General features: G+C 47.5%; 7 protein-coding genes and 1 non-coding gene across 8 annotated transcripts; 1 reads left to right on the top strand and 7 right to left on the bottom strand.

Moving 5' to 3' along the window:
- Positions 1-10,553: 10,553 nt before the first annotated feature.
- On the bottom strand, positions 10,554-11,726 carry LOC125756975 (uncharacterized). Its single transcript, XM_049412060.1, has one exon. The coding sequence runs from the start codon at positions 11,607-11,609 to the stop codon at positions 10,587-10,589; it is 1,023 nt and encodes a 340-aa protein (XP_049268017.1). The 5' UTR covers positions 11,610-11,726; the 3' UTR covers positions 10,554-10,586.
- A 15,383-nt stretch (positions 11,727-27,109) lies between these two features.
- Positions 27,110-581,188, bottom strand: LOC119389803 (endoplasmic reticulum transmembrane helix translocase). The gene is made up of 25 exons (XM_037657194.1): positions 580,889-581,188; positions 562,701-562,790; positions 533,337-533,527; positions 526,988-527,216; positions 487,183-487,252; positions 424,792-424,898; positions 398,074-398,203; positions 393,623-393,805; positions 360,131-360,268; positions 356,692-356,812; positions 287,084-287,238; positions 259,863-260,038; positions 257,822-257,932; positions 254,946-255,071; positions 209,706-209,817; positions 161,930-162,033; positions 142,751-142,843; positions 125,201-125,297; positions 111,615-111,826; positions 93,943-94,060; positions 85,289-85,485; positions 82,936-83,078; positions 75,792-75,903; positions 45,363-45,506; positions 27,110-27,294 (listed from the first exon to the last, which is right to left on the bottom strand). The coding sequence occupies exons 1-25, from the start codon at positions 581,150-581,152 to the stop codon at positions 27,187-27,189; spliced, it is 3,531 nt and encodes a 1,176-aa protein (XP_037513122.1). The 5' UTR covers positions 581,153-581,188; the 3' UTR covers positions 27,110-27,186.
- A 35,557-nt stretch (positions 581,189-616,745) lies between these two features.
- Positions 616,746-638,084, bottom strand: LOC119389309 (cytochrome P450 2U1-like). Its single transcript, XM_037656898.2, has 4 exons — positions 638,012-638,084; positions 636,164-636,422; positions 634,831-635,021; positions 616,746-616,951 (listed from the first exon to the last, which is right to left on the bottom strand). The coding sequence occupies exons 1-4, from the start codon at positions 638,082-638,084 to the stop codon at positions 616,776-616,778; spliced, it is 699 nt and encodes a 232-aa protein (XP_037512826.1). The 3' UTR covers positions 616,746-616,775.
- A 99,949-nt stretch (positions 638,085-738,033) lies between these two features.
- Trnaa-cgc (transfer RNA alanine (anticodon CGC)) lies at positions 738,034-738,106 on the bottom strand. Its single transcript has one exon. It is a non-coding gene; the product is annotated as a tRNA-Ala (tRNA).
- A 5,217-nt stretch (positions 738,107-743,323) lies between these two features.
- Positions 743,324-888,569, bottom strand: LOC125756746 (cytochrome P450 2G1-like). Its single transcript, XM_049411729.1, has 6 exons — positions 888,540-888,569; positions 888,285-888,463; positions 839,720-839,841; positions 771,668-771,774; positions 757,205-757,509; positions 743,324-743,510 (listed from the first exon to the last, which is right to left on the bottom strand). The coding sequence occupies exons 1-6, from the start codon at positions 888,567-888,569 to the stop codon at positions 743,324-743,326; spliced, it is 930 nt and encodes a 309-aa protein (XP_049267686.1).
- Positions 888,570-962,584: 74,015 nt separating this feature from the next.
- On the top strand, positions 962,585-992,507 carry LOC119391931 (F-box only protein 33-like). The gene is made up of 2 exons (XM_037659684.2): positions 962,585-963,925; positions 992,397-992,507. The coding sequence occupies exons 1-2, from the start codon at positions 962,606-962,608 to the stop codon at positions 992,505-992,507; spliced, it is 1,431 nt and encodes a 476-aa protein (XP_037515612.1). The 5' UTR covers positions 962,585-962,605.
- Positions 992,508-1,056,146: 63,639 nt separating this feature from the next.
- LOC119384916 (uncharacterized) lies at positions 1,056,147-1,058,806 on the bottom strand. Its single transcript, XM_037652549.2, has 2 exons — positions 1,058,519-1,058,806; positions 1,056,147-1,058,201 (listed from the first exon to the last, which is right to left on the bottom strand). Exons 1-2 carry the CDS (start codon positions 1,058,800-1,058,802, stop codon positions 1,057,310-1,057,312), a joined length of 1,176 nt encoding a protein of 391 aa, XP_037508477.2. The 5' UTR covers positions 1,058,803-1,058,806; the 3' UTR covers positions 1,056,147-1,057,309.
- A 12,333-nt stretch (positions 1,058,807-1,071,139) lies between these two features.
- LOC119393219 (uncharacterized) lies at positions 1,071,140-1,072,771 on the bottom strand. Its single transcript, XM_037660487.1, has one exon. It carries the CDS (start codon positions 1,072,769-1,072,771, stop codon positions 1,071,140-1,071,142), a length of 1,632 nt encoding a protein of 543 aa, XP_037516415.1.
- Between the last annotated feature and the right edge of the window lie 80,662 nt (positions 1,072,772-1,153,433).

Below are 1,153,433 nucleotides of genomic sequence, written 5' to 3' on the forward strand. Positions count from 1 at the left end.
CTGTTTTTTTATTGGCAAGCAAGTTTGAAGGCATTTACTGGCTGACTGTATCAGGATCGCTTTGTATTCTCAGTAGCATTCTCGTGTTCTGAAATTCAGTTGCTACGCGGCTAAATAATCTGTAACTTGTCATAGCTTAAGCGGTTACCTCAGTTCTTTGTCAACACAACATATTCTGCAGATACAAATTCATCTGAGAAGTATTTTCCACTAAATGTTTGATTTGTCTCGGGCCCATGATCCGAAATTTAAAGGGCCCCTCACCAAGTTTGACCATTTTGAGCTCACAAGCCCAATGTATATACACTGGAGGCTCGCGATCACGCCTGCCAAATTTTGCGACACTACGCGCCGCGGAAAGAGGTCAAATTTGAAGCTGAACGCCGCTCTCCTTCCTCTTGATGGCGCGCGCCCCATGAAAGAGGGGATGACGTACATCATTAAAATCGCCCTACGTAGGTGTGAGTGCTTTGACGTCGCTCCTCTACGTAGACATTTGTGCTCTGACGTAGCACACAGCAGCACGTGACACTGCGATAAACGTTTGACGCGACATGTGTAGCATGCGTAATTAATTGCTTTAGTAGATTAATGAAATTTGAAAAAATATTGAGAAACACAAACGCAGTGCGTGCGGGTTTTTTTTTTTCTGCGAATTCCAGCGAGATGCGAAACTAATGGGCATCCGTTTCGCATGCATTCGTGTTCTCGCGGTTTGCGCGTCGAGCGGACGCCAGCCCTGGAAACGAAAGTAATTTTCCACCGCGTTCAAGCACTGATTAGTCCAATTTATTCTCCCGCGTCTAACGAAATGTACATGCGGCACTGGCTGATGATACCGCTAGTCTCGTGCCAGTACAAACGTCGCAGCTTTCACAGTGATCGGCGTGAGCACATTCGGCATAGCTTGCCGAGACCGACACAACACCGCTCGCGTCTCGGGGGCTCGGGCTGGTTCGGGCGCGTCATGGGCTCGTGAACTTGCGTGTGTATGACGTGTTCATGCGTAAGCGTCATGTGATCTTCCGGCTCGCGTGCCGAAGGGGGCAAGGAAGGGATTTGGCTTGCGAGGGCTACGCGGGTAAAGAGGCAAGGGTTTGAAATTCACCTCCTCGCATCATAGCTTTGCGCCGCTTCAAAATATTCGTTTTCTCAGCTCAAAATGTATCAATTTGAAAAATTCTTGCGGCATAATGCTCTTCACTGAGCACGCAACAACATCCAGCGTCTAACTAAAATTCCTTATGTTACCTGGTGAGGGGCCCTTTAAAAGCCTGATATAAAAAAGAAGTGGGCATAAACAGGCAGCCCCTTCTGAATAGCTGTCAGACAGGACTTCCAACAGTCCGTTGTCAATGAACGGGGACCAAAGACACATGCTCGTACAGAAATTGCGGACCGGCCCTGCCCCTCATGAGGCCATCCGAGGGGGGAAAGGGGGGGGGGGGTGCGGAGCACTTACTCTTAGCCTACGATTTTCCCATTAAACCGTAATTCAACTCACCTGAATATGACATAAACAACGATTGTCATGGCATGAAGGAAAAATGCATTGCTAAGCACATGCTTGAGAGCATGACCACCTAATATCTCTCTGCGTGTTTTGTTTTTATTTATGCAGGCCACACAGCATGTTCCATCTACTACACCAAGTTCTACGTGAGACGCGACAGAACAGGTGCAGCAAGTTCAACAGACCCTGACAAGTGTGAAAATGGCGTCCTTGACCTCAGCTGCCGTAGCTGTGCTTCGATTCAAAAGGAAAAAGAAAACGAGAAGCGGCACAACAGTTGCCAAGCAGAAACACAGGTTCGCAGTGTGGGAGTTCAGTGGGAAGACCCCTATTTGATCACACAAATCGAGCATTCATATGCAGCTAAGAAACCACATTCCAGTGCTCAGGAACCCAAACCATGCCAAGACCACTTTCCGAGGTCTCTCTGAGGCAACCTGCAACTTTTACACCGGGCTTGGACTGATGATGATGATGATATGTGTTGTTTTGTGGCGCAAGGGCCAATGATGGCCAAAGAGCGCCAAAAGGTATTTGATGTGTAGGAGATGATGCGGTCAATGACAATGGCAGTGTGTAACGTTGGCTGTATATGGGCCTAAAAACGTTTGCTGTAAAGTGCGTAAGACATGAATAGCTGTTAAAAGAATGTTATGATTTCTGAGACATACAATGAGTGTGCTGGTATGGTATGCATAAGTGAACTTATCAAAGGAGATTCGTATGAAGGTAGCACTTCATACCTCGTCAGGGTCCTTGGAGACAAGGGCGACGAGTACGTGCTATAAGGTGTACAATCATCGCAGCAGCGGCCTCTCAAGGTAGGCCGTGCTACGTATTTTTAGGATTAATAATATGCAGTGTGGTAGTTCTCTCAACAAAATTCAGGACTGTGTCTGTGTCAAATATTGGATCTCTTCCGAGGAACATTGCTGGGTGCAAGGGAATGTTTTCTCGGTAAGCCTGCTGAAATACTTTTTTCTTTCAGGTTCAGCTTGCCGACACTCTAGGAGAGCGTGAAGAACTGTAAGCTCTTGACCACATTTATTGCAGGTGGGAGGGTCCTCACCAGTCAGCAAGTAGTTATGAGTAGTATAGGTATGACCTATTCTTAAGCGGCAGATCAAGACCTCACGTCTACGGGACTTCGTCGTTGATGGCCAGTTACCTAAATAGGGTTTAATTAGGTGAAGTTTGTTTGATGTTTCTCTGTCCCACACGTTCTGCCAACAGCTTCTAAGTTTACTGCGAAGGAGTGGTTCAAATCTGTAACAGGCACCGCTAAGGAAGTGTTGCCACCTTTCATCCCTGTTGATGTAGCAAGTTCGTCGGCAAGGACGTTTCCTTCAATCCCCCTGTGGCCCGGCACCCAACACAGAGTGACGCGCTGGTTTAACACGTACATGCCGCATAAACAGAGTACAGATTGTGAACTACTGCATTTTTGTGCTTTTGGACTTTTACTAAGGCTTTAACTACGCTTAGAGAGTCAGTAAATATTACTGCCTTTTTTAACTCAAGGCTTTTATGTGCTTTGCGGCAGTTAAAAGAGCGAAGGCCTCTGCTGTAAAGATGCTCGTTTCCGGGTGCATAACTCCCGATTGTGAATATGACGGGCCAATCGCTGCATATGCTACACCGGCATGCGACTTGGACGCGTCAGTGTAAAATGCTGGGCAAGCATATTTCTCTTTAAGTTCAAGGAAATGCATGTGGATATGCGCCTCTGGGGCATGTTTCGAAACTTCGACAAATGTCATATCGCAGTCTATCTCTTGCCATGACCAGGGCGGTAGAGGGTTCGCTGGTGCCATTAGCGCATGCGTAAAAAGTGGGACATCCATGTCTTCACAGAACCTCCTCACGCGCAATGAGAAGGGCTCTCTAGCTGTAGTGCGGTTATGAAAAAGGGCCGTGCATGTAGTGTCATTAATGACAGAGCGGTAAGGATGATATATATTTGCATTCACCTTCCAAAAGTATGCAACGCTAAGGTATTGCCTCTGGAAATTGAGTGACCATTCGTTGGATTCAACATAGAGACTTTGGACAGGACTAGTCCTAAAAGCACCGGTGGCAAAGCGGATGCCCAGATGATGGACCGGATCTAATACCTTCAGGGCGCTTGGTGCCGCAGAGGCATACACAATGCTACCGTAGTCCAAACGTGATCTTACAAGGCTTTTGTGTAGATTCAGTAGACACTTTCTGTCACTGCCTCATGTCGTGTGTGAAAGTATTTTGATTATATTTATAGTTTTTAGACATTTAGCTTTAAGGTACTTAATGTGGGGAAGGAAGGTGAGTTTTGAGTCTAGTATTAGACCTAAAAATTTGTGTTCTGTGCTCACAGGTAGTAACTGCCCGTAAAGCTCAATGTGAGGCTCTGCAACTAGTCCCCTCTTCCTTGTAAAAAGGACGCAAGAGCTTTTCTGGGGGTTAAGCTTAAACCCGTTTTGATTAGCCCATTTTGAGACTTTATTGAGGCCCAGTTGGATATGTCGTTCACAGATAGCGATATTACATGACTTAAACGCTATTTGCACATCATCCACATATATGGAATAAAACATGTTATGTGGGATAAAATTGCGCAGGGAGTTCATTTTTACAATAAAGAGCGTACAACTTAGTACTACACCTTGTGGTACCCCAGTCTCCTGCACATATGGCTTAGATAACACGTTGCCAATTCTTACTCTGAACGTACGGTTGCTTAAGTAGCTTTCGATAACGTTTAACATATTACCACGGATACCAATTGCCGACAGGTCCTGCAGAATTCCGAAGCGCCACGTGGTGTCATATGCCTTTTCGAGGTCAAGGAACACTGCCAAGAAGTACTGCTTATGAACAAATGCATCGCGTATGTTAGCCTCAATGCGAACAAGGTGGTCGGTTGTTGAACGACTCTCTCTGAAGCCACACTGGTGTGGATCAAGGAGATTGTTCGATTCAAGATAATGCAACAGACGGCGATTTATCATTTTTTCAAATAGCTTGCATAAGCAACTGGTGAGCGCTATCGGGCGGTAGCTTGTTAATACAGATGGGTCTTTGCCCTGTTTTAAAATGGGGACAATGATAGCCTCTTTCCATGCGGCAGGAAGATATCCGGTGGCCCAAATATTGTTAAGTAGCGCAAGCAGTGTCATCTGAGTGTCTGCATGGAGGTTTTTAATCATGTCGTATACGACTCTGTCAGCTCCCGGTGCTGAGCTTTTGCATGTATTTAATGCAGCTCTCAGCTCGGCCATGTTAAAAGGACGGTTATATGGCTCATTTTGCTGGCAGTTGCGGTTGAGTGCCTTGCATTCCTCGGTTTCTTTGTATTTTCGGAATGATTCGGTGTAGTGCATGGAACTAGAAATGCTCTCAAAATGAGCACCAAGGGCATCTGCCTGCTCTTCCAAACTGTTTCCTTGCTCATCTACCAAGGGCAACGGATAAGTTTCCTGTCCCTTCAGCCTTCTCAGCCCATTCCATACCTTTCTTTCCTGTGTATACGAATTTATGCCAGAGATAAATTTCTCCCAGCTTTGTCTCCTGGCTTGCCGTCGGGTACGTCTTCCTTGTGATTTAGCCTGTTTAAATTCAACGAGATTTTCAGCGTTCGGATAACGGCGTAGTATGCCCCAAGCCTTATTTGCTTCTTTCGCGCCTTTCTGCAGTCTTCATTCCACCAGGGAACACGTCTTTTGGATGAATAACCATTTCTTTCGGGGATGAACATTTGTGCAGAGTCAATGATAAAAGCAGTAAAATAGGTGACTGCGTCATCTATGTTTAAATTCTTCAAGAAATCTTGAGACAAGCGAGATGATTCCTTAAAACCCTTCCAGTCAGCCGACGCTAGCTTCCATCGAGGAAACTGTGGCAGAGAGCTTTGTTCCTCCCTTAATTTTAACACTGCAGGGAAGTGGTCACTTCCATACGGATTTCTGATCACATCCCATTCTAGATGTGGAAAAAGTGTTGCAGAACCAATTGTCAAGTCTATTGAGGAGTAAGAGTTATGCTGCGTACTGTAGTAGGTCGGTTCCTTTTTATTAAAGAGACAGGCACCGGAGCTAACTAGGAAGTTTTCTATCAATCTGCCTCTTCCGTCGCAGCGGGAGTCTCCCCACAGGCTGTTGTGGGCGTTAAAGTCACCGGCTAGAATGTACGGTTCCGGAAGCTGGTTAATTAAACTGTAAAATTCTGTCTTGCTCACTTGACAGTTTGGCGGGAGATATATTGAACAGATAGTAATTAATCGATTGAAGAGAATCCCTCGTATTGAGACTGCTTCAAGCTCGGTTTGAAGTGTGATCTGTTGGCAGGCAACAGACCTGTCTACAATAATCGCCACACCACCGGACGAGGCATTAGCATTGTCACGGTCTTTGCGGAAAATAGCGAACTGTCGTAGAAAGTTAAATTGTTTCGGATTTAGATGTGTCTCCTGGACACAGAACACCTTAGGCTTATGGTTGCAGAGTAGTTCAGTTATGTCATCGAGATTGTGAATAAGTCCTCTCACGTTCCATTGCATTATCTGTGTGACCATGATGCCAGAATAAAGGAGGGTGTTCTGCGTCTACTAGAGAACATTGGGTTATCAAGAGTCCTTTTCTGGACACTGGATTTTCTGCTTCCCTTTCGGGGCGCGCTCGATAGAGCTGCGCCGGTCTTTAGGCACCAGAGGTGCCGGTGTTGTGTCCATTGCCTCCCGCGAGGCGCTGGACGCCCGCGCACGCAGGCTGACAGTCCGTGCTTCAGACCTAGCCTCGCGAGGCGTGGTCTTGAGGCCCGACGAACCTGGAGTCGCGGGACTCTGTGACTGAGTCGGTGGAGCAGCCTTAGCTACTGCCACCACGGGGGCGGGCGCCACAGCCAGCGGCTCGCTACAGGCGGGTCGTGGGAGTGACGCAGGCTGGTTCGACGCTGCCCCCTTACGCGCCGCATCAGCAAAGCTTCCTTTATGAAAAATGGAGCACCTTCTTCTGGCATCTTTATACGATATGTTTTCTCTTATTTTCAAGGTGATTATTTCTTTTTCTTTCTTCCAGGTTTCACAGGATCGAGAATATGCAGGATGATCGCCATCACAGTTTATGCAGTGGGCTTTGCCAGAGCAGTTTTCCGAAGAGTGGTCTTTCTCTCCACACTTTGCACAGGTAAGGCGGCCTCGACAGCTTTGAGAGCCGTGGCCATACTTCTGACATTTGAAGCATCGGCGCGGGTTTGGAATATAGGGTCTTACTCGGGTTTTGTGTAGCCCGTTTCGAGGGTTTCTGGCAGGGTGCTTGAGGCAAAAGTTATGATTAGATGCTTTGTTGGTATTTCGGTGTTCTCTCGTCTGATCTTTATTCTTTCTACAGTGATGACATTCTGGTCCTTCCAACCATCCAAAAGCTCTGCTTCTGAAAGTTCCAGCAAGTCAGTTTCAGAGACTACGCCTCGGACAGTGTTCAAAGATCGGTGGGGCGTTACTGTTACTGATGTGTCAGCAAAAGCTCTAATGTTAGCAAGTTTTTCATATTGTGCCTTGTCACACAGCTCCAGAAGGAGGTCGCCGCTTGCCATTTTGCTCGCTTTATATCCCGGTCCGATTGTTTGTGTCGGGATTGTTTGTGTCAGTGAATTCGCCACGAGGAATGGAGAAATCGCTCTTACTGGCTTCTCAGGTCTGTTGCTATGTATAACATGATAGCGGGGGAAAGACTCATTCTGCTTGAAAAGGAAGTTGACAGAGGCTTCGGTGCGCGCCCGCTTTGTGGCGGTGCGATCAGCTAGCAAGGGAAACGCTTTATGCATGACATGTATATTTCTTTCGGCAACAATGGCGGCCACCCACCACGGAGCCCAACGAGGGGACGGTACGAGTTTAGGATTACTTGCACGCGTCAGCCGTACATCATTGCTATAACCTAATGCGTCTAGACCAAGGTTGGCTATTTGCACAAGGTTAACCCTTGCCGTCAGGAAAAACGGAAGTTAATTGAAGAGAGGAGAGGACAGGAAAGATGAACAGTGAGAGAGAAAGACGAAGATGTGGGAGAGAGATAGGAAAAGGCGACTGCCGATTTCCCCTGGGTGGGTCAGCCCAGGGGTGCCGTCTACGTGAAGCCAGGGCCAAAGGGGTGTGTTGCCTCTGCCGGAGGGCCTTAAAGGTCCAATCACCCGGCGTCGGCTCAACCCCCAGGATCCCCTTTTCCCCGGACACGGCAAAGCCACGCACGGCGGGGCGTGGGGAGGGGTCGAAACCCCCCCGTTAGCTCGGGTCCGTGGTGTCGCTACACACCAAACGCCTGCTTACGCAGACGCCCCTGCGGGGCGGGCTTGGACTAGATGGCTTTTGGAAACTGGTCACAACAGTGGCTCGGTGTGGGCAAGTTTGTGGAAACATAACAATTGAGGACCAGGTATTGTTAACACTCATGAGACTTCGCTTAGGGCTTTTGTATTTTGACTTAGCACTGAGGTTTGGCACATCTGTAGCGCACACGGGTAAAATATTTCGCAGAATGATTGGAATTCTAGATGGCATTATGAGGAATGTCGTCGTGTGGCTGCCAATTGAAACAATTTTGGCAACAATGCCAAGGCAATTTTCTGAAAGTCAGTATGCCGACACCACCTGCATCATAGACTGCACGGAAGTCTACATGAAGCGGCCTAAGAAACTTTATCCAAGAGGGCAGACATACAGCCCATACAAGGGTTGTAACACGGTTAAATTCCGCGTGGCAATTGCACCAAGTGGCTTTATAATGTTTGTATCAAACGCATACGGTGGACGAGCTTCAGACAAATTTATTGTTGAAGAGTCTGGACTTGTTGAAAACTTGACTGAAGGTCATGTAATCATGGCAGACAGGGTCTTTAGTCTAAGTGATTCCATGAAGAGAAAGGGCGTGAAGCTCAACATGCCAGCCTTCTCAAAAGGCAAGCTTCAGTTCAGTGAACGAGAGGCAACTGCTTCGAGAAGGATCTCAAACCTGCGAATTCACGTTGAACGTGCCATCAATAGAATTAATGTATACAGAATTCTGAAGCACTCATTGCCAATACACCACAAGAAGTTGATCAACAGCATTGTTCTGGTGTGTGCCGGTTTGTGCAATCTGAAAGGATCACTTATTGCTGACTCGATTGAAAAAGATAAAGAGGAAAGTGGGAATTAGGCGGACCACATGCAAGACACAATTACTCTTTGGCATGCGAAAGTGCAATCATCTACATAGCCCATTATGAAAGTAATGCGCATGATTTTATTGAAACGCAACTGTCCATGGCAGCGCGGTAAAACTGGTCGGGAAATGTGGTGGGGTATGCGCCTTTCCAACACAGCCGGTCGCCAGTTCAGTCCGAGCAGTGTGAGCGGAAAGACGTGCCTCGGCGTTAAACTTTTGTTTCGCCTTTGTAACGGCGCGATGGAACGAATTCGCTTTCACACCGATAGGCAATCAAGTTCTATGTGAAGGTTGAAAAGAATGCAACGCGAACGTTCCAGATACAAGAGGCCTTCAAGGATTACTGCATTTCAAGGTCACTCTTTATGCGATTCGCATAAACAAAAGCAAGCTGCGGGAGAATGCCGGGGGCCGCCACGTATGTCAGCTGGCTACGGCGATGTTTTCCTAGAAGCGCGCCTTCAAAAATGCATAGTGGTGTTGGAACATGTCCTTCAGCGCCTCGTACTACCGTGCCGTGGGCGCAAGCCTTTGCGGGGACTCGAACCGCGGCGACGAGCTTGGGGCCTGCGATTTACGACTTGGAGTGCTCGCCACGCCACGGACTGCAGCTCTGCTGTGCGTTATGACCCAACGACTATGGTGTTGCAGATCCCGATGGCTGGGGGCATCCGAACACCGTGCTTCGACCACGTGAACGTGATCTTCGCTCGAGAGCTCCGTGAATGAACTTGAGAAGACCCTGTGCAGCAGTGTTTTTAACAGCCATGAGGGGAGGGTCCGAGGGAGACGGATTTCGGAACGTGCCGAGTGCGCATCGCTAATAAACAAACTGCATTTACCCAGCCTAAGTCTCCTCTCATCAGCGACATACGAGAGCCAGCTTTCTCAGTTCGCACCAGAAAAAGGTGCACACGAACTTCACTGTCACAATCCAGGATGTGGCACAAGGCATTCAAGAAGGGCCGGGAGGAGGTCGTCGATGAACCCCGTTCTGAATGCTCAACAATTGGACCAGAAACAACGAAAGTGTGGGTCGTGTGCGTGAATTTTGCGTTCAGACCGTCGATTGAGCATTCAGAAAATTGAGTTTGTACCATAGGAAGAAACAACCAATGCTACCTTTTTACTGGAGGTGCTCAAGAGATTGAAAAGCTGGGTGGCGCGCGTGAGGGCTGACATCAAAGACACAGTCAAGCTCCCCCATGACAACGCCTCCAGCCACACGCCCTTCATCATCACTAAATTCTTGGCCCAGAGCAACACCCTGGTGGTCCCCATTCCCCTTAAAGTCCAGACTTCGCTCCGTGTTACCTTTTTGTTTCCCTGAATGAAGAGAAAGCTGAAAGGAAAGCATTTGGAGAGTGTGAAAACATCCAAAGCATGTTAGAACGTTCCTGAGAGGCATTCTCACCGGGGACTCTCACGGTGCCGTCCAAGCGTCGGAGATACGACTCCGCAAGTCTACATACGTAGGGGGAAAGAATCTTGAAGAATTTTAATCATTTGTACAGGTACCATAACTAAATCTATTTTTCCCAGAAAATGTGCATTACTTTTATAATGGACCATGTATATATTTTGGATGCTGCGAAAGGAGACTAGATTCAGTAACACTGTGTTTTACCCATTGTGTTCCATATGCAGCACATGATATCAAGCATTACAAAGATGTCGTGACTGAAGCGTGCGAAAGTCCTCGCGAACTGTCTCTCTCTCTTTTTTTTCAATCTCAGCTACACCTCTAAGTGCTTGAGGTAAAATTTGCATGCTTTAAACATGGTTGCATGCACCGCTTGCTGCAGTGATATTTGCTTACATAAACAGAACTGTGTCAAGCAGAATTTTGATTGTATGCTTTATTGAAAATCCATTGCAAAAATAAAAATTCAATTTTACACAGTGCACACTGCAGCGTCTTTTGCTAGTACAAAATCCTTATATTCAGATATGTCTAAGGTGTTCTTGTGAACTGCATCAACAAGCCTTGGCAAGTAGTGCCTGAAGTAAAATTCTGACAGCCTTGAAATGTGAAGGCATACAAAATCTGCGTCAAAAGGCACTTCAACTGTAATAAAGTTCATAGCTGACCAGACAAAGAAATAACAGTGCGTGCGCTCTGTGCAGAAGATTATGAACTGGACTTGGTAATAGTAGCCATTTTTTCCTTTTTTATCAAGGTAGTATGATCCGTTTGAAACGTTTTTGACATCATACTTGTTGGATTCAAGAAGCTGCAGGCAGTCATCTACAAGTGGGCACTTGATTTCTAAGATGCCATCTGTACCAACTAAGCCATCTGGGCTCGCTGACGTTTCTAGAAACGGGTGGGTGGCGCTAACTACTGTGCCACAACGTTCAACATGAATACCAGTAGGACGCTCAAACATCTGCCTGGCAACAGGCTCGAACCTTTGGCCATGACTCGTTGCATTGTTTCCCCTAAACTGACTGAAGAGGCATGATTTCACGAAATTTTCTGGCGGAGTTTCTTTTTTTCGTGGCACTTTTGACACATTTGAAGCTGTGAGGCGCAGCTTACGGCTCGCTTTCCAAAGCCTTCCGGTCTGTTGGCATGTAAGCAGCATAAGATTTAACCTCACAGGTTCTTTAATTCTTACCCATTTGCCGTAAAATTCTGCGCACACATCACATGCCAACAGGTCGTCGTCGTCATGTGGACCGTGAATGAGCTTGGCTACATTTCCTCTAAGCTTAGTTTTAGCATGCACACTAGGTGACATTTTTGCAGTTACAGTCTGGTGCAGTAGACTTCCCTTTATGTCGAGAAGGGGTGCTATAACGGACTGCTGCATCTCTCTCACATACTGCTCATGAGTCTCATAGCGTTTTGCATTAACCTTCTGCCCTTCATGCTCAGACAGGTCTCTGAATTCCTTTCGCAGAGTAAAATCCATAACACCTATTTGTGCTGGCGTAACATTTCTTTTTGTGCCCTGGTTCCACTTGGCACTTCTGTCAGTGCAGCTTTCTCCAGTCAGGCCCCCTCGGCTGGCGAATTCTATCTTCCACAGGACTGCACCTTGTATCACAAAAGAGATAAAACCAAATCAAGTTGTGGGTCATAGGTCGGCAAACTCACTCATAAGTCAACTCACTCAGACTCAGATCGAGCCATGAGTCTGGGTCTGAGTGAGTCTGTGTGAGCAATGTGTTGGTGAGTGTGAGTCCGAGTGGCTGAGGAAAATTTTAGTGAGTCTGATTTCTTGTTGAGTTTAGTTTTATGGCGCAAGAGCGACTAAGGCTGTGCTGCGCCAGACACATGGTGGGGAAAGAACAAAAGCACTATAGTGAACAACACTATGGCCCTGACTATGAAATGTGTGCTCGGCGGTGACAAATGGGATATAATGAATGGTGTAGTTGGCTGTAGAGGGGCCTAAGAAAGCTAGTTGCGTAATAGCGTAATGTATATATATATATATATATATATATATATATATATATATATATATATATATATATATATATATATACTCTGATGATGATTAGTGGTAAAATTGTGAACCTGATGCGTGGGGTGGTCAATATGTATGGCTGCTGCGCGTGACTATCTTGTTAAAACCGTGAAGGAGTCTGAGTCCGAGTGAGTCCGGTTGAGGAAAATATTGGTGAGTCTGAGTCCGAGTGAGCCCTACGCGCAAAATATATTTCTTGAATGAGTCTGAGTGAGCTCCACCTTCAGTTGCCGGCCTATGATCCTATCTGCTCACCTATCTACATTACTATCACCCTTACATCGGCTTACGTTTACTCTCAGATCTATCCACGCATACTCCAACGCACAAGCGTTCGTACGCCACATCAATGTTTATTGATCAGAGGCGTGAGTTAGCGGGGAGTAGGGGTGTCATGCCTCGCCAATACCCGGAAACACTGCCGCTCCGGCGTCTCAAAGAATTACGTCATGATGACGTCACCGACACCATCTTGAATAATTTGCTAGTTCGGCGGCCTTTTAAAAGGGGCCGTAACTGAAGGTGAAATTGGCGCTAGTGTTCATGAAGATTCAAAATTAAAGCAGCCAATGGCAGCCTGCCGCCGTGCCGGCAAAGCCGTGCGCCCCGCGCCGGCCGCGGAGGCCGCGCGCGCGCCGCGACGCTAGTTTTGAATTCCTCGAAAGTTCCGTTGTAGCTCGAAGCGAGTGCTGAGAGCGGGCACCAGGCTGGCCATGCAGGGAGGCTATGCTTGGCGGACACCTGCAAGTCTCCCGTTGTGGTTAGCGGGTCATTGTTCGCTCTTGAGACTTATCGGAGCGGTCGTTATGTCAGCCGTGCTCCGTCGCCGCCATACAGGAGCCCGTCCTAGTCGCTGGCCTTGACATGAAGTTTCGTGATGTTCCGTTACATGAAGCGAGCTTTGGCCGGCGTGTAGAGTTTTCGTGGTGTTTTGCGTGTTGTGCGCTCTTGCCGCCGTGGTGGTTAACGGCACGCACCATTCGTACATCATGGAACGGTGCACGGATACTTCAAGACCGGCCGAGTTCCGCAAGATTCTTCGAGGTTCCGAAAAACTAAAGGTGAGCATGCGGCTTGCGTTCGCAGCCACACATTTACGAATTGCAGTTGGACAACACAGTTATTGTTTTTTTAATTACGGCTGAATCGTGAAAAGCACGATGTTGCAGTTAATATCGCTGTTCCTAGAAGGAATGAAATTAAAGAACTTGAGACTCATAGTTTAACTTTTGCGTCTATGACAGAACTGCGTGATGGAAGTGCGTTTTGCTTTTTTTGCCCGTTTATCACTCGCCATCGTTTAAATACGCGTTCCTGAGACTCAATAGGCAGTTTTAGAATAGCGTACGAAAAGCTTTGCGTTGGCTTTTCGCGCAACTGTCATGCGTCGTACGCTAACCGCTTGCGGGCTCCCGTAGTGACGGAAATAGCGAGCCGCAAACGCTAAAATAGCGTACGCTATTCTAAAACTGCCTAATGTATCGCAGCTTGCACTGAGCCGAGACGACGAAACTACGTTTGCCTCATGCGAGTGCGTAACTTGTATCGTTGGAATTAATAGTTTTCAATTGCTTTATTTCAGGACGGAAACGTTTTCGGAGTATTCGAGAAGGCAAGAACTGATGCGTTTGCCCAAGGAGGGGTTAACAGCTGTAGAATCAGCGCTCTGCGAAGTCTCGATCCGCAACTCAAGTGGATCAGCTTTCTACCCTGCCCCCAGTGCTTCTTCTCGGTGCGTGAATATGCTATGTACTTACGGCTAAAGAAGTAGTTTGTGTGTTTATATATTGTCTCTGTTATTGCCTATGGAAAAACCGCTCTAAGGATTCATGTGTAGGCATGAGACATGTCCTATATGCAGAATTTTACTGTTTGTGTTTATCACAATGAAGTGCTCAGTGTACCCAACATGACGTCCTCCCTTCAGTGGCGTTATATTCAGCTAGGCATTGCATTCGCGGTGAAAGAAAGCTGCGTATAGGCTTATTTCACCTGGTCGTTGAGTAATACGCTTTTCTTCGAATGTCATGTGCTGCTGCATAAACTGACCATGGCCTGCATCCCGTTGCCACCAACTAGCTTCAAGTAGTGTTCAAGTACCATATATTGTGTCTTGCTCTTTTTAGCGCAATGTACTACTTACTGTGCTAAATCTTATCTTTTTCATTTTGTTTATCTGGTGAAGGTGTCCAGCATTTCATGTATATTTGTGCAAAATCTGAGCAAATATGTAAGTGGTTGTTTTGTGTTTCGTATCATTTCAACGGTTAATAAGTAAATCATTGCAATATTATTTCATATTTACATATCTTGCGCTTCGTTATGTTTTTGTCATGCACTGACATTTCTTTAAACTACATGATTACCTCATCAGAGGCTCCTCTGCACTTTGCTCGGTATGCACCAAATGAAAATCGGTTTCTTATATGTGTGTACGTCAAAGGGCCAACACTTTCCAATGTGTTCGATTTTTTAATTTCTAAATTTTACAACGAACTTTTGTGTTTAGTCATGCACACACTGTGAATTATTCCCTTCTGTTCTTCTCCTGAACTTGTATCGTGCCCCATTACATGCAAATCTTGAGTTTCGGAAACAGAACATAAAAGAGGTAACAGAGATGTTGTAGGTGGATTCATCCTTTATGCTCTAGCACATGCTGGCTGCGGGCGAACGCGAATGCGCGGCCAAGCACAGCACGCGCGCGAGCGCACGCGAACAAAAAAAAGTCCCGGCGCGGGGCATAGGAGAGGAGAAAAAGCAAACGTACAAAATAAAAACGGTGCGCGGCATGGGAGAGGAGGAAAAGCAAGCGCACAACAAAAAATAGAAAGAAAACGGCGCGCGGAGAGGGAGGAAGAAGGGGTGGAGGCGAGCGGCTGTTGTTACTGTTGCCCTGACGACGTAAGCAACGTAATCGCTACGTCATCGCCCTTTGAGCTTGGCGGCCTTCTGCAAGGGGCGTAACTCAATAGCGCTCTCGGCGCTGTCGGCGCTTGCGTCGGCGGAGCGTTTGAATTTCGCGTCCTATGGGAGGTATACGAAGAAACCGACCCTTGCCCTCGCCCTCACAAATTTTCACGGTACGTTCTTGATCGAAATATCTCGTGTGGGTCTTATATTCATAAAAACGTCCTCATTGGACTGCAACCACTGATAACTTGTACTTCAAGGTACAAGATCAAAATGCACATCGTAGAGCACAGATTATGTGTGTTATTGGCATTAAAGAGCATGTACTCCATGATCGGGAAAGCTGACTTTACGCCAGCGAACTCATGAGTCGACTCACTCAGGCTCACTCAGACTCAGGTCAAGCCGTGAGTCTGAGTGAGTCCGGCTGAGAAAAATGTTGGTGAGTTTGAGTACGAGTGAGTCCGGTTGAGAAAATTTTTGCCGAGTCTGAGTCCGAGTGAGTCTGGTTGAGGAAAACTTTGGTGAGTCTGACATCAAGCGAGTTTTCAGAGCAAAATACATTTTTTAGGTGAGTGAGTGAGCTCCAATAATTTTGCCGACCTATGTTGGGATTAAAGGAGACCTGTGGCTATGATGAATTCGTTACTCCGTGGGAGAGTTATGAAGTGGTTGAGGTTTGCAGTGTGGTTGCGTGCAGCGCATATATATTATATATGATCTACAGATGGCAAAGATTATATTACTAGGCTATTTAAAGGCATTTGCCTCGTGCGTTTGCCTGAGACGACTCAAGTTGACACGAAAACGGTGCACTGACGTCATCATCTCAGTCGATGATGTCAGTGCTCCCCAGTCAGAGTTGCGCTCTCACATCAGCAGGCCTCTTTCTCGCACTGTACTTTCTTGACGTAGTGCTTTCAGCATAAGAAATTTGTCGCTGAGGCTTTCCCTCAGCTCCCCTGTCTATTGGTGTTTTCAATACTAAAGCCATGCCTAGAACTTTTTTCATCGCTCGCAGCGACGCCGACTGTCACTATTCGGGTTCGATTATGCATCTGACTCTTTATAGTTAATAAATTGCAGCTATGTGAAAAACGGTTTAAGTAATTTTAGGAACAGAGGTCAGTGCTAAAAAGCCATTGACTGCACTTACCAACGTGGCTGCACACGGTCGTCAATACAACCTTGCAGGAGCATGACCTGCTTAAGATGCGGCAGTCATTTCCTACGCAAACCCATGTATCGTATGGCCGGTCATAGTCTGCTTGTGACGGGGAGACTTTCCCTTTTATGAAACATGTATCTTTGTCAGCCTGGAAAATGAGGAGCTGACCCACTTTCCCGCTTACGACGTAGTTATACGAGTCTAAGCTCTTGATGGCTTGGACGTCCTCCAGGTCACAGGCTTTTGTTTTGAAGAAGTAATACGTAATGTGGTTTTCCTGCAGGGAGGGCCAGAGTTTCATGTCGTCTTTCCATTCATTTGCTGCGATAGAAAGAGGGTGTGGCAGAACACGGTCGCCTATGACGTGGAGGGGGAAAAAACGCGAATTACAATATCGCGCTACATGAAAATACAGAGACATGCAGAACAATGCTCTGACAGCAAAGTGTTATTAAAGGTGATCTTGTGTCTAGCGATAGCAGCAAATGCACTGCATGGTTATCGGGTGAAGAGTGACGTTGCTATCGGTCGCACTCAGCAGCAGAATATTGTGATAATGCTCTTAAATACTGAAACTAATCTAAAAAATTCCAAACTCAATCGAGGGAAAAGATTGCGTTTTCGGGTGTCATTGCTGCTACTCAACAAAATTCGTCATCTGTCGCATGATTTCTTTGCGTTGTCGCCATGTTCCATGTATGTCCATGCCACGAAAAAGCGTTTGTTATCCGCTTGGCATAGAATTTTTTATAGCACTGTGACAAGCGCCGAGTTTTCAAGGGAAGCGCTTGCAAACCAGATCACGATTATTTTTGCATGGCAGAAAGGCAACACAGATATTCGTTTTCAAGTTTCAAGTTAATTTTAGCTATTAGTACAAAAAAACATCATACAGTGTAAACATACAGAAGAAGGTCCGAAAGCACAACGCTGCAGGGGGACCTCCTGTTTAAAATTGAATAACAACAATTACTTAATTAGCAGTAACAGTGATAAAACAAGAAAACGAGGGAATTGATAAAAGCAACAATAAATCGGGTACAGGTGAAGAAAAAAAGTGGCGTATAATTATACATGTATAAATATACATCCAGTAGTTGAGAAAATACGAATACAATTGTTTTTTTAATAAACCAATATTAGAGCATTGTTTGATGTGTGATGGCAATGAATTCCATAGTGCTAATGCTGTGAAATAGGCAGTGTGGCGACAAAAATTAGTACAGATAGCAGGTAGTAAAAAATTTCCATTTGAAGCAAATCTAGTTCGGTTAAAGTTACATAGAGCATCAAGACAAAAACACTTGATTGAGCAGGATGGTTCAGTGACTTGAATAGCGTGATGGTAAGATGATATTTAAATAAACTAGCAGTAGGAAGTATGTCAAAGTTGTAGTAATGATGACGCACTAGTGCGATATGAACTGAAAGTTATTATTCTAATGGCTTGGTTTTGAATGTGCTGTATGGGAGATACGTGGGTGAGGTATGTATTTCCCCAAGTGGTGATGCAATAATTAATATGACTGTGAATAAAAGCATAATATAACTTGATTAAAGTCGAAGTGTTAAAGTAGTTACGTGCTCTAATTAAAATTCTAATACCAAATGCTAGTTTTTTGCGTAAGTGCATGGCATGGTTAGAGTATTTTACACTAGTGTCCAAGAATCATTCCTAAGAAAGAGTATTCAGCGTCAGGAGTAATGAGTATGTCATTTAGTTTATAGTGACTTGGGAGAGAATAACTGTTAATTGAGTGGAATATCATGAACTTAGTTTTCTTAGGGTTAATACTGAGGTAGTTAATGCGACACCAGTGTGGGATGCTATTAGATAATTTGTCCTTTAAAGAGTGAATGGATTTATCAGTGGCTAGTATGGTAGTGTCATCAGCATGAGAGCATCTAAGGCGAAAGTCTTAGATGCTTCATTAAACGCGAAAATTGACCGTCGGCGGGATGGTCAATGTCCAATATCTCGTGATGATGTGACGTCACAGATTTCCAAAATTTATGACATTATCATGATGACGTCATTGCCTCCGTGATCGCACCACCGATCACGGAGGCAGTGCAAAACCATCGGAGGCATGCAAGCTTTCGGCACCTTACCTAGTTTTGCACTGCCTCCGTGATCAGCCTACCGATCCCGGAGGCAATGCAATGAACGATGTCATGTGATGACGTCATCATATGATGTCACAAATTCTGACAATCTGTGACGTCACTGCCTCCGTGATCGCACCACCGATCACGGAAGCAATCCAAGGAAGCGATGTCATGAGATGACGCTGTCATGTGACGTCATTTCATCACATCGCCACTTTGCATAGCCTCCGTGATCGGTGGCGATCACGGAAGCAGTGCAATACTAGGTAAGTTGCCGAAGGCTTTCAGTGCCTCCTATCCTGGAAGCCATACAAAACCACGTTAGGTTCAGAAGCTTTCGAAGGTGGGCGAGGAGGAATAAGGCGTCAACTAAATAAAAAGATGCATTAGTCTCGTCTTAGGCAAATGCACAATGGATCCCGTGAGTTTTTCACAGCGATAGCTGTTATGAGGTCACAACAAGGGCCGATTCGGCCGCCGTAGTTGTCCGCCGCCGGTGTCCGTAACCACTATCTCAAGAAAAAAAAACTATAAAAATCACCGGAGAGGACGCCTTGAGCGGCGACCGGAGAAGAGTACACGCCGGTTGCGGCCGCCGCTGGACAAGGCGCGAGCATAAGATGCTTACTGAGCAAGCTCATAAAAATGCCCTTGACAGAATGGGGTTTGAACCAGGGACCTCTGCATTGTCAGTACAGTGTTCTACCACTGAGCTACGCCTGTTTTTTTTTTCTTTATTACCGTTTCACAACACGCACAGGAATAACGAAAATACAACAATAGACACAATGAAGCAATTCAAAGCAGTGCAACCTATGATTAGTTACATTCATAAGTGAACCGTTCAGTAACGGGTTGGAGGCTTTCAACAACGATCCACTCGTTACGCAAATCGCTTTGTTTGACGCCCGGTCGCGATTTTACTCCTCTAGAACGATCTAGAACTCATGTTCATACGTTCCTTACCCGACATGAAGCCTGCAACGGTATGTTTGCAAACAAGTTTCGAGCACGGGCGTGCGCAGTCAAAAGGCAGTCAAAAGGCACTGAGCTACGCCCGTCTCGAAACTTGTTTGCAAACGTCGTTCAGGCTTCAGTCGGGTAGGAATCGTATGAAATGATCTAGATCGTTCTAGAGGAGTAAAATCCGACCGGCGTCAAACAAAGCGATTTGCGTAACGAGTGGATCGTTGTTGAAAGCCTCCAACCCGTTATAGAACGGTTCACTTATGATTATTCATCGTCATCAGCCACCGCATCATGAATGTGCGCATAACGCCTTACAGCTGTGTGGGTACCTCGCCTCACCACAAAAGAACAAATAATGGCATAGTGGGTGCTTCCCTAATTCACAAAAAAGATAAATCATGGTGCAGTAGGTGCCATGCAAATTATTCCAGAAATCCAGAAATCATCTCTTCTAGCTATCGCTGTGACTGTGCTGCGCGTTTCGCGCAGACCTGGCGTTTTTTCTTCGCGTTACGAACAAGGTGCGCTTTGTTTACGCATAGCATAGCCAACAAAGCGATAAGACGTGCTTCCAGAAGAGATAAACGATAAAAGAAACAATGCATCACGACAACCGTTTTCGGTTCGGGTTGTCGAGACACGAATTTAATCAATAGCCTTAAACTTTCTATTGCTAGTGGCAATAAAACATATGTCATGGCTCTGTCGCAGCGCACAGCGACTGCATGCAGCAGTGTAACATGCTTAGTGGTGCTAATTACATCGCAGCCATGGCTCGCACTTGCCAGGACTCCTAATCTGATCTAATATTTCACATCATGACGCGCGGAAATTAATCCGTGCGTCTTCGTCAAACGATAATGCGGCGGACTCATTGCGACCATTATACCGCGATGTCTCGCAAAAGTGAAGCGTGTCCTCGTTCTGATGCGCGTTTTCCTGCTTCTGTCATGCGTACATAATACAATAGTGACGTACGCGTGCACTTACCAATTTTAAGCGTCAGCGGTCCGCCTGTACAGCAAGCCATTATCAGCTGTTCCCGCTTCGGCTAATGCCGCCATTCGCGGTGCCCGCAGTCCCCGCCAAATGCTCGCACCGCGGCGCCACCGTCGCAAGAAAATGGCGGCTCCCTTGAACGGCTCCAAATTCTGGTCTATAAACTACGGATTCAAAATCACTTTTGCCTCTTGCTATTTGCAACTGCGCCTACGTTTCTGGTTACTGAACGCCTGAGCAAGCGAGGCTGACCTTGAACACCTTCACATACCCTGTCGCAATATTTGCGGCAATTATACAGGTCAAATTGAAAAAAAAAAAGAAGCTTGTTTTTGTGCGTAGATAATTTCCCCCATATTTATGCCATTTCAGCGTTCATTTACTGCTGCCAAAATTTCCGCATTAATTTTTGTAGTAGACGCACACCGTCATAAGTACTGCCAGTTTGTTCAGTGATGTTTTCATTGCGGAGAGCATTGATGATGAAATCGGTAACTTTGTGTCTAATGACCCATTCCGAAAATTAGCTTCCCCATGTGCCACAGAGTTGGAAGCTATCACATGTAACTATACAGGCAAGTTTAGGCCACTATAGCATTGCGAAAATACGGCAGATTTGTGCAAATTGTTCTCGTTTAATCAGTATTTCGGGTAAAATTTTTGTTTGGGCGACAACTTTATTGTGACATACAAATATGAGTTTTATAAAGTTGCTATTGTAGGTTCTTGAGGCTAGGACGCAGTGATTAAGATTTATGACTATAGAGTAACGGCGGAAGTAACGTCCGTTACTTTTTTTTCGGTAACGGTAACGCGTTAACTTTTTTTATGGGTAACGCAGGGCGGTAACGCGTTCCTTTTTCTTTAACGTAACGAGTAACGTATTTAGTTACTCTTTTTCGGTAACGCATACAACACTGGTACTGTACACGCTAAAAACCTCTCCTATGATTTTGCCGCAGCGTAATTCAATTATCTAAATTAAATGTAATTTAAATGCAGTTATCATCACCATTTAGTGGTTTGAGCAAACGTAATGGTTTAGTACGTACGTAAAGGTTTACGTTTTGGCAGCTTTACTAAAACTCGACTTCCGGTAAAACGGTAAACGTAATCCCGTAACGGTAACGTAAAGTATACGTTCAAGCTAAAACTCCCTATTAACTTGCCAGTTCTCGTAATGCGATGGGCCCGAGAAGTACCGCTTATTTTCAGAGTGGACGGTCGGGGGAATAGCTGACCGCAGGTGCAGGAGTGCGTAAAGCTTCCACGTGTATGAGAAGAGGAGCTTCGGCTGGAGGCGCCACCAATGGTTGTACCAGCTGTCGTATCTCTTCGCGGACGGCATCCGTTAGTGCAGCCACATGGGGCTGGGGAGACACTGCGTGAAATTTTTGCAGCTCCTCGCGTACAATTCTGCGCACAAGCTCCGTAAGGTCTCTAACGGTCGTGACGTCCGGTATTGCCAAGGATGACCAGCAACATACTGCGAAAACCGCTGCCTTAGCATTCGCTCCATCGTTGTGGCTTCATGGAGACGAGTCCTGCAAACAGCTGCTTTTTCACGGCCCGCATCAGAAACTTTCTTGTCTACCGCGGGGTCAGCCCGCCGGAACAGCCATCTCCTCACCGAACATGGCAATAACAGTTTCGTTTGGTCTTTGATTCCCGGAATTGAGGAGACGTTCTGTATTCTGCGGCTGAGTACAAAACTTCGGCCACGTTGTCAAGGCACAATCATGGTTATCAAACCAAATGCGCGCCGAATCCTCGAGGTATAAGTAGACATACCGGAGCTTCCGATTATCGTCCCATTATCGTCGATTATCGTCCGATTATCGTCGATTGGCGACGGCAACTCGATCGTATTGGTTCAGCCAGTCTTCAAAGTCCTCGAAAGCGATCCCCATGGAACGGCCTTGGGGATCGCAGGGCGTTGAAAAGCCATGGAGCAGGCGAGGTCGCGGTCTGCAGAGTCTGGGTTGTCCTTTTGCCCGACAGTGTTGAGTTCCTTCGCTAGCCCTCTGGATGTTCGTATATTTGAGTCGAAATGTTTTCCTTTCAAGATCATTTTGACTTTTGTAAAAAGAAAATAGCCCGCTGGAGCAAGGTCAGGTGAACAGGGAGGATGGTTGAAACACGTCACCTGTTTCTTAGCCTAAAATATCTGTACTTCAATTGCTCTGTGGCACGATGCACTGTCGTGCAACAAGAACCAGTCACGCGAATGAACCATTGCCGGCCGGACCTGTTGAATTCTTTGCAGTAAGCGTGCTAAAATGTCTGTGCATTGCAGCATTCACAGTTTGTCCTCCTGGAATGACTTTTTTATGCAAAACTTCCCATTTAAGAAACACCACAAGCCTTGTCTTCACACGCAACTTCTGGATGCGGTTTTTTGGTCATGGGGAATTCTTTCCCACTGATGCCGCTGATTGTCTCCTTGTAGCAGGATCCTGCGCATGGAAGAGCGATTCATCGCCAGTTATGCCATTATGGGTCATTTTCTGCCAGTTGAACCCACTACTGACACGAAGATACCCTGTGTTCTTTTTGCTCTGTTGTCAGACTGCGGGCACGAATTTGTAACAAATCTTCCTATTCTCTAGATCTTGTCCCACGATCTTCCTGACAGTATCTTTACTGATATTTAGGTCCTGCGCTATCATCCTGAGGGACTTACAGCGGTTTTTTGAAAGCTTTTCCCGCACTTTTGACAGTACTAACGGTTACCGGACGGCCAGGTCAAAGGTCATCCGTGACCGTCTCCCGGGCCTCACAAAACTGTCGATGACATGCACAAATGTTCGCTCGAGAAAGAGCGTCAGTTTCGCAAGCAGTTTCAATCATGTCCGTGGTCTTTGTGGCTGATTTGCAAAGTTTCACGCAAACTTGATGGCGACTCTCTGCTCCACTACGCTATCGATGACGAAACAACGAAATACTGCTCACTGAAATCAATGTAACTCACAAAATTCCACAATTCGTGATTTTCTTCACACAATGCACAGCACCACTCCCCACTAAAAGCCACAAACAATAAGCGCTTGGGGGCTCCATTGGCTATCTTGCAGTGTTGCCAGTCTCGGAACTTAGTATACACACTGTGTATTAATAAGGAACCAAGGACCGATCCTTGAGGAATGCCAGACGTTGCTAGTACTGAGTTAGATAAGCGATTATTTATAATTACGGATTTCATGCTTGCCTTGTTTCTGGAGCGTTCTGGAAGAGGGCCGAATTGAGGCCTAATTGCCGCTTACTGCGCCGAAGGTCAGCTGGTTCTTCCAATGCGTCGCTGTTGATGTCGGGATCTTCCTGTTGGTCGCAGTGCATAGAATACTACCCCACACCTCCACCAGTAATGTCACGTTACATTGTAACAGAAAGCTGTAACTGACGGTACAGCAGAACGTCAGGCTGGTCCGATCACTGGCAAAACGAAAATCGTCTTTGTCGCGTGCTTATCCTCATCTTTTCCGCAGTGTACGCATACAAGTCTGTCACCAATGATACTGCGTAATACAACTAATATTATGCTCGTGGCAATATTTATTATTTCTCCATTCTCTTCTATTGCAGTCCTTCAGCAGTGCATTCAAACTGTGTGGTACCGCTCCAAGCATCCACAGGCTGGCGCCAAAATTGGACGAACTACCCTGTGACGCGCGGTGCTTCCCAACATCGGACCATAATGGGTAAAGAAGTTAACAGGCATAAATAGAATGACTCACACAAGATAGAGAGGATCACTGGTAGTGGCTTTCTTTCTGCGGTGGACATAATATAGGCGAAATTCCAGCCTACCCTTTGATGATGATGATAACTTAAAGCAGAATTCCTCTTTCTCTGGGACTGAAAAGACCAGATATATCGCTAGAAGACGGCTGTAATGTACGAGCTAAGAAAAGTCCTGATCTCCTTGGGACAGCTTATAAATGAAATTATAAGATAAATTTAAGAAGAGTGCCAGAAACACAAAACTACCCTGGTAGGCCGTCTCTTGATACACATAAGCAGAAAGTATCCGTCATGCCGATTCCAAGTCCCACATCCCAAATATATCAGTCAGTGTGCGCCTTTTGCCAACAAGGACGTCCCATGGAAGTCCAAGGATTTCACCATTGGGATGTGGGACATACGGACCCCTTTGAATGTCCACTGGACTGTTTGTGTAATCTATGTGAATCTGCGGTCTTTCACGCATTGAGACACCGTTTTTGTAGTGTTAGCTACACTTGCCTAGCCGTAGCCGATTTTGCGTGGAGGGTCATGAGCCGTGGCTGCGCATGCGCGAGGATCAGTGACGTCACACAGCTGGGTCACCGGACCTGGCATCTCACGCGCTGTCCGACACCACCGCGCGCGGTTCGCCGCTGCTGGTCTGCGCGTTCGGAAGGACTGGCGTCGTAGGCGCGGCAGACAGGCTGGCGCCGGCGCGCGCGCAGACTCCGCCACTGCCGCGCGCGGTTCGCCGCTGCTGGTCTGCGCGTTCGGGAGGAGTGGCGTCGTAGGCGCGGCAGACAGGCTGGCGCCGGCGCGCGCGCAGACTCCGCCACCGCCGCGCGCGGCTCGCCGCTGCTGGTCTGCGCCGCATTCGAGAGGAGTGACGTCGTAGCTATAGACACAGTGGCGCCGGCGCGCGCGCAGCTATTCGCCTTCGCTGTGCAGTCGCCGTCTGACACTGCGCTGGGGCCGCTTGATAGCGCCTCTGATTGGCGTTTGCAGGTGGGTAACACCATGGAGAAGGAGAGCGCAAATGCTGCTCGACGGCGCAGAAGATCCGAGAAGCTTATCTCATCGGATCCCGAAGTAGTTGCCTGGCAATTAGCGGTTCAGCGTACGAAGAATGAACAGAAGGCTAATAATCCTAGACAATCTGGAAAGCTAAGAATATCAGCTGAACCTTTGCTAACGCTACGTATATCCTGGCATAGCCGAGCTAAGCCACTGAAATTTTTCTGTGCGTGTTCTCTGTATTTCACTAAATCGTGTATCTCGTACTGAAGTTATTAGTTTACAAGAATTACTTTGATGTTCCGGTTCATCTGCTTGTTTTCGAACAATGTATGCACATGGTTGTCTTTAAAACTTAGCATTTAGACCGAGTGACATGGATGTCCCGACTGAACCTTTTGCTACAGACGGCTTTGCCACCGTTTGCCATTCTGTGGCAACATTGCACCTTCACTAAAACGCACCCTAGAAAAAGTATGATTGTTTTCGTCAGCCTTGCTGGCTGCCGCTGCTCGTTTTGCAATGTTTTTCAAGGTTAGAATGATTCCAACGAAGTGCTTGATACTGAGGCGCTGCTGTGTTCTGTTAGGATGCTGAATGTGATCAGCCATCTCGCAAGTGAAAATATTCACTTTCTCGAAAGGGCACCAGATTGCGGCCGATCAACAGCGAAAACTTGACTTGCACGAAAAACTGACATATATGTTTTGTCCACTTTGCACAAAGCAAGTAAGCTCAGTGCATACTCTAGTGGCACTGATGAGATGCCGAGGCATTAGTCCAAAGCGTCCAATTACAAAATACCATTTATCCTATCCATGTTCTACGGAAGCCACCGTCGTCTGCCCATATAGGATCACAGCGCCTTTTCGAACGTGTGAAAGCCGCCTGAGGCTGAAAATTCCGTGGAAACTTGTTTCTTGTGGCAACAGTTCTCAATTCTGACTGTCCGAAGCAATGCTCGGAACACGCATGCAGCCACACTCAAGTATACCGCCACGCAGCGAACCTCACAGTTACATTTCTTATCAATGGCAGCAACACCAACGAGTGAATTCGCGCAGCTGCGAGCAGCTGTATACATGTCCCCTGCAAAACCTGCGACGTCAGATGGCACGAGGATTGGCTAACCTTGCCGTCAATGGTCGCACCCGTCTTTTGTTTTGAACATGGACTGTGGATGTGCACGGATTTCATTGAATGTCAAATGCATCTAATGCATCTATGATGTGCTAATGCGAGCACTAGAGCGGTCCGCTTGACCCAGCTGGCCTGGCAGCTTAATGTAATGAGTATACGCTATGCATTATCCCAGTTACGCTGGACACTTTAGAACGTAATCAAAGATGATCGTGCTTGACTGCTATCGAAGGTGCCCCGTATATGACACTGCCACAACAATAAGCACTTGATCCTCGTGCGACGCGCTGCAACAGCATTTTTGAGTGTGGCTACACTGGCCCGTTTCAGGCAAGTATTTTGAGCTAGTTCCGTTCATATTCTGTGCACCATTGTGTTCTTTCACGCAGTTGCTTACTCTAAACGTGTCTGAGAGGGAGGATCAGACATAATTGAAAAGCAGAAACAAATGCACAACGTTGGCCATTGAGTAAACAATACCGGAAGTCCAACACCGGGGGTTTCCTGGGGCGTCGTTCAGACGTACGCTGTTTTGTTTACAAACAGTAAAACCATCTATATGACGAAATGAATAAATGCTCTCCTGTGTTTTTATCTTGACTTGGTCAGTGACCGCAACGTCATCATGCATAAACTTCTTATGGCTGGACGGGACTTATCAATCCTCATAAAGTAGCTTTTAATAAAAATACAAAAAATGTTAATGGTTTTGGTTGCCATGTGCAAAACATTACCAGACTGCAAATGGCTTTTCGATAATATACAAAAAATGTGGAGCAAGTAGTTTCTGAAATCATGCACTTTAAAGTCCGTGAATAGATATTTTGCGAACTAGACCTTTGGAACGTAGACAAATTTCTAACTATGTGAAACACCACGGTGGTGTGCTAAATAATGACAAGAACACATTTCCAAAGAGAACATGTTCTTAAAACAAAGCATTTTGGCTGATATTGGATGGCCACTTCAAACAAATATCATTCAAGAGTTCCGCAGCTTCCTCTTGCCAAAGAGAAATAGACAGGCACGATCAACAACAAATGCGCAGACGAGGTCGAAGGCCAGCACTTGGAGAATGATCCGCTGCATCTGGAAAAGAATAAAAAACCTCTGAGGCAGCTCTACAAGAATGACACCTGGCCAATCGCAGAGCCTACAAAAGTGCACTGCACACATAACACTCTCATTCCCGAATAATACCTGAAACATTCAGAACAGGGTAATTGTGCTATATAATAATAATAATAATAATAATAATAATAATAATAATAATAATAATAATAATAATAATAATAATAATAATAATAATATTTCGGGTTTAACGTCCCAAAAGCACGATATGATTATAAAGGACGCCATAGTGGAGGGCTCCGGAAATTTCGACCACCTGGGGTTGTTTAACGTGCACCTAAATTAAGTACACGGGCCTCAAACATTTTCGCCTCCATCGAAAATGCAACCGCCGCGACCGGGATTCGATCCCGCAACCTTCGGGTCAGCAGTCGAGCGCCATAACCACTAGACCAGCTATATAAAGTTGGCTGCGTTTTATGAATGCAATAGAGGCGAATTGCATCAATTTTTAAGTGTATCCCACCTCACGCAGACGATATATAGTAATAGTAGACTCTTGGAACCTGAAGGGACCAGGAAAATATGTTCCGTTCAACAGGAGTTGAATTTACTGAGAGATGAACAGGGCTGCAGACTTGAACATTGTTTATTTGCAGGAAAAAAAAATACAAAATTTCCCTGCGGGAGGCAAAGACTAAAGGCTATTTTAAATAGCCTGACGAGGTCTTGACCTCCTGATACAGTCTGCGTCAGTGCCACATCATACACATTTACACATCAGTAACATACACATATACAAATAGGTGACATATTATACACATATTATACACATTTCAGTAGTATGAGATATTACTTGGTTTTACATGCTATCATATTCATATTTTTTTCATACATATACATTCACAAAGATTTATACATTCAGAACGTACTTCTGCACACACACACAAAAAATGTTTTACAAGAAGCAGGCTTCTTTCTACATAATATACATTCGGAATATAATTTTCATAAAGAGAAAGCAATATTGGAATCAAACGATTCTGTTTTAATGTCATTGTTCACAGCAAAGGAAAAAAAAAGGAATCAACTAAGTATACAAGTATTCCTAAATGTAAATGCCTATTGATCTACTATGACCTTAGTCGAAAGAAGAAGACTTCATGTATGAAACCAATCAGATACGAGGAAGCTGTTCCATTTAAGCAGCAGTTCAGTTTAAGAGATTTCCATTAACTGGGAGTCTACTGTAATTCACTAGTAGTAAGGTATACCGTATCAAATCCGCCATGCAGGGAGGCTCAAGACAGAAAGTGCCCCTTTCGAGGGCATATGTACAATCAAGCCTCCTTAATACGTACCCGCTTTAAACGTACTAATGGTTAAAATGTAGCTGCGACAATGCATTCGCTCACCGCTTAAGCCGCACTGGTTCGTCCTATGCCCAAACCGGTTAGTGTGTAACCTACGCACCGCGATAACTTTTTGTGCCACAACAGTTTACTGCACCGCTAAACTTGCCGACACACAATGTGCCACAAAAGGTTTTCCGTCTTTTCTAGAAGTGCGGAGATCGGTCGATCAGTGATTCTGACTTCCGCACGATTGCGGCGATGCCTCTGCGGGTAAACATCGGGGAAGAATGAAGGTGAGGTGGCGGCCACCGATGTGCGCGCCAGTATCATTTATCGTCAACAACCTTATCACAATAGACAGTTATAGTTTAACGGGCTTGCGCCGTATGCTAAACGACCCGTAGCGTTTACTTTATACGCACGCTATTTTTCAGATTTAGCATAACCATGTTTGTGTGTTTTACATAGTGCACGTAAAACATGGCGGCAGTTTCGGACGCCCGCTTCGAACTGAAGCTGGCATTGCTGTTCAAGGATTCACTTCGTTCGCAGCAAATGACGGTGTTAAAGGGGTATACTGACACAAAAATCCCCCACCCCAAGTGCAGGGTAGCCAACCGAGCCAAAGCTTGGTTAACCTCCCTGTCTTTCCTCTTCGTATCTCTCTCTCTCTCTCTTGGCCTCGCATTTTTTTTTCTGCAATGTTGCTGCTGGGGCCCCTGTTAGTCATAACACCGCACATCGATCGTTTGCTCCAGCGCGCAACAGAGATTTAATTACAGGCTCCCCATTACCGACCATTCTCAGTTTCGGTTTGAGAGAGTTCCAAAAATAACAAGTCGCCGGGCGCAACTATCGCCACCTAGTGTGTGCAATGCTCGACCATGTCAGCACACAGAACTGTGACACACTTCCACGCGGTCCGCAGCCCAGACAGCACAAGGCAATCAAGAAGTCCCTTCAAACAGGAAACTAGAAAGCTGTGTCGCCAAACACAAAACTTTCAACGTGTGCGCCGCGGCCATGGACTCGCGAGCAGCCGTCGAAAAGTAGTCTGCTGGCGCCAGCGCGGCAAAAGAGAAATGGCGACTATGATGTCATCATAACTTGTTGTATCGGCTGCAGCGTGGTGACATCGGAGAAATAGGGGGTCACCGTCGAGTCACTTCCAAGGGTGTCAAGGTCGCGAGGTGCGGCTTATTGCGCTGGATCGGGCGCACGAACTTGAAAATTCGTATAATATACCGTCCAAGCTATATTTGCTGTTGATATTTTGCAGATGATATACGCGCGTTCACTGGAATCGATCCCGCAGGCTATCTAGCCCGCGAAATTTTGTATCAGTACCCCTTTAAATGGCTTAGCTTGTCTTCAGGCAGCTTTGACGACAGAGTATTACGAATAACTTAGCGGAGTTTTCGAGAGCGCCTCCCACTTGGTACGTCCCTAAGCCTAACAAGAAGATCAGTGCAAACAAATCTGCAACATATTAATTTTCGCTTTTGTTATGTAGTTCACATTTATTTGCTTTTATTATTACTAAAAAATGTGGTAATGCTACCGCATGCGGTGATACAGGTGAGCATTTTCAGTTTTTTTTTATTTTCGCTTTTTCTTAGCGCGTTCAACCTTCGCTAGGGGACGCCGCAGTCACAGCTTGGGTAGTGTTACTGTATGAACATTCCCGCCGTTAGGATGTTTTGATGAGGTTCCGAGAGCTAGACCTGCACATCAACATGGCTGAGCATTCGAGCAATGTTCATGACCTTCTACTCACGTCACATCCCGATAGCTTCTCTTTCTTATATTACGGCCTCAGTGATCACACCGCTATTCATACTACGTTTCCCTGCAACATGATTTAAAAAAAAAAGCGTGAAATCAAAGAAATTATTGACTCTTTACGACAGAGCCGATTATGCCGCTATGAATAATGACTTAACCGCCTTTTATAGCGAATTTTCTGCTGCTTACGATCTACTATCCAATAAATCAAATTGGACTGTATTCAAACACAAGATGCAAGATTTGATGAAACTTCACATCCTTACAATCACTGTGAGCAAAAGATCTTGTTCCTCCTTGGTTTAACGTCGCATTAAAACGCACAAAAAATAAGAAAAAACGAAAGTTCCGTTCCGCCTGACAGTCAAACTCGCAGCTAGCATGGGACAAGTACAAAAGTACAGCGAAAGGGGCAGCCCCCCCCCCCCTTCTCCCTAAGTGTCAAAGGGGACGCAAGGTCTGCCCCATACATTTACTCAGTCGGACCTGTGACGTCATAGTTTAAGGTGCAAGGTTATGGCCACGCAGCTTTTGGTCTAACATGCTTCAGGACAACCCACGGTGCTTTTGGAAAATTATGAAACCGGACGACAAAACCACACTTTCTCTTTGTGACACAATTGTGGATCCCCCACTGCCGATTGCGACGTTCCATCCGTCTTCGGCTTTGCATTTTGTTCTGTCTTTACTAACGAACCGAACAACGAACTTACCGATTTTCCGCAATTTGCTTTTCCGCCAACGCCCAAGACTGAGTTCAATTCAGAGGGAATTGTAAAAGTTATTAACCAATTAAAGAACTCTTCATCATGCGGCATAGATGAGATAAACGCCAAAAATTCTGAAAAATACTAATCATGTACAGTGAAACCTCGGTGATACGATCACAGCTCATACGAATTTCGGGGTGATACGAATTTTTCGTTGGTCCCGGCCAAGGCTCATTGGCCTGCAGCGTAATGGAGTACGGTTGTTGCGAACCGATTTTCACCCAGCGACGTTTGATACGAACGTACGCTACCGCCCAGGTACGAAGAGGTGCTGTCCGCGCTGTCGCGGAAGACGCGCCAAGCACGTGCGAGCGCGGGAACGCAAGCGTCGGCATACGCGCCGCACCGCCAAATCGTCAGAATCACGTAGTAAGAGAAACACTTTTCTAAAGGTGGCCAAGGACCGAAAGAAGGTGAGGACGGTCTTGGCGAAGGAATCAGGCCTCACAACGTCAACATACGCGACCGTTGAGGTCGCACTTGTGTGGGCACGCTCGTAAATCTCCCAAAAAACATCCCCAACACCATATGTATACGCGATAACAAAACCAGAAGACAGGACCGTGGTTCTGTAATTTTGTGGCCTTGATCCATCGCGTCAAAGCGCTTTTTTTTTGTTACTTTTGCTGCATTATTCTGGTCTCATGCAAAAAAAGCATACTAAAATTTGGAAGGGGCTACTGCTGTCGCAGGTCACAACGCACCTGGGTCATTAATAAAATACGCGCATACGGGCCGTATATTTAAGAGTGCTGGTATGATTGCCGACATCTAAAAACTTAACTGACAATTATTCAGGGTTCTTCCTGACGTTGCTGCGGCCCTCAAAAACAATAAATGAAAATGTACTCCAGCTTTCTTTTGTCGCATGCTAATTTTTCATGCTTTCTGGTGATACGAATTTCGGATGATACGAATATTTTTGGTGGTCCCGTGAAATTCGTATCACGGAGGTTTCACTGTATGCAGTTTCAGCAGTCACTCAACACAGGTGAAGTCCCATTAGACTGGAGAGTTGGGAAGGTCATTCCGGTCTTAAGAAAGGTGATCGCTCATTTGCAGGTAACTACCGACAAATCTCGCTCACCAGTGTTTGTTCAAAGATCATGGAGCACGTCATCTTTTCTCATGTTGCTACATTTTTACAATCCGTAAACGTTTTTCACCCAAACCAACATGGCTTTCGTAAAGATCACTCATGCGAGACACAACTAACATTATTCCTGCACGACATTCACCTTCATATGGACCGTAACATCCCAATTGACACACTGTTCTTAGATTTTGAAAAAGCCTTCGATAAGGTACCCCACTCCCGTCTCCTTCTAAAAACCTCGCGTCTAAACCTTCATCGGCATGTTTTTAACTGGATTAAATCATTCCTAACAAACCGTAAACAATTCGTGCATGTTGATGATCACTCCTCTGACCTCTCCCATGTCTTGTCCAGCATGCCCCAGGGTACCGTCCTAGGGCCTCTTTTATTCCTAATATATATGCGGGAAGAAGTACGTCGGCCAAACGTCAAGATGCCTCAATATACGCCTACGTGAACACCGGTGGAATGTGCAGCGCGGCCACTCCGGACATTTGAGCGTGCACTGTATGAGGTGTGGGTGCCTGCCTGCCTACAATCGAACTGAGGTAATCTACAAAAACAAAAATGTGGTCACTCGAGAGATTGTAGAGGCAGCCCACATTGCACGTTTGGAGGAGCAATGCATTAGCATGCCTTCCACTGACTTGCACAAAAAAGAAATCGATTATCTTTCGCATGCGCATGCTCTTGCAAGATAAAATTGTCTGTACTTTATTTTTATTTTTTTTATTTATTTCGTCATCGCAAGATGCGCAATTTTTTACTACATATATGTGTCTTTTCTGATAAAAAATCAGTTGAGAGTCAGCGCTTGTCCATGTCAGCTCTCTTTTCGTGCATTCCTGTTTATTCCCGCGCTGTTAAAATTTACATCTTATTGCGTGCGATTTCGAGATTATCGAATTAGCACTTTTCAATCGACATGACAGAAAGGCCTGCGTTACATGTGATCTTTGGCACAGGTACGCCCCTCTAACGTTTCATCGAGAGCACGTTCTTTCTCGACTTGTCAATTTTGTGACGATAACTGGAGTAGCGTTATGACAACCACCGCATTTTTTTTTTCGTGCGGCAACCTGGGTGTCGTGAATAATCGACCTACGTTAGTTAAAGCCAGGTCGTTACCTGAACACGTGCGCTCATCGTAATGCTTCTCAAATACTCGCCAAAAAACAAACTGACAATAATGTTACCAAAAACGGGTGCCCTTTCGGCATATCGCTAGTGGCGGCTGCCCGCGCCGAAGCGAACTTACGCCGTGTCGTGCTTCCAGATATGCAACAGGCTTATGTTCATTTTATCATCGTGCTGTTTCTACGCCGAATTTTGAGCTCACCCGTTGTACATCTGTTTCTTATCCTGCGCAACGATCAGAGGTCACAAGCTTTTAACTACGACGACGACACGAATCAACACAGGCATCGGTGTTTGTGCTCCCTTCGTTCCATGAACTTTGTATTGCAACATGCCAAGCGGAGCCACATGGTCTGTTAGGGATTAGAGTTACGGTGAACTTGAATAATCACGGCAAACAAACGCGAGAGTCACCTTAAACACTAATGCGCGTACCTAGCCTGCAGCCGGACAATGGCCTACGTGTTGGCCTCGTCTCCATTTACATTTCACCGATTACTTCAAGAGTTGTCCTAAAAGTTAACACTCTCTTATAGTGCATATTCCAAGAACCCCACAAGGCCAGCTATAACAAAACTTCCGCAGCAACTACGTGCTGCTTAAGAACTGCATTGGCATTCTACTCATCGTTGGCGCTGCTGCAGGAACGTCTCGTGGGCTGCCATGCTGTTTCAGCTAATTAGACAGCTTAGCGATTACTTATTAACGCCTTTACACTCGCGAAACGCTGATGTGTTTTGCCCATGTACTGCGCCCCTGCGGAACCCCACACACCGGAAGTAGACTGTACTATACTCCATCTCACAATTACCTTGCAGCACTGCCGAAGCTACCAGGAGTACACAGGCGGTACTCATGCGGAGCATATATTTTCGGGCATAACTGTTTCACTATTAATCATATACAAGGGCTTTAGCTGTGCTTCTTGCATGACGCGTTACAGCGATACCAAGTACGTTAGGCATGTACTTCGCAAACTCTGAATTATTGTAGCAATTACCAGCTGGTAATCGTAATAACCTCCCAAACCGCGATGACGTAGAACAACATGGCAGCCCCCATACAGCCCAGACCATGCACTTCCATCTGAATTCGTGCTTTTTACTGGCTCTCTACCCAGGCAGCAAAAAATAAGTGGTATAACCTGTCATCGCTCAGTCTCATATAACGTTGAGGGCAAGACATCAGGTATACTTTGTTGCTATTATTTACATCACTCCTTTCTTTACATGCTGCTAGGACTATCAAGGTGGTGCCGAACGGTAAAATTGGTTTGATGTAAACATAGCAGATGGCGCCACAACATTGGCTCTGGTGATGCGTCCACGATGAGAGACGCCCCGAATGCCTAAAATTGTTTGTTGCGGCGATAATGTTCTCTACCGCTCAAGAGCAGTGCGCGATGGCCGCTAAAGGTGCGTCAAATGAATCTGCAGAGTGCTACAGGACAAAGATAAACTATTTTTCAAAAGAAGCCAGGTTAGTGGTGCTTAATGTGTTTGGTGCGGTGAAAAAAGAACTTGGTGAAGGCGCAAGTATGAACGCTGTCGTAAAAAGAACCGCGTTTCTCCCAAACGCCAGCGAACGCTTCGTCTACAAATGGGTTTCTGAACATCGAAGAAACGGCGAGGTGGCGTCCCCGAAGAGGTTCTTGCGTGGCGGCAGAGGACGTGAACGGAGAAAGAAACTCGACCATTTTGACTTGAGCGTGCTGCGACAAGCAGTGCATGATCACTTCAAGAGGAATGAAATCCCCACGGTGCAAAAGCTCTCATTTCAACGAGAATTAAACTCTGCCTTCACTGTCACCTGCAACTATGCATCGCATGCTGAGGAAGATAGGTTTTCGGTTTATGAAATGGTCCCGCAACGCCCTCCTTATTGAGGCAACTCACATAGTTCATTGCCGACGCAAGTACTTACGGCAAATAGCAGAATTGCGGCGGCGAGGACGGCCGATTTTCTACACTGATGAAACATGGGTTAACGTAGGGCACACGACAAATAAGTTGTGGGTCGACGAGAGTGTCAAAACTGCGGAACAAGCAAAAAAGACTTTCAGTTGGCTTGCAGAACCCGAGCGGTAAGGGAGCCCGAATGATCGTGACGCACTGCGGAAACGAGAATGGCTTTGTGCAAGGTGCCGGAGAAATATTTCAAGTGAAAAAGGGCACAGGAGACACCCCCACTATGAAAAATGGTTCGAAAAAACTCTACTACCACGCCTTCCTCCGAACAGCGTGATTGTCTTCGACAATGCGCCATATCACTCCGTGAGGCAAGAAAAGTTGCCCCGCATGAATAACCTCAAAAGGGAAATGCAGGCGTGGCTTTTTTCAGAAAAAGTGTTCCGTGGTGTGACGATACGGTAAAGACAGAGCTGATGAAGCTTATTCAGACCGTGAAAATAGATGGCAACTCATATCGCATTGACTGTATTGCTGCTGCAGCCGGACACTGCCAGCTCAATCCCATACAGCTGGTGTGGAGCGACATGAAGCGTTACAAACATCCTCTCTACTTTCCGTGGTATTATTGTCTGTTAGTGCTGATTAATATTGTGTCTAACAACGAAAAACGAGCCCTTAAAAGCCATCTTCTTTCCTTCATTCATAGCAAGGGTCTCGTTCTGGCAGACTTGATGCCTTCGGGTAGTATGCGAGGGATTATTGGTCAGCTGCCAGCTCGTAAAAAGATCACGTGCTACGTGACGCTAACAGGCAGAAACAGAGTGTTCCACACTCGCCGCCATGGCTGCGATCGGCGCTGACTAACACTCCTAGGTTTAAATACACATATATACCCCATAAAGTGAACGGGAGGATGACCGCCGCCGTAGCTCAGTGGTAGAGCATCGGACGCGTTATTCGAAGGTCACAGGTTCGGTCCCTGCCGGCGGCAAGTTATAACGAAAAGATATATCTTTTCGTCCACTTTATTTTCTTCATATTTATATCCCAATTATTACAAATAACATCCTCTATACTTTCCATGGTATTATTGTCTGTTAGTTGTTATTAATATTGTGTCTAACAACGAAAAACAAGCCCTTAAAAGCCATCTTCTTTCCATCATGAAGCGTTTTGTGGCTTCTGCGAACCAGGCATTTAAAATGGAAGAGCTGAAGAAACATGTTGCAGAGGCCATAGCACAAGTAGGTCCGCAGAAGTGGAAGAACTATGTTAAACATGTGGTTGAGGAAGAAGAAAAGATGAAGCAAATGGACCACATCAACAGGGCTTGTTGCTGAGCTAGATGGTTCATAACTTGAGGAAAAAACTGTAATGACGCAAAGAAGACGGGGACGAAGCGAAGACACGTCATGGACCACATCATTGACGATGTAGTAGACAACCAACAAGCAGTCGTAGTCAATTTAGGGGAGGACACAACTTCTGACGAGGAGGACAGCATGGACGATGAACACTGTGAATGGCAGTGACTTCTAAATGTTGAAAAAACTTTCCCATAACATTTTCTTTACCAGTTACGCAATGAACATTGCAGCATGATTTTACGTTGCAAAGCGAGTTTTGTTTCTTCACTTATTGCTCAACTGAGGGCACGCACAGTATTTTACACAATGAGGCACCCACAAACTGTAACGGGAACTGAATATTGAGCTGTCGGGTCGTCAGTATCAAGCTGCTTTCGGCAGTACCATAACTGAGCCTTAGTGACATTAGTTGGAAGATATAACGATACACGCTTCGCGTATGCTGTAATATACGTAACGTTGAAATAGCCACACTACGTGTAGATGGGGGCGGGGCGGGGGGAGTTATTAGCCTTATTTATTTATTTATGTTTTCAGGCATGAAAACAACCCATGTCAATTGCGGAGAGCAAGTACCGAAAAAGCAGGCGAGCCGACGCCAAAGAGACACCCAGCAGACGACGCGACGCGGATGAGTACATCTTGAGGGGCTTTCGCGTTTCCCATTAGCTAAGAAGCCCTGCAGCTTCCACAGTGCTGCAAGATACTTCTGAGATGGAGTAGAGATAGGTGTACCTTCTGGTAGACTGTACTCGCGGACAACTATCCTTGGCAATGAAGGAAAGGCTACGGGGGCAGAGCTACTGCACATGTACTGCTCCACAAAGTAGTCCGGTTCGGCGCACGTTTAGAATTTAGTTTTGGTTTGTGAACCTTCCGGTATCTGCTGTGATGGCCGTTTGATTAATGGAGCAGCCATCACAGGCTTAGACAGCCATTTCTTAGTGAAATTCGTCACAAGCTCCTTCGGCGAGTTGTCAGAAAAGCTGGAGGGTGACGAGCGCTCACCTGGATAACCTGGAGACAGAGACGCCATTTTGACTGTGACGTAAAAGGTGCGACGTTTTCACGGGCGCAAAAACGCGAAATGAAACTGCATAAAGTAAAACCAATATAAATATCTCCTTGGTGTGCGCTGACCCACTTTTCAAACAGTGTTTTTTTTTTTTATTCTAACACAGAAAACACGGACGCAATTGTGGGACTATATTCTTCAGTGGTAGCACAAGCGTAGTGCGGCTCTGTAGCCTTTCTTTCATTGCCAAGAAAAAAATTACACCATCTCCCGCTAAAGGGAACCATGTGTAGATGCGAAGCAGCGGGGAGATGGTTCGCTTGAGCGGGAGATGGTGTAATTTATTGAGAGGACGAATGAGAATGTATAAGAGAAGAGGGAGAGAGAGACGTGGTGGTTGCGTCTTTATTTAGAGACCGTATGCGATTCCTAGCGTCGGTGCACGCGGCGCTTTGAAGACGACGACGGCCCTGTGGTCGGTGAAGTGTAGCGTCAAGGGCGCGCGAGATGGGGGGAGCGTAGGAGGGCGCTCATCGCGGCGTTGCGCAGGAGAGAATGAGGCGCGCGAGAGGTGGGGAGGCGTAGGAGAGGAGAGAGGGAACGCGCATGCGCAGTGGGGGTGTGGGCGCCACGGGACGGATGGACAAAGCCCCGCCTTAAGCTGCTTCGCATCTAAATGTTGTCCGCCAGAATAGTACACTCTACCAGAAGGGCGGCGAAACATCGCAGACGATAAACGGCGCTGCGGCGGTGAAGCGCCTTAAAGGCCAACTCCGGCGATTTTTTGACCATGTCAAAGTGATGATGCTCTTATGTTCCTGAGACGTCCCTGTCACGAGCCCGATAGCCGAAATACTCGGCAAATTGGATAATAATTTTAAATGAGCAAAAAAGCGCAACACCGAAAGCGAAACCCAACCGAGCATACTGTCTTCGCGTGACGTATAAGTTGGCAAAAACCGGAAATCATGCAAGGCATGCCGGTCCCGCCAGCGCGTAGTATGAAAGCTGCGAAAGCGGCGAAGAGCAGACGCTCAGGGGAAAGGCGACTCCTTCGCAAATATATCTTGTGTGTGACTGACCGTGCCATGTGCACAAGCTCCTCGGAGCTGTCGGAAAATGGCAGCTACGATTCCTACGCATTTGGAGGCCAACTAAAATCGCTATTCCTCTTCGATGAAGTGGAACACACCTGTTTAGTTCCTTGCTTGCCTGGTTGCGCATTCCACCGCCAGATGGCGCGACCTGTCCAGGCGGCTCAAGTTTGTGGGACCGCGATCGGGTAAAATGCTATCGCTGAGAAGTTTGCGGACTAACTAAAGCTTCTTAATATTGCTATGGGAAGAGTGTATAAGTTTGGCAATAGCGGCGTTCAACGTCGCGTTGGTAGGGCCGAAGGAATTTATTATAAGCGAAGGACGAGCCACCTTTCGCACCAACGTTACTAGATTAGGTTACGTTGTTTCGCACGACGCGCATCTCGCCGTATATCGATAGGCCCGGTCACGGTGCACCCTGTATATGTTACGGAAAGTGTTTCCGTACGTTAATGTTCACGCATGTGCATTCTTTAGCCGGTACGGTATGACCGCACTTTCCGTGCGGTAAACCAACATTATGCTAGCTAAAACACTACGCAGGGTAATCGTTAAAAAAGACGCAGGGTAATCGTTAAGTGCGAGTGTTTCGTGACTGCCAACCGGGAATTGTGTGCAGCCCACAGCGCAACACTTGTCACCCATCGCACCCACTATCACAAGGAACTGAAATTCGCACGCCCAGCCAACGAAGCGCTGGCCAAACACACACGATTGCTGCCTTGCGGATAGCTGACGCTGTAGTGGCCCCTCGGTTCCGTCACTTCCGCTTTGACAAGAATGACGTCACGCACACAATGTTGCCAATAATTCTGGGAAGCGACCTGGGGAGAGTCGGGGCAATCAATAAAATTCATTTGTAATGAATCTGCGCATCTCTCCAGCTTGTAATTTGGCATAAATAACGGGTACGTGAAAAGGAACGTACACAGCGAATTTTATTGAGATCCATTGACCTCGAAAAATCGCCGGAGTTGGCCTTTAAAAATTGCAGCCTCCTTGTGAAATTGGTGTATTGGCCGCGAGATCGAGCGGAGTCGCCGCCTGGCGGCTCCTGGCTGAACCGCGCCTAGTGTGGCACGGCCGGACTACAGTGGCGGCACGCGCGTGCGCGCGTCAACCCCTCTAGTCCGGCCGTGAGTGTGGATTGCTCCATGCGTCGTCTGTTAGCCACGTTGTGTTTGCATGTGCGCGTACGTCATGCAGGTCGTCAAAGGGCGGTTTGTTCCGTTGCGTTAGTGCAACTTTAACAGCTCGTACGTATGCCTAACACGACGTAAAGAAGAATTTGGCCTTGATCGGCTGTATATTACTGTAATAAGATCAGTGAGTGCACTTGTCGACATTGCTGTCTTCGATCATTGTACCCTCCGTTCACGAGAGTCATATCAGTGTAGATGCCGCTCTGATCCAAGCGGACTGCAAAGTGCACTTGGCGTTGTCCTAAAGATGAGAAGTATTAAATCTCATGTGAATATAGCCTTGTAGCGGCTCGGAGGTAAAAAAGGCTCTCATACACTTGCGCGTTGTGGTTAGGTGTATAACTCCGGGACTGTCGTTTATAGGTTACGCGACGAGCTTTGGTTGTGTACGGTCCTGGTCCCACTACAGAGAACTATTTCTGCCAAGTCGCGTCTGACACTTCTGTACTTAAATTGACCCCTAAAAAGGACAGAAAGTGGAATGACACGGAAATCGCAAAATTGAGCTGCCTTGCGCAATTTTACCTTGTGGCGAAATTTATACAAAAAAACACCCCTTTATTTAGATTAAGGTACGCGTTAAAGAGCCCTGATGGTCAAAATTAATCTAAACTGCGTACTTAACATTTATGTCGTAGTCATTTCACGCGAAGCCGCATCTTTTTTTTTCTTTACATTATCTTGAGCGTTTGTGTTCCGTTGTTATAGATTGACGGAAGGCAGCGGACATTCCTCGCATGAAAAAACGTACTTAAATTGGTCCGGTGCAATAACCGGGCCTTTGTTCCATTACTGTCATGCAAGTAATCGATCGAAAGTTCCGTGTTGTTACTACTGTTACTGGAATAAAAACAAGCGTGTGCATGTTCAACGTCTCCGTAGCGCTATACAGGGTGTTTCAAGAAATGTGTCCTAGCTTCTCAAAAAATCAGGAAAATACGATATTTGCTCGGGGCTTTCAGAATTGCTTTTTCTGTAGCGGCAGGAATCTTAAGGTAGTTAAGCACATCATTTAGGACAGTAATTAAGAAAGTTACATTAATTAACTTTTTAATTAGTGGAGTTAGGTGATTGTGTCAAATGGGAGAATTGAAGTTCTTCATGCGAGGAACCCATCTGAGGTTTGAGATTTCGAAAAAGCGTCCTCTAGTAATTGTTGTGGCGTAATGAAATAAAAGGCAACGGCTTTCAACAGCGAAAGCCATCGAATTCGGTTGAATTTCATTACTTCGTAATTATTACTAGAGGCCGCCTTTCCGAAATCTCAATGTTGGGATTGGTTTCTGGCTCGAAGAACTTCAATTCCCCAATTTGACACAGTTACCTAAGTCCACTAATTAAAAAGTTAATTATTTTAACTTTCTTAATTAGTGTCTCAAGTCATGCCTCTAACCATCTTAAGATGCCTAGCGCTATAGAAAATGTCATTCACTCATTTTGAACGTCTCAGAAGAATATGGCAGTTGCGTTCTTCCATGTTTCTATTTAGGTTTCGCTATTGAATTTGGTTGAATTTCATTACTTCGTAATTATTACTAGATGCCACTTTTTCGAAATCTCAAAGTTGTGTTGGGTTTCTGGCATGAAGAACTTCAATTCTCCCATCTGACACAACCACCTAACTCCACTAATTAAAAAGTTAATTAATTTGACTTTTTTTAATTACAGTTTGAAATAATTTCTTTGACCATCCTAAAATCCCTGCCACTACAGAAAAACAAATTCTGAAGGCAGCAATCAAATATCGCATTTTCCTGATTTTTTGAGAAGGTTGGACACATTTCTTGAAACACCCTGTATAAAGCGCTGTCACGTAGCTTTCCTCAGTAAACCTATCAACTGTCCTACATTTCATGGAGAATTGATTAAGAAATGCGGATGAATATTTGAGCACGCAGGGCACAAAGTGCTATTTGAACTCATCGTGCAGGAATACGCGTGCTCGCTTTTTGTTGGGGGTATCCAGATGAACAAGAAGTAAATGCTTAATTCAGTCGCGCTACAGCAGTGCGTAGTAGGTGGAACACAAGCTAAACACGTACAAATAAGGCAACAAGAAAACTTCATCCATTGAGAAAACACCGACTGTTGCCGAAGGCGAGCAACCCGTTCGTTGGCAGAAGGCGCTTCTCTCACAAGTAATAGTGACGTTCGGCGCGCTTCGTGCATTCATTCGGGAATGAAGAGCGCACATATTACCAGGAAGCTGCAGTCAATGCATTTTGTTTGCCGGAAATCGGGTCAAATCGCTCACAACGAAGCGCTGTTGTGTTGTCCACACTAGCGCAGGACGGTGCTGCCACCTGTAGCCCGATCTCGCGGCGAATAGTGCACTAGTTGCAGCGTATCACTGAGTTGCAGCGTTCACTATTGGCCTCGAGGCCCACCACTGGAAACGCCGGCGCCACCGTCGGCGTGACGTTCTTGGCAGGATCACGTGGTCTCCGCGGCCGCGTCGGCTGCTTGTGGCGCACTGCCGCGTGCTTTGAAAACGAGTTTCAAGTCCCGCATGCGCTGCGGTCTGTTCAAATTCGGAAGTTTTCTTTCATTTTCTAATCAATTGAAACCATTTTAGTAGAGTGGCTGCCTCCGAAGGCGACGAACATGGGGCTCTACCGCTCGGTGCCGCAGCGCCGCGCTTACGCAAAGGAGCCCAGTGTCAGCCTGCACTGGTAACCGCGGGACAAGAAACAGCGGGAAACATGGGTTGTAAAGCTAAGAACCGGCAAGTAGCCATCCGCTACGGGTCTTGCACTCAGCGAGTGACTACCTTTCACGTAAGAAGCCGGTTCAGGGGTCTCCAACGCGGTGACAGCGTGAAGCGGGTGCTCGGTTTTCTGCAAAGAGACAGCGACTGTAGACTATCTTGTGCTTTCAGTTCGTCGAAAATGATTATCTTGACAATAAAGAACACAGTTCATTTCGAAAGTACTTACAGAAATGCCCTGGAGGGCTTCCGCGAGGTGTTTTTGTAAGCGCCGACAGCAAAACCTATGGGGAGCGCGCCGGCGGCATCCTGCCTAGCACGCAATCGAGGCGCGTCCGATAGAGGGCGACTCCGTAACTCCTCGAGGCCAATAGTTGCAGCGTATCGCTGAAAGCTCGCGTTTGGCGGAAACAAAAAAACGAAGGATGCAGTTTCAGAGGAGGCCAAGATGGCTGCGCTCCGTGCCACGGTTGCAAATTGGTGGCGGCGCGAAACTGATTGTTTTAGGGTGTTTCCCGCGAGCAAACCTAGAAAGTTCGCGTAGTAAATATGATCTTCTGGGAAAACTATACAATTTACAAGCCTAGAATTTTGCGAGTTTGTGCAGGAAGATGTCCTGAAAGCAATAACAACAAAATTGAAAAATCGTTTTTTTTTTTTCGCTTTCAAGGCCCGTGTCTCCCCTTATGGAGAAAAGGCAGTGCTGAGAAGGAGGGTAACATGTAATGTCCCATAGCTGCTTGATACAAGGTGCATCGCTTAATTTATGGTGCGAATGATTTGATGCTGCTGTGGCATAAACGCTGACAATATGTAAACAAAACTGCGTCACGGTCCCTTTAAAACGTATGTGCAGCCGACTGTGCAATTTCCTTTTACTCGTAAGTACGTTTAAAAAAATGCTGTGTTGAACAGTAATAAATTGGATGAGCATTGGCCTCAATTCAGGGCCTCAACGCTGCTAAGTCAATACTACTAACTTTTTTATAATAAATTCAGTTTCAAGTCAGCGCTCATGTTGCCTGCTCTTTGTCGTCTGTCCTCATTTTTCGGCGCTGTGAACTTATTCTATCATTTCTTACAAACTCGTCCAAGCTTCCGTGCTTCTAAGATGCAAGATATCAGACACTCTTGGCTAAAACTTAACGTGTCATCAGTCACAAACACAATGGGAAATTGCTTTTCCACAAAATGAAGACATGTAAGTTTCTCTTGACCAACGTATAATGCACATGTCAACAGTAATTTCCCACCATGTGCTGGGAAATTCCGCTGGGAAATTACGTTTCCTCAAAATATTGCCTTGTAACTTTGCCTTGGCTGGCATTGGACATGTCAGCATCCACTGAACGTTAGACACATCCTGTTGGACCTTTGGAAAAATCCATGGGATGAACTGCCAGTTATGGTGGTCTCATATCTCACAGGACATCGACCCAGTACTTGTACAGTATATAAAGCTTGCCTCATCCAATACATGGCCAGTTAATGTACAGTCCCAACGGAAAAAGACTGGCACAAGTGACCGGCGGCACAAGTGACACGCGGCGCTGTTGTTCCCAAGCGCGCCGATATCGAGAGTGCTAAGCACATTTCATGTTCCAAAGCAGGAGTGGCCAACGGAAAGCACTCCAACAAACAGCTTTTTCAGGGCAACTACAATAAAGATACGGTTGCTCACAACTCCAGCGAAAAAGAAAAAAAGTAACCTTGTGCATAGCGACACCTGTCGATAAGCAATGATTTTCTTTAAGATAAAGGTTTTAGGATGGGCCAACAGCAAGGTGAGGTGCTTTCCCCTGGTCTGCCGGCCACCCCTGCTTTGGAAAATGGAATGTGCTTGGCAATCTCGCTATCCGCGTGCTCATGAACAACAGCGCCACGTGTCGCAATTTTGCGGCTCCGGCCACCGGTCACTTGTGCTAACCTTTTGCTGTTGCTACTGTACAGCATCTCTGCCACTATTTCAACAGGCAGTAGTATAATTGGTGCCAACACACTGTGATGCTGCACTTAAGCACAGCATACAGAAATGACTGACTGTATTCCATACCCACAGCAGCATAATCATAATGCCGGTACTTGTGTGCCCTATGAAAAAAAAAATAGCACTCAGTACGAGCAACAACACACGAGCACTTTGCTATTTCTGTATGCACTGCTGGTCATACTAAGCATAATATAAAATAACAATACTATTACAAGTTGCCCATCAGTAATGTTGTACCTGGATACATTTGTAGTAGTTCAATACAACTTCTGTTGGGCCTAGTTGGTGCATAGCATTTAAGGTGAAAACTTCAGCGCAAACAAGGACGGACCACAAAGAATAGAAGAGACAAGCACTAGTGGCATTTATATGTGTTGTTTCGAGAAGAATAAAGCAGTTGTTAGTCAGCGCCAGTGCTTGTCTCTTCTATTCTTTGTGGTTCGTCCTGGTTTGCGCTGAAGTTTTCACCTTAAATGTACTATTTCAGCATTCCAGAATAAATCTATGAGACCATGTGTTGGCTGATATGACGTTTCTCATGGCTCTTAGTGCAAACATATGTCATCAGGCAAACTTTTAGTGGCCCGGGGGGGGGGGGGGGGGGGCTGCAAAAAGCTGCTCCCCAGCAGACACTGTAAAATGACAAGGCACTCACATCTCCAGGAAAGTGGACAATTTCGAACTGTTTGGCCACATCAGGCGCCACGCCAGCCACAAGTGCAACAACTGAAACACCCGATATGAGTAGGCTGTACAGCAGCGGCTTGTTTTCACTTAGACTTTCCATGAAAGGGTAGCCCTGCAACAGAAAGCAAATCAAGACTGTGAAGCAAGAAAGGACCTTATAGGTCACTGTTGCATACCTGAAGAATATTTGTTGAACCCTTCCCAATAAAACCAAGGCAACAGGAAATATAACCAAGCTTCTCAGCTGCTAGACAACGAGACTTCTGTAGTAAGTGTGCAGGCACAGTGTGAAAATTCCTGTTCCATAGGGGCCCTCCAACACTACTCAACATCCCATTTTTCATTCACAGGTTGCGTAGACTGAAGTATGGACAGATTAGTGCAGCAAGAACGGCAGCAATAGGGCACGCAGTCTGAAGTTCTTCAGTCTAAAAAATTCAAAATACAAGAAAAAGAAAATGCCTACCCTCAACTCGATTTTCGCAGGGTCACATGACCACATTTCACTCACCAGTGACGGTGCAAGGTGCCGCCAATGGAATGAGCTGAAAGCTCCTACGTAGGGGAAGCTTGCACACCATTTCTGCTTGCTCTGTCTAACGTACTGTTGATGTCGTTCCCATAGTAACAAACAATGTGGTGCCTGACCACGCTGTTTTGTTTACGCAGTAAGGCTGGTAGAAATGAGTTTCTCTGATTTGTCAGACTTTTGGTGGGCGTTACTGCTTCAGAGCAAGGCTTTGTTCGCTGTTTCTTACACTCCCTCCTCCCATTCTGAGAAGGGAATTTGTAGAATGACAAGGGCACGGTGAAGCACGGTTGCCCCTAGCATCCCGAGACTGCACAAAGTGGATTCGTGGGTTGTTCGGCCACCCACAAGGGTGCAGCGACATCAATTCAAAGAGTGTCCCGCACGTGCTGAATGAGACAGCTTGCAAATGTACAGAAGCAAGACGAGAGAAGAGAGAGAAGACTTCATATGGACATCCGACCTGCACAAGCAAAAAAGCCAGAGGCAAAATGGCAGCCAGTGCCTCTGTCGGGCTTTGTGGTTGTAGTGATCTTTTTTTGTTGCGACATCATCTATTTGAGGTTCAATGAAAAAGCACAGAAAAGAAAAGTGCAACCCAGCAGTAATCTCAATTTTGATGTGCCACGCCCCAATCACTTCTAATGTTACATATATCCAATCATAGGCCTGCGCTCTTCTCAGTCATTTCCGCCTGCAATAGTTCTGGTGAGTGCCACTACACTCTGATGCAGTCGGCAGTGATGTAGCGACTTTATTGCACGATTAAAATACTAAATCATTTGATATTGGTGCTTAGACCTATGCTAAAATTATTCCCAGCCATCAATTCATGCAAACCACAAGTGAAAAATAGGTGCTTCAAAAGTGCTGGAGGGCCCCTTTAACTGGGAAGAGGTTGTGCAAGCGAGCCAATATTTTTTTCTGCACATAGGTAAAAAGGCCTGGCAGTGGGTCTTCAATAACATTTGATCCCAGACTAGTTGGTGATGCAGTGTTCAGATGGATTACAGCACATAAGCACAAAGAGAAAAAACAAAACAAGATGCGACAGGACCAAGCGCTGATTTCTTGTAACCTTCCTGTAATCGAGTGGAGTCTCACAGACCACTTCAGTGGCACAGGCGGCAAATGGTTTTCTCCTTAAAGGGTCTGTCTACTAGCTGTGCTTTACTGTTTTTCTGCTTTGAGAAAGCATTCCGTCTGAAGTGTCCAACCCTGAAGGGGTTTCTCTGGAAAGCGAGCACAAACCTTTAGAACGGAATTTTTCGATCTACGTTCTGTTATCTTCAATTGGTGTGTGGATGCCCACAACGCTGGTTACGGCATGCGATGACAAGAGTTGTGCCGGTGAAAGTCGAAAAATAGAACCACATGCAGTTTCCGCAGGCTGAATTAGGTTTTGTTTAATAAAAAACGACTACCGTAATGGTAGTTTAGAGCTCGTAAACTGCCAAATAAAGTCTTATTACCGCATTCTTTCAAGCTTTGTTTAGTTAGCCTGAAAAACCACCGCAACAGAGCGCAAAACTTGGTGTGTTACAGCAACACCGTTACGCCAGCGTTGTGAAACGAACTGTAGTGGTTTCACTCATGCCAAAGGTGCGATTGAAACGAATTCCATGAGATGTGCTTCACAGAAGAGAAGGTCCATGCTGCTTTTCAGTTGTGTTTAGATGTTCTGTGTTGCTTACGCGACATGATAGCCAACACGGACGCCTTGGTGAAGCGGAACCTCAAGGCAAAATCTTCTTCAATGTAGAACGCATTGGGTCGACTGTATCGCGAAGTGACTTTAGCGTCGGTACACACTTTTATGAAAGAGAACTGATGGTCATGATTTGAAAATTCCGTGAAGTCAGTCGTGCTTCTATTCGCCCAAGATGTTTTTTTTTTTCTTCTGAGTGGCGCCGAACGTCGTGCTTGAATGGCTCGTGTTTCCCTGCCGTAGGCAGGCAGGCGAACGCGGCGCGCCGGCAGCGCCACTGGGTACCTCTTTGAACGCTCGAGAAAAAAAATGCTAAAATTACTCTCCGACGCCAAGGAAAGCTACCAAAAGTGCATAAAATGCAATTTTAAGCTATAAATATTTGTTTTCGAGCAAGAAAGCCTACTTGTGGCAGTTTTTTGCTGCTACCAATAGCTTAAACCACATTGCCGTTGGGCGGCGCTAGTGGTCATACTTTCCCGACTTTCAAAGCCAAATTAAAAACATATAATTCCTTTTTTATTGGACAAAAGCATGCTCAGTGCCATCGATCTGATAAACAATCTCCTGATTTCCACCAAAATAAAAAAATTTTTGCCAAGTGGTAGACAAGTGGCCCTTGTTAGCAGCCTTTAAGGCTGCTAACAAGGGCCAAAAAAGGAAAAGCTTTAGGATGGTTGTAAAAATAGGGTCAATACTATGCTGCTGCCCAATCCTAAGGATTGGGCAGCAGCTTTTAAGATTCCATGGAATTGTGTGGAGGTATGGAACCACAACATGCTTGTTTGGCCTCAGCCATGGCAACACATTGAGTGAAGCTGCAAGATTCTTAAGAAGTGTTGATCCCGCAGCAATTAGCAAACTCAAATGGAATCCTGGGGCTCTTAATAGCAGCCATATGTGTGCATTACAGGGCTGCCTTAAGGCATGAGGATGCAATGCCCAATCCACTAGTTTGCTATGAGAGAAGTCAAAGGGTAGAATACCTTTCTTAGAGTACATACTTTCAATAAATGTGGATGGCACACTTAAGATACAGGATTAAATCTAAATACTGGGGGTGTGCGAATATTCGAACTTTCAAATATTTTTCTAATAGTGTTTGCTAGTGGATTCGGTTTGCACCGGAATTTGACTATTCGAAGTATTCGAACTTCCAGAAGAGAAATGTGGTCAACGTTCGATTTTTCGGACTTCCTAGGGACTGCGAAATGGTCCGAATAGTTGGGCAGTCCGAAAAAAAAAAGAAAAAAAAAAACGAATTCATGCTTTTTATTCTGCTCAAGCGATCAAATCGCCACAGCCACGACCGAAATAGCTTTAATGCCTGCCAGTACACTTATCAGGCATTTTGGTGCGCGCCCAGGCTCTCGTGAATGCGTGGTACCTGCCGCAAACCCCACTTAAATACGTGACAACAGCCCATTGCAAATCTGCATCTCGTGATGAGAGCCACTGATACCAGCAAAGCGCGGAATAGATTACGATTCTCTCGCATGAAGCATTTGGAAGCGATGACATGGAACATGAAGGCGGTGCGGAAAAGCGGACGAATCGTCTGGCTTTCCTCAATGCGTGTGCGCATGTAAATGATGCGCACACGCATCGCCGAATCTCGGCCGATACTCCGCGTTTGCTGCCGCGTGAAGCCGATCGTTCCTGGTTGTGTGCAGCAGATCGCCACCTAATACCTCTGTCACACGGGCCCTTTTGAAAGGTCATCCAGTCGATGGCCGTTGAAACACCACAACTCTATCGACTCGATGGAGTTGTCGTGCTGCTACACGGCAGTTTTGAATGGCCGTTGAGTGGTTCAGGTGTTTCTAGCAAAATTGCACGGCGTTGCGGATCTTTATTTTCGTATTCATGTCACCGAAAGTTAAATAATGTAAATCCACTTATTAAAACATGTCTGTTGTTTTTGTTTGAACACTTTAAGAAAGTGTTTATTCGCAGTTATGAATACATATTTAATTTTAAAGTTGTTGAGCAGAGAAACTGTGGCGTGCGATACACGGCAAGACGGCACGATAAAGACAAGCACGTTGCTGTTGTAGAGAGTACATGCAGTTCGCACATTGGCACTGACTACGGTGACAGAGCCCGTCAGCGCAGTACCGTCGCAAAAGCGACGGGGCCCGACACCGTAGTCTAATTTGTAATAGTGACGGGGCCTATCATAATAGCGACGTACCTATAGTGACGGGCCCCGTCATCGTAAAGCAGTGACTACGGTGACGGGGCCCGTCATCGCAGTACCGTCGCAAAAGCGACGGGGCCCGACACCGTAGTCTAATTTATAATAGTGACGGGGCCTGTCATAATAGCGACGTACCTATAGTGACGGGCCCCGTCATCGTAAAGCAGTGACTACGGTGACGGGGCCCGTCAGCGCAGTACGGTCGTGAAAGTGACAGGGCCTGACACCGTAGTCTACATTGTAATAGTGAAGGGGCCTGTCATAATAGCGACGTACCTATAGTGACGGGTCCCGTCACCGTAAAGCAGTGACTACGGTGACGGGGCCCGTCAGCGCAGTACCGTCGTAAAAGTAGTAAAAGTGACGGGGCCCCCTTACCGTAGATTTTTGGTCATTTTAGACGCCCTCGTCGTGTGGCATTTTAGACGCCCTCGACGTATTTATAGTGACGGGCCCCGTCACTATTACAATTTACACTACGGTGACGGGCCCCGTCACTTTTACGACGGTACTGCGCTGACGGGCCCCGCACTGTAGTCAGTGCCTCGCACATTTCAGGTGGCAAATATGCCTTATTAAATAATTTATAGCGCTCACATATACTGCTTTTAAAGAGTACTTAGAACTTGTTTTCTAATCGTGAGTACAGGCGCTCCCAGAATAATTCGGAACGCCGAGCATGCAGCCGCTCGCCGGCGGAGCGCACCGGCGGATAAATGCACGCACAGTGTGCGCATGCGCGGCCTCCCTAACGAGCTAGTTTCGCTCCCTAGTGCATCTAGACTGGCGTTGTCTTGCATCAAAAGGGTAGCGCTAGGTGCTCTTTAGCATCATCACAAGGTGGGCTGGACGGACCAGGCCCTGCATCATACTGCACACCGCAATCTATAAACATAAAGGCTCATGCTGCTGATAACGTGCATTTTTCTGTGCCATTTTGTTGTATAATGTGCATCCGCCAAGCGGCATCAATGGGCGAAATCGAGAGAGCAACAGGAGAGGGCACAGCGAGCACGGCGGCGATGACGCAGCACCACCGTGATTCGAGGCGCTGCGCCGTGCTCCCGACCGGGCTGCAGAAATTAGGCGCCTTTTCTTCTACAAACCACACCTACCTACCACCGTGATTCGGCTACTCGCGGGCGCTCTCCGCCTCAAGCCATTAAGGCTCTGTTATACTCCGACGTCCGACGCGAGCGCCCGCGAGAACGTTGCGTTTCGTCACGCCGAGCCGGCGACGCTACGCCAGGCGCAAATCGGTCTCCGCTACAGTCGAGCCGGCTCCAACGCGCCGGTGCGATCACATCTAGAGGAGCGCATGCGCAGTAAAGCGAAGAACGCCCGCGCCACCTGTCGGGAACCGACGAAACAGCCCGCGAAGCAGGTTCCTGTACATGCGAGTTCGACGCGTCCGGCGCGAAATGCAGCACGATCTATTCGGCGCCGAGCGACGCCCGAACGCGCCAGCAGCCGTCGGCCGCGTCGGTGGTCAGCCGACGCCGGACTGTAGAGGCATGTTTTTTGCTGACGTAACGTAGCCGTGACGCGCGCACGCGCGCGTCGACGTTACGCTGGAGTATATCAGAGCCTTTAGATGGCGCACCGCTCAACGGACCGACGACCGAACATTTTCTGGCCGCCTAGGCGCGCGAAGTGTCAACACCTGAATATTCTTACACCGTGTTCCAAATATATTCGTATCTCCTTATCAATCTGGCCACCGATATATTCACGGTTGCATCAGGTGAAACCACCGTCCTTTGCGAGCGCTAGTCACAGTCGCCTACCAGAAATAATCTGATCAAATAATAAATATGAAGCAAAGTAGCAAAAGAAAAGTGTCATCCAAGCACACGAACACGCACGATGGCTCTGCTCCAACGCGCGTGCATGCGCACACGCGGCTTCTCACAGACACCACCCACCCAGCGCCCTTTATCAAAACGCTAAGGGACACACAGGGCACCATTTTGTAGCAACACAACGCGAATCTAGGTGCAATACGAAGCAACGTTTGCTTGCTAGGGAGACCGCGCACGCGCAGGCCATAGTACTACTTTTCTGTGCGCATACTCCGCCGGCGCGCTGCTGCGTGTCCGGCGTTCCGAATTATTCTGAGAGCGCCTGTACAAACGCACCGTGAACAAGAGGGCATGTTGCTGCTTCCGGTGCTCAATGGCCATCGAAGAAAGTGTTCGTGATGCCCACTCTGTTCCTGACTGCAGCGATGACGAGCTGCTTTCGTTCGTGAAGGCAACGCGTCTGTGCAGTGCACTTAGCGGTCTCCCACAAACAGGCAGCATGAACGGCGGCGCAGCGTGTTCGGCTTATACGCCTCACGTCGTGATACGCATACCACTGTGCTAGGCCACATACACTACTGAGCAGTTAGCTGAAGATGCTTGTAAGAAGTGTTGTCAGTGATTAAGCCGTACTGGCGCGTTTGCTGCCTGCCACCACCACGCTTCTGTGCATTTCTGGTGCTTATCCGTAAGACATCGCCGCACCAGCCGTTAGCGCCGTGGCAGTGGCCCCTTCAATTTTTCTATATGCTTAACCCCACCACAATTTGGCATTGCGGCAAAGCTGCCTTTCGGACTCTGCAACGGCCGGAAATGGATCGACTCACGAAAGCACTGGTTCGAACCTACAGATGAGAGATGCGGCAGAGGTGGGGGCTTTTAACAAGACTGTTTGTTGGCCTAGTTGGTACTTTCTTTGTGACATATTTTAGCCGCTTGACCCGTCCTGTCGTAGTGTGTTTCTTTGCTTTGTGTATGTGCTCTTTCGCGGCTAAAATATGTCACTAAGTGGGGGCTTTAATTAATGCCGTTTCGGACCTGAAATTTGGGCAGAAAGTCCGACAAGTCGGACTAAGCGTCCGAAATGTCAGATATTCTACAATGATGTCTATGGGGCAGATTAAGAACTCTGGACTCGAAGGGAGCACGCCCTTGTCCGCTACATCAGTGGGGCCCCCACAGAAGTTGGAGGAGGAGGAGGAGAGGTTGAGGAAATAGCGTCTTTTTCTTTCACCTGTAAAGTGTTGTCGACACGACATTGGTTGCACCAAATCATATAAATGAATATAATTTGGCCTCTGGATTGCCTGACAACTACGGAACACCACCTCTCCAGCACATCACCACCCTAGCCAAAAAAAACGCTTTCATGTTGTTATCTCATAAGAATATGCTTAGAGATCCTCTACAACTTTTTGTCTGTAATTTCGCTTCGTAGTATTAAAAGAGTATTCGACAAATATTCAACAACTACTCGAAAAATATTCATTTAGATCTGCACTCACATTTTAATATTCAAATTTGCTTCGCACTCAAAATTTTGCTATTCGCATAGCTCTAGATAAAAGAGTCCTTCAATGCTTTTCTGGTCACGAAACTCCTCCGTAACGCTATGGGAGAGCTTGCTATGTCGCCGCAGCTGCCGCGCGGCGGCGCTAGAAGCGCGCGGGAGGCATCGAGGAGAGCTTCGCTGCGTAGGAAGAGCTGGGGGCCCGAGGAATCTGGCGGCATCGGCGTTCAGTTTTCCTCGTTCTTTCTTAATTTGTGTGACTGAATGGTGTGAGAAATGTGTGCGAGGACACGGATGGTGTACGTGAGTGTGACGATGCCGAAGACTTGCTGTGCACCGGGTTGTCACTCCGGCTACAGAGGTACGGGCGGAAAGGTGTCGTTTAGTTTGCCGAGGGACGGCGCTCAGAGGGATGAATAGAAACATGCAATATCGCAACAGGAAGCTGGCGGATTTACCTTCGATTGTGGACACGTTAGAGTGTGCGAGAAACATTTTGACGCCACCGACGTTATTCGAACGGACGACTTCATAGTGAATGGAAAAAATGTGTCTTTGCAACGCGAGAAGGTATAGTTGCTGGCTGGCGCTGTTTCTTTCGCAATTTGCTAGTTTTTTAAAATAACAGAGCTGAGCTAGTTGGTAAGTATTCGTTCTAAAAAGACACGGCGTGCGAACACGGACGCAAGAAATGAGTCACAACACCACAAACGCTGTTTGTGGTGTCGTGACTTCTTTCTTGAGTCCCTGTTTGCACGCCCTTTATTTTTAGAATTGTTTTTTAGGTTATTTCCAGCTCATTAAATGCTTTGCATTGTTTCCGTGTTTGCATTTCTTTAAAAAAAGCTTTTTTTCTATTTTTATTGACTGAATGTCAACTAAGCTAATTTTTTTTTAATTTTTACATTGTACTTCAGAGTTTTCCTTGTTTTTTGCATTAGCTTGCTCCCTCCATGTACTGGTCGTGCAGAGAGCTTTCCTACACTAGGAAACTGTCGCTCGTAGCTTTCTGTTTCCCAAATTATTTTTCCAATAAAAGTTTTTCTATATTTCTCTTTCAATCGTAGCATTCTTGCTTTGTTTACTGCAAATTCGTGGCTCGACAGTGGGATGTTCTGAAACATGTGCATTGAAATAAGCAATTATAGTGAAGTATGGACGCAAGGGGAGTTAGTGTTTCCTCAGCTTGAAACATTTTGGTTATTTTGCCCCGTGTTACGTTTTCCGCGTTCTGAATAATTCGAAAGCGCAACAGAGCTCTGCTTGTGAACACATGTGTTCTCTAGATTAGCGAAACGCGGTTTCGTTTCAGTTAATCAAGTCACCCCTGTGCAGTCTTCATTAAGAAAATCGTCGCATCACGCGGTGCAGACGTAGTCCATCTAAGCAGTCACTGCACGTTGTGATTTCTGAAGGTGCCACGAGCGTGCAGATTGTAGATACCCGAGTGCCTTTGCGACGCTACAATGTAAAGTGCGGCGTAGACGGCCTGATTGTAAATAGCGCGATCGGCACTGGCTCAACTCCCGCTACGAGACTTCAGTTTGCGAGTTGGTGAGTTTGTAAGGCTTGTTTGGGTCTAGGTCTGGGTAAATATCCCGTGCCTGAATAAATACTCTCGTGCTCCACTGCCTTAGGTAAGGAACCTCACTGAAACGACATATACAGCTATTATAGCTGCGTCGGCACGACTAGTATCCATCGCAGCCTTGATATATATAAAAAAAAAAAGATGCGAAAGTAAGTTTTTTACACGCGTATGCGACTAACACATCGTATGCCAGGCGAAGTATGAGTGGTAGTTGAAATATTGTGGTTTGGTGCCGGTTAAACGATTGCCTCGAACCGGCACAGCATTCAGCCGAACGCAGCGCGCGCGCACGAATGCCCCCGCGTTGACCGCGGCGACCCTAGCGGCCGTCTCTGTCCCTGTATGAAACTGCGGGCGGAGTTTCGTGACCAGAAAAGCATTGAAGGACTCTGATAAAGGCCATGATGGAGTAAAAGTGAGCAAATATACAAATTTAAAGCGTTTCATTATTTAAAAAAGATAGATGACATATGTTGAGCAGTTTTACTGCATACAAGAGCGCTAACTATTCAGGTTATTGCTTTTTGCTGAAAATAGTTCTGATTGAGACTTTGTCCCGCTTGGCATGCTCCAGGGAGCGCTTGTCATTCGGTGTAGATGACTCTTTGAGGTTTTCAGGTTGACTTCCATCACCCTGTCAGAGGCGCTGGAAGATCGAGAGTTCGATGCTGAGACACGGATCTCGGGCCTTGGCATTCAAATGATTTCAGGGCTCAGGGAGACCGGAGTCTGTGGGCCCTTTGAGGTGGATGGAGGAGCAGACGCTGCTTTCACCAAGGGGGTGGTTGGAGTCACCACAGCAGGCTCCTGGGGCCTCTGTAGCACTGCCCCCGCCTGCACCACATCGGCATAACTCCTGTGGAAAACGTACAACTGCTGTTTGTGTGCTTCGTGGAATGATATTTTTTCTTCGACGGTCACAGCGATGACTTCTTTTTCTTTTTTCCAAGATGGGCACGATCGGGAGTACGCTGGGTCATCCCCCTTGCAGTTGACACAAAGTGGCGACGAAGTGCAGTTTTTGGCTGTGTGGTCATTTTCGCTGCATTTTGTGCATGTCTCTTTGCCTCTGCATGCGTGGGATGCCTAACTGAATCTTTGACATTTGAAACATCATCCAGAGTTGGGAACGTAGGGTTTCACATTGATTTTCATGTAGCCTGCCTCAAGAGAGGTGGGCATTTCGCCAGTTCCAAAGGTTAGGATGACATGTTTCGTTGAGATTTCCTGGTCGTTGCGGCGGATAACTATTCTCTGTACCTTTATGACATTCTGGTCCTGAACGTTTTCAAAGAGTTCTTCGTCACTCAGACCCAAGAAATCTTCCTCAGATGTTACTCCCCTGCTGGTGTTTAGGGATCTGTGGGCAGAAATCGTTAGGGCTATGTCACCAATACGGTTGAGTTCGTAGAGCTTCAGCACTTGGTCTTTGTCGGCTAGTTCTAGGAGTAGGTCACCCCTTGACATTTTGAAAGCTTTGTACGTGGGCCCAATCTTTTTCTCAAGGCACTTGGCCACCAAAAACGGGGATAGCTTTCTGAATGGTGTGCCTTCACTGTGAATTACGTAGGTCGATTCCACGAAAGATAAAAAAACGGTGTATATTTGATGTTTCCGATTTTCCTGATAATTTTGTATGTTGTGCACATATGACTGCCCAGCACGAAATCGCAGTTCGTTTTCAAATGAAAAATTTTTTCAACACAGGAAAATTCGACGAGTGTCGCCGGTTGATGACGACCCTTTTACGAAGAGTGCGTTTTCGTAAATTCTGAAGCATGCTGACAGCTACTGAAGCTATATATTACAAATGTCTTTCTTTTTAGAGGAAGTAGAAGTAAAGAGGAAATAGCTCTTATCATTTGATGGAATTCTGAGCAAATTATGTATTTTTAAAAATTCACGAAAAACGCTGCGTTTTTGAAAATCAGTCAAATTTGGGACGCTATGGCTACCTCTGTGAACATCCTAGCTCGTTGATATTTGCAATATGAATAGGCCTTTATGTGAATAATGAACCTCTGCATTTGTATTTCTCTAATAATTTTTGAAGTAATAAATTTTCATGCTCGAAACACCAAAAAGACAAAAGTGCTCCTCGATTAAAAAATCTATAATAAAAAAAACCCAATCTCAATTTTGTTCAAAGTCGCCCAAAATGTTCTCAAAGGACTGCAGAATAATATTATGAAAAAACATGTTGCATCATTTTTATTAGAACAAAAGCAGAAAATGTCAAACATTGTGTTTCCAAAGCATGGTGGCTACTGCGTAAAGGGCATCTCTAGTAACAAGAAAATACAGTAACACGTCTTTTTTCTTTTCTGAGCTTCGCTAAACAACAGCAATGATCTGTTGTCGGAAAGTAGGAACAGTTTTGTAAAGAAAAAGATCGTTCCAATTAAATGCATTTGCGACACCACTTATATTCCTCGTCGACGGGCAGCACGGACATTTTCCTTCCTCTGGATAGTTTTTTTTTTTAGTAAATGTGCTTATATAAAAGCAACGAAATATGTGTAGCTGAGTCGATCATGCATTGTAAGAATGTGAGAAATCGCAAATGGCGACAGTGGTGAACGGCGAGTACCGCAGTGCAACCTAAGCACAGTAGTCACACATGGTTTTCCAGGCTTTGTCGCTCTGCACTTGAAAATGCTGGGGTGTCGATTGCGTTCGTTACACGATACATTTTTCACCGCTCGTCGCTCTGCCGCCCTGTCTCTGGATTCGCAGCGTGCGGATCATGTGGCGGATCGAGTGGCCCGCGCTACACGCCTTCGTGTAAACGGAGTAGCATGCGTTACGCGGACAGGTGCAAAGGTCGGCGTGATAGACGCCCGCCTGAGCAGACGACAGCAACGAGCACGGCTGTGCCAGTCAGCCAAACACCACCTGAGATAGAAGTTATGCATCCAAACTGTGCTTCACTTTGGTGCAATCACTGTCCTACGCTCTGAAGGTTGCTATGGGTAGGCGTTATAGCCATGACCAAGTTTTTTGCACGGACTACCTCAAAGTGCACAAAAAGAAAATTCCGCTGCAGCGGAATTTTCGTTGTGTAGAAGATAACGGATCGAGTCTCCTTTGCGGAGGGCCATGAAGTAGGATGCGCGCTCAATTCAATAGGGAGACCATATCTGCCAGCACTGCTTCAAGAGATACAAGGACATGCAAAGCAAAGCAGATGCAATGCAAACAAAACATGTTTTGTCCGTGGTCAGAACTGCTGCCACCAATCTTCACGTAATCGATTCTTTTTAAACTCTGCATTGCTCACATAAGGTTTGACAACGTACACATTTGGGCCAACAAAAACCAAGCCTCTTGGCGACCGCTCTCCAGAAATTCGTTTCCATTCATGAAGAGACCTTGGCTTTTATACTAATCTCTCAATTCTGGCACAGCACAACGTCATTAGAGACGCATGGAGGGAATGCGTTCTTTAGCATGCAAGATATGAATTATATTCAACTGAAATAGATGAAAGAAAAGGAGGCTACAACTGAAAGTGCCTATACTGTGGACTGAAGGATGTCTAACACTGGCGTGAAGTCGCAAACCACGCAAATGCATTTAATTGGAACTATCTTTTTCTTTACAAAACAGTTCCCACTTTCCGACAATAGATCGTTACTGTTGTTCAGCGAAGCTCAGAGAAGAAAAAAGACGTGTTACTGTATTTTCTTGTTACTAGAGATGTCCTTTACGCAGTAGCCACCACGCTCTGGAAACACAATGTTTGACATTTTCTGCTTTTGTTCTAATAAAAATGATGCAACATGTTTTTTCATAATATCATTCTGCAGTCTTTTGAGAACATTTTGGGCGACTTTGAACAAAATTGAGATTGGGTTTTTTTTATTATAGATTTTTGAATCGAGGAGCACTTTTGCCTTTTTAGTGTTTCGAGCATGAAAATTTATTACTTCAAAAATTCTTAGAGAAATACAAATGCAGAGGTTCATTATTCACATAAAGGCCTATTCATACTGCAAATATGAACGAGCTAAGATGTTCACAGAAGTAGCCATAGCGTCCCAAATTTGACTGATTTTCAAAAACGCAGCGTTTTTCGTGAATTTTTAAAAATACATAATTTGCTCAGAATTCGATCAAATGATAAGAGCTATTTCCTCTTTACTTCTACTTCCTCTAAAAAGAAAGATATTTGTAATATATAGCTTCAGTAACTGCCAGCATGCTTCCGAATTTACGAAAACGCACTCTTCGTAAAATGGTCGTCGTCAACCGGCGACACTTGTAGAATTTTCCTGTGCTGAAAAAATTTTTTATTTGAAAACGAACTGCGATTTCGTGCTGTGCAGTCATATGTGCACAACATACAAAATTATCAGGAAAATCGGAAACATCAAATATACACCGTTTTTTGATCTTTCGTGGAATCGACCCGTAGTATTTGGGATATGATACTTTGGACTGTGTAGAAGAGTGAAAAGTTGCCTCGGTGCGGCCTCTTTTGCGAGACCAATCAAAACTAATGGATGCTTGAGAAGCCATAAAAAGATTAATGTGTTCGGCAACAGCGCCGACCACCCACCACGGAGCCCCACAAGGGGACGGGGCTGGATGTTTCAACAAGCCTGCACTCACTATAACCTCATCTAATTACCCAAGGTTGGATACATACACCAGGTTAACCCAGACAGGAAAAATGAAATAAATAGAAGAGAGTAGTAGAAAGGAAAGATTTAAAGTGAGAGACGAAGATGTGGGGGGAGAGAGACAGGAAAAAGCGACTGCATATTTCCCCTGGGTGGGTCAGCCCAGGGGTGCCATTTACGTGAAGACGGGGCTAAAGGGATGTGTTGCCTCTGCCGGGGGTCTTAACGGTCCAAGCACCCAATGTCGACTCAAGCCCCAGGATAGCCTTTTCTACAGACATAGCAATGCCACGCATGGCTATGCGTCGGAGGGGGTCAAAACACCGCCGTTGGCTCGGGTCCGTGGTGACTGCAATCACCAAATGCCCGCTTGCACAGACGCCCCTGCGGGGCATGGAAGGAAAAAAAATAGGAGGCAGCGCACCTCGCGTCCACAAGCCAACCTCTTCTGAAACCACTACCTCCTCGGGCTTATGTCACAATTCCCATCATGCTCCTGTTTCGTATTGTCACGGGGTTGTCACGTAGACGAAGGCAGCAGTCGGCGTGTAGAAAATGAAACTCTTTATTTGGCCGAACCTGTGGCCGGGAAACGGAAAGTCAAACTACCGCAATACACACTGTACACTGGTAGCGGTGAACAGAGCGTCGGCCGTCGATAAAATTGATCTGCAGTAAGGCGCGTCGGCCTATATACATGCGGCATCGAACATTCGAGCCTTATCGATGGTGGCCGCGTTAGTTCCAGTATAATCTCAACTATTCCCGTTTGCGTGCTCAAGCCTCTAAGAAGATTCTAACACAATCTGGAAGGTTCCCAGACATAAGGGTGTGGCTTGCGCAATGCAGCGGCTACACATGCAATGGACTTGTTAGATAAAAATAACAAAAAAAAGCACGCGTGGCATTGCCCCCCTCTGAAAAAACATCCTCCTGATGCTTGTAACAGAACATGGAAGGGGAAAAAACTGCATACACATATAAACTACAATGATAACGGAAACAAAAAAGCAGGGTCCTAAGGTTCGCTAACGCGTATAAAACATCTAAAGGCCAACTCCGGCGATTTTTTGGCCATGTCAAAGTAATGGTGCTTTTATGTTCCTGAGACGCTCCTGTTATGGGCCCGACAGCAGAAATACTCGGCAAATTGGAGAATACTTTTAAATAAGCAAAAAAGCGCAACACCGAAACCGAAACCAAACCGAGTGTACTGTCTACGAATGACGTAGACGTTGTTACGAACGAACCGGAAGTCATGCAAGGCATGCCGGTCACGCCGGCGCGGAGTATGAAAACTGTGACAGCCGGGACGAGCAGGCGCACAGTGGAGAGGTGAGCACGCCGCGCATCAGCTGTAATGTCTGCGACTGACAGTGTCTCGGCCAGAGCAGACGCTCGCTGTAGCGGCCAAAGTTAGCGGTGCCCTCGGCTGCGCCATTTCCGCCGCCTTCCCAACACTAACGTCACAGACGCAATGTTGCCAATAATTGTGGGAAGCCAGGAGGGCATTTGCAGACAATCTTTAAAATTCATTTGCAAACAATCTGCGCATGTCTCAAGCCTGTAATTTGGCATAAATGACGGAAACGTGCAAAGGAACGTACCCAGCGAATTTCATTGAGATCCATCGACCTCGAAAAATCGCCGGAGTTGGCCTTTAAGACGCACGACATGGATGACTTCAGGTCGTGCGCAGCGCCGCTGAGAGTTTGTGATGCCGTCCGGGATGACCTCGTAGTCACAAGCGCGTAGTCATCAAAGCACCTTGTATGGCCCGAAGTATCACCGAAGAATTTTTTCACTAAGCCCACGTCGACGTATCGGCGTCCAGACCCCAACACGGTCACCGGGCTGGTATTCTACGAAGCGCTGTCAAAGATTGTAACGGCGGCTGTCCGTCATCAGCCGATCCTTGATGCGTACATGGGCGAGTTGTTGGGCTTCTTCGGCGTGCTGAAAGTAGACGGTCACGTCAAGGTTTTCTTCGTCAGTGACGTTAGGTAGCATGGCGTCGAGCCGTCGTTAACTGGTTCCTTCCGTATACCAACTTGTATGGCATCATCTGTGTCATTTCTTGCACGACCGTGTTGTATGCGAAGGTCAAGTATGGAAGGATGGCATCCCACGTCTTGTGTTCGACATCGGCGTACATGGCCAGCATGTCCGCGATGGTCTTATTTAGGCGCTCGGTGAGGCCATTGGTCTGTGGGTGGTAGGCGGTGGCTTGTCTGGCTGTACCCCAAGATCGCCTGAGTTAGGTCCGCAGTAAAGGCAGTCTCTATCAGTAATGAGGGCCTCTGGGACGCCATGACGCAGGACTATGTTATTAACGAAGAACTTGGCTACCTCGGCGGCACTGCCTTTGGGCAGGGCCCTTGTCTCTTGGTGTAGCGGGTCGTAGTCGGTAGCTATGACGATCCATTTCTTTCCGGAATTCGACGTCGGGAGTAAGTCCATCCCGATTTGTTGGAACGACCGGTGAGGTGGCTCGATCGGCTGAAGAAGTCCGGCTGGCCTAGTCGGCGGTATCTTCTGTCACTGACAGCCTCGGCAAGTCTTTACGCAGTGGGTAACGTCGCCAGTGAGGCGAGGCCAGCAGTACTTTTCGTGTATTCCCGCAAGTGTGCAGGAAACATCGAGGTGTCCAGCCGTCGGGTCGTCGTTTAAAGCTTCCAGATCCTCTGGATATAATGCTGAAGGAACTACAAGGAGGTAGTTGGGCCGGAGTGCCGAGAAGTTTTTCTTTAGGAGAACGCCATTCCGCAAGAAAAACGACGCCAGGCCTCACTTGAATACCCTTAGAACAACGGTTGCAGACTTCCACCATGTAAGGCGACCAAGGGTCGTTCAAGTTAGCTAGCCAACACAAGGCATAGTGGTCACTCACAACCTTCAAAGGCCTGCCGTAAAGATAGGGGCGAAACTTTGATGTAGCCCAGATGATGGCAAGGTACTCCTTTTCTGTTGAGGAATAGTTGGCTTCCACCTTAGATAGCGACCGGCTAGAATAAGTGACCACCCTTTCTAGTCCGTCAGTCCTCTGCATTAGGACGGCTCCGAGCCCTACGCTGCTTGCATCGGTGTGGATTTTCGTGTCGGCGTATTCGTCGAAGCGTGCAAGGTATCAGCGGCGTCTGCAGGCGTCGTTTCAGTTCTTGAAACGGTTTGACTTGCGCCGTTCCCCACTTGAATTCCACGTCGGTTTTCGTGAGGCGTGTTAGTGGCTCGGCGATCTGTGAAAATCCCTTGACGAAACGTCTGTAATAGGCGCACAAGCCGAGAAATCGGTGTACGGCCTTCTTGTCGGTCAGCGGCGGGAAGGCAGCTGTTTTCCGTGGGTCGGGGTGAACTCCAGACTTGCTAATCACGTGGCCCAAGAACAAGAGCTCCTCATGAACAAAAGCAAAGCGGCACTTTTCTGGCTTCAGGGTGAGTCCAGAGGTTCTGATTGCTTGAAGTACAGCTTCAAGGCACCGGAGCTGCTCGTCGAAGGTTGAGGCAAACACGACGACGACGTCCAAGTACACGAGGCAAGTTTGCCACTTCAAGCGTGCCAGTACTGTATCCATAATGCGTTGGAAAGTCGCAGGCGCCGAGCAAAAACCGAAGGGCATGACCTTGAAATCGAAGTGGCCATCTGGTGTTATAAAGGCAGTCTTCTCTCGGTCTCTCTAGTCGACTTCGATTTGCCAGTAGCCGGAGTTGCGGTCCATCGATGAAGAGTACTGCGCGCTATGGAGTCGATCCAGGGCGTCGTCTACACGTGGGAGAGGATACAAGTCCTTCTTTGTGATTTTTTTCAGGCGACTTCTAGTCACGCAGGAACGTACGGTTCCATCCTTCTTGTTCACTAACATCATGGGTGACGCCCACGAACTCTTGGACGACTGGATGATGTCATCGCGTAGCATTTCGTTGACTTGTGTCTTTACGGCCTCGCGTTCTCGCGTCAAAACTCTGTACGGGCTCTGACAGAGTGGTCTGGCACTTACCTCCGTAATGATGCGACGTTTTGCGAGTGGGTCTGTCGAATTCTCGACGACAAAAAGCAGTCCTTGTATTGCAAGAGCAGGGTTTTGAGCTCTTCTTGCTTATGCTTCGGAAGGCTAGGATTGACATCGAAAGCTGGTTGAGAAGCTTGGTTCGTCGGAGTATGCTCAGAAGCACCAGCGATGGTGAAAGCACTGGTGGCTTCCACAATTTCTTCGATGTAGGTGACCATCGTGCCTTTGTTCACTCGCTCATACTCGTTGCTGAAATTTATGAGCATCACTGTTGCTTTCTCTCCGCGCAGCTATCCCCCTTGCGACACAAATCTCGCGGTTGATCAACATCTGCTGGTCGCCTTCGACAACGCATTCCAAGTGTGCTGATTTCTGAGTGCCGATGGAAATGATGACGCTGGAGTGAGGGGGAATGGTCACTTGCTCCTTCAGCACACTGAAGGCCTGCTTTCCTGGCGGGTGTGCGGCGGTAGTGCTATTCCTGTCGATAGTGTTATGGACTTGGATCTCAGGTCCATTAGTGCACCATGACGGCCTAAGTCCGTATCAAGGATGACATCTTTCGAACAACACTGTAGGACTACAAAGCTTGCAGGATAAATCTGGTCGTTAATGGAGACTCTCGCTGTGCAGATTCCTGCCGGCGTTACTAGGTGACCTCCAGCTGTCCGGATTTTGGGGCCTTCCCAGGCGGTCTTGACTTTCTTCAACTTCGTGGCAAATGGTTTACTGATGACAGAATAGTCCGCTCCGGTGTCGACGAGAGCTGTGACGCTGTGGCCGTCGGTAAGAACATCGAGGTCACTAGTTTGTCGTCTTGCGTTGCGGTTAGGCCGTGGCATCGGATCATGGCTACGTCAGATCATGGCTATGTCGGCATTACGTCATCAGATCTTCGTGCCGCAATGTTTCGACGTCAGGGCCGCGTTTGGCTTGCGCGTGCTCTTTAGATTTCGCCGCGGTGTGGTCGCGGTGGCGGAGGATCTTCGGCACTTCGTCATACAGCAACCGCATCTCCCTCGGTTGCTGCCATTAGTTTTCCAGATAGGGGCGAGGTGACTAGCCCCGGGTTGGGCCAGCGTATGGTCGGTGCTGGGGAGAGACGTAGCGGCCTGGCGACGGCCATCGGGAAGGTCCTTGGGGGGGCCTATTGCGCTCCTGCGAGATAGTCGCCGATGTCATGTGGCCGTTCACCTCGTTCTGGATGTGGCGCATTGATGGTAAATCTACGCAGGCCCATCTCACGGTAGCGGCAGCGGCGGTAGGTGTGACCAGCCCCTCCGCAATGGTAGCAGATTGGGTGGTGGTCGGGAGTGCGCCAAACGTTGGTCTTCCTTGGGGCGTAGCGCTGGCCGCCAGGTGGGCTGTATGGCGTCGGTGGCGGTGTCTGACGGCGGAACTGCGGCGGTGCGGTGTCTTCACGTGGGCGCGGAGGGGGAGCGTTACGATGCGCTGCAGCAGCATAGCTTATAGCTTCCGGATGAGGCTGCGGTGGTTCGGGGATTCCCAGCGATTGCCGAACTTCCTCGCGGACCATGTCGGCGATTGAATCCACTTTAAACTGCGCCGAAGGTAAGAGCTTGTGCAGCTCCTCCCGCATGATCACTCTGATCGTTTCCCGTAGGTCGTTGCTGCCTAGCGAGTGCACTTTGGTGAGGCCTATAGACAAGGTTGAGCGGTTGTATTGCTTCGTCCGCATCTCGAGTGATTTTTCAATTGTTGCAGCCTCCGTGAGGAATTCGGTGACTGTCTTCGGTGGATTCCGCACCAATCCAGCAAAAAGGTCTTGTTTCACTCCCCGCATAAGGGCACTATTTCTCCTCAGGCATGGCAGCAACAGGCAGGTGGAAAAGTCACGTCATCTCTTCCGTGTAGATGGTAACGGTCTCATTTGGTAGCTGCGCTGCTGTCTGCAGCAAAGCAGCAGCCTTTTCCTTGCGATGATGCTCATGAAGGTATTAAGGAATGTCGTCCGAAAGAGGTCCTAGGTTTAAAGTGCCGATTCTCAAACTACGTCTTCGCAGCGTCTTCTAAGTAGAAGTAGACGTGGCATAGCTTCTCTTCAGATCCATCTTCGTAGGAAGCGCAAAACTACACACAGGGACAGCAAGAAAGCAAGACTCTACACAAGCGCTTAGCTGCAACTAAGCATTTATTTGGAAAAACGAATATAAAGGAAAAAGAATGAAGACAAAACAAACAAAGAAGCCCACGTGTCATGCCCGTCATCACTCATCCATTATTGCCTAACACACCATCCAAAAAACGAAGTTCTTTCTGTGTAAGCAAGATAGACGGTACAGCACGCAACCACAATCATTGCAGTGAATAGCCAGGTGGCCATCCACGCATTTCTGCACCTTATTATCATGTTCTTTTAGCCGCTCATTGATGCACCTTTTAGTTTGTCCAACAAATGCGCGGCCACACGACAAGGGTATTCTATACACAACAGCCTGTGTACACGGAACCTAGTCATTGTGATGCTTGATTTTGCAACACTTTTTTAAGGGTGTGCGAATATTCGAACTTTCGAATATTTTTCTTATAGTGTTTGCTATTCGATTCGATTAGCAACAAAGTTTTACTATTCGAAGTATTCGAACTTCTGAAACTAAATATAACGGTTTATAATAACGGAAAATAAATACAAAGACGCTATATCGGCGTGCAGCATGCTTGGTCTTGCGTTTTGGGGTGCCGACGTACGCAACTGCTAGTCACTTCCACCGATGCCCCAAGCAGTCACTGCGTGACGAGCTCGTCGGAAGGTTCGCTGCCGATGCGTAAAATGCCCATCCGCGGTTCCGAGGAACCAGCGGGCGATGTGATTCGTTGCTTGCGACGAAACACATTGCGGTTTCTTGGCTTTCCCATGTCCACAGGTGCGATGTTCTTGCTCGCAAAGTTCGGATTCGTCTCATACATCGGCGCCGTGAGTGGAGTTAGGCCTAGCCACAGCCACGATTCCGAGCAGTAAGCTCGGTCGCGATGTGCGTGGCCATGGTACCCGATGTTTCAAAGTATGTCATGCTCGATCGCGAGTACGAAGAGTCGTCCCGCGATGGTCTTCGCCACGAGGTGCGAAATGCTGATAAGCAGAACAGCTTGTCCGAGATGCACGTCTGCGATGTTCGTGACGAGTGCGGCGCATTATCGTAATCTGATGCTTGAGCTTCCGCTTGCAGCTACCAAACTAAAGCGTAATTATATTCTAAATGATCATCGACCTGTGAACATAGAACGAGTGCAAACGCGTCATGAAGTAGCGCGATTATTGACAGCCGTGACCTCGCGACGTGCAAAGAACAGTCACGCTATCCCAGAGCAAGGATCGGACCAATGGCGAGGCGTGCTGGGGCAACATGGCAGACGCACCAATCAAAGGCCTCGAAAAGAACTTCAAAAATTTGCTTTTTGTACACTTTTTTCTGAATGGAGGACCTAGCTGGGGCGGAAAATTTGAAGACGGAGATATGCTCCTTCAGACGAGCCAAGAAGGCGGTGCCCGGTTGCGCCGTTGTGGAACTGTAATACTTTAACGCAGTTTTTTATATGCAGTTTCCGCAGCAATTTTCGCCACCTCGGCAACCACAACAAAATTTTGACCACACTTCTACGTAGTTTTCAGTGACGATATTTTGGAATCGGAAAAAAGACTACAAAACTAAAAATATCATTTTCGAAAATCGATTTTTTTTTATTTTTTGCGATACGAAAGCTGCCTCCTCCCTTAGGAATAAATCTGTTGTTTGACCATGTTTGTGACTTGTAACTGTTCCTGTCTCGTAACAACATACCGTATTTACTCGATTCTACCGCGCCCTCGATTGTAACGCGCACCCGTTTTCCCCGACCAAAAAAAAAAAAAGTAAAACATCGATTGTAACGCGCACCCATTTTTCGAGAGAAAAGAACAAAAAAAAAGTCTGTAAGAGTCAATCTTCGCACATTCCGAAGAACAAGTATTTGGGTTTTAAAGAACTAAAGTTTAAAAAAATAAAACACAAAGTCAAACAGCGGGCCTTGCCGCTAAACTGTCACCATTACGGTGGCGATACGAGTCGCGTAATGGATCAGTCCTCGTCGCTGTCGGACAACTCCTTGTCGCTGTAAACACTCTTCGATTTCGAAAAATCGGCCCTGCTTTGGTCCACTGAAACCTTTTCGTGAAGCTTTGCCGTAAAAAATCTTCTGCTTCTGTTTACGCCAGTCTCGCACGCACGTTTCGGGAACTCCGAACGACCGCGATGCGGCCCGATTTCCGTCCGTCTCTGCACATGTAATAACTTTTATTTTAAATGCGGCATCGCGGTGCACTCGTCGAGTATTTGGAGTCGGCACTTCCATGCAGTCGATGCGAACGGAGAACGGGACGATGAACTGCTAAGCACACGTACGAACTGAAACAATGGCAGAAATGGCCGAGGCGCGTAGGAGGCGGCCATCTTGAAATGCCGATGGCAATATGATAACCGAGTTTCTTTTTTTTTTTTCGGTACTCGATTCTAACGCGCATGCGATTTTTGCACTCGTTTTACCGAAAAAAAGGTACGTGTTAGATTCGAGTAAATACGGTACTTAGGGATTCTCTGCAGCTTTTTTCTGTAATTTCGCTTCGAAGTATTCTAAAAATATTTGAGAAATATTCGAAAATTATTTGATTCGATTCGCACTCAATCTTTATTATTCGAATTCACTTCGCGCCAAAAATTTTGCTATTTGCACAGCTCTACTTGTCTTCTTTCGGAACAGGGCAAGTTTCACTACACAGTTTAGACAGTTTCTCTGGTGCAGACATAACAACCCTTATGCCAGCCTTATTTCCAATCTTCTTAAGATTACATGTGCTACACCGTGGATATAAGGAATAACAGCACTCTTCTGCTGCTACAGGGAAATATCATCACGAGGTCGATTTTGTTTCTTCAAGTCCCGACAGAGCGATTCAGCGACGTGTGGTGGTTATGTCTGCACCAGAGAAACTGTCTAAACTGTGTAGTGAAACTTGCCCTGTTCCAAAACAAAAAAAAAGTGTTGGAAAATCAACCATCGCAATGGCTATGTTCCGTGTGCACAGAGTGTTGTGTATAGAATACCCTTGTCGTGTGGCCGTGCATACGTTGAACAAACTGAAAGGTGTATCAACGGGCGGGTAAAAGAACATGATAATAAGGTGCAGAAATGCGCGGATGGTCACCTGGCTATTCACTGCAATGATTGTGGTTGCGTGCCGTACTTTGATAACACTTGCATATTGTATCGCGACAGGGATATGTTAACGAGATTGATAGTAATAGCTGCAGAAATGAAATGGGATGATTTTGATCGTGTGAGCGCACCGTCTATCTCGCTTACACAGAAAGAACTTCGTTTTTTGGATGGTGTGTTAGGCAATAATGGATGAGTGATGACGGGCATGACACGTGGGCTTCTTTGTTTGTTTTGTCTTCATTCTTTTTCCTTTATATTCGCTTTTCCAAATAAATGCTTAGTTGCAGCTAAGCGCTTGTAAAGTCTTGCTTTCTTGCTGTCCCTGTGTATAGTATTGCGCTCCCTACGAAGATGGACCTGTACCAACTAGCCCGTTCTACTTGTTTACTCTCTTCAAAGTTCCAGAGGTTGAAGGTGGCGACTCGGTCACACGTCTCTAGCCAGCTCTCAGGGTCTTCAAACAACGATCCACGGAAAGTCAGTGGCTTGCTTGGCTGCTGAATCACGACAGTTATAGGCGGCAGAGGGGCTGTCATCATCTCGGCGGTCGATGTCACGGTCTTGGGCTGCCTGGTGTTTTCGGGAAGGAGCCCGTACTCTGGCTGCAGTCCCTTCTGCCAGCGGCTAATTCGACGATCCGGGTTATTTTTAGCGTCGTCTTCTTCGCGGCTTGGGTTTGGGTCAGCACCCCAAGGTGGCATCCGAATCATGAAGCAGCACCTCCACCAGATGTCACGAAGGTCGTGACATCGACAAAGGCAGCAGTCGGCATGTCCAAAATGAAACTCTTTATTTGGCCAAACTTGTGGCCGGGAAACGGAAAGTCAAACTACCGCAATACACACTGTACATTGGTAGCGGTGAACAGAGCGTCGGCCGTCGATAAAACTGAACTGCGGTAAGACGCGTCGGCCTTTATACGTGCGTCATCGAACATTCGAGCCTTATCGCTGGTGGCCGCGTTAGTTCCAAGATAATCTCAGCTGTTTGCATTTGCACGCTCAAGCCTATAAGAAAATTTTAACATAATCTGGAAGGTTCCCAGACATTAGGGTGTGGCTTGCACAAGGCAGCGGCTACGTGTGCAATGGACTTACATAAAAATAACAAAAGAAGCGCGCAGGGCAATATTGGATCATGGAAAAAGATAAAAATGGACGAGCGCGCGCCTAGCATTCCCAAGCCAACCTCCTCCGATGCCACACTCTCCTCGTGCCCCATGCTCTGGTCACAATTCCCAGGATGCTCCCTGTTTAATTTTTTGCGGCTGGGCTTCAAGAGTGTCATGTGACGCTCGCTCCTAGTTTTTTTCCCCTCCATGAGCAATGATGACGATAAGGCTGCATGAAAAAAAACGGGCAGAGCCTCCGAAACTGGAAGATTGTGCCAGTCTTGGAGGCTACACAAGAGACCACTGGAATCCAAACTTGACCAAGCCAGCAGAAAATCCAACATGGCGGCTTTTAAAGTCGAGCGGCATGGCTCAAAGCTACTGTACTTGAAACGAGCGATTTAACCCTTTGAGGGTTTTCGCCTACACGTACGGCCTCACCTAACAGGCACCAAAGGGTTTTCGTCGTACGTGTATGGCATAGCCTGTATGTTCAAAACGTGCGCCTTTTTCGATCATTTCTCTTGCTTGGCATGTGCTGCCACACTTCGGGAATACTACGTGGAATTTTTTTCATGCGCCGATGTCTCTCCGTTGTTTTTTTCTTTTGCTTCCCAAAGCGGTGCACTGGCTATCGCTTGCCCATCCGAGCGCGTTCACGGTGCGGCCGGTTTAAAACGCGCCTTTTGCGTTCATTTCTCTTGCTTGGAATGTGCTGCCACACTTCGGGAATATGTGAAATTTTTTTCATGTGCCGATATCTCTCCGTTGTAGTTTTTCTTTTTTTTCCTTCTTTTTATGCTTTCCGAAGTGGCGCAGCCGCTTTCACTTGCGTATCAGAACGCGCACATGCGGTGGGGCTGGTTTCGGTTTCATTCTTTGGGTGGTTATCACTTGTCGCGCCCGCAAAGCTGATGGCTCGCTGGTTTCTAATCTCTCAAAGGGTGACCGCTTGTGACTCTCTCGTTTATTGCTCCCCGGGGCGCGATTACATCTGCTCCCGTGTGGCACTAAATTATACAAATGACGCCACCGTGGTTGCACTTCCTGTTTCGGGGAGCACAAAACATTTTTTACCGGAAGAGTACTCTGGTGCGCTTATTTTTGTACAGTGAACTCCCGTTAAGACGAACTCGGTTAAGACGAATTCTCGCTTATACCGAACAACACGGGACCATTTGTTTGGTTTCCCATAGACTCAATGCAAAAAGAATTCGCTTAAGACGAACCGCCCAACTGCACTCTTCTGTTAAGACGAACTTTTGCGGTGATCAACAATGCTAGCGATTCTGCGAAACGAACACTGCAGTCATGGTGGGGCATTCAGGCGACCGAGAAAAAGCAAAAAAGATGAAAAAAAGCGCTTCCTGGAGCAAAGACGCGAAGCAAATCGTGACGCGGAGGGCGCGAGCTAAACGAAGAAGACCAGTCGGCGGATAAAGCCGGTATCCCCTCTCACCCCCAGCCTGTGGGTGGGGGAGGTGTGGGCTTTATCAGCAAAGAAAGCAACAAAAAGAGTGGGGGATTTACAACTTTGACCCCCAAGCCATTGCGTCCTTTTGTATTCCCGCCCGTTCTTCAGTTTCCCAGCTGGAGTACAAAGGAGAACAGAACAACACAAGAGCTTGGGGCCCCTCTGCCGTGGTCAGAGGGGCAAACGCAAGGGGAGTGGGGGAAAAAAAAAAGAAAGCGACCACAGGAACAAAAATGGTCTGTGCATTACAATCAAGTACGAAACCGAAACCACGATCGCCATCAGAGGGGTCAGGTGCATTGTCATCGCCATCACACAATGCACATGTATTTTGTGGTCAGTTCGCGTTGGTTCGTGTAGGACCTGTGCGCGTTCTATCTGTTCCCAGTGAAGTGCAAATTGTGATGAGCCATTTTGATTATGGAAGCGCACGACAAAGGAAGGCTATTTTGCACAGTGTCGTGCAAAATAAAAAGCTGCGTCGTGTCTTTTTCGTGGCGAGGCTTGTGACCGTGAGTAGCCCGATGGGATATCTTCAGCTGCACGTCGATCAGGAAAAGTTACTACGGGCCGAAAACGGGAAAATATCCGGACGTCGAAGAAAACCTTGCAGACTTTCTGAAGGGGGGACCCTGCTTCGGAGACATATTTCTTTGTTTTTGAGTAAATTTTTATGAAACTTTAGCAGCTTGTGTATTTTTATGTCTTGATTTCAAATATGCAATTATTTTTCTAGTACACTATGCTGTTTTCAAAATATAATATATTTCATGTATATTATTGGGAGCAAGATTTATTTATAAATTGTGAGAGTTATAAAGCAAACCAGCATATCGCAATAAGCTGGAATGAATGCTGCATGAAATAAAACAAGAATGGATGTTCTAGGCCCATTTGAACAAAAGTTATGGTATGTTGAACATTCCCAGCTTGATCCCAGTTTGACCGAGCTCGACATTGCTCACTTGCCAAGTCTCCAACCTACCATAACTTTTGTTCAAATGGGCCTAGAACATCCATTCTTGTTTTATTTCATGCAGCATTCATTCCAGCTTATTGCGATATGCTGGTTTGCTTTATAACTCTTACAATTTATAAATAAATCTTGCTCCCAACAATATACATGAAATATTTGATATTTTGAAAACAGCATTGTGTACTAGAAAAATAACTGCATATTTGAAATCAGGACATAAAAGTACATAAGCTGCAAAAGTTTCATAAAAATGTACTCAAAAACAAAGAAATATGTCTCCGAAGCAGGGTCCCCCCTTAAGGGGAGACGTGGGTCTTGAAAAAAGTTTTTTTTATTACTTAGGTTAGCTGAATGAAAGTTAGTACACTTAGTCAGATTTTTCTGCAGATTCCAAATCTCCAAGTAGATTTTTTATTATCTGCATTAGAACAAAAGATATGAGATTTCTGAGAGCATATTTCTTACGGTACTTTTTGGCAACTTTGCTTTGTCAAACACAAGAACAAAGTATGTGGCAAGACTGCCAGAGAGCTCGTCTAGCCGATGATGCTAATTTTATTGTTTTCATCAAACTTCGAATGCAAAATAAATGCACGCAAATATGAGCGAAAAATTTTTTCTTCATACACTTTATGATTATTAAGAGTTATCATTTGGTAAACAATATTGTAAGAAAATAAATAGCATCATCGGCTAGATCAGCTTTCTGGCATTCTTGCCACATACTTTGCTTTTGTGTTTGACGAAAAGAAGTTGCCGAAAATCCCCGTAAGAAATGTGCTAGAAAACGTTGTAGAAACAGCATATCTTTTGTTCTAATGCAGCTATGAAAAATCTACTCACAGATTTGGAATCTGTAGAAGAAACTGAATAAGTGTATTAAATTTCATTCTGTTCACCCAATTATTAAAAACACACTTTTCAAGACCCACGTCTCCCCTTAAGCAACTCAGCGTATAATGACTTTGTCAAGGCAACAGCACGCCACCGAGGCGTATCCAGAAGTGATCTTAGAGCCAGCAAAACAGGCTCACAGAAGAAAACGAACTGCCAGGACAATAAGTTTTACATTCTTTGAAGGAAAATTGTGCTTGTCTCTTAATTTTTTTTTCTAATCGTCAACATAGGAGCGTGTTACAGTTTTATCATTAAAATGTGGTAGCAAATATCTTCACGAGCATTCTTATTTTTTGAACACGCGAAATCGGGTGCTCGTAAGATTCGTGTGAATACACCGCTTGAAGGCATAGTCTTTATCTAGATGAGCCAAATAAATGCTTTTTCTTGTCTTTTTGCCCCCATTGTAAGTCTACTCCATTCAGTGTTTTCAAGTAACATATTTGGATGCACTTGGCATGTTAGCATGTCTCTTTTTGGGGGCACTTCTGATAAGCCGAACTCCTGATAAGACGAACAGATGACCACAGTCCCTTCGAGTTCGTCTTAACGGGAGTCTACTGTATGTCTATGAGCTATGTTTATTACAATGCATAATGTTGATTTATAAAAAATCGCATAAGTGTTTTTTTAGGATTTTGCTTGATGTTACTGCAAATAAACCGTGTGTATGTAACAACAAAAATGATTTTTTTGCCACTTTACGGTCACACGAAAAAATTTTAGACAATTTTTTCGGAAATAGAATCGTCTGAAGAATTTATTTCAGCAATACAGTAAAAGCTCGTCAATTCAAACTGGGAGGGGACTATAAATTTGTTGGAATTAAGCGGAGTTTGAATGAACGGACATGGCACCACAATGCGCGGGCCGAACCCAAAGAAGCCAGCTCTGGACTCGTTATCGCGAACTAGGCGCTACTACACGTTTGTGGCAGGTGATTTTGCAAATTAAGTTCATGGAGCTCTAACAGCGACCAAAATTAATTGAGCAGACAGTGATACACCAGAAACAAGCGCCAACATGCATTCATGTGAGTAGTGAGCCTTAACCCTTTGCGGTCCAAAACCTTTACCCACTTTCCGGCTCTAGCGGTCCGAAACTATTTCGCCAGTTTCTGGCGCCGCGAATAAAAACACAAGCTGTGGAAGCGAAACGCACAGGATATTTATTTTTGCTCCTGCATTCTGCAGGCAACTCTTTTAGTGATATTTGGGCAACGTATGATACCGCTCAAATCATTCCCCTGTGTGCAGGCCAGGGTTATTACTGCAGGTTTCCACCGCCGCCGTCGTCGTCTTCGTCACTCACTTCTGTCGAATCACTGTCATCACTGTCTGGTGGAGGCACGTAATTCTCTTTCTCACTAAAGTCATCCTCGCTTTCGCTAAAAGCACCGCCGTAAAACGCACGCGGTGAAAACGTGGCCATGCTTCTCAGCAAACCGCGCGCGCGAGTGGGTACGCTCTAGGCCCCGTGCTGATCATAGTGCTGCACCCTAGTGTCAAAAAAGTAAAACCTCAACAAACAAAGCTCACTTATTCCTCAAGAGATGGCCCTTCATGTATACAAAAAATGCGCGCGACTCGCGGTGAGAAAACAGCAAAATTTAAACCACGAACACCCTTGTCGGGCGGGGCCCGACAGCGGACCGCTACGGCCGTGTTGCGTTGTCGGGCGCTGCCCGACAACGGACCGCAAAGGGTTAATGGGAAATATATGACGCGATTTATGCTCGAAAAGAGGTTTATTTACATGGTGGTGTTAACACAATAAAAATTAAAAGTAATCAGTAATTTGCATTTGATTGCGTTTCTTTTCTTGCGACTCCATGAGCATAGTTTGCAGCTTGTCCAAGAGCTCCGGCACAGTGTCCGAATTCTGACCTGCTGAAAAATCCTGCTGTTTCGTTGTTTTACATATCTGGTAAATTCGGTTTGGTTTGATTTTGCAACACACTGTGGTCACTATGGTCCGACTTCTGCGAGGAGAAAACTAAGACCTGGGGCTCCCAGGTCAAATTAACTGTTGTGGATACCGACGCGTTCAAATTATCGGGAGTTTTCCCCCATAGAAATACACAGGGCTGTGCCGGGACCAGGGCATCAGCTCAAATTAAATGTAAGTTCGAATTAACTGAGTTCAAATTAACGAGCTTTCACTGTATAAAGATTACACATTTTTGGACTGCATTTCGCGAAAAATTCGACCCTCAAAGGGTTAATCTGAAATATCGAACTTTAGGGTGTAAATTTGTCTGAAAAATCAGTCGCAAAAATACATTAGTTCTATGGGAACCTTGACGCTGCATTTATGAAGTCCATAATTTCCATCAAGTTCGAACTGTTGGAGTTGGAAAAATTCGCCATCGACTGTACCGTTAATTGAAAAGGATGGGTGCACCCACTGCTACAATATCTTGCTCTACAAGATGACAGTATTTGTAATAACTTAAAAAATTATTCTTTTCAGTAATGTTTTTTGGGATGCTTCTTTACGTTTCAAGTAGGCATTCTGTCTCAGCAATTAGTATCTCTGCTCCACTCAAAACGGCAATGATCAGGCTACCATTTCGTGCATCACAGCATGTGTTGCAAATTGAAACGGAAGGTTAACACTACAAAGGAGCAGCAGGAAGCAAAGATCCAATGCTCCACCGCACATTGAGTGTATGCACTCATGAGACTGGTGACAAATATTGTCTCACGCAAAACTAGGTGACATCGTCGAATCAATTACCATACAGTACTCACCCTATAGTTGATGGCAAACGTAGACACCTGGAGTGCCATGGATATGACGTAAACGGTGCTATTGAGAAGAGATGGCTTGAATTCGTCATCTCGATCAGAAAACTTCTCAGGCCTGCGTGATGGGAGAGATTTTGCACAGTTGCTGAAATGCCATCGAGAAAGCTTATTTCAAATGATGCCATTGTGCCTCTCACACAGCTATAGGTTTTACTGCTGCTTCCATATGTGCTAGAAGAGTAAGGACCTTATTCTGTGTTGAACAAATTATTGATACAGCAAACCATGCATGTTATTGAAAGTTGTTGAATATCTTAATCCTCACTTTCATACCAGGAGCAGCTCCAGCCACAAGCACTAAAAACCTAACCACAACAAGCTCTACCACTAACGAATAGAATCGTCATGAACAAAAATGTCTCTTTCGGTGAGTAAAGTCCACAAATAGCAAACTTTTTACAACAGATAGCCGCAACTGTCCATGTTTGTGTCTCATTTTTCTTCTTATTGTCAACCTCCTCTGTGTGGAAAACGTGTGTCAAAATTAAGTACTTTGACGACCAAGTTCAGAAATAGAAGGGGATGCTTTCTTTTCGGAGTGCCATGTGCCTTCTCTGAACTATTAGTATTTCGTGTAATTTGGTGTGTGGCACACGTCTCGCATACACACATGCTGAGCTGGCCTGCCACCGTCTCTCTGCGGCACTCACCACCTTGCCCAGGGACATTGGCTCTCAGGTTCTGATGAGAAACCGTTCTTTCATAGATAAACCTCATGTCCCTGTCGAAGGACAAGCATTGTACTGCCATCTCTGAAGAGTGCATAGTGTTTTCTCGCTTCCTCGAGAGGACATTATGCCTGCAATCCGCATCACACGTCTCACACACAACGGCAAGGCAAGGGGACTTTGATCATTTACAACAGTTTTGATGGAAACCTTTTGCAATATGCTTACAAGCAGTATACAGTCAAACCTCGACATCTCGAATTATTGCCTATGTCGAACGGTTCCTATATCACGTGGGAAATCGCATGCATTTTTAATTTTTTATTTCGAACGAAGTTTGACGTATATTGGATATATCGAACTCGGCCACCCCAAACCGCCCGCGCTCCGTTGACAGGCGGCGAGCTTTCCCGCAACTCTCGAAAATAGCGGTAGCGCGGTGGGCGTTTACGACTGCTGCACACATCGATGGCGCCGAGTGCGCCACTTGAACGTAGCGGCATACGCACGCCGCAGCCTTGCAGCAACGACGCACTGCACTTGTTGCAGCAGCGCCAGGCATCCGTCGCATCGGTCGTTGTTGTGCTCGTGTGTTAGGCCTGCCGCGCGTTGTGGTGTGTGTAGCGATGGCTGCAGACGCGAAGAAACGGACGACCCTGACTTTTGCAGCAAAACTGGAAGCAATCCAGCGCGTTGAGAATGGTGAGAAGAAGTCGAGCGTCGCGGACAGGTTAGGCATACCAAGGAGCACATTGAGTACTCTGCTCAAAAACAAAGCCGACATAAAGGCCAAGGCCGAGAAGAGTCAGCACTCGGGCGCGCGGCGTGTACGCAAAGCTGCTTTTGAAGATGTTGAGAAGTCTCTCCACAAGTGGTTCATGGACGCAAGGGCCCGAAATATTCCTGTATCGGGGCCGATGTTGCAACAGAAGGCAAAGAACTTTGCATTCATTCTCGGCGTCGAGAATTTCAGTGCGAGTAGCGGTTGGCTACAACGTTTTAAGACTCGTTTCAACATTGTCGGGAAGACTGTGTCGGGAGAGAGTGAGGACGCCAATGATGAAGAAATTCAGAAGTGGCTTGATCATGAGTGGCCCAAAGTTCTCGCCAAGTATGAGCCGAGCCAAATCTTTAATGCTGACGAGACGGGCCTGTTCTGGCAAATGCTTCCGCGGCAAACGCTGGACACTCGCGGGGACAAGTGCCACGGGGGCAAGCAAGGCAAGGCCCGTGTGACGGTCCTATTGGCTGCCAATATGGATGGGAGCACGAAGCTGCGGCCACTTGTAATTGGCAAATTTAAAACCCCGAGGTGCATGCGGAACTGCCCCAATATTCCGGTGACTTATGCCTGGAATAAGAAGTCGTGGATGATGAGGGATATTTTCCTCAAGTGGCTGAAGGCGTGGGATTCGGACCTGGTGCGTCAGGGACGGAAGGTATGCCTTATCGTCGATAACTGCACGGCACACCACACCGATGCCCAGCTGAGCAACATCGAAGTGGTATTTCTGCCACCCAACACCACTTCGAAGCTCCAACCGTTGGACTAGGGCATTATCCGCACATTTAAGTCTATCTACAAGCGTCGGCTGATCGACATTTTGCTTGTAAGACTCCGGATGGGCCAAGATCTGAAGATCGATCTTTTGGGCGCCATCAAAATGCTCAAGGCGTCGTGGGAAAACGTCAAGCAGTCGACGATAGCCAACTGCTTTCGGCATGCGGGCTTCGGTGGACGCACTGACGAAGCATCAGTGGAAGAATCCGAGGAAGCTGGGTTGGCATGCGCAGATGAAGAAAGCGAGCTCGCCGAAACGTGGAGCAAGCTGGAGAGCTTTGTTGGTGCGGAGCCGCAAAGCATGTGCATCGAAGACTTCGTTGGAGGTGACGACAGCACTGGTACAACGGCGGAGCTAACGGATGTAGAGATCGTCGCCGAAGCTACCGCTGAGTAGCCGAATGAAGACGCTGCCGAGGTGGATCCCGCAAGCGCTGATGGTGCCCCGCTCCCGACATCAGCTGAGGTCGTAGCCGCTTTGGCCCTTGCGCGCCGCCACTGCAGCGCGATTGAAGGCACCGGCCTTTCACTTGTGGATCGCCTGGACTATGTTGAGGACGCAGTCGTCAGACACGCCATTGCCAACAAAAAGCAGGCTACTCTTTTTCAGTATTTTAAGCCAACACAATAAATACTTCGTTTGAATCTTCAAGTGAGTATTTACTGCCCCACGATTGGTTCGTTGGTTGTTTTCCACAAGTTCCTGACGCATTTTTTACGTGATTCTTTATATCGAATTCTGGATATATCGAACTATTTCGCGATCGCCGTGCCGTTCGATATATCGAGGTTCGACTGTAGTTTACAGAACATTTTAGTGCTGTTCTTTGCAAAAAAAAACGTCGTTTTCTAACACATGCAGTGCACTGAAGTAAATGCCTCTGTATTGGGACATCAGGTCTCAGCCCTGTAAGTTCTTGATTAGTTCTAAACATTTTTTAGTAAATGCACGCAGCCTAGATATTACCACTTCTTTTTGTATCTTCATGTGACAGACCTATTATATCCACCGCTCAGCGCCGGAATGTCTTCCCCGATTGTTTGCGACACTTCTGATAAGATTGTACGCACAATGCAAGCCGTCGAGTTTATTCTGGAACTAACGCAGTCACTAGCGATTATGTGGGAACTACTTCTTGTGTGAAAAATTTTTCTTAGACAAAAGACGAAACAGGCACGGACAGGTGCAAACTTCCAACTCAATTTATTGTCAAGGTGAGACATATATAATAAATTCAGTTGGAAGTTTGCACCTGTTCGTGTCTGTTTTGTCCTTTGTCTAAGGAAAACTTTTCCCGCAAGAAGTAGTAGAGCATGGAGTACCAACCAGCTCAAAGCCACACTTGTTAATGTGGGAATCTTCGATCCTGCAAGTATAAAAGCCGACGAGTTGCCCCAACGATCAGACTAATTGACGATCGATGACCGCGCTTGCTGCTATCTGTGCAGTGAGTGTTACTTGATTTTCTGGGCACACGTTCGCTCAGTAAAAAGTTTCATCTTCAGCAGTCTGACTGTCGCCTTCTTCCCCGTCACAACTACGTGACAATATTAAAACAGTTCTGTTATTTACTTCAGCGTGGTTGATTAGTAAGTTTCAGGAGATACTGACATCAATTTCTAATGGTGATAAAGAGAAGGGGGAAGATAAGTTTCTAAAACTATTAAATTATTGTTGTTTTATATAAGTAAATTCAAATTCAAACGGTGACATCGACAACAAGGAATACAATGAAACCTCATGTGTTTGACCGCTGACTCGAAGGTCACGGGATCTAATCTTGGCAGCGGCCGCCGCATTTTGATGGAGGCGAAATGCTAGTGTACTTAGATCGAGGTGCACATTAAAGAAACCCAGCTAATGATACCTGGGTTCCACACCAAGTATTCTCAGCTACGCAACAAATATATATACAGTAGAACCCCGCTGATACGTTTTTGAAGGGACCGTAGGAAATAAACGTAAGAGACGGGAAACTTAAGAGCCGAAAAACAGGAAAAACGGCAAAATATTTAGTGGTACAGAATTTTATTTCAATTCTTACGCGCAGCACGAAAATTGGCGCGCTCAGCCGCGATCTAGTCGATGGATAGAAACGCGGAGCTTAGGACGGCCTTATCCACAGAAATGTAATCAACGTATGTGATTTTTTTAACACCAACAGCTGTAGACATGAAAGAACTAAGCACACGCAATCACAACCGGCGCGGTGAGTCCGACCGCGAACCGCACGCACGACCATGCGAGCTCCAACCAGCTCGAACTCCTCCCGTTCTCCGATAAATAACGATGATGATGAGTCTGCGCCAACGCGATGGCAGAAGTGAATGCCAATCTCGAAGGCCTTGCTTTCGCAAGCAATTACGTCATACACGCCATGTTTGTGCAATGCAAATCTCAGAGGCTATGCTTTTGTCAATAGTAAATGCCAATCTCGAAGGCCTTGCTTTCGCGAGCAGTTACGTCATAGACGCCATCTTTGCAATTTGAATCTCGAAGGCCATGCTTTTGTTTGCATCAATTGAAAGATTCTGTTGCTTGCGCCTTTCATGCGGCTAATATTACGGTCAAACGAGGCCAAGCTGCGTGAAAATGCACCATGGCCGCTCTCTTTCGTAGTCACTCGGTCGGCTCCGGGCACACTTCGCGACGTATCATACGGGAACGGTCCGACAGTTACGACGTAACAGCGGGGTTCCCAATACATTGTATCCTATGGGAGCTATGCCGGGACCGGCGGAAAACGACGTAACAGCCGGGAAAACGCAGCAGTGAGGAACGTAACAGCGGGGTTCTACTGTACAAAGGTTTTTTCCTAGAAAATTCAGAATTTTTTGTAAAAATACTGCGAGAGTAATGCACCCATCGTCTTCACACACAAACTTTTGGTAGAGGCATAAATACCTTGACACTGCAAAAATTACAGGCTAACATAAACAACCTGATGAACATTTTTTATCAACTTGAGGGCAAGTGTTTGTTTATATGGAGAAGTTGATAGACATCAATTTATGGAATGCCCATTTTTCAGAATTAAAATATTCAATTGACACATTTCTTGGTCATTAGTCATTTTGGTGTAAATTTAGCACGGGCAAAGTATTTCTGCCTTGATTTAGAGCTAATTGGTGAATGCTATGAATGTCTTCCCATGAAAGCATCTTTATAAAAAACCTATATTGTCTAAAAAAACGTCAAAAATAGAAAACAGCATTGATGAAATGAACATTCTGTACTTTGATCTCGGGTATGAGGATGTTCTCGGCATCACAATCCTGTCATAGAAGACACTTGGCATGCAGACGCAGGATGATGTCTACTCCCCTCGGCTTTTCATCGTTCTCCTTGTGCTCAAAACGTCTACAGTTACAAAGTGCCAAACTTGCAGAGCAATCTGTGCATCAAACAACCATTAAACTGAATGCAAAAAGTATGCAAACATGTGTCCGCCAGTGGCAGGTTTTAATAATACTTCTCCATGGCAATGCGGCAGTGCTACATGAGCCCCAACAGATAATGAAGCCAATGAAAGCATAGAGGAAGCTGCCATATTTACACGATTGTAGGTCAACCCATTGGACCTAAATTTGGAAAGTTGGGGGGTCAGCTTACAGTCTTAACTGAAACTAGTAACAGTGGAACAAATGAAAAATCAGGGATGCTGTGGCGTGCTTACAACATCAAATGAAACGAAATTATGTTTGCTTTGCGGCCACATGCATGCTCTAAAGAAAAAAAGCTTTCTTTTTCAACTTTTACCCAGTTGCTGTTCGCAGTCATAAGTGCCGCTGCTAATGAAGAGAGGTTCCTCCATCAACTATTGACACTCCCATAAGAGCCACTTGTGTGCCATTTTTTAAGTGTCGATTGTTGATGAAGAGCTGCTGTTCCAATCAGCAGCAGCATTTCTGATGGTGAAGAGCGGCTCAGCAGCAATTTGTTCGGGGGGGGGGGGGGGGCCGATAGTTCATGGAAAAGCTTCTTCTCTCTATTTTTTCTTTTTTTTTTCACGGCCGCGTTTGGCAAGCGGGCTGGAATTTAAATCTGCCCCGGCCACCTAGACCACCCCAGCCCTCCCTCCTATCCATTTTCTTGCCTTTGATTGTCCCAGTGCAGGCCGCGCACACTTTGGGTGCCGGTGTGCTGACGCAGACAAAACTTTTCTTATCTACCATGTACCATGTGGAAGCGAGCCAAAGGCTTAATAAGCTAAGAGTAGATTCACTGGAGCTGCCGGACCGGCACACAAGCCGTTCTGCATGCCACTGTTGCGCTTGACTGCGGGCCAAGCAGCATTCAAGAGGACTCATGCCACAAAAAGGAACCTAGCGGCATGTATGTTCCTCAATGGGTGGCAGGCAGTGGCGGCTGCAGAGGTTCCCATGTGACACCAAGCGGCAGGGACTTCGCGGGCTGAAGTGTGGACGCTTTTCGGAGCGTGCGGCACACATGAACAAACTATGCGAATGGTCTCTGTGGGTGAAGCGCGAAACTGTCATGCAGAAACTCTGTGTCATCACTTTGGAAACTGGAATGACGAGGAAAGAACTTCAAAACCCGCTGGGCATCAAAGTTCATAAAGAGGGCCGACTTGATGATGACGAGTGAACACGTAAAATAAGTTTCCATTACGGAATGGCTCGCTCGCACGTACTTCTTGTTTTTTTTTGTGCATGTGCCCGATTTTGGGGGGTTGACCTACATTCAATCTAACTCACAATCGTGTAAATACTGTATTTGCATTTTTTTTCTGAGGTGTGCTAACATGTTAATTTAAAGGTTGAGAAAACAGAAATCAACACAGTGAATTAGTCAGACCCTGTGAGCCTAGAACAAACATTAATCAAATAACACTACCGAGGTGGTGAGCGTGCAGTAGCCTCCTGGACGAGGTAGACAAGGCTGGCAAAATGCACTGCAAACTGGAGTAGCACCGTCAGCAATGTGTACGCATTGAAGATATTGGGCAATGGACGCTCGTGGGAAAGGACCTTCAGAGGCTGCAGAGAAAAGATGACCACCAATGAGTGACCTCCATGAGAAAGAGTGACACCAGGCTCAGTATAAGCAAGTACTATAGTTCTTTTTTTCCCCGATTTGGCTGTGCTTTGCAGTGCCACAAGACTGGGTGCCAGTTCAGAAAGCTTAACACTTATTTTAATGTGAACAGGAAAATGGCACCCTACTCTCGCAGCAGTGATCCCTGGGCACTTTCTTCCCAATTTGCTCCCATTGTTTTAAGAAGTGTTCTGCTTTTACCGCCACTCTGCATGCACAAGGCTCTGAAGGAGACAGTCAGGCAACCACATTTGATTGCTGGTCTGTGGGCTACTTGTGCCTGAACTGTAAATGCTAACAAATGAATTGCTAACGTTCTCAGTAGGCATGTGCGAATATTCAAGCACTTCGAATATTCGAACGAATATCACAGTATTCGAATTCGCTTCAAAATGAACTTAAATTATTTGAAATTTCGAAGTATTTGAGAAGAACGAATAAACACATATACCGCATGTAACCCCCTGTAAAGGTGGTTTCACTGCACTGGGCGGGTGCTGCCTGCCTGCCTGCCTGCCTGCCTGCCTGCCTGCATCGCTGGTGTCCGCCGTGGTAGAATCTACATGAAAATAAAGTTTTCCAGGTTTTCCGGCCACGGCGGCTGCATTTTTGATGGATGTGGAAATGTTTGAGGCCCGTGTACTTAACATTTACTGTATTTACTCAAAGCTAGGCCACCCTCGATTGTAGGCTGACCCCCGGAATTCGCAAGGCCAGAGAAAAAAAAAAAAACTTAATCATGGTACTGCTTGAAGTTTTGCTTCACTGAATACATTGTGTTTTGACTTCCTCGCACTTGTAGTGCAATTAAAGCTTGACTGCTTTAGCTTTTCTTGAGTGGTCACCTTATATTCAAATACCACTTATAACGAATTTTTTTCGCCGTCCCGCTGGCTTCGTTTTAACGAGGGATTACTGTATACTGGTAGTTTTTTTTTTTTTCGCGCATTTCTTTTGACAGTTATCATTCTGCATGGGGTCGTCTTGGTGGTGTGCGAAGTGTTTTTGAGCCATCGTGCACGTCACACGTTCTCTGCCGTTGCAGTAGCTCAGTGGTTACGGTGCTCGGCTACTGACCTGAAACATGCGGGTTCGATCGCGACCGCAGCAGTTGTGTTTTGATGGAGGTGAAATGCAGCAGGCTCGAGTACTGTGCAATGTCAGTGCAGGTTAAAGAATCGATAAATCCTACCAAGTGTGCTGCCAACGCACTGTCGGCATTACTGTAGCCCAAAATACAGCCAAGTCTGCTTGTCCCCAAGCGTAGCAGGAAGCAGGGCATTATTGCAGATTTTTTTAGGCTGCTCTAATCCAAATAAACTTCATTTTCATGTCTTAACTTTTTCGGACTGTTTGATTTCTTGCACTATTTTGCGGTCTTTGCCAGTTCGGGAAAATCAGTCAGTGACTGTATATATGAAATTATACGACAACAGCATTTGTACACAGAAAGGCATGGACTGTTCCTTCCTTGTTAAAAATAGTGAGAGCGCACTAACACAATCTAGCTTTTCTGCGGTTTTCAATTATGAATCTTGTTATTTCATGACGTTTGTGTGTTGTCTTGATCTCTTGTGTCCATGTTTGCAAGCCTACCCTCTTTTATGAAAAAATGACCCTTTGCAAAGTGTGACAATGCACATAAAAATCACAAAGACGGGAAAGAACGACATCGTTTTTTCACCCTCCTGTGTCCAGTTCCCGTCTTAATCATGTACCAAACAGCCCAGTTAAATGCACTACTGCAGTTCATAAAAACCACAAGCATAAAGTAAGAATGAATACAACAGAAAGGGTGTTCCTTTTTTTTTGACCCTAAAAAATGATTTACAATGCTTTAGAACAGAGCAACTCAGCGCAAAGCACATTCACTGTGTTGGAGAACAGTGTACAGCCAAAGACGTGAGCATCAATGTTTGTTATCCTGGATAAGAATAGCGGGGTGGGTTTACATTCATGGTGAAGATGAGCAGCACGAATCACAGAAATGCAGCTAAGGAAGGAACTGAGGAAGCAAAAGCGCTCGTGTACACTCGTGTTCATCACTCTTTCACTTCCTCAGTCCACCCTTACCTGTATTTCCACACTGCTCATCTTCACCATGTTTTCTTGGGTCCTCCCAGTTTACAATAAATGTTGTGACCGAATTCACCTTGGAGCGCGAGATGAAAAAGAAGCATCCAGCCAGGAGGAGCCCCTGCAGTGTGGCCTGCGTATCACTGAACTTGATGCCATCCAGGTAGAGCACACTCTGGCTGTATGCCAGCACCAGGGCATTCAGCGCTAAAATCTTGAACATCTGCAGTGTCGTCACCAGCGTGCACCGGCCCTGCTTGATCACGTGGCAGACTGCATCGCAGCACAATCAAGCACAGAATCAAAGTCTACTTTTCTAGAAAATGTAGGAAGCACATTTCTTATTTAGGTCCCACATTTTCAATAAAAATTGTTGCAACTTACAAAATTAAACCCAATTTCTGCAACTAGCAACAGGTGCCACATTACTCTAAAGTGCACCTAATAATACAACAAAAGCAGGCAAAATTGTTCTACAATGGGAAACGTGCAGCACCTACAGGTGGTGCAACAGTGCACTGAGCCAGCACTCCACGAGCACCACAAGCGTCCACTTGAGTCTGTGTGCTACAAAATCTCGTTTGCGGTCCCTCCGTCTGCTACGCCTGCGTTGTATATGTGTGCGATGGCAACAGGTATTTATTATTGCGATAGCAATTATATGGACAGTCTCAGCTGGTTTTTGCCGCTGCTGTCATGCACCGCATATGTATAAGGATGTATATATAAATAAAAGTCCCCCAAAGAAATAATTCAGAAAAATGCTTCCGAAGCGCGGAATCGAACCAGTGACCTCTCTCTCCGCAGTGCGTGGCGCTAACCACTACACCACAGAGTGCAGATCCTTCAGGTAGCTAACGGTGAGCGTTATATACACACACTTTACCAATGGCCGGACTCAGAGATGGCAGGCGCTTATAAGCGTTTCTTCATTACCAGCGAGATGGCGCGAGTAGCGCAACGGGCGCATTTAAAAGTAATCGGCCAGCTTGCTCGCTTCTTCTAATATTTGCGCAGGGAGAACCTTGCCCTTCCACTGTCTGCTCGCGCGGTAGTTGCTGCCGGGGTGTAGATGCTTCTGCAGCGCAGCAGCGTGGCAGTACTCAGAGACGGCAGGCGCTTATAAGCGCTTCTTCATTACCAGCGACATGGCGCGAGGAGCGCAACGGGCGCATTTAAAAGTCGTCGGCCAGCTTGCTCGCTTCTTCTAATATTTGCGCAGGGAGAACCTTGCCCTTCCACTGTCTGCTCGCGCGGTAGTTGCTGCCGGGGGGTAGATGTTTCTGCAGCGCAGCAGCGTGGCAGTACTCAGAGACGGCAGGCGCTTATAAGCGTTTCTTCATTACCAGCGAGATGGCGCGAGTAGCGCAACGGGCGCATTTAAAAGTCGTCGGCCAGCTCGCTCGCTTCTTCTAATATATGCGCAGGGAGAACCTTGCCCTTCCGCTGTCTGCTCGCGCGGTAGTTGCTGCCGGGGGGTAGATGTTTCTGCAGCGCAGCAGCGTGGCAGTACTCAGAGACGGCAGGCGCTTATAAGCGCTTCTTCATTACCAGCGACATGGCGCGAGGAGCGCAACGGGCGCATTTAAAAGTCGTCGGCCAGCTTGCTCGCTTCTTCTAATATTTGCGCAGGGAGAACCTTGCCCTTCCACTGTCTGCTCGCGCGGTAGTTGCTGCCGGGGGGTAGATGTTTCTGCAGCGCAGCAGCGTGGCAGTACTCAGAGACGGCAGGCGCTTATAAGCGCTTCTTCATTACCAGCGACATGGCGCGAGGAGCGCAACGGGCGCATTTAAAAGTCGTCGGCCAGCTTGCTCGCTTCTTCTAATATTTGCGCAGGGAGAACCTTGCCCTTCCACTGTCTGCTCGCGCGGTAGTTGCTGCCGGGGGGTAGATGTTTCTGCAGCGCAGCAGCGTGGCAGTACTCAGAGACGGCAGGCGCTTATAAGCGCTTCTTCATTACCAGCGACATGGCGCGAGGAGCGCAACGGGCGCATTTAAAAGTCGTCGGCCAGCTTGCTCGCTTCTTCTAATATTTGCGCAGGGAGAACCTTGCCCTTCCACTGTCTGCTCGCGCGGTAGTTGCTGCCGGGGGGTAGATGTTTCTGCAGCGCAGCAGCGTGGCAGTACTCAGAGACGGCAGGCGCTTATAAGCGTTTCTTCATTACCAGCGAGATGGCGCGAGTAGCGCAACGGGCGCATTTAAAAGTCGTCGGCCAGCTCGCTCGCTTCTTCTAATATATGCGCAGGGAGAACCTTGCCCTTCCGCTGTCTGCTCGCGCGGTAGTTGCTGCCGGGGGGCAGATGTTTTTGCAGTGTAGCAGCGCGTTCATCACGGGCCGCTTATCTTGCTGTCGCATTCAATGCTTCGCCCTTGCGGCAAAACAGTGACCTTTTATTTTTATTTTTTTTATTTACATATACTGCCGCTACACTGCGAGACATTGCAGGGGTGGGCGCAGAAGTTGCTTTCAAATTAGCCACAACATGAAACAAATTAGCATACAAATGAACACTAAAGTGTGTGATTTAACAAGCACATAATAAAGCAAGTTATACAAATGTGCGTACTATAACAAATTAACATTGCATCAAATAACACTTATGATTAGATGGGTATGCTTTAAGAATGTGCAGGATTTTTCAGGGCCTCAAACGAAGAGAAAGGACACAAATAATACCAAAGCAATCATGTTTTTGACGTGGCAGAACAAAGCACAGACATGCAACAGTGCTTTGAAAGGGCAACACGCACGGCAGGACAGCGTAAACCTGGAAGCATACACCATAGCCATTAAGGTTTGTATGCATTCTTTCTTATTATTTTGCCTGCTTATTACCAAGTAAAGGACGACATCTGCGTGCAACATGTGCTATGGTGTGATCGTCTCAGACAACCTACAGTGTGATGGGCGCAAGTCAAATGTACAATCGCTGAACCGTGCTGGAATTAGCATGGTTTGGAAACATCCTGCCCAATTCCAAATTTCGGGCCTTTTTTGAGAAGGCTGGTGATGTCCTCGGGTAGAGATGTGTCGTATGGGACCTTCACATTCTCTGTCTGCACAACTGTCATGAGTGAAGGCACGAGACAAATGGCAGACGATGAAGAAGAAGTGGTGGCTGTGATTGCAAAAGAAAAGTACTCGATGGTGTGCAGTGGAGTGGAAAGATAAAAAGATAGTGTTTACGACACGTCCACGCACCCAATTGGCGGAGAGACAGCTCATGGCACGCGACCCAGGCTGTGACTGAAAACTGAAGGAGGAGGAGCTGGTACTGTATGCTTGGCACCGGTCGACGAAGGCGGCCAAGCCAGCATTGCACTGGTGATGAGAGCAGTAGGTGCCGGATCTGGAGGATGCAGCGCTAGAAGTCCGTTACGTGGTTGTCCAAATCGACAACAGCTGGGTGAGGCTCCTCAGACGCGATCGCAGCAGCTTTGTTAGAGTGGTTCCTGGGGCACCAGCGACGCTCCGCTTTGGGCGGAAGAACGGGATCAACCCACACAACAATCCCCGAGTGCCTCGTCATCACTTGCGCCATGATGTCACTGGGAAGCAGTAGCTGAGCATGAGACTAGACATAATCTCCAAGCTTCGGTGACAGCTGCAACAGCGACAAGAAAATGGGCAGCGGGGACAGGAGGATCTCCCAGCAGCTATGTAGAGCTTCGATGATGACAGGATCATGTCGAGAGAGCCGGTGACGGACACAACGCTAATAGGAGCTGACTTGGGAGCCGAGCCGGACTAGTGAGTAAGAACGTTCTACCGGTTCTAGTTCAGAAGCAACTGTGAGGCCAATGTGGTTAGACTGCTGTGACAGTCAAGGACTGTACTTAGCCTGTAAAGTTGAAGTTGCAACCTATAGTTAGCGGACTAGAACAGGACTGTTGCATTTTCATTAGTATTTCTTGCATGGGTTTGGTCTGTGTGAACTTTGTGTATAGTATTTGTTTTATGAGATAAAGTTGTGTTTGAGTGCTACCACCATCTCACACCTCTCAGACCCTCTAAATGCGAGCACTCCCGAGATACGTGACAAGTTTCTTGCCATTCAAGTGAACATTTCTAAGAAAATTAGGGGTGTGCGAATATTCGAAATTTCGAATATTTTTCGAATAGTGTTTGCTATTCGATTCGATTCGCACTGAAATTTTACTATTCGAACTATTCGAATTTCCCAAAGACAAATGCAGTCAACGTCCGGTTGAAAGTTACCCCTTCAGATTTTCAATATGCTTCACCTCATTACACTGTCGTATTGCGGCAAAGCTGCCTTTCAAGCTCCGTTACGGTCGAACTTAGGCAAGAGACAACGTCCGATTGGAAGTGGTCCCTAGATTTTCAATATGCTTCACCTCCTCACACCCCCGTATTGCGGCAAAGCTGCCTTTCAAGCTCCGCTACGGTCGCAAATGTATTAACTCAATAAAACCCTGGTTCCAATATGGAGATGAAAGATGTGGCAGAGTTGGGGGCTCAATTAATGCTGTTTTGGACCTGAAATTTGGGCAGGAAGTCTGAAAAATCGGACGCCGAAGCTTTTTAGCATCCAAAATTTCATATGTTCTTATATATCGACGTCTACGAGGCAGATTTGGAACTCCGGACTTGAAGGGAGCACACCCTTGTCTGCCACATCAGTTGGCCTTCCACAGAAGTTGAAAGAGAAGGAGAGGCTGAGGAAATGGCAACTCTGCCTATCACGTGTAAAGTGTTGTCGGCAACACTTTGGTTGCACCAAATCATGTACATAAATACAATTCGGCCTCTACATTGCCTCATTCTTGATAAGAAAGACAACTATGAAATATGACCCCACCAGCGCTTCATCAACATTGCGAAAAGAAACACTTTTCATGTTGCTATCTCACAAGAACATACTTAGGGATTCACTGCAACTTTTTCTGTAATTTCACTTCGAATTATTCGAAAAATGTTTGAGAAATATTCGAAAATTATTCGAAATTATTCGATTCGATTCGCACTCAACCTTTATTATTCGAATTCGCTTCGCACCCAAAATTTTGCTATTCGCACAGCTCTAAAGAAAATGCGTAAGCATGCACTTCCATGTGGTCTCAATTTCAGCACTGATGAGCCTTCGGTGTTTTTCAGCTTCTTCAGAGCAACCCGGGGAGGTTCGCATGACAAATGCTTCTCAAGGGGGAATTGCGAAGTTGAACTTGACGCCCAAACTCCAAGAGAAAATTTTGCTCACCCTTTCAACATGTGTATTTAATATACGCAACGGTGTATTAACGACCACCCGAGGGAGTATGCCAATAGCATTGGTAAAAGTGATGGTGTGCATCTGCCGGCCGCATTTCTGTATGCTCACCAGCACCGCGTTTTTTGCTTACGATGCCGCCACTGAAACCTATGAGTAATAAAGGCGTCACCAAAAGCAGGGAAGCCACCTAAGAATGCCAGATTGCTGCCCTGAGACCCCTGGTGGGCATTTCAACGGGCCGTCATTACAACAGTGTGACAGATGAAGCATTACCACTGGGTCAGACTTTCTGTCCAAGTCCAATGAAGGTAAAATCAGCATCCCACCTTGCTCCAGTGTCAGCATTTCAGTCAGCACCGAAACACCGGCATACTTACAAGGTTGCGGGTGACTAACACCTGCTGGTTGCAGATACCAGGCCGCCAAACATGCCACGGAGTTGGATCAAAATAGTAGGTGGAGACGTGGCAGTAAATGTCAAGATGTGTGCATTCACATAGAAGGCTGCCATACCAGCCCAATATCCATATATCAACGTCCAACAGAGCAGCAACTACTTCTAATTCTATGGATACCCATTTCACTTTCGTTTATGACTTATCAGCAGTTTTTGGAGCAGCAAAATTTCGATTTTGGAGCACAACAACCTTGATTTGGAGCAGTTAGCGGCATTTATTATGTCGGCCTAGGAGCAGGAAGAAACCAAATTTGAAGCAACTTGGGGGAACAAGCACATATTAATTCGCTTAGAATACACATAACATTGAAACAGCCTCAGGAGAAAGTTTTTTTAACAGATTATAGCCAGGGGGGGGGGGTGAATTACACTATTTTCTTTAGATACCACGCGACCTATCTAGCTCATGTTACAAACATATGAAATAACTGAAAAAAGGTTCTGGAAACTAGGTTCACCTCAAACATTTGAAACAAAACTAACGAAAAGGCATCATACTTTAAAAAATTTTTTTAAAATTGTGATGGCACCATAATTGTAGTTACACAGCAGTTGGCCTTTGCTTAAAATCAGTGATATGATTTAGCAGATTAGAGCATTGGCTTTTTGTACGTCTGCTTCATCTACTTATTTAGCTTTTCAAGCTTACCAAGAGCTCTGTGTAGGTCAGTGTTACTCTTTGTCAGGAGAACATCACAATCAGCGCCTTCAGCTATCTGCTCGGTCGCGCTGTTGGTATAGCATCAAGTGTACTACAGGCTTTTAACAGACGACAACAAAAGTGCGCTGCGCCGCCGTTTGCTGCTACCTCGTACGGGACCCCCTTCAAAAGTGCCGCGCGGGTGCCAAAAAACCTCGCCACACTGACTATCTCGTCAAACGCGTGCGTATGGTACTGCAAGAGTAGCGCAGTACTGTAAGCTTTTACTGGGCTGGGGACGACACAAACGTGCTTCACATCAGTCTGCTGCCACCTTCTCACGCAAAAGCACTAGAGCAGGGGTTCTCAAACGTTCTGGCCCTGAGAAACCCCTATGGCCTTTTCAGAGTGCCGCAGAACCCCTAACTTTTTCTTGAACATGAAGACAACCGCAAGCAGGCGGGAAGCGGGGGAGGGGGGGGGGGGGTGATGATAACGCCTCTCGACGCGCGCAACTACAGTATTACCACTGCCCGCATTGGCCTGTGCTCTTTTCTTTAATATCGAAGGCCATCGCCGTTGACGTAGAACTCCCGATAATACATAGACTTGCGGGTGCCCCCCGCACCGCGCCGTGAGTGGCATAAATCGCATGCCGACCATACACTGCATGCTTCAGGCACTGTGCACCGTAAGCAATGTGTTCACGCAGACGAAGCGCCGGATGTGCAGAGGCCTGTTTTATTGTTTGCAAAACAAAAAAGGAGGCATGCCAGTCGCATAGCAAAACGGCCGTCGACTGATACACCGGTCGTAAAACTAAACCTATATGCTTGTATAGCCCACAGCCGGCACGAAGCGACGCCTTTTATGCGTATCAAAGCGACCGGAGGAACATGCTACGCACAACAACGAACCTGAGAGTCAACCCCGCTACGCATGCCACTTGGTAGTTTTCACTGAGCGCCAGTAATGCCAGAACACACAGCCTAGCGAGTAGAATCAGCACGCTTGGGGCACGGCAGCACATTGCGGGGTCACGCATATTGACAACAGTCCAGAGGAGATTATGGCAGCGGCACGATGCGAGCCTTCATTAAAAAGGTGCATAGAAGAAACACGCTTAATTGGGAGCGTCTGTGTGTACTGCGAACGCATTTTTATTGCGAGAGCATTTATATGGACAGTCTCGGCGGGTTTTTGCCGTGGCCGTCATGTCCTTCCGGTATGAAGTCCAAATTGATAAGATCCCCCCCCGCGCATTGTATGTTCTACCGCGGGTAAAAGCGCGCGAGTGGGGGCGACGAACACGGCCGAAGCAGAGTTCAAACGAGCCGGCCCATCTTGTCGCTCGGAAGGTGCATGCGATAACATCACTCCGCTCGGGAGGCCGGCTGTCGAAGCAGACAGGAAACGCCCCACCCGTATTTAACGAGCCTTAAAAGGCTCGAAGGCGTGAGGGGGGGGGGGATTGTCGCACGAGGAGCAACTTTGAACTTTGAATCTAAAGGCGCAGTCGCGATCACTGGCACGAGCGCTATCTCGAAAGCCATCACAACTGGCGGCTCGTATACCCTTCTACGTGCTGCGCTCTCAACGTGAAGCGACTATGCGGAGAGCATCACTCTCTGGAGCGGCCATATTCTCTTACACCAGCGTTATGTGGTTACGCGAGATCGGATACAAAACAGTTAGCTGCCAGCCTCACATCGTGTAACATTACAATTTGTTGCTATCGCACTCATTGCTTCGCCCTTGCGGTGAAACTGTGACTTTTCTTCTTTGTATTCCTGGCGCTGCTTGGAAAATCATGTCAACTCAGCCTTTTTTCCCCACTAAAGCTGACGTGCACACATCAAAATCCCGCTTTTGAGGCTGTTTTGGAGCAGTTCGGCGCAATTTTTGCCATTTTTATCTTTTTGGAGCAGCTTGGCGCAGGAAAACAGAATTGTATAAAAAATGCGCACTATGCGCAGCTGTCTCACCCCTGCATCCCTCTTCAACTCCTTGGCATAACCTTTCTTATGAATTAAGATGATGTTAGCATTCTTCCAAGATTCCGGTATGCTATGAAGTTTGCGCTGTGGTTCATTTAGTCTAATTTTGGTGTCTACACTAGTTTTATACATCAGAGACAACACAGCACCACAAGTGGTGTTCAGAGAACACTGTCAACTAGCCCAATTTTCCACCCTACTACACTGTCAATAGAACATCTCCAAGTGACACCAGCTTAGGCAGCCCGTCATGTTCCGTCTAGCTTGTTTCAGGTGTGACAGTACACACCAAATGCCTGCCCCTGTGGGTACTGACCCTACATAAAATTCAAGCCCTTTGAGAGTTCACTTGGAAAAGTAGCACTCAACTGCACAATGAAATGAGTGTATGTCTACTCACTGCATTGGATGGAGGACAGCTTGGAGGTGAAAGGTGCTGCAATGCTGGCATCACCAAGCTTGACCACCTGTGCCTGGTCCTGTTCCTCCAGATCCTTTAGTAGCTTCTGCAGCTGCTTCTGCAACAGTCCAACCAAGAACGCTCCAAATATCAGAAGCATAGCTCTGAAACTCCTCTTTTGACATTGCGAAAAGCTTAGACTTACTGACCTGTTGTTTCTCATCATAGGCATAAAAGGTCTACCTACATTTTCATGCACACCTTGCATATACAAGGTGTTTTTTTAGACAATACAGGTTATTTATAAAAATTCTATCACAGTCCGGCACCAGTAGTCCTCATTGACGAACTCTGCATTGAAGTAGAAATAGCACTTTGCCATTGCTACAGTTACGCTGAAAAGAGTAATTAACAAAAGTTTGTTAATTAAAATTTTAATTACAAACTTGAGGGCACCTATTTAAATAGAAGAGCTGTGGGGCTTCACAATGGCCTACCCATTTTCTCGAAATCCAAAAAATCACACGCAACTTCATATTGCCAGGCACGCTTCTTTTGCTATGTTTATGTAACTAGTCAGTTACACGTGTAATCACTGTCTTGCGCAAACCGCACCCGAATGTCTGGGAACCTTCCAGATTATTTCAGAATCTTCGTATAGGCTTGAGCGCGCAAACGCGAACAGTTGAGTTCATTCTGGAACTAACGCGGCCACCAGCGATAAGGCTGAAATGTTCGATGCCGCATGTAAAATGCCGACACGCCTTACCACTGGGCAGTTTTATCGACGGCCGACGCCCTGTTCGCCGCTATCAGTGTACAGCGTGCATTGCTGTAGTTTGAGTTTTCATTTCCCGGCCACAAGTTCGGCCAAATAAAGAGTTTCATCTTGAACACTCCGACTGCTGTCTTCATTGATGTCACGACCTCGTAACATCTGGTGGAGGTGCTGCTCATTCATCATTCATGTTCTGGACACCCCCGTCAAGTTGTGAACCCCGCCCACGTCGCGAAGAAGACACTGACCGCAGACTGAAAGGACTACCCCCCCAATACGGACCCCAACCGGACAAGCCAAGAGCCACGGCGATGAAGACAACAAGCACGATGACGGCCGCAGTGTCCCCGGCAGCGATAGTGATGCAGCCGCCCAGGGAACCGCCGACATTCCGTGGTTCACCATGTGAAGACCCCGAGACCTGGCTGGAGACGTTTGAAAGGGTCTCGACATTTAACAACCGGAACTCCGATGACAAGCTGCGCCATGCGTAGTTTTACCTGGAAGACGCGGCAAAGACCTGGTACGAGAATCGGGAGTCCACACTACGTACCTGGGACCTCTTTCGCGGCACTTTTTCGGCGACGTTCATGAGCATTGTCCGAAAGGAAAGGGCCATGGCCTTGTTGGAGACACGGGCGCAACACCCGAACGAAAACGTGGCCATCTTCATGGAAGAAATGAACTGACTGTTCTGCCACGCTGACTCAGACATGCTCGAGGAGAAGAAACTCCATTTCCTCATGCGAGGAGTCAAGCAAGAACTCTTCGCTGGGCTGACGCATAACCCACCCAAGACCGTCCAGAAATTCCTGACGGAAGCAACAGCGATCGAGAAGACGCTGGAAATGCGTATGAGGCAGAACAACCACCACATTCCTACGACGACCAACGGCGTAGTTCAGGCGCTGCAATCTGATGACCTGCTTGACACCATCAGAGCCATCGTGCGGGAGGAGCTGCGTAAATTGTTGCCCTCCTCCTAGAGTCAAGTGGACCCGATCGCCCACACTGTACACCAGGAGATCCAGCAATTTCTGGGAGCACCTGAACCAGCGCAGCCTGAGCCACAAGCTATGAGCTATGCAACTGCAGCCCGCCGTACCGCGCCCCCTCACCGCCGACGTCAAGACGCCGCACCGCCGCAATTCCGCCGCCAGACACCACCGCCACCGACGTCACACTGTCTGCCGGCCGGCCAGCAATACACGCCGAGGAAAACCAACGTTTGGTGCACCCCAGACAACTGCCCGCTCTGCTACCACTGTGGGGAAGCCGGCCACGCCTACCGCCCCTGCCAGTACCGACAGATGAAGCTATGCGGTTTCACTGTCAATGCGCTGTGTCCACAGCGGGGTGAACGACCTCACGACATCGCTGACTACCTCGCAGGAGTGCAGTGGACACCCCGACAATTAACCTTCCCGATCGCCGTCGCCCGCCCGCTACATGTCAACGCAGCATCGCCAGTACACCGGTCCTACTCGGGGCCGTTCCGCAAGCCCATATCCGGAAAACTAAGGGCAGCAACCGATGGAGGTGCAGTTGCTGTATGACAAAACACTGAAGATCCTCCACCACCGCAGATGACGCCGTGACAGAATACGCCGCAAGCCGGACCAGGCCCTGACATCGAAACTTTGTGGCCCGAAGAAGACCTGACGACGTAACGCGGAAGCAGCGGAACAAACCGATGTAGCCGTGATCCAACGCCACGACCTAACCGCAACGCAAGACAACGAACTAGCGACCTCGACATTGTTGTCGACGGCCACAGCGTCACAGCTCTCGTCGACACCGGAGCCAACTATTCTGTCATCAGTGGACCATTCGCCACAAAGTTAAGGAAAGTCAAGGCCGCTGAGAAGGCACCGAAATTCGGACTGCTGGAGGACACCTAGTGACGCAGGCAGGAATCTGCACAGCGACAGTCACCATTAACACCAGGATTTATCCCGCGAGCTTTGTAGTACAGTCGAACCCACTTATAACGATCCCAGATATAACGATCTATCGGTTATAACGACCATATTTCGGTGCACTTACGATTTTCCTATGCTACCCATTGAAACTGCGTCCACATATAGCGAACATTTTTCAGACCCTCCTACTTTTACATCGAACACTTCAGACACGGTCGCGGTAAAAATATGGCGTATACGAAGCGAAAAAAAGTTAAAGCATGCCTTCTAAAGCGTGAGAGGCGCGCGCTCGCGCGTACCCCGGTCCAGTTTACTCGTGACGAAGATACCCGAGATCGGCGAGCACCGCACGCGCTGCTTTCGGACGCTACGAGCGAGGTCGCTCGCTTTCCGGTCGTTGCTTCAGTGGCAGAATGGCAGTGGGGAATAGAAAAAAAAGAAAAAGAAACAGTAGGCAGCATGAAGCCTTGCAGTCAGCTTTCGCACGGCAACCTTTCCTGGCGCCGTTCTCTGCAGCTACGACCGCCTACCATGAACCTATGCCTTGGAACGCAAGAATCCATAAAATGCAATAAGCGATGACGGCGACAACTTTTCGGCGCTTAAATGTTCACTGCGTCGACGTCACAATGTGCCGCAAAATGTCTCATCTTTTCGGTAATGGCAGAGACCGGCCGATCAATGATTACGACTTCCGCGCGATTGCGGCGATTCCTTCACGGACAAGCATCAGAAGAGAGCGAAGGCGATGTGGCGGCCGGCGATGAACGTGCCATTATGATTTATCGCCGACAACCTTATCACAGTCATCTGCAGCTATCGGCTCGGCTGCACGTGTGGCGTAAACTGTTCGGGGTGACGGCGGTACAAGCAGTACGAGCGCGCGATGCCATTGCCGTTCGAAAGTTCGCTTCCGCCGCGCCGTGCGAGATAAAGTGCACGTCGCTTCGTGTAAACGAAACTAGCTCGCTGGTGTTGAGCGACACAGGCACCGAGAAACGTTGATGCACTTACAGCGAGCGTATACAGCGTGTTTTATTAGGCGGCAACCCAAGCGCGCCGCGCCTGTCGTGCAGGGCCGTCAGAGCATCGCGGAGATGTAGAGTGCGCGTTGCTTCCAAAATGTTTGTCTTCGCCACGTTGAACGAACAGGCCGCTCGTCGCACCCGTGCACGCTCCGAAGTGAAACGGGCACAAAGAGCGCACAAATGCGCGCACAAATGCAAGCAGCCCGGCAGTGATGGCGTGAGCCGAGTAGGCGACGCGCTGCACGCAACTAGCCAGGGATGATCGGCTCCACGTAGCGGTACCGCGGTTCAATGAAACGTTGTCGCTTCACTGCAAAGGCGGTTTAATTCAATCGAGCACGCAGCGGGCCTCGCTTCACAACGCGAAAAGGCCTAACTTCTCACCGGAGGAGTTGTTAGCACTTTTCAATAAAAATGCGCAGAAAAAAAAAGCGGCTTGGTCGCTAAATGCATGTTTTTGAGGGCGAGTCCATTTACAACGAACTACTGATATAACGACCAGTTTTCGCGGCACTTTCGAGTTCGTTATAAACGGGTTCGACTGTACTACAACTTCGCTGGAGAGACGTCATCCTTGGTATGGACTTTTAAGCTTACATGGTGCAGTCATCGACCTGAGATCTGAGTCGATAACACTATATCCCCAGAAAAAGCATTACCACCGCATGCACCGCCAGGAAAGCATGCCTTGAATGTGCTGGAAGACCATGTCACCCTCCCCCCATCGCACCAGCATCATTTCCGTCGGCACTCAAAAATGAGCGAACATGGAAGGCGTTGTTGAAGAGAGACCAGCACTTGTTGATCAACCGCAAGATTTGTGTCGCAAGAGGAATAGCCGAGCTGCGTGGAGGGAAAGCAACAGTGGTGCTCATGAATTTCAGCAAAGAGTACAAGCACGTTAACAAAGACACAACGGTTGCCTACATCGAAGAAACTGTGCAAGCTACCAGTGCTTTCACCCTCACCGATTCTACCGAATCTACTCCGTCGAACCACGCTCCTCAACAATCTTTCGACGTCAAGCCTTGCGAAGCATAAGCAAGAACAGCTCAAAACCCTGCTCCTGCAATACAAGGACTGCTTTTCGTCATCGTCAAGAATTCGGCAGACCCCAGTAGCAAAACACCGCATCAAAATAGAGGAAAGTGCCAGGACACTCCACCAGAGCTCGTACAGAGTTTCGACACGAGAACACGAGTTCACAAAGAAACAAGTCGACGAAATGCTACGCGACGACAGCATCCAGCCTTCCAAGAATCTGTGCGCGTCACCAGTGGTGTTAGTGAAGAAGAAGGACGGAACCCTACGCTTCTGCGTCGATTATCGCCGCCTGAACACAATCACGAAGAAGGACGTCTATCCTCTCCCACGGATAGACGACACCCTTGATCGACATTACAACGCGAGGTACTTTTCTTCGATGGACCTTAAGACCGGCTATTGGCAAATCGAAGTCGACAAAAGAGACCGAGAGAAGACCGCCTTTATAACACCAGACGGCCTCTTCGAGTTCAAGGTCATGCCCTTTGGTCTCTGCTTGGCACATGCGACGTTCCAGCGCGTTATGGACATTGTGCTGGCTGGATTGAAGTGGCCGACGTGCCTTGTGTACTTGGATGACGTTGCTGTGTTTGCCTTAAACTTTGACGAACACCTCCGGCACCTTGAAGCTGTACTTCAAGCACTCAATACCTCCGGACTCACCCTAAAGCCAGAAAAGTGCCGCTTTGCGTACGACGAACTCTTGTCGGGAGTTCGCCCAACCCGCAGAAAACAGCTGCCATTGCTGCCTTCTCGCTGCCCACCGACAAGAAGGCCGTACGTCGGTTTCTGGGCTTGTGCGCCTATTACAGATGTTTCGTCAAGGAATTTTCACGGATCGCCGAGCCACTGATGCAACTCACGAAGACTGACATCGGATTCAGGTGGGAAACGTCGCAAGTTCAAGCATTTCAAGAATTGAAACGATGCCAGCAGACGTTCCCCTCCGGTACTTGCGCATTTCGACGAATCCGCCGATACGGAAATCCACACAGACGCAAGCAGCGTAGGACTCGGCGCCGTCCTTGTGCAGAAGACCGACGGACTGGAAAGGGTTATCAGCTATGCTAGCCGGTCGCTATCAAAGGCAGAAATCAACTATTCCACAACAGAAAAGGAGTGCCTGGTCATCATCTGGGCTACATCCAAGTTTCGCCCCTACCTGTACGGCAGGCCCTTCAAAGTTGTGAGCGACCACCATGCCTTGTGTTGGCTAGCTAACTTGAAGGACCCTTCAGGTTGCCTCGCACGGTGGAGCCTAAGACTTCAAGAATTCGACATTACCGTCGTTTACGAGTCCTGAAGAAAACATTCTGACGCCGACTGCCTGTCTCATGCCCCCGTGGACCCGCCGCCACAAGATGACCAGGATGATGCCTGCTTCTTGGGAACCATAAGTGCCGATGACTTCGCTGAACAACAGTGATCCCAGCCGGAACTCAGAGGCCTTATGGATTACCTCAAGGGCAAGACCGCTGTCGTTCCGAAAGTATTCAAGCGAGCACTGGCGTCGCTTTTCTTAAGCAACGGCGTTTTCCAAAAGAAGAACTTCTCATCACTTCGAACCAAGTACCTTCTCGTGGTGCCTTCAGAATTGCGACCAGAAGTCCTCCAGGCCCTGCATGACGACCTGACAGCAGGACACCTCGGTGTTTCCTGAACGCTGGCAAGAATACAGGAAAAGTACTAGTGGCCGTGCCTTGCCGCCGACGTCACTAGCTACGTAAGAACGTACAGAGACTGTCAGCGATGCAAGACACCTCCAACAAGACCAGCGAGCTTTCTTCAGTCGATCGAGCCACCTCGACGACCGTTCCAGCAGAACGGGATGGACCTCCTGAGGCCGTTCCCAACGTCGACTTGTGGTAATAAGTGGATCGTCGTGGCTACCTACTACCTGACCCGCTACGCCGAAACATGGGCGCTGCCCAAAGGCAGCGCCGCTGATGTAGCCAAGCTCTTCGTTGAGAACATCGTCCTACGTAATGGCGCCCCAGAGGACTGTGGACTCAGGCGATTCTGAGATACAGCCAGACAAGTCACCACCGCACAACCACCTACCACCTGTAGCGTTATCGGTTCACAGGAGACTGTGACATAGGCATGGCATGAGCGCCTGAGGAGCCCATAGTAAGACAACCGGTCGACACTGAACCCGAACAACAGCTAACTTTATTCTACTCCGTACATCTCGAAGGGGGCGCCACTCCTTAGCAGAATAGTAGCGACCTCTACATCTCCCCCCTTTCCGCATGTTCGGCAGTCATAAGTTCAGACGGTTTGGTGGGACCACGCGTCGGCCACTACGCATGCACACAACACCATCGCGACCACCAACACCACCATCACTATCACCACCGTCACCACCATCACCACCAACGCTATCACCAGCCCATCCCGAGTCGCTCGTCGTTACCGTGGTACTTGGAGGACCTTGAGATGGTTGAGCTACTCGCGGCTGTGGCTCGGTTGCTTCTGATGAAGTTTGTGGTGGCAACGATGCTGGAACAAAGGGGCCAAGGTGACACCTGTTACGCTGCAAGATACCACCTTGTCCTGTTTCTATTATTTAGCTCCTGGGTCTCTGTGCTGTGCTTAACACAGTTCCCTTTACGTATTCTGACCGCACCCAGACTTGTTGTCCTACAGGAAGCTGCATTTGATGCCTGGCCCGATGACGCCGATTGTAGTTCCTTTCCTGTTTTCTTTGGTAGGATGCGTTCCTCAACACTACTGCGGCTTTCGGTGGCACGTTTGGATGTAGCAATTCTTCCTTCTTAGAGACTTTGGTCCTTAGCCGACGACCCATCAAGAGCTGAGCTGGGCTAAAACCGTTGACGCCTGGGGTATCCCTGTAACACAGGAGAGCCATGTGAGGGTCTTTTGCCTTGGTGAGGAGGTTTTTGACCGTCCTGACCATTCTCTCCACTTCCCCATTTGATTGGGCGTAGTTGAGACTGCTTGTCGTATGGACAAAGCCATAAGAGGAAGCAAAGGTTGCAAAGTCTCGTGACGAGAATGGCGGGCCATTGTCAGACTGAATTTCTTCTGGTATCCTGTGGTGGGCGAATATGCTCTTTAGCACATCCACGACAACTTGCGCAGTTGTGCTCCTCAAGGTTATCACTTCTGGGTATCTGGAGTAGTAATCAACTACCAGGAGGAAAGTTTGCCCACAGAAGTGAAATAGGTCCCTGCCGAGAAATTGCCACGGATGATTTGGGAGAGGTGTCGGTACAAGTGGCTCAGCGAAGTTAACTCGTGTGAGAGCGCATGTCTCACAGTTGGCGACCAGAGAGGTAATGTCATTGGAGATGCCAGGCCACCATACTGAATCTCGCGCCAAGGCTTTGTTTCTGTTGCAGCCTTGATGTCCCTCGTGTAGTAGAGCCAAGACTGTAGATCGAAGTGACGACGGGATCACCAAACAGGTACCTTTGAGCAGTACGCCATCGTAAACAGAAAGTTGATCAATCACCGAGGAATACTTGGAGATGTGCAATGGCAGCTTGGTTTTCCGAGGCCACCCCCGCTGAGGGGAGGAGATTAATGTAGTGCATTCACCATCTGAAGTTTGTGCTCGACGAACTTCCTGCACATTTAGGGGAAATATTTCAAACGTGGCAGCCACTCTTTCTGCAACATAGAGCTCCATCACATCAAGGGCTGTGCGAGCCACGGTTTCTGTGGTAAGGATCTGCACAGCATCCGCGGAAGATTAATTCGGATTGTTGATGCGAGAGAGAGTATCTGCTGTAGCCAAAAGCTTACCAGGCACATGAAGTACCTTAAATTGATAAGGCATTGCTTTAATCCGCAGCCTTTGTATTCTAGGAGGCAACATGTCGAGCTCCATCTTACCAAAAAGAGAGACGAGGGGTAGGTGATCTGTCTCAATATCCAGTGGGATGCCACGCACAAATTCGTCGAACCTCCAGAGAGCCCAGGTTATAGCCAATGCTTCCTTTTCCGTTTGGCTATATCTCTGCTCCGTCTTAGTCATTGCTCTGGAAGCAAAAGCGACAGGACGGCGCTCGCCTGATGGCTGCGTCTGCAGCAGGACTGCCTTAAGTCCAGACGAACTAGCATCAGCTGAGACAGTGGTGGCATACGGCGGATTGTACTTGGCCATACACCTAGCGGATGTCAGTATCTCCTTCACCCTGACAAATGCGGCCTCTTGTTCATGCTGCCAAGTCCAACTTGAAGACTTGTTGAAGAGGGCTCTGATTGGAGCGGATATTTCAGAGATGTGTGGCAAGAACCTAGCTAGATGACTGATCATCCCGAGAAGACGTCTGACGCCTGCAATGTCTTTTGGAGCTTCCATGGTCTTGATGGCTACTACCTTGGCTGGGTCCGGCTTGATGCCTTTAGCGGACACGATTACTCCAAGGAACGGCACTTCCGACACACCGAATAAGCATTTGTTCTTGTTCAGTGTGACCCCGGCCTCAGCAAGACGGGACAGAACCTGGTTCAGTCGGACATCATTCCTGTCCTTCAAGAATTCTGGCCATCTGCTTCTGAAAATACTCGTGCGCTGAGGTAATACCAAATAGAAGGCGGCAGAAGCAGTATCGGCCAAAAGGGGTTATAAAGATCGTGAGCTCTTGCGAGTCCGTAGTCAGTTTCACTTGGTGGAAACTCGCTGTGGCGTCCAGCTTGGAGAACACTGTTGTGTCTCCGATAAGCCCGAGGACTTGTTCAACCGTTGGGAGGATGTGGCGTTCTCGAAGTACGACTTGATTCAGCCAGGTCAAGTCAACACAAAGATGGTAGTCTCCTGACGCTTTAGGGACCACTACCAGTCCAGAACACCACGGCGTTGGATTGTCGACGCGGCGAATCACTCCGTCACTTATGAGCTTGTTGAGCTCACGCCTCACGGTTTCGTGTAGCGGAATGGGAATGCGACGAGGCATGCTGAGGGAGAATGGTGTAGCACCAGGCTTCAAGCGGATTCAATATTCCTCCCTGAGAGTGCCAAGTCCGCGGAACAGTTCAGCTTGAAGTGATGCCTCAGGGGCCTGCACTCCGCCAAGGAATTTCACAACATCGAGGGCTTGTATAGCCGGAAGTCCCAGAAGAGGGACAGAGAGCGATTCAATGACAAAGAGTCGCTGCAAGGACATCTTCCCGCGCCAACGAAGTTGGGCTGTATATGAACCGAGTACCCGCAATGGTTGACCTCCAGGACCGGTAAGTACAGTGTCAACCTTGTCCAGCTTGGCTGGAAGCTTGGGGAAGTCATCGGGTATAGCAGAGACTTTGGCGCCACAGTCAACTTTAAATTGCATCGTGCAGTTGTCCACGGTGACGTCCACTAATAAAGACTTGGCCCCCGCCTCGACGGTGCTCATGTGAATGGAGCCGACTTTTTGCTTCGATTTCCATGAGCGACAAACTTCCGTGAAGTGTCCCTTCTTTTTGCAAAAGTTGCAGAGCGAACTGCGTGCCGGGCATTGCGTTCGAGGATGAGACGCGCGGCCACAGAATCCGCAGGTGGGCGTCTCTGCATTATGATGGTCGAAAGAAGGCTTCGCGATCTGGTGATGTCCAGCAGACTTCTGCATCTTCGTAGCGTCCATTTGCAAAACGTTGGGGCTATTATAACTTGCTCCAGCTTGCGATTGCCGCTTTTATTTTTCCGCGTCTTCCGCCTGGTGTGCTTGCGTCCAAGCCTCTTTGAGAGTGAGTTTAGCGTTTCGGCAGAGCTGGTCTGAAAGACGTGAGTCGCGCAAGCCGATGACGAATCTGTTGTGTACTAGCCTTTCTTCAACTTGCACTGAAGCATAGGCGCAGCGTATCACCATCCTGCACAACTCGGCATAGTATCCGTCGACGCTCTCGCCTGGCTGCTGTACGCGTCTGTGAAAACGTGATGACTCGTATAGTTCGTTGCTTCGATGCACGAAATGCTCTGTAAAACGGTCTACCACAGTCTTGCAGGAAGTGAGGGACGCCGCATCAAGCGAAAATGTATCGAGGAGCGGACCCGCTTCGAGGCCCATGCAATATAAGAGCGAGCGCACTTGTGTTTCCTCCGGTGCATTCTTGAGACCTGAGATGGCTGTGTAGTCTTCGAAGCGACTTTTTCATGTCAGCCAGGTCCCAGCGTTGCCGAAGTCAAACGGCTCCGACGTCTGAAGGTTGACGCCCATCCACTTCGGGCTGGACTGCTTGGTAGACGTGGTACGGACGATGGGTAAGCGCGACATCGGTGCTCGATCCCACTTCTGACACCATGTAGTGTTATCGGTTCACTGGAGACATAGGCATGGCATAAGCGCCTGAGGAGCCCTTAGTAAGACAACCAGTCGACAGTGAACCCAAACAACAACATTTATTCTACTCCGTACATCTTGGAGGGGGCGCCACTTCTTAGCAGAATAGTAGCAACCTCTACACCACCCACAGACAAATGGCCTCACTGAGCGTCTAAACAAGACAATCGCTGACATGCTGGCCATTTACGTCGATGTCGAACACAAGACCTGGGATGGCATCCTTCCATACGTGACCTTTGCATACAACACGGCCGCGTGCAAGAAACAACGCAGATGACGCCCTACAAGTTGGTCTACGGAAGGAGCCCGGCAACGATGCTCGACGCCATGTTACACAACATCCCCGACAAAGAAAACCTCGACGTCACTGTTTATCTTCAGCGCGCCGAAGAAACCCGACAGCTCGCCTGCCAATGCATCAAGAAGCAGCAGATGACGGACAGCCACTGTTACAATTAATCTTCGACGACGCTTCATGGAATACCAGCCCGGTGACCGTGTTTGGGTCTGGACGCCAAAACGCCGACATGGACTCGGTGAAAAACTTAATCGGCGATACTTCGGGCCATACAAGGTGCTTCGACGTCTCGGCGCTCTTGACTACGAGGTCATCCCGGACGGCATTACGAACTCCCAGCGACGCCGCGCACGACCTGAAGTTGTCCATGTCGTGCGCCTTAAGCCGTTTTTTGTGCGTTAGAGAACCTGTGGCCTGCGTTCAAGGCCTGCCATCGATTGCTCATCAAACAGAGAGGAAACGCCCCGCCCGCCTTTTATAAGGAGCAAGAAGGGACGCCAGAAAAAAAAAAGGGGGGGAGGGGAGGAAAACCGCTTCGGTGCATGGAGTGGCCATATATTCCCTTAAAGTAGCGTTTTGTTGAGTTACGCGAGATCGGATCCAAATGACTTAGCTGCCAGCCTTACTTCCTATAACAATACAATTAGTTGGTATCGCATTCATTGCTTTGCCCTTAAGCGAAACTGCGATTTTTTTCTCTAGCTGTCACCTATTGACCCTGGAAAGCGAGGGGCGGACGTGTAACATGGCATAGTCGCTTCACAGTGGGCCTTCCGACATCAAGGCCATCAGCGACGGGCCCACTACTGACAGCTGTGCATATTAAAACAGAAATGCACCTGCTCTGACCAGGAGGCATGCTCCTATTATTGTGATGACATTTTTAAAGACGCAAGCTAAAATTCGAATTGGGACCCTAGCCTTCATGAGCTCAAAAGGGCAAGGCCTTTTAGGTGGTATGCACCGCAAGAGCAATTACAAACCTGGATGTGCTGGTGGAAGGAATTAGGAAAATGCTCTTCTGGATGATGATCCATGAAAAAGTATACTTGACTGAAACTGTCAATGCGTTCCCACTGTTCATATGCTGTTTCATGGACGCGAAGCACGAAAAAAATGGATATTGTTCCATATATCTATTGCTGGCGTTCCCAGATTTCATTCCGCGATGTCAGGAAACAGAAGTGACAAACATTCTGGAGGCACGCGTGTAGTTATTAGTGAATATTGCTTCAATTACGTGCTGTACGACACTTGAAATGGGCTATCAGCAGCGTTTCTGGAACAGATGACATGCGCCAATGAATCGCCGCAACACTTTCACGCTACCGATTGGCCTAGACGTCACGAGCCTCTGCAGAGAGCATGTTTTGCCGTCAAGCCGATTTGCACAACAGAAGCTGCGTCAGCACCGTGCATGGCGTTGTGGCTTCGGATGCACATGCAAGCGTTGTTTATTCAGCGGAAAATGGAGGAAGGAAAGAACTCCGTGCAGCGGAATAATTTTTGGTCCGTGTTGTGACTTTGGCAGCCCCAAGATCAAGCGGCACGTGTTTTGATCCACTGGCGGTGCGACTGCCGGTGATACATGCCTCCAAACCCGAGACTCTGGCGCAGTTTGGCACAATTTCCGTGAATTTTATCAGGATGGTGCAGTAAATCCGATTTGGCGCACTTTGGCGCTGCTGGCGCAGGAGTGGAATCACTGCTCTTGCGATGCAAATCTCGCAGATGACCAACAGGTGCTGGTCGCCTTGAATGACACCTTTCGGGCCTGTTGATTTCTGAGTGCCGACGGAAATGATGACGCTGGAGTGAGGGAGAATGATGACTTGGTCTTCCAGCATATTCAAGGCATGTATTCCTGGCGGTGTGTGCAGTGGTAGAGCTTTTTCTGTGGACAGCGTTACAGACTCGGTTCTCAGGTTGCTGACTACACCATGGAGGCCTGAAGAAGTCCATACCAAGGATGACATCTCTCGAGCAACGCTGCAGGACTACGAAGCTGGTGGGATAAATCCGGTTGTTAATGGTGACTCTCGCTATGCAGATTCCCACCGGCATTAGTAGGTGACCTCCAGCTGCCTGGATTTTGGGTCCTTCCCAAGCGGTCTTCACTTTCTTCAGCTTGTCAGCGAACAGGCCACTGATGACTGAGTAGTTGGCTCTGGTGTCGACAAGACCTGTGATGTTGAGGCCATTGATAAGCACCTCTTGGTCGGTGGTTTGTCATCATGCATAACGGTTTGGTCGTGGCGTATCATGGCTGCGTCAACTTGCTTCAATGTTGTTACGTCGGGTCGTCAGGTCTTGCTTTGGCGGAGTTGTCTCAGGAAGGTGCTCTCTGGTACGCGGCGAGCTGGTACCTGATGATTCCTGAATAGTCGTCATCAGCGGCGGAGGATCTTTGACATTTTGTCGTACAGCAACCGCACCTCCATCAGTTGCTGCCCTTAGTTTTCCAGATAAGGGCTCGCGGAACAGGCCTGAGTAGGGCCGTGCTACGGTAAGATGTAGCGGCCAGGAGACGGTGAACGGGAAGGTTGTCATCGCTGCCACTGTCCTCCGGCAATGTAGTTGGTGATGTCACGGGGTCGTTCACCTGGCTGCAGATGTGGAGCATTCAGGGCAAAACCATGCAGTCCCATCCCACGGTACCGGCAGTGATGGTACTTGTGGCCAGCTTCTCCGCAGTGGTAGCAGAGTGGGCAGTGGTCTGGGGCACACCAAATGTCCTTCTTCTTCAATGGGTAGAACTGGCCGACAGGTGGCGAGGTGGCGTCGGTGACTGTTGATAGAATTGCAGATGCGTGGGGTCCTGACGCGGTCGCGGCATGGTGACGGCGTGGCATGCGGCAGTGGCGTAGCTCATCGCTTCCAGCTGAGGCTGCGGTGCTTCGGGAATTAGAAGCGGTTGCCGGACTTCCTCGTGATCCATGTCGGTCATTGAACCCACTTGAGGTTGCGGCGAAGGTAACAGCTTGCGCAGCTCCTTCCGCACTATCACTCTGATGGTTTCTCATAGGTCGTCGGTGCCTAGCGAGTGTGCTTCGGTGCAGCATGTAGGCAGGGTTGAGCAGTTTTATTGCTTCGTCCACATATCGAGTGATTTTTTTATTGTTGTAACCTCTGTGAGGAAATCAGTGACTGTCTTCGGCATGGTGCATACTAATCCTGCAAAAATTTCTTGTTTTATTCCCCACATAAAGAAGCAAACTTTTTCTCCTCAGGCATTGCAGCGTCGGCCAGGCGGAAAAGTCGCGACATCTCTTCTAAGTAGAAGTAGATGTGGCGGGCCTTCTCTTCAGAATCCCAGTGGTTGAAAGTGGTGACTCAGTCGTACGTCTCCAGCCAGCTCTCCAGGTCTTCAAACGATGATCCACGGAAAGTTGGTGGCTCCGTTGGCTGCTGCATCATGACCGTTGTAGGCAGCAGAGAGGCTGTCATCATCTCTGCGGTCGATGTGATGGTCTTGGGATGCCTGGTGTTTTCGAGAAGGAGCCTCTTACTCTGGCTGTAGTCCCTTCTGCCTGCGGCTAGTTCGACGACCTGGGTTGTCTTCAGAGTCGCCTTCTTTGTGGTGGTTTGGGCTTGGGTCAGTGCTTCGCGGGAGCGTCCAGATCATGAACGAAGCAGCACCTCCACCAGATGTCACGTGGCCGTGACAGTGAAGAAGCCTCCAGCAGAACTCGGAAATACGGAACTTTTTATATGGGCGAACTTGTGCCTGGAAAAATGAAATGTCAAGTACAGGCAACAAGCAATACACGCTGTACACTGAGAGCGGCGAACAGTGCGTCAGCCGTCGGTAATCTGATCTCTGGTAAGGCACGTCGACATTTATACATGCGGCATCGAAGGTTCTAGCGTTATCACTGGTGCTCGCGAAAGCTCGAATAAACTTGACTATTCGCATCCTGTGCATAATCTTAACAGAATGATCTCAAACAATTGTGAAGCTTCCCAAACATTGCAGCGCGGTCTGTGCCGAGCATTCATAACAGTTCTTGTGGGTGAAACCTGAATACATCAAAATAAGACAATAAATGTGCGTGCCAATATAAATAACTGCCTCTAAGTTGATAATCAGAAAGTTAACGACTTTTTGTTAATTAGTCTTTTCAGTGTAACTTTAGCAGTGGCAGGGCATTTCCACTTTGTAGTGTGCATGTACAAAGATGACAGGTGCCATACTGTCATAGTATTTCTATAAAAAATATGTATGTTCTAAAAAAAACACCCTGCTATACAGTCAATAAAACTGCAAACCTTTATTTGTGTAGTAGCCTAATACATTGCTATCAGTGCTTTGTCTTAACACCATAGCTGCATCGTTTTGTAACATTGGATACAAATCATGTCCAAAAACTGAGAAAGATTTAGTACAGCACTGGACATTTCTGTTATGCCTTACTTGACACCAAACATTCAAATCAGTCTTATGACAACGCCTACCAGTTTTATACTTAAAAACGAAAGACCTGGCCACTGTGAACAGATGTGCCATAATTCAGGCACAGTGCACTGGACATGCACTTCTTGTGCATTTCCGTGTGCTGTACGACCACTGTGAAGAGTGACAATATCAAACCATAATAAATGCGGTCTCTGGCTCTCGGCTTGAAGCTCCAAAATACTGAAGCACACCCAGCGCCAAGTGACACTTGGTGCGTTTAAGTGCATGTATTATTAACATAATTTCTGGAGCTCGAATTATACGACTTTTTTTACGCAATCCAATCAAAGTGGCATAACATGGATTTCGCAGAACACAGAAGAGTGCTCATATGTAATTTAAGAGAAAACTTAAAGGGACTGTCTACCGCTCGGAAAAATTTTTCTGACTGTGGTGAAAATGAGACGATCGTTTGTCACATAGGCGGCAACAAGCATGCTTTTGTCCCATAAAAAAAGGAATTATATTTTTAATTTGATGTTGAAAATCGTGAAAGAATGACCGCTAGCATCACCCAATGGCGATGTGGTTCAATCTACTGGTATGACAAGAAATCCTCGCAGGTAGAGCTTAAAAACAAACACGTATAACTTAACATTGTATTTTGTGCACTTGAGGCAGCTTTCGGTTGCGTCAGAGAGTAATTTTTTGCCTTTTTTTTCCACACGCTTCTAAAAAGGCGCCCGGTGGCGCTGCTTGCGGCGCCGCCTTCCATTTCGTGTGCTTCATGACTAATGCGCCATTCCATGCGGCCCTCCACGCTGGTCGTACCATGCCGCTGTATTGCTGTTAGGATGTCTCACATGTGCTGCGCTGTGAAGGAGTGCATTGATAGTCTCATTTTGATTAATCAACTTGGCTTGGATTGCAGTAAAGCCCCTCCATCGCGTCTACTGCCGCTTTTTTAAGTACCGCCATCTATTGTTCGACGACGACGCCCACTTCCGGTTCTGGAGCTTCCGGAAGGAAGTTCTTGAGCCACTTCCTTCCGCTTTTTCCTTCCATCTTGTTTCTGCGCACGCATGTGCACACGCGAGAAAGCTCATATTTGCATCTCCGTTTCGCAGGTGTTGTTGTTTTCAGGTTCGTCGTAAACTGCCTGCCGCCGAGCGAGTTTTCGCTCGGTGTTTCTGCGTCGCGAGGGCATGGGCGGGCATCAGGCAGGCATGGGGCAGGTGCATCAACCGGAAAAGCAGCAGAAACATCATGGCGGCACTTCGGCTTCCGCTATGCGGGGAACCGGTGTAAAGGGAGAGGGGGCGGACGAGTTGGCGCTACTTAACCTAGCCGGCGGAAAACGCATGGAGGGGCTTTAGATTGCAGCAGCAGTGCTAAAATAAACGCATAGTCTGCGATTACAGCAAAAGAAGTGTTCCGTAATCGTATAATAAGGCTTCATTTAACCGCTAGCACGCTGAAAATGACTGTTACATTCATTACATTAGTGTTCAGCGAAAATAATGTAATCTTACAGAAATCACATCTGCTTTCGGTTTTAATTTTAAATGGCACTACAATTGTAATCGCATTCACCAACCAGTGTTGTGGGCATGTTTCACGCCAATGGAAGAAGACCGAGCGCAGATCAAAATATTCTGTTTTAAAAGTTTCTACTCACTTTCCAGAGAAACCGCTGCAGGGTTGGACATTTCAGGCTGCATGCTTTCGATCGCGGTACAAAACAGAAAAGCGACGATGGACGGTAGACAGTCCCTTTAAAAAAAAAAGTCTGTTACAATCAGGGCGGTTCCAACTGGAAAGAGGCATTAGCTTAATCAGTAATCGAAAGATGAAAGCAATTTCTCTGAAATGGTCTAGAGGAATTGTGCTCCTTCTGTTATATAAGGCCAGCAAACCTGGGCATCTGCCATCTTGTCAGCTCGAGATCCCAGCCGGGGCCCCACACCACTTGGCTTGCCATCAGGCCGTTTCCCCAAGCGTCCCCGAGCAGCCATGGCCTCCAAGCGGGAGCTAACTGCGTCAGGTACACCATCTGGCGTATCTGGAGAGTTCTCGTCTTTCTTGCGCTTGCTCTGAGCCACTGGTGCATTGGCTAGGAGAGCCACACCTGCACAAGGTCACGGTTCCACTCAATAATGCTTGAATGTTCAACAAACACAGCTACTCACGTCAGGGTTCCATGCAGTCTAATGATACATTTGCATCCAAATATCTGCTTTGTCCAGACGATACCGCAAGAATGTGTTTTCTGAGGCAATTCCAAACAGAAAAGTCTTGGATCTCTAGATCAACATGCCAAAAGCACTCTTGCACTTTAACTGAATTAAAATTTTATACAAAATGTTTCCAATTTTAACTATATAATGCATGACATTATAAGGTGAGTTCATCAGAAAATTCCATGACAAGTCAGAAAACCACATTGTACAGAACTTGTACACAACACCCTTAAAGGGACCAACAACTGCCTAGTGCATGAAATGAGATGACTCCACTGATGGAAAGATTGTCCGTCGCATTGACTCACACCAACCCTGTTTTTTTCGAGACAGGAGGACTTATATTTTTATTTCTTAATTGAAAGTCGCAAAAAATCATCTGTGGTGCCTCTGGCGGCAAAAACATGAACGATCCAATGTACCCGGCCACGTGACTGTTGATTGCTTTACGTGGTCGACGATTATTTTTGTTAGTATTGAAATATTGTTCATTTCTTTATATTAAAAGGTATTACTCCACAAAAATGTAGATATAAGCCCGCCTTAGTAGTATGCATAAAAGTGGCGCTGCTTTCGCGTGACGTAATGATCCCATGCTCGTCAGCACGTCTTGAGCAACTTTTCAGCATGCTCATGCAATCGTGCACACAGTTTCCAGGTCGCTAAGATTTTGGAGCAACGTAGTTTTGCTACCTACATTTCGTCTCAAAAATGACGCGCGCTGATACTGTGTAGTGACATGAGTGACTTGGCTTGGCATGAGTGACTTTGTAGTGACATATGTGTAGTGACATTTTCAGTGACTTGGCTTGGCTCGTGCATTGAGAGAGTAATAATGCCGGGACAAGCCACCCATGACAGGCGCAGGCAAACTTGGACGCATGAGCACACAATACGGTACAAATACAGGGAAGGTAGATAATGCCACATCATCTCATTGCAACAGCTTGCTATTTTCAAAAGCTCTAAATAGTTAAAAAGCTCTAAATAAAGGCGGTTAAGCATAGTTACAGGAACTCCTGCGGAAGCAGAACAACGATAGCTTTCACAAATCGCGAGAAGGGCTGGTGGCATCGCTATCAATTCTCAGCGTTGCTGGAGGAAAGGTACGTCCATGTTTAGAGCCTTTCAGATTGAAAAATACTGCTTGTAAAATAACTACGTGCTTTTGGGATGAACTACTGCAGCTACAAACACTGCGAAGGGTGAGCTTCCTGTCGCGGCGTAAAAAAATGGGTTGAGAAAAATCAGTTGTCGGTCCCTTTAAGAGGAAACACAGCCCAGGCACAACCCAAGAACTGAATATCCACTGGAGGAAATGCAGTCACGATGCAACACAGGCAATACATAAGAAGGGCCTAACACACACAATAGCAAACAAACTCAAAAAGAGGATGTTGAACAAAGCCCAAACAGAAAACCGTAATCGAACTGGAACTTTCAATGGAATTGAATACAAAACCGAAATGATGTTTTTGGAATGTACCTGAACCCAAACTGAGCCTCAAAAAAGAGAAATCTGTACGATTCATCGGTTTAGAATAAAGCAGTTCTAAATTTGCTGCTGTTGTGTTTGCTCCTGAACAAATACACGAAAAAGACAGTTAAACCACCATCTAATGAACTTCAATATACAGAAATTTTCAATATAATGAAGTATTTCACTTTTCACTACTTTGAAACTGAATACAGTATATACTCTCAATAAACGAAACTCTCTTAAATGAAATTGCTGCTTAAATGGAACAACTGCCTCTAACATGATTGGTTTTGTGCTTGAATTCTGCACCCCTTTTCATCTCTCATAAACGAAACTCCTGTTAAATGAAACATATTTTCCTGGTCCCTTCAGCTTTCGTTTAACAGGAGTCTACTGTATAATGAAGTGTTTATCGGTGATTTTAATCTAATGAAGTTTCAGCACTGCCACAGAGGAAAACCAAGGCAATAAATTGAGACTTCTGCTCAGGCCAGTGGTAAGTGTTATGCGAACGATGAGACGGCGGTTCAACGAGGTTGTAGACAAGATGTATTTAAAACAGCGGTTGCAGCGCTGACCCGTAATCCTACAGCGCTCGTGTGGTCGTCTTGTCTTCTTGTGTCCCGTTTATTTGCACTCAATCTATTACAGAATTAACCAATACGCCCCACAGAGCATTTTATTAGGTGACCGGTTGAGCTCGGAGCACGAGCGGCGACAGCCCTTCGTCCTCCTCGCGGGCGCACGCACGCACGGTTCCAGAGACTGGCAATACACATGTAGCATAATCCCCAGCGGCAGAAGCGCCGTCTCGGCGTACATAGATGTCAACGTCACAGGGAGAGTCACAGGGCTTTCAGCGTGCAACATGTACAATATCGCTGACCTGGGGGACAGATGACGGCGACGAGGTGACAGGAGCGATTTCATAAGTTACAGGAGTAACTGCACAAAGGACTTGGTAAGGATCTCTGTATCAAGAAAGCAGTTTTTTCGACAGGCCAACATGACGGGTTGGAGACCACAGCAGGACCAAAGAACCGGGCGAAAAGTGCACGTCTCGATGTCGTCGATCGTACAAACGCCATTGGTTCTCCTGGAAGGTCAAAAGGCGAGTACGGGCGGTTTCGCGTGTGTGGGCAGCCTGGGTGATAGCGTCAAGGGCATATTTGCTGGTCGGTACTGCGGGATGACTGTATCTAGGGGGAACGTTGGTTCTCGGCCAAACAATAGAAAAAATGGAGAGTAACCGGCAGTGTCATGGAATTGTAGGCAAATGTCACGTACAGCAATGCAAGGTCCGAGTGATCTGAAGAAACATACTTCACAAGCATGTCTGTAAGTGTTCAGACGCTCTGTGAGGCCATTTGTCTGCAGATGGTGCGACGTAGTGCGCTTGTGCCTCGTTTCACATGACTGCAGGATGTCGGCTATGACTTTCGATAGAAATGTGCAGCCACGGTCCGTAAGCAGCTGGCATGGAGCTCCATATTGCAGAATCATGTCGTGTAGGAGGAAGTCGGCGACATATGAGGCACAGCTTGTTGTAAGAGCTCATGTGATGGTGTAACGCATGGCGTAGCCTGTGGCCCCGGCTATCCATCTGTTGCCAGAGAAAGACAGGGGAAAAGGGCCAAGTAGGTCTAAGCCAACGCAAAAGAACAGTTCTGACGAAATGTCAAGTGGCTGAAGGCACCCGGAGGGAAGCATCGATGGTGTTTTGCGGCGCTGACATTTCTCACACGCTGCAACGTATCTTCTGACAGAGCGTGCAAGCCCTGGCCAAAGAAGCGTCGGCGGATCCGGTCGTAAGTGCGCGACACACCAAGGCGACCGGAAGTTGGAGGGTCGTGAAGTTCGTGGAGAACAGCCCAGCAGGTGTTTTGGAATAACTTTTACCCAGACAGGCTGGTTCGTCTGGGTAAAAATTGTGGCAGTATAGTGCACCATCTTGGAGGACAAACGAGCGATGGGACCAGTTGGAAGATGACGATTTGAGGCGTTCGACGATAGCATGCAAGGACGCACCACAGCGTTGCTTGTCGCCGATGTGGATCAGTTGAGAAACGAAAAAGACGCAAGTGTTGGTGTCGGTGTCAGGGATGGTGCTCGATTCATCGACCAGGTAGCGAGACAGGCAGTCTGTGTCCTGATGTAGGCATCCCAACTTGTACGTCACTGTGTAGGTATATTCTTGCAGTCGCAGAGCCCAGTGACCAAGCCGGCCAGTAGGATCCTTTTGTGACGAAAACCAATAGAGCGCATGGTGGTACATTATTACAGAGAAATGCATGCCATATAAATATGGGCAGAACTTCGAGACTGCCCAGACAAGAGCAAGACATTCACGCTCTGTGATTGAATAGCTGCGCTCGGCAGCTGTAAGGAGGCGGCTAGCGTAGGCGATAACACGGTCGTGTCCCTGTTGGCGTTGGGCTATGATGGCTCTGATCCCGTGACCGCTAGCATCGGTTCGAACCTCTGTCGGAGCAGATGGGTCAAAGTGGGCCAATATAGGTGGCATCGTCAAAAGTGTGATGAGGTGAGACAAAGCGGCAGCTTGAGCGGAACTCCACTTAAAAGGCACATCTTTCTTCAGAAGAGCAGTGAGTGGTCGAGCGATTGCTGCAAAATCTTTCACGAACCTTCTGAAGTAGGAACAGAGTCTCACAAAACTCCGGACGTCTTTGACTAAATGGGGCACAGGATAACTCATGACTGCACGAATTTTCTCCTAGTTCGGCTGGACACCTGAAGCATCGACAAGGTGGCCCAACACTGTAATCTGCCGGCGGCCAAAGGACACTTCGACGAGTTCAATTGGAGGCCAGTATTGCGGAAGACATTGAGAATAGCTGACAAACACTGAAGGTGGGTCTCAAATGTAGGCGAATACACAAGGACATCATCGAGGTAACAAAGGCATGTTGACCATTTGAACCCTTGTAGCAGAGAGTCCATCGTACGCTAGAACATGGCTGGGGCGTTGCACGTACTGAACGGCATAACCTTGAGTTGGTATAGGTAATCGGGAGTTACAAACGCAGTCTCTCCTTGGTCTTTCTCATCCACAACAATCTGCCAATAGCCAGAGCGTAGCTCTATTGAAGAAAAGTCACCGTGGAGACAACCAAGAGCGTCATCAATTTGAGGCAAAGGGCCCTTTTTCGCAATTCGGTTCAGAGGGCGGTAATCAATGCAGAAGCGCCAAGTGTCATCTTTCTTTTTAACAAGCATGACGGGCGATGCCCAAGGGCTCAAGGAGGGTTCAATAACGCCTTTGGCTAGCATCTAATGACTTTTTCTTTATTGACCTTACGCTCTGAGGCAGACACCCGATATGGTTGGCGGTGAATGGGAATAGAATTACCAGTGTTTATCCGGTGCTTTACGAGGGACGTCTGGCCGAGTGGACGACTGTCGATGTCGAATATGTCATGGTAGGAAGCCAGAAGGTGGCATAGGGTGGCTGATTGCTCAAGTTTGAGGTCCGGGGCGATCATGAGAGTAATACTGAAAGGCGAGCTAGTTGTTACATCTACATCATAATAACTTTTCCAGCGCAGACTAACACACAGACAAAGAGAGGGAACGACACCAGCGCTGGTGTCGTTCCCTCTCTTTGTCTGTGTGTTAGTCTGCACTAGAAAAGTTATTACGACCATCATGGGATGTAAGGCCGTGTTGAGGTATGGGGCATCCTGCGGGCGACACGGAAGGTCTGAGCATACGTCTGCTGCAAAAGTGGCGACTTGATCGTCTGTTAAGGGTCGCAGCGTGGCGACAGATCTGTTCATGAAGCCGAAATTGATAACGGGCAGATATATGCGGTTAGAGGCTACGATTACGACGGAGTATGGCACAGTGATCTCACGCGCCATGAGGACATCGGGAATAGGCGTGACGACGTAGTCGTCGTCATGCACGGGTCAAGTTGTTGCCAATTCGATGAATGTTAGGGCTTTAGGTGATATGCAGATGAAGTCTGTGGTACAGAGGCTGTTCTAGGCAAAGAGTAACGGCAGAACAGTCGATCAGGGCAGAATGCGTCGACAGGAAGTCCATCCCAAAGATGAGGTCGTGAGGGCAATTGTTGAGCACCGTAAGTAAAACAGGAGCACGGCGGCCGGCAATGCTGATACGAGCGGTACACAATCCAGTGACGGCAACAGTTCCACCATCAACGACGTGTACGGCTTTAGTTTTAGCAGGCGCGAGTACTTTTTTGAGTCGGCGACAGAGATTAGCACTCATTATGGACACTTGAGCTCCAGTATCAACTAATGCAGTCAAAGAAATACTGTCCACATGCACTTCAATTAAGTTCTTGTTAGTAGAGAGCGTCAACGAAGGATTTGGGCCAGTTGAAAATGATGCAGCACAACCTCCAGGAGCTGCATGATCTAGTTTTCCATCTGAGAGGTGTAGTTGGTCGACGAGGAATAGTGGCGTGGTTGGGGCAATGGGGAACGATGGCGTTGAGGTGACAGTGAATGAGCAGTAGAGCAGCAGTTAGGTGCGTCAACAGTAGGGTGTCCACGACTGGGCGTATACCAACGAGGGCCTTTGTAGGGATGAGGAGAAGAGGAAAATTGGCTCCAAGATGGGGCGTCCAAGTGGTGCGGCAGTAGCGGGAGACAAGACCAACTCGGTGGAAGCGGAAGCAGATGGGTTTGTCAGCTGCAGTTTTCCATTACGTTGGATTGTGGAATAGGGGGAGGAAAATGTGGGTCATGGCGAGATGCATTCATTGGCATCGGTCTGGAGTCGGGTCGAGAGACAGAGCAGGTTTGGCAATTTATTGCCGCACGACTGCCTGAATAACTGATACTGCTGGGGGACAGTGCCATGGTCGAGTGGTAGTGGATGAAATGGCGCCGTACTTGCCGCTTCAAGCTCGTGTCGAACTACACGAGTCACGTTCACCTGAAAGGGCGCGCCGAGATCGGTGCAGGTTGACGTGACAGCCGTGTACGGTAGCCAGCACACGGCGGCTTTTGCCCATTTTGAAGCGGTGGCATTCCTTAAAGGGACACTAAAGAGCAAAACGATTTGTCTCATATTAGTAAAGTACTCTTTTAAGATACCAAAAACACCCCGCTTACTGTGAGAAGATGCTTAGTAAGCAAGAAAACGCACTAAAACAAAATGTGGGTGGCGATGCCACCTTCAAGTTTCCGCAGCATTCGCCATGACGTCACATGTTTTGACGGCGCCTACTAGGGACTACGTAGTTCCTAATCAGTAAAACTGAAGGGCATTGTCCTCTGAGGGGGCCATAGACTTAACATACCAAGTTTGGGGTAACTTTGTTGAGCCATCTTTTGCGCAGCGCACGAAATTGACAAGGTACACAAGAGAAGTCCTCTTCTCTTGTGTACCTTGTCAATTTCGTGCGCTGCGCAAAAGATGGATAAGTTCCAACTTGCCCGCCTATCAATCCTACTACAGTTTGTTGAGCCAATGGCACCAAAATACGACAAATACACTTTCAAACCCGTGCCGTCACGCGGAGAGATTTCGGTGCGAAACTTAAAAATGAAACTTTTAACTCTATTTTCTCCTCTATTAATAAACCTATGATGGCGAAATTAACGACATTAGAGTTCTCAGAGCACAATTTATCGATCTAGGCCGATTCATTGTTTCTCTTTAGTGTCCCTTTAATTATGAGGTCGATGGTCGAGACGTTAGTGTAGACGAGCAAGTTGAAAGCGTCGTCTGCGATGCCCTTGAGTATGTGACTCACCTTGTCACCCTCGGTCATTTGGTCATCCACTTTCCAGCACAGCGCGAGCATGTCCTGTATGTACGAGACATACAATTCGACTCGTGACTGCACAAGGGTAGCGAGTTCTTTTCGTGCAGCCATTTGGCGACCGGCCGGGTTCCCAAAGTTGTCGCGTAATCTCTCTTTGAAAGTATCCCAGCTGATGAGCTCGGTCTCATGGGTATCAAACCAGACATGCGGGGTGCCTCCCAAGTAGACCTGTGTGCCGTTCCCAAAATCACTGGTGGCGGCGCGCCGGTGTTTCAACCTCCGGCAGTGTGAACGGCACCGGGTTCATCGGATCAGGGGCGGCATGGCACGGTGGGAGGTAGATTGGCGAGTTGGTGGGGAGAGAAGTTTGTGCCTTGAACTTTGAAAAAAAATCTGTTTCACCGAAAGGACGAGCCAGTGAATGCGATAGCAACATGTCATAATGTTGCATGAACTAAGGCTAGCAGCTAACTCGTTTTGATTTTGATCCGATCTCGGGTAACTCAACAAAATGCTGTTGTATGGGAATACGGCCGCTCCCAAGAGAGAAATGGTTTTCTGGCAGTTTGTTGTATGAGTAGTCAAAGCACAAAACGTTGAGATCACAACGCATAGAAGTGCGTACGAGCCGTTTGCTGATGTCTGCTGAGATAGCGCGCACGCCAGCACTCACGACCGTGCCCGTATTGGCCTGGTGTGCGACCGATGGCGACGCTGAACAATGCCTGTATGATGTCAGAGCGGTGATTTGCGCGGTTTTGTCTGCTACGTAGGCCCAGCGTCGTTTTGAAACCACCATTGTGGTAAATCTCAACAAAAAAGCAGTTCAATTGGTGATCTTGCGTATGGTGGCTACTGACACTGTTCGCACAAGCGTGGATTAGCTTTCAGTGTTCATTTAGAACTACAACTCTTTGTTTCGTAGAACTGCAGCCGCTTGTCTCCGCGGTGAGTGCTGTGCAATGGTGAAGTACTGCTCTCAGTGTACTTCGTCCGCTCGTGAAAAAGGCGTTAGCTTTCACAACTACCCTAAGAACCCAAAGCTGAAGAAGGAGTGGATCGTCAAGCTCAGAATGGGTATGCGCGCCACACCTTCATCGACCGTGTGCAGCAAGCACTTCGCGGACAGTGCCACCCACCATACGCGCCACTCTTAGGTAGGCTTGACCGTGTTTAAGCACCCCGCCAATACTTAAGGCGTTTATTGCACGCAGGCTATAAGCATAGGCGACTTACACCAGGTGCGGTGCCGTCCCACAACCTGCCACGAAGGCCCCTAGACAAGAAGCCGATGGCGCGGCCTCCGAATCGCCTTGCAGGATATCTGAGACTACGGCTGCATTTGGATGGTGTACATACATATTTTACTTATGAAGGCAACCGCACGCCTAGCGAACTGCTTATCATAAAGTCATAAACGTAACCTGTTGCCGCTGTTTAGTGCACATTCCCTAAAAGTTTTCACCTGAGGCAGTGCAGACACTTTTTTAAAAGCGGAGCTCTTTAAGAGTTTTGTTAGGCTGCGTGTCGTGAAACTCAACCCAGCTTGCCTTTGCCACGTTAATCTCTGTGGCCCTGTGCGTGGTATAATCGGCGATTAACTATTTGTTATATTCTAATATGCATGCGACGGCCCTGTGCACCATTAATATGAACTACGACGTAATATCGTTCTCACTGAACCAACATTACGGGACAAACTGCGATCATGGGCATCGGCAGGGGGGTGTGCAACAAGGCAGCACTTGCGCACTTGTTTGCAGGACGAGAGCTGCGACGGTGATGCGATCTCCGTTGACGGCCTCGACCACGCATTCAACAACGTGGCCTGCGTTGTACACCGCCTCGCCCTCGATGAGGCACCGCGAGCTTTCACAAGCTTTATCTACATACTTGTAGATACTGGAGAACAGCACACTTACTGAAAATTCGGAAGAAACACCCTAACTAATGAGTATCATAAGGCGGAAACAAGATAACGAGTGAAAACACTCACACATAGTTTCACTTTCTTACCAGCAATGCGGTCAGTGGCATCGACGCACTCGTCGGCCATCCGGGGGATTTATTGGCCCTGTCGATTGGGCCGCAACTAAAACAAGTTCAAGATTACACTCGAAAACATTTGTTGCAGGCGTTAGTTGACTGTCGCGAGGCTGTTCGTTCGCCAAAGTTCCCACCTGAAGCAGACCATCCACATACAGGAGCAGCGGCTGCTGCAGCGCAGTAGAGAGCGGGGTCCCCGCTCTGATGTCACACGCGAGAGGGCGCCACTCCAAGATCTCGAGGCCAATAGTCAAAGTTCACAGTTGCTGCTCGAGCCACGCAGCACTCCCTACCCCGATGTCCCTTCAAGCTTCTTCGTCGAGTGAAAGACGGGCGGAGCGTTACTTTTCTGGTCAAGGAGCAATTGTCGGCAGGTCTCGCACGCAGGATGATGTTACTGCGTGCGCCTTCCGTGCGACGAAGATGGCCAGCTTGTTTCATCTCTGCTTCAGCCGTGTTCCTCACCAGCGCTCGCGAGCTTTTACTCGTGACTACAGCGTGATGCGCGGAGCAATGTTATCAATTTGGATTTTGTAGGGAACATGACGGTGACGGTGAAAACCTGTCCAGAGTGTGCATATAATATTTATCGCAATCAATATACAAAAACCGTGGAAGCGGGCTCGTCTTTTTTCTGCAGAGCCGCATCGTCTTTGTTGAAAAAGTTTGTCCGTTGGAAGAACCAAATAATCCGCGCCTTTTCCAATGGTTTCGCTCTCGCCTTCACTGCTTTTCTCACAGGCGATAGCTCCTCACCGCATATTTCTTCACAAACACGCGTACAATATCAGCACTAAGCGTTGAGCCTATCGGTATTTTGCGCTGTTGGGTACACCCTGTTACCTCCGCTTGCACAATATGAAATGCACAAAATTGAGCGAAATCAGTTGATCGCACATGAGTCATGCGAGACAAGGAGTAAGGGGTGGGTGACTGCATGGCAAAGCAGGGTGGAAGACAATTCACAACCGATATTTCTGGTATATGGACCAATCGAGTATGTGCCCTTATGATGTCATGTGAATCACAGTTCTGCCGTCGCGAAGTATGCCAAAAAGATGAGAAACTCTAAGAAAGAATAACGCGCTCGATTTTGTGTTTCCAGAGGCTGTTTTGGGGCCCTTTAAAAAAACAGGGCGTGCAAACACGGACACAAAAGTGCAGTCAAGACACCACAAACACCGCAAAAATTGAAAAATTGTACAGCGGCGGAAAAGAAGGTAGACACCTGCGCATTCCCAGGCAAGAGGCGATACCTATCAATCAAGTGCGTGTCATGGTCTACATGAAAGATAACTGCTCCCTCTCTTGACTTCTCTTTTGTGTCCGTGTTTGCAAGTCGTGTCTTTTTAAAATGAATACCCACCAACTAGCTCAGCTATCTGTTATTCTAAGTTTTTCATTGCCTTTACTTCTATATTTATTTATCAGTTTACTCGAGTGAAAATGAAAGAGAAAAAAATGTGTACTAACGCATCAATATATAATACTTATCTGTTTTATTTATCTATGCGCAGTATACTAGGTCCAAGACTCCACGAATATGCTATCCAGTGATTTGGGGTGTCGAACCTTTAAGGCTGGAGGACGCCGCAGCGTTGAGGTCAGGCAATACTCACGAGACTTTAGGAGGAGAGAAAGATACGACAACTTCCGGGTAGCTATTCTCGATGTGTCCATCTAAAGATGTCCATCCATTTCCGCAGAGCGCGTTCAATTACTCGAAAAAGCGGTGAGCAGTGATATCACCTCACTTTTGACCACGTCGACGCACCAAACACACCAGCACATTGCCAGTGTAACAAAAAAGTGGCCAAAATGTACAGAAACAGGGACCTGTCAAGTCTGAACTTGCATATGAATGTGTCCCAGATGTTTGAGAACGATGCAGGGAAGGCGTACCGACCTTCACAGGTGCATTAGACGGGCGAACGCATCAAACCTAATTCGATGGCTAACGCGATCAGAGTTCATGCACGGCCTCCGAGATGTGCACCTAAAAGCGGATCTCTGGGGGCTGCGTTCGTTGTGGTGAAGCGCATTCCATCCCTCTCATTTGTGGAGAGTTGTGAAAGCTTCGTAACGTCAAAATGACGTTGTAGAAGAAAATCCGGAAACAGAGGGTGCGCTGCTCGCCGAGCTCTCGCCAATCAGCGGTAGCTGAAATGAACAGTCCATTACGAGGACACATCTAGAAGGGCTCCCCCAATGAAATGACGTATTTTATGTCCACATTTCCCGGTCATACTAAAAGAAAAGACAAACGGTGGCGCAGCGGCAGCGTGATCACTCTCGAGACTTCGGCGTCGGCACGAGCGGCTAGAGCAAAAACAGGCGGCGGCACACAGGTCTACTCCCAAGTAGAAGATAACATTTACGAGCATCATGGTAGAGTTCCATCAGTGACTTTGGCTAACACGCTCATAGATGCTGAGCCAGTAGTCGACGTCAAGGCCAGCTTGGGCAGAGAATATACCGGGATCACGGAGGTTGGACACCGTGACGTACGTTGTCGTTAGGGGCCGCAGGTGTAGATGGAGACGGGTTGTTATTGGAAGCCATGGCCGGTGACTGGACGGTACGGCCACTGCGAAGCTTCGTGGCGAGGACGGGGATCGTTCCATCTCCACCAAATATGTTACATGAACAATGAGATGCCGGTTCAACGAGACTGTAGACAAGATGTTTTTACAACAGCGGTTGCAGCGCTGACCGGTCGAGCTCAGAGCACGAGCGGCGACAGCCCTTCGTCTTCCTCGTTGGGCACACACGCGCATGGTCCCAGAGAATGGCAACATGCATGTAGCAATATAGCCGAGTTGCACGCAGTTTTTGCAAATGCAATCTTCAAATCACACGCTGGGCAATGAAGAGTGGTCACTGAAGCGGAGAAGTGCACTTTCTGGCAGCAGCTTTGGGGGAAAGGGTGCAAAACAATGCTCTCCTCACTTTCATAGTAGCTGAGAGCATGCGTTTTATTTGTGGCATGCAGGTAAAGTTTTTCCATACCATACCATGCAGGTACCCAGGTACACATACTGTTCTACTGTCTCTATGCAACATAGTTGGGCATAGTCGTGTAGTATTCTGTGCCATGCGTACCGTGAGTCGGCACCCGATATGGATTTTTTGTTGCCGCCACGTGTCAAGTAACAAGCAGGATTAGTCAGAGAGGCAGTAGCACTTAACAAGATGAGCTCTTAATTATTCTGTTTAAGTGATCGTTCAGGAAACAGATGTCACCGACATGGCTATTATCTGCAAGCAATCTCAACTGGCAGAAGGAGCTTGATGTGGGCGAGTTGGTGTAACAACATACTGAATGAAAAAATGCTGCACAAAAAACACGGAGACTACAAGGAAACACTTACACAACAGACAGGCACAGACTATCGACTGAATTTTATTTGAAGAAACATAAATACGTAAAAAAAACTAATACGTAAAAAAATGACCTTGATGACAACATCAAACAACTGCAGATGTGGTACTGTCCAGCAACTGTACAACACATATATTTCCAGCACATTATTTACTGTACAAAAAACTTGCTTTTCCTTTCCATCTTTGGTTGGTGAAAAAAAAAATAAAAAAGATTGTTGCAAAAGTCCGCAGTGGTACTATTCGTATTCGAAAATATTAGAATTTGAATATTAGCATATTAGAAAATATTTGTTTCGGTTTGCACTTGGTTTTCATTAATCAAACTCACTTCGAATTTAAAATTTTGAAAGCTGCACACCCCTACCAATTGTGTAAATCCAAGTTCACTATGCTGAGGATGTCAAGATTATTAATCAGTGAACCATCAAAAACGTAATGTACACATCGCCGCATCAAACTGCTTCTTCGAGTGAAACATTCTCCAAAGTAATCCAAGTATATATAGATGACAGATTATTTCCTTGCGCAGATTACTGGGCCACAAGCCAGGCGAGCACTACGGCATCAACAAGAATAACCATCCTGACTCACCTACGTGAGCATGCTTCAAGGCTCCCACATCATTGGTTCCATCGCCACACATAAGGGTAATGAAGCCGAGGCTCTTGAGTGCTGTTATCACTTGCTCCTGAAATGACAAGAACGAAGCTCTTGTGATGATATTGTCATGAGGTAGTAGAGGGTTACTGCCACAAGGCAGTAGAGGGACCCGCCCTGTGAGGGAAATAAGGGTCGACAATGACCAAGTCATAAATGGAGAGGCTCCAACATCCGCCATGGCTTCTGCAAGTAAGTATCTGTAAATACAGTCGATCCCGGATATATCGAACTCGAAATAGTTCGATATATCAATAATTCGAAATACAAAATATGCACATTTAAGGCTTTAATTAAAGCACTGCAGGCCTTGACACAGTTTTCGGAAATCGTAAAAAGCACGAACATCACGATTTGCTTACATATGCTAAAGAACAAGGCGACAACTTCTATTGCAAGTTACCGCACTTTATTTCGGATGAAAACAGTCCGTAAGCTTGTATTGCTTCTTGCGCGCCGTGAAGTTCATCAAGTCATCGTGAATGTCACTGAAGCTTTTCAAATAAGCACATTCAGCACCTTCGGCCACAACAGCGATGATCGACGGTAAACGCTGATGCGAACTCTGTAGCGCGGTAAAGGGTTTAGCGGTGGCAGCGGCGACATTCTTCAAACCGCACGGGTCCATTTCCGCAGGACCGGCAACGTCAGCTATGATCTCGGCATCGATGCAGTCAGAAACAGCTACGTCGTTATCTACACCGATGAAGTCGCTTGCTGTGCTCCCACCTGATATGGCACCCGGAAACACTAAGTCACAAAATTCACTGACGCACCGTACGCCGTAGTCAGCGGTCATGACGCACCCAAAGTCGCCACCTGGCACCAAGGCCCGCAAGGAAACAGTGCACGATGGTGCTTTACTTGACGTCGCTCCAAGCACCGGTCATCATTTTTATCGCTACGAGCGGGACAATGTTTAGTTCGACTCCCGAATGACGATTTATCAAGAACGAAGCGAGAAGTACACAAGTCCACATGCACAATAAGGCTAAGGTGGCTAGAATGGGGAGGTGTGCTGAGCGCAGCGAGTTTCCCTTGCCCGACAAGGTCCCTCTGCTCGCTGATGCCGCCAGAGGCGCTGCTGCAGGGGGCGCGGGTACAGCCGCCGCTGTCACAGATTGCCAGTTGGAAGGCCACCGCAAGGAAACACGGCGTCATTTTTTCTTTTCACCATTTACGTGGTCTTTATTGTACACGGGTCATGCATTTGTGAGCTGTGCTGATAATGCCTTATAACACGAAGAAAACTGAATGCTGGTGCTTCATTCCTGGCTGCTACGAAAACTCTGAAACCAAAGAGCTGTGTTGCGAAGAAATAGAGTGATAATGATTTACAAAATGTATGTTCGCCCTATTACGAAATAAGGCGGCATTTTTTTTTTCTGGCAACCAAGCTTAAAAAATTAAACATCTAATACTATTAGAGAGGAAAGACTTGTGCTTGTGCCTTCAACTTCTAACGTTCGTAGAAAACAACGTGTTAGATATGGAAGCGCGATTACCATAGTTTGCTCATTAGATCCACAATACCAACAGGTTTTTAAAGATACTATAGAGTTCGCATTAGAGACGATAGGTTTCCATTAAAACCTAGTTTATTCTTTGACGCACATTCGTCGCGAGTGCACACTCCTCACGCTGCTATATACTGAATGTAAAAATATAAGATATTGGCTCTACAAGTAAACTCAGTTCAATCCTTCACTTAATATTTCGTGATATTTTTTTTCTACTGATGCTAAACAAATGCCATTTCGATAGTTAAATGACCAGTACACGATTAACTTGTTCACCTGTCAATAAGCTATACAACAGTTGCGACTGCTGCATCGGTATTAAACGAGAAGGCAGGGTTAGGCATCTTCTCTTGCCCTCTTGAGTAGTCTTTTTCAATTTGACTTCCCGATCATACACCTAAGGATATTAGCCGTGCTCCCTATTGGGTTGCAGGAATTAGCGCCTTTTTCTGTCTTCCTCTAATCACCATATATTGATTCCTGAAATATTGGCTATTGTTTTAGCAAACTCCCGTCAAATGAATCATCATCATCATCATCATCATCAGCCTGTCTACGCCCACTGCAGGGCAAAGGCCTCTCCCATGCTCCGCCAATCAACTCGGTCCTGTGCTTTCTGCTGCCACGTTATACCTGCAAACTTCTTAATCTCATCTACCCACCTAACTTTTTGTCTCCCCCTCACGCGTTTGCCATCTCTTGGAATCCAGTCAGTTACCCTTAATGACCACCGGTTATCCTGCCGACGTGCTACGTGGCCGGCCCATATCCATTTCTTCTTCTTAATTTCAACTATGATATCCTTAACCCCCGTTTGTTCCCTGACCCACTCTGCTCTCTTCCTGTCTCTTAAGGTTACACCTATCATTTTCCTTTCCATCGCTCGCTGCGTCGTCCTCAATTTAAGTTGAACCCTCTTTGTAAGTCTCCAGGTTTCTGCTCCGTAGGTAAGTACCGGTAAGATGCAGCTGTTATATACCTTCCTCTTGAGAGATAGTGGTAGACTACCATTCATGATTTGATAGTGCTTGCCGAATGAGCCCCATCCCATCCTTATTCTCCTAGTTATTTCACTCTCATGGTTCGGCTCCGCGGTTACTACCTGTCCTAAGTAGACGTACTCCTTTACAACTTCCAGCGTCTCGCCACCTATCGCAAAGCGCTGTTCTCTGCCAAGATTGTTCCACATTACTTTAGTTTTATGCATATTAATTTTCAGACCTACTCTTCTACTTTCCGTATCCAGTTCAGTAATCATGAGCTGTAATTCGTCTCCCGCGTTACTCATCAATGCAATGTCATCAGCGAATCGCAGATTACTGAGATACTCTCCATTAACTCTTATCCCTAATTCTTCCCAATCTAGGGCCCTGAAAACCTCCTGTAAACACGCGGTGAATAACATTGGAGAGATCGTGTCTCCCTGTCGTACGCCCTTCTTTATTGGGATTCTGTCGCTTTCTTTATGATGGACTATAGTGGCTGTGGATGCGCTGTAGATGTCTTCCATTATGTTTATATAGGCTTCGTCGATGCCCTGATTCCGCAGTGCTTGCATGACTGCTGATGTCTCCACCGAATCAAATGCCTTCTCGTAATCTATGAAGGCTATGTATAGGGGTTGGTTGTATTCCGCGCATTTCTCTATCACCTGATTGACAGTATGAATATGGTCTATTGTTGAGAAGCCTGTACGAAATCCTGCCTGGTCCCTTGGTTGATTAAACTCTAATGTCCTATTAATTCTGTTAGCAATTACTTTTGTGAATAGCTTGTAGACAACGGACAGTAAGCTGATGGGCCTGTAATTTTTCAGGTCCCTGACGTCCCCTTTCTTATGGATCAAGATGATGTTGGCATTCCTCCAAGATTCTGGTATCCTCCCTGTCGAGAGACACTTCGTATACAGGGTGGCCAGTTTCTCTAACATAATCTCTCCACCGTCTTTCAGCAGGTCTGATGTTATCTGATCCTCACCAGCGGCTTTGCCTCTTTGCATTCCCTTTGAATCAGCGGCAGTCATAGTTACAGATTCTGTTTCAGTATGTTGAACACTTCCTGCGGCAATGGATTCAACGCTCCTGAGCATGTTCCGTTATCTAATACCTGCCAATTTACAAAAAATTGGGTTGCTGAAGGTAAAGGGCCACCGCGGATTGTATCTGAATGAAATGGTGGACTCATGAGCCTCAGTATCTCTATGTGGACCTCTAATCATTAAGTTACCAGATACGGATTATACGACAGCTTTAAGGTATAGAAATGCTTGTTTGCAAAGCGACATTGGCAAATTATAGCTGGATAAATTGAAAGACTTCGTACATGTAAGATATTAATAGAATAAACAGCGTTGTGCATCTCGAGAATTACAAGTTTCTTACACCAGGTTACACTGTTGAATTCCAGGAGTGAATTTTTATTCATATAATGCTGGTCTCACGGCGTCCCCGTTGAGCAAACTTTGCAATTAATTGAAACAACAGACCACTAGCCTTTATTCTTTCATCGATATTCCAATTATAGAAAACAGAGAAAGGTACCTCGTAGATCTACTTCAAAATATAGGAGTAGCAATAATTGTTCCAATAAACTTATCATTTGGCGCCACTACATTAGGCTATAGTCAAGGGATGTCTGCTATGCTGTATTCTGTTATATCAATATGACGAAAAGATTACGCCTATGGTTTCTTTTTCTTTCCGTCTTCTTTGTTCCATATCTATTTTGTCTAGATCGATCCTATTACTTCATATCTAGATGTTTACTACCACGCGGGTAAATAAATAAATCTATCTGATAGTATGACCGCTTACTCATTTAGCATTTTCATTTACTCGATGTTTTATTTTTATTATAACTTTCCAGTTACCCTTAGCTTCATATGTCTTATCTTGAAATACCCAGAGTGCGTGTATCGAATTTTTTTTTCTTTCGAGGAAGTAGTTACACCAATCGACATTTGCTCATTGGTGCGCACCGCATCTCACTCTGATATATTTCTTCTCGTGCTCGTTCCTTCACGAAAATCAGCAAAGAAGGAAAGGAAGATGCTAGCGTGCCCTTTTTTACTGCACTCGCTGAAAGGGAAAAGAAAAAAAAGATACGATTAACCCAGAAAAGTGTTGCAAGCGAAATAGTGCGAGACAGGTTTGCCGGACATGAGCAGCGCTACGCGGCGCGTAGTCTACTCAACTCCCCGCGCCCCTGCATACAGCACCCCTTGTGGCATCGGCGCAATTTGGGGACCAGTTTCCGCAGCCGCTTTTCACACCCCCCCATTCTAGCCACCCTAACAACGCCACACAAAGCACTTCTCCACTGTCGACATGTTGGCGATAGCGATGGCACTTGTGGCTTTGTAGAAGGCAGCCTTTGCTTTGGCGAGAGGTGCAAAAAAATGTGTAGCCTCCGAGATGTGTGTTTTAAAACCGAAAACACCAAAAATGCGTCACGAGGTTGCACATCTCGAAGGCCATGCTTTCCGAGCCCGCATGCCATCGTGCGCGGACAAACAAGGAAGGAAAAGCAACCATTACAACGAGGCTGCCGAGTCACTTTGCATTCTCATTTTGGTGCCCCCGGCAATCAGCCTCTTTGAAAAACACTATGCATGTGCGTTAAAACCTGCGGATTGCGCATGAAAAGACCGGTGCACTGACGGGCACTGCTTAACGAGCTAGATCAACGCAATGGAATAACACCGCCTTTTCTTCACCTGCGTACGATGAGGGATCGGAACTTGTTAGAATGAGGCCGAAAAATGATCAATATTTGTTAGGAAAAATGCACTTTCTGGGCTTCGGCATTTCGCAGCGTTCGACATAGCGGATGTTTCGCTGTGCGGGAGTTGGATATACGTGCGCACCAGCCCCATACTTTTGCATGGAAAATTCAAGGGGATTTCTCAACTGTTCGATATAGCCAATAATTCAATATATCCGGGATTGACTATACATTTTTTTTGTAACAACATGTGTTGTTTAAGGGGCCAGAGGCTCCAACTTGTTTTTTACAGCTCACTCATTCATACACAAGGCCACGGCGATCACATTTTGCGAATATCACAGCACTGCCCGCCATGCCAGACGCACAAAAACAACACCCCTCTCGAGCGCCTATCCAGTGCTCTTCACCCGCTGCATGACACAGCATTACGTAGCACTGAGCTGCACACTGCACCTTGGCACTGCAGTTTTGGAAACGCAGTTATTGTGCATCGCATATTGGTCTACTTCGTCAGTGCCGCGCACTGTGCTTCCTCACCACGCTGCCTGCGGGTAAATGGCAGAAGCAACATGCGGCGAAAGCCTCGCTCATTCGTTGGCAGTGTGCCGATGACATAAATCACTGACATGTTACATTGGTGACGTGGGTGTACAGTTGAGCCCACTTATAACGATCCCAGATATAACAATCTATCAGTTATAACGGCCATATTTCGGTGCACTAACGATTTTCCTATGCTACCCATTGAAACTGCGTCCACATATAGTGAACATTTTCAAAGCCTCCTACCTTTACAACGAACACTTCCGACACGGTCGTGGTAAAAATATGGCACATACAAAGCGAAAAGAAAGTTAAAACAGGCCTTTGAAGCATGAGAGAGGCGTGCGCTTGCGCCTGCCTCGCAGCAGTTTACTTGCGACGAAGATATCAACCGCAGCGAGCACCGCACGCAGATTTAGAGCACTGCACGGGCCCGGGCCGTCCCGAAAGCCCGGGCCGTCCGAAGCGTTTTTCGGCGTGCCCGGGCTGGGCTCGGGCGTGAAAGTGCGGGCCCAGCCTGGGCCCGGGCTTGAAGCCGCGGGCCTGAGCCGGGCCCGGGCTTGAGGCTGCGGGCCAGGCTGGACTCGGTAAGTCGGGCCTTTGAGCACACGCGAACGTTATGCATTGCATGGTCTAAGGTATACTGTGCCAAGCTGAAGTGACACGTGCAGAGAGCTGCCTCTTAGTAAAGCTTAGGAATAAAAATAGAAATACGGTTGAAGTACTATTTTTTTTTCACCAGTATAGATTGGCACTGTATATTTTCACTAACGTTTCGTCTGCTGGACCAGACTTTGCCAAAGTAACAAGTACATCGTGGTGGGTTTCCTTATAAACACGCCAGATCACGTATATATATATATATATATATATATATATATATATATATATATATATATATATATATATATATATATACATATATATTAACAGCACTAACAATGGGCCAGATCACGGTTGTTCCCATGGGAGGAATAAAGATTTCGGTCTTTTATTCTAGGTTGACATATACGGTACATTTCATTTATATCCCTTGGTATTACGTGCCAAAACCACGATGTGATTACGAGGCATGCCGTAGTGGCACCGGATTAATTTCAACCACCTTGAGTTCTCTAACGTGCACCTAAAGGTACGTATATAGACGGGTGTTCTTGCATTTCGCTCCCATCAAATTGCGGCTGCCGTGGCCGCAGGAATCGGCCCTAGGACTTAACAGAGAAACAGCTTAACCGCTGAGCTACCACCGCAGGCAAAGCAAGATTTCGATGCATGTACACACCGGATTTTCCATCTGATTGCGCGCTACAAAGCGCACGGCATCCTTAATAATCATCATCAACAACTAATATCCTCTAGCGGGCCCGGGTCAGGTCTGGTAATGAACAAGCGCGCCCTGGCCCGGGCCGGAATTTACGGCCCGGGCCGTAAAATCCGGCCCGTGCAGTGCTCTACACAGATTTCCCACGATGCGAGTGAGGTCACTAACTTTCAAGGCGTTTCTTCAGTGGCAGTGAGGAAAAAAAAAATCCACGCATCTCCATGAAGTGAATCATGACAACTGGGCGAAGCCCTGGGTATCGTATGGGTCAGTAACTGTACGTTACCCGAGCGTTGCCTCATGTAATGTAAATTGAGTGACATAAAGTGGCATAAAGAGTCGACGACAAAGGTAGGTCCTAAGGTCCATAATGTCTACATTGAAGTCACCGACTAGTATTAAGGGGTTTGTGCTTGTAGGTGGTGTACATTGTTCTGTCACAATTACGATTGATGTTCGTCTATTGTAAATCTTTTTTTTTATTCACATACACACATATATGTTTTGATTATGGCAACAATATTCTATATACTGTGACAGCCGACAGTGAGAGTCGACAACAAAGCTAGGTCCTAAGGTCTATAATGTATACGTTGAAGTCGCCAACTAGTATAAAAGGTCTGTGCTTGTAGGTGTTTTATATCGTTTCGTTGCAATTATGATTGATATATATTGTTTTGTCGCAATTATGATTGATATTAGTCTATTGTTAAACCTGACGTTTCAATTTTACACGGTGCTGTGCCGTGAGCACAGCCAACAACGTACAACGGACAAGCCTTGACCCTAAGGTGCTTCGCCCCTAAAAAAGGAAATGGGAGGCAGCATGAAGATTTGCGGTCAGCTTTCGCACGGCAACCTTTCCTGATGCCATTCCCTACATCTACGACCGCCTACGATAAATGTCTTGGAGTGCAAGAAGCCATAAATGCAAGAAGCGATAACGTTTCGTCGCACAAAAGTTCACTGCGACCGTCGACTCGCTGAACAGTACAATTAACGTCCCCTATATCTTCCTTGGCTCGTTTTGTTGTTTGACACAACCTTAATGAAACTAGCAGATAATGAAGCCAAAGAAGGTATAGGGGACTAATTGTATTGCTCTAAGTGTATTGTAGAAATACTACAATAGACTTAAAACAGTACAATTAACATCCCCGATATCTTCCTTGGCTCGTTTCGTTGTTTGACACAACCTTATTGAAAACTAGCAGATAATGAAGCCAAGGAAGGTATAGGGGACTAATTGTACTGTTCTAAGTGTATTGTAGAATTACTACAATAGACTTAAAACAGTACAATTAACATCCCCTATACCTTCCTTGTCTCATTTTGTTGTTTGACACAACCTTAATAAAAACTAGCAGATAATGAAGCCAAGGAAGGTATAGGGGACGTTAATTGTACTGTTACAAGTGTACTGTAGAATTACTACAATAGACTTAAAACAGAACAATTAACGTCCCCTATATCTTCCTTGGCTCGTTTTGTTGTTTGACACAACCTTAATGAAAATTAGCAGACAATGAAGCCAAGGAAGGCTTAGGGGACGTTAATTGTACTGTTCCAAGTGTATTGTGGAATTACAATAGACTTAAAACAGTACAATTAATGTCCCCTATATCTTCCTTGGCTCGTTTTGTTGTTTGACACAACCTTAATAAAAACTAGCAGATAATGAAGCCAAGGAAGGTTTAGGGGACATTAATTGTACTGTTCCAAGTGTATTGTAGAATTACTACAATAGACTTAAAACAGAACATTTAACGTCCCCTATACCTTCCTTGTCTCATTTTGTTGTTTGACACAACCTTAATAAAAACTAGCAGATAATGAAGCCAAGGAAGGTTTAGGGGACATTAATTGTACTGTTCCAAGTGTATTGTGGAATTACAATAGACTTAAAACAGTACAATTAATGTCCCCTATATCTTCCTTGGCTCGTTTTGTTGTTTGACACAACCTTAATAAAAACTAGCAGATAATGAAGCCAAGGAAGGTTTAGGAGACTAATTGTACTGTTACAAGTGTACTGTAGAATTACTACAATAGACTTAAAACAGAACATTTAACGTCCCCTATATCTTCCTTGGCTCGTTTTGTTGTTTGACACAACCTTAATGAAAATTAGCAGACAATGAAGCCAAGGAAGGTATAGGAGACTAATTGTACTGTTCTAAGTGTATTGTAGAATTACTACAATAGACTTAAAACAGTATAATTAACATCCCCTATACTTTCCTTGTCTCATTTTGTTGTTTGACACAACCTTATTAAAAACTAGCAGATAATGAAGCCAAGGAAGGTTTAGGGGACATTAATTGTACTGTTACAAGTGTACTGTAGAATTACTACAATAGACTTGAAACAGTACAATTAACGTCCCCTATATCTTCCTTGGCTCGTTTTGTTGTTTGACACAACCTTAATGAAAATTAGCAGACAATGAAGCCAAGGAAGGTATAGGAGACTAATTGTACTGTTACAAGTATACTGTAGAATTACTACAATAGACTTAAAACAGAACAATTAACGTCCCCTATATCTTCCTTGGCTCGTTTTGTTGTTTGACACAAACTTAATGAAAATTAGGAGACAATGAAGCCAAGGAAGGTATAGGAGACTAATTGTACTGTTACAAGTGTACTGTAGAATTACTACAATAGACTTAAAACAGTACAATTAACGTCCCCTATATCTTCCTTGGCTCGTTTTGTTGTTTGACACAAACTTAATGAAAATTAGCAGACAATGAAGCCAAGGAAGGTATAGGAGACTAATTGTACTGTTACAAGTGTACTGTAGAATTACTACAATAGACTTGAAACAGTACAATTAACGTCCCCTATATCTTCCTTGGCTCGTTTTGTTGTTTGACACAACCTTAATGAAAATTAGCAGACAATGAAGCCAAGGAAGGTATAGGAGACTAATTGTACTGTTACAAGTATACTGTAGAATTACTACAATAGACTTAAAACAGAACAATTAACGTCCCCTATATCTCCCTTGGCTCGTTTTGTTGTTTGACACAAACTTAATGAAAATTAGGAGACAATGAAGCCAAGGAAGGTATAGGAGACTAATTGTACTGTTACAAGTGTACTGTAGAATTACTACAATAGACTTAAAACAGTACAATTAACGTCCCCTATATCTTCCTTGGCTCGTTTTGTTGTTTGACACAAACTTAATGAAAATTAGCAGACAATGAAGCCAAGGAAGGTATAGGAGACTAATTGTACTGTTACAAGTGTACTGTAGAATTACTACAATAGACTTAAAACAGTACAATTAACGTCCCCTATATCTTCCTTGGCTCGTTTTGTTGTTTGACACAAACTTAATAAAAACTAGCAGATAATGAAGCCAAGGAAGGTATAGGAGACTAATTGTACTGTTACAAGTATACTGTAGAATTACTACAATAGACTTAAAACAGAACAATTAACGTCCCCTATATCTTCCTTGGCTCGTTTTGTTGTTTGACACAAACTTAATGAAAATTAGGAGACAATGAAGCCAAGGAAGGTATAGGAGACTCATTGTACTGTTACAAGTGTAGTGTAGAATTACTACAATAGACTTAAAACAGAACAATTAACGTCCCCTATATCTTCCTTGGCTCGTTTTGTTGTTTGACACAAACTTAATGAAAATTAGGAGACAATGAAGCCAAGGAAGGTATAGGAGACTCATTCTACTGTTACAAGTGTAGTGTAGAATTACTACAATAGACTTAAAACAGAACAATTAACGTCCCCTATATCTTCCTTGGCTCGTTTTGTTGTTTGACACAAACTTAATAAAAACTAGCAGATAATGAAGCCAAGGAAGGTATAGGAGACTAATTGCACTGTTACAAGTATACTGTAGAATTACTACAATAGACTTAAAACAGTACAATTAACGTCCCCTATATCTTTCTTGGCTCGTTTTGTTGTTTGACACAACCTTAATGAAAATTAGCAGACAATGAAGCCAAGGAAGGTATAGGAGACTAATTGTACTGTTACAAGTATACTGTAGAATTACTACAATAGACTTAAAACAGTACAATTAACGTCCCCTATATCTTCCTTGGCTCGTTTTGTTGTTTGACACAAACTTAATAAAAACTAGCAGATAATGAAGCCAAGGAAGGTATAGGAGACTAATTGTACTGTTACAAGTATACTGTAGAATTACTACAATAGACTTAAAACAGTACAATTAACGTCCCCTATATCTTCCTTGGCTCGTTTTGTTGTTTGACACAAACTTAATGAAAATTAGGAGACAATGAAGCCAAGGAAGGTATAGGAGACTCATTGTACTGTTACAAGTGTACTGTAGAATTACTACAATAGACTTAAAACAGTACAATTAACGTCCCCTATATCTTCCTTGGCTCGTTTTGTTGTTTGACACAACCTTAATGAAAATTAGCAGACAATGAAGCCAAGGAAGGTATAGGAGACTAATTGTACTGTTACAAGTATACTGTAGAATTACTACAATAGACTTAAAACAGAACAATTAACGTCCCCTATATCTTCCTTGGCTCGTTTTGTTGTTTGACACAACCTTAATAAAAACTAGCAGATAATGAAGCCAAGGAATGTATAGGAGACTAATTGTACTGTTACAAGTGTACTGTAGAATTACTACAATAGACTTAAAACAGAACAATTAACGTCCCCTATATCTTCCTTGGCTCGTTTTGTTGTTTGACACAAACTTAATGAAAATTAGGAGACAATGAAGCCAAGGAAGGTATAGAAGACTCATTGTACTGTTACAAGTGTACTGTAGAATTACTACAATAGACTTAAAGCAGAACAATTAACGTCCCCTATATCTTCCTTGGCTCGTTTTGTTGTTTGACACAACCTTAATGAAAATTAGCAGACAATGAAGCCAAGGAAGGTATAGGAGACTAATTGTACTGTTACAAGTATACTGTAGAATTACTACAATAGACTTAAAACAGAACAATTAACGTCCCCTATATCTTCCTTGGCTCGTTTTGTTGTTTGACACAAACTTAATGAAAATTAGGAGACAATGAAGCCAAGGAAGGTATAGGAGACTAATTGTACTGTTACAAGTATACTGTAGAATTACTACAATAGACTTAAAACAGAACAATTAACGTCCCCTATATCTTCCTTGGCTCGTTTTGTTGTTTGACACAAACTTAATAAAAACTACCAGATAATGAAGCCAAGGAAGGTATAGGAGACTAATTGTACTGTTACAAGTATACTGTAGAATTACTACAATAGACTTAAAACAGTACAATTAACGTCCCCTATATCTTCCTTGGCTCGTTTTGTTGTTTGACACAACCTTAATGAAAATTAGCAGACAATGAAGCCAAGGAAGGTATAGGAGACTAATTGTACTGTTACAAGTATACTGTAGAATTACTACAATAGACTTAAAACAGAACAATTAACGTCCCCTATATCTTCCTTGGCTCGTTTTGTTGTTTGACACAAACTTAATAAAAACTAGCAGATAATGAAGCCAAGGAAGGTATAGGAGACTAATTGTACTGTTACAAGTATACTGTAGAATTACTACAATAGACTTAAAACAGTACAATTAACGTCCCCTATATCTTCCTTGGCTCGTTTTGTTGTTTGACACAACCTTAATGAAAATTAGCAGACAATGAAGCCAAGGAAGGTATAGGAGACTAATTGTACTGTTACAAGTATACTGTAGAATTACTACAATAGACTTAAAACAGAACAATTAACGTCCCCTATATCTTCCTTGGCTCGTTTTGTTGTTTGACACAAACTTAATAAAAACTAGCAGATAATGAAGCCAAGGAAGGTATAGGAGACTAATTGTACTGTTACAAGTATACTGTAGAATTACTACAATAGACTTAAAACAGTACAATTAACGTCCCCTATATCTTCCTTGGCTCGTTTTGTTGTTTGACACAACCTTAATGAAAATTAGCAGACAATGAAGCCAAGGAAGGTATAGGAGACTAATTGTACTGTTACAAGTATACTGTAGAATTACTACAATAGACTTAAAACAGAACAATTAACGTCCCCTATATCTTCCTTGGCTCGTTTTGTTGTTTGACACAACCTTAATAAAAACTAGCAGATAATGAAGCCAAGGAATGTATAGGAGACTAATTGTACTGTTACAAGTGTACTGTAGAATTACTACAATAGACTTAAAACAGTACAATTAACGTCCCCTATATCTTCCTTGGCTCGTTTTGTTGTTTGACACAAACTTAATGAAAATTAGGAGACAATGAAGCCAAGGAAGGTATAGGAGACTCATTGTACTGTTACAAGTGTACTGTAGAATTACTACAATAGACTTAAAGCAGAACAATTAACGTCCCCTATATCTTCCTTGGCTCGTTTTGTTGTTTGACACAACCTTAATGAAAATTAGCAGACAATGAAGCCAAGGAAGGTATAGGAGACTAATTGTACTGTTACAAGTATACTGTAGAATTACTACAATAGACTTAAAACAGTACAATTAACGTCCCCTATATCTTCCTTGGCTCGTTTTGTTGTTTGACACAACCTTAATGAAAATTAGCAGACAATGAAGCCAAGGAAGGTATAGGAGACTAATTGTATTGTTACAAGTATACTGTAGAATTACTACAATAGACTTAAAACAGAACAATTAACGTCCCCTATATCTTCCTTGGCTCGTTTTGTTGTTTGACACAAACTTAATAAAAACTAGCAGATAATGAAGCCAAGGAAGGTATAGGAGACTAATTGTACTGTTACAAGTATACTGTAGAATTACTACAATAGACTTAAAACAGTACAATTAACGTCCCCTATATCTTCCTTGGCTCGTTTTGTTGTTTGACACAACCTTAATGAAAATTAGCAGAAAATGAAGCCAAGCAAGGTATAGGAGACTCATTGTACTGTTACAAGTGTACTGTAGCATTACTACAATAGACTTAAAACAGAACAATTAACGTCCCCTATATCTTCCTTGGCTCGTTTTGTTGTTTGACACAAACTTAATAAAAACTAGCAGATAATGAAGCCAAGGAAGGTATAGGAGACTAAGTGCACTGTTACAAGTATACTGTAGAATTACTACAATAGACTTAAAACAGTACAATTAACGTCCCCTATATCTTCCTTGGCTCGTTTTGTTTTTTGACACAACCTTAATGAAAATTAGCAGACAATGAAGCCAAGGAAGGTATAGGAGACTAATTGTACTGTTACAAGTATACTGTAGAATTACTACAATAGACTTAAAACAGTACAATTAACGTCCCCTATATCTTCCTTGGCTCGTTTTGTTGTTTGACACAAACTTAAAAAAAAACTAGCAGATAATGAAGCCAAGGAATGTATAGGAGACTAATTGTACTGTTACAAGTATACTGTAGAATTACTACAATAGACTTAAAACAGTACAATTAACGTCCCCTATATCTTCCTTGGCTCGTTTTGTTGTTTGACACAACCTTAATGAAAATTAGCAGACAATGAAGCCAAGGAAGGTATAGGAGACTAATTGTACTGTTACAAGTATACTGTAGAATTACTACAATAGACTTAAAACAGAACAATTAACGTCCCCTATATCTTCCTTGGCTCGTTTTGTTGTTTGACACAAACTTAATAAAAACTAGCAGATAATGAAGCCAAGGAAGGTATAGGAGACTAATTGTACTGTTACAAGTATACTGTAGAATTATTACAATAGACTTAAAACAGTACAATTAACGTCCCCTATATCTTCCTTGGCTCGTTTTGTTGTTTGACACAAACTTAATGAAAATTAGGAGACAATGAAGCCAAGGAAGGTATAGGAGACTCATTGTACTGTTACAAGTGTATTGTAGAATTACTACAATAGACTTAAAACAGTACAATTAACGTCCCCTATATCTTTCTTGTCTCATTTTGTTGCTTGACACAACCTTAATAAAAACTAGCAGATAATGAAGCCAAGGAAGGTATAGGAGACTAATTGTACTGTTACAAGTGTACTGTAGAATTACTACAATAGACTTAAAACAGTACAATTAACGTCCCCTATATCTTCCTTGGCTCGTTTTGTTGTTTGACACAAACTTAATGAAAATTAGGAGACAATGAAGCCAAGGAAGGTATAGGAGACTCATTGTACTGTTACAAGTGTATTGTAGAATTACTACAATAGACTTAAAACAGTACAATTAACGTCCCCTATATCTTTCTTGTCTCATTTTGTTGCTTGACACAACCTTAATAAAAACTAGCAGATAATGAAGCCAAGGAAGGTATAGGGGACTAATTGTACTGTTCTAAGTGTATTGTAGAATTACTACAATAGACTTAAAACTGTACAAGTAACATCCCCTATACCTTCCTTGTCTCGTTTTGTTGTTTCACACAAACTTAATGAAAATTAGGAGACAATGAAGCCAAGGAAGGTATAGGAGACTCATTGTACTGTTACAAGTGTATTGTAGAATTACTACAATAGACTTAAAACAGTACAATTAACGTCCCCTATATCTTTCTTGTCTCATTTTGTTGTTTGACACAAACTTAATAAAAACTACCAGATAATGAAGCCAAGGAAGGTATAGGGGACTAATTGTACTGTTCTAAGTGTATTGTAGAATTACTACAATAGACTTAAAACTGTACAAGTAACATCCCCTATACCTTCCTTGTCTCGTTTTGTTGTTTCACACAAACTTAATGAAAACTAGCAGATAATGAAGCCAAGGAAGGTATAGGGGACTAATTGTACTGTTCTAAGTGTATTGTAGAATTACTACAATAGACTTAAAACAGTAAAATTAACGTCCCTTTTACCTTCCTTGGCTTCATTAAGGTTGTGTGAAACAACGAAACGAGCCTTCGAAATCCCCCCCCTTCATGTATAGCGAGGGTCTTGTCCCTGCAGACTTGATGCCTTCAGGTAGTATGCGAGGGCTTATTGGTCAGCTGTCCGCTCGTTAAAGGATCATATGCTACGTGACACCAGCTGGCAAAGAAACACACTTACCGTCATGGCTACGAGTGGCACTCACTAACACACCCAGGTTTGCATGCCCATAAATACCCAATAAAGTGGACGGTGGGACAACCGCTGCCACAGCTGAACTGGTAGAGCATCAGGCATGTTATCCGAAAATAGCAGGTTCAGTCCCTGACGGCAACAAGCTGTCTTTTCATCCATTTTACTTTCTTTACAGCTATATCACAATTACTACAATACACTAAAAACAGTACAATTATTGTCTCGTATACCTTCCTTGGCTTTATTATCTGCTGGTTTTCATTAGGGTTGTGTTACACTTTATGTAGAGAGCTTAAATGGCAAAGAAACACACTTACCGTCATGGCTACGAGTGGCACTCGCTAACACTCCCAGGTTTGCATGCCCATAAATACCCGATAAAGTGGACGGGGGTCTACAAATTATCCCAAAGGATAGAATAACAGAGAGCTGAGCTAGTTGGTACGTATTCATTCTAAAAAGAGACAGGGCGTGCAAACACGGACACAAGAAAGAGATCAGGACACCATTGTGGTGTCCTGATCTCTTTCTTGTGTCCGTGTTTGCACGCCCTGTCTCTTTTTAGAATGAATCCCAAAGGACTTGCTCTTTTGGCTCAATGCGTTTGTACAAAAATCGTCAAAACTGTTTCAGGGTCCCTTTAAAGGTCTAATAACATGACCCAGCCCAACAGAGCTATGTGTGGGGGGAGATGGAGCCCCAACACACCAAACACCTGAAGTAAAAGATGTTGCGGCCTCCCAGAAATTGCAACATGCAAAGCCTACAGTGTAATGGCCGCTCCTTTCTATAGCAGCAGCTTATGCATAGGACACGACATAATTAGCATCTCTCACTAGCAGAAAAGTACACTACAGCATATAAAGTCATTCAGTGTACAAGAGCCAGCAAAGGAATTGGTACTAATGCTGCTTGCCTTGTATGAACAGTCAAAAGGTAACTACTCAAGAAAAAAAAATCTGTTATGTTATACTGCCTAGTACAGTTGCCAGCTGATTTTCCGGACAAAGACAGGACTGTAAATATGAGGCAATGAAGCAGCCCAAAAAGATAAGCCCTCTATGCTAAACAAAAAAAATTAATGCCTGCACAGTGGGGAATTTGTTTACAGTATTATTTCTTTAGAATAAACATCTACATCAAAATTTTGATTATAGCTGCATTTTGCATTTTTTTATTGGAGAATTTTCCCGCATGTGTTGTCATCAACAAATAAAATAGAAAAAAAGAATGCTGGCCAGCTAGCGTGATGTGATTGACATCATTAGACAGCAGTGCGCAAGTGACAACAATTTTTTTCAATCCAGCATACACTACTTCAAAACCAATCATGATAAAGAGGCCTACCTTTTGTTTTGGGGCAACACGTGCAAACACTCGTATGTGGGGCAGCATTCTCTTCAGAAAGCTATTGGCTGTTGCAGTCAGGTAGGCCAAGCCCTGGACACAGCCATGAAAGAAGGCTCAATGAGCTACTGAATGCACTCCCTGTAGACATGTGCACTTTCTGTAGGAGCTCCTTGTTGATCTAATTGGTTCATATTGCAAGGCAAGACAGAGAGTTTTGTTTAAGCAACTACCAGGGGTGAAAAGAGTACCTCACGAATAACCAAAGCACAGCTGGTCAGTCAACATAATAATTTTGGGTCATTACTTACTGGGAGATGGCACACTAAAACCTTGTTAATTCATATTTCACGCCACCACTAAAAGTGCTTAAGTTAACCAAATTTTGAATAATTGAGGATAGCATAAAAAGAAAGAAAAACAAATGCCTATTTTACAAACACACATTTATTTAAAGAATGAATCCAGTTCTACTTTTGCATCCTCTCGTGACTTCCTTCACAAAGCAACCACCACTGCTGCCACCTCCACATACCTACTGGCAACAGATCATCCATCCATCACAATGTGGCTGCCAAGTTCGATGCAGTAGGGTCAAACTTGAAAGCTTCTGCTACATTTGTGACATAGCACCACTCAGGCCACCAAGTCGAAACAAAACTACCAAACCATGGTCACTAGCAATGCGATGATAGATTGTGTTCACATATTTTTGGAAGCATGCATGCAGCCTACACACAGAGTCAAGGCAAAACTGATATTCTTTGTGGCTGTGCACAAAACCTAGGATGCAAAATCATGGATAACCAACACGAAGTTTTGAAGGCATGCGAGAAAAACAAAAATTCTGTTTGCTACAGCTGCTGCTGAGAAATGCTGCCTTATATAGCGAGCATCCATTTTTTGGAAGCATGTGTGGCCTATGCACACCAAGTCAAAACAAAGCTACTGTTTGCCATAACCTTGAGAAAACTTATGTTTTCACCTCCTTCTGTCTGTATTCATTGTGCTGTACTAGCAGTTTCCTAGAACAGCTGCACATGAAGCCTATATCACTAACAACATGATAAGAGATAACAACCATGCATTTGCAAAGGCAAGAAGCCATAGCACTATGATCAAAAGCAAGATTACTGTTTACCGTAACCTTGATAAAACTTGTCTCCCTCCGTCTCTGTGTTTGTTGTGATTTACTAGAAATTTCCTGGAACAGCTGCATATGAATCCTTTATCACTAACAATGCCATAACAGACAGCAACCATGCAGTTGCAAAGGCAAGCAGTCATAGAACTATGAGCAAAAGCAAAATTACTCTTTGCCGTAACCTTGATGAAACTTCTCTCCCTCCGTCTCTGTGTTTGTTGTGCTTTACTAGAAATTTCCTGGAACAGCTGCAGATGAATCCTTTATCACTAACAATGTCATAACAGACAGCAACCATGCAGTTGCAAAGGCAAGCAGTCATAGCACTATGAGCAAAAGCAAAATTACTCTTTGCCGTAACCTTGATAAAACTTGTCTCCCTCAGTCTCTGTGTTTGTTGTGCTTTACTAGAAATTTCCTGGAACAGCTGCATATGAATCCTTTATCACTAACAATGCCATAACAGACAGCAACCATGCAGTTGCAAAGGCAAGCAGTCGTAGCACTATGAGCAAAAGCAAAATTACTCTTTGCCGTAACCTTGATGAAACTTCTCTCCCTCCGTCTCTGTGTTTGTTGTGCTTTACTAGAAATTTCCTGGAACAGCTGCATATGAATCCTTTATCACTAACAATGCCATAACAGACAGCAACCATGCAGTTGCAAAGGCAAGCAGTCATAGAACTATGAGCAAAAGCAAAATTACTCTTTGCCGTAACCTTGATGAAACTTCTCTCCCTCCGTCTCTGTGTTTGTTGTGCTTTACTAGAAATTTCCTGGAACAGCTGCAGATGAATCCTTTATCACTAACAATGTCATAACAGACAGCAACCATGCAGTTGCAAAGGCAAGCAGTCATAGCACTATGAGCAAAAGCAAAATTACTCTTTGCCGTAACCTTGATAAAACTTGTCTCCCTCAGTCTCTGTGTTTGTTGTGCTTTACTAGAAATTTCCTGGAACAGCTGCATATGAATCCTTTATCACTAACAATGCCATAACAGACAGCAACCATGCAGTTGCAAAGGCAAGCAGCCATAGCACTATGAGCAATAGCAAAACTGCTGTTTGCTACTAAGCACAGCAGACTGATGTCGTCCCGACAGCATTCAGGCATGGATAGTCTTAGTTCTGCTTGCGAAATGGTGTAGTCGTAAAGAACGTCTTGACACATCACGCCCAATAGTACCATTTGTTGTGCCCTCAACACTGCATCGAGAGATTCTCCAGGTCCTGCATGACGATGCATCTGCTGGTCACCTCGGCTACTCATGCACACTCCCGAGGACTCAGGAGTATTAACTTCGACGTTGCCCATTACGTCAGAACATGCCAGGACTGTCAGCGATGAAAGACACCGCCGACAAAGCCAGCAGGATTTTTACTACTGATTGAGCCACCTTACCAACCATACCAGTGGAATGGGATGGACTTATTGGGACCTTTTCCGCTGTCAACGCCAGATAACAAGTGAATTGTCATGGCTACAGACTACCTCAGCTGTTATGCCGAAGCGAAAACCCTGCCCAAAGGTAGTGCTAACGAGGTAGCCAACTTTTTCGTAGACAACATCCCACTGCAGCATGGTACTCCAGAAGTCCTTATCACTGACAAAGCGATATCTTTTAAGGCACACCTAACTCAAGCCATCCTGTGATACAGCGATCATCACAAGACCTACAACCTAGAGATGAATGGCCTGACAGAATGCCTGAATAAAACCATGGCCAAGACATTGACCATGTTGGTTGACGTCGAACACAAGAAGTGGGGCACCATCCTTTCATATGTAACTTTCGGTTACAACACGGCCATGCAAGAAACAATGCACATGGCGCAGTTCAAGCTGGTCTACGGAAGTAGTCTGGAAACGATTGATGCCATGCTGCAGACGGTCACCAATGAAGAAAATGTGGATGTCACCACCTACCTTCAACAAATCGATGAAGCAAGACAACTCACCCATCTGCACATCAAAACCCAGCAGGCTACAGACAGCCATCATTACAACATTTGACGGCACTCTGTGGAATACCAGCCCAGTGACCGTGTTTGGGCTTGGATGCTGATACACTGACATGGACTCAACGAAAAATTTCTTCGCCAGTACTTTGGACCTTACAGGGTACTTCAACGTCTCAGCATACTAGACTACGACGTTGTCCCCTCAAGCATCAGGAACTCTCAGCAGCAGTGGGCATGCCCCGAGGTCGTGCATGCGGTGCACCTTAAGCCGTTCTATGCGTGCTAGTGAAATTTTAGAACTTTATTTGCCACTTGTTTCTTTCCCTATATGTACATGAATAAGTGTTTTTTTTTTGCTGTTGTGTTTTCTTGCAGCATCGTGACCCTTTCTCAGGAGGAGGCATTGAAATATGCGCTTATTTCTGCATTAGGTGATAGTGCTGCACCAACAGAAAACTGTTACCAACACTCGGTGCAGTCTGCGTCACAATGTTTATGAAACTTCGACACTGTTATACAGTCGAACGAACTTATAACGATCCCACATATAACGATCTATCGGTTATAACGACCATATTTGGGTGCACTTACGATTTTCGTATGCTAACCTTTGAAGCTGCGTCCAGATATAGCGAACATTTTTCAAAGCCTCCTACTTTTACAACGAAGACTTCAGACGTAGTCGCGGTAAAAATATGGCGCATACGAAGCGAAAAAAAGTTAAAGCATGCCTTCTAAAGCGTGATCAGGGGCATGCGCTTGCACGTGCCCCGCTCCCGTTTACTTGCGATTAAGATACCCAGATCGGCGAGCACAGCACGCAGATTTCGGACGCTGCGAGCGAGGTCGCTCACTTTCCAGGCGTTTCTTCAGTGGTAGAATGGCAATGAGGAAAAAAAAAAAAATAGTAGGCAGCATGAAGCCTTGCGGTCAGCTTTCGCACGGTGACCTTTCCTGACGCCGTTCTCTGTAGCCTGCGATGAATCAAACAATGCCTTGGAACGCAAGAAGGCATAAGTGCAAGAAGTGATAACCGCGATAACTTTCCATCGCAAAAAGGTTCACTGCGTCCCTAAACTCGTCGATGCCACAATGTGCTGCAAAAAGTCGTCCGTCTTTTTGGTAACGGCAGAGTACGATCGGTGATTACGACTTCCGCGCGATTGCGGCGATGCCTTCGCGGATAAGCATCAGAAAAGAGCGAAGGCGAGGTGGTGGCCGTCGATAAACGTGCCGTTATGCCGACAACCTTATCACAGTCATCTGTAGCAGGGGCGTAGCCAGAAACTTTTTTCGGGGTGGGGGAGGGGGGGGAGGGGGGGGTTCAACCATACTTAATGTATGTTCGTGCGTGCGTTTGTATGTGTGCGTGTATATATACGCAAGCAAAACTGAAAAATTTCGGGGGGGTTTGAACCCCCCCCCCGGCTACGCCCCTGATCTGTGGATATCTGCGCGGCTGCGCGTGTGGCGTACACCGTACACTGCGGATTGACGGCGGTACGAGCGCGCCATGCTTAGCCATGCTGCCGTTCGCAAGTTTGCCGCCGCCGCGTCGTGCGAGACCGCTTTAAAGTGCGCGTCGCTTTGTAGAAACGAAAGTAGCTCGCTGTTGTTGAGCGGCGCGGGCACCGAGAAACGTCGATGCACTGACAGCGAGCGTATACTGCGTGTTTGACTAGGTGACAACTGAAGTGCGCCGCGCATCGTCGTGCAGGGCCGCGAGAGCATCGTGGAGACGTAGTGCGCGTTGCTTGGAAAATGCTTGTTTTCGCCGCGTTGACCGAAGAGGCTAGTCGCCGCATCCGTGTACGATCCGGAGTGAAGCAAGCACGAAGAACGTACAAACGCGCGTACGGCATACAGCAAGCGGCCCGGCAGTGACTCCGCGACCCGAGTAGGTAACCCGCTGCACGCAACTAGCCAGGGACGATCGGCTGCATGTCGCGGTACCGCGCTTCGGTGAAGGTGTCAGCTAATTGCAAAGGCGGTTAATTCACTCGTGAGCACGCAGCGGGCGTTGCTTCACGACGCGAAAAGGCTTAGCTTGTCACCGAAGGGGTTGTTAGCCCTTTAATAAAAGTGCACAAAGGAAAAAAAAAACGGCTTGGCCGCAAAGCGCACGTTTTTAAGGGCGAGTCCATATACAACGAACTACTGATATAACGACCACTTTTCGCGACACTTTCGAGTTCGTTATAAACGGGTTCGACTGCAGACGGTTTTGATAGGATTGTGCGCACGACACGATTAGTTTAGTATATTCTGGAGTTAACGCAAGCCCCAGTGATAACGCTAAAATTTTCTATCATTCATGCATAAAAGATGACGCGTCCCGCCGATGGTCAGATTACAGACGGCTGACGACTGTGATCGCTGCTATCAGTGTACAGATTGCATTGCTTGTACTTTGAGTTCATTAGTTTTCTGAGCACAAGTTCACCCAATACAGAGTTTCATCTCTACCAGCTTGAGTGCTGCCCTCTTCACCATCACCACCATATGTGACAATATGCCAACATACAATATGCTTTGCATCAAAATAACTTTGCCCAAATTTCAGTCATTATTTTCATTTCTCCTCTTTAATTTAGATCAACATGAATAGCTTTGCCAAAACCTTCCTAATGATTGCAATATGTTAGCTTGAAAACAAAATGCTGTTGTCAAAAGAGGTACAAAAAAGGTATAAAAAAAATGTACAGAAACGAGACAACAGGGCTTGGCAAATAATGAAAATTGAAAAAACAAATAATGACTGCAAACTGCCACAAAGCTGCTAACCAAACAGGATTGACTCCACTTTAAGACTGCATGGTGTCTGTGGCCCCACATAAAATTATGCAAGCATAGAATGAACATTAAAGGGACCGACAACTGCCCAGAACATGAAATGAGATCAGTCCACTGATGGAAAGATTGTCGCATTGACTCAAACCAACCCTGTTTTTTTTTTGTGAGAGATGGATTTATATTTTTATTTCTTAATTGAAAGTTAGAAAAATGACTGTGGCGCCTCAGGTGGCAAAAACATAAATGATCCGATGAAACCGGCCACGTCACCGTTGACTGCTGTACGCGGTCGACGATTTGTTTGTTAGTATTGAAATATTGTTCATTTCTTTATATTAAAAAGTATTACTCCATAAAAATGTACATATAGGCCTGCGTTAGTAGTATGCATTAAAGTGGCGCTGCCTTCGCATGATGTAATGATCCCATGCTTGTCAGCGCGTTTTGAGTAACTTTTCAGCGTGCTCATGCAACCGTGCGCGCAGTTTCCAGGTCACTAAGATTTTGGGGCGACATAGTTTTGCTACCTAAACTTCGTCTTAGAAATAACGCGCGCTGCTACTCAGCGCGGCCCCGCATATGCGTAGTGACATTTCTGATGACTTGGCTTGGCTCGTGCATCAAGAGAGTAACGACGCCGGGACAGAGAACATGCTGGGACAAGCCACTCATGACACAGGCGCAGGCAACCTTGGACACATGCACACACAACGCGGTACAGATAGCGATTCGTTGGGCAAGTTGGTGATCCATAATGTTACTAACAGCGCAAAAAAGGACGAAGGACCAGGAAGAATCACAGACAAAAGCGCTTGTCTGTGATTCTTCCTAGTCCTTCGTCCATTTTTGCGCTGTTAGTAACATCGCGGTAACAGGGAAGGTGTATAATGCCACATCATCGTATTGTAACAGCTTGTTATTTTCAAAAATAGTTGAAAAGCTCTAAATAAAGGTGGTTAAGCATAGTTAAAGGAACTCCTGTGAAAGCAGAACAACGATAGCTTTCACAAATCGCGAGACGGGTTGGCGGCATCGCGATCAATTCTCAGCGTTGCTGGAGGAAAGCTCCGTCCGTGTTTAGAGCCTTCATATCGAAAAATACTGCTTGTAAAATAACTACGTGCTTTTGGGATTAACTACTGCAGCTACAAACACTGCGAAGGGTGAGCTTTCTGGTGTGCCATAAAAAAATGGGTCGAGAAAAATCAGTTGTTGTTTCCTTTAACCTCTTCACTACCGAACAAAGATGTAGGCAAAAAAAAGATATGCAGTTTCCAAAATCTTATTTCATGTGGTTCCACAAATTAAAAAGAAGAAACACTGTGACAAAAATTTTATTTTCAAATTTTAAAGGGTAAGAATGGGTGTCCACAAAAAAAAGGGTGTCCACAAACGGGGACATTAGTTGAAAGTATGGCAAAAAACACCACCGATAAATGCGACTTCTCGCTTTCCAGTGCTTCAAATATTTTTAAAATGATTCCCAAAGACCAACAGCATAATTTTTGCTCACACTACTTTGTATGAAAAAAAAAATGCAAAAATTTAAGCACTTAGGCCTAAGCAGGCACACACTGTGCGATCTGCACACCAGCTGCTAAGCTGCTGCTCACTCTTGAGTATGGGTAAAGGACACTCAGGCCGACAAAGGTGCGAGTTTTCAATGGCACAGAGCAGTGTTTGCTGTTGTGTAATTTGCTTAAAGGGGTCATGAAACGTTTTCCGAAAATTTTCAACTACGTGTGTATTTGGAATCCTGGCCATCCATTCAATAATATACCTGGACTCGTTTCATCGTCCCAGTTGATTTGATAGCTAAAAAAGCACAATTTCGATTTCCCAGCGCGTGTTCCCCTCAACTCTGTAGCTCATGGCATCCTAATCAGCCAATCAAAAGTCTCTGTCATCGACAAAACATGGCGACGCAGCAAGGCCTGCTGAGCCATAGTTGACTGAGGTTCGGAGCATCATACTGTTTCGAGTGCCGCGCCGTAATGACATCACGCGCACAAACCTTGCTGACCATCCGACCTTCCCAAGCAGCAGTGTCATATGCCGATGTTTCCACGCTGCAGCATAGTATGTTAGAACTACGGTGAAGAAATATGAGAGATCTCGCAACGGCGGCACTTCACCATGCTAAGAACGCGTTGACTACTTGCATGCGTTTCGACCAACCTCCGAGGGGTGGCGCTGTATGTTTGGGCCTAGAGTTACTGCAACTCTAGGGATGACCATCGTACACGCATGTCGCATGCAGTTGCGAGTACTTCTGTGCTTTCTGGTGGTGCACGCGTGTTGCTTTCGCATGGTTTCTTGCGGCATGAATAGCTTTGTGAACCTGAGATGGGCAAAATATGTTCTGTACTGCGCTGCAGGACTGTGCACAAGTCATGTTGGAAGAAGTACTTATTATTTTCGGCCTCGAAAGATGACAAAAGACTGGGTACACGACGTGCTAATACACGCGAAGATGATTTGATTGCTACAGGCTCCTTAAGCATTGCTTAGTGGCGCTGCTACTCTTGACAGGCAGCGCCATCTCTGGCAGAAAGATAGAAACTGGGGGCAAACAACGCGCGCTTTCCCTTCTCTCCAATGCGTTGCCGCTCACTTCCATGCACGTGCAGAGCTCTCATGGTGCACTTGTGGGCCTGTGATGACAGTGGTGCGCGTTAGGTGTATGTTTGAAGAGTGCGTGACGTGAAAAGAAGACTGAAGGCACGTGCGGGATTCCCTATACAAAACGACGACGTCGAGGACCGTGGCGCGTAAGAGCGCGGGGCGCAAGAGGGAAAATAAAAAGTAAACAAGAACCAATGCGGTAAAAACACGGAGCTACCCGAAGCCAATGGATGATCACCACGCAGTTCCTCAGCGCCAATCAAAAGGAAACAAGTGTGCCTGAGGTCGAGGAAAGCCTGGAAGACAAGAGAGTTGGCAGTTCGAGGTGAACGGGACAGCAAGATGGTAGCCGGGCGCTGAAGACGGGCAGTCGGATTACGGACCCGAGCCTTCAGGACTTCACCCGGCCGGAACCTTCAGACCGCGGCGTCCAGGGAGGGCGAACTTCAACGGTTCGTCCGTTCGAGAGCAAGGCCTGCTGATCCCGGTGCAGGCAAAGCAACGGCAGTTGGGCTACGGGCCCGAGTCTTGCATCGAGCCGCCTCATCGGGCTAATCTTGGCTTCGCCATGCATCAACGAGCATCGACCGTCCCCTCGTCAACCCCAGGCAGACCCGTCAACTCTACGGTCCTCCAGCCAAGCCTGCGCTAGTGGGTGAGACCAGACTAACATTCTTCCCCGCTCTGCTGTTCAACCGCGCCGGAACTATACCGCTTAACTTAAAACTTTGAACTTGTGCTTTGTTTGTGATTAAGAAAGTTTTGCCGTGTGTAGTGAACTTTTTGTTCAGTGTTTAGTGTTTTGTAGATTTTTTCCCCTCTCTAATGGTTTATTAAAGTTTTTTTGTGTGTGTTTAAACCAACGGCTTCGTCCCTGACAAAGCTCTCCGACGCTCACGTCGTAAAAAGAGCTGTCGAAAACAGAAAAAGAAAGAACCTGCATCACAAATTGGCGTCCGCAGCGACAGGACGAAGCCGTTTGTTTTTCATTTTGGGTTTCGGACGCGGTTTAAATCATGATGAACATGCGGGAGCTAATGGCGTTAGCGGAACGTATGGGGATTGAAGGGGCGGAGTTCAAAGCTTGGTACGATGAGAAGGAGGCACAAGCGCGAGAGGAACGGGCTGCGGAATGCGAAGCTAAGAAGAAACAACTCGAACTGGAGACACGTGCCAAGAAGGAGCAGCTGGAAATGGAGAACCAGAACTTGCTATTGCGTCTCAAAGTCGCCGAAGCTGAGGGTAACCGTGTAGAGACAAGAACGGGTGACCAAGCGCAGGGATCGAGTGTTCCATGCATTGTGAATCCTCACAATTTTATACCGGGATTTAATGAAAACCGGGACGACTTGGACGGCTACTTAAAGAGGTTCGAGAGAGTCGCCACCGGTCAAGAATGGCCTAGAGACAAATGGGCCACGGCTCTAAGTTTATGCTTGAGCGGAGAAGCCTTAAAGGTGTTTGGAAGGCTGTCACCAGAGGATTCCCTCAACTATGATAAAGCCAAGTTGGCGTTGCTTCAACGTTTCCGTTTTACGGCAGAAGGCTACCGGGAAAAGTTCCGACAAAGCAAGCCACAGGACGGTGAAACGGGCAAGCAGTACGCAACTAGGCTACTGAGTTTTTTTGATCGTTGGGTCGAAATGTCCAAGACCGAGAAGGAATATTCGGCTCTTCGTAACTTAATAGTTACGGAACAGTTATTAAGCAACTGTCATCAATGGTTGGCGCTATTCTTGCGTGAAAAGACCTACAGCAAGCTGGAGGACCTGGCAGAGGCCTCCGACAATTTTTTGGAAGCTCAGAGGCAACCCAACTTGCTAGTATTCCGTGAAAAAACGGAGAGCAAGAACAACACAGAAAAAATGGGAAGTTCATCTGAGAGAAGTTCAGTGCACTGTTTTGTATGTGGCAAGATGGGTCACAGGGCGTCGGAATGCCGATCGAAGCTCAAGCAACCTTTTTGCGGATATTGCCACAAGACAGGGCATGATAACAAGACCTGCTCAAAGAAGAACAGACCAGTCAACAAGACCTCATGCCTTTTGTCCGCCAGAAGAGTCCGCAAGGGAACATAACCATACGCTGGATAAGCAGGAGGACCTAGCTGGCGCGGTGAAAATTCACCCGAAGTTCGCAACCCACCAGATGCCCGTGTTACAGGGTAGAATCTTCGGCCAGACTGTCTCAGTATTGCGAGATACGGGTAGGAACACGCTGGTGGTGCGTCGTTCTTTGGTACCCGATGAAGCTCTGACGGGTACTACCACTACGCTGTTCTTAGCCGATGGCAGCAGCACCACCGTTCCTGAGGCAGAGGTGGAGATTCATTCGCCTTATTTTTCTGGTACATCTATCGTCAAATGCATGATAAAACCTCTGTATGACATTATCGTCGGAAACGTACCAGGTTCACGAGAAGTCCATGACCCCGATCAGAAGTGGGAAGAAAGAAGTATGGGGAGACCCAACTCCAAATGTATCGCAAGTGGAAAAGAAACAGAGGGAGAAGGCGGTTTTCCAGAATCCTTGGTTGTCGGTGTAAAAAGCAGAGAGCAACGACTGGCCTCTTCCAAGAGCGATGTATGCGCCTTGAAAATGACCAGAAAGGATCTTGGCGCCGCCCAAAAGGAGGACAAGACCTTAGATTGTTGCAGGAACAAAGTAGGTCAAGTACTACAAGGAAGATCAGAGTCCTACTCGTTCCAAATAGAAAAGGGGGTGCTATACCGCTATTTCCGGCTACCTTCTGGTAAAATGATCCAACAAGTAGTAGTGCCACAAAGATTGCGTGGACAAGTGCTTACTTTGGCGCACGAAACCTTGATGTCGGGGCACCAAGGAATAAAGAGAACAATTGATCGTGTTCTACAATCCTTTTATTGGCCGGGAGTCCAAGAGGCAGTGAGAAGATACGTGCGCTCTTGCGACACATGCCAGCGAACATATCCCAAGAGCAAAGTGGGCAAGGCACCTCTCGGTCGCATGCCGTTGATAGACACACCATTCGAAAGAGTGGCAGTGGATATCATCGGTCCCTTAAAGCCAATATCACATATGGGTAACCGCTATATATTGACATTAGTGGACTTCGCCACTAGATATCCCGATGTGATAGCTCTGCCATCCATCGATTCGGCCACAGTAGCCGAGGGATTGATAGAGATGTTTTCTAGAATTGGGTTCCCACGTGAAGTACTGTGCGATCAAGCATCATGCTTCACATCAGAGCTAATGAGAGAAGTCAATGACTTGTTGGCGATCAAGCATCTCAGCTCCACTCCCTATCACCCCATATGTAATGGGTTAGTGGAGCGGTTTAATGGCACACTGAAGCAAATGTTACGTAAATTGTGCCAAGAGGAACCTAAGTCATGGGACCGGTTATTAGCACCCCTCTTGTTTGCGTATCGGGAAGTCCCGCAAGCCAGTCTGGGATTTTCGCCTTTCGAGCTGATCTACGGTAGACATGTTCGGGGTCCTCTTAGTCTGTTGAAGGAGTTATGTACCGGAGACCACCAAAGCGAAGAGGTAAAGACAACATATGGATATGTCTTGGATCTCAGAGATCGACTGGAAAAAACATCACAGTTGGCGCAAGAGAACCTGTCACGAGCTAAAGTAACTAAAAAAAAATACTACGACCGGGAAAGTCGAATACGTCGGCTAAAGGTTGGAGACCGCGCTCTTATACTACTTCCCACGACGGAAAACAAACTGCTAATGCATTGGAAGGGGCCCTTCATGGTCACAGGAAAGAAAGGCAACTTCGACTACTGGCTGGACATGGGACATACGACTAAGCTGTTTCATATTAATATGCTAAAACGCTACGAAGAGCGTCCTCAACAAATATCCCCTCAGTCAGCATCTTTCATTGTAGTGGAGGAGGAGGAGACGGACACACCTGTGCCTACTTTCATGTCTACAGAGGGCTTGGGTACCGAAGCAATCAAGCTTGGTCCTAACCTTCGGGAAAGTCAGCTAGAAGTTCTCGAGCTCCTAGCCACCCACAAAGACGTCTTTTCCGAAGTGCCTGGAAAGACAAACTTGTTAGAGTGCCGTCTCCAACTGACGTCTGATCCCATCAACACTCAGCAATATCCGCTACCTTTCGCAATGAAAGAGATAGTCGAGAAAGAAGTAGAAGAAATGCTGCGGCTCGGGGTGATTGAAAAGTCTGACTCGCCATACAACTCGCCATTGGTGTTGGTGAAGAAGCCAGATAAGAGTTATCGTGCCTGCACTGACTTTCGTCGCATCAATGATGTGTTAATCTCTGACGCAGAACCCATTCCAAGAACGGATATATTGTTTACTGAGATTGGCACCAGAAAATTTTTTTCCAAGTTTGACCTTACTAAAGGCTATTGGCAGGTGCCCATGGACAAAGAGTCACGGCTGAAAACTGCATTCTCCACTCAATCCGGACATTACCATTTCCTCTATATGCCGTTCGGTATCAAAACAGCGTCCGCAGTGTTTACTCGGCTAATGAGACGTCTCCTTCAGGGCATGCCAAACGTCGTTCATTATATCGATGATGTTCTCGTCGCTACGACAACTTGGGAGGAACATATCCAAACCTTACATAGCCTGTTGAATAGGATCCGAGAGGCTGGACTAACAATCAAGCCCCAGAAGTCGGAGGTTGGAATGACGTCGATAGTTTTCCTGGGTCATCGACTGGGAGATGGAACAATTCAACCGCTAGAGGATACAATTGCAAAGATTGCAAAAGCCCCACGACCCGCTACGAAGTAACAACTGCGCTCTTTTCTCGGCTTGACAGGATACTATTGCGATCTAATACCTCACTACGCAAAGAAGGCTCAGCCTCTGACAGAAATGACAAAGAAAAGGGAGAATAACAAGATCTGTTGGAATAGCCAAAGAGAGGAAGCGTTCGAAACACTCAAACATGCCATGGCGTCTGGACCCATTTTAAAGGCTCCGGATCTCAAACGTGGATTTATACTCCGCAGTGACGCTTCCGATTCTTGCATCGGTGCAGTCCTTATGCAAGAACACGATGGTGTTTTGCACCCAGTATCATACGCCAGTCGTCAACTACTTCCCCGAGAACAGAACTACTCGGCCATCGAGCGGGAGTGCCTCGCGTTAGTTTGGGCTGTGGAGAAGTTCCACATATTCTTATATGGAACATCTTTCACAGTTCAAACAGATCACCAACCACTGCAGTATTTATCTCGGGCGAAGCACCTCAACAGCAGAGTACTGCGATGGAGTTTAGCCCTGCAAGAATACACCTTTCGCATAGAACATATTAAGGGATCTGAGAACGTTGGGGCCGACTATATGAGTAGACTGCAGTGACTATCCCCGTATGTTCCTGTTGTAAGATTATGTCTGTGTTATAGAGTTCTATTGATGTTATACTACTGTTATTGCACCATTTTTTCGTTATGCTTAGTGTCAATGCTCGATCGTTGGTCGTTTAGTGCTACGTGTTGTGCTCCTCATTGTTTCGACGTGAGACGTGCCAAAGAACAAAGTGTGTGGTGTTTAGAGTGCTTACAGGTGATAGCTTATGTGTTTCGCGCACCGAGCAACAGTTTTTCGAACGGAAAAACTTCTTGAAAAGGGGGCCATTGTGATGACAGTGGTGCGCGTTAGGTGTATGTTTGAAGAGTGCGCGACGGGAAAAGAAGACTGAAGGCACGTGCGGGATTCCCTATACAAAAGTGACGACGTCGAGGACCGTGGCGCGTAAGAGCGCGGGGCGCAAGAAGGAAAATAAAAAGTAAACAAGAACCAATGCGGTAAAAACACGGAGCTACCCGAAGCCAATGGATGATCACCACGCAGTTCCTCAGCGCCAATCAAAAGGAAACAAGTGTGCCTGAGGTCGAGGAAAGCCTGAAAGACAAGAGAGTTGGCAGTTCGAGGTGAACGGGACAGCAAGACAGTAGCCAGGCGCTGAAGACGGGCAGTCGGGTTACGGACCCGAGCCTTCAGGACTTCACCCGGCCGGAACCTTCGGACCACGGCGTCCAGGGAGGGCGAACTTCAACGGTTCGTCCGTTCGAGAGCAAGGCCTGCTGATCCCGGTGCAGGCAAAGCAACGGCAGTTGGGCTACGGGCCCGAGTCTTGCATCGAGCCGCCTCATCGGGCTAATCTTGGCTTCGCCATGCATCAACGAGCATCGACCGTCCCCTCGTCAACCCCAGGCAGACCCGTCAACTCTACGGTCCTCCAGCCAAGCCTGCGCTAGTGGGTGAGACCAGACTAACATTCTTCCCCGCTCTGCTGTTCAACCGCGCCGGAACTATACCGCTTAACTTAAAACTTTGAACTTGTGCTTTGTTTGTGATTAAGAAAGTTTTGCCGTGTGTAGTGAACTTTTTGTTCAGTGTTTAGTGTTTTGTAGATTTTTTCCCCTCTCTAATGGTTTATTAAAGTTTTTTTGTGTGTGTTTAAACCAACGGCTTCGTCCCTGACAAAGCTCTCCGACGCTCACGTCGTAAAAAGAGCTGTCGAAAACAGAAAAAGAAAGAACCTGCATCACAGGGCCTCACAATGTACCGCTTGCAGTGCGGCTTCAAAACGATCTTCAAGCTGGATAGGCAGTTCCGAAAAGCGAACTTGATAAAAGGAGAAAGGCTTGCATCAATCACGTTTACGGTGAAGAGCAGATGATCGATGACAACGACGCCCGACTCAAAGCAAAATGCATTTCCACAGTCGCGATTACACCGTGTAGGACGTATACCTCGAGGTAAGTCTCATTCTGTCATCTTAAAGATGCGTAATGGTCCACATGCACTCCGAAATGAATCCGTACACGCTATCGATGTTCTGCGGTGTGGACTACGAATCATATGATTGTTGTTTTGATATGGCATGCTTGCAGGAGCAGCCGTGTACTTTCGTGAACAAACGTTTCCGGCATGCATAGAAAAGAAATTATACGGCCATGGCACTTTTTCCTGAGAAGGTTATTGTCAAGTCATTCGTGCCGCTGGAGCATCACCTGCCAATCAAAATGCGAGGCAGCTAGCTGCGCTTTAACCACTGTGAAGCAAGTTGAACTGCTCGCCTCATTTTTTCGGCTCTTCGTCATGCTTGCACTCTCTTTTTATGAGGATACGACTTGACAGGCGTATCAAACCTGCTGCGCGAATGCGGCTAGAAAATCGCACAAAGTCAGAAGGTGGCTACTGCAAGGTGGCAATTGGAAAACATGTATTAAGTGCCAGTTATATTTAGCGGATTTAATACATATCGCCCTAATAAAGTGAAAAAACAAAGCAAACCAGCAGAATGATGTCCAAGTTTGCTGAAAATGTACAGACGTCTGTTCCGGCGTGATTAAAGCAGCCTTCCCGACGCGTAAATTGCAGGCGCCGAACTTTTGACAATGTACCGAGTTCAGTTCAATTCAACCAACTGTGCAACGCTAACGGTATAACGCGAGTGTGAACGTTCAACAATGACGGGTAGGTCTCACGAATACAGGGAATCTAAACACAAAGTTGTTTCACTTACAACCGTAACTGGACATTCACAATGCGAGAAGACAGCAAGTAATCATTACTGTAGTCGTTGCGTGCATGCGCCGCATTACGTATTGATTCAGGTAGTAGAAAAGAACGAAAGAAATGAACTGAGACAGCCAAAACAGGAGGAAAGCTAGGACATACTTGATTCTCCTTACTGTGGTGATCCACGCTTGTCGCCTTTATTTCTCGTGCGACACGCCCGGGAACCGATATAGTTTCACACGTGAATCGCGTGCCTTGGTGTTGTGTGCACTGTCGTGGCAGGCCACGACACAGCAATGCTTCGGACCTTGCTTCCGCTTCTGCGGGGTCGCTTCTGCCACCGCGAAAATGCAGCTTCTCAGAGCAAGCCTCTCGGTTCAGTGTGCCAAGCTGTCGGCACAGCACCCTAGTCCCCCACACCGTCTGAGGAACGCGCGCGCACACGTGTTCCCGCTGCCGACAAACAGGCTGAGTCAGCTGCGCCTGCCCCCAGTTTCGCCAGAGCTTCTCTTCAGAGCCGCAGCGCGGCACTGTCGTCACGCCGTAAACATGAGTTTAGGTTCCCTATACAAAATTACAAAACGAACATTCACTGCATTTGCCCATATGTATCACCCTGCACCAAAGTGGCCTAGAGTCACTAGAAAAATTTCAGAGTATCGCATCTGTTTTCCGCGCGCCGCCGCCGACGTGATTGGCTTACTCGCATCACGTGACCTCTCGCCGCCATATTCCTTCCAAGCGCTTTGGGTGCAGGCGTGTTGAATGCAGAGCGCGGCTGGACATTTAGCAGTACAACGGTCCCTAGAAGTACTTCGTCGCTTTTTTAAACGCGTCATGCAGGTGCCAGAGATTAGCTCACTAGTAACCGAACGTTGCTCGTGAGCTACTCCGGGAATTTCGTATATTTTTCCATTCCGTGTGGGAAACATTAACGTCAAAGAGCATCGTTGTACGTGGCTGCATAGTTGGCCGCGGAATGAATTCGCCCCCCTCGAAGAACACTCCTTTCTGCAGTGAAGTACACAAACTTTGCTGGAAAAGCTCTCATGCAACAGCATACTTCACCTTTTCGGTTCGCTATATTCAGCGATATTGAAAACTACATACTACATACCTTTCTATTTGCTCGGCTGTTTATATCTCGATCTGTTGAACAGATTGTGCATGCATTTCGAGTTACAAGCGTGTCACGCACGAGAGCGAAATCGAAGACCTATTAAAATAATAACTGTTTACTGTATACCTTGAAGGCAATTGTCGCATGATCATTTGCCACTGCGCGAAACTGATGCGTGGAACTCTGTTGATAAACTTGGTATACGGCAATGTTATTAAGCGTATTTTTTTCAAAAAAAAAAGTGACTAACGCTGCATTGCGCCGAGCGTGCACTTACAATACTGTTTAGTGGGTGAGAAATGGCCACAGCAAAAAAAAAAAAAAAAAAAAAAAAAAACCAAACAAACAAAAACAAATCGGCTTATCCTACCACGCATTGAGGGAATCGATTTCATGCGAGCCCTAGATCTATATACATACTGTGTTGTAGTAGCATGCACGTTAAAAATTTTCGGTATGTGCTATTTCTGATCAAAATAACATAAAGCACTGTGCCGAGGAAGTTTTAACAAGAGTGCCTCACGAAAAAAAAATGTTCAAATTAAAAGCAGTGCAGAAACCGAACCCTAGCTGTTTACGCGCTGGCAACGCCAAAAAAAAAAGAAAAAACTTTGTCGGAACACAGCAAAATGTTTGCAAATGCACTGCAATGTTGGGAATATTAAGGAGACAAAAAATAGGAAATGAAACAACTAAGTAGTGACGTCAATCATTTTTGATGGCCTATTTTCTACGTATCTGTTAGGAAATGACAACGTATTCGCAAAATAAGGTGCACCTTACCTACCGCACGCCGATTCGCCCGTGCGTTCGGCTGCTGGCGTTCCGAACCGAGACAAATACTTCACGCACAACTTCCACTTACCGTACACACACCACTTCTATTACAGATAACACCTAGCTGAACAGCTAGCATGGTGCGCAAGTAAGGTGTGCGTCAGCGATCAGTCGAAGGACGCAATGCTGAATGTTCTCGATGTTCGATAATGTTCTCGAATGCGCTATGAAGTGAACCTGAACATCGATTGCAAAGCTAGAGCAAGCAGTCAGCATTCACCAAGTGTCGAAGTAAATGGCATCTCACACGGTCATTATGCTAATGCAACTATGTCTACAGCTCCGGACCTTGCGAACACACCCGGCCGTGAAACAAAAAGAGACCAATGAAGCCACGAAGAGAGTTCGCGAGCACATGGCAACATTCGCCGCACGTTTCATTAGCTACACCGCTTACCGCGCAGTCGATTCATGACTGTCGATGACTTGAAATCACTTCTGATATCCTTTTGAAGAAACACACAAACACATATTCCAGTTACGCCGAGCGTAACATGGCATCGAGGCGAAAAGATCGGTCCCTTCTCAACACACGCTACCAACGCGCCGGACGGTCCGGAAGGGAAATGGTCGCCGCCGCCCAATGTTGCCCGCGTGCAGCCTACCTTTGCGGTACTCTGAAATTTTCCAGTGACTCTAAAGTGGCCCAGACGAGCGCGCCATCTGTCAGAAACTGCTAGAAGCTGTTGCAGGTTCCATTCAGACACATCTCATATTCCTCCAAAGGGGTTAGAATGCAGTCAGCTTTTGGACTTTGAGCACTACTGTGAGCTAAAATATTGCTGTATTATTTTATTACTTCCTAGCTTTCATATAAATATTATTTTACAGCAAGCAAAGGTTAACGATATGTTTACGATTTCAAATGTCTTTAGATGACGTCACCTGATTAGTGCCTATGGCGTCCGGCGGTGCCGCATTGTCATTTTAGGAGCACGAGAATTCTAGGATTTAAATGGCCGTTATTAAATATAAATTGAATATTTAGGAATCGGCATGCCTGATGCTTATGAACAAGTTAAATTAAAACCGGGCACCTTCATTTTCTTTTCACGACCCCTTTAAGAAGTCATGTCCACGAACATGGATGCAGGTAGCAAAGAGCATTTCAGAAAATGCTTTAAAAGGACTTGATAATAAAAAAGAAGCTACAAATGCTGACGAAGAAGCTGCATGAGGCTATGACTCACCTCACCAGTGATGCAGAGGTTGTACCTGTCAGGGAGACTGTGGTCACTCAGTGACTCGTCCAGAGGAGTCCGTTCAGCTTCGTCTATGCTCACCCATTCCCACCCTGCAACATTCAAAATCATGACCAGATTACTCCAACAGTCAAGGGGCTGTTTATGTACTTTGTATTCCATGTATTTATAATTAGTGATAAAAAGCACGAGGCATTTGACCAATTCTAGAACTGTCACCACAGAGGAGTGTTCTCATTTCAAAAATTATTTTGCATACAGTGGCGTATCAACTTGTTTGCGAGTGGGGAGGGGGCAAGCCTCCCTCCCTCTGCCGGCCACAAGTGTGTATATATACACAGGGTGTTTTTTTAGGCAATACAAACTTTTTATAAAAGTTCCATGACAGTCAGGCTCCTGTCGTTTTCGCACATGAACTCTATGTCGAGGCGGAAATACTTCCACGCAGCTAAAATTATGTTGACACGATTAATTAACAAGAACTTGTTAATTCACTTTAAATTATTGACTTGAGCACAGTTGTTTATATTAGGAAGTTGTAGTGCATGATAATTTACGGCATACCCATTTTCTAGAAATCACGAAAGTTGCATGCAGTTCGAGATATTCATCATTGAATTTCAAGGGCGAAATCGAAACTGATCGCGCCTGGTGCACATGAAGCACGGCCAAACACCGGAACAACACGTGACAGGGAAGTGACGAAATTTAAATGAAGGCGCGCCAAACCAGAATCTGGTCAGAAAAATCGGCAAGCCTTCTGAAATGCACAATAGACAGCTTAATGTTTGCGTGCGATGGGTGATGTTTATCCGTTTTTTTCTTAAAAGAGGCGCAAAAAACTTTTTCGCCAGCCTGCAAGAAGAATTTAAGAAGAGAAGTTCAGCGCAAAACAGCCAGTGCGCCAGTGCTTGTCTCTTTTTGCTTTCAGCTTTCCGTATATCAGCATTTTTTTCAGCTTTCCGTATATCATTTCTTGCCTTGTTTGCTCCAAGTCCAAATAGTGTTTCTAGCGCATTGTTATTAGTATATTATTATTATTGTTACCTTTTCAACAACACACTTTCTTTAAAAAAAAAAGAGAATTCGTGGTATTAGAGGTGTGGCACATTCTTTATAATCATCGTACTTCTATTTGCAAAATTGAAAAATCAGTGTATATTTGCTGGTGCAATGCTCAGATGAAAAACCGATTCAATGTGGAGTTTTATTTCCCGTACAAATTGTATACCTGTACATGGGATTAACCTGAATGATACTGTGTTTTATAAAACGTTCACTGTTGTGAAAGAGGCATGGTGCTATAGCTATTACACCAATCACACACTTTTGAAGCAATGCGTGATTTCATTGGTGGTCAATAATTATGCACAAAAACAATATGTTTAAAATTAGTAAAAAATTGTCGATTATAAAAAAGTACGTTGACAGATGTGGGCATAGGGCGGCAAACTCACTGCAATAATATAGAAACTTGAGCGAGTTGGTACATCTTCATCATGCGTAAAGTGCATCGCGCACGGGAAACGATGGACAAAAGACAAGAAGCAAACAACACTAGTCTTGTTTGCTTCTTCTTTTTCGTCTGTAGTTTCCCGTGTGCGATGCACTTTACGCATGGCAAACTCACTCATGAGTCGACTCACTCAGGCCCACTCAGACTCAAATCAGGCCGTGAGTCTGAGTTTGAGTGAGCCCGTGTGAGTAACATGCTGGTGAGTTTGAGTCCGAGTGAATCCGGTTGAGGAAAGCTTTGGTGAGTCTTAGTCCGTGTAAGCCCTAAGGGCAAAATATATTTCTTGACTGAGTCCGAGTGAACTCCACCTTTTATTGCCAACCTATGGCCTATCTACTCATCTTCAGCCTTAAGTCAGATCACGTTTATGATCACATCTAATTACGCCTACTCACACATACTCCAGTGCACTGGCGTTGATACGCCAGTTCACTATTTATTGATCAGAGGCGTAAGTTTTGATCCCCACCCCCCGCAATTTTTTTTTCACAGGAACTTTTTGATAAAAATTATCTCGTGCGAGTCATCTCTTTCAATAAAAATAATGTTACTGGATTGCAACCACTGATAACTCGCACTTGAAGGTACGATATCACAAGGCATCAAATAGAGCACCGATTATACAAGATATTGGTGTTAAAGAACATTGACACCAGGGCCGAAAAAGCTAATTATATGCAAACGAACTCATGAGTCGACTCATTCAGACTCACTCAGGCTCAGATCAAGCCGCGAGTTTGAGTGTGAGTGAGTCCAAGTGAGTAGTATTTTGGCGAGTTTGAGTCCGAGTGAGTCCAGCTGATGAAAACTTTAGTGAGTCTGAGTCCGACTGAGCCCTAAGGGCAAAATATATTCCATGAGTGAGTCTGAGTGAGCTCCACATTTTTTGACGACCTATGGATGTAGGCCACCCTTAAAGGGACTGTATTTTTTTGTTATTGTGAAAATGAGAAGATTGTCACATCGGCGGTAACGAGCATGCTTTGTCCAATAAAAAATAATCATATTTTTAATTTGGCTCTGAAGGTCGTGAATGTATGCACCCAACAGCAATGTGGTTCAATCTATCGGTAGGAGCAAAAAACTCTCGTAGGTAGGCTTATTTTGTTGAAAACAAATATGTATAACTTAAAATTGTATTTTATGCACTTTTGACAGCTCTCCTATGCGTCAGAGAGTAATGTATGCTTTCTTTTCTCACGCATTCAAAGAGGCACCCGGTGGCGATGCGTTCGCATGCCTGCCTACGGCGGAGAAACGCGAACCACGTGAGCATGGCGTCCGGTGCCGCTCACAAGAAAAAGAAAAACCGTCTAGGACGGTTTGCGCCCGTCCTGTCCACTTCCCTTCGTCCTTGTTCTTTTGCGCAACCCTACACTATGTGTTCCTTCACCTGTGCACCAACTAGCCCAAATGAGAGCTTTACAGGACAAAGAGCAGCGCGACTGACTTGAGGGAATTTCGAACCACGCCTGTGAGTCCTCATACGTAAATTGCATGCCAGTATTCACAAAGGTTCTACATTGAAGAAGATTTTGCCTTCAGGTTCCACTTCACCAAGGCGTCAGTGCTGGCTGTCATGTTGCATATGCAACACGGGACACCTAAACATAACTGAAAAACAGCAGGGGCCTTCTGTTCTTCTGTGAAGCAAGTCTCATGTTCATTCCAGTTGCACATTTGGCATGAGTGGGACCACTACAGTTCGTTTCACAATGCCGGCATACCAGTGTTGCTGGAACAGAGCAACATTTCTGCTCGACTGAAGTGCTTTTTCAGGCTGACTAAACAAAGCTGGAGAGACTGTGGTAATAACACTTTATTTGAGTTTGCATACTTTAAACGACCACTACGGTATTTGCTTTATTATTAAAACGTAATGAAGCCCACAAAAACTGCATGTGGTGCCAGTTTTCGACTTTCACCGGCACTACAATTATCATCGCATCCACCAATCAGTGTTGGGGGCATCCCTACACTAATAGAAGAAGACCAAACGCAGATAGAAAAATTCTGTTAAAAAAATTTCTACTGACTTTCATTTTCATTTCTACTCAAAGAAACCACTGCAAGGTTGGACACTTCTGACGGTACGCTTTGTATTGCGATACAAAACAAAAAAGCGATGAAGCACGGTAGACGGTCCCTAAGATTTCTATGTAGAATACAAAGCTTTTTGGGAGAGAGTACCTATCATATGGTTCAAGTGTTCAACCCAAGACGTGTTCTGTAAGGTCGAAACAATACCTGAATTGACAGCCGGGCTAGTTGGTCTTGATTCATCTTGAACTGACTTGTACAGTGCAAAATGCAGCTCGGACTGCAAAGAAGTGCACACGCACATGCTGACTCACAACTGAGCTTATTGCATACTATATAAATGCAAGGGAAATTGATTAACAAGTAAAAAGAGAGAACACAAAAGGTTCCCCAATGTGGCTTGTGCATGATTAAGAGGAACTCGATCTCCTTATCGCTTAAGGAGACGGTTGACTGGTGCACTTTGTACTGTTTTTGTTAATGTGGTAGATCTCTATGATGACTTTTTTGTTCATGTCTCTGTGTCTGCCTATCACTGCATCATAAACAGTGGCTTGCACTGATGCTTCGTGCATGTGCTACCAGGTGTGACAATGGATAATTATTTTCGTATTTTCTCTGGTGCTCTCATAATCTCACAATGACATACTTTCAAGTTTGCCTGATATAAGTATCTTCGAATGGGAGAGGGCTCTGGTAGACTACATAAACGCGTACATCTTCGTGTTTATGATGTATGCCATGGATCCTCAATGAGAATCATGCGCTGTCCACGTGTCACAAACGAGCGCGGGCGCTTTCAAACAGCAGCGAGATAAAACGGCGCGAGCCGCTTGCCCAAGAAGCGCGAACGACAAAAAAAACAAGCATCAAAAGACGCCGATGCGCCGCATCCTCCTCGCCCACTAGCAGTCTCAGATCGAAAGCCTGGAAGTTTCTAGAGGGAAGGGGTGACGCATCACTGAGCGACGCCGCCGCGATTCGAACCTACGAGAAAGCTCTCACCCTTTCCCTAGCTTTGGCTGTGCTACACGCCGGAGAACACTCCCGACGCTTCTAGAATCCTGGGGAGAGGATATAAAAGTGTGCGACGACGATCAGTCAGGAGTCAGGAGTGAGTGAGTCAGTCGGCCCGGATATGGTGAAGTAAGCCGAGTGTGGCTCCGTCAGCCAAAGAAGACGTGTTTATGACGGTGTGCGGTCAGTCGATCATCGATCTGGAAGAATCGAATGACGACGTCGTGTGAGCCGTGAAAAGTTACGTCGACGGAAGGGATAACAACAGACACCACTGGAGTTGGTGTGAGTGTTTCCTAGAAGAGAATCATTCAAGTACCGTCCAAGAATTGTGGACTGGATACGCCGTTGTATATTCAGGACTTTAACTGTTCTTGATTAGTTGTAATGCATGAGAGTGCATTTCTGGCGTGTGATCTGTTTGTTTAGTTCCCATTGTGTTAACACCATCTGAGTTATATTGTGAAGTTGTAACTGGTACCAGCCGAGTGTGCATGTGTTTTGATGTTGTACTGCCTTAACTGAGAACATATTTCGTTGTGTTATCAACTCTCGGCCCTGACTCGGTCTTTGGACCACAACCGGCGTTCACTGGCGCACCAAAAGGACTCATGAGTCGACTCACTCAGGCCCACTCAGACTCAAATCAGGCCGTGAGTCTGAGTTTGAGTGAGCCCGTGTGAGTAACATGCTGGTGAGTTTGAGTCCGAGTGAATCCGGTTGAGGAAAGCTTTGGTGAGTCTGCGCTTTCATGGTGCATTTCGGGGGGCCAATACGTCTGCCCTGGGAATCCGCCCGGCGATTGCCAACCCGATTAGCGGGATTAGTGACACCATGTGTGCTTCTGTGCAGTCCGAGTTGTATTTTGCACTGCACAAGTCAACTCAAGACGAAACAATACCACCTTAGTTTCAGCACCATAACTTTTGATTAACACAAATTCTACCAATCAGAGCCTTAGCTTTTTTTACTACTAAGTTTGTATTTAAATTCCCCACAAAAGATATGCAGCTACCATCTGCACGGATTATAAATTTAGCATTGTTATCAATGCTTGCAATCTCGTCGGTGAAAATTATAAGCAGAAAAATCCCAAAATGCATCCCCAGGGAACACCATACTTATTCTGTTTTTCACCTGAGCATTCCATCTGCAAACTTTACAGTCTAAGTTCAGTGCTGTAAAGAGAATTAGTATGAAAAAATCGGTATGCTTCTAATATTTTAAATTGTCACTTTTTAAAAGCAAAGTGATTCACAGAAGCCTTTATAAGCCGAGTGCCAATGCTTTACTGTAAGAGCCCTGGAATGTTTCAAGGAAGTTCAGATGATTTATATTTAAGAAAACCTAATTGAGCGGGTTGCATGGATAAGGTTATGAATGACTACGAACTCGTCTTTTTTTGGCCCTCCTACTTTTGACAGCTTGGGCCGGGGAGGCGGAGGGAAAAGAGGGGAACTGGACAGTGTAAGCTCTCATTATTTTGAAAACACGTGGCGATTATAATGTTAAACTACCTCGCATTGCTTTCTTCCATACAGGTCGATAGCTTTTTTATGACTGGTCGAAATTTTCCGGGTCACGACAATAGTACCTGCTCGTAACGCGACGTGACAAATGCCGCAAAATTAACAATCATGCAATGACCACTTATGCACGACTATGCAAAAAATATGAGAATAAATTATTTTCAATATGGCGTATTGTTGGCCATTGGTTGTTCGCTATTTGTCAGAAAGTTTTGGTGTGCCATAAAATCACCTGCATTTTACACGATGTCACAAATCTGCGAAAACTCACGGCTAAAATGACATGTGCACACTAAACGGTGCACTATTATGTTGAACAATACTTAAACATTTTTTGAAATAGCTGGGAAGTGTCTCTTATGAACATAGTTTAAGAAAGCTGCCCGCCAATCACACTGGCAGTGGCTACTTATAGCAACTGGCGATATTGATTCATATGCGTATAATAAATATTTCCAGGTGTAGTATAACTATATTGGCCTCCGTACAACGATAATGACCTCTTCGTGCACGTATACAACTCTCTGCGAACTCATCCTTGCTGAGAGAGAGGGAAAGAGAGAAATTAACAAAAATTAGAAGCAGGCACAAGCCTTTGAAGGTGGGCAGTCTTCTTAGTCCAGAAAACCATGGACCCTAACCATCTCCCTGGTCCGGTTGATCAAGTTTCGGGGCAAGCATGAAATCAGCTTGTCAATGTACTCGAGTCCACTGCCTTATTTATTGCCCTGTTGCAAGCCGCCGTGATCACTGCAAGCTCCCTGAGTGTTTTAGTTTGGCTCGGCCCAACTAAAACACTCAACAATTCTGCACACTCATCAACTCACAGCAGCTTGGATATGGAGCAGCGGCAATGCTTTTTGTTTTCGAAGAAAGCAAATAAATTTCCTGAAACAGGAAGAGCATTTGATCGGCCCATAAAACGTTTACTGGTTCTTGCCCGTTTTGCGTTACTGATGATGCCAATTTCAGGCCAGGCAGAACAAGATCAGGACAGGCAGAACAAGCATGACAGCTTTAATGTTATAGAGCCCTTGCTCAGTGGCAGCCTCCTCTGCAATGCTGGCGCGCAATTGGGCGCGAAACGTTGCATAGGCAGGCCGCACCACAGATCCCCCCCGTAGATATACCTACGTTTGCATATATATTGGCTGTGTATAACAAAAAGAAGGAGGAAACACATATCATTGATGCTGTCTGGGTTCTCAATAACAGATGTAGTGACATGCGGTAGCAGTAATTACAGGAGGTGCATCATGGCTACCATGTTTGATACACCCTCTGTGCACATGGTGTACTCACTGCTGCTACTCTGTTTTTGTAACTTTGTGCAAAAGTGGTAAGGCGGGAGTCTCTTTCACCTCCTATTGAGGATGCTGTCAGTAATGAATCGTGGCAGTTACGATAAATCCATTGCGGCTCTGAGCAACATGACTGGTGTTTATGAGCAGGCCCAATTAGTCCACATGCCACATACAAACTAGGCAAGCATGTCAGCCCACAAACCAATTTCAGCAGTAAGTTGATAAGGAAGCTAGCTTTATGCTTGCGCGACTATGAGGTGTATAAAGCATGTCCCTTGTGGTCCTCTGGGCATGACAATTGCAGATTTCACTTTCCTAAGTGAATCTGTTGACAGTTCATTAGGCTGCAAAATTTAACCATGCCTGTGCAGAACGAACTATGTACTCCTCGTATGATGGACGTCTTGTGTTAGGATCAGTCATCAGTGCCTATTTTCTTTGCACAGTGACAGTAACGGCTATAGATGCAGATAGTCTCAATTTTCCTACGTCCCTTCAATAGAACAGTTCATGAAGGGGGCCTTCATATACTTTTCTGCAATGAGGTGCAGTCTAAGGCCCAAACCAAACTTATCTTGAGGCCCTTTCATAAGGAAGGTAAAAACGAGAAAAGGTCACAGTGCGTTTCAGAAACTAGCCTTATTCGGTTTTAAGGCAGCCTTATCAACGGTGGCCTTGTCATCATACGCAACGACTTGTTGCGGGACTTGTTGTTTTAGCGAGACTTATTAATTTGAACGATGCAAAAAACAGCACTCGAACGCCGGCTCGTTTCCCGATTTTCTTGAGTCTGTGAGATATACGGTGTTTGTACCTGCCTTGTGAATGCTTTGAACAGGTCGTGCCACCACAGTATTTATGAGAGTTTCAAAGCTCAAGTGTCCCGACTTATGGCTTCAGGATTTCCAGAGGCGTTCATCGCGTCTGTCGCAGAGTCCATCTTCCGGACTAGTAAGGCAGAGCAGAAGAAAGGACAAGCTCCGGGCAACACGGCAAAAGAGCGTGAAAAGATAGCCGTTGTTCCGTACAAACACCGTATATCTCACAGGCTCAAGAAAATCGGGGAACGAGCAGGCGTTCGAGTGCTGTTTTCTGCACCGTTCAAATTAATAAGTCTCGCTAAAACAACAAGTCCCCTCAAGAAGCAGTCATCTGCTGAATGTAACATTAAACATAGGACTAGGTATGTGCAATGCTTGCGGGAAGTTGTATACAGGGTTCCCCTTTCCTGTGGTGCATGTTATGTTGGACAGACCGGAAGGTGTCTAAACGACCGACTAAGGGAACATGCTAACAATGTTAGAAACGGGAAAGATGGGTTTCTTGCACGGCATTGTACTGCGTGCAACTGTGCACCTCTTTTCGAGGACACAGTGACGCTGTATAAACACAGAGATGACCGCACCCGAATTATCGTCGAGGCTGCGCAGATGGCACGTGAGCACGACTCATGCGTGAGAAAGCCTTCCTTGTCTCTCTCAGAGAAGGAATTAAGGTTTCTCGAAAGTGTCGGCGCGAGCAACTAGTGATAGTTTTTTTGTGTATTTTTTTTTCTTTTCCTTGATGTTTTTTTTGGTTTCTTTTTGTATGTCTTTGGTGTTTGAATTTTTTGCCTTGCTCATCTTTTGTCACATGGTTGTGCCACCTATATATTTTCGTGTTATGCACAATTGTTACGATATTGTTACGATGCCTGAATATGCAGGTCATATGATGTAAGTTTATTTCTTGTATAACGTAGGAAATGCTGTGCGATGATGTAAGACGAGAAGAAGCGTACTACTAGCAAACTTTCTCTTCAGGATTTTCTTTTGTTCTTTTGTATTTGTTTACATATGATGTAAGTTTATTTTTTGTATAACGTAGAAAATGCTGTGCGATGATGTAAGTCGAGAAGCAGCGTACTACTAGCAAATTTTCTCTTCAGGATGTTCTTCTATTCTTTTGTTTTTGTTTTCTATTTACACTTTTTGGATGTTCATATGAATTGTAACACCCCCCTATGTAACGCCCACTTCGGGCCCTTAGGGTAAATAAATTAAATGAAAAAAAAAAGAAAATAAACCCAGTTGGAAGTTAGTGCTCGTCTTCATGTACCTTTTGTCTTTGTCCTGCTTTTGCGCTATTACAATTGCATGGCTACTTGTGGGATCTGTATTTATCGATTTGACAAAGGCTACCGGCCCCATAAATCATCGCGTACTACTTGATAAACTCTAATCATTTGGCATGTCTGGTCCTCCATTAAACTTTATTAAAAGCAACTTCCATAACCATTCTCAAATTGTACACATTAACGGCCATCTCTCACCGCCCAAGTTAATTAAAGCAGGTGTGCCACAGGGATCAATTTTAGGCACACTCTTATTTTTGATGTTTATTAATGACCTGCCTACCATTCTTACTAGGACCAGGTGCATACTATACGCTGACGACATAACCACCTTTACATCATCTACATCAGTTTCTATGCTTTAACACAGATTTACATAACATATCTTTATGGTGCCAAGACAATCAGTTGCAAATATATGCTACTAAAACAGTCTTTATGGTGTTCAATTCCCCGCGAGTTTTACTTGACATGCCACTTTCCTTTTAGATTCATAATTACATCATAAACATTTCCAGTGAAGCACGGTTTCTCGGCATCATCTTAGACATTGAACTAAGATTTCACAAACATGCGACATCACTCGTTAAAAAGACTGCACTTGGAATCCACGTTATCATAAAGACACGAACTTATTTTACGCCTCACATCATACATTCTTTGTACTTTCCCTATATTGATAGCCATATTTCGTATTGTGCAAGATCTTGGGCCAACACATATTTCACGCACATCGAACGCTTGCAGAGATTTAAGAATCAAGCAGTTAGACTAATGACTTTTAGCCCATTTTATTTGTCCTGTCGCTCATTTCCTAAGCTTAAAATACTCCCATTAAGACAATTATTCTGTCACAGACTGTGCATAGTCGTGTATAGGCTCATCACGCATTAAATTTTCATTCCATGTATTGATCATCATCACTTTACTAATAGCAATATTATCCGGTTTCGCCAGTGCAACAATCTTCTTTTGCTGGCCGTAAGGACAAACTACGGCAAGTTCTCAACCCTATGTACTAGCATAGCTATTTGGAATTCATCGCCTTCGAATTAATATCATCGCACAACATTCATATTTTCACCTCGCACAGCAAGAAATATTTCGTTCAGGAATTAATCAACTCATCTCAATTGTGTAATTCACTGTTAATAGCTCTCAACATTTTTTTGCTATTTTTGTAGTTAACATTTGCTTTTGTATAACTGATACCACTGATTATGAAACGAGTTGCATTTGTCATATTGTGCGGTTCATTAATCTTGCTTTTTGTTACTCCTGTTTTATCACTTGCTTTTGATTATTTCCATGTCATTTTTTTAATAGTGAGTATTACAATTATGTTATGCATTGATCTTATATTGTTATTGTTAATCAAGCTTTTTAATTACTGGTCACACGTCTGTATACTTTCGTTGTATTTTTTGTAATTATTCCATTCATGTAGCCACAGGAGAGCCTCCTGTTAGCTTCTCTGAAACTTTGGGACCACCTGCTGTAATATGCTAACCATGTAACTCAACTGAACAATTTAATAAGCTTGACTTGAATCTGTCGTACAGAACCTGCGCTAGGTGCATGAGTACCAATACAAGTGCTTACTGTTCCGTTTTCTGCTGGTACAAAGCTTCGTTACCGAGGTTTACAACCAGTTCAGATGGGACGCGACAGATCAAATCACGTTTGATGGTATTTCAAGTATGACAGCATCTCAAAGAAATCGATATGCCAGATTGAGGACTGCCAGCACGCTGTGTCGGGCGACCACGGTAGAAACCTGGAGCGTCATTTGCAGAGGCGCCACAAGGAAGTGTACAAGATTCTGGTCGACAAAGCCAACTCCACAATGCGTGTTGTGTCGGACGAGGCGGAAGGCTCCCGTGCTGCAAAGCTCTGGCAAGTGGATATACAGTCTAACACGGATATATCGAACTCGAAGGGGATCGCAAATTAGTTCGATGTATGAAAAATTCGATATAAAAAATACAGGTCCCGAGACATACCAGTCGCGGACGATCACCTACAATCGGCGCATTCAAGAATGGCAATTAATTCCGCACACACGATGCAACAGAACGTTTAATTTGCGTGAAAAAAAAATCGCTTATCTTGGCCTGCTTCTTTGTCTTCGAAATGAAGTTGAAGACGCTGGTCTCGATCTTATCGAGGCTGTCCAGGTGCGACCGCTCGGATCCCTTCATGTCGCCGCAACAATGGCGAATCAAGCTGAACGCTGCCGCCACTTCAGCGGCGGAGTACACGCGTGCAGCCACCGCCTCATCCGGACGATCTTCGTCGCCACTTGAGCTGTCGGCCTGGGCATCCTGGGCCTTTGCGAGCGCAGCTACAATGTCCTCGTCAGCGAGGCTCTCAACAGCCTGAACATTGAAGTCCGCTTCCATGAAATCGTCCGCAGACACTTCGGGTGGTACGGCAGCCATGAAGAGGGACGACAACTCGCGAAATGCGTCGTCTAGGCGCTCGTCGTCGCAGTCTTCACCGGTTTCCGCAAGTTCCGCCATCATGAAGCCTGCCTTTCGGAAGCAGTAAAGCTCTCATTTGGGCTAGTTGGTGCACAGGTGAACACATAGCGTAGGGTTGCGCGAAAGAACAAGGACGAAGGTAAGTGGACAGGACGGGCGCAAAACTTCAACTGAATAAACGGAAGGCCAAAGCCGTTAAAAAGTTTGAATCAACATCTGCCTGACACGTGCCTAAAAAACCGAACAAATATAAGAACCAATAAAAGCGGAAAACTAAGATCAACAAAATTTGAAACCTTATCTAAGGTCCACCGCGCAAACGCCAACCTGCAAACATGTGGTGATAGTGATATGCGGGTACAGTATGATCAATAACATGCGCGGAAGTAGCAAACAAGAAAATAAAACACAAATGAACGTCTCATTACGTAAAACCATCTAAAAATTGCTGCTCCTTCGGGAGCAATGTCAGTGAAGGCATGCTAACGCAATTGTCGCTTAGCGTAATGAAGAAGGCCTCTATTAATTCTCTTTCCATCTTGTCATTAGACTTGTACAGTATTCGGGTCTCCTTTAGTTTCGGCGAACAACCACATCTCCTACAGTGTAAATCGAGATGGCCTCCGGTATGGGAGCGCACAGCTAGATTGTGCTCTCGCGCCCTCTCATTGAAGCAGCGTCCCGTCTGTCCAATGTAGCACTGGCCACAGGACAGGGGGATTTTGTATACCACACCTGTTACGCACTCTACAGCGGGATCAACATGCCGCTTACTACACGGCACGCGCAAACCTTTGTGCATCATGGAACAAACTTTTGCCAACTTGCACGGAGCCGAAAAAACCGTTTTTACCCCATAACGGTTGGCTACCTTTTTCATATTATGCGACACGCGATGTATGTAGGGCATTACGTGCACTCGTCTACTTTCAGTCACATTCTCGTTACGTTTACTACTGCCCTTCTTGCTCTGCAGCAGCCGTTCACAAGAGCTTAAAATCACAGTTGAAGGGTATCCCGCCTTGACCAAGCGTGCCTCCTGGAGCGCTAAGCTTTCTTTTATCTTATGGTGGCATGATTTTTCCAGAGCGGACCGACAACACAAGGACACAATTGCTCGTTTTGTTATCTTAGAATGGGCACTTTCATACGACAGTAAGGCCTTGGTAGTTCTTGGTTTGTACATCCAACACACGTGGTTGTTAGTAAAGAATAGACGCAAGTCTAAGAATTGTAGGCTGCCATTAGCCGGCTTCTCGTGAGTAAATGTCAGACCATCGGAAGCCAGCCGGAACTCAGCTATAATAGCTGAAACCTTGTTTCAAAAACCTTATCGTTCTGGGCGGTGACGAGCACTAAATAATCGTCGACATATCTTAGTATTCTAACTATGCCTTGCGATGACACAGAAGCACCAAGTCTGCGGTCAACAGAGGCAAGATAGATGTCACTGAGCACCGGTGCAACCAAAGACCCTATACAAATTCCTTTCTTTTGAACATAGTAATTATTGTCATGGCATATGGCGGTGGAGTTCAAGTAGAAGTTGAAAAGTTCAAAAAAATGTTCGGTACTCACACCTGCTTCGTTTTGAAAAGCCACATGTTTGCAGGTTGGCGTTTGCGCGGTGGACCTTAGATAAGGTTTCAAATTTTGTTGCTCTTAGTTTTCCGCTTTTATTGGTTCTTATATTTGTTCGGTTTTTTAGGCACGTGTCAGGCAGATGTTGATTCAAACTTTTTAACGGCTTTGGCCTTCCGTTTATTCAGTTGAAGTTTTGCGGCCGTCCTGTCCACTTACCTTCGTCCTTGTTCTTTCGCGCAACCCTACGCTATGTTTTCGGAAGCAGTTGGCCACAGTGTCCGTCTTCATGTCTTGCCAGGTGCCCGTCATCATTTGAATGGCATTAAGCAGGTCAACCTTCAGTTCGGTGCCCATGCATAGAGTGCCTGTTCAAGAAGCAGGCAGAGAGTGCCTGTTCTACTTTCCCGTGGGCATGAGCGCGCACACGACAGGCTCTCGACATTCACTGCTCTGCCGCCTTTGCCTTGATATCTGCCTTGTTCTTCAACAAGGTGCTCAGCGTTCTCCGTGGTATCCTGATGTCGTCCGCCACCGCCGAACTTTTTTTGCCCGCCTCAACACGCTGTATGGCTTTCAACTTCATCGCAAAGTCAAGGTTCTTGTGCTTCTTGATGCTGGCAATTGCTACACGAGAAGTCGAAAATTCAAGCAGTCCGCAGCGCCTTTGCACAGCTCACACAGCACACAGGCAAAAGAGGAACGCGGTGGTATGCGACAACTATGGAAGTGGACTCCGCCAACAAAGCGCTCGCGATCTGTCGCAATGGTGGCTACCCGGGTGCCCGGGCTACCTGCGAGGGCCGCAGAGATGTACGAAAGGCGCGAGCTGTGGTTGGCTGAGCAAATACGAAAGGCGCGGGCTGTGGTTGGCTGATCAAAACGCACAAAACACCAACAAAAAAAAAAGAAAGAAAAGGCGAAAGAAGGAAGCCGCCGGCTCCTTCGTTCCTGCTCTAAAAAAAAAAACGCGAAAGGACGAGGCCGCCGGCTACTTCGTTCCTGTTCTCCGAGCCAACGGTAACGCGGAGAAAGCATGAGAAAGAGAAAGAGAAAAGAAAAAAAGAAAGCCGTTCCGCAAGTTGGAGAATGCGCCCAACAGGAGTAGTCTGAGCCCTCTCGCCCTCACGTTTTTAGAGCGTATCGGGTGTAGGCGGAGGCACGGTGCCGCGAAGGTCGCGGGGCGCAGCGAGTACCGACACGCGCCATCCAGCTCGCGCGGTGTTCGATATATTCGATGGTGGGTAAAAATACCGTTCGATATAAACGTGCAAATTTCTGTACTTTTACAGAGGATTTTCAAGTGGGTAATTTACGAGTTCGATATAGCCGAAATTTCGATATATGTGGGTTCAATATATCCATCTTCGACTGTACAGAGAGCATGTTTGAACTGACTTTATTGAAGTGTGTTTTGCTGGAAATAACAGAGGACAGCATTATGAACAGCTGCGTTGAGCTAGTCCCGAGAAATGGTCAGCCATTTCGGCTAATTAATGACTCCGGCTTTCGCAAAATAATTGATCCTGTCCTAAAAGCGCTCAGTGCTAAGTGAGCCATCACAGCAGAGACTGTTAAGGACAGGGTCCAGGAAGAAGCCAAAAGCAAGCTCTGGGCCATCCAGCGGACCGAGGAAGCCGCCAGGGTTCAAGGACTCCTGGCCGTCTCCTAGGCGGGGCCATCGGCCCGCCCCACCAACTCGCAGGACTCGGAATAAAGTTATTTCCTTCCAGAAAACTGATGTTTTCTTTGAAAATTGCTGCGCGTCGCGACTTGACAGGGCTCTGCTTGGCATCAACGTACAGTATGCCAAAAACGGAAAACTAATTCTTCAACCACTGGCCATGAAGGAGCTTTTCGACGACACACTGCTCAGCATCTGACATTACAGGTGAAAAGCACTCTGTCTCGCTACGACCTCAGTGTCACAACTGACAACGGTGCAAACATGCTAAAGGCTGCTCATCTTGTCAGTGAAACAGATGATGAAACCGACGCTTCCAGTTCAGATGAGGAGGCTGATAGTGGCTACCCTGAATTTGTATATTGCGGCTCTCTGCTCGACAATTCAGATGATGCCGAGCACCTTGGGCTTGATGGGGCAGACTGTAAGTGAGGCATCAGGTGTGCTGCGCACACACTGCAAGTGGCTGTTAGCTATGCTCCGCGTACAAAGTGCAATGGGTGTTATAAGGAAGCCTGTTATTGAGTGTCTGACACGATGGACGATGAACATGTTGAACAGGTTGGCTGAACCCTTTCAGACACCACCTATGAAGAAATGCCTGTATATGCGTCAAATCGATACAATGCTATTTCAAGGCACTCAATAATATATTGCAACAAAAATAATGTCAATAAGTTAATTTATGTGTGTTATGGCAAATAATTATTTGTTGGGGTTTAACATCCCAAAACCACAATCTGATTATGAGAGACAACATAGTGGAGGGCTCCGGAAATTTCGACCACCTGGGGTTCTTTAACGTGCACTTAAATCTAAGCACACAGGCCTCAAGCATTTTCGTCTCCATCGAAAATGCGGCCGCCGCAGTCGGGATTCGATCCCGCGACCTGCGAATCAGCAGTCGAGCATTATAACCACTAGACCACCATGGCAGGTGTGTTATGGCAATCATCCCTAGTTACTATGTAATTAAATATCTATTTATTCTGAAGCCATTCATTGTCTGTTTCTGCATAAATAGAATGGAATTTCAGGCTAGAAATATAGTGCAAATTTGTTTTCGGTTATGTCCATGTCAAGCAAAGGAAAATTATACTTTTGATGTGAGTCGCGGGAAGTGGCACGTCGTATGATTTATCGAATATGGTAGTGCCTTCAGCAAAGTGATCATATGCAACAGTACGCTGCAAAACGAAGTTAAATGAAGACAAGTTAACTATGCAGGAGCTTCAATTCATCCAAAGCTCAATGTATCTAGCTCTTTCTTAGCCCCTATTCGATACTAATAGCAAAAACAAGTGGTGTACACAATTGTGCACATAGCATCTCAAAGGGTTAACACTTTCGTGACCGCACCTATTCCCATCGACAGTATGTTATCGATGAGTTCAAGTTCAAGTTTTGGCACTCTCTGAGCGGTTCTGGACAGCTAACGCAATACAAAGGGTAAAATAACATGTTTTTTATCAGTTTTGCTTGCGAGTTTCTTTTTTCCACCGCGGGGCAATTTTTAAAGCTCGTTCGCAGTCGGATAGGTGAGCGCTCGTTTTTTGAGACTTCGCGTCGACGTCGCTTGCGGGTGCTCCACAGAAACGGCGAATTTCAACGGATTCTGATTAATCTGAGCGGGAATCTCTGGATGATGGTAGCAGCACAGACACGGAAGACGACTTCGATTCGCCAGGCGAAGCCGTACGGACGGCGAAAGTGCATCAAACCTCCCCGGAACATCAGCTTATATCCGCCGGTAAGTTTCGTCTTCTCCTCGGGTCGTTTTATCGCTGCCGCGCGTTGATGTAAATGTATCCGGTGCGTACTAAAAATAACAGCTCTTATCTGCAAGGTGTTAACTTCATTCGGGCAGGAGCATTTGGCGCCGGCTGCAGAAAGAGCGCAGTTCTCTCCGTGAAGACGGCGCGGAATGGACTTTGACCCAACGCACTGGTGTGCTGCGCGGCGGCGTCTTCGTGTTGTTTTTCACCGCCGAAGTCATGAGAGAGATATGCAACCACACAGATAAGTATGCGTGGATGCATACTTTCAAAAAGCCAACATACAGTGAGAGGTACGGATCCATGGAGGTAGGTTACTGAAGAGAAGATGAGCAAGTTCGTCGCACTCCATGTGTACATGGTAATCGTTGAAGTCCCGCGCTTGCATTGGTGTTGGTGTCAACGACACATATTTCCAGGCCTTCGTCCACCGTCAGTGATGCCACGGAAAAGGTTCAAGGCTTCTTGAGTGTCTCTGATCTGAAGAAGACGACCGTCGCATCCCACGAGAAGTTTCACCACGTGACTTCTCTATCGCAACACACGAACGATTCTTCTACGCTATTTTTTAACCCCGTCAGAACCTTTCAGTGGACGAGAAAATGGTGAAATCTGAAGGTCGGTATGGTATTCGGCAGTATATGAGGGAGAAAGAGGTCAAATGAGGGTACAATTATGGATTTTTGCAGATTTGGAACAGGCTACACTGTTCATTTCAACGAATACAGAGGAAAATTGAAAAATACCAGAACTGCAAACTATGCTAGGAAAGCTGAACAGAAAAAAATTTTTTTTTCCCGAAACGTGCAGCCAGCCATTGTTTCACCGCATCGAGACACTGCATCGCGAGGTGGCATGACAGGCACTAGTGCCCATATTCTTGTATTTATGTAGTAATCTTTGTACTTACAGAGCTTATATTTCCACTATTACTCTACGAGGGCTTTGCGTTCAAAATGTATATTTTGATTTTTTTTTAAATGTTTACCCTTTGCAGAGTAGCATTCATGTTTTTAGGAGTCTTTTTCTTTTTGATGCATTTTTCTTCAATATTTTTTTATTATATTCGAAATAAATCCGTTGTTTGGAATTAATACTGTTGGAAAGACTAATTATTCCTCTATCATTTGATACCCTGCACTTTAGCATCAATTATTTTCTGTGGCAGGAAAAAAAATATTTCCTGGACTAGCCAAAAATAACCAATTTTTCCGTGGTCACGAAAGTGTTAAGGACTTGGCCAAACATTCTTTCACACGAAGAGACAGCCAGTTGGACTGACAGCACGTGGGCAAAAGTAGACATGCTTCAGCTGGCACAAGCCACGAAGATGCTTCAGAGAGAACAACTGACAATTGGAGATTTCTGCGGTGCATGGCTGACGTGTTCCATGAAGACATCAACGATACTGTAGCCACTGCCATGACGAAACGAGAGTGACATCTCTGCAGTATCTTTCGTGCTGCACTGCACATGAACCGTTGCTATCGCCTTCTTCTGATCACTGATCAAAAATAACACGCGAGCATGCATCTGTGCAAAACCCGGAAGCGAATTACAGGCCTTCAGCAGAAGCAGTGTAGCAGCTGCATTCCAGAGAGCACCGTTGCACCAACGTCAGAGGAACTGGAAGATACCTTCGAAGCGCTTCTTAACACGAAGGAAGCTGAGGCTGGCGCTCAATCGCATTTGACAAGCAAGCCAGGGTCTCTGGACATTGTACACTTGCTAGAAATGCTGGACAAGGAGCCGCACCTTCCAAGAAGCACGAAGGTGTTGAAATTTTGGGAACAGCACAAACAGCGGCAGCCAGAGCTACACATGTTAGCACAAGTGGCCCTTGGTGTGCAAGCTGCACAAGTCAGCGTGGAGAGGGCATTTTCGGCACTGAAGTTTGTTTTGTCAAAGCAGCAGCGGTCTTGCTTATGGGCTGCTGCTGCTGCTTCGGAAATCATGCTCAATCCCTTGACGAAAAAGTTGTTACCTTGCTTCGAAGTTTTCTGCAGCTTCCCTTAGAATCATATTGTGGTTTTGGAACGTAAAACCCCAACAATTACTATCAAGTTTTAATTTATTAGTTATAATTTTTATTAATTATCTTCACTATTAAGTATTTTTTAGTTTATTATTAAAAACTGTTACCAACCATTACGGACTTTTTTTTTTCGTTTCGGCACAGAAACTGAACGGAACTTTTTTCTTTGGAGTGAAACAAAAACCGGAAGGAAAAACATTTCGTTCCAGCACCCTGGTTCCAGCCATGCCCTGGTTTCAGCTGTCACACATAAGACGGCATTCGCAAAGGTCAGTGCTGGTACGTGCAGCCCCTTCCATAGCTCTCGAACCAGCACGTACCTGTTGCAACCCCACAGGCATCGCCTACGAAGTACATCTTCGTTAGGCTTGGCAGATGTGGGCCTCATGTGCCTGAAAGCTTTTTTTTGGAGGCTGTGGTGAAAATTGCGCCCAGGTATTGGTATTCATCCGTCCATGGGATTTGTGTGCGACAAGGAAGGTTCAACACCAGCACATTGGGCTCTGATCCTGGGATGGATGGATGCTATATAAGTGTCCCCTTTATAACGAGGCGGTGACATAGGCCACCAGGCTCCACAAAAAGAAAAAAAATACACTTCTTTTTTTTTTAGTTGGCCTAACACCTTGTCTACTTCGATTAATTCGATCTTACCACAGGGAAAAAAAAACAAATTCACAGCCCAGCATTCTGCCCCTTAAGGCAGAATTCTGCAGAATGCTGCCCCTCAAGGCCGAATGACCTTATTTTTCTCACTATTCATTTTCGTCCCTTCTCTCTGCTTTTCGGCCTCTAACCGTCTCGTACTCTTTTCTATCGCGGACATGTTCAGCTTTCCGTTGTTATCCATAAAACTCAAGGCTTCATGTAGGCTCGGGCCCCTGGGTGGATCTCTCCACATTCCATCAGAACTTGCTTTGCCATTTCCTTAGCTTCCCCACAGCATGTACAGTACTCACGAATTCAAATGCGACCAAATTTTTTTAGAATAACCACTTGTATGCCCAACTGCTCGAGATAATCATGTCATGTCGCGACGAATCTGGTCTCTAAAGACAATGTTGGCTCTGATCTAGGCATTCGAGTCTAAATTATGCCGATATGACCCGAACTGAAGATGGTGGAAACAAAAACATGTGGATTACTTAGCCCTAAATTGTCCAGTTTCAATCTGTGAGTACGGTACATTTTTCTTCTTCTTTACTGAATCTCGCTTCATAATTATGCGTTCTAAGGCAACCAGACCTTGCTTCAAAAGGTAAAGCGCTTCCCCTTGAATTCCCCTTGACTCCCTCCTTATTTCGTTCTTGCCCTTTCGGTAGTTACTCAGAGCCGTAGTTTTTTTTTTTCGCTGCTATCCAATAAATCCTCTCCACCTCTTTGACTTTTCACTTAACGCTCTTTGTTGCCATATTGTTTACACTGCCAGCCGTATATTTACCAGTGAGCATCCTAGTTCTTTTTCTCCGCTGTGAGTCAACGCTCTTCCTATACAAATAACGAAACATCTTCTCTGCCCATCTACTCTCCTTCATATTCCTTAGCCTTTCTTCGAACCTTATTTTGCTCTGAGCCTCCCTCGCCTCAAAACCTGCCCATCCCATATCGCCCTTTACAGCCTCATTTGTCGTCTTCCCGTGAGCACCCAACACGAGGTGTCCCACAGTCCTTTGATTCACATCCAGTCCTGATTGTACCTCTGACTTCTTCTCACACACCACTGAGTTCCCGAATGTAAGCCCCTGAAACATTACATCTTTCCACAGACCTCAAAGCACCTTGTACCTATGTATCCCCATAACTGAGGCCTCTAGCTTTCTGCAATTCCGTGAAAAATCACGGAATTGACGTTTTTCCATGGAAATGTGAAAAAAGAAGGTCGATTCCACGAAAAATCACTAATTTCTATTTGGTTTTTTTTTTTTTTTTGCAGAAATGCGAAAAAAACGTTGCAGACCATGCTTCTGGAAACTGCAGAGGAATGCTGTTTCTCCATAGCTTCTGAAAGGTGTCGCTACACGCCCTTAAAATGACAGATAAAGTAAAAGGTGACAGAAGGTGAGGGGAACGTACTGTATTTACTCGAATCTTAGGCACACCAAGTTATCCAGATTTTAATATAGTATGCACCGCAATTCAATGTTGCCTCATTTTAAAAAAGAAAACTATGTCATGCCCCTATTTTGACGATTAGAAAAATGAAAGACAAGGTCGAGATACCCTCGTAGAACATGATTATTCAACTACCCAGGGACAGTCACCCTCGGTCTACAAGGAGTTGATGTGAGAAAGCCTAGAAGCTTGTCTTCGATGTGCGAATAATTCAATTTTTGGCCCCAGAAGCTTTCCCTGGTGGACACGCAGCTTAAGATCTTCATTTGTTTGGAAGGCCAATGACAGGTTTTCAGGCACGCAAGGAAGAATCAACGCCGCTATACTAAGCGTGTAAAATAACCTGCCTTTGGTATGAGCTTTCATTATAAAATGGGTGCGTCCCCATCTGCACTTTACTGGGAACAGATATGACACTGACTGGTTGTAATCGAGCGCGAAATGGGGCTGGGTGACGAACTCGCAACCATGCTTGCAACATATGCTGTCACAAAGGCGGTTTCAGTTTCGTACTCAATGGCAACATGGAGGGAATTTTTTTGTACTCTTCTTACAAAAAAGTAAAAAAAATTTGCATTAGATGTGAGCAAATCAATGCGCTAGTATATCGTATTAGTTAATAGAAAAATGGTTCATGTTGCTTTATCGTCTTTAACTAGCGAGAGCAATTGAAGCCGCCACCAATCACAAGGCTTAACGGTGGCCGTAGCCACCTATCCATCCAATGTACTCGCTGTTTGCAACTGCATGTGCGCCCGTATTCCTGTTTGCTTTGGCTCGAGATCGATGTGTGAATCGAGATGGCACCTTCAGGCTCTCATTTAAGCAAAAAGACAGCCAAGAAACGCGCTCGAGAATTCAAGCACGGTGGCTTTTACGAAGATGGAGGTGTGCTTATTTGCCGGGCTTGTACGAGAGAGCAGTTGGTTAGCAGGAACAGTTGGTCAAGTTGGTGCAAATTCATGATTGAAAAAAGTGCAAAAAAAAAAAAACCACAACACACAGGCACGAAGGAGACATGACGATGCGCTACTAGCAATTGAAGCTTTCATCAAAAGCGTAGAAAGATATACATACACATTACAAAAAAAAAACCGAGATTAAGAATCAAGCAACTGCAGAATGAGTATGCATATGAAAAAACGCCAAGCACGTTCAGGCCACCAGATTAAGTGACATCAAGGTATTCTACCTTGATAGCGCTACTGAAGGACAGCTTATGCACAAAACACCCGCTTTCGCAATATAGGCAGCTTCAACAATTTCTCGAGCCCTCTGATTTCGGTTTGAAAACAAAATACGTGTTTCCTTAAACATGAGGAATGTGAGGAAAGCTTCTGCATGACAAGTTGATGGAAAGTGTGAAACTACTATGCATTACTGAGGGAAATGACGAACTGACTTTCAGAACAAGGTGCAGTATTTCACTGGGAGGGTTTCTGGAGCTGTTGTCCTTCTACCTCAAAGCTACCTTTGTAGGATCGCACAACAAGCTTTTTGTACAAAAGTCGGGAGTTTGCATAGGCTCCAGAGTAATATTAATAATAATAATTGTTGGGGTTTAACGTCCCAAAACCACGACATGATTATGAGGGACGCCGTAGTGGAGGACTCGGGAAATTTCGACCACCTGGGGTCCTTTAACGCACACATAAATTTAAGTACACAGGCCTCAAGCATTTTTGCCGCCATTGAAAATGCAGCCGCCGTGGCCGGGAGTCGATCCCACGATCTTCGAGTCGGCAGTCAAGCACCGTAACCCCTAGACCACCGTGGCGGGTTAGGCTCTAGAGTAGCTGCCACTCTGTGTGAAATTTTTCTTAGTAGAGTGGGCTGGCTGTTGAAAAAAAGTCTTCATGGACTTGACAAGCGTGTCTTTCGGTAAGTTGATGATTATTTAATTTTACTAGATAGGCAAGACTACCACAGAGTGTTCATTGACACCCTGAAAGTTTTCAAGGAGTGTGGTTCGGATTGAACTTCACTTTTGAACTTCCCAAGGACAACGAATTGCCATTTATTGACCTTCTCGTCCTCACATGTATGTTGCGTTTTTTTTCCCTAGGTCGACTAAGCCACTCCTCCAGTATGGATCGGCTCATTTGAAAACTGTGAAAAATGACATAGCGCTTTCATGTATCACATCTGCCCTCTCGAAATTGTGTCCTCATTCTGTTAGTGCCAGCTTTACACTACAGATCAATGGAATGCAAGCCGCAGGGTTGTCTGATAACCTGTTCTGTTTCTGAGAAGTTTGTCAGATGGGTGCCTTTCAGTGCCTCACAAGGCGGAAAAAGGGAAGGGCACAGTTGTGCCTTACATGCATAAGAATTCGCGCTGTTTAAAAATAAAATTATCTTGGGTTTAACGTCCCAAAACCACGATATGATTATAAGAGACGCCGTAGTGGAGGGCTCCGGAAATTTTAACCACCTGGGGTTCTTTAACGTGCACCTAAAGCTAAGTACAAGGGCCTCAGACACCTTCGCCTCTACCGAAAATGCAGCTGCCGCAGCCGGGATTCGATCCCGCGACCTTCAGGTCAGCAGTCGAGCGCCATAACTACTAGACCACCGTGGCAGGATCAATTCGCACTGTTTAAAGGGACACTAAAGGCAAATAACAATTTATGTCAGAGTGAAAGGTCAATGTGTGAGAACGTCTAAAACGTCGATATTATCAACAGCAGTGCTCTACTAATCAAGAAATTAAGGTAAATGTAGGACACGACGTGTGCCACGAGTGGGACATTTTGGAAGTGATCCCGATGACATCAAGAGTCCCAAGTACAATTAACCACTAGTAATATAATAGTTGCGATAAAAAAAAAAGACCTTCCGTGCATCACAAAACTATTGCTGCTTGTTCGTTTCTGGTTGATTCATAGAAAAAAGAACCTCTTGGTGTTACCATGGGGAACGGCGCAAGTGGTTCAAAAGTTCCATTTTCGCCTAGCTGCGCTTCACTCACGTGATTGCGTCTTAGTGGTAGTTTTCGGTATCGCGTACTGCTGCATGTGCTTGGCTCTCACTATTTTCGCACTGTTGATACTCTACTTCTGCTGCTGGCCAAGCTAAGCTCCGTTACAGTGACCTATACAGTTTCGGAGTGGCCCGTGGCTGCGTCTTGGCAAGGTTGATGGCCGCTGTTGCGCAAGAAACCGTAGCGTCGGCGGCCAGGCAGTGAAGGCGGGCAACGTTGGGCACGGCAATTGCTACTTCAGAAGGCCCGTTCATGCGGGTGATTTGAAGTGCGCTAACGCCATGCGGACCACTAAAACATGATTTTCTTTCAAAATAACCATTTCCTTGGCACGAAACAAGCACTACGAGGTTTCTGCAACGCTATTGCAACAATCAACGTGAACTTAATATTTGCCTTTAGTGTCCCTTTAAAAATATTGCGAAGCGCTTAGGCGTTGACGTCGCTTTCAGTGCACCCAGCAAGCTCTCGCGTGTTTGCCCTGCTGTGGAAAGGAAAGCTGATAGGACACGCCCAGATTATGGATGTTGCTGTATAAAACATGTGAATACGTATGTGCCATGCCGCGTCGCTGTGGTGTATAAGATACCGACAACTTGCAAACGCTCGTACATCGGTCAAACTAGGCGATGTACCAATATACGCCTGCGTGAGCACAAAAGGTCTTTGAGGACTGACAAGCTGTCACACCTATCCGCTCATTGTCAGGCCTGTGGGTGCCAGCCAATGTTTAAGGAAACATGTATTTTGTTTTCAAACCGAGATGAGAGGACTTGAGAAATTGTTGAAGCTGCCCAGATTGCAAAAGCGGGTGTTTCATGCATGAGCTGTCCTTCGGTAGTGCTATCAAGCAGCGAGGTAGAATACATTGTAGTACTTGAGCGAGAACAAACGGGGACGAAGAAAGGAGACACACGGACAAGCGCAATCTAACAACTGATTTATTTTTGAAAAAAGAGTTTGCTTAAAAGCCCAACGTGATCTGCGCGCTTCCGCCAGAGAGCACACACCATCCGCGCATACAACAATCAATGGACCACAATTCCCGAGATCATCGCGTCCACACACACACACGAAGCACCTACATCGACAAAATGAAAAGGGAACGTCATTAAAGATACGCAGACAGCAGCGAAATCTCCTTATCTAATAAAGCAACAGACGGATGGCTGATGCACTTGTCTTCTAGTCTATTGATCCAAAGCACCTAAACTATTTCGCCTCAACTATTTTAGGTAGAATACCCTGATTTCACTTAATCTGGATGGATGGAATCCTATGGGAGGATTAAAAAGAGTAAGAAGAGACCACATTACAGTCGGTCCTGCACGCAGTAAGCGGAATGCGTATGGATAGAATCCTATGGGAAAATTAAAAAGAGTAAGAAGAGACTGCATTACAGTCGGTCCTGCACGCAGTAAGCGGAATGCATATGGATGGAATCCTATGGGAGGATTAAAAAGAGTAAGAAGAGAGCGCATTATAGCCGGGACTGCACGCACTAAGCGGAATGCGTATGGATGGAATCCTATGAGAGGATTAAAAAGAGTAAGAAGAGACTGCATTACAGTCGGTCCTGCACGCACTAAGCGGAATGCGTATGGATGGAATCCTATAGGAGGATTAAAAAGAGTAAGAAGAGACTGCATTACAGTCGGTCCTGCACGCACTAAGCGGAATGCGTATGGATGGAATCCTATAGGACGATTAAAAAGAGTAAGAAGAGAGCGCATTATAGCCGGGGCTGCACGCACTAAGCGGAATGCGTATGGATGGAATCCTATGGGAGGATTAAAAAGAGTAAGAAGAGACTGCATTACAGTCGGTCCTGCACGCACTAAGCGGAATGCGTATGGATGGAATCCTATAGGAGGATTAAAAAGAGTAAGAAGAGACTGCATTACAGTCGGTCCTGCACGCAGTAAGCGGAATGCGTATGGATGGAATCCTATAGGAGGATTAAAGAGAGTAAGAAGAGACTGCAGTACAGTCGGTCCTGCACGCAGTAAGCGGAATGCGTATGGATGGAATCCTATAGGAGGATTAAAAAGAGTAAGAAGAGAGCGCATTCTAGCCGGGACTGCACGCACTAAGCGGAATGCGTATGGATGGAATCCTATGAGAGGATTAAAAAGAGTAAGAAGAGACTGCATTACAGTTGGTCCTGCACGCACTAAGCGGAATGCGTATGGATGGAATCCTATAGGAGGATTAAAAAGAGTAAGAAGAGACTGCATTACAGTCGGTCCTGCACGCACTAAGCGGAATGCGTATGGATGGAATCCTATAGGAGGATTAAAAAGAGTAAGAAGAGAGCGCATTATAGCCGGGACTGCACGCACTAAGCGGAATGCGTATGGATGGAATCCTATAGGAGGATTAAAAAGAGTAAGAAGAGACTGCATTACAGTCGGTCCTGCACGCACTAAGCGGAATGCGTATGGATGGAATCCTATAGGAGGATTAAAAAGAGTAAGAAGAGAGCGCATTATAGCCGGGGCTGCACGCACTAAGCGGAATGCGTATGGATGGAATCCTATAGGAGGATTAAAAAGAGTAAGAAGAGACTGCATTACAGTCGGTCCTGCACGCAGTAAGCGGAATGCGTATGGATGGAATCCTATAGGAGGATTAAAAAGAGTAAGAAGAGACTGCATTACAGTCGGTCCTGCACGCAGTAAGCGGAATGCGTATGGATGGAATCCTATAGGAGGATTAAAAAGAGTAAGAAGAGAGCGCATTATAGCCGGGGCTGCACGCACTAAGCGGAATGCGTATGGATGGAATCCTACAGGAGGATTAAAAAGAGTAAGAAGAGAGCGCATTATAGCCGGGACTGCACGCACTAAGCGGAATGCGTATGGATGGAATCCTATAGGAGGATTAAAAAGAGTAAGAAGAGACTGCATTACAGTCGGTCCTGCACGCAGTAGGCGGAATGCGTATGGATGGAATCCTATAGGAGGATTAAAAAGAGTAAGAAGAGACTGCATTACAGTCGGTCCTGCACGCAGTAGGCGGAATGCGTATGGATGGAATCCTACAGGAGGATTAAAAAGAGTAAGAAGAGAGCGCATTATAGCCGGGACTGCACGCACTAAGCAGAATGCGTATGGATGGAATCCTATGAGAGGATTAAAAAGAGTAAGAAGAGACTGCATTACAGTCGGTCCTGCACGCACTAAGCGGAATGCGTATGGATGGAATCCTATAGGAGGATTAAAAAGAGTAAGAAGAGACTGCATTACAGTCGGTCCTGCACGCACTAAGCGGAATGCGTATGGATGGAATCCTATAGGAGGATTAAAAAGAGTAAGAAGAGAGCGCATTATAGCCGGGGCTGCACGCACTAAGCGGAATGCGTATGGATGGAATCCTATGGGAGGATTAAAAAGAGTAAGAAGAGAGCGCATTATAGCCGGGACTGCACGCACTAAGCGGAATGCGTATGGATGGAATCCTATGAGAGGATTAAAAAGAGTAAGAAGAGACTGCATTACAGTCGGTTCTGCACGCACTAAGCGGAATGCGTATGGATGGAATCCTATAGGAGGATTAAAAAGAGTAAGAAGAGACTGCAGTACAGTCGGTCCTGCACGCACTAAGCGGAATGCGTATGGATGGAATCCTATGGGAGGATTAAAAAGAGTAAGAAGAGAGCGCATTATAGCCGGGGCTGCACGCACTATGCAGAATGCGTATGGATGGAATCCTATGAGAGGATTAAAAAGAGTAAGAAGAGAGCGCATTACAGTCGGTCCTGCACGCAGTAAGCGGAATGCGTATGGATGGAATCCTATGAGAGGATTAAAAAGAGTAAGAAGAGACTGCATTACAGTCGGTCCTGCACGCACTAAGCGGAATGCGTATGGATGGAATCCTATGGGAGGATAAAAAGAGGTAAAGAGAGCGCTATGGGAATATGGATTAAAAAGAGGTAAGACAGGAGCGCATTATAGCCGGGCTGCACGCACTAAGCGGAATGCGTATGGATGGAATCCTATGAGAGGATTAAAAAGAGTAAGAAGAGACTGCATTACAGTCGGTCCTGCACGCACTAAACGGAATGCGTATGGATGGAATCCTATAGGAGGATTAAAAAGAGTAAGAAGAGACTGCAGTACAGTCGGTCCTGCACGCACTAAGCGGAATGCGTATGGATGGAATCCTATGGGAGGATTAAAAAGAGTAAGGAGAGACTGCATTACAGTCGGTCCTGCACGCACTAAGCCGAATGCGTATGGATGGAATCCTATGGGAGGATTAAAAAGAGTAAGAAGAGAGCGCATTATAGCCGGGACTGCACGCACTAAGCGGAATGCGTATGGATGGAATCCTATAGGAGGATTAAAAAGAGTAAGAAGAGACTGCATTACAGTCGGTCCTGCACGCAGTAAGCGGAATGCGTATGGATGGAATCCTATGGGAGGATTAAAAAGAGTAAGAAGAGAGCGCATTATAGCCGGGACTGCACGCACTAAGCGGAATGCGTATGGATGGAATCCTATAGGAGGATTAAAAAGAGTAAGATGAGACTGCATTACAGTCGGTCCTGCACGCAGTAAGCGGAATGCGTATGGATGGAATCCTATAGGAGGATTAAAAAGAGTAAGAAGAGGACTGCATTACAGTCGGTCCTGCACGCAGTAAGCGGAATGCGTATGGATGGAATCCTATGGGAGGATTAAAAGAGTAAGAAGAGAGCGCATTATAGCCGGGACTGCACGCACTAAGCAGAATGCGTATGGATGGAATCCTATAGGAGGATTAAAAAGAGTAAGAAGAGACTGCATTACAGTCGGTCCTGCACGCAGTAAGCGGAATGCGTATGGATGGAATCCTATAGGAGGATTAAAAAGAGTAAGAAGAGACTGCATTACAGTCGGTCCTGCACGCAGTAAGCGGAATGCGTATGGATGGAATCCTATGGGAGGGTTAAAAAGAGTAAGAAGAGAGCGCATTATAGCCGGGACTGCACGCACTAAGCGGAATGCGTATGGATGGAATCCTATGACAGGATTAAAAAGAGTAAGAAGAGACTGCATTACAGTCGGTCCTGCACGCACTAAGCGGAATGCGTATGGATGGAATCCTATAGGAGGATTAAAAAGAGTAAGAAGAGAGCGCATTATAGCCGGGACTGCACGCACTAAGCGGAATGCGTATGGATGGAATCCTATAGGAGGATTAAAAAGAGTAAGAAGAGACTGCATTACAGTCGGTCCTGCACGCAGTAAGCGGAATGCGTATGGATGGAATCCTATGGGAGGATTAAAAAGAGTAAGAAGAGAGCGCATTATAGCCGGGACTGCACGCACTAAGCGGAATGCGTATGGATGGAATCCTATAGGAGGATTAAAAAGAGTAAGATGAGACTGCATTACAGTCGGTCCTGCACGCAGTAAGCGGAATGCGTATGGATGGAATCCTATAGGAGGATTAAAAAGAGTAAGAAGAGACTGCATTACAGTCGGTCCTGCACGCAGTAAGCGGAATGCGTATGGATGGAATCCTATGGGAGGATTAAAAAGAGTAAGAAGAGAGCGCATTGTAGCCGGGACTGCACGCACTAAGCAGAATGCGTATGGATGGAATCCTATAGGAGGATTAAAAAGAGTAAGAAGAGACTGCATTACAGTCGGTCCTGCACGCAGTAAGCGGAATGCGTATGGATGGAATCCTATAGGAGGATTAAAAAGAGTAAGAAGAGACTGCATTACAGTCGGTCCTGCACGCAGTAAGCGGAATGCGTATGGATGGAATCCTATGGGAGGGTTAAAAAGAGTAAGAAGAGAGCGCATTATAGCCGGGAATGCACGCACTAAGCGGAATGCGTATGGATGGAATCCTATGACAGGATTAAAAAGAGTAAGAAGAGACTGCATTACAGTCGGTCCTGCACGCACTAAGCGGAATGCGTATGGATGGAATCCTATAGGAGGATTAAAAAGAGTAAGAAGAGAGCGCATTATAGCCGGGACTGCACGCACTAAGCGGAATGCGTATGGATGGAATCCTATAGGAGGATTAAAAAGAGTAAGAAGAGACTGCATTACAGTCGGTCCTGCACGCAGTAAGCGGAATGCGTATGGATGGAATCCTATGGGAGGATTAAAAAGAGTAAGAAGAGAGCGCATTATAGCCGGGACTGCACGCACTAAGCGGAATGCGTATGGATGGAATCCTATAGGAGGATTAAAAAGAGTAAGATGAGACTGCATTACAGTCGGTCCTGCACGCACTAAGCGGAATGCGTATGGATGGAATCCTATAGGAGGATTAAAAAGAGTAAGAAGAGACTGCATTACAGTCGGTCCTGCACGCAGTAAGCGGAATGCGTATGGATGGAATCCTATGGGAGGATTAAAAAGAGTAAGAAGAGAGCGCATTATACCGGGACTGCACGCACTAAGCGGAATGCGTATGGATGGAATCCTATAGGAGGATTAAAAAGAGTAAGAAGAGACTGCATTACAGTCGGTCCTGCACGCAGTAAGCGGAATGCGTATGGATGGAATCCTATAGGAGGATTAAAAAGAGTAAGAAGAGACTGCATTACAGTCGGTCCTGCACGCAGTAAGCGGAATGCGTATGGATGGAATCCTATGGGAGGGTTAAAAAGAGTAAGAAGAGAGCGCATTATAGCCGGGACTGCACGCACTAAGCGGAATGCGTATGGATGGAATCCTATGACAGGATTAAAAAGAGTAAGAAGAGACTGCATTACAGTCGGTCCTGCACGCACTAAGCGGAATGCGTATGGATGGAATCCTATAGGAGGATTAAAAAGAGTAAGAAGAGACTGCAGTACAGTCGGTCCTGCACGCACTAAGCGGAATGCGTATGGATGGAATCCTATGGGAGGATTAAAAAGAGTAAGAAGAGAGCGCATTATAGCCGGGGCTGCACGCACTAAGCGGAATGCGTATGGATGGAATCCTATGAGAGGATTAAAAAGAGTAAGAAGAGACCGCGTTACAGTCGGTCCTGCACGCACTAAGCGGAATGCGTATGGATGGAATCCTATAGGAGGATTAAAAAGAGTAAGAAGAGACTGCAGTACAGTCGGTCCTGCACGCACTAAGCGGAATGCGTATGGATGGAATCCTATGGGAGGATTAAAAAGAGTAAGAAGAGAGCGCATTATAGCCGAGGCTGCACGCACTAAGCGGAATGCGTATGGATGGAATCCTATGAGAGGATTAAAAAGAGTAAGAAGAGACCGCGTTACAGTCGGTCCTGCATGCAGTAAGCGGAATGCGTATAGATGCAATCCTATGGGAGGATCAAAAAGAGTAAGAAGAGACCGCATTATAGCCGGTCCTGCACTATAAGCGTGTAGCGAGAGGGGTAGACGTGAAGGCGGCCGACGTGGCCGTGACGAAATCTCGCCACTTTATTCGAAGGCCCTTTTACAAGCAGAGCGGCAGCGGCTGCCGGCGTCCAGCTTCCAGGAGCGTGAGCTCGTTCTTAACTCCTCGCGCCTCGAGCTCTGAGCATGAGCTGCGCGAGAGGCGCGGCGCGTAAGTGGTAAAAAAGGATGATGATGATCGTGAGGTATGACGATGCCGCTACAGATTACTCCCCCCCGCAGAAATGAAGCCGAAATGAAAAAAAAAAATAACGATGGTGGCGTATACAAGACTGTGACGCGAGAAAAATGTCCGTGGGCAGTCTAGGTCGTCAACGGTAAAGGACTATCGGGAACCATTAGGTCTCTGGCGGGCGGCTCTGGGAGAAGCGCAGCGGGCGAGGGTCGCGACGAAGAGACGCTGTTGGAAGGAGCGAGCGACACCGATGACGTGGAAATCGGTAGTGGGCCGAGAAATTCCGCTGTGCAGCCCAGCGAAATTGGCACACACACAAGCTGTTGTGATGCTGGCGGTTCTTGCGCACACTCGGGCGAAGGTATCTTAAAAACAGGGTGGAGCGTAGGCGCAGTACGTCTGGGCCAGCGGGTTTAGACGTACGTCGGCGCGAACGTAGCCGGGATGGGCGGGCGACGCAGTTGATGCGGCGACGGTGCCGGTAACGGCGTTGGCGGTGGCACAATACTGGATGCGGCTGCTGCATGAGCTGACGTGTAGAGTGCTGACAAGCCGTGAGTCGTGCGCTGCAGATAGACGTGGCACGACTAATCTCGGAGTGATGAGCCGCGTTGGAGGGACTGGACGACGGTGCAGCTGTAGTCGCAGAATGAAGTTGTTTAGTAGGTAGAGGAGAGCGCGTGTGCGGGGCGGCAGGCGGGTTGTATGCCTGCGTGGCCGGTAGGGCATACGCGGTCTGGTCTGCCTGTGGCAAGCCCGGCGGGTGTTCCTCGGGATTTTCTGTCATCGTCGCAGCGTCACGCACATTCGGCCGTAGCTGGTTATGGGCTTGAACGTCTGCTGCGGGAAATTTCGAGGACGATGGTAGTTAGTGCTGGCAAGATGCGCACAGTGTCGAGGTAGAAAAGGCGGGTTCGTTGGACATCGCTGGCGATGCCTCCGCAATTGGGGGTCGTACAGCGAAAGTCACGATGTCCGTGTCTATGGCAGGCTCCAGGGCGTGCGGCGAGGTAGCCGTCGTGGAGCCTGACGTGGGAGAAGTGTCATGGGCCGTGGAGGTCGGGGAAGATGTGCAGATGGCCGGCACGTCTGAAGGACCATGGGCCGAGGCTGTCGAATATACGGACTTCTCAGTGGACTGGTCGATGGCAGCAGGAGCTTCCTGTACCTCGTCGGGCGGGTGGTCGGGCGCGGGAATTGATGCGCTGGTGGCCGGACGTGAGGTCGGAGGAGTCGTAGCCGGGGAAGGTAGGTCGCGGTCATGGGAGGGCTGCGGGCCGGGTGGTACCGCTCGCGTTGACGGAGGGGAAACCCGGAACTCACGGGTCCCCGGTAGCGGGCGGTACGTCTCGCCGTAGCGGGCCAGCACCGCAGCGCAGAGGTCGTCATATGGCTGCGGGCTGGAGGACGACGCGGCGGGCAGATGACTCAGCTCAGCTGGGAGGGCGTCAACCAGGATCTCGTGCATGAGTGGCTGCGCGGTGACACCATTCACCGCGAGGCAGGCGTCGAGCTGCATGAACCACGCTCGGGGGTAGGCCGGGTGAAACGGCGGAACTGGAGGGCAGAGTCGCGGAAGCATGGCAGCGGGCCGCTCGGCGAAGGGCGTGTTCTCCGGGTCACCAATTGTAGCGAGAGGGGTAGACGTGAAGGCGGCCGACGTGGCCGTGCCGAAATCTCGCCACTTTATTCGAAGGCCCTTTTACAAGCAGAGCGGCAGCGGCTGCCGGCGTCCAGCTTCCAGGAGCGTGAGCTCGTTCTTAACTCCTCGCGCCTCGAGCTCTGAGCATGAGCTGCGCGAGAGGCGCGGCGCGTAAGTGGTAAAAAAGGATGATGATGATCGTGAGGTATGACGATGCCGCTACATGCGGTTACCGTAAAATGCCGAGCAAGCATCCGTCCCCCTCCCTTTTTCAGGAGATCTGAAATGAGCGCCAGTGACTGAGCAAGCGCCCCCCCTCCTTCTCTTCCCCTGCGGTCACTTTTTTTTCAAGACGAGCATCCCTTGTGTAAAAAGAACCACAAGAAATAGTACACTGAATGCGTATCTAATGTTTATGAAATTTCGTTGTCACGTGACCGGTCGTATAGTGGTCAAACCGGTCGCTGCCTCAATGGTTTGAAAGTGACGAGAGGGATTAAAACAGTAAATAAATGAAGCATTTCATTAGAAACATGGATGGGCATTTTTTTATTTTTAGCCGCTCTCCAACCGCCATATTGAATTTCGGTCCGGGACCGAGCAAGCGCCTCCCTCCAAATCTGATCGGATTATCCTTCACCGTAGGGGGGGCGCTTGCTCGGCATTTTACGGTATGTTATGAGTAGTCCAAACTATACATACACAGCGGTCTACTGTTGAAGAGTATGTCAGATCGTGTGTTGTCCACTCGGTACCAATGCCGGCCGGCAGCTGCAATGAGTTTCGCTCAGGTGCACTGTCGGTTGGGCTCTTTTGTCTTCCGCTACCGTGAGCACAATGAATCGTCGCGAAGCAGGCTGTTCACGCAACGAAAGAACCCCGCGCCTGGCGCTTACTGCGATTGCGAGAAAGTCGTTGTAGCCACCGGCTGGCGGTGGCGCCGAGTGGAATACACACGATCCACTGTGTACATGAAATGTTAAGGAATGCTGCTTAGTTCTGCCTTATTTAGCTGTTTTAGTTCTCAAAAATAAATTTGTCCAGTCAGCAATCAACCTTTAGCTGCTCCAAAAGCCTGTTTGCCTGCTCTAAAATATGCTTTTGGCTGCTCCAGAAGCCTTTTTTCTTGCTTCAGAACATGCTTTTGGCTGCTCCAAAAGCCTGCTCCAAAATGGCTTCAGCCAATCACATCACTGAGTCTGGCAACACTAAATCGTGAAAACATGAATTCTAGTCTCACTGACAGTGTCCTCAGAGAAACAAGATCCCATTTTTGAGAGCCACATGTCGGAGGTGATTGGTCTGCTGATGAGTTGTAACATGCAAGTGGGCGAGCACAATTCAAGGGTGATTTCTCAAGGTGCCATAGCATCTTCAGCAAAAGGTCGCATGTGCATTGTTTTGGAGATGACACAGTGATGATGGCATTTCCCAGCATCACTCAGTCCATACCAAAGTGATAGTTGCTCCCATTGGAAGGTGTTTAGAAGCAATGATTTCGAATAGAAATCTTCAGGTAAAATGTGTACAGCAAAAGCTCATTAATTCGTACTTCACTAATTCAAATTTTTCATTAATTCAAACTAAATAGCACGGTTCGGCCAAGTGCCATAGAATTTAAAGGTGTGGTGCCGCCAAATTCTGGGGCTTTAAAAAGCCTGCTGTAGGCTTCCTCTGTATGAAAGGACACTCAGCACAAAGTGTTGGACACAGCAAACATTTAGAATATACAGGTTGTCTTTTTTTTTTTTGGACAATACAAATTATTTTATAAAAATGCTATGACAGTGAGGCCCCAGTCGTCTTCGTAAACGAACTCTATGCTGAGGCAGATAAACTTTGCCACAGCTAAAGTTACTTTCAAATGAGTAATTAACAAGAACTCGTTAATTAACCTTTAAATTATTAACTTGAGGGCCCTTGTTTACATGGAAGAGTTTTAGGACATGACACAATTTATGACATGCCCACTTTTTTAAAATTGCAAAAAACTTGCGTGACATTGACTGTGACGGTGACATTAGAGAAGTTTAGTTCATTCGCACACCTCTTTGCTTTAGCATACCAGGTTGTTGTAGCCATAAACGCGAGAGGCCGGATAGGTGGGGCCACCTGGTGGCACTAAGATGAACCACGCAAGCACAGCATTGCTGTTGCAGAAACCTGACGTATTCAACTTTTCTGCGGGTGTAAATTCTCGGCAGCAGCATAGTTCCAAATGCGTTGCCTTATAACACATTTTTTTCACCACGGTCACTCAGTGAAAACAAAGAAATGCATTTGTAATTGCGGTTGCACGAAGCGTCGCAAGATGTCGATACCATCGTCCGGTAGCACAGTACTCCGTAAACATCTCTGCATATACCAGAGTACCATGCACGCTAATATTCTCTATAAAAGAATTTTAGCGAGTGTTGAAGGCATCCGAGTGGTTGCTCACGTGTGTATGCGAGAGCAGACGATGCAGCACTGCGTGCGTCACAGCTTTGTGGGTCCACGTCTTCAGGCTTCCTACATAGTGACGTCGGTGTCTAAATCGGAGCCAAGAAACCGAAAGTTGTTCACATAAATATGGCGATATTAAATTATTGAGTGAGAATACATGAATGTTGGAACATGTATCATGCTTCCTGGAGCAATAAGAAACGTTTGCAACAAAGAATGCGCAAGCCACAAATTTGATGACACCACCCCTTTAATGTATTAAAAAGCTCGTTAATTCTCATGCAAATCGCATCTGCCATGGATGATTCAAACTACGTGCCGCCGAGGCCAAATCTCGTGGCCACTTCCCATGCTATGTGACAGATGGTGCTGCTTTCTAGCCACCATCAAAGATCAAAGAAGGTAACAACATTGGTTTTAGTCTGTCACACAAAGAGGCCAGCGGTTTATTTTATGAGATAATATATAGTGGCTGGTGGATACATGCGGAAGGGAAGGTGAAGCTCTAGGACTAGGATTTAGTGTAACAAAATGTGGATTGATGGTATGCAATGATCCCTGTGATGAGGCGGTGTCAATACAGGGCCAAGAAATACCGAGGGTGAGCGAATACGAGTACCTCGGAGTATGGATAAATGAGGGTGACAGATACTTGGAGGTACAGGAAAAAGCCTCGGCAGCAAAGGGACAGAGGGATGGCGCAATAATGAAGCACAGAGTGTTATGGGTCGGCGCCTCACTTTATGCGGTGGAAAATTTGAAATTTTGCAATTCCAGATAGAGAAATCTGCAAAATTCCGCAGCAACTCTTAACATGCAAAATTCTGCGGCAATATTAAAAAGATGCAAGGCACGTATAACAATTTCTGTATTACACACTTTCAGGCTCGAAACATGCCTGCAATAATTAAAATAGGAGGAAGCTGTTGTGGCAGAGCATCAGATGATGCTTAGTGCTCTCTTCACTGAGAGAGTGGGACACCATGACGGCTGAATGATCTCTGTGCATCAACAGAGTTGATTGGTATTGCCAAGTACTTAAAGGGGTACTGACACAAAAATTTTGGCCTCGCGATTTTTTGCTGTTAATCATAACACGACACATCATTTGCTGCAGCGCGTGACAGATAATTACAGGCTGCTCATTACCGACAAGTGTCAGTTTCGGTTTCAAAAACAACAAGCTCCAGGTGCAACTATCACCACCTAGCAGGTGCAGCGCTCAATCACGTCAGCACACAGAACTGTGACGCACTTCTGCGCAGTTTGTGAGCAGCGGCCGAGAAGTAGGCTGCTGGAGCGAACGCGGCAGCAAAGCATGGTGGCTATGCCGTCATCATAACTTGTTGCAGTGTGTTCATGTGAGAGAAGTCGGGGGGTCACCGAGGGTCACCTTTGAGGATGTCATTAGCGCGAGGGTGTCGATCGCTCACGCAAACTTCAAAATTAATTTAGAATACCTTCCAAGCTATATTCGCTGTTGATATTTTGCAAATGATATACGCATGTTCACGGGAATTGATCCTACAGAGTATCTCGGCTGCGAAATTTTGTGTCAGTGCCCCTTTAAGGGCAATTGATGAAAGGGTTGGAGTGAGCTGTTCCATCCCTGCCCAGAAGGCCAGGGCTTCAAAGTCTGCTCCTGGATTTTCTTGCTTACAAAAAAATTGTAGCCAAGTCCCTGTCATACGCATTCCGCTTACTGCGTGCAGGACCGGCTGTAATGCGCTCTCTTCTTACTCTTTTTGATCCTCCCATAGGATTCCCTCCATACACATTCCGCTTATTGCGTGCAGGACCGACTGTAATGCGGTCTCTTCTTACTCTTTTTAATCCTCCCATAGGATTCCATCCATACGCATTCCGCTTACTGCGTGCAGGACAGGCTATAATGCGCTCTCTTCTTAATAGGATTCCATCCATACGCATTCCGCTTACTGCGTGCAGGACCGACTGTAATGCGGTCTCTTCTTACTCTTTTTAATCCTCCCATAGGATTCCATCCATACGCATTCCGCTTACTGCGTGCAGGACCGGCTATAATGCGCTCTCTTCTTAATAGGATTCCATCCATACGCATTCCGCTTACTGCGTGCAGGACTGGCTATAATGCGCTCTCTTCTTACTCTTTTTGATCCTCCCATAGGATTCCATCCTTACGCATTCCGCTTACTGCGTGCAGGACCGGCTATAGTGCGCTCTCTTCTTACTCTTTTTGATCCTCCCATAGGATTCCATCCATACGCATTCCGCTTACTGCGTGCAGGACCGGCTATAATGCGCTCTCTTCTTAATAGGATTGCATCCATACGCATTCCGCTTATTGCGTGCAGGACCGGCTATAATGCGCTCTCTTCTTACTCTTTTTGATCCTCCCATAGGATTCCATCCATACGCATTCCGCTTATTGCGTGCAGGACCGGCTATAATGCGCTCTCTTCTTACTCTTTTTGATCCTCCCATAGGTTTCCATCCATACGCGTTCCGCTTACTACGTGCAGGACCGACTGTAATGCGGTCTCTTCGTACTCTTTTAAGTGCGAATGCACTTTATAAGCGACCCTGTGTCTGCCGTCCCATAGCAACGGCGCGAGCAGAGGAGAGGAGCGTCTGTAGCAACGGCGCAGCGACGTCACGCCCCACGTGACTGCGCGCGCTCCGCCCTCCGCTCCGTGGCTGCGCGCGCCCCGCGCATTGCCTGTGGTGATGCAGGCCGGCGGCGAGACGCCGAACGAAAGCGTGCGAAGCGAGCCGAGCACCCCGAAGCCGATCTGGCGCGGGGACGCGCGATGCGCGAGCGAGCACGGGCCCTCGAATTCGATTGGCCGGACGCGCGCTTCAAGCGAGACTTCCTGGACCGCAGCTTCGGATATAGCTGCGCGGTGTGCGATCGACTGTGGTTCGACAACAACCTGAGCCCCATCTCGGGCGTGCGCAACGCCGCCAACAAGTTGAACGCGTTGCGGGTTCTTTGGAACGAGTTCGGAAGACAGATCATCATCATCAGTGAAAGTGCTTTGCACTTAAAAACGGCCAGACCTACGTGGGTCGGCTGGCGCGTGCTCTCTCGCTGCCATCTCCTTCGCTCGGCTCTGCAGTTTAGTCGTGCGCGCCGCCTCATAGCATCAGCCCGTGCTTCGCACTTCCTCATACTCCCCTTCGGGGAAATGCGGGTTTTTTTTAATCCTCCCATAGGATTGCATCCATACGCATTCCGGTTCTTGCATGCAGGACCGGCTATAATGCGCTCTCTTCTTACTCTTTTTGATCCTCCCATAGGATTCCATCCATACGCATTCCGCTTAGTGCGTGCAGGACCGGCTATAATGCGCTCTCTTCTTACTCTTTTTAATCCTCCCAAAGGATTGCATCCATACGCATTCCGCTTATTGCGTGCAGGACCGGCTATAATGCGCTCTCTTGTTACTCTTTTTAATCCTCCCATAGGATTGCATCCATACGCATTCCGTTTATTGCGTGCAGGACCGGCTATAATGCGCTCTCTTCTTACTCTTTTTGATCCTCCCATAGGATTCCATCCATACGCATTCCGCTTATTGCGTGCAGGACCGGCTATAATGCGCTCTCTTCTTACTCTTTTTGATCCTCCCATAGGATTCCATCCATACGCATTCCGCTTACTGCGTGCAGGACCGACTGTAATGCGGTCTCTTCGTACTCTTTTTGATCCTCCCATAGGATTCCATCCATACGCGTTCCGCTTACTGCGTGCAGGACCGGCTGTAATGCGGTCTCTTCTTACACTTTTTAATCCTCCCATAGGATTCCATCTATACGCATTCCGCTTCTTGCATGCAGGACCGGCTATAATGCGCTCTCTCCTTACTCTAATTTTGGGTGCACAGTGAATTCGAATATTGAAGTGTGAGTGCGAATCGAATATTTTTAGAATATTTCTCGAATATTTCTTGAATATTTTTCGAATAATTCGAAGCAAAATTGAAGAAAAAATAGTTGGAGAGGATTCCTCAGAAATTTGTTATGAGATAGCAACATGAAAGTGTTTCTTTTCGCTAGGTTGAAACACGATGTAGAGGCCGAATTGTACAGTAAAAGCTTGTTAATTCGACACCAGTTAATTCGGATCATTCAGACGGCTCTATTGGTCCCGGCCAAAGTGCATGTTAACCTATGGGACCAAACCTCCGTTAATTCGTCAGATTTGGACTCCGCACCGCTTAATTCGGACAAATGCTGATGGCTGCCGCTACACAATAGTGTGGTAAAGCAGCGCTGGCACCACTGGAGTGAAACCGAAACCTGAGTGACATCGCTATCGTCATCAACTAGTGGGGGCGATCGCAGCGTCACCGAACGTCGGCGTCTTCTTTCTTCGCTCCACTGCGCCTCCGACGCTATTTTCCCTTGTGTTGCGTTGGCACCGTCTCTTCTTGCGGAGTTCTCTCTTTTTTTCCCCGTTGTGACCGTGTTTACATGTGAGGCCCAAGCATGCGGCAGTAGCTGACGATGGCATCGCGAGGTGTCAGCCGAGTCTACCGACAATGACTGCTCGACCTTCGATGCTGTCCTTCCCACAGATATGACCCTTCAGGACTACATCGCGACTGATGATTGTGTTGCCACGATTACTCTCCTGGCCAATCAAGAAATTATTAATGATGTCGCGGCCTCATCACACCTCACGGGAAGTCTCGGAGGCTCTTTTGATATTAGCAGGGGTGGAAGCGGGCTTGAGTGTTTTGGAGCAGCTCAGGGAGCAGCAATAATTCTGTTTTGGAGCAGAATTCTAGGGTCAAACATCACTGTTCTTAAATTTGTTTTATTTCTGGTAAACATAGAAATTCCAACGATATTAGAAACCATTCAATACTATTGAACCAACCACACTTAACACAAACGATATATATATATATATATATAGACTGACAAATGAAAAACGTTCATGGTAATAAAACACACCGTAGCTGACATGAACAACTGAAGACTAGATATCAACAAATGATGGTTGCCTCCATGCTAAACTCCATGAGGCTCCATAAAAAAGACGTTCCTGTCCCACCATTAAAGCGACACAGCCGACATTACAACAGAGAGGAAAAGAGAAATCTTTCGTTGCTAAACCTGACTACACTTCAGAGGAATTTTTTTTTAAATGTTCACACGAGCTACAGTGTACTCGACCGCGAGCCGAGCGCAGGTTCTGACGAGCCAAAATCGAACAACGCGACCGATTGCTTAGCCTCGTCGTGCAGCGACGAGACTAAGCTCGTCGCTGCACGAGCGCGTTTACATGCTGCATTTATAACGTCTAAGGGCTTGTGTGCAATGCAAAATATTCTGCACATGGAGAGGCACGCTCTTACTAAAAAAATGTTTCAGAAATGGTCCAACCGACTTACACAAACCGAAGCCCTGTGAGTGGTTTCGCGGTTGGTAGTGGCTTCATTGACCGCAAATAGATAAAACAAATTTTTCCTTCTCATCTAGACTTATGACACAAAATCCATATTACACACTCAGATATACACTTGTTTCCTTAATGCGAAGTTTCTAAATAATGGTCGCGCGTTTACGCCCGCAGCACCTGCTCACACTATCCTCATGGCTTCACATCAAATTAAACATTCGCAGTAAATAGAACCTTTTCGACATTATGAAGCGTCCACGCACTTTTATTCATGTTCGCATTTCCAGGCCATGATGACAGCAACCACCTCGTGCGCGCAGTGCGCCGAAAAATTACGTTGCCGCCGGCGTCCCAATCGAAATATGGCCAATACTTGGAAATACTGCCGCTCCAGCGTCCCAAGTAATTACGTCATCGCCACCATCTTGAATATTTTGACTATAATAGTTAGCACAACTCACTTTCTTTGCAATGTTCTACTTTCTTGCAGCTAGCTCCTGTACAGGCTCGCTAGCTTTCTTGCGCCTTCGATAACGTCACAAGAGCGCGCCAAGTTAGGGTGTGATGTGATGATGATATAAGCTCGCATAGGCGCGCCACGACACGGATGACAGCGGAATATGAGGCACCAAACATAGCCTTGGTGATCGGTTCCTGCAGCGCACCGGAGCCCATCGTGGAGGCCGTGCACCAAAGACCGCTTGGGAGCAGTTTCGGCGCAAGAATGCGTTTTGGAGCAGAATGGCGCAGCAGAAGCGGATTGGAGCAGCGTGGCGCAAATGGCGCAGCACTTCCACCCCTGCATTAGAGGACGTTTGCCTGAGCACTTCCGACAGTTTGCGTGCTGTTGGCCATTTGGAAGAGTTAAGAAGAATTGTAATGTCAGCCAGAATCTGCGCGAAAACGCAAACGACCATTACAAAATATTTCAGCAAATAAAGGTATCCTTCTCCAACTTGATTTTAATGTTATCTTTCCTGTTCATTCGTTATTTTGGCATTCGGTTAATTCAGACACTTTTTCCGGTCCCGTGAAATCCGAATTAACGAGCTTTTACTGTATTTGTGTACATGATATGGTGCAACCAAAGTGTTGCCGACAACACTTTACACGTGGTAGGCAAAGATGCCATTTCCTCAGCCTCTCCTACTCTTTCAACTTCTGTGGAAGCCCAACTGATGTGGCGGACAAGGGCGTGCTCCAGGGCTGGGCAGTATCGCGATAGTATTTCAGAGATACTTTTGAGTATCTGTATTTCTGTATCGAGATACATTTTAAAAATGTATTTGTACCTCAGTAGTGAAATATATTTACGAAGTATCGTTTTTATCGAAACACTATGTAGGGCACGGGTATTTCGTTACATTTTTCTTTTGTCGGAAACGAGTTGAGGTGTGTTTGCAAGAGGGGAATGACGTTTCTTTTTATTTGTTTTTGTGCCACCACCGGTGGCACAAAGGCGCACCGCCGGTCGCCGACAGAAAGGGTGGCGATGGTTTCCCCTCAAGCACAGAATGGCCAATGTGGTAAAGCGCCTGACGCCACAGACGGCAGAATCACGTAGGCAGTGTCGCCTCTGCCGACGAAAGTCACACTCTCTCAGGGCCGGTGCAGCATGCCTAATTTTTTTCGGGTGGTCACCTGGGATTCCTCACGTTGCAAGGCATCGTTTGACACCAGACCAATCGCAGTGAGTGCACTTTTCCTAGAAATTGAACTCTAAACATATTGTGACGGTTCGCTGGAAGACGCCACCATCAAAGAACCCAGAGGCCCGCGGTGCAGGCGCACGCCGCTCTTGCACGAGGACGGGCCCGCGAAACGAGCTGGAAGCCAGCGGCTCGTACCAGCGGTACATAGCGCACGAGCCCGTCGCTCGTGCAACACGCAGAAACAGCTTCTGAGGTGAAGAGCCAGCGCTTTCATGGAAATGAATACGACTAACCCACGCCAAGAAGACCCAAGTATGATGCAAGAGGAAACCACGGAGGGTTTCCTCTTGCATCACCAGCACTCATAAAAATACGGCCAGTACGCGCGCATATATTTAATGAACCAGGTGCGTTGTGACCCGCGACACTCGGAGGCCGTGACGCGTCTCTGAAGGTTTATTCTGACCGTCAGAAAAGTGTTTTTCTTACACCGTCATTCTAACCATTTGGCGGCGTGGCACACATGCCCACGCTTGCGTTCCCGCACTCGCACGTGCTTGGTGCATGTTCCGCGACAGCGCGGACAGCACCTCTTCGAACCTAGGTGGTAGCGAACGTTCGTATCAAACGTCGCTGGGTGAAAATTGGTTCGCAACAACCGTACTCCATTACATTGAGGCCAATGGGCCTTGGCCGGGACCACCGAAACATTCGTATCACCCCGAAATTCGTAGGAGCTGTGATCGTATCACCGAGGTTTCACTGTATCTGTATTCCGGAATACTTTTCCGAGTATCTCTGCCCAGCCCTGGTGTGCCCCCTTTAAGTCCGGAGTTCTAAATCTGTCTCTTAGGCATCGACATAAAGAACATCTAAAATTTTGGATGCTAAAAAGCTTCGGCGTCCGATTTTTCGGACTTCCTGCCCGAATTTCAGGTCCCAAACAGCATTAATTGAGCCCCCACCTCTGCCACATCTTTCATCTCCATGTTAGAACCAGCGTTTTTTTGAGTTAATACACTTGCGACCGTAGCGGAGTTTGAAAGGCAGCTTTTCCGCAATGCGGGGGTGTGTTGAGGTGAAGCATATTGAAAATCTAGGGACCACTTCTAATCGAACGTTGACTGTGTCTTCGCTATGTTCGACTGTAACGGAGCTTGAAAGGCAGCTTTGCCGCATTACGAGAGTAATGAGATGAAGCATATTGAAAATCTGAAGGGGTCACTTTCAATCGGACATTGACTGTATTTGTCTTTGGGAAGTTCGAATACTAGTTCGAATAGTAAAATTCCAGTGCAAATCGAATCGGATAGCAAACACTATTAGAAAAATATTCGAAATTTCGAATATTCGCACACCCCTACTTTTTAATCCTCCCATAGGATTCCATCCATACGCATTCCGCTTATTGCGTGCAGGACCAGCTATAATGCGCTCTCTTCTTGCTCTAGTTAATCCTCCCATAGGATTCCATTCATACACATTCCACTTATTGTGTGCAGGATCGGTTATAATGCAGCTCAGATATAAGCGATGCAGTGACCATGCTTCTCAAAGGAGGTACACCGGTCGAGGAAGGAGAGCGATGAAGGCGTTACGAAGGAGGAGGAAACGCGGAGCAAAACTAATGAGGTGCGGAGTGTGGAAAAAAGGAATAAAAAAAAAGGATGCACTGCGGGCGCCTGGTGCATCCGTGCACTCCATGCACGCACTCCGGACCAAACGGGCGCCCGCGTCAAGTGCATGATACTGCTGTTCGGCTTTTCGTGTTTGTTTTTCTTTGTCTGGAAAATAGTTACGTCATCGTAGAATGCAGATATTGCAAGTGCAACCTCAATTCCACTATCAGTGTAAGCGGTGTTACACAATTGCAGAGGCTTTGCGATTTAGGACTTCGCCTTCGCCATCAGCAAGCGGAATTGCAAGCTTGAAAGGCTTATGCTGGGTACAGTGGCGAGAATACTAGAAGTGTGATCACCGCCAAGTGGCTGCAATGGGAGGTAGTGACGCCGCCTTACGATGTTTCCGCTAGGTGGTGCACGCTATCGTATATACACGTCAGGCTCTCAGGCTGAGCACGTTGTTCAACGCTGCAACTCGCCGGTCAGACGTGATTCTTTTGCCTGTTTACGCTGTTCTTTCGTGCTGCATTTGCTGGTCAGACAGCCTTGCCGTGTTTACGTTATGTCTTTTGCGGAGTGCGTGCCATGAGCGGACGTCAGAGCCACTGTAACATGCCCAGATGCTCAACCGGATACAAATCGTGCAAGCAGAAGCTTTCATTGTTTGGAGTCCCGAAAGATGACCATTTGTTCCAGCACTGGCAGCGTAATATACCAAGAGCAGACAAGCCTTTGGAAAAGAATGCTGCCATTCCAATCGCCAAAATCCAGCTATTCGGGATAATTCGTCAGTTATCCGGGTGCAATGATCATCCCACATCGACCCAGTTCCTTACTGACCTGAATTCCCTTAGCTTTTACAATTTGGTAAAAGCACCAGACACGGGCAACTGTGGAGGTGGCACACTTACGTCATTAGTTGGAACTGATGAAGTGGCCATCCATGTCGACAATTTACTGGACACTGGAAACCTGGACGAAGCTTCAAGTGTACTACAGGCATCGACTCTCCTTTCTGACCATGTGTATCCTGTGCAAGTCAGTGACGGAAGACTGGTGTACTATTTGGCCGGCTATGTGGCACGAAGGAAAGTTATGGCAACGAAATGCCGGGACTGTTTTGAGCAGCTGCTCACATTCCTCGAGAACGCAGATAAGGATCTTGCGTCATTCACAGCAGTCTGTGATGTTGGAGAGCTTTTGTACCTGTCACCTGAACTATTTTCATTTAAGGAGGCACTGGAGTTCACATTCACATTGTGGTTCAGTTATAATAAGCTCCAAAGGGACACTATAGTTGAACTTCTTAACTCAATGCAGACCATACCATCCGTAGGGTGCGACTCACACAAGCAAGACCTGACGAGCAACATAATCAAGTTTTTTGTTCTCACACGGCTTTACTTTGTCACGAAATCTCTAAACAAATAGAGAAGTTCTGCAAGAGAAAGATCAAAGCACCTCAAGCTTCGAAGGGCGATCATGTTATGTGCATCACCCTGTAGTGTGCTAGCTTTCTTCTCTACTTTGATGGCCCCAACATTAAATAAAATGTGTAAGAAGAGTAAAATGCTCTCCGATTTTCTGTGCAGTTGTTAATTGAAAAATATGTCCAGTGTGAATACGCTAGAATAATTAAGTTCTTAAAAACTATCTCATGCAAAACGTTAAAGGGACACTAAAGAGCAAAACGATTTCTCTCGCATTAGTAAAGTAGTCTTCCACGATACCAAAAACACCACGCTTGCTGCGATAAGACGCTTAATAAGCGAGAAAACGCACAAAAGAAAATACAGGTGGCGACGCCACCTTGGAATTCCCGCACCATTTGCCGTGACGTCACATATTTTTGATGGCGCCTGCTTGGGCCTACGCAGTTCCTAATCGGTTAAATCGAAGTACATTGTCCTCTGAAGGGGCCAGAGACTTGACATAACGAGTTTGTAGAAATTTCGTCGAGCCAGTGGCGCTAAAATACGTTAAATGCTCTTTGAAATCTTTTACGTCATGAATTACAAAGTTCGGCGCGAAATTTAAAAATGAAACTTTGAACTTGGTTTTCTCCTCTAATAATAAACCTATGGTGGTGAAATAAACTACACAAGAGTTCTCCGAGCACACTTTATCAATCTAAACCAATTCATTGTTTCTCTTTAGTGTCCCTTTAAGTATACCGTATAACAACATGAAGAAAATTGATATCAATGTCACAGTAGCATTTTTTCGTGCTTCTTGAGGTTGCTTATAACCTTGCGAAATGGCAATCCCCCAAAATGTTAATCGGTTACATTTCTCAGCATCAAGGAACGATCGCAAGCAGTGGCAAGCTTAGCTGGCCGCGATGTTTGCGATTGATGTAAAGCTTCACTTATGATACTGTGCGTAGTCATAACATACGGTGACAATGTTTGATAATATCTGCCACGAATTTCATTTCTTTATGAGGCACTTACGCCCTGCAATATAGTAGAGACACTAATAAAAATTTACGGCGAAAACGAATCCATATCCGCCACAAATCAGCTTTGACATGGCAGCTTCGCTGCAGCGAGCCGAGCGAGCGACGTGTAAGCTACAACCAGCGCCACCTAGACAGCGCCGGTCGAGGCATCGGTGGAGAGCATCAGCGCACACTTCCCTATTCTAGCCACTGTATGCCGGGTAGTTGTCACGACTATTTCCGCCATGGACCCAAACCTTTTTTCACACATGCTGCGATTAGTTTCGCTTTCGATATATGAAAACACCATGTTTGGCGCAGAATAACGAAAATGTAGCAGGATTTGTCACAATTGGCGCAGCTACCACGTCACTGCAGACTAAAACAAATTCGAATATAAATTTTCTGCCACACCAAATGTGCATTTGCAGGATTGTTGTGCAATCCTGCCGATGTCCCACCAGAGGCAAATTTTTAGTTCCACATCGTGAAAAGCTCATAATGTTACAAGGGTACACTGGTAAGTACACAATGAGTCACTTGGCACATCACTGGCCAGGTGCTCAGCTAAAAGACACAGTAATCAACTGAATCCCCCGTGTTTTCTAGCTGTCAAAATGTCAAGACAAGAAATACCATCATCTTCCACATCTTTTTTTGCCAATAAAAAAACAGCAGCCAAGGTCTTAAGAAGTTTTAAACAGTTGAGCGACGCTGCATCATTCGTAAACATGCGCATCAAAATAAAAGCTGCCCAAGGAGTGGGCTCACCACCACCGGTTGGTGTCGTGCAGAGAAGCTTGCCACCTCTGCATGTCAGCATTCAGATTTTGCCGCACAAGATAATGAAACGCACTTTCATCTCCCGAGTCTGTGAGGATGAGCGTGGCTTGGTGAGAGGAGATGAAATTGAGCTCTCGGGCCACGTGGCAGGCAGTGAGCGGTGCATCACCCGTGATCATGCACACCTGCACAATAAGTCACCATTGGTATCACCATGTCATGCTGCTAACAAATGTGACAGCACCACAAGGTTATAGTTATTATTTTTAATCTGCATTAGGAATTCGCAAATAACATGTCTTACCAAGTGCGCCTGTGTGCTAGTGACTGTGCCTTATGTTGCAGAATAACTAACCCCGACAACATGACATCCTCTAACTAATCTTAATGTTCATAGTTGGTGAAAAGAACAGAAAATTGTTATATATTTCGAAATCGGAGGCCATGCAGATCATTTGCAATTGCTTACCAATCCCTGATAATGCACTTACTGGAACGATTCTTGAATCTGTTTCTTCTGATAGATTTATTTATTTATTTATTTATTTATTCAGAATACCGCCAGTCTCATTTTGAGATTATAGCAGGTCGGCATAACGTTACACACAAATTGAGATACAGCAGTAACAAAAGTCTACAGCATGAAAAACAGTTACAATGGCATGTTCAATCAAAACAAGTACCAAAAAAGACATGTCAGCATGTACAATAGTTTGTCAATATGTTAGTAAAACAAACAGGTTTGATGAGCCTATTCACTACAATAACGCTATTAAAAAGGCAACAAGTCACAGAAATAGTACAGTTCGTTGCAACTGAGTATAGGTATTACAATGTTACCAAAAAAAAAAGGACGAAAACGTTGAAGTAAGTATTCGCTATAGTTCACAAAATGAAAGTTTTGACAACCGTACATAAATTATTGCTTTTTCCTAACTACTAAATTCATCTTTTAATTACTTGAGAAATTCAGTCTGCACTACTGTCTTAGTTTAGAAGCACCTAGATTATTCCTTTCACGCACCACACTGGGGGGAGAAAAAACTGAAAAGTACCGTGATTACAAAAGAACTAACTTAGTTTATACAGATGATTATGACGAGCTATGTGGAATTTAGAGAAAGTAACGTACACAGAAGCACCTATTTTTAGTCAGTTGTGTATTACTTGATGCAGAAATTTTGGACGAGCTCGTTATGCCCGAAAAGCCAAAGTTGCAAGACCTGGCTGTGTTAGTAAGGGGCAGATGCAGGGGGGGGGGATAGAGGGCGGGGACAATAATCTCCTTCCTCCTTTTGGGCAGTGGTAAAGCAACCTGACAAAGGCTGTGGAGGGCAGGCACTGAATGGAGGGGGGCGACACAGGCTTTGGGGGTGGGGTGGGGGGGAGGGTGATCGCCCCTACCACCACCCCTCTGAATCTGCCACTGGTGATAGTAGAAGAGCAGGTGAATCTCTGCGCCAGTACTTTCTGTGGACGAATCTAATTGCCTTTCTGTGAACGCTTTCCAGTTTAGACCTATTAGTTTTAGTGTATGGGAACCATACAACGTTCGCATACTCGAGTGGTATGTAGTGTACGTTAATAATTTCTAGAGCTGTGCGAATAGGAAAATTTTGGGTGCAAAGTGAATTCGTATATTAAAGTTTGAGTGCGAATCGAATCAAATATTTGTGGAATATTTTTCTAATACTTCCAAGCGAAATTACAGAAAAAAAGTTGCAGACGATCCCTAAGCATATTCTTATGAGATAGGAACATGAAAGCGTTTCTTTTGGCTAGGTTGGTGAAGCACTGAGGGGTGCTGCTAAGTGGTGTTCCCTAGCTGCCTCATAAAAAATGAGGCAATGCAGAGGCCAAATTGTGTTTATTTATGTGATTTGGTACAACCAAAGTGGTGTCGACAACACTTTACACATGAAAGAAAAAGACACTATTTCCTCAACACCTCCTCCTTCAACTTCTGTGGAGGCCCAAATCATGTCGCGGAGAAGGGCATGCCTCCTTCGAGTCTGGAGCTCCTCATCAGCGGTGCGTATTTCACTCCCCTACTCCGCGGTTGTGGGTGGTTTTTGCGGCAGTTGTTGGAGCCGGCGTCAGTGTGGTGATAGCACCTATGCTACGTGTCATGTGTCTGCGTTATCTGGCGCTGTTGGCCTGATGTCTGAAACACTGTCTGCCCGTGACTTCACTTGTACCATGAGTGTTTTCTATATATGTATGCTGCTGGCATAAAATAAAGGTTGTTGTTGTTATCGTGCCCACCATCGGAGTCAGGCTCAGTTCCTTCCTGCTGGCTGCACTCGGCATCTGGCAAGGGCCGAACAGCACATGGCGTCAGAAGTGGGACCTTCTGGCATTCGAGGGGCATTGTACTAACATCATCAACCGGCATTATGTCAGAAAACAACGCAGTCAACCCCTTTCATGGCATGTTCACAGTTCAAGCTCCGCCAAGGTTTGACTTCGACCGGACATCGGAATAGCCTTCTTGGAGCCAACTCGTTGATGACTACTGCTTTGCCTCGGGCCTAAATGAGCGGAGTCAAGAAGCGCAGGTCCGGACTCTACTTTATACGATGGGCAGGCAAGTAAGAGAAATCTTCTCAACTTCTGTATTATCTGAAGAAGAGCAGAAGCAGTACGAAGTTGTCCGAAAGAAGTTTGACAAGCACTTCGCGGCCGCAGGGAACCTGGTTTATGACAGCGGATGCTTTCGCCGACCGATTCAAGAACCTGGAGAGCCAGTTGACCAATTCACTACTGCGTTGCAGACGCTGGTGATAAAATCGAAAAAAAATATGGCTGACCTGAGCTAGTAGAACAGAGAAACTTTTATTTCCAAAATTCAAAAAGTGTCTGCTGCTTCCTTTGCGACCCCAGCAGCGTCACGACGCGATTCTCATATATGCATAGCGACGCCACGTTGAAAAGCACGCAGAAACAACGTTCGTGGCTTCCGCGAACGAACCAAACAGAGGCACGGGCACGCAACACGAACAGCACAGTTGCACTAATACGCTAACACAAGCTATTCGCCGACAACGGCGAGATGCAGGCGTACTATCGCGGAGCGATGACTTACGCCTTATTCTATGCTATTCTTATCCACCACTCGCGGCTGGCTGATCCCGTTGATAACGTGGACGAATTGTTGCTTCGACCACCGGTCGCACTGGCTAAGCGCGAAAAGCACTGGCATTGGAAAAGGCATCGTTTTGCGATTGCACCTCAGTGTGGACAACTGAGCTTTGGCTTCGGATTGTCTGCGACTAAGAAGCAACTCATACCAGTTGCGAAAGCAAGGCAGTCCGATTGCCGTCGCTATCAAGCAATGGCGGCCCCCATACTCAATCAACAGCGGCGGTTTCTGGAGGTGCCAACACGCGATTTAGACTTTGAATTCGTATTTTTATGTTCTAAAATGCATCAAAATGTCCGAGATTGTGTTTATTGCACAGTAAATTAAATTTTTGAGCCCGGAATGGCATGGTAAATTTCGCTGAAGCGGAACGGCAGCAGAAAAAATTTTCGTTGTGGCAAGCATATTTATGCATTGATTCCTATGGACTGTTGACGGGGAACCGAGAATTTTTCGTTGTACCGGAAATTTCGTTGAAGCGGAGTTCGTTGTAGCGGAGTTTATTTGTACAAGAAAAAAGAAAACATGATTCGCGACACATTCATCGTCGGCCTCAGTGATCCTAAGCTCTCTGAGTCGCTTCAAACAGATGCCAATTTGACTCTCACCAGCGCTTTGGCAAAAGCTCGCTTAGAGGAGACCGTCCAATGACAGCAGCAGCAACTGCGAGAAACTGGTGACAAACCCTTAGCAGTGGCAACTAGCAACTTTGACACGGTCAGTAAGCAAGGGCAGTACAGGAAGAATTCTTCAAGACAGCCTTTGGGCAGCTCGTCAAAGAACTATTCACCTGGAATACAAGGTCAGTGCCCCAGAGCACAGTCCTACCAACCAGGCACACCTGGGTCATGCCCCAACTGCGGTCAAGGAGCACACCCCAGGACCTTGCGTCCAGCAAGAGCAGCGAAATGCAACTACTGCAGTTGTTCCGGACACCACTTTGCAGCTGTATGTCAGACAAAGACTGCAGGTGATCGAAAGGAGGTACAACTTTCATCTCTGCATGTGGACAAGGGGGCGCATTTCGTTGGCGCGGCGAACGGGGAGTACTCTAATTGTTGGTGTATGGGCACCGTGCATACGTTAGGAGCCGCCACAGTCGCGCGCTGCCTCCAGCGCCAAAGCGGCCACGGCAGCAGATTTGGCGGGATAGGGGGGGGCAGACGACACAGGCGGCGGCAAGCCACTGCGCCGTGTTTTGGTGCTTCGCTTGAAGCGTTCTCTTTCCCGTTTGCTTCCAAATGACGTCAAATTGTTATCAGCTGTCAGAGAACGTAGCGTTAGCGCATGTGCTTCTTTTCACCAGACCTCGTGTATCCTCAGGCGAAGGCGGCAACATAAAATGCATTAACTGGGGGAAGACAACGGAGGTGACGAGCCCGCTGAGCAAAACTGCGCACGTGTAATGCGGGCCGTCTCACTCACTAAACAATCACAGCTTATCAACCTCGAGCTAATGCGGCAGCGAACTCAGCGGCAGCTTGAAACCGGCAATACCAGCAATTGCACTGTCACGGCCGCTGAATGAAAAAAAAAAACGCTTTCCATCGAACGGCCATGGCACTGCATTCGCTGCGCCGACTTATTCAGTGCAGCCGAGTTCGTCGTCGCGGCTCGTGTTTTGCTGCCATGGCACTGCAAAGCATGCCAATTATTATTACGCTTGGATTCAGAGAGCTACGTGATATAGATAGTTTCTTCCGAGGAGCTAACCTGAAGAAGGGCAGGGAACTCCTCGAAGCGGGTCACGTTCACGGCGTCGTGGAAGAGGTGTTGCTCGGCAGATCAAGAATCACGGGCAAATGCAACCCCAGAAAAAAAAACCATCTATTTGCAAAACTCACTTTTGTCGTCGAACGAGTGCGATCCAGCGTTCACGCCGATTCCGTTCATATTCTCTAAATGGAAACCGGTATAAACGCGTGCCCAGAGAATTCCTGTAGGGGTTATTGCACCCAACAACGCAGCAATTATTCCTGGAGTTCGGCATTCCTACGAACAGCGGAACCGGCACAAAACGAACTGCCCGCGAAAATACCTCGCGCTCTCACAGCGGGAGCATGGAGCGAGCAGGGGTGCAATCGCGGAGCGATGTTGTATGCTATATTATTCTTATCGTCCACCACCTGCAGCTGACTGATCGCGTTGATAACGCGGACGTACCGTCACTCTGGTCACTAGCCAAGCGCAAGAAGCACGAAAAGTGTAGTCATCGTAAAAGGCATAGTTCCTCGACTTCACCCCATTGCGAGCGCGTCAGAGCATCCCGCCAAATCTGCGCTTCTTGCCGCTAGGGACGCCGAGCGGAGTTACGTCTGCACGGAGCCTATACAGGTCGTCATTAACGGCACTCCGGTGTTCGCTAAAGTAGATTCCAGTGCCGAAGTTTCCATTGTACCCTCAATGTTTCCTGGGTTGCCTATCAGGTTTGACAAGTGCGACCTAACCCTAACAGGCTTCCGAATGAGCCACCGAATGTCCTGGGAAAGTTTCATGCCACTGTCCAGTGGAAACAATACACTGTCCAGCAAAGCATGTACGTGGTCTCACCATTATGCTCCGTACTTTTAGGTCTCCCAGTGCTTGAGACCCTGGAGATTACTAAGTTCGCAGACTTGGTCAGTAGCGCGTCAGCCATCGAAGCTTCCTACCCGCAGCTTTTTGGCAGTTTAGGAGCTTGTATCCTTTACTTGCAGTTTCGGTTTCAGTGTTTAGGTTGGCAACACTGTGTCCTTGCGCTTGTATTTATTTGTGGAACATCTATAAAAGAGAGAGCAGTATGCAACAAGCTACCGTTGCGTGCGAGTCACGTCCCTCCTTCATTAGAATGGCAACGAGTTTTTAGAACCCCCAATCTGATGTAATTCCCGGGAGATAACCAGCCACATGTACTCACTGCAACGGATCCGTTCCTTCCGAAACCGGGTAACCCCATGCATGCATGGTCCCAATGGCACGACATGTTCAAGGACCTGCTGGCATATTGCGCTTCCGAGTTGTCCTCAGAGCGACGCAAGGTTCTTCTACTACATTCTTTGGGTCAACATATTTTCACCACCCTATCCTTTTGCTGGCGGTAGAGAAGACAGAGAAGGAAAAAGGGACCGCCCGATGTGTATGACGCCGTGGTAGCGACACTGGCCAAGCACTTCGATACCACCTGCAACCTCGTCGTCTAGCGCCACCGATTTCACCGTCGCATTCAGTCCCCAGGTGAGTCTATTCAAGAGCACGTAAACATGCTTACAGAGCTCACCACGATGTGCTCAATTAAACTGCAAGAAGAGTCATTGCACGACCAGTTTGTTGCCGGTGTGTCCTCGCATCGTGTTCCTTCTTCTGTTAGAAGGGTGTTTTCCTTCAACAAGGCAGTTGCTCTCGTGAGTCAAATCGAGCATGCAGCTGCGGAAATGAAGGAATTTTCCATCCCTGTGCAACCAGTATCTGCGCATCCTAGCACAAAAGGCAGTTCATCGTTGCCGTCACCGCATTCACGGCCGCCTGCTCGCACTTTTGGCCAACGTGATAAGACAGCTATACATGGGAGCCGCCCCCCATCTCGAAAGCGTCGTCCATCAAATTTGCAGCAACATGCTTCAGATGTGGTTCTAACCAACATTGCGCTTCATGGCAATGCTGCCCAGCAAAAGGAAAAAAATGCTCCTTTTGTGGCCGTATCGGGCATTTACAAAATGTTTGCAACCAGAAACTGTCGCAAACAGCAATCCACCAAGTTTCAGTTGATAGCCTGTCGCACGAGGAAACCGTACAGGTTCTTGTGGTTCAATAGTCTCTTGCATCTGAAATTCACACTAACAGTGAAGTCGGGCAGGTCACTTTGAAATTGCTAGTCGATTCTGGCTCTTCTGTTTCTATTCTTTTGGAGAAAATGTTTGACCAGCATTTCCCTGGTGTGCCCCTTCTTTCTGTTCCCCGTGTAACACTTCTAGATTATTCCAAAAGACCAATTTTGGTTTGATGCTGCTTCTTTTCTGAAGTATCACTCGAGAATCGCAGCGCTCCACTTTTGTTTTATGTCGTCGAACAGGGCACTTCTCTCATTGGCTTGGATGGTATTAAGGCACTGAAGCTGTGCATTGAAGGGTCTGAATTGCAGCGCTTTCAAACCAGCATGGTACCGAATGCCAAAGTATCTCTGACAGGTCCGGTCGAGCCGTCCATGCAGCTGCCACCAGCACTTCAGCAAAAGTTTTGCTCGCTTTTCAGAAATGAGCTGGGTCTTGCAAAAGAATTTGTTCACAGGATTAAGACACGTGCAGGTGTTCAGCCAGTAGCATCAAACCTTCGCCGCATTTCTCTGATGCTACGACCACAGCGAGTCTTCTGAACTGCAGCGCTTGGAAAGCTTGGACATCATTGAATGTATCGATACGTCAGAATGGGTGTCCCCTATTGTAATCATCCAGCAGAGAGATGGAAGTATTAGGCTTTGTGTAAACTTACACAAACCTAACAAGGCGATCGTTCCAGATAGCTTTCCACTGCCGCACATGGACGAGTTGCTTCATGCTTTGGTGGGCGCCACACACTTTTCGAAACTCAACTTAGCATCTGCCTATCACCAAGTTCTCCTGGATCCTGAGAGTAGGGACTTGACAGCTTTCATTACACATGAAGGGCTATACCGGTTCAAAAACAATTGTTTTGGGCTAGTGTCAGCACCTGCAGCTTTCCAGAGTAGGATGTCTCTAATTCTTCGCAATTGCGCTAGTGTCCTCTTTTACATTGACGACATTATTGTTTTTGGTATTTATCTCGCCATATACTGGTGCACACCACACGCCACAACAGGAGTGACCCCTGCGGTACTGCTACATGGAAGGCTGCCAAGAACAAAGACATTTTTGGCTTATCAGCTGAAACATTCGCAAAGACACCCCACCAGAAACTGGCCAGGCTACGGCAGCGTGTCAGGCGCAGGCAAGAGTACAGCAAAGCCTACACCGACAGGGCAGTGGAGCACCTAAAGAACCTGGAGAGTGTGTTACAGCATATCAAAGACGCAGGTCTGAAGCTGAACAGTAAATGTGTGTTTGGAGTTCAGGAGCTTAAATTCTTGGGCCACAAGGTTAAACCTTGCGGTATTTCGCCACTGCCAGGAAAAGTAGATGCGATGGTGGAAACCCCAGTTCCAAACAATGTCGCTAAACACCGTTCCTTTCTTGATTTGGTGGAATACTACGCCAAGTTTGTGCCACACTTAGCCGAGATGGTAGAACCAATCAGGGCTCTCCTTAGGAGAGACCAAAGCTTCACCTGGTCTGCTGAGGTGGATAACAGTTTCCGCGTGGTAAAGTCGATGTTATCCTAAGATCTTGTCTTGCACATGTTTGATCCTGCGTTTCCAATCGTCATTTCCACTGATGCATCAGAATTTGAACCTGGAGCAGTCCTCCAGCAGCGTGCCGGTCATATACTTCGTACTGTCACTTTTGCATCACGCACGCCGTCTCCGGCTGCAAGGAAGTACACAGTTGGCGAAAGGAAAGCACTTGCATGCATTTGGGCATGCATTTGGGCATGCGAATATAGAGCTTCATTCCCCAACAGATCACCAGGCACTTGTCTCACTTCTGTCTGCGCAGGGCTCAGGCTGATGCCCACTCAGAATTGCACATTGGTGCGCAAGGCTTCTCCATTATAAGTTTACTGTGGAGTACCAGAAAGGCTCGTCAAACAGAGTAGGTTGCCCATCCATATGGCAGATACAGGGCTGACTCGTGAGGAAGAAATCGTTTGCATGGTCCAACCAACTTGCCTGACGAAAGAGCAGTTTGAATAAGCGGTTCTTGCTGATGCCACTCTTCAAAAGGTGAAGGTATATGTAAATTGGTCATGGCCTTCACACAGGAACTTGCCTGAAGGTCTGCAACCATATTTCAGAGTTCGAGAGGAATTGTCAGTAGTGGGAGAATTGGTGTTGCATGCGTAGAGGCTTGTAGCTTCTTCATCGCTTGTGGCTCAACTAGTAGCAACAGCGCATGAAACCAACCAGGGTATTGGACGCACCAAAGCCAGACTTGGGGAGCTGTTGTGGTGGCCCCACATGGACTGTCACGTGGAAGAAGCTGTCCACAAGTGCAGCATCTGTCAAGGAGCTGACACATCGGCAAAGACGTAGCCTGCCCCTCTGCAACCTGTCGAGCTACCGTAGAGACCGTGACAGAAACTTGCGATAGATATTGTTGGTCCCCTGGAGAGGGCACCTCCAGATTGCAGGTTCATCCTCACGCTCGTGGACTACTACTCAAAATGGCCAGAAGTACAGAACCATGAAGGAGTTTCTGCTCAATGTATTTTCAAGGGAAGAATATCCTGAAAAGATAATGGGCCCCAGTTCACCTCAAAAGAATTTGCCGACTTCCTACAACAAGAACGAGCAATCCATCTGTCGCATTCATCTGTTTATTACCCACAGGCAAACGGACAGAACGAGCGTTTCCACCGCACGTTCAAGACGTACCTCCAACTTGCCTGTCCAGAACAGTGCTCACTGCGAACTGCTGTACAAGATTATCTCGCTGTATACCGGTGCACACCACACGCCACAACAGGAGTGGCCCCTGTGGTACTGCTACATAGAAGGCTGCCAAGAACAAAGCTTGACATCTTCGGCTTATCACTTGAGTCATTCGCAAAGACACCCCACCAGGAACTGGCTAGGCCACGGCAGCGTGTCAGGCACAGGCAAGAGTATAGCAAAGCCTACACTGAAAGGAGGTGAGCGGCAAAGCCGACAGCGATGGCGGTAGGAGACATGGTGCAGTTGAAGAAACTATCGGTTTCATTCAAAGGTGACATTTCTTTTTCATAGCCAAGGGAAGTCACCAGGCAAAGTGGTCGAGCATCCTTCATTCTCGACGACGGCAAAACATGGAACACAGCAAAGCTGTGCAAGGTTCCTGCTCGGCGCACTGGCCACAACGGCCTTCAGCAATATTCCACATGGCGTGAATCATCAGTTCATCACAATCCCTTTGATGCGACACTTCTAGCCGCAACGCGGCAGCCAGCGTCTGCCAAGGCAAGTGCTCCCGCAGCGCAACCTGTTCCTAGTGCAGGATGCAATCCCGGTTCGCCAACGAGGTCAGCCGCAGAACAGTTTCCTGCATCAGAAGCTATGCCTCACCCTCCCGTGAACACCACAGAAAAACCAGTGGTGTCGTGCCCACCTGGCCGTCGTATGCAGCCACACCGAGAGATAAGACGACCAGACAGATATGGATACGAACTGTGAATGTATAGATATTTCTTAGTTGGTGTGCCTATTTCCTTATGTATTCTTTGATGTATTTTTGATGTATTTTGGTGTGTATATATTGATGTGTATTTCTTGTGATGCGTTTCTCATCATGTACAGTATAGCCCGACTATATCGAACCTGTTTATATCAAATTATCCCGTATATCAAACAATTTCTAAACACGGTAATTTTACATTTAGAATATATAGCGAAAGTTACTGTTACATTGAACAAAAATAGCAACGACAACCGATCTATCAAACTCCATGTGCCTCAAAAGTGCCCCAGCAAGTTGGCATTCCCTCGCAGTGGCGGGGAAAACTGCTGGTGCCACCTAGAAAAAGTGGTTTAGACCCGGCTGTGCACGGGCAAACACCCCCCTGCAAAAAATGATCCTGGCCTGCTCGCAGTGCTTACAGCCAATCACAGGCTGTCGTGCTTTCTCCGAGGCGCGGAAGCGGTACAAGTGAGCGCCATTTTTTCTTTCTTTATGCTTGTGTGCCTGCTGCTGCCTGTTTTCCTCGAGTCCTCATTCAGCGTGGTTCGTGCTGGTGGTGTTTCCTGTTGGCGCTCTGTGAACTTTCTTGGTGCGCTGTTGTCATGGCTTGTGCAAAGAGGCAGAATTTGCCATTCGCCGTGATACTCGAAATAATAAATCGAGTCGAGCGCGGTGAGAAGTCGAACAAGATTCCAAGGAGCACCTTGACTACTATGCTGAAGAACAAGGCAGACATCAGGGCCAAGTCGGACAAAAGGCCAGGTGCCCATGGCGCCCGGCGTGCGTGCACTGCTGTGTACGAAGATGTTGAAGCGGCCGTTTACAAATGGTTTGTCGACGTTCGGTCGCGAACCGTCCCGGTGGCCGGCCGTATGATCAAGCAGAAAGCCAAGGACCTTGCTTTTTTGCTTGGCAGGAATGATTTCCAAGGCGGTTCCGGCTGGCTCCAACGGTTCAAAGAAGGGCACGACATCGTTGGCAAAGCTGTTACGGGTGAAAGCAGAGCAGTGGACATGGACAGCGTAGACAAATGGCTCGAGGAAAACTGGCGAGATATAACAGCAAGATATCAAGCCCAAGATATCTTCAATGCGGATGAAACCGCTCTATTTTGGCAAATGTTGCCACACAAGACACTTGCGTGTCGGGGCGACAAGACTTGCTGCGGCAAGGAAAACAAAGCCCGTGTGTCCGTGCTGTTGGCAGCTAATTTAGACGGATCGAAAAAGCTTCAACCTCTAGTTATCGGGAAAAGCACAGCACTGCGGTGTTTTTTGAAATGCGCTGTCGCTTCAAGTTACCTACCGAGCAAACTCAAAAGCGTGGATTACCGGGGAGCTTTTCAGCAGGTGGCTATCGTCGTGGAACGATGATTTGGTAGGCAAAAAATCGCAAGGTGTACCTGCTCGTGGACAATTGTTCATCGCACCACTGCAGTACGACCTTCAGCAACATCGAGCTGCGTTTTTTGCCCCCAAACACTACATCTGTCCTGCAACCACTGGATCAAGGCGTTATACGCGCACTGAAAGCCGGCTATCAGAAGCGCCTGGTGGAGAGACTGCTGCAGAACCTTCGTGTCGGCACAAAGCTTAAGATCGACTTGCTCAGAGCTCTTTCTATGCTGAGTAGATCGTGAGCAGATGTCACGAAGGAGACAATCCAGAACTGCTTTAGGCATGCCGGCTTCCGCATGCCTGGTGATGACACCCCAAATTCCGATGACAGCACTGAAGACACCGCAGGTGTTTCCGCCGAAGTTTGCAGCGAGCTGGCAGAGTTCCCCGGTGCTATCGACAGATTGACATTCGACGAGTTCGTCAGTGCAGACGATGATGTCGTCATCATGGGCCAGCTACAACATGAGGACTACGTTGCAGACGGCGTGCCGACCACGAGCCAACGCGACAGCAATAAGGAAATTGACGATGGCCCGTTGCCTACATACTCCGAAGTGATTAGTGCGCATGCGTTGGTCCGGCGCTATTGCATGGATATGGAAGGTTGCGGCCTCAGCTACTCCGACTCATTGGACAACGTGGAGGCGTGCGTGCTGTCGCAGGCAGCGAAGTCGTTGAAACAGAAGAAAATCCAGGACTATTTTGTTCCAATGTAGGGCACGCAAGTAAGCCACCATATTAATAAAGTACTTTTCTTATTGGTATGTGCCTATGTGTGATCAAATCCTACAACAGGCCTATATCGAATTATGCCATATATCGAACTAATAACGTTTTTTGGCAAGCACGATATACCCACGTTCGACTGTATAACCGAAGCGCGATTAACCTATGCTAACGTACTAACATGTTCACTAAAAAAACGAGGGAGGAAATATGTTGTATCCTCTACATAGTTACTTGCAGTTTCGGTTTCAGTGTTTAGGTTGGCAACACTGTGTTCTTGTGCTTGTATATATTTGTGTAATGTCTATTAAAGAGATAGCAGTATGCAACACGCTACCATTGCATGCGAGTCACGTCCCTCCTTCATTACAGAGCTATAAAAGGAGAATACAAAATTAGACTAAAGCTGAACTCAATACCTTTTGCAATTCATGTTGTGCATCGCATTGCCTTACCCTTGCGCAACCAAGTTAAGCAGGAGCTCGAGCGTATGGAGCAAGATGGTGTAATCCGCAAAGTAGATGATCCAACAGAATGGTGCGCAGAAATTGTGCCACTACTCAAACCATCTGGAGCGATTCGTATTTGTGTTGATTTGATGCAATTAAACAAAAGTGTACTTCGCAAGCGCTATGTCATGCAGACCATTGATGATAGCCTCGGTCTTTTAAGTGGGGCATCTGTGTTTTCGACGTTGGATGCCAACTCTGGCTTTCATCAAATTAAGTTGTTGCCCGAAAGCCAGTTGTTAATTACATTCATAACGCCAGTTGGGCGATACTGTTTTCAGAGAGTGCCCTTTAAAATTATGTCAGCACCCGAGTACTGTAAGAAAAAAATGTGGCAGATACTTGAAGGAATCCCAGGTGCGATAAACATGATAGATGATGTGCTCATTTTTGGCAGCCACAAGGCTTAACATGACGAGCGCCTGCGTCTCACTTTAGATCGTCTCACGAGTGCTGGTGTTACGCTAAACAAAGAAAAGTGTTCTTTTGGGGTAACCGAGATAAAGTTTCTTGGCTATGTGCTTAGTCAAGATGGCATCAAGCAGGATCCTGAAAAAGTTCGTGCTATGCCAGCTAGCGTGTCTGACGTTCGACGGCTGCTCGGTATGGCTAATCATCTGGCAAGATTGATACCAGATTTGGCTTCAAAAATGGCGCCATTACGCCACTTGCTTTTGAAGGGTTCTGAATGGATGTGGCGACCAGAACAAGAGCAATCACTGTCGTACGTCAAAGACGTTATCTCTTCGGCGCACATCATGGCTAACTATGATACAAAGTACCCTATGATTCTTTCCGCTGACGCATCATTCGCTTCGGGGGCGGTACTGATGCAAGTTCAGCCAAACAATGATAAACGGCCTGCTGCATTTGTGTCGTGCTTGTTGACGCCCGCTGAAACCAGATCTCTCAAGATTGAGAAGAAGCATTGGCAATGACTTGGGTGGCAGAACAATTCGAAGGGTACATCAAAAACATTTTGTTTGAAACTGACGACAAACCACTTGGAGCATTGTTGGGAAAATCTCCTTTAGATGTTTTGCCACCTCGTATCCAGCGTTTTCGCATGAGGCTCATGTGGTTCAGCTATACGGTTGTGCATGTCCCGGGTAAAAGTCTCGTTACTGGCCCCCCTATTCAGGGAAAAGAAATTGATGCTCATGCATGTATGTTGGCAACGCTGCAAAGTTCATTTCTGGCTGTTTGTTACATGCCGTCAAAGCCAGCCTTTCTGAAAGAGTGAAAGCTGAACAAGCAACTGATGAAGTCTGTCAAGCTCTCATGAAATTCAGCCGAAAAGGCTGGCCAAAGTTCTCATCGCAGTCAATGGTCTTGCGTCCATACTGGCAAGAAAGAGCAACGGTTACAGTTGTTGAAGGCGTGCTACTCAAAGGTGTGCGGCTGGTGATCCCACAAAAATTGCGCGCAGAGGTTTTTATGTGCTTGCACGAGAGCCACCAGGGAATTGAAAATTGCAGAGCTCGAGGCAGAGAGTCTGTATGAAGCCCTTGGTTGAGTTGTCAGCTGAGAGCATTGGTGACCGATTGCCCAGTATGTGCAGAGCACGGGGAGCAAAAGTCGGAACCAGTGATTTTGACAACCACTCCACAGTGTCCTTGGCAAAAGTTAGGCGTTGATCTCTGCCATATTGAGGGAAAATGGTATTTGGTGGTCGTAGATTGTTTTTCTAGATACCCAGAGAAAGCCTTGCTATCTTAGACAAAAAGTGCCACTGTCATTATGCACCTCAGAAGTTTCTTTGCAAGACATGGCATATCGGAGGTTGTTATGTTGTAATGTTATGTTATAATGGAGCACAATTTGTGTCCCAGGAATATTAAGTTTTTACACTGTGACGACGAGCCCTAGATATCCCCAGGCAAATGGGGAAGTAGAAAGGAGGGTCCAAACAATTGAATGTCTGATTATAAAAGCCAAGGACCCCCACTTTTCGCTGCTAGCGTACAGGGACACCACAGGGCCTCTTGGAAAAAGCCCTGCATAGATTATGATGGGCAGGCGGCTAGGCACAGCAGTTCCTGTCCCTCCTATGAGCCCCAGAGCACCAGAGGGTGAGCCTGAAGAAATTCAGAAATCGCGACGCAACAGTGGCAACATGGGTACTTCAACAGTCGTCATAAGGCTCTTCCGCTGCCAGTCCTCAAACCGAGAGTGGAAGTTGTTCAGCCCAGGTGCCGAGGAACGAGGCGGACTGCTGGCAAGTGGACACAAAAAAAAAAAAAAACCTTATTCCCTCTCCCCAACTCTCCTTATATATGCTCGGTGGACTGTGGTGCCTTCTTGTGGTCACACGCTTCAAGGCACACTGGCAGCGACCTCTACATCCCTCTTTTTCACATTTTATGGGGCAGCTCCTCACAAGTCCAAACGTCGGGGTGGCCTCCCTATACAACCACTGCGAGTCCGTGTCACAGTTTCCTGTGGCGTTACTTCCGGTCACACGGGTTCTTGCGGCGGCGCAGGTTGCAAGTTCTCGGGAGGGGCCGGCGGAGATGCTGCTAGTTGAGCTGGACCCGTTTCTGTCGAATGAGGCACCAGGTGTCGACAATTACAGTAAAACCTCGGTAATTTGTACTCGGTTAATTGGGAATCCCGGATAATTTGTATTATTTGCGCGGTCCCAAATTTTTACATGTAAATTTAACCGGATAATTGGTGCGGCCAGTCTGTGACTTCCCGGTTAATTGGCACACTTGGCCGCGACTTCCAAGATATGCAAAGGGTGTTGCGAATCTCGGAGGCTGTAACTAAAACATGCATTTTTTTTTTTTGATGTACGGATCTCGAAGGCCATGTTTTTTTTTACCGGAAATACGTCGTAGACGCCATGTTTTAGCAATTGCCAGGCGGCGATGCGTGCGGTTGCGATCATGATCATCATCATCTCAACAGCGATGTTAGCCACTCTAGCGAAGTGAATGTTTTGTGGAGTCTTTGTGCCATTTGGATGTCGGCTGGCGAGCATTGTGCGATTCGGTGCGACTGCTCCATTTGTCTCCTGTCTCCGCTTGAGTGTCTTCCCTGCGAATTAGTTGATTGAGGTGTGCTTGGAAGGAAGATGCCGAAGTACAAGAGCTTGTCCCTGCACGAAAAGGTGTGCTTAATTGAAGAGGCCAGCAAGTCGACGGCGTCGAAAACGGCTCTCGCCGAAAAGCACCACGTGCCTCTGTCAACGCTGTGCAACATCATCAAGAATAAGGAGAAAATTCTCGATGCTTACAGCAAGACGCACTCGTCAAAGCGTACACGAGTACGCCCGCCTACGTACGCCGACGTTGAAGCAGCTCTGATCGACTGGCTGCAGAAAGCCAACGCAGCACACCTTCCTGTGAATGGGACCATATTGAGTGAGAAGGCCAACCAGCTGGCGCTGCAACTTGGACATTCTGAGTTTAAATGCAGCAATGGATGGTTTTGCCGATTTAAGGAGCGCAACAACCTGACATTCGTGACTGTTTGTGGCGAGAGTGGCAGCGCGGATCAGTCTGTTGTCGACGGCTGGAAGCAGCACACCTTGGCTCCACTACTCGCCAAGTACGAAGCAGCAGATGTTTACAACCTTGATGAAGCTGCTCTGTTCTACAAAATGTTGCCTACGAAGACGTTCGCTTTGAAGGAGGCAGACATTAAGGGGCGGAAACAGAACAAAGATAGAATCACTGTTTTGTTTGGTGCAAGCATGTGCGGTGAGCACAAGCTGCCACTGCTTGTTATTGGGAAGACAGAAAAGCCTCGTTGTTTCAAAAATGCACGACTGCCATCCAAGGATGACCTGATCTATAAAAACAACAAGAAAGCTTGGATGACGGCTGCACTCTTTGAAGAATACGTGCGGCACCTTGACCGCAAGTTTGCGGCCGCAGGGCGCAGCGTTTTGTTCGTCGTCGATAATTGCCCAGCTCACGGCGACATTCAGAACCTGCAGGCAATCAGGCTGGTCTTTCTACCCCCGAACACGACGTCGCTATCGCAGCCGATGGACCAGGGCGTCATACACCATACCAGGAAAATATATCGCTACAATCTCTTGAAGCGAATGCTCCTTTGCTATGACAACGGAAAGGAGTATAACATTGACCTCCTCGATGGTATTTGCCTCATTGTTCACGCATGGAGGCAGGTGGAGGCCACCGTTATTTGACGGTGTTTTGAGCACGCCGGTTTTGTGAAAGAAGAGGCAACCTCCGCTGAGTTTGCTGTCACTGTTGTCACTTGCCCGTTTGATGAAGAAGGGGAGACTCTCTGCGCTCGATATGAGGCTTTGCACGCGGACGAGGAGTGCACTCCAATCGGATTCTCCGAGTACGCAAATGTCGAGTGCACAGTGCAGACGTGTTACGCCGACATCGACAGCGAGATAGCTGCGAGATCGACCGATTCGGCCTCTAATGTTGACAGCGATGACGAGCCCTCCCGAGCACCCCCTTTGGCGGATGTCATCGATGCCTTGAGTGTTGTGCGCAGCTTCGTCGAGTGCAACGGCGGCGAGGCTGAGATGCTGCGCCTCATTGACAGGCTGGAAAATATGACTTTCAGTGCTGGGAACTACCGAACGCGTCAGTCACGCATGGAGGAATTTTTCTCCAAGTAGGCTGACTTGCCACAATAAAGGTGTGACTTCCGTACATCACGTTTTCTGGCTGATTTCTTTGATTTCGCGTTGTTTCGGATAATTGGGAATCCCGCTTAATTGGGATATTTTTCTCGGTCCCGAGGCCTTCGAATTAACGAGGTTTTACTGTACGCTGCAGGACGCCTCTGGGGGTCTGAACAAGGTAGGACCGTGGACGCTGGGCCTGTGAGAGCACTTCACCGTTGCATCACGTGTCAGTGACCCATACACAGTCTCCAGGACTTAGAGGGGTTAGCTGGCTTGATGCCCGACGGCTATTGTAGTTCTTCGCTTGCTGTGCCCTGTAACCCGTATTCTTTTCCCTGAAACTTGTATGGCATAGTAATGACTGCACTAGTTGTTCCGGTAGTTGCAGGAGACGTGTTTGCAATCTCCTTCCCATCAGGACTTGGGCCGGAGAAATGCCGTTCGGACCAGGCGTGTCACGGTATGACAGTAAAGCCAAGTGAGGATCAGGGCTTTTGGAGAGCAAGTCTTTCACCGTGCGCACCATGCGCTCCGCCTCTCCATTGCTCTGCGGGTACCTTGGGCTGCTGGTCTTGTGACGGAAGCCATATGACTGTGCAAACTCTGCAAACTCGTAAGACAGAAACTGCGGTTTGTTGTCGGTCCAGACGACGTCTGGTATGCCAAAATGGGCAATGCAGCTCTTGATTGCCCCAGTGACTGCTGGTGCCGTGGTGGACCCCACGGAGACTACTTTGGGGAACCTGGAATAATAATCAAGAATCAGGACGTAATCGCACCCTTTAAGTTGAAACAGATCGATGCCAAGGTGCCGCCATGGCCTGTTAGGTGTAACCGTTGGCAACACAGGCTCGGACCGCTAAACTCCAGTCTCGACGCATGCTGCACACTGCGACACCATATGCTCTACCTGCATATTACAGTTAGGCCACGAAACAGACTCCCTGGCCCGTTCTTGGCAGCGGTGCACTCCCTGATGCCCTTCGTGTAAGAGGGTGAGAAATGTCCTGGTGCGAGGCTGAACGAATGACAAGTCGTCAGTCGAGCAGAAGGATGCCGTCGTATATGGTCAACTTGTCCCTCTCCTTCCAAAACGGAGTGACCTGCAGAGGCACCTTATTTTTGTCTGGCCATCCTTTCGTGCAGTAGGTCATGACCGCAGAGCAACCTCCATCTAGGGCTTGATGCATGCGCACATCCTCTAGGCATCTTGCTACCAGAGACGGTAATTCCTTAAACACTTCGCTGACGAAAAGCTCCAACGTCTCTGCTATGCGGGTAGCCGGCAATTCAGAGGGATTTCGTGACAAAGTGTCTGCCGTAGTCCAGTGCTTCCCAGGCACATATTTCACCCCATACTGATAACGCATCAGATTTATTCGCATTCGTTGTATGCGAGGTGGCACAGGTTCTAGGCCTTTGTTACCCAAAAGGGTGACCAGAGGAAGATGGTCTGTCTCTATTTCGAAGGTGAGGCCACAAAGGAACTGATCGTACAGTGAAACGGCCCAAGTCATGGCGAGACATTCCTTCTCTGTCTGACTATAGCGTGCTTCTGTCAGAGTGAGCGCCCTTGAAGCGTACGCTACAGCCCGTTGAGTACCTTCAGGCTAGTCCTGTAGGAGTACCGCTCCCGGACCATAGGTAGTGATTCCTGCTACTGTATGGTAGCAGGAATCGTATTTTGCCATGCACGCGTCGGAGCTCAGCAGCAACTTGAGTCGTGAGAAGGCCGTTTTTTGACTGGGACCCCAAGTCCAGGTGCTGTTCTTGTTCAAGAGGGAACAAATGGGCTCCGTAACGTCTGATAAGTGAGGTATGAAGTGTGCGACATGGTTAGTCATTCCAAGTAACCGTCGTACTCCAATGACGTCGGTCGGCGGCGGCAGGTCCCCGACAGCCTTAACCTTGTCTGGGTCTGGTGAAATCCCGTCCACTCCAACCACTACACTAAGGAACTTCACGGAGCCGACCCGAAACGCACACTTCTTTTTGTTGAGGGTCACACCCTCTTTTTCCAGGCGGGCCAGGACAGCATTCAGGTGCTCATCGTGCTCCTGACAACCTTTTCCAAAGATTAGAATGTCGTCAATTATGTTCACGACTCCAGGCAAGCGCTCAAGGATCCTTGACTTTAACTGCTGGAAGTACTCTGGCGCCGTGGCAATACCAAAAGGGAGTGTCTTATAACAATACCGACCGAACGGCGTGATAAAAGTCGTGAGTTCCTGGCTGTCGGCACTCAGCTTCACCTGATGGAAGCTAGACCGCGCATCCAACTTGAAAAATACCCGTGCTCCACCCAACTGGCCAAGAATCTGTTCCACCGTTGGCAATATAAAGCGCTCCCTTTCAGCTACTTCATTCAGCTTCGTCATATCAACGCAGATCCTGCAGCCACCAGATAATTTGGGCACGACTACGAGTCCGAAGCACCACTCCGTTGGCGTCTCCACCTTCTTTATGACATCCTGCGACTCAAATTCATCCAGATCTTTCTTGACAACGTCATTTAATGGAATTGGAATCCGCCTTGGGACACTCAAGGAAAATGGACGAGCGCCGGGTTTGAGGCATATGCGGTATTCGGCTTGCCGAAATTTTCCCAGTCCGTGGAAAATTTTCGCTTTAGGGGAATGAACGTATTCGGCAGAATCTACGATCTGAACGACCCCAAGGGCTTCAATTGCAGGCAGCCCAAGTAGGTGTGTGCGTTGACGGTCAACCACATACAAGGTCTGCACTGTGGCCCTGTCACGACACTGTAAAGTTGCTTTGAAGGTACCGAAAATGTGAAGACTCTGTTCGCCAGGGCCTAAGACCTCCCCTTCAACGGCATCTAGCACCCGCGGTCGGTCTGGGAAAGACGGCGAGACTACAGATACTTCTGCGCCAGAGTCTATCTTAATCCACGTTGTGAAGTTCGATGGAATCGAGCAGGTCGTTTCTGTTCTTCTTCATACAAACTTCGACAAAATGCCCTAGCTTTTTGCCATAGTGGCAGACCAATTTTTTAGCCGGAGAGTCTTTTCGAGTGCCGCGGGCGCGAGCAAAAGCCACATGATAGCGCAGCCGGGTGTTCAGACTGATAGCGAGAATGGGACGAAGGGGTGGGCGTATCGTTTTGTCAAGCCGAATCGATGTTTAGCGTTTCGGCAAGGGCGTTAGCCACAGTCGATCTTTCGCATGATGACCACTCTTTCTCTGTGTCCTAGTGTATGCGAGCTTGGCACAGCGCTTCTTCAGTGATAAGTTTTGTGCACCGGCACAATTGATCAGATAGCCTCTCGTCCCTTATGCCTACGACGAATCTGTCATGAACAAGTCGGTCCTCGAAAAGCGGGCTGTTTTAGCTGCATTGCTTTACCAGGCTGCGTAAAGTCATAAAATAGTCATCCACAGATTCGCCTAGCTGCTGAGTGTGGCGGTGAAAACGACGACTTTCGTATATCTCATTTACTGGATGCACGAAGTGCGAATCCAAGTTTTCTTTGACAGCCGTGAAAGAAAGCACCTCCGGTGCCGAGACCACCAAGGAAGAAAGAACGGTTGTAGCTTGCGGTCCCATACAGTAAAGAAGGGTCCGTACCTGGGTCTCGTCACTGGCATTGTGCAGGCCGGCCACGAATGCGTAGTCCTGGAACGTTGAAATCTATATTGGCCATTCTCCCGGGTTAGAAAAGGTGAAGTTTTCTGGTGAACGCAAACCAGATATGCCTGCGTGAGCGTTGTTCGCTTTGGCTTCGGCAGGGGTGGATACCGCGTCGTTAGACATGTCGCATTAATGGCAGAATCCCACTTCTGACACCACGTTCAGCCCAGGTGCCAAGGAATGAGGCAGACTGCTGGCAAGCGGAAACCAAAAAAAAAAAACCTTATTCCCTCTCCCCAACTCCCCTTATATATGCTCGGTGGACTGCAGCACCTCCTTGTTGTCACACGCTTCAAGGCACACAGGCAGCGACCTCTACAGAGGTGTGGGTGACAGACTGCAAAGCGAAAGCGCGAGTCTTGCATCTTGCAAAGCGGCTGAGGTTGTATGTAGTTAAAACTTCCACCGGGGCAGTTCTAGAAAGAAACAGGAAATTCTTGGTTCGCTTTGGTTCACAACAGAATGACTCCGAGGACAAAGGAGGTAGCTATGATTTTCCGCAGGCATATGATAGTCGGGTAGAAATGGAACAGGAAACTAATTGAGCTACAAACAAGCATACCTGCCAAGTTTGGAGAATTGGAATCTGGGAGATATACTCAACGGGGGAGCGGGGGGGGGGGGGGGGCTAAAATATGTCGACCGTGGGAGGGGGGGTATTAAGTATGGTGACCGCGGGGGAGGGGGTACTGCTATAGCAATCATATGGACACTGTCAGCGGGATTTTGCGGTCATTGCTGATCTGTACAGAGTCCAAACCGATAACATCCTTACGCATCGTCTGTTTCACGTGCACATAAAAGCGCACTAGCGCTAGGGAAGAACGCAGTTGAAGCAGAGATGAAACGACCCGGCTGTCACCGTCGCGCGAAGGGCACATGCGATAACATCGCTCCGCGTGAGAGGCCTGTCGTCGCTTGCTTACCAGTTATTTCGTCGGGCGAGGGACCATAAGAGGCACCGTTGAGACGGGGACGGTCGCGAGCGCTGGCGAACGCGCTATCTCGACAGACATCGGTAACAGTGCTGGGCTCTCCACTTAAGTGCTGGGCTCTCCACTTAAGCAGTAGTGACACAAAATTTTTAAGGCGAGATAACTTGTGGGATAGATTTGTGTGTACACAAACGCATCATCTACGAAATATTAACGGCTGATATAACCTATAACACATTTAGGATCAATTTTTAAATTGCGTGTAGCGCACCTGCACGCGAAACATCCCACCTCGCGTCACGACATCAAACAACAGCCACCTGCATCACGAGCTTGCGTTGGCAAGACACGGCTGCAGCGCTATGACATGTTTGCGTTGGCAGCACAGCGGCGCAAAGTGCACAGCTACTTCATACGCAATGAAACTGAGTTGAACCTTTCTACCATCGTTAAAAAAAAAGAAGAATCCTTTCTACTACGTGGCCAGACAACTTTGCTCATGTGGCCAGACAAAGCACTGGACGCGCGGCGCAAAACTGGATTTCCGGGAGATTTTCCTACGACCTGTACAACCGGGAGGAACGTTCAAAATCCGGGAGTCTCCCGGGTAATCCGGGAGACTTGGCAGGTATTAACAAGGCATCTCACAATCCATCTAGCACTCCCTTGCCCCAAACTGACCCTCCTGGATACAAAATGCGGTTCGGTCGTCACATCCGACAGCCAGACTGATATGGGTTCAGTAATTGACTGTTATTGTTTTCTTTTGCGCATTGGATGTTTCCGTTATAAGTGTCCATCTTTTGTTCGCTGTGCTGCTAAGTTTCGTTGAAAGAGCCAGCATATTCTTAAAGAAAAAGGGGAGACTGTGGTGATAGTGCCTATGCCACATGTCGTGTCCGCGTTATCTGGTACTGTCGCTCTGATGTCTGAAACGTCTGTCCGTGATGTCACATGAGTGTTTTCCATAGGCATGCTGCTGGCATAAAAAAAAAATTACACCATCTCCCACTAAAGGGAACCATATGGGGATGTGAAGCAGCGCATGGGTCGACTTAAAGTTCCATTCATCACGGGCACCTTGCCCAATGTTAACGCGTTCTTGCAAGTGCAGCACACCATGAATTCACTGTAGTTGCTGTTGCTGTTACTCGTCCCGAACTCTTGCTGGAGCACAACACGCGGGTTCATCGTGCATCTGCAGAATCTTGTTCCCCGACGCCATCACGTGATTGCTGAGAGAGTGTAAGGGGGAGAGGCCACAGCGTCTTACCCAGCCCTTTACACAAGCCCGAACACGCTAGTGCGTGCCAGCACGCATGGTTTTGTCTGCGTTACGCCAAGCTAGGACAGCATACGGTAGCCCAGGCCCCTAAAGTGCTCTGCACGTATCATCATCAAGGCGGTCGAAGAACAAGAGGAAGAAGACTTCTCCTTGGCGCGAGCGCGCTCAATATGTTACAGATGGCTATGTTAGGTGGTAGAAAGCGGACGGTCACCAATGGTCGGACACAGCCCCAAACAAAAGCTGCTTCGCATCTAAAAGGTTGTTGTTATCGTGCCCACCATCGGAGTCAGGCTCAGTTCCTTCCTGCCGGCAGCCCGGCTGCGCTCGGCATCCGGCAAGAGCCGAATACCACAATCAGTTCCAGTGGGAGCAGTCACGTGTTTTCCGCACATGGCTTTTACGGACGCCGGACGACTGCACACTTTCGCAAACCTGTCCAAGTAACACTTTCGTGTTAAAATGTCGTGGAAAACATGGTTAAAAAGAAAACAATTCATTTTGCATGGCAACCCGTAGAACTGCCAGCAGCACACTGTCCGCAGCGTGAAAATGAAACTGAGCTGATGGCTGTCGCGTAGTGACGCGGGTGAAGTATCGTGCAGTATCGCCACGAGCCTGGATAACCTTATATTTCGCCGTTCTTTGGATGATACTACTGAATTTTATATCACAGGCTGATTTTGCGGTACCAAAACGTTATTTGGAAAGCATGTATCACAAACCTAGTCAATCGAGTACAAAACCGAAACCACGGTCACGGTATTAGCAACAGCCGACTGCCAGTGGCAGATGTGGTAGCATTGCCATCACAAAATGGCGACGGAACATGTTCATTTTGTGCTCGACTACGGTATGGTGGCTCAAGGAAAAGGTGTCAGCATCGGCGGGGCTGCAGCACCCAAGTCGGCATGGCACTTTTTCATGACACCGACAGGTGGTGCGTCGTTGCCTCGGAGATGCCCTTGCGCTCGAACTGCACGAACAGTCCCGATACGGCCAATACGGCGGTGCTGCTGTCGGCTCCGAGATGCCATACGCGCTGCTGCATCGTCATGGAAAAATGTTGCATCTCCAGCACGCCATTGCTGACACTTGCCCCTCTAGCCACCATAATAACTGCGGCAGAGTGTACTAGAACTATCGAGTGGCGAGACCGCGCCTCGCTGCCTGATGCCTTCTGCATCAACCGTAGTGGCAGCGCTGCAGTTGATCACTACTGAAGGCGCAGCACGCAAGAACGAAGCGGTGGCGCCTGGCTAACCAGGCGCTATTTTTGATGCAGCTTTCGCTGTGCGTCTGTCATTAAGTGTAGTAATTGTCAACGTAAGCCTTGATGGATGAAACTTGAAAGCTTTTAATGGATGCTTCCTTCATAAATGCCTTTGAGAGATACTGCAAATTAGTTCTTGTAGCTGAAGTTATTGCTGGAAGGCTGATTGCCACAGTGAAGATCCACGATCTCGTGTAATTCAGCCGAACTCGTTGCTGGGCTAGTTGGTGCATTACTTCGAATTAACAAGACGCCGAACCACCACCAGAAGAAAGAGGAGACAGAGCGGAGGTCTGTTATTCTCATTTCTTCTGTCTTAATTCTTTCTTGTGGTGGTGGTTCGGCGCCTAGTTTATTGAGAGTAACTGAGCTGCTTTATTGGAACTTAGCTGTGCGCTGAAAATATTATCCTGTCGAAAGCATGCCGAAGGTTTGCTGTTGGTGAAGCTGTGTATGGTGCGTCTCTTTACAAATGTGCTGTGTAAATGCGACTATTTTGACGTGATCAGGGCTAAAAAAATATCAAGAGTCTAACTTACTTGGACGGGAGTTGCACGAATATTGTTAATGGGGCGGGTTGCGGAGGTGTAACTTTAGATATCGCAAAACATAGAGCACCAACGCCCCTCTTGGCTACAATTGTGACTCTTTTAGATAAAACAATTAAATTTACAATAAAAAACATTATCATAAACAAGTGTTCACTTGCTTGCAATGGCATTACGCCAATAGAAAATCTGGAAAACAGCACAATAAAAGCTGTCGATAGAAGAAGCGAACTGGTTAGAGTGAATTATATACAGTGAAACCTCGGTGATACGAACCTCGCGGGGTCACCAAAAATGTTCGTATTATCTGAAATTCATATCAACAGAAAACATGGAAAATTAATATGCGACAAAAAAAAAGCTGGCGTATGTTTTTATTTATTGTTTCTCAGGGACGCAGCAACGTCATGAATACTTCTAAATGGCTGCCAGTAATGTTTTTAGATGTCAACGATCATACTTGTACTCGTAAATATGCGGCGCGTGCGCGCGTGTGTAGTTAATTAACCAGGTGTGCTGTGACCCGTGACAGCTAGTAGCGCCTTCCAAATCTTAGTACGCTTTTTTCGCATGACATCAGAGTGCTGCGGCGAAAATGACTTATGGAGCGCTTTGCACACGATTCAACGACAGAAAAATTTAGGAGTGCTGTCCTTAGTTGTTATTACTTTCTTATCGCGGCAGTGTTTTGAATAATTTTCGGGAGATTTATGACCGTGCCCGCACAATCATGAGGTTTGCTCAAAGTTCGGGAATCTCCTGTGGAAATCGAAGAGTTGGCAGGTATGCGCGTCCCCGACAGCCGTGCATGTTGATGTTCCTAGGGCTAGCTTCTTCGCGAAGACATGGCTTGCATCTACGTAACAGGCACGTGTAAACAAAGTACATTGACGCTGCCTAGAGCACAGCAGCATGCGTCGACGCGTTAAAGAGAGAGTGAGAGCGCTACGTTAGCATCATCTGTAATCTAAACGCGAAGGTACATCAAGGCGCATTGAGGCCTCCAATATTCGCGCGCACAGTCTCGGATGTTACGACGCACCACTGATGGCCTGTTCTGACAAACTCACGCGTGGTCTGAAAAATCACATGCGGTCATGCGCAGCACGCATGACCGCGCGTGATTGCCTTGTTTTCTGCGACAGCACGGGCAGCACCTGTCCATACCTGCATGGTAGCGTATGTTCGTATCAAACGTCACCGGGTGAAAATCCGTTCATGACAACCGTACTCCATTACATTGTAGGCTAATGGGCCTTGGCCGGGACCACAGAAAAAATTGTATCACCCCGAAATTCGTACGAGCCGTGATCGTATCACTGAGGTTCTACTGTATACACATCTGCGCTTTTTATTATGCTTGAGATAACCCTTGATGTATGAAGTTTGTGCCTTGGAGGTGACCCGCGCATTCGGCTCGGCTACCTGCCTTGGCTCCCTCCTATTTTCAACCCTCAGAGGTCGCATAACCGATGCAGAGTAACCGCGGAAGCATGTGGTTGCAACAGGATAGCCTTTTGGCATTAAAGCAAAAATGCAAAACAGGCACAATAAAACTGAGCTGTTACAAATATAAATGTTGTGATAGAATTAATTGTACTCAGGTTACTCATCAAACAGTTGAGCGCATGTGAGCTCATGTAAGGATCAATGCTCTAGATAATGTAGGCACTGCCGACAGAACGAGCGTAGGCTTTCCTCATGAATTGGATACTTCTTCACTCTTTGTAGTGCGCTCGTAGTTACTTATGACGTAGCACTGCTCCAAGCGATGCACAGGAATTAATAAGAACTTGTACATTTTCTCCCCCTAACTTCATCTCTATGCATTGTGATCATGAGTGTAAGGTACTTGAAACACACTGTTGTATGAATGTGCTTCATAATTCATTTTTTTCCGCACACCTCCATGCACCGGAATAGACTTTCTAATGGTATATCCCATTGTAAAACGTTATCCCAGTTCCAATCGTTCTTGCGCTCTAGCCTCGCGTGAGCTATTAACTGCCTCTCTCCTTTGTTTCTTTTTTTCTTTTCTCTTTTTTCAATGCGACTGTGTCTGAATTCAAGTCAATTTTTTCGTTTGTATGTGTTGCCACTTTTCCATGCTTTACCCACCGCTTTGTAATTAGCTTATCCTTTCGTCTTTGTATGTGTGTATGCAGATATATTGTTTTGTGAATATTTTTTCTCGAGTTGCCCCCCCCCCCCTTGCAGTAATGCCCTCATGGCACTGCAGGTACTTGTATAAATAAATAAAAACTAAATAAAAGTGTTGCTTGCAAACTGCACAACATTTAGAGAGCAGCTAGGTGGATATGTGCGAATTCTGATTGTCGCTTTCTTTGTGGGTCGGCAGGCTCCTCAAACGGGGAATGTTCGCAGCACAATTCTGGCACGCCTGCATATTCATTCGCGCACCATGGTGAGTAGCAGGCGTTGAGACACCGATTAAGGCTCAGCAATGCATGAAACGTGCTAAAAACGCTCAATTAAACGCTTTCATAGGCTATGACACGTGCGCACCAAATGCAGACGCTCTCGACAGCTTCAGTACAAAGTGACTGCAGTGCCGCCGCTACGATCGCCCATCGGAGCATCACCCGAGATGTGGCGCAGCCGCTTCGTTCGTTCCACTGCCCCTTTCAAGCACACTGTAACTACAGCCTGTCTCTGTGAAATTTGTTTCCAGCGAAGTGGAAATGGTAATGCCCGTTTCATTATGAAAGCTCGTATCAAAGGAAAGTTATTTCGCACACTGAGGACAGCTATGTCACGTCTATTTTGCTAGCCCAAAACCTGTGTCCATGAGTGGTGCAAACAAAGGAAGGAAATCTTCAGCTGCACGTCGACTGGGAAAAGTTTCTACGGACCGAAAATGGGGAAATATCTGGATCTCGATGACAAGCTTGCAGACGTTCTCAAGCAGCTCCGTGCAAACAGGGCTTGTCAAGGTAACGTCCCTTGAAATGGCACACGATTGAGGCATATCCAGAAGTGACCTTAAAGCCAGCAAAAGTGAATCACTGAAGGAAAAGAACCGCCAGCCAAATAAATTTCACTATATGACGGTGCATTGTGCTTGCCTTTTTTTTTCCTTTGGATCTTTCGATCTTCTTTAGATCGTCAACATAGTGGCATGCCATAGTTTTAAAAGATCTTGTAACGCTATGCGCAGATGCATGTTTATTTAGAACTCTCGAAAACTGGGTGCCAGCTACATTCGATTAAGTACAGTATAAGCAGATGCTGCCATCGCACTTTTACACTGCAGTCTTTCTAATCTGTGCGCAGTGATCGAGCTACCTTGTCTAAAATAGAATAGTGTCAGGGTGTGGTGACGGCCGTTAACACTTTCATGAGTGCGGAAAATTCGATTGTTTTTGGATAGTTCAGGAAAAGTGTAGGGTATCAAATAATAGAGGAAAAAATTGGTCTTTCGAAGAGTATCAATTTCAAAAAACAGATTTATTTCGAATATTATCAAAAATTTATCAAAACAAAAGAAAATGCCACAAAAAGAAAAAAAGTCATAAAAACATTAATGCTGCTCTGCACAGGGTAAACATTAAAAAAAATCGAAATATATGTTTTGAACACAAAGCCCTTATACCGGGTGCTTCAAGATATGTGTCCGAAATTCTCAAAAATCACGGAAATGCAATATTTGTTCCATGCCTTCACAATTACTTCTTCTGTAGCCACACGCATCTTAAAGGGAAGCTGAAGAAATTTTTGAAAAAAATGACTTCAGAGAGTGTAAGGACAGTTTGACCCTTGCTGAATTCGAAAAGTGATGTGAGAGTTCTAAGAAGTGAACGCAAATAGCACTTTTTGGCAAAAAACAGAGGCAGTGGCCACAGGGCTTCTTTAGATGCCGAGTGAATGTCATGACGTCATCCTCGGTATGTCGCGTTATCTGCAACAGCAGCACTGCGGAAGCATGGCCTCCTCGATTAGCTCCGGCCCTGGCACGTCACAAGTTAATCACGGAGGCCATGGTTGAAGATACGAGAGACGCTTGTTCACGTAGCGCTAGGCTGTTTGTCGTTATTTCAGATATCGTAATCCAGCTGCACAACTTTCAGCTTCGCTATACTTACTTGAGCCTCGTCACATAAACAGCACTCACACAGTTCGGATCAGTGACCGGCTAAAAACCTTCCGTCAGAGTACAGCACGACTCCGCCAAATGAACCGAAAATGACACAAGTTTCCACGGCCACACTTTCAGCGCGCTCGCGTGGGCGGAGCAAGACGAACTTCTCTTTCGCGTATTCTAAAGCTGCAACAACCGCAGAAAAAATTACGATATTGTCGTCAATAATGTCGGTCCTTGCTAACCACAAAGTTTTATCGAATTCTGAAACCTCTACAGCTTCCCTTTAACCCTTTGAGATGCTGTGTACACAGTTGTGTACACCACTTGTTTTTGCTATTTATATTGACTAGGGGCTAAGAAAGAGCAAGATACATTGAGCTTTGGATGAACTGAACCTCCTGCATAATAAATGCGTCTTCATTTAACTTCATTTTGCAGCGCAGTGTTGCATACGATTACTTTGCTGAAGGCACTACCATGTTCAATGAATCGTTCGACGAGTAGCTTCCCGTGAGCCATGTCAAAAGCATAATTCTTTGCTCAGCATGGAGATAACCGAAAACGAATTTGCACTACATTTCTAGCCTGAGATTTCATTCTATTTATGCAAAAACAGAGCATGAATGGCTTCAAAATAAATATTTATTTAAAAATAATTAGAAATTATTACTATAACACACATAAATTAATGTATTACGGCATTATTTTTGTGGCAATTTAATATTGAATGCCTTGAAATAACATTGTGTCGATTTGAAGCATATACAGGCAGTTCATCATAGGTGGCGTCTGAAAAGGTTAACATGGCCAAAAACATCATTTGGGACAGTAATAAAAAAGCTAAATTAGTTACCTTTTTAATTAGTGGAGTTAGGCGGTTATGTCAAATCTGAGAATTGAAGTCCTTCATGCGAAGCACCCAATGTAGATTTGAAATATCGAAAAAGCGTCCTCTTAGATAACTGCGAAGTAATGAAATTCACCTAAATTCAGTGGCGAAACCGAAACCAAGACGCAGAAGAGCGCAACTGCCCTATGCTTCTGAGACGTCCGGAATAAGTGAGCGTCGTTATAGTATCAACGATCAATGTACTTGGTTGCGTGGGTATGCGGGCTGCACTTGCACGCATGGTGCACATACACTAACGAATGCAGAAGAACTACACCTCTGTAATCGTTGTCTTGAAAAGCGACCTCATTCTGGCCATCTGCTTGTTTTGCCACTGAATTTGGTTGAATTTCATTACGCCACACTAAGTACTAGAGGCCCCTTTTTCTATATCTCAAAGCTGCTATGGGTTTTTGAATCAAGAATTTTAATTCTCCCATTTCACATAACCACCTAACTCCACTACTTCAAAAGTTAAATTAACTTTCTTAATTACTGCCCCAAACAATGTCTTTAACCATCTTAAGATGCCTGCTGCTACAGAAAAAGCAATTGTGAAAGAAGCGAGCACATATTGCATTTTCCTGATTTTTGAGGATTTTGGACAAATTTCTTGATATACCCTGTAGAATAATACTGCAAATATAAGATCTTTAATTACAAAAGTTATGTACATCCATACAAAAATATAACAACTAGTGCCTACCATGCCACCATGCGAAGCAGTTTCTCGACGCAGTGAAACAAAGGCTGGCTGTACAAGTTTCGCAGAAAACATTTTTTTTCCCACTCAACTTTCCTTTTCTCGTAGCATAGTTTGCAGTTCTGGTTTTTTCCAATTTTTTTTTTTTTGTGGTTGGTGCTGGGCACCCTGAGGTGCCTTCCCATGTATACGTTGAAATGAACATTGTACCTCGTTTCCGAATCCGCCAAAACCCATAATTTGTATCTCCATTTGACCACTTTGTCCCTCCTGTACTGCCGAAAACCAGACTGACCTTTAGATTTCATCATTTTCTCATCCATGGAAAGGTTCCGATGCAGTTGAAAAATAGCGCAAGTGAATCGTTCATCTGTTGCAGTAGAGAAGACACACGATGAACTGCCCGTGGGATGCGACGGTCGTCTTCTCTGGATCAGGGACGCTCAGAAGGCAAGCAACGTTTTGAACCTTTTCCGTGGCATCACTGATGGTGGTGGAAGGCCTGGAAATATGTGTCGTTGACTCCAATAGCAATGCAGGCGCAGGACTTGGACGATTCCCGTGTATACGAGAAGTCCGATGAACATGCGAATCTCCTCCTCAGTGACCAGGATCCATGTCCCTCCGACTGTGCGTTGGCTTTTCGGAAATATGCATCTGCGCATACTTATTTGTGTGGTTGCATATCTCTCACGACTGCTGCAGTGAAAAACAACACGAAGAAGCCACCGCGCAGCACTCCAAAGCGTTAGGTCAAGGTCCACTATGCACCATCTTCGTGGAAAGAACTTTGCTCTTTCTGCAGCCAGTGCCAAATGCACCTGCCCGAACGAAGTTGACACCTTGGAGATAAGAGCTGTGACCTTTAGTATGCACCGGATACATATACACAAACTTGTGGCAGATAAAAAACGGCCCGAGGAGAGAGCAAACAAGTGGATCACTGCTGATGTTCCGGGGCGGTTTGATGCACTATCGCCTGTAGAGGTCGCCACAATTCAGCCCTTTTATTAGGCCGCCACTGGAGCGTGGCGCCCCCTGTTACTTGCATGTGTGCATCATACATGTTCGTGCCCGATAAAGAGTGGGGTTTTCACTTTCGTCCGAGCCAGCAGTGAGTACGCATCGATCTCTACATGTCCGTGCCCCGGCGGCACTAACCACGTGACATGGTGTCAGAAGTGGGGTGACATCGCGTGACAGGAAGTCCAGAGCAAAGGAATAAAGGCCGAGACACACGGTATGATTTTCTATGCGATGCGACGTCCGAGTGGAATGGTGACGTTTCAAAGCATCGGACAGCCACCATTCTGGCTGCCGCACCACCGGGTCGGACGTCGCATTGGAAGAAAAATCGTACAGTCTGTCTCGGCCTTAACACCCCCCAGCCCTAGGCCTTACCACGACGGAACGGTAGCACGATGGTCCTCGAGACCGGCGAGCTGCCGAAACTGTACGGCGTCAGCCTTCAGCCACCGGCACCGTTCGACTTCGTGAACCCGGCAACATGGTGGACATGGCTCAGCCGCTACGAAGACTTCGCAGCGGTTTCGGGACTGACATAAGCGTCGGAAGACGTGCAGGTATGCTCGCTACTGTACTGCATGGGCCCGGAGGCATGTCCGCTCCTCGAGACGTTCTCGCTCGACGCCCAGTCGCTTGCCTTGTACCAAGTTGTTGCCACCCGCTTCACTGAGCACTTCATGCACCCGGCCAACAAGCTCTACGAGTCGTCGCGGTTCCACAGGCGTGTTCAGCTACCCGGCAAAAGCGTCCACGCGTACTACGCAGAACTGTGCAGGATAGTGAAGCACTGCAACTACCTGTCACCTGTTGTCGAGAAAAGGCTCGTACGCGAGCGGTTCGTTGTCGGCCTCCGTGGCTCTCGCCTCTCGGATCAGCTGTGCCGAAACACGAAGCTGACGCTCAAGGAGGCATGGACACAGGCCCGTCAGTCCGAATACGCCGACAAAGAGAAGGAGATGACCCAGAACCGCACCGAGCACGCACACGAGCTCAACCTCGACGCCGCGAAAGCCAACAAGTTCGCCTCTCGTCGTCGCTCCGGAGCTAAGCCTACCACGTTGCAGCTGCCAGCCGAGCGCTCTCGCGAGCCATCTACATGTGAATTCTGTGGCCGCGCGCCTCACCGACGTTCGGGCTGCCCGGCTCAACGCTCCACCTGCAACTTCTGCAAAAAGAAAGGCCACTTCGCCGAAGTATGCCGCTCACGGAAGCACCACCAGAACAAGCTCGGCTCCGTTCACCTGCATGCCGTCGGCATGCCCGCCGCGGCAAAGTTCGTCGACGTGACCGCTGACAACTACACAGCGCAGTTCAAAGTTGACTCCAGCGCCAAAGTATCTGCTGTATCCAGCGACTTCCCTACGCTGCCTGCCAAGCTTGACCAAGTCAACAGTCTGGTCACTGGCCCTGGAGGACAGCCGCTTCGCGTGCTAGGCTCGTATCTGGCACGACTTCGGTGGCAAGGGAAAACAAGCTGCCAGCGCCTATACGTAATCCAGTCACTCACTGTGTCTCTTTTAAGACTGCCAGCGCTCCAAGCTCTGAAAGTTGTGAAATTTCTTGATGAACTCAAGACTCCAAAAGCAACGCTGCACGCCGAGTTCTTCAAAGGATTGGGCGCTCTCAAGGACGAGTACGTTATTTGGCTGAAACCCGATGCCGTGCCCTTCTCGCTGAGCGTCCCCTGCAGGATCCCCATCCCGCTGCTCGAGGTCGTCTGCCGCGAACTGGACAAATTGGAAAGCGCGGGCGCGATCTGCAGGATCGACAAGCCAACTCCATGGTGCTCCGGTCTCATTGTCGTCAGGAAAGACGATGGTTCCTACTGGCTATGCGTCGACTTGACTCAATTAACTTAAAGTCGTCCTCCGCGAACGCCATATTTTGCCAACGGTTGAGCAAGTCCTTGGCCTCCTCGGTGACGCAACAGTTTTTTCAAGGCTGGATGCAACCGCAAGCTTCCACCAGGTGAAGCTTTCTGCTGATTCCCAAGAGCTGAAGACAGTCATCACCCCATATGGCCGATACTGCTTTTGCCGGCTCCCCTTTGGCATCACCTCCGCTCCCGAGTACTTCCACAAACAGATGGCAGCAAGAATCCTGGAGGGCCAAGAAGGGGTCGCCAACATGATAGATGATAGTTTGGTTTTTGGACGCACCCGCCAGGAGCATGACGCCAGACTGAGCCAGGTGCTATCTCGCCTTGCAAAAGCAGGCATCACATTGAACGAGGACAAGTGTCGTTTTGGGGTATCTGAGGTCTCCTTCCTCGGAGTTGTCGTCTCAGCTCAGGGTATCAGGCCGGATCCAAGCAAGGTTGAAGCGGTCAAAGCTATAGAAGCTCCCACAGATGTCGCCGGTGTTAGACGACTGCTTGGAATGGTGAAGCATCTCGCCAGATTCCTGCCACACATCTCGGACGTCACAGCAACCATCAGAGCCTTGCTGAACAAGTCTGCGAGTTGGGTGTGGCAGCATGAGCAAGAGGCAGCATTCAAGAAGGTCAAAGAACTCTCGACGTGAGACAGGTGCATGGCCAAGTACCACCCGTCGTATGCCACGACAGTGTCTGCAGATGCAAGCTCTTTCGAACTCCGCGTGGTATTGCTGCAGACTCAACCCTCGGGAGAGCATCGCCCAGTTGCATTCGCTTCGAGGTCAATGATGGGTACGGAACAGCGTTACATCCAGACAGAAGAAGAAGTTTTGGCAACGACATGGGCTATCCAAAGGTTCGATGAGTTTGTCCGTGGCATCACTTTCGACGTCGAGACCAACCACCTGCCTCTCGTTTCACTTCTGGGCAAGATAGAACTGGACGTGTTGCTGCCTCGTATTCAGAGACTACGGCTCAAGACAATGCAGCACCAGTTTCGCATGCTGCACGTGCCAGGAAAACTGCTAGCAACAGCAGATACCTTACCACGTATCACGCACAAGGCATCCACTCCTGTAGACACAGTGGAACTCTTCGCAGCACAAGTAGTCAGCTGCATGTCGGAAGACTTACCACTCAGCCCCGAAGATGTACGACAGGCACAAGAATCCGATGGAGAGTGCAAGGCCCTTATCTCCTTCTGCCAGCAAGGTTGGCCACGAAAGACCAAGCTACCTCTGCATGTGTCGAAGTACGCCTTCGTGGTGGACGAGCTCTCTGTCTGCGACGGTATCCTGCTGAAAGGCCCCCAGATTGTCATCCCATCGTCCCTTCGGCCGGCGGTCTTGACGCTGTTGCACGAAGGCCATCAGGGCATCAACAGGACCAAAGCCCTAGCTCGGGAGTCGGTTTGGTGGCCGGGTATCTCAGCAGATATCGCCTCTCTCGTCGCCAAACGCGAACAGTGCGCTTCCACCCGTGTGAACCTTGCAAAACCCCTAGTCTCCACAGCTCTACCTGGACGTCCCTGGGAATTTCTCGGAATGGACTTGTTCCATCTCAATAGCCAGACGTTCCTCATTGTGGTGGATTACTACTCGAGGTTCCCTGAGGTGGTGACGCTGAGAAGCATTACAGCTCGGGCAGTCATCGATGCTCTCAAAAGCATCTTCGCACGCCACGGAATCCCACAAGACGTCAGCTCGGACAACGGCCCACCATTCTCGTCGTAAGGGTTAGCGGCATATGCAGCGTCTTACAGCTTCAACCATGTGACCAGTAGCCCACATTACGCCCAGTCAAACGAAGAGGCAGACAGGACGGTACGGACAGTCAAGGACTTGTTCCGCAAGTCCAAATACCCTCACCTCGCTCTGCTCAGTTATCGGGACACTCTGGGATAATAATAATAATAATAAAGTAGAACCCCGGTGATACGTTTTTGAAGGGACCGTAGGAAATAAACGTAAGAGACGGAAAACGTAAGAGCCGAAAAACAGGAAAAACGGCAAAATATTTAGTGGTACAGAATCTTATTTCAATTCTTACGAGCAGCACGAAAATTGGCGCGCTCAGCCGCGATCTAGTCGATGGATAGAAATGCGGAGCTTAGGACGGCCTCATCCACAGAAATGTAATCAACGTATGTGATTTTTTTAACACCAACAGCTGTAGGCATGAAAGAACTAAGCACACGCAATCACGACCGGCGCGGCGAGTCCGACCGCGAACCGCACGCACGACCATGCGAGCTCTAACCAGCTCGAACTCCTCCCGTTCTCCGACAAATAACGATGATGATGAGTCTACGCCAACGCGATGGCAGAAGTGAATGCCAATCTCGAAGGCCTTGCTTTCGCAAGCAATTACGTCATACACGCCATGTTTGTGCAATACAAATCTCAAAGGCTATGCTTTTGTCAATAGTAAATGCCAATCTCGAAGGCCTTGTTTTCGCGAGCAGTTACGTCATAGACGCCATCTTTGCAATTTGAATCTCGAAGGCCATGCTTTTGTTTGGATCAATTGAAAGATTCTGTTGCTTGCGCCTCTCATGCGGCTAATATTACGTTCAAACGAGGCCAAGCTGCGTGAAAATGCACCATGGCCGCTCTCTTTGGTCGTGACTCGGTCGGCTCCGAGCACACTTCGCGACGTATCATACGGGAACGGTCCGACAGCTACGACGTAACAGCGGGGTTCCCAATACATTGTATCCTATGGGAGCTATGCCGGGACCGGCGGAAAACGACGTAACAGCCGGGAAAACGCAGCAGTGAGGAACGTAACAGCGGGGTTCTACTGTATCTGGGGTTTAACGTCCCAAAACCACGATCTGATTATGAGAGACGCCGTAGTGGAGGTCTCCGGAAATTTAGACCACCTGGGATTCTTTAACGTGCACCTAAATCTAAGTACACGGACCTCAAACATTTTCGCCTCCATCGAAAATGCAGCCGCCGCGGCCGGGATTTGATCCCGCGACCTTCGGGTCAGCAGCCGAGTGCCATAGCCACTAGACCACCGTGGCGGGGCGACACTCTGGGAGTCAATGACTTCAGTCCAGCCCAGCTGTTGATGGGACGTCAGCTGAAAACCACAGTCCCGAAGCAAAACTCCCAGCTACGTCCCAACTGGCTGCCTAGGAAAGATGTCGTCACCAAGGATGCGGCCTACAAGCGTAAGCAGTCCGACGACTACAATAGGCATCATGGAGCTCGAGACCTGCTACCTCTCCAAACGGGTCGGCGTGTGTGGGTCCGCCCCTGACCAAGTGCAAGCTACGGTCCTAAGCCCGGGGCAAAGGCCAAGAAGCTACGTGGTTGAAACAGACCAAGGTGGTGTTCTACAGCGCAACCGCCGTCACCTAGTGCCTTTCGTGCCTTCTGCCTCCTGTGAGGAATTGCTGCCAACAGCTGCACAGCAACCATCGCCACCGCAGCAAGTTCCCCTTCAGGAACCTCAATCTGCCAACAGCGTGGAACCTACGGTCCCCCAAGGGCAGCCTTTGCAACATTCCCCTGAAGCCAGGGACCGTAGTGATGGTGTTACACGAACCCGTTACAGCCGGCGCGTTGTTCCGCCGCACCGTTTGAACTTGTGACATTGTGATGTGTTTGGCGTCCTCCATCCTCCCATCGGACTTTCACAAGGGGGGGAGATGTAGAGGTCACCACAATTCAGCCCTTTTATTAGGCCGCCACTAGAGCGTGGCACCCCCTGTTACTTGCATGAGTGCATCATATATGTTCGTGCCCAATAAAGAGTGGGGGTTTCACTTTCGTCTGAGCCAGTAGCGTGTACACATCGGTCTCTGTGTGTCCGTGCCCCGGCGGCACTAACCACGCGACTCCGTACCGAAGTACAACGAATCGAAGTCGTCTTCCGTGTCTGTGCTGCTACTATTATCCAGAGATCGACACTCACAATCATCGGAATCCATTTAAATTCGCCGTTTTCGTGGAGCGCCCGCGAGCAAAGTCAATGCTATAATTGAAACCATGAGCGCTCACCTCCCCTTCTGCAAAGGAGGTTTAAAAATCGCCTCGCGGCAGAAAAAAGAAACTGATAAAATACTGCCTGTTTTACCCTATGCTGTTCAGAAGATCTCAGAGAGCGCCAAAATTGGAACTTGAAGTCATCGATAACATACTACTGATGGGAATAGGCGCGGTTATGCAAGTGTTAACCTTTTGATAGGTCAAAGTTCGTGAGGAGAATTGGGTTGGCGTGCATCATTTAGAAGCACTGTGATTTGATTTTAAGCGAATGGAGCTGTTATAGTATTTATTTTCCGGAAGTTCGAATTCGCACACCCCTAATAATTTCATTAGTTGGCACCAGCCGCAGACCCCTCTTGAGAAAAAAAGCCTTTGTAATGCACAAGATGTAATGTTGTTAAAGGGACCGACAACTGCCCAGAACATGAAATGAGATGACTCTACTGATGGAAAGATTGTCCGTCGCATTGACTCAAACCAACCCTGTTTTTTTTATGAGAGGTGGATTTAGATTTTTATTTCTTAACTGAGAGCCGCGAAAAATTACCTGTGGCGCCTCTGGCGGCAAAAACATGAACGATTCGATGTACCCGGCCACGTGACTGTTGATTGTTGCACGCGGTCGACTATTTTTTTGTTAGTACTGAAATATTGTTCGTTTCTTTATATTAAAAGGTATTACTCCATAAAAATGTACATATAGGCCTGCGTTAGTAGTATGCATTAAAGTGGCGCTGCCTTCGCGTGACGTAATGATCCCATGCTCGTCAGCGCGTCTTGAGCAACTTTTCAGCGTGCTCATGCAACCGTGCACGCAGTTTCCAGGTTGCTAAGATTTGTGGGGAACCCTCGATAATCACCAGATCACCACCCTCGCCTATGTCAGCACCGGCAGTGACAAGGCACAGCAGCGAGGGCCACTACGCATGCGCCCGGATGCAGACCACCTTCATAAGCGGGCACGGAGAGCTGTCAAGGGAGAGTGCTCGGCGAACTGGCTTGAGGTGTGCGTGTGTGCGCGGCGTGCGGTCCGCCGCGGCCAAGGTTAGCGGGACCGGCACGGAAGTTGTGCGTAGAAACTGTCTGTGAGTTCGTTCCATGTTTGCTCTTGCCGCCGTAACGTTTTCCTTAAAGTGTTCTTTCTAATAATAAATGGTTTTTTGTTAATCCCGCTGAGCGCCCATTCCTTGGAGTAGACGGCGGACCCCACAACTGGCGCCCAACGTGAAATCGGCGCCGTCTACTGCCAGCAATAATGGAGGCCGCACTTCAAATGCTGCTGGAGACGATGGAGCGCCTCGACGTAGCCTCCGCAGTGTACTGCGCGGCACGGGGACACGCCGAATCCGCAGCCTATTGCGCGGCGAAGGGCGTGGTGGTCCCAATGATGAACTTCGGATGGCTGACGGCCCCGGTTGGGCGAGACTGCACACCGGCACAAGAGGGCGAGACCGCGGACGCCGGTAATGCCAACGCGAAGGCTCCAGTTGGGGAGCTACGAGTGGACCAGGCCCCGGCAATGGATGCAGGCGAGGACGACACAGACGCCACCAACGAGGGTGAGGCGGCCTTGGTGATGCCGGCCGACGACAACGTCGACTTGAACACGGGCGTGGCCGCGGCGATGCAGGAGGACCTAGCCGCCGCGACGTCGAGTGTGTCGACGTCGACACCTGTCACTGCTTCCGACTCGAGCCGGGACGGCAGACCAGAACAAGGCTCTCGTCAAGACACGGCGCCTCCGGTCGGTCAAGAAATGGTGATGAATTACAGGCCAGAGAACATCAAGGCCGGCGGTGACACAGTGGCCACAAAAATAGCTGCAGCTGTTTTGGAGGCCAAGAAAGATGCCGCTGAAGCCGGCAATGCCATGACCAAAAGGACCACGGCGCCAGCGACAAGGGCTGCCGGCACGTCTACTAATGCGAGGCTCAACGCAGCAGCAGACGAAAAGCCCGTGAGCAACCTGTGGGGCAGTGGGATGGCCAAAGCCAAGCAAGCAGCCGACGTGAAGGCGCTGTTTAGCAAGCGCGGTAAGGTGGTGTCCGCCAAGTTCGGCACTATCGACAACGCACCCACTTTCGGCTTCCGAACAGTGAGCACCGCCCAGGATGCGGACAACTACATTCAGCGCTGGCACCACACCGAAGTGAGCGTACAAATGCTCTTCGTTCAGTGCACAAAGCACGAGACCAGTGGTGCCCGGCTCGAGCCACAGCCGAAAAACGAGACCGGAGGTGCTGCGTGGGACACCGCCAACACCGAGGACGTCGTCAAGGGAGGCGGTGAGGCGACGCCTTCTTTGGAGAGGGGGAATGTGTGGGGAACCCTCGATAATCACCAGATCACCACCCTCGCCTATGTCAGCACCGGCAGTGACAAGGCACAGCAGCGAGGGCCACTACGCATGCGCCCGGATGCAGACCACCTTCATAAGCGGGCGGAGAGCTGTCAAGGGAGAGTGCTCGGCGAACTGGCTTGAGGTGTGCGTGTGTGCGCGGCGTGCGGTCCGCCGCGGCCAAGGTTAGCGGGACCGGCACGGAAGTTGTGCGTAGAAACTGTCTGTGAGTTCGTTCCATGTTTGCTCTTGCCGCCGTAACGTTTTCCTTAAAGTGTTCTTTCTAATAATAAATGGTTTTTTGTTAATCCCGCTGAGCGCCCATTCCTTGGAGTAGACGGCGGACCCCACAGATTTTGGAGCGACATAGTTTTGCTACCTACACTTCGTCTCAGAAATGACGCACACTGCTACTCGGCGCGGCCGCGCATACGCGTAGTGACGTTTTCGATGACATGGCTTGGCTCGTGCATCGAGAGAGTAACGACGCCGGGACAAGCCACCCATGACACAGGCGCAGGCAACCTTGGACGCATGCGCACACAACGCGGTACAAATACAGGGAAAGTGTATAATGCCCCATCATCTCATTGTAACAGCTTGTTATTTTCAAAAATAGTTGAAAAGCTATTAATAAAGGTGGCTAAGCATAGTTACAGGAACTCCTACGAAAGGAGTTCAAACACTGATAGCTTTCACAAATCGAGGGAAGGGCTGACGGCATCGCTATCAATTCTCAGCGTTGCTGGAGGAATGGTACGTCTGTGTTTAGAGCCTTTCAGATCGAAAAATACTGCTTGTAAAATAACTACGTGCTTTTGGGATTAACTAGTGCAGCTACAAACACTGGGTCAAGAAAAATCAGTTGTCGGTCACTTTAATATGTGGTGTCCAGTCAAGGTCTGATGTTATTGTGAAACCAAAATACTTGTGCTGTGGAACTATAGTTACGAGGCTGCCGTTAAGTGTGTAGAAAAAAAATCGATGAGTACAAGTGTGTCATTCAGCAAAACATGGTCCTCATTATTACATATTTCCCCCTATATATATTGCGCAGTCATCTGCAAAAACTTAGAAATTTTACAATCAATGTTACTTGTAATGTCAATAAAAATAAAAAATAACAACGGACCTATGACTAAGCCCTGTGGGACCCTTGATGTAACAGGCACAGGAGCAGATGGGATGTTTTCGACGGCGACAAAGTGTTACTGGTGAGATGGGACGATATTTGTCTTGGTGTTCATATTTGTAGAAACCGTTCATGGAAACATCACGTCAATTGCTTGACCTAGAAATCTGACTGCATGTTAGAGTAATTGCACAGCAGAAATTTTTACTTGTCCCCAGCTTCATTAAAAAGCTGCTGTACACAACTAACATTCAGCAGAGACATCAAGAGCCTGTGAAAGCTTTTTCAAGGGTGACGAGAAGCATTTTCAAGACACTACAGATGTTGCAAATATTTAGCCTTGCTGGGACTTTTTTTTTTCTGGTACTGGGTGATGCTCATGAATTCTCCCATGTTACTTTTTGAAGCACTCTACAAACAGACATCGGCACGAATCAAACGAACTTAGCTTCACGCGCTGCCTGCTTGAGAAAAAGACTAAGAAAACATAAGAAAGCTTCAGAAGTGCAGGGGGTTACAAGTTATGAATCAAACAGCACACATATACAACAAGGGGTTTCCAAGTTGATGGGAAGTGTTCATCTGCCTTTGAAGAGGCTGATTCGCTATATATGTGTGAAAAAAAAAAGGCTCTAATAAGTCAGCACTGTCATATGCTACCTGTCTGTGTCCTGGCCGTATGCGTGCGCTGTTTGATTCATAATGCTTCAGACCAAGTTCACACACTATTGCAAGCTCAAACGATAAGCCGGAAAAAAAGTAAAAGCCACGAGACTGGAGAAACCAGCAGTGAGCACTGGTGCTGCTCGCTCTCTTTAACTGTGGGTTGTTCAAAACATATGGAATTATTGTACACACGGGCTGTCCCAGCTAACTTTTACCAAGATTTTAAAAAAAGACCAAATGCCGTAGAAAAATCATACCAACTGCACAATAGCGGTAGGCATGTGTACTTACAACCAGTATGTTTTTCCATCACTAAGTGTCAATGAATTGACCACATTTCATTGTTCAAATTTTTAATTATTGCTTGAACTGCTAACACTTCAGTTACAAAGTGGCAAGCCATCTCCAATAACCTCAGAATCAAGCATTTCATGCTGACATTTGCCTGGTTGCTCTTTTTTTTTTTTAGAACAAACAAAAGCCTGCAAGATATGCCAAATACGAAATAGAGGTGCACTCACATGCCGCTGCTTAACTGCTTCCAAGAGAATTTCAATGGATATACGGCTGTATTCGTTGACTGCCACAGTGTGCAAGGCTTTGCCATGTAGGTCAGTTCGATAGGCCTCGCGACCTGACTGGTGGTGTGATAAACATTTTCAAATGCAACAACGTTGTCTCATGTGGCACTCATCAGCACAGCCTTAACTTTCAACCCCCCCCTCCCCCCGGACCATAGAGTTTCCTACAATACTTACTAGAGGGAACTCTGGCGCTAGTGTCTATGGGAGCTGCAATGCATCGCGCTTCAGCCAGCATGGGAATCATGGGTAGTACACGGATTTGTCTAAACTTCGTTCTTTCGGCTCCGTTTGGCTCCGCGTCGCCTGCATCCGCTTTGTCGCAAAACGAAGTTCAGCAAAAATCTGCAGTTTCACTTCACCACTTTAACTTCTTTAGGCTCACCGATTCAAATCTGGTCACGAAGTTCACAACGATCAATTCTTTTATCCGAAAGAAAACCAAAACATAGCAATAAACAAAGCCACAAGTGCGTTCGAAGCCCACAAGCACGAAGACTAGGCAAATCCGTGTACTACCCATCATTCCCATGGTGGCTGAACGATCGCAGCGCCAGAGTTCCCTCTAGGTCATTTCAGGAAACTCTATGCCCCGGACTACGCCATGTTCATCAATGTGTCAGCAGCGAGTTTTCATGCCACACCATCAAAAAGGTGAATTCCTGTACTATGCTGTGATAAATGAATTCAGCCATGCCTCCATCAAAGTTTGCATGGAAATACTACTTCTGCAGCTGTGCACATCTATTTCGTATTTCGCACACTTCACAGGCCTTTGTTTTCATAGAGTTTCCTACAATACTTACTAGAGGGAACTCTGGCGCTAGTGTCTATGGGAGCTGCAATGCATCACGCTTCAGCCAGCATGGGAATCATGGGTAGTACACGGATTTGTCTAAACTTCGTTCTTTCGGCTCCGTTTGGCTCCGCGTCGCCTGCATCCGCTTTGTCGCAAAACGAAGTTCAGCAAAAATCAGCAGTTTCACTTCACCACTTTAACTCCTTCAGGCTCACCGATTCAAATCTGGTCACGAAGTTCACAACGATCCATTCTTTTATCCGAAAGAAAACCAAAGCATAGCAATAAACAAAGCCACAAGTGCGTTCGAAGCCCACAAGCACGAAGACTAGGCAAATCCGTGTACTACCCATCATTCCCATGGTGGCTGAACGATCGCAGCGCCAGAGTTCCCTCTAGGTCATTTTAGGAAACTCTATGTTTGTTTTCAAGCTTAACCCTTTGTTGGACAGCGGAACATATACGTCCCAGCTTTTATTCCTTGTTTGTTCCTCGCGCTACCACATCCAAACCACTAACTGCATCCACTGAGCATACTACAACATTATTTACACAGTTTCGTGACATTTCTGCTAGGTGAAAGCACGGAACAAGTCAAGGAGCACTTTTTTTTTTTTTTTTATGTCTTCGCATTTCAGTTTTTGGGCGTTTTTGTGGCCTAATTTAGACCCCGAAAAAGACTTTGTGTGAATAAATCTTGTCTTTCTTGCACTACAGTAACCACTTAGCAAAAGCTATCAGCTGTTTTTTATGATATTTAAGCATGAATAGATAAACTACACATGTTTAACGAAGAGCAGTGTGATTTACATGCTCCATGTTAGGCTTAGCGTGCACAGCGACAGCGTGGTGGCTGTTCGGTCCGTAGTGATTGCGTTGTTTTACAGCAGAGCTGTTAGCCTTTCACCATGCCGTGTGGCGACACCAGAAAACTACCTGTAACAGCAGCCCTGCGAACGTGCCCTCTTCTTCTTCATGCTCTCATTCATCTTGTGCTTCACGCCCAGAGCGCCGATTTGTTCCACGTGGGATGCAATAACTCTGGTGTGCAAGAGGACGATGAGAGAGAGAAAAAGAAAGGGAAGAGACGAGAAAACGAGAGAGGAAGAAAGAAGGATATAGAAAGAGACGGACACCGAAAAGAGCAGGCATAGCTGTGTATAGAATAACATACTAGCAAGGAACTTCCTCAGTCTTCACACTGCTAGTGCATAGCTGCCACAGTTTTTCTTCTGAAAGGCAACAAGATGCATCTCCCTGCTGAGGAAGCACTGCAGCTATTCTGGAGCTGGCCAGAGAATCCTAGCAATATGACGACACGATGAGTGGTGTTCACAATGAGCATCGATTTTCCGGAAACACTCACTACCCGTACTTGACAGGCACGCGACAGTGGTGCCGCTAGTGCTCAACTAGCAAAAAAGGAGTGCACACAAAGTACATTTGCATTGTGTGTAACGTTCCGCTACATGCAAATTGCGTCCGACCATTTCATAAGAAAATGTAAACTGTCTCAAGTGGACAGCAGGACATATGAGCCCCACTTGATGAAAGTGGCCCAAGTGGTCAGTGATACACATGGGTCCCACATTTTTCTTCGCAATAAAACATTTCTCAACTTTCTGATTGGCTTTCCTGGAAACGACAAGTGATCAATAACTCACAAAAAATGTTCTTAACGCAATAACATTTCTTCCCCCATTGTAACCACCACATACTACCTTAACTTGAAAACGCTGTTTTCAAGTTAAGGTGTGGAGGAAAATCATTTCCTTCACTCAAATAGGGCAACAGAAGCGCTCTTTTAAGTGTTGCAGCTGATAATGACAGTAGGACAGCATGCTCACATGATGGCTGGAGGCTTGTATTTCCTTGATGACAGCAAGAGAGTCACACTTGAGTGGACATGAAATCACGAGAAATCCAACAAAGTCCAGGTTCTGCTCAACTGCATCCCGTTTAAGGTCTCGCACCTAAAATCACAAAGGCGCGCCATTCACTCTCTTAGTGATACAGTAAGCTTCCTTTGTTTTGACCCTAGACATTTCATTTGGACAAAAATTATCTTTATTATGAAATCAACCTCGCAACAACACACAGGTAAGCCCACATGTAACTGACACTGGTGGCCTAAAGGGACAGCCCATTCACTGAAGACTCAGCCTGAAAACACCAGCCTGCCTTTGGTAGATTAAAAAGAGAAAATGGCAGCTACCGATTTCCATATTGCTTTGAAGCACTCGCTACCAGAGATGAAGCGCTAACTCTGTACGTACCTCGTAAATATATTCTGCAATGCCTTTTCTCCCCATGACAATATTTATCACATTTCAATGAGCACCTTTTCTTCAAGACAATTGGTGTGCTAATACAAAATGGAAACTGCATTTACAATGTTGTACGCGTGTCATGGCTGCAAGATTTTTTTCCGAAATCTGAGGCAATTAATAATTGTTGGGGTTTAACGTCCCAAAACCACGATATGAGTGGAGGACTCGAGAAATTTTGACCACCTGGGGTTCTTAAACGTGCACCTAAATCTAAGTACACGGGCCTCAAGCATTTTCACCTCCATCGAAAATGCAGCCACCGCAAACGGGATTCGATCCCGTGACCTGCGGGTCGAGCGCCATAGCCACTAGACCACCGTGGCGGGTCCCGAAATTTGAGGTGAGAATCGCGGGTGTAGCCATTACAAGGCCAAAACAAAATTTGTTTTTTTTATATTTTCGGCGGTACTTGCCTTTATTGAACTGCAGTACTACTTGCTTGTACAGAAGGAAGCGGAAAAAGAAAGAAAACAAAATTTGCTTCGATGCAGATGTTGCCATGTCGTCGTACAATGACAGAGAGAAAGGTCCGGATCCACGCATTGGTGGCTCTAAGCGAAATGCCTTTGCTTCATGTGATGCACTCTCACATGCAGCATCTCTGTTGAAATAGGTTGTTACATACTGCAGAAGTACCACATATACATGATTGTAGGTCGAACCATTACACTAGTGAGACACATCATCCAGAGTTGGGGGGTCGACTTACAATTCACACGTGATGAGTAGTTTTCAGCGCAAAACAAGGACAGAGGCAAAGAAGGGAACACCAGCGCTGGTGTTCATGCTGAAACCACTCAACATGTTTAACGACATCCAACTCGCCCAAATGTCAGCTATTTCACAATTGAAACCGAAACTAGTAATGGTGGGACAAACGAGAAATCAGGGACACGGTAGCGTGGTAGCAACGTTACGTTTGCTTTCCGGCCGCACGCATGCTCTGAAGAAAAACAAAAAAGAAAGCTTCTTTTTTCTTTTTCAACTTTTACCAAGCCGCTATTTGCCATCACGAATGTCGCTGCTGATTGGGAGAGCGGCTCCCATAAGAGCCCCGTGTGCACCAATTTTGGAGTGCCAATCGTTGATGGAAGAGGCGCTGTTTGAATCATTCAAGGCACTCCTGTTGGTGAACAGCGGCGATTTGTTTGGGGGGCCCCGATAGTTCACGGAAGGGCTTATCTTTATTTTTCTGATGGCTGCGTTTGGCAAGCGGGCGAGAGCCATTTGCTAGTCTTCGAATGTTTTTCTCAGTGTCCCTCCTTGGGCGCACACATTTGTCATCATTCTCGAACTTTTGACCAGACAGTCGTGGGTTTCGGAAAAAGAAAAGAGCTTAGGAATTCTCGCAGCACACAATAGATAACACTGCTAACCTTGTCAAAAATCAAAGGTGTGGCTAATACACCGGTAATTTTTAAATACATTTTTTTGGTGGGACTTTCGTAACAAATTTCTGGCTTTTTCATCAGTGCGGCCATTGCACAAGTATGTATAAGGGTACCTACCATCAAAGCTGGCATTATTGTAAAATGGCAGTTAAACCAGTTTTTGCATAGGACAGGGGTGATGTGCAAGTTTTAGGCTTTAAATGTAGGAACTCATTTACAAGAGAAGTCATTTTACATGCTAAAGAACTGACCATCAGAGCTGAGGGAATCACTGCCTTTTGGTGTGCATTAGATGTAGGTGCACTATGATGCCCCAAAAGGTTTGGGTGAGCATTAGACTAAATGAAGCAGTGGTACTTTTTGCTAGCTCAATTCATTTCACCTGCTAGATCATATTCGGATCAAATTAACAGAGCTTGATTCAGTGTCACATTAATGAGCGGTTATGTACAGAAACATTCATGCTTGACAGATTCACATTCATCCGAAAAAAGTTACTACACTCTAAAAGTGAAATGGAGAAGTAACCATTTCTTTCACCAGACGTTTCAGCATCTATGAGCAAAGGCATTCTGGAAACAATGCTAGGAATGCTGCTGTCATAAAAATTATCTTCTCAAGTCCCAGTTAAACAACCCATGTATTTGCCTTCGACCTGGTTATTTATGGTGACTGTTATGCTGTTGATAAATGCACGCATTTCCTGACAGCAGCATAAAAGTTGACTGCTTTTCTAGTAAGAAACTTTTTCAGGCACTTCCTTCATTAGTCTTGTTGGCATGCGGGTGCCACTGCATAAAACTGGCACCAGATGCCATGTAGATGAACAAACGTACCAGCAGGTGAAAAAATTCAGGTTGCACAACTTAGCAGGTGCTGGCTTGACTAGACTTGGCTAGTTCAAGTTTCAAAGCCAAAATAGCTCTGCTCGACCAAGTTGGCACATGCCCCGTGGCAGTGCTGCAAAGATGTCTGGTGCACCAAACTTTCCAGTGTGCTCACCTGCTGGTGACTCAACTGTCCCAACACACAGCGTCCCATGGCCAACACTCGGGCACCACGGCGTGACATGCGCAAGTACACCTCGTCATAGTCCTTGGGAATGTGGGCAAACTGCACACAAGACACAAGGCCAGTGGCATGAGTACCAAGTGACATTACTTCCAGTTTTCCGAATATTCACAGTCTTCTTAAAAATAGAAATCATTGGTTCTGGTTCAAGTGAAGGGACACATACAGTATCGGAGCATAGCTTGACTTCATGTGTCAGGAAAAATTGTGAGCAGCTGGAATTGTTGCAGCACAGATCTCAGCCATGTGCTTCTTCCTACATGGTCTCTGAGATTCACTTCGTCCGACTGGTATGAAGTCAATGGTTGCTTCAGATGCCTCATAAACGCGAACAAAGCAAAAAGATCACAGATTACAGTTTGATGACGTCATCATCGCATGGTCAAAAGTATGCCAATCCTGGAGGCAGTGCAAAACTAGGTGAGGTACTTTTGGGAGGTGGGGGGCAAGTGTCAATACATCGAATGAAAAGAAAAGAGATGGCTCACAGTTAATCACAAGTTTACCAACAGTCTCAGACCCCCCCCCCTCCCCGAGTCTTGCATTAGGGTCATTTTTGCCACCTCTACTCCCACTATGATCAGGTATGGCAGCGCGCACTGACGAATATAGAAGCACTCTGTGCCATTTCTGAGGTGAGCATCTCTCCCATCAAATGGCAAAGCAGTTTTTCTGCGCTATCTACTGCTGCACACTACTGAGAAACAGCCCAACTTTGCGTCTTTAACAGTGTTCCCCATTAGTACACACCAATATATAGTGCAAAAAGAAAAAAGGAAATGAATGCACATCAACCAGTCTAACTTATTTTGGTAAAGCAATTATGTTATAAATTATCTAGCTGCCTACTTATGCCCCCTACAATATGCTACTGACATATGTGACCATGTTTTTCTCGAATATTTTTTATTTATGGCCACCCAGCAATGGCCGCAAGCGCAGGGGTTTATCTCGATTGGGGTACAAATGACCGGCCGTGAAGTGGCAGCCACGGCCACCAGGTTGCCAGAGTTTCGTTTGCTTACCTTGCATGCAGTCAGGCAAGCTTGTTGTAGCAAGAACAGCGGCTTTCATAACAGTTTCGAATTTTCGTCACACAACAACTGCAGCAGCACTGATCCCAATTAGAAAACAGAACCTTCTGCTCCTTAATTGTAAGCGCCAGTGAAAATACTTTAGATCTTAAGGAGGACTGTGCGTGGCTGTGTTATTGTCCATAGACTTGGCTCAAAGTGCGCCAGTCCAGCATGGCTGCACCAGCTAGGCCCAGCTGTGTCGGACAGTGTCCAAGTTAGGCCCCACACACTTCTGTCTCTCCTTTACAGCATCCATGTTTATTTTTTTCTTATGAATTTGTTAGAACATTACTACACAGTGCACCAGAGCCTTGTTGATAAGTTGCCTGTAGGTTACTGCTGGCAAAATTTCCTTGTAATAAAAGCGTTTGACATCATCTCAGATTCAAGGGTTAAAAAAAAAGCACTAGTGTCTAGCCGAAATTGAGAAAAACAGCACCTAGCTGGTGCTGCCGACAAAAGACGTGCAGTTTTTGCCGACAAAAAACTGTGATGCCAACGCCAACTGTAATCTGCAAGAAAAGGCATACGAAAGCGCATTAGAGCCTCCAAGAACCCCACACACGATTGCACATTGCAGGCTAATGAGCTTTGGCCAGGATCACAAAAAAATTTGGAACACACTGAAATTCATATGAGCTGTCATCATATCACCGAGCTCCTACTGTCTCAAAAACATGCAATTTGGGAGGCCATGCAACAATAATTATCTGGCTGGTTTGACTTTTCTTTCTCGAAGACACGCTATTTCATATTGACGAATGCCACGTCACAATGCTGTTCATGACCTGGAATTGCAAGGCCAATGCCACAATACCGATAATAATTACTGCAGTGACAGAAAGATGCACAGCATTCCATAATGCAAGAAACAAAAAAACGTCCCAGTGGCTTACCATGCTCTTGAGAGTCTCCGGAGCCCCCTTGACAGCCGCAATGTAGGTGGTCTCCATCGCTCCAGGGGGCACAAAGCCCGCCACCACCGACATGCGCTTGAGGGCACTGCTGAAGTGGAAGCGGCTGAAGATCTTCAAACCGGGGGCACGGCCCCGCCTGGGAACCACACAGTCGCCTGCAACGCAATAGCCGGCATCATTTCCAGCCACAATGCAAAGGCTGCGTGGTCATGCTTACAGTGCAAGGCCATGTGGACAGTGCTGACTTCCAATTGAATTTTCAGTCACCGAGAAAACATATCTTTTCTACAATGAAACTGCAAAACGCGTTATAATCACATGTTAGTTCTGCATGACATAAAGGACATCGCTTACATTCAAGTAGTCTAGCTCTTTTCCAGTTGTGTGGCTGTAGGCAGAAATGGCTGCCGAACATCCAAAGAAATGTTTGAGGCCACTGAGATGGCACGATGAGGGAGACCTGTGCCTTTTTCATATGTGCTGGCATGCTATCACAGCTCACCATGCACACCTGCGCGTCATCACACTGCCATCGCACTTCTGCAGCGTGCTAAGGCAAATAGATGTGGTCAGGATGTGGACTCTAATGATGTAGCAGGTATGCATGGTCAAGGCATGCCCCTCTGGCAATCTCACAGGTCACACCTAACTGCCCATTAGAATGCCCAGCAAGGTAAGTGCAAACAACATGTGGGTGATGGTGCCAGCAAACGCTACTGCACGCTGATGCTACTTGGCGTGGCCTCAGAGAATGCATCAGTGCTGAAGCGGGCTGCTAGCCGGCTAAGCCAAGCCATCGCAGTGAGGTTCATTGCAGTGTGCATTGTGTGTGTCATCCATACAGCAGAGCACACTAAATTAGTCTCAAGTTGTTTACAGCATGCTGCTCATTCATCATTCATGAAAGACAACTTTTTGCTTGTTTCTCTTGGGCCCCAGCGCCATTTTGCTGGTTCAACGGCAACATCGGCAAGCCAGGCGCAAGGAAGAAGACCATCGCGCTGGGACTGAAGATCAGGAAGGCTGTTATGACATGCTAAGACACACTGGTGCTTTAAAAAGTTGTATTCCATACCTGGCTGTAGAGTATTAAGGCCGTTTTACACGACACAATACACAGCGATTTTCAAGCTGCGAATTCGCTTGCAGCGAAAAAAACTGCCGATCTCTCTTGCCACAACGGTCAGCGGCGAGCAACCAACATGTTGGAAATTTATCGTTCTGTTTGCAGCAAGGGAGCGATTTTTTACTTATCGAAATTGCACCAAGCCAGCTGAGCCGTTAAAATTGCGCCGATGAGTTTTTTTTAGAGCTGTGCGAATAGCAAAATTTTGAGTGCGAAGCGAATTCGAATAATAAAGATTGAGTGCGAATCGAATCGAATAATTTTCGAATATTTCTCAAACATTTTTCGAATACTTCGAAGTGAAATTACAGAGAAAAGTTGTAGAGAATCCCTAAGTATGTTCTCATCAGATAGCAACATGAAAGTGTTTCTTTTTGCTGGGTTGATGAAGCGCTGGCACGGGGTGGCGTTTCATAGTTGTCTTATAAAGAATGAGGCAATGCAGAGGACGACTTGTATTTATGTACACGATTTGGTGCAACCAAAGTGTTGCCGACAACACTTTACACGTGATAGGCAAAGATGCCATTTCCTCAGCCTCTCCTCCTCTTTCAACTTCTGTAGAAGCCCAACTGATGTGGCGGACAAGGGTGTGCTCCCTTCAAGTCTGGAGTTCCAAATCTGCCTCGTAGACGTTGATATATAAGAACATCTGAAATTTTGAATGCTAAAAAGCTTCGGCGTCCAATTTTTCGGACTTCCTGCCCAAATTTCAGGCCCAAAACAGCATTAATTGAGCCCCCAACTCTGCCACATCTTTCATCTCCGTGTTGGAACCAGCGTTTTCTTGAGTTAATACATTTGCGACCGTAGCGGAGCTTGAAAGGCAGCTTTGCCGCAATACGGGGGTGTGATGAGGTGAAGCGTATTGAAAATCGAGGGACCACTTCCAATCGGACGTTGACTGTCTCCCAAATTCGACCGTAACGGAGCTTGAAAGGCAGCTTTGCTGCAATACGGAGGTGTGATGAGGTGAAGCATATTGAAAATTAGGGACCACTTCCAATCGGACGTTGTCTTTTGGCCAAGTTCGACCGTAACGGAGCTTGAAAGGTAGCTTTGCCGCAATACGGGGTTGTGATGAGGTGAAGCATATTGAAAATCTAGGGACCACTTCCAATCGGACGTTGACTGTGTCTTGGCTAAGTTCGACCGCAACGGAGCTTGAAAGGCAGCTTTGCCGCAATACGAGAGTGTAATGAGGTGAAGCACATTGAAAATCTGAAGGGGTCACTTTCAATCGGACGTTGACTGTATTTGTTTTTGGGAAGTTCGAATAGTTCGAATAGTAAAATTCCAGTGCGAATCGAATCGAATAGCAAACACTACTCGAAAAATATTCGAAATTTCGAATATTCGCACACCCCTAGTTTTTTTGGTTATGGCCACTGTTGCGCACTTTGAAATGAGTTTAGACTGGAAAGTGTTTTTTAAAGACAAAATATGTGTGCTCTTTGCTACTGCTCATGAAAACCTTGCAATACCATAACACACAGATTATTACATCATGTTTGAAAAAATATGCAGTGTCTACCACAAAGAAGCATGCAAGCAACCTTGCATGATAAAACATGTTGCATGATGAGGAAAAAGGTAAGGACGCAACCCAAGGTGAAGAAAAACAAGAGGACAGGAAAGAGCGTCTTGCAACTGGATTTATTTGAAGAAAGGCTCTTTTTTATATACATTACAGACAGGTTTACGAATTAGGCTCCTACACTGCTCTGTGAAGAAGTGTGATCATTTTGTCCGAAAAACAACCTATGACTGTAAAGGAACTGGCAAGGGCTCTTGCTGATTTAACTGCTAGAATTAGCGGCAACCATGATGATCTAAAGAAGGACCTGAAGAAAGTAATTGAGCAGGAAATTCAACCTGTCAAGGAGGGAATGGACTTTATAAATAAAAGGTTTGAGGAATTCAACACCAATCTACTAGCAGTGAAGAAGGAACTTACCACTGTGAGGGCAGAGAACAGTGAGGTAAAAAAGGAAAATGACCGCCTCTGAAAGGAGTTAAACGAGGCGAAAAAGGAACTGACTACGTTAGAACAGTACAGTCGAAGTAATAACCTTGAAATCAAGGGAATCCCGATGACCACATCGGAAGACCTAGTTTAAACAATGAAAACAATATGTAGCTGTGTAAAAGTAGACGTAAAAGAATTGGACATTGATGTCATTCACCGCGTACCTTCAAGACGTGAGCAGACACAGAATATAGTAGTGAAATTTGCTACAAGGACTGTAAGGGACAACGTCTTGAAGGCGGCAAGAAAATTGAGACTTAACACTTCAGTCTTAGGTTTTGAAGGCGAAAACAGCCCAGTGTACATCAATGAGCACCTCAGCCCTGCCAACAAGGTACTTCTGGGGTACGCCCTGAGGGCTAAACGTGAAGAAAAGTGGAAGTACACTTGGGTGTCACAGGGGAAAATTTTGATGAGGAAGACGGAGAACTCGCGCGTACTTCATATCACGTGCGCTAATGACCTCGCTCAAGTTATCTAAAATATTGTTGAGTGACCTCAACCACGCACTACCTAATAATTTACAATGGCTATCCCCCAAGTTGAAAAGGCATGGCTAGAGCAAGATAAGTTCTCAATTTTGCATTGCAATCTTCGTAGCATTAGAAAGAACCTGGATAACCTACTAGTATATTTGACCCAACGCAAACTCACATAAGATATAACTGCTATAACGGAAACATGGTTGAAAGAAGGCGAGACCGCTACTTTACCTGGTTACACTACTGCATCTGTGCCTCGCCCGAGTTCATCCCGTGGCGGCAATGTTGCACTGTTTATTAAAACGAAATTGATTTTGACATTCTTTCTAAACACTCTGTATCAACTCCCTCAGCCGAAACAATATTTGTTCAGATTAAGCGTGGAATCACAGTGGGCGTCGTGTACCGCCCACCTTCTTCAGCGGTCAATGAATTTATCTGCGCTATGGAATATCTGATGACATCTATGATGTCCTCTCAAGTTCCAGTTGTTGCATGCGGAGACTTCAATATTAATTTGTTGAAAGATAGACCTGATTATTTATTTTTACTCGAGTCACTTAACCTTAAAAATGTCGTTTCAACTGCGACTCGTGTCACTGACCAATCTGAATCCATTATCGGTCACATGTTATGTCACGCCGAATGGGACGTGAGTGCTGGGGTTTATGACATAAGCGTTACCGATCATAACCCAACATTTCTGTTTATTCCATGTAAATACCTATCGAAGGTGGGTGCGTCACGATTGCAGCGTTCGACGTATGTGGATTATGTTCAACTGAACCGATTGCTCCAGGATGTTAGCTTTGAGAGCGTACATGATAATGACATAGAAAAGGAGTGTGCAAACTTTCTGGAGTCGATAAGCAATTTGATTAGGTGGTCGACACGTGAACGTACGCGTCGTAACTACAATCACGCCATTTGTCCATGGATGACTAACGATCTCTTAGAAATATTGAAATTAAAGGATTCGTATTATAATAAGTGGAAAATCAATAGGAGCAACGCATATTACCGCGAAAGCTTCAAGTTCTATAGGAATAAATCAGTTACCATGAAACGGAAACTAAAGAGGGAGTATTATACGAACAGTATTACACGGAATGGGAGCAATGCAAAGAAGATGTGGCAAGCAGTCAGAGATGTTACAGGCATAGGCCAGACAAAACGCATTCTTCCAGATAACATCTCCTCAAAGGTTGCTAAAGATTTCAATGCATATTTCACTAGCATTGGCATTAACCTTGCTTCACAGTTTCCCTCGTCGATATCTGCTCCTTCTCTCCCCAAGTTAATTGATAACGATTTCAACCTTGCAGTTGTCACACGAGATGAAATCAAATCTGTCGTGGCTAATATGCCGGTCAATAAAGCCACTGGTGATGATGGAATACCAGTTAAAGTTATTAAAGATAACATTAACCTTCTTTGCATTCCGATATGTTGTATTTTCAACCATGCACTTGCCTGGCGTATATATCTATCTAGCTTAAAAACCGCCAAAGTAGTTCCTGTATACAAATCAGGGGACTCAAACAACCCTGAAAACTACAGGCCAATCTCCGTTCTAAGCTGTCTTAATACACTTTTCGAGAAGCTAACTGTCCTTCAATTAAAACGCTTTCTGGTTGATAATGCCCACAACAGCACGGATTCATTCCGGCTAGGTCTACTGCGTCAGCCATTCTAACCCTATCGCACAATAAAGACACCGTGCTTCACAACGGTGAAATCGCAATAGCAGTCTTCCTAGATATTAAAAAGGCATTCGATACAGTTCCCCAAGACGTACTGCTACAAAAGCCTGAGTGTTATGGCTTCAGTGAGAGTTCACTCCAGTTCTTCTCGAGCTACTTGTCCTCGCGCAAACAAAAAGTGGTGATTAACAATAATGAATCTGCATACAGCACAATAGTGTGTGGAGTGCCCCAGGGATCCGTATTAGGCCCGGTACTTTCTTCAGTGTACATAAATGAGTCCCCCAAAACACTAGTGTACTCTAAAGCATTAATGTACGCAGACGACACCGCCATATTATTCACAGGAGATAGTCTTTCAACACTGCAAGCCAACATAATCTCTGAATTGACACACGTAGGCAACTGGTTTTTACAGAATAAATTGACACTACATTCAGGGAAAACGAAGTATGTTGTTTTTCGATCAAGGTGAAAGAATATTGATACGGTGTCTATGCAACTTTACCTGAACAGCAGTCCTATCGAACAAGCAGTTTCTTTTAAATATTTAGGAGTGTTTTTTGACCAGCACCTTCACTGGGAAGAACAAATCCATAGCGTTTGTAGAAAGGTGGCTTATGGTTGTTATACCTTAATCAAAGCACGCGAATGCTTTCCCCCCTGCGTGCTTCGAATATTGTACTTTTTCTTCTGTCACTCACATATAAGCTACTGTATAGAATTGTGGGGTGTAACGTATACGACATACCTAGAGCCATTACTACGACTACAAAAGAGAGCCCTAAGCATAATAGGTGGAAACCATGGAAATTCATATAAAACTATATTTCAGGAACAACAAATCTTACCAGTTTGGCCACTTATAAGGTTGCCCTTTTTGTTCAGAAAATTATAGCTTTGCCCTCTCCTCCACTCTATTTACTATACCATCGTGAAACACTAGACACGCATCGAATGGCAATTTTCATTTACCTACAAGCTATAACTTACATGGAAAACGCTTATTAGAATTCCATGGGACAAAAGTTTGGAACCTGCTACCCTTAGAAGTTAAAGTGGCACGAGACTTTAAGCACAGTGTGAAATTATTTTGCTTGCAGCATCAAGACATGTAAATAGGCTTTCTCCTGCACTAATCAGTGCATTGTGCCCATTTACTTGTTACATATGTTATGAAAATGCGATCATGTACATGCACTTATGTATATATGTATGTGCGTATGTGAATACGTATACGTATAAATAAGTGTGTATATATGTGTTTATTGTTATATATGCTCTGCTAATCTGCTTTTATGTACTCCGATATGGACCGATCACTATTCAATGTAGGCTAACGGTCCAGATATCTTGTAATCTTTTCTTTGATTTGTAAATAAAAATCAGATTGATTGAGTGACTGATTTATTGAATGATCTATTGAAATCACGCTTTCAAAAAATTGTGCTTCTGCTCTACGCAGGGTAGCACGTGCACCACTGATACAAACATCTCGTTTTGCATTGATAAAGTAGGCCTCCAATGGTTCATGTGCCCCAATGTTGTTGCTCCTTCCGAGTTTGTGAATATTTGCAGTGCATAGGTAAATTTACAGTGCAGTGCATAGGCATATTTACAGAGCATAGGTAAATGGGCATTCATCTTAATTTTGATCAAAAGCTCGTGCTCCCTTGCCCTGTCATTAACGCAGTGTCCAGTCTGGCCGATATAAACTTTGCCATATGTGAGCTGAATTTCGTAGACCACGCACACCGCACAGGTACATACGGCCTTGCATGCTTTTCCTACAAAAGGCCCGCTTTTGCAGTGCTGCGATGCGTGGGCACAGGCCAGCCAACTTCTGTGGGGCCGAAAAAATAGTAGATACCTTGTACCTGTTGGCCACCTTCTTCAGGTTGCGGGCAACTATGTGCATATACGGCCCGACCTGCGGTCTCTTTTATCCATTGACGGCTTTGAAGGAGGGTTTCCACTACTGTTACCATAACAGAGCAAGGGTATAAGGCTGCATTTAGCCTCTCTACTTGGTAGCTAAAACTTTCCTGCATTTTGTGAGCACAGGACTGCGTCAATGCAGATTCAAGGCACACTGAGGCCCCTCTTAACAAGTTTAGTGTGCGCCAAGTTGTACGGTAAAAGTTCTTTGCGGAACTAAAGGCAGCTCGTGCGTCTGTCCGTCCAGACACATGTGGCACATAGCCGTTTAACACGGGCCGCGGTGTGGGTATGCGCCACAGGTGTTTGACAGCTTATATCTACCCAGTAACGGCAAGAGCAGACATTGGTAAATTAAATGCAAGCACGTTAAGAAAAACCGACATCAGCAGCGTTGACCCGATGAATGGAAAGTATAAAAATTAGGATACCAGCAGGAATCGAACCCAATCATTCTGCATGGCAATCAGGTATTATACCACAGAGCCACGCCAGGTGTATAAACTGCTTTGGAAAAGCACCCTACGCAGGCATAATGTCGGTGCAATGTCAATTGTGGTTGTCGTGCTGGCTATATAATTCTATAACAAAGTAATAAACACTACATATGTACTGCTACGATACAGGCATCATGTAAGGTTAACGTCTGTGGTTCCAGTGTTGGCTCCGCTTTTATAGCACTCTAATAAATATTACATTTGTATTCCTACGATTCAGCAAGCTATATTGAATCGTTGCTCAACCCTGGAGGAATACGTTAACGAAAGTTACGTATGAGATTCACATCATCGCACCGCAAAGTGCCCTTTGTTTCAATAATACTGACGTATGTGTTCTAACGTGAGTGCTGACGTTACATCAGACCATAAGTTACCCTTTGAACATGTGCCTGGTAAGCCCACGATATGCACACAACTACTACGCTTACTAAAACACGTTGATCCACCTCGTAATGCTTGGCTCAAAGCGAAAAAATGCAGCACAGACAACTACTTGCTGACTGCTTCGCATGAAACCCATTCCCACAACGCGTGGGATCTGCCGATTTTTTTTTATGATGCCTTCTGTTGAAGCCGAAGAGAAATCAGCAAAATTTATCAGGGTAGCTTGACTACTACACAGTGCAAGCACTTGTTTCAGCATGAACGAGCCCAGCTTGTCTTTGGTGGGAGTGGTACAAACAGTGTGGGCGAGCTCAGCTTGTCTATGGTAGGGAAAGGGTTAAAATCTGCCACCATAATTCGGTAACAGCTAAGCACCAGTGTGCGAAGTGAATTATGTACCACATGTCCTGATACTACAGTGTCTAAAATGTTATAATGACAATAAAGAAAAATTGCTCATTTGTAAAAATAACACAGTGAACTGCAGCAGTATGATTTAAAGCCAAGCATGAAGCAGACACGAGACAGAATTTCATTAAGCAGTGCCACGATGCGTCCTTGCACTTAATAACAGTTTGGTGATCGGTCACAGTTTTGCTGGCCAGCTGGGGAAACAGCACAAAAGAGGACAAAGGAACACCGTACACTGGACTTTCACAGACAATGTAGATTGCCTACTTGATGCTTTTGATGTGACAGTAGTGATTTGAACGGTGTGCGCGGTGTTGTGTGCTGTAAAAACAAGCGGTTGATGTAATAAAGGCAGTTCAGCGCTCGTCCAGCGTACTGTGTTCCTTTGTCCTCGTCCTCTTTCGCGCTGAGTTTCCCCAGCTAAGCATGTACCAGCTCGCCCAAATCAAAGTCTTGCTTGCTGACCACTTTTCTTCACGGAATGTTGTAAGATTGTGCCCACAAATTATGCTCCCACAGCTAATGCCAATTCGTGCCAGATCAAAGAACCTCTTACAAACATCGCTCCTAACACAATGAAGCTCTGCACTTTATGCCTACATGTTAGAGAGACCAACCAGTACTCAAGTGTTGTTGTTCTTCACCATGAATGAGAGCATAAAACATAACTGCACCAAATTTTGCACTGCATGCTTAGACCCACCCAACGCAGGTTACCTTGGTAATCCAGCAATCAAGGCACCAAGTTCACACAGTGAGCCAGATGTTCCTTTTCCCCTGTCATCCCTTGACTTTTATGGTTTGTGCAGAGCTCTTATGGATTGGCAAAAGTGTGCAGAGTGATTTTCAAAGATGCAGACTCTTCAGTGCGTCCGAACTACAGGTCAGTACACTTTTGGCCAGCCAAGATAGCATGCAACGCAGTCTGGTCTAGCGGAAATATGCAAAACTGTGGCACTGGACTAAGGAACTTGTGTGTTTTGTGCATAGAGTTACAGCGAGCTTGCGGCTCAAGAGGAATCCTCGCTTCCTGCTCATGCTAAGCTGAAAGGTGAAGTACTTCCTGGTGGGCTAGATGGTGCATATCATAGGCTAACCCCGTGGACACAACACGGACAAAGGACTAACCGAATGGGGGGCGACGCATTAGTTGCTCTCCTTTAACTTAGTTGTTGTTTGACATGTCCAACCAACTGGCCCAAAGAATTGCTCTACCAGATGGCGCACCTTCGGTATCAATTTATGGGCACGACCACGCAAGAACACAGGACATCTTCAAATGTTTACTTCTTGAAGACAACAAGCATATAAACCCACTTTTTCACAATGCACTGTGCCTTCACCTACCAGACAATACTAACAAGATTTTTTCACATAACCAATGGTGTGATCGACCAAAGCCACTTCGGTGAAGCTTGTGCTCTGGAGCAGCATAACAACCTTTTGGAATAATTACCAAGCACACATTTTCAAATGTAAATATTTTTCTCTAAGCTGGAGCAGTTGTACCAAATGCTTAACAAAATAGATTTATGCCAAATACATGCATGTTTAATTAGAATCCCCCAACATACGAAGTTGAGTGACTGCTCTTCGTTTTTCTGTGGACAGCCCCAAGTTTCTTTAGTCACATGACCACAGGCCACCTAACATTTTTTTGGAATTCACTTCGTATTACTTTCCCTGATGCTTTAGTTACAATACTGGAAGCACAAGCAGTGTAAACTTTCCATGCATTCTGTTTACTATCCAGAACAATTTCGATGGCATGCTTTCAGAACAACCTTGGCCTTCGCTGCGTGGTGAAGTGCCTGCTTTATGGAGAGAACAATTAGGATCCTGGTTCATGGGTGGTTAACAAAATACAGGGCTTAAAAAATGATCCTTAATGCCCGAAACCTAATTTCTGCTCCATGAAATTTGCGGTAATGGGAGGCTTCATGTTTAACTTGGACAAGTTGTCAAACACGAACTGCTGCTATGGTCGAGAAACAAAACAGGGGCCATATTCACAAAACTCCCTTATGATCACATTTTCGTGTAAGAGAAATTTTTTCGCGAAACTCGATTCACAAAGCAAAAAAAATGTTGTAAGAGGCCATCGATATCACATCAGCCGCTGCGATAAAGCCCGCTGCCACTGTCCAGGAACATGTCAGCAATGGTGATGCAGTTGCTATGTTTGCTGACGTCACCGAAAAAGGCCCATAAGTGGATTCACGAGGCAAGAATTTGAGCAAAAATAGCGTGCCTACGAGAAAATCCTAAGAGTGGTCCGGACCACTCTTACGCACAATATGGCTGTTTAGAACATGCAATCGCGGTGGCATATTTGGGTGCCGTGAATGATTTTGAGCTAGTTCACGGCCATGTAAGGCTGCCTGATGACTGCTGGTATATTCTAATTTATTTAGGCGCTTTGAGTTTCATGTGTTGTTTCACTTGAATGCAGTGGACAATACTGACACTCGCAGTCGTCCAATAAGCTTGAAGTCTTAGGAATTAAAGAAGCCTTTTGGGTGTCAATAAGAAAAAATTATGCATGCAAATACTTGCAGTTGGATTAAAACCAAAGTGCTACATGAATAGTCGGGTGAAGTCGGAAGCGGCGCGACATTTGGTCAACATTTTTTTTTTATGTTGTTATGTTGTCTGTAAGCAGCTGTCATGGTGCACCGTGGAGGAAGATAACATCATGAAGAAAATCCGCAACTTCAGTGGTGCAACTAGTTGGCATAGCCTTCATTATTGCGTATCGTGTCACATAATCTGTAGTGACAGCGATCCACTTATTTCCCAGAGTCGCCGTCGGCAAAGGGCCAAGCAGGTCAAGGCCGACCCTATAGAATGGTTCAGTGGGAAATTCAATTTGGTGAAGACATCCAGCAGGTGGCAGAGGAGGTCTTTTGCGGCACTGGCATAAGGTGGCAAGTAGCAACATAACGACGCACAGAGCGGTAGAGGCCAAACCAGAAGAACCGGGTCGCGAAACTCCGAGATGTCCCGCCGTCCGTGCATCATGAAGTTGCTGAAGTATGATGGGCCGTAGATGAGGAAGGACAAGCAAGAGCTCAGAGCCTTCAATGCTGACATTGCGGTGATAGAGGATGCCGTCATGCAGCGCGAACAGATGGAATGCGGTGTCGGTGCTGCCAGATTGGACAGCGTCAATGATAGTTCGCAGTGATTTAGTATACATATATATTGTAGAGAAGCACTGGAACGCTGTAATGGGCCGTTCTCTCGAGCGCCTTCCAGTGGGTCGCCCTCTTCGCCTCTTCTCGGAGAGCACGCCCCTCGTGCTCGTGCTCTCCGAGAAGAGGCGAAGAGCACGAGCATATATTGTGACGCAATGGTTAACGCGACCTTTATTAGGCCCCGAAGGCACGGTGAAGTGACCACAACCGAGGCACAGATCACAATCAAGCCGAGTTCACACAACCGATGAAGACGACGAACACCCATGACGATGAACATGTATGAAGAAGATAGATGTGTCTAATGAACGCCCACACTAACTTCTCCCCCACGCGAGAGCGGTCATCCTGACCGCAGTTTAAAGCAAAGAAGAACGCCTTGTGAAAGGCTTCATGCATGATATGTGGACTATCTCTGCGGCCCGGCAGTGGCAGTCTGCCGGGAGAATGATGGGTGCCACACGATAGTTGACGGGAGACGTTTGCTCCAAGACCGTGTAGGGGCCAGTAAAGCATAATTGAAATTTGTCACACAAGCCAGGAGTGCGAATGGGTGTAAGAAGCAGCACTTCATCGCCAGGGCTGAAGGACACGGTGCAATGAGATGCATCATAGTCAAGCTTGCGGTCCTGTTGCCTTGCTTCAGTGTTGACGCGGGCCGGCTGGCAGCAATGAAGCAGCCGAGACACGTATTCTTCACTGGAGGATGGAGGTGGTTTAACAGGTGCAGAGAAGAAGGAAACGTCGAGGAAAGAAGAGGGGAAACGACCATGGACGAGGCAAAATGGCGAGTAGCCGGCTGTGCGCTGTACGTAGGTATTGTATGCGAAAGTCACGAATGGCAAAATTGCGTCCCAGTTTCTGTGGTCCGGTTGGATATATATATGGCTATCATGTCTGACAGCGTGCGATGAAAGCGCTCAGTCAGCCCGTTCGTTTGAGGATGGTAACTGGAGCTTGTTTTGTGGGTGGTGCCGGATGCCTTGAGCACTTCGTCAACGAGTTGTGAAAGAAATACCTTTCCACGGTCGCTCAGGATGACACGAGGAGCACCGTGACGAAGGATTAGGGATCGGGGTATAAAATCAGCAACTTCGGGAGCTGATGCGGAAGCTGTTTCGGCGTAGCGTGTCAGACGGTCGACAGCTGTAACGATCCATCGATTACCGGCGACAGTCATAGGAAGTGGACCGTACAGATCGATGCCAACTACCTCAAATGGCTCCAGCGGACACGGGAGTGGCTGTAGTTGCCCGCTTTGAGCTGATGTGGGAAGCTTTCGACGCTGACAAAGGACGCACGAAGCAACGTACTTCGCTACACTAGTGGACAAGCCCGGCCAGTAGTAGCGACATCTGATGCGATCGTACGTTTTCTGAAATCCCAAGTGTCCAGCGGTCATGTCGTCGTGGTATGCCTTGAGGACGTCAGCTCGAAGAGAGCGAGGTAGAACGGGCACCCAGCGTTGACCATCAGGATGGTAGATATGGCGGTACAGGACGCAGTTGTCGAGCTTGAATTGCGTCAGCTGTCGACGAAGACGTGCGTTAGGGGGCCGCGAAGTCCCGTCAAGGCGGTCCATGAGGCGGCGACAGTAAGGATCAGCGCGTTGGTGAGATAGCAATGAACCACACTCGTTCAAGGAAGTTGGGCCGATAGTAGCTAAGGATGAAACGTGTGAAGAAGGGACGGTCGAGAACTCGTCGCGTGCGGTCGTGGTGGTGTCGTGATACGGTTCAGAAGGAAGCGGGCAGCGCGAAAGCGCGTCGGCGTCTTGGTGTTTCTTTCCCGACTTGTACGTAATACTAAAGTCATATTCTTGCAAACGAAGAATCCAGCGACCAAGGCGGCCAGATAAGTTCTTGAGTGTCGAGAGCCAGCACAAGGCGTGATGGTCTGTAACCACAGTAAAATGGCGGCCGTGAAGGTAAGGTCGAAACTTCTGTACAGACCAAACGACGGCTAGGCATTCCTGCTCGGTGATGGTATAATTCTTTTCTGCAGGTGTCAGTACACGGCTGGCGTATGAGACGACCCTCTCGCGTGAAGACTGGTCTCGCTATAGCAGAATACCACCAATGCCATGACCACTAGCGTCCGTATGCAGGAGTGTAGGTGCGGTTTCATCGAAATCGCAAAGGACTGGTTCGGACGTGAGGGCACACTTCAGATGGACAAACGCCGATTCACATTCAGGAGACCACACAAAGGGAACGCCGGAGCCGAGCAACTTGTGCAAAGGCGAAGCGATTGAGGCGAAGTCTCGAATGAATCGGCGAAAATAGGAAGCGAGGCCGAGGAAAATGCGCAAATCTTTGGCTTTTTCAGGACGCGGGAAGTGCTGGACAGCGGAAACCTTGTCTGGATCAGGACGAATGCCATCCTTGCTTACGATGTGACCTAAGACTTTAATTGTCTTGCTCGCAAAACGGCACTTCTTGGTGTTCAGCTGAAGGCCGGCGTTGGCAAGACACGTGAGAATTTCGTCCAGACGTTGCAAGTGCTGATGGAATGTTGACGAGAAAATAACAATACCGTCCAAATAGCACAAGCAAGTTTTCCATTTGAGGCCTCGCAAAACGGTGTCAATCATGCGCTCGAATGTTGCTGGAGCATTGCAAAGGCCGAATGGCATGACGTTGAATTCGTAGAGGCCATCTGGTGTTGAAAACGCTGTCTTTTCTTTGTCGTCCTCGTGCATGGGTATCTGCCAATAGCCCGAACGCAGGTCTAGACTTGACAAGTACTTGGCACCCTGTAGCGAATCCAAGGCATCGTCTATGCACGGCATGGGGTAGACATCCTTGCGGGTGATCTTATTAATTGCCCGGTAGTCTACGCAAAATCGCACAGGGCCGTTTTTTTTCCGTACTAAAACAACGGGAGATGACCAAGGACTCGCGGAGGGACGTACGATGTTCCGTTGCAGCATATCGGCGACATTTTCTTCAATGACCTTCCGCTCGGATGAAGAGACGTGATCTGGTCGGCGGCGTACGATAGAAGTGCCATCCATTTCGATCCAATGCGTGATAATGGACGTTTGTCCCAAAGATGAGGAATGGGCATCAAACGATGTCGCATGCTTTTGTAGCAAGGCGAGCAACTCATCTGACTGTGATGAGGTCAGGTCGGGGCTGATAGTCACAGCGAAAGCAGAAATGCATGGGGAACGTCCAACAGAAGGAAGGTCAGAGGACGCCGGCACAGGCGGAACAACAGAGAGACTGGGATTCTGTGACGCAAGCCATTGTGGTGCCTCTAGGAATGAGAATTTTCTCGGACGTCTGGTTTGTAGCGTAGAGAAGTCTGCAGCCATCGTGGAACCGCACTAGCCCTGAAACAAAGGCTACCCCTCTTGCGAGAAAGCGTGCAGATGGCAGGACAAGCACGTCCCCATAGTCGATCACGTCAGACGCGATGGTAACTATTTGTTGATGACCAGGTGGTAGCTCGGTTTCCTCCCCAGCGAGCAAGCGAAGTGGCTTGTCATCTGCAGGAAGGGCACAGTCAGTTTCCGTCATGTGAACAGCGCATTCTCGACAGCAGATGGAAGCGTTTGCCATAGAAAGGAAATCCCACCCCAATATAAGCTGGTGGGCACACGAACTCAACCCGGCGAACTGTACGTAATGGAGAAGTCCATCAATGAAAACATGAGCGGTGCACATGGCGGAAGGTCTAATGGCGTACCCTTGAGCAGCGACCAATGTAGGTCCATCATAAAGGGTGGTGACTTTCCGGAGACAGGAACACAAGGAACGATTAATAACCGACAAACAAGCACCAGTCAAACCGTCCACGTATACACCTTCTACTAAAACAGATAAAATATTATGTGGACGCACTGGAGGAATTTCTGTCTTATCGTTCAATGCAGCTTTTCCTCCAAAAGCTGCATAGGTTAACTTTCTGGGCGATGGTGAGCTGCGAGACAGGTCGCAGTGGTGACATAGAGCGGCGAAGGGGCGATGGTGAGCGGCGTCTAGTGGGGCGGTAAGGTGGTGCCGTCTCGGATGTTGCAGTTGGCGATGGTGAGCGACGTGGTGGCGAAACGTGAGGACAGCATTGAAAAGTGGCCCCGGCGGCACCATCATCCCATTCATAGGTGTCGAATCCACGGCACTTGTCCTGCTGACGCTTACAACAAAAGCGTGCAATGTGGCCACGATACCCGCAGTAATAGCAGACCGGACGATGCGATCGCCATGGTGGGTGAAAGGGCTGGCTAGGCGCACTCGGTGTCATCGAAGCCAGGTGGACAGGCGTCGAGTGTGCAGACATCGATTACACAAGGCCTGGTGAACCAATGACGATTTGTGCGTACGTTGGCTGGAGTCGAGGGGTCAGAGAGTCCACATACGCTGGAGCGGCCATGGACGCCAACTCCTCCTTGATCACGTTGCGCAAAAGAGTGCTGGAGGCGTGAGGTGGACTCGGGGTTGCTGAGAGGCCAAGTGATTGCAGCTCTTCTCGTAGAATCATGTGGATCATAGCATCCAACGAGGGATCGGCGGTGGTGGTGTTTTCAGGGCTGTCCGGCGGCAACCGCTGGGACTCTAGTTCCTCTAGGCGCTGGCACGTGGCAACAACATCGGCGACCTTTGTCAGGTTCTGTATGGCCAACGCATTGAAGGCGATTGTGCCAATGCCTTTCAGTAGATGGCGAACCTTCTCTGATTCGGTCATGGAGGTGTTGAAACGGCGACAAAAAGCAAGCACACCCCTAATGTATGAGGTGCAAGATTCGCCAAGTTGTTGCTTGCGAGCGTCCAAGGTCTTCTTTGCGAGGGCAGAACGAACTGCCGGGGTACCGAAAATTTTGCGAAGCTGTTGCTTGAAATGGGTCCAGTCCGTGAAATCAATTTCATGATTGAAATACCACATTTTCGCTACGTCCGTGAGGTAGAAAGAAACACAGTGAAGCTTGGCCAGATCATCCCAGTTGTTAGTTGAACTCACTCGGTCGTAGTGGTCCAACCAATCCTCCACATCTTCACCTCGAAGTCCGGCGAACATGGGGGGATCCCGCTGGTGCCCACTGATAATCCAGGGTGGATAGGCCGCGGTAGTCAGGGCCGTGGAGGTAGATGCAGGAGCGCCGGTTGGCTTGTCCTGAGCGGAGCTCCAGGAAGTAGAGCAGGTTGGGAGAGGAAGGAAGATCGCTGAGCAGCCTCCACCACTTATTATTGCCACATTATTGCCTGATGAGTGGAAAGAAGAGATCCACAATTTGTTTTGCCGCCAAAAATTTTTTCGAAGCACAGGAAATCAATAATGACGAAGAGGTGGAGTGGAGCGCTCATCTGCTCTGCTGTTTTGGCCAACTTTCGTTATGAATTGCACAAAATATATTAAGGTTAGGTAGCTGAAATTTCTTTAACTAAATATATGCATGTTTTTGCTTCTGCTCGCGTATTTTTAGTTTTTATGTGTAGTGTAGATGTTTTTATAAAAAACCTCAAAATTGGCCCAGGAAACGTTATTTTCTTTACTTTGAAGGTCTTTATCTCAAAAATGCCTTGTAGCAGAGCAACAAAAATTCCGCATTACGTTCTTCGCATGCTTATCTACCAAACTGCCAAATCTTATATTTATATAACTTTTCAGTAAAGAGATACGATCGGGCTAAGTTCAAGAAAACACCGAACAATGAAAACTTCTAATGACAATTAAAAAAAAAAACCTATTTTTTATATTTCTTCAACTTCGTCCATTTATTCTCCTCCACATCAGCTTTAACAATCATTGAAAACGTATTGCATAATTTTGTTGCACTAATAGTTACGGCCCCTCCAATGAGACCTTTAGGCAAGGATTGGCAATTCCGACTTCTTGCCCAGTAAGTGTATAAAATGCAGGCAGGATTGAATTTCTTTTTATTAAAAGGCCAGCAGGTACCGAAAAAGGCGTCGCCGGCACTGAAGACGTTAATTTTGAAATTATTTGGTCACTGCAGCAGCCACGAGTGCGAGGCTACCGAACAGGCGCGCGCCCCTCCGAGATGCTCGTTGTAAGAGACGGCGCAGTGAGAGCTTGTTTTCGCGTCCTCAGACCGATTGAGTTCGAAACAGCAACACCTCTCGGGTCACTTGAACGCATGTGCACCGGTAGTCGCAGTGATCTGGTTAATGACGCCGATTTCTTTTTCAGGGGACATAAGATTGTCATCGTTAAGCTGTGCGTTCCGTGAAGATATTTCATTGCAGTGGTAGCAAAAGCACGCGTAGCACAAGTAGTCTGTCTCAATGACAGTCACTGATCTTTCGGGCGTTAAACGTTCCTTCAAAGCATTTATGTCTAGGTCGGTAACTCTGGAAAATTTTGGCTTCTTTGCAATAATTAAAGGAATACTGACACTATTTTGAGACATCACAAAAGGGACATTTTTTGCTTCGTTGGTATGCAGTGTCAACGCTGTCCACACACTGGAGTCTGAGAACACGTATAAAGTATTTTAATTTAACTTTGAAGTTTTCGTCACAGAGCATCTGCAAGCCAGCCGCACTGCAAGGACATTATCCCGACGAGTCAAGACAGTTCCCCCGAGTATGCGAGTTCTGCGTCCTGCATGCAGCCTAAATCGTAGAAATCACTGCCAGGGTCGCTGTCACTGATGACAGGGTCACTGTCACTGTCAGTCTCCACAATACACTCATTCCAAGCTATATTTTCTCGCTATGAGACGCACAGGAGGAGTAGAGTAAGAGCAAAGCACAAGAACTATCCGCGCCGAATGAAGTGTGAACAGCGCACTGAACGCGCTGTCAGTTCAGGCCGTCTGCTGCCGACATCTAAGATAGGTAAGCGCAACCGGTTACCGATAGTTTTGCTTTTCTTTCCTTTGACATTCCATAGTTTGCTTTGCCAGTGGAGCGCCACGTTCATGCTTTCCACTGATCGCAACAGGCGCAGCGCAGTTTCTCTGGCAGCAGCGTGCGTGAAGCGAGCGCTCATAGCTCCCTTATAGAGTTTTCATCTTGCTTCCATCTCCGCCGTGTTATCAGCGCCTACCTGCGATGCGAACAGAGGGCGGATAGAATAGCGAAACTCCAGCGCACGTGTGTTCAAGTCACCCGAGAGGTGTTGCTGTTTCGAACTCAATCGGTCCGAGGACGCGAAAATGAGCTCTCACTGCGCCGTCTCTTACAACGAGCATCTCGGGTGCGCGCGCGCCTGTTCGGTAGCCCCGCACTCGTGGCTGCTGCAGCGACCAAATAAATTCAAAATTAACGTCTTCAGTGCCGGCGACACCTTTTTCGGTACCTGCTGGCCTTTTAATAAAAAGAAATTCAATCCTGCCTGCATTTTATACACTTGCTGGGCAAGAAGTCGGAATTGCCAATCCTTGCCTAAGGGTCTCATTGGAGGGGCCGTAACTATTAGTGCAACAAAATTATGCAATATGTTTTTAATGATTGTGAAAGCTGATGTGGAGCAGAATAAGTGGACAAAGTTGAAGAAATATAAAAAATAGGGTTTTTTTTTAATTGTCGTCAGAAGTTTCCATTGTTCGGTGTTTTCTTGAACTTAGCCCGATCGTATCTCTTTACTGAAAAGTTATATAAATATAAGATTCGGAAGTTTGGTAGATAAGCATGCGAAGAACATAATGCGGAATTTTTGTCGCTCTGCTACAAGGCTTTTTTGAGATAAAGACCTTCAAAGTAAAGAAAACAACGTTTCCTGGGCCAATTTTGAGGTTTTTTATAAAAACATCTACACTACACATAAAAACTAAAAATACATGAGCAGAAGCAAAAACATGCAGATATTTAGTTAAAGAAATTTCAGCTACCTAACTTTAATATATTTTGTGCAATTCATAACGAAAGTTGGCCAAAACAGCAGAGCGGATGAGCGCTCCACTCCACCTCTTCGTCATTATTGATTTCCTGTGCTTCGAAAAAATGTTTGGCGGCAAAACAAATTGCGGATCTCTTCTTTCCACTCATCAGGCAATACTATATAAAATTTTGAAATAAATTTAAGAGGCCGACCAGCCATCGTTTGTTCGATCTTACGTGGAATCACCCATATATATATATATATATATATATATATATATATATATATATATATATATATATCTTCATTTCCAATGATTTTCAGAAATAACACCTTTTTTTAGCACCAATCTATTTCGGCAAACCACAGGAACAGGAAAGCAGCCCACCTCAAACTTGCAGAGAACTTATGAGCAAAAACAGATCACTTAAGATAGCAAACGCGAATGCATCTTTCTTGCCCCGCCTTTTGTACTAGGAACAACATTAGTAACTACAGTAGACTCCTGCTAAACGAAAGCTGAAGGGACCAGGAAAATATGTTTCATTTAACAGGAGTTTCGTTTATTGAGAGATGAAAAGGGGTGCAGAATTCAAGCACAAAACCAATCATGTTAGAGGCAGTTGTTCCATTTAAGCAGCAATTTCATTTAAGAGATTTTCGTTTATTGAGTCTACTGTAGTTGGTTCATAATTATAGTAGAGGCTGAAACAGCGCGACGAGAACAAGGACAACAAAGGAATGAAGCATTTTTCTTGTGGTCAGCGCCTGTCCTGTGGTCTGCGTTTCATTGTTGTCCTTGTTCTCGTCGTTGTGTTTCATCGTCTGCCCTTGTGCAGTTCACCCAAAAAATCGAGTTTCCAACAAGCCCAGCTTAAAGCCCATTTTCGGGGTGACTCGCCCATTTTCGGGTGGTTTCGCATAGATTCATGCTAACTCGTGTTGGCATGAATTACTTAGTCTATTCTGGTTGTTTCATTTATAAGCGCATCTCTCTCATATGTACACACGTTTCTAAGAAGGGTATCTTCTTTTAGATTTTTTTTGCATTTATTTTCAGCTCGAAGTGAAAAAGGTCTCATCATTAATGTTCTACGCGCTCTTGGTGCCATTTCTTTTTACTATTCAAACAGTATGGTACATTAATTTCTTTTCAAGCTTTTATTTTCTGGACTTTCTGGACATTCCCGTCACCAGAAGGGTGGCTTTGTTCGCTGCTCTCTTGACAAAGGTTCTGCCCATTATCACCCCCGACTCCGCGAGTCCAGCAATGAAATATAATGCAAGAGCCACGGCAGCGCGACGTTAGCGCGCAAGCACACTCACAAGAGCGCTGCGAGCAGGAGAGCATGCGCGCTCAGCACAGTGCGAGGAGAGAACGCGCACACGAGCTACTTAGAGAGTGCACACGTAGCGCAAGCAGAAAAAGAAAGAAAGCACGAGCACTGCCACACAGGCCGCGCAGTGCAGCGAGATAAAATGCATGCAGCCGCAATGTAAACAAACCGCCGATAGAGCGCCGTGCGCGACCGCATACTGAGATTTCCGATCTAAAAAAGGAGGCGCTTTTCAGAAAGGTGCTGCAGCGCCCCCTGGTTGAGGCTTTCTTGTCTATAGGCCCTGTTCTCTGCTCGATTTACTCAATATATTGGTCGCCCACCATAGTTTATGCTTGTCTTGATGTCTCTTTAGGAGTTGGGCAATCTGGGATGGTAGGTGATGTGCTCTAGTGTGTTTGCCCGTTTCAGTTAAGGGTTTAAGGCGTCTGATTAGCTAGCATGTGTACGACACCGTCGGAACTTTACTGCTGCTGTGGTAGTCCTGTAGTTTCGGATTTGATTATTTGCTGCACATTTATGAAACTTGAGTAATTCCTTGAAAGATGTGTCTCGGTCCCAGCTGTAGGGGTTGCATTTCTATGGAGGTAAAATGCTAGAGGCCCATGTACTGTGCGTTGTCAGTGCACGCTGAAGAACCCCAAGTGGTCGAAAGTTCCGGAGCCCAGCGTGCCTCATAATATCATGGTTGTGGCACGTAAAACCTCAGAAATTTTTATTAAGTAATCGCGTATTTTGTGACGAAAAATGCGAAGCGAGGCCGTTCAGCTCAGAAGAGAGCCATATATGAGATGATAGTGTTTTGGGCTTGTTTGGAGGGCCTCGTGCTCCAGAGTGCGTCACTCCAGAGTGCGTCCTTGCACCCTTAGGACCTACTGAGCAATCAGTTCTAACATCAAAGCGGGTATCATTTTTATGCTCCATTTCAAAGGGCTTAGAAGTCATGAGCAATGAATAGTTTCAATGTCCAATTTGCTCAGCGTCTGAAATAATAAGTGTTGGGGTTTAACGTACCAAAACTGTGATCTGTAGTGCGATCTTGTACGCGTTACAAAATAACCACGGAGGCGTGGCATTACATCCAGCCGCACGTGACCGCACATGCCGCACGCGAATGGCCCATTTGAACCGCGACAGACGTCACGGCTCTGCATTGACCAATCGCGTGCGGTCACGTGCGGCTGGTTGTCATGCCACGCCTCCGTGTTTATTTTGTAACGCGTACAAGATCGCACCACTGATCATGAGGGACGCCGTAGTGGGGGGCTCCAGAAATTTCGACCACCTGGGATTCTTTAACGTGCACCGAAATCTAAGCACATGGGCCTCAAGGCCTTTATACCTTAGCACGGGCCTTCATACCTTAGCAAGATTGACAAACGTTTAGAAGGTGCCTCGGTAATTGTATTAATAAGGTTTTTCGTTATGTGAACGATTACTTGATTTTTTGTAATGGTGAGGAATTTGAATTCGTGGTAACCTCACTGAGTGAAAAGTTTGAATTAAATCGAGGAGGGTTGAACTTTACTAAAGAATTGCCTCACAATAATGGAATGCAATCTCTAGACATTTCCTTAACATTTCAGAAGAACCGCTTTTGCTGGCAGTATTCTCCTACATCTTCAAAACCGCTGTTAAACTTTTTGTCGAAGCATTCTAAGGTAGCACAAAATGAGTGCTAGCTTTAACGCACAGGTTACGCATCTTTTTAGATGTAAATTTTTATCACATTGCAGTGGCCACTGTCGCTGAACGTTTAAAGCAGTCGGTTCCGTTAAGTCCGAGCATGGTTGCAGAAGCAATAGGAAAAAAAACGCGTTGTAGGTATTCCTTGCATTCATCTCACAGGCTAAAGAAAGTGGGAAGCAGATACGGTGTTGTTTTTTACGGATGCTGATAAAGATTTGTGGCGCCATGCAGAGAAAGAATAAGTGAGAAATAGACAAGAAGCGGACTGGCATTTGTTTAGTAAAACACACCAACAAATTCACCGATTGCCGTACAGGTGTGGTGTAACATGTTTCCTTTCAGATGCAGCCGCTTCTACGTACGACAGACGGGCCACTGTGTTAACCAGAGACTATACACCATCATTTATTGACCCTTAAAGGCCCTTTTCAGGGTATTACATAAGGTGGGGGGGGGCAAAAGCATCAATAACAGCATGGTCATTATTATGCAATGCTAGAAAAGAAAAAAATACAGAATACATGATTTCATTTACAAAAGCGAAGCAAAGACAGTGCATGAAAGTACAAAGTAGTACTTGGAACATAAGAGATCGCTAACCAAAGACTCACCTTCTAATCTTCCTTTACGTTGCCGAGAGTTTAAGCGCACGTCAAAATTCAATGAATGCACAGTTCTAAACAAGCACAGGAATGAAAAAACGCGTCTAATGATTGAGGCATGGCATGTCGATAATAGTGGTAGTGCATGCGTGAGTCAACCATAGAATAACTTGCGTTAAGAAGAAATCGAATGCCTTAACAGTTATCTTTCACGTAGACCCCCATGCGTTCGCCTATTGCCTGGGCATGTGCAGATACGTTTTCGTGCCTTTTTTCTTTTCTGCCGTTGTACGCCTTTGCAGTTGTTAGTCGGCATTTGTGGTGTCTTGACTTCTTTCTTGTGTCCGTGTTGGATGCCCTGTCTTTTAGAATGAATTCAAGTTGCCATTTCGGTTCAATTCACTATTGTGGCCTCTTAATGGCACAACTTAAAACGCTGCCGTTCAAATTTTACAAAAAGAAAGTAAAACACCTTTATGATTTAGGGTGACCTTCTGTCACAGAGAATTCACACATATTAGCTGGTTAGCTAGTTCATCAAGCCTACTTTAGATCATCATTCAATAATTAATTACCGCATTGTTGCCTCTGTATTTTTAAACTTTCTTATGCCAGGATCCATGAAACAGAAATGAAGTCAGTAAACTATGCACATGAACAGGCTGCAAAGAAAAATGAGAAAATTTTTGCCAAGGCGCTAAACTGGAGAACTTGTAGGTTCGCGAAGATAAGTGCCACCGCCAATGCAAAAGTGGCCTTCACACCTCATCCCTCTCACTCCCCTCATAGTAGGGGTGGTGCCTCCATCTAGGAGTGCTGCATCATGACACTAACGAGCACCAACACTTCGGTAGTCTCTGTGCAGCAGAGGTTCCTGGTACCATGTGGCTTTGGCCTTCTGCTTAGGTGATAAGTTTTCACAAAAGCTTTGTCTTTTGTCTTTCACATCGTATCAGCCTGTGATGCTGCAGCCCTGTTGAGTTAACGGGCAGGGCCCGACAACGGACCACAAAGGGTTTACATGCCACCAACAGCTTTGCTTATGATGGCACCACATAAGAAAACTGCTGCCCTAAGTGACACAGAAAGGCAACGGCACTGATGGGTGAATGTTGTGCAATTGAACGCTTCGGTCCAGCAAGAGACATGTCAACGGGAATGCTTCACGCATTCATGACGCATACAAACTTAGCCTCTTGCATTTGTAAAGCTGAGTGCATCGAAGCTCAAGTTGTTGCCAAACACACTGCAGAGTCGTAAAGAATTGCTTCTACCTTCGCTGAAGTAACTCACCATGCAAGCACAAAAGACAGCCACCGACCTGCAGATCATGCACCTTTTGCTGAAGCAAACTGGTCATCAACGTTAGTTGTCAGGATAGAGCTGCGTCACTAGGTGTTTGTGTGGGTGCATCCAAGTCAAATAGTGCACACCAGCCAAATACCAATAGACATACTGCAAATTTGTGCTGTTATAATTCTTATATGTGCTGCTTCACGTGCAGTCCGCTAGCAAGTGCTTCTGCAAAGACACGCTTCACTTCCATCTTGTGCCGATTCCTATGAAAGAGGAATCAACTTTCCTTTTTTTTATTTAAACTGGCTACTTGAGCAATTAGTGTAAAGAAGACTCCTTTTTTTCTTCGTCAGTGCAGAAAGTGTGCCCACCTACATGAAATCATTTTTTACAGCTTAAGTGTAGCATGAAACTTTCTACACTGTAGTTTCTATTAGTGCTCGTAGCACACAGGAGGGAGTTGCAACCCGTGGTGCCATTTTGTCTGAAACTGACAGCAGCTGCTGGATGTGGCAACGACAGTGAAGTTTTTCAATGAGGGCAACAGCCAAGTGCTGGCACAACCATGTGTCACGAAGGATGGCGACCATATCTTTCAGGAAGGTAAAGATTCTTACTCATGGAGGGTTTGTATGTGGAGAGGTTGTTTCTCGCTGCGAGCTTCCCTCTGCAGCACAACAGTACACCTTCAGTTGTCCTTTCTCTTCATGGCCTTTTTTTTTTTTGCATCACCTACCAGCAACCGTTATTTAAGATATATTAGAAATTCAAACTAGAACAAGCAAGGTACTGGAAAAAGTAAATGCTTGGAGTTTAAATAATTTGTTAAATATAAATATTTAAAAAACAAAAACAACTCTACTGCATGAAAAACAAACACATAAGCAGTGATTCGGTGCTTTTGTGCTGTTATAATTCTTATATTTCTAGACATGCAGTCCACATGCAACTGCTTCTGTGATTACACTTTTCACTTTCATGTTATCCCACAAATTATCCAATGTTGAAGCCCGACTTGTACTGTGAAATGCCCTGGTACAACTTTCGACAAAAACATGCCTCAGAATTTACAGTGCCAGTCTATGAGCTCCAGCCTTCCTCTAAAAATCTAATATTAAATTCCTCACTTTCTATTTCAAAGCTAAACTATTGCCATCTAATCCACAGAACCGTAGCAGCTTCTAGTATTCTGCATTTGCTAGGCAATTGAAGGAGATTGTTTGTCTTACTCTGAGTGCTCCATTCGACGCCAGCATCAATCAGATTTTAACCTTAATGTCATTAAAGAGACCGACAACTGCCCAGAACATGAAATGAGATCACTCCACTGATGGAAAGATTGTCGCATTGACTCAACCTAACCCTGTTTTTTTTTTGTGAGAGATGGATTTATATATTTATTTCTTAATTGAAAGTCGAGAAAAATGACCTGTGGCGCCTCAGGTGGCAAAAACATGAATGATCCGATGAACCCGGCCACGTGACCGTTGATTGCTGTGCACGGTCGACGATTTGTTTGTTAGTATTGAAATATTGTTCATTTCTTTATATTAAAAAGTATTACTCCATAAAAATGTACATATAGGCCTGCGTTAGTAGTATGCATTAAAGTGGCGCTGCCTTCGCGTGCCGTAATGATCCCATGCTCGTCAGCACGTCTTGAGCAACTTTTCAGCGTGCTCATGTAACCGTGCACGCAGTTTTCAGGTCGCTAAGATTTTGGAGCGACATAGTCAGAAATGACGCGCGCTGCTACTCGGCGCAGCCTCGCATACGCGCAGTGACGTTTTCGATGATTTGGCTTGGCTCGTGCATCGAGAGAGTAATGCCGGGACAAGCCACCCATGACACAGGCGCAGGCAACCTTGGATGCATGCGCACACAACGCGGTACAGATACAGGGAAGGTGTATAATGCCACATCATCTCATTGTAACAGCTTGTTATTTTCAAAAATAGTTGAAAAGCTATTAATAAAGGTGGCTAAGCATAGCTACAGGAACTCCTGCGAAAGCAGAACAACGATAGCTTTCAAAAATTGCAAGAAGGGCTGGAGTCATCGCTATTAATTCTCAGCGTTGCTGGAGGAAAGGTGCGTCCATGTTAAGAGCCTTTCAGATCGAAAAATACTGCTTGTAAAATAACTACGTGCTTTTGGGATTAACTACTGCAGCTACAAACACTGCGAAGGGTGAGCTTTCTGTCGCGCTTACTGCACCCGCAAAACTGATGGCTTTCTGGTTTAGAATGTTTCAAAAGGTGACGGATTTGTTACTTATCTCGTTTATTGCTCCCCGATAAGTGATTACGCTGTTTCCGTGCAGGCGCTGACTGACACAAACGATGCCGTTGTGGTTGCATTTCGTGTTTCGGGGACTCACAAAAACTGCTTCCATTTTGTTGGTGATATGACAAATGATTATTATAAGTTTCAGACTTGTTTTTGCTTTCCAGACGCACTAACAACTACACAAGTTTCTACAGTGCGCTCACCCAAATACAAACAAAGAAAACATGGCATCAGCATAAAATACCGTTTGTGCATAAAAGCTGAATCATTCAGCTCAAAGAAAAAAAAGCTCACTGCTTACAGTTTCAGTGCATGCCAGTGCAACTGTGGTGGATGCAGCCATGGCAGAACGAAAGCCAGTCAATCTCACACATGCCTTTCTTTTGGTAAGGAAGCAGCAAACCTAGTGAGCCATCAATCTGCACCCACCTTTAGTGAGGTTCCACTCAATGGCAGTGAGTGTGGCCTTCTCAAGGGGGTCACCCACCAGGCCATCATCCAGCTGAGCCAGGGACTGACACGATGCCAACACCTGGATGCTCTCAAGAGGAGCCTCCGAGACAGCACACATCTCGGGATGACCCCTGCAGCAGTCACTCAATTAAGCATGGCATCTCCGTGGCCTCTTCTGGGACACGTTACGCCCAATCACCATTACGCATTTGCTCAACAAAAGTGTTACAAGTCATGGTACGGTTATTTCCACACCGCTTCAGAACAAACAACAGGAATAAACAGACACAAGCGGTCTGCAAAATAACCATACCATGAATTGCTACCAACTAACCCAAACCAGTACCCTTCTAACTTAAAAGTCAGTTTTATCATAGAAGAACCCAAATGTGCTTGTCCTTGTCTTCCTAAGTCCCTGTTTAAGTTATGCACTCGTATTTCAAGTATCATGAATCACCAACTCGCCCAATCAGCAATTCTGACAAGTCTTGCAAAGTAGGTAGTGGTGCCGTGAGGTAAAGGCACCCGTGAGTTTCAAGTGTTTTCACGGGGTATCGGTCCTTATCTAAAATGAGTCAACAATACCTTCTAAACATCATAGAACACGAGATCTACAGCATCTTTTTTCTTTCCACTTGAAATCTCCTTCAAGGTAACAAGAGGGTGTCGTGTTCAACTTGGTGGTAGCCTTTATGGTGGTAACCTTCATGATTGAATTTGGGTGCTGGCACACATATGGAATATGGGACTGTAGAGAGTGCACCACAAGAAGGGCTGTGCTCCCCTAGTGCACTTCCCAGCTTCCGAGATCTGGCAGCACATAGAGGAAGCCATGGCCAGCTAACCTGGCCACTGCGGGGCTGCTCTGCTTCCGCAGGTCGCACCATTTCACGTGAAACAGAGCACTTCAGTTCATGAACTTTTCTCATCACTGGACTAGTGCCAACAGTAGTTTCAGTTTACTGTCACGGTGAAATCACAAATAAACATACTTCGTTGCATATTAAGGTTTAAGATACTATGGGCATGAAATTATAAAAAGTTACATACAGTCAACATCCAAGTTTTCAGATTCCTTAGGGACCGTGAAATCATCGAGAAAATCTGGCAGTTAAAAAAACAAGTTCGTGCTTTTTTTTACTATGTGCAAGTGGTTAAATCACCACAGCCACATCCGAAATAGTTCGAAAGGCCCACCACTACACTTATCAGGTGTTTCGATATTCATACAGTAAATTCTCATGAACAAAGACGGTACCTGCCAGGAAAACCCCTTAACTATGCACTAACTACCAAGTACAAATTTGCATCTTGATAGAATAAAAGCAGGACACCGACCATGAAATAAAATGCGGAAAAAGACGTTTCGGCTCCCCTGACGGGAGCCTTGTTCACAATCTTTGCAAATTTGCATCTTACTGTTACCTCTACTTCATTCTATAGTGCAAAAATAAGGGCGTCATGCAGTCTGACATTGTAGATAACCTCTTTCACCACTTTTTTGACAAAAGCAAATGATCAATAAAACTATATTTTATGAAATAACTAGAGCTGTGCGAATAGCAAAATTTTGGGTGCGAAGCGAATTCGAATATTGAAGTGTGAGTGCGAATCGAATCGAATACTTCGAAGCGAAATTGCAGAAAAAAATGTTGGAGAGGATTCCTAAGCATAATCTTATGAGATAGCAACATGAAAGTGTTTCTTTTCGCTAGGTTGAAGCGCAATGTAGAGGCCGAATTGTATTTATGCACATGATTTGGTGCAACCAAAGTGTTGTCGACAACACTTTACACGTGGTAGGCAAAGATGCCATTTCCTCAGCCTCTCCTCCTCTTTCAACTTCTGTGGAAGCCCAACTGATGTGGCGGACGAAGGTGTGCTTCCTTCAAGTCCGGAGTTCCAAATCTGCCTCGTAGACATCGATATATAATAACATTTGAAATTTTGGATGCTAAAAAGCTTCAGCATCAATTTTTCGGACTTCCTGCCCGAATTTCAGGTCCAAAACAGCATTAATTGAGGCCCCACCTCTGCCACATCTTTGATCTCCATGTTGGAACCAGTGTTTTCTTTAGTTAATACACTTGCGACCATAGCGGAGCTTGAAAGGCAGCTTTGCCGCAATACGGGAATGTGATGGGGTGAAGCACCCTGAAAATCTAGGGACCACTTCTAATCAGATGTTGACTGTGTCTTGGCTATGTTCGACCCTAACGGAATTTGAAAGGCAGCTTTGCCGCAATACGAAAGTGTAATGAGGTGAAGCATATTGAAAATCTGAAGGGGTCACTTTCAATCGGACGTTCACTGTATTTGTCTTTGGGAAGTTCGAATAGTTCGAATAGTAAAATTCCAGTGCGAATCGAATCGAATAGGAAGCACTATTCAAAAAATATTCGAAATTTCGAATATTCGCACATCCCTAGAAATAACATTCTAGATTCAGCTACGTGTTTCACCAAATGCAGGAATCCTGCCCCAAATCTGTAGTCTCGATGTTATTAAAATATCGCACTTTAGATCAGCAGCAGTGGCAGACAAACACAGCGACATACGAGGTCTGTTAGAAAAGTATCCGACCTTTGGTGGAAGAAAAGAAACTGGCATAATTGGAGCATTGGAAACCTAATCCCCCTCAAAGTAATCCCCTTGGGACTCCACACACTTCTCCCAGCGGTGCTGCCATTGTTGGAAGCATTCTGAGAAGGCCTCTTTCGGAATGGAGTTTAGCTCAGCTGTCGTTGCAGCCATAATGTCCTCCCTTGTCTGAAATCGCTCTCCTTACAATGTCCTCTTGAGTTTGGGAAACAGCCAGAAGTCGCAGGGGGCCATATCAGGAGAGTAAGGAGCCTGTTGAACTACAGGAGTCTGACTTTTCGCCAGAAAAGTCTGAACCAAGTGTGGGGAATGTGCAGGAGCATGGATGCGCCAGTTTCCTGTTGACCACAACTCAGGTCTCTTGCGCCGCACAGCATCACGTAGGCGACGGAGGACATCCCTGTAGTACTCTTTGGTGATTGTTTGACCCTGTGGTGCGTACTCGTGGTGTACCACACCGCGGGAGTCAAAGGAAGCACTCAGCATCACTTTGACGTTGCTGCACACTTGGCGGGCCTTCTTTGGTCTTGGTGACGTGGAATGCTTCCACTGTGACGACTGGGATTTTGGTTTCCGGGTCGTACCCATACACCCAAGACTCGTCACCAGTGATAATGGTGTTCATGAAGTTAGAGTCACTGCTTGTGAAATCCAGCATGTCCTGTGAGACTTCAACACGAAGTTGCTTTTGCTCCACCGTGAGCAGTTTCAGCACGAATTTCGCCGCAACTCTCTTCATGGCCAAATCTTCGGTCATAATGGAATGTGCAGAGAAAGTGCTGATGCCCACCTCTTCCGCAATTTCCCGGATAGTCACACGACGGTCCCGCATCACCACAGCGTTCACTTCGGCAATGACCTGGTCATTATGGCATGTTGATGGCCGAACGGAGCGTGGCTCGCTCTCCACCGATGTGCGGCCGTCTTTAAACCGGTTGTACCACTCCTTAATCTGTGTGCGGCTCATAACGTCGTCACCGAAAGCCGTCTTGATTTTCCCAATGGTTTCCACTTATTCATTCTAAAAGAGACAGGGCGTGCAAACACGGACACAAGAAAGAGATCAGGACATCACAAACGCCGACTAACAACTGAAGAGACGCACAACGGCTGAAAAGAAAGAAGGCACGAAAACTTATCTGCGCATGCCCATGCAACCGGCGAACCTATCAATCCGGCACGCGTGGCGGTCTACGTGGAAGATAACTGTTAAGGCATTTGATTTCATCTTTATGCAAGCTAATCGACGGTTGGCTCACGCATGCGCTACCACTATTCTCGATATGCCATGCTTCAATCATCAGACGCGTTTCTTCATTTCTATGCCGGTACAACACTGCGCATTCATCAAATTTTGGCGTGCACTTACAATCTCGACAATGTAAAGATAGATTAGATGGTGAGCCTCCTGTTAGCGATCTCTTATGTTCCAACAATCTCTGGTTAATGCATCGGCCCGTCTGTCCTACGTAGAAGCGGCCGCAGCTGAAAGGGACCTTATACACCACACTCGTACGGCAATCAGTGAATTTGTTGGTGTGTTTTACAAAACAATTATCGGTCCGCTTCTTGTCTTTTACTCGCTCATTCTTCCTTTGCACAGCGGCACAAATCTTACCTAGCTTATTGGCAGCCGTGAAAACAACATTAACGCCGTATCTACTTCCTACTTTCTTTAGCCTGTGAGATATGCAATGAATGTACGGAATACCTATGACACGTTTCTTCCTATCGCTTTCTGCAACCATGCTCGGACTTAACACAATAGACTTCTTTAAACGCTCAGCGACCGTGGCCACTGCATCACGAGGATACCCTACATCTAAAAGACGCGTAACCTGCGGCCGCTTCTACGTAGGACAGACGGGCCGATGCATTAACCAGAGATTGTTGGAACATAAGAGATCGCTAACAGGAGGCTCACCATCTAATCTATCTTTACATTGTCGAGATTGTAAGTGCAAGCCAAAATTTGATGAATGCGCAGTGTTGTACCGGCATAGAAATGAAGAAACGCGTCTGATGATTGAAGCATGGCATATCGAGAATAGTGGTAGCGCATGCGTGAGCCAACCGTCGATTAGCTTGCATAAAGATGAAATCAAATGCCTTAACAGTTATCTTCCACGTAGACCGCCACGCGTGCCGGATTGATAGGTTCGCCGGTTGCATGGGCATGCGCAGATAAGTTTTCGTGCCTTCTTTCTTTTCAGCCGTTGTGCGTCTCTTCAGTTGTTAGTCGGCGTTTGTGGTGTCCTGATCTCTTTCTTGTGTCCGTGTTTGCACGCCCTGTCTCTTTTTAGAATGAATACGTACCAACTAGCTCAGCTCTCTGTTATTCTAGGTTTCCACTTGGCTGTCACCCAGTTTCTGGCAAAATTTGATGCAGTAGTGCTGCTCCAGTCGCTCCGTCATTTTCCTTGCAATGAAAAACCGACGAGAGCACTGCGCACGACCTCACTCAAATGCTGCGTCCCAGCGACTGACGCTATTGGCAGGCGGGAAAAAATTCACGCATGCGCACGAAGGTTCAAGGTCGGCTGATGCAAGCGCGCTTGTTTCAAATCCATCAGGTGCTCGCAAAAAAAAATAATGTCGGATACTTTTCTAACAGACCTCGTACAACCAGTGCCTTGACACTAAATAATCTCACAAAACCAGAAGGGAGGTCCGAGCTGCGTGCAAGAGACTCGGATAGCATTGCGGGCAAGAAACAGGCATATGTACATACACACAGGTGTTTTGGCAGAGGAAAAGAAGGAAATCTGCATGTGGGGATGGATTGCCAGCGAACCTGTTTAGGTTGCATACATTGTGACAGACAGACAATGAACTTTATTGTGGTCCGGAGGGGCGACTCGGAAAGCCCCCTTACGGGGGAGGAGCCACCGCGGGCAACTCCCACATCGGGACAGGCAGGCCATGCCTGACCGCCACGTCGCGGGCCCTCTGGACGGCCCGTAGCTGAACGGTGAGGTCGGAGCTCTTAAGTGCCTTCTGCCACTCTTCTTCCGTGGTTAGACGATTGTGCTGGTGTAACGAGGGACACCGCCAGAGCATGTGTTCTAAAGTGCAGAAAGCATCTCCGCAATCCGGACAATCGGGCTCGAACGAGTCCGCGTACCTGCTCACCCTAGCTAGGCTGGGATAGGACCCAGTCTGCAGCATGCGAAAGGTGGAAGACTGAGGCCTGGAGAGCTTGGTGTGCGGCGGGGGATATACCCTCCTGCCGAGCTTATAGTGCTTCGTGACCTCGTTGAACGTGTGGAGCGAGTCCTTGTGGAGCCCCGCGTTCGCACCCGCGAGCAGCGTTTCCCCGGCGCGGTGGGTGAGTTCGCGCGCATGGGCATGGGCCAGCTCGTTGGCGTTGGGAACGACGGGGGAGACCTGAGGCCCCATGTGGGCCGGGAACCAAGTGAAATGATACATTATTTTGCATGCAAACACTCGTACACACATATACATTTATATACTTTTTCTTTAATTTTTGAAGCGATTGTTATTACTGTTTTATAATTGTACGTTACATGGTGAGGATTTCCATCTTCACACGCAGGACACATTGTCACCACCGAGAAGTCGATACACAAACCGTGTATGGTTGTTGCTTTCAATGTATCGGTTCAGCACACTAAACAAAACGCATTGGCACAATGATCTAATGCACACATCCCGGTTTTATGTACACTCAAACCTCGTTATAACGAACATGGATATAACGAATTATCGGTTATAACGAAGTAAATGAAGAATAGCCTTGTCATAGCTACAGTGTTAAAAATAAACGTCTATAACGAATTTTCGGATATAACGAAGTTATTTTCGTGGCAGATGAGACTTTGTTATAATGAGGTTTGAGTGTATAATATGTACGACATAATATATAGCAGGATCAAAATGGAAGCTGACAGATGGATATACGGCATAGGTTTGAAACAGGAGAAAGTGCCTCAGAGAAGGCTGGCCGACGTTTCGATAGGTGGACCTATCTTTGTCAAGATAGGTCCACCTATCGAAACGTTGGCCAGCCTTCTCTGAGGCACTTTCTCCTGTTTCAAACCTATAATATATAGCAGTACCACCATACTGCGCTGACACAAGCGCTGCCATGGTCATCGCACTTCCCATGCCTCTACTGCAACCGCTGCTGCAGCCGCCCTAGCCGCACCTCCTGCACGCATAGTGCACTCTTTCCCCTGTCCCCAAACCATAATCTTCTTCTCTCTCCCCTACCCCTGTTCATTGCTGCTGTACCGCTGCTTACACGGACTTGAGGTAAACAGCTTTGCTGTAAAGAAGCTGGGCGCAACATGACGTCTGTCAGCTAGCCTCAGAAAACCAACCTCCATTTCCCTCTCTCCGAGTGAGAGCGCAGGGCTTCCAGACGATCGTTTCGCACATGTGCTGGGTTGCCTATAGGAGATCCGCTGCAAGTTGAGCTTCCCCGAAAGTGCATACAACAGGAGACTACATGTCATAACTAGCTTCGCTTTCTATTTTTTCCGTCAGCGATTTACCCAGGGAGTGCAAACTCTTTTTCATGTCCTGAATAATCCTTCGTCTATAGTTGTGACTATACAGTGGCCCCAAGATTGGGCTGCACATGATTTGACGTGCTGGCGGTGCTACTGTTGGTGACAGATGCAGTCAAATCCAAATCTCTGGTGCACTTTCGTGCAATTTACATAGACTCTATCAGGATTGCACAGTAAATCCCATTTGGTGCACTTGGCATAGCTGATGCAGGAGTGGAATCACAGTGAACGATTTATAGGTGAGTGGACAGCTACAAGAGCTGTGGAGAACAGCCATTGTCTGCCGAATAGATACTGAAGCTGCACACCTATGAAGCTAGGTTCTTTGTAGTCACATTGACTGTTTGTAAGCTCACAGAGCCCGTAGCACTGCAGAGGCTGGAAGCCCATGCCATGGTTGCGGGGTTTTCTGCGGAGCAGCAGACTGGCTTTCAAGGGATGTGCTGCGTAGCAGACTCAATCGCTGACGTTGTCTCTGCGCTTGAGCATGCAAAAGCAACGAGCCAGATTGCTCGGTCTTTCTCAATGTCTCTGGTGCATTTGACAACATCAACCGCAGGGCCATCGTCGATGCCACTGCCGGAGCAGGCATGGCCGAGCGGCTCTGGCAGTTCGTCACAAGCTTCCTGTCCGATCGCAGTGAGAGTGAGAGTTGGTGGCGTCCTCTCCCAGCCATGTCCCGTTGGCACTTGTGTGCCGCAAGGGTCAGTCCTATTGCCTTTTCTTTTCAATGTCATGATGGCCGCGATGCCGGACACGCTATATGAGCGCGCCCAGCACCATGTGTCCATCTCGATTTACATGGACCACATTGCCTTGTGGTGCCTCGGGCCAGAGGGGGAGGCTGCCCGCATCCAGAAGTGCCTGCAGGTGGCTCACGATGCTGTCGACGCATGGCTGCACATGCTCAAGCTAAGCTTGTCAGTGCAGAAGTCTGTTGCCATGGGGTGCGGTGCCCGCCAGAGCATAATGCATAGTGCTATAAAACTGGCCAGTGTGGACCTCCCCTGGAAAAGCTTGGTTAAGTATCTAGGCCTCAACAATGACAGCGCCAGCAAGTTTCGCTGCGTGGCTGAGAGTAAACGACAGCACTCGATGTGCACTGTGGCGGCTGTCCAGAAACACACCGCACATAGCCAAGGCTGCTATGCAAAACATGGTGTTGCACCTGTATAATGCCACTTTGGTGGCATCGACACTATATACGCAGCTGCTCGTCTCTATAGGCAGAATGCAGTGAAAACAGCTAGAAGTGCAGCAGAGGAAAGGCCTCAGGACCTGCCTGGGACTACTGCACACGTTGCGGTGCGCCACCACGTTGGCAGACACAAGGTCTTGGCCACTGGAATTCCTGGCCACACAACGTGCCCTGTCCCACATCAACAGACTGCACAGAGCTCCAGATGGCGGCCTCCTCCTTCAGTGTTTTCAACACCACCATTACTCAAGAATGGGAGGCGCGCTCTAACTCTACGAACATCTGAGCAAGGACATGCCCCTATATGGCACCTGTGAACCTAGACCAGGGCCACAACACGTTGAAGTGTGCGCAAATATCCCAGGCATCTGCGCGAAACGTACAACACCACAATGTGCGCTGGAGCAGCTTACACGAGCCTTCTTGTACGCAGAACTTCAGGACCACCGCAAAGTGTACTCTGACGGCTTGGTGTGCGGCAGCAGTCATCTCAATGTTCCCCCGTCATGACACAGAAACGAGCAACACATCAGAAGTTGTTGACAACAGCCGAGCTCTGGCACTCGACCTTCTTCTAGAGCTGGCCACTGAAGGAGGCACTGCTGAGCGACTTCCCCGCTGCGCTCAGTCGCATCCAGAGGAGGGGCTGCGGCTCCCCGCCAGTGCGTGATATATGCAGCAAGCACTTGTCACTAGGGAATTTTACAGTCCGATTGCGGTAGGTCCCAAGCCACTGCGGCGTGCCTAGCAATGAAAACGCCGACAAGCTAGCAGCAACTGCACATCTAGTACCTCCCGTCGACATACCCCTGAAAAGCAGACTATCCGACGGCATCTACAACAGCAGCACCCTGATCCACGTATCGCACGCACAGAGAGGGTTGCTGTGATTACAGCAAGCTGGATATCACGCCAACAAAAGGCGGGACTGCTGCAGTTGCGTGTCAGGTGCATGTGGACGCAAGCATTAGAAGGAAATCTGGCGCTAGTGTTTATGGGAGCTGCAACACATGATGCTTCAGCCAGCATGCGAATAATGGGTAGTACGTGGATTTGCCTAAACTTCGTTCTTTCGACTCCGTGTGGCTTCTTGTTGTCGCAAGACCACGTTCAGCAAAAGTTCAGCAGTCCCACCTCCCCACGTTGATCCTTTAAGGTCACCAATTCAAATCATATGACGAGGTTCACAACAAGCTGTTCTTTTATCCAAAACAAAAACCAAAACACAATAAACAAAGCCATCAGTGTGTTCGAAGCCACAAGCACAAAGACTAGGCAAATCCATGTACTACCCATCATTCCCACGGTGACTGAATGATCGCAGCGCCACAGTTCTCTCTAGTAAATATTGTAGGAAACTCTATGGATGCAAGCATGCAAGCAACGCCTCAGACTCTCCTCTAAGGACACTTGCCAAAACTGCAGTGAAGGAGACCCTCGAACACTTGCTCATGCGGTGCAGTGCTTCTGAAGCACCACAGGAGGGTCTATTGAGCTGCTACCATGCACATGTACGGGCTGTCGGCTGTGATGAAGTGTTCAACCACTGATGAGACGATGGAGCAGCAAAGTCCAAGGCGCGCAACCACACGCACCGGAAGAAGCTGGTTTCGTGCATTTGAGAGAAGTCCTTGCATGTGCCCACGTGGCACAAGTAAAAAAGGAAGAAAAATAACAGGCCACAATGGCCTGACAGACGGAGCCAGAAGCTGAAGCAGAGAAGACTCATTGGTCTGGACGGACGTCAATGTTCGGGAGGCCAACACTGTCGGAGGGACCTGGTGGAGCGTCAACGCTCGAGGGACCTCGCAAGGACACGTTTTCTATCCCGGCACTAGCCGACGCAGAAGCTGTGACAACTCACCTGGCCCTTCTCAACTACGACCGCTTCGTCAAGCCCCAACGCATGAGCACGACGTTTTTTTGAACTGATCTCTAAAGACTCTTAGCATTTCATTGTGATTGCTGTGCTTTGTGCCAATGTCCTTTGTGCATTTTTGTGTTCAAATATATGTTTGTGTGCCGTGGCAGTTGCGTCCTCTTCCATGCTGCCACAACACGCGTCTGTGGCACCACTCAGAAAGCCTGCTCCCCGAACCTACTTCATAACACCAGCCAACAGTGCCGAGGCGCTCCTATGGGCTTGCGGCCCCTTCTGCATGAGGGACGCTGCTTTAGAGCCCTATGCGACGTCCTTGAGCAGTCCGGCCTCCGCTGCTGCCTGCTCTCCATGACACAACAGTACCAGTGTGTGGGGCCGGGTGATGAACTCTTTCAAGGAAGGTGTTTCACAAGCAAACTATAAGGCATTACGTTTGTCGGTGCACATATGTAAGGAGCCGTTACATCCACCTGTGTACATACGTAAATAGTTCCCTCTCTCCTTGTCCTTTACTCCTCCCTCATCCAGTGATGGCCGCTGTCCTGGTGTCAGCCACTCAAGCTAGATTTTTTACAGTACGGCCATCATTTAGTGTGTTTCCTCTTCCTTCCCCCTTTTGTATATATTTGCCCAAATAAACAACCACTTAATATACAACATATGGACCTACTTTAGAGGCTGCTCCGGACTCAGCAGGAGCCGACTTAAGGGGGGAAGAGGCACTTTGACATGAAGCATCTTTTTATTTAAGTTAGGATGATGAAAACTTCGGTGATCATGTATTTACATGTGTAAATATCAAATATGAACTCAATTTTTATGTAGCCCTTACGACAATTTTTTTAATTAATCATTCATTAAAGTTTCGTTTAATCACCTTTTTAATAAACTGGCTACTCGGATCCTGCTGAATTAAATGTCATTGCATTCTACAGTTATCAAAGAGTGCAAAAAGCAAATTTTATGGTTCTAGCTTTCCTACAACAAAAGTTATGAAGCTTCAAAATCCGCCATTCGATTACCGAGAAAATGTATTTTTGTTATTTTCTCTCTTGTAAAAACTTGCGCTTTTCTATAGTAACATATGACACTTTGTTGCACTCACTAAACATCCAGCTTTTCAGTAATACAAAAATGATCAAAATCGAGTGTACCAAAGCTGAGAAACGCTCGCTAAAAGAATGAAAGGTGGCCAAAAAATTGAAACTGAGAAAAAAGCAAAAAACAAAACTCTAACTTCAAGGAGCGCTACACAAGTAAAAATGCTTTACTTTGCAAATAAATGCCTTAGAAGACACCAGGAGAGTAGCTTATCACATTTTCCAATCGAAACGGCCCCAGTGCATGTCATTTCAAGCAGTTTGTTGATTGCGGAGAAGTCGACGATGCCGTAGTTAGCCGCCGACGTGCGCAGCTTGCACTCGCTAGCGGAAGTTGCCGAAAAGCCAGAGATCTTATCTTCAGTCTTTTTCTGCTGTTGGGCGCACGATCGGCGCTAGTCAAGAACGTCGTGTCGATCCTTCTACCACGCTTCCTATCACTGACGTCGTCGAGGCGGCCGCCGACACAGGTGAAGTCGGCATTTCGACCGATGAATCGCGTTCCGCCACCACGCCGTCCTCCGCTGGATGCGCTTCTGATGCACCTGAGCCGTGATCTCGCTTTTTTTTTTTTTTCGAATTTATGAGCGCTGCGCAACTTTCGATATGGCTTCGCCACGATCAAAGTTCCAAAACGCGGCCGAGAGCGTAGGCCTAATTCACTCCCGGCGGCTGCGGCGCACTTAGTCTAGCTCGCTTGGCGCCGTGCCAGTAAGCCGCCGCAACGTGCAGTCTTTGTTGAGGATGATAATAACGCCTGCTCCAGTTTCTTGCCAGCTTGCGCAGGTTGGAACTTCACGGACGTAAATCGACGAGAACAACACAGTTATATTACGGCGACATCAACTTGCCGCTTTGTGTGCACTGTACCAGACAGCGCGGGAGGCCCGACGAATCGGAAGGCGTTATTTAGTCACGTGGGCTCACTGTGCCAATAGGCTCACGCGGAGGGACCTTTTTTTGGCGCAGATTTTCTACGTGAATTCTGAGTGGACGGAAACAAGGGCGGCGGGATATTCAAGAAAAAGCGCAGCCATAGCCTCCTATATAGGCTATGGCGCAGCTCTTTCGAATGCGACCAAGATGGCTGCCGTAGGTAACATAGAACGGCAACAGCGCGGCGCTGAATAAGCCCGTTTTTTACGCGTTCATCGCTAAAAATTTAGCTCGCTGATGGCACATAAAATGCTGTAACGGCTAAAATACTGATCTAAGACGCATGAAAATTGGCGAGGTTATGCATCAGTAGCGGCAGAATCCAAATAAAACATTTTCAAAAATTCGATTTTTTTTCTGATTTTCGGTCTCAAAGACCCGCTTCCCCCCTTAAAAGCATCAGCGGCAGCTTCAGGAACAGCAGCACGAATTCAATGATCCTGTGCAGCAGCATCCCGGCAATGCCAACACAACACCCGCCTACCGGTTCCGCTCTAGACACTAGAGCACTTGCACTTGTCTGCTGTGTCGCCGTTGTGGTATTCAGCAATTGAGTTTATAGGCCTAGAGAGCTGGTATGGTGGCACTACAGCTATCCCCCTCTGTTGGGCGAGTGGCGCACTCTTAGGGTGGAAGCATGCGTGCGCGCATGCATGTTTCAGTGCAACAGTGGCGGTTGTGGCAGCAGTGTTTCTCCTAGAACAGCAATCTTAGTTCAACTTTTTCTGTATAAACGCACAGTGCTGACTCCCATTTACTTGTGTTTCATGTTTTGGTGGAAAGCCAGCCTGTCAAACGGTATCATAGCGCTAGCAGATATGGACGAGAATGACACAATGGGACGTCCGTGTCTGCTAGCGCTTCAACCAACTAGCCCAAAAAGCCACTTTGTCAAACCCGGCCTGTCGGCGACTCTTGCCAGCATTCAACTAAGCCCCCCCCCTTTTTGACGAAATATTTGTGATGCTACTGAGAACGAGGAAGAAAATCATAGAATACAGGGTAGGATCTCTCGTTTATCTTCCTCGTTGTTCTTAGTTGCGCCACAAATATTTCGTTTTAAGCTATGCACCAACTCACCCAAAGTTACACCCTGTTAAAGTCCCCTTTTCGCCTCAAGGCACCTGTGAAAGGCAAGAGATCCCACTTACCACTGAAAACCAAGCTATGAACACGCCCTTCCATAGTAAGAAAACGCAGTTGCATGCAGCGGTAACGAGAAACAACATGTGCTGTTACGTCCCTTTGACAGTGGGACCACTGGGAGCTGAACCACACAGGGAGCCGATCGAACCACACACACCATTTCAGGCTGTGCGAAGTCCCTAGCTGATTGTCGTCTGCTAGAAGAGCGCGTCGCCGGCTCTCACGTGAACATGACTGCAAGAGGCAACCATTGTGTGTTGTTCTGCAGTTTTCATAGGATTGAAGATGTTGACAGGTGCTTCAACGAGTGTTGTTTGTCACTTTGCATGAAGTTCTACACGAGTGGTAAGTTGTGCGGCCTAAAATTCCTGAATGCAATGGGGACTTCGCACACTGTCAATGAGCGCATAGTGCAAATGAAAATCGTGGACTAAACGGACAAGTGGAGGTGAGCTTTCTATTATTATTTGTTGCTCTCCGGGAGCTGAGCTGTCGAACGATCTTCGCTCCCAATAAAGTGGACGCTGCAAATCATCACAGTGGGCCTGCGAGCAACCGGCTCCCATCCTAACTTTTCCGCCGCGAGCGTGAGTTGACGCTGCCACCTCGGCTCGAAACAGCGGCATACTAGGCCTATACATTTCAGATGGCACGCACGTGCCTTATCACATCAGCTGACACACGCATCTGTATATATACCCATCATGGACTAATATTAAAGAGTCACTTTGCGGTTCTCTGGCTCTCCGGAGTATTTCACATAAAAAACAGCGCTAAAAACGGCGGACAAGAGAAAGAAGGACACAGACGGCGGCGCTGACTTACAACAAGATTTATTTGCTAGCACCGCGCAATATATACTTGTACGGTATCTGACAAATATAGGAACAACAAATAAAAAGATAAAAACAGTGAAAACCTATGGAACATAATCATCGCCATGAGCCTCACGTGTGTAAGCATTCTGAATAAAATCAATTTCTTTTTGTGATAGGGGACTACGAACTACAGTGGTGGCAAGAAGTGGCTCGAACACCGTGACCTGGCTAATGCGGCGGCAGAATTTCGTTGGCGACAAATGCTGACAGAACTTCGAGCCTCGCTGCCAAAGAAGTCTTCCCCTTGCAAGGACGGACTTCATTCTTTGGTCAATGTGTCTCTGCCTGAGAACATCCGCAGTGTGCTGGGCCGTGGCCCCAAGTATGCTGTTGAGCCAAGAAAATCAAGGGCGGAACTTCTGGGCCTTGTCCGCAGCATTTCAAGGAAGGCATCTGCTGACTGTGCCGAGAGGTGTGTTTCCGAGGGTTTGGACATTCTTTGTAACCATAGAGCAGGCTTAAGCAGGGTTCCTGTCCAGCAAGTAAAATCCTTCTTGATAGAAAAGTCATTGTCTTTGGTAGCAGCAGATAAGGAGGGAGGTTTTGTTATTGTTCCGAATGAACTCTATAAGAACAAAGCGAGTGAAGCTATTTTGTCTGTTTTTGAGCCCCAAGTTAATGTGTCGCTTCCGAAGGTTAAAAGCGAGGCAAAAAGTCTGTGTAAAAGGCTGAATCTTGATGGTTTGGTAAAAAAGATTGAGGGGGGGAAAAATCTTAGCATGGAAATTTTCTTTAAAGCAAAAACGCACAAGGTTAACTGTCCTTTCCGTGTAATAGTTTCGGAGGCTAACTCGTGGCAGAAACCGCTGGCACAATTTCTTCAGGGTAAACTGAAGCTATTAAATATTGACGATCCGTTCCTAGCTAAGAGTTCCGATGATGTAATTTCCGTGCTGAAAGATAACAAATTTTCTGGCTACCAGGCATGCTCTATTGATATTAAAGATTTGTACTATTCTTTGCCACACAATGAGCTTCTAGTTTGCATTCGCGAGTGCATTGACAGCTTTGGCATTGTGACTTATCAGAATGCAGTAGGCATATCTGTTGAAGGGTTCATGGAGCTGCTTGATAAGTATCTTAGGTCGACATTTGCAGCGTGGGATGATCATATTTATTTGCAACGTCAAGGGGTATGCATTGGATCATGTCTTGCACCCATTTTAAGTGATTTATTCTTAGCAAGCCTTGATCGTGCCATTCAGGAACGCTTAGAAAGCACAAATGTTAAGAAAGTATTCCGCTATGTTGACGATTTCCTCGTGTTGTTTCAAGCTGAAGCCTCGTCGGTCGCAGCCTCCTTGACTGGTATTTTAGAAACTTTTAGTAAGTGCCTTTCTCCGCTTGGATTGACCCATGAAGTACCGGACAGAGGAACCATCCGGTTCCTAGATTTGATGTTAACGCTAAGTCCTACACACGTGTGTTGGGCATATGAACCGCGCGCAAACAAGCCAATCCTCCCTTTTGGATCGGCACACTCTAAAGTGGTGAAGCGCGCTATTGCGAAGACTTGCTACACACACGCACTGCGAAGGTCTTGCCATCACATGATTCGGTGCAGCTTTAGTCAGCAAACTGAACGCCTCACTGAGGCTGGTTTCCCGATGTATGTTTTGACCGCCGTTGCTGAGCGTCTGCTCAGGGAAATCAGCATGAGCACTGGGACTAGTGCTTGCACCCGTGCAAAGGAAAAGGGACGTGACAAACGAAACTTTGTCGTTATTCCCTATATCCACGGCGTCACCCACAACCTCAAAAAAGTGGCCAGCAGGTGCGAAGTTGACTTGGTTTTTTCGGCCCCTGAAAAGCTGGCTAGGTTGTGCAAGGCCGTGAATCCTGGTTCCAGGGGAGAGAGAGCATGCCAGACCAGGCATCGGAACAAGTTCGTTCCATGCATTGAAGGGGTGGTCTATTCTCTACCCTTGTCCTGTGGCAAAAGGTACATCGGCCAGACAGGCCGCTGTTTAAATGAGCGGCTGAAAGAGCACGCTCACAATGTCTCCTCAATGGTTTCGGGGCACCTCGGCATTCATTGCCGAGACTGCGGCTGTTCCCCCGACTTCCAGCATTGTGCAGTGGTCAAGCGTCACCGGGAACAGATGATACGCGAAATTCACGAGGCTGCGGAAATGGCTAGGCTGGGCGATGCGTGTGTCAGCAGGCCTTCAATTGCCCTATCACAAAAAGAAATTGATTTTCTTCAGAATGCTTACACACGTGAGGCTCATGGCGATGATTATGTTCCATAGGTTTTCACTGTTTTTATCTTTTTATTTGTTGTTCCTATATTTGTCAGATACCGTACAAGTATATATTGCGCGGTGCTAGCAAATAAATCTTGTTGTAAGTCAGCGCCGCCGTCTGTGTCCTTCTTTCTCTTGTCCGCCGTTTTTAGCGCTGTTTTTTATGTGAAGTATGTCGTACCAACTCGCCCAAGCAACCACTTTATCTCCGGAGTAGTCGGGCAGGGTATGGCAGCAGATACAACAGCCATCAAGCTTCTGCCATTCCAGGCAGACTCTCCTGAGGTATGGTTCACACAAGCCCTGTTGGCCCTCGCACGCATCATCCAAGAATGAACACCTTCACCTCGATCATATGGTGTCGCCCACCAGGGGAGCTATTCTGGAACTGTCTATCTAGTGGACATGTCCATTTCGGCGAAGCACGTTCAGTTACTCGAGAAAGCGGCTAGTCGTGACGTCATCACTAGAGGCCGGATTTTTAGGCATCAAAAAAGCGCATATTAGGTGCCAAAAACAGGCAGGCAAAACAAAGTTTTAGGCCTCTAATATTATAAATATAGGCAAATAAAATTTTACATAAATGTAAATAATTTCAAAGAAGACGTGCGCGACATCTATTTACGTCTATTAGGATGGCACACAGGCACCAACAGTTGAACGTAGCCGTGCAATTGTCTTTTGTAACACACGTTTTGCAGAAGATGGGTTCTCCGCTTATTCTGTAGCCTGGTGGGTCAAGTGTCCACTGTCGAATCAACACGCACATCTGTGCCTTTCTTTTCGGCATGACTGAGAGGGTAGAGCAGGAGCAGACATCCAGATCGTTAAGGCCAGAAGGAGGGGATTCTTCCTCTTGGCCGGGTCAAATCGTGTAGAACCAGTTTTTCCCCAGGGGGTGAACATCTTAACCCTTTCACTACCAAGTTTTTTTTTGCCAAAAACGATACAAAAAATACGGATTATTTTTCTTCGCCCATTTTATTCCACGTGTCTTGAAACCTAAAAAACTATTTAAAGGCGCTTTATTCGCAAGATACAAGCAAAATACTTTTTAAATACACAGGGAACTGGTTTCACTGCACTGCACCATGGAAAGGGCTCTAACCTCTCCTGTCTTCGGTGCAGAAAATGTATTTGAAATTTTAAAAATAAGCACAGGTGCAAGAGAGCATGTAAAAAAAAGCTTTGGACGCTGCGGTGGGGATTGCAGTGATGAAAGCGACATTTTGCTTTTTGGAGCAGATTCTGGAGCAGAAAAAATGCTGCTTTGGAGCAGCAATCAGTGTTTTTGGAGCTGATGGCAAAATATTCCGTGCAACTCCTGGAGTTTAAAGCATCATCGAAGCATTTCATAAAGATTAATATTTATTATTAAACATAATGCACGTACAATAATCAGTGATAATTGCAAGAAACATAATTAAGCAGATAGACGTCAGACTCTGCCAGGCGGCGCTGCAAAAAAAAGAGCCGTTCGCAGGCGAATGTACATAGGCCACAATAGAAGCCCCCCTCTTTCGTTGGTGTCGAGGCGCAGTTTCCTGAAAATCAAGGACCTGGAAAGCTTCTTCCACCGATCCACGCTTCAGAAATGTAGGAAGCTCGTCAAAGAGAACTGCAGGTATAATGCAAAAGAAGTTTCAGTTATTTCGGCGCACGGCAACTCGCAAGTACAGGCGAGCATCGCTCGACATCGAGTTCGAGGCAAGCCCTCTGAGCCCGAATATCGATTTCTAGAGCCTAAATGTGTTAAATTCGGGTATATACGTAATATCAAAGCGATGAGGTACATACGTGATCAATTTACCTAGCTATGCATCTTACGATCAGTGGTACAAAGCTCACTTTATCAGGGACAAATGGACCCAGCAATTTTTGCCTTTTCAGTTCCATTCTCCCTCAATTCATCTCTGTCTTCCTGTGCACTGGACTGCTTTATTGCGCATCCTCAAATGGTCTCTTGATTGTTTTCTTCCGTTTGTATATACTGCAAATGGGGATACGCGCGTGTCCACTTTCACAGGGTACAACCAAAGGCACAACCGTGGCCTCCGAGATAGCCATGGCAATCGCGGAGGCCACACGTGCAAAACAAACCTGATGGTGGTCACGACCAACATTTTGCGATTTACTTGTATGACGCACGTTTTTGAGCTAGTTAGAACTGGAACTCTGAGCCTTCAAAACGTACGTCCGTGGTACTGTGCGGTGACGACCAACTCAGATTACAGGATGTCGCGATGTGCGTATCACGCGTTTTCAGTCTACCTCTAGCTGCTCACTCTGTGTTGCACAGCACGCACCGCGGTCAGAGCCTCTGCTGAGCTTCATAGTCAAGGTTACCACGGTTCTCCATCAGGACTACGCAAAACAACAGCAGAGCCGCATTATCACACCTTTTCACACGACCAGCTGTGGAGAACGTGGGTACTTCGCTTACCCTACATGCTCGCAATGGCCCGTATCCAGCGCTCTCGCCTTCTTCTTCATACGATAGCTATGGAAATCGGTCAACCTGAACGTTGTTATTCAGTCCTTTACGTTCATGGCAATTCACAACACAACAGTAGCGTCTCTTCGTAGCGCGCAGAGCGGTCTTGTCTGCTGTTTTCGCTGTCGTTCTGGCAAGTCATCCAGCAAGCACTTCATGGCGGTTCGGTCTAGAAGAGAGAAATTCACAGCTCTCTTTCTAAGTGTTGAATGTGCAAACACACGCAATGTTAAGCTCAATCGTTGTGTCATACTCGCTGGTTGCACCTGGTCCCACAGCAAACTGTGCGAGGGAGTCTGTCTTTGTACTACCCAATACTTCTCCGACAGGTGGCACTACGCGTCTTGGAAACTCTAGAGTCTGACGTCTATGGATGGTCACTGAACACTAAGAAAGATGAGCTATGTATTTAAAATTCCAGTACTTGTGGCAGAAATTATATAAAAGTGATAAAGCTGAACACCAAATCACATATGACCATCACCAAAGAAGCAGTTTATAAATGGTACAAGGTAAAACCAATCTGTTATTTTCATACTTCACCAAAATAGCCTTAACTGAAAATTAAAAAAAAAAACACCTCAATGAGCTAGCTATGCACTTAACACGCCTGTTCTTGTGGCATAAATGAGGTCAAAGCAGATAAAGCAATAAATGTAAGTCACACATCACATTTGTAACAGCAGCAGTTATTAATCAGTATGATATTGAATTAATCTCGCACACATTTCACCAAAATAGTCTGCTAATTGTAAGGTACAAATATATTGCTAAATGAGACATATATTGACAATGCTAGTATGCAGTTAGTATACATACGGCGTACTAGGATGATAGTATACAGCTTGTTTTTGGTTTTGTTTAGGCTCGCTGGATGATCACACGGTTAAAGTTCATTGTTTTCAGCTTCCCAGTGCTCTTTCGGAGCAGCTTTGGAGCAGTTACTAACAAAAATTACAGTTCAAAGCAGCATGGAGCAGCATTTCTCTTTTGGAGCAGTTTGGAACAATTGGAGCAGCACTTCCATCACTGGGATTGCTTAGACCTATCGGCGTCTACTGCTGAAACGCTGGGATGCGGTCTTCGTTCGAATCCAATGATTTAGAAAGAATATGCTGCTCTGTGCAGTCGCTGGTTCACTCGCAGGAGAAATGAATGTATTATTTCTACAAAAACCTCGGCAAACAGGCGTTTTCTTTTTTGTTTTTCTGAAAAAAGCTGCTGCCGGCATGAGCGGCTCAGAGGAGGACGCCTTTTTCTAATTCTGGTTACTGGAATCCAGTACATTCTCGACCAAAATGCATGCTTTGAGCGGGTATTTTAATTTTTTAATGCACCAGCTGTTCAAGCCAAAGAGAACTCAGCAAAATGAATCAGGGTAGCTTAATTTCTCTGTGCGCACATGCTACTTCCAGCGTGGACGAGCTCAGCTCGTCTTCAGTAGGGAGATGGTTAAAAAGTAAACTATGAGCTAAACAAAAGCTGCGTGCACAGCACACTTTTCTTCTTTCACTCTTCACACTATCCTGATGGCTCTCCGCAATTTCGCATTCGTCAACCGCTCGCGCCATGTCAGCGCGGCGGCATATGCTCGCCGGTGCGTCCCATTTCACGGCTGCTAGATGTTGTTTCCGGGAGTTGGTTGAACTAAAGGACTAGGTTGAACCCCATAGAGTTCCGAACAGTCAATGTTGCACAGTAAAATGAATAATGGGCTTAATCTGTACCCTGAAGAGAAACTTGAGGCTAAATAGTGTTCATATAGGCGCCAATTTTGAAAATAGGCATTTATAGGCACTATAAAAACACTATAAAAGCCCTCCTTAGCATCTAATTCATGCTCATATATCAAAATGGCGTGATAGGAGCGTAAGGAACAAAATAGGCATTTGCCTAAAATCCAGTCTCTAGTCATCACACTCTTGACCACATCGACGCACCAAACCCACACAGCCCACCCCTAGCGTTAAAACAAAAAGTGGACAGAAAGTACAATCACAGATTGCTAAAATAAAATTGACAAGTCTCTCCTTGACAAGTCTGCACGTGGCTAGCCCATCGCACCTCGCGCCTCGCAAGCCTGTCCCCAGATGCTTGCGAACGGTGCAAGGACTACGTACTGTGGGGGATCAGAGGCGCGCCCCAAAGCCTTTTCACAGACATTTCGCATTGTCTGCCTATCCCTTCGCTCTCCTAATAGGCACTGGGCGGCCATCGTAAGGCACCAGCAGCGCCCCTCCCGAATAGCACCGCACGCGGCAGCAGAGACAGCACTGGCACGTGAAGCAGACAACGTGAAGTAGGCTCTGCTACATCGGGGACTGTATTCGAAGAGAGGCGGCGGCGTTCTTGTTGAACCATCCGAAGCTGCACGCTATTGCGTTTGCTGTTTGGCACCCAAGGCAAAGAGAAGCGGCAGCAACAGTGTTCTTTTGAACAATGCACGTAGTGTTTGACTGTTGAACATGTGTTCAGATAACAGGGCCCGTCGTCGGGCTTCTGGGAGACTCCCACGCAGTTGTTTGCAGTCGTGGGTGCGTTTAATGGTCACCAAATCACTTAGAAAGGATGACATGTTTCCCTTTCATGTCTTCCCACTGAGGAGCGCTGTCAGAAAATCAAATCAGTCAGGTTCTTTGCGGCGTGCTGTGCTTTTAGGGGTTTGTTGTCGTTCGGAGGCGGACCACAAGGGGCACGATGCCAGCCTCCCTTTCGGCACTGCAAATGAGACAAGCCCGATTGGCGACACGTTGCAAAATAAGCATCTTTGCATTTTAACTGCCGAACTTGCTGTTCCTCACTGTTGTCTGGAGGGCCCCTGGCGGGAAGACGAGTCCTGACAGCGCAAGTGCACCCATGGTGCTGCCAGTTATTTTGCGCTGCGGTTTTAAAGGCCTGATCAGCTGGCGTACGCATTTTCGTGCGTCTGCTCTAGAGAAGGGTCGCCGATTGCACGAAGCAGGTCGCGCGCATGATATCACGGAATATACAACCTTTGTCTGTAAAGTTTCGAGACTGCTTTATTTTCTTCTCTAGAAATGATTCCCCAAAACAAATCTTGGTGCGCATGTGTAACGCCATCTTTTCGGGCTAACCTGAGCTATTTATGTTAATTGCTGTGGCAGCCGCTAGATGGCACTACATGTAGAAAAAATACGTTGTCACTAGTCTGTGCATTCTACTGTGAGTGAATGTGGAGAGATTGTCGTCCACCTCGAACAGCGTGTAAACATAAAATTCTCTGTGAAGCTTGGCAAGACAGCCACACAGACGTATGAGCTTACGGCAACGAGAAATTATTGCGGGCACACGTTTTTGAGTGGCACAGGAGGTTCGTTTTGGGGAGAACGTCGGTGGAAGATGACACAAGGCAGGGGCGCCCTGCAACCTCATGGAATGAAAACAATGTGGCTCGGATAAGGGAGATCATACAGCAAGACCGCACCATTACAGTCCGCATGATATCGGATGCTCTCCACATTAGTAAGACAACATGCCACCAAATTTTGCGTGACAACTTGGGGAAACGAAAGTCGAATGCCAGACTTGTGCCGCACTCCCTCACACAGGATCAGACGGCTATGCGGGCATCAGTGAGCACTGATTTGCTCTCCGAGGCAGAGAAGGATGCTCCATTCGTCAACAGCATCATTGCTGAAGACGAAACATGGTGTTTTCCATACGATCTTCAAACAAAGAGGCAGAGCGCCGAATGGCGGTCCACAAGCTCTCCGGCGTCAAGAAAGGTGCAGCAACAGAAGACCAAAACAAGGACGATACTGATAATTTTTTAGACTGCAAGGGAGACTACAAGAGACTACAATAGACTGCAAGGGAGACTATTTCAAAGGGGTGCTGCATAAATGATCTCAATGTTAAGCGCATTTTTTTAATGGACTCAGTCTCGGAACTTTACGGACAAAGGTTGTATAAAGGAGACAACTAGTGCCAGCTGTGTGGCAAGTGCGCCCCGCAGACGAACCTTAACGCGATAAGCTACGATGTGGAACTAGATATAAGCAGCACATTTTCTATTTTTGCAATATAGTACTTTGTTATTCTGTCTACACGTTAACATTATCTCCTAACATTTAAAGAAGAAGAGCGTACGTCTCCCATTCGCTTTTTGTCTTTTCTTACGCAATGCTTCGCCGATTGCACACGTTCCTTAGTTGTACTTGCACACTTCTGTTACCGTTTTGTTTTCTTTTCGATGCTGCGCCGTTCCTAATATTTTAACAGCTATGTATGTCTGTGTATCTCACGTAGCCTGACGAAATGAAGGCTATCATTGGCGGCCAGTGCATGAGCAACGCCAGCGTCGACGGCGACTGCACATGGGAACCGATGAAACTGGATGTACTCTTAAGTTTTATCCATGTTTGCATAGCTGTTTGTGCTGCCTACAGAGCAACGTGTCTGCTCGGACTTGGTTCCCCGAGGCATTTCGGTAGGGGTGTGTGAATATTAGAAAATTTCGAATAACAAATCGAATAGCGTTCTATTCGATTCGGTAATGGAATCGAATAGTGCATATTCCACATACCGAAAATTTTTCGAATAATCAGCAATGAAGAAAAATGCCTGAAGGAACGAGACGTTGGAACAGCGAGGGGTAACTTTTCTTGTTTTCATCACCGAATTACCCAGATGCATGCAGCCCGTGTAATTATGGGACTATCGACACTATATTTATCACAAGATGAAATAGCTTTTCCTTAAAACTCGAGAGGCGCCGATGCGACAGTGTTATCAATCCACTACCTGACATGACATCAATACACTAGCATGACATTCATGATTTATTATGGGTAGCTTGTTTAATAACTATTGACAATTGACAGCGTAGGGTGGACAAGGTGGCAGTAGTACAGCAACAACCAGAAAGCAGCGGCTGTTTGGTATTAACTCATGAAAGTTGCTTAATATTTATGAATCAGTTTCATTTAAAAGCTGTTGACAAAGTGTCACCTTGAAAACCGTAGTCACTGCTATATTTCAGCAAGGAGTTACAAAATATTTCGGAGGCTCTATAGTTGCTGCTCTATACGCGCTAGCCTCAGGTTAAATATTTGCTGTATTTTTTTCTCTGTTAAAAGTAATCCTAATGTTCCTTTGTTAACACTTTCGTGACCGCACCTATTCCCATCGATAGTATGTTATCGATGACTTCACGTTCAAGTTTTGGCACTCTCTGAGCGGTTCTGGACAGCTAACGCAATACAAAGGATAAAATAACGTTTTTTATCAGTTTTGTTTGCGAGTTTCTTTTTTCCACCGCGAGGAGATTTTTAAAGCTCGTTCGCAGTCGGGTAGAAGAGCGCTCGTTGTTTCAGACTTCGCGTCGACGTCGCTTGCGGGTGCTCCACAGAAACGGCGAATTTCGATGGATTCCGATTAATCCGAGTGGGAATCTCTGGATGATGGTAGCAGCACAGACACGGAAGACGACTTCGATTGGCCAGGTTTCAGTACGGACAGCGAAAGTGCGTTAAACCTCCCCGGAACATCAGCAGCTATCCGCCGGTAAGCTTCGTCTTCTCCTCGGGTCGTTTTATCGCTGCCACGCGTCAATGTAAACGTATCCAGCACGTACTAAAAATAACAGCTCTTATCAGCAAGGTGTTAACTTCATTCGGGCGGGAGCATTTGGCGCCGGCTGAAGAAAGAGCGCAGTTCTCTCCGCGAAGACGGCGCGGAGTGGGCTTTGCAACGCACTGGTGTGCTGCGCAGCGGCGTCATCGTGTTGTTTTTCACCGCAGAAGTCGTCAGAGAGATATGCAACCACATAGATAAGTATGCGTGGATTCATACTTTCGAAAAGCCAACATACAGTGAGAGGGACGGATCCATGGAGGGAGGTTACTGAAGAGAAGATGAGCAAGTTCGTCTCACTCCATGTGTACATGGTAATCGTTGGAAGTCCCGCGCTTGCATTGGTGTTGGTGTCGACGACACATATTTCCAGGCCTTCGTCCACCGTCAGTGATGCCACGGAAAAGGTTCAAGGCTTCTTGAATGTCTCTGATCTGAAGAAGACGACCGTCGCATCCCACGAGAAGCTTCACCATGTGTCTCCTCTAATACAACACATGAACGATTCTTCTACGCAATTTTTTAACCCCGTCCGAACCTTTCAGTGAATGAGAAAATGGTGAAATCTGAAGGTCGGTACAATTATGGATTCTTGGTCAATACAATTATGGATACAAATGAGGCTACAATTATGGATTTTTGCAGATTTGGAACAGGCTACACTGTTCATTTCAACGAATTGTGATAAGATTAGTTTGCCGTTCCGGCGCCCAGGGGCGTCGATGTTGCAAGGAAATAAATATGGCGCACATGACCGGCCAGTCATGTGTGTAACCCGCCAACGTACGTGTGTGTGATTTGGTCCGGAGACCGGCATGGCCCAGGACTACCCGGTTATTACAAGTGGCGACGAGGTCGACTGACGAACCGGACGGGCACAGCACAATCGCACGTCGTCATGCCTGTCGTGGGGAAGCTGGATTCGTTCGACCCGAGTACATCGGAGTGGGTGGAATACCGTGAGCGGGCCGAGCTGTACTTCATCGCGAACGACATCCCGAGCGACAAGCAGACAGCTGTATTTTTGACATGCTGCAGTCCAGAGAATTATTCCCTGCTACGAGGCCTCCTAGCCCCAAGCAGGCCCGCCCAAGCAGGATTGACCGAAATTTTTACTACACTTGGCAAGCACTACGCCCCTCACGTATCAGAAGTAGTGGCAAGTTTCAAGTTTTTCTCGAGGCATCGAAAAGAGGGGGAGACCGTAAGTGACTACATTGCCTCGTTGAAGAAGATAGCCGAAGACTGCAATTTCGCAACATTTCGAGAGCGCATGTTGCGCGACCAGATAGTCAGCGGAATCAATGACGTAACCATGCAAACACGGCTGCTGGAAACGACGTGTTTAACCTTCGAAACTGCGAAGGACACCGTCGTAGCGATGGAAGCTGCGCGTAAAGATTCACGCGCATTGAGCTGTCAGCAAGCACAGCTACTATCTGACGAAGCTCCGGAGCAAGCGAACGTTGTCGCCTCGGGGAAAAATGATTGCTGTTGCTTTCGTTGCGGGGGAGGTCATTCTACGCGTTCGTGTAGGCACGGCAACACGATCTGTCACAACTGCCGTCAAAAAGGGCATCTTGCAAGAGTTTGCAGAGTTCAGCCGGGGAGTAGAAATGTCGACCGGAGCCAGTCTAGTCGCAGCCGGTCTAGTCGCGTGAACAACCTGGGCGACCTGCCTGTCTCTGCTGAAGAGCCCGAACTTTTTGACTTGTGGACGCTTCACACAGCTAGTTCGGAGCCAACGCGCATAGCGGTTGAAGTTAACGGCGTAACGCTCGATATGGAGTTGGACACCGGCGCAAGTGTGTCGACCATTGATGAAGGCATGTTCGCCGAGCTTTTTCCGTCGGTGCCGTTGGAGCCATCGAGTGTGCAGCTGAGAAGTTTTTTCGGCGACATGAAACGCGTCCAGGGAAAGCTGGAAGCAATGGTCAAACATGGCGACAAGGAGCGCCAGCTACCACTATTTCGCGTGAAAGGGGCGTGTCCTACGCTGTTTGGACGAAGCTGGATGAAGGCCTTCAAGCTAGGCATCGCTCAGACGGAGGGAGTCAACGTCGTGAAGTCTACGGAAGACCTGGTAAGCCAATATCACGAAGTTTTTTCGGAGCAGCTTGGCACGTTTCACGGCGTTGCAGCTTCTATATCCGTACAAAAGGGCGCGAAGCCACGTTTTGTCAAGGCACGTCCGATACCATTTGCTTTGCGTGATCGGGTTTTTGAAGAACTACAGAGGATGGAACGGGAAGGCGTTATCAAACCGGTGAAAACTTCTCAGTGGGCCGCACCCATCGTTCCTGTATTGAAGCGCGACGGCCGGGTTCGGGTCTGCGGCGATTTTAAGACTACCATAAACCCGGTGACAGTCGTCGAGTCCTACCCCATTCCTAGGATTGAGGAACTTTTTGCGCGGCTTACAGGGGGCAAGAAGTTCACAAAGCTTGACTTGCAAGACGAATACCAGCAGGTCCCACTCGATGAGAAGTGCCAAGAGCTAGTCACCATTAACACTCCGAGAGGGTTATACCGATTCACAAGGCTGCCGTTCGGGGTTTCATCAGCTCCGGCTATATTTCAGCGAGAGATGGAAAATCTTTTGCACGACCTTGACCATGTCGTAGTGTACTTTGACGATATTCTGGTCACAGGAACCAGTGACAAAGAGCATTGGGAGAACTTGGGCCGAGTGTTGGATCGCCTGAAAACCGCGGGACTGCGGCTGAAGTTATCCAAATGCGAATTCTTGAAACCAGAAGTCCAGTACTTGGGTCATATCGTTAGTGCGGCTGGGCTGCGTCCAAACCCGGCTAAGACTGAAGCAGTGCTGGAAGCCCCCGCACCCCGAGCGGTCAAGGAACTTCAGAGTTACCTCGGGTTGGTTAATTTTTACAGAAGATTCTTGCCAAACCTTTCTGCCGTGTTACAGCCGCTCAATAGTTTGTTGGCGTCAAGAACACCGTGGTGCTGGGAAACTGATGAAGAGCAGGCATTTCAGAGAAGCAAGGAGCTATTGGCCTCTGCTGCTATATTGGCACACTTTGACCCAGGAAAGCCAAATGTGCTTGTCACTGATGCCTCTCCCTTCGGTATTGGAGCAGTACTGGCGCAGCGAGAGCCATCTCGAGAAGAGCGCCCCATTGGTTTTGCTTCCCGCAGCCTGGCAACCGCGGAGAAAAACTACAGCCATTTAGACAAGGAGGCATTGAGCCTTGTATTTGGCGTTACAAAGTTCAGGCAGTACTTATGGGGCCGGCATTTCGAGGCCGTCACAGATCACAAACCGCTGCTCGGCCTGCTCGCAGCAGACAAACCAGTTCCCGAATCCTGTTCTCCGAGAGTGCTAAGGTGGGCCTTGCTGCTGTCGGGGTACAGTTACGACCTGAAGTATAGGCCAGGTTCACAAATTGCACATGCCGATGGGTTAAGCCGGCTACCTCTGCCAACTGCCGAATTTGTTGTTGACTGCCCTGCCGAAGTGTTAATGCTCGAAGGAGCATACCCAGGGGTACTGTCGTCAAATGCTGTTGCGGCAGCTACCTCCAGCGACCCGGTGCTGTCGAAAGTAAGAGCAGCGTTGTGGTCAGGCTGCCACACAAACCTAGGGTCAGAGGGAAGACCCTACGAGACGCGCTTTCATGAGATGAGTGTGCAAGGGAATTGTCTATTGTGGGGCAACAGAGTCATTGTTCCAAAATCCTTACAAAAGGAAGTCCTCCAGTTGCTGCATGAGAATCATCCAGGACTGTCCAAAATGAAGGCAGTTGCGCGTAGCCATCTGTGGTGGCCTAGCTTGGATAACGACATAGCGATAACCATTCAAAGGTGCCGTATGTGCCAGGAGCATCAAAGAGTGTCACGACCAGTGCCTGTCATGCCCTGGCCGTTCCCGGAGAAACCGTGGTCACGGCTGCATGTGGACTATGCCGGTTCTTACAGGAACACCTATTTTTTTATCGCAGTCGATGCTTTCTCTAAGTGGATTGAAGTGTTCCCGGTCTCCACACCCTTGGCTGAAGCAACTATTTCCTGCATGCGAATTATGTTCGCAAACCAAGGCCTTCCAGATGTGGTCGTGTCGGATAATGGGCCAGCATTTACCAGTGAGCTCTACTCTACATTCCTCAAGAAAAACGGGGTGAGGCGAATGCTGGTGCCACCGTATCATCCAGCGTCTAACGGTGCTGCAGAGCGGGCAGTGCAGACGGTCAAAAACAAGTTACGCAAGGCTGTCCCTGGAGATATTCGCACTGTCGAGAAGCATTGGAACGTTGTAATGGGCCGTCCTCTTCAGCGCCTTCTAGTGGGTCGCCCTCTTCGCCTCTTCTCGGAGAGCACGCCCCTCGTGCTCGTGCTCGTGAGAGTCTGCGCTTCGTCGTGACTGTTGTGCATCGTCGCCGTCAATCCAGCCGTCAATAAACGCCTTTACAAAGTGGTGGAGGTGCTGTACCGTCACCACAACTTCGGTCTCCATTCGATGCCCCTGGAGCTCCGATCCCGTACCGTGCCATCTACCATGCCGCAAGACGCCGCTCTGCAAACGCCGCCTCCTGCCCCGACCGCTTGTCCCAGTGTCCCCCGTATCCGCGACCCTCCTGTTTTCACCGGCGCGGATGGCACTGACGTGGAGGACTGGCTCGCGATTTACGAACGGGTGAGTGTTCCCAATAAATGGGACGAAGCAGGCAAGCTGACCAACTTGGTTTTCTACCTCGCGGGTGTGGCAGGCATGTGGTACAACAACCATGCATCCGATTTCCCTACGTGGTCCGATTTCAAGACCGCCATCGTCAACGTGTTTGGCCGCCCTGCCGTTCGTAAGCTTCAAGCCGAACAGCACTTACGTGAACGAGCTCAGCAGGCAGGGGAATCGTTCACGAGCTACATCGAAGACATCCTTGACCTGTGCAAGAAAGCCGACGCGAGCATGTTGGAGTCTGACAGAATCAGGAATGTTCTGAAAGGCATCGACGACGATGCCTTCACCATGCTGCTGGCCAAAAACCCTCGCACAGTGGCAGAAGTCATTACCCTTTGCCAAAGCTACGAGGAGCTGCGCCGGCAGCGCTTGATGACCCGTCGACCGCCATCACGCGATGCTGATCTCGCAGGCTTGTCGGCAATTCCTGACCACTCCACCTTGCTCGCCAGGTCTCTCTACTGGCTTTCACTCCACCGCAGCATGTTGACCAGCCGCCAACTACACTTCTGCCTCCTCTCCGCCGAGCGATTCAGCAAGAAATCGCGGAGGTCATTCCCGAATACCACCAGCCGCCTCTAGTGCCTGCACCACTAAGCTACGCGCAAGCTGTAGCCAGGCCGCCCCCAGCGATTCCTGTGGCTGGCCCGCAGAGTTACGCCGAAGCCGTCGTCGGACCACAGGCCTTCGACGCGGCTGTGCCTTCGACATACGTCGACGTTGTCCCCAGGCCCCGACTGCTGCCCACAATGCACTCATACAGTAGAACCCCGCTGATACGTTTTTGAAGGGACCGTAGGAAATAAACGTAAGAGACGGGAAACGTAAGAGCCGAAAAACAGGAAAAACGGCAAAATATTTAGTGGTACAGAATTTTCTTTCAATTCTTACGAGCAGCACGAAAATTGGCGCGCTCAGCCGCGATCTAGTCATGGATAGAAACGCGGAGCTTAGGACGGCCTCATCCACAGAAATGTAATCAACGTATGTGATTTTTTTAACACCAACAGCTGTAGGCATGAAAGAACTAAGCACACGCAATCACGACCGGCGCGGCGAGTCCGACCGCGAACCGCACGCACGACCATGCGAGCTCCAACCAGCTCGAACTCCTCCCGTTCTCCGACAAATAACGATGATGATGAGTCTACGCCAACACGATGGTAGAAGTGAATGCCAATCTCGAAGGCCTTGTTTTCGCAAGCAATTACGTCATACACGCCATGTTTGTGCAATGCAAATCTCAGAGGCTATGCTTTTGTCAATAGTAAATGCCAATCTCGAAGGCCTTGCTTTCGCGAGCAGTTACGTCATAGACGCCATTTTTGCAATTTGAATCTCGAAGGCCATGCTTTTGTTTGCATCAATTGAAAGATTCTGTTGCTTGCGCCTCTCATGCGGCTAATATTACGGTCAAACGAGGCCAAGCTGCGTGAAAATGCACCATGGCTGCTCTCTTTGGTAGTCACTCGGTCGGCTCCGGGCGCACTTCGCGACGTATCATACGGGAACGGTCCGACAGTTACGACGTAACAGCGGGGTTCCCAATACATTGTATCCTATGGGAGCTATGCCGGGACCGGCGGAAAACGACGTAACAGCCGGGAAAACGCAGCAGTGAGGAACGTAACAGCGGGGTTCTACTGTATCAGCAGCCGCCTCGTCCATCCCATTCTGCGACATGGATGGGACCCGCGAACCGCTGGTGCACTTCCGACAACCGCCCCATTTGCTTTGCGTGCGGTTGCGCCGGTCACGTGGCACGCTACTGCAATCGCGTGCAGCCGCCTCGGGTCGCATCAACCCTGACCAGCTCATCAAGCAGCCCTTATTATGCAAAGCGCCGCCTATGTCACCGACGTCCCGCCCCGCACCATCTACCCGCCGTTCACCGTCTCCACGACGTCGCTCACTGTCGCCGATGCGGCCACGTCCGGGCTCACGCGACCAGGAAAACTAGTCGTCGCAGTCCACGAGGCAAGGGCTGCGACGCTATCGAACTGCGAAAGCCCTCAGCGAAGCCCCTCGAACGTGATTGACGTGTTTGTGGACAGTGTTCGTGCATCTGCCCTTATCGACACTGGAGCCGCCGTATCCGTTATGGACACCAAGTTTAGCCGACTACTGCGAAAAGTGACGACGCTGCTTTCCGGGCTCTCCCTCCGTACAGCCAGCGCCCAAAGTATTCACCCAACAGCGGTGTGCACAGCTCGCGTCATTATACAGGATGCTCTGTACGCCGTCGAATTGATCATAATTCCTGCCTGCTCTCACGACGTCATCCTAGGATGGGATTTTCTCTCCCGCCACGACGCCGTCATTCATTGCGCACCAGCCGAAATAGAGCTCTCACCATTCTCTGAATTGGCGCCGGTAGACAGTCCATCGGCTGCGGGCAAGGTACTTGTCAAAGACGACACCAAGGTGCCTGCAAATTCGTCGACGGCGGTGTCAGTGCACTGCGCCAGTCTCTCCGACACCGTTGCACTTCTCTCGCCATCTGACCATGTTTGCACGAGGAAAGGCATGCTGGTGCCTTTTGCGACCGTGCAAGTCACTCAGGGCAGTACGTCAATTTTTGTTATCAACCCATCTCCGTACAGTGTTATGTTGGTCCGAGGGGAATGTCTCGGCAGCGTGGAACCCCTCGAAGACGCACAAGTTATGGATGAACCAGATGAAATGCACTGCCACAGTTCCAGTACGCTCGGCGCTGTTTCGACGTCTGGTTCATCACCCGCTGATGTCTTTGGTTTCTCCATTGCTGACGACCTTACACCGGTCCAGCGTTCCCAGCTTCTGGGCCTGTTGGACGAATTTTGCTCTTCTTTCGATGTCGCTCAAACTTCTCTCGGCCGCACTTCCGCCGTTACGACACTGGCGCCCAGCCACCACTGCGGCAACGTCCATATCGCGTATCTCCCACAGAACGCCGTGTAATCAACGAGCAAGTCGACGACATGCTTCGACGCGACGTTACTCGACCCTCGGACAGCCTATGGGCGTCTCCTGTTGTTCTCGTTGCCAAGAAGGACGGTTCTGTGCGGTTCTGTGTGGACTACCGACGACTCAACAAGACCACTCGTAAGGACGCGTATCCACTGCCGCGAATCGACGACGCGATTGACAGCCTCCAAGGAGCAGAATTCTTTTCATCTCTCGATTTGCGCTCAGGGTACTGGCAAGTACCCATGGCTGATGACGCTCGACCGAAGACCGCCTTTGTCATGCCCTACGGCTTGTACGAATTCAACGTCATGCCGTTTGGGCTGTGTAATGCGCCCGCCACCTTTGAGCGCATGATGGATACAGTTCTGCGCAACCTGAAATGGCACACATGCTTGTGCTACGTCGACGACGTCGTTGTTTTCGCTCCGGACTTCTCCACGCATCTTCAGCGCCTGCGGCATGTTTTGACGCGTTTGAGCGACGCCGGTCTACAACTGAATCTAAAGAAGTGCCGATTTGCAGCACGGCAGCAGACAATACTCGGTTACGTCGTGTCCAAGGACGGTATTCTTCCCGATCCAGCCAAGCTTCGGGCCGTGACCGAGTTCCCCAAACCTACGTCCGTCAAAGAACTGCGCAGTTTCGTAGGACTGTGTTCCTACTTTCGGCGCTTCATTGGAAACTTCGCGACCGTCATATCGCCACTGACGAAGCTCCTCGGAAGTAACGGGTCCCTCAATTCATGGTCGTCAGAGTGTGACGACGCTTTCGCGAAGCTCCGTCGTCTGTTGACGTCGCCTCCCATACTACGCCACTACGACCCTACGGCCCCTACAGAGGTACACACAGACGCCAGCGGCGTTGGCCTTGGCGCTGTCCTTGCGCAGCGCAAACCAGGGTTCCCTGAATATGTCGTGGCATATGCAAGTCGTACGCTCACCAAAGCCAAGACCAATTACACTGTCACCGAAAAGGAATGCCTGGCGATCATCTGGGCCCTTACGAAGTTCCGACCTTATTTGTATGGTCGCCCATTTGATGTCATCACCGACCACCATGCACTCTGCTGGTTGTCATCATTGAAGGATCCATCAGGCCGCCTCGCCCGCTGGGCACTTCTCCTACAGGACTACGATATCCGCGTGCTGTACCGCAACGGACGCCAGCATGCTGACGCCGACGCACTCTCGCGCTCTCCCTTGCCTGACGACAATACCCACAGCTCAATGTCTCACAATGCCGTCTCTTCCATCGACGTTCACACTATCGCTACCGAACAGCACAAGGATCAATGGATCGCTTCACTGCTAGACTTGCTCACTGATCCTTCGGCAACACCATCCACTCGCGCGTTGCGTCGTCAAGCCCACCATTTCGCCATTCGCGACGAGCTCCTCCACCGACGCAATTACAACGCCGACGGCCGCCAGTGGCTACTAGTAATACCCCGCAGTCTGCGTTCTGAAATATGCGAATCGTTCCACGCTGATCCGCAGTGTGCGCACTCTGGGGTATCGAAAACATGCCAACGGTACTTTTGGCGAGGCATGTACCACTACGTGCAGAAGTTCGTTCGCTCCTGCATCGATTGTCAGTGCCGCAAAACTTCAACGCACCAGTCACCAGCAGGTCTGCAACCTTTACCTTGCCCTGACCGGCCGTTTGGGCGCGTTGGCATCGATTTGTATGGGCCACTCCCTCTGACTTCGGCTGGTAACCGCTGGGCCATCGTCGGTAGACCACCTTACGCGATACGCCGAAACTGCCGCCCTCCCAGCGGCTACGGCGCGCGATGTAGCCTCCTTTCTGCTCCGCCGGTTCATGCTACGCCACGGTCCACCCCAGGAGCTGCTCAGCGATCGAGGCCGTGTCTTCCTGTCGGAAGTCGTCGAAGCCATCCTCAAAGAGTGCAACGTTGTTCACCGCAAAACTACTGCTTACCACCTGCAGACGAATGGGCTCACGGAACGCTTTAACCGCACGCTCGGCGACATGCTCTCGATGTATGTCGCCGCCGATCACACAAATTGGGATTCCATTCTACCTTTCGTCACCTACGCCTACAATACCGCCCCTCAAAGCACCACTGGTTTCTCACCATTTTTCCTATTGTATGGCAGGCACCCGTCGCACACAATCGACACAATCCTTCCATACAAGCCGGATCGATCTGAGTGTGCGCCTATTTCTGCCACAGCCAGACTTGCTGAGGAGTGTCGCGAGCTTGCGAAGACCTTTACTACGCAGGACCAAGAGCGACAGAAAAGCATCCGCGGTGAGACCAACACTTCTGCACCCACGTTCCTACCTGGAGCACTCGTATGGCTCTCGGTCCCTACCACTGCAACTGGCCTCTCTTCCAAACTGCTGCCCAAATACGAAGGCCCCTACCGTGTCGTCGAACGCACATCCCCGGTCAACTACCTGATTGAACCCATTGACCCATCTTCCGACATGCGCCGTCGAGGGCGCGACATTGTCAACGTGGAGCGCCTCAAGCCCTACCATGACCTGCTCATAGTGACCAGCTGCTAGGTCGCCAGACAGCTCCCTTTTCGTACCCGGGGTAATTGTAGAGAAGCATTGGAACGTTGTAATGGGCCGTCCTCTTCAGCGCCTTCTAGTGGGTCGCCCTCTTCGCCTCTTCTCGGAGAGCACGCCCCTCGTGCCCGTGCTCGTGAGAGTCTGCGCTTCGTCGTGACTGTTGTGCATCGTCGCCGTCAATCCAGCCATCAATAAACGCCTTTACAGCACTCAAATTGCCCGCATGCTCCTGACTTACAGGTCAACGCCTCACGAGGTCACGGGTTGCTGTCCGTCGGAGCTCTTGTTGGGGCGGAAGCTGAGGACTGCGTTGGACCTGCTACACCCAGACCTCAGGACTAAGGTGCTACAGAAGCAACTTAAGCAGAAAATCAGATGCGACCAAGGAACAAAACCCAGGGTTTTGGGTCACCCTGGTGACCAGGTGTTCGCAAGGAACTTCCGTCCAGGTCCTGCGTGGCTCCCTGCAGTCGTCACCGAACAACGCACATCGTCTATGGATGTTCTACTGGAGGACGGACGGCGTTTAACTCGACATCTGGATCACATCCGCCAGCCCCCTGAGAAACTAAGTGCAGACAACCAAGAGTCGGGCAGCCCAGTAGCTACAGGTCTGGCTCCAAGCTTGGACGTGGGTCAGAGGCAGCTAACTCCGGATCACCTTCACGACACCGAGTCTAGACAAGATCCCAGGGAAGACGTGGCGAGGGAAACAGAACTTGCTGTCACAACACCCAGTACTCCTGTCCTGCGTCGAAGTGCCAGAATTCGACGACCAGTATCGCGCTACTCACCTTGAACAAATTGTTTGCATCCATTAATAAAGGGGGGAGGGATGTGATAAGATTAGTTTGCTGTTCCGGTGCCCGGGGGCGTCGATGCTGCAAGGAAATAAATACGGCGCACATGACCGGCCAGTCATGTGTGTAACCCGCCAACGTACGTGTGTGTGATTTGGTCCGGTGACCGGCATGGCCCAGGACTACCCGGTTATTACACGAATACATAGGTAAATTGAAAAATACCAGAACTGCAAACTATGCTACGAAAGTTGAACAGAAAAAATCTTTTTTTCCAAAACATGAGCAGCCAGCCTTTGTTTCACCGCGTTGAGAAACTGCATTGCACGGTGGCATGATAGGCACTAGTGCCTATATTCTTGTATTTATGTAAATAATATTTGTACTTACAGAGCTTATATTTCCACTATTATTCTACAAGGGCTTTGCATTCAAAACGTATATTTCGATTTTTTTTATGTTTACCCTTTGTAGAGTAGCATTGATGTTTTCGTGAATATTTTTTTTTGCTTTTTGGTGCATTTTTCTTTGTTTGATAATTTTTTTATTATATTCGAAATAAATCCGTTGTTTGAAATTAATACTGTTGGAAAGACCAATTCTTCCTCTATCATTTGATACCCTACACTTTAGCATCAATTATTTTCTGTGGCAGGAAAAAAAAATATTTCCTTGACTAGCCAAAAACAACAGATTTTTCCGCGGTCACGAAAGTGTTAAAGATTGTGAATATTTGTTTCAAATAAAATGCTGTGGAATTCTTCGGTTGTTTTAAAAATTGTTACCTTACCAGCCTAGAGCTGCTTTGAAAATGGTTGTCGTACTATTCAAACAGTATTCGATGTATATTTGTATCCGATTCGGGGTCATCACTATTCGATTCGTATTCGATTCGGCTCTAAAATTCGCTATTCGCACACCCCTACATTTGGGCAGCGGAAGACACAAGCGACAATAGCACAGTGAAGCTCAGCCACCATCCAGCCCCGCATCCCCGCAGCAAGCGCCTGCCCCCTTTCCAGCACCCACATGCCATTAGTTCGACGCTTCCACCGATACAGGCGCCACCAGTCCAAATTCGCCCCGCGCCCGGTGCCTATAACCTGCAAAGGCAAGTGGCACGAGAATTTGCCATGCGCCGGTTCTCATGGCAACCCTGCACATGGTCTCGGAGCCGTGAGAGTTGGCTTGAACCGAGGCGCGCGCGCGCATCAGGACAGCTTTCTCCTCGGGCGGTGCATGATATGGTCGTGTTTATCTTCCTGTCTGAAAACCCCTTTGGGAATTGCCTAAGTGCAGCCTGCCTACACTGCCTTGTCAACCTCGGCGGTGCGTATACCTTTATACTACATTTAAACCTGCTTATAACGAACATCCATATAACGAATTCCTGAATATAACGAAGTTTTTCTATTCTCCGCCATTACTCCATAGAAGCACATGTATTTGAGACCTCTACATAAGAAAGTGACAGCAGGAGACCCCCTCGAAATAACGAATTTTCCCCGCCAACGACCTAAAGGTGTTGGCCCAAATTTTGCCATTTTTGCACAAGCAGCGACCCAAAGCACCTTCTCCACCGCGACGGAATGCAAAGCGGCGGCGTCGCACTTGGTGCGCTCGAAGGCACGGTGACTGAGAGGCGAGAGCGAGCGCACGTGTGTGCATGCGTGCGCGAGGCGGGCCTGCATCCCTCGACCCGGCGATCTTGCCACCGCGGGTGTGACCTTTCCGAACCCTCCCCTCAAACCTGATCCCGCCGCTTGCTGCAGCTGGCCTAGCCCACTCCTTTTTGCCGATGAGAGAGAGAAAAAAAGCGAGCTTTTTTTTTTCAACGTGCTGGCAGTGAGTGCCACTCTTTGGTTACAGTGCAAGTCTCTGCGCTTCAATTCAATAACCTGACCCTAGGTGACACTACTTAAAAAGGAAAAAAAGAAAAAAAGAGGGAGTCGCAGCAGCGCCGGCAGCGCTGTGGCTTTCCGCATTCTCAGTGTCTCTCTTTGTTGGTTGATGATAACAACTTTATTGTTCCGCCAGATAAGGAGGCCCTCCCCGGCACACAGGCCTAGGTGACGGGGGCCGGCACCTCCGCGATTAGAAGCAGGCGAAGAAATCTTAACTCCTCGCGGCCTCTTCCGCCAGGCGAATGGCTTGTTGCTGTGAAGCAGGGTCCTCGCTCCGCAGCAGGGCTTCCCAGGCCTCTCTATAATTTATATTTGATTTAGCCCCTGGGGAGCTATCACATTCCCAGATTATGTGGTCGAGGGTCCCTCTCGCCGCACAGTGCTTGCAACTATCGTTTTGCCTATCATCTTTCTGAACGTGATATGCCCAGACCGGGTTTACAAAATTTACAGCTTGCAGGCGCCACCATGCGACTGCCTCCCCATTGTTCAGGCTTTTATCCGGTGTGGCACCACTCTCCCAAGTAGCCGATAATTTTCAACGATTTCAGTGTAACTTTGCGGACGCTCGTCCATGTTCTGGCAGTCGAGCGGCTCCACAGTCACCAGGAAGTAGACAGCTCGGGCTAACTCGTGCGCCGCCTCGTTGCCAGGAACAGACATGTGTGCTAAGGTCCAAATTTGGCTAATTTTTCTGTTTAGCCGTCTACCGGACAGAACTCTTGCCGCTTCGGGCGAGATCCGACCTTTTCCAAAATTCCAGATGGCCGTTTTGCTACTGCTAATAATAAAATCAGTAGGGATGGGCGAATAGTGAATTTGAGGTTCGAAGCGAATCCGAAGCGAATAGTGATTTGGTCGAATAATTTCGAATCGAATAGTTCGAATAGCATGTACCACATATTATTATGAAAAATGAGCATTTTTGTCATGGCCCTTGCACAATACTTTTAAGGATTGGAACTAGGTACGAGTGAATGTCACTTTTTTGGTTTGAAATGAAGTGGAAGCAAGCTTGAATATTATCAAGATTTGAATAGCAGTAGAATGCAAGTTTAAGGGGTACAATACGTTACAATTTAAAAATTGCTATCCTTAGCACATATAAGCCCGTATAATACGCTTTTAAACTTAAAAAAATATGTACGCTTCAGGGGTACTGACACAAAATTTCGCGGCCGAGATAGCCTGCTGGATCGATTCCCGTGTACGTGTGTGTACCATCTGCAAAATATCGACAGCGAATAAAGCTTGGAAGGTATTTTATATGAATTTTGAAGTTCGAGAGCGCGATCCAGCATTAGAGGCCGCACCTAGTGCATTGACACCCTCGGAGGTGACCCAAGGTGACCCCCCCTTCCCCTACATAAACGTTTCAGCTGGTACAAGTTATGATGACGTCGTAGCCGCCATTACTGTTTTGACGCGCTTCCCGATGAATCGCTCCTTGTCAGCGGGTCAAACCTGAAGTGATTCGCCACTTCGAAAATTCCTTCCATCCCTGCCGCAAGAAAATCGTCGCCATCAGATGACAATGAGCCCGACGACGACAGACCGCGCGGAAATGCGTCACTGTTCTGTGTGCTCACGTGACCGAGCGTTTCACTCGCTAGATGGTGATAGTTGCACCCGGCGGCTTGTTGTTTTTGGAGCTCTGTCAAACCGAAACTGAGGCCGTGTCGGTAATGAGGAGCTTGTAATTAATTATCTGTCACGCGCTGCAGCAAACGATGTGTCGTGTTATGACTAATAGGCCCCCAGCAACACATTGCAGCAAAAAAACGCGGGGCGAAAATTTTTGTGTCAGGACTCCTTTAACCTTGAAGTGTGGCTTCGCGGCAGTGCAGGTTTCCCCTGGATGGGTAGTTTCACGGCACAGCAACCCGACGCTGCAGTGAAACCACCTTTACAGGGGGTTATGTGCGGTCAAACATACATATATTCGTTCATTTCGAATACTTCGAAATTTCGAATAATATAATTTCGTATCGAAGCGAATTCGAATACTTTAATATTTGTTCGAATATTCAAAACGCCCGAATATTCGCCCATCCCTAAAAATGAGCTTCCACTCCAACGCAAGCGAGCGCTATTAAGTTCTTCAGCCGTTTCCGTGTTGCGGCTTCTAATGGTGGCGGCCGATACAGAGGCACCTTGGCCGACGACCACCGAGGCGGCCGCCGCGCCCGACTTGCCACTTGCCGCGTCCACGTATGCAACCGACTTGTGGTCCATTGACCCAAGGCTCTTGAGGACAAAATGGCCATCTTGGACGCCGTTTCTAGAGGCCAAAAAAAGAAGGATGTTGCAGCCAAATATGGCATCCCAGCTAGTTTTTTGTCGATGATCTTAAACGCAAAAGATGCGATTCGCAGCACTGTGGAGCATGGCACGGACAGCAAAAAGAAGTTGAAGTCATCAATATACACCGACGTCGACAAAGCTGTGTTCACATGGTTTATGGACATGCGGGCACGAAACATACCCATCAGTGGCGCTGTTTTGCAGCAAAAGGCAAGGGATTATGCTTGCATCCTGGGCTGCAATGATTTAAAAGGCAGTAACGGGTGGCTCGAAGGTTTTAAACGCAGGTACGGGATCGTCGGCAAAGTGATCAATGGTGAGTCCTCCTCTGTGGATAGAGATGGCGCCGACTCGTGGATCCAACACAAACTACCGGGTATTTTGGAGCACTACGAAGCGTCGGATGTTTACAATGCTGACGAAACGGCTCTTTTCTACGAGTTGCTTCCGAACCGTACCCTTACGCTTAAAGGGGACGTCTGCCACGGCGGTAAACAGAGCAAACGTCGTTTGACTCTTCTACTGTGCACAAATTCAGACGGAAGCGACAAGCGAGTTCCACTGGTCATCGGCAAAAGAGCCCGACCTAGGTTCCACAGGATGCCCGTAAAATATGTGGCGAACAAGAAAGCCTGGATGACGCGCGACATATTCAGTGAGTGGCTGACGGATTTCAACAATGACGTCAAGAGGCAAGGACGCAAGATTTGTCTGTTCATAGACAATTGCACTGCACACCACGTAGAGGGGCTCGAGCTTTCCAACACTGAACTGCAGTTTTTACGCACGAATCTACATCGCTAATTCGGCCCCTTGATAAAGGAATTATTAACAGTGTCAAGTGCTCATACCGTCGGCGACTAATCCAAAAACTGCACCTGAACATTCGTCTGCAACGAGATACGAAGGTAGACATTGTGCAAGCAATTGAGATGCTTGAAGCGTCCTGGCGAGAAACAAGTGCTGAAACTGTTGCGAACTGCTTCCGCAAGGCCCGTATCTCAACAGAGGTTCAGGTGGTTCAGGCTGAGGAAATCGACGCCGGAGAGGAGGAGCCTTCATGCCCGCCTGATTTCGCCAAAGCTTGGATTTCGCTGTGCACGAATGGAGGAGCCCCGGACGATGTGCAGATTTGTGATTTTTTATATGCGGACAACTGCGCTGTCACAACTGGGGAGATGACGGATGAGGCTCTGGCAGAAACTGTCCGAGACCGCAGTGATGACAACGGACCTTGGGAGAACAACTCGGCATGCGCTTTGCCCTCCGCAAAGAAGGTGCTGGATGCCATCGACCTGTTGCGCCGCGCCACGGGCTCGCTGGACGATGACGGAGCAGCATTGTGTTCATTGATGTCGTACGAACGGTCAGTGCTGCCATCCATCATGAACAAAGCAAATTCACACAGTTTTTACCGCGAAATAAATATTTTGGGTGAGTTCTGTTGGCTCTTACTATTTTTCTTACTTAAGCTTTTCTTTTTTGAATTTTTGTGCCGAACCTCCATATAACGAAATCCTCTTTATAACGAAGTTTTTCGGGAATTTGTCAATTTCGTTGTTTAACTGTAGATCCGGTTTCGTACGCTAGGCCAAAGAGTGGCGCCTGGTGCGCGTGCGTGGTCATATTTTGCTGAGTTGCACTTGCCAGAGGCCCACACCTATGGAGATTTGCCCTAGCTCCCGTTAATTAGTTATGTTGGGTTTAGTGGCACAAAAGCAACTATCGCTATGCTGCACCAGCCGCACAGTGAGAAAAAAAAGAAAAAATAAAGACAACATTTAGCTCAGGCAAAATACACTATGGCCATGACTATGAAAATGTGGTCATCGATGACATATGGGGCAAAATGAATAGTGTAGTGTGGCTGTGGAAAGGCCTAAGATCACTCGCTGCATAGATGCGTAAAATATTATTGATTTATATACATTAAAATTATGAGAGGAGTGGTCAATGGGTATGTATTCTGCACGAGATTATCATATTAAAACCGTAGAGAAATGTACATAGCACTGCTGCCTTGCCCATGTCCTTCTTCCCAAGGACCAGGAGGCAAGTGCTTAATTTTAAAATAGCTGCCGCAGCAACAGCCTCTCCGAAGAGGCCGTGCTACAGGTTGCAGAAGTGTATAAAGTCTCCTAAACTATTTGTAGCATAGAGAGTGCTTAAAGCTTATTTAACAAGTCTGCTCGATCTAAGAAGCTGATGACATTACCTAGTGGTATTAAAGATTCATCACCTGAAAGTAATATTGGGTGTAATGGTATGTAAAACTTATAAAGCAAATGGAAATGTTTTTGTCTTTACGTTTGCATATCTAGACATGCTATTAAGACTTGTAATACTGTCAACTGTTCATGGCATTTATCGCATGTTGGCGAGTCCTCATCTACCAAACGATAGTTATCTATTCAAAGTGGACACAGGACAACTTCGATGAACCGTTCTTGATGGTAACACAACCTTCCATTCACCAAGCACAGGCTTGAAGAGTTGAAGTTTGTTGCTTACACTCGATTCCCACTAGCGTTGCCATTTGAGTGATCTATGAAGTGCCTTAATCCCATCCTTCAGACGTTTGAAACATTAAGATGTTGTGCTGCTACTGCATGCTGACGTGGCTAGGGACCCAGCAGAAGCGAATAGGTTGACCTCTACTTAGGTGTGAAAGGATGTTTAAAATATAGACAATAATGGGCTCATACTGAGACCGTGAATTCAATGCCTTCAGAGCACTTTCTGTGTATATTACTGCTTTTTTATATCCGGCACTTACAAACTTTTGAACTGCCATCCGCAAAGCACAACATTCAACTGTGTAAACCAAGACAAACTGCAGCAGTCTAATTGTAAGCTCCCTTGGACAACGCTACTTCCAACTTACACATTTGTTTAGGAACAACCTGTATAGATTCTTTATAATTGTTATACGTTTCCTGCGCCATGCAAAATTCCTGTAGAATATGTTCACATGCTGTATTTTGTTTCTTTAAAGGGACACTAAAGGCAAATAACAATTTATGTCAGGGTGGAAGGTCAATGTATGACAACGTCTAAAACGGCAACATTATCAACAGCAGTGCCCTACTTACCGACAAATTAAGCTAAATGTATCACACGATGAGTGCCACGAGTGGGACATTTTGGAAGTGATCCCGATGACGTGGGAGAGTCCGAATACAATTAATCACTAGTAATCAAACTAGCTGCAATAAAAAAAGAACCTTCCGCGCATCAAGAGACGTAATAAAATGCTGCTTGTTCGTTACTGTTTGATTCATGGAAAAAAGAACCTCTTTGGCGTTGCCATGGGGAACGGCGCGCGTGGTTCAAAAGTTCCGTTTTTGCCGAACTGCACTTCGCCCAGCGCCCTGCTTCGCTCACGCGATCGCGTCTCAGTGGTACTTTCAGTATCGCGTACTGCTGCGTGTGTTTTGCACGCTCGTGAAAGTCGCTGACAGAAAGTTCGACAAAATGCTGCATGCATGGGATGTTGCCGGATGCCCGAATGGTGCACGCCGCCATTGCACGCCGCCGCGCAGTAAAGGCGGGCAACGTTGGGCACGGCAACAGTGACGCGACAAAGACCGCTTTCAGGCAGGTGATTTAAAGTGCGCTAGCGCGATGCGGACCACTAACACGTGATTTTGTTTCAAAATAAGCACTTCCTTGGCACAAGAGTAGCACTACAAGGTTTCTGGACTGCTGTTTAATATTTGCCTTTAGAGTCCCTTTAAATGTGTCAAAGATAGATAGAGAAATTCCGTTAAATTATTCGACGGAGCTAGTCTAGATGACTTTGGCATGACAGCGAGTGCTTCTGTGGGTGCTCTACGCTCACGACTTCCTTCTTCAAATCTGAGCATCAGCGGTCTGATAGCATCTGACTTGTTTATATAGTGTAAGCATTTGTCACAATGCGTGATAATGTTATGCCATATGCGGTTTGGCAAGGAATGAATTCTGAAAACGTATGCAAACGTAAGTTGCATTCTCTGTTCTAAGGATGGCTCGTTAAATTCCGTGTACAGGCTGAGAACTGGCCGAGTTCTGTAGAGAATCTAGTCGCTGAAGGTACGAGTGTCTGGTAGAGCCATATACGATGCTACCGCAGTCTAATATACTACGTACCGAAGAACGGTAGATCTGCAGCAGGCACTTATGGTCAGAGCCCCAACGCTTGCGGGAGAGAACTTTGTGAACATTGGGCGCATTGTTTTAGGGGCGAAGCTCCTTATAGCATCACCTGGTCGGTCGTCGCTCCGTCCAGCGTTCCCCCGCCGTCGCATCTCCCGCATCATTCAATAGATAGCGCAGTCCCATAGAGATGCATGCAAACTGCAGTTGGGTGACGATATACTAGATGGCGCTGTCCCATAGAGATGCGTGCAATATGGCGGTTGGGTGAATGCACGCTAGATGGCGTTATAGGTTCTGCTGCTCTCAGATTGGCTGCTGCGTCCGTTATCTCTCATTCTCCTTGATCGTCGCCGTACGTGGAGGAGTGCGCTTGCCGGATCGAGCTGCTTGGCGGACCATGGACGACGAGGAGCGCCGGGTGCGGAAGGCCGCTGCGTCTCGTGCTCGTTGGCAGGATCCCGAGGTGCGAGCTCGAGAGGCTGCCGCCAAGCGAGCGCAGCAGTAATCAAAGCGGCGTATCGCTTTGATTACTGCTGGGCGAAACCACTGAACATTTCACGGTGTAACCATGATTGCTTCAGGAGCTTCGCCCAAGCTCTTCATCGTTCACCCGTGGATATGCTGTAATTCTTTTGTTTTAATTTTCAGGCTGTTGATGTGAGCAAGGAAGTTCAATTTTTTTATCAAACATGACAGCTAAAAACCTCCGTTCCTGTTGAACCAGCAATACTGCTTCATTTAGTTTCAGGATGGGGTCCGGTTGTAAGCCTCTCTTTTGAAAAAAAAACAACAGCAACAGTTTTTCCGAATAAAACTGAGAGGCGTTTGCAGATGCCCATTTCGTGAGTTTGTTTAAAGTAATTTGAATTTGCCGTTCACAGGTTGCCACATTTGACGCACGACACGCGATTCGATAATCATCAGCGTAAAGTGAGTGCATTAGTGTGGTAGGTACAACCATGTAAACAGAGTTCATATTGACTACAAACAGTGTTTTGCTTAAAACACAGCCCTGAGGTACACAGTTTTCCTGAATGAAAACACGTGAAAGCACTGTGCCAAGATGCACCTTAAATGTTCTGCGTTGACGTGCAGTCTGTTCCTCTCATTTGTGTCTGAAGTTGTGAAACCTCTGTGATGTCGAAATGATGTTGCGGAAGAGGAACCGGAAACAGGGCACGTGCTACGGCCAATCAGCGGCGGCCGAAATGGGCAGTCCACTAAATAGACACATCAAGAATAGCTTCCCCTGGACACCCCCTACACTAACGTGGTCCGGTATATCCTCGCTAACCCACCACAGGCCAACCTTTACCAGCCCCTCAAGACTAAACCCCCCCCCTTATCAACCTTGGGAGGCCAGAAGATGCGACAGCTTAGTCAAATTCAAAATCTTTATTTCTGCCTTGTAAAGTTATAGATAGTGGAGACGCAGAAAAAGTAGTTAGATAGAGCTTGACGGAGTTGCAGCCCATTTTCGCTTGGCGGCAGCTTCGCAGTAAGACTTGTAAAACAAAGGTATTGACACACTGTCATGACAGATATACAGTAATGTCAGCATTCAGTCTGCAGAACTCACTGAGTGCAAAAGTTCCTCCACCACATGCGTGCTCTTGTGGGCAACATGCAAGTACACGATTCTTTCTTGCAAAAACCATGGCTTGAACGACGATGACCACAAGTCCCGGCCTGCTTCTACCATCAATGCTTCGAGGGCAGAGCCCCTCAATGTCGACCACGCTGCCCTGCTGGACATTAGGGAAACGCCAACGGCAGCTCACAGACGCGGCTGCAAGCTGCCAGCCTGGAGGCTGCCACCTCTTCGTCACTAATCAAATCACAAGGCAGCGGTTCCTTGTTGACTGTGGCTCCAACATTTGCTGCTACCCAGGAGCTCATCTTCAATGTCCCTGTCCATCTATGTCTTTCAAGCTCAGCATCAAGGCCTATGGCTCACTCCATCTGAACGTCCAACTTAAACACCTATGCCATTGTAGCGAGAGAGAGAGAGACGTCAAGGTGGCTAGCGTGGCCGTGCCGTTCTCGCTACTTTATTAGAAGGCCATGGAAGAAGCAGAGCGGCAGCAGCTGCCGGCTTCCAGCCCCCAGGAGCGTGAGCTCGTTCTAACTGCTCGCGCCTCGAGCGCTAGGCATGAGCTGCGCGAGAGACGCGGCACGGTGGTTGGAAAATGACGATGATGATGACGCTACAGATTACTCCCCCCCCCCGCAGAAATGAAGCCGAAATGAAAAAAGAAACAATGGGGGCGTATATACAAGGCTTGTGACACGAGACACATGTCCGTGGGCAGTCTAGGTCGTCAACGGTAAAGGACTATTGGGAACCATTAGGTCTCTGGCGGGCGGCTCTGGGAGAAGCGCAGCCGGCGGAGAACTGGGCGAAAGTACGCTGGGGTCGTGCCCAGGCGGGTCCCACGACGACTTGATGGTGCCTTTCGGTAGCGTACCGGGTGGCGCGAGTCAGCGCGGCTGGCAGAGGTGCCTGCGGATGGAGTTGAGGGGGGGTGCACAAAGGCCGGTGCGGGCGATGTGCGCGAAACAATGCAAAATGGCACAGTGAAGCCACGACGAGCAACCATCGACGAGGAGCTGCTGCGATGGGTCTTTCCTGTGCGGGCACAGCGCTGACGCGGATGTCGGTACGTGGACATTGTGACCTGAGCGGTGTCCAACTGGTCGACTTGGCCGCTTACGTGGGTAGTGGGGGGGTAGTGATGAAGACGTCGGTGGCGGCGCAACGCCGACCTCACCTTTGCATTGCGGCAGACGTGCTGGCACGAGTATACAAGTCGACGGACGCGGGAACGTCGTGGTTGCAGAACCATGCCATGCGCAATGCGAGTAGTGATTAGGTGTACGGCACGGGGTAAGTAAGCACGTCGGGCAGCGGTAGAAGACGCTTTCGCCGTGTCGAAGGGCATGCCTGCATTCAAGGTACACCGCTGCTGGTTTGCGACCCCCGTTAAGAACTCCGGAGGAGGGACGTCATGGAACACCGCAGGCGGAGGCTCTGCCAGAGGTTCCGACAGCGCGCCTGTGCCCGCGCTTGTGCCCGGCACACGAGGGCTGGTGCGTAGGTCGGCGTGTTGGATGTCTGCCTTTGCGGCAGGCGTGGCATGTGCGGGCTGCTCTGCCATCGGCGAACCAGGCAATTCGTCCTCAGACGCTTCCGTCATCGTAGCAGCGTCTCGCAAGTTCGGCCGGTGTTGGTTCGGTGCTCGAACTTCAGCTGCGGTGGACTGCGAGGTCAATGCTGGTCGCCGCTGGCAAGACGCACATAGTGTCGAGGTTGGTGAAACGTGGTGATGGTCGATGGACGAGGACGGCGAATCCGCCACAATTGGGGAGCGAATAGCGGACTGTGCGATGTCCGTGTCCGACTCCAGGGCATGCTGCAAGGTAGCAGTCGTGGAGTCTGATGGCTCCGAGCTGTCGCGAGCCGTCGAGGTTGGAGAAGACGTGCGGTTGGAGGGCATGCCTGATGGACCGTCGGCCGAGGGTGGCGAAGGAATGCACCTCGTGGCGGACTGGTCGAAGGCAGCAGCAACGTTCGGAACCTCGTCGGGTGGGTGGTCGGACGCAGGAACTGCTGCGCTAGTGGCCGGACGAGAGCGAGAAAAAGACATGGCCGGGGAAGGTAGCTCGCCGTCATGGGAGGGCTGCGGGCCGGGTGGTACCGCTCGTGTTGGAGGGGAAACCTGGAACTCACGGGTCCCCGGAAGCGGGCGGTACGTCTCGCCATAGCGGGCCAGCACCGCAGCGCAGAGGTCGTCATAGGGCCGCGGGCTGGATGTCGTTGCGGCAGCAAGATGGTGTAGCTCAACCGGCAGCGCTTGGAGCAGGACGGCGTGCATCATCGGCTGTGCCGTGATGCCTTTCAGTGCGAGAATGGCATCGAGCTGCATAAACCACGCTCGGGGGTAGGCCGGGTGGAACGGCTTCACTGGCGGGCAGAGTGACAGCAACATGGCAGCACCGCTCATCGAAGGGCGTGGTTGTCCGGGTCACCAATGTAGCGAGAGAGAGAGACGTCAAGGTGGCTAGCGTGGCCGTGCCGTTCTCGCTGCTTTATTAGAAGGCCATGCAAGAAGCAGAGCGGCAGCGGCTGCCTGCTTCCAGCCCCCAGGAGCGTGAGCTCGTTCTTAACTGCTCGCGCCTCGAGCGCTAGGCATGAGCTGCGCGAGAGACGCGGCGCGGTGGTTGGAAAATGACAATGATGATGAATGGCGATGATGATGACGCTCGGCGCGGTGGTTGGAAAATGACAATGATGATGAATGGCGATGATGATGATGCTACACCATTACCTCCAATGGAACTTTGTCATCGCCGTCAACTGCCACCACGACGAACTTATCTACACGATGACTTTCTTTGCCAGGCCAGCACATGATCAGTACAGCATTGAAGTACTACTCTGTGTGGACCTTACTACATCATCCTCGCTGAATTTCCTGGTTTGACACATCCCAGCAAGCTGCCATGGGTACCGTACAGTTGAACCTCAACAGTGCAGGGATCGCGAATATAGCCAGAATTCGGTATATAAAATCACGCTAAAGCACTTGTGCACATTAATGAATGAATTGTTTGTTGCACAGTGAATACTGATGTGAAGCTTCAAATTATTTATTGCTTTGGGCGCAAGACTGCAGCAGCGTAGCCTGCCTCTTATTGGCAATCGTGTGTTCAACCACAGTTCCGACACTGTTCATGCATTCGAATAACTGATTAAGCGAAGGCGATAGCTTCATTATGTAAACTTGGCAACACAAACAAACGGGACCCAGAAAGAGCGGGACACAAGCTCAGAATGAAACTTGGATTTATTCCCAGAAGAAATACATACCACGAAAAACACGAGGGGAGAGGGAAATACAAGAGGGAAGCGTCAACCGAGCTTGCTGTTCTGTTCACAAAAGGAAGCTTCACAGGGCACAGAAAAGCAAGAACAGTGATGGAAGCGACATTTTGGTTTTTTGGAGCGCTTTTTGGAGCACACTGGAGCAGGAAAAATGCAAGTTTGGAGCAGCTATTGACATCTTCGGAGCAGATGGCAAAATGTTCCAAACAACTCCTGGAGTTTTAAAGCATTATTCAAGCATCTCATAAGTATTATTACCTATTATTAAAGGTATTGTCCATACAATTATCACTGCAAATTGCAACAAAGAAATAATTAAGCAGATGGGTGGTCACTGAACACTAAGTAAGATAAGCTATATATTTAAAATATCGGGTACTTGTGACAAAAATTATACAAAACCGATGAAGCTGAGCCTCAAATTATAAAAGAAACTAGAATCACATAGAGCAGCTTATAATCGGTAACACAGCAAAGAAATCTGTTATTTCCATATTTCACCAAAATAGCCTGCATTTGACATTTCAAAAAAGAAAAAAAGACAAGAAACCAAGTTCGGATCGGTAGAAAAAACAGCCTTGCCATTTCTTGTGGCAAAAATGAGGTCGGAAATGACAAAGTGATAAATGTGATCAGTCACACATCACAGTCCTCCCACCAGCAGTTAGTAATCAATAAGATATCGAACTAATCTTACACACATTTTACCAAAATAGTCTGCCTGTCATGTACAGCCACATACAGCTAAATCGGAGACATATCAACAATGCCACTACTTGCGGCATTGTCGATATGCTAGTATCGAGCTAGTATGGAAACTCCATACTAGCATACTATAGTACATACTATACTCGCCGACAACTTTTCTTGGCAATGAAGAAAAGGCTACGAGGGCGGAGCTACTGCACGTTACTGCTCCGCGAACTAGTACGGTTTAGCGCACGTTTCGAATTCGGTTCCAGTATGTGAACCTTCCGTAACTCTTGTGACGGCAGTTGGATTATTCGATCGGCCATGGTCGAAAAATACCATTGCATACTATTTGCTTCATCTGCTTAGACAGCCATTTGTTAGTGAAATTCATCACAAGTTCCTTCGGCGAGTCATCGGAAAAGCTGGAGGGTGAAGAGCGCTCACCTGAAGACAAAAGGCACCATTGTGACTGTGAGGAGCATGTAAAAGTTGCGACGTTTTCACACGTGCAAAAATGTGAAATGACACTGCATATAATAAAACAAATATAAATTTTATATCTCCTTGGTGCGTGATGTGCCTCTTTTCAAACAGTGTCCCATAGATAGAAATCACAGCAATGTTGTTTTGCTTAATTATCACGCAGAAAACAAGGACGCAATTGTGGGCCTTTCTTCTTCAGCAGTAGCACACGCATGGTTTGGCTTTGCAGCCTTCTCTTCATTGCCAAGAAAAATGTCCGCAAAATATAGAATGATAGAGTCAAACCCGGATATATTGAACTCACAAAAAAACGCCTGTCAGTTCAATATAGGGCATTAATTCGATATAAGCCTGCTAAAGAATTGGACGTCATAAATTCACACACCATTCATAAAAGCACTTTATTGACGAAGCTAGCTTAGTTGCGCTTGAAATAATTTTCCATTTTTTTCTGTTTGAGCAACTTCGCTGCCTGCGATAGCACGCATTTCTCAACATCGTCTAAAGATTCGGAGCAGACGAGACCGCAACCTGCCACATTCGCGCAGAAGCGCCGGACTAGTGCAAGAGCACCAATCACCTCTGAGGATGTGGGCAAAGGATTGTCGCTTCTCATGCCTTTCTTTGAACCGCTGTAGCCAACCGGAGCCACCTTGAAAATCCTCCCTGCCAAGGAGAAAAGCCATGTCCTTTGCTTTTTGTTCGATCATGGGGCCAGACACGGGGAGGTTGCGCAACCGAACATCGACGAACCACTTGTACACGGCTGCCTCGACGTCTTCATACACGGCCATCCGTACGCGTCGGGCGCCACAGGGCACCGGGTCTTTTGTCCACTTTATCCCTAATCTCCGCCTTATTCTTCAAGATCGCGCTGAGAGTGCTCCTCGGAATCTTGCACGCTGCCGCGACGTCCGACTTCTTCTCACCACGTTCGACTCAATTTATAATTTCGAGCTTCACGGTGAAAGGCAAATTCTGCCGTTTCCCGCTAGCCATCACGGCACAGGCGCATGGTGCGAAGCACAACGAACGAGAAATGCAGGGAGATAACTTGCACGACCCGCGCGCTCACACGACGAGAGTATAAGAGGCCTTGATTGGCTGTCTCAGCAAGCGCTGCAAGCAGGTCAGGATCATTTTTTGCAGGGGGGTGACGGTGGCTCTACTGACGCAGCGTGGTCACGGTAGCGAGAGCGGGTCATGCGCCGCCGGGTTAAACCACTTTTGGAGTGAGCCGTGGGGAAAAGCGCCAACTTCCCCGCCGCTACGAGAAAAAGCCAACTTCCGGGGGCACTTTTGCCCCGCTTGACGTTCGATATATCGGAAGTCGCTGCTATTCTTGTTCGATGTAACCGTAATTTTCGCTATATATTCTCACTGTAACTATACCGTGTTCAGAAGTTGTTCGATATACAGAATAAGCCGATGTAAACGGGTTCGATATAGTCGGGTTCGAATGTAGTAGACAGCTTGTTTCTTGTTACGTTTAGGCTCGCTGGTTGATCATGTGCTTAAAGTTCATTGTTTTCAGTTTACCAGTGCCATTTCGGAGCAGGTCCGGAGCAGTTACTAACAAAAATTACAGTTTGGAGCAGCATGGAGCAGCATTTCTCTTTTGGAGCAGTTTAGAGCAATTGGAGCAGCACTTCCATGACTGCAAGAAATAAATTAAGCTTCAAGTGTTTGCTACCTCTCGTAATTGCACCATCTCACACGGCGGAATGGGCTTTAAGGGCTCCACATATTAGTCATTGTTTGCTGAGCTCATCAAGTTGATATGCATCAAAACGCCTATGTTCTCCGCTTTCTAATGACAACTAATATTATCGTCTAGTCTGAAGCGTTATTTCATGGCAATGAAAAAACAGTGTGAGCAAAACACGCCATTTTTGCTGCACAATGCCTCCGTTGTACTGCTAGTACGGCAAAACTATTCAACATAAGAAATTCAATTTATTGTTCCTTTTAATGAAGTGTTATGCAAGGTTCTGTAGAAAGATATTGCGTGTAAAGCAATTAGAAATTGATGCAGGCTCCAATAAAAATGGGCAAAACAATGATAGTTTATGAGTAAATAACTTTTTTTCCCTTCTATGTAGAACAACAACATTTAATGGGTTTCCAGGCTACAATGTACTTTATGTCTACATGAGGTTGTTTTGTGTTCTGATGAACAGTACATGAATTATTATTACTTCAATTTGGCAATTTATAGCTCTACTTTGTCATGCATTATCGACGAAGGGACAGAACTATCCAAGCTGAAACTCTGAAATCTTCAATATACATACAAGCAGCAAGCTCTTCTCCAGGATTCTATGGGAAAATTGTCTTAACGTTTATTCGAAAATTTACAGGACAGCAGCGAATTTAGCTCATTTTTCTGCTGGCCAGGTTTGCGCGAATCAACTTCTTTTTTCTTTTACACGCTGATTCACAACAAGCACTGCACATTAGCAGAACCATATAGTGTCTTGTAATTACCAGTACTCACTAACTTTACCAAGCAGTGCTTGAAACAAAAGATTTTCAACAAATAATAAATCTCACAAATGTTTTTTAATGGCGACGCCATATGAGAAAAAAAAAATATCAAGCTGTTTCACGTCAGTTCCAACGTTCTTCAAATGTGGCACCACTAAACATTACTAAGCCGGCAAAACACCAGAAGGGTTATTTCTCCAGACTGGCTAAGTCTAGCCGCCACCCTATGGGGCTGCCGAAAGAAAGAAAGAAAGAAAGAAAGAAAGCATGTTGCACTGTATATCATGAGTGCATGCGAGCTAGCCAGCAGGTTAAGCTATTGTGCCAAGGCAAACTGCAGGTTAAGGAAGATTCCAGAAATTGCTTGGTTGCTCGCTCTTGTATAGAGGTGACTGTAGAAGCGTTTTTGAAGTGCACACAGAACTTGCCCTCACCACCTCCTATTTTTGAGGCTCGTACGACAATACCTCGAAAACTGCTTTCCCCTCGTGGTAAGGTGTGACGAGTGCTTGGCAGTGTATGTGTGTTTGATTATTTCACGTGACGCTGGTTCAACAATAGGATTAGCAGCAAACAATTGACACTTTGCAAAATAGTGAGCGCCCCCTGGCGTATACTTTGCAAACACCTGAAAGTTGGCTTTCCAGCAAGAATTTTTTTGTTAGAAAACTTTTTGTTCCTTATAAAATGCTCTGTTGGGCGTGTTGGACTATTTCTCCATCTTTTCGTTCCTTGACTGCTTTTCTTGCTCTAAGTGTGTCCACCCAACACCCTCTAGACTAGCTAAGGCCTCTCTATATCCTACTCTCCTAGCGCCTACATCACCACACTACAATGGACTCTATAGTCGAATACAACTTTAGAAGGCAGCGGCATTTCCCCCTCAAAGGCGGATGAACGCAAGCCTGCACCAATGGGCACGCACTTGGGACTGACGTCATGAGTGGGACGGCCGGTGGCTCCGCCTTCGGAGAACATCGGCGCATGCATGAGCGGGACTATTTCTTTAGTCATGCAGGCAATCAGTTGCCGTGCTTCGGTCGTCTGGGCGGGGCCTCTCCTGTCTTCTTAAGTTGTATCCAACTATAGAGAGTGTTGGTCAGCCCTCCACATTCCAGTGAAGGTGCGGGATCTGCACCTAAGCTTTTCAAAACATACTGCAGAAATATCACGCCTCAATGTAAGTTCTCTCTTGCACTGAGAGAAAGAAGGAAACGAAAGAAAGGAAAGACAGGGATTAGTGGTGAATGGAAAAAAATTGTCTTTCTGGTCGAGGCTTTCGTGTGGAAAACAAACTTGCTCGCGCATGCACCGTAACTATTTTGCAAGTTGTTAATTAGGGAGTTTTATTGCCCCTACTGCAGTGAAAAATGCAGATGGCTGCGTGAGATCTAGCACTCCCAGTCACACGCAACAAACCAAATGTCACGTGTCCCGATGCCTACTGAAGTTATGAAACACGTGATTTTGAGTAGGTCGTCTTGTCGTTGAAACATGTATTGTATTTACCAGCGTAATAATTGCACTCGCATAATGGTAACACATCAGCTTTCTTCATCTTTTTCTAATGATCATTGTACCCTCGGAAATCACTGATGTGACTGCCATTTCATGTTGAAGTGCACGGAAACCGATCTAGCAGAGTAGCGAAATAGTTAGACAACACGTGCACTGCTGAGGCTGTGCATTTTTGGGGGGTCACGCCTATTTAACGCAGCCCAGAGAGGATTATGGCGGCCCCCAGGGAGCTGTCTATGAAAAAGTCTGGGTTTCACCAAAAAAGTGCCCTTACACATTTTATTAGTATTCAATACTCCTCAACGAATGCAATTAGCATCTGTCTTACAAATTGTGCTCTTCACTGCGGTGCTAGGAGGACTCGTTCTATAGCTGAAAAAATTGTCTCCCATAAGTTTCGCTAAAGCTGAGCAGTGCATTCGTATGTGTGTGAGTGTGCCCTCCAAGTATGTAGGTTGCGTTGCTTGACATTAACTCCCCTATCTGCCTTCTCAGCACGCTTGCATCCCAACATGGCCGATGTCACCCTAATCCCCATTCATATTCATGCAGATTTCAAATAGTTATGTAACAAAAAAAAGAAAGCGGCGCCCCATACATCTGTTCAGGGATGCATGAGGATCATAGCGTTTCAGCTGCAAAAGAGGCAAAGCCTTTTCACCACGCATGCATATAAAACGACCATTTTTGGTGCACTGCAAGGTACAGAAAAGGGGCTTTGTGTAATGATAGCCAGGAAGTAGTAGTAAGGAGCTTTCTGGGGAGCTTCTGAACATAGGGACATATGTATCAGGTCAAGCAGCACATGCGCGACCACCCGCACTACATTTACACTCGAACCACAACCGGTGACATCTCTAATTACTATGCACGTGGTCCGGGCTGTTCCATGCGACCCAACACTGCTGGTATTCAGGGCCAATGTCAAACTCTCTCGAGAAGTCCCTGCACAAACGAACGATCTTCTCTTTTTTTAGAGAGAGGAAGAGTTGGTTCAGGAACTGAACCATTATTTCTGGCAACCCTTGCAGCAGCATGGCTCAGCACCTAACCGCTCTCTTGTAAATAGTTGTACCTTTCCATGAGAAAGGGCACCTCTTTTCTGGACAGTAGCACAAAGGCTCTCTGGGCAGTGCATATATTTTTTCTTGGGGAGCGGGAAGAAGGGTGGGGGGTGGGGGAGGCCTCGCGCACATTTGCAACATCCGAAAGGAGATAATGGCAACAGCCGCACCCCTGAAAAGAAGGTATTAGTTGCAACAGGTGCAGGCTCTTTGCCGCCGCATGCTGCGACAGCGAAGAGCCCATTTTTCTCCCATTTTTCCAAACATGAATGAGAGGCGTCGTCTGGTGGCTCAGGTAGAACTAAACGCAAGAAGGTGACCGTAAAAACGCCACCTTAATAGATAACGTCTAGGGTGACAACAACCAAAGCTCAAGTCCTCAAGTGCCCATGCACGTCCCCACAAGTCGTGGCACCGAAGAGGAGTCAGTGCACCAAATAAACGTTGGTCAAATGCAATGTGTTGTCGATCTAGTCAAGCAGCCGTAACATTCCAGGTGATCAATGCGGGCATGCACAGCAGTTGAGAATGCCAGCTCCGCCACGACCGACTTCAAGGGTGTTGTGGGAAAGCTTGACGTGTGTCAGTAAAACTTTTGTTGGGCCTAGTTGGTACATAGCACTTGAGAAGTTGAGCGCAAATCAAGACGGACCACAAAGAATAGAAGAGAAAAGCAAAGCGCCAGTGCTTGTCTCTTGTATTCTTTGTGGTCCGTCTTGATTTGCGCTGAACTTCTTAAATTGACGTGTGTCAACAGTGGAGTGGCGGAGTTGGATATACGAGGGTGGTCTGAAAAGTTCTCGGCCTCAATAAGAATCACGCGAGCGAGACACTCGTATGCACGTTCATACCTGTCTCTGCAAGTCTCAGATGAAATGCCATCTAGTGCCGATTAGCAGTTTGGCTTTGACAGTTGATCACAGTAGTGTGAAGCACCGTAAGGCATGGAGAAGCTGGAGTACCGTGTGGTGATAAAGTTCTTTGTAAAAGAAGGTTTACCTCCAGATGAAATTCACCGAAGGTTTGTTAAAGTTTACAAGCAAGATTCACCTTCATACTCCCGTCAAGAAATGGGCTGCTGAGTTTAAGCGGGGGAGAGAGAGCATTGAAGATGACCCGCGCGAAGGGCACACAAAGTGCAACACCTCCTAAATTGATTGTCCGTGTGCATATGGTTTTGGAAGACAGGAGAGTGAGGTTGCGCAAAATTGCCGAGGCTCTTGGCATCTCAGTGGAACGTGTAGGTCACACTTTGCATAAAGAACTACACATGAACAAGCTCTGTGCAAGATGGGTGCCGCATATCCTTACTCCTGAGCAAAAACGCAACCGCATGACGATGTCACCAGCATGCTTTGGAGCTGTATAACAAAAATCCAACGGACTTTTTGAGCAGATTTATAACAATGGATGAAACTTGGATTCACCATTACACCCCGGAATCGAAACAAAAATCAAAGCAGTGGACTGAAGCCGGGTCCTCTGCACCAAAGAAAGCCAAGTCAGTTCTATCCGCAGGAAAGGTGATGGCCTCTGTTTTTTGGGACGCTAAAGGCATTCTGCTAGTGGATTTTCCTGAAAAGGGTAAAACGATAACTGGGGAGTATTATTCTGACCTTTGAACTCAATTGGATCAGAAAATTCGTGACGAAAGACCAGGTTTGCAGAAGAAGAAAATCATCTTTCATTAAGACAATGTACCGGTGCACGAAGGGCATCTTGCAATGGCTAAATTGCACGATTTGAAGTACGAATTGTTGGAGCACCCACCCTATTCTCCTGACTTGGCCCTATTCTCCTGACTACCACCTGTTCCCAAACCTAAAAATCTTTCTTGGTAGGCAACGTTTTTCATCAAATGAAGAAGCAATTGCTGCTGTGGATGAGTAATTTTCAGAACTTCCACAAAGTCATTTTAAGGACGGAATCCTGGCTCTGGAACATCGATGAACCAAGTGTGTAGAGTTGATAGGAGATTATGTTGAAAAATAAAAATAATTTTGAAGGTCCAAAATGCTTTTTTCTACATCAGGCCGAGAACTTTTCAGACCACCCTCGTACCTATTTTGCATCCAACCCGGTTCGAACTAATAGATCAAAAATGCATGCTATCTTCTAAGTGATAAGGAAAGGGTTTGATATAAGCAATAATTCGATATGCTCGTGTTCGATACATCGAGTGTTGTGTTCATATCTTCAGCCATGTATGGAGTGTTAGCAGTTTTATGTTGGCAACCTTGATAGTGTTTTATTGTAGGTGAACAAAGAGCGGCCACAGCAAACGGCTGCACACTTTTTTAGTTGCATCGAACGGAGTGTAGGCGTGTCCTACTTCCATGATACAATACTGGCGATGAAAATGAGACCGGTGCCCAGATAACGAAATGGTATCAGCGGTATCAATATGAGAACGCGTGAGTGCATCGTCGCAAATTCACCATTGGGACCAACTGAAAAAGAGGACAACGCGCCCCCACTGGTAGGTCTGATGGGCGCTGCCATGGAAAGCTACATCAAGCTATTCAATCTATCTCGGCCGGAGGACTGGGAGGTCTACGTTCAACGATTCAAATACTTTGTGAACGCCGCCGATATAATGGACGCCGACAAGCAGAGGTCCACCTTCCTGAGCCGATGCGGTCTCGGGACGTTCCAGTTAGCCAAGGCCCTTGTGGCACCGGCACAGTTGAAGGCCACTACACGCCAGCACCATGGACAAGGCCACTGCAGCAGAGGTTGTGGATCGGGAGGCTGACCCTCTGCCGCGGACCAGCATTGCAGCAATGCGAATAGAGCCAGTGCCCCAAAGAACGACAGAAGAAAACGCCGAAGGGCAGGACGCCACAGAGGAGGACGTTCTGCGGTTACGAGATACTGCTTGGAAGGACCAAGACAGACAGCAAGATGAACCCTGTGCTAGTTGCGGCGGTCCGCACTAGCACCGTCATCTCAGGTATGCTCAGTGCTGAAATTGCAGGAAAACAGGGCACATTGCCAAGGTATGTCGTTCTCGGGAGTGGCCTGACCAACGAGGAAACTGAGAAAACGGAAGAAAGAGTCAATTCAAGGGTGCAGCCTGCCGAATGAAGGTGGACTCGGGCTCAACGTTCTCGCTTATTTCCGATGTCACAGCTAGAAAAATTCTTCGAAACAGACGACTTCCAAAGCTGCAACCACTGGATATTATAATGAGGGATTACCAACACAACCACATTGCCGTGCACGGGATCGCCAGTCAGAGTGACGTTCAACCATTTAACGGGCACTACTGAAACTGGTGATCGTCAAAGGCAAGCACCCAAGCCTGCTCGATCTGAATTGGTTCCCACCATTGGACATCAGTAGCACCCGAGTGCAACATGCCAGCTAGCCACATAATCCGTGCAAAGACGTATTCGGAGAATTCGCTTCGGTTTTTGACAGGGCGTTGGGTTACTACCGTGGTCCACCGGTGAAGTTCGCTCTCAACCCGGATGTTGCACTGGTCCACCTGAAGGCTCAGCGAGTACCATTTGCACTCCGCCCCAAAATCAATGCTGAGCTGAATAAGCTCATACAACAGGGAATTCTTGAGCCCATCGACCACACGCATTGGGAAACGCCTATTGTAACTTCTTTGAAGACATCATCGTAAACTGTTGCGCATGAAAGACACAGACAGGGAACACAAAAAGACACACACAGAGCGCAAACTGTCAACAAATTTTATTAGCAGAGCGACGTGACCGCAACAGTTTACGATGATGACAAACCAACAAGTCCAAGTCGACACCCTTCTTTGAAGGCCAACGGAGATACAGTAAACTCCCATTAAGACGAATTCTCGCTTATGCTGAACAACATGGGACCGCTTCTTTGGTTTCTGAGAGACTCAATAGAGAGTTTTATTGCTGGGTACCCAAGCAGCTTGCGTACCCAAGATGTTGGGGCGGCGGTACTGCGCATGCGCGAAGCCTCAACCACGTGCGTCCCCGGGTCGCCGGAGCCGTGCGTACGCACGGCCATAAATATTGCTGCCATCACTGGCCTCCTAGTGGAAATCAGCTGTCCATAGCAGGTCACGTCCGCCTCGCATCTATTAAGTGGCTGTCGTGCGCTCCGTAGTTTGTCAGCTCCGAACCGATGCTTTTACTTTCTTTACATTAATGTCCTTAAGCTTCCGCAGCAAAGTATTCGTGTCGATTCAGCACCATTTTCAAGAGCCATACTCAAATGATCGATGCTGTAGGCTTAGCGAGAGGCGATGGACGCCCCCGGAATCTCGGAGGACATAGATTACGTGTTTATTAGTTGTTTTCTTTTCATTCATAGCTGGGGCCATTTGACGCGGCAGCAGCTATGGCACATGCTACGCCTTTGCGATAGCAGAATACCAGGTGGACTATAAGACGCTAATGAACCCGCACAGTATAGAAGAAAATGAATGTTACACGGGAAAAGACGATGCCGATCACACTGCCACAAGTTCTTCATGTGTATGTCGTTGTCAGGCTACGGCACTGGCTGCAGTCTCAACTTAGACACGCACAAAAAAACATTTTTTTTTCTCGGGTTGATAAGTTTGCCATATTAATTAAAAATATTTTATTTGGAAGCAATTCATTTCACGCAATTATCTATACTTAGTTTAACATTTTAAATTGTAAAGGAACACGAACCAATCCACACGCGACTAGACGCTTTGGCGCTGCGAGTGCGTGTGATCTTCGTGCGGTTGGGTACGCGCCATTATAAGGTATGTCTACTTGGGTATGCAACCCTGCACGTACCCAAGCCCTTGGGGCCCCCAAGCGCTTGGGTACCCATCAATCAAACTCTAATGCAAAAAAAAATATATATATACATATATCCGCTTATGACTGAGGGCGTGAGATAAACAAAAAAGAAAGGTCAGCGGAAAAAGCCGGTATCCCCCTCACCCCCAGACCATCTTTATCAGCAGAAAAAGCAACAAAAAGAGTTGGGGGATTTATAACTGGGACCCCCCAAGCTTTTGTACTGCCCCCGTTCCTCGGTTTCCCAGCTGGAGTACAAAAAAAACAAAAAAAAACAGAAGAACACAAGGGCTTGGGGCCCCTCCGCCGTGGTCAGAGGGCCAAACGCAAGGGGAGTGGAGAAAAAAAACCGAAAGCGACAACGGGAACAAAAATTAGGCAGATTTAGAATAGCGTATGCAAAGCTTTGCATTAGCTTTTCGCGCAACTGCACATGCGTCATACGCTAACCGCTTGCGGGCTCCCGTTAAAGGGGTACTGACACCTTTTTAGGAGGCGAGTTTACTCTGCCATACAAATCTCCTGTATGCAGAGACGGCTCTGAGCAAGTGTGAAGCTCAGCAAATGCTGATAAGATATTTTATTTTGATATTAAAGTCAATTTTTCCATGGCGCACCTACTGACATCGACACTAGCTTGACTTCCGGCTACAGTGCTAATTCTGGTGACTTCACGCAGCAGTCTGGCTAGTTCTGATGACGTCAAGTGCCAAATCTTCCAAGATGGCCGCTTCTGCATCACCAAAACATTTAAAATGGCCGCATGTACGTCACCAACGGAGCCAGGGTAGGGTGGCACCCTAGCCATGGTGCGGAGCGGCCGTGGAAACGTCGCTTTATATTGTGTGAGCACGTGACAAGAAGCCCATACCGTGTTGTGACGTCAGGGTACAGTAGTAACCGAAACTAGCTTTTAAAAGCATACTGTAATTACTTTTTCAGGGTGCATTTGTGCTTAGTACTATCTTTTCTAGGCTCTTGAGGGCTTGGCCTTTCATTTGACGCAAAAAACGACAGCTGAAACTTTTTGTGTCAGTACCCCTTTAAGCGGCGGAAATAGCTTGCCGCAAACGCTAACTTAGCGTACGCTACTCTAAAACTGCGTATTGTCTGTGAATTAGAATAGCGTATGAAACCGAAACCACATTTGCGGCGCTAGCACTCCCAACAGAGGGGTCAGGTGCACTGTCATCGCCATCACACCATGGTGGCTGAGCACATTTTGTGGTCAGCATCGAGTTTCCTACAATACTTACTAAGAAGGAACCCTGGCGCTAGTGCTTAGGGGAGCTGCAATGCATGGCGCTTCAGCCAGCATGGGAATGATGGGTAGTACACGAATTTGTCTAAATTTCATTCTTTCGGCTCCGTTTGGCTTCGCGTTGCCTGCATCTGCTTTGTCGCAAAACGAAGTTCAGCAAAAGCCAGCAGTTCCATTTCACCACCTTAACCTTTTTAGGCTCACCAATTCAAATCTGGTCACGAGGTTCACGACGGTCCATTCTTTTATCCGAAAGAAAACCAAAACACAAAAAGGTAAAATACATCTATTCGTTCATTTCAAGCACAGTTGACTTTCACTAATTTAAACATTGATAAATTTAAACCTTGAGTTAAATAAAAGCCACTAGTGCATTCGAAGCCCGCAAGCACGAAGACTAGGCAAATCCGTGTACTACCCATCATTCCCATGGTGGCTGATAAAGTCCCTGGATATTCTTTGGAAAGTACCGTGTTTCTTTTAACCGAGCCGGCGCGATCCGCGCCCTCCTCTCCCGCCTCTCATCTCAGCGCTTTCCGGAGGGCCCCTCGGGCCGTCGCCCAGGCAATGCGCGCGAACAGTTTCTTTTTTTTTGTGTGTGTGTGTTTTCATTTTTCGACGAGGCTATAACGCGCACCGCCGGCGCCCGCACGGCGGCTGCTTGGGAGAGGATATAGATAAAATTTGGACACTTGGTAGGGGAGGGCTGGACACTTTGGAGAGGATATGGAGGAGTGTCGCTACTTTCTATATACTAAGGGACTTTAGTGGCTGAACGATCGCAGCGCCAGAGTCCCCTCTAGTTAACTTCAGGAAACTCTATGGTGGTCGTAGCAAAACAGCCATTTGGGCTAGTTGGTAACGGTTCATATCTTAAAGCAAAAAGGCACACTGCAGGAACAAGGACATAAGAAGTGCACTTTGTGTCGTTGGTTCCTCCCTTCTTATGTCCTTGTTCCCACAGTGCGCCTTTTTGCTTTAAGATCTATGGTGGTCAGTTCACGTCGGTTCGCGTAGGACCTGTGTGTGTTCTATCTGTTCCCATTGAAGTGCAAATTAGATGAGCCAATGTCATTATGGAAATGCATGACAAAGGAAGGCTATATTTTGCACACTGAATATAGCTGCGCCGTGTCTTTTTCATGTGCGCGAGGCTTGTGACCGTGAGTAGCGCGATGGGATATCTTCAGCTGCACGTCGATCAGGAAAAGTTACTACAGGCCGGAAACGGGAAAATATGCTGACCTCGAAGAAAGCCTTGCTGACTTTCTTAAACAGCTCAGCGTATATAATGACTCTGTGCTAACAGCACGCTAACGAGGCGTATCCAGAAGTGATCTTAGAGCCAGCAAAACAGGCTCACAGAAGAAAATGAACTGCCAGGAGAATAAATTTTACATTCTTTGAAGGAAAATTGTGCTTGTCTCTTTATTTTTTTCTAATCGTCAACACTGGAGCATGCTACAGTTATATCATTAAAATGTGGTAGCAATATTTTCATGGGCATTTTTATTTTTGAACCCACGAAATCAGGTGCTCGTAAGATTCGTGTAGATACACTACTTGAAGGCATAGTTTTTATCAAGCTGAGCCAAATAGATAAGACGAACAAATGACCGCGGTCCCTTCAAATTCGTCTTAATGGGAGTCTACCTTATACGCATTTGTGCTGACTACAAGTGCACTTTCCTGTCCTCCTGTTTTTTCTTTACCTTGGGTTGCATCCTTACCTTTTGATCAACATGAACCAACTAGTGCAACAACATGTATTGCGCTATTAAAAAGGCCCTGCGCGTATCCTGTGCAGGTTATCAGCCATCTTCTCGCATCCCTATTAGGGGGAAAAGTGTTTGCAAAACTAGACTTGGCCCAGGCGTACCAGCAACTGCCCGTGACTGAGGAAGCTGCGGAAGCACAAATCATAGAGATGCACCGGGGGGCATGCGTCCGAAGACTGCAGTTCGGGGTGAGTGTCGCACCAGGCGTTTTTCAATATCTGATGGAAACCATGCTGCGTGGCATACCAGGCGTCGTTCTGTATTTTGGTGACACCATCCTTGTGGGTGCTTTATACGAAGAGCTGGCTCACCGCCTCCACGAGGTCCTCAGTCGTTTTCAAGAAGTTGGGCTGAGAGTCAACAAGGACAAGTGTAATCTTGGTGCGGATCGCGTGGAATTTCTCCGATTCCTTATTGATGCCGAAGGGGTCCATCCGACGCCTAGCAAGACGCGGGCAATCATTAACATGCCTCACCTCGCAAACAAAGCCAAACTGCAGGCTTTTCTGGGGCTCGTAAACTTCTACCATGCATTCTTACCCCACACGGAAACAATTGCCGAGCCGTTACATCGCCTGCTGGACAAGCATGCAACCTGGGTCTGGGGTCGAGAGCAACAGAATGCCTTTGTCGGTGCGAAACAACTCCTGGAATCTAACTAAGTACTTACACATTTTGACGAAAGGAAACCAGTGATCCTTGCGTGCAATGCATCTCCGTATGGTATTGGATCAGCCACTATGGGTGTGCGAATATTCGAAAGTTTCGAAAATTCATGGAATATTACATTCGAAATATTCGTATTTGATTATCGTGCCGAAAATAACTTGTCTCCCACATTTCTGCCGTGTTCGGATAACTAAAAACGTTGCCGAGAGGGGCGATAAACATCGGAAGTGCACGGAGGCACGATATCTGCCTGCGACAAGCGCCCCAATCATCATCATCATCATCATCAGCCTGTCTACGCCCACTGCAGGGCAAAGGCCTCTCCCATGTTCCGCCAATCAACTCGGTCCTGTGCTTTCTGCTGCCACGTTATACCTGCAAACTTCTTAATCTCATCTACCCACCTAATTTTTTGTCTCCCCCTCACGCGTTTGCCATCTCTTGGAATCCAGTCAGTTACCCTTAATGACCACCGGTTATCCTGCCGACGTGCTACGTGGCCGGCCCATATCCATTTCTTCTTCTTAATTTCAACTATGATATCCAACTATGAAAGAAGGGCGTACGACAGGGAGACACGATCTCTCCAATGCTATTCACCGCGTGTTTACAGGAGGTTTTCAGGGCCCTAGCGCCCCAATACGTATGACTTATTGCTGGTGCACCTCCGACATGCAGCGCTGTTGGCGATCATGCAACCGTACGTTTTCAATATTATGTGGCCGTAACGTGCCGCACTAACACTCGTTTACTATGTGGGCCCTTGTTAGCAGAAACAAAAACTAACCGCTGCCGCGCTGTCTCTTCAAGACATCACTCGATAACGCACGACCGTGCGCGTGCTAGACCCGAAACATCGTCATCGGCGGCGCGCGCTTCGGTTAGAAAACATGAATAGAGAGCAACAAAAAGCGTTCCAGTTGTAATTTTTTCCACGACATCCCATTTATTTTCTTTTTCATAGAAGTGGTGCACGTGAGCAGACGAACAGCTATACTCAGGATTGCAGTGGCTAGAGGAGTCTCCACTCTCCAGGGGGCCTTCCCAACTTGGGATTTTATTGCTTAGTTACGCCGTGTCCCCGGCAAGTATGCGTTAAGATTTACTGTGTTCTAAACATACAGAATATTTGCAGTGGTAATCGCGCACCCACTTTTCAGTTACATGAATATATATATATTGTTTTTTCGTGGTGGCCACCAGAGCGCCAGTGTTGCTATTGTTGGTGCTCCTAGTGGTGCTCCTCTGCATGTGCTTCCTGTCACGGCTGCGGCGTGTGTGCAATACACATGGTGCGGCGTTGACGCGAGCTTTTGTGACCTGTGATACGCTCGCTTCGCTAATACGTGCCATGGGAGATCGAGGAGATTTCAACAACCCGCCTCCGAAACGAAACGGAGAAACGATCGTGACGCGGCACCGATACGAAAAGAAAGAAGCGCTATCTGGAGGTACTTTGTGAAGACATCGTCATCGTCAGCGCAGTGCAAGACATGCGGCGCAACACTTCAAACACTGACGGGTACGACTAGCCCGCTTGTCAACCACCTAAACATCCAACCGCAATGAAGGAGTACCGGATGACCGCAGCAGGTGCGCCAGAGAAAGACCAGTCCATGATAAGCGACTTTGTGCAATGTACTGAGCCTTTGTCGGAAAAAAGGACACAAGCACTTAACACCAAGGTGGCTGCCATGGTAGCACTTGATCTGCAACCGTACAGTGTTGTAGAAGATAGCTGGTTCAAGGAACTTATGGCAGAGGCTGTGCCTAACTATCGGCTGCCATCGTGCACCACGCTTTGACGTACCCTTGTTCCGCGATTATATGATGACACCCGGAAGAAGGTGAAGGCTGAACTTAGTACTGCTTTTGAAGGGGGCGCAACAACTATCTCCTTTACGAGCAACATGTGGACATCACGCGCCAACGAGAGTTACGTGAGCTTCACGTGTCACTTTCTAACTCCGTTTTAGAATGAAGAGGTTCACGCTCAACACTTGCCACATGGCTGTTAGCCATTCCGCGAAAAACATCGCACAAATACTTGATCAGATGTGCACTGAATGGGAAATACCGGATAGCTGTCGTAAATACATCGTCACAGACAATGGCCGTAACATGCGTGCTGCAGTCAGAAGGCTCCCGTGGACTGAGCGTTCATGCTTCGCCCACACCCTGCAGTTAGGTATTCAGGATGCGATCTGCCACACACTGTCAATTGACCGTCTGTGCAAGAAGCCTATCTTACACGTTTTCGGGGGGGGGGGGGGTGGGTGCGATATCTGACCGAGTGCCCCACAATATTTCGCGAATGCTAACCACCGGTGATCTATTTCAGGAGTCCATTGTACGGATTCGTTGGCAGGAGGTAAACTTCCTGTAGGGAATTTTATTACACACAGTGCAATATGTAGGGTATGAGAAACAGGGCGCCGTATTTATGCGGCATGCAGAGAACATTGCGAGCTACGCGACTGTTTGCTCCGCCCTCCCCGTGGTTACAGGCGCCGTCATATAATATAGCACAGCCTCGTGCCCTGCACCAGAACGCCTTTGAAGTGCCTGCAGTGGTAAGGTGACTTTTGCTTCAGGAATGCCGCGCAGACATTTAATTAAGTTCACAGTGATATCGAGGTTCTCCCCATCACAAATATAGGCTCCTTAAAAAACATCCTCACTCGGCCAATGTGGCGGGTGCCCTGCGATAAACGAGCTGTTTTCACAGTATATTATACGAACTCGAGTCAATGAACACGCTCTTTCTGTTCTAGAACTGCAGCTAATTTCAGAGAACAACCCTCCAGCTTTCAAAACTTGCTATATAAACAAACCACCCCATTCTTGTTCAAACCAGCGCTACATTCAATGTAAACGAGCGAACGCTGGGGACCAAGATGGCGGCCCGTCAAGTTTGGCGGCCGCCGAAGCCACTGGTAGGGCAACCATGATCAAACTTGTCACCACCCTAAAAGACGGAGGCACGGAGGCACGCACATGAAGGCTCCCTATGTTTTATGACGTCATCTAAGCGAATAAAAAGCGGCCGCAGCAAGCGGCTTCAGACTTTTTTAGTTGGATCGAAGAGAGTGTCAGCGTGTCCTAGTTCCACAATACAATAGACAGTACATCTGGACCACTCTGGGCGCTCGTTTTCTGCCACGCCTATCGCCTTGCTCCAGATTGGCTGTGCATTGCCAAAGCAGAGTTCGAAGCCATGCTCTGCGAAGAAATCACCCACTGCTCCGACGGACTATGCGCCTCACCACTTCACCTTGCCCCAAAGACTGAAGGCTGGTGACCCTGTGGAGACTACTGCACCCTAAACGGGTGCATCAACCCCAACAGGTACCGTGCCCACCACATACAGGACTTTAGAAGGCCTACACGCAGATACTCATCAATCCGGATGACATCCTGAAAACTGCACTTATTGTCGCCTCTGGCTTGCTCGAGTTTCTCTTCATGAGCTTTGGCCAGAGAAACACCAGACAAACCTTTCAATGTTTCATCGATGAAGTTGTCCGTGGTCTCGACTTCCGCTTCGTCTATCTTGACGATCAATTAGTCTCCTCCCAAAACGGCAACTGAAGAACGCACAAGCACTTCTCCACGACAACTCTATCCCTACAAGAATCTTCGAGCAACTATATCATGAACTGTCTGCTTCCCAGTGCAGATGTCTTAGCACAGTTGCCACTGGTGTAAGTGAACTTCACGCATTTCATAGTAGGTGACAACCCAAACACGCCACACCACTGATCACTGCCACCACTTTGTGTGGGGCTGGTTGCAGAAGCGAGAGCAGCTTGCCATCACCAGATATGCTCAACAAGACCTGCATTCTGGCATTAGAGGCAGTGCAAGCACGAAGAAAATTCACCACACATGGGGAAACGCATGCATCCCTTACAATGAGTGTCCTGGTACTGACAGGGTGAGCATAGTAGGCGATGCACGTGCTGCACACCACTAGCTAGGGATGCTTGGCTCTGTGTTGCAGCAGGTACCCCATTTTTTATGAAGCTGTGCCGGTTTTCACTAAGGGAGCGCTGTGCAAAGGTGAACGCACGCATCGAGGAAGGCCGAACAAGTCGTTCATCTGCTATGCGCAATATCAGCCATTGTGTGTGTTCCCTGTCATAGTTCTGGAATGATTCAATGGCAGTGCACGGTCATGCGAGCAAGCTCAAGTCTTTTCCGCGCTATGGTAAAAAGAAAGAAAAGGCCTTGTAGTGGGCACTTTCAGTAACATTTCCTCTAGAACCTGCGGCTCCACACACGTCCGCGGCTTCTTGCCAACTGCTTTGAGGCGCCGTGCATCTCATGTCGGTCTTAGAGAAATGATGTCAGATATTGCCATGCTTGAACACATGCTCAATAGCCTTCAATGGTAGATGTGTAACTTGCATACCGCATGCATGACAAAACAGCACAAAGCGAGTTTCCACTATGCTGTTTTGTGCAACCTCACAAAACGAACATGTGGCATCGTAAAGGCCATAACCACCATCACTGCAACAGTAGGTTCAGGTTACGATCATTAGGTGAGTAAATATGGTAACAACAAAATGCGCGCTGTCGTCATTGTAGGATGACGACACTGCACCTGACCCCACCGACAGGTTGCTGCCAGTACCACGATGGTGGTTTTTGTCTCCGTTCTCACTTTCCTTTTTTTCCCCCTTTTCTTGTTTTTTCCTCTCTGTCCACGGCCAAGGCGATGGCCCACAAGCATTTTTTGTTCTTTTTTCCTCCTCTGTAATCTGGCTGGCCAACAGTAGAATGCCAGGAGTGCACAAATACACAGCGGCCAAAGCCCCCGACTCATTTTCTCTTGTTTTCTTTTGCTCTTAGGTTGGAGGAGGCGCCAGCTTTAACCACAGTTCTCCCTCCCTCCAGGACGTTTTTTTTATTCTTTTTGCTTGAATCCTCCACCAAGACCAGCATTGACGATCACTGCAAAGGTTCATCTTAACAGAAGGGTCGGCGTGAAGCAGCTAAGTGAATCTTTTGTTTTTGCATTGCGTCTCCATCTGAACAGAAGGGTAGGTGTGAAGCAGCTAAGTGATCCTTCTGTTCATGCGCTGGGTCTTCATCTCAACAGAAGGGTAGGTGTGAAGCAGCTAACTGATTCGTTTGTTCTTGCACTGCATCTTCATCTGAACAGAAGGGTAGGTGTGAAGCAGCTAAGTGATTCGTTTGTTCTTGCACTGCATCTTCATCTGAACAGAAGGGCAGGTGTGAAGCAGCTAAGTGATTCTTTTGTTCTTGCATTGCGTCTTCTTCTGAACAGAAGGGTAGGTGTGAAGCAGCTAAGTGATTCTTCTGTTATTGCACTACGTCGTCACCTTAACAGAATGGTAGGTGTGAAGCAGCTCAGTGATTCATTTGTTTTTGCACTGCGTCGTCATCTTAACAGAATGGTAGGTGTGAAGCAGCTAAGTGATTCTTCTGTTTTTGCACTGCGTCTTCATCTTAACAGAATGGTAGGTGTGAAGCAGCCAAGTGATTCTTTTGTTTTTGCATTGCGTCTTCATCTGAACAGAAGGATAGGTGTGAAGCAGCTAAGTGATTCTTCTGTTATTGCACTGCATCGTCACCATAACAGAATGGTAGGTGTGAAGCAGCTAAGTGATTCTTTTGTTTTTGCCTTGCATCTTCATCTGAACAGGTGGGTAGGTGTGAAGCAGCTAAGTGATTCTTCTGTTTTTGCATTGAGTCTATCAAACCAAACAAACATTTCCATGTTGTTCTGTATATGCGAGAATTTCTCTTAACCGTCTCAATGGGAGTTTACTGTATGTAATGTACTGAATGTGGGCACTGAAAGTTCATGTTTTTGATGGACACAGATTAACCAGTAAGAAGGAGTACAACTGCACTGGAAAATTTTTTAGTGCTCGATCACAAACGTTGGCAGTGATGGACTAAATGGTATTGGTATCAACAAGGTTTTGCAGTATTACGGTTGGCACAGTGTTTAATAGTGTAGTGTGACCCCAATAAAAACAACTCACCTAAGCCCAGCAATGCCCTCAACAACAAGACTGTCCGAGGTGAGTGTCCCAGTTTTGTCAAAGCAGCAGATCTCAATCTTGCCTGCAAATGGTATCCGGAAGGGCTCTGTACAGTACACCCCTGCAAACAAGGTTCATCATCTTCCACAAACCTGTTCACATTTATTCCTGAGCGAGCTGTTCCTACAAAGGCTTATTATGTGAGTAAGCATCACTTTGCAAGGCATTTCAATAAAATTGAGACTAGCAACAACACAACACCGAAGAAGACCAGCATTTGTGTCTACCACTGCAACTTTGGGTAAAGAGTGCCTCAAACTCACATCCCATTTAAAATGCAGTCTCGCAATTGTGGGCTGTCAAACCGTCCCAGTTCTCTTACAGTGCTGTACTGGAGCCAACCAAACCACTAGCTTTGCTTGCATCAGTGCTCCTGTATTAGTACAGTGCAGACCACTTATAACGTAACCGCATATAGTGCAGGACCGGTTATAATGCGGTCTTTTTCGACTCCCGTTTACCCTCCCATAGAACCGCATGTATACGCATACCGCTTATTGTGCAGTCCCCCAAGATGAAATACCGTTTATAATGCGGTAGCGAGTGCGGTTCTCAAAGGAGGTACGCCGCTGTGGAGGGAGCGACGAGGTCGTTACGAAGGGCGAGGGCACGCACAGTAAACGAACGAGGGGCGGAGGGAGGAAAAAGACCGCGGCAGCGCTGTGCGGGCTCGCCGAGTGGGGAAGGATGGTGGTTGCCTAGGCGACGGAGTAGCCTTTGCACCGGCGGCGGCAAGGCTCCGCGGCCGCTTGCCGGCAGTGCGTTCCGCGTGGAACGCACGATCGCGTCCTCATCAAGTGCGCTTTAAAGTAAGTTTCCTGTCGGGAAAAGCGCCGTCGTTATCACACTTGCTACAGATATCGCGTTTGCTACCTCGTCCGCGAATTGAAAAGTTTTGCGGCTTCATGACGCGAGCTTTCGCCTTTTCTGCCAGTGCGCGGACTTAAACGAGCTTGGCGGGCTTTTGTCGCCGTTGATCTCCCGGCCGCGAACACGAAACTTCGTATCACGCGCGCTGTTCTTGGTTTAGTACTTGAGTGCGATCTTTTCGACGTCCGATCTTCATGTTGTCTTGGACAAACTTCCCGCGACAATATGCTGAACCGCCGGCTAGGCCTAATCAGCGTTGGTTGCTTTTCGGTAGCGGTCGCGGGCGATAAAAGTTGCGGTTTGGTGCGGAATCAACGAAACCTTTTGCGATGGCTGCACTTGAAGGGAAGGGAATCATATCGTTAATGAAAACGAGGGCATGGTCGGCACATGCAACTCTCGAATGGTGGTTCCGGATTCGATTGCAATGTCTTGGACATCGCGTGCGCGCCCGTGAAATCGAACGATCGGTACCGCTCAGCACGTGAAATTTCGGTCGCGATTCGACATGGTTTCTGTGTAATGCGCATACCTCGAGGTGGCCTGAAACGTAGTCGGCGAATTTCCGCGATGGCACTTTGTTTTGTTTGCTTTTTTCCCCCGTGTTCATTTCGTTGGCAATGCGGGTCTTTGGCGGTTAATTTTTGAATATTCGGAGATTTAAGTGGTTGTAAGCGCCCCAAATCGCATATGTCGATTATCGGACACGCGAGGCTACATGCTCAACACGTTTTGCGCAAGTGCAGCCTTTGGAGAAGGTTGTTTTGGTTATAGTGCGGCACCGCTTATAGTGCGGATATTCGCGACTCCGGCGACTTACGTTATAAGCGGTCTATACTGTACTACACTTTCAAAAATTAAGAACACAAGCTCTACTGCTCCTTTCTCAAAAATGTGACCCTGGAGGAAGAGGGGTTCACTTTAAGTGCTTCAAGAGTACTATCATGTTACTGCCCTCGTTGTAACGGAAACTTCGTGAAGCAGAGCTTTTTGTTGGGCTAGTTGGTACATGTTAACGGAAGGAATAAGGCGCCGAGACGAACACAAGAAGTAACATGGACGAGGCGTTCGTCCATGTCTTTTTTTGCGTTCATCTTGTTGGCACCTTATTCCTTCCGTTCACTTCATGAATGTTGCCCCCATTCATTGAGGAATGTCTAAACAGATTGCATGACCAGTGAAAACAGTAAGTGCAGTAAACTCTTGCAGCTGTCTGAGTTTAGAATAAAAGAGAGCTGAGCTAGTTGGTAAGTATTCATGTTAAACAGACGGGGCGTGCAAACACAGAAGACACAAGAGAGAAGTCAAGACACCACAAACTTATTCCGGTGCCGGTACAAAATCACGCATTCATCGTATTTTGGTGTGCACTTACACTCTCAACATTGTAAAGACCGATTAGATGGTGAGCCTCCGGTTAGCGATCTCGTATGTTCCATTCATCTCTGGTTAATACAGCGACTCGTTTGCCCTACACAGGTAATATTCTCCTAGATCTTCAAAACTACTGTTAAACTTCTCGTTGAAACATTCTAAGATTGTAAGAAATGGTATAGCCAGGTCATGCCTTAAGTCTTCTCTCACTAAGTCATGTGAACACAAAATGAGTGCCAGCTTTAACACACAGGTTACACGTCTTTAGATGTAGGTTATCCATGCATGGCAGTGGCCACTGTCACTGAATGCTTAAAGAAATCCGTTTTAAGTCCGAGCATGGTTGCCGAAAGCAATAGGAAAAAGCGTGTCGTCGGTATTCCTTACATTCATTGTGTATCTCATAGGCTAAAGAAAGTGGGCGGTAGCGTTATAGTAATTGTTTTTACGGCTGCCAATAAGCTAGGTAAGATATGTGCTGCATTACAGAGAAAGAATGAGCGGGTGATAGACAAGAAGCGGACTGACATTTGTTTTGTGAAACATACCAACAAATTTACTGATTGCCGCATGTGTATGGTGTATAAGATTCCGTTTAGCTGCGAATTCTACGTAGGGCAATGGGTCGCTGTGTTAACCAGAGATTAAAGGAACATAAGTGATCGCTAACCGTAGGCTCACCATCTAATCTATCTTTACATTGTCAAGAACGTAAGTGCATGCCAAACTTCGATGAATGCGCGATTTTTCACTGTCACAGGAATGAAGAAACGCATGTAATGGTTGATGCCTGACATACTGATAATAGTGGTAGCGCATGCGTGAGCCAATCGTCGGTTAACTTGCATAATGAAGAAATCAAGTGTCTGAATAGTTATTGCTCAAGTAGACCACAACGCATGCCAGATTGATCAGTGTCGCCTTTTGCCTGGGCACGTGCAGATAAGTTTTCATGCCTTCTTGCTTTTCTGCCCTTGTGCGCCTTTTCAGTTGTTAGCCGGCGTTTGTGGTGTCTTGACTTCTCTTTTGTGTCCGTGTTTACACACCCCGTCTCTTTAATATGAGGTGTAGCCTTGGCATGCATGTGTGAGATGATGCAAGGGTTGCTCTTCTGATTACTGCATTATTTACTGACCTAGTCGTGTCAAAGCCAGCAACGAGGTGTGCACAGCCAGGGAGAGCTCAATAGGAAGCTCAGGGGGCACCACTGAAGTGAGGATAAGTGCACACTCCAGGAACAGCTTGTAGCGGTTGCGGGTTGGGTCCTCAGTACCTGCAGCCACACAATAGCATTTTGCAGTGTGCTCACACAACAAGCTCTCAACTAATTTATATTTCAAAACGAGAGTACGCTAGGCATGGATTGGAATAGTTGGTATTCCATTGCTGCGACAAATCCAACACCTAGATTTCTCGCAGTCAAGCTCAGGTTTTTTTTTTAATTTATTAAACTGTTCGTTCATTGATGCTGAAGACCAGGGCCCATATTTACAAAGTCGTCGCACTAAGTATTTTTGTAAGGAAATGTTTCTGCCATTCATGATGCTTGAGTACTGAAGCCAGCTGACCAGCGAGAAAGCGCTTACAGTGATACTACCAAGGACTTCTGATTTGGCACAATTTTCGGAGCAGCAAAATTTTCATTCTGGAGCACTTTGGAGCCAGTAATTTTGCATCTGGGAGCACTCTGGAGCCGCTAATTTCACATCCTGGAGTACACTGGAGAAGCAAGTTGCATTTACATTCAAGCACCTGAATAATTATTATGGGGCTGTTATGAGGAGCTAGAAATATTTCGATTCATCACAATCTCATGGAGAAAAATCGCCTCAGGAGCGCTCCATATTTCACTCGATAATGCAAAAATGAGGGCGTCATGCAGTTAAGTGTTCTGGAATAAACTCTTGAGCGATTATTTTTGATGCTAGCAAATAAACAGAATACTGGACCAATAAAATTGTACTTTATGAAATAACACTCTAAATACATCTATGTGGTTATCAGCAGACGTGGTAGACAAACACCGTGACGTACAACAGTGCCTCCATGCTTAAGAGTCACGCTGTCCCTAATGCATTCCGCTAGGAAAACTCCAAGGAGAAAGCCAGGTACTCTATCGATTGTACTGCTGAACGTAACATGACGTCACTTAGCTAGCCTCAGAAAGCCAACCTCTTCCAATACTCTCTTCCCTTTCTCTGAGGCCTCTCTGTGCTTCCAGACTGTGCATGCGCTAGGTTGCCTGGAAGATGGAGATTCACTTCAAGTCGAGCTTCCGCGAAAGTGTCCGAGAGTGCATTCAACGGGGGAGGACATGATGTAACAAACTTCGTTTTTCTTTTATATATACGGCTAGGACATTCCTTTTGTACGCCGAAAACCCCCTAGTGACCTCTAGAGAGCAGTGCAAAAAAAAAAAAAAAAAAACCAAAAAACTCACAGGGTCTTATGCATTTGCCTAAGACGACTAGAAGGCGAAAACCTTCTTCTCACTCGATGTAGTGATCCTCCTCTGCCCCCCTCCGAAAGCTTTCTGCCCCCAACGTGGTTTTGCACAGCCTCCAGGATCGGAGGCATTGCAAGCTTTCTGCACATCACCTGGTTTCGCACTGCCTTTATGATCGGCGCACCAATCATGGAGGCAGTGCAAAGCAACTATGTCATGTAAACAAGTCATGTGACGTTACTGTATGACGTCATGATGATGGCACAAGTTCTTGCAATCTATGACGTCACTATGACGTCATCACATGGTCATTTTTTCATCGCTCATGTTCACACGCTGACGGTCAATTTTTGCGTTTGATTGGGCATCTAAGGCTTTCGCATTAATATTGCATATTGAACATTAAGAGGACATGCTAGTCGAAAAAAAAAAGTTTCTTTAATTTGTAGCCTAGAGCAGTAAAATTTTTGCTGTTCACATAGTTTTTTATGCTGATTATGTTATCAGTTTTACTGTAAGTTGCATAGTTTTAGTTTTGTACCATGACAATGCGTAAATTGGAACACCTTTGAGCACACTTTTTCGGTCGCTAAACTTCTATATTTATGAGCCATCAATGCCTCACATTGCTCCAGATTAATTATAGAATGCAGAAAACTTGTGTGTACATCAGAAAAAATAAAACATGAGAATCTTAAAATGTTGAGCCCACACTAATTGCTTACTTTAAGTTCGTAATAATTACATAAGTGATATCAAGTTTTAAAGGAGATAACTGCACTCTTTATATGTTAAGGTATGCGTGGGAAAAATTTCATCCTGATCCTGATTTTTGGTACTTCATCCTGAAGTACCAAAAATATGATGTCCAAACTCAAGAAGTTGCCAAAAATTGCATCTTGAGAAAAACATACCTTAAAGCGACACTAAAGGCAAATATTAAGTCGACGTTGATTGTTGAAATAGCGATCCAGAAACCTCGTAGTGCTACTTTTATGCCAAGGAATTGCTTATTTTGAAATAAAATCACGTTTTAGTGGTCCGCATCACGTTAGGGCACTTCAAATCACCCGCCTGAAATCACTTTCATACGTCACTGCTGCCGTGCCCAACCGTGCCCACCTTCACTGCGCGGCCGCCGACACTAGTAGCAGCAGAGCGAAAGTAGCGGGACCCACAGCAGCAACAACGGCCATCGAAGCTTGCGCAATCGCCGCAATGGATGTGGACGGAGAACTTGACAACCAGACATTGGCTCACGACGCTGGGCTCCAATACAGCGACTAAGCCACTTCGAGCGTAAGGGTTCATTCCGCGGCACCCAGTGAAAAGACACATCGGTTTCCTTGCTGTAGCGCTGGCGTTGTGCACCATTCGGGCATCCGGCAACATCACATGCATGCGGCATTTCGTCGAACTTTCTGTCAGAGTGACTTTCACGAGCGTGCAAAACACACGCGGCAGTACGCGATACCGAAACTACCACTGAGACGTGACCGTGTGAGCGAAGCCGGGCACCGGGCGAAGCGCAGTTCGGCGAAAACGGAACCTTTGACCCACGCGTGTCGTTCCCCATGGCGACGCCAAAGAGGTTCTTTTTTCCATGAATCAAACAGAAACGAACAAACAGCATTTTATTACATCTCTTGATGCACGGAAGGTTCTTTTTTCATTGCTGCTAGTTTGATTACTATTGATTAATTGTAGGCAGACTCTCATACGTCATTGGATCACTTCAAAAATGTCCCACTCGTGGCGCTCATCATGTGATACATTTAGCTTAATTTCTCGGTAAGTAGGGCACTGCTGTTGATAATATTGCCGTTTTAGACATTGTCATACATTGAGCTTTCACTCTGACATAAATTGTTATTTGCCTTTAGTGTCCCTTTAAAGGCAAAAATGAAAGCCCGTCTATGTGGGAAAGATATGCTTTTTAAAGTTATTTCTTCCATCATGAGAGCTTGGCAATCATGGTTATTTTGAGCATTTGGCTTTGGTGAACTCCTCATGCAAATTGCAATGGCAAGCAGCCAGGTGAGATTTTCCAGGGGACTCTAGACAATGAGCTATTTTTAGTTTTTAATAGCCACCTTGTGCTCTTTAAAAGTGATTTTAACCTACTTCCTATTTAAATACAACCATGATTTTTTTTTTGTGACGAAGGTAGAGAAACTAAACTTGACAAAACCAGTAAAAAGAAGAAAAATGTAATTTTGGAAAAATCTAGCATTTTTCGAGTAGTACCTCCCCTTAAAGGGACAATAAAGGCAAATAATTTATGTCAGAGTGAAAGGTTAAAGTGTGAAAACGTCTAAAACGTCAGTATTATCAACCGTAGTGCTCTACTAATCGAGAAATTAAGGTAAATGTAGGACACGACGTGCGCCACGAGTGGGACATTTTGGAAATGATCCCGATGACATCAAGAGTCCCGAGTACAATTAACCTCTAGTAATCGAACTAGTTGCGATAAAAAAAGAACCTTCCGGGCATCACAAGATGTAATAAAATGCTGCTTGTTCGTTTGTGTTTGATTCATGGAAAAAATAACCTCTTGGCATTACCATGGGGAACGGCGCGAGTGGTTCAAAAGTTCCGTTTTCGTTGAGCTGCGCGTCTCAGTTGTAGTTTCGGTATCGGGTACTGCAGCGTGTGCTTGGCTCTTGCTAGTTTCGCACTGCTGATACTCAACTGCTGCTGCTGGCGAAGCTAGCCTCAGTTACAGTAAACTGTACAGCTACGGAGTGGCCCGTGGCTGCGTCTTGGCAAGGTTGATGGCCGCTGTTGCACAAGAAACCGCAGCATCGGCGGCCGGGCAGTAAAAGCGGACAACGTTGGGCATGGCAACTGCTATGTCAGAAGGCCCGTTCAGGCGGGTGATTTGAAATGCGCTAACGCCGTGCGGACCACTAAAACGTGATTTTCTTTCAAAATAAGCATTTCCTGGGCACGAAACAAGCACTACGAGGTTTCTGGAATGCTATTTCAATAATCAACATCGACTTAATATTTGCCTTTGGTGTCCCTTTAACAGCCTGGCTCTTAACAACCTGGCCTTAGATACGAAAATGGCCTCCACCATGTCACCTCTGTGCCGTGCGCTAAACAGCTTCGCTGGTCATCCACATCACAGCGTGGAATGGCTACTCAGTTTTTTTTTCTCTTTATTGCGATAGCAATTATATGGCCACTCTCGACGGGTTTCGGCCGTCGCTGCTGTTGTCACTTTTTCGTATAAAGTCCAAACTGATAACATCACCCTGCGCATCGTATGTTCTACCAACGCATAAAACCTCGTGAAAGCTAGCGACGAACGCGGCTGAAGCGGAGATGAAAGGAGCCGGCCGTCTCCGTCGCACAGAGTGCGTGTGCGATAACATCAACCCGCATGCGAAGCCTACTGTCGATTGCTCATCAAACAGAAAGGAAACGCCCCACCCGTAGTTCGTACGGAGCATGAAGAGACGCCAGGTGAGGGGAGGGGGGGGGGCTGCATCACTTGAAGTGCGCAGCCGATGGCGCGCACACTATCTCGAGGCATCAGGAGACTGCTCGTAAACTTGCTGTGCCCACAACGCTTACTTCGTGTTTAGAGAACTGACAACACGACAACCGCTTCGGTCCCTGGAGCAGCCGTATTCCCTTAAACCATCGTTTTGTTGAGTTACGAGAGGTCAGATCCAAAAGACTTAGCTGCAAGTTTTACTTCGTATGACAATACAATTTGTTGGTATCGCATTGTTTTTAAGTTAAACTGTGATCTTGTTTTTTTTTTAATCGTCAGCTACTGACCCTGGAAAGCAAGGGGCGGACGTGTGCGTAGTCGCTTCACAGTGGGCCTTCCAAAGCCAGGGCCATCAGCGACGGGCCCGCTACTGACAGCTGCGCATATTAAAACCAAATTGCGGCTCCTCCGACAAGGACGCATACTTTTATCAACGAGATGACAGTTTTTAAAAAAGCAAGCAAAAATTCAAATTGGGACCCTAGCATCACGAGCTCAAAAGGGCAGGGCCTTTGACAGGGTATTTACTGCAAGAGCGATTACAAACCCGGATGCGCGATTTATTGCGATTTATTGCTTCTAATGTCTGAACATTAGGTGATTGTTTTAATTTGGCAGGTTGGGTCTGTCGTAGGATATTCAATTTAACTTTTCTGTTTCGCAAATTTTGTGGTTAAGCACCGAATGATGAAAACTAGCAGATGACGTAAGGTACCAGGTACACTATCGTCCTTTATAAAAGGGCACACGTGAGCGCGTGGCCCGCGCTCTGCGGCAGTTGTTTCCAGCTGCATCAACCGACAACTAAAGAAAGCTCATCTGCTTTTGGCATCATCTATTGACAGACAAAATAACGAGTTATGACCGGTGGACTAGTGTTGCTAGATTACACTCCCTCTCTGATCGGCAATGCCTGCAGCGCATTGTCTATTGCCAACAAATCGAGCACGGTGCGCGAACATGGCGCAGGCTGCAGGCATCGCACGTCGCGCGATCGGAGAGGGATCTAGCAGTGCTAGTCCACGGTCATTACTCGTTATTTTGTTTTTCAATAGATGACGCCAAAACCGGACGAGCTTTCTTCAGTTCGCGGTTGATGGAGCTGAAAACAATCGCCGCAGAGCACAGGCCACGTGCTCACAAGTTCCCTTTCATAAAGGACGACAGTTTACATGTTAAACAGTTCGTCATTTTGTAGTGCCAAGCCAGTTGAGGGTTTTCTGCGGGCAGTAATTTGACGCCAAGCTTTCCTCCGTCTGGACAAGTGTCTTGAAATTCACAGCAGAAAACGCAGTGCTACGCAGCCGAAAGTGGAGGAGCCACGGATGTGTGACCCACCTTAGAGAATTGCAGCGCCGCCATGCAATGACTGTAGGAAGGCATCAGGGCAGTGACCACGCGAGTGCACGGCCTCAGCACACTAGCCAGTATATTCTAGGCACTATAATGTCGTGCTCAACTACGGTACAGTAACTACAGGTACAGACCGTTTTACACTGTACCTATGGTCTCTCTGCTTGAAATTTGTTCCCAGCCAAGTGGAAATGGTGACGCGTCACCTTCATTATGAACGCTCATATAAAAGGAAAGTTGTTTAGCACAGAACGGTTGCTGATCGGGCGAGTTGGTCATCCATGAACATAGCGTGTATTAGCGCGGCACATAAAAGAAAGGGACAGGACACAGACGTAGAGATAGGTAGCGCCTACCTATCTCTACGTCTGTGTCCTGTCCCTTTCTTTTATGTGCCGCGCTAATACATGCTACGTTGTCTTGCACCCTGAGGACAGCTGCATCACGTCTATTTTGCGTGCCCGAAATCTCTGTCCGTGAGCACTGCAAACAAAGGAAGGAAATCTTCAGCTGCACATCCACTGTGAAAAGTTTCTACTGAACAAAAATGGGAAAACATCCGGACCTCAATAACAAGCTTGCAGGCGTTTGTCACACTCGACGATCGGCAACCACGTTCACCACACAACCCTTTATTCACCTGCACCACATGTCCAACTCCTTGGGACCCTCTCTGTCTCTCATTTTCACGCATGCACACACGCACCCTTTCACTGTTCACTTGACACTCGCGCCATCTAGTTCCTCTCCCGGCAACTACACACAGCCTCCGAGACCCGCACCTGACATACGCGCACTCTTCACTCCCTTTCATCTATCAGAACTCTCCCTCCCCTCAAATCGTGAATCCAGGGTGGAAGGGAGGAGTAATGGTTTGTGGTACAGCACCAACTGATCGGCACTGGCAATGGTTCGACGACGTCTCGTAGCTGGGTCACTCAGGGTGAAGTCATTTTTATCAACCTGCATGACCACACGTTAAGGTCCATCTCGCCACAGTGTCAACTTAGCCGGAACACCCTTGGACGCATCCCTCAAGGTGTGAGTATCCAAGAGCACAAGGTCACCGTCTTTAATGATCGTTGGCTGTCGATGACGGTCATAACTTGACTTCTGGGCCCGCCAGGCAGCTGCTTGACGCTTCTTAGCATTTACTGGATGCTCGTAGGTGCACTATCCCCAGTGTCAATGCAGTGCTGAGCGAGAGTGGCACATCCAGGAATTGCAGTAAACAAATGTTAGAAGTCACCGAGCACTTTATTCATGGCTGGCATGTCTTCGTGAGCTAGAATAGTGCTGCCTGTGGCCGGGACTACGAGCACTTCTTCAAAAAGGCCCTGTAAACAATAAGATTCGCCGTCTTCTTTGATCACAAGCGTGGTGGTTATATCCTTGTCACGCTTAGCAAATGGCACAATGCACTGCAGGTCAATTCCAATAGCCCACCCACCTTGCACTACATGTAGGGATATGCCTGTCGCAGTGAAAAAGTCTCTGCCAAGCACAATGTCCCGACACAAATCTGGCACACACAGGAAGCGTTGGATGTGGTTGCTCGTGGCCCAATGTACCTTGCACGTTAAGGATGTGGTTGATTGCGACCAACTTGATGCCAATCGGAGTGCTCGTTCCATGTCCCGAGTTTGACACCCGTCGCCTCCACTACCCTTGCCGCTGGTCCTCCAAGCAAGCTCACACTTGAGCCCGTATCTAGCAGGGCCAGGAATGTAGTCTGCCCAATCTGCACTTCCAGGAGAGGCGCCTTTTTTGCCGGCCAACACCACTACCCGCGGCGCTGTCTCGTAGGTTCTTGCCGGAGTAGCACCTACCGTCTCCTGTTTCCCGGGCGCTGTGAGTGAAAATGTTCGATTCCATTGCATCGGTAGCAGCGGGGCGGGCTCCTATGCCGACCTGAAGGGCACTCGCGGGCTACGTGACCGACGCCACCACAGCAATGGCAGGTAATTCTACCGGAGTCGAGCGGTTGGTATCCTTGTGGCTGCGGCGGCGTTGGGAGATGTGACCTTGCAGCAGAAGTGGGCGATCTGTGCAACTGGTCCCAGTGGTAGGACGACTGTATCGTCGCGGGGTGCAATGGCCAGTAAGATGCCACCGATGCTGGAACGGCGCTGCAGCCGCCGCCACCATAACGCTGGGCTGCACCCCAGATAGGCCAGCCACATTTCCAGCTGGCTGGAAGGCAAGGTGCCTTGCAACTTGATTGGTTGGAGGTGGCGGTGGCTTGTACTGAAACCGCCTCCAATAACGCTCCATGGGCCGTCAGTGGCCTTTGCCAACTCCCCGAGATTGGCGAAGTGTTTGCCCTCCACCAAATCTTGGAGTTGTGGGTGCGTTTGCCACAACACGCAGTCGACTCTTTCTGATTCCGGCACTTCACCGCCAACCCGGTCATAATAGGCCGCAATCGTGTAAATAAGTTCTTTTAAATTTTCTTCTGGGTGTTGAGCTCAAGTTCCTGCTTCAGGCGCCGCTTCGCGTCAATGGAGGAGAACTGCAAGATGAACGCCGTCTTAAAGACCTACCAAGATGCAAAGGATTTGATGAAGCGCAGCCACAACTTCGCACTCCCCTCCAGCGCAGGGGGCACACTGTGGTAAGCCTTTTGTCAGCGGCGACACCATTTACCAGACAAAAGGTCTCCAACCGGTCCAGGAACTCCTCGGGTGACTGCACATCGTTGAATCACGAGAACTTCGGGGGCTGACTTCCCGAGGACCGCAGTCACCCGCCGGTTGGATCACTGCCACTGCCGCCGTCATGGAGCCCGCAGGCATGGGGTCGGCCGTCATTAGTCTTTGTCTGACAGCAGCCGCAATTTGCTCGTACTGTGTGGTGGAGCCATTTGTTTGCCCCAGCAAGTGCTGCAGCAGCTCCTCTGGCACATTCACTGTCTCCATTTCCGTTGCCATGTCGATCCCGGATGAGGCCCCCCTTGTCACACTCGACAATCGGCAACGTTCAGCACACAACCCTTCATTCACCCACGCCACAAGTCCGACCCCTTGCGTCCCTCTCAGTCTCTCTTCTCTCATTTTCCCACGTGCACACGCACGCCCTCTCATTGTTCACTTGACACTCGCGCCATCTAGTTCCTCTCTCGGCAACTACACAGCCTCCGAGACCCGCACCTGACACACGCGCACTCTTCACTCTCTTTCATTTTTCACACATTCTCAAGCAGCTCTATGTAGACCGAGCTTATTGAGGTAACAGCCCTTGAAATGGCATGCAATCAAGGTGTATCCAGAAGCGACCTTAAAGCTAGCAAAAGTGGATCACTGAAGGAAAAGAACTGCCAGCAGAATAAATTTCACTTCCTATGAGGGTGCATTGTGCTTGCCTTTTTTTTTTCTGATTGTCAAGATAGCGGCATGCCACAGTTTCAAAAGAACTTGTAACATTACGCACAGGTGCATTTTTATTTAGAACTCTTGAAAACTGGGTGCAAGCTACATTCGATTAAGTACGGTACAGCTCAGACCACTTATAACGTAACCGCTTACAGTGAAGTACCGGCTATAATGCGGCTTTTTCTGACTCCCGTTTACCCCCCCCCCCATAGAGCTCCATGTATACGTATACCGCTTTTTGTGCAGTCCCCCGAGATGACAGACCGGTTATAATGCAGCTGCCGGAACGTTCTCAGAGATGCGAGGGAGCTAGCGTGCTTTTTAGCGGAGATACGCCAGCAGGGGAGAGAGCGGCGACGGTATTACGAAGGAGGAGGGGACGCAGAACGAACGGACAAGGAGCGGGGGGAGAAAAAAAAAAAAAGCGATGGCGGTGGGAGGCAGCAGCCCGGCGTTGCGCGGGTCCGCGGCTGTACGGTCCCTAGAATATACTGGTTAGTCTGCGGTCTCCGCTCTCCGCCGCGGCCTCTCGGGGATGCATGCGGCGGTGGCGCTGCGGGCAATCGGAGTTCCTTGAGCAGACGCCCCTTCCGCGACTCTCGCTTACGGACGGGCTGGCGGAGCCGTTTACAACCGCGCTCTCGCGTTTGCTTACCTTTTCACGTCGAAGGTCTGCGGTGTTTGCTTTTATTACAAAACGTGACATTGAGCACAAATAAGTAAGAAATACCTTAGCGCTAGTTAAAGTTGCAGAAGAGCATGAAGTCTGGCGTCACACAAGATTCCCAGTGATGACCACCATCCCTCAGTGCATCCGTCCTGCTTATCACTTCACGAGACAGAATTGAGAGCATCAGAATTTTTAATCTTTATTCGTTCCTTGAGATGGGTTTCGTCAGCGTCATTTAATTGCATCTTCTAAACTTTAGCAGCTTCATTCTTTGCCGCTTTACTTCTCTTTCGCTGTTCAGTGATTTCGTGAAGAGGCGGAATCTAAGTAAAATGTAGAACTTCATGAAGCTTTTTGTGATGAAATTTGAATGTTCTTCACATCCCAGATGAGGCAAATCTGTTTTATTGTTTAAGAAAGCGCTGAAATCCACAATGCTCTTTTGACGCAGCTTACTCACGCTGAAATAAGTGGTAATACTATTTTCAAGTTTTGCAATAGCTGCTTTGAGAGGTCCGGAGGGGTATATCAGGCCTCCGTTATCAAAGTGAGCTGTGAATAGGGAGGCCAGATCACTCCCCGTTGCTGTGTTTCTGTTCGATGTGAGACATGTTGCGCAAGTCTCGCACTGTGTCTTCTTTAGTGTCTTACGCGCCACATAACCAGCAATATAGTAAGTCAGCATATCGTGGCTTTTTTTCCCACACATGCACTGTGGTCTGTGCCAGACGCTAGTGCAATCTCCGCGCTACTGAAATCTCCACCATCAATGAGGCTGTCAACGACGTCAATTGTGGCAGGCATGTGTCACTTTATGTCATTCCCAGATAAAAGAGAGCTGATTACTTGCGTTGAACAGTTCCCCGACTTTGGTGGTCTTGCGAGGTTATAAAATGTAAGGGCATTTATAGTAATCAAAAATTGAGCAACAGTGGGACGATCATTTGTGCCAGAGGACTGCCGAACATTCCCAAATATATTTTCCAGCTTGTCCTTGTTTAAATTTGAGCTCATCAAATATCTAAAACCAGCAGACCTGAGGAATTCGAGCAGTTGCACTGTGCTCTCAATTGTGACATGGAGCCCTTCTGCTGTGCTCGATGAAAGGAAACCACCAATTGTGTTCGTGGCATGTGCCTCCCATTCTTTTCAATAACGCAGAAATTCTTTCAGAAACGCCCAGTTAGGCGAATTTGGGTAGAGGGCTTTTTTTTGGCGTTCGGGAGGTCATTATTCTAATTAACATGTTCATATTTTTAATAAAGCTTTGAGTTGGCTCCACGGGGCCACAAGCTTTCTCGACCTTCCTCGTCGGCTTACAGCCTGGAAGGAGTGAAACCATCTGCTTCTGCTTTCTTACGTGAAGCCATTGTACAGTGACGAATCCTCGTCGCTTGTTGGAGGAATGCTTTAGGTTCTCTTTCCGTGGTCTAAAGTGCATAAAAAATAGTATTTCTATTTTCTATACTTTAATGAGGACATGTGTGCTTGCTACCCGCTAGCGAAAGGGAGACGTATACCGAAGAACAACCTAAACGTGAAAACCCGAAAGGCAGAAAGCAGCGTGAGTCTGTCGTGTGTTCTCTGTTTTGGAAATGTGACCGATTTCGAATACCTTGTACTACAATGCGAGAAAACGGTCAGCTATCCCTACACCTCAAAAAAAAAAAGCAAACGAAAGAAATAAGCAGCGCGAGACATGTGCAGTGCGCGAGCAGTCGACGAATTGACACTGAATGACACATCTGGTTAAGTATTTCCTGTGCCACGAATGTGTTCTTGTGCCGCGCTTTGCGCCTATTTCCCGAACCTATAGTTTCAGAACGAACCTACAGTTTCAATGGAGGAGCCAACAACCAAATACAGCGCACATTATGAAAGCCAACACCTCTTTCATTTTATAATTTTGAACCTTGTGGCAAGATACTCGTGGAAAAGATCCCATATGTCTGTTCTTCGGCTGATACACATGGTTCTGATGTGCCAAGCTTCTGCCGTAAATATCTCAGCCCGTAGGAGTGCAACTTATTTGTGGCGTCATTGTAGGGCTGTATAGTCTCCCGGCTGCCACCTCCCTGGACCCCAGCAAAGACGAAAATAAAGATTTGTCTATATATATATATATATATATAGATATTGTCGGACAGTAAATAGATCTAATAATACTTTGAGCGAAATCGTATCAACTTCGCTTATTGTTGAAAAAAAAAATCTTTGCCAACATTACGATGTCTGTAATTAATATACTCACCCATTCGGAGAACTGCATTGCGTTTATTGTCACCGTAACACATCGAGAACCAACCTTTACGATTATGAGACTTAGCTCACTAAATATATCTGAAGTACAGTGAAAGCTCGTTAATTCGCACCTCATTAATTCGAACTGATGGCCATGGTCCGGCCACGATATATAGGCGTCTATGGGTTAACGAACTCATTAGTTCACGCGCGCATCGGCTCCTCTATCAATAATTCGAACTGCGCACCGCTGCGTGGTTGTAGTTTATACTGCCGCCGCGGGCTTTTATGGCTCAATGATAGATGGCGCGAGTGCTGAGCGCAGCACACATGGCAGCGCACGCCGCCCGGATACGTGGAGTCACTGATGGTGCTCGCTCGCTCGCTCTTCGCATCGTGAGGTCGTTCGTGCCGGACGTGTCTGTGTCGTCTCTGGCGTCTCTGTGCCCTTTGTGTGCCGCACATTCAGTCGCTAGGCCTCGTGGACGTCAGAGCTACGGAGTCATTTGGTGCCGTGTCGTGGGTTTTGTGATGGTGTTGCCTTCGGCTGCTGGACCTAGCATATCCGCACTTACTACAACAGTATGACTTCTCGCAGAAGAGGACAGAGCACCAAAACGCTCAAGGAGAAGGTAGAAATCCTTCGTGAAGTGGACGGTAGCAAAACAAGCAAGCTTGAAATCGCAAGGAAGCATGGCATCCCCAAAAGCACTCTTTCAACATATATAAAAAATAAGAGAGCGATTGAGGAGGCCTACGCAACTGATGCGTTCACTGGCAGTCGCAAGAGGCTCCGCTCGGCGAAGCATCCAGAATTGGAGCGCGCAGTGCTCACGTGGATCAAGGAAATGAGGAGCCAAAACATCCCACTGAGCGGCCCTATCGTTATGGCGAAGGCAGCAGACTATGCGCTTCGCCTGAACATTGATGATTTTAAAGCTTCAGAGGGCTGGCTCCATCGTTTCCGAGAGAGGCACGAGATTGTGTTCCACACCGTGTCTGACGAAGGCAAAGAAGTGAACAGCGAGACATGCGCAAAGTGGCAAAGCGGTGCTTCGCAAGAACACCTTCACGCGTATTCGCCGCGCGATATATTTAATGCCGACGAAACTGCATTATTTTATAAGCTGCTGCCGAGCAGAACGTTGACCTACAAAGGCGACAACTGTGCTGGCGGGAAGAGAAGCAAAGAGCGCGTTACTGTCTTGGTCGCAGCAAACATGACCGGGACCGAAAAACTACCACTGATGATCATAGGGAAGGCCCTGAAGCCTCGTTGCTTCAAGAACATCCGCACACTACCGGCATAGTATACAGCCAACTGCAAGGCATGGATGACGCGGAAAATCTTCAAACAGTGGCTGATAAAGCTCGACCGCAAGTTTGAATTAACTAACAGAAGGGTGCTCTTGGTAGCCGACAACTGCTTGGCGCACGTGGTTGATGTGGACTTGAAGGCGATTAAGCTCTCGTTTCTGCCGCCGAACACAACAGCAGCCCTGCAACCAATGGACAGTGCTTTTACAGGCGCCACATGTTGGAGCGTTTGGCGTTGTGCGCCGCCGGTACGAAAGGCTACGATGTGACGCTGCTCACGGCCTTGCATATGTTGGTGCGGGCCTGGGATCAGGTCACGGCAACAACTGTTGCCAATTGCTTCCGCCACAGTGGCTTTTGTGTGGCCAGCGAGGGCACAGCCAGCGCCGGCGCTGGCACAGCTTGCGAGCCCGACGAGCGCGAGGCCGCGGTCATTCCTGCCGGACTGCGGGATGCGCTGGAGGACGTGAGCTTCAACGACTACGTCGATGCACATCGCTGTGCAGCGGTCTGCGGCACAATCACCGACGATATCATCGCGCAGGTTACTGGCGGAGAAGCGCCTGTCGTCGATGTAGGTGCGGATGACGAAGAGGATGAGGCGCCGACGCGGCCCTCAGCTTTGGAGCTAATGGAGGCTATGCGTGTCGCACGCCTATCTTCAGCTTCGAGGAAGGCGAAGAGGATGCTTTCCGCCACGTCCGCGCGTTGGAAAACAAGGCTATGGCGATCGCATTCAAAGAAGAGAAGCAGACAGTGATCACAAGATCACTAATTATTTTCGCAAATAAATGTTTTGAGTGATCTTCCAACAACCCGGTCTCATTTCTTGCTGTTTTTTCAATGAATTTTGTTAGTTCGAATTCGGTTTTTTTTGAACTCATTGGGTGTCCATGTGAAATTCGAATTAACGAGCTTTTACTGTAATGTTTTTACTCTCAGAACTGTTTGCTTATTAAAAACTTATCTTAGAAATGTTTGTAACCATCGTAAGGACAACTTAACAGTATATATATTATGATGCCAGTCTTGTGATCAGAGTAACTCCTTAATACAAAAAAACATGAATTTTTCGCCCTTTGGTTTTGCTTCAAGCAACCGCGCGCTCTTAAATGAGTGTCTAGATCCACCACTGATCTTAGTGTGATTACGGCAGTGTCCAGACAAGAGACGACGTTGAGTGCAATATGTTTGGTCGGTTCAAGACATTACAGTCTCTGCCCACACGAAGAGAACGAAAACGTGTAGTTCATGCGGGAGCGCAAAATAAACGGCAAGGCGCGATACTCCACAGATTCCGCCTGCGCGACATGCACCGTGCAGGCGCTCCGATGGATTGCAGCGCCCCCTGCGCATGCATCCGCGGCGCGGACGCGGCCCTCCATGGGGACGGCGTGGAGACAGCAGACTAGAAAGTATATTCTAGGGACCGTAGCGGGTGCGTGGTGTGAGGAGGGGGAGCGGTTGCGTGGTCGACGGAGAAGCCCCTTCGGCCGCTTGACATGCGCGCTCCGCTACGTACGGGAGGGGCGTCCGCGTCCGCTGTTTGTCTCCGTTGGGAAAATAGCTGCTTCGTCGTAGAGTGCAGATATTGCGCGTGCAACCTCGATTCGCCTGCAAGTAACAATGCTTTGAGACACGACTGAGCTTTCGCCTTTGCCGCCAACAGGCGGACTTGCAAGCTTGATATACTTTTTCAGGATAGTTGCCGTGGCTGTTCTCCCGACGGCGAACCGAAACTTTGTTTCACGCGTGATGCCCTCGGCTCGCGAGTGCAATCTCTTCTACGCCCAATTTCCGTGTTGTCTAGAGCAAGCTTCTCACGCCGGCATGCCAAGTTGCAACGTGCCTTTCTGCATGCCAAATAAAAAGATCGAGCCCCAAGGCGAAATGCTTTTTTTTTCTGCCGGATCCCAATCCTCCATCGCTTTCTCGGTGTCTGTGCCAAGCTCTGGACGCGCCTTCCAGAGTGCTGAGTCATCTAAGTCAAGCTGTATTAGGTCTTGCGCACTTTTTTCACAGTATGCTTCGCCACGCAGAACCCGTCTAAGCACCCGCTGCACTAATGCCAGAAGTTCCTAATGAAGAAAATGAAGAAGTGGTTCCTGCTTCTGGAACAGCTTCTGAAACCCGGCAAATAGTTCGGCAGCATTCCTCAGGAAGAGAACTTTTGCATAAAGCGTTTTGCTGTTGAAAGCTGAAGCAAGACGCTTATGCTGGGTCTGGGCGTCAGATCGCCTGTTTGCAACAGCATCCTTCAAGAAGAAGCGACGAAGTGCCGGAAACTGCTCCTGAATGCGAGACAGCGAATCTTGCAGTGTCAGCCACCGGTTTGAGACATGGCGAAGAAACACGTGGGGTGCTATACCCAGCACATCTTGTTCTTTTATGGCTTCTGCGCGCACAGCATGTTTAAAGTAACAATAACCATCCCGCGCTAGTTCCTCCACATCTGAAGAAAACACATCAAGTCCCTTGGAAAACGCATTGTGAACTTTGTGTAAGCTGCACTCACCAATGTCAAGTGAGTTGGCATTCACTCTTTGCTTTCACATTCTTCATTACGTTGGGACCATCACTAAAAAAGCAGAGCAAACAATTTCTTGGCAGCTCGGCCAATGCCTCTTCAATATGCTCAACTATAATGTCTCCTGTGGCCCGACCGAGGTTAAATGACACAAGATGCTCAACAGTAACCTGCTTCTTACTTTCCGAGAAGTACCTCACTTGGATGTCCAATTGTTGCACTCGCTGTTCGGGCTTGGCTGCCTCATCTAATATCACTGAATAGAAAACAGCTGGCCGACACAGCTCCGTGATGACCTTAGCCTTAAAGTATGGTCCAAGTCCATCAGAGGTGACATATGACAACTTATGTCTGCCACAGCTAAAGTTCTTTGCAACTTCACTGTTGGAGAACATCACCTTGTAGATCTCGATGGCAGTGTCTGCCCAAGAATATGGTATACCTTTGGACATTACGGACAGGGCAAATACTGCCTCAGCCTTAACAACACGATCTTGCAGTGATTCAAGGGGTCTTCCTTGTGAGAAGTCTATCGTGGCCTGCACCATCTTGGGCGCCTTCAAAATACCACTGCCATCTCTGTGCTTTGCTGTCGCTTCGAGATGCTTTTTTGTTCCTGCATGGCGCTTGACAGCTGCAACACCATGCATAAGACAAGAAATTGTGGTATTGCACAGTATGCACACAGCTTCGGTATCTTTGATGATTTGCTTGCACCAAAGACCAATGACGTCATTGTTGCAGTCCACTTAAGCGAGCACGGAGCTGCTGCAGTTTGTGGACTGCCCTGCGAATGAGCATATGAAGTATGGTGAGAGCTTATTTTTGACGATGGTCAGTTACTCACTAATAATTTACCAAGAGCTGTGAAAATCTTTGCCCATTTACAAATCTAGTACAAGTGAAGTTTCTAGACAACTGTTACTTTAATTTTCTACTATTAATGCACTATTTTAACTGCACCCCTGATATCGCGCAAGTCTAAGTGTGCCGCAAAAGGTGTTCAGTCTTTTCGGTAATGGCAGAGACCGGTCATTGAACGATTCCAACTAGCACGCAATTGCGGCAACGCCTTCTCGCGTAACATCAGGAAAGAACAAAAGCGGTATGGCGACCACCGACGAACGTGCCAGTATGACCACCCCCATAGTCATGCGCACGGGGTGGGGGGGGGGGGGGGGGGCAAAGTTTGCCCTATACTGCCCATACTTTGACTTAATCGGGAGGGGGGGGCGCTGCGACGAACCTTCACCCTCCCTGAAGGGGAAGGAACCCTGCGTACGCCTATAAGCACCCCATCACAATAAAGCGCCTCCAGCTATCTGCTCGGCCACGCGGGTGGCGTAGCGTCAAGTGTACCGCACGCTTTTAATAGGTGATAACAAAAGCGCGCTCCACCACCGTTCGCTGCTACCTTGTGCGGGACCACCTTCAAGAATGTGTCGCGAGCGCCGAGAAACCTTACTGCTCGGACACTACGTCGTCAAATGCGCGCGTGTACGGCGCTGCGAGCGTAATGCCATTGTAAGCGTAATTAGTTTCGAAACCCTGTAATAGTTTTGAAACACTCCTTGATGTCGCCACCATGTGGTATAGGACGGTCGTACGAGAAAGCCCGAATCAACACTGTGGCAAACGAACAAACAAAAAAGGCTTTGTCGTACGCACTTGAGGCACTATTTACAGTGGCACTGCATTTATTTCCTCCTCGACGGCGTCGGCGCATGCCAGGAGATGCAAATTTGAACTTGGTGGTTAGTGCCTACTACCGTTTAATGCGTAGTTATGCCGCGTTCACGGCAGGTATGTTTTAACGAGGTTAACGCATGCAGCCGGAAATATTCACTCTATCCAAACAAAAAATACTCACCTTTGCTCATTGCAGGAGAACACATGCAGCAGCGTCGACACCAAAACCGTAGCTAGCAGAGGAACAAGCTATGCACAGAAACTGAGAGTGAATAATCCCGCCACGCGACAGTTGACAGTAGACCCAGAACACTCAGCCAACCGAGAAGCAGCAAGCCAGTGGAGGGGCAGTGCATTTTGGGGGGGGGGGGGTCACACATATTTACAACCGCTCAGAGGCAATTATCACAGCACTATGGAAGCCTCTATAGCAACAGCGCCGAGCGAGCGTGCTCAAGGCTCGAAGTACACGTTGACGGCGTGTAGTGTTTACTGTGCTGGCACCGAATGCATCCGGTGAACTCGAGTTACAGCTAGCACATCCCTGACCTTGGCCGATCGTCTCTGTTTACCCGCCAAGCACGTGCGTTGGAAACACAGCGGCCGCACCCAAGTTACGGCAGTCGCCTCGTCGCTGCTGCTTCGTTCGCCTCACACGCTTTTGTTTAAATATACAAGTTCGTATTGTAGATGCGCCTTTGTTTCTGTTTTCTAGTGAATACGCATATTTATCATGCAAACAACGCCCGCACGTCTACACCTCCATCAAAAAAGCGCATAGAACGACACGCTTGGGCACGTTAACGTGTTCTGCGAACGTATCCCTGGCGCTGCTTCTAAAGTTACGTTTTCCCATGCTGAAACTGACGCGGGCTTGAAAACTCTTGCTTGTGAGGCCGTTTCGGCGCAGTTCAGCGCAATTTTTGCAATTTTTATGCTTTTGGAGCAGCTTGGCGCAGGAAAACGGAATCATATCAAAAATGCACAATATGTGCAGCTGTCTCACCCCTGCAAATGCGAATGATTTCCATGAACTGACTAGACCAAAAATGTCCCAAGTTTTCCTGTATGATAGCAAACAAAAGCAAACTGGACCCTTGTGAGTAAAAGAGTATGTCTATCTAGGCCAAATATTAGCAGAGGGGCCTACTCATGCAAAGGAAATCCACCAAAGAACATAACGACAGGCTGGTACACATATCGCAGGCACTCTCAACTCCTGAATGGTAACTTACCATTGTTACTAAAGCAGAAAGTGTACAACCGCTGCATTTTTCCAGTTCTCACATATGTTGTTAAAGTTGCAGAACAACAAAGAAACTTGAGAAGAAGTTAAGAACCACAGACAAATAAGGCAGAAACCTAGAGAATAACAAAGAAACTCAAAAAGAAGCCACACAGCGCACAATGGAACAAAATGTGACAGGGGTAACCGTAAGAGATACTAAGACGGCAAAGTGGATCAGAGAACAAACAGGGGCAGCAGATATCGCAGTATATATTAAAGGGAAAAAAATGGACCTGCGCAGGTGACAACACGAGGAGGACGGATAACAGATAGGCAGTTAGACCATCAGAAGGGATACTAAGAGATGGAAAGTGCGGCCGTGGATTGCAAAGGGTTAGGTGGAATTAAACTTTTAGGCATAACATGGAATCATCTCGCACAGGACAGGCTCGGTTGCAGATCACTGGGAGAGGCCTTCGTCCTGGCAGTGAACACTGGACGGGCTGACGATGAGCCTTTGGTGCTAAGCAGCAAAACTCTGAGAGGATCACGAAATAGCTAGTACTACATAACTACAAGTGCAAAATAGTACCACATGCCTTCAGATGATCCAGCTGTGTCGAAGCCGTAAAAGTTAACGTGTGTATTCATTTTTCATCAGCCACTTCTTGTGAATGCTCTTGAAGTACAGTACTAGGCAATGTGGTGATACACTTTCCAGCAACAAATGGCCACAGATAGTATGCTTCACAGTATGGCATTTAGTTTTCTTCACATTACATCAGTGTGTAGCAGTGAAGCTTACGAAAACAAATCCCTCATTGTGCAGCTCGAAGAGATCCGTGTTGTGTGTGCGGTCTATATTTTGATGCACACCTCGATAGTTTACTGCTGTGCATGCACTGCCCTGCAGATTCTATGCACTACTTATTTACATTACTTACGTGTGCTTCAAGATGATCGATTCACTACAGTCAGCATTTGGGCGAGTTGGATTCTGTTAAACATGTTGAGTGCACTCAGCATGATACAACAAGAACAGAGGTAAAGAAGAGGCATGAACACCAGCACTGTTCTCATAACTAACTTTATTAGCACAGAAACACGTGGCTAGAGCTTGTGCTTTAAAATATGTGTTTCTGTGCTAATAAAGACCGCAATGCATACAGTCAAAGATAAGCAGGACATCATTATTAGCTATTTCAATTATGTACTCAAGGTGGTACAGAACTTTTATTGTGAACTGTACAGTTGAAATATGTCACTCTACAGTAAGTGAAATCAAAGTTGCACATTACACAGAGATGGAGAATACCTTCTTTTAACCCTTTGAGGGATTACGCTGTACATGTACGGCATCACTTAACAGGCACCAAAGGGTTTTCGCTGTACATGTACGACATGCCTCTATGTTTAACTGTTTTGTTACCACGCCTATTCAAATCAATCACCAGTGATTGATGCTTTGAACCGTCGATATTGGCATGTTGGATTTGTTTCTCGTGCAACTAGCACCTCCTAGTGGTTAGGTCGAGCCACTGAACTTTTTAAGAATCAGTTTGAATTTGCCCACTTTGGCAACACAGTGACCTTTGACAGACCTTTGTGCGAACCAATGTGCGTGTGTTGTTGGGAAAGTACGCTTGGCTGAAACACTTGAGAGAAATGCATGCCACTCGTGGTTATGCTTCAGTAACATCAAAATTCTGTAATCAAACGAACCCTTGCCAGTCAAATATCAAATTATCGTGTCAGCTTCGCAATATGACAGTGCTGAGCACTAATAATTGCCAAAAACTGATTTCAGCTATTGACTGAGAGCTGGAGTCAGGGAAGATTTATTCCACCAGAACTTATTTCCGAAGGTCCGCCTCATGTACAACGTATGGAGGTGGCCTTTTTAGCCAGTTTTGAACAGTTTCGGTGTCGCTTCTCTTGTTAAATCCGACGATGGAGCACATCACGTGACGCTAGTCGCTCCCATGGTGCCGTCGTCATGCCCGCGTGGGTTCCCACCTGTGTCGCGAGAAACGCTCGAAACTATCGTGCAACCACACCTGAACTGAGTGACGAGGAAACAAGCTTTGAGTCCGAATATGACAACACCTCAGCTTCAAGCTCTGACGGCGATGATGCTTTGCGTCAGTCTGGGACATCCACAGCCATTCAGGGGTTAGTTTCCTTTACAGCCTCAAGTTGTCTCCTACCCTGCGCGTGCGTAGCTGCTGACCTTTGTGCACAATCTGAGAGATACTCTGGTTACGCACAAGGTCCACATGTTGCTCGGGTGTGGTGTGATGCTGTCGGATGTGCTCCGGGTGGCCCCCTCGGCCCCGCACTAAGGAGCAGCACGAGATGTTTTACGAACATGCGTGATTTCATTCTTTTATTTTTTGAAGGCAGTGGTGACCAATACTATTTGCAAACATACAAATAAATATGCTTGCATGCATATCTTTGACCGCCAACCTATGTGGGGAGAAGTGGCCCATAGAAAGAGGTGATGCCAGATGAACTGTTGTTTATTGGACTTCTGATTGATATAGACGTTGTTTACATCTCGGGCATCCACCTATATTAACCTCTTCAGACCCGAGAAAAAAGTAGACAAAGTAAACTGATATGAACTCTTTCTTGTAAGCATTTTAGGGCCACAAAACACTTCTCAAAAGAAAAAAGAAAATGAAAACTGCAATTTCCGAGGAGAAAAAGGCGGTACCCATTTGTGTACAACAGGGCTAAGAAGCTGAGTGAAAATCAAGAAAGCAATATCTGTTTAGAAGGCTGTTCACATTTAGCGCATTTAACGTGGGTTTTTCCACTGCGACCTTGATTGTGCCATCAGATATTTGAGGGGCACATGGTCTGGAAAATGTCCATGCATGTGACATCGGGCCTTATTTGGTGGTATTGAAATGACCTTGGTACATATAGGGGCCGCAGTAGACCGGTGAAATTCAATATCCAGCTCTACTGCATTTTCGACTTCTTGCATTTGCTTCACGTGCCCACAAACCGGAGTTTCCACAACTCAGTTTGTAAGCTTGAATTGCACGAGAAGGTCCTTTGCCGCAACATCCATAGGCTTGCCATCATTCCTGTGTGCGATCTAGGAATTTATCACCGCTGGGACCAGTAAGTGGACAAATGCCCCAATAATCGACTTTTTGGTACAGATCTTTGTCCTGTAATTGGACACGTACCTGTCCGCAAGATTCACACCCCCCATGTTCTTGTTGTATGCTTTGATGCAATGTGGCAGATAACACCTACTTTCTCTTTTGCCTCCATTCTTTTTCTCCTTGTTACTCTCTCGTTTATTGCTCCCAGGGCGCAATTACATCTGTTTCCATGCAGCGCTAAATTACACAAACAATGCCACCGTGTTTGCGCTTCCTGTTTTGGGCACTCGGGAACACTAACTCTGTCTCGTTGGCAATAAGATGAATGATTATTATAGCTTTTTCACTCTTTTTGCTTTCCAGACGGGCACACAACCACATAGTTTTCTTCCGTGTGCTCTATCACACAGTTTGCTTACACTATGGAAGTGGGTGCCGGTTTCTCTGCTGCTAATGAGTTGTGCGGTGATTCTTCCGATGTGGACTATTCCAAAACTGTATTTTTGTATGTCTTATGGGAGAGCACGCGCGCCCATTTCCTTTCCTTAAGGCTGGCGCGATCGCGAACTGACGGCGGGAGCCGAGGGACCACTAGGAGAGGAGCACCGTCGCCCTTTCCGGACAACCCCTTCTTTCCCGCTACTCCTCGCGCCAATCCTCGCATCCCGGCTCGCGGGAAAGGGAACTCGCCCTGCGAGGGAAACAACCCTCGCCGTGGGGAGGGACACGGGAGGTGAATAAAACAACCGCGCAGACAGGCAGACGGTCTCTGGTGCCCTGCTGACCTGCGAGGTAACACCTCACCGCCCCGAGACCCGCCAGCCGATCATCAACCGAAGGTGTAAGCGTTACCCTTTGTTTTCTACGAGAGCGGACTATCCCTCTACGCGACATTTATGCGTTATTGCTAACGTAGCAATAAAGTGTTGTTTGTTGTTTTAGCCTGTTGCCTTATTCGCCCGAACCCGTCGTAGCTGCGATGACTCGCGCTACGGGAAGGGGACGTTGACCCGTGCACGGTACGACTATTTGCGGCTGGGACCGGAGCTAGGCTTCTGCACCAGCCGTGCGTAGAGTGGACACCCTCATCTGGCACCAAACGTTAACGAATTTGGCAACGCGGCTAGTTTTGTGGGCGCGAGTGACTACCGACGCTCCGTCAACATAGGACAACGGGCACGTCTGAATTCCAGGATTTGTTCATGTTGTCTGATGTCACGTCGCAGAATGTCGATCCTATGGCTAACGCGGGGGCATTGTTTGGACTTTCCGACAGCGTAAATTTTGGTTGTTTCACGCGGGACAACCAAGGTGTTGCAGCGACCGCGTTAGGAGGGATCAGGCCTACGACGGAGAGCGCCACGCCGGGCGCCCCGTCACCTCGCGACGCGAACAGCGAGATGCCGCCACATGTTGCTTCGGCACAAGCCGCAGATGTGGTCGCGTCTTCGGGCAATAGTGTGCCCTCGAGCGAGGTACTCTTGCAGAATGCGCTGTCAGTTATGCAGAGCTTAGCCAGCGCATTGCAAAACACAGCGCAGCCTCCTTCGCAAAGTGCGGGACCACGTGTCAAGGTAGACATGCCTACCTACAGTGGCTACCACGACTGCAGGAGCGCAAATGAGTATCTCGACCGATTGCTCTACTGTCAGCAGGCAATGGGGCTTCCCGACGCCGAACTTCTCGCGCGTGCGGTCCCGGTGTCGCTGACAGAGCAAGCGGCCCGATGGTTCCGACTGACCGGACATCGCGCCCGCACGGTAGAAGAGTTCCGCGAAAGTTTCCGCGACGAATTCCTTCCGGCGAATTACGAGTGGCGTTTGAGGAGGGAGTTGGAGCTACGCACCCAGCATCCAGACGAATCCTTGCTGGAGTACGTACGGACGATGGACGAACTTTATCGCCTCGCTAACCCTCTCGCCACCAACGCGGAGAAAGTCAAGCGCGTTACAGGGCAAGCGCACCCGACTTTTGCAGCGCACTTCAGGGGATGCAAGTTCGCAGACCTAGAAGAGCTCGCCGCCGAAGCGAAGCGCATACAAGGGGACATCCTCGCGGTGCGAGCGTATCGCCCGCCTCCACCCGCAGCGCAGTCACTCGAGCCTCGCTGCGCGTGGAACGGTGGCGCGGTCCGCTCAGAGGCGTTTAGGGGTAACGCGTCAGCATCGTTCGCTGATGAGCACGTACCGCGTGGTTGGGAACTGTCAGACCGCGCTTTGGACCCCTACGCTTACGCGCTTCGTACGGCCCGTGCTGCGCCTGCAAGTGACGTTCCGCGGCAGGAGCACGTGGTCGAGACGAGCCCAGACGAGCGGCGCAATGCGGAGCGAGGCCCACGGGATCGTGGCGACGAGCGCCTGGCCCGGCGTGGTTTCCGCGGTCCTTGCTTCCGGTGCGGCGCACCGGGGCACATCACCCGCGACTGCGACCGCACGCCGGGTCAGGAGCGAACACGCGGTTCGGGAAACGGACGACGCCGCCGGTGAACCACGTCGGGCACCGCGCGGCGATCAGTAGTCTTACCGATGCGCTCCGATCACTAGCACCTATAGCTATACAGTCTGTCGCGCAGGTGATGCCGTAGACTCGCCCGCACCGTTAATCGAGTTAACGATAGCTCGAAAGAAGTTTGTAGCACTTTTGGATACTGGGGCAAGCGCTTCATTATTTGGGGACGAGGTGTTGCACCATCTCTGCAAGATATACGCTTGAGACAAACCAACACCACCTTCCGCCTTGCTTCGGGCACAGCGCAATCGAGCGGTGCGGCTAGACTTGTGATCCGCTGGGAAAGACGCGTGAGGCGACAACGCTTCGTCCATCTTCCCGGGTTGTCAATGCCTCTAATCCTGGGTCGAGACTTTCTCGCCAAGTCACGGATTGTCATTGACATTGCAAGAGGAGGTTACCGAGAGCGCGACGGAGACGCGCTAAAGCTTTTCTCGAAAGCACCCGCATTGACAACGGCATGCCAATCGCAGGGAGCAGCGCGAGTGAGAGAGGAGGAAAGCACGCGGAGTAAGCGAGTAACCCCGCCAGAACAATGTGCCGTGGTACAGGGAAGGTCAGTGCACACGCTTTTGGCAGAAGCACACAGCATGCCAGAAAGGGAAAAGGTGCAGCTGTCGTCGCTGTTGTACGAGTACGACGCGATTTTCACTGACCGCCCGGGCCGCACTACGCTGGTCAAGCACACAATTGACACGGGTGAGGCACGACCTTGGAAATGCAATCCCCGACCGATTAGCTTGGCCAAGCGGAAGGCACTTGACGCCGCCTTGGACGAACTCATCGACACAGGCGTGGTCGAAAGGTCAAACAGCCCATGGGGTTTCCCGGTTGTTCTAGTTCCAAAGAAGGATGATACATATCGCCTTTGTGTAGACTACCGCAGGCTGAATGAGGTTACGAAGAAGGACGCATACCCTCTTCCATCCATTTCATCGTTAGTATCCAACCTAGGCGGGGCGAAGTACTTTACGACGCTCGATGCTAGTCGTGGACATTTTCAGGTTGAAATGGACGAGCGGGACAGAGAGAAGTCAGCTTTCACATGTCACAGGGGACTTTTCCAATTTAGGAGAATGTCTTTTGGCTTGGTGGGGGCTCCCGCTACTTATCAGAGGCTAATGGACCAAGTTCTGGGAGATGCAAAGTGGCAGCACGCCCTCGCATATCTAGACGACATAGTGGTTTACTTGAAAACGTTCGATGAGCACTTGCGCCACTTAAGAGACGTTCTAGAAAGGCTGAGGTCTGCGGGCATCACTCTGAACCCGAACAAAGCTCAGATTGCGGCGACCCGAATAACATTGTTGGGATTCACGCTTGACGAGGGTCGCATTTTGCCGAATAAGGGTAAGCTTGAAGCGATAGTCAGCTATCCGTCGCCGAAAGACATCGGCGAGCTGAGGCGCTTTCTGGGGATGGCGAACTTCTATCGCCAATTCATTCCAGACTGCGCGGCAGTGCAGGCGCCTTTGACAAAGCTCTTGAGGAAAGGCAAGCGTTGGGCTTGGGGTCAAGAGCAGGAGGCCGCACTGCATCGCCTCACTAAGTTGCTGGCTAACACGGCTCAACCGCAGCTACCCGATTTGAACAGAGAGTTTGTGATTCAAACAGACGCAAGCGACCTGGGGTTAGGAGCAATTTTGCTTCAGGAGCATGGAGGTACCCTCCGACCGATTGCGTTCACGAGCCGTTCGTTGACGCCGGCGGAGAGGAACTACTCTGTAACAGAGAAAGAGTGTCTCGCGATAGTTTTCGCTCTCCGTAAGTTTGACTATTACATCGACGGAGTGGCGTTTGTTATTGAGACGGACCACATGGTGCTCACGTGGCTGAGGCGCTTGAATGAATCAAGTGGCCGCCTGGCTCGTTGGGCATTGCTTCTGCAGCGTTACGACTTCACCGTACGCTACCGCAAGGGCAAGAACAATGCCGCGGCCGACGCACTATCGCGTGCTCCAGTCCGTCACGAGACTGACCCGGAATGGACTGAGAGCGAGACACTCGAAGTAGCGCTAACGGAAACAGTAGAACAAACGTCAGTTCAAGGCACAAGCATGAACCGCGTAGAGGCTGTTGTTAGCGCGGGGATTGTTTTCAGCAGAAGGGAGCTGTTAGAAGCTCAGCAGAAAGATCCGTTTTGTCGAAAGGTGTTCGACGGGCTCCGGAAGCCGGGTGGCGAGGCCACCGCGCACACGGGGGCAGCTGGTATTGCTGTCGGTGTGGAGCGCTCGGCAACAGCTGGTAATGCTGTGAGCGCGCTGGATTCTTATCTGCTGGATTCTGATGGCGTCCTGCTGAGGTACATCCCATCCGACGATGACACAAGTGAGTCATTCAAGGTCGTGATACCGCGCAAGTTGAGAGGAGCACTGCTTCGCTACTTTCATGACTCGTGCACTGCTGGGCATGCGAGCGGCCCTAAGACTTATGCTAAGTTGTGTCGCCTCGCTACCTGGCCAGGCATGAAGCGGGATGTGATTCGTTACGCCCGTTCATGCCACGTGTGCCAAAGCGTCAAGCCCCGAGGCAGACGACCGCCCGGCCTCATGCAGCCGATCAACAGCCAGACTCCCTGGCAAATCGCGGCATGTGACGTAATGGGACCGTACCCCACAAATCCTAGCAGAAACAAATTCTTGCTGGTGGTCACGGATCACTTCACTAAGTGGGTAGAACTTTTCCCCCTTAGAAAGCTGACGGCTCGAGTGATCTTGGATAAGTTGATGGAGGTTTTCACCAGGTTTGGTTTCCCTGAGCAGTTGATAACAGACAACGCGTCTTATTTTACTGCGAAAATGTTTGTTGACACGTGCGCCGCGCTTGGCATTAAGCACAAGAAAACAACCACCTACCATGCTCAGTCGAACCCCACGGAACGAGTCAATCGTAACATCAAGCACATGCTTGTCGCGTTCTCTGAAAGGCACAAGGACTGGGAAACCTACCTTCCAGAGATCGGGTTTGCGTTGCAATCTCGGCACTGCTAGGGCACAACAGAAGGAGCACTGATTTTTGGGCTAGTTGGTTTTCCATTCCCGATACTTAAGCGCACACAGACAAGGACAAAGGGAGGTGACGACAACACAAGCGCTTACACAAGGCGCAGTACGACTGCTCGCATCGGAACGTACACTATGAAGTGAGCGATCTGGTGCTGCGACACCATCATGTTCTTAGCGACGCTAGCAAACAGTTTGCAGCCTCGCTGGCACCGAAATGGTCCGGGCCGTACCGAGTGCGAGAGAAGGTTTCCTCGCTTGTTGATCGGCTCGCGAACATGAAAGGCAAACCGAGCGGCGGACCAGTGCACGTATGCGACCTGAAACGCTACGTGTCACGGGAGGAGCATGGGGACGACTATCAGTCCGCCTCCGAGCCGCAGGCGGCGGCTGAGAACGCTCGAAACCGAGTGAAGAGCCCTGAGCCGCGGTACTTCTTGCGAAACAGGCGGAGACAACTCTGCATGTTGGATAACCAAAAGGGAAACAGGTGCCGCCGGGACGGCTCGGAGAGGAGACCGCCTCCTCACGGCGACCCCACACCCACATTCCGTCGTCATCGTCGCAGCCCCACCACCACCGGCAAACATCGCCATGGACGCCTGTCTGGAGGTCGACTGGTACATCCCACCGCCACATCCACGCTACCCCATCATCGCACCGCCCGGCCTCCACAGAAGAGGCCCGAAGACCAATGCCAACCCAACTGGGAGAGCCAGCTGCCTCTGGGCTGCAGCCACCGGGACGTGCCAGGGTTGCGTGGACACCCCGATGACCTATGATCCCTCAAGGCCACGGCGCAGCACGCCGAAAACCCCGAGCCCCGCCAGACCGGAGGAGCCCGAACCATGCTGGAGAGGCCACCTGGAACGAAACACTTCGTTAACTCGCTCCTCTCAATCACCACCAACGACCAGAGAGGCGAGGCTCAAGGAGGCGCGGTCCGGACCACGGGGCTGCAGGAGCGGGCCAGACCTACCGCAGCAGTGACGGCGGAGGCGACCACTGGGGAAGCCATGACGCAAGTGGGCACGGCAGTGAAGACCGCAACGAGGCCGGTGGTGGCTACTTAGGAGACAGCGGCAACGCCAGTGGGGGCACCGGCGACACCCACGGCAGAGGGCCAACCGCAGGAGGGCACGGACCTGGACCGATCCGTCCTAGCCTTCCTCGATGAGGAATAACAAAATATTACCTCATGGTGCAGTCTCTGTCGTTCGAGGGCTTTCTTAAGGGGAGGAGGATGTGGGAGAGCACGCGCAGCCATTTCCTTTCCTTAAGGCTGGCGCGATCGCGAACTGACGGTGGGAGCCGAGGGACCACTGGGAGAGGAGCACCGTCACCCTTTCCGGACAACCCCTTCTTTCCCGCTACTCCTCGTGCCAATCCTCGCATCCCGGCTCGCGGGAAAGGGAACTCGCCCTGCGAGGGAAACAACCCTCGCGGTGGGGAGGGACACGGGAGGTGAATAAAACAACCGCGCAGACAGGCAGACGGTCTCTGGTGTCCTGCTGACCTGCGAGGTAAGACCTCACCGCCCCGAGACCCGCCAGCCAATCATCAACCGAAGGTGTAAGCGTTACCCTTTGTTTTCTACGAGAGCGGACTATCCCTCTACGCGACATTTACGCGTTATTGCTAACGTAGCAATAAAGTGTTGTTTGTTGTTCTAGCCTGTTGCCTTATTCGCCCGAACCGGTCGTAGCTGCGATGACGCGCGCTACGGGAAGGGGACGTTGACATGGTACGACTATTTGCGGCTGGGACCGGAGCTAGGCTTCTGCACCAGCCGTGCATCCGTGCCTACACCCATCGATAGCGCACTATCGATGGTTTTCAACTTAATGTTTTGCCTCGTTAGAAGCGCTTACGGACAGCTAACATTATTCATCGTATAAAACAGTCACTACTTTTCTAGTTTCACTGTGTCATTTACTTTTTCCGCCGCAAAGAGAGCTTTGAACTGCCTTTTAAGTCAAGAGGGCTGACCACTCGTAGCTTCAAACATCGACATCGCGCGCACCTGTCTCTCGAAAATGGAAAATTTCTGCGAATTACAATGAGTCTGATTTAAAATTTTTTATGATGGCAGCAGCGAAGACTTGGAAGATGATTTTGATTCGTCGGACAGCAGCACGGACAGCTAAAGTGTGTCAAACAGCTGTGGAACGTCAACAGGTATCCGCCGGTAACTTTCATTTTGATCTCCGAACCGAGTGGTCGCGGCCGCGCTCCGTTCTAAAGATATCCGGTGTGTTCTAAAGGCACAGCTGCTATCTGCAGGGTGTCAACACCGTTTGGGCGAACCGCTTGCCGGCGGCTTCTCAACGTGTGGAGTTTAGCGCGAGAAGGCGACCCGCAGTGAACTTTGCCATTCTGCTCCGTAGTGCCGCGCAGCATTTTGTCTGACCCCTCCATTTTTTTGGTGCCGTTCTTTGCCTAAGAAAGAAACACCGAGATGTGACACAAAAATAATGAATATGCATGGATGTATACTGTTACGCCGAAAATAGAACAGAAAATGAGTGTTTTAGACATGCTGCGCAAACCTGTGCTTCACCGCATCACGTAACTGCATTGCGCAGTGGCACTGCAGCAATTTGGGCTAACGTTTTCTTTTGTATTTAAATAACGGCGGCAGACAGAATTCTTACATTTTCAGGGACATTGAATATGACATTTATGGTCAAAACGTATATTTTGAAATTTTTTTTGTGTTCACATGGTGCAAAGCAGCATTGATTTATTCACAGAGTGTTCTCGTTTTTGTTAAAAAATTTCCTCTTAAAGTTTTTTTTTTCGCAGATTCTTTTAGTAATGTTTGCTTCAAATTTAATGCCGTTAGGAAGTGCATTCCTTGTTCTACAGATTAGTACCATACATTGTAGCATCAATCATTTTGTGTGGCAGTAGAAAAATTGTTTACTAGAGTACCCAAAAATGGCCTATTTTCCCGCGGCCAGGAAAGTGTTAATACAACGCATAATTTTTATTTGTAAAAAATCGTGCGTTTTTTTAGGATTTTGCTTGATGTTACTCACGAATAAACCATGTGTATGTAACAACAAAAAAAAATTTTTTTTGTCACTTTACAGTCATGCAAAAAAAATTTTAGGCAATTTTTTTCTTAACCCTTTCAGACGCCACCTATGAAGAACTGTCTGTAAATGTGCCAAATCTATGCGACGTTGTTTCAAGGCACTCGATGTTCTATTGCAACAAAAATAATGTCGTAACACGTTAATTTATGCGTGCTGTAGTAATCATTCCTAATTGGTTGGTAATTAAATATCTATTTATTCTGAAGCTATTAATGCCTTGTTTTTGCATAAACAGAATCAAATCTCAGGCTAGAAATATAGTGCGAATTCGTTTTCGGTTATGTCAATTTTGTGCGAAGAAAAATGATACTTTATACGTGGATCGCGGGAAGCGGCACGTCGAACGACTCGTCGACTGTGGTAGTACCTTCAGAAAAGTAATCGTATGCAACAGCACACTGCAAAATGAAGTTAAGTGAGGACAAATTTATTATGCAGGAGGTTCAATTCATCCAAACCTCAATGTATCTGGCTGTTCCGTAGCCCCTAGGCGATAGAAAGAGCAAATACAAGTGGTGTACACAATTGTGTACATAGCGTCTCAAAGGGTTAAATAGAATCGTCTGAAGAATTTAGTTCAGCAATAAAAAAATTACAGATTTTTGGAATGCCTTTCCCGAAAAAATTTGACCCTCAAAGGGCTCAATAAACTTTGGTTGTAAGTCCAGCAAAAGGGTACGGTATCGGGCTAGGTGGTGTTGCATAGTTTGAAGTGAATGCCAGCGCATAGAACAAGGACGAAGAGAGAACGAATGACAACACCCGCGCTGACTCACAACGTTTTTCTTTAATGCACCAAGGCAATATATAGAAACCTCTGCCTCGGTGCAATAAAGAAAAACGTTGTTAGTCCCTGCTGCTGTCGTCGTTCGTTCTCTCGGTCATCCACTTGAAACAGTGCGTCCAGCCTTGTCCCGTCCGTCTCTTCTTCCTGTAATGCAAATGAGTTGTGCGGAATCCCCGAAGGGTTAAGAAAGACAGCCACCCACTTGTAGACAACCACCCGTTCTTCTTCTCGCATTGTAACGTGCTGGGACCCTTCACCTTGTCCTCATGTACCCCCAGAAAAGCACATTGATAACACAGAAGTTCCATGCGTAACTAACGATGAGGTTAGAAGGGCTCTACAAGGCATGCCCCACAGGAAAGCAGCCAGAGAAGACGGCATAACAGCCGCTTTCATTTATATTTAGGAAGCTTGCAAACTCTAAATACAATGCTTTGAAACTTGAAATTCACAAGCGAGTTGGAAAAATGCCAATATTTTACCACTACACAGAAGGAAGCCCTAAAAGACCAACACAGCCTTCGTTCTGCATTGTAGAAAATATTCATCAAGGTAATTTCGAATAGGATAAATAAACCTAGAGATCTTCACGAAAGGGTACTTATCATGAATCACCTTCATGAATTATTCAAATAATTGAGAAATCTGTTAAACAGAAATAATCCCCTTTATATGGCATTCATAGATTATGAAAAGGCATTCAACTTGATAGAGATAGCAACCAGCTGCTCTGGAGGCATTGCGTGAGCAAGGAGTACTTGGGAACATTTTTGAATACTACCATAGTAAATGTAGATTCCACAGATAGTACTCTGCTCCTCCTCAAGAGGGAAATCCCGATCAAGAAAGGGGTTTGACAAGATACAATGCTGAGAAGACACAATCTCTTATTCACTGCACGCCTAGAAAAAGTATTTGAACAATTAGACTGCCAAAAAAGAGGAATAAAGATTAATGGAGGATATCTCAGGAGCTTATGAATTGCAGTCAACATCACTCTCCTCAGCAGTGATGGCAACGAATTACAAACGATGATTGAAGACCGAGAAAGCAAAGGGTCGAAGACAAAGATAATGCAGTGGTACATGAGTACGTGTATCTCGGCCACATGTTCACAAAGGAGCCTATCCAGCACAGAACATCAGGATGGGCGCATATGGCAGGCATTCTCAACTCATGATACACAACTTGTTACTAAAGTGTACAACCATAGCATTTTAACAGTTCTAGCATATGCTGCAGCAAGTTGCAGAATAACAAAGAAACTTGAGAAGAAGTTAAGAACCACAGACCACGTGATGGAATGAAAAATGATAGCCATGAAATTAAGAGGTATGCAATAAGCCGAGTTGATCAATACAGATAATTGATGGGAAGCACAGGCAAGGACAACAAATGGTTAGGTTGAGTGATGCAATCAAGAAAGCTGTAGGCATAAGAAGGCTTGCGCCGGTCAGGGTGGGCTGGAGATCATTGGGAGAGACGAAAAGTTAGGTTGAGAATGATGATGACATTTAAAGGTTACAACCACCATTACATTCATTCTGTAGATATTAGTGATAATGCCCACTCTTCTGTGAATGTTTGGCTGATATTGTACAACCAAGACCTTTTGCCTTTTTTGTTTAGCACAATAGCTGATATTGTACAGAAAGAAACATAGTTTTTTGTTTATATCCCTGCATTTTGTGCCACTCCTTTATACCTGAGAGTATCACCAATAAGTTTAGCCAAGTAGGTAACCTGCCCATGCGCACCTTTGATCCAGACGTAGGAGGCAGCAGCCACAGCAAACAGCAGCAGGAACAGGATGAAAGCAAACGTCTCGAGGTTGTTGGCTGTCACACGCTTGACTCCAAACAAAATGGTGCGCAGCAGCTTGCCCTGGGCCGTGCTAAAGCTGGTCTTCAGCACGTATGCCACACAGCCATTGTCTGAGGCTGCATAACAATGAGAAGTTGTGAATCAAAATTTTTCTGACTGCCAATGAAAAACAATTATCAGCCAATCATATTGCTCCACCAATTCTTCCACATGAGCAAGTACAGACTACACCAGCAAGATGCTCAATGGTCACTTGACTAATCCTATGCATTAAAGGGCCCCTAAACCACACAGGAATCAAAATTTAGCTGTGGTGTTGCAGTTCTGCACGAGTCTACAACACACAAGTGGTGCCACCAGAGTGGATCCAAATGCAGCCCTTCCAGTTAGCTCGTCTCTCCTCCACACCGTGCAAGGAGCAGGGCTAGCAGACAAACAGGCTTAACCACTTGACATGACCAGATGTTACGGCCAACACCGTAAGGCCCGGACAGGATTGTGTTACGATTGTGTGGCACATGCACGGCTCGTAGCGATGCCGCGTTTGGCATTGTTCATCGTCACAGCAGTCTGAACTCAATGCACGTGTTTACTTTAAACGTTAAAAAAAAATATTGGAGGTGGTTTAGGGGCAATACTGTGTGCGTCTCATCTTAAGCTGTGTTTTCTTAGAAACATGATGGCAGGCTGGTCAGTTTCTTAGTAGACAATGATGAAAGATGCACTATGCATTTCACACACAAGAGACCAGAGGTGCAACTGACAACTATTTTACTGAAGTCACACATGCACTAGTTCATTTTTGCACCGGGTGTTGGTGTGGCTTCAATGAAACAGTTGCGCTCATCCCCTGTTCATGTCTTGTGCATGTTACGCATAGCGCATTTGAGAGCACAGCTTTCACACGCCCATTCTGCCCGTTTTGAGGTGTCATTAACTGAGCAGACAACCCCTTTGGAGGATGAACAAGAGTGAAGAGGAAAAGAAGATTAGAAAACAGTCTGCCTGTCACAGCTAAGACGTAGCACCAGAGTAGCACACTGTTGCCCATTTATCAATGCAGCTGTCCATGCCAACCACAACACTCGCCCCATTCTCTTCACAATGAGCAATGCAACCAGTGCAAATGCTTTGTGTGGTGCTGCTGCTAAATGAGCTGCCTGAGCAGCAACACCGACACCAGAATGGTTCACGCAACCAAAGCAGAATGTCATCGCAGCAGTTGAGACATATGTCTCTCAAGCTTATTGCCTCATATAAAATCAAAACACCTAAACAGCTGCACTCAAGTGTTGTAGCCATAGCTGATTATTTTTTCATACCTCTCAACATTTTCACAGCCATATGAAGCCAATGAAAGCTAATGGTTAGTAATATTTAACTGATGCATAATGTGAAGGGTGTGGGCCTGGTCCCCGCCTGCAGCCAGCTGTTTTTTTGTCATTGCTTTCATTTCATGATTACTACGCATGATTTCATGATTACTACGCATACTCCCAGCATCTGTAGTCTGCACACATGCTGGGAGTATGCGCCAAGGTCTAAGAAAGGCCTTCTCCCGTTCATTTCGGTGCATACAAAACTCGTGAAACGCGGAGTTGCCTTAGGCGTTCTCAGGAGTGCCCTGAAGAGGTCCTGCCCTCATCAAGTGCAAAGAAGTATTGGTGCCCAGATCGAGCGACTGAAATGCACCGCCTACTCGATCGAACTGCTCAGTGCCTTGGCAACAAATCTACTGAGCGAGCTTTTCAGACGAAGCACCAAGACACGCCTAGCACAGGAAAGACAGAAAACTTCCATCATTCCTTACGTCCACGGTGTGAGCCATGCACTCAAGAAGACTGCAAGCAAAGCAGGCGCAAGGCTCGTTTTTTCGGCTCCCCGCAAGCTCAGCCGTCTATGCAAACAAGTAAACGCTGGCGACCCCAAGGGGCACACGTGTATCAAGAAGCACAGGACGCAGTGCGTGCAGTGCGTTCAGAATGTCGTTTACGACATTTAGTTGTCATGCGGCTGCACTTATACTGAACAGACGTGTCGTTGTTTGAACGACCGCCTGAGAGAGCACGCGTACAATCTCAGGACTTGGATGAGCAGCACCCTAGCAGCCCCTCGTGCATTGACCGCTCTTCCATAACTGTGAGGTGCTATCACGATATCGTCACAGGATCGAGCGCGAAATCAACGAAGCCTTCCATATCAAGAAGAAAGGGAACATGTGCGTCAGTGAGCCTTCACTCGCCCTCCTAGAAAAAGAGATTATGTTTTTTGAGCTGTTAACTTGGGACATTTCGACTTGTGGCAGATTCATCTTGCATTTCACTGTTATGTGCACGTGATGGTTATAGCTTTGTTTCTTTTAGTTATGCTTTTCAGCTAGTATATCTTTTCCAGTGTAATAAACTCACACACCGTTGTTCGTCAGCGCTTGTGTTGTGTGGTCATTCTTACTTCGTCCCGTTTTTGCGCTGTTTCCCCCTCAGTATAACGTACCAACTGGCCCTTCAAAATACCCTTCTTTTAACTAAAAATTACTATGGCCCCTACGCTTTCCCCTGTTATCTGTAGGCCTCGATCCATTCTTTTGTTAACTGCATCTTCTTGGACTACAGTTCGATGTGGCTAACACAGCATCAAATCGCCTAGTTTCCCATCAGCCCTTTATTCATATTCTGGAACAAAGAGATCCATCTGCACGGTCCACCACCTTCTTATCATGGCAGGGATGCTTCACAGCTCTTGACATGGTCTATCATGTTGTCGATATGCATGCAGCCCTCTTTTGCATTGCAAGCTTACTTAGAAGACGAGAAAGGTCAGACTGGACTGCTTCTTCGCAAAACGAACTTAACGGGCCAAACAACCCAAGATTCACCTAATCGTCTAACTGTGTGACAATATATACAGTTGCCATCATAAAAGAGCAATAACACAGGTTGCCAACCTAATCAAGAATAAGCCAATGACACCCTCTCCTAAAAAAAATAACAAACACAACACAACACAGTCATATGCCATAGTCCCAGAAACATTCTGGTCTTCTTCAGAGCCTTGACAATAGTTCTCCTGATTTTGGCCTTCACAAAGGGTGTCCTTGAAAGCATTACCTAGTCGGCATAGTTGCACAGCTTAGAAACATTCGTTAAAGAGGCCCTGCAACACTTGCTCAGAATGGTCAGAAAAGTCTCCCGATTGGTAGTCGAGGCTCCTGAGAACATGTGAGCCAAACATTATAGCGCAGCACGAGGCCTGGAATTTAGAATTCATTCTCAAAGTCAGCAGGAAATCGTTTGCTTTTCTCTCGACAAATGGTGCCATAAACCCATATGAATGTGCCATAAACCCAAAGTCCTCAGCCATTGGCTGATTTGAGCATTGTGAATTGCATGGATACCGCAGCCGCCGTGGGATGCTGCGTCATGCCTGCACACTCCTTCATGATTCCACTAAAAGTAAGCTGCACATTCGAAGAAAAAATACAAACGAAAGTGCTCTAGGTCATGAATGAACGCAGCTCTTTGCCCCCTTGTCATCACCCCCGCGTAGCTTTCAGGGCGCTTGAAGAGAGAGAAAGCGTTTGAAACGTGAGACTGTAACTCCGCTCGTACTTGAATTCAACACAGGTTTTGCGGCAGTCGATTCACAAGGCAATCAACTCCTTTAATGAAGTCATTCAATGATTACTTGAACAAGTGTAGCAGGGCCCCTTTAACTGAAAGATTAAATTCTTGTGTTTCGCCTGCCAGAACCAAGACCTGGTTATGACAAGAAGTTGGGCATGTTGGTAATGCATAACTGTTCACGTAGCGCAACAAACTTTTGTACAAAGACGAGTGCTATGTCCCTGCTCTTGTCCTGTGTCAAAATGTTTGCGCTAAATGAGCAGTTCTGGTTATGACCCTGCAGGAGGAGACACTAGCATATTTAATTCCACATTGACTTATAATATAAGTACATGAGCATTTTTACATTCTTCCCCAACAAAATGTGGCTGCCTCGAATTGAACCCAAAATCAGAAATACCCTATGTAGCATTGCAGCCAAGTTGACAAGCCGCCCTCTTTAAGGAAAACACTCCAAAAACACTGTCACTGAAACAGATTGCTTGGATAACATGGCATTTGCAGTTGCCACTGAATGCCCACATCTTGCTAAATTTAGTGACATAATTCAAAATTCATGTTTTTGAACATGGTGCAGCTCAAAGGTTTGGCACCAGATGGCCAGCACTTCCACTATGATTTTGTTATTCTCTATGTTCATGCAGCAAAATGAAAATTTTCAAAACGGTCCCTGACAGACAGGCCTGCTTCATGGGAGGCCCAAACCCAGTAAAAGATACAGAAAGTGTAGGCCTTGCTTGGAAGAATAATTGTAAACATACGCCTGAGTCCTGTGCTGGCCTTGGCAGGAGGTGTGTGCTGCAGCACCTTGGTCCCTCCGTAGAGAACGTGCAGCCGTCCAAGCGCCTCCATGTCCAGAAGCTGCTCTGGATCCAGCTCCTCCACAGGCTCCTGTGGCATACAGTGGACTCAGCTGCTTTACCTTGAACACATTGTTTGACACTGTGCACTATCAAATGTGCAAGTGTCCTCAGTGGGTAAAAGCAATCATGAGGCCCAAAATGAAGCCAGAGGGCAAGAAGAATTGGAGGCAGCAGGCACCTCCTACATTCACAGGGAGAGTGGCGGCACAGTGCAATGCGAACGCAGTATTTGCTGCCAAGCTACAGGGCAAAGAAGAAGCATGGCCTTCGGTTCATATCGTGTGTACCGGATCCCTTTTACGTGAGGGAAAGTTTACACTGGCCACTGTTTGAACATTCATCTGGGCGAGCACCATAGTTCTTTTTTTGGCCTGACATTGCCGTCAGTGTGGATGCAAGTCACTGTTCAAACTAATATCTATCCTATTACATCACAGGATACAATTAACTCGTGAAATAACTGAAGCTTGCATCATACAGAGACAGGGCTCTATGTGTGTAAGCCAGCCATCTGCCCACCTCCCTAATAAAGAACTAGCATTCCTTAAAGGCCTACTCCGGCGATTTTTTGACCATGTCAAAGTAATGATGCTTTTATGTTCCTGAGACATCCCTGTCACGGGCCCGATAGCCGAAATACTCGGCAAATTGGATAATAATTTTAAATAAGCAAAAAAGCGCAACACCGAAACCGAAACCCAACCGAGCATACTGTCTTCGCGTGACGTATAAGTTGGCAAAAACCGGAAATCATGCAAGGCATGCCAGTCCCACCAGCGCGTAGTATGAAAGCTGCGAAAGCGGCGAAGAGCAGACGCTCAGGGGAAAGGTGACTCCTTCGCAAATATATCTTGTGTGTGACTGACCGTGCCATGTGCACAAGCTCCTCGGAGCTGTCGGAAAATGGCAGCTACGATTCCTACGCATTTGGAGGCCAACTAAAATCGCTATTCCTCTTCGATGAAGTGGAACACACCTGTTTAGTTCCTTGCTTGCCTGGTTGCGCATTCCACCGCCAGATGGCGCGACCTGTCCAGGCGGCTCAAGTTTGTGGGACCGCGATCGGGTAAAATTCTATCGCTGAGAAGTTTGCGGACTAACTAAAGCTTCTTAATATTGCTATGGGAAGAGTGCATAAGTTTGGCAATAGCGGCGTTCAACGTCGCGTTGGTAGGGCCGAAGGAATTTATTATAAGCGAAGGACGAGCCACCTTTCGCACCAACGTTACTAGATTAGGTTACGTTGTTTCGCACGACGCGCATCTCGCCGTATATCGATAGGCCCGGTCACGGTGCACCCTGTATATGTTACGGAAAGTGTTTCCGTACGTTAATGTTCACGCATGTGCATTCTTTAGCCAGTACGGTATGACCGCACTTTCCGTGCGGTAAACCAACATTATGCTAGCTAAAACACTACGCAGGGTAATCGTTAAAAAAGATGCAGGGTAATCGTTAAGTGCGAGTTTTTCGTGACTGCCAACCGGGAATTGTGTGCAGCCCACAGCGCAACACTTGTCACCCATCGCACCCACTATCACAAGGAACTGAAATTCGCACGCCCAGCCAACGAAGCGCTGGCCAAACAAACACGATTGCTGCCTTGCGGATAGCAGACGCTGTAGTGGCCCCTCGGTTCCATCACTTCCGCTTTGACAAAAATGACGTCACGCACACAATGTTGCCAATAATTCTGGGAGGCGACCTGGGGAGAGTCGGGGCAATCAATAAAATTCATTTGTAATGAATCTGTGCATCTCTCCAGCTTGTAATTTGGCATAAATAACGGGTATGTGAAAAGGAACGTACACAGCGAATTTTATTGAGATCCACTGACCTCGAAAAATCGCCGGAGTTGGCCTTAAAAAAGTGGTGACAAAAATTTGTGAACCTCTGTTTTTTGCTCTTAATCAATGTCTACTGACTCGATAATAGCGGCAACGAAACTCATTTGCCCCAGCGCGAGATGAATGTTTAATTATATGCTGGCATGTTACGACTGGAGGCAGTTTTGATTTCGAAGAGCACTCGGTGGCCCCGTGACGTAGCCGGCCTACTCGATCAGGTGACCGCGAGAGTCAGTGACGTCACTGCCCATCTTCTGCCATGTTGTCAGTGCTGTAGTTTCGTCTGCTGTGTTGAGCAGGTGTTGAGCGTTGCGAGTGCTTGTTTCCTCGATTGTCAAACTATGTTGCTTATCTAGTGTGGCGATGGACGAAAGAGCTGGGAGGAGTGTAAAAATCAGTAAGAAAAGCTCTATTCACTTTGCGAATCTCGCCGGTAGCTGTGATTTTGTTCTTGTCGTCGTCGTCCAACCGAGGCGACATTTTCCACCAGGCTTGGAGTAGCCGCTGCATAACACGTGCTGAAACATTTTCGCTCCGATCATTCGTAAAGTAGCAGGATGAGAAGTGACGAAAGAAGCAGTGAAATCACAACATTGGCACTCTGTAACAGTGTTTATGCGTAACATGCAAGTGACGTGATGTACGCTTTACTGACTCGTATTTATATCCGGCAACGCCGCGTTCTCAAGGCATACCAATCACACGTACGCACGGTGGAGGGCCAAAGCAGTTATCTGTCCACTACGCAATATGATCCCGGCAGCAGAGAGCTTTAGTTTCTCTGTAGACTTCCTAACGGTTGCGGGTACCTTGTTACCGGAGCTGTTGACGGCTGCAGCAGTAGCAGCAACTGCGGAGCCCGTAGCGACATCTTGTGGCGTCTTGTCCAACTACAATCATTTCTTTTCTATTTTTTCCGTCGCGTTGTTCTTGTCGGGAAAAAAAGCAATGAGAATACTGTGAGTTGCTAATTATCTCACTGCTAATGCTTTACACAGAATCAGTAAGCGGGTAAGTCGTTGCGATGTATGTCTGTCTCGTACACGCCTCCGGTAACTCGGCCAGAACTCGTGACGTACGTGGTATTTGCTCGATGACCTCATCGTCTTTTGCTTCTATTTCCGATTTGGCACTTTCACGAACTTCAAAACTCAATTAAAATACTTTTTAGGCTGTATTTGTGGCTGATATTGTACAGATGGCACCTATATGCACCCATTAGTGTGATTCAACAGTCAAATTGTGTCCGAATTTTTGTGTCACCGCTCCTTTAGTGTACCTGACTAGTATCACACTTTGCAAGTGTAGCGCGTCTATGAACTTTGGTTAGTACTTGTCGTGTCTACGACTCCTTTTTGCCTTCGTTTTGAAGTCGCACCTGACTTATTAGCGAACTGGAACACTATTTTAGAAAGTGCATCTTTGTCATTAATAGATATTTCAAAAGAACATTGCAGAAATCAGCTTACTTTAATAGCCAACCAACTTAACCGCATCAACCTATCTGGAGAAGAAATTGAAGAACTTGCCCAATCTGTAGAACTAGAGAAGATAAATTGCTCATCAAGGAAAAGCACAAGAAAAATCATGCTACGAACTGTCCCATGAATAAGCTGATGAACATGGCAGGAAGCTCCGCAGCCCCAGTCCAACACCCAGAGCACAGTAGCGAGACATATCGCAGAGCTCAAGTCCAGTCGATACAGGTCTGCTCAAGCACGGCCTTACATTTTGTTCCACAAACAATGCAGTGAACGAGTACGAGCTCCGCAAAGATATATGACTGAGTTTTCCCGAAGTTTGCGTATCAAGGAACTCTTTTTTGATAAGGCAGATACAAAAGACGTAAGCAATGACTCACTGCGACCACCAAGCAGGGCTGGGCAAAGATACTTTGAAATTGTATCATTATACAATAAAAGATACTCAGGCAAGAAGTATTTGAGATACAGATACAAGATATACAAGATACCTTAACACTGCCTGTATCAGATACAATACACTCTAATTGTATCTTAAGATACTTCGATACATTCACAAACTTGTTATTCTATATCTATATAATGTAGCACTAAACGCCTATGCACAAAAATGATTGCCTGAAAATTGACCTACTACGACCAATTTTGTTTCATTTGAATGAAATGTCTGTTGGTATCTCAAAAGCTTTGTATTTCTTGCTCAAGGCATATTAGTTTCATTCCGAAACACCTAATTGGTGTTGCTTTAGCTGCTTAACATGACAGCTCCTTATACACTTCGCTGATTGCGGTTTTCGCTTGTCATACTTGTAATTGGTGGCAGTCACTGCTCTGCTTGCCGATGAGCTAGTGGGTTGCCATTTTATTTGTTTCTAGTTGCTTTCTGCCAGCTTCGGCCACAAAAATAAGTGTACCAGGCTCTATGGAGCTTAAAATTTTCTAATCGGCACAGGTCATCTCGACAACACTTCTTGAAACGTAGCACCGATCACAAGCGAACCGCGTGTATTTTTAATTATTTTTTTTTGGAAGGGTGAAAATTCCTACCGGCGAGAGTGCAGAGTAAAAAAAAAACAATATTTGCGTTTCACGTCATTGTGAGAAGCATGGGGCTTATGGGTGCAGTTAATTTATCATCTCACTAGCTGTAGCTCCGAGAACTGCAGAAAAATGTGCAAAATAAGAGGAACAAAACAATTTTATTGGCAATTAAACTATGAATACAGTTCATCTATACTACAAGATGAACACTCTTTCAAGGCTGCAGTGTACAAACAAATAAATACACGACGATATCGCATTTTAAATTAACACATACGAAATCTCCTACACCTTTCGTTGCGAAGCACTCATGGTGACTCTGAGAAACTACGAACAGAAACGGTGTGAAACATGCAGTAAGTACAGTGTACTTCTCCTGGTAAGCACAATGCAGTCAGATAGCGCACGGCAATGCCGATCTACAAGGAATATCACAATGTTGCAAAAAGTGTCAATGAACTTTGCTTTTTGATTAAGCTTGTCCTCCCGAGTTGATCTTTCAGTAACGTGTACGAACGATCGATTTCTCGACGCAAAGTTTGTCATCGATAGTAACAGTAGTAACAGTAATACACAAAGGCAAACACGTGTGTGTGTGTGTGTGTGTGCGCATGTGTGTGTGTCCAGCGGTCGTTCTGAAGACGGCAACTACTGCGTTTGTATTGTATATGCTAATAAATGGTTTTTTAAATAGTGCAATAAGCAGAAACAGCTGTACTTTACCGTGAACATATAAAAAAGTTCATTTCAGACGTGATTCATTTGAGAGTGATCCATTAGTCACATAGTTCATGGAACCAATCTGTATCCAGCAAAATAAAAAGTTAAACACACCTGCATTCATGCTGCAAGCATAAATCCACGCGAAAAGTCCATTCTAAGCAACAGTAACTCTTTAGTGTTATTCGGGACCTCTCTGGTGAACGGCACTACACCGCAAAGCTCTTTTTCAAAAGTCAGAGATGTAAAAGTGCAGTTTGAATGCTCGTGATGCTCGCCGGCCACATGTGTTCAAGTACAGCGGAGCGGAGAAATCGGCCCACAGTACCCGTGCTGCGACCTTGCAAAGAAGTGGCAGCAACTCGAGCACTTTCGTGCAACGTGCAGCGCATTCGTGAAGCGGTGCCATTTAGCTACCTCCCGCATTCTATCACGGTGGCCACGGCGGCCCTTCCTTCCCCCCGCTTTCCCAGTTGCCCTCTCCTCTTCCTGTGTTTGGATTGCAGAAGAGGGTACGAAGCACATTGTCACGTGGTCGTGATGTTGACGAAGGCAGCAGTCGGCGTGTTCTGGAGCAAGCTCTTTATTTGGGCAGAGTGTACTAGAACAGGGGGAGTGCTCGGAAAGGCCGCAGCACCAATGCACAGAAAGCGAAGCCAAAAGAGGGTCAAGCCGCTTGTGGCACTGCGATCCGTAGCATGCAATATGTCGTCACTTAACCCTTTGTGCGACAGCGGGACACATACATCACACTTTTTCGTCTGCAGAAAAATTTTTCTGCCACATCACCTGTTGCAATTAGCACAATGCTAAGTCACTCGTATCTTACCCAAGTCTTCGTAATCTCGAGGGAAATTCTTTTACCACGCTTTCGAAGGGCAGAATCAGTGTTACAATGGTGTTGAGTTTCAATCAATTTTTTAGATAGCTTCTGAATTTTCCTCTTCTTCAGATAGAAAGAACCATCCAATCAAAATGCCGGATAATTTTCTCTTTTTCTGGTTTTTCAGAGGCCATTTCAGCTTCTAGTCATGAAGTGTTTTTTTAAATTTGCAAAAAGCTTGGCCAATAAATTTATCAAAATGCAATCCCCTGCAAAATTTCCACGCTCATCCCTCAGCGTAACTGCAGATATTGGTGCGTGGAAAGATTTTTCTTGATAGTATCATATACCTCCTGAAATGTAGGCACATATTCAGGGTCAACAGCCGTACTCCACAATTTCGACAGCCAAAGCCTGGACAGGCAAATGGATAAAAAAAAAATGGTTGGTGCATGCGGTGAAGTAAGCTTTACAGGAAGAGACCACAGCGCTATGAAGGCTCACAAGAGGCGCAGGTGCAGGTGGTGTTCTACTGCTGGAAATGAGGTTCGCACATTTTTTTCAGCACAACTTGAGAAGCGACACTATGTGCCACCTGCTTTGGCCGTTTCGTCCCAAATACCCATTGATGCAATCGCGAGATGGTGCCTTCATGAGACAGTGGGACAATGTTTTTGAAAACACTCTCATGAGTCACTGGGCATATATGTCCCATTTTTTTTTTTCAGTAATCTACTGGCTTGATTTTGACGAAATTTGTTTTATACTATTTCTTTGTAGTTTACATCAATATATCGCAGCCGGTTTTTATAGACCTTTCCAGCGGCAACTTCAAACCAGCGAGCCGCAAGCCGATTTTCGCCGCCCGATGACGAGAATAGCAGGCTTCTGGGCAATGCCCCCTTCCTCTGGGCTGTTGCTGGAGAGAGTTCACCATTCACGTTGTGTAGTGGCTCTTCAATGTGTGCGCTATTTGGTGTTATTAACTGAACACTGAAATGTCGTTCAAAAACAGTCTATCAACAGGGCATCATTGCGTTGTTTGCAGCTGCTGTTATAACTAAAAGAAGAGGAATGCAGCAAGAAAATAGTTCTGCGGCACACACAACGTGTTGCAAGAGGAGTGCAGATGCAATGTGTATTTGCTGCATCGGTTTCCCGCTGACGCCGATTTGAAAAGACAGTGGGTCGCCGCAGTCAATAGAAAAGGTTTTAAGCCCTCGACGTCACCACGTGTATGTTCAGCTCATTTTGTGGACGGCAAGCGCAGCGATCTAAACCCCGTGCCGATGCTTCGCCTCGGAATTCAATAGGTAAAAATTTATGTCAGGGGCTCTCACAGCCCACTCCCGCATGTCGTCCAGCCATTCATTCACCATGTTAGGATGGTCATGACTCCTGCCATCTGGAAAAAAAGTTAACAGAAGGGTTATTGGTTTCCTCGGATGGGTAACAATTAGCATGAATATATTATTTTTCACAGAAAATGGAAAATAATAAAAGCAAGAAGAGCAATGACACGTCATGTAATTGCAGGTTTTATTTGTGACCACGTAATCGTAGGTACACGAGTATTTTCTCACATTTCACCCTCACGAACATGCAATCGGCGTGATCGATAACTGAACCCGTGTCTACGAGCTCAACGCGACAGCTTACCTCCTAAGATACAACGACTGCTCACAACGATAAGTCCCCACTAGCATAATGCTCGCATGAAAACAATGGCCGGCGATTTTGCTCAATCCGCATCTATACATTTACGATCTGTCCATCGAGATTGCAGACAGTCGCATGCCTCCCTTAGGCACTGAGCTCAACTACTGCGATCCGAATTGTAGGACTGACACGCAATTATTCATTTGTGATGGCAACAAAGAAATCTGACCGCGGATCTCGGGCTCATGCGACAGCATATTGCGGCGTGTCAATACCGAGGTTTCTTGATTAGCTTCAATATACCGCTGACTTTTACCACGTTGAAAAAGAGGACAAGCACGATGTCAGTGTACAACTACAATGAACTGTTGTCACGCAGAAACTGCAAGCGCTCGCCTCCAAGTGCAGCATAACTGCGCTGCAACATTTACTGCAGCTAGGTGAACAATTTTCTGGCAATGGCACGGGTATGCAGTGTTGTAGTAGTAGCATTTGACGAGCAATAAGTGCAGTTTCATCGTGCTCGCTGTGAGAATTCTCACTATAACGTTGTCGTGAACATTAACGTGGTGACATAAATAAGAAACATGTTGAGTGGTCTTACCTCCTAAGTCGCCGGGCTCCTTAGACGCACCACCAGCTATCGGAATGTGAACACGGCCGTACAGCGTGCACCGTTCATACACAAATACCACAAATCACAAAACACTTGATGCCGACCGTCTTGTCAGTGAGGAAAGCTCAGAGAGTCACAAAAGAACCGAACTAACGTCTCCGCAAAGCTTACACAGAACTAAAACAAAAGTTTGACGACACACGATGCGATGAATGTATGTGTCTCGACGGAAAGACCGGAGAGCAAACAGCCCAAGATGGCGCTGTCGCCAGACGTCGCTAGTGGTGAACTATCTGGCACTATGGCGGCGTCCAAGAGCGCCTCAGTGGAAAGGTGTATATCACCGTGTCAAAAATATAGGCAAACCTACAAAGGGTTAAAGGGGTCCTACAACACTTTTCCAAGTAGCCATGGAATGCCTTCACTAAAGGAGCTTATTGCCTCACGAATCGACCGCCGCAAAAATTTTTAGAATCCGTCCAGTCCAAGCAGAGTTACAAAGATTTCTCGCACGCTGTAACTGCTTTCTCTCTTCTCTCGTCCCGACGAACGCACTGGAAGCTAAGCAGGGAGGGATGGCACGGAGGGTACGTCAGGTGCGCCTCGTGACCTTGAGCACTTTTTCTTCGAACACGCAGTAACCTACTTTCAGTGCGATAGCGCGCGTGTGTGCAAGTGGTGGGCTCCCGCGGCGACCGCAGTAACTACCGAGAGTGCCATGTTCAAATCAGCCAATGGCATGGAACATGAGTCAATGACGCAATGATTTTGAGTAAATAGCATCATTTGTTGAGAGCAGAGGAAGCGATTTTTAGCTGACTTTGAGAATTTATTGTAAATCCCAGGCCGGGTGCTGTGCTATAATGTTTGGCTCGCGTGTTCTCGGGGGCCTTGGCTACCGACCGGCAGCATTTTCTGACCATGCTGAAAAATTGTTGCAGGGCCCCTTTAAGAGTTGCGTGTGGCTCCATCAAAATGGTGCAGATGTAGAATGGCCACTTCCCACTTAAGAGACCCGTGTTTGAGTTGCAGCTGTAGATGGTGGGCTTTTGCTTTTACAACCATCTTAACGACGAGGACTGACAGTGACAGTGATGATTAAAATAAGCCGCTAACCCACGAGGAGCGAGTTGCACTTCACGTCCCTTCGTGTGTTGATGTTTTTTTCACGCGCAGAAGTCACCTTGATTGTATTTAATGTACAGTGCTCGTCAAATGAAACCCGAACACCGGCAAGCCTTCGCAGTGGCATAGTGCGCGCCGTCCAGTTATCACCATGGACAGGCGCGCACTATACCGTGCGAAGGCTAGCCGGTGTTCAGGTTTCATTTGACGAGCACTGTACAACAGTGTTGAGTGAGATCAACATAAAACCATAATGTCTCTTATGCATTGCATGTAGTGCAACTTACTGTGGATATTATGGAGTGCCGCATGCCGCCAAGACGCTCAAGCTCGATAAGCGGAAGTGAATGGGTTAGTGACGAAAGGTGCAGTCACGGCCACAATCCACACCACCGTGTAAACTTCTCGGCCACTTCACCTGTACTACCCGAACAGCTTGATGTTCGATGAACTTTAGCAACTCCAAATTCTTCGACGATGCAAGAGGCATGCGTGTGCATTCTTTTCGCGATTCATGTTTCGAGGTGCTGATTGAACCTGCAACATCCGAGAGAAGTGAACTGCGCACAGCTAGAGTCTGAGCTTGACATGTGACGCAAGCACTACTGAGTGGGATGTTGAATACTTGCAGTCTGTTGATGTAACTCTGCATTCCTGACTGCACAAGTGATGACGACGTAACATATTTAGAAACCATCGTCACGTTAAACATGCAGTCTCATGCAGCAACGATGGCCACTACTCGCTAGCACCCTATTACTGCGGCAAATCAGTCCGGCAGGCTCAGTGCGTACGTACGTCGGAGTGCCATTCAGTTCATACATCAAATCTAGCTTATGCAGTATACTGTAGCACGCACAGGATTTCGTAAAACATTGTTGGTGCACGGTAACGGAGCCGAAATATAACCTTTCACACTGCGGCAAATAATCAGGTGGCAAGCATTCAGCCCTTTCCATGATTTGGACAAGTATTTTGGTCTCGTATCCATTTCAGTGTAGCTCATGACTTCATCCTGTGAAAGCGGCACGGGCCGCGCGTCCACACGTCCTGTCTGTCCCTATGCTAGCAGACGGGTTGACTCTCCTCCAGCGCCATCTTGAATGCGAATACATGCGGCATCAAACATTCGAGCCTTATAGCTGGTGGCCACGTTAGTTCAAGAATAAACTCAACTGTTTGCATTTGCGCACTTAATCCTATCACAAGATTCTGAAATAATCTGGAAGGTTCCCAGACATTCTGGCACAATTTGCGCAAGGCAGTGGTTATACGTGTATAATATACACACAGGCACTAAGGAAAGCAGTAGCAGCCTTGAAGAAGAGAAGTTCACTTGTCGAAACGTCGGCTCCAGCTAGCACACTCCCGTTTACGAATTTTCCATCACAAGCTTCCATGTTCCTCTGACTCCTGCCTTCTTTTGCATGTGGTGCTAGTCATGCAAAACAAAAGGTGTCTCTGAAAGTGATCAGCCGGAATATAACATGCTTTTTTCGGCCACTTGTAAAATAAGTCACCCATTATATTTCAAATCCAACGCATTGTACTGCTGATTATTTGACCTTTTAGGTGGTCCCCACTGAATGTGGTTGATTGGTTGGTTTCTTGGGTTTACCGTCCCACAGCAAATCAGGCTATGAGAGACGCCGCAGTGGAGGGCTCTGGATAATTTCAACCAACTCGTGTTCTTTATATGCACTGATACTGCACAGCACAGGTGTCTAGCATTTCACCTCCACCAAAATCTGACCACCGTGGCTGGGATCAAACCCATGTCAGCAACTTGCCAAATCTGAATTAGCTGTTTGTGACTACAGTCAAACTTCGTTATAACGAACACGGATATAACGAATTATCGGTTATAACGAAGTAAATGAAGAATAGTCTTGTCATAGCTAGAGTGTTACAAATAAACGTTTATAACGAATTTTCGGATATAACGAAGTTATTTTCGTGGCAGATGCGACTTTGTTATAATGAGGTTTGAGTGTATATGTTCTTCAGATGCCGAGTCATGGAGCTTGCTCTCGTTTTACAATTTAACAGCACATTCCCATAATGTTAACAGCATGTCCACATACAACACAAATCAGTGTTACTGTATTTGCTCTCATTAGCACTGGTGCCCATTTATTTGCGACAAGTGCCGACCTTCGAAAACAGCTGAAATATATTTTAGCATTTGTCACGACGCACAATGTCGCAGTTGCCAACAGTGGAAATAGCTGTCGTAGTGTGCACTGCCTGCATCTGTATCAATGATTGTTTTATTTTTGTTCTTTTCAGGCTCACTTCCCAGTGCCGCCACAATGTTATTCTCAGCCCACACTTCTACGCACATTATGCACTCATGGACTGCCTTGACCTACCTTATCTGGATCCCGCTGAACCAACCCCAATGCCATGGATCGCTTACTACCTTCAGCTATAATGTGTGTTGACTCATTGCCACCAGTGCCACCAGTGCCCAATGATGAATAAATCATGGCTCATGAGACTGACGTTCTTCTCACACACGTTATAACTAGAGATTGGATTTTAGGCAAATGCCTATTTTATTCCTTGGCGTTCCTATCACCCCACTTTGATATATGAGCATAAATTAGAGGTTAAGAAGGGCTTTTGTAGCGTTCTTATAGTGCCTATAAATGCCTATTTTTGGCATTTGTGCCTAAATTCGTATAAGTGCCTATAAATGCCTATTTTCAAAATTGGCACTTATATGAACACTATTTAACCTCAAATTTCGTTTTCAAGTGCAGTTTGAGACCATTATTCATGTTACCGGGCAACAATGACTGTTCAGAACTCTATGGGGTTCAACCTAGTCCTCTAGTTCAACCTAAGGCTCCTCCATTTTTGAAAGGTAGCGACAACTACACGCGCGCCTTATCGAGGAGAACAAGGAGCACTGCTAGCAGACAACACGCCGCTTGCTCCCGAGCATCTTGCACACACCTGAAACCAAATCAAATGCGCACCACTTTAACCGCTTATTTATTAACATCTGAGGCCTAAGATGTTCAGCAAATATCAAACTACAGGGACAATAACTTGAACGAGCCCGGAGCACATTAAAAGTTGAAATAAAACGCGTGCATTTCCGAAACAGCTTCTGAGCAGTTTCCCACAGCAGCTTTCATGCAGGGCATTTATTTTTTTTGTTCTTTGCACGTTTTGAAATTCAGCTTAACTTAAAGTAGGGGTGATATTTCGGTGACCTAATAGTGCTTGTTTTCTAGTGTGAAAAAAATAAGCATGTTGTCAGCTTACTCCTGCTTTGGGAAACCTCAGTGGGCACCTAGCGCTCTTGTAGTGCACAGTGCAAAATACGTGCTGTATTGGTTTCATTGGGCTTGTCAGCGTTTGGAAGTATTCTTACGGTTACATGGTATTTTTTACTAAGCTTATTGGGTTTTCAAGGTATTCTAATAGGTTTACTAGGAGAAGGAGTTGCACAGCATGTGTGAAATATCAGCAACCAGAGTACATTTCAAGATCTAGGAAATATAGCATGCCCACTAGTGGCTCGGCCATTTTAATGTTTATCTGTTTTATTGTGATAGCAATTATATGGACACTCTCGGCGGGTTTTTGCCGTTGCTGTCGCCGTCATGTCCCGAATATGTATATGTATACATATATAAATAAAAGCCACAAAGAAAAATAAATCAGAAGAAAAAATATTTCCGAAGCGCGCCACCGGGATTCGAACCTGTGACCTCTCGCTCCGCAGTGCACTGCTTCAATTAACTCAGTCACATGCCACCGGTTGTTTGGAATACTAAGGGCGAGCCACTTATATACACCATTTAATGCTGGCGGTAGGCAGAACTCAGAGGTGCTTCAGCGTGCGCAGTATCACCCGTGAGATTGCCCGAAGGGCACGCTTTAAAGCAACGCTTCTAGACTTTGCTTCAGATTGAAAACTGCCCTTAGACACGCGCTAAAAGTGGCCCATTTCTGTACCCATTCGCGATTTGGAACGCCTGGAAACAATGCACTGAACGCCATCGCGCGGCAGGAGACACGACGCGGTCACTCCACGCACTGCAATATTCAAGAAAAAAAGACTATCAAAGAGCGTTGGGTTGTAGCGCGCTGCTTAAACATGACGAAGTAACAACTGCGACAGTTGTTAACTCACACTCGTCCTGTGTATACCTGTGCGTTCTTTTCGAGCGTCCTTCCTTTTGTTTGAGCAGCATGCTGCAAGTGTCGAGCCACGGCCACTAGATTAATAAAAAGAAGTGCAGCCTGTTGCGTCGCGCTGAAATACATAGGCGCAAGTGGGAGCGCTGTGTTGACAGTTTCGTCCGCATTGGCACAAGTAAACATAGAGCCACGCGCCTAAAGAAGAAAAAAGAGACAAAAATCTAGGGTTGTGACGTGCACGAGACGCTGTATCCCTCCATGCCAAGGAGCCACTGCGCTTCGTAGTGCCATTGAACGACAAGAAAGGATGTCAACGTCGGCGACCACGAATCTTTCTTTCTGAAAAAAATAATGCGTACAGAGGAGTGCCGGTGATCTCATCACCAATGATATTTTCCAAGAGTTCTCAAGAAAACCCGCAACACAAGGACACTCATGTTTTCTTTAAACAACCTGGGTGCAACTCGTATTGTGGTGTCATATCGGCAACACGCTCAACTAGGCGGCTCCCAAGAGAGCAAACCTGGGCATGTTGGTGTAGGATTCTTTTAATCGAGTGGTCGTCTTGTGTGTGTTCTTTTCATGAGCCCTTTGCACTTGAGCGGTGCGCTGCAAGTATCGAGCTGCTTGCCGTTCTTCTTGTGACATTCTAATTTGTTGCTATCGCATTCATTGCTGCGCCCTTGTGGCGAAACACCGACTTTTTTAAAGAAATCCTTTTATTCAAAGTCGTCCCCCTTTCACTACCCCCGGAGACATAAAGGTAAGTTGCCATGTTACCCAATGCAATTTCAAATAAATTTGGGGTATCTATATACATACAGACCCTAAAACCAGGCTATGACCAGAAAAGCTTAGTTCAGTGCCTTTTTGGAGAGATGCAAGAGAATAAAAACGCACAAAAATGGGTTTTATAGCAGTAAATCATAGCAAACTTTTTCTTTGAAACACTTGTGGTGAGCACTGATCCCCCCTCATTGGCTTGCAGGGTGGCTTCTGTTCCTTTTGCTTTGGCCGATGAGCAAAGATTCTCAATGCCTCGTATGGTTTCAGTTTTTTTTTCCATGGCTTGTAGTATTATTTGCTCGAACTCGTCTAAAGCATTGAAGATATCACGTGGAATGCTTCAACGAAGAAGCCTTAATTGACCTCGCGCATAGTAGTGCAGCAAAACATGGCAAGGTGTGGCAAAAAAGTAGTCCAAAATGGTCCTCTCCTTGTGAGCTTTTAGTGCTGAAGCCACCCCGGTGAGATAAACAAATGCAGCTGTATTGGGGTCCCGAGGGATTTATTGAGAGAAATATGGGGCGTGACTCCACAATGAAGTGACTATGCGGGCGTGACTCCGCATAGTCACTTCGCGTTGAGAGCGCAGCACGTAGAAGGGTATATGAGCCGCCCGCTTTGATAGCTTTCGAGATAGTGCGCGTGCCAGTGATCGCGACCGCGCCCTTAGATTCAGAGTTCAAAGCGGATGCTCGCGCGACAACTCCCCCCCCCCCCCCTCCGCCCCCACCTCGCGTCTTTTAAGTGCGAATGCACTTTATAAGCGACACTGAATCCGCCGTCCCATAGCAACGGCGCGAGGAGCGGAGAGGAGCGTCTGTAGCAACGGCGCAGCGACGTCACGCCCCACGTGACTGCGCGCGCTCCGCCCTCCGCTCCGTGGCTGCGCGCGCCCCGCGCCCCGCGCATTGCCTGTGGTGATGAAGGCCGGCGGCGAGACGCCGAACGAAAGCGTGCGAAGTGAACCGAGCACCCCGAAGCCGATCTGGCGCGGGGACGCGCGATGCGTGAGCGAGCGCGGGCCCTCGAATTCGATCGGCCGGACGCGCGCTTCAAGCGAGACTTCCTGGACCGCAGCTTCGGATATAGCTGCGCGGTGTGTGATCGACTGTGGTTCGACAACAACCTGAGCCCCATCTCGGGCGTGCGCAACGCCGCCAACAAGTTGAACGCGTTGCGGGTTCTTTGGAACGAGTTCGGAAGACAGATCATCATCATCAGTAAAAGTGCTTTGCACTTAAAAACGGCCAGACCTCCGTGGGTCGGCTGGCGCGTGCCCTCTCGCTGCCGTCTCCTTCGCTCGGCTCTGCAGTTTAGTCGCGTGCGCCCCCTCATAGCATCACCCCGTGCTTCGCACTTCCTCATACTCCCCTTCGGGGAAATGCGGGTTTTTTTTCATGGTCGTTAAAGACGGGCGGGGCGTTTCCAGTCTGCTTCGACGACAGGCCTCCCGAGCAGGGTGATGTTATCGCATGCACCCTCCGAGCGACGGAAATGGGCCGGCTCGTTTGATCTCTGCTTTGGCCACGTTCGTCGCCCCCGCTCGTGCGCTTTCACCCGCGGTAGAACATATAATGCGTGGGGGGGATCTTATCAATTTGGACTTCATACCGGAAGGACATGACGGCGACGGCAGAAACCCGTCGAGACTGTCCATATAATTGCTATCGCAATAAAAAGAGAAAGACAACCGAAGCCCAGCATAATAGCACGTCCCACTCCAAGCATTCAATTAAAACACAAAATTCCTGCGTCCACTCAAGCATCAGGTACATAGGCACTTCTAGGTTGTAACAACAATCCAAAGGGCGTGTGACGTACTCCCTGCCTACTAAAATGGTCCAACTCCACGCCTGAAAACACAAACATCCATACCTAACACCGGAACAGCGCTGCCGCCGCTGGACCCTAGGGTGGGACGCAAAGGTCACGTGTCGCCAACCGGCCTATCGCAGGGCACGGCGGCTGGATCAAAACCTTTCGCTACTTTTGAAAGATGAAGGGTCTTTATTTCAACCAACTTTCAGAAAACAGCCGCTAGCAGTGGTGAAATGGGACGCGCTGGCCACCATACTTGGCCGCGCTGACATGGCGTGAGCGGCTGGCGAATGCGACACGGAAAGGAGAGTGAAGATCAAAAAGAAAAATGTGACGCACACGCGACTTTTGTTTTGTTTGTAATTTACTTCTTAAGGTGCTCACCGACATGAGAGAAATTGACCCCACGCGATTAGAACTGGCCAATACGAGGCATCCCTCCCTTCAACAATAGTACCTTGGTTTGGGCGAGTTGGTCCATCATTAGAGAAAACCTGAAAAGCGCAAACGACGAAGACGAAACAGTTGGCCAGTCCTGTTGTATGTGTTTCGTCTTGGTTGTTTGCGCTTTTCAAGTTTTCTGTAATCCCTCCCTTCTAGGCTTTTAGCGGTCTGGCTATCTGCTCCTGTACTGCCCTTCTCTGCCATGGCGAAAAGATACCCAGGAAGTGTTTTTACTTGACAGTGTACACTAGACTCACCATGCTAGAGAATAAAAGGCGAGACCATTTTCTCCGTACCATGCGGGACAAAGGACAATTGCACGGCTATCTTGAACTGTTGGCGCCTTTGTGGCATCATAAACATTTACTTGCTGTCCTGTCGTAGATACGGTCATGCACATCTTTGTTTTGAAATTCTTTGCATGTATGTAAAAATTTATTTTTACACAGCTTCACACACAGCTTGTACACAGGATGTACACAGCTTCATCGGGCTTTGCTTGTACTTCTGCTGCTTTCTCAAAGCTTTGCGGCCATATAGCACGACCACTTTGAGAGCATTTGTAAAAAGACATCCCTTTTACGCGGGTCAACCACAAGGCCTCAGCGCTCTCTCTCACCTCATGTGCCTATGCACAACACTGCCCATGCCCACCCATTTTGACCCTTCTGCACCTACTAAAGTCCATACTGATGCAGTGGCGTAGCCAGGGGGTGGCACACCGGGCCCGTGCCTCCCCCCCCCCCCCCTGCCCCGGAAATTTTTTTTTGCCATGGCATACAGATCACAACGGGGCGTAGCGATGGTGTAGTGGTAGAGCATCAGCCTCGCATGCAAGAGGTTCGTGGTTCGAATCCCGGTGCCGTACAATTCCCAACCAGATTAGAAAAAAAATCCGCGTGATGATGGAATGGAGTGAAAAAGCCTGGGGTGCAGCCTCACTGGCGACCACAGCTAGCAATGAACTCCCTCACCAGAGCAGGATTGGCCACCTTGGTGTAGTACTTGGCCACTACCTCCCACATGAATACACCAATTAACCCTCTGCCCTCAGTCCCCAGCGGCTGCGAAGCAACTGACCAAGGCGGCGGTCAGACCTGCGACGCAGCAGAGGGTGCTAAGAATCTCTGGGTCCGGATAGGCCACCATTGGAATCTGAACTTGGCTACATATAACGCTAGAACTTTATCTAGTGAGGCGAGTCTAGCTGTACTATTCGAGGAATTAGAGGGTGTTAAATGGGATGTAATAGGGCTCAGTGAGGTTAGGAGGCCACAGGAGGCTTATACAGTGCTGAAGAACGGACACGTCCTATGCTATCGTGGCTTAGCTGACAGAAGAGAACTAGGAGTGGGGCTCCTTATTCATAAAAATATAGCTGGCAATATAGAGAAATACTATAGCATTAATGAGAGGGTGTTATGTATCGTAATTAAGTTTAATAGGAGGTACAAGATGAAGGTGGTACAGGCCTACGCGCCTACATCCAGCCATGATGATCAACTGGTTGAACGCTTCTACGAAGACGTAGAATCAGCAGTGAGTAAGGTAAAGACACAGTATACTGTACTGATGGGCGACTTTAATGCAAAGGTAGGCAAGAAGCAGGCTGGAGATCATGCAGTTGGGGAATATGGCATCGGCTCTAGAAACGCCAGAGGGGAGTTACTAGTAGAGTTCGCAGAACGCAATAATTTACGGATCTTGAATACCTTCTATGGAAAACGGGCTACTCGTAAGTGGACGTGAAGGAGTCCTAATGGCGAAACCAAAAATGAAATAGACTTCATAATGTGCGTCCACCCGGGCATTGTACAGGATGTGGAAGTAGTTAACAAGATCCGATGCAGTGACCATAGAATGGTAAGATTTAGAATTCAACTAGACTTGAGGAAGGAACAGCAGAAACTGATACGCAAGAAGCCGATTAATGAACTAGCTCCGAGAGGGAAAGTACAGGAATTCAGAGTTTCACTTCAGAATGGGTACACGGCTTTAACCGAGGAAACCGACCTTAGCGTTGACACAATGAATGATAATCTGACTAGTATCATTAAGGAGTGTGCAGTGAAAGTCAGGGGTACAGTCGTTAGACAGGACACTGGTAAGCTATCCCAAGAGACGAAAAACCTCATTAAGAAACGTCAAGCCATGAAAGCCTCAAATGCAACAGACAAAATAGAGCTGGCGGAGCTTTCGAAGTTAATCAATAGGCGTAAAGTAGCCGACATAAGAAAGTATAATATGGAGACAATTGAGCATGCTCTAAAGAACGGAAGAAGCCTCAAAGCTATGAAGACAAAACTGTGCATAGGCAAAAATCAGATGTATGCATTAAGGGACAAGGAAGGCAAGGTCACAACCAATCTGGATAGAATAGTTGAGGTAGCGGAAGAGTTCCACAGAGATCTGTACGGCAGCCGAGACAGTCGGGATGATAACATAAAAAGCAGTAATAGCCCAGAGGAATCTGACATCCCACCAGTACTGACAGGAGAAGTAAAGAAAGCCCTAAAGGGAATGCAAAGAGGCAAAGCCGCTGGTGAGGATCAGGTAACATCAGACCTGTTGAAAGACGGTGGAGAGATTATGTTAGAAAAACTGGCCACCCTGTATATGAAGTGTCTCTCGGCGGGGAGGATACCAGAATCTTGGAAGAATGCCAACATCATCTTGATCCATAAGAAAGGGGACGTCAAGGACCTGAAAAATTACAGGCCCATAAGCTTACTGTCCGTTGTCTACAAGCTATTTACAAAAGTAATTGCTAACAGAATTAATACGACATTAGAGTTCAATCAACCAAGGGACCAGGCAGGATTTCGTACAGGCTTCTCAACAACAGACCATATTCATACTATCAATCAGGTGATAGAGAAATGCGCGGAGTACAACCAACCCCTATACATAGCCTTCATAGATAACGAGAAGGCATTTGATTCGGTGGAGACATCAGCAGTCATGCAGGAACTGCGGAATCAGGGCATCGACGAAGCCTATATAAACATAATGGAAGAAATCTACAGCGGATCCACAGCCACTATAGTCTTCCATAAAGAAAGCGACAGAATCCCAATAAAGAAGGGCGTACGGCAGGGAGACACGATCTCTCCAATGCTATTCACCGCGTGTTTACAGGAGGTTTTCAGGGCCGTAAATTGGGAACAATAAGGGATAAGAGTTAATGGAGAGTATCTCAGTAACCTGCGATTCGCTGATGACATTGCATTGATGAGTAACGCGGGAGACGAATTACAGCTCATGATTACTGAACTGGATACGGAAAGTAGAAGAGTAGGTCTGAAAATAAATATGCATAAAACTAAAGTAATGTGGAACAATCTTGGCAGAGAACAGCGCTTTGCGATAGGTGGCGAGACACTGGAAGTTGCAAAGCAGTACGTCTACTTATTTATTTATTTATTTATTTATTTTATTTTATTGTACCCTCAGGGCCCGAAGGCATTACAGAGGGGAGTGGGGATACATAAAGAATACAATAAACAGCAATTCATAAAGGAAAAAAAAGTAAAAATACAAAGTGGCTGGCGAAAACTCACAAGACAAAAAACAAAGGGAAATATAGCAGTGGGAATAGACGAGAACAATTTTGATAATGAGAGATAAAAAGTTATACAAAGAGTAAGAAGCATAAGTATATTCAGAAGATAGCAATTGTTTTACGAAACATATTTATATCTGCTATGTCAGCAATGTCATGGGGAAGGGCATTCCAACTGACACAAGTTCTGGGTACAAATGAGTCATGAAAACATTTAGTGTGACAAGATGGAATCCCCACTTTATTGCGGTGATCAATGCGAGCTGATATGTACGAGGGCCTTGTGAGTAATTTGTTTTTCAGGTAGTTGTTGTAGTAAATTTTATGAAAAAGACATAATGAAGCTACAGACCTGCGATGAGAGAGCGGAGGGAGGGACAAACTTAATTTCATGGCGGTTACGCTACTTGTTCGGTGATAGTTAGAGAGTATGAAACGACAGGCACGGTTTTGCACAGCTTCCAAATCTGAAATGAGTGAATCAATGCCAGGGCTCTTCTTCCAGTTCTTCTAAGCCAGGGCTCCAGACTGATGCAGAGTACTCTAATTTCGAGCAAACCAGTGTTTTATAAAGCAGTAATTTTATTAAACAGGATGAATGAGAAAAGTTCCTGCGAAGATACCCAAGCGTGCGATTGGCGTTATTTATGATATGATCGATGTGAGTTTTCCAGGACAGGTTAGAAGAAATGTGAACACCGAGGTACTTATAAGAGAACACAGTTTCAAGAGTAACATTGTTAATGTGGTAAGTAGGAGGTTCGTTGGAATTACAAAAAATGCGCATGTGCTTGCACTTATTAATGTTTAGTTTCATACTCCAAGTGTCACACCAATCCAGAACCATGTCAATGTCGGACTGAAGGCAAGAGACGTCGTTATTGTTGTTAATTTCGCGGTAAATAACACAATCATCAGCAAAAAGATTTATTGATGATGAAATGTTAGTCGGTAAATCATTTATATAGATGAGAAAGAGAAGGGGCCCGAGAACGGACCCCTGAGGCACACCAGAACGGACAGGTAAGGAATGTGAATCAATGTTATTGGCTGTTACGAATTGAGAACGGTTTGAAAGAAAGCAGATCAACCATGCAAGTACATTAGGACAGGTAGTAACCGCGGAGCCAAACTATGAGAGTGAAATAACTAGAAGAATAAGGATGGGATGGGGCTCATTCGGCAAGCACTATCAAATCATGAATGGTAGTCTACCACTATCCCTCAAGAGGAAGGTATATAACAGCTGCATCTTACCGGTACTTACCAACGGAGCAGAAACCTGGAGACTTACTAAGAGAGTTCAACTTAAATTGAGGACGACGCAGCAGCGAGCGATGGAAAGGAAAATGATAGGTGTAACCTTAAGAGACAGGAATAGGGTCAGGGAACAAACGGGGGTTAAGGATATCATAGTTGAAATCAAGAAGAAATGGACATGGGCCAGGCACGTAGCACGTTGGCAGGATAACCGGTGGTCATTAACCCCTTAAATGCTTTGGACGAGCAGAGCTCGTCCTGCCCAAACTGTCCCCAAACTGCTTTGGACGAGCAGAGCTCGTCCTAGCGGAATAGGTACTCCCCTCTAGCGTTCAGGAGAAGAGGCGCTCTTCTACAGCTTAGATTGCGTGTCATCCACCAGATGGCAGCATTTACTTGGCAATTTATTTTTCTCCTGCGGAAAAAGCGCGGCTTTTGTGTGAGATGGCTTGCAGTGGCGGCCACACATGCATAGCTGGCTCGTCAACACAAAAAAGAAGCTTTTCATTTTCGTCATCTTCTTCGAGTGATGATGATTTGGATACAGATGTTTACCTTGTGTCCGGAAGTGAAAACGGCAATGGCGGTGAATTGAACATCTCCTCCGGTGATGATGAGACCGCTCGGAAGCGAACATCGCGAGTGCTCGCCAGTGGATCCTGCTTGATGCGGACAATCCTCCCGTAAAGTCTCCTCGCTTTCTATTCTTGGCAATTCCAGGCAAGACTTTCAACTTGTCATCGTCAGATGACCTTATGGAATATATTCAGCAGTTTCTTCAAAAGTGCTTCATTTGCTCTCGGAAGCGAGGAGAAAATGGGAAAAAGTTGAGAAAGGAAACTCGCTTTTGGTGCAGGAGCTGCAACAGGCCCCACTTCGTTATTCCGTGTTTTGATTTGACTAAGTATGTGGTACAAATATTTTTTCAATGTCGACTAGCTACTTTTTAATACAATCAGATTCGAAATCAGCAATAAAAAAAATAGGCACTTTTGGTTGGGAAATTTAGGGGTTAAGGGTAACTGACTGGATTCCAAGAGATGGCAAACGCGTGAGGGGGAGACAGAAAATTAGGTGGGTAGATGAGATTAGGAAGTTTGTAGGTATAACGTGGCAGCAGAAAGCACAGGACCGGGTTGATTGGCGGAACATGGGAAAGGCCTTTGCCCTGCAGTGGGCGTAGACAGGCTGATGATGATGATGATGATGATGACAGAGAAAAAAAGGACACTCGACCACTTCTGCCTGCCCGGTCCCGCTACAGATCAAGGAGGTGCACCCCCCCCCCCCCCAACCCGAAAAAAATTTCTGCCTACGCCCCTGTACTGACGTTAACAGCCATCGGCTAGTAGGTGCAATATTAGCGCAATGCCAGCACGGCAACAATCGTGCGATTGCTCATGCCTCTCTACTTTGGAATGAAACTAATACTCCTCATTGAGCATGAGTGTGTAGCCTCATTTTACATACAGGTGTACTATCCATGTATGTTTCAAATAATCAGCATGACTGAGATGTTGCCCACTATTACATCTGTCAACAATTCTCATCCTCCCACTGCTTGATATTTTTACGTTTCATTTATTGTATGGTCATGAAGTGCAGTCATAATGACCCCACCTGTACGCGGAATGGCCTGAATAATGTTAAAGACTGGCATGATGCCTGGTTAAGAGTCCTAAACCTTAATAAATGTAAATCTATATTAATTTCACACAGCCATTATTGTTATCACTTTCCTTTCAAAATTAATAACATCCCCATTGACACTGTGTGCTCAATTAAATACCTAGGCATTATGATCACACATGACCTACACTGGTGCCTGTATGCGACTAACATCACATTATGTACTAACAAAACGGTGACCTTTTGGAAACGTAACCTCCACAAAGCTCCTCAACATGTAAAATAGCATACAAAACAATGGTTAGGCTGAAACTTGAATAAGCATCACCCACATGAAATGCTTACCAGATTTACCTCAGGAAAGTATTAGAACCCATACGCAATCGTGCCATTATGTACATTCATTCATCATACTTGTATCCTGTCAGCGTTCCAACATTAAAAGTAGACTCTGCCTTGGAAATGCTAGTGCATCGTCGTCCTACCACAAATTTATTATATCATACGTTCCACATCAGTATGTTTCGCTATGCATCTTGCATTCTACCACCTTCAAGCATATTGCTGCACACAGGCCATCCACTAAATGTTGCTCATCCAAGTGCACGGACTGTCGGATTTTTGTCATCCCTTTTCCATCGCACAGCTAAAGACTGGAACGGCCTTCCCTTACCACCCTATCTGGCTTCATGGAAGGTGAAGTGTCTTCCCAGTAAATCCTTTCAAAGTCTTTCTAGTCAATCCAGTCATAGGCAACTCTGTCCAAACCATGGCACAGGCCAATCAAAGCCACTAAGTTGTGAAGGTCTGCATGGTACTGAATTTGTGGTTTTTTTGCTAGAGTTTAGTGCACTGAGGTTCGGTTCTTAACGACTGCTATACAAACATTTATCGGTCTCTATTATCATATGGCTTTAACCTCGCCTTCGATGTCTCCCTTGAAGAGGGTGGCAACTGATGGACAATGACTGTTACCATACAGCTTGGCAGTGCCACTGGCCTCTCTTGCGGGAAACGTAGATTTGATGCATTTAGAAAACTACCTGTCTGTTGCAAGAGCCATAAAAATGGTCACACAATAGAGATAAGCCAAGTACATGCATCAAGGAACACAGTGACCAGCTTTTCTGGCCACTTAAAGTCTATAGAGACTGAAAAATTCAATATTTCTGCCTTCTGGCAGTCCCCGCCAAATCTAAATTTACTGTCAGCAAATGTGTTGCATACTGTGTCGTATTGGATACTCGAGCGTAATACTGAAAGAGCCTTCTCTTTTGTTTCCATTCTATTCGCTTGACACTTTCGTGACCACGGAAAAATTGGTTGTTTACAGGTAGTCCAGGAAATACTATTTCTTTCCTGCCACAGAAACTGACTGATGCTTAAGTGAAGAGTATCAAATGATAGGGGAAGAATTGGTCTTTCCAACAGTTTTAATTTCAAACAACACGTTTACATCGAATATTATATAAAAAACTATCAAAACAAAGGGATATGTAACAAAAAGAAAAAAAATTAATAAAAACATCAATACTACTCTGCACAAGGTAAACAAAAAATCTAAATATATACTTTGAATACAATGCCCTTATAGATACTACTGCACATGTAAGTTCTGTAAGTACAAGTTATTTACATACATAAAAAAATATAAGCACTAGTGCCTATCATGCCACAGCTCGAAACAGTTTCTCAACGCGGTGAAACAAAGGTTGAAATTTTTTTTTTCTGCTCAACTTTCCTTTCTTCATAGCATAACTTGCAGTTCTGGTATTTTTCAATATTTTGTGGTTGGGGCTGGGGACCATAAAGCGCACTCCCATGTATACGCTGAAATTAACAGGGTACCCCATTTGTATCACCATATGACCAATATGTCCCTCCTGTGCTCCCGAATACCAGACCAACCTTTAGATCTCACCGTTTTCTCATCAAGGGTTTCGACACAGATGAAAAAGTAGCACTGATGAATCGATGATGTGTTGCAGTAGAGAAGAGAGGCTTTCCGTGGGATGCAAAGGCATCACTGACGGCGGAAGAAGGCCTGGAAATATGTGTCACCAACGCCAAGAGCACTGCAGGCATGGCACTTGGACGATTCCCATGTACACCAGAAGTCCGACGAACTTGCGCATCATCTCCTCCTCTCCCTGCAGGATCCATTCCTCTCACTGTACGTTGGCTTTTCGAAAATGTGCATCCACGCATACTTTTTTGTGTGGTTGCATATCTCTCTCATGACTTGGGCGGGGAAAAAGAACACGAAGAAACCGCCGCGCAGCACTCCGGAGCGCTAGGCCAAAATCCACTCCGAGCCGTCTTTGCGGAGAAAATTCCACTCTCTCTGAAGCCGGTGCCAAGTGGTCCCGCCTGAACGACGCCCTGCAGATCAGAGCTGTAACCTTTAAAGTGCACTGCATACGTTTACATCAACGCGCGGCAGATATCAAACTGCCCGAGGAAAGAGCGAAACTTACCGGCGGATGTTTCGGGGCGGTTTGATGCACTTTCGCTGTCCGCACTCAAGTTTGACGAATCGAAGCCGTCTTCCGTGTCTGTGCTGCTACCATCATTTCAGAGATTCCCGCTCAGTTTCATCAGAATCCATCGAAATTCACCGTTCCCATGGAGCACCCGCGAGCGAGACTATCGAAACTACGAGCGCTCACCTCTCCGGCTGCGAACGAGCTTTACAAGTCCCCCCCCGTGGTAGAAAGAAGAAACTCAAAAGTGAAACTGACAAAATACTTCCTCTTTAACCCTTTGCATGGCGTTAGCTATTCAGAAGCATTCAGAGAGTGCCAAAATTTAAACTTGGAGTCATCGATAACATACTATCGATGGGGATAAGCACGGTACCGAAAGTGTTAAACTGCCCAACTGCCCACTCAGTGCATTCACCTTCTCAAGAGGGATGCAAACACTAAAAATGCATCTTTAATTTCATATATAGAAGAGACAAAAATTAAGCACAGTGTGGAAACTAAATTCAGAGTATTTTATATTTGTTTTGTAATACAAATATCCAGGTCTGTAGCAGCTTTTGCAGAAAATTTAAGTAATAATAATAATATCTGGGGTTTAACGTCCCAAAACCACGATATGATTATGAGAGACGCCGTAGTGGAGGGCTCCGGAAATTTCGACCACCTGGGGTTCTTTAACGTGCACCTAAATCTAAGCACACGGGCCTCAAACATTTTCGCCTCCACCGAAAATGCAGCCACCGCGGCCGGGATTCGGAAAATTTAAGTGTTCTCAAAGAGTTTCAAGACCTTGACAAAGTATTTTCAATGATTAAAGCATTCTGATACGTCACAGATCGAAAAGTGTCATATATGAGCAAACATTTTTTTTTATTGCAAGCACACGCTCCTCAACATTTCTTTTTTAGCATCAATGTCCACTGCAAACAATATGGCTCTCTACCACAAAGATGCTGACCAGATTGGACACTTGCCTCGCATGAAACTTCTGGTTAGATAAGTAAAATTTATTAGACGGTTGAAAGAAAGATCCATGGATTTCTAAGGACTGCATGAAACATGCAAGGTCTTTCAAGGCCTTAAGAATGCCAGATTCTTATTCTCGTGTTCTCAGCAAAAGTCCCAAATGCAATGATGTCAAAATGAACTGCAGCAACTCACCTTCATCTGAGGCACTGACTCTCCAGTGAGCATGGATTCATCCACAATGCATGGACCACGTAGAAGCAGCATGTCACATGGAACAAGATTCTCATTTTGGGACCGGCCTGCAGCATTGATCAAAATGGATCACTTATCAACAAGATTTGTTACATTTGTTACAAGATTTATGCTATAATGTGTCGCCAAGAGAAGACTCACAAGCGGCCTCCATAAAAAGAAATTCCTTTGCATGAGACATCTGGGGTTCTGATTTCGATAACACTGGTGGGTGTACCATCCTGGTAATGTTATAGCCCGTGCCACTCATGGACACAGCAGCGGAGGATCTAAAGCACTGCATGGTCCAAGGCTCGAGCTTGAAGTTACTTCAAGCCCACCACTTCAAGAAAGGCTAACAGCTAGCTCCTTTAGGACCTGTGTCACGTATCTCGGGAGCGCTTGCAAAGCGGAATGGAATTGGGAGAGTGAGAGAGGCGGGAGACCGTGGCTTCACGGCAAACACACTTTATAAAACACAACACTGCAAACAACAAAATTAACACACTAAATAATTAGAGGTAACATATGCAAAAAATGCCCAGTTGTACAAAAGCGCACAACAAACGCCTCTAACTAGGCTTGACTCTAATGGCACGCAAGTCTGGCCACTATGGCGTCTCGGTCTAGCTACGCGAATAGAACGTTCTTACTTCGCGTGAGTCCGTCACCTCGCTTCCGTGCCAAAGTCGACGCTGCTCCTCAACGTCTGAGAGTCGCCGTCGTCGAAGCTGCCGCCTCGTTAGTCGTCCTCGTCGCTGACCCTTCAGTCTTTCTTCGAGAACGTCGTCTCGTCCGGTTAGGCCTAACCCTCGGCCTATCCTCTTGGTGCCACCGGGTCAAACTGTCGACGTGGCTCTCCGGTGATTGCCGGTGGATTGTCGTCTCGTCGAGCTGTGGTAGTGCCGTAGGTGCCCTGCGAACTGCTGGATGAGGCTGCTGCAAGCTCGGGGAGCCTCACTTGGATGACGCCGAGGTCGACGGCCACCCTCCCGAGCCTCTCGCCGCTGCCTCCAGAACGGGGCCCTGCTGCTCCCGTCGCGGGTGCGACGCTGGCTTGCACCACCTTGCTCCTCGACGACTCCACCGAACAATGACTCCTTGTTCTTCCGTGGTCTCTCACCTCGGCTCGGGTCGCGTGGCACGCGCCTTTCCCCGGCCAATGGCGTGCGTGGACGTGGCGGGGTTGCACACCATCGGGTACTTTTCCATCCCCGCACACCATCGCTACCTTCTGCCCTTCTGCACGTGCCTCGTGCCCCCCTTACTCATGACATTGGGCCCCCTTTTGAAGAGTTTTTTCGTAAAAAACTGCTTTCATCCTCCTCCTTAGGGTTACGGCCCTCTGCTCTTCTAATGGTGACAGCTTGTGATGCGTGCTTTTTCCTTGCTTGGCTTAGGCTCACCTTCCCTTCACCACATCATCGCACGCTTTCACTCACAATTTGTCTGCACTTCACCACACCACTATCCTTGGTTCTACACACCACATGTTCATTGTCCAAAACACTATAATCCAGATCAAGGTACAAAACTTCACAATGACACAACCAATAGCTTCATTGGCGACTCTTCACAAATTGCTTCACATCTTTGTATATACCTGGCCAAAATGCCTCCCTCGTCACTTCTCTTCGCAGGTTCTTTGCATCTCTGAACCCATTCACATAGCAATATTCTAAGATTGCCTGCCTATAACATGTTGGCACCATCAATTGTGTGATGAGTGTTCTGCTTTTCCATAACCTCCGGAAAATCAAATCCTTGATCGATTCGTAAAACACTCCGTCTCTAAACCCTTCTCTTGTACGTTTACGGCCAATCCTATCTCTCGCGTGCCTCAGGGTTCTGTCACACCTTTGTTCTTTCGAGAACTCCTCTGAGGTTACACCTACATGCTCCAAAATTCCCGATCTACTCTCGCGTTGTCTTTCGCCACCCACATTTTTCTCTCTAGCTTCTGAGCTTTCAGGGCTTTTGTTTGCCTTCTCTTTTCTCCTGTACTGCTTTCTTGGTCTGACATAGCCACCTTGCTGCGCTGGGTCGTCCACCCTTCGTACCCCTGGCCTATTTCCTAAGATAATGTCATAAATTGGATCCTCCATACACTTTGCCATAATTTCTCCTACGAAATAAGGGGTATGTAACGAGCGTGTGGCGCCCTGCCTAGCCTAGTTTCATGACCTCGCCAGGTTCGGCAGGCAACCTTGGTCGTGCGGGAAGAATAAACACTGACGAGCGCGGCTCGGCAGTCAGTAGCTGTTACCCCGCCATGCGTTTGGGTCGTCCTTGTTAGAGCGCGGGCGCCTCGGCCCCCCTCGTCCGCGGTCCCGGGGCGGATCGTGACACTGGCGACGAGTACAGTCAACGTGTCGACCCAGGCCATCGAGAGCGGCAAAACAACGCCCCCCGCATCTGCCGCCATGCCGCTGTACGGAAGGCTCGAGCCGTTCGAGGGAGACGGGTCCGCCTGGCCCATCTATGAGGAGCAAGTTCACGTGTTTTTCCGCGCTAACGACACGCCCGAGGAGAAACAGCGGGACATTTTCCTGGCAAGTTGCGGAACCCAAGTCTTCAGTCTCCTGCTCGACCTCCTAAAGCCGGCTACACCGCATACCAAGACGCTCAGCGAGCTGCTCACTACCCTGCGCTCGCACTTCAGTCCGGCGTCGTCCACGCTAATGGAGCGTTTCCGCTTCAACAACCGGAGCCGCCGGGAAGGGGAGAGCCTCGGGCAGTTCGTCGCCGCGCTACGAGGTTTGGCGAGTACCTGCGCTTTCGGGGACCAGCTGGACTCGCTGCTACGGGACCGTTTCGTCTGCGGCATAAACAGCCCCGCCATGCAGACACGTCTCCTGGAACTTCCCGACCCCTCGCTGGACGACGTGGTGAAAGCAGCGCTGGCGATGGACGCGGCGACAAAAGACGCCGGCGAGATTGCGCGTGCGGCGTCAACAGAAGCGGCGGTCAACAAGATGGTGGCAAGGGACGGTATATGCAGTCGCTGCGGTGACGCCCATTCCCCCTCACAGTGCCAGTTCGTACATTCGCAGTGCTTCACGTGCGGAAAAAACGGGGCACCTTGCACGAGTATGCCGAACGGGGAAGCAGAACAGCGCACCACAGCAGCAGCCTGGATCAAGCCCAGGTTCCACAACAGCCCGCGGTCAGGGTAGGCGTCGCAAGTGGCGGCGGGGACGTGCGGCAGCAGGCTCGGGTTCCTCCGCGGCCAGGCTCAACGTCGTGTCCGAGAACCCGCCGATTTTCGACATGTGGCACACAGGCCTTGTCCCGTCGTCTGTGCCGCCGTACGTGCTGACCGTCGAAGTTTGCGGGCGCCCCATTTCCATGGAACTGGACACGGGGGCCAGTGTGTCGGTCATGGCTGGCAAACTTTTCAAAAGGACCTTCCCCGGAGTGGCCGTCGAGGCTTCAGGCGTCATGCTGCGGAGTTACTCTGGAGAGCTTTCCCAGGTCGAAGGCCAGGCCCAGGTCAGCGTTCGTTTTGGCAACAGGGAAGCAACCCTTCCTCTGTATTTGACCAAGGGGTCATCACCGACGCTGCTCGGCAGAAATTGGATTTGCGCACTGGGTGTTCGGCTGCCAGAAGGCCAGGAAGCAGCCCTACATGGCTTACAAGACATCCCGAGCCTCCTAACAGATTTCCAGTCACTGTTCCAGCCAGGGGTGGGCACATTCGCCGGTACGACTGCTGGCATCCATGTACCCGAGGGAGTCCGGCCTCGGTTTTTCAAGCCTCGCCCGCTGCCGTTCGCACTGAAGGACGGGGTAACCCAGGAGCTGCAACGGTTACAGCGAGAAGGCATCCTGGTACCAGTTAAGACTGCGGAGTGGGCCGCTCCCATCGTTCCAGTCCCCAAGCGAGATGGTAGTGTCAGAATCTGTGGGGATTTCAAGGTTACGATCAACCCCGTCGCTACCGTCGAAAAGTACCCCCTGCCTCGGATTGAAGATCTCTGGTCGGCTTTGTCTGGTGGCCAGAAGTTCACGAAGCTCGACCTCAGAGACGCGTACCAGCAGTTGGTGCTCCAGGAGGCCTCACGGAAGTATGTCACGATATCGACAACTATGGGGCTTTTCCAGTATACGCGTTTACCATTTGGAGTGACCTCGGCACCAGCCATCTTTCAGAGAGAGATGGACAACCTCTTCAGGGGCATGAAGCACGTGGCAGTGTACTTGGACGACATCCTCGTCACCGGTATTGACGATGGAGACCACATGCAGAATCTGCACAACGTTCTGGCCCGACTTCAGGATGCTGGTCTCAAGCTCAAGCGGGAAAAGTGCGTGTTCATGGTTCCCAGTGTAGAATACCTCGGACACGTCATCTCCCAAGCCGGCCTGACTCCGGCCCCCCGCAAAGTTGAGGCTGTTCTGAAGGCGCCGAAGCCCCGAAACAAGAAAGAGCTGCAAAGCTACCTTGGTCTCATCAATTTCTACAGGAGGTTCCTGCCCAACCTGTCTGCGCATCTACAGCCACTGCACATTCTGCTTCGAGATGGCCAGCATTGGGTGTGGAAGAAGGAGCAGGACGTGGCCTTTGAGCACAGTAAACAGCTAATCACCAAGGCACCGGTGCTGGTGCACTTCGATCCAGCCAAGCCTGTTGTCCTTACTGTAGATGCATCACCCTATGGTGTAGGAGCCGTCCTAGCGCACAGAGACAAGGATGGCCAAGAACGCCCGGTGTCGTTTGCTTCTCGACGTCTTCACACAGCAGAGCAGCGTTACAGCCACCTGGACAAGGAAGGCCTCGCCCTCATGTTTGGCGTCGAGCGTTTTCACCAGTACCTGTGGGGCCGAAAGTTCGAGGCAGTGACGGACCACAAACCACTGCTGGGGCTACTGGGCCAGACAAGGCGGTCCCCGTGCAGGCATCACCTCGAGTGGTACGATGGGCCTTGAAGCTGGCGGCCTACAGCTACCAGTTGGTGTACCGTCCGGGAAAAGACCTGGGACCTGCCGATGCCCTGAGCCGGTTGCCGCTGCCAGAGGTGCCTGCTGCTGTTCCAGAGCCAGCTGAAGTGCTCATGCTGGAGCATGCGTACCCAGAGGTACTCTCCAGGTCTGCTGTGTCGCAGGCGACCAGTCGGGACCCGGTCCTGTCCCAGGTGGTGAAGGCAGTATCCCGAGGGGAGGAGTTGGTGCAGCAGCCCTACAGCCACAAGGCCGCTGAGCTGAGCCTGGAGCAGGGCTGCCTACTTTGGGGTTCCAGGGTGGTGATCCCACAAAGTCTCCGGTCCAGGGTCCTGCAGTTGCTGCACGCGGGGCATCCTGGCGTGGAAAAGACAAAGATGGTGGCCCGGTCCCACGTTTGGTGGCCTGGACTGGACCAGGACATCGCTCACATGGTGCAGAGCTGCCAAGTCTGCCAGGAACATCAACGGGCCTCGCGTCATGTGGAGATCACCCCATGGCCATTCCCACAGAGGCCCTGGTCCCGCCTTCACGTGGATTTTGGGGGCCCCTTCAAAGGCCACTACTTCCTGGTGGTAGTCGACGCATTTTCAAAGTGGGTAGAAGTCCTACCTGTCACCACTCCGTCAGCAGGTGCGACCATTGCAGCACTTCGGCAGGTTTTGCAGCCCAGGGGCTGCCGGACATCATAGTCTCCGATAATGGGCCCGCTTTCGCCAGCGCAGAGTACCTGGCCTGGCTGACAAAGAACGGAATCCGCCGAATGATGGTTCCTCCGTACCACCCTGCTTCAAACGGTGCAGCTGAGCGGGTGGTGCAGACTATTAAGGACAAACTTAAGAAGAGCCAGGCTGGGGATTTCCGTACGCAGGTCGCCCGCATACTCTTCCAGTACCGGACTACACCTCATGATGTCACCGGCCGTGCCCCCTGTGAGCTTCTGCTGGGACGGATGGTGAAGACACCGTTGGACATTCTGCATCCAGACCTCCGGTCTACGGCGCTCCTCAAACAGCTGAAGCAGAAGCTGGCTGCTGACAAAGGGTGCCGTCCTTGGCCATTGCCGGAGCCTGGAGTGCCAGTATTCGCCAGGAATTTCCGTTCTGGCCCACCTTGGTCTGCTGGACAAGTGGTCTCGCCTGCAAGCTCCTCCTCTCTGCTCGTACGAATGCAGGATGGAACCACATGGCACCGGCATGCTGACCATGTGAGGGCTAACCGCGGGACCTGGCTTGCATCCACGGCAACACCAGTTGCGGCCAGTGAGACAGCCATTTCGCAAGGGACAGGCGCCTCCAGTGGTGCGCCACTAGTTGGGCCACCGGCAAGTTCAGTGCCATCTCTGCCAACCACAGCAGTGTCTCAGGAGGAATCAAGCGTGGCACAGGCAGCACCTGGTGCTACAGCACCTAGTCCCTCAACACCTGTACCCAGGCGGAGCAATCGACGACGAAGGGCACCAGACCGCTTTTCGCCTACCTAAATGAACGTCGAACCGGCTGGGACTTGTATTTTTTTATGTTGTGTACAATAACTGGGGGTGAGGGGTGTAACGAGCGTGTGGCGCCCTGCCTAGCCTAGTTTCATGACCTCGCCAGGTTCGGCAGGCAACCTTGGTCGTGCGGGAAGAATAAACACTGACGAGCGCGGCTCGGCAGTCAGTAGCTGTTACCCCGCCATGCGTTTGGGTCGTCCTTGTTAGAGCGCGGGCGCCTCGGCCCCCCTCGTCCGCGGTCCCGGGGCGGATCGTGACAGGGTATCCAGCCGTATCTTGGCCTCTGGTAGTCTCACCTTGGACCCATCTGCAAAAATCACTGTTCCTACTCTTCCCGTGAAATCTCGTTCATTCACCAGGCTTCTCCTCACTAACACCGTATCTGCTCCTGAGTCCCTCAATACCGTTACCCGTTTGCCGTTTACTTTACCTTCCACCACTGGCATATTAACACCTTCCGACCTATCTATCACAGCACTGACTACCTCTTCCTTCTCTTCTGACCTTACTGCACATGCAGTATGCTCTAACGGTCTATTCCTGCACTCGTTCGCTTTGTGCCCCATTTTCTGGCACAATTGGCATATCACGTGGGATTCTTGTCGACTAGTGCTTGTGCAGCAGTTCATGGCTATGTGCCCAATTCTGTCGCACAAGAAACACCGCTGCTGTGCCCTTTGTTTACCCATTGGGGCCTCAGTGTCGGTCTCTTCTTCCTTGTGATCGTCTCTGTCGCCTTTTTCTAAGTTCCTTAGCCCCTGAGCCTCCACGAACTGGTCCGCCTGCTTTGCCATCTCCTCTACTGTGCTTAGCTTCCTCTCTTTCAAAAATACTGCTAAGCTTTTGCTGCACCTGTTGAGGAATTGCTCAGCAACCATTCTGTCGCGGACCCCTTCATAGGTCTTTTCTGTCTCAGACAGCTCTATCCAGCGATCAAAATAGTTAGCTAGCCGACACGCAAACTGCTTGCCAGTTTCTGAATCCTCGGGCTTACATGTTCGGAACTTTTCGCGAAAACCCTCGGCAGTTAGCCGAAACCTCTCCAATAAAGTCTTCTTTACTATGTCATAGTCTAGAGACTCTTGAGCTGGCATGCGACCAAACACACTCAAGGCCTCTCCCACGAGACACAGACTCAAGGCATTTGCCCACTCGCTTCTCTCCCAGCCTTGCCCTACGGCGATTCTCTCAAAACGATGCAAATAGGCACCGAGGTCGTCCCTTCGCTCATCGAAGGGTGCCATTAGCTTTCTTGGGCAAATTTGTCTCGGCGTGGGAGTAGACGAGTTGGCCAACGCCGTCGTCGGGGTACTCGCGCGACTAGCGTCGTTGCGCGGAGCGACATTTATTTCGGCTAACTTCAACTTGAGCTCGAGAATCTGCTTCTCGCGCTCATGCTGCTCCCGCGCCTCACGCGCATGCTCCTTCTTGCGCTCGTACTCAGTTTTGCGTTCTTTCTGAGCGTTCTCAAAAAACTTAGTTGTCTCCTCCTTGTTCATTCCTAAGTCTTTGGCCACGGCCGCCAACTTCTCCCAATCCATCCTTGCAACCCCCGACAATATGTGACTGGGCCAAACGCTGGAAAAATCCAGGCAGGCTCGCCACTTATTATGTCACGTATCTCGGGAGCGCTTGCAAAGCGGAATGGAATTGGGAGAGTGAGAGAGGCGGGAGACCGTGGCGTCACGGCAAACACACTTTATAAAACACAACACTGCAAACAACAAAATTAACACACTAAATAATTAGAGGTAACATATGCAAAAAATGCCCAGTTGTACAAAAGCGCACAACAAACGCCTCTAACTAGGCTTGACTCTAATGGCACGCAAGTCTGGCCACTATGGCGTCTCGGTCTAGCTACGCGAATACACTCTAAGAAAAGATCGAGTAAAAAGGGCGTCTTTTTGTCCCACAACAATAATCGTCATCTGGCTTGCTTGCGTTTCCTTTCTTGAAAACTCGGCGCTGGCCACTTTCCTGCCAACAATGCTATGTCACGCTGATAGCGCGCATGTCGATCGTGACCGGAAAGTGCCGGGCGCGCGGCGATAGCGCAAGGAAAGGAAGGCAAAGTAAATGACGATTATTGTTGTGGGACAAAAAGACGCCCTTTTTACTCGATCTTTTCTTAGAGTGTAGAACGTTCTTACTTCGCGTGAGTCCGTCGCCTCGCTTCCGTGCCAAAGTCGACGCTGCTCCTCGACGTCTGAGAGTCGCCGTCGTCGAAGCTGCCGCCTCGCTAGTCGTCCTCGTCGCTGACCCTTCGGTCTTTCTTCGAGAACGTCGTCTCGTCCGGTTAGGCCTAACCCTCGGCCTATCCTCTTGGTGCCACCGGGTCAAACTGTCGACGTGGCTCTCCGGTGATTGCCGCTGGATTGTCGTCTCGTCGAGCTGTGGTAGTGCCGTAGGTGCCCTGCGAACTGCTGGATGAGGCTGCTGCAAGCTCGGGGAGCCTCACTTGGATGACGCCGAGGTCGACGGCCACCCTCCCGAGCCTCTCGCCGCTGCCTCCAGAACGGGGCCCTGCTGCTCCCGTCGCGGGTGCGACGCTGGCTTGCACCACCTTGCTCCTCGACGACTCCACCGAACAATGACTCCTTGTTCTTCCGTGGTCTCTCACCTCGGCTCGGGTCGCGTGGCACGCGCCTTTCTCCGGCCAATGGCGTGCGTGGACGTGGTGGGGTTGCACACCATCGGGTACTTTTCCATCCCCCGCACACCATCGCTACCTTCTGCCCTTCTGCACGTGCCTCGTGCCCCCTTTACTCATGGCAACCTGATCTGGCGTAAAGCTACAAAACACTGCCATACGGAGACACAACCACTGCAACAAACGAAGCAACCTTCGTGCTGTCTATCGCCTCAACGCAAAGTAAGCAGTGAATTAAAGTGGCAAGTTGGGCTTGTTGGCACATAATTCTGAAAAACTGCAGCATAAAAACACAAGGGCGGAACAAAAACGACAAGGATGAGTGCTGAAGTTACAGGAACTTTTACAGGAAAAAACTGCACATATATATATATGCTGTCCGACACAAAAACAATCAACTACACGTGTGTAAGTATGCCACCTCTTTATCAGAAAGTTGTATGGATGGCACCCTTACACACCCCTCCCCAAGATAGGAAATGCATTCTGCTTCTACGATTTCTCGAGTAATCCGTGTTTTGCTCTTCTTAATGAAAGAAGTGTTGTTTAAGTTGGATGAGCAATCCTGATCCAATGGCTGGCCAAAAAACCTCAAAATTTTTTTCGTGTGCATTTTTCACATTGTTGGCAAGCTCTGCAGAACGACCAACCCAGAGGCAAGGATGCAACAGGTCTCCAGCACAAAGCACAGGTGGCCCTTTGTTGAATGTTCTGAAGGGAAGGTGTACAAAATTTCTTTAAAATGTGGAAAAGTGTATGTTGGCCAAACTGGGAGATGTGTCAATGATAGGTTAAGATTCGTTTCGCACTGAAATTTGACTATTCGAACTTCTAAAAGATAAATAACGTCAACGTCAAATTTTTTTCATGTCGCATGAAGCCGATCGTTCCTAGTTGTGTGCAGCAAGCACATCACCAACTAACCTGACGCCGTCACTGCCGGTGCACTTGCTGTACCGTACGCACGCATTCATCATGAAAGTGTTCGTGATGTGCAATCCGTTCCTGACCGCACATGGGCGCAGTGATGGCGAGCTGCTTTTAGGTGATATGCATACCACTGCGCTAGGCCACATGCACTACTGAGCAGTTAGCTGAACATGCTTATTGCAACATTATAAAACTGTTAAGCGCACAAAGACGGGAACAAGAAGACGACACGCAGAGCGCTGTTCCCGTCTTTGTGCGCTTGACGATTTTATAATGTCAGTGTACCAACTAGCTCGGACCCAGCCTCTTATTCAGCTTATTATAAGGGTTGTCAGCGATCAAGCCGTACTGGCACGTTTGCCACCTGCCGCCATCACGCCTCCGTGCATTTCCGGTGCTTATCCGAAAAGACATCACCGCACTGCACCGTGACAGTGGACCCTTTAAATTTTCAATATGCTTCACTCCATCACACTCTTGCATTGCGGCAAAGCTGCCTTTTGGACTCTGCTACGGCCACAAACTCACGAAAGTGCTGGTTCGAACCTACGAGATCATGCGGCTGAGGTGGGAGCTTTGATTAATGCCGTTTTGGACCTGAAATGTAGACAGAAAGTCCGAAAAGTCGGACGCCAAAGAGTTTCAGGATCTGAAAGTTCAGATCTTCCATGAGGCAGATGCACTTTGGACTCTAAGGGAGCAGCGCGCCCACGTCCGCGAAATCATTCGGGCACAGCAGTTGTCCGCCACAGAAGTTGAAAAGGGGGGAAAGGTTGAGGAAATAGCGTCTTTTCCTTTCACGTGTAAAGTGTTGTCCACCGCATTGGTTGCACCAAATCATGAAATACAATTCGGCGTCTGCATTACCTCATTCTTGATAAGACAACCAGAGAAAACCACCCCTCCAGCGCTTCACCAACTTAGCCTAATGAAACGCCTTCATGTTGCTATCTCATAATAATTCCTGGCTTAGTTGATTGTCCAGAGGCAAGACATAACCCTCTGCGTCTTACTGATGACAATGTGGTCCTCCCTAGTTAGGTCATGCATGCTTGTTTCAGTGGCAGGTGATGCCCCGTTTGACGGCGAAGGAGTTGCAGACCAAATAAGCTCCCTCCTCTTTACCCACGACATTTCCGTCGCACGTGGTATCGTCAATGTCACTGCTGGACGCACGGACTAGCTGCTGACCAATTTCAGTGCTGAGCGCTGGCACCTCCCAAAAGGCACGGCCGTCGCCTACTTTGACGATGTCGTGGATGCCGAAGGCTGTTTATCGGTACTAGACGAAGCGCCAAAACTTGATCCAGCTCCCGTTCTTGACGTTAGCACTACTTTGCCAAATGACGAGCGACGGAGGCTCCTTGAGCTACTAGCGGAATTCCAAGACTACTTTTCGTCCACATCAAGAGTTGGTCGCACGCCTCTTACCAAGCATCAGATAATTACCGAAGACATTGCAAGACCTATTCACCAGAACCCTTATCGCGTGGCTCCAAAGGAACGCGAAGCAATACTACAACAAGTAGAAAAAAATGCTTCAAGATGACGTCATTCAGCCATCAAAGAGCCCCTGGGCATCGCCTGTGGTCCTAGTCAAGAAAAAGGACGGCAGCCTCCGCTTTTACATGGACTACAGGAAGCTAAATCAGATGACCAAGAAAGATGTGTATTCGCTTCACCATATAGATGACTCTCTCGACAGACTTCGACATGCCCGTTAGACTACAGGAAGCTAAATCAGATGACCAAGAAAGATGTGTATCCGCTTCCCCGTATAGATGACTCTCTCGACAGACATTCACATGCTCGTTAGACTACAGGAAGCTAAATCAGATGACCAAGAAAGATGTGTATCCGCTTCCCCATATAGATGACTCTCTCGACAGACTTCGACATGCCCGTTAGACTACAGGAAACTAAATCAGATGACCAAGAAAGATGTGTATCTGCTTCCCCGCATAGATGACTCTCTTGACAGACATTGACATGCTCGTTAGACAACACGAAGCTAAATCAGATGACCAAGAAAGATGTGTATCCGCTTCCCCGTATAGATGGCTCTCTCGAGACAGACTTCGACATGCTCGTTAGACAACAGGAAGCTAAATCTGATGACCAAGAAAGATGTGTGTCCACTTCCCTGTATAGGGGTCATTCCACACCAACTGTCCCAATCGGGGCGCTCGACAAAAATCAATTTCTCTAAAGAAATCTGCGAAAATTACACACATATAGCCATAAGTAATACAGTAATTTCCCTAAAAAATTTGAGCAGCAAAAAATTCTTGGGCACGTGAGCGCCATTTGAACTTCACGAAATGTTGGAGAACCAGGTACGAAAAAAAAATTCGCTATACACTCCGTTAGGGACCTATAGAGGGCGCCTTGAAAGACGCACGCAGCGCCACTTGCGGTGCGGCGAGCGTGCAACATTGAGAGCCTTGGCAGACAACAGTGCTTAATTGCTTTGACAGCTATGGCGGCGCAAGCGCCCGTGGCTGGCGCGTTAGTGCTTTGAGCTGGATTTAAAGATATGGTAGTGGGATCGTTCTTCCGTGATGCCACCATTAAAGAAGGGGAAAACCTGCACGAGAGTGGCCACGTTTTTGACGTAAGTGAACACTTTGCTACAGCGTCGTCAGTACTGACGGCTAAATGCGTGCATCAGGCGTGCGTCACACAAGAGGCTTACTCGATAGCTATCGAGGTAAGCTGTCATTCTTTCATGCTTAGAATATTATTGGTGCATACCCACTACCCGTGTACTTGCAAAATGCTCAGAACATTTAGAATTATCCACGGCCACTCGCCGTGGAAACTTCAGCGAGTGGCCGGGCGGCGTGGTTATTTGTTGGTGGCTTCGTGTCATGTCGATTCGCAGCCACCGATAGTTTTGCTTGAAATTGTCGCGCGTAGCAACGAGCTTTTTGCGGCATCATCGCTCATCATGATCATTTCTACCTCGCCGCTCGCGCGGCTCATGCCAAGAGCTTGAAGTGCGGGCGAAAAATAAACGTGTTACGATCGGCCCTGCTTCGTCTTTCGCTTCAAGTGATGTGGCGCCGACGACAGCACGGTCACTTCGGCCACCATCAGTCTCCCTCATTCGCTACCTCTTTCGTTGTTTATGCTTCTTTCTGAAACAAACATTGCGCTTCCATCGCAACAGCGTTCGCACGACAGCCAGATCTAAGATGAAAATAAACAGCCTCGATTTTAGTTCCATGTGCGCATTTTGTTTACATGCTGCACACTTTGTTCGTTTCATCAACGCCGAATGATTACAGGGTCACCTGTTTACTAAAAGTATCAACCACTTAAAGTGCTTGCGCTCTTGGCTCTCTCGTCTGCGCGAGCTCACTACGCTTTTATAATTTGCGCAAACTCTGGTGTAACCCAAGCTACGCTCTAGCGCAGAGGTGCGCAAACATTTTCGGTACCAAAAATGCGTTGGACTGGGCTAGTTGGTACATTGTCAAAATCGATAAAAAACCCAGCGGTAAACACAGGACACGGTGAGTGTCCTGTCGTTTCCTCTCACTGTGTCCTGTGTTTACCACTGTTTTTTTTATCCATTTTAACGTTTTCGGGACCATGACCTCTCGAAGCTTCCGAGTGCCGTAGGGCTACACCAGCCGTAGTCTTTCTGCTTTATACTAGCATCTTTCCGAAGAGCCGCACCCACCTGACATTTTTGTCCCTCAACATCTCGGCGGAAGGGGATCAACTCCCAGTTAGTCCATCTCTACTTGAACAGCTGCACTTCCACCAGCACTGAAATCATGTCTGCAGGAACAGCGCGAACGTAAAGCACGGGACGTAGAAGAAACATTACGACGACACGAAAGCTGACTATCAACTTATCTTTGGCAAGCACAGACCGCTTACGATACTCGTCAGGAAATATCGTTGGCACGTACGATGGGGACGACACATGCTTGGACGGCACACCCCCAACGAAATGTGCACTGCATATCTTCACGTGCCGAGAGGGCTCCCAGTTTGTTCTGTCATGGCTGAAATGTACTGATGCTAGCGGCACAAGAAAAACAAAACCGCAGAACGCGAGACGGCAGAGGGAGCGGGAACCAAGCTAACGTTTTTCGTCGCACAGCCGCGATTCACTTTGCCGCTGCCCAATAAAGCACGGACGAGTTGAGAAACGATGAAACGTCGCTACCGCAGGGCACGACGTGTACCTGTTGGTACAACCGACGACGCAGCAGTTCATGACTGCGTCACAGAACACCTACAACTGCGTGCTAGCGGGCGCGGGAAAGCGTTCGCTTTGCTCAGGCTCTCAACCTCTGCCTTCTCTGACGGCCGCGCGGTGGCGCGCCAGTCGCAGTGAATGGAGTGTATAAATCGACCGTTCGAGGCATTCTTTCAACACTTGCTTTTTTGCGTTTTTCGAGCATCGTGATTTCATTATGGGGCAGTTCCTTATAGGACCTTTATATTTTTTACTCCTTAGTGCAGGTAAGGTTGAGTAAATTGTCGTGTTTTCGGGAATTTTTTTTCAAAAGACAATTATTGATCAAATGCAGAAATTATTTTTATAAAACTCTCCATAAAACGTACTATCTCCTAAAATTTATTTTGTGCCTGTGTACGGCCCATAGGCTCTAAAATTAAATCCTGAACTTGGCAAAAACGCTACATTGGCCTATGTTGAGACGTCTGTAGCACCCTAAGGTAGGCCAAGAAAAAATAAGTGGAAAAGTGCATACGATTGAGAATCATAAAGACTGTCCAGAGAAAGTTTAATCAAAGTAGTTTTTGTTTTAGTTGAGAAAAAAATTTTTGAAGTTTAGTCCCACCATTGCATTGTTTGGCTGTGGGGACAATACTAATCAACTGAATTTGCTGCATAAACAAAGAGGTAGTGTATTCTTAGCACATGATTTTTAGTTTATTTTATTAGTACATTATATTTTTTATTACATAAGAAAGTGATAATAAACAGAGGTAAGAATACAACAATGTCATTGGCTTAGGTGCCACAATTCCCCCAATAATGAATTGCGTTGCTTATTGCATGGGGCTCTCAGAATCAACGACCGTCAAAATAAGTTAAGTCTCAACGTTGATGTAAACCGGAGAAAAGAGGCGTGAGTGTGGACGTTTAGAGCGGATCCATACGATGTACATCTATGTATACCGCAAGGGACGGCGCACAATGTGACGATGCGCGTGTATTCACGCTTTCCGTACGTCGTCCGAGACCTTACGGACGGAATATGCCAAGTTATTTTTGACATCCTAATTTGGGTAGTTGAGGGCACCAGAATTTTGGTTAAAGTAGGATTTGTCAGTCTGGTAACATACAGTTTTACAGCTGTTATGAGATCACAATAACAGACGATTTTTGTGGCGTAGTTGTACACCACCGCAGCCGCCTCCGGTGTGCGTAAGCAACGCGATTCATTATTGGGGGAATTGTGGAATATCTAAGCCAATGACATTTTTATATTCTTACCTCTATTTATTATCACCTTGATATGTAATAAACAATATAATGTACTAATAAAAGAAACTAAAAATCATGTGCTAAGAATACACTACCTCTTTGTTTATGCAGCAAATTCAGTTGATTAGTATTGTCCCCACAGCCAAACAATGCAATGGTGGGACTAAACTTCAAAAATTTTTTTCTCAACTAAAACAAAAACTACTTTGATTAAACTTTCTCTGGACAAAGTCTTTATGATTCTCAATCGTATGCACTTTTCCACTTATTTTTTCTTGGCCTACCTTAGGGTGCTACAGACGTCTCAACATAGGCCAATGTAGCGTTTTTGCCAAGTTCAGGATTTAATTTTAGAGCCTATAGGCCGTACACAGGCACAACAAAAATTTTAGGAGATAGTACGTTTTATGGAGAGTTTTATAAAAATAATTTCTGCATTTGATCGATAATTGTCTTTTGTAAAAAAATTCCCCAAAACACGACAATTTACTCAACTTTACCTACGCGCTAAGGAGTAAAAGATATAAAGCTCCTATAAAGAACTGGCCTATAATGAAATCACGATGTTCGAAAAAACACAAAAAAGCAAGTGTTGAAAGAATGGCTGGAACGGTTGATTTATAGCGAATTTTTTTTCGTACCTGGTTTTCCAACATTTTGTGAATTTCAAATGGCACTCATGTGCCCAAAAATTTTTTGCCGCTCAAATTAATTTGGGAAAATACTGTATTACTAATGTCTATATGTGTGCAATTTTCTCAGATTTTTTTAGAGAAATTGATTTTTGTCGAGTGCCCTTACTGGGACAGTTGGTGTGGAATGACCCATAGATTACTCTCTCGACAGACTTCGACATGCTCGTTAAACTACAGGAAGCTAAATCAGATGACCAAGAAAGATATGTATCTGCTTCCCTGTATAGATGACTCTCTCGACAGACTTCGACATGCTCGTTACTTTTCTTCAATGGACCTCAGGAGTGGATATTGGCAAATCAAGGTAGACCCGAGAGACCGCGAGAAAACCGCTTTCGTGACGCCACATGGCTTATATGAATTAAAAGTCTTGCCCTTCGGTTTGTGCTGGGCGCCTGCTACCTTTCAAAGGCTCATGGATACCGTGCTTTCTGGGTTGAAGTGGAAAACCTGCATAGTCTATCTTGACGATGTCAAAGTGTCTTCCGCAACATTTAATGAGCACCTTGAAAGGCTTGCAGTGGTTTTACGAGCCGTACAGTCCGCGGGTCTAACATTGAAGCCAGAAAAGTGCCCCTTTTGCTTTGAAGAACTGCAATTTCTTGGTCATGTCGTCAGTCATGCAGGCGTTCGTCCAGATCCCGAAAAAATTACAGCCGTAGCACAGTTCCCTGTGCCGTCCAATAAGAAGGCTGTCAGGCGTTTTCTGGGCCTCTGTGCTAAAGTTACTGTATATGCTACTTTTAGGTAGCAGAGTTGCGCATCTGTCTTCCAAACGCCGCTAGCAACCATGCATTGCGGAGAAGCTGCCACTTGGGCCAATTTTTGTATTTCTCTACGCCGCCGCTGCAGCGAATTGGATTGACACCAGACGTCGACAGTTAAGTTAATCATCGGTCTTCGACACGCCAAACAAGTCGATCGGCGACACGGTAGGCATGACGCCTGCAACAACGGCGAGCGACTTCGCCGCACAGCTGTGGTTGCTTGCCAGACCTATGCACAACTCTGCTACCTAAAGGTAGCATATACAGTAACCCTACTCTGTGCCTATTATCAGCGGTTCATCGTGGACTTTGCACGCATTGAGTCACCGTTAACTCACCTCACAAGAGAAGATGATGCCTTTGAGGGAAAAGACGAGCAGGAAGCTGCTTATAATGATCTGCGCCAGCATCTACAAATGCCTCCAGTGCTTGCCCACTTTGACGAGGGAGCCCCTACGATGTTACACAATGTAGGTCTGGGAGCTGTGCTTGTGCAGCGACAGGAGGACACGGAAAGAGTAATCGCCTATGCAAGCAGAACGCTAAAACACACAGAGGCTAATTACTCCATGACTAAGAAAGAATGCCTTGCCGTGGTATCGGCAGTTACGAAATTTTGCCCGTATTTGTATGGCCACCCCTTCAAAGTTATTAGCGACCATCATTCTTTGTGTTGGTTGACAAATCTTAAAGATCCTACCGGGCGATTAGCGCACTGGAATCTGCGGCTCCAGGAGTTCAATATGACGGTTGTGCACAAGTCGGAGAAGTGACATACAGACGCTGACTGTCTGTCCCGGTCACCGATTGAGTCGGCTGCTCTACCCGATAAGGAGGAAACAGCATTCCTTGGTGTTCTCGACACGTCCGCCATTGCACAGCAGCGTGACGACCCTGAGTTCCTTTGTCTAATTAATTACTTAGACAGAAGATCTCAGAAAGTATCTAGGGTTTTCACAACAGTATCGTCATCGTTTCGTTTACGAGACAGAATACTCTACAACAGAAACTTTTCGTCGACCGGATCCACCTATTTGCACATCATCCCGGCAGCACTTCGCACCTAAATACTTCAAGCATGCCACAACGAGGTGACTTCTGGCCACTTAGGCTACACGTGAACATTGGCCAGAGTGTGGCAAAGGTACTACTGGCCACAACTCACCACATCCGTGAAGCATCACGTTTGTACTTGCTTCGACAGCCAACGACGCAAGTCACCCCCGACTAAGCCAGCTGGCCTCCTGCAACCCGTTCAGGTTCCACGAACACCGTTTGACCAAATTGGAATGAATATTTTGGGTCCACTTCCCACTACAAGTGCCGGAAACCGCTGGGTTATTGTCGCGACCGACTATCTCACCCGTTATGCCGAAACAAAGGCTATTCAGAGAGGCACAGCAGCGGAGGTTGCACGATTTTTCATCGAGAACGTTGTACTGAGGCATGGTGCACCAACTGTCGTGATCACAGACAGAGGAACCGCACTTACGGCAGCTCTTTTGGATCACGTTTGGTGCTGAGTGGAACAACTAATCGAAAGACCACCGCCTACCACCCGCAAACGAATGGGCTAACAGAGCGTCTAAACAAAACGATTGAAGACATGCTTTCAATGTACGTAATGTTGAACATAAAAATTGGAATGAAATCTTGCCTTATATCATGTTTGCGTACAACACGGCCAAGCAAGAAACGACTCGCATGACTCCGTTCAGTCTTGTTCACGGACGGGAGGTACGGACTATGTTGGATGCGATGCTACCACACAAATGTGACGACACTGACACGGACGCCGATATGTTTAAAGGGGCCCTGCAACACTTTTTGAGCAGGGTCAAAAAGCACTGCCAATCGGTAGTCGAGGCTCCCAAGAACACGCGAGCCAAATATTATAGCGAAGCGAGTGGCCTGGAATTTACAATAAATTCTCAAAGTCAGCTGAAAATCGCTCCCTCTTCTCTCAACAAATGATGTATTAGTCCGCAATATATGATGCGATTGTCGGCAGTTCCACCATTGGCTGATGTTATAATCACGATAACACCCTCATTATTACCTTCGTTGTTAATTTTGAGTTCAATAAGTAGATAAAATGTATGTTTATATTGCGTTATGCCGTTAAAACACCGAACAAACATTAATATTAGCACTTCCGGTCTCACCGACAGCTCGTCTGCTCGTAGTTGCGTGGTTGCGTTTTCTTCACCATGCGCAGTGCCGAAATCGTGAATATTTCTGTGCTTTTGACCATCGCCGGTTGCCGTTGAGAGTGGCAGCCGTTCGAGTGTTGCCTCGTCAGCTGGAAACTGCATCGTCGGCACGTTCTCACGACCGACCGAGGCAGCGGTGCAGCATTTCTCCGATAACAATGCTGGCGCCGGCTAGTTTAGGATACCTGTGTTCGCTGTATGGCGAGAGTCCCGTTCGCTGTCTGTTCAGTATGTCATCGAGCCGTACCTCGGCGTATCCTCCCCGTAGTCTCACGTTCCCGAGAAACCGCGACACAGCAACCAAGCAGACTCGCATTTTCACGGTAGCTGCAGACAGCTGGGGGATGGGTCCACGCCGGCCCGATGCCCCACGATCCTTTCTTCTAGTCTTTAGTTCTTTGTTGTCAGCCCGCACTCGTTGTGCGCCCGCATTCAAAGAGCAAACAGCATCGAAGTACTGCCACTGGGAGAAGGGTGCACGCAGCTTTGCCGTGTTGAATACGATTCAAGCGCGAGCAGTGCAACGAGGCGGTGTATCGGAGTGTGGGTCGAAACACATCTCAGCTGTCATTCGTTCCAAACGCGCACGCAGGTTTGCGTCCATGGTTGGCAGAGTGATGAAAACACTACGACAGTTCGAGGTGCACACCCAACATTACCAAACCGACTCGCAGTTTTCAAGCACGCGCGATACACGGTGTGATGGGTTCCGCTCGACGACGACCACGCAAGCCGACCGAAAGTGGCGCCACAGACCACGTGGTTGCGCCGAGACGCCAAAGAGAAAAAAATGAAGAAAAAAAATGCCGCCGGCACTGACGTAACTCTTCGGCGCCTCCTCGCACCTCCATCCTCCCTCCCTTCAGGCCCCGCGCAGCTTTCCGCGCGCTCGCGGCGTTGAGTAGAGGGAGAAAGCTGCGGAACGTGATCTCTATAATTTGGTAACACCACTTAGACTTGACGGATTCGAAAAATTTTTGTGGCATATGACTCGTGAAGAGTCATACGTCAATAATGAGACTATTCCAATATAACTAAGAAAGGTGTTGCAGGGCCCCTTTAAGCAACGCGCGGAAGAAGCTAGGCAACTTGCCCGCTTGCGGAGCCGCCAGCAACAAGACTACGACGCAGGCTGCTACAATGCTCACCGCAGAACAGTTGTTTACCAAGCCGACGACAGAGTATGGCCTTGGACACCCATACAGAAATGAGGACTATCCGAAAAGTTGTTAAGGCGATACTTCGGACCATACCAAGTATTGCGACGCCTGAGTGATGTCACCTACGAAGTCATCCCCGACAGTCCCTATTGTACGAGGCGTCGCCAGCACCGTCCTGAACTTGTGAATGTAGTGCGCATGAAGCCATATGTAATTGAGTGACTGTGCAAGACCTTTGTTTTAAAAAAAACTGCATTTCTAATTTAGCATCGGGGCGATGCTCTTTTAGGGAGAGGCAAATGACGCGTGTATACTACATGTGGATGACGACGACGATGGGGGGCTTTAACGGCCACCATCTAGTGGGGCTGTGGATATTTGAAGACGAAGAAGACGTCTCTCCTGTTCAGCTGATTTCAACACGCTGTTTCGCTGCCAAAAGGTGTTCTTGTCTTTTCCTCGCAATGCATAGCGACAATATGCTTAGGGAAGCTCTGCAACTTTTTTTTCTGTAGTTTCGCTTCAAAGTATTCAAGAAATATTTGAAAAGTACTCGATTCGCACTCAAACTCTAATATTCGAATTTGCTTCGCACCCAAAATTTTGCTATTCACACAGCTCTAATTAAGAGAACATGCCAACAGCATGAAAAGAGGAGGACCTGTTTGAAACCGGAAGGCGTAGGCAACCTCCCGCTTTTACACAATAACATGCAGAGTTTTGCCTCTTTTTGGCCTTTGCAAAGTACTATTCTTATGACATTTTCGGGTGCAGTCTTTGTGTCACTGCTTATCTTAATCATACTTTGCCTTTATTTCACAAAAACGGGAGGAACATTCTATCTGGGATAGTCTGAAACATTGTGTGACAGCTTCATTATATTATTTACATTGTCCTACCGAGCGGCTAGTTGCTGAGTTTACCGGTCTTATACCAGTAATCAAGGATTGTCTTGAGCCCTTAGAGGTGACGCACGAGCTTCCGCAGAATGGCACCATGAGGTTTCTGGACCTTCGCCTGTCGCTCGACTGTGATCATTCCTGTTGGTATTATGAACCTCGTGCGAGTAAACCCCTACTCTCTTACCACTCAGCACATTCCAAACTTGTTAAGAGGGCGATTACGAAGCTTTGCTTCAAGAGTGCCCTAACGAAGTCGTGTCACCATATGGTCCAATTCAGTTTCGATCAGCAAAGAAAGAGGCTGCTGGATGCCGGGTTTCCCCAGGCTTTGCTTGTCTCCGTAGCTGAATGTATCTTGAGGGACAGCAAAAACAAAAACCGAAATGTGGCGAGAACATTTGAGCAAGGGAATCGCACAAGGGTGTTACCTTAAGTACACGCGGTTTCCCATAATCTGAAAAAGATTGCTCAGCAGGCCAATGTGTGCGTGCTCTTTTCGGCGCCAAACAAGTTGGAAATATTCAAGGAATATTCAAGGAACTACCAGGTGCGGTTTTTCAAAGACTGCCTGAGAGTGGCGTGCAACAGCCAAGGTGGGAACGCCTACCGTCGATACCAGGAGTGGTTAAGGCTATCGGAGAGCGCTACCGAGACTTTGTGGAACCAGCTTCGTCCAGCTCTTCCGAAGAAGAAACACAAGGAAAAGGAAGGCAATGTCTTGGTCCTGGGGGATCTCCAACTTCCTGAACAACATGAAAAGCTCCTGCAACATGGCCCCAAGTTTGCCGTGGAGCCAGTTCTCTCGCATGCCGAAAAGGTGGGAGTATCCAGATCTGTGGCCAGCCAAGTGAAGGACGAAGAAAAAGTGAGGTGTATTGATGAATGCGTTAGTGTGTTTTCCTCTAGTAGACTCAAGCCAGTGACAGCTAAGAAACTTGAACCTGTGATTAAGTCCCTGGTGGAAAGCGGCTCGCGTGCCATGGTATCGGACAAGGAGGGTTTTTTTGTAGTGTTGCCCGAGGCTATGTTTTTGGAAAAAGCAAAAACCGCAATTCAGAAAAACTTCCGAGAAGTTAAGGAAAGGCCACCGTCGTTAAACGACGTGCAGTGAAGCTTTGACCGAGTTAAACCTAAGCCGGCTGTCTTCCACAGTGAAGAACGAGAAGGGTCTTTTATTGCAAGCGTTCTTTACGGTAAAGACCCACAAGCCGGAGTTACCGTTCCGCACCATTGTCTCCGAAAGGGGCTCGTGGTCTCACCTGGTTTCTGGCTATTTGCAGACGCATTTGGATTCGCTTCACCTTTCTGACCCATTTTTAGTGCCTAATTCCACGAATGTCGTTCAGTATCTCGGGGCTGAAGGTGTAGGGGTACGCGATGCCTTTAGTATTGATGTGGTAGACCTTTACTACTCGATACCTCATGCTCATTTACTAGAAAGTGTAAGAGAGTGCATCGTAGAGTACAACGATGAAGTTACCTTTCGTAACTCCAGCGGGGTGTCTGTTGAAGGCTTTTTGGAGCTGCTGGCACTTTATCTCAAGTCCACCTTGGTGGGATGGAATGACGGGGTGTATGTCCAGAGAGAAGGCATATGTATCGGTTCTTGTGTCGCCCCAGTCCTTTGCAATATATTTTTAAGCAAGGTGGATAGAGATATTGAGAAGCAGCTGGATGGCATGAATTTGAAGGTTTTCAGATTTGTTGATGATTACCTTGTTTCGATGAAATATAGGCATGGCAGCAGCAGCCTTGTGAATGTTTTAAAAACGTTTAAAGAGAAAGGATTCGGCCTTCAGTTCACCTTTGAGCTACCAAAAGAATGTGAGATTCAGTTTCTAGATTTGCTAATTAAATTTCTGCCTGACAAGACGTGCTGGATGTACCACCCTAGAACGAAGAAACCGCTATTAAACTATAATTCAGCACATTCTAGACTAGTGAAGAATGGCGTTGCGACGTCATGCATCAAATCAGCGCTTAATAAATCGTGCGAGCATCTGATGGATGAAAGTGTTTCGACCCAGGTTGACCGGTTAAAAGGAGCTAGTTTTCCAGATGAGTGCATCCTTTTGGCATGCGAAAAGAATCGCCGTCAGATAAAACAGATGAGGACACAGGCACGGGTCGGCGGGACTGAGGATGAAGGCGGAACAAGAACGAAGATAGCCGTTGTTCCATACATGCACAGCACGTCACACAGATTAAAGAAGATAGCGTCGAAGTATGGGGTACGTGTACTTTTCTCGGCCAAAAACAAGTTGGCTAAGATATGCCCTGCAGTGGAAAGGTTGGCAAACAAAAAACGTACTGAGACCAACCATGGGTGTGGCATCAGGCATGGAACAAAGTTTGTCGAATGCAGAAAGGATGTGGTATACGATGTCCCTTTTACATGCGGAAAGCATTACATCGGACAAACTGGCCGATGCGTAAATGTACGCCTTCGCGAACACGAAAGTTCATTGAAGGGGGCACCGTATTCACATCTAGCAATGCACTGTAAAGAGTGCACATGCAACCCTGACTTTGAAAAAACCACTGTTGTTGACAAGCACGCCGATCGAACTGTCAGGGAGATCGTTGAGGCTTATCAAATAAGGAAGAGTGGCAATGCTTGCGTTAGTCAGCCATCCATTTTGCTATCGGATTGTGAAGTTGCTTTTTTAGAGAGAACGTAAAATGAAGTGCATTTCTTGCCTTGGTTGAGGTGCATGCGCGGTTTTTATCTCTCACCTGTTTATTTCTTTTATGATCACGTGTTAACGTTTTTTTTTTTTTTTTTTTTTGGCTTTAGTGATGACGTACATTTTGTATATATGAGGGCGTTGTATTCAAAATAAACTCAGTTGCTAGTAGCGCTGCGTCCTGTGTTCTTCGTAAGTCCCCGTTTCTTTTAGCGCTTCACCATCATGAATCTATACCAACACGCCCAACTGGCAGTTATTCTAAGTTGGAAAGGCTGTGCAAGATTACGACGAGGAATGCAAATGAAAATCGGAGGTGCAAAACTAATCACAAAAATAAGTTTGTTCATTGCACTGAGTGTGTGGTGTATTGCCTGCTGCTATCTTGTGGTCGCAGCTATGTCGGACAAACCGGTCGTTGCTTGAATGATCGGCTGCGTGAGCATAATTACAATGTTAGAAACGTGGCAGGTGGGTTCTTAGCAATACACTGTAAGAAGTGTGTTTGTATGCCTTTGTTCGACATGTTCAGAGTTCTGTCTAGAAATAGAAATCAGCTTACACGTGAGATAATCGAAGCAGGAGAGATTGAAAAGTTGGGTGACAGGTGTGTTAGTATGCCTTCTATCGCGCTGATGAAAAAGGAATTTGATTTCCTTGGTGTCCGTTTTGATGCTTACTAATGTTGCTGTTACTTCTGCGCAGCAGATGTGCACATGGTTTTGCCCTATAACTAGCGTCGAGATCACAAAAATAAACTGTTGAAAGTAGCGCTATGTGTGTGCGTGTGTGTGCCTTCATTGTGTGTTTGTCTTCAGTGAGCTTTTACCCTTCTTAAACAGAGTAGGTGAAGCACTGGGGATCAATCGGTAACTGTGAATCTCCCGTGACATTGCCCACTCACGCATGTAAATGAGTGACAATGCGTGTGTACAGTTACATACAATGTGTTTTATTGGTCATCACTCGCATGTCGTGTTCAGTTGTGGATTCTGTTTTTGCCTTCATTATTACAGCTATGTGGCCCGAGAAATGTAGAGCCAATGGTTCTTCGATCGGATCTAGCTTGAAGTTTGCAAAGACGAGGTCGCGCGGCGCCGTGCCCGAGAATGGTCTATTTTGGGACCATGTGCGCGCTACGCGCGCTCTGTAGACTGTTTTGCACATGTTGTCACCTGTTAATCGATGCACTTGTTTTCGAGCAGCTTTCAAGCGGCACCGCGCCAAGTACGGTCTATTTTTAAACCATATGCGCGCTATGCTCGCTCTGTAGACGGTTTATGCACAGCTGTTTTGCACCTGCGCTTCGACTGTTGACTACAGTGGACGGACGGACATTGTGAGGTCCTAAGGTGCTTTGCCCCTAAAACATTGAACAGAATGGGAGATCACTTAAGCGCGCACGAATAAGGACAGAGGGAGGTGACGACACCACAAGCGCTTGCTTCCAACTAATCATTTAGTATTCACAAAACTTGTGGGGTCCACTGTCTACTCCAAGAAGGGACGCTCGCCGGTTCAACTAAAAAACCATTTATTAAGAAAAACTTTGACATTATGGCAACAGCGGCAAAACACAATAACGAACTCGCGACTCAGTTCGATGCAAACCTTCCACGCTGGCCCAGCTAACCCTGGCCCCGGCGGACCGCACACCGCGCACACACGCGCACCTCACGGCAGTTCGCCGGCAACTCCCCTCTGGCCACTCGCCGTGCCTCTTTATGAAGCGTGTCCCCATCCGCATGCATGTGCAGTGGCCCTCGCTGCTGAGTCTTGTCACTGCCGGTGCAGACGAGGGCGAGGGTTCTTATCCGCGATCCCCACAAACTGCATAACACAGTGATGCTACCGAGGACTTCTGATTTGGATCAATTTTTGGAGCAGCAAAGTTTTCCACCTTGAAGCAGCTAATTTCACATCCTAGAGTACACTGGTGGAGCAAGTTGCATTTACATTCAAGCACCTGAATAATTACTACGGGGCTGTTATGAAGAGCACTCACCACAGTGTTCTAATGGTTATGGTGCTCGACTGCCGACCCACAGGTCGTGGGATCGAATCCTGGCCGCAACGGCCGCATTTTCGATGAAGGCGAAAATGCTCAAGGCCCGTGTACTTAGATTTAGGTGCACGTTAAAGAACCCCAGGTGGTCGAAATTTCCGGAGTCCTCCACTACGGCATCTCTAATAATCAAATCGTGGTTTTGGGACATCAAACACCAACAATTATTATTATCTTATGGAGAGCTAGAATTATTTAGATTCAGTGCAAATCTCGTGGAGAAAATCATCTCAGGAGCACTCCATATTTTACCTGATAATGCTGAAATAAAGACGTCATGCAGTTAAAGTGTTCTGGAATAACCTCTTCAGTGATTATTTTAGACGGTAGCAAATAAACAGAATACTGGATCAATAAAATTGTACTTTATGAAATAACACTCTAAATACACCTATGTGGTTATCAACACACATGGTTGACAAATGCAGCGACGTACAACAGTGCCTCAATGCTAAAGATCACACAGTCCCTAATGCATTCCCCTAAGATGACTCCAAGGCGAAACCCAGGTACTTTTTCTTCTCGATCGATTGTATTGCTAGGCGCACCATGACGTCACTTCGCTAGCCTCACAAAGCCAACCTCCTCCGTCATACCCTTCCCTCTCTGAAGCCTCTGTGTGCTGAAGCAAGAGCATTCTTGCAGTGCTTCTAGACAATCATTTGCGCATTGTGGGGGTGCTATCACCCCCTGTAAAGCTGTTTGCGCCACATGGAGCACGCGCGCCTCGTGGATGGGCCGCAGTTAGGCAAAACGGCCGGCGGGGGAGATGTGGCGCTGTGTTTGCGCGGGTTAGGGTTAGCGCGGTGGCGCCGGCAGCGCCGCCACAGAGAGGTTAGGCTGGCGCATAGAAAACAGCAACGAGTCTCTTTGGGGTTTGGTAGCGTATGTGGATGGACATCTCCCGCGGTGGGTCCGTGGGGGTCGATACCGCGGCTTGTTTCCCGCGGGCCCCTCGTGGTGAGTCGAACATCGGTGAAGCCGCATTCGCGGTGCATTGCATGTCTTATGTTGTCTTGTGTTTGTTATGCTTCCTATGTATTGCATTGTCATTGTGTAAGCTTACTTAGCGTGGTCTTAGTTGTGTATTAGATTCGGCCGGCGAGCTTGTCGTATATAAAAGTGTTTATTAAACGCACACATGTTGTTGCACGACCATGTGAACTGCCTCCGTGTGTTCCAAGAGCAGCTCACACCTTCAGACCCAGCACTGGCGTCCAACGTGGAGATCTTGGAGCATCGGACCACAGTTTTCACGGTTCGAGGCAACCTTTGTATTCGAGCCGGGTTAGAATAGCCTAGGGGGGGGGGATTTTCATCGCTAGTGTCAGCGGTGTGCTTTCTTGAGAGAGAGGAAATCAGTTGCTGTGGCCTGTTTGAACTTGTCGGCACGCTAAGTTTTTTTTCTGTTCGCAAGTGGTTGATCTTTATTTTTAAGATATCGCTGAGTTGTCAGTACGAGAGCCACGTGGTCCGCATCCTTGGAGAGCGAGGCATAGAGCACATGGATTCTTTCTCTCTTTCTTTCTTAGTTTCCATTGTAAACGTCGTTACACAATGGCAGGGGCTACAATAAAAGCTGCTATAGGCAGCTTGAGAAGCTCTTAGCCCCCGGTGCTACATGGCAGCAGCAGGTGGCGGAGATGGCATAGGTGACGTGATTGAGTTTTAAAATCAGGATTTCATCTACAGTAAGCAACATCATTTACACAATACAAGCAAAAAATTACAAAGTAATGTAAAGTACATAGTTACAAGTACAGGTAAGGAAGGAGTCGATTATTGGACAATGTGATTTGACAGCATGATCACACACTTCTTACTGTATACACTTCTTATAGGTTGCAGTAACTTCATAATAATATCTGGGGTTTAACGTCCCAAAACCAAGGTATGATTATGAGAGACGCCGTAGTGGAGGACTCCGGAAATTTCGACCACCTGGGGTTCTTTAACGTGCACCTAAATCTAAGTACACGGGCCTCAGACATTTTCGCCTCCACCGAATGCAGTAACTTCGAACAGGATAAATGTCCGACATTTCAACAGAAGTGCTCAACAAACATGTTCAACAAATGTTCAACAGAAAATGTCCAACAAAAAATAATCAATGAAAGTGATCGAACAAGCGAAACCAGTTGAGACCGCGTCATGTTTGAGGTTAGAAAGCCAGCATTTTCAAGTGAATTCAGCAATCTCGGTAATCTATTTTTTGTCTTTTGCATGCCATAATTTGTTTTTGAAATGGGTACAAACCATAGTTCACCATAACAGGTAGTATAGGTAGCTGTATTTTTATGTATACAGGCTATTTTGTTGAATACACTAATTTCAGAGTTTATGTTGGAGTGCCATACGCGAAGCAGGAAACGATTGTATAAGGAATAGATAGTGGGGATGTTGTACTGTATGAAGAGGTACTAAGTGTGATGTTGGTATAATACATCTGCTATAATACATATCATCTTCTTCTTTAGCAGATGCATTTTTTTAAGGTTAGTTTCAGTTGTGGTGCCCCACACGAGATGTGCATAGTTGATGAGAGTTGCAAATACCGGTTGATATATTAATAGTTTTACAGATGTGGGTAGAAAATATCTATTCCTATTAAGCATTCCTGTGATACGGCTAAGTTTTTTTGTAACAAAGTCGATGCATTGATCCCAGTTTAATGTGCTGCAAAAATATGTTCCTAATACTTTGATTTCATTAACTATTTCTACGTTTCTGTTGCTCATCACCAGGGTGTGATTGTGTAAAATTTTTGTTCCTTTTGCGTGAAAAATTACCGCTTTCGCTTTATCACAATTTATTTTTAGATGATTTTTTGCTGACCAAGTCAACATGTTCCGAAAACTCATTGGCATTCTTCATTAGTGTAGTGTAACATGGAGATCAAATGAGGACACTCGTGTCGTCTGCATATATGATATACTTAGCATTGTTGTAAATTAGGACATCATTTATGTATAAATACAGTAAAAGCTCGTTAATTCAAACTTGGTTAATTAGAACTTACTGCCAATTCGAACTGACACCCTGGTCCCAGCACAGCCCTATGTATTTCTATGGGGGAAAACTCCCGATAATTCGAACTCGTCGGTATCTACAATGGTTAATGCAAACTGGGAGCCCTCTGGCTTTCATTCCTCCTCGCAGAAATCGGCCCAGAATGATCACCCAAATTACTCATTACTTTCATCTGTAAAACAAGTGTAGTGATTGATTTCCATGTATGATTTTATGGTTGCAAATGTCGTCTGTCTGCTGCTACTGTTGTATGGGTGGCACGGCCCAGTCAGGCAGTATTTGCCTTCAGCCGTGTCCCCTTGGACAATTTCAATATTGTTCTATAAGTAAACTAAGAAAGAAAGACCTTAAATTTTGATTGTGGTAAGTGTGCCATGTAAATGAACGTGTTTTAGAGCACAAATAGCTTCGTATATTTTGGCATTAAGGCTCACTGCTCACGTGAATGCAAGTCTCTGCTTGTTTCTGGTGTATCACTGACTGATCAATAAATTCTGCTGGTTGTTTGAGCATGAACTTAATTTACGAAATTACCTGCCACAAATGCGTAGTATCGCCTAATTTGCGGGAACGAGTCGAGAGGTGGCTTCTCTGGGTTCTCTCCATACGGTGTGGCACGATATCTGTTCAATCTAGCGCCCGCGCGCTAATTCGAACTCCGCTTAGTTAGAACAGTTGTATAGTCCCCTTCGAGTTTGAATTAACAAGCTTTTACTGTACATGTATAAATATATATGGATTGTAGGCAAGCCCGAAGCGAGTGAGTATGGAGGCCTCGTAGGTGGTCCGAGTTTCCTGTAAATCGTTTTTTCTGTCTCTTTGACTCTGGGAGTCGCGGCTTGTGTAGCCAGGTGGCAAGGGGCCACGGGTGTCGTTGCTGCAGGTATTGGGGCTCGACGCCGGGGCATCGTGACACCATCCGGGACGGTGGGCACCAATCGCTCTGTAAGCTGCTGTGTGCAGCTACCGCACAGGGCCACCTCACAGAGCTGATGTCTCCTCACGGCTGCCTCTTCTGCGCCTGTGCGGGGTGCTTGTTGGATGCCGGTTGTTGTCGAGCGACTCGTTAGGCCTAAGGCTCTGCGGAGCTGCCTGTCACACGTGGAACACAACCCGTTGGATCGTGGCGTTGAGGTGTTGCACTCTGCTTCCCTCATTTTAGCTTGCATTGCACAATTAAATTAAGAGAAGCGACATTTGTTCTCTAGAATTTGGCGTCTCAGTCACCGCCAATGTCTTGGCTAGCCGCACTGAACATCGTACCACGTGGGCGATGCACCCGCAGCTCCCTTCCCTTTGTCCTACTGCACCGTTATGTCGAGAGTGTTTTGAGTGTATGCAGCGGGATTGACGTAACCCGCGGCTGGCTGTCTTCTGCACATCGCCGTCGCCGCTGGCCAGGAAAGCAGTTGAGACATCTTGGGCAATGGACATGCCCGTGACCTGCGCAGCTGCCTTCAATCTGCAGCCCTCACGAGCGACGCTCTCTCGCGCCGACGGCCATGTTGCCTTTGCGGTTCCGGGACTGAGGTCAAGTCATCAAGCCAGTGCAGCCAGCCCTCACGAGCGACGCTCTCTCGCGCCGACGGCCATGTTGCCTTTGCGGTTCCGGCACTGAGGTCAAGTCATCAAGCCAGTGCAGCGGTGTCGACCAGTGACTGTGTCGCAATGCACGAACATTCTTTAGAGACGTTTACTCCACATGTGTTGCCTTCTTTCGTAGAGCTTGTGTAGCTCATTGTTTTAAGTTTTTTTTGCCGGGATACAGTCAAACACGGATATATCGAACTCGAAGGGGATCGCAAATTAGTTCGATATATGAAATATTCTATATAAAAAATACAGGCACCGAGACCTTACCAGTGGCGGACGATCACCTACAATCGGTGCATTCCAGAATGACAACTAATTCCACACACACGATGCAACGGAATGTTTTATTTGCGTGAAAAAAAATCGCTTATCTTGGCCTGCTTCTCCGTCTTCGAAATGAAATTGAAGACGCTGGCCTCAATCTTATCAAGGCTGTTCAGGTGCGACAGCCCGGTTCCCTCCATGTCGCCGCAACAACAGCAAATCAAGCCGAATGCTGCCGCCACTTCAGCGGCGGAGTACGCGTGTGTAGCCGCCGCCTCGTCTGGACGATCTTCGTCGCCACTTGAGCTGTCGGCCTGGGCATCCTGGGTCCCTGCGACCGCAGCTACAATGTCCTCATCAGCGAGGCTCGCAACAGCCTGAACATTGCAGTTCACTTCCACGAAATCGTCCGCAGATACTTCGGGGGGAACGGCAGCCGGGAAAAGGGACGACAACTTGCCAAACGCGTCGGCTATGCGCTCTTCGTCGCCGTCTTCACCGGTTTCCGCAAGTTCCGCCGTCACGAAGCCTGCCTTCCAGAAGTAGTTGGCCACTGTGTTATTGCGCTTCTTGACGCTGGCCATTGCTACACGAGAAGTCGAGAATTCAAGCAGTACGCAGCGCCATTGCACAGCACGCACACAAAAGAGGAATGCGGTAGTATGTGACAACTCACGGGAGTGAACTCCGCCAACAAAGCGCTTGCGATCAGTCGCGATGGCGGCGATGGCTACACGGGCTACCTGCAAGGGCAGCAGCGATGTACAAAAGGCGCGAGCTGTGGTTGGCTGAGCAAATATGAAAGGTGCAGGCTGTGGTTGGCTGATCAAAACTCACAAAACAGCAACAAAAAAAGAAAAGGCGAAAAGAGGAGGCTCTGCCAAGTCCTTCGTTCCTGCTCTAAAAAAAGAAAAGGCAAAAGGAGGAGGCCGCCGGCTCCTTCTTTCCTGCTCTCCGAGCCGACGCGGAGAAAGCATGAGAAAGAGAGAGAGAGAAAGAAAGAAAGAGAAAAAAAAAGCCGTTCCGCAAGATGGAGAACGCGCCCAACAGGAGTACAGTCCGAGCCCTCTTGCCCTCACGTTTTTCTAGCGTTTCGGGTGTCGGCGGAGGCGTGGTGCCGCGAAGGTGGCAAAGGTCGCGGTGCGCACCACCGATACAAGTACAGATGGCCGGAAGATAGCCGGTGACTAGATGGCAAAATAAGACATGGCGCTACGAGAGCCCAAAATGAACTAACCCTTTATTTTCCCGCGTCCCCAGGCATGAGGCCACAACACACAAAGCAACATTGCCGCGCGAGGAGCTGCGTGTTAGCTATTAACATTGTGACACTCCTCCCCTCTTAAGAAGAATAACTACGGAGAGTACCTAAGCACTGGTTTCCTCAACCTTTTGCTGCATCGCAACATTGATGTGCAAGGCGCAGCCATGGAAGAGGCAGTCTCCACATGAACAACACTGTTGCTTGCAGTAATGTCAGTGTTTATGGCACAGCCCCTCTCAGGCGAACTTGAACTCTGCTCGACAGCTTCTTGCTCCGGCATGTCCGGAACAGTTGATTCAAGGAGAGGAGGCTGTTCCCGTTGTGGTATGGCCGCAGCACTAGCATGGTGAAGCACATCCGTTTCAGACGTAGCCGGTGGCCCTGTCTGGGCAAGAGGCAAGTGGTCACCGTGTCAGTGCCATATAGACCTATCGTCGAGAATGACGCAGGCCGACGGCGGAGTGACGTCGACAACACTGGCCCCCACCCATGGTGCTCCCTGTCGAAAGTTTCGCGCATACACGCTGTCTCCTGGTTGCAATGACGGAGCCTGCTGGGATCCTCTGTCGGCATACAACTTCTGCTTAAGTTGCCTTAGAAGTACCGACGTGTGCAGGCTTGGCCGCAAGACATCCAACGGTGTCTTGAAGGCTTTGCCTGTCAGGAGTTCGCATGGTGGCCGACCCGTTACTTCGTGAGGTGTAGTCCTGTAGTGGAATAAGAACCGGGACAGTTGTGTTTGGAAGTTGCCCGATGCAGATTTCTTGAGTTTGTTTTTGACAGTCTGTACTGCTCGCTCTGCAGCACCGTTGGACGCAGGGTGATATGGCAGTACCAGCATGCGGCGTATTCCATTTTGAGTCAGGAAGTCCAGGTGCTGTGCACTGGTCGTTCCCGCAGGGCACGACGTGTACCTGTTGGTACAACCGACAATGCAGCAGTTCATGACTGCGTCACAGAACACCTACAACTGCGTGCTAGAGGGCGCGGGAAAGCGTTCGCTTCTGCTCGGGCTCTCGCCGACTGCCTTCTCTGACAGCCGCGCGGTGGCACGCCAGTCGCAGTGAACGGAGTGTATACCGTAAGGTGATGCATCACACCTGAGACATACAGGCCTGTCTGGGCGGAAATGTACAAGAACTGGAGCTGAAGTCACCAGATGCTTGCAGGCAGTGAAAGCATCTTGCTGGTCCTTTCCCAACTGCCGCTTCTTTCCATCACCAAGAAGCAAGTGCAACGGACGGAAAAGTGCAGGAAGGTTGGGCAAGAAACACCGATAGAAGTTGACGAGTCCCAAGAAGCTTTGAAGTTCCTTGATATCTTATGGCACAGGAGCGTGCAGAATGGCAGACATCTTGTCCATGTTCGGGAGAGGCCTTCCTTACTGATAATGTGCCCGAGATACTCAACTTGGGGTATGAAGAAGTGGCACTTCTCGAGTTTCAACTTGAGGCCAGATTCTTTAAGTTTGCCTAGTACTGCACGGAGGTTGCGACAGTGCTCAGCATCATTTGCACCAGTTATGAGAATGTCGTCAAAATAGACCGCTACATGTGGCAGAGCCCTGAGCAAGTTCTCCATCTCGCGTTCAAAAATAGCTGGAGCAGATGAGACCCCAAAAGGTAAGCGGTGGCGGTATTTTGTAAGCATTCCTAAAACGGACGGAGGCGGTTCGTCCGTTCGAGTCGCACGTGACTAGTCAATGTGAGCACGCGATTCGTCGCGGCGCTCGTCACGGCTCACATTGACCAATCGCGTGCGACTCAAACGGACGGACCGCCTCCGACTGTTTTAGGAATGCTTACAAAATACCGCCACGGTTGTACTGAAACAACCCCATGTGCGTCGAAATCATGACGTACTCTCTAGAGACCTCATCCAGGACGATTTGCTGGTATGCGCCACGCAAGTCCAACTTTGTAAACAAGAAAATTCGACGACGCAAACCACCGAGAAGAAAAGGCGAAAGGCGAGGGAGCATGCTCTTTCGGTAAAGAATAACCTTTTGGCACATTTGCCTATGCACTGCAGCCCGTGTGGATGTGAGGCAAGATTTGCCAATATCCCTATTCTAGGTAGAAGCAAGGAGGTGATTGAGCGAGAGATGCTAGAAGCATACCTCATCCGAAAGAAAAAAGATATCTGTATTAGCGATACGTCGGTGGTACTGCGTTCAGCTGAATTCGATTTTTTTGACAGATTTCTGAACTAGCACATGCATTGAGAGTGGCCAAATGTTGGATGTGACGCACGGTGTGTTATTGCGCATGTGTGGCATGGTATATATATTGCGGTGGATTTGCAAGAATAAAGTCAGTTGCGAGTTGACACCCTTTCCTTTCGCCTTTTCTTCTTGTCACAGATCTCCGGACAACAGGTCACTAGTCATCTGTTCTACCGGACCACAGCTGTGGGCCTCAGGCTCCCCAGATTCCTGCAGGAACTCCACCCTTGGAATTTCTATGTCTGTGGTTTTTGCCAAACTCATTTCGTGTTCCCAACCTTGACCTAAGGCTGTCCGTTCACACCGATGCAGGTACACATCCAGGTCATCACTTCTGTCGTGAACAGGAGCTATAACTTTTCTGGGACAGACTAGCGTCAATGTTGGAGGTTCTGTCTCTGCTATGGAGCCCCTATCATCTGTGCTCCTCTCACTACCTCACTCTAAAGTCCGCTGTTTCCGCAGAATAAACTTCTTCTCGCGCTCAATCCTCCTGATTTCGCGTTCCTCCTCTTCGCGCCTTTTCTCGCGCCTCTGCTCACGTGCCTGCGCTCGTTCATCTCTCAGCCTCTTTTCCTCGCGGTCATAGAGGCTAATTGCTTCTTCACCTGACAACCCAAGCTTTACTGCTAACTCTAAAATATTTGTCAAGTCCATCCTCCCTGCCGAATAGAAATCCGTGAGACCCACAACAAAAAATAAGAAAAAGGATCCTGGCAGGCTCGCCACTTATTTTTGTCACGGATCTCCGGACAACAGTCGGACAGAAGGAACGGATGAGGTGAGAGCGTTAGACACACCTATTTTAATTACACACAAAAGAAAAACACAAGTTGTTACCCCAAACCACTGCAAACATATAAAACATACCGGCACTAAACAAAGCTATCATACAGACAACAAACAAGTTATAGAAGTCGCTAAACTGTATGAAGCGTTTGTCGCTTAACTCACAGCGTTCTGTGCCGATGCGAGATGAGTCGAGGCGTTGCGTTGGTCACTGGAGTCAACGTCGGCGTACAAGTCGGCAACGAAGGCATTCCCTGTTGTGGAACGCGAGCTGGCGTTGTCTTTGAGGCTAGAAGGCATAGGGTTCATTGACCTGTCCGTCGCAGGTACTTGAGGCTGGCCAGCGTTTCCCGGGAACAGGACCTGGCTCAGGCAAGGGCTACGGAGCGGTGCCGTAGGACGCTGCGCTCGGTGCACAAGCCAATAACGCTCCCTGGCCGCTGCGGGTGTTCGCGCCTGCCATTCATTTCCTAGGACGTGTCCTTGAATGGGCGGTGACTACGGTGCGCTGCCGTAGAGCGATGGAGCACGAGACTACGGTGCGATGCCGTAGAACAAAGGGAGCCGGAGCGCCCGGAACACAGGCCGGCGACGCTCGTGCCCGCCTCATGCGCACCCAATCGAACACCCAGGGCCCCGATGCCCACGTCATCTTCACTTTTATATCTTCTCCTTCGTTCTTCTCTTCTTCTCGTCGTGCGGTTATACGTCAGGCTACGCTCGACGTCTTCCTCTTCTTCTGTCACATTTCCTTTGTCACCTCCTATATCTGACACTTTTCGGTGGTTTGCTTCGTCGAATTTTCTTGTAAACATGCACCAACTAGCCCAACAGCAAGTTTTACTAAACCAACTTTGTAAATTTCTCACCTCCAGCCAGCACAGTCCACAAGTCCTCAATCCTTGGAATAGGGTAGCGTTCCACCGTTGCGAATGGGTTAATGGTGACACCAAAGTCCCCACAGATTCCGATGCGCCCATCCCTTTTTATCACGGGAACAACTGGAGCAGCCCACCTAGCTGTCTTCACTGGAACAATGATGGAATCTCTTATTAATTGCTGAATTTCTTGCATGACTCCGTCTACCAAGGCATATGGCAGTGGGCGTGGTTTGAAGAACCGTGGTGGAGCATCTAAAGGTACATGTAGTGAAGCCGTCGCACCTTTGAACGTACCCAAGCCTTCTTCAAACACTTCACCGTAATCTTGCACTACGTGTTTCGCATCACCAAGTGCATGAATGTTCACTTCAACGTCGGAGACACCGATGCCCAATTCCTGCATCCAGTTGCGTCCAAGCAGAGTGGGCGATCCGTTCCCGGCCAGAAAAATAGGTAAGTGAGCCTCCTTGCCATGAAACTCTGCATGGACATCAGCTTTCCCTTGCACCTTCTTTAAATACCCGGAATAGCTTCGCTGAAATACTTGAGACGGCTGCACAGAAACTGAAGGTAGAAGCTGTACCAAACGCGATTTGGCAATGACTGAGACGCTCGCCCCCGTGTCCACTTCCATGCGGAGCAGCTTGCCGCAAACTTCAACACTGACGGTAAAAGGTGGAGGCGCCTTGGTGTAGTCAACTTGCCACATGTCGAAAACTTCAGCGGGCGAAGTTGTAGCAGAGGCTTCATCCTGGACAGTATTTACGCGATGACGGTTGCTCGCCGACAGTGAACTTCGGCCCGCGAACGAACGCGGCCTGGGAGAGCTGTCACTCTTTGATTGCTCGTCTTTTCGTTTCGTATTGCACACCTTCGCCAAGTGGCCGTCTTTGTGGCAGTAATTGCAGACGGTCTTCACATGCTGGCAAGCGGACGCCAGGTGTGCATCCCCGCAGAGATAACAGGACACGCCCACTGGCACTGCCGAGACGCGGAGGGTGGAAAAGAAGGTGCTAGCGTGAGGTTGCGCTATCTCCCCTGGATCCTTCTTTGCTGCTTCCATTACTAGGGCGGTCTGCACTGCGTCTTCGAAAGTCAGGTCCGCTTTTTCCAGCAATCTTGTTTGAACATCTGCGTTGTTGATGCCACACACGACGCGGTCACGGAGCATGTTTTCAAGCTCTTTGCCGAAGTTGCAGTGCTCGGAAACGCTCTTCAGCACTGCAATGAAGTTGCTGACAGACTCTCCTTCCGCGCGAACGCGCGAGTTGAAGCGGAAACGCTGCACAACAGCAGAACACATCGGGCAGTAGTGGTTTCCTAGAACCAACAGAATCTCGTCCAGCGTCTTGTCACTTGGCTGGTCAGACTTGACCAAATTGCAAAGCAATGCATACGTCTTCTGCCCACAGCAGCTGATGAAGACGGCTGTTCGCTTGTCTTCAGCGATGTCATTCGCCGTGAAAAATGCCTTCAGCTGGTCCACGTAGCAGGGCCAGTCATCGCGTCCTCCCTCAAAAGGCTCGAGAGTGCCGAAATTTGGCATTTGGACGGAACTCACGGCAGGAACTCACGAGAGCATTCTTTTTATCTTCGTCGCCAGTTGATACAAGTACAGATTGCCGGAAGATAGACGGAGACTACATAGCAAAATAAGACATGGAGCTACGAGAGCCCAAAACAAACTAACCCTTTATTTTCCTGCGTCCCCAGGCATGACGCCACAACACACAAAGCAACATTGCCGCGCGAGGGCGCTGCGTGTTAGCTATTAACATTGTGACAAATGTCCTCGTCAGCGAGGCTCGCAACAGCCCGAACATTGCAGTCCACTTCCACGAAATCGTCCACAGCAACTTCGGGTGGAACGGCAGCCGGGAAGAGGGACGACAACTTGCGAAACGCGTCGTCTATGCGCTCTTCGTCGCCGTCTTCACCGGTTTCCACAAGTTCCACTGTCACGAAGCCTGCCTTCCAGTAGTAGTTGGCCACTGTGTTATTGCACTTCTTGACGCTGGCCATTGCTACACGAGAAGTCGAGAATTCAAGCAGTCCGCAGCGCCTTTGCACAGCGCGCACGCAAAAGAGGTATGCCGTGGTATGTGACAACTCACGGGAGTGAACTCCGCCAACAAAGCGCTCGCGATCAGTCGCGATGGTGGCGATGGCTACCCGGGCTACCTGCAAGGGCAGCAGCGATGTGCAAAAGGCGCGAGCTGTGGTTGGCTGAGCAAATATGAAAGGCGCAGGCTGTGGTTGGCTGATCAAAGCTCACAAAACAGCAACAAAAAAAGAAAAGGCGAAAAGAGGAGGCTGCCGGGTCCTTCGCTCCTGCTCTAAAAAAAGAAAAGGCGAAAGGAGGAGGCCATCAGCTCCTTCATTCCTGCTCTCCGAGCCAACGGTAACGCAGAGAAAGCATGAGAAAGAGAGAAAGAGAAAAAAGAAAAAAAAAAAGCCATTCCGCAAGTTGGAGAACGCGCCCAACAGGAGTACAGTCCGAGCCCTCTCGCCCTCATGTTTTTCGAGTGTTTCGGGTGTCGGTGGAGGCGCGGTGCAGCCAAGGAGGTTGAAAAAAAACTTCTGGAGTGGAGGCGGCAAGCCGCCGCTGAAGCCGACGACCGCCATATTGCTCCAGGCAGAAAACGTGTCGGTCGTCGCTTGAGCCCGCGCAGAAGTTCCACAGATGGCGAATTTTTCCGCTCCTTTGGTGACAAGCGAGCGTTGTGGATGTCTCACTTGTTGGACTGCGATCTACTCGATAACCACATTTACAATTTGTCGAAGATTACCAATCTGTACATAAACGCCGGGCCTGCGCGCAGCACAGTCACAGCAAAAGCTGGAAGAGCGGCCTTTCTAGAGCCCGTTCTAAACTTTCTTGGGGAAACTAATACAAGTACACTTTCAAGGTACCCACTACGTCGCAAATCATAATTTTTGTGAAGTACGGAAGCAATCACTATGCCATTCTTTCTGCGGATAAGCGAGGTACCGCTACACATCTGTAAGGCATTATGTGAACTTTGTTGATGCTGCCTGTGGTTCCTGGATGAAGAATTATGGCTGAGCCTTTTGTAATGGATTTGAAGCAATTAACGATCCGGTCACTCGTTGCGCAATTAGCATTATGTGACGCCTGGTCGTTATTTTACTCTTCTGACACGCTATATTACACATTTAACGCAATTCCTTGCCCGACATGACGCCTGTAAAGATGTTTTTGCAAAGGAGTTCCAGTCACTAGCGTGGCTCTGTGGTAGAATACTCGACTTCCATGGAGAGGACCCGGGTTCAAATCCCATATGAGCCTGTTTATTTTTATTTCATTTTTCTTATTTCGCACGATAGTAGTTACGGACACCGGCAGCGGCAGCGGACGACCACCCCACAGCCGTTGTGATTTGATAAAAGCTTTCGCTGTAAAATCAGGCTTCACCACATTTCAAAAGAAATCAACCGGAAGAAAATTCGGCAGATCCCCCGCGTTGTGGGAATCTGTTTCATGCGAAGCAGTCAGCGAGTACTGCTATGCTGTATTTTATGGCTTTGAGCCAAGCGTTACGAGGTGGATCAACGTGTTTTTGTATGTGTAGTAGCTGTGTGCACATCGTGGGCTTACCAGGCACGTCGACAACACTGGCGTTTAAAGGGTAACTTATGGTGGCGCATAACGCCAGCCCTCACGTTAGAGTACATAGGTCAGTATTATCGAAACTAAGTGCACATTATGGTGCAACCATGTGGATATCAAACGTAACTTTCGTTAATGTATTCCTCTGGGTCGAGCAATGCTTCAATATAGCGTGCTGAAACACAGGAATACAGATGTAATGTTTATTACACTGCTATAAAAGCGGAGCCAACACTGGAACCGCAGACGTTAATCTGATATGACGCCTGTATCGTAGGAGTACATACGTACTGTGCATTGCTTTCTTGCAAAATTAGATAGCCAGCACCACAACCACATTTGACGTTGCACCGGCATTACGCCTGCATAGGCTGTTTTTCCGAACCAGTCTATATACCCGACGTACCTTTGTGGTAGAATACTTGATTGCCACGCAGAATGCTTGGGTTAGATTCCTGCTGTGATCTTAATATTTATTCTTTCCATTCGTCGGGTCAACGCTGCCGATGTCGGTTTTTCTTAACGCTCTCGCATTTAAAGTACCAATGTCTGTTCTCGCGGTTCCTGGGTAGATATAAACTGTCAATCACATGTGGCGCATACCCGTACACCACGGCCAGTGGTAAACGGCTATGTGCCACACGTGTCTGGAGGAAAGGGTTTGACGGCCTACGCGACAGAATTTTCCCGTTATTCATGTCATGATACGACAGCCATATCCGTCAAGTCCTCTTACCCTCCCATGCCGATTTTGGTCTGCACCAAGTAAAGGAGGCGATCATGAGAGCACCTCGGCGTAGGTGGCTAGGTACATAGATTCGTAGATAAAAACGCTGAATGTGCCAAATGTTCGCTAAGAAATGCCTCGCATTTAAAACTCCCATAGCGGAGTGAGAACGCGGCTGACAATTAAGGACTGTTATTTTGAAAAAAATTATAGACGAGTGTAAACAAGAGCTGCAGCAAGCTAGTCAATCTGCTTTCGTATCTCTTCTTTTGCTGTGTTTACTTTTTAAGGGTGCGAGTTTCATATGGTTAGTTTCGTGATTGTCTGCATTATGCGTAAACCAGAGCAGCAGCAAACTGGTCAACTAGTTTGCTTTTGTATCTTTTGCTGTGTTTAGTTTTTAAGGGCACGTGTTTCATACGGTTAGTTTCGTGACTGTGTGCATTATGATGCATTTTAAAGTTATTTTGGATTTGTTGCTTTATCGATTCATGTATAAACCACATTGTATATTCTTCTTTTTTCTTTTGAAATTGTGTAAAAGCCGGGGGTGAATAAAATTTTATGTACCACTTATTAACTCCTCCATGTGCTTCATTTCGGGAATGCTGGAAGCGAATTCTATGTGTTATCAGGCATGCTTCAGCCCATGTATTATGGTGTAAAAAACTGCCTTCTTCAATCCGGCAGGACAACAAAAAAATTCGGCCAAATAAGTGATACTAACTGTCCAGTTCTGACGCTGAAACGCCCCCGCGGAAGCTTACAATTACGCTGTCCACGCTCAAGCTGCGCTGCCTCTTGCCCGGAGCAAAACGGCTGCCAACCGGTTTCCCAGGCTTCACCCGCTCGCGTGGGCGCGTATAGGGGACCTCCACTCCAGAAGTTTTTTTTTAAACGTCCTTGGGTGCAGCGAAGGTGGCGAAGGTCGCGGTGCGCAGCGAGTGCCGAAGCGCACCTTCCAGCTCAAGTGGCGTTCGATATATCCGATGGCGGGTAAAAATACCGTTTGATATAAACATGCGATTTCTATACTTTTACAAAAGATTTTCAAGGGGATAATTTGAGAGTTCGATATAGCCAAAAATTCGATAGATGTGGGTTCGATATATCCGTGTTCCACTGTATGTGCTGATTTAAGGTGGTGGTCCCACTCCAGTGTAGTTTCTTTCTCAGCCAACAGAAGACGCCACCAAGTCACGTTTGGAAAAAAGGGACGAAAATGCGCGAAAATGCACTCTCCGCATGCCACAGCATGCGACGACAAAGAGCCTGTCCCTGCTGCAACTAATCTATTCTTTCCAGGGGCGCTGCTGCTTCCACAATCTGCTTTGAAACGTTTCAAATGTGCGTGACGCCCCCCCTCCCCCCCTTCCTCCCGCTCCCCAACAAAAAAAAAACCCGGCCCTGAGAGCCTTTGTACTCCCGTGCAACTGTCCAGAAAAGACGTGCCTCTCTCGCTCCTGGAAACGTAGGACCAGAGTCCTTTGTATAACTATTTACAAGAGAGCGGTTAGGCGCTGAGCCACGCTGCCGCAAGGGTTGCTGGAAATAATGGTCAGTTTATGAACCGACTCCTTCTCTCCCTCTCTAAAAAGAGTAGAAGACCGTTCGTTTGTGCAGTAACTTCGCGAGAAAGTTCGTCAGTGGCCCTGAACACCGGCAGTGTTGGGTCGCGTGAAACAGCCCTGACCTTGTGCACGCGCATAGTAATCAGATTTCTCCACTGTCACCAGCTTTGGTTTGACTGTAAATGTAGTGCAGGTGTCGCGCATAGTCCGCTTGATATTTATGTCGCTACATTCAGAAGCTACCCAGAAAGCTCCTTTCCACTACTTCCTGGCTATCATTACACAAAGCCCCTTTTCCGTGCCTTGCAGTGAGCCAAAAATGGCGATTTTATACGCATGAACGATTGAAGGGCTTTGCCTTTTTGTCAGCTAAAACACTATGAGCCTCATGCATCCCTAAACAGAAGTATGGGGCACCGCTTTCATTTTCTTTGTTACACAGCTATTTGAAATCTTCAAGAATATGAATGGTGATTAGGATGACATCGGCCATGTTGTGAATCAGGTGTGGCGAGCAGGAAGATGTCAAGGAACGCGACATACATATTAGGAGGGTATGCACTGCTCAGCTTTAGCGAAGCATACACACTCTAGCCTCGATAAAACGAACACAGATATAACGAATTATTCGTTATAACGAAGTAAATGAAGAATAGTCTTGTCATAGATATAGTGTTAAGGATAAATGTTTATAACAATTTTCAGATATAACGAAGTTATTTTCGTCGCAGGTGTGACTATTATAACGAGGTTTGAGTGTATTAGGCAATTTTTTCAGCTCTAAAACAAGTCCTCCTAGCACCACAGCGAACAGCACAAGTCGTAACACAGATGCGAATTGCGTCCTTTTGGGAGTACAGTAAAAGCTCGTTAATTCGACTCTCGTTAATTCAGAAAATCGGTTAATTCGGACACGTCATCTGGTCCCTGTAAATATACGCATCACTCTATGAGACTGGGCGCTCATTATTTCGGACAGATTTGACCGCAAATCGGATAATTCGGCGACTTTCGGGCCGCTGGCGAGGCTCGAAAACGAAAAAAGAACAATTCGGAACAAAGGTGAAGTTTAAACGCAGCATCGCCATGGACATCAATTATTGACTTCGCTTGGATTGAGACTGGTTGAACGCCTTTTTTTCACGTGTGGGTTTTGTTGCTTTGTTCCCGTTGGTGTGCTGCATCGTTGATCGCCGATTTATCGAGGAACGTTTCAGTACGGCTCCTTTAGCTTGATCGTTGCTGGTGCTTTTGTGCTGGCTTCTCGTGTGACCGCACCGACCGCACTCCACGCCGATGGCAACGCCGACGAAGCAGCCCAAGTACGAGGCCAAGGACTTCACCAACAAAGTAGAAATGTTGCGTACTCTGAATAATGGGCTCTCCCGACAAGAAGTGGTGAAGAGTGATGAAAGGGGATACTTGTATCGGCGGCAAAAGAAGCAAGGAACGAGTAACCGTACCTTTAGCCGCCAACGTGACGGGAACAGAGCGCTTGCTGCTTCTCGTTATCGGAAAGGTTCAAAAGCCACGCTGCTTTAAGAACATCAACAACCTTCCCATGGATTACCGTGCCAACCGAAAAGCGTAGATGACGGGTGAAACTTTTGCGGACACTGCAGACATCATGCGAGCTGCTGAGCACCTTGAAGGGCTCAGAAAAATTGTGTCCGCGCGAATATCTGCTCGAAAACAGACCAGCATCCGCGATTACTTTTTTAAGTAAAGGTATGTTGAAAAAACTAGTGCATTTATTGTGTTTATTTCGACCATTCGATAATTCAGACATTCGGTTAATTCGGACATTTTTTCCGGTCCCTAGAAATATGAATTAACGAGCTTTTACTGTATTGAAAAATAAAATGCGTAAGAGCTCTTTCTCGGCAAAACCCAACCTATCTGTATAGGCCCAAAGTCGACACCTGAAAACTAGCTCAGCTTTTCGAAGAGGTGTCTATGGCGGCCGATGCCGGCGATACTGAGACGGTAAATGAGCTACGTCGCGCGCTCTGGTCAGTGAAGGGGGCCTAGAAAAAAAGACATCATATGATCTACATGAGCGAAAGGATTATTTGCTAAATTTAATTTTGCTAGAGGTTGTTAGTTCATATAGCGCAAATTGTGCACATGTAGTCTATTTCGTGCAGTCCAGCTTTATTCCTGCCTCTCTGCTAGATCCTAAGTCGCCGTGCACTGCAACAAGCAAAGGGCAGTCGCATCAATTTTAATAAGACAGTGCGCGCAAACACGGACACAAGAAAGAAGTCAGGACACCACAAACGCCGTTTGCCGTGTCCTGACTTCTTTCTTGTGTCCGCGTTTGCATGCCCTGTCTGTTTAGAATGAATACTTACCAACTAGCTCAGCTCTCTGTTATTCTAAGTCACATCAATGATTTTCGAGGATACAATGATCATTCGCAAAGCAAATGTGTTAGCGTTATGCGAGTGTAATTATTACACTTGCAAATACATCTGCCATCGAGAAGACGACGTACTGAAAATCATTTTGTTTCCAAACTTCAGTAGACGTCGGGAAGCGTGACGTTTGTTTTGCTGCACGTGGCTGGGAACGCTACAGTTCACGTAGCCATCTGCATTTTTCGCTGCAGTCGGGGAAATATGGCTCGCTAACTGACAGGTTGCAAAATATTTACTGCGCATATGCGAAGTTTGTTTTCCACACGAAAGCCTCAACCACAGACTAGCAGACGAATAATTTTTTTCCCGTTCGCCACTTATCCCTGCCTTTCCTTTCTTTCGTTTCCCCTTTCTCTTGGTGGAAGAGGAAACTTACAATGAGGCGTGAAATTCCTGAAGTACGTTTTGAGAAGCCTTGGTGCTGATCCTGCAACTTTGCTGGAATGTGGATGGGTGAACACGCTAAAAGCGAGAAAAGCAGTCAGGGAAGGAGAAGTTTTACAGGCGTTTGCAAAGTGGGTACCAGGGGCAACACCCTCTACGAAAATGTTTTTGCACGCCACGCTTGGAGAGACGGGAAACTTTCAAATTCAACGCTTTCGTTTTGTCCATCTAGGTGGCGCTAGAGGAAGATTTTCGTTGTAGTGGCAGGAATAATGTAGATTTCGCAGTATTCCTGCAGTATCTGTGTGTGATTCAGGTGTATAATTATATCAGGAGACCGTAACTGCTATATTTTAAGCTACAGATGCTCAGACTTCAGCGCTGTTTGAAGATTACACCGGTTTTGTTGACGTTTGCAGCATAAAAAAATTAAGACAGTTTATGAGCTTCGTATCACATTTGTGCTTGCTTTATTGAAAAACGCTACGTTGAGGAAATAGATCGGGGACTCTAGTTTCTCTACGTGCAATTGAGCCACAGAACTTGAGTAGCTTTCCACGAAAATGGGCCAAGGTAGGTCCCTATATTAAGAATTTTGCCAAGTTTAGATGAATATAATTTAAAAAGTAGCACATGCACATCGATGAAATTGAGCATTCAGACGGAAAATCTTACGCTCTACATATGCCATGAAAATGAACTTTCTCTAGCAAATAGTTACTGCACAGTCTGCTGCGAAAGTTACTAAATTTGGCTGTTTTCAAAAGCTAAGCAACAAAAAAGTAGAAGTCCAACATGAATTTGCTACGTTGAGGAAATAGATTAATATGTCTTGAAAGTGCTGCGCAAAGAACAGTGCTGTAGCTGTAGCAGATTTTTCAAAAAATGGTCACTGCTGAGGCACAGTCAGCCAAAACCATGTAACTTGCGCTTATTCTTCACTATCCATCCCCAAATACTAATGGTTGACTTGTTTTTATTAAATATATTTTAAATGTACAAAGACCAAGCTTTCCAATGAAATATAAGTCAACTACATAAAACACGGAGAACAGCCGCCGCGTCAGCTGGAAAAGTGACAAAAACGATATGTTCGTGCCGCCGGAGTGAGACCGCCACCTTAAAGGCCAACTCCGGCGATTTTTCGAGGTCGATGGATCTCAGTGAAATTCGCTGGGTACGTTCCTTTGCACATTTCCGTCATTTATGCCAAATTACAGGCTTGAGACATGCGCAGATTGTTTGCAAATGAATTTTAAAGATTGTCTGCAAACGCCCTCCTGGCTTTCCACAATTATTGGCAACATTGCGTCTGTGACGTCAGTATTGGGAAGGCGGCGAAAGTGACGCAGCCGAAGGCACCACTAACTTCGGCGCTTTGGCCACTACAGCGAGCGTCTGCTGTGCACAAGGCGACAGACAGCATTGGTTTGGCCGGCGATTCGCTGGTCGTCCAGGCTGTCAACGTTTTCATACTCCGCGCCGGCGTGACCGGCATGCCTTGCACGAGTTCCGGTTCGTTCGTAACAACCTCTACATCATACATAGACAGTACACTCGGTTGGGTTTTGGTTTCGGTGTTGCGCTTTTTTGCTTATTTAAAACTATTCTCCAATTTGCCGAGTATTTCTGCTATCAGGCCCGTAACAGGAGCGTCTCAGGAACATAACAGCACCATTACTTTGACATGGCCAAAAAATCGCCGGAGTTGGACTTTAAGGTTGAGAGGATGTAAAGCTGTTTGCGCCTCATGGCACATGCGCGTCTCGTGGATAGGCCACAGCTAGGCAAAACGGCCGGCGGGTGAGATGTGGCACTGTGTTCGCGCGGGTTAGGGTTAGCGCGGTGGCACCAGCAGCGCCGCTGTGGAGAGGTTAGGCCGGCGCATAGAAAACAGCAACGAGTCTCTTTGGGTTTGGTAGCATGAATGGATGGACGTCTCCCACGGTGGGTCCGTGGGGGTCGATACCGTGGCTTGTTTCCTGCGGGCCCCTCGTGGTGAGTCGAACATCGGTGAAGCCGCATTCGCGGTGCATTGTATGTCTTATGTTGTCTTGTGTTTATGTTTTCTGTGTATTGCATTGTTACTGTGGAAGCTTACTTAGCGTGGTCCTAGTTGTGTATTAGATTCAGCCGGCGAGCTCTTCGTATGTAAAAGAAGAGGTTAATAAATATAACAACTTGATGAAGGCTAGTTGGTTTGAAAAATTTCTAAAATAAGGTCACGACATTAGGTATCTTTTTAGATTTCAACAAGGCATTTGACCGAGTCAACCACTTAATACTACTTGATAAATTAGAACACTGTGGTTTTAGAGGAACAGCTTTGCAACTAATTAAAAGCTCTTTAAACTCCCACCAGCAATACGTCGAATTAAGCAAACATAAATCCTGGATGATGCCCATTGAGTCCGGAGTTCCTCGGGGAAGTATATTGGGCCCAATATTTTTCCTCTTCTACATAAACGACATCGTACGAATTTATGATCAGTGCCAGTACCTCATATATACAGATGATTGCACAGACCTCAGACCTTATAGAAGGAATAAATATGAACGAAATAATACCTAAAGCTACGACGTTTTGTCAGCAACTATACATGTGGTGCAAAAACAATAGGCTGAACCTAAATGAATCCAAAACGAAATGTGTCCTGTTTCGTCCACAGGGATCTGTAAAAATAGCATCTGGGCACATAACACTAGGTCCCTACCAAATCACCATTGAAAAATCTGTAAAATTACTCGGAGTTATCTTTATGGAGCACATGTCCTGGAATGAGCACATAAAAATCTTACTGACTAAATTAAGTAAAGCTGCTGGTGTGCTGAGTCGTCGTTGCCACATTCTTCCAGCTAATGCGAAACGGACTTGATACTACGCTTTGCTTAACTCCCACTTGTACTACTGCGCATCAGTGTGAGGAAACACCACTTACAAAGCTACATGAACTTACATTAATGCAGAAAAAAGCACCAAGGTCTATTGAAAACGCCCCGTTCTTAGAACACACAGATTCACTTTTTCGTAAGTATAGAATTATAAAATCGGACAAAATCTACACCCACAAATTACTAATAATGTATAAAAGTGCTCAACTTGGCAAACTTGACAAGTTTTTAGACCTAGCAAGCTTAAAGGAAACAGTCGTGTTGTATCCCTTTAGGTACAAACCACCACATGAAATTCCATTCTCTCGCACACATTATGGTACAGAAAGAGTTAAACACACAATGCCACTTTATTAAACGCATACTATGCACGAGACATAGATATACAGTAAAACCTTGGTGATACGAATCTCGCGGGGTGACCAAAAATATTCGTGTCGTCCGAAATTCGTATCACCAGAAAACATGGAAAATTAGTATACGACAAAAGAAAGTTGGCATACGTTTTGATTCAGTGTGTCTCAGGGCCGCAGCGACGTCATGAACAGCTCTGAATGATAGCCAGTAAAGTTTTAGACGTCAGCGATCATACTTGTACTCGTAAATATACGGTGAATGCGCGCGTGTAATTAATGAACCAGATGTGTTGTGACCCGTGACTGCTGGTAGCCCCTTCCTAATCATACTAAACTTTTTTGCATGACACCAGAGTGCCGCGGCGTTAAGAAGCGCTTTGTGCTCGATAGATGAAGGAAAGAAAATTTTAGAATCGCTGTCTTTGATGCTGTTATTTTCTTATCGCGGTGGTGTTTCGGATGCCCGCGCCCGCGCGTGACTGTCGCACCTTCCCCGACAGCGCGGGCAGCACCTGTTCGCACCTGTGCGCTAGCGTACGTTCATATCCAACGTGGCGGGGTCAAAATCGGTTCGCAACAACCGTACTCCAATACACTGCAGGCTAATGGGCCTTGGCCGGGACCACAGAAAAGTTCGTATCACCCTGAAGTTCGTACGAGCCGTAATCTATCACCGAGGCTTTACTGTATTAATACTAACAAAACAAGAATTACTCTATCTCTGTGTGGCCTAAAAAAAAAAAAAAGCTCTGCACCTTAAATAAATTTTCTTCATTCAATTATACTATGTCTGATTATCACCAATGGTATTATGATAAAATGGTGTACTAGAACTTGTAGTAGTTAGTAAATACGTGTCGCGATGTAGTTTCATCACTGTTCATATTTATTGTTCGTATTGTTTGTATTTATTCCTTTATTTCATATTGTGTTAAACAGATGTTCTGTGAGGCCGTTGAAGTGTAAATAGAAGATAAATACTTTATTCTGTATTCATTTTTTGCTTATATATTTTGCTATATGTTGCCTATGTACGGGTGGCAGGAACTCTGTCAAGCTGTGATGAAGCAGCTTTTTGTCTTGCCACCTTTTTTCGTTTTATCGTGTAAACGAAGAACGAAAATAAAAACATGATTGATCGATTGATTGATAATTAGAACAAAGAAAGTAACAGCGCGAATGGAACAGGGACGACAAATGAACAAAGACCACGGGACAAGCGCTGACTGCCAACTTAATGTTTCGCTGTTAGCGCTGTTACTTTCTTTGTTCTTAATAAATATGAACGTGTTGTTGGTTTCCCGACGACGCGAACTGTATCCATGTGTTCCAAGAGCGGCGATATCCTCAGACCCTACAGCATGCACCGGGTCGCCTGGAAGATGGAGATTCGCTTCAAGTCGAGCTTCCGCGAAAGCGTCCAACAGTGCGTTCAATGGGGGACTGCATAATACAGCAAACTTCGTTTTCCTTCCACATCGAAGCTGTGTATGGCTAGGACGTTCCACTTGCACGCCGAAAACCCCCTAGTGCCCTCTAGGGAGCAGTGCAAAAAGAAAAGGTCCCTCATGCATTCGCCTAAGAGGTAAAAGCAATCTTCTTCTGTTTCTTCTCACTCGATGTATTAATCCTCCCCCGCCTTCCTCTGAAAGCGTTCGGCACCTAACGTGGTTTTGCACCACCTCCAGGATCGGAGGCATTTCGGAAGAAGCTGTGTTTCGCGTTATACAGATAGACGGACGTTTGACTGATGCAATCACTATTTTTCTCTTTTATGTGGAAAGCCTCGAGAAGTTCACGCGCCGTTTTATCTTTGCTTTTGCCGAGGATCCTTACATCATTAAATCTCGGCTCACAAGAGCAGGTCTTGCAATGCGCCGAGATCCTTCTTTAAATTGTTCATTGCCCCATGTGGTCATTAATGCATATGCCCGTTTGTCCTACGTAGGACTTCCTACAGGTTCAGGGTAGTTCATACTAAAGTCCCTATATTAGTTCATACATCACCCCCAACACACACCGAAGTGTATCGGGTAGTGTGCTTGACCTGGCAGCCCGTCTTGGAGGCGCCCATTACGCGGGGACACAGTTGGGCCAGCTTGTTGGGTGCGGAAAATACCACAAGTACAGATGGGTCCACTGTTAAAGGGAGAGCATGTTCGGATTTTGCTCGTTTGAAAAAGCACAGTGCCTTAAATTTGCATAAGACTACCGGTGGTTGACAGTTGCAACTCCTTTTGACAGAACTGTGCCATGCACGAATGAAGTTTCTCATATCCACTTGCCATTAGGGAGCAAGCAATATGAAGGGTGCTCATTTGGGTGTTTCCTTTAACAGTGGACTGTACTGTACATCGTACCTGTGAGCCACTTTTTTCAAGTTATATGGTTCAACTCATGCACATAAGGCACGACTACCGGCCGTTGGCTGCTCCGCTCACCAGCTGTAGCCTCATTTTTCAGCGCCCCTGCTTTTAGCTTACGGTGCATGGAACCCACCACAGACGCAATGACCGAATGATGGTAATTGGATTTTGATAACCGTGTCAATAGGTAAGCAAAACTATCCTGCATCTTGTGCTCACAAGACTTCCTGAGCGAGGATCCCAGACACAGTGTGGCAATGGCCCTCTTCACCAGCTTCGAGAGGCAGACTCGTACGGCAGAAGCTCTTTTTTGTTTTTTTGCTCTCGGCAAATAGCCCCAGCATACATGATCCTTTGAAAAAAGTAACGCTCAAATCTAAAAACTGTATGGTATTTCCAGCGGGAATCTCATGGGTAAAAGGCCTTTGCCATTTTCTTTAAAAACATTTAAAACCTTGTCGACCTTGGAAACATTAAAGCGACACGTACGGTTCATCACAAAAAGTCGCCGACATACCTGAAAACTTCTGAAACAGGCATGCCCATGAGGCATTTGTCAATGTTCTGATCTACTTCCAATAGGAATATGTCACAGAGTAAAGGTGCTACGCACCAGCCAATACAAATGCCCTTCTTTTGAAGATACAAACGGTTGTCAAACGTGATAAAAGTATTCTTCAGGTAAGCGTCAAGTAAAACTAAAAAGCTATCTACACTTATACCCACAGCATTTTGAAACTGCATTTTGAAACTGCCTATGATGCTTTTTCAGAAAACATTTTCTTGGGAGGCACAGATTATTGTGTTTAACATAACTAGTCAGGCATCCTAGGGAGCACTTTTCGCTAACAGTGTCTTTGGTTGTGTATTTTTGTAGGCAGTCCATACCTTCTAGAAGGCACCGTTTGCGTAGCTCAGAGTTCGTTGTTCCCGCCAAACGTCTGTTCAGTGCTGCCAACTCGTGCGCTGGTATCCGAGTGGCCACTCCGTATTTGGGTCCTTTTCCAAGAATCCTTGCATAGTCTTCGGGAACGGACGCGCCACCCACTATTAGCAAACCATTATTACCGGTGTTACTGGCGCCTTTCTCTTGAGGCTTCCTTAGGTGTCCCAACAGCTTGACCAAGATGCTTGTCCATGCAGCCTCTGTATTTTCATGGACACACGGTGCGTCCTTAAAGGGGCCATGAAACGTTTTCCGAAAATTTTCAACTACATGTGTATTCGGAATCCTGGCCGTCCATTCAATACTATACCTCGACTAGTTTCATTGTCCAGGTTCTCTTAACAACTATAAAATCACAATTAAGATTTCCCAGATCATGTTCCCCTCAACTGTACAGCTGTCATCCCTGAGCCAGCCAATGAAGTCTCTGTCGTCGACAAAACATGGCGACGCAGCGATGTTTGCCGAGTCATAGTTGGCCAAAATTCGTGGAATCATACCGTTTCGATTTTGACGCCGGCAGCTTGTGAAAGCGAACATTGTTTCCACTTTGACAAGTTTTACGGCACTGTCTGACGACGCACACGGTTGGCATAGCGAAGACTAAGCCACCCAAAACACGCCGTAAAACACAACTTAACGCAACCAGAAAGAAAAAACTGGGATGCTGCACCGTGCGAGCGAAGAAACATGACAGAGCCCGCATGTACTTGAAAGCGGAAGCAAGTAGATGAAGTGCTGTACTTGCACAGTACTCAACTCAGAGTGCAAAAGCTGCTGCATTATTTGTTTCTTTTCTAAGTTCCTATAAATCTAATATTTTATAGTAAAAGAAAGCTAACACTGTGTCTATAACTTCCCTTAGCATGACATCACACGTTAGTGCCTATGGCGGCCGGTAGTGCCACAAGTTGTTTAGGAGCCCGAGAGAACTGCTATTTCAAACGGGCGTCATTAATTAGAGACTGAATATAGCGCCGAAATATTTCGGAATGAGCATGTCTAATCCTTGTTGAAGCAGGGAAAATTAGAACCGGGCCGCTTCATTTTTTTTTTCACGAGCCCTTTAAGACTTGTAGCTCTCTCGCAGCTATCCAGTCAGGGTAATGAAAGAAGCACAACAGTTTTAGCCAGTCATGACAAAGACGAATCTTGCTCTACAATTTGAAACACAGAATTTTGCGCGGCCGCTTAACGTGGCACCAAGTCGGTGTGGTGGTGCCGAAGAAGGCAGCCACTTCATGAGGGTAGAAGCCTTACCTAATACAAAAGCCGATGTATCTCACCCGACAAGTAGCCTCCACGATGTTGGCGATGAGCGTGTACACATTAAGAAAGGCAGGAGAAGGGAAAGCGGGGCCCACTGTATGAGAAATATACTGCAGAAGAATGTGTTGTTGGGTGAGTTGGTGCTTGCCAAGAGACATAATGCAGCACTAAAACACAATCACTAAGAGGAACACAAGACGACGGGACAGGCGCCACTCACAATTTTAATCAAGACTACGAAGGTGAGGTACATATATAGAAATCCTTATGTGCAGAAGCATCATCAAATCGCACAGGCTATAGGGGGCATGTCAAATCAAAGATTAGAAGAAGCTGTGTTCTGCGTTATACAGATAGACGGACGTTTGACTGCGACGCAATCCCTATTTTTCTCTTTTTTGTGGAATGTCTCAAGAAGTTCATGCGCCGTTTTATATTTGCTTTTGCCGAGGATCCTTACATCATCAAAGGTCGCAGGTTCGGCACTGCCGGTGGCAAGTTATCTTTTCGTCCACTTTACTTTCTTCACATTTTCACGTGGTTTATTCACGTACAAACGTGAAGGAACGATGAGGGACGTCAAGGGGCCAAAATCCAAGCAAGCGCAAGCTCGGGTCGCGTGGCTACCACTAACGCTGTGGCTTGCTTTCTAGGCTGCTTCGTCGTCGTCTGTATTGTTCACTACATTTGCCCCCGGTGAGTAGTGTAGCCATCCTGGCGACCTAAGGTGTTGTCAGTATGGCTGGGTCATAATAGGGCTTGAGGCGACTCATGTGGACGATTTCCCTACCACGACGACGTAAGTCTTGGGACGGTGTCAAAGGCTCAACCTCATAATTAAATGGGGACGTATGAGTGAGAATGCGGTAGGGCCCGTGATATCGGGCCAGTAATTTCGACGAAAGGCCAGGAGTGTTCGGTGGGATCCAAAGGCAAACCAGGGCACCTGTCATGAAAGTAGAGAGAGGTCGGTCGATGCCGTGCCTTAGCTTCTGACGGCCTTGGTCCTCAGTTGTCAGCGAACGGGCCAATTGTCGGCAATCTTCGGCGTACCTGGCAACATCAGAAATTGCAGTGTATTCAAATGAGTCAGGCGTGTAGGGAAGCATTGTGTCAAGCGTGCATGATGGATCACATCCGTACAAGAGAAAGAAAGGTGAAAAACCTGTGGTCACATGCATAGCGGTGTTGTACGCGTACGTGACAAACGGAAGGACAGTGTCCTAATTCGTCTGGTCTGATGCGGTGTACATTGTCAGCATATCGCCAAGAGTGCGATTAAATCGTTCAGTGAGGCCATTCGTTTGCAGGTGATATGCGGTCGTCATGCGATGAACGATGTTGCACTGAGCGAGCAAGGCTTGAATAGCGTCAGACAGAAAAACACGCCCTCTGTCGCTCAAAAGTTCACGGGGAGCACCATGGCGAAGGACAAAGTTGCGTAAGATGAAAAACGCAACTTCTCTTGCGGTTGCTGTGGGCAGGGCTGCAGTTTCCGCGTAACATGTGAGGTGGTCTACGCCGACAATTATCCACCTATTTCCAGAAGAAGTCGAGGGAAGCGGTCCGTATAAGTCGATACCAACGCGATCAAATGGACGCGCCGGACAAAGCAGAGGCTGAAGTGTACCGGCTAGGTGTTGAGGTGGAATTTTACGGCGCTGACAAGCAGTACAAGCACGTATGTACTTGCACACAAATGTATACATGCCGCACCAGTAGTATCGCTGACGGAGGCGGTTGTAGGTCTTGAGAGCGCCGGCGTGAGCACTTTGCGGGTCGTTGTGGAAAGCAGTACAGATTTCCGCGCGCATGTGGCATGGTATCACTAGCAGCCATCTCCGACCGTCAGACGCATAATTCCGCCGATAGAGGAGGTCGTTTCGATTAGTGAAATGCGTGGCTTGACAACAGATAGTTCTTGAGACCGGATGAGCTACTGGGTCAGTTAGAAAGTCGAGAAGATAGGAAATCCACGCATCCTTGCGTTGCTCCGATGGCATGTCCGCGAAGTCAATTGGCGCCAAGACAGCTGAAGAAGCTGATGACGAAGCTGTGTCAGCCGGTAGCGGCGAGCAGGATAGCGCATCAGCGTCAGAGTGCTTGCGGCCGGATCAGTACACAACACGAATGTCGTATTCCTGTAGGCGAAGCACCCAACGACCGAGGCGTCCCGACCGATCTTTCAGCGATGACAGCCAACATAGAGCATGGTGGTCCGTCACTACATCGAAAGGGCGGCCATAAAGGTACGGCCGGAACTTGGCCAAAGCCCAGATAATGGCGAGGCACTCTTTCTCTGTGACGGAATAATTACACTCGGCTTTCTTGAGGGTTCGACTCGCGTAAGCAACGACGTATTCTTCATATCCTGGTTTTCACTGAGCTAGTACTGCACCAAGATCTTCGTAGGCGCATTAGGGTCAAAGTGACGAAGCATCAGAAGCGACGTTAATAAGTGCCATAGCATCATAAAAGACTCACCACACTCTTGTGACCAAGCAGACAGGCCGTAGGAGGCTGTCAGTAGATTGGTAAGAGGCGCGATGATAGAAGTGAGGTCGCGCACAAATCGACGAAAATACGAGCACAGCCCAATAAAACTTCGAAGCGTCTTCATCGAATTGGGCTTCGGGTACTCGGCCACGGTGCGGAGTTTCACAGGGTCCGGAAGAACGCCTTCCTTGCAGACAACGTGGCCTAGTATCAATGAGCTGGCGCACAGCAAAATGGCACTTCTTGATGTTAAGTTGAAGGCCAGCAGAGGTGAGACACGTGAGAATTGCACGAAGGCGAGTAAGGCGAGTCGGAAAATCGCGAGGAAAAACGACGATGTCGTCAAGGTAGCAGAGGCAGGTATTCCACTTGTAGCCGCGAAGGATGTCGTCCATCATCCGTTCGAAGGTAGCTGAGGCGCTGCAGAGTTCGAACAGCATGACGTTAAACTCATACAGCCCGTCAGGAGTGACGAATGCAGTCTTGGATCGGTCAGGGTCGGCCATTGGAACTTGCCAATAACCCGAGCGTAAGTCCAAAGACGAGAAATATTCTGCTCCTTGCAAGCAATCAAGAGCATCGTCGATGCGTGGCAATGGGTATACATCTTTCCAAGTTATTTTATTCAGGCGGCGGTAGTCGACACAGAATCTGATTGATCCATCCTTTTTGCGCACAAGCACAACAGGGGACGACCAGGGGCTCTGGGATGGCTGGGTGACACCATGCTTGAGCATATCGTTCACTTGTTCGTTCATAATACGCTGCTCTTCCGCTGAAACTCGATATGGTCATTGGCGTAAGGGAGCATTACAACCAGTGTCAATGTGATGCGCAATGCTCGTTGTACGACCCAAAGATGGTTGAGCGCAATCAAAGGAAGAGCGGAACTCTCGAAGAAGGGCTAAGAGTTCGCGTCGATGTGTCGGCGATAAATCAGCGGCAACAGAAGGGTGGAAAACGTCTGGAGCGGAAGGAGTGGCAACAGGTGGTGTCACGGCATTCAGCTGGAGGTCGGGTTGGTTTGCAGCGAACTCCAGAGAGCGCAGTAGGTCAACGTCTTGTATGTTGCCCAAATATTCCCACGAAGTAATGTAACTGAGGATGTCAATGAGTTGGCAACCAGCATAATCGTAGCACCCGATTCAACCGCAAGTACCGCAAACGGCAGTCGCCAGCCGCGGCGGCGGAGAAATACCTCCGACGGGACGAACAGAACAGTTCCGTCTGGAGCGGCCCTACAAGTCAGGGCTACCAGGGTGGACGTTTTCGGGGCTATATCTGTGTCTGCAGCAACGACAAGTTTGTAAGCATCGGGAAGGGGATCCACTGAAAGAGCAGTTTGCAGCAGCGTAAGGGCGACTTCTGCACAGGCGCAGTCTATGAGGGCACAATGACGTGAAAGGAAGTCCCAGCCGAGAATAACATCGTGGGAGCCGGACGCTAGCACGAAAAACTCGATGACGTAGAGTTCACCTTGAATAATGACACACGCAGTGCAGACAGCAGAAGGTGCTATGTACTGTGAGCTGGCCGTGCGGAGCATTAGTCCCAAGAGCGACATGGTCACCTTTTTTAACTTGCGGCATAGGTTCTCGCAAATTACGGAAACGGAGGCCCCTGTGTCAATAAGCGCTTGTGCAGCGGTCCCTTAAACATTGACGTCGATAATGTTTTGCAGCGAAAAAGATGGAGGCCTTGGGCAGTTCGACTCGCATGCAGCTCTTGGCTCCGGAACTGCAGCGATCAGTTTCCCTCTTCTGTAGTAGGTCGGAGACGCATGGGTGACAGGGAGCGTCGTCGAGGAGAAGGTGATCGGTGGTTGGCATAGGGTCACTGATCGTCAAGGGTGGCGTCCTTGACGACGACGCAACAGGCCTGCCCACGGCATCAAATGGAGAAGGACATTGGCAACAGCAGCGGGCGACGTGTCCAGCAATACCACAGGCGAAGCAGATGGGCATATTGTCCGGCATTCTCCACGGGTCTGGGCGGTGGTAAAATGGAGTTGAAGGTCTCGTGAAGGTATGCGACGCAGCGCTCATGGTCGTCGGCAAGGGATGGGGCGGCATGGCAGGTCGAGAATATGGCATAGGCTACTGCGGGCGAGCAGCGACGGCGGCATAGGTAAGTGGCACAGTGACAGGTGCTTGTTGGAAAATCGGTGGGAGGGCCTCAGCAACTTGGGTTCAAATGGCGTGTTGAAGGTCCGGAGGCAAAGCCTGCGCAGGCTCGTGCGTGAGTGGCAGTAATGATAGCTGGGGCGCTACCTCCTCGCGGATGAAGCCCTTGACCGTGGACAGAACCGGCTGCTGATCGGCAGGACGGGCAGCTAGCTGCAAGCTTGAGAGCGTGTCGGGCGTCGTGAGGGCTTGACAGGCGATCGCGCGCTGCCTACGCAACTCGTCGAAGCTCTAAGAGAGTGAGACGAGTGCCGCGATCGTGGTAGGATTTCTCGCGAGCAGCATCTGAAATGTGCCGTCCTCGATGCCCTTCAAGATGTGCCCGATTTTCTCCTCCTCAGTCATGGCGGAGTTGACGCGGTTACACTGATTCAGGACATCCTCGATGTAGCCCGTGTAGTTCTCGCCCGGTTGCTGCGCACGTTGATGCAAGTGCTGCTCGGCATGAAGCTTGCGAACCATAGGCCACCCAAAGACGTCTGTAACAGAAGTCTTGAAAGCTGCCCAAGTTGGAATTTCAGCTTTGTGGTTGTGATACCGCAGTTGCGCGATGGCCGCGAGATAAAACGTGACGTAGCCAAGCTTCATTTGGTCGTCCCATTTGTTACTGGCGCTGACTCTTTCGTACCTTAACAACCAATCTTCCACGTCCGATTCACCTGAGCCGGAGAAGATGGGTGGATCTCGCGGGGTATACACGGCGCCACAGGTGACGTGGACGGCCGAAGGTCCGGCACGGGGAGGGGTCTCGTTGGCCATGTTGGTGTCACGGACAGGGGGGAGCTTTGCGGGAGCGAAGTTCCAGGTTCGTACGGAGAATCCACGCACCTCCACCAAATGTCACGTGGTTTATTCACGTACAAACGAGAAGGAAGGACGAGGAACGTCGAGGGGCCAAAATCCAAGCAAGCGCAAGCTCGGGTCACGTGGCTACCACTAAGGCGGGGCTTGCTTTCTAGGCTGCTTCGTCGTTGTATTTTTCACTACAACATTTATATCCTAATTACTACAAATAACATCCCCTATACTTTCCTTGGCATTATTGTCTGTTAGTTCTCATTAATATTGTGTTTAACAAAGAAAAACGAGCCCTTAAAAGTCATCTTCTTTCCTTCATTCATAGCGAGGGTCTCGTTTTGGCAGACTTCGTGCCTTCAGGTAGTATGCGAGGTCAGCTGCCAGGTCGTAGAAATATCATGTGCTACATGACGCCAACAGGCAGAAAAAGAGTGTTCCACACTCACCGCCATGGCTGCGATCGGCCCTGACTAACACTCCCAGGTTTATATGCACATAAAGTGGACGGGAAGATGACCGCAGCCATAGCTCAGTGGTAGAGCATCGGACGTGTTATTCGAAGGTTGCAGGTTCGGTCCCTGCTGGCGACAAGTTATCTTTTCGTCCACTTTACTTCACATTTATATCCTAATTACTACAAATAACGTCCCCTATACTTTCCTTGGCATTATTGTCTGTTAGTTCTCATTAATATTATCATTAAATCTCGGCTCACAAGAGCAGGTCTTGCAATGCGCCGAAAGGTGCGCGGCGGGATCCTTGTTTAAATTGTTTGCATGTTCCCTCATGCGGTCATTAACGCATCTGCCCGTTTGTCCTATGTAGGACTTCCCACAGGTTAGGGGTAGTTCATACACCACCCCCGACGCACACCAAGTATATTGGGTAGTGTGCTTGACCTGGCAGCCCGTCATCTTGTGTTCCCCTTCTTTGTGATCGTGTTTTAGCGCTGCATTATGTCTCTTAGCAAGCATCAACTCGCCCAACAACACGTTCTTCTGCGAGATGAAGAGCTTCAGACGTGGTCCGCATGCTGGCATAAAACTCGCTACCAACATTGTGATGGACAAACGATCATTTGCCTCACATTTTTCCGACGAAAAAAATTATTGTCATGTGCACGTGGCGGTGGCGGTACGTAATAACGAATGCGTTCAGAGCATGCATCAGCGTAAGGCACGGAGGTCTTAAGCCACGGTCACATTGGAACATAGGCGGAGAGTACGGGGGGGCTGGGGGGCTTGGGCCCCCCCCGGACTGCCTCATGGGGGGGCAGAGCCCCCCTGGCGCCGGCCCAGGGTATTTTTTAAAAGCTTGGCTTAGGTCCCCGGGTCGTCCTGCCTGGCAGCTATTTCAAAGGAGGCTGTTTATGCCCGCTTCTTTTTCATTTCAGCCATTTAAAGTTCGGCACATGGGCCAGCGACAAGTCAAACATTCAATGGAAAAATGCCCCTCAAACGGATTTTCACGTGCAGAATATGTTGTGCTGATGAACAACTGAAGCGACGACTTAAGCTATGACAAATTAAAAAATTTGCCGGCGATTACGATACTGCCTAATTCGCTGAGCGCAGCCTCGTGTTCGGGCAACGCCAGCTGTGTTTGAAGTTTTGACTATCCGCAGTTGTAGCAATGTAACATTCGCTACATATTGCCACAGAAACTGCCAGCGCTCGAGTGCTACGCACACTATATACAGTAGACTCTCGTTAAACGGAACCTGAAGGGACCAAAAAAATGTGTTCCATTTAACAGGAGTTCCGTTTACTGAGAGATGAACAGGAGTGCAGAATCCAAGTATGAAACCAATTATATTAGATGCAGTTGTTCCGTTTAAGCAGCAGTTCCGTTTAACAGATTTCCGTTTACTGAGAGTCTACTGTACTCTGTGCATTGCAGATGTCGCGAACCAAGTGAAACGCCCACAGCCCCGTTACGACAAGCGAAGCCAGCCGCAGTGCACGTGCCAGCCCTGCATGCGCACGAGCTCCGACCGAGGGGCCAGCGCGCGCGACAGAGGAAGAAAGCGAGGTTAGAGGCCAGTATCTCGTGATATCGACAGACTCCGCGTTCACTCTCTTTTGTCCTCGTTCGCGCTATCGGTTATGCCGCCGACGCCAACGGCGATGCCGCTCAACGCAGGAACGGACGCCTAAGAGCTGCGCTCTAATTGTCTTGAACCCCATAGTGAATGATTTTGAGAACACAAAAATGATACTCAGAATACAAAGCATTCCCGACACAGTCAGCCACTGAACGCTTTCGCACAAACTTACTCGCCAATAAAAAAACGGGTAATTTCTTGGTTGCCTATACATATTGGTACCCTTCGACATGCCTGCTTATAAAAGTGCCGAGAAAAGATTGTACGCAGTTTTGATTTATCAGTAGAGGGTTTTACTAAAAGTTCGGCCACCAATGAGCAACTCCATTACTCGTCCAGATACATAACCGCAGCTTCGCACAAGGTGTAGTGGTAGCAAATGGTATTTGCTACCATCGCAGCATTACTTTCGGCCATCATGAATTGAACTCACTGGCATATAATTAAAGCTTCCCGTGATAGCGTTAGCCTACTGTCTCCTGTGTGGCGCATGTTTTAACAAAGTAAAGCCTAGCCCCACGCATTGCGTGAATCGATTTTACGTGACGCGGTCAACGAAAATTTCGCTTCGAGCCAAGAGTTACGATGTGGATCGATGTCTTTGTGTAAATTGAAAAATAAAGCTAGGGTCTTCCACTTACAGATCTTCATTATGATATCGCGGGCACCTAAGAGACTAAAGTTACATTAAATTCTTTAATTTGGAAGTTGGACTCCTCTCTCTCTCTCTCTCTCTCTATATATATATATATATATATATATATATATATATATATATATATATATATATATATATATATGTATGTATGTGCGTGGAGAGTAAGAGAGAAATGTGGAAGAGCAAGTCGGGCCCCCGCCCCCTCCGGTAAAATGAAAACTCTCCGCCTATGCATTGGAACGAAGCTGCAAATGACAAAAATGGCGGCTTTTCCACTGCTCTTATGCGAAATAAGTACTGGATTTACGTATTCACCAAGAAAATGAAAATGCAATGATGCAATAGGCACGTGTTCATTGCTTTCTTGATCTTTTCGATAATTTGCCATTTGGTTAATTCTGACATTTTTTCGGTCCTGTGCAATCCGAATTAACGAGCTTTTACTGTATTCGCTTTGAGAAAGCGGTGGTTGCGAGGCCATGCTTCCTGGCTATGGCTCGGGCGTGCATCCTGATCATTTCGTGCGAAACGACACAGCCTTCCTTTTGCAGGTCCCAGACATATTCCAAGACCTCTTCTTCAACGCCAGGCAATTTCCGGTAGCCTAAAGGACATGCCACTCCCAATTCATAGCACGCAGCTTGTCGTGCTGCTTCCGCCAGTAATTCACACATACTTCGTCAATTCCGAAATGCCTACCGACAGCACGATTTCCGTGGTCAACATCGTAATCCACAGCCTGTAGCTTGAAACCGGCTGTGTAGCTCACATTTCGGCCCATCACTCACGACAAAACACAAGACAGGCTAAAAACAACTACTGATACCACTATCACGGAGTGAGAATGGTTAGTAGAAAGAAAAGAAGTAGGGCTTGAACCTGCGAAAATGTCTAGCGTCATTTTGATTGGCTGTCCCACCCAGTGTCGAAAACTCCGCTGCTTCAGTGCTAGAAGTAACTATGGAAGAATGGCGCTATCTTCTGCAACCCTCACCTTCGGCCATCCGTGCACTCACCTTTGGCTTTTAATAAAATAAAAAAGAAAAGAACAACGCTAGGGCAAGGAAGCACCACACGTCGGTTCGCGGGACTGCAGCAGGTGAAAGTGGGGGGTGCATTTATTACACAGGAGAAAAAGAATACAAATTTTGAAGACTAAAGTTGGGTGGAGTGTTTATTATACGAGTGCGTTAATTACGAGCGTAAATACGGTATATATTTGCAAATCTCACTCTCCCATTTCATTCTGTCAATGTTACTGAGAGAAATTTGTGCCAAGAGGTATTAAGAACACCTTTCATACACTTGGAATCTTCCCCACATCTTACATATCTCACAGCACAGATGCCATCAGCTAACCAATCACACAATGCAACATAACCCAAATTACCCAAAAGTGCAAGCCAGAAGTGTCACTTTGGTACATGTGGCCCTGTAACATGGCCCAGCAAACAAGAGGCCATCATGAGTGCACTGCTCTGAAGTGGAAACACTAAGCATGCAACTGCATTGAACATAAACTCACCTATAGACGCAATGTCCCCCGGAATGAGATCGCAGCTTAGAATAGGCCTCCACTTTCTGTTCCTGTAGACCTGGCAAAAGGATAAACATGGTCACCTACATAGCATTCATCACACATGTAGCATGCCTCACTGGTTTGTTCAGACAAGTCCCAATTTTGTAGTCTCTTACTTGAGAACCATAACAGCAGGTTTTCCCAGCTAAATTAGTTTGGGAAGCAGTCCATTTCATCAATCCAACGCACAAATTAATCTAAGTGCCAGTAATTTTAATACAAGTTCCACTAAAATTAACCCGGTGATCAGTGAAATTAACGCAAACGCCAGCCGATTTGAACCAAATGTCCATGAATCTAATCGAAGCATGTCATCCCTGACTACATTGCAACTTCAAAACGAGCAACATTTTTCGAAGATGTTCAGAGTGAATACTCCTACATTATACTAATTGGACAACAAACGGGGACCAGTAGCTTTCCACCAATGTACTAATAATTTTAGGAAGCCATCTTGTTTTTCCATTTCTTTTTGTGAGGATAAGTGGAAATACACTTGCTTGCTGTGAGGGCTCGCTTGCTGCAATGAGTGCTACGAGGACAACCTGCTCAGTTCAGCGGTGAACAAAACAAAGCACTGCTTCTGAGCCAGCTTTTACAGACACTGGTGTCAGAAAGTCCTTAGATACAGTCCACATAATGCAGGCTATAATATTTATATCTGCACCCTTCATTTTCGTGGAGAGACGGATAGCTGGGGCACCTCGTTACGCCCTTCTAAAACAATGTAAGCACCGGATGCTGAAATTGCCTCGTGTATGTAGTATCGCGTTACTGTTGCCCCCTCAATTTAAAGCCATTGGGCAAATATCCGCCGCTGCTGTTTAACATCAGTGCAGTTTCAGTCAACTGACCTCCGAGTTACCAGCTTAATTGTATAACCATGACCATCGAGAAGCCAATCTACTGTCGATGAGCTGATTTCAATATCAGACATATTGCCACGCATGTTATTTTGATGTATTCGGATTTCACCCACAAAGACTGTTTGCAATGCTGAGCACAGACCGCACCGCAATGTTTCAGAAGCTTTGCAATGTTTAAGATCATTCCGTTAAGATTGCGCGCAGGACGCGAATAGCCTGGTTTATTCTGGATCTAACGCAGCCACCAGTGATAAGCCTGGAATGTTCAATGACGCACGTATAAATGCCGACGCGTCTTACCGCAGTTCAGTTTTACAGACGGCCGACGCCCTGTTCGACCGTGTATTGCTGTGGTTTGACTTTTCGTTTCCCGGGCACAAGTTTGCCCAAATAAAAGGTTTTGTCTTGAACCTGCCGGCTGCTACTTTCTTCAACGTCATGACCACGTGACAATATTCGCCTTCAGAGACGTCCTGATATGCTCCAGCGTGGAGGATGGATTTTCTTCTACAATTTCTTGCAGGGTATCCACCACGTCTGGGACAAACATTTTCGATGATCCACCATGTTTTGTGGCTGTTTCATGGTCGATTGCAGCAATAGAATGCACAGTCTTTATATTTATTCCCAGTGTTTCAGCCAACACTTTTAAAGGGACGTTAAAGGCAAAATACAACTCGGCGTGGACTTTCAAAATACCATTTCAGAAACGTCGTAGTGCTTGTTTCGTGCCAAGGAAATGCTTAGTTTGAAAGAAAATCACGCTTTAGTGGTCCGCATACTGTTAGCTCAACTCAAACTGGCTGCCTCTCAAGGACTTGTGATGTAAGCACTCCCCAAAGCCGTCTTTAGCGGGCGCTACGCCAGCACCTTCTGTTATCTGGCAACATTGCGCCTCCACCATAATGCATGCAAGAATACCAAGGATACTTCTTGTGATGCTTGTTTTGCTGGCCGCTTCTGCTTGCATTGTAATGCGATGTTTCCCGCAGAAGTGCCTGATACTCGGACACTGCTGTGTACAGTTGAGAAGCCGCATGCGATCCGGCTGTCAGTGTGGGAATATGGCCACCCCATGTGCTGGCGCCGTTCGGTGAGCCCCTGTTTACGCTGCTGGTGCGCCGTGCCTCCAAAATGCGGCACGATCAACCCATGTTTACCACGAAATCCGTGCGTGCAGCCTTCACTTGTGTGATCCACATCGGACCAATGTTCATCCCCTCTGAGGAGTCTTGCAGAAGGTGCCCGACAACTCATTTGGCTTTGAGGTGAGGAGAGGGAGGGTTCATGTAAACAGCGACAAGAATTATATACATAACTTGCAAGTGACGTCAGTTCCCGTCTTCCGGTTTTGCGTCCGCCATCACCGAGTACATACGTCGCAGTGACCGTGCTGTGTTTACGCCTGTGCGGCGGATCGTTTGGCGTTGTGCGCGTGTTTGCATCGTTTGCCTTGCCCGTATGGCGAAGGAGAATCGTTCAGGACATTGTCCTGCATACTTTGATGAACTTGTAGGACCAACGCGGGCCAGGTACAAAGAAAAAATAGCCCTGTGCGACGGCGTGGATCCCTATGAGCTACGGGTTGGTGCTCAAGCCGCTGTTGATGCAAGCCTGCTGCCAACGGTTACCCACGTCGACATTATAAATTATCTGGTACTCTCGACAAATTATGTTTCACTTGACCAGATGAAGGCCTACAAATCGCTGGACTCACACAATTACTTTACGAGCGGATGGGTCCGGAACATCACTGCCAAGAAGTTGCCGTCTGAGCGTGTCGTCGTGCTTAGTCAGGTGAGTTCAGTGCACTCCGCATTTCATAGCCGTGACAAAAACACAGCAATAACCACAAAATGACAGACGAACCTAGGCAAAATTAAAACTTCGACTTCTGTGGGCTGCGCGGAGACGTCGCCGAGCGGGAATGCGGGAGACACCGAACGTGAAATGTTCACAAAAAGTTAGCCAACATTAAACGAACTTAAAAACAACAGCTCTTGTTTTAAAAGGTAACGTGGCGTTAAACAAAAGCAGAATTAGCGGGTGCGGTGTTTACGAAATGCTGTTCTATTGTGTCAGCTGTAGAAGCGCATGTTTTTCCTGAATTTGAGCCCCTGTTCTTTTCCTTCAGTTTACTTTGGATTAGCTGCAACGGGAGCACAGCAGCTGCTTGCAAAATTTGTGCATTATCATTATCAGCTCTGTGTTAACCATGCACACTGCAAAGTGCAGTTCTGGTGCTCATTCAGCGCTTTTTTTTTTTCTTTTTTGCAACCGACCAAGAAAGTTAAAGATAACAATTTCATTGTAACGCACAGAGAAAACGAAAACAATCACGTGTGTTCACTGAGAGATTGAGGGAGGCTATCAAAGACATGCTGTTTTCGCTCTTTATTTGTAGGTAAACCATTCACAGCGCCTGCGGGAAGCACCACTAAAAGTTTGGCTCTTGGTTGACTTGGATGGCAGTATCATCACTGCCCACTGTACCTGCATGGCAGGTGCAGGAGAAGCTTGCTCTCATGTTGGTGCAACTCTCTTTGCGGTGGAAACAGCAGTGCGGATCAGAGACTCTGCGACTTGCACGGACAAGAGCAATGTGTGGCTCCCTGCATACAGCCCTACGACTGAGTTCAAACGGCTCCAAGACATTGACTTTTCGTCGTCTAAGGCCAAGAAAAAAAGAATGGACACCATCCACATCGATTCTCCCAACACCCATCAGCCATCCCGACCAGTGCCAAAAGTTCCTGCTCCAACACCAGATGAACTCGAACGGTGCTATGCTGCGATAAAGAGAGTGGAGCTAATCCTGCATTATTCATGGTTAATGCAAAATACAGTTCAAATTTTCATCCACCAAAAGAGAATGAGCCGTGTCTCCTTCGCAGTCTAGGGAGCACAGAAGCCAGAACAGAAGATTTGCCGGCCTTACTAGTTCGTGCAGAGAAGGTATTACGTGAACTTAAAATAACTGACGACATGGTGACTCGTGTTGAGAGAAACACGAGAGAGCAGTCTAAATGTTCAAAGTGGTACGCATACCGAGCTGGAAGAATTACAGCATCTGTAATGAAGAGTGTCTGCACAACGAGTGTGAGCCAGCCATCAGTGAGCTTAGTGAAGCGAATTTGTTACCCTGAGAAACAAAAGTTTTCATCAGCGGCAACAGAATGGGGACTGCGACACGAGAACACTGCCCTTTCCAGCTACAAGGCCAAAGCAGTGCAGCAGCATAGAGATTTTCGTCTTAGAAAGACTGGTGTTTTTTTATGTGTGGAGTACCCGCATCTTGCAGCTAGTCCCGATTCATTTGTAAGTTGTGCATGCTGTGGTGATGGCATTGTGGAAGTGAAATGTCCGTACTCTGCAGCGGATTGTGACATTTTACAAACATTGAACAGTCCTAACTGTTCTCTTGAGCAGAGGAATGGGAAGCTTGTTTTGAAAAGAACTCATGCATATTATTTTCAAATTCAAGCACAGATTGCAGTGTGTCGTGTGAAATATTGCGACTTCGTTGTGTGGACACCTACGTCACTTTACACTGAAAGAGTATTGGAGGATGCAGTTTTTTTTAATGAGATTTTGCTAAAGGCAACTCGGTTTTTTACACGCGTTGTTCTTCCAGAGCTGTTCGCAGAGTTTTTTACTAAGAAAGGTGAAGCCGTAGAAAGTGGTGCTGCAACTGCTGCGTATTGCTACTGCAGAGGCCCGGAAATTGGAAAGATGTTGGCTTGTGATGGCAAAAAGTGCCCTTACAAGTGGTTTCACTACTCTTGCATAGGTATCAAGCGGGCACCAAGGCAGAAGACATGGTTTTGCTCAGACTGTTCAACCTAATGTCCTTACTAGTCTTCTGTTACAATGAGAATTCATATGTCATGTATACACCACATGTCTCACTTTTGGCAGTATTTTTGTATTTTACTTATTATTTATTTAGTATTTTACTGAAGTGAGGCTCCATAAGTGGTAGTTTTAAAGGCAGCAGAGCTTATGTAGAGGTACTTGTGTGTTGAAACTTTTTTTCCCTTCCTAGGTATTCACTCTTTGATACGTGTAACACCAAGATAAGGCTCTACTTATTTCGTGGGAAGTTTCATGAAACCTTCACATATGTTGTGCGAGTTAAAACTCTAACAAAACCAGATTTTACTAACTTCCCGATTCAATGAGATAATTCGAGCATGGTCGTGACATAATTAAAAAGTTTTAACTGTATATCTAACACATGTTTAAAGAATGACACGGTTGTTACTGCATTCAAAATGTTTATTTTCCTTGTAGTTCTTTGGTGTTGACTTGGTTTAGAACTAGTCGGGTGTCACCTCAGAATGAGACACTGCATGTAGTTATGTATGACATCAGCTGTTGCAGGAAATGTCAAAATTTGCTTTGCATTTATTATGTCATTTTAGCAACAACATGTCTTACAGCCATATGATGTTTTAGAAGCACCTTATTTTTCATTTGCTAGTCTCCATTCCTCTTTATGATGCTAGTCATGTGTTACATCTAAATGAGGCAGTACTTGTGTTTATCCTGTAGAAAATTCAGGAAATCTTGAAATCTGCTCGGTATTTGTATTGTACAAGTTTAAGCGGTGACCTACATCACCATTTGAGACTGCTCTATGAATGAAGTTTATTGCTTTTGCAGTGCAGTAAACATTTAGAAGTACACGTAGCCGGGCTAGTCTGTTTATGTTCAATGAATAAGCCACTGGAAGTATGGCTGTTATGCGCAAAGAAATAACGAGGGATGTGGTCAAGGGGAGCATTATTTCTTTGCGCAAAACATGCCATACTTTCTGTGGTTATTCATTGAGCAGTAAACATTGTTGATTGTGCATGATGTCATAGTTGCGTAAAAAAGCATCAGTCATAGTGCTATATGTTTATTTGCAGGAATGAGCTGCTACGTCGCATATTCTTGCTGCTTCGTTGATACTTTCTAGATACGTTATTTGTAAATACAGGTCTGTTCAATATGAGATTGCAAGACAGTGCAGCTGCTCTGCACTAATGGTGCTTTAAACATTTAGTCATCAAGGTGTCAGCACTAACAATAGAATACATTGAATGGTCATTTGCAGTTTTATTTGTGACTTCCAACTCTCACACTGCCCGAGACACTGAAAAATGACTCAAGTTGTGTACTTGTGATGACGACATTCAGCTTTGTAAGTAATCACTGATTAGTGTTTCCCAGCTGTGTATGACTAGTGAATCTAATGACTAGCAAAAAGTCAGTAAAACTGGTGTCCAAAAATAAAATGCATCTGTACACCAGCCAAGTCGGTCTGTTTATTTCTGCAATCTACTCGGATGAAACTCGAGTGTCACAACAAGGTCGACGGCAACAATACCTGTCGTCCATGATAGTGTTATACCAGAATTGAATCTTTGAGAACATTGAATAAACATATCATATCTTAATATATTCAAAACTTCGAACATTTACATAGCCATAGTAAAAGATTGTTCAAAAATAAAGGCAAACACTCACTCGAAAAAGTCCCCTGCATGTAAACAATACAATATGAATACTCATTCACGAAAATTCAGCTGCATGTAAACATTGCATTAATACACAGGAAAAAAAGAATTTCAGGCATGCACTAAAAACAAATTTGCTGAATGTAAAGAGCATATCAATTCAATTGCATCCAGAAAAAAAGCTATTCATCATTCACAGGCACAACAGATGAACAAAAATTCGTCAGTGCACAGCACACTGTTACTACCTTGTCCAACAGGGCAATATTGTCACCTTCTTTACGTGTCACAAAATGAACTGGCTGAACAGCTTTCATTATCACATACTTGTTTCGTACCAAACCTATGACCCTTCTACATGTATCCTGACATTTGCAATCTTCCTTGTGGTTTCTACCTCCATAGCTGACAGCTGCCTCTTCCCTTTTGTAAAAGCAGGGATGTGCAACTTGGCACAGTACAAGCCTAAACTATCAGCAATATCAAACCCTCTGTCCGCGAGAACGACATCACCGTGTGACAGCTTGTCCAGAACTCCACAGTTCTCGGTTATGTGTTTGTCAGATGTTCGACCTCCCCAGCCCTTTGATATGAATGTGATTATCCCCTGTGGACAGATGCCTATTAAGTATTTTGCGGTATTGCTTGACTTATATTGTGACCACGTCTTGCATCTTGGCTGTAGAGAGGACGGTCGCTCAATTTTAATTTCAAAGCAGTCAATTATCAGCGCTACCTTTCTACCGAAAGAGTCATAAAATGCCTGTGGCATTGTGTTACAAATTTCATCACGTGAAGGCCACACAATAGTTTCCTTCAGCCGCCAAAAAGCAGTGTGTAGCCATCTGTCAAATACTCTACTTATTGTTGACTCGGAAACCCTAAAGCGATATCCAAGGTCCTGCAATGGGAAGTTCCACTTCAGTTTCATCAAGAACACCACGAATTCTTGAAACTTACCAAGGCAGCGCTGTGGAGTATGCTTAACAGACACTTCTAGTAGCTGATAGATAGAAAAGAGAACAGCAAAACTTGGAAGCCCAGTGTAAAAGGAGACTTTCTCTGGGTCTTCACGCAATGACAGCTCGGTAATTTCAAGTGCACTTTTCTGAATCCTTAGTGTCCGTAGCTCTGATGTAAGACGCTGATTATCCTCCTCCAGCGCCTTCAGGTCCGCGGCAGTCACGTCTGTCTGTGTGGCCGTATCTGCGAAAGCTATCGCAAAAACAATCGTAAATTGCAAGTAAAAATGGCAAATGGCGATTCTGCGAGTTTGGAACATAACAAACCTGTGTTGGCGGCGGTAAAACTGCAGCCTGGTGAAGCAGTGCTGACTGGCGAACTCGGGACTGTGGAACTCGGAACCTCCGTGTCTGCAGCGTCCAGGTCCATGGTGTCGCACGTACTGGGTGACACAACTTCGCACGAGTCGCCCACAGCGGCGCTTTTCGCTGCCCGCATTTACGGCGCTCGTACCGGGCAAATTTCGTCGGCGTCTGCTCCATGCAACCATGGCCCAATAAGATGTTCGGCGCCCAGTCGGGATTCGTCTCATCGAAGAGTTTAGCGGGCCTCCCTGAAAAGCAAAGCGCGTTCGCTGTGTTCAATTCGGTGCATCACCTTTCGACAAAAATTTATCTCGCGCATAACGAACTGGGCGATTATCGACTCCGCGGCGATACACTGAGCGAAAAGGTGGGTAGAGTTGGAAATAAAACTTGCCTGTTTTGAAGTGACGCCCGCATACACGAACGTTGTTCAGGGTCTTCAGGTCCTTCCTGTTGATGCGCGCCAGCCATGTGCTTCGCCGCTTCTCTGACAGCTCTTTTGTGCGGGCGCACTGATTTGCGATCACCTTCGGCAAACAGTACATTCCTGCCTCTGGTCCTTTTTCACTTGATTTGCACTTGCTTCTCGCGCGGCAGCCAAATATTGCACAAATCGTCATTGCGATGTACGGTGTCGACGGGAAAAGCGACCGCCGTACAGCTTCACTCAGTGTCGTCTGCTGCGATGTACTCGGTGATGGCGGCGCAGTATCCCAGAGTTCCGCGGTGTGACGTAGTTGCAAGTTATGTATATGTAGCCCTTCCTATTAATACAGTTTTGTTTTTTTAAAACCTTGAAACCATTTCTTTATTGTTCCATTTCCCTTCCGTAAGCATGCAGCATCCAGACAAGACCGACGAAACAGCGCTGCAGCGAAGCAGTACTTTGAAGGGCAGGTTACATGCCTTGCTTACGTTACGGTTTATTTCGTAATCCTCTGCACGAACATGCAGTGAGCACACGAGTAGATTTTGTTGTTGGTCATCCTACATTCACAGAAGTGTTGCACTTGGACACTTCAAGCGTAGGAGTTCCCTCCGTAGCGCCCATTGGAAAGTCACTGATTTCGTTGCTGCAGCAGATATTACATGGACGTGGCATTTTCTCTAAATTGCAGTTAGAGCGAGTTTCGAGAGCCAGCAAAGCCCGCGCAGCATAATAGGATAATGAAACTACCCTTTAGATGCAACTATGCAAGTGAAAACTACCACTGAGACATGACCGTATGAGCGGAGTGCAGCCCGGCAAAAATGGAACTCTTGAACCACCCGCGCCATTTGCTATGGTAACGACAAGTTCTTTTTTCCATGTATCAAAGAGAAACGCACAAGCAGCATTTTATTACGTCTTGTAATGCACAGAATGTTATTTTTTTATTATAAGTGGTTTGAGTACTTGTGATTAATTGTACTCGGGGCTCTTGACGTCATCAGGCTCATTCCAAAATGTCCCACTGGTGGCGCATATCGTATCCTACATTTACCTTAATTTCTCGATTAGTAGAGCGCTGCTGTTCATAATATATTGTCGTTTTAAACATTTTTAAACACTGACCTTTCACTCTAACAAATTGTTATTTGCTTTTAGTGTCCGTTTAAGTCACCACTGCACCTGCGTACATTTATGATCCGGCAACGGACGAGTGTACTATGTATTCTCTTCACCAGGTGCCTTCCGCGGTCTTCCAGCATGTTGAACGTTGCCATCTTCCTTAGCACCAATTTTCACTTCCTTCATATGGCCACGGCCGCTAGATAAAAGAACAGGTGCGGCCTGCTGCGTCGCGTCGCCGTCAATGGGCAAGCACGGGTCGGCTGAGTTGACAGTTGCGGCAGCTGTTTTGGGTGAGGGCGCCACTAGTACGGTACGCAAGGCAGACGCTGGTTCGTGTTACTATGTGGTCGCTTCAGGATTTATACGTGTCCGTGTGCTTTTTCGTGTGCTTTCTCGTGTCTTTCTTGTGTGTGACCGTGTGGGTAGCTTGCCTCATCTTTCCTGCGCCTGAGTACGGTTTTTTGGTGCGTGCGTGTGTGGCAGACGGTATTTTCTAGCAGTGTGATGTCACGAAGCTGTTGTGTGCCGCTGTGCAACTCAAACGCGTGAAGAGACGCTACTGTGAAGTACCACGTATTCCCATGCGATCTACAGTGTCGGGAAGCGTAATATTCGTAACAGAGCACTTATTTTTGTCACAAACGAGCGTTAAAACAGGCACTCGCCGCCGCATCCTGACAACAGCATCAAGTCACCGCCCGACTGCTCCCTCCAACGGGCGTGCGCAACGGAAAAAGAAAAAAAAATAAGCATCAAAAGGTGTCCAGGGCGTGCCCTCACCCTCTCCACCGAAGACGACGTCGCGACAGCCTTACGCCCGTGCAGATCGGGAGAATTCAAGAAATCAAAGTGGAACCGACCGTCTCCGCAGACGAACTGGCGAGACGAATCCCTTTCCCCTAGCTGTCGCTGTGCTACGTGCTACATGTCAAACAATCACTTGGAATGTTCACGAAAACAGGAAGGGTCCAAACGAGAGACGACGGAGGGTAGGACAGGATGGTGAAGTCGGCGAAGAGTTATGTTGTTCGAGTGAGTCGTGTAAGTGCGGTCAGTCGATCTTGGAGAATCAAGTGATGACACCGTAGGAGCACTGTTTTGAAGAGTGTCGCTGAATGACGTTGATCAGAGCTGGAGTTCGTTTGAGTGTTTCCTGGAAGAGAAATATTCGAGAAACGTTTGAAGAACTGTGGGCTGCACATGTTTGGTGAATATTCAAGGCCTTAAGTGTTCTTGGATAGTTTCGAATGTATGAGAGTGCATTTGTAGCACGGTAAGTTTGTTCCCGTTGTTTTAAACACCATCTAAGTGATGTTGTGAATTGTAATTGATACCTGCCGAGTGTGCAAGTTTGTGTGATGCTTGTTCTGCCTTAACTGAGAATACATTTTGTTTCTGTTATGAACTCTTGGCTCTAACTCGGTCTTCGGACCACAGCCGACGTTTGTTGGTGCACTAAAAGGACCTACATTTAAACTGTGCGCGCTTAACGTGGTGCCTTTTGGTGGGCCGATACGTCAGCCATTGGAATCTGCCCGGCGACTGCCTCCCCATTAATGGGATCAGTGATTCAGTGACACTTTTCATTTTAGGTGAGTCAAACAGGCAGCACTCATGGAGAGTCTTGAGGCCCCCTCTACAAAACATCGGTACTCCTACGGCAAACTGTTCACATATGTGAGGTGATCGCCACTTCTAATAACGACTTCAATATTCAACCTGTAATGTGCAACTAGAAAACGCGTTATCTACGGCCTGATTGGAGTAAGTGTCGCGCGTACAAACGCGACTGTCGAGGTGCTTCTCCGTGAGCAGCTGCACCGGTGTGGTGGTGCCAGAGCGGGCGCAAGGAGAACTAGGCCCCAGGCGCCGTTTCAGCACCATGCAGCAGGCCGCACCTGTTTGTTTTATGTAGCGGCCGTGACATGGCTTACAAACACACAGACACGACAACCACATCGTCAGAAAGGTTTTGGAAAAATAGTATCGAACTAACATTCACATGCATGTAAATTTTTGAGAATTTGTTTTAGAGAAATTGATTCCGGTCGAGCGCCGTGATGGGGACAGTTGGCATGGAATGACCCTATAACAATTGGAAGGACACCCTGTTTCATCAATCTCGTTGCACACCACCAAAGACAGATCATTGCCAAAAGGTGGGTCTACCAGCTTGTTGCACAAAGTTATTTAATGATTCTTTTCTTCTTAGGACAAGCGTCACCTGGAACCACCTTCCCGCTTCAATTGCCAACATAACAGATAAACAACATGCCTTGTAACCTTTTCTTTTTTCTGTTTCATCTTTTTTTCCTAACTGCACATGTAACTTTTCTCCCACTCTATTATTCTGCAGCGCCGGGCCTGTCATGAGTAAAGGGGCACGGGGCGCGTGCCGGACAGCGCAAGGCGTCGATGGTGTGCGGGGAATGGAAATGTACCCGATGGTGTGCACCCTCGCCACGTCGACGCAAGCCATTGGCCGGAGAAATGCGCGTGCCACGCGACCCGAGCCGTTGAGAAAGACCACGGAAGAAGAGTTGGTCATTGTTCGGTGGAGTCGTCGAGGAGCAAGGTGGTGGAAGCCAGCGTCGCGTCCGCGACGGGAACAGCAGGGCTGAGTTCTGGAGGCAGCGTTGTGCATGCCCCGGGAGGGTGGCCGTCGACCTCGGGGTCTACCGAGCGAGGCGTCCCGGGCTTGCGGCAGCCTCATCACGCAGTTCTCATGGCACCTGCGGCACTACCACAGCTCGGCAAGACGACGGCGACCCACCGACAATCACGGAGCCACGTCGACAGTTCGAGCCAGTGGCACTGAAGAGAGGCCGGCAGTTAGGCCTAACTGGGAGAGACCGGTGTTCTCCGAAAGGAAGGAAGCATCGGCGAGGAGGACGATCAGCGAGGCGTCTGATCGACGGCGACGGCCCGGAGACGTCGAGAGGAGCTGCGACGACGGGGCCGAACGTCGACTTTGGACCATCAACCGAGTCAGCGGACACCGCGAACTGTAAGAACGCTCCATTAGTATCGCGAGTGACTGAGATGCCATAGTGGCCAGACTCTCGAGTTGATAGGAGCTAGGCATAGCTCGAAGGTTTTGCGATTGTCTGTTAGTGGTTGCGCAATAGCGTCGCATTTCCTAATGTTACTTTTTGTTGTAAATTTTGAGTGTTCATTTTTGTTTGCCGTGGTGTGTTAGATAAAGTTTTGTTTGCAGTACCACCACGGTCTCTCCCGACTCTTTTTCTCTCTCTCCCAACTCCATCACACATTGCAAGCGCTCCCGAGATACGTGACAGGGCCTGAAATTGTTTTTTGATAAGTACAGTAAACTCCCGTTAAGACGAACTCGGTTAAGACGAATTCTCGCTTATACCAAATAACACGGGACCGTTTATTTGGTTTCCCCTGCTTTAAAGAACGGGCGCAGCCTCAAAGCGGTGAAGAGAAAACTAGGCACAGGCAAAAACCAGATGTACGCACTAAGGGACAAGGAAGGCACAGAATATGGATAGGATAGTTGAAGTACCTGAGGAGTTTTACAAAGATCTGTACAGTAGCCGGAACAACCAGGACGATAATGTGAGAAATAGCAGTAGCCCAGAGGAAGGGGACATCCCACCAGCAACGACACGCAAAGTAAAGAAAGCCTTATAGGGAATGTAAAGAGGCAAAGCCGCTGGTGAGGATCACGTAACATCAGGTCTGTTGAAAGACCGTGGACAGATTATGTTAGAAAAACTGGCCACCCTGTACACGAAATGTCTCTTAACGGTGAGGGTACCAGAATCTTGGAAGAATGCGAATATTGTCTTAATCTATCAGAAAGGGGATGTCAAGGAATTGAAAAATTACAGGCTGATCAGCTTACTGTCCGTTTTCTACAAGCTGTTTACAAAGATAGTAGCTAATAGAATTAAGACAACACTAGAATTCAATCAACCAAAGGACCACGCAGGATTTTGTACAGGCTACTCAACAATAGACCACATTCACACTATCAATCAGGTGAGAGAGAAATGTGCAGAATATAAACAACCCCTATACATAGCCTTCATAGATTACGAGAAGGCATTTGATTCAGTCAAGAATCAGCACACCAATGAAACGCATATAATCATACCGGAAGAAATCTACAGGAGCTCCACAGCCACCATAGTCCTCCATAAAGAAAGCGACAAAATTCCAATAAAGAAGGCAGGGAGATACGATCTCCCAAAGGCTATTCATCATCAGCCTGACTACGCCCACAGCAGGGCAAAGGTCTCTCTCATGTTCCAGCAATCAACCCGGTCCTGTGCTTGCTGCTGCCCCGTTATCCCTGCAAACTTCTTAATCTCATCTGCCCACCTAACTCTTCAGTCTCACCCTCGCGCGTTTGCCTTCTCTTGGAATCCAGTCTTCATGACCAGTGGTTATCTTGCCTGCCCATGTCCATGTCCTCTTGATTTCGACTAATATGTCCTTAACACCCGTTTTTCCCTGACCCACTCTGCTCTCTTCTTGTCCCTTAAGGTTACACCTAACATTTTCCTTTCCATTGCTTGCTGCTTCAGTTGAGCCCTCTTTGTAAGCCCGCAGGTTTCTGCTCCGTAGGTAAGTGCCGGTAAGGTGCAGCTGTTACATACCGTATTTACTCGAATCTAGGCCGGCCACGATTCTAAGCCAACCCCGAAATTCGCAAGGCCAGAAAAGAAAAAAAAACTTATTCATTGTACTCGAATCTAAGCCGACCCCCCCAGTTTCGCACATCGTTTTTTGGAAAAAAACATCGGCTTAGATTCGAGTAAATAGGGTACCTTTCTCTTGAGTGATAGTGCTAAACTACCATTCATGATTTGAGAATGCTTGCCGAATGTGCTCCATCCTATCCTTATTCTTCTAGTTACTTCAGTCTCATGGTTCGGCTCCGCGGTTACTACTTGTCGTAAGTCGATGTATTTCTTTACATAAATTCCAGTGCCTCGCTACTTAACACAGAGCGCTGTTCTCTTCCGAGACAAAGTTCAGCACAAATCAAAACGGACCACAAAGAATAGAAGAGACAAGCAAGTGCTTGTCTCTTCTATTCCTTGTGGTCCGTCTTGATTTGCGCTGAACTTCTCTTATTAAATAAATTCTATTCTTTGTGGTCTGTCTTGATTTGCGCTGAACTTCTCTTCTTAAATGCTATGTACCAACTAGGCCCAACAAAACTTTTACTCTCTTCCGGGACTGTTGCACATTACTTCAGTTTTCTGCACATTAATTTTCAGACCTACCTTTCTGTTTTCCTTGTCTAATTCAGTAGTCATGAGTTGCAATTCGTCCCCTGAGTAACTCATTAATGCAATCTCATCAGCAAACCTCAGATTACTAAGGTACTCTCCGTTAACTCATATCCCTAGCTCTTCCCAATCTAGGGCCCTGAAAACCTCCTGTAAGCACACGGTGAATAGAATTACTGAATTGGACAAGGAAAGCAGAATGGTAGGTCTGAAAATTAATATGCACATAACTAATGTGCAAGAGTCTCAGAAGAGAACAGTGCTTTGCGATAGGTAGCGAGGCACTGGAATTACACTTCAGAAAGGTTGAAATTGCTACAGCGCATCAGCTATCACGTCCGTTCAGTCGTGTTGTCGACTGCCCAGCAGTCCTCTACTGAGCAGCCAATATGGGTATGCATGCGCTTCTTGCACTGCCCCGAGATTTATGGCTCAGTTGCACAGCTCAAAGCGAGCGTTTAGCGCTATCTGAATGAGCACAAGAAAAAAGATTAGCAATAAGCGGAACTTTCAAAATATAGAAGATTTGGATAACATCTTGATCATGAGCTTTATGCCAGAAGAAACTCTCCGTCTTGGAAACTGCTTCAGCCTCTTTAAACAGATCAGCGTAAAATGTGAAAATGTCTGTCAAAAATTTTGTTTCTGATAAAATGCTGCTGAGGAGCTAAACTTAGTCATTTACTCAACAGAAATTTCTCTTCTGAAAATGGCGGTGAAGGGGAAACGTCATTTTCGAACATCCGACACCAGGTGCTAGAAGGCGGAGATCGTGGGTGCCGTTGAACCCAGTCTTCCTTCAATGCCTCTCTCGCATCCTGTATGCCTTAGGGCATGCGAAAAGCCAACTTGAGTATATCGACTCACTTTTCCCGATAAGTGCTTTTGCCAGGAACAATACTACGACGAGTACAAGCACGCATATATACACATTTGCACTTTAAAGCAACTCTCCATCTTTTTTCTGCCAGTTTGATGTTTCGTGAACATGAGACAACACACTTAAGACCTAAAAATCATGACAATGGTAACTATAGCTACATGCTCCCTCATTTAAGTGATTCCGCGTGAACGTCAATTTGGACACTTTGGCGGCTTTGTAACTCCAAGCTCACAAAAATAATGCAATATGTTTTTACGGATTAAGTTAGAGCACGCGCTGAGCTTCTGGGGAGTTTAAAGAAAATCGTAGAGGACTTTTCTTTTTTTTACCTGCATTTCAAAACATTGCATTTTTAAAGACATGCCTTCACTTATGCATTTTTGGTTTGCGTTTGACGTCATTCTCGGCAATTATGTTTAATGCAATATTAAACTAATGTGTGGCAACACTCTGGGAAATTTTGGAAATTCTGAGTGTTATAGACGCGAAGCAAAGAAATCTGAAACTACCGCATTATTAAGCAATGTGCCTTATTTGCAATTTTTTTCATAAAATATGGGCAACGAAAATGCAAGATAATATTTTGTAAACACACATTACTCATAGTATGCCAAGAAAAATTTTGAGACTCACAGCTACAATAGTTATTTTGTAGGACCTCATCAAAATCCCCTTTTCACGCAATTCGCAAAAAGCGGTTCTGCTGAGTGGAGACTTCAGAACTTTGTTTGACAAAGGCAAAGTTGTTTTTAGCAAAAATAGGAACAGTTTCGTGGCCCTGGTTACTCGAACAGCAAAATATATTTTTTTCGCAGCGAAATTAAAGGGGGTCCGTGGACATGCACCGACATTCTTATCTGAACACACCCTACTGCATTGAGTGAGAAACACTTCACGTATCATCTGCTGCGATGCCAGGTGCATCTGTTCCAGTCGACTGCTCCCAACACATCTCTCGTTCCGTTGTTAAGCAGAGTCAGAGGAGTGTGATGGTGCACCTACGTCGCCTCGCCGTCTGTTTGCAGCCAATTTGAATGCATTTTTACGAGAGGCGCTTATCGAAAAACGTTAACTCTATGCAACTTCCTGCCCTGGCATGGGGCGCTACAACCATGCGGAGCGGTGAGTGAACGACGCTTTGCTAAAACTGTCAAGTACAACCTGTAAAGCCGTAACGTGGCAGCAAACCAAGAGATCTAGCTGTCTTCAGCCTCTATCAACAACAAAGGCACCATATCACTGCTTTGCACCGCACTCCACTACCCCCGCTGCCCGAAAAACGAAACTGAAGCTGTAGAAGAAGACGTGTAGACAGTTCGCTCGCTAACACAATCCAATCCGAAGCCTGCACTTCCCATCATTCCCATGGTGGTTGGACGATCGCAGCTCCAGATTCCTCTCTAGGTTATTTCATGAAACTCTATGGTTGCGATTTTCGCAAACTATTGGTGCAGGATTGGAGAAAGCCAGACACAAAGCAGGCTAATTCGATTTTATGGCTCCAGGACTTACGTTTCTATCCAATCCAAGTCATCCAGAGACCGTTCTGTATCTGTTCTATCTGTTAAGGTGTTACGGCACTCAGCGACAATACATAATGGCTACAGTCACGACAAGGCACGGACTCTAAGCGCGAGCGGCGTCCTTTCAGGAGAAACCAAAGAGGACGACCCACGAGAAGGCACTGGAGAGTCAACCCATTGCTAAGTTCCAAGGCTTCGCTACATATCAGACAGAATGGTGCCTCCGTCCATTCTGTGCCCGTTCTTTGCCAAAATGATTGACAGCACTGCCGTTTCTGGTTGCTATTATCATGTCTGACCATCAGACGAGCCTCGACCGATTCCGTGTGGCTGCCTCTCATCCTCTCGTGACGTTTCGCTCTGTTCCGTCACAGAACGCGTACAAAATAGCTCCCAGGTCGACAGCCATTCAGCCTGTACTTTGCACGCTACGGAAAAGGCAAAGAAAAATACCTGAGAAGCCAGATACTGAGACTACAACAGACTGTCGACAAATACAATGAGGAGCTCAAGAAACTGACAACAGGCCGCATTTTTCACGCCTATCACATTGGCTCAGGTTAAGAGTCAACACTACTTGAACAATAGTGTCTGCTCACACACATCGGCCAGTGTTGCAGGAAGTGTGCGTCCGTATGCAGCTGTCTTTGTCTTTCGTACCATCACGATTTAACTGCTCTGAAATGATGGAATCACACAGCATAGTTCCTCATTCTCTGGCACCAGCTGTTGCTTCCTCTCAGTGGCAACAAATGTAAATCTCAAGAGCTTTACGAAGGGAACGGGTGATCTACAGTCTAGTGACATTTCGTGCTATTTAACGCATCAACTCTAGGCTTGCATTTGGTATGCTACACCAGCAGACTGTAGCACCCACTGGGGAACTTTAAGTGCCCAAGCTTTTAGTACTAGCTACTGGAAAACACTGCTTTCAAAAATCGACTCTCAGACAGCCAAAAACAGATTCTCAGTCAAGCAACCATAACGGTGACAGAATAATGTAATGCACATCACTGGCATGCGCTCTCGTAGCAGACGACACGGGAGCACCTCAATCAAATGGCTGCAAACGATGCGTGCCTTTAAATTGGCTGGTTGCACAGAGCAACAAGTGCTTCAGGATTCCAGTTTACAAACGTTTTCATTATACTTCAAACAGCGCGAGTACAACCTAAAACTGAACCATATAACAGCTGCGAGTGCAGCCACCGCCTGCGTTTCCGTGAGCGATGACGGTTTTACTCCGGTGGTGGCGGGTAGCGGCTAAGAGCCATACTAACACCGACAGCCGGTTCCCCATTGCTCTCCTCTCCTTCACCCAGGCACAGAAAGACAGAGGAGGCACTGGTCTTGAGAGACTGTGAACAAAGCATGCTTCGTTTTTTTTTTTTTTTTTTTTTTTCACAATTTACTATGCTTAAACCGTATCAGATTGCAAAACCAAAGCTTGACTGTGCTCGATTGAATTAGCCTTCGCATATATGTGCAACGACATTTCTCAAATAATCTGCACCTATATAAAGAACAAGATTTCACACTTCTTGCAATATATGAGAATGTTTATGTCATCATAATAAGCCAGATCGGATGTGCAGGTGTCAATATAGCCCTAAAAGTGCATTGTTTATTTGGGCATATCTACTTACGCCATCTATAACTATGAAACTGAACAGCCGATAAAGTGAAAGCCCATGCAATGATGTTATGGAAGCTAAAAGTTTCGAAATTTAAATTGAATTTCCGGTTGGGCTGATTATTTAGCCTTCAGAATGCACGGCTCTAACCAAAAAGGTGTATTCCTTGTTCCAGATACAGTCAAACCTCGTTAATACGTACCCGCTTTAAACGTACTAACGGTTAAAACGTAGTTCCGACGAATCCCCGACCGAGTCCCATAGAGCCCAATGCATTCGCTGACCGCTTAAACCGTAGTGGTTCGTTAAAGCTGAAATTTGGGCTAGTTGGTCTTGACTTAAATACATAATACAGCGGAACAAAAACAAGGACAGAGAAAGAAGCACACAGGACGACCGCTAGTGACATGTAAAGTGTAAAACATCTAAACTGATGGAAACGTCACCATTCTGCCTTCGCATCAAGCTGCACGTGCCAAGCTACGCGTCGCGCATGCGCCCTTCCAAGAAGCCAATCTCCTTTTTCGTTAGGACAATTGAGGGCACACTTACACACCTATCCGCCTCCCTGTTTATATACCACTACGTTTTATAAAAAAAAACGTAGTGGTTCGCCCTATGCCTACCGGTTAGTGCGTACCCCGCGTCCCGAGATAACTTTTTGTGCCATAAACTTTTACTGCACCGCTGAAATTCTCGACGCCACAATGTGCCGCCAAAGGTTTTCCGTCTTATCTAGGAACACGGAGATCAGTCGATCACCGATTCAGACTTCCGCGCGATTGCGGCAACGCCTTTGCACGTAAGCATCGGGAAAGAACAAAGGCGAGGCGGCGGCCACCGACGAACGTGCCAGCATGACTTATCGCCGACAACCTTATCACAATAAGTATCTTCAGCTATCTGCCCGGGCACGCGTGCAGCACAGCGCTACTTTAAGCCTGCTGCACGCTTTTACTTCGCGACAACCTCAACGCGCTGGGCCGCCGATCGCTGCCGCCTCGTGCGGGGCTGTGTTCAAGCGCGCACCGCTTTGTAGAAACGAAAGCAGATCACTGTTGCGGAGTTGAGCGTTGCGGGTCGCGGACACCGCGAAACCTCACTGCATTGACGCTATCACGCTAAACGCACGCGTACGGTACAGCAAGCGTAGCGCTGTTGTAACCATATTGCACGCTTTTATTAGGCGACCACCCAACCAGGGTTGCCGTTGGTGGCTACTTTGCGCCAAATTGGCTACTTTACGACCCAGTCTGGCGACAAAAATTTCAGGTTGGCGCCATGGCTACTTTCTGGCTACTTTGAACCTCTATTTTAGCGCATTCAGTAGCCATTTTTCTCATTATCTGCAGATAAAATACCAAGCAAGCCTGACGACTACCCTTTGTTTCCAAGCTTTTCTGACGCGTCAGCCAGTGTAAGCGCGTGTCTATAGTCCCGCCATGAGTCCGGTGCTCATCGAGGCACCTGAACGCAACGCGCGGTGCACCTGCCGAGACGGAGTGATGAAGTTCTTGTTCGCCCAGTCAGTGTCTCACACCCACTATGGGGGATAGGCCATGAATTGGGTGGTTTTATGAATTAAAATAAATATTAAGAAATTGGAAATACAACTTACAAATAAATTAAAGATGAAATTTAAGTACGCCTTTTGGCTAAGATCAAACTGACGAAGTTGCGCGCATGTTGACAAACGCGTGCCTAGCACGCTGTTCACGCTGCCCGCCATCGATGCTGACGCTACGAGCCAGTTTTGTAGTGCTGATGCACGGCGCGTGTTTTCGGGTGAACTTGACAGACACAGAGATCCGCTACAAAATGAAGCTGGACCGGTCATCTTCAAGCGGATATCGCTACTTGAAGCTGGTCGTGCTTGAAGTCTGCGACTTCAAGCACAACCTTCTTCTACCATTAGTATTCCTACTGACTGGTTGGCTGGAATGTTTCAATCTTACTGTCTCTCTGGCAATTACTATATCTATTCTATATAAAATGTATACAGGTGCACGGAACTTATAATCTGTTCATTTATTTGCAACTTGCTTACAGCTTGAAGACCAAGCATGAAGGAGAAAATAACATGTGCTCGTATGCTATTTTATTGCTGACACAAAATGGTATTACATATTGTTCAATGATAAAACCTCTTTTCATAATACCGCTTTTCTGCCATTTGGCTACAAGTTTGGCGATAAGATTAAAAGACCTGGCTACTTTGGCTACTTTTAGCTTGAATTCTGGCTCTTTTTCAAATCTACCCAACGGCAACCCTGCACCCAACGCGCCTCCGTCCGCTGCCAGGACCGCTACAGCGTCGCGGAGGAAGCTCGACATCGCTGCGTTAACCGAACAAGCTACTCTCCGCATCTGTGCACGGTCTGGAACGAAGTGGGCACGAAGAACACTCCCACGACTGAGGCGCGCGTGCGGTACAGGAAGCGGCCCGATAGTGACGGCGTACGTGAGCCGAGCAGGCGACGCGCTGCACGCAACTACCCAGAAGACGATCGACTCCACGCGGCCGTATCGCGTGTCAATTTTCGTTTAGTAGCAGATTGCGGTACAGGCGCATACACATATATCGCGGAATGCAGACACCGTCCGTTTTGTCGCTATGTCGGTCACTGCGTATCCCGGACCCTTCAATAGTTTCGAAATGCTCTTTGGCGTGGTGGCCACCGCGCGCTATCGGGCGGTCGTGCGAAAGTGCCAGAATCTTTTCTCCACTTTGGCAAAAAGAAAGAAAAGGCTTTGCGATGGGTACTTTAGGCAATATTTGCTGTGGCACTCTATTTCTTTGCTGCCGGCGATGGCGTACGCCAGGAGAGGCAAATTTGTACATGGTGGTTAATGCGTACTACCGTTTAGTGCGTAGTTATGCCGCGTTCCCGGCAGGTACGTATTAACGAGGTTTCACTGTATTGCTGAATCAATTGTCTTTTTCTTTTTTTCTGTGGAAAGTTGTTGCGGTAGTGACACAGGAAATGGTGGAGTACAACTGTTAATAAAGGTGGTAAGGGTGGAGAGGAAGGAAGCTGTACAGTGTGGGGTGATGGTATAGTTGCAGAAAAAATTTGACAGCTAACACCAAGGAAAGCACAGGCCTACGCTCTAGTGCTTCAGTCACCTTTAATTTGCTTTAAATCACTTTAGCATTTCATTAACAGTTAATTAATGTTTGATTCACCTTTACATTAAAGGGGTACTGACACAAAATTTCGCGGCCGAGATAGCCTGCTGGATCGATTTCCGTGTACGTGCGTGTACCATCTGCAAAATATCGACAGCGAATAAAGCTTGGAAGGTATTTTATACGAATTTTGAAGTTCGGGTGCGCGATCCAGCATTCTAGGCCGCACCAGTTGCATTGACACCCTCGGAGGTGACCCGAGGTGACCCCCCTACTTCCCCTACGTAACCGTTGTAGCCGGTACAACAAGTTATGATGACGTCGTAGCCGCCATTTCTGTTTTGACGCGCTCGCCGCTGCGCTGTTGGTGTCTCAAGGAAATCGTCGCCAACAGACGACGATGATAACGAGGACGATGATGGCGACGACATCGCGCAGCACGTGCGGCAAGCGTGCGAATGCGAGGACACGACGCGAACAGCGCGGAAGTGCGTCACACTTCTGTGTGCTGACGTGATCGAGCGCTGGAGCCGCTAGGTGGTAATAGTTGCACCCGGAGGCTTGTCGTTTTTGAAACCGAAACTGACACTGGTCGGTAATGAGGAGCCTGTAATTAATTATCTGTCGCGCGCTGCAGCAAACGATGTGCCGTGTTATGACTAACAGGCCCCCGGCAACACATTGCGGCAAAAAAACGCGAGGCAAAAATTTTTGTGTCAGTACCCCTTTAAAGGAACACTAAAGGCAAATAACAATTTATGTCGTGGTGAAAGCTCAATGTATGACGTCTAAAACGGCAATATTATCAACAGCAGTGCCCTACTTACCGAAAAATTAAGCTAAATGTATCGCACGATGAGTGCCACGAGTGGCACATTTTCAAAATGATCCCGATGACGTATGAGAGTCTGCCTACAATTAATCAATAGTAATCAAACTAGCAGCAATGAAAAAAGAACCTTCCGTGCATCAAGAGACGTAATAAAATGCTGTTTGTTCGTTTCTGTTTGATTCACGGAAAAAAGAACCTCTTTGGCGTTGCCATGGGGAACGGCACGCGTGGTTCAAAGGTTCCGTTTTCGCCGAACTGCGCTTCGCCCGGCGCCCTGCTTCGCTCATGCGGTCGAGTCTCAGTGGTAGTTTCGGTAACGCGTACTGCCGCGTGTGTTTTGCGCGCTCGTGAAAGTCGCTCTGACAGAAAGTTCGACAAAATGCCGCATGTATATGATGTTGCCGGATGCCCGAATGGTGCACGCCTCCAGTACACGCCGCTGCGCAGTAAAGGCGGGCAACATTGGGCACAGCAGCAGTGACATGTGAAAGACTGATTTCAGGTGGGTGATTTGAAGTGCGCTAACGCAATGCGGACCACTAAAACGTGATTTTATTTCAAAATAAGCACTTCCTTGGCACAAAAGTAGCACTACGAGGTTTCTGGACCGCTATTTCAACAATCAACGTCGGCTTAATATTTGCCTTTAGTGTCCCTTTAACTCCCATGTGATTCAAATTTAGTTCACCTAATGGCATTCATGATTACTTCTAGTCACTTGGCATCAGTGTGTAGGAACGCAACGAAAAACAAAAACGAAAAAAAAAAAAATTTTTACTGGAACGAAAACGTAACCAAAACCTTATGTATTATTTCATTCCACAGTGAAACCGAAATATTTTTTAGCGATTTTTGGTTTAAGGGGAACATTAGCAATCCAGAAAAACTGAGCTCATGCAAGGTAAGCATTAATGCAAATCTCAGGGGACAATATTGGCGCATATCTCGGGCAGGAATTCCAAAGTAAAGATGTGTTGAAATTTTGCGAAAAACGAAAAGAGTGGCAACCGGAGCTGTTTATATAAATGCAAGTGGACCTTGGTGTGCCAGTCACACAGGCCAGTGTGAAGAGGGCACTCTCGGCACTAAAGTTTGTTTTCTCAGAACAGTGGTCTCGCATATCAGAAACTAGACTCGATGACGTGCTGCTTCTGAGATCATGCTCACTCCCTTGATGCAGAGCAGAGATGCTCAGAGAATTCGTAATTCACGCATGAGAAAGTTAAATGCTATGTTTTGATCTTTACTTCAATTTAAAATTTTTGCATACAAATAAAAAGCATTACGTTATGGAACATTTTTTTTTTTTTCCGGATCAGAAACGTACTGGTGGAACAAAACTAAAACTGAAACGAAAAACATTTCATTCTGACACCCCACCTGGCATCCACTTCCTAGTTTAATTCACATTTCATTCACCTTTAATCGTGATGGAATGGAACCACGCCAACAAAACGCAGACACAACAGAAGGAACCTAGAAATATACTGCAGAAGGATGGAAAGTTGGGCGAGTTGGTATAGTACTTGCATGATGAAATGGAGGAGTGTGAAAAAAACGTAGACACAGTAGGAGGAACTTTTTATCGCGCTGTTCTATTTCGTCCATGCAAATATACCACCTCGCCCAGCTTTCCAGCCTTTAATCAACTTCAATTCTCCCCTGAGGCATGCGGATATGTACCACATGACTTTTGCTACCATTCGTGTTGACAATGTCAGATGCCGTGTTTTCTTTATCTCATAAGCAACATAATGCTTTCATCCTTACCGCTTGACCACACCTGATATCAATAGAGGTACCCCGAACTGGCGCTGAGTGGTGCTGGGTACCCACCAAGAGAAGGTTGCGTTTTCTTCTCAATCTCTTCTATCTTTCATATTCCCTCCCCCACTCCTCACAATGCTTATTTACAAGTTGCAGAGATTAGCGCCATTCCTAAGTACCTCATCCTATCGTTTACTCCCCAACACCCAATGCTGACCGCCATTCAGGTGTGAGTGGCTCCTGCTAGACACTTATTGCAGTCAGCCGTAATATTTAGAGCTGTGCGAATAGCAAAATTTTGAGTGCGAAGTGAATTCGAATAATAAAGTTTAAGTGCGAATCAAATAAAATAATTTTTTAATATTTCTCGAATATTTTTCCAATACTTCAAAGCGAAATTACAGACAAAAAGTTGCAGAGGCTCTCTAAGCATATTCTAAATTATATTCTAAAAATTACACCTCCGCAATGCACAACCGGTCGCCGTCATTTTGGGCTCGTCGAAAAAAGCATTTCTCCATTTTCAAATTTCCTGCTTCAGCTAGGTCCTCCATTCAAAAACAAGCGTATAAAAAGCAAAAGTTTAAAGTTTGTTTCGAGGTCTCCCATTGGCTGAATCCGCGATGTTGCTCCAGCACGTGGTCTGATGCTCGCTCCGGGAGAGCGCCATCTGCTGCTTGCGCATCGCAAAGTCGCAGTTGTCGACAATCGCGCTACTTAGTAACACGTTCACTCGTTCCGTGTTCACGGGTCGGTGATCACTTAGAACATATTTACACTTTAGTTTGGCAGCTGCAAGCAGAGCCTCAATCAAAAGATTACGATAATGCACCGTGCTCGTCGCGAACATCGCAGACGCGCGTCTCGGACCGACTTGTGGGACCCGCAGTTAGAGGTTCTGCTAGTCAGCACTTCGGACCTCGTGACTAAGATCATCGCTGGACGACTCATAGTACTCGCGATCGAGCATGACGTACTTTGAAACAACGGGCACCACGGCCATGCACACCGCGACTGAGCTTACTGCTCCAACTCGTGCCTAGGCCTAACTCGCGCCAGTTGCGGCTTTTTGCTTCAACGTGCTGCAATGTGCTTCGTTACAAGCAATGAATCGCATTGCCCATTGGCTCCTCAGAATCGTAGATGGGCACTTTACGCATCGGCAGCAGACCGCCGGCCAAGCTCGTCGCACAGCGACCGCTCTAAGCACCAGTGGAAGCGGTTAACAGCTTCGCACGTCGGCACCCCAAAATCCAAGACCAAGCACGCTGCTAGCTGATTTATCCCCATTATATTTATTTTCCATTATTATAAACCGTTATATTTATTTTCCGGAGGTTCAAATAGTTCGAATAATAAAATACCGGCGCGAATCGAATTGAATAGCAAACACTACCGTATATACTCGCATAATGATCGCACTTTTTTTTCACAAAAATTGACGCAAACTTCGGAGTGCGATCATTACGCGGGGTAAATTTTCTGTGAAAAAATATTCTGAGCACCGAAAACGCAAAGAAGTCGCTAATCAGAATTCTTACGATAGCTATCATGAACATTACCAAAAATAAAAGTAGAGTAAGGCTTACCTTTGTAATAAAATGCACGCATTACGCAGGAGCTACATGCATGGCACACTGCCCTTTTATTTTGTAACTCTCTGACCCCCTAACGTTCATTCCGAGTCCGAAGCGTCACTGGCGTCAGTGCCGTCGCCGCACGATTCCCTCGGAACCGGCAGTGTCTTGACTGTCCCACAGACGGTCATCTTCTGTCCCGTCGAGCGCGTTGGAAATGCCAGTCTTCTTAAAGCTCTTGACGACCACCTCGTCGGAAATGGTACTCCACGCTTCGAGAATCCATGAGCAGAGGACTTCCACGGAGGGTCTCCTGATTTTGCCACTTGGCGTGAAATCGTGGTCGCCCGCCGCCATCCACTCTGCGTACAGCTTCCGGACGTTGTCCTTGAACGGTTTGTTCAGTGACACGTCCAGAGGCTGTAGCAGCGAAGTTAGACCCCCAGGGATCAGTGCGATTTCCGTGCGCCGCTCCTTCAGCTCGGTACGGACACTGTCAACGAGATGGCCTCGGAAGCTGTCCAGCACAAGAAGTGAAGGAAGCAGAAGCGCTCCTGCTCTTCGCCCCCAAACAGTCTTGATCCAATCGACCATGAGGTCGGCCGTCATCCACCCTTTCGCTTGAGTGCGGATGCCACGGGGAAAGTTTCCCTTCGGAATTGTTTTCCGCTTCAGAATCACATACGGCTTCCGCCCGTCTGCGAGCATCACGGTGCACCGCTCCTTCTCCGCACCACACGTTTTCACGAGGACACTTCGAGCACCTTTCTCGTTCACAGTAGTGCTTCCTGGCATGTCAAACGTCAACAGCGTTTGGTCGGCGTTGCCTATCTGTGACAGCAGGAAACCGTTCTTCTGGCGTATCCTCGTGACGAACCTGTGGAAATCGATCACCTTGTCTTCGTACGCGGATTGAAGTCGCTGGCACAACGACGTCCGCCGCCTCAGCGACAGTCCATTCCGCCGCATGAAGCGTGTCGTCCAGCCGGAACTGGCGCGAAAGTCCTTTGTGGCTACTCCGAGCCTCCGGGAAACTGTGCGCGCCTGCGTCCGTACCATGTCTAACGACACGGCACAACCGTCTTTGCGCATGTCCCTCACGTATTCGAGGACTGCCTTTTCGATGTCAGGGAACTTGCCCGTTTTGGGTCCGCGGAAAGCCCGGCGCGTGCTGTTCGTTGCCATGAGCTTCTCGCGCTGTTTTTTCCAATATCGGATCCGGATTTCGTCGGCGCCGAAATGTCTGCCGGCAGCGCGGTTGCCGTGCTCTAGCGCGTAATCAAGCGCCTTCAGCTTGAACGCGGCAGTAAAGCTCGCATACCGCCCCATGGTGAAACGGCGCTTCAACAGACGATCACAAAGCACAGCCAAAAAAACGTGGTGTCAGGCGACGCCGTGACGGGCGGCTGGGAAGCCGGCGACACGGCTTTTTCAGGAATTATGGGAATCAGGGTTGCCAGGTACTCGGAGAGCTACCCGCCAAATTTCCGCCCGTTAATAGCCCAAAAGTAGCCAAACGTAATTAATAAAAAATAGCCCAAAATAGCCAAAGAGAGCAAATATAGAAAAAGGTTTCTATTTATTATAATTTATACACAGAGAGTTTATACATGTCTCCAATTGTGCTGCTGCTTGCAAGATCGCGTGTGTGGTGCAGGTAGCAGAAATAGAAAGGAAATGCCACTTCATTTGCTAGAATTTCTGTTTTCTTGTTGCTCTTTATTAATTTGTTTTCTTTGAAGTGACGACACAATGTAAGGATTGTAGTCAAAGGAATGGAGAACCCCATGGAGGAGATGAATGTTTTTAGTAATTGCTCGTTTGGTATTTCACTACGTTTTTTTTTATGTAGCGGCCGTGGTTTAAAGCAAATAACTAAAGCTAAATGATGCGGATCACATTCAGAGCATAAGTTGGAATCCACATCAAGTTAAGCTAAAGTAAAGCGGTAAATTATAACCTTTAAAATCAACGGTGATGCGTAAAATCTGGTGATAGTAGGCATAGCACAGAAAAACGTTACGAGGGTCCAAGTTACGTACTTCTTGCGTGCTATCATGTACACTTTATATTTAAATCCACAAATTTATTCGCCATGAGAAGGAACAACTTAGCAGCATCGCGAAACCCGGCAAAAGAAGCTTCGCCTTAAAAGGCAGGGAATATATTCATTATTACTGACTACCGTAATTGTCTGGTGGAGGCTGCTGATACCTAAAGAATGCAAACACACAGGTAAAGGATAGTAGAAAGAGTGAAGTAAAGATAACTGTGTACGTAAACACTTGATTCACAACGAACTGGAGGCACAAAACCACCACTAAAGAGGAGAAAGGGCACTGAAAAACAAGCGTTTGAAGCGAAGGCAGGTAATAGCCCAAAAGTAGCCAAATAGCCAACGACAAAAAATCCCGCCAAGTCCACAAAAATGTAGCCCAATTTGGCTATATATAGCCCAACCTGGCAACCCTGATGGGAATGTGTCGGCAGCTTGTTGCTGCGGGATGACAACAGGTCGACCAACAGGCGGCCGCCGCTGTAACAGTGCGGGATATCAAAACAAACATGGCGGCCCACAGAGCGAAGTGACCGCATTTTTTTTTCTTCTTTTCGTCAGTCATGGAGGTTGTGAGTACGTCACGCGCGTCAAAACAGTTTCTTCCGTCTAAATAAGGAATGCTTTCATTTAAATCAGTAAATTTACGGCATTAGCGTAGTGATGCCTGCTTTCAGATCACAGAAACAAAGATGGGCGCGTTCAGCTGCCACAGACATAAAACACATGGCGGGCATTCAGTGAAAACTGCGGCATTTGCCTTTACTGCAATCCTAAATGGCACGTTTCCGCCAACGCCGGGCAAAAATTACGAATATGTTTGGTGCGTGCAGTTCACTTGGCGAGTTTTGAAGAGTTATTAGCGCAACATTCGACAGATGATAAACGCGATGATCATCGGCTAGACTTGGCACACGACATATCGATGCGGCAAGTTTGGGGTGCGATCATTACGCGGGGGAAAAAAATCGAATTTAGACGACAAAATTTAGGGGTGCGATCATTACGCGAGTGCGATCATTACGCGAGTAAATACGGTATTCGAAAAATATTCGAAACTTCGAATATTCACATATCCGTAGTAATATTTCCTTTTGCTTCCTTCCCAATATACACATTTCACAAATAAACAACACCTTAATACTATACTAACTGGCTGCTTTGCATACACAAATGAAGGTGGAGATAAAGAGTTTTGTAGAAGCGCATAAGTAGGAGGATGAAAGGAAAAGTTGCGATCCACCCAAGCTACAAAAAAACCAATGCAGTTTTCTCATAAAAAAAATGCTTCCCAGATCAAAAATTCATCTGTTTCTTTCTTAAACACAACCTAATGAAACTAAAAGTCAGTTGGTTGCATTAGCTTGAGTACAGATGAGTGTGAATAGGTGCAAGTATTAACATGAGTGAGTACAGATGAACAAAACAAACCGAATAGATCAAGGGCTTGTTTTTCTTTGTTAGGCACAACCTAATGAAACTAACAGTCTGTTGGTTTCGTTAGGTTGAGTACATGTGAGTGTGAGTAGATGCGAGTATGAACGTGAGTGAGTATTCATGAGTGTGCGTAGCCATGAGTATTAAAGTGAGTGAGTACAGACGAACGAAAGGGGAATGGATCAAGGGCTTGTTTTTCTTTGTTAGACACACCCTAATGAAACCAATAGTCTGTTGGTTTCATTAGGTTGAGTACAGGTGACTGTGAGTAGGAGTGAGTACAAAAATGAGTGAGTTCAGAGGAGTGTGAGAAGATGTGAGTATCAACATGAGTACTCATGAGTGTGAGTAGGCATCAGTATGAACATTAGTGAGTACAGACGAACGAAAGGGGAATGGATCAAGGGCTTGTTTTTCTTTGTCAGACACAACCTAACGAAACCAATAGTCTGTTGGTTTCGTTAGGTTGAGTACATGTGAGTGTGAGTAGATGCGAGTATGAACGTGAGTGAGTACTCATGAGTGTGCGTAGCCATGAGTATTAAAGTAAGTGAGTACAGACGAACGAAAGGGGAATGGATCAAGGGCTTGTTTTTCTTTGTTAGACACACCCTAATGAAACCAATAGTCTGTTGGTTTCATTAGGTTGAGTACAGGTGACTGTGAGTAGGTGTGAGTACAAAAATGAGTGGGTACAGAGGAGTGTGAGTAGATGCGAGTATGAACGTGAGCGAGTACTCATGACTGTGAGTGGCATGAGTACGAATGAGAGTGAGTATAGACGAACGAAAGGGGAATGGATCAAGGGCTTGGTTTTCTTTGTTAGACACACCCTAATGAAACCAATAGTCTGTTGGTTTCATTAGGTTGAGTACAGGTGAGTGTGAGCAGGTGTGACTACAAAAGTGAGTGGGTACAGAGGAGTGTGAGTAGATGCGAGTATGAACGTGAGTGAGTACTCATGAGTGTGAGTGGCATGAGTATGAATGTGAGTGAGTACAGACGAACGAAAGGGGAATGGATCAAGGGCTTGGTTTTCTTTGTTAGACACACCCTAATGAAACCAATAGTCTGTTGGTTTCATTAGGTTGAGTACAGGTGACTGTGAGTAGGTGTGAGTACAAAAATGAGTGGGTACAGAGGAGTGTGAGTAGATGCGAGTATGAACGTGAGTGAGTACTCATGAGTGTGAGTGGCATGAGTATGAATGTGAGTGAGTACAGACGAACGAAAGGGGAATGGATCAAGGGCTTGGTTTTCTTTGTTAGACACACCCTAATGAAACCAATAGTCCGTTGGTTTCATTAGATTGAGTACAGGTGAGTGTCAGCAGGTGAGAGTACGAAAATGAGTGGGTACTGAGGAGTCTGAGTAGATGCGAGTATGAACGTGACTGAGTACTCATGAGTGTGCGTAGCCATGAGTATTTGAGTGAGTACAGACGAACGAAAGGGGAATGGATCAAGGGCTTGTTTTTCTTTGTTAGACACACCCTAATGAAACCAATAGTCTGTTGGTTTCATTAGATTGAGTACAGGTGAGTGTGAGCAGGTGAGAGTGCGAAAATGAGTGGGTACAGAGGAGTGTGAGTAGATGCGAGTATGAACGTGAGTGAGTACTCATGAGTGTGAGTGGCATGAGTATGAATGTGAGTGAGTACAGACGAACGAAAGGGGAATGGATCAAGGGCTTGGTTTTCTTTGTTAGACACACCCTAATGAAACCAATAGTCTGTTGGTTTCATTAGGTTGAGTACAGGTGAGTGTGAGTAGGTGTGAGTACAAAAGTGAGTGGGTACAGAGGAGTGTGAGTAGATGCCTACTGCCTACTGCCTACCTCCTGCCTACTGCCTACCTCCTGCACACATGGCGGCCCATTTTGCAAACCTTCCTCCGTTCCTCAACGTTCCCGGCAAGCCTTCCATTCCTTGGCATTTATGGAAAAAGATTTTCCAGGTACACTTGAAGGCGGCCGGCGGAAGCGGCTGGGAGGACGAAAGACGCGCGTCAGCACTTATCAGCGTGCTCGGTATCGAGGGCCAGCGCAAATACTTCGCGGCGCAGGAGCAGCTCGAAGCACACGGCGGCCTAAATGCTACGCACACGGCCAGTACACCGACGGCGGCGGACTCGGGCACGGTGTCGACAGATGCGGCGACGACGGAGTACGACACGTTGCTAAAATTCCTGGACGGGCTTTTCGCAGAGTCAGCGAACGTGCTAGCCGAGCGGCACCTTTTCACGAGCCGCAAACAACTGCCCGGCGAAACGTTTCTCGACTTCGTCACCGCGCTGAAAGAAAAGGCCCTGTCATGCAAGTTCGGCGCCACTTACGACGACAGAGTACGGGACCAAGTAATTCACGGGGTCGCCAACGCACATGTACGGGCCAAACTACTGTCGTACGGGGAAGCCCTTACGCTGCAGAAAGCCGAAGAAGTTGGACGCGACTTGGAGGCGCTCAACAAAGCCAACGCGGCGTTCGGAGAAAATGAGCGGCTACTCGGCTCGCACTCCGGTTACGGCGGCAGCATTCAGTGCGTCGCAGCGGCTCAAAATGGCGGGTCGGCTGCTTCGCTGGTCCCGCATGTCACTCAACATGGCGGCGGCTTCCCCCCCGGCGCGGGTGGCCGGGTCCAAGATGGCTCCGCGGGCTCGACGGCGCTGGCACAATGCTGCGTTCGCTGCCAGCAAGTACAACAGCCTGCTTCCAAGCCTCTAGTTGGCCCTTGTTTTCGCTGCGGCAAGTCAGGGCATTTGGCGAATTCCAGAAACTGTCCGGCAAAAAACAAAACTTGCCAATTTTGCTGCATCAAGGGGCATTTCGCGGCAGTCTGCCGTAAACGGCAAGCGTCTGTGCAAGAAGTTGCCCCCGTCCAAGACGCTGACTCCGGCACTGCTACAGTCCTGTCCGTGCAAGCTGCGCCGACTAGCCCAAGAGACTTGCGCATCCCTGTTATCGTCGGCGGACATAGCCACATGTCATTGCTGGTGGACACCGGAGCCACTGCATCGTTAATGACCAAGAAGGACTTCGACATGCTTTTCGCTTCGAAGCACCGACTGCTCCAAACGTCCATCCAACTGCAGAATTTTTCGAAGCACCGCATACCGGTCCTAGGGTATTTCCGCACAGACTTGCAGCACCATGGCAAGCACGCCTTTGTAACCTTCTACGTGACAGCACACGGCACGTCACTACTGGGGCTCGACGCCATCCAGCAGTTGGGGCTCCTGATCGACGGCGCAACGTTGACGTGTCGTCTGGCTACACCAGTTTCCTCGCAGCTTCCTGCAGGTGTACCTCCGGGGTTCGAGCACCTGCCTGACCGGGCCAAGAGGCGGCAGCACATCGTACCAGTGTCTGCTAAGCTGCGTCGGCTGCCTCTGGCGCTACGGCAGCAGGACGCCAGCGAGCTGCGCCGGCTCCAGGACGACGACGTCATCGTTGGCGGCCGCGGTCGACGGCCGCATTCGAGATTGGACATCAGCAACCAGGTGTTCCCTGTGCAGGCCATTCGCGGTGGCCATGCTGTCCAGTGCGACTCTCCATCTGCTGAAGCGCAGCTTCAATTGCTTGCGACCCAGTATCACCCGTTGGGACTTCAGGAGGAAAGTCCTGAATATTCCTCACCTACAGTCAATGCACCGAATTCCAACACGGGGGAGGGAAGTGATGCGAATGGGTCTTCGAAGTCTGCTCCCGATAGCCGCAGCACGCAGTTTTCCTGCGGGGCCTGGGTCACGTTGCCCACAGCGGACACGTAAGCCCACTGCGCGTGTGTGCGCGTGTGTGAATGATCAGTGAACGGTGCAAGTTGGCACTTGTGTTAGCTGTCGGTGAAATTAATTTTTTATAACCTAGGTTGTTTTTGCGTTCTCCTAGGACTGACCTTCTGCGTCGTTGCAGGCGCCATCTCGATCGGAACTCAAATGTGAATTTTTTAGTGTTTCCTGATGTACCGCAGTTACAATTGTATAAGGATGCAATTCTTCCCAGGGCGGGACGATGTTGTGTCGTGCGACCCCTGGTGCCATGCTGAGACACCAGTGCTGTTGTGCTTTCTATTCATGCTACTGGGGGGAGCTGGGTCTCTGCCATGCCTCTGTGCTACCACCAATCCGGCGTGGTCATGCCGGTCATGTGACCCGTGCCCCGCTGACCAATAGCCTTTCTTCTTCCTCCTTAAAACCGCCTGCAATAAACGCGGGAGAGCAGTCTCCCGTCAGTCTCGCCGAAGCTTGGTCTCTGCGTCGTCACTCCGCGCGCCCTCCCGTCGTTCGGCCTCTCCGTCGGCCCGCCGCGGGTTACGCCGCGCTCCTGCCCTACACAACAATACGCTCAGTTGGTTAAGAAAGTCTGCAAGGTTTTCTTCGATGTCCGGATATTTTTCCCGTTTTCAGCACGTAGTAACTTTTCCTGATTGACGTGCAGCTGAAGATATCCCATTGCGCTACTCACGGTCACAAGCCTCGCGCACACGAAAAAAGACACGACGCAGCTATATTCAGTGTGCAAAATAGCCTTCCCTTGTGCACTCATCACAATTTGCACTTCACTGGGAACAGATACAACGCGCACAGGTCGTACGCGAACCAACGCGAACTGGCCACAAAATGTGCTCGGCCGCCATTGTGTGATGGCGATGACAATGCACCTGACCCCTCTGACGGGAGTGCGCGGCAAGCGTGGTTTCGGTTTCGTCCTCGATTGTAATGCACAGACAATTTTTGTTCTCGTTGTCGCTTTTTCTTTATTTTTTTCCTTCACTCCCCTTGCGTTTGCCCCTCTGACCACGGCAGAGGGGCCCCAAGCTCTTGTGTTCTGTTCTCCTTTGTACTCCGGCTGGGAAACCCGAAGAACGGGGAGGGAGGGGGGGGGGTGATACAAAAGGACGCAGTGGCTTGGGGGTTCCAGTTGTAAATACCCCTACTCTTTTTGTTATTTCCTTGCTGATAAAGCCCGCACGTCCCCCACCAACAGGCTGGGGGTGAGGGGGATACCGGCTTTATCCGCTGACCGTTCTTTTTCGTTTATATCGCGCCCTCCGCGTCGCGATTTGCTTCGCATCTCTGCTCGGAGAAGCGCTTTTTTTTCTTTTTTTTCTTTTTCTCGGTTGCCCGAATGCCCCACCAAGACTGCCGTGTTCATTTCGCAGAATCGCCAGCGTTGTCGATCACCGCGAAAGTTCGTCTTAACAGAAGTGTACAGTTGGGCGGTTCGTCTTAAAGGGACCCTGAAACGGTTTTTTGAAGTTTTGTCAGCGTTTAGGCAGGAGCATCCCCAAATCATTCGCACCAGAAATTAAGCGCCGCACTGTGTACCAAGGCCGCTACGGAATTTATATCTATACCCTCCTCCTCACCACTGCTTTGCACCCTCAACTCACAGACACCCTGACATCGCCGGCGATCGCAGCGCTCTCATGAGCGCACTCGACGGTTTGAGCTTCGCGACGGGTTGCGCGTAATCTCGGAGGCCCAACAAAGACGAAGCTCGCGGAGTGGTTGATATCTGCTCCGACAGGTGCCGCCACACTACCAGCAGATCTTATTTTATTCTCCTGTACGGCGACAATCTGCAACAGCATGCGGACAAACAAAAATAATTCGAGAACGGTCATCGATAAACGTAAACTCGGGCAATGTGGTTGTGTCTTCAGGGGTGAAGTTACAGCCACAAAAGCGTGGATCGTGGCGTTGAACGGATAGCGAGAGCGCGACGCTCATTGCAGCGACGAGCTGAAGGGATTCCGCTCGCCAGATGCCTCACAAACATTGCACGATGTCGCAGCTTTACAAGTCACCAATTGCACAACAAGGCTGGGGCAATTAATTATGTCCAAGAAAAGAAACCTCAAGATAAACACTCTCGCTCAGCTCACGTCAACACGGAGTACGTTGTAACACAGGCAGACGACGCTCGCTGCCCACAGGAGCATCATCCTCTATGCACAGGAGGTTCAGTGACGTGTACTGGACATATCCAATCAGATCAGCCGCCTGCGTGACGTCGCGCTTCCAATACGACGCGCACTGGAAGTGGGCGGTTTGAAAACGCGTTTGGCTGAGCCGCTGTGATCGGTGGCGATTCGCAGCTTTAAAGCCTTGTAATAAATTACACAGTTTTCGCACAGAGCTTAAATCGGTCTGTAAATGATCCTTAGGACTTGTTCTACCGGCTCAATGTGTTCGTACATAATCGTCAAAACCGTTTCAGGGTCCCTTTAAGCGAATTTTTTTTTGCATTGAGTCTATGGGAAACCAAACAAACGGTTCTCTGTTGTTCGGCATAAGCGAGAATTCGTCTTAACCGAGTTCGTCTTAACGGGAGTTCACTGTACTATGTCCAAGAGAGGACACATATACACGGTTAACCCGAGCCGCCTACTAAAACGGGGAAGTAACTGAAGAAAAAGGAGACAGGACAGAAAGGAAAGAAGATAGGAAAGAAAAAGATAAGAGAGGGGGATAGGAAAGGGCGACCGCCGATTTCCCCTGGGTGGGTCAGCCCAGGGGTGCCGTCTACGTGAAGCCGGGGGCAAAGGGGTGTGTTGCCTCTGCCGGGGGGGCCTTAAAGGTCCAAACACCCGGCGTCGGCTCAACCCCCAGGATCCCCTTTTCCCCGGACACGGCACAGCCACGCACGGCTAGGCGTGGGAGGGGGTCGAAACCCCCCCGTTAGCTCGGGTCCGTGGTGTCGCTACACACCAAACGGCTGCTTGCGCAGACGCCCCTGCGGGGGATGCGACACTCTTGGAGATCAATAACAGCCCCATGCTCCTGCAGAAAGTCGACACCAAGAATGATGTCGCGGGAACATTCACGCAACACAAGGCAACTTGCTACGAAGGTAGAACCGCAAATGCCAACTCTACTCGTGTAGGTTCCCAGCAAAGTGATGATGTGGCCACCAGCCATTCGAATCTGCGAGCCATGCCAAGGCGTGCTTACTTTCTTCAGAAGTGTGGCCATTTTCCCGCTTAATATCGAATAGTCAGCCCCCCAGTATCCACTAAAGCACTACCCGCGTAACCGTCAATAAGCACCGGTATATCGAGAGAACGCCGGCCATCCCGTTCAATCGTATCTGCACCCTTTCTTGTTTGCGTCGATCCGAGGTCTTCAGCACGTCGACTGCCAGTGACCTCACCTCCAAAGGTCGCTTTAGTTAGTTTTCCTGGCGGGGCTTGGGGGACTGTGCGCCAGCATATCGCTGGGGCAGAGGTGAAAATCGCATCAGCGACGGTGGGGGCGACTGCTGCCCAGCAGGCGGTGGCACGCGCTGCTGAGCCAGGTAGTCCTCAATGTCCCAGGGTCGCTGGCCATACCAGGGAGGCGGTGAATATGCAGAAAAGCAGCGCAGTCCGAGGCGCCGGTATGGGCACTGGCGGTACAAATGATCTGCTTCACCACAGGGAGTGCGCCAAACATTGGATTTCCAAGGGAACATGCGACTATCATCGATGTAATGTACTGGTTGCTCCGAACGATGTGCAACAGGACCGGCGTAAACGAAAGGTGGCGATGTACATGTATCTTCGCAGTACTGTAGCTGCTGCGCCAAGTTAAGGGAAACCATGGGAGGTGCATGAACAAATAGCGGGGAGAGGGAGCAGGGCGCTTCAAGGCTTCTGCATAGGTCGCACGGCGGTATTCAGTCGGCACTGCTATGGTGTGATAAAGAGTCACAGGGTCACGGAGGGCCTGATGTAACTCAGAGGGCATGACGCTTGCAATGGAGCTCACCGTAGGTAGTGGTGGTGCCTTTTGCAACTCCTCGCGTACTACAGAGCGAATGAGTTCTCGCAGACACTCGGTGTTGCTGCCGATAGCCGCAGGAACCTCAGTAGCGGACGTACTGTTGAGCTGCCACTCATAAAGGGTGGATCGATGCTGAAGCATCTTTTCCATTGTGACGGCCTCAGACAAGAACTCGGCGAATGTCTTCGGAGGGCTCTGTACAAGACCAGCGAAAAGCTGCTCCTTGACTCCTTGCATCAGATGACGCAACTTCTCCTCCGCCATTCTTGGATCAGCTCGTCTGAAAAGGCGCGTCATACCTTCGACATAGGTCGTCACAGCTTCATTTCGTTCGTGGCAATCAGTACTGGTGTAAGTGTCTAGCAGCCGACAGCAGAATTCATGCCACTACGTCAGCTGTTCCTCGCGGTTCTGGTACCACGTACGTGCTCCGTACTCCAAGTAAAAGTACACAAGTCATAGTTTTGCTGCGTCATCCCATTCATTCAAGGCAGCCACACGCTCGAAGTCAACCAACCAGTCTTCAACGTCTTCGAGCAAGGTGCCATGGAACGGCGTCGGAACTTGTGCGCTCTCAAGTTTGTAGCGATTCATCATCGTGCTATCCGCACTGCTTGGAAGGTTTGAACGGAAGTGCTGGTCATACCAGTCAAAGTGGTACGCACCGTAACATCTGCTTCGGCTTCGGGAGGTAATCCCCTGATCCTGCGGCTGGCCCGATGCACGGGAGTGTTGACAGGCATTGGGCTTGTGGTGCAACTTCCAGGAGGGCTCTGCAACATTCGTGAGGGCTACCCAGCACCTCCACCATTTGTCACATCACTCCAGAGGTCCAGGCAGGGTTTATTCAACATAGAGCAACAGGGCTCTTACCAAACGCGTCGGTTGGGCTTGTCAATAATAATAATACCTGGGGTTTAACGTCCCAAAACCATGATATGATTATGAGAGACACCGTAGTGGAGGGCTCCGGAAATTTCGACCACCTGGGGTTCTTTAACGTGCACCTCGGTTGGGCTTGTTCTCAAAGGGGACAGCGCGCGCACTTCTTTCTTTCATGGCCTGTGCCTCTGCCTTTACATATAACCCCCTACTACAGGTGGCAATATGCTACCACTATTGGGCCTATTCGATTTTCCACTTCTGGCTACATCTGGCTACCCGCGGGCTGCCAGAGACAGCCAGAACACATTCGTTTTTTCTCGGGTTGCTCCGCCCACCGCGTGCGCACTTCCGGTGGGCATTCGTTTTTCGCTCTCTGGCTGCATCTGGCGACCCGCAGGTCGCCAGAACTCGCCAGGATGATTTTGGTCTGGCGGCTCTCTGGCCGTTTTCTGGCTAGCAGACGCCAAAAGGGACGATGAGCGCTCGCGACCATCTTTGCGTGGACTCTGCGGAATGCAAAGGCCTCGGGACCCTCGGCAGCTCTCGGCCAGTGGGACAAGAAGCGTCTTTTCGGCCGAAATCTTCGGTCGTCCTCAGAGGCCTTGAGGATAAAATGCCGAAGCTTCAAGCTCCTCAACCAGGGCTGCCAAGTAATTCTAGACAGTCGGAATAACGTTTTAAATTCTCAACACACAGCGGAACTCTATGCCGTTCTTCTCGTTGCAGTCTGCTTATCAGCAGACACACAACGAGATTTTCAACATTTTGATCCTCGCACAGCTCGCACACAACGGTTTGGTGACGCCTGCGAGCGCGCAGCAAGGCCAACAGCCCAGCAATCATCGCTAACAAAATTTGTAATAGCATGTTGGAGCAGACGACGCAGTTGTGAGCCGCCCAGCCGCGAGCCCAAAATTCGATTTTACTTCTCCCGACCACTTTCTGGTTGCCAGAAGTTTTTAGGCCACGTGATATAACGTCATTTCCTGTCAGAACCGGAACCCACTGGCTGGTTTCTGGCAGCCTGCTGGCTGCCAGAAAATGGAAAATCGAAGAGCCCCATTATGAATATACCAGGCCTCAACCATTACACGCGCTTCTTCATTCCTGTGCCTGTAGACAACTGCGCATCCATTGAAATTCGGCGTGCATTTACACTCTCGACAATGTAAAGATAGATTAGATGGTGAGCCTCCGGTTAGTGATCTCATTTGCTCCATCAATCTCTGGTTAACACAGCGACCCTGCACCTAAACAGAATCAGAATCTTATATACCACACATGTATGGCAATCGGTAAATTTGCTGGTATGTCTTACGAAACAAATGTCAGTCCGCTTCTTGTCTATTACTCACTCGTTCATTGTCTGCACGGCGGCACATATCTTAGCTAGCTTATTGGAAGCCATAAAAACAACATTAACACCGTATCTACCTCCCACTTTCTTTAGCCAGTGAGATACGCAATGAATGTACGAAATACCTACAACACATTTGTTACTATCGCTTTCTGCAACCATGCTCAGACTTCACAAAACGGACTTCTTTAAACGTTCAGCAACAGTGGCCACTGCAAAGTGAGGATAACCTACATCTAAAGGACCTGTGCGTTAAAGCTGGCACTCATTATGTGCTCACACGACTTGGTAAGAGAAGACTTAAGACGCGATATGGCTTAGTCTTCTCTCACCCTTCGGTATTAGTTCCTGAAGTACTAGCAGTAGCATGCATTCCTAGTGGCATACCTGGATCATGTACGGCTTGTTGCCCATCTTGCGGATGAGGGAAAGGTTGCGCAATTGCTGCTGCACCAGGGTGCACTCAAATGCGACCAGCATGAACAGAGTGAAGACACTGTAGTACCAGAACTCATCCAGGCACCACAAGGCCACACAGAACACTTGGAAGACAAAGAAGGGCGCCGTGGCACGTTCCTTGAACAGGGCACCAAACTCTGGGACCTCCAGCTCCAAGCTGTGTCATGCACAAACAAGACAGGCAGCATGTGCATTTCGAGGGCATGGATACACAAAAACAATATTAACCACATCACCACAATAAAACCTCACTTATACATGATGTCATGGTCTTCACTATCCGATGATAGCAAGCTATTTATAAAAAAAAAATTGTAAACAAAATGCCCTGCCAATGATATGTTTGTAAAGATGGCCTCATATAAGGGGGCTCCAGCCAAAATTTTCAACACAAGAAAACAAAAAACTTTCCCCCTTAATGAGGAATGTAACAAAAATGAAACGGCACTTAGCAGTGTTATCTCTCTTGAGCCACCCTCTAAAAAGCTCGGAAGTTGTTGGCAATCATGGCAGGAAGCCTCAATTTTGCTTGTGCAATAGTACTCGGTATGTTTAACTCTTGTTCCCACAAACTTATTTATTTCTATGCTAAAACACTGACACACATACTTGTCTTTCCTTTTCACTGTTTGATGATATTTTGGCAGTGGCCTCCGGTTTCTAAGACAACTCGTTCTCGGCGACGCCACGCGCCCATGAAAATTAGGACCATATAGGCAAGTGAAAGTACTTCCTTATATACACAAGATTTCTCATAATGTGAAAAAAGCCACCACAAGGCATGGCATACGAGTCGTGTTCTCGGCGCCATGCAAGCTGTCACACCTTTGTATTAGCACTGAAAACTGGAAATCAAGGAGCATTCGCAGCACTTGCCATGCCACTACATTCACCGAGTGCATCCCAAACGTCGTATATCTCATCTGTTTTCTTGTGTACATAGGACAGACGGGACACTGTGTCAATACTCACTTGAAAGAACATGACACATCTGTCACATTGGGAGGAGGCGCGAACTTGCCTGCTCGTTGCAGTGTGTGTGCTTGCTTAACCATTTTTAATGACACCCAAATTATAGGTAAGGGAATCGTGAAATGTGAGAGGGAATTGATTCAAGCGTATCATGCGCTACATTTTCATCTGTAGTGGTTCTTTTACAACACATGGGCATTTTGGTTGTTATTGGATTGTCTCATGCGCAGCGCTTTCATCTCTACTGCATCATGTACGGTGCAGGTGCGTCTTAGTTTTTCTTTCGAGCCATGTTGTTTCATTAAACTGTTGCTAGTTCCAGCATGTGTTCGTAAAAATTTCTCCTCTTGTGCCTGTGTCTTTCAAGGCGACATTCGTCGTTCTTTCAAACAAGTGCTGAAATGGTTAGACATGCGGTTTTCCTGTAAACACACCCTTCAGATCATGTGCTGCTTAACAATGAGTCAGAGCGAACAATCGCTGAACTAGTACAAAATATCAGGCCTTCTCGGTTACCTTACAAGATATCAAGAGAGAAAAAAAGACTTCAGCTCGACAACAAAGCTAGTATTTTGCAAGCGATTACCATAATCAAGAAATAGAGTGTTGACGTTTTAAAACACCACAGAATAGAAGGAAGCTATCTTAGAAGTGCTGGACAAAATGACTAATGAGACATTTTTAGCACAAATAAGTGTTTGCAGTCAGTTTGCTGCTTGCTCTTGCAACAATTTTGTATGTGAGTAGCCCACTGGTCTTTCGGACATTTTTGCACATACCTGCAGCATCCTCAAGTCATGTGGCCGCTCTGTGATGAAGCTAACTCGCTAAACTTCTGTTTAACCAATATGCAATTGTGACTGCTGTACATGGAGTTGCTTGATTCTTCGGAAATGTCGCACGCAATGTCGCAAAACAGAAATTGTTAAAGCCATGGAGAAAACTGCCATGATACAGGCTGTTGCTACGCTGCCACAAATGCCACACCGGCGGAACGAGTACATAGAGTTACTGTATGTGGCTCTCATTAAAGGGCCCCTGACAGCCGATTTTTAGTTTGTGACATTTATGTTGTAATAAGTAGGTCTATGTCTTGTAATCACGGAATGACACCGTAAATCCTCCAACGTGATGTCTAATTAATCCTAGCAGCGTTAATTATGGTCATTTTTAGCGTAGGTTCAAAACGCGCGCCGAAAGAGGATAAGAAACTAGCGCCGCGCCGCGGCGGTCGCGCCTCGGGGCACGCGTGATGATGTGCGCTCAGTATTGGGTGACGTCAGCCACGCGCTTGTTGAACTGCCAGTTGGAGAACACACACACGGAGAGCTCACGCTGCCTGCCGACACGTACCGAAGAAGGAGAAGGTGGGAGGAGCAAAGAGCAAACATGTTTCGCAATATACCGTGCACCGCGCATATTTCTGTCTGTCACGTCGACAACACTTGCTTTACCTCTGCAACGTCACAAGGGGCCTACGTCTACGTCATACTAGTGGTTATGCTGATAGGAGTTCAAAATTCAGATGAGCACTCAGGCTTACTTTAAAACCAAATTAAAATATCTTAAAGGCAACGCTCGTCACTCATAATCGGTCAGAAGTGCCCCCGCATGCAGGACTATCAAATAACACAAGCATCTCGAGTTTCCAAATTCGGTGTCAGGGGTCCTTTAAAGAAGAGCCTTAGCGGGTCGCATACAGTGATTCCACAGATGCGGAGACCACTGAAAATGCGAAACTGCCAAAGCATGCACAATTACTCATGACAGCAGTGACAAACCTCCATACATGATTATATGCCCGAGTGCACACTAGAGTTGCCACCTGTCCGGTTTTGGACCGGCCAGGCCAGTTTTTCAGATGGCGGGCCGGTTGCCGGTCCACACCGGCCGCCATTGGCCGGTTTTTTTTTTTTTGTCATAATATCGCGATTATTTATTTTTTGGGTGTTTTATAAGCATCAGTTCAACAACTACGACAGTAAATATTTATCGTCGATGACCAAAACTCTTACGCTATTAGTCAACCACTTTCTGGGATCTCTTCAAGTCTGGCAATCATTGTAATAGAGCATATTATTGCGCGTGTATGGTACATGAATATCCGACATTTTTGTGGCATATGCACATTTTGACGTTGCTTTGTGTCTATAATGCCACTGGCCTGTTGGATTCAGACGCAAAGAAGAGCTTTTTTATGGACGAAGCATTGTGGTTCCTTTTCAGTGCAGCACATTCAGAGTAATAAGCGAAGTGTCATTCGAATCACGGCTACTTTTATGTCAGCAATTAGGCTAGTTGGTTAGCTGAGTGTGTTGCTTTTGCTCGTGCATTGGGTTTATTTGGCTCAATGAAAGCAATGTTACATTAAATGGCAGCCGAAGAATTGACATCGCGTCTATTGTTCAACATTATTTTGATCTCCTGTTAACCCCCCCCCGTCGAAGGGCCGGTTTTTTTTTTTTTCGGTAAAAGGTGGCAACCCTAGTGCACACTCACTTTTATTATTGCTGGGAGCTTTGAGAAAGACAGGAGACGTGACAGCACTCTTTACATAGGGTAATCAGAACCCCTATTAGATACTAGACGCTGATCACAAGTAGCCTCAAACATTGCATCAAAAGAATTTTGCCATTCCACGCGATCTTGAAGGCAACCTTACGGATCATCATTGGAGTAGCTTTCCCCATTGGTAACATGGATGTAGCAGCTTTAACATGTAGCTAATAGGCACAAATGGAACAGCATTCCTGCCACTGCCTAGAACATTACAGCCACATCTTCTGAAAGAGTCATCTAAGTGACCCCTGCAATGGCTGCACAAATTCCGGTTCTGTTCTCCGCGATAGTCATTGAACCGGCAAACAGCATGGCCTACACAACCTCAGTGGTGTCTTATATATTACATGTAAAGTGCACTCAGTTGCATCTGTTTTGATGCATTCTTTTTGCATCACAATTTGCAGAAGCTAGTGCCTGAACAGGAGCTAAAAACAAGATGTTTACACTGTATCTCGATAATTTTTTTACATATGTTATTTATGCCCAGTGTGCATCAAACGTAGAACATGGCTACAGTATCCAATGCCCGTGGTGGAAGGGAAGCAGGCAATGAGAAAGCACCTCCATAACAGCGCGCCTGCCGATTGTGGAATTTAGTTACGGATTTAAGCTGGGTTGCCACTGCATACAGATGCTTGGTTGTGTGTGCAAGGTGAGTTTTGGCAAATTCAGCTAAAACATGTGCTTGCGGCACCTCGCATGCTCCGGACTAGCGAATAATGGAGGAGCAAGTTGAGGTTTTAGGTGGCAAACTGTGTACGTGTTAGCCCTTTAGAGGGCGGTAGCATCCCAACCACGCACACACTAGACACATATAAAATCTAAGAATACATTTTTGTTGAAGATAAGCCACCAGAGCAAAGTGCTTTTGCTGCAAAATAATTAAAACTGCAGATTTACACACAATGCAAGCTGATAACCAGCAAAGGCACTAGAGCCAGCACACTCTGCATAGGCCACTTCAGCCCGTTATATTTTGTGAACAAAGCAAACGAGGACACATACTATTGAAACCATGCTTTCTCAGGCATAAGCAGTCTTCAATCCAAAATTTTCATTAGAATTGGGAACGGATTTTTGTTTTCACTTCATTTTTCGAACATGAACTTTTTTGAAAAAAAGCTCACTTATATAACTATCTTTTTCTTCTAACACTCCTTCACAGCAATGTTGGAAAAGCTTTGTTCTATATTTGACACTTTTTTTATGTTCTTGTGCGAAATAGGAAACGCGCCAAGGCACATGAAAGTTAGCAAGCTTTTTGATTTCAGCCGTGTTTACCATTTTTTCACTTTCTTTTTCGTTTTGTTGACAGCATAAGGAAAGCATGGATGTAGTTCACAGTGATGTGTATTAAAACCAGGAGAAAGAAATTTATACAATGTTTATATTTCGCATCAAATTTGGCTGTGAAATCAGAAAATATTGTGGTAAGCAATAACGGGACGCCCGTGCCTCCACCTTCAGATATTTTTGACGCGCTAGGAGAGTTTTTTAAAAGTTATATTTTTTATTCCGTGCACTTTTAATATGCCCACATAACATATCCTCCTGAGACCCGGCAATGGGAAATTTGTCCAATATATTGGACATTGCAACACAGCGCACCGCGGCTTTCCAAGCGCTTGCCTCCTCCCGGAAAGCGTTTCCTCGGCTGCTTGTGGGACCCGTGCTACCATCTAGTGAATGTGGTCAAAGTCGGTGTGTTTCCCGCCTCTCAGGAGCACTCCAAATGGCGGGATTGAGCACGAACGATTTTTACGGCTGCCGCCTAAGAAGTAAGTGGATTTATATTCATTCTTGGATGTCTTAAAGCGCATTTAAGCATTGATTTGTGTTCGTAAGACGTTGGAGCACACAAAGAAATTCATATTTGAGCAAAAAATTGGGTAGTTTTTTTGCATGCGTTGCATGTTTGACAATGTCCAATATAATTGACATTGGGTGTCAATGACAACAAAAACACGACAGTACGCGCGTGTGCTCTCTTGGCGCTCGACAGAGAGTAATACGTTTTTCGCTGCAGTTCTCTCGTTATTACATTTACACATCACGTATTTTCTTTGTAGGTAAGAGGCCCCGTGTGAGTACTGCCACGGCTGAGAAAACCTTGGAGAGAATTGCAGAGCGGGACACCTCAGACTTGGACCTCTCGCACAGTGATGACGACTCTGCTGAAGACTTCGTGTTTACTTCATGAACTTCAGGTTGCAACATGAAAACAAAGTTTTTTTGCGAAAAGTGCCAACTGTTCTATTGCATCACGAAGGAACGGCGATTCTTTGAAAATGCCCACTCATCTTAAACTAAGATTTGTGGACTGGAATTTACAAGACCATTAAGAATTGTATTTTCGGTTTGGAAGCAGCAAATAAAAGTATATTTCTGTTGCGAGATGTCCTCTTTTTTGGTCACTGGCCTCAACTACGCTCTACTATCTGTTCCCCCAAAACATCCCCCTAGAGTCCCAATGTCCAATATATTGGACAACGTGATGCGGCCAAGTAACATAATATATTGAAAAACTACGTGACACTTTTCACCTTTGCACTCAGAAAAAGCAGTTCTGAAAGTTTAACAAAAATCCATGACCCTAAATTCACTGTGAGTCTCAGGAGGATATAAGAGAACCTGACAGTACAAAAATATTGACCGGACATGCATGTTTGATCTCTCACCCAGCAGCTGTAAAACAAACGCTGCAGATAGCTTGTATATGAAAAGAGGGATAAAAATGGCGCACTCATTCTTGCCGTATTGGCGTTCTGCCACTGCCAGGTCAGCATCATCCACATAGCCCTTGCACTCCTGGTAGTGGCGCAAGGGCATTGCTGTGGGGAACTCAATCCCGTGAAAGACCTTGCGCTCAAAGTTGTACTGGTACTTGGTTTTCTGGAAGAAAAACCACACTGATGGTTCCTCTTCACCCTGCACCTGCAACAGACAGAGTCTTGTGAAATCAAAATGGACAACCGGTCACCCAGCTCAGCCCCAAGTTTCAGTGGTAGAGCTTAGACAATGTATGCAAATTTTATTTGGCACCCCTTGTAGACTGAGAACGACTCGGCAACGAAACATCAGTGAACTCGTAATAATGGAGGAAATCAAACCACTGCACAACGGAAAGCGCTTGCCACTCGTGAGACTGTCCTGTAGACTACCTATATTACGGATGCGTCAAAGTGCCTTGGGCTGTTAAACACGTTGCCATTTTACTTGTATATGTAACAACTGGTACCATAGTGGACTGATATGCATAAAAGCAGTTGCACACAGAAATGGCTCATGATGAAGCTTGTTAATGACAAAAAATTGGTGATTTCATATAGGAGATAGTGGCCAAGTATTGCACCAGGGTGGCCAATCCTTGTCTGGTGAGGGAGTGCATTACCAGCTCTGGCATGAGGCCAGGTGTCTTTATAGAGAATATGTGCAATTTTTGTTTTCTGTTTTTACAGAGCAGCTGGAAATGGCACACCTGCTTGATTTTGTGGCATCTATATGTGCCCGTCCACAAACAGAAAAAAGAACACAAAAAAAACATGTGAGACGTCAAATTATGACATCTTGCGTGGCAAGTACGGGTCGATTGCACATTGTGAGAACGCCCGAGGAGCAGCACGCTTATGAAGAACGTCAACCACAGCAGAGCTCCGCTGGTCCTTCAGAGTGAGATGGCTATTTTTTATCCGGTGGGGAATTGGGGACAAATGGGGAGAAGAGTTAACAAAGAATACCCTAGTAACTTATGATTCGTTGATGAAATTGCCTTGAGTAACTCAGGGGATGAATTCGAAGCATCATTACTGAATTTTACAGGGGAAGCAGAACGGTAGGTCCGAAAATGAATATGCAGAAAACAAAAGTAATGTTCAACAGTCTCAGAAGAGAACAAAGCTTTCCGCCAGAATCTTGATGTAGCCTGCCTGAATAAACTCTGGTAGGTTGCCAGGATAAGGTGCTTTGTAGAAATGTTTGTTCTCATTTGTTACCTTAATTCTTTGCACACTCATGACCTGTTCCTTTTTCCATCCTTCGAGAAGTTCTGCCTCTGATAGTTCGAAGAAGTCTTCATCCAATATTACGCCACGAACTGTGTTCAGTGACCAGTGAGGAGTAATAGAGACTGGAACCTTTCCCAATGCTACGAGGTTGGAGAGCTAGCAATACTGTGTCTGACTACACAGCTCAAGCAGCAAGTCACCAGAAGCCATCCTGGTTGCCTTGCATCTAGGACCTATTGCTTCGGAGAGAGATTTTGCGACAACAAATGGTGTCATAGTACAAATGGTTTTCTCCGAGTTGTCACTATGGAATTTGGGGAAGCCTTCTTTCATTTTGGTGAAAAAATTGGATGTTGCTTCAGTGCGCCACCTCCTCGGAGGGGGACGATCAGGAAGTGGAGGATAGGTTGATCTCATCACAGAGATAATGTATGTTCAGCAACGATGCCTGCCATCCACCACCGAGCCCAACAAGGAGAAGTGACAGCACAGCGTTGGCAGGATGAGTACATGTCAGCAGTACATCACTGCTATAACCTAATATGACTAAGGTAGGTTGGTTATCTCATACAAGGTCTCGCCGCCAGGAAATATTGTTATGTGAATGACGACTCCGTAGACTGTAGCCCGCAGAATATTTACACGATATATTTACAGTAGCGGTTGCAGCGCTGACCGTTTCAGCTCAGAGCCCGAGCGGAGAGATCTTCCTTCTCTTCGGCGCACACGCACATGGTTCAAGGGGCCGGCAATATGCATGTAGCATAATCCCCGGTGGCAGAAGCGCTGTCTCGGCGCATCAGATGTCAACGTCACTGGGAGAGTGATAGGGCTTCAAGCGTGCGACATGGACGATATCGCTGGCCTGTGGACACAAGAAGGAACATAGATGGACAGACGAAGCGCAATGTCTGTCCGCTTCGTCTATCCATCTACAGTGAACTCCCGTTAAGACGAACTCAGTTAAGACGAATTCTCGCTTATGCCGAACAACACAGGACCGATTGTTTGGTTCCCCATAGACTCAATGCAAAAAAAAATCGCTTAAGACGAACTGCCCAAGTGTACTCTTCTGTTAAGACGAACTCTCGCGGTGGTCAACAACGCTGGCGATTCTGCCAAACGAACACTGCAGTCTTGGTTGGGCATTCAGGCGACCGAGAAAAAGCACAAAAGAAAAAAAAGCGCTTTCGGGAGCAAAGTTGCGAAGCAAATCGCGACGCGGAGGGCGCGAGATAAAGGAAAAAGAACAGTCAGCGGATAAAGCCGGCATCCCCCTCACCCCCAGCCTGTGGGTGGGGGAGGTGCGGGCTTTATCGGCAAATAAAGCAACAAAAAGAGTAGGGGGACTTACAACTTGGACCCCCAAGCCATTGTATTCCCCTCCCGTTCTTCAGTTTCCCAGCTGGAGTACAAAGGAGAACAGAAGACCACAAGAGCTTGGGGCCCCTCCGCCGTGGTCAGCGGGGCAAACGCAAGGGGAGTGGGGAAAAAAAAAAGAAAGCGACAACAGGAACAAAAATGGTCTGTGCATTACAATCGAGTACGAAACCGAAACCACGATCGCGGCGCACTCCCGTCAGAGGGGTCAGGTGCATTGTCATCGCCATCACACAATGGCGGCCGAGCACATTTATTTTGTGGTCAATTCGCGTTGGTTCGCATAGGACCTGTGTGCGTTGTATCTGTTCCCAGTGAAGTGCAAATTGTGATCAGCCATTTTGATTATGGAAGCGCACGACAAGGGAAGGCTATTTTGCACAGTGAATATAGCTGCGTTGTGTCTTTTTCGTGGCGAGGCTTGCGACCGTGGGATATCTTCAGCTGCACGTCGATCAGGAAGAAGTTAGTACGGGCTGAAAACGGGAAAATACTGGACCTCGAAGAAAACCTTGCAGACTTTCTTAAGCAACTCAGCGTATAATGACTTTGTCAAGGCAACAGCACGCGACCGAGGCCAATCCAGAAGTGATCTTAGAGCCAGCAAAACAGGCTCACAGAAGAAAACGAACTGCCAGGAGAATAAATTTTACATTCTTTGAAGGAAAATTGTGCTTGTCTCTCTCTCTCTTTTTTTTGTAATCGTCAACATAGGAGCGTGCTACAGTTTTATCATTAAAATGTGGTAGCATTATCTACATGAATTTTTTTTATTTTTGAACCCGCGAAATCGGGTGCTCGTACGATTCGTGTAAGTACTCTGCTTGAAGACATAGTTTTTATCTAGATGAGCCAAATAAATGCTTTTTCTTGTCTTTTTGCCGCCATTGTAGGTCTACTCCATTCAGTGTTTTCAAGTAACATATTTGGATGCACTTGGCATGTTACCATGTCTCTTTTTAGGGGCACTCCTGACAAGATGAACAAATAACCGCGGTCCCTTCGAGTTCGTCTTAACGGGAGTCTACTGTATGTTCCTTCTTGTGTGCCTGCCTTTTGTGTGCATCAGTTCTCATCAAGATGAATCACCAACAAGCCCAAGTAGAAACCCTACAGAAACTTGAGCGAGTTGGTACAGCTTCATCTCGCGTAAAGTGTCAGCAGGCCATCGATCACCTTGAGTGACAATGAATTTGATTCTCTAACACTTGTAAAAGATGATTGTATTGAAAATGCAAGTTGCCCAGTTCATTTCTGTTTTTATTTTATTTTTTTCGATGTTCTTTTGGCCGACACGGTTGTGATAATTCTAGATATATATACTGTTTCCTTTCCAATAAAATTTCAGTTGAGAGTCAGCGTTAGTCCTGTTTGCTTCTTCTCTTTCGTCCGTCGTTTCCCGTGCGCACTGCACTTTACGCGTGATAAAGGTAGAGGAGCTAGGTTAGTGATACATGTGTGGAGTAAAAGCTCACAGTGGCACTAATACGTGCAACTATGGATGTCATTGTAAATACTATAGTGTTCCTGAGGTTGGTGCAGCATCACAGTTTGTTTTCTTCTGCACACAGGAACACGTCTAGCTTTGGCAGCACAAAAGTCTGGGTAAGAGACAGGGTTCAGCGTCAGTTCAACTTTAAATGCCAACAACTGAGTCGTTGCCCTGACGTAATGAAAGCCTCAAGCCAATTCTTGCTTTTGTGGCGACGTCACAATCGCACAGCAGTAGCCAGACACCCTTTCCCATCTTTGACTGTCGGTGAAATATTATTGCGTCGTGTGCGGGAAAGGGAAGTGGTGCGCAACCGAGCTGTAGGGGCTGTACGATCACGAAAATAAAATTTCAGTTGTTGAACATAGCGTGTATTAGCGCGGCACATAAAAGAAAGGGACAGGACACAGACGTAGAGATAGGTAGGCGCTAAGCTTCCACTGTTTATTTCATGCCAATCACACCCATTTTATACATCCGCGAGAAAGCACAACTCATCTTGCACGTGTTCTTAAACCAAGGAACGTCATCTCCTTTTCCGAGAAGGAAATCGATGACGAGCTTACACACAAGTGTCCTAATTCTTTTATAGCTTCGGCTTCTTTTATCTCCCGTGTGAGCTGATCCCTAGACCTACCGATAACAATGCAGCTATACAGATCAGGGGAGCACCCACAGCCTTTGCAGTGTGCCGCCAGGAACCCTCCCGCCATAAGCTTATTTCTCGCGTTATAGCAGTGCTCGCGCAATCTGTCATTCAGACACCGTTTTGTCTGCCCAATATAGTACATCCCGCAGGATAAAGCAAACTTGTAGATGACACAGGATACACAATCAACGAATCTAACGTGGTGTTTCTTATCACAAGCTGGGGGAGCAACATTTCTTGGACAAGTTAGCTTGCAAAGCTCCCCTAGTTTTTTGGGCGCTGAAAAAACGACGCGTACGTTAGCCCTATGGGCCACTTTTTTTAAGTTGTGAGAAACTGTGTGCATGCAAGGAATCACACCTATTTTGCAGCCTGAGTACTCGGAAACTTCACGCCTGTTTTCTTTGCGAGACTTCTTGAGAATGCGTTCGGCTACGGAAACCTGTAGCAGAATTGGGTAGCCCGCGTCATTTAGACGCTTGCTTTGGGTGTCGAAACTGGACGCCATCTTGTGGTGACACGATTTGGTCAGGGCATTTTTAAAACACAAGTTTGCGATGCCCCTCTTAATGAGTTTCTCAAAGTGTGCAAAGTTTTTCGCTTTGTCGACGACTTCCTGTTTTTTAATTGACTGCACTTCTGGTGACGTAGAAGCGAGGGTTGATGAGGTGTTGCCCGCGATTAAGGAATGCCTTGCGCCCCTGGAGGTCACTTGAACTTCCGCAAGGGGGCTCTATTCGGTTTTTGGACCTCAGGTTATTTTTCTCAGAAAACCACACGTGCTGGTGGTATGAGCCGCGAGCAAATAAGCCTCTTCTTTCCTTCGCTTCCGCGCATTCAAAACTCATTAAGAGGGGCATCGCGAACTTGTGTTTTAAAAATGCCCTGACCAAATCGTGTCACCACAAGATGGCGTCCAGTTTCGACACCCAAAGCAAGCGTCTAAATGACGCGGGCTACCCAATTCTGCTACAGGTTTCCGTAGCCGAACGCATTCTCAAGAAGTCTCGCAAAGAAAACAGGCGTGAAGTTTCCGAGTACTCAGGCTGCAAAGTAGGTGTGATTCCTTACATGCACACAGTTTCTCACAACTTAAAAAAAGTGGCCCAGAGGGCTAAAGTACCAACCACTGGCAAGCGCCGGCACGCGTTCCACGCGCCTACGCGTCAGATGCGTCGCGGCGCGCCCCGGGGAGGAAAAGGGCGCGCAACCACTGGCAAGCGTCGACCGCGCCGACGCTCGCTTTCGGCAGAGGCACAGTGTTGCCTGATCTTTTTGTTTAAAACTGTCCATGTACAGCCTAGAACGGTGCGTTATCAATCGAAGCGAATTAGACTGTCGTTAAAATATTGATTGTGCTTCACCCACCACTGTTTTGACTATTTAAGAAGTAATTAACATCGCAATGACCAAAGTAACAACCACAGTATGCACAAGTAATCGACATCGGCGCGTGCGCTGCTAAGTTCACGTCTGCATCACGGGACACAGCCAACGATGTTTGCGAGATCGCCAACGCTTGTGCGATCGCCTTGTTGACGCCTGTTCACGGCCATGCTATTAGTGCCCAACACGAATATAATCATCCTGTTCATGAAAATGGTTCTGCTCCAAGAAGCGGACGGGAGCGGCGTCGCCCGCACCGTCGGTGGGCTTGACGTCGTTTCTTGGCACGTACTTTAGTTACGAAAAAAAAAAGGAAATAGACGTTTGCTGCAAAGTCCAAACGAGGTGCCCTAAAAATTCGCCGCATAACGACTAATACTTTTCACATTAACAAAAAGACGGCTTTCCCGCGTACCAGGGGCGTAGCCAGAAATTTTTTTCGGGGGGGGGGGGGGTTTCAACCATACATTATGTATGTTCGTGCGTGCGTTTGTATGTGTGCGTGTATATATGCGCAAGCAAAATTCAAAAATTTCAGGGGGAGAGGTTTGAACCCCCCAACGCCGCCCTTGGCTACGCCCCTGCCGCGTACCACGGGTGTCACCGTGACTAATATTCTAGCTGCCTAATATGAGTTACAGTTTATTACATAGGCCAACATTGAGAAGTTTGAATCCTGGAGCAAGCATACATACTAACTCATATTTTTTTCAGTAGCATGGAAACAAGAAACCAACATTACTGGAAACTCACAGTTACTTATGTCCCGTCTAGCAACAAAATGCAGGTAAACTGTAGCACTGCAAGTATGGCCTGACTTTCTTGTTTTCTAATAAATGAATATGCACTGTTCATCACAAAATACGCATCGAGTTCGTAATTAAACAGTCTATTTATTTATTTATTTTCAAATATTGCAGCCCAATGCAGGGCTACTGCAGAAGTGGTGTACATGAATACAAAAGGAAAGAATGTATACAGTAATATCACAATAACTGCTTCAACAAAAGCAGATATCACCACCTGTTGAGTGCAACTGGGTAAAAAATGAGAGAAATAGAAGACTAATATCATACAAGTGCCTCCAAAAATCAGATACATTCATTTCACGAACGGAACCAGGTACATCATTCCAGTGTTCGTAAATATCAGAAAAAACTGTATTTGTGTTAGTGTGCACAAAAAAATGGGTTATGTCAAGATTGTGATTGCAGCTGTGCACTGTGTAGAAGGCTTTTGGACGTTGTCTGTACTCTAAATATCACAACAAACCACACCTGACATTTCATGATGCGACAGATATCAGCCATAAGATTGGAACCGAGCACTGGTTTTTGCACGTTGTGTGTAGTCGAAATATCCTCTAGCGCAACAAACCACACCTGGTACTTCATGATGCGACAAATATCGGTCATAAGATTTGAACCAAGCACTGTGTAGAAGGCCTTTGGATGTCGTCAGTAGTCAAAATACCCTCTAACATAATAAATCGTGCCTGAAACTTCATGATGTGACAGATATCGGTCATAAGATTGGAACCAAGCACTGTGTAGAAGGCCTTTGGACGTCGTCAGTAGCCAAAATAACCTCTAATAGAATAAATCGTGCCTGAAACTTCACGATGCGACAGATATCGGTAATAAGATTGGAACCAAGCACTGTGTAGAAGGCCTTTGGACGTCATCAGTAGTCAAAATACCCTCTAATATAATAAATCATGCCTGAAACTTCACGATGCGACAGATATCGGTCATAAGATTGGAACCAAGCACTGTGTAGAAGGCCTTTGGACGTCGTCAGTAGTCAAAATACCCTCTAATATAATAAATCGTGCCTGAAACTTCACGATGCGACAGATATCGGTCATAAGATTGGAACCAAGCACTGTGTAGAAGGCCTTTGGATGTCGTCAGTAGTCAAAATACCCTCTAATATAATAAATCGTGCCTGAAACTTCACGATGCGACAGATATCGGTCATAAGATTGGAACCAAGCACTGTGTAGAAGGCCTTTGGAAGTCGTCAGTAGTCAAAGTACCCTCTAATATAATAAATCGTGCCTGAAACTTCATGATGCGACAGATATCGGTAATAAGATTGGAACCAAGCACTGTGTAGAAGGCCTTTGGACGTCGTCAGTAGTCAAAATACCCTCTAATATAATAAATCGTGCCTGAAACTTCACGATGCGACAGATATCGGTAATAAGATTGGAACCAAGCACTGTGTAGAAGGCCTTTGGAAGTCGTCAGTAGTCAAAGTACCCTCTAATATAATAAATCGTGCCTGAAACTTCACGATGCGACAGATATCGGTCATAAGATTGGAACCAAGCACTGTGTAGAAGGCCTTTGGACGTCGTCAGTAGTCAAAATACCCTCTAATATAATAAATCATGCCTGAAACTTCACGATGCGACAGATATCGGTCATAAGATTGGAACCAAGCACTGTGTAGAAGGCCTTTGGACGTCGTCAGTAGTCAAAATACCCTCTAATATAATAAATCGTGCCTGAAACTTCACGATGCGACAGATATCGGTAATAAGATTGGAACCAAGCACTGTGTAGAAGGCCTTTGGATGTCGTCAGTAGTCAAAATACCCTCTAATATAATAAATCGTGCCTGAAACTTCACGATGCGACAGATATCGGTCATAAGATTGGAACCAAGCACTGTGTAGAAGGCCTTTGGACGTCGTCAGTAGTCAAAATACCCTCTAATATAATAAATCGTGCCTGAAACTTCACGATGCGACAGATATCGGTAATAAGATTGGAACCAAGCACTGTGTAGAAGGCCTTTGGATGTCGTCAGTAGTCAAAATACCCTCTAATATAATAAATCGTGCCTGAAACTTCACGATGCAACAGATATCGGTCATAAGATTGGAACCAAGCACTGTGTAGAAGGCCTTTGGATGTCGTCAGTAGTCAAAATACCCTCTAATATAATAAATCGTGCCTGAAACTTCACGATGCGACAGATATCGGTCATAAGATTGGAACCAAGCACTGTGTAGAAGGCCTTTGGAAGCCGTCAGTAGTCAAAGTACCCTCTAATATAATAAATCGTGCCTGAAACTTCACGATGCGACAGATATCGGTCATAAGATTGGAACCAAGCACTGTGTAGAAGGCCTTTGGATGTCGTCAGTAGTCAAAATACCCTCTAATATAATAAATCGTGCCTGAAACTTCACGATGCGACAGATATCGGTCATAAGATTGGAACCAAGCACTGTGTAGAAGGCCTTTGGAAGTCGTCAGTAGTCAAAGTACCCTCTAATATAATAAATCGTGCCTGAAACTTCACGATGCGACAGATATCGGTCATAAGATTGGAACCAAGCACTGTGTAGAAGGCCTTTGGACGTCGTCAGTAGTCAAAATACCCTCTAATATAATAAATCGTGCCTGAAACTTCACGATGCGACAGATATCGGTAATAAGATTGGAACCAAGCACTGTGTAGAAGGCCTTTGGAAGTCGTCAGTAGTCAAAGTACCCTCTAATATAATAAATCGTGCCTGAAACTTCACGATGCGACAGATATCGGTCATAAGATTGGAACCAAGCACTGTGTAGAAGGCCTTTGGAAGTCGTCAGTAGTCAAAGTACCCTCTAATATAATAAATCGTGCCTGAAACTTCACGATGCGACAGATATCGGTAATAAGATTGGAACCAAGCACTGTGTAGAAGGCCTTTGGACGTCATCAGTAGTCAAAATACCCTCTAATATAATAAATCATGCCTGAAACTTCACGATGCGACAGATATCGGTCATAAGATTGGAACCAAGCACTGTGTAGAAGGCCTTTGGACGTCGTCAGTAGTCAAAATACCCTCTAATATAATAAATCGTGCCTGAAACTTCACGATGCGACAGATATCGGTAATAAGATTGGAACCAAGCACTGTGTAGAAGGCCTTTGGATGTCGTCAGTAGTCAAAATACCCTCTAACATAATAAATCGTGCCTGAAACTTCATGATGTGACAGATATCGGTCATAAGATTGGAACCAAGCACTGTGTAGAAGGCCTTTGGACGTCGTCAGTAGCCAAAATAACCTCTAATAGAATAAATCGTGCCTGAAACTTCACGATGCGACAGATATCGGTAATAAGATTGGAACCAAGCACTGTGTAGAAGGCCTTTGGACGTCATCAGTAGTCAAAATACCCTCTAATATAATAAATCATGCCTGAAACTTCACGATGCGACAGATATCGGTCATAAGATTGGAACCAAGCACTGTGTAGAAGGCCTTTGGACGTCGTCAGTAGTCAAAATACCCTCTAATATAATAAATCGTGCCTGAAACTTCACGATGCGACAGATATCGGTCATAAGATTGGAACCAAGCACTGTATAAAAGTCTTTGGCAAGTTGTCTAACATAGCTAAACTGAATTAATGTCTTCATATTTCAATTATGCTTACGTGCATGCATAGTCTAAGTTAGTGCATATACAAAGAACTGAACAGAAATGAAATAGTCCTTGCAATACATCGAAGGATTTGGCATTTGAAACCATCAAATAATTATTTCAGCTGGATTCAGTCTGGAGGAAGAGATAAATACGTGCGCAGTTTATAATGGTCTCACAAGTGTCTGAGGTTCCAGTGAGGCTCCGTTTGAATTCCTTCTAAACAAAGAGCAGCACAGTAATATTGCACTTTCATTCCTTCTGCAGATACGTGTGATGTCATGCTCTTCTCTTCTTACTATCGTGTCATTGTGCACCTCAGATTTCAATGGAGGTGCTTGTCACTTACAAGCTTTTTAGCAAATTAGCTGTCCAGCTGTAAACAAAACATGTGTTATATTTAAGTAAACTGTAAAACGATGGAGAAGCGCCACTGTTCACATTCTCCCGTCTATGAGTATCAGAAAAGACTAGGGAGAATGTGTGTCAGAATAGACAACCTGCAAAACAAGGCATGTGCAACTGGGCATGTGCTAAGGTGTAGTTGCACGGCAGAGAAGCAGACCAAGAGTCAAGATGTGAAATAGCAGGCAACACAAGCAGCACTTAATCATGCAACTTTCTTTTCCGATCACCACACTCGCTCACGTTCGAGCTTCTATTTTATCCATGAATGTAAATGAGACCGCTGACAGCTTAATGTGTCGGCGTCGCTGGTGTGAGGGCTGGGCGTGATGGCTGAGGCATGAAGGCTGAGGCGAGAGTAGCAAGGTAACAAACTATTTATTAAAGAACATAGTGAAGCCGGGACACAAAACCGTGACCGTCCGTCGCGGCGGCGGTAGCGAACCTGACCCCTCCCTCGCTTGGGCTTGGTGTTGAGTCGGCATAGCAGCGCTGTAGGTGGCGCTAGTGATAAGATAGGCGGCACATGCGGGCGCTCACATCCCACCCCAGTCTAACTGACCAAGTATCTTGGTCAACTGCTTCTGCACACTGTCACACGCACGATAACACACTCACACACATGTGCGGAAACGCTGCAATTTCACTCAAGCACAAAGCCGTCGAGGTGGCTCGGTAGACATCGAGTGCGTTGAGGCCGTTGAGGCTGTTGCTGCTCTGTAGAGGCGACAACATTTGCTCCTGAGGCAGGCGTGGGCTCTGCATTGACGGCGGGCTGTTGCTCGGTCACTGGAGAAACTGGTGGTACATAAGGCTTAAGCTGGGACACGTGCACCGTTCGTGGTTGATTACCCAAACGAGATGTCAAGCATGACACACGTAAAGCCCTAAATGTGGATGGTGTAAGCTGCTCGATGAGGCGGTAAACACCATTGAAGCGAGGTGCCATTTTCTCATTGGCAACCGGAGCCTGTCGTCTCACCCAGACCAGATCACCGACGGTAAAGGTGTGAGAACGGTGGCTGCGGTCGTAGCGCTCTTTGCGTGCACTTTGAGCTGCTTCAGAATTGGCGGCTGCTTCGGAGCGCTGCACTGTTGTGTCGAGGATGCGCTCGGCAAGAGCGGAGTGCTGGAACGGACGATGTTGTTGGAGTGGAATCTTCGGTACGTAGCCATAGAGAAGCTGAAATGGCGTAAAGTTCGTGCTGGCATTCATGGACGTGTTTACTGCAAATGCTGCCTCTTGAAGTTTGGTAGGCCATGACAGTGGTTCCATTGCACAGATCTTGCGGAGAGCTGCCAGGAGAGTTCCATTGCTCCTCTCGACTAAGCCATTGCCCTCAGGACGATAGGCAGTTGTGAAATGGAGCTCCACTGAATGAAGACTCATGAAGCGCTTGAACTCATTGGATTCGAAGGCTGAGCCATGGTCCGAGAGGCAGTGGTCTGGCGTGCCGTAAATGTAGAACACATTGTGCAAATGCTTGATAACGTCGCCCGTAGACGTGGACGAAACTGCTGCGGGCACGATATAGCGGGTGGCAAAATCAACGACGTTGAGAATGTAGCGCTTTGAGTTGATGGGTGGCATGGTTACATGGTCGATTGCTATGCTGGAAAATGGAATGTCCGTGGTAGGCATTCTTCCAAGAAGACCTACACTGCGCGAGGTAGGGCGATTGAACTGCTGGCAGCACTGGCAGGATGACACATATCTCTCCACTGATCGGTCCATGTCAGGCCACCAATAACGATCCTGGACCTTGAGCAACGTACGCTTTGTGTCAAAGTGCCCTGCACCATCGTGTAATGCTTGTAGAATGGCAGGACGCAGTTTGGACGGAGCTACGACTGCATACGTTCCCGATGGCAGTCGGCGGTATAAGATGTCATCTAGCTTGGTGAACTCGGCTGGATCTTCTTCATTGGCTAGGCGTGAAAGAATCGCAGCGCACTCGGAATCTTCTTGCTGCATCGTAGCCAGCGACTGCGAAGACTGTGTGACAGCACATGCCAAACGAGACAAGTGGTCGGCTACAACATTTTGGCGTCCTGGCTGATGTCGCACGGTGAAATCGAACTCTACTAAGTCCATGAGCATAGAAGTGAACCGACGAGATGGCCGCACGTTGGACGTTAAGCAGGCAACAGTCCAGTTGTCTGTGACCAGAGAGAATTTTCTGCCTAAGAGGTATTGGCGGAACTTCACGGTGATTGCCCAGTGAACGGCGATACACTCCCATACATTGCTGTGCAGTTTGCGTTCCTCCAACGTAAGTCCACGGCTGGCGTAGGCAATGACACATTCTCTGGTGTCTTGGATTTGCGATAACACTGCTCCAATGGCTTCCTGCGAAGCGTCTGTGGTTAGCGTTGTGGCTGCCATGGGGTCTAAGTGCGCCAAAAGGGGAGGCTGGGTTAGGGCGGCCCGGATAGTCTGAAAGGCCTGCTCACATTCAGAGCTCCAAACAAACGTGGGCGCCTTGATAAGTGACTGCAAAGGGGCGACCACTTTCGCAAAGCCCTTAATAAAACGACGATAGAAGCTTGCTGTTTGCACCCAGGACAGCACTTGTTTCTGGTTTCGCGGAACTGGGATGCGACACATGGCTGTAGCTTTATCAGGATCTGGGAGCTGGCCCTGACTGGAAATAATAAAGCCCAGAAACCTAACTAAGGGTTGGCCAAAAGAGCACTTTTCCAACGAAGCCTTCAGTCCATTGGCCTGCAGCAATTGCAACACCTCCCGCAGGATGCTTGCAAACGTGGAAAATGACTCAGCATAAACAAGGACGTCATCAAGATAGGCACGGACTCCACATCTCTCAGGCCTAGGCTGCAGATCTTGGAACACTATTTGCATAATTCTCTGGAAAGTGGACGGAGCGTTTTTCAGTCCAAATGGCATGCGTGTCCACATGTATGTGCCGTGATGAGTAATGAATGCTGTCTTCGCGTAGTCCTGTGGGCGTAAACTCACTTGCCAGTAGGCACATTTCAGGTCCAGGGTAGCAAAGTATGCGCAACCTGATATGTCCTGAATGATGTCATCTACCAAGGGCAACGGGTGCACTACTGTGATGGTGCGTTCATTCAAAGGTTTATAGTTCACACACAAGCGCTTTTTTTCTCCACGGGTCACCACAACAACCGGAAAGGCCCACGGGCCAGAAGCCGGGAGTATTATACCTTGATGGAGCAACTTTTTCACCTGATTTTCCAGGAACTGCCTGTCTTCTGTAGCGTACCGGTATGGGCTCCGACTGTACGGTAAAGCATCAGGTAGCAGGTCAGTGCGGTGCTGCATACCAGTGAAGTGGCCAAGATCATCATCATGGCGAGCAAAAACGGTGTTGTGCTCGGCCAGTATACCTTTTATAACTGACCGCTGCGTGAGGGTGAGCTGGCTGCCAACGCGAGCCGGTGGAATGTCAGGATGAATGTGCACGAGCGCCGTGTCGGAAGCGGCGAAGTTTGACGCTAGAGGAGGGCTACTTGAGGGCAACGTTTGGGCTGCTAACGCTTGCCATGGTGGCTGCTCTGGCAACGGCAACGGATCACGTTGTAGGCAGTCTTTGGAACTGCGCCTGGTTTCAGGAAAAAGGACGGACCTTGGTGGGATCACAGCATTTGCCATTCTTGGGACTAGCTTTTGGTTTGCGGTAATGGTGATATTCGTGGCTGTATGCTGCAACTGCGCTGGTTTCGGCGGCTCGAATATAAGGCGTGCTTGTGCTGCTGAGAACCAGTCCTCACCTATAATGAGGGGAAGTACATTATCTTCCAAAACAGCAGCTTCAACCACTCCTGTGGCTGGGCCAATGGATATCTTCAAAAATGCAGCACCAACAGGTAGCACTGTGCTTCCTCCTACCACCACGAGTGGAGGCTCGGTCCATGGGATGATCATGCTTGCAGGCACACGAGTTTTAGATATTAATGTCACCTCGGACCCAGAGTCAGGAAATGCTTCACATTCACCGACTCCACTGAGAGTTGCGTTGAAGAAGGGGCATTGTTGCTGTGAGCCGTCAAGTGTAACGGGTGCACTGTGCAGTGCTGGAGGCTGCTGTGTCTTTGGCATGGTTCGAGGCGCTGATGATAAGCGGCTGGTGCGTGTAGGGCACTTGGATGCCAGATGACCCAAGGCATGACATTGGTAGCAGACAGCTTGAGACAGGTCTTGACCACTACGAAAAGCTGGAGCGCCGTACTGTGCCGAAATAGCTGCATAAGTAGCTTCTTGTTGCTCGGTGGGCAGCTCTGAAATGCGCGTTTTTGGTGTGGCCCCTCGGGAGGACTGTGGTGTCGATTGTCCTGAGCGAGGCTGCTGTCGCTCTGCGGGCTTAGCGGCACGAAAGGGTTGCGTCGGCGGCAACACAGAACCGGCAAATGGTGACGGGCTTGCTTTGGCGTGCAGATGTTGCGCACTCTTGTCGAGGCTAGTGCAGGTAGAAATAAACTCAGCTACCGTGGGCGGCCGGTTGGCAGCTATGGCGGCGAGGATGTGTTGTTCCCGTAAACCATGCAGCAGGTAGTCAATCTTTTGGGCCTCCGAGAGGTGAACGGGGCAACGCTCAATGATCTTCAACTTGGCAAAGGCATATTGGTGCAAGCTTTCGGATGGGGCCTGGGTTACCCTCATGACCTGCTCTTGCCACTCGATGAGGGACAATTCTGTACAAAATGTGTCTTTCAGGGCGGCACTCCACGTGGCCCAGGTGCTGTACTGGTTGCCGAACGCGAGATGCCAGTCTCGCGCAGTGCCTTTCAGCTTGCTAGCTGCAATCAGGCGTGTGGTGGCGTCGTCCCACGAGGCGAGCTGCTGTACTCGTCGCACGTCGTCAAGCCATGTATTGACACTGTGGCTGTGCAAGCCAGCAAATTGCGGAATGGACGATGACAGGTCTGGCAGTGTCGTCACCGTTGTTGCAGGGCGAGGTAGCTGCTGGAACAGCATGGCGAGGCTCTGTAGAGTGGCTGGGTCCAGCGTTAAAGGCGCCGCAGCGGTCGAGGCGAATTCATTCGTTTCAACCGAGGGGGTAGCTTCACGCTGCTGCTGAATGTCGGCTTGCAAACGCTGAAAGAGCTCCTCTTTCGAACCTGTGATGTCCAGCTGTCGACGGGCCAATTCTTCGCGTATGAGGTCGACGCCAAGGCGCGACATGGTCACCGGGTCGAGGTTCTGCCACACAATTCCCGGCATGGCGTTGCGCCGAGCCGGCTACACGCTGACGTTTACACACGAAACACACTCTTACTCAGTGAGTCCACCAGCAAGCGCACGCAGGCGCGCACATGGAAGCGAGCGGACGGCGGGAAATGCTCTGGCGGTGACAAAGAAAGGAATGGCGGAACGGCTGTCGCGGGGCGAAGGCTGGCTCGCTTGCTTACTGATGCGCTTGCATTCTTGCGTGGCTGAGTGGCTGCACAAAGGCTCGGGCGTCGACTGCGCCAGATGTGAGGGCTGGGCGTGATGGCTGAGGCATGAAGGCTGAGGCGAGAGTAGCAAGGTAACAAACTATTTATTAAAGAACATAGTGAAGCGCGCCAAAACCGTGACCGTCCGTCGCGGCGGCGGTAGCGAACCTGACCCCTCCCTCGCTTGGGCTTGGTGTTGAGTCGGCATAGCAGCGCTGTAGGTGGCGCTAGTGATAAGATAGGCGGCACATGCGGGCGCTCACACTGGTACCCGGCACGAAAATACGTCACACTGCTACCAACAAGCGCACGCTTGTTGTTAGCTTGGCAACACACGCAAACGATTTGCGCCGAAGTCAACCAATGTTTCAGCGTCGTAAAATCCGCAAATCCTCCTCATGTACGTTGTCACATCACCGAAATGCGTTGGCAAGTGCGATGTTCGCTTTCGGCAATGATGAGGCGAATGGCGATGTTGAAAACAAACACACTGCGGTTAAAAACTCCTGCTTAAGCGCCACGCGAAGTCTCTAGCGTCATATATAGCGTCTATGTTTCGACGGAAACAACTACCATCAATTTCCTTCAACCAAACTTCCTCACATGAACTGGTTCACACGAACTCGACGGTAGAGGCCTACACTGAATGCAGACGACACCGCTCTGAATTGACTTCGCGGTAGGCGAGGGCTCACGCTGAGGACTTCAAACCTCCGAAGCATGTTTACACCCGTTCCGAGCGCAGATACACACAGATCAGAGCACAGGAGCAGCGACATGCTGCAGTAGTTGGTACGATGTTTTCGCTCGGTCGACGATCGCACTCAAGACCGCTCTGAATTGACTTCGTGGTAGGCAAGGGCTCACGCTGAGGACTTCAAACCTCCGAAGCATGTTTACACGCGTTCCGAGCGCAGATACACACAAATAAGAGCACAGGAGCAGCGACATGCCGCAGTAGTAGGTACGATGTTTTCACTCGGTCGACGATGGCACTCAAAACCGGGGCAAGGGCAGCCGGGAAGCATTCGCTGGATTTGTCGGTGTCGCTCGAACTCGGCACGAAACAGCGTCCCACTGGTAGCACTCGCGGTCGTTCGCCGTGTCGTCGACGTACTGGATGACGACGCGGTCACTCAGGAGCGTTTGCGACCGTAGTTTCCGTAGTTTCCGTGCTTGCCCTGCACTCGGAGGTGCCTTCGAAGCGGCGGCCATTAGGCATAGCACTCAGAGGTATCGCGGCCTCTGATTGGTTGGCGCCGCCGGCCCATGCCGGCCTCTGATTGGTTGGCGCGCCGTACGCGTGGTGACGTAGCCGAAAATATCAAAGTCGTCTTGACCCCGCGTGCCTCGAGGCGTATGGACGCGTACAGCCCTCCGCGACCGACGCCGAGAGGCGCATTTGACGCCTAGGCGCGTGCATACGCGTGCCAGTGGTTGGGGCTTTACATACGCGTCGTTTTTTCAGCGCCCAAAAAACTAGGGGAGCTTTGCAAGCTAACTTGTCCAAGAAATGTTGCTCCCCCAGCTTGTGATAAGAAACACCACGTTAGATTCGTTGATTGTGTGTCCTGTGTCATCTACAAGTTTTCTTTATCCTGCGGGATGTACTATATTGGGCAGACAAAACGGTGTCTGAATGACAGATTGCGCGAGCACTGCTATAACGCGAGAAATAAGCTTATGGCGGGAGGGTTCCTGGCGGCACACTGCAAAGGCTGTGGGTGCTCCCCTGATCTGTATAGCTGCATTGTTATCGGTAGGTCTAGGGATCGGCTCACACGGGAGATAAAAGAAGCCGAAGCTATAAAAGAATTAGGACACTTTTGCGTAAGCTCGTCATCGATTTCCTTCTCAGAAAAGGAGATGACGTTTCTTGGTTTGAGAACACGTGCAAGATGAGTTGTGCTTTCTGGCGGATGTATAAAATGGGTGTGATTGGCATGAAATAAACAGTTGGAAGTTTAGCGCCTACCTATCTCTACGTCTGTGTCCTGTCCCTTTCTTTTATGTGCCGCGCTGATACACGCTATGTTCATGGATGACCAACTCACCCGATCAGCAACCCTTCTGAATTTCAGTTGTTGCTTGCTCTTCAGGGACACACTACTCGCTTCTCTCTGCTGATTCCCAGCCGCGCTCGCGTCCCACACAACACTTTCATTGGTCGGCTTGTGCATTGCATTCTCGTTGAGAGTTTTTTAAGCAGACCCACCGAGTGTGTCAGTTGAATGGCTTTTTAGTGTTTTCAAGAAGGGCTGCTCTTGTATTACGAAAAGTAATAAAAAGGGTAGCTTAGCGGGGAAAACTGCCGATGATTGGCGTAAACAAGCCAGGCACTTCGAGGGAAGAGTTGCCGTGTGCTCGCTGCTTGTGGTTGTGTGACCGGCACAGGTTCGTCGAGACCTCTTGCTGACAAGGGCCCGTGCTTGGAGGAACCCGTGTCTTCAGTCCAACTACAGGGAAGCAGCCTGCCTCGTTTCAAGGAAGGCCAGACCTTCTACAGTACAGATCCCTCGGCACAGTATCTGCTGGCCACTCTACCTCAGGATCTTCTTTTCCCGGCAAAGAAGCTGTTAAGTCTGGCCTTGGAATTCATCATGGCAGATGCCATTGTGCATAGACCTGTCAGTCAAAAACCTTTCCCCAGGGGTTGGCCCTTAGACGGGGGCATTGAACCGCGCATTTTCCTGGGAGTTGCTTACGCAGCTGTGACACCTGTGATCGGGTGAGCGAGGCAGCCCCATCGTGGGATGGCGTCACTGGAGAGGTTCAAACCGAACCACGGCATGTCTTCACCCGAACGCAGAGGTAAACATTTGCATGTGCTCGAGACCAAGTCGACAATCCCCCCCTTCGGACTCATCCTCCTCGCCGGGAGTTCTCAGGATCAGGTTGCAAAAAGTGTGGGACTCGTACGTTGACATTGTGTAGTGCAGTTGCAGCCACATTGGACATCGATCTCGACCATGCTCGACCAATAGGCACCGGGCACGGGGCGAGTTTGGATTGGTGGCGCCTCTTTCGGTGGAGGCGCGAAACTAATGGCATGTGAGTGCCAGAAAGGAGCAGGCGCTTGCTGCGGGGACGCGGTGCTGGATGTTGGCTGCACTTTATTGTGCTCTCGTCGCTTGTGTCCTGCGCTGCCGAAAGGCCCCGGGAACCAAGCCCGAGCAGACAGGCTGCACTTTAGGCTGCACAAACAGCTTTACAAACATGGATAAAGCTGGGGAGTAGATCCAGTTCATCGGTTCGCGTCTGCAATGCCGTCGCCGACGGCCTTGTTCGCACACCGGCCGCCAACGACGGCCCTCATTGCGTCAAGCTACATGAAATACATAGACTGAAGATAGCTGTTGAAATATTAGAATCGGCGACACATCGAAAAGAAAAGGAAAGCAAAACGGGAACAGGAGTTTTCACGATGTACACCGGAGGAACAACATGTGCAATCGGCCAAGCATTGCGTAAAGAAAGCCGAAAATAGAATATCCTTTTCAAATGTTGGGAGACAATGTTAACATGTAGACAGAATAACCAGGTATTAAATATTCGGCAGATCCCGCACCTTGTGGGAATCGGTTTCATGCGAAGCAGTCAGCGAGTAGTTCTATGCTGCATTTTTTTTTTTTGGTGTTGAGCCAAGCGTTACGAGGTGGATCGACGTGTTTTTGTAAGTGCAGTGGTTGTGTACACATCATGGTCTTACCAGGCACGTCGACTACACTGGCGTTCAAAGGGTAACTTATGGTCTGACGTAACGTCAGCACCCATGTTACAGCAGATACGTCAGTATTTTTGCAGTGAAGTGCACTTTACGGTGCGAGTATGTGAACATCATACGTAACTTTCGTTTGCGTATTCCTCCAGGGCAGAGAAACGCTTGAATATAGCTTGCTGAATCATATAGGAATACAAATGTAACGTTTATTACACTGCTATAAAAGCAGAGCAAACACTGGAACTACAGACGGTAACTTGATATGACGCCTGTGTCATAGGAGTACATATGTAGTGTTTATTGCTTTGTTATAAAATTAGATAGCCAGCACAACCACAACTGACGTTGCACCGACATTACGCCTGCATAGGGTGTTTTTCCAAAGCAGGTTCTAGACCTGGCGTGGTTCTGTGGTAGAATACCTGACTGCCATGCAGAACTATTGGGTTCGATTCCTGCTGGGATCCTAATTTTTATTCTCTGCATTCGTTGGGTCAACGCTGATGTTGTCGGTTTTTCTTAACGCTCTCGCATTTTAATTACCAATGTCTGTTCTCGCCGTTCCTGGGTTGATATAAACTGTCAATCACCTGTGGCGCATACCCGTACACCGATGCCCGTGGTAAACGGGTATGTGCTACCCGTGTCTGGAAGAAAGGGTTTGACGACGTACGCGACAGGATTTTCACTTTATTCATGTCATGAGCAGACAGTCATATTCGTCAAATCCGCTTACCCTCCCATGCCAATTTTGGTCTACACCAAGTTAAGGAGGTGATCACGAGAGCACGCAGACGTAGTAGGCAGCTAGATAAACAGATACCTAGATAGAAACGCTCAAAGTGCCTAGGGTTCGCTAAGAAATGCTTCGCATTTAAAAAATAGAAATGGTGCTACTTACATCTAGCTCCACATCGTAGCTTATCGCGTTAAGCTTCGTCTGCGAGGTGCACTTTCAACGCTACTTGCACTCGTTGTCGCCTTTATATTCCGTGATGTCGTGCACGTGACCTGCTTCGTGCAAGCGGAGACCCTTCTCTAGAGCAGACGCACGAAAAAGCGTACGCCAGCTGGTCAAGTCTTTGAAACTGCAGCGCAAAAAAACTGGCAGCGCCATGGGTGCACTTGCGCTGTCAGGACTCGCCTTCGGGCCAGGGGCCCTCCAGACAATAATGAGGAACAGCGAGTTCGGCAGTTAAAATGCAAAGACGCTTATTTTACGGTGTGTCACCAATCGGGCCTGTCTCACTTGCAGTCCCGAAAGGGAGGAGGCATCATGCCCCCTCTGGTCTGTCTCCGAACGAATACAAACGCCTACAAGCACAGCACCACGCAAAGAAGCTGACTCGTTTGATGTTCCGACAGCGCTCATCGGTGTGGACATGAGAGGGACACCGTGCCATTCTTTCTAGATGACTTGGCGGCCATTAAACGTGTCCACGACCGCAAATGACTGCGCGGGAGTCTGCCTGAAGCCCGATGACGGGCCCCGTTGTCTGAACACATGTCCGACAGTCGAACGCTTCGTGCATTGTTCAAAATAACACTGTTGCTGCCGCTTGTCTTTGCCTCTTGGCAACAAACGCAACAGCATACAGCTTCAAATTGCTCAAAAAGAAACGCCGCGCTTCTCTTCGAATACGGGCCGAAAGTAGCAGAGCCTGCTCCGCATCGTCTGCTTCACATGCCAGTGCTGTCCCTGCCGCCGCTTGGGGCGCTTTTCGGGAGAGGCGTAGCTGGCGCCTTACAACGGCCGCCCAGTGCCTATACACCAGGTGCATTGTGTGGCCCCTTCAACCTTTCTCGTGGGTGGAGCACTGAGACGGCAAGACACCAGATTGGCAGGAGCTGCTGTCATCACTTCCCGAGTGTCTCAGCCTTAGCAGACGCGGGGCTATATAAGCCGAAGACTTTTGTACAAAATGCTCTCTCTCTCTTTTAACTATGTAAATAAACCTCTGTTCTTTTGTAAGAATGTGCTTTCCTCTCTGCAAATGATGGGCTATGGTTCAACAGCGGGGGCCAGCTACCGATGATGACACCCGCTGGACCCGAGTCATAACAGTCTGCAGTTCTTCAAGTCTCTCACGTCTTCCTTTTTGCGTATTAGTAAAATGTTGGCATTTTTCCTAACTCACTGGTACATTTAAATTTTTAAAAGATTATGCAGCTCAAAGTTGTGGCCACCAATTTCGTATATTACAGACTTCGGATAAAACACATCTTTAGGCAGAATATCATGGCCCACTTAAAATAGAGTAGACAGTATGTTGAGATTCACACTTTCCCAGGCAAATTCCGACATCCCATAAAGACCACCACATAATAAAGGCCCCAGCATCTTTCAATGCAACTCTAATGCCTCAAACATCCCATGCACATAAACAACCACCCGCAACAGTGATCTAGTGGTTAGGGTGCTCAACTGTTGACCGAAATGTTGCGGGATCAAATCCTGGCCACGGCGGTTGCATTTTCAATGGAGGTGAAAATGCTCGAGACCCGTGTACTTAGATTTAAGTGCACGTTAAGAACCCCAGAGGTCAACATTTCCGGAGCCCTCCATTATGGCATCCTTCATAATCTACCATGGTTTTGGGACATTAAAGATGTCATTATTAGAATTATTACAAACAACTCCATAGCATGAGCTGGCACGAGTTATTTCAAGGGAATAACCATTTCAGAAAAAACACCAATTTAACATGCAGTAATGTATGGTTTCAACAAACTACTTTTCAATGATTATGCTTTGTGTAATAGGTGCACTCCTCAATGTAAAGACATTAATCAAGGTAACACCCTGTTTCACACCGTGGCACAAAAACACGCTGTACAAGTGTACGATAAGGCTCCAACAGGGTCTAGTTGGAACGTCTTCATCTTGCAGTGCGCTGCTAGGTATGACACGGACCGAGGAAAAACGAGACAACACAGGGTGGTGATCAAACAACTAATTTTATTTTGAGAATGAACAGACCTGTGTACAGGAAAAGAACAGAGGGAAGCAAAAAGGAGGGGAAAATTCAGTAATAAAAAAAAGGTAAACAAAAATAAAAAGAAGGCATATCAGCCTCCGTGTCGAACAGTGCCACCGACAGGTGTCACGAGTTATGTACGCAGCAACATGGGCCTTCAAAAGGTTAATTTCTTTTTGAGAGAGGGCAATTGAGGGAGTGCTGACGCACCCTTCACTGATGTGCATATGAAACGCTTCTGTGATTTCCCTCTCTGTCTGATCAAAACAGTGTGCCAAAACTTTTATGTCGTGGAACATCGTCGTGCGCTTACATTCTGCACAGTGAGACGCCAAATGGCCAGGGTACGTCAGCAGCGAACAGGCGTAATGATGCCCTTTAAGTCTATCATTAATGCCCGTCTGGACTACGTACTTCCTATTGCAGGGCAGGGGAATAGCGTACACACTGCCTTCTGAGCATTCAACAAATTTGTTTTTGTGCTTAACACTGCAGCCTGTTTCCTTCCTTCCGCTTTCACATTTATTGAAAAGAGACATTCACATTCACTTCCGCTTTCACATTTATTGCATTTATTGCAAAGCCCTTTTAGCTTGTTTGGCGCTGAAAAAACAACGCATACGTCAAACTTCGACATAATTTTCTTAATTCTATGAGAGAAATTGTAGATATTAGGGATGACAACTGGTCTTTCCAGGCTCCGACCGTAGTCAGATACAACTTCAGAAGTCTCCTCCCTAAAGGCACATGCACACAAGCCTGCACCAATGGGAGCGCACTTTGGACTGACGTCATGAGCCAGACGGTCGGCCTTCGGAAAACATTGGCGAGTGCATGAGCAGGACTTCAGTCGCGCTTCGGTCGTCTGGGTGGGGCCACTCTGGACTTCTAACACTTTTGTGACTGCACCTATTCCCATCGTTAATCTAGTAACGACGACTTCAACTTCAAATTTTGGCGCTCTCTGAGCGTTCCTGGACAGCTAACGCAATCCAAAGGGTTAAAGGGACACTAAAGAGAAACAATGAATCGGTTTAGATCGATAAATTGTGCTCTGAGAACTCTAATGTCGTTAATTTTGCCGTCATAGGTTTACTAATAGAGGAGAAAATCAAGTTCAAAGTTTCATTTTTAAATTTCGCACCAAAATCTTCCTGCGTGACGTCAGAGATTTCAAAGTTTATCATATTTTGGTGCCATTGGCTTAACAAAAATACCCCAAACTTGGTATGTTAAGTCTATGGCCCCCTCAGAGGACAATGTACTTCATTTTTACCGATTAGGAACTACGCAGTCCCTAGTAGGCGCCGTCAAAAGATGTGACGTCACGGCGAATGGTGCGGAAACTTCAAGGTGGCGTCACCACCCACATTTTGTTTTTGCACGTTTTCTAGCTTACTAAGCGTCTTCTCACAGCAAGCGTGGTGTTTTTGGTATCGTGGAAGAGTACTTTACTAATATTAGAAAAATCGTTTTGCTCTTTAGTGTCCCTTTAAAGAGCGTGTTTTTCATCAGTTTCGCTTGTGAATTTCTTTTATCCACTGTGGGGAGATTTTTAAAGCTCGTTCGCAGTCAGGTAGGTGAGCACTCGTCGTTTGAGACATGGCATCAACGTCGCTTGTGGGTGCTCCACGGAAACGACGAATTTCGCTGGATTCCAATGAATCTTAGTGGGAATCTCTGCATCATGGTAGCAGCACAGACGCGGAAGACGACTTCGATTTGTCAGACTTCAGTACGGACGGCAAAAGTGCATCAGACCATCCCAGAACATCAGCAGCTACTTATCGGTAGGTTTCGTGCTCTCCTCGGGCTGTTTTATCACTGTCGCGCGTCAAAGTAGACGTATCTGGTGTGTACTAAACGTAACAGCTTTTATCGACATGGTGTTAACTTCATTTGGGTGGGAGCATTTGGCGCCGAGTGCTGAAAGAGCGGAGTTCTTTCCACGAAGGCGGCGTGGAGAGGACCTTGACCCAGTGCTCGAGTGGCGCGCGGCGCCCTCTTCGTGTTGTTTTTTACCGCAGAAGTCATCAGAGAGATATGCAACCACTCATATAAGTATGCGTGAATGCATATTTTCGAAAAGCCAACATACAGATGGATCCTGGAGGGAGGTTGCTGAAAAGGAGATGCACAAGTTCGTTGGACTTGTGGTGTACATGGAAATCATTCAAGTCCTGCGCCTGCATAGCTGTTGGTGTCGATGACACATATTTCCAGGCCTTTGTCCGCCATCAGTGATGCCACAGAAAAGGTTCAAGGCGCTGCTTGCCTTCTTCAGTGTGTCGGTTCCATCCCACAGGAAGCTTCACCAAGTGTCTTCTCTATAGCAACACATTTTTCTGCGCTATTATTTCAACCACGTTGGAACCTTTCCGTGGATGTGAAAATGGTCAAGTCTGAATGTCGGTATGGTATTCGGCACTATATGAGAAACAAAGTGGTCAAATGAGGGTACAAATTATGGGTTTTTGCAGATTCGGAACATGCTACACTGTTCATTTCTAGGAATACTCAGGAAGGCACCTCAGGGTCCCCAGCACCAACCACAAAAACTGAAAAATAGCAGAACTGCAAACTATGGTAGGAAAGTTGAGCAGAAAAATATTGTTTTTTGCGAAACATGTGCAGCCAGCCTTTGTTTCACCGCGTCGAGAAACTGCTTTGTGCAGTGGCATGATAGGCACTAATGCCTATATTTTTGCAAGCACAAAGGTAAATAACCTTTGTGCTTGCAGAGCTTATATTTTTGCTATTTTTCTATGAGGGCTTTGCACTCTAAACGTATATTTCGATTGTTTTTGTGTTTACCCTGTGCTGAGTACTATTGCTGTTCTCGATTTTTTTCTTCTTTTTGATGCATTTTTCTTTGATAATTTTTTTTATATTATTCGAAATAAATCTGTTGTTTGAAGTTAATACTGTTAGAAAGACCAATTCTTCTTTTATCATTTCATATCCTACACTTTAACATCAATCAATTTCTCTGGCAGGAAAAAAATATTTCCTGAAACTATCCTGAAGCGCAGCATAGTTCCCCCACAGGCGCAAGCACTTTTTAGGCTTCTGGTTCCATCCTGGGGCCACGTCCGGAGAATAGCCGAGATTTTGAAATCCGAGTGCTGGAGGAACGTAAGACTTTACTCCGACTGGCTATGAGTGATTGTTCAAAGTGACCAAAGGTGTTGAAAGGTGCTCGTTATGGCTGACCGTATCGCCGATTACAAGAGGTTATCTGCAAGCGCCGCTGAATTCCTGTGGCAACGTGCGAGATGGGCTCTTCCTCAGAAGGGCAAGCAAAGGACGTCCGGCAGCACCGTCCTTGAAAACGCCATTCGGCCCGAAGACGTACAGGGTATTTTGAGGAAAGGGCCGAAATTTTCCTTCAAGCCAGCTCCCAGACGCTCCGAGCTTCTGGCTATGGTGCGACGAGTTGGGCAACGAGTTCCGGAAGAACAACGTGAACGTGCCACCGGGGATGGAGTGGACTGCTTGCAACGCACTGCAACTCGACAACCAGTCTGCGCTCGTGGTGTTCCCAAATGTTTTTCTTACTTGTGTCTTTGTCTTCTCGTGCAGTTTAAGAAAGTTTATTGTTAAGCACAAAAACAAATTTGTCGAATGCTCAGAAGGCAGTGTGTACGCTATTCCCCTGCCCTGCAATAGGAAGTACGTAGTCCAGATGGGCATTAATGATAGACTTAAAGGGCATCATTACGCCTGTTCGCTGCTGACACACACTGGCCATTTGGCTTCTCACCACACAGAATGTAAGCACACGGCAATGTTCCACGTGTTAAGCTGTTTATTGGACGGCACTCGGCGACAATGCGCTATGGCAACAGTCAAGGCAAAAGCACGGGGCTACGAGCGCGAGTGGCGTTTAGAAGAGGACGACCCACTAGGAGCCACTGGAGAGCGCAACCGTTAAACAGTACCAATTGCTATACCCCAATTACCCCGGGTACGAAAAGGGAGCCGTCCAGCGACCTAACAGCTTGTCACTATGAGTGGGTCATAGCAGGCCTTGAGGCGCTCCACGTTGACTATGTCGTGCCCTCGACGGCGCATGTCCGAAGCTGGGTCGATGGGTTCGATCAGGTAGTTGACCGGGGATGTGCGCTCGACGACCCGGTAGGGGCCTTCGTATTTCGGCAGTAGTTTTGAAGAGAGGCCAGTTGCAGTAGTAGGGACTGAGAGCCATACGAGCGCTCCGGGGAGGAACGTGGACTCAGAAGTGGTGGTGCCACTGCGAAGGCTCTTCTGCCGCTCTTGTTCATGCGTCGTAAAGGTCTTTGCAAGCTCGCGACACTCTTCAGCAAGCCTGGCTGTGTCAGAAATAGGCACACAATCAGATCGATCCGGCTTGTAGGGTAGTATCGTGTCAATGGTGTGCGATGGGTGCCTTCCGTACAACAGGAAGAAGGGTGAAAAACCAGCAGTGAGGGGCGGTATTTAGGCGTAGGTGACGAAGGGCAGAATGGCATCCCAATTTGTGTGATCGGCGGCGACGTACATTGAGAGCATATTGCCGAGCGTGCGGTTAAAGCGTTCGGTTAGGCCATTCGTCTGCGGGTAGTAAGCAGTAGTTTTGCGGTGAACAGCATGGCACTCTTTGAGAATGGCTTCGACGACTTCCGACAAGACACGGCCTCGATCACTGAGAAGCTCCTGGGGTGGACCGTGACGCAGTATGAATCGGTGTAGCAGGAAGGAGGCAACGTTGCGTGCTGTAGCCGCTGGGAGGGCGGCTGTTTCGGCGTATCGCGTTAGATGGTCAACGGCGACGATGACCCAACTGTTACCAGTCGACGTCAGAGGAAGTGGTCCATACAAATCGATGCCCACGCGCCCAAACGGTTAGGGCAAGGTAATGGTTGTAGACCGACTGGTGACACATGCGTTGAAGCTTTTCGGTGTTGGCAATCGAGGCAGGAACGGACGAACTTCTGCACGTAGCGGTACATCCCTCGCCAGAAGTATCGTTGTCGAATGCGGTGGTAAGTTTTGGATAGCCCAGAGTGCACGCATTGCGGATCAGAGTGGAAAGACTCGCATATTTCAGCACGTAGACTTCGGGGTATCACAAGTAGCCACAGGCGGCCGTCGGCGTTGTAATTGCGTCGGTGCAGTAGGTCGTCACGAATGGCGAAATGGTGGGCTTGACGACACAACACGCGAGTAGTTGGTGTTGCCGACGGATCAGTGAGCAATTCTATCAGCGAGGCGATCCATTTATCCTTGCGCTGCTCGGTAGCGATGGTGTGAACATCGATGGAAGGAACAGCAATGTGAGATACTGAGCAGGAGGCATTGTCGTCAGGCAAGGGGGAGCACGAGAAGGCGTCGGCGTCAGCATGCTGGCGTCCGTTGCGGTACAGCACGCGGATGTCGTAGTCTTGCAGGCGAAGTGCCCAGTGGGCGAGACAGCCCGAGGGATCCTTCAATGACGACAGCCAGCATAGTGCATGGTGATCGGTGAAAACATCAAATGGGCGACCATACACATGACACAAAAGTTCTGGCACGCTCTTTTAATCAAACAGAGAGGGAAATCACAGAAGTGTTTCATATGCACATCTGAAGGGTGCGTCAGCACTTCCTTAATTGCCCTCTCTCAAAAAGAAATTAACCTTTTGAAGGCTCATGTTACTGCGTACATAACCCGTGACACGTGTCGGTGGCACTGTTCAACACGAAGGCTGATATTCCTTCTTTTTATTTTTGTCTACCTTTTTTATTATTACTGAATTTTCCCCTCCTTTTTGCTTCCCTCTGTTCTTTTCCTGTACACAGGTCTGTTCATTCTCGAAATAAAGTTAGTTGTTAGTTTGATCACCACCCTGTGTTGCTCTCGTTTTTTCCTCGGTCCGTGTCATACCTGGCAGCGCACTGCAAGAGGAGAAATGTATGAGTCATCTGCTGATCCCTGTCAAGGTAGGGTGCATGCGACCCTGCACTGCAGCTCGTAGTTGCTGCTGGAGCCACGTACCCCCCCCTCCCTTCCCTGCCCTCTTTTAGACCTTTCATGCAACGGAAGACAGCCAGCACTATTCCTCCACCTGAGCCACAAATGTCAGGTGTCAGCGATCTCATTCATTTCGACTTTATACGGAACCTCACAGCAACAACAAGAATGTGCCTAGAGTTTCAATATAATAGGTATTGCAATAAAGTTAGTCGTGTGTGTGTGTGGCACCAAACAACATCACTGTTTAAAAGCAAAGAATTCGTACCCTGTCCACGTGGAGGCAGACAAGCTCAGCTGAGCCATTGTTGGGTGTGGGCACGACTTTTGCAAGCGCTGCCTTCATTGGGTTGGTTTCCTACATGAAGAGAAATCAAGACACAAATTTTATGAATATAAGCAGACTCCATAAAAGCATCATTACTATGATTACCACATTAGCAGAACTTGTAATGCTAAGCACAATACCAATGTTGTGTTCTTGCTTTTGGAGAAATAAATCTGATTCTGCTGCAACATGATTTTGTGTGCAAAGTCTGTGAAACTATGATGCACTTTTATTCACCAAGATGAAAAAATGCTCTAAGATATCCTGCAAAGAAGACATCTGCTGTGTGTCACCCACACATTTGCGAGAGCCTCATCACCATGCATGATGAAAGGGGAACTTTCTGTAATCTCTTCAACGCAGTGTCAATTTTAAACAATTATTCTACATACCCCTAAGTAACTTTAAAAAGCCTAAACCATGACAACATCCTCAGCAACAAAACATGCTTAACAAATCAAAATGAACAGCCTGTTATGTGCCTCCCCTGCTGAAAGGGCACTGGAGGATTTTGATCTTTCAATGCTGCTGAAGCATGGTCAAGTGAGCAAAGGTGTAATTTCCATTCCCTTCAAAACTAACATGACAGTAAGAGTTGGCAGAGTCTAGAATCGCAGTCTGGGCTGGTTGGTGTGACATGACACAGGGTAAATGCGCAGAAGATAGAGAAGGGTCTTGACAGTCAAGCCTGTCTTCTGTGCATTCACGCTGGGTCATGCAAAGGGCATATCACAAGTGTCAGTCACTCCCCACTTGAGTTGCCAACAATCGCTAGTGCAACAATCCCCGGTTGCACTGCACTCACTCCCGTTGACGAGTCACGAGACCCAAGTGATCAAGAATCCCACATGGAATCAATGGCGACTATACTCGTCATAGTTATCTTTCTTGTTCATGTTGTGCCTCTCAGCTTTCATTTTATTGCAATCTTCCAATGTATTGGCACGTGGTGAAGCCATCTTCGGGCTATCTTTTATACGCAATTAGTGAAATAAAGGAAACCCAATTAATTGAAATAATTGTACCACTATATTAAAAAAATAATAACTCTGCAAATTGAGCAAAAAAATTTTCTGGTAACTTTGGTACGATTTTCTTCTTTTTTTCATGGTAGGGAAAGGGTTAACAGCATACACATTTATCAATTCCTTGCTAGTGTATTTGCACTGCATTTATGCTTGAGTTCGCAACACTGCAGTGGGAGCAAGGGAATCTTCCATCATGTGCAATGCACTGTGCCCAAAAAGCGGTTTCACTGCACACCTTCAAGTATATGTCATTCAAGACACAATGTCATGCAGACACTGTTGCAATGTTCACGCACTCATGTGTGTCAGAACAGCGGCCCCTGACGCAATCAACGTATTAAATGAATGCTGGTGGTCATGTCTGAATGTTCTCGTATGCGCTGGTTACCATTAGACTGCAATTATGCGCCCCTTTTCTTGACAATTTGTAGATTGCGTTTGTAGCCTATGCGCTAATGCACAGGAATTCCTTTTGAACCACGTGGCCTGAATTTTTTTCACTCAATAGCTTACAGCAATATGCCATGTGACAAATGTTTAAACACTGCTGCTTATCTGCATACCTTTATTTGAAGCTGTTACTGGCCGTCTGTATAACATCAGCTGACTGCACTTCTTTTCGCAGCAATACGTTCTCCAGCAATTTTTATACCAATTTACACCCTTTCACTTAACCCTTCAACAATGAAAGACTAGCTGAGCTTGTCAAGACCATACTAGCAAAAAGCACTCGTGATGAGACCAACTCATCAAGCACTTTTTAGTTTTTCACACAGGCCTGAAGAAGGGACACTAAAGTGAAACATTGATGCGCTTTAGATTGATACTCTGAGAACTCTATGATGAACGAACCATCATAAGTTCGTTCATAGAGGAGAAAATCAAGGTCAAAGTATAATTTCCAAATTTTGTACTGAAATCTCCGCATGTAACGTCACGAATTCCAAAGTGAATTTTTTATCATATTTTGGCGACACTCGCCAAACGAAGTTTCCTGAAACTTGATATGTTAAGTCTATCGGCCCCTCAGAGGACAGTGCACTTAGTTTTTACTGATTAGCAACTACGTAGGACCTAGCAGAGGCCATCAGAATCTATGACGTCACGACGTTTGGTGGGGAAATTTCAAGGTGGTGTCGCTACCCGCATTTTCTTTTTGCACATTTTCGCGCTTACCAAGTGTCTTCTTGCAGCACGCGTGAAAATTCTGGAATTGTGAAAGAGTAATTTACTAATATGAGAAAAATCGTTTTTTCTCTTTAGTGTCCCTCTGGTGATGGCCCATGCTTCTTCCAGATGGTGCACATGCATTGTCAGCGCGCAACATCAGATATCACAAGGAGCTGCTGAAGATCAAAGTTCAGAGCACCGACTCCTTGCTAGCCACCAATTTCAAAATGGCTTCTTTCATGGTGCCAGCTTTGAGTCGTGTTGAAAAGAGAACAAGATGTACTGAATCTGAGAGTTCAGCCTCTTCCAGTGAGTGATATTACCCCTTTGACGGTCAATTTTTTATTGCTTACTAAATTCTTCAGTTGAATCTATTTCAGAAAAAAGTTGTAATTTCTTTAGGGCGACCATAAAGTGACAAAAAAATCATTTGTGTTGTTACACACACGATTTATTCATGAGTAATCGCAAGATAAATTTTAAAAAAAGCTTACATGACTTAAAGGTTATACATTGCAATAAACATCTGTGCAGTTCCCAGACGTACAAAAATAGGTGCACAAGGTGGCGTCAAGTGGAAACACGAGGCACAGAAAAGCCACTTTTTATCCAGTCAGTGTCGTCTCGACGCGCACGGTTTTGAGATGTCGCTGACCCATCAACATTTGAATCTCAACTCATAAGTAACTCCTCGTATGACGGGCTGACTGAATCAAATTCTGATTCGGCAGTCGAGCGGTGATTCGGAGGAATTGCTGCTAGACTCACTTGCGGCAGAGAAACCGGCGCGCACTGCCATAGCGCAAGCAAACTGCGCGGGTGAGCACAGTGAAGAAAACAGTGTAATTGTGAATGTGTCCGGAAAGCAAAAACAAGTCCGAAACCTATAATAATCATTCGTCTTATCGCCAATGAGATGGAAGCGGTTTTTGAGAGTCCCTAAAACAGGAAATACAACCACAGCGGCATCGTTTGTGACAGTCAGCACCTGCATGGAAACAGGTGTAATCACGTACCAGGGAACAATAAACGAGAGAGTAACAAATCAGTCACCTTTTGAGAGATTCTAAACCAAAATGCCATCAGTTTTGTGGGTGCAACAAGCAGGAACCGGCCGAAGGATGAAACTGAAACTAGCCGGCGCACAGCTGTAGTAAAGCATAAAAAAAAACGGAGAGACATCGGTGCAAGAAAAAAATTACATGTATTCCCGCAGCATGGCAGCACATGCCAAGCAAGAGAAATGATTGAAAAAGGCGCACGTTTTAAACATACAAGCACTGATGTATATGTACAGTGCGGTCCACAGTAGAGAACACATGATCGCGTCGCTGGCGGCCCGCGTGGCGCAAAATGGTGGCGAGATTTGTAAACGCGGCGCACGTGCATAAAGGCGTAAGGGCCGCATTTGCCGCTGTCCGTCTGCTACAATTGCCGGCCCTGCACTTAGCACGTTTTTCAGCAGTGCGATTCATGTAGCCACCACTCTTTCTGCGCCTCGTCGCGTAATCAGCAGGCAGAAAAAAAAAAGGTGTTTGTTGCACTGCTTTCTCGCCAGTTTTGATGCGATGCGATTCGCGGCCCCAGCAGCCAAATTTCGAGTGGGGCCCCCAGCTGTGGAATTCTGTGAAAGTGATAACGAAGCCTGTCACTTGCGTAACTAGTGTAAGTGCTCATTATGAGGGAAACTGCGCAAAAAAAAAAAAAAACAACGTCGACAAAGGGAGAACAGCACAAGCACATGGGCTTGTGCTGTTCTGTTCTCCCTTTGTCTCTTTGTTTTGTTGTTTTTGCACAGTTTCCCTCATAATGAATTAGCAACTAGCCCAAGTGCTCACCGATAACTTAATCGTAAGCTTTCAACATGCTGCTCGCACCAGCCGGCCGCTTTTTACAACAGACAAGGAAATTTATGCCCAATGCAGAGATAATAGCAAGCTTGTCCTTCCAACCGTAGAAATCACAAGGGCGGGACACGAACCGCCCTTGTGATTCTACGCGCGTGCTCCGCGTTTACAAATCTCGCCAGCAGTTAGCGCACCGCGGACCGCCGGCCGCGCACTCGCGTGTTCCCTCTAAGAGTGGACCGTACTGTACGTCTTGGACGCACATGTAAGTCTTTGACCCTCAAAGGGTTAAACTGGCATTGGAAAAGAGTGGTCCATAATGAAGCCCCCTTCAATGTAGTGCAAAACGAATTTTTTCTGGTAAGTTTTGTTGGGTCACCCCTTGAGTTTCGTCTGGAAGAGGAAAAGAAATACGCCTTGACAGCTCAAGGCGTTTACCGAGAAGTAAAAACTAGGAGTGTGCGAATATTCGGAATTTTGAATATTTTTCGAATAGTGTTTGCTATTCGATTCGATTCGCACTGGAATTTTACTATTCGAACTTCCCAAAAACACAGTCAACGTCCGATTGAAAGTATTCGGATTGTCAATATGCTTCACCTCATTACACTTTCGTATGGCAGCAAAGCTGCTTTTTCAAGCTCCGTTACGGTCGAACTTTGCCAAGACACAGTCAACGTCCGATTGGAAGTGGTCCCTAGATTTTCAATATGCTTCACCTCATCATACCCCGGTATTGCGGCAAAGCTGCCTTTCAAGCTCCGTTACAGTCGAACTTTGCCAAGACGAACTCCGGACTTGAAGGGAGCACACCCTTGTCCGCCACATCAGTCAGGCTTCCACAGAAGTTGAAAGAGGAGGAGAGGCTGAGGAAATGGCATCTTTACCTATCAAGTGTAAAGTGTTGTTGGCAACACTTTGGTTGCACCAAATCATGTACATAAATAGAATTCGGCCTCTACATTGGCTCATTCTTGATAAGAAAACTACGAAACACCACCCCACCAGTGCTTCATTAACCTAGCGAAAAGAAACACTTTCATGTTGCTATCTCTAAGAATATGCTTAGGAATCCTCTCTAACTTTCTTTCTGAATTTCGCTTCGAAGTATTCGAAAAATATTCTAGAAATATTCGAGAAATATTCGAAAAATATTCGATTCGATTCGTACTCACACTTCAATATTTGAATTCGCTTCGCACCCAAAATTTTGCTATTCGCACAGCTCTAGTAAAAACAGATTCACCGTGAGTGCAGGGAATAGGCACTTAAGTCTGGGGGAGGGCAAGAGGTAACGTAGCAAGGTACAACAGCCCCAAAAGTAAGGAAACATGAATTGCAGACAAAAAGACTGCCTAAGAACGCTGGATTCCCACTGTTGTGCTGGCATACGTCATCGGGCACAGGTGGTCGCTACATCTTTCTTAGATATTTTTTTTTTTTTTTGCATACTGTTTCACAGGATCACCAGAATCATTCGGACTCTTAAAAACATTCCTGCTTTAGTAACGTTTTTCCTGCTTGCTTACCTTCCTTAAATGGGCCTTCTAACACTTTTCAAGGGCCCACTTTTCATTTGCAGGTTATGTAGACTGATAGTTGGAGATGCCTTCAGTATTGGTATAAACACTGATATGTGAACACGGCACGAGAAGAGGACACATACACGGCACTTCTCGTCCCGTGTTTAGCGCTGTTTTTATTCTTCGTTTACCATGCAGCACCAACCAGCCCAATCAAGCACACTGGTATTTTAAAGGGCCCCTGACCAGGTCTTACCATCTTATGCTGACAAATGCAATCACGATTGTGCCTGCCAAGAGTTGCGTAACTACGCGTAATATGCACCGCAGAAAAAGCTCAGATTTCAATCGGAACGTCGTCTGCTTTTCTCTTTGCGGGTGCTGCTCTCCAACATGGGGCAATGACGCATAACACTGAGTGCATTGCGCAGGTCAAAGAGCTGTGCCGCGCACCAAAGAGAGCCGCTTATGAGGAGGCACAACATAAAACGCAGAGAAAGTGACAGCGTGCATCTCTCCCAGACATCATGACATGTGTGTCACAATCGTCCGGCTCAGGTGCGGCAGAATGCAGGAAAGGAGTTTGGCTTGTGAAGGCTAGACAGGGCAAGGGTGCAAATCTTGCCATTGCACACCGTGGCTGCATGCCACTTCCAAATATTTCTTATCTCTGCTTGTAATGAAACAATTTGAAAAATTTTTACGGTAGAACGTTCTCTATTGGGCACGTAAAACTTTCAGTGCAAAAATTGGTTATGTGGTCTGGTGAGGATCCCTTTAATAATGCAATGAAATCACTGTATTGCTGCCGACCACATCAGTGCATGGTGGCTCTCGCCAGTAGCATTTCTGACAGAAACGACACCAACAGGTGATTGTCTGCAAGCGGTTAACAAATAAGTTGCAGATAATCACTTTACTGCCACAAAATGCTGCTTGAGAAATCATTTTAGTTTTGCTTGCTGTACATTTACATCAACGCAAACAGATGCAGTTATAAAAGAAAGCTGTACAACTAGAAAACATGGTAGGAGCTCTGGCTGCTTTTTCCTTTAGCAGAGTTGCACTAAGCTTGCCATTTTGGTCCAAAGCTATGCAGTAATGTCCCTCCACATAGAAGTCAAACTTAGCATGCTGGTATGGTGGCGCCACTGCTCAGTTACAACGGGCAACTAGCAGAGTGGAACCACAGTTGCAGTGATTGCGGTGTGCACCATATTTTGAAATTGCACTGTTGCGTCTGCAGTTGGCTTCTGAGCAGTGAACTGAAACGTCTGACATCATTCCGAGCGACAAGGAAGAGGTAGGCACAACTCTGCTCCCTGCAAGAGCACGTACAGGGACACAATTTTGCCAGTGGCCTCTGAGCATAGAGGAATGCACACATGAGCAGTGGCTCCATGTTCTCACTGGTTTATCCTCCTCATAAGCAGCCTTTTTATTTTTATACAAATTTTTAATAAAAATGAACTCTGTGTCAAGGCGGAAATACTTTTCCATAGCCAAAATGATACTGATGCGGTTAATTAACCCTCTATCACACAGTGTGCCAAATTTGGCCCATAGCAATTCTCATTTTTTAAAGCTGCTGCATGAAAGTTTGCCAAGAAACTGGCGCACCCAGTACAATGCCTATAATCTTCCCGATCTCAAATAAAATAGGTACTGCCATATACTGAAAGCTTTCCAAAGCAGGAACAGTTGTCATCTCAAAAAAGAAAAAAAAAAAAACTTGAAATCATTTTGCGTGCGGGTTCGAATATTTTTTTCTAGCATATCAAACATTTGCAGCAATTATTAAAAAATATTTTTGTGTGCTCTGGGGGGTAAACAGAAGGCAGGGATAAAAGGTTTTCTTTTTTTTTTTTCGTGTACAAAAGTGTGGCCTTTGACCGCAAATCGGTATGTGCCAGATTTGGCACACTGCGCAAATCTCCGGTTGAGTGCCGACAGAGTGACAGCATGGATTCACGCACGGTTGCAAAAGCCTCGACAAAGGACCTGTGGCACTGGCATACCCTCCAGAAGAGAAGATTCAGACCTCTAGGACTCTGCTGATGATTATGTAATAGGTGTGTGAAAAACAAGTTATAGTTTTTGCGAATTGTTGAATATCGAAGTTCACTTTGATGTGGTTTTGTAGTTATGGCGCCAACATGATGCAATGCATGTTTTACTAGCTGCAGACGCCCTGTGAAACAATCAGCAGTTTCCATGGGGGTTTTCACCCGCAGCAATGCAAATATTACTACGATGTAATTATACAAATCCTCAAGGCATCACTGCCAGTGCCCCGTTGAATGCTCTTACAATTCAAGGCACGTGCTCAGCGCGTGGCGAGATTTAGGTCTAGACGCAAACAATGCCGCTACACAAACTAGTAAGCTATGCGGACGCACAATAGCGCACATGCCGCTCCAATGTGAGCGCACCAACACTATAGCTCCCCTGGTGCAAGGCTGTGTGCATACCACAGTGTGGCGTATTTGCAGGTTTGAGTTCACTGAATTTTAAGCTACAAAAGTTCCTTTCTTTGGTGGTATTGAGGTGCAGCGCCTGGAACGCCTCAGGCACGTTCATAATGCCAACGTTCCTGATAACTGCCATCGTCCACTTTGTGCAAAGAAATCTGTGCAAATGCAAAGTCTAACTCTCTCTGAATTCAGGAAGCAACTAACTGCACTAGTTGCCCAGTTGCACTTCACTTAATGCAGAAAAGATTTCTGCACAATGTGCCGTATTTGGCATATAGCAATATCTTTATTTCCATGTGTCCAATAAATGTAATTTCTTTTTCAGAATGCTTTCTCTTGATGCAAAAAACAATCACATGACAAAAAAAATTTTCCCACATGATTTAATAATTTGTGCAATAGGGGGTTAACAAAGACTCGTTAACCCTTTGTATCCCACAGCTAATCTACTTGTGCAAGTAAATATTTTTTTGCATATGTGCAATAACAATACATACGAAACTGAGAACAGAAAACCTGCAAGATTTAGCATTAGTTCTTGAAGAAGTCAAGTGTCCATATAAATGGACACCAGGAACACCAGTTACACTAGGTCTATCAACTTTCTTCATCGTAGATGGGAACTTCGCCTGCCGATGGCTCTGTTTCAATGCATTAATCATTATCATCATCACTACTTACCATAATAAACGCCTTCATCATCAGTTCAATGCATTTTATTTGATGCAATGTTGATTACATAACACTTGCAATGTTGCAAGTGTTATTTGATGCAATGTTGATTTGTTATACGCGCATTTGTATAACTTGCTTTTTTATGTGCTTGTTAAATCACGCAGTTTAGCGTTTTTTGTATGCTAATTTGTTTCATGTTATGCCTGATTTGCAAGCAACTTCTGTACTCTCCCCTGCAATGTCTCACAATGAGACGGCAGTATATGTAAATAAAATAATTATCATCATCATCGCCATCATCATAAACGTTCACGCGGCCGCTTGCTAACGGCTCTGATTGAACACTTCCATCATCATCATTCATCATCAACGCGTTAATCCTCGTGTTCAACGCTTTCATCATCACCCATCACCAGTCAAGGCACACTTGCTTGGCCACAGCTCTATTTCAACGTGTTCGTCTTTACCGTTATCATTACCAATGCGTTCATGGTTACGTTGAAACTGAATGCTTTCATCACCAGCAGTAGCATTCTTGAAGAGGCCGTTGCTTGTTGATAGTTCTGCTTCAACGCGATAATTATCAGTGCTCGCCAAATCGGAACATTCGCTTCTGCTAGTCAGCTGGAAAATTATGGCATTATGTCTTCATCACTCAATCCACGTCCCGAATAGCCTCTTGAGTCCCGGCTATGGAGAATTGTCCAATATATTGGACAACTCATTGTCATCCGCTCCAACCCCTGCACCTGCTATTTGCCAATGAAAACTATTTTTTCGGTTTTTTCAACGTCTACTGGTGCCCTCTGTCAAGTGTGGGCAAAATCAATGCTGCGGCACGCCTGCAATTTAGTCGAAAATGGCAGCGTTCAGCATTGGCGTCTTCTACGGCCGCGCACATCTAAGTACATATTTATTCAAATGCATTTCCTAGCATTTCTGAAGTTTTTTTGCTTGCTTATCATTTTTAAGTAACTGAGGCACGTTCCGACGTTATTTTTGCCATGTTATTTGGTGCTGACGTCCAATATATTGGACGTCAGGACCATTTCAAGTCCTGATGTCCAAAATATTCGACATTGCACCACATGCAAACCCCAACTTTTACTAAGCTAAGCTTTAACACTTTTTGTCTACGTGGTCTATTCGAGCTATACTGAACTTTCTGAAAAAATTGGTGGACCTAACTTTAACCCAGGACTCGGGAGGTTTCAGAGAGAGGGTCTCATTTGTGTACCAGCAATTAAAGGCCAACTCCGGCGATTTTTCAAGGTCAATGGATCTCAATAAAATTCGCTGGGTACGTTCCTTTTCACATACCCGTTATTTATGCCAAATTACAAGCTGGAGAGATATGCAGATTCATTACAAGTGAATTTTATTGATTGCCCAGACTCTTCCCACCTCACTTACCAAAATTATTGGCAACATTGTGTGCGTGATGTCATTTTTGGCATAGCGGAAGTGACGAAACCGAGGGGCCACTAGAGCGTCTGCTATCCGTAAGGCAACAATCACGTGTGTTTGGCCAGCCCTTCGTTGGCTGGGCGTGCGAATTTCAGTTCCTTGTGGTAGTGCGTGCGATGGGTGGCAAGTGGTGTTGCGTTGTGGGCTGCACACGATTCCCTGTTGGCAGACACGAAACACTCGCACCTAACGATTACCCTGCATCTTTATATTAGAGTGTTTTAGCTAGCAATGCGGGTTTCCCGCACGGAAAGTTCGGTAATACCGTACCGACTAAAGAATTCACATGCGTGAACATTACCATACGGAAACACTTTTCAAAACATATACAGGGTGCACAATGACCGGGCCTATCGATATACAGTGAGCTGCGCGTCGTGCGAAACAACGTAGCCTAATCTAGTAACGTTGGTGCGAAAGGTGGATCGTACTTGGCTTATATTAAAGTCCTTTGGCCCTAACAACGCGATTTTCAACGCCGCTATAGCCAAACTTATGCACTCTTCTCACAGCAATATTAAGAAGCTTTAGTTAGTCCGCAAACTTCTCAGCGATAGCATTTTACCCGATCGCGGCCCCACAAACTTGAGCTGCCTGGATAGGTGGCGCCACCTGGAATGCGCAACCAGGCAAGCAAAAAACTAAACAGGAGCGTTCCACTTCATCGAAGAGGAATGGAATGGCGAGTTTAGTTAGCATCCAAATGCATCGGAATCGCAGCTGTCATTTTCTGACTGCTACGAGGAGGAGCTTGTGCACGTGGCAGTCAGACAGTCACACACAAGACATATTTCCGAGGGAGTCACCTTTCCCCTGAGCGTCTACTCTTCACCGCTTTCGCAGTTTTCATACTACGCGCTGGCGGGACCGGCATGCCTTGCATCATTTCCGGTTTTTCCTGACTTATACGTCACACGAAGACAGTATGCTCGGTTAGGTTTCGGTTTCGGTGTTGCGCTTTTTTGCCTATTTAAAATTATTCGCCAATTTGCCAAGTATTTCTGCTATCGGGCCCGTGAGAGGAGCATCTCAGGAACATAAAAGCACCATTACTTTGACATGGCCAAAATACGCCAGAGTTGGCCTTTAAAGGGACACTAAAGGCAAATATTAGACAAGCAGCATTTTATTACGTTTTGTGATGCACGGAAGGTTCTTTTTTTATTGCAACTAGTTTGATTACTAGTGGTTAACTGTACTCTGGACATCATCGGAATAATTTCCAAAATGTCCCACTCGTGGCGCACATCGGGTCCTACATTTACCTTAATTTCTCGGTTAGTAGAGCACTGCTGTTGATCATATTGACGTTTTAGACATTCTCACACATTAACCTTTCACTCTGACATAAATCGTTATTTGCCTTTAGTGTCCCTTTAATCGTGCTCACCTACCACTTTGCAGCCCATGTTGTGCGTACGACTGTCAGTGCTGCAGACTGAAAAAATTCTGATAAAAAATGTTGCACCATGTTTTATGCACAAAGCACTCAGACCAGTAAGCTTTCCATAGCACCAAGGAAGATGGGCACAATAAAAACAGGTTGCCAGTTCCTTTAGCGGACACGATGATATATGATGTTTATTGGCGCAAGGGCCATTTGGTGGCCAAAGAGTGCCAGTACATAGTAATGAACAGGAACAATGATTATGGTAAGTGGTTGTAAAAGGGCCTAAACATTCCTGGCGCAAAAGGCGGGTAAAACATATATCTATTAAAATCATGACCGTGACGTGTGTAGTGAGAATGAATGGCGAGTGGTTGCTACAGCAAAACTACGGGTATATGGCACCAGCACGAATGCCCCGTCCACGCCCTTGAGTCCAAGGGCTGCGAGGCAGGTGCTTCTTTAAGTGTAACTACCGCAGCAGCAGCCTCCGTTAGGAGGCCATGCTTCGGAATGCCTAGGTAAATCACGTGAAAAATCATGTACATCTTTTAAAAACGAAAACAGTGATTGATAAGTAAAAGCTGGTTCCCTACCTATGAACATCGATGGATGAAGAGGTACTTGCTGTTGGTAGGGTAATTTAAAATGCTTTCTTCGAACAGTGTCTAGTTCTTTACACTGAATTAAAACGTGAAGCGCGGTGAATGGTTCACCACATTTCGCACACATGGGTGGATCACCATCGGAGAGAAGGTGTGAGTGTGTACTGTGTGTGTGTCCTTTTCTTAGCCTTGTAAGTATTACTTCTGTGTGGCATGACTGATACTAGCGGCCAATTACCCAGATGCGGCTTCATAACGTGTAGTCTGTTTTGTGCGTGTGTATGCCATGTACTCTGCCAATAAACCCTGAGCTTTCTTTTAAGGAAGAGTTTTGAGTCAAGTGGAGGAACGGAAATGAGTGTATTGGCAGCAACGTTTTCATGGGCGAATGCAGCTAGCTGGTCCGCCAACACGTTTCCTTGTATCTCGCGGTGCCCTGGCACCCAGCACACTACAACATGTTTGAGGGAGTAGATCATGCATAAAAGAGAGTATAGCGAGACAATGACAGGGTTTTTGTGTACTTATGTGTTTTTGTGTGCTTAAGGAATCCGTGCATATCGTTGCACTTTGTAGTTTTACTTGTTTAATGTGTTTGACGGCCGCAAGAATGGCGTACGCCTCTGCTGTGAAGATGCTTGTATTCGGGTGTAGAACACCGGCATTGGAAAAGGATGGATCAATGGCTGCGTAAGACACAGAAGTATTGGACTTTGAGGCGTATGTAAATAATTCTGGACAAGCGTATTTGTGCTGTAGTTCAAGGAAGTATGTACGGATATGTGCAATAGGCGCGTGTTTTGTAACTTCCACGAAAGATATGTCGCAATCTATAAGCTGCCACTGCCATGGCGGGAGATGTGCAGCGGGAGCAATTAGTGTTCGAGAAGTGGCACACCTGTTTCTTGAGCTAGGTCCCTCACACGAAGTGAGTAGGGCTGTCTCATCGATGGACGGTTGTGAAAAAGTCCAGAACTGGACAAATCATTGATTGTAGTGTGTGAGGGGTGTTCATTGTTTGCATTCACCGTGAGGAAATATACAAAAGGTAGGTAGGATCTCTGAAGGTGTAACGACCACTCGTTCGATCCAACCTAAAGGCTTTCTACGGGGCTAGTACAAAAAGTACCCGTAGAAAGACGAATGCCCAAATGGTGGACTTGGTCGAGCATCTTCAAGGCGCTTGGTGTCGCAGACTGATAGATTATCGCCCCATAATCTAGGTGTGTGCGTATAAGGCTTTTATAAAGATTCATAAGACACATCTTGTCACTACCCCAGTTCAGTGATGCGTGGAGCTCAGCTAATTGGAAAGGTTCACCGTATGCCTTGTGTTTTGTGGATTTGCGCTGTAATTTGTTTTTAGATTCTTGTTTTGTATCGCTGGAAAGCTTCAGAATAGTGTGATGAGCTGGATACCTGTTCGAAGTGTGCGCCCAGGAAGTTGGCCTGGTCTTCCAAGCTGTCGCCTTGGGTGTTTACAAGAGGAAGTGAATGTGCTTGTCGACCTGCTACCCTACTAACCATGTTCCAGACTTTACCCTCATGTGTGTACGAAGTGATGCCCGATAAAAACTTTTGCCAGCTTTCCCTTCTAGGCTGTCGGCGCATTCTCCTACCTTGCGACTTTATGTTCTTAAAATTAGTAAGATTCTCCGCTGTTGGAGAGTCCCGAAGGAACTTCCATGCTTTGTTTTGTTTCTTGCGCGCATTTCCGCACTCATTGTTCCACCACGAGACTCGTCGTTTTCCAGAGAGTCAACTTGTTTGTGGTATACACTTGGCTGCAGCATCAATTAGAAATGCTGTAAAGTATTCTGCATCTATGCTTAAGGCAGACATGTCCGTTGTTCAGTTCAGAAGTATTGGACAGTGGTCACTTTCGTAAGGATTATTGATAACTTTCCATTTAACTAGGGGCAGAAGTGATGGAGATGTTATGCTGAGCAAGGCTGTAATATGTTGGTTGTTTTTTATTCAACAGAAATGCGCCAGAAGAGAAAACAAACTCTTCAATCAGACGACCTCACAGCGAGAGTCACCCCATAGACTGCTGTGTGCATTTAAGTCTCCAAGGACCAGATATGGTTCTGGAAGTTGGTCTATTAAGGACTGGAATTCATGTTTTCGGAGCTGGTAGTGCGGAGGCATGTAAAGACAGCAGATTGTGATCAGTTTGTTGAAGAGAACGGCTCAAACAGCCACTGCCTCAAGGGACGTTTGGAGTGGTCGGTGGGTACATGCAATTCCTTGATTAACTATAATGAGTACACGCCACCAGAAAACGCCACAGCACCATCCTGATCCTTTCGGAAGATAACGTATTGGCGTAGAAAATTCGTGTTCTTAGATTTTAAGTGTGTTTCTTGTACACACAGCACTTTTGGTGTGTGTTTGTGTAGCAACTCTTGGATATCATCAAGGTTTCTTAGAAGACCTCTCACGTTCCATTGTATAATTTGTGTATCCATTTTGAGTATAAATTTGTGCTGTGTGTACTGAAAGAACTATTGCCTTAAGTCACAGAGCCCTTTCCAGGCCCTGTGATGCGTGCTTTTTCTTTTTTTGCACACTCCAACGAGCTGTGTCGTTCCTTTGGTGCCGAGACGCCGTTGGGCTTGCCGTTGTGTCTATCGCCTCGGCAGGGGCGCTGGATGCCCACTCGCGGCTTACGCGGGCGGGTGTCAGTGTCTTGAGGCTTTCTGCTTGAACAGAAGGCCCTGGGCTTGCAGATCCGGAGGCCTGCACACCCTCTGGTTGTGAAGCAGTACAGGCTGCTTCCGCTGAAGGGGCAGACCGCCCGTCCACTGTGCGTGGTACGTGCGGCCACCACGAACCCTTGCGTGTCCCGTCCGCGAATGAAGGTCCCTGTGGAAAAGAAAGGCGTTTTCGCGCCTCCCTAAATGAGATGTTTTCTGTTACCTTGAGTGTGATGATTTCTTTTTTCCATGAGGGACAACTGCAAGAGTAGGCTGGGTGCCCACCTTCGCAGTTTGCACAACGGGGAATTTCAACACAGTCGTCTGCAGGGTGATCGTGTGAACTGCACTTGGCATAGGTTTGGTGGCAGCTGTGAGAGCCATGACCAAAACGCTGGCACTTCAAGCAACGTCACGGGTTGGGGATGTAAGGTCGGACCTTTAGCTTCAGGTAGCCTGTTTCGAGATATTCTGGTAGGGTGCTTGTGGAAAATGTAATAATCAGGTTTTTGTCGGGATTTCTTTGTCATCACGTCTGATTTTAATTCGCTGTACGTGTGTTACATGATGTTCATTCCAACCCTCAAGGAGCTCACTCTCAGTCAAGTCCAGCAGGTCTTGGTCAGACACTACACCACGGGAGCTGTTGAGGGATTGGTGTGGTGTAAATGAGACAGGGGGGCTTCCAAAAGAGGCAAGTTTTGAAAGTTTTTCATACTGGGTCTTACTATTCACTTCAAGATGGTCCCCACTAGCCATTCTTGTAGCCTTATAGCCTTGACCGAGTGTATTGGTGAGGCATTTCGATACAACAAAATGAGATAGCGTTCTAGCATTCTTTTCTAGTGTTTCGCAGTGGATTACATGGAAGCATGGAAAAATTTCTTTGGGTTTGAACAAGGCATTCAAAGTCTCTTCAGTGCACCCTCTCTTTGTGACAGGATGATCATTCAGTCGAGAAAATGAGGGTGAGGCCATAGACTCTGTATAGTTTCGGCAGCCATGCCAGCCGCCCACCATGGAGCCTAACATGGGGACGCGACAGCACTTATATTGATATAAAGTATGGCTATGCCAGCTGTACACAGCTACTATAACCAAATATAATGTGCCCAAGAGAGGGCACATACACAAGGTCAACCCTCACCGCCAGGAAAAATGGAGGTAACTAGAAGAGACAAGAGGACAGGAAAGATGAAAAGTGAGAGAGATAGACGAAGATGCGAGGACTGAGAGAGACAGGAAAAGGCGACGCCGATTTCCCTTGGGTGGGTCAGCCCAGGGGTGCCGTCTACATGAAGCTGGGGCCAAAGGGGTGTGTTGCCTCTGCCGGGGGGGCCTTAAAGGGGTAATGGCACCTTTTCTCGAAGGCGAGTTTACTCTGCCATACAAATCTCCTGTATGCAGAGACGGCTCTGAGCAAATGTGAAGCTCAGCAAATGCTGATAAGATATTTTAATTTTATATTAAAGTCAATTTTTCCACGGCGCACCCACTGACATCGACACTAGCTTGACATCAGGCTACAGTACAAATTCTGGTGACTTCACGCAGCAGTCTGGCTAGTTGTGATGACGTTAGGTACCAAAACTTCGAACATGGCCGCTTGTGCGTCATCAAAACTTCCAAAATGGCCGCTTGTGCATCACCAACGGAGCCACGGTGTGAAGCGGCCATAGAAACGTCACTATATATTGTGCAAGCACGTGACGAGAAGCTCATACCATGTTGTGACATCAGGGTACAGTAGGAACCGAAACTAGCTTTAGAAAACATACTGTAATTACGTTTTCAGGGAGCACTCGCGCTTAGCACTACCTTTTCTAGGCACTTGATGGCTTGACGTTTCATTTGACGTAACAAAACGACAACTGAAGATATTCGTGTCAGTACCCCTTTAAAGGTCTAAATCACCCAGTGTCGGCTCAACTCCAGGATTTTCTTTTCCCCAGACACGGCAATGCCACGCATGGCTAGGCGTGGGAAGGGTTCGAAACCACCCCCCCCCCCCCCCCCGTTGGTCCGTGGTGTCGCTACACACCAAACGCCTGCTTGCGCAGACGCCCCTGCGGGCCCTTTAGAAAACACATCTACTTTGTGACTGCAATGAGTATCTGTGCACATGCGTGTTCATAAAGCAGTATCTTGTCATAAATGACTCATTTTTGAAGTCACAAAGACATATGAAGAACCAAGTTAAGGCAAATACATGTGCCACCGACAGTTCTCATGTTTGCTGAACCATCTTGCAACTCAGTTACTAACTGTTCAATTCAGCCAAACCACATGAACCAGTTCACAGGGTGCTGCACCCTGCCGTTCGTTTCAATAGTGCAGCAATGGCATCTTTTGAAGCACACCGTTTCTTTCAAAAGGTGCAGCACTGATTTGCATTTTCCAGCACCCTCTATGCTGATGGTGCCAGCTTGGTGAAGACATGGATGTCTGTACAAGCAGCACAGCAGGCAATGCAGCATTAAGGCATAGGCGCCATTTAAACCCCACTTACGCTAGTCTACCATTTATATGCAAAGTGGGCTGTGTTCGCACCTCAAACTGTCCATATGTGTGGTTTGCAAGCTCTCAAAGTTACTAAAGTGGAACCTACACCGTGTCGGCACCTTGTCATTCGTTTCTGATGCCTGCACCACTGTCGTCTCGTGCAGCGGCATGAACAGATTGGTGTTCGCGTGTTCCCTACTGCTTTTGCCCTCGTTTTCCATTAGCGCTGTTTTTTGACAACATGGTGCAGGGAAATCGAACGGACGCGCAGAGTGCAGCACCAGTGGTTCAGGTGGCAATGGCGAATCGACACGTCTGCAAAAGCTACGAGGGTGCCATAACCATGCAATACATGTAATTACCAACGTCGCGGTGCAATGGTGGATAGTAATGATGGCCAGCGCAGACAAAAGACTTGTCTTTCGTTTTGTTTGCACTGGCCATACTCCAACTCGCCAAATTTGCTACCTTTTTACGTGGTCGATAGGCCGATGACCCACGTGGCTTTCTAGCTAGGTAGGTGCCAGCCCTACCGCCTTTCTGGAAGGTGTTTTTAATGGGGCATTGAGTTAAGCGCAGCACATGTCAGGCGGCTCGCACCATATGTATCAGCGCAAACGCTTATACACGTTTTTCGCACAATCGAGTATCGAAACACACTGAGGTAGAGACTAGGTCAGCCAACTAAAGGCTGCCATCGTAACGCGTGGCCGCAACAGCTTGCTCGCAAGCCGGCCACCGAAAACCTTACCCTTCTACAGGACAGGAGGCAGCGAACGTGCACCGACCAGTGACAGAACAAGCACGTCAATATGTGCACGACGCCTAGGCAGGCGAGCGCAATTAGTCCAGCTTCATAGTACTCAGACACACCATACACGCACGTCCACAGGTACAGCCACGCTGTGTACAAACTCAAGAACGGGCTCACGCAGCCATCCAGGAAGAAAGGTTTTCGCGTATGTAACGAAATACGCTGCACCAGCTCATCGACACACACGGCCACAGGCGCCATGTTGACCAGACGATAGCCGCCTGCTCGGCTAGAGCGCTAGAGTGACCTAGAATAGGGAGAGTGTCCAAGTCGCCGCGCGAATACATGGGAGCGAGGGCCTTTTGCGGTGAACTTCCGCGCCGCGGCGCTGCCGCTCCGGACCCGTGGGCTTTCTCGACGGCGGAATCCGCGTCAAAGCGGCGAGCGTCTGCTACGCGCGTGATATTTTGTCCGCTATTAGCTAAAATTGCGGAAATTTGGGCAATATTTAATACTGCGTCACTGCAACATAATAGTGCAGCGACTCATCACACAGAGAACGCGTTTGTTCGTTTGTGTGTTGTGAAGCGGGGATTTTGTATATATCCTTTCAGCAGGTTTGTCACCGCATTGGTCCACACTTCCGTGGCTGTTTGAGGAACGCATCCTGCGCGCACTTCATCGTGAGAAAAGGCGCTTAACTTATGGGATCTTCGGCTGGCGGCACTCGTGGCGTTTTTTGCGCACTCGTGCGGTGCCGTACGTTCGTCTGGTCGCCACGCGTGTGGTGCCGCACGTTCGGCTGGGCCGGCCACGACACGAGTGCACGCCACCGCGCCACCGTGGAGGTCGACGGTGGAGCGTGGTGCAATCCCGTCGTTCAATGCGCGCTGGCAGACGACGCGGCGACGTTCCATCAGTGCAGGCACAATTTACAGCCGGCGCTGCAGCAGAACACGGCCGGACTGCAGGTAAAACATACGTGCGCTGTAAAGCGTCCGGCCGTGCTCACACACGGCTACTTTTGCTGTCAGGATTTCACCGGAGAGTGATTTCGATGCAGCAACTGCTAACCTTCGTTGAGTTTGTACAAAAATCACGCAGCAAAAGCGCGTGGAGAACAGACGAGCACACGCTGGACGCACAACGTCTCGGAAGCGTCTCTAATCGTCTGGTTTTCCGTCGTTTGCGCTCTTAATCCCAGCACAAATCCGCCGTTGCAAAGTGTCGTCTGCTGAATTTCGACTGCTGTGCGCGTCTCGGAGATGGCGCTGCTGTCGCAGATTCGAGTTTAGCGGTTCACACGTTCGTCTGGCGCGTAGCGGGGACTGAAACTCGGGCGGTGTTTGACGTAACTTCCCTTTCACCGCCACGGTGCCGGTGCGGCTCAGCCGAAGATGCCATTACTTTCGTGTGAAATGACGAACGTAAACTTGCTGCAGGAGAGAATAAACTGGCGATAACCAGGAGAACGTAGCACATAGGCACGTAGTGACTAGCTCATGCATGCTAACGCGTTTGCACCCTTCATATCCTATCTTTTATTTCGTGCATTCCATTTGTTTTACAAGGCTGCCTCTGGCGCTCTGCTGTTTCAAGCCATTTCATGCGAAGCCGAATGTGTCAGTCGGCGTGGCCGCGATAATATTTACGCATAACTCGCGTCTCCTTCACTTGGTATACACGAAAATTGGCACAGAGGGGCACAAATGTACGTATGCCCAACACGACCGATAGGTCATGGCATCACTAGCTTGACATATGCTTGCCATTTGCGTAACGACTAACAATAATAATATGGTGTGTGGCGCGCAAACCCGCTTTCTGTAGTCAGAAATAATTCTGACGATGTGTGGTCTGACGATTTGTTTCTGTCAGGCTATAAAAAACATGGTAGTCAACAATATCGATGTCAACATGTTAGACTTACCCATAAATTTTGAAGAACTGACCGCATAAATAAAATGTACGCGAAAAATTACATGAAAAAAAATACATGGTCCCTTATGCATTCGATGACTCGAAAACGAAAGCCATCGTCTTTTTCGTCAGTCGATGCATTGAACCTCCCTCGCCCCTCTCCGAAAGCTTTCTGCACATAACGTGTTTCGGACTGCCGACAGGATCGAAGGCATTGCAAGCTTTCTGCACCTCACCTGCTTTTACATTGCCTTCGTGATCGGCCCCCGATCACGGAGGCAATGCAAAGCGACCATGTCATGCGATGGCGCCATCATATGACGTCACATTGAATGACGTCATAGTGACGTCAGAAGTTCTGTCGACGTCATCGCGTGATGATTTTGTGCATCACTCGTGTTGGCTACGCGGGACGCCGACGGTCAATTTTCGTATTTGATGAGGCATCTAAGGCTTTAGCCTTAAAAAAAAGACAAACCAAAGAAAATGAAACGATAACTGTGCAACATCGTGTATGCCTCACTTCATGTTACGAGCGATAGCCCGAAAACAAACGTGATTCTAATTAGTTTAGAGCAGCTGATTGCACACGTCTTCGGGACAAAAGAGGCGTGCTTTACCCGTCTGGTCATCTCTTTATATTTATTCAAGAGATGAGCAGACTCGCTATTTAAGTACTCCGGAGCTTCAGCACGAAATTGTGGTGGACGCTATATTGAGGTCATCAGGAAAAAGCGGGAAATTGCGGTCGGGTGCCCTGTTGGCGCGCACTCAACTGCCGCGGAAACAATTGTATTTTATGTAACAACTCGTCCACATCTTTTTGTAAAGTCTCTGAACCGGGCGAACGCTAACCTCCGAGAACCTTGAGAACATCTGAAGTTGAGAATGAGTTGTTTGAAACTGTTTTCATTTCGTATGGTGAAGGCTTGAAGCAATGCACGCATCTCGCGCGAACGTTTCATACTGACGTTCAGCGACCCAATGCAACATGCGATAATATATATATATTATCGCATGTTGCATTTTGTTCTGGCTAGGTACATAAGGGATCTCTGCATTTGAACAATTTTCTGACGTGATTGAGATATTACACTTCTATTTGTCAATTTCTTACCGTATTTTCGTTCAGGTAGCTTGTACAGCAAGAATGGGGGCATTTGTAACTTTGTTTCATGATATCTGGATATTTGTGAAGCATAAATTTTCTATATTACGCCTCCCACGTAGCACAAAAGAAGCTATTTGACGTCTAAAAGACGTCTTGAACGGCTATCAAAAAGGGCTAATAAACGTCTTGGTCAAGACATTCTCGTAGCCGTCTATGCGACGTCTAATGGCTGTGCTAATGTCCCGCTAGTTGACGTCTTTAGAAGACGTTTTGAAATGACCAAGATAAGACGTTTTATAGACGTTCTTGTTTTTTCGCCGTTTTCGAAATTTTGGACTTTCGAAATATAAAATAAACTAATATAACTGTCTGCAGCATGTTTGGTCGGCAGCCTGACGGCTACCATAGGAAGATAGAGATTGAAGGGACCGAAAGAGCTCCCGCGAGAGCACTTTCATGTTTTTCTCCCACTTCCTATGTCAGTCGTCGAGCAAGTGACCAAACAATCAAGCAAGATCACTAACGTACGTACATACCTGTTCGCCAACGATGTCCTCACTGTTGCATATATAAATTTTCGACGCTGAGTTTACTCGCGTTTATTGCGGACCGAATCACGTTGTTGCGATCATTCATATATGCCGCGTTAATTACTGGCTACTTCAGCACACCATACATATCCAATTTTCATGTAAAAGACATCGGTTTATAATAAATTTGAACACGTACGCAGGGGATCAACACGTATACTGTACTACATAAATGACGTTTAGCGGATGGCGCGCAAATAAATAATCGCGCTTCTCAGTAACAATAAATTATCCCATGATTTTGTCAAATCGGCTTTATTAATGAATAAAGCACAACCAAATGTGGCACAAAACACGTCGGAAGGTGACCGCACAAAGTGAAGCTGAGTGGCACGGCCGCAACGTAAATAAAATTCTGCATGAATGCAGTCTCGTTAAAGAAACTGCACTGGCTTCCGCATTAGCTGGCGTGGTCTCAGGCCCAATATCTTGCACAAACAGCAGTGAAGAAAAGCTGCATACAGAGAAAGAGTAAGCTACGCAGGATTTACAACAAATAACAGATCATCAAGTCACTCTAAAGAAAGATTTCCAATTACAGATATGATAAAATGCTGTCATGTATTAAGAAACGACAATCAATCATAACCGCACCAACAGGCGAGGCGCCTACGGTAGAAGCTTTGCACTGTGCCAGCGACAGGCCGGCATAGTTGTAAGCATGCTTGCTTAAACTATGTCGGCCTGTCACTAGCGTGCGTACGTGGAGCCACGAGCTGTAACGCGCAAAACATAATTACTCAAAATAGGGCGAGTCAGTCTGGCTTACGATTCGCACCGGCGCGTATACCACGCGGTTCAACCTAGCAAAGAACTGTTCCCATTTTAATCACAATTCTAAAACCTTTCAGTAAAAACGACGAAAAGTCAGGTGCACTTACCGAAAAAAGCACTATCCGTCCTTAGCTGTTTGTCTGGCTGCAACGAAGGTGGTGAGTAGAACAATCGCTTCTTGAAACGAACGTACCGACGAAAGAACGAAAAAAAAAAACTTTATTCGCATGAGTAATCGGGCAATAGCATCACGCATGCGCGAATTAAGAGTAATAAAAAAAAAAGTAAATTGCACGCGCAGTCAGCTGAAATATTTGCGCGCAGTGACCGCTTCACACTACGAGCTTTTTACTCAAGGTCGCCACTGGTTTGCTAGCCATATATGCACACCGCTTTATTCGACAATTCATTAGCCTCCACTAGCTTATTATTATGGACGGAGCACACCGGGAAGACGCAAGGGAAACGAAAAAAAGAAAAAAAGTCACAGTTTCGCCGCAAGGGCGAAGCAATGAATGCGATAGCAGGAAACTAATGCTATACGAAGTGAGGCTCGCCAATGGATACTCTCAGTTTGAACAGCGCTCCTTCCTATTGCAAAGGCGGCCGAAGCAGCGAAGAAAACTAGCGTGCTTCAAGTGTCGAGCTGTGACACTTGATAGTTCGCGCTCATCGTCTGTTTGTTCGTTTAGCGGCGTCCCTTGAGATCGAGTGACTTCCGTACGCTCCGTAACATGAGCGCGGATACCACGGTGAAAGCTTGAAACAACCCTCTTCCCCTCACCACCAGAAAACCACGCGAGCAGACAGCGAAAGGGCAAGGTTCTCCCTGCGCAATAAGAAGAAGCGAGCGAGCTCGCCGACGACTTTTAAATGCGCCCGTCGTTCTCCTAACGCCATCTCGCTATGGTGGCTAGAGGGGGAGGTGTCAGCATGGGCCAGGCTGCGCCGTGCAAGCCGGTGCAGCACATTTTCATGACGCCGACAGGTGGCGCGCTCGTCGTCTCCGAGATGCCTAGAGCGAGGTCTGTCGAAGTGGTCTCGTGGATTCTCTCCGGCAAAGCGCGTGTTATGTGACCTGTTGCTTCGCCTGCTCGGCTTTTGTTTGTGCGTATTCGTGCCTGATGGCAAAAGGCGTTGCCGTAGCCACCGGCGCTTAGCGGGAAACGTGAATTTTCTAGTCAGCAAACGCGTGTATGGCACGCTGTCTACTAAAGCGAGAAACGCATGTTGCGTTTTTCGCGACCGAGAAACGTACGTATGTCGCGGTTTTTGCGAGCGAGAAAAGCATGTCACGTTTTAGGGGCGAAGCTGCTTAAGCGGCACCCGTTCGTCCCCGTCGTAGTGCGAGTCTTGACCTCCAAGGTGGTACCGGTGGGAGATTTCTCCTGTGCGTTGTTGAACAATAAAAAATTCGCAGCGTGCGCGTAAACTAAAAGCCGAATTCTTCTGTCTCTCATTCCCCATTAGCAGACATGGGCATGTTCCAGTAGGAAACGTTAGTAGAAGTAGAAGTGTAAGTGTTAGCTAAAAGCCGACTTCTTCTGTCTCTCATTCCCATTAGCAGCCATTGTTTACCTCCAAGGTAGTGCCTGGTGAGATTTCTCCTGTGCGTGATTAAACAATAAAAATTTTGTTCAAAACGCCGTTGATTGATGAAATAAACCAACGAAAGACGCCAGATGTTTTCTAAAAGCAAAACGAAAAGACGCCAGATGTTTCTAAAGCAAAACGAAAAGACGCCAGCTGCTTAACGAAAGACGCCAGATGTTTTCTAAAGCAATGGTGTTCTAAACAATGAAAATTCACAGCGTACATGTAAAATTAAAGTGAGCTGCAAGTCGTCATAACTCTCATCGAACCTTTAGTATAAACGCGCCCGATCTCACGTCGGTGATGATGTACTGGGCAGATTTCACGGAAGATTCACGGTTTACCGATGAACCTCCGCAGCTTCGCCCACTCATCACCATTCACTCCGTGGATATGCTGTGATTTTTTTCGCGAATGATAAACGTATGCCGCATTGTTCGCGAGCGAGAAACGCATGTCGCGTTTTCTCGCAGCGAAAAAGACAATTGTGCGGCGAACTCCAGTGTTGCTGCCGATCTCGTCAGCACACAAAACGCTTTCTGTCGTGAAGTTGTGTCGTCCCGTCGATAGATTATCCGTTGCCGTCACCGGACCAGCTAGCGGACGCGTGCCTTAGTTACTTTATGTGGTCGACCGAGGCTCCCAAGAAAGCCGATAAGCGTCCACTACAACGCGCCGACGGCTCACCTGCCAGTTTGTTGTTTGCAAGTGCTGACGCTACGTGATGGCAAATCAACAGAGACAGCAGAGACATTGTTTCGCCTATGGATCCACTACGGTATACGTCTCAGACAGGAAAGAAGATAGAAATTAAGGTCTCTCTCATCGCAGTTATCCCGCCGATTATGAACGTCGCCAGGGATGGGAACGTTCCATTCCACGAGCTGATAAGCCGCTGGACAAGAACAGCGTTGTCTGTGAACTTCACCTCCACGAGAGGTATTTCGCAGCTACACACACGTGATCAACGGTGAAACAGTGGAAATTCCCCGCGGTCGCCTTTCGTCGTTTCTTTGTCCGCCGTGCTCGTTTTGCGCTAAAGTTTTAGTATTGTTCCCCAACGTCGCTGCGTACCTTTCCAAGAAGTTGCCAGCGAAACGGGGGGCAAAACCCCCGCAAACGACCACACACTGCATAAGCCGAGGCGCAGTGTTTTCCAATCGTTACACTCCACACAAAGCTTCAGCAGCACGAAGCAATTACCAAAGCTCTTGTTGGGCCAGCTTCATTGATATGTTTGTCAAATCTCGAAAATTATTTGGTTGTATGGTTAGTGTGCGCCGTAAGAAGTCGTGGACGGAAAACGCGCCTCGCGTCCGTGCCAAACACCTACGCGAGCCTAAGCCAGCGCGCGGACGAAATCTGAGAGCCGACAGACGCGCCCATGCGGCGGCGCTGCTTTCGGCACCGAGATGCCTCCCGCGCCGTCGCATCGTCATGAAAAAATGCTTCGTCTCCGGCGCGCCGTTGCTGACACCTCCCCCTCTAGCCACCATAATCTCGCTGGTAATGAAGAAACGCTTATAAGCGCAGCCGTCTCTGAGTCCTCCAGCGGTAAATGGTGTGTATATAACGCTCGCCGTTACCTACGTGGAGGATCTGCGTTTCGTGGCGTAGTGGCTGGCGCCACTCGCTGCGGAGCAAGAGGTCCCTGGTTCGATTCCGCGCTTCGGGAGCATTTTTCTTAATTATTTTTCTTTGGGGCTTTTATATATATATATATATATATATATATATATATATATATATATATATACATACTTATACATATACGGTGCATGACGGTGACGGCGACGGCAAAATTCAGCCGAGACTGTCCATATAATTGCTATTGCAATAAAATTACTCTCGAAGTCAAAGTTTCGCTGACAACACGAAAATCGGAATGCGGTATTCTTCGCGACTTAATAGTGACGTGGCCTTCGTGCACGCTTTTTAAATGTTTAACAACGCTGGCCATCAAAACTTGTGGGCTATCACCAGTGGGAAGGATGTAATCTTCGAATGGAATCGATAAATCAGCTGAAAAACGCGAAATAACAAGCAAAAATTTAAAAAATGCCGCGAGGTCTCGGCCTATGGATGGATGGATGCTATGAGCGTCCCCTTTAAAACGGGGCGGTGACATGTCTGCCACCAGGCTCGAAGGCGCAAAAAAAAGAAAGAAGAAAAAAAAACTTCCTTGTTTCATGTTGTCCTAATGCCTTATCTACATTGATTAAATCTATGTTATTATACCAAAAAATGTAAATTCACGGTCCATCTCTCTGCCTCTTAAGGCAGAATGACCTTTTCTTTTCCCCAATTATTTATTTTTGTACTTTATCTCTACTTTTCTGCCACCAATACTCTAACCGTCTCTTACTTATTTCTATCGCGGACGTGTTCAGCTTTCCATTGTTGTCCCTAAAACCCAAGGCTTCATGTAGACTCGTGCCCACACGTATACCTGGGTGAATATCGCCACATTCAATCAGTACATGTTCCATTGTTTCCTTAGTTCCCCCGCAGCGTGTACATTGTTCTTCTTCGTTACTGAATCTCGCTTTATAACTACGCGTTCTAAGGCAGCCCGACCTTGCTTCAAACAGTAAAGCGCTTCCCCTTGAATTATCATAAAACCTTTCCCTCCTTATTACGTTTTTTTCCTTTTCGGTAGTTACTCAGAGCCGGCTTCTTTCCATCGCTGTCATCCAATAAGTCCTCTCCGCCTCTCTGACCTTCCGCTTAATGCTCCTTGTTGCCATATCGCCCGCACTGCCAGCCGTATATTTACTGGTGAGCCTCCTAGTTCTTTTTCTCCACTGCGTGTCAACGCTTTTTCTATACAAATACCTGAAAACCTTCTCTGCCCATCTACTCTCCTTCATTTTCCTCAGCCTCTCTTCGAATCTCATTTTGCTCTGCGCTTCCCTCACTTCAAAGCCTGTCCATCCCATATCACCCTTTACCGCCTCATTTGTCGTCTTCCCGTGAGCGCCCAACGCGAGGCGGCCCACCGTCCGTTGATTTACATTCATTCCTGATTGCACCTCTGACTTCATGCACACCACTGAGTTCCCAAATGTAAGCCCCGGAACCATCACACCCTTCCACAGCCCTCGAAGCACCTCGTACCTATTGTATCCCCATAAAGCTCTGTGCTTCATAATTGCAGCATTCCTCTTTCCCTTTGCTACCGATGCTTTCTCTTGTACCTCCATATATCTATCCCCCTCATTTACCCATACTCCGAGGTACTTTTACTCGCTTACCCTCGGTATTTTTTGGCCCTGTATTAATACCGTATGGTCTCCGTGATCATTGAATACCATCAATCCACATTTTGTTGCACTAAATCCTAGTCCTAGAGCCTCACACTCCCTTCCGCATATATCTGCCAGTCGCTGTATACCATCTTGACTGTCCGCAAATAAGACAATATCATCAGCATAAAATAGACCTGGAAGCTTCTGCTCAACCATCGCTCCGACCTGTTTGTGTGACAAATTAAATCCAATGTTGCTACCTTCTAGCGCTTTTTCCATCCTCGCCATGTGCAGCATGAATAACAGCGGGGACAAAGGGCATCCCTGTCTCAGCCCCTTGCTAATTTCAACGCTGTCCTTGCTACTTATTCCTTCCCATTCTATACAAACTGTATTTTCTCGGTATATTTCCCTCAAAAGCTGTACACAGTCGTCACCTATGCCCACTTCCTTCAATATATCCCACAAAATTTCCTGATTAACGTTGTCATACGCCCCGGTGATATCTAGATAAGCTACGTATAAGGGCCTGTTTTCTATTTTAGATATTTCTATACACTGGGTAAGAACAAACAGATTATCGTCTAACCGCCTGTCGATTCGAAATCCATTCTGAAGTTCTCCCAAAATATCATTTTGTTCTACCCACGCTTCTATTTTTAATTTTACTGCCTGCATCGCCAACCTGTATAGCACCGATGTAATCGTTAGCGGTCTATACGAGCGAATGTTATCCTTTTCTCCCTTGCCTTTATAGATTAAGTTCATTCTACTTTTTCGCCAACTGTCTGGTATTTCCCTCTCCTGTAAGCACTTTTCTACGGCTTTCAGCAGTGCTTCTTTAGTGTTATGTCCGAGTTCGTTAATGAGGCTGACGGGAACCCCATCTAAGCCCGGAGTAGTGCGCTTAGGAATTTTTCCTTCGGCCTTCTTCCAATTGAAATTCTCTAGTACTACATCTTCGTCGGTTGCACTCCTTTGCGTACTTTTACTCACCGGGGGAATCCCCTGGGGGACCTTTTTAAACGAATCGGCTGTTATCTTTCGGATGTAACCTAGCGCTTCATATCCTTCCAATTTATTTCCTCCTTCATCTACCATATGTTGTTGCATTGTGACAGACTTCCTACCCAGCGCTTCCAGGTGGCTCCAAAATATGCTAGGCGCGGCCTTCTTCTTTTCGCGAATCTCTGTCATCCAGCGTTGCAGTGGCGTTGCAGTGTCGCAGTTGCAGTGGCGCCACCTCGTGGCGTCAGTATGAAAACGGCTCGCTCACGCCTCACTGCTCGCGCCACTAGAAGTCTTCTAGTTCACTATATTCGCGAGGCTAGAGTGACCTAAAATCGGGGGAGTGTCCAAAGCGCCGCGCGAATACACGGGAGGAGCGAGGGCCGTTTGCGGTGAACTTCCGCGGCGCGGCGCTGCCGTGCCGGACCCGTGGGCTTTCTCCGCGGCGGAAGCCGCGTCAAAGCGGCGAGCGTCTGCTACGCGCGTGATATTTTGGCCGCTATTAGCTAAAATTGCGGAAATTTCGGCAATATTTAATACTACGTCATTGCAACATAACACTGCAGCAACTCATTGCACAGAGAACGCGTTTGTGTGTTGTGAAACGGGGATTTTGCATATATCCTTTCAACTACTTTGTCAGCGCATTGGTCCACACTTTTGCGCCTGTTTGAGGAACGCATCCTGCGCGCACTTCATCGTGAGAGAAGGCGCTTAACTTACTTTCGTGTGGAATGACGAACGTAAACGTGCTGCAGGAGAGAATAAACTGGAGGTAACCAGGAGAACGTAGCAGATATGCACGTACTAACTAGCTCATGCTAACGCGTTTGCACCCTTCATATCCTGTCTTTTAAAGACGATAGTCTTTCTTGGGATACTTAAACGGAGAAATTTTGGTCTGTCTTTCTGTTTGTCGGCACGTCACTCGATTCAGCCACTCGGCCAAAGTTGAACTACTTGCCCAAGGGCCAGCCATCTTGACCTGGTACGGCTGTTCATACTTGTGAACATTGTCGATCAAAAAGTAAATATCACGCATATCTGAGGCGCAACATCACTAGATAAGTATTAGGTGGTGTGTTCGTTTAATAGAAAATGCATACATACGTAATTCCAAAGACCCTACTTTCTTAAGCTGCGCTGAAAATGCGACTGCGCTGAAACTTGCCTTCCTCTGTGCCCTCTGCACGAGCTCATTGTTGTGTTTCGGTTTCGGTTCTGTATTACACTGTACAAATGCTATGGGGCGCCGCTCTGGCATTCCTATTTTACGCAGGCGACGTGTAAATAAAAGGGTGTGTGGAGAGTACTCGTTGAGTGCGGACGTTTCTTCTGCTTCAGCGCATTGCGCCAAACCGCGTGTTGGGGTTGGTTGGCGTACCCACCGGTCGCGTTGGTCACCGCCGGTCTTCGCCTGCTGCTGCACCGGGACTACCAGCCCGCAACACAGCACTCATGTTTCCCGACGTATTGCCAGATGGCGTCCATACCTTACGCAGCGCCTTCTATCGTCTTTAGACGACATTTGCAGCGAAGCACGCAGATACGCGGCCAATTTTATTTAGGGCATTCGATTTCTTTTACAAGGCTGCCTCCCGCGCTCTGCTGTTTCAAGTCATTTCATGCGAAGCCGAATGCGTCAGTCGGCGTGGCCGCGTTACCAAAAGTAAAAAAATTACTTGCACTCGCGTCTCGTTCACTTGGTATACACGACAACTGGCACGATGGGGAACGAATGTACGTATGCCTAACACGACCGATAGGTCATGGCATCGCTAACTTGACATGCTTGCCATTTGCGTAACGACTAACAATAATAATATGGTGCGTGGCGCGCAAACCGGGTTTCTTTATCCAGAAATAATTCTGACGATGTGTGGTCTGACGATTTGAACGATTTTATTTTTTTTATTTATAAATACGGCTGTCTCGATTTAGAGACATAGCAGGAGTGGGTACATATATTAGTACAAACAGCAAATTAAAGAAACGCTAAGATTATACAAACAGATAAAGATACGATATGCTTACATAGCTGTACAACAAAATCTTTCATCAGGTGCGAGTACAAACGTTGATGGGAATACAGAAAAAGACAACCGCTAAGACAATGCAAACAGATTAAAACTAGATGTGTATTCGTAGTTTCTCAACGAACTCATCATGAGTCAATGCGCGAAGCGAACCATCCAAGTTGTTCCAGATTTCAACAGTGAATGGAAAAAACGAAAATTTAAAACAGTCAATGTGTGTCCTGAAAGGAATAATGTTTAGTCTGTGGGTTTGCCTAGTGGCACGGGTATTAGCGGGTACAAAAGTGAAGGGTGCGTGAATACCGGATGGCGTGTGGAAGATCTTGTGCAGTAAAATTACGCGTTCGCATTTGCGCCTATGCTCCAAAGTCTGCAACGATAAGATGTGAGCATGTGATGAAGGTGAGAAGCTGTGATCATAGCGACCGAAGATGAATCTGATAGCTTTTTTCTGGATTGATTCTAGCTGCGTTATGTCACACGTGAGGTGAGGAGACCATACAGTTGAAGCGTAATCTAGTATCGGACGAACTAGTGATTTGTAGGCAGTCAGCTTACATTCCAACGTTGCATTTTTTAAAGTTCGCTTTAAGTAACCGAGTTTTCGAAGCGCTTTTGCAGAGATATGTGTTGAAAACCAGGAAGCGGAGCCGAAGTATAGAACGTCTTGTTTATTCGACGCTGGGTAAAAAACTAAAAACGGAATGCGGGCGCGCGCTCGGGCCCACGTTCGCTTGTCACTTCTTCGTCTACTCTCCTCTTGACAAGCATAATATTTAAAGGGACCGACAACTGATTTTTCTCGACCCAGTTTTTTACTGCGCGACAGGAAGCTTACCCTTCGTGGAGTTCGTAGCTGCAGTGGTTTATCCGAAAAGCACGTAGTTATTTTATAAGCAGTATTTCTCGATCTGAAAGGCTCCAAACACGCATGAAGGCTTGCTCCAGCAACGCTGAGAATTGATAGCTATGCCGCTAGCCCTTGTGAAAGCTGTCGTTGTTCTGCTTTCGCAGGAGTTACTGTAACTATGCTTAACCACCTTTATTTTGAGCTTTCCAACCATTTTTGAATATAGCAAGCTGTTACAATGGGATGATGTGGCTTTATGCACCTTCTCTGTATTTGTACAGCGTTGTGTGCGCTGCGCCCAAGGTTGCCTGCGCCTGTGTCAAGGCTGCCTACGCCAAGCGAAGGCAGCGCCACTTTGTTGCAAAGAACTAACGCAGGCCTATATGTACATTTTTATGGAGTAATATATTTTAATATAAAGAAATGAACAATATTTAAGTACTAACAGAAAAGTCATCTAACGCGTACACCAATCAACGGTCACGTGACCGGCTTCATCGGACCATTTATGATCTTGCCGCCAGAGGCGCCAAAGGTCATTTTTCGCGACTTTCAATGAAGAAATAAAAATATAAATCCGCCTCTCTCGAGATAAACAGGGTTGGTTTGAGTCAATGCGACGGACAATCTTTTCATCAGTGCAGTCATCTCATTTCATATTCTGGGCAGTTGTCGGTCCCTTTAACAGCTCCCGGCCGAACAACGTGTGCGGGGCTTGCTTCTTTTCAAGTCTCTTGTTTCCGAGGTACCGAATCTTGTCCAGCAGATTCCAGGTGGTACAACATCTGTACTGGTCTCCGCAACGTGGTGCCACCAGGAGTGCGCACCTTGCATGAGCGAACTTTGCCGTCGCTGCCCGGAAATACTTCGGTGACCTGTCCCATCTTCCACAATTGCCGCGGCGAGTTTAATTCCTTTATGAGTACGATATCTCCTGTCTTCACGGATTCTGTGCTTGTAGTTTCATTCACATGAGCTGAACGAAGTTCTTGGAGGTACTCTCGTCGCCACCTGTTCCAGAGATTGTTTAACACTTGTTCTTGATGTTTCCATCTTCGTTGAAGTATGTCGCGTGACGACGACGCTTCTTCGGCTGGTGTGCTCACACAGTCTGTACGAAGCATAGTCAATCTTTGGCCTATCAGGAAATGACTTGGCGTAAGTGGAGTTGGTTCAGAGGATTCTGTATACACAAATGTAATCGGTCGTGAATTTATCATAGCTTCAACTTGAATGAGGATGGTAGAAAGTTCTTCGTAGTTAAAGAAATGATTTCCCAGTAGTCAGTCTGAGGCATGCAGAGTCGGCGTGTTGTTGTGTGGTTCAGTGTACAAACTCTGCGCAGCGCAGAGAGATTCCCGCGTGTCGGCGCCGCAAAGAGCAGACGCGGAAGGCCCCGCTCTGGGAAAGAAAGGCGACTCTGTGGTGACGCCGTCAAAGCGCAGGGCCGCCAAAGCCGCCTCCTTGCTTGTAACAAAAGGGAAGAGATAGGAGCTGAACGGGAAGACCGTCGCGCCGGTGGGACGACCGCGACACACGGCCGCCTGGTTTCAGTTATTGTTTGGCATCCGCATGCACCCCTTTGAGCGTTTACCTGCGCTGCCGTTCCGAGAACCTGCCGCTAACAAGAAACACGTGTCGGCGCCGCAAAAGGGAACGCGAGGAATTGGTCTTGCGTACCGCTTGGCCGGATGCGACCGGGGAATGTCTTTGTGTACAATCGCCGTCTGGTCGTAATTACGGCACTCGGAGCGTTCAGGTGAACCGGCCCCCAGCTGCATGTAATGACCGAGTGTCATTAGACTGGCGAGCAACACACTATCGCGTACACATTTCACCAGTGGCCAGGGCCTGGGAAATTTCTGGCTGCTTGTGTGGCGGCTTCTTGAAAGAGACGTTGGTACGCGGGCCGGTTGAGCCCGAGCCGAGCTGTCGGCGCTGGCGGACGTCAGGGGCATGCTCAGACTATAACGTAGGGGAGAGTGAGATGACACGTGTTGCGCAGTGAACCTATCCCCTCGCGTGTTGTAGATTGTGTCGTACGTTAGACCAATGCCGTGTCTGTCATGAAAGTGTTTGTGCCATTGGTTGTGGTGATGCCAACCCCCAAGTGTGATTGGTTTGTTGAGGGACTCTTTGTCTAACTGAACGTTGAAAAGAGGCTGTTTTGGATGTGAGAAGAGAGCGGAGGTTCGGGCTTGGACCCGGGCAGACGCCTGAGCGTGGCAATAAAGCGTCTCTTCACTGGACAACGGCTCTTCCTTCGCGCTGCCACCGTGCACTCGAGTCATCGAGGGGCGCCGATTCGAACCTCAAACACCTTCCCTCCTTAGCTAGTGTTGAAGCTAGCATAGGATAGTAGGGAAAGGAAATTAACTCCAGTGTTTTCTTCAATGTAGACTTCACGGATCTAATAAGTCTTTCCCAAAATCCTCCCCACCAGGGAGCTTGTTCAGTGATGAATTTCCAAATGATCTTGTGACATCCGAAATACGATTGTACTTCTTGCGATTCCATTAACTCATGAAGCCGCTGAATCTCCCTTGAGGCCTTTCTAAAGGTCTTGGCATTGTCGGAGTAAATTATCCTACAGATGCCTCGTCGTGCCACAAATCGTTTAAAAGCTAGTAGGAACTTGTCGTAAGTAAGGCTGGTGACGAGCTCCAAATGAACCGCTCTGACGACTGCACTTGTGAAGATGAGTATGTAACTCTTTTTCGTAGCTTCTCCATTATCTTTTCGTAGAAGGGGTCCAGCAAAATCTACACCACAGACTTCGAAAGGTGGAGAAGGCTGGACACGGTCTGCTGTTAGGGGTGCGAAAGGCTCCGAGTATTGCTTGCATGAATATCGTCGGCAGACGGTGCATTCGTTTATGACTTTCTTTACAACCTGCCTGGCTCTCAGTATCCAAAATCTTTCTCTCAATTCCGTTAAGAGAAAACTGAGTCCAGCGTGTAAAAGTCGTTGATGTTCTTTCTTCACCAACAATTTTGTGAATGTGTCTGAAGCTGGAAGCAGAATAGGGTGCTTGGAACTTTCACGGAGGTTGCTGAACTGAAGTCGACCTCCCAAGCGAAGAAGCCCTAATTCGTCGTGATAGGGACTGAACCGCGGAAGTGCAATGTCCATTCGACGTACATCTGGTCCAAATACTTTATCTTGCCTTCGACGTATCCAATAAATTTCGGCCTCTTGTAATTCGGTCGCGTCTAGAGGTCCTTTCTTTCTGGCGTCTGTATGTCGGCAATTCCAAGTGAAACGTTGTATCCACGCAGTTGTACGCATCAGTCGGTTATAAGAACTGTAGTCATCGATGTTTACAATCGTAGGTTCTGGTCGTACAGCTGCATTCAAACACTTCGTTTCCTCTTCTACGTCGACTGTATCCTCGCTGTAGCAGGGTTCGTCGAATGTCGTCTCAGTGTGGAGAAAGTTTGGTCCTTTCCACCAAAGCGAACTTTGTAAGAGTTGTTCCGCGGTGGCTCCTCTAGACAGCAAATCGGCTGGATTCTGATCACCTGGGCAATGTCTCCACATATTCACTTCGGTTAGGGAGAGTATCTCCGCAACTCTGTTTGCTACGAACTGTTTCCAGCGCTTCGTTGAACTTCGTAGCCAATGAATCACAATCATGGAGTCTGTCCACATAACTGTTTCAACGTCCGCTAGGTTTAGGGCACGTTTCACTGTTGCAATAAGTCGAGCTGCAACAAGCGCTCCCATAAGCTCTAGTCGTGGGACAGTCATATTTTGTAGAGGTGCGACTCTCGATTTGGCTATCAGTAGCTGAACTGTTATGTCTCCATTGATGTCTCGTACCTGAAGGTAGAGCACGGCACCATACGCAGCAGGGCTTGCGTCGCTAAAGGCATGGATGGTAACCCGAACATTCTTGCCCAGGAGGAATTGACCAAAATGTCTCTTAACTTCCAACTGATTAACTATTGGGAGGCCTTTAGTCCACGCTGTCCACTCCAGAAGAATAGACTCGGGTAGGGGAGCATCCCAGGTGTATTTCTGTATCCACAGCCTTTGTACTAATAACTTCACCACCAGAACGAAGGGCGCCAAGAATCCGAAAGGATCGTACATGAGTGAGGCAAAGCTTAGAATCTGTCGCTTCGTAACCTTTGGCTCGCTTAACGATTCAAGCATCTTATTTATCGATGGCTTTAAGATGTCTTTGTCAGTGTCCCATACAAGTCCAAGAATCTTCTTTCCGTTTCCTACATCGAACTGTATCTTCATGTCTTTACTGTTGTAATAGTTTCGTAAGTGTCCGTCATTTGTCGTCCACTTTGTTAGGTGCATCCCCGCCTCTTCCAAAATACTGAAGCAATCGTTGACGACTTGCTGTGCTTAGTCTTTGCTCTGTGCTCCGATGACCAAATCATCTACGTAGAAATGATCCTTCAACAGTTTGGCAGTCGAAGGGTACTTGTCTTCCACGAGTTGAAAATGGTGTCGCAGAGTTGCCGCAAGGAGAAAAGGACTATACTGCAGGCACCGAAAGGAACCCTTGTCATGCGCAATTCTTCAAGGTTAGTAGACCCTTCCTCAAACCAAAAGTAGCGAAACGCGTCTCGGTCGTGTTCAGCCAGTGACACTTGAAGAAAAGCTTTTTCGATGTCGGCGGAAATTCCAATCTTGAAGCTGCTAAACTTCAGCAGTAAGTCAAGTATGTTGGGATTCAAATTCGGCCCTGTCCACAAGACATCGTTGAGAGAAGGAGAGTCCGAAGCGCTAGATGAACCCAGGTTCGAATCCTGGTCACGGCACCATACTGTTCAAAAACCAGGAAGCGGAGCCGAAGTATAGAACGTCTTGTTTATTCGACGCTGGGTAAAAAACTAAAAACGGAATGCGGGCGCGCGCTCGGGCCCACGTTCGCTTGTCGCTTCTTCGTCTACTCTCCTCTTGACAAGCGTAATATTTAACAATATGATTGATATGGGCGTGCCATTTGAGGTTATGTGAAAAAATGACACCCAGATATTTGTACTCACTAACTTGCGACAAGTAACTACCATTGGCATTGTAAGAGTAATTCAGCGGCTTCTTTTTGTTACCGAAAGTCATGGCGACTGTTTTGGTAAAATTCATTTTCATTTGCCACCTATCACTCCATTCGCAGAACATTGAAAATACCTTGTTTAATTCTTGTTGATCACTAGCATCAGTAACAGTGCGGTAGAGGACACAGTCATCTGCATATAGACGCAACTTAACGTTGGTGTTATTAATAACACTTACTACATCATTAATGAAAATGACAAATAACAGAGGTCCGAGCACTGAACCCTGAGGTACTCCAGATGTGACTGTTACCGATGAAGAATGCGTGCGATTAAAAGTAACGAACTGAGATCTTAAGTGTAGATAGTCAGTGATCCAGTCTATTAATTTAGACCCTTTTAATATTGCTCGCAGTTTACATAGAAGCTTTTCGTGGCAGACCATGTCAAAAGCTTTCGAATAATCAATGAAAATAGCGTCTAGTTGACCGTGACTATTGAGTGCAGAAGCTATGTCGTGTGTAAACTCAATGAGTTGCGTGACGGTGGAGAAACCAAAGTGAAAGCCGTGCTGGCTTTGTGAGAGAAGATTGTGGAAAGTTAAATACTGTACAATATGCTTGTGAATAATGTGTTCAAGAAGCTTACAGCAAGTCGAAATAAGAGATATTGGTCTATAATTTGCTATAAGCTGCTTATCTCCAGATTTAAATACTGGAACGACGCTGGCGATTTTCCATGCTTTGGGAACAGTTGAAGTGTTTAGAGATTTATTGAAGATCACTCTAAGATAATGGACATTCCATTCTGAGTATCTCTTCAAAAACATGTTGGGTATGGCATCAGGTCCCGCACTTTTAGTCGTGTCAATTTTCAGCAACAGGTTAAGAACCCCAGAGTGAGTTACCTCGAGACCCGGCAACGCGTGTTCCGAACTATGCATAAATGGAGGACGAGAACCATCATCTTGGCTGAAGACAGAGTGAAAATATCTATTGAAGCCTTCAGAAATGGCGACAGGATCAGTGCAAGTTTGATCAGGTGATGAAATTGGTGATCGATATTGGTGATCGATATTGGTGATCGAATTGGTGATCACCAATATCGATGTCAACATGTAAGACTTACCCATACATTTTGAAGAACTGACCGCATAGGTAAAATGTATGTGAAAAAATTACATGAAAAAAAAAAAAACACGGTCCCTTATGCATTCGCCTGAGATGACTCGAAAACGAAAGCCATCTTTCTCGTCAGTCGATGCATTGATCCTTCCTCGCCCTTCTCCGGAAGCTTTCTGCACATAACGCGGTTTCGGACTGCCGACAGGATCGAAGGCATTGCAAGCTTTCTGCACCTCACCTGCTTTTACATTGCCTCCAAGATCACCCCCAATCACGGAGGCAATGCAAAGCGACCATATCATTTGAAATCGTCATCGCATGACGTCACGTTGAATGACGTCATAGTGACGACACAAGTTCTGTCTATCTGTGACGTCATCGCGTGATGATTTTGTGCATCACTCGCGTTGGCGACGCGGTACGCCGACGGTCAATTTTCGCGTTTGATGAGGTATCTAAGGCTTTAGCCCTAAAAAAAAACAAGACAAACCAAAGTAAATGAAGCGATAACATTGCAACATCGTGTATGGCTCACTTCATGTTACGAGCGATCGCCCGAAAACAAACGTGATTCTCAGCTCAGAGCAGTTGATTACACGCGTCTGCGGGACAAAATAGGCTTATTTGCTTTACCCGTGTGGTCATCTCTTTATATTTATTCAAGAGATGACCAGGCACAATGTTTAAGTAATCCGGAGCTTCAGCACGGTAGCGTAAAAGCGGGAAATTGCGGTCGGGTGCCCTGCTGACGCGCACTCAATTGCCACGGAAACAATTGTATTTTATGTAACTACTCGCATAGCCGTGCGCACAGGGGGGGGGGGGGTGCCCCCCCCTAATCACCTAAGAGGGGGGGGGCGCAAAATCTGCCTCGTACATTGACTTAGCGGGGAGGGGGTCGCTACGATGAACCTTCGTCCCCCCCCCCCTGATGGGGAAGCCTGCGCACGCCTATTACTACTCGTCCACATCTTTTTTGCAGTCTCTGAACCGGGCGAACGCTAACCGCCGAGAACCGCGAACATATCTGAAGTTGAGAATGAGTTGCCTGCAACTGCTTTCATTTCGTATGGTGAAGGCTTGAAGTAATGCACGCATCTCGCGCGAACGTTTCATACCGACGTTCAGCGATCTCTGTAGATAGATCAAACAGTAAGACCGACGCGTTAGTGACCACAGCTGGCTCCGAAAAATCAAGGTGATATTGTATATATATATATATATATATATATATATATATATATATATATATATATATATATATATATATATATATATATATATATATATATATATATATGTATATATATATATATATATATATATATATATATATTATCGCATTACGCATTTTTTCAGGCTAGCTACATTAGGGATCTCTGTATTTGGACAATTTTCTGAAGTGATTGAGATATTATACCTCTATTTGTCAATTTCTTACCGTATTTTCGTTCAGCCAGCTATTTAACTTGTACAGCAAGATGGGGGTATTTGCAACTTTATCTCACGATATCTGGATATTGTAAAGCATTTTCTATATTACGCCTTTTGTGCAAATACTTGTGGAATAAGGTTAGTTTACCTGGCATTGCTTTTCTTTCAAATGTCTGCGCACGGTGAGCCTTGCTGTATTTTTGCCTCAGACGCAAAAATAAGCCAACAGCATTGCGGTCGTATGGCCGACTCTACTATTTGTTTTTATTATTTCCCTTGCGTCTTCCTGGTGCGCTCTGTCCATAATTAGGTGCTAGTGGAGGCTAATGAATTGTCGAATAAAGCGGTGTGCATATGGCTAGCAAACCACTGGCGACACTGAGTAAAAAGCTCGTAGTGTGAAGCGGTCACTGACTTGGCAGCAGCGACGACGCATCTACTGCAACGCTGAACGCTTGTCTGCATTTTTGCTGCAGATTCCCTGTTTCCGAAGCTGCAAGTTGTGCCCCCCACCAGTTCGTCTGCAAGCCTGTCGGTGACGTGGCAGACACGGCGACGATTTTCCTGGTAGCTGCAGGCACGACTGTTAGCTGAGCCAATCAACTGCGGCATCGGCGGCGACGTCACAGCGCCAAAGCTTCAAAAAGGAGTGCTTCGCGGCAGTTCACTTCACTTGGCAGCAGCGACGACGCATCTACTGCAACGCTTAACGCTTGTCTGCATTTTTGCTGCAGGTTGGTGCATAGAAAGCTCCCTAATACTATAGCATACAATTTATCGTCGCTGCTGCCTGGTTTCTTGTCCTTTCAATTTGATTTTGCTTTTATTTTGTGACGTGAATACTTGTGTTGATCGGGTATGGCCAAGGAAATAACTAAACTAAGAGAAGATATGAAAGCTGAACTTGCTCAAATGAAACAGGAATTTAAAGAGCAACTAAAGCAGCATCGTGAGGCATTGGAAAGGGACATGCGCAATGAGATCCGAGAAATGAAGGTAGAGCACAAAAATCGGATTCAGAGCATTGAGTTCGGTCACGCTTCAGTTGAGGGACTGAAAGCAAAACTGAGTGCTGAGGAAACCGCAAGACGGAAACTAGAAAATGAAAATATAGCACTTCAAAAAAGATGTAAAGCCCTGGAATGCAAAGCACGAGAGCTTGAAAAACGGTTTGTGCGCTCTGAGCAGTACTCGAGAAAAAAAATCTCGAGATACAGGGCGTCGTGAGTACAGATGATGAAAGTGTGCTGGACACTGTTCAAGTAATCGGGAAGGCTATCAAAGAAGAGATTGTTGAGACTGACATTGAAATATGTCACCGTGTGCCCACACGAGACCCTGAAAAATCGAACATCATTGTGAAGTTTAAGTCCCGGACCAAGCGTGATGCTGTACTCAACAAAGCAAAGAAAGCGCGTCTTTCTAACAAGGACATTGGCAGTGATAACACTCAGAAAATTTACGTGAACGAGCACCTATGCCCTATCCTAAAGCGACTGCTTGGAATTGCTATTGGTAGGAAACGTGACAACGGATGGAAGTCCGTCTGGTCGTACAATGGCAAGATCTTCGCGAGAAATCTGACGAGACACCGATTGTAAGAATAGAGCATGACGAGGACCTTTTAAAGATATGCTAGTGTTCCGTTACATTTCGCCTTTTCTGTTCAAAATGGAATATTTTGATTTTGTTCTACCACAAAACGTTCATCTGCAAGATACCAAGCTTACCTCTGTTCTGCACTTTAATTCTTGTTCCGCTGTTTACAAAAGTGACAGTATCTCTTGTCTTCTCAGCCAATTTTCTTTCCGGTTCGACGTCATCATAATATCTGAAACTTGGTTTCAACACAGCTACGATGTCGTCGGACTTGATGGTTATACGTCATTTTGCATAAACCGTCAGAATAGGCGAGGGGGAGGCGTCGCTCTTTATACCAAAAATAATTGCCATTACGAATTGATGCCGGAATTTACATTCATAAGTCTTGACTGCGAGATGTTAACTGTGAAGGACAAGAAAAGGTCTTATCAGTAATATACCGCCCTCCGAGCGGAAGTATTGAGAATTTTTTTAGTTGTTTTGGTAAGCTTCTAGAATACTGCTCATTTAATAATCTTCAATTTGTCTGTGGAGGCGACTTCAACATAAATAGTTTAGACGACAATAAGCATGTGCATGATATAAACAGTTTACTACTATCGTCTGGCTTTGCCAACCTGATCACTACAGCAACAAGAGTTACTCAGTCGACCTCATCTGCCCTCGACCTTCTCATTACAAATATAGAAACGTCTGTGCATACTGCGGGTACGATTTCTAATGATATTAGTGATCACTGTCCAGTCTTTATAGTGTATGCACTGGAAAACACTATCAAACAAAACACTGATTTAATTGCTTACCAGCACATTTCTAATGAAGCACTGGATTTATTCAGTTTGGTTGTAAGTACGCACAGTTGGGATTCTGTGCTAAGAAAAACAAACGTGAACGAAGCATATAACGAGTTTCTTGAAGCTTTCGTGCGCATCTACACTGCACATTTCCCATTCAAGCAAGTTAGGAAATCTAAAAAGATACGAAAACCGTAGATTATGAGCGAGCATATCAAGATGAGAAAAAACAAGAACCGCCTCTACCATGCGTTTCTACACTTCAGATCAGAAATTAAACTTATGGAATTCAAGACAGAAAGAAATAGACTGAATAAAATACTAAGGCAAGCGAAAATAGATTACTATCAATGCCTTTTTTCTGAAATTAGCAGGAAACGTCCGGATGCGGATTGGAAAGTAATAAATAGCGTTTTAGGTCGTCAAACTAAAAGTAATGTACCAAAATCGATAAGTTATAAAAATTGCGAATTAAGCGGCAAAGCACTGGCAGACCACTTTAATACTCATTTTGTGAATGCAGGTGTTACGCATACCCATGACTCCGAAGTCAGGTATTCACTAAGTAAATGCGTTACAGAAACCATATTTATGGAGCCAACTGACGAACACGAGGTGTTTACAATAATTAAAATTTAAGTAACAGCAAAGCATTAGATATCGACAATTTACAAATTAAGCCAATTTAAATACGTTTTAGATTACTTTCCATTTATTCACTCGTTCGTCCATATATTCAATTTAGCAATGGAATCGGCGACTTTTCCAGATGGTATGAAACGAGCTAGGGTGTCTGTGTTATTCAAAAACGGCGATATAAATAATGTTTCCAATTATAGACCGATATCTGTCCTACCCATTTTTTCTAAAGTGCTAGAAAAAATTATTGCTGCACGCCTAACAAAGTTTCTGGACAAACATAATGTAATAACAAACTCACAGTTTGGCTTTAGAAAAGGTAGATCTACTGAGGCAGCCCTTTTATCCTTGAAAGAAAGTATCGTGCAAAGCATAGACAGCCAAAAATTCGCCCTCGGACTCTTCATTGATTTTAGCAAGGCATTTGATTGCCTCAGCCATGACATTCTTGCATATAAGCTATCAATGTACGGAGTACGCGGGCATCCACTCGCTTTGATGAAATCATATCTTGCAAACAGAACTCAGTGTGTATGTATCGACAACATCCTCTCTTCTTTCGTAACACTTAAAAACGGAGTGCCGCAAGGGAGTGTTTTGGGCCCCCTATTATTTAATCTGTATATTAATGACTTAGTAAATATAGATCCTACAGTTGATTTCTTTATATACTGCGGATGATAGCACCATACTCTTTAATGGAAAGGACGCAAACCAACTAATTATCAGATGTAATGCATTCCTAGTGAAACTATCTGATTGGTCACTTTTAAATGTGATTAGAATTAACCCCACCAAAACCAAAGCCATTCTATTTAGAGCCAGAAATAAACCTTTTCAGTTGGAGTACTCAATCACTTATTCAGGCCAAAATATAGAACTAGTTAATGAACATAAAATCCTTGGGGTAATATTTTCATGTCATTTGAGTTGGGACGCTCATTTTAATAACCTTCGGAACAAGTTTTCTGCTGTTGCCGGTGTATTATCTCGCTGTAGAGCTTTCATGCCGATAAAAGCCAAGCTACAAATTTATCACGCATTATTCACCTCGCAGTTTAATTATTGCAGTTTAGTATGGGCGACCACAACGGGAACTAACATAAATAAAATAATTACATTACAGAAGGCGCTTCTTCGGCACATTGCTAATATCGAACCCCGATCAACAACAAAAACATTGTCACAAAAATACCAAATCATATGGGTAGATCGATACTACGAATACCGTGTTTTACAAGTATTTTATTTTGCAAAAAAACAATATAGCGATTTTCTTACATCCATAGCGAGCTTGCAACACCATGAGATACCTGTGCACCTCAGAAACCCTGAACCTTGGTATGTACCACGCTTTCGCACTGAATATAAGTTGCAATCCATTAAACACAACTTCCCGAAAATTCTAAATAATCATGTGAACGCTACTAATCTATCTCGCAAAGAATTAAAGATGTATTTTGTTAACATGTAAGCATATATATTATTGTATAATGATGCATATTAAATGACCATGTTTTGTTTTATTGCCTCTTTATTTGCACAACAATGTCTCTTGTTGAATGTTAAACATCCTGTCGTAAAGCATGTACCTGAGTATCGAATTTTCGTTTTAAGTTTGTACCGAAACGTTTACTGTTATCGCGCTGTCATGTACAACGCCTCCTGGGTCCAGTCAAGCTGCTCACGGCAGCTTTTAGCCCCGGAGGACGTTTCTAGTCTGTAACTAGAAGAATAAAAAGTTGAAGTTGAAGTTGAAGTATTTCAGGCGACTGCGCGTGTAATTACCTTTTTTATTACTCTTAATTCATTTATGCGTGATGCTATTGCCAGATTACTCGTGCGAATAAGTTTTTATTCGTTATTTGCTTGTGTGCCTCCGTTCTGCGCGTTTTTACGCACGGACCAATGTTCTCGAACTCCGTGACCGGAACTAGGCCACGCTGATGCCGCTTGACACATGGTTTTTTGCATTCTGTTGTTGCCCCAGCACTAACACAACGCAGATGGCGAGAGAACAAGTACAGAGAGAAAGAAAGAAAGAAAGAAATAGAGCGAAAGAGAGATAAAAGGAGACAAAGGACAAAGAGATAGAAAGACAGAGAAAGAGACAGAGAGAGAAAAAGTGAGAGAAAGGGAAGAAACAGAGAAAACATAGATGGCGAGAGAACAAGCACATATAGAAAGAAAGAAATAGAGCGAAAGGCAAAGAAGTAAAAGCGAGAAAGAGACAGAAAGACTCAAAAAGAAATAGACAGAGAGAGAAAAAGTGAAAGGGAAGAAACAGAGAAAACATAGATGGCGAGAGAACAAGTACAGAGAGAAAGAAAGAAAGAGAGCGAAAGAGAGATAAAAGGAGAAAAAGGAGAAAGAGATAGAAAGACAGAGAAAGAGACCGATAGAGAAAAAGTGAAAGAAAGAGAATAGAGAAAACATAGATGGCGAGAGAACAAGTACAGAGAGAAAGAAAGAAAGAGAGCGAAAGAGAGATAAAAGGAGAAAAAGGAGAAAGAGATAGAAAGACAGAGAAAGAGACAGAGAGAGAAAAAGTGAAAGAAAGGGAATAGAGAAAACATAGATGGCGAGAGAACAAATACAGAGAGAAAGAAAGAAATAGAGCGAAAGACAATGAAGTAAAAGCGAGAAAGAGATAGAAAGACTGAGCAAGAAATAGACAGAGAGAAAAAGTGAAAGTTAATAGAGAAAACATAGATGGCCAGAGAACAAATACAGAGAGAAAGAAAGAAATAGAGCGAAAGACAATGAAGTAAAAGCGAGAAAGAGATAGAAAGACAGAGAAAGAGACAGAGAGAGAAAAACTGAAAGGGAAGAAACAGAGAAAACATAGATGGCGAGAGAACAAATACAGAGAGAAAGGAAGAAATAGAGCGAAAGAGAAATAAAAGAAGAAAAATGAGAAAGAGATAGAAAGACAGAGAAAGAGACAGAGAGAGAAAAAGTGAAGGAAAGGGAATAGAGAAAACAGATGGCGAGAGAACAAGTTCATAGAGAAAGAAAGAAATAGAGCGAAAGACAAATAAAAGGAAAAGCGAGAAAGAGATAGAAAGACTGAGAAAGAGACAGAGAGAGAAAAAGTGAAAGAAAGGGAATATAGAAAACATAGATGGCGAGAGAACAAGTACAGAGAGAAAGAAAGAAATAGAGCGAAAGAGGAATAAAAGAAGAAAAAGCGAGAAAGAGATAGAAAGACTGAGAAAGAAATAGACACAGAGAGAAAAACTGAAAGGGAAGAAACAGAGAAAACATAGATGGCGAGAGAACAAGTACAGAGAGAAAGAAAGAAATAGAGCGAAAGAGGAATAAAAGAAGAAAAAGGAGAAAGAGATAGAAAGACAGAGAAAGAGACAGAGAGAGAAAAAGTGAGAGAAAGGGAAGAAACAGAGAAAACATAGATGGCGAGAGAACAAGCACATATAGAAAGAAAGAAATAGAGCGAAAGGCAAAGAAGTAAAAGCGAGAAAGAGACAGAAAGACTCAAAAAGAAATAGACAGAGAGAGAAAAAGTGAAAGGGAAGAAACAGAGAAAACATAGATGGCGAGAGAACAAGTACAGAGAGAAAGAAAGAAAGAGAGCGAAAGAGAGATAAAAGGAGAAAAAGGAGAAAGAGATAGAAAGACAGAGAAAGAGACAGAGAGAGAAAAAGTGAAAGAAAGGAATAGAGAAAAACATAGATGGCGAGAGAACAAATACAGAGAGAAAGAAAGAAATAGAGCGGAAAGACAATGAAGTAAAGCGAGAAGAGATAGAAAGACTGAGCAAGAAATAGACAGAGAGAAAAAGTGAAAGTTAATAGAGAAAACATAGATGGCCAGAGAACAAATACAGAGAGAAAGAAAGAAATAGAGCGAAAGACAATGAAGTAAAAGCGAGAAAGAGATAGAAAGACAGAGAAAGAGACAGAGAGAGAAAAACTGAAAGGGAAGAAACAGAGAAAACATAGATGGCGAGAGAACAAATACAGAGAGAAAGGAAGAAATAGAGCGAAAGAGAAATAAAAGAAGAAAAATGAGAAAGAGATAGAAAGACAGAGAAAGAGACAGAGAGAGAAAAAGTGAAGGAAAGGGAATAGAGAAAACAGATGGCGAGAGAACAAGTTCATAGAGAAAGAAAGAAATAGAGCGAAAGAGAAATAAAAGGAAAAGCGAGAAAGATAGAAAGACTGAGAAAGAGACAGAGAGAGAAAAAGTGAAAGAAAGGGAATATAGAAAACATAGATGGCGAGAGAACAAGTACAGAGAGAAAGAAGAAACTAGAGCGAAAGAGGAATAAAAGAAGAAAAAGCGAGAAAGAGATAGAAAGACTGAGAAAGAAATAGACACAGAGAGAAAAACTGAAAGGGAAGAAACAGAGAAAACATAGATGGCGAGAGAACAAGTACAGAGAGAAAGAAAGAAATAGAGCGAAAGAGGAATAAAAGGAGACAAAGGAGAAAGAGATAGAAAGACAGAGAAAGAGACAGAGAGAGAAAAAGTGAGAGAAAGGGAAGAAACAGAGAAAACATAGATGGCGAGAGAACAAGCACATAGAAAGAAAGAAATAGAGCGAAAGGCAAAGAAGTAAAAGCGAGAAAGAGACAGAAAGACTCAAAAAGAAATAGACAGAGAGAGAAAAAGTGAAAGGGAAGAAACAGAGAAAACATAGATGGCGAGAGAACAAGTACAGAGAGAAAGAAAGAAAGAGAGCGAAAGAGAGATAAAAGGAGAAAAAGGAGAAAGAGATAGAAAGACAGAGAAAGAGACCGATAGAGAAAAAGTGAAAGAAAGAGAATAGAGAAAACATAGAGGGCCAGACAACAAGAACAGAGAGAAAGAAAGAAATAGAGCAAAAGAGAAATAAAAGAAGAAAAAGCGAGAATGAGATAGAAAGACTCAGAAAGAAATAGACAGAGAGAGAAAAACTGAATAGGAGGAAACAGAGAAAACAGATGGCGAGAGAACAAGTACAGAGAGAAAGAAAGAAATAGAGCGAAAGACAATGAAGTAAAAGCGAGAAAGAGATAAAAAGACAGAGAAAGAGACAGAGAGAGAAATACTGAAAGGGAAGAAACAGAGAAAACATAGATGGCGAGAGAACAAATACAGAGAGAAAGGAAGAAATAGAGCGAAAGAGAAATAAAAGAAGAAAAAGGAGAAAGAGATAGAAGGACAGAGAAAGAGACAGAGAGAGAAAAAGTGAAAGAAAGGGAATAGAGAAAACATAGATGGCCAGAGAACAAGTACAGAGAGAAAGAAAGAAAAAAGAGCGAAAGAGAAAGAAAGAAGAAAAAGCGAGAAAGAGATAGAAAGACTGAGAAAGAAATAGACAGAGAGAGAAAAACTGAAAGGGAAGAAACAGAGAAAACATAGATGGGCAGAGAACAAGTACAGAGAGAATGAAAGGAATAGAGCGAAAGAGAAAGAAAGAAGAAAAGCGAGAAAGAGATAGAAAGACTCAGAAAGAAATAGAGAGAGAAAAAGTGAAAGAAAGGATAGAGAAAACATAGATGACCAGAAAACAAGTACAGAGAGAGAGAATGAAATAGAGGGAAAGAGAAAGAAGGAAGAGAAAGCGAGAAAGAGACAGAGAGAGAAAAGTGAAAGAAAGGGACTAGAGAAAGCATAAATGGCCAGAGAACACGTACAGAGAGAAAGGAAGAAATAGAGCGAAAAAGAAATAAAAGAAGAAAAAGGAGAAAGAGAAAGACAGAGAAAGAGACAGAGAAAAACTGAATAGGAGGAAACAAACAAAACATAGATGGCGAGAGAACAAGTACAGAGAGAGAAATAGAGCGATAGAGAAAGAAAGAAGAAAAAGCGAGAAAGAGATATAAAGACTGAGAAAGAAATAGACAGAGAGAAAAAGTGAAAGAAAGAGAATAGAGAAAACATAGATGGCCAGAGAACAAGTGCAGAGAGAAAGAAAGAAATAGAGCGAAAGAGAAATAAAAGAAGAAAAAGCGAAAGATGGAAAGACAGAAAGAAATAGACAGAGAGAGAAAAACCGAAAGAAAGGGAAGAAACAGAGAAAACATAGATGGCGGAGAACAAGTACAGAGAGAAAGAAATTGAGCGAAACAGAAATAAAAGAAGAAAAAGGAGAAAGAAATAGAAAAACAGAGAAATAGACAGAGAGAGAAAAAGTGAAAGAAAGGGAAGAAACAGAGAAAACATAGATGGCGAGAGAACAAGTACAGAGTAAGAAATAGAGCGAAACAGAAATAAAAGAAGAAAAAGGAGAAAGACAGAGAAAGACAGAGAAAGAGACAGATAGAGAAAAAGTGAAAGAAAGGGAATAGAGAAAACATAGATGGCCAGAGAACAAGTACAGAGAAAGAAATAGAGCGAAAGAGAAAGAAAGACGAAAAAGCGACAAAGAGATAGAAAGACTGAGAAAGAAATAGACAGAGAGAGAAAAAGTGAAAGGGAAGAAACAGAGAAAACATAGATGGCGAGAGAACAAGTACAGAGAGAAAGAAAGAAAGAGAGCGAAAGAGAGATAAAAGGAGAAAAAGGAGAAAGAGATAGAAAGACAGAGAAAGAGACAGAGAGAGAAAAAGTGAAAGAAAGGGAATAGAGAAAACATAGATGGCGAGAGAACAAATACAGAGAGAAAGAAAGAAATAGAGCGAAAGACAATGAAGTAAAAGCGAGAAAGAGATAGAAAGACTGAGCAAGAAATAGACAGAGAGAAAAAGTGAAAGTTAATAGAGAAAACATAGATGGCCAGAGAACAAATACAGAGAGAAAGAAAGAAATAGAGCGAAAGACAATGAAGTAAAAGCGAGAAGAGCTAGAAAGACTGAGCAAGAAATAGACCGAGAGGAAAAAGTGAAAGTTAATAGAGAAAAATAGATGGCCAGAGAACAAATACAGAGAGAAAGAAAGAAATAGAGCGAAAGACAATGAAGTAAAAGCGAGGAAAGAGATAGAAAGACGGAGCAAGAAATAGACAGAGAGAAAAAGTGAAAGTAATAGAGAAAACATAGATGGCCAGAGTAACAAATACAGAGAGAAAGAAAGAAATAGAGCGAAAGGCAAAGAAGTAAAAGCGAGAAAGAGACAGAAGACTCAAAAAGAATAGACAGAGAGAGAAAAAGTGAAGGGAAGAAACAGAGAAAACATAGATGGCGAGAGAACAAGTACAGAGAGAAAGAAAGAAGAGAGAGCGAAAGAGAGATAAAAGGAGAAAAAGGAGAAAGAGATAGAAAGACAGAGAAAGAGACCGATAGAGAAAAAGTGAAAGAAAGAGAATAGAGAAAACATAGAGGGCCAGACAACAAGTACAGAGAGAAAGAAAGAAATAGAGCAAAAGAGAAATAAAAGAAGAAAAAGGAGAAAGAGATAGAAAGACAGAGAAAGAGACAGAGAGATAAAAAGCGAAAGAAAGGGAATAGAGAAAACATAAATGGCGAGAGAACAAATACAGAGAGAAAGAAATAGAGCGACAGAGAAATAAAAGAAGAAAAAGGAGAAAGAGATAGAAAGACAGAGAAGCTGCAGAGAGAGAAAACGTGAAATAAAGGGAATAGAGAAAACATAGATGGCGAGAGAACAAATACAGAGAGAAAGGAAGAAATAGAGCGAAAGAGAAATAAAAGAAGAAAAAGGAGAAAGAGATAGAAAGACAGAGAAAGAGACAGAGAGATAAAAAGCGAAAGAAAGGGAATAGAGAAAACATAAATGGCGAGAGAACAAATACAGAGAGAAAGAAATAGAGCGACAGAGAAATAAAAGAAGAAAAAGGGGAAAGAGATAGAAAGACAGAGAAAGCTGCAGAGAGAGAAAACGTGAAATAAAGGGAATAGAGAAAACATAGATGGCGAGAGAACAAATACAGAGAGAAAGGAAGAAATAGAGCGAAAGAGAAATAAAAGAAGAAAAAGGAGAAAGAGATAGAAAGACAGAGAAAGAGACAGAGAGATAAAAAGCGAAAGAAAGGGAATAGAGAAAACATAGATGGCGAGAGAACAAACACAGAGAGAAAGAAATAGAGCGAAAGAGAAATAAAAGAAGAAAAAGGAGAAAGAGATAGAAAGACAGAGAAAGAGACAGAGAGAGAAAAAGTGAAAGAAAGGGAATAGAGAAAACATAGATGGCGAGAGAACAAATGCAGAGGGAAAGAAAGAAATAGAGCGAAAGACAATGAAGTAAAAGCGAGAAAGAGATAGAAAGACTGAGAAAGAAATAGACAGAGACAGAAAAAGTGAAAGAAAGGGAATAGGGAAAACATAGATGGCCAGAGAACAAGTACAGAGGGAAAGAAAGAAATAGAGCGAAAGAGAAAGAAAGGAGAAAAATTCAGAAATAGATAGAATGACTCAGAAAGAAATAGACACAGAGGGAAAAGTGAAAGAAAGAATAGAGAAAACATAGATGACCAGAGAACAAGTACAGAGAGAGAGAATGAAATAGAGGGAAAGAGAAAGAAGGAAGAAAAAGGAGAAAGAGATAGAAAGACAGAGAAAGAGACAGAGAGAGAAAATTGAAAGAAAGGGAATAGAGAAAACATAGATTGCGAAAGAACAAATACAGAGAGAAAGGAAGAAATAGAGTGACAGAGAAATAAAAGAAGAAAAGGGAGAAAGAGATAGAAAGACGGAGAAAGAGGCAGAGAGAGAAAACGTGAAAGAAAGGGAATAGAGAAAACAGATGGCGAGAGAACAAATACAGAGAGAAACGAAGAAATTGAGCGAAAGACAAATAAAAGAAGAAAAAGGAGAAAGAGATAGAAAGACAGAGAAAGAGACAGAGAGAGAACAAGTGAAAGAAAGGGAATAGAGAAAACATAGATGGCGAGAGAACAAATACAGAGAGAAAGAAAGAAATAGAGCGAAAGAGAAATAAAAGAAGAAAAAGGAGAAAGAGATAGAAAGACAGAGAAAGAGACAGAGAGAGAAAAAGTGAAAGAAAGGGAATAGATAAAACATAGATGGCGAGAGAACAAATACAGAGGGAAAGAAAGAAATAGAGCGAAAGACGATGAAGTAAAAGCGAGAAAGAGATAGAAAGATTGAGCAAGAAATAGACAGAGAGAGAAAAAGTGAATGAAAGGGAATAGCACGGAGCTCTGCAAATGTGCGACGTCCAGGAGCGAAAACGGTGTTCGCGAGCAACCGAAATGGCCGAGGGTCTTCAGAAACGCGTGGTCGTCATCCGCAATCCTAGCACAATCGCACTGTTGGTGACCAAGGGTTCAGTGGCTGCAGCAAACTTACTACGTTTTCGATTTTACTCGGCGCACGCGAACTCGTATGCGCTATTATCGCGTCGATATCGACTTGGTTCAAAGCTGCGTCAAGCAGTATAGTTTCGTTTTAGCCGCGTGCATTTAGATCTGCGTATTCACCATACATGATTGCGCATAATCAAGCCAAGTTTATTCAGCACTCTGGACGTAGGCCGAGCGCGTGGCTTCAGAACTGCGTGGATGCTATGATAGCGTCTTTAGCGATCACGGTTTAGTCCACAGCGGATGCGGCACTCTATAGTTTCGTTTTGATTCGGGAAAAGTGCGCAAATCCCAAAACGCAAAGATAATGGAAGCTCTTGAAGATGATGAGCTTCAGACTCGGTCCGCCTGCTGGCATAAAACTGAACTCGCTTGCTACATTGAGATGGACGAACGATCAATAATGCGACGAAAAGGCCTCCTTGGTTCTTGTAGGCTTGGCGATGCGCTTACAGTAGGGAGACGCTACGAAGAACAGACTACAAAAAGCACAGGGCACAGTTTAACAGAACGAGTGCAAACTTTCGTTTTTGCTTCTTCGACATTGTGCATGCATGTCATCCATCACTCAAACAGCAACGATACCGCAAAAAGCAGTACCTCCGGGCGAAATACGAGGCTCGTGTGAGGATATCGCAATGAACAGCAGCTGCGGGTGAAATACAAGGTTCGTGTGAGTTTTGTGCGCTCAGTCTGTTAAACTGTGTCTTGTAGTCTTTGTAGTCTGTTCTTCGTAGCATCTCCCTACCGTGAGCGCATCGCCAAGCCAACGACGAGCGATCAGTTGCCAGACATCTTTCCGGCAAAACAATTGTCGTTACGTGCGCGTGGTGGTGTGGGTGACCGCGGTACGTAATAAGCAATGGGTACACAGCATCCTTCGGGATAAGACACGGGGTCTTGAGCCGCGGTCACATGGTGATCGTAGTCGCGAATGACGAAAATTGCGGCATATTCACTGCTCCTATGCAAATTAAAAGGGCCCTGCAGCACTTCTTCAGCATGGTCAGAAAACGCTGCCGATGTGTAGTCGATGCTCCTGAGGACACGCGAGCCAATCATTATAGTGCAACGCGCGGCGTAGATTTCACAAGTAATTCTCAGCCAGCCGGAAATCGTTCGCTCTTCTTTCTACAAATGATGCTATATACCAAGTGACCGCGCCGCATACCCAAACTCACGGCCTATGGCTGATTTGAGCTACGTGAGCTGCATAGTTAGCGTGGCCGCCGCTGGAGACCACCACGTGCCCGCGCTGGCGATCACGCTGAATCGCGTGTTCGAAGAAAAAGTGCTCAAGGTCATGACGTGCGTGACGTAATCTCTTTCCCTCGCAACATCCCTCCCTGCTTACACTCTAAGAAAAACTCGAGTATTTGGGGAGTATTTCTGCTACACAACAATAATCGTCATCCACCTCGCGTACTTTCCTCGCGTTATCACCGCGGTCCCGGCACTTGCCGGTCACGAACGGCACGCGCGTTGTCAGCGTGACATAGGATTCTTGATAGGAAAGTGACGAGAGCGGGGTTTTCAAGAAAGGAAACGCGAGCAAGCCAGATGGTTATTGTTGTGTAACAGAAATACTCCCCAAATACTCGCTTTTTAGAGTGTAGCTTCCAGCGCTCTCGCCGGGACGAGAGAAGAGAGAAAGCAATTACAGATTGCGAGAAATTTGTTAACTCCGCTCGTACTAGAAAGATTCTAAAAACATTTTGCGGCGGTCGATTCGTGAGGCAACAAACTCTGTTAATGATGCCATTTGATGGTTACTTGGAAAAGCGTTGCGAGCCCCTTTAAGTACTGGATTTACGTGTTGATCAATAAATGAAAATGAATTCATGCAATAGACACTTGTTTATTGTTTTCTTGATAAGTTCGATAATTCGGCATTCGGTCAATTTGGACATTTTTTTCGGGTCCCGTGAAATTCAAATTAACGAGCTTTTACTGTATGTTTTATATGCGTTCAATCGAAAACTGGCCGTACGCGGAAGCTCTGCGGACGCCCAACTAAAACTCTCCAGAATATGAAATGTCACGCCGATCGTATTGTACTTCCATGCAACAATGTAAGCGAATGCTGTTCTACAATTTGAAAACTGTTACTACTGCATAAAAGCGCACAAAACTCACACGAACCTCGTATTTCGCCCGCAGCTGCTCTTCTTTGCGGTGTCCTGGCGCTTCGAGTGATGGATGACATAATGTCGGAAAACGAAAAACGAAAGTTAGTAAAGTTGCCAGTAGTAAGAAATCGCACTGAATGAACAGCAGGAGGCGCTCACATTCGTCGCAGCATTCTTAGGAATTTGACCCTTAGGGGATAAAACACAGTTGTTTCCTTCCGATACAGGACTGCCCATATTTTCCCTAAAATAGTTGCACTACGGGCGATATATTATGAAACCGGTAAGCGCACGAAGACGGGAACAAGAAGAGAGTGCTCTGTGTGACGTCTTCTTGTTGCCGTCTTCGTGCGCTTACCGGTTTCATAATGTCACTGCACGAACTAGTTCGGACCTAGCCCCTGATTCGGCGATATATGTTATGTCCACTTTCTTGCAGAAATTAGCTAGGCCGAATGTCGAGCAGTATTGCAGATGTCCGCGGATGACACCCTGGAATGGCCATTGCAGCAGGCACATGAGTTCTAACCCACGAGCGCTAAAGACAAAGCTCTGTATTAAGTGCGTCATTTTTCTTTTATTTCAACTCAAACAATACACTTCTCCCACGTTATAGAAAAGGATTTTTTTGCGTTCTTTAAATGATACTCGCCGATAATCTTTTTTTTTTTCATCTCGCAATCGTAATACAGCTAACTTTTCCCGTCTTCATGACCCCAGGTAGGAGGGAAAAAGTATAAGGGAACGCAATCCAAAGGTCATTTGTTGGGATAAATGTGGTGTGTTCAGCGTGGCAAGAAGCGGAGCCTGATGCTGGCCACCTTGCTGGGAAAGACATCTGCGCCGCTAATGTCTCGCTGGATGCCTTCCTCGTGCAGGATGTGGTACTTCTGCAGTAGTGACGTCAAGTACAGGAACACCACCGCCTGCGCCAAGGGTTCGCCGGGACACATGCGTTTTCCTGCTCGAGAAAGAGAGAAAGGCAACGCTGTCATTGGCTGACAGATGCACGAGCGTGAGGGAATTTCCTTTCTGTCTGGCCTTGCACGTCACCCGAGGGTTGACATTGTTATGCAAATATAAATTATTATTATTTATTATTATGGTCCCGAATCTATCGCTATGCCGACTTATTCGTTGCAACATTGAGCTGAGCGTGCCTTACTTCTTCTGTGATATGCTAGCTAGAGTTGTGGACAGATGCTGCATTCATATACACGTTGTGCCGTCATTGCAGTGCACTGATGATACATTTGGCCCGACCGACGCAGCAGAAGCCTTTCGGTTTTCGGTGTGTGCCTTTGCACTCCAAGAACATTGTGATGCTAGGGCTGCTTAGTAACTGCGAAATGTATGATGCTATCAGTAAGGAGGCCATCGAATGCTTCAATAAACAATGCTTCAGAGGAAAGCATTGCCAGAATCCCTCAATGCGTTGACGGACTCTGATATTGCTCAGCTTGTTGGCCATCTTGTGTAGGTCGCGAGGGTCTCGTTCTGGCAGACTTGATGCCTTCAGGTAGTATGCGAGGGATTATTGGTGAGCTGCCAGCTCGTAATAAGTTCACGTGCTATGTGACGCCAACAGGCAGAAAAAAAAAGAGTGTTCCACAGTCGCCGTCATGGCTACTGGCGGCGCTGACTGACAACCCCACGTTTAAATGTACATATATACCCCATAAAGTGGACGGAGGGATGGCCGCCGCGGTAGCTCAGTTGGTAGAGCATCGGACGCGTTATTCGAAGGTCGCAGGTTCGGTCCCTGTCCCGCGGCAAGTTATCTTTTCGTGCACTTTTCTTTCTTCACATTTACCTTACATTTACTACTAATAACATCCCCTATACTTTCCTTGACATTATTGTCTGTTAGTGCTCATATAACCGAGTTGTTACACTAATAGACACTGCATTTCGCAAACCGCTCCCGAACGTCTGGGAAGCTTTCAGATTATTTAAGAATCTTCTGATAGGCTTGAGTGCACAAACGGAAACAGTTGAGTTTGTTCTCAATCTAGCGCCGCCACCAGCTATAAGACTCGAATGTTCGATGCCACAGGTACAAATGCCGGCACGCCTAGCCACAGATCAGTTTACCGACGGCCGACGCTCTGTTCGCCGCTATCAGCGTACAGTATGTATTGCTTTCCGTTTCCCTGCCACAAGGTCGGCCAAATAAGGAGTTTAATCTTGAATCTGACTGCTGCCTTCATCTGCACTCTGACTGCTGCCTTCATCGGTGTCACGACCCCGTGACATCTGGTGGAGGTGCTGCTGCTTCCATGATCCGGACGCCCCACCCCCGAAGCACTGACCCAAGCCCAAGCCGCGACGAGGACGACGTCAAAGAAAACCCAGATCACCGAACAAGCCTTAGGTAGAAGGGACTGCAGCCAGAGTATGATCTTCTTCCCGAAAAAAACCAGGCAGCCCATATCCCAACATCGACCGCAATGACGATGACCAACCCCGTGCAGTCTGCACCGATCCTCCTTCGCCAGCCCAAGGAGCCGCCATCCTTCCGCGGATCGTCATTCGAAGACCCAGAAAGCTGGCTCGAAGCCTACTACCGAGTCACCGTTTTCAATGCCTGGACCGGTGAAGACAAGCTGCGACATGTGTACCCTGCCTTGGAAGACGCCGCTCGTACCTGGGTCGAGAACGAAGAGCGAACCCTCACAACGTAGAACATTTTTCGCAGCAGATTCTTCGCCACATTCACAAGCGTCGTCCGCCAAGACAGGGCTGAGGCTCTGCTCGAGACCTGCACGTGGATGCTGAACGAAAACGGGTCACTCTTCATGGAAGAGATGACAAGGCTGTTTTGTCATGCTGGCCCTGTCATGCCGAAAGACAAGAAAGTTCGCTTTCTTACGCGAGGAGTAAAGCATTAGCTCTTCGCCGGGCTCATGCGGAATCCACTCAAGACCATACCGGGCGGATGCAGAATCCACACAAGACCGTTCAGGAATTCCTGTCAGAGGCAACGAAGATCGAGAAGACGCTGGAAATGCGCACCGGACAGTACAGTCGCCACTCAATTCAAGACAGCGCGGCTGTTCATGCCCTCGATTCCAACGAGTTGCGCGAAAAAGGTCCGAGCCATCATGCGCGAGGAGCTGCGACAGCTCGCACCTTCTCCGCAGCCGCAAGTGGCGTCGATTGCGGACGTTGTACGAGAGGAAATTCAACAGTCACTGAGTGTTCCTCAGCCAGCACCACTGCAGCTACAAGCCCTGGCCTACGCTGCTGCTGCCCGCCGTCATCGCCCATCCGCGGCCACACCAAGACGCCACCCCGCCGCAGTTTCGCCGCCAACGTCGTACCGCCCACCTGTCAGCTAGCGCTACGCTCCGAGGAAAACCGACATTTGGAGGGCCCCTGACAACCGGGCCGCGCTGCTACCACTGCGGGGAGCCCGCCTACACGCACCGCCGCTGCCACTACCGACAGATGGGGCTTCGCGGTTTCGCCGTGAACGCGCCGTGTCCACAGTAGGGTGAACGACCGAGCGACATCGCCAACCACCTGGCCGACACTGAATGGACACATCGACGTTCGTCGCGTTCACCGTCGCCAAGACGCTACCGGTCCCCTCAGCGACGCCCGCATTATAACGGTCCTTCCCGGGGCCTATCCGCGAGCCCTTATCCGGAAAACTAAGGGCAACGACCGATGGAGGTGCGGTTGCTGTACGACTACCGAAGTACCTCCGCCGCTGCTGATTACGCCACGACGAAATCTAAAGGACACGCCGCACGCCGAACGGAGCCCTGACTTCGACACTTCGCGGCCCGAAGAAGACCTGACGACGCAACGTTGAAGCAGCGGGAGAAACCGACGTGACCGTGACCCGACGCCGCGACCTAACCGCAACGCAAGGCGACGAACTAGCGACCTCGACGTTTTCATCGACGGTTACAACGTCACCGCTCTCCTTAATACCGGAGCTGACTATTCCGTCATCAGTGGGCCGTTCGCCGCGAACTTGAAGAAATTTAGGACCGCCTGGGAAGGGCCCGAAATACGGACCGCTAGAGGCCATCTAATAACGCCGTCTAGAGTCTGCACATCAAGTGTTACAATCGATAATCAGACTTATCCTGCGAGCTTCGTAATCCTCCAGCAATGCTCCAGGGATTTCATACTCGGCATGGATGTCCTAAACGATCACGGCGCAGTCATAGACTGCAGAACCAAGTCGATAACTTTATCGTCAGACAAAGCGACACAGCCGGATACGAAGCCATGTCACCGTGCCTTGAATACACTCGAGGATCAAGTCACCATTCCGCCTCGTTCCACCGTCATACCTTCCATCGGCACCGAAAAATCTGCACACTTTGAAGGCGTCGTCGAGAGCGATCAGTTTGCTACTGGCCCGTGACATCTGCGTCGCAAGAGGCATTTCTCGGTTGCATGAAGGAAAAGGATGCGTGATGCTAACGAAATTCAGCCAAGAATATAGACACCTGTGCAGGGGCACAACGATTGCATGCATCGAGGAAATCGTGGCCATCAACGGTGCTTTCGCTTTCTCAGATTCTGACGAAGCTACGACGAGTACCCCAATACCAGAACCATCCTTCGACGTCAAACTAAATATTCCCGCATGCCAAAATCAACAGTTCCGACGCATTCTGCAGCAATACAAGGACTGTTTGTCGTCGTCATCAAGGGTTCGACAAATACCCCTTTCTAAGCACCGTGTCATAACGGAAGAATATAGTCGACCACTCCGTCAGAGTCCCTACCGGGTTTTGACGCGAGCACGAGAAGCTATAAAGCGACAAGTCGACGAAATGTTGCAGGATGATATCATACAGCTATTCAAGAGTCCGCGGGCATCACCAGTAGCCCTGGTGACGAAGGATGGAACTTAGCGTCTCTGTCGGGATTACCATCGCTTGAACAAGATGACAAAAAAGGGCGTATATCCCCTCCCACGGACAGACGACGCCTTGGATCGACTTTGTAACGCAAGTACATTTCTTCGATGGACCTCCAGACGGGCTATTGGCAAAGTGAAGTCGACGAGAGAGACCGCGAGAAGACACCGAATGGCCTTTTTGAGTTCAAGGTCATGTCATTTGGTCTTTGCACGGCGCCTGCGACGTTCCAGCACGACATGACACAGATCTGGCTGGATTAAATTGGCAGACTTGCCTTGTCTACCAGGTTGACGTCGTCGCGTTCACTCTCAACTTTGACGAACACCTCCGACGCCTTGGAACAGTGCTTCAGGCAATCAGGTCCTCTGGCGTGACACGTAAACCGGAAAAATGCCGATTCGCCTACAAAGAGCTTCTCTTCCTAGGGCACGTAATCAGCAACTCTGGAGTCCGCCCTGCCCCGCAGAAGACAGCCGCCATCGCTACATTCCCGCCACCCGCCGATGATAAGGCTGTGCGTCGATTTCTTGGCCTCTGTGCCTATTACAGGTGATTTGTTAAAAACTTTGCACGCATCGCCGAGCCACTTACAAAAATGACCAAGACCGACGTCGAGTTTAGGTGGGAAACGGTGCAAGTCGAATCATTTCAGGAACTTGCACGACGCCTGCAAACGCCTCCAATACTTGCTCATTTCGACGAATACGCCTATAAGGAAATCCACACCGACGGAAGCAGCGTAGGAGTCGACGAGGTCCTTGTGCAGAGAACTGAAGAACTGCAAAGAGAGAGAGAGAGAGATAATAAAACGAGAGAAAGGCAGGGAGGTTAACCAGAATTGTAGCATCCGGTTTGCTACCCTACACTAAGGGGAGGGGGAAAGGGAAAGAAAGATGGAAAGCACAGCGGAGAGAAGAGCAGGCGCGCGATAAAAAAAAAGATATAAACAAAAGGAAGCTGTAGATCGGCAGTACTAAAGCCTATTCAATAGGCCACTGGCACGCAAAAAGTTCAGTAAGGCCTTAAACGATTTTCGCTGTGCAGACAGTTCAGGTCGGCATTCCAGCACTGACTGTTCCGACAGGGGTCTGTCGTCAAGGCGGGCCAACACAGCAGCTAGCGACAGTCTGTGCGAGCTGTAGCGAGGGCAGCGACAAAGAACGTGTTCTATCGTTTCTTCGCTGTCACACTGGCTGCAAGTAGCACTCTCTGCCATGCCGATTCGGAAGGCAAAAGATTTGGTGAAAGCAACACCAAGCCACAGTCGACAAAGCACCGTTGCCTCGAGTCGAGAGAGTCCGGACGGAGGCCGAAGTCGACGACACGGGTCCAGTCTATGCAGTCGTGTGTGCTGTAAACTTGGTGTGTTCCACAAGGATTTTATGTCTTCATTGGCAATCTCTCGAATTTTCATCGCAGCATCCGTTCTTGATAACGGGATGGATTCTTGTACGCCGTCTTCGTGTGCAGTTCGAGCAGCAGCGTCGGCATGTTCGTTGCCCAATATGCCGCAGTGACTTGGAAGCCACTGAAAGGTGATGTCATGCCCTTGAACGAAGATGTGATGGAGCAGCTCTCTAATTTCCAAGACGAGTTGCTCGTGAGGTCCACGGCGTAAGGCGTATATCAGGCACTGTAAAGCTGCAAAGAGTTATAAACTATGCTAGCCGGTCGCTATTCAAGGCGGAAGCCAACTATTCCACAACAGAAAAGGAGTACCTTGCCCTCATCTGGTCTACGTCAAAGTTTCGCCCCTAGCTCTAGGCAGGCCCCTCAAAGTTGCGAGCGACCACCACGCCTTGTGTTGGCTAGCTAACCTGAAAGACCCTTCAGGAAGCCTCGCACAATGGAGTCTCAGAGTTCAAGAACTCGACATTACCGTCGTTTACAAGCCAGGACATAAGCACTCTGACGCCGACTGCTTGTCCCCCGCACCAGTTGATCCGCCGCCATATGACGATCTCGACGAAGACCCATAAGCGCCGACGACTTCGCCGAACAACAGCGAAGCGACCAGGAACTGAGAAGCCTAGTAGAGTACTTGGAAGGCAAGACCACCGTTGTACCCAAGGTATTCAGACGAGGATTGGTGCACTTTTCAGGCAGAACGACGTCCTCGCAATGAAGAACTTCTCGCCAGCCCGAGCCAACTACCTTGTCGTTGTACCTTCTGCACTGCGACCAGAAATTCTGCAGGCCCTGAACGACGACCCGACAGCTGTTATACCTTGGATTTTCACGCACACTAACGAGAATACCAGAAAAAGTACTGCTAGCCTCGCCTCGCTGCCAACGTCACCCACTGCGTAAAGACTTGCCCAGACTGTCAGCGATGGAAGACACCGCCGACCAGGCCAGCCGGACTTCCAGCAATTCGGGATGGACTTACTGGGGCCGTTCCCGACGTCGAATTCCAGAAAAAAATGGATCGTCGTAGCTAGCGACTACCGCACCCGCCACACCAATTCAAGGGCCCTGCCCAAAGGCAGTGCCGCCGAGGTAGCCAAATTCTTCGCTGGAAACATCGTCCAGCGTCATGGCGCCCCAGAGGTGCTCATTACAGACAGAGGTACGGCATTTAGTGCGGACCTAACTCAGCTGATCTTTGATACAGCCAGACAAGCCACCGCCGGCCCACCGCCTACTACTCACAAACCAATGGCCTCCCCGAGCGTCAAAATAAGACCAGTGCCGACATGCTGTTCATGTACGTCGACGTCGAACACAAGACGTGGGATGCTATCCTTCCGTACGTGACCTTCGCATACAACACGACCATGGAAGAAACGACGCAGACGACGCCATACAAGTTGGTATACGGAAGGAGCCAGGCAATGACAGCCGACGCCATGCTACCCAGCGTCACCGACGAAGAAAACCTCGACGTGACTGTCTACCTTCAGCGCGCCGAACAAGTCCGACAATTCGCCCGTCTATGCATCAAGAATCAGCAGATGACCGACAGCCGCCGTTACAATGTTCGACGACATTTCGTGGAATACCAGCCCGGCGACCGTGTTTGGGTCTGGACGCGGATACTCCGACGTGGACTTAGTGAAAAACTTCTTCGGCGATACTTCGGGCCATACAAGGTGCTTCGACGTCTCAGTACTCTAGAATACGAGGTCATCCCCGTGAGAATGTCGTGCCATGCTCTTTCCCTCTAGGAAGAATAAAGCTTAACCTTTTCTTTTCCTTGAAAGCCTAAAGAAGGATTGCAATACTGATTGCTGCAGTAAATAATAATTTATGAGGTTTACTGGCCAAAACGACGATATGATTATGAGCAGAGTTGTACGTAACGCGTTACAAGCAATCGACTACTTGTAATGAATAACATTTTCTTGTAATTTTGTAATATTCTTACGTGACGGGACGAAGACTAGAGGCTGTAAACAAGTGTATTTACAGGACAGTTCTCGGGCAAGGCAGCGTCACACAACAGCCTCCAAATCGTCGTCGTCGTCTTCAGGATAATCGTCTTTTGATGGCTGTCTGCGGCATGACGCCCGGCGGTAAAAGCATCGTCCCCGAGCTTTTAAAGTTAGGGGTCAGATACACTGGAGTAGGCCTTGAGTCTACTGACGTGCACAATGTCACTTGACGCCGCGGCAGAGGGTGAAGGCGGACTGACCAGAGTAATCTCGTAGGTTACAGGTGTTACTTGGCGGATGACGCGGTAGGGTCCTGTGTATCTAGACAGGAGCTTCTCTGAAAGTGCCACATGACGGGAAGGCGACTAGAGCAGCACGAGCGCGCCAGGCGAGAACTGTGCGTTGCGGTGGCGGGCATCGTAGTAATGTCACTGTGTGTCTTGCGAGGCAGTCAGCCGAGTACGGGCACGTTGGCGCGCATGATCGGCAAGCGCTATGGCATCGCGTGCGTACTCAGTAGTTGGGGTGGCAGCCAAAGGAAGAACAGTATGAAGTGGCAGGGCGGGTTTCAGACCGTACAGTAGATAAAACGGCGAAAATCTGGCAGTGGCGTGTCGAGAAGACTTGTATGCGAACGTGACGTCAGGGAGAGCAATGTCCCAGTCATGATGGTCATTCGACACGTACACCGACAGCATATCCGTGAGGGTTCTGTTCAACCGCTCCGTGAGACCGTTCGTTTGCGGATGTTATGTGGTGGTCAGTTTGTGCTGAGTGGCGGAGGAACGCAGAATGTCGGGGATAACTCTAGGTAGAAAGTTACGGCCATGGTCAGTGAGTAGCTGTCGTGGAGCACCATGGAGCAAGATGGTGTCATGTAAGAGAAAGTCCGCGACGTCGGTGGCGCAGCTGGTGGGGAGAGCCCGTGTTATGGCATATCGGGTGGCGTAATCAGTCGCCACGGCTACCCATTTGTTGCCGGTGGATGACGTAGGAAAGGGGCCAAGAAGATGAAGTCCAACACGGAAGAACGGCTCTACGGGAACGTCAACTGGTTGAAGATGATCAGCAGGGAACATCTGGGGCATTTCGCGACGTTGACAGGAATCACAGGCAGAAACGTAGCGTCGAACTGAACGGAGGAGACCGGGCCAATAAAAGCGATGGCGGATGCAGTCGTACGTGCGGATACACCTAGGTGTCCTGTAGTTGAAGCGTCATGAAGTTCAAAAAGGACAGTTCGGCGTAATTGTATCGGTACAACTAGAAGAAGTTCCGGCCCGTCTGGATGGAAGTTACAACGGTAGACGACACCATGCTGGAGGACGAAGTGGTGCACTGGAGCGTCTATGGGCGATGTCTGCAGACGGTGGATGAGTTGTCGCAGCGAAAGGTCGCGTTGCTGCTCGTCTGCGATGTTCTCAAAAGGAGACAGAGAAAAGATGCCACTGGGTGCGTCGTGGTCGGTGTCATCGGCCTCGTCTATCGGATAACGGGACAAGCAAACGGCGTCCATGTGCAGGCGACCAGACTTATAGATTACAGTATAAGAATATTCTTGAAGGCGTAACGCCCAGCGACCAAGTCGTCCTGTAGGGCCCTTCAGTGAGGACAACCAGCAGAGCGCGTGGTGGTCCATTACGACTGAAAAGTGTTGGCCGTATAAGTATGGGCGGAATTTCGCAACCGCCCAAACTAGGGCCAGGCACTCACGCTCCGTGTTAGAGTAGTTGCGCTCCGAAGTTGTGAGGAACCTGCTGGCGTAGGCGATGACGCGATCAGTACTGTGCTCTCGTTGTGCCAGTACTGCGCCTATGCCGTGCCCACTGGCCTCGGTACGAACTTAAGTCGGCGCAGAAGGATCAAAGTGGGCCAGAACGGGCGGCGTTGTAAGCAGCCGGATCAAATGAGCGAACGCGGAAGCTTCGGCGTCGCCCCATATAAATGGCACCTCTTTTTTTCAAAACGTCAGTAAGTTGTCGTGCTATGTCCGCGAAATTTTTCACAAAGCGGCGGAAGTACGAGCATAAACCAATGAAGCTGCGAAGCTGAATCTTTAACACACTTAGGAATCGGGAAAGTCGTAACAGCGCGGATTTTGCCTGGGTTTGGCTGTACTCCATTGGCATCAACGAGGTGGCCAAGCACTGTAATCTGGCGACGACCAAAGTGGCCCTTCAATGCGTTAAGTTGCAAACCGGCTCGGCGAAAACTTGCACGATTGCAGATAGGCGTTCTAGATCGCTCCTGAAAGTGAGGGAGAACACTATAACGCCGTCCAAGTAGCACATACGTGTGGACCACTTCAATCCTTGAAGGAGGGAGTCCATCATCCGTTCAAATGTGGCCGGTGCGTTACATAGACCGAATGGCATCACCTTGAATTGATAAAGACCACCAGGTGTGATAAATGCGGTTTGCTCGCGGTCCATATTATCCACAGCGATCTGTCAATAGCCAGAGCGTAGGTCAATAGACGGAAAGTAGGGAGCACCATGTAGGCAGTCAAGGGCGTCGTCAATACGAGGTAAGGGGTAAACGTACTTTTTTGTTACTTTGTTAAGGTGCCGGTAGTCCACGGAGAATCGCCCCGAGCCGTCTTTCTTTTTCACTAACAGAACGGGCGACGCCCATGGGCTACATGATGGTTCGATGATGTTTTAAATGCAAAGCATTTCTTAGCGAACCTCAGGCACTTTGGGCGTTTCTATCTATCTATCTATCTATCTATCTATCTATCTATCTATCTATCTATCTATCTAGCCGCCTACGTCTGGGCGCCCTCCCGGTCGTCTCCATAGGTTGTAATATACCAAAATTTGCATAGCATATGATGACTGTATGACGAACACGATTCACTGGTGATGACATGAATAACGCAAAGTACCTGTCGTGTACGTCATGAAACCCTTTCCACAGTCACGTCTGGCACATACCCGCATACCAGTGTTCATGTTATGCGGGTGTGTGCCACAGGTGATAACAGAGCCTCAATGAATACAGTAACCCTGAACATACACATTGACACGGAAGGAAAGTGATAATAATAGTAATTGTCAGGGTTTTACGTCCCAAAACCCCGATATGATTATGGGAGACACCATAGTGAAGGACTCCAGAAATTTGAACCATCTGGTATTCTTAACCTGCACAGACACCGCACAGTACATGGGTCTCTAGCATTTCGCCTCCATCTAAACGCGACCGCCACGGCAGGGATCGAACCCGCGACCTTCGGGTTAGCAGCCGAGCACCGTAACCACTACACCACAGCGGTCAACGCAAGGAAAGTTTGGGAGCTGAAAACAGAGTACCCCTGTAAGACGCGGGGTTCCATCCATTCGTCCACGTGGTCTGCAGCGTCGACCACGTGGATTACGCAAAAACCGGGGCCAATGGTTCTTACAATAACTCTGCCGAGAGCACCATGTCCCACATGATTACCGGTGACTTCAGCATTGATTTATGAAAACCCAACAACGCCTGGTTCTTAGACGGCATGAAAGACGGCTTGGATGTGGACAGGGCATCACAAGACCTCGGCGCCACGTCCAGGACAGAAGGCATCATAGATAATGTCTTCGTAAAAGCCATCCGTGGTTTCAGCTCTACTATACCTCGAACTTCATTACACTAGAGCCGTTCGTAGCCGCGATCACCAACTGATCCGGTAACATGTCCTGTCTAGCTGCTGGTGCTCACTGATCACGGTGATGCTGACCTTATTCAAGAACTGCGATGAACCCCTTCCATATATGCACGTGAGTTCGTGAAACGTGCGTGCGTTCTCCGTCATAACATACAAGTATAAGCATAACAACTGTAACAAAACTCTAACATCTGCAACTGTGACTGTAACGTACGTGCAGTACGCCTGCACGTACCATTCGGCTGTGTATATATCTAAGGAAACTTTTCTGAATAAAGATTAGTTGCGAGTAACACCTGTACTGTGCATCTGTGTTCCTTCATTGTCCTATTCGAATTCGCGCTATTCACTATTGAAGAATATAAGCACTTCATATCAGCTTACTGCGTTTGGTGTTGCTAACACCTATGTTGCTGTTGGCATCGTTAAGCGACTGTAAACAGCTGGTTGTATAATACATGTGCGACTCTTCAAAGTATGTGTGTGCGTGTACCATTTGCACATTTCTCTAGCGTCATTCCGTAACGTTTCGCTCAATGTGAAAAATTACGCCACAGTCACCATCCCTCGCATGCTTCGCATAACATCGATTCCCACGGTACGTGGGATCTGCCGAATTTTTTGGTGAGCATCTTCTTCACTTCTGCTTGAATCACTTGACGCTCTGCGTGTGACACTCGATACGGACGCCTATGAACAGGAGCGGCATCGCCAGTATTTATGCGATATTTCAAGGTCGTAGTTTGTGCCAAAAAGAGAACGCGGTAGAGGTCGTCAGCATTCTTTGGCGGTAGATCTGGTGCAATCATTCTCTTCAGGTCGTCCAGAACAGATGCAGTGGACTGCGAGGGGTCGGTGTGCTCGGTAGTACCATCCTCCAACGTAACTGATACTATCGAGGGATCGTCGAAGGCGCTGATATGTGCCAAGGATATCTCTCGTGGCAGCACTTGCGTTGTCAAGCCAAAGTTGACCACTGGCAAACATGTGCGATTGGATGTAATAGATAATACAGAACGAGGCACTGTAACACCTTCGTAGAGAAGAACATCCTTGACAGGAGTCGCAAGGTACTCGCCGTCGGACACTGGCGAGGATGGTACCAAGTCAACGTAGGTCAGAACTGTGGGTGGTAAGCGAATGAAGTCTGCGGCGGTTAGGCGAATGGGAGGCGGCGCAGAGTGATCTGGAAGAGGCGGAGAGTACCGGTAGGGCAGTCTATGAGGGCCGAATGAGCTGAAAGGAAGTCCAAGCCTAGAATGACGTCGTGGGGGCAGTGGGCGAGTACGGTGAAAACAACGATGGTAGAGCGATCGGCGATGTCGACTCGAGCTGTACACATGCCAATTGCACAAGCTTTTCCGCCGTCGGCGACACGGACAACTGGCTTTGCATCTGGTGTTAGAACTTTCTTCAGGCGAGTCCGAAGATTAGCGCTCATCACAGATAAATGGGCTCCCGTGTCGATTAGAGCACGAACAGGAACACCGTCGATGTGTACTTCAATGAGGTTCATATTGGTCGAAAGGGTCAGTAGGGGATTTGGCAGCGTAGGGAGCAATGCAGCGGCACCTCCGGGCGCTGCGCCATCTAGTTTTCCGGTTGGGAGCGTGCGTTGAAGCTTGGCGAATTGAAGCGACGGGGCTGGGGTGAGTGGGACTGCCGGCGTAGGGCCGAAGGTGAGCGTGAGTACGGGCGGCCAGGAGCAATAGATTCAGTGGCAGCGTGATCTGTACGTGCTGTAGAGGGACGGTACGAGCCATTGGCGCGGTGGTAGCCAGTGTACATGTACTGTGCAGGAGAGTTCCAGCGATTGCGACAATGCCGAGAGATGTGTCCAATCCGGTGGCAGATGAAACAGATGGGCCTGTCGTCAGCACTGCGCCATTCAGCGTTGCGGAGACGTGGTTGGAACTGAGGCGGCGAAGGGGGTGCAGTCGGAGGATAGGGCCGAGAGTCCACATGATTTACCGAGCAAGACAGAGTGCAGTCCCATGCTGGAAATCTCCAGACGGACAACTGCCTGAATCACCGAAACCGGAACTGCAGGGGGAGAGCAGGTGCTGGGCACTCAGGTAGCCGGATAAGCAGCTTCAATTTGTCGTCGCACAATTCGGGTAACGTTGGCACCATTTCTTGTAGAACGGTGAACATCGGCATAGGACAACGTCGGCGCAGTGTTAGGCAAACGAGCAAACTGCTGAATAACGCGCTTGCTTTTAGCGAGTTCCAGGCACCGGCATTCTTTGATGACCGCATCAACAATGCACACGTTATTGAAGACGAGCAGGTTGAACGCATCATCAGCGATAACCTTGACAATGTGAGCAACCTTGTCCTGTTCTGTCATGTGCGAGTCAAGTGCACGGCAGAGAGCCAGGACGTCTTGGATGTACATCACGTACGGCTCTGTTGACGTCTGCGCGCGGGTCGAAAGCGCCTTTTTCGCAGCGAGCTGGTCACCATCAGGGTTGCCGAACAACTCTCGTATCTTCTCTCTGAATATATCCCCACTTGTCAGCTCAGTATCATGCGTCTCATACCACACTCGCGAGGTGCCGTCGAGGTAGAATAGCACATTGGAAAGCATGAGAGTAGGGTCCCACCGGTTACCTGTGCTGACGCGTTCGTAAAGGCTGAGCCACTTGTCGACGTCTTGCCCATTGGCACCAGAGAAATCACCAGGGTCGTGACGAGCGGTGACGTTGATGTACGTCACGTTGGCGGCAGGTGTTGGATCCGGAGTGGTCGGCGCATTTCCCAAGCCATGTTGGAAGGCTCAAGGTGGCGTCCACTGCGAAGCTTCGTGACGAAGGGAAGTACCCAGCACGTCCACGAAAATGTTACGTGAGGAGAAGACGACTAGAGGCTGTAAACAAGTATATTTACAGGAGAGTGCTCGGGCAAGGGTAGAGTAGAGTAGATCCTATAACTGTGGCACACACCCACGCTGGGGGATTGGCCAAGAACCGGATAGTTTTTAAAATCTAATTGTTAAAGTAAAGCGGCACACAACAGTTCCCAAATCGTCGTCGTCGTCTTCAGCATAATCATCTTTTGATGGCTGTCCGCAGCAATATAATCGATTAATTTTCGAAATTGTAACGTTCCAGGTAATTCAAGTGCATTTTCTTGTAATTGATAACCGGTAATCAATTATTTTCTTTTTTTTTGCACAGTCAAGCTGTAACCAGTCTTTTACGGCCGTTGTCGTCCCGAAACATATGCGGCCACTCTGCAGGGACCCTTCGTCCTGTCACACAGGCAGTCCCTACAGAACCTATTTTTTCACCTTTTCCTTGGGCTTACCTGCAACGCCTTGCCCGAGCGCCAGCAAATGCGAAGCGAGACGCTTCATAGAGGACATGGACACTAGCACCGAGGAACTCCGCAACTACGAGCTGCAGCGTAAGGTGACCTCTTAACGTTGAAATGTGGAAGAATCAGTGACGGCAACTTTGAAAAACAACTCCTGTTGAAAGTTAACAACGTGTACCGCTGTATCACAGAAAGCACAGTAAGCCTCCTTGCCTTCACGAATGCCTTCAGCTTTCTCTTTACCATTGCCGCAGTAGTTCGTTGTAGTTTAGTAAACTTGTGTTGTTGCGTTACGGCAATAAAATGAAAGTAACACAGAAGTTATCGATTACATTTCTGTAATTCGTCAGTTACATTTCTGGGGCTGTAATTGACCACTGTAATCAATTACATTTTAATGGAAGTAATTGTAACTGGTTAATTATTTTCTGTGAGGTATACAAATCTGATTATGAGCCTCGCCATAGTGTAGGGCGCCAGATAATTTCGACCACACGAGAAACTCGACTTGCTGCGCAACCAGCAGAAAAGAAGGAGTGAGACAGGAAAGAGCGCTCTTTCCTGTCTCAATCCTTCTTTCCCGCTGGTTTCGCAGCAAGTCGAGTTTATAAATATGAACCAACTAGTCTGCAAAGAAGTATTGCTGCACACGCGAAACTTGCACTGCCAGAGGACAGCACACGAGCCTGCCTCTAGCATGTCGCCTCCACCGAAATTCGGCCCGCCGGCCCGGCCGGCATCGAACCCGCGACTTTCGGGTCTGCAGTCCAGCACCGTAACCACTGCGCCACCACGGGGGCAAAGCAAGAGCGAGGGTTCGCTTGACTGGCACGTTGTTCTGATGACGGAGCGTCTCGAGTCGTAAAAAGTCGGTTCCTTTCGGTTTCAACGCGTGCCTATTTTGTTCATATTCAGTTGAGTTTCTTTGAATGCTATTTTTAACACGAAAGTGTTAAATGGCGGGGTCCAGCAAGGCTTCACTGACATCATTTCCGTCCCGGATGTGACGTCGATAAAATACATATGAACAGAAGATAAAGAAAAAAAGTTCCATTGATTTGAATGACCACTACCCCTCGGTCAGCGACGTTTGGTGCCGAGCGCTCTATCCCTTGCGCAACACTCATGCACGATCATTCACAGAAGCGCCTTATATTCTTTACCCCTTCTCCATTTCACAGTGACATTGGTTGGCGGGAGGCAGTGTCACCGTCTGGGATAGGAGAAGTGAAGTAATGCATCCTGACACTAATAGGCGCCGATAGGGCGCGCTTCGGTAGTTTCAGCCTTCGATGAAGCGAGAGACATCCCAGGGGGAAGCGCAACGCCTTGCCGCGTTCATGACTCAAGCTATGAACTCTGCATAATTTAAACTTTTTTAGCGCGCACAAAAGACAAGGACAAGCAAGAGACACTCTTGCTTGTCCTTGTCTTTTGTGCGCGCTAAAAAAGTTTAAATTATGGATCCATACCAACTTGCCCAGTTATCTGTCTTACTGCAATACGAACTCTGCCTCTCGCGTTCCTGAAGCATTGTGGGGTATATGCATCAGCACAGGCGTAAATCAGCTTATTACTGGGGAGCGCACACCTTGGCGTTTCTTTCGTCAAACGACGACGCTTGAGGGTGCGTGCATATCGAGTACCAGCGTTGATTATGCGCTTGTTGATGGCATATTTCCGCGGGATTCATAATATGTTGTGCACAGGTGTATGCTAACTACTTCGGCTACTACAGGAGCTAAATGATGATCATGGACGTTAGTCTTCGGAATAAAGATGTGCCACCAGGCGTGAACGTTGGTGCATCGCCGTCAAACGGTGCTATAGCTGCCAATCACAAACAGACATTGTGCAAGCTCTTATATATCAATGTAGAATAAAAAAACTCAACTACTTCTGTGAAGATGTAATTCACTTTAATGTTGTACCGATTTCTATGTCGGATGGATCAACCATGTTTTTTTACGATGGCTTTGGAAGTTGATTCTTGCAGCTCATACCTTGTAGTTTGTGTATGTGATCGAGTTAATTGCATTTACGCTGTTTTTTTCTTATTGCACGAGAAATGCGCCGCTTTTTTTGTTACCATGACCTTTATGTTTCATACTAGTCTTACTTTTACAGACTATTCTTAACATTTATTTGCCATTTAGTTTTAGTTGTAACACTGTTTTGTAACACTGTTATTGTAAACATTTTTGGCTCTCCTAGATTGGTTTTCTTTTTGTCATTTGTTCTATGATGCCCCCCTTACTCAATACTATCTACAAGAAAAAGCGCACCGTATTTCGCAACACTTTCCAGGTGCATACGGTAAAGTTAAAGCCCTATAAATGATTATAGATAAAGAACACGTGTTTAATGTCATATTGAATGCGAAACATGCGATGTACGCCAGAAAGTGTTAGAGAAAGTTCACGTAACTTGTTTATCGCTTGATTGACGGCATGACTATGCGTTTCACATGTCATGCGCCGCAAATGCACTCGCTCCTTTTACTGCACCGTATGAAGTAGCGTACCGAATATTTTGGAACCATAGGTTGAAACGTTGGAATGGTACAAGTTTGATATTTATAGCAGCACTTTGTCATTAGAAAAGACACTTATTTATGCAGTGTACATTTCTTTATGATCATTTTCTACGAATTCAGCAGAACGAGCGCAAATGACAGCGCTGCAATCCTGGGTCTTATTTCTTTATTTATTTTGATCTTGCGGGTACCACTGGTATCCCGTACTAAAAAAAATATATGAAAGCGAACATCATATGAAAACCTAAATTCCGGAAAAACGAAACAGTTGCGTGTAGGCTAGATGATCAAAATGATTCTGAAGTTGCGCTCTATAATGCTAAGTTTACACATAGGAAGCAATCTGATGTGTGCAATCGTTTTTCTTCATGTGTCAGCTGCTAGGATATTCAGCGTAATTTTGTACGCGAAGCACTAAACATAATAATCTTACGCAAACTCCCCACTTACAAATGTAAGCATAAACTGAAAAACACAAACAACAACTTTCGGAACCTACGCAAGTTGTTCTTTACGTATGAATCGTTGTGAAAAGTTAATAAATATGCCGTTCCATTATTCTGTTAAAGCAGCTTACGGGACGTCTCTAAAGCAATATGCATGGTGGAGTTTATGAAAGCGTAAGCATAAAATTTGTTGAACGTGAAAAAATAAACCACTTAGGAGCTTTTGACAATGTCCTTTTTTTTTCATTTTGTAAAAGCTTCGTGATGTGTCAGAGGTCCCACTGTCAGAGGTGTTTACACCAAGCTGCTCGTGAGCATTGTCGAGCGTGTCAGAGTTGGTAAGACAAAAGGTATTTCCTGCGCCCTCAGATACATGCATGAGATGTATTGACCATGTTACATGCAACACGGATGTACATTGGCAACCTGCATTGCAACACTCGTATTTGTTTTTGCGCAATCTCAACTAACTAGACTGAACTTACGTAGCGGAGGATTACGAGGCGAAGGAACAATCAATCTTCTGATCTGCCTGGGTTTGGTGACATGAGTGACCTGATGGGAGTCTTGTCAAAAAGCTGTCAGCGTGGGCGCATGCCGCTAGTCTATATTTCTATGTCATGCTTACCGACGCCGAAGGGGAACATGTTGGTTGGCCGCGTTACGGTCGCTGATCCATCCGGATTCAAAAATCTTGTGGGGTCAAAAGTCTGCGGGTGCTCCCAGCGATCGGGGTTCATGTGAGCCGCCCACATGTTGGCCAGGATCACGGTACCCTTAGGAACGAAGTGGTCACCGATGCATGTGTCCTCTGCTGCCCTGCAAAAGTGTGCTCAGTCGGCACTTCTCGTAAACTTTAACATGCAGCATAAGCAGTCAGCGGGAGACGACGGTACAGATGAATTTGTGGTGTGGGTGGAATCAGTGATGTTCTACTGCTTAGTACTAATTGTGCTGCTACTGCCGGCTGGCACTCAGTGTTTGATGAAAAGAGTAGATGCGTGCATGCAGTATTCTTCTTGCGAATTGAGTGAAACTGATTTGAGAAATTATTTGAGATAGTTTCCCAATTAAGAACCTCTTCTTTCTCCATGGTTATAGAACAATGCTTACAAGCTAGTGTAACTTTTGTAACTTCGTCATATTATACTACTCATTATAAAGCGTTGCCATGTCAAAGTACAACTGGAGAACTTCGCAGCTACTGCTCGAGCAGCTACTGCGAACTAAGAGCAGCACCTCCCGTAGATAGCTTGAGAGCTTAAGTACCGTTGTACTTTAAACTATTGCACTTATTCAGAAATGCGGTTCGCTGTGCACATCGTAACTGAAAAAAAGTAGCGCTAAGCGTTGACAGCTGGGCTAGTTGGTTCAGGCGAATACTGTGACACAATATACCGGCGAACAGAGGCATGCACAGGATAGAAAGAGGCACACAACGCCAGATATCAACTCTCCAAGTCTTCATTCTTCAAGACTTCCAGTTCAAGTCTGCCGTTGTGCGTCTCTTTCTAACCTGTTCATGACTTGGTTCGCAGTATAAAGTTCCCAGTATAAAGTAGCACACAGGATGGCGTAGGAAAAAGAAAACTCACATCCCAAAGCACTCACTATTAACATTGTAGGTTTATTAACAAAGAAACAGAAATAAGAGATCAGTAAAACATACACGTGACTGCGAGACGCATCGTCAAAAGATAAAAGCAATTTAATACGATACATTTGCGGAGCTCATAGCGCGTGCTTCATAAACCCTCTCTCAAGACGCAGAGCTAACATTTGGTTAGAACTAATGATGGCCTGCTCACCATATCTTTTGGTTTTGCTTTGGCCATATATTTATTATTGCTGTTTTAATAAGAAACGCTACAAATTATAGTCCCTCTGCGCTCTTTCGTAACTTGCCGCACTATGTTTACGCACGTCAGGAGCGTACAGAAGTAATGCAGAAGTGAGCATACACCCTGGGGAGGCCAAGAGGTGTGGCCACCTTCCAGCGGTACATCTCCCAGATGGTAGCCATGGTGAGCGGCATGCGGTGGCGGTCCTCCCACCTAGGTGAACGCTCTCGTCCGACGACAAAGTCCAGCTCCTGCTGCAACTGCGCCTGTAACACTCGCGGCTCGATGGCCAGCTGCAGCAGGTGCCACTGAAGAGTCGCCGTCGTAGTCAACGTGCCAGCCACCACCAGGTCAGAGACGTTGCCAACTAGGTGGTCCACTGCAAGCAACAACGCCCACTGACAATTCCCTCGCTCATTGCTATTCGACGCCTTGAGCGAGAAGGCAATCAGAGCGGACCGAAACCCTACGACAAAGCAGAAAACGAATGCTAAAAGTTGGGCTCTTTGCTTTGACTTCAACGCATTTCACCAGGCAGGGACGAAGATGCACACAGGAAGTCCAGCGAGCGTCCGGTGTGGTTGTTTTTTCGTCGCTGTCTTGTTTTCGGTGGTCAAATGTTTTCAGACAATGAAGTCAGGCAGAGAATCGGGCCAGGTAATTATTATGACTGATTAAAGCATTACCACGTGAGCTACTGCATGTATTTTCATGTGACCAGCTTGTTACGCGTTTAAAGGGTAACTCCGGCGACCTTTTAATTTTTCCAATTTCAATAAAATTTTCAACATGTGTTCTCTTCACTACCCTGACGATATGCTCCGAATTATACAACCGTAAGTCATTTAGTTTTTTAGAAAGCGAATTCACACATTAGTAGGCAAATCCGGAATCGCGCCTTCAAATGCGGGCCACCCTGTGTACGTGACGCATCGCTTCTACCCCTTCCTACCCCGCCTCGCGCAGCAGACGGACGCAGCACGTGCTTTCTTCTTCGTTTTGCCGCGGCTCGATGCCATCGATGCGGGGCACGTCAGGTGCTTCCCGCGCCGGCGGGTCAAAATCAAAAGGCGATGCTTCCGCGCTCAGATAGCTGCACTGATCGTTTGGACGAGCTGGCACAGCTTGATTCCACGTCGGAAAACCTCGCCAGCTTGCTTTTCGCGTGACAGAAGAAGCACATGTGCAATGGCGGCGTGTAGTGTATTTCGTGACTCATCGTCTACCCAGTACAAAGCAGCTCCCTATTCCGGTTTCGGTTGACACATTGTTTAATGCTTATTTAAAATTATTGACAAGTTTCTCGGCAAAATGAACCACCCTAGCTCTTAGAGGACTGTTAATATTATTTGAAAACGGCATTATCTCAATATGGTCGAAAATGCACCGGAGTTCCCCTTTAACCACCGCTTGGAGCAGTCCACGGCAGATTGCCTGGGAACCTTCCCAATTTTGTCATGCTTTTCCGATAAGGTTGCGCGCACAACGCTGATACTCGACTTCATCGTGGAACTAACGCGGCCACCAGCGATAACGCCCAAATCTTCGATACTGCGTGTATAAAAGCCGAGTAGCGCAAACGACCAAATCATTCGACGATCGATGACCGTACTCGCCGCTGTCGTTGTCTTGTGAGAGTAAAGATACGGGCACGCTAGCGGCAAGAAAGCACAGCGTCATGCCGCGCGCGTCAGGAGTAGCAGAAATCACGACTTGCGCGGTGTGTCGCGTGAAATCCTGCGGAAAACCACGCGAGCCACGAAGGGGATGACGAGGGTGAATTCCCGGTTACACGCCGAGCAAGCCACCACCGCTACGTAGAGAACTCGGTGTTAAGATACGTAATGATTAGCGGCAAAACGCGCGCGGCGACCCATGCTGGCCTACGGACGCTTAGGTGACCTGCTGTGAACACGTGCTGCTGATTCATCAATATCCACAGCAGCGCGCAATACAGTGGTTATCTACCTGGCAAGCATATAAAGGCGTCTTCAGCACCGTCCCGGACCATTTGGCAGTAGCTGTTGCGGCTGGCGTGCATCACCTAAGAGTGTGCTTGTACTTACAGGAACAGTAGTTACGCGGCTCAGGATTGTTCAGATCACCTACTGCTGGCCTACAAATGCTTAGGTGACGTGCTGTGAACACATGCTGTTGATTAATCAATATCCACGGCTGCACGCGATAGAGGGGTTATCTACATGGCAAGCATATTAAAGCGTCTTCAGCACCGTCCCGTACCGTTTGGCAGTAGCTGTTGCGGCTGGCGTGTATCACCTAAGACTGTGCTTGTACATTCGTGCACAGTAGTTACGCGGCTCTGGATTCATCGGATCACCTACTGCTGGCCTACAGACGCTTAGGTGACCTGCAGTGAACACGTGTTGCTGATTCATCAATATCTACGGCTGCGCGCAATACAGTGGTTACCTAGCAAGCATACGAAGGCGTCTTCAGCACTGTCCCGGGCCATTTGGCAATAGCTCTTGCGGGTGGCGTGCATCATAGAGTTTCCTACAATACTTACTAGAGGGAATTCTGGCGCTAGTGTCTATGGGAGCTGCAACGCATGGCGCTTCAGCCAGCATGGGAATGATGGGTAGTACACGGATTTGTCTAAACTTCGTACTTTCGGCTCCGTTTGGCTGGGCGTCGCCTGCATCGGCTTTGTCGCAAGATGAAGTTCAGCAAACGTTCAACAGTTCCACTTGACCACTTAATTTTTTTAGGCTCACCAATTCAAATCTGCTCACGGAGTTCACAACGATCCATTCTTTTACCTGAAAGAAAACCAAAACACAGCAATAAACAAAGCCACAAGTGCGTTCGAAGCCCGCAAGTACAAAGACTAGGCAAATCTGTGTACTACCCATCATTCCCATGGAGGCTCAACGATCGCAGCGCCAGAGTTCCCTCTAGTTAATTTTAGGAAACTCTATGGCGTGCATCACCTAAGACTGTGTGCTTGTGCATTCAGGCACAGTAGTTATGCGGCTCTGCATTTATCAGATCACATACTGCTGGCCTACGGACGCTTAGGTGACCTGCTGTGAACACGTGCTTCTGATTCATCAATATTCACGGCTGCGCGCAATAGAGTGGTTATCGACCTGTCAAGCATATTGTTATGTGCCGCTTACCTAGAAGACGAAGAGGAGGAGGACGTGTTCGTTGCTGCTTTCGCCATCTTGGTTGTCACCCCTATCTCTGTGATTGTGTCAATACTGTAAATACAGCCTTCTTCTGTCGTCTCCCCGTAACATCTTTGGTGGAGGCGCGGGGTACATACGAAGCACACCACGGAACTTCGCAGCGGGCGTCTCCTTGGGCAATCCACCATGTCGACAGGCAAGCCCGTTGATCCTGCCCCCGCTACGCCAACTGAACCCAGCCATGCCGCGCGCGTCAGGAGTAGCAGAAATCACGACTTGCGCGGTGTGTCGCGTGAAATCCTGCGGAAAACCACGCGAGCCACGAAGGGGATGACGAGGGTGAATTCCCGGTTACACGCCGAGCAAGCCACCACCGCTACGTAGAGAACTCGGTGTTAAGATACGTAATGATTAGCGGCAAAACGCGCGCGGCGACCCATGCTGGCCTACGGACGCTTAGGTGACCTGCTGTGAACACGTGCTGCTGATTCATCAATATCCACAGCAGCGCGCAATACAGTGGTTATCTACCTGGCAAGCATATAAAGGCGTCTTCAGCACCGTCCCGGACCATTTGGCAGTAGCTGTTGCGGCTGGCGTGCATCACCTAAGAGTGTGCTTGTACTTACAGGAACAGTAGTTACGCGGCTCAGGATTGTTCAGATCACCTACTGCTGGCCTACAAATGCTTAGGTGACGTGCTGTGAACACATGCTGTTGGTTAATCAATATCCACGGCTGCACGCGATAGAGGGGTTATCTACATGGCAAGCATATTAAAGCGTCTTCAGCACCGTCCCGTACCGTTTGGCAGTAGCTGTTGCGGCTGGCGTGTATCACCTAAGACTGTGCTTGTACATTCGTGCACAGTAGTTACGCGGCTCTGGATTCATCGGATCACCTACTGCTGGCCTACAGACGCTTAGGTGACCTGCAGTGAACACGTGTTGCTGATTCATCAATATCTACGGCTGCGCGCAATACAGTGGTTACCTAGCAAGCATACGAAGGCGTCTTCAGCACTGTCCCGGGCCATTTGGCAATAGCTCTTGCGGGTGGCGTGCATCATAGAGTTTCCTACAATACTTACTAGAGGGAATTCTGGCGCTAGTGTCTATGGGAGCTGCAACGCATGGCGCTTCAGCCAGCATGGGAATGATGGGTAGTACACGGATTTGTCTAAACTTCGTACTTTCGGCTCCGTTTGGCTGGGCGTCGCCTGCATCGGCTTTGTCGCAAGATGAAGTTCAGCAAACGTTCAACAGTTCCACTTGACCACTTAATTTTTTTAGGCTCACCAATTCAAATCTGCTCACGGAGTTCACAACGATCCATTCTTTTACCTGAAAGAAAACCAAAACACAGCAATAAACAAAGCCACAAGTGCGTTCGAAGCCCGCAAGTACAAAGACTAGGCAAATCTGTGTACTACCCATCATTCCCATGGTGGCTCAACGATCGCAGCGCCAGAGTTCCCTCTAGTTAATTTTAGGAAACTCTATGGCGTGCATCACCTAAGACTGTGTGCTTGTGCATTCAGGCACAGTAGTTATGCGGCTCTGCATTTATCAGATCACACACTGCTGGCCTACGGACGCTTAGGTGACCTGCTGTGAACACGTGCTTCTGATTCATCAATATTCACGGCTGCGCGCAATAGAGTGGTTATCGACCTGTCAAGCATATTGTTATGTGCCGCTTACCTAGAAGACGAAGAGGAGGAGGACGTGTTCGTTGCTGCTTTCGCCATCTTGGTTGTCACCCCTATCTCTGTGATTGTGTCAATACTGTAAATACAGCCTTCTTCTGTCGTCTCCCCGTAACATCTTTGGTGGAGGCGCGGGGTACATACGAAGCACACCACGGAACTTCGCAGCGGGCGTCTCCTTGGGCAATCCACCATGTCGACAGGCAAGCCCGTTGATCCTGCCCCCGCTACGCCAACTGAACCCAGCCATGTCGTTGTGACCCATCTCAGAGACCCTGGTACCTTCTGCGGAACTGACAACGTGCACGTCGAAAAGTGGCTGGCCGACTACGAGCGCGCCATCAAGGCCAACCGGTGGGATCCCACTTTGATGCTGGCCAACGTCAGGTACTACCTCAGGGGAACGGCCAGTGTTTGGTTCGACACGCACGAGGAGGAGCTGACCAGCTGAGATGTGTGCAAACAAAAAATGAAAGACCTTTTCGGAAAGCCTATTGCACAACAATGCGCCGCCCAGAAAGAACTTTCGTGCCGCGCACAAACCTCGACGGAGCCGTACATGGTGTACATCCAAGATGTCCTAGCCTTGTGCCGGCAAGTTGACGACCAAATGCCCGAAACTGACAAAGTCAGCCACATTCTCAAAGGCATCGCCGATGACGCTTTTCACTTACTAGTCTACAAGAACTGCTACACCATCGACGACATCATCAGGGAGTGCCGACGCTTTGAGGAAGCGAAGAGTCGTCGAGTCACGCAGCAATTTGTTCGACTCCCTAACACCGCCGCCACGTCGTCGTGCGAAGACGCCGAGCTCCAGCCGCCACCCAGTACCGAAAACTTCTTGCGCCTTGTGCGGCGAGAGATCTAGGCAGCATCCTCATCCGCACCGCAGGCCCGTTCTTCCGAAGAAACCCGCCCGACAGTGTCGTTGATCCAGGCCGTCGTGCGCGAAGAACTGGCAAACGCAGGCATCCAGCCCATATGTGCCCTCAGTCGTCCCGCGGTCAGCACTGTTCCATCCTACCGCCCACAACCGACCTATTTCTGGTTCCGTGATCCGAACCAGTGGCACACACGATATGACAGACCTATCTGCTTCAACTGCAGCGGGGTAGGCCACATTCCTCGCCATTGTCGCTATCGTAGGCCATCGTTTCCTCGTGCAACGTACCGTCCAGATGACACTCGATCCTCACCTTTTTACGCCCGCGAGGACCCTACCAGCCTTAACGCCCAAACCTCGGCCCCACGTTCCGACCGCCCACCGTCCCTGCGGAACCAGTGACGTTCTCGGTCACCTTTGCCCCGTCGCTCACCCTCGCCGTATCCTCGCCGTCCTTCCTCGGAAAACTGACCAATGCAGCTCCCGGAGGTGATGCTGCATTGGCCTACCGACCGGCAAATGCTCTGTTGACCCTGGCTAGCCGACAAAACCTTTTGGACGTAGAAGTCGATGGCGTACCGGTTTCGGCGCTCATCGACACTGGCGCCCAAATATCAGTAATGAGCGCTCACCTTTCTCGCCGTCTCCGTAAGGTCCTTACGCTCGCCTCATCACCTGTTGTTCGTGTAGCCGATGGCGGTACACCTCGCGTTCTTGGAATGTGTACTGCGCGTGTGAGCTTCGATGACCACAAGACCTCAGTTCTCTTTGCTGTTCTGGACGAGTGCCCCCATGACCTCATTCTCGGCCACGACTTTCTGAGCACGCATTCTGCCCTTATCGATTGTTCTTCTGGCCTTTTACAGTTATAGCTTTCTGCTATGCCTGACCACACCATCCCGTCGCCACCACGTTTATGTGCTGTCCAGTTGGTTCGCTTGCGCCCAGGTACAGCTACTTACGTCTCGTTTACCCCAGACCCTCCTGTACATGATGGCGACTACCTGATTACCCCTTCCTTGGACGTTCTCCTGACGCGCCGTGTAGCTCTGCCTCACTCCCTTGTTACTGTTTCTGCGAACCGAGCATGCCTACCTGTCCTCAACTTTGGACGTTGCACACAGTTGCTTCCCGAAGGTATCACGCTGGCCACTATATCATCTTTAGACTCACACGACCCTGTGGCCCTGGCCATTGATACTCCACAACTGGCTTCAGGAAGCTCCCCCCCCCCCCGGCTGCTAGTGCAACACCTGATGACCCGCTCGACGACATGATTGCCCCGGACCTTTCCCCTTCTCAAAGCAAGGAACTCCGCCTTTTGTTGGCGTCATACCGCGACGTTTTCGATTTCGCTTCGCCGCAGCTTGGCCAAACATCTCTGGTCACCCACTGTATTGATACCGGGGACGCAAGACCCATTCATCGCCGTCCTTACCGCGTCTCTGCTACCGAGCGCGGCGTCATTCAAACGGAAGTCGACAAGATGCTCGCTAAGGACATCATCGAGCCGTCTTCGAGTCCTTGGGCGTCCCCTGTGGTTCTTGCAAAGAAGAAAGACAATACCTGGCGGTTCCGCGTCGACTATCGCCACCTTAACAAGATCACCAAGAAAGACGTCTACCCTTTGCCGCGAATAGACGACGCCCTTGATTCTCTTCATGGCGCACGGTACTTCCATAGACCTTCGCTCAGGCTATTGGCAAATTGCTGTCGATGAAAATGATAGGGAGAAGACGGCCTTTATTACACCGGATGGGCTCTACAAGTGTAAAGTCTTGCCCTTTGGGCTGTGTAACGCGCCCGCAACATTTGATCGCATGATGGACTCCCTACTTCGGGGTTTCAAATGGTCCACATGCCTCTGTTACCTGGACGATGTCGTTGTTTTCTCACCTACCTTCTCAAGCCACTTACAACGCTTGTCGGCTACTTTGCAAGTCTTTAGCACAGCAGGTCTTCAGCTCCACTCTTCAAAATGCCGCTTTGGCCGCCGCGAGATCACCGTGCTTGGCCATCTTGTTGACGCTGCGGGCATACGGCCTGACCCTGCAAAAATACGGACGCCGACTGCCTGTCTCGATATCCCGTAGACCCACCAGAACCTTCGGCAAACGATACCATTCCATCTGTGCTCGCAATCACTGACCTCTTCAACATCTCTGCTGAGCAACGCCGTGACCCAACTCTCCGCAAGATCATTGACCACCTCAACTCACCGACACCTGACTCCTCTCTCCGTCTCTTCGTGCACCTTGCTTCGTCGCAGTTTCATACCTGACGGTCCTGACCTCTTGCTTGTTATTACGGCACACCTTCGTTCAGCTGTTTTGGCCCAACTTCATGATGTGCCGACAGCGGGGCACCTCGGATTATCCCGAACCTACGATCGTGCGCGCCGTCGTTTCTACTGGCCTGGAATGTACAGGTCGGTACGCCGTTACGTGACCTCGTGCGACCTTTGTCAGCGCCGGAAGAAGTCAACACTCCCGCCTGCTGGCCGTCCTCATTCACTTGACATCCCATATGAGCCGTTTCATCGTGTCGGCCTCGACTTGCTTGGTCCGTTTCCTACGTCTGTCTCGGGAAATCGATGGATCGCCGTTGCCACGGACTATGCTACACGGTTTGCAATTACTCGCGCACTTCCAACCAGCTGCGCGACCGACGTAGCAGACTTCTTGCTTCATAATGTCATCCTTCAATACGGGGCACCGCGCCAGCTCTTGACCGACCGTGGCAGACAGTTTCTTTCCAGGGTCATCAATGACATCCTGACGTCTTGCTCGACCAAACGTAAGCTAACCACGGCCTACCATCCACAGACGAATGGCTTGACGGAGCGGATGAACCGGACCATTACCGACATGCTAGCAATGTACGTGTCGGCCGACCACCAAGACTGGGACACAACATTGCCTTCTGTCACGTTCGCGTATAACACGTCCCGGCACGAGACGACTGGTTATTCGCCTTTCTTTGTCTTATTCGGACGAAATCCAGTGTTGCCTTTGGACACGATGATGCCGCCTTCCATGGACCCACCTACTGAGTACGCTCAAGAAGCTATTGCCCGCGCCGACCATGCACGTCAAGTTGCGCGCGTTCGGTTAACCGAATCGCAAGCGGCCCAACAATCTCGCTACGATCGCCGTCACAGAAACGCCCACTTCCTTCCTGGATCTCTTGTCCTCCTTTGGTATCCAGCACGCCGTGTTGGGCTTTCTGAAAAGCTCCTCTTCCCGTACACCGGACCATACCGTGTACGCCGCCGAGTGACCGACGTGACGTATGAAATCGAGTCATTGTCTTCGTCCTCGTCGAGTCAGCCCCGCACCGACATTGTTTACGTTGTCCGTCTGAAGCCCTATCACATACCGGAACCCACCGACGCGTGTGTATAGTGACCATCGTCGCGACCGTCTTTGCCTGGGCGCACCGAGTCGGTGCTTTCACCGCCGGCGGGTAATGTTATGTGCCGCTTACCTAGAATACGAAGAGGAGGAGGACGTGTTCGTTGCTGCTTTCGCCATCTTGGTTGCCACCCCTATTTCTGTGATTGTGTCAATACTGTAAATACAGCCTTCTTCTGTCGTCTCCCCGTAACAATATAAAGGCGTCTTCAGCACCGTCCATGACCATTTGGCAGTAGCTTAGAATAACAGAGAACTGAGTTAGTTGGTACGTATTCATTCTAAAAAGACAGGGCGTGCAAACACGGACACCAGAAAGAAGTGAGGACACCACAAACGCCCACTAACAACTGAAGAGACGCACAACGGCTGAAAAGAAAGAAGGCACGAGAACTTATCTGCGCATGCCCATACAACAGGCGAACCTATCAATCCGGCACGCGAGGTGGTCTACGTGGAAGATAACTGTTAAGGCGTTTGATTTCATCATTATGCAAGTTAATCGACGGTTGGCTCACGCATGCGCTACGACTATTCTCGATATGCCATGCTTCAATCATCAGGCGCGTTTCTTCATTTCTATGCCGGTACAACACTGCGCATTCATCGAATTCCGGCGTGCACTTACAATCTCGACAATGTGAAGATAGATTAGAAGGTGAGCCTCCTGTTAGCGATCTCTTATGTTCCAACAATCTCTGGATAATGCATCGGCTCGTCTGCACAACGTAGAAGCGGCCGCAGCTGAAAGGGACCTTATACAGTACACTCGTACGGCAATCAGTGAATTTGTTGGTGTGTTTTACGAAACAGATATTGGTCCGCTTCATGCCTTTTACTCGCTCATTCTTCCTCTGCACAGCGGCACAAATCTTACCTATCTTATTGGCTGCCGTGAAAACAACATTAACACCGTATCTACTTCCGCAATACAGTGGTTAGCTCCCTGACAAGCATATGAAGGCGTCTTCAGCCATGTCCCGTACCATTGGGCAGTAGCTGTTGCGGCTGGCGTGCATCACCGAAGACTGTGCTTGTACTTTCAGGCACAGTAGTTACGCGGCGCGGGATTAATCGGATCACCTACTGCTCGCCTACGGACGCTTAGGTGACCTGCTGTTAACACGTGCTGCTGATTCTTCAATATCCACGGCTGCGCGTAAAACAGTGGTTATCTACCTGGCAAGCATATAAAGGCGTCTTCAGCACCATCCCGGACCATTTGGCAGTAGCAGTTGCGGCTGGCATGCATCACCTAAGACTGTGCGCTTGTACTTTCAGGCACAGTAGTTACGCGGCTCGGGATTAATCGGATCACCTACTGCTCGCCTACGGACGCTTAGGTGACCTGCTGTTAACACGTGCTGCTGATTCTTCAATATCCACGGCTGCGCGTAAAACAGTGGTTATCTACCTGGCAAGCATATAAAGGCGTCTTCAGCACCATCAAGGACCATTTGGCAGTAGCTGTTGCGGCTGGCGTGCATCACCGAAGACTGTGCTTGTACTTTCAGGCACAGTAGTTACGCGGCTCGGGATTAATCGGATCACCTACTGCTCGCCTACGGACGCTTAGGTGACCTGCTGTTAACACGTGCTGCTGATTCTTCAATATCCACGGCTGCGCGTAAAACAGTGGTTATCTACCTGGCAAGCATATAAAGGCGTCTTCAGCACCATCCCGGACCATTTGGCAGTAGCAGTTGCGGCTGGCATGCATCACCTAAGACTGTGCGCTTGTACTTTCAGCCACAGTAGTTACGCGGTTCGGTGTTGATCGTATCACCTATTGCTGGCCTACGGAGGCTTAGGTGACCTGCTGTGAACATGTGCTCTTGATCACGGCTCTGGGTTCATGGGCTCATCTACTGCTGGCTTACGGACGCTTAGGAGACCTGCTGTAAATACGTTCTTCCGATTCATCAGTATCCATGGCTGCGCGCAATACAGTGGTTATCGACCTGCCAAGCATATAAAGACGTCTTCATCACCGTCCCGGACCATTTGGCAGAACTGTTGTCGGCTGGTGTGCATCACCTAATACTGTGTGCTTATAATTTGAGGCACAGTAGTTACGCGGCTCTGGATTTATCAGCTCACCTACTGCAGGCCTACGGACGCTTGGGTGACTTGCTGAGAACACGTGTTGCTGATTAAAATGTCTGAGGCCCGTGTACTTAGATTTAGGTGCACGTTAAAGAACCCCAGGTGGTCGAAATCTCCGGAGCCCTCCACTACGGCCTCTCTCATAATCATATGGTGGTTTTGGGACGTTAAACCCCAGATATTATTATTACGTGTTGCTGATTCATCAATATCCACGGCTGCGCGCAATACAGTGGTTATCTGCCTGGCAAGCATATGAAGGCGTCTTCAGCACCGTCCCGGACCATTTGGCAGTAGCTGTTGCGGCTGGAGTGCATCACCTAAGACTGTGTGCTTGTACTTTGAGGCACAGTAGTTACGCGGCTCTGGGTTCATCGGATCACCTACTGCTGGCCTACGGACGCTTAGGTGAGCGGCTGTGTACACGTGCTGATTCATCAATATCCGCGGCTGCACATAATACAGTGGTTATCTAACGGCAAGCATATAAAGGCGTCTTCAGCACCGTCGCGGAACATTTCGCAGTAGCTGTTGCGGCTGGAGTGCATCACCTAAGACTGTGTGCTTGTACTTTGAGGCACAGTAGTTACGCGGGTCTGGATTCATCGGATCACCTACTGCTGGCCTACGGACGCTTAGGTGAGCGGCTGTGTACACGTGCTGATTCATCAATATCCGCGGCAGCGCGAAATACAGTGCTTATGAACCTGGTAAGCATATAAAGGCCTCTTCAGCACCGCCCTTGACCATTGGATAGTATCTGTTGCGGCTGGCGTGCATCACCTAAGACTGTGTGCTTGTAGTTTCGTGCACAGTAGTTACGCGGCTCTGGATTCATCCGATCATCTACTGCTGGCCTACGGACGCTTAGGTGACCTGCTGTGAATACGTTCTTCCGATTCATCAATAGTAACGGTTGCTCGCAATACAGTGGTTATCTACCTGGCAAGTATATAAGATCGTCTTCAGCACCGTCCCGGACCATTTGGCAGTAGTTGTTGCTGTAGGCGTGCGTCACCTGAGACTGTGTGCTTGTACATTTAGGTTGTTTACCTTGCTGGAGACCCGGGTGCAGCTACCAAATGAAAACGTCACCATCTTCACGAAAGACACGACTCAACTGTTTCGCCATACCAACGCTGCTATGCCCCAAGACAAAAAAGTTCGCCTGCTTATGCGGGAGTTTCACCAAGAGCTGTTCGCGGGACATGTCTACCACCCGCCCACGACGGTCGCCGAATTCCTCACCGAGGCTTCGACATTCGAGAAAACGCTTGAGATGCGAACGCGGCAATACAACCGCAGCTTTTTGGCCACAAGCTACGCCGACGTTCAAGCACTAGGATCCACGGACCTGCGTGAGACGATCTGAGCAATCGTGCAAGAGGAGCGGCGAAAATTTCTACCTTCACCGCAACCTCAAGTAGATTGCATCGCCGACGTCGTGCGCCAGGAGATCCAGCAGCCACTGGGCGCGCCTCAGCTAGGAGAGCCGATGCCGCAAGCTATGAGCTATGCTGCTGCAGCCCGCCGTCATGCTCCTCCTCCACGCCCGCGCCAAGACGCCACACCGCCGCAGTACTGTCGCCAGACGCCGCCACCGCCACAGACGCCCTACTGTCCGCCTGTCGGCCAGCGCTACAACCCGAGGAAGACCGACGTCTGGCGCGCCCCTGACAAGCGCCCGCTCTGCTAGGAGGCTGGCCACACGTACTGCCGCTGCCAGTACGGACAGATGGGGCTACGCGGATTCGCCGTCAACCACTCGCGCCCGCAGCCAGGCGAACGGCCTCGCGACATCGACGACTACCTCACCGGAACACAGTGGCAAGAACGACGACCTTCCCGCTCGCCGTCGTCCGGCCGCTACATGTCACCGCACCGCTGGCAGTACAGTGGCCCAAACCGGGGCCGGTCGCGTAGCCCGTATCCGGGAAACTAAGGGCAGCAACCGATGGAGGTGCGGTTGCTGTACGACGAAACGCCGAAGATCCTCTGCGGCCGCCGCCGACGACAACTCGACGAGACCTGCAGAACACTACGCGAAACAGACGAAGTCCTGCCGACGAAACCTCGCGGACCGAAGACGACCTGACGAGGCAGCATGGAAGCACCGCAACAAATCGACGCAGCCGTGATCTGACGCCGCGACCTAACCGCAACGCAAGGCGACGGACTAGCGACTTCGACGTTCTCATCGACGGCCACAACGTCACCGCTCTCATCGACACTGGGGCCGACTATTCCGTCGTCACTGGGCCATTCGCCACCAAGCTGAAGAAAGTAAAGACCGCTTGGAGTGGACCCGAAATCCGCACAGCCGGAGGCCCCCTGATAACGCGGATTGGTGTCTGCACGGCGAGAGTCACCATCAATAACCGGACGTATCCTGCGAGCTTTGTAATCAGGGATGTGATACTTGGAATGGACTTCCTAAGTGACCACGGCGCCGTCAACGACCTGAGGTCTGAGTCGATAACACTAACTCAGACAAAGCGCTCCCGCCCTACGCGACGCCAGAGAACCATGCGTTGAATGTGATAGAAGGAGCAGGTGACCGTACCACCGCGCTCCAGCGTCATTATTTCCGTCGGCACCGAAGAACCTGCGAACCTTGAAGGCGTCATCGAGGGCGATCAGCAACTACTCCTGAACCGTGAAATTTGCGTTGCAAGAGGTATAGCCGAGCTGCGTGACGGTAAAGCAAAGGTAGTGCTGACAAACTTCAGCCACAAATATAGGCACCTCAACATTGGTACGACGGTCGCCTACATCGACGAATGTGTGGCCGCCAGCAATGCTTTCGCCCTCTTGGATGCTGCCGAACCTGCTTCGACGAATCGATGTCCTGAACCAGATTTCGACGTCAACCCGAGATTTCCGAAGGTCAAGCAAGACCAGCTCAAAACCCTGCTCCTGCAATACAAGGACTGCTTTTCATCGTCGTCCAGACTTCGGCAGACACCGGTCGCAAGACATCGCATCATAACATAAGAACGTACCAGGCCACATCGTCAGAGCGCGTACAGAATTTCGAAGCGGAACGTGAGGCCATAAAGAAAGAAGTCGACGAAATGCTACGAGACGTCATCATCCAACCTTCAAAGCGTCCGTGGGCGTCTCCCGTGGTGTTAGTGAAGAAAAAGCATGGGACCCTACGGTTCTGCGTCGATTATGTGATGATAAATGGTGCTTCATGGCTCAAGGGCCACTGATGGCCAAAGCGCGCCAGTACATGATATGGCATGTGGACGACGATGGTGTTCAGTGGCTGTATAGGGGCCTAAAATTCTGCGCAATCAAGTGCGTAAAACATACAGTTGCTAAAATCATGAGATTGACATGAGTGAGCATAATGAGAATGAGTGGCGAGAGGTCGTGCAAATGATACTGTTGCGACGTGACGGCGTCCGGCGTAGACGTGCCATGGTCACTTGTTTATTGAGAGGACGAAGGCGTATGGCCGAGGAAGGAAGTGAGAGGCCGAAGCCGAGCAGCGGCCGTGGCGTCCAGCCAGCCAAAAGCACCCGAGCGTCCTAACTGCCTCGCACCACGAGCCACCGGCGCTCGTCGTCTTTTCCTCCGGCCGGCTGGCTGCCACTGGCTCAGCGCTACATGGTCTCCCCCCCCTAGCGCTTTGCGCGATAGAGAAAATATCTACAAAAAAGGCAGGTAGAACAAATAAACAATATGTACATGTGCCGCAGTTCCTAGAATGTCCGCTGGGAAATCGGAGTCCTGAGGGTAGAAGGCGGAAGGAGTCCGGCTGTTCTGGCAGGCGGCATTGGGAACCACGCAGTGGGCGAGAACCGCGATGATTGCGCGTCGCTAGCAGCAGCGAATAAAGCAGAGAGGTGCGTTGAAGGTGCTGGCGGTGGAAGTGGTGCGAACGCCCTGGTCGACGCAAAGCCAACCATCGCGCGGTGCGGCTTCGTGAGTGCCGACAACAGTGCGCCTGTCGACAGCACAATGTATGGTCTGGACGGACCACGATAGGGCGCTGGGCGTGGGGCGTGGCTCCTCAGAGAGATCAGAGGAAATCCTCGCGGGCACATCTGGAAAACTCGGGCTGCCAGGTATGACGTTGGAGGAGAGGTCGTGATCGGGTTGACAGTCTATGAGCACTTGAGCACAGGCCCCGATGTGTTGGCAAATCCGCTGGCGTGCAATGCGAAAGCGGGCTCTGCGTCCGTGGTGTAAGCGGTGTCGTGGGATTCCAGAGGTATTAGGACAGGCGTGTGCTCTGCAGCCACATGAGCTGTCTCGAATGTGACCGTCGAATCGCCCCTGGTAGTCAGTGAAGCATCACAGGATTCTGCAGCAAATGCAACGGTACACGGTGCAGTAGCCGGCGTCGAATCCGTGATGGAGAGAGGTGGCAATGGCTCTGGTGGCAGAACCAGCACATCGGAGTCAGAAGTCGTGGACTCCAGGATTGTGGGTCTCTCGGTCGATGGGTCGATTGGCACAGGAGGGTGGTGTCTGCCACCTGTGTAGCCTGTAGTCGGCAGGTGAACGGTCTGGACTGGCCGTGGTGCGGGAGGCGTCCAAGTAGATGAAGGCGTGCCAGGTGGCGCAGTGTCGCTTGGGAAAAGGTCGATGTCTGATGCCGTAAAACTGGAGCACGGCGTTTTGCAGATCATCGTAAGGCGCGGGCTCCACGAGAAGTACGTGAGGTGGACTTTGAGGTCACGCGGAAGATGGTATTCTAGTACGTGGAACATGAATTCATAGAACCAGATGTTATTGAGTTCCAAGGCCGCCTCGAACTCCCCGAACTATGACTGTAGGCAGGAGGGGCGGAATGGTGGCCGCGGTGGATCGAATTGCGGCTGCCAGGCTTGAGCTGGCTGGAACATGGCTGCGGAGCTGAGTGGCAGCGGTGCAGTGCCGGTCGCTTATGCTTGCGTGCGAGGTCACCAAATGTTGCGACATGACGGCGTCCTGCGTAGACGTGCCGTCGTCACTTGTTTATTGAGAAGACGAAGGCGTATGGCCGAGGAAGGAAGCGAGAGGCCGAAGCCGAGGAGCGGCCGTGGCGTCCAGCCAGCCAAAAGCACCCGAACGTCCTAACTGCTTCGCACCAGGAGCCACCGGTGCTCGTCGTCTTTTTCTCCGGCCGGCTGGCTGCCACTGGCGCGGCGCTACAACACTTTAAGAATAATGAATTAGCACGAATGCCTCGTCAATTCCCTTTAGACCAAGGGCTGGGAGGCAGGTGCTTTCTATAGTGCAGATACCGCAACTGTTGAGAGGCCGCGCTACGGATTGCCTGGACATATGACATTGAAAGTATGCACATCTTTTAAAAAATCTAAAAGTGACTTATGTTTATTGAAAGGTTCTCTACCTAAAAATATTACAGGATGTAATGGAATTTGCTGCTTGTAAAGTAATGGGAAATGCTTTCTTCTATACGGCTATAGCTCTCTGCATTGTAGCAGGATATGCAACACGGCAAGTGGCTCACCGCATCTATCACAGCTTGGCGACTCACCACCGGACAAAACGTGTGCGTGTGCACTGTACGTGTGCCCTATTCTTAATCTACAGAGTGTGACTTCTGTACGACGCGTTTTTCATGTTTGTGGCCAGTTATCGAAGTGCAGTTTATTCTGTGTTTGGCTGTCCCATAGATGTTGCCAGTGTAACTTGAGTATTTTCCTCAGAGCGGGCTATAAGTCCAGCACAGGGACCTCCCTGGACGTGTCAGAGCCGTGTGCATGTGCAGATGTGGAAATCCTGTCAGCCAGTTCATTGCCCTCGATATCTCGGTGTCCAGGCACCCAGCAGAACACAGCGTTCTGCTGGGACGAATAAATGGTGCATAAATGTGAGTAGAGCCGCACGATTACTGGATTTTCGTGTTTTTTCAGAGTTTTCAACGCTTTCACGACGCTTAAAGAGTCCGTGTATATAACTGCCTTGGGCATGTTTGATTCTTTAATGTGCTTAACAGCCACTAATATCCCGCAGGCCTCTGCTGTGAATATGCTTGCATTTGAGTGCAGTATGCCAATATCTGACAGGGATGGAACAACCGCTGCGTAAGATCATGAGACGCATCATGAGACTTCGATGCGTCTGTGAAAAATTGAGGACAACGGTATTTGTGTTGCAGTTCAAGAAAGTACATGCGGATATGTGCAGCAGGCGCGGGCTTGTTAACTTTCATGAAAGACAAATCACAGTTTGTAAGCTGTCATTGCCCCAGCGAGAGCTTTTGAGCAGGAGTCATCAGCTGGTGTTCGAGAAGTGGGACTTTCATTTCCTCAGCAAGAGCTCTTACACGCAGAGAGTATGGCTCTCTCATTGCAGGACGGTTATGGAACAAAGAAGAGCTGGACAGATCGTTTACCGCATAGTATGCAGGATGTTTGTCGTTTGCGTTTATTTTTAGGAATTACGTGAACGACAAATATGCTCGTTGCAACTTCAGCGACCATTCGTTCGCTTCTACGTAAAGGCTTTGTACTGGACTTGTCCTGAAGGCGCCTATAGAAAGGCGGAAGCCTAGATGGTGGCCGGATCCAACATCTTCAAAGCGCTTGGGGTAACGCACTGGTAGACTATGGCTCCGTAGTCTATACGTGTGCGTATAAGGCTCTTGTATAGATTCATGAGTCATTTTCTGTCACTGACCCAATTCGTGCGCGGCAAAACCTTTAAAATATTCATTGTTTTCATGCACTTGTTTTTAATATATTTGATATGTGATACAAACGTTAGTTTCATGTCCAGCACAACTCCTAGAAACCTATGTTCCGTTTTTACAGGCACACGATGGCCGTGCAGGTCATTATCGGGATTGGGATGTAGGCCTCTTCTCCGGGAGAATAGGACGCAGGTGCTCTTTTGTCGGTGAGGCTGAAGCCATTTTCGTCGGCCCATTTCAATACCTTATTGAAACCAAGCTGAACCTGCCTCTCGCACATTGCAAGGCTGCACGATTTAAAACCTATCTGGACATCATCTACGTATGTCGAGTAGGACATAGTGCGTGGACTACATAGACGCAGGGAATTCATTTTTATTATAAAAAGCGTGCAGCTAAACACACCACCCTGTGGCACGCCAGTTTCCTGGACAAATGGTCGTGACAAAACGTTGCCCAGTTGAACACGGAAAGTGTGGTTCGACAAGTTGCTTTCTATTAGGTTCAGCATTTTACCACGAATACCGAGTTCCGAGAGGTCTCTCAGTATTCCAAATCGCCATGTAGTGTCGTACGCTTTTTCCATGTCAAAAAACACAGAAAGAAAGAATTGTTTTTGAATGAAAGCGTCACGAATTTGTGTTTCAATCCGTATGAGGTGGTCAGTAGTGGACCGTCCCTCTTGAAAGCCACACTGATGTGGATAAAGCCGGCACTTTCATTCCAGGAAATGTATTAGTCGACAGTTTATCATCTTCTCAAAGAGCTTACAGAGGCAACTTGTCAGAGCTATTGGTCTGTAGCTCGAAAAGGAGGATGGATCCTTGCCCTGTTTCAAGATAAGAACTGCGATAGCGTCTTTCCAGGAAGTAGGAATTACACCGGAAAACCATATGGCATTGTAAAGGGAAAGGAGTTTTCTGTGTTTAGGGAGGTAAGTAATAATAATATCTGGGGTCTAACGTCCCAAAACCACGATATGATTATGAAAGGCGCCGTAGTGGAGGGCTCCGAAAATTTCGACCACCCGGGGTTCTTTAACGTGCACCTAAATCTAAGTACGCGGGCCTCAAACATTTTAGGGAGGTAAGTGTACCAACATCTAATATACTACACGGTCGGAACCTGGGGAGGATTTGTAGCAGCCGTTTAGCGATGCCTGCAACTCAGCCAAGCAGAAAGGTTTATTGTATTCTTCGTGTTTTGTACATTTGTGTTCTAGTTTCTGTACTTCTAGCCCTACAGCATTGGAAACTTTCAGAATAGTGCAGCGAGCTGGAGACGTATTCGAAGTGGGCGCCCAAGAAATTTGCTTGGTCCTCCAGCGTTTCGCCCTGTATGTTAGTCAAAGGAAGGGGGAGTGTTTCTCGTCCATGTACCCTATTAACCCTGTTCCAGACTTTGCCTTCGTCTGTATACGAATTGATTCCCGACAGGAATTTTTGCCAATTCTCTCTTTGAGCCTGCCGGCGTGTCCTCCTTCCTTGGGATTTTACATTTTTAAGATTCGTTAGGTTCTCCGCTGTCGGAGAATCCCAGAGCAACCGCCACGCTTTAGTTTGCTTGTTCCTCGCTTTTCTGCACTCATCGTTTCACCAGGGAACACGTCGTTTAGAGCCCGCGCTGCTCGCTTCGGGAATAGATTGAGAAGCAGCATCAATCAGAAGAGCTGTAAAATACTTACAAATACTTAGTAAGACCGGACATCTCGGCCCACGTCACGTGAGTAATAGTTCAGAACCGTTTCGAATAGGCTGAGTCGAGCTTCCATCGAGAAGCCCGTGGAAGATGGTTCTTTTGGTTGGGCGCACTTAGAATTATCGGGAAATGGTCACTTCCATAGGGTTCTTAAGAGCATTCCATTTAAAATAGGTTAAAAGCGACGGCGATGAAATGCTAAGATCTATGGAGGAGTATAAATTGTTTGCAAGGCTAAAATATGTGGGCTTCTTCGTATTAAAAAGACATAACTTAGAGGAAAAATGGAGCTCTTCAATAAGACGTCCTCGAGCGTCGCAGCGAGAATCGCCCCAAAGAACATTGTGCGCATTGAAATCCCCAAGAAGCAAATATGGCTCTGGGAGCTTATCTAATAATGATTGTAGGTTCCTTTTGTGGATCTGATGATGTGGGTGTATGTACAGTGAGCAAATTGTAATGAGTCTATTTAAAAGAACAGCTCGGACGGCAATTGCCTCAAGGGATGTTTGAAGCTTTAGATGAGTACATGCCACACTTCTGTTTACTATAATGGCTACGCCACCAGGTGACGCCACGGCATCATCGCGGTATTTTCGCAAAATGACGTATTGCAGTAGAAAGTTTGTACGTTTGGATTTCAGGTGTGTCTCCTGTACACACAGTACTTTTGGATTGTGTTCGAGGAGGAGTTCTTGTATTTCATCGAGGTTCCTAAGAGGACCTCTTACGTTCCATTGTATTATTTGTCGATCCATATTGTACATGAAATGGTGCTATGTGTGCAGTAAGGAAGTGATGAGTGTCCACGTGTATTATTATCTCTTTCAGGAGACACGACCACCGTCCGGCCCCGTGATGACTTGTTTTGCTTTCTTGGCACAGTCAAAAGAGCCACGCCGTTCTTTAGGTACCAGAGGTGCCAATGTCGTGTCCATTGCCTCTTGCGAGGCACTGGATGCCCGCACGCGTGAGCTGGCAGTTCGCGTTTGAGGCCTCGCCTCGTGAGACGAGGCCTTGAGACCCGACGACCCTGGAGTCGCGGGGCTCTGTTCGCAAGTTGGCGGAGTAGCCTGAACTACTGCCGCCTTGGGGGCAGGTGCCACAGCCGACGGTCCGCTCAGGATGGACCGGGCGAGTGGCGGACCGGGCGAATGGCCCTGGGGGCAGGTGCTACAGCCGACGGTCCGCTCAGGACGGACCGGGCGTGTGGCGGAGGTCGGTGCGACGCTGCCCCCTGACGCGCCGCATCCGTATATGTTGTGTCATAGAAGGGTGCGCATCTCTTCCTGGCTTCTCTAAAGCAGATGTTTTCTCTCACTTTCAAAGAAATAACGTGCTTTTCTTTCTTCCATGCAACACAGGATCGTGAGTATGCGGGGTGGTCATCACCGCAGTTGGCACAGTAAGCTGCAGCCTCACATTTTTCTGACATGTGGTCTTTAGAGGCACACCTGGCACACGTGGGCTGTGCTTTGCATGTTAGACAGTTGTGTCCGTACTTTTGGCAGTTGAAACATCTTCGTGGATTGGGAATGTATGGGCGGACTCTTTGTTTTGTGTAGCCTGTTTCTATAGTCTCCGGTAGTTCGCTGGATCCGAATGTTAGTATTATGTGCTTAGTTGGTTTCTGTACGTTGTCCCTTCTTATTTTGAGTCTTTGAACGTTGACGACATTGTGTTGTTTCCATCCATCAAGAAGTTCTGGTTCGGAGAGGCTCAAGAGATCTTCATCTGAGACGACACCACGGACGGTGTTCATGGACCTACGTGGGGTGACTGTGACAGGGATGCTTCGGAATGATGTAAGGTTGGAGAGGTTTTCGTACTGTTTTCTGTCTTTGAGCTCGAGGAAAAGATCGCCACTGGCCATCTTAGTCGCCTTGTAACCTAGCCCTAACTTTTCCGTAAGAATTTTGCCACCAGAAATGTTGAAATAGTTCTGGCTTTTTCGTCTGACTGCTCACTGTGGACAACGTGGTACTTTGGAAAATGTTCTTGGGTCTTGGGGAAAAGTTGCAGGGATGCTTCGGTGCGTATCCTTTTGAGGGTACGATCAGTTTTAGAAAAAGATGAACTTAACATAGCATGCGTTTATGTTTCGGCGACGGTGCCACCACCGAGCTCAACAAGGGGACGCGACAGCAGATATGCGAAGACAAGTCTGCCAGCGCCAGCCGTACACCACCGCTATAACCATATATGGTGAGCCAAGACAGGTCATCCACACAAGGTTAACCCTTGCCGTCAGGAAAAACGGAAGTAAACAGAAGTGAGAAGAAGACAGGAAAGATGAAAAGTGAGAGACAAAGGCGAAGGCGTAGGAAGAGAGAGACAGGAAAAGGCGACTGCCGATTTCGCCTGGGTGGGTCAGCCCAGGGGTGCCGTCTACGTGAAGCTGGGGCCCAAGGGGTGTGTTGCCTCTACTGGAGGGCCTTAAAGGTCCATACACCCGGCGTCGGCTCAACACCCAGGATCCCCTTTTCCCCGGACACGGCTCAGCCACGCACGGCGAGGCGTGGGAGGCGTCGAAATACCCCTTTGCTCGGGTCCGTGGTGTCGCTACACACCCAACGCATGCTTCTGCAGACGCCCCTGCGGGGCTGCGTCGATTATCGTCGCCTGAACAAAATCACGAAAAAGGACGTGTACCCTTCCCCACGTATAGACGATGCCCTAGGTCGACTCCACAACGCGGAGTACTTTTCTTCGATGGACATCAAGACTGGCTACTGGCAAATCGAAGTCGGCGAGAGAGACCGAGAAAAAATTGCCTTCATAACACCGGACGGCCTGTTCGAGTTCAAGGTCATGCCCTTCGGTCTTTGCTCGGCCCCTGCAACTTTCCAACGAGTCATGGATAGAGTGTTAGCTGGCTTGAGTGGCAAACTTGCCTTGTTTACTTGGACGACGTCGTTGTGTTTTCCTCGAACTTCCACGCACACCTCAAGCCCCTTGAATCCATACTTCAAGCAATCAAGAACTCCGGGCTCAACCTGAAGCCAGAAAAATGCCGCTACGCGCAGGAGGAGCTCTTGTTTTTGGGTCACGTGATCAGCAAGACTGCAGTGTGCCCAGACCCACAGAAAACAGCTGCCATCGCCATTTTCCCGTCACCCACCTACAAGAAGGCCATGTGCCGATTTCTCGGCTTGTGCGCCTATTACAGACGCTTTGTCAAAACCTTTCACAGATCGCCGAGCGAATAACGCAGCTCACGAAGACCGACGTCGAATTCAGGTGGCAAACAGCGCAAGTCGAACCATTTCATGAACTGAAACGACGCCTGCAGACGCCTCCGATAGTTGCGCATTTCGACGAATACGCCGATACGGAGATTCACACCGATGCAAGCAGCGTAGGCTCGGCGCCGTCCTTGTGCAGCGGACGGACGGACTGCAAAGGGTTATCAGTTATGCTAGCCGGTCGCTGTCTAAGACAGAGGCCAACTATTCCACAACAAAAAAAGGAGTGCCTCGCCATCATCTGGGCTATATCAGTTTTGCCCCTACCTCTACGGCAGGCCCTTCAAATTTGTGAGCGACCATCACGCCTTGTGTTGGCTAGCTAACTTGAAGGACCCTTCAGGTCGCCTCGCCCGGTGGAGCCTAAGACTTCAAGAATTCCACATTACCGTCGTGTACAAGTCCGGAAGGAAACACTCCGACGCCGACTGCTTGTCTCGTGCCCCCGTCGACCCACCACCGCCCGACGACCAGGATGATGACAGCTTCTTGGGAGCCATAAGTGACGACGACATCGCCGACCGACAGCGAGCCGACCCGGAACTGAAGGGTCTAGTAGACTACCTGGAGGGCAGGACCATCGTTGTCCGAAATGTATTCAGGCGAGGATTGGCATCATTTTCCGTGAAAAACAACGTCCTCGTAAAGAAGAACTTCTCTCCGGCCCGAGCCAGCTACCTTATTGTTGTACCTTCGGGACTGCGACCAGAAATTCTGCATGCCCTGCACGACCACCCGAAGGATGGACACCTCGGACTTTAACGCACGCTCGCACGAGTACAGGAAAAGTACTACTGGCCGCGTCTTGCCGCCGACGTCACTCGCTACGAGAGGACGTGCCGAAGGTGTCAGTGACGGAAGACACCGCCCACAAGACCAGCAGGCTTCCTTCAGCTGATGAAGCCTCCTCGGCGACCACTCCAGCAGATGGGGTGCCCTCCATGGGGTGCCCTCCAGATGGGGTGCCCAGGAGGGGCCGTTGGGAACGGCCCCTCCTGGGGCCGTTCCCAACGTCGATTTGCGGAAATAAATCGATCGTCGTGGCTACCGACTACCTCTCCCGCTACGCCGAAACAAAAGCCCTGCCCAAAGGCAGTGCTGTTGAGGTAGCCAAGTTCTTCGTTGAGAGCATCGTCCGTCGACACAGCGCCCCAGAGGTTCTCATCACCGACAGAGGTACGGCGTTTACGGCTGACCTAACTCAGACGATCTTGGAATACAGACCACACAAACCACCGTCGGACCACCGCGTACCACCCACAGACCAACGGCCTGACCGAGCGTCTAAATAAGACCATCGCCGACATGCTGGCCATGTACGTCGACGTCGAACACAAGACGTGGGACGCCATCCTTCCGTACGTGACCTTCGCGTACAACACGGCGGTCCCAGAAACGACGCAGGTGACCCCATACAAGTTCGTCTACGGACGGACCCGGCAACGACGCTCGACGCCATGTTACCAAACGTGAACGACGAGGAAAACATCGGCGTGACCACCTACCTGCAGCGCGCCGAAGAAGCACAACAGCTCGCCCGCCTACGGATCAAGAACCAGCAGACGACTGACAGCCGCCGCTACAACCTTCGACGACGCCACATGGAATGCCAACCCGGTGACCGTGTATGGGTATGGACGCCAATACTCCAACGGGGACTTAGTGAGAAGCTTCTTCGATAATACTTCGGAACCTACAGGGTACTTCGACGCCTCGGCGCACTCGACTACGAGGCAGTCCCTGACGGCATTACGAACTCTCAGCAGTGCTGTGCGTGACCTGAAGTCGTCCAGGTTGTGCGCCTCAAGCCATATTACGCGCGTTAGTGAATCTGAAGGCTGTACTTTTTCTCTATTATTGTGCTTCCTTGCTTGTGCTTATTGTTTATTGTACTTTCTTGCTTTATTGTTGTTATTTATTGTTGCATGCCTTGCCCCCCCCCCCCCCCATGTTCTGTTTTAAGCATCGGGACGATCCTTTTTCAGAGGGGGGCATTGACACGTGCGTTTCTTATCACCCTTTTTGCTGTATTCGGTTTTCGCTCACAAAGACTGTCAGCAACGCTCAACGTAAACCGCGCCTCGTTGTTCGAGAAGCTTCTCGATTATTGTAGATCGTTCCGTTAAGATTGCGCGCGGCACGCGAATTTTCCAGCTTTGTCGAGAGATAACGCCGCCACCAGCGATATCGCTGGAAAGTTCGATAGCGCCTGTATAAAAGCCGACGCGCTTGACCGCTTGTCATTTTATCGACGGCCGATGCTCTGTTCGCCGCAATCAGTGCATACCGTGTGTATTGCTGTAATTTAACTTTCCGCTTCTCGGCCACAAGTTCGGCCAAATAAAGAGTTTTATCTTGGACACGTCGCCTGTGGTTTTCGTCGACGTCACGACCACGTGACAATATTTATTAGTGAACACTGCTTTAATTACGTGCCGTGCGACGCTTGAAACGAGCTATCAGCAGCGTTTCTGGAACAGACAACGTCCCACGAAGAATCGCCGCCGCACTTTCTCGCTACCGGTTGGCCTAGACGTCACAAGCCTCTACAGAGAGTGCGTTTTGCCATCGAGCCGACAAGCACAACAGAAGCTGCGTCAGGAACGAGCACGGCGTCACGGCTTACTCGGGACGCACGCGCGAGCTATTCAGCGGAATAATTCTTGGTCTGTGGTTGTGACTTTGGCAGCGCGAAGATCAAGCTGCACATGTTTTGACCAGGGTGTAGGAGCGAAATGTTTTTTGTTTCGGTTTTAGTTTCGTTACACCGCAAAAATTTCTGTTCTGTTTCTCTTCCTGAACGAAAAAAAATGTTCCGTAACGGTTCGTAATGGTTTTTTGAATTTGAAGGTAATCGTAAAAAACTTCGATTTGGGATGTAGTTACTTGCCCTCCTCTTAAAAAAGTGGGACAAGGGTAAAACACGTCCTTCAGAGGAGCGGAAGTAACCGTACCGTGCACGAGTTATTACCAACTTGCACAAAGCAGTACTAATTTCAGAAGTCATAGTATTTATTTTAACAAAAGACAAATGCGAAGTGTTTATTGTGGGTCCAGTGCTTTGTGTCAAGAGAGTGAGCGCGATCTCAGAAGCAGCACGTCATTGAGTGTACTCTCTGATGTGCGAGACCGCTGTTCTGATAAAAAGTCGCCAGGCCTGCGCGGAACACGCAGCACAGTCACAGCGGAAGCTGGAAGAGCGGACTTTGTAGAGCCCGCTGTAGAGTCTCTCTGGGGCAACTAATGCAAGTACGCATGCAAGGTACCCACTACGTCATAAATCATGGCAATTTTTCTGTAGTAGCGAAGTTCCCACTATGCCATTTTTCGTCATTCTTTCGAGAATCGTGGTATCCGCTACACATTCGTAAGGTGTTGTGTGCACTTTGTGCTGTGGCTGATGATGACGAAGAATTATGGCTGAGCACCTTGCAGTAGGTGCGAAGCAGTGTTGCGGAATGGTCGCCTCGATTCTATTCCAATTCCATACCGGGGAATTAGAACTTGCCGCAATTCCATTCCTTTCAATACCTCGGAATGAAAAAACTTAGCCCATTCGCACTATGGGAATGGCCGGGCAGTTCAATTCCATGCCTGGAATTTCTGAACACAGGAAAGACATCTTTATAGTTTTATCGGGTTAAGAATAGTGTTGTATGCGTTACCGCACTAAAGTAACTAAATACGTTACTCGTTACGCTAACAAAAAAGGAACGCGTTACCGCCCTGCGTTACCCATAAAAAATGTTAGCGCGTTACCGTTACCGTTACCAAAAAAAGTAACGGACGTTAGTTTTGCCGTTACTCCATAATAAGAAATTTTATTCATTGCACCTTCGCTGCAGGAACCCACAACAAGAATTTTATAAAGCCCAAAGTACTGATTTAATGAGAATAATTTGAACAAATGTGCCGTTCCTTGGCAATAACGTATATAGTGGTCTGAAGTTGCCTGCATAGTTATCGTTGATGGCTTTTAACACTGCGTCGCATGGTAAGGTCGTTTTTCTCAATGTGACATTAAATATAAGACGATCGATGTCACCATCAACGCTCTCCGCAAAGAAAACATCACTGTACAAACTTGCAGTAAATATAACGGCGGGCTTCTACTAACAAAATTAATGGGCAAACTTGTAGCAACAAAAAATGCTTAAATAACATATACCCGGCAAAAATTATTGACGCGCAATTTTTTTTTCCATCTAACCTGCATAATTACCGCAAGGAATTGCGACTGTGTATGTGAAACTGTTTAGGGTCAGCCTCGGTTCCTCAGGAATTCAATAGTCAGAAAGCTAATCGCAGCTGCAGATAGCAAGACGCGAAACTAATTTTGGAAACGAAGTTTATAAGCAGTGTCAAAGTTTATTGTACGAACAACTTCCTAATGTAACTGCAACTTTCTGAATGTAAGACGCAGTTGCATTTCAAAGCTGTCATCGGACAGCTTGCCTCGTTTCTACGTCCGCACCTACGCTAAATAGGCGCTCGACGGACACGCTTTGTGGTACTGCTGTATTCACTTTCAGAAAAAGGTGGTGAACGCGCGTTTTCCTTGAACCTACTCAGCGCGATGTAATGATGCACCAAAGGTACCGAGACAGTCGTTCATCTGCAGTTGGCGATGTTGTTGAGAATGCATTTCTAAAGAAGTCATCGTTGATCTAATGTAGGGCGCTATACCCCGAGTCTTGATCTCCGCAAGCCAAGAAAATCCCGACAGCTCGCTTTTTACGGTTACGAGAATCGCACTTCGCTTCGATTCATCGACGATCAACGACAACTTGAACCTCGATGGCACGGTAGCCGAAACTAACAGACTCAACAGATTTCTGCGCCGCTTTTGATTTTGTGTTTAAATGCTCGGAGTATCGTTAATAAAATTGAAAAATTAGAAGAGATAATCATATTGCATAGCCCAGATGTCGTAATAATTACAGAAACGTGGCTTCATGCCCATGTACACGATACCGAAATCGCACCTGCCGCGTATTCAGTGATTCGCACGGATCGGGACGGCCGCGGGGGCGGTGTAGCGATTGTGATAACGAACAGTTTAACGTTTCAAGAAGAGCCCGGAATAGACAACCATGAAAGTGCATGGTGCAATATACAGTTTGATAATACGACGTCGCTGATAGGTGCTGTCTACAGGCACCCAGGGGCGTCTGAGGAATACCTTTTGAAGGTTCATGACTACCTACACAAAAGAATGAACAACCGCACAAAGCTGTTATTAACTGGAGACTTCAATCTGGCTGGGATAGACTGGGATACATTAACTATCGGCAACAGAGATGTAAAAAACTGTGAGAACCTGTTAGATATAATGTTCGGATTTTCTTTGTCACAGATTGTTAAATAACCTACACGTGTCCAGGGAAATGCTTGTGCAGTGCTTGATCTTGCTTTTGTATCGCAGTCCATAACACCATGCTTAACTATTACAGAAGGAATATCAGATCATAAAATGCTCGTTCTAACATTCCTTACCCTAAGTAGGAGCGCTAGCCGTAAGGCGAAACCATCTTGTGTGGCTTTGAAAGACTACAGCCGAGCTAATGATGAAAGTATCATTGACTATCTAGAAGAAACATTCGACAGTTTTTCAGCTCAGTTTGACGGAGACGTCAATGGTCTATGGGTAAAACTCAAGGAGGCTATAAGATACTGTGAAAACAATTTCATACCGACAAAAATTAAACGAAGTAAGAGGAAAACGCCATGGATAACGCGGAGCATAATTCATCTAAAACGAAAATTAAAACGTCGACGAAAAAAAAAATGAATTCAGCAGAAACAGCAGAACTTGCTTCCAAATTAAAGTTAGAAATTAAAGCTGCAAAAGACTACTTCTTCTCGAATACGTTATCAAATTTCATAAAAAACCAACCGCAAAAGTTTTGGCGCTACTTATCGAAGCCAGATGGTGGGATCAGTAAAATAGAAGTGGCTGGCTCAGTCATAGCGGACATGCGCATTGTGACCAATACATTTAATGCCTATTTCCAATCCGTGTTCACGCGCTCAGCTATCGCGCCGGTGCGCATGCCAGTAACTGCAAACGGGAAAAGTGACCTCGAAATAACAGAACCAGGTATTTTGAACTTGCTTTTGCAGATAGACACGAAGAAACCACCCGGGCCAGATAATATATCAAATATGTCTTTCAAAAGATACGCGCAGCAACTGTCTCCCTTTTTGCAGATTATATTTTCAAAATCGATGAGTACAGCTTTTCTTCCCAAGGATTGGCTATGCGCTAAAGTAATACCGATTCATAAAGAAGGCAATAAGTTACATGTGCAAACATATAGACCAATATCATTGACAAGTTGCTGCTGTAAATTAATGGGACACATAGTAAGTACAGCTGTCATGACGTATCTAGAACAAAATAACCTATTATACTCTATGCAACATGGTTTCAGGAAAGGATTATCAACGATTACTCAATTATTAGAGATAACACACGACCTTGCCTCAATAATTAACTGCAATTTTCAAGCTGATACCATATTTGTCGACTTTTCGAAGGCTTTTGATCGTGTCACGCACCATAAATTAATTGAAAAGATCAGGTCCATTGGATTAGCAGACAATAATGTGGAATGGATAGCAGCATATCTATCAAGCCGAACACAGTATGTTTCTATAGGTAATTATGACTCTGATGAACTCGAAGTTTATTCAGGAGTGCCGCAGGGATCTGTGCTGGGACCATTGTTATTTCTCATTTACGTTAATGACATCGCTGATTGCGCAGAAGAGGGAGTAAAATTAAGGCTCTTCACCGATGACTTGGTTATTTACACTTGCGTGAAAGGAATCGATGATCAGCTCAAATTAAATAATACACTCAACAAGATAGTTCATTGGTGTGACATGTGGGGGATGGAAATTAACGTTAAGAAAACTAAATGCATGATAATAACTCATAGAAAGACGATTTTTAGTTTCAATTATAGACTAATGGGAAATGATTTAGTACAGACAGACTCGGTTAAATATCTGGGCGTGACCTTTACAAGAGCCATGAAATGGAATGCTCACATAGAAAACACGTGCACAAAGGCCTTCCGAACACTAGGTTTCTTGCGAAGAAAATTATCTGCGGCTCCGTCGCATGTAAAATTAACAGCATATAAAATATTAGTGAGACCAATTCTGGAGTACGGTAGCATTGTGTGGAACCCGTACCAAAAAGAACTTGTACAGAAACTAGAAAGTATACAAAATAAAGCATTAAGATTTATATATTCTAAATACTCTCGACACCAGAGCGTAACAGCACTTAGAAATCAAGCAGCACTGCCTACATTTGCGTGTCGGCGTGTTGTGGCTGCCATGAAGTTTCTTTTTATGCTTTATTACAACCACATAAAGATAAACAAAGAAGATTACGTGCAGCCACCGCACCGCCACTCTTTCAGAACATGTCACAGTAAACACATCAGGCCGCATCAGACCAAGTGCAATACGTTTAAATATTCATTTTTTCCATGGGCTATTGCAATTTGGAACGCATTACCAAATGAAATTGTTGAGTGTCGATCTGTGGAAGAATTTATCGCGAAACTGGAACCCTTTTTTGATTGTACATAGGCATTTACTTTGAAATATAAATGTTTGCAGGAACTTGTGTAATTGTATGGTGCTTCTCGAGATGTGATGATTTTTTCGCAATATTCTGTAGAGTGATATGTATTGGCTATATTATGTTAGAACCCTATTTACATTGTATGACAAATGCAGCAACGTTTCTTATGTTGATTGCTAGAATGGTTACTTGCTAAGCTTCGTTTTATTTTTGCTTTGTTATCCAACGTTCTCGTTCATACAGTTTTACTATTCCCATGCTCAAGTGTACATATTCTAAACACTTCCTGTATGGGCCTGCACAAAGGCCTACAGTATTGTTAAATAAAAATAATAAATAATAAATACATATAAGAAATTTCGAAAATTCGCACCCAAGTGCAATGTTCCCCGAGCAACAAAGGACCCGGCGCGTGGTGGCTTTGTCAACTGCTGGCGGGTCGACAGCAGTCCGCCACTGCGACGAAATAACATCGGGAAGATCTCTGGGAAAGTAGTTCCTACGAGACGAAAAGATTTTGTGTAAAGTTTGAGATCATTGGAATAAAAAGTAACGAGGAACGTCACACCTAGCGTTACCGAAAAATGGTAATGTAAATACGTTAGCCGTTACATTTCCAAAATAGTAACGAGTACGTTAGTAAGTAAGTGAAAAATTTTGGCAGATCCCACGTACCGTGGGAGTCGATGTTATGCGAAGCATGCGGCGAGTCCCACGGTACGGCGAGTATATGCTTCAATATAGCTTGCTGAATCATAGGAAGACTGTGGCGTAACTTTTTTACTGAGCGACACGTTACAAAATGATGCTAAAGATTTCTATAAATTTTATACGCACACATATATATGTTGAAGAGCCGCATATGTGTTATATATGCGGCATATGTGTTATATATAACCGTAAACAACTTGTTATATACCAGTTGTTTACGGTTGGGTAACGCTGCCAATGGCAACGTGGGTATTACCAACACCAGAAGCGGTAAGCTCATACGTAGTGCTTATAAGTGTCCCGAGAACGCGTGCACGTTTCACGAACACGTCTGCATGTGTGCAAGAAGCTCTTGACAGTTCTTGAACAAGGGCATTATCACCGTGATCAGTGAGCACCAGCAGCTGGTCATGACTTGTTATAGAATCCGGTCGTGATCGTGGTGACGAGGGGACCATGTGTAGTGAAGTATGTGTTATAGTAGAGCTGTTGGAATTCGTGTATGCCTCGGTCATTTCGTCGACAAATTGTCTGTCGACAGTGTCGGCGACAAGTCGGAACCTAAAGCCACCCTTCGCGTTGGGGAGGTATAGGCCATCGAGGCTGGTAGACCTGGATAGTGCTACGTAGACAAACATCAGTGGATGGTGTTTGTCGTATTTGTAGACTACCTGGGCGTATGTGGCCTACGTAGCCTAGTCTACAAAGCGGTTGTCAATCAATCTGGCATCATCCTCGGTCAGCATGAGGCCATCGCCCAGCCTCGTAAGAAATGAAGAGGACACTGCGTCGCTCTGGTGGACGAAGTGCATTTTACGGTGCGGTGATGTGGATATCATATGTAAATTTCAATAATGTATTCCTTCGGGGTCGAGCAATGCTTCAATATAGCTTGCTGAATCATAGGAATACAAACGTAATGTTTATTAGACTGTTATAAATGCGGAGCCAACACTGGAACTACAGACGTTAATCTGATATGACGCCTGTATCGTAGGAGTACACATCGTAGGAGTATCATGTAGTGTTTATTGCTTTCTTGTAAAATTAGATAGCCAGCACCACAACCACAATTGACGTTGCACCGATATTACGCCTGCGTAGGCTGTTTTTCCAAACGAGTTCATAGACCTGGCGTGGCTCTGTGGTAGAATACCTGATTGCCACGCAGAATACTTGGGTTCGATTCCTGCTGGGATCCTAATTTTCATTCTTCCCATTCGTTGAGTCAACGCTGCCGATGTTGGTTTTCCTTAACGCTCTAGCATTTAAGGTACCAATGTCTGTTGTCGCCGTTCCTGGGTAGAGATAAACTGTCAATCACCTGTGGCGCATACCCGTACACCGCGGCCCGTGGCAAACGGGTATGTGCCACACGTGTCTAGTGGAAAGGGTTTGACGACGTACGCGGCAGGATTTTAACGTTATTCATGCCATGACCCGGCAATCATATTCGTCAAATCCTCTTACCCTCCCATCCCAATTTTGGTCTACACCAAGTTAAGGAGGCGATCATGAGAGCACCCAGACTTAGGCGGCTAGATAGATAGATAGATACGTAGATAGAAACGCTCAAAGTGCCAGAGGTTCGCTAAGAAATGCTTCGCATTTAAAAGTAACGCGTTACCGGTAACGCCGTTACTTGTAATGCGTTACCGCTAACGCTGGTTAAGAATGAACGCATCATAAGGCCGCTGTCATCAGATGCATTAAGAACTGCAAAAGTTCTTAATGCAAAACACGTTACCAAGGTCGAGGGATAGTAGCTGGGTGACATAGCTCGTGCAGTACAACCACCCTACTAATTCCCATAGGGGCAGTTCTCCCGCGACCTATAGTATTTGCATTGTTAGCATGTTTCAACGAATGGTGGTTTTTTAATATTGTTTAAGCTTAAATGTGTTAATGCTAAAATGACGACATAGCGTATTTTTATGCCGACAAAAGTAGTATTCAAGAAGACAGCCGCTTTGCCATGCGTCTGGAGCGTTCGTGAATATGGAGAAAAGTAAGATTTGGTTAATAGGGAACAAAACCCTCCAGATCTGCTGGTATTAGTTGGATCAGTGCACCTCTCTGGCAACTTGTGCCTTTGCATCAAATACGGAACACTGGGCCGCACTGTTCGTCAGCACTCACGCTTGTCAAGCGCGCCTCGCAAGCATGGATAGGATGAGGAGAACTTTCTGTGTTCGCCTGTGCGCAGGTATACAATATGTTCCCTGGCGCAAAGGTTATTTACGTGTGTCCGGTACTAGATTAAAGTGTCGAGATGGGCTTGTTGGTGCATAATTCTGGCACACTGCAGTGCAAAGAACAGACAACGGACGGAACACGAACGACGAAGACGAGCGCTGAACTTGCAACAACCGTCATTGGAAAAGTTTCACGTATATTTATGCTGTCCGACGCAGACGTCATTCACTACACATGTGTAGGAACGCCAACTCTTTATCAGTAAGTAGCAGAGATGGTACGCTTACACAACTCTTCCCCAGATAGGAAATGCGTTCAGCTTCTATGATTTCGCGGGTGATTCGCGTTTTGCTCTTCTTAATGACGGACGTGTTATTTAGCTCGGGAGCGCAATCCTGACACGTTATACGATGGCTGGCTAGGAAACCTTCAACATCCTTTGCGTCGCGAGCATTTTTTACATTGTTTGCATACTCCCTTAGCCTATTGTTTACGCATCTCCCGGTTTGGTCCACATACACTTTTCCTCACTTCAAAGGAATTTCGTACACCACCCCTTCTGCGCCTTCAACAAAGGGCCGCCTGTGCTTAGTGCCACAGACCTGCTGCTTCCTTGCCTCTAGGTCGGTCAATCTGCAGAGCTTAGACAGCCTCTGCAGTGCCGTGAATACCACTTTCAGGTCGTTCCGCTGGGCCACCTTTTTCAAGTTGTGGGAAAGCTTGTGCACGTAAGGTATCACAGCCATCTTCTGCCTGCGCGGTGCGCCGGCATCACAACTTTGCGGGCGAAGGCGCAATTTCTTTAGCAGGCTCTCTGCAACCGAAATGAGGAGGGGCTGGGGATACCCAGCGCTGAGCAGTCTTTCAGCTTGACGCCCGAACACTTCTGAACCACAGTGAGGGCAAGATTTGCCAAGAGCGTTCTTGAGGCACGACGTGGCAATAGCTCGTTTAACGAGCTTGGAGTGGGCGGACTTGAAAGGCATTAGCACTCGGCTCAGTACCAGCAGGTGCCAACATCTTTGAAACGAAAGCGAATATCTAGAAATCTAATTTGGCCATTTACCGGGAGCTCGTGCGTTAGGCCAAGTGGGCTCATAGCTCCTAAAAACAAATCAAGCAGCACTTCGCTTTTTTGCTCAATGTCCTGCGGGTCACAATTTAAAATTGCGCACTGTAAACAACTGGTTATGTAACACTTGTGCGACTCTTCAACATATGTGTGTGTGTGTGTGTATACCATTTGCACATTTCTCTAGGCTCATTCCGTCACGTTGTACTCAATGTGAAAAATTACGCCACAGCTACTTTCCCACGCATGCTTCGCATAACATCGATTCCCACGGTACGTGGGATCTGCCGAATTTTTTTGCTCAATGTCCTGCGGGTCACAATTTAAAACAACTAAATAATCATCAACGTACCGGAACACGCTAAGAACCTTCTTATCGGTGAGTAAAGCGTTGACTTGACGATCGAAATGAGCAGGAACTAAGTCGCTAAGTATCAGGGCGATGCAACACCAATGCATACGCCTTCCTTTTGCAGGTGTGGGACCCCTTCAAACATAACGTATGTAGACCTTAAATAAAAGCTTAAAAGTTCTAAAAAATCACTAGCAGACATCCCCGCAGAATTTTGAAAAGCAACGGAACCGTGTTTGTCAATGGAATGCTCAACACATTCAAGGATTAGGTTATGAAGCAGTGAATAAAAAAGACCATGTGGGTGATTCCACGAGAGATCGAACATGCCTCTCCGGTCGCAATTTTTGTTTAGCCTGGGTTTTTTATATGTTATGTGGGCACATTCAAAGTGCACGGAACTGAAAATTTTATTTCCAAGAAACGCTCCCAGCGCGCCATAAAAATATTTGAAGGTGGTGGCGCGGGCCTCCTGTTTTTGCTCACTGCAATGTTTTCGGATTTCACGGCCGAATTCAGCGCGAACTATAAATGATGTGTCGAAAAATTTTTTTGCTAGTTTTAATACGCATTACTGTGAATTACATCCATGCTTTTTTTATGCCGTCCTCAAAAAGAAGAAAATGTGAAAAAATGGCAAACACGGCCGAAATCAAACAAGGGTCCTAAGTTTGAGGCGCCTTGGCGCCTTTGCTGTTTCAAATAGAAACTTGAAAAGTGTCAACTATAGAAAAGAGCGTTTCCAACATTTATACGGAAGATCATTTTCCTACGGGCAGCGCAAAAAAAGAAAAAAAATAATTAAAGAAGCAAGTTTTTCAAAAAAGTACATATTCAAAAAATAAAAAAAAACTCCGGTCTCAATTTTGACGACAATTTTTTATCGAAGAGCGCTTATGTCAGTGAACACACGGTTTTAATATCATATGTCCTCATTTGCTTTGTTTAAGAGATATAACTGGCCAAAATGACCCTTGCTGTGTGTGCTCACTTCAGTGCGACTGATTGTTGTTATGAGCTTGCATTGGGCGTGAATCGCAGTTTTAATTATTCTGCTGCAGCGAAACCTTGCTCTGGTGGCTTTTAGTCAAGAAAAATGTGTTCTCAGATTTTATTTGTGTCTAGCGTGTGCAAAAGTGGGCTGCTGCCGCCCTCTAAATGGCTAACGTGTAAACAGTTTGCAGCCTACAACCTCGCCTACAATCATCAGAGGAAAGATGGGCGTTCAAGATATCAATCGCTTCTTCTTCCTGAAGGAATGCCTGGTCTACCTCATCGCGGTTAGATGCAGACAGCTTTTCCTTGAGGAGCGTAAAGCAATGCAAGCAGACCTCGCAGGTGTCGCGAAGATCCTGAGCCTATGACAGAGCTTCTGGAGGTAGGCAACAACAAAAAGAGCAAAGAAAAAAAAATTGCGCAACGAAAACGTTTTCCTCAGCAATCTTCTTTTTCTGAACGCGTAAATAACCGGCACAGAACAATCGGACGCAGCCATGGGCCGCGCGCATCGCGTGTAGTGAACAGCTAGACCTAGAGCAAGTCGAGACGTTTTGTACTAAACGGCGCCACACAAATTATCTCACATCTGCGCAGCTGTCATGAATGCCTTTCCAGAACTGCTCACGGATTAACGAGTTATGACTGAGGGTGTCTAAGCGCTTTGGGCTGTAATATTTAATTTGTAGGCCGCACTCATTGTCAAAGCTAAGGGTAATGTCCGTCTGGCGCCACCAATGACCTATGCTGTCCTCGACGTGGGAAAGCACTTTAGTAAAGTGGCAACGAAACATCATACATTGGGCAGCTTCGGCCACTCATGGCTTAATCATGCCGCACCGCACGTTTTCTGGCTGCTGAAACGCTGTGGTAAAGGTCGAGATGATAAAGGAAGACGTTATCTGCGACGCCGAAAACATGTGATAAAGGGAAGTGAAATAAACGGCTCGGAAATCATTGAGCTAACTTTTTACAAATGTTGTTTAGGCACAGTGTGCGTCGAGTGGAGAAGATGGTTAGAGCGTACAAAGCACGCAATGGAAGGGAAGCAAGCAGGCAGTGAGAAAACAACTGCATAACAGCGCTCCTGCTGTTTGTGGCATTTAGTTACAGATTAAGTTGGCCTTCGCTGCATGGACCTAAACCACGTGTTCGCGGTGTCTCGCGTGCTTCTGATTAGCGAATACTGGCGGGGTAAGTTGAGGTTATAAGCTGCAAACTGCGTACGCGTTAGGCCTTTAGAGAGCGGCAGCAGCCTACTCCCGCAAACGCTAGACACAATTAAAGTTTGAGAGTACATTTTTCTTGACGACAAGAGACCAGAGCAAAGTTTTACTGCAGGAAAATAATTAAAACTAGATTTACGTGCAATGCAAGCTCATGACAACTATCAATCGCACTGAAGTGAGCACACACAGCAAGGGTAATTTTGGCCCGTTAAATCTCATGAACAAAGCAAATGAGGACATACATATTAACACGGTGTTTTCACTGAGATAAGCGCTCTTCGACAAAAAAAATGTCGTCAAAATTGAGGCCTGAGTTTTTTTATTTTTTGAAAATGTACTTTTTTGAAAAAAACTCGCTTCTTTAACTATTTTCTTCTTATTTTGCACTGCCTGTAGGAAAACGATCTTCCGCATAAATGTTGCAAAGGCTCCTTGAAATACTTAGAAAAAAAGCATGGATGTAATTCACAGTAATGCGTATTAAAACCAACAAAAAAAATTTCGACGCATCATTTATAGTTCGCGTTAAATTCGGCCATGAAATCCGAAAACATTGCAGTGAACAAAAACAGGAGGCCCGCGCCGCCACCTTCAAATATTTTTTTAGCACGCTGGGAGCGTTTCTTGGAAATAAAATTTTTGGTTCCGTGCACTTTGAATGTGCCCACATAACATATAAACAACCCAGGCAAAACAAAAATATCGACCGGACAGGCATGTTCGATCTCTCGTGGAATCACCCTTTAGAGGGCGGCAGCAGCCGACTTTTGCACACGCTAGAACCACATAAAATCTGAGAACACATTTTTCTTGACGAAAAGCCACCGGAGCAAGGTTTTGCTGCAGCAGAATAATTAAAACTGCGATTGACGCACAATGCAAGCTAATAACAACCATCAGTCGCACTGAAGTGAGCACACACAGAAAGGGTCATTTTGGCCAGTTATATCTCGTAAACAAAGCAAATGAGGACATATGATAATAAAACCGTGTGTTCACTGACATAAGCGCTCTTCGAAAAAAACTTGTCAAAATTGAGACCGGAGTTTTTTTATTTTATTTTTTGAAAATGTACTTTTTTGAAAAAACTTGCTTCTTTAACTATTTTTTTCTTCTTTTTCGCTGCCCGTAGGAAAATGATCTTCTGTATAAATGTTGCAAAGGCTCTTTTCTATATATGAAATTGTTTTCAAGTTTCTGTTTGTAAAAGCAAAGGCGCCAAGGCGCCTCAAAGTTAGGACCCTTTTTTGGTTTCGGCCGTGTTTGCCATTTTTTCACATTTTCTTGTTCTTGAGGACGGCATAAAAAAAGCATGGATGTAATTCACAGTAATGCGTATTAAAACGAGCAAAACCTTACCTTACGTGCACAAGCTTTCCCACAACTTGAAAAAGGTGGCCCAGCTGTACGACGTGAAAGTGGTATTCACGGCACTACACAGGCTGTCTAAGCTCTGCAGATTGACCGACCCAGAGGCAAGGAAGCAGCAGGTCTGTGGCACTAAGCACAGGCGGCCCTTTCTTGAATGCGCAGAAGGGGTGGTTTACAAAATCCCTTTAAAGTGCGGAAAAGTGTATGTGGGCCAAACCGGGAGATGCGTAAACAAGAGGCTAAGGGAGCATGCGAACAATGTAAAAAATGCGCGTGACGGTAAGTATGTTGAAGGTTTCCTAGCCAGCCATCGTATAACGTGCCAGGATTGCGCTCCCGAGCTAAATAACACTTCCGTCATTATAACACTACATAACACATCCGCACTATATTACATATGTTAACACGATTCCTTGCCCGACATGACGCCTGTATAGTGTATGTTTGCGAAGGAGGTACAAGCACCAGCGTGGCACTGTGGTGAAAGACCCGACTGTCACGCAGAGGGCACGGGTTATAATCCCATCCGAACCTAGAAATTTGTATCTCATTTAATTTTTTCTTATATCACGCGATAGCGGTCACGGACACTAGCGGCGGCGGACAACTATGGCGCCAAAATCAGCTGTTGTGATCTCATAACAGCTTTTGCTGTAGCGCACTTCAGCGCCGACAATGCCCTCTCCACTTTGGTCTGCGTGATAGGCGCGCAAAAGTCCACTTGCGTTAATATAAACATCTCTGGTTGCCACTGTGTTCGTTTTGCGCACAATTTGAACATATCTTTGCTTTAGAATTCCTGCCTGAGGCACGTGCTAATACTGTACCCTGAGATATGCTCACACTGCATGAGCTCAGTTGTTCCGGATTGCGGAGTTTTCTCGTGAACCGAAAAAGGATTGAAAAAAAACGAGGTTTCACTCCGGAACGAAATAATAGATAAAGTTTCGGTTACGTTTTCGTTCCGGTCAAAAATATCGTTTTTTTTTCGTTTTTCTTTTTCGGTTTTCGTTTCGTTCCAACACAGTGGTTTTGACACGCCGGCGGTGCGACTGCCGGTGATAGATCGCGTGATAGACGACTCCAAACAAGAGACTCTGGCGTAGTTTGGCGTAATTTCCGTCGATATTATCAGGGTGGCGCAGTAAATCCTATTTGACGCAGTTTGGCGCAGTTGTCGCAGGAGTAGAATCACTGCAGTTCGATAACTTCAGAGCACGGCAGGATGACCTGATGGCATCGAAGAAGCCGTTATTGGCACGAAATTAAATGCTAGAAAAACTCATTGCTGATCTTGAGCAGTACTCAAGACTCACCATCGTTGATGTGAAAGGTGCCTCCTCTAGAAAAAGCGAAGATTGCCGTGGCATTTTGAAGCGTATGGCCCATGTGATCGAATGCCCTGTATGCGAGTCTGATATTGAGACCGTTGATCGCGTTCCGTCCAAATCATCTGAGCTAAATTTAATTGCTCGCTTTGTCTCAAGGGACAAGAAGAATGAACTTGTAAGGAAGGCCCGCAGGGCGCGCTTTCGCGTGAGCCGCCTTGATTTTTCTGGCACTAACGACACGGCAGTGAATGTGAACGACCATCTTACAATCAGCAATAAAACGATGTTTGCAAAAGCGCTTGCTTTGAAGGAGGCAAAAAAAGTGGCAGTATCTTTAGACTGAAAAATGTGAAATCAAAGCGCGAAAAACCAGCGATAGTAGGGTGTTCTGAATCGCATCCGAGCCTGATCTGCGCATATTCACATAAGAGCCTTGTTGGACTGAATATTTGAGACACGTGCCGGTGTGCGTCTTCATTGCTATGTCTCTCCTTTATACGTGCGAAATTCGTCCAATACTAAAGTACAGTCGCCATTGTTTGGTGCATTTCAACGCCCGAAGTTCAAGAAGGAATCATGAAGGCTTGAAAAACTTCCCTTTATCACGCTTTTTCATTCATCCGAAGCCAGGCTTACCAGCATTGACTGTAACATGTATGGCTGCGTTTCTTACACTCCCAATGATTGTCACCGTTTAAACAATAGGCATGGTGGTGCTGCTATATTTGTTTCCCCCTACATCGGTTACACTCGAAGGAAAAATCCAGATCAATTGCTGTGAAACGGTATGGGTGGAAGCTAATGAGCCCCTCCAGACACACAATTCTAAAAGCCTTGCTCTTGGCTGTGTTTACAGATCACCCGCCTCTCCGTTTTCCTTGTCGCTTTTAATGACGGGCTCAACAAGCTGTTATCTGAAAACAAAAGTGTGATCATAGTGGGTGACATAAAAAGTACACTCCTGGATGTAAATTCTAGCGTGTACACAGCTTACACCGATTGCTTTAGTGGGTATGGTCTTGAATGCCTCATCACATCACCAACTCGATGCTCTGATGAAAGATGCAATTCTCTTATTGATCATGTTCAAACTAACCTCGACCTACCAATTACTGCAAGCGTTATGAACACTGACCTTACGGATCACTTTCCGATTTCTGCAGTTTTCGATGTTCATTTCGCTAACGTTGGCACCTCATATGTACTTCATCACAACATTCGATACAGATATATTTGTTTCTGCAATTAGCTCCACCGATTCGTCCTTTCTCAATTCAATTCAAGAGCCTGTGGAGGCTTTTAAGTTTTTTTGTGATGTATTCACGCAGGCAGTTTCTACCACCTCTAGAATTGTGCGTTGTAAAAATTGATTCAAATACCCGAAAAACCTGTGGATGAACGAGGGTTTACGAAAGAGCTTGAGGAAAAAAGACAAGTTGTATAAGAAAACCAAAAGAGAGCCATTCAATAGTTCTCTGCCTAATAGGTACAAGAAATATTGTAAGATTCTCAGTAGCACTCTCCGAGAAGCGAAAAAGCGACCCTACGAAACAGAATGTGTGCGGAATAAAGGTAGCCCTAAAAGGCAATGGCACATCCTGAATGTTCTTTTTGAACTGTAAGTCGCCAACATTTATCTCTACAAGTCAACACGACAGCATTACTTTCAGCCAGCCTGCTGATAAATGTAACAGGAGGACGACACGAGAACACAGACGTGCACACACTTGCGCACCTCTGTGTTCCCGTGTCGTCCTCCTGTTACATTTTTTAGCGCAGAACAAGAACGATGCAGTACCAACTAGCCCCCATTGAATCCTTATCAGCCTGCTGAGATTGCTAGCGCATCTTTCGATCATGTCGCATTATCTCAGAGCAGTCAGCTATCAACTTTTCAACCTAAAGTAAACCGTCTGTGTCGTTCATCTTACATTTTTCCGATTACGCAGTGAGGTGCTATCTACTATTCCCAACGCTCGCAACACCAGCCGTGGATTGGATCGCATTTTAATACGCCATTTAAAACTGGTTGCTGACATAGAATGCGAACCCCTAAGCGCAATAATTAATTTAATGTTCAAAACTGGCGAATTTCCGCAAGTATTGAAACGTGCTAAGGTTACTCCGGTTTTCAAGAAAGGTAACAAAGAGCTGTTATCAATTACCGTCCCATTTCAACCCTCCCCTCCCTAAGTAAAATAATTGAAAAGTTATTTCTGTCCAGACTAACAAAGTACTTAATAAGTTCCACATAATCAAATCTTGCCTCTTCGGCTTTCGGGCAGAAATTTCTACCAATTTAGCTTTACTTTGCCTAACAAATTTTATTAAGAACAGCCTTGATAGGAATGAATTCGTCGGTTCCGTCCTTCTCGATCTCACTAAAGCCTTTGACACCATTATGCACACAATTTTGTATCGTAAACTAGAAGCATATGGAATAACTGGCCCTGCTTTAAAGTTTTTAAAGCATTATTTAGGTGACCGAGAGGTGTACGCACGTGAAACATTCTCTCCTCCTGAAACAACTAATCACAGGGTTCAATTTTGGGGCCATTGTTTTTTCCCCTTTATATTAATGATTTGCCGGAGGTCCCAGATTTATGCCACTATGCTTTGCATGAAGACGACACAGCTATATCTGTACCTGATAAATATATGGGCACATTAATAAATAAGCTAAATATGGCACTTGATGACTTAAGTAAATCGTGTAACATTAACAAACTACTTCTTAATCCATCTAAAACTAAATTTTTGATTTTGCATCCACATCAAAAGCCTTTAATTAATTCTCCTTCCTTACCATTAGGAAATCACTTTATTCCCATGAACAACTCTGCGGTATTTCTAGGTGTGACATTGGACAGCCATCTGAAGTTTCGTCATCACATCATTCATATTGAAAAAAGTCGGCCTTCGGTTTCGTGCGCTCATCAAGGCACGCCAGTATTCTTCCTTTGCTTCTAATTATAATTACTTGCTACTAACCATTCGCACTAACTACGGTAAGAAAAGATCCAAATTCTCTGCCATTCAACTTCGGAATAGTTTACCTGTTCGACTTATAAGTGCGCCCTCATTTTCACATTTCAAAGCACCAATAAAATCTTTCCTTTTAACTGCTGATTGCTCACCTTACTTCATGTATATAATTTGTTTTTACTTGTCCACGTTTCCTTTATTTGCGTTTTAAATGCGAAGCATTTCTTAGCAATCCTCAGGCACCTTGGCCGTTTCTATCTACGTATCTATCTAGCCGCCTACGTCTGGGCGCTCTCCTGGTAGTCTCCATAACTTGTAATATACCAAAATTGGCATAGCAGGGGATCAGTGTATGACGAACACGATTCACTGGTCGTGACACGAATAACGCAAAATACATGTCGCGTACGTCATGAAACCCTTTCTCTCAGTCACGTGTGGCACATACCCGTAAACGAGAGTCAATATTATGCGGGTATGTGCCACAGGTGATACAGAGTCTCAACCAACACAGTAACGGCGAACACACACATTGACACGCAAGGAAAGTGATAATAATAACTGTTGGGGTTTTATGTCCAAAAACGGCGATATGATATGAGAGACGCCGTAGCGAAGGGGTCGGCAAATTTTGACCATCGGGTATTTGTTAACCTGTACCGAGATCACACAGAACACGGGCATTCAGCACTTTGCCTCCATCGAATTGCGACCGCCGCGGCCAGGATCGAACCCGCGACCTTCGGGTCAGCAGCCGAGCACCTTAACCGCTACACCACCGCGGCGCACGCAAGAAAAGTGAGGAAACTGAAGACAGAACACCCCTGGAAGGCGCTCAACTACCATCCACTCGTCCACGTGGTCTGCAACATGCACCATGTGGCATACGCAAAAAGCGGCGTCAATGCTTCCTACAATAAACATGCGGAGAGTACCAGGCCTCTCATCATTACCGGTGACTTCAAATTGATTTATCAAGAACCAACAACGCTTGATCTTTATACTGCGTGAAACACGGATTGGATGTGGAGAGGGCATCAGAAGAACTCGCTGCCACGTCCACGACAGGAGGCATCATAGATCATTTCATCGTAAGAGGCATCCAGGATCTCCACCAGCTACACTATACCTCGCACTTCACTACACTTGGACTCCTCATAACCGCTATCACGAACGGATCCGATTAAGAAGTCCCGTCCAGCTGCTGGTGCTGTCTGATCACGGTGATGATGACCTTGTTCAAGAACTGTCAAGAACCCCTTCTATACACATGCACATGGGTTCGTGAAACGTGCGTGCGTTCTCCGTCATAAAGGAAAAATATAAGCATAACAACTGCAACTGTGACTATAACGAACGAGCAGTGCGCCTGTGCCTGCCACTCGGCCGTGCATTTATCTAGGGAAGCTTTCCCGAATGAAGATTAGTTGCGAGTAACGCCTGTCCTGTGCATATGCGTTCCTTTTTTGTCATGTGCAGATTCGCGCTATCCGGTATTGAAGAATATAAGCACTACATATCAGCTTACCGCGTCTGGTGTTGGTAACACCCATGTTGCTCTTGCCATCGTTACGCAACTGTAAACTGGTTGTATAATACATATGCGACTCTTGAACAAATGAGTGTGCGTATACCACTTCCACATTTCTGTAGCGTCATTTCGTAACGTTTCGCTCAATATGAAAAATTACGCCACAGTCACCATCTCGCGCACGCTTCGCATACCATCGCTTCCCACGGTACGTGGGATCTGCCTAATTTTTGTTTAAAGTTCTTATTTTCTTTGCATTTTTATTTTATGATATCATTTTGTTTTATTTTTGTGCCTTTTCTACTTTCATTCCGTTTTATTTCTGTATTGTATTTGACTTTGCATTGCATTGCTTTGTGTGTTGCATTTCGCATGTGGCTATTTATTTTATTGTATTCCTGTTACTTCATCTTGTATTTTAAGTGTTCTTTCCTGTTGCTATTTTTTACTTGTATATTATTATTAATGCTTTCCATATTGTATTTAGCATTTTGCATTTGATGGTATTGGTTTCCTATTATTTCATCTCCTATTTCAACTGTTCTCGCTTTTTCACCACCTCTTAATCTTCGGCAAATTTTTTAAATTCACTTTTTTGTAGTTTTTACATGAGGTCCCGTTTTCAGTATTTATACGCCCCGCCACGGTGGTCTAGTGGTTATGGAGCTCGACCGCTGACCCGAAGGCCGCGGGATCGAATCCCGGCTGCGGCGGTTGCATATTCTATGGAGGCGAAAATGTTTGAGGCATGTGTACATAGATTTAGGTGCACGTTAAAGAACATCAGGTAGTCGACATTTCCGGAGCCCTCCACTACGGCGTCTCTCATAATCATAGCATGGGTTTGGGACGTTAAACCCCAGATATTATTTCAGTTGTTAAGGTGTTTAATAGACGGCACTCAACGACAATGTGTAATGGCGACAGACACGGCAAGGCACGAACTCCCGGCGCGAGCGGCGTCCTTTCACAAACAACCAAAGGACGACCCACTAGAAGGCGCTGGACAGGGGAACCCATTACTATGTTCCAAGGCTTCTCTACAATTACCCCGGGGACGAAAAGGGAGCCGCCCGGCGACCTAACAGCTGGTCACTATGAGCGGGTCATAGTAGGCCTTGAGGCGCTCCACGTTGAAATGTCACGCCCTCGACGGCGCATATATGAAGATGGTTCGATGGTTTCGACCAGATAGTTGACCGGGGATCTGCGCTCGACGACACGGTAGGGGCCTTCGTATTTCGGCAGCAGTTTTGAAGAGAGGCCACTTGCAGTGGTAGGGACCGAGAGCCATACGAGCGCTCCAGGAAGGAACGTCGGCGCAGAAGTGGTGGTGCCATCACGAATGCTCTTCTTCCGCTCTTGTTCATGCGTCGTAAAGGTCTTGGCAAGCTCGCGACACTCTTCAGCAAGCCTGGCTGTGTCAGAAATAAGCGCACACTCCGCTGGATCCTGCTTGTATGGAAGTATCGTGTCGATGGTATGCGACGGGTGCCTTCCGTACAGTAAGAAGAAGGGTGAAAAACCAGTAGTGCTCTGAGGGGCGGTGTTATAGGCGTAGGGGACGAAGGGCAGAATGGCATCCCAATTGGTGTGATAGGCGGCGACGTATATTGAGAGCATGTCGCCGAGCGTGCGGTTAAAGCGTTCGGTTAGGCTATTCGTCTGCGGGTGGTAAGCAGTAGTTTTGCGGTGAACAGCGTGGCACTCTTTGAGAATGGCTTCGACGACTTCGGACAGGAAGACACGGCCTCGATCGCGGAGAAGCTCCTGGGGTGGACCGTGACGCAGCATGAATCGGTGTAGCAGGAAGGAGGCAACATCGCGCGCTGTAGCCGCTGGGAGGGCGGTGGTTTCGGCGTATCGAGTTAGATGGTCAACAGCGACGATGGCCCAGCGGTTGCCAGCCGACGTCAGAGGAAGTGGTCCATACAAATCGATACCCACGCGCCAAAACGGACGGTTAGGGCAAGGTAATGGTTGTAGACCGGCTGGCGACACGTGCGTTGAAAGTTTTCGGCGTTGGCAATCGAGGCAGGAGCGAACGAACTTCTGCACGTAGCGGTACATCCCTCGCCAGAAGTATCGTTGTCGAATGCGGTGGTAAGTTTTGGATACCCCAGAGTCGCGCATTGCGGATCAGAGTGGAAGGACTCGCATACTTCAGAACGCAGACTGCGGGGTATCACTAGTAGCCACTCGCGGACGTCGGCGTTGTAATTGCGTCGGTGCAGTAGGTCGTCACGAATGGCAAAATGGTGGGCTTGACAACGCAACGCGAGAGTGGATGGTGTTGCCGACGGATCAGTGAGTAGGTCGATCAGCGAGCCGATCCATTTATCCTTGCGCTGTTCGGTAGCGATGGTGTGCACGTCAATGGAGGAAACAGCAGTGTAAGATACTCAGCAGGGGGCATCGTCGTCAGGCAAGGGGGAGCGCGAGAGGGCGTTGGCGTCAGCATGCTGGCTTCCGTTGCGATAGAGCACGCGGATGTCGTAGGCGAAGTGCCCAGCGGGCGAGACGGCCTGAGGAAGGAGGAGGTAAAACTTTATTTGGCCAAGAAATTCGGGCACGCACGTCCCAAGGTCCCCGCACGACCCCACTGCGCTATGCGTTCATGAGTTCATGCAGTTCCATGACGTGGGCGGCCCGGTCAGTGGCGATCTTCTGCTTGGCCAGGTCCGTCGAGCGCAGCAGGGTCTCCCATTCCTCCCGTGTGGTAAGTGGCTCCGGGCCCCGCGGGGGAGGGTCCGCCAGGCATTCCATGAGAATGTGGGTAAGGGTAGCGTGGGGATGAGTGCATTGAGCACAGGACGGGGCGTACGCTCCCGGGTAAATGCGGGAAAAGAAATAGGGGGAGGGAAGGGTGCGGGTCTGAAGGCGGAGCCATAATATTTGGTGAAAAGGTTTCAGGGATCGGTGGGGTGGGGGGTATAGCTGGCGTTCGGCGCGATATGACTGGGTAATCTCGTTGAACGAATGCATGCGCTCCCTGGAAGAGCCCGACTCCGATTCCGCCGCCGCCCGCTTGATGAGACCTAGGGCGTGGTCTCCTTCAATGATGACAGCCAGCATAGTGCATGATGGTCGGTGACGACATCAAATGGGCGACCATACATAAGGTCGGAACTTTGTAAGAGCCCAGATGATCGCCAGGCACTCTTTTTCCGTGACGGTGTAATTGGTCTCGGCTCGAGTAAGCATACGGCTTGCGTATGCCACGACATATTCGGGGAACCCTGGTTTGCGTTGCGCAAGGACAGCGCCGAGGCCTACGCCGCTGGCGTCCGTGTGTACCTCCGTTGGGGCCGTAGGGTCGTAGTGGCGTAGTATGGGAGGAGACGTCAACAAACGACAGAGCTTTGCGAACGCGTCGTCACACTCGCACGACCACGAATTTAGGGGTCCGTTACTTCCAAGGAGCTTCGTCAGCGGCGATATGATGGTGGCAAAGTTTCGTATGAAGCGTCGAAAATATGAACACAGTCCGACGAAACTGCGCAGTTCTTTGACGGACGTAGGTTTGGGAAATTCGGCCACGGCCCGAAGCTTGGCCGGATCGGGAAGGATTCCGTCCTTGGACACGACGTAGCCGAGGATTGTCAGCTGCCGTGCCGCAAATCGGCACTTCTTCAGATTGAGTTGGAGGCCGGCATTGCTTAAACGTGTCAAAACATGCCGCAGACGTTGGCGATGCGTGGAGAAGTCCGGAGCGAAGACGACGACGTCGTCCAGGTAACACAGGCACGTGTGCCAATTCAAGTTGCGCAGAACGGTGTCCATCATGCGCTCGAAGGTCGCGGGCGCATTACAAAGACCGAACGGCATGACTTTGAACTCGTACAAGCCGTCGGGCGTGACCAAGGCTGTCTTCGGTCGAGCGTCATCAGCCATGGGTACTGTACCCCGAGCGCAAATCGAGAGATGAAAAGAATTCTGCTCCTTGGAGGCTGTCAATCGCGTCGTCGATTCGCGGCAGTGGATGAACATCCTTGCGGGTGATCTTGTTGAGCCGTCGGTAGTCCACACAGAACCGCATAGAACCGTCCTTCTTCGCAACTAGAACAACAGGAGACGCCCATGGGCTGTCGGAGGGCCGAATTACATCGCGTCGAAGCATATCGTCCACTTGCTCATTAATTACCCGGCGTTCTGTGGGAGACACGCGATATGGACGTTGCCGCAGTGGTGGTTGGGCGCCAGTGTCGATGCGATGCGTAACAGCGGACATGCGGCCGAGGGATGTTTGTCTGACATCGAAAGAATGACGAAATTCATCCAACAAGCAGAGAAGCTGGGAACGCTGGACCGACGTAAGGTTGCCAGCAATGGAGGAACCAAATACATCAGTGGGTGACGAATCGGACGTGGATACAGCACTCATGGTACGGGAACTGGTACAGTGCGAGTCATCGGGTGCGTCCAGAACTTGTGCGTCTTCAAGGTGTTCCACTTTGCCGAGATATTCCCCTCGAACCAACGTAACAATGCACGGGGATGGGTTGGTAACAAAAATGCGGTGCTGCCCTGAGTGACTCGCACGGTCGCGAAAGGTACCAGCAACCCTTTCCTAGTGCAGACGCGGGCAGATGGCGAACGGAGTGCAATGGTGTCGGAGAGACCGGCGCAGTAGACCGACACAGCCGTTGACGAGTTTGGAGGCACTTTCGTATCGTCTTTGACGAGGATCTTGCTCACTGCCGATGGACTGTCTGTCGGCGTCAAATGTGAGAACGGTGAGAGTTCGATTTCGGCTGGTGCGCAACGAATTACGGCGTCGTGGCGGGAGAGGAAATCCCATCCCAAGATGACGTCGTGAGAGCATGCCACAATTATGATGAACTCGACGTCGTACAGAACGTCCTGAATGACGACGCGAGCAGTGCATACTGCTGTAGGATGAATACTCTGGGAGCTCGCGGTACGGAGGGACATCCCAGAAAGTGGCGTCATCATTTTTCGAAGTAAGCGGCAAAGTTTTGCGTCCATAACGGATACAGCGGCTCCAGTATCGATAAGGGCCGATGCGCGAACACCGTCCACAAACACGTCGATTACATTCGACGGACTTCGCTGAGGGCTTTGACAGTTCGATAGCGTCGCAGCCCTTGCCTCCTGGACTGCGACGACTAGTTTTCCTGCTATCGTGCGACCGAACGTGGCCGCATGGGTGAGAGTGAGCGACGTCGTGGAGACGGAGAGCGGCGAGTAGCTGGAGGTGGGCGCGACGTCGGCGACATAGGTGGAGGTGGGTCGTAGAATGCACGGCTTGACTGGCTGGTGACAGGTGACGCGACTTGAGGCGGCTGCACGCATTGACAATAACGTGCCATGTGACAGGCGTAACCGCAAGCAAAGCAGATGGGCCACTTGTCGGGGGTAGGTCCCGCCCATGTTCGCCGGGGTAGGTCCCGCCCATGTCGCAGGACGCGATTGACGGGTCGGCTGCTGAAATGACTGCATGGTGGGCTGCAGTCGGGGCCGAGGGATGGCGTCAGCCTATGTAGCCGGCACACCCGCTTCAAAGAACGGAGGTCTAGCGGCGGCTTCGGCGTAACTCATTCGGGCAGCCGCAGGAATTACTTGGGGCGTCCTGGCGACAACTTGAGCGTAACTCTCGGGCGCAGGAGCCGGAGGTTGCGGGTGGTACTCAGGCATGACCTCCGCAATTTCCTGCTCAATCGCTCGGCGGAGAGGAGGAAGAAGGGTGGTCGACGACTGTTGAACGTGCGGCGGGTGGGCAAAGGCGATGAGGGAGAACTGGCGTGCAATTTCCTCGCGGACGAATGACTTGACTTCTGCCAGCAACGCGGCCTGGTCAGATATTGCCGCCAAACCAGATAGCTCTGCGTCGCGTGATGGGGAGTGACGGGTCATCGAGTTGATCGTTGGTCTTCAGGCGTTATCATCGCAAGCATGTACGTCAGGTGCAAGATTGACACCGGTGCAAACTGCTGTGTGATGCCCGAGGCAGTGTTCAGTCGCATAACGTCCAAACCGGCGCACCCATGTTCGGCTACTCTGCGCACATTTTTCGGACACAAAGGGATCGCATCAAAAAAGATCAAGCTGCCCATCAGCCATAAAGAACAGTGCACAGAAACAATGTTTCATCGTCAAGCCGGAGGTCCCAGTCACACTAAGTGGCCGCGTTGCTGAACGTCTTGGCCTGATAACCCGCATAGATTCAATTGAGTCGGCCGTCAGCAATGAACCAAAAGGGTTTGAAGATGTTTTTCAAGGTCTAGGGGAACTCAAGGATGTTCTCTACCACATATCCAGGTACAGTTAAACCAGCAAGAAGAATCGCTGTTGCCCTACAAGACCGTGTTCAAGCAGAACTCCGAAGGATGGAAACTGACGGGGTCATCGCAAAGGTAACAGAGCCAACGTCTTGGTCAAGTCACATGGTGGTGGTGGTTAAAAAGAGAAAAAGTGCGAATATGCTTGGACCCGTCAGATTTAAACAAAGCTCTCCTCAGAGAACACTACCACATGCCGACCTTAGAAGACGTAGTACCGCGTCTTTCAGGAGCCAGGTACTTTTCAACCTTGGACGCGTCATCGGGGTTCTGGCAGGTGAAGTTCGACGAGCCGAGCTCACGAATATGTACTATGAGCACCCCGTATGGCAGATATAGGTTTCTGCGTATGTCGTTCGGCATAGCATCCGCTCCAGAAGTCTTCCAACGAGCGATGCACGGAGTTGTAGAGGGCCTTCCTGGTGTAGCCGTTGTTATGGACGACATTTTGGTATGGGGAAAAACTCGTGAGGAGCACGATAGCAGCCTGTCCAAGTTGAGGGGGCGTTGCCGAGAACACAATATGAAGCTTAACAGAAACAAATGCCATTTTTTTCCCCGAGTACGTTACATGGGACATGCACTTACCGAAGAGGGACTCTGCCTGGACCCTGAAAGGGTGGAGGACATTCTACAAGTACCAACCCCTCAAAATCGTAAGGAGCTTCAAGTTTTTCTCGGCATGGTCAACTTTGTGGCGCGCTTCGTGCCAAACGTGTCCGCCCTGTCTGCTCCACTAAGAGACCTCTTAAGGAAAGACATAGCGTGGAACTGGTCAGACCTTCAGGAAAATAGTTTTCAACAGCTTCGTACCAGTCTCACGCAAGCACCAGTCCTGGCTTATTTTCAACGGGACCAACCCGTGGTATTGTCTGTGGATGCTACCGGAGCAATTTACCGGAGAAAAACCGGAGCAATTTACAATAAAGCATTCCTTCTCGTTTCCACCTGCAGTGTGTTACATTGCCTTCTTCGTCCCATTTGTTGCGGATGCTGACACGCTCGTAAATTGCGAGCCAGTCCTCCACGTCGGTGCTATCGGCGCCAGTGAAGATAGGTGGATCGCGTATACGGGGGACACCGGGACATGTGATCGTTGCGAGAGGAGGCGTTTGCTGGGCGGCGTCTTGAGGCATGGTAGATGGCAGGGTACGGGATCGAAGCTCCAGGGGCATTGAATGGGAGCAGAGCACTCTCCACCAAATTGTTAAGGTGTTTAATAGACGGCACTCAACGACAATGTGTAATGGCCACAGTCACGGCAAGGCACGAACTCCCTGCGCGAGAGGCGTCCTTTCACAAGCAACCAAACGACGACCCACTAGAAGGCGCTGGAGAGGGGAACCCATTACTATGTTCCAAGGCTTCTCTACACAGTATTTATACTCTGGGACCCTCATTTGTATACGAGTATTATGGAACTGCCCCGCCACGGTGGTCTAGTGGTTATGGCGCTCGACTGCTGACCCGAAGGTCGCGGGATCGAATCCCGGCCGCGGCAGCTGCATTTTCCATGGAGGCGAAAATGTTTGAGGCCCGTGCACTTAGATTTAGGTGCACGTTAAAGAACCCCAGGTGGCCGAAATTTCCGGAGCCCTCCACTACGGCGTCTCTCATAATCATATCGTCGTTTTGGGACGTTAAACCCCAGATAGTATTATTAGTATAATGTAACTGATGCTTATGTAACCAATAAACTCAAAGTCATTAACGTAGGAGATCCCACCTGCGGTTTGTAACCTTGGGACCTCATCCTTCATATTTACCTGCATTGTATTGCCTATTTTATGCAACTTATAAAGATTGATTGATTAATTGGTTGATTGATTTATCTCGGACACCGCGGTGGCATTTCTATGGCGGCGAAAATGTTAGAGGCCCGTGTGCTTAGATTTAGAACCCCAGGTGGTCAAAATTTCACGAGCCCTCCACTATGCACGGCGTGCCTCATAATCATATCGTGCTTTTGGCACGTGGAACCGCAGAAGTAACTATTATTCAAAATATTAACTTCTTTGCTTGTACTCTAATCAAGCAGGTTGTTGCTGATTACAGATACGCGTTTGTGTAACAGGTTGAAGGAATAAAAGCAACCTTTGTGGTAGGTTGTCTACGAGAATCCATGAACGGATATTTAACTTCTAAATCTAATAAGTTGAGCCACGTCATACACAGCTTCATCTGAAGAACTGCGCGTACATTTATTGGCGTATCCTACCGTGACTGGAGACTGTGCGCACGCTAGATTTATAATTGAGCGACGCATAATGTACGAATTATGAGACCCTCTATGTGATAGTGGCGATTTCTACTGCTGCACTTTTACATTGGAATACACAGCGTTTCTCCAACTCGCAATTGTATTCTCTTAACCTTAATTCGCGATATCGTTTCCCATCCGGAGTCTCCGGTTGCGATGGAACTTTGCTGTGTCGCATGTGGTTGGATGGGACACTTACGAATGCATGTTCTTGTCTCATTGGAAGGGGCAGCAGTGCGGCGTTGAACATATACCGCTGTGAGGATGGGATTGAGCACATTCTATGCCAGAGCCCATCCTACCAGATTCAACAACGCGTTCTAGGAGCCAAACTGAATCATCTTGATGGAAGAGCACTATCAGAAAACAAGATCTTAGGACCTTGGCCCACGGTTGCGTTCATGCGCAAGACCACGAAAGCCCTATTTTGCTACTTAGAGACGACTGGGCTTCAGGAGCGTTTGTGAACTGCGAGCGCGAGTTCGTGTTGTATCCACACTAACTGTTCAATTCTCCTTTTAGATGAGAAGCATCTTATAGCGGAGTTCAAACCGGTGGTGGTGGTGGTCGTGTGCGGCGTGACCACCCTTACTGCGCATGCGCATACCCTCTCCACACACCTTCTCTCCACTCCCCCTGTCCACTTCCCTTCTCCCATTTCCTTTCTCCACTCACCCTCTCCACTTCACTCCACTTTTCCTCTCTATCCCCTTCCCCTCTCCCCTCCCACTTTCCACTCTTCCTCTGAAACGCGGGCTATACATGCTGAAATTCTCTCCTGCGCAACGCCGCGATGAGCGCGATCGGATGCGCGTCCCCTCCCACTCTCTCTCCTCTCCTACGCTGCCCCCCTCTCGCACGCCTTTCGACCGCGTTCCCCGCTCGCCCTGTGAGAATTAACGGTCAGGCTAGAGGGAAGACCAGACGCGCGCAGCGTTCCTCTTCGCGTTCCACGACGCGAGGTCGGTAGCATGCCCAACAAACGCCAACGGAACGCGATCGTGCAAGTGCTCCGGCTTCGCATCGCCTCATGGTTCCCTTAAGCGGGAAATGGTGTAATTTTTTTCTTACCTTTTTTTCATTTTCTGTTCTATCTTCTATATTTTATCCATTCTTCTCTGTTTCATCCCCGGCGAAAGACAGGCGGGGCGTTCGATCTCTGCTTGAGGAGCCATCGACGGCAGGCCTCGCACGCGGGATTATGTTATCGCATGCACATGCCATCTCCGTGCTCGCCGGCTCATTTCATCGCTGCTTGAGCCGCGTTCGTCCCCAGGACCGGCGCGTTTTTACAAGTGCGGAGAACATACGATGCCATGGGCGATGTGATCGATTTGGTTTTTTTACACGAAACGTGACGGCGACGGCAAAACCTGTCGAGAGTGTCCATGTAATTACCATCGAAATAAAAGTGATCAGGCAACGCCGGGTGTTTTGGTGGCACTTTAGCCGCTTCGCTGCAGGCTGAGAGGCTTGCCACGGTGGCCTTTTGCGCGACGGCGCTGACACGCGCAAACTTCTCGCGCATCATGACGCGCGCGTTTTTACCGCTAGTGTGGCCGTACCTTTACTTGCTTGCAATGTGAGCGCACAGCCGGCAAAGGAAGGGATAAAATGGAGAGAATTAAACATGCTCTAAAACACGGACGAAGCCTCAAAGCGGTGAAGAGAAAACTGGGCACAGGCACAAACCAGATGTATGTACTAAGGGACAAGGACGGCAACGTCACTACCAACATGGATAGGATAGTTAAAGTAGCTGAGTTTTTCAGAGATCTGTACAGTAACTGGGACAGCCAGGGCAATAATGTAAGAAGTAGTAGTAGCTCAGAGGAATTGGACATCCCTCCAGTAATGACAGGGAAAGTAAAGAAAGCCTTGGAAGGAATGCAAAGAGACAAAGCCGCTGGTGAGGATCAGGTAACATCAGACCTGTTGAAAGAAGGTGGGCAGATTGTGCTAGAAAAATTGGCCACCTTGTACACGAAGTGTCTCTTGACGATGAGGGTACCAGAACCTTCGAAGAATGCGAAAATAATCCTCATCAATAAGAAAAGGGACGTCAAGGGCTTGAAAAATTGCAGTTCAATAAGCTTACTGTCCCTTGTCTACAAGCTATAAATAGAGATAATAGGTAATAGAATTAAGACCAGCTTAGAGTTCAATCAACCAAATGGCTAAGGAGGATTTCGTACAGGCTACTCGACAATAGAGCACATTCACACTATCAGTTAGGTGATAGAGAAATGCGTGGAATATGACCAACCCCTATATATAGCCTTCATAGATTACGAGAAGGCACTTGATTCGGTCGAGACATCAGCCATCACGCAGACACTGCGGAATCAGGGCGTCGATGAACCATATATAAAAATCCCGAAAGAAAGCTACAGCGGCTCCACAGCCACCATAGTCCTCGGTAAAGAAAGCGACAAAATTATAATGAAGGGTGCAAGGCAGAGAGACACGATCTCCCCAATGCTATTCACCGTGTTCTTACAGGAGGCTTTCCGGGCCCTAGATTGGAAAGAGTTAGGGATACGAGTTACTTTAGAAACCTGCCATTCGCTTAGACATTGCTTTGACGGGTAACTCAGTGGACGAATTGCAACTCGCGATTACTGTATTGGACAAGGACAGCTGAACGGTAGGTCTGAAAGTGCACAAAACTAAAGTAATGTGCAACAGCCTCGGAAGAGAACAGCGCTTTGCGATAGGTAGCGAGGCAATGGAAGTGGTAAAGGAATACGTCTACTTAGGACAGGTAGTGACCGCAGACCCAAACCATGAGACTGACCTTACTAGAAGAATACGAGTGGTAAGAGCACATTTGGCACGCATTCTGAAATAATGAATGGTAGTTTATGACTATCCCTCGAGAGGAAGGTACATAACAGCTGGATCTTACCGGTACTTATTTACGGAGCAGAGAGCTGAAGGCGTCGCAAAGAGGGGCAAATTGAGGACGAGGCAGCGAGCAATGGAAACAAAAAGAAAGCAGAGTGGGTCAGCTTAGTCAAAATCAAGAAGAAATAGGCAAGATAACCGCTGGTCATTAAGAGTAATAAACTAGATTACAAGAGAAGCAAAAATCACGAGGGGAGAAAGTTAGGTGGGCAGATAAAGAAGTCTGCGGGGATAACGGGGCCGTAGTAAGCACAGGACCGGGTTGATTGGCGCAACGTGGGAGAGGCCCTGCAGTGGGCGCATGCAGGCTGATGATGGCGACAATGAGTGTAACTTGTGTTTTCTGGGCCACCAAATAATGAGTTCCTTCTTTACTGGTTTGAGTACGTCACCGTTACGACCACATGACAATATATAAATAACGAGAATAGACGAGAAGGCAGCGTGACAAAGGCCAGAAGTGAAATCGCCATCTTCCTCATTGTTTGTGCGCTGCTTTTATCAATTAAGGAGCGCCGACCTTTTCATCCACTGAGGTGTACAAAATTGTCCCTCGGAGTATTGTCAGCGCCTATCAGAGGGGTCTCAAGCCCTCGGGCGGCATGGGACCCGCGGACCGTTCGCTATAGCGACTCGGCCCGCACATGACTCTCCTCATCGCATATTTCTTTTTTCATAATAAGTTTGTTTAGGAGCCTCCAACTTTGATAAATGGTATGTACTCGCATTATTTTCCCGCCTATTGCGATTACTAACGCTTTGTTTGGATAAGCTACAGAAAGAGGTGACTGGACTCAATAGTTGTCTGCGTGAGGCACCTCACTATGCGTTGAAACGTAACAGTGGAACAAAAACTCTACATTTCAGAATCAGCGTCTAGATTTTAGTCATTCTTAAGATCGGTATCGGTAGCTATATCGAATCCTGACGTCAAGTCCCTTTCTGAAATGTATGAAATGTGGGAACGGCATTCTTTCAAATGACGACGTTAGGTGACATTCCGTTCAAACTAGGCCTTATTCACTGTCCCGGCCCGTGAAGGACTAAATTTCGTGACTGCGGCCCGCTAGCTCGGGTGAGTTGGAGACCCCTGGTTTATCATGATCAAGACGGCGGTATTTTAATGTCTTGTTAACCGAACAATTCATTAACTTAGGAGCAGCCGACTGGCCAGCGAGCATCCAGCATGTAACCTTATAACCTTAAAACTGCCATATCCGAGGCCCAAGGCATGCGGAGGACTGCCGCCCGCATACCGTCTCGGTCACGGCCCACGGCAAGCGATGTGTTGTTACTTTTTTACGTTATGTTTGCGTTTAATTATCTAACCGTGTTTGGCTTCATATCGTTTTAACATATCGCAACTAGGCTCATTTCGGGTACATCGCATGGTTATCTTGGTCATTTAGCTTCCTCTTAATTGAGGCGTTTGTCGAAATTGTCGCACATGTGTCAGAAGACACAAATGGTCCACATCAAGCCCGTATTGCATACGGAGCATAGTGACGTTGCATAAATGACAAAGCGAGGGAGCATCTGCAAAATTTAAAGAAAAAAAACTAATTTGGCAAAGTATTGTAATGCGTGAAGATAGAAAGTTGGGCTAGTTGGTACAGACGCATCCTTGAAACAGCACTAAAAGACTAACAAGGTACAAACACACAAACAGTGCTCGTCCTGTGTATTTGTACCTTCGTAGTCTACGTCTTTTAGCTCTGCTTCAAGGATGCAGTTGTATGCGTGCACGTGCGATCCTTAACTGAATGAGATTATGTCAAGAGGTGGACATATGAACGTACGGTTGGTTGAAGAAACGAAAAACCACCTTACGGACGCATACACAATAGGAGAAGACGACAGACACTCGCTGCAGTGTCTGTCGTCTTCTCATCTTGTGTATGCGTCCGTAAGCTGGTTATACGTTTCTTCAAGTATGTACCAACAGGCCCAGCAACATATTCTCGTATGGTTGGTACTTGAAGCTTTTGCTACAGAGTGGCAGGCAACTGCTTTTGTAGTGATCTTTCCATCATCCTGTGCAGCGGAGAGAAAGAGTTTCTAGCGGCGCATGTGCAATTCTCGCATCTCATTGTTGGACTATGCACACGTGATACTGGTGTTCCTATTTATTCAGTGGTTCCGCCGACGAATAAAAAGCACGCATCTCCACGAAGTGAATCATGACGATTGGGCGAAGCTGTGGGCATCGTATGGGTGAGTAACCGTACGTTACCCGAGTGTTGCCCCATATGATGTAAATTGAGTGGCATAACGTGACATAAAGACTCCACGACAAAGCTAGGTCCTAAGGTCCATAACGTCTACGTTGAAGTCGCTGACTAGTATAAAGGGTTTGTGCTCGCAGGCGTTTTATATTGTTCTGTCAAATTATGATTGATATTAGTCGATTGTTAAACCTGATATTTCGATTTTACACGGTGCTGTGTATGCACGGACACTGACGCCAAATAGATGGACGGACAAGCCTCGGTCTTAAGGTGCTTCGCCCCTAAAAGGGTGAGTTTCCGCTTGTTCCCTTACCCTTCCATTCGAACGTGTCCTTTCATTAGCCGCAACCTTTTCATTCCATGTATGTTTAACACATTAGACCGAGAACGAGTTGTACTAGAATTGAATACGGAAGTACTCAGTAACATAACTGGCTGACACCTCAACAATAGCGCAGCCCTATTGCTTTGTTCTGTTAAACATCAAGCTGAGGACTCCTGCCAGAAAGTCGTAATACGGGCAGTGTGGTATAACAAAAGTCCTGACGCAGTTGATTCGAGGGCGTCAGGAAATAATCTTGCCTTTATTAACCCTTTCCCTGTCGTGAATAAAGGAAAAAATTGTGCCAAATTCACAGGAAAATTTTTTCGCTCCATTTGTAGAGCGTTTTTTTTCTCAAAAAAGCTCACCGTCTTGCATGCGTAATCATGCAAACCACAATAAAACTTTCCAGCGGGATATCTCGGGGCACAGACATGCTAGAAGAATTCTTCCAAGTGGAACCACGTAGAAACGCGACTGCCTCGAACTTTTCAATGCAAACATGCCTGCTTGCTGCGCTCATTAAAAAGTTCATTATTCAATGTTAGTTAATTGAGCGGCTGACAGAGAGAATTATGGTCTCACTTTGTGTCCCCCTGGATACATAACTTAACTGCAAAGGCGGTTTTCACGTTCTTCCCAGTGCTGAATTTTAACAAAACCATAAACCTTAACCTTGAACACCCGGTATGTCCGGACAAATGTAGGAAAAATACATAGCTCCAATTACTTATTCTCTAAAACGCCATTTTGCGCACTAAAGCAAAATGTAGCTAGAGCGCACTTGTATTTGATCGCGCAATATCATGTATTAAGATGGTGTCACCTTAAAAATTTATCCAAAATGCATAAGCCTTGCGCATTCGCAGCCTTTCGTCACTTGCAATATGTGCCGTCAAGTAATTAATAAAATGCTACTTATATTTTTTCTAATTAGCCGATTATGTATTTGAATTTCTCGGCCAGGTAATGTCCACCGCTCGGAGAAATCAAGTTAAAAGACAACAGTTATATGTGTTAAAAATAACTTTCAATGATTTTGTACTGCCTAAAAAATTGTGGCTGCTTGCCAAGCCCGAAGGGTGGCCTTCCTTGCTTCTCTTTATTTTTTTTATTTATTTTTTTCTCTGTGTTTCTTGTGTCTATTTTTGGTACCCGTGGCTCCCTCTCTCTCTTTCGGGCTTCCCTCTCTGTTCTCTTTTTCTTGTCAGTCTCTCTTGCTGTGTCTTTATTCTCTTTATTTCTCTCTACTTTTCCCTTTCTTTCTATCGGTTTCTTTTTCCACTCTCTCTCTATTTTATCTTTATTTCTATCTCTCTCTTGCTCTCTCAAACCTTTCACGCGTTTCATGTGCTCCGCAAAGCGAGGCAGGATTTCCGTTTAACGCTCGCACCTTCCGGGCTCGGCCGTGGGGCTTGCCCGTTTCCTGTGGCGCCTAAACCCACCTGTGGTTTTCTGCGCACACCAAAGTTTTTACGGCCGGCTTAAGCAGCTCCGCTGTCAAGAGAACAACTACCGGTGACAGGCGGACCACGTAAATAGACATCACTGAAAGGAATAGTGGTGTGACGGCTCGAGGATTAATTGCGTGCAGTTTGCACGAAGTCGCGCAAAGAGCGCCAGAGCGAAACACGGGCCCGTCGCCGCTCGTGGTTCCCGTCGACCGAAACGTCTAGCTTCGATATGCGCGGCTTCCTCCTCGGGTGTACGCAGCGAGGCTATGCACTATTGGCCGCGAGATCGAACAGAGTTGGTGCCTAGCGGCGAACGGACGAAAGCCTGAAGTGTGGATGCCGGTCAACCGTGGCCACTTCAGCAGCAAGGTAAGCGGTGTTTGTACTTCGCGAACTTACGATAGATGTTGACGACGACGGTGAGCAACCTGTCAAAATCTTATTCTTTGCTTTTTGCAACGGAAATCAGTAACGTGAATCGTTATATTTCCTCAATGCATCTATGCGAAAAGCATTTGCTTGATGCCACTGCACAATATGCGCTTGTTGCCTTTCAAAGTGTTGTGAGTTTTTCGTTTCCAATGCCCTCGCTTTTGAGCACCATTCGTAACCATGTTGGGGATGGTATCAGGTGTCTCGTTGACGGCGATGAGGCCGTTGCAGCAGGCCACATTATTGAATGTAGTACTATCGCGTCCACGTGCTGCTCTGACGGTCCAGTGCACATTTTGCATTCGCGCTGCAATCGTCCGGGCTAACGAACGATCCACATCGAGTCGACCTGTAGTTGGCCGGCGATGCGATAGCAGAATTGAACTGCACATGCCCTGCCGGTAAAGTAATGCCAGTGTCACACGGCCACATTTATCGCGATCAGGACCGATGCGGATCAGGTTCTGCTACTGCTACACGGTCACTCTTAACAGTGATCAGGCCCAATAGGAATCCCGAAGTTCGCGGTCTACGCATCTCGGTCTGGCTGACGTATGTGTCAAACTCGTCCGGATAGCTTTGGACCTTGCATCAGAGACCATTGTTGATCTATATCGAGAAATCCTATCCGTATCGGCCCTGATAGCAATCAAAAGTGCCCGTATAGTCCTCAAGCAGTTCGGATGTATTTGGTCTCGGCACGTATCGCGATTTGTTTACATCAGCTTAAGATGGCTTTCCGATAAGGGCTCTGCTAACCTACTTCACATTGTTAAATCGAAAGCCTTAGATGCCTCATCGAACTCGAAAATTGACCGCCGCCGGCGTGAACACGAGTGATGCAAAAGTCATCCTTACGTGATGACGTCTCCAGATGACGCCAAAGATAGCAAACTTTTGTGACGTCATAGTGACGCCATCACACGACATCGCCCCTCTGATCACGGAGGCAGTCAAAACCTTGTGAGCTGGAGACAACTTGCAATCACACGGCGCCATCATTACGTCGCACAGTGCCGAATTTTGTGACTTCATGCGCTATGACGTCATGCCATGACGTCATCACGACATTGCCGCTTTGTACTGCCTTCGTGATCGACGAGTGATCACGGAGGCAGTGCAAAACCAGGTGAGCTGCAGAAAATGTGCAATCACATGACGTCACACAGTGCCGAATTTTGTGACGTCAGACGATGACGCCATCACGACATCGCCGCTTTGCACTGCCTCCGTGATCGGCGGGCCGATCACGGAGGCAGTGCTAAACCAGGTGAGGCGCGGAAAGCTTTCACCGGGGGGGATCATTACATTGACTGACGAAAAATAGAAGATGGCTTTCGGCTTCGAGTCGTCTTAGTGGAATTAATAAGGGACCTTGTGAGTTTTTTAGGATCAGTGACACCTAGTAATAATAATAATAATATCTGGGGTTTAACGTCCCAAAACCACCATATGATTATGAGAGACGCCGTAGTGGAGGTCTCCGGAAATTTCGACCACCTGGGGTTCTTTAACGTGCACCTAAATCTAAGTACACGGGCCTCAAACATTTTCGCCTCCATCGAAAATGCAGCCGCCGCGGCCGGGATGCGATCCCGCGACCTTCGGGTCAGCAGTCGAGCGCCATAACCACTAGACCACCGCGGCGGGGCAGTGACACCTAGTAAGTGTTAAAAGGAGACAAGAATATTTTAGAAGGCACTGAGATCGGGCTAGTTGGTATTGATCCATAGTTTCTGTAAGTGTAATTAAAGTCTTCTGTTTCGTTGATGACTATCTCGTAGTACTCAGGAGCGCTCCAGGGAGTTTTGAAGAGAATACGAACAGTGTTCTGGAGGTGTTCAAACACACACTTCAGCCGCTCGTTATCACCCACGAGGTGCCCCTCCGGAATTCGCCGCGGTTTCGGGACCTCAACATGATGTTTCAGCAGGACCATGTATGCTGGGCATACGAGCCACGTGGTAGTAAACCTTTGTTGCCCTTTGAGTCAGACCACACGAAGTTGGCTAAGAGGTCGGTGGTGCAAATGTGTCTTGTAAACGCTTTACACAAGTCTTGCAGCCACCGCACGGAGGAAAGCTTCGCCAAACAGGTGCATAGGCTGAAGGCAGCCAGGTATTCACAGCACCTGATCACTTCGGTTGCTGAAAAAGTGCACAAAGCAACTAGGAATCGACTGAAAGCGGACACAGCGAGAGATGGAAGCCATGATGAGCGTAGAAGAGCGGCACTGATTCCCTACATGCACCATAAGGCACACAGCCTAAAAAGGATCGGTGAACGAGTAGGAGTCAAACTTGTAATGTCGGTAGCTGAGAAGTTATTTCGGCTATGCCCTGCTACCTCTCAGGTGAAGAAGCCAAGAAAAGTGTGCGCAATCAACCATCGAATTAAGATTGTGGACTGCTCGGAAGGTGTCGTATACAGAATTCCGCTTTCCTGTGGCCGAGTTTATATAGGGCAGACTGAGCGGTGTATTAATGTTCATCTAAGTGAGAACCGCAATAAGGTGCGTAAAGGAGCGGATGGGCATCTCGCTGAGGGTTGCAACGTGGGCTTGTTGGTTACTCATATGAACAGCTTTTGGTGTAGCGCGAAAGGATACACGGACACGAGAAGGCACAAAGGAACACCACACAGCGCTGTGTGGTGTTCCTTTGTGCCTTCTCGTGTCCGTGTATCCTTTCGCGCTACACCAAAAGCTGTTCATAAGGGCATCTCGCGGCGCACTGTCGAGAATGTGGATGTGAACCATTTCTGGATAACACTGTGGTGTTGTACCGGGACTCGGTCATTGATTCCAGATTAATCGTCGAGGCCGCTGAAATGAAGAGGGATGATTTAATTGCTGTCAGCGCTTTTTCGATTACCTTGACAAGCAAGGAGGTTCACTTTTTGGAATGTGTGCATGACGCAGTCACGTAGTGCGTGCCCTGGCACTTCTTTTGCTGGTGATATCGGTGCGATGTCTGTTAAGTTTTTCATAACTAAGACCCTTGCTTGCGCATATGCTCTTGACACGCTGTTAGCACGATTGGACCCTCCCCTGCGATAGCATGTCTCCTTTCTGTACTATTGTTATTCTTGTGTTGTCTATGTTTTCTGCCTTTTCCTTATGGTGGCAACACGTATATATTTGGTGTGCCGTCCATGAAAACCTTAGTTGAAAGTAGCGCTTGTCCTGTGTCCTTCGATTGTGTTACGTGTGCTTCGGGCTTACAGAAACTATGGAACAATATTTTGCTTACTTTTCCATTCGGCACACCTTACAAGTGCAAGCCCTGTGTTGCTGTGCTGTTGCACATCAACTAAGCAAGGTAATTAACTCTTCTATCAACAACTGACTTGTCCACATCACGGGGACAGAACGCAAAGTACACTGTGAAATAGAAATATTGACCTACCCCCTTAAATGAACTACCATGCTGCACCATCGCGTACTTGGAAGGCGTCTTGCCGCTACGAAGCCTAACCATAACGAGCCAAACTCGACGATGTTCTGCGTAGGTGGGATAGAAATGGAAGCTTATTACTGGCGCTGTGCAGTACGTACGCCACTGTGGCACCGAACAAAACCCCATGATCGAAAGCGAAGTTTCTGCGCATACGGAACACAGAATCACGATTTGAAAACAGCAGCCCCGTAGAGTTCCATGCACCGTACGAAACCCGTATCCACACTAACGAGGCGAAGGTGCTGCCACCTATAGGTCGATCTCGCCGCCAATAGAGAGGAGGTTGCGCGCGATATCTCCGTCGATGGTGTGGCTTAGCTACCGCGCAAGCGCGGCTTGGCCAGGCAGTGCGGTATCTGGTCGCTGGACGACGCGATGTTTGCTTCCTCTTTCTATCTTTTTCCTCTGTCTCTGCTTCTTTCTGTCTGTTTAGTTGTTGTTCTCTCTGTTTCTTTTCCTTTCTGCATTTGTTTCTCTCAATCGGAACAGACTGTTGGGCTATTTGGCTATCCTTGAACACTGAAAGAATAAGCGCTAAAAATTGACGAGCACAAAAAGGAGAACAGACAAAAGACCGGCTTGTAACAACTGTTTATTTTCGTCACAGTCACCGAGTTTAAATACACATAATCATGGTGTTGCGCGTGCGCGAGATCGCATCGGAAACAGAGCAACAAAATCAAGTATAATACAAAAAACTAATAAGCGATAACACCTGCAGTATAACAAGGTGCGAGGTACAGCTCCGCATGCCGAAAGGAGTATTGCAGAAATCCGAATTCGGAAGCATGCAAGGATACAGATGCCTCACCTAACCATACGCCAACGTTCTTTTTGATAAAAAACGCTTCTAAAGCGAGCCGAGATGACATGGTTTTGCCCACAATTCTAGTGCCTCGGGAAATTGGACATGCAGAAACGTGCGCGACCAGATGCGCATACGTGTACTCTTTCTCTTTTGCAGTTAGTGCGTGCTCCCTAAGTCTGTCAGTGACGCATCTTTCGGACTGGCCGATGTACATTTTCCAACAGAGATGGCAATTGAGTACACAACTCCAACAGAGCATTTGACGAAAGGGTTTGCATGCCTGGTGCTGGCATCCTCGTTTGCTTTGAGCGTAAATTCGAGGGCAAAGTTTCTGCAGTTTATTAGGGGCAGAAAACACCAAAGGCACTTTATGCCGCTTTGTCACCTTCTTCAGACCGTGCGACAGGGTGTGCACGTATGGCACGACCAGTGGTCGCCCAGTCAACCCGCGAGCGCCTACACTTTCTGCTCCGTGTTTGACTCTTTGCAAGAGCGACTCGTCGACTGCTACAATGTCCTGCGAAGGGTATCCTACCGCCAAAAGGCGTGTCACATGCCAATGCTTGTGGGTGCGAACCGATTTTCCGGAGGCACTAGGATACTGGGCAAAAGCAAGCGCATGTCATCTCGGCTCGCCTTCGAAGCGTTTATTATCAAAAAGAACGTTGGTGTATGTACAGGCATGGCCACTGTTAGAGGTAACAGGGAGCGGGTGGCCGCGCTCCCCGGAGCGCCACGATGGTCGCCGCGTGTATTGCGGCGCGAGCGCCAGAGGCGTAGTTAGCTGAGCGTCGTCTGCTACGGTTCCTCCCACTTCGCCGCGAGGGGCGAAACCTACATTGCGCGCGCGCTTTACTAGAGCGCGTGCGGCGAAGTGGGAGGAACCGTAGCAGACGACGCTCAGCTAACTGCGCTGCTTGCGCTTGCACCGCAATAGGCTCCCCAAGCATCGCTTAGTGGCGCTGCTGATCTTGAGAGGCAGCGCCATCTCTGGCATAAAAATACAAATTGCGTGCAAGCAACGTGCGTTTTCCGTTCTCTCCAATAAGCTGCCGTTCGCTTCCGTGCACGTGCAGAGCTCTCGCGGTGCACTTGCGGCGCCTCACAATGTACCGCTGGCAGTGCGGCTTCAAAAGGATCTTGAAGCTTGACTGGCACTTCCAAAAAGCGAACTTGATAAAAGGAGAAAGGCTCGTCAATCACGTTTACGGTGAAGAGCGGACGATCGACGACAACGACGCCCGACTCAAAGCGAAATGGATTTCCCAAGTCGCGATTACACCGTGTAGGAAGTATATCTGGAGGTAAGACTCATTCTGTCATGTTAAAGATGCGTAATGGTCCGCATGCACTCCGAAATGAAGCCGTGCATGCTATCGATGTTCTGCGGTGTGGACTACGAATCATAGGATTGTTGTTTTGATATGGCATGCTTACAGTAGCAGCCATGTACGTTCGTGAACAAACATTTTGCGGCTTCAAAAAAAGAAATTATACGGCCATGGCACTGTTTCCTGAGAAGGTTAGAGTCAAGTCCTCCGTGCCGCTGGAGATTCACCTGCCGATTAAGGCGCGAGGTAGCTAGATGAGCTTTAACCACTGCGAAGCTAGATGAACTGCTCGCGTCGTTTTTTCGGCTCTCGTGTAATGTTTGCACTCTCTTTTTATGAGGATATCGACTTGACAGGCGTATAAAACCTCTTGCGCGAACGCGGCTAGAAAAGCGCACAAAGTCACAAGGTGGTTACTTCAAGGTTGCAATTGCAAAGCATGTATTAAGTGCCAGTTATATTTAGCGGCCAAAATATCACCCCAATAAAGTGACAAAAACAAAGCAAACCTGCAGAACGATGTCAAAGCTTGCTTAAAATGCACAGACGTCCGTTCCGGCGTGATAAAGCAGCCTACCAGACGCGTGAATTGCAGGCGCGGAACTTCTGACAATGTACCGAGTTCAGTTGAATTCAACCAACTGCGCAACGGTAACGGTGTAACGCGAGTGGGAACGTTCAACGACAACGGGTAGGTCTCACGAACACGGGGAATCAAAACACAAAGTTGCTTTACGTACAGCCGTAACTGGACTTTCACAATGCGAGAAGACAGCGAGTAATCATTACTGTAGTCTCTGCGTGCATGCGCCGCGTTACTTACCGATTCAGGTAGTGAAACGAACGAAAGCGATAAACTCAGGCAGCCAAAATAGAAGGCGAGACAGCGCTGTCAGCTATCCACGCTTGCCGCCTTTATTTCTCGTGCGACATGCCCGAGAACCGATACAGTTTCACACGTGAATCGCGTGGTGTCGTCTGCACTGTTGTGGCAGGCCAAACACAGCAATACTTGGGACCTCGCTTCCACGGGGTCGCTTCTGCCAACGTGGAAATGCAGCTTCGTACAGCAAGCCTCTCGGTTCAGCGTGCCAAGCCTGTCGGCACGGCGCCCCATTTACCCGCACCGACTGAGAAACGCGCGCGTCTTCCCGCTGCCGACAAACAGGCTGAGTCGGCTGCGCCTGCACCCAGTTGCGCCAGAGCTTCTCTCCAGAGCCGCGGCGCTGTCGTAGCGCCGTAAACTTGAGCTTGGGTTCCCTTAGCCGGCGGAAAACGCATGGAGGGTCTTTAAGTTCCCTGTACTTCGCGCGGCGCCCGCTTGGTGGTCCGAGGAGCGCGGTCACGCGCGCCGTGCTACCTCCAACAACGGCCGCGCCTGTACAAGTGAGGCTTCGGTATCCTAGCAAGCTTCCGAATTTGAATTTCTGCAAGGCTTCCTTTGACAGGCGCAGCTGTAACTCGACCCTCGTTATACGGCAGGTGTTATCGCATATTGTTTTTTTGTAGTATACTTGATTTCTTTGCTCTGTTTCCAATGCGATGTTGCGCACGCGAAAGACCATCATTTTATATATTTAAACCGGTGGTTGTGACGAAAATTAGCAGTTGTTAGTAGCGTCAGTCCTTTGTCTGTTCTCCTTTTTGTGCTCGTGAATTTTTAGCGCTTAAAGGGCCTATCCACGCGCTAGCCGTACGCTTCACCGCACACCCGCCCCGCACGAACGGCCGAGAGCGGCCGCCCCTATGACATCACGACGAGCGGTTCTCAACTTTTGCAGCCGCCCGGCCGGCTCACCAGGCTCGCCTCATTGGCTGCTTGAAGGCGGCCCGCTTCGAGCAAACATGGCGCTTGCTCGAAGCGGGCGCGAGGCCTATCACTGCAGCGACGTGAAAAAACTGCTGATGTTATCGTTGTGATCATCATAAGCGCAATAAAACTCCCGCGCAGATGTTCATCGAAGGTAGCGAGCCCGTGCACACTTCCTGGCCCCGCCAGCGCGTGCGATCGTCAACGGAAACAAAGAAACGGACGCAGTGTAGAAAGTGTGTTGTGCTGATGCGAGTGTCATCGTTTCGTGTACTTTAAAGACGATAGTGTTTCTTGGGGAACTTAAACGCAGAAATTCTGGTCTGTCCGTCTGTCTGGCTGTCACCCGATTCAGCCACCCGGCCAAAGTTGAACCACTTGCTTACCACCCACCCATCTTGAACTGGTACGGCTGTTCATACTTATGGACGTTGTCGATCAAGAAGTAAATATTACGCATATCTCATGCGCAACCTCATTAGGTAAGTATTAGGTGGTGTGTTCCTTTAATAGAAAATACATAGATACGTAATTCTAAAGACCCTAGTTTCTTAAAATGCGCTGAAAATGCGGCGCAATGCACGCCGACGAAAGCCCTCTGCCACGGAGGAAGGAAAGAACTTGCCTTCCTCCGTGCCCTCTGCACAACCTCATTGTTGTGTTTCGGTTTCGGTTAAGTATTGCACTGTACGAATGCCAGGGGCGCCGCTCTGGCATTCCTATTTAACGCAGGCGACGTGTGGGTAAAAGAATGTGTGGAGAGTACTCGTTGAGTGCGGACGTTTCTTCTTCGGCGCTTCGCGCCAAACCGCGTGTTCGGGCTGGCCGGCGTCCCCGCCGGTCGCGTTGGTCATCGCCGGTCTTCGCCTGCTGATGCGCCGGGACTACCAGCCCGCAACACAGCACTCATGTTTCCCGACGTACTGCCAGATGGCGTCCATATCTCACTCAGCGCCTCCTCTATCGTCTTTAGACGACATTTTCAGCGAAGCACGCAGATACGCGGCCAATTTTTTGTGTAACGTCCGTCTTTCAAGTGTAAGCGCCGAAGCGAAAAGTGCTCAATCCCAGGAACAAGTGTTCGCGTCGAGTGTGTTGTGTGTGTGCCGTTCGTCGCGACAAATAGTAGTCGAGCCGAAGCTTCAGCAACGATGATACGATCAGGAGGGTCAAGTTTTATTGCTTCGTCATTGTTGTCATTCTTAATGCGGAGCGTCGTGCGAGAGTTGTGCCCGATGGTGTTCGCTATGGTGAAACTTCTGTGCACCGTGTCACATCTGAGCAATTCTGTCCAATGCGGTGAAGTGTGTTCAAGAAATGGAAATCGTGAAAGATTTAGGAGCGCAGTGCTAAGTGTCCGATTTGTGTGGTTGCGTGCATGTGCCCAGAAGTGGAGCTCGCATACAAGCCATTTTCGTGCATGTAGTTTGACCCTTTGAGACGGTGGACACCTTATGGTGGACACCTTAACCATGTTGTGAAGAATGAATTATCTGAGCACATTGTGGAACATAGGCCGTTTTAACTCTCCTAGGGTGCCAACTGCAAGTACAGCTGCGGAGCACCTACTACGTGTCTGTAAAGCAAAATGTACTCCTGCATAGCTGTGCATCTTTTTGATGCTATGGCTGTTGTTGGTGATGATCAATTATAGCTGAGCGCTTTGTAATGGTCTGGCACCTCTAAACTATCCACAGTTGACATAGTGTGATGCCTGCAACAGTTCTATGCTTCTACCAGGCATTATTACATCTGTCATTGTGACTCCTCGCCCAACATGACAATTTTGTAGGGTCCTTTTATAAAGCAGTTTCAAGCATTGGCGTGGCTCTGTTGTGCGATATTTTATTGCCACACAACGCTTGGGTTCAATTCCTGTTGAACCCCGGATGTCTGTCTGCATTTTCTGCAGCCCGTGCCGTTTAACGCTAGCATGAAAAAATTACAATATTTTTAGCAGTACATGAAACCAGAATGCAAGGGCTCACATACTGAAGGCCACTCCTGTCTTAGTATTTCAAAATTCGAACAAAAGTGATTTTTTATGGTAGTTAAAAGCAGCCAGTCAACACACCCATACTTGCTGATGAGCTTCACGAGGTATTCACTAATGCAGCAAATCATAGTATGTTCGCGATGGTAAGACATTGCGTTGCTGTTCCTTTCGGCAATTCAGTTCATAAGTACCTACTAAGTACACGTCCACCTTGCTATTCGGCATTCTTGACATCTGATGTGTGAAACGGCATCAAAGGTCTGCTTTTCTTGACAATGTGGTCAAGGGCTGTTACATCACTGGCATAAAGTGCATCATTGCCTTCACACATGAAGCTCAGTCTCCCGATGACGGCCTCACTTGAATTGCTATCAAAATGTCTTGTTAAGACATATCGACACTCCTGCTTAGGAGGTACTGTGTCTTCTGCACCATAAATATTATTGTGCGTAACAAAACATGAAATGCTTCGCCCAAGAAGCCATCCCCTCATGATATAAGCAAACGCTATTGGATGTTCTTCATGAAACAGCTCATTTTCCAGCCTGAGAAACCGACAGTGTTGCTGTTGTGAAATAGGTATCTAGAAGTCACACCCGCTCCAGGTTGCCATAAATGTTTAACAGTTTTATTTTCTTCATAAAACCAGTTGCAGAGTCTGCTTCCTCGAAGGCCCATGCAGCTGAGTTGCTATGGAAGCCAGCTTGCAGATGCTGCAATCACATGTGGCCAGAATATTTGTGCGGCTCGAAGCACGTCCATCTTTTCCAGAATGGACAGGCAGACCCGCTTCAGCATCAAAATTTCTAGTACGTTTTCCTGTTTTGTCCTTGTGGACCTTGTACAGCCACTGGACAAATGTTCTAATAATCACACCCAAGCTGTTAGTAAGGGTCTGTTCAAGGAATTGACTTCAGGTATTCCTCAGAATGTGGCAATGGTCGAAACTCAAAACCTAACTCTGTCGTGCCATGGCTAGCTCACAGTTGTAGACAATCAGCAAGTTCTCGGCAGCTTAAATGCTGTTTTGCTGCCAGAGTAGTTGTTGGTCATTGTATGCACAACTATAAATCCGGTCGACTACACTGCTGTTATGACTTCTTTGACTCAAGCGAGGAGATCCCTCCCATTGAGTTGATGTGTAAAATAATACGAGCAAGGTATTGTCTGTGTGCTCGTCCCACCTTGAAGATCAGTACACAATATTCTATACAGGATGCACTGTTGTTCCGTCTGTCTTAATCTCAATAAAGGTGTTCGCCTTTCGGTCTTATGACCGCTGCAGTTTTATTGCAGCCTCATCAGCTTCCAGGGATGTGTTGCTTGCTACTCAACATCGATGACATCGATGAAAGCGCGATAGCACGTTTGACAAGCTTAGAAGCAAGTCTTTCTTTGAAAGAGGTGAATACTCCCAAGTGTGCTGTGCACTAAACGCTATCTTGAAGTCTAGGAAGTGTAATTGGCCGTCCTTAGGTAGCTTTCTCATGAACGAAAGTCCTGGAAAGTTCACACAGCAGCACTTAAAAATCTCGTCGACCGTGCTGCAGCTCTCTATGGAGTTCTCACAATAAAACATACCAAAAGACCTTCACCAAACCTGTCACGCCGATACAATTTTGCAGTTGCCTGTCAAACTGGGCTAGAGTCAGATCGCTTAGAACCGGGGTGATGCACGACCCGATGCCAACGCCTTCTTTGTGCACATACAAGTGTTCGTCTTGTTTGACGACGGTCGAACAGAGGTACAGGGAAACGAAATCCAAAAACCCGGAAACATTTAGTGCAGAGCACACCTATTGGGAGTATTCACGTCGTTCAAAGACAGACTGGCTTCTATTTTCATCGCATCATTCTAAGCTTGTCAAATGGGCTATCCTGCTTTCCGCTATGAAGAATGCCCTTGTTGGGCAGACATCGTCGCTGCGTTAACGACTGGCTGTGAGATCACAAGAATAACCTATAAGGCCGAAACTGGAAGTAATTTCTCAATTCAATGTGGCTGCACTCCGAGTTTGTAACCGACGCACATCTTGCGAAGATATCGTGATTGGCACACAAGGGAAATCTACGAAGCGTTCACGATTCATTCTATTGGGCCAGCATGTGTAAGCGCCCCGTCCATAGTACTAACCGACAAGGCTATTAGCTATCTTCGCGACTCAACTTCGCTATCATCGTAATCACTGGTCATCGCTAACACCACATAAAAGACATGGCGCTCTTTGGCCACCCATGGCCCTTGCGCCAAAAAACCCCACTAATCATCATTCAACTTCGCATTTGCATGTACTAGTCAAAATGCATGCATAGGGCCTCACCTTTCCCCATCTTTTTTTATTTCCTTTTCCAAGGAAGCGTATATACTTGTTCTCACGAAATAGACGCCCATCGTGTTAGCCAGCGCACAGTCCTGTCTGCCTTTCTTGTCCCGTTTGCCCGCGCCATTTCCTGTGATGAAGCCATGTCAACAAGCTCAAGTTGATACCCTTTTAAAGCCATGTTGGTGCACACGCTGACCCCAGGCTGATGAGTTGTAGCAGGAAGGCCTTTGCCCCGCTTAGTGCTTTCATCATACATGACTGGTGATGTGTCAGCCATAAAAAATAGAAACGCTTGGTGACAAAGTATCTTATTAGGTGGGGATCTTTACAAGCTTTCTTTGTTGCAGTAAGTTCTAAGGCGTTTTGAGCAAGCCTATCAGCCACTTCATTGTCCGCAATATTCCCATGCAACGGAATCTACGGAAACATTATATTAGGCCCTGATATTAAGTCCTACTTCAGTAAGTCCCATGCTATGCAGATCTTTCAGAATGTGCAGAGATCCCTGTGTTCACTTCTTCAAGACCAATTCCTCCATAAAAGTTGCAGAGCAGGCTTGCTACCCCACAGTACCACAACTTGTTGTTCCCTGCAAGACTTTAGTTTTTTAGGGCTGTCTGTATCACTGTGTTTTGATATAGTGTCAGTGAAATGATGCATTCAAGTCACTCAGTCTCTGACACCTTGAGGGACTGAAGTATGAACGCCGCAGTGTTTGCTCCATGCTCTATTTCGACCGGCCTGTCGGTCAGAACTTTCAGATGGTGGGCATGCCTTTCTTCAAGGTATTCAAGCACTAAATAGCACGGTTCTGCTATAGGTGTGCAGCGCTTGCTGCGCATCCAATGAATTGTCAGCTGGTGGTCCATATTCTCATGCGACCAAGGTTGTTCGAGTCAAAGTTGCTGCCTTTGTTTGGAGAATCTGAGGCAAAGATGACAAAAAGTAGCAAAGGCCATGAAAGCTCGCAATGCCCTACTATACTGAACTCGGCAGTGCTCAACCTGGGCTCAATTCACTTACTAGTCGGCATAGATGCGTGAGCAGTCGCCGAGAAGTGAGAAGACGCAGTGGTGGTAACAGAGAATCTTGAAGTACCTTTACACTTGCCACATCGCAGGGCAACTCTGAGGCCTTGACAACCAAGTGTTCCCAGTTCGTACTGGCTTGCATGCAGCGATCAGGGGCAAAGTGATGAGCACGCTATCGACAATTAATGTTGTACGCAACTTTGTCATTGATGATAGGTGGCTTCTCCAGTTTGTACTTGCCATCCTTCAAAGAATGTTCACATGCAGTGAAAAAGCCGTGATTGTTGTGTCTACAGCACATCTCCTACTCATCCTGGCGTCTAGTATGACCCTGAGGAATTGCATGTATTTGGGTTGTTGAATTTATTAATCTGGAAGTGTCATTTTCATCCTTGTTTTTCACTGCCATATGCCAGAAAACAGCGTAAACTTAGACTTCTATGGTGGTATTGACATTCCAATTCATGTGATGTAAGTCTTCATGGAGAGTATAGTCCTTTGGCCTTTCTTTTCCAAACACTTATGCTGGTACTCACACAGCCAAATGCATATGTGGTCGGAATATATTGATAGTTGGGCTATCTTGCTGACCTGCAATATAATGTCAATGCTGTCCTCTCATCACCAGGCTTAATTACCAGTCCAGGCCATTGTCCATGATGGAGGAATGTTTAATGACCCCACTTATGTTTGAAGTACATACATCGCAAGACTACTCTTCAGCTCCACAGGCAAGTTTAAAATCATTTGGTTGGGAATGTCATAGGTGCAGGAGCGCAGTTTACACAGAGAGAGCTTATGTCTGACAAAAGTTCACGTAGCGTAAAAATGTGAGTCGATGGCTGATGCAGTAGGAGGTTCAAGTGGAGAAGTCTGTTGCATCCAACGCTCTACAGCATTGCATCGAATGCGATGTGGCATTGCTCCCAACGCGCCGTGGCGTTGCATCGAGCAGGCTGCGGCGTTGCATTGGAACATGCGCGCATGAAAGACGATGCCGCAATTGTGATTGGTGTACTTGAGTGTTTGTTCTGTGTATGTGCCGGTTGATGATTGGATGCGTGCATTAACGGATACTTGGATGGGGGTTTTTTGCTTTTTGTGTGTGACTGTGAGTAGGGAGCTGATGGAATAAAGACGTTCGAGTACATCTCTCTGTGCAACAACAAAGGCATTCGACTTTCTTTTCGATCTATGTCTGCAAATTTCTTGACTGGGGTTGACATAGACATATCCTGGAATTGAGCAAGGGCATTAAACGGCCTCAAAGGTTGAGAGGTGTGCTTCTAACACTATTCACGACTTCCGATATCGTTGACAATGGAGCAAAAAGACTTAATCTCTCGCAGAATGCTGCCACTGTCTCCTCCAAATTTTTTTTGGTTAGGTCTCCATACTCCAGCATTAAGTATTGTTGACTGCCTCCTGAGCGATGTTCCCTATTTTTTTGTCTCCGTAGCTTTTTGTCTGCCCTTTTTGTGGCAGCGCACAAGCTATTAAGTTTTAAGTCCGGGGCTGGAAAATGGGCAGGGAGCCTTGCTCACTAATGTATCCTGAAATATGCCTCCAGAGTCTGTGTCTCCAAAATATTATCTCCGCAGTGTCTTGGACATTTCCTCTCTCTCCTGTATGCATCTTCTCACAGTAATCCACTTTAGAAAGGTCGTATGAAATTGTTGCGTGTAGTCTTCAGTGGCCTGAGTGTGTTTTGCTTGGTTAGTGTTGCTTGGTTGATGAAGAGAACATATGGGCACCGTGCATACGTTAGGAGTCGCCACAGTCGCGTGCTGTCTCCAGCGCCAAAGCGGCCACGGCAGCAGATTTGGCGGGATAAGGGAGCAGGCGACGCAGGCGGCGGCAAGCCACTGCGCCTTGCTTTGGTGCTTCGCTTGAGGCGTTTTCGTTCCCGTTTCCTTCCAAAAGACGTCAAATTGTTAGCTGCTGTCAGAGAACGTAGGGTTAGCGCGTGTGCTCCTTTTCGCCAGACCTCGTATATCCTCAAGCGAACGCGGCAACATAAAATGCATGAGCGGGGGGAAGACAGCGGAGGTGACGAGCCCGTTGAGCGAAACTGCGCACGTGTAACGCGGGCCGTCTCACTCACTAAACAATCACAGCTTATCACCCTCGGGCTAACGCGCCAGCGAACTCAGTGGCAGCTTGAAACTGACGATACCAGCAATTTCACTGTCACGACCGCTGAATGAAAAAAAAATGCTTTCCATCGAATAGCCATGGCACTGCATTCGCTGCATCGACTTAACCAGTGCAGCCGAGTTCGTCGTCGCGGCTCGTGTTTTGCTGCGATGGCACTGGAAAGCGTGCCAATTATTATTACATTTTGATTATGAGAGCTACGTGATATAGATAGCTTCCGAGGAGCTATCCTGAACAAGGGCAGGAACCTCCTCGAAGCGGGGCACGTTTATGGCGTCGTGGAAGAGGTGCTGCTCGGCAGATGAACAATCACGGGTAAATGCAGCTCCCAGAAAAAAATACCCCATCTATTTACAAATCTCACTTTTGTCGTCGAACGAGTGCGATCCCCGTTCACGCCGATTCCGTTCATATTCTCTAAATGGAAACCGGTAAAAACGCGTGCCCGGATAATTCCTGCAGGTGTTATTGCACCCAACAACGCAGCAATTATTCCTGGAGTTCGGAATTCCTACCAACAGCGCAACCGACAAAAAACGAACTGCCCGCGAAAATACCTCGCGCCGTCACAGCGGGAGCGAGCAGGGGTGCAAACGCAGAGCGATGTTTTATGCTATATATTCTTATTGTCCACCACCTGCGGCTGACTGATCGCGTTGATAACGCGGACGGACCGTCGCTCTGGTAACTGGCCAAACGCGAAAAGCACGAAAAGTATAGTCATTGTAAAAAGGCATCGTTCCTTGATTTCACCCCATTGCGAGCGCGTGAGAGCATCCCGCCAAATCTGCGCTTCTTGCCGCTAGGGACGCCTTTGCTCGGGCACCGGAGTTACGTCTCCACGGAGCCTATTGTGAGCATTATTCATGCACTTCGTCTTGTCATCTCTACATACTTATCATCACCACCCTGGCCTAGGTTGTGGGGCTGTGGCTCGGCGAATGAAAAGAAGAGACTTGCGACTTAAAACGTTGCTTCACGATATTTCCGGTTGTACAGTAACGTCGCTTACATTGGTCTGCACAGTAACTACTTTGTCTCTCATTCTCTCATGATCTCAGCAAAGTGATCATGTTTTCAAATGGTTGACATAGCAGTAGTGTGTTTAGGCTCTGTAAGGAAAAATATTCATCTGTGAAGCATGCACATCCTGAAATTGGCATCTGCTATAACTTGCAGGATGGTCACTATTGCAGTTTGCACACTTGAAGCATGCCTCTCATGTTTCGAAGTCATGTGGACCTCCACGCCGTTTACAGTGCACGTCTCCTTGCAGAAGTGGCCACATAATCAATACGTCAGCATTCCAACCTTGGTGGGAGAGGCTTTGTGTATTCAGCAGTGTCATGTTGAGCGAATCCATCATATATGGTTGTATGTTACCCGGTGTTTAGGGCGAATGCAAGTAACGCTGACTACGTGGGCATAACTCTCCGCTGAGTTGTCGAAGAGCCCTTTCTGCAAACAATCCCTCTGACGTGAATAACACCTTTGATTTTCCTGTGAAAACATATGCCTCTATGTACCACTTTGTAACACCTCTGATCACGCAGGTGTTTTGCAAATAAGCATGAGGAAGACAAACACTAACTGTAATACCATACACTTTGTTACACCTTAACAAAGCATTGACTTCTCCTTTAATGGCCACATGAAGAAGCAGAAAACCTTGTGCGGTATAAGACCTCTGAACTGCCACTGCGTCAGGGGCAGATTTCCCAGCAGAATTTAAAGTTGTAAAGCCTATTAACTGTACTAGTAAACACGGACAAAAACAAAAGAAGACAGCGCGCGCGTCGTGTCTTCCGTTGTTTTTGTCCGTGTTTACAAACACAGGTAATAGGCTTTAAAATGAATGTGAACCAACTAACCTGACTTGGTGCTCTACTTCAGAATGTAAAGTAATATCATTCACCTGTCTTATGTCTTTTCCGCTCTCGAGAGGTGATATAACCACTGAAATGCCCACAGTTGTCTTCTTGCAGTAGTCAGTTCTGTGTTCAAGTTTTTGTCATCAGTATCTGACTAATCTGTGTGTTTTTTTTGAGTCCTGCAATTATGAATGCGTCATCATCAGTCGAAGGATTACTGATGTTGTGAAAGTTACGATGATCTATTCGTTCTGGTTGCTTAAGCAGTGTGTGAGATGAACCAAATGCATCACCAGACGTGAGGGAGGCACACTTTCAGAGCCTTCTCGTCGTGCATTCTTAGACGGGGCTTGGTAAGGGCATAAAATCCTTGAGGACACGGATGTCTTTGTGAGAATGGTGCGAAGTTTTGAAAAGAAAGCAAAAATAGAAGAGCAAAGCCAGCTATAGGTGCACTTTCAACGTCGTCATCTTCAGCAGTGTTGAAACCCTGATCGCTGCATATCATCTGCCAACCATTCCAGAAGCACACGTTGTTGGGCTAGTCGGTTCATGTTCTTTCAGAAGCCACTGATGTGGCTATTTTGCGCAAAGAAATCACCAGGGAAGGGTTAAGGGGAGCGCAATGCCAACCACTGGCTTAGCTTAACCATTCATTCACACTCTCTATGGCATGCTGCCAATGTGACAGCATCAGAACAAACCAATACAGATGCAGTCATTCTATTCGTGAAATATGCATACTGCTACGCAAGCAACCACCGTATACTTGCTGTCCTTGTGTTGTATAGATGCCAGCCATCGTGCGTTCTGCACAATATGGTTCCCTGTACACGTCCTTTATGCGTATGCACTCCATTTCGTGACGTTTCTAGCTACATTGGAATTTTTGGTCAGTTGGTCTGTTATTGACAACAGATGACCAAACTTGCCTGAAGCTTGAGTGCAATGACAACTGACCTCTTCCCACTTTCACGACGTATGTCCTTGTTTCGCTTTTGGTTCTTCCAAATACTTTTGGCCTTCCGTCGAAATCGCTGGTCTTCATATCACGGGTCCAGCCACATTTTTGCTCAGATATCTCTAATCACTGATTACGACGTTGAGTCCTTGAAACTGTCCCAAGACTTACGTTGCCATGATTGAGAAATCGTCCATGTGACGCATGTCAAGCCCTATTATGACTCCGCCATAATATCAATGCCGTTTGTGGCTAGGATGGCTACTCGGTGGCCAATGTAGTGAGGAAAAGAAGACAGTGACAACGGAAGCAAGCAAGCCATTGACAACGGAAGCAAGCAAGCCATAGTGATGGTTGCAGATGCAGGACTCGCACTGGCGGTTGCCCGGATTTTCGTTGCGTGGCACCCTCCATTCCTTGATGCTCGTCTATCACATCCGTTGACACTCACACATCACTAAATCATATCACAGCAAGAAATATTCCATGCACAATTAACAACAGAGATACCTCAACTGTTAAGCTATGGTCACTGCTTGCCAACTATTTTGCATGACCTTTAGCAAATTTTCACCATATAGTATTCATTTGTTAGGGGTCTTTATAAACACTGCCTATACTATAACATCGGTGAGGTATGCTCGACTAGCGCCGACATATCACCCTTTTACTCTGCGAGATAAATTGTGACGATTTGCAGTGTTATCTACTCAAGGGGGAGGGGACTGCCGCTGTTTGTAGGCAAGGGTGTGCAGAAAACGTGGTTAATGTGATTCCCTCCTCAATGCGGGAATTTCGGTAGCAGCAGAATTTAGCAAAGTGAGAATGAAGAAAGAGAAACTAGGATATATGAGCCTCCTAATGGAATACATGATGAAATCTCTTATAGGAAACAATGAACACATGCATGCCGTGGGTACCTGGCCACGTGGTGGAAAAAAACTTGCTTATATACAGCCTTACAGCCTTCTTGTACTGAACTAAACATGTCTGTATCGGCCAGGCAAGCCAGTCTTTTGCTCTCTATATGACAGTTGAGGTGTGCTGTCAGTATGTAGGCATAATACTGAAATAGCGTTAGAAAAAGGCAAGGTTAAGCAAATTGAGCATTCAAAATAAATATAAATATGAGCCGTAAGCACTGAAACACCACCTTAACTCTAGATGTGCTGTATTTTTGCACCTGTTTTGTGACTATTAGCACTGAGGTTTATTATGTTGCCAGTATCACCATTTCTTGCATCTCACTGAAAAAAAACATTGCTGCGGTATTGAACGTGTCTTCTTCATTGAACATGCATGCGACAACTTGCTGTTCGCAGTTGTTTCATTAGTATTTTGTCATATTATGTGAGTGACGCTATCACATCTATTCTTCATTATGAAGCTTGTCAGCTGACAGGACGTACAGTTATGAGTAACATTCTGTGCATGTATCTAAAAATTACAAATGATTACATTTTTTTGCAGACCACTGCTGCAGAAGGCTGCAGTGTGCAGAAAAGTATGTTTCAACTTGTCAATAATTTCACCATCGCGCTGCACTTTCTTGGTTTGCCGAAACAGTAGAATGATCACCTCATAAATGGACTGGTCTGTAGTTGAAACGCATAAGCAGGATTATTATGCGTTCACCGGAAAAGGCTTCCTTTGATGTTTATGTAATGTCAAGGTGGCTGACCAGTTTCCTCCCTGTTGAGGATTCGTTTTATGAAAGACCCTCATGCTAACCGTACATTTGGCTTTGTTATGGTCACCTTCTCATAAGCTAGTCCATCATATCAATCTAGAAAGTTATTTTGAAACAGTAAGGGCGCAGTTTGAGTGTTAACCAGAACGGCATCATTTTTAGTGTATCTCACTGCTCGGCTCCATATCTCAATCTTCCAGTGGATTACATGATGCCCTAAATAAAGCGCAGAGACTTTTTATTTTGTATTTTTCTCGAGGGGGTTCAACAAAGCTTTTTATATGTATATGCGTGTGCTTGCATCTTTGCATGTATATATTCTGGCCATTTCTTATACTAATCATCCATGACTGCACATTATCATCACCATCTGTAATGTGAACAGTGCAGCTTTAAGATAGAGATGGGTGCTTTCACCAAGTGACGGGGCTGTTTGCAGGTTTTTAAACTCCACTTCATACACACATGTAAAAGCAAGCACACGCACAAAGAGTATGTCACGCGAACAAAAAGAAAACAAGAATAAGCTAAAGCGTCTATACTTAATCAGACAGTCCGATAGTCCGACGCAGGCTCACCCACTGGATGAATGGTCGGGCTGCTTGAGTGAGGCGAGGATAAGCATGCTGACAAGTGGAGCGACTGCTTCGAAGACACAGCGCTGGCTTACAAAGGCTGCCGAAGATACCAGAGCCTGATGCGATACGTTGGAGGTGGAGAGCTGATACGGCCAGGTGAAGCCCATAGCTTCAACTCCTGGATTGCGTTGCCGAGGTTGGACACTCGGGCCCGATCACCCGACCCTGTCCCACACCGAACACTGTTCTCCCTCTCCCTTTCTTCTGCGCTGCACAAGACTCTTCGTGTTCAGGCCTCTTTTGCTTGTGCATCAGCGTCCCTGTCATCTTCTTCAACCACAACATGCACAGGCACTGTGGCTCCGTGGTGCGCACACCACAACTTCATACGTTTGGCTATGTATCCTCATCTTGTCGTCTGTCATCATCATGTGACTTTTTAGTGTCAGTCCTCGGGCCATATAAATGTCTACCCAACCAAGACTTCATACGTGATGGAGGTGCGCCGTTCTGCTCTGTATATACACACAAAACGGACTCAAAAATGTCGAGGGGGCAGGGGGGTGAGTGGAACCTCCGATCCTGGCTGCACCAGTGAACCATTTCTTGGTCTCTTGAGCCCCCTGTACGCACTGCCATCCTTACTGAAGGTATTTAAGTATTTCGTGTTGATTGTATTTTCACCAAACCAGGTTGGCTATTCATCAAAGTAGCAAATTCAGTAGACATCATACTAAGTACTGTTCTTGATATGCCATCTGCATTATCACATTTGCCTGGCCTGATCGAGCATGTTGGACTGAGTTTTAAAATATTATTATTAACGTTGGTCATAAAAAAGTCACACTTACTATGAGTATTTCCACTTACAGGGCAAAGATATCTGTGAAGCAAATGATACAGCACTTTTCTCCCTCCTTGATTGCCTCTTAAAATAATTGCATAACAAGAACACTGCAGGGTTTTGCAGCGCGCGAACATAAGAAAAAAGACAGAGTAGACAGAAAGAGCGCTGCGCTCTTTCTGTCACAGCGCTCTTTCTGTCTACTCTGTCCTTTTTTCCTATGTTCGCGCGCTGCAAAACCCTGCAAGTATGAATACTAATCAACTAGCCCAGGCCTCTACACTTATAAGAACACTGGAGCTAATTGGGATATATTCACTGCACAGTTCCATGCACAAGTGCATTCCTATCATAAGCGTATCTTGATCAGAAGGAATGTCTGCACAACTATTATACACAATAATATTTGCATACATAAAGTAGTACAGCTGCACCTCGCAATAACGAAATCGGCGGGGAGACCAAGAAGGTTCGCTATCGTGAAAATATCGTTATCGTTATCACCAAATAACAGTACAAACAGGATGCCGGTCAGCAAAGTGACAATTTAATGCCAAAATTCAGTTAGCTTGCCTTGTCGGCCTTTGCCAGTCAGTAAACGATTAGATCTTGCAAGGCAGCCAGTTTCCCCGTTGCGACATCTTCATCATGCGTTCACGTCCAACCCGTGTCAAAAGCATCCAACGCATGTCCCTCACATCTCGTGGGTTTGTCGTCTTCTCCCCGTGTTTTCTACTCTTAATCGGAGACAGCAGCGTCTGTTTTGCGCATGCTGCTTATGATGGATGAGACCTCTTCCAGGGGCTGAATCCTGAAGTGATTGTGTGCAGTGTCGCCTTGCGTGATCAATAACTGCCATGTTCAATAACTGAATCTATGATGTTATCATTGCACCGCTGTTGGTGATATTGAACACAGGTGGAGCCTACGGTGGGCTCCACCTGAATTTAAATCTCAGATTACTGTGAGTCAAATGCTTTGACTTTGCCACTCTTACTGGCAAAGTCAACAGTAGCGGTGACACGGCAGTAGTAGCGGTCTAAGCGCATCCTGTATTCATTGCAGGTTTGTGATACAATTTTATTACTCGATAGCATAGCATAAGTTTAATTCCGTTGTCTCACTGCTGCTGCTGCCCCTAAAGCTATTGTACTTGTATGGGTTTCGCCTTCTGGAAGCTTCCTTGCTATGTCTGCTGTCGCTAGATGCTCGTCTTGCGAGGTACAGTTTGAAGAAAAAGATCTAGTCGTGACATGTGCTGAATGTAGCATGGTTTTTCATGTTGGAAAATGCAGTGGAAGCAGTGATCGATCTTTTCGGTCTATGAAAGACGCAACAAAAAAAGCCCAAAAATGCGGTGCCTGCAGGGGTGAGACACTAACTGCGTCTGGCCCATTGCAGGCACAGCTGGCAGAAATCAGCAAGAAGCTGTCGCAAATCTCTGTGCTAGAGACAAAATTAGACAGACTAATGGGCTTGCAGGATACAGTGCAGCACATCGAAACATCTGTTCAGCACTTGTCTTATACCTATGATGAACTAAAAGATACTTTCATTCGGCAAGAGAAGGACATTTCTGATTTGCGTCGCCGAGTCGAAGCTGTAGAGAAGGCGCCGGAAGTTACGCAAATTACGGCGTTGAAACGACAAGTGAGCGAGTTGGAGCAGTACAGTAGAAGACAGAATATCGAAATTCACGGCATTACTCCTCGCGAGCATGAAAGCCTCTTTGAAGAAGTTAATAAAATAGCGCGCTGTCTTGAGCTCCCTGAACTATCTGAGGATGACATTGACGGGCTACACCGCCTCCCGACCAAAGAATAATAATAATAATAATATCTGGGGTTTAACGTCCCAAAACCACGACATGATTACGAGAGACGCCGTAGTGGAGGGCTCCGGAAATTTCGACCACCTGGGGTTCTTTAACGTGCACTCAAATGCCCGACCAAAGAAGGCAAGCCTCCAGTCGCTATCCTTAGATTTGCATCGAGAGCAGTAAGGGCGAAATGATTTGCGAAACGAAAGCAACTAATGAACAATCTTCCGGGAGTGAAATTCTTTGACAACTTGACTGCAGCTAACAAACAACTACTCTGGATGGCAAAGCAAAAGGCAACAGAAAGAGATTATCAGTTCGTCTGGACTTCAGAGGGCAGAATCTTTGTGCGCAAGCAGCCTGACATGCGCGCAATCAAAATCTCAATCGAGGATGACCTGGCTAAAATTACGTAACACCCCCTGATAGGAAATTCCCTTGATTCTAGTAAACTATGGCTACTCATTTAACTTCTGAGCATTTCAATAGCTTAGTACAAGTTGAGGATTGCTTCCGTAAGAAGCACGCTTCACTTTTTCACATGAACGCAAGAAGCCTCAGAAATAAACCTATAGAAACCGAGGCATACTTATCTCAGTTAGATTGTTGTTTTGATTTTTTAGCTTTCTCTGAGACTTGGTACTCAGACGACGCAGAAGTGCACAATTTTGTCGATTATAAGCATGTTTCTGTTTACCGTTCCGGGAGGCGGGGTGGGGGCGTGTAACTTTATGTTCACCAACGTAATCACTTTTACACTCTGAGGGAGTTTACTTGCATGTCCGATGATTTCGAAACGGTTGCTATTGTGTGCCGCAACTTTCTTATAGCTGTTGTTTACCGCCCGCCTCAGGCGGCACTCTCAAATTTTCTTGACTATGTTGAGACGCTACTACATTATGCCAATGCTAATAAATGGAACGTTATTGTGGTTGGTGATTTTAATGTAAATCAGTTTACCGATAATCAAGCAAAATTTCAGTTACTTGAAGTTATGCTTGCGAATAACTGCGATAACCTAATTCATCAGGCCACCAGGGTTACTTCACAGTGTGATACGCTTATTGACTTATGCTTTACAAATGTACCAAAGGCTGAAACTTGCTCTGGTATCCTATGTTCAGATATTAGTGACCATTTATCCATATTTGCAATTTTTCCAACCCACAATTGTTCCAGTGCAGAAAAGTTCACTACGAGACGCATAAATCAGCGCAGCATCACTTTATTTCAGTCTCTAGTCGTCAGCACAAACTGGGAAGACTTATACTCCGAGCAAAATCCGTCTAGATCATATGAAATATTTGTATCAAAATTACAGCACAGTTATAATGCTGCTTTTCCTTTAGCAACAGTAGTGAAGCACAGAAAGGCCCGGAAGGCATGGATCACGAGCGAACTTTATTATCGTATTAAACAAAAAGAAAAATTATTTGCTAATTTTCTAAAAACACGTGATCTTCAAATATTACAGGAATTTAAGAAGTTTAGAAATAGGTTAAATGTTGACCTAAGGAAGGCCAAACTTGCCTTTTTTGAACGCAAGTTTGAAAGCGTCGCCCAAAACAGTTGTAAGACATGGAAGGTCTTTCGTGAATTGACAAGTATCCCTTCATCAGGAGTACCACCGGAATTAGAAGTTGATGGCGTGAGGTATTCTGGAGATTCTTTAGCAAACTTGTTAAACAATTACTTTATCAATGTTGGAGCTGCCGAACCCCTCCATACTGTACAACCAGAACGAAGTTATATGACGTACGTGCATAAGGCTGTGAAAGACGCTCTATTTCTTAGTCCCACTTCAGAAGATGAAATCATTTCTATTCTAGGTTCTCTTGAAAACAAATCAGCTGCCGGAGAAGACGGCATAAAAGCTTCACCAGTTAAGGCCGTGGCACATGACATTGCAAAGCCATTAACGCACATCTTTAATGAAATGATATCATCTGGTATATATCCTGATAAGCTAAAAATTGCTCGTGTGACTTTACTTCATAAAGGCGGAAAGTGTAACGAGTTGGGTAATTATAGACCAATATCTGTACTATCAATATTTTCTAAAGTTGCAGAGAAAGTCTTGTGCACGCGATTTAATAAATTTTTATCAGCGAAAAATGTTATTGTAGAGCAGCAGTTCGGATTTCAAAAGGGAAAGTCTACAGAAAAGGCACTTGTATGAATAAAAGATAAAATCATCCAAAATATTGAAAACAGGTTATTTACAGTTGGTATATATCTAGATTTCCAAAAAGCATTCGACTCCATCAAACACGAAATTTTATTCCGTAAACTTGAAGCATACGGCTTTAGAGGTAAAGCACGAAATCTTATCCGTAGTTATTTGCACAATCGACTACAGTACATTTCTCTTCAGGATGCTCAATCTGAAAAAACTGTAATTAAATATGGTGTGCCCCAAGGCTCTGTCCTGGGCCCTCTACTATTTATAACATACGTAAACGATATTGTTAATATCCCTTTCACTGGGGAGGTATTAATGTATGCTGACGATACAAGTGTTTTCTTTTCTGGGAATGATTTGAAGGAGCTAGAGGCGATGTCAAACAACTGGTTGAATGAGCTTAATCTCTGGGTATCTTCTAATAAACTAAAAATAAATGCTAAAAAGACAAAGTTCATGCTTTTCTATCCTAAGAATAAAGAAGTAGATTACATTATGAAATTATACTACGGCGATTCACAACTAGATCTAGTACATAATCATTCATTTCTAGGCGTTTCTTTTCAATCAAACTTAAGTTGGTCAATACACCTGAACAATGTAAGGATGAAGGTAGCGAAGTCTATGGGCATGTTGAACCGTTTACGTAACTTTTTAACAACTAATTTAAAGAAGGAATTGTATTTTTCCATAGTCCATTCTCATTTTAGTTACTGTTCGTTAGTGTGGGGAGCAGGAATTAAGACCGATAATGAAAAGCTTTCTTCTTTAGAGAGGAAAGCAGTTAGACTACTTCATTCGGGGTATAATGTAGATGCATCAGCTCTCATGTTAAGTATACAATTCCACAATACTGCCTTCTTTACAAAATCAAATTGTCGATGTACATATATTGCGAAGTATCGGGAGACTGGGGTTCATTTAGCCGTCGCTACTTAAGCAGGAACACCGGTCACGACCTTCGTAAAACCCACATAGTTGTGGAAAGAACACGTACAAACTATGGAATGCAAGCAATAGACTTCCAAATTATGAAATTATGTAATGAGCACCCTGCAATAACTGAACTGGCACGATCGTGCACAAACTCTAAAAATTTAAAAATGAAAATTCGGTCCCTCTTCAACACTTAGGATAAATGCACTTTCTGCACGGTAGGGTGAGCCACAGTCTCTCATACTATTTGTATGTATATATTTTTGTGTATGTATATATGCTTTTTGTGTGCGCATTGCCATGATTTCTATTGTTACTACAATGATTTCTCTTGTTCCTTTTTTATTTTTATTATTTGTATGTATATATTTTTGTGTATGTATATATGTTTATGTGTGCGCATTGCAATGATTTCTATTGTTATTATAATGATTTCTATTATTTCTATTGGTACTGTTACGCCCAGCGCGAGCAGGACCACGTCAGGGGGCTAACCACCTCCTTTTGTCCTGACCGCGGGCAATGCTTTTGTATTGTTCGAAAAATGAATAAATAATAACATACATTGCAAGCAACATGCGTCATCTGGGGCACAGGGCCCCTTTAAGGGCTACAGCATCACGCATAATTTTGAAGGAACACGTACTTGTTGACATTTGTAACTTGTTAAAGCAAACTGATAGGTAGTACAAGGACGAGATACACTTACTCAATGGCAGGTGACTGTTTGCCATTAGTGACTCCTTTTGTCAATTTTTCTGGAAGCCAGTTGTCTATTCAACAACGGCAATGCACCAGACTTGGTACCATATGCTGTTGTTTGCACCGACATTGAACCGCTTTGTTGCGAACCAATAACTGGTATTGCAAATTACGATGCGGTTGGAGACACTCTTCCAAGAACATAATTTTGGTTGTATGTTGAGTTCTGGTACTGGTTCGGTTTGATGTCCTGCGTTTAAACACAAGGCTCTAAACTGATAACAGATGTTTTTTCATTTGAGTTCAGGCGTGCTCCGAGAAGACTGATTTGGTTCAGACTCGCTCAAAATTACAGTTTATGTACAGTTTTAAATGCGAATGCATTTCTCAGTCGGGCTATGTCAGGGGTCGGTCGGTGTCCGCGCGCCTCTCCGCTCTCACTCCCTCTCCCATAGCAACAGCTGTGGGTGCGCGCGCTTATCCTCGCCCCTACCAACCGGAGCAGGTGGTGCGGGCGGAGTAGCGGAGAGTGAGTGGGGAGGAGGAGCGCGCTCTGGCGTGTGAGGGCGCTCGCATCGCGGGAGCTCGGCGGAGCTCCCGCGTGTGTGGAGAGAGTGTAGGAGAGGGTAGGTGCAGTGCTTCGCCGCTCCTTCTCTCGCCGTTCGCTCTCTCTCCTCCTGCGCCACCGCCTCAATGCAGTGCGTTTGAAACGCGTTTGTAGCGTTTGTGCTGCCTTGGCACAGCCTCAAAAGAACGCGTTCTAAACGCGTTTGTGCTGCATTGAAGGCGGTGGCAACATCCCTGAGGTGACTACGAACGCACGTAGGAAGCCTTCGTTGAAAGAGGCGCCCAAAAGGGAGACACTTGAGCGCGTCGACGTGTCCAGCTTTAGGCCATTAAAATTACTACGCCGTGTACTCTCGGCCCAAGAAATGCATTCGCATTTCCTCACGATTCCCTTCGGGCAGGTGGGGGCATTTTATTTTGTTTGGGTTTGGTGCGACACCCTGGTGCTACTATAAACAATGCACAGGCTAATAAGTTGTGAAGAAAGCAGCTTACAACATGTTGACTCATACGTACGAGTATGATGTCCACATTGCCATCCTGAACGAACAGTTAGGACCCACTCAACGTTGCTTTCAGTGGACTAAGGTACGATGGTTCCTGCTTGTCAGGCTACGTTACTGAAAAGCTTGTGCCAGGGGCATAGCTGGTATTTTATTTTCAGAAAATGAGGGGGTGGGAGGGCAGTATAAACGCTATGTATGTACGTCCATGAGTGTATGTGTGCGTGATCAGACATATCCAAACTGAATAATTTCGGAGATGTTTCGAACATACCCTTTGGCTGTGCCTGTGGTCTGTACAATGATAAAAAATATGGGACGGAACAAAGTATTACTGATGATGTGTGGATTTGTATAGTATGTGTGAAAGCATATTTAGTTCATGTGCAGCACAATGGCTCGGCTGCTGTGCCTTTATAACAACGGAATTCCTAAATTGTTTTTCTAGTGCTTGTAGTGTAGCCAAGCTAAGACGGCCCAAAATCCAATGGCTAGCCAAGCCAAGGACGAAAAGGAAAAATAAAGACAGTGGTTTTGAAGCTTATGGCGGCGTCCACGGCCTTTCTCGTCTCCTAACATCTAAGACACAACAAATGGCGACGAAGATGTTTGGATCATGCCCCCCGTTCGCGCGACGAACTGCGCTGTACCCAGGCTAACGCCCTGGATACGGCACAAGCCTCGACGCGTCAAACGCACTCTCGGCGCCCCTTATTGCAAGTAGCGAGAGAGACCACATGGCTGACATGGCGCTCGCTCCATCTTTGCCGTTTTTCCCGCCTTTCGACCGGGGTACGGCAACAGCGGCCATTGGCGATCGGTGGCGACTGTGGATAGACCGTTTCGAAAACCTGTTGGTGGCCCTGCAGGTCAACAATGCCGCTCAGTAGAAAGCACTGCTCCTTCACTACATTGCCGAGGAGGCTTACGACTTCTACGCCTCACTGACACCGGCTGTTCCAGCGAGCTCAACAGCCTCCAGCAGCAACGTCGCTACGGTTGACTCCAACCAGCCAGACGAGTACGAGCAGGTTAAGAAACGGCTCCACGATCGTTTCACGCCAAAAGTGAACCGTGAGTAGGAAATATTCAACTTCAGAAAATCGTCCCAGCAAGATGGCGAGACAATAGATAACTTTTATACGCGCCTGCGCTCCATGGCAAGATATTGTTCATTTCCCGACGTCGACTCAGAAATCAAGTTGCAAATCGTGCTGGGCACTACGTCCAGGAAACTTCGACGCTTTGCACTTCAAACCGATGCAACACTGGAACAACTCCTAACTCAGGGGCGCACTCACGAAGTGACATCAAGGCAGCTAAAGGAGATGCAAACATCAGCGACCGCCGAGGTTAACCAAATTGGACGCCGGCAGAAACATACGAGATCTGCATCGGAGCACAAGCCATTGCAGAGCACGTCCACAGAGCGAGAAAGGAAGTGCTACAACTGCGGCGGACCATGGCCCCACGAACGCGGCCGGTCGTCGTGTCCCGCAGCGAACAAAACCTGCCAGGCATGCAAAAAGCGCGGTCACTTTGCTGCCGTCTGCAGGGGAAAGAGCCAACGCCGAGATACTGCACACAGATTGGTGGACCAAAGCTCGAACTCGGATTCGGACGACCAGGCCTTTGCAATACAACGGGTCAATGGCAAAGCTCCAAGAGTAACAGTGTCCCTCAACGATCACAATGTGGAATTCATCGTGGACACAGGGGCGACAGTGAACATCATCAGCCAAGAGACATACGATGCTATGCCAAGTAAACCAACCTTGAGTGGCTCACTGCCAAAAGTGTTTGTCTATGAATCGAAAACTGAGCTCCCCTTACAAGGCAAATTCACGTGCCAAATGTTGTACAAGTGCACCAAGCTAGAAGACACAGTGTTGGTCACAAGCGCATCAAGTGAACCCCTCCTATGTTTCAAATCAGCTGAAGCCCTTGGACTTGTATCCATTGTGTACAAAATCTCATCCCTTCAAAGCATTCAGAACGAGCATCCCAGATTGTTTGAAGGACTAGCGAAGCTTCCAGGAATTGAAGTGAAGGTACAAATTGACAACAGTGCCCCTCCGATAGCGCGAAAGCTGAGACCCATCCCATTAAGCATTCGAGATGCGGTCATAACGGAGGTTGAACGGCTTGAAGAACTTGACGTAATCGAGAAGGCAACTGGCCCCACCACGTGGGTGTCTCCGATTGTTGTGGTGGCCAAACCACACTCACCTGGTGTTGTTCGACTGTGTGTAGACGTGCGTCGTGCCAATCAAGCCATAACAAGAGAACGGCACGCGTCTCCAACATTAGAAGATCTTGTCACTAGCCTGACTGGTGCATCAGTCTTAAAACTCGACCTGAACGATGGCTATCACCAACTGGCGCTACATGAGGAATCAAGGTGCATCACAACATTCACAACACCTGTCGGATTATACCGCTACAAGCGGCTGAACTTTGGAATCAATGCCGCAGCAGAATTATTCCAAAACACCATTAGAAAGGTTATCGCAAGCATCCCAGGAGTCGTCAACATCAGTGACGACATTCGTGTATACGGCAAAAGTGAAAATGAACACAATGACTGCCTGAAGATGGTACTGCAACGCCTTGACAGCTGCGGAGTGACGCTCAACCCTAAGAAATGTTGCTTCTCCCAGTCCGAATTGACATTCTTCGGACACATCTTTTCATCAACAGGCATCAGGCCGCGGTGGAAATGTCATCACCAAACAACCCATCAGAAGTGAGGAGCCTCCTGGGCATGATCACGTATTGTGGCAGATTCATACCCAACCTCGCAAACTTGACAGCACCTCTTCGCAAACTCACAAGAAAAGATGTGGAATGGAAATGGACAGATGCACGCAAAACAGCTATCAACAAGCTGAAGGAAGCCCTCACAGGTAGCCGTGCTCTGGCCTATTTTGACAGCAAGAAGACAACTCATCTCACTGTTGATGCGGGCCCAGAAGGTCTAGGAACCATACTTGCACAAGGGGATGGTGGTGATATTCAAATCGTGGCCTATGCAAGCCGCGCCCTCACCAGTGCAGAACGCAACTATTCCCACACTGAAAAGGAGACTCTAGCTCTCGTGTGGGGAATTGAGCACTTCAATATCTACTTGTATGGGACCCATTTCGTGCTCCACACTGACCACAAACCCTTGGTCAGCATCCTGGCCAACCCTGCTGCTCGGCCCTCTGCTCGAATAGAGCGCTTGCGTCTTAGAATCCAACTCTATAGCTTCTCTGTACAGCATCATAAAGGCACAGACGACCCATCGGACTACATGTCACGTCATCCTCTCAAGTCCACTCATAATGGGCACAGAACGCACAAGGTGCCTGACGAATACCTCCTGTTCCTCTCCCAGATGACAGTGCCAAAAGCGCTGACGACACAAGAAGTAATTGAAGTAGCCGATAGTGACACAACGTATTGTCAACTGAGAGAAGCCATCCAAGCAGAAGGTACCAGGAGACATGCCTTGTGGAGTGAATCCGCGCTAAAAACATACAAAAACGTTGAGTCAGAACTCGCATGGTCACCGGATGGTCTCATCCTTAGGTGCAGAAAACTAGTACTACCAGCCAGCCTACAACAACGTGTAGTGGAGATTGCCCACAGGGGACACATAGGCATTGTAAAAACCAAGAAACTGCTACGCACCTGCGTTTGGTTCCCTCACATGGACAAATTAGTCGAGCAGACTGTACGGGACTGCATACCATACCAGTCCTCAACGCCAAGCTGTCAGCGTGGTCCTGTGGAAACAACTCCCCTTCCGAAAGGACCTTGGGAAAACCTAAGCATTGATTTTGCTGGACCATTCCCCAACGGCAAGTACCTACTTATACTTCTTGATGACTATTCCCGCTTCCCCACGGTAAAAGTTGTGCCTTCAACAAATGCGAACTCAACAACTGATGTGCTGCGCCGAATATTTGCACAAATTGGTGTCCCTCACCAAGTCAAGAGTGATAATGGACCACCCTTCACGTCAACGGACTTCAGACTGTTTGCTGAGGAATATGGATTCAAACACCAAAGAATTATACCACTTTGGCCTGAGGCAAATGGCGAAGCAGGACGCTTCGTGAGAACCTTGACTAAAGCAATCAAAGCATTAAATGTCTAATGAAGAGTTGGGTCAAAGGCATCGATGATTTACTGATGTGCTACACAGCAACTCCGCACGCAACGACACGAAAGTCTCCATATGAGCTTCTGTTTGGTAGGCAGATGCAGACAGCCCTACCACGACCTGCACCAGAGCTTGAAGTCCATGACGACAAGGAAGTGCGCCAAGACGACATCACTGCAAAACTTAAATCAAAAGCATACGCAGACAAAAGGCGCCGCACCAAGCCACATGTGCTTAAGCAAGAAGATTAAGCACTATGCAAGCAGGTCAGGCGGAACAAGCTCTCACCGCACTTTGACCCTGACGCATACATTGTGACTGAGGTGCGTGGATCCAAAGTCACTGCAGTCAGAAAGGGGAAGTAAATAACACGCAACGCAAGCTTCTTCAAGAAGGTCCAGTGTGGACACAAACCTCCCGAATCAGATGATGAAGAGGATTTCTTGCTCCCATGGAATGCAGCTTTGTTGCCTCCAGAGGACACCGTATCCCAAACAGGCAACAGTGAAAGGCAAGGAGACCAAGCACGACCAGGGAACACTGCATCACAAGATGGCAGTAACAGACAAGAACCACTACCACGGCATTCCATCAGAGCATCGAGAGGCATGAAGCCGTTGCGTTACAGACTTTGAGAGAAACAGCAGTGTCTTTTTCTTGTTTTCCCCAAAACACTCCTCCATGTTATCGTAATTTTTTTTCATGTGTTCTGAGTCTGTCTTCAATACAGGGGGGAATATAGTGTAGCCGAGCTAAGACGGCCCAAAATCCAATGGCTAGCCAAGCCAAGGACGAAAAGGAAAAATAAAGACAGAGTGGTTTTGAAGCTTATGGCGGCGTCCACGGCCTTTCTCGTCTCCTAACATCTAAGACACAATAGTGCTGATAGGGTTATTCTCATTCTGCTTGTGTAGTGACTAGCTCGCTGTTTCACATAATCACAGTATCACGTTTACACGAAACGTATTATTCATTTTTTGAAAGGTGTACCCAGGAACTATCTGTGGGTCTGTATTGAAACACCAGAACGGCCTGAATGTTTCCTTGCTAACCCTATGCTATATCCTGTGCATGTTGCTACTAGCAAACCTCCGACAATGCAAGCATTATCGTCTTTCATTAGAGGGTGCAAAAGTTATGCAGACACAATAAATGAAATAATACCTGCAACTTGCAGGAGGTTGCAATTAGTATGACAGCACGTGTGGCTAAATCTTCCATCCCAGCTCGTATGTTGCACCATATGAGCTCGCATTTCATCGTCCATTTAAGAAGCTATGCTCGAAGGCAAACCCTTTCATGCCTGACATAACTGAACCCATCGCAAAGTTTATTCTGTTGATTATCTTGGTTTTGTTTGAAATAAAATACAATAACTGGCCCACTGGGAATGTCATTGTATGCATGTTTCATATTTTTCTAGCCTCTGTCGACCTTTTGACCACTTTGACCTTTTGACCACTTTATTGTTGTATTGTACATTTCTTAAATGAAATGAAGTGGCAGATGGTCAGCCACCTGGGCCTTGTTTTGCAGGCATTGCTGCCCTCTGTGCACTTGTAAACCTCTGTCCTCAATACATGCATGAATTATAGGTTGCACTGTACATTACCACTGTGACATGAAGAAATAAGGTGGCTTTGCTGAAGTGGTACTTGACAGTAAAATAAGAAAAACAAGGGATACAGTTTCACATAGGAAGAAAGTAATGAGACTGTGAAATGGTCAATCTCGGGGGGTGTTCGTGGGACTGTTGGGCCACTTCTGTTCTCCTTTATGCTAAGAGGCGGTACCAGAAAAGACAACTCGAAAATGGCGTGCAATTTGCTGATGATGGTACAATATTACAGAGGAGGAGGAAATAACTTTATTACGAGTCCTGCGAGTTGGTGGGGCGGGCCGATGGCCCCGCCTAGGAGACGGCCAGGAGTCCTTGAACCCTGGCGGCTTCCTCGGCCCGCTGGCCGGCCCAGAGCTGATCCTCGAGGGCGGAGCTGAGCAGCGCGGCTTCCCAGCGTGCGCGAAGGCTGTCACTAGAGGCCGCTTTCTCGGTATTGGGACTAATCCCTCGGCATTCCTATAACATATGCTCCAGAGTGGCTCTGGATTCACATTGTTTACATTGGTCCGTTTCGTATATATCCGGATATATGATGTGCGAGAGCGCGGGATTCGGATACGTTTTAGTTTGTAACCGCCGCCATTCGACAGACTGCTTTTTTGTCAATTTTGGGTGAGGTGGCGGAAATATGCCCCTCTGTAACTTATAATGTTTTGTGATGTCGTTGTATCTGGTCATTCGGTCTTCCCACTCCCATTCGTCTACCGCGCCGTCACGTCCGGAGGGCGCTGCGGCGGCACTTGAGATCGCAGCTCGGTCCGTAAGCCCTCGAACCGCGTCGTGTACCGCGCCGTTGTTGCTGTCCTCCGCGAGAGCGTGAGCGGGTGTCCATGTAATGAATATATCTCTTTTGCACGCTTGGCCTCCTACAAGCAGAATGCGTAGTGCCTCCGGGGAGATGCGGCCGTTGGCAAAGTTCCTTACAGCCGTCTGAGAGTCGCTGACTATCACAGTTGCGTGTGTCTGAGCTACCGCGAGCGCTATGGCTACCTCTTCCGCTGTCTCGTTACTTGTGGTGCGTATCGTCGCACACGTCTTACAGCGTTTGTCGCTATCGAGTACGGCTGCCGTAAACCCCCGTCTGCGCTTGTATCGAGCAGCGTCTACGAATACTGCGTCCTTGTCATTGCCGAACTTCTTCTGTATTTCCCTTGCTCTTTTCTCTCGTCGGTCTGTATTGTGTTCTGCGTGCATGTTCTTTGGTATGGGGAGTATTATCATTCTTTCCCTCGCCTCTCTTGGGATGTCCACCTTGACGCCGTGTCGCGTGTGATAGCCTATGCCTAGGCGCTCTAGGATATGTCTTCCTGCTCGTGTCTTAGAGAGACGTTCATATTGTGCCGTACGTTGCGCTTCAATGAGCTCGTCTATCGTATTGTGCAGGCCTAATTGTAGCAACTTGTCCGTGCTGGTGCTAATAGGCAGCCCTATGGCTAGTTTGAATATTTTCCGAATGAGGCATTCTAGTTTGATCTTCTCCGCGATCTGCCATTTCAAGTACGGTGCTACGTATACTATTCTGCTTATGACGAAGGCCTGTATTAAACTGATCGTGTTTTCCTCTCGCATACCGCTGTGTTTATTTGCTATTCTTGCGATGAGCCTCATTATTTGAGCTACAGTTGCCTCCAGTCTTCTGAGGGTTTCACCATTGTTTCCCTTGGCTTCGATGAGAAGCCCGAGTACCCTGATCCTGTCGACCTTTGGTATAGTATTGCCATCGGCCGTTCTTATCTGTATTTCCTCTCTGTGACCGAGATCTCCTCTGTAGTTGCCTGGTTTGCGTCCTCTGCGAGTCGGTCTGTACAACAACAGCTCCGATTTTTCCGCCGAGCACACTAGCCCTGTCCCCTCTAGATACCGTTCGACCGTTTCGACGGCTGTTTGAAGCGTTTCCTCTATTTGCCCGTCACTCCCGCTTCTCACCCATAGGGTGATGTCGTCTGCGTATATTGTATGACTGAGTCCCTCGATTTCTTGGAGCTTGGCCGGCAGTCCGATCAGGGCGAGATTGAATAGCATTGGTGATAATACCGAGCCTTGCGGCGTACCTGCGCTGCCCATGACAATGTCCTCCGAAACTAGGTCCCCTACGGTGATCTTTGCCTTTCTTCCCGTTAGGAAATTGCGTACGTAGTCGTACGTCCGTTTTCCCAGGCCTAGATCTCGTACTCTCTCTAGTATCGTTGCATGTGTTACGCTGTAGAAGGCCTTCTTTAGGTCCAACCCAAGAATGGCCTTTGTCGATCTGCCTGGATCTTCAATAATCTGATGTTTTAGCTGTAACATCGCATCCTGCGTAGAGAGGTTTCTCCTGAATCCTAGCATTGTGAGTGGGAGCGTGTCCCGGTCTGTGAGGTAGGTGGTTATTCTAGCCAGGACCACGTGCTCCATGAGTTTCCCCACGCAAGATGTGAGAGATATGGGTCTTAAGTTCTCAATCTGCAGTCTCTTGCCCGGCTTGGGTATTAGCACGATTTGAGCCGTCTTCCATTGCTGCGGAAAATGCCCTGCCTCCCAGCATTCGTTAAGATATTCTGTTTTTATTTTATTTAGAAATACTGCAGGCCAATACTTTGGCCCAAGCAGGAGGGGCATTACAGAAAGAGAAAAAACAAACAAGCAAAAAAGAAAAGAAAATACAACATGCGTAAACAATGCCATATGAAATGTACATAGTGCGTAAAAAGAAACAGCAATCTCACCTCGACATCACTAAAATTCACAAGAAAAATGGTTTGTCAAGGCAGCCATGAAATCGTTCGATTGAAATACATGAATAGGAAGAGAATTCCACTCGCTCACCGTTCGAGGAAAGAAACCGTACTTGTGGGCGTTTGTTCGCGCGAAAATCGGCGCAAGCAAATGTTCGTGAGTGTGTCTTGTTTTTCTCGTAGTAGGCCTACATACCGAAGAGGGCAAAACCATATTATTTTTCGCAGCAAGTGTATTGTGTAGTAGTACCAGACGATTAATTTTTCTGCGTGTTTGTAGTGTCTGTATACTGTTTTGTGACATTAATGAGGACGGGGAGTCATTCCTGGCATATTTTCCGTATATAAACCTCACAGCTTTTCTCTGGACTCGCTCAAGTTTCAAAATGTCATTTTTAGTATGTGGGTCCCAGATTTCAGCAGCATATTCTAATTTTGATCTTACGATTGCATTATAAGCTAACATTTTAGTTCTTATAGGCGCGTGTTTAAGCTTCCTCTTTACGAACCACACCTTCTTTAAGGCGGTTGAGCAGATATCTGAAATATGTGTTTTCCATGTTAGTTTATTGGTAAGAGTAACGCCAAGATATTTATATATTTCGACTTCGGCTACAGTTCTGTTTTCAAGCTGATAATGATATTCACTGGGAGACTTTTTTCTTGTTAGTTATGGACTTAGTTATGGACTCATCGTCCAAGTTCCTGAGCGTTTTGTTCGTTATCCCATCTAGCCCTGGTGCCGATTTAGTATTGAGTTTTTGCAGGGCTGCCCGGACTTCTGCCTCGCTGATTTCGTTGTCTAAATCGGCATTTGCCTGCCCTGTGTAGTCAAGGTGTGTGACGGGAATCGATTGCGAGATGTATCTTTTCGCGATTTCTTTGAGCAAGTCCTGCTCGGTTCCTTGGTACGCTTTTATTAGCCGATTTATATGGTGCCTTTGTGCTGACTTAGTGCCGTCCGGGTTTAACAAATATCTAAGGATGTTCCACGTTTTTGCCATTCCGATCTGACTGTCCATGTCGTTGCATTTTTCCTCCCATTGTTGTCTGCATAGCTGTTGGGCTAACTGCTCTATATCTCTGTTCAATTTAGCTATCCTTCTACTAAGAGTCCGGTTATGTCTTTGCTTCTTCCACCTCCGCTGTAACCCTACCTTAGCTTCCCACATGTGTAGAAGCTTACTGTCTACATTTTGTAGCTGCGCTTCCGGTGGGACCGTTTGCGTAGCTGCCGTCACGTCTCGCTTTAATTTTTCGGTCCATTCCTCAATACCCTGTGTCGGTTCGGTGGCCTGCTCTCTTATTTTTCTGAATTTGTCCCAGTCGACAATTTTAAGTTGTCTGCCTATTTTCTTGCGCGGTCCTGCCCTCACCGTTATTTCAAGTATATTGTGATCGCTTCCCAAGTCGTGGTGCGTATTTGTCCACTGCGTGTCTATTATGTTCTTGGTGAATGTCAAATCTGGCGTAGTATCCGCGCAAACACTGGTACCCGTTCTCGTAGGCACCGATGGGTCGGTCACAAGCGTCAGGCCTTCCTGTTGCGCGTCCAGCCAGAGGTTCCTGCCTTTCTGGGTTTCGATTCTGTAGCCCCATGCGCCATGCTGGGCGTTGAAATCGCCTCCGATCACTACCGCTCGGTTGCCCGTTATGGCGAGGGTTTTTCGAAACAGCGTGCGAAATTTATGTTGTCTGCATTTGGGACTGCTGTAAATGTTTAATATGAAAAGACTGTCCTCCGTTTTTCGCATGGGTATGAGTTCGAGGAGAATATGATCTATTGTCTTAACCGCCGTGTTGTGTTGCACGACCGTGTGATTTCGCTTAACCAACGTCGTTAGCACCTTTGTGTCCCCATCGGCACTACCAAATGACTTGTATCCTGATAATTTTGCCAGCCCGTGCGTTTCCTGCACCATTATAATATCCGGGCTATCTGTGGCTTTAAGGTGCTGTTGCAAAATGTATCGTTTTCGATCATATCCTCTACAATTCCATTGCCAAATCGTGTATCTGTTTCGTCTGTCCATGGCGGCTTTACAGGTTTTCCGATGCCTCGGCGGGTATCGGGGTCCTAGTGTACGGCTTGATAGATGTCTTAACTGGTCCTCCCCCACTTGTCTGCGGACCCCATATTGCTAGTTTCGCATCGAAATCAGCCACCATTTGTTGCACTTGCTGCAATATTGTCTTGCCTAGCGCCTCTAGCTTGGCCTCAAATCTCACTTCTTGTTGTTCGAGTTTAGTTTGAAATGTAGTTTCCATCTGTTCGACTTTGGCATCGATGTTTTTTGCAAATTCCTCCTGCCCTCCTGGGAGCGTCTTCGCTGGCTTCGGTTTCTTTATTCCGGTTTTAATCGGCGCATTCTCGGTTTTACGTTTAATGGGCACTGCTGCCTCGTCTTTCATCGCTGCGTCTTTTTCCTCTGCTACAACTCGCGAGGTTTCCTCGTTGCGGGTAACTCTGCCGCTTTTCAAAAGCTCGTTCTCTGCCCTGAGTTTTCGAATTTCATCCATAAATGCAACATTGCTCTGCCTGATGTGCGCCAATTCGTTCTCTAGCGCCTTAATTCTGTTTTGAAGAGCAGCCTGTGCCTCCGCGCGCGCCCCAGAAGCCGCGTCCGCCCAGCTCACCTTGAAGGGTCCCGCAGTGCCGTTGATGCTACTCGTTCCCTTTGGGCTCTGGGATCCTGCTCCCTCCTGTGGTCGGGGAGATCCGGTAGTGCTGGTGTTGGGTCTTGACATCGACGTGGACCTCGATCTGGACCTCGATCTGGACCTGGAACTTGATCTTGTTTTGTTATTGGACGTCGAGCGGCCTTTTTCCCTTGCTTGGCGCTTGGGGAAGGCATCCGGTCTGGATCTGTCCCTTGCCTGATGTTCCGGTTGTTGTCTCCAGTCATGCCGTCCTTGCCTGTACAGTGCTTCCGCTTCTTTTTCGTAGTACATCGCTTCTTCTTCTTCTCGTCGTGCTCGCTCCCATCGGCGCCTCTTTAGCAGATACGGTATCTTGTATCTGGCCTTGCACCGGCGATCCGCCGTAGGGTGGTCTTTGCCGCAGAGCTGGCACTTCGCTTCACACTCGTGGTCCTGCGGCGGGTTCTCTGTCCCGCAGCCTCTGCATATCCTGCTGTTCGGGTTCGGGCAGACATCGGCTCTATGACCGAGGCGTCCACACTGGTAGCACACGTCGATGTGCTTTCGGTATAGTGAGCACTTGACCAGTGCCGTATCTCACGTAATTTGGGACGTGATGCCCGTCGAAAAGGATGATAACGTTCGTGGTGTTTCCCATCCTCTTGGCCATGAGGACCGTCGGATTCCTTGGTGTTACTAGCATCTCCACTATTTCTCTTGGAGACACTTCGTGCGTTACTCCTCGTATCACTCCCTTAGATGTATCTTCCGGAGCCGACTCGTACGCGTTGGCTTCGAACTCCTTGTCCCCTATCCGCAGTCGAGCGATGGCTCTGTATTTTTCGGCGCGCTCCTGTGATGGTGTGCTGACCACGAGAATATTCTGTTTATAATTGGCACATACCGTGTCTTCTTCCGTTTCCTTCCTGGGGATTTCCGCAGCGTTGGCGACGCAGCATTCCAGGCGATTGATTCCGTAGTCAGTGACCTTGAAGCCGTCGCGTGGGCGCACACTGATCTTGTAATCTTCCTTCGGTAAACTGGGCATCCTGCTTGCCGCCATTATTTGTCTTGCTCTCTGTTCCTTGCTCCACTTATTATTGGCCGCGTTCACGCTTGAGAAGTGCGTCGCCTCGTCCTTGGCCCCATGCTGTGTGATTCGTTCGTTGGCCCGTCCTCTTCTCTTCACAACGCGCCAACCTGCTTCGTCCTCATACTCCTGTTGCGTTACGTCCTCTCCTTCCACGCTCATCGCTGCGATCCTGTGGCACTAACCCGAGAAGAGGCGACTTTGAGGGGGCTCAAGCCGCCAGCCTCGTTGGGTTAGCCCTAGCACACCATGCACAGCGGCGGGAGGCAACGGCGTCTTGCGTTCTGTGGCGTTACACAAAAGTGGTCGATGTGCCGAAAATATTACAGAAGCCATGTGGAAAACACTCACTTCAAATTGTTAACAGAAGATCATTAAGGACATACGCACTACATTTACGTTACCTTTTTCACATCACAGCTACCACAGCTGAAGGAAATAATTGGCTCGATGGGCTAGTAAAATATGGCTGATACTTGATGTACCCCATCTAGGGCAAAAACATTAGCATGCTAATGCCCCTTCTCAACTTCACATGCCACGAGTTTTGACTACTGTCATGGGGAAGAAGCTATATATACAAAGCACATGCTTAATAGGGCAAGGCGTACAATGCTGCCGCAGCCCACACGGATTCTGCTGCTCCCTTCAAGGTTATCACTTCGTGCCACGACGGTGTGAATGTCAACTGCGAAGGCACATATTACATGGACATAAAGAATGGCAAAAGATATGTACTGGAAAACAATGTGCTGAAATTCCTCAAGCAATTTCACACCAGTCCAAATTCAGAATAACATGTCAGATTATGGAAAACATACTATAGAATAGCTTATTGATGATTAACTTAAAAGCCGTGAAAGAAGACATCAGAAATTGTGTCAAGTTCTCATGAGTGCCAGCTAGTTAACGCCAAGACCATGCCTTGGGCCAATAGAATGGTCTTGCCCAGAGTATTAAACTCGGTTGTGGCTGTTCCTGCTTATGTAGCTGGAGTTAAAGTGAACAGAAGTGTATCTTCTGGCCATTGAGGCACAACAGCATTTAGTCGCTTCCAAAGTCCTGCACATTTCCACTCGATGACATTTGCAGCCAATTTGAACTTGTTGCGCGAGTTGGTTACTTGTCATATTGAAGATACTTAGCGCAACTTGGCATTCACTAAAAACACACACATTCACTCACAATGAGCGCTGTGTGGGGTGTGTTCTTGAGTGGATGTGCCTGTGAATGTCAGTGTGTTTTTTGAAAGAATGCGAAGTTGTGCTAAGTACCTTCAATGTGAATTGTAGCCAGGTTTCTTTGCAGAAACCTCTACAAATAATAAATTTGAAGAGTGATAAATAATCTTATTCACTGATGGAATTATGCCCCAAATACATTGCCGGCTGGAAATGTATCTCAGAAGGAGGTGTTGTGCACATCAGAACAAATCATGGAGGGAAGGCCTTACATGCAGCCCATATTTTACTTCATTTGCACTAGTCCATGAATGCATTGATTTAAGGTTACCTCCGAAGGCTCCCCAGAAGAAATCAAGATATAGAGTGCTATTGAAAAAAGCCGCTAGATCTCACGCATTGTGGGAATCGATGTAATGCGAAGCAGCCAGCAAAGAACTGCACACATCGTTTTGCCTGTCATTGAAGAAAATGCGTGCCACTCACGTTATTTATACTCGTTACATAGTAACGTCGCGCAGTACCAATTTCGGGGTAGACCAAGCTAGCCAAACGGCCACCAGCGCACCATGAGCATGGCACTTAAGTCATGCTGTACATGACATGCGTGTCATGACTTTCATGTTAACTAGTGTTATGTTTGTCACACAGGCACGTCACAAGATACCAATTTTGGTGTATATCAAGCAAGCGAAACGGCCGCCAGCGCACCATGAGCGCGGCACGTAAGTCATGCTGTACATGACATGCTTGTCATGATTTTCATGTAAGTCGTATTAATGAGCACTCACAGACAATAATGCCAAGGAAAGTATAGGGGGTGTTATTAGTAGTAAATATAAGGTAAATGTGAAGAAAGAAAAGTGGACGAAAAGATTACTTGCCGCGGGCAGGGACCGAACCTGCGGCCTTCGAATAGCGTGTCCGATGCTCTACCAACTGAGCTACCGCGGCGGCCATCCCCCCGTCCACTTTATGAGGTATATATGCACATTTAAACGTGGGAGTGTCAGTCAGCGCCGCCAGTAGCCATGACGGCGGGTGTGGAACACTCTTTTTTCTGCCTGTTGGCGTCACGTAGCACGTGAACTTAGTACGAGCTGGCAGCTGACCAATAATCCCTCGCACACTGCCTGAAAGCATCAAGTCTGCTTGAACGAGACGCTCGCTATGAATGAAGGTAAGAAGTGGAAATCTTAAGAGCTCGTTTTTCTCTGCTATACGCAATATTAATGAGCACTAACAGACAATAATGCCAAGGAAAGTATAGGGGATGTTATTAGTAGTAAATGTAAGGTTTACCTTATTTACCTTATTCTTTCTCTCAACTTCTCTCTTTCTCATTCTTTCTGTGCTACGCTTTACTTTCTCCCCTCCTCCTTCTCACGTTCACTTCCCATCCCTTTGCTACACTATACTATACAAGGCTATGCTATGCTCTGCCTTGATCCGAAGGCGAGCGGCCTTGATAGCCGAGGGTTTAGGAGGCTCGCCTTCGGAGCAAGGGTGTTCGGTTTCGGATCCCGCCTCGTGAGGGATCTTTTTCCGGCTAAAATTTCTCTCTTTCTTCATATCTTTCTTTCGGTCGCTCTGTTTGTTTCTCTTTTTCTTTCTTTCCATCTCTCTCTTTGTACTCGTTCTCAGGGTCATTACAGGCCATGCTGTCGCGGGGAGTAGTGGGATCTGCCCAGATTCTGTGGCACATGCCCGTTCATGATGATGATGGTTTTCGGGCACGGCCACGCCCTTTGCGCCGAACCAGAACAGCTTCGCTATAAAAAGTAATTTCGGAAAGTGGGCGACGGACGATAGAAGCAAACGATAGGATGTAGGACATTTTGATGAACTTATTTTAAAGACGATAGTCTTTCTTGGGATACTTAAACGGAGAAATTTTGGTCTGTCTTTCTGTCTTTCTGTTTGTCGGCACGTCACTCGGCCAAGGTTGAACCACTTGCCCAAGGGCCCGCCATCTTGAACGGCTGACTAGGTTCATACTTGTGTACATTGTCGATCAAAAAGCAAACATTACGAATATCTGAGGCGCAAGATCACTAGGTAAGTATTAGGTGGTGTGTTTCTTTAATAGAAAATGCATACATACGTAATTCTAAAGACCTTTGTTTCTTAAGCTGCGCTGAAAATGCAACTGCGCTGAAACTTGCCTTCCTCCGTGCCCTCTGCACGAGCTCATTGTTGTGTTTCGGTTTCGGTTCTGTATTGCACTGTACGAATGCCATGGGGCGCCGCTCTGGCATTCCTGTTTTACCCAGGCGACGTGTAAATAAAAGAGTGTGTGGAGAGTACTCGTTGGGTGCGGACGTTTCTTCTGCTTCAGCGCTTCGCGCCAAACCGCGTGTTCCGGCTGGCTGGCGTCCCCGCCGGTCGCGTTGGTCACCGCCGGTCTTCGCCTGCTGCTGCGCCGGGACTACCAGCCCGCAACACAACACTCATGTTTCCCGACGTATTGCCAGATGGCGTCCATATCTCACGCAGCGCCTCTTCTATCGTCTTTAGACGACATTTGCAGCGAAGCACGCAGATACGCGGCCAATTTTTGATCTCGGACGCGAAGCCAGTCAATATACTAAAGACATTCGCTCGTCCGATTGGCCAAGCTTAACAAAATTCCTGGGCAACCATGAAGATAAATACGTTGCCATTCTACTTGCAGTCAAGAACGTTGGGCACGAAGCCGGAGTGAGGTATAACAGTCTCGGAATTTGTAGTAAGCTTATTCTTGGTATTTAGGTAGTGCCGTTAGGTCATGACGGCTTGTCGCTTTGACGTAGACTATCTAGATTACACGGTAATTAGGAAAGAGCAATAACGGCACTGAACAAACCAAAGTTCTCAGGGAATAAAATACGGCGCACATAAGACATGCTCCAACCGATAATCAGCTGATATAAGGGCACGTAAGACACTTAGAGCTGTAGGCAAGCTGCCAAAGTAAAAAACCACATAGAGCCTATTCAAAACGAGCCAAATTCACAAAAGGAAGCGTAAAATCAGATCATATGAAAGAGACTAGCATCTTCCAATAAAGACGCTCGCGTGAAGAAGGATTCTTAGGGCGCTTTTGTTTAGACCAGTGAACTCAGTCGGCGTGCTGTTTAATACCGTTGAAATGCAGATGGCGTCTTTCAGTAGCTCGATGACATTGCAGTAGAGGAACAGAGAGAAAAAATGCAGGAAAACCGCAGGGCCCTACGGTTGGCCCTCTACATTGTCATCTGTGTGGCGACATATACTCAGCCGCGCTGTCACCTAAGTGAATTTCTTGCAGGATGTGTGCAGCGCGGTTGACACATACACTGAGCTTGCTTTTCATAACATGTGTCTGTGTGGAAAGCGTGCAGAATAATATATTCGACGCACGTTACATGTTCATAGTTGTTGGGAATTCCTACTTGCGTATTGTTTACGTACGCTTCGTCAGTTGCATTATTCTAATTGATATTACCGTTACTGCATGTATCTACGACAATGTCGTTATTTAAAGGACGCTATGCAACCTGCAGCCTCTCCTATTCATTATTTCAATGAGAAATGTTCTGTTTCTGTTGCTAGTTTTCTTATCAAATGAAGTCATGCTCTTGGAACTTGAACTTCTTTTAACATGAAGTTATGGTGCTGCTTCAGAATCATACAATATAATCAATGCTCTCGCTTCCTTCGCTGAAATTGCGTATCTGGAAGAGTGATAAAATAAACCAAATATTCGGCTGCAGTTCATGATGTAGGTCGAGGTACGCGGTTTTGGCTTCATTTAGGAATAGTAATATAGAGACTTGCTCAAGTTTGCCTATTGTTTTGAGGTGATTTAAAAATTTAAAGGCGAGCGAAGAAGTCAATATAATGACAAAGTCATCTTATGGAATTCCAGCTGGTAAAATAATGTGCGAATAAATACGGGAAAAGCGCCAAGTAGCATAAACTCACATGTGACGTCACTGTGTTTCTGACTTTCAATAGCTCTCAGGAAAGAATCCACCAAGCTTCTCGGGCGTTGCCTCTCTGGTGTCTTCTGGTGATGTCCTATTTCTTGCCTGCGAGGAAAAAAAAATTAAGTTGCTGCGCGGTGCACATGAGCAAGCACAGCAGGAGAAACTAATTTTCGCCAACAGTGTTGGCTGACTGCTACTGCCTTGAATCTCACCGTACCGTCTACAGTATATTCGCTCCATTTAGGATGCCAATATTTAGAAATGTCAACAGCAGCTCTTCCTGTGAAACTGCATCCACCTTATTTATGTTGTGATTGTGTCGTGCAAGATATAGGTGAAATGATTCACGCAGGACTCATTTTTGGTGGAGTATGCTAAGTGATTTGATTCTAGGCATGCGATGAATGTGCCGGTAAGGCTCATGACCCATCGAAAAACCCTTCGCGTCTATGTATCAGAATGCCGCTTCATGGATCACACTGTCCGCATATATGTGCATCTTAGCGTCGAAGCTTGGGTTTGTTGGTGAAACATTGAAGGCAAGGCAACACACAAGAGGACGGGTGCAAGGAAGGCGACGCAGACACAGCGCTGTCCTCTAAGTCACCGCTATGTGTGCGTCGTCTTCATTGTAGCTGTACCCTTTTGCGCTGTGTTCCCTCCAATATGTGAACCATGCGTTTGAAATACGAAACAAACGAAGGAGTGTAATAATAGTCGCGACTTCACAGTAACTGATGCTGCTCGTTAGGGTGCAAGCTTGGTCAGATCAACGGTCGCATCGACTTCGTAGTCTCATCTCGCATGCAGCGCTGTGAAACTGGTTACAGTAGCGTAGCCAGAAAGTTTTTTCGGGGGAGGGGTTGAACCATACTTTATATATGTTCGTGCGTGCGTTTGTATGTGTGAGTGTATGTGCACACATGCAAAATTGAAAAAAATTCGGACAGGTGTGACCCCCCCAACCCCCTCCCCTGGCTATGCCAGTGACTGGTTACTTTCAATCTACACATGTACTACACATGTAATTGTGTATTAAAAAATTTGCAAGCTAGTATTTGCAATTTCACAGGCTTACGCGAGTGAACTTTGGAGGTGGTGCGCTGCGGTGGTTACACAATACCTGCATTGTTAATCATTTGAGCCTCAGTTTAACGCTAGACCTGCAACCGTGTCGAACGCGCTCTTGACGTCACGGACACTGCGAGAAGAAAGTTGTTTGAACAAATGTTGAAGGAGTCGAGATGGCCTTCTCACTGAAAACATGGGTTTCAATTTAGACAGCTCCGCATGTGGGGCTAAATTCTGTCCCCAACATGTCTCAGGGTAGATGAAACGCTGCTTTCAGCACACACAGAGAGGGATATTACACGAGAGACAAGGTAAGGGATAAATTTATAAAGTATTTTTTTGCGTGTCCGACCTTCTGGCCAACAAACAGTCGACGAGGTCACCACAGAACGGAGTGGGAGGGAGTGGCTGCGCCCTGATAAAAGGGGGGATCTAGACCCGATGACCTCCGCCCAACCCCCTTTACGGCGCACCGAGTAGACTATAGCTAGAAATATGGTAGCCTTCTTTTACATTCTGGGTCTTTACTCGGAAAAACACGATATGGTATTGCCATGTTGTTGTGATGAAGAAGGCTATAGTAAGAGTGGGAAATACGGAACTCTACTCCATTGGGCGAACTTGTGCTCGGAAAATAAAACTTAAAAAGAAGCAATACGCACTGTACACTGACAGTGGCGACATCGGTCGTGGGCCGTCGAGTAATACGATCATCGGCGGAACGCGCCCTCTTTTATAAATTAGTTATAGAACCTTCGAACGTTACCGCTGGTACTCGCGTAAGCTCCCGAATAATCTTGACTACTCGCGTGCTGCGCGAGTAGTTTGTTTTTACGAAACGGCACGGTGATGCCGACGGCAAAAACCCGCCGAGAGTTTTCATATAATTGCTGTAGCAATAATATTGCTACGCAGTTCATCAGCGTGCATAGCAGCTTAAGGCGCACTACGTGGACGATTTCGGGTCATGCGCAGTGCCGCAGGGAGTTCGTATTGCCGTCCGCGATAACCTCGCAGTCCAGAGCCCCGAGACGTTGAAGTAGCTTTTAAGACCTGAAGTATCCTTGAAGAAGCTTCTCGAAAGTCCGCGCCGGCGTATCGGCGTCCAGACTCTCATACCGTCACCTTGTTGGTATTCCATGTGGCGTCGTCAAAGATTGTAGTGACGACTGTCGATCCTGTTCTCGCTCTTGATACGTAAGCGGGCGAGCTGCTGAGCTTCTTGAGTGCGTCGCAGATAAGCAGCAACGTCGAGATTGTCTTCTTCGGTGACAGTTGGCAGCATAGCGTCGAGCAGCTTGAACGGCTTCAGGTGCTTTGGGTCTTGCACGGCCGTGCTGTAAGCGAAGTTTATCTACGGAAGATTGGTGTCCCAAGTCTTGTGTTCGACGTGTAGTTACATTGCCGGTATGTCGTCGAGGGTTTTATTCAGACGGTCGATGAGGCAATTCATCTGTGAATGATTGGCCGTTGTCCTTTGGTAACTTGTCTGGCTGTATTTCAATATCGCTAGCGTTAGGTCTGCAGTAAAAGCCGCACACCTATCGGTTATATGGACTTCTGAGGCACCGTGACGCGCTAGCATGTTCTCGACCATGTCCTGGCAGAGTCCTAAAAAAGTATACATGGCGGAGCTTATCGTCGAGGTACCAGTCGTTGAAGGCAGTTTCAAGCAAGCTTTCTGGATCTTCAAAGGTCGTTCCATAAAAAATCGTCGTTCCGTGACTTCGACGCGTCCACAAATCCCGTAACATTTGGTGAAAGTATGTGGATCCCCAGTACCAGCCGGGAACTTCGCTCCTGGGCGCTCCCCTTCATCGTGCTCTGATTGCCAACATGGCCGACGAGACCCCTCCCCAGTCGGTATCTTCGGCAGTCCACGTCATTTGCGGCGCCGTGTATCGTCAGCGAGATCCACCCATCTTCACCGGCTGAGGTGACGCGGACGTAGAAGATTGCTTGTGGAGATACGAATGAGTCAGCGCCAGTAACAAATGGGATAATGAAATGAAGCTTGGTCATGTCATATTTTATCTCGCGGACATCGCCCAACTGTGGTATCACAACCAAGAGCCTGAAATTTCAACTTGGTCCGATTTTAAGTCTTCCTTTACGGACGTCCTTACACAGGACAGCTCTTGCGTCAATGTGCGCAACAACCAGGCGAGAACTACGCGGGATACATCGATGATTTTCTGAATCTCTGAAGCCGCGTGAAGACTACCTGACGGCGGAGGAGAAAATCAAGCAAAACTGCAACTCGGCCTAGTTGGAACAAATTCATCCTTCACTTACTCGCGCTAAACACACAGAGACTACGGTTGAAAGTTGGGCGACTTGGTACGGAAACATCTTAGGAAAAAACTGCGCAGCAGGACGAGACACCAAGAAAGAACTGACGAAAACGAGCGCAGTTCTTTCTTGGTGTCTCGTCCTGCTGCGCAGTTTTTTTCTTAAGATGTACACAGAGACTAGAAGAGACTTACGAGGACAGGCGCGATCTAACAACTGATTTATTTTTCAGAATACACACATATTTAACAGCCCACTGTTCTGCTCGATCAGGTTAAAAAAATATGACAAGCGCACACAGCGTCACATGATCACACGCCTTAACGTTCTCACACCGGCACCAACTCTTTTCCAAGCAGAGAAACCGATTGGTGGCTAACACACTTACCTTTGTGCCTTTCAATGTGATAGGCCTCCGCTATCTCCCTACAAGTTTTATTTCGATGCCTGTGTAAAATAGTGGTACTTTCGAACCAAGGTGCGCATGCACACTCGCTACAATGCAACGCTAAATGTGTGCTAGGGTGACCTTTCAGACTGGACATGTGTTCTCTTAGTCTAGTGTTAATACACCTAGCAGTCTGCCCTAAGTACACATGACAACGGAATGTTGTATACTACATTGATGGCACAGTCAACAAACTGGTGCGTGTGTTTAATACTACAAATTCCTTGTGCACTGTTAAGTCTTTCACATTTTTGATCAATCAAGGCATATACACCTCCGATCTTGTTCTTGGCCGAGAACACCACCTTAACATCGTACTTTCCTGCTACTTTTTTTATTCTATGAGACAGCCCGTGCACATAAGGAATCACTACTACGTGGGAGCTAGAAACAGCCGGCCTTCCATTTTGCAGCGGCGGCTCGTTTTCCTTTATTAAGCTTTCTTTAGCTTTCTTGAGAGTCTGCTGTCACTAGCTTGCAACACCGACACCGGGTATCCTGCATCCTGCAGTCAAGCAACCTGTTCATGAAACGCGTCATGATCTCTGTGACAATAAAATTTTGACAATGGTGACCGAAAACAATTGGTGACTATGCCATTCTTAGCTATCTTTGAATGATCTCAAGCATAATTGAAAAGCGGCTTGCCAACCCTCGGCGAAAACGCCCAACACACGTGGTCAGACAAAAATTCTAGCTTTAGATCCAGATATTGAAGCTTATTATCAACCGGTTCCTCGGAAGTAAAAGTTAATCCTTTGCCGTGAGAATTAAAGGCCGCTAATGCAGTTCTTCTGAAATCATCCTCGCGAAGTTTGCAGCCTAGAACTAGGTGGTCATGTACATATCTGAAGACCTTGTGCACAAAACCATTTAGACACCTTGCCAGATCCCTATCTATACTACCCATGAATATTTTGCTTAGGACAGGGGCAACCTTCGACCCAATGCATACACCTCTTGCCTGAATGTACATTTTTCGCGGGAACCCACGTGGGTGTTCACTAAATAAAAGTGCAACAACTCGTGGAACGACTTAATGGGCATCCGCACGTGTTGCGAAATGTCACTTCATCATTATCTTCTGTTATGCAATCTTTTACACAGTTCATCAACGGCGCATGCGGCAAGGAGTAGTAAAAATCCTGAACACCTATGCTGATGCCCCAGCTGTTCCATTTACTATCAGCCGCCAAGAATTCTGCAAGGCCTTCCGAATTACTCAGCAAAAATGGATCTTTCACTTCCAAAGAATTCAACATTTTTTGCAAATGCCCTGGAACATGGCAATGCCAAGCACCTTTCTCCGACACTATCGGCCTAAACGGAATTTCCTGCTTATAGGTTTTTGCGGTAAAAAATACAGCCAATTTCATGCCTTTTGAATTCTTGACACTGCAGGCAAGTTTTTCTAGGTTACACTTTAACTTCTCAACAGCCTTCTTCTTCACGCTTTCCACATTGGCATCACATTCTGTAAAGCACTTGCGCATCGCCGCAAAAGCTTTTTCTACATACAAGGCCTCAGGTACAACACCCTTTCTTTGTCAACTTGAACAACCCTAAACTTCTTGTCACCCAAGTACTTCGCAGTTTGTACAATGCTAGGCATAGAGTTGCGGCTTACCGGCGCTTGGGCCACAATGTCCACACACTCTACCACACATCTGTCCTTTTCCTTCTCTGGTACATGACGGGCAAAGTCCCTTGTCAGAGATAACCTGTCGACAATGTCAAGCCCTGGCTCAACGCAGAACTTTGGTCCCAACCACAGGATACCATGCCGGCGTTCATGCACAGTTGCGTCCCCTAGTAGTAGAAGGCTTCCTTTTGGCGGCTATTTTTTCTTCTTGGGTAAGTTGCGGCGGACATTGTTCCATAGGGCCTCAGTCACAATGTTCGTCTGTCTACACCAATTACGAAAGGCTTCCACATTGAGACGGCCATCCGAAGCAGACACACAAGCCACATTTAGGCAATCCTTGAAATGCCTGACCGGTCTCCGGCTCTCCGATCGCATAATCTTGCTGATTCTTTGCCCATGTCCAACGAACGGGGGTAACCATCCAACCAGTAGCAAAACATCTGCTGGACACTGTCCAATTTTTAGGAACCAGCTCAGCACGCGTGATCGGCATTCGCAGGCCGCGATAAACGGCACCAAAACAGATGGATTAGTTAAGTCAAAATTAGGACATAGAGAAAGAGGGCCGGAAGAAAATCTTGTTCGCACAGAGCTCATGACGCGTTTCATGAACAGGTTGCTCGACTGCAGGATGCGGGATACCCGGTGTCGGTGTTGTAAGCTAATGGCAGCAGACTCTTAAGTAAGCTAAAACAGGAAAACGAGCCGTCGTTGCAAAAGGGAGGGCCGCCTGTTTCTAGCTCCCACGTAGTAGTGATTCCTTATGTGCACGGAATGTCTCATAGAATAAAAAAGGTAGCAGGAAAGTACGATGTTAAGGTGGTGTTCTCGGCCAAGAACAAGAACGGAGGTGTATGTGTCTTGGTTAATCAAAAATGTGAAAGACTTAACAGTGCACAAGGAATTTGTAGTATTAAACACACGCACCAGTTTGTTGACTGTGCCATCAATGTAGTATACAACATTCCGTTGTCATGTGTACTTAGGGCAGACTGCTAGGTGTATTAACACTAGACTAAGAGAACACATGTCCAGTCTGAAAGGTCACCCTAGGCCCGTCAAGTCAGATCCGCATGCCACAAGCTGAGCCTTGTTGCCACCACTGATGCCAAAAGAGCAAAGGAGACACCTGCGTTTGAGCGTGTTATTTCATCTGTCATGTCTAAATGCACTGCTTTGCGGAATTGCGCCCGTAGACCACATTCATCGGAAATTATTGTTTCTATTTCGGGCCACTCTCTTAAAACACCTTGTGCTACGCGCTGGAATTCGCTGTATGACAGCATACAAGCGTTGCTTAGTTCGAAAGAGAAACTTCGAGAATGTTGTAATAAGCTGAAGTTACAGATATTTCAGGAGAGAGACTTTTCATTTATGACAGAGTATTGCGACGTCCTTCAGCCGATCTCACCCGCCCTCAGTCGGCTACAAGCACAGTCCGACTGTTTCTACGGCGAGCTTGTTCCAACCCTTTTTACAATTAGATCAAGGCTCGAAGAAAAATCGTGCGTGAAATACGCGTACTGCAAGCAACATTTGCTGGCAGTCATGGATGAGTTTCTGCGTAGGTTTGACGACTTCCTCCAAATTAAACTCGGTGCAGAAGACGCAGTCACTGCGGCTGTTCTTCATCCGTATTTTAAGCTGCGCTGGTTGTCGGGAGCGGATCCGGAGACTTGCAGTCATGTCCAGCAACTCGCAGAGAAAGCCGTCCTTGAGTCGTTGGCGACGGCTAGTGACATTGCTGGGGCTTCTCCGCGCCCTTCCACTTCAGCAACTAACGCATCGAACGAGTTCTCCTTTGAACAAGGCGAGTGCGCAGTAGAGCCGGGTTATCAAGAAGCAGAGGCAAAACTTGCATTTCTAAAATATCTACGCGACCCCGACATGATATCGCGATGATACAGTACTACCAATGCCTGAAGGCGGCATTCATTAGGTATAGCACGCCTACCTGCTCATCTGCTCCCGTAGAAAGGTTGTTCTCCTTTGCGTCTTTGATTTGTCGCCCTCACCATTTGTCGATTTCAGATAGTCGATGTGAGCAGCTCCTGCTCCTGAAATCTCTTAAATGAGATTTCAACCATCTAACTCTCGCACCGTCGGATATGTTGCTATACAAATATACTCAGTTACAAGCTAAGAGGAAAGGTGAGCTCCGCCCAAAGAATCGCGACCTACCTGCCCTTCACCTGTGAAATACAGTTGCGCTTCCTGCTTTCCACTCCAACCGTAACAACATTGTCTCGGCTAATGTAAATACTACGCATATTCAGGATCGCCGTTAGTGCATAAAACATTACGTTTGGCTGAACAGCGATGTCAGAATCCCTGACGAAATTTACCAGGACGTTCAATTTCCGACTTAAAATCCGCGAAACAAACGTGTCTGTATGGGTAAGTCAGCTATCAAACTCTTGAGAAGTGCTTGACCTCACGAAAATGAGTAAGAGGTATTGGATGGCGCATTTATGGAAGTTCTCCCTGTGGGAGGGACAGCAAAGTCCTTACAAAGCAAGCATTTGCCTAAAGGTGTATGTTGGCGTAGTGAACGTTTTGTTGTATTTTTTTTGGGAGAATTTTTTATATCAACCATAATTTATTCGTTAGCACAAATGCTTTCCTATCAGGCCTTGTTCTTGCATTCCATACAGTATCTAGGTCCATGTACTGTCATTTTCTTTCTGCTTGCTTCGATTTCTTTTGTAACGTGTTGCCAAAATAAATTCTCTCGTTTATTCTTTCTTTTATCTGTCTGTGTCATTCTTAATATTCGCATATTTCTATTGCACTTCGGTTTACAGTTATCTCAATGCCATCTTGTAGAGAAAAATAAATAGTCTGGGTGTGCCTAGAGTGAACAGTAACAGAAAATCTGCTTACGACTTAGTTGAATGGCAAAATCGAGTGCGCAATATGGATATAAGGATTATAAGGAGACGCATGAAATATGTTAGGAAGGTGCCTCGAAAAGCATTGTAGTACCATGTACTCCTTTCTCATGAACGTCCCCACCCGCCACGGCGGCAGAGTGGTTAATGCGCTCGACTGCTGGCCTGAAGGTCGCGGAATCGAATCCCGGCCGTAAAGGCCGAAATTCGATAGCGGCGTTATACTTGAGTCCCGTGCAGTACTGTACTTAATTTTAGGAGCATCTTAAAGAACACCACATGGTCCAAACTTTCAGAGCCGTCAACTACGGCATCCCTCATAATTATATCGTGGTTTGGAGATGTAAACCTCATCAACTATTATTGTGATCGTCCCCGCGTGCTCTTTCATGACATTTTCCACAAGCAGTGAAATTTCCAGTGTGTGATCTTACTTGGCAGGCTGACGACGCCTTTTGCTGAGAAACATCGTAACTAATAATGTTAAAGCACGATTCGTTTCATTATATATATATATATATATATATATATATATATATATATATATATATATATATATATATATATATATATATATATATATATATCCTTTCTGAGTCACATTTTTTTTTTGCTGTCACAGATCACAAAGTAATTCGAGCAATCAGTGTCAAGAGTGTGAGCAGCGGAGGTATCCTGCGACACTTTTACCGCTACGATGTCTGGAATTCTCTGGTAGAGAGAAATTATTACAAAAAATGCACATTAGTGAATCCGTCCATAACGAGCGCTTTACGCAAGCAAATAAGTAGAATTTAAGAAGTCATTGCGGTTTTGTATAGAAGATCCGTCACAAAATATGTCGCTACGAGCGGTGTTACTCCTGTACACTTGTCCCGTGGTCCGGTACTGCGTAAACGATATACGCGTACGGACCAGGTTAAACTCAAAGTCGTAATTGCGGCATCGGGCCGAGGTTTTGCATTGCCGTTTTTGTAATTAGGTGGGAAACCACTACTTCGTTGGCAAGTAGAGCATCGACTTCCATGAATTAAAAAACCACAAAAAAACGCTGACAGCGTAGCTTATAGATAGTTGTCTGTTTAGCAGCCAACAGAGCCCCAATAAGTTGTTTGGGAATGAAAACTATAGAACTATAGCCAGAAAACAACAGTTGTTGAGATAGTAACACATATTTCATTCAAGTTAAACGTGGTTGGTCGCAGTTCTGAAATTCTAAAGCAAACACTCCTGTTCATAGGCGTTTTGTGCTGCATTATATATATCTATAATAAGAAATTTATAAATGTATCGAAGTATCTTAAGATACAAATGGCAAGTATCGTATCGGATACAATTATTGAAGTGGTATCTTGTATCTGTATCCGAAATACTTCTTGCCTTAGAATAACAGAGAGCTGAGCTAGTTGGTAAGTATTCATTCTAAAAAGACAGGGCGTGCAAACACGGACACAAGAAAGAAGTCAGGACACCACAAACGCCGGCGTTTGTGGTGTCCTGACTTCTTTGTTGTGTCCGTGTTTGCACGCCCTGTCTTTGTAGAATGAATACTTCTTGCCCGAGTATCTTGTATCGTATCGCGATACAATTTCAAAGCATCTTTGCCCACCCCTGCACGTATCCAGTCGCGTACAGCTGCGTTCATCCGGGGCCATACGTAGCGCGATGAAACAAGGCGTTGCGAGGCACAAACGCCGGGGTGAGCGAGCTGGTGCAGGGTGTCGAAAAGCTGCTTGCTTAACGTGCTAGGGACATATGGTCTGTGTGTGCCTGTGGAACTGTCACAAACGAGATTGACACCATCAAGCAGGATATCGTTCAATCGCAGTGCTGTTTTAGATGAGCGCAGTTCTATGAGCTCGGCATCATTAGCTTGGTGTGCTGCGAGCATCTGCACATCGAGTGGCGCTACACACCTGTCACTGCACCGCTTACGCCGTCATCGCTGCTTGACACTCTCAACAGCCTACGCCATATGCTCGACCTGCAATGCCGCCCCATGCCTTGCTGGCGACTGCGAATTCTGGGCCACTTCACTACGCGCGGTTCCTGGCTCCGTTTTTCCGCTGCCAAGACGCTTGGCGAGCACCGGGCAACAGGACCACCTGGCAGTGGTGGCGCTTGACACGTCGCCCACCACTGCCTCCGATGTCATCTTTTTCTCTTCGACACCGTGGCCGCGTCTGATCATTCGTCGTTACAGACACCACCTAAGTACACCACGGATGCTCGACCCGATCGCCAGTCCCCATCTTCGCGACGACGCTGTCTATCACCCATGCGTCCACAAACGGCTACAGAAGAGGGAATGAAGAGGAAGATACAACTTTATTGACGCCATGAAATGGGTCAGGTGAGGGGGGATGGGTTCAGGGAAGAGGAAGAGGATGGGCCCTCGGGCCGCTCTAGGTGGCCGAAAGTCCTTGCACTTAAGCGAGCCCCATGGCCCAGCACACAATTCGGAGTTGGTCGTCCGGTCGTGAGCTGCGCAAAGCAGCCTACCATCGCTCCTGCTTCACAGCCCCCGCGAAGGGGGAATGCAGCTTGTTTGGACTGTGACAATATACATCTACGTAATTAAAGTCGGCTCGCGGACTCTAGCAGAGACGACAATCAGGCATCACCCTGATGAATTTGGAAATCGATGAAGTGGGAAATCAAGCTACCCGTTTGGAGCCGCAAGACGGCATTCGTCTTGCGAACCGATCTGGCCGCAAGCATTCAGACGCTGATGTGCTGTCCCGCTTGGTGCTAGCGTCTGATACGGCTTTTCCGTCAGCTTCTCCGGCTTCTATGTCGTAAATCAATATCGCAGACATGTCATCGGAGCGACGCAAGGATGCGTGTGTTTGCCCGCCCAAAGAACTATCCATCGTGAAGCCACCTATTTCGCTGTTCGAGACGTTCTGCTCTGTCGACGGAATTACGGGTCCGATGGCTAGAGCCCGCAGCGTGTGACACCTCATCACATGCGCACGCAAATGTGCGCTGCTTTCCGCACCGAACGGTAAAGTACTTACGTCGGCTTTGTCAAGATGTATAACCGCCTGCGTCAGCGACAGTACTGGCGCGTCATGTATACATTTGAGTGCAAGTAGATCCGCGCTTGCACTACCTGTCAGCGACGCGAGGCTCCACCTGAACGACCGGCCTCTTCCACATTTCACATTTCCACATTTCAGCCTCTTGCTTGCCCGGGCCGCCCATTGGGTCGCTTTGATATTGACTTATACGGCCCGCTTCCCTTGACCACTGCTAGGAACCGGTAGATGACAGTCGGCGTAGGCCCCTTCACTCGTTACCAGTGACTATAGCTTTGCGCACGGCAGCAGCCACGGAAGTTGCGTTTTTCGTCTCACGCAGCTTCTTCCGGCGCCACAGTGCTCTCCATTAACTTTCGAGCGACAGAGGACGTGTTTTCCTGTCTGACGCTGTTGAAGTCGTGCTGGTTCGCCACAACATTGCTCGTCGCATGACAACCGCATATCATCCGCAAACCAATGGCCTAACTGAACGGTCCAATTGCACTGTCAGTGGTATGGAGACAGTGTGCACCGCATCAAACCAAACTAATTGGGACGCCGTACTTACTTTTATGACGTATGCGTGGAACACTGCTATGCAAGCGACCACAGTATTTTTGCCTTTCTTCCTCATGTATGGAAGTGAGCCAGCATGCACGCAGGACACTATGCTTCTTTAGTCACCTGACGCATACGAGTATAGTCCAATTTCGAACGTTGCCAGGTACGCAGAAGATTCTCGAGAGCTCGCCCGTTCATTTACGGCAGAACACCAAGCTCACCAGAGCAGTAGGTATGGCGATCGACACCTTCCTGCCTCCCTTCGTTTGGCTTTGGGTTCCCCCGAATACTCCTGCGCTTTCTTCTAAATTACTGGTCCGATATAACGGCACATACCAGATAATCGCTCGGAGTTCTCCTGTAAGTTACGAGGTCAAGCCCTTGACACCACCCCAGCACTTGCGTCGTCGTGGCCAAGAAATCGTCTATTCGCATCAACCCATACTATGACCCCGACATACTCTCAAAGCCTTATGTCGCCCCGGCGACGAAGGAAACGAGCAAGCAAGCGACAGCGTTAATTGTGGCTCGTGGCACGTTGGAGCGAGTGCATATAAGAATTTATTCATCTCTACGCGTTCTCTTTCAGGCCGGCGTTGTAGCAGCGAGAGTTGGCGGTCATTCTGTGAGATTAGTCTATAATTGCCTATGTGCGCGCGACACCAGATTTGTTATCTGTTTGGTATGTGAATGTCTGGTGGAATATACACGTCGACCGGTAAAACTACATACAGTCAAACCTCGATGATACGAATCTCACGGGACCACCAAAATATTCGTATCATCCGAAATTTGTATCACCAGAAAGCATGGAAAATCAGCATGGGACAAAAGAGAGCTGGCCTACATTTTCATTTATCGTTTTGAGGGCCGCAGCAATGTCAGGAAGAACCCTGAACGATTGTCAGTTAAGTTTTTAGATGTCGGCAATCATACCAGCACTCGAAATATACGGCCCGTACACGCGTATTTAATTATTGAAGCAGGTGCGTTGAGACCCGCGACAGCAGTAGCCCCTTCCAAATTTTAGTATGCTTTTTTGCAAGACACCGAAGTACTGCAGCGAAAGTAACAGCAGAAGCGCTTTGGCACGATGGATCAAGGCCACAAAATTAGAGAACCGCGGCCCTGTGTCGTGATTTTGTTATCGCGGAGGTGTTGGGGATGTATTTTGGGACATTTACGGCCGTGTCCGCAGAAATGCGGCTTCAACAGTCACGCATGTTCGCGTTGTGAGGCCTGACTCCATCGCCAAGACCGTCCTCGCCTTCTTTCGGTACTCGTCCACCTTTCATAGGATGTCTGATGCACGAGGCCGGCACGTGTAAACAAAGCACAAAGACAGCAGCCCGCGTCGAAACGTTAGAAAAAAAAGCATGGCGCTAATGTCCTCTCTAATCTAAACGCGAAGGCCCACAGAGGCACATAAGAGCCTCAAAGATTCGCTCACACAATCTCGGAGGTCGCGACGCATCTCTGGAGGTTTATTCTGACCGTAACAAAAGTGTTTTCCTTACACCGTGATTCTGACGGAGGATTTGGAGGTGCGGCGCGTATGCCGACGCTTGCGTTCCCGCCCTCGCACGTGCTTGGCGCGTCTTCCGCGACAGCGCGAACAGCACCTCTTCGTACCTGGGCGGTAGCGTACGTTTGCATGAAACGTCGCTGGGTGAAAATCGGTTTGCGACAATCGTACTCCATTACAATGCAGGCCAATGGGCCTTGGCCAGAACCAACGAAAAATTTGTATCGCCCCGAAATTTCTATAAGCTGTGATGGTATCACCGAGGTTTCACTGAATCTTAGTTTGTGTACTTGTCTACTACACTGTCATGCTGTCATTGTTTCGCGTTTCAGGTGAAACTGCTTTGGTGGACACGGTACCACGGCGCCGTGGTCCCGTGTCCTTTCTTGTCCCGTCTTTTTAGCGCTGTTTTTCACTCGTAATCATGAACCAACCAGCCCAAATGCGTACCCTACTACAGAAACTGTTTTTTGTTTTTGCGATACTGCAGTTCTGCAAGCATCTTCGTGATAGTACTGCGGTACGCAGTGCCTTTTTACGTTCTATCTTGTAAACTTTCCTCTCTGTGTTTATCGTGTCGATTAAACTTGAAAACATGGGGAACTCGAAAGCCGTGGCTTTCGCATAAAAACCGGATCACATAGTGCGCGACGACGAAAGATTTGAGGGCATATAAAACTAAACTTAAAATTTTAGGTAGTCCTTGCGCGATCTCGCGAGCCCCGCTTCTGTGATGCCAAAACCGCCGAGCTTACACGCCAATATTGGCAGACGTCATGCAGTCTAGACGGAGTTAAATTCAGTCCAACTGGATAATTTGGAAGTAGCGCGTATCTCGCCACTATACAATATTTTTGTGAAACGCAGAAATCCTACTAAAACGTAGAAAGTTACATAAAGAAAATCAAGAAAGAAGACAGCAACACATATGCACACAAGACACATACAGAAAAAAAAGCAAAAAAAGAACGCAGAATATCTTTTAGATGTTGCGGAAGTGACGCGTCACCGTGAAATCCTGTCCGTAGAACGCTGTTTGCGGGCAGCATAGGCATGGTGTGGGGCAGCCTCGGCATTTCTTTTAGGGTTCGTCAGTATCTGAAACACCCGCCTCAGAAGGAGCATCACGAGAGTTCGGCATTAAATTTTTGTTGGCTATAAATTTTGCTGATGTGCGCAATCCCTCATTTTGACTCTACATCTTGTCCTGCAGAGAGAATTTTTTGCACTACCACACAATTAAGCAAAGCCTACATAGAAGCCATTTCCACAACTGTTTTGCACCATCGGTACAACGAGCGTAGGGGCCTAGGTTCGAGCAGGAAGAATAAAATTTGTTGTTATTTTTTTCTGCGATGATTATCGTCTTAGGTGGCCAAGACAGGGACAATTTAGATCTTTATTCTAGAAAAAGGGAGTGCACCTGTTTTAACCCAGGGCTGACACTTTGACACTTAAGCCCACCAATGTAGTTAATTTCAAGGTAAGGTACAAATTCAAATCCACTGATGTGCATATGGTTGCGTCAAGCACTCAGTAACAAAATATCTCGAAAACTAAAGACGGACGCAGTCTTAACAAATAAATACACGCCACCTAAGCTTCGTCCAAAATACAGATAATACTGAGTCCAGTTATCGCGAAAACTTAGTTTGCCAAGAAAAAAGCCACGCCTGTATACGTCCCCTGTTCCAGCGCTAATTTCGCTCATTGTGCTCAGATAGACATCGGCGTATAAATGTATGCTTGACTAGGGGCTGCATGCCGAAACATTTTATCACAATTATGACTAACATGACTTGAGAGTTACAAGCATGAGCAAAAGCTATATAGTGTTGGAAGCGCTTCTCCGCTCGGATGATGCCTGTGCAAGTTTTGTAACGTTCCGTTGGAGGACAAGAAGAAGTGAAACGTACCTGACGACTGATATGGGAGTACGTTCAACGTTTTCTGAGAAATTGCAAATTGTAATTTCGAAGAATACATAAAATCTTCTAGACATTTAAAGAAATTATTAAGGAATACGCGGCAAAGAAGCTCTTAATGTAAAGCTAACAAACGTCCCTATTACAAACAGGAGACATAAGTTGAGTTTTCGCGCACTATCGTTTTCCTTTATTACAAATGGTTAGTACATTTCAATAAACAACTAGAAATAACGCTCGCAATGCTTTTCTCCGCTTCATCACCTGTCGGCTTCATACGGCTTGTCCTACAGAAAACAGGCCCCTCGATCGATTGCCTTTTTTTGTTCAAACAGTCGAGGCACATGGCCCTATCTTCACCGCTGCACGCGCGCTCGAGTGCTCGCACATCGGCATTTAAAAAGGAAAAATTATGCTTAGGCCACACCCTGGCATTTTGATTTGAGCGCGGAATTTTGTCAAGGTTCTACACTAGATTAAATTCTTCTGCTCGCTTTTGAAGAGACATGCCGCAGGTTCTCGTTTAAAGTGTTCGTGTTGTTCGTACTGTGTACCTGCCCATCTGCGAAAGGCGTAGAAATTGCTCCTGAACAGCGAAATTAAACATCTCACACAAAAATTCCAGTAATGCCTCCGCCTTGTTATGTCACCGCCTTTCGGCGAGCATGTCCACTTTGCGATTTCAAGGCCGAACCTTGCAATCCTGCATGGCGGTCTTTACCTCATGTAGTCGGTGATGTCCTCGGCCAGCCTAGTGACGGCTGAGCAGCGCGTCCTCGGGAGGACACGCTGTGACGCTCGTCTCAGCCAGCCAGGCAGCCATTCGATGGAGAAGTCGAGTCCAGATTGGAAAAAGGCGGCAACGAGAGCGTCCAACCGGCGCCGTTTAGGGTCGTCCAGGTCGTGGCGTCTGCCAAACAGGTAGAAGTTAATGTTGTTCAGAACGCTGGCAGCCAAGTACGGCCGCGATGGCACTGGCTTGCCTCCTGCGTCTGCGATCTTTGCCACCAGGTGCCGCGCTTCCTCCTGCATTATGGAAGTTCACTGCTGAGCAAATACACTGCCCTATACAAAAAGAGAGTGATTGATACCCAGAGAAAAGAAATGGGGACAGCTAGGCTGCGAAGACTGAAAAAAACAGCGGAGCTAGTAGCCTTCTCCTCACATCACTCGTCCTCACCCTCACATCCGTTTCCCACCCCATGACTATGCCATGACTTACCCTGTTCTCCTTACATCATTCCTTTGCTATGCTATACTATTTGCTTTATTTATTTTCATACTCTCAGCGCCCGAGGGCATTACAGAGAGGAGTGGCTTGACAGCAGTACATCAATAACTGCAATTTTGAAGACGGCAGATTCTTCGATTGCAGCTGGATTCTTCGATTGCAGGTGGTTCCAGTCACTGCTTGTTTGCGGCAAAAAAAAGCATGACAAGTGTTATTGCGGTATATGGGAACTTTAAGATGATGGCCGAACCGTGGTGATACATAATCTGGGGGAAGGAAAAGATAATTTTTAAGTGGTGGATTCGTTTAAACGATTTTGTGAAATAGGTTCAGGCGGAAGTACTTACGGCGTGACTTAAGTGTTGGTAGACCTAGGGTAGCTTTCATTGAAGAAACACTGGCGTAGCGGTTGTAATTAGAAAGCACAAAACGAGCTGCATGGTTCTGAACGGACTCAAGGGCTGTAGTTAATACGGAGCTAAATGGATCCCAAATAGAACAAGCGTATTCTATTTTGGATCTAACAAGCGTTGTGTACAACTTAGGTTTTGAATATGAAGGAACGAATGAAAAATGACGGCGGAGGAATCCAAGCATGCGATTAGCGTTATTAATTACATGTTCAACATGCATATTCCAAGAGAGGTTGTGGGTTATATGCACGCCAAGATAACGATAACTAGTAACGGGGTCTTCATGGCTATGTTATGCTTTGCCCCCTCCTCGCCCTCTCTTTCCTTTCCCACACCATTGCTATGCTATTCCATCCTCTTCACCCTTACTTGCATTTCCCGCCCCTTACTGTACTATACTGTACCATACTATACATAGCTATGCTACGCTTCCGCTTCGCTTTACACAGCTGCCGCCACTAAAACTCGAACAGCTCCCCATTTTGATAGAATCGAGGAGTCATTCCACTCTCTGATGGCGGATGACCCTCTTCAGCACAACTGACGCAGAGGTGACACAGCCATGGCCAATCACATAACCTGCAACTAAATCCGAAATGAATTTAGCGCACGCTCTTTTAAAGCCTTCTATGTGAGCAGCATACGTATTTTCGCCGCATTCTACGTTTCGCGACATGTGTCGCCTTGTCTAACTTGCCGCATGCGATTGACGTTTCGTTCACGATCGTAATTGGTGCTTGCATCAAATTCCTATAGGTAAGCAACTAGGACACAAATGAAACAGATTGGATGCAGCCAGGTTGGTTGTTTTGGTCATGATTGTTGACGCAGCGCTGATTTAATGGATGTGGTCCAGTTTGATCCAAAAGTGCCATTTTGAGTTCACGTCAGAATAAGGAATGGCCCCATTTTGATTACAATTGTTTTAAAAGTAAAGGATACCGAGGCGCGCATTACGCTCCCGTGAAATTTAGTCCAGTTTCGGTTTCTGGATTTGGCCCTTTTAGAAACAGAAACGCTACATTTGTGTACTCTGCCGTGAAAATGATCTGACATTTTATTTGCGCTAGTCACTCCATATTATTTATACTAGTGCGTTGTACAATGTCCGTGACTTGATCGATCATGCCACAACGCAAGTGCTTAGTGGTATCTGATCAATCAGATGAGCTATTTGTTGCGGTTGCGTTTCAGGTGAGTGAGTTATGTTTCACTAATTCTTCACGTGAGCGAAACATAACTTTCGCCTTCATGCAAAGGACTGTGCAGCTCTCAGAAAAAAGACAAAGGAAGGAAGAAGTGCACACGAACTAGAGTTTAAATGCGAAGCATTTCTTAGCGAACCTTTGGACCTTTGAGCGTTTCTATCTACGCATCTACGTATCTATCTATCTAGCCGCCTACGTCCGGGTGCTCCCATGATCGCCTCCTTAACTTGGTATAGACCAAAATTGGCATGGGAGGGTAAGAGGATTTGATGAATATGACTGTAGGGTCATGACATGAATAACGTGAAAATCCTGTCGCGTACGTCGTCAAACCCTTTCCTTCAGACACGTGTGGCACATACCCATTCACCACTGGCCGCGGTGTACGGGTATGGGCCACAGGTGATTGACAGCTTATATCTACCCAGGAACGGTGAGACCACACATTGGTAAGTTAAATGCGAGAGCGTTAAGAAAAACCAACATCGGCAGCGTTAACCCGACGAATGGAAAGAATAAAAATCAGGATCCCAGCAGGAATCGAACCCAAGTATTCCGCGTGGCAATCAGGTATTCTACCACTGAGCCACGCCTGGTCTATAAAATGGTTTGGAAAAACAGCCTATGCCGGCGTAATATCGGTGCAAAGTCAAGTGTGGTTGGGGTGCTGGCCATTTAATTTTACAAGAAAGCAATAAACACTATATGATACTCCTCGATGTGTACTCCTACGATACAGGCGTCATATAAGATTAACCTCTGTGGTTCCAGTGTTGGCCCTGCTTTTATAGCAGTCTAACAAACATTACATTTGTATTCACATGATTCAGCTAGCTGTATTGAAGCATTGCTCGACCTTGGAGGAATACATTAACGAAAGTTACGTATGTTATCACATCCTCACACAGTAAAATGCACTTAATCCTCCAGAACGACGCAGTGTCCTCTTGATTTCTGACGAGGATGGGCGATGGCCTCATGCTGACCGAGGATGATGAAAGATTGATTTACAGCCGCTTTGTAGATTTGGCTACGTAGGCCACATACGCCCAGGTAGTCTAGGAATACGACAAGCGCCATCCACTGATGTTGGTCTACGTAGCACTATCAAGGCCTACCAGCCTCAACGGCCTACACCTCATCAACTCGAAGGGTGACTTCAGGTTCTGACATGTCGCCGGGTCTATCGACATACAATTTGTCGACGAAATGAGCGAGGCATCCACGAATTCTAACAGCTGTACTATACCGCATAGTTCAGTACACATGGACCCCTCGTCAGCGCGATCACGGCCGGATCCGACAAGTCGCGACCAGCTGCTGGTGATCACTGATCACGGTGATAATGACCTTGTTCAAGAACTGTCAAGAACTTCTTCCACACAGGCACACGGGTTCGTGAAACGTGCGTGCGTTCTCCATCATAAGGGACAAGTATAAGCACTACATGTCAGCTTACCCCTTCTGGTGTTGGTAATACCCACGTTGACGGTGGCAGCGTTACACAACTGTAAACAACTGGTTATATAACACATATGCGGTTCTTCAACATATATGTGTGCGTATAAAATTTATACAAATCTTTAGCGCCATTTTGTAGCATTTCGCTCAGTAAAAAAATTGTGCCACAGTCACCTTCCCGCCGCATGCTTCTCATAACATCTACTCTCACGGTTCGCGGGATCTGCTGAAATTTTTTAAATGCGAAGCATTTCTGAGCGAACTTCTGCGACTTTGAGCGTATCTATCTATCTATCTATCTATCTATCTATCTATCTATCTATCTATCTATCTATCTATCTATCTATCTATCTATCTATCTATCTATCTATCTATCTATCTATCTATCTATCTATCTATCTATCTATCTATCTATCTATCTATCTATCTATCTATCTATCTATCTATCTAGCCGATCAGGACGTCTTGAGGGCCTAGTTGGTTCATACTATGCAGGAAAATTTGCGCTAAACTAGAAAAGGACAACACAAAGAAGGAGCACTTCAACAGATCGAGCGCACTATCTAGCCGCCTACGACTTTGTGCTCTCCTGGCCGTTTCGTTAATCGGATGTATACCAAAAATGGTATGGGATAACATGACCGTGTTACGAACATATACGACAGGTCATAACATGAAAATCATGACATGCATGTCATGTGCAGCATTGTTTACATGAAATGGTCTCGTAGCACTGGCGGCCGTTTAAATGAATGGATATATATGCCAAAATTGATATGACGAGACATTTCTGTATGCTGAACATAACTGACTTGTGTTAACTTGAAAATCATGACATACATGTCATGTACGACATGATTTACATGCCACGCTCATGGCACACTCGCGGCCGTTTCGCTAGATTGATATACACCAAAATAGGTATTGCGCGATGTGACTGTACGAAGAACATGAATAACAGGTGGTAACATGAAAACCATGACATGCACGTCACGTATGTCATAATTTACATGCAACGCTCGTGGTGAATTCGCGGTCGTTTCGCTTGCTTGATATACACCAAAGTTGGTATTGCGCGACGCGACTGTATGACGAACGTAAACGAGAGGTGGTAACATGAAAATCATGACATGCAAGTCATGCACGACATGATTTGCTCATGGTGTATTCGCGGCCGTTGCGCTTGATTGATATGCACCGAAATTGGTATTGCGCGATGTTACTTTATGAAGAACATGAATAACTGTTGGTAACATGAAAACCATGATATGCATGTCATGTATGTCATGTTTTGCATGCCACGTTTATGGTGCATTCGCGGCCGTTTCGCTAGCTTGATGTTCACCAAAATTGGTATTGCGCGGCGCGACTGCATTGCGAACGTAAACGGGAGGTGGTAACATGAAAATAATGACATGCATGTTATGTATTACATGATTTGCTCATGGTGCATTCGCGGCCGTTTCGCTAGCTTGATACACATCAAAATTGGTATTGCGCGACGCGACTGTATGACAAACATACATGCCAGGTGGGATCTTGAAAATCATAATATGCATATCATTTACGGCATGCTTTACATGCCACGCTCATTGTCCGATCGCAGCCGTTTCGCTAGATTGATATACACCAAAATTTGTATTGCGCGACGCGACTGCATGACGAATATAAGTGACAGGTGTTAATATGAAAATCATAATATGTATGTCATGTATGGCATGATTTACATGCCATACTCATGGTACACTTGCGGCCATTTCGCTCGTTTGATATACACCAAAATTGGTATTGCGCGATGTGACTGTATGATGAACATAAAAGACAGGTCCTAACATGCGAATCGTGTTATGCATGTCATGTACGGTATGATTTACATGACACTGTCATGGTGCGCTTCAGGCCGTTTTGTTAACTGGATATATACCAAAACTGCTGTGGCATGACACGAGTGCGCGATGAACATAAACGACAGGTCATGCATTGTGCATGCCAGAATATACGGCTCATTAGCATGGCATATACTAGATTGTGGGTGCATGCGTGCATGGCAAACATGCGGTGTCCTGACTTCTTTCTTGTGTCCGTGTTTCCACGCCCTGTCTTTTTAGAATGAATACTTACCAACTAGCTCAGCTCTCTGTTATTCTAGACATGCGATATATGGCGAACTAGATGCCATGGAATGAATTATTTCATTTGGATCAAATTCAAACAAGGCGATGTATGCAACTCTTTGCTGGCTGCTTCGCATTACATCAATTCCCACAGTGCGTGGGATCTGCCGGATTTTATTCAGAAAAACACAAAAGTAGTTACCTAGAAAAGTGATCGAGTCACATGACATGTGCTCAAACCAAAATAACTTTCCTGGCCGTGGTCCCTTCACTAAACGTGCGCACGACGAATTCTATGTGAACATGTGTTTGGTCAGCACGTGCAGTAATTTGACATTGAATTCGTCGTGCGCACGTTTAGTTAAGAAGCCACAGCCAGGAAAATCCTTTTCGTTTGGAGCACATGTCATGTGACTCTCTCATGTGGCTTTTCTAGGTAACTCTTTTTGCGTTTTTCTGAATAAAAATTTAGTTGACAGTCGGCGCATGTCGTGTGCACTTCTTCCGTCCTTTGCACAGTCCTTATCATGAATCGATACCAACTACCTCAGTTTTCCGTTCTAAATACCTTTTGTTGATGCACAAGGGCTGCTCCACAAGTGTCCATACACCGAAAATTGAGACATTAGTCGTAGTGAGCAATGATGCACCAGCAGGGAAACCTGTCGTTTGACGACTCTACTGTGCTGTGTTCTTGAAAGTTAAGATTTCAAAAGGAGGCACGTTGCAGAAAGGAGCAGGTATAGTGTGCATCAGCAACTTGTCCATGTCTCCGTCCTAATAAATCAGTGTGCAGCGTTATAGAATGATATTGGTTGCAAGAGCTTGCTCCTATGCGCGTGATGAATTCTTGATCCTGGTTGACGCTACGTAATGTCAACGTGCCCATGACCAGTAGCAAGATCTACACAAGTGGACCAAATAAACAATGCTCGATCTTATATCCTAACGGTAGCGCACCATGCCTTCGTCCAACGTTTGATTGTAAAGATACCCTTCTTTTCAAAGAAAGAGCTGAACATTGGCCATAAAGAACGTAAGTACTGCGGAACATTTTCAGAATCCCCAAGCCTTGAGATTCCTTGTATTACCATTTGCTCAACTTTGAATGTTGTGCACTCGGATGACGTTAAGCTTTAAATTTCTGGTACCTCTTTTGATACAACTGGTGACGCCCTTTAAGCATAACTGAATCGCTTCTTCTTTTCACCTATGCAAGTTCAACACTGGATTCCGTAGTTGCGAGTGTTCTTTTTTTTGTAATGTAAGTTGTTGCAATTTGTCCTTATGAAAGGGGCCCTCCACACTATTCAAGCCCCCATTTTTTACTTGCGGGTTGCGTAGAATGAAGTGTGGGCAGATTAGTGCAGCAAGGACGGCAGCGATAGGGGCACGCGGTCCGAATTTATTCGTTCTGGAGAAGTCAAAGTACAAAAAAAGAAAAGCCTACCCTCAACTCGATTTTCGCGGGGTCACATGACCACATTTCACTCGCCCTGTGACATTCGAGAGTGCCCCAATGAAATGAACTGAAATCTCCTACGTAGCGAAAGCTTGCACAGAATACCTGCTTGTCCTTTCCAGCGTACTGTTGACGCCGTTGCCATAGTGACAAACGTGGTGCCTGACACTGACCTGTCAGAATTTGAGCGGGCGCTACTGCTTCGAACAACATTCGATGTCGTTGTTCCATGCACCTCCTCTAATTGTTAGATGGAAGGACAAGGGCGGTTGCCCCTACGCGGGTTGTTCGATCCCCACGAAGGGTGCAGCGAGATCAATCAACGAAGGAGATTACTTGCGCCTCTTCAACAACACGTGCGGAAAGACGCAGCTCGCAAACGTACAGAAGCAAGAAGGAGATAGAAGTCTTTCGTATGGTATGGACAACCGACAACAAAAAATCCCGAGGCGAAATGGCAGCCAGCGCCTCTGTCGTGCTTTGTAGTTGTAGTGATTTTTTTTCTTCCGATGGCGTCTATTTGGGGATCAATGAAAAAGCACAGAAAAGAACCATAGAATATTTCCAATTTCGCTGCCACGCCGCGATCATTTCTAATGTTACGTTTATCCAATGATAGGCTCGCGCTCTTGGCCGTCATTTCCGCCCGCAATAGTTCTGGCGAGCGCCACTATGAGCTGATTCGGCCTGCAGCGATGTAGTGACTTTGTTGAGTGATTAAAATGCTAAATCACTTGTTATCGGGGCTTAGACGTATCCTGGAATTAACCCCAGCCGTCAGTCTACGCAAAGCAGACACGAAATAATTGGAGCTTCAAAAGTGTTGCAGCGCTCCTTTAATTTATATTTCCAATGAAAATGTTGCTGATCATCCTGTTTCTCCATAATTTTATTTTCTTGTCCAGTTTCAAGGATGTTGTTTAATTGCTGTATATATCTCTTTTCAATCTTTATTATCTGCACCACAGTTTGCTGTAAACCCGTCAAAGTGTGCTTTTGGGGGGCCGGAGCTAGTGAGGCTGCTTCTCAGCATTCTCTCCCAGCCTGCCTCGTCTTCTTGATGAAAAGTACAGTACCTATCATTATTATTATTATTATTATTATTATTATTATTACTTTATTATTGTTGTTATTATTATTATCAGTATTATTATCATAAGTATACTGTTATTTACGTCGTGTTGCGTACATTGCGATATCTTCGCCGCACCTGTTTTTCTGCGCTGCTTCAGCTGAGAGAAGCGTGGCAGGCGAGATATATGTCAGTGGAACGTCAGTGGCGGAAGTCAAATCGGTTTACATTTATCCTTTGCTTGCCCACTGACACATCTGCAGCCAGTGCATCTGTCGAGAGGAAGAAGTGCGTTCGGGCATAGTTGAGCATTGAACTGCTCCCATATTTTCTCGCAATTCTGAGAATTCCTGACGACCGCAGATCAAGCGAGACGGAGGACGTCGTCTCTCGAGATGAGGGACCATCACACCGACGAGACCGCGGGCCCCAGCCGTCTACCGACTGATGGAACGAAGATGGGTGACCGTGTCGTCGCAGGCGCTCATTGTGATTCCAGCGACAGCTCATCCGTTGAAGAAATGCAGTCGGAAGCCGATTTCACGACACTCACCACCCGGCGGTTGAAAAGAAAGTTTCGAAGGACGTCAAGTTCGAGGGACTCGCAACCAGCGACGGATCATGGCAAGCAGTCTTTCACAATTTCATACGTGCCTACCTCTACGAGAGACGCTTGTCGTGTTCATTACGTGCGTCCGTCCTGTAGCGCAAATCCCCTCCAACAAGACAACTTGAACTCGCTTAACAGGCAGTCCTTAACGGAATATTTTGAGCGGGTTGCACCAGCGCAAGTGACTGAAATCCGCATCAATAGTAGGAAGAATATATTGTCAGTAGATGTGGCAAACAACACCATCCTCGAGAGATTGAAGGCCATCACGCAGCTGGGAAGTATCTCAGTGCGCTCGTTCGCTGCCCGCGGGAAAGGAACAACGATTGGAGTCATAAATGACGTACGCGGACACTGACATCACTGACGCTGATCTTCAGAGGCTTTTAACGTCAACAGTCAGAATCGCGACCGTCCGCCGTTTCGGGCAGTCTCGATGCATTAAAATAGTATTTGACTCTGAGTCTCAGCCTGCAAGCGTCAAGGTTGGATACGTGAGACATCCGGTGCGCCCTTTGGTGCCACGGCCTTTGCAGTGCCACATGTGCTGCAAGTTAGGACACGTCAGCGCTGTGTGCAAAAGTGTGATAACTTGACAGATTCATGAGACCTCATAAGACTGACGACTGTGACGCTGCGGCTCCTTTCAAGTGCCCGAACTGCTCTGGTGTGCATGACGCGACATTGAACGATTGCCCGAAGATAAAAGAAGAAATGCGCATTCTGAGGAAGATGGTGAGCGACAACTCGACACACAGAGAGGCTCTCTCATTTATCCGTCGTGAGAGACGCCGTTCAAACCGCCGACGCCAACGAAACCACAGCAGCCACCGGAGTGGTAGATCGACTGCAGCACAAGATAAACAAATGACTACGCAGTGTAAAGCCTTTACTTCCATCTGGAGTGCACCCCGACCGAGTGATGCACAAAAGCCGGCCGAGCCAGCGTCGCAGAAAGATGCGTCTGATCAGGGGCATAGCCAGAATTTTTTTTGGGGGGGGGGTTCAACCATACTTTATGTATGTTCGTGCGTGCGTTTGTATGTGTGCGTGTATATATGTGCAAGCAAAACTGAAAAATTTCGGGGGGGGGGGGGGGTTGAACCCCTCAGCCCCCCCCCCTTGGCTACGCCCCTGTTTCAGATGCAGAGTGGCCTTCACTACAGTCTGGAACAATAAGGACGACCACATCATGTGCTGCAACTCCAAAGGTGGCTGAAAAGGATAGGCAAAACATTGACAAGACACAGACTACACTGAAGAACCTGCTAAAGTCTCTAGGTGCCATTCTCTACGAGCTACAGACGCCAGGCGCGAAGGCAGTGGTGCAGATCCTCGACGTGTTGGAACCGTTCCTGGTAGCGCTTCCATAGAACAACATGGCGACTTCACTCGAAGAGAGAGTACATGCATCTGCTATAATGCAGTGGAACGCAAGAGGTTTGCTAAGTAGACTGCCTGACTTTCGGCAATGAATGCTTAAATATCAGTTTCCCGTGGTTGTTATATGTGAGCCAAACATTGTTTCACCTTTTCGGATATCGGGATACGTGATGCTATGGTCTTGCGACGACCGAAGTACGAGCAAAGTGGTTATATGTATACGTAGTGATTTGACGTACATGAGGCATGACGTGGCTCCTCCCGCTTCAAATAATTATATATGCCTGACTATGGAGCACAAGCGACGTTCGATATCTCTCATAGGTGGATATATTCCCCCCAGAAGCCGCGTTGACTGCTCTAACCTCTCGTCTGTGTTCCAAGCTTGCCCAAGCCCACACGTTCAAGTAGGAGATTTCAATGCGCACCATCCAATGTGGGGCTCTGCTTCGATGAACACCTGCGGCAGGGACATGACTGAGTTCGTCCTAAATAGGGGCCTCATGACCATCAACAATAGATCCCCCACGTTCCTTCGCGGCACATCGTACAGCAGCTGTCTAGACGTTTGTTTTGTGACTAGAAATCTGCTGTCTACCACCTCTTGGTGTGTAGATGTAGAAACGCACGGAAGTGACCACCTCCCGACGTATATACAACTAAAAGGATTCCGCCGTTAATCTCCCCGTTTTGTACGAAGTGTGGACTGGCAAGCCTTCCAAACATCTGTGGATACTCAGTGTGGAAACATTCAATGTATTTCCGAAATAGAAGGCGTTATAGCGTCAGCCTTGACAGCAAATACCAGACTCATCAGTGTGTCGAAACCCAGATCGCAGGTTGACGCACAATACGAGCACCTGCGTGCAATCCGTCGCCGCGCAGAAAGAAAGTACAGGAGGACGAGATTGCCATCAGACCTGTCTACATCTCGCCAAGCACAACGACATGTACTCCGACACCTCGATAAGCTCGACAGGCAACAGTGGAGAACGTTTTGTGATTCTCTGGACCCCAGGAAACCCCTATCACGAATATGGCAGCTTGTACGAAACCTTCGGACACACACGCCGCAGTTGTTCCCTTTCCGAGGTGTGGCCCTAAGGCAAGGCCGGAGCGAAGTAGAAATAGGAGAAGAATATTGCCGATTCCTCGTAGGCACGTCCTTCTCAACGGGATCACCGTCATATTATGCTCCCCACCATCCTGTGATGAACGTCTTGACTTGCCGTTCACTTAGCACGAGCTCGATGCTGCGATCTCAGCCTCCCGACACTCCTCTGCGCCAGGACCTGATGGCATCACTTATTCGGCTCTCTCTCATCTCAGCCAAGAAGCACAGAAAGCTCTTTTGTCGTTCTATAATACTACGTGGGACAAGGCGAGAGTTCCGGATAACTGGAAGTGCAGCCGCATAGTGGCCCTTTTGAAACCAGGCAAGTGCTCCAACGAGCTCTCTTCCGATAGATCATTCGCCTTAGCCAGTTGCGTCGGCAAGGTAATGGAACGTATGGTGCTTACAAGACTGGAATGGCTCTTGGAGAATACTTTCACCTTGCCAGATTTTATGAATGGTTTCCGCAGGGGTCGTTCATCTGTAGACGGAGTTATAGACCTAGTTGCCTCTGTGGAACAGGAAAGACTACGTCGGATAATAGTGGGCGCAATTTTTTGAACCTAAAAGGCGCCTACAATAACGTCCTTTATGAAGCCATTCTCGACGCGCTTGAAGACGTTGGCGTAGGGGGTCGACTTCACGCATGGATTGTCAGCTATCTGAGCGAACGTACCATTTTCATGTCGACGACTGATGGCGACACCGGCAGGCACTACGTCAACTGTGGTGTTCCAAAAGGCGCGGTCCTCAGCCCCACACTGTTCAACATTACGCTCATTGGTCTTGGAGCGGAGCTCCCTGACAATGTTAAAATCAGCGTATACGCAGACGACATTTACATATGGGCCTCTGGAGTAACGCGTCCACAAATGCGAGCAAGACTACAACAGGCTACGCCAATAACATTCAAGTACTTGCGCCGTCAAGGCCTGCAAATTTCAACGGCAAAGTCACATTGGCGTTCACACGAAAGTCAATGACGCGATATCCCATCTTCGCTGACGGAGCAGCGATTCCTGCTGTCAGGCATTACAGATATTTAGGTGTCGTTATTGACCGCAACCTATCTTAGTCCAAGCATGTCACGGCGCTACGGACCAAACTAGTCAGCTTTATAGACGTGCTTCGTGCTGTAGCTGGACTAAGATGGGGCCCCTTTGAGAAAAGCCTTCTGCAGCTATACCAGGCATTATTTGTGGGATATCTACGCTACAGCTCACCTGTGCTTTCACGTATGCGTACAACGTGCATTCGTACGTTAAAGAGCCTTCAAGCACGAGCACTCCGGACATGTCTAGGCCTCCCGCGATGTATTACAACATCAGGCACCATTGAAGAGTCACGCACCCACCCTATAGATATTTACACGTCTTGTGAACCTCTTCGAGTTCACCTTCGGGTGCAGACCCAGCATGCGCACCACCACATGTCTTCACTGCAGACGAACCGATCAGGCTGCGCCTACTCAGAATACATTAATACGCACAAGAGTACCATTCCTGTAGGTTTTGCACCAACCGTCATCCCTGAAGTGCCACTGTGGACACTGCGTAAACCGCTGGTGCACCTTCAAGTACCTGGGATTCCGAAGAAATCACGTGTACATTGTGTTGGCCTCAAGCAACTCACCTTGGCGTACTTGACTGAGCGATACAACACTATACACGTATACATTGATGGGTCTGTAACTCCGCGCGTTTCGACTGCCGGTTTCGTGATCCCTCAACTGGATATTTCCCGGCCGTACAGGTTAGACCATAAGTCCTCATCAGCAGCAGCAGAATTGCTTGCTATACGAGAAGCTGTTCGATTTGTATCCGACCAAGCACCACGCAGATGGACAATACCTTCAGATACGACATCCGTATTGCAAGCCCTTCATTCATGCTCAAGAAAATGACAATATTACGTATTGGCTTCCGAAATCATACAGGCATTCGATATCACGCAACGGAATGGTCACTCTCTCATCTTCCAATGGGTACCTGTACACTGTGGCTTGGTAGGCAACGTGCTAGCTGATGCTACAGCAAAAGCAGCTGCCGATAACAGCGCCGCTCTCGTAAAAATTCCGTATTCACGAAGTGACGTGAACTCTTTGTTAAGATCGCTTATGCGAGAGTTCACAACAACTTACTGGTTTAACCCAGACCATTTGCATAGGCGTCTGTGGGAAACAGACCCTCACATGACCTTTCGACTCCCGGCTAAAATAAAGCGACGCCACGCCAGTCTGCTGTACCGGATTCGACTAGGCGCCGCCTTCACTCGACGCTACGCGCGTCTTATTGGCCGTGCGGGCAACCCGAACTGTGAGCGCTGCCAAGTCGATGAAACTTTAGCCCATGTATTGTACGACTGCCCTCTGTACGCGTCCGAACGGAAGACGCTGGCTTCAACGTTGGCCGGCATCGGTGTGAACGCTCTAAGTGAAACTAATCTATTGTCCGCACTGTCCGACCAGACAGCATCAACGACTGCTACAAGGGCATTTATAGATATTCTCAAGAGTACAGGACTTGACAGTAGACTTTAAGAAGACCATTTTGTTACGTGGTTATTGTATATACGCATTACCTCTTCCTGTCCCCATCATCGTCTTCATTACTCTTTTTTCCCCTTCCCCTTTTCTCCTGTGCAGAGTAGCAGGCTAGAGCACTCAAACTCAGGCCGACCTCTCTGCCTTCTAATAAATTCGCTCTATCTATCAGTGCAACTGCCACAATAGTTGCCATTGAGCGTGCGAGTAAAGTTGGGCCCACAATATTTGCAGCGAATTGGCTTGATGGCTACCTTCGTTCTGTTAATTTATACATCAAATCTTTGCTGTGTAGATTGGCATCAGTATTCTCTTATACGGGCAGTATGTCATCTGCAAATGTCATCTGCAAGTGTTCATGCAGTTGCATGCGCTAGCTAACGATCGTCATGGTGCTCCAGGCAATGAAATAAAAGTATGTATTTGCTTGCCAGATACAGTCCTGCTCGATTTCTGTATTTGAAGACGTCTTGACTCCAAAAACGTTGGAGAACCGAATGAAAGCCACAATCAAGAAAAGATAAACCCATTCTGATAGCAGCACAATCGCCGGAACACACGTGGCTGTGCTTGCCTGAATGAGGGTGTGCATTGGCTCTTTTCCGTATCCCAGGTCGGCGATGATCTGCATACAGAGGCGCCTGTTTTCCTTCCACTCCTGGCCGCTCAAAGCTACGATCCCTGCAACGGTGACATTCGTATCAATGCACGGAAGTCAGGTATGAGTGTAGTGGGTTCGCGACAGGTGGACGATGCTATTAGAGGGGCCCGCGTGTTTGCATGAAGGTCGTACATCTCATTAATATTATCGTCTCTCGAAAGCAGCATTTGCCTGAGGCAATGAGAAAAACTTGGTGTTCGCCGGCCATGGTGCAAGCTGCGACAGAATGGAACGGGGGGGTTCGTCCTGCTGAGGACATTTGTGTGCACTACGAAACCGCATCACGGTGCCCTCTTTACAACGTATCGTTTTGTCAATTTCGCTCATGAACGTCTAGTACGGACAGTAAAAAATCAGATTGACTCCTTGGGAGCAAATACTGTCTTAAATATTACTATCCTTCATGGAACACAATCATATTTAAAGTCGACGGAGCACATAATCATATTTCAGAATTTCTCGAGAAACAAACTTTGTTCACCAAAGTACAAAATGGATTTCAGCGGGGTTTTTCTGCACAAACTCAATTAGCAGAAACTAGATACAACTTTGCAGTATACATTAATATATTTAATCAAACTGACGCTGTCATTCTAGACTCTCGTGAAGCCTTTGACACGGTTTTCGACACCTGCCTCATAAATCAAACTCAGTACTTCAAAACATAACATCCCGGATGTCTCCATATATTACTGGCAGCCAACAAATTCATTCTTTTGACCGTCATTGTCCAGATGAAGTCTCAAGTGGTGTGCCACAGAGCTCGGTGCTCTGACGTCGGGCTTCTATTTTTCTTATATACGATTTTTGTCGTTATAAAGGACATTTTTGATGACATCCCAGTAAAAATTCAGCTTTACGTTGATCACTGCATTTTATTATGCAAGGTTGAAAACACGTCCGAAGAGCTGCTCCTAAATCAAGCTCTTGAGAAGGATGTGTTGGTGTGTGAAAATTGGTTAATGCCTCTGAATCTTGAAAAAAAAAACAGCAGCAATGATGATTAGACGCCAGAAAATGCCCCTCATCTATCAATACGTCTATAAGAACAACTATCTTACCTAAGTAACCGAGTACAAATACTTAGGATTTGTAATATCAAGTAATCTCCGGCGGGATGAACACATCAACAAAGTCATAGCTCATACACAACGCCAACTATTTTTGCATGACAGGGCACTGAAACTGTCGACCTCCACAGTACGTCTTCTTTCATATCAATCCGTTATTCTGCCTAGGTTCGACTACGCTGCTGTTTTCTGGCGTCCACATACTAAAAAAATCGATAAACGGTAAATGCTTCAGGGAAGAGCAATTTGCTTTATATACAATCGTTACGACCTCACATCAATCACATACCTGTTATCCAGAGCTATCAGGCAACCTCTGTCAAGAAGAAACTGTCGTTCACGTTTAAAATTTTATCAAATAGAAAATGGGACATGCTAACGTCAAACCATCTTCAGTTGTTCTATTCACCACCAGTTATAACACAAGACATCGGCATGATCGAAAGTCGACACCGTATGAAACACGTAATAATTGCATTAAATATTCCACGTTCCGAAGTTGGTCAACGATTGGAATTTATAACCAAATGGCCAAGTGTTGCAGCACTCGACGGCAGCATTTACTTCAAGCGTGGGCACATAAATAATTTCTTTATATATATATATATACGAGTATATATATATATATATATATATATATATATATATATATATATATATATATATATATAGAAAAGAAGATGACTCTTAAGGGCTCGTTTTCTTTGTTAGACAGAATATTAATGAGGACTAACAGACAATAACGCCAAGGAAAGTATAGGGGGTGTTATCTGTAGTATTTAGAATATAAATGTGAAGAAAGTAAAGTGGACGAAAAGATAACCTGCCGCCGGCAGGGACCGAACCTGCGACCTTCGAATAACGCGTCCGATGCTCTACCACTGAGCTACGGCGGCGGTCATCCTCCCGTCCACTTTATGGGGTATATATGTGCATTTAAACCTTGGAGTGTTAGTCAGCGCCAGTCGCAGCCATGGCGGCGAGTGTGGAACACTCTTTTTCTGCCTTTCTGGCGTCACGTAGCACGTGATCTTTTTACGAGCTGGCAGCTGACCAATAATCCCTCGCATACTACCTGAAGGCATCAAGTCTGCCAGAGCGAGACCCTTGCTATGAATGAAGGAAAGAAGATGACTCTTAAGGGCTCGTTTTCTTTGTTAGACAGAATATTAATGAGGACTAACAGACAATAACGCCAAGGAAAGTATAGGGGGTGTTATCTGTAGTATTTAGAATATAAATGTGAAGAAAGTAAAGTGGACGAAAAGATAACCTGCCGCCGGCAGGGACCGAACCTGCGACCTTCGAATAACGCGTCCGATGCTCTACCACTGAGCTACGGCGGCGGTCATCCTCCCGTCCACTTTATGGGGTATATATGTGCATTTAAACCTTGGAGTGTTAGTCAGCGCCAGTCGCAGCCATGGCGGCGAGTGTGGAACACTCTTTTTCTGCCTTTCTGGCGTCACGTAGCACGTGATCTTTTTACGAGCTGGCAGCTGACCAATAATCCCTCGCATACTACCTGAAGGCATCAAGTCTGCCAGAGCGAGACCCTTGCTATGAATGAAGGAAAGAAGATGACTCTTAAGGGCTCGTTTTCTTTGTTAGACAGAATATTAATGAGGACTAACAGACAATAACGCCAAGGAAAGTATAGGGGGTGTTATCTGTAGTATTTAGAATATAAATGTGAAGAAAGTAAAGTGGACGAAAAGATAACCTGCCGCCGGCAGGGACCGAACCTGCGACCTTCGAATAACGCGTCCGATGCTCTACCACTGAGCTACGGCGGCGGTCATCCTCCCGTCCACTTTATGGGGTATATATGTGCATTTAAACCTTGGAGTGTTAGTCAGCGCCAGTCGCAGCCATGGCGGCGAGTGTGGAACACTCTTTTTCTGCCTTTCTGGCGTCACGTAGCACGTGATCTTTTTACGAGCTGGCAGCTGACCAATAATCCCTCGCATACTACCTGAAGGCATCAAGTCTGCCAGAGCGAGACCCTTGCTATGAATGAAGGAAAGAAGATGACTCTTAAGGGCTCGTTTTCTTTGTTAGACAGAATATTAATGAGGACTAACAGACAATAACGCCAAGGAAAGTATAGGGGGTGTTATCTGTAGTATTTAGAATATAAATGTGAAGAAAGTAAAGTGGACGAAAAGATAACCTGCCGCCGGCAGGGACCGAACCTGCGACCTTCGAATAACGCGTCCGATGCTCTACCACTGAGCTACGGCGGCGGTCATCCTCCCGTCCACTTTATGGGGTATATATGTGCATTTAAACCTTGGAGTGTTAGTCAGCGCCAGTCGCAGCCATGGCGGCGAGTGTGGAACACTCTTTTTCTGCCTTTCTGGCGTCACGTAGCACGTGATCTTTTTACGAGCTGGCAGCTGACCAATAATCCCTCGCATACTACCTGAAGGCATCAAGTCTGCCAGAGCGAGACCCTTGCTATGAATGAAGGAAAGAAGATGACTCTTAAGGGCTCGTTTTCTTTGTTAGACAGAATATTAATGAGGACTAACAGACAATAACGCCAAGGAAAGTATAGGGGGTGTTATCTGTAGTATTTAGAATATAAATGTGAAGAAAGTAAAGTGGACGAAAAGATAACCTGCCGCCGGCAGGGACCGAACCTGCGACCTTCGAATAACGCGTCCGATGCTCTACCACTGAGCTACGGCGGCGGTCATCCTCCCGTCCACTTTATGGGGTATATATGTGCATTTAAACCTTGGAGTGTTAGTCAGCGCCAGTCGCAGCCATGGCGGCGAGTGTGGAACACTCTTTTTCTGCCTTTCTGGCGTCACGTAGCACGTGATCTTTTTACGAGCTGGCAGCTGACCAATAATCCCTCGCATACTGACCTGAAGGCATCAAGTCTGCCAGAGCGAGACCCTTGCTATGAATGAAGGAAAGAAGATGACTCTTAAGGGCTCGTTTTCTTTGTTAGACAGAATATTAATGAGGACTAACAGACAATAACGCCAAGGAAAGTATAGGGGGTGTTATCTGTAGTATTTAGAATATAAATGTGAAGAAAGTAAAGTGGACGAAAAGATAACCTGCCGCCGGCAGGGACCGAACCTGCGACCTTCGAATAACGCGTCCGATGCTCTACCACTGAGCTACGGCGGCGGTCATCCTCCCGTCCACTTTATGGGGTATATATGTGCATTTAAACCTTGGAGTGTTAGTCAGCGCCAGTCGCAGCCATGGCGGCGAGTGTGGAACACTCTTTTTCTGCCTTTCTGGCGTCACGTAGCACGTGATCTTTTTACGAGCTGGCAGCTGACCAATAATCCCTCGCATACTACCTGAAGGCATCAAGTCTGCCAGAGCGAGACCCTTGCTATGAATGAAGGAAAGAAGATGACTCTTAAGGGCTCGTTTTCTTTGTTAGACAGAATATTAATGAGGACTAACAGACAATAACGCCAAGGAAAGTATAGGGGGTGTTATCTGTAGTATTTAGAATATAAATGTGAAGAAAGTAAAGTGGACGAAAAGATAACCTGCCGCCGGCAGGGACCGAACCTGCGACCTTCGAATAACGCGTCCGATGCTCTACCACTGAGCTACGGCGGCGGTCATCCTCCCGTCCACTTTATGGGGTATATATGTGCATTTAAACCTTGGAGTGTTAGTCAGCGCCAGTCGCAGCCATGGCGGCGAGTGTGGAACACTCTTTTTCTGCCTTTCTGGCGTCACGTAGCACGTGATCTTTTTACGAGCTGGCAGCTGACCAATAATCCCTCGCATACTACCTGAAGGCATCAAGTCTGCCAGAGCGAGACCCTTGCTATGAATGAAGGAAAGAAGATGACTCTTAAGGGCTCGTTTCTTTGTTAGACAGAATATTAATGAGGACTAACAGACAATAACGCCAAGGAAAGTATAGGGGGTGTTATCTGTAGTATTTAGAATATAAATGTGAAGAAAGTAAAGTGGACGAAAAGATAACCTGCCGCCGGCAGGGACCGAACCTGCGACCTTCGAATAACGCGTCCGATGCTCTACCACTGAGCTACGGCGGCGGTCATCCTCCCGTCCACTTTATGGGGTATATATGTGCATTTAAACCTTGGAGTGTTAGTCAGCGCCAGTCGCAGCCATGGCGGCGAGTGTGGAACACTCTTTTTCTGCCTTTCTGGCGTCACGTAGCACGTGATCTTTTTACGAGCTGGCAGCTGACCAATAATCCCTCGCATACTACCTGAAGGCATCAAGTCTGCCAGAGCGAGACCCTTGCTATGAATGAAGGAAAGAAGATGACTCTTAAGGGCTCGTTTTCTTTGTTAGACAGAATATTAATGAGGACTAACAGACAATAACGCCAAGGAAAGTATAGGGGGTGTTATCTGTAGTATTTAGAATATAAATGTGAAGAAAGTAAAGTGGACGAAAAGATAACCTGCCGCCGGCAGGGACACGAACCTGCGACCTTCGAATAACGCGTCCGATGCTCTACCACTGAGCTACGGCGGCGGTCATCCTCCCGTCCACTTTATGGGGTATATATGTGCATTTAAACCTTGGAGTGGACGGGAGGATGACCGCCGCCGTAGCTCAGTGGTAGAGCATCGGACGCGTTATTCGAAGGTCGCAGGTTCGGTCCCTGCCGGCGGCAGGTTATCTTTTCGTCCACTTTACTTTCTTCACATTTATATTCTAAATACTACAGATAACACCCCCTATACTTTCCTTGGCGTATTGTCTGTTAGTCCTCATTAATATTCTGTCTAACAAGAAAACGAGCCCTTAAGAGTCATCTTCTTTCCTTCATTCATAGCAAGGGTCTCGCTCTGGCAGACTTGATGCCTTCAGGTAGTATGCGAGGGATTATTGGTCAGCTGCCAGCTCGTAAAAAGATCACGTGCTACGTGACGCCAGAAAGGCAGAAAAAGAGTGTTCCACACTCGCCGCCATGGCTGCGACTGGCGCTGACTAACACTCCAAGGTTTAAATGCACATATATACCCCATAAAGTGGACGGGAGGATGACCGCCGCCGTAGCTCAGTGGTAGAGCATCGGACGCGTTATTCGAAGGTCGCAGGTTCGGTCCCTGCCGGCGGCAGGTTATCTTTTCGTCCACTTTACTTTCTTCACATTTATATTCTAAATACTACAGATAACACCCCCTATACTTTCCTTGGCGTTATTGTCTGTTAGTCCTCATTAATATTCTGTCTAACAAAGAAAACGAGCCCTTAAGAGTCATCTTCTTTCCTTCATTCATAGCAAGGGTCTCGCTCTGGCAGACTTGATGCCTTCAGGTAGTATGCGAGGGATTATTGGTCAGCTGCCAGCTCGTAAAAAGATCACGTGCTACGTGACGCCAGAAAGGCAGAAAAAGAGTGTTCCACACTCGCCGCCATGGCTGCGACTGGCGCTGACTAACACTCCAAGGTTTAAATGCACATATATACCCCATAAAGTGGACGGGAGGATGACCGCCGCCGTAGCTCAGTGGTAGAGCATCGGACGCGTTATTCGAAGGTCGCAGGTTCGGTCCCTGCCGGCGGCAGGTTATCTTTTCGTCCACTTTACTTTCTTCACATTTATATTCTAAATACTACAGATAACACCCCCTATACTTTCCTTGGCGTTATTGTCTGTTAGTCCTCATTAATATTCTGTCTAACAAAGAAAACGAGCCCTTAAGAGTCATCTTCTTTCCTTCATTCATAGCAAGGGTCTCGCTCTGGCAGACTTGATGCCTTCAGGTAGTATGCGAGGGATTATTGGTCAGCTGCCAGCTCGTAAAAAGATCACGTGCTACGTGACGCCAGAAAGGCAGAAAAAGAGTGTTCCACACTCGCCGCCATGGCTGCGACTGGCGCTGACTAACACTCCAAGGTTTAAATGCACATATATACCCCATAAAGTGGACGGGAGGATGACCGCCGCCGTAGCTCAGTGGTAGAGCATCGGACGCGTTATTCGAAGGTCGCAGGTTCGGTCCCTGCCGGCGGCAGGTTATCTTTTCGTCCACTTTACTTTCTTCACATTTATATTCTAAATACTACAGATAACACCCCCTATACTTTCCTTGGCGTTATTGTCTGTTAGTCCTCATTAATATTCTGTCTAACAAAGAAAACGAGCCCTTAAGAGTCATCTTCTTTCCTTCATTCATAGCAAGGGTCTCGCTCTGGCAGACTTGATGCCTTCAGGTAGTATGCGAGGGATTATTGGTCAGCTGCCAGCTCGTAAAAAGATCACGTGCTACGTGACGCCAGAAAGGCAGAAAAAGAGTGTTCCACACTCGCCGCCATGGCTGCGACTGGCGCTGACTAACACTCCAAGGTTTAAATGCACATATATACCCCATAAAGTGGACGGGAGGATGACCGCCGCCGTAGCTCAGTGGTAGAGCATCGGACGCGTTATTCGAAGGTCGCAGGTTCGGTCCCTGCCGGCGGCAGGTTATCTTTTCGTCCACTTTACTTTCTTCACATTTATATTCTAAATACTACAGATAACACCCCCTATACTTTCCTTGGCGTTATTGTCTGTTAGTCCTCATTAATATTCTGTCTAACAAAGAAAACGAGCCCTTAAGAGTCATCTTCTTTCCTTCATTCATAGCAAGGGTCTCGCTCTGGCAGACTTGATGCCTTCAGGTAGTATGCGAGGGATTATTGGTCAGCTGCCAGCTCGTAAAAAGATCACGTGCTACGTGACGCCAGAAAGGCAGAAAAAGAGTGTTCCACACTCGCCGCCATGGCTGCGACTGGCGCTGACTAACACTCCAAGGTTTAAATGCACATATATACCCCATAAAGTGGACGGGAGGATGACCGCCGCCGTAGCTCAGTGGTAGAGCATCGGACGCGTTATTCGAAGGTCGCAGGTTCGGTCCCTGCCGGCGGCAGGTTATCTTTTCGTCCACTTTACTTTCTTCACATTTATATTCTAAATACTACAGATAACACCCCCTATACTTTCCTTGGCGTTATTGTCTGTTAGTCCTCATTAATATTCTGTCTAACAAAGAAAACGAGCCCTTAAGAGTCATCTTCTTTCCTTCATTCATAGCAAGGGTCTCGCTCTGGCAGACTTGATGCCTTCAGGTAGTATGCGAGGGATTATTGGTCAGCTGCCAGCTCGTAAAAAGATCACGTGCTACGTGACGCCAGAAAGGCAGAAAAAGAGTGTTCCACACTCGCCGCCATGGCTGCGACTGGCGCTGACTAACACTCCAAGGTTTAAATGCACATATATACCCCATAAAGTGGACGGGAGGATGACCGCCGCCGTAGCTCAGTGGTAGAGCATCGGACGCGTTATTCGAAGGTCACAGGTTCGGTCCCTGCCGGCGGCAGGTTATCTTTTCGTCCACTTTACTTTCTTCACATTTATATTCTAAATACTACAGATAACACCCCCTATACTTTCCTTGGCGTTATTGTCTGTTAGTCCTCATTAATATTCTGTCTAACAAAGAAAACGAGCCCTTAAGAGTCATCTTCTTTCCTTCATTCATAGCAAGGGTCTCGCTCTGGCAGACTTGATGCCTTCAGGTAGTATGCGAAGGATTATTGGTCAGCTGCCAGCTCGTAAAAAGATCACGTGCTACGTGACGCCAGAAAGGCAGAAAAAGAGTGTTCCACACTCGCCGCCATGGCTGCGACTGGCGCTGACTAACACTCCAAGGTTTAAATGCACATATATACCCCATAAAGTGGACGGGAGGATGACCGCCGCCGTAGCTCAGTGGTAGAGCATCGGACGCGTTATTCGAAGGTCGCAGGTTCGGTCCCTGCCGGCGGCAGGTTATCTTTTCGTCCACTTTACTTTCTTCACATTTATATTCTAAATACTACAGATAACACCCCCTATACTTTCCTTGGCGTTATTGTCTGTTAGTCCTCATTAATATTCTGTCTAACAAAGAAAACGAGCCCTTAAGAGTCATCTTCTTTCCTTCATTCATAGCAAGGGTCTCGCTCTGGCAGACTTGATGCCTTCAGGTAGTATGCGAGGGATTATTGGTCAGCTGCCAGCTCGTAAAAAGATCACGTGCTACGTGACGCCAGAAAGGCAGAAAAAGAGTGTTCCACACTCGCCGCCATGGCTGCGACTGGCGCTGACTAACACTCCAAGGTTTAAATGCACATATATACCCCATGAAGTGGACGGGAGGATGACCGCCGCCGTAGCTCAGTGGTAGAGCATCGGACGCGTTATTCGAAGGTCGCAGGTTCGGTCCCTGCCGGCGGCAGGTTATCTTTTCGTCCACTTTACTTTCTTCACATTTATATTCTAAATACTACAGATAACACCCCCTATACTTTCCTTGGCGTTATTGTCTGTTAGTCCTCATTAATATTCTGTCTAACAAAGAAAACGAGCCCTTAAGAGCCATCTTCTTTCCTTCATTCATAGCAAGGGTCTCGCTCTGGCAGACTTGATGCCTTCAGGTAGTATGCGAGGGATTATTGGTCAGCTGCCAGCTCGTAAAAAGATCACGTGCTACGTGACGCCAGAAAGGCAGAAAAAGAGTGTTCCACACTCGCCGCCATGGCTGCGACTGGCGCTGACTAACACTCCAAGTTTTAAATGCACATATATACCCCATAAAGTGGACGGGAGGATGACCGCCGCCGTAGCTCAGTGGTAGAGCATCGGACGCGTTATTCGAAGGTCGCAGGTTCGGTCCCTGCCGGCGGCAGGTTATCTTTTCGTCCACTTTACTTACTTCACATTTATATTCTAAATACTACAGATAACACCCCCTATACTTTCCTTGGCGTTATTGTCTGTTAGTCCTCATTAATATATATATATATATATATATATATATATATATATATATATGAGAACTAAGAGACAATAATGCGAAGGAACGTATGGGAGATGTTATTTGTAATAATTAGAATATAAATGTGAAGAAAGTTAAGTGGTCGAAAAGATAACTTGACGCCGGCAGGGACTGAACCTGCGACCTTTGAATAACGCGTCCGATGCTCTACCACTGAGCTACGGCGGCGGTCATCCCCCTGTTCACTTTATAGGGTATATATGTACATTTAAACCTAGGAGTGTCAGCCAGCGCCGATCACAGCCATGGCGGCGATTCTTGAACACTCTTTTTGTGTCTTTTTGGTGTCACGTAGCACGTGAACCTTTTTACGAGCTGGCAGCTGACCAATAATCCCACGCATACTACCTGAAGGCATCAAGTCTGCCAGACTGACACCCTTGCTATGAATGAAGGAAATAAGATCGCTTTTAAGGGCTCGTTTTTCTTTGTTAAACACAATATTAATGAGAACTAACAGACATTAATGCCAAGGACGGTATAGGAGATGTTATTTGTAATAATTGGAATATAAATGAGAAGAAACTAAAGCGGACGAAAAGATAACTTGACGCCGGCAGGGACCGAACCTGCGACCTTCGAATAACGCGTCCGATGCTCTTCCACTAAGCTACATTCCTTCATTCTTAGAAAGGGTCTCGTTCTGGCAGACTTGATGCCTTCAGGTAGTATGCGTGGGATTATTGGTCAGCTGCCAGCTCGTAATAAGTTCACGTGCTACGTGACACCAACAGGCAGAAAAAGAGTGCTCCACACTTGCCGTCATGGCTACTGGCGGCGCTGACTGGCACTCCCAGGTTTAAACTACACATATATACCCCATGAAGTGGACGGGGGATGGCCGCCGCGGTAGCTCTGTTGGTAGAGCATCGGACGCGTTATTCGAAGGTTGCAGGTTCGGTGCCTGCCCGCGGCAAGTTGTCTTTTCGTCCACTTTTCTTTCTTCATATTTACGTTACATTTACTAGTAATACCCCGGTCACACTGGCAAGTTTAGTGTCATTTTGAGCGAGTGCACTTACGCCCCCAGAATGGCACTTTGGCAGCGCGCTGCTACACGAGAAAGGGAAGTGCACTTTGGAAATGATTGTAATGGCGATGGGTACTTAAGTAGCACAACAGGTAGTTGTTATTTCAGGCAATGTTTTTTAAGTAATACTGTGTTAAAGCTATAACCAGCCCTTAAAATAAAATTTACGTACAAACGCGACGGCTGCAGCCATTGCACGGCGTGCGCTGGGCATGCCCCTGGCGGTCGGGGCTGTAAACTGCCCGAGAACGAGAATAGCAAAGTAGTTTTTTGTATTATAGTATGTTTTAATGCATAATATTATTCCTAATACAGAAAACTATAGTTCAGAAATGCTATGAACTCAGCTTCGGATAATAACTTATTTATTTTCGAGCCACTGCTATCGAGGCTAGACACTCCGTCTCGGCGAAGTGAGTTTGGCGAACGCACTCGCCGGCAAGTGCGCTTTGCAGCGAGTGTCACTAAACGTTCCCGTGTGACAGCGTGCGAATGGCACTAGCGGCGAAGTGCACTCGCTCAAAGTGCACTTAAGTTGCCCTGTGTGACAGGGGTATAATAACATCCCCTATACTTTCCTTGGCATTATTGTCTGTTAGTGCTCATTAATATTGTGTGTAACAAAGAAAAAACGAGCCCTTAAAATTTCCACTTGACTTTTGGCCAGTCATATGCATGGCTGCGTGACAAAAAATACATTTTGCCTGTGTTTGTTTTGTTGTGATAACATGCAAAAATACCAAATTAGCCTTTTACACTAGCCTGACCTGGTATTTCAAGTTGGGCATAGCTTGCAAATTTTGTAAAGGATGCACACAAAATTCCAGGTAATAATACGTTGCATTAAAATACAAATGTATGTGTTTCTAGTGTACCAAACGTAGCAAACCATTTAACCAAAGTGTAAGTTTTAAAGCCTCTTGCTTAGACTTAACATTAGTGATGTGGCTTTTTGATTTTCCAGGAACCGCAAGAGCCAAGACCAGGACCCGGAAGGTGCTCACTATACGTTCTATGAAGAGGCTTCAGCGCTACTGTGACGAGAACTCTCACCTCCATCAAATTGTTGCAAGACTTAAAAAGCCCAAGAGAACAATTGCATATCATGCGCAGCTTCTTCTTGAAGCAGGCAGGTACCTAAAGAAGGATTTTGGGAAATTCTAAGAGTGCAAATGCATCTGCAACCACTGAAAAAACATAGGAGATGATGGCCGATGCAACTTCGACAGTTTGCCCTAAGTCTTTACTTTAGAAGCCCTGAGGCATATAAATATCTCTCAAAGGTACTAAGTAGCGGTGTGCGAATAGTGAAGCTGAGGCAAAAACCAGTCAAAAAGACGCCGGACAAGGGGAAGAAGTGACACACACAAGGACTGGACTAGCAACTGTGCTTTATTAGCTGACAGCACCTCCCAGAAGAACCACGGCGCATGCGCTAATCACGTAAACCCATGAAGTCAAAACCCAAAACAAGAAAAAGCAAAAGCAGAAATTGGCCTACATAACGGCCAAGAATCTACCGCCAGAGTGACAGGAACTCGCATTCCTTCTGCAGTAATGAAATAGACGTACTGCTTACACAAACATCGCGGTGCGTGTTTATATGATAAGCCTCAAGGATTTCGCGCTCCTCCTTGCCACCCCCTCTACCTAAAATCTTAACATTGGAAAACAGCGGCATACAACCACAGATCTGGCAGTGGCGAGGAAGATTAGCCCCGTCTGACGTGTTCAACGAATTGTGGTGCTCGCGCAGTCGTTCATTCAAGCATCGGCCAGTTTGACCGATGTATACTTTTTCGCATGTTAGCGGAATCGCATACACAACATGTTTCGCGCAGGTAGTGTACTTGGTTTTATGCCGAATAGAACACACCGGAGTGCTAGTGTTTCCGCGAGCGACACGTGCACACAGATGTTGTCTTTTCGGCGCCTTGCAAACTTTCTGCGCTGTGTGCACGTGTCGCTCGCGGAAACACTAGCACTCCGGTGTGTTCTATTCGGCATAAAACCAAGTACACTACCTGCGCGAAACATGTTGTGTATGCGATTCCGCTAACATGCGAAAAAGTATACATCGGCCAAACTGGCCGATGCTTGAATGAACGACTGCGCGAGCACCACAATTCGTTGAACACGTCAGACGGGGCTAATCTTCCCCGCCACTGCCAGATCTGTGGTTGTATGCCGCTGTTTTCCAATGTTAAGATTTTAGGTAGAGGGGGTGGCAAGGAGGAGCGCGAAATCCTTGAGGCTTATCATATAAACACGCACCGCGATGTTTGTGTAAGCAGTACGTCTATTTCATTACTGCAGAAGGAATGCGAGTTCCTGTCACTCTGGCGGTAGATTCTTGGCCGTTATGTAGGCCAATTTCTGCTTTTGCTTTTTCTTGTTTTGGGTTTTGACTTCATGGGTTTACGTGATTAGCGCATGCGCCGTGGTTCTTCTGGGAGGTGCTGTCAGCTAATAAAGCACAGTTGCTAGTCCAGTCCTTGTGTGTGTCACTTCTTCCCTTTGTCCGGCGTCTTTTTGACTGGTTTTTGCCTCAGCGTCATGTACCAACTGACCCAGACTTCGACCTTATTGCGAATAGTGAAATTTACTATCGAATCGAATTCTAATCGAATTGTGCCGAATAGTGGCCGAAAATATCGAATAGTATCGAAGCGTGCACCTCCATTTACGGCAAGACAAAAAAAAATCAAGGAAGCTACGGCGTGGTGACAGCTTACGCGCTTGTTCGGGAGTCATTTTTTTTCTAGCTTTTATGGGCGTGCAACCATGTTGATAGAACAGCCACCATTCTAGTCAGCAGCGCCACTTTTAAGTTCCTAATGGGTAAGAGAGGGTGGTACAGTAGAAAGCTTTTTTTCCTATGGCCGTACAATACGGCTCATCTGACAATGGTCAAGTTATTGTGCTCCATCGTCATGGGGGCTCTGGCCCGAAAATCTTCGGGCGCCCGTTCACAGTAGCGTTTTCGTTGTACGCCGAAATAATGGGAGTTTCTGATAGAATTGAGTTTCTGAACGAGTGGTCAGGGTGGCAGTGGCGACTGTGCAGCGTGAACAAATTTTCACATCTGAAACCAATCATCAAGGGTTTCGCAGGCGAAAGTCGGGATGTTTTACGGCCCTTGCGGCATATGCGACCGAACTATGCAAGAAGTCCGGAAGCGAAGTTGAGAAGGGCTTCCCACTTTTCTTCTCTTTCTTTTTTTACGTGCTGAAATAACATAATCTCCTCTAAAGTGAATATGCGCTCATTTTCGAACCACGAAATCGGTGAAAGTTTTAACGAAAGGCCTATTGTAATGACGTTAGCGTTAGTTTTAGCGACCCCAACTTCACCAAGTTTCACCAATGGCCTTTGTCGCGTTTTAGATGTTCGTACTGTCGAATTATTCGATTAGGTAGTATTCGATTCGAATTCGAAACTCGAATATTCGCACACCCCTAGTACTAAGCCTTCCCACAGTAAAGTCCTGAAGGACGTGGTTGTCGGCCGTAAATATAAAGACAGGAGTGCTGCCTCACATTCTCGAGTTATTCAAAGAAAAGGCAAAAAAAAAGAAAAATTGGGAAACTCAAGACTGAGCTTGCTGTCTGATTTTTGACAAGATTTCTTTAAAAAGAAATCTGCAGTATGACCCTGTCCGGAATGACAAGGTCAAGAAAAGAAGAAGAGGAAGAAGGTATGTGGAACAAATAATTTCAAGGCTGCAGTGAAAAGAGAAAAAAGAAGAGAAAAAGAGCGCGCGGGGGTGGCGAGATTGGAACAACGGGGCGTGCGTAGTGAAGAACGAGAGAGCCGAGACACAGCGTTCGAGAGGCCGACAGCTGCGGAAGTTCTGGCTGGGTCTTGCCCCAGGCTACCACCCGAGCACCTGACTGGGAGAGCAGCGCACGGAACTACCGCTGACCCTGGGCTGCAGTTCCCCGCCCGAGCACCTGACTGGGCGAGCAGCGCACGGAACTACCGCTGACCCTGGGCTGCAGTTTCCCGCCCGAGCACCGTCTTCGGCGAGCAGCTCACGCAATTGCCGCTGGCCCTGGGCTGCAGTTTCCCACCCGAGCACCGTCTTCGGCGAGCAGTTCTCGGAACTACCGCTGACCCTGGGCTGCGGTGTATCCAGCCCGAGCACCTGCCTCGGCGAGGAGCTCAAGGAATTGACGCTGGCCCTGGGCTGCAGTTTCCCGCCCGAGCACCGTCTTCGGCGAGCAGTTCTCGGAACTACCGCTGACCCTGGGCTGCAGTGTATCCTGCCCGAGCACCTGCCTCGGCGTGCAGCTCACGCAATTGCCGCTGGCCCTGGGCTGCAGTTTCCCGCCCGAGCACCGTCTTCGGCGAGCAGTTCTCGGAACTACCGCTGACCCTGGGCTGCGGTGTATCCCGCCCGAGCACCTGCCTCGGCGAGCAGCTCACGGAATTGCCGCTGGCCCTGGGCTGCAGTGTCCCGCCCGAGCACCGTCCTCAGCGAGCAGTTCTCGGAACTACCGCTGACCCTGGGCTGCAGTGTATCCCGCCCGAGCACCTGCCTCGGCGAGGAACTACCGGAACAACGGCTACAGTGGTTCCTTCAATATTTGCGCCACCGTGGAGAATGGATACGGCGTGTCGTCATCCAGCTTGAGAGGGACTCGCAACGGACCGGAGGTCACGGCGAAACCGTAAGCGCGACAACTAGTGGGACGCGAACGGGAGCGGACGTCGAAACGCAAGACATTTAGACATTTCCTTTTGTTTTTTTAAGTGTGCGTGTTTTTGTTGTGGGATTGTCGTCTAATTTTTTTTCTGGGAATGAAATGGGGGTTTTTGTTTGAAACCATCGGCCTCCGTGATTCATTTCGCACAGCCCGACGAGCGAACCAGGCACTAGCATACGCGTGACAATGGCGAGCCTGCCAGGATCCATGTAACTTTGTCACGCGCCTAGGTCTGTCTGGAGCTGCGACATGGATCTGGAACGCTTGATGGCAGCCGGTAGTGCCGCGGGATTGTCGGCTGAGGCCATATGGTCGCTCTATCATGAGGAACAGAAATGATTACGAGAAGAGCGTGCAGAGGCGCGAGACGCTGCGAAAGAAGATGAAGAGGGAGCGAAAGCCGCAGACGAGCGCACTTATAGAAACTTAATGATACAGAAGGAGCCCACTGAGAAAAAACTGCAGTTGCGCGCAAGCATTAGTGTGGGAGCACCAGATAGGTCAGAGATGGTACCCCGGCCTCCAAAAGTGAGTCCGCGTAAGTTAATCACACCTTTTGACGAAAGGCGAGATGACCTCGGCGCTTATATACAGCGGTTCGAGAGAATAGCAGTAGGACAAGGCTGACAGAGGAGTGACTGGGCGACTGGATTGAGCATGTGCCTTGCGGGAGAGGCATTATCCGCTTTTAGCCGGATGCCAGCAGCGGACGCGCTAGATTAAGACAAGGTGAAAAAGGCTCTGCTCCAGCGCTTCAGACTAAATACCGAGGGTTTGCGAGAGAAATTCCGGAGCTCTAAACCACAGGAAAATGAGACAGGCCAGTTGTTCGCTGCTCGAATCTCCAATTACTTCGATCGGTGGTTGGAGATGGCTAACATAGGCAGAACATTCGAGGATCTGAGGGATAGCATGATTGCTGAACAATTCCTGACATCGTGTCACAAGGGAGTGGCAATATTCCTGAAGGAGCGGAACTTGAAGACGGCAGCTGAGCTGTCCGAACACGCCGACAGTTATTTGGAAGCTCAAGGGCAAAGGAATCTAGGGAAAGGCCAAGATGAATGAGGTTTGGAAAAGAAAGAGCAAACCGGAGTGCAATCAAATGTTACCTCTCTGACAAGACTGGGCATAGAGCAGCGAATTGTGTCGCGGGTCGCACTCACAGTTCATCGTCGAAATGCGACCGGTGCGGAAGGCGTGGGCACACAACAGAAGCCTGTCGTGAAAGGGCAGGGAATAAGACGGCCTGCAAAATTGCAGACAAAAGCCCTGCTGATGCTGACAGAGAAAAAGAACGTGACCAGGACGACAGGGATAAGACAAGTGCTGTTACGACATCTTCCAAGGCGGGAGACGTCGAAGCTGCTATGCCAGTGGTCGTGGGGATGTTACATGGACGTAAAGTATCGGTACTCCGAGATACGGGCTCGAACATTGTGCTTGTAAGACAATCCATGGTGCCAGAAACGGATATCACGGGTACAGAACCGCAGGTTCGTTTGGCTGATGGAACAGTACGGCGGATGCCAGTTGCTAGGGTACTGATTTTGTCGCCGTATTACTGCGGATGGATTGAAGCCCAATGTGTCAAAGACCCCCTTTACGATGTAATTCTCGGAAATGTGCCAGGGGTCAGAAGAGTCGATGATCCGGATCCCCTCTGGAGCTTGCCTACTGCAACACGCGCCGAGGGTACGGAGTTCCAACCCCCTAAGGTTGTGGTTAAACGTGACGAGATTTGCGTCGATCAGCACACCAGGGAAGATTCATCCTATGCAGTGGACAGAGCTACGAGGAACAAGGGCGAAAAGGAAAAGGGTGACACCAAGCAGAACGAATCAGTGGCAGTCATGGACATAACTGCAGCAGAAATAGGGAAAATGCAGGAAGCGGACAGTACGCTGCGACGGTGTTTTGAGATTCAGGGCAAATGGATTCATTGTAAGAGGAGTCGGGCCGTGCATAAGCTTGAGAAGGTGGCAGGGCTGCTGTACAGAATAGTCAAGACCCATGATGGAGGAGAAAAGAGATAGTTAGCAGTGCCGGTGAGTTTACGAAGGGCTGTTCTTGTCTTGGCACATGACACTATTATGGCTGGCCATCAGGGAGTAAGAAAGACGGCTAGCAGAGTCGCTCAAGAATTTTTTTGGCCGTGCATGCAAAGCGACATTAAACGGTTTGTACGATCTTGTGACACATGTCAGAGAACCACACCGAAAGGTTTGGTCTCGAAGGTACCTTTGAGGACTATGCATATCATTGAGCAACCTTTTTAAAGAGTCGCAGTGGACATTGTAGGACCTATAAAGCCAGTATCCCACAGATGAAATAAGTACATACTCACAATGGTCGATGTGGCTACTCGGTACCCGGATGCAGTTCTAACGAAAAGCACGGATACGGTAACAATAGCAGAGGCCTTGGTGGAAATGTTTACGAGGTATGGGGTTCCGAGAGAGATATTAACGGATAGGGGAACCTATTTCACCTCGGAATTGATGACGGAGATTTGTAGACTGCTGTCTATGCGACACCTCCTGACGACACCGTATCACCCCATGTGTAACGGCCTGGTTGAAAGGTTCAATGGCACGCTCAAGAGTTTGCTACGCAAGGTGTGCCAGGAGAAACCCAAGGAATGGGATCGATACCTTCCTGCACTGTTGTTTGCATATAGAGAAGTGCCGCAGGCTAGTACCGGCTTTTCTCCTCTCGAGTTGATTTATGGAAGAGCGATTAGAGGACCATTAATGGTTCTGAGGGAAGTGTGGTCGAGCACTGAATTAAAGAGTAAAAGTCTTCGTATGTATATTTATTAGAACTGCGGGACAAGCTTGAAGAAACATGTCGAATCGCACGGGAGAGCCTCGCCGAGGCCCAGGCATCGTACAAGAAGTATTATGATAGGAGAAGCCGAAAAGGGTTCTGCAGGTTGGTGACAAGCCATTGGTACTCCTACCAAGTGGCAACAACAAGCTCACAATGAATTGGAAGGGACCTTTTGAGGTGAAGAATGTGACTGATGTCGACTACGAGCTTGAAATTGGAGAAAGGCGAAAGGTACTGCATGTCAACATGCTGAAAAGATACGAGGACAGGCAACCCGAAAAAGCAGAAGACGTCGCAAGCATGGTTGTTACGGAGACGGAGTTGGGAGATCCATACGAAGAAGAGATACCCACATACAGCACCAGCAAAACAATGGGTCGAGAGAAGGTGGTCATAAACCCCGATCTAAATGATGTGCAGAAGATAGAAGCGGCAAACGTGTTAGAAGAGTTCGGCGAAATCTTCTCAGATGTCCCAGGCAAGACTACGTTGCTCAAGTGCAGTATGCGACTAACCACGGAGAGGCCAGTTCATGTGAAACAGTATCCTCTGTTACTAGCTTTACAGAAAGACATACATATGGAAGTCAAACAGATGTTAGACTTGGGGATTATTGAGCGTTCTACATCGGCGTACAATTCACCTCTAGTGGTGGTAAAGAAGTCTGACGGGTCTAACAGAGTCTGTGTGGAATTTCGGCGTCTAAATAAGGTTATGGTAGATGACTCGGAGCCAATACCACGGGTTGACGCAGTCTTTGCGAAGGTTGCGGGAAGGAAGTATTTTTCTAAGCTGGATCTAACTAAAGGGTACTGGCACATACCCTTGAATGAAACATCAAAGGAGAAAAGGGCCTTCTCATGTGCACGAGGGTTATTTCAGTTCAGATTCATGCCCTTCGGACTGAAAACTGCGGCGCAGACTTTTACTAAACTCATGCAAATAGTGCTGCATGGACTTCAAAACGTGGAACATTACATCGACGATATCCTAGTGGCGACAGATTCTTGGCAGGAGCATTTGAAAACATTACAGGAGGTGTTTCGTAGGCTCCGAGAGGCGGCGATCACAGTTAAACCGACCAAATGCCAAATTGGGTTTCAAGTGATTACCTTCCTTGGACACACCCTGGGAATGCGATACGTCGCGCTCATCCTGACACAATTGAGAAGATACAGTGTGCGCCAAGGCCACTGAACAAGAAGCAGTTGAGGTCCTTCTTGGGCCTTACAGGTTACTATCGAGAATTTATCCCTCATTATGCGGATATAGTGAGCCGCCTTACTGATCTCACCAAAAAGAACGCGCCTAACATATTACCTTGGCTGGAATGTCATGAGCAAGCATTTGAGCAACTGAAGAGGTGTATGGCTGAACTTCCGGTCCTTATGGCACCAGATCTCAGTAAAACGTTTGTTTTACGAACCGATGCATCAGAAAGGTGTGTAGGAGCGATGCTGTTGCAGGAAGCTGATGGGATCTTGCATCCGGTCTTGTACGCAAGTCAGAAGGGTGATTCCACGAGAGATCGAACATGCCTGTCCGGTCGCATTTTTTGTTTTGCCTGTTTTTTTATATGTTATGTGGGCACATTCAAAGTGCACGGAACCGAAAATTTTATTTCCAAGAAACGCTCCCAGCGTGCCAAAAAAATATTTGAAGGTGGCGGCGCGGACCTTCTGTTTTTGTTCACTGCAATGTTTTCGGATTTCACGGCGGAATTTAACGCGAACTATAAAAATGATGTGTCGAAAATCTTTTGTTGGTTTTAATACGCATTACTGTGAACTATATCCATTCTTTTTTTTATGCCGTCATCAAAAGGAAAAAAAAATGTGAAAAAAAAATGACAAACCCGATCCAAATCAACAAAGTTTGCTAAGTTTGATCTGCCTTGGCGCCTTTCCTATTTCACACAGAAACTTCAAAACAGTGTCAAGTATCTCAAGGAGCCTTTGCAACATTTATGCGGCACATCGGTTTCCTACAGGCAGCGCAAAATAAGAAGAAAATAGTTAAAGAAGCGAGTTTTTTTCAAAAAGTACATCTTCAAAAAATAAAAAAAAAACCTCAGACCTCAATTTTGACAACATTTTTTTATTGAAGAGTGCTTATGTCAGTGAAAACACCGTGTTAATATGTATGTCCTAATTTGCTTTGTTCACGAGATTTAACGGGCCAGAATGACCCTTGCTGTGTGTGCTCACTTCAGTGCGATTGATAGTTGTCATCAGCTTGCATTGCACGTAAATCTAGTTTAAATTATCTTCCTGCAGTAAAACTTTGATCTGGTGCCTTGTCGTCAAGAAAAATGTATTCTCAAACTTTAATTGTGTCTAGCGTGTGCGGGGGTGGGCTTCTGCCGCCTTCTTAAGGGCTAACGCGTACTCAGTTTGCAGCTTACAACCTCAACTTACCCCGCCAGTATTCGCTAATCAGAAGCACGCAAGACACCGCGAGCATATGGCACTTTGTCAAAACTCTCCTTGCACACAGAATAAAGCATCTGTCTGCAGCGAAGGCCAACTTAATCTGTAACTAAATGCCACAATCAGCAGGCTCGCTGTTATGCAGTTGTTTTCTCACTGCCTGCTTGCTTCCCTTCCATTACGTGCATTATACGCTCTAACCATCTTCCCCATTCGACGCACCCTGTGCCTAAACAACATTTGTAAAAAGTTAGCTCAATCATTTCCGAGCCGTTTATTTCACTTCCCGCTATCACATGTTTTCGGCGTCGCAGATAACGTCTTCCTGTATCATCTCGACCTTTACCTCAGCGTTTCAACAGCCAGAAAACGTGCGGTGCGGCATGATTAAGCCATGAGTGGCCGAAGCTGCCCAATTGATGATGTTTTCTTGCCACTTTACTAAAGTGCTTTCCCACGTCGAGGACAGCAGAGGTCATTGGTGGCGCCATGCAGACGGACATTACCCTTAGTTTTGACAATGAGTGTGGCCTACAAATTAATTATTACAGCCCAAAGTGGTTAGACACCTTTAGTCATAAAATGTTAAACCGTGAGCAGTTCTGGAAACGCATTCATGACAGCTGCGCAGATGTGAGATAATTTGTGCGGCGCCGTTCAGTATAAACGTTTCGACTTGCTCTAGGTCTAGCTGTTCACTACACGCGATGCGCGCGGCCCATGGCTACGTCCGATTATTTACGCGTTCACAGAAAGAATATTGCTGAGGAAAACATTTTCGTTGCGCAAAATTTTTTTCTTTGCTCTTTTTGTTGTTGTCTACCTCCAGAAGCTACTGTCATAGGCTAAGGATCTTCGCGACACCTGCGAAGTCTGCTTGCATTGCTTTACGCGCCTCAAGGAAAACCTGTCTACATCTATGAGAACTGCGATGAGGTAGACCAGGCATTTCTTCAGGAAGAAGAAGCGATTGATATCTTGAACATGTGCGCCCATCTTTCCTCAGATGATTGTAGGCGAGGTTGTCGGCTGCAAACTGTTTACAAGTTAGCCATTTAGAGGGCGGCAGCAGCCCACTTTTGCACACGCTAGATACAAATAAAATCTGAGAACACATTTTTCTTGACGAAAAGCCACCAGAGCAAGGTTTTGCTGCAGCAGAATAATTAAAACTGAGATTTACGCACAATGCAAGCTGATAACAACCATCGGTCGCACTGAAGTGAGCACAGACAGCAAGGGTCATTTTGGCCAGTTATATCTTGTAAACAAAGCAAATGAGGACATATGATATTTGAACCGTGTGTTCATTGACATAAGCGCTCTTCGATAAAAAATTGTCGTCAAAATTGAGACCGGAGTTTTTTTTATTTTCTTTTTTGAAAATGTGCTTTTTTGAAAAAACTCGCTTCTTTAACTATTTTTCTCTTTTTTTTCGCTGCTCATAGGAAAATGATCTTCGGTATAAATGTTGCGAAGGCTGTTTTCTATATTTGACATCGTTTTCAAGTTTCTGTTTGTAATAGCAAAGGTGCCAAGGCGCCTCAAACTTAGCACACTTTTTTTATTTCGGCCGTGTTTGCCATTTTTTCAGATTTTCTTCTTTTTGAGGACGGCATAAAAAAAGCATAGATGTAATTCACAGTAATGCGTATTAAAACCAGCAAAAGAAATTTTCGCCACATCATTTATAGTTCGCGCTAAATTTGGCCGTGAAATGCGAAAACATTGCAGTGAGCAAAAACAGGAGGCCCGCGCCGCCACCTTCAAATATTTTTTTGGCGCGCTGGGAGCGTTTCTTGGAAATAAAATTTTCAGTTCCGTGCACTTTGAATGTGCCCAGATAACATATAAAAAATCCAGGCAAAACCAAAAATGCGACCGGACAGGCATGTTCGATCTCTCGTGGAATCACCCAGAAGCTGAATGACCGGGAGAGAAACTAGCTACGGTGGAGAAGGAAAGTTATGCTTTAATATGGGCGGTGAAACGATTTCACATTTATTTGTATGACACCCAGTTTGTGGTGCAAACGGATCACCAGCCGCTGGAGTACCTCAGCCGGGTGAAGCATAATAACGCCAAAGTCATGCGGTGGAGCCTTATCTTACAGGAGTACAGTTTCTCGGTCCAGTACATAAAAGGGAGGGACAATGTTGGCGCAGATTTTATGAGGAGAACGATGAATTAGGAAACTCCGTATGGACACATACCGAGTATGACAGTTTTACTGATGTTGTGTGATGACAGTGAAGTGTGACTGTGACTCACCGATACATAGTGATGTGCGCGTTAGTGTACAAGTGAGTTACGTTCAAGTGCAGTGGTGAAACAATGAAGTCCAGTGTGTCGTGCAGTGACGTGTTGTGCGGTACAGTGAAGTGTCTGGTGGTGGTGGGGACGAACGTTTTCGTGGAGCGAAAACTCAAAATATTGGGGGCCATTGTGAAGAATGACAAGGTCAAGAAAAGAAGAAGACGAAGAAAGTACGTGGAACAAACAATTTCAAGGCTGCAGTGAAAAGAGAAAAAGGAAGAAGAGAAAAAGAGCGCGCGGGGGGTGGCGAGATTGGAACAAGGGGGCGCGCGCAGTGAACGAGAGAGCCGAGACACAGCGTTCGAGAGGCGGAGAGCTGCGGAAGTTCTGGCTGGGTCTTGCCCCAGGCTGCCGCCCGAGCACCTGACTCGGCGAGCAGCGCACGGAACTACCGCTGACCCTGGGCTGCAGTTCCCCTTCCGAGCACCTGACTGGGCGAGCAGCGCACGGAACTACCGCTGACCCTGGGCTGCAGTTTCCCGCCCGAGCACCTGCCTCGGCGAGCAGCTCACGCAATTGCCGCTGGCCCAGGGCTGCAGTTTCCCGCCCGAGCACCGTCTTCGGCGAGCAGTTCTCGGAACTACCGCTGACCCTGGGCTGCGGTGTATCCCGCCCGAGCATCTGCCTCGGCGAGGAACTACCGGAACAACGGCTTCAGTGGTTCCTTCAATATTTGCGCCACCGTGGGGAATGGATACGGCGTGTCGTCAGCCAGCTTGAGAGGGACTCGCAACGGACCGGAGGTAACGGCGAAACCGTTAAGCGCGACAATTAGTAGACGCGAACGGGAGGGGACGTCGAAACGCGAGACATTTAGACATTTCCTTTTGTTTGTTTTTTAAGTGTGCGTGTTTTAGGGGCGAAGCTCCTTAAGGCGGCACCCGTTCGTCCCTCGTAGTCGTAGTCGTAGTGCGTAACCAGTCTTACGCTTTGACCTCCAAGGTGGTGCCGGTGGGAGATTTTTCCTGTGCGTTGTTGAACAATAAAAAATTCGCAGCGTTAGCTAAAAGCCGACTTCTTCTGTCTCTCATTCCCATTAGCAGCCATTCTTTACCTCCAAGGTAGTGCCTGGTGAGATTTCTCCTGTGCGTGAATAAACAATAAAAATTTTGTTCAAAACGCCGTTGATTGATGAAATAAACCAACGAAAGACGCCAGATGTTTTGTAAAAGCAAAACGAACGAACGCCAGATGTTTCTAAAGCAAAACGAAGACACGCCAGCTGCTTAACGAAAGACGCCAGATGTTTTCTAAAGCAATGGTTTTCTAAACAATGAAAATTCACAGCGTACATGTAAAATTAAAGTGAGCTGCAAGTCGTCATAACTCATCGAACCTTTAGTATAAACGCGCCCGATCTCACGTCGATGATGATGTACTGGGCAGAATTCACGGAAGATTCACGGTTTACCGATGAACCTCCGCAGCTTCGCCCACTCATCATCATTCACTCCGTGGATATGCTGTGATTTTTTTTGTTGTGGGATTGTCTTGTAATATTTTTCTGGGAATGAAATGGGAGTTTTTGTTTGAAATTATCGGCCTCTGTGATTCATTTCGCACAGCCCGACGAGCGAACCAGGCACTAGCATACGCGTGACAGACCCTAAGAAAGACATCATACATGGATATGTTGATAATGCCAGAGAAAGAACAAATGCCGCAGCGAACACTGCAGCACTTGTGTTGGTCTCTGGGATAGTGAAGCAATGGATAAAGCCAGTAGCCTTTTTGACAGGAGAGGGGACAGTTCGTACAGGGCTCTTTTTATAGCAATTGAAAAAGCTAATCATTGAGCTGAAGGCAAGGCATGTGGCCTCTCCGTCAAAGCATTGGTTTGTGACGAGGGTAGCAGCAATTGCGTTATTGCAAGGACACTGGGTGTGAGCGTTGACAGGCCTTTCCTTATTACTGATAAAGAGAAGATTTCCTTCATTTTTGACGTCCTCCAAGTGTTGAAATGTATGAGGAATAATCTGAGGAAGCATAATATTTCTATTGGTGGTAAGGTTGCTTACTGTGGGCATATTAAGACTTTGTATGAATCAGCACATCACCGGAAACTAAAATACCTACCCAAACTCACTGAGGGCACATCTATGAAAGTGCATTTGGTAATATGAAAGTAAAGTGGGCCTCTCAGGCACTCTGCAACAGTGTCTATCTAGCAGTAGAAGCATTCCTAGCATTTAATGTTCTACCACCTGAAGCCACAAGCACGGCTGAGTTTGTTGAGAAAATAGACCAGTTGTTTGATTCATTGAACAGTTCTTGTGTAAAAATAACTGAGAGAAAAATGATGCATGCAATTAATACTTCTACAGGGCACATTGAATTCCTAAATTCTTGCATTGCATGGATTAAATCTTGGAAATTCAAAGCACCTAGGCAACGAAGAACCATTCAGGGCTGGCAGGTGACGATTAAAGCGGTTTGTATGCTGTGGGCAGATCTGCAGGAATCCTAAAACTTCAAATTTTTGCTCACTCGTCGTCTGAATCAGGATCCCTTGGAGAACTTGTTTGGGATCGTTCGGCAGCTGCTGTAACGAGGCTCCAAACATATTTCAGTTCACTGCCGGTCTCAGGCATATCATTGTCGGGAAGCTCTTCAAGCTTTCAGATGGCAGGAACTGCGAAGCAGATAACGCTGTTCTTCTAACTGAGCTAAAGAAATAAGACTCGATCAAGGAAGTCCTACTGCGGCCGACACCTTCAGCTCAAACCTTTCACACACGGAAGGCACCGAAGAACCACCAGATGTACTTCAATCAAACATAGTTTGTTACGTGTCTGGATACCTAGTACAAGCATTTCTGAAAAAAGCACCATGCTCACAGTGCAAGTATTTCTTGAAAGACAAAAGCCAAGATTTGTTTTCACCAAACCAAATCTCCGTGATGTTCAAAGCAGTGGAGGTGCAGGACAACACTCTAGGCAATTTAACAGTGCCCACAAAAGCAGCTTTGAATTTTGTCAGGAAATTGGAAAAAGCATTATCTGTTCAAATAAGTGCTGTACCACACTTGAGCGGGGTGCCAGAGAAACTGCTTTGTATTATGATGGAGGCGACTAATGGCCCATTTTGCAGTGCTCACTGTCGCAAATTGTTTCGGCAAATGTTTGTACATATTAGGATTCTGTGGTACTTGGAATACAAAAAGAGAGAATTAGGCCAGGCAAAGACTTGGAAGTCTGCTGCAAAAATTGACTTAGCAGTCCAAGACTATTGTTTGTGGGCTCATCTACTGCTGTGTTTTAATTGTTCTAAGCAAAAAGGATAAACAATCCAAGGAGCTCGTGACTTCGTTGTAAAATTTTACTTGCCCATGTGTTTATAAGCAATGTACTGATATTTCCTACAGTATTGTTGTCACCATGAAGTGTTTGTTATGTATCTGTGTTGTGAATTAGGCATGTGGTTACTTACAATGTGGGAACGCACATAATGATTAGACGATACCTATTAATTTCTGGGCACTTGCATTGCTGTCAAGTGGGTTCTTTACCAAGAAATGTTGAAATTTTCCCAGCCCACCTGTCTGCGGTCAGCTGCAAGCTGAAACAAATTTTGTGCTACTCCGAGCCATTACTTGCCTCTTTGGTCACAACTTAGCCGATTGCCTCTGCAGAGAGAAACTATACGTTAGGATAATTTTTCATCCAGGGCGAATTTATTATAGGTTCGCTCCACCAGTTAAAATAGTTTTCAATCCATAGAAATTTAATATATTCATTGTTTTTGGACAATTACGGGCTGAAACCACGATGCGTTTATGCGATCATAGTGGGTACTCCGCATCAGCTTTGACCACCTGGGGTTCTTTAATGTGCACCTTAATCCAAGTACACGTGTTTTCAGTTTTCGCTCCCCCCCGAAATGCCCGTCACGGCGGCCGCGTCCGTTTGGTCGCCTAGTTTTCCTAGGCGTTAAAACAAAACAAATGCGGCCGTCGTGGAGGGAATTCACACCCACGTCCTCGCATTTACCAGCGCGGCACCTTACCTGCTATGCTAAACTTGTCAAGCAACACAAAAGGTCGAGAGGAGGCAGCCAGTGAGTTTTGCGCTGCAGGCTATCGTATTCTCTCCGCAAAGCTACCGGCTAGGTGATGACCCAAAGAGGCTGCATAAAAGTGGCACGAGGAAATAGGGAAATTATTATAGTGTACATGAGCGTATACATACGTTTCGTAGCTCAGGTGTTCTTGTTCGTGCGTTCGCGCTTAATGAGCCACTACTTCACGATGTAACCGCGTTGTTTGCTTGTGTGAACGCTCAGTGGTGTATTTTGTCTTGTAATGAGTTATGATTATGTAATAAAACATTATCAAGCTTACACGTCGCCGGTGTTGTGCGCGTTAATGCCAGTTGAGGCATTGGCGTCTCCTGGCACCTTCGTAGCATTTCACACAGTTGGGGAACGGAATACACACGAAAGACAGTTCAGAAGATTCATTACGACATTCGCAGGGCTCGGTAAGTGAATAAAACGTGGCGTATACATTTATTTCTTTTGTACGAGCACGGGCGACCGGAGCGCAGTGCGCAGCAACCAAAAAGGAGAAACGGCAGCCACATTGCACAAAACTCATTTCCGTGTCCTGTTGTACGGCATCTCTTGGTCGGCTACTTTAGTTCATAACGCCACCGCTACCCTTATTTCCGTTGCACCGTCAAAGGTACAGTTTCCCTTCTCTAAGTGCATGGGTGTTCTCTGGCGTGGTCTCACTCGGCAGCGGGACGTCGATCCCGCAGGCAGAGCCAATCCCTGAGCCGGGCGCGCAACAGAACCCAGGGACCTAGCCGTGCCCGTTCGAGCTCGCGGCAGCCGAAGCAAGTCCGGCATCAGGAACCGGACCTACCTGTCAAGGTGAGCTTCGCAGATGCGGTTAAGGATACGCTGAGACGCGGGGCTCAGGGAGCTACTGCCTCAGAACCTAGCAGTAAGAGTGATCCCAGAGACGTGGCATGAGAAGCAGTAAAGCGCGAAAACGCGCACTTACGCACGGTGGTGCAGCAGTTAACACAAGAAATCCACGAGATTCAGCTGTGATTACGCGGTCATCTACGCCTAAGCCTACTTCTGTCCAAACTCCCGTCGCGAACGTGAGGCGTCGCCCGCAAAGAAACCTGCGGCAGCCAGCTCCTAACCTGAAAGGCACGATAAGCTCGATACCACAGTAAGCGATTGGCGCAAAGAGCAGGTCACGATATGTGAATGGCGGAAAGAACACGAAGAAATGAGGAAGCTGGTCGCTCAAATTCAAACTGCGATCCACCACGCCGGCGTTGCAGTCAGTAATCTCACTGTTCGCACAGACAGGGTTGAATCCCATATAGACAGAATCGAGACTCACATACGCCTTTGCCCAGGCACGTCAGTGAAGTGGGAAGTGCATTAAGTGTAAAAAAATAAACAGATCGTCACTTTGAATGAAGGTGTGCATTCGAAGCAATAGCAAGTGTTGTAGTGGTGAAAAAAGGACATGGGAAGCTGAAATTATTAAATCTAGGGCGCTGAGGCTGGTGCAGCTACTAGGTAACGGTTAATAGAAGGAAAGTTGGAGATGCCTTGTTTCAGAGCGGGCATGTTTAGGCTGAAATATAGAAGTAAAGCACAGACTGAGGTACTCACACAACTGTCTCTTTATAACCGATTTCTGTTCTCATATAAATGTGCCGTGAGAAGATCGATGTCTGAAATCACTCTACTCTCTCAATGCTGTATCTGTTGTGGCCGCTCATTATATACAAACAGCCTGAGTATTGTAATTTAAATCTCTATAGCCTAAAAGTCACATCGTAGGTTGTGTTATATAGACTCTCCACGAAGAGCACAAATAGTGCATTCTCCTACGCTCTTTTGTTTCTTTTTTGGAGATTTTTGAAGACTTAAAAAAGCACAACATGGATCAAACTGTTACAAACAGATTATGATAAAGTTATCGTCTTTGCCTCGAATGAACATATGCCAAATGCAGAATCCAGGTGTGTGGACAACTTGAATAAATAGCAGTATTGACCATTTCCACTGCATTGTCTTCCTGCACAGCATGTTTACTCTACCCTTTTTACAGGTGTGTCCCAATCCAAGCATACAGTTTTTAGGCTTTGTCTCAGTGCCATAGGTACTTGCATAGTAGAAAAACAGCAGCGCTCCAACTGTGTAAATCAGGTCCAATGAATTTCACACCATGAAATAGCGTGGGCATTGAAGATAGAGAATATCTTTTGTGTACATTGCAAATTACCTAAGTTGACAAACCTGCATGACTTCTTTTCCAGTAGTACGCGTAGACAGTTACCTATACGTAAAAGGGCTGTTAGTCCTCATTTTGCACTCCAAAAGCTAGAAAAGCAGCAAAATGTCGGCGTGCTCATTTCACAGGCCACGTCATATATTACGGCGCAAAAGTTAGAAAGCCAGAAAATGTTAGTATGCATGTTTCACAGTGCATTACATCATGAGAAAACCTCAGTGCACTATATCACAGTAGGCTACAACACAAGAAATCGTTGCTGCTGAGGTTTTACACCCCACCGTGTTTTACACACCACCATGTAACGATGAATAACGATGAATATACTGTGTAACCACAGTATATTTAACGGCTTAAACACTAGAAAACACAGAATTAATGCTACGTATATTTTACGGGCTGTGGTTTATTTTTATTGAAAAAATAGTGTGGAGTGAAAAAAACAGTGCCTAAATTTTTTCTACGCGATATCATTATATAGACGGCTGCATGCCGTAAACTTGAAATACGGATCACATTTTTTTACGGCAAAAGTATATCAGCATCAGCTGCCGGCGCTTTCACCGTAAAAACTACGGTCAATAATTTACAGTGCTGCAGCCACAGCACAAACAAAGTGTACATACTGACTTACGGATATGTAGCGGGCACCTGCCTTATCCTCAAGTTGACGAATAATGTCCGTACTTCACGAAAGTTACGGTGGTTGATGGCGTAACGGCTACCTTGCATGTGTACTTGAATTAGTTGCCCCAAGATAGTCTACAACGGGCTGTGGAAAGCCGCTGTTCTAGCTTTCTCTGTGACTGTGCTGCGTGTTCTGCGCAGGCCTGGCGATTATTTCTGTTCTGAGCACTAAAGCAACAAACCTAACCTGAATAACCAGACTGCAATATATATATATATATATATATATATATATATATATATATATATATATATATATATATATATATATATATATATATATATAGACCGAAGTTTCGGCCGCGGGACCGGGCTCCTATGACGGCCTGTCCCGCAGCCGAAACGTGTCATTTCTGTGCGATTTTTCATATGTGCGTGGCTTTTATGAACTTGTCCTACCGCGTCCTGTGTTAGCACTTCATTGTTTATATATATATATTTCTTCAGGCTCTTTCTGGATTCGGTTGCGTTACAGGTGCTGAAGTGAAGCGCACGAACAAACGAAAAACGAAACGATGCTCTATTGCCAGCGTCGCGGCCGGGGACCAGCCTTCGTTAGGGCATACGTACGCCCTGACGAAGGCCGATCCCCGGCTGCAACGTTGGCAGTAAAAGATCACTTTTCGTTTCTTGGTCCGCTTCACTTGAGCAGCTATATAAATAAATAAATAAATAAATAAATAGATAAATAAATAAATAAATAAATATATATATATATATATATATATATAGTCGCGGTTCAACGTAAGCAGACCACCGAGACGTTGAGTCCGAGAACCGACGGCGTGTTTTTATGCAGCAGCCAAGAGCAAAGACATAAACAAAAGCACGTCGTCTTCTTTGGTCAGTGTCCCTTTTCACGAGACTGTTGGCGCGCACATCGTCTTTGTTCTCTGTCTATTTCGAGCGCGGCATTTGTCTCCCCTTAAAAGAGCATCGCCCCGATGCTATAGCTGAGCCAGCCATTCGCGCTTAAAGTCACTTTGTACAAGCGACGGTGCTTCGTAGAGTCACTCGCTGACGTATGGTTTAATGCGCACTACGTGCACAAGTTCAGGTCGGTGCTGGCGACGCCTTGTACAGTTTGGGCTATCCGGGACGACCTCGTAGGTAACGTCACTTAGTCGTCGCAGCACTCGATAAGGTCCGAAGTATCTTGTGAGCAGCTTTTCGGATAGTCCCCGTGTTCGTACAGGCGTCCACACCGATACTCTGTCCCCGGTTTCGTACGTTACAGGTGTATGACGTAGGTTATAGCATCCTGCGTCGTACTCTTGCTGTTCGTATATTCGCAGACGTGCGAGCTGCCTGGCTTCCTCTGCGCGTTGAGTGAACGCGTCGGCACTCGTTTCGTTGTTATCGCATTCGTGTGGCAGCATCGCGTCCAACATGGTCCTTACTTCTCGTCCGTGAACAAGGCTGAATGGGGTCATCCGTGTGGTTCCTTGTTTAGCAGTATTGTATGCAAACGTTATGTAAGGGAGAACCTCGTCCCAACTTTTGTGCTCGATGTCCACATACATTGAAAGCATGTCTTCCAGAGTTTTGTTGATCCGCTCGGTCAACCCGTTGGTTTGTGGATGGCAGGCTGTCGACTTACGATGAATAGTACCGCTGAGCACCAACACATGGTCTAAAAGCGCGGCCGTGAATGCGGTTCCGCGATCTGTTATAACGATCGACGGCGCACCGTGTCTCAGCACAATGTTCTCTATGAAGAATCGGGCCACCTCCTCTGCTGTGCCTCTCTGGATGGCTTTTGTCTCGGCGTAGCGAGTAAGGTAGTCGGTCGCCACTATAACCCAGCGGTTACCAGCACTAGAGGTGGGAAGTGGGCCCAAAAGGTCCATTCCGATCTGGTCAAATGGCGTTGGCGGGATCTGGACAAGGTGTAACAAACCGGCTGGTTTAGTCGGAGGTGACTTGCGCCGCTGGCAATCGAGGCAGGTCCGAACATGATGCTTCACGGCAGCGGTGAGTCTAGGCCAGTAATACCTCTCCCGAACTCTGCCCAGTGTGCGCGTTTAGCCTAAATGTCCAGATGTGACCTCGTTGTGGCACGCTTGCAATACCTCAGAACGAAAAGCGGTAGGGACGACAAGCAGGTAGGTGGACCCGTCTGACGAGAAGTTCATTTTGTAAAGGACATTGTTTCGCAGACAGAACGACGATAGTCCTCTTGGAAAGGCTTTGGGCGCGTTCTGGCTTCGTCCTTCTAAATAATTAATCAAGCCAAGTAGCTCAGGATCGTCATGCTGGTGATCTGCGATGGTTGACGTGTCCAGGATTCCGAGGAATGCCGTCTCTCCTTCAAGGGAAGCAGCCGACTCTATCGGTGATCGAGACAGGCAGTCGGCGTCCGTGTGTCGTTTTCCCGACTTGTACACCATCGTTATATCAAATTCCTGTAGTCTAAGGCTCCAGCGTGCCAATCGCCCGGAAGGATCTTTCAGACTTGTTAACCAACACAACGAATGGTGGTCACTGATAACCTTGAATGGGCGGCCGTACAAGTATGGGCGAAATTTCATAACTGCCCACACCACGGCGAGGCATTATTTTTCAGTTGTCGAGTAATTTGCTTCTGTGCGTAACAGAGTTCTGCTTGCGTAAGCGATCACTCTTTCCTCGTCGTCCTGGCGCTTCACAAGCACAGCTCCGAGGCCAACATTGCTGGCGTCAGTATGGAGCATTGTAGGGGCTGTCTCATCAAAATGGGCAAGCACGGGGGTCGTGTGTAGACGTTGCCGCAAGTCATTGAAAGCAGCTTCCTGGTCGTCGCCCCAAACAAATGCAACGTCATCCCTCGTGAGACGAGTTAAAGGCGACGTAATGCGCGCAAAATCTGGAATAAACCGCCGATAATATGCGCAGAGACCCAGAAAACGCCTGACTGCCTTTTTATCTGATGGTGTTGGAAACTGTGCGACGGCGGCAACTTTCTCGGGATCTGGACGAACTCCTGCGTAACTGACGACATGGCCAAGAAACTGTAGTTCCTCAAAGCAGAAGTGACACTTCTCCGGCTTGAGCGTCAGGCCTGCGGCCCGTATGGCCTGCAAGACCACCTGCAATCGTTGAAGGTGTTCGTCAAACGTTGCAGAAAACACAATGACATCGTCAAGGTATACTAGGCAGGTTCTACATTTAAGCCCAGAGAGCACGGTATCCATGAGACGCTGCAAAGTAGCAGGCGCGGAGCACAAGCCAAATGGTAAGACCTTAAATTCGTACAGTCCGTCCGGCGTCACGAAAGCGGTTTTTTCACGATCCCTGGGGTCGACTTCAATTTGCCAATATCCACTCTTTAAGTCCATAGAAGAGAAGTAACGTGCGTTTCAAAGCCTGTCGAGCGAATCATCTATGCGGGGAGGCGGGTACACGTCTTTTTTTGTCACCTGATTTAGCTTTTGATAGTCCACACAGAAACGCAGGCTGCCGTCCTTCTTCTTGACTAGAACAACAGGTGACGCCCAAGGGCTTTTAGACGGTTGAATCACGTCGTCTTCAAGCATTTTTGTTACCTGCTGTTCTATCGCTTCTCGTTCTTTTGAAGCCACACGGTACGGATTTTGATGGATTGGTCTAGCCGTGTCCTCTGTGATGATTCGGTGCTTGGTCAAGGACGTCCGGCCAACTTTCGTGGTCGACGCAAAACAGTCGTGGAACTCGGCTAGCAGCGCAAGCAGGCGTTCCCGCTGTTGCTGACTTAAAGTAGGATTGACGTCAAGGTTAGGTGCTAGGTCATGTGGGTCTTGTGTAGGCGTTGCTTCCAGTGCTGAAAAGCAGTCACAAACATCTGCTATCTCGTCAAAATATGCCAAAGTTGTGCCTTTTGGAAGGTGCCGTCGCTCGGAGGTGAAATTGGTCAACAGCAAGTTCGTTCGGCCGTCGGTGACATTGACTATTCCTCGTGCTACTGAAATCCCGTGAGTGAAAAGCAGCGAGGTTAGTTGGTCGGCGACTCCTTCAACGTCGAACGGTACGTCACATGCTACTGAAACGAGGGTACATGATCGAGGCGGCACAACTATGTCGTGGTCTTTGAGACGAAAGGATTTGTGTTCTGGTGATGAAGAATCAGGCAGACGAGCACTCTCGTAAAACGAAACCACGCGGTCCGGGATGTTGATTACTGCGCCATGCTCCCTGAGAAAGTCCATTCCTATAATTAAACCTTTGCAGCACTCTGGGAGAACGATGAAAGTCGCGACGAAAGAGGAATCTCCTATGCTGAGTCTTGATGTGCATCTTTCAGTAGGGAGCAGCAATTGACCACCCGCTGTTCTTATATGTGGTCCTGTCCACGGCGTTTTTACTTTTCTAAGACGATCGGCCAGCTTGTGACTTATTATGGAAAAATCAGCACCCGTATCGACTAAAGCAGTCACTTGCTCTCAATCAATAAGTACATTGAGGTCGGCGCTCACCGTTTCGTCGCTGTTAATATTCGTCGACGTCGCGTCGTTCTGTAGCGGCAGTACTGGGGACTTTTTATCGTCTTGTGGTCGGGCTGCGACCTTACCCCGAGAGGTCACCGCCTTTAGTTTCCCCGGTAAGGGCTGGGCGACCTTGTTCCCCGAAGGTCAGCAAAAGTACGTCGATTCGGTGACGATGTCTGTGCAGGGGATGGAGAGCGTGGCCGGTGGGCGGAGTTGGGCTGGCGATTGGGAAGCGACTCGTGATATGGAGAACACGTCGTTGGAGGTCCTCGAAAACCAGGGTCGTCATGGCGAACAGTATAGTCGGCGTTGGCACGGCGACCGTCGTACCCTGGCCGAGACGGGCGAAGCGATGTGTCGCGGTACCAACAATAGCGAGCTATATGGCCGGCACCACCACATTTGAAGCAGAGGGGGCGCCGATCGACAGTGCGCCAAGCGTCCGTTCTGCGAAATTGTGGGCGCCCCATGTCCTCTTGTGGTGGTAAGTAAGGCGCGGCAAGTGATGGTTGGTGGCATGAAGACATCGGAGACATGGGCCGACGTCTGAAAGCCTCCTGCAAAGGTTGCGACGAAGGTGCGGCTGTAGGTGGCTGGTAGTATGACGTGATAGGCGCGACGGGTGGTGGACGGCGGACAGCGTCGGCGTAACTCATTTGACGCTGCTCGCGACCGAGATCAACTGCTGAGAAAGCGTGCCTAAGTTCGTCATGAAAGACTGCGGCAACGGCGGTCACTGGTGTATCCACTGGCGGAGTGCAAAGCTTCTGAAGTTCTTCGCGAACAACATCTCTGATCAGGTCACGTAGGGAGCCCTGATTGTCCAGAGTCACTGAAGCGGCGTTGATTGGGGTGGTAGTGGACGAGCGATCATACTGCCTCGATCTTTGGTGCAGAGCACGCTCAATGGCAGTGGCTTCTCTTATAAAATCGGCCACGGTAGTTGGGGCATTGCGCACAAGGCCGGCGAACAGTTGTTCCTTCACGCCGCGCATAAGGCAGCGCAACTTATTTTCCTCGGACATACTGGGATCAGCGCGACGACACAGGCGCGTCACGTCTTCAGCAAACATTGCCACAGTTTCGTTAGGTTTCTGAAGTCTTAACTCGAGCAACTGCTGAGCCCGCTCTCGACGGTCGACGCTAGCAAAGGTGTCAATCAGCTGCTGACGAAACTCATCCCATGTCGATATATGGCCTTCTCGATTCTCAAGCCACGTGTGAGCGCTGTCATCGAGGGTGAAGTACGTGCGGGCGAGCTTCTGTTGATCATTCCACTGGTTGATGTCGGCAACGCGTTCGTAATGTTCAAGCCAATCGTCAACATCTTCATGTGGGGCACCACTGAAGCGATTCGGTACAAGTGGCTGAAGAAGCATTACCTCGGCTGGATTGGAAACGGGGCTGCGTTGTATCCCTTGGACCACCTGTGGCTGGCTGGCGGAGGCCATTGGCAGAGGTAAGAAATGCCTGGTAGAACGTTCGTCCAAGGAGGTCAGCTCAGGAGAGAGGCCTAGCAACCGCCGACTGAAGCGGTGCACTGGTGTCGTAACAGGTGACTGCGTGTCGGGACTTGATGAACGGCTCCCAGATGGGGTGTAGAGCATCGGCAGGCTTGCAGTCCGGCACCTCCACCAGTGTCGCGGTTCAACGTAAGCAGACCACCGAGAATATATATATATATATATAGGAAAAAGGTATACGCTTCTAAAAAACTGTTTATTTGTCGACGTTTCGATCGGAGACCGATCTTCATCAGGATGAAATTTACCAGGCTTCGATGCGCTTTTATATCATCGTTCTCCGAGCCGAGACGTCGGAGAACGATGGCCGGAGCCGAAAGGCCGGAGTCAAAGTATGTGCACAAGCGCATTCGCGACTCTTTTTCGTCAGGTTTCTTACTTCTCTCTCTCCTCTTTTTTTTCTGTATGTACTTTTTCTTAACCCTTTTCTCTCTCTCTCGGCTCGGAGAACGATGATATAAAAGCGCATCGAAGCCTGGTAAATTTCATCCTGATGAAGATCTGACTGCGATCGAAACGTCGACAAATAAACAGTTTTTTAGAAGCGTATACCTTTTTCCTAATTATTTTACGGCAACCGAAGACAGACTCTTCATAACCTATATACATATATATACATACATATATATATATATATATATATATATATATATATATATATATATATATATATATATATATATATATTGTGAGACGACGTCAGGTACGACGGAACGATTGTTGTATTTACAGCAAAGGCGCGCGAACCAAAAAACCGAACACCGGCGATCCAACACAATGATGATGATCACGATGATGTGTATGCACAAGTGAAGATGATGACCGACACAGTCAGCGCTCACACTATTTTCCCCCTTCACGAAAGCTGTCAGCAAGACGTCCCTTTAGTAGGGGTACGAACGCCGGATATAGGGCTTCAGGCGAGACACATGGGTGATCTCGGTACCGCGACGACGGCGGTCCGAAGCCGAACTAACAGGAGCGACGCGGTAATTCACCGCAGACGTTCGTTCAAGCACGGTGTAAGGGCCCAGGTATCTGTGAACGAATTTTTCACAGAGCCCCGGTGTGCGAACATGTGTCCAGAGGAGCACTTCGTCGCCTGGGTGGAAAGACACAACTCTACGTGTCTCATCACAGCGAACTTTCCTCTTGGCCTGAATGGCAGAGGTGTTGGCGCGGGCAATTTCACGGCAGCGGGCGACGCGGGCAGCGAACTCTTCTGGAAGGGACGCTGATGGGACAGAGGGCGCGGAGAAGAAGGTGGTGTCCAGAACAAAAGACGGTGCACGGCCATACACGAGGAAAAACGGGCTGTAGCTTGTAGTGCGCTGTATGGCCGTATTGTAGGCAAACGTGACGAAAGGCAGTATTGTGTCCCAGTTCTTGTGATCGGGCTGAACATACATAGAGATCATGTCGGACCCCACAGACAGGAGTTGCGTCTCTGATGTCGTGTTGTAAGCGGTGAGACTGGCATGACCACGTGAACACCGCACTAGACAACAGGCGAATGCGATTCCTCGAAAAATACACCGCTGATCAGGGACAACCACTGCGTCACCGTCTATAGTATCTCTTGACTTGATTGTGAGAATACGTTCTTGGGCTGGAGGCAGTACAAAATCCGCAGCTGCGACAAGGTGAGGCGACGAGAAATCGTAGGCACTAGAATTCTCGGTGTTCGTAATGTGAATAACGGGCGGGCCACACGAAATTACAGCGGAAGCAGCTGACAGGAAGTCCCAGCCTAATATAATCTGGTGAGCACACGAAGAAAGTACAGCAAGCTGAATATGATGGCGAATTCCGTCGATCAGAACACGAACAGTGCACTGTCCAATAGGGTAAATGGGATTGTCATTGGCGCCACATAACACCGGACCCACATACGGAGTTCGCACTTTTCGTAGGCGACGGCATAATTTGCGATGAATGACCGAGATAGCGGCTCCAGTGTCTACAAGGGCGTCCACCAAAATACCTTCCACACATACAGTCAGTAAATTTGCAGGGCGCGCAGGAGGAATTATTGCGTTTAGACGACGAGCAGTTTCCCCTCCAAAAACTGCAGCTTCTAGTTTTCCGAGTGGCTGTCGAGAGGTGCCGGGGCAGAACGTAAGGGCGAAGAAGTACGGCGGAAGGGCGACGGTGAACGACGGCGGGGTGAGCGGGAAGGACGAGGGTCGCCGTGGGACAGAGGAGGAGAAGGCGAGCGTTGTGACGAGGGAACGTAGGGTCCCGGAACGTAGGAATCGGACCTCGGAGTAAAATCTCTCTCGTAGGAAGAATATCCTCGTCGTTCATCTTGCTGGCGGCGGCGGCAAAAGCGGGAGATATGGCCTCGTATGCCACAGTAGAAACAGATGGGGCGTGCAGGGCGCCAAGGAGCGGAGTGCTGTTGTGCTGGTGCCTTGGCTGCCATCGCGGCCAAGTGGTCGTATACGACGTCCGCAGGCTGAGGTGGAGTTGGTACCGGAGGCCGTGATAGGACTTCGGCATATGAAGGCGCATGAAAAGCCGCAGGAGACGGGGCACGTGCGACGCTCGTCATTAACGCCAGTTCATCCTTGATGATGTCCCGCAGATTAGAAGGAGGAGAGCGGACGGATGAAGTAGCTGGGCTGCCAGGAACAATGCCGTGAAGTTCCTCTCTCACGATGGTGCGGATGAGGGCGCGCAGTTCATGTTCTCCAGTAAGGCGAGAGTCACAGGAGGCGTGTGGAAGGCGCATTGAGTGGAGTGCGTCCAGGCGTTGGCACGTAGTAATGATATCCTGAACCGAAGTTGGGTTCTGGATGACAAGAGCATTGAAGGCGATAGAGTTGATGCCTTTCAGTACATGACGAATGCGATCGGACTCGGGCATGTCACTCTGGGCACGGCGGCAGAGAGCCAGAACGTCTTCAATGTACGACGTGTACGATTCGTCGGGTCCCTGGATGCGAGTAGCGAGCTTCTGTTTCGCTACCTCAGAGCGTCCTGCAGACGTGTCGAAGATCTGACGCAGCTGCACCGTGAATGCTGACCAATCGGGAAAGTCGCTTTCGTGGTTATGGTACCACGTCTTCGCGACCTCCTTGAGGTAAAAGGGAACATAGCGCAGCTTATGTGCCTCGTCCCAATAATTACAAGCACTGGTTCTGTCGTAGTTGTCCAGCCATTCTTCTACGTCCTCACCGCGAAGGCCAAAAAATACTGGAGGGTCTCGCTGGGATGTACTCACGGTGTACCGTGGCCCAGCAGGCTGAGCGGGCGCGGCAGGGGCGGTAGGAGGTGCGTCGTTTTGTGCCATGGATGTTGTTGGCAAGCACAGTCGTCGACCAGACCGGAGCTCCAGGGGTGACCGGTAGAGCAAGCGGACGTGGGAATCACAGCACGCTCCACCACTAGTGTGAGCGCTGACTGTGTCGGTCATCATCTTCACTTGTGCATACACATCATCGTGATAATCATCATTGTGTTGGATCGCCGGTGTTCGGTTTTTTGGTTCGCGCGCCTTTGCTGTAAATACAACAATCGTTCCATCGTACCTGACGTCGTCTCACAACATATATATATATATATATATATATTGTCAAGGTGCGTCATGGACATGAGCTCTTCGAAGATGAAGACGACGAGTGAGCGAGAAGCGCTTGCGCGTGGGGTTTCTCAGCCATCTTGTTTGGATGCCACTTCACTTGTGTAAATATCCATTAAACCGTCATCTCGCCTCCGTCACACTTGGTGGAGCTGCTGGGTACGACACGCCTCGCAACGGAACTCTGCAGCGGCCGTCGTTTGAAAGGTCTCTCGACAACAATGGCGGAAGATACGGCTTCTGCATCTGCACCCGGTCTATCTGCGGATGAAGAAGATGCGGCGACTGCAGCTGCACCTGCGGCAACAATGGTCGTGCTCGAACACCCACGGGATCTTGGCACGTTTAGTGGTTCCGGCGATCCTAATGAAGTGGACGTTGAGGATTGGCTGGCAGAGTACGAATGCGTGAGTGCTCGCAACCGTTGGGGTCCGCCTCTTATGGTGGCCTATCTGATATTTTACCTCAAGGGAACTGCCAAAGTGTGGTATGAGAACCACGAAACTGAACTCGGGAGTTGGGCGACGTGCAAAGAGAAAATGTTGGACTTGTTTGGGAAGCCCGTCGGACGAAAGATGGCCGCGAACAAAATGCTCGCGTCTCGGGCGCAGACTTCCACGGAATCGTACGTCTCTCGTACCAGAGGCGTAGCCAGAAATTTTTTCGGGGGGGGGGGGGGGTTTAACCCCCCACCCCCCCCCCCCTTGGCTACGCCCCTGTCTCGTACATAGAAGATGTGCTAGCACTGTGTCGAAAAGCCAATGCCGAGATGCCGGAGGCCGACAAGGTTGGACATATTCTCAAGGGGATCGCGGATGACGCCTTCAACCTCCTATTATGCAAAAATTATTCGACAGTGGACGCCATTATAAAGGAGTGCCGGCGCTTTGAGCAAGCTAAGAGCCGGCGCATAGACAGCGTGTTTGCCCGGCTTCCGAATACGGCTGCAACATCGTCTTGCGAAGACCGTACAAGAACACAACCACCAGCTCCAGTTTCATCAGACCAGGTGACCCGCATTGTCCGCCGCGAACTTGAAGCCATGGCCCCTGCTCTGGCTCACACTACTGCAAGTGACACGACCCCAAGCACTGCTCCCATGGTTCAAGCCATCGGGCGTCAGGAACTCGCCAGCATAGGCATTCACACTGTGTGCACTGTGACCAGTCCATAGCAAACTTCGTGGCGTCCGCCCTCGTCCTATCACGAGCAGCGGTTTCCGGCCCGATCTCGCGACCCTGCTGCTTGGAGAACCACTGACAATCGACCAATTTGTTTTCGCTGCCATCGTATCGGCCATGTAGCCCGTTACTGCGATACCCGCTGGTCCTCGCCACCTCGGCCATCGTCTGCGCCTTACCACCGACAGGACAGCACCCGCTTCGCACCTCCCACCCAGTCTGCTTCGACTTTTCAATGATTATTTCGTTTCCCTAACAAAGCAAGCGCACAATCCAGCTTGTACTACATATTTATCAGACAGCACCCTTGAGAGCGCGTTTTTGGCGCCGACAGCAGCCAGAGAAATCGCGCACGCTTTCTCGTCTGTAAAAAACAGCACATGCTGCGACGCATACGATATCCAGATTAAACCTATTAAACACGTGCTGGATCTCATTGCTGATTTATTGGAACATATCTTCAACCTCATTTTTTCAACTGGAATCTTTCCACAAAAGTTACAAGTGGCGAAAATAATAGTGTTGGACAAGGGAGGAGATAAGAATTCACTGAGCAATTACAGGCCTGTATCGATATTGCCAGTGATATCTAAAGGTTTAGAAAACTGGTTCAGAAACGTATGACTTCTTTTTTAGATAAGCACCATATCATCACTTCTTCGCAATTCGGTTGCACTAAAGGCCGCACAACTGAGCATGCTCTCCTAGAGCAGAAGGAATTCATATTAGATGCTTTTGAACGCGAACTGCACACAAATGGTATCTTTATAGATTACTCAAAGGCTTTCGACACCATAAATCATGTTACACTTTTACAGAAATGCAGTCATTACGGCTTCCGAGGTGTCTTTCTAAAATTAATTGAATCTTATTTAAAGTATCGGCAACAGGTGGTCGCCATCAACAATCAAACCTCCAATTTACAAGCAATTTCAGCAGGTGTGCCCCAAGGTTGTATCCTGGGACCCCTTTTATTCTGCATATATATAAATGATATCGTAAACATTGACGCCTCAGTAAAGTGTGTTATATATGCGGACGACACAACCTTACTTCTCACTGCGCAACACTATAAAGATCTGATCAATGACGCGAACCAGGTATTATTAAAGTTGGCTTCTTGGACATGCATTAATTCTTTAAAATTAAACACTTCGAAAACAAAAGCTGTCTACTTTAGGCCTAGAAATAAACCTTCCCCCTTGCATACACCGTTAATGCTAGGCACCTCGGAACTTCAGATAGTACCGCGTATTAAATGTCTGGGTGTAATTTTCGATGAGCATATGTCATGGAATGCACACATTGAAAAACTGTCTTCGAGTGTGTCCCGGATAACCGGAATTTTGTCTAGGGTGCGTTTTCTGCTTCCTAAAAAAGTTAAGCTTCTCATCTATAAATCCTTGTTTTTATCGCACATAAACTATTGTCATCTGGTTTGGGGTACGACAGCTTTAACGAACATTCATAAATTGCATGTAATACAGAAAACGGCAGTTCGCGCCATTGCAGATGTTCCGTACGGAAGTCACACTTCCCCGCTCTTTGATGAAATGAACCTACTAACCCTACCAGATTACTACTGCACAAGTCTTATGAAACGCTACCACACAGGACTAAAAAGTGATAACTTTTTGGGCACACTTGCTCGAATAAACCAGCGGACCCTTCTTTACAACACTCTTCATGTTCACACGTGGTTTCTTCCACGCACGCGCACTAAATACGGCAAAGAAATGCTGCGCTTTCTCTTGCCGTTTTACCTAAATCAAATGACAATACGAAAATATTGCTAAAATATTTTTTGCCTTACATATCGTTTAATATTGTGTGTTTTTTCGTTTGTATGGTTTCCCTGCATTTTATGTGATTATCGAATTAAAGTTGACACATTTTCTTGCCGCTTTATATCTCTCGGTTTCACATGCATTGCTTTTAGTATGTGTATGTATGTGCATGTGTGTGTATATATATATATATATATATATATATATATATATATATATATATATATATATATATATATATATATATATATATATATATATATGCAGTCTGGTTAGAGTTATAAATTAAGTCATTGTGTTGTCTGATATCTGTTCTATGATTACCAACGATGTCACTCAGGTTTTGGCAAATTCTAAATGCAGTGGCTGTTTGTGTATTTTCGCCTAAAAAGAATTTCACTGAGCTATTTATGTTCATGTTGGATGAAATTTGAACTAGATATGTTATTTTTTCACTCTGTACATTGTTTTATTGACCTGTACGCGTGCCTATCCCTGCCATTTTGTATGGGGTCGTGGTCCTAGTCAAGCCCGTGAAGAGGCTTTTTGACCCCGGCCCTCAGCATCCCAAATTATGGAATGTTGGAATGAATAAAGTTTCAATAGTTTCAACTTCTACAGGAGGTTCACCAGCCGCTCTCCGTCGCCGCACGGCCACCAGTCGCGTTCGCCTCCAGGACGTCGCCAGTCGTCTCGCTCGCCGCACACTCGCCGACCGTCCTCCCCATTCAACCCTGCTTCTGCCTATCCGGAAAACTAAACAGTGCAGCGCCCGGAGGTGACGCTGCATTGTCGACTTCCTCCATAAATCCTCTCTTGACGCTTTTGACGAGACGAAGCTTATTAGACGTTGACGTTGATGGTGTGACTATTTCCGCGCTTATCGATACCGGAGCGCACATTTCTGTAGTGAGCGCAAACCTTCGCCGCCGACTGCACAAATTACTCACGCCTGCCGCTTCCCGTACACTCCGAGTCGCTGATGGAGGAACTCCTGCCGTTCAAGGGATGTGCACAGCCCGTGTTTCTATTGCCGGTCATCCTACATTAGTCCAATTTGCCGTCATTGAGAAGTGCCCTCACGACCTAATCCTTGGCTTGGATTTTCTGTCACGTCATTCTGCGCTCATTGATTGTGCGACTGGTGCTCTTCACCTCGAGTTGCCACAGCTTGCCGATTTTCCAGCCGACCTACCTCCACGTTTATGCTCTCGCCATTACGTTCGCTTGCCTCCACAAGCTGCGACATACGTCACTCTGTCGTCTTCACGCGGTGTGCCCGATGGTGACTACCTCGTGACTCCTATCGTTGACGTACTGATGGCCCGAGACGTCGCTCTTGCTCACACTGTTGTTTCCGTGACTGATAATACAGTGACCCTTCTCCTTCTCAACGTCAGTATGTTGACTCAAGTTCTTCCGCAAGATATGTCTTTGGCCACCATCTCTCCGCTTGACAATTGCAAGGTTGCTGATATGGACGCCGATGTTACGTCTCCATGTCATGACGCTGATCTCACTTTGCCTCTCGATGACATTAACAAGATGATCGCTCCCGATCTCACCACAGCGCAAGCTACCGGCCTCCGTCGTCTGCTCGCATCCTATCGTGACATTTTCGACTTTGACGACCGCCCTCTAGGCCAAACATCTGTCGTGACTCACCGGATCAACACTGGTACCGCTAGTTCTATACGCCGGCGTCCATATCGTGTATCTCAACAGGAACGTCAAGTCATTCAGAGTAAAGTCGACAAAATGCTTACCAAAGACGTCATAGAACCATCTTCCAGCCCTTGGGCCTCCCCGGTCGTGCTCGTCAAAAAGAAGGATGGCAGCTGGCGCTTTTGCGTCGACTATCGCAATTTAAACAAAGTAGCTCATAAAGATGTCTACCCTTTGCCTCGAATCGACGACGCCCTCGATTGCCTCCATGGTGCCCAATACTTTTCATGTATTGACCTTCGGTCCGGCTATTGGCAAATTTTCGTCGACCCCATGGACCGCGAAAAAACCGCTTTCGTTACGCCCGATGGTCTTTACCAGTTCAAGGTGATGCCGTTCGGACTATGTAATGCCCCGGCAACTTTCGAACGCATGATGGATTCCCTTCTCCGCGGATATAAGTGGTTTGTCTGCTTATGTTACTTAGACGATGTCATCGTCTATTCACCTACGTTTGACAGCCATCTCACGCGTCTGTCGGCCGTTCTGGATGTCTTTCGAAAAGCCGCTCTCCAGCTGAATTCTGCAAAATGTCGTTTCGGGCGGCGCCAAATCACTATACTCGGTCACCTTGTAAGTGCTGCCGGTGTTCAACCGGATCCCGATAAGGTGCGAGCAGTACAAGAATTTCCTGTCCCGTGCTCAACCAAGGACGTGCGAAGTTTTGTAGGATTATGTTCCTATTTTCGTCGATTCGTCCGCAACTTCGTCGACATCGCCCGACCGCTTACTGATCTCTTAAAACAGGACGTTCCCTTCACGTGGGGCGTCGAGCAAGCAGACTCCTTTTCTGCCCTTATTCATCTGGTAACTACGCCACCAATACTGGCCCATTTCGACCCAGCATCGCGTACAGAGCTCCGGACCGATGCCAGTGGCCATGGAATTGGGGCGGTTCTCGGCCAACGACAGCACGGCACGGATCGAGTAATTGCTTACGCCAGCCATCTTCTTTCGCCCGCCGAACGGAAGTTCTCCATCACTGAGCGTTAATGCCTAGCTTTAGTGTGGGCAGTGACCAAGTTCAGGCCCTACCTGTATGGCCGAACTTTTTCCGTAGTCACAGACCATCACGCTCTCTGCTGGCTCTCATCGCTAAAAGACCCCTCTGGACGTCTCGGTCGCTGGGCCCTACGTCTGCAGGAGTACTCGTTCGTGGTCCACTACAAGTCGGGACGACTGCACACAGACGCAGACTGTTTGTCACGCCATCCGGTAGAAGCGCCCGACGTCACTGACCTTGAATCAGACCCCTGCGTGCTCTCCATCCGCGCTTTGGTTGATATCTCCACCGAACAACGACGGGACCCATTGTTACTTTCCATCATCGACCGTCTAGCCTCCGCTTCACGAGACCTTTCCGTGCGCCTGTTCGAGTTGCATGACAACATTCTCTACCGTCGCAGCTTCAACGCCGATGACCCGGAACTACTTCTTGTGCTACCCTACCATCTACGTACCAGTGTTCTCGAACAACTCCACGACGTCCCGACAGCCGGTCACCTTGGTGTCTCTCGTACCTACGATCGCGTGCGACGTCGCTTTTTCTGGCCCGGCCTGTACCGTTCTGTCGTCCGCTACGTCGCTGCTTGCGGCCGCTGCCAACGCCGCAAGCGCCCCTCTGCGCTGCCTTGCGGTCTTCTACAACCCATCGACATACCTGCGGAACCATTCTTCCGTGTTGGCCTTGACCTGCTGGGCCCTTTTCCCACGTCCACTTCGGGAAATAAATGGGTTGCAGTTGCCACAGATTACGCCACACGCTTTGCCATCACACGAGCATTGCCAACAAGTTGCTCCACTGACGTCGCTGACTTTCTCTTGTATGAAGTCATTCTTCGTCATGGTGCCCCCCGGCAGCTGCTTACCGATCGAGGGAGGTACTTCCTGTCACGTGTTGTGGATGACATCCTGCGTGCCTGCTCCACTGAGCACAAGCTTACCACCGCTTATCATCCACAGACGAACGGATTGACCGAGCGTCTGAACCGAACGCTGACTCAGATGCTGTCAATGTACGTCTCCCCTGATCACCGTGACTGGGACAGAGCACTCCCATTTGTCACCTTTGCGTACAATTCTTCACGACATGACACCGCTGGTTATTCACCGTTTTATTTGTTATTTGGCCGACATCCAGCATTACCTTTTGACACGCTCTTTCTTTCAGCTGCACCCTTGTCTACAGAGTACGCCAGCGATATCGTTGCTCGAGCCCATGCAGCTCGTCAGCTTGCCCATGACCGGCTATCCTTGTCGCAAGCACACCAAAAAGACCGTTATGACAGTCGCCACCGAAATGTTCACTTCCCGCTGGGATCTCTGGTCCTCCTCTGGACACCACACCGCGAGGTCGGCTTATCAGAAAAGCTTCTCCCCCGTTACCATGGCCCCTATAAAGTGTTACGACAACTCAGTGACGTGAATTATGAGGTCACACCCCTGGACACTGCCTCTTTGACCTCCTCACACAAGACAGACATTGTGCACGTTTCCAGACTGAAACCGTATTGCCCTCCTAGTCCATCGCTGCCATACCAAGCGCCGTGACGGCGCTTCCGCCGCGGGAGAGTGATGTCACGGTGTGTCATGGACATGAGCTCTCCGAAGATGAAGACGACGAGTGAGCGAGAAGCGCTTGCACGTGGGGTTTCTCAGCCATCTTGTTTGGATGCCACTTCACTTGTGTAAATATCCAGTAAACCGTCATCTCGCCTCCGTCACAATATATATATATATATATATATATATATATATATATATGTATGGATTTTCAAGAAGAAGAAGATTCCTGGCTATTGGTTTCAAGCTGTGTATGAAAGTCATACTGAAAAACGTAGCAACATTTATTCTGAGCTTATCGAAGATGAGACTGGTACATTGCGTTCGAGTTTAAGCACACATTCCCTTAAAACATGCCTAGATACGCCCACTGTCGCAATTCGGTCGAACGTGACAAAGCGAGGGGCCAAAACAGTAACAACAGCAAAAAAGATGACAGAGAACGACAGACATGCCTACCGACACACACAAAGTCGCAATTCGTTAGAACTTGACTGGCGGGGTCAGAACACACAAACAAGCAAGAAGTGAATAAATAACAGATAGAGCGAGAGAAGCAGAGCTACGAGTGCGATTCAAAAAAAAAAATCACAGTTTCACCGCAAGCGCGAAGCGATGAATGCGATAGCAACAAATTGTAATGGTATACGAAATGAGGCTGGCAGCTAACTCTTTTGGATGCGCTCGCAACTCTACAAAACGCTAGTATTAGAGAATACGGTCGCTCCAGGGACAGACGCTCTTTTCGCACAGCCTCTTCGTGTTGAGAGCGTAGAACGTGGAAGGGTATAGGAGCCTGGCGCTCATGCTTGCCGAGGTAGTGCGCGCGCCAGCGAGCGCGACGCCGCCCTTAGATTCATAGTTTCAACTTGCTGCTCGAGCAACCCCCCCCCTCTGCGTCTTTTCATGCTCATTCAAGACGGGCGGGGTGTTTCCTGTCTGCTTGAGGATCATTCGATGCCAGGTCTAACACACGGGGGGATCCTATCGCACGCGCCCTCCGAGAGACGGAGATGGGGCGGCTCGTTTGATCTGTCCTTCAGCAGCGTTCATCGCTTCCTCTTGTGCGCGTTTACCTGCCGGTAGAACATACGATGAGTGGGGGATGCTATATGTTTGGACTTTACACTGAACATGACGGCGACACGGACGACGACGGCAAAACCCGTCGAGAGTGTCCGTATAATTGCTATCGCAATAAAAGAAAAAATTAATTCACGGAGAAGTCAGAAAGATATAAACGCGATTACCACAATAAAAGGTGAAATCCATCAGCTTCGGGATGAAAGGAAAATATGGGCACGGACTCCGGATGTATACGCACAGCACGTGTTTCTCCGTTCAGCGTGCTATCATGTAGAAGCGCGTCAAAGGTCGTTAAGTGCTGGCCAACCCGTGCTCCTGAGTGTATGAGGGTTGCTGAGGCTATTGAAGTCGGCCGCTTTCCTCGGAAGCTGTGCCGCGCGCTCGTGGCAGTGATCACAGACCGCTTGCTAAGTCAAGGATGCTGCTCACCGGTGCAAAATATTGAGAAGAGATGCATAATAGACGGAACACTACAAATGCATGAGTACAAGAGACATTGCTTTTAAAAAATGACTTTTTTTCTTCATAAAACACCAACCGATGATCAAGCGAGCGCGGAGGAGCATGTACGCCGATACACACAGGAAGGATAGTAATATTATAAATAAAATAATGCCATTGAAGGGAAGACGTGGCTTTCAATACCTATACCTGTAATCACACTGCTGAAATGATAATAATATGCATTCACCAAACACATCGGTAGTGCAGTTGACCAGGTTCAAGGGCACCATGCGCGATGTAGGTAGTCCTATTTGCATCAGGGACCGGTCCTTCAAATTCTTCATTCTGAATATACACGAGAAGTTTTTGACATCGGTCACTTAGTTGGCTGCGGAATTGGATTTTTCTGGTTCGTGGCAGGCCAAGCACGATAGTTGGCCTATGCTTTCATTTATGCCACCATAGACACTGTTAAACGTGTGGGTGACGTACGATTCACGAGCCTCACGGTCGTAATGTGTTTTGAAATCGGACTGAAGTCCCACAGCGGAAAACATGTGGAAGGGGTGGCCAAGATAATTGACATGTTTGGAGAGAGGAAGGTGCGGTAGGGATTTTACGTGTTCTCTGCGGTTGTTGGTTATTACCCTGAACGCAGTCTCAGTTTCACCAATGTAGTGGGCATGACATAAGGTGCATTCAGGAAGGTAGATAATGTTCTTGCTGTCAGAGTCGAAGTTACCTCTTATCTTATGAGCAAATTAAGGAGCGGTGCTGGTGACTGTGAATGCTTTGTTGATTAGCACGGCCAACTGGGCCAGTTGGTGCTTGTTCATTTTGACAGGACAAGGCGCGCACACAAACACGGACACTAGAAGAAAGACGCAAACAACACAGGTGCTGTGTTGTTCGCGTCTTTCTTCTAGTGTCCGTGTTTGTGTCCGCGCCTTTTCCTGTCAAAATGAGCTTTGGTCATCATTGAACAGAGTTTGCACCTACGCTTGTTGCAGGGGCTATTGCCTGTCAATTCAGGAGTGTTGACTTTAGAGGACATTACAACAACTCGAATGTTCCTCGCGCGTTTGTAGACAGCGCGTGGAGGTTCTACGAAACACATCGTGACTTGTCGATGAGAAGCAGCACGCGTTCTGAAGATGCGGTTTATGTTAGAATGTGATTGGGAGTAGTATTTCGGGTTCGGATTTAGTGGTTTTTTTTATCGTGGGGCGGCTGTCCTGTTTTTCAGATTTCAGTGATGCTACCGAGGACTTCTGATTCGGAGCAATTTATGGAGCAGCAAAATTTCTATTTTGGAGCACCTTGGAGTATGAAATATTTTCATCTTGTAGCACTTTGGAGGAGATAAGTTTCCATCTGGGAGCACTATGGAGCAGCTAATTTTACATTTTGGAATGCATTAGAGAAGCAAATTGCATTAACATTCAAGCACCTGGATAAATATTACGGGGCTCTTATGAAAAGCTAGAAATATTTGGATTCATTGCACATCTCGTGGAAAAAATTGTCTCAGGAGAACTCCATATTTCACTCGATAATGCAAACATAAAGGTTCATGCAGCTAAATGTTCTGGAATAACCTCTTCGATGATTTTCAACATCGGCAAATAAACAGAATACCGGATCAATAAACTTTCAGTTTTTGAAATAACACTCTAAATACATCTATGGTTATCAGCAGACATGGTAGAAAAACGCCGTGACGTACAACAGTGCCTCAATCCTAAAGAGTCACACTGTCCCTGATGCATTGCCCTAAGACGAGTCCAATGCGAAAGCCAGGTTCTTTTTCTTCTCGATCGATGTGTTGATCCTCCCCCTCCCTGTCTGTGAGCTTTCTCACTTCACCTGGGTTTGCACTGCCTCCATGATCGGCGCACCGATCACGGAAGCACTGCAAAACGACGATGTCATGTGATGACGTCATCACGTGACATTACGATATATGACGCCATGATGACGTCACTAGTTCTGACGATCTATGACGTCATGATGACGCCATCACGAGATGATTATTTATTGCATAAATCGATTGATGCCGCCGACTGTCAATTTTCGTGTTTGATCAAGCATAGATCTAAGGCTTTCGCATTAATATTGCATATTGAACTTTAACAGCCTGGCCGATAACAACCTGGCCTTACATGCCAAACGGTCCTCCATCATGTCACAACTGTGCTGTGCGAGAAACAGCTTCGCTTATCATCCACTTCACAGAGTGGAATGGCTCATCAATTTTTTAAATGTTTATTGTACTAGCAATTATATGGACACTCTCGGCGGGTTTTTGCCGTCGCCGTTGCGGTACTTTTTCGTATAAAGTGCAAATTGATAACATCACCATGCGCATTCTGCCCGCTGGTAAAAGCTCGAGAGAGATGGCAACGAACGCGGCTGAAGCAGAGATTAAACGAGCCGGCCGTCTCCGTCGCACGGAGAGCGCATGCGATAACATCTTCCCGCGTGGGGCCTGCCGTCGATTGCTTATCAGAGAGGAAACGTCTCTCTTTGATGCGCCCGCCCGTTTTTCGTAAAGAGCATGAAGGGACGCCAGGGTAGGGGTGGAGGGACTGCATCGCTCGAAGGGCGCAGTAGCCGGCGCGCGCGCTAGACAGCTCGTAAACCTGGTGTGCTCTCAACGCCTACTTGGCGTTTAGCGCACTCACAACACGAAACACGCTTCGGTTCCTGGAACGGCCATATTCCGTTAAACCAGCGTTTTGTTGAGTTACGCGTGATCAGTCCAAAAGAGTTAGCTGCTAGCCTTACTTCGTATACCAATACAATTTGTTGGTATCGCACTCATTGCTTCGCCCTTAAGCGAAACCGAGTTTTTTTAACTTCCAGCTATTGACCGTGCAAAGCGAGGGGCGGACGTGTAACATGGCGTAGCCGCTTCACAGTGGGCCGTCAGCGACGGGCCCACTACTGACAGCTGCGCATATTAAAACGCAATTGCTGCTGCTCCGACCAGGAGGCATGTTTTTAATAATAAGATGACATTTTATTACGATACCAATTATATGGACACTCACGACGGCTTTTTCCCGTCATGTCCCGTATAAAATCCAAAGTGATAGTATCCCCCCTCGCATCGTATGTTCTACCGCGAGTAAAAGTGCGCGAGCAGGGCCGACGAACGCGGCTGAAGCAGAGATCAAACGAGCCGGCGCATCTCCGTCGCTCGAAGGGCGCATGCGATAAGATCACCCCGCTAGGGAGGCATGCCGTCAACGCAGAGAGGAAACGCCCCGCCCGTCTTGCACGAGCATGAAAAGACGCGAAGGGAGGGGGGGTCGCTGGAGCAGCAACTTTGCAATTTGATTCTAAGGGCGCGGTGGCGATCGCTGGCCCGCGCGCCATCTCGGCAGCCATCAGTGGCGGCTCGTATACCCTTCTATGCGCTGCGCTCCCAACGCGAAGACACTGCGCGGAAAGAGCATCACTCCCTGGAGCGGCCGTATTCTCTTACATCAGCGTTTTTTAGAGTTACGCGAGATCGGATCCTTGCTATCACATTCGTTGCTTCACCCTTGCGTTGAAACTGCGTCTTTCTTTAAAAAAAGCAAGCAATAAATTCGATTACTAATCTGCTCAGCGCAATAATTCAGACGCAGTACACATAGAAAGAATGAGGACCAGCGCAGACTTCTATTTAATAATGGAATACCAACTAGCCCAATTCCACACTTAATAAATTCGATTCGGAACCCTATAGCACTGACGAGCTCGAAAGGGCAGGGCCTTTTTAAGGGGTATTTACCGCTGAGGGATTACAAACCCTGATGTGCTGGTCGAAGGAATTACGAAAAAGTTCTGGATGAAGATACATGGATAAAGTATACCTGGTGAAAAGTGTCATTCCGTTCCCACTGTTCACGTGCTCTTCCATAGATGCAAAGCACGGTAAATTCAATATTGTTCCATACATCTATTGCTAGTGATCCTAGATTTCATTCCGCGATGTCGAGAAACAGAAGTGACATACCTTTTAGCAGCACGCGTGTAGTAATTACTGAACATTGCTTTCATTACGTGCCATGCGACGCTTGAAACGAGCTATCAGCAGCGTTTCTGGAACAGGCGACGCACGCCGATCCATCGCCGCCACACTTTCACGCTACCGATTGGCCTAGACGTCAGGAGCATCTGCGGAGAGCGTGTTTTGCTGTCGGGCCGACTTGCACAAAAGAAGCTGCGTCGGCACCATGCATGGCGTCATCGCGTACTTGGCACGCATGCGCGACCGCTGTTTATTGAGCGGAACAATTCTTGGTCGGTGGTTGTGACTTTGGCGGCCACGAAATTAAGCTGCACGTGTTTTGCCGTGGTGCGATTGCCGATAATAGACGCCCCCAAAACCGAAACTCTGGCGCAGTTTGGCGATATTTTCGTCGATATTATCAGGAAGGCGCAGTAAATACAATTTGGCGCACTTTGGCGCCGATGGCGCAGGAGTGGAATCACTGAAGATTTATTAATAGCATCATTGATGACACTCTGTGGGTATTGTTGCCGTGTGAGGTCATTGCTAAGTTGTTGAGAGTTGGAGGCGAAGTCAGCCGGGTCAGAACGCCTAAACTGAAGAGACTGGCTGTATGATATGCCGAGTTTACAGTGCTTGACGTGGGTGCTGCTAAGGTGGATGTATTGCTGTCGGTCAGTTGGTTTCCTATACGAGATTGTGCTCCGATATTTTTACTGAAACGTCAGGGAAGTCATGGTAGATGCCGAGTATAAATGAGAGAATGAAATACTCTTGTGGGCGTTATTGAAAGCACTGATAAAATATAAGCTTCTCTACTCCGTAGCACCAAATGAGAAAGATGTCATCGATGAACCTTAGATTAAAAAAGGGGTGGCATGGGGTGCTGCTTAAAAATGCAGATTCCGATGTGCCTATAAAAGTATTGGCATAGTTGGGGCCTATCTTTCTTCCCATTCAGGTTCCATTAATTTGGACATAATGCGCGTTATCTCTCTCTGTCTCTGTCTCTCTCTCTCTCTCTCTCTATATATATATATATATATATATATATTGCAGAGATAGTGGTAGACTACCATTCATGATTTGATAATGCTTGCCAAATGAGCCCCATCCCATCCTTATTCTTCTAGTTATTTCACTCTCATGGTTCGGCTCCGCGGTTACTACCTGTCCTAAGTACCACCACTACCACTATCTCTCAAGAGGAAGGTATATAACAGCTGCATCTTACCGGTACTTACCTACGCAGCAGAAACCTGGAGACTTACAAAGAGGGTTCAACTTAAATTGAGGACGACGCAGCGAGCGATGGAAAGGAAAATGATAGGTGTAACCTTAAGAGACAGGAAGAGAGCAGAGTGGGTCAGGGAACAAACGGGGGTTAAGGACATCATAGTTGAAATTAAGAAGAAGAAATGGATATGGGCCGGGCACGTAGCACGTCGGCAGGATAACCGGTGGTCATTAAGGGTAACTGACTGGATTCCAAGAGAGGGCAAACGCGTGAGGGGAAGACAGAAAATTAGGTGGGTAGATGAGATTAAGAAGTTTGTAGGTATAACGTGGCAAGAGAAAGCACAGGACCGGGTTGATTGGCGGAACATGGGAGAGGCCTTTGCCCTGCAGTGGGCGTAGACAGGCCGATGATGATGATGATGATGATGATGATATTGTAGAGAAGAAGAGTGGCCTCAGCGGCATCGCTATCGCTGCGAGCTCGTGGTTGCTGCGCTTGGCCGAACGCTGCGCTTCCCGGCCGCTCCGCAAAACTCGTTGCCAAATACCTCGGACCATACCGCGTTGTAGCAAACGTCCTCCGTCAATTACCTTGTGAAGCCCATCACGCCATCGACAGATCTACGCTATCGTGGCCGCGAACTTGTCCACGTCTCTCGCATCAAGCCGTACTACGACCCAATCGTTGTGTCCTCACCCTAAGCCGCCAGGATGGCGCCTTTTTCTGAGGAGGGCAATTGTAGAGAAGAAGAGTGGCCTCAGCGGCATTGCTATGCTCTGCGCCTCAGCGGCATCGCCATCGCTGTGAGCTCGTGGTTGCTGCGCTTGGCCGAACGCTGCTGACCGCTGCTTGTTTACACGCATTCTCTGCCAATAAACCTCTTAGCAATATATATATATATATATATATATATTGTAATGAAGAGCGGCACGGCAGCTGCGGGGCACGGGCTGGAGAGCGAAGAAGAGGAAGCAGAATATAGAACAGCTAGCCCAGGAACGGGTGCTGTCTCTGTCTGGTTCATCACAATGGCGCAGCCGCGCAACGAACCTCTGCGCGACGACCTGCAATCAGAAACCATGCTACGAAGTGGACGCCCTTTCCAGCGTCCTGCTGCTTCTGCTACCGTGGCCACAGCATCCGACCTGGCCACCGCGAGTACCACATCCAGCGCGCTGTCTACAGGCGTCATGGCAGCTCCGCTCGGCGACTCAACTGGCTTGCCTTCACAATCCGGTTCACTGCCAAGGGACGCTGTGCACGCTCCCTTGGACTTCGCCTCCGGTACCGCAACTGAAGGAACCTCAGTATCGTCGCCAGAAGACAGGCGTAATCTCTCGCCTGCGAGCGCCAGCGACCTCTCTGCGGTGATGCAGGCCATCTCCACTTTGTCCAAGCGCTTTGAAGACGCTACCGTCTCATTCACAGCAGCTTGTGCACGCAACGCATTGCCTTCGCCATCGTTCGACGAAATTCCCGAATTTAGTGGCGTGGAACAGGACACCACTGCCTGGTTGCAAGCGATCAATTCGTTGGCCCATCAATACGCTTGGCCTGACGACGTCAAGGTATCGCTAGCCGAAGGCAGACTGCGCGGTTCTGCCAAGGCGTGGCATCAGTACGATGGCTATAAGTACCATTCCTGGAGCGAATGGACTACAGCCATCGCCACTGCCTTCAGCCCGCTTCCCTCTGCATACGACGACCACTTCATGCGCATGCGATCGCGTCGGCAGGCTCCCTGTGAAGACGTCCGTCAATACGTCTAGGATAAGCTCAGGCTTATAGAAAACTGTGGCATTACATGGATCTCTCCAGCTGCCCGCCAGTACGTCGTTGATGGGTTGGTTGATTCGACCCATGCTGCCATCCTATCTTCCCAGGCACCTGAAGTGTCACCCCAGGCGTTCGCTCACAAGGCAGCCGAGTTGCAGCAGAATACTCGCCGTCGTCTGAGCTTCGACACACTAGCGACCGAACGTTCACCGCCCCTCTCAACACGACGTGGATGCTTTAAGTGTGGCCGAATAGGCCACCACGCAAAGGAGTGCCGTCAACCTTCACAGATCCGAATTCATTACCAGGCCTGTCGAACTCCTCAGATGTCAGTCCGCGTCGAGGGAATAGGTGACTTGTCTGCACTGGTTCATACCGGCGGAGAACGGACGGCACTACACCAACGTCATGCTCCAGACACTATCCGGCCGTGGACGCAACCACCACTCTGCGGACTTGGAGGAACTGCCATGCCAGTGGGTATGGTCGACATTTCAGTCCGGACGTCAGCGGGGACTAAAGTTCTTCCAGCTGTTCCTGTTTTCGAAGACCTCCTTGCCGACCTTATCTTGGGAGCAGATTTCTTGTTGTCTGACGACATCCAGCTCACCATAGATCGCGGCCACGTCAAGCTGCGGCCTGCCACACCTGGGAAAACAGCGACGACACGGCCACCACCGACAGGTGAGCAGTCCACTTCCCCTACCCTATCTTCTATACTAGCTCGCCATGAATCAGTGTTTGCTGGGAATACCGCGGAACTCCCAGGCACTAATTTGCTGCTACATCGTATACCAACGGGCGACCATCCGCCAATATGCGTACCACTGCGAAGATACGCTGAACGAGAGCGTACAGTGATCGAAGAACAAGTAGATGAAATGCTCGCCGCGGGCATTATTAGACCGTCATCAAGCCCGTGGGCAGCACCAGTCGTCCTTGTAAAAAAGAAAAACGGATCATTGCGCTTTTGCGTGGACTACAGGCAGCTCAACAAGTGTACAACGCCTGACTCGTACCCTTTACCTCGCATTGATGACGCTGTTGATACAGTACGCCACTGCAAGTTCTTTTCGTCCCTTGATTTACGCGCAGGGTACTGGCAGATCAACGTCGCGGAGGAAGATAATGTAAGACTGCCTTCCGCACTCCTTCGGGCTTGTATGAGTTCAACCGCATGCCGTTCGGACTGCGAACGGCTCCTAGCACATTTCAGCGTGCGATGAATTCCGGGCTAGGATCTCTGAAGAATCAAGCCTGTGTGGTATACCTCGACGACATCCTGGTCGTTGGCAAGACAGAGGATGAACATCTTCGCAATTTGGACGAAGTGCTGGACAGATATATGAAGCAGGATTCCGTTTAAACCGAGAGAAGTGCCAATTTGGACTGCCCAAGATTTCATACCTTGGACATAATATATCTCCTATCGGCTATCAGCCGCTCCCGGAGCGCATCGTTGCGGTGTCGGAGTATCCCACACCAACCTGCTTGAAACAGGTTCAGTCATTTATGGGCATGGCTTCGTATTTGCGAAGGTTCATTCCTCACTTCGCTTCGATCGCAGCTTCCTTGAGCGGTCTTCTTAAAAAGGACGCACAGTTTGAATGGGGCACCTTGCAAGAAAACGCTTTTCAAACGATAAAACAAAAGCTCACTTGCTGCCCAATATTAAGTCACTTCGATGATGACTGGACCACCGAAGTTCACACCGATGCCAGCCAAGTTGGTCTAGGTGCAGTGCTGGTGCAGCACGACAGATGGCAAAGAACATGTTGTTGCTTACGCCAGCAGGAAACTTTCAGACACCGAGCGCCACTATCACTCTAATGAGCTAGAATGTCTTGCAGTGGTATGGAGTGTCGATGATAAATTCCGACATTATCTTTTCGGGCGCAAATTCACGGTGGTGACCGATAATGCTGCAATAGCATGGATGTTTTCCAAGCAGCAACTAAAGCACAAATTTGCCCGGTGGATAATCACGCTGCAAGAATACGATTTCGATATGCGCCATCGCGCCGGGGGGCTAAACAACGTCGCCGATGTCCTCTCACGGAACCCCCTTGAATGTGTGTCACAGGCCAGGCAAAACCACACTTTTTTTTCGCCCAGCTGGACATCTACAAAGCTCAACAGGAGGACAAAGACTTGGCATCGATTATTGCATCTATCGCTGACAAAGGAAACGACTCGATGTTTGTGATGCGCAATGCCGCATTGTACCGACGTCACTGGCAAGAGGACCGATCTCAAGAGCGTTACTTGCTGGTCGTCCCGAAGTCTTACCGATTAGAAATATTACGAGCCATTCATGACTCCCCAGAAGGCGGACACACCGGCCAACGTGCCACGCTCCGCAAATTACAAGAACGCTTCTGGTGGCCGAAGATGCAAAGTAGTGTCCGTTCGTACGTCGCCAGTTGTGAAATCTGTCAGCAGTTTAAGCGACTGCCGGGGCGCCAGCCTGGATTACTAACCCCTATTTCAATACCTGAGACTATTTTGCACACGGTTGGCATCGATTACATAGGACCTCTACCCACCACCACTGCAGGAAACCGCTACATCATTGTAGCAGTAGACTACCTGTCGAAATACGTGGAAGTGGAAGCCGTGCCATCTCTTGCGACCACTTACCTTATCAATTTCCTGAAGCATCGATATGAATGGAGGCATGGCTTGCCAAAGAAATTAATATCCGATCGTGCTACAACGTTTCGCAGCCGGGAACTGAAAAAGTACCTTTGCACGGCAGGTGTACAGCACCACTACGCATCCACGTTTCACCCCCAGGCAAACCGCCTTACAGAGCGAACCAACCAGAGTATCCAGACACGACTCGCTCCCTATACGAGAGTGGAGAAAAAGGGAGAGGCCGACTGGGACGTCCACCTCCCGCCAGCCGCTTTTGCGGTTAACACGGCACTGCAAACGTCCACCGGGGAGACGCCGTACGAAGTTGTCTACGGAAAACTGCCACAGCTGAAAGCGGTCCTCAGTCTAGATGCTCCCATTATAGTCGCACGCTCCGACGATCGCAAATCGGTCTGTCAGAAGATAAGAACTGCGGCGATCAAGAAAGCCACCCGAGCACAAGAAAATCAAAAGCGCTACTACGACAGCCGCCGTAGACCTGCTCCTGCTTACAACATCGGTGACGAGGTCTGGGTGCAAAGGTGCGGCAGCGGGCCGGGCAAGAAGCTACTCGCTAAGTTCGACGGGCCATTCAAAATCACTGAGCGCGTAGGCGAAAATACCTGGCGTGTGAACACCTCAGATGCGAGCTTCACTCTCGATAAGCGAAAAAGAAATAACTTTGCCGTGCACGTGTCGCGCCTGAAAAAGAAAAAATCACAGCATATCCACGGAGTGAATGATGATGAGTGGGCGAAGCTGCGGAGGTTTATCGGTAAACCGTGAATCTTCCGTGAATTCTGCCCAGTACATCATCACCGACGTGAGATCGGGCGCGTTTATACTAAAGGTTCGATGAGTTATGACGACTTGCAACGCACTTTAATTTTACATGTACGCTGTGAATTTTCATTGTTTAGAAAACCATTGCTTAGAAAACATCTGGCGTCTTTCGTTAAGCAGCTGGCGTCTTTTCGTTTTGCTTTAGAAACATCTGGCGTTCTTTCGTTTTGCTTTTACAAAACATCTGGCGTCTTTTGTTGGTTTATTTCATCAATCAACGGCGTTTTGAACAAAATTTTTATTGTTTAATCACGCACAGGAAAAATCTCACCAGGCACTACCTTGGAGGTAAAGAATGGCTGCTAATGGGAATGAGAGACAGAGAAGTCGGCTTTTAGCTAACGCTGCGAATTTTTTATTGTTCAACAACGCACAGGAAAAATCTCCCACCGGCACCACCTTGCAGCTCAAAGCGTAAGACTGGTTACATACTACGCTACGAGGGACGAACGGGTGCCGCTATAAGGAGCTTCGCCCCTAAAAAAACAGTCAGGCAGCTACAGCTGAAATGAACTGTCGTTTCTTTTCTTTGACAGGTCCGCAGTGTGGCCGAATGTAATGAAGAGCGGCACGGCAGCTGCGGGGCACGGGCTGGAGAGCGAAGAAGAGGAAGCAGAATATAGAACAGCTAGCCCAGGAACGGGTGCTGTCTCTGTCTGGTTCATCGCAATATATATATATATATATATATCGTTAAAATCACCATTCCTGTAATAAAAAGATTCTGTATATGCCTATATGCCTCGTTTCCGCTGTCTTTTTCGCCTGCTTGGTCAGTCTCAATTGAAGAAAAGGGTTCAGTATCGCACTTTCTCGCGCGCCGACTACAGTGGCCCACTGTAGTCGGCGCGCCGATCTTGCGGTCAGTGTCGTATTGACACGCACGTAAATAAACTTTATTTTGACGTATTGGGGTTTCCGCCACAAAAGCTGTTAGCAACGCTCACCGCAGACCGCGCCGCAATGGTTGACAAGCATGGCGATTATTTGAGATCACTCTGTTAAGATTACGCGAATAGTGCAGTTTAATCGAGAGCTTGCCGAGCACCAGCGATAACGCTAGACGATTGCAAGACGGCGCCGACGAGCATATTACAAACGACCGACGATCGCGTGTTTCTGTTTGCACATACATTGACTTTTCCATTCCGGGGCATAGGTTCGCCCAAATAAAGAGTTTCATCCAAAACACGACGAATACTGCATTCTTCAACGCCACAACCACGTGCCAATATTATATTGCCACGCCCACTACTTGTTTTATTTTGATGTTCTTTTGGTTTGACCAGCAAGGATGGTTATCAACGCTCGAGGCTGTCCGCGAAGCAGTGTTCGAGAAGCTTCTCGATTGTAGTAGATCGTTTTGTTAAGATTTCGCGCCGCACGCGAATGTTCCAGCTTTACCGAGAGATAACGCCGCCACCAGCGATATCGCTGGAAAGTTCAATAGCGCATGTATAAAAGCCGACGCGCTTGACCGCTTGTCTGCTGATCGACGGTCGACGCTCTGTTCGCCGCTATCAGTGTACTGGCCGGATTGAAGTGGCAGACGTGCCTTGTGTATTTGGACGACGTCGTCGTGTTTTCCTCGACCTTCGACGAGCATCTCCAGCGGCTTGAGGCAGTACTTCAAGCAATCAAGACCTCCGGACTTACCTTGAAGCCTGAAATGTGCCGCTTCGCGTACGAGGAGCTCTTGTTCTTGGGTCACGTGATCAGCAAGGATGGTGTTCGCCCGGACCCGCGGAAAACAGCTGCCATCGCTGCCTTCCCGCCGCCCACCGACAAGAAGGCCGTACGCCGTTTTCTCGGCTTGTGCGCCTATTACAGACGTTTCGTCAAGGAATTTTCACGGATCGCCGAGCCACTGACGCAACTCACGAAGGCCGACGTCGAATTCAGGTGGGAAACGTCGCAAGTGCAAGCATTTCAAGAACTTAAACTACGCCTGCAGACGCCACCCATACTTGCGCATTTCGACGATTGCAACGATACGGAAATACACACCGATGCAAGCAGCGTAGGACTCGGTGCCGTCTTTGTGCAAATGATTGACGGGCTTGAAAGGGTTATCAGTTATGCTAGCCGGTCACTATCCAAGGCAGAATCCAACTATTCCACAACAGAAAAGGCATGCCTTGCCATCATCTGGGCTACGTCAAAGTTTCGCCCCTACCTCTATGGCAGGCCCTTCAAAGTTGTCAGTGACCATCACGCCTTATGTTGGCTAGCTAACTTGAAGGACTCTTCAGGTCGTCTCGCACGATGGAGTCTGAGGCTTCAAGAATTCGACATTACCGTCGTGTACAAGTCCGGATGAAAACACTCTGACGCCGACTGCCTGTACCGTGGCCCCGTCGACGCGCCGCCGCAAGAGGACGACGACGACTGCCGGTGACTTCGCCGAAAGGCAACGAGCCGACGCGGAACTGGGGGGCCTTATGGAGTACCTCGAGTGCAAGACCGCCGTTGTCCCGAAGGTATTGATGCGAGCACTGCCGTCGTTTTTCTTACGGAACGGCGCCACTTGGAACCGACTACCTTCTTCTCGTGCCCTCATCATTAAGACCAGAAGTCTTCCAGGCCCTACAGGACGACCCGACGGCTGGACACATCGGTGTTTCCCGCACGCTCGCCAGAATACAGGAAAAATACTACTGGTCACGCCTTGCTGCCGACGTCGCCCACTACGCTATGACTTGCCGAGATTGCCAGCGAAGGAAGACACCGCCGACTAGGCCCGCGGGACTTCTGCAGGCAATCGAACCACCTCACCGGCCGTTCCAGCAAATCGGGATGGACCTACTGGGGCCGTTCCCGACGTCGACCTCTGGCAACAAGTGGATCGTCGTAGCAACTGACTACCTCAACCGCTACGCCGAGACAAAGGCCTTGCCCAAAGGCAGTGCCGCCGAGGTAGCCAAGTTCTTCGTGGAGAACATCGTCTTGCGTCATGGCGCCCCAGAGGTCCTCATCACAGACAGAGGTACCACCTTTACTGCGGGCCTAACTCAGGCGATCTTAAAATACAGCGAGACGAGCCACCGCCTCAACACTGCCTACCACCCGCAGACCAATGGCCTCACCGAGCGTCTATATAAGACCATCGCCGAGATGCTGGCCATGTACGTCGACGTTGAGCAGAAGACGTGGGACGCCGTCCTTCCGTACGTGACCTTCGCTTACAACACGGCCGTCCAAGAAACGACGCAGATGACGCCGTACAAGTTGGTCTACGGAAGGAGCCCGGCGACGACACTCGACGCCATGCTACCCAACGTCACCGACGAAGAAAACCTCGACGCCGCCGCTTACTTACAGCGTGCCGAGGAAGCTCGACAGCTCGCCCGCCTGCGCATCAAGACCCAGCAGCACACTGACAGCCGTCGCTGCAATCTTCGACGAAGCTTCGTGGAATACCAGCCCGGCGACCGTGTCTGGGTCTGGACGCCGATACGCCGACGTGGGCTTAGCGAAAAACTCCTTCGGCGATACTTCGGACCATACAAGGTTCTTTGACGTCTCGGTGCTCTTGACTACGAGGTCATCCCGGACGGCATTACGAACTCCCAGCGACGCCGCGCACGACCTGAAGTCGTCCATGTGGTGCGCCTTAAGCCGTTTTTTGCACGTTAGCGAACCTGGGGACTCTGCTTTTACTTTTGTTATTGTAATTTATTTATGTATGCACTTGTTTTTTTTCTCTTCTTTGTTCTTTCACAAGCATCGGGATGATGCTTTTTCAGAGGGGGGCAATGCCACGCCCACTACTTGTTTAATTTTGATGTTTTTTTGGGGGGGTTTGACTAGCAAGGACGGTTATCAACGCTCGAGGCTCTCCGCGAAGCAGTGTTCGAGAATCTTCTCGATTGTAGTATATCGTTTTGTTAAGATTTCGCGCCGCACGCGAATATTCCAGCTTTATCGAGAGATAACGCCGCCACCAGCGATATCGCTGGAAAGTTCGATAGCGCCTGTATAAAACCAACGCGCTTGACCGCTTCTCTGTTGATCGACGGTCGACGCTCTGTTCGCCGCTATCAGTGTATTGCTGTAGTTTGACTTTCACTTTCTCGGCCACAAGTTCGGCCAAATAAAAGAGTTTCATCTCGGACGTGCTGACTGCTGCCTTCTTCGACGTCACGACCACGTGACAATATTAAGCCGATACAGGACAGTATATGGAATGCCTATATGTTCGGCATTTTCTCAAGCTGACTGCACAAGCCGAAAGCAGGTAACAGGGAGCGTTTGTCACTGGGCACAATATGCTCGAAACACCTGTTCTGCGGAGCGTGTTCGTTTACTGAACAGAAACTGTTAGCCCTCTTCCAGACGCGCATGTCGTCTGCCTACAATATTACCAAAAATATTCCTGGAAGAGGCGATGTTTTTTCCGAGCATTACACAATAAATTAACAGAGGATACTTAAGTCTGCTCACTACAACACATTACACTGTCATGCACACCATTCCTTTATTACATCGAATAGCTTTCTTTAGGCGCACGGCTATTTGCTTGCATTAACTACTATGCTCGCTAGATTTTGCGTAATTGTTTTGTTTGAATAGACTCGCATGATGTGGCTATGAAAATCTATAGGTGCCATTTCCTAGCCGTCTTGAAAGCAGTGTCACATCTGCTTTAAATGATGATGCAGGAAACATTAACGTGCTATTTACGTCACTAAAATGACTCAAAGCGCACGATTGAGTGGTTAACTTGACCCATTGTCTGCATTTATCTTTCAGACGTGACAAAAACTGTGAACGTTGATCGTGAAAGGTACGTTGATTCAGTATCAGTATATCAGTATCAGTATAAGCTGCGCAAAGAAAGCAGAAAAAATGGTGCTAAGGAACACGGACAAACCCTGTCGGTGCAGTGGCAATGTAGTAGCACCATGGCTCTTGATTTTCCATCACTGCCATCGAAAGTTTTGGGTTGTTATATAGGTGCTCTATACAAAAGATACGTATTTTACCTTTTCCCAGAGAGATGGCATTTTATATTGTGGGTATGTTGAACGATCGGAGGACAAAGTGTTCAAATGCAGGTGGCAGTCACCAGATTTTTTAAACTCCCGATTCTCAGTTTTTTAAAAAAATGGCAGGTGCCACGTCCCGTGGGAATACATGAACGCAAAGAATGCGGCGGGAAGGTGACTTGTGCGTAATTTTTTACATTGAGTGAGACGTTACGAAATCACGTTGAAGATAGGCGCAAATGGTAGACGCAGCCACATATGTTGAAGATTCGCACATCTGTCATATAACCAGTTGTTTATACTTGCGTAACGATGTCAACAACAACATAAGTATTGCGAACACCAGACGCGACAAGCCGATATGAAGTGCTTATACTTGTCTATTATGATGAGAACGCACGCACGTTTCACGAATCCGTGTCCATGTGTGGAAGGGGTTCTTCGCAGTTCTCACGTAGATGGCGGCGAGCGCGATGTCTGTAATTGTGATTGATGTGCGCAACGCAGGCCTCGCCGATTCCGCTGCTTGCCTGTCTGTGTTCGGTGTCTAGCGGCCGGCAAAGTGGGATGCGGCCTACGCTGAAGTTGAACATCGCCGTGTTCGTATATGTGCCCCCGCCGCCGCACCTGCAATGAAGCCGCATACTGTGGACTACACACTGGAATCCCGTGATTGCAGTAGGCTCATTGCTGCAAGTTTCAAAAAGTGCCAATACGCCAATTTCTGTGAGCATAGCGTCCTTTTCGAGGTCGTGCACGTGCGCCTGAACAGACTGTACGTTGACAGCGGCGAGCGTGAGGTGATAGTTATGGTTGTGGCACCGAATCAAGGTGCTAGCCGAGCCCAAGACGATGTCTAGAGGCCTATTAGCTAGCTGGGTCATGTCGTCGACAGACTGAGTCGATAGAGCCGGCGACATGTCGGAACCTGAAGTCATCATTTGCGTTGGTGAGAAATAGGCGATCGACGCTGGTACCCCTGGAAAGTGCTATGTGGGCCAACATTAGTGGATAGCGCTTATCGTATCCGAAGTCTACCAGGGCGTATGTGGCCTATTGTGACTTATATAAGGTTATGGCATGTGCTTGCGCAACGGGAAACTGTGCCCTCTTACACTAGATATTTTTCTGGTGTATATCGTGGTTACCACGGCACCCAATTCAATTCGATTGAGGGTGTGCGGTAGTGATGAAAAGCGTCCGGGCTGCGGCAACAATGCCTATCGTGAATGTTGGAAATTCAAGCCACAGTCGCAAGAGGTTGCCGTGTTCGTCACACTCGATGTGCCGCAATGCGCCCATGTTTCCATTAACGAGACTGTCGCTTACGTCGATGTTGGCCGTGATCATGTACAGCTTGCCGATGCTCAGGTAAATTGAGGCCGGCAGGCTGCCCCATGTCGCTTGCGTTCATGTTGGCACCTTGGTCAGGGCATCCTTGCGGACCTGCTTGTTCTTATAGCCAGTTATGTCATCGCATGCGGGATGACATAACACGTTGTCCGCAGCGTCGAGGCAACGCGCGTTACAGCGGTCGACGTAGGCACTGCTGTAGTATAGGCGTATGCCGTCAGGGAACTTAGCGACGGCTTCTTCGCGTGTCACAAAGCGGCTCTAAATCAATATGACGTCATCTTCGGTCAGCATGAGGCCATCGCCCAGCCGCATATGAAATGAAGAGAACACTGCGTCATTCTGGTGGACCACGTGGACGAGTGGATGGCGATTGAGCGTCTTCCAGGTGTGTTCTGTCTTCAGCTCCCTCACTTGCCTTGCGTTTCAGGGTGTATGTTTGCTGTTAATGTGTGGATTCAGACTGTGTATCACCTGTGGCGCACATCCGCATAACATGAACTGTGGTATGTGGGTATGTGCCAATGTGACTAGAAGGATTTCATGACGTACGTTTTTAGTTATTCATGTTGTGACCAGTGATCGCGTTCGTCGTTCACTGATGCCCTGCTATGTCAATTTTGGTGTGCTACAAGTTATTATTATTATTATTATTATTATTATTATTATTATTATTATTATTATTTTGGTATCATCAGCAGCCTTTCTACGCCCACTGAAGGGCAAAGGCCTCTCCCATGTTCCGCCAATCAACCCAGTCCTGTGCGTTCTGCAGCCACGGTATACCTACAAACTTCTTAATCTCATCTACCCACATAATTTTCTGTCCCCCCCTCACGCGTTTGCCATCTCTTGGAATCCAGTCAGTTACCCTTAATGACCACCGGTTATCCTGCCGACGTGCTTCGTGCCCGGCCCATATCCATTTCTTCTTCGTGATTTCAACTATGATATCCTTAACCTCCGTTTGTTCCCTGACCCACTCTGCTCTCTTCCTGTCACTTAACCCTTTCGGCCCTAGCGGTGTCAATTGACACCATCACACAAAACTTGTCCTAGCACCTTGGAAATGAAACCAAAACTGCCGATTCTTGGGGGAATACTTCTTCAATCATCCCCACTGCGATTGACACCAAAATGGTTGCATGCTTGCGGAGTTGCGAGCCGCAAAGAAGAAGAAGCTTGACCGAAGTCATGGGTGACGCCGAGGCGGGTCAGCTGAGGCGGGGGAGCGCTATTTTCGGATCGACGTACCGAAGCTGTTTCAATGAGTATCACGCTGAAAAATGAGACGTGGTTCACATTTTGTGTACTCTAGTGAATAGCAGGAAAAAAGATGCCATTTTTCTCATTTCGCAACCGCTGAACCCTGATGACCTAATTTGACGTCACGTCTGTAACTCCATTAATACTTGCACCACTGGCTCAATTTTTCGTTTTTGGTCTTCTGAGGTCATAACTATTAGGAAAACACGCACAAAAGGATTCCCCGACCAAAATAAAAAATCCAGGGCTGAAAGGGTTAAGGTTACACCTATCATTTTCCTTTCCATCGCTCGCTGCGCCGTCCTCAATTTAAGTTGAACCCTCTTTGTAAGTCTGCAGGTTTCTGCTCCGTAGGTAAGTACCGGTAAGATGCAGCTGTTATATACCTTCCTCTTGAGGGATAGTGGTAGACTACAATTCATGATTTGATAATGCTTGCCGAATGAGCCCCATCCCATCCTTTTTCTTCTAGTTATTTCACTCTCATGGTTCCGCTCCGCGGTTACTAACTGTCCTAAGTAGACGTACTCCTTTACAACTTCCAGTGCCTCGCCACCTATCGCAAAGCGCTGTTCTCTGCCAAGATTGTTCCACATTACTTTAGTTTTATGCATATTAATTTTCAGACCTACTCTTCTACTTTCCGTATCCAGTTCAGTAATCATGAGCTGTAATTCGTCTCCCGCGTTACTCATCAATGCATTGTCATCAGCGAATCGCAGGTTACTCAGATACTCTCCATTAACTCTTATCTGCCCAATCTGCCCAATTCTGCCCAATTCTGCCCAATCTAGGGCCCTGAAAACTTCCTCTAAACACGCGGTGAATAGCATTGGAGAGATCGTGTCTCCCTGCCGTACGCCCGTCTTTATTGGGACTCTGTCGCTTTCTTTATGGAGGACTACAGTGTCTGTGGATCCGCTGTAGACTTCTTCAATTATGTTTATATAGTCTTCGTCGATGCCCTGATTCCGCAGTGCCTGCATGACTGCTGATGTCTCCACCAAATCAAATGTCTTCTCGTAATCTATGAAGGCTATGTATAGGGGTTGGTTGTACTCCGCGCATTTCTCTATCACCTGATTGATAGTATGAATATGGTCTATTGTTGAGAAGCCTGTACGAAATCCTGCCTGGTCCTTTGGTTGATTTTGGTATATACTAATTTAAATAGCGGCTTGATAGATGGATGGATGAATATATGTATGGATGGATGGATGGATGGATGGACGGACGGACGGACGGATGGATGGAAACGGTCAAAGTTCCTTTGGTACGAAAAGAAATGCTTCGCATTTAAAAAATTGGTAAGCGCTGCTCCTGTGATTCACCTGGAAAGACCGCGCTCGCTCACCTTTGCTCTTGTTTTGCACTGTCCACTGAGAGGGACGATTCAGCATTTCTCTCTTGCAGAGATACTTTTGTATCGAAGTCTCATCGACGAGAACCACAACGTTTGTGAAGGCCAATTTTATCCTGCGTAATGAAAAATGACACAACAGAGTCAGCATTTGTCGTGCCGGACGTTGAACCGCGTTGATAAACGAGTAGGTGCACATTAAACATTTTTACACCTTTAAGAGCATATATCGGCTTGTCGCCAAACCGACAACCTAAGGGTGTTGTGGCCTACAGCCTTATGTTAGGGTGTTAATTCAACACCCTAGACAAAGGGTGTTCAGCAAATTCAGCAAATTCCATGGGGTGTTTGGGTGCTAGCTCGTATTAAGACCCTTCTGTATGGGTGTTGGAAGGGTGTGCACCATTCATTTCGCATCATGTATAATGGCCGGAACAGAAGCTTCAGGTGGGCACAAAGGGCATCATGCATGTGTTCCTGCGGATGTCATTAATTCGGGCTGCACTACCGATCCTGTTACCTTTGCACAAACGCGACTTCATATTGGTTTGACAGAGGTGGTGTTCTCATAAGGAAGACTCAGTTGGAAAAACACCCCGAATAACTGAAATCTTCAGTGTTGCATGCATAAGCCTCGTGTTTTTATCTGAAGCTTCAAACGTGGTCATCACACACCTGTGCTGCGTATTAGGGACCATGAAATGAAATTTGAAGTCGTACACGTATACATACATATACAAATTTGTGTATGTGCATATGTGCAAAGCAATGCTCAATGTGGCTTCCGCATCCAGTCACACAGGTCTGCAAGACATAACGCTTGATATCCAAAAAATCTAAAATATTTATTGTATGCTGCGATACAAAGGAATGGAAAAATTTGGAAGAATAGACATGAGTCATGACCAACAAAATTTGCACGTTATGTGCACTCTGACAACAAACATAAGGTGATCGAACCTGTCGGTAAGGGTGCGTGATACTCGAAAATAATGTTTGGGTAAGAAAAAGCAATTTGAAATAATGTAAATTCAAGTTTTTATGACCTTGCAAAAAAGAGATAATGAAAACGTTAACGAAGGCGGTACCCAAATTCCAATTGTAAAACAGTAACTGAATCCTATTAGATGTGAAGCATCTTATAGCGGAGTTCAATCCGGCGGTGGTGTGTGGCGTGACCACCCTTAATGCGCATGCGCAAGCCCTCTCCACACCTCTTCTCCCTCTGCACTTCCCATTTCCCCTTACCCTTTCCCCTCACCCTCTCCATTTGCCCTCCCCCTCTCTACTTTGCCTCTCTCTTCTCCCCTCTCCACTCCCCCTCTGAAACGCGGGCTCTACATGCCGAAACGCTGCTTCGCATCGCCTCATGGTCCCCTTTAACGGGAGATGATGTGATTTTTTATGTTTTGTATAACATAACACTATTAAAGAGCCATTGTGAAAAGCAGGCCTGTAGCCAGGAATTTTTTTCGGGGGGGGGGGGGGGCGCACTTGCTGAATGCCTTGAAAAACAAATATTTTTATTATTATCTTCGGTAAGACATACCACTCCATTAGAATTTCGGGGGGGGGGGGGGGCGCTTGGCCTATTTCTCCCCTGGCTACGGGCCTCGTGAAAAGTGTATGTGATCTTTCGCCCCTTAATATTATCTGAGAAGACGGAATAGTACTCCAAGAACACAACTTTGCTTCATAATAGTTTCAAGCCAGTAGCTTCATTTCCTTGTAAATATTTTCTATGAGTGGGTTGATTCCCTCAGTTGAGATATCTGCACGAGCATTTTGAACCCTATATCACTTCTAAAATATCTTCTAACATCAACGGAAATCTACAATATCAAAAATCACTTTGACTGTGGGGAGTTGTACAGTAAAACGACAGCTTTACGTTACTATACCAGCGTTCAAACTTATGCTTTATGGTTTTCTTAAAATTCAGCACTGGAAACAATGTGAAAACCAGCTTTGCAGACATGTATCCAGGGCGACACAAATTTAGACAATAATAATCTCTGTCAGCCACCAAATGAACTAAAATTGCATAATGAACATTTTAGTGACATTTTAGGAAGCGGGTACATTTGTATTGAAAAGTTGAAGGCAGTCTAGTTTCTACACAGATCCACTAGGAAGAATTCTAGCATGTCTGCGCTCCGAGATATCCCGCTGCAAGTGAGCTTAATTACAGATTGCACGATTACGCATGCAGGCTGTGTGGATCGGTGTAATATTCCTTGCTGATGGGACGAGCAGTCATTGCTTGCTCTCGCCAGCCGGTAGTAAAAGCGTAAGCATAACGTTTTCCTTCGACCCATCGTAAGATTAAACTTCGCACGCAACCACTGTGGTACATGGAGGGGGGTGGTGGAAGGGAGGGGGGAGCTCTGCGCCAGCGCTCACCGTCTTGCATGCCTGAAAATGCAAACGCGCAATTAAATTTTGCAGCGATATATCTCGGAGCACAGACATGCTAGAAGAATTCTTCCAAGTGGAACTGCGTAGAAAGGCGACTGCCTCCAATTTTTCAATACGAAAATGCCCGCTTATTGGAGTCACTAAGAAGTTCTTCATTCAATCTTTGTTATTGGGCGGCTGACAGCGATAACTATTGTCTCACTGTGACTCCGTGGATACATATCAGCAAAGTGGTTATAACGTACCTCCTGGTGCTGAATTAAAAATAAATCAATAAAGCTAATCTTTCACACCTTGTATTGTGCTATTGATGAAGTGAAAACACCACCCACAATCAATCAAGACCACAACTGCACTATAGCCTCATTAAAATAAATGAATTTTAAAATTTTTTGCATAAAATTCTAGTAATGCAAGTATAACGCCTCTTTCAAGTGGGAAAAAATACAGAAATTATTGGGCGAACATTACTAGAGGTGACAGGAGCTGAAGCTTGGGCTGCTTGGTACTGCACTGCTTTTAACGAAAACCTATACTCAGAGACACAGAAAGACACAACAGCGCTCTACTGCTCTTTCGATATGTGTATCAGTGTATATATCATATTATGTGCTCTGATTTGCAGTGATACTAATGCAGCACCATTACAGTTCTTAAAGCAGAAGTTCTCGTGAATGTTGCACATAATTTGAAAGAGAAATTGTTTCGCCACTGAGTGCAAGCTAAACATCACACTTAAAATTCAACAGCACAAAATTTACCCAGCAATTAAAATAATGAATTCCATATTAAGATGTCTTCAATAGTAAAAAATTGTAAAACATTTTTACTGTGCTCGAAAACTAACAAGAAAGATTTGCATTATATCACCACTAGAAATATAATTCAAGCAAACATGCCGAAAATCGCCCGCTGTACTAAAAATTGTAAATCTGTAAAAGGCGCTTTCATACAGCAAGCCGTTTCATCGTACTTAACAAAAAATTTCCATGTTTGACCTCGAGGTAGGGAAAATCCGCGAAACCGCAAGTAGATGCACTTGCAACCACTGGAACACCACTGTCGAGTTGATGCAGCATTTGACACCTCTGAAAACCTACTGTCGGTAGATGGAGCACAAGGAATTGCAAGAATGCCAGCCTCATTTTAAAAATAAGAGGCATTATGTACTGTATATGCACATTGTACTACAGTGTAAACACACAATGGTAAACATGTGTCCACTATTTATTGTGGCCTTGTGTGTTCGCGCACATAATACAACGTGAATACACACCTACTTTCCCAGACCCGTTCGCTACAGTACATTGTTTATTAATGTCCTGTACACTGCAGAAAATTTACTCCCAGTGTGATGGCGTGCATAGTCAGTTGCTAGTTAAAGTGTAGGAAAAGCCCCGCCACGGTGGTCTAGTGGTTATGGCGCTCGACTGCTGACCCGAAGGTCGCGGGATCGAATCCCGGCTGCGGCGGCTGCATTTTCGATGGAGGCGAAAATGTTTGAGGCCCGTGTGCTTAGATTTAGGTGCACGTTAAAGAACCCCAGGTGGTCGAAATTTCCGGAGCCCTCCACTACGGCGTCTCTCATAATCATATCTTGGTTTTTGGACGTTAAACCCCAGATATTATTATTATTAAAGTGTAGGAAAGGAGAAGTCGTAGTTACAGTGAATATATACATACTCCTACACCTAAACACTTATAGGTCGAGCAGTACTTGGGTTGGGGCCAGATGATTCATTGTCGGACTTGTTAAGAAGTGGCAGCGCAGTGAACAAACGGAAAACGAAACAAAGCTGACGCTATGGGCGCTACTGGTCTCACTGTGCATTAGAAAAAAAAGGAGTGGTGAAATTTTTCTACAGCTGCTTCTGTTGTACGAGCTGGAAAAAAATTATTATATGGAGCACCTACTAGCTCTGTGATCACCATAGGCGAACGATTGTACTGTAATAACTCTCATATACAAAACAAATGAAACCAACAAACGATTAAGCCAAGGAACATTGGCTTAATTGGCTGTTGCTTCCAGTTGGCTCTGTGTAACAAAGTAGCCTTCGAACACTTACCCTCCTTTAATAACAATTATGGTTGTGTGCTTGATCGGTAGTTGATAGGGGTGCGCAAGTATTCGGCATTTAGAATACGAACCGAATATTTTGTTTATACATAAGCATATTGGACTCAAAAAAGGCGAAATCGCGCTTTGCCGACTAATTGAACAAATAAAGACTTTCGAGTGGTACACATTCTTGTTTTTCAAGTAAAATATTACTAACACGTAATCGTTCTAAGCCTACTAAGGTTAAAACGCAATTGCGACGAGTCCCCAACCAATATTATACCCTGTCGTAGTGGCTCGTCATATGCTTACCGGTTGGCGCATGCCGCGATCACGATTTGCTGCAGAGATTAAGCGCGCCCCTCAACTCGTGATGTGGCCGACACCACGCAAAAGGTATTTCAACCTTTGGGAAAGTGCCGAGAAAGGCCTATCAATAAGGCTTACTTCAGCGTCAATGCATGCAGCGATGCCTTTACAGATACACATCAGAAATGCTATGACGTGGTGGTGGGTGGAGTGCATAGCGTCTAAGATGTACGCCAGACGAAGGCTGCCTGACCAAGAACGTTTGAGGCGCCTATCGTTTTTATAGCCACCGTGAAATGATATCATGTACAATCACGTGCGACTCAGTGCAAGCATACACAGACGCTACCTCTAACAGTAGGCAGCCACGCACGCGCACGTAGAGCGCAATCTACTTTGCAGCAGCCCTTCCTTCTTATGGTGGATAGCGCTGTACTGGTTTCTTAGCTCGCGTCGAACGCCTTAGCACAGGTGCAGCTGATAACTCGGTGTCGGAGGCTTCATTAGGCTTGACTTCAGATTCAGGTGATGACCCGGCCACTGTTTCGCTTGTTGCCGCCGCGGAGCTGTCCCTCAGACGAACCTGGTCCATGTGGCGCTCAAGTAGCCCGGCTGGTGTCTCGATGGTCATCATACGGGCGCCGTTCAATTGTTTGATTGTGCCAGGTAGCCACTTCTAGCCATCTCCGAAGTTTCGGGCCCAAACTGCGTCGCCTAGACCAAATCTGCAAGGCGTGTCTTCCTGCAAAAATAAAGGAAAAGACAACGGCGGAGGAAGACACGTGCCTAAACGAGAGCGAATCTGGTAGTTCAGAAGCCTCTGCGAAGGTGACTTGTCACCTTGCGGTGTTCTTCGGTAGTTGAAGAGAAGCCTGGTCAGTCTTGTAGGCAGGCTACCATGCGGAAGCTTCTTGAGGCCGTCTTTCATTGTACGTACGGCTCTTTTGGCGAGCCCGTTCGACTGCGGAACGTATGGTGCACTTCGTAGGTGTTTCACGTTGTTTCCGGACAACAACTTAGAGATCGCTTCCGATGTAAACTGCGTTCCGTTGTCCGTAACAGTTGTCCTAGGAATGCCAAAGCGACTGCACATCTCACGCAACGACGTGACGGTCGATTCAGCTGTGGCGTGTTGCATAGGCACTGCCTGAATTCATTTGGAATGGGAGCCCACTACCACTAATACCATGGCACCGTTCACTGGACCGCCAAAATCGAGGTGAACGCCGTACCAGTTTGCTTAAGTTCGCCGCCAGTTCATCGGTGTCTTCGCTGGAGGCAAAGGCCTTCTGCTGGCACGAGACGAGCCGAGCATGCGCAGTGGGGGTGTGGACGGCGGCCGACGCCGCAGGTGCGACTAAGAAATGCTCCGCATTTAAATGTCATGGATGACTGGAAGTGGATACTGTTCAGTGACGCATGCTGCATTTACGGTTACTTTGTAGTCGCCGCAGATCCTGACAGACCTGTCTTTCTTCAGCACCGGCACAATTGGCGTAGCCCATTCAGAGTGAGCGACAGGAGAAAGCACGCTAGACTTCACTAGCCTTTCAAGCTCTTCCGTAACCTTGTCTCGCAGTGCATACGACAGAGGTCTCCCCTTGAAAATTTTCATAACGGCTTCTCCTTTCACGTAGAGCTGAACAGGGGGAACCTTGAACAGGCCCAATTCTTCCTCAAAGACGTCTTCATACTCTGACAAAATTGCTTCGAGCTCTTTGTCATCTCCTCTGCTGGTACTGTTCAGGCTAAGAACAGGAACACCCAGGTTGTTCAGGGCTCGAATGAGGTCGCGACCACATAAACAAGGCCCTGAATAACGAACTACGGTCATGGAGGCAGTCAGGGTCTTGCCGTCGTAGGAAATTGGCAGCGTGAGCTTACCAGCAATAGGCAGCGGTCCCAGGTAACAGGACAACTTCAGGTCTGTCTTCTTGATTTCACACCACTTTTCGGAGTGCCTGTTGTACACGTCCCAGGGTATTACGCATACCGGCGACTCGGTGTCAATTTCCATGACTAGGTCAACGCCTCCGCAGCGAAACTTGCGTGGTACGGAACGGATGATTTCGTTCTCCGGCACCGACGCTTGACTTTCGCTGATTGTGAACAGCTGACAAATACACGATTCGTTTCCTTCGGGGCTTCCGGTTAACGCAAAAGTGCTTTCTCTCCTGCGACTTGCCCTGCATGCTACGGATATATGACTTTTTTCCGCACTTGAAGCCCTTGGCATTTTTGTACCGGCAAGCTTGATCCGAGTGGGTTTTGTTTCCACACCTTCTGCACTCTTTGCTTTCTTGCTTCCTTGTGCACCGTATTGGCCGCCTGTCAGCGAATCCATGCAATTATGGTTCAGTCTTCACGTCGGCGTTCTCCGTAAGTTAGATGCCTTGACCCGCCGCCTCTGATGAGAGCACCATGCTCTCGACTTCCTTCAAGGTCCAACTTGAACGGCAAAGTAGTGTTTTCTGTAGCTCTGTGCTTCGGATTCCGCATACTATCTTGTCCCGCAGCATTCGGTCCAACATGTCGCCAAAGGTGCACTTGTCGGCAAGTCGACGGAGTTCGACGATAAACTGCTGTGCAGATTCGTCTTCATTTTGGACACGAGTAAAAAATCTGAAGCTCTCTGCAATTTCGTTCGGCTGGGGTTCATAGAAGCTTTGCAAAATTTCATCCTCTGCCTTGTAGGTGAGCTTGTTCACCTTACGGGGAGAACACCGCCCACTGAGGACGTCAGTTGACCTTAATCCGAGAGCCGAGACAAGAAGCGCTCTCTTCCGTGCGTCTTCCGCGGTGTTGTTCCTTTCGAAGTAGGACTCGATGCGAATGACGTACGGCGTCCACTTGTCCTTGCCGCATCAAACGGTGCTACTTGGTACGCCATTGCAGAAGCAGCGAAGCCCTTGGTCTTACGTAGGTGGGTTCCTTGTCGCCATTGCTACATCGTGGCAGTGGGTGGAGCGCATAGCGTCCAAGACGTACGTCAGACGAAGGCTGCCTGAACAAGAACGGTTTATTTGAGGCGGCTATTGTTTTTTTAGCTACCGCGAAATTATATCATGTACAATCAGGTGCGGCTCAGTGGAAGCATAAAAAAACGCTATCTCTACCAGTAGGCAGCCATGTGCGCGCACGTATAGCGCAATCAACTTTGCAGCAGGAAAGCACGAAACTTAGAATAACAGAGAGCTGAGCTAGTTGGTACGTATTCATTCTAAAAAGAGACAGGGCGTGCAAACACGGACACAAGAAAGAGATCAGGACACCACAAACGCCGACTAACAACTGAAGAGACGCACAACGGCTGAAAAGAAAGAAGGCACGAAAACGGCATGCGCAGATAAGTTTTCGTGCCTTCTTTCTTTTCAGCCGTTGTGCGTCTCTTCAGTTGTTAGTCGGCGTTTGTGGTGTCCTGATCTCTTTCTTGTGTCCGTGTTTGCACGCCCTGTCTCTTTTTAGAATAAAAGCACGAAAAGTGCGTTTACGGCCATCTATGAACTTGCCAGTACGACACAGCCCTATCACCATAAGAAAGTGAAGCTATCTGCCTGAGTGTCACAGCGCAGTTGTATGCGTCCTGCAGGGCTTACATATGTGACGAGCGAAACGCACCCGCCGCCACCTTCGTTCCTTGTGATGGCCCGCGAAGTGCGCGTCCGTCGCGAAAACTAAAACAGCTGGCCCTCGCGGCATCGACCTAACAAGATACTTTACACACCCGCCGCACCTGTGCTTTGATAGGAGAAGGTACAAAAAATATTCTGGGTCGGCAACCTGAGGCCCGCGGGGAAGTATTATGAGGCCCCCGGCACAACGTGAGGACCTCTCCTTGTCACTGCCTATCTGAACGCCGACATGGCAGTTTTGACCACAAATGGGGTTATACAAGGACGAAGATTGCTTGCAGTTGGCATTACAACGTATGTTTGTAAATTGCAACCTTAGGACATGCGTGCTAAAAATAAACGTGACGTCTATGCCAGTTTTGTACATCATTGTTCGTTCCACGAATTCTTTCGCTTTGACTGCAAACCGTCCATAACGCTGAGCACATGAGCCATCAAAAAAAGTTACTGATGTTGTGCCGTGCGCGATAGAGTCCGACTGGGGAGGATCAACCGCTTGGAAAACGTGAAACGGCTCGTGTCGAAGATCGTCATGACGTGTGTGTGTGTGGGAAGCGGCATCCAAAGCAGTACAATGCAGAGAAAACACGAACAAGCAGCGGCGGTTTCATTTACTTTAGTTAATAGTATCCGGGGTTTCACGTCCCAAAACCACGATATCATTATGAGGGACGCCGTAGCGGAGAACTCCGGAAATTTCGACCAGCTTGGGTTCTTTAACATGCACCTAAACCTAGGTAGGTACACGGGCCTCAAACATTTTCGCCTCCATGGAAAATGCACGCGCCCCGGCCGGGATTCGATCGCGCGACATTCGGGTCAGCAGTCGAGCGGCTTAACCACTAGACCACCGTGGCGTGGCCGTACACTTAAGTTATTTCCGACTTTTCTTGTTCCGTGTGCAGCTTAACACGGGCGTTACGAGTCCCAAAGTAGCCCAGCTGTCGACCCTGTTGCATTATATAACCTAGGTAGGTGTCCCGCCGCATTGTGCGAGCTCAGGCAGACATTCACTTACATTCGAGTACTAGGCACGCGCATTGGGGTGGTGACAAAATGATTGCGCACAGCGGTCCACAGCCAAATGTAACATGGACCGCTGAACAGCCGCTGTCCGACACCATGGACAGCGCACTTTCGACGCTGAAACGTTTCGCTTCACAAACATGGAGAACAAGGAATACAGGAACAATACTACTGGCCACGCCTTGCAACGGACGTCGCCCACTACGTTAAGGCTTGCCGAGATTGCCAGTGCCGGAAGACACCGCCGACTAGGCCAGCGGGACTTCTGCAGTCAATCGAACCACCTCACCAGCCGTTCCAGCAAATCGGGATGGACCTACTGGGGCCGTTCCCGACGTCTACTTCCGGCAACAAGTGGATCGTCGTAGCAACGGACTACCTCACCTGCTACGGCGACACAAAGGCCTTGCCGTAAGGCAGTGCCGCCGAGGTAGCCAAGTTCTTCGTGGAGAACAACGTCTCGCGTAATGGCGTCCCAGAGGTCCTCATCACAGACAGAGGTACCGCCTCTACTGCGGACCTAACTCAGGCGATCTTCAAATACAGCGAGACGAGCCACGGCCGCATCACCGCCTACCACCCGCAGACCAATGGCCTCACCGAGCGTCTAACTAAGACTATCGCCGACATGCTCGCCATGTACGTCGACGTTGAGCACGAGACGTGGGACGCCGTCCTTCCGTACGTGACCTTCGCTTACAACACGGTCGTCCAAGAAACGACGCAGATGACGCCGTACAAGTTGATCTACGGAAGGAGCCCGGCGACGACGCTCGACGCCACGCTACCCAACGTCACCGACGAAGAAAATCTCGACGCCGCCGATTACTTACAACCTGCCGAAGAAGCTCGAAAGCTTGCCCGCCTGTGCATCAAGACGCAGCAGCACACCGACAGCCGTCGCTACAATCTTCGACGTCGCTTCGTGGAATACCAGCCCGGCGACCGTGTTTGGGTCTGGACGCCGATACGCCGATGTGGGCTTCGCCAAAAACTCCTTCGGCGATACTTCGGGCCATGCAAGGTTCTTCGACGTCTCGGTGCTCTTGACTACGAGGTCATCCCGCATGGCATTACGAACTCCCAGCGACGCCGCGCACGACCTGGAGTTAGCAACAACTTGTAGGTTTGGGCGAGTCGGTTCATGATGCGAAAACTAGAAGCAGCGCGAAAAAAACGACGACAAAAATAGGAACACACACAACAGGACTAGCGCTGAACTGCCAACTGAATGTTTATTGAAGAATCACCACTTATAGCTATGCCACCAAAAACGCCTTGTCACACAAAAAACGCCACAAAAAACCAACGATTGCGGACATGCGTATTGCTAAACTAACAGGTGTTTATCGAGAAAAGATCTCTCATGAGTAGTTAAACTAAGTGACGCCGCGCTGACACACTTATCTCCAGCTTTATTGATAAAATAAGCTTCCACGATTTCTCTTTCTTTTTTGGATTTTCCAAACGTCAAAAAACTAGTTTGCCCGAACTTGGGTGTGCATGCGCATTTTTTACAGTGCGAGGCTAGATGGCTGCCATAGCCATTTTTGACATTGTTCTTATGTTGCCTGGCCCTATCATTAAAGCATTGCCCAGTTTGTCCGATGTACACTCTCCCACAACTCAATGGTATCTCATAAACAACATCAGAGGTGTACTTGGTGAACTTCGTTTCATGGTTAGTAGTACATATCATTTGTTTTCGACCTTTCATAGCATTACACAGCGTTGAAAGTTTACGGGGAGCAGAAAATACGAGGTTGACTTGGTGCCTGTTGGCCACTTTCTTCAGGTTATGCGATAACCTGTGCACATATGGTATCACATGAAACGGTCTCTTGTCTTTTTCTTTCTCATCAGTTTTTCTTCCTGAACGTTTCAATCTTTGTAGCAAAGTTTCACTCACAGCTGTGATGACGGAAGTAGGGTAACCGAATGATTTAAGTCTTTCGGTCTGATGCATTAGGCTAGCCTTCATTTGGTGCTCACATGATTTGTTAATTGCACTTTGTACACAGGTGATGGCGATTCCCCTTTTTACAAGCTTGGAATGGGCACTATCATACGGAAGGATGCCTTTCTTAGATCTAGGTCGATACTCCCAGCAGACATGTTCATTAGACTCAAGAAAGGAAATATTAACGTCCAAAAACTGTATGGTATTATTCTTAGGCGTTTCAAAAGTGAATTTCAGTCCCCCTCCAAGCATCCTAAAAATGCCCAGAATATTTTGGACTTCGTCATCAAAACAGTAACCTGGACGTTTCTTTAAAAGAACGAGGTAGTCATCAACGTAGCGATAAATACCAGTGACTGGAGAGTCATTTAACGCAGCGCAAACACGGTTGTCAACGCTAGATAAAATATGTCACTGAGAATGGGCGCAATGGATGAACCAATACAAATGCCGGTGCGCTGAATGTAAAAAGTTCCATTGTGGTTAATGGCTGTCGAATTGAGATAAAATTCTAAAAGCGTGATAAAATTGTCAACATTTATGCCTGCTGAGTTTTGGAAGTCTTGTTCATTTGTTTCACAGATTTTTCCCCGCACAGCGGCTAGCAACGAACATTACTTCTAGAATCGCATTTTATTTTGAGCTGCACGTACCAAAGGAGAATCTAGCATACGAGATACATTGCACGCGTACGCATTTCCTATATAAATCTGAGTAATGCCACGCGTGCGCATTTCCTATATAAGTCTGAGTAATGCCATGCTCAATTTAAAGCGCATGTGTTAGAGGATTGTGGCTTCAATGGTGAAAGTGATTAGATATTCCGAATTATGTGATTGCAATGCAGTTAGAACTTCCTCATATGTTAATACGGTCTGTGAACAAAAAAAAACGCTGTGTGAATGTTTGTTGGTCATTTGCTACAGTACTTTCACGCATTATTATGCAGCTGTGTGACGGCTGTTAAAACGTTCAGCAAGTTAGATTTTGGTTTTCTTGGCCTAGTTGAGTGCTACGAGTGTTGGGCGAAGATAAAATCGCGTGTCTTTTGTGCGTTTCTTAAGCAGGCATACAGCCGTAATAGTCATTGTTGTACTGTTTGGGGTGTTCAATAAAACAAGAATGCTGTTTTGTACTGCAACAATTTTTATTTCATCTGTGTTAACAGATCACGCAAACAACTTGGACATATGCACGTAAGAAACGTACGCAGTGCATCGCGCGCACGCATAAAAAAACGGGCCTGTCATTATAAAACAAATAATATAGAACAATGGACGTAACAGACGGCATGGTTGTCTAGTGGAGTAGCGTCGGCAGTACAAATATCAAACCAGAATGAAACATGAATAGAAAAACGGAGAGTAACAGGCGCTTTACCCACGGCTTCTATGAGCCGCGCATATCCACCTATCGCCACCGTCCGCCGTTGGTGGCGCCACCAGTACCACTGAAAGCAGCAGCGCACGAGGCGGATAGAGACCAGAGCACGCCAGTCTCGCACCCAGGCTCCCGGCGCGATACTCTCGCACCCAGACACCCTGGCCATTTTTCGCTGGGCGGCCAAGGCGTGTATCCTTTACCACAAGTTAACATGACAAGCGGCAGCTCTGGGATTTTAAAATGCGAAAAAGTGCCCGTTCACGCCCCTTGCGCTTACAAGACGTCATCTGGGCACCACTGCGTCGTCTTTGGATGCCAAAACAACCAGAGCAAGAGGACGAAATTACTGAGCACTGTCTGTGAAGATCAGAACACAACGCGGGAATCGTGCCGGTGCGGCGTTTTCAGCTTGCACAGATTTCCGTCAGCAACGAAAAACGCCGAGCTTCGCCGCTAGTGGATAATTGCAGTGAACAGGGAAAACTACAAGCTCAGTGGAAATGCACGAGTAAGTACACTTGCTGCGTGTATTCAAGCGTGGCGCCAACAATTTTGTTTTACAGCAGTAATTCGCGTGATACGCAGGTATGTTCCGGGCACTTTCTGGACAACAAGCCTTCCGAGCTAAACTCCGTGCCAATTCTTCGCCTTGGATACACCAAAAAGGTAAGCCTTTTCAAGTTTTTATCCGTGCAGTGCTTCCACATTGCTGTGTCCACAGCTGCGAGCTCATGCTCGCAGCTGGTGCATATGACGATTAAGTGCGAAGGCGCCCTAGGCGACTGCATGTTTTCCTGCTAGTCCGCGTCGTTTTTTCTATTGAATACGTGAAAATAAACCGACGTCAGCGCCTCAAGTAGGACGTATCCACATGTATCATCGATGACTGCGTGTCGACATGCAGCAGGCCTGTGTTTACGAGACGACGTTGCAGGTATCGTTCGTAGCAAATTCGTGTACTCCTCTTATTGAACAATTTATTACATTGCGTGAGTGCTGTTGTGCTGAACAGAGATCAGCCTGTTGTTTTTAAACGCAGAGTTTTAAATTTTTTAGACCAGGAGTGTCAGCAAGCTGGAATGGCTTCGAACAAGCCGTTATACAGGACACTGCTGATCACGATTAAGCCCAACAGGAACCTACACTGACTGGCTCCCTTTTGCAACTTGCTTAAATGAGCCAGTATCGATCAAGAAGATCGTTCCGGATCACGCCCGATCGCGATCACAAGTGACCCTGTGACACCGGTATTAATTGAGGCTGCAGTTAATGGGCTAGTTTCATGGAATGAAAGTGCATTCCCCGTGTTGTTCCTGACGAGGCGGAGTGGTGGGGGCGTTAACTTTACGTACTCTGTCAGAGTTGCGCTGCAACTGCACATATATGCCTGCATATGACCCACATATTATGTTGATTTGACTGCGCATATTCAGGAAGGAAAAAAAAATAGCGCAACCACTGTAACAAGTTCACAGGGCCCTGTATGCATTCGCCTTATACGACTCGAAGGCAAAAGCCGCTTTGTTCTTTTCCTTAATAATAATAATAATGATAATAATAATTTATTTTTTATTTTATTTTATTTGTAGATACTGCAATCCCACATGAGGGATTATAGCAGGGTGGGATGTACAATCATAGATATTCCTAGGTAAACAAGAACAAAAATAAAAATACGGAAGCAAAGTACAGTTTTCGGAATTACAAAAAAAGGAAAAACTGAAATACTATATTCACGAATACATGATCAACCATGGCGACAAAGTATAATTCAAAATATACAGGATAATAAATATACCAGAACCAGTCACATACGTAAGTATTGGAAAAACACGGGTGTTAATTACACACCATTAAAAAAAAAAAAAATATATATATATATATATATATATATATATATATATATATGCACACATATCCACACACATATATTATGCAGTTAGACACGAGGCAAACATTTCAAGTGATGGCTGTAAAACAACGTAATTAGTTAGGTTGTTCCACTCCCTGACTGTTCTCGGGAAAAATGAATAATGAATTAAAATGAATAATAATAATAATAATATAATAATAATAATAATAATAATAATAATCAATCATTTATTTAACGTGCCCAGGAACAACCGTAAGGTCTCTATGCAGGCGCACGCAAAAATAACGCAATAAAAATAAACAATACAATACAGACAGCCTTCAGATATAACAAGAGCAAAAGCACGTAGACAAAGAGAAATGAACATAAAAGGGGAGGAGTAAAATAAAACAACACGATAAATATTGAACGGAAATGAAAAATTAGATTGCATTCATACAACTATGCGGAAAGACGGAGAAGGGAAGATGTTGTACTTTGTGCTATACTATGTCAAGACAGTGCAAAGCTCGGATAAAAACAATGACTGTGGGCTATGAAAAACGTCAAGATCAAGAAAATTAACACTATAGAGACTTTGTATTCTGTGAACGGTAGAGTGTTGGAAGAAGCAGGCGGGTACATGAAACGGTCTATTCTCTCTGGTTAACTTACGCGGAAGTCGAAAATTAACACAATTGAGAAGTACAGGGCATGATATGATACCATGAACTAGCTTGTAAACAAATAACAGATCTGAACGATTTCGTCGGCAGCGATGTGATGGCAGTGATAATAATCCAGCAGTATTTGAGCGAGATCCAGAGTGATTTCTAGCAAAGAGATGGTTATATATGCTGAGGAATTTTTTCTGGCCCTGTTCAATGGTGTTACCTCTGGATTGAGCAATGTCATTCCATATCACGGACGCATACTGAAGTTGTGGAAGACATCTTGCGGTGTACAATTAGTGGAGGGCTACAGGAGAACTGAATTCTCGAGATATTCTGCAAACACATCCGAGAGAACGAAGGCCCCGCATAGCAGCACGCTTAACGTGAGCAGAAAAGTTTAACGTGCTATCAACAACACCAAAATCATTGATTTCATAAACCTTGCATAAGGACACAGAATTGACAGAGTATTGAAATGATACGCTAGATGTTTTGCGAGTGACAGACAAATTTTTTCTTTGAGGTATTCAGAGAAAGGTTAATGCCGTTGCACCATTCGGAAAAACAACACAAATCTGACTGCAGCAAGCGACAGTCATTACCTGAATGAATTTCCTTAAATATCTTGACGTCATCAGCACAGAAGTGGAAAGAAGAATTACGAATTGCAAAAGAAACATCATTAACGTAAATTAAAAAATTTGGCAGATCCCACTTACCATGGGAAGCGATGCTATGTGAAGCATGCGCAAGATGGTGACTGTGGCGTAATTTTTCATATTGAGCGAAACGTTACCGAATGACGCTAGAGAAATATGGAAGTGGTATACGCACACTCATCTGTTGAAGAGTCGCATATGTATTATATAACCAGTTTACAGTTGCGTAACGATGGCAAGAGCAACGTCGGTGTTACCGACACCAGACGCGGTAAGCTGATATGTAGTGCTTATATTCTTCAATACCGGATAGCGCGAATCCGAACATGCCAAAGAAGGAACACAGATGCACAGGACAGGCGTTACTCGCAACTAGCTTCATTCAGGAAAGCTTCCCTAGATAAATACACGGCCGAGTGGCACGCGCAGACGCACTGCTCATACGTTACAGTCACAGTTACAGTTGTTGTGCTTATATTTTTTCTTTATGACGGAAACGCACGCACGTTTCACGAACCCGTGTGTATTTGTATAGAAGGGGTTCTTGACAGTTCTTGAACAAGGTCATCATCACCGTGATCCATATTTAAACTTTTTTAGCGCGCACAAAAGACAAGGACAAGAAAGAGACACACGAGCGCTAACTCTCAGCTGTTTATTTTAACTCTCAACTGATCACCGTGATCAGTCACCGCCAGCAGCTGGACGGGACTTGTTAATTGGATCCGTTCGTGATAGCGGCTATGAGGAGTCCAAGTGTAGTGAAGTGCGAGGTATAGTGCAGCTGGTGGAGATCCTGGATGCCTCTTACGATGAAATGATCTATGATGCCTCCTGTCGTGGACGTGGCAGCGAGGTCTTCTGATGCCCTCGCCATATCCAATCCGTGTTTCGCGCAGTATAAAGACCAAGAGTTGTTGGGTCTTGATAAATCAATGTTGAAGTCACCGGTAATGATGAGAGGCCTGGCTCTCTCAGCAGATTTATTGTAGGAAGCACTGACTCCGGTTTTTGCGTAAACCACGTGGTGCACGTTGCGGACCACGTGGACGAGTGGATGGTAGTTGAGTATCTTCCAGAGGTGTTCTGTCTTCAGTTTCCTCACTTTTCTTGCGTGCGCCGCGGTGGTGTAGCGGTTAAGGTGCTCGGCTGCTGACCCGAAGGTCGCGGGTTCGATCCCGGCCGCGGCGGTCGCAATTCAATGGAGGCAAAATGCTGAATGCCCGTCTTCTGTGCGATCTCGGTACACGTTAAAGAATACCGGATGGTCAAAATTTGCGGAATCCTTCGCTACGGCGTCTCTCATATCATATCGCCGTTTTCGGACATAAAACCCCAACAATTATTATCACTTTCCTTGCGTATCAATGTGTGTGTTCGCCGTTACTGTGGTGGTTGAGACTCTGTATCACCTGTGGCGCATACCCGCATAATATTAACTCTCGTTTACGGGTATGTGCCACACGTGACTGAGAGAAAGGGTTTCGTGACGTACGCGACATGTATTTTGCGTTATTCGTGCCAGGACCCGTGAATCGTGTTCGTCATACATTGATCCCCTGCTATGTGAATTTTGGTATATTACAAGTTATGGAGACGACCAGGAGAGCGCCCAGACGTAGGCGGCTAGATAGATAGATACATAGATAGATACATAGATAGAAACGACCAAAGCGCCTGAGGTTCGCTAAGAAATGCTTCGCATTTAACAGGAGTGGGCCTAATACCGACCCTTGAGGGACCCCACTAGTCACTTTATACAAAGAAGAGGTTTGGCCATTTACGGCAACATAAGGTCTATTGAGGAGATAGCTGTGCAAGAAATTCACAATCAACAAGTCAAAGTGCGCAAGTTTAACCATAATAAGTGTGTGGCTGACTACGCCAAAAGCCTTGCTCAGGTCGCAGTACATTACGTCAACCTGTCCTCTCCGAGAAATAGGTGTGGAGATCTGCGTCATGAAAGTAGCAAGATTTGTGGTAGTTGAGCGGCCAGCAAGGAAACCATGCTGATTTGGAATAAATGAGTTTTTCACACTAAAATACAATATTTTGTGAAGAGCCAGTTCGAAGATCTTTGATGTGGCACATAGTAGAGAAATCGGGCGATAATTAGAAACATCTGTTTTAGAGCCCTACCTAAATACTGGGAAAACACGAGCAGTTTTCCACATGCTAGGAAATGTGAAAGTGTCCATGCAGTTAATAAATATCGCAGTCAGTACTGGGACAAATACTACCCTAAGCTTTAAGTATGGCGGAGGGGATGCCATATGGGCCACATGATAAGGATGGTTTTAAGCGCTTGATGCATTTGCAGATAAGATTTACATCCAGCGAGAAAGCACTGCATGAGCTAAATGCCTCGGGCTGTTGTCTGATATCAGTGCTGGAGTCCGAGGCCTTATAAACGGATGAGAAATGCGTGGCAAAACAGTCAGCGACGGTATGCACATCGAGCCCATTTGAGTCCAGTAGTCTGACGGACTCTCCGCTTTTGCTAGACCGTTTACGTACATACTTCCAAAACTCAGCCGGCCTGTCAGAGGCGCTTTTTTCTAAGAATCCAATATACGAACTATGATACCGTTTATATAGGCATTTAGAGAGTGTTCGAAAAAAGATTAACTCTTCATTCCACTCGCTGGATGGAGAACATTTAGATTTCCTGTGTGCGCGATCTTTATGCTTCGGTGCACTGATAAGTTCAGGTGAGAACAAGTGGGGATATGTACGTTTTTTAGGTGTATATTGGGGAATAAAACTACGCATGCCGCTCAGTACAAGCTCCGTTAACCGATCAACCTGGCCATCAACATTTGGTTTGTCAGTAACCGGTGACCACTCAACGGTGGCCAAGTAATGATACAGGTCCGTGTAATCACCTCGCTTGAAAGCGAATCTTGGAGATTTGTTTACGTAACTGCTGTAGCTCGTTGTTTCAGCTGATGCAGATAATCTTACGTTAAGTGGTGGGTGGAATTTATCAGGATGTAAAAGAGAGATGTTGGAGCGGGAAACTTCAAGGGGTTGATCGTTTGACACACACAGGTCTAAGACGTTGCCACTGGAACTGACGACTGAGTTATGTTGCAGTAGGGAATTAAACGTCAGAAAGCGCAAGAGCAGGCTGCACGTTTTTTATGAAATGATTGTAATGAGAAAATGTAAGCGTGGTCCAGTCAATTCCAGGTGCATTAAAATTTCCAAGAACAATAATTCTGTGACCACTAGGAGAAGATATCACAAGTTCAATAAAAGACATGACATCATGAAACGAGGCAGGGGAAATGCTGCGTGGTAAATAGAAACATCCAATCAACAATTTTTGACTGCGCTCAAGGTTTGTTTCTAGCCAGATCGATTTTTTGATAGTTTTTAGGTCTTTCAGTCTGACACATTTCAGTGAATTGTCAATGGCAATCAGCACGCCACCGCCTTCGGGGTTCTTTTTCTTCTCAGTCGATGTCGTGATCCTGCCACACACCCCTCCGAAAGCTTTCCGCAACTAGAGAGGTGTTGCACTGCCTCCAGGATCGGAGGCATTGCAAGTTCTGTCCCTCAGCTGGTTTTGCATCGCTACCGTGATTGACGCAATGTCAATCACGGTAGCATCAATGTCGCGTGGAGACGTCATCACATGATGTCCTGTCATGCGACGTTACACATTTTGGTATCTGTGACGTCATGGTGACGTCATCACGTGACAGGGATTTTTTGCATCATCGTGTTCACGCCGCCGACGGTCAACTTTTGTGTTTAATGAGGCATCTAAGGCTTTCGCTTTAAAAATATTTCATATTTGACTCGTACAAATAAGGCAAGAGTCATTATGGGTAGTTTACACATGACACTGCAGACCAAGGTTTTCATTGCGGTGTTACCCAGACATAGCGGACACGATGACATCATTGCACCATGTTATGATTTGTACATTATTTTATACTTTTAGATGGTGACCGTTATTCACCAGACTTGACAACTGTCTCGTAGCAGAAGGGGCACCTGTTAAGCTGTTAGAGGTCTTGTTTATGCAGCTTCTAAATGTGCAAGTACCTGAAGATAGCAACCACGATGACATGAATGAATGCTACGTTCATTTTGCCTTCAATGTGCAGGTGGTAAGAGGCAGGCGTCAGCTCGTCAGGCAGGCAGTATGCCCTGTCAAACGACCTCGTCATGGTGTTGCAGATTGTGACTAACTCAGTAGTGACCATGGTCAAAGGGAAAGTGTGGAGGACGACATCACGCCTGTCAGTGGAAGCCCGTCTGCCTTGTTCAGCGTTCACACACGAGTACCAGCTGCTGTCAGTCTACAAGAGCGACAAACCGTTGAGCAGTATGTGCACACATCACAGCAGGTGACGTCTGATTACCTGCCCGCAGAGGATGCCACGAGTGAAACTGTACAAGTGGCAACACCTGATCACTTAAACACAGATGTAGAAGAAGCTACAAACACCGTAAGACTGTATGCCCATGAACTGCACGAGCCTATAAACCAGCTACTTGATTTCCACCCTCCATACTATGTAGTGGTCGAAAGCGCTGAACAGGTGCAGGCAGCCCCAATTTCCTATTCTGACACATGTGATACAGAGACTTTCACGCAGTTGAGCTGTCCACAGCGTCCTCACTACCAGAGCCTGAGCACATAACAGTATCAGTGGACATTTCACTTCAGTGTGCGCAAAGCCCTTTGCATGACCACTGCTACTTTTCTTGCAGTGTGAAATATGTTTATGCAGGAACCCAAAGATCATCATACAGTGTATTTTCATTATTGCCTGGTCAGTATAAGTTTTACACTGGCTTGAGCTATTGCACATTCTGCGAGTTGGTCAAGGTTGTGGATAGTGAAGTGAGAATTGAGTTCAAGTTGGGCATTAGTGATGCCGTTTTGCTAACTTTGATGCGACTTAGATTAGGCTTACTGTATGCTGATTTGGCATATCGTGTTTTTATATCTGTGTCACTTGCTGGGCAAATTTTTGGCACTGTTCTTCGAGCACTAGCTAGCATTTCAAGAAGACATTTGATAATCTGGCTGCCTCAAGAAACCATACAAAGGTCACTTCGAAAAACATTCAAAGAGAGTGGATACAAGGGGACTAGATGCATTATCGATTGCACAGAAGTGCACGCGCAGCGCCCCAAGAAGCTATATGCTCGTGCCCAGACGTATAGCCCCTACTGGTTTTATTACTTTTGTATCTAGAGTCTACGGTGGGCGAGCTTCGGATCGCTTTATTGTTCAGGATTCTGGATTTTGCAGCTACCTTGAAAATAGTGATGAGGTAATGGCTGATCGAGGCTTCACGATGAGTGAAGAAATGAAAGCAAAAGGCATTCACCTAAATATGCCCGCTTTTACACAGGGAAGGAAAAGGCTTGAGGAAGTGGAGGTTACAAGAACAAGGCGGATTGCTTCGCTGAGAATACATGTTGAAAGGGCAATAAATCGTATCTAGACATTCAGAATATTGAAGAACAGTGTCCCACTTCATCACAAGAAACTCATAAACGACATTGTTGTAGTTTGTGCTGGACTTTGCAATTTAAAGTCGCGCTTGATTCGCAGTGAGCAGTGATGCTAGATTAGAACCTGTTTGTGTAAAGTACGTTTCTATCCAAAAGTGACCATGGGTACCGGATTGCTTTCGGCAACTCTTGCTGCAGAAAAAGCCTGTCTTATTTGCTTCATTGTTTTTGGTAAACTTGTTCTCTTCATGAGAGATTCTGCTGTGAAAGCTGCAATTTGTTTGAGTGCATTCAGTGAAAGATATGCCACGAGGAAACAATGCAGTGTAACAACTTGCTGAAACCAGCTGTTCGTATTGTGCAAGCACCAAGCGTGTCATAGCATATTTTTGAACTCTAATAAATATTCACAAAAGATGGTTCTTGTTATTGATTTGGCAATTTTGAGCACTAGTGCCTATAGTGTATTCTATCTGTGAAAAAATAGTCATAATTTACAAGGTTGTATATCGCTTTTATTGATGGGCCAGCACCAACTATGAGTTTTCTGTTATCACAAGCATTAAACAAATTGTGTCTCTTCTGAAGTTGAACATTTCGTAACACTTCCTGCTTTAAATGCTGTAACAGTAGCTGGGGACGAGATATGTTGTTCCCACCTCAGATCCTTGTTGTACATTTTTTAAAGGCCAACTGCAACGGAAACTGTAGCCCACTTTGAAGCAGCATAAATATAGGGCAGCTCTTATACAAAGTCTTTTGCTAGTATTAGTCACAGCATTGCAAGAAACTCGCAGAGGTAGCCATTTTTGATACTAAAACTGAAATAAAACGCCACCACGACTGCTCACTGAGAGTGATATAACTTGGAATGCATGGCTCCTTGACACAACCTCTGAGTGCTCAATCGGGTGCACATGCCTGTATCGGTGCTCCTTAAACGCTGATAACTAGGAAACAATATCATTAATAGTCTTGTGGCTTTGCCAAGATTGCTTTGGTCTTCTACATGTTCCGCCAAAATAAAATTCTGTTGCAGTTCGCCTTTAGAGTCCAAACTCTATATACGGTACATATATGATGCTAAACCTATTTTACACCCCTCGATAGGGCTTTCAAGTAAAAAAAAAAGGGCGTTGCATCATAACCCTTGCTGTTCTCCAGCTGCAGATTCCTGGAGGTAAAATATTATTTTAAATAGTGCACATTACTGGGAGTTAACACTTGCTGTCACTATTTACATAGCAGTGCTTAGACACATGACATATACTTCAAGTGTTGTCGAGCTTTGAATCAGATACCTACCAGGCCTGGAAAATACGATTAAAAGCAAAATCCGCACTCTCGCACAAGGTTAGAGATTAAGTATTCTGGGTCATTATTCACATTAGCAAGAACTGTTCTCGTCCTTATCCGCACGTACAAAAAGCATAATAAATTATTTAAAATAAATACACTGCAAGGTAACTATCCTTGCTGACAATATTTACATAGCAGTGCTTAGACAGATGACATATGCTTTAAGTGCTGTCTAACTTTGAGTCGCAGAGTCATCTACCTGGGCCGGAAGGTACAATGAAAAGTAAAAGTTGCGCACTCTTGTAAGGTTGGAGCTCAGGTATTCTGGGTCATAGTTCACATTAACGAGAACCGTTTTTCTCCTGGTCCAGACATAGAACAAACAATGATTCCTTTGGTAACAATACATGGTGATTTGTGCCTGACTATAGTAACCCCCGCTGCCTGACCTGGAAAGGAAAAATCTATCATCGCCTTTCCTCACATCATATTTTCCACTTTCTATCAGAGAGGAGCATTCTTCTGTGCAGGGACACTTAATTTCAATTATAGCATCTGTGCCAACTAGTCCATCAGAACTTGCAGATAGGTATGGATCTCTTTGAGACACTATAGTTCCTGATCTTACCACCATGAGACCAGTTTCTTGTGGAAATGCTTTCCTGGCCAGAGGTTCACACTGTGTACCATGCACAGTTGCCTTGTTGCCTTGGAAGGTAGGTTTCAGAAGGCGTGCTAATGCTTTTTCTGGCAAAGTTTGCTTGCGCTTTGGAATTTTAGAGGTCAGTGATGCGGTAATTCTTACTTTTCTGTTGCCTTCCCATACACTGCCACGCTGCTCCACTGTTCCTTTTGCTAATCTAAGCTGAGCATTTAGAGGTATGTCAACATATCTTTTGTAAAAATTGGCACAGCACTCACAGTTGTCGGTCCTATTGGTCCTATATCACTGTGAAGTCCATGGGATGGTGCGCTGCGAGATTCGAGAGTCTCATTTGTAGACTGTTTGGCGTAGCGCACACCCACAAGGACAAAGAAGGACACACACACACACAGCGCTAACTTTCTGTGTGTGTCCTTCTTTGTCCTTGTGGGTGTGCGCTACGCCAAACAGTCTCATGGATCATAACCAACTAGCCCAACAAAGCGCCTTGAGCTCATTTGTAGGATCTGCAGGTGGAGAATTTAGTATTGTGTTTAAATTGGTACCCCATACTGAAGCAAGACCTTTCAATGGACCTGTTTCAAAGCTTATCAGAAGTGAATTATGGTCCTTTGAAATTCCAGATGACGTTGCCCCCTATTTGATTTCTCAGGCTCCATTCGTCTTCTTAGTGTGAAGTCCGTTTCTTCTATTAGTCCAGGGAGTACATTCTTCTTAGTGCCACGATTCCACTGAGCACTCTTGTCAGCGCACGCAGTACCATTTAGGCCCAGTCTTACAGCAAACTCTATCTTCCAAAGAAGAGCTCCTGAAACAAGAGTTGTTCCATTTATAAAAGCTTCCAGTGACACGCATTTAAAACTCCTGCAATACTGATATTGATCTTAAAAATGATGGTAACCTTCCATTAGGTGAAGTGCCGTAGACTAAAATAATGCAAAATAATAATTGTATTGAATAATAGTTTAAATGAAACACATTTACATTTCATATCAGTAAAGTACACCTAGCTCTTCTCTGTAGCCAGAATACCTGTCATACATGTGCCTGAATACCTGTTCCTCTACGCTATAAGGGGATGAAGTTGTGGTCTTGGTAATCTTATATATCTTTGCTATCATGACTGTACAGTAGCTACGAATGGTTTATAAACTTGATTTTCTTTTATGAACACAATTTTCTACAAACTTCTTAGTAATTTTTTACCCATTTACATAGAAAAGAGTGCCAAAGGCAAGTTCAAAAATCACGAAGTGACCTTGAAATAGGTGTGAGTAGCTAAAGCATGGTTCACAATAGTACGCAAGTCTTTTTTTAGTTGAACCAACTGGAAAGACTAAAGCTTACAAAAACGGGACAAACACTTCTAAGGAACCTTGGCTATACAGTCGAAAAAAAGCACACCTGCCCCAGTCGATTCCCCATGAAATCAAGGATAAAATACATGTGTGTAGAATACCTAGAAACATGCACCCGGAACATCATAAGGGACGAAGACAAGCACGAGCACAATTGTTAGAGCAGAGGCTAGCGAGCTATAACAACAATGAGAGCGTACGATACACGGATGCTGCAAAATACTGAGGAGTAAACCAATATGTAGCCAGCGTGGTGGATGAAACGGGTAGAGAGCTCGCTGCTGCTTCGACACATGCAAATGATGTAACCACCGCAGAGCAACTGGGCATTGCATTAGCTCTCAGTACAAGTTCTTCGTCAGTAACCATCGTGACAGATTCACAAGAAGCGTGTCGAAGATTCCTAAAAGGTACAATTAGCAGATGAGCGCTTCAAGTTCTCCTCAAGTGTGACTTCGAAGAGGCAAGTATCCTCTGGACACCGGGGCATGAATCTCCAGCGGAGAACCGAGCGGCGTATGCCGCAGCCCGAGAGCACACACACCGGGCTACCCCGCAGCGATATTCGGACTCCGGAAACGCAGAGGAGCGAATACCGAGGAAATATTCAGAAATACTCGCGTTCACACACAAGTACCAGCTGCTGTCAGTCTACAAGAGCGACAAACCGTTGAGCAGTATGTGCACACATCACAGCAGGTGACGTCTGATTACCTGCCCGCAGAGGATGCCACGAGTGAAACTGTAACAACGACGCCACTATCCACCTGCTCACAAATGGCTGACTAGAGAGCAAGCAGGGACTTGGAGAAGGCTCCAGGCAGGCACCTATCCGCACGGTACACTACTCCACGCAATGTACCCCGGCAACTTCAGTAGGAACTGCAGATACTGCCCGGAGAGTGCTAACACCCTTTACCACATTGTATGGGGATGCCGAAACAACCCAAGTATTCCGCCCATAGACGAACAGAGCATCCAAGAAAATCCAGAAGAGCAGTGGGAGGCGTTGCTGACGTCACTAAACCCTGAGGACCAGCTCCGACTGGTGAACAGGGCTCTGGCATCAGCTGCAAGCCATGGCTACCTGGAGTAAGGAAGCCACCCACCTCTGGGCGAAGAGAACGCGCGCCTGGTCAGACAATAAAGTTTAATTCTCTCTCTCTTTATTTAGCATTTCGACAAGGGGCATCTCGCAAAACTGAAGTATATAAATCAGACAGCCAAGTTGAGTGGCATTGTGATGCATAGGGTGGTAACGTACGTAGAACAGCGTACCAATGTGGCTGCAAGCCCGTGCTGCACCAGCCATACAAGAGCAGTCTCCTGTGACGACACGACGACACTGCCACTGAGTTGAAGGCAGACCCAAGCTTTGTGTAGGGGTGCACTCAGTGACTGGGACCTTTCAACGTCTCCTTTGATGAAGATGTAGTGCGTGGCTGTGTCATCGTGTACAAGCAAGCAGCCTTCTTTCCCACTTTCGACGTAGTTGTATGCTTCAGTGCTTCTGAAGGCATTCACATCTTCGAGGTCACATGCGTTCGTCTTTAAAAGGTAGTAGCTAATGTGGTGTTTTTGAACAGGTCGCCAGAGCTTCATGTTCTCCTGCCAAATTTGGGTGGACATAAGGCATCTGCACAGAACACATAGCAGTGACACATAAGTAAACAGTACTTACACCAATGTCCTTCACATCAGAGACACAGGTAACAGTTACTATTATTAAAAGCTCAAGCAGGGCCATAGCCAGGGAAGCAGTTTGGGGAGTTCAACACCCTTCCTACATTCCTTCTCTCTCTCTCTACACACCACTCGCCTCCTCCCCCCCCAAGTTTTTACATCTTGTGTGTGTACACACATATACGCGCGCACATACAAACACACGCACGAGCATACATGAAAGGAATCTAAACCTCCCCTCCTCCCCCCCCCCCCATCTCGAAGAAAAAGTTCTGGCTGCGCGCCTGGGCGCTGTCTCGGACAGCTAAGATTTTGCCATGTGTTCGCACAGCACGCTTGTAAGAAGGCACAACGAGATCCGCCCGTGCACACTATCATGTTGACTAACGGTACCTCAGTTTTTTTTTGTAAAGCATCATCATTACCAAAGTCGCGCAGAAAGCTTCCAAAAGAGATCGATGAACGATACTGCGGGGGAAGTCTGTGATTACACGCTTTTGTGCGGCTGCTTGTGCAGGGAAAATCTCGTTCTGCGAAACTGTCTGCAAAGCGTACGCTTATTATTACGTGATCCGCGCTGAAATGCCGAGTTCTCGCAAAACTTAGTGCGCAACCTGCAGTATGCAGTACCAAATTATTGCTGTACTCATTCGCAGGCTGCATGCCAATAATAGGAGATATTACGACTCACGCGCGTACACAGCGCGCACGTTTTGTACAAATGTAACGGCGTACGTACCTGATGAAGTTGCTTCCGCAGCCTGCACTGTAGGTGCTGTAGACATTCTGCACAGTCGAGTATGGTCTCGACGTTTCACAAGGAAACAGCACACATTTCTAGGCGAGGAAGAGCGCGACATATGCTTACCGTCGGACTGAAGTTGGGAACTTTCGCGTTTGATTTGTGAAGCGTCTGCTAGCATGGCAGTCCAGGGTGTTGCTTCGCCGCGCTTGCGACAGATGGCGCGACGCGCAGTCTAAATATGGCGGTGCGCATTGAATTCGCTGTGTTTTGGTGTGTATAAGCGTTGCGTGCGCTCGAGGCATTTTCGCGCCATTAAACACTGGGCTCCATATAAGCGTTGCGTCCGCTCGCGGCCGCATATAGCGGGCCCAGCCCGTCATCGCAGAATTTTTCACGCTTAATGACGATTGAAGGGCCGCTTATATGCCGTACCTTGTGGTGGAATAAAAATGGGCCGTTTATGTGCCGGACGTTACACGGGACTTGAATAACAGTGTACATTTCCTTTGGTTGGACAAGACGACGTAGGAAAAGAGGTTAGTGGCACCCACGCAAAGGAGCTTAAACCAAATTAGTTTGTTGTTTAAAAGAGGCTCACATGATCTTGTGCTGCAAGTTTGTCGCCAAGGGACGTGTTACAAAAGCTACTATTTGCAAGTTGTGTTTTACATGATAACGGCAAAAAACTTGGTTCCTTACCATGCCTGTTTGCATTTGTTGTTTTGTTGTGAGCCTTCATTATGTCCGTGTGAACTACTTATTGAGTAGATTTTGCAAACTTTTACTGCAATTTCATTTTCTCATCGTAATATCGCGTTCTGCTTTTCAGATACCGTTTTTATGGTGCTCACGCTGAACAGGAGCGACAGCCTAGCAAGTCACAAGTCTGATACCTCCAGCCGTCACCACTTTTTTATTTATTCTTAATCTTAAGGTATAAAGATTTAAACATGATGCTAATTTATGCAGTGTATTTTGCACCATATGACACTATGCACATCGGTCACACATTTTAGTAGGCTATATTCATACAAGCATGTAAATGAGGAATACCTAAACTTCTTAATTGGAAATCACAGACCATCTTTTCGCGCTTTCTATATTACTTTGCTGGAAAAGGTGTATTGTTTTGACGAGTTTTAATAAAATAATGCTAAAACTTAACTATTCTTTTTTTTTGCGGTCACTGGGCAGAACGGCAAGTAATATTGAACATGCTTAAAATGAATACTTCCCTATTTTCAACAGCAGTCGCGCGAAAGTACAGCAAGGGTCAAATGGCTTGCAAGAGTCGTCTGACTCCGTCATAAGTGGTAACGCGATCCTTCGGATAAGACTCGTTCCACTCTTCCTAGAGGGTCCGGGAACTCTCCTAGAGGGCGCCGACTCTGACCCACCACGAGAGTCACCATGACTCTTTAAAAAGAGTCGTATACGTGGCAAATCAGAACTCTCCGAAAAGAGTCACCGATACTCTTTTTTCTTCTTATAGTGTGCTTGTCGAAACATTTGCTCCAGCGACACCTCATGTTCACGAATTTTTGTCTCTTCAATCTTCAGTCTTTCCCTGAACTTCAGACATCAATCTAAGCACACGAGTGTCCTTGCATTTCGCCCCCATTGAAATGTCACCACCGTGGTTGGGAATAAAATCTGCGCCGTTGAGCTCAGCAGTGTCACGTAATGTAACTAATGCACGGAGCTAGGGCTCAATTTCAATGATATTGTAGTATAGATTGCATGACACAGTAGACAGCTAATGCTTTTGGACGATTGTAAGCACCCGTCCATGAGATGCCTGGTAAACCATTCACAAATACAGCATTGCAAGCGTGTGGTTCAAGATGACCTGTTGTAGCAGACGTTCACATGTTTCACCGCACTTGCAGAGTGGACATTTGGGGGTAGTGATCCTGGCATTGCATGACAGTTCTGGAAAAATAAGTAATGGCATCACCAGATATTGATAAGCATAATCAATGAATATGAAATTTTGCAAAAGTAGACATATAAACATAGTGAACAGGTAAACAGCAGTTTATTATACATATATGGAAACGTACAGTCACGTTCAATATGACTTGCAACACGGGAGCACGTGATCTCATGAGTTCAAAGGTTGCGCATGGATTCAACTTGCTCTCATTTCAGCAACTAAATGGTATTTTCTTAACTGGAATCGTCCCCGAGTTCGAGAAAAGCGTTTAGTTTTGGAAATAAGGGATAGTAGAAGTCATGCGCAGTCTTCTTACTCGTGAGGCCACGCGCTCCCGTGTTGCAAGACATATTGAGCGCGACTGTACCTCATAATGCATGTTGTATCACTCGCGCTAGCTTCTTTACAAGGCGTGTCATGTAACAGGTGCCTCGCCCATTGCACACAGCTGTTTCCTTGTCAGGCAAGGAGGCTATCACAGAAAAAAAACAAGAATATTTCCCATTATAGTGATGGTTTCTTTATTACACTAAAGTGAAAGTACACTCATAATTATTTGAAGCTTTTGTTGCACTTAATGTTAAGTAAAAATAACCTAAACTGAGGAGAGGAGAAATGAGACTTCTTAACCTTGCTTCTGAAATGGGACTGCGGCAAGCCATAACTCGTACGGTTTTTGCACTGATATATGGGCTAGTTACGAAGATACATGCGAGGCGTTGGTGATGTTGCGTTTTTTTTATTGTAGCGGCATGATTTATGTTACCAAACGATAAACTCAGCAACTCGCTCCCACGTGAAGCCACACCGCAAGGAAGACACGCTTTCTCATCGACAGAGTATGATATGTTGAAAAATTGAATATTGCAGTGCGTCGCTTCCATGTGACACCCACACAAAGTCATTGGTAAAAAACTGAAGCAATGGGTTTTTACTCACCGGTCCATATATTCTCGGGCTTGAAATGAGTGTCATCCGGTGAAAGCTTCAACGATACATTCGTTCCCCCGAAGTCAGATGAATGCACTTCGCGAAAGCACTTTAACGAGTCAAAACAAACAGAACGAAAGCGAATGTGTCGGCCGGCAGTGGCTCGAAACATTTACAGCGAAACGAAACAGCGCGAGACCCATCCGAATGAACCGCGAACCGTTACCTGCCGTTGCGCCGCCTCTGCCGCCGTATATTTTGAAATGAAGATAATGATGTCAATAGGCTGTTGACAACTACGAGTCAGCTGGTGCAAAAAACTATTACAAAAGATTGATGACGCGGTACCTGGCAAGGCAAGGCCACTTCGTATACACAGCAATTTGACGTATTGAAGTGTAACGGTATGCAAACAACTAAACTCCGTTATTTCAAGAATATTTTTATTCGAAGTTTGGCCCTGACGAGGGCGCCCCTACAAAAAAAGTGCAATAGCGCGAATGGCTGCCACCCATAGAGTTTCTTACAAAAATACCTAGAGGGAAATCTGGCGCCACCGTCTATGCGAATTTCTTAAGGGCCGCCGTTGGAGCGCTGGGAATGACGGTATATGTGCCTGCGAGGCTTGTGTTGGCTGGTGTTGTGCGAGGCTCCGACTCGAAAGCGGATACGACTGCGCAAATAAAGCTTCTCTAAAACAAAACTTTTATAAGCGGATGTTATTTACGCGTATTATATTTTAAGATAAACGTCCACTCACCTTGATGGCATAACCAAACGGCGAAAGAAAGAAACAGACGACGAACAGTGGCAGAGAGAACGCTGCCTTTGTCGTCTGCCTGCCAAGTTTAGCGGCCGTTGGTTACTTTTTACGCTTCGTAAAACTATACATCGACACAGAAGTTACCAATGTTAAATAAAACTTGTTTTTCTGCAATAATAAAAAACAAATAGCTCACTACGTGCTCCTTCAGTAAGAAATCAACCATTTCGACGCAAGGAACGCGTTGAAGCCAGACGCGTCTTCGAGGTTTCTGGGCTCTATGTGACGGATACGAATCTGAGTCAAGTCCGAAGCTCACATATCCCGGCATTCTCATGCGTCCAACAGCTCGCAGCGCCACTTTTCCCTCTAGGTAAGTGTAGGAAACTCTATGGCTGCCACCATAACGACCGCCATGGAGGAAGGAAAAATCAGGTGAGGCCCTATCATATCCCAATGCATTGAGAATAGTGCAGCGGAAGTGACGTCAAATTTATGGGGCAAACAAATCCGTACGGGGCACATCAACGGCAGACGCTCCGCGGCATGCTCTCCAGGCTGGTTCGCTTCTGCGCAGATTTGTAGTCCCTGATTATATATGAAGCAGCGCACGACGACAGGCACAAAAGGAACGAAAGGGACACCGCTGCACTGTCAACTAGTTTATTTCGCAGAAAAACATGGTTATTATACAACAAGACGGTGTACCACGTGCTACAATGACGTTCAAGCTATATCATATTTTCTAAAAAGCACACTTCGCAATCGCTCAAAGTTATCCATGCTTGGCTAATGCAGTTAATCTTTTCTTTTTGCGATGTGGAAGGCCTCGATCACTTCCCTGGTCACCTGATCGCTGTGACTGGAAAGTATTTCAGTCTCAGAGAACAGCGGGGAGCAGCCACACTCCGAACAATGCCGCCTTATGTGTGAGTAAGCATTATTAGCTAATGCTCTCCTGTGCTGTGCACACTTAGAGGTGTACACTTACAATACGCTCTAAGTGTACACTTAGGTGTACGCTTAGAGCGTTTTGTGCGGTTTGCATGCAGTCAGATGTTGCAACCAGACCTTTACCAGGCTGTTCGTACGTGGCAGGCCCGAGCGCTGCTTGCTGAAGCTCTTCGTGGAGAGTTTTTTTGCAAGAGTAGAGAAAGTATCGGTACGTGCCGTTATCAAAAATATTCAGCCCCTGCCTCATCGTATTCGAACTCACCTAGCCGTGACTTACGCGTTCTGCAGGGCGTTAGGCCTTTCTTTTCCTTTCTCGTAGCTTGATTTCTAGATCTATTGGCCAATTAGCGATTCTTTGCTCGCATATATGCAGTGAGCGTAGTAGCTATTCGGCACAACGCCAAACTTGTAGTTGACGTAACTTCACGTCGAAAAGAGGAGACCGCTGTATTGTTTGTTTTTTGTAAGTTTGTAATTCCAGTGCGTACACAACTACTTGCACGCAGTGAGCGCACGCCGCACAATACGTAATCCGATAACAACAAAAGTTTATCGCGCTTCCGTATGAACGACACAGCCTCTAAAAAGGCGATATGATGCCTTCGGCGCATGTTATGTACGGCGAGTCAGACGCCAAAAACAAAAGCAACAGAGCGCATATCCGAGATATTGGCATGCAAATACCATGCATTAGTGATCAGCAATGAAGCGAACGTATACGTACACATGAAAAGTGACACCCGGAGCTTTCCGCAGCGCATGCGACCTGCGCATGGTATACGCAACAGCTGGCCATTGCATAGCTTTCCTAAAGAACACACAGAAGGAGCACCACGCGTGAATCAACTGCGCCGCTTGCACGGCGAAAAAAAAATGACTGCAAAAGTTTCGCGACTTGCTTGATGTGCGCATGCGCTTGCAAACGACCTCTCCTTGGTATTCCTTAATGGAGGAAGGAATACCAGGAATACTAAGGAGAGGCCCTGACGTCACATTCGTGAAGCCTCCACATCGCAAACATTTGCATCGCCTCCTAGCGAAGGAGCAGCTAAACATTTCGCGATTTCCGTCGCGTCGCTTGCAAGCGCACGCGCGCATCGAGCGTGTCGCAAAACTTTTCCAGTGTTTTTTTTTTTTGCTGTGCGAGCGGCGCAGCTGATTCATGCGTGCTGCTCCTTTTGTGTGTTCTTAGGAAAGCTACGCCATGCCCGGCAATCCCGGTGCCGGGGAAAGTGCCGGGTGTCACTTTTCATGCATTCTAAAAAGACAGACTTAAGGCAAGACATGGCGATGCCGTTTTTTACAACTTTCGAGTGCTTTGACGAAAAATTTAACAGCGGTTTCGAAGATCTAGGAGAATACTGCCAACACACGTGGTTCTTCTGGAACGTTAAGAAAATGTCTAGAAATTGTATTCCATTATACTGAGGCACCTCTTTAGTAAAGCGCAGCCCTCCTCCATTTAATTCAAAAATTTCGCTCACGGAAGTTACCACCTTTTCAAAGTCCTCACCACTACAAAAAATCAAGTAATCGTCCACATAACGAAAAACCTTAATAACCGAATTACCTAAGGCGCCTTCCAAAAGATAGTCTATCTTGCTAAGGTATAAATCACTAAGAACCGGAGCAACTTTAGAACCAATACATATCCCTGATATCTGCACATAAACGCCTTCCTTCCAACCTACCAGCGTCGACTTTAAATACATGGAAAGGATTTCTAGAAATGCCCCGGTAGAAACACCACTTGTAATGTCAAGAAGGCCAAATCACTTACTTTATAATTGTTTTTTTTTTCAGCCAAAACACATAGGAACGAGGTTCCATTTCGAGCAATCGTTTCCGAGCAAGGCACCTGGCAAGTCGCTGTATCTAGTTATTTGCAGAACTGCTTAACGTCTTTGAGTTTTTCAGACCCTTTTCGTATGCGTAATTCTCAGGCGCTAGTTCAGTTCCTCTCAGAGGAGAACCCCGGCTGTTGTAAGGCCTTTAGTATGGATATTGAGGACCTGTATTATTCTTTGCCGCATGAGGACTTGTTAAAATGTGTTAATGAATGTATTAACGAACAAGAGCACCAGACGGTTTTCACCGAAAAATGTGGTGTTTCTACCGGGGCATTTCTAGAAATCCTTTCCATGTATTTAAAGTCGACGCTGGTAGGTTGGAAGGAAGGCGTTTATGTGCAGAAATCAGGGATATGTATTGGTTCTAAAGTTGCTCCGGTTCTTAGTGATTTATACCTTAGCAAGATAGACAATCTTTTGGAAGGCGCCTTAGGTAATTCGGTTATTAAGGTTTTTCGTTATGTGGACGACTACTTGATTTTTTGTAGTGGTGAGGACTTTGAAAAGGTGGTAACTTCCGTGAGCGAAATTTTTGAATTAAATGGAGGAGGGCTGCGCTTTACTAAAGAGGTGCCTCAGTATAATGGAATACAATTTCTAGACATTTTCTTAACGTTCCAGAAGAACCACGTGTGTTGGCAGTATTCTCCTAGATCTTCGAAACCGCTGTTAAATTTTCCGTCAAAGCACTCGAAAGTTGTAAAAAACGGCATCGCCATGTCTTGCCTTAAGTCAGCCCTCACCAAGTCGTGTGAGCACAAAATGAGTGATAGCTTTAACGCACAGGTTACACGTCTTTTAGATGCAGGGTATCCTCGTGATGCAGTGGCCACGGTCGCTGAACGTTTAAAGAAGTCTATTGTGTTAAGTCCGAGCATGGTTGCAGAAAGCGATAGGAAGAAACGTGTGGTAGGTATACCGTACATTCATCGCGTATCTCACAGGCTAAAGAAAGTAGGAAGCAGATACGGCGTTAATGTTGTTTTCACGGCTGCCAATAAGCTAGGTAAGATTTGTGCCGCTGTGCAGAGGAAGAATGAGGGAGTAAAAGACAAGAAGCTGACCGATATTTGTTTCATAAAACACACCAAAAAATTCACTGATTGCCGTACGAGTGTGGTGTATAAGATCCCTTTCAGCTGCGGCCGCTTCTACGTAGGACAGACGGGCAGATGCATCAACCAGAGATTGTTGGAACATAAGAGGTCGCTAACAGGAGGCTCACCTTCTAATCTATCTTTACATTGTCGAGATTGTAAATGCACGCCAAAATTTGATGAATGCGCAGTATTGTACCGGCATAGAAATGAAGAAACGCGCCTGATGATTGAAGCTTGGCATATCGAGAATAGTGGTAGTGCATGCGTGAGCCAACCGTCGATTAACTTGCGTAAACATGAAATCAAATGCCTTAACAGTTTTCTTCCACGTAGACCGCCACGCGTGCCGGATTGATAGGTTCGCCTGTTGCATGGGCATGCGCAGATAAGTTTTCGTGCCTTCTTTCTTTTCAGCCGTTGTGCTTCTCTTCAGTTGTTAGTCGGCGTTTGTGGTGTCCTGACTTCTTTCTTGTGTCCGTGTTTGCACGCCCTGTCTTTTTAGAATGAATACTTACCAACTAGCTCAGCTCTCTGTTATTCTAAGCTTCACTTTTCATGTGTACGTATACGTTCGCTTCATTGCTGATCACTAATGCATGGCATTTGCATGCGAAGTTCTCGTATGTGCGCTCTGTTGCTCCTTACTCATTGTGTCTATCGCAACACACGTGAACTTTTGTTTTTGGCGTCTGACGCGCCGTACATAACATGCGCCGAAGGCATCGTATCGCGTTTTAGAGGCTCTGTCTTTCATACAGAAGGGCAATAAACTTTTGTTGTTGTTATCGGCCTACGTGACGTATGTTTTGTGCCGTGTGCGCTCGCTGCGTGCTTGTAGTTGTGTGCGCACTGGAATTACAAACTTTACGTGCACGATCGCGTATACAACACAGTGGTGTCCCCTTTTCGACGTGAAGTTACGTCAACTACTACGTTGGCGTTGTGCCGAATAGCTACTACGCTCACTGCGTATATGCGAGCAAAGAACCTCTAATTGTCCAATAGATCTGGAAATCGAGCTACGAGAAAGGAAAAGAAAGGTCTAACGCCCTGCAGAACGCGTAAGTCACGGCTAGGTGAGTTCGAATACGATGAGGCAGGGGCTGAATGTTTTAGATTACGGCACGTACCGGTACTTTCTGTACTGTTGCACAAAAACTTTCCACGAAAAGCTTCAGCAAGCAGCCCTCGGACCTGCCACGTACGAACAGCCTGGTAAACGTCTGGTTGCAACATTTCACTGCATGCAAACCGCACAATACGCTCCAAGTTTGCGCCGCGACTACAAATCTGCGCAGAAGCGAACCAGCGCGGAGAGCACGCCGCGGGGCGTCTGCCGCTTTGTTTGCCCCATAAATTTGACGTCACTTCCGCCACACTTTTGGCAATGCATTGGGATACGATAGGGCTTCTCCTGAGTTTTCCTTCCTCCATGCTCTCCTTAGAAGAATAGGTGGATAGCAAAAGGGCGTGTCGTCTGCTACTGCACTTCCGGTTCAAGGCCTAGCTCTTTGCTGTTTCAAGGTGCATGCTGTTCAGTGTAATCGGAGAGGAAACACGTGCAATTCTGCGACGCGTTTGTTACCGGTCGCCGAGCGATTATGTTCCGAGCGATTGTGTGTTACCGAGCGATTATGTTCTTGAATTCTTTTGCGAATGGATACAGGATATTTCGCAGTTTATAGAACAAAGGAATAAGTAGAAATGGGCAAATACGGGGAACGGTGAGAGTCGGGTCTCGAGCGCAGCATGCGAGTGTAGATATACGGGTATGCTTTAGAACGCGCAGTAACAGTTTGAAGAAATAGCTTGTTTTATTATTATCGAGCACAAACGGTGCCTACCATATAACCGCTCACACATACGAGCCCACGTGTGTCAACATACGTACGTTTCCAAATTACTTAAATACTTCAGACGAAAGTACGCGTTTTCTACCCGATCAAGTACGCCGATGCAGTATACTTGCATTGCATACATGGCATTGCCTACTTCTCTGCTCAGCTGCTCAGCGCGTAAAATGCCACTGGCACAAAACGCCCGCTCAGTTACTGATATCGTGCAACGTAAAACTACAGAAGTCGCTTTTGAAGCAACGAGTTGCATGGTACGGCGTCTCTAGTAATTCGGAGACTTGCAAGCAGGAAGTGCCAATGCCTTTCAGTCGAACTTGAAAGACAAATGTATGCGTAGTGCGCAGAATTTCGCATGCATTGAAACACAATGCTCGAATGCGCGAGGGAACGACATCTCACGCAAAGGAAGATTCAGAGGCCCAAAATAAAAGGCGGAAAACTGCGAAAGTTAATTGTTCACTTTTAGAGTAAGAAACATTCACGTATGCCATTCATTATATCGAACCCGCAATGACATCTTTGTAACACAATAGTAAATAGATAATTTATGAGTTTAGCAAAACGAAAACAGACTGGGCGGATGTTTTATGACACTGTGATGTGCAATAAATCTTTACGGGTCACAAAACATGTGCTTAAACACCCTTTGCTGCGAAACAACATACCTGTGTCCGGAGGGGCATGCCACTTGAATGAAGAAATGACCGCTCGCACCTTTATAACGAACCCGTAGTGATTGCATTTGTTATTTAACTAAGCTGCCTAGCACTCCGAAGTATTACGTAGTAATTTACGAGAAAAGGGGACCGCGACTGCTACATGGAACACACAAAAAGCGACGGCACTAGCAACTGGGCCTGTTCGGCGGCACGACGCCTCGATCCGGAAGTCTATGCAGACGGGCGCCGTAGCTCACAATTATTTGCGAGAGCCACGATTTTGCCATCCACCTCTTGCTTCCTCCATGATGACCGCCACGCGATCCTTATGCAGAGGTTAGTGGATCCACTCCCGGTGTTTGAAGCTGAAACTCGTCGCAGTTGATTTTTTCGCCCTCTGCGGCGATCGCTGGAACTTTAGACTTTCCGGGCCATGAGAACAGAGCGGTAGCGCGGCTTCCCGGCTTACAGCACCCCACGTGATCCTACGCGCCATCACGATACTGCCGCTTTTTTTCATCGCCAGGTGCGCTAGAAGCAAATGAGGGAGCGCACAGTCTTGGCTTCCGAGATGGCCGGTGCGCTATCTCGGAGGCGATGACATAGTATGAAACAATGGTTGACTGGGCGTGTTGGTTTAGCATATTTAAAATGTTAGGCGCGACGACGACAAAAGACAGTTGGAAAGTACACACACTTTTGACAGCGCGTGGTGGGTATATAAACTGTGCTCTTTTCGAAATGAACATTGTTGGAAGCGGCGCTCTGTGTGTGTTTGTGTCTCCGTTGTCGTCGCCGCGCCTTACAGCCTTACACTTCAAATACGATTTCACAGCGTGCGTAGTTCTCCCGTAGCCTTCGTCTTTTCTCACCCTTGGCAGAGCGTGCGTCGTGCCGTGTATTGTGGCATCACTGGGTTTACAGCATATGACTTGCACTTATTGTCATGCCTTGAGTTTTACGAGCATGCACGGTCATGCACGCGCTGCGCCAAATCGGCGCATCATGTGAGGCGGCATTTTATACATGCATGGCGGATTTCCTAGCAACTCGCTCATCAAAAGGTGCGCCGCTTTCCCAAGTCATCTGCGCCAATTCTGCCCCTTACATTTGCTCCTTTCACGTCATCTTTAATGCGCAAGGTTTGGCATGCTCTTCGTCAATAATGGCAACCTAGGATGGTGAATTCAAAACATACTTTACTTGCTGCCTTTACCCCCGCTGGCCGTCGGGAGAAGCCCGCCATCGCTTCATTTTCATTTCTGCATCCATGGTTCAGCATGTTTCGTTCCTTTCGGACTCGACAAACAGGAAGGGCGAGACTTGCCCCCCCCCCCCCCCCCCCGATGGAGAACTCTGAGCACGCCTGTGTTCTCATCTTCCTAGTTTGGTAGCGAGGTGCTAACATTATTGTTACTCATACGTGTCCCCTTAAAGTAACCATGCTTTCCTTCCGAATCTCTGCTTTCCTTTTCGAAGTGCTTGCTCAGAATCAGTAACAGAATTGCTTGCTCAATGTTGTATACAGTGCACATGTACAATTGTACTATATCAGCATATATCTTCGTCTGTTCAAAGTAATTCTTTTTTGTCTCTCTTATCGCCTATGCGAACAAGTAATTAAAAGTGCTCATACCGCAACATGTAAGAAGTGTTCATGCCGGCGGGAAGTTTCCTGTCCCGCTTACCGCTTTATACCGAGAAAGGTTTTAGAATGAATTCAAGTTTTGCCCTTACTTGCTTTAGATTTGCATATGCATATGTGATGGAAGTAGCTCGTATGAATGTTCATGCGGTTGACGTATATTGTGAAAAATATAAAACCGTAGGGCATATGTCAAGCTTGTGCGAAAAAAGTGTTTGCTGATTTTCTTGTACATCTTCTCGAGTCTTGTAAAATTCTGTGAAGCAATGATGCTTCATCATTTCTCTATGTGAAAATAAAATATCACGAGAAATGACATTGTGCCAATGGCTCCACCAATTCCTTGTTTCTGTAATGTCACTGACATCACAACCTTAGAAAAGGCAGTACAACAGACACATTGCGCAATGCACGCCATTTTAATACGCGTGCATGGATGCAGCCTAATGCTTCGATGTCAACCCTTCAGTTTTTCCAGTAACACTCTTATGAAAGACATTAACACCCTTTTTGCGCGCACACCCTTCTCTTAGGGTGTATATAAACAAAAAGGGGTGTTTTACAATGCGAAGAAGTGTGTTAATGTCAGTAACACCCTTTTTACTCCTTTAAAGGTGTAAAATGTTTAGTGTGTCATACACATGGGGTCCTGTGTGTGTCACCTACTTGTCTCGTCTGTCGGCTCTTCGCGCTGAGAAATCTTCAAAAGAATAAATAACTTAATCCTCCAAAATAGATAGCAAAGGCCAATACACTATTTGGCTACTATTTGGCCATACAGAAAACGGCCAGCTGACTGATAACGACCGAATGGTACGTTGTGGCACCAGTATGGTGTGGCTCTGCTGGTTTGTGATACTACAATACGAAATAATGGAAATAGATCTGCAGTGTAACGGCTTATAAAAAGAAGCTACGCGGGATTCTGAGAGCACAGACCAAAAGCCTGTAAGGGAGCTAGACGGAGTCTGTACCTTAAAATTTAGTATCAACATGGCTGGACATTCTTTTGTAACACGAGAATGCTACGTCGTTCTGAATAAAAGTGAAAAAAAAGCCATGCACAAGAAAAGGCGTTAGCGTTACACAATATGTAAAACAGCAATGGCAAGATTAGGCTATCAAATAGCCTCGGAGTGCCCCATAGTCAAGAGTTACTTTTACAATGATTTTACTTTACATCACTTTAGATGACTTTCATCTGGACCAACAACGTAGTGCATCTGCTACTTTTTCCTGCTGAACTTCACTTACGTTTGTTTTTACTCATATCTTACGTTTCATAGCTCATAACTTACCTTTATTGCGCAGTCATTGAACTCGCCAATTTATTTCCGTGACAGGCAGCCACTACACCACGCACCGACACATTGATACTAACAGATGGCGCGTCTGGCACGTTACGTCATCGCGAGGTTGAACCAAAAGAAGCAACCGCAGAAATTTTGCTGTGTGAGCGGGTGCTGTGTCCCTGCGGCTGCTCCTTGCGAGTTGGCTATTGCAAATTCCCTGCGCACATTGCGGGTCTCTTTTTCTTCTTGTTCACTGACACGCTTGGGATTGTACGGGTACAAAGATCATCAAATGCCCAGGGAACTACGTTCTCTGTGCTTGGTTTCGTCTCCCGTTGGAGCTGCGCTGCATTGCGGTGAATTCATCTGGAAAAACATAGAAGCTGTACCTAGTTTCTGGACGTCACAATACGTGAAAGCCTGATCTTTTCGCCGTAAATGAGACTGCTTTTCCGTAAGTGTGCCCTCGTTCTTTGAGAGCACGTCGCAGGCGTCGGTACCTCAGTGCCTAACTTCCGGCAGGGCTTTGGAGGCAATGTCGAGGACCCCTTGCAAATATAATAAAGGGGGAAAAAACTTTGAGGACGCTTGAGCTTCGCCTGCAAGAGTAGATCGGGCCTCGTGCGCAAGTGCAGTTGTCAAGTGCCCACTACGCCATAATTATTCCTTTTGCTAATCAGCGAAGGGCCCACTACGTGTCCGTAAGGCAACACGCGAACCTATGGAGGTCTTCACTTTGTTGATGCTTTTGCTGACGATGATGGTCAGAAATGTCTGATAGCTTTGTATATGGTGGGCCTTGAAAACACCCACTCGTTGCGCAATTCACATGTTTTGACGCATGGCGTGATTCTACGCTTCTGCCATGCAATCTTAGATGCGTTAGACGCTTTCCACTACATGACATTCATATAGCGCTTTTTTCGGAAGCACTTTGAAGAAATAGCGCGACTCTGTAGTAGAACACTAATAATAATATCTGGGGTTTAACGTCCCAAAACCACGATATGATTATGAGAGACGCCGTAGTGGAGGGCTCCGGAAATTTCGACCACCTGGGGTTCTTTAACGTGCACCTAAATCTAAGTACACGGGCCTCAGACATTTTCGCCTCCATTCTGTAGTAGAACACCTTCTTGCCACGCAGACGGCCTATGTTCGATTCTCGCTCAGGCGCAAAACATTTTATTATTTATTTTATTCCCATCGCTCACAACCAACGAGGCCGGAATTTCTGCGAAGCGAGCTCTTAAATGCTATCGCTTTCAAAGAAACGCGAGGCCTGCGCAGAACAGGCAACACAGTCACAGTGAAAGCCGGAGCCTTTCCTGAAGAATCCGTTATAAACTCTCTTGGTGCGACTGCTGGAAGTACACTTCACGCCACAAATCAAACTGCAGAGCGTAAATTTGGTACGGTACTAGAAGATCACACACAGTACAGGACAAGCGCTAGTCATAGGCTGTGTGTGAACTTGCAAGTCCCGTACCTAATTTGCGCTCTGCACTTTACTATTATGAACCAACCAGACCAGCAACGATTTCTCTTAAAAATCATAATTTTGTGAAGGGAAGTATCCAATATACAATTATTAATCGTTCTGTGGAGACGCAAGGCGCCTACTACGCGCCTGGAAGGCATTATGTGCACTTTGTTGATGCTGTGGCTGATGACGATGAATAATTATGGCTGAGCTCTTTGTACCAAATCGATGGACTGTGCTATTTGAAAAATTCACCCTCTACTCGGCCAATCCCCTGCATTGGGTATGAGCCATGCTCAGAGGAAAACCGCATCAACGACTGGGCTAGTTGGTACATGACAAATTGGGTAAAAACCAGCGGCAAACACGCAGCACGGGGAAAAACAACGAAGGGACAGGCTGGCCCTTACAACTGATCAAAAGCATGCTTGAAAGCCTAGCTTAGCTTTCAAGCATGCTTAACTTTCAAAAATTACCTTTCAAGCAGGCTTTTGATAAGTTGTAAGTGCCAGCTTGTCCCGTCGTTTTCTTTCTCTGTAGTTGGTGTTTTGTGCCCAATCTGAGCGCTCGGTAATCGGTGGGAAACATTCAACTATCCACTGATTCGCATTGAGTGTCGCGTGATGTTATTTTACACTTTTTCCGCGCTATCTGTTAAAGTGATTTTTCGCCCATCATGACGACTGTATACGGTCTTTTTGCGAAGGAGTTTCTAGTCGCTCTGGCGTAGAATATTGACAGGGTCCCTTATGTATTTACTTAATACGACCGTCAGGCGCAACCCATCTTATTTTTCTTCTTCCCATGTATTGATCCGGCCCAGCCAACCTTCGAAAGCTTTCTGCACCTAACGTGGTTTTGCACAGCCTCCAAGATTGGAGGCATCTCACCTGGCTTTGCCTTGCCTCCATGATCGGACTACCTTTGACCAAGCTATGATGTAATTTGATGACGTCACAATGTCACAATAAGTCACGTGACGTGACAGTGACGACATCCTGACGTCACAAGTTTTAGCGATCTGTCACGTCACATAGTGGCGTCATGACGTGATGATTTTTGCATCGCTCGTTTCCGACGCCGTGGGACGCCGACGGTCAAATTTCGCGTTTGATGGGGCATCCAAGGCTTCCGCCTTAATTCTCGAGTGCCACGCACACTGCCTGGGTTCAAATCCCCCTCGAACCCTAGTTTTTCATTCTCATTGCTTCGATAAGCGGTTACGGACACAGGCAGCCACGGCGGGCAACAACGCCACGAAAATGGGCCGTTGTGGTCTCGCTTTCGCTGTAAAATGAAGAAGGGAACACCAACTTGTGTGCCACACATACGTTGTGAAAAAATCCGCCAACAGAGGTCGCGCCAACATTTCCACTTGCGAAACGTCGGCTCGTGCACCCGCCCCTGTTTGTGGATTTTTTAATCGCAAGCTTCCATCTTCCACTTCGTGGCATTTTTTTTCTGGATTTACACATACGTTGTGTGGCACGTACATGCGTGGCGTGGCAGTCCAGTGTTCTACAACAGAGCTCTGTTTCTCGCTGTGATTCCAGTGTGCCCTCTCCCGTTATGCTACCTCCCGTGGTGGATCCAGTGCACGCTAGTGCTGCGCTTGGGAGAAGCCGCTCTTGATTTATCTCACCTACCATCCAATAGCAACAATCTGTTGTTTGACGACACCCACCGAATCCAATGGCCCCTGTATTATGACGGGGCACTTGTGAAAAAGGCAACTGCGCGCTCCGCGCTGGGGGCCGTGCACGGCTGTAGAATTTGGCTGAAATGTGTCTGCTATTCGTAGGATGCGTTTTTTCACCAAGCAGATAGCGGGGCTAGTTCCAATACTGAACGTTTCCAGCGTTTAGGCGACATGGGCTACATTTTTTTTGTTTGTTCTTTCTATTTCGCTTAAGCATTCGAAATGCATCAAGAACCCTTGGCATTTTTGTTGTGTCACTGTGCTCGTAGAACTGAAAATATCACTATACCGGGTGTTCAGAGTTAAGGTTTATGGTTTTGTTAAAATTCAGCACTGCAAAGAACGTGAAAACCACCTTTGCACATAAGTTATGTATCCAGGGGGACACAAAGTGAGACAATAATTATCGCTGTCAGCCGCCAAATTAACGAAGATTGAATAATGAACTTTTTAATGAGTGCAGCAAGCGGGCATGTTTGTATTGAAATGTTAGAGGCAGTCGTGTTTCTACGCAGTTCCACTTGGAAGAAATCTTCTATCATTTCTGTGCCCCGAAATATCCCGCTGCAAAGTTTAATTGCGGTTTGCATGATCACGCATGCAAGACCGTGAGGATCGGCACAATGTTCCACCCTGATGTGACGAGCAGTCATTGCTTGCTATCGCCAGCCGGTAGCAAAAGGGTAGCCGTTATCATCTTTGCCTCTGCTTTCGACCCGTTGTCAGATTAAACGCCGCACGCAACTGCCGCGGCGCATAGGCGAGGAGCTTTGCGCCAGTGCTCACCGTCTTGCATGCGTAATCGTGCAAACGCGATTTATTTATTTATTTATTGATGCCCTCAAGGCCAAAGGTATTACAGAGGGGAGTGTTCATAAACAATGCAATATAGGAAAACAAAGTTCATTAAACGAATTAAAGTTTGCAGCAGGATATCTCGGGGCACAGCCATACTAGAATAATTCTTCCAACCGGAACTGCGTAGAAACGCGACTGCCTCCAACTTTTGAATACAAACATGCCCGCTTGCTGGACTAATTTAAAAAGTTCATTATTCAATTTTAGTTAATTGGGCTGCTGGCAGCGATCATTATTGTCTCACTTTGTGTCCCCCTGGATACATAACTTATCTGCAAAAGTGGTTTTCACGTGTCTCCCAGTGTTGAAGCTTAAGAAAGCCATAGAGTTTAATTTTGAACACCCGGCACATCGTCCTTCCTGCTAGTAGCATTTGTATCAGCAGGTAGAACAGCTACACTGTTGTTGATCTTCAAGTACACTTTGCAGATATGTGCGAAAACCGAACGACTGGTGCGTACACAACACTGGTACCAACTCGATTCACGAGTACGGAATACTTGAAGGACGCTTGAGCTTCGCCTTCAAGTGTAGAACGCGATAGTGTAATCGGGCCCCGTGCGAATCGCCTTCTCAATTGCTAGTCCACCTTGGGTCCTTGATGCATGCCTCAACCGTGCCGTAAGGAAACGAACGACTGTGCGCGTATCATTGGCCGTTTCAAACTATCCTAGAATGCCTAGTACAAGTACAGTTGTTAAGTGCCTACTACGCCATAATTATTATTTTTGCGAATCAGCGAAGGGCCCACTACGCGTCCGTAAGGCAACAGGCGATAAGGTACGCATTTGGGCTGGTTGGTTCATGATTAACAGCGCCGTTGTTTGTGTCCTTTCCTCGTTCGTCCCGTCTTTTAGCGCTGTTTCTACAGTTAAGCAACAGGCGAACCTATGCAGCTACTTACTTTTGTTGATGCTTTTGCAGCTGATAATGATTAAATATGTCTGAGCGCTTTGTGACGGGTGGTTCTTTAAAACACCCGCTCGCTGCGCGATTCACATGTTTTGACGCCTGGCGCGATTCTACGCTTCCGCCACGCAATATTAAATACGTTAAAAAGACTGCTCCCACTACATGAAATGCATTCTGCCACGCGTGTTTATTGCTTTGTTTTGATGTATTTGGTTTCACCCACAAAGATTGTAGACTGTTAACAACGCTCGACGGAGACCGCGCCGCAATGTTTGAGAAGCTTCGCGATTGTTCGAGATCAATCTGTTAACGCGAACAGTCAAGTTTAATCGAGAGCTTACGCGAGCACCACCGATAACCCTGGAAGGTTCGATGACTGATGTCGTAAAGACGACGCGTTCCACCGACGATCAGATTTACTCGAAGGCCGACGACTGTTCTTGCCGCTATCAGTGCACAGCGTATATCGCTTGTATTTCGAGTGTCCCTTTTCCGCGCCCAAGTTCGCCCAAATAAAGAGTGCCGTATTTCTCAGTATTGCTGCACCTTTTTTCACCGTCCCAACCACGTGACAATGGTGGTTTTTTTTTCGAAGCACTTCCAAGCAATGACGTAGTTCTTTGGTGAAGCGCCTGCTTACCACGCAGACGACCCGAGTTGGATTGTCACTCGAACCAAAGTTTTTTATTATTTACTTCATTTGCATCTTCCTAGATTTTTCTCTCACGGGCAACACTTATTTTTCGCTCACAACCAATGACACCGACGCCGACTCCGGAATTTCTGCGAAACGAGCTCTTTGACGATATCGCGTTAATATGCAGGATCGAATGGGATTCGAATCCGGGCTCTCTGCATGGCAGTCGAGTATTATACCACAGAGCTACGCAAGTGCTTAAAACTCCTCCGCAAAAAGAGCCTATTTGCCTCGAGATCTTGCAGTGGCGCCCTCTCGCGTGTGACGTCACAGCGGGGACTCCGCTCTCTTCCGCGCTGCAGCAGCCGCTGCTCCTGTATGCGGATCGTCTGCTTCAGGCGGGAAGTTTGTCGAGCGAACAGCCTCGCAACGGTCAACTAACGCCTGCAACGAATGTTTTCGAGTGTAATCTTGAACTTATTTTAGTTGCGGCCCAATCGACAGGGCAAAGAATTTCCCCGGATGTCCGACGAGTGCGCCGATTCCACCGACCGCATTGCTGGTAAGAAAGTGAAACTATGTGTGAGTGTCCTCGCTCGTTATCTTGTTTCCGCCTTCCAATACTAATTAGTTTGGGTGTTTCTAACGATATTTCAGTAAGCGTGCCGTTATCCAGCATCTACAAGTATGTAGATAAAGCTTGTGAAAGGTCGTGGTGCCTCATCGAGGGCGAGGCGGTGCACGACGCAGGCCACGTTGTTGAATGCGCGGTCGGGGACGTCAACGGAGATCGCATCACTGTCACAGCTCTCGTACTGCAAACAAGTGCTGCCTTGTTGCACACCCCCCCTGCCGATGCCCATGATCGCAGTTTGTCCCGTAATGTTGGTTCAGTGAGAACGATATTACGCCGTAGTTCATATTATGACCGCACAGGGCCATCGCATGGGTATTAGAATATAACAGATAGTTAATCGCTGACGGTAACACTTTCCAATCACAAGGATCAGCTGACCAGGGAAGTGATCGCGGCCTTCCATAGCACAAAAAGAAAAGATGATTGCATCAGCCAGGCATCCGTAGTTCTCAGCGATAGCGAAGTGTCTTTTTTGGAAATAATAATATCTGGGGTTTAATGTCCCAAAACCACGATATGATTATGAGAGACGCCGTAGTGGAGGGCTCCGGAAATTTCGACCACCTGGGGTTCTTTAACGTGCACCTAAATCTAAGTACACGGGCCTCAGACATTTTCGCCTCCATCGAAAATGCAGCCGCCGCGGCCGGGATTCGATCCCGCGACCTTCGGGTCAGCAGCCGAGCGCCATAACCACTAGACCACCGTGGCGGGTTTTGGAAAATCATTGAAAAACCGTTGTAATATGAAAGTCATGGTCACACGTGGTACACCTGCATGTATGTATATTAACCATGTGTTCTTCGAAATACACTAGTTGCGAGTGTAGCGGTCGTCCTGTCTTTCTTCGTTCCTTTTCGTGCCTTGGCTAAAGTGCGCTGCTTCCCACGTAAACATCAACTTTCAACTTTACCCAACATCGCCCAACTTTCAACTTTACTGACCTTACAGTTGTAGTCGAGAGTTCGACGGAATACCGTCTGGTCAGGTAAAGGCATGGTAAAAAAAAACAGGTCACTGACCAATGTCAAAAAACAAAATGACGTTTCGAGATTTCAGGATATCCTAAACATTTTATTAAGAAGGCAACGAAGTTCATCATGCATAACCAGCAGCAAGACAGTCAAGCCATTGATAATACAGCGTCAACACGCCAGCGCGCAGCGATTCCCTACATTCAAGGTGTAAGCGAAGCCCTAGCTCACGTGTTCAGAAAACGTGGTGTCCAGATCGCGCATGTGCCAGCAAGCAAGCTCAAGGGTGACTTGCTAAATGTGAAGGATCCTCTCCCTCGGCAACGTTTTCCTGGTGTGGTCTACAAGATCCCATGCGCCGACTGCGAATTGGTGTACACTGGCGAAAGCGGAAATTTCTGCAAGCGTTTGAAGCAGCACAAGAATGACGTCGCCAAGGGCCACACAGTGACAAATGCACTCGCAGAGCATTCCGAGAAGACGGGCCACGTGATAAGCTGGGACGATGCGCGCATCATGGCCACGGAGAAGAATTGGACGACGAGGCTCAATCTCGAATCACTAATAATTCAGACAACAATAACACAATCAATAGATCATCTGGCACACTAAGCCACGTGTACTCCCAGACTTTGCGTCATGCGCTCATGAGAGAGAGATAAAAGCGAAGGAAAGGCAGGGAGGTTAACCAGGTTATACCCGGTTTGCTACCCTACACGGGGGGAGGGGGAAGGATGCGCTCAACGCTACTTAAGAACCAGCTGCCCTGCCGTCATTCCATTGTGAACAAGAGATCCGTACGGACCCCGGAACGTCATTTTGTTTTTTGACATTGGTCAGTGACCTGTTTTTTTACCATGACCTCACAGATGCGCGCGTCACGTGTACCTCGCTTCTACGCAGAATGACGAATAATGGCATGGTGGGTGCTTCCCTGCGTTACAGAAAATATGATTTATGGCGTAGTGGGCACCTTGCATGCGACTTCTAGTAGTCGCCCCAGGAGAGTTTATAACGGGCTCTAGAAAAGCCGCTCTTCCAGCTCTCGCAGTGACTGTGTTGCGTATTCAGCGCAGGCATGCCGTTTTATGGAACCTTTTGGTAGTATCCCCAAAACAAGACCTCACAGAAGCAAGGAAGGTGCGTGCTTCGAGGGAAGATGTACTCACCACAGTACAGGGCCGTATTTTTTCGCCCAGCTGATGCAGTCATGAAAGTAAAAGCTGCGCTTTACAGAAAGCAAATTGCCGATGAGGGGCAGACCGGACGGACCTGGAGGATACTTCCGACCGCGCCTTCTCCAGTACGCGAACAGAGCTCCGAGAAGCAACATACACACCAGGAGCCACTGCGAGGGAGAAACGTCTCCTCAGGGATCCGCGCACAATGCGGAAGCATTCTGTTGCTCTGCTGGCAATGATTACTTTGCTCTTTGCTCCAACGTTGCGCGACATGGTTTTAGGAAACAGACGTAAGCACGCGTGCGGTGACTGTTTAGCGACCTTCACATTTGTCGATAATAGACATTCGTGAGGAATCCTTACATAAATCCGTTTATTTTCGAAAATACAAATTCTCACTCACCACTTAAACGAAGACACACACACACACACACACACACACACACACACACACACACACACACACACACATATATATATATATATATATATATATATATATATATATAATATATATATATATATATATATATATATATATATATATATATATATATATAAATGGCAGAGTACAAAGCGAAAGTCACTCACTGTAACCGCTGTTTGCTCTGTGTATGTGTGCGACTCTGCGTCATATGTCCACATGCAAAACTGAAAATTATCGAGAGCGGGGGGTGGAGGGGCAGGGCTTCAACCCCTCCAACACCATCCCCTGGCCACGCTAGACCATACGCGTCTCGGATTGGCGCAGTATTGTTCTGAGCCATATAGAGCACGTCAGGATATTTTTAACAGCGAAGATGGTTTAGCTCGCCATACAGTGTGTGACCATGCCCGAAAACTATCACCATCATGAGATGAGCGGGCATGTGCCGCGGAATTTGGGCAGGTCCCGCTACACGCCGCCACGACGTGGCCTGTAATCACCCTGAGAACGAGTACATAGCGAGACAGACAGAGGAAGAGAGAAACGAACAGAGAGAAAGAAAGGTATGACGAACGAGAAAGGGAAAAATTCTTGCCGAAAAGAAAGCTTCACGATGCGGGATTCGAACCCGCATACCCTCGATTTAAAGGCGAGCGTCGAAACCATTTTGATCTGTCACACATTCTCTCTCGCACGGTGCTCTCTGTTATCAAGGCTAGGCGGGGCGCGGAGGTGCCACCGTCTGTGAGCGGTGCAGTGAAGTAATGCGCCATGTCACTTACTAGCGCCGATAGAGAACGATTCGGCGACGATGCAGTTAAAGCATGGCCTCCGAGATTGCGCGCAGAGCGCAATTTCGGGGGCCATGGTTAAAGCGTCTCGATGCCAGCGAAAAACACTAGCCGCGCTAGCTAGGGCTGGCCAAATATACTGTAACAAGGCGCCAAAAACCCTATCGGGTATCCCCTTCGGAAAGGAAAGTGATCGCCGAACAGGTTAACGACAAGTTACAGGATTAGAGACGCGAGTTGGGCTAGTTGGTGCGTATTAACTGCAGACATAACTGATTAGCGCAGAAAAACAACGGATAAGGTAGAGACAACAGACAGGACGGAGCGCATACCGTTTTTTTTTGCGCTAATCAGTTATGTCTGCAGCAAAGACAAGCTGCAGAAGGGCGTTATTCAGGAGTGATGCAGCCCCTGGGCAGCTCCTGTTATAGAGCACTGCACGGGCTCGGGCTTACCCGAAAACCCGGGTAAAGTAGTTTTCTCGGGGGGCTCGGGCCGGGCCCGGGCCTGAAGCTACGGGCTTAGGGTCGGGCCCGGGTTTGAGGTGGTGGGCTCGGTTCGGGCCGGACTTGGAATTCGCTCAGTTCTTAGGATTGTTGCACATACGTTGTGCGTACATATATATTCCAAATAATATATCTCGAAGAAAGGCTTTCTTTTATGTGGGGCAAACTATTTGGAGAAGTTTTATGATGGACAAGTACTGAACTTCTTTTGCTTCTTACATATGGGGCTACTTGATAGAATAGGCGCTTATATAGTTGGCATCTCACCATTCTGTGCTTTGTTAATTGTAACCGCTTTTATTTTTTACTCGAAACGCTATTTTGTAATCGCAGTATTAAATGTAATATAATAAAGTTAGAGCTATAACTCATCATTGGAAGAGCGATCACAGAGCTCCAAACCAGGGCAACGTTCTTAAAGTTCCCGCTGTCCGCTAGAACGAAAGGTCTGCGCGGAGTCTGTTATATAGAATCACTATACACATTCCTTTTCCGTGGCTCCGTCACGGCTCCCAGTGGTCGTGAGATGAACATGCACAGCCTGCTTTGTGTGCCTACATTGTTAATGTCTGAGCTTTCGCGTGTTCCGCTATATGGTGCGACAGCTACATGATACTGCCGCAACACTGTTGGAACGTGAGGAATAGCATAGCTCCATTAAACAAGGTGTGGGTTAAAGCATATTCACTTGACGATATATCTGGCTTGAAAAAAAGACAGTTCCGTCCGAATTCCGTGCCCCTTGGTATCCCCTTACATCGAACCATATACATACAGTGTTTAAGAATCGCGAAGCTTATTTTCGCCTTTATTACCAAACTGGAACGATCCCCGAAAATAGCCCGAAATCTCTTCGTCCAACTCCGGCCAGTCCTACACCCGCGTAGTCCAATCGCTACCATCTACCGGCACAACATCGTTAGCAAGGCATACACCATATACTTAATGGAGAAAAAGACAGCACAGTCCGAACCGTGCGCAACACACACTGCTGAAACTTGCAAGGAGAATCCCTCAAAGAGGAGTTTTAAAGATTATACTGAAGAGTAGCACGACGTTCGGGAACAAGAGAAATGAAGCAAGGAGCTGTGTTCATTCTACAGAAGTCCACAGAGACGTCCGAAATTTGCTCCAGTGGTGGAAGTCTGAGAACTACGAGTACCGACGCCTTCAAAATTCGCAAGGCCGATTTGCAAGGCTAGCGCAAGCCGTTAAGAAACTGTAGAGCAGCAGGATACCTCATGCAAAAGAGCAAGGCGTACTTTCAGCCGGAATGTTTTGATAATTTGACTTTTCGCACAATAACATGCGAAGATATGAACTGTATACTATGCCACAAAAAACTTATTTCATTTCATTTTCATTTGTTGATACCGTCAAGGCCAATGGCATTACAGAGGAGAGTGAGTAAACAAAACAGAAGTAAAAGCAAACAAAAACACAGTAGAAAATAAATAATGATACAAGTTTTTGGCCCTATTCGCCGCGAAATCGGGCTACAGGTGGCAGCACCGTCGCCGCGCTAGTGTGGAAAGGCAGTTGTCGGCGCCTATACAAACGCACACAACAGCGCTTCGTTGTGAGCGATTTCACACGATTTCTGGCAAACAAAATGCGTTGACTGCAGCTTTCTGGTAATATGTGCACTCTACATTCCTGAATGAATGCATGAAGCGCGCCAAACGTTAGTATTACTTGTGAGAGAAGCGCATTCTGTCAACGAACGGGTTGCTCGCCTTCGGCAAGTGTCGGCGTTTTCGGAATGGATGATGTTTTCTTGTTGTTTTATTTCTGCACGTTTAGCTTGTGTTCCACCTACTACTCACTGCTGTAGTGCGACTGAATTTAGTATTTACTTCCTTGTTCCTCTGGATACCCCCCAACAAAAAGAAAGCCCGTATTCCTGCACGATGAGTTCAAATAGCGCTATGTGCACTGCGTGCTCATATATTCATCTTCATTTCTTATTCAGTTCTCCATCGAATGTAGGGCAGTTGATGGGTTTACTAAGGAAAGCCTGACAGCGCTTTAGCGCTACGGAGACGTTTAACACGCACAAGCTTGTTTTTATTTCAGTAACAGCACACATAGGTAACTGTAGAGCGCGAAACTTTCTTCAATTGATTACCTGCACGACAGTAATGGAACAAAGGCCTGGTTATTTCGCGGCACCAAAGTACGTTTTTTCGTGCGACTAATGCCCGCTGCCTTCCGTCAATCTGCTATAACAACGCAACGCTAGCGCTCAAGATAATGTAAAGAAAAAAAGGCGTGGCTTCGCGTAAAATTACTACGACATAAATGTAAAGTACGCCGTTTGGATTATTGTTGACCAGGGCTCTTTAACGCGTACCTTAATCTAAGTACACGGGTGTCTTTGTATACATTTAGCACAAGTTATAATTGCGCAAGGCAACTCAGTTTTGCGATTTCCGCGTCATTACATTTTGTGTTCTGTTTAGGGGAGAATTTAAGTACCGAAGTGCCAGACGTGACTTGGCAGAAATACTTCTCTGCAATGGGACCAGGACCGTACAAACTAAAACTCGTCGTGTAACCTATAAATGACAGTTCTGAAGTTATATATACACCTACACCCCAACGCGCAAGCGCATGAGAGCCTTTCTTTTACACTGAGCCGCTAAAAAGCTATATTCACAGGAGGTTTAATACTTCTCATCTTAGGACAACACCAAGTGCACTCTTCAATGCGCTTGGATCAGAGCGGCATCTACACTGATATGACTCTCGTGAACGGAGGGTACGACGACCACACATAACACTCTCGACAAGTGCACTCACTGATATTATTACAGTACATATACAGCCGATCAAGGCCATATGCTTTTTTAAATCGTGTTAGGCATACGTACGAGCGGTTAAAGTTGCACAAACGCAACGGAACAAACCGCCTTTTGAGGACCTGCATGACGTACGCGCACATGCAAACACAACGTCGCTAGCAGACGACGCATGGAGCAATCCACACTAGGCGCGGTTCTGCCAGAAGCCACCAGGCGGCGACTCCGCTCGATCTCGCGGCCAATAGATTGTATATACCAGCAGTGATATGATATATGCAAATAATGCTATAACAAATAGTTTTTTTCGTCCTTCGGCTGCTTATGCATATTTCGAAAAGTACACTAGGTGCACGGAGTTCGCTTTAAAGGGGTGGTGCCACCAAATTTGTGGCTTGCGCGTTCTTTGCTGTAAGCGTTTCCTATAGGTCCAGGAAGCATGATGCACGCACCAAGTTTCATGTATTCTCGCTAAATAATTTAATATCGCCTTTCGATGTTTACAACTTTCGGTTTCGGTTTCTGGGCGCCGAGGTTGTGCAGTGACGTAGAATTGTAGGAGGCTTGGTCACGTGACCACACAAGGCTGTGACGCACTTAGCCAGGAAGCGATCGAAACTCGGCGAGTGATGTAGCAGCCGATGCTTTGCCGGTACTATAGTGAACTAGAATATATTCTAGTTAGCTACAGCCGGTACGTACGTTGCGGAAGTGGCGGAGATCCGGAGGTCACTCACGTAACTACAGCAGATTTGGTGTGACGTCACTACAACTTTCGTGTGCCCACCCTACAGATCTACGTCAGTGTTGGCGCGCTAGCGATGGGTTTCGATCGGGAGAATGGGCAGTGAGGTACAGTTTTGAAGTGAATTAAAATATATTCTAAACGCTTGCTGTGTCCGACCCTTGGTTTGGAGTGTCCTTGCATACAGAGGAAAACCACAACAGGCTTGTTATGGCCTCGAAATTTGATGGCACCACCCCTTTAATATTTACCTAGGCCAGCATATATACAACAAAGATAATAAACCTGGCTATTTTCCTGCATTTCTCTTGCCGTGGCAAGGTACTACTATGCTGAAGACAGGTGCTACATATCCAGAAGGGTGCACGGTTGGGTTTGATGGTAGAGCATGCTTTGAACTTCAATTGAGAGTGCAATAAAAACAAAGTGAAGATAGCGTTCTGTTTAATGTCTCCTCTGTTCTTACTGAGCTCCCTGTTGAAACTTAACGCATGCTGCAAATCACTTTTCTTGCTACAATATCTGCTACCAATCGCTCTTGATGATTCCTGTTGTATTTGTAGAAAAATATGCACAGTATACCGCTACCGAATAACCGTTCATCGTACCGAGTATATCCGGTCAACTGTTACAGCAGTGAGGCCTCTTTAGTACAAAGAATTACCGTAGATTGAAGCGTACACTGCAAACGGAAACTAGCTTATTAGGGTCTACAGTCCTCCTTAATACTGCATGCATCTTGACAATAATCCCTTAGGATGTAATGAGGTGGGTTTAATAAGGTTCTGCGTCCTCAATTTTATATCGTTACAAAATTATGTGGAAGAAAGGAGGTAAATTCACTATCTGACGCCATTCGTCAAGTGGAGTTCAAGAACAAAAAACTGCAATCTAACTTCCTCTGGCAGGTTTTGTCTATTTTTTCCGAAGCTTTCTGTAATGCGTTCAGTGCTGGCGGGCATGTATTATGCTGTACAGGGGAAAAGTAAAAGAAAGAAAGAAATAACGAAAGAAACTAAAAGGAAAAGCCTGCGAGCCCTTGATGTGTCCGATCGGCATCGCACGCACACTCAGTATAATGAATTGGCTAGAGCGGCATGCTTAAGCGCACTGACCCGTGCACAGATAGCCCAAAGAAAAAAAAAAGATATACGCGACTCTCTTCGGAGCGGCCCCTCCGAACGGGTGCTGTACGCGTTCGAGAGGAAGCGAGAAAGCGCCCTTTGACCTTGGCGGCTGCGGCCCACTGCGGCTCGCCACCGCCAACTCAAGAGCAAGCGAGACGAGGCGCTACCGACGAGAAATGAAACACAGCTTCGCGACGCATGCGCGCGCAAAGAAAAACAATAGAAAGAAAGAAACTCGAGGAGGGAGTCGTTGAAGTTCCGAATTGCCCGCGGAGGCGTGATCGTACCTTGGCCTTGTGAACGCCACTTCTCAATTGCTCAGCTGTGTCGGCCGTGCGTGCGCGTTTTGTGCCTGCAGCCTCACCGTGTTCTCGCCGCTGGATATGAAATGCGTGGTTTGACGACAGTGCAACATGCCGCACTGCCAGTGCGATAATGTCGCGACGGCCCGTCGACTGAAGCGAGCGTGCCGCTGTGTATTACCCAGCAGATGAGGGGCAACGTGCGTGCTCAACACAGTCAGGAACAAAAATGGTAAGTCATACTGACGTTCTCTCTTTTTGGGGGTCTTATCATCACTCATGCACCTGTAGATGTCGGTCTGCACAATGCGTCGCGTGAAAAGTGCAACGAAAAGCAAAAAAAGAAAAAAAGAACCTGCATGTCAGGCTTGCGAAATGTGCGCGAGCGCGACATTAGCGTGGTATGTAACCCATGCCGTACATGAGACGCATGTCATTATTTCCATGTTACCAGCTGTCGTTTATGTGCGGCGTACAGTCACGTCACGCTATACCAATTTTGGTATGATATCAAGCTAGCAAACCGGCGGCGGGCGCACCATGAGCGTGGCACGTAAATCATGCCGTACGTGACGTACATGCCGTTATTTTCATGTTACCAGCTGTCATTTATGCTAGTCGCATAGTCACGCCGCGCAATATCAATTTTGGCGTATATCAAGCAGGCGACACGGCCGCGAGCACCCCGAGACCATGTTTTCTAAATTAATCCATACATGACAAGCGTGTCATGATTTGCATGTTAGAAACTCTCATTTATGTTCGTCATACACTCTTGTTACGCCATACTTATTTTGGTAAATATCAAGTTAACGAAACAGCCGCAAGAGAACCAAGGGAGTGGCGTGTAGATGATGCCGTTCATGAAGTGCATATCACGATTTGCAAGTTATGACCCACCATTTATGTTCTTCACAGTCATGTCATGCCACACCACTTTTGGCATACATCCCATTAACGAAACTACCACATGAGCACAGAGTCGTGGGCGGCTGGATAGATAGGTAGATAGATACGCTCAAAGTCGCAGAAGATCGCTAGGAAGTGCTTTGCCTTTAAGAGTCATTAAACGCAGATTGCAACGATGTGTGATGCGTGTTTTGAAACTCCTGTGTATATCTCATGCCTCACACGGCCAGTCAATCGACCCACGAGTGCGCCCTGAAAAAGTTTGAGGATATAATTTTCTTGCTTGTGATAAAGCATGAATGAGGCATAATGCTTTCAGGGAATATGCGCTAGAGCAAAGGGCCGCGGTTATCAAATTGTCACGCGAGGAAATGTGCATAAAGGACGACTTTGTTTTCTATTTATTCTGTTCTCAAACTTCACTTGTTTGTTTTGATCCTTCATCTCCGTGTCGATTTGTGCGCACTGACATGTGATAAAACCGTGCGCTCTCGTGTTGCAGCATCTACCTTGGATACAGTGAACTACCCTGGACATCCTTCTGCCGCCATGCGACCGTGAGAACCCGCCGAAGAACAGATTATCAGCAAGTGAGAAGACTTTTCGACAACAATTTTGCGTAGCGCTCTGCCCGTCTCCTCAAATAGCATATTAAGGTACGTAAGCGCTGTATGCCTCAATACATGTGCGCCAAGGAACAGTCAAGTAGCATATCAAGGTACATTAACGTCATTAGCTTGGATTGATTTCGTTAGAAATAACAAATCATATTAAAGCTATATAATGACGGCCATATCATGTGACAGACATCTGCTAAGTGCCAGTGTATTATTGTGAAGCACATGCAGTTTATGTTATTGAATGAATGAATAAATATTTATTCCAGCAAATACGATAAATGGGCCTCGAGCGAAAAGCTACAATGGTGGCTTCAGAAGTGCACAAGGCCCAGTAGAGCAAAAAAAAAAAAAGACAGAGCAGCAGAAACGTGTGCACATTCAAAGGCAAACCACATACGCGAACTGTAAAGTGACAAATAAAAAGGGTGACAATTTGCGCTAGTGAAAACAATGAAAACCAGAAATCAACGAAAACAGAAAACAGTGAACGGCCGTTTAACGGTATGGAAGGAATGCAACTTCATTGGTCACATATAAACAGGGGAGCTTGCCAAGGTACATGTGCATATTCTTAGCCATTAGGAGACGTGCAATATAAGTCATCTGAGTACGTTGAACTACATGTTGAATCACTTTGTTTAATAATAATAATAATAATAATAATAATAATAATAATAATAATAATAATAATAATAATAATAATAATAATAATAATATCTGGGGTTTAACGACCCAAAACCACGATATAATCACTTTGTTTATTCCCCCTTGTTAATTTCCTGTTTTGCATTATGTTGCCATAGTTTTTAAGGTCAATACATAATATCATGACTGTTGACTCAATTTGACAAGGTGAAAGCACTGTTATAGGGGCCAGGCCTTTGTTTATCCTCATTATAAGTACGCTGTTTATTTTTGCCGTCGTTCAATACCAAGTTGCCCAATCTTCACTCCTAAACATAGTAGGTGCAGTTGATCAACACCTTACTAACATTCACAACCTTTTTAAACTGTACTTATAATGGTAACTTTATTTAACTTTACTGGCATAAAAAACTGCCCGGATAATGGTACACATGACAAGAGTGCACTTCTGGTGGTGTTTCGCATTTTTTTACCACCGTGTATTGTCGCGCTGTGCACACTAAGTGAAAAGCTCACAAGGAAATATAAGCAGCATCTCAATTTTGTATTTATTTCGTGTTTTGACAAAAAGTCTGCAATAAGGATAGTCAAGTGCGATTCTTTCGTAAGACATTCATTTTTATGGATACAGAAAGCCTATTGGACTTATTTTTTGTTTAATTTTCAGGAATACACTTCTGGCAAAGCAGCAAGAGTTGCTTGCCCACCGGTCGGTGTTCAGGACAGTGTATTGTGGGCATGAGTGTCGGCAGGATTTTGTCTTGGGGGGTGCAAAGCCGTGTAACGTAGCCGCCGGGTGAGCGGGATAGCATTGGTGTAGCTTGGGTGGGGTCAAGTGCTGGTGTGTCTTGAGGGAGGCAGTTGCCTTTTTTGGAACCTCCTGCCGACGCCCATGATTGTGGGAACACTCTGATGTGCTTCACTGTACACTATGTCGAACATACCACGTATGTTCGTACATACCACATTTGGGCCAACACTGGACTTCATGCAGAGTGTTATGCGCAATACTGCGTGCAACTTTTCTGATATCGTGTGCATTTGAAAATTGCGCATTGTTTAAAAAGACGCTGAGTGGAGCCAGTGTTATTCAGCAAACTTAAATACTAAATGGGACAGTTGGGCGAGTTGATCTATATTCATAGTTAAAGAGAGTGCGAAAAAAATCATAACACAGACAAATGAAGGGTACAGGATGACACGCTACTAGCAACTGAAGTTTATTTGAAACCACAGAAGATATAAACACACAGTACGAAAAAAGTACAAGATTTAACCATCACGCAGCCACACAGGAATGAAGGGAACAGGCAGGACAATGCGCTACTAGCAACTGAAGTTTAATCAAAACCACAGAAAGATAAAAACACACATTACAAAAAAATTACAAGATTAAGCAATCACACATCCATAGAAAGAGCACGAACATGACAAAAAGAGCCAAGCACATGTTCAACATCGGTTGTTACTGCGTCGTCCTGTCCCCTTCGTTGCTATGCACTGTGGTTTTGTTTTCGCGTTTTCCTTACCTATGAACTTAACTCCTGACTGTTTTACAGCCTCTATACATGTGTGGTCAATTTTTGTTCATCCTCATGGCAAATCATGTCCTACGATCCAGAGTGCAAAGCGACCAGTCACTATCTATAGTGTGAAGATGCGCTTCCATCCAGCAGCATCGCCAACGCTCGGCTCGCTCGGCTCGTGTTTCGGATCGCTGCTGTGCCTGTGGACGGTTCTTTTCGCTGCTTTGCCGCTGACAACCATTAAGTCCTTAAACAACCTATTAACGTCTTCATATTTGGGGGAGGGTGCTGTTCATCCCCGTCGCTACACCCTCGAGCTGCCAAGCCGGACGCTTCCGCCGATCATGACTGACAACGCCAACCCGCCGGCAGCTTCGCCCCTGTCCGTCACCTGCACGGGGCTTCCTCGGCTACGGGACATAAAGGTCTTCAGCGGTGCAGATGAGACCGACGTGGAAGACTGCTTGACCAGTACGAACTGGTGAGCACGCATAATAGGTGGGATGACCCCGACAAGCTAGGGCACGTCATATATTATCTGACTGGTGTCGCCGAATTGTGGTACAACCACCACAAACACAACATCCCCACATGGACTGTCTTCAAGATGTCCTCCTCTGAAGTGTTCGGTCGACCGGCTGTCCGCAAGCAGCGCGCAGAGCAGCGCTTGCGCGTCCGCTCGCATCAGACTGGAGAAAGCTTAACAAGCTATATTGAGGACGTCGCCCGCTATTGCCGCCGTCGCCCCCAAACATTTGGTGACCGTGCCCGGTCATTACAATCCGGCAGTCAGCCCTTCCCTAGTACGTTTCTTGCCATCACCGCGCGATGCCTCTACTCACCGCCCTGACTTCCAGCCGCAGCGCTCACTATCTCGGCGGCGATCGCCCTCCCCCATGCGTCGCCGGCCCTGACCCTCCGACTAGGAAAACTAACCGCCGCAGTTCAAGAGGCAAGAATTGCGCCATCTTCGAACTGTCCAAGCCCTCACTTCTCCCCTGCCAACGGGGTTGCCATAACTGTTGAAGGTGTTCGTAGTTTTTACACCGGCGCAGCCGTTTCTGTCATAGCGCTAATCGCTGCCGTTTATTACGCAAGGTAACGACGCCGCTTTCGGGACTGTCGCTCCACACCGCAAGCGCGCAGCAAGTGGCGCCTCTCGCAGCCTGCCCTGCAAGTGTGTTCATTGAAGGCAATCTGTAGTACATCGTTGAGTTTATTGTCCTTTCTGCCTCTTCGCATGACGTCATTCTCGGGTGGGACTCCAATCCGGCCATAATGCCATCATCGACTGCGCACGCGCCCAAGTTCAGTTTTCACCATTGTGTGACGCAGAATTACTTGACGCTCTTCATCAGCCGCCTAAGTTGCTCGTCCGTGAGGATACCGACATTCCACCTGGCACTTTCGCACTGGTTCCCGTTTCCTGCAACGCCCACACCAACGCTACGTTCTTTTTGACTCCGTCCGATGACTTCACGAGTCGCAGAGTCGTTGATGTGAAGATGACTTCACATCTGCGCTACCTTTCGCAACGATTGACGGCGCTGCCGGCAGCAGCAATATATTGGTCTTGAATCCGCTCTCCGCACCTGTCACGCTGCTTGCAGGCGAATGTCTCGGTCGCAGCAGTCATCCGGGACTTCATTCAGACTTCGTCTCTGAATGAAGTCCCGGATGACTGCTGCGAGCAACCAAATGCCCTGTCGGCACTCGGGGAGTCGTCGAGGGATATCTTTTCCAGTGCCGTCGCCGATACCCTCACCTCTGCCGAACACGCCGACCTACTTGATCTTCTGCACGAGTTCCGGAATTCTTTCGATGTGCCGCAACTTCAACTGGGCCGCACGTCGCAAGTACAACATTACGTTGACACGGGTTTACACCAGCCGCTGCGTGAAAGGCCATACCGCGTCCCCGCTGAAGAGCGCTGCGTCATGAACGACCAAGTCGAAGATATGCCTTGTAGAGACGTTATCGACCATCGCACAGTCCCTGGGCGTCTCCTGTCGTCCTGGTGCGTAAGAAAGACGGATCTATCCGGTTTTGTGTGGACTACCGTCGTTTGAATTAGATAACCCGCAAGTACTTGCGGTCTGGCTATTGGTAAGTTCCAATGGCAGAAGCCGATCGCCAGAAGACTGCGTTTATTACACCTGAGGGACTATACGAGTTTAACGTCATGCCCTTTGGGCTTTGTTATGCGCCTGCTTCGTTTGAACGACTTATGAATAATAAGCTACATGGCCTAAAGTGGTCTATGTGCCTCTTTTACCTCGACGATGTAATGGTTTTCTCGCATGATTTCCCTACGCACCTCCTTCGCCTCAGGCACGTTTTGACTTCTCTGACCAACAATGGCCTTCAGCTTAACCTCAACAAATGCCGCTTCGCTGCCCGGGAGCTCGTCATCTTAGGCCACATCGTGTCCAAACAAGGCGTATTACCTGACCTGCAAAACGTCGTGCCGTCGCGGAATTTCCCAAGCCCACGATCATGAAGGAACTTCGAAGTTTTATAGGCCTATGCTCGTATTTCGGGCGCTTTGTTCGCAATTTTGCATCTCTCATGTCACCGTTAACCCAGCTTCTACGCGGCAACGTGAACCTCTTCTCCTGGTCCCCTGCATGTGACGTTGCCTTTGCTACACTACGCCGCCTGCTCACCTCCACACCTATTCTTCGCCACTTCAATCCGACGGATCCTACCGAAGTACACAGACGCCAGCGGGGTCAGGCTTGGCGCTGTCCTCGCTCAACGAAAACCCGGCTATTCAGAATACGTTGTAGCCTACGCTAGTCACACGCTGACGAAAGCCGAGACTAATTAGAGCGTGACTGAAAAGGAGTGTTTGGCTCTGGTGTGGGCGCTTGGAAAGTTTCGGCCGTACTTATACGGCCGCCCGTCCGATCTAGTAACTGATCATTCCGCGCCTTGCTGGCTCGCCACGTTAGAAGGCCCTTCTGGTCGCCTAGCGCGATGGGCACTGCGCATCCAGGAGTGCGAAATTCGCGTCGTATATCGCTGCGGACGCAAGCACTATGACGCTGACGCCCTCTCCCGCTCACCTTTACCTCCAGATTCTGCGTGCGCAACCACTTGCGTCCACCCCTTGTCATCTCTCGATCTCGACTCCATTGCCACCGAATAACGTCGTGACCCGTGGATTGCATCTCTTCTTGATTACCTATCTGGCACATCCACCCTTCCTGTATCTCGATCGCTCCGACGTCAAGCTTTCCATTTCACCCTGCGCGATGAACTGCTTCATCGCCGGAACTACGCTGCCGATGGCCGCCGGTGGCTACTGGTCATTCCACGCAGCTTGCGATCGCAAGTATGCGCCTCTCTTCGCGACGATCCGCAGTGTGGCCACGCCGGTGTGTTCAAGACATATGAACACCTTCGCCATCGCTATTACTGGCGCGGCATGTACAATTTCGCCTGGAAATTTGTGCAGTGCTTCATGACTGCCAAACGTGCCACTGGCGCATTGGAGCCGCTTCAATGCCCTGCCAAGCCATTTGATCGCATTGGCGTTGACCTTTACGGTCGACTTCCAATGACCCCAGATGGCAATCGGTGGATTACAGTGCCTGTCGACCACCTGACACGCTACGCCGAAACTGCCGCTTTGCCGAGCGCTACCGCTTCGGATGTCGCCTCTTTCATTTTACGGCACTTCATCCTTCGACATGGCGCCCCTCCAGAGCTCCTTAGTGAGAGAGGCCGCGCTTTCCTGTCCGAGGTCGTCGAAGCTCTGCTTTCCGAATGCCACATCTTTGATCGGACAAACTCAGCATACCACGCGCAGACTAACGGGCTCACGGAACGGTTTAACCGCACGCTGGGTGATATGCTCTCGATGTACAGGGTTGTCCATTCTTGGTACGAACACGGCGCCGCGTGGCTGCGCTCCGCGGGGCGCCGGCGCTAGCGGTGCGGCCGCGCATCGAAGCTGATCGGCACAGGCGCACAAGAGCTTGGAGGCGGGGCTTCGTTTCGATTGAAAAGCGCGGGAGCACGCCGTGCGTGTTTTGCCGTGAAGCAAACTTAAAACGCCTGAGAAACCACGAAGCGTTGCAGGAAAGCGCGCTTCGCTCAGCGCAATGTGTTGTGGAGTTACGGTATTTGAGAATTGAGCGGTCCCTCTTTTTTCAGTACCATAGTACCATTTTAATGTATACATCGAAGCACGGATGGACAGATTGACGAACGGACGGACAGATGCGGGGACAGTCGGACGGACAGATGGACGGACATAGTACGCTCTATCTTTAAGCCATATTCGCGCTATGAATGCTCTATCTACGGTATATGTAGCACCCAGGCCCTTAGCCAGGAATATTTTCCGGGGGGGGGGGGGGGCACTTGCTGTAAACGTTGACTATTTCAGAAAAACACATATTCTCATTATTTATTTACGGTAAAAACACCTACTTCACCAAAATTGCGGGGAGGGATGCCCGGGCCCCTCGCCCCCCCCCCCCCAGCCCTGGCTTCGGGCCTGGGAACACCTGTGTTTCGGTCCGACGGGGACGTACGCCAACGACGGCGACAACGGACATCGTGAGAGAATAACAAGCTTCCCTCCTAAAAAGAGGGACCGCTCAATTATCAAATATCGTGACCCGTTGCTCTGAGCGAAGCGCGCTTTCCTGCAACGCGTCGTGGTTCCTCAGGTGCTTTAAGTTTGCTTCACGGCAAAACACGCACGGCGCGCTCCCGCGCTTTTCAATCGAAACGAAGCCCCGCCTCCAAGCTCTTGTGCGCCTGTGCCGATCATCTTCGATGCGCGGCCGCACCCTTAGCGCTGGCGCCCCGCGGAGCCCAGCCACGCGGTGCCGTGTTCGTACCAAGAGTGGACGACCCTGTACGTCGCATCTGAACATAGCAACTGGGACCGTGCTCTCCCCTATTTAACATTCACATGCAATGCCGCGATACAAACAACTACCGGATTTTCGCCTTTCTTTCTCCTTTACGGATGCAAGCCTTCACATACTATCGACAATCTACCTCCCTACCCTCATGGTGCTTCCTAGTGCCCACCTGTCTCCGAAGCTCCTCGACAAGCCGAAGAGTGCCGCCAGCTCGCCCGCACCTTTACCTCGCAAGAGCAGCAACGCCAGAGTGAAGACAGCAACACCTCAATTCCAGACGCTAGCTATGCCCCAGGGTCTCTCGTATGGCTATCTGTCCCATACAAAACTCCAGGACTCTCCTCGAAGCTCGTTCCAATGTACGAGGGGCCTTACACCATCTTGGAGAAAACCTCTGCAATAATTTTTTGATCGAGCCAGTTTCTCGATCGTATGGCATGCGCCGGCGTGGACGTGACATCGTCCATGTTTCCCGCCTCAAGCCGTACCATGAGCCTCTGCCTGAAACTTCTTAGGTCGCCAGGATGGCTCCTTTTTCAGCGAGGGTGATTGTGAAGAAGATGCGCCTCCATCGCCAACGATCGGTTCGCTCAGCTCGCGTTTGGGATCGCTGCTGTGCCTCTGGACGGCTCTTCTCGCTGCCTTGCCGCTGAGAACCATTAAATCCTTAACCAACCAAGAAACCTCTTCACAATAGGAAATTTTTTATCCAGTGCATGTGATTGCCTAATTCCAAGTTGACTATGCAGTCATGGCACGTGGATTAATTTCACTGTAGTAATTACGCATAAGCCATAAAGTAAGGAATTCAAGATGAAGAACTTTTGAGTTACAGATGACACTAGCTGGCATGAAAACACTGAAACATAGCTGAACTACATCGGAGGGAATACAGCGCAAAGGAAGACGAGGACACAGAAGGGCGACGAGTGCTCTGTGTGCGTCGCCCTTCCGTGTCCTCGTCTTGTCTTGCGCTGTATTCCCTCCGATGTCTAACCAACACGCCCAAGCTTCGATACTAAATAGCTGAACTAATTATGCATAATAGAAGTATTGGGACATTTCTGTCATGTCATTGTGCCGACAAGTTCCCAAGCACACCTCCAGATATTTACGATGGCTTTCGGATATCTGTGAGTAAATATTTTCTTACAGCAATATATGAAGGCAACCTTGTAATTTTGTGCGAATTGCTGAATGCTTTTATGCATCTTGGTAAGTGGACCTACAGTCAACATCACCGGTTTATTTTGGGCTTTTCTGCACAAACTGAACCACACACTCATGTGTGATATGTTTTGATGCCATAGTGCAAACTAATGCAATAAAAAACTTTGCAACTGCCTGTCTACACGGTTTCAAATTTCTCAAAAGTGATGCTAACATTATTGTACTAATTTAGTTGCCTTCATTAGTAGGCTGACACCATGTTCCTTGTGCATCTCATTTCTTTGGTTTGTGCTTAGATACTGGCACGGTGAAGTGCACACGTCAGTGTGCATTATGATGAGATTTTACACCCTGCTTCCTTGTTGCTTTAGTGCTCTGAATTACGTATAGTGCTTAGGCTGCATTGCATATGTTATTCCATGTGTTCAGTATTAGGAGCATAGGCTTGCGTACAGGAGGGGGGCAGGGACGGGGGCCGCCCCCCCTAGTCACCTAAGGAGGGGCGCAAAATTTGATTCATACATTGACTCCCCTAGGCACCTAAGAGGAGGGGGGCGCAAAATCTGCCTCGTACATTGACTTAGAAGGGGGGGGGGGGGCGCTGCGATGAACCTTCGCCCCTCCTGATGGGGAACCTTGCGCACGCCTATGAATGGGAGTACGCGCTGTGTGCGACGATGGAAATATATATATTGTAAAAGAACGACACAGAGACAGCACCCTTGTTGCGGGCAGGCTGTGCTCTTTCGTCGTCATCCTCCTTTTCTTCGCCCTCGTTCCCGAGCTTCTGTGCCACTCTTTATCACTACACTCGGCCACGCTGCAACTGGTCTACTCCTGCAAGAAAAGCGCATAAGACAACGTCACGTTTGTCGACGGACGCCGTTCTTCATTCGCGACACATGCACAGCAAAGTTATTCCGCTTTCTCTTGTCCGTGCGCGCATCAGAAGCCGTGGATCGTACTCGTCACGTGTTCTCTCCTAAGCGCTCGGAAATAATGAACGGGCCTTCGTACTTTGGGCGCAGTTTGTCTGATGACGATGAAGCACCTCGCTGCAGCCACACCTCGTCGCCTATACTATATTTCGGCGCCGGACGGTGGTCTCGGACGTAGTACCGTTTTGCGCCTGCTGAGCATGTGCAATCCTCCTGCGCGCCTCCGTACAGATTTCGCGACAAAGTGTCCGGCGTGCAACGGAACACCCAACTTTGACGGGAGTGTCCAAACCGAATGTAGCATTCAGTTGCGGGAGCTGGTCGTAGACAATCTCGTAGGGGCAAGTTCCTGCAGAGCTGTATGCCGCCGTGTTCACTGTGTAGGCAGCCGCTTGAAGATGGTCATCCCAGTCAGCTTCCCCTCTTTGTGATTCTTACGGTACGGTGCGAGACGAGCCTGGATAGTCTGGTTCGACCTTTCCGTCAGCCCGTTCGCCTGTGGATGGTATGCCGACGCAAAGTGATGCTCAACTCCTACTTGCTGTAGGTAATTGCGGAGCTCGCGACTGCGGAAGGTGGTCGACCGGTCGGAAATCAACTTGTTAGGAAGACCGTGTCGCCATTAGAAGCGCTCTCTCAAGAAGCGGATGACGTAGCTAGCAGCAAGCGAAGGCACGGCCGCGACCTCTACAAAGTTAGAGAAGTGATCCACAGCGAGTATAATATAACGATTACCCGCTGCCGTCATTGGAAGAGGCCCGATGTGGTCTATGCCCAACGTGTGAAAAATTGTCTCCGGAGGCTTAATCGGTGTAAGAAATCCATGTTGGCCTCCGGGACGTCGTTTGTGTTGTTGACACACCTCGCAACTGGCAACATGCGAACGCACACATTTATACATTTTCGGCCGCCAAAATCGCTGCACATCATTGAAATAAATTATATCGCACGGAAATATGCACCTGGTAGTATTCATGGCAGCATTGTACTTAAAGGGAAGCTGAAGCAGTTTAAAAAATGACTTTGGAGTGTGTAAGGACCGTTTGTTACCTGCTAAATTCGAAAAGTGGTGTGAGAGTTCTCACATGTAAACGCAAACAGCACTTTTTTGCAAAAAACAAAGGCTGTTGTCGTAGGGCTTCACGAGACAATGAGTGAAAGTGGTGACGTCAGCTTCGGTATGCTGCGTTATCTGCAACAGCAGTAGCCCTGAAGCGTGCCCTCCTCGATTAGCTCCTGAAACGGCACGTTATTAGATAGTCACGGAGGCCATGGTTGAAGATACAAGAGACGCTTGCTCACGTAGCGCTCCGCTTACAAAGTCTATTGAGCGGAGGGTGAAGGTGCGTCCACTTGGTTTCACCGTAGCTTTGCAGCCACGCTGACTCCGTCTCGACAAAACGCACTCTTCAGAAATGCGAAATCTATGCAGTTCCCTGCACTTCTCTCGGGATGCTACGTCTGCGCGTGGCTGAGCGAAAGCGATGCTTAGCTAAAGGTGCCTTGTGAGTGGTGCTACTTTTTACTGGAGTGCAGAACGGCTACCAAAGGGGACGTAGGTTTCCACGTACACACTTTCGGCGCGCTAGCAGGGCCAGAGCCACACAAACCTGTCTTTCGCATATTCTAAAGCTCCTGCTGTAACAACCGCGGAAAAAATACATCATCGACAATAATGTCAGTCCTTGCTAACCACGAAGTTTTATCGAATTCTAAAACCTCTTCAGTTTCCCTTTAAGGTGCTGCCACCCACTCAACTTTAACAGATTGCACAACAAAACATGGACATTTGAAATTTAAAATGTGTAAGAAAGCACGCAGCAGCATGGCATTGAAATAAGATATATCACTCACAAACATGCACCTGGCAGTATTCATGGTCGCATTGTACTTAAGGTGCTGCCATCCACTCAGCTTTAGCACTATTGCACAATAAAACATGGAACTTTAAAGTATTAAATGTGTAAGGATACACTGAGCACACAAATATGCACCTGGCAGTATTCATCGTGGCATTGTACTTAAGGTGCTGCCAACCACTCAGCTTTAGCACTCTTGCACAATAAAACATGGACATTTGAAATCTAAAATGTGTAAGGGAACACGCAGCAGCATGGCATTGAAATAAAATATATCATTCACAAACATGCACCTGGCAGTATTCATGGTCGCATTGTACTTAAGGTGCTGCGACCCACTCAGGTTTAGCACTATTGCACAATAAAACATCGACATTTGAAATCTAAAATGTGTAAGGGAACACGCAGCAGCATGGCATTGAAATGAAATATATCACTCACAAACATGCACCTGGCAGTATTCATGGTCGCATTCTACTTAAGGTGCTGCCACTCACTCAGCTTTAGCATTATTGCACAATAAAACATGGAACTTTAAAGTATTAAATGTGTAAGGACACACTGAGCACACAAATATGCACCTGGCAGTATTCATGGTCGCATTGTACTTAAGGTGCTGCCACCCACACAGCTTTAGCACTATTCCACAATAAAACATGGAACTTTAAACTCTTAAATGTGTAAGGAAACACTGAGCTGCACATCACTGAAATAAAGTATGTCACTCACAAACCTGCACTTGGCAGCATTCATGGTGGCATACTTTTTAGGATTATCGACACCCGTGTTTTAGTGATGCAGAACTATCGATGGTACTATCGATACTATCGATAGCTGAGTCACTATCGAACTATCGATAGTAAAAACTGCTATCGATAGCGCTATCGATAGTAAGAAATTCGATGGTACTATCGATAGTATAAAATCAACAGCACAAACTCATTGCAGAATAAACTTCGTTCCCTGGGCGCGTAGTAAATGGCGGAGCCGGAGGAAGAGGCTGAAGGGCAAGAAAGTTGACATGCTTTGCATTCTTCACCAGAGTGCTTTGCTGGACACAAGATCATAAAGTCAGTGTTCATTTGTAGCGGAAAGGAAGGCGTTACATGTGGTGGAACTGCACGGCTTCAAATTTATATTGCATTTTATGATTAAAAAAACATCTTTGTTAATTGTAAGGTGTAACTGGTTGTTTTTGGATGTGAATTTATTGATGGACATATCCTCCATTTTTATTGCGGAAATAATTTATTTCTTTCGCCAAAAATTGCTCATAAATTAAGCCAAGCTGATAGCAGGATATTGCAAATATTTTGGCCATATAGCCGCACAGCAACGGCATCATTATTCCCACCACTATCAGCAGTATTGTGACGTGGTTGTGACGGTGAAGAATGCTGGAGCAAGACTGGGAAATACGGAGCTCTTTATTTGGGCGAACTTGTGCCCACAAAGTCAAAACTCAAAATACAAGCGATACACGCTGGGCACTGATAGCGGCGACAACGGTCATCACACGTCGAGTAATCTGATCATCGGTGGAACGCGTCGGAACCTTCCAGCATTATCGCTGGTGCTCGCGTAAGCTCTCGAATTAACTTGACTATTCACGCCCGGTGCGTAATCTTAACAGAATGATCTCAAACAATCGTGAAGCTTCTCAAACATTACAGCGCTGTCAAACGTTGCTAACAGACTTTGTGGGTGAAACCCGAATACATCAAAGCAAAGCAATAAACACGCGTGGCTCTAATATCGCTAGTAATAACAACGATGGTACTACCGATTGCACTATCAATAGTTTGTCGATAGTAGTACTATCGATAGTTTGTTTACACTATCGATAGTTTCAAGAAAACTATCGATACTATCGATAGTCAATTCACCGATAGTTCTGCATCACTACCGTACTTTCATTTAGAGCAACAACTCGAAAATATATAAAATTCGTATCAGTACTCCTTTAAATACTTCACAATGAAACACCGATCTTAAAAGTCTTAAATGTTGCTTAGCTAAGCATGCAGATGTATGTCATATAAAATATACGACACAAGTACACACCTACAAGGTATTTAAATAATGCAACTATTGTATAGATACAAAAGCACCTAGCCGTGACTCTTGCTTCTGCTGCTCACTGAAGTTTCCTTATTTTAATCTTCAACGGTTCCTCCTGCTGTGAAACGTAAAAGCCATCCTTATACTTTTTAACAGACACGTATCCTGCTCCACTTGTGTACAGAAAACCTAAGCGCCTTATGCGCCTAGTCAGCAGCTCTGGAACAACTGCCATTCTGTAAAAGTACAGCAGGCTCTCAAGCATCTCGTTCCAAATCACTTTGTCAAAGGAGATGCGCTCTACACACACACACATGTGCAGGTCTGGGTGACCTGTCCATAGCACAAAATCACACCGCATTTTCTTTGTGATGCCCAGTTGACCTTGCACTTGCATGTAATAAGGATGAGTCCTCTTGAGTTGCACTTCCACAATGACAACTTCAGCACAAAACCCTTTATCTTCACATGCATTCAGCACTGCCTGTCCTGCTTTTGATGCCGGGCATTTCACTACCAACAATCCAACTTCATTGCCATCTATGATGATGCGGTCCGGGCAGGCTGCTAGAAACTCTTGCAGAACGTGCAGTCCCGTTTCATGTACAGGGGTGGTCAAAAGTTCCCAGGCCGCAACGCCCGGCCAAGGAGCAGCAGCTCGCTGCTATCGGGGCGCTGTTATCGCAATCACGCCTTGGCGCACGCTGGCGTCGAGCGTGTGCGTGGAGGGAGGGTGCAGCCCTCTCCCTTTCTTGCTCTCGTTCATAAGGAATCGAGGAATAAACATGGTGCGTCCTCTTCGTTCACTGTTCGATCTTCAATTTGTATACTTCTGTACAGCGCTGCTTATTCTGCTAAGATGTTCCAACTAGCCCCAACACAAGTTCTTCTGAATGCATTTCGGGCTTCGACCATGTTCGTATGCAGCGAATTGGCTTGCGCAGACGTCTGAGAGAGCTCCCGCAGTGCCAATGGAAAGTTGAGAGCACGATATTGTTCTCCAGGAAGCCCAAATCCATGGTAATGGGTTTGCTAGACGGTGTCTAAGGAAATGTGGCCGCAAGCATGATGCGTCAGTTTCCGGAACACTGTCGCCCGGCTATACGCTGCACAGTATTCGAAGAGCGAGCAGTAAGGAAACATGACGAACCAAGTTTATACCTCGCTTTCTTATCATGGAGAGCTAGAAAGGGAGAGGGACGCAATCCCCCCCCCCCCCCTTCCACGCGCACGCTCGACGCGAGCGTGCGCCAAGGCGTAATTGCGATAACAGCGCCGCGATAGCAGCAGGCTCCCGCTCCTCGGCCGGGCGTTGCGGCCTGGGAATTTTTGACCAACCCTGTACCTCTATATTTTTGTCATAAAGAAGCATCAAAGATTTGTATGCTTCAACCGCCACAACTTCGTTTTCCCTACCGTAAAGCCTTGGGTCACGTGGATGCAGCGAGGTTTCCTTTCTTGGACAGAGAATGCTTCGGACTAAGCCTTCGGGCTTTATGCAGTGAAGAACTTTGAAGACATTAGAGGCTGTCAGTCGGCCGATCCTCTCTTTTAGCCACTCTGGGTTCTCACTTTGACCGATTGTCCTCTCACATATCTCTGTTGCCTCTGCTGTGGACAGTGGTGCCCGCTGTTGCATATGCGACCGGGGCATCTCTAGGCACCTTTCGGAGTGAAAGTCTTCCGTGTCAGGAAGAGCACTTGCATTTTGAAGAGGTGGTGGATTACCTGCGATGTACCTACTCCATATTAGATGTCGCACATCCTCCTTGATCTGAAGTGCAAACTCCCTGTCTGCATCTGCTCCATTTAGTGGAAGCGAGGGTTGCAGGCGACTCTTCACTTTTCAAGGCACAGACTTGTTGATTATATTTTTCCTGAAGGTTATGTCAGCAAGGGGTGTCACTGGCAAGTTCTGTCCTAGAAGTAGATGAAAAATGTATTCATTTTTGAGTTCAATCATATCATGGTGAAGTGAAAACAGCAGGTATTGAAGACAGTGAAAAAAAGGACAGTCAGTATAGTTTACTTTTTTTTTGCTACTCGCGTTTTCTCCACCTTACCTCCACCCACTTCAACAAAGCACAAGCATGCATTGTGGTCAAACAACCGAAAACCGAGACGTTATTGTCGACCTAAAATGGTAAAAGTAAACAACAGTTTATGGATCCTTCATGCCTTCATGAGGCATGAAGGCATGAAGCATGCCTTCATGCAAAAGAAATGGTGAGGCTTTAACTGTGGTTTTCTCGCAATTTTTTTTTTGAAGTCCCAGACGGCTCAGTTACGAAACGCAGTCACATTCAACACAATCCGCAGTGTGAGTGATACCTGTATAATTTTTGTTTTCCGAAGTGACGTAACTGGACATGCTGCTTGGACAGGTGTTACTAAAAAGACGTGCATGAAATAATTTTTTCTCGGGTTTCTTAAACTGTCCTCTCAAAAATATGTGCAACAAATGAACCTCTTAAGCCATGAGATGTGCCAAACTCAAAGTAATATCTTGAAGTTTTCATAGCTTGTAAGAATGGAAGTTCAATGTAGCCCGACGTGACAGAAAGTGCCCTTGCTTTGACTCGGTGCCATCCATTTGCACGGCATGTCAGTGCATGAGGGTGACTGCACATCCATGAGGGCAAACAGCAAAGCAGCAATATGCTGGCACCTCTCGCTCAGCCTGAAAAAAAGAGTTAAACATGAATCTACACACTTGCCATTCACAACATCAAAAACACTTTCTAACGAGCACAAACAATTTTGTACACAAAGCTGTGTTTATTTTATACATAACCAGTGAAAAGGAAATCCTTATTTGAAATGATAGCGCCATCATATTTTAGGATTTTTCCCAGCCCCATGAATACTTCCTGTACTTAGAAGGCATGCCAAAGCAGTCAACGCAGGCCTTATAGCAAAGCAGCGTTGTTACAACTTGCTTCAGCGGCAAGGCGTCAGCGGGCCGCAGAATGGTACGAATACTCGGTACCTTCGATTCATCGCGGCAGGCTTCTCAATACGCTGTCAGAAACGTTAACATTAACTTAAAGTGCTTCAATAAAAGTCGCCACTAAACATCTGCGAAACTGATTAAATGTCCAACGTCTATACACTAGCACGAATGTTGACCGAAACAGACCTCTTAAACACTAATAATCAGTTACAGCGCTTAGAATATTGTCACGTGGTCGCGACGTCGACGAAGGAAGGAGTCAGCACGTCGAGATGAAACTCTTTATTAGGCCGAACTTGTGGCCGAGATACTGAAAGCTAAGGCTTTCAGTTTCTTTCTTTCTGGGACGGTTATCAACACTCGACGCTGTCCGCGAAGCAGTGTTGATAACCGTCCCTGCCGGTCAAACCCGAACACATAAAAACAAGACAAGAAGTGGGCGTGGCAATATCTTTGGAAGGTGCATATAGTTCACACGGTAGAAGAAGCGTCTACTCACCCAGCAACGCAGTCGCAGTATGCTTGCATGACGCGCGAGTCAGCTTGCCGCAGCGCTACGAGTTGGTAGTGCCCGGACTTCATCGAGCATAAGCATATGCTGCGTAGCAAGACCAATTCGCAGCCAGAGGGGTGGTGGTAAACGTTGCATTCAATGCGACGTATGTACCGTTCTTCTTTAAATGCCCACCCTTTCTTTTGTTGGCGATGTGAGGTGCCGAAGTGGTCGTTAATGGCACGTTCGGTGAAGCAGGTCACACATGTCAGGTCACTTGACCATCCCCCTCCTAAGTCATAAAGCAACCGGAACTCGTCCAGCGAGAACATCTTGTGAAAACAACGACGGATTAAACAGCGCGCACACAGCGAAGGCAGCCGAAGGTGGCCAAACACGTGTGGTGGCCAAAGCGTTTCACCATGTGGTTTCACTTCGTGCGACGAGAGGGGCGACACCTGCCGCCTCAGGAATGCAACTAGAAGCAAGCATGGCCTCTGTAATTGGTTACCAGCTTACCGTTATAAGTGTCAGAGGCAGTGAGCCACCAGTTTCGATTTCGGCGATCGCCGCCACTGGTGGGGCTGTTCGGCCTAGGAAAAGGTCCATTTTGACTTTCCGCCACACATGTGCACTCACCAACACTTCTTGAAGAATTCTGCTGGGCGGAGCAAAAAAACCTGCTCCCGCAGCAAGGATTGTGCCTGCGTCGGGACGGCTAGCCTACCATGCCTGGTCAAGCGAGTTTCGCGACAATGATCAGTGGTGGGGGGCGGTAGGCGTTGAAAAAAAAAAATGCTCCCTACACCTCCGACAATGGTATGCCTTCTCCCAAGCATGTCGCCTATGGGCATGCCGTTTGAAAAAGGCATTCGTCGAATTTTCAATGCATCGCTTTTTTCAACGTGTCGCTACAGGAAGAAATTGAGTACACCACGTTGGAAGCACATTTTCTATCGTATTTAACGTGCAATATAATCGTATTAAATACGACTGTTTCTAAAGGCACGTCGGAAGCAATGCGTGAACGTGATATTTTTGCTTCGGAAATGTAGGTACGGCAGAAAAAGGGTGGCGGCGAAGTGAAAACACAAACTAATAATATCTGGGGTTTAACGTCCCAAGACAACCATATGATTATGAGAGACGCCGTAGTGGAGGGCTCCGGAAATTTCGACCACCTGGGGTTCTTTAACGTGCACCTAAATCTAAGTACACGGGCCTCAAACATTTTCGCCTCCATCGAAAATGCAGCCGCCGCGGCCGGGATTCGATCCCGCGACCTTCGGGTCAGCAGTCGAGCGCCATAACCACTAGACCACCGTGGCGGGGCTGAAAACACAAACTGACAAACACATCGCAAACACGTGTTTGTCAGTTCGTTAAAGATTGTCAGTGGGCTAGTTGTTTTGGAAGTATTCTAAGGAAAAAAGGTGTCTTCACTTCGCCCCGGTCTTTTTTGCACCATACCTATTTTTGTAGCGTTAGCTACGCTTGCCTAGCCGGAGCAGGTTTCGCGTGGGTCATCATGAGCCGTGCTGCGCATGCGCGAGGATGAGTGCGGAGCCGGCATCTCACGCGCTCTCCGCCACCGCCGCGCGCGGCTCGCCACAGCTGGTGGCGGAGACCGGGAGGAGTGGCGTCGTATCAGGGCAGACAGATTGGCGCCGGCGCGCGCGACTCGCCGCTGCTGCTCTGCGCATTCAAGAGGGGTGACGTCGTAGCCATGGCGCGCGCAGCTATTCGCCTTCGCTGTGCAGTCGCCGTCTGACAATGCGCTAGTGCCGCTTGATAGCGCCTCTGACTGGCGTTTGCAGGCGGGTAACGCCATGGAGAAGGAGAGCGCAAATGCTGCTCAACGGCGCAGAAGAGCAGAGAAGCTTATGTCATCGGATCCCGAAGTAGTTGCCTGGCAATTAGCGGTTCAGCGTACGAAGAATGAACAGAGGAAGGCTAAACGTGCTGCTGAGTTACACTGAAGGAAAGGGAGGAACGTCCAGCAAAGCGGCGTCGCCAGGATGCTGAGCGACGTGCCCGACCATCTCTGCAGCAGCAAGAAGACGCCGTCGATGACGTCAAGGCTCGCCGATCGACTGCCTATGCTGTGAAACTTAGCGAAAGCGCCAGTGCGACTCGGACCTTCGAGACCGGACTTCGTAAACAATCCGTTTGGATACGTGGGCGACGTGTGTGAAAGACTATGGCACATGAAAGACTTGACGCCGCTAAGTATAATTCGGCTAGTTGGTTCTGCATGTCTACGATGTGGGTGCGCTTTGAAGACGCGGACAGGGAAGAGACAGGAAACACACCTGTCCTGTCTCTTCCCTGTCCGCGTCTTCAAAGCGCACCCACATCGTAGACATGTATTGCATGTCATGTACGGTATGATTTACATGACACTGTCATGGTGCGCTTCCGGCCGTTTTGTTAACTGGATATATACCAAAATTGGTATGGCATGACCCGAGTGCATGACGAACATAAATGACAGGTCATGCATTCTATAGACCAGAATATCGCTTCATTGGCATGGTATATACCATGTTGTGCATGCATGCGTGCATGGCAAACATGCGATACATGGTGAACTAGATGCCATGACATGAATAATTTCATTTGGCTCAAAGACAAACAAGGCCATTTAAGGTACGTGCACACTGGGGGAAAGCATGCCGCGGCTGCGTCCCACCTGTCGGCGGCTCCGCGCGGCAAGCAGCGACACGCTATCCACATTGCCGGCGCGACAATCACGAGACAAGACTGGACATGTCGAAGATCGCGCGCCCGCCGGCTCGCGATTTCTCCCAGAAAGACGGAGAGGGGTGGCGCGGGTGAGAAGAACAATGTCTGGTTGCTATGACGACAGCCCGTGTGAGAAGGAAGAGGAGGGAAAGCAGGCGCTGATTGGTGGTTTCCTTGCGCGGCAGCCGGCGGTAGCGTCGAAAATTGGTCCCCGAGCAATTGAGTCGCGGGAGAAAGACTTGGACGCTCTGCGGGAGAAAGAGAGAAAAGCATCGAGCGAGCGGTGAGCGGCGGGCGAGAGAGTGCCGCGCCGCCAGCATAGAGTAACAGAAAGTGACAAGAGTGGACACACGAGCCTATAGGGAACCAGCGCTGGAGTTTCCGCGGTGTGGGCAGTGCCGCCCTGGCGGTCAAAGCGCGCATACTCCAGCCGCTCCCGCAGACGAGAGTGGCGACTGGTTGAGGCGATGCGGGCGCGTATCGCCGAAACAAAACAAAACTGCTGGCGGTACTGCTGCGCGTTCAAGTGCCACAATACGTAGAAATGAGGGAGGACATATCCTTCTATGTTTTTCCTTCTAAAACATGAATAGGAACGGATGCAGCGTTGCATCCCGGTAGTCAGGCGAGCACAGTATGCCTTGTGGCGTCGGGCTGGTTTCTAAACCGAATTGCGCGTGTCTGCTAGATTCATTCGATAGTAAGGGCCACCAGTGGAAACCACGGCCAACGAGCAGAATTTAATTGGCGTTTTGTCGTAAATAAAACATACATATTATGCAGCATGCGGCATATGTAACAATCTTTTCATCTGACCACAACCAATTGAGCTCCTTCTGATGCCACCGCGTGCAGTGAATATGATACGATAGGCAAGTAGTCTACATTATTTGCAAACAGTTACGCAGAAGGAAAGCTGTCTGTCTACGAGATGCTTACGGGTGGCAGGTTCGCCGAAGCCGCTGGACTGTTATAAGAAATACGTACGCGATGGATGCCTCCGTTGAAGTTCACTTGTTCTACAGACAGAGTTCTTGTCACGAACAAAGCAGCGGACTGCTCGAAGCTTAGCTTTCTGGAGTCAGCCGATGCGGTAAAGCTTCTTTGTGCATTGGCTGCCACGGCGAAGAGACGTCGCAATTTATGCCTCGCTAGAAAAGGGTCAAATGTCTTGGATTTTTACTCGCCGTTTAATTTGCCTAACGTACTGTGTTAGTTTTTTCGCTTGCCTGTGTCTGCTTAGAATAAACGGGTTTGATCGACATCAACATTTGTTGGCGTTTTACGTGCCAAACAAGGTATGATTATGAGGCACGCCGTAGTGGGGGAATCCGGATTAATTTTGACCACTTGGGGTTCTTTAATGTGCACATATAATTCTCAGTACGCGGGTGTTCTTTGTATTTCAACCCCATCGAAATGCGGCCACCGTGGCCGGGAATCTATTCCGCGCCCACGAGCATAACAGCGCGACACCATACATGCTATGCTAGCACGGTGGTTTGCTGATCAACGTCCGCGTGCATACATACCGCGGGCTGGGCATACATACCATGGCAGAAAAACGTTGACGCAGCTACCCCTTGCCTCTTACTTTTTTTTTTACTGCAGTAGTGTGCTGCTGGTATCGGCACAGCACGTACTTATCAATAGAGGCTTGTAAGCCTGCAGTAGCTTGACACAAATCTCAGGACGCAAACAGAAAACGGTGACGACAGAGTCGCCACCACGGCACAGCACTGTCTCTTCGATGCCGTATGCACAGACGTAGTCTGCTTTGCAGAGCTTCTCTCCGTTTTCCAGTGCTTTCCTGAGAAAGTAGCCGTCAGACAAAGTTATTTTTTTCGAAACCATAGAGTAGTATTACTGGCGCAATGGCTGCTTGAGCTGTTCGCGCCAAAATGAAGCACGGAAGCACCGCACGCGCGTGCGCTCACCGCGGTACAGTGCGGCCGCTCGTCTGAGCGCGAGTGGCATGGCCTACGAGATTAGCCGGCGACGCGGAGGCCATGCGAGCGGCTGAGTTATGTCGCGACTCCCCGCCAGGCGCCCTTTTTCGGCGCGCCACCTATCCAGCGCTGGTCTCCCATAAGCGGTGGAGCTACGCAGCTTCTCGCCAGCCGTTAGACGGCAGCACGTCACTCCCTGTTTCCAAGAGAACGCGCGTACTAGTTATGTACTGCAGCACCTTTTCTGGTTCACAATACATCAACTTGTCTTTGTCAGACTATGTGGCTGCGGCAGTGGCTTCCGCTGGCTCGCAGTGCGGCTCTAAATCCATATTTATCGTCTGCGACTGGACAGTTCGAAATCATCGATTGGTAGCTGTCATGACCATATATGGTCAGGATTGCCGGCATGGCAAGACGACGCGGCATGAGCGGCGACGCATACAAAATTGACTCTACCTGCTCCGTGGAATTCGCTGGGATCGTCTGCCGGGAAGTCACTCTGCTTGGCGGCTGCTTGGTAAGAACGCCATCATTAGGTTCTTTTTTCCCTTCATCACTTTGCAATGTATTTGTCGCTACAGCTTTAAGTTGACATTTGACGCACTTTGTGTTTTAGCGCCGAAAGCTTCTTTGTGCTTCACGCTTCGCGTATGATGCTCGTGAATTGCTTTGCATTAAGACATAGCAACTTGAAATGCTGCGCAGCACGTTAGCGAAGAAATCGTTTCTTGGCGCCAAAAATGAGTCGCCGCTTGCGCCGTAAGGTTTTCTTTGTGCATACAATGCCGTTACACGCAGTTCTAATTCACTGCATGGGTGTGCAAATGTGTGAAAGAGTGAAGTTATGCTTAGAATCGTTATTTGGGGTATTCGCAGTTTGCTTGACGCCTATGTTAAGAGCCGAATGAGAGAGAACTTGAGAAATGAGAACAGTGTTCGTTGGCCGTGGCTACGACGTAATATTCTCGTTAAATACAGCCTCAGTAGTTCATGCACCGAAGGTTGCTTTGTTTTCACTGCGGCAACTGCTTGGGACTGTTTTTCGCGAAAGGGCGCTGAGAAGTGCGTCGGAGACAATTTGTGCGAAGGCGAGAGAAAATACGGTAAACTTTTTTCTCTTTTTCCAGGTCATGCCGTCCGAAGTCGAAGTACTACGGCAGCTACTGCTGCGCTGCGTGGTGCAACAACGGCAGGATAGGGAGAGAGCGTGGTACTAAGTGGTTCAGGATGCCGCGAGACGACAGGTAGCTCTTTGCACCTTTCCAAGATGCGATTTTGAAGTTGTGGTTGTCATTAGCTAACTATCAAAGTATGTCCGTATCTTTCGCACTATTTTGCCGTTCAGCTAGTTGGTGTTTGGATGGTCATACATATTCTTCATTCGCTTAAATCGAGTGGCCCCTTTTCACTCTGAAAAGTCGTACCCTTTCACTCTGAAATCCCCTTTTCACTCTGAAATCCCCTTTTCCTCTGTCATGCTAATGCTGTCTTCTGCACTTTTATTGTACTGTGGGAATTTTCTAAATATCGCCTATTTATTCCTACTGTGCAATTTCTCAACATGTGGCAGCTGTCTTGCATTGTGCAGTGCTCCAATCTTTTGTATGTGCTTACTGAGAATGTGACTTGAAATAAACTGTTTCGTCTCTCCCAACGATTGTCATGTCTGCATAAACAATGGCATTGTGTGCTCGCCGCTCTGGCGGTGTGGCTTACACGAAGCTACTTATGCATGCAAGTAACGCGTTAAAAAAATATATGTGTATATGTATGTATGTATGACCTCCGAGACAAACACACGAACAGAAGTGGTCTCGGGGGCCGTGTAATTTTACCTATAGCTAAATAATGGCCTTTGAGGTCGGCATTTTAAAATTTTTTTTTTGCGATTTCCGATCTCTGAGGCGGCTGTTAGGATTCCCCACTTCCGTTTGGTGTGCTGCGAACCCAAATCAGCCGCAGGGGCCTACGGGAGTGTCCTCTCTTAACCTTTTTTATATTATTCTATGCGGCCAGTGTGTTCGTACCTTTATACAGCTCTTTGCTGGCTGTTTCGCATTACATCGATTCCCACAGTGCGTGGGATCTGCCGGTTTTTTTTCTCGCGACTGCTCTGGGGCCGCCTGTAAAAGAGGTTGTAAAAGCTCCCAAAAGAAGGAGAAAAATTCCCAATGCGCCAAGTTCAAGCCCCCAAATGAGTAAATAGAAACACCGAAAGTACCTCCTAAAGACTCTGTTAGTTACATGCAATCACTCCCTTAACAAAGGATGCAAATAAAACCTCCTTTTGAAGGGGGTTTTGCGTAGTGCCTTTAGAATGCACGCTGCGCAACGAGCCCAAAACTCCCTAAAAGGCTCAAACCCGATTGCAGTGTACTTCTTAGCGTAGCATGCGCCAACAAAACGTAATAATAATAATATCTCGGGTTTAACGTCCCAAAACCATGATATGATTATTAGAGACGCCGTAGTAGAGGCTGTTGATTGCCTGCACTCCGCCGCATACTTTTCATCGGTCGACCTAAGGTCTGGGTGCTGGCAGATACCAATGCATCCGTCTGTAAAAGAGAGAAGACTGCTTTCGTTACGCCCGATGGGTTGTATGAATTTGATGTTATGCCGTTCGACTCATGTAATGTCCCAGCAACCTTCGATAGATTAATGGATTCCAACCTTCGCGGTCTCAAATGGGAAACATGTATGGGGTATCTGGATGATGTGATTATATTCGGACAAACTATCCATGAGTAGAACCAGCGTCTCAGTGTTGTTCTGTATTGCGTCAAAAAAGCTGGGTTCATTTTAAACGCAAGAAGTGCCATTTTAGTGAGCATCAAGCCCTTGTTCTCGGATATGTCATCGACAAAGACGGCATACGATTAGATCCCCACAAGATTACTGCAGTCCGCAACTTTAAGCAGACGACGACGGTGAGGATCCTCGTGGGCATGGGTTCTTATTTTCCTGGGCATGTGCTCTTATTTTCGCAGGTTTATTAAGGACTTCGCCCAGCTTGCTAATCCACTGACAAACTTGCTCCGGAAGGACACCCCATACCAGTGGACCGTTAAATGTGAGACTGCCCCGGGCTAGTTTTACGTCATTTGGACCCGGAGGCACTCACGGAACTGCACACAGATGCTAGTGGTGTCGGTGTTGGCGCTGTGCAAGTTCAGGTTCATGACGGACGTCAACACGTCGTTGCGTATGCATGTCGTACTTTGACGAAGGCTGAGAGCAATTATACAGTCATGAAACTCGAATGCCTAGCGGTTGTTTTCTCCGTCCAAAAATTCAGACCTTAATTGTACGGCCGACATGTCAAGGTCGTCACAGATAACTATTCTCTGTGTTGGCTTGTCGCACTACACGACCCAGCTGGCCGATTGACTCATTGGGCATTGCGGCTTCAAGAATACTGTGCTGTTGCTTACAAGAGTGGTCGCTGCCACGCAGACGCCGACTGCTTATCTCGTCTTTCCTCTCAGAATATGGACACTGATGACGACGATTTCGAAAAGTGCCTAGCTGCGATTTCCTCCGACTTCCCTAGTTTGGATGACTTCGGTCACGAGCAACAGCGCGACCCTTCACTGAGACAAATTATCGATGCGACCCGCAGCTCTGAACGCGCAACGCCACTTGTAATTCATGACGGCCTACTATATCTCAAGAATTACTCTAGCGATGGCGCCCCACTGCTCCTCGTCGTCCCCGAATATATGCGCCGTGCGGTATTCCGCGCAATGCGTGACGAGATTACGTCTGGCCACCTTGGATTGGCCCGGACGCTTCACCGTATCCGACAACCAGGGCTGGGCAAAGATAATTTGAAATTGTATCGCGAAAGATACTCGGGCAAGAAGTATTTGAGATACAGATACAAAATACTTCAAGAATTGTTGTATCCGATACGATACCTACCAATTGTATCTTAAGATACTTAAGATATCTAAGATACTTAAGATACTAAGTATCTTAAGATACTTAAGAAGCGAAAGGTTCTTCTAATTGTACCGTGCTCGCTCCCTGTCGCCGTACGGTCTTATCGAGGGTGCACCTTTGCACGCCGTCCATTTGTAGGTAATCATTTTTGTAGCAAAATTTGTCCAAATTACTGCAGGTGGAACTCACCCTACCTATGCATAAACAAGCGCTACGCCAACTTAACTGTGGCTTTCGTCTCTAGTGGTAAGAATATTTGCTCTTTATCGTATAAATCAAGATAGATGTCAAGAGAATTGCGTTATTTTTTGTGTTTTCCTTTTGCAAATAAAATTAAAAAAAGATCACACAAGTAATCAAAACAGACTTCTCAAAATGTCTGTGTGTTTTAATATCAATTCCCTTACGTTTGCGCCCGTGTGGGACTATTACTCTTTTAGTGCTTGCGCTGTTTACCTGGTTCTTAGGGTTTTCAACTGTAATAAAAAATTGCAGCGTCAGTACACGCAATAAACACTGCTTGCTAGTGCACGTCTTCGAGACGCCACACAAGTTTTCGTTAAAGTTCGTGAAAGTAAAATAGAACATTAGCACTAAGGCATGCAAGTGCTTAAGGTAATTCATTTCTAGAAGTTAATACGCAGAAATTGAAAATCGATTTCAAACACTTACACTATTTGAGTGGCTGCTCTTTAAACGTCAATGTCATCTTGACAAAAACGCAGTGTGCTTTCTAATGGCGACTTAAGTGTCACTGAACTGGGGCACAATCGTGTACACGTTTGAATCGTGCCACTTACGTGATGGGCCACAAGCTAGCTACTTGAAGTTTGCTTCTGGCCAATGACGGGAGGCGACACCAGACGTTCGAAAACAGAACACCGACCGTGTACGAAATGCCGTCAATATGCTACCCAATGAACTTGCACTTATTTTCAGTGGCCAATATTCGAGTGAATTTCCACGCTTACTTTAATTCGATTTCCAGAAAAGCAACACGCAACGGCGCAATGTTCAAGATTTCTGATCCTTCACTTCAATAAGAACGCACAATGACCTGTCAATGCAGCTACTGAACATTTACTAATGCTGTTTCAAGGTTTTCTGAATGAATATTTTTTTAAGTTACGTGGCCACCAAACCTGGTAGTATCCCAGGCAGCACACAACGTCGGGCCGATATTGGTTTTACGGCGGCTATGCGCGGCCCCACCTCGGGCCAGCATTGCCAGCCTGGCGCCGGTATCGGCGGAACCGTTGATTTTGTCGGCAAAATTGGGCCGACTTTGCCGCCTTTCAGCCGATGTTGGGCTTTCACCGGCAACATTGGGCCGAGTTTTCCGGCGTTCTGCCCTCTTTCCGCCGATATCGGCTTAGCCGATTTCTTTCACCGGCAACACTGGGCCGAGTTTGCCGGCGCTTTGCTGTTGTTCCGCCGATATCGGCTTAGCCGATAGCTTTCACGGGCAACATTGGGCCGAGTTAGCCGCCATTTTGCCGTACTTTCACCGACATCGGCCGAGCCGATGGTTTTCACCGGCAACATTGGGCCGAGCATGCCATCATTCTGCCGTGCTTCAGCTGACATCGGCGGAGCCGATGGCTTATCGACGATGTTGGAACTTTCTTGTCTCCCTTCAGACAGTTATACATGCCCTGTTGAGAAAGTCCTCCTGCGTCGCGGCGCTCCAAAGGTCCTCGTCACCGACAGAGGTACGGCTTTTACGGCAGAGCTAACGCAAACCATCTTGAAATAGAGCCACAGAAGTCACCGACGGGCATCACCCGCATGCGAATGGCCTCACCGAGCGGCTAAATGAAACCCTCGCCGACATGCTGGCAATGTACTGTACGTGGAACACATGACATGGGACGCCATAATATCTTCCGCACATAACCTGAAGTTAACACGGCAGTGTAAGAAACGGCGCACATATGACGCCGTTGAAACTAGTTCACGGAAGCCCCTCAACGACGCTGGACGCCGTGTTGCCGGCCGTCAGTGACGACAATAACCTCGACGTTGCGCTCTACCTTCAGCCCGCAGAAGTTGCCCGGCAGCTCGCCCGCCTAGGATACAATCGTAATGCAATAGAGCATTAGGCGCTTGAATATTTGTAGCTTAAGCTGCAGAATGCCGCTACATGGATTGCTGTACTAGCACAAATAACAAAGTTCAAATATTGTACCGTGCTAATGCCACACGTACGACTCGGGGCGCGAAGTATCGCCGACTGACTAGCTTGTATTGTCTTATTAGTTTCTGCTATGACAATGACTAACAACTATCTCTAGCACAGTCACTTTTCTACCAAAAAAAGGTGGTCTTTAGAAGAATAACTGACTCAAATTACATGGCCACTTCGTTGACCAGTTGTTCAACGCTATCAAATATGTTGAAACGTTATAACACATACCATTAACTTCATGGGCCAAATTCGAAGTACTTCTGTTTTGTAAATGTTTTTGCCACTGGTCGGCCGACTTCACTAATGTATCCAGCATCAAAATTCCCCCAAACATTCCCGCACGAATGCTTTTAGCGGAAGAATAGATTTCAAAACAGGAGAAAGTGCCTCAGATCAGGCTGGCCGACGTTTCGATAGGGGACCTATCTTTGTCAAAGGCGCCTTGTCATCCCTGGCGTGTTAGTTTTATGGGGTTAGTGATGACGTCATGTCCAGCGGCGGCGTGTCTGTTGCTGTTGGTAACTGATGCCTGGAAAGAGAGAAACTCGAAAGCAGAGGAGTAAAGCCCTTGCCACATTTCAAGAGAGTTTGCAAACACGTTCGGGTCTGCCATGTCAGAGTTCAAGGTCGATGTCGTACATGCAAAACTCGCAACAAAAACTACACCAACGTCTGGACCCTGTGGGCGTCCAAGATGTTCTACGTGCAAACATATACAGCCAGCCACCAACGTAAAAAGCACAGCATCCGATTACCTTCACAAGGTAACATCGAACTTCACGTGCACCTCAAACAACCTGATCTACTGCATTGAGTGTGCCACCTGTAAAAAACAGTACATAGGCGAAACTGGACAACCAATTCATGTAAGACTGAACGGCCACCGCGCAGACACAAAGCACAACTTACCAAAAGCAGTAGCCAGCCACTTCAATCAACAAGACCACAATTTCGATCAAGCCAAACTTTACATTCTACAAACAAACTTCCGGTCACCACGTGAGAGGAAATACATGGAATCGTATTTGATACACAAATTTCAATCCCTACACCCATCAGGAATAAATCTAGCTCGTGGTAATTTGGAATCGTTAAAAGCCATAGCATGATTCCTATAAAATTAAGAGACATTAAGTACGCTCAGCTTTCAAAAACCTTAACCTATTCGCAAAATAAAATCCCGACCAGCTCCCATAATACACTATCAATATTCTTTTTTAATATCTCTTAACCTTGCATGTAAAAATGTGCACATACGTGTAGATATTATTCTCTTAAGATATTTTCATTTTCTAGTGAATCCGAGCCACGGTTTCCTTCCCCCTTTCCGCGCTCCAAAGGCCGCTTCTGGCCAGCATTGTCACAGCCCTCGCTTTCTCAGGAAGTTCTACGAGTCTTATTCCGATTGTTCCCCCCCGGCCGCCCCTCGTTCCTTTCAACCTTTTTTTTTTTTCCTCTTAGTTGACGGGCGCCCAATTTTTGGAAGCCGCCGACGACACTGGATGCATATGCCAGCCAATTACTTCACCCTCTTATTGACGGGCGCCCAATTTTTGGAAGCCACCGACGACACTGGATGCATATGCCAGCCAATTACTTCACCCATTAAGCAGGAGCTTCCTTTTCAGGCAACCCTTTCAATATCACTTAAAGTAGGCAGGCGGCATTTTAAACGTACGCCGCCCGAGTACCTTTTTGTCGTCTGTAGCTGCCTTCCCCACCACCTTCTGCAGCTCCTTGGCGGACATTTAAACGTAAACCGCCCGGTTTCTCTTTTTTTTTTTTCTCCCCGCCTGTAGTTCCCTTCCTCACAACCTTCTGCAGCTCTTTGTGATGGCTGCACTCGTCCTCTCGCTTGGTTGTACCCGCCCCCCCCCCTTTTTTTTCTCTTTTTTTTCTTTCTTTGCAGCTACCTTGAACTCTGACATGGCAGACCCGAACGTGTTTGCAAACTCTCTTGAAATGTGGCAAGGGCTTTACTCCTCTGCTTTCGAGTTTCTCTCTTTCCAGGCATCAATTACCAACAGCAACAGACACGCCGCCGCTGGACATGACGTCATCACTAACCCCATAAAACTAACACGCCAGGGATGACAAGGCGCCTTTGACAAAGATAGGTCCCCTATCGAAACGTCGGCCAGCCTGATCTGAGGCACTTTCTCCTGTTTTGAAATCTATAACGTGTATCCATCCGTCGGCTCCCTTCTTGATCTTAGCGGAAGAAGTTTTATGTGAATACTAATTCTGTGCATAAATCGAGCCTGTCATCTTATTTATAGCGCTATATCCTTTCAGCCGCTGAATGTGTGGCGCGAGCGCTCATATACTACACGGACAGTTTCCGATCTCTGTGTTTACACATATTTACTCACGCGCGTGTTTGGGTCAAGCGTAACAAGCGCATTTGCTTCAGCTCAGCGAGGCGTGTTGCGGAGCTAGTTGGTTCATTACTTGAGAAAAATAGCCATGGTGCAAAAAAGACCGGGCGAAGTGAAGACACGTTTTGTCGTTTGAATGTTTCCAAATCAACTAGCCCGCTGACGATCTTTAACGAACTGACAAACACGTGTTTGCCACGCGTTTGTCAGTTCGTATGTGCACTTCGTTGCCGTCAATTTTGTGACATACATATATTTTCCAAGTAAAAATCTCGGTCAATGATTGCTTCCCACGTGCTTTCAGAAACAGTCGCATAAAATTATTATTATGGCACGTGAAATACGATGAAAAACGCGGCTCCAACGTGGTGTACGCCAAGTTTTCATGTAGCGACATGTGGCAACAAGTGATGCATTGAGAATTCGACGAACGCCTTTCTTAAACGGCATGCCCGTAGACATGCTGGGGGGATCGCACACCATTGTGGTAGGCTGAGCCGTGCTTTCAAGAAGGGAGAATTCGATTTTTTTTGTCTTCTTCAACCTCTACCCCCCTCCCTCCCTTCACCTCGTTCAGCGTCATTGTCGCGAAACTCGCCTGACCAGGCAGGGCATGGTAGCCGTCCCGACAGAGGGACAATCGTAGCTGCGGGAGCAGGTTTTTTTCACTCCGACCAGCAGAATTCTTCAAGTGCGGTGTGTGGACATGTGTGGTGGAAAGTCAAAACCGTGCACGAGACGGATACGCGGCAGGATTCCGGCATTGGTTTCGGCAGAGATCACCTCAGCGAGAAACCAGTGGCCCCCTTGCTTCCACATTGAACTCGCTCACCTCATATAAGGCCACGTGTTCACTACTGTTACGTGTCATCAGATTTTTGTTCTCTTCTTATCGCGTATTTTCTATTGACCATCGTGTTTTGTGTATTCTGATATGGTGCGCTTGCAGTTTTTATTCGCTCGTGTTTTTAGCGATCCAACGGGCACACGTGAGTGGTTTTTATGCACGATTCCTTTCTGTTACAATCTTACCTTTAGCTTTGGAATGCGTGCGTGTCTATCTTGTTTAGATGTAGAGTTCATGGGATCTTGTGGTACCGCTCGCAATGTTTATTCACGTCGCGTGCAGTTTATCCGTCTTTTTGGCCCTTAAGTTATCACTGAAAAAATTGCAATTTCCGCTTAAAGGATAACGCTAATTTCATTGCCAGTCATGTGTTGCGAATGCCTACCGTTCTTTGGTGAACTTATTAAACGTGGGGGGGGGGGGGTGCTCCTCTGCTCGTAATTAGCTCACGCGTATGCACAATCTTCTAGTCTAGTTGCCACTCTTAATCTCGCTTTTTCGGCAAGCCGCCTAACATTATCTTCCTTTTCTTCGGATCCGTCTTTAATCCTGCTTGAATGCTGCCTTCGTGTACATCTCCAGAATTTTTTTCGTGATTCGGCACCGTCGTTACTGAAAAGCGCGATATCGTCCGCAAAACGCAAGTAGCTAAGATATTTTTCGTTAATCCTTATTCCTATTTTTGCCCGTTCTAGTTTTTTCAATATTTATTGTGAATGTGCCGCGCATAACGTTGAAGAGATTGTAACTCTTCGCATAGGCGTGCGCGCAGTGGGGCAGGGGGCGGCCGGCCCCCGTAGTCACCTAAGAAGAGGTGGGCGCAAGGTCTGCCAAACACATTGACTTAATAGGGAGGGGGGGGGGGGGCGCCGCGATGAACCTTCGCCCCCCCCCCCCCTTTGAAGGGGAACCCTGCTCACGCCTATGATTTTGCGCCTGACCCCATTCTCGATTAGGATTGTCCTGCTTTTTTTGAGGAATACGATGGCTGTGGGGTTGTTTTAGATGTTGGCTACGGTACCTATAGATGTTTAGATATTCCTTTATGGCATAATTATTCCGCAACTGCTGGCGTGTGTTCATATCTGTGAATAAATTTGTGTTTATCACCTTGCAAATGTGTTGCTCCTTAATTTCTCAGACGCATGCGTAGTTGGTGCAGCAGGCCTTCCATAAATTTAGTTGTGTTACGGAGAATATTGACTTTCGTTCTCGGCCTTGCACTATTCGACAGAATTGTGTGTCTTAATCACACACTAAAACATCAGTGGAGCAGTCGTTCTAATTAGGAAGCATTTTTCGAATATGGAACCAATGGTAGTCGATGAATGCCGTTGGGCCGCGAATAGTCTATTTTAGCGCTGTTGACTTACAGTACAGTAACCACAGTAATACCGAACTGCCGTGGTCGGCACGCAGCCATTTTACTTTATAACACGTGTATCAGCCTGCCTGATCAAGTTACTTTACGCATCGAGCAACTACCGCCGGTGTCCCCATATAAACTAGCTACGTGCAGACCACGACGGTACAGTACTATCGTACTTAACGCACGGTAAGCCACCACTGCTAAAACATAATACCGGGTGTAAACGGTCACGCCGGCGGCTACCCGACGTCGGCGGGGCCGACAACACGCCAGCATCGGCTAGCATACATAGGCCGAATGACGGCTTGCCATCATCGGCTGAATAACGGTAGGCCCGTCTCGGACCGACGCTGGTTAGCCCACGTCGGCCCGAAGCCGGCAAGCCCGCATCGGCCCAACGGCGGCTAGCCAACGTCTGGCCGATGCGGGTGAAAGTAGCGCGAGCGTGATTTGCCGACGTGGGGCCATTATCGCTGCCGTCATTTGCTGACGTTGGGCCAAGATCGGTCCAATGGCGGCGTGCTGCCTGGGAGAAGTGTCACTCACGCAGTTGTCGCCTAATTCCTTAATATAAAAAGCTTCTAACAGCTCACGACCCACTCTCTGCTTGCTCCTTCCTAGAATTTTTACCTTTTTGCAGACCGGCTCACACCCCATGCATGAGCTGCAATGCGCGGGCAAGTTTGCTCCTTCTCTTCTCGTAATCGACGCAGTATGCTCTCCAACGCGTTCATTCACGCAGCGCCCTGTTTGGCCCACGTACGAACCTCCGCACTTGAGAGGAATTTGGTACACCACTCCTGTGGCACATTTCAAGAACGTTTCGGCATGCTTTTTACCGCAGCCGCTTCGCCGTTGTCCGTTCCCGCAAATCCTTGGGCATAAGCTGGCGAGCTTTTTTGGCGCAGAAAAAACCACTTGGACGCCATGCCTGTCTGCCACTTTTTTCAAGTGATGCGCAACTTTGTGCATATATGGTACGACTGTGATATTCCTCCCACGCTCTGTCTTGCTGCCAAGATATTCTTTTTTTATCTTTTTGGGAAGATTCTCAGCCACAGCCGTGATGATCGCGGTGGGGAAGCCTGCTGAAAGCAGCCTATTGATTTGACTATGGAAGCTCTCATGCATGGCATGTGGGCATGACTTGGTAAGAGCTGATTCCAGGCACGAGTTTGCAATTGCCCTCTTGACTATCTTGGAATGCACAGATTCAAAAGGCAAGAGCTCTTTCTGCGCCCTTGGTGCGTATCGCCAGCAGATGTGATGTGCACTAAAATTCAAGTTAATATCTAAAAACTGCAGTGATCCGTTAGACGGGACTTCATGCATGAACACTAAACCTTTACCACATTGTATAAAGCTGGTTAAAATTCTGCTCACTGAATCAGCGTGGGTCATTGTTATTTGCTCTGAGATAATAATTAAAAAGGCATCTACATATCGAAAGGCCTTAAGGACCCCTTGATCAGCAAGCTCACGACTAAGAGAGCGGTCCACGGCGGCTAAAAATATATTACACAGGATCGGGGCAACACATAATCCTATACATATGCCCTGACGCTGAATGTAAAAGTCATTGTTAAAGGATATAAATATGGCTTTTAAATAAAAAGTGCATATATATGCAGCGACCAAATGAATAAAGCCAGTTGATAATTTGCGCTCTTTCCGTTTACTCTGTCCCTTCTTCCTGTGCTCGTCCGATTGAATGCGCAACGATTCCCACCACGAACATGCACCAACTCGCTCAGCAAGAAGTTCTTCTAAAATAGTTTATTGAAAACCGTGTCAACCTTAAAAAGCCACAGCAAAGATGATGTTTCACAAACAAACGAAAGAACACGTGAAATCGCGGGGAAGTGGAGAGGAGGTGTGTGGAGAGGGTATGCGCATGCGCGGTAAGAATGGTCACACCGCACACCACCACCACCACCGGTTTGAACTCCGCTATAAGATGCTTCGCATCTAATAACGTAAAAATCCTGTCGCGTACGTCGTCAATGCCCTTTCCTCCAGATACGTGTTGCACACACCCGTTTACCACGGGCCGTGGGGTACGGGTATGCGCCACAGGTGATTGACAGTTTATATCTAACCAGGAACGGCTAGATGAGACAATCGGAACTTAAATGCGAGAGCGTTAAGAAGAACCGACATCGGCAGCGTTGACCCGACGAATTTAAAGAATGAAAATTAGGATACCAGCAGGCATAGAACCCAAGCATTTCGCGTGGCAATCAGGTGTTCTACCACAGTGCCACGCTAGGTCTACAAACTGGTTTAGAAAAAACAGCCCATGCAGGCATAATTGCGGTGCAACGTCAATTGTGGTTGTGGTGCTGGCTATCTAATTTTGCAAGAAAGCAATAAACACTACATGATACTCCTACGATGTGTACTCCTACGATACAGGCGTCATATCAGATTCATATCGGTGGCTCCAGTGTTGGCTCCGTTTTTATAGCAGTCTAATAAACGTTATATTTGTATTCCTGTGATTCAGCAATCTATATTGAAGCATCGCTCGACCCCGGAGGAATACACTAACGAAAGGTACGCAATATATTCACATCATCGCACCGTAAAGTGCACTTAGTCAGCCAGAACGACGAAGTGTCCTGTTCATTTATTACGAGGCCAGGCGATGGCCGCATGTTGACCGAGGATGATGCCAGATTGATTGACAGCCGCTTTGTAGACTAGGCTACGTAGGCCACATACGCCCAAGTGCTCTACGAATACGACAAGTGTCATCCACTGATGTTGGTCTACGTAGCATTATCCACGCCTACCAGCCTCGACGGCCTATACTGACACACAATTTGTCGACGAAATGACCGAGGCATTCACAATTTCCAGCAGCCGTACTATAGCTCATACTTCATTACAGATGGACCCCTCGTCACCGCGATCACGACCGGATCCGATGACAAGTCATGACCAGCTGCTGGGGCTCACTGATCACGGTGATGATGACATTGTTCAAGAACTGCCAAGAATCACTTCCACACATGCAGACGGGTTCGTGAAACGTGCGTGCGTTCTCCATCATAAGGGACAAGCATAAGCACTACACATCAGCTTACCGCTTCTGGTGTTGGTAATAACCACGTTGCCGTTGGCAGCGTTACCCAACTGTAAGAAATGGTTATATAACACATATGCGGCTCTTCAACATATATGTGTGCGTATAAAATTTTTCAAATCTTTAGCGTCATTTAGTAACGTTTCGCACAGTAAAAAAATTACGCCACAGTCAACTTCCCGCCGCACGCTTTGCATAACGACTCCCACGGAACGTTGGATCTGCCGAATTTTTTGGATAGCTTCCAAGTGATTAGCAAGAGTTACAAAGAAAAAAGTTCCATACAATAGCAGCATATTCCAAGATAGGGTGAACATCAGAAAGTTATAATAATTCTGTGACTTCACGCGATGCTCTCCTGAAGTTTTTGTAGCGTTAGCTACGCTTGCCTAGCCGGCGCCGATTTCGCGTGGGTCATCATGAGCCGTGCTGCGCATGCGCGAGGATGAGTGTGGAGCCGGCATCTCACGCGCTCTCCACCACCGCCGCGCGCGGCTTGCCGCTGCTGGTGGCGGAGAGCGGGAGGAGTGGCGTCGTTGCCGGGCAGACAGACTGGCGCCGGCGCGCGCGACTCGCCGCTGCTGCTCTGCGCATTCGAGAGGGGTGACGTCGTAGCCATGGCGCGCGCAGCTATTCTCCTTCGCTGTGCAGTCGCCGTCTGACAATGCGCTGGTGCCGCTTGATAGCGCCTCTGACTGGTGTTTGCAGGTGGGTAACGCCATGGAGAAGGAGAGCGCAAATGCTGCTCAACGGCGCAGAAGAGCCGAGATGCTTGTGTCATCGGATCCCGAAGTAGTCGCCTGGCAATCAGCGGTTCAGCGTACTAAGAATCAACAGAGGAAGGCTAAACGTGCTGCGGAGACACTGGACGAAAGGGAGGAACGTCTAGCAAAGCGGCGTCGCCAGGATGCTGAGCGACGTACCCGACCACCTCTGCAGCAGCAACAACAAGACACCGTCGATGACGTCAAGGCTCACCGATCGACTGCCTATACTGTGAAACTTAGCGAAAGCGCCAGTGCGACTCGGACCTTCGAGACGGACTTCGTAAACAATCCGTTTGGATACGTGTACGACGTGTGTGGAAGACTATGGCGCATGAAAGACTTGACGCCACTAAGCAGTGCCATGCGTGAAATGTTATTGAGTTTAGTGGCGGCGCCTGAGTGGGGTGAAACCGTGGCGCGGGTTTGTACAATGTGCAAGAACTTTGTCGTTAAGCAGAACATTCCGCTCTTTAGCGTTACCAATGGGTATCGTTACCCGGCCATGCCGCCAGGTCTACCGGTTCTGAAAGATGTGGCCGAATGTGTGTCACTGCAGCAGCAGTAAGCATGACAAGCAAACTAATCCTAGACAATCTGGAAAGCTCAGAATAATCAGCTGAACCTTTGCTAACGCTAGATATATCCTGGCATAGCCGAGCTAAGCCACTGCAATTTTTTTCCTCAAGAGTGACGTACACAGCTAACTTTTAAATGCGACGCATTTCTTAGCGAACCTCGGAACTTTGGCTGTTTCTATCTAGGTATCTATCTAGCCGCCTACGTCTGGGCGCTCTCTTGGTCGTCTCCATAACTTCTAATATACCAAAATTGGCATAGCAGGGGATCAGTGTATGACGAACACGATTCACTGGTCGTGACATGAACAATGCAAAATAGATGTCGCGTACGTCATGAAACCCTTTCTCTCAGTCACGTGTGGCACATACCCGTAAACGAGAGTTAATATTATGCGGGTATGTGCAACAGGTGATACAGAGTAACGGCGAACACGCACATTGACACGCAAGGAAAGTGGTAATAATAATTATTGGCGTTTTATGTCCGAAAACGGTGATATGATACGAGAGACGCCGCAGCGAAGGGCTCCGTAAATTTTGACCATCGGGTAATTTTTAACGTGTACCGAGATCGCACAGAACACGCGCATTCAGCGTTTTACCTCCATCGAATTGCGACCGCCGCGGCCGGGATCGAACCCGTGACCTTCGGGTCAGCAGCCGAGCACCTTAACCGCTACACCACCGCGGCGCACGCAAGAAAAGTGAGGAAACTGAAGACAGAACACCCCTGGAAGACGCTCAACTACCATCCACTCGTCCACGTGGTCCGCAACGTGCACCACATGGATTACGCAAAAACCGGCGTCAATGCTTCCTACGATAAATATGCGGAGAGTACGAGGCCTCTCATCATTACCGGTGACTTCAACATTGATTTGTCAAGACCCAACAACGCTTGGTCTTTATACTGCATGAAACACGGATTGGCTGTGGAGAGGGCGTCAGAAGACCTCGCTGCCACGTCCATGACAGGAGGCATCATAGATCATTTCATCGTAAGAAGCATCCAGGATCTCCACCAGCTACACAATTCGCAATGCTCATAGACTGTCGCGCCGCCAAGCGGAATTCAGGGGCGTTCTCTCGAGGAGGGTTAGCAGACGACAAAATGGCAGCACTACGCAGTCGCTCCCTTGTTCGGCTGCGCTAGCCTCAGTGTTAACGCGTTGGCAAGAAAGGAACACTACGACTTTGCATGTTCCCTGCATCAGTGAGCAAACCGGGCCCTCCGTGACACGAGAAATCTGATTCGTTCTTGCGACACGCGAAGTTTTCGTGAAAATACGTGGCAACTCGCGCTTTCATTGCTAGCCCACAGCGTACACATACTATCAGCTTCGCGAGGCTTTCAGTTAAATGTTATCGTGTGACATATTCAGTTGAAGCTCACCCTGTTTTACTTGCATATATAGCATTGGTCAGTGTTTCTTGCAATGCATGAGTCCCATAACTGTACGCGGGAGGTCGTGCGGGCTCGCGATGTGCTCTTGTATAACTGAGCGATCTCAAGTTGGCGATACATTCCTTTGTCAGCAAAGCGCTTATACGAATCGTGCGAGCGACGTTTCAATCATTCGAGGACGCGTCTGCTCGACGCCTTTCGTGGAGCGAACGCTTTCCACGCCGTCCTTCGCCAGTGTGTTGGGTTTCATAGCCACCACTGCGCCGCTTGTTTTTGTACGTTTGTTGATAGAGGGCAGCACACTGCAAGCGATTTGCTTGTTGACCGGTCTGAGAGCTAAATGACGTCTCTCTAATTGTAAACGTGGTGACGCGGAGCGGTCGAAGTCGTTCGGCGGAGGAAATTCTTCAGGTTGCTTTCAGCAGTGATGTTGAAAGAAACCATCTTGACGACGAGGATTTTTCACTGAACATAGAAGACTGTGAAAGCACCGAGAGTGACAGCGACGATGAACGATCAGCTGCTAACTCAGGAGAAGCGAGTTGCACTTCACGTCCCCTCGTGCGTTAATGTTCTTTCACGCTCGTAAGTCACTTTGATTGTATTTAATGTATAATATCCTTGAGCGAGATCAAAATAAAAGCATAGTTCCTCTTGTGCATTGCATGTATCACAATTATTGTGGATATTATGGAGCGCCGCTGCCGCCGCATGCCGCCAACACGCTCGAGCTCGACCAGCGAAGCGAAACGGTTAGAGCGATGGAACGTGCAGTCACGGCCACAATCCACGCCTCTCGACTAACTTCTTCGACATTGCGAAAAGCATACGTGTGCATTCTTTTCGATATTGATGTTTCGATCGTGCTGATCGAACCTGCAACATGCGAGTCAAGTGAATTGCACACGGCTAGAGTCTCAGCTTGGCTGTGACACAAGCGCTACTGAATGGGATGTTAAATGCTTGTGTTTCGTTGAAGACGTAACTCCGCGTTCCCGACTGCGCAAGTAATGACGACGGCGTATTATGTTTGCAAACCATCACCACGTTAAACGTGTGGTCCCGTGCGGCAGCGATGGCGCTACTCGCTGGCGGCCTACTACTGCCGCAAATCCGTCAGGCAGGCTCGGTACGTACTACCTCGGAGTGCCGTTCAGCTCATACGTCAATTCTAGTTCATGCAGTTTTATGTAGCACGCACAAGATTTCGCAAAGCATGGTTGTGCACGGTATCGGAGCTAAAATATAACCTTTCACATGGCAGCAGATAATCAGGTGGCGAGTACGTAGCACTTTCCATGGTTTGGGAAAGTCTTTTAGTCGCATATCCTTTTCAGCGCAGCTCATGACTTCATCTGGTGAATGTATCACGGGCCGTACGTCCGCGCGTCCTATCTGTTCCTTTGCTAACAAACGGGTTGATCCTCCTCCTGGCGCCATCTTGAAAAGCACGGCGCGCCACCTATAGTTCGTGGGCATTGCGAATACCTCGCACTTCACTACACTTGGACTCCTCATAGCCGCTATCACGAACGGATCCGATTGACAAGTCCCGTCCAGCTGCTGGTGCTGACTGATCACGGTGATGATGACCTTGTTAAACGACTGTCAAGAACCCCTTCTATACACATACACACGGGTTCTATACACATACACACATACGCACGCGATTTTCGAGCGACGGCGACGAGCGACAGCGACATGATTTGCTGTCGCGGAGGGACATCCATCGCCGTCGCTTGTCGCGTCGCAGGTTTCTGGAAAACCAGAAAAAATCGTTTGTCCCACGGAAGTGACCATGACAATATCCGGCAACTTGTCAGCATCTCTGATTCTCGCTTCGGTTGCAATTTGCTCTTGATGCTTCTGATCGGCGTGTACTTCAAGGAATGCAAGTATAGACTTCCTTCTTTACAGCCCCATCTCAAGCGAAGATTAAAGCAGCGGCCGTATTTTGTCGTTAATTTTGATCGACGGTTCATTTTGATGTTTCGGAGGTAGCTTGCTGCAATGTCAACGTAGTCGTGTGGTGGCCCTTCCGCCCTTCTCCTTGCGAGGCAGCGATGTGAGGCGCTGCTGCTTTTCTTAAAGGAGTACTGACACGATTTTGAAGTGCAGCAAAACGGACGTTTTTGGTTTCCTTGGCATGTAGTGTTAACGTTCTCGCCACACCGCATCCGGGAAACACGTATAAATATTTAAGTTTGATTTTAAAGTTTTCATCTCCCAGCATCTGCAAGGCAGCTTCACCGCATGGAGAGCCCTATGACGTTTCAAGTCGGCTCACTTGGTTTGCGAAATCTGGGTTCTCCATGCAGCCTAAATCACACAAATCGCTGTCGGAGGCACTGGACGACAGTTCACTCATCATGAACCACGTTCGACTGACAGCAAAGGACAGCAGGTGCATATTTCGTGGGTTGCAGTCTGCCCGTGACGTCACGGGCCGACTTGACACGTCACTATGAAGCCGCCCTCTCGAAACCGAAACTGCTGGTTGAAAGAAGCGGTATTAAAAATATATGCAATGCTTCCCCAGGCACCACGACACTCTATTTAGGGTTATCGACACCCGTGCTTTCATTTAGAGCAACAATCCGAAAAAATTTAAAATTCATGTCAGTACTCCTTTAAACGTTGCACGACAGCAAGAGGAAACGTTGTAGAGATGCGCCTCGTGGACTAACCCTAACATAACGCAGTTTGCAAAGTGCGACGTATTAGTCTAGGTAGCGTACGCTTCCGGGTGCCCCCTCGAGATCACAGCAGATACTACTGTCGCGGTTAAATATAAGATTGCGAAAAAAGAGAATCACGAAACGCTTTATCTCACACAAGACAATAATAAATTTGGCAGGTTGTCATTCATCTACTTTGTAATTCTTTTTCGCAATTTACCTGCGTGCACGCACTAGTTTTCAATCGAGCAACCGTGACACTTTGTTGCGAACATGTGGGTGCTCCCGTCGCGACGCGACAGCGCGACGGTGCCCGTTTGTCGCTGTCGCTCGTCGCCGTCGCTCGAAAATCGCGTGCATGCGGTTGGGACTTTAGACTCCTCAGAGCCGCTATCACGAACGAATCCGATTAACAAGTCCCGTCCAACTGCTGGTGCTGACTGATCACGGTGATGATGACCTTGTTCAAGAACTGTCAAGGACCCCTTCTATACACATACACACGGGCTCGTGAAACGTGCGCGCGTTCTCCGCCATAAAGGAAAAATATAAGCATAACAACTGTAACTGTGACTGTAACGTACGAGCAATGCACCTGCGCGTGCCACTCGGCCGTGTATTTATCTAAGGAAGCTTTCCTGAATGAAGCTTAGTTGCGAGTTACGCCTGTCCTGTGCATCTGTGTTCCTTTTTTGTCATGTTCGGATTCGCGCTATCCGGTATTGAAGAATATAAGCACTACATATCAGCTTACCGCGTCTGGTGTTGGTAACACCCATGTTGCTCTTGCCATCGTTACGCAACTGTAAACAACTGGTTATATAATACATATGCGACTCTTCAACAGATGAGTGCGCGTATACCACTTCCATATTTCTCTAGCGTCATTCCGTAACGTTCCGCTCAATATGAAAATTTACGCCACAGTCACCATCTCGCGCATGCTTCACATAACATCGATTCCCACTGTACGTGGGATGTGCCAAATTTTTTTCTCCCCTTTCCCCTCCCTTCGTGTAATGTAGCAGGCTAGATCATACTATCGCTCAGGCCGACCTCTCTGCCTTTCTATAAATAAACCTCTCTCTCTCTCTGTATCACCTGTGGCACATACCCGTATAACATGAACTCTGGTATGCGGGTATGTGCCACACGTGACTGAGAGAAAGGGTTTAACGACGTACGCGGCAGGTATTTTGCGTTATTCTTGTCATGACCAGTGAATAGTGTTCGTCATACATTGATCCCCTGCTATGCCAATTTTGGTATGTTACAAGTTATGGAGACGACCAGGAGAGCGCCCAGACGTAGGCGGCTAGATAGATAGATAGATAGATAGATAGATAGATAGATAGATAGATAGATAGATAGATAGATAGATAGATAGATAGATAGATAGATAGAAACGGCCAAAGTGTCTGAGGTTTGCTAAGCAATGCTTAGCATTTAAAAACTAGGAATAATGATTAACAGAGAGTAGATTAGCTATTGCGTTTTGCGGACGATATCGCGCTTTTCAGCAATGGCGGTGAGGAATCACGAAAAAAAATTCTGCAGATGTAAAGGAAAGGAGCGTTAAAGTGGGATTAAAGACGGACCCGAAGAAAGGAAAGATAATGGTAGGCGGCCCGGCGAAAAAGCAAGAATAAGAATGGCAACCACAGTAAAGAGTTTGTGTACGCGTGAGCAGAGGACCCCCCCCCCCCTCTCCCCCCGATGTTTATCAAACTCAGCAAAAAATAAGGTTGGGTTGGTTCGCAAACGTTAGGCATTCGCAACACATGACTGGCAATTAAATTAGCGCTATCCTTTAAGCGGACAGTACAATTTTTTCAGTGATAACTTACAGGCCAAAACATGAATAAACTGCGACACGCGATGCGAAAATCACTACGAGCGGTACCACAAGATCCCATCAAGTTTACGTCTACACAAGGTAGACATGCACGCACGCACTCTTATCTTAAGGTACGATTGTAACGTAAAGGAATTGTGCATTAAAACCACTCACGTGTGCCCGTTGGATCGTTAAAAACACGAGCGAACAAAAAATGCAAGCGCACCATAGTAACAGAACGCACAAAATGGTCCATAGCAAATGCGCGATAAGAAGAGAACTGAAATCTGATGACACGTAACAGCAGTCAACATGTGGCCTTATATGAGGCGAGCGAGTCCAATATGGAAGCACGGAGCCTCTGGTTGCTCGCTGCGGTCATCTCTGCCGAAAACAGTGCCACGATCCTGCCGCGTATCCGTCTCGCCCACGATTTTCACTTTCCGACACACATGCCCACACACCGACACTTCTTGAACAATTTTGCTGGCCAGAGCGAAAAAATCTGCTCCCGCAGCAACGATTATCCCTCCGTCGGGACAGCCCTACCCTGCCTGGTCAAACGAGCTTCGTGACAATGACACTAAACGAGGGGAAGGGGGGAGATAGAGGTTGAAGACGAAACAAAAAAGCAAATTGTCTGTTCTTGAAAGCACGGCTCAGCCTCCGACAATGATGTGCGTTCCCCCCCCCCCCGGTATGTCGTGTAGAGGCATGCCGTTAGAGAAATGTGTTCGTCGAATTTTTAATGCATCGCTTGTTGCAACGTATCGCTACATGAAACCTTTGCGTACACGACGTTGGAGTCGCATTTTCCATCGTATTTCACATGCAATAAAATAATTTTAATGCGACTGTTTCTGAAAGCACGTGGGCAGCAATCGTTGAATGAAATTTTCACTTGAGAAAGGTAGGTATAGCACAAAAAGGACAACGACGAAGTGCAAAGACGAACTGGCAAACCCGTGTTTGTCAGCTCGTTAAATATTGTCAGTGGGCTAGTTGGTTCCGAAGCATTCAAAGGAAAAATCCCCCGCACCTCCCCGAAGGGGATCGTGAGGAAATGCGAACGCATTTGGGTGTGCCCGTTGAGTGTGCGATTAATTAATGAAGAGAGACGAGAGTGTGCACGTAGAGGCGTAATGCTCGAGTTGCATTGTGTTGCACTTCGTCGTAGTGGTATCGTTGCCGCGAGAGATTCGACTTCACCGACTTCCATCGCTATCAAAACACCAAAGCGCGCGCTCCCTGCATGATATATATAGGTCCGAGCACGGAGAGGAGGAGCGCCCGAGCTCTCTCTCTGCCGACCGAGCTCCGCGATGCGAGCGCCCTCACCAGGTACACTCCTCCTCTCCCTTACCCTCCGCTGCTCAGCGATGCGAGTGCCATCACACGCCCGCGCGCTCCTCCTCTCCCTTACCCTCCGCCGACCACCACCTGCTCCGGTTGCTAGGCGCGGCGCAGCTGTTGCTAGGGGCGAGGAGGAGCGCGCGCGGAGAGATAACACCTGTGCGCACGCCGGCCAGGGACGCAGGACAACCCCCGACTAAGAAATGCATTCGCATTTAAAAAACGTGTCTTCACTTCGCCCGGTCTTTTTTGCGCCATACCTATTTTTTTCAAGTAATGAACCAACTAGCTCAGCAACACGTCTTGTTGAGCTTTTTATTACTTTCACAAAGTAAAATTATGCGACATCACTGATGCAAATGCGCTTGCTACGCTTGACCGCAACACGCGCGTGAGTAAATACGTGTACACACACAGATAGCAAACTATCCGTGTAGTTTATGAGCTCTCGCGCCACACAGTCAGCGGCTGAAAGGGTGCCAAGGGGATAGCGCTATAAATATGATGTCATGTTGGATTTATGCACGGAAGTAGCATTCACATAAAACTTCTTCCGCTAAAAGCATTCGTGCGTGAATGTTTGGGTGCATTATGACGCTGGATACATTAGTGAAGTCGGCCGACCAGTGGCAAAAAGGTTTACGAAAGAGAAGTACTGAGTTTGGCCCATGAAGTTAATGGTATGTGTTATATTGTTTCAACATTTTGATAGCGTTGAACGACTGGTCAACGAAGTCGCCATCTAATGTGAGTCAGTCATTCTTGTGAAGGCCACTCTTGTGAGTAGAAAAGTGATTATGCTAGTGATAAGTGTTAGTCATTGTCACAGCAGAAACTAGCAAGAGAATGCCAGCTATTCAGTGGGCGATAATCGTACATGCGGCATTAGCACGATACGATACATGCACTTTCTTATTTGTGCTAGTACACCGATCCGTGTAGAGGCTTTCGGCTGCTTAGCGACATACATTCAAGCGCTTGATTCCTAGAGCATCACAATTCTATCCTGTGTTTAGGGGAAAAAAAGCATATGAGCAAACCTACTCAGAAGCGTTCACGCGTAATCTTTCGGCAATGAATCGTGGACGCAGCACGCTCGACGTTTGATTGATACATAGAATAAATGAGTGCAATTTCGGTAATGCTTATCTCGATCGGATCCTAATTATGAGGTCAACCGCAAACGGGCGGCAATATAGGGTCGACTATTCCCGGCAAAACACTGTCACTGAGCTCTACACTGTCTGATGTACGGCAAAATGGGCCCAATATTAGCCGCTGAAAGCGAACGGCTCAGCGAACGTCGGCTGAATAACGGTAAAGGTGGCGCAATATTAGCCGGTGAAAGCCAACGGCTCAGCCGACATAGGCTGAAGAGCAGCAAATCGGGCCCTATATTCTCCGATAAAAGCCATTGGCTCAGCCGATATCGGCGAGATGGCGGCAAACCAGGCCCAATATTGCCGATGAGCACCGAATATTCGATGAAGGGCTGCAAAACCGGCCCAGCATTGTCGGCCCAATTCAACGGCTCAGCCAATTTTTGCTCACTACGAGCAACATTGGGCCGAGATTGGGCCTCGCATAGCTTCCGTAAAACCAATATCGGCCCTACGTTGTGTGCTGCCTGGGACACTTTCTACGATAATAGACATAACCGCAGCAATGTCAAGGCAATCGACAAAACTATGAGTAGTTACATTCCTAAAATTACTTTAGGTAAGCCAGGGACTGAACCCTGGAAAGCCAATCAGGAACCAAGTTTTGTTGTTTCAGTGCATCAAGGTACTGACCAATGCTTTCGCGAAAAAGCACGCGTGCAGGTCGCCTGTCAGGGTCGCAGTGGAAACCAGCCATTCTAGCTCGCCAAAGACAACGGAGGCCAAGAAGCATTATTGGATCGAAAGGCAGCCCATCATCATTTTCTGTTGGTAAAAATCAGATTCGAAGTGAACGTAAGGGAAGTTCTTTTTTAACGTTCTCTGTAAAATATCCCAGAAATACGCCCCTTCCCAACAACGCAAAGATACATTTTCTATTGTAGCTGGCTTTCTGCAGAAAAAACGGTAACCCCACGGCATATCACATCCTCGATGTAAAGAATTCCGCACGGCAAAGTGACCGAGTGTAACTTAAAGAAAAGGTTGTTGCGTTTGGCTCAATTTGTACTTTCTTAACACGTTTGAGAACATCGTTGCCCTCGCCCCCACTACCTATACATAGGAACCGGAAAAATCATGTCGCATATGTCATTATGTAATTTCTTTCCACCGACTAAAAACAGGTATTCATTGGAAAATAAAACATAACTGACAAAAAGCGGACGGTGTCCACAACTTCTTTAAAAAAAATTCGGCAGATCCCACATACCGCGGGAATCGATGTTATGCGAAGAATGCGAGGGATGGTGACTGTGGCGTAATTTTTCACATTGAGCGAAACGTTACGGAATGACGCTAGAGAAATGTGCAAATGGTACACGCACACACATACTTTGAAGAGTCGCACATGTATTATACAACCAGCTGTTTACAGTCGCTTAACGATGCCAACAGCAACATAGGTGTTAGCAACACCAAACGCAGTAAGCTGATATGAAGTGCTTATATTCTTCAATAGTGAATAGCGCGAATTCGAATAGGACAATGAAGGAACACAGATACACAGTACAGGTGTTACTCGCAACTAATCTTTATTCAGAAAAGTTTCCTTAGATATATACACAGCCGAATGGTACGTGCAGGCGTACTGCACGTACGTTACAGTCACAGTTGCAGATGTTAGAGTTGCGTTACAGTTGTTATGCTTATACTTGTATGTTATGACGGAGAACGCACGCACGTTTCACGAACTCACGTGCATATATGGAAGGGGTCCATCGCAGTTCTTGAATAAGGTCAGCATCACCGTGATCAGTGAGCACCAGCAGCTAGACAGGACATGTTAGCGGATCAGTTGGTGATCGCGGCTACGAACGGCCCTAGTGTAATGAAGTTCGAGGTATAGTAGAGCTGAAACCACGGATGGCTTTTACGAAGACATTATCTATGATGCCTTCTGTCCTGGACGTGGCGCCGAGGTCTTGTGATGCCCTGTCCACATCCAAGCCGTCTTTCATGCCGTCTAAGAACCAGGCGTTGTTGGGTTTTCATAAATCAATGCTGAAGTCACCGGTAATCATGTGGGACATGGTGCTCTCGGCAGAGTTATTGTAAGAACCATTGGCCCCGGTTTTTGCGTAATCCACGTGGTCGACGCTGCAGACCACGTGGACGAATGGATGGAACCCCGCGTCTTACAGGGGTACTCTGTTTTCAGCTCCCAAACTTTCCTTGCGTTGGCCGCTGTGGTGTAGTGGTTACGGTGCTCGGCTGCTAACCCGAAGGTCGCGGGTTCGATCCCTGCCGTGGCGGTCGCGTTTAGATGGAGGCGAAATGCTAGAGACCCATGTACTGTGCGGTGTCTGTGCAGGTTAAGAATACCAGATGGTTCAAATTTCTGGAGTCCTTCACTATGGCGTCTCCCATAATCATATCGGGGTTTTGGGACGTAAAACCCTGACAATTACTATTATTATCACTTTCCTTCCGTGTCAATGTGTATGTTCAGGGTTACTGTATTCATTGAGGCTCTGTTATCACCTGTGGCAAACACCCACATAACATGAACACTGGTATGCGGGTATGTGCCAGACGTGACTGTGGAAAGGGTTTCATGACGTACACGACAGGTACTTTGCGTTATTCATGTCATCACCAGTGAATCGTGTTCGTCATACAGTCATCATATGCTATGCAAATTTTGGTATATTACAACCTATGGAGACGACCGGGAGGGCGCCCAGACGTAGGCGGCTAGATAGATAGATAGATAGATAGATAGATAGATACGTAGATAGAAACGCCCAAAGTGCCTGAGGTTCGCTAAGAAATGCTTCGCATTTAAAATTTGCAGTGGCTTAGCTCGGCTATGCGAGGATATACGTAGCGTTAGCAAAGGTTCAGCTGATTATTCTGAGCTTTCCAGATTGTCTAGGATTAGCTTGATTGTCATGCTTAATAGCTGCTCCAATGACACACATTCGGCCACATCGTTCAGAACCGGTAGACCTGGCGGCATAGCCGGGTAACGATACCCATTGGTAACGCTAAAGAGCGGAATGTTCTGCTTAACGAGAAAGTTCTTGCACGTTGTACAAACCCGGGCCACGGTTTCACCCCACTCAGGCGCCGCCACTAAACTCAATAACATTTCACGCATGGCACTGCTTAGTGGCGTCAAGTCTTTCATGCGCCATAGTCTTCCACACACGTCGTACACGTATCCAAACGGATTGTTTACGAAGTCCGTCTCGAAGGTCCGAGTCGCACTGGCGCTTTCGCTAAGTTTCACAGTATAGGCAGTCGATCGGTCAGCCTTGACGTCATCGACGGCGTCTTGTTGTTGCTGCTGCAGAGGTGGTCGGGTACGTCGCTCAGCATCCTGGCGACGCCGCTTTGCTAGACGTTCCTCCCTTTCGTCCAGTGTCTCCGCAGCGCGTTTAGCCTTCCTCTGTTGGTTCTTCGTACGCTCAACCGTTAATTGCCAGGCGACTACTTCGGGATCCGATGACATAAGCATCTCGGCTCTTCTGCGCCGTTGAGCAGCATTTGCGCTCTCCTTTTCCATGGCGTTACCCACCTGCAAACGCCAGTCAGAGGCGCTATCAAGCGGCACCAGCGCATTGTCAGACGGCAACTGCCCAGCGAAGGCGAATAGCTGCGCGCGCCATGGCTACGATGTCACCCCTCTGGAATGCGCAGAGCAGTCAAGAAGTACACGTTGCTGGGCTAGTCGATTCATGTCTAAGTACAAGCCACAAAGTATGGCTGTTTCTTGCGCGAGGAAATAACGAGGGAAGGGGTCCAGGGGAGCGCAAACATTCGACTGTTTATTGAAGAGAAAGTGTAACCAAATATATAGGCACAGACATGCGCAGCAAACTAGGCACACAGCGAGCGCATACCACCCTAATCACAACCTCTGATCTATGAACTTGCGCGCTGCCTGCGAAAGGGACAATGAAGTGTCACTGATACACATGGAACCTCGTGCTTTGATATGATATGCCTCCAACACTCTCGAGCCGTGGTGTCCCCGCTTCTACCCAGAATCAGAATCTTATTCAAGCACGGCTCACACTTATGTGAACTGCAGTGGGTCGGCAAATGTGCCCCATCTTTACCTTTTAGTGAAAGCTCGTGTTCCCGCGCACGCTCATTCACGCACCTTCCCGTCTGGCCGACATACGTCTTGCCACAGGTTAGCGGAAATTCATACACAACACCGGTGGCACATTTTTTGTACGACTTTGCGTGCTTCTTGCCGCAGCCACCTTTCTTGCTCCCATCAGATAGGATACGTGGGCATAGCTGAGCCAGCTTCCGCGGCGCAGAAAAAACAATTGGCACGCCGTGCCTGTTAGCAACCTTCTTTAGGTTGTGTGCCACCCGGTGCATATACGGCACGACCTCAGGTCTCACCGTTCTCCGCTCTTGCTCCACCCCAGAACCGTGGTGTTCACTCTTGAACTTCTGGAGGAGCGACTCGGCGACGGCGATGAGGAGCGTGCGAGGGAAACCAGCCAAGGACAGACGATCCAATTGGTTTTGAAAACCCTTCTGCATCACGTGCGAGCATGACCTTGCAAGTGCAGACTCTAGGCAATGTTTAGCTATAGCCCTTTTCACAGTTTTTCACATTTGCCGACCCACTGCAGTTCACATAAGTGTGAGCCGTGCTTGAATAAGATTCAGATTTTGGGTAGAAGCGGGGACACCACGGCTCGAGAGTTGTTGGAGGCATATCATATCAAAGCACGAGGTTCCATGTGTATCAGTGACACTTCACTGTCCCTTTCGCAGGCAGAGCGCAAGTTCATAGATCAGAGGTTGTGATTAGGGTGGTATGCGCTCGCTGTGTGCCTAGTGTGCTGCACATGTCTGTGCCTATATATTTGGTTGCACTTTCTCTTGAATAAACAGTCGCAAGTTTGCGCTCCCCTGGACCCCTTCCCTCGTTATTTCCTCGCGCAAGAAACAGCCATACTTTGTGGCTTGTACTTAGATGCGCAGAGCAGCAGCGGCGAGTCGCGCGCGCCGGTGCCAGTCTGTCTGGCCGGCAACGACGCCACTCTTCCCGCTCTCCGCCACCAGCAGCGGCAAGCCGCGCGCGGCGGTGGTGGAGAGCACGTGAGATGCCGGCACCGCACTCATCCTCGCGCATGCGCAGCACGGCTCATGATGGCCCACGCGAAATTGGCGCCGGCTAGGCAAGTGTAGCTAACGCTACAAAAACCTCGCGTGGTTCTGGGGATGCTTGCTGTGCAAACAACAATGTTAAGAAACACACGACAAAGGCGCAACTGGAATACTGTTCTCAAGAAGGGGTCTCGACCAGCCCAAAAGAAAATAAAGCCATTAAGAATTTGCCGCGCAAATACATACGACACGCTGAGTGCCCCCTTTTTAAATGCGAAGCATTTCTTAGCGAACTTCTGCGACTTCGAGCGTATCTATCTATCTATCTATCTATCTATCTATCTATCTATCTATCTATCTATCTATCTATCTATCTATCTATCTATCTATCTATCTATCTATCTATCTATCTATCTATCTATCTATCTAGCCGCCTACGACTTAGTGCTCTCCTGGCCGTTTCGTTAATCGGATGTGTACCAAAATTGGTGTGTCATAACATGGCCTTATCACGAACACAAATGACAGGTCCTAACATGCAAATCATTACGCGCATGTCATGTGAAGCATGATTTACATGACATGGTCTCGGGGCGCTCGCGGCCGTTTAAATGAAGGGATACATAGGAAAACTGGTATGACGAGACATTTCTGTATGACGAACATAACTGACACGTGGTAACATGAAAATCATGATATGCATGTCATGTATGACATGATTTGCATACCACGCTCATGGCGCACTCGCGGCCGTTTCGCTTGATTGATATACGCCAAAATTGGTACTGTGCGATGTGACTTTATGAAGAACATGAATAACAGGTGGTAGCATGAAAACCATGACATCCATGACATGTATGTCATGATTTACATGCCACGCTCATGGTGCATTCGCGTCCGTTTCGCTTGCGTGGTATACACCAAAATCTGTGTTACGCGACACGACAGTGTGACGAACGTAAGTGAGACGTGGTAGCATGAAAATCATGACATGCAAGTCATGTACGACCTGATTTACATGCCACGCTCATGATGCGCTAGCGGCAGTTTCAGTACGTTGATATACACCAAAATTGGTATTGCGCGATGTGACTGTATGATGAACGTAAATGAAAGGTGTTAACATGATAATTATGACATGCATGAAATGTACGAGATGATTTACATGCCATACTCATGGCGCACTCGTGGCCGTTTCGCTAGATTGATATGCACCAAAATTGGTATTGCGCGATGTGACTGTATGAAGAACATGAATAACAGGTGGTAACATGAAAACTATGACATGCATGCCATGTATGTCATGACTTACATGCCACGCTCATGGTGCATTCGCGGCCGTTTCGATAGCTTGATATACACCAAAACTGGTATTGCGCGATGAGACTGTATGATGAACATTAGTGACAGGTGGTAACATGAAAAACCATAATATTCATGTCATGTATGACTTGATTTACATGCTCTACTCATGGTGCACTCGCGGCCATTTCGCTCCTTTGATATACACCAAAATTGGTATTGCGCGATGTGACTGTATGACGAACATAAATTAGAGGTCTTAACATGCGAATCATGTTATGCATGTCATGTACGGTATGATCGACATGCCACTGTCATGGCGCGCTTCCGGCCGTTTTGTTAACGCGATATATACCAAAATTGGTATGGCATGACACGAGTGCGTGATGAACATAAACGACAGGTCATGCATTTATATACCAGAATATGCGTTTCATTGGCATGGTGTACACTAGATTGTGCATGCATGCGTGCATGGCAAACATGCGATATATGGTGGACTAGATGCCATGGCATGAATGATTTCATTTGGCTCAAAGACAAACAAGGCGATGTATGCAGCTCTGTGCTGGCTGCTTCGCATTACATCGATTCCCACAGTGCGTGGGATCTGCCGAATTTTTTTAGCCTCCTGAACAGATTCGTCCTGCCACCTCTTTCCCAAGTGAAGCCCCATACAAACACGGCGAATACCCTGTGAACCTCTTTTACGTTCACTCATGTTCAACATTTCATCTGCATCACATACCATAATTTGCTCACGAAAATATGTCGCACACAGTAGCTCAAGCAAACATTGAGACATGTGTAGTTCCATAGCACTGTTTTTTCACGCGTTTGTTTTATTTGTTCAGTCCAGTATTCATTGGTGTCTTTGTAGGGTTCGAAGGGCAGACCTAGGTAATATACTGGATATTTAAACCATCGAACGTTAGCATAAGTATCTGGGGATGGTAACCGTTCACTGTGCCGTAGTCTGACACACTTCCCCCAATTCACCCGACTTCCTGTAATTTCTCCAAAGTTCTCAGGAACGGCAACTGTCTCTTGTACACTTTCTCTGGTGGTACAACAGACTGCTACAACGTCAGCAAATGGCAAAACTTTTATTTCTGCGTATTAAAACCGCGAATGGTCTCGGTATGTATTGCAGCCAAGCATAAGCTCTCAATGTACAGTGCAAACAAGAGTAGGCTTGCTGGGCAGCCCTGACGTGCAGAACGTTGCAGGTTAATGGAAAAACCCGATCTCTTGTTAGTGTTTAACCGCGTAGATTCTGAACCGCAATTGCATTCTTTAACTTTATTAGCACAGTTCTGGTCGCAACCAATGCAGCGCAGTTTTATCTGCCGGTCCTTGGGATCGACGATGAGGCAGCGATGTCCCTTCACCGGAAGCCCTTTGAAGGACATCATTGTCTTCGTTGCTTCTCCGGTCAGGGCAGCCGCCCAGACGTGATTATTCTGGTAGGCTCCAAGTTCAACGACGCCGCCAGCAGTCCTTTGAGGCCTAGGGCGTCTCTAAAGTATTACACCCTATAACACCTCGCTCGACTGTCGCCATGCAAAAATGCAGTATGCAAAGCAAAGCGTCCTCTTGGCAAATGAGGCAGAATTGCTTGATACTGTTTGGTTGTCCTGTTACCGCGGCCAGCAAGGGGCACTGCTGCCGCTTCGATGGAGCCCTGCATCCTGCCTCCGTTTACTGACGTCGCCAAAGGCGGAATATACAAGGCAATGCCAGGCTCTGCTAGCGTGCCCGGATAACCCACACTTTGCCTCGGCTATAAAGGCACGCAAACAGAGCATATCATAGTCAGTGATTCTTTATTTCTTAGAACGAGGAAGACAGTAGGAAAGCGGGGGAGGAGTGCACGATAGCTGTCTCTCAGTGAGCACACATTAACCGAAACACTCGCGGGGAGTGAGGGGGAACAGAATACGGTAGGATAAAGAAAACAGAAAAACAAAAAAAGTAAGAGAAAGGTTGTAACTCGCAAAGAGGCCGGAGGAGAAGTGCTAGTTCACCGTGTCGAGCGGCTAGAAAACACGCACGATCAGGTTCGCGTCCTCCAAGAAGGAGACTAGGACCTTAAGGCCAACTCCGGCGATTTTTCGAGGTCAATGGATCTCAATAAAATTTGCTGGGTACGTTCCTTTTCACGTTCCCGTTATTTATGTCATAATACAAGCTGGAGGCATACGTAGATTCATTACAAATGAATTTTATTGATTGCCCCGACTCTCCCCACCTCGCTTCCCAGGATTATTGGCAACATTATGTGCGTGACGTCATTTTTGTTAAAGCGGAAGTGACGGAACCGAGGGGCCACTAGAGCGTCTGCTATCCGCAAGGCAACAATCGCGCTTTGTTGTCTGGGCGTGTGAATTTCAGTTCCTTGTGGTAATGCCTGCGATGGGTGGCAAGGGGTGTTACGTTGTGGGTTGCATGCGATTCCCCGTTGGCAGTCACGAAACGCTTGCAGCAATGCCGGTTTACCGTGCCAGCTAAAGAATACACGCGTGAACATTACCGTACGGAAACACTTTCCGTACCATATACAGGGTGCATCGGGCCTGTCGGTATACGGTGAGCTGCGCGTCGTGCGAAACAACGTAGCCTAACCTAGTAGCGTTGATGCGAAAAGGCGACTCGTACTTGGCTTATATTAAGGTCCTTCGGCCCTACCAACGCGACGTTGAACGCCGCTATTGCCAAGTTTATGCACTCTTCCCATAGCAATATTAAGAAGCTTTATTTAGTCCGCAAAGTTCTCAGCGATAGCATTTTACCCGATCGCGGCCCCACAAACTTGGGCCGCCTGGATAGGTGGCGCCATCTGGCGGTGGAATGCGCATCCAGGCAAGCAAAGAACTAAAGAGGTGTATGTACTTCATCGAAGAGGAATGGAATGGCGATTTTAGTTCGCCTACAAATGCGTCCGAATCGCAGCTGTCATTTTCCGACAGTCCCGAGGAGCTTGTGCATGTAGCACGGTCAGTCACGCAAAAGATATATTTCCGAGGGAGTCCCTTTCCCCTGAGCGTCTGCTCTTCGCCGCTTTCGCAGCTTTCATACTACGCGCTGGCGGGACCGGCATGCCTGGCATGATTTCCGGTTTTTCCCTACTTATACGTCGCGCGAAGACAGTATGCCCGGTTGCGTTTCGGTTTCGGTGTTGCGCTTTTTCGCTTGTTTAAAATTATTGTCCAATTCGTCGAGTATTTCTGCTATCGGGCCCGTGACAGGAGCGTCTCAGGAACATGAAAGCACCATTACTTTGACATGGCCAAAAAATCGCCGGAGTTGGCCTTTAAGGGCAGCACGGCGGCTATCCTCGTAGCCGGTGGGATACAGGAAGTCCTGCAGGGCAGTCCGACGAGGCGGTACTCCGAGACGAGCCGCTTCCGTGCGTCATCAAGTGCAGGGCACTCACAGAACAGATGGTACACTCTTTCCACCGCGCCGCAATCGACGCATTTCGGTGCAGCCCCGCCGCGGAGACGATATTTGCGCTCCGCGGGCCTCACAGAACCGGTCCTCAGAGCGAGGAGGAGCGCGCGGTCGCGGTGGGAGAAAGCAGTTGAGGGGAGAGGAGGAGGGGGCGTCCAGTGGCGATCCGCGTGTCAGGGAGCTCGCGCGCTAATAGTATCTTCGACTGGTCGTTTTCGAGTGCTCCGCAGGCGCTGGAAAGAGTATGTAAAATAGCAACTAACCATTGCTGCTAACATTATTGGGACAAAACATGATAAGGAAGGAGGAACATGACTTACGTACCTGCTTGTTCTCATTTAAAAGGTTTAAAGCTGATGAGATCAACCGTTGCAAACACAGTCGAAGACCAGTCGAAGATGCTACAACTCTTGACGAAAGTTGATGCGCGCAGAGTCAAACGATGTGGCTTAATCCGTCAGCGGGGTCGCGTTGGAATGTGCTCGCTTTGCGAGCTCGTCCGCCGCCTGGTTGCGATGCCAACGTGGCACGGCAGCCACTGCAAGACAACGTCGCAACCACTCTACCGAAGTGCCAGGAGACTCTGGGCGACGCGCTGTGCGAGTGGTGCGCCGGAGTCCTTCCTCGCGAGCTGACGCAGTGCTGATTTAGAGTCGCAGAAAATAACTGCGCTCGTGACAGCCGGCGAGTCGCGAAGGAGATCGGCAGGCAGCTGCAGACCCACCAGTTCGGCTGTGGTGGAAGAAGCACAGTAGCTCAGGCGTCGCTGGAGTTCAGTGCCGAGCTCGGGGGCAACGCAGGCTGTAGCAGCGGAGCGGTCCTGTAGGACAGAGCCGTCGGAGAAGACGTGGATCCTGCCGGCGAGGTCCTCGTGTATCCGCGCTGAGGCTTCCTGCACGATGGCACAGCGAGGGGTGTTGCGCTTGGAGCGGACACCAGGGAGCTCGAGGGAAACTCGCAGGGGCTGGCGGTAATGAGGGGCGGGCCAGCGTGCAGGAGGCGTTGGATCGTCAACGACCACGCTGTCGTAGAAGCCGACGATTCGGCCTACGCGCGAGTTGGGCACTGCACGAAGTAGTGCGAGGAGCGGGCCGGCGTCTGGGGCCTGGTGAAGGCGCTCAATGTGGCACATAGGGCGCGCAGGTCAGACGTTAAAGAAACAGGCAACGCGCGAGCTTCCACAAATGTTTCTGCCGCACGAGAACTGAGAGGAAATCCGTGGAACATGCGGATAACTCGGAGGTAATCCCGTTCCAGCGCGCACCGCTGCACCTCACGAACACTGCACAGTGGAAGGGCGTAGTACACTGCCGAAAGTGCCATTGCCTCGTGGATGGTGCAGGCAAATGAAGGGGGCCAGCCGTCACCACGGGCGAGGAGTCGGCGAACACAGGTTTCAACCCGACGGGCGTTCTGGCGAATGCGCTTGACAGCAGGCAGCCGCCGTACACTCTAAGACAAAATCGAGTATTTGGGGAGTATTTCTGCCACACAACAATAATCGTCATCTGGCTTGCTCGCGTTTCCTTTCTTGAAAACCCAGCTCTCGTCACTTTCCTGTCAAGAATGCTATGTCACGCTGATAACGCGCGCGCCGTTCGTGACGGGAAGTGCCGCGACTGCGGTGATAACGCGAGGAAAGCACGCGAGGTGGATGACGATTGTTGTTGTGTGGCAGAAACACTCCCAAAATACTCGATTTTGGCTTACACTCTAAGAAAATATCGAGTAAAAAGGGCGTCTTTTTGTCCCACAACAATAATCGTCATTTATTTTGCCTTCCTTTCCTTGCACTATCGCCGCGCGCCCGGCACTTTCTGGTCACGAAAGATATGCGCGCTATCAGCGTGACATAGCATTCTTGGCAGGAAAGTGGCCAGCGCCGAGTTTTCAAGAAAGGAAACGCAAGCAAGCCAGATGACGATTATTGTTGTGGGACAAAAAGACTCCCTTTTTACTCGATCTTTTCTTAGAGTGTAGAGTGTAGACGTTTGTCGATGGTGAGCCCGAGGTAGCACACGCAGCTTCGCCAGGCGATCGGCGCACCGTGGAGTTGAAGACACGGTAGGTGGCGGCGCGCAGCAGCTCTGGGATGCACCACGAGCGCCTCAGTCTTCGTGGGAGAGCGTGCCTGGCCTGGCCAATGCCCTCCAAAAAAGCAGCAACACACACCAGAGCTGCCTGAATGCAGTCGCGAACGCCTCTGCACTTTCATGTCGGGCCGCGCACGTACAGGGCGACGTCGTCGGCATAAATCACCGCGCGCACAGGGAAGTGAGCCGTTTCTGGGAGGCACTTCACGAGAGGCGCGAGCACCAGGTTGAACAGAAACGGGCTTAAAACACTGCCCTGTGGCACACCAGAGTTAACGGGGCGCGATGAACTTGTCGCTCTACCCACGCGCACAGTAAACGTCCGGTCTGTCAGGAAAGCTCGCACATAGTTCAAGAGCCTGCCCGCGACACCGAGCGCGCGGACTGCAATGATGATGGACGTGTGGGGAAGCGAGTCGAATGCCGACTGGACGTCAAGCAGGAGGAGTATGGCCATCTCCCCATCGTACAGGGCCTGCTCCAGCGTGCTGACGACGGCAGCGAGGCAGTCAGCTCATAGCCTTAAATATTATAGTGTAGCAAGGGTGTGGGAAAGGGTAGTGAGCGTCAGGGGGAGGGATGCGATGGTGAGGAGGAGGGAATGGAGGAGGGAATGGAGGAGGGGAGAGAGTAAAGCGCAGAACAGAAAGACAGAAATAGAGAGAAAAAGTACGGAAAGAAAAAGAAAGAGAGACAGAGAGAACATCAACGTAAAGGAAAGTAAGAAGTAGAGAGATAGAAAAAAATAGAACGAGGAAACAAGCATCGCGTCGTCCAGCGACCAGATACCGTGCCACCTGGCTAAACTTCGCATGCGCAGTAGCTAAAAACGCCCACCGACGGAGACATCGCCGGGCTGCGTACTTTCGTGGAGGAACATGCTCATCTCGAAGCTAGACGTATCGGTCGACGGAGAGTACGAGCGGCGACGGGCCCGTGCTTCAGTGTGCGAAGCTTTGTGCGACTTAGTGCGAACTGCCCGCAATTTTGTTCCAACCCGCCAAGCTTGCTAATTAACAAAGATTGGTTAAACTTTTTAAATAGTAAGTCTAGCGAAAAATCTCAATAAAAAGTTCTATCGCTCGTTCAGAAACATCGCATTTTTTAACTTATGCCATGATAACTGGTCTCATTAATTGTTTTCCAACCTTTGCTTAAAGCGCGAAACTGAAAAAAAAGTCCCACGTGACTGCCGCCTAACGGGAGCACTTTTAGTGCCCTCAAATGTAAGTTGAACGAATTATGAAAGGCTCCTCCACGCACAGAGGTCGATTGAACAGGCTATCCGTGACTCTAGCATGAACCTTACCATGGCCTCCGAGGTTGCGCAGCGGCGGGTTTCTCTCCGGCCGACCCAATCACGCGCTCCCAATCGCTCTCCGGCCGACCCAATCACCGCGCATGCTTCGCATAACATCAAATACCACGTACCGTGGGAATCGATGTTATGCGAAGCATGCGCGAGATGGTGACTGTGGCGTAATTTTTCATATTGAGCGAAACGTTACGGAATGACGCTAGAGAAACATGGAAGTGGTATACGCACACTCATCTGTTGAAGAGTCGCATATGTATTATATAATCAGTTGGTTACAGTTGCGTAACGATGGCAAGAGCAACATCGGTGTTACCGACACCAGACGCGGTAAGCTGATATGTAGTGCTTATATTCTTGAATACCGGATAGCGCGAATCCGAACATGACAAAAAGGAACACAGATGCACAGCACATGCATTACTCGCAACTAAGCTTCATTCCGGAAAGCTTCCCTAGATAAATACACGGCCGAGTGGCACGCGCAGACGCACTGCTCGTACGTTACAGTCACAGTTACAGTTGTTATGCTTATATTTTTCCTTTATGAGGAGAACGCACGCACGTTTCACGAACCCGTGTGTATGTGTATAGAAGGGGCTCTTGACAGTTCTTTAACAAGGTCATCATCACCGTGATCAGTGAGCACCAGCAGCTGGACGGGACTAGTTAATCGGATCCGTTCGTGATAGCGGCTATGAGGAGGCCAAGTGCGGTGAAGTGCGAGGTATAGTGTAGCTGGTGGAGATCCTGGATGCCTCTTACGATGAAATGATCTATGATGCCTCCTGTCGTGGACGTGGCAGCGAGGTTTTCTGATGCCCTCGCCACATCCAATCCGTGTTTCACGCAGTGGAAAGACCAAGAGTTGCTGGGTCTTGATAAATCATTGTTGAAGTCACCGGTAATGATGACAGGCCTGGCTCTCTCTGCATATTTATTGTAGGAAGCATTGACGCCGGTTTTTGCGTATGCCACGTGGTGCACGTTGCGGACCACGTGGACGAGCGGATGGTAGTTGAGCGTCTTCCAGGGGTGTTCTGTCTTCAGTTTCCTCACTTTTCTTGCGTGCGCCGCGGTGGTGTAGCGGTTAAGGTGCTCGGCTGCTGACCCGAAGGTCGCGGGTTCGATCCTGGCCGCGGCGGTCGCAATTCGATGGAGGCAAAGTGCTGAATGCCCGTGTTCTGCGTGATCTCGGTACAGGTTAACAAATACCCGATGGTCAAAATTTGCCGACCCCTTCGCTACGGCGTCTCTCATATCATATCGCCGTTTTTGGACATAAAACCCCAACAGTTATTATTATCACTTTCCTTGCGTGTCAATGTGTGTGTTCGCCGTTACTGTGTTGGTTGAGACTCTGTATCACCTGTGGCACATACCCGCATAATATTAACTCTCGTTTACGGGTATGTGCCACACGTGACAGAGAGAAAGGGTTTAACGACGTAGGCGACATGTATTTTGCGTTATTCGTGTCATGACCAGTGAATCGTGTTCGTCATACACTGATCCACTGCAATGCCAATTTTGGTATATTACAAGTTATGGAGACGACCAGGAGAGCGCCCAGGCGTAGGCGGCTAGATAGATAGATAGATAGATACGTATATAGAAACTGCCAAAGTGCCTGAGGTTCGCTAAAAAATGCTTCGCATTTAATAAAGGAGTACTGGCACGAATTTTAAGTATTTCGGATTGTCACTCCAAATGAAAGCACTGGTGTCGAGAATTCAAAAAAGAGCGTTGTGGCGCCTTTTCGGTTTCGGTTTCGATATCGAGGGGACGGCATCTCAGTGACATGTCATGGCAGTGTGACGTCACGGAGAGACAGTAACTCGCAACGCACTAGCGGCAGATCCGTCTTCTGCTCGTGGTGCACGTAGGCAACGATGAGTCAATTGGCGTCCAGTGACGCCGACAGTGATTTCTGCGATTTAGGTTGCATGCAGTACGCAGAGTTCGCAAACTTAGTGGAACTGTCTTGACTCGTCGTGATAATGTTCATTGTGGTGGGGCTGTCGTGCTGATGCTCAGCGACGAAAACTTTAAAATTAAAGTAAAATATTTTATGCGTGTTGTGCGACTCTGGTGTTTGGAGAGCGTTAACACTGCACACCAAGGAAACGAAAAACATCCCTTTTACTGTGTCTGAAAATTGTGTCAGTACTCCTTTAAGACAAAAGCCTTTACTGTCTCACACTCGCGGTGACCGTCGGTCTGTGCCCTGGCACGGTGCCAGCTGTAGCCTCTCCCCCTCACAACCTCTCAGCAATCACGTGATGGCACAGCGTCAACGCGTGTTGCGCAACTGTCGCGCAGCGCGGCAGCGACGTCCGTCGGCGGCGTAAGGATGTACAAACGAAGTTTGTACAGTCTTAGGCCGCTGTTTGTGCATGTTTACGCTGCGTTCTTCGGTGGCGTAAAAATGCACAAAGGAAGCAAGCACAGATACCTGCTTTTTGCGATACTACTTCGAAACAGGTTGCTTTCGTCGCCGGCCTTAAGCTTATCTTTCAAAATAATGAACATATCTATTGTGCGCTCAGGGCCAGTAGTTGGCCGGAGCCCTCAGAGAGAACACGAAGGCGACAAGAAAACAGCCTCGCTTTACGATCTGTCGTCAGCGGCAGGGCGAGCGCGAGCCCCGAGCGTCATCGCGTCCAGCCCAATAATCGTTCACTTTTTAGGGATGAAGCACCTTAGGGTCTAGGCTTGTCCGTTATGTTGTTTGCGTGCTCACAGCACAGCACCGCGTAAAATCCTCTAAAAAATGTTTAACAATAGAACAATATCAATCATAATTGTGACACCACAATATAAAACACCTAGAAGCACAAACTCTTTATACTAGTCGGTGATTTCAACGTAGACATTATGGATCTTAGGACCTAGCTCTGTCGTCGACGCTCACTGTCCGCTGTCATGGGGGTTAGAAAACCGTTGCTATAGTCGAAACATACGCGTGTATGTGAACAAAAAAGGTTAACAATAGACGAACAACAATCATAATTGTGGCGGAACAATATCAAACACCTACACGCACAAACCCTTTATACTAGTCGGTGACTTCACAACGTACACATTATGCACCTTATCACCGAGCTTTGTCGTCGACTCTTGGTCACTTTATGTCACTCAATTTACATTATACGGGGCAGCGCTCCGGTAACAAGCGACACACACAAAAAAGTTGAACATATACGCTAACATTAATGGTAATTGTGACGGAACAATATAAAACTCCTGCAAGCACAAACCCTTTATACTAGTCGGCGACTACAACGTAGACTATTATGAACTGTAGGACCTAGCTTCGCCCACTCGTCATCATTCACATCGTGGAGATGCGTTGAATTTTTTGATCTCCTTCGCCAGCACCCCCATACAATGCAGCCCGCAAACTTCAAATCAAAATCAAATCAAATTTTTATTCCGGTGTACAGCGAACACTGTATACCGAGGAAATTGGGCTAAAGGTGTGTTAATACACGTGACGAGGGCCCAACTTCCCTTCGGTAGTTCAGGCACATGTTGCAGCATGAATTTCACAGAAGTGTTACACAGTGATGCTACAATATTATACAATGTTATACAATGTGTCAGTTATACAATGCATAACGTCACTGCCTCGAATAAAATTATCTACCATGCTAAACTTCGTAGTACGTTTCCAGAACATGTTGATCTCTTGTAGGGACATCGCACTTCTAAGTGCTCTAATATAGGAGGCGCATATCTACAGCAAAAAAAGCGCATTTGAAAAAAAAATAGGCCCCAGCATGCACTTTACCTCTCGCACACATTGACCTGACATTTCCAAATAAATGGGAGGCTATATAAAAGTACAAAACCATGTTTCCTCGCCTCACACAAGCCGCGCCAACAGTGCGGCAGCCTTTCCGACCCGCAGTGACGAGCGCAGCGGTGCGGAGAGGAGCGGGACACGCCCACGTATGAAATTACACACTCTCCATGCGACTAGGACGGCCAGAGAGAAACCCACCAGTGCACAATCTGGGAGGCCATGACGTTGCGGACATAGTTACTGCGCCCGCCGCGGGAGGCCGCCACGTGAACGCGCGCTGGCTCGCGATCTCACTGAAGGTTAGCCCCGCCTTCATAGAAAAAAAAATACAGAAAGTACTCAATGTCATGACGCGCGCGTGATGTGACATCTTTCCCCCGTGTCATCCCTCGCTGCTTAGCTTCCAGCGGGCTCGTCGGAACGAGAGAAGAGAGAAAGCAATTGCAGCGTGCGACGGATCTGTAACTCCGCTCGTACCTGACGGGTTCTAAAAAAGCATGGTTAACCCCTCCGTCATAGGAATCGGAATAACACGAAAGTAAAACGTGCCCTTATATAATATTGTTTCCTGTACATTGATATAAGAGAGCTTGCACAATGTATATTTATGTCAGGCAGCTATAGCAGCGTTTAACGTGGATGCACCCACTTTGATGCTTGGTGGTACATCTCCATGCCGACGACTAACGTCCATGTTCAATGATTAAACAAACCCTTGTGGTAGCTGTAGTAGTTAGCGGTGAAAGCGTAATCAGAGAACGAGTTGTGATAGCCAGACTAGCGTCCCATATTGGACGCAGAACTTGGTCGCCATGCTGCGGCATGTTAAAATGTGATGGAACACCACGGCCGCACTAGAGGGAAACGCAAAGCGCGTCGTGCCGCCCCGGTAGCCCGGCCGCAATTTTTCTCGGGGCGAGCGCGTAGGCGGGGAACGCGGTGTAACAGCCAGGTGAGGCAGGCGCGCGTCGCAGAGCTATTTTTGGTTTGATTAGCGTGATGCTATGAGCGAGGCCGACGCTTTTACGACGCTTGCGCTAAGGTCACCACCTCGCGGTGTGTTAAGGCATTGACAAAATTGCACTTCTGTTGAAAACGCGCCGAATGGGACAAACATGTAACGCGTTGCAGGTCCTAATCGCGGAAGCCACAGTAATGAAGAATTACTTTGGCGCTCCCAGAGGGCAACACCACCCCGCCGACCGGGCGAATGGTAGATATAAAAGGCGCGTTTGTAAACCCTCTAGAGTCTGTGACCGTGGCGCAGTGGATAGCGCGCCTGGCATCTGTTGTTGCGGACCCAGCGGTCGTGGGTTCGATGATCGGTGATGGAACTTTTTTTCTTTGCCATCTAATCGTGTACATTTTTTCGACGTCATTTCCGCGACGGAAATACGTCACGGAAGTCTTGGTGGCCCCGGCATAAAACACTTTCGTGTTAAAATTTTTGCGGCGGTCGATTTGTGAGGCAATAAGCTCCTTTAGTGAAGCCATTCGACGGTTACCTAGAAAAGTGTTGCAGGGCCCCTTAAGAAAAATTAGGACACATCGTACAGTGAATCCCGCGCAAAGATGGCATCAACAAGCACATAAGCATTAGTACTCGATATGCGCTAATGGAAAGCGTCGTCACGTGAGGAGGGAAATGGGAAGATGTGCGCTCTGCAGTAATTGGGTAACCTACATGCATGCACTACCACACAGCGCTTCATGAACGCGAGAGGCAGCTTGAGCCGTGAACACGCGAAGGCATCACGCAGCCCGCTCGCGTGTCCCACTGGAACAAAGCGCTCTCTCAAACTGTACTGAAACGAAATGAAGGGAAATCGGGAAGCCAGCCTCCGCGGCGCTGAGTAGGGCGCCTCGATGCGAGCGTTGAATCGTAACGAAGGAACGTGGCATTGAAGCGTGCTAGCGTTGAGACACGGTCGTTGAATGCAGAGACTACCGAAGCGCGTCCTCTTTGCAGTACTTCACCTCTCCAAGACGGCGACACCGCCCCACGCCAACAAGGTCACTGTGAAAGGGTGAAGATGGGAATGATATAAGGCGCGTTTGTAAACACTCGTACATGAGCGGCAGTGGCGCAGTCGGTAAATCGCCCGACGCCCACCGTCATGGACCGATCGGTCGTGCGTTCAACTGCGAGGTCGTCCAAATTAACCACACCTTTTCTTCTGTTTTTCTCTGTCATCTGCTCGTGGGTATTTTACCGACGTCACATCGGTGACGGAAATGACGTCCGTGAAGTCTTATTGGACCCTGGCATAAAACCCTTTCGTGTGGTTTATTGCAGGTGGGGTCATTCTTCCATTCAGCAAGTGGCACCTCCCACGACCATGGGTGCGTGTATCTCCGGAGGCGACTGTAGCGGGTCGCTATGGGCTGCTATCGGCTATATGCGTGTAAGAGAGAGAAAGAGCAGAGGAAGGCAGGGAGGTTAACCAGAAGTTTGTATACTGTATGCTACCCTGCACTGAGGTTGGGGAATAGGGGGTTGAAAGCGAGAGAGAGAAAAAGAATAATAAGGAAAAACAACAATCACAACCACACACACACGAGAGCGTTCCGCTCATAGGCATTCTGACACGCCAGTGGATCGCAGGAAGGCTAGTAGTTCAGAAGGACGTTTTGCTGGGCGAGTTGGTAATATTCCATTATTAAACGTAGCGCAAAACGACACGAACAAAGTAAAGTGGTAACATACACAGCGCAGTAGTAGTAGTGCTTGTAAAGCCTTCTTCTGCGACGTTATGTCCGGAAGATGGCGCAGTAGTCTTCCTTCTGATAGAGGCTGGTCGTCTAACTTGTTGAAAGCATGGCAAATACATTTTCTCTGTTTGCTGTACTCCGCACAGTCGCACAGAACATGTCGAATTGTTTCTTCGTTGCTGCAGTGTTCACAGGCGGTGGTGTCGGCCATCCCTATGCGGAATGCATACGCATGGGTAAACGCGACGCCCAGCCATAATCTACACAGAACATTAGCGTCACCTCGGTGAAGTCTTGATGGCAGTCGAAGGCTTAACGGGGGATCAAAAGAGTGTTGTCGTGCATGCCTGAAATGTGGTTCGTTCCAATTTGACATGGTGCATTTGCGAGGGAACATGCGGAGCTTCCGAGCAGCGTCTGTCCTAGAAAGCGGTATCGACAGGTCGCGGTCCTCTGTATGGGCTAAACGGGCAGCTTGATCGGCCCGTTCATTGCCGATAATCCCACAGTGACTTGGTAGCCATTGAAATGTAATACGGTGTACTTTCTCGGTGAGGTGGTGGAACATCTCGGCAGTCTCAAATACCAACTGTTCGTGCGGACCGTGGCGTAAAGTCGACAGTAGAGACTGCAGTGCCGCCTTGGAGTCGCAGAAAATCGTCCAAGTTTTTCTCATTTGGTCGTTAATGAAAAGCAGCGCGGCGCGAAGCGCTGTGAGCTCTGCTGCCGTCGATGTTGTTGGGTGAGCCGTCCTGAACTTGATAGTTGTGGCGGTCGTTGGAATCACGACCGCCGTCTGTTGAACTGCTCAGTAGGACGGAGCCGTCGGTGTAGACGCGAGTCGAGTCGTGATACTCCTCGTACAATAGAAGTAAAGCGAGCTGTTTAAGAGCTGGTGCTGACAGATCTTGGCACCGGCGGCAAGACCTTCGGTTCCTCCATGGTGCCTGAAACAACCAATCATCAACCTGACAGTGTATGCGTGTGATTGTTGGAATATCTCCGCACCATGGGCATGTGTTGGGTTATCTCTCTGGCTACATGATTGTCATAAGGCTATCGAGTCAATAATAATAATAATAGTGTCAAGACGTTTATTAACGGGGACTCAGTGACGGCGCACGGCAGCGACAGTCAAAGCGGGGCCGATTCTCTGCACGAGGAGCGTGCTCTCACAGAAGAGAACGACCCACTGGAAGGCGCTCGAGAGGACGACCCATTACTGCGTAGGAACGCTTCGCTACAATTACCCCGGCTACGAAAAGGGAGCCGCCTGGCGACCTAGCAACTTGTCACTATGAGCGGGTCATGGTAGGGCTTCAGGCGCGCCACGTTGACAATGTCGCGCCCTCGACGGCGCATGTCCGAAGATGGGTCGATGGGTTCGATGAGGTAGTTCACCGGGGATGTGCGTTCGACGACACGGTAGGGGCCTTCGTATTTGGGCAGGAGTTTGGAAGCGAGGCCAGGTTTCACATGTGGGAGGAGGGTCCGCGCTGTAATGTCGGTGGGGTGGGCGCACGGGGACTTTGCTGCCTTGCCGTCCGTCGTCCTAGTCGAAATTAACGAATATCTCTCGTTCAGGGACAAATTGAAGGCTTCCTCTACGTGTCGAGCTTGGTGGGACTGCCTTTTCCACCCGAGATTTTGGACGACGCTAACGATCCGCTTTAGCCGCAAGCGAAACGCCTGGCGCCAAGCTGAGTTTCTGGCCAAGAAATGCGGCCGCTTTGTACGTCATTTCACCCTGGAGTTCGACTGCATGAGCCCGCAGATAGTGCAGCAGTGCATCGCGATCCTCGCTTTGCTCGGAGAAAACCGCCAACTTGCGTCGCTGAGTCTCCATCCGACTGCCTGCGTTGTTGCCTGGCCATATCGTCTCTACGATGCCTCCAAATGTTCAGGCAATGAAAGCGAAACCATCGCTGTCTACGACAGGTTCCTCGAGGTAATCGGGCAAGTCATCTGTACGTCTTGTCATTTGGAATACTTCTCTCTCGGGTGCCTCGAGGACCAATTCCACCATTCGGACAGTTTTCTGACGCTACTCAGCTTGCACCAGCGGCGTTCTCTTTCGCAACTACACCTCGCAAATGTGAAAGAAGACCCCGACCACTACCCCATCCCCGAAATCCATTTCTGGCACTTACAGCATTTCGAATGCCTGTCAACCCTGAGCATCGACTACGATTATGTCTGCGACCAGTTGCTTCTGCTCCTGAGTGAACGAAGCGTGCTGTTGAAGCTGGTGCTGCACGTTCACGGCCTTGACGACCAGCAGACGGTTTGCGAAGGATCGTGGCTTGAATTGAGTAGGCGGTGCCCAAAGCTTCGCGTAACGATCACCCTTCTGCACACCTGCGAGCCATGGAGTGCCATCAAGGGCCTTCTCAATGCTGCCATACCATTGGCCAGGTTTCAGTCTCACTTCAGTGATGGATTTCGAAGTGATGTCTTCGATTTGCTCTCTGCGCAGTATGCTGAAACGTTGGAAGCAGTGGCTGTTGTAAGTGCACTCTCAGGTACTGAAGGTATTTCTCAAAGAACCTTTGCTGTGCGAGCTGAAAGTCCAGTGGTCATGCTAGCATGGCGTTGCCATCGACTGGGAAGCCTTAAGTTGGTCGGGCATGAGATAGCAGACTTTGACCTCATCGCCGTGGCACGGTTGTGGGGGCCACAGCTGAAGGAGTTGGTCATTCCAGCTGACTGCGTCTCGGGCAGCAGCAACGGAGGGCCGTACTACAGCGACCTTCGCCTCACTGACGTCAAACACCTCGAAACAGAAGTCTCCTTGAGCTTGCAGAGGACGACCCATTACTGCGTAGGAACGCTTCGCTACAATAGTAATATTTGGAGTTTAACGTCCCAAAACCACAATATGATTATGAGAGACGCCGTAGTGGAGGGCTCCGGTAATTTCGGCCACCTGGAGTTCTTTAACGTGCACCTAAATCTAAGTACACGGGCCTCAAACATTTTCGCCTCCATCGAAAATGCAGCCGCCGCTGCCGGGATTCCATCCCGCGACCTTCGGGTAGAGCGCCATAACCACTAGACCACGGTGGCGGGGCACTATCGAGCCAAGACGCTATCGTTTACGTTCCTATTAAAAAAGGCATGACGTAACCGACATCAAGAAAGGAGAGACGAGACCATTTGTGCACACAAACAACCAAACACCCGATATATTTAAACAACGGAAAGAAAGATGACAGAAAAAAAAGCCGGCAGATCCCACGCATTGTGGGAATCGATGTAATGCGAAGCAGCCAGCAAAGAGCTGCATACATCGTCTTGTATGTCATTGAGGAAAATGCGTGTCATGGTTTTCATGTTAACTCCTATTATTTATGTTCGTCACACAGTAACGTCGCGCAATACCAACTTGGGGGTCGATCAACCTAGAGAAACGGCCGCCAGCGCACCATGAGCGTGGCACGTAAGTCATGCTGTACATGACATGTGTGTCATGACTTTCATGTTAACTCGTGTTATTTATGTTCGTCACACAGTCACGTCGCGCAAGACCAATTCCGGGGTAGGTCTAGCTAGCGAAACGGCCACCAGCGCGCCATGAGCGTGGCACGTAAGTCATGCTGTACATGACATGCGTGTCATGATTTTCATGATAACTCGTGTTATTTATGTTCGTCACACGATCACGTCGGAAGAGACCAATATTGGTGTATATCAATCTAGCGAAACGGCCGCCAGCGCCCCATGAGCGTGGCACGTAAGTCATGCTGTACATGACATGCATGTCATGATTTTCATGATAACTCGTCTTATTTATGTTCGTCACCCGGTCACGTCGCAAGAGACCAATATTGGTGTATATCAAGCTAGCGAAACGGCCGCCAGCGCCCCATGAGCGTGGCACGTAAGTCATGCTGTACATGACATGCGTGTCATGATTTTCATGATAACTCGTGTTATTTATGTTCGTCACACGATCACGTCGGAAGATACCAATTTCGGTGTATATAAAGCTAGCGAAACGGCCGCCAGCGCACCATGAGCGTGGCACGTAAGTCATGCTGTACATGACATGCATGTCATGATTTTCATGATAACTCGTCTTATTTATGTTCGTCACCCGGTCACGTCGCAAGAGACCAATATTGGTGTATATCAAGCTAGCGAAACGGCCGCCAGCGCCCCATGAGCGTGGCACGTAAGTCATGCTGTACATGACATGCGTGTCATGATTTTCATGATAACTCGTGTTATTTATGTTCGTCACACGGTCACGTCGCAAGATACCAATTTTGGTGTATATAAAGCTAGCGAAACGGCCGCCAGCGCACCATGAGCGTGGCACGTAAGTCATGCTGTACATGACATGCATGTCATGATTTTCATGATAACTCGTCTTATTTATGTTCGTCACCCGGTCACGTCGCAAGAGACCAATATTGGTGTATATCAAGCTAGCGAAACGGCCGCCAGCGCCCCATGAGCGTGGCACGTAAGTCATGCTGTACATGACATGCGTGTCATGATTTTCATGATAACTCGTGTTATTTATGTTCGTCACACGATCACGTCGGAAGAGACCAATATTGGTGTATATCAATCTAGCGAAACGGCCGCCAGCGCCCCATGAGCGTGGCACGTAAGTCACGCTGTACATGACATGCGTGTCATGATTTTCATGATAACTCGTGTTATTTATGTTCGTCACACGGTCACGTCGCAAGATACCAATTTCGGTGCATATCAATCTAGCGAAACGGCCGCCAGCGCCCCATGAGCATGGCACGTAAGTCATGCTGTACATGACATGCGTGTCATGATTTTCATGATAACTTGTGTTATTTATGTTCGACACACGGTCACGTCGCAAGATACCAATTTTGGTGTATATAAAGCTAGCGAAACGGCCGCCAGCGCACCATGAGCGTGGCACGTAAGTCATGCTGTACATGACATGCGTGTCATGATTTTCATGTTAACTCGTGTTATTTATGTTCATCACACAGTCACGTCACAAGATACCAATTTTGGTGTATATCAAGCTAGCGAAACGGCCGCCAGCGCACCATGAGCGTAGCATATAAATCATGCTGTACATGACATTCGTGTCATGATTTTCATGTTATGACTTGTCATTTATGTTCGTCATACAGTCATGTTACGCCATACCAATTTTGGTGCACATTCGATTAGCGAAGCGACCAGGAGAGCACAAAGTCGTAGGCGGCTAGATAGATAGATAGATAGATAGATAGATAGATAGATAGATAGATAGATAGATAGATAGATAGATAGATAGATAGATAGATAGATAGATAGATAGATAGATAGATACGGTCAAAGTCGCAGAAGTTCGCTAAGAAATGCTTCGCATTTAAAAGGAACGCACGAAAAAGAAGTGAACAGGAGTAGGAAAAGATTCAAAGGGAGTACCTAGGAGACACCTTTAGGAGGAACAGAGTGTCACCATTCCCTAGACGCGGAGACGCACTAGCGCAGACGGCGATGGCTTAAGATACGGCAGGGACGATAACATGGTTGACTCGGAGAAAAGCAGGCGTTGGGCGAGTTTAGGTCAGCGGCCTTTTGGCGTTCGGCCGCCGAAGGTTGCACACGGATCCGGAGACGTAGGCTTACCTGGTCAACGGCAGACAATGTGAAGAAGCTTGGGTACGTGCTCAGGTGAGAGCCCGCAGCGGCCTTGCCACAGAAACTCGGCCGGCCGCCACTCCCGCGCCCTGGTCGCCTTCCTCACTCGGCCACGTCTCTTTTGCTCCTGTTCTACACACCTTGTTTTTAGATGCGAAGCAGCTTTTGCTCGTGGCTATGCCTGTCCTTCCATTGGCGACCGTCCGCTCGGAAACCATGTGTACTAGCACGCGCATGCGCGCTCGGGCCTGTGTAAGGGGCTGGGTAAGACGCTGTGGCCTCTCCCCCTTACACTCTCTAGCAATAATGTGATGGCGTCGGGGAACCAGATTCTGCAGACGCGCGATGAACCAACGCGTTGTATCCTAGTCAGAACGCGCTGGCACGCGCTAGCGCATTCCGGCCTGTGCAAGGGGCTAGGTAGGACGCTGTGGGCTCTCCCCCTTAAGGTTCAGAAATCACGGAACCTTAAGTCGACCCATGCGCTGCTTCGCATCCCCACGTGGTTCCCTTTAGTGGGAGATGGTGTAATTTTAGGGGCGAAGCTCCTTAAAGCGGCACCCGTTCGTCCCCGTCGTAGTGCGTAACCAGTCTTAACGCTAGAACCAGATCTTGACCTCCAAGGTGGTGCCGGTGGGAGATTTCTCCTGTGCGTTGTTGAACAATAAAAATTTCGCAGCGTGCGCGTTAACTAAAAGCCGACTTCTTCTGTCTCTCATTCTCCATTAGCAGCCATTGGCATGTTCCAGTAGGAAACTCTAGTAGAAGTAGAAGTGTAAGCGTTAGCTAAAAGCCGACTTCTTTTGTCTCTCATTCCCCATTAGCAGTCATTGTTTACCTCCAAGGTAGTGCCTGGTGATATTTCTCCTGTGCGTGATTAAACAATAAAACTTCACAGCGTACATGTAAAATTAAAGTGAGCTGCAAGTCGCCATGACTCTCATCGGCCCTTTAGTATAAATTGGCCCGATCTCACGTCGTTGATGATGTACTGGGCGTGAAGCTGCGCGAGGCCGCCGCCAAGATCCTGCCGTACGAGAGCTTCGCCCCACTCATCATCATTCACCCCGTGGATATGCTGTGGAATTTTTTTTCCCTTCCGAATCACCGTGGATGCAGCTTATTGGTTTAGAATGCTGACGCTTACACGTTCAGCTCCGCGCGTCATCTTCTTCGTCTTCTTCAGTTTATGTTGATTGCGTCGCGCACTTATTAAACGCCCACTTAACTTATCACAATGATGTGGCGCTTATGCAGATTTGGAAACGTATTCGTTTACAGGCGGCGCCAGTCCTGCGCTTGGTATCGGTTGTAGTTGCTGTGAGGAGGTGCCCCGATGCGGCGATCTAATCTTTCTTTGTCTAGGATGCCGCCCCGATTCACCCCATCTCCTTCTCCTCTTCAGTGGCGGGAAGGACAGGCTTCTGTCCTTGATTTCGAATGTCTCTTCTCTCGTCGCAAAACGGAAAGCCGCGTGTAGGGCGCAATCTTGACCAAGGTCAAGACAGGCAATGACCGACCACCGAGAGTAAATCTCTGTGTGTGTTTGTGTGTGTGCGTGTGTGTGAGTGTATGAAAGTGCTGCGTCATATCTGTGTCGTGTGGTACACAGCTTCGTCTCACATGCAGAACAGACCCCTGCATGGCGCCCGAGAGGACCTGAACAGTGTTGGAACTTATCCATTATAATGTTACGGATGATATGGGTTTATTTACAATAAGCTCAATGAAGCGGCAGGCAAAAGACAAGGGACGGTCAGATGATGCCGATCACCAGATCCCTCGCGCCCATTCTACTTCTTCGTTCTCTTTCGCGCTCTTCCAGCGCCGCGTTACATTTTCCTCGGGGCCAGACGAAGCTCACCGAGCAAGTCAGAGGGCTCGCTGAGTGCAGGGCTTCAGTCGTGCAACATGCACAAGTTGCGTCTTGCGTGAACGGCGGTTGCCAGCTGTCACTTTTGCGATGACGTAGGTGACGTCGCTCAAACCTTTGACGACGACGAATGGGCCGGTGTACCTAGAAAGAAGCTTTTGGCGAAGTCCCTGCTTTCTTACTGGTGTCCACAGCCACACGAGATCACCTGTTTCAAAGGTGACTGGCAAATGTCTTGCGTCGTAACGGGCCTTAGCACGGGAATGGGACGAGAGAGTTCTGAGCCGGGCCAGTCGACGTGCTTCTTCAGCGCGACACAAGGTCTGCGCGACACTTGCGTTTGCGTTAGTCGAGAAAGGAAGCACGGTGTCAAGGAAACTTTGAGGATGGCGAGCGTAGAGCAGAAAGAAAGGTGTATAACCTGTTACTTCGTGTTTGGCGGTGTTAAAGGCATACGTTATGAAAGGTAGTACGGCATCCCAGTTCTTATGGTCCGCTGAGACATACATTGAAAGCATGTTAATGATGGTACGATTGGTGCGCTCAGTCAGCCCGTTGGTTTGCGGGTGGTAAGGCGTGGAATGCCGATAGTGGCACCCACAGAGCCGTAGTAGTGCTTCGACAACATCAGCGGTGAACTGCCGGCCACGATCACTTATTACCACACGGGGAGCTCCGTGACGGAGGATAATCGAATGCAGTAGGAACCAGGAAACATCAGATGAGGTGGCTGAAGCAAGTGCCATCGTCTCTGTGTAACGTGTTAGATAATCCACGCAGACGATAATCCAGCGGCGTCCGGTGGAAGACTTGGGGAAAGGGTCGAGCAAATCTATGCCGACTTTTTCGAAGGGCGAAGTCGGTGGCGTAACCTGTTGCAGTGTGCCTGCAGGAAGAGCAGTCGGTTGCTTGTGGCGTTGGCATACATCACAACTGGCGACGTCGTGCTTAGTCGTCTTCCACAGCCGAGGCCAGTAGAACCGCTGTCGGATGCGATGAAGCGTCCGTACAAATCCAAGGTGCCCAGACGTAATGTCGTCGTGCGTTGCTCGGAACACCGCAAGGCGCAAGCGTTCCGGGACGACGAGAAGCAGTGGGGCACCATTGCTTGAGTAATTCTTGCGGTACAAAACACCGTCACGAATCACGAATTGCGTTGCGTGTCGAGATCTGTTGGTCGCATCAATAATTGGTCTCAGTGATGGGTCGCGCAGCTGCTCCTGACTGAAGATGTCCAGACTCGGAAAGTCCAAGGAGACCGTCGCAAGGTAATTGTCGAAATCGTCGTCATCGGTGCTTGTAGTTAGAGATGGTAGACGAGATAAGCAATCGGCGTCGGCGTGGCATCGCCCAGTCTTGTAGGCAACAGAAAAGTTATATGCCGGAAGCCGCAAGGACCAACGAGCCAACCGGCCAGCTGGGTCCAACAAGCCAACATAGGGAATGATGGTCGGTTACGATCTTGAAATGTCGGCCGTACAAATAAGGTCTGAACTTGTGTATGGCGAAAACAACTGCGAGGCATTCCAGTTCCGTTACAGTAAAATTGCTTTCAGCCTTTGTCAGAGCACGACTTGCATACGCAACGACGTGTTGGCGTCCGTCATGAAACTGGACAAGGACGGCACCAGCGCCCACGCCACTTGCATCGGTGTACAGTTCTGTGAGTGCCTCCGGGTCGAAATGATGCAAAAGGGGCCCAGAAGTGAGCAAGAACTTCAACTGTTCGAAAGCATCCTCATGCTCAGCGGTCCACCGGTAGGGGGTGTCCTTTCGAAGCAAGTCTGTCAGTGGATGAGCTAGCTGGGCGAAGTTTTTAATAAACCGGCGAAAATAAGAACAAAGACCCAGGAAGCTACGAATGTCCTTCACAGTCTTTGGTGGCTTGAAGTTGCGGACTGCAGTGATCTTGTTGGGATCTGGTCGTATGCCGTCCTGGTCGACTAGATATCCAAGAACAACGGCTTGGCGCTCACCGAAGTGGCACTTCTTGGAGTTTAAAACAAGACCAGCTTGTTTGAAACAATTGAAAACAACGCTGAGCCGCTGGTTATGCTCGTGGAAAGTCCTGCCGAAAATAATGACGTCATCGAGATAACACATACAAATCTCCCATTTGAGACCGCGAAGGATGGAGTCCATGAATCGCTCGAAGGTTGCTGGAGCGTTATATAAGCCAAACGGCATAACGTTAAATTCAAATAAGCTGTCGGGCGTAACGAAAGCAGTCTTTTCTCTGTCAGACGGATGCATTGGTATCTGCCAGTAGCCAGACCTGAGGTCGACGGATGAAAAGTACGAGGCGGAGTGAAGGCAATCAACAGCATCGTCGATGCGCGGTAAAGGATACACGTCTCTCTTCGTGACGGCGTTAAGGCGGCGGTAGTCGACACAAAATCTCCTTGAGTTGTCTTTCTTTTTGACGAGTATAACCGGAGCTGCCCAGGGGCTGCATGACTCATGAATAACGCCCTTCTGCAGCATGTCGTTGACCTGTTCGGCGATCACTTTCCTTTCTGAAGGGGATACGCGGTAAGGCTTCTGGCGTATCGGTATAGCATCTCCCGTGTTGATACGGTGGTGCGTACGGGATTTTGGCAGCGTAAAACAATGATCGCTTTGAGCAAAATCAAAGACTGGCGCGTACCTGGCGAGTACCTCTTGGAGAACATCCAGCTCAGTAGAAGACAGCGACTTGTTTATCATGCGCCGCAAGTCGGCTGAGTAGTCAGGAGTTGGTGGACGGATGTCTGGGGACACTTCAACCGTCCGGACGTTAATTGTGGTCTTCTCAAACGTTCCCAATTTGAATCCGGCTGGCAGACAGACAGACTCTGCAGAAGCGTTGACTGTCCACAAGAGAGCACGTCCGTCGATGACTTGAATAAACGACCGAGGGACCAACACGTTCTTCTTAAGTGCGTTGGTATGATCTGGTTCCACTAGGCCGCTGCAGGATCCCAACAGGACACGAGAAGAGCACGCGGGAATAAACATGGCTGAATGACCAGGAATCAACGCATCTTCAGACAACGAAAGAACGTCGGCTGGTTGAGCTCGAAAATCGTCAAGTACGGTAGTTGGCAACGTGCTTTGGAGAATAACTTCCCCAGTCCCACAGTCAAGCGTTGCGCCGCATTCACGCAGGAGGTCTATCCCTAAGATAAAACTATGAGTTGCTTGCGCCAATACAATGAATTCTGCTCTAAAACTTTGTCCTCCAATCGTTACTAAAGCCGAACAAACACCAACGGGGCGCAACATTTCTCCTCCAACTCCACGAAAGGTTTCATTGCGATCCCACGCAAACATAACCTTATGTCCTAAAAAGTGATTTTTAAAATGAAGGCTCATGACCGAAATAGTCGCACCAGTAACTAAGAGGGCTATAGTGTTTACACCGTCTATAAACACACGCACTTTGTTCTTCAACATCACAGCAGAAGGAATTGGCGAATCTGACCGTCCCGCGACCGCACCTCCATCGGTCGCACCAGCTAGTTTCCCAGCTGGGGAGGAGAAGGCGACTGACGACGCGGGGACGGCGAACGGCGTGGTCGTCTCGAAGGCGGCGTAAGGCTTCGCTCGGATACTGGGGACTCGTCGCGCAATCTGTGAGGCCACTGCTGTCGTAGAGGGCTAACGATAGATTGAGAGGTCGAGGTTTCGTGTACACGAGCCGGGTATGCCGAGAAACCTGGCGCTCGCGGCTGGCGGCGACAGAAGCGTGAGATATGCCCTCGGAGGCCGCAAGTGTAGCATATTGGCACGTCACGGTTCAAATTAGTGGTAGCAGAGGTGCGCGGAGTTGGGTGGTACTCCGCAGGCGCACGCCGTGACGTCTCGTAGTAGTCTGCAGGATGACGTTGTGGTGTCGGGGGATATTCCGCAGCAACACTACGGGGTGGTGACATCCGGCGGCGACCGTGACTTGTCGGGTGCGTTCGGAAGTTCGTGCTGGAGTGCGCCTCTTCAGGTTGTGGTCGATACTCGATGCGACGCTCTCGCTTCCAGAAGGATGGTGGTTCGAGAAACTCGTCGAATGCGCATTGATAGCCAGCCTCTGCTCCATGAAGCCGTGCTAGCTCTTGAACTACTCGACGCACGAGCAGAGGGAGGTCTTCGCAGGCGGCGACGTCCATACTTGCAACCGTAGGGACGTTGTCCAAGCGCCCGAACATCGGCAAAATTCGTCGGGTCTTCAGCGCCTCGAATGCCCGACATTGCTGCCTAACCTCGGAAGGTGTGTTTAGGTTTTCCTTTGTAATTAGAAAGCTATAAACATCTTCAGCGATGCCCTTTAACAGATGTCCGAGCTTGTCTTCGTCGGACATGTTCGTGTTCACAATTCCACAAAGCTTCAGTACTTCCTCAATGTACGTCGTACACGTTTCGCCGGGCAATTGTGCTCTACGTGCGAGTGTCTTTTCAGCCTTCTTTTTCTTGGAACTTGTGCCCCCAAAGCAGGCCTTCAGTTCCTCAACAAAGGTCGGCCAAGTGGTCAGCACGTGCTCATGGTTCTCGAACCAAAGCAGGGCGGTCCCGGCGAGAAAGAATGCCACGTTCACGAGCTTCGCCGACGTACTCCACTCGTGATGGCGGCTCACTCTTTCGTAGTGCTTTAACTAATCGTCCACGTCTTCATCGGTCCTACCTGAGAATATGCGTGGTTCAGGTGCCCAGTAGCTAGGTTGTCTTGGTCGGTGGTTGCTTTGCTCGGTGGCGTTGCCGGCCGACGTGCCTTCGCGGGCGTCGGTCATGTCTGTGTGTTCCGGAGGTAGTCCGGCTAGGCGTCGGCTTCTTCGAAGGTCGTCTGCGACAGCGTTGTCCAGGGCGTCGGTTACCCCGCACCAGTCCACCAAAACTGTTACGGATGATATGGGTTTATTTACAATGAGCTCAATGAAGCGGCAGGCAAAAGACAAGGGATGGTCAGATGATGCCGATCACCAAATCCCTCGCGCCCATTCTACTTCGTTCTCTTTCGCGCTATTCCAGCGCCGCGTTACAACACTGTACAAACTGGCAGCAATATGAGAGGTAATCACTGATGCACTCATTTATTGGACCATTTTCAATTTTTGCCGAGTTCAGTGATAAGTTTAGAGCGAGAAACGTGGCCGAAGGACTTACGAAAGTCTAAATAAATTATGTTGATTGATGGTTGTTCGTTCATTGTTAGCCAAAAGTCATGTGTAGCTTCTACGAGTTTTTCAAATCAACAAACAATGAAGCCAAGGAAGGCGTCGGAGAAGTTATTTGTACTGTTAAGCTGTTTATTGGACGGCACTCGGCGACAATGCGCTATGGCGACAGTCAAGGCCAAAGCACGGGCTCCGAGAGCGAGCGGCGTTTAGAAGAGAACGACCCACTAGAAGCCGCCGGAGAGCGCAACCGTTAAACAGTACCAATCGCATCGCCACAATTACCCCGGGTACGGAAAGGGAGCCGTCCGGCGACCTAACAGCTCGTCACTAGAGCACTGCACGGGCCGTAATTCTCGGCCCGGGCCCGGCCCGGGCCCGGAACTCGTTCAAATGTACCCGCCCGAACCCGGCCCGGTGACTCAAAATGATACCCGGGCCCGGCCCGAACCCGAGAAAAAATTTCGCCTACCCGGCCCAGCCCGACCACAGATCAGGCCCGACTGAGGCCCGACCCAGTAACCTAGGTGGTGTTGCCCGAACATGGAATCGACAGCAAGGTGTTTGAAGTGGCAAATATCTACGCTTTGTTGGCGTATGTTTCGCTAACAATTATACTTTACCATACGGTAATTTCCGGTAAAAAGGGGCTCACGGTGCAAAGAGTTGAGCGGAAATATTGGATACAATGATTGTTTGTTCGGCAGTGGTATACCGTACCTATTTTTTCTGCAAATACAATGGGGATCATGAAGGGCGTTCGCCGCCACGTAACACGGAGCACCGCCAGAGCATGTGTTCTAGATTAGCTTGGCAGAGAACAAAATGTTCACTTCATTTTGTTTTTATTGCACTCTATAGCCTATTGAAATTTATAGCATGCTGTAACCACAAAGCCAATCGTGCACCCTTCTCGATATGTACCACCTGTTTTCACCGTTGTAGCGCCTTGTCACAGCAAGAGAAACAGAAGGAGAAAACCAAATTTGTGACCGTTGTTGCAAATACACTACTCTAGGTAAAGGTATGGAACCGCGTGCACCACGTGTAGCGTATAAGCAGCCGAAAGGAAGAAAAAAAAACTATTTCTCATAGCATTATTTTCATATACCACACCACTGCTAGTATATACAGTCTATAAGTTTCTTATGGCATACTTTATAGTTTACTTCTTCACATATTATTGTATCAGTATCAAGATATTCCTGCTTTAAGCACGCCATGCCATGTTGCATCACATATCCTGCCGCGCCAAAGCTTCTTTCACTGCTCACGCTGGCCGCACGGGCGCACCACATCTGCCTTGCCAATTGCGAAGGCGTCGGCAGTCGTTCTTAACTTCCACCACAGGAGCAAATCTAGGATGTCTTTGTGGAGCTCTGTAGAATGAATATGGCTTGTAGCTCATCCCTTCACTTCTCTCATTCCCGAATGTCGTGCCACTCTTCAATGTCATCTGTAAACCTCCTCTTTGAGGGCTTCTCCTTGCAATTTTCAGCAGTGTATGTTATGTACGGTTTGCACCGTGCTCGTTTCTTTTTTCATATTATAATGGCTTATGCCTTCCCAACGATGTTGTACCGGTAGAAGGTGGCCATTGGACTACGCGGTTAGGACTAGCAGGAAGTGTATGAAGCGATTTCGATATATTTTCGGGGTTCGTTCGAGCTTGGTAATAAAGGCGCGACTAAGCTTCTCGAAGCTAACTCATTAGATGCATATGGTTCGAGGTAAAGGGACATCACCCGGCACGAAATCTGTCATTGTCCTTTTTCAAGCCAGATATTTTGTCAAGCGAATATACTTCACCACACGCCTTGTTTAATGGACCTAGTCTATTCCTGCACATTCCAACGCTGTTGCGGCAGTATCATGTAGCTCTCGCACTATATAGAGCACTATATAGGGCCTCAAACACGCGGCTCGCGGACCTCTCGCTAGCGGCCCACCACCTGCACATGACTGCCTTGATCCCATTTTTTTTCTTTATAAGTATGTTCTTAAGATACACAGTCATCACAGATCGAAAGGATATTTTTCGTGAGGCGCCCCCTGCGGTCACCGTGTGTTGATACATAACCGTGAAACAAGAGCTATATTTCAGAATAGGCGTCCAGATTTCAGTCATTATGGGTGATAGGAAATGACTGGTTCCCCAGACGTGAAAGAGATACGTCCGTTTAATGGCAATACTAAAGGCGAACTGCTGCGCCGGCCACGTGCACGTGCCCTCGATGTCCCTCGGTTTCCTCTTCCCCGATTGAGTCTGGCACGCTCCAAGCTGCTCCGTTCCGCACTATTTTGCAACAATGGGTATCGATATGTTGTGGGACTCCTGCCGCCAAATCCCCTTCAGAAATGATCCCGTATATGAGATATGGGAAAGGTCTGCTGTGAAATGACGGTAGCTTTAAAACCTGTTCCCCCTCCCACGCTCCTACCTTCGTCATTGCCCTAGCCCTTGCGGGAGTAAATTTTCGTGAATGTGGCGCGAGCTGAGGTGAGTTTGAGACCCCTGATATGGCGGAACAAGACGAAAGCTCAGACATTAACAATGTGGCCACAAAAAGCAGGTTGTGCATGTATGTACACAACGACTTTTCTATTGTCAGTAAATTACTCTTTTACCAATCCAAAAGCACCACGCTCGCCGCGACAAGACTCTTGGTAAGAGAGAAAACTCGCAGGAAAATGCAAGTGACGGCGCCAAGTTGAAATTCACGCACCAAACGCCGCGACGTCATAGATTCTGACGGCATCTACTGGGCCCTAGGTAGCTTGTAGTGGGTAAAAATGAAGTACATTGACCTCTGAGGGGCCTTAACAGAATTTATATAATTGATATACGAAGTTTCTGAAAATTTCGTTGAGCCAAGGTCCCCAAAATACGACGAATACACTTTAAAGTCCACGACGCACGTGCGGTGATTTTCAGCGCGACATTTCAAAATGGAACTTTGACCTTGATTTTCTCCTTATTAATAGACTCATTGATGGTGAATTAAATGACGTTCGGGTTCTCAGAGTACACTATACCGGCCTAAACCGATTCAGTGTTTCACTTTAGTGAACCTTTAAGAATGGAGCGAAGTCCAAGCCCGGCCCGACCCGAGCCCGCCACCTCAAACCCGGGCCCGGCCCTAAGCCCGGAGCTTCAGGCCCGAGCCCGGCCCGAGCCCGCCGTGAAAGCTACTTTACCCGGCCCGGCCCGGCCCACGGGCCGGGCCGGGCCCGGGTTTTCGGGTAGGCCCGAGCCCGTGCAGTGCTCTACTCGTCACTATGAGTGGGTCATAGTAGGGCTTGAGGCGCTCCACGTTGAATATGTTACGCCCTCGACGGCGCATGTCCGAAGCTGGTTCGATGGGTTCGATCAAGTAGTTGACCGGGGATGTGCGCTCGACGACACGGTAGGGGCCTTCGTATTTCGGCAGGGGTTTTGAAGATAGGCCACTTGTAGTGGTAGGAACCGAGAGCCACATGAATGCTCCAGGGAGGAACGTGGGCTCAGAAGTGGTGGTGCCATCGCGAATACTCTTCTGCAGCTCTTGTTCCTGCGTCGTAAATGTCTTGGCAAACTCGCGACACTCTTCAGCAAGCCTGGCTGTGTCAGAAATAGGCGCACACTCAGATGGATCCGGCTTGTATGGAAGTATCGTGTCGATGGTGTGCGACGAGCGCCTTCCGTACAGTAAGAAGAAGGGTGAAAAACCAGTAGTGCTCTGAGGGGCGGTGTTATAGGCGTAGGTGACGAAAGGCATAATGACATCCCAATTGGCGTGATCGGCGGCGACGTACATTGACAGCATGTCGCCGAGCGTGCGGTTAAAGAGTTCGGTTAGGCCATTCGTCTGCGGGTGGTAAGCAGTAGTTTTGCGGTGAACAGCATGGCACTCTTTGAGAATGGCTTCCACGACTTCCGACAAGAAGACACGGCCTCGATCGCTGAGAAGCTCTTGGGGTGGACCGTGATGCAGTATGAATCGGTGTAGTAGGAAGGAGGCAACATCGCACGCTGTAGCCGCTGGGAGGGCGGCGGTTTCGGCGTATCGCGTTAGATGGTCAACAGCGACGACGGTCCAGCGGTTACCAGCCGAAGTCAGAGGAAGTGGTCCATACAAATTGATGCCCACGCGCCCAAACGGACGGTTACGGCAAGGTAATGGTTGTAGACCTGCTGGCGACACGTGTGTTGCAGGTTTTCGGCGTTGGCAATCGAGGCAGGAGCGAACGAACTTCTGCACGTAGCGGTACATCCCTCGCCAGAAGTATCGCTGTCGAATGCGGTGGTTTGCAGTTTTGGATACCCCAGAGTCGCGCATTGCGGATCAGAGTGGAAGGACTCGCATATTTCAGAACGCAGACTGCGGGTTATCACTAGTAGCCATGGCGGCCATCGGCGTTGTAATTGCGTCAGTGCAGTAGGTCGTCACGAACGGCGAAATGGTGGGCTTGACGACGCAACGCGCGAGTGGATGGTGTTGCCGACGGATCAGTGAGCAAATCGATCAGCGAGGTGATCCATTTATCCTTGCGCTGTTAGCGATGGTGTGAACGTCGATTGAAGCAACAGCTATGTGAGATACTGACAAGGGGCATTGTGTCAGGCAAGGGAGAGCGTGAGAGGGCGTCGGCGTCAGCATGCTGGCGTCCGTTGCGGTACAGCACGCGGATGTCGTAGTCTTGCAGGCGAAGTGCCCAGCGCGCGAGACGGCCTGAGGGATCCTTCAATGACGACAGCCAGCATAGTGCATGATGGTCGGTGACATCAAATGGGCGACCATACAAATAAGGTCAAAACTTTGTAAGGCCCCAGATGATCGCCAGGCACTCTTTTTCCGTGACTGTGTCTCGGCTCTGGTAAGCGTACGGCTTGCGTATGCCACTACATATTCGGGGAACCCTGGTTTGCTCTGCGCAAGGACGGCCCCGAGGCCTACACCGCTGGCGTCCGTGTGTACCTCCGTTGGGGCCGTAGGATCGTAGCGGCGTAGTATGGGAGGAGACGTCAACAAACGACGGATCTTTGTGAACGCGTCGTCACACTCGGACGACCACGAATTGAGGGGTCCGTTACTTCCAAGGAGCTTCGTCAGCGACGATATGATGGTGGAAAACTTTCGTATGAAGCGTCGAAAGTACGAGCACAGTCCCACGAAACTGCGCAGTTCTTTGACGGACGTAGGTTTGGGAAATTCGGCCATGGCCCGAAGCTTGGCCGGATCGGGAAGGATTCCGTCCTTGGACACGACGTAGCCGAGGATTGTCAGCTGCCGTGCTGCGAGTCGGCAGTTCTTCGGATTCAGTTGGAGGCCTGCGTCACGCAAACGCGTCAAAACATGCCGCTGACGTTGGAGATGCGTGGAGAAGTCCGGAGCGAAAACCACGACGTCGTCCAGGTAACACAAGCATGTGTGCCATTTCAAGTTGCGCAGAACGGTGTCCATCATGCGCTCGAAGGTCGCGGGCGCATTACACAGACCAAACGGCATAACTTTGAACTCGTACAAACCGTCAGGCATGACAAAGGCTGTCTTCGGTCGAGCGTCATCCGCCATGGGTACTTGCCAGTACCCCGAGCGCAAATCAAGAGACGAAAAGAATTCGGCTCCTTGCAGGCTGTCAATCGCGTCGTCGATTCGCGGTAGCGGATAAACATCCTTGCGAGTGATCTTGTTGAGCCGTCGGTAGTCCACACAGAAGCGCACGGAACCGTCCTTCTTCGCAACAAGAACTACCGGAGACGCCCATAGGCTGTCCGAGGGCCGAATAACGTTGCGTCGAAGCATATCGTCGACTTGCTCATTAATGACCCGACGTTCTGCGGGAGACACGCGATATGGACGTTACCGCAGTGGTGGTTGTGCGCCAGTGTCGATGCGATGCGTAACAGCGGAAGTGCGGCCGAGAGAAGTTTGCCCGTCATCGAAAGAAGAACAAAATTCTTCCACCAGGCACAGAAGTTGGGAACGCTGGACCGATGTGAGGTTGTCAGCAATGGAGGACCTAAACACATCAGCAGGTGACGAATCGGACGTGGAAACAGCACTGAGCGTACCGGAACTGGGACAGTGCGTGTCATCGGGTGCGTCCATAACTTGTGTGTCTTCGAGGGGTTCCACTCTGCCGAGGCATTCCCCTCGCACCAACGTAACAATGTATGGAGATGGGTTGTTAACAAAAATAGTGGTGCTGCCCTGAGTGACTTGGACGGTCGCGAAAGGTACCAGCAAGCCTTTCCGTGCAAACGTGGTCAGATGGCGAAATGAGTGCAATGGTGTCGGAGAGACCGGCGCAGTCGACTGACACAGCCGTCGACGAGGTTGGAGGCACTTTGGTATCGGCTTTGACGAGGATCTTGCTCGATATTGATGAAGTGTCTGCCGGCGTCAAATCTGAGAACGGGGAGAGTTCGATTTCGGCTGGTGCGCAATGAATTATGGCGTCGTGGCGGCAGAGAAAATCCCATCTGAGGATGACGTCGTGAGACCATGTAGCAATTATAATGAACTCGACGTCGTACAGAACGTCCTGAATGACGGCGCGAGCTGTGCATAGGATGAATACTCTGGGAGCTGGCTGTGCGGAGACATCCCAGAAAGTGGCGTCCTCACTTTTCGTAGCAATCGGCTCAATTTTTGGTCCATAACGGATACGGCGGCTCCAGTGTCGACAAGAGCAGATGCGGGAACACCGTCGACAAACACGTCTATCACGTTCGATGGGCTTCGCTGAGGGCTTTGCAGTTCGATGACTTCACCTCTGCGAGTAAGGCGGAGTGGTCGGATATGACCGACAAGCCAGCGAGCTCGGCGTCGCGGGATGGAGAGCGACGGGTCATCAACCGCTGCCGGCGCAGGTCCTCGTAGGTCTGGCAGAGAGTTATTACCTCGGCCACTGCGCTGGGGTTTTTGGCGAGCAGCATCGTGAAGGCATCGTCGTCGATGCCTTTGTCAGAATCTTGTCAGATTCCGACATGGTGGCGTCGGCTTTCTTACACAAATCGAGGATGTCTTCAATGTAGCTGGTAAAGGTTTCACCGGCCTGCTGAGCTCGTTCTCGCAAACGCTGTTTGGCCTGCAGCTTACGAACGGCAGGGCGGCCAAACACATTGTTAATGGCGGTCTTGAAGTCGGACCACGTCGTAAAATCGGATGCGTGGTTATTGTACCACAGGCCGGCGACACCCGCGATGTAGAAAACAAAGTTGGTCAACTTTCCTGCCTCGTCCCATTTATTGGGGACACTGACGCGTTCATAAATCGCGAGCCAGTCCTCCACGTCGGTCCCATCTGCGCCAGTGAAGACTGGGGGGTCACGGATAGGAGGGACACCGCGACATGAGGTCGGTGCAGGCGGAGGCGTCTGCTGGGCGGCGTCTTGAGTAATGGTAGCTGGTAGGGTACGGGATCGAAGCTCCAGTGGCATCGAATGGGAGCAAAGCACTCTCCACCAATTTGTTAAGCTGTTTATTGGACGGAACTCGGCGACAATGCGCTATGGCGACAGTCAAGGCCAAAGCACGGGCTCCGAGAGCGAGCGGCGTTTAGAGGAGAACGACCGACTAGGAGCCGTTGGAGGATGCAACCGTTAAACAGTACCAAGTGCTTCGCCAGAGTACATTTAAGGCTAAAGGCTAGTTGCCTCATTAAACGCGAAAATTGACCGTTGGCGTCTACGTCCGTCGCCAACGAAGAGTGATGCAAAAAATCATCATCATGTGATGACGCCACAGATGACGTCATAGTGTTAAAACCTGTTATGTAACGTGTCGTAACGTCACACGATGACCTCATCACATGACACTGTAGCTTCGTAAGAGGTGGGCCGATCACGGAGGCAGTGCAAAACCCTATTGGTGCACAAAGCTTTCGGAAGGTAGCGGGACAGGAACAACACATCGATTGAGAGGGAAAAGAAGACGACTTTCGCCTTCGGGTCGTCTTAGGTGAATGTATAAAGGACCCTGTCAGTTTGTAGCTGTAGTCCAGTAATTACGACATAAATGGAACGTGACTAAACTGGAAGAAAAATAAGCTTTGGGGGCGATAACAGAAATGCGAGAACATACAGTTGACGGAAGAATACGAACAAGGACCCGTGTCCACTCTGCCAGTGCGTCACGCCGTTATGGAACAAAGCGGAGAAGCCTGAGAATGACTTACAATGCCGTGCAAAAAGAAGTGGTGCAAATATTGATCCTTGGGGCATAACACGTTGCAAAGAGAGCTGTTTATGCTATCCGTAAAACCGTGCTGTCGATCGAAAACGTAGGCTACCTATGACGTCACCTAGCATCGCTATGGCAACCAGGCCAACTGCGCATCGCCCGCGACCTTCGCCAAGCTCCGCCCTCCTGCCTTGACACTGCGCACGACCATTCGTCGTCGCTGCGCCATAGCGACACTTGTCATGTTGGAAGCGTGTGCTGCGCCTTTGCTTCGCCATAGTTAGAACTATTTGATCTCCGGAAGAAGAAGCCGCGTATAAAGCCAAGCTGGAATATGCTCGCAGACGCCGAGCCGAAGAGGCTGCTGCCAAGCATAGCCAGCAAGCGGAAGAGCCAGAATTTGCCGCCCGGCGAAGGGGATACATGCAATATGGCCGCGAATCCGTGCCCGCTCTGCGTGTGCTCCAGTTTCATCGAGCGAATAACCGGTTTCATCGAGATTTTCTGAGAACGAACGTCGGGCACGCCTGTCGCATCTTCGCAACACCTAGTAATGCCTAGCCAAGCCCAGTGATGTCTAGCCAAACCTAGTAATGCCCAGCCAAACCTTGTGATGCCTGTCAACCTTCGGAAACACCTTCGGAAAATTTAAGAATCGAACAACTTCGCTGTCTTTAAACCTTGCGCGACATAGCGCAAGCTTTGCCGTCATATATGTCAGATTTTATTATATCCACAAAGTATCATCGGTATCCGGTATCCATAACTATAGTGTTCTTGCGGAGTATGACGTGATCGACTCAATAAATTGCCCGGCAAGAATCTTCAAAAAGTGCAAAACCAAGCGCAATATTGTGAGTGTTCCTGTTCTATAAGTCCGATCAGCAGCTTAAATCAACAAGCCGGGTGCCCGAGCTTTGACAACGCCGTATTGCTCATTAGATAACGGGCACGAATATCTGAATGACGAAGCCTTACCACATTGGGCGTAATAGTTTTATTAATAAATTTGCTTGCTTTCAATGAAACGCGGCTAATGCATGTTTGACAACGTTACCCGCACGTTACAAAAGTTTTCTGTACGCGCCGGCTTGTGGGCACGTGGTACACGGCACGAGCTGCAACGGTACGCCTCCTGGTGCATCCCTGATTACTGGAAGCCTCGCATGACGTCTTAGACCACGGCACGCATACGGACACTTCCGTCAACAAAATAGTTCAATGCCAAAAGTCACGGTTTCGCCGCGAGGCAATGACAGTGAGTGCAATAGCAACAAATTGAAATGTTATACAAAGTAAGGCTAGCAGCCTACTCCTTTAGGAAACGCGGTCGCTGCAGGTAGCGAACTGATGCTGTCTATGGCTTCGACGTCAACTATGTAATGAGCGAAGTTTTAGATTAGGCTGTGATGGCAGCACAGCGCGTACAAAGATGAGCCGACTGCCGATCCCCTATAAAGACATGGCGGCGAGAGCTACCACAGCTGTCCCGGCCCGTCGGGTCAAAGCACACATTCACTGCCGGCGGCACGCCGGCTCTGCTCCGGCTTCTTTCGAGAGACGGCCGGGGCGCTTCCTTTCTGCTCAAGCAGCAATCATCGGCTCTCACGCTTTCACTCGCGGAAAGAACATACGACGCGCGGGGCGATGTTATCAATTTGGACTTTATACAGAATATGACGGCGACGACAGAAATGCGCCTCGAGAGTCCATATAGTTATCGCAATAAAAAAAAAGCCAGCAGATCCCACGCATTGTGGGAATCGATGTAATGCGAAGCAGCCAGCAAAGAGCTGCATACATCGTCTTGTATGTCGTTTAGCAAAATGCGTGTCACGGTTTTCATCTTAACTCCTATTATTTATGTTCGTCACACAGTAACGTCGCGCAGTACCAAGTTCGCGGTAGATCAAGCTAGCGAAACGACCGCCAGCGCACCATGAGCGTGGCACGTAAGTCATGCTGTACATGACATGCGTGCCATGATTTTCGTGTTAACTCGTGTTATTTATGCTCGTCACACAGTCACGTCGCAAGATACCAATTTTGGTGTATATAAAGCTAGCGAAACGGCCGCCGGCGCATCATGAGCGTGGCACGTAAGTCATGCTGTACATGACATGCGTGTCATGATTTTCATGTTATCTCATGTGTTATTTATGTTCGTCACACAGTCACGTCACGCAATGCCAATTTCGGGGTAGATCAAGCTAGCGAAACGGCCGCCAGCGCCCCGTGAGCGTGGCACGTAAGTCATGTTGTACATGACATGCGTGTCATGATTTTCATGTTAACTCGTGTTATGTATGTTCGTTACACAGTCACGTCGCAAGATACCAATTTTGGTGTATATAAAGCTAGCGAAACGGCCGCCAGCGCATCATGAGCGTGACACGTAAGTCATGCTGTACATGACATGCGTGTCATGATTTCCATGTTATCTCGTGTGTTATTTATGTTCGCCACACAGTCACGTCACGCAATACCAATTTCGGGGTAGATCAAGCTAGCGAAACGGCCGCCAGCGCCCCATGAGCGTGGCACGTAAGTCATGTTGTACATGACATGCGTGTCATGATTTTCATGTTAACTCGTGTTATTTATGTTCGTTACACAGTCACGTCACAAGATACCAATTTTGGGGTAGATCAAGCCAGCGAAACGGCCGCCAGCGCACCATGAGTGGGGCACGTAAGTCATGCTGTACATGACATGCGTGTCATGATTTTCATGTTAACTCGTGTTATTTATGCTCGTCACACAGTCACGTCACGCAATACCAATTTCGGGGTAGATCAAGCTAGCGAAACGGCCGCCAGCGCCCCATAAGCGTGGCACGTAAGTCATGTTGTACATGACATGCGTGTCATGATTTTCATGTTAACTCGTGTTATTTATGTTCGTTACACAGTCACGTCGCAAGATACCAATTTTGGGGTAGATCAAGCCAGCGAAACGGCCGCCAGCGCACCATGAGTGTGGCACGTAAGTCATGCTGTGCATGACATGCGTGTCATGATTTTCATGTTATCTCGTCTGTTATTTATGCTCGTCACACAGTCACGTCACGCAATACCAATTTCGGGGTAGATCAAGCTAGCGAAACGGCCGCCAGCGCCCCATGAGCGTGGCACGTAAGTCATGTTGTACATGACATGCGTGTCATGATTTTCATGTTAACTCGTGTTATTTATGTTCGTTAACAGTCACGTCGCAAGATACCAATTTTGGGGTAGATCAAGCCAGCGAAACGGCCGCCAGCGCACCATGAGCGTGGCACGTAAGTCATGCTGTACATGACATGCGTGTCATGATTTTCATGTTAACTCGTGTTATTTATGCTCGTCACACAGTCACGTGGCAAGATACCAATTTTGGTGTATATAAAGCTAGCGGAACGGCCGCCAGCGCATCATGAGCGTGGCACGTAAGTCATGCTGTACATGACATGCGTGTCATGATTTTCATGTTAACTCGTGTTATTTATGTTCCTTACACAGTCACGTCGCAAGATACCAATTTTGGGGTAGATCAAGCCAGTGAAACGGCCGCCAGCGCACAATGAGTGTGGCACGTAAGTCATGCTGTGCATGACATGCGTGTCATGATTTTCATGTTATCTCGTGTGTTATTTATGCTCGTCACACAGTCACGTCACGCAATACCAATTTCGGGGTAGATCAAGCTAGCGAAACGGCCGCCAGCGCCCCATGAGCGTGGCACGTAAGTCATGTTGTACATGACATGCGTGTCATGATTTTCATGTTAACTCGTGTTATTTATGTTTGTTAAACAGTCACGTCGCAAGATACCAATTTTGGGGTAGATCAAGCCAGCGAAACGGCCGCCAGCGCACCATGAGCGTGGCACGTAAGTCAGGCTGTACATGACATGCGTGTCATGATTTTCATGTTAACTCGTGTTATTTATGCTCCTCACACAGTCACGTGGCAAGATACCAATTTTGGTGTATATAAAGCTAGCGAAGCGGCCGCCAGCGCATCATGAGCGTGGCACCTAAGTCATGCTGTACATGACATGCGTGTCATGATTTTCATGTTATCACTTGTCATTTATGTTCGTCATACAGTCATGTTACGCCATACCAACTTTGGTGTACATTCGATTAACCAAGCGACCAGGAGAGCACAAAGTCGTAGGCGGCTAGATAGATAGATAGATAGATAGATAGATAGATAGATAGATAGATAGATAGATAGATAGATAGATAGATAGATAGATAGATAGATAGATAGATAGATAGATATGCTCAAAGTCGCAGAAGTTCGCTAAGAAATGCTTCGCATTTAAAACCACCGCATCTCCACTAATGTGAATCATGACGAGTGGCGAAGCACTGGGTATCGTACCATTGTGTCACCGTACCTCACCTGCGCGTTCCCATTGCGAGTGTAAATTGCGTGACATAAAGTGTTTATTGTCACAGGGTCGTATCTATATATACACCACTGTATTTGGTTCCTCTTTAATGCTTTTCTATTTTAATCCTTTGTTACAATTCGTATATCGTCTTGAGTTCTGGATTACGTTTTCACTTCATCACTACTGCTTTGTGGTCTGTGAAATGGAGAGCCAATGGTTCTTCGAGTGTATATAATCTAAAGTTCACAAAGACAAGGTCTATGCATGTTCCTCGGGTGGTTGTTGGTTATTTCCAGTTGTAGCGGTGAAAGAGCAAGGCATTCACCAGTGGAATCATCTCTTGGTGCAAAGGCGCAAGCGCTGATCGCGAGCTGTGGTTGCAGAGCCTGCTTGTTTCTCGCTGGACCTGCGGTCTACCTGCTACCAGACGTCGTCAATAAACCCCCTTGCAAAGTGGTGGAGGTGCTGGGTAGTTAAATCTGGAGCTTCGAAGCCGGATGCTGCACACTGCGCCGACAATGCCTGATCAGACCGCCGAGCAAGGCACCGCCCAACAAGGCACGGCTCATTCGCCACTGGTCATCGTGCCTACCACCCTGCGTCAACGCGATCCTCCCTGCTTCAACGACACCGAGGGCCAAGATGTGGAAGATTGGCTGCTGTTATTTGGGAAGGTGAGCGCCGCCAACAAGTGGGATGACCCCTCGAAATTGGAGTATGTCCTATTCTACCTCAAAGACGTCGCCAGCCTGTGGTTCCACAACCACAATTCGGAATTTTCCACGTGGGCCGCTTTCAAGACCACCTTGGCAGCTGTCTTCGGTCGCCCCGCAGTACGCAAGCTCCGCGCCGAACAGCGCCTACACGGACGTGCGCAAAAGAAGGGCGAAAACTTCACTAGCTACATCGAAGATGTCATCGATCTATGCAAGCGCGTGAACCCTGAGATGACTGAACAAGAGAAGATCCGACACATCTTGAAAGGCATCGACGATGATGCTTTTCAAATGTTGCTGGCGAAGGACCCACGTGCCAAGGTCAATCTAAATACGTCGCGAAAGTCGGAACGAAAAGTGGTCGGAAACCTATTGCGACAAACATCAACACCCGCGCGACGATTAAAGCGCTACTAGGTGTGGGGGGACAAATGTTGAAAACAAAAAATTAATTAAACGTTTATTTTCATTAGTTTTAATTTTATTTGTCACGAATTAAATTAGTAGATTACATTAATCAAATTTTAGTCTTGGGTATGTGGTTGAGTGGCCAATTTTTTCGTTTATTTTCAGAAACAGCGGGCACATGCAGGCAGTCTGGTAACATGGGCCAACGGTTTTGCGCATTTTCATATGCAAATGGCGTCGATAGTTTTTGCGCAGTAGGTTTGTGCCTGTCGTCCATACGTGATTTCCTCGCATAAGCGTTGTTTTCTAGTCGTAGTACTTGGCAGTAGGTAATATAGCCCATTGCAGCCATCGGGAACCATTTCAGTGACTGTGTTTTGCCAGCGCACGGCCGGCGTGCTGTCGCCCTTCGGGACGCTGAGTCCGCCACGCTACGCGAAGAAACGCTGCGCTGTCTACGAATGCAAGAGCCACACGTGCGCAAGGTTTGTGTGCACGTTGAATTGTTATGCTACTTGTGATTTCGGTGTTATATATTTTCGGGTAATATCCTGTTCAACTGCAATATTTCGCTAATAAAATACACCTTATTTATCAAATCTGTCTTTTTCGTCTTCCCGTTATCTTGCAGGCTTCCATTATGGAGCCGTCATAGTGATAAGAAAAAGAACGTGCAGCTATAAAAAAAGTAAGAAGTGGCGCCCTGTCAAAAAATTTCATAATTTCGCGCCCATCACGTTAAAACGTGACGTCATTTCCGCTTCCGGTTGTGACGTCATCTTTTTTTAATTCTGTTTGTCCCCTCCTCACATAGATGGCGACTGTTGCAACAACTAGCCACCGGCTTGACACGTGGGCTTCCACGGAAGTTACGCTACCAGTTTACATATACCTTGCCACGTACCGTGTCCGAGCTTGTGACCTTGTGCCAGAGCTTCGAAGAACTTCGTAAGCAACGCGTCTCAGTTCGGAGGTCTATGACAGCAGACGACTCCTTCGCCGCCTTGACTGTCGGTGGTGGTAATACCCTGTTGGCGCAGATAAAAGAATATGTACGCGAAGAAGTGGCTCGACAGCTCTCGTGCCTGTCGTATTTGCCGACCACCGAAGTGCCCACGAACTGGCTATCGTCGACCATCAGACAGGCTATTCAAGAGCAGGTCTCCGAGGCGTTGCCGTTGCAGTCCGCCTCTCCACCGACACCTGTCGCCGCACCACTGACGCGTCGTCTGCCAGTATCGCCCCCACAACCTGTGCGACCATCCACCATGCCATTTTCTGCTACACCGCAGCACTACGGAAATCCCTGGCGCACTGCTGACAACCGGCCCATCTGCTACGCTTGCGCGATTCCAGGTCACGTTGCACGCCTATGTCGTCGGCGCTTAGCGGTGAACCCGGAGGCACCAAGATATCCCGACTACTCGTTTCGGCCGCAATACCGGGCGCCTCACACGCCACCTGAAGTTTACGAACGCGACGTGCAAGCTGCTCCCGATACCCAAACCTTCGCTTCTCGACGCTCTGCTTCCCCTTCACCACGTCGTCGTTCTGTGTCACCTATGCGTCGACGACCCACCTCCACTGAGACGGAAAACTGACTGCCGCAGTTCCGGAGGCACGAGCTGCGTCATCGTCTATTCGTGTAAGTCCTCGCCTGTCCCCCACCAATCTTGTTGAGGTAAATGTCGAAGGTGTACGAGCACTTGCGCTCATCGATACTGGTGCCGCAGTATCCGTGATCAGTCAAAGACTCTGTCGCTCTATTCGTAAAGTAACGACGGTTTCTCGCGTGGTTTCCCTCAGCACTGCGAGCGCACAACAAATTGAGCCCGTTGCGGCATGTACAGCCAAAGTGGTAATTCGAGACGTATTGTACACCATCGAATTTCTCGTGTTGGCTTGATGTTCACACGATGTCATTCTAGGATGGGATTTCTTATCACGCCATCACGCCGTTGTCGACTGCGCTCGGTCCGAAGTGGAACTATCTGCGTTTCGTGACGCGCCTTCTGTCGATGTGACCGTATCTACGGTGACCAACCTTGTCGTCGCGACGGACATTGACCTCCCTCCTTTCAGCGCCGTATTTGTTCCTGCCTACTGCGCTTCCCTTTCGGACGTTACTGTTCTGTTCACGCCATCTGACATCTTCGGCAGCCGCCACCACACGTCGCTGCCATTCGCCGTTCTGGCGCTTCGTCAAGACACCACCGGGATATTTATTTCTAATCCCAACTCTTGCCCTCTCAATTTGCGCCGCAACGAGACGCTCGACCACATTCAGCCTATCGATGAAGGCGTTAATGTGCCTCTTGATTTCACCGACACCAAGTTGAATCCGGAGCTGAACGCGTTGGTTCCTCACCTTGCTTCGGATAGCGTGTCCTCAGATGCATTTCACCGTTCTATCGACAGCCATCTAGCTCCGGCTCAACGAGAGCAGCTTCTTGCCCTGCTGCATGAGTTCAGACGTTCCTTTGACTTCCCCCAAGCGGCGCTAGGTCGAACAAACACCGTTGTTCACACAATTGACACTGGGGACAATACTCCTTTGCGCCAGCGCCCCTATCGTGTGTCATCAGCGGAGCGTCGTGTCATTACAGAGCAAGTTGACGACATGCTACAGCGCGGAGTCCTCAAGCCTTCTTGTAGTCCTTGGTCTTCCCCAGTTGTACTCGTCAAGAAGAAAGATGGTTCCATCCGATTCTGCGTGGACTACAGGCGCCTGAACAAAATTATGAGGAAAGATGTTTACCCTCTTCCCCGCATAGATGACGCCCTCGATTGTCTCCAAGGTACCGAATTCTTTTCTTCGCTAGACCTGCGTTCAGGTTATTGGCAGGTCCCAATGGCCGAGTCTGATCGCCCGAAAACAGCGTTCGTCACACCGGATGGCCTCTACGAATTTACAGTAATGCCTTTCGGAAGATATGCTTGTGCTATCTTGATGACGTTGTCGTTTTTTCACCCGATTTCACCTCGCATCTCACTCGTCTGCGCAAGATTCTCCAGTGCCTTACCAACGCAAGCCTTCAGCTTAACCTGAAGAAATGCCACTTCGGGGCTCAGCAACTCACCATACTTGGTCATGTCGTTTCAAAAGACGGCATCCTCCCCGACCCTGACAAACTTCGCGCTGTTGCTGAATTTCCAAAGCCGACTACAGTTAAAGAACTACGGTGCTTTGTGGGCCTGTGCTCGTATTTTCGTCGCTTTGTCCGAAACTTCGCTTCCATCATCGCCCCGCTCACCAAACTCCTTGCTGGCCCTGCGGATCTTTCGACTTGGACACAAGCCTGTGACGAATCCTTCACTACTCTGCGCCACTTACTTACTTCGCCGCCCGTCCTGCGCCATTACGACCCAACAGCGCCAATCGAGGTACACACGGACGCCAGTGGCGTTGGCCTTAGTGCAGTACTCGCGCTACGCAAACCTGGTTTTACGGAGTATGTGGTCGCCTATGCCAGCCGTGCCCTCACTAAGGCGGAAGTCAACTACTCTGTAACCGAAAAAGAGTGCCTCGCGATTGTGTGGGCGTTAAACAAGTTGCGCCCCTATTTGTACGGCCAAACTTTCGACGTGGTGACTGACCATCACGCACTCTGTTGGTTGTCGTCGCTGAAAGATCCTTCTGGTTGGCTTGGACGCTGGGCACTTCGCCTACAAGAATTCGACATTCGCGTCGTCTACCGATCGGGGAGAAAGTATTCTGACGCAGATGCTCTCTCACGATCACCCGTGAAATCCGATGAAAAGGAAAGCTCAACCAGTGACTTCACCCTCACCGCTGTTAGCGTCACCGACATGCCATCTGAACAGCGAGAGGACCCTTGGATTGTCTCTCTCTTGAATATGCTCTCCGACTCATCAACTTCCGGATACCCGCGGGCTCTTCGCCGCCAGGCAACGCATTTCGCGATACGGGATGCCCTACTATACCGTCGCAACTATCAAGTGGTCGGTCGTAAATGGCTGCTCGTCATACCCAGCCATATACGGTCTGATGTCTGCGCATATTTTCATGCTGAACCGCAACATGCACACGCTGGTGCGCTAAAAACGTATGAATGGATCCGCCAACGTTACTACTGGCGGGGTATGTACACATTTGTGCGCAAATACATTCGCTCATGTTCCATGTGTCAACAACGTAAGACATTTCCTCATTCACCCGGTCAACTGCAGCCTCTACCACGTCCTGCACGCCCATTTGACCGTGTTGGGATTGACCTATACGGCCCACTTCCGTGCTCCGTTGCTGGTAATCGATGGGTGATTGTAGCTGCCGACCATCTGACGAGATACGCCGAAACGGCAGCGCTACCTTCGGCTGGTGCTCGTGACGTTGCTACCTTCATCTTGCATCGGTTCGTTCTTCGTCATGGAGCGCCAGGGAACCTACTGAGGGACAGAGGTCGCGTGTTTTTGTCTGAAGTTCTCCAACAGCTTCTTCACTCATGCCGTACAGTGCACCGCACATCAACGGCCTACCATCCTCAGACGAACGGCCTAACGGAACGTTTCAAGCGCACACTGGGAGACATGCTTACTATGTATATTGATTCTGACCACTCCAACTGGGATGTCATTTTTCCTTTTGTGACGTATGCATACAATACTGCGACACAATCCACAACAGGCTTTTCCCCATTCTTTCTTTTGTATGGCCGCGAGCCATGCAGCACCCTCGACACAATACTGCCGTACAATCTCGATGCCGCAGAATTCAGCCCAGTTTCCGAAATGGCCGAATATGCTGAAGAGTGTCGTCAGCTCGCACGCTCATTCACGGCGGATAATCAAGCCCTACAGAAAGATCGCCATGGCCGTGATGTGGCCCCGGACACTTTCCCCGTCGGCTCTCTCGTGTGGCTTCCACTGCCTTTTCACTCTCCTGGCCTGACTCCCAAGTTTGCACCGAAGTATACCGGCCCTTACAGCGTCATCAAGTGCCCTCTCCTGTCACTTAGGTGATTGAGCCGGTCCAGTCGTCCACGGACAAGCGCCGTCTTGGTCGTGAGACGGTCCACGTCAGCCGCCTCAAGCCCTGCTACGACCCTCCTGTCCTCTCGTCAACTTGAGTCGCCAGGATGGCTCCTCTTCGTCGCCGGGGTATTGTAGCGGTGAAAGAGCAAGGCATTCACCAGTGGGATCATGTCTTGGTGCAAAGGCGCAAGCGCTGTTCGCGAGCTGTGGTTGCAGAGCCTGCTTGTTTCTCGCTGGACCTGCGGTCTACCTGCTACCAGACGTCGTCAATAAACCCTCTTGCACAGTCATATAAAATGCATCGTAGAGCGTATCGAGGTATCATATACTGCATAATCCAGTCGCTGTCCTTAATGTCTACGTTGAAGTCGCCGACTAGTATAAAGGGTTTGTGCTTGTACTTTCTTTCGTAATCGTAATCGCAACGTAAACACATATGTTTCGCCTTTGAGGAGGAAATGCCGCGGACGTGTAATGTTGTCTCCGACTCAAGCTCTCAAGAAAGCATTTCTTCAGGGCTTCTCGTTGAAGACAAACTGTCAAGCACGACACCTTCCGCATCCTACTCTGCATATTCTTCAAAATTGTGAAAGCCAGATTTGTTGATTTTGGGAACATAGTGCCTTTATAAATTATTCGATTTCATTTTAAACATATTTCAGGGGTGTTTTGAGTGCTGCTTATGACTTTTATCTGAGTCTTTATAATCGTAATCGTAATCGCAACATACACACATATGTTCACAGATGTTTCGTCGGGTATGTGCCGTGACGGACAATGCGCATATACGGGCAAGCATAAACACTAAGGTGCTTCGCCCCTAAAATGGGCATGCTATCAGTTATCACAAAGTGACACTTCAGGTATAAACTGCCCTGAAGTAAATATTTCAACAGTTAATTAACAAGTTCTTGTTAATTTGTACCTGAAATGTGATTTTAGCTGCGGGACAGTATTTCCGCTTCGACGTAGAGTTCGCGTGCAAAAACCACAGGAGCCTCGCTGTCATAGGTTTTCATTAACAATATGTATTGTCTAAAACACACACAGACACTAACTCCTGCATGCTTGGTTGTTTATTTCAGTGAGCGGTACGCTCGGTAATATTGCTATAAATATTCATTGTCTGTGCTCATGTTATTACCATGGGGAGGTAGGCCGCGACCGTAGTAATGCGGACCGCTAAGTTATGGCCTAGCGAGTGGTGTCATGCGTGATGTGACATCATGTGTATAACTGAGGTGTTTAGATCCCCAACGCATACAAACCGTTTGCAAACGATAAACTGAGCCAAACACGACGCCACAGCCGTTTTTATTTGCTAAATCATTGCCCCTTGAAGCAAAAGATGCGGCATCCGTACGCCATCCGTCGGCGTAGCAATCGATGTGAAGGAAACTCACACGACCAAGTGATGACGTAACGTTCGTTTTGCAGGCCAGTACAAAACTCAGTTGACCCAATTGGAGCACATCACCAAATGATCTTGTCATGTGACATAGCCACGTGACCGCGTAAGAAAGTTTCAAGAGCACATTACGAAGTGAAGACGTCGCATGACGTAACCACTGGGTCATGTGACACTTTCACTTCACATGGACATAGAAATATTATGGATGCCGACATGGCCGGACAGACCCGGCTTTCGCATTCAAAGCGCGTAAGCAGATTAACTGATTGTGCAGGTTTTTCACACCGCAGCTGTTTTTTTTAATTACCTACTCTATTTTTTACACAGTTATAACGATTACATGTATTAACCCGCCGGGGTGGTATAGTGGTTATGGGCCTCGACTGCTAACCAGAAGGTCGCGGGAACGCATCCCGGCTGCGGCGGTCGCATTTCGATGGAGGCGACACGCTAGAGATACAGGTTCACGTTAAAGAACCCCGGGTGGTCGAGATTTCCGGAGTCCTCCCCTACAGCTTCCCTCACAATCATACCGCGGTTTGTTGGACGTTGAAACCGAACAATGACACAGGGTGGTTTTTTTTGACAATACATATATATTTATCGAAATTCTATGACAGTCAGGGTCCTGTCGTTTTCGCACGTGAACTTAATGTCGAGGCGGAAATATTTTTCCGCCGTTGAAATGACATTGACGCGGCTAATTAACCCAACGCGTTAATTAACGTTTTAATGATTGACTTGAGGGCAGCTGTTTTTATTACAAAGTTGTAGTGCGAGTCAATTTATGGCATACTAATTTTTTTAGAAATCACAAAAGTTGGACGTAATTAGAGATGTTCATCATCGAATTTTAAGGGAGATATCGAAAATCACGGCGCGCAGGAAACGCGGCCTCTCTGTTACATCATACCGGAACTACCCGCGATAAGGCAGTGACGAAATTCGAATGAAGACGCGCCGAACCAGTATCTGGTCAGGAATCAGCGCCGGAATTATTGCGGCGGATCGCGGCTTGACAACGCAGCTGCTATGCGCTTGTTAGTTTTTAAGGGTTACAATAAACTTGCTATAGCGTTAACTATATTGGTAATCGTCCTACCGAATGAGCGCCGGCGATGCTACAACCTAAATATAGCCAGTGTTAGTTTTATCTGAAGTGGTTGCTCGTGCAAGTTGCGATTTTTCGCGTCATGTTTTCTCTCTTTTGTTGCCGTTGCGCTGTTCACCCTCGATAATGTATGTTTGTGCTACATTTATTTTATCAACAGGAGAGTCGCTCATTGACAGGTGCGGTTGTATTTCCGGAATGACTGTTGCTCACACCTTAGAAACAAAAGCATTGCGAACATTAGGGGAGTCATAATTGCTTTATTGCACGTGCGTGAAAAAAGGATCACTGTGTTATTGGAATCACAGCCGCTGCACCTTCCTGGCCAGAGGTTTTAGCGCCAAGCGTACGAGACGCTCAACAGACATACTCACATTTCCTGCCCAGTTGGCAAGAAGCGTTCGTAAGAGTTTTCTGATGAAAACTTTGCAGACTTCCATGGCGTGGTCGTCCGCCCCGCAACTCCACTTTCAGCACTTCTATGGTCATAGAGAACAGTTGGTCACCTTTCAGACAAATCGTGAAAAAATATCCGACAGGAATAATATATCATGTCGACAAGCCTCTTATTACAAAACATAGTAATCGGTTTGCCACTTGGGGTACCGCTGTTGAGTGCTCTTCTTCAGCACGGTCAACGAAACCACAAAGCGTGTCGACTTGTCAGTCCTATATGACCCTCTACTGTATGGCCTTCTCGTCAACGATCAGGGAGCAGAACGCTTCTTGCTCTACAGTGAGACCCTTGAATTCGATGCACAGCCGCTCCTTTATGAATGAAGTGACGCCGATTCAGCCTGTTAAATGGCCTACATATTTCTGGAACGTTGAGCGACAAGGGAGCTGAAAGATATTTCTGGACCTTGCATGCTCATAACTTTTGTTGAAGCATGCCTTCCAAATTACACATTCCCTTAGAATGGCGTCACTGTAGTAGGGCTTGTTCGTCGAGAAACTGCGAACTAGGTTTCTAACGAACTCGGCAGTCTTGTCACCTTGCCCAGCACAATTGAGCACCTTCATAAAACAGGCAATGTCCGTGTTATTTTCATAAAACTGCGCGCGCTCCTCAGCCTCATCCACTTTTTCTTGAAGGGCCTGCAGTGCTCCTTTCATACGAGCGATCTTTGCTTGGAAGCAGCGCATTTTTTTTAGCTTCTTCTGTCAATTTAACAAGGCCGAATGTAGTTTGACATGATGCATCTGAAAATGATGCCATTTCCACACACGTTTCATTCCCTAGTTCAAAGTTGTTGGGAGTCGTGGCTGCAGTGCTGTCACTTGATGAGCCGTTTTGGCTAATGAAAAAACGGCTATTTTGAAGCAGCATTGCCCGAGCACTCGGCACGCGACTGCGCATTATCGGCTTCTATTTTGGAGCGTGGTCGCTTCTTCCTCGGAGCAGGCGTGCTCCTCGTGCTCATGTAACTTTGATAACCGGGGAACACTGTCGGCACAGCCATTGGCAAAAGTATCCTCAACTTCTCGGTCTTCTTGTAGTCCTGCTCCGTAAAATGTAAGGCGCACACCAGGGGCCTATCATTAGGCTGCCATACTGTTCCCTTCCCGCCTGGTCCTTCACGGGAAATGTTTCGCAGGCATGCTGCTTTGCGTTCCGCGTTACTGGGAAACTCGTGGTAGCGTATTTCCGGGTCCTTCGATGCATTCGTGGAACACAACGGCACACAACAGTTACGCGGCATTTTGCCTAACGTATAAAATATCACACATGCGCAAACTGTCTTGAGTGACACTCAGTGCGAGCGATTCATGTGGAGAAGAACAACCACTACCTCGGCCTACCCGCTGAACGCGCGCTCTTTCCCGCCCGCGCGTCGCGTGGAGCCCTTCCCAAGGAGGTTAAAATAAAATTTGCTGGAGTGGAGGAGGCGCCCCTCAGCTGAAGCCACGTGCCGCCATCTTGCCATAGGCAGAAAGCGCGCTTTCCGCAACGCATGCTGCAGCGGCCGCATAGAAGTTCTAGCTGTTCTCTGGCGTGGTGGCGTCCGGACGCTGTTGGATACATTGTGCGTTGCGTACGGCTGTATAAATCGAGCGAAAAGGTACTCTGGGATGAAGTTTCAGTTGTAAGCAGAACATTTCGAGCTCGATGAAAACTTCTCTATATGCCGGAACATATGCTGACAGCCCGCAATCTGTCTCTAATTTCACATCTGACGGTCATTCTTTTTTCCTAACCGGTTTCGTAAGGACTCAAATGTTCGAAGCACGTCGGGGCAGGCTGTTTGACGGGAAGTCTGGTAGCCAAAAGACGGCGACCGCATATGTTAGAGGCACTTTTCGCCAAATTGTTTCGACCGGACTAGGCTGCGACCTGGGAGTTCTTCGACTAGCTGTGCTTGACGCATTTGTAAAACACTTGCAAAGCCCAGTGATACACATTCTTGTGCTTGTTGATACCACTGGTGCGGAGCGCGAATAGGAAGATAACGCACCGCTTGCTATTCCTTGAAGTTATATAAATAGGCGAGATTTCGTTATCTTGCCCTGTTCGTGTTATAAAAGGGTAGCTCGCAACTACGAGGTTAAGTAACGTCATTTGGGCAATATACAAGGACCTGTTTTTTTCTTACATTCGTGCATTTTTTCGTTATATTTGTATTTTGCTTTATGCAGTGCAGCGAGTAAAACCAGCGGGTCTGAACTGTGCGGTGCTCTTTCCAGCCGCAAATAAAGTGACCTAACCGATCGCCCAGGGGTACTCCGGCCGTTAGATGCGTTCAAATTAAAAAAAGTTGTTGAAGATGTGACAGTTGCATCACCTATACGGCAGCATTACGAAGAAATGCTTCATCTTTTCCAAGAAGAGATAAAACAGCTCAAGATGAAAATTCTGCAGCAGAAAAATTGCACACTAACCAAAAAGAGCGAGGCTCGATCCTCAAGCGATAATAAAGGAGATCAAGGATCAAAAGCTCATGTCTGAGTAGGGCAGGGCGATGTTCGCTGCAGCCTTGCCCCATACATACAGCAACCCCTAGGGCACGAAAAGACCAGAAAGGCACGTATTCCATCCGAGCTGCGGGCGTTTGCGTTAACGCTGCGCTTCTATTCTCCATCAGCTTACGAGTATGTACGCACGAAGTTTAATCGCGCACTGTCAGCAGAGCGCTCTATACGAGAACGGTGTACAAAATTCCATCAAAGGAAATGCTGGCTTCACAGATGAGCCACTGTCTCGAAAAAGCTAGCCCAATGCCGCACAAAAACTCTACTGTACTTTGATTGTTGATGACAAATGAGAAAACATGTTGAGATTGTGGGCGACTAAACGGTTAGATATGCGGACTTTGGGACTGGAATACATGATGACAGACTATGCTGGTTGGCTTAAACTTATGCCACTTGGGCGTTTTTAATTGATTCATTGACAGGGTAAGAGAGAGCGGCCGAGCCTACGAAATAGTATCGAAAAAGCTGTATCTATTGAAATAGTGTCGACTGCAAGCTGAATGCCCTTGAAGCACGTCCATGCAAAGCCAAAGCTATTCTTTTTGGAGATTTTGAGCTTATCTTGAGAAAAGAGATGGCTTTCAAGCCTTGACGAATATATATTCTTCTCGATGAGCATATCGAGTGTGGTGCTTTGGACCCACATTTATATTCCGCTCAAAGAAAGTGGCCGAACTCCATATATGCATAAGACTCTGTCACATGACGAACGAAATAAACAGGAAAATGAATGCCGAGAAGTGAGGTCTACTTTTACGAGGATAATTATTTAAAAAAAAAAACAGTGATACAGGCCCTTCGGTGTGCATGCTTGCAAGGAAAACGCCAAAAGAAACAGAATAAAACTGACCGCATTCTTATCTGCGATTTCGCTTCTTATTCTTGACAACTTCTCCGTTAATGTTCGCCGTTATAACAATTAAAAACCATGGCGGAAAGACGCGGTCAGCGCGGCGGGCGCGCTTTGGCTCCCGTTTCTTGCCTATGGCAAGATGGCCGCCGCGCGCGCGGCGCGGCTTCACTGCAGCCCATTGGTAAGTATAGGCGGCCTCCACTCCAGCAAGTTTTATTTAAACCTCCTTGGCCCTTCCCTACAACTGGCGCCCTCCTAGCGAAATGCGGCGACAACTGGCAACTCGGCAGTCCGCACCGTGTGTTTTTCATCGAGCGGTCGTGGTATACCATTCCACGTGCTGCGCTCTCAACGCGAAGTGACTGTGCAGAGAGCATCGCTCCCGAGAGCGGCCGTATTCTCTTACACCAGCGTTTTGTAGTTACGCGTGATCGAATACAAAACAGTTAGCTGCCAGCCTCACTTCGTGCAACACTACAATTTGTTGCTATCGCACTCAGTGCTTCGCCCTTGCGGGGAAACTGACTTTTTTTCGTAGTAGTACTCAATTGAGGTGTCGTGTGTGCTGTCTGTGCACTCAGAGAAGACGATTGTGATCGAACCAGCTATTTCGCTCCGTCGTATATTTGCGTGCGTGAACCCCGTCAGAACTTAACTATTTCAGCCAGGTCTTCGATGTTAATAAAATGCACTGATTGAATAATAGCGATCGCGGCATTGTTTTTTGTGTGATACTCGTTGGTCGCGAACGGCGTGCGAGCGTACTTCGATCTACGGGCCAGTATATGAGGTATGTTATTACGTTATGCTACGACGCGTCGATGTGAAAAAACGGATATGAATTCAGAAATGCATACATCCTTTTGTTGCTTATTTCATCGTCGGCTTTGTCTTTTTCCACCTCTTAGTAATAATATCATGCAGTTTGCATGCGGTTATCACCTAGTAGCTCAAATAAAAGTTGAGCTACATGAGATTTTTGGAGTGCCACTTAGGACTAGAAAAGAGGCTCAGGCAACATCTGCCATAACGAGTCGAAGATGCGTCATACAGAAGTTTATTTTAGATATAACGCGCACTCGTGGTACCGGTACCGCCGGATGTCTCAAGTTATGACATAACGCAAGCTGGTTAACGCGTGTGTGCGACGTAGTACGCGACAGATCCTCCAGCTCTTTTGGGAACACGATCACTTTCGCGAGATTTCGCGTCGTGTTGTGCAGCGACTGTTACATATACCAAGCAGACGTGAGCTGGTTAAGCCGTTAGCGGCGTGGCAGCTCACCTTGCATCGCTTTCGAGGCGCCATGGCGCCGTGCGCCAGCTGGCTGTTTTGTTCGCAGACGGGGTGAGTTGCGCGTGATCTTGCGAACGTACGTGATCGTATCCCAAATGCGTTTGCTCAAGTATATCACTTCAGCTCTTCAGCAAACCTAGCCACATATTTCCAAGCGTTCAGTGCAGAAAAAACCAACGCGCACGCGGCGCAACAATTTCTTTGCTACCACGGCGGTAGCGTTTGTTTACGTTTACGCGGGCTGTCCCAGCGTTTGATTTTGTAATCTTCGGGCAGCTTCGGGTTGTCTCGGGCTTCCCACACACGTGACCAAGACGCTGTTCCCTGTCCCGACCGGAACTAGCTGGCTGACCCCCTGGATAGCTCTGGCTGCCAGCGAACTGCCAGAAGACCGAAAACCAAAGATCCTCCCCGATTCATATCACTTAGGAATCAGCCATCTTTTTTTCACGTTACGGACGCGGTTCTTGATTCGGTTTGCCCGGGGTCCTCGAAAATGCTGACCCATTAAAATCTGCACTGACATTGTGGTAATGTCATTGTTATCTGCGATGAGAATGACATTACCTTAGTCATTGCTTCCAATTCATGCCACACAGCCAAACAATGAGGACTGTTATCATGGCGCAGACATGGTGGTGAAATTACTCTGAGCCTTGTGAACTGCGCCTGTCAGAAATATAACGCCATGCCTGTTGCTCACACGTACAAGGAAATGAAAGTTAAACGTTGACCGCTACTCCCTGTTTAATTCTATGAATAACTACGCACCGCCTTAGTTTGGGATGATAAACGCTCCACCTTACCATGTTATCTCGTGGTGCAGCTTCCCTGTCTTTCACCTCTCTGACTGGAATCGTGTATTGCCAGTTGTGCACATTTATATCCCTCCAGTGCCTTCTGCCGTTGGTTGCGTCATCGACGAATCGTCACGCTTGGAAACTTCACGTCTCTCGTTAATTTTGCCACAAGGTTGTCCATGTGCTGCGAATCAATCTGACGCTCAAATAATTTGACAGCGACAGGCATTAATTGAAGCGGTTCGGCGAAAAGAAATTCCATACAGTCATTTACAACATTCGCTACTTCCAGAACGCCAGCACACAGCAAAAAGTGAAGTATTGCATTGTGTGCTTGTTATTCGCCATAGTGGTCTTACAGGCGCGTGTTCTGTACATGCAGAAATTTCAGGTTTCAAGAAATCACCACCGCCTGTATAGAATGGAATTAGGAGATACCACACCCCGGATGTTCTAAAAGCCCTTTTATAAGAAGAGCGGACCCGAACTAAGGGATAATGGTTTTACTGCTGTCTCTGAGCTACGCCATAGACTTGCTTGTATTTTTAAGCTTGTTCAAGGAAGCCAAACATAAGATCAAATAGGCTCACTAGCATGCATTGTCCTGTGTGCCGCCGTAGTAGCGTCGCATAAAAAAAATGTCACATGCAATACTTTTACGTTGGAACGAGCTGTTCATGCTGCCATACTGCTTTTCTTTTTTCTGCTTTGCTTTCTCTTAAAAGCGGTACAGCAAGAGCCAATTAAGATGTGTCAGTCAAGTTGAAGCACATGTTCGGCCACCTGCCCCTTGAATTTGTTCTCCCGATGAGGACTGTGGGTTGTTTTGCCGCGCGAGCATTCATGCACCTCACGGGTAGACGTTCAGCTCTGGCCAGGTAAAAGGCGGTAGAAGTACAGCAGGTGTTTTAAACATTTAACCCGCTGCCATGATTACAGCGCTGCGCTGCCGTGAGATATTGCTAATTAGGTCGTGTTGGGACACGTTACACGCATATAAGAGCGGTTAAGTTTTACAAAATTGAGTCCTCCCCCCAAAACGAAAAAAAAGTCACATTTTGACCTCAAGTGTGGAACAATGAATGTGATAGCAACAAATTGTAATCTTATACAAAGTAAATCTGGCAGCTAACTCTTTTGGATCCGATCTCGCGTAACTCTATAAAACGCTGTTGTAAGAGAGTACGGCCGCTCCAGGAAGAGAAGCGGTTTCCGTTCAGCCTCTTTGCGTTGAGAGCACAGCACGTAGAAGGGTATACGAGCCGTTTTCTTATGCCTGCCAGATAGCACGCGCGCCCTTACATTAAAAAATAACAGAGAGCTGAGCTAGTTGGTAAGAATTCATGGTAAAGAGACAGGGCGTGCGGACATGAGCACAAGAGAGAATTCATGACACCACAAACGCCGACTAACAACTGAAAAGGCGCACAACGGCCGAAGAGAAAGAAGGCACGAATACTTATCTGCGCATGCCCAAGAAATAGGCGAACCTATGCTGTATCCCCTCCTGTATTTCCTCCTATCAATCCGGCACGCGTGGTGGTGTGTACGTGAAGGATAACTATTCAGACACTTGATTTCTTCTTTATGCAGGTTGATCGATAGTTGGCTCATGCATGTGCTACCACTATTATCAATATGCCATGCGTCAACCATTAAACGCGTTTCGTCATTCCTGTGCCGGTACAAAATCGCGCCTTCATCGAATTTTGGCTTGCACTTACTCGCTCGACAATGTAGAATATATGGTGAGCCTCAGGTTAGCGATCTCTTATGTTCCATTAATATATGGTTAACACAGCGGCCCGTTTGGCCTACGAAGAAGCGGCCGCATCTAAACGGAATCTTATACACCACACACGTACGGCAATCACCAAGTTTGTTGTTGGTATGTTTCAGGAAACAAATGTTAGTCCGCTTCTTGTCTATCATCCGCTCATCCTTTCTCTGCACTGCGACACATAGCTAGCTTACTGGCAGCCGTAAAAACAACATTAACGACGTATTGCCCTCCATTTTCTTTAGCCTGTCAGATACGCAATGAATATGAAGAATACCGACGACACGCTTTTTCCTATTGCTGTCGGCAACCATGCACGGACTTAACAAAACAGACTTCTTTAAGCATGCAGCGACAGTGGCCACTGCAACGCGAGGACAATCTACACCTAAACGACGCGTAACCTGTGCGTTAAAGCTGGCGATCGTTTTGTACTCGCACGACTTAGTGAGAGAATACTTAAGGCATGATATGGCTGTACCGTTTTTTACAATCTTAGAATGCTTTGACGAGAAATTTAACAGCGGTTTAGAAGATCTAGGTGAATATTGCCAGCAAACGTGGTCCTTCTGAAACGTTAAGGAAATGTCTAAAACTTGCATTCCATCATTCTGAAGCGATTCTTTGGTGATGTTAAGCCCTCATCCGTATAATTTATATTATTCGCTCACTAATGTAACCGCTGAGTCAATTTCATCACCACTACAGAAAATCAAGTAATTGTCCGCATAGCGAAAAACCTTAATAATACAATTACCTAAGGCGTCCTCTAAACGTTTGTCGATATTGCTAAGGTATTAATCACTAAGAATCGCAGCCACCTTAGAACCAATGGAAATTCCCGATTTATGCGCATAAACGCTTCCCTTCAAACCATCCAGCGTCGACTTTAAATACATGGAAAAGATTTCTAGAAAAGCGTCGGTAGACACACCACACTTACTAGTGAAAACCGTTTCCTGTACTTGTCTATTAATACAATCTCTAACACATCTTAATAATCCTTCATGCGACAAGGAGCAATAAAAGTCTTCGATATCCATGCTAATAGCTTTAAAACCACCAAGGTTCTCCTCTGAGAGAAATTGAACTATCGCCTGAGAAATACGCATGCGAAAAGGGTCTGAAAAGTTTTCATGCCTTCTTTCTCTTAGGCCGTCGGCCGCCTTTTCAGTTGTTACCGTTTGTGATGCCTTCACTTCTCTCTTGAGTCCCAGTCTGCACGCGCTGTCTCTTTAACACTGAATCAAAGTTCACAGTTGCTGCTCTAGCAACACAGGGCCGCCCCTTCCACGGCATCCATTCATGCTCCTTCATGACGGGCGGGCGCCTCCTCTCTTCTGGAGCAGAAATCGACGGCAGGCCTCGAACGCGGGATCATAATATTGCGTGCGCCCTCCGTGCGACGGAGATGGGCCGACTTGTCTCACCTCTGCTTCAGCCGCGTTGATCGCTCGCGTGCTTTTACCCGTGGTTTAAACATACTATGCGTGGGGGCATGTTATCAATTTGGACCTTATAACGAACGTGACAACCCGTCAAAAGTGTCTATGTAATTGAATAAAAGTTTCTCTCACGCAGTACTCCGAATTCGCATGTTCACAAACCGTCACGCAACAGCCCTAGGGCTGTTTCTCCGGTGTGTAGAAATATGTGTAGCGAAAAAAAATACGTGCCGGAAATGAACAGAAGACTACTGCTCAAGGAAGCGTGCTTAATAAAAACAATTAATGAACTTCTTAATGCTGCCATGATAATGCACACAACTGCAGCCATTCTTTAATATCAAATAACCCGAGGCGAGGTGTGTGAATGGGCGAGTTTGCTAAGGCTCATTCTGAATAATTACAATAATAATTGTTCGAGTTTTACGTCCCACAAATACGACAAGATTATGAGAGATGCTCTAGTGTAGGGCTCCGGAAATTTCAGTAGGATGTGTTATGACTGGCAGTCGGTGGCGACGCGCTGACCATGAGAATGGACGGGCGATGCGTTCTCACACTGCTAGAACACCTGCATCCATCCTAGAAACGGAATCCCCGGGACGGCAAGCGAGCGACCATGGGAAGAATCTCGACCTAATAGAGGGACGGCCAAGTTGGAGACGTTTCCACAATGGTCCACCTGGACTTGGATTGGTGTGCTGCCAAGAAGACCTGACCTGTATGTTTTGACAGGAGTCGCCGCAGACCCTTTTCTGCCTTCAGGGAAGAGTCCGAGGAAGAAGCCCGAGGAACCTGTTGCCGTGCTTCCCCCACAAGCGTGCCGTCGAACGCCGGACCCTTGCTGTTTCAAGAGTGCAACGACCCCTCATCGACAGTGAAATGGACTGTGCCATGGTGGGTGGGGTCGTGTGTGTGATTGGTGGTCATTAAGAAGGAGGAGCCAGCCTGAGGGGTTAAAACGACGGTGCTAAGTGAGAAATGGGGTTCTGAGCCCTCGGTAACAGGCTCATCCACTTCGCTCGTCGCGGAACTCTTTCCTTGTAATTATGTAATTGTTGTACAAAACGTGCCAGTAAATATGTTCGTTATCGTTTTCCCTGCTTGCTAGCAGCATTTCCTCAACCCGGATACTCGACTACGCTACCAAACGGAGTCCGGGAACGACGCTGCCCTATCGTAGCAACAACATGGTTGCCGAGAAGGGACGGATCTAAATACCGGTCGCAACAACTGGTGGCAGCGGTGGGATGGATCCAAACACGCGGTCGCAACAACTGGTGATCAGCGCTGGGATCTGAAGCTACAAGCGACAACAACAGTCGGCCTAAGGGAATGCAGCTCTCTCGAGACATCGATCACGTGTGGGTGACTGTTTGGCTTTTTCTTTGATGTGGACCAGGTTCTAAACGAGGGTTTTAGATCTGGTAGATAACTTTACCGAGAGACTCAAGGTTATGTACTCTCGGATAGTTATTTTGGAAGTAGCGGGCACTCAGGACTATCATGGATTTACAGAAGCTGCAGGAGCCGGACTTATTGCTGTTATGTAAGGAATTGGGGATCGTTACAAAGGGTTTGACACGAAAATCCCTAACCATACAGGCGATCATTGATTTGGGGGCCGATGATGAGGAGCTCAGTGAAGAATGGGAACTCATCAATCAAAAGAAGGAGGAACAGCTCAGACAGCAGGAGAGAAAGAGGCGAGAGCGTGAAAGAGAGGAAAGGTGGCGTAAGCGCGAGATTGAGCTCCGCAAACTGGAAGTCAAGGTAGAACTCCTGCAGTTGAGTAAGAGGTCGGGCAGTTGTCCCCAGCGAGTGGTACCTCTTCTCAACAAGAAGGCAGAGTTCAAGATGCCAAGGTATATGCATCCATATGTGATATTAGGGGATATCGGCCTATATCATGCAGAATTTGAAGAAATGTGTGAGGAACTATCTTTTGAGCGAGACACTTGGTCTCAGGGGTTATTGTCAGTTCTGCCCAGTGAGGCAGTTGAGGTTGTTGCGCGACTCAGTGAGAAGGACGCGGACAACTACGATGTAATTAAGGCATCTTTATTCCGGAGTTTCGGAATACCTGGTAGAAGAGAGGAACGCCGCGCAGAACTCGAAAGAGAGAAAGAGAAACAACGCCGCGCAGAACTCGAAAGGGAAGAAAAGAGGCGTGAGAGTGAAAGAGAGGAACGCCGCGTAAAACTCGAAGCAAATAGACAGGTATTCGAGGAAAGGAGGCCTAAGCGTAAGAGCGAGAGACAGAACAACCAGCGAGAGGTCGCCGTTGGCGAGATCGCGCCAGAGAAAGGCCCGAGCTTTCAAGAGTGCCTGAAGGTAAAGCATATCGAGAACGAGGCCTTGGCCGGTCTAGAGTTAGGGACAATTCCAGAAAACGTTCCTTTCGTGGACGAGGTTGGTACCAGCCGCCCTAATGGGCTCAAGGAGGAGCTGGAAACCTTCGTGCCTCACAAGGACGTTTCGGAATCGTCAAAAGTAAACACGGTTAGCGTGGTGGCTGATAATAGCAAGGACGCGACGCTTAAAGCGTTCGGCGATACCGTAGCTGAGGGCCCAGAGTTAGATTTCATCAGCGCTGACGCAGATAATTTGGCCCGACAGTCCGACGTGGCGGAGAAAACGAAAAGCATGCGCGAGAAAGAAGGTGTAGTACAAGCACCAACGAGGTGCACAACTCCGCATGTCGCGACCCGAAGCGATGATCGAGGCATCGAGAGAAAGGATGTTCGCCGATATCGTAGAAAAAGAAAGCGGCGGAAGCATTCGGCACAGCGTAAGCTTAAGAAAGGTCTCAACTTGGCGCGAAAAAGACGAAAGGGTAGGCCACAGGACAGTTTACGGAAACGTAAATTGAGGCGTTCATTCAGCCACAAGAAGCGCGAGGGGCGCAGAGGGAGAAAGCAAGGTGCGCTCCCACGACGGAAGGCTAGGTTGAGATTGACAGCTTCGGGAAAGCAGCTGGGTCCGAGTCGTCAAAGTCGAAAGGCCAGTGTACGGTGGGTAACAAAGCACCGCGCGGAGGCGAGCACACTAGGAGAATGGACACGGCTTCCCCCCCCCCCCCCGTTTCTGACATTGCATTCGCCTTCCTGAGGGGAGCCGGCTGAAGTGACCAAAGGAAGCGTGACTGTAGAATGCCACTGATAGCTCGTGCCTGTTGTAGCCTCTCGCGAGCTATAAAGTCGGCAGGACAGCGACCCCATCGGGTACGATTCAAGCGAATGTAATTGAGAAAGGGGAATGGGCAGTTGGAGTATTTTTGCACGTGCGTGTAACTTATGGAAAACCTTTGTTTTGTTAGGAATGTAGGATTCAGCCACTTTAATTTTGTGGGTTACGAGATGTAGTGTAAAGTTTTGAGAAGAAAAAAACCGCGTAGTAGTAAAGGCTGAAGAGAGCAGCGAAGTTCTTTAATCATTAGTATGAACTTCTGATGAAGGTGTTTTTAGCGCGAAAACTGTAATTTCCCTTGTTTTGAAAGGTTTAGTGTGATATCGTATGCATTCACTTCATGTCGATTTGGGGTGAATAGGCATTTGAGGAGAGATATCGTCATAAGACCAGATCAGTTTGCGACATGAGTTTGGCACTGAGTGGTGCAGTTTTCGTTACGCGCTATTAGGATTGACGAGCATTTGGTGCAAGTTTTTAGCATAAAACCAATGCAAATGTTTGAGGTGCTTTTGAAATGTAATGCACCTGGGGTTATCTTTTTGTGTCGCACAATGTGTGTTGTAACGTAACGTAAGGATAAGCTTTTAGAAGAACTTAGAGGGATTAGGCTAGTGGTTAGTTGTACTTTGTCTTTTGCAACGCTATTGGAATGAGGTAATTGAAGTGCTCAGGAAAGCACACTGGTTTTTTTCAGAGGCGTTTGCATGGGCAGGTAACTTTAACCGAATGAACCTGTTAGAAGGCAGTGTTTATCCCATTATGTTTTGTACTTTTCTTTGAATAATTAGTTATCAAATGATCACATGAGCGGTTCGTTGAGGTGTGAGCGATCATTCAGAGAGGTATGAGACGCGGTCGAACCTTTCGTTAGGTTTCTGACTGTAAAGGATGAGAAGGTCGTTTTGCAAGAGCATTCGTAGACTATTTAGGTCCTTACGTAGGCCAAGGTTTTAGGAAACCTAGTGAGCTTAAGAGCTCAGTAATAACAGACTTTCCGCGGCCCAAAACAAAGACGGACGAAATGGCGTTTTGGGGCTCGCTGGAATGCATTCATTGCATCCGAGTTTATTTACCGTTGACCACCCCTTGACCGATGTTCTTCGCGGGACCGGACAAGCGAACGTAGTCTGAGATGAAAGAAGGAAGCTGCCTTCTTAAGTATGAAGGCACTACTGATTAACCGTCCGGTTTTGCGAGCTCAGGATTACGACCGAGAATACACGGTCCAGAGTGATGTGAGGGATCGAGGCCTAGGTGCCGTTCAATGTCAGAAGGATGACGAAGGTAATGAGCATCCCGTGCTCTACTTGAGACGAAAATTCAGCTCTCGTGAGTTGGCCTACTGCGCTTCAGAAAAAGAGTGCGCTTGCTTTGTGTGGGCCATTCATACATTGCAGTGTTATCTCAGAGGCGCCAAATTCAGCGTACAGACGGTCCATTATCCCCTTGCCTGGCTGCAAACCGCGACATCAAAGAACAGTCACCTTCTGAGGTGGAGTTTCATTCTTCAGCAATATCATTTCGACATTAAGTATAAGAAGGGCAAATTGAATGGAAACGCTGACGCACTTAGCCGCTCTTTCTAAGCGATTCTGGGGTGCTCTTCCCAATGTCTCGAAATTGATATTTGAGTTTCTTTTCTTGTTCGTGCAGCTATTTGGGCGATTGAGTAATGTAGCACGTTTGGTTTCTCAGCATAAGTGAGTCCTGATAGTCTTGAGTGTCAGCTTTTGATATAAAGCTAGCAAAGAAAGTTTGTTTGCCAACCCTCTTTTGGCATGGTTTACTCAGAGGCGGCCGAGTGCTTGCTCTGCATGTGGTTGAGTTTCAGAGAGGCCGAAGAATTGGGCTGCAACTGACCAGACAATGCTTCAAGCGAAGACGAGCTTTGGGCATTCAACGGCGGCGAATTCCGTCGACCCTTCGAGCAGCAGCGGTGGCTGCTACCCTCCGTTTCTTCACTGGAGAGGGAGGAGGCTGTTATGACTGGCAGTCGGTGGCGACGCGCTGACCATGAGAATGGACGGGCGATGCGTTCTCACACTGTTAGAACAGCTGCATCCATCCTAGAAACGGAATCCCCGGGACGGCAAGCGAGCGAAAATAGGAAGAATCTCGACCTAATAGAGGGACGGCCAAGTTGGAGACGTTTCCACATTCGGCCACCTGGACTTGGATTGGTGTGCTGCCAAGACGACCTGACCTGTATGTTTTGACAGGACTCGCCCAGACCCTTTTCTACCTTCGTGGAAGAGTCCGAGGAAGAAGCCCGAGGAACCTGTTGCCCTGCTTCCCCCACAAGCGTGCCGTCGGCCGCCGGACCCTTGATGTTTCAAGAGTGCAACGACCCCTCATCGACAGTGAAATGGACTGTGCCATGGTGGGTGGGGTCGTGTGTGTGATTGGTGGTCATTGCAAAGTTGCATTCCAAAGCTCTCCAAAGTTGCAGAGTTTGGCTTGCTTCTTGATGCCCCTGAAAAATCTTTCTAGCGGTTCTGCCTCCTCTTGTACTCGAAGGCTGAACACATGCCGTTCATAAACTTCATTGCCTTGCTAAACACAGTACTCTTCAAACTTTTTGACCAATGTTTGATAATCTTCTTTCTTCTCACCTTCGGAAAACACGAAGTTGTTGTACACGTCCAGGGCATCGTCACGTGCGGCGCTGAGGAGTATGGCCGCTTTCACAGCTTCTATCCTTGGCTTTTCTGACGATGCGGCTGTGAGGAAGAGTTCCAACTTTTGTTTAAACTGCAGCCAGTTTCTTCTCAGGTTTCCGGAAAGCTGCAGCGGTTGTGGGGGCTAGACGACATACATTGTGCAGCCGAGACAAACCGCTCTGACACCATGTATCGTGATCGACATAACGAACCGAGGCGACACGTTGCTGAACAAGGAATGACCGTCTGGTCGTTTATTTATGACGCGTGTATAGCTGCGTGGGCAGCGAGGGGAAGGGAGATACAAGGAAAGAAGCGGTATCCGCGCATATGCGCGATGGCTCATTCTGATACAAAAAGCACAAAAACAGCACGAAACAACACGGCGGGGACCTGATGTGGTACCGTATATCCACAGGATGTCCCACAACCTTAAGAAGGTCGCCAGCAAGCACGGCGTTTCAGTTGTGTACTGCGCCCCTCGGAAACTGGGTGGCCTGTGCGCACGCGTATGCGATGAAAAAGAGAAGCATGGATGGAAAAAGAACCATGCCAGGCCGTACGTGAGATGCGCAATAGGCGTGGTGTATGCCATACCACTATCATGTGGGAAGGCCTACATAGGTCAGACCGGGAGGTGCATCAACGATCGTGCGCGGGAACATGAGGTGTCGTTGAAAAATGGTAGTAATGCGCATTTACCGGTTCATTGCGCAGCCTGCACGTGTGCACCGCGGCTAAGCGAGATCAAGATTCTGGGTAGGGGCGGTGATACCTTGGGAAGGGAGTTGCTGGAAGCTTTCCATATTAAGAGCAAGGGCACAGAGTGTATTAGTGATACGTCTATACATTTGTACGGCAACGAGTTCAGATTATTCAGGTCGATGTTGGATTAGCTATGCTACGAGTGCGCGCATGCGCTTGAGGTGATCCGTCTTTTCCGTGGTTTTTTCTAAATAAAGCAGTTGATGGTTAGCGCTTGCCCTGTGCACTGTCTTCTTCTCTTCTCAGCCAGTTCGTTCTTTTTCTTCCTGTTTGCGCTAAAAAATATGACGTCTGGGAGCACGAAAGACACAGACGAGGCATAGCGCCGGAAATTTTGACCACCTGGGGTGCTTTAACGTGACCTAAATCTAAGCACACGGGCTTCTAGCATTTCGCCTACACCGAAGTATGACCGCCGCGGCCGGGATTCGATCCCATGACCTTCGGTTCAGCAGTCAAGCCCCATAGACGCTAGACCACCGCGGCCGGGTAGCTAGAGTTGAGGGAAACGTAGGCAATATCGTTATTGGCAATCTGAAAGCGGCCTTTTTTTGATCGCCGTGGATAACACCAGAAAACATGCTTTGGTTCATTATACATGCCTAAATCTAAAAACAATACAGCTATTTTTTGACAAATCGGGTTTTATTCTTAAACGAAATGGTTGTTTGTTAGAAAGCTTTATCAAGTCATTCTCAAAAGAAGCACTAGGTGGAACATAGCGAAATTTCGTTATAACGAAGCCTTCCAACTGACTTGCTATAGCGCTATCCTCAACCGACAGGAATTAAGTTGTACATATTTTCTCTATATTTTGATGACCCTTCCTTCATCAGGGGCTCTGGCCACGTAGTCGAATACCTCCTTTCTCGGAATCCTGCTGTTGTCCTGCAACGAGCTTCTATGTAGGAGACCTGTTCCATTCTATTCTACATGATAAGCTAATGCTCCCTGTAGAACATTGCATAACCGAATTTAATGGCGATTTTATTTTTAGAAATAATTCAGGTGTCACTATGGAGGCCTTCATGAAACACCTGAAAACTGTTTGTTACATTGGCTGTCACCCTACATACACAAATCTTGGCTATATGCAGAGGTTCGAAAGTGTCACCTGTTCTGAGTGATTTAATGTACCCAGGAACTAAATGATGTCAAGTATAGCGATCAGTGACAATTGAGCGCAAATGAGTGTCTATTTTGTGCGCTTTACCAGCGAAGAAAATGCTAAGTCTATTTTCATCATCCTTAGAAACTGACCATCCGACATGCTCACGACGAACGTCGTTGATGAGGATTAGTGCCTTCTTTTCAACGTGGGCACGATTAATTGAAACGTGAGTAAAATTCTTAATTCGCGCGCAGATTTTTTGGCAAGTTCTGCATCGGAGAAGACAACGCAGAAACCTTCTTTGTCAGATAATAAAGGTCTAAGATTGTTCTGCACAAAAAAATGCCCCCACCTCCCCGAAGGGAATCGTGAGGAAATGCGAATGCATTTCTTACGCCGAGAGTAAACGGCGGAGTAATTTTAATGGCATAAAGCTGGACACATCGACGGGCTCAAGTGTCTCCCTTTTGGGCGCCTCTTTCAACGAACGCTTCCTACGTGCGTTCGTAATCACCTCAGGGATGTTGCCACCGCCTTCAATGCAGCACAAACGCGTTTAGAACGCGCTGTTTTCAGGCTGTGCCAAGGCAGCACAAACGCTACAAACGCGTTTCAAACGCACTGCATTGAGGCGGTGGCGAAGGGAGGAGAGAGAGCGAACGGCGAGAGAAGGAGCGGCGAAGCACTGCACCTACCCTCTCCACACACGCGGGAGCTCCGCCGAGCCAATGCCACCTAGAAAAAAATTTGCGCTGGCAGAGCTCCCGCGATGCGAGCGCCCTCACACGCCAGAGCGCGCTCCTCCTCTCCACTCACATCCGCTACTCTGCCCGCACCACCTGCTCCAGTTGCTAGGGGCGAGGATAAGCGCGCGCGCCCGCAGCTGTCGCTATGGGAGAGGGAGTGAGAGCGGAGAGGCGCGCGGACAACGCCGGATGCCTTACATAGCCCGACTAAGAAATGCATTCGCATTTAAAAAATCACACCATATCTACGAAGTGAATGATGATTGAGGAGCTGGCTCGGAGCTAATCGTGTAAACCGTGAATGCTCGGTACGGTTCTTCTACTGTCATATAAAGAGGTCAGACGTTGTTATAGTAGCGATTGCGTGTGGTCAGGTGGTTGTCGAACCACAAGCGGTCGCAGACCTTGTAGCTGTGGCCGAACGTGTGGTCGAGGAAATCGCGCTTGAAGCGCACATCGGCGCCACCAACTTCAGGTAACGACCGCTTTCGGCGCTTGGCCGCTGCATCCCGCGCCCGTACCTCTTCAAGGTTATCTTGCCGCCGCATCCGCGCTGCTTCGGCTTCGCGGGCTTGTATCTCGGGGTCAGCACTACGCTGACGTCTCTCTGCGGCCTCGCGAGCCCTCACCGCAGGGTCTTGGCGGCGAGCCCGCGCTGCTGCTGTCTTGCTATCCCTCCGCTCCGCCGCCTTGTCTTCTTCGTTCATGTTATCAGTATCGAAGCGCACTGCCGGAGTGGAGCGAGCACCGCAAGCTACAGTTGGCCATCCTATATGTGGTTTTGCCTGCGTTATTATCATCATCAAGGCTCTCGAAGAACAAGAGGAAGAAGACTTCTCTTTCGCGCGAGCGTGCGCATGCTACTGCTGGGTATGCTATATGTGGTTTTTCAAGCGTTAGTATCATCATCAAGGCGCTCGAAGAAAAACTCACACCATCTCCCGCTGAAGGGGACCATGAGGCGATGCGAAACAGCGTTTCGGCATGTCGAGCCCGCGTTTCAGAGGGGGGAGGGGAGAGGGAAAGTGGAGAGAGAAGGGGAGAGGAGAGTAGAGGGGGAGGGTGAGGGAAAGTGGAGAGGGGAAAGGGAGGCTTGATAGGGAAAGTCGAGGGGGAAGGGAGAGGGGAGGGGAGAGGGGAAAGGAGAGGAGGAGTGGAGAGGGGGAGGGGAGAGGGGGAGGGGAGAGGAGGTGTTGGGAGAGGGCTTGCGCATGCGCAGTAAAGGTGGTCACACCGCACACCACCACCACCGGATTGAACTCCCCCATGCTTCGCATCTAAAAGAGGAAGAAGACTACTCTCGCGCGTGCTGCGCCTGTGGCGGTCGCCTCTGGAACTAAGGTTACGCGTACGGCGCGGGACTTTGCCCTAGCTTAAGAACCTGGCAAGCCAGCTCCTTATATTTCACAAGAGGGCTCAGGTGGCATTAAGTTGGCTCACCAGGATACTGCATCATGGCTGAAACTAGTGACTTCTGGCATAAAGTGCCCAAAGTAAGCACTTAAAGAGTACCGCCTCATCCTGTCTGTCTTCTCATTGTCGAATTAGTGATTGTAGGCCAATGTTTTAAAAAAAAGAATGTCATTTTCAGGCAGGTGGACAAAAACGCACACGGAATCATCGAGGCGTGCCGTATTAACAAAAATAATCATTCTTGCATCTCAGTTCCATCAATTATCCTCACAGATTGTGAAATCACCCTGCGTGAACATTTTTCGCATAAAGATGGCATGGGATGCGCGCGCATATTGCTACGTGGTTGTGACGGTGAAGAATGCTGCGGGAGCACTGGGACATACGGAACTCTTTATTTGCTCGGAAAATGAAAACTCAGAATAACAATTATAATAGTTAATTACAACTAGCAGACAAGAAAGCCAAGGAAAGTATAGGGGATAGCCGTCATGGGTACTAGCGGAGCGAACTAACACTCCTATGTTTAAATGCACATATATACCCCATAAAGTGGGCGGGAGGATGACCGCCGCCATAGCTCAGGGGTAGAGTATCGGATGCCTTATTCGAAGGTCGCAGGTTCGGTCCCTGCCGGCGGCAAGTTTTTTCGTCCAAATTACTTTCTTCACATTGACATCACAATCGCTACTAGTTAGTTCCCCTATAGAGGGTTTCACTGTTTACTAACACAGGCCCTGGACCACTTCCGGTTTCCTGCGCTGGCGTAGGCTAACAGGATTGGCGGGGAACAAAAGCCTTGGCGAGTAGCCCGTAGAGTTTCAACGCTTTTCTCCCTGTGTCTAGCCAAATATTTGAATTAAATATTCTTCCAAGCTACACACAACACTAAAAGAGTTAGTGTTTAACTATAAGCACCTTTCTTTTATGTGAAACTGGAAAAAGAGTATTCCCTTACTCTGACAAATCTTTAAAAAACGCTTTACGCTTCGGTGTTGCAGAATAATAAATGAGGTGACCGGAAGTTTCTTGGGGTACACCACGTGCTCCTGCTATCGCAATCTTGAAACCGTCTATACTTTCTTGGCTTTCTTGTCTGTTAGTTTTAATTAATGTTGTGTCTACCAAAGAAAAAACACAAAAACGAGCCCTTAAAATTCCCAGTCTTTCGTTCATTCATAGCGAGGGTCTCGTTCTCGCAGGTTGGATGCCTTCAGGTAGTATGTGAGGGGTAAATGGTCAGCTACCAGCTCGTAAAAAGATCACGTGCTTCGTGACACTAGCAGGGAGAAAAAAGTCACAGTTTCGCCGCAAGGGCGAAGCAATGAATGCGATAGCAAGAAAAGCGGCCCGTGATGGACGCGCTGCTACGCTGCAGAAACATCTCCCCGCGGCAGCATCTACCGCGCGAGAAGACAGCGGAAGGGCAAGGTTCTCCCTGTGCAAATATCAGAAGAAGCGAGCGAGCTGGCCGACGGCTTTTAAGTGCGCCCGTTGCACTCTTCGCGCCATCTCGCTGGTAATGAAGAAACGCTTATAAGCGCTTGCCGTATCTGAGTCCTGCCAGCGGTAAAGGGTGTGATATAACGCTCACCGTTAGCTACCTGAAGGATCTGCGCATTGTGGCGTAGTGGTTAGCGCCACGCGCTGCGGAGAGAGAGGTAGCTGGCTCGATTCCGCGCTTCGCAAGCACTTTTCTGAATTATTTTCTGGGGACTTTTATATATATACATATACATATACGGTACATGACGGCGGCGATGGCGACGGCAAAAACAAGCCGAGACTGTCCATATAATTGCTATCGCAATAAAAGAGTGTTCGGCACTCGCCGTCATGGCTATTACGGCGCTGACTAACACTCCTAGATTTAAATGCACATACATATCCCACAAAGTGGACGCGAGGATGAGTGCCGCCGTAGCTCAGTGGTAGAGCATCGAACGTGTCATTCCAAGGCCATAGTTTCGGTCCCTGCGGGCGACAAGTTATCTTTTGGTCCACTTTACTTGCTTCACATTTACGTCATAATTATCACAAATTACATCCCATATACTTTCCTTGGCTTTCTTGTCTGTTAGTTCTGATTATTGTTGTGTCGAGCAAATAAAAACGAGCCCTTATAATTCCCCTTCTTTCGTTCAATAATAATTGTTGAGACTTAAGGTCGCAAAACCACGATATGATTTTGAGAGACGCCGTAGGCGAGGGCTCCAGAAATGTTGACCACCCGGTCCCCGGAGTTCTTTAACGTGCACCTAAATCTACGTACACGGGCCTCAAGTATTGTCGCCTCAACCGAAAATGCGGCCACAGCGACCGGGATTCGATCCCTCGACCTGTGGGTCAACAGTCGAGCACCATAACCACTAGAAAACCTACTTAAGAACATAATTTAGCTGCGATTTAGAACACATAAAAAAAAGAAAGGGACACGATGACAGGACGAGCGGCCCGAAGTGTTCCTCCCTTTGTAGTGTGTGTTCTAATTGCCAGCTAAATTATGTCCTTCAAAAAATACGAACTAGACAAAGCACTAGACAATCATGGCGGGTAGAGCTATAAATAAAAGCAATACGCGATGTGCACTCATAGCGGCGAGAACAGTCGTCGGCCGTCGAGTAATCTGATCATGGGTGGAATGCGTCGTCTTTTATGCATCAGTCATCGAACGTTCCAGCGTTATCTCTGGAGTTCGCGTAAGCTCAAAAACAACCGTGACTATTCGTGTCTTGCGCGTAACCTTAAGAAATGATCTCGAACAATCTCTATGCTTTTAAAACGTTGCGGCGCGGTCTACGTCGAGCGTTTCTAACAGACTTTGTGGGTGAAATCCGAATACATGAAAACAAAGCAATAAACACGCGTGGCAATATGCCCCTCTGCAAAAGCATCACCCCGATGCTTGAAACAGAACATGGAATTGAAAACATGCATGCAATACAAAATAGCAATGATAAACAAAGCAAAAACTAGAGTCCTTCCGTTCCTTAACGCGCATGGAATGTTTTAAGGCGCACGGAATAAACGACTTCAGGTCGTGCGCTGAGAGTTCGTATTGCCCTCCGGGTTAACCTCGTGGTCTAGAGCGCCGAGACGTCGAAGCACCTTGTATGACCCGAAGTATCACCGAAGAAGTTTTCCAATGAGTCGGCGTATCGACGTCCACACCCAGACACGGTCGCTGGGCTGGTATTCCACGTAAAGACGACTATCGGTCTATTGTTGGCTGGAGACGCGCGTGTTGTCTGGCTTATTCGGCGCGCTGAAGGTAGACGGTGACGTCGAGGTTTGCTTCAGAATGACTGCCACTTGGGCATGTTGGTATACGTTTATGATGGCGAAGCGCTAGAAAGAACAGATACTTTTGAAGAACTCAGGACAAAGCGCTACTAGCAACAGACACTTTTGTTTAGAAACAAGGCCCCAGTATACATAAAACAAATGTACGTCATAGTTAAAAACTAAAATTAGCCACGTGATAACTAAAGAAACAAACAACCAAGAGATAAAAACCGCGTATGCACTTACACAGAGGAAACAAAAACACTTCATAACAACGCAGCCTCACACTTAGCGAGAAGCACGGACGGTTTGCCAACACTTTTTGTGATGCGAAATGCATAATGATCTGTCTGACAGGTCGGTCGGTGCGCGTGTTAACGATAGTAGTTTTATCGAGCTAAGATTGGCACGTGTACTCCTTACAGTGCATTGCAATATGCGAATACGGTGCCCCTTTTAATGAGCTTTCGTGTTGGCGAAGACGTACATTTAGGCATCGGCCCGTCTGACCGAAGTAATACTTTGCGCATGTTAAAGGAACGTCGTAGGTGACACCTTTTTTGCAGTCGACAAACTTGGTGCCATATTTGATGCCACACCCTTGGTTGGTTTCGCTTCTTTATTTCCCAACCTTTCAACTGCAAGGCATATCTTTGCCAAGTTGTTTTGGGCAGAGTTGCACCCCATACCTAAACGTACCTTCTTCAATCTTTTTGCTATGTTGTGCATGTATGAAACCACTGCTACCTTCATTCCGACCCCGCCCACCGCTTCAGTTTTTCACATGCCAGAAGGATGTATTCAATCAGAAAACCGGCTCCTTTTAAGCGGTCGGTCGGGGTGGAAACACTTTTTTCCATCAAATACTAGCACGATTTGGTTAAGGCTGATTTCATACGTCAAGTCACTACGCCATTCTTGACACTGTTAGAATGCGCTGAATTATAGTTCAAGAAACGCTTTTTTGTTGTAGAGTGGTACATTAAGCAAGTTTTATTAGGCAGAGACTTAACTAGCAAATCTAGAAACTGAATTTCACATTGTCTTTGTAACTCAAAGGTAAACTCAAGGCCGAATCCTTTCTCCATAAATGTTTTTAAAAAATTCACGAGAGTGCTGCTTCCACGCCTATCTTTCATCAAAACAAGGTAGCCATCTACAAACCTGAAAAGCTTCAAATCCATGCCCTCTTGCTGCTTCTCAATACCTCTATCGAGCTTGCTTAAACATATATTGCTGCGGACTGGGGCGACACGAGAACCGATACATGCGTCTTCTTTTTGGATATACACTCCGTCATCCCAGCCCACCAAAGCGGACTTGAGATAAATTGCCAGCAACTCGAAAAAACGTTCAACGGACACCCCACTGGCATTACGAAAGGCAACTTCATCGTGGTATTCTATGATGCTCTCTTTCACAATTTGTATTAAATGAGCATGAAGTATTGAATAGTAAAGGTCAGCGACATCAACGCTAAAAGCATCACGAACTCTTACACCTTCAGCCCCAAGCTACTGAACGACTTCCATTGAATTGGCCGTTAAAAAAGGGTCAAACCAAGTGAGACTACGAGCCTCTCTGCGAGACAATGGTGCGGAACGGTAACTCCGGCTGATGGGTCTTATGAACCCTTCTCATTCTTCACTGCGGAAGACAGCCGGCACAGGTATAAATCTGTCAAAAGATTTACTGCTCGTTGTTTAAGGACGGTGGCCTTCTCCTGAACTTCTCGGAAATTCTTCTTAATGGCGGCTTCCGCTTTGTCCATAAACATTCCTTTTGTCAAAACCGCAAAAAAAAAACGTATTTTCCGATACCATGGCATGAGAGCCACTTTCAACTAGGAACTAAAGCACAGGTCCAACTTTCTTAGCTTCCACTGGTTTGATTCTGCTAGAGGAGAACACGTCAATACATTCGTCACTACGACTCCGTTGCTGACGCTCTGTCACGGATTCACATCGACGCAAGTCGAGTAACTCGTTCCGCTTTTGACTTCATTCGCCTAGCTACTGCTCAGCGCACAGACCATGAAGTTTCAACACTTGGGACTGCGAACTCCCTGCGCTTCGAAGATTTCTTACTGCCTGGCTGCGAGTTGACCATCACATGTCGGCCGTATGTCCAGCAACGACTTCGACGGCAAGTTTTCGACGCTCTTTCCGCACCCAAGAGTGCGAGAAACACAACGTCCCTCCCGCTAACTGTGGCCGCGTATGAATTCTGGCGTCCGTTGCTGGACACGGGTGTGTATCCAGTGCCACTGCGCCAAGATCGACCATGAGCGCGCCTGGCCATTTTCCACTACCAGACGTCCCTTTTGGTCCCATTAACGTCGACCTTGTGGGTCCGCTACCACCGTCCACGAACGAACGATGGTCACGAGTAGATCGGTCACTTGCATCGACCGATCTACTCGCTGGCCGGAAGCAATGCCGATAAGCGAAATGAGTGCAGAATCTGTGGCACAGGCTCTTTTACATACCTGGATTGCTCGTTTCGAGCTGACTCCCGCCTTCTAGGCGTAACGCACGTACGAACCACAGCATGCCACCAAAGTTGGAATAGCATGGTAGAACGCTTCCACCGTCAACTGAAAGGGTCGCTACGTGCGCAAGACTCAAGAATTCGATGGACAGAGCGCCTGCCTTTGGTTCTACTACGTCTTCGCCCCACTGTGAATGAAACTATACAGTGCTCGTCAGCAGAGCTAGCTTTCGGCGCGACACTTCACGTGCCCAGCGAGTTGTTTGCCTCGGAACTGACACTTGCTGAGGTACACTTTTACGTCTACCGCCTGCGAACTACTATGGCTACTGTTGTACCACCGCCACTTTGTCATAATCGCAAGACCGTTTAAATGAGCCCACCATTACTTCCTACCATCCACGTATTCATGCGTCACGATGCTACTCGTACTCCTTTTTAAGCGCCTTACGACGGTCCTTTCAAAGTCCTCAAACGCGATCCATGTATTTCACACTCCTTTGGACGCGGAGACGATTTCTATAGACAGTTCGAAGCCAGGTCATGCAGGCGCTGGTAACGCCATCTCAACAACCCAAACCGCTCGATGGAAACACCTTCATCGCTAAAGGGGGGAGGGGTAGCCATGCAGTGGACAGTGTACTTCGCGTCCACGGTGAAATATGCAGAGACCGGCAAGCTCGGACATCATGGCCGTGCCACTACACCAGTTTAGTCACCGGGCTAATACATGTTTCTTTATTTTGGGACGTCTGTTCCCACAGTGTATTTCTCTTGTGTCCTTGAGATCGGGCAGGAAAGTCCAATGTGTCCAGGCGTCGGGTCGTCATGTAAAGCTTGCAGAACCTGTGGACGTAATGCTGAAGGTATAACGAGGAGGTAGGTGGCTCCAAGTGGCGACAAGTTCTTCTTTAGGAGGACGCCGTTTCGCACGAAAAAACTGGGGAGGGGCGAAGCATGTAGGGAAGGGTGTTTCAGCCTCACTAACGTGAAATCTGTGGAGGGGCAAAGCATGCTGTGTGCACCGGTGTTTCCCACAGGAAAATCACTGCTAATGGGCAATGAGAGACAGAAGAAAGATTAGACACAGAGACCTGCAGTCCGCTTTTAGTTAACGTGCACGCTGCGAATGTCTGTTGTTAAACTACGCACAAGAGAAATCTCCCACCGGTACTACATTGCAGGTCAAGATCCAGCACCTATATATGCGGGGTGGCCGGTGAATGGTTGTGCAGCGCGAGCAATCGGTTTTTCAATCAAGAAACTCGCTAGCAGACGCTGCCTGCGTCGGCGTTGTATCTCGCGGGCTCGGGCGCGTTCTCGTTCCTTGCGAGCTGGTACTTCAGCGCTCATTGCAGAAAGAGCGTTTTCAAAGTCAAAGCGCGCCGTTCGCTCTCTATCGCCATGCTGCGAGCTCTGAGGCGGTGGCGCCCTCTCTTGCGCTCAAGCAAATGGACCGTCATGACAGCAGACGACGATGCACGCCGACACGTCGGGACCCTAAGGTGCTTTGCCTCTAAAAGACGCCAGTCCTCGCTTGAGTGCCTTCGGAACATCGGCTGTCCTACCCTCTAGGTATTCCGCAGGGCTCCTGAGTTCCGGGTCGATTCGCTGTCATTGGGCGAAGTCGTTGGCACTTAAGGTTCCCAAGAAGCACTAATCGTCCTGGTTGTCCTGCGGCGGTGGGTAAACGGGGGCACGAGACAGGCAGTCGGGGGTCAGGGTGCTTTCGTCCGGACATGTAAGCAACGGTAATGTCGAATTCGTGAAGTCGCAGACTTTGCCATGCGAGGCGACCTGAAGGGTTCTTCAAGTTCGCTAGCCAACACGAGGAGTGGTGGTTGCTCGCAACTTTGAACGGCCTGCCGTAAAGTTAGGACCGAAACATTGCTGTAGCACAGACGAGCCCGCAGCCAGGAATTTTTTTCGGGGGTGGGGGGGGGGGCTCCTAGCCCCCACCTGGCTAGTGGCCTGAGCACAGATGATGGCAAGGCACTCCTTTCTCTTGTGGAGTAGTTGGCTTCCGCCTTGGATAGGACCTCCTAGCATAACTGGTAACCCCTTTCAATCCTTCAGTCCTCTGCACAAGCACGGCTCCAAGCCCTGCGCTGCTTGCATTGTTGTGAATCTCCGTATCGGCGTATTCGTCGAAATGCGCAAGTATCGGAGGCGTCTGCAGGCGTCGTGTCATTCCTTGAAATGCTTCGATCTGCGCCGTTGCCCACTTGGATTCCACGTCGGTCTTCGCGAGTTAGGTGGCTCGGCAATCCTTGAAAATTCCTTGACGAAGCGTCTGTACAAGGCACACAAGACGTGAAATCGTCGTACGGCCTTCTTCTCACTGGGCGGCGGGAAGGCACCGATGGCAGCTCTTTTCCGCGGGTCTGTTCGAACAACAGACTTCCTAATTACGTGAACTAAGAACAAGAGCTCCTCGTACGTGAAGCGGCACTTTTCTGGTTTCAGTGTGAGTCACGACGTCTTGAATGCTTAAAGTACAGCTTCAAAGGGCCGGAGGTGTACGTCGAAGCTTGGGGCAAGCACAACGTCATCGCCCAAGTAGATTAGGCGCGTTTGCCAGTTCAAGACAGCCAGTACTCTATGCATAACGCGTTGGAATGTCGCAGGTAACGAGAAAAGACCAAAGCGCATGCCGTTGAACTCGAACAGTTCGTCTGGTGTTAAAAGGCAGTCTTTTGCCGGTCTCTCTCGTCGACTTCGATTAGCGAGTAGCCGGCCTTGAAGTCAATCAAGAAGAAGTACTTCGCTTTATGGAGTCGATCCAAGGCGTCGTGAATCCATGGGAGAGGGTAGGCGTCCTTCTTCTTGAGTTTGTTCAGGCGACGATAATCTATGCAGAAACGTCGGGTTCCATCCTTCTTCTCTAGCAACACGGGAGGCGCCCACGGACTCTTGGACGGCTGTCATTTCGTTGGCATTTCGACTTGTTTTTTAACGGTGTCACATTCTCGCGTCGAAACTCGGTACGGGTTCTGACGGAGAAGACGGGCGTAGACTTCGGTTTTAATGCGGTGTTTGGCAACCAGGCTTTCTCAAATTCGCGATGGTGACGAGAAGCAGTCCTTGTATTTCCGGAGCAGGACTGATTTCTTGCCTGCGCGGGGGAAGAATGGGGTTGACGTCAAAAGTGGGTTCAAGCACTTGTGTCGTCGCAGTAGGTTCGCTAAAGTCTGCGAGGCCGAAATGTTTACATTAACGCAAGTGGACTTTTGCAAGCCTATCACGCAGGCCGAAGTGGAGAGGGCATTCTCGGCGCTGAAGTGCGCTACAGCGAAAGCTGTTATGAGGTCACAACAGCTGATTTTGGCGCCATAGTTGTCCGCCGCCGCAGGTGTCCATGACCGCTATCGCGTGAGATAGCTAAAAATTAAATGAAAAACTAATTTCTACGATCGGATGGCATTTTAACCTGCGCCCTCTGCGTGACAGTCGGGTCTTCCACCATAGTGCCACGCTGGTGCTTGTAAGTCCTTCGCAAAAATACACCTTACAGGCGTCATGTCGGGCAAGAAATCGTGTTAACATATGTAATACAGTGTGGCAGAAGAGTAAAATAACAACCAGTCATCACACAGTGCTAATAGCGCAAAGAGTGCGTGGTTTACTGCTTCCCACCAGTGTTGCGGAATTGCCCCACCAGAGCTGGAATGACTCCAGAATCATTCCACATTTTTGCGATCCCGGAATTGAATGGGGACAACGCTTGAAGGAATGGAATGGGAAGGGAATTAAGCGCTATTTGCACGGAATGGAATTAGAATGGACTTACGCCATTTTCCGAAAATAGAGCACGTTTTCGTCTGCGTGCTGTTTTTCAAACTTCAAACATTAGTAATTCAGAGCCTCGAAACTAACAATGAAGCAGTATTTTTAAAATGACTTGGCTGATTAGAAGCACGGTACATTTATAAGCAACACACCTACTACAAACCGATGCATAAGTTAGTGTACAAACAAATGCATTATCCCAGCAGATACTGAAAGGAGAAACTAATTATCCCTGCGCGTTGGTTCCCATTGATACCCCCACATGACAGTGGCGAATACTTTATGCACAGCCTGATCTTTATCTCAAGAGCAGTTTAGTACCTGACTCTGGCAGACTGCAGCACAAAAAAAACACAACGGATGGAACACGAACGACGATGACGAGCGCTGAACATGCAACAACCTTCATTGGAAAAGTTTCACATATATTTATGCTGTCCGACGCAGACGTCATTCACTACACATGCGTAGGAACGCCAACTCTTTATCAGTAAGTAGCAGAGGTGGTACGCTTAAATAACTCTTCTCCAGATAGGAAATGCGTTCTGCTTCTATGATTTCCGCGGGTGATTCGCGTTTTGCTCTTCTTAACGACGGACGTGTTATTTAGCTCGGGAGCGCAATCCTGACACGTTATGCAATGGCTGGTTAGGAAACATTCAACATACTTTCCGTCACGAGCATTTTTTACATTGTTTGCATGCTCCCTTAGCCTATTGTTTAGGCATCTCCCGGTTTGGCCCACGTGCACATTTCCGCACTTTAAAGGAATTTCGTACACCACCCCTTCTGCGCCTTCAACAAAGGGCCGCCTGTGCTTAGTGCCACAGACCTGCTGCTTCCTTGCCTCTAGGTCGGTCATTCTGCAGAGCTTGACAGCCTGTGTGGTGCCGTGAATACCACTTTCACGTCGTACCACTGGGCCACCTTTTTCAAGTTGTGGGAAAGCTTGGACACGTAGGGAATCACAGCCACCTTCTGCCTGCGCGGTGCGCTGGCATCACAACTTTGCGGGCGAAGGCGCAATTTCTTTAGCAGGCTCTCTGCAACCGAAATGAGGAGGGGCTGGGGATAATCAGCGCTGAGCAGTCTTTCAGCTTGACGCCCGAACACTTCTGAACCACAGTGAGGGCAAGATTTGCCAAGAGCGTTCTTGAGGCACGACGTGGCAACAGCTCGTTTAACGAGCTTGGAGTGGGCGGACTTGAAAGGCAGAAGTGGTTTGTTAGCACGCGGCTCATAGTACCAGCAGACATCTTTGAAACTTGGCGGCACCGACAGTGGACTTGGCTGCACCGACCAGAGGACGATGCTCATCCCATCTTTTCTCGTGGTGCAGGTTTCGCTGCGCTTTCACTGTCATGGCTTCGATACCAGTACGGCTACGAACGCACCCGTGAAGGGAACCTTGCCGACAACAACAGCGATAAGGACGACAAGCGTAGAGCAAGCATGGCCAGCGATCGAGAATGACACATGCCCACAACGTAGCTTCTACGTCACCGGAACGGTCACGCCATATCGTCAAATCAATGGACTCGGCTACATAAACCCTGCTCGATCGAAAGAGCCATTCAGTGGACTTAGCGGCACCGACCAGAGGACGATGCTCATCCCATCTTTTCTCGTGGTGCAGATTTCGCTGTGCTTTCACTGTCATGGCTTGACTACGAGTACGGCTACGAACGCACCCGTGAAGGGAACCTTGCCGACAACAACAGCGATAAGGACGACAAGCGTACAGCAAGCATGGCCAGCGATCGAGAAAGACACATGCCCACAACGTAGCTTCTACGTCACCGGAACGGTCACGCCATATCGTCAAACCAATGGACTCGGCTACATAAACCCTGCTCGATTGAAAGAACCCTTCAGTGGACTTGGCGGCACCGACCAGAGGACGATGCTCATCCCATCTTTTCTCGTGGTGCAGGTTGGTGCTAACATCCCTGCCTATTCTGTACGAGATGATGATGTAATCAACTAAAACTTTTTGTTGGGCTAGTTGGTGCATTTTAGAGCGGTGAATAAACGGCGTCAACGAAGGCGTACGTCGTACGTCTCTTCTTGTGGAAGGCGTACGTCCTTGTCTCTTCTTGTGGAGGCGTACATCCTTGTCTCTTCTTGTGGTTGTTTCGTTGACGCCGTTTATTCACCGCTCTATGATGATGTAACTCTATTGGTGCTGCCAAGTCCACATTTTTTGATCCTTATGTTTTACGAGTGCAATAATGTGGTTAAGATGCTCTTACTAACATCCAGTGATGTCGAACTCAACCCAGGCCCACATTCAGACTCATACTCCGATACGCAATCTTGCGGCGAACTTCTGAAAAAGATCCTTAAAGAGCAGACCAAAACAAAGAAAACCCTAATAGATATGGTCGGCAACGTTAGAAAGCTAGAAGCAACTGTTGATAGTATGGAGACCAGACTTACTGCAATTGAAAACGAAATATCACGGTTAAAAAGCATGAGGAAAAGATAGCCGTGCTGGAACAAAATCGCGTCGACACGGAAAAACAATTTCATGAACTAACTATGAAGCTTGATGACCTAGAGAATAGGAGTCGATGCAATAACTTAGTCATTTACGGTGTCCCGGAGGTGCCCGATGAGGACGTGAAATCACTAGAACACACCGCGACACATAATATCTTAATCCTTGAACTCAAATCCCTCGAACGTATACACAGAGTAGGCACCCAAAACGTTAACCGAACTCGTCCGGTAATTATCCGGCTCTTTGACTTCTCTGAGAAATCTAAACTCTTTTCTAGCTGCTCCAAACTTAAAGGCACTTCTTTTGCGATTTCCGACGATTTTTCGAAAAGAGTGAGAGAACTGAGAGCTCGATTATGGCAGTCTTCCGCAAGCGACAGGGCAAAAGGTGCGAAAGTTAAGTTGACATTCGACAAACTAACGGTTGACGAAAAATATTTACTTGGGACCCGATAAAAAAACGCCAGGATAGAACTAAAGCAAAACGTCCGTTCCACTCGGACGACCCGCACCGCTTCATCTACGCGAGGAGGACGCAATAAAAATAACACGAACTGACAGCACACGAAAAAAACAATCAGAGTTCTTTCTCTAAATGCTCGGAGCGTTGTCAATAAATTCAGTCAACTAGAACAGTTAATCCTGTTACATCAACCCCACATTTTAGTAATAACTGAAACGTGGCTGCAGCCGGGAGTGCGGGACTCTGAAATAGTTCCCCCTTCGTACAGACTGCTTCGTAGAGAAAGGAAATCAAGAGGAGGAGGGGTGGCAATAGCAATTAAAAATAACAAAAAATGTTCTGTGTTAGACGATATTCCGGACCACGAAAGTTTATGGTGCAGAATCACGTACTATGACAAGAGCATAATTTTAAGGGGCGTGTACAGAGCCCCGAATGCTGAGCCAGAATATCTTGAAAAGATGCACGACTATCTTTCAAGGCACACCAATTGCAAGATCTAAAATTATCGTCGATGGGGATTTCAACTTACCTGGAATAAACTGAAATAATCTTTCGCAGGACGAACGAGAAGTACGAAGCTCGGATTTACTATTGTGCACAGCGTTCAGTTTTTCATTGGATCAATTAGTTACTGAAGATATCCGAATAACTGCATCTTCATCGTCGCTCCTTGACTTAATGTTTGTAAGCAGTTCGCTACACGGATGCACAGTGTCGACAGAAAACGGCATTTCAGATCACAAAGCGATCATCCTATTCTGTCCCCTATCAACAACCCGAAAATACCAAAAACCATTGCCCAATCTTTCGCAGGACGAACGAGAAGTACGAAGCTCGGACTTACTATTGTGCACAGCGTTCGGTTTTTCATTGGATCAATTAGTTACTGAAGATATCCGAATAACTGCATCTTCATCGTCGCTCCTTGACTTAATGTTTGTAAGCAGTTCGCTACACGGATGCACAGTGTCGACAGAAAACGGCATTTCAGATCACAAAGCGATCTTCCTATCCTGTCCCCTATCAACAACCCGAAAATGCCAAAAACCATTGCCCAATCTTTCGCAGGACGAACGAGAAGTACGAAGCTCGGACTTACGATTGTGCACAGCGTTCGGTTTTTCATTGGATCAATTAGTTACTGAAGATATCCGAATAACTGCATCTTCATCGTCGCTCCTTGACTTAATGTTTGTAAGCAGTTCGCTACACGGATGCACAGTGTCGACAGAAAACGGCATTTCAGATCACAAAGCGATCATCCTATCCTGCCCCTATCAACAACCCGAAAATGCCAAAAACCATTGCCCAATCTTTCGCAGGACGAACGAGAAGTACGAAGCTCGGACTTACTATTGTGCACAGCGTTCGGTTTTTCATTGGATCAATTAGTTACTGAAGATATCCGAATAACTGCATCTTCATCGTCGCTCCTTGACTTAATGTTTGTAAGCAGTTCGCTACACGGATGCACAGTGTCGACAGAAAACGGCATTTCAGATCACAAAGCGATCATCCTATTCTGTCCCCTATCAACAACCCGAAAATACCAAAAACCATTGCCCAATCTTTCGCAGGACGAACGAGAAGTACGAAGCTCGGACTTACTATTGTGCACAGCGTTCGGTTTTTCATTGGATCAATTAGTTACTGAAGATATCCGAATAACTGCATCTTCATCGTCGCTCCTTGACTTAATGTTTGTAAGCAGTTCGCTACACGGATGCACAGTGTCGACAGAAAACGGCATTTCAGATCACAAAGCGATCTTCCTATCCTGTCCCCTATCAACAACCCGAAAATGCCAAAAACCATTGCCCAATCTTTCGCAGGACGAACGAGAAGTACGAAGCTCGGACTTACGATTGTGCACAGCGTTCGGTTTTTCATTGGATCAATTAGTTACTGAAGATATCCGAATAACTGCATCTTCATCGTCGCTCCTTGACTTAATGTTTGTAAGCAGTTCGCTACACGGATGCACAGTGTCGACAGAAAACGGCATTTCAGATCACAAAGCGATCATCCTATTCTGTCCCCTATCAACAACCCGAAAATACCAAAAACCATTGCCCAATCTTTCGCAGGACGAACGAGAAGTACGAAGCTCGGACTTACTATTGTGCACAGCGTTCGGTTTTTCATTGGATCAATTAGTTACTGAAGATATCCGAATAACTGCATCTTCATCGTCGCTCCTTGACTTAATGTTTGTAAGCAGTTCGCTACACGGATGCACAGTGTCGACAGAAAACGGCATTTCAGATCACAAAGCGATCTTCCTATCCTGTCCCCTATCAACAACCCGAAAATGCCAAAAACCATTGCCCAATCTTTCGCAGGACGAACGAGAAGTACGAAGCTCGGACTTACGATTGTGCACAGCGTTCGGTTTTTCATTGGATCAATTAGTTACTGAAGATATCCGAATAACTGCATCTTCATCGTCGCTCCTTGACTTAATGTTTGTAAGCAGTTCGCTACACGGATGCACAGTGTCGACAGAAAACGGCATTTCAGATCACAAAGCGATCATCCTATCCTGCCCCTATCAACAACCCGAAAATGCCAAAAACCATTGCCCAATCTTTCGCAGGACGAACGAGAAGTACGAAGCTCGGACTTACTATTGTGCACAGCGTTCGGTTTTTCATTGGATCAATTAGTTACTGAAGATATCCGAATAACTGCATCTTCATCGTCGCTCCTTGACTTAATGTTTGTAAGCAGTTCGCTACACGGATGCACAGTGTCGACAGAAAACGGCATTTCAGATCACAAAGCGATCTTCCTATCCTGTCCCCTATCAACAACCCGAAAATGCCAAAAACCATTGCCCAATCTTTCGCAGGACGAACGAGAAGTACGAAGCTCGGACTTACTATTGTGCACAGCGTTCGGTTTTTCATTGGATCAATTAGTTACTGAAGATATCCGAATAACTGCATCTTCATCGTCGCTCCTTGACTTAATGTTTGTAAGCAGTTCGCTACACGGATGCACAGTGTCGACAGAAAACGGCATTTCAGATCACAAAGCGATCATCCTATTCTGTCCCCTATCAACAACCCGAAAATACCAAAAACCATTGCCCAATCTTTCGCATGACGAACGAGAAGTACGAAGCTCGGACTTACTATTGTGCACAGCGTTCGGTTTTTCATTGGATCAATTAGTTACTGAAGATATCCGAATAACTGCATCTTCATCGTCGCTCCTTGACTTAATGTTTGTAAGCAGTTCGCTACACGGATGCACAGTGTCGACAGAAAACGGCATTTCAGATCACAAAGCGATCTTCCTATCCTGTCCCCTATCAACAACCCGAAAATGCCAAAAACCATTGCCCAATCTTTCGCAGGACGAACGAGAAGTACGAAGCTCGGACTTACTATTGTGCACAGCGTTCGGTTTTTCATTGGATCAATTAGTTACTGAAGATATCCGAATAACTGCATCTTCATCGTCGCTCCTTGACTTAATGTTTGTAAGCAGTTCGCTACACGGATGCACAGTGTCGACAGAAAACGGCATTTCAGATCACAAAGCGATCTTCCTATCCTGTCCCCTATCAACAACCCGAAAATGCCAAAAACCATTGCCCAATCTTTCGCAGGACGAACGAGAAGTACGAAGCTCGGACTTACGATTGTGCACAGCGTTCGGTTTTTCATTGGATCAATTAGTTACTGAAGATATCCGAATAACTGCATCTTCATCGTCGCTCCTTGACTTAATGTTTGTAAGCAGTTCGCTACACGGATGCACAGTGTCGACAGAAAACGGCATTTCAGATCACAAAGCGATCATCCTATCCTGCCCCTATCAACAACCCGAAAATGCCAAAAACCATTGCCCAATCTTTCGCAGGACGAACGAGAAGTACGAAGCTCGGACTTACTATTGTGCACAGCGTTCGGTTTTTCATTGGATCAATTAGTTACTGAAGATATCCGAATAACTGCATCTTCATCGTCGCTCCTTGACTTAATGTTTGTAAGCAGTTCGCTACACGGATGCACAGTGTCGACAGAAAACGGCATTTCAGATCACAAAGCGATCTTCCTATCCTGTCCCCTATCAACAACCCGAAAATGCCAAAAACCATTGCCCAATCTTTCGCAGGACGAACGAGAAGTACGAAGCTCGGACTTACTATTGTGCACAGCGTTCGGTTTTTCATTGGATCAATTAGTTACTGAAGATATCCGAATAACTGCATCTTCATCGTCGCTCCTTGACTTAATGTTTGTAAGCAGTTCGCTACACGGATGCACAGTGTCGACAGAAAACGGCATTTCAGATCACAAAGCGATCATCCTATTCTGTCCCCTATCAACAACCCGAAAATACCAAAAACCATTGCCCAATCTTTCGCAGGACGAACGAGAAGTACGAAGCTCGGACTTACTATTGTGCACAGCGTTCGGTTTTTCATTGGATCAATTAGTTACTGAAGATATCCGAATAACTGCATCTTCATCGTCGCTCCTTGACTTAATGTTTGTAAGCAGTTCGCTACACGGATGCACAGTGTCGACAGAAAACGGCATTTCAGATCACAAAGCGATCTTCCTATCCTGTCCCCTATCAACAACCCGAAAATGCCAAAAACCATTGCCCAATCTTTCGCAGGACGAACGAGAAGTACGAAGCTCGGACTTACTATTGTGCACAGCGTTCGGTTTTTCATTGGATCAATTAGTTACTGAAGATATCCGAATAACTGCATCTTCATCGTCGCTCCTTGACTTAATGTTTGTAAGCAGTTCGCTACACGGACGCACAGTGTCGACAGAAAACGGCATTTCAGATCACAAAGCGATCTTCCTATCCTGTCCCCTATCAACAACCCGAAAATGCCAAAAACCATTGCCCAATCTTTCGCAGGACGAACGAGAAGTACGAAGCTCGGACTTACTATTGTGCACAGCGTTCGGTTTTTCATTGGATCAATTAGTTACTGAAGATATCCGAATAACTGCATCTTCATCGTCGCTCCTTGACTTAATGTTTGTAAGCAGTTCGCTACACGGATGCACAGTGTCGACAGAAAACGGCATTTCAGATCACAAAGCGATCTTCCTATCCTGTCCCCTATCAACAACCCGAAAATGCCAAAAACCATTGCCCAATCTTTCGCAGGACGAACGAGAAGTACGAAGCTCGGACTTACTATTGTGCACAGCGTTCGGTTTTTCATTGGATCAATTAGTTACTGAAGATATCCGAATAACTGCATCTTCATCGTCGCTCCTTGACTTAATGTTTGTAAGCAGTTCGCTACACGGATGCACAGTGTCGACAGAAAACGGCATTTCAGATCACAAAGCGATCATCCTATCCTGCCCCTATCAACAACCCGAAAATACCAAAAACCATTGCCCAATCTTTCGCAGGACGAACGAGAAGTACGAAGCTCGGACTTACTATTGTGCACAGCGTTCGGTTTTTCATTGGATCAATTAGTTACTGAAGATATCCGAATAACTGCATCTTCATCGTCGCTCCTTGACTTAATGTTTGTAAGCAGTTCGCTACATGGATGCACAGTGTCGACAGAAAACGGCATTTCAGATCACAAAGCGATCATCCTATCCTGCCCCTATCAACAACCCGAAATGCCAAAAACCATTGCCCAATCTTTCGCAGGACGAACGAGAAGTACGAAGCTCGGACTTACTATTGTGCACAGCGTTCGGTTTTTCATTGGATCAATTAGTTACTGAAGATATCCGAATAACTGCATCTTCATCGTCGCTCCTTGACTTAGTGTTTGTGAGCAGTTCGCTACACGGATGCACAGTGTCGACAGAAAACGGCATTTCAGATCACAAAGCGATCATCCTATCCTGCCCCTATCAACAACCCGAAAATACCAAAAACCATTGCCCAATCTTTCGCAGGACGAACGAGAAGTACGAAGCTCGGACTTACTATTGTGCACAGCGTTCGGTTTTTCATTGGATCAATTAGTTACTGAAGATATCCGAATAACTGCATCTTCATCGTCGCTCCTTGACTTAATGTTTGTAAGCAGTTCGCTACATGGATGCACAGTGTCGACAGAAAACGGCATTTCAGATCACAAAGCGATCATCCTATCCTGCCCCTATCAACAACCCGAAAATGCCAAAAACCATTGCCCAATCTTTCGCAGGACGAACGAGAAGTACGAAGCTCGGACTTACTATTGTGCACAGCGTTCGGTTTTCATTGGATCAATTAGTTACTGAAGATATCCGAATAACTGCATCTTCATCGTCGCTCCTTGACTTAATGTTTGTAAGCAGTTCGCTACACGGATGCACAGTGTCGACAGAAAGCGGCATTTCAGATCACAAAGCGATCATCCTATCCTGCTCCTATCAACAACCCGAAAATACCAAAAACCATTGCCCAATCTTTCGCAGGACGAACGAGAAGTACGAAGCTCGGACTTACTATTGTGCACAGCGTTCGGTTTTTCATTGGATCAATTAGTTACTGAAGATATCCGAATAACTGCATCTTCATCGTCGCTCCTTGACTTAATGTTTGTAAGCAGTTCGCTACACGGATGCACAGTGTCGACAGAAAACGGCATTTCAGATCACAAAGCGATCTTCCTATCCTGTCCCCTATCAACAACCCGAAAATGCCAAAAACCATTGCCCAATCTTTCGCAGGACGAACGAGAAGTACGAAGCTCGGACTTACTATTGTGCACAGCGTTCGGTTTTTCATTGGATCAATTAGTTACTGAAGATATCCGAATAACTGCATCTTCATCGTCGCTCCTTGACTTAATGTTTGTAAGCAGTTCGCTACATGGATGCACAGTGTCGACAGAAAACGGCATTTCAGATCACAAAGCGATCATCCTATCCTGTCCCCTATCAACAACCCGAAAATACCAAAAACCAGTGCCCAATCTTTCGCAGGACGAACGAGAAGTACGAAGCTCGGACTTACTATTGTGCACAGCGTTCGGTTTTTCATTGGATCAATTAGTTACTGAAGATATCCGAATAACTGCATCTTCATCGTCGCTCCTTGACTTAATGTTTGTAAGCAGTTCGCTACATGGATGCACAGTGTCGACAGAAAACGGCATTTCAGATCACAAAGCGATCATCCTATCCTGTCCCCTATCAAAACCCGAAAATACCAAAAACCATTGCCCAATCTTTCGCAGGACGAACGAGAAGTACGAAGCTCGGACTTACTATTGTGCACAGCGTTCGGTTTTTCATTGGATCAATTAGTTACTGAAGATATCCGAATAACTGCATCTTCATCGTCGCTCCTTGACTTAATGTTTGTAAGCAGTTCGCTACACGGATGCACAGTGTCGACAGAAAACGGCATTTCAGATCACAAAGCGATCATCCTATCCTGTCCCCTATCAACAACCCGAAAATACCAAAAACCATTGCCCAATCTTTCGCAGGACGAACGAGAAGTACGAAGCTCGGACTTACTATTGTGCACAGCGTTCGGTTTTTCATTGGATCAATTAGTTACTGAAGATATCCGAATAACTGCATCTTCATCGTCGCTCCTTGACTTAATGTTTGTAAGCAGTTCGCTACACGGATGCACAGTGTCGACAGAAAACGGCATTTCAGATCACAAAGCGATCATCCTATCCTGCCCCTATCAACAACCCGAAAATACCAAAAACCATTGCCCAATCTTTCGCAGGACGAACGAGAAGTACGAAGCTCGGACTTACTATTGTGCACAGCGTTCGGTTTTTCATTGGATCAATTAGTTACTGAAGATATCCGAATAACTGCATCTTCATCGTCGCTCCTTGACTTAATGTTTGTAAGCAGTTCGCTACATGGATGCACAGTGTCGACAGAAAACGGCATTTCAGATCACAAAGCGATCATCCTATCCTGCCCCTATCAACAACCCGAAAATGCCAAAAACCATTGCCCAATCTTTCGCAGGACGAACGAGAAGTACGAAGCTCGGACTTACTATTGTGCACAGCGTTCGGTTTTTCATTGGATCAATTAGTTACTGAAGATATCCGAATAACTGCATCTTCATCGTCGCTCCTTGACTTAGTGTTTGTGAGCAGTTCGCTACACGGATGCACAGTGTCGACAGAAAACGGCATTTCAGATCACAAAGCGATCATCCTATCCTGCCCCTATCAACAACCCGAAAATACCAAAAACCATTGCCCAATCTTTCGCAGGACGAACGAGAAGTACGAAGCTCGGACTTACTATTGTGCACAGCGTTCGGTTTTTCATTGGATCAAGTAGTTACTGAAGATATCCGAATAACTGCATCTTCATCGTCGCTCCTTGACTTAATGTTTGTAAGCAGTTCGCTACATGGATGCACAGTGTCGACAGAAAACGGCATTTCAGATCACAAAGCGATCATCCTATCCTGTCCCCTATCAACAACCCGAAAATACCAAAAACCAGTGCCCAATCTTTCGCAGGACGAACGAGAAGTACGAAGCTCGGACTTACTATTGTGCACAGCGTTCGGTTTTTCATTGGATCAATTAGTTACTGAAGATATCCGAATAACTGCATCTTCATCGTCGCTCCTTGACTTAATGTTTGTAAGCAGTTCGCTACATGGATGCACAGTGTCGACAGAAAACGGCATTTCAGATCACAAAGCGATCATCCTATCCTGTCCCCTATCAAAAACCCGAAAATACCAAACACCAGTGCCCAATCTTTCGCAGGACGAACGAGAAGTACGAAGCTCGGACTTACTATTGTGCACAGCGTTCGGTTTTTCATTGGATCAATTAGTTACTGAAGATATCCGAATAACTGCATCTTCATCGTCGCTCCTTGACTTAATGTTTGTAAGCAGTTCGCTACACGGATGCACAGTGTCGACAGAAAACGGCATTTCAGATCACAAAGCGATCATCCTATCCTGTCCCCTATCAACAACCCGAAAATACCAAAAACCATTGCCCAATCTTTCGCAGGACGAACGAGAAGTACGAAGCTCGGACTTACTATTGTGCACAGCGTTCGGTTTTTCATTGGATCAATTAGTTACTGAAGATATCCGAATAACTGCATCTTCATCGTCGCTCCTTGACTTAATGTTTGTAAGCAGTTCGCTACACGGATGCACAGTGTCGACAGAAAACGGCATTTCAGATCACAAAGCGATCATCCTATCCTGCCCCTATCAACAACCCGAAAATACCAAAAACCATTGCCCAATCTTTCGCAGGACGAACGAGAAGTACGAAGCTCGGACTTACTATTGTGCACAGCGTTCGGTTTTTCATTGGATTAATTAGTTACTGAAGATATCCGAATAACTGCATCTTCATCGTCGCTCCTTGACTTAATGTTTGTAAGCAGTTCGCTACATGGATGCACAGTGTCGACAGAAAACGGCATTTCAGATCACAAAGCGATCATCCTATCCTGCCCCTATCAACAACCCGAAAATGCCAAAAACCATTGCCCAATCTTTCGCAGGACGAACGAGAAGTACGAAGCTCGGACTTACTATTGTGCACAGCGTTCGGTTTTTCATTGGATCAATTAGTTACTGAAGATATCCGAATAACTGCATCTTCATCGTCGCTCCTTGACTTAGTGTTTGTGAGCAGTTCGCTACACGGATGCACAGTGTCGACAGAAAACGGCATTTCAGATCACAAAGCGATCATCCTATCCTGCCCCTATCAACAACCCGAAAATACCAAAAACCATTGCCCAATCTTTCGCAGGACGAACGAGAAGTACGAAGCTCGGACTTACTATTGTGCACAGCGTTCGGTTTTTCATTGGATCAAGTAGTTACTGAAGATATCCGAATAACTGCATCTTCATCGTCGCTCCTTGACTTAATGTTTGTAAGCAGTTCGCTACATGGATGCACAGTGTCGACAGAAAACGGCATTTCAGATCACAAAGCGATCATCCTATCCTGCCCCTATCAACAACCCGAAAATGCCAAAAACCATTGCCCAATCTTTCGCAGGACGAACGAGAAGTACGAAGCTCGGACTTACTATTGTGCACAGCGTTCGGTTTTTCATTGGATCAATTAGTTACTGAAGATATCCGAATAACTGCATCTTCATCGTCGCTCCTTGACTTAATGTTTGTAAGCAGTTCGCTACACGGATGCACAGTGTCGACAGAAAGCGGCATTTCAGATCACAAAGCGATCATCCTATCCTGCCCCTATCAACAACCCGAAAATACCAAAAACCATTGCCCAATCTTTCGCAGGACGAACGAGAAGTACGAAGCTCGGACTTACTATTGTGCACAGCGTTCGGTTTTTCATTGGATCAATTAGTTACTGAAGATATCCGAATAACTGCATCTTCATCGTCGCTCCTTGACTTAATGTTTGTAAGCAGTTCGCTACATGGATGCACAGTGTCGACAGAAAACGGCATTTCAGATCACAAAGCGATCATCCTATCCTGCCCCTATCAACAACCCGAAAATACCAAAACCATTGCCCAATCTTTCGCAGGACGAACGAGAAGTACGAAGCTCGGACTTACTATTGTGCACAGCGTTCGGTTTTTCATTGGATCAATTAGTTACTGAAGATATCCGAATAACTGCATCTTCATCGTCGCTCCTTGACTTAATGTTTGTAAGGAGTTCGCTACACGGATGCACAGTGTCGACAGAAAACGGCATTTCAGATCACAAAGCGATCATCCTATCCTGCCCCTATCAACAACCCGAAAATACCAAAAACCATTGCCCAATCTTTCGCAGGACGAACGAGAAGTACGAAGCTCGGACTTACTATTGTGCACAGCGTTCGGTTTTTCATTGGATCAATTAGTTACTGAAGATATCCGAATAACTGCATCTTCATCGTCGCTCCTTGACTTAATGTTTGTAAGCAGTTCGCTACATGGATGCACAGTGTCGACAGAAAACGGCATTTCAGATCACAAAGCGATCATCCTATCCTGCCCCTATCAACAACCCGAAAATGCCAAAAACCATTGCCCAATCTTTCGCAGGACGAACGAGAAGTACGAAGCTCGGACTTACTATTGTGCACAGCGTTCGGTTTTTCATTGGATCAATTAGTTACTGAAGATATCCGAATAACTGCATCTTCATCGTCGCTCCTTGACTTAATGTTTGTAAGCAGTTCGCTACACGGATGCACAGTGTCGACAGAAAACGGCATTTCAGATCACAAAGCGATCATCCTATCCTGCCCCTATCAACAACCCGAAAATACCAAAAACCATTGCCCAATCTTTCGCAGGACGAACGAGAAGTACGAAGCTCGGACTTACTATTGTGCACAGCGTTCGGTTTTTCATTGGATCAATTAGTTACTGAAGATATCCGAATAACTGCATCTTCATCGTCGCTCCTTGACTTAATGTTTGTAAGCAGTTCGCTACATGGATGCACAGTGTCGACAGAAAAAGGCATTTCAGATCACAAAGCGATCATCCTATCCTGCCCCTATCAACAACCCGAAAATGCCAAAAACCATTGCCCAATCTTTCGCAAGACGAACGAGAAGTACGAAGCTCGGACTTACTATTGTGCACAGCGTTCGGTTTTTCATTGGATCAATTAGTTACTGAAGATATCCGAATAACTGCATCTTCATCGTCGCTCCTTGACTTAATGTTTGTAAGCAGTTCGCTACACGGATGCACAGTGTCGACAGAAAACGGCATTTCAGATCACAAAGCGATCATCCTATCCTGCCCCTATCAACAACCCGAAAATGCCAAAAACCATTGCCCAATCTTTCGCAGGACGAACGAGAAGTACGAAGCTCGGACTTACTATTGTGCACAGCGTTCGGTTTTTCATTGGATCACTTAGTTACTGAAGATATCCGAATGACTGCATCTTCATCGTCGCTCCTTGACTTAATGTTTGTAAGCAGTTCGCTACACGGATGCACAGTGTCGACAGAAAACGGCATTTCAGATCACAAAGCGATCATCCTATCCTGCCCCTATCAACAACCCGAAAATACCAAAAACCATTGCCCAATCTTTCGCAGGACGAACGAGAAATACGAAGCTCGGACTTACTATTGTGCACAGCGTTCGGTTTTTCATTGGATCAAATAGTTACTGAAGATATCCGAATAACTGCATCTTCATCGTCGCTCCTTGACTTAATGTTTGTAAGCAGTTCGCTACACGGATGCACAGTGTCGACAGAAAACGGCATTTCAGATCGCAAAGCGATCATCCTATCCTGTCCCCTATCAACAACTCGAAAATACCAAAAACCATTGCCCAATCTTTCGCAGGACGAACGAGAAGTACGAAGCTCGGACTTACTATTGTGCACAGCGTTCGGTTTTTCATTGGATCAATTAGTTACTGAAGATATCCGAATAACTGCATCTTCATCGTCGCTCCTTGACTTAATGTTTGTAAGCAGTTCGCTACACGGATGCACAGTGTCGACAGAAAACGGCATTTCAGATCACAAAGCGATCATCCTATCCTGTCCCCTATCAACAACCCGAAAATACCAAAAACCATTGCCCAATCTTTCGCAGGACGAACGAGAAGTACGAAGCTCGGACTTACTATTGTGCACAGCGTTCGGTTTTTCATTGGATCAATAGTTACTGAAGATATCCGAATAACTGCATCTTCATCGTCGCTCCTTGACTTAATGTTTGTAAGCAGTTCGCTACACGGATGCACAGTGTCGACAGAAAACGGCATTTCAGATCACAAAGCGATCATCCTATCCTGTCCCCTATCAATAACCCGAAAATACCAAAAACCATTGCCCAATCTTTCGCAGGACGAACGAGAAGTACGAAGCTCGGACTTACTATTGTGCACAGCGTTCGGTTTTTCATTGGATCAATTAGTTACTGAAGATATCCGAATAACTGCATCTTCATCGTCGCTCCTTGACTTAATGTTTGTAAGCAGTTCGCTACACGGATGCACAGTGTCGACAGAAAACGGCATTTCAGATCACAAAGCGATCATCCTATCCTGCCCCTATCAACAACCCGAAAATACCAAAACCATTGCCCAATCTTTCGCAGGACGAACGAGAAGTACGAAGCTCGGACTTACTATTGTGCACAGCGTTCGGTTTTTCATTGGATCAATTAGTTACTGAAGATATCCGAATAACTGCATCTTCATCGTCGCTCCTTGACTTAATGTTTGTAAGCAGTTCGCTACACGGATGCACAGTGTCGACAGAAAACGGCATTTCAGATCACAAAGCGATCATCCTATCCTGCCCCTATCAACAACCCGAAAATACCAAAAACCATTGCCCAATCTTTCGCTGGACGAACGAGAAGTACGAAGCTCGGACTTACTATTGTGCACAGCGTTCGGTTTTTCATTGGATCAATTAGTTACTGAAGATATCCGAATAACTGCATCTTCATCGTCGCTCCTTGACTTAATGTTTGTAAGCAGTTCGCTACATGGATGCACAGTGTCGACAGAAAACGGCATTTCAGATCACAAAGCGATCATCCTATCCTGCCCCTTTCAACAACCCGAAAATACCAAAAACCATTGCCCAAACTATGAGTTGTAACAAACTATGAGCACGCAGATGATCCTGCCATGTTCAGCTTCCTGGAGACAAATTTTGCGGCCTTCAACGAAATGAAAGACGTGAACGACCTATGGTCATGTTTTAAACGCATCGTTTCCTTTTGCGAAGCTAACTTTATTCCGAGAAAAGAAAAAGCGTATCAACCGAGAATACCCTTGGGTTACCCAGGAAATAATACATTTGAAAAGAAAAATAAAGCGTCGACGGAAAAAAAGGAGGCAGCGATGACAGCTACAACCTTATGTCAGCTTTGCAACAGAAAGTTACGGATGCTAAATCGCGCTTCCACAATATAACCTTACCTTCCTTTATGACGCACAGCCCTCAGAAATTCTGGCGACACTTGGCTGATAAACGCGAAAATATTTCACAAATAAAAATGCCCGATCGCATTATTTCCGAACCACAAGGTATTGCACCGGAACTCAACTTATATTTTCAATCTGTATTCACCAGATCCGCTTCCAATGCCCAGCTAGAACCACAGGAGCTGAGATTGCCCATGCCGCTATTGACCATAAGCGAAGAAGGTATATTTTCTCTTCTAGAAAAACTGGATTTGAAGAAATTCCCCGGTCCCGACAATATCACTAATTCATTTCTAAACCGACATGCCTTATGGGTAGCTAAATACCTTCATAAAATATTTGTCACGTCTCTTGAATCAGCAACGTTACCAGACGATTGGCGCAGCGCTAATATAATTCCAATCCACAAATCAGGTTCAAAATTTGAACTACATAATTATCGTCCAGTCATTAACGACCACTAGTTGCAAACTAATGGAACATATAATCTTTAAAGCCATTATACTCCAATTAGAAAACAACGAACTACTTTACAGCCGACAACATGGACTTAGATCAGGTCTTTCAACTGTAACACAACTCGCCGAACGAACAGATGAAATTGCTAATGCAATTAACGGTGGAGGCCAAATAGATGCTCTTTTTTAGGCTTTTCGAAGGCATTTCGACGTTGTTCCGCATGAAGACTTACTTACAAGACTACTCGCATTTGGAATAGACAGGAAAATTATTTCCTGGATCTCCAGTCTTTTAACAAATGTGCACAAAGAGTGCACATTGGAAAACATTTTTCACGGAAACTTGAAGTTTACTATGGGGTTCCTCAAGGGTCCGTCCTCGCTCCCATTTTATTTCTCATGTACATCAATGATATCCAATTCAAGGTTCATGGAACGGTCCAAATGCGGTTGTTCGCTGATGACTGTGTAGTATATACAGTATCCCGACATCTAAATGATCAAATCCAACTAAATAATTCACTACAGTCTGTCTGTTCATGGTGTAATACATAGAGCATGAGACTTAATGCGTCAAAAACCAAGTGTATCACATTCACCAACAAGAAAATTCCCATGGATTTCACGTACACTGTTGTGACACTCCACTCGAAAAATCCCATCAGGGAAAATACTTGGGCCTTATCCTCACGTCAAATCTTAACTGGGATCCTCACATCTCCTCAATCTGTCAAACTGCCAAACTCAAACTATCGTTCTTACGAAGAAAGCTACGCAACACTCCATCAAATGTGAAATTAAATGCCTATAAAACACTCATCAGACCATCATTAGAGTATGCTGACTTAATCTGGAGCCTTTACCAAAAACACCTAATTGATAAAATTCAGCTCATACAAAAACTAGCGGCCAGATTAATATATTCTGTTTATTCTAGACAATCCAGCGTACCTGAACTACTAGCGAAAGCAAAACTTGAACCACTTTCGAAACGAAGAACAGTTTCAAAGCTTAAATTCATTTATCTTTTCTACAATTACCATTTAAAAATTCAAAAGTCACGTTACTTGCGTCATCCTTTCCCCCATTCATCAAGAACTAACCACAGTAAAACGATTCGACAGCCTTCAAGCCGCGTCAACCTACACAAACATTCAATCTTTCCCTGAGCAATTTCTTGGTAGAATAAGTTGCCTGACAGTGTTGTGCATTGTAATACTGTGGAATCATTTGTTTCTAAAGTACAACTCATCGATTTCTGTTTATGATTGTTTTTTGTTTCATGTTGCATTCTGTTACCACTCCTGCAAGGGCCGAGTGAGCCTGCAGTATATTCAAATAAAAATTAAAAAAACCCGAATATCTAGAAATCTATTTTGGCCATTTACCGGGAGCTCGTGCGTTAGGTCAAGTGCGCTCATAACTCCTAACAACAAATCAAGCAGCACTTTGCTTTTTTGCTCAATGTCATGCGGGTCACAATTTAAAACAACTAAATAATCATCAACGTACCGGAACACGCTAAGAGCCTTCTTATCGGTGAGTAAAGCGTTGATTTGACGATCGAAATGAGCAGGAACTAAGTCGCTAAGTATCAGGGCGATGCAACACCAATGCATGCGCCTTCCTTTTGCAGGTGTGGGACCCCTTCAAACATAATGTATGCAGACCGTAAATAAAAGCTTAAAAGTTCTAAAAAACCATTAGCGGACATCCCCGCGGAGTTTTGAAAAGCAACGGAACCGTGTTTGTCAATTGAATGCTCAACACATTCAAGGATTAGGTTATCAGGCAGGCAATAAAAAACACCTTTAACGTCAGTCGAGAATGCCTGACAGCACTTGTCGGTGATAGTGTCGAAAAAATCTAAAATTTGGTTAGAGTTCGTCACGACAAAGGGGTCGTCTATCGGTAAAAGCTTAGGACTACGCTGCAAAAGAAGTGCTATAGAGTGCTGCCATGTACCCGATTCGGATACAATAGTCCGTAAAGGTACGTCTACCTTGTGCGTTTTTGCACTAAACCAGACGTTTAAAAAATTGTTTTTGCTCTTGTCGATCGCCCTAACCAGCTATTGCCACGTCGTGCCTCGAGAACGCTCTTGGCCCCCACTGGCCCCAACTCTGGCCCCCACTGAAGTGCAGAAGCGTTCGGGCGTGAAACTGAAAGACTGCTCAGCGCTGGGTACGCCCAGCCCCTCCTCATTTCGGTTGCAGAGAGCCTGCTAAAGAAATTGCGCCATCGCCCGCAAGGTTGTGAAGCCAGCGCACCGCGCATGCCGAAGGTGGCTGTGATACCTTACGAGCCCAAGCTTTTTCACTTGAAAAAGTGGCCCAGCGGTACGACGTGAAAGTGGTATTCACGGCACTACACAGGCTGTCTAAGCTCTGCAGATTGACCGACCCAGAGGCAAGGAAGCAGCAGGTCTGTGGCACAAAGCACAGGCGGCCCTTTCTTGAATGCGCAGAAGGGGTGGTTTACAAAATCCCTTTAAAGTGCGGAAAAGTGTATGTGGGCCAAACCGGGAGATGCGTAAACGAGAGGCTAAGGGAGCATGCGAACAATGTAAAAAATGCGCGTGACGGTAAATATGTTGAAGGTTTCCTGGCCAGCCATTGTATACCGTGTCAGGATTGCGCTCCCGAGCTAAATAACACTTCCGTCGTTAAGAAGAGCAAAACGCGAATCACCCGCGAAATCATAGAAGCAGAACGCATTTCCTATCGGGGAAATCTGCTACTTACAGATAAGGAGTTGGCGTTCCTACGCATGTGTAGCGAATCACGCCTGCGTCGGACAGCGTAAATATATGTGGACGTTTCCAATAAAGGTTGTTGCAAGTTCAGCGCTTGTCTTCGTCCTTCGTGTTCCGTCCTTTGTGTGTTTTTTGCGCTGCAGTGTGCCAGAATTATGCACCAACAAGCCCATCTGGACACTTTAATCTAGTACCTGACACACGTAAATAACCTTTGCGACAGGAAACACATTGCATACCTGCGCACAGGCGAACACAGAAAGTTCTCCTCACCCTATCCATGCTTGCGAGGCGCCCTTGACAAGCGTGAGTGCTGACGAGCAGTGCGGCCCAGTGTTCCGTATTTGATGCAAAGGCACAAGGTGCCCGAGCGGTGCACTGGTCCAACTAATACCAGCAGATCTACAGGGTTTTCTTCCCCGTTAACGAAATCTTAGTTTTCTCCATATTCACGACCGCTCCAGACGTGTGGCAAAGCTGCTTAGTTTCCTTGAATACTATTTTTGTCGGCATAAAAATACGCTATGTCGTCATTTTAGTATTAACACATTTAAGCTTAAACAATATTAAAACACCACCATTTGCTGACACATACTGATAATGCAAATACTATAGGTAGCGGGAGAACCGCCACGATGGGAACTAGTACGGTGGATGTACTGCACGAGTTATGTCACCAAGCTACTATCTCTCGATCTTAATAACGTGGTTTGCGTACTTTTGCAGTTCTTAATGCATCTGATGACATCGGCTTTATGGGGCGTTCATTCTTAACCAGTGTTGGCGGTAACGCATTACAAGTAACGGTGTTACCGGTAACGCGTTTCTTTTTTCAGTAACTTAGTAACGTACTCGTTACTATTTTGCAACTGAACGGGTAACGTATTTACATTGCTATTTCTCGGTAACGCTAGGTGTGACGTTATCCTTACTTTTTATTCCAATAATCTCAAACTCACAAAATCTTTTTGTCTCGTAGGAACTACTTTCCCAGGGCTCTTCCCGATGTTATTTCGGCGCAGTGGCGGACTGCTGTCGGCCCGGCATCAGTTGACAAAGCCACCACGCGCGGGGTCCTTTGTTGCGCGGGGAACATTGCACTTAGGTGCGAATTTTCGAAATTTCTTATATGTACCTGTTAGTTTCGGCTACCGTGCTATCGAGGTTCAAGTCGTCGTTGATCGTCGTTGGATCGAAGCGAAGTGCGATTCTCGTAACCGTAAAAAGCGAGCTGTTGGGATTTTCTTGGCTTGCGGAGATCAAGACTCGGGGTATAGCGCCCTACATTAGCTCAACGATGACTTCTTTGGAAATGCATTCTCAACAACATCGCCAACTGCAGATGAACGACTGTCTCGGTACCTTTGGTGCATCATTACACCGCGCCGAGTGGGTTCACGGAAAACGCGCGCGTTCACCACCTTTTTCTGAAAGTGAATACAGCAGTACCACAAAGCGTGTCCGTCGAGCGCCTATTTAGCGTAGGTGCGGACGTATTCACCAAGAAACGAGGCAAGCTGTCCGATGAGAGCTTTGAAATGTAACTGCGTCGTACATTCAGAAAGTTGCAGTTACATTAGGAAGTTGTTCGTGCAACATACTTTGACACTGCTTATAAACTTCGTTTCCAAAATTAGTTTCGCGTCTTGCTGTCTGCAGCTGCGATTAGCTTTCTGGCTATTGAATTCTTGAGGAAGCGAGGCTGACCCTGAACAGCTTCACATACACAGTCGCAATTGTTTGCGGTTATTATGTAGGTTAATTTGAAAATAAAAAAATTGCGCGCAAATAATTTTTGCTGGATTTATGTCATTTAAGCATTTTTTTCGCTATAAGTTTGTCAATTAATTTTTTTAGTAGAAGCCCGTCGTTATATTTACTGCAAGTTTGTTCAGTGATGTTTTCTTTGCGGAGAGCGTTGATGGTGACATCGATCGTTTTATATTTAATGCGACATTGAGAAAAACGGCCTTACCATGCGACGCAGAGATAGAAGCCATACAATATAACTGTGCAGGCAACTTCAGACCACTATACACAGTATTTCAAGGAACGGCATATTTGTGTAAATAATTTTCGTTAAATCAGTACTTTGGGCTTTATAAAATTTTTGTTGTGGGTTCCTGCAGCGAAGGTTCAATGATTAAAATTTTTGATTATGGAGTAACTGCAAAAGTAACGTCCGTTACTTTTTTTCGGTAACGGCAACGCGTTAACTTTTTTTTATGGTTAACGCAGGGTGATAACGCGTTCCTTTTTTCTTAGCGTAACGAGTAAGGTATTTAGTTACTTTATTGCGGTAACGCATACAACACTATTCTTAACCCGATAAAACTATAAAGATGTCTTTCCTGTGTTGAGGAATTCCAGGCATGGAATTGGACTGCCCGGCCATTCCCATAGTGCGAATGGGCTAAGTTTTTTCATTGTCCCTTGTCCAGTAGAAGTTTTTTCATTCCAAGGAATTGAAAGGAATGGAATTGCGGCAAGTTCTAATTCCCCGGTATGGAATTGGAATAGAATCGAGGCGACCATACCGCAACACTGCTTCCCACCCACTGCAAGGTGCTCAGTCATAATTCTTCGTCATCATCAGCCACAGCACAAAGTGCACACAATACCTTACAGATGTGTAGTGGATACCACTATTCTCCGAAGAATGACGAAAAATGGCATAGTGAGAACTTCGCTTCTTCCGAATAATTGCCATGATTTATGACGTAGTGGATACCTTGCATGTGTACTTGTATTAGATGCCCCAAGAGACTTCAACGGGCTCTACAAAGTCCGCTCTTCCAGCTTTCGCTGTGACTGTGCTGCGTGTTCCGCGCAGGCCTGGCTATCTTTATATCAGAACAGTGGGTCTCGCACATCAGAGTATACTCAGTGACGTGCTGCTTCTGAGATCGTGCTCACTGTCTTGACACAAAGCATTGAACCCACAATAAACAATTCGCATTTGTCTTTTGTTAAAATAAATACTATGACTTCTGATATTAGTACTGCTTTGTGCAAGTTGGTAATAATTCGTGCACGGTACAGTTACTTCCGCTCCTCTGAAGGACGTGTTTTACCCTTGTCCGACTTTTTTAAGAGGAGGGCAAGTAACTACATCCCAAATCGAAGTTTTTTTTATGATTACCTTCAAATTTTTGCATACAAAAAAAAACCGTTACGAACCGTTACGGAACATTTTTTTCCGTTCAGGAAGAGAAAAGGAACGGAACTTTTCGCGGTGTAACGAAACTAAAACCGAAACGAAAAACATTTCGTTCCGACACCCTGACTACAGGTGGAGTTATAATATGGCCTCCAACGGTCCGGGTTCCGGGGCCTTGTCGGCTCTAGTGTCGACGAGAGCGGTGACGTTGTGACCGTCGAATAGTGCGTTGAGGTCGCTAGTCCGTCGTCTTACGTTGCGGTTAAGTTCCTGCGTCGGGCCACGGCTAGGTCGGCTTGTTCCGCGGCTTCTACGTTGCATCGTCAAGTCTTCCTTCGGCGGCGAAGTTCTGTCTACAGTGATCTGTTGGGATGGCGGCGAATTCTTAAGATTTCGTAGCAGCGTCGTCGTCGACGGCGGAGGATCTTCGGTAGTGGCCGCGAGGCCCATCACTGGAAACGCCAGCGCCACCGTCGGCGTGACGTGCTTGTCAGGATCACGTGGTCTCAGCGCCAGCGTCGGCTGCTTGTGGAGCGCTGCCGCGTGCTTAGAAAACGAGTTTCAAGTCCCACATGCGCTGCGGTCTGTTCAAATACGGAAGATTTCTCGCATTTTCTACTCAATTGAAACCATTGTGATAGAGAGGCTGCCTCCGAAGGCGACGAACATCGGGCTCTACCGCTCCGTGCCGCAGTGCCGGGCTTACGCAACGGAGCCCAGTGTCAGCCTGCACCGGTAAACGCGGGACAAGAAACTGCGTGAAGCATGGGTTGTGAAGCTAAGAACCGGTAAGTAGAGATTCGATACGAGTCTTGTGTGCAGCAAGCACTTCCGCGACGAAGACTTTCGTTACTGCGTCGGGCCTGCGATGTTCGGTGAGTAGCAGACAGCACGCACTGAGACGATGGCTCCACAGGATGGCAAAAGTGCTACCTTTTACCATGTGCGATGCCATCTCAGAAACCTCCCGTGGGACCTCTTGATCGTCGGCGCCGTGCTCAGCGTCCACAAAATCGGCTGCAGATGCGCAAGTCATTGTTTATATATGTTGAATTAAAAAAACTCACAGGGTCACTTATGCATTCGCCAAAGATGACTAGAAGGCGAAAGCCATGTTCTTTTTCTTGACAGTCGATGCCCCCCTCCAAAAGCGGTCTGCACCTGACGCGGTTTTGTACGGCCTCCGTGACCGATCACGGAGGCCATGCAAAGCGACCTTGACGTGTGAATACGTCATCATGTGACGTCACGTTATGTGACGTCGTAATGACGCTACATATTGTCACGTCTTTGTAGAAACAGCGCTCACTAGACGACGACGCTCACTGTGCCTTCTTTTACTTCGTCGTCGTCTAGTGAGCGCTGTTTCTACAAAGATGAACGCATACCAACTCGCTCAAGCTTCCATTCTTATATTGTCACGTGGTCGTGACGTCGACGAAGGCAGCAGTCAGCACGTCAGAGATGAAACTCTTTATTTGGCCGAACTTGTGGCCGGGAAACTGAAACTCAAACTACAGCTATTACACTGATAGAGGCGAACAGAGTGTCGACCGTCGATCAACTGACATGCGGTAAAGCGCGTCGGCATTTAAACATGTGCCGTCGAATATGCCAGCGTTATCGCTGGCTGTCGTGCAAATTCTAGAATAAGCTCGAGTGTGCGCGTCGTGCGCGCAATCTTAACAAAACGATCTACAATGATCGCGCAGGTTCTCGAACAATGAGGCACGGTTCGCGCTTAGCGTTGCTGGCAGTCTTTGTGGCCGAAAACCGAATACAGCAAAAGCGATAAAGAAACGCACGCGGCAATGCCCCCCTCTGAAAAAGCATCGTCCCGATGCTTAAAACAGAACACGGGGAGGGGGGGGGGTGGCCAATACATGCAACAATAAATAACAAGAATAAAGCAACAAAGTACAAGCAAGAAAGTACAATAATAAAGCAAAATGACAGTCCTCAGATTCGCTAACGCGCGTAATATGGTTTGAGGCGCACGACATGGACGACCTCAGGTCGCGCACGGCGCCGCTGAGAGTTCGTAATGCCGTCAGGGACAGCCTGTACCCTGTACGGTCCGAAGTATCGTCGAAGAAGCTTCTAAGTCCCCGTCGGCGTATTGGCGTCCATACCCATACACGGTCACCGGGTTGGTATTCCATGTGGCGTCGTGGAAGGTTGTAGCGGCGGCTGTCAGTCGTCTGCTGGTTCTTGATCCGTAGGCGGGCGAGCTGTCGTGCTTCTTCGGCGCGCTGTAGGTAGGTGGTCACGTCGATGTTTTCCTCGTTGGGCACATTTGGTAACATGGCGTCGAGCGTCGTTGCCGAGCTCCGTCCGTAGACCAACTTGTATGGCGTCATCTGTGTCGTTTCTTATACGGCCGTGTTGTACGCGAAGGTCACGTACGGAAGGATGGCGTCCCATGTCTTGTGTTCGACGTCGACGTACATGGCCAGCATGTCGGTGATGGTCTTATTTAGACGCTCGGTGAGGCCATTGGTCTGCGGGTGGTAGGCGGTGGCTCGTCTCGCTGCATTTGAAGATCGCCTGAGTTAGGTCCGCAGTAAAGGCGGTACCTCTGTCTGTGATGAGGACCTCTGGGGCGCCATGACGCAAGACGATGTGCTCCACGAAGAACTTGGCTACCTCGGCGGCACTGCCTTTGGGTAGGGCCTTTGTCTCGGCGTAGCGGGTGAGGTAGTCAGTTGCCACGACGATCCACTTGTTTCCGGTATTGGACGTCGGGAACGGCCCCAGTAAGTCCATCCCGATTTGCTGGAACGGTCGTCGAGGTGGCTCGATAGGCTGCAGAAGTCCGGCTGACATAGTGGGCGGTGTCTTGCGTCGCTGACAGTCCTGGCAGGTCTTTACATAACGGGTGATGTCGGCGGAAAGGCGTGGCCAGTAGTACTTCTCCTGTATTCTTGCTAGCGTGCGAGAAACACCCAGGTGTCCAGACGTCGGGTCGTCGTGGAGAGCCTGGTGGACCTCTGGCCGCAATGTCGAGGGTACCACGAGAATGCAATCGGCTCGAAGCGGTGAGAAGTTCAGTTCAGTTCAGTTCAGTTTATTACCTTAAAAGGCCCCCCTTCGTAGGAGGGACATTACATAAGGGGTGGGGTTTTATTTAGGTTAACAATAAGCAGTGAAAGTTGTTTTAGTATTGAAGATGATCAATAACACGGTCTTGAAAGGCAGATGATGAGGCGATGGTGACGATGTCCCGGGGGAGGCCGTTCCAGTCTGTGGCTGCTCGAAAAAAGATCGAGGCAGAAGAAGTAGTGGTGCGTGATGATGGGCGCGCAACTTGAAATGGATGACTGGTTCGATGAGATATGCGTGCTGCGGCTGCTATATAAGGTGGCTGATTGAGGGAAGAATGAAATAATTTGTGATAAAGCACGAGAGTTGCAGTGCGGCGGCGCAAAGAAAGGGGTGAAAGTGATCTAGCCATGGTCAAAAAAGACCGTAAAGTGTACAGGGTGCGGAATGGGATGGAAAATAGAGGTTTGTACGGATGAGAAGACAGAGGGAGCTGACGCCAAGTGTAAGCAATGCGAGTTAGAGGCGAAAATGGAAATAATGATGGCTGCCCAGAATGAGCTCATGGTAAGAATCGCCGAGCTGGAGATTGCGTTGGCGACAGAGCGGGAAAAAACGATGGCTATGGGGGAAAGGCTTAAGTCAGCCGAGGAGGGGTTAGCAAAGGTAGTCAAGGTGAACCAGGAAGCAAGCGACAGCGGGAACAGCGGAGCATCGATCCCAACAGTGGTAGAAGCGAAGGGGGAAACAGGTTTGGAAAAGACAGGTGCAAGGGTCACAGGACCCAGCTTCCGCGAAGTAGTTTTGGGAAGGGGAGGGGACAAAGCAGCAGTGGCACGCGCTAATAACCGAGGCAGTGGCCAGGTGCGGGACGGTACAGCAGAAGAGTCGGACCACGTGATAATCGCCGGGGACTCGAATTTAGTTAGATGCGAAGAAGCACTCAAGGAAAGGGTGAGAGGCGACAAACGAGTTTTAATAGGGAAGTTCCCGGGACATAGGTTGGGATCAGTGATGAGACAAGCTAGCGCAAAACTCTCAACTAAGGCTAATGGACGTAACCTCGTGATAATCGCGGGAGGTCTAAACGACGTCTTGAATGAAGAATCAGCCGAACTAGCGACCACATTGGCGAAAGGGGTCGATGACATGCGCGCCATTTCCCCTCAGGTGCAGATAGTGGTATGCACAATACCGGAAGTACCAGTGAGGAATATCAACTTGCAAAGAGCGGTTGTCGACGCAAACAAAGAGATATGGCGAATTAGTCGAGAGAAGGGCTTCGAGGTAGTGGATATAAACAGGGAGGTGCACAGGTGGGGCGGTTTCCAAAGAGACAGAATTCACTTCGATAAGAGGCTTGGTCATGAGGTGGGCTGGCGACTGGCAGGACGCACAGTAGCTTTTTTGGGGGGCACGCGGGCCCTTCGGTGCCCAGGGTAGCTTGTAATGAGGAAAACAACCAGGGGGACTCTTTGACAGGCAGTATAGCGAAAAACCAGAGAAAAGGTAAAAGAAGGGAGAAGGCGCGTGTTGCAATTAGTTACATAAACATGCAGGGTGGCAGAAAAAAGACAAAATGGTTAGAGATTGAGGAGCAGTTAAGCAAGGAACAGATAGGTGTTTATGCGGTTACAGAAACACACCTTAGAGACTTGGAAGAGCCACCACATATTGACAATTATATCTGGGAAGGATGTAACAGGATCACATCAGAAAGGAGAGGTGGGGGTGTTGGAATGCTAATCCATAGCAGAACAAAATTGGATAGAGTGAAACAAACGTGTTCAGAGCACATGTGGGTTTCGGGCACAGTAGGTGGAAAGAAAACGTGGCTAGGTGTAGCTTACTTGTGGACGGGGAATAACTGCAGAGAAAAGAATCTGGAGATAGTGAAATGCATAAGCACCGATATTAAAGAATTTGGTCATGATGCCGAGATAATCCTTCTTGGGGACATGAACGCTCACATTCATGACCTTGACGGATATTCAGAGACCAATGGCAAGTTATTGCTAGATCTCTGCGAGCAACATAGTCTTGAGATAGTTAACGTGGGGCCTAAGTGTGAGGGGCAGATCACGTGGGAAGTCGGAAACCGGCAATCGAGCATTGATTATTGGTCTCATGACAGAAGGAATATATGACAAACTTAGAGAGATGAGAATAGACGAGGAAGGCATTAACAGCTTGGGTAGTGATCATAAACGCATAATATTTACAAATGGGATATAAAACTGATAATAAGAACATAGAATCAAAGTTTGGCAGCTTGTATCTAAATGACAAAACAAATAACAAATATAGCCGCAAGAGTCGAGGAAAAGTAGACGAACTACCAGGTAAAAGACTGGAAGTATAGTGAGCTGCTACATATAATCACAAAAGAAATGGAAAAAGAGAGGAAAACGATTTGTTGGAAAGGAAAGAGAAAGCCAAAAAGTTGGTGGAACAAAGAAATCCGGGAGGCGATCGAGAAGCGACGTGAGGCATCACGGGAGCACAGACAAGCAAAAAAGGAGAAGCGGCCACAGGACGAAGTCAACCAAATATGGGAAATATATTTAGAGCAAAAATCCATTGTGCAGAAATTAGTCGAGGCAAAAATTAAAGGTGAAAGTGAACGCTGGATGACAGAGATTCGCGAAAAGAAGAAGGCCGCGCCTAGGATATTCTGGAGCCATCTAAAAGCGCTGGGTAGGAAGTCTGTCACAATGCAACAACATATGGTAGATGAAGGAGGAAATCAATTGGAAGGGTATGAAGCGCTAGGTTACATCCGAAGATAACAGCCGATTCGTTTAAAAAGGTCGCCCAGGGGATTCCCCCGGTGAGTAAAAGTACGCAAAGGAGTGCAACCGACGAAGATGTAGTACTAGAGAATTTCAATTGGAAGAAAGCCGAAGGAAAAATTCCTAAGCGCACTACACCGGGCTTAGATGGGGTTCCCGTCAGCCTCATTAACGAACTCGGACATAACACTAAAGAAGCACTGCTGAAAGCCGTAGAAAAGTGCTTACAGGAGAGGGAATACCAGACAGTTGGCGAAAAAGTAGAATGAACTTAATATATAAAGGCAGGGGAGAAAGGATAACATTCGATCGTATAGACCGCTAACCATTACATCGGTGCTATACAGGTGGCGATGCAGGCAGTAAAATTAAAATAGAAGCGTGGTGGAACAAAATGATATTTTGGGAGAACTTCAGAATGGATTTCGAATCGACAGGCGGTTAGACGATAATCCGTTTGTTCTTACTCAGTGTATAGAAATATCGAAAATAGAAAACAGGCCCTTATACGTAGCTTATCTAGATATTACCGGGGCGTATGACAACGTTAATCAGGAAATTTTGTGGGATATACTGGAAGAAGTGGGCATAGGTGACGACTGTATACAGCTTTTGAGGGAAATATACCGAGAAAATACAGTTTGTATAGAATGGGAAGGAATAAGTAGCAAGGACAGCGTTGAAATTAGCAAGGGGCTGAGACAGGGATGTCCTTTGTCCCCGCTGTTATTCATGCTGTACATGGTGAGGATGGAAAAAGCGCTAGAAGGTAGCAACATTGGATTTAATTTGTCAAACAAACAGGTCGGCACGATGGTTGAGCAGAAGCTTCCAGGTCTATTTTATGCTGATGATATTGTCTTATTTGCGGACAGTCAAGATGATATACAGCGACTGGCCAGATATATGCGGAAGGGAATGTGAGGCTCTAGGACTAGAATTTAGTGCAACAAAATGTGGATTGATGGTATTCAATGATCACGAAGACCATGCGGTCTTTATACAGGGCCAAAAAATACCGAGGGTAGCGAGTACAAGTACCTCGGAGTATGGGTAAATGAGGGGGATAGATATATGGAGGTACAAGAGAAAGCATCGGTAGCAAGGGAAAGAGGAATGCTGCAATTATGAAGCACAGAGCTTTATGGGGGTACAATAGGTACGAGGTGCTTCGAGGGCTGTGGAAGGGTGTGATGGTCCCGGGGCTTACATTTGGGAACTCAGTGGTGTGCATGAAGTCCGGAGGTACAATCAGGAATGGATGTAAATCAAAGGACGGTGGGCCGCCTCGCGTTGGGCGCTCACGGGAAGACGACATTGAAGCTGTAAAGGTGATATGGGATGGACAGGCTTTGAAGTGCGGGAAGCTCAGAGCAAAATGAGATTCGAAGAGAGGCTGAGGAAAATGAAGAAGAGTAGATGGGCAGAGAAGGTTTTCAGGTATTGTATAGAAAAAGTGTTGACACGCAGTGGAGAAAAAGAACTAGGAGGCTCACCAGTAAATATACGGCTAGCAGTGCGGGCGATATGGCAACAAGGAGCATTAAGCGGAAGGTCAGAGAGGCGGAGAGGACTTATTGGATGGCAGCGATGGAAAAGAAGCCGGCTCTGAGTAACTACCGAAAGGGAAAAAAGGAAATAAGGAGGGAAAGGTTTTATGATAATTCAAGGGGAAGCGCTTTACTGTTTGAAGCAACGTCGGGCTGCCTTAGAACGCGTAGTTATAAAGCGAGATTCAGTAACGAAGAAGAACAATGTACATGCTGCGGGGGAACTATGGAAACGATGGAACATGTACTGATTGAATGTGGCGATATTCACCCAGGTATACGTGTGGGCACGAGTCTCATGAAGCCTTGGGTTTTAGGGACAACAATGGAAAGCTGAACATGTCCGCGATAGAAATAAGTAAGAGACGGTTAGAGTATTGGTGGCAGAAAAGTAGAGATAAAGAACAAAAATAAATAATGGGGGAATAATAAGGTCATTCTGCCTTAAGAGGCAGAGAGATAGACCGTGAATTTGTATTTTTTGGTATAATAACATAGATTTAATCAATGTAGATAAGGTATCAGGCCAACATGAAACAAGGTAGTTTTTTTTTTTTCCCGAGCCTGGTGGCAGACATGTCACCGCCCCGTTACAAAGGGGACGCTCATAGCATCCATCCATCCATCCAAGTCCAGATTTCGCTTTCAAAGATGAAATACTGATATCGTATGAGTAAGATGAATGAATGAATCTGGCGGCTCGGTTTTGTACCGCTTCTAATGCATTGATTAAATACGCTTGATGTGGGCTCCATATGGCAGATGCATATTCTAATTTCGGTCTGATTAGTGATTTGTACGCAAGTAATTTTACATGCAGGGGGGCTAGGCGGAGATGGCGCTTGAGAAAACCAAGTGCTTTATTGGATGATGAAACTACATTAGCGATGTGGGTACGCCATGATAAATCGTAGGACAAGGTTATTCCAAGATATTTATAAGATGGTACTGATTCAATTGGGGTGTTAACAATGGAATACTGGAAGCGGTATGGGCGGTGGCGACGGGAAAAAGACACAAGTTTACATTTAGAAGGATTAAGGGTCATTAACCATGTGTTACACCACTTAAGCACGCTGTTAAAATTTGTTTGGAGATGTAGATGATCATGCTGGTTACTGATAGTGTGATAAATGGCACAGTCGTCCGCGAACATGCGAATGCTGCAGGATACATGATCGGGCAAGTCGTTAATATATATTAGGAATAGAAGGGGACCAAGGACAGATCCTTGGGGAACGCCTGATGTGACTGGGAGAGAGTTAGATAGGTGACCATTAACAAAGACTGACTGAGAATGGTTAGTGAGAAACTGTTCACTCCATTGAAGAATATTAGGGTGTAGGTGCAGGTGTGAAAGTTTTAGCAAAAGGTGGCGGTGGGGAACTTATCAAAGCTTTCGCATAGTCCTAGAAATATTACGTCGGTCTGCATGTTACGGTCAAGGTTAGTGTGCCAGTCGTGAAGAAAGAGCGCTAATTGCGTTTCGCAGGAGAGGCCTTTCGAAATCCGTGTTGTGATAGATGAAAAAATTACAGGAATCCAAGAAACTTGCGATTGAGAGTAGATGACATGTTCCATGATTTTACAGGGTACACTAGTTAATGAAATGGGGCGGTAGTTCAAGGGTGACTCTCTGTTACCTGATTTGTACACTGGAACGACCTTCCCCGCTTTCCAGTCATGTGGAATGATTCCTGAGGCGAGTGACTGTGAAAAAATCAAAGATAAATAGGCGGCACAAATTGATTTAACATTCTTCAGTAGCTCAGAATTAATTGAGTCCATACCGGCCGATGATGAAAGCTTCATGTTATCGATTACGGATGCAATGCCTTTTTCGCAAAACGTGATAGTTGGCATAAATGTTTCGATGTTAACTGATAGTGATTGTGAAGGTGTGTCAAGTTCTTGAGTAAAGACAGATGCAAATGCGGTGTTATATTTCGCCGCACTCATGGTCTGCGACTGGTTCGGGCGCGTCGTTAGTCAATGTGATGTCGTGAATGTGCTTTGGATTGAAAAGTTGCCAAAATTTCCTGGGGTTGCTGGTTAGTAGCTTTGGTAAGTCATCGTGATAAAATGAATGCTTGGCGTTCCGGATCTCAACTAGATATGATTTTCTCAACTTAGAAGTATTTATCCCAATCACTCTGGGTGTCACGGCGTTTGGCCGAACGGAACAACCGTTTCTTTTTATTTTCCAGCCGTTTTAAATGTACTGAAAACCATGGCTTATTGTGATTAGTATGAAAGGTAACCCTCGGAATGAACATGTTAGTGAGCACACTTAATTTAGTTTTCAATACTGACCAGTTTTCATGTACTGTGCGAGTGCGAAACACGGATTTGTACTCGGAAAAAAAGGTGGTAAGGTCTTGAGTTATTGCATCGTAGTTTCCCCTGTCGTAAAGGCATATTGTTTTCGCGGTTGTGTATTTCGGAGCGGAACTGAATGAGAATAGAGCATGTATGATTTTATGGTCGCTGATTTCTGGGAGGTAACTGATAGATGAAAGGTTCTCAGGACTGTTAGTATTAGGTCTAGGATATTTGCTGTTTCTTGTGTAACGCGTGTTGGTTCCGAGACTAACTGACTCAGGTTAAAATTTAAACATACGTCAATGAAGTTTTTAGCCTCTGCATGACATGTTAATGAAGAAATGCCTAGATTATGCCATTCAATGCTCGGGTAATTGAAGTCACCGAAGAGAAGGATACGAGCATTGGGGTAAGTGGCAACAAGTTGCCTTAGGCTATTGTTCAGGTGCCTACAGAAGTCTGGATTGGTATGCGGTGGCCTATAACAAACGCCAAGGAGCACTGTTACGGGAGGAGCGTGACAAATGAGCCATAATGATTCAATGTCGGATGTGACGTGTACAACAGAACATGTTATACCTTGGTGAATTGCGACCAGAACACCACCCCCTCGAGTACACTTTCGGTCGCTACGATACACGCGGAATTCAGGTAAATCAGTCAGGATTTCAGCGTCTGAAACGTTATCGTTGAGCCAAGTTTCAGTTAGTACCAGTATATTGCTCCCGGATGACGAAACTATGTTCGATAAGAGTTCGCGCTTTGGAAGGAAACTGCAGATGTTAGTAAATATCACGGAAAATGAGAGGGGTTTGGGAAGTGCCGCGTGTTGTCGGTTTGTAGGCACATGGTGACAGGGCGATTGCTATGCGATTTCTTTAACGGTTCTAGACAACTTATCAAAAACATAACGTTTCGGACCGATGTGCAGGGTTTTATACCGCAAGAAGAACTTAGCAGATTTAGCCTTGGCAAACGCAATTAATTGTTTCCGCGCGTGTCGAACGGAGAGCGAAAAGTCCTCGCCAATGCTAAAGTTAGTATTTCTTAATTTCCGGCCATTAGATAGGATCGAGTCCTTTGTTTTGTAACATGCGAATTTCACGATTATGGGACGATTTCTACCGAGCGAATGACGACCGAGGCGATGAGCTCTTTCGAAGTCATGAGGTCCTACGGGTATTCCTAGATTATTACTGCAGAAATCGATGATCAGTTTTTCGGAATCGTTCCATGTTTCGCTGTCAGTAGGGTCAGAGATGCCATAAAAGATGAGGTTATTTCGACGTGATCTGTTTTCCGCGTCGTCTAGGCGGTCTTCTAGTTCCTCGATCTTGCGAGACATGCTGCTTGTATCTGCCCGCATCTTTTCGATGTCGTTTCCGAGAGGAATAAGGGCCTGGTAGTGTGCCTCTAGGGCGGTCATTCGTTTGCATAAATCCGTTATTGTTCTATCTGTAGTGTTTAACTGAGATTTGAGGCTCTGTACTTCGGTAATTACTTTGGATTGGCCTGCGGCTATTTTCTGAAGTTCTGTCAACACGGCATCGTTTCCGCTAGGGCCAGGGTTAGTTTCGACATCTCCTGATAACATCAGCAAGGAATGAATAACTGAAACACATTCGGCGGCAATGGCGAGACAGCATCGTGGGCTCGGGAACTGCACCAAGACGTAATTGCTAGATTTTTTTGCAAACAGCGTGTAGGATTTACTAACCTGCATCGCAAAGATTAGCGGGTTAGATGGCTGCGTTGAGGTGCAGTCACAGAGCCCATGGGGCGGTGCCTGCGGCGGGTGCGCTTTTATATACGGCGAAGCTGTTGATGTCGATGATGACGTGGCCGTCCACAATGCTTTGGGTTCCGGTAGCCACTGCTCCCCTGGCGCATGGTCATCCCGGGCCGACTGTTGAGCGACGGGTGGTAGCATCCCGACGCCGCTGCGGAGCACGGCAGTGCGCACTCCGGTGACGCACCGGCAAAGATGCGCACCGAGGTCAGTAGTAGCTGGCTGGTGATCATACGGACGATCGTCTGCATCGCAAAGATTAGCGGGTTAGATGGCTGCGTTGAGGTGCAGTCACAGAGCCCACGGGGCGGTGCCTGCGGCGGGTGCGCTTTTATATACGGCGAAGCTGTTGATGTCGATGATGACGTGGCCGTCCACAATGCTTTGGGTTCCGGTAGCCACTGCTCCCCTGGCGGCATGGTCATCCCGGGCCGACTGTTGAGCGACGGGTGGTAGCATCCCGACGCCGCTGCGGAGCACGGCAGTGCGCACTCCGGTGACGCACCGGCAAAGATGCGCACCGAGGTCAGCAGTAGCTGGCTGGTGATCATACGGACGATCGTCTGCATCGCAAAGATTAGCGGGTCAGATGGCTGCGTTAGATGGCTGCGGTGCCTGCGGCGGGTGCGCTTTTATATACGGCGAAGCTGTTGATGTCGATGATGACGTGGCCGTCCACAATGCTTTGGGTTCCGGTAGCCACTGCTCTTCTTTAGGAGAACACCGTTGCGCAAGAAAAACGACGTCAGTCCCCGCGTGAATATCTTCGGAACAACGGTGGTCCTGTCCTCGAGGTAATCCACAAGGCCCTTCAGTTCAGGGTCGGCTCGCTGTCTTTCGGCGAAGTCGTCGGCACTTATGTTTCCCAAGAAGCTGTCATCATCCGGGTCGTCGGGCGGTGGTGGGTCGACGGGGGCACGAGACAGGCAGTCGGCGTCGGAGTGTTTCCTTCCGGACTTGTACACGAGGGTATAGTCAAACTCTTGAAGTCTTAGGCTCCACCGTGCGAGGCGACCTGAAGGGTCCTTCAACTTACCTAGCCAACACAAGGCGTGATGGTCGCTCACAACTTTGAAGGGCCTGCCGTAGAGGTAGGGGCGAAACTTTGACGTAGCCCAGATGATGGCGAGACACTCCTTTTCTGTTGTGGAATAGTTGGCCTCTGCCTTAGAGAGCGACCGGCTAGCATAACTGATAACCCTTTCCAGTCCACCTGTCCGCTGCACAAGGAGGGCGCCGAGTCCTACGCTGCTTGCATCGGTGTGAATCTCCGTATCGGCGTATTCCTCGAAATGCGCAAGTATCGGAAGTGTCTGCAGGCGTCGTTTGAGTTCATGAAATGCTTCGACTTGCGCTGTTTGCCACCTGAATTCGACGTCGGTCTTCGTTAGCTGCGTTAGTGGCTCGGCTATCCGTGAAAAATCTTTCACAAAGCGTCTTTAATAGGCGCACAAGGCAAGAAATTGGCGCACGGCCTTCTTGTCGGTGGGTGGCGGGAAAGCGGCGAAGGCAGCTGTCTTCTGCGGGTCTGGGAGCATTCCAGTCTTGCTGATCACGTGACCCAAAAACAAGAGCTCCTGGTACGCGAAGCGGCACTTTTCTGGCTTCAGGGTGAGCCCGGAGTTCTTGATTGCTTGAAGTACGGATTGAAGTCTCTGGAGGTGTTCGTCGAAGTTCGAGGAAAACACAGGGACGTCGTGCAAGTAAACAAGGCAAGTCTGTCACTTCAAGCCAGCTAATACAGTATCCATGACTCGTTGGAAAGGCGCAGGTGCCGAGCAAAGACCAAAGGGCATGACCTTGAACTCGAACAACAGGCCGTCCGGTATTATGAAAGCAGCCTTTTCTCGGTCTCTCTCGTCGACTTCGATTTGCCAGTAGCCGGTCTTGAGGTTCATCGAAGAAAAGTACTTCGCGTTGTGGAGTCGATCTAGGGCGTCGTCTATACGTGGGAGAGGGTACACGTCCTTTTTCGTGATTTTGTTCAGGCGACGATAATCGACGCAGAAACGTAGGGTCCCATCCTTCTTCTTCACTAACACAACCGGTGACGCCCACGGACTCTTTGAAGGCTGGATGATGTCGTCGCGTAGCATTTCGTCGACTTGTTTCTTTATGGCCTCACGTTCTTGCTTCGAAACTCTGTACGGCCTCTGACGAAGTGGCCTGGTACTTTCTTCTCTTACGATGCGATGTCTTGCGATCGGTGTCTGCCGAAGTCTCGACGACGATGAAAAGCAGTCCTTGTATTGCAGAAGCAGGGTTTTGAGCTGGTCTTGCTTGACCATCGGAAGGCTCGGGTTGACGTCGAAATCTGGCTCGGGACCTCGACTCGTCGAAGCAGGTTCGGCAGCATCGAAGAGGGCGAAAGCATCGCTGGCGGCTACACATTCTTCGGTGTAGGCGACCGTCGTACCAATGTTAAGGTACCTATATTCGTGGCTGAAGTTTCTCAGCACTACCTTTGCTTTACCGTCACGCAGCTCGGCTATACCTCGTGCGACGCAAATTTGACGGTTCAGGAGTAGGTGCTGATCGCCGTCGATGACGCCTTCAAACTACGCAGGTTTTTCGGTGCCGACGGAAATAATTTGGTTTGGTTTGGTTTGCTTTATTCAAGGCAAAATTGAACAAGATTGCCTTGGGGGACACGACTAAAGGCTAAGTAAATGCCTGACTGGGTCGTGCCACCCTGGCAGCAAAGCAGAAACATACAGTATGTGCAGTACGCAGAAAATTACAACATCACGTGTTATCTTACACGGGTACCATAGTAGAACAGAACTACCAGAAGTGTGACTAAAAGCATAGAAATATAAACAGAGTCCTTATTCGAGTGGTGGCAAATACAAACTAATGCATGTTTTTTATCAAATAAATTAACAAGAAACTTCTTGACTAGGATTTCGAGCTGCTCTATAAGACAAATTAGAGTATAACAAACAAACAACAGGCAAAGGGACAATAATGAACAAGGTGTATCGAGTACAAAACATCAATGAATAACAAATTCTAAAAATCAAGAAAAGCATCACTTTGTTCAACTAGAAACTCTTTTGATATTTTTTTAAATGCCCTAGCTGAAGTTCTATCTTCCAGTAAATGTAGTATAGTTGGGTGTTTGTTTAATATGTCTGGGATTTGTGAAGCTAATCGTTGGTCACCGTAGTTCGTTCGTGATCTATATTTGTATATTAAGCTCTTTCTCAGCTCGTATGGTGTTTGTTTCACATAATATGTATCCAAGAATAGTGATGTATTTAGTCTATACTGGTGTAATATCTCTAGACAAAGCTTATGTCTGTATAACAGTTTTATAGGCAATACTTTGTACATTTTAAAATATGGTCGGGCGCTTTCGCAAAGGGGAGTGTTAGATATTGCACGTATAGCACGCTTTTGTAATATCAACAGAGAATTAAGTTTGTGGCAGTCGTTGTGAGCCACACCAAGCAGCAGTATGTTAGCCGTGAATGTACTAGAGCGTAGTAAATTTGTAGCTTGACATTTGTTGGGACGTAGTATCTCAGTCTATTTAAAATGCCGATTCTCCTGGAAAGATGTTTTTTTATCGCGTCAATGTGTGGAGACCAAGAAAGTTGTTCTTGGAATAGAACTCCTAGAAATTTTATCGTTTTTGTGCGCTGAATCTCGGTGCTCTGGAAGTAAATTGGAGTGCATGGTATATGAGTTACTCCTTTAGGCTTGAAAAACATGTACTTTGTTTTAGCAATATTCAGTTGAAGTTTATTTGCGTTTAACCATAAATTTAGCTTTTCCATCCAAACGTTAGCTTCTTTATATAGCTCACATACGTTTGAACCTGCGAAAAATACATTTGTGTCATCAGCGTACAATATTATTTTCTTGTGTCCCTCGATATTTACGATATCATTAATGAACAGCAGGAATAGGACAGGTCCAAGAATCGATCCCTGGGGGACACCATACCTAATGTGTTCAGCTTGAGAGTGTGTATTATTTACAACGGCATATTGTTTTCTAGACGAAAGATAACTTTGTATTAGTTGAGCTGTGGTACCCCGAATGCCGTAATACGGAAGTTTTCGTAAAACAAGATCGTGTTGTATGCTGTCGAATGCCTTTCTAAAATCCAGAAATATTCCCAGTGTATAGATTTTGTTTTCAATGTTGTCTAGAATGTATTCTTTGATGCTGAGTAGAGCAGACTCAGCAGATTTGTTTTTGCAAAATCCATACTGGTCTTTTGCTATTATATTGTTTGCGTTTAGAAAGCCCGTAATCCTCTTATATATTACTCGTTCAGCCATTTTCGCGAACATAGAGGGTACAGATATAGGTCTGTAATTGTTGAGCTCATCAAATGACCCACCTTTATGGATGGCAGTTACTTTCGCAAGTTTCATTTGATCGGGAAAAACCCCTGAAGATAGCATCAAATTATAAATATGCGTTAGTGGTGTAGCGATAAAGTGACTTATAGCCTTTAAAGGCTTTGGCTTAATGTCATCTGGGCCGCAAGCACAGTTATCCTTTAATGACGAGATTAGCTTTACCACTTCATGTTGATCAGTAGGAAAGAGGAATACACTAGACGGGTGATTTGACGCTATATAGTTCTCGCAATACGTTTCAGTGCGGTCTGTTGTAAACTCACCAACTGTTAAAAAGTGTTTATTAAAAGTGTCAGCAATTTCTGATTTATTCATTCCCGGTTTTTCAAATTTTATTCGTCTGGACACCTCCTTTTTGTTAATAAGCTGATTTATTGTGTCCCACAGCAGGCGCGCGTCTCCTGAATGAGTGGTAAATTTACTAATATAGTATTCCGTCTTGGCTATCTTCAAATCTTTGTTCAGAGTATTATGAAATTTTTTGTAATTACGTAAATCGTTTTCATCTCTGGAAGACAGGAAAACTTGAAAAAGGTTGTTTTTTACTTTAATTCTGTTGTATAGTTCCACTGTCACCCATGGTTTTCTGCATTTTCTGTGTTTCTTACATGGCTTAAGAGGGAAGCACTCGTCATATAGAGATGTCAAGTGTTTTAAAAAACTGTTGTATGATTTATTAGGATGTGTTTCTTCTATTACCGGGCTCCAGTCAATTCTAGAGATAAGGTTCTCAAAAAGTTTAATGTTGCGGCTAGAGTAACTTCTAAAAAGCGTTTCATCCTTACTTTTGATTACACGATTGCCTGGTAGGAAGCAGTATGTTGGAAAATGGTCGCTGATATCGGCAGTAATTGCACCTGCTTTGACATCAGTAGTATCGAAACTTGTAATACATAGGTCTAACGTTGTTTCCGACGTGGCGGTTATTCTTGTTGGAGTGCTAATTACGTTCATACAACCATATGCTTCGATTAGTTCATTTAGGCGTACGTAGCTGGGGTTATCTAGTGACACATTGATGTTAAAATCACCTACTAAGACAGTTTGTAAGCGAGAATCTAGAGATCTCTCCAGTAATTTTTCAATGAAATTCAAAAAACTTTCTATTGAACCAGAAGGCGGGCGATAAATAACAGAAAATAACACATTCGAACATTCTAACATTATACACTCATAGCTATCACCTTAAACTCAGCAACGATTCTATATGGGAGGTTTGTACGGACATACACACAAACACCACCACCACGCTTTCGTAATCGGCATGCAGAAATGCACTCATAACCATAGAAACAGCGCTAAAAGACGGGACGAACGAGGAAAGGACACAAACAACGGCGCTGACTAACAACCAAATGTGTTTTATTCTTCCAGTCTGCATTTATATACTCCGCCACAATCTCAACAAAGCGAAAGGCAAAGAAACATAGAAAAAGATGATTAGCCTGCGCAGAGGCCAAAAAATCTTCAAACAGACAGAAACGTTAACTCCTTCGGAAGGAGGGAGATCGAGGGGAGGCTGACACATGCCTCTCCGCCATTATAGATATGATACGCTTCAGAAATGACACGCGCCCGTTCATCATGGTACTTCGACAGGAAAATGGAATCTTTAAAAGATGGCTGGCAACCACATTCATTACAGTCCCACAGTCAATTGTCGCTTCACTGTAATGAATGTGGTTGCCAGCCATCTTTTAAAGATTCCATTTCCCTGTCGAAGTACCATGATGAACGGGCGCGTGTCATTTCTGAAGCGTATCATATCTATAATGGCGGAGAGGCATGTGTCAGCCTCCCCTCGATCTCCCTCCTTCCGAAGGAGTTAACGTTTCTGTCTGTTTGAAGATTTTTTGGCCTCTGCGCAGGCTAATCATCTTTTTCTATGTTTCTTTGCCTTTCGCTTTGTTGAGATTGTGGCGGAGTATATAAATGCAGACTGGAAGAATAAAACACATTTGGTTGTTAGTCAGCGCCGTTGTTTGTGTCCTTTCCTCGTTCGTCCCGTCTTTTAGCGCTGTTTCTACAGTTAATCATGAACCAACCAGCCCAAATGCGTACCTTATTGCACTCATAACCGTCAATCAAAATACAATCATCATCTGATGAGAGCCATGTTTCAGTAAAGCAAATTATATCAAATAGATAATTAGTTTCCGACAACAACATGCTTATTTCATCAAAATTCTTTCTTAAACTTCTGGCATTTAAATGAAAAACCGAAAGCGCAGAGTCGCTTCTTAAGGTTGGAAGATCGCGTAGGAATTCGGATGGTGAGTACGACATCTTGGGACTGGATCACCAGAAAAATACACAACTGATACCACTCTTCACGATAAACGTGTTATGTACTCGCTTCCTCGAATGACCACTGTTCTTTCGCCATTTGTTCGCCTCACTAGCACCTTACCATTGGCATGCCATACGAATGCAAAACCCGATTTCCTAGCCCATTCTTTGGTCATAGTGAGCAGTTCACGCGCCTGTCGAGTCATGTTCTCACAAATGTACGTGTTACTGTTTTCGCTTTTGAGCTGTCGCCGCTTTGAGAGCCACTTGTCGCTCGTTTCCTGATTCAAGGAGCGCACAATAATGCCACGAGTCTTGCCTGGTTTAGCGGGTAGCCGATGGATGGTTTCTAGCTCACTTCGGGTCAGGGAGGGAAGTGATATTTGTTTCGCAATTTCATTCAATTTTGCCAGAAGATCGTCACCCTCAGTTTCCTTAATGCCATGTATTTCTAGATTCATACGTCGGCTACGATATTCTAGCTTGTCTAAATCTTGTGCCATCACAGCCACATCTTTATCTACCTTGCTTTTCTCTAGCTTATCGACTCTCTTCGACAAGTCTTTCGTTGCTGTTTCTTGGGCGTGCAGTCGTTCACTGAATTCATCAAACTCATCAAATTCATCAAATTCATCAAATTCATCAAATGACGCTGGAACGCGGCGGAATGGTCACCTGCTCTTCTATCACATTCAATGCATGGTTCCCTGGCGTCGCGCGGGGCGGGAGCGCTTTATCTGAGGTTAGTGTTATCGACTCAGACCTCAGGTCGATGACGGCGCTGTGTTCACTTAGGAAGACCATTCCAAGTATTACATCCCTGGAGCAGTTTTGTAGGATTACAAAGCTCGCAGGATAAGTCCGGTTATTGATGGCGACTCTCGCCGTGCAGACACCAATCGGCGTTATTAGGTGGCCTCCAGCTGTCCGGATTTCGGGTCCACTCCAAGCGGTCTTTACCTTCTTCAGCTTGGTGGCGAATGGCCCACTGACGACGGAATAGTCGGCCCCAGTGTCGACGAGAGTGGTGACGTTGTGGCTGTTGATGAGAACGTCGAGTTCGCTAGTTCGTCGTCTTGCGTTGCTGTTGGGTCCCGGCGTCGGGTCACGGCTGCGTCGGCATGTTCCGCTGCTTCCATGTTGCGTCGACGGGTCTTCTTCGGTCCGCGAGGTTTCGTCGGCAGGGCTTCGTCTGCTTCGCGTCGTGTTCTGCAGGTCCCGTCGCGTTGTCATCGGCGGCGGCCGCGGAGGATCTTCGGCATTTCGTCGTACAGCAACCGCACCTCCATCGGTTGCTGCCCTTAGTTTCCCGGATACGGGCTACGCGACCGGCCCCGATTTGGGCCAGTGTACTGCCGGCGGTGCAATGACATGTGGCGGCCCGGCGAAGGCGAGCGGGAAGGTCGTCGTTCTTGCCACTATGTTCCGGCGAGGTAGTCGTCGATGTCGCGAGGCCGTTCGCCTGGCTACAGGCGAGGCGCGTTGACGGCGAATACTCGAAGCCCCATCTGTGGGTACTGACAGCGGCACAGGGGCGTAGCCAGAAATTTTTTTCGGGGGGGGGGGGGGGGGTTCAACCATACTTTATGTATGTTCGTGCGTGCGTTTGTATGTGTGCGTGTATATATGCGCAAGCAAAACTGAAAAATTTCGGAGGGGGTTTGAACCTGCCGCTGCAGGGGCTACGCCCCTGCAGCGGCAGTACGTGTGGCCGGCCTCCCCGCAGTGGTAGCAGAGCGGGTGGTTGTCAGGGGCGCGTTAAACGTCGGTCTTCGTGGGCGTGTATCGCTGGCTGGCTGGCGGGCGGTATGACGTCGGTGCTGGCGGCGGTGGTGCCTGGTGGCGGAACTGCTGTGGCGGTGCGGCGCCTTGACGCGGGGGGGGGGGGGGGCGTTGCGTCGGACTGCAGCAGCTTAGCTCACTGCTTGGAGCTGCGGCGGCGCCGGCTGAGGAACACCAAGTGACTGTTGGATCTCCTCGCGTACAACGTCAGCAATCGACGTCACTTCGGGCGGTGCCAAAGGTGCCAGCTTTCGCAGCTCCTCTCGCACGATGGCTCGGATCGTTTCGCGCAAGTCGTCGGATCCGAGGGCATGAACAGCTGTGCTGTCTTGAAATGCGCGGCGATTGTACTGCCGGGTGCGCATCTCCAGCGTCTTCTCGATGGTCGTGGCTTCTGAGACGAATTCCTGTACGGTATTCGGTGGATTGCTCATAAGTCCAGCGAAGAGCTGTTCCTTTACTCCTCGTATGAGGAAACGAACCTTCTTCTCTTCGGGCATGTCAGGGTCAGCATGGCGGATTCATCTCTTCCGCGAAGATTGTCAACTTTTCATTCGGGAGCTGCACCCGAGTTTCCAGTAATGCGGCGGCCCGTTCCTTTCGCACGACGCTTGTCAACGTTTCCTGGAAAGCGCTGCGAAAGATGTCCCAGGTTCGAAGATTGGATTCCCGATTCTCGAACCAAGTCCTTGCCGCGTCTTCCAGGTAAAAGTACACGTGGCGCTGCTTGTCCTCGGTGTTCCAGTTGTTGAATGCTGAGACCCTTTCGAACGTCTCCAGCCAGGTTTCGGGGTCATCGCTTGGCGATCCATGGAAGGTAGGCGGCTCTCTGGGCGGCTGCATCTAGACAGGTGCAGGGGACACTGCGGCTGTCATCGTGCCCGTTGTCTTCGTCGCCGTGGTTCTTGGCTTGTCCGGTACGAGTCCAAATTAAGGGGGTAGTCCTTTGAGTCTCCGGCTTGCTCGACTGTCCCTGATGGTGTCGGTGTCTTCTTCACGAGCGGGGCTGGGTTCACGGCTTGACGGGGGCGTCCGGAACATGAACGTACCCAGTACCTCCACCAGATGTCACGTAGTCGTGACGTCGACGAAGGCAGCAGTCAGCACGTCAGAGATGAAGCTTTTTATATGGCCGAACTTGTGGCAGGGAAACTGAAACTCAAACTACAGCTATGTAACCAGGGAACACTAACTATTAATGCAATAAACGGCTTCATCCTGTCGCGGATGCAGTGGCCTTAGCCGCTATTGATTCGACGACTGGGACAGAGGGCCTGTTGGAAATGTTTTCGCGCACTGGATTTCCCCGTGAGATTTTGCGCGATCAGGCATCTTGCTTCACGTCCGAGTTGATGAGAGAAGTCAACGCCTTATTATCCATCAAACATCTGAGTTCGACACCCTACCACCCTATGTGCAACGGGATGGTCGAAAGGTTTAATGGAACGCTGAAACAGATGCTGCGGAAACTATGCCAAGAGGATCCGAAATCGTGGGATCGGCTGCTCGCGCCACTCCTTTTTGCATACCGAGAGGTACCCCAAACCAGCATGGGATTCTCGCCGTTTGAACTTATCTATGGAAGATACGTTAGAGGCCCTCTCAGTATATTGAAGGAGATATGGACGGGAGAACACCTCAGTGATGAAGTGAAAACAACGTATGACTACGTCTTGGATCTTCGAGATCGTCTTGAGAAGACGTTGCAATTAGCCCATGAGAGCTTGTCACGAGCGAGGGAAACTCAAAAGCAATACTATGATCGGGGAAGCAAGAACCGTCAGTTAGAAGTGGGGGATCTTGCTTTAATCTTACTCCCTACCACAGAGAACAAGTTACTGATGCACTGGAAAGGACCTTTTCGAATCGTTGGGAAAAAGGGTAACCACGACTATTTATTGGACCTGGGACATGGCAACAAACTGTTCCAAATAAACATGCTGAAGCGCTATGAAAATCGGTAGCAGAGGACAAACCCTCAAACAGCATCTTTCGTGGTCATGGAAGAGGAGGAGACAGACACACCACTACCAGTTTGCAGGGCTACTCGAAGCGTTGGCGTGGAAGCAATTCCTATAGCCAAGGGACTGGAAGAAGAAAAGCGTGTTGAGCTTGATAAGATTCTAGCTGCTTATGACGATGTCTTTTCCGACATACCCGGAAAGACAAACATTTTGGAGTGCCGCCTTCAGTTGACAACATCTGAACCTATTAACACTCCCTAATACCCTTTGCCGATAGCAATGAAGGAAGTCGTCGAGAAGGAAGTTCAAGACATGCTGAAGCTTGGCGTCATCGAGCGATCGAATCTCCCTACAATTCACCACTTGTTCTCGTCAAGAAGCCGGATAACACTTATCGTACCCGTGTGGACTTTCGGCGTATCAATGAGATTCTAATATCCGATGCCGAACCCATACCATGAACGGACATAATGTTCACAGAGGTCGGCACCAAGAGATATTTTTCGAAGTTCGATCTGACGAAAGGCTATTGGCAAGTCCCACTCCATCGGGCTTCAAGACCAGTCACTGCCTTTGATACGAAATGACTGGTTCCCCAGACGTGAAAGAGAGACGTCCGTTTAATGGCAATACTAAAGGCGAACTGCTGCACCGGCCACGTGCTCGCGCCCTCGATCCGCCTCGGTTTTCTCGTCTTCGATAGAGTCTGGCACGCTCCAAGTTACTCCGTTTCGCACTATTTCGCAACATCCTCCCAGGGGGGCCAATATGAATCGCACGCGTCCATGGTGCAGCTTGAACAGTGATAACGTGGCCGCAACAGAAATAGGTAGGCTCGCTGGCGTCTTTTCCGCCGTTCAGTTGATAGGCGCTGGCGATGACGAGCCTTGCGTTGCAATAGAAGTGCATTCGCGAGCCCCGAGGTGGAAGGACGTTGTGGCACCGAGATGTGTCGACTTCCCAGTAGGAATTGGGACGGGTTCAATTGCTGGAGCTCGTCGAGCTTGCTCTCTAGACGTCTTCGTGGTCTAATGCTCTTCCAACTGAGCCAGTGGTAGCGGGACGATTTAAGCGGTCTGTCCGTGATTATGAGGCCTATGTTGTTGACGTCGTTGATTAACTGCGGCAGGCTGACGTATGAGGAGTTCATGGCCTTCTCAGCAACCGCATTCTCATTCTTCTCGTAAACGTGGACGACGTTCGTGTCCATGCCAATCTCGCAGTTCTTGTTGGGAAGTACTTGGCAGTTCCCCGGTCCTGTTAGCTTGGGTAAGATATGGAACGGTTGGTTCGCTGATCTGAACATTTTTTCCACAGGTTCCAGTTCCTCTAAAGGCATTCGCTTTCGTTGGCTGATACTTTCCGTAGTTTTCGGAAATGATTGTTGCGAAGGTTCCATGCACGCCCCTTCCAGTCCTAGTGTTGAAACGAGAAGCTTAGAAGCCTCATTTGATTCATTCAGCGAAACCACGGACGTGTCCTCTCCGCTGATTGGCAGAAGCTCAAAGAGAGGCACGTGGTCCAGATCATTGACTTGCGCCAAGTTGTCCTCCATTGCGTTGACGTTGCCATCGAAGGAACTGTTACGCCCCTTGCATTCATGGACTCCATGCTTGCGTTCCGTGTTGTGCGGTCGAAACGCTCTTGGGCGGGCTTTCGCAATCGGCAGACAGCGCACGAATTCCTGCGCGCCGCTCGCTTTGCTTTCGGCAGTGCCTGTTCACTGCGGCCATTGATTTGCGGCTGTCGCACCCCTTTCCGTCCCTGGGACCGACTCTTATGGCGTGCAGGGCGTTCGTGACGTGCTTGATGACGATGTACTCGGCGTGTAAAATCTCCAAGATGCGATCCTCGTCGTGGTGCTCGCACAAAAAGTAGCCGATCTGAGACAAGTTGGGCAAGTGCGGCGTCGCCCGCATTCTGCCACCAGTGACGACGACGCGCGCGGCCAAGATGAGCGTCGACATGGTCGCCTGCCGTCTCACCCTCTTCCACCTTCCTGCCGCTGGTGACGGCGTTGTCAACTGGATGATTCTTGTTGCGCTTGGAAATGCCTAGCTCCGATCCAAACATGTGGTGGCTGCCCTCTAAGGTTCGTGAATGCGCTCCATCTATCCCGTTGACATCAAGACACCACATCGAAGGTACATCGAGGTCCACTGCAGAAGAATTACTGCTCGAGACGAGCAGTGCACTTGATGCGAAGTGGTTGTCGGACTGAATAGGGCATTGCACCATCCATCCAAAGGTGGTGTCGATCGCTGTTAGCCTCTCGTTTATGCGATCAATTTTCCCTGTGGTAACTTGCCAATAGGCGTCGGACCCGATGAGGACACTTATTTCTTCTGGTTGCCATGTGGTTGGTTGAAAGCTGTCGGCCACGTTGTACTCCCGTTCACCGAGCAGGTGCAAATGTTGGGGTCGAGCGGTGGACTTGTTACAGAACAGATTTCAGGAATCGTTAAGGCTTCCAGAGTTACTGGCAAGGCGCCGAACTAGCTGCGGAGTCGCACGTTGACACGCTCTGCAGAAATTCGTCTTCGTGACTTGGAGCCACCAAATGTGACGATGGAGAGCTCTTCCTTTCCCACGACCGAGCACGTAAGTATCTTTGCCACGTCTGCACGAATGTATGTGCGCTGACTGCCGCTGTCCAGCAGTATCCGCACGAGTACTCGTCGGTCTCCAGACTCTGCCCAAACTCGGCCTGTCTGCCACAATACAGGCGTAGATTCGACGTGACTGCTCTGGGCGGTTGTGACGTTTCGCATTGCTTGGGGCGGTGGTTCATCAAATGCCGGGGATCCACCGCTTGATTGAAGGTCTTCGGCTGGCCTCGATAATTCACAGAGAATCGTCAGGTGGCGTCGATGGCAGGTACCACACCTGAGGTTGATGGATATGTGATTGCGCGTTCCGCAGTGGAAGCAGCAATTAGCGTAATGCAGCCTTGCACGCTTCTCCTCAACCGATAAGTTAGCGTTACAGAAAGCGATCGTATGATCCTTGCTTTGGCATAGTGGGCACGCTGGTCTGACAGGCAAGGTGGACCCGGTTAGAGCTGACGCTGATGGTATAGGTTCCGCGCCATAAATTTCTTCAGGCTTGTGGGTCCTGGGTTCGTCTTGCAGTGCACGACGCGACAGCTGCCGGCCTTCCTCCCGGATTTCCACTTGGATGCGGAGGAAGGTTAGCATATCCTTGGCTAGCCGCGTTCTGTCTTCAGGAGTTTCGGTGATACTGGGTGCGCAGTTTGTTTCCTTGGTCTTCTGCCTGTATATGATGGCGAGATCCTCTGGCAGACATCGCATCAGGACATGGTTTAACACCACGGTGTACTGATCTGGTGAAACTCCAAGCCCTTCTAAGGTGCTGACGTGAAATTGGACATTGTCGTGCAGCAGACGAAGCTTCTGGACCTCTGATGAGCATTTCACTGGGCTTAGCGCGAGAAGATGATCGATATGTTCGTTCACGAGCAGATCCCGGCGTCCGAAGCGGTCCGTGAGCGTCTTGATCGCAAGGTCATAGTTTTGTTCGGCTAAGCGGATGCCTTCGATAGCCCGCTTCGCGCTGCCGGTTAAGTAGGTGAGTAGGTACTTGAACTTTTCAATCCGCGGTAGCTCAGCGTTCGTGTGGATGGTGGCGTCGAAATGGTCCCAAAAAGACTGCCATCGACGCAGACTACCATCGAAAGTCGGTATCTGTAGCTTCGGTAGTTGAACTGAACGCTGACGGTGCTCTCTCACCTGGCCTGCTGCGTCGCCGGAGTTCGGAGATCCGAGGTGGCTAGGCCCGGGTTCAGTTGCTCGAGCCTGATTTCCGGCATTCCTCTCACGTTCTTGAAGCCAGAACTTGGCGCGTGATAGTGCGTACAGAATGTTCTCGTTGTATTCCTGCGCCGTTCCTACTTCCTGGTCGAGGTTCTGTTCGTCTGTGGTCGCAAGGATGACGTCGTCGAGCTGCGACAGTGCTTTCTCCCTGTCTTTGAGGTAATCCATGTGGCCGCTAATCTGAGAGGCGTCAGGATCCGGTTGCTGCAGCAGGTCCGTTAAAACCGTGAGCGCTCTCGTGACGCCAGCCCTTAGGGCACCACGCTTCTTGCGCAGCTGTTCCGAGTTCGCCATGGCCGTGACGTGAAGGCGTCTCTCGAGGGGCAGTCCCGGGTTTCGCGGCACCAAATGATACAAAACGACTGGTTCCCCAGACGTGAAAGAGAGACGTCCGTTTAATGGCAATACTAAAGGCGAACTGCTGCACCGGCCACGTGCACGCGCCCTCGATCCGCCTCGGTTTTCTCGTCTTCGATAGAGTCTGGCACGCTCCAAGTTACTCCGTTCCGCACTATTTCGCAACGATGTTGCAAATTGTGTAGAAGACGAGGGGTGGCGCCATCATCATGATTGAGATCAGTATGTTCGAATAAAGAGGAGGTCGACGGGGGGCTTCACCATGGGGACGACGGCTTGTCCTTTTCTCTATATTTTGGTGCCGAAACCCGGGAGAAAGGACCGTCAGAAGTGAGAGCATGCGGACTTTACGAATTCTCGACCGCATCTGTAGCCTGGAGGACTTTTGTGAAGCCGTCGTTCGGTGAAGCTGATGTGCGAGGCCTGACCATACCCGAGACACAGATCGTGAAGAATGTCAGCCCGACAACAAACTGAACTTCGTCGTGCGAGACTTTTGTGATGGATGCCACGTCGACTTCGCCTCGCAACGCTGCCGGCCAGTGATTTGTTACGTTTCCGACACTGGACCCGATCATGGAGGCCCTATTCGGGCCCTATTCGGAAGGCGGAATCAAGTACGGAAGGCCGTCACGCAAGCCAGCGCAAGCATCGAAAGCCTTCTACACGTGGATCGTCCATCAGTAAGTGAGTTGAGGAATATTCACCGAATTTTGACTGACCAGTGCGAGCTTCTCAGAGGAATTGATAACGAGGTAGAAGACACAGTTGACATTGATCATTTGGAAGCGGAGATGGAGGAAGCCGACGTTTATGTGCGCCAGATTCTTTTAGCAAAGGTCAGAGCAGAATATAAGATCGCGGACACATTAAAAGCTCGGCAGGTTCACTTGGAATCAGTAAGGCAACAAATTAAAGCAGAAGTACAGGGCAAAATACTCTGTCCGTCTACGTCACCACTATCTAGCCAATGCGCATTGAACAGCAATCTTGTCGCGCAGAAGCCAGACGAGTCAGCCTCCCATCCAATAGCTGAACGTACTGAACGCCGACAAATGAGTGCTTCGACTGCAGAAAAGACCCTTCGAGAAACCCACACAGAAGGAAAACCACAGCTTCTAAAGACTTGTTGCATGCCTTCGCAATTCTTGTCAACGTGCAACACCCAAGAAGCTAATGACAAGACAGCTGCAATATCACAGGCGTGCGTGGTGGAAGAGATTTCTATCATCGAAAAGCGGGAAGACTTGGTGAATCCAAAAGGTCGTCGACGAGATATTAAGGATGCATGCGAGCCAAGGACGACAGATTCAGATGTTAAGTCCCCAGCGCCGTGCATACAAGTGCCTAGGGGAAGCAAATAAAGCCCAGTTCATACACCGAAAAGAAATAGAAAGAAGACCATCACGTCAGAAAAGCAAGCCTCTTGTACTGCTTATAGCTCCGGCTCTTCGAAAAAGTTGCAGACGGCAAGATCGAAGGCAATGCGGATGATACAGCTTAGTTCAGCTAAGATGCGAAATACCGAGACAGCATCAAAGCCACGAATGAGACAGCCGAGGCCAAGACAGATGAAGAGGCCTGATGCTTCCAAGGCGAACGCAGCCAAGACGAAGAAATAAAGAAACAGCTACACCAGAACCTTGTGGAAGTGTCTGCATAATGGATGTTCATGCCAACGAAAACCGCTCATCATGAGCACAAGTTCACCAAAGGCGACGCGTTCAAAAGTACGAGTATGGAACAAGCGTCAGAAGCACCGCTGGAAGATCAGGTGCAGGAGAAAACCCGGATGATCCCACCTGGATTGACTTGGACTGTATACAAATACCGATGAACAAGTAGTGTCTACTTAGAGCCCGTGTGCGTTATAATGTTCGTCGTCAGACATAATTTGGGACATTAGCAATTCGACGCAGTCGGGACATTACCAATTCTAATATATGCCTTTCGGCATCAAGACGGCTTCCGCAGTGTTCACGAGATTAATGAGGACTCTTCTTCTTGGTATTCAAAACGTAGTCTATTACATTGACGACGTTCTCGTAGCTACAGAGACCTGGGAGGAGCACGTGGAGACTTTACAACACTTGTTGCAGCGAGTCCGTGAAGCAGGACTAACCATCAAGCCTCAGAAATGTGAAATCGCCGTGGAATCTATCATCTTCTTGGGTCATCGGTTGGGAGGCGGAACTATTCAACCAGTAGAAAGTACAGTGGCAAATATTGCTAACGCAACTCGACCTGAGACCAAGAAGCAGCTGCGATCTTTTCTGGGGTAAGCTGGATACTACCGCGATTTAATACCCCGATATGCCGAGAAGGCCCAGCCTTTAACAGAATTAACGAAGAAAAGGGAGAAGAACAAGATCTGGTGGAACCAAGAAAGAGAAGCGGCTTTTGAGAAACTGAAGCAAGCCCTCTCATCAGGACCAATAGTGCGAGCTCCTGATAAGAAGCGCATATTCGTACTGCGTTCGGATGCCTCCGACACGTCTATCGGGGCAGTTCTCATGCAGGAGCACGATGGGGTGTTACATCCAGTGTCGTACGCCAGCCGACAGTTATTACCATGAGAACGGAATTACTCAACCATAGAACGAGAATGTCTAGCCCTAGTGTGGGCAATAGAAAAGTTTCACATCTTTGTGTACGGAACGCAGTTTGTTGTGCAAACTGATCACCAACCATTACAATATCTAGCTAAAGCCAAACATGTTAACAGCAGAGTACTAAGGTGGAGTCTAGCATTACAAGAGTATTCTTCTGTTATTCAACATATTCGAGGCTCAGAGAATGCAGGCGCCGATTTCATGAGTAGGCTGTAACCTAAGCTTTAACGGAAGTGTATTGCAACTGGTTTACACTGTGTCTACAATGTACATTTCTGGATCAGGTGGTTTATTCACCAGCAGAAAATTTATGTGTGAGGGTGTGTGAACATTTATTGAGGACATCTATCACCTGTATTCACTGGTGCGGTGCAGTGGTCTTGTGCGGACAAGTGGTGATTGCGACTACGACGTAGCAACAAAGTTTTTTTTCCGGAAAAAAAAACTTTTCCCGAAGGAGGGGCATGTGTGATAAGTGAAGTGGCCGTGCGTGAGGCGAAGTGGCGTAATCGTGTTTGAAGTGCGCGCCACAGAGACCATCGAAGAAGACGACGCACGAAAATCGGAGAACGTGATGGTTCGAAGGAGAAGGAGAAGTGAGGGAGACGTGGCTGGAGGTCGAAGAACCAGGGCGTGGGAGCAGTGACCCGTCGGGGTGCGGACTCGAGGTCTCAGCAAGCTCCCACCTGGGACCATACCAGTCGTCCTTGCGCTTCGGGCCTGGCGTGGGTGAAACGTCGCCAGGACGTATCCGCCAGGCAAGTCCAGCATCTACGGCAGCGAGCGCCGGCCAGCGTTCGAGATGGGCAGGGCAAACGCCTTGCGTGTCAAGGACCTCCGCAGTGAGCCGCGTTCTTGGTCATCGGACCTACCGGACCTACCCAAGCGTCGGCCGTCCCTTCCCAGCGTTGAGTTTGCCGCCGGGACTTGACCACCGCTTTCCTCTCCGGTGAACTCTTTCTCGTTTTTGTACTATGCCCTTGTGACTCTTACTCCAGCATTCCAAGCATTTGTTAATTTTTTCTTAGTTCATTTATTATTAGACCTTTCTAGTCTTTTGTAAATACATTTTTTGGTGTGATTGCATAAACGGCCTCGCTACTGCCCGATGACGATTAAGTCATCGCGATTCTCCGTACAGAAACACGAGCGTCTTGTATAGATCTTTGTCTCGCTATACAGCTCGTTACAAGCTATTACACTGATAGCGGCGAACAGAGCGTTGACCGTCGATCCACTGACAAGCGGTGAAGCGCGTCGGCATTTAAACATGTGCCGTCGAATATGCCAGTGTTATCGCTGGCTGTCGTGCAAATTCTAGAATAAGCTCGAGTGTGCGCGTCTTGCGCGCAATCTTAACAAAACGATCTACAATGATCGCGAAGCTTCTCGAACAATGAGGCGCGGTTCGCGCTTAGCGTTGCTGGCAGTCTTTGTGGCCAAAAACCGAATACAGCAAAAGTGATAAAGAAACGCACGTGGCAATATTTTGGCGATCTGTGACGTGATGATGACGTCATATGGTGACGCCATCACGTGACCATTATTTTTTGCATCCCTCGTGGTGACGCCGCAGATGCGGGAAGCCGACGGGCAATCTTTCCGTTTGATGAGGCATCTAGGGCTTTCACCTTCATAAGCTACACGACGTTTTGCATTGCCTCCATGAGCATTGCCTCCATGATGATGTTACAAATTTAGGAGATCTTTGACGTCATAGTTACGTCATATGGTGACGTCATCACGTGACGATTATTTTTTGCGTCACTCGTCTTGGCGCCGCCGACGGTCAATCTTCCCGCTTGAAGAGGCATCGAAGGCTTTCGTCTTCATAAACTACGCGACGTTTGCTGGTGGACATACGTAGCGAGAGAGTCAAATGCTGCGGCTGTGTTCTGCATTTATGTTGGCAATAGCATTTTTTTAGTCAAGCTTGCGTTCCCCTGACTCAAACACTGTTTTCTAAAAAGCCCAAATTTATTCTGCCTCTCTCAAACCCACGTTGGGCCTCTCCAACCCCATGTATTTTCTTAGCGCCTCAGTTATTTACCTGGGAAAGATGCCATCCTGTTGGCGTTAGGCACGACACTGCTGCCAAAATTGCTGGGGTACTCGCCAAATAATACCATCCTGTTTTACGGCTGCTGGTTGCTGCAATAACTCCTATTTTATTCACCGCTATTTCAAGTTCATGTGGGTCCTAGTTCACAGCCGACGTTTGCAGAACAAGTCCGGCGAACGTTACTGTATTTTCTTTCTTTTCCTTGGCGTTGCATGCTACTACATGCTCGGTCTCGTAGACTGCTTCTCCTTCCACCAGCAATCTCGAATTGGTAAAGCTTTGGTCTACGAATTTGTTGTAGACAGAGAGCGGCAAGTTCGCTGGAATGCAAAGGGAACGATAATTAAGGAGCAATAAAAAAGGCGTCGCGTTTGCTCCCGTTTTGTGTGAGCACCAAACGAAACGAATGCACTGAATAAAGAAACAGAAACAGCGGCATTTGCCCGCTGACAAGACCGTTGAATACGCAGAAAATTTGTCAAATGACATTGAAACGTACAAAAATTTAGACCGAAATAAAAACACTGAATCGTCGGGATGGCACATCACAAAGTCGCCATAGGCGCACCCTTAGTTGTAACGAAATTGCTGCTGAACTGCTCTGATAGCGTCCGCGCAACAGTAGTTGTTTGTGTACTCACAAATTCTCATATTTTGCGTCCTAAAGTTCACAGCGCGGTTCGAAAACGCGCTCGTAGCAAAAGCGAAACCATCAGTACGAACATACATGCAGATGCACCGTCAGTCCTCGCGAACCCGTGCGATTGCTGGCTTGAGGCTTCTTTCCGTTATGCTCCCTTTGGTAATACAGGCAGTAGTCTACTCTAACGAGATATTTCACAGAGTTTGCAGTCAGCGAGTGACTACCTTTCACGCAAGAAGCCGGTTCAGGGGTCTCCGACGCGGTGACCGCGTGAAGCGGGTGCTAGGTTTTCTGCAAAGAGACAGCGACTGTAGACTATCTTTTGCTTTCAGTTCGTCGAAAATGATTATTTTGACAGTAAAGAACACACTTCCTTTCGAAAGTACTTACATAAATGCCCTGGAGGGCTTCTGTGAGGTGTTTTTGTAGAGCGCCGACAGCAAAACCTATGGGGAGCGCGCCGGCGGTATCCTACCTAGCACGCATTTTAGGCGCGTCCGATAGAGGGCGACTCCGTAACTCCTCGCCGCCAATTTTGTCGTACAGCAACCACACCTTCATCGGTTGCTACCCTTATTTTTCCGGATAAGGGCTCGCGGATCGGACACGAGTGGCCGGTGTACTGCCGGCGCTGCGGTGAGATGTGGCCGCCTGGCAACGGCGATCGGCAAGTTCGTCGGGGTGTCCACTGCGCTCCTGCGAGGTAGTCAGCGACGTCGCATGGTCGTTCACCTGGCTGTTGACACGGCGCGTTGACGGCAAAACCGCATAGTCTCATCTGACCGTACTGGCACCGGCGGTAGATGTGGCCGGCTTCACCGCAATGGTAGCAGAGCGGGCCGCGGTCAGGGGCGCACCATACGTCGGTCTTCCTCGGCGTGTAGCGCTGGCTTACAGGCAATTGAGATGGCGTTGACGATGCAGACGAAACGGCAGTGGTGCGGTGTCGCGTGGCTGTGTAGCGACGGCGGACAGCAGCAGCGTAGGTAATGGCTTCACGATGAGGCTGCGCTGTCTCGGGCACCCCAAGTGACTGCAGAATTTCTTCCCGTAGAATTTCCGCAATCGAGTCCACTTGAGGCCGTGGGGAGAGAGAGAGAGCTCTTTATTGAAAGGCAGAGAATTTAGCCGGCGTGTGTAAATTCGCTGACTTGCTACTCTGCGTGGGGAAGGGGATTGGGGACTGAAAGACAGAAAGACACAGAGATATATATAGAAAAAAAATGTTAAAAAGTTAAAATAGAATGAAAAAGAGGTAAAAACAAAAACTGAGTTTTTTGTAAATCTTGGGCGGGGACGTGTGCTGACAGTGACTTATTACGTGCTTTCAAGGTGCCATTAAAGTTTGTCGAGCTGACCGATGCTCTCTAAATATCTGAATAGTAGTTTCATCGCTTGCCTCTGTTGCGTGACGCAGGGTAAAGGGCCCAAGGCACAGTCAATTGATAAAGTTCTTTTGGTCAGCATATACATGCAATGTTCATAGAGCGCACGCTCTTCGGCATACGCTCGGCACTCAAACAATTTTGTTTGAGTGCTCGACAGTTTCTATGGAGCCACAGTTATTACAGTACGGACTTTCGGTTTGACCGAAGCGGTACCGTAAACTGTTTCCATTAGCACTGTTTAGTCGAAGACGATGGTACAGAGTTTCCAGATGCCGAGGAATTCTGCATGGGAGTCTTGTTTTTAGATGTGGGTCGATAGAGTAGAGGAAAGCATAACGATGTGTCGAAAGGTTCCAGAGCTTCTTGTTTTCTTCGGAAGCAAGTCTCTTAGCCAGCTGGGAAGCATGAGATTTAGTGAAATAGGTTCGCCTATAGTTTCGGTTTTGAAGTCCTTTGCGTGCCGCTTCATCCGCTTTTTCGTTGGCCAGAATACCGCAGTGAGCTGGTATCCACTAAAATGTGATAAAGTTACCTGTGGTAACAGCCAATTGTTGTAAGTGTGCTATATCAAATGAAATCGGGTGATTTCAAATGAAATCGGATGAAAATGAGTGCGCATGGTTTCTTGAGTAGAGACGACTTCTAGCGGAAGACATCCTGCTTCCGCTACAGTTCCTGAGGTTGATGAGCACTTCGGAAGGCCTAGACAGATTCGTAGGCAATTGTTTCGTGCGGCTTCCAAAGTTCTCTTGTTTGCTGGTGATAATCAATGAAGCACCGGTAGGCAATAGCGCAAGGTTCCTTCAATATACGCTTTCACAAGTAGTACCATTGAGCGGCATTTGCCTCCCCATTGTGTCCCCGCCATGAATTTCAACAGTTGCGATGCTGCAGCTATTGTCGCTCGAAGTTTCTTCCTAATGATTTTTAAGGCGCAAAGCAGGACAAACACAAGAAAGGACACGGGACGGAGCGCCACTAACAACTGAAGTTTATTCGCAGAAATTCACATATAAATATATGTCGTCCTCAGCGCGTGCGCAGAAAGTTGTATTGTCATCAATGGGGGCGGGATAAAGAATGTTCAATGAACTTTTTCTCTGATTTGTACAATACTATAGACGTGTCGCTGACGCACATGTCACCTTTTTTATTGATAAAAAATGCTTCCATTAATTCTCTGGCAGTTTGGTCTGAGCTTTTAGCGATAACCCGCACGTCAGTAAATCGCGGTCCACAAGAGCTTAACGGGCATTGCCTAATGTGCTTAGGTAAATTGGGGCCCTGTTTATTTCTTCACCTGAGGAGACCAGGAAAGATTTCTATCAATGATTATTCCAAGAAATCGCTGAGACCGTAAAAAAGTCAGCGGCCGTCCACCAACGACGAGCGGATACTTGCTCATTTTCTTTCTCGTGAAAGCGATGGCTGTGCTCTTTTTTGGAGAAAAGTGTAGACCTCGGGGAGCCAAATACGTGGACAGGTTCCGTAATGCTTTTTGAAGGCGTTGTTTGGCGATCTAACGCGAAGTTGAAGCGCTCCAGGTACAGATATCATCGGCGTAAATTGTGATGTGCACTCCTCGCAGCAATATCCTTGTTATATGTATCAGGGTGAGGTTGAAAAGTAGCGGACTGAGCACAGCACCCTGGGGTACGCCCTTCTATACTGCGTAGAACTGTGTTGGACCGTTTGGAGTGCTCATATATATCTTCCGTTCTTTTAAGTAGCTCTCATCCATTTGTACAACCTTCCTCCCAGGCCAAGACTGTCCATGGCTGCAAGAATGGCATGGTGAAAGACTGAGTCAAAAGCTGCTTTGACGTCAAGGAAGATTGCTATCGGTATGCGTCCAGCAAAGAGGTCCTCTTCGAGTGAAGAGACGAGGGTGATGACATTGTCTATAGGTGCCCTGCCTTAGCGGAACCCGTTCATTTCTTGGGGCAATTTGTCGTGGCTTCCTAGGAACCGTGTCAGTTGTTTGTGAATCATTCGCTCCATAAGCTTGCCAACACCAATCAGCAGGGCGACGGGCCGGAAAGAGACGTAGCTTGTTGGCTGTTTACCAGGTTTCAAAATGGGCACTATTTTGCGAGTTTCCATTCTGCAGGGACCTCGCCAGACAGCCATGAAGAATTATAATATTCCAGGAGTCGTAGGCGGGAAGTGTCGGGTAGTTTTGGGATGGCTTCGTAGCTTATTTCGTCATGACCGGGTGATGTGTGCCTGTTCGATTCACTGATAGCAGTGTTCAGTTCTTCAATTGTGAAAGGCAAGTGCAATGCTGGCACTACCGCTCGTGAGTTGTTAGACTGATTGGCTGCGGAAGAGGTCCAAGGCATTGAAGTTGCCTCGGATAGCACTGCGCAGTATCCTTCTGAGAGTTCTTTGACGGATTTACGTTCGTGCAAAGAGAGTGCGGCGAAAGGGTGAAGCTGTCGGAGTGGCGTGTGCATGCCTCTAAAGACCCTCCAGATTTTGGCTACCAGTTGACGAACATCCAGCGTGGAGCAAAAGTCGCGCCATCTTCGCCAGCTACGTTTATCCAGGTAACGTCGGATATGACGCTGTGTCCGTCGGCAAGCTCGAAGGTCTTCATGACACTTTGTGCGCAATACTATTCTTTCAGCTCGCCTGCGAATGGCACACAGTTTTTCAAGCTCCTCGTCGTTTGACGGTGTAAGGAAAGGACACAAAAGTGATGTGTTTTAGGCATGATTTGGGACTACAAGGACTAAAAGCGTGGAGAACCGGGAAAACCGAAACTGAAGAAGAGGAGCGGAGGGCAGGTGGCACGAAGGTGACAACCAAACAGGAAGAAGAGAAGAAAAAGAAGGAACGTGCGGAGAAGAGCTCGCGGGTTCGGGCCACGAAGGCGGACGAAGCGGTGCGCCGCGCGAGGTGACGAGCTCCGGGCGACGTTCCTGAGGCGGGCGTCGGAGCAGTTCGTGCCTGCCGGGTCGAGGGCCGATAGCCGGTCGAAGGTACAGTTCCGGTGGCCTAATCAAGGTTCAAGGCCGAGGCCTGCTGAACGGCTCCTGCCTGAGTGCAGTGGCCGAGGGCAGGATCGTGGGCGAGACCTACCTGGTGCGGTCTTCGAGGGTCATGGCCTGACACGGGTCCTCGGGAGCTGCTACCTGTACTGCTGGGTTGGCCGCGACTTTTGTCTCCACGGCGCTGCACACGGTAGCGCATCCGTGTGCCGTCAAGCGTGCCAGCCGTGCCACCTGTGCCCTCGCGCACGTCGACGACCGCATCATGCTGGGACGACGGGGACCCAAACTGTGAGACAGCGTTTTTTTTCCCTCGCGAATCGGACACTGTCGTAGCCTAGCCGGACTCTCCGCTAAGTGATCCAGGACTTACTCTCGCGCATGTTGCGTGATGCTTGGCGTCTAGTGGTGTATATATATAGTTTGTTTCTCCTAGTACTTTTCTCTCTTCTCTAGTGTACAATATAAAGCTTCTTTTTTCGCCTAGATGAATCCTTTCTCGTCCGTCATCAACAAACATAGTGACGAACGTCCATAACCATCACAATTTCTGACGTCCGCGAGACAGGACCAAGCTCTCGCATTACATCTGAGAGCCTCACGTTGTTTGTGTGTGGCAGACGAGAATGGACGAGAAGAGAAAGCTAGTTGAGCTAGGGAATAAGAGGGGGCTGAGTGGAGAGGCGTTGTTGGCATGGGTGAGCGCCGAGGAAAAAGAAATGAGGGACCAGAGAGCAAAAGATCGAGAGGAGGCACGTCTAGCAGCACAGGCGGAGCATGAGCGTGAAATAGCTCGCATGGAAGCGGAAAGGCTCCTCCTCGAGGAGCGACGTCGTGTCGCAGAGGCGCAGCGTCCGAACATGAGTTCTGCGGACGATAGTATGGGTGGTGGTCAGAGTTTCCGCAGCCCACACAAAATGATTCCGCCATATAATGAGGGTAGGGACGAACTGGACGCGTACATCCAGAGATTTGAGAGGGTTGCCACGAGCCAAGGCTGGCCAACCGACAAGTGGGCCCTGTCACTGAGCTTGTGCCTAACGGGAGAAGCCTTGACTGTGGTAGGACGGATGTCTGCAGAAGACTACAGACTACACCAAGCTCAAGCAGACGCTCCTCCAGCGGTTCCGTTACACAGAGGAGGGATACCGCACGAAGTTTAGGGATGCCCGGCCCGAGAATGCGGAGACAGGTCGACAGTTCGCGGGACGTCTCTGTGGATACTTCGACCATTGGCAGGAGCTGGCGAAGACTCCCAAATACTATGATGCACTGCGAGACAAGATGGTGTCCGAGCAATTCCTCAGGCGGTGCGACGAGAAGTTGGCTGTCTTCCTGAAGGAGCGAGGATGTCATAGCCTGGACACGTTGGCAACGACGGCAGATCAATATTTGGAAGCCCAGGGAATCGTGAATCTCGCTAGAGGAAAAGAAGACAAAGGGAAAGCGATGGCTGCAGCTAAAGTTGACACTGCAAGCGAAAGCAAAGGAAAACCGCTTTGTTTTCTGTGCAACAAGCCGGGCCATCGAGCTTCCGATTGCTGGACAGTCTCGAGTGCCCAAGTCGACGTCGGGCTGGATCTGTAAGAAGACAGGGCACAGATCGGATAGTTGTCCCTCGAACTCGGGAAAACGTAGAGAGGCATCATGTTCCTTCTTGGGATACCAGAAAGCGCAGCATGACAAATCAGTGGAAGGTCCGCCTGACAAGCAGGATGATAACCATTGTCATGACATGTGCGATGGGACCCAAAGCAACGCAACTTGCGACAACGGGTCAAAACAGATGCCAACTGTAAAGGGCTATCTGGAAGGGAAGCTGGTTACCGTATTACGGGATACCGGTTGCAATACAGTAGTGGTGAAACGATCACTGGTTCCTGACTGCAACTTGAAGGGCAACACCCGTACCATTCGCTTATTGGACGGATCTGCGAAAGACTTACCAGAAACAGAGGTGTACATCGATTCTCCGTTTTTCAAGGGTCAGGTGCTTGCTGTTTGTATGGAGAATCCGTTGTATGAAGTAGTGCTTGGCAACATTGCAGGTGTACTGTCAGATCCACAACCAGTCCAGAAGCAGCCAACACGAAGACCAACACTAGGACGAATTCACCGTGATCCAGTTTGCCCTGAAGAAGAACCTGAAGACGCAACCTCATCAGATAGAGGACGGGAAAATGACGTGTCGGCGGCTGCAGATAAAGAAAGGAAAAAGCCCAGTGAACTGACTGTTCCTCGGATCCAACCCCTGGATGTCAGCCGGGAAGAGCAACAGAATTTGCAGAACAGAGATCCCACGCTGGAAACTTGCTTCGCCGCATTTGGGAAGGAAATCATATCGAAGAAGGCAGCAGTCACTGATTTTGTGCTGGTACGCGACATTCTCTTCCGGCGCCATCGCACGGCACAACGACGAGACTTGGAGGAACTTGTAGTCCCCAAGGATCTTCGGAACACCATGATGAAGATGGCGCATGAAGGCATTCTGTCTGGGCACCAAGGGCAAAGAAGGACAACAGACCGTGTCCTTACCGAGTTTTATTGGCCGGGTGTACAGGCTGATGTTATACGGTTCGTGAAGTCGTGTGACATATGTCAGAGGACCGTGCCTAAACACCTCGTCGGACGAGTTCCATTGGGAAATATGCCCGTCATAGACACACCCTTTCAGCGGGCCGCCATCGATAATATTGGCCCTCTGTCACCAACGTCATCCAAGGGCAACAAGTATGTCTTAACGATGGTAGACTTCGCTACCCGTTACCCGGATGCGGTGGCACTACCGAGCATCGAGACAGAGCGCATAGCGGAAACACTAGTAGAGATGTTCTCCCGCGTTGGAGTGCCACGTGAGATAGTGAGCGATCGTGGAAAGTCGTTCACCTCGAATCTCATACAGGAACTCGGTCGGCTACTTTCATTTCGCCAGCTACCCACAACGCCCTATCACCCCATGGCCAACGCACTTGTGGGGAGATTTAATGGCACTCTGAAACAAAAGGTTCGCCGCATGTGTCAAGAACGGCCTCAACACTGGGACAGATACTTGGCTCCCCTGCTCGTCGCATACCGTGAGGTTCCCCAAACGAGCCTTGGATTCGCGCCGTTTGATCTCCTCTACGGTAGATTTGTACGCGGGCCAATGTCGATCCTTAAGGAACTATGGGCAGGGGACAACATCGATCCCGGCACGAAAACAACATACGAGTATGGTCTAGATCTCCAGGAGCGACTGCAGGACACATGCAAGGTAGCACATGAAGAACTCCTAAAGGCGAAAATGACACAAAAGAAATATTACGATAGGAAAGCAAGAGTTCGACAGCTATCATCCGGAGACAAGGTATTGCTGTTGCTACCATCAGATAAGAATAAACTGACCTTGACATAGAAGGGACCCTTCACGGTGCTTGAAAAACGCAGCGACTATGACTACGAGATAGATCTCGGAGCTCGGAGAAGTTTATTTCACATTAACCTTCTCAAGAAATACCACTATAGGGAGCCCGAAAATGAAGCACAACAAGCTGCCGTTACTGTACAATCAGACACTGTTGACGAGCCCAGATTGAGACATTGGAGAAGATTCAGGCCGCAAAGAGACCGAAGGCGAAGAAAGAAGTTAGCTCCTTTCTTCGTTTAACCGGTTATTATCACGATTTTGTCCCCAAGTACTCCGCTGTAGTCTATTGCTTAGTGTGTACGACTTGTGGTTGAGTAAATCAAGGGCGCCGACAACGTAGGCGCCCACTACCTCAGCCACAGTTGCCTTCTTCGCTCTTTAGTGTTTAGTGATGGTACAATTTTTTGCCCTGTTAAGTCACCTTTTCACTAACGAACGGAACATCTGTAAACAATGTTGCTGTTTTGGCTATTTGTTACTTTTGTGTACTCCACCTCGTGCGCTTGTAAAAAGTTGTTTTCTCCCTAAACAACTTTCTTGAGCAGGGGGATATTGTAAGGAAAGGACACAAAAGTGATGTGTTTTAGGCATGATTTGGGACTAAAAGGACTAAAAAGCGTCGAGAACCGGGAAAACCGAAACTGAAGAAGAGGAGCGGAGGGCAGGTGGCACGAAGGTGACAACCAAACAGGAAGAAGAAGAGAAGAAAAAGAAAGAACGTGCGGAGAAGAGCTCGCGGATTCGGGCCACGAAGGCGGACGAAGCGGTGCGCCGCGCGAGGCGACGAGCTCCGGGCGACGTTCCTGAGGCGGGCGTCGGAGCAGTTCGTGCCTGCCGGGTCGAGGGCCGATAGCCGGTCCACGGTTCAGTTCCGGTGGCCTAATCAAGGTTCAAGGCCGAGGCCTGCTGAACGGCTCCTGCCTGAGTGCAGTGGCCGAGGGCAGGATCGTGGGCGAGGCCTACCTGGTGCGGTCTTCGCGGGTCATGGCCTGACACGGGTCCTCGGGAGTTGCTACCTGTACTGCTGGGTTGGCGGCGACTTCTGTCTCCACGGCGCTGCACACGGTAGCGCATCCGTGTGCTGTCAAGCGTGCCAGCCGTGCCACCTGTGCCCTCGCGCACGTCGACGACCGCAACAAGCTGGGACGACGGGGACCCAAACTGTGAGACAGCGTTTTTTTTTCTCACGAACCGGACACTGTCTCAGCCTAGCCGGACTTACTCTCGCGCATGTTGCGTGATGCTTGGCGTCTAGTGGTGTATATATATAGTTTGTTTCTCCTAGTACTTTTCTCTCTTCTCTAGTGTACAATATAAAGCTTCTTTTTTCGCCTAGATGAATCCTTTCTCGTCCGTCATCAACAAACATAGTGGCGAACGTCCGTAACCATCACAGACGGAAATCTGTCATTCTTAGATGAAACGCGTGTGCATTCTCTTAGGCAATGAGCCATTGTAGATAGCAATTCGTCGTCCTTGGTTGCAGCAGTGATTCCTTTGCTAGCGGCGTCTTTGTATGCATCCCAATCTGTAGATCTTGTAAATAGTTTCCTTGATGACGTCTTCGCATCAACAGCTGATATCATTATTGGGTAGTGGTCACTCCCACGTGTTTCCAAGTCGGTGCACCAGTGGAAGTTACGGGCAACTGAGCTTGTTACGAAGGTCACATCGATGCTGCTGGTAGACGTAGTGCCTCGTAGGTAGGTGATGCTGCCGTTATTTAGAGGTTCAATTGAATGCTTTGAATGTAGTTCTGCGAGCTTGGCTCCTCGCGCACAAGTGTGTGAGCTGCCCCAGATTTCATTGTGGGCATTGAAATCTCCACAAATGATGTGTGGAGAAGGTGTCCTTGAAATGAGGTTTTCAAGTCTTGAAGCGTCGAAAGGCCTGCCTGGCTCCAGGTATACTCCAATCAGAGTGTATTCTTGTTTACCTATTACTGTGATGGCGCACACATATTAATTGTCGCTGTGGGGTGGCATGTCGATCTCGGAGGCCGGAACATCTCCGCGGAAGCCTATGAGTAGTCTACTGATATTGTCAGGTCGTTTTGAGTGATGAAAATAATATCCGTTCATTCTGAAATGTGGTCCGACGCGCGATTCAGAGATGACGATGAAAGGGAACTGGCACGCTCGCACCAGTTGTCAGAAATCCGAAAGCTTCGAGCGAAGCCCGCGAGCGTTCCACTGTAATATGGTGCATGTGCGAAACATTGTATGCATGGTCAGTTCAGGTGAGTATGTCGTTGAGGAAGCCATGATTATTACTGCGAGGGAGCGCGCCCCTGCGGAGCGTAAGAAGTCGACACCAGCGGCTCCATTGTAAGGATTGCTTCCACCTCTGGGAGGCTTCTTGACGAGGGATTTGCGCGGACAAGGGCTTTGATGGCCGCAAACAACATCGGAATCAGTATGCGTGTAACATCTTGGTCGGTGTTTCCGTGTTTCTCCCTCTCGCAGATGACCTTGTCCTGTTGCAGCGACTGAGACTGGTGACGGCAGTAATCGCGTGGTGGGTCTTGTGAGACACGTCCCAGGCAGCACGCCGCCATTGGACCGATCTCGGCCCAACGTCGGCAAATGACGGCAGCAATATTGGCCCCACGTCGGCAAATCACGCTCGCGCTACTTTCACCCGCATCGGCCCGACGTCGGCTAGCCGCCTTTGGGCCGATGCGGGCTTGCCGGCTTCGGGCCGACGTGGGCTAGCCAGCGTCGGTCCGAGACGGGCCTGCCGTTATTCAGCCGATGATGGCAAGCCGTCATTGGGCCTATGTATGCTAGCCGATGCTGGCGCGGTGTCGGCCCCGCCGACGTCGGGTAGCCGCCGGCGTGACCGTTTACACCCGTTATTATGTTTTAGCAGTGCTGGCTTACCGTGCGTTAAGTACGGTAGTACTGTACCATCGTGGTCGGCACGTAGCTAGTTTATATGGAGACACCGGCGGTAGTTGCTCGATGCGTAAAGTAACTTGATCAGGTAGGCTGATACATGTGTTATAAAGTAAAATGGCTGCGTGCCGACCACGGCAGTTCGGTATTACTGTGGTTACTGTACTGTAAGTCAGCAGCGCTAAAATAGACAATTCGCGGCCCAACGACATTCATCGACTGCCGTTGGTGCCATATTCGAAAAATGCTTCCTAATTAGAACGACTGCTCCACTGATGTCTTAGTGTGCGATTAAGACCCACAATTCTGTCGAACCGTGCAAGGCCGAGAACGAAAGTCAATATTGTCTCTAACACAACTAAAGTGATGAAAGGCCTGCTGCACCAACTACGCATGCGTCTGAGAATTTAAGGAGCAACACATTTGCAAGGTGATAAACACAAATTTATTCACAGATATGAACACACACCAACAGTTCCGGAATAATTATGCCATAAAGAAATATCTAAACATCTATAGATACCGTAGCCAACATATAAAACAAACCCACAGTTACCGTATTCCTCAAAAAAAGCAGGACAATCCTAATCGAGAATGGGATCAGGCGCAAAATCATAGACGTGAGCATGGTTCCCCTTCAGAGGGGGTGGGGGGGACGCCGCTATGAACCTTCGCCCCACTTCGGGGGGGGGGGGCGAAGGTTCATCGCGGCGCCCCCCCCCCCCTCCCTATTAAGTCAATGTGTTTGGCAGACCTTGCGCTCCCCTCTTCTTAGGTCACTACGGGGGCCGGCCGCCTCCCTGCCCCACTGTGCGCACGCCTATGCGAAGAATTACAATCTCTTCAACGTTATGCGCGGCACATTCACTATAAATATTGAAAGAACTAGAACGGGCAAAAATAGGAATAAGGATTAACGAAGAATATCTTAGCTACTTGCGTTTTGTGGACGATATCGCGCTTTTCAGTAACGACGTTGCCGAATCACGAAAAAAATTCTGGAGATGTAAACGAAGGCAGCATTAAAGTAGGATTAAAGACGGACCCGAAGAAAAGAAAGATAATGTTAGGCGGCTTGCCGAAAAAGCGACATTAAGAGTGGCAACTACACTAGAAGACTGTGTATACGCGTGAGCTAATTACGAGCAGAGGAGCACCCCCCCCCCCCCACGTTTATTAAGTTCACCAAGGAACGGTAGGCATTCGCAACACATGACTGGCAATTAAATTAGCGTTATCCTTTAAGCGGGGATTGCAATTTTTCAGTGATATCTTAAGCGCCAAGAAGATGGATAAGCTGCTGCACGCGACGCGAGGAACATTGCGAGCGGTACCACAAGATCCCATGAACTCTACATCTCAACAAGATAGACACGCACGCATTTCTAATCTAAAGGCAAGATCGTAACAGAAAGGAATCGTGCATAAAAACCACTCACGTGTGCCCGTTGGATCGCTAAAAACACGAGCGAATAAAAAATGCAAGCGCACCATATCAGAATACACAAAACACGATGGTCAATAGAGAATACGCGATAAGAAGAGAACAAAAATCTGATGACACGTAACAGTAGTGAACACGCGGCCTTATATGAGGTGAGCGAGTTCAACATGGAAGCAGGGGGCCACTGGTTTCTCGCTGCGGTGATCTCTGCCGAAAACAATGCCGGAATGCTGCCGCGTATCCGACTCGTGCACGATTTTGACTTTCCACCACACATGTCCACACACCGCACTTCTTGAAGAATTCTGCTGGTCGGAGTGAAAAAAACCTGCTCCCGCAGCTACGATTGTCCCTCCGTCTGGACGGCTACCCTACCCTGCCTGGTCAAGCGAGTTTCGCGACAATGACGCTGAACGAGGGGAAGGGAGGGAGGGGGGGGTAGAGGTTGAAGAAGACGAAAAAAAAAAATGCGAATTCTCCCTTCTTGAAAGCACGGCTCAGCCTACCACAATGGTGTGCGATCCCCCCAGCATGTCTATGGGCATGCCGTTTGAGAAAGGCGTTCGTCGAATTTTCAATGCATCACTTGTTGCCACATGTCGCTACATGAAAACTTTGCGTACACCACGTTGTAGCCGCATTTTTCATCGTATTTCACATGCCATAATAATAATTTTATGCGACTGTTTCTGAAAGCACGTGGGAAGTAATCGTTGAGCGAGATTTTTACTTGAAAAAGATATGTATGTCACAAAATGGACGGCAACGAAGTGCAAATACGAACTGACAAACACGTGGCAAACAGGTGTTTGTCAGTTCGTTAAAGATGGTCAGCGGGCTAGTTGATTTGTAAACATTCAAACGACAAAACGTGTCTTCACTTCGCCCGGTCTTTTTTTCACCATACTTATTTTTCTCAAGTAATGAACCAACTAGCTCAGCAACAGGCCTTGCTGAGCTTTTTACTATTTTCATAAAGTAAAATTATGTGACATCACTGAAGCAAATGCGCTTGTTACGCGTCACCCAAACACGCGCGTAAGTAAATATGTGTAAACACAGAGATCGGAAACTGTCCGTGTAGTATATGAGCGCTGGCGCCACACATTCAGCGGCTGAAAGGATATAGCGCTATAAATATGATCACAGGCTCGATTTATGCACAGAATTAGTATTCACATAAAACTTCTTCCGCTAAAAGCATTCGTGCGGGAATGTTTGGGTGAATTTTGATGCTGGATACATTAGTGAAGTCGGCCGACCAGTGGCAAAAACATTTACGAAACAGAAGTACTTCGAATTTGGCGCATGAAGTTATTGGTATGTGTTATAACGTTTCAACATTTTTGATAGCGTTGAACAACTGGTCAACGAAGTGGCCATCTAATTTCAGTCAGTTATTCTTCTAAAGACCACCTTTTTTGGTAGAAAAGTGACTGTGCTAGTGATAGTTGTTAGTCATTGTCATAGCAGAAACTAATAAGAGAATGCAAGCTATTCAGTCGGCGATACTTCGCGCACCGAGTCGTACGTGCGGCATTAGCACGGTACAATATTTGAACTTTGTTATTTGTGCTAGTACAGCAATCCATGTAGCGGTATTCTACAGCTTAAGCTACAAATATTCAAGCGCCTAATGCTCTATTGCATTACGATTGTATCCTAGGCGGGCGAGCTGCCGGGCTTCTTCAGCGGGCTAAAGGTAGAGCGCAACGTCGAGGTTATTCTCGTCACTGAGGGCCGGCAACACGGCGTCCAGCGTCGTTGGGGGCTTCCGTGAACTAGTTTGAACGGCGTTATATGTGCGCCGTTTCTTACACTGCCGTGTTAACTTCAGGTTATGTGCGGAAGATATGGCGTCCCATGTCATGTGTTCGACGTACAGTACATTGCGAGCATGTCGGCGAGGGTTTCATTTAGCCGCTCGGTGAGGCCATTCGCCTGCGGGTGATGTCCGTCGGTGACTTGTGTGGCTATATTTCAAGATGGTTTGCGTTAGTTCTGCCGTAAAAGCCGTACCTCTGTCGGTGACGAGGGCTTTTGGAGCGCCGCGACGCAGGAGGACGTTCTCAACAGGGCATGTATAACTGTCTGAAGGGAGACAAAAAAAGTTCCAACATCGTCGATAAGCCATCGGCTCCGCTGATGTCAGCTGAAGCACGGCAGAATGACGGCATGCTCGGCCCAATGTTGCCGGTGAAAAACATCGGCTCGGCCGATGTCGGCGAAAGTACGGCAAAACGGCGGCTAACACGGCCCAATGTTGCCGGTGAAAGCAATCGGCTAAGCCGATATCGGCGGAAGAACAGCGAAACGCCGGCAAACTCGGCCCAGTGTTGCCGGTGAAAGAAATCGGCTAAGCCGATATCGGCGGGAAGACGGCAGAAAGCCGGATAACTCGGCCCAATGTTGCAGGTGAAAGACCAACATCGGCTGAAAGGCGGCAAAGTCGGCCCAATTTTGCCGGCAAATGTCAGCGGCACCGCCGATATCGGCGCAAGGCTGGCAATGCTGGCCCGAGGTGGGGCCGCGCACAGCCGCCGTAAAACCAATATCGGCCCGACGTCGTGTGCTGCCTGGGGTTGCGGTGGTGCTAATGAAGGCGACAAGCCTATGGATTTACCACGTTTATTTTTAGTAACATCGACGTATGTGTTACCAGGTGTCTTTTGGCTTCGTGGGGATTGTTCCTGGGAGACGTCTGTCATACTCGTGAATACCACTTCAGGGTTAGGCGGTGGTTCATTACGCCTCGGTGGTTTTCCTTGTGCTTGCTCCAACGTGCGTGCGAGTGTAGCAGCCTTCTTTTTAATGCACCCTCCATATGAAGCAGGGTGTGCACCACCGCAGTTTGCACATTTAGGTTGTGCTCTTGAGGTGCACGCCTTCTGTGAGTGAGGCCCAGCACACACTTTGCAGCGCACCGGGCCAGTACAGTGTCTCGATATGTGACCATGTCTTTGACACTTGTAACACTCCGTAGCTGCCCCGACGTATTCGGCGACCGGGTAACTACAGAACCCAAGCGTGACTCGTTTAGGTAATGGTGAATTCCTGTCGAATTTCAAAATGACAAATTGGCGACGTACCTCTTCGACTTTTCCTCCATCTTCGGGTGTGAAGGTGGTGAGCCTCCTCGCTGAAACGACACCTTGATCCCGTAGATAGTCTTGTAGTTCTTCATTTGAGTAACTCAGAGGAACATTTGTATTTTTCCATAGTTCGTCGTGTAAGAGTATGGAACTCGGGCCTCTGCAGCTACGCCAGCCAGTTCAGTCACCGTAAGCAAACGGTTGGCGGCGGGCAGTGTTGACACTGTAACCATCAGGCTTCCTTCCTTGTTGAGGCGATAGTTAAGAACTTTTTCTTGAGCCGACGTCACAACCGCTGATGCTACAATGTTAGGGTTGACTTTCCATAAGCTCCCTCCTTCTATGGTAGGCTGGAATACGACAGGAACACCAGTACCTCTTTTTTTTTTGTAGGACATCACCGTGAAGGATGCCTGGTCCATATCATCTGTATTTTCATCCGAAGGATTGGAGCCGTCTTGTTCGTCGCGTAGTCGCTTGTTTGCAGGGCCATGGTCTGTAGTTCCCACTACAGAGGCTGCAGGAGCAGTAGTTGCCACCGCAGCCATATATGCGGCACCTAGCGCATCTGGCGGTGATGTTCCGTGTCGTGGTGGGTACGGCGCAGCGCGCCTAGAGGTACGCTTGACGTGTTTTTCCGGGTGGACAGGAGCCTCCAGGTGGTCACAGGGTAGTACGAAGCCCAGGAAAGTGGTAAAAACTGTCAGACTTAGAAAAATGTCGAAAAATTAGGAACTGGCCTAACACAGTCAATGCTTTAGGACATCTTCGTCTTCCAGCAACTACAGTGCCGGTGGTCGGTCTTTCTCGGCGTGAGGGTAACAGCTTGCGTAGTTCCTTTCGCACAATAGCTCGGATCGTTTCTCGTAGGTCGTCGGAGCAGAGATCATGAACAGCTGCGCTGGCTTGAATCAATCGGCGATTGTACTGGCGGGTGCGCATTTGCAGCGTCTTCTAAATTGTCGTAGCTTCTGAGATAAGTTCTCCAAGTGTCGGGGTGGGTTCCGCGTCAGCCCAGCGAAGAGCTCTTACTTTACTTCTCACATGAGGAAACTGACTTTCTTCTCCTCGGCCATGTCAGGGTCAGTGGGGCGGAACAGTCGGGTCATTTCCTTCGCGAAGATGGTTACGTTTTCGTTCAGGAGTCGCACCCGTGTCTCCGGCAACGCCGCGGCCCTTTCGGACGGTCTTCACATAGCAATCCACCGAAAGTCGGTGGCGCCTTGGGTGGCTGCATCATGATCGCTGCTCGGGACACTGCGGCCGTCATCGGGGCTGTTGTCTTCGTCACCATGGCTTTTGGCTTGTGCGGTAGGAGTCCGTATTGTGGGGATAGTCCGTTTGCTCTGAGGCTAGCTCGACTTTCTTGATGGTGCCGGTGCCGGTGTCTTCAAGAGTTCGGCTGGGTTCACGGCTTGACGGGGGGCGCCCGGAACATGAACGAACAGCACCTCCACCAGATGTCACGTGGTTATGACGGTGAAGAAGGATGCAGCAAGACTAGGAAATACGGACCTCTTAATTTGGGCAACTTGTGCCCGGAAAACGAAAGCTCAAATTACAAGCCATACAGACTGTACACTGATAGCGGCGAGAACAGTCGTCGGCCGTCGAGTAATCTGATCATCGGTGGAATGCGTCGTCTTTTTACATCAGTCATCGAACCATCCAGCGTTATCGCTGGTGCTCGCATAAGCTGTCGAATAAACTTGACTATTCGTGTCCTGCGCGAAACCAATTAACAGAATGATCTGAAACAATCGCTAAGCTTCTGAAATATTGCGGCGTGGTCTGCGTCGAGCGTTGGTAACAGTCATTGTGGGTGAAACCCAAATACATCAAAAAGCAATAAACCCGCGTGGCACTGAAGAAATGAACACGCGTGGCACGTGGACCAAACGCACGCGAAATCATCGAGGCATGCCGTATGAAAAAAATAATGATTCCTGCAACTCAGTTCTCTCAATTAGCCTCACATATTCTCAAATCACCCTTCCTGAAAATTTTTCGCATAAAGATGGCATTGGATGCACACGCATGTGGGTGTTGTTGCGTGTTTGTTGGTTTTGGTTTGCAATAAATGCTTCGGTTGTCAGTGCAGCACTGGGTACGGGGTCTCTTTTGTCTGGTGATTTCGCTTTTAACGCTGCGTTAAAGACGAAGGTATAGTGAACTAGAACCAACTATAGATGAATGGGAGTCAACTTCATTTTGAAAGCAGACGATGATGATCGTATGGTGGTGGGTAATGTCCTCATCGAAGGAGGCCGTGGTGAGTCGCTGCTCCTGAGATCCCGTCCTCCAGGGGCAGTTCAAAAATCTATCCCACTTTTTACAACTTGTCAAAATCTGACAAGTTGATCTGACAATCTTGATGAAACCTAACACACAGCTTTATTGTCTTGAGAGACTAACTGTGACGTTTAGGACTTTAGGGTCATTATATGGCACATCGTACAGCAATAGCACGGTCGTTGCGATTCTGGCGCCAAAAGGTATTGCAACCGTGGAAAGAGGAACATATTGGAGGGCAGGCAAACGTTATCGGACCCGACAAATGTAGCTTACTGTTATGAAATGTTTTCATCTTAAAAAGTACCCTCAACGCAAATCTAAGGTTTCAATTTGAGCCTTTCACATGAGAATGCCCAAAGTTGCGCGACTGAGACACGGAGTAGACAATGAGATACACGAAGAGCAAAGTTAGAACAGTTTTATTTTGGAAATGGGGTAATTTTTTGTACACATACCAACAACGCACTACGCATGTCACGAGAGCTAACCACTCAGAAACTCTACAGACAAGGCAATGGACGGCTCGCCGATACATCTATTTGTAATTTAAAGATGGTTGCGTTACCAAGGGAGTCATTTCTATTATCTTCTATTACCAAAGGCGTAATTTCATTTTTGCGTCTACCTATTATCGTGCGCTGTTGAAACATGTGCCTGCACCCGGAATTCCTGCAGTGAATTGTCACGTCTTTCATTCTTAGCATTGTTAGCGTGCTCGTGGAGCCTATTATTAATGCAACGGGATGATTACCCTTTGTGAATGCGGTTGCTAGACAATGCGGTAAACTATGCGGTATGCGGTAAACAATGCCTTCTTTACGCGATGCGCATTTGGCACGATGCTACTGGTTGCATACATTCGTTTCTCTGCCTTTTGTGCAAGTCATTTTGCATGATTGTGCCAGTTTCTCGGGGGAGAAAACAGCGATTTACCTGCAGCACGTTGGACAATTTTCTTTGAATTGTGTGAGAGCCCATGAATATGGGGAATCACCGTAGTTTTTCATTCTTTTTTACGTACTAGATGCGCTACATTGCTCCCTTATAGTCTTGAGAAGTTTTTCTGCCACTGTTTATGTCGGGTATTCGGCATCTGAAAGTCGTGTACATTATTGGATTAAAGAAATTTTTATAAAGTGTGTACACGATTTTTCCAAGGCATTCTTGATGCAAGTATTTATGGTTCCCCGCTTGGTTAGTTTGGAATGGGCATTCTTAAACGGAAGAATGGCCTTTTCAGCTTGTGGTTCATAGCTCCAGCACAAATGATTCTGTTTAAAAACGAACTTTATGTCTAAAAACCAGATGTTTTCGTCACTTGGTAATTAGTGGATTATTATGTTCTGAATGCTCTGAATGTATAGATCTATTTGTATGTGTATGCATCAAAAAATATATCCATATGATAGTATGTAAAACCTAGCAAAGAATTCATGCTAATGAAGTGTATCATATGTAATATGACAGATGCAGACTGTATTATTTAACAGGAGGTCAAGACCTTTTCAGGCTTTCTAGCCTTTAGCCTCTGCCTCCAGCAGAAAGTTTTGTGTTTTTTTCTGCAAATAAACAACGTTCAATGCTCAATTTTAGGTGTTTTAGACATCTTCCTGCGATCCCCTGGTAGCCTGTGTTGGTGTGATGTAGGCAAACGTTATGAATGGAAGAACGCGGTCCCAGTTCCTGCGATGGGCAGTACTTTCTCAACTTCTCGCTTAAAATCGGATGCGTCGCAATATAAAAGAAACAGTAAGCCCTCAGCGTATCTAATACCCTTGTGCACTTATGTTGCTAGTAGTTCGGTAGTCAGTGTTTTGTCGAGATGACTAAAACAGATCGCTAAGTATACGTGCTATATTGGCCCTCGTACTTTGGGACGAGTTTTTGAGGAAAGCCCAGGAGTTTCGTAAGGAACAGCCAGCCATACAAGAGATCTCGGGCAATAGCTGGGACTTCGAAGTGAGTCGGCGTTGTTTTCCTTCTGGCGCTGTTGCTGTTGCGATGTAAAGGTGCACGCGAGTTGGCGGCACTGTTCCGCTTGTCGGGCAGCTTCGGACACAGGTGGGCATTCGGAAGCGTCAGGACAATATGGAAGGAGAGCGTCGATGGTGTGCGAAAGTTTGCGTTCATACAGGAGGAAGAAATGTGAGAAGATCGTGGTAGGCTGTGTCGCTGTGTTGTAGGCAAACGTTATGAATGGAAGAACGCGGTCCCAGTTATCATGAGCAGATGTCACGTACATCGCGAGCATATCGCCGAGGGTGCGACTGAATCGTTCTGTGAGCCCAATAGTCTGCGGGTGATATGCCATGGTCCTTCGATGAACAAGGTGGCATTCAGAAAACAGAGCTTCGATAATTTCTGAGAGGAAGGCTCAACTTCTGTCACTCAGTAGTTTCCGAGGCGCGCCATGTCGAAGGATGAATCGGCGTAGGATGAAAGACGCTATGTCCCGCGCTGTGCCAGAGCAGCAGTTTCCGCGTAGCGTGTCAAATGGTCCACAGCGAGTATGATCATCCGATTGGCATCCTGTGTCATCGGAAGTGGGCCGTAGATATCAATGCCGACGCTTACGAAGGGTTTGGCAGTGCCCGGAAGTGGCTGCAAGGCTCCAGACGCACGTAAAGGCGGTGATTTGCGACGCTGACAATTAGAGCAGCACTGAACAAATTTTCGGACAAAATTATACATTCCGCGTCAGTAGTAGCGATGGCGAATACGTTCATATGTTTTGAAACCTCCGGCATGGCCACATTCTGGATCGTCGTGGAAGGCAGCACATATTTGTGATCTTAAGCTGCGGGGAATGACCAGAAGCCATCTACGGCCTGCGGGAGCGTGGTTCCGTCGGTGTAACAGCCGACCACGAATGGCGAAACGGGCATCTTGGCGTCGGAGAGATCGGGATACAGGAACGTAGGATTCCCCAGAAAGATAACGGAAAAGAGAAGCGATCCATGGGTCACGGCGTTGCTCAGTAGCAATGTACTCAATGTTCAGAGATGAGACTGAGTGTGAGCAGTTCGTTGCGCGGGCCGAGTCTTGAGGTACAGGCGAACGGGACAAGGCGCCCGCGTCATAGTGCTTGCGTCGGCTGCGATAGATGACGCGATTATCGTACTCCTGGATTCGGAGTGCCCAGCGTGCTAGTCGGCCAGAAGGATCTTTCAACGTGGCGAGCCAACAAAGCGCATGGTGATCCGTTACCAGGTCAAACGGGTGACCGTAGAAATACGGGCGGAACTTGGTAAGCGCCCATACTACAGCTAGGCACCCGTTTTCATTGACACTGTAATTGGTGACTGCTTTTGTCAGCGTGTGACTCGCATAGGCGACGACGTATTCAGAGTAGCCGGGCTTGCCCTGGGCGTGGACAGCGCCAGGACCGACCTCACTAGCGTCTGTATGCACTTCAGTTACAGCTGTTGGGTCGAAATGGCTAAAGGGTTGGAGGAGAGGTGAGCAGACGACGGAGCGTAGAACACGCGACTTCGCAGTCAGGAGGCCAGAGGATAGGTCGGTGTCACCGTCTAGTAACTGGGTCAATGGTGGCATGATCGACGTGAAATTTCAGACGATGCGCCGGAAGTAGTAGCATGGTCCGACAAAACTGTGAAGTTCTTTGATGGTAACAGCCTTCGGGAATACCGTGCTTGGACACTCTGTGGCGTAAGATGGTCAGCACTCGCGCGGCGAAACGGCACCGTTTGAGGTTTAGTTGTAGTCCAGCGTTGGTTAAACACGTCAAAACGTGTCTGAGCCGATGTAGGTGGGTAGGAAAATCAGGAGAAAAAATGACAATATTGTCGAGGTAGCATAAACACATAGACCACTTAAGGCCACGCGATGTGTTGTCCATGAGTCTTTCAAACGTGGCTGGTGCGTTGCAAAGCCGAAAGGGCATGACGTTAAATTTGTACAGTCCGTCACGTGTAATAAATGCAGTTTTCTCGCGATCGGCTTCAGCCATCGGAACCTGCCAGTAGCCAGAACGTAAGTCTAAGGACGAGAAGAATTCTGCTCCTTGAAGGCTGTCACGGACGTCATCGACGCGCGGCAAAGGATAGACGGCGTTCCGCGTTACCTCATTTAAGCGACGGTAGTCGACATAAAAGCGAATAGACCAGTCCTTCTTGCGAACTAGTACGACATGGAGATGCCCAAGGACTGTGAGATGGTTGAATAACGCCACGGCGTAGCATATCTTCGACCTCGGTCGTTCATGACGCGACGTTCTGCAACAGAGACGTGGTACTGTTTTTGGCGCAACGGCTGGTTCAAACCCGTGTCAATGTATTGGAGCACGTCTGACGTGCGACCCATCTTCGACTGAGAAACATCGAACGAAGTCGTGGAGTGTTGGAGAAGTCGAAGAAGCGCGGCACGTTCTTCAGCAGTCAGGGTGTCGGTGATTGAACTTGTGAATATTTCACTCGACGAGCCTTCCTGGGTTGAAAGGGCGTGACGGTCGTTCGAGTCAGCATGACACCATTCGTCTGGCACGTTAAGAAAGAACGAAGAGTCAAGGTCTTCTACGCGACCGAGACATTCGCCGACAAGCAACGTAACCGGTGCAGAGAGGGGATTATAGACAAAATTATTGCTGCGGCCCGCAGCGATGTCAGTGTAGCAAAAGGCAGTGGGAATGCTCTGCGGCTCATGAAGATGTCGGAAGGTGTGAACAAGACCATAGCATCGTTGATGCCACCGCCTAAGACACCGCAAAAGACTGTCTGGCAAGAGAGGCGGCAGGCGGAATGTTGGTGTCCTCGCGCACGACGAGCTTAGGCGGCCGATCAATAGCTTCGTGCAATGGTTCTTCACACAGCGGCGAAAATTCCACTTCAGTGCGTGCGCAGTCGATTACGGAATTATGACCTGATAGAAAATACCACCTGAGGATGACTTCATGCGAGCAGGCAGAAAGAACAATAAACTCCAGGATGTACATAGTGCCTTGTATGAATACGCGGGCGGTACAGGCTGCGAGAGGTGTAGTGTGCTGTGCACTTGCCGTGTGAAGAGACAGTTCAGACAGCGGCGTGGTCAATTTGCGCAGTGAACGGCAGAGCTTGACGGCTGTAACAGAAATGGCTGCGCCAGTGTCTACAAGGGCAAATGAAGAAACACCATCGAGAGATATGGCGACGACGTTAGCTGGAAAGATGCGAGGACTTGGGCAGTTCTAAGATGGCGCAGTTCTTGCCTCTTGACCTGCGGCGTTTAGTTTTCCTGGTTCGAAGGTCCGGGTCGGCGACGCATTGAGGAGAGTGATCGCCGTCGAGGAGATGGTGAGCGGCGCGACGGAAAGTCAGGAAGGTCAGTGTAAGCATACGGTGGTGAGGGACAGGTAGCAGATGGGCGCATGGGCCTAGTGCCGTATTGGAACGGCCGGGTAGCGTCGCTGGATCTTTCAAAGTGACGGCGACAATATCGAGCGACGTGCCCTGGAGTACCGCAGGCGTAGCAAATGGGGCGATTGTCAGGAGTGCTCCAAGAAGTGCTGAATCTGGGCTCGGCCCAAGATGTAGGAATAAGGGCGGATTGGTGGGCATATTGCTGCATGGGTGGACAAGGCTGCTGGGGAGGCCTATGCCCCACCTGGGCATACGTAAGAGGTGAGGCTACGGGCTGCATAGCAGGTGCATACGTAAAAGGCGCGGCCACGGTCTGCTGATGGTGAGCGACGGGAACAGCTTGTGCGACCTCTTAGGCAATAACAGTGCGGAGCGTGGGCAGCAGACGAGAGGACGGCTCCTGTGTGAAGGGGACCAAGGAAAGGTGACGAGCAACTTCTTCACGCACGAAGTCCTTGATCACCTGAAGCGTCGGCGAGTGCTCGGGAACAGTACCAAGACTCGATAGCGAGTCGACTTGCGATGAGAATGGCCGAGTCAGGGCTCGCTGCTTCCTCAACTGATCATAGCGTTGACATAAGGTGACGACTTCCGAAACGGCGCGAGGATTCCTGGCCAGGAGCATCTGAAATGCGCCGTCGTCGATCGCTTGTAGGATGTGCCGAATCTTGTCAGACTCGGGCATGGTGGCGTTGACACTGTTACAAAGATCGATGATGTCTTGAATGTAATTCGTGAAAGTTTCCGATGTCTTCTGTGCTCGAGTGCGTAAGCGTTGTTCGGCGCGAAATTCGCGGAGAGCGGGTCGGCCAAACACTTCAGCGAAAGAAGACTTGAATACTGACCATGTCGGCATGTCGCTTTTGTGGTTGTGATACCACATGCCGGCAACGCCAGTGAGATAAAATACGACATGAGTCAAATTGTCGGCGTCATCCGTCTTGTTCTGCGCACTCACCAGTTCGTAGTTTCTAAACCAGTCTTCTACGTCGGTCTCATCGGCACCGCTGAAAACCTTTTGGTCCCTCAGCCGAGGAACTCCGGTGCCGCTGCCGGACTGGGCGGACGGAGCCGGTTGCTCTACGTTGGTTGCCATGATGGGCGAAAGTGCTCTGCTCCGCAGCCCCAGGTTCAGTTGATGGGGAGCTTCAGCACCCTCCCCCAGTTGAGAAGAGCTTTATTGGCGGTGCGTTCCTGTGGTGACTCTATGAACAAACACAGAGAGTCAGGGCAGAGCACCGTCCAGAAAGATGCCAGCGACCAGCAGCACGAGGCGAGAGAGCGTAGCGAAAACTCAGCACGCGGAGCGTTGGCGATGCTGCTGACCGGCGACGTGCCTTCTTCACAGTAACGTTATTGTGGCGACGGTCAGAAATAGCGTTCGCGTGCTGTAGCTTCGGTTTGGAAAGCAACTTGTTTAATAGAAAGAGGAGCCAGCGAAAGGTTACGGCGTATGTACCCCAGGGTACGATTAGCAGAATAATTCACTATGTGTTTGATATGGCAGCTCCAAGTTAGGTCACACGAAATGTACACACCAAGGTTTTTAAATAAATGAGCTATGGCAATCTGTCTGTTATTGATACTGTAATTAGAAGCAACGTGATTTTCATGACGGTGAATCGACATTAACACAGTTTTATATGTATTCAAGGACATGAGCCAAGGGTTACACCAGTTCTGTATGCGGATAAGATCATAATAAATGTGAAATGGTCGGAGGCGTTAGTAATTGCGCAGTAAACAACGCAGTAATCTGGAATAGTCATATATGATAATTGGAGGGGGCCAAGAACAGTACCTGGCAGTACGCGTTAAAGCACGGGTATTAGGGATAAACAGTGAGCTGACGGTTGGTTAAAAACCCTCGAATTCAGTTTAAAACACAGGGGTGAATGTTAAGACGGGTAACTTTAATAAGAGACGACCATCGGGAAGTTTATCGTATGTTTTTCAGAGTCTAAGAACATTGTGTCAGAATGTTTAGTTCTTGGTTTATATGTATGTCATGCACAAAAAGAGGAAGTTGAGTGTCACATGAATAATTCTTGCGAAATCCATGCTGACTGGGGTAAAAAAATATTAGCAGATGTTAGCAAGTCAGCACTATGCGAGTGTAAGGTGTGTTCCGTTATTTTACAAGAGATGCTTGTTATAGAAATCGGACTTATTTGTACTTACTTTGTTACTTAACTTGTAGCGCTAATGCGGCACAGTGCATCAGCAATCACCAAGTTGTATTGCCTACCCCTGTCACATGGTAGTGCGGCATGGTATTGCATTCATGCAGCTTCGCCTGAAGTAACGTGTGGTGCGGAGGCTGATAACGCCACTTTGCCCATGCTGAACAAGCTACTCCGCCAAAGTGCCTGTAGAAGTAATTTTCGCTTTCGTGTAAGCGTTCGAGCGTGAAACGTTCTTGCAGAGGTCTTGTAGGAGGTTGTTTATCGAAAATACCTGCCGCCAGCTCCATAATTTTGAAGACGGATTCTAACTCATTTTTTTAGCCACCTAACGAACGTAAACGTTACTTAACGTAAATTTCATAACGACACAAATAACTGCCCAACACTCTTCATCTAGGGGTTCCGCATAAGCTAACACCAATGGCAGCAATATTATCACGATGACTGAAAACTGTCTAATTTTTAATATTTTTGTAACTGAAAAACACAGGTTGTCTACCACAGTCTAGCTGAGGCTACCATTTCACCCTTACACAGCGTCCATAGAACTAAGGTGTGTGTAGAAGGCCGGGACAGGTGATTAGAATACTTCACACTAACGGCGTGAGATGTGTGGCTGACGCCAGCTTTGTATTTCGAAGCGAGTTCCACTTCTTTTAAGTTCGTCTTTCTTCAGCATTATTCTGTACGTTTTACAGCACAGGATGTTGTGAACTCACGAATCCCAGGCAGCACGCCGCCATTGGACCGATCTTGGCCCAACGTCGGCAAATCACGCTCGCGCTACTTTCACCCGCATCGGCCCGACGTCGGCTAGCCGCCATTGGGCCGATGTGGGCTTGCCGGCTTGGGGCCGACGTAGGCTAGCCAGCGTCGGTCCGAGACGGGCCTGCCGTTATTGAGCCGATGATGGCAAGCCGTCATTGGGCCTATGTATGCTAGCCAATGCTGGCGTGGTGTCGGCACCACCGACGTCGGGTAGCCGCCAGCGTGACCGTTTACACCCGTTATTATGTTTTAGCAGTGGGGGCTTACCGTGCGTTAAGTACTGTACCGTCGTGGTCTGCACGTAGCTAGTTTATATGCGGACACCAGCGGTAGTTGCTCGATGCGTAAGGTAACTTGATCAGGCAGGCTGATACATGTGTTATAAAGTAAAATGGCTGCGTGCCGACCACGGCAGTTCGGTATTACTGTGGCTACTGTACTGTAAGGCAGCAGCGCTAAAATAGACTATTCGCGGCCCAACGGCATTCATCGACTACCATTGGTGCCATATTCGAAAAATGCTTCCTAATTAGAACGACTGCTGCACTGATGTCTTAGTGTGCGAATAAGACCCACAATTCTGTCGAACCGTGCAAGGCCGAGAACGAAAGTCAATATTGTCTCTAACACAACTAAATTGATGAAAGGCCTGCTGCAACAACTACGCATGCGTCTGAGAAATTAAGGAGCAACACATTTGCAAGGTGATAAACACAAATTTATTCACAGATATGAACACACGCCAGCAGTTGCGGAATAATTATGCCATAAAGGAATATCTAAACATCTATAGGTACCGTAGCCACCATCTAAAACAACCCCACAGCCACCGTATTCCTCAAAAAAAGCAAGACAATCCTAATCGAGAATGGGGTGAGGCGCAAAATCATAGGCGTGAGCAGGGTTCCCCTTCAGAGAGGGGGGGGGGGGCGAAGGCCCATCGCGGCGCCCCCCCCCGCTCCCTATTAGGTCAATGTGTTTGGCAGACCTTGCGCCCGCCTCTTCTTAGGTGACTACGGGGGCCGGCCACCCCCCTGCCCCTCTGTGCGCACGCCTATGCGAAGAGTTACAATCTCTTCAACGTTATGCGCGGTACATTCACTATAAATATTGAAAGAACTAGAACGGGCAAAAATAGGAATAAGGATTAACGAAGAATATCTTAGCTGCTTGCGTTTTGCGGACGATATCGCGCTTTTCATTAAGGACGGTGCCGAATCACGAAAAAAATTCTGGAGATGTAAACGAAGGCAGCATTAAAGTAGGATTAAAGACGGACCCGAAGAAAAGAAAGATAATGTTAGGCGGCTTGCCGAAAAAGCGAGATTAAGAGTGGCAACTAGACTAGAAGATTGTGTATACGTGTGTGCTAATTACGAGCAGAGGAGCACCCCCCCCCCCACGTTTATTAAATTAACCAAGGAACGGTAGGCATTCGCAACACATGACTGGCAATTAAACTAGCGTTATCCTCTAAGCGAAAATTGCAATTTTTTCAGTGATAACTTAAGGGACAAAAAGATGGATAAACTGCTGCACGCGACGCGAAAAACATTGCGAGCGGTACCACAAGATCCCATGAACTCTACATCTAAACAAGATAGACACGCACGCATTCCTAATCTAAAGGTAAGATTGTAACAGAAAGGGATCGTGCATAAAAACCACTCACGTGTGCCCGTTGGATCGCTAAAAACACGAGCGAATAAAAAATGCAAGCGCACCATATCAGAATACACAAAACACGATGGTCAATAGAAAATACGCGATAAGAAGAGAACAAAAATCTGATGACACGTAACACTAGTGAACACGTGGCCTTATATGAGGTGAGCGAGTTCAACATGGAAGCAGGGGGCCACTGGTTTCTCGCTGCGGTGATCTCTGCCGAAAACAATGCTGGAATCCTGCCTCGTATTTTGACGATTTTGACTTTCCACCAAACATGTCCACACACCGCACTTCTTGAAGAATTCTGCTGGTCGGAGTGAAAAAACCTGCTCCCGCAGCTACGATTGTCCCTCCGTCGGGACGCCCACCCTACCCTGCCTGGTCAAGCGAGTTTCGCGACAATGACGCTGAACGAGGGGCAGGCAGGGAGGGGAGGGGGTTAGAGGTTGAAGCAGACGAAAAAAAAATCGAATTCTCCCTTCTCGAAAGCACGGCTCAGCCTACCACAATTGTGTGCGATTCCCCCAGCATGTCTATGGGCATGCCGTTTGAGAAAGGCGTTTGTCGAATTTTCAATGCATCATTATGCCAATAAGGTTAGGTAGCGCACTTTCGACGGGGACAAAAGAAACAGAAAGGACACGACACTCGCTACTAGCCCAGCTCTCAACCTTATTGAATTTCAATGCATCACTTGTTGCCACATGTCGCTACATGAAAACTTTGCGTACACCACGTTGGAGCCGCATTTTTCATCGTATTTCACGTGCCATAATATTAATTTTATGCGACTGTTTCTGAAAGCACGTGGAAAGCAATCGTTGAGCGAGAGTTTTACTTGAAAAAGATATGTACGTCACAAAACGGACGGCAACGAGGTGCAAATGCGAACTGACAAACACGTGGCAAACACGTGTTTGTCAGTTCGTTAAAGATGGTCAACAGGCTAGTTGATTTGGAAATATTCAAACGACAAAACGTGTCTTCACTTCGCCCGGTCTTTTTTGCATCATACCTATTTTTCTCAAGTAATGAACCAACTAGCTCAGCAACACGCCTTGCTGAGCTTTTTACTATATGATTTTCATAAAGTAAAATTATGTGACATCACTGAAGCAAATGCGCTTGTTACGCTTGACCCAAACACGCGCGTGAGTAAATATGTGTAAACACAGAGATCGGAAACTGTCCGTGTAGTATATGAGCGCTCGTGCCACACATTCAGCGGCTGAAAGGATATAGCGCTATAAATATGATGACAGGCTCGATTTATGCACAGAATTAGTATTCACATAAAACTGCTTCCGCTAAAACCATTCGTGCGGGAATGTTTGCGTGAATTTTGATGCTGGATACGTTAGTGAAGTCGGCAGACCAGTGGCAAAAACATTTACAAAACAGAAGTACTTCGAATTTGGCCAATGAAGATAATGGTATGTGTTATAACGTTTCAACATTTTTGATAGCGTTGAACAACTGGTCACCGTAGTGGCCATCTAATTTGAGTCAGTTATTCTTCTAAAGACCACCTTTTTTGGTAGAAAAGTGACTGTGCTAGTTATAGTTGTTAGTCATTTTATAGCAGAAACTAATAAGAGAATGCAAGCTACTCAGTCGGCGATACTTCGCGCCCCGAGTCGTACGTGCTGCATTAGCACGGTACAATATTTGAACTTTATTATTTGTGCTAGTACAGCAAACCATGCAGCGGCATTCTGCAGCTTAAGCTACAAATATTCAAGCGCCTAATGCTCTATTGCATTACGATTGTATCCTAGGCGGGCGAGCTACCGGGCTTCTTCGGCGGGCTGAAGGTAGAGCGCAACGTCGAGGGTATTCTCGTCACTGACGGCCGGCAACACGGCGTCCAGCGTCGTTGAGGGGCTTCCGTGAACTAGTTTGAACGGCGTCATACGTGCGCCGTTTCTTACACTGCCGTGTTAACTTCATGTTATGTGCGGAAGATATTATGGCGTCACATGTCATGTGTACGACGTACAGTACATTGCCAGCATGTCGGCGAGGGTTTCATTTAGCCGCTCGGTGAGGCCATTCGCCTGCGGGTGATGTCCGTCGGTGACTTGTGTGGCTCTATTTCAAGATGGTTTGCCTTATCTCTGCCGTAAAAGCCGTACCTCTGTCGGTGACGAGGACTTTTGGAGCGCCGCGACGCAGGAGGACGTTCTCAACAGGGCATCTATAACTGTCTGAAGGGAGACAAGAAAGTTCCAACATCGTCGATAAGCCATCGGCTCCGCCGATGTCAGCTGAAGCACGGCAGAATGATGGCATGCTCGGCCCAATGTTGCCGGTGAAAACCATCGGCTCGGCCGATGTCGGTGAAAGTACGGCAAAATGGCGGCTAACTCGGCCCAATGTTGCCGGTGAAAGCTATCGGCTAAGCCGATATCGGCGGAAGAACAGCAAAGCGCCGGCAAACTCGGCCCAGTGTTGCCGGTGAAAGAAATCGGCTAAGCCGATATCGGCGGAAAGAGGGCAGAACGCCGGAAAACTCGGCCCAATGTTGCCGGTGAAAGCCCAACATCGGCTGAAAGGCGGCAAAGTCGGCCCAATTTTGCCGACGAAAGTGAACGGTTCCGCCGATACCGGCGCCAGGCTGGCAATGCTGGCCCGAGGTGGGGCCGCGCATAGCCGCCGTAAAACCAATATCGGCCCGACGTTGTGTGCTGCCTGGGATACTACCAGTTTTGGTGGCCACGTAACTTAAAAATAATATTCATTCAGAAAACCTTGAAACAGCATTAGTAAATGTTCAGTAGCTGCATTGACAGGTCGTTGTGCGTTCTTATTGAAGTGAAGGATCAGAAATCTTGAACATTGCGCCGTTGCGTGTTGCTTTTCTGGAAATCGAATTAAAGTAAGCGTGGAAATTCTCTCGAATATTGGCCACTGAAAATAAGTGCAAGTTCATTGGGTAGCATATTGACGGCATTTCGTACACGGTCGGTGTTTGTTCTGTTTTCGAACGTCTGGTGTCGCCTCCCGTCATTGGCCAGAAGCAAACTTCAAGTAGCTAGCTTGTGGCCCATCACGTAAGTGGCACGATTCAAATGTGTACACGATTGTGCCCCAGTTCAGCGACACTTAAGTCGCCATTAGAAAGCACACTGCGTTTTTGTCAAGATGACATTGACGTTTAAAGAGCAGCCACTCAAATAGTGTAAGTGTTTGAAATCGATTTTCGATTTCTGCGTATTAACTTCTAGAAATGAATTACCTTAAGCACTTGCATGCCTTAGTGCTAATGTTCTATTTTACTTTCACGAACTTTAACGAAAACTTGTGTGGCGTCTCGAAGACGTGCACTAGCAAGCAGTGTTTATTGCGTGTACTGACGCTGCAATTTTTTATTACAGTTGAAAACCCTAAGAACCAGGTAAACAGCGCAAGTACTAAAAGAGTAATAGTCCCACACGGGCGCAAACGTAAGGGAATTGATATTAAAACACACAGACATTTTGAGAAGTCTGTTTTGATTACTTGTGTGATCTTTTTTTAATTTTATTTGCAAAAGGAAAACACAAAAAATAACGCAATTCTCTTGACATCTATCTTGATTTATACGATAAAGAGCAAATATTCTTACCACTAGAGACGAAAGCCACAGTTAAGTTGGCGTAGCGCTTGTTTATGCATAGGTAGGGTGAGTTCCACCTGCAGGAATTTGGACAAATTTTGCTACAAAAATGATTACCTACAAATGGACGGCGTGCAAAGGTGCACCCTCGATAAGACCGTACGGCGACAGGGAGCGAGCACGGTACAATTAGAAGAACCTTTCGCTTCTGCTTAGAGGCTTCACAGAGGGAGTTAACAGGAAAAGATATGTTCAAAGTGACATCACGGTGGGGTGGTCTAGTGGTTATGGCGCTCGACTGCTGACCCGAAGGTCGCGGGATCGAATCCCGGCCGCGGCGGCTGCATTTTCGATGGAGGCGAAAATGTTTGAGGCCCGTGTATATAGCTTTAGGTGCACGTTAAAGAACCCCAGGTGGTCGAAATTTCCGGAGCCCTCCACTACGGCGTCTCTCATAATCATATCTTGGTTTTGGGACGTTAAACCCCAGATATTATTATTATTATGACATCACGGTGGGGAGAAAAACTCTTCCGTAAAACGCGCCTTTTACCCTCGCTCTGATAGCCTCAGAAATTCGAAACTTCTAGGTTAGCGCGCCGGAAGAAACCAACGAGGAATCCACTAAACCGGAGAGCCCATTGATAAAAAATACTAGGGGTTGTGAGGGGGCTACGTCGGCCAGTACTATCATGATACACGCAGAAGCACTGTGCAGAGGGCACAGTACCCTGTCGCATACACAGTACCCTCTACACTGTGCTCCACACAGTACCCTAGACGTACCATGTCGGTTAAAATGAAACTTGCCTCAGCGACACAATCAAGCACGCGACACATAAAATCATTACGTGGCCCACACGGCTACTATACATGAAGTATAGTAGCACATGCGCTCGAACGCTATAGTTAACGCGTATCTTGAAAGACGACTCACCCAGCGGCCAATAAAACTAGCATCTTCAAATGTAATTGGACACTATTTACATTATAGCACACCTTAATCATGTATGGCGGAACAATTACGCAGTCACATACTCCTTAAACATGTCGCGCATTCAACCCGTGATGCAACGTAACAGGCTTTTTTTCTTTTAGGGGCGAAGCACCTCAGGGTCTATGCGTGCGTCGTCGTCTGCTGTCGGTACGGTCCATTTACCTGAGCGCAAGACAGGGCGCCACCGCCTCAGCGCTAGCCGTGGGGTGTGATAGAGCGAACGGCGCGCGTTGACCACGGAAACGCTCTTTTTCTGCGATGAACGCTCAACTACCAGCTCGCAAGGAACGAGAACGCGCCCTCGCCCGCGAGTGACAACGCCGATGCAGGCAGCGTCTGCAAGCTAGTTTCTTGATAGAAAAAATTGGCCGCGTATCTGCGTGCTTCGCTGCAAATGTCGTGTAAAGACGATAGAAGAGGCGCTGTGTGAGATATGGACGCCATCTGGCAATACGTCGGGAAACATGAGTGCTGTGTTGCGTGCTGGTAGTCCCAGCGCAGCAGCAGGCGAAGACCGGCGGTGACCAACGCGACCGGCGGGGACGCCAGCCAGCCCAAAAACGCGGTTTGGCGCGAAGCGCTGAAGCAGAGAAACGTCCGCACTCAACGAGTACTCTCCACACACTCTTTTATTTACACGTCGCCTGGGTAAAACAGGAACGCCAGAGCGGCGCCCACAACCGGCAGCCTGAAGGCCGCCCAGAACGCTGCTTTTTCATTTTTTAAATATTTTTTTTCACCTTCTTGGCCTTCTGAAAACTAAAGTTTTTCAACACCAACCCATGGCATTCGTACAGTGCAATACAGAACCAAAACCGAAACACAACCATGAGCTCGTGCGAAGGGCACGGAGGAAGGCAAATTTCAGCGCAGTCACATTTTCAGCTTTGTTGAAACAGCGCTCACTAGACGACGACGAAGTAAAAGAAGTCACAGGACAGGCAGCGCCTGTCCTGTGCCTTCTTTTACTTCGTCGTCGTCTAGTGAGCGCTGTTTCAACAAAGATGAACGCATACCAACTCGCTCAAGCTTCCATTCTTATGCATTTTCAGCGCAACTTAAGAAACTAGGGTCCTTAAAATTACGTATGTATGCATTTTCTATTAAAGGAACACGCCACCTAATACTTACCTAGTGATGTTGCACCTCAGATATGCATGATATTTACTTTTTGATCGACAACGTTCACAAGTATGAACAGCCGTACCAGTTCAAAACGGCTGGCCCTTGGGCAAGTGGTTCAACTTTGGCCGAGTGGCTGAATCGAGGGACGTGCCGACAAACAGAAAGACAGACAGACAGAAAGACAGGCCAAAATTTCTGCGTTTAAGTTCCCCAAGAAAGACTATCGTCTTTAAAAAAAAACGACTGCTCCCGCTGCACAACCCTTCACCGGTCACCGCGTATATATAGGCAATGAATCTTGTCCTGCAATGTAGTGCCGGTGGGAGATTTCTCTTGTGCGTAGTTGAACAATAAAAATTCGCAGCGTGCCGGTTAACTAAAAGCGGACTGCGGGTCACTGTGTCTAATCTCTGTTTTGTCTCTCATTGCCCATTAGAAGTGATTTTGCTGTGGGAAACAACAGCGCACACTGCGTGCTTCGCCCGTCCACAGCTTTCACGTTAGTGGAGCTGAAACACCCTTCCCTACATGCTTCGCCCCTCCCCGAGTTTTTTCATGGTATTCGAATACAGTGTGCACAGGTAATGGAAATGATGCCCTTACCGCCAAACGAAGATGACAGAGACCTGTGGTTTACAGAATCATCAAATGCAAAGAGAGAGCTAAACGCAAATCAAAGTGATCACGTCCTTCTCTCCAGCTTAGAAGAAAGAAAATTGCGAAGGAGACTCGCACAGAAGCTGCAGGCGCCCATTTCTCCATAGGGAATATTACAGGACCACGCCAGACTGCCAATCAGCCAGACAGCTTCTCCACAGAAACATACTTTCATGCGAGCCCACATTTGACGAACATGCAGCGAAGTAGCTTCTTCGAAGCTGCATGCATAGTCTCCGTGAATCACATCATTCCTATAGCACGGCGAGTGTGATCTGCACACGCGAACAGCTTAAAGGGACTTGAGAAGAACTTCTTGGCCTAGTTGGTATTGCTTACTGTATGACATTTTGCCGCTTGTAAAGCAGTGCCGCCCATGTCATGTTCGCGTCTTTCTTGTCTGTGTTGTCTTTACTAGCGGCAAAATTTCATACAGTAAGCTTAAGGGGGCACTGACATAAATTTCAAGCTCAAAATGTGCTCTTCATTCGATTGCTAGGTATGCATAAGTCTTTATAAAAAAATTTGAATGACTTCCGTCACTTGGAAGTTATCTTATGTCAAGGACAAACAGCGTACGAAAGCTCAACAGGACATTCAGCACACTGCGACATTGCCATTATACTGTGACGTGTTCGGTGTGGCCCATACCATCCCGTGTGACGAGGCGCTAGTAGAAATGACGTCGATGATCTGAGTGTTCTTATCGTGGCACCGACTGGCGCCGACCCCTCAAAGCGCTCTCATTCCAAGTGGCTCTCCTCCAGAGTTGCCAGATGCTACCGAGCTAATGAGCAAATAATCATCACGAAAGAAGCACAAAAAGAACGGTGCAATATTCGCGAAGAAGCACAAAAGTGCAAATTCCGTTAACTTTACCATTCTCGAAAATATTTAAAATTTTAATGAAAAAATGTCACTCAAATACGAAAGGGAGTTGGAAAAAATCACTATTTTGTACAGCAAAAATATGCCCAACTATGAACGAAACCACACTTTTACCTTAGACATAGTCTCCAGGGTAGTCTCCATTGGGTTGAATGCGCGTTTGACCGTGCGTGATAAAAGCTACTTTTTGATTCCCGCAAGGTATGCTCGACTTGAGCTTTCTAGTATTCAAGGTCATCGACGAACGCGCTATTACTGAACGACAAACGCCTTATAACCATATTAAACGCCGAATACCAGATTTGCCGGAAAAATTCAAATAAGCCCAAAAACGCGACAAGCGACTCGGCGAGAAAAGAAGCCCAAATCCGCTTATTATAAGTGGAACTGCAACCCTGCTGAGTCTCCTGAGGCCTGACCTTCGTCGCGCCGCTTCGAATGCGCGCTCGTCAGTCAGGATATTGGGAAACAGTTGCAGGCTGCAGTCGTGTTCTGCGAAATGCGGTGTGTCGCTTCATTACACGTACGGTAGACGACCACAAGCTAGGTAGGAAAGTACGGTGCAGAAAGACATCAACACGCAGTGTTACTAGAGAATTGTAATTCGCCCGTATACTCCAGTGCATTAGCGTAATAGCGGGTTACCGTAGCCGTAAACGTGAGGCTAACGAGAGGCAGGATAGGTGGGCCATCTAGCGGTGCAAAAGAGAACCTCAACAAACAGAGAAATTTTATTGTGAAAACCTAGCATATTGTACTTACCTGCTAGTGTACAATCGCGGCAGAGGCGTAATGCCGAATCCATTGCCCTGTTAAGCTCTCTTTCGCAGCGGACACTCGGCGGACACAAAGGAACGTACGTATGTATTGTCGTTTTCTCAAGCGTCACAAGATGTCGATACCATCGTCCGGTAACCCGATATTCCGCAAACCCCATGCCTATACTGAAATGCCGTGCATGCTAAAATACTCTAATACAGATAATTGCGACATACCAGCGAGCAAGAAACAAGCGTGCGTCCCGAGGCACCTTCACGTCGCCGCTTTGAACGGCGTCCACTCCTGAATCGTTACCTCGCAAACCGTCGAAGCGAAAATGACTTGCGACGTCGCGAATCGCAGCGATTCCCAATTCCAGCATGTGGTCACTTGTCGACGCTGTCAACGGCGACGACGCCGATGCTTGTGACAACAACACGACTACACGTCTGCGTCTAGCAGACGAAATGTCAGCTGAACCTCGCGTCGCTTCTTTCTGTTGCCAGCTGGGGTGCGGTGATCGCGGGGCTGCGAATTGGCGGTCTTGCCACCCGTTTTGAATCGTGCTCCCCCTATACTACTTATACTAACCAATATAAGAAATAGTTGTTCGTGCCTCCGCTTAATTTTGAATCGCGAATCGCTACGAGGGGGTCGGTAACTACTCGTTGATGCCAAAATACTGACTTGCGTAATTTAATGTCAGTGCCCCTTAACTGACACACGACCGAGCCAACAGCTGCGCGGATGGACAAAAAAATCACAGCATATCCACGGAGTGAATGATGATGAGTGGGCGAAGCTGCGGAGGTTCATCGGTAAACCGTGAATTAGAGGTGTGCACGGGCTCGGGCCGCGGGCCGGGCTCGGGCGGGCCGACGTATTTTCACCTCGGGCCCGGGCCGGGCTCGGGCCACTTGGAGTTTTATCGGGCCGGGCTCGGGCCCGGCACAAAGCCCGACTCAAGCCCGAAATATAGAGAATGAGCGGGAATCGTTTTCCAGCACGCATACAGCGCCTTTTCCGCGACCGCCCTTTACCGCTTTTCATTTCCATTCGCTACTCTAAACAAAAGGGGAGCAGGTAAAGCACTGCCTCTCTTGCGCTCCGACAAACAGAGAAGTACGAGGGGCGTTCAATAAAGATTTCCCCTGACTAACTTCCATTTATTGCAGGATGCTGAAACTGCGCATGTGTAATGACATAAGTCACTGTAGGTCACGTGCCAATTTGCAACTCTAAACTAATAACGGTCTTTCTTTTAGAGGTGCTGAAGTGGTGTGAGGTGTGATAATGGATGCAGTGGAATACAGAGCAGCTGTCAAGTTCCCGTACTTGAAAGGCCGCACTCCAAGGGAGACGTTCGATGAGATAAAAGAGGTTTATGGGGAGGATTCCCCATCATATGATGTAGTGAATAACTGGCATCGCCAATTCAAATATGGTCTGATTTCCGTGGAAGCGGCTCCGATTGCAGGGCGACTCCACTACGCTGTCAATGAACACACCATCCAGCAAGTGAAGGCCGCCATTTTAGAAAATCGCCGCATTAGCGTTCGAGACCTAGCCCAACATGTCAAGATTAGCGTGGGCTCCATGGAAAAAATCATTCAGGACCATCTTCATATGGGTAAGGTATCCGATCGCTGGGTTCGCCGGCTGCTCACACCTTTCCAAAAGCAGGTACGAGTCGAATGCTCCCAGGCTCTTTTGACCATGTGCCATGGAAACCAGCAGGACTTTTTCAACAGACTGATTACACAGGATGAATGCTGGGTCCATCACTATGATCCGGAGACTAAAGTCCAGTCGATGCAATGGAAGCACTTGGACTCACCGCCTCCAAAGAAAGCACGCACCCAGCCGTCGACGGGCAAGGTCATGCTCACAGTCTTTTGGGACCAGCACGGAGTAGTCTTGATAGATTTCCTAGCAAAGGGTGCCACGATTACTGGGGCAAACTATGCTTCACTGCTGCGGAAATTGCGAGAGACCATCAAAAACAAGAGACGTGGCATGCTCACCAAAGGCGTCCGCCTTCTGCGAGACCATACCCCAGTTCACAACTCACATGTTGCCCAGACGGAAGCACGCTCCTGCGGCTTTGAAATTCTACCGCATTCCCCTTATTCACCCGACCTCACACCATCGGACTTCCACCTCGTTCCAACATTGAAGTCATATTTGAAGGGCAAGCATTTTCCAGATGATGAGACTCTGATTTCTGAAGTTACAACATGGCTTTTGGAGCAACCTGTCGACTTCTACAAGTGAGGTGTTTATAGTTGCATAAAAAGATGGGAGAAGTGTGTGTCCCGGGGTGTCACCTATGTAGAGAAGGACTAATAAATCTGCAAAGTTTCGTTGCTCTCCGTCCACAGGAAGTGGGTCAGGGGAAATCTTTATTGAACGCCCTTTGTAACACCACCTGAGCTAGTGACGGCGCCACGCGACTGTTCGCGTTAGATTTAAGGCCAAATCTCATATGAGTGAAAATGCACGCGACAGCGACGAGCGACCCGACGTAGATCGCCTTCGTGCAAGTTGGCGCTTGCATGGGCATACCCCACACACGTGACGGCTTTGGCGAGCGAACTCCATTGTTGCTGGCATGAGGCCGTCTACTTGTAATTTGTAATCTGTGTAATAGAGACTGTTCGTCGTGTGTCGTTTGATCATATTTGATATGCTCAATAAAATGCCAAATTACCGGAAAACGATATTTTGTTTTCGCAGCGAACCTTCAAAAAGCCGGGCCGGGCCGGTCCGGGCCCGGGATTGTGTTTTCGTACGTCGGGCCGGGCCGGGTGGGCTCGCAGCCCTTTGCCGTCGGGCTCGGGCGGGCCTTCGACAAAGTCAGCGGGCCCGGGCCGGGCTCGGGCTCGGAAATACGGCCCGTGCACAGCTCTACCGTGAATCTTCCGTGAATTCTGCCCAGTACGTCATCACCGACGTGAGATCGGGCGCGTTTATACTAAAGGTTTGATGAGAGTTATGACGACTTGCAGCTCACTTTAATTTTACATGTACGCTGTGAATTTTCATTGTTTAGAAAACCATTGCTTTAGAAAGCATCTGGCGTCTTTCGTTAAACAGCTGGCGTCTTTTCGTTTTGCTTTTAGAAAACATCTGGCGTCTTTCGTTGGTTTATTTCATCAATCAACGGCGTTTTGAACAAAATTTTTATTGTTTAATCACGCACAGGAGAAATCTCACCAGGCACTACCTTGGAGGTAAACAATGGCTGCTAATGGGAATGAGAGACAGAAGAAGTCGGCTTTTAGATAACACTTACACTTCTACTTCTACTAACGTTTCCTACTGGAACATGCCAATGGCTGCTAATGGGGAATGAGAGACAGAAGAATTCGGCTTTTAGTTAACGCGCACGCTGCGAATTTTTTATTGTTCAACAACGCACAGGAGAAATCTCCCACCGGCACCACCTTGGAGGTCAAGATCTGGTACTAGCGTTACGACTGGTTACGCACTACGAGGGACAAACTGGTGCCGCTTTAAGGAGCTTCGCCCCTAAAAAATGTTCAGCCAGTTGCACGCCGTGAAAGCCGTCGGAGAGCAAAGCTATAAGCGCGCGAGTGTATGTGATTGGCTAGCGAGGTCGTGTGGTTTCTTATTACGTTGCTGCATTTGAAATACACGCGCACACTTAATTGGTCAAGGCGAGATCACGTGAACCACAGGCTCAGGCGATGGCGTTTCAGTCAGTTTCCTACAAAAACCTAGAGGGAACACTGGCGCTGCGAACGTTCGGCCACCATAGGAATGATGGGTAGTACACAGATTTGATAATCTTCGTGCTTAGGGCTTCGCACGCACTTGTGGCTTTGGTTATTGCTGTGTTTTGGCGTTCGTTTCGGATAAAAGAATGGACCGTTGCGAACTTCGTTACCACATTTGAATTGGTGAGCCTAAAGATGTTAGAGTGTGAAGTGGAACTGCTGACGTTTGCTGAACTTCGTCTTGGGACAAAGTGGATGCAGACGGCGCGGAACCAAACGGAGCCGAAAGCACGAAGTTTAGACAAATCCGTGTACTACCCATCATTCCCATGCGGGCCGAAGCGCCATGCGTTGCAGCTGCCATAAACGCTGGCGCCAGAGTTCCCTCTAGTGTATATATAGGAAACTCTATGGTTTCGGTGAACGCCTCGCGTCACGTGATTTCTGGTGAGATCACATGGTGTCGTAGATTTACCGCTAGATTTGAAATGCACGCGCTTACATATCATTGGTCAAAGCGAACTAAAGTAATTTTCGATCGACAATCTCGAAAGAGAACAGCGCTTTGCAATAGGTAGCGAGGCACTGGGAGTGGTAAAGGAATACGTCTACTCAGGACATGTGGTGGCACCAGAGCTGAACCATGTGACTGAAGTAACTAGAACAATAGGAATGGGGTGGAGCGGCAGGCATTATCATATCCTGAATGCCAATTTACCTCTATCCCTCAAGGGAAAGGCCTAAAAAAGCTGCATATTTCCGATACTTAGCAGAAACTTGGAGGCTTACAGGTAGGGTTCAACTCAAAATTAGAGCGACGCAGCGAGCGAAGGAAACGAAAATGACAAATTTAAGGGACAAGGAATGCTATTCCGTACATTGTCAGATTCCGCCACGTTGTCAACACTGATTGTTTTGGAGAACTCTCTTGTTGGCTTCAACTACCACCATTACGAAATTGGACAATATAGCGCAATTTGACAGAATAGCACCCAAGAAGAGAGCGCAGTGGGTCAAGCAACAAGCGGGTGTTAAGGACACATTAGTGAAAATGAACAAGACATTGACATGTCTTGTTCTACTAGCAGTGAAGCTACTAGCAGTGAAGAAGGAACTTACCACTGAGTACTGAGGTAAAAAAAGAAAATGACCGCCTCTGAAAGGAGTTAAACGAGGCGAAAAAGGAAATGACTGCGTTAGAACAGTACAGTCGAAGTAATAACCTTGAAATCAAGGGAATCCCGATGACCTCATCGGAAGACCTAGTTTCAACAATGAAAACAATATGTAGCTGTGTAAAAGTAGACGTAAAAGAATTGGACATTGATGTCATTCACCGCGTACCTTCAAGACGTGAGCAGACACAGAATATTGAAGTGAAATTTGCTACAAGGACTGTAAGGGACAACGTCTTGAAGGCGGCAAGAAAATTGAGACTTAACACTTCAGTCTTAGGTTTTGAAGGCGAAAACAGCCCAGTGTACATCAATGAGCACCTCAGCCCTGCCAACAAGGTACTTCTGGGGTACGCCCTGAGGGCTAAACGTGAAAAAAGTGGAAGTACACTTGGGTGTCACAGGGGAAAATTTTGATGAGGAAGACGGAGAACTCGCGCGTACTTCATATCACGTGCGCTAATGACCTCGCTCAAGTTATCTAAAATATTGTTGAGTGACCTCAACCACGCACTACCTAATAATTTACAATGGCTACCCCCAAGTTGAAAAGGCATGGCTAGAGCAAGATAAGTTCTCAATTTTGCATTGCAATCTTCGTAGCATTAGAAAGAACCTGGATAACCTACTAGTATATTTGACCCAACACAAATTTACATACGATATAATTGCTATAACGGAAACATGGTTGAAAGAAGGCGAGACCGCTACTTTACCTGGTTACACTATTGCATCTATGCCTCTCCAGAGTTCATCCCGTGGCGGAGGCGTTGCGCTGTTAATAAAAATGAAATTGATTTTGGCATTCTTCCTAAACACTCTGTATCAACTCCCTCAGCCGAAACAATATTTGTTCAGATTAAGCGTGGAATCACAGTGGGCGTCGTGTACCGCCCACCTTCTTCAGCGGTCAATGAATTTATCTGCGCTATGGAATATCTGATGACATCTATGATGTCCTCTCAAGTTCCAGTTGTTGCATGCGGAGACTTCAATATTAATTTGTTGAAAGATAGACCTGATTATTTATTTTTACTCGAGTCACTTAACCTTAAAAATGTCATTTCAACTGCGACTCGTGTCATTGACCAATCTGAATCCATTATCGGTCACATGTTATGTCACGCCGAATGGGACGTGAGTGCTGGGGTTTATGACATAAGCGTTACCGATGATAACCCAACATTTCTGTTTATTCCATGTAAATACCTATCGAAGGTGGGTGCGTCACGATTGCAGCGTTCGACGTATGTGGATTATGTTCAACTGAACCGATTGCTCCAGGATGTTGGCTTTGAGAGTGTACATGATAATGACATAGAAAAGGAGTGTGCAAACTTTCTGGAGTCGATAAGCAATTTGATTAGGTGGCCGACACGTGACCGTACGTGTCGTAACTACAATCACGCCATTTGTCCATGGATGACTAACGATCTATTAGAAATATTGAAATTAAAAGATTCATATTATATTAAGTGGAAGAAGAATAGGAGCAACGCATATTACCGCGAAAGCTTCAAGTTCTATAGGAATAAATCAGTTACTATGAAACGTAAATTACTATGAAACGTAAATTGAAGAGGGAGTATTATACGAACAGTATTACACGGAACGGGAGCAATGCAAAGAAGATGTGGCAAGTAGTCAGAGATGTTACAGGCATAGACCAGACAAAACGCATTCTTCCAGATAACATCTCCTGAAAGGTTGCAGAAGATTTCAATGCACATTTCACTAGTATTGGCGCTAACCTTACTTCACAGTTTCGCTCGTCCATATCTGCTCCTTTTCTCCCCAAGTTAATTGATAATGATTTCAAACTTGCAGCTGTCACAACAGATGAAATCAAATCTGTCGTGGCTAATATGCCGGTCAATAAACCACTGGTGATGATGGAATACCAGTTAAAGTTATTAAAGATAACATTAACCTTCTTTGCATTCCGATATGTCATATTTTCAACCATGCATTTACCTGTCGTTTATATCCATCTAGCTTAGAACCGCTAAAGTAAGTCCTGTGTACAAATCAGGGGACTCAAACAACCCTGAAAACAGAGACCGATCTCGGTTCTAAGCTGTCTTAATACACTTTTTGAGAAGATAATTGTCCTTCAATTAAAACGCTTTCTGGTTGATAACGACATCATATGCCCACAACAGCACGGATTCGTTCCCGCTAGGTCTACTGCATCAGCTATTTTAACCCTCTCGCACAATATAATCACCGCGCTCTACAATGGTGAAATCGCAATAGCAGTCTTCCTAGATATTAAAAAGGCATTCGATACAGTTCCCCACGACATACTATTACAAAAACTCGAAAGTTATGGCTTTAGTGACTGTTCACTCCAGTTCTTCTCAATCTACTTGTCCTCGCGCACACAAAAAGTGGTGATTAACAATAACGAATCTGCATACAGCACAATAGTGTGTGGAGTGCCCCAGGGATCCGTATTAGGCCCGGTACTTTCTTCAGTGTACATAAATGAGTCCCCCAAAACACTAGAGTACTCTAAAGCATTAATGTACGCAGACGACACCGCCATATTATTCACAGGAGATAGTCTTTCGACACTGCAAACCAACATAATGTCTGAATTGACACACGTAAGCAACTGGTTTTTACAGAACAAATTGACACTACATTCAGGGAAAACGAAGTATGTTGTTTTTCGATCAAGGTGAAAGAATATTGATACGGTGTCTATGCAACTTCACCTGAACAGCAGTCCTATCGAACAAGTAGTTTCTTTTAAATATTTAGGAGTGTTTTTTGACCAGCACCTTCACTGGGAAGAACAAATCCATAGCGTTTGTAGAAAGGTGCCTTACGGTTGTTATACCTTAATCAAAGCACGTGAATGCTTTCCCCCTGCGTGCTTCGAATATTGTACTTTTTCTTCTGTCACTCACATATAAGCTACTGTATTGAATCGTGGGGTGTAACGTATACGACATACCTAGAGCCATTACTGCGACTACAAAAGAGAGCCCTAAGCATAATAGGTGGAAACCATAGAAATTCATATAAAACTACATTTCAGGAACAACAAATCTTATCAGTTTGGGCACTTCGCGATTATAAGGTTGCCCTTTTTGTTCAGAAATTATAGGCACTAGCTTTCCCCTCTCCTCCACTCTATTTACAATACAATCGCGAAACACTAGACACGCATCGAATGGCAATTTTAACTTACCTACAAGCTATAACTTATATGGAAAACGCTTATTGGAATTTCATGGGACGAAAATTTGGAACCTACTACCCTTAGAAGTTAAAGTGGCAAGAAATTTTAGGCACAGTGTGAAATTATTTTGCTTGCAGCATCAAGACATGTAAATAGGCTTTTTTTCACTTTCTCCTGCGCTAATTAGTGCTTTTACCCAGTTACTTGTTATATATGATGATGATTATGAAACAAACTTTATTTGGGTATGTTGTGAAAATGCATATATGTGCACGCGCTTATGTATGTGCATATGTGAATAGTTATATGTATAAATAATTGTGTATATATGTTTATTGTTAAATATGCTCTGCTAAGCTCCTTTTATGTACTCCGATATGGACCGATCACTAGCCAATGTAGGCTAACGGTCCAGATACCTTGTAATCTTTTTTTGGGTTGTCAATAAAAATCAGATTGATTGATTGATTGATTGATTGATATGGGCAGGACATGTAGCGCGTATGCAAGACAACTGGTGACTATTAACAGACATGATTCCGAGAGATGGGAAGACAGCTTGCACTTGAGGGTGAGCGAAGCTGATGGGCACCTGGCTATTGCTGTGTTGCTAATTTTCTCAATTTTTTTTCTTTTTCCCTCTTCCCGCTGTTTTGTATGTCTTTTTTGCCTGTGTATGCCCTTCTCTATTTATTTGACTCTCTGTCTTTCTCTCTTTCTTTTCCTCTCGATTATTCTCTTTCTTTCCATGCTATGCTTTCCTCTCCTCCTTCCCCGCTTCTCACGGTCACTTCCCTTTCCCACCTACCTTGCTGTACGATGCTACACAAGGCTATGCTACGCACTGCTGTGTGGCTGGGTAGGTTATGACGCTCGCCTTCGCATTGTGGGTTTGAATCTCGCCTCGCGAAGAAATTTTGCCTCCTAGAATTTCTCTCTTTCTGTATCATTATTAAATGCGAAGCATTTCTTAGCGAACCTCAGGCACTTTGGGCGTTTCTATCTACGTATCTATCTATCTATCTAGCCGCCTACGTCTGGGCGCTCTCCTGGTCGTCTCCATAACTTCTATTGTACCAAAACTGGCATAGCAGGGGATCAGTGTATGGTGAACAGGATTCACTGGTCTTGACATGAATAACGCAAAAAAAATTCGGCAGATCCCACGTAACGTGGGAGTCGATGTTATGCGAAGCATGCCGCGGGTAGGTGACTGTGGCATAACTTTCTTTACTGAGCGACACGTTACAAAATGACGCTAAAGATTTGCATATATTTTATACGCACACATATGTATGTTGAAGAACTGCATATGTGTTATATAAGCAGTTGTTTACGGTTGGGTAACGCTGCCAATCACAACGTGGGTATTACCAACACCAGAAGCGGTAAGCCGATATGTAGTGTTTATACGTGCCCCGAGAACGCACGCGCGTTTCACGAACCCGTGTGCATGTATGCAAGAAGTTCTTGACAGTTCTTGAACAAGGGCATCATCACCGTGATCAGTGAGCACGAGCAGCTGGTCATGACTTGTTATAGGATCCGGTCGTGATCGTGGTGAAGAGGGGTCCATGTGTATTGAAGTATGTGGTATATTAGAGCTGTTGGAATTCGTGGATGCCTCGGTCATTTCGTCGACAAATTATCTGTCGACAGAGGCAGCGACATGTCAGAACCTGAAGCCACCTTTCGCGATGGTGAGGCATAGGCCGTCGAGGCTGGTAGGCCTGGATAGTGCAAACATAGGACAAACACCAACATCAGTGGATGGTGTTTGTCCTATTCGTAGACTACCTGGGCGTATGTGGCCTACGTAGCCTAGTCTACAAATGGCTGTCAATCAATCTGACATCATCTTCGGTCAGCATGAGGCCATCGCCCAGCCTCTTAAGAAATGAAGAGGACACTTCATCGTTCTGGTGGACGAAGTGCACTTTACGATGCGGTGATGTGGATAGCATATGTAACTTTCGTTAATGTATTCCTCCGGGGTCGAGCAATTCTTCAATATAGCTTGCTGAATCATAGGAATACAGACGTAATGTTTATTAGACTGCTATAAAATCGGAGCCAACACTGGAACTACAGACGTCAATCTGATATGACGCCCGTATCGTAGGAGTACACATCGTAGGAGTATCATGTAGTGTTTATTGCTTTCTTGTAAAATTAGATAGCCAGCACCACAACCACAATTGACGTTGCACCGATATTACGCCTGCGTAGGTTGTTTTTCCAAACCAATTTATAGACCTGGCGTGGCTCAGTGGTAGAATACCTGATTGCCACGCAGAATGCTTAGGTTCGATTCCTGCTGGGATCCTAATTTTCATTATTTCCATTCGTTGAGTCAACGCTGCCGATGTTGGTTTGGCATTTAAGTTACCAGTGTCTGTTCTCGCCATTCCTGGGTAGACATAAACTGTCAGTCACCTGTGGCGCATACCCGTACACCCGAGCCGTGCTAAACGGGTATGTGCCGCACGCGTCTGGAGGAAAGGGTTTGACGGCGTAGGCGGCAGGATTTTCACGTTATCCGTGTCATGACCAGACAGTCATATTCGTGAAATCCTCTTACACTCCCATGCCAGTTTTCGTCCACAGCAAGTTAAGGAGGCGATCATGAGAGCACCCAGACGTAGGTGGCTGATAGATAGATAGATAGATAGATAGATACGTAGATAGAAACGCTCAAAGTGGCTGAGGTTCGCTAAGAAATGCTTCGCATTTAATACCTGTCGCGTACGTCATGAAATCCTTTCTCTCAGTCACGTGTGGCACATACCCGCATACCAGAGTTTATGTTATGCGGGTATGTGCCACAGGTGATACAAAGTCTCAACCAACACAGTAAACGCGAACACACACATTGACACGCAAGGAAAGTGATAATAATAATTCTAGGGGCTTTACTTTTGACCATTTGGTATTCTTTAACGTGCACCGAGATCGCACAGTACACGGGCATCTGGCATTTTGCATCCATCCAAATGCGACCGCCGCGGCCGGCATCGAACCCGCGACCTTCGAGTCAGCAGCCGAGCATCGTAACCGCTACACCACCGTGGCGGACACAAGGAAAGCGAGGAAGCTGAAAACAGAACACCCCTGGTAGACTCTCAACTAGCATGCACTCGTTTACGTGGTCCGCAACGTGGACCACGTCGATTATGCAAAAACCGGGGTCAATACTTCCTACAATAAATCTGCCGAGAGAACCAGGCCGCTCATCATTATCGGTGAATTCAAGATTGACTTATCAAGACCCAACAACGACTAGTCTTTATACTGCGTGAAAGACGGCTTGAATGTGGACAGGGCATCTGAAGACCTTGCTGCCACGTGCAGGGCAGGAGGCGTCATAGATCATTTCATCGCAAGAGACATCCAGGATTTCCACCAGCTGTGCTATACCTCGCACTTCACTACACTTAGACCTCTCGTAGCCGCGATCACGAACGGATCCGATTAACAAGTCCGGTCGAGCTGCTGGTGCTCACTGATCACGGTGATGATGACCTTGTTCATGAACTGTCAAGAACCCCTTCTACACATACACACGGGTTCGGGAAACGTGCGTGCGTTCCCGTCATAGCAGATAAGTATATAAGCATAACAACTGTAACTCGACTGTGACTGTAACGTACGTGCAGTGCGCCTGCGTGTGCCACTTGGCTGTGCCACGCCTGTCCTCTGCATTTGTGTTTCCTCTTTGTGCAGTTCGGATTCGCGCTATCCAGTATTGAAGAATATAAGCACTACCTATCAGCTTACCGCGTCTGGTGATGGTAACACCCATGTTGCTGTTTGCATCGCTAAGCAACTGTAAACAATTATATAATGCATATGCAACTCATCAGCATATGAGTGTGCGTTACCGCTTCCACATTTCTCTAGCGTCATTCCTTAACGTTTCGCTCAATGTGAAAAATTCCGCCACAGTCACCATCCCGCGCATGCTTCGCATAACATCGACTGCCACGGTACGTGGGATCTGCCGAATTTTTTTCTCTTCCCCTGTTGCGTTTTCTCACTCTGTCTCACGCATCGGAGTTATCCCGCGCCGTAGAAATCGGCGCACGCGTTGCGGGAGCGAGGGACGGAGAGAGCGCGTTCATGACGACGATCGTTTTCTGTTGCGGACAGACAGATTACGAACGTGGCCGCAGCAAGCACAGGGACAGCGTTGATGGGCGAGAGGGGCTTTGCACTAGAGTGGCCGAGAATAGGGGGAGTGTCCAAAGCGCCGGCTCCCGCGTGGGCCTTTTGCGGTGAACTCCCGCGCCGCGCCGCTGCTGCGCCGGAACCGTGGGCTTTCCGCGCTCGGGAAGCGCGCGGAATCCGGGGGCGTCGGCCACGCGCTGTAGTTTCTTGCGCTGAGTTTCCGCAGAGGGCTCTTGAAGTCAACTTAACTTTATTATAGTAGGATTGATAGGCGGGCGAGTTGGAACTTATCCATCTTTGCGCAGCGCACGAAATTGACAAGGACACAAGAAAAGAGGACGGGACAGCGCTTGTCCCGTCCTCTTTTCTTGTGTCCTTGTCAATTTCGTGCGCTGCGCAAAGATGGTTAACTTTATTAATGCGGTGCGGAATGGATCTTATCCATTTTTAAGCGTTGTGTTAGTGCTGGGGCAACAACAGAATGCAAAAAAAAACATGTGTCAAGCGTCATCAGCGTGGCGTAGTCCCGGCGATAGAGTTCGAGAACTTTGGTGCGTGCTAAAAACGCGCAAAACGAACACGCACACGGAAAAAACGAAAAAGAACTTACTCTAACGGGTAAACGAGAATAGCATCACGCATGCAAATAAAAAAGGTATATCACGCGCGCCTTCAGCTGAAATATTTAAGCGTGATGACGGCTTCACACTACGAGCTTCTTTACTCATGGTCGCCAGTGGTTTGCTAGCCATATGTACATACACCGCTTTATTCGACAATTTGTTAGCCTCCCTTGGCACTTTAATATGTACAAAATATATATATATATATATATATATATATATATATATATATATATATATATTGTCAGGGAAGAGAGCAGAGACATAGACACAACGCCTGTTCACTAGGCCGGCTGTTCTATCCTGCTGCTTCGTCGTTGTCTTCCTCCGCATGCCTAGCACAAGACCTTGCGCGAGCGGCGCTGCCTTCCTTACACTCGGCCACGCTGCGGCATTGCATGGCCATCGAGCTGCGGAAATGCCTCTGGAGGGCGACATTGGCTGTTTCTTGCCGGTCTTTGCATGTCTCGGTACTCGTGCGACTGTGTTGGGTGAAGTGCAGATGTTTCAGGCGGGCGGCACTGGCTGTGCCGCGTTGGTCGTCGCAGGCCCACAGGCGCTGGACCCTGAAGCGCCATCTTTAGCGAAAACGTCTCTGGCGGGCGGTACTGGCTGTGCCTGGGTGGTCTGTCTTGTTCACGCCGCGACGTGTCTTGCTGTAGTGTTGACGCCTCAGGTGGCTGACATTGGCTGTCTCGTTGCGTCCGCAGGTCTCGGCCACGCTGCGATTCGACGTGCTCTGCAGAAGGCGCAACTAGCGGGTAGCAGTGAGTAGTCGCTGCCGGACGAAGGTGCCTCCGACGATGGTCCCGTCGCAGTCCTGAACATGCTGTCGGAGGTCCTTTGCACCGTAAGGTTGACGGCCGTGTCATTTCAAGGAGAGGGAAGATAACCTGAGCGTCCACCCTATTGTCTGGTCCCGCAGAGCTGCCCAGGTCAGGGGAGCTTATGTGACCATCCCAACAACCGGTAGAGGGCGCTAGTGACCGGTCTTCGATGACAACTTTGGCAGACGCCTCGGCTTCATTGAGGGACTCACCATTTTGCAAGTGGTGGACGTCCGATGGCTCTGGAGGCGGGTTGGGTGCGGCATCGGTTGCCATGAGCTCTTCCGGACCTTCATGAAAGTCGCACGTGTCAGGCACGAGAAGAACTGGTAACTCGGTGTTCGCACTCGCTGCTGGTCTTACAGTGCGCGTCACCGACTGTTGTTGCTTGAAGGTGGTCGTGCTCTCTAGTGATGGCACTGTCGATAGTAACATTGCGTAATTGGAGCTGTGTGGCGGGGAAACCTGCTCGCGGCCGGTGCTTGTGTCTGCCGCGTAGCCTTCTGCGATGCTCTCTGCGCAAGGGCTGCAGGGCACAACTGTACCGCCGAAGTGGTTTTCATCGCTGCTCCCATCCGCGGTAGAGAATGGGTCGGAGATGATAGAGTCCAAGGTATACGAAAGGGGACGGAAAAGAGTCGTCAGACGGGCACACCATTGAGGCCAGGATCGTAGCCCGATGCCTTCGTAGGCGTGCCACGCCTTGGCGGCATCGCGAAGGTGATCGATGGCCATCCACAATTTTTGCTGATCCGTCCAAGCCTCGCGAGCTCCGACAGCGTTGATGGTGGCCACCCAATTTTCGGCGTCATCCTGAAATCCGCGAAATACCGGTAGTTCGCAGAGAGCCGGCGATGGCGGGACGGCGGGCGAAAATCCGGAGTGTGCCCACGCGAAGCGGCCCAATTGCTCTGACAGCTGCGTGAGGGAACGCCGTAGCTCGCGGTGGTTCTCGGGTGAGCTGGCCTCAATATTTTGTGAGGCGGCCGCAGCCAACACGGCATTGGTGGTGCACAATGTTGGCAAGGCGGCAGGGGTCAGTTTGGAGCTCGACGCTATTAAGGCGTTAGTCGTGATGCGGAGTTGCGCGATGCTATGCAGCAGCTCCGCGGCGCTGTCGGGTGATCCGCATCGAGAGCCAGGGCCGGCATCTGCGGGGGATACAGCGGCTCCGGTACTCACGGTGGCACAACCCATGGCCATGGACGCGTGGACGGCATCCCTTGGAAACTCAAATCTAGTCACAGTCATCGGCACGGGATCCTTGCCATTGGAAGCGTCAACCGCGTTACGAGGCAACCGGAACCCGTGCGATGTCTTGTCTTGAATTGGTACTGCGGCATCGATGAAGGGGGCTTGAGCCGCCGAGGAGGCCTGGACGCCGTCCACGGACGGTGCCTGAAGCGCCGACAGATTGGCAGGTGGCGAGGAGGCATGTACGCCGTCCCTGGGCGAGAGGAGCCCGTGCGCATTGTTGCCGCGAAGTAGCACGTCGCCGGACAAGTAGATCTCCGGAACCACAATGGAGGCCTGGACGCCGTCCGTTGGTGGTTGGATGGATACTTGCCGCGGTGGTCTACTTGCGGGTTCCATCAACGAGGAAGCGTGACGGCGTTCCTCGGGAAGACGCGTTACCTCAAACTAACAGCTTGGGTTCGCCAAAGGCTTTCGACGACTGCGCCAATGTCAGGGAAGAGAACAGAGACATAGACACAACGCCTGTTCACTAGGCCGGCTGTTCTATCCTGCTGCTTCGTCGTTGTCTTCCTCCGCTTGCCTAGCACAAGACCTTGCGCGAGCGGCGCTGCCTTCCTTACAATATATATATATATATATATATATATATATATATATATATATTGATACGGGGTTTATTGGCGCAAGTAGCACTTGGGCAGGATGCCTACGGACGCTGAAAGCGGGCGGCGACAACCGACACAAGAATCGCAGCGCTGGCACCAACAGCTCGCGCTTGGCTCTCCCAGCTGAGGTGGTGTCCCACTGCGGCGTGTTGTTCTTCTTCCTCCTTACAACACCCCGGCGACAAAGGAGAGCCATCCTGGCGAATCAAGGTGACGACAGAACGAAGGGGTCGTGGTATGGTTTGAGGCGACTGACGTGGACTGTCTCGCGACCAAGGCGGCGCCTGTCTGTAGATGGCGTGACTGGCTCAATCACGTATGTTATATGTGATCGACGTTCCACGACGCGATATGGACCGTGATACTTGGGGGCAAACTTGGACGACAGGCCAGGGGAATGGAAGGGCAGTCGGAGCCAAACGAGCGAACCTACGGCGAAAGTCTCGACTTGCTGGTCGCGGTCATGGCGTTCTTTTTCGAGGGCCTGTTTGTCCGAGGTGAATGAGCGGGCCAACTGACGACACTCTTCAGCGTGCTGCACAATTTCAGAAACAGGGCTGAATTCAGAGGCGTCCGGACGATACGGCAAAATAGTGTCAAGGGTGGCGCACGGTTCGCGGCCATATAGAAGAAAGAAAGGCGAGAAGCCCGTCGTTGACTGCGTTGCCGCATTATATGCATAAGTTACAAAGGGGAGGACCACATCCCAGTTTGACTGGTCAGAATCGACATACATCGCGAGCATGTCTCCCAGCGTTCTGTTGAAGCGCTCAGTGAGACCGTTGGTCTGCGGGTGGTAGGCTGTAGAGGTGCGGTGAACCGTGCGACATGCGCGAAGGAGTTCTTGAAGAACCTCGGATAAAAACACGCGCCCTCTGTCGCTGAGTAGTTCGCGTGGTGCACCATGACGCAGGACGAAGCGACGTAAGACGAAGTTGGCTACGTCACGAGCACCGGCTGAAGGTAGCGGAGCTGTTTCAGCGTATCTCGTTAGATGGTCTACGGCGACAATTATCCATCGATTGCCAGCTGCGGTGTAAGGAAGCGGCCCATATAGATCAATGCCAACGCGGTCGAAAGGGCGTGCCGGACACGGTAGAGGTTGCAGTAATCCGGGTGAATGGGCAAATGACTTTCGTTGTTGGCACAATGGACATGATCGAATATATTTTTGGACGAAGGTGTACATGCCACGCCAGTAGTAACGCTGGCGGAGCCGTTGGTATGTTTTCAACACGCCAGCGTGAGCATGTTGCGGGTCAGCGTGAAAATATGCACATACGTCAGATCGCATGTGGCTTGGTATAACCAAGAGCCATTTGCGACCATCTGCTTGGTGATTTCTTCGGTATAATAACGCGTCTCGTATCTCAAAATGTGTGGCTTGGCGACGAAGAGCACGTGGGTATGCAGACGTTGAAGAGTCGGAAAGGACGTTGAGGAGAGAGGCAATCCATGGGTCTTTTCGCTGCTCAGATGACATGTTCGTGACGGAAACGGCAGTGATGGGAAAGGCAGCTTCTGAATGCGGGTCTTCACTAGATTGCACTGGCGATCGAGAGAGTGCGTCCGCGTCAGAATGTTTTCGCCCAGATCGGTAGACGACGCGGATGTCAAATTCTTGTAGGCGAAGAGCCCAACGTCCAAGGCGACCGGAAGGATCCTTCAAAGAAGCTAACCAACAGAGTGCATGATGGTCGGTTACGACATCGAAAGTCTGTCCGTACAAGTAAGGACGAAACTTGCTTAATGCCCACACAATTGCGAGGCACTCTTTCTCGGTGACGGAGTAGTTGGTTTCTGCTTTTGTGAGGGCGCGGCTAGCATATGCGACGACGTACTCTGGAATGCCGGGCTTACGTTGCGCGAGCACTGCGCCAAGACCGACGCCGCTAGCGTCTGTGTGCACTTCGGTCGGAGCAGTGGGGTCGTAATGGCGCAGAATGGGTGGTGACGTAAGCAGGCGGCGCAATGTGTCGAAGGCTTCGTCGCATGCTTGGGTCCAACTGGAAAGATTAGCAGGGCCAGCAAGTAGTTTCGTAAGTGGTGCTATAATCGACGCAAAGTTACGGACGAAACGACGAAAATACGAGCACAAGCCGACGAAGCTCCGCAGTTCTTTGAGTGTAGTCGGCTTAGGAAACTCGGCGACCGCACGAAGTTTGTCCGGGTCTGGAAGAATTCCATCCTTTGAGACAACATGACCAAGTATAGTGAGTTGGCGAGCCCCGAAGCGGCACTTCTTCAGATTAAGCTGAAGGTTTGCCTTGGTAAGGCACTGAAGAATCGTGCGCAAACGGTCGACGTGCGTAGGAAAATCTGGGGAGAACACGACAACATCATCGAGGTAACATAAACATATCTGCCACTTTAGGCCGCGTAGAATGCTGTCCATCATGCGCTCAAACGTTGCAGGCGCATTACACAGACCGAATGGCATTACTGTGAACTCGTACAGGCCGTCTGGAGTAACGAACGCTGTTTTAGGACGGTCACATTCTGCCATCGGGACCTGCCAGTAACCTGAACGTAAGTCCAATGACGAAAAGTATTCGGCACCTTGTAGGCAATCGATGGCGTCATCGATGCGGGGAAGAGGGTAGACATCTTTCCGCGTAATTTTGTTGAGACGTCGGTAATCCACACAAAATCGAATCGAACCATCTTTTTTCCGCACGAGCACTACAGGTGAAGACCAGGGACTAGAAGAAGGCTCGATGACACCGTGCTGAAGCATGTCATTCACTTGCTCCGCGATGATATTCCGTTCCGTTGGTGATACACGGTAGGGCCGTTGCCGCAACGGAGTGTGACTGCCCGTGTCGATATGGTGAGCAACTGTGTTGGTTTTACTCAGTGCCTTCTGCGGGAAGTCGAACGAATGTCTAAACTCATGAAGAAGCGCAATAAGCTGTGCCCGTTTATCCTGAGGGAGCTCGCTTGCGATGGAGCGGTTGAATACATCCGAGGAGACGTCATCCGATGTAACACGCGGGGCCACAGCGTTCAAATGAAGTTTTGGTTCAGTTTCGCAGGATTCAATGGGCAGGATAGCATTTTCGTCTACAGGCTGGACGTGGCCAAGCGTCTCGTTAATGTGCAAAGTGATAGGGCATACGGTGGGGTTGCAAACCAATATTCCCGTCGCATGCTGATGAGGTGGCAGAACCGCAAATGGCAGCGATGTACTGTGGCGGCGACTGAAAACGTCAGATGGCGTGAACACAACGGTAGTGCCAGAAAATTCAGCGCAGTGGACAGGGACTATGACGGCGTTCAGAGGAGGAACGTCAGTATCAGTGGCAACAACAAGCTTGCCGACATGGGGTGGTCGTTCTCTGTCGGTAGATGGGGCCTCAGAAAACACAGAAAGTTCCACCTGCGCGCGCGCGCAGTCAATAACGGCGTGGTGGCGTGACAAAAAATCCGATCCGAGTATTACATCATGCGAACACGTGGCCAACACGAGAAACTCTATGTGGTACAAAACGTCCTGAATGACGATTCTGGCCGTACATGCTCCAACCGGCTGAATTTGTTGCGCACTCGCTGTACTGAGCGAAAACCCGGAAGGCGGCGTCGTTACCTTTCTTATAGAGCGACAAAGTTTCCGGCTCATCACAGATATAGCAGCACCAGTATCGACAAGCGCGAGAGTTCGGAAACCTTCAACGAACACTTCCATAACATTGGCGGGGTACAGGCGAGGACTTACACAGTGTGACGACGACGCAGCTCGTGCCTCCGGAGCTGCGGCAGTCAGTTTTCCGTCTCCAGCTGGTTCGGTCGGCGACGCAGGGGTGACAGAGAACGACGCCGTGGTGAGGGTGAGCGACGGGAAGCGAACGGTCGGTACTCGGAAGCACGTTGGCGGTCTCGTTCGGCTGGCAGCGGGTCATGTTCAGCTGGTAGTCGATCACGTTGAGGTGGCGGTTCGCGTTGCGCGTCGTACGGGGCCCGGAAAGAGTAGTCGGGGTACCTCGGTGCAGCAGAGGTCGCTGCGAAGCGCCGACGACAGAAGCGCGCGACATGGCCTGGATACCCGCAAGCGTAGCAAATGGGACGGTTGTCAGCTGTGCGCCAGGGGTTTCCGTAGCACTGCTGTGTACTAGGCGTCGTTGGTACTCGCACAGGTTGAGGAGTCGACGAAGGTAGAGGTCGCGGTGGATTAGCGGTAACAGCGGCATAAGTCAGTGGCGCGGCGACAGGTGTTGGCTGGGAGGCGGACGGCAGTGCCTCGGAGACCTGCTCCTGTATCACCTGTCGGATGGCTGGCGCGAGGCGCTCAGTAGTGTGTTCTGTTGTCGGTAAATACGACAGGCACGACAGTTGTCGAGCCACTTCCTCGCGCACATACCGTTTGATTTCTGACAGCAGCGGGTTGTGCTCACCACCGAGGGTCAACGCCGCGAGAGTGTCGTCTGTAGCCGCTGGCCGCCGTGTCAAGAGCCGTTGCTTCCGCAGTTCCTCGAAGCTCTGGCACAGAGTGGCGAGTTCAGACACAGTCCGCGGGTCCTTGGCCAGCAGCATCTGAAAGGCGTCGTCGTCTATCCCCTTCAAGATGTGTCTGATCTTGTCTCCTTCACTCATCGAAGGGTTAAGGCGCTTGCACAAGTCGAGTACGTCTTCGATGTAACTTGTGAAGCCTTCTCCTTGCAACTGTGCACGCCCCCGTAGGCGCTGTTCAGCACGGAGCTTCCGTACCTCTGGGCGACCGAACACATCGGCAATGCGTTGCTTGAAATCACTCCAGGTGGTGAATTCTGTCTGGTGGTTGTTAAACCAGAGGCTTGCGACCTCTTTCAGGTAGAAAGAAACATATTGCAGCTTGGAAGGGTCGTCCCACTTGTTGCTTGCGCCCACCTTTTCAAATGTCGACAGCCAGTCTTCGACGTCTTGCTCATCGGTGCCGTTGAAGAAAGGTGGATCGCGCAGGCGCAGCGCCGTGGGCACGATGACCATCGGAGGTTGGGTCGTGCCTTGCTGGGCGGTTTCGTTGGCCATTTCAGGGGCAGCGGGTAGTCTCCTGTTTCGGAGTTCCAGGTTGAGTACCCCGCACCTCCACCACTCTGATACGGGGTTTATTGGCGCAAGTAGCACTTGGGCAGGATGCCTACGGACGCTGAAAGCGGGCGGCGACAACCGACACAAGAATCGCAGCGCTGGCACCAACAGCTCGCGCTTGGCTCTCCCAGCTGAGGTGGTGTCCCACTGCGGCATGTTGTTCTTCTTCCTCCTTACAATATATATATATATATATATATGTGTGTGTGTGTGTGTGTGTATGTACACACTAGATTTTTCGGAGCCAGCTGTGGTCACACATGCGTCGGTCTTGTTTCTTTCTACAAGGATTGCTGAGCGTCATTATGAAACCTTCGCGCGGAGATGCGTGCATTGCTTCAAACCTTCACCGTACGAAATGAAAACAGTTTCAAACAACTCATTCTCCACTTCAGATGTTTTCATGTTTCTCGGAGGTTAGCGTCCGCGCGTTCCAGAGACTTTACAAAAAGATGTGGATGAGTAGTTACATAAAATACAATTGTTCCGCGGCAATTGAGTGCGCGTCAACAGGGCAAAAAGCCGGTTTGCGCGCCACACGCCATATTATTATTGTTAGTCATTACGCAAACGGCAAGCATGTCAAGTTTGTGATGCCATGACCTCTCGGTCACGTTAGGCATACGTTCGTGGCCCCCCATGCCAACTTTCCTATATACCAAGTGAACGAGACGTAAGTCACGCGAGTAATCTCTTTACTGGTACCGCGGCCACGGCGACGGACACATTCGGCTTCGAATGAAAAGGCTTAAAACAGCAGAGCGCGGGAGGCAGCCTTGTAAAACAAATGGCACGCACGAAATAAAAGATATGAAGGGTACAAACGCCTGAGCTACCTATTTACTTCGCGCATATCTGCTACGTTCTCCTGGTTGCCTCCACCACGGCCTCTACTTTATTCTCTCCTGCGGCAAGTTTACGTTCATCATTCCTCACGAATGAAAATTAAGCGCCTTCTCTCACGATGAAGTGCGCGCAGTATGCGGTCCTCAAACAGCTACATAAGTGTAGACAGACCATAGCGGTGACAAATCAGCCGAAAAAAAAAGTCACAGTTTCGCCGCAAGGGCGAAGCAATGAATGCGATAGCAAGGAACTAATGCTATACGAAGTGAGGCTCGCCAATGGATACTCTCAGTTTGAACAGCGCTTCTGTTGCAAAGGCGGCCGAAGCAGCGAAGGAAACTAGCGTGCTTGAAGTGTCGAGCTGTGACACTTGATAGTTCGCGCTCATCTTCTGTTTGTTCGTTTAGCGGCGTCCCTGAGCTCGAGTGACATTCGTACGCGCCGTAACATGAGCGCGGGCATCACGGTGAAAGCGTGAAACATTCCTCTACCCCGCGCCACGAGAAAACCGCGCGAGCAGACAGCGGAAGGGCAAGCTTCTCCCATGCGCAAATATAAGAAGAAGCGAGCGAGCTCGCCGACGACTTTTAAATGCGCCCGTCGGGCTCCTAGCGCCACCTCGCTGGTAATGAAGAAACGCTTATTATCGCCTTCTGTCTCGGAGTCCGTCCAGCGCTAAATGGTGTGTATATAACGCTCGCCGTTAGCTACGTGGAGGATCTGCGTTTCGTGGCGTAGTGGATAGCGCCGCTCGCTGCGGAGCAAGGGGTCCCTGGTTCGACTCCGCGCTTCGGAAGCATTTTTCTGAGTTATTTTTCTTTGGGGCCTTTATATATATATACATACTTATACATATACGGTGCATGACGGCGGCGACGGCGACGGCAAAATCCAGCCGAGACTGTCCATATAATTGCTATCGCAATAAAATGCAAAATCCCCGTTTCACAATGCCCAAACGCGTTCTCTGTGCGATGAGTCGCTGCAGTATCGCAGTATTAACCCCTTAAGGGCTTATGACGACCTAAGCTCGTCATGAGCAGTCGCCACTTTTTTGCTTATGACGACCACAGGTCGTCATGGGTCTTCCGCAATGTTCCAAGAGGCTTTTGACGAGCCCAGCTCGTCAAATGGTGCGTTTCTATTTACAACACAGATGGCAGCACGGGTTCCGTCATTGGTGCTTTTGTTGAATGAGCGTTTGCGCACTTCTTGGCGGGATGCGCGCCTTGTGTTTTCCTCGCGTCATAGAGGTTTTTGACGAGCCCATCTCGAGGAATGGTGCTTTTCTATTTACACCATAGATGGCAGCATGGGTTCCGTCATTGGTGCTTTTGTTGAATGAGCGTTTGCGCAAGAGTTGGCGGAATGCGCGCGTTGTGTTTCCCGCGCGTTTTATAAACAAACATGGCCACATGTTGACGGCAATGGCAAAAACATCCGCAAGGAAACCGGGATCTGGCGCAGGTGGTGCGAGAAGGCTCTCTGCGCAGTGCCGTGCTTCGAACGCTATCACACTAAGTGAACTATCAAGGAATAGTGCATTTTGTGCGCAGCAATTCAATTCCAACCTTTACTTTCTAGAGTTGCAGAAATTTTTTGCAGAATACACCTCAAATGCCCTATGTAATATAGAGTAATACATGATGGAGCGAAGAATGACCAATAAAACATTATTATCTGCCGAAAAAAGTTTTCGCAAATATTTTTTTGTTTGAACACATTACTGAAGCATTTCGCATCATAAAAAAATTTGGCAATTTTGGAACATATTTTTTTTTGTTAAATGAGCCCTTAAGGGGTTAAATACTGCCCAAATTCCCGCAATTTTGGCTCATAGCGGTCAAAATATCAGCAGCGCAGCAGACGCTCTCCGCTTTGGCGCGGCTTCCGCCGCGGCGAAAGCCCACGGATGGATGGATGGACGCTGTGAGCGTCCCCTTTAAAACGGGGCGGTGGCATGTCTGCCACCAGGCTCGAAGAAAAAAAAAAGAAATCAAGCTTCCTTGTTTCATGTTGGCCTAATACGTTATCTACATTGATTAAATTATGTTATTATACCAAAAAATAAATTCACAGTCCATCTCTCTGCCTCTTAAGGCAGAATGACCTTATTTTTCCCCCATTATTTATTTTTGTTCTTTATCTCTACTTTTCTGCCACCAATACTTTAACCGTCTCTTACTTATTTCTATTGTAGACGTGTTCAGCTTTCCATTGTTGTCCCTAAAACCCAAGGCTTCATGTAGACTCGTGCCCACACGTATACCTGGGTGAATATCGCCACATTCAATCAGTACATGTTCCATCGTTTCCTTAGTTCCCCCGCAGCATGTACGTTGTTCTTCTTCGTTACTGAATCTCGCTTTATAACTACGCGTTCTAAGGCAGCCCGACCTTGCTTCAAACAGTAAAGCGCTTCCCCTTGAATTATCATAAAACCTTTCCCCCCTTATTTCGTTTTTTCCCTTTCGGTAGTTACTCAGAGCCGGCTTCTTTTCCATCGCTGCTATCCAATAAGTCCTCTCCGCCTCTCTGACCTTCCGCTTAATGCTCCTTGTTGCCATATCGCCCGCACTGCTAGCCGTATATTTACTGGTGAGCCTCCTAGTTCTTTTTCTCCACTGCGTGTCAACGCTTTTTCTATACAAATACCTCAAAAACCTTCTGTGCCCATCTACTCTTCTTCATTTTCCTCAGCCTCTCTTCGAATCTCATTTTGCTCTGAGCTTCCCTCACTTCAAAGACTGTCCATCCCATATCACCCTTTACAGCCTCATTTGTCGTCTTCCCGTGAGCGCCCAACGCGAGGCGGCCCACCGTCCTTTGATTTACATCCATTCCTGATTGTACCTCTGACTTCATGCACACCACTGAGTTCCCAAATGTAAGCCCCGGGACCATCCCACCCTTCCACAGCCCTCGAAGCACCTCGTACCTATTGTATCCCCATAAATCTCTGTGCTTCATAATTGCAGCATTCCTCTTTCCCTTTGCTACCGATGCTTTCTCTTGTACCTCCATATATCTATCCCCCTCATTTACCCATACTCCGAGGTACTTATGCTCGCTTACCCTCGGTATTTTTTGGCCCTGTATAAAGACCGCATGGTCTTCGTGATCATTGAATACCATCAATCCACATTTTGTTGCACTAAATCCTAGTCCTAGAGCCTCACATTCCCTTCCGCATATATCTGCCAGTATCTGTATATCATCTTGACTGTCCGCAAATAAGACAATATCATCAGCATAAAATAGACCTGGAAGCTTCTGCTCAACCATCGTGCCGACCTGTTTGTGTGACAAATTAAATCCAATGTTGCTACCTTCTAGAGCTTTTTCCATCCTCACCATGTACAGCATGAATAACAGCGGGTACAAAGGACATCCCTGTCTCAGCCCCTTGCTTATTTCAACGCTGTCCTTGCTACTTATTCCTTCCCATTCTATACAAACTGTATTTTCTCGGTATATTTCCCTCAAAAGCTGTATACAGTCGTTACCTATGCCCACTTCTTTCAATATATCCCACAGAATTTCCTGATTAACGTTGTCATACGACCCGGTAATATCTAGATAAGCTACGTATAAGGGCCTGTTTTCTATTTTCGATATTTCTATACACTGGGTAAGAACAAAGAGATTATCGTCTAACCGCCTGTCGATTCGAAATCCATTCTGAAGTTTTCCCAAAATATCATTTTGTTCTACCCACGCTTCTATTTTTAATTTTACTGCCTGCATCGCCAACCTGTATAGCACCGATGTAATGGTTAGCGGTCTATGCGAGCGAATGTTATCCTTTTCTCCCCTGCCTTTATAGATTAAGTTCATTCTGCTTTTTCGCCAACTGTCTGGTATTTCCCTCTCCTGTAAGCACTTTTCTACGGCTTTCAGCAGTGCTTCTTTAGTGTTATGTCCGAGTTCGTTAATGAGGCTGACGGGAATCCCATCTAAGCCCGGAGTAGTGCGCTTAGGAATTTTTCCTTCGGCCTTCTTCCAATTGAAATTCTCTAGTACTACATCTTCGTCGGTTGCGCTCTGCGTACTTTTACTCACCGGGGGAATCCCCTGGGCGACCTTTTTAAACGAATCGGCTGTTATCTTTCGGATGTAACCTAGCGCTTCATACCCTTCCAATTGATTTCCTCCTTCATCTACCATATGTTGTTGCATTGTGACAGACTTCCTACCCAGCGCTTTTAGGTGGCTCCAAAATATCCTAGGCGCGGCCTTCTTCTTTTCGCGAATGTCTGTCATCCAGCGTTCACTTTCACCTTTAATTTTTGCCTCGACTAATTTCTGCACAATGGATTTTTGCTCTAAATATATTTCCCATATTTGGTTGACTTCGTCCTGTGGCCGCTTCTCCTTTTTTGCTTGTCTGTGCTCCCGTGATGCCTCACGTCGCTTCTCGATCGCCTCCCGGATTTCTTTGTTCCACTAACTTTTTGGCTTTCTCTTTCCTTTCCAACATTTAATTTTCTTCTATTTTTCCATTTCTTTCGTGATTACATGTAGCAGCTCACTATACTTCCAGTCTTTGCCTGGCAGTTCGTGTACTTTTTCCTCGACTCTTGCGGCTATATTTGTTATTTGTTTGTCATTTAGATACAAGCTGCCAAACTTTGATTCTATGATCTTATTTTCAGTTTTATATCCCATTTGTAATAATATGCGTTTATGATCACTACCCAAGCTGTTAATGCCTTCCTCGTCTATTCTCATCTCTCTAAGTTTGCCATATATTCCTTCTGTCATGAGACAATAATCAATGCTCGATTGCCTGTTTCCGACTTCCCACGTGATCTGCCCCTCACACTTAGGCCCCACGTTAACTATCTCAAGACTATGTTGCTCGCAGAGTTCTAGCAATAACTTGCCATTGGTGTCTGAATATCCATCCAGGTCATGAATGTGAGCGTTCATGTCCCCTAGAAGGACTATATCGGCATCATGACCAAATTATTTAATATCGGTGCTTATGCATTTCACAATCTCCAGATTCTTTTCTCTGCAGTTATTCCCCGTCCACAAGTAAGCTACACCTAGCCACGTTTTCTTTCCACCTACTGTGCCCGAAACCCACATGTGCTCTGAACACGTTTGTTTCACTCTATCCAATTTTGTTCTGCTACGAATTACCATTCCAACACCCCCACCTCTCCTTTCTGATGTGATCCTGTTACATCCTTCCCAAATATAATTGTCAATATGTGGTGGCTCTTCCAAGTCTCTAAGATGTGTTTCTGTAACCGCATAAACACCCATCTGTTCCTTGTTTAACTGCTCCTCAATCTCCAACCATTTTGCCTTTTTTCTGCCACCCTGCACGTTTATGTAACTAATTGCACCACGCGCCTTCTCTCTTCTTTTACCTTTTCTCTGGTTTTTCGCTATCGTCAAAGATTCCCCCTGGTTGTTTTCCTCATTAGAAGCTACCCTGGGCACCGAAGGGCCCGCGTGCCCCCCCAAAAAGCTACTGCGCGTCCTGCCAGTCGCCAGCCCACCTCATGACCAAGCCTCTTATCGAAGTGAATTCCGTCTCTTTGGAAACCGCCCCACCTGTGCACCTCCCTGTTTATATCCACTACGTCGAAGCCCTTCTCTCGACTAATTGGCCATATCTCTTTGTCTGCGTCGACAACCGTTCTTTGCAAATTGATATTTCTCACTCGTACTTCCGGTATTGTGCATACCACTATCTGCGCCTGAGGGGAAATGGCGCGAATGTCATCGACCCCTTTCGCCAATGTGGTCGCTAGTTCGGCTGATTCTTCATTCAAGACGTCGTTTAGGCCTCCCGCGATTATCACGAAGTTACGTCCATTAGCCTTACTTGCGAGTTTTGCGCTAGCTTGTCTCATCACTGATCCCAGCCCATGTCCCGGGAACTTCCCTATTAAAACTCGTTTGTCGCCTCTCACCCTTTCCTTGACTGCTTCTGCGCATCTAACTAAATTCGAGTCCCCGGCGATTATCACGTGCTCGGACTTTTCTGCTGGACTGTCCCGCACCTGGCCACTGCCTCGGTTACTAGCGCGTGCCACTGCTGTTTTGTTCCCTCCCCTTCCCAAAACTACTTCGCCGAAGCTGGGTCCTGTGACCCTGGCACCTGTCTTTTCCAAACCTGTTTCCCCCTTCGCGTCTACCACTGTGGGGGTCGATGCCCCGCTGTCGCTTGCTTCCTTGTTCACCATGACTACCTTTGCTAACCCCTCCTCGGCTGACTTAAGCCTTTCCCCCATAGCCATCATTTTTTCCCGCTCTGTCGCCAACGCATTCTCCAGCTCGGCCATTCTTACCATGAGCTCATTCTGGGCAGCCATCATTATTTCCATTTTCGCCTCTAACTCGCATTGCTTACACTTGGCGTCAGCTCCCTCTGTCTTCTCATCCGTACAAACCTCTATTTTCCATCCCATTCCGCATCCTGAACACTTTACGGTCTTTTTGATCATCGCTAGATCGTTCACACGGCGGATTAGATACACTTAAAGTCAAATGGTATCGCTAAACTGCGCAAGTATGTTATACTTTAAAGCACATGTGTGCCTTTCAGCCACGTGGTGGCCGAACAAACAAATAAAAAAATTAAAAAACCCCAGGCGACTGTCACACAGGAAACAGTACAAAATTGTAAGCCCTATTAAGCTTCAATCTAGTGGCTTATGTACTCATATAACTAAAAAAAAGAAGCTCGAATCATGCAAAAAAAAACTTATCTGACGCTGTCATTCCGGAGCCCACGAAAAACACGTCCGTCCTCTAGCAGAACCCTCGACGAGCAGCCCACGGGTCCTAAAGTCCCTGGATATTTTTTGGGAAAGTACCGTCTTTCTTTTAACCGAGCCGCCACGCCGAGCACCCTCCTCTCCCGCTTTCCACCTCCCCGCTTCACGGGCCGTCGCCCGGAAAACGCGCGCGAACCTCTTTCTTTTTTTATGTTTTCATTTTTCACCGAACCCAGCTCCTCGCCACTATCCTATCAAGAATGCCATGTCACACTGATAACGAACGTTGCGCGCGTTATTAGCGCGACATAGCAGTCTTGATGGGAAAGTGGCGCGAGCCGGGTTATAGGGCCGGCACCCGCACGGTGGCCGTTTGGGAGAGGATATAGATAAGGTTTGGACACTTGGGAGAGGAGGGTTGGCCACTTGGGAGAGGATATGGAGAAGAGTGTCGCTACTTTGTTTATATTAAGGGACTTTAACGGGTCCGGCATGGCAGCGCCGCGGCGCGGCAATTCACCGCAAAAGGCCCTCGCTCCCCCCATGTATTCGCGCGGCGCTTTGGACGCTCCCTATATTCTAGGTCACTCTACATTGCACTGCAGTGGGCTGCTGCTGATGATGATGGTCACGCGACCTGCCGGTTCAGGCATTGGTGTTTCAGCCAACGCCTCGCCTCACGTGATTTCTTGCGAGAGATCATGTGGGGTCGTAAACCCGCCGCTCGATATGAAATGCGTGCGCTTACCTGAATGGGGTGAATCTTCGTATAGGTGTCATTGGATGCTGTTATGTCTGCCGCTCATAAGTCGATCGTGCGGAAGAGACGGCGCGGCACTGTACGTCGTACAAAGCTTCTTTCTCGGCTCTCTCGGCATGGTCTTTGACTGTGCAATTATCAACGAAAGCAAACTGGAGGGAGCAGCTCGCTCCCACGATGCCCCCAGGGGTTCCAGGCACGCGACCGTTCTCAGAGGTCGGCTCTTCGGGATTACAGCCCGAATGTGTGGGAAAATGAGGAGAGCAAGCATCTCCTGCTCTATGCTGTCGCTCGAGGCGACAGCATGCTTGACCACATCAATGACCGACATGCGCTTTGGGCGCGCCGACGGCAAGGCAGGGTGGAGTCACAACAATGCGCGGTCCTAATGCGGGAAACGCGAGGACACGCAAATTGTCTTTCCGGAACCGTCTTGACTACCGTCACCGGGGGTTCGACTCGATGAGCGTGAGAAACGGCGCGAATGCCTCAGGTGTGCGATACAGATGTGTTGCAACCGTGGGAACTCCTGAGAGCGTGGGGTAAAGAGAGAGCCATGATGGGAAAGAGTGCCAAAACGCCTGTCTGCGCTGTAAAGACACTGCTGTCGAGATTAGGGACAGCCCAGTGGGGAGTGACTTAATCTGAGGATAAACGGATTGGATAAGGGAATGTCGAGGCGGACCACCAGTGGCCACCTCCCCTTTTCTTTGTTACCGCAAGGTACTTAAGACTGGACGGAATTCGTTTCCCTTCAGTCTAGGCTGTAATCACCTAACTGATCGATCAGTAAGACTCCGTACGATGCAACTTTCGTCTGGGCCGTAACCACTCGGTGGTCGAACAGTGAGACTCGGTTCTTCGTATGTAGTAACAGTGTTCTAGGCTCTAACTTAAGAAAAGTTAAGTAGAAGAGTAAGATGCTGTTGATGTCTATGTTATCATCAGTGTGCTTCGGCAAGATGTACATATGGCTGTAAATATTTCGCTGCAATATACCTTCAAGTTTTCATTACCTCCAACCTGCCTCCTGCTTCATCGACGTCGATCATCTCCTTGACGGGACTTCAATCCACATCAAGGAGAAAACGAACAAGGAAAAAGATAACTGATGCCTTAATTGAGACGCCAGCGCCAAGTGCCCCTTCAGTTACGGCACTTGCGGATGGGCGGGAACGAGATGGCGGCGCGCACGGTGTACCTCGGCATGACCACAGCTGCAGCAACCGCGTGGCACCTTCCGCCCTCCCACCCACTCTTCCTTTTCCTCCCGATCTCCAGCGACGCAACCGCGTTTTTTTCTTTGCTTGTCTTCCTTGTCTGCATGTGCGTGCGCGCAATGCCGCGCAGGCACATGCAGACATTGTTTGTGCACGGCACGCGTGCGGGTGCCGTGCGCTTCCTTTTTTATGCATTTGCATGAACGCAGTCTTGTCGACAACTGCGCGCCCAGGACAGGAGAATGAATTTCACACGGAACATAACTAATATTGGCGACACTTTATTGCCTTCGTTTCTGGAAACGTTGATTTCACAGCGGAACTGTTATGCTTTTCGCTATGACGTTACGCGTTCGCGAAAACTACTATAATCCTAATGGCCTCTACCTTTCTCGCGCGTGCAACGCAATAAGTCGGCCGGCTCTTCTTCTGCTCGCCGAACCTCCGCGGGGGCACAGCGCTGGTTTGTCCGGCGTGGGATGCAGTGACTTGGATGGGTGAGAGGTTGAGTACAGAGAGAGAGATAGAAAGAGCAACATTCTCGGCGAAAAAAAAATTTCACGACGCGGGATGCGAACCCGCGTACCTACGGTCCAAAGGCGAGCGTCGTAACCACACCACCATCCAGGCATGCTAGCAGGGCGAAACATAGCCTTGTACAGAGTAGCATCTCAAAGGGGTGAGAAAGATAGGTGAGGGGAGAGATTAAAGCATAACATAGAAAAAAAGAGAGAAAAAGAAAGAGATATGCAGACAAAAAAGACAGAGAAAAGGAAAGAAAGACAAGAATAAAGGGAAGCCAGCCAGCTTCAGGCTTGGAGCCACTAGTGCGAAGCTCCCTTTACTACTGTGCAGCTGCCCATACGGGATGATAAACGCTTAGAAAATGATGACAAGTGATCGAAGGAATAATGCCATCTGTCCTTGAAATGCGCCGATTCTGCAGTTCTTCGGGTTTTCCTTCGGCGAACTCATCATCTCTGGCTTTTTCGGAATGCTTAAAAAACGCTTCCATCATGAAGAAAAGTGAAAGCCATTAGTTAAAGAGCGCAGTCGGCTGATGCAAAAGTGAACGCGTTTCTTGGCACAGTAAAAGCCCTCATACATCTACCTAGAGTCTAAGACACGCTTTTTTAAGCGATGGCGAGCGATTAGCCGCCGACAAATGCAGAATCCAAGCCCGCGGTTCTATGAGAGTTGCAAATGTGAAAATACGGTTATGTCTCACGTGCTTGTTGTCCGCAACTTGTTGGAATAACGATATATATACGCAGCATTTTCAAATCAGTCATTTTTGAAAGCATTAACTGTCGCCTCGCCGCAGAACGTCAACAGGAATTGGCACAATGAAAACGCGATGCAAACAACACGCTCACCTGTCGTTCTTTTAGGGGTCGGAGCCATCTTCCAGGCCTTGTTCCGGAAGTTTTCGAGCAACAAAGCGCGATGTACGAACAGTACGTGTCGTAGAACGTCGCGGCGCAGAAAGCACACAGTGAGGAACCTGCCGATGCCGGCCAATACTCGCCTCATCACAACTACCGCATACCACAAAACTTTGTAACGGATTTCAAAGCCGGCGCCGCCAACAGGGCGGCGGGCGCGGCGTCGGGCCAGCACAGGCGCAAACGCGGGCGCTGCAGCTCAATTGGTAGGTCATCGGACGCGTGATGCGAAGGTTCTAGGTTCGGTCCCTACCTGCGGCAAGTTGATTTTTCATCGATTTCTTTTGTCACAGCAGTACAGTTAAAATATGCAAGTAGTGTCCCCTCTGCATCCCTTAGCTTGGCCTCACTAGGTTGTATCTAACAGAACAAACCAGCCCTCTATTAATCCCTCTTTCGTTGAAAGAAAAAAGCGTGTATTTCCGCGCGCGCTTATTTTTTTATTTTAACGTGATCGGGATTCACCCACTGAAACCAGTTACCACCACCCGTCGCAGGCCACGCAGCAATGTTTTTAAAATTCGCGATTGTTCCGGAGTGTTCTGTTACGATTAGGCGCAGGACACGAGCAACCGAGTTTATTTTAGAGCTAACAAGAGCCCTAACGATAAGGTTCGATGAGTCATCTATAAAAGCCGACGCATCTCACAGACGAGCATATTAGCCCACGCCCGATGTAAGTGCTCGCCGTTATCATTCCACATCGTTATACTTGGACGCTTTCGTTTGCTGGGCACAAGTTCTCCCTTTAAAGCGTTTCATCTTTACCGACTGCGGGCTGCCTTCTTTACCGTCACAACCACGCGTCAATATATTATAAGAAGACCGAGTCGTAAAGCTAACGCATAGGCACTGCATTGAAAAGCTGTCATGATATACTCCATCAAATAGTATTTCTTTGATCACGTGACTTCAAAGAGAACAAGGGCTCTGAAAAAGATGTGGGCAGCGGCGACCGATTTGGCACTGCCAATCGAGGCAGTGTGATTTGTGATGGAAACGGGCCTAAATTGGCCCTGTAACACTTTTTGAAGATAGTCAGAAAACGTTGCCTGTAGAGGCTCCTGAGAACATGTGAGCCCCATTATAGCGCAGTGCGTGGCCTGGAATTAGCAATTAATTCTCAAAGTCAGCTACAAATCACTCGCTCTTCTCTGATGTCATAGACCAAATGAAAGCGCCATAAACTCCACGGTCATTGGGTGACCTGAGCGGCATAGTAGCCGCCGTGGGATGACGTCAGGTGCCCGCGTTCGCTCGCGATCACGCTGAAAGTAAGCCGCGCGTCTGAAGACAAAACATTTTGCAGCATATCCACGGGTGAATGATGAAGAGCTTGGGCGAAGCTCCTGAAGCAATCATGATCTCGGGATCCGCTTCTCGTTGAGCCCGTTTCGCAGCGGCGTCCTTGGCGCGCTCCGTCTCGTGATCCGCCTGGCTGCGGCCAAGCGAGCGCCCGCCGCTGCGCATCGTCCATGCTCCACCAACGAGAGGAGGAGGAGGAGGAGAGGTTGAGGAAAGGAAAAGGCGCAACTTCTGCAACCCTAATTGGGAGCACGGCTCAGCGCCTGTAGGGGAAAGGGGAAAAGGGAGATAAAGAGGGAGGAGAAGGAGAGGAGGAATGCTGTCCATGACCGAGGACGCGGCGGGCGGCTACTATAGCCGGTTGGCCAGTCCAGTGTCCTCAAGGAAGCGAAGAACCGCCTTGAAAACCTGGGTGTGGTGCTTTGCAGGGAAGAGGAGGTCCCTCTGTGTAGCCGCGGGAATACCCTGGCGACGGAGTGCGGCGAGCAAGGCAGCTCGTTGTGCTTGAAGCGCTGGGCACACACACAACAGGTGATCAATTGTTTCGTCTGCCCCACACGCACTGCACGCAGGTGACGAAGCTCTGCCGAGCCGGTGACGTCGTGCCGCAGGCCAGGAGCAGCCGATGCGTAGACGCAGTAGAAGGGACCGCTCCCTCCTGGAGAGGCCCCTGTCAGGCAGCCGGGTCGGAGGTTCCAGCCTGGCCACACGTTCGTCGGGGTGGCAGCGTAGCAACAGCCGCCTCAAGGTTACCAACGATGCGACACGTACGGCGACGATCCAGGAGAATGAGAGAGGCGCTCGCTCCCCGCACATCCCCGCGCAGCCCGCGCAGCAGCCAATCGGAGAGCAGCGGCACTTCTAGCGCCATCTAGTGTCGATTCACACAAGCGCCATATTGCACACAATTCTATTGGACTAACGCCATCTAGGAAATGAGACGAGAAATGGTGATGACGACACAGATTGTCTACAGCGCCATCTAGAACGTCCTCCCTGAACTGCAGTTTGTATGTGCTTCTATGAGACAGCGCCATCTATTGCATTATACGGGAGATACTGCCGTTTACGCCGGTAACGCCGGATAACGGAGACGTGACAAGGTTAGACTAAGAGGAGCTACGCCCCTAAAAGGCTCATCCCTTCGACATAGGAAGCGGTATAAGACGAAAGTTGAATGCGTCTTCACAGAAGTAGTGCTTATTGAGTAGTCACATATGGGAGCTTCTACAATGCCTATTGGTGTTTGGCAGCTATAGCACCGTTTGACGTGGATGCACCCACGCTGAGGCCTAGTGGTGCATCTTCATCGCGACGACTAACGCCCACGATCATGATTTAACCGTTGTGGTAGCTGAAGTTGTTAACATATGCCTGGACACAGCGTATCGTGAATGCCGCGCAAAGATGACGTCAACAAGCACATAATAAACACTGGTACTCGATATGCACTTCGTCAAAAAGGCATGGTGTGGCTCCTGATTAATAGGGTAGCCTACGCCTGTGTTCATGCATAGACCACCACACTGCGCTTCAGCAACACGGGGAGCAGAGGATTGTAGCTGAGCCGCCAATGCGCGCAGGCGTTCGACGTCCTGCTGGCCTCTGTCTCGCTCCATCAAGGCAGGGCATTCGCCTGTCGACAGTCCGCCGCGGTGGTATAGCGGTTACGGTGCTCGGCTGCTGACCCGAAGGTGGTGGGTTCGATCCCGGCCGCGGCGGTCGCATTTCGATGGAGGCGAAATGGTAGAGGCCCCTGTACTTAGGTTTAGGTGCACGTTAAACAACACCAGATGGTCGAAATTTCCGGAGCTCTCCACTACGGCGTCTCTCATAATCCTGTCATGGTTTTTGGACGTAAAACGCTAGACATTATTATTATTGACTGTCGACATCGCTACCTTTCTGCAGCGCTTAGTGAAGCAGTTTTATAAGTCTGTGTTATCGCACTGGAAGCAGTCGGCGGCACAGAAACACCGTTAGTGCACGTGGAAGCTGCCCTACTCCGACAACGAGACGGAGTAGGGCAGCTGCCTATCGTATCATGTTCACTGCACGCGGTGGCATCAGAAGGAGCTTGGTGGTGGTGAGATGAAAAGATTGTTACATATGCCTCATGCTGCATAGTATGCATGTTTTATTTACGACAAAACACCGATTAAATTCTGCTCGTTGGCCCCAGTTTCTACTGGTGGCCCTCACTATCCAATAAATCAAGCAGACACGCGCACTTCGGTTTAGAAACCAGCGCGACGCCACTAGACAGGAGAGCAACAGCAGAACATACTGTGCTCGCTTGACTGCCGGGATGCAACGCCGCATCCGTTACTATTCATATGTTTTAGAAGGAAAAGCATAGAGGGATACGTTCTTCCTCGTATTGTGGCACTTGAATGAGAAACAGTACCGCCAGCATCCTTTATTTTTGTTTTGGCGATACGCGCCCGCATCGCCTCAACCAGTCGCCACTCTCGTCCGCGGGAGCGGCTGGAGTATGCGTGCTTTGACCGCCAGGGCGGCACTGCCCACACCGCGGAAACTCCAGCGCTGGTTCCTTATCGGCGCTTGTAAGTGTCATGCCGCAGTACTTCTCTTCAGCGCTCACAAACGGCGGCACCACCCGGCCCTGTCAACAGAGAGCACCGTGCGAGAGAGAATGTGTGAGAGATATAAGGAGCGTTTGTGGAGTGTCGCGCATCTGCCTCGGTGGGTTAGTCGGTATCGTCGCGCACCGAGAAATCGTAGGTTCGATTCCCGTTGGCGGAACTCTTTATTATAACTTTTTCTTTCTCATACGTGAGTGTCTATTTTACCAACGTCATATCCGTGACTGAAATACGTCACTGGAGTCTTGGTGAACCCCGGCATGAAAGACTTTTGTGTTGAAAAAATAGTTCTCAAGGTGCGAATATTCGAGCATATTACAGTATTCGAATTTAAATTATTGAAAATTTCCAAGTATTCGAAGTGAAGGAATAGCTCTATACTAGTCCGCATGTAACCCCTCTGTAAACGTGGTTTTACTGCAATATTGGAGTGCTGTACCGTGAATGCACCTTTTCTAGGAAAAATCCGCACTGCCGCGAAGCCCCACTTGAAAGCAAAATGAGCATATTACCCTCACATCGATTCATCATTTTTTTTAAGTTTAAAAGCTTGTTGTACCGGCTTATATGCTATTATTATAGTAAATTTTAAAACGTAACGTATTTTTACAGGTTATCACCAGCAGTCTACCGACAGTCAAATCTTGCTGCTATTCAAAGTTACTTCCACTTATTTTGAACCAAAAACAACGACATGCGCACCTTCCTTGTTTCAATTAAAAAATATTGTGCAGGTTAGTTAAGTCATGACAAATATGCTAATTTTTTATTCTAATATGTGATATTCGCATTCCATTCGAAATTATTCGACCAAATCACTATTCCCTTCGAATTCGCTTCGAACCTAAAATTTACTACTCGCACTAGCCTAGTTTGCACATTTAACACTCAGAAGGAGAGCTGTGAATTTCTCTCCGCCAGTCGGTCACCCCACCGAACCGCCATGAAGAGCTTGCTGAATGACTCGTCAGAATGACGGCGAAAAAGCAGTAGACGAGACCACTCCGCAGGCTATGGAGAAACGCCGCAATCGACGCTACCGTTGCGGCGTGAATTGCCACGGACGCAAAGGACTGAATGAGAACGTTCAGTTTTACCGATCGCAACAGTTTTTTCGTACGAAGCAGAAAGGTGAGGGCGCTCGATGCGGGCCGTTGCGAGCATGTTGGGTAAGCGAAGTACCCGCGTTCTCCACAGCCGGCCGCAAGTTTCATAACGTGGCTCTGCAGTTGTTGTTGGTAGCCCTGACGAAGAACCGTGGTAACCTCGACTATGAAGCTCAGCAGAGGCTCTGACAGCCGTGCGTGCTGTGTAACATGAAGTGAGCAGCTAGAAGCAAATTGAAGACGCGTGATTGTTGGTCGTCACCACACAGCATCGCGCATGTACGTTTTGAAGGCTGAGTTCTGGTCCTAACTAGCGAACACGTGTGTCATACAAGTCAATCGTCAAAATGTTGGTCGTGACCACCTTCAGGTTTGTTTTGCCCGTGGCCTCCGCGATTGCGGTAGCTATCTCGGAGGCCGTGGTTTGGCCTTTGGTTGTACCCCGCGAAAGAGGACACGCACGTGTCCCCACTTGCAGTGTATACAAACGGAAGACAATCATCAAGACACTATTTGAGGATGCGTAATAAAACAGTCCAGTGCACAGGAAGGGAGATATCAAGAAGCCCTGATAAAACGAGCTGTGTATCAGTGATCGTAAGATAAACCGCTAAGTAATTTGATCTTGCATGTACTTCGTCGCTGTGGCATTACGCACACACCCATTTTTAACGCATTTAGGCGCTAGAGAACGGACGTCGGAGGACTTGCGTCCAACTCGATGTCGTGCGATGCTCGCTTGTACTTGCGAGTTGCAGCACGCCGAAATCACTGAAACTTCTTTTGCGTTCTATCCGCAGTTCAATTTGATTAGCTTCCTTCTTTTCTGAAGCGTGGATTGGCGGAAGAAGCTTCCCAGGTCCTTCATATTCAGGAAACCGCGCCTCGATATCAACGAAAGAGGGGAGAGGGGGGTTTCTATCGTGTCCTATGTACCTTCGTTTGCGGACGGCTCTCTTTGTACTACCCAGTTGGTGCCAGGGGGGGGGGGGGGGTGATCGGAGACCTCTGTTCGTTCCGCGTTCGTTCTGGCGGTGTTACGTCACAAAAGTGGGCGGTCCGCAGCTCTCTTCCGCCGAGAGAGAGGACAGCCAATCGTCAAGCGGTGAGCGGCTTGCTTTCTGGAAGTAGACGCGCATCATTTGTCCTCGGCAAGGGGACCGTATATTTCAAAACGAAGTGTTTCTCGCCTTCTAATAAATACAGTTGTTATACGAAAAGATATTGTTTTTCTTTTCAAGCTCAAACAGTTTCTGAAACAGCAATAGGTTTGAGCGCTGATATTTATTGGTGTTAGTTTTTCTAACGTCCTCGCTATGTGAAGTCGCCCACGCGAAAAAAAAAAGAGAAAAGTAGCGGTTGGCGCAGTTTTTCAAGATGTCGTCCCACCGGAATGTTTGGCTTGGCTCCCGGGTGTCGAATCGTCAAAAGGAGCTTCTGCTGGCTTTTATAAAAGAGCACACAGAGATACCTACGCCGTCGTGCCCACTGGGGCCGTCGTTCACGAGTGAGGACCGGGACGACACGTGGCAGTAGCTGGTAGCGCTTTTGAACTAAGAAGTCCCTGCGCGTAAGACCACAGCCCAGTGGCAGGCCCGTTCATTTTGTTCGCACTGTTCGTTTCTAGGACAGAAAGCGACGCCGCACTCGCTCATGTCTTCAAACGCATCTCGCACCTCCAACCGCAAGAGAAGCACATGTCGCAAGCACCATTTTCTCAAAATCAGCTGTTGCGGCAGCCGCAACCGCCGCATCATGCCGTGCGAAGCCGTTTGTTCGCTGGAGAAAACGCGTGCGACCGGTCTCGCGCTCCGTTCGTTTGTAGCAGACGACATGCTCGTTATGACGCGGTATGACGTCACCAAAAAATAAAAGACCAAGCAAAAAGAAAAAAGGCTACGCCCCTCAGAGACGTGGTTGTTTCCGGCTTCGGCCAATCGCGTACGCCGCCAGAATGGGTACAGAACCAACGGCGCAGAACAGAGATCTCTGATCACCCCACTCGTTATGCCGCGATATGACGTTACCAAAAAAAAAAGATCAAGAAAAAAAAAGAAATGGCGACACCCCCCGGCCTTGAGTGGCATCTGCCGCTTCAGCCAATCAGCGCGCTTGTTGTTCCCCAGGAGAGCGAACAAGCGGAACGAACAGATCTCCGATCGTCCCCCAGGGCTGCGATGAGGGCGCTGGTGGCCTTGGTTTTTGCAGCGCCGCCTGAGGATAGTGTGACGTCTATGAACGGACGTAGCTTCCTGACCCCCAGTTATCCTGCGCTGCGTAGCTTTCTGCGCGCTCGCTGGTGCCAAAGGAGAGAGAAAGCACTTAAAGCGTGCGACAAATCTCTGTAACTCTGCTCGTACTTGACAGGTTCTAAAAATTTTTGCGGCAGTCGATTCGTGAGGCAATAACCTCTTTTAAGGAAGTCATTCGGTGATTACTTGGAAAAGTGTTGCAGGGTCGCTCTAAGCGGTTCGAGGCTTCTGCATCCAAGAAGGCCTAAACTGCCCCCCCCCCCCCCCACCAACTTAAAGTTAGGGACGCAGTCGTGGTCGCCTGTGCTGGATTTCCCGCCCTTGCATCTGTCCAACGACAGTTGAGCAATTGGAATGGGACAGTCTCCGTATTCTCCTTCTCTACATCCCCTACCGAGACCGCCCTACAGCAGCAGGTAGTGGAGCTCAGGTGCCAGAACCTAATTCTAGTGCGCAGAATTCAGGCATTAGAAGCCAAGCTGGCCAGGTCATCCGAGCCAATCCAGGGAGACGAGGTAGAGGACAGGGATGACGGATCATCCTTAACATCCTGCCTCACTATCGTCTTGCAGCAGGACGCGGACAAGGTAGTTTGATCAGTTTCCACTACCGGACACGCCGGCCGCCTCGAGGCCCTGGTGCGCAAAACCTAGTAATTGGAGGAGCGAGTGGCAGCCTTCCCCAATCAAATCATGTCAGCAGTCCATGAGTCCTTCCAGGACATCTTCAGGGCAGCCTTCAAGGGACACTAAAAGAAATAATTAATCGGTTTAGATCGATAAACTGTGCTCTGAGAAGTCTAATGTCGTTAATTTCGCCATCATAGGTTTATCAAT

Source organism: Rhipicephalus sanguineus, chromosome 1 (assembly GCF_013339695.2).
Source record: "Rhipicephalus sanguineus isolate Rsan-2018 chromosome 1, BIME_Rsan_1.4, whole genome shotgun sequence".
NCBI lineage: Eukaryota > Metazoa > Arthropoda > Arachnida > Ixodida > Ixodidae > Rhipicephalus > Rhipicephalus sanguineus.

Bases quoted from the DNA above. Each gene is read 5' to 3' on its own strand.
- LOC119384916 (XM_037652549.2), bottom strand. From the start codon at position 1,058,802: ATGCAGACGATCGTCCGTATGATCACCAGCCAGCTACTGCTGACCTCG. The intron at 1,058,202-1,058,518 runs CTCAACGCAGCC...CTGTGACTGCAC, and splicing joins CGTGGGCTCTGTGACTGCAC to CTCAACGCAGCCATCTAACC.
- LOC119391931 (XM_037659684.2), top strand. From the start codon at position 962,606: ATGTCGGTGGGGTGGGCGCACGGGGACTTTGCTGCCTTGCCGTCCGTC. The intron at 963,926-992,396 runs GTAGGAACGCTT...CCTGTCACTTAG, and splicing joins AGAGGACGACCCATTACTGC to GTGATTGAGCCGGTCCAGTC.
- LOC119389309 (XM_037656898.2), bottom strand. From the start codon at position 638,084: ATGCACGCCAGCCGCAACAGCTACTGCCAAATGGTCCGGGACGGTGCT. The intron at 635,022-636,163 runs GTATGCTCACTT...ACACTTTTGCAG, and splicing joins CCTCTTGGCCTCCCCAGGGT to GGCAGCAGAGGACACATGCA. The intron at 616,952-634,830 runs GTAAGCATGACA...TTTCTCGAGCAG, and splicing joins CATGTTCCCCTTCGGCGTCG to GAAAACGCATGTGTCCCGGC.
- LOC119389803 (XM_037657194.1), bottom strand. From the start codon at position 581,152: ATGGCGCCTGTGGCCGTGTGTGTCGATGAGCTGGTGCAGCGTATTTCG. The intron at 527,217-533,336 runs GTGCGCCATTTT...TGCATGACACAG, and splicing joins CGCCAATACGGCAAGAATGA to CTTGGAGCTGGAGGTCCCAG. The intron at 356,813-360,130 runs GTCAGTAAATAA...CCTTGTTTGCAG, and splicing joins GCTGGCTTTGACACGACTAG to GGGTGTACTGTACAGAGCCC.
- LOC125756746 (XM_049411729.1), bottom strand. From the start codon at position 888,569: ATGTCGCGCAACGTTGGAGCAAAGAGCAAA. The intron at 771,775-839,719 runs GTGAGCGAGCGC...TCACCGTTGCAG, and splicing joins AGTGCAAAACAAGAGCAAAG to GGATCGTAGCTTTGAGCGGC. The intron at 743,511-757,204 runs GTAAAGACCGCC...CTTCGCTTACAG, and splicing joins GACATCACCGACTACATGAG to CACGGCCGTGCAAGACCCAA.
- LOC119393219 (XM_037660487.1), bottom strand. From the start codon at position 1,072,771: ATGGCGAACTCGGAACAGCTGCGCAAGAAGCGTGGTGCCCTAAGGGCT.
- LOC125756975 (XM_049412060.1), bottom strand. From the start codon at position 11,609: ATGGATTTTACTCTGCGAAAGGAATTCAGAGACCTGTCTGAGCATGAA.